Source organism: Ambystoma mexicanum, chromosome 3q (genome assembly GCF_040938575.1).
Source record: "Ambystoma mexicanum isolate Mex_15411 chromosome 3q, UKY_AmexF1_1, whole genome shotgun sequence".
Classification (NCBI taxonomy): domain Eukaryota; kingdom Metazoa; phylum Chordata; class Amphibia; order Caudata; family Ambystomatidae; genus Ambystoma; species Ambystoma mexicanum.
The window spans coordinates 1294448629-1295580569 of NC_090926.1; the positions used below are offsets into that span (position 1 = coordinate 1294448629).

The following is a 1131941-nucleotide window of genomic DNA, read 5'->3' on the forward strand; positions in this document are numbered from 1 at the left end:
GTTCTGCTTGGCCTTATAAGCTCTTATTGGAGTGCTTTCATTTCACTTTGGACCCTGTTTCTTCCTCTGGGTTCTGCTCGGCACTATAAGCTCTTATCCAAATGCTTGGGTTTCACTCTGGACCCTGTTTCTTCCTCTGGGTTCCGCTCGGCCTTATAAGCTCTTATCCAAGTCCTTGGGTTGCACTCTGGACCCTGTTTCTTCCTCTGGGTTCCGCTTGGCCCTATAAGCTCTTATCCATCTCCTTGGGTTTCACTTTGGACCCTGTTTCTTCCTCTGGGTTCCGCTCGGCTTTATAAGCTCTTATCCAAATGCTTGGGTTTCACTCGGGACCCTGTGTCTTCCTCTGGGCTCTGCTCGGCCCTATAAGCTCTTCCCCGAGTCCTTGGGTTTCACTCTGGACCCTGTTTCTTTCTCTGGGTTCTGCTTGGCCTTATAAGCTCTTATCCGAGTGCTTGGGTTTCACTTTGGACCATGTTTCTTCCTCTGGGTTCTGCTCGGCCCTATAAGCTCTTATCCAAGTGCTTGGGTTTCACTCTGGACCCTGTTTCTTCCTCTGGGTTCTGCTCGGCCTTATAAGCTCTTATCCAAGTCCTTGGGTTTCACTCTGGACCCTGTTTCTTCCTCTGGGTTCCGCTCGGCCTTATAAGCTCATATCCAAGTCCTTGGGTTTCACTCTGGACCCTGTTTCTTCCTCTGGGTTCCGCTCGGCCTTATAAGCTCTTATCCAAGTGCTTGGGTTTCACTCGGGACCCTGTGTCTTCCTCTGGGCTCTGCTCGGCCCTATAAGCTCTTCCCCGAGTCCTTGGGTTTCACTCTGGACCCTGTTTCTTCCTCTGGGTTCTGCTTGGCCTTATAAGCTCTTATCCGAGTGCTTGGGTTTCACTTTGGACCATGTTTCTTCCTCTGGGTTCTGCTCGGCCCTATAAGCTCTTATCCAAGTGCTTGGGTTTCACTCTGGACCCTGTTTCTTCCTCTGGGTTCTGCTTGGCCTTATAAGCTCTTATCCAAGTCCTTGGGTTTCACTCTGGACCCTGTTTCTTCCTCTGGGTTCCGCTCGGCCTTATAAGCTCTTATCCAAGTCCTTGGGTTTCACTCTGGACCCTGTTTCTTCCTCTGGGTTCTGCTCGGCCCTAAAAGCTCTTATCCATGTCCTTGGGTTTCACTCTGGACCCTGTTTCTTCCTCTGGGTTCTGTTCGGCCCTAAAAGCTCTTATCCATGTCCTTGGGTTTCACTCTGGACCCTGTTTCTTCCTCTGGGTTCCGTTTGGCCTTATAAACTCTTATCCGAGTGCTTGGGTTTCACTCGGGACCCTGTTTCTTCCTCTGGGCTCTGTTCAGCCATATAAGCTCTTATCCGAGTGCTTGGGTTTCACTTTGGACCCTGTTTCTTCCTCTGGGTTCTGCTCGGCCCTATAAACTCTTATCCGAGTGCTTGGGTTTCACTCTGGACCCTGTTTCTTCCTCTGGGTTCTGCTCGGCCTCATAAGCTCTTATCCAAGTGCTTGGGTTTCACTTTGGACCCTGTTTCTTCCTCTGGGTTCTGCTCGGCCCTATAAGCTCTTATCCAAGTGCTTGGGTTTCACTCTGGCACCTGTTTATTCCTCTGGGTTCTGCTCAGCCTTATAAGCTCTTATCCAAGTTCTTGGGTTTCACTCTGGACTCTGTTTCTTCCTCTGGGTTCTGCTCGGCCTTATAAGTTCTTATCCAAGTGCTTGGGTTTCACTCTGGACCCTGTTTCTTCCTCTGGGTTCCGCTCGGCCTTATAAGCTCTTATCCAAGTCCTTGGGTTTCACTCTGGACCCTCTTTCTTTCTCTGGGTTCCGCTCGGCCTTATAAGCTCTTATCCGAGTGCTTGGGTTAAACTCGGGACCCTGTTTCTTCCTCTGGGCTCTGTTCGGCCCTATAAGCTCTTATCCGAGTGCTTGGGTTTCACTCTGGACCCTGTTTCTTCCTCTGGGTTCTGCTCCGCCTTCTAAGCTCTTATCCAAGTCCTTGGGTTTCACTCTGGACCCTGTTTCTTCCTCTGGGTTCTGCTCAGCCCTATAAGCTCTTATCCAAGTCCTTGGGTTTCACTCTGGACCCTGTTTCTTCCTCTGGGTTCCGCTCGGCCTTATATGCTCTTATCCAAGTCCTTGGGTTTCACTTTGGACCCTGTTTCTTCCTCTGGGTTCTGCTCGGCGTTATAAGCTCTTATCCACGTCCTTGGGTTTCACTTTGGACCCTGTTTCTTCCTCTGGGTTCCGCTCGGCGTTATAAGCTCTTATCCAAGTCCTTGGGTTTCACTCTGGACCCTGTTTCTTCCTCTGGGTTCTGCTTGGCCTTACAAGCTCTTATCCAAGTGCTTGGGTTTCACTCGGGACCCTGTTTCTTCTTCTCGGCTCTGCTCGGCCCTATAAGCTCTTATCCGAGTGCTTGGGTTTCACTTTGGACCCTGTTTCTTCCTCTGGGTTCTGCTCGGCCCTATAAGCTCTTATCCAAGTCCTTGGGTTCCACTCTGGACCCTGTTTCTTCCCCTGGGTTCTGCTTGGCCTTATAAGCTCTTATCCGAGTGCTTTTGTTTCACTTTGGACCCTGTTTCTTCCTCTGGGTTCTGGTCGCGTTATAAGCTCTTATCCACGTCCTTGGGTTTCACTTTGGACCCTGTTTCTTCCTCTGGGTTCCGCTCGGCGTTATAAGCTCTTTTCCAAGTCCTTGGGTTTCACTCTGGACCCTGTTTCTTCCTCTGTGTTCTGCTTGGCCTTACAAGCTTTTATCCAAGTGTTTGGGTTTCACTAGGGACCCTGTTTCTTCCTCTGGGCTCTGCTCGGCCATATAAGCTCTTATCCGAGTGCTTGGGTTTCACTTTGGACCCTGTTTCTTCCTCTGGGTTCCGCTCGGCCTTATAAACTCTTATCCAAGTCCTTGGGTTTCACTCTGGACCCTGTTTCTTCCTCTGGGTTCTGCTCGGCCTTATAAGCTCTTATCCAAGTTCTTGGGTTTCACTCTGGACTCTGTTTCTTCCTCTGGGTTCTGCTCGGCCTTATAAGATCTTATCCAAGTGCTTGGGTTTTTCTCTGGAGCCTGTTTCTTCCTCTGGGTTCTGTTCGGCCCTATAAGCTCTTATCCGAGTGCTTGGGTTTCACTTTGGACCCTGTTTCTTCCTCTGGGTTCTGCTTGGCCCTATAAGCTCTTATCCAAGTGCTTGGGTTTCACTCTGGACCCTGTTTCTTCCTCTGGGTTCTGCTCGGCCTTATAAGCTCTTATCCAAGTCCTTGGGTTTCACTCTGAACCCTGTTTCTTCCTCTGGGTTCTACTCGGCCTTATAAGCTCTTATCCAAGTTCTTGGGTTTCACTCTGGACCCTGTTTCTTCCTCTGGGTTCTGCTCGGCCTTATAAGCTCTTATCCAAGTGCTTGGGTTTCACTCTGGGCCCTGTTTCTTCCTCTTGGTTCTGAACGGCCTTATAAGTCTTATCCAAGTCCTTGGGTTTCACTCTGGACCCTGTTTCTTCCTCTGGGTTCTGCTCGGCCCTATAAGCTCTTATCCAAGTCCTTGGGTTTCACTCTGGACCCTGTTTCTTCCTCTGGGTTCCGCTTGGCCTTATAAGCTCTTATCAAAGTCCTTGGGTTTCACTCTGAACCCTGTTTCTTCCTCTGGGTTCTGCTCGGCCTTATAAGCTCTTATCCAAGTCCTTGGGTTTCACTCTGAACCCTGTTTCTTCCTCTGGGTTCTACTCGGCCTTATAAGCTCTTATCCAAGTTCTTGGGTTTCACTCTGGACCCTGTTTCTTCCTCTGGGTTCCGCTTGGCCTTATAAGCTCTTATCAAAGTCCTTGGGTTTCACTCTGGACCCTGTTTCTTCCCCTGGGTTCTGCTCGGCCTTCTAAGCTCTTATCCAAGTGCTTGGGTTTCACTCTGGACCGTGTTTCTTCCTCTGGGTTCTGTTCGGCCCTATAAGCTCTTATTCAAGTGCTTGGGTGTCACTCTGTAGCCTGTTTCTTCCTCCGGGTTCCGCTCAGCCTTATAAGCTCTTATCCAACTCCTTGGGTTTCACTCTGGACAATGTTTCTTCCTCTGGGTTCCGCTCGGCCTTATAAGCTCTTATCAAAGTGTTTGGGTTTCACTCTGGACCCTGTTTCTTCCTCTGGGCTCTGCTTGGCCTTATAAGGTCTTTTCCAAGAGCTTGGGTTTCACTCTGGACCCTGTTTCTTCCTCTGGGTTCTGCTTGGCCTTCTAAGCTCTTATCCGAGTGTTTGACTTTCACTCTGGACCCTGTTTCTTCCTCTGAGTTCTGCTCGGCCTTCTAAGCTCTTATCCAATTCCTTGGGTTTCACTCTGGACCCTGTTTCATCCTCTGGGTTCTGCTCGGCCCTATAAGCTCTTATCCAAGTCCTTGGGTTTCACTCTGGACCCTGTTTCTTCCTCTGGGTTCCGCTCGGCCTTATAAGCTCTTATCCAAGTCCTTAGGTTTCACTCTGGACCCTATTTCTTCCACTGGGTTCCGCTTGGCCCTATAGCTCTTATCCATCTCCTTGGGTTTCACTTTGGACCCTGTTTCTTCCTCTGGGTTCCGCTCGGCTTTATAAGCTCTTATTCAAGTCCTTGGGTTTCACTCTGGACCCTGTTTCTTCCTCTGGGTTCCGCTCGGCCTTATAAGCTCTTATCCAAGTGCTTGGGTTTCACTCGGGACCCTGTTTCTTCCCCTGGGTTCTGCTCGGCCCTATAAGCTCTTCCCCGAGTCCTTGGGTTTCTCTCTGGACCCTGTTTCTTCCTCTGGGTTCTGCTCGGCCTTATAAGCTCTTATCCGAGTGCTTGGGTTTCACTTTGGACCATGTTTCTTCCTCTGGGTTCTGCTCGGCCCTTTAAGCTCTTATCCAAGTTCTTGGGCTTCACTCTGGACCCTGTTTCTTCCTCTGGGTTCTGCTCGGCCTTATAAGCTCTTATCCAAGTACTTGGGTTTCACTCTGGACCCTGTTTCTTCCTCTGGGTTCTGCTCGGCCCTATAAGCTCTTATCCAAGTACTTGGGTTTCACTCGGGACCCTGTTTCTTCCTCTGGGTTCTGCTCGGCCATATAAGCTCTTATCCGAGTGCTTGGGTTTCACTCTGGACCCTGTTTCTTCCTCTGGGTTCTGTTCGGCCATATAAGCTCTTATCCGAGTGCTTGGGTTTCACTTTGGATCCTGTTTCTTCCTCTGGGTTCTGCTCGGCCCTATAAGTTCTTATCCAAGTGCTTGGGTTTCACTCTGGACCCTGTTTATTCCTCTGGGTTCTGCTCGGCCCTATAAGCTCTTATCCGAGTCCTTGGGTTTCACTCTGGACCCTGTTTATTCCTCTGGGTTCTGCTCGGCCCTATAAGCTCTTATCCGAGTCCTTGGGTTTCACTCTGGACCCTGTTTCTTCCTCTGGGTTCTGCTCGGCTTTATAAGCTCTTATCCGAGTGCTTGGGTTTCACTTTGGACCCTGTTTCTTCCTCTGGGTTCTGCTCGGCCCTATAAGCTCTTATCCAAGTGCTTGGGTTTCACTCTGGACCCTGTTTCTTCCTCTTCGTTCTGCTCGGCCTTATAAGCTCTTATCCAAGTCCTTGGGTTTCACTCTGGACCCTGTTTCTTCCTCTGGGTTCTGCTCGGCCCTATAAGCTCTTATCCATGTCCTTGGGTTTCACTCTGGACCCTGTTTCTTCCTCTGGGTTCTGCTCGGCCCTATAAGTTCTTATCCAAGTGCTTGGGTTTCACTCTGGACCCTGTTTATTCCTCTGGGTTCTGCTCGGCCCTATAAGCTCTTATCCGAGTCCTTGGGTTTCACTCTGGACCCTGTTTATTCCTCTGGGTTCTGCTCGGCCCTATAAGCTCTTATCCGAGTCCTTGGGTTTCACTCTGGACCCTGTTTCTTCCTCTGGGTTCTGCTCGGCTTTATAAGCTCTTATCCGAGTGCTTGGGTTTCACTTTGGACCCTGTTTCTTCCTCTGGGTTCTGCTCGGCCCTATAAGCTCTTATCCAAGTGCTTGGGTTTCACTCTGGACCCTGTTTCTTCCTCTTCGTTCTGCTCGGCCTTATAAGCTCTTATCCAAGTCCTTGGGTTTCACTCTGGACCCTGTTTCTTCCTCTGGGTTCTGCTCGGCCCTATAAGCTCTTATCCATGTCCTTGGGTTTCACTCTGGACCCTGTTTCTTCCTCTGGGTTCTGCTCGGCCCTATAAGCTCTTATCCAAGTCCTTGGGTTTCACTCTGGACCCTGTTTCTTCCTCTGGGTTCTGCTCGGCCCTATAAGCTCTTATCCATGTCCTTGGGTTTCACTTTGGACCCTGTTTCTTCCTCTAGTTTCTGCTCTGCCTTATAAGCTCTTAGCCAAGTACTTGGGTTTCACTCTGGACCCTGTTTCTTCCTCTTCGTTCTGCTTGGCCTTATAAGCTCTCATCCGAGTGCTTGGGTTTCACTCTGGACCCTGTTTCTTCCTCTGGGTTGCGCTCTGCCCTATAAGCTCTTATGCAAGTCCTTGGGTTTCACTCTGGATCCTGTTTCTTCCTCTGGGTTCTGCTCGGCTTTATAAGCTCTTATCCGAGTGCTTGGGTTTCACTTTGGACCCTGTTTCTTCCTCTGGGTTCTGCTCGGCCCTATAAGCTCTTATCCAAGTGCTTGGGTTTCACTCTGGACCCTGTTTCTTCCTCTTCGTTCTGCTCGGCCTTATAAGCTCTTATCCAAGTCCTTGGGTTTCACTCTGGACCCTGTTTCTTCCTCTGGGTTCTGCTCGGCCCTATAAGCTCTTATCCATGTCCTTGGGTTTCACTCTGGACCCTGTTTCTTCCTCTGGGTTCTGCTCGGCCCTATAAGCTCTTATCCAAGTCCTTGGGTTTCACTCTGGACCCTGTTTCTTCCTCTGGGTTCTGCTCGGCCCTATAAGCTCTTATCCATGTCCTTGGGTTTCACTTTGGACCCTGTTTCTTCCTCTAGTTTCTCCTCGGCCCTATAAGCTCTTAGCCAAGTACTTGGGTTTCACTCTGGACCCTGTTTCTTCCTCTTCGTTCTGCTTGGCCTTATAAGCTCTCACCTGAGTGCTTGGGTTTCACTCTGGACGCTGTTTCTTCCTCTGGGTTGCGCTCTGCCCTATAAACTCTTATGCAAGTCCTTGGGTTTCACTCTGGACCCTGTTTCTTCCTCTGGGTTGCGCTCTGCCCTATAAGCTCTTCCCCGAGTCCTTGGGTTTCTCTCTGGACCCTGTTTCTTCCTCTGGGTTCTGCTCGGCCTTATAAGCTCTTATCCGAGTGCTTGGGTTTCACTTTGGACCATGTTTCTTCCTCTGGGTTCTGCTCGGCCCTTTAAGCTCTTATCCAAGTTCTTGGGCTTCACTCTGGACCCTGTTTCTTCCTCTGGGTTCTGCTCGGCCTTATAAGCTCTTATCCAAGTACTTGGGTTTCACTCTGGACCCTGTTTCTTCCTCTGGGTTCTGCTCGGCCCTATAAGCTCTTATCCAAGTACTTGGGTTTCACTCGGGACCCTGTTTCTTCCTCTGGGTTCTGCTCGGCCATATAAGCTCTTATCCGAGTGCTTGGGTTTCACTCTGGACCCTGTTTCTTCCTCTGGGTTCTGTTCGGCCATATAAGCTCTTATCCGAGTGCTTGGGTTTCACTTTGGACCCTGTTTCTTCCTCTGGGTTCTGCTCGGCCCTATAAGTACTTATCCAAGTGCTTGGGTTTCACTCTGGACCCTGTTTATTCCTCTGGGTTCTGCTCGGCCCTATAAGCTCTTATCCGAGTCCTTGGGTTTCACTCTGGACCCTGTTTATTCCTCTGGGTTCTGCTCGGCCCTATAAGCTCTTATCCGAGTCCTTGGGTTTCACTCTGGACCCTGTTTCTTCCTCTGGGTTCTGCTCGGCTTTATAAGCTCTTATCCGAGTGCTTGGGTTTCACTTTGGACCCTGTTTCTTCCTCTGGGTTGCGCTCTGCCCTATAAGCTCTTATCCAAGTGCTTGGGTTTCACTCTGGACCCTGTTTCTTCCTCTTCGTTCTGCTCGGCCTTATAAGCTCTTATCCAAGTCCTTGGGTTTCACTCTGGACCCTGTTTCTTCCTCTGGGTTCTGCTCGGCCCTATAAGCTCTTATCCATGTCCTTGGGTTTCACTCTGGACCCTGTTTCTTCCTCTGGGTTCTGCTCGGCCCTATAAGCTCTTATCCAAGTCCTTGGGTTTCACTCTGGACCCTGTTTCTTCCTCTGGGTTCTGCTCGGCCCTATAAGCTCTTATCCATGTCCTTGGGTTTCACTTTGGACCCTGTTTCTTCCTCTAGTTTCTGCTCTGCCTTATAAGCTCTTAGCCAAGTACTTGGGTTTCACTCTGGACCCTGTTTCTTCCTCTTCGTTCTGCTTGGCCTTATAAGCTCTCATCCGAGTGCTTGGGTTTCACTCTGGACCCTGTTTCTTCCTCTGGGTTGCGCTCTGCCCTATAAGCTCTTATGCAAGTCCTTGGGTTTCACTCTGGATCCTGTTTCTTCCTCTGGGTTCTGCTCGGCTTTATAAGCTCTTATCCGAGTGCTTGGGTTTCACTTTGGACCCTGTTTCTTCCTCTGGGTTCTGCTCGGCCCTATAAGCTCTTATCCAAGTGCTTGGGTTTCACTCTGGACCCTGTTTCTTCCTCTTCGTTCTGCTCGGCCTTATAAGCTCTTATCCAAGTCCTTGGGTTTCACTCTGGACCCTGTTTCTTCCTCTGGGTTCTGCTCGGCCCTATAAGCTCTTATCCATGTCCTTGGGTTTCACTCTGGACCCTGTTTCTTCCTCTGGGTTCTGCTCGGCCCTATAAGCTCTTATCCAAGTCCTTGGGTTTCACTCTGGACCCTGTTTCTTCCTCTGGGTTCTGCTCGGCCCTATAAGCTCTTATCCATGTCCTTGGGTTTCACTTTGGACCCTGTTTCTTCCTCTAGTTTCTCCTCGGCCTTATAAGCTCTTAGCCAAGTACTTGGGTTTCACTCTGGACCCTGTTTCTTCCTCTTCGTTCTGCTTGGCCTTATAAGCTCTCATCCGAGTGCTTGGGTTTCACTCTGGACCCTGTTTCTTCCTCTGGGTTGCGCTCTGCCCTATAAGCTCTTATGCAAGTCCTTGGGTTTCACTCTGGACCCTGTTTCTTCCTCTGGGTTGCGCTCTGCCCTATAAGGTCTTATGCAAGTCCTTGGGTTTCACTCTGGACCCTGTTTCTTCCTCTGGGTTGCGCTCTGCCCTATAAGCTCTTATGCAAGTCCTTGGGTTTCACTCTGGACCCTGTTTCTTCCTCTGGGTTCTGCTCGGCCCTATAAGCTCTTATGCAAGTCCTTGGGTTTCACTCTGGACCCTGTTTCTTCCTCTGGGTTCTGCTTGGCCTTCTAAGCTCTTATCCAAGTGCTTGAGTTTCACTCTGGACCCTGTTTCTTCCTCTGGGTTCTGCTCGGCCCTATAAGCTCTTATTCTCTCTGGGATTGATGAAGGAGAGGCCATGCTGGCAGACCCTCCCACCTGTGCCCCAGGTGCTATTAAGAGTGCACCTCATTTCCCTTCCTTGGTTACTCGTTCACACCCACACTTGTTTGTAAAGTTGTGGAGCACCCCCTGCAGGGCAGTTGCCGTAAATCCATCATTTTATCAGGCACCAGCCCAGACTGAACCGCGTACACTACCAATGCCGGCGATTCGGCACGCCTGTTTCTCTCTCTCGTGGAATTCAGATCTGCGATTGATGGCGGTTCACAAAGCTTTGGGAATCCTTCTGTTTACCTCAATTCCTTCAGACATTGGACCTCATCACGAGTCGGGCGGTAGCCCTTAAATACGGTGGTAACTCTAATACTGGTGTATTTAAGGGTTGTTGCAACCATGAGTTGGGTGGAAAGTTTGGAGTCTTAGCTCCAGGTTTTTGCTGGAGGAAAGAATTTCCACTTTCTGCCCATTTTAGGCGCTATTAGCATGGCGCTAATTACACGAGAAACCCAATTGGAGCCAATGGACCCAATGGGGAATGGTGGTTAACCTCTATACCGCTACTCGTGATCCGGCGCTTATAGCGCTGCACCGATGAGCGTTAGCGCTATTTGCGTTGGCAATATCCCAGCGCAATTACCGCCTGGATACCGCCAACCTTGTGATGTAGGCAATCCTACCGCTGGTGCTTTCACTTTTATTTGTTTGTTTTAACTAGTGTTGCGGAATGAGGGTTCTGTTGTATATATGTGACTATTTATGAAACTTGGTACCGCGGCTCACAGCTGTACTTTACACATGTACACATACACACAATATCCGGCATGCGGTGGGAGTGCCCGGCACCTCATGGCACTGCATGGCCACATGATTACACATCCAGATGTCTGATGCTGCCTCACCTAGGCATATGGCAACACTGCACCGCCATGGGATAAGCTATGTTCTGCCGCCGCCCTCTTTCCCTTTCCCTCTGTGCTTCCCGAACCCTCCCAGTCCCCTGCCTTTGTTCACACTGAACTGCATCCGCCTGCTCTCTGGGGTGGTCAACTTTACAAAATGGTTTAGCAGGATACTTTAGACTAGGTAGTGCATCAGATGCAGCTGGTGTGCGCGTGGTCCCATATGGGTAGTGCATCAGAAGCAGCTGCAGTGCGCGTGGTCCCATATGGGTAGTGCATCAGAAGCAGCTGCAGTGCATGTGGTCCCATATGGGTAGTGCATCAGTAGCAGCTGCAGTGCACGTGGTGCCATATGGGTAGTGCATCAGAAGCAGCTGCAGTGCGCACGATCCCATATGGGTAGTGCATCAGAAGCAGCTGGTGTGCGCGTGGTCCCATATGGGTAGTGCATCAGATGCAGCTGGTGTGCGCGTGGTCCCATATGGGTAGTGCATCAGAAGCAGCTGCAGTGCGCGCGGTCCCATATGGGTAGTGTATCAGAAGCAGCTGCAGTGCGCGCGGTCCCATATGGGTAGTGCATCATAAGCAGCTGCAGTGCATGTGGTCCCATATGGGTAGTGCATCAGAAGCAGCTGCAGTGCGCGTGGTCCCATAGGGGTAGTGCATCAGAAGCAGCTGGTGTGCGCGTGGTCCCATATGGGTAGTGCATCAGAAGCAGCTGCAGTGCGCGTGGTCCCATATGGGTAGTGCATCAGAAGCAGCTGCAGTGCATGTGGTCCCATATGGATAGTGCATCAGAAGCAGCTGGTGTGCGCGTGGTCCCATATGGGTAGTGCATCAGAAGCAGCTGCAGTGCGCGTGGTCCCATATGGGTAGTGCATCAGAAGCAGCTGGTGTGCGCGTGGTCCCATATGGGTAGTGCATCAGAAGCAGCTGGTGTGCGCGTGGTCCCATATGGGTAGTGCATCATAAGCAGCTGTTGTGCGCGTGGTCCCATATGGGTAGTGCATCATAAGCAGCTGCTGTGCGCGTGGTCCCATATGGGTAGTGCATCAGAAGCAGCTGCAGTGCACTTGGTCCCATATAGGAAGTGCATCATAAGCAGCTGCTGTGCGCGCGGTCCCATATGGGTAGTGCATCAGAAGCAGCTGCAGTGCGTGCGGTCCCATATGGGTAGTGCATCAGAAGCAGCTGCAGTGCGCACGGTCCCATATGGGTAGTGCATCAGAAGCAGCTGCAGTGCGCACGATCCCATATGGGTAGTGCATCAGAAGCAGCTGCAGTGCACATTGTCCCATATGGGTAGTGCATCAGAAGCAGCTGCAGTGCATGTGGTCCCATATAGGAAGTGCATGAAAAGCAGCTGCAGTGCACGTGGTCCCATATAGGAAGTGCATCAGAAGCAGCTGCAGTGCACGTGGTGCCATATAGGAAGTGCATCAGAAGCAGCTTCAGTGCACGTGGTCCCATATAGGAAGTGCATCAGAAGCAGCTGCAGTGCACGTGGTCCCATATAGGAAGTGCATCAAAAGCAGCTGCAGTGCACGTGGTCCCATATGGGTAGTGCATCAGAAGCAGCTGCAGTGCACGTGGTCCCATATAGGAAGTGCATCAGAAGCAGCTGCAGTGCGGTCCCATCTAGGAAGTGCATCATAAGCAGCTGCTGTGCGCGCGGTCCCATATGGGTAGTGCATCAGAAGCAGCTGCAGTGCACGTGGTCCCATATGGGTAGTGCATCAGAAGCAGCTGCAGTGCACGTGGTCCCATATAGGAAGTGCATCAGAAGCAGCTGCAGTGCGGTCCCATATAGGAAGTGCATCATAAGCAGCTGCTGTGCGCGCGGTCCCATATGGGTAGTGCATCAGAAGCAGCTGCAGTGCGTGCGGTCCCATATGGGTAGTGCATCAGAAGCAGCTGCAGTGCGCGCGGTCCCATATGGGTAGTGCATCAGAAGCAGCTGCAGTGCGCACAATCCCATATGGGTAGTGCATCAGAAGCAGCTGCAGTGCGCGCGATCCCATGTGGATAGTGCATCAGAAGCAGCTGCAGTGCGCTTAGTCACATATAGGTAGTGCATCAGAAGCAGCTGCAGTGCACATGGTCCCATATGGGTAGTGTATCAGAAGCAGCTGCAGTGCACGCGATCCCATATGGGTAGCGCATCATAAGCAGCTGCTGTGCGCGTGGTCCCATATGGGTAGTGCATCATAAGTAGCTGCAGTGTGTGCGGTCCCATATGGGTAGTGTATCAGAAGCAGCTGTAGTGCACATGGTCCCATATGGGTAGTGCATCAGAAGCAGCTGCAGTGCGTGCAGTCCCATATGGGAAGTGCATCAGAAGCAGCTGCAGTGCACGTGGTCCCATATAGGAAGTGCATCAAAAGCAGCTGCAGTGTACGTGGTCCCATATAGGAAGTGCATCAGAAGCAGCTGCAGTGCACGTGGTCCCATATAGGAAGTGCATCAGAAGCAGCTGCAGTGCGCGTGGTCCCATATGGGTAGTGCATCAGAAGCAGCTGCAGTGCGTGCAGTCCCATATGGGAAGTGCATCAGAAGCAGCTGCAGTGCATTTGGTCCCATATGGGTAGTGCATCAGAAGCAGCTGCAGTGTGTACGGCCCCATATGGGTAGTGCATCAGAAGCAGCTGCAGTGCACGTGGTCCCATATAGGAAGTGCATCAAAAGCAGCTGCAGTGTACGTGGTCCCATATAGGAAGTGCATCAGAAGCAGCTGCAGTGCACGTGGTCCCATATAGGAAGTGCATCAGAAGCAGCTGCAGTGCGGTCCCATATAGGAAGTGCATCATAAGCAGCTGCTGTGCGCGCGGTCCCATATGGGTAGTGCATCAGAAGCAGCTGCAGTGCGTGCGGTCCCATATGGGTAGTGCATCAGAAGCAGCTGCAGTGCGCGCGGTCCCATATGGGTAGTGCATCAGACGCAGCTGCAGTGTGCACGATCCCATATGGGTAGTGCATCAGAAGCAGCTGCAGTGCACATGGTCCCATATGGGTAGTGTATCAGAAGCAGCTGCAGTGCACGCGATCCCATATGGGTAGCGCATCATAAGCAGCTGCTGTGCGCGTGGTCCCATATGGGTAGTGCATCATAAGTAGCTGCAGTGTGTGCGGTCCCATATGGGTAGTGTATCAGAAGCAGCTGTAGTGCACATGGTCCCATATGGGTAGTGCATCAGAAGCAGCTGCAGTGCGTGCAGTCTCATATGGGAAGTGCATCAGAAGCAGCTTCAGTGCATGTGGTCCCATATGGGTAGTGCATCAGAAGCAGCCACAGTGTGTACGGCCCCATATGGGTAGTGCATCAGAAGCAGCTGCAGTGCACGTGGTCCCATATAGGAAGTGCATCAAAAGCAGCTGCAGTGTACGTGGTCCCATATAGGAAGTGCATCAGAAGCAGCTGCAGTGCAAGTGGTCCCATATAGGAAGTGCATCAGAAGCAGCTGCAGTGCACATGGTCCCATATAGGAAGTGCATCAAAAGCAGCTGCAGTGCACGTGGTCCCATATAGGAAGTGCATCAGAAGCAGCTGCAGTGCACGTGGTCCCATATAGGAAGTGCATCAAAAGCAGCTGCAGTGCACGTGGTCCCATATGGGTAGTGCATCAGAAGCAGCTGCAGTGCGTGCAGTCCCATTTGGGTAGTGTATCAGAAGCAGCAGTAGTGCATGTGGTCCCATATAGGAAGTGCATCAGAAGCAGCTGCAGTGCGCACAGTCCCATATGGGTAGTGCATCAGAAGCAGCTGCAGTGCACGTGGTACCATATAGGAAGTGCATCAAAAGCAGCTGCAGTGTATGTGGTCTCATATAGGAAGTGCATCAGAAGCAGCTGCAGTACACATGGTCCCATATAGGAAGTGCATCAAAAGCAGCTGCAGTGTACGTGGTCCCATATAGGAAGTGCATCAGAAGCAGCTGCAGTGCACGTGGTCCCATATAGGAAGTGCATCAGAAGCAGCTGCAGTGCATGTGGTCCCATATAGGAAGTGCATCAAAAGCAGCTGCAATGCACGTGGTCCCATATAGGAAGTGCATCAAAAGCAGCTGCAGTGCACGTGGTCCCATATGGGTAGTGCATCAGAAGCAGCTGCAGTGCGTGCAGTCCCATATGGGTAGTGTATCAGAAGCAGCTGTAGTGCATGTGGTCCCATATAGGAAGTGCATCAGAAGCAGCTGCAGTGCGCACAGTCCCATGTGGGTAGTGCATCAGAAGCAGCTGCAGTGTGCGTGGTCCCATATAGGAAGTGCATCAGAAGCAGCTGCAGTGCACGTGGTCCCATATGGGTAGTGCATCAGAAGCAGCTGCAGTGCATGTGGTCCCATATAGGAAGTGCATCAGAAGCAGCTGCAGTGCATGTGGTCCCATATGGGAAGTGCATCAGATGCAGCTGCAGTGCACGTGGTCCCATATAGGAAGTGCATCAGAAGCAGCTGCAGTGCGCATGGTCCCATATGGGTAGTGCATCAGAAGCAGCTGCAGTGCATGTGATCCCATATGGGTAGTGCATCAGAAGCAGCTGCAGTACACGTGGTCCCATATAGGAAGTGCATCAGAAGAAGCTGCAGTGTGCGTGGTGCCATATGGGTAGTGCATCAGAAGCAGCTGCAGTGCACATGGTCCCATATAGGAAGTGCATCAGAAGCAGCTGGTGTGCGCGCGGTCCCATATGGGTAGTGCATCAGAAGCAGCTGCAGTGCGCGCGGTCCCATATGGGTAGTGCATCATAAGCAGCTGCTGTGCGTGCGGTCCCATATGGGTAGTGCATCAGAAGCAGCTGCAGTGCGCGCGGTCCCATATGGGTAGTGCATCAGAAGCAGCTGCAGTGCGTGCGGTCCCATATAGGAAGTGCATCAGAAGCAGCTGCAGTGCGCGCAGTCCCATATAGGTAGTGTATCAGGAGCAGCTGCAGTGCGCGCAGTCCCATATAGGTAGTGCATCAGAAGGAGCTGCAGTGCACGTGGTCCCATATAGGAAGTGCATCAGAAGCAGCTGCAGTGCGCGTGGTCCCATATGGGTAGTGCATCAGAAGCAGCTGCAGTGCACGTGGTCCCATATAGGAAGTGCATCAGAAGCAGCTGCAGTGCACGTGGTCCCATATGGGTAGTGCATCAGAAGCAGCTGCAGTGCATGTGGTCCCATATAGGAAGTGCGTCAGAAGCAGCTGCAGTGCGCGCAGTCCCATATAGGTAGTGTATCAGGAGCAGCTGCAGTGCGCGCAGTCCCATATAGGTAGTGCATCAGAAGGAGCTGCAGTGCACGTGGTCCCATATAGGAAGTGCATCAGAAGCAGCTGCAGTGCGCGTGGTCCCATATGGGAAGTGCATAAGAAGCAGCTGCAGTGCGCGTGGTCCCATATGGGAAGTGCATAAGAAGCAGCTGCAGTGCACGTGGTCCCATATAGGAAGTGCATCAGAAGCAGCTGCAGTGCGCGTGGTCCCATATGGGAAGTGCATAAGAAGCAGCTGCAGTGCATGTGGTCCCATATAGGTAGTGCATCAGAAGCAGCTGCAGTGCACGTGGTCCCATATAGGAAGTGCATCAGAAGCAGCTGCAGTGCACGTGGTCCCATATGGGTAGTGCATCAGAAGCAGCTGCAGTGCACGTGGTCCCATATAGGAAGTGCATCAGAAGCAGCTGCAGTGCGCGCAGTCCCATATAGGTAGTGTATCAGGAGCAGCTGCAGTGCGCGCAGTCCCATATAGGTAGTGCATCAGAAGCAGCTGCAGTGCATGTGGTCCCATATAGGTAGTGCATCAGAAGCAGCTGCAGTGCACGTGGTCCCATATAGGAAGTGCATCAGAAGCAGCTGCAGTGCACGTGGTCCCATATGGGTAGTGCATCAGAAGCAGCTGCAGTGCACGTGGTCCCATATAGGAAGTGCATCAGAAGCAGCTGCAGTGCGCGCAGTCCCATATAGCTAGTGTATCAGGAGCAGCTGCAGTGCGCGCAGTCCCATATAGGTAGTGCATCAGAAGCAGCTGCAGTGCACGTGGTCCCATATAGGAAGTGCATCAGAAGCAGCTGCAGTGCACGTGGTCCCATATAGGAAGTGCATCAAAAGCAGCTGCAGTGCGCGTGGTCCCATATGGGAAGTGCATAAGAAGCACGGTCCCATACAGTGTTATTTCCAGCAGGTATACGGCAGATCAAACGTGCCGTCAAGACTCACTTATTCAACTTGGAATAATTTCCGACTCACTTCTCCTTCTTCCTCTTTTGCTTGTTTGTCTCGTCTTGTTCTTGTTCTGGGTGCACCCTGAGTCCCACGGGCATGTTGGCGCGTTACAAAAATTAAAATAAATAAAAATAAAATACAATTTGCGCCCCCTCCATCTACCTTTTTGGTTACGTAGGTAGCATCTGGCACATTAAAGCACATTTTCTATTGTATTTGTTATTTTATTTATTATCAGGAGGAACCGTGCTCTTTTGATAACAAAAGAACGTACAAAAGATAAGGAATCAGAGCTGCCGGGAAGCGGTCTTACAGTGGGGGGAGTTTGAGGGACATTCTGACCAGGTGGGGCAGTAAATGGAAAATGCATAAGGGGACATACATAGATTAAGGACAACTAACATTGGACATTTTTAAGTGCAGGTAGGTGATACGCCCAGGTGTACTCAGATGTGACCATAATTAGTGAAGTGCTAGTGTTGAGGCAGAGGTAGTGAGGGACAAGTGTAGGTTAGAGGCGAGGGAAAAATGTCAGCTAGCCAGCAGATGAGAGGTAGGTTGAGAGGGTAACTGAGAGGCGAGGAGGTAGGCTTTTAGTTTGGTTTTGAGCATATCCATGTGGACTGTTTCGCAGAAGTCCGGGGTAAGAGAATTCCATGCTAGTGGAGCAAGAAGAGAGAAAGAGCCGAAGCGAGAGGAGGCACGGGGAGGGCGAGGTGCCACAAGGGTAGTCGGCAAGGCAGAGCAGAGATTACGAGAAGGCTTGTATGGTTGGATAGAGGATGATAGATACAGTGGTGCCTTCCCTAAATCCGGTCCTGTTTTGCATCGTCAGCCATCCAGCCTGGTGACGGTACGAAGAAGTCGGTGTGAAGTGAGGGAGTTCAAAGAGAGTCCAGGCAGCAAAGTTAATGATCTTGTTGAGAGGACCGTAAGCATAGTTGGGGAGCCAAAGAGGATGCTGGCGCAGTAGCTCAGTTTAGAGAAGACAAGAGTGGTTAAGAGATGCTTGCCAATGTTTGAAAGGAAGAAGGTGCCTCATTTTCCTAATATTTAGGAGGTTGAGGCGAGCTGCTGTTCCAGTTTTGGGGATGAAAGTAGAGAAGGTGTGAGAAGGGTCATAGATGACGCTGAGGTTTCTAGCTGAAGAAGAGTCATGTGCAAATTGGATAGGCATAGGAAGAGATGAGAGAGAGCTTTTGGCAGGGAAGAAGAACACCTCTGTTTCAGTAGAGTGCAAAGCCATCCAATATTTAACAGCGGAGAGACAGTTGGACATTTTGATAGAGAGATCAGAGGAGAGCTCAGGAAAAGAGAAAGAGATTTGGGTGCCATCCACAAAGAGTTGGTACAAGAACCCAAAGGAGGAGATTAGTGCCACAAGTGCAGAGGTGTAGAGTGTAAAGAGGAACCAACCCAAGACAGAGCGTTGTGGAACACCCAACGTTTAAAGGAGTGAGTTGAGAGGTGCTGTTGCTCCAGGAGACAGAGAATTGGCAAGGTGCAAGGTAGGATTCAATCCAAGAAAGGGCTTGATCTCAAATCCCAAGATGAAAAAGAGTATTAGGGAGATCGGAGTGATTGACATTGTCCAAGGCAGTCAACAGCTCAAGGAGAATTAGGATAGAGGATAGGTTGGAGTGCTTAGCAGAGGCGATGAACTTGTACACATTCATGAGAGCAGTTTCCGTGGAGTGACAGGAGCAAAAACCTGCTTGTAGCGGATCCTGAATGTTGTGGATGTCTAAGAAATTGGTAAAACAGTTGAGCAAATCCCTTTCAAGCACTTTAGTGGAGTGCAGAAGGAGAGATACCGGGCAAAGGTCAGCCAGTAGATTCGAGTCAGCCCTAGCTTTTTATAAGAATGATGACCAAGGCTGTTTTGAAAACAGAGGGAAAGCAAGCAGAGTCGAAGGACAGGTTGAAGAATGCAGCAATCGGAGTCGAAGGACAGGTTGAAGAATGCAGCAATCGGAGTCGAAGGACAGGTTGAAGAGTGCAGCAAGCGCAGTCGAAGGACAGGTTGAAGAGTGCAGCAAGCGCAGTGGAAGGATAGGGTGGAGAGTGCAGCAAGCGCAGTTGAAGGACAGGTTGAAGTGTGCAGCAAGCGCAGTCGAAGGACAGGTTGAAGAGTGCAGCAAGCGCAGTGGAAGGATAGGTTGGAGAGTGCAGCAAGCGCAGTCGAAGGACAGGTTGAGGAGTGCAGCAAGCGCAGTCGAAGGACAGGTTGAAGAGTGCAGCAAGCGCAGTGGAAGGATAGGTTGGAGAGAGCAGCAAGGTCAGAGGCCACTAAAGGGGCAATAGATTTGACTAGCTGAGGAGCAACAGAGTCAGATGGGGCATAAGCAGGTCTGGCCTTCATCAGTAGAGATAGCACTTTGTCCGTATTAGTGTGACTAAAGTGTGAGATGGAGGCAGAGGATGATGTAGAGTAGGGGGAGTGTAAAATGCAGGAGGAGAGAATGTGAGGAATGTTAGGAGAGTAGCAGTATTCATCTAGCTCAATAGCTGTGAGAGTGGAGTTGATAGTCATAGACCTAGGAGGAGTGAGGAGTGAGTATAGGGTGCACTGTAGCCGCCGAGGGTGGTTGGAGTGAGAGTCAATGAGGTTTAGGTAGAATTCCCTTTTCACTCTATCATGAGTGGACTTGAGAGAGTTCAGGTCAGAGAGGTAGAGTTGCAGGTCCTCATGCAAGTGGGTACACCTCCATTTGGGCAGCAGCCGGCGCGTGTCTGTGTGGGGTGACCCATGGTTGAAGATACTGAGACTTAGGGGTGAAAGTAAGCACTGGGAAGTGAGTGGAGAATGAGTCGTATAGTAGGGATTGGAAGCTGGAGAAAGCAGTGTTTGTGGAAGAGGTATCAGATGTGAATGAGAAGAGTGAGAACTGTATGTCTGAGAGAAAGGGTGGCATGGCAGAAGGTGTACACTTCCTTTTAGTAATAGTTGAAGGAAGTGGTGAGCAACGTTCTGAGGGTGGAAAGGAGATGGTGGTGGAAACAATTGAGTGATCAGATATGGATGGTGTGAGAGTAGTATTAGTGGCTGAGAGGGAGGTGGAGATGAATGAATGAGGGATGCAGAGAGTTACCCCCTGCGTGAGTAGGTAGGTCATGGATAGAGTGGAGAACCTACATTTATAAATAAATGGCCATTGCGAGGAGCATCATCAGTGTTTGATACCCTGGAACCCTGGGAAGTGACATTACAAAAGGTTGCCATGAGTAAGCCGAGTAGAAAAGAGCCGCGGACCCTGTAAACTCTGAGCAAATCACTTGTGCTATTCAAAATAACATTCAAAGGATGCATCAAGAAAAATAATTTATTGTAATGAAAATCATCTCAAATATCTTAAAACCAAGAACATAAATGAAAAATCCCAATGCGCCTTGAAAGCACACCGTATTATGTGTATGAAAAAATGAGCACATATTGTTAAAAAGAACACAGGTAATTTGTCCACATGAGCCAAAGGCTTATTTAGTTTGTCTACACCATGACCATCCCTCACTGGACACAACAGCCCAATATGCTACCACCACCACAAACACATAATGCAATCATACACAAAATAATTGTAGAAAAAGATACAGAATTGCACACTCCTTGCTTCAGAAATACACCTTGAGCTGCATTTGTCTGCCAGCTCGGCACATCCTGTTTATAACTGTGCCTAACCAGTTCCACAATTGGGTAGATGCCACAAACTAATGCGCTTCTATCCCCTCAGGTTAGATTCCAAGAGGGAAGTAGACTGAATGAATTGTTGCCAACTTGAGTTTCGGCTCGAGGAGGCCCATGTAATTCTAATGGTCCAGCCTTCTTCAGGGCATTGACATTTTCTGGGGGATGGCCAAATGCATCTGAAGGTAAAATCTGTCAAGTAATTGGTAGGGAAATTTCTCAAGTGACCCAATACACATTACAGACACATAGGACAGGAACAATTAAGAAAAAGATCAACACAAGGAAAAACCTACTCCTCTGTAGTGCAGGCCAAAATACATTCTTACTGTCAATAGGTACATTTGATCCTCCTGCGGAAATTAAATGTTTCAGAAAAATATTTACATTCTGCCATGGACGTCCATCCACATGACCAGGAACCAACATCACATGGCAAGAGTCTGTAAAAAAGGACCCAAAGATTGGTCTGTGTACACATGCTAGGGTAAAGCACTTTACCATACATGGGTGGCTAGCAGGGACTCAGTCAATCCCTCATACCCTTTAATGGCCATTAGGCACACATGCATACTAGCACCTCCAAACTTACACACACTTTGGACCTTCTGAGGGCGTTCAACCAACAGCGCATTGGGAACATACCCATGCTGAAAGGCGCTATACAAATGACGAAATTAAATGTACAGAATAGGCAAAATAACTGCAATGGTCATCGTGGATGGCAGATGGAACCTAGGTCACAGCAGGAAAAACTGAACATTAAAAAAAAAGGAAACCATATGTACTAACCAAACCGCCTTCTTTAGTGAATCTTTACAGATATACAAAAAACTCGGCCGAAGACTACATACAGGAGTAGAGGCAATATGACCGGGCATTCTGAAACAGCACACTGATAGCGGAGGCAGCTAATAAGCTTTTCACATTGGGGTCTAGGGATCTCATGTAGACTATAGTTTAGGCACTGCTCGATAACCTGAGTTACCGCCTGCCACAGAAAACACAATTATTAGACAACCTGCAAAGAAAATTACATGTTAGGGTGGGTTGGGTGGGACAACACTGATCTTGCTGCGGGGGGAGCAGATGTGCAAAGAGGCCGCTCCCCCTGCACAGGTACCCTATATAGGGGCCATGTTATATGGCCCCACTTCCTTTTCCTGCCTGCGCCTCCCTATAGGAGGCAGTAAATGGGGTGGGGGGTTCTGCCCTTCCCCCCTGTTATGCCTTGGAGCTTTGAGCCCCTTTGGGGCGGTGCCATGTGCAAACATGGGCAGTCGGATCCTGCTCGCCTCCCACCTGGCAAGATACATAACATCCCATTGTAGCCCCCCCTCGGCTAAATACCTGAGGCCAGATCAGCTTTTCCTCATTTGTGGCATAACACACCCAGACAATCGGCAGCACCTTTCTGTTTACACATTCCTTGGCACCCCCCTTTTCACCTTTCTCGGTTCCTTCATTTATTTACAGTCAGCTCTCTTTTACTTATCCATTCCTTTCCAGCATACTTAAGCCACCACTCTGCGAACCTCCCAGAACCTCTGTGCCTGGGCAACACACATTGGCTGATGTCACCGATCGGCTGCAGGGAGTGCTGTTATGCTTTTCGATTCCACCAGCCCAAGCTGGAAGCTGAAGACCATAGAGGGTGCCCTTCCTCTTTCGGCCCCTCGCCGTGTTAGGCTACCAGGGGGCCAGGGATACAGCTGCGGCACCCACTCGCCGCCAAACAGGAACTCACCTTTGGTTTGAGGTGGTGTCTGCCCGCGATCTGCAGCGTGGGTCATTGACGAGGAGCGCTAGCAGGGCCATCTATGCACTCTGGTGCACGGAAGAGGCAGGAGGTCGGGAGAGGTGTGGGTAAGGTGTACATCCTTTCCCGCCCGCCGGCCCGTGCTGACCCATGAAGTCGGCTTCTGTTGCAGCGCAGAGAAGTCCAGGAGAGGCACGCGGGAGGAGCAGCGGTAGAGGGGCAGAGAGCCCAACTAAAGAGGCACGCATCGGGCCGGGAAGCATTAGAGGAAAGGCCATAGCAACGGGCCGAAGTGTAGCGGCCATTTTAAATAAGGAAGAGGAATTTCACAACAAGCAAGGGGGGAAAAGAAGGACCCTACCACGTGGGGGCTGTGCATCTTCCTCATCACAGTACTTTGAGGACAATGAATAAATAAGCAATGAACAATGTGCAGATGGCCAAAATTAACCCAGTGCCTCGTTTTAATATTCACTCATCCTTCTTGCAACAGTACTTTGAGGGAAAAAATAAGTAAGCAGTGAAGCAGTGAACCTATGCATCGATAAAGAGCGAGAGGAATGGCAGGCAACCGACAAAAAGGCCCCAGCATACAAGAGCAGCAGAAATAAAAGAAGGACTGTGCTTTGAGGGGAGTGAACAGCGGCCTTTGTGGGGGTACTGGGAAAGACTTGTGAGCTGGAAATAGCTCAATAAGATCAAAGAAGAGAAGGGAGAATGGAAATTCCGGACGAGATGGTGGACCTAGTAATGAGAATCATAGCAGCGACGAAGGACAGAGGCATGGACTGGCTGTTAGCGCAGGCAACTGAGCTTATGACCCTTTAGGAACGTGCGTGCAATGGATGGGTTCACAGAATAACTCTGAGTCCAAATAACCGAACCAACTCAGGGAGATGGCAAAGTACTGTTTTATTAGCAATTATCTAAAACAGGGAGTTACAACGAACATTAACGGACGGACGCTCGCTTTCTCTCAACTACCTTTTCACAGAGCATAGACTTTATACAAAAAACACATCAGAGGTGACATCATACTACTTTGCAAATAATGAAAAAAAAACATTGGGGATCGGGATGGGCTTAAGGAGAATAACTAAGGGCACATTATATAGGAACTAGGATTGAGATTGCCTACCTCAAAAACATGTAATCTTCATAACCATTAGATACATGGTTTTTGATTGGTGTCTCAAACTATAAGGGCCTTTGTCATATAGACCACTACAATTGGTTGGCATGCGTGTGTCCTGTCTGGAACATTCGGTTCACTTAGCAGCATGTAAGCCCAGAACCAGGCTCAAGGAGATGGGCCTGACTCTACCTCCCCATCCAATTAGCCCAACATCTCTCATCACTCATGCCTTCTGCCATGAAGATTGTCTTTGAACTTGACCTTGCAAAGTATCCTTATGTCTGGGAATATATGGGAGTGCGGGCACTCACTATCGTTGTTCTAGGACTCCAAATTCAACTCTATTTCCATCATTGGCTCATGTTACAGGAGACCACGATCTGGTCCATTCTGCAAGTTTTAAATGTCTTAAATGAATAAAATATGGCACCCTTGGTGCTCTTTCTTTGCACCTTAAAAAGGGATGATTCATCCGTTGTACATTTGCTCCTTTCCAGAACAGATAGCTGACCTTGGCTGCTTCAGTCTTGATAACAAGCCAGACAACCTTGCCATGCAGCTCCACGATTCAGCTTATTCTTGCTGTGACAAAATTCCCCCTTTCTTCTTCATGGGTCCTGGCTTACTAAATTCATGATAACGACGTCCAGCTTCAATATAATATGATATGATTATTTATTTGTATATCGCCTATACCCAATGGGTTTTAAAGCGCTTCAAGGCAAGGGAGGGAACAAGGGAAAATACAAACAGTGAACATTCTTACATGGCCTGGAACAATAAGAATGTGAAAATAACTATCGTATTCGGCCTGGCGACATTTCAGATAGTGCAAGAGCTAAAACACGGAAAGGAAGGGAGGAGGTGAGCGGGAAGGGAATGGGAAGAGACAGGCAACTAACGTGCTAGTCCTAACGACTTTCTGATAGAGCCGGAAGATTACAAGAGGAGAGGGTGAGAGGGAGGAGAAGGAAGGAGAGGGTCAAAACAAGTGACTATCGTACTAGGCCTGACGACCTTTCAGATAGTGCTGGAGAGGAAGGGGAATGAAGATAAAGGAGAGGGAGGGAGAAGAGACAAACAATGTAGCTATCATACTGTGTCCAAGGGCAATTCTGATTGAGTAAGTGCATAGAGTAAGAAAGGGAGGGGGGAGAAGGGAGAGGGAGAAGGAAGAAGGGAGAAAGGAGAGAACAAGAGTAAGCAGTGAAAAGAGTGGACAAGCAAGAGGGGAGAGAGAATACAGTTGCAGGAGTCAGTAGTACACATAGTGTTGCAGGGAAACAGCAGATGCAAGACAGGATTCAGGAAGAAGATGGGCACAGCATGATACAGGATCACCATGAGCATGAGATGCAGAGGAAGTCCGGCATGAGAATAGAGACTGGAGAAGCACCAAGGGTCAGACGAGTCCATAAAGAGCTATACAGTGGCGGCCTTGCTTGCATTCTATTCACTACATATAGCAAGCTTCTATGATGACTTAGTCTACCTTGTGTTTCAGCATCTGTACAATTCTTGAAGGGTTGATTCTTTGCAACACTTTGTGCACGTGTAATCTTCTTTTTCATATTTAAAAGTTCACTCGATTCTTTACTTCGTCATTAATTTCTGTAGAATCCATATATTCTCTTCAGCCAATATTCTGAGACGTATTTCGTACTCTCTTATGACATCACTAGCTTCTCTCGTTGCTCCTTTTCGTATTCCTTCAGTGAGTTCCTCCCTCAGATTGCCATCTCTTCGAGAATAGGGGTTTCTCAGGGGGTACCTTCTTTCGAATATCTGCTGCGGTATTGGCACAACTGCTGGTGTCAAACACGGCACAATCTCAGGCTTCCAACATATGGGAGGAAGGGGGGGCGGGACTTCCTGCACAGGCATGCAGCTGATCCTCTACACCACTGTCTCAGGCTTGCAACATACAGGAGGTAGGGGGGCGGGACTTCCTGCAGAGGCATGCAGCTGATCCTCTACACCACTGTCTCAGGCTTGCAACATACAGGAGGCAGGGGGGCGGGACTTCCTGCACAGGCATGCAGCTGCTCCTCTACATTCCCCCCTCTGGTCGAGTCCTCGACCACCTCCTCAATCGTTTCCACATTCTTTTGAAGAAGTGTTTCTTTGGTGTCCATATCTTCATCCCCCCTCCAGGGTGCCTGCTGATTTGACATGTTCATCTACACTCTAGGTCATATAGTTGCATTGCACATTCAGAGTATAATAGACCCATCGTCCCACATACTTCTTATGATTCTTCGGATACAGCAACTTCGTTCCTTCAGGTGCTACGATGCTTGCCTCTATATCTTCATCAGTCAGCTCCTTGGTGTTATGTTCAGGTTCAATATCGATCATGATCTTCATTCCTACCACCTTCTTTGCCATTTTCTTGCATTGGGCAATCGTTATCCTGATTACACAAAATCCAAACATCACCAGCACTAATATGACTCCATGAATCGTGAATATATTTGCCAACCACTGCGGAGGCCACAAAAACAGGGAGGCAAACCAACTGGCATCTTCAATGTCATCCGTCTCATCTTCCATCTTGGTATGCAGGTCTGTCAACAACATTATGGCCTCTGTCAAGGTCCCATTTTGCTCACTGTGAGAAGGTATGAATGTGGAACATGATGACCCGAGTCATATGCTGTTATTGATTTGGCAGATAAATAATTCTCTTCTTGTCCGACGGAGAAGTTCAAGTGATCTTTTTCTCAAATGGGCATCCACTTTTGGAAATTCACCAATGTTCAGGTCGCTCTGAGGAATCACTAATGCTGGAACATGGATAAGCACCAGGGAACAGACTCCACCCCAATCCTTGGGCAACTTCATATAGGCTCTAGATCCACAAGCCCAATATCAATCCATAAGGAAGGCTGTGCCTCCTCCCATTCCGGGGACGTCAATTGCGTGCCTTCGAAAGCATAGTGTTGCATTAACCAATGGGATTACAACTACTGGGCCTGATTCATCTTCTACCCAGGTCAACGGTTTAGAGTGCTTGGCCTGTGACTTTAAGCCCCCATCGTTCACTTTCTGCACTTCTTATACGTAGTCCGTCTTCAGCAGATGAGCTGCACAGGACACCATTCCTTCTTCCCATCCCTTCTTGGTATGCACTCGTCCATAGATCAATAGTTGTGTTAGTTCCCAACATCCAGGTCATCCTGCTATTTCTGTCACATCAGGACAATTCATTTTCTTCATTTTTTCAATGATCACCTCATCCTGTCCTGCAGCAGGATATACAAGCATCTTGCTCTTCCATCCAGGCTCCTTTTCCATTTGTGTGGTCTTGATGTAGTCATCCTGTATGGAAACAACCATTTTGATCTCCATCGCAAGGTCACCCAACTTCCTTGAAATTGTCTTTGAGTTGTACAGCTGTGGGGGTCAGGAGGGACTACAAGGGCAGCAGGCCCAGTGTGGCACTTCCCACTAGAGGTCAAGGAAGAAATATGGAGAAGGATGTTCACTGTCATATTTACTCTGCTCGAGCTGGAGCAGGTGGGGTTGGAGATAGTAAAAGAGGCCAAGAAGGAGGACGACAGGAGGGATAGCAGGAAGAGAGTGAGGAAGGAAAGAAGCATTATTAATTGGCTTTATGCCTTCAGGAGGTATACCACCATCATGGTGTAAAAGTATCCCGGTGACGCCGCTGCGCTAGTCACATACGAGCAGGGCATCCACGAGGCACATGAGGAGTATGGGGGGGGGGGGAGCGCTTGGCTCAGATACAATGACGGGAATGGGGTGGTATCTCCTTTGCGGAGCTGCGTGGACGTCATGAGGAGGTGAGGATGAGAATCATAGGGCAGATTTCAGCATGAGTGGGGGCAGCAAAGGGGCGGAAACCCCTTTTTGCTATGGCTGCAACTCAGGCGATCAAGCAGTGCCTAAACTATCCTGCTGAGGGGGCTTTAAAAGGACCAAGGGTCACTGGCCCCCCGGAATGGATAGGTGACGGAGGGCTGACTGAGAATAGAGGAAGGGAAGGAGAAAGGTGAAGAGGGGGGGTGCCACTTAAGGTGTAAACAGAAAGGTGCTCTCGATCGTCTGGGACTGTAATGATGTCATAGTGTGAAATGTGGAGGAATAAACTGCGGCCTTGTTATGCCACAAAGGAGGAAAACTGGTCTGGCCTCAGTTATTTAGCCGAGGGGGGCTGGAAAGGGATGTTAGGTATGTTGCCAGGTGGGGGGCAAGCAGGACTCGACTGCCCATCTATTCCGAGTGTAGAGGGAAAGCGGCGGGAAAACTCCAGACCCTGGTACTGCTCCATCTCTTCAGTTTTGAGAACCAGGTCCATTGCATTCAAGCACTCACACTTGGGGGGTGCTCTGTGTTGCACTCTCTTGTGCACAGTGCAGCTGCGTGTAACTGCCTCAGCATGGTGGGTTCACGTGAGCAGCTGGTGCCACCTGCCTGCCAGTGGTGCCGCCCTCATAACAATGCGTTTCTTTGCCGTATAACTAAGGCCACTCGTTCAGGATGGGGTGCGTTATTTCTCATACCCCTGTTCTGGAGTGGACGTGGACTCCTCTTCGCCGTTGGGGTGTGACAGGCACCGTCATCTCGCTCCTCCTTCCTATGTTGCCCTCTCTCTGGGAAGCAGGACGTCTGTGACGTCATGGCATTTTCTGGTGCCAGATACCTGTAGCCTGTCGAATGGCTTTCATAACAGCACTGCTGGCCTCTTTTTGGCGAGTGCAGTCTGGAGACGAGAAGAACTGGGGCCACACAAGGAAGGATGCATGCATGCATGCAAGGAAGTTCGCGCCTAGAGACTTGTATCACATGTTCTTTAGTGGCGCCCTTTGCCCTTTTTCTATCTGCAGATCTGAGTTGAGATTGCTGCCCAATAGGAAAGTCAGTGATTTTGCACCAGTAACTGGCACAGCGGGCATAACAGATCACGTGGGTCTTCATTTACAAACACAAAGACATTGCCACCTCAGGCAAGAGCAAAATAGAAGCCCCTTCACATTCAGTTGACCATGCGAATGGGACGTCCTTCTGCAGCAGTCTGCGTAGCGGCTCCATGATGGAGGCTTAATGCGGGATGTACCTTGCACAGTAACCTGCCATCCCCAGAAACAAACGCATGTCAGCCACTTGGCATGGCTCTTGGAGGTTGAAGATAGTGGAGACCTTGTCAGGATCCGGCCTCCTGCCATCTGCAGAGAAAATGTGCCTGAAGAACTTCAGCTTGGTTTTGCTGAATCTGCATTTGTCGATATTGAGTATCAGACCCGCTCCTTTGACGGCGGCACAAGTTGCAAGCAGTGCGGTGTCGTGCTCCTCCCATAACCTTCTGAAGACAAGGATATCGTCACTATAATACAGTGCCCCCCCAACGGCCTGATGACGAGTCTGATGACTTCCTGGAAAATCTCGGCCGCTGATGAGATGCTGAAATGTAGGTGCTTGTAGCGGAAGAGGCCATTGTGGGTTGCAAAGGTGGTGATGCCCCTTGATTTGGGGTGAAGCTCTGTCTGATGATACCCCTGGTTGAGGTCAAGCTTGGAGAAGAGAACAGCCTTGTTTAACTCGACGATCATGTCCTCTATGCTTGGTCCTGGGTGCCGTTCTCTCTGGATGGTGGTGTTAGCCATCCTCATGTCCATGCAGAGTCTCAGGTGTCCCCCCTTCCTTTGGTACAATCACCAGCGATGAGACCCATGGGGTCGGGCCTGTGGCCGGTTCGATGATCCCATCATCCAGTAACTGATTGAGTTCATTAAACACGGCAGCTTGCAGGTGAACACCTACTCTCCTTGGATTTTGGGGGCTGTGTCTATATGCAGTTTTACAGGGGGGCCTTTCATCTTGCCCAGCCCTTTGCACAGGAGCAGGAATTCTTTCATGAAAATGTCTTTCGTGACAGGCCCTCCGGATGGATGACCATTCCACATGGTGCAGACCTGGTCCTTTGCGTCGCTGGCGGGAGCAGTCGAGCGAATGGTGTCGCCTTGATGGACATGAATGTTGATGAGTCCCAGACAGGACTCAGTGCAGGAGCTGAGTAGACAGCTCCCTTTGGTCTGTCTCCGGATCACATGGATAATTGTGTTGGTGGACAGTTCTCTGTGGAAAAGCTGGCGCCTGAAGTACCCGATGGAGTGAAGAGGGAGGTCAGCTACCCATTGGAAGATTGTGGACACTGTTTGGGAGAGCGTTGGTCTGTCAGGTATTTGAAGAAATTCTTTCTCCCCCATGATGTTCACAGTGGCTCCTGAGTCAACCAGGACGCAGAAGTGTCTCCCACATATCTCCACCGGAATCCTCAGCGCTTCTCTTGTTTCTCTCTCATCCATGATGCGGTTTACATATTCGTCTTGGGGGTAGTGGTCGTACTGGTCACTCTCGTACTCCAGTCCTTGGGGTGCTGCCACGTACTGGCCTTGGCGTGGTTGTGGTGGTCCATCGTATTCATCTCTGACCCGTGGGTTCTGTTCATAGACTTGAAACTCCTGGGGGTCGTCTTCAGGGTAGTGGTCCTCTACTACCCTCACGTATCGTCTCAGTCCTTGCTGGTATTGGCGCATCTGGTATGCCGGGTTCTGCTGGGTCCGAATGTATGCTCTGTATCGTGGAGGCGGTGTCATGGTGGTGTGGGGAAGGGCCTGCCTTCCCTGCAGACTGATTGGAAGTGGTCTTCTCTGCTGCAGATTCTGCACCTCTGGGTGAGTACTGGGCATGCCCCTGAGTGGCGAAACGCCATCCCGCAACGGTAACATTGCCTCTGCATTCTGGGGGCCGTCTGGTACCCCCCTCCGGTGCTCTTGCCCCCGGGCCTTGGATTGCCTGGATGGACCGCCACGATAGGTTCACTCTTATCATGCTTGGGTGTAGTGCTCCCAGACATTTGGTTTGCTTGTACATCCACTCTCTCGAAGATTCTGGGCATTTCACTGACTTCATCGATGGAAAGTGGTTTCTTGAGCAGTTGTTTCTTGAGCGTTTGGGATAGGCACCCCTCAATCTTCCTCAGGCGAATGGCTTCATCCAGCAAAAAGGCGTGGACCTAGCAGTGTGCCCCTTTAATCCTCAAGCGAGTGATGAATTTGTCAACTGTCTCTTCGCCCCTCTGGGTACACAGATTGAACATGTACTGTTCGTAGTCTCTATTGGGCTCAATTTCAAGTCTTTTGTTGAGGGCTGTGATCAATGCCTTGAAATCGGGCTGCTCAGCAGTGGGGATTTTCTTGATGAGTGTCTTGACTTCACTGCCGGCTATGTTGAGGAACATGCTACGTAGTTTCAGAGAGTTTTGGTGGCGGCATGTGCCATGCAGTGGCAGTGGATCTCATAGGAAGGTCCTGTGCGGCCTGGGGTTGCAAGACAGGACCGGGTGGTGAACTCATGGTGGCAAGCGGGAGACTCATGGTGGCCGCACCACTTATTATGGACTCCACTGCAGGCTACGGATGGCTGCGATAGCAGAGGTGCCCCCTAGTGGCACCCGGCGGGTGGCAAGTAGCTGGTGTCCAAACACGTGGCAGCTCCGTGTGCCTGCTCCCACTGGGCTTAATAATGGATGCCCTGGCAGGTTTCATGGTGGAGCCAGTTGTAGTCCTGAGGCTCTTCGGAGTGTGGGCTGGCTAGGCCCACTTAGGAAAAGACAGGCAGCAGGTGAGCGGCGTGTCCCTGGAGCTGTGTGGAGATTTGCGGGCTTCACCGGACAAGGAGGGTGAAGAAGACCAGCATGTGGGAGCGCCCGGGCTGACGGTGGATTGCAGCGCAGTCAAGGAGATGGCGCACTATTCCTTCTGTGCCCCCTTGCACACAATACATGTGCTGCGTGCACGAATGGAGGGGGGCCCGGATCGGTGCTTGCTGTGTGGGCGGGATCGCAGGCACAGCGTCTGCAGGTGGCTCTGGACGCGGCTTGTGGGCGGCCGCTGGAACAGGCACAGCGCAGCAGGATCGCTTGCATGCCAGGAGGAGGAGGACTCTGGTGTGTGACGGATCTAGCCTTGTCGCCAGTTGTTGGGGGTGTAAGGCCCCAGGAAATAAGGACGCACACCAAGGAGGAGAATGTATGTCTTCATTTATTCGCATACATACGGAAACTGAAACCCCTTCCCTTTCCTCCTGCCTGCTCCCACGTCATAAGCCACGGGACCCTATCTCTGTCTTAAAGAGACAGGGCACGCTAACAGGGTGCTGGCACATCAAATAAGGGTCAAGAAGCCAAACAGGTTTAAGTATACCTAAACGTTACCAAGCTGGCTAAATAAAGTGTTCTTAAGCATGTGCAGAGTACGTTTAATGCAATACATGTTTTGCATCAAATTAATACACATCCTAAAATGTTAACTCACGTTCAACAGTTGCAAAAATGCCCTGTGCACTCAGCAAGAGGCTGCATCCTTTGAACTCAAGCAGATATCACTCCCAGCACAGCTCGAAATAACGTGTGCTCAGAGGTGGAATTTAGCAGAAGAGACATCACTTCCGGCTCGGCTTTACATAATAGCCAGCCAGAAAGAGTCAGTTTACCAGAAGAGATATCACTCCTACCTCAGTTTCAAATGATAGTCAAGGACAGTCTGTGTAACAGATGAAGATGAGTGCAGGGGCAAAGGGGGCCACTATCCCCTTGGAACTTTAGCAGTGGCTGCAGGAATCGCACGTTGCTGCTATAGAATCGTTTTCAGTTTCTGGCTGTACATGCCAGAGGCAGCTGGTTAATTTTTTAATTGGAAGAGCATAAATATTTCCCCAAAATATGCCAGTGTGATGGAGCGTAGCGAAGAAGCCAGAACCATAACATGATAGGTTTATTTGTAGAGCGCACCTTCACCCCAAGGGGCATCTTGGCGCTATTGACAGATAACAAATGCGTATTGTTACCCAACTTAATGGTACTCATTTTATCAACCTCGGAAGGATAAAGGGCTGAGTGGACCTGCCGGGATTGGATCCTGTGGCCATGAGGTTAAACTCACGCCCCTGTAGTGGATGCATTAGTCCACCGAGCCACAGACCAATCAAGAGGTGTTGGGGTTTCTCTCTCACCTACCCGAGAACATTTATTTAAATGGTGCATTTGACAGCACACCTTTTTTGGAAAAAGTGGGTAAAATACTAAGCAGTTTGCAATTGGTTTTGTAGGGCAACTCATGAAGACCTCCAATAGCTGCAAGTCACCAACAGTGCAGAGGATCATTTCACCAACACATTTTATGATGCCTTTGCCCATAATATAAGCCTGTATGAAAAAACTCACACTGGCTGCACCCATTTATTTCTATGTTGGCTGCACCAATATATGACAGTATACCTATATAAGCACATGTTTGTGTTTGCTTTGCGCATAATGCCAGTAATGCTAGCATAAGAAAACATATCCACACTTATTCTGCCAGAATATGGTATTTACCATTACAAATGCCATGCCACAGTATGAAACATGTCCACACTGGCTTCATCAAAATTCCAGTCTAGCCACATAATAACACTCATCATGCTTGCTTTATCAAAAATGCCTGATACAAAATGCCATGCCACAGTAAGAAATAGCTAGACTGGCAGCACCAAAATGCCAATCTAGCCATGTAATAACACTTATCATGCTTGCTTTATAAAAGATACCCAATACAAAATGTGCGGTTATAAATGATTCAAAATACAAATTCAAAATGGCATACCACATTAATAAATGGCTAGACTGGCTGCATCAAAATGCCAGTCAAGGTACATACTAACATGTATGCTTACTTTATGAAAGATGCCCAATACAAAATAATGCCACAGTAAGTAATGGCTAGACTGGGTGCATTCAAATGCCAGCTTAGCTCCATAATACTACTTATCATGCTCACTGTATCATAGATGCCCAATAGAAAATCAATGCCTGCGGTCTGGGTCCTCCACCTCTCACAAACACACAAAATGTGATTATGTGTGCATGCGAAGCGCTGGAGGGCCCAAGGGATAGGCATGGTATTTTTTACTAATCATCCATAATAGATGTCCAGTAAAAGAAATACCTGCCTGCCCCCACATATGCCCCCCCCCAGTGCCTCGCACAAGGAGCTGGCTTTGGCTGATGGGGTGGGGGGTTGTGCAACAACCCCCCTCCTGCCAAAATCAGCTCCACATCCCAGTACAAAAACACCCACACACTCATTCACACAACCTTCACATCCTGCATGCACACCAATCATCATACACTCACTTATTACACACAACACAAGCAAATACAAATATTTAAATTAACATAACTTCTGCCCAGGTCCTGATGTTTCCTCCCAGCGCTCCAGCTCCCACGTAGCACAAACAGGAACCAGGAAGTAAAGAGCGCTGTGTGGTTCGTGCACATGCGTGCAAGATCGCTGATGATGAAGTGTATGTGCAACGAGGCGCAAGAATGCCTCCCACGCACATTCAAACATGCAGTCCCTCAGCCAGCATCCTCAATGAGCCATGCAAGATTGGGGAAGCAAAACATCCCGGCTTCGCATAGCTGATTGGATATGCAAGGCTGAGGAACAAGCTAAACTGTCCAAGGGAAACCGAGTTTCCCTTTGACAGTCCAAGCCATCCGAGGTGTGCTCCCTCTGCTGCAAAAAGCAGCCCAGGTAGTGCTCAGTGTTTACACTGGGCTGGCTCCTTAGATTCTCCATCATGGACGAGGGTGCCCGTGGGGCGGCGTCTCTTTGGCCATTTGGAGAAGCTGCCACTGGTACATGATTGTATGCCTGTGAAGGAGATGTACAAACTCAATATATCTGCAACTGGATCTAGTAGAAACTGTTTAGAAATACTGAAGTGAAATGTCCAACAGGGCACTGCCACCAGGTAAAAAAACGGACACAGCAGTGTCTAGTTGTATCAGTAGCGGAACATGGCAAGGGATTCAATGCGAGCTACGAGTGGCTAAGCCTAGAAAACTTCCCGTTCACATTTAATCAATTGTTTCTACTGTATCCAGTTGGATCATAAGGCTTTTAATAAGGGAATTCACCTGATAAATTAGCTTCATCCCTGGACATTTCTAGGTAGCAATTCAGGAGATGTACCCCCATCTGTGAGTAACTGAGTCCCAGTTAGCAGACACCTGGAAAAAGGTCACCAGATTGGGACTGACCCTGCTTGCAGGTAAAAGCCATAACCCGCAGAGTCAGTTTACAGCAAAGCTGAGATGTGCCAATCACCTTTTACAGGATCCAGTCCAGTAACCCATACAAATGCCAGAAAATGAATAGGTCTCACGTGTTAAAGGTTACTTAGTTTGACAGCATTGAGGCAGCAGGCACGGGGTTACTTTATCCCACTTAACATAAGTTACAGACAATGCCTAGCCTTATAAGTACAAGGGACACCCGCCGGACACCTCACACATTCAGCTCAGCCCCCAACTGACACTACATGGAACACGCCGGCAAAACACTCACACAGCATTAGCACACGAGGCGGAGGAACCAAGCAGTCAGGTTGCTCGGATCGCAGGATGAATCCCAATCTGCCTGATCGTGTGGTAACAACGCCGGGGGCCCACGGTATAGGCCTGATCGCAGCCCACCGTATCGGGGCTATTGCTTAGTTACACGATTCTCAGGGCTAACAGGCACACATCATCCATGAACATTCCATCTGCATTCAATGTGGCCAGCAGGACAAGCAGCAGGACAAGCAACAAGACACAGCACATCTCCTCACCCACACATCAAGCCAACACAACTCCTGTCACCCACATCAACCCACTGCCCACATTCTCACACAGGACACAACATACCTCCTGTCACCCACATCAACCCACTGCCACACATTCTCACACAGGACACAACACACCTCCTGTCACCCACATCAACCCAACCGCCACACATTCTCACACAGGACACAACGCATCTCCTTTCACACACATCAACCCAACTGCCACACATTCTCACACAGGACACAACACACCTCCTGTCACACACATCAACCCAACTGCCACACATTCTCACACAGGACACAACACACCTCCTGTCACACACATCAACCCAAGTGTTGCACTCCCTCACATAGACCTAACTCATCTCCTCTCACACAAATCACCTGAAGTGCTGCACTCCCTCACATAGGACCTAACTCATCTCCTCTCACACACATCAACCCAAGTGCCACACTCCCTGTTAGGGAGAATTCTCTTCAATGGCTAATTTCCCTTACCTTTAGAGTCCCCCAGCAGCTTTGCTGGATTTGAGGGGTTTATTTTTTTCTCCTGCTAAGAGTGAGACCCTTTTTTCCCACTCTTAGACAGATTGCTAGTGTGTGTTTTAGGCTATCTTGTGTGCTTATGGTCTATGGTCTATGGGGTTTTTATCACCCTCATAGGAATAATCTTTTTAACATGTGTGGTACACAGCACCCTCCGTGCCGTACCACAGGGGTGTCGTAGCGACCCCCCAACATAGGCTCCATACCCTGGGACTGACTACTGTCTCCCAGGGCATGTAAAGTTACCATTGACTTTACTAGTCAATAGTTATGAACAGAACCAGTACAACCCATCTTGCTATGGAAGTACTGGGAAGGGTTAATAGTTTTTCCCTGGTGTTCATTTTCGAGGGGGTACCGTACAGCCCCTCTCTCAAACGTTTCTGGCTGGTGGCAGTGGTTACTACTGTAAATATTCGACCGCGAATATTTTCCCATGGGATTTTCCCATTGTTCGAGGCTACCACTTTTACTGACAGCCTCTAACATACCGCCGGTTTATTTTAATATTAACTTTACTCTGCTAAGTTTCTATTGCCAGAACTTTAATGATATTTCTTTCTCGTGTCTTCCTCTCTAATCCTAACCCAGGTCGGGGATCCTTTGTTCGTCCTTTTGGCGGGCTTCTGCACAGAAGCCCCCCTCTCGGTGCCACTGAGTCTGGGGTAGACAGGATGTGTGGGAGGGGGAATAGGCACCCTGGACAGGGTTGCCTAAACAACCCAAGTCGCACTCTGCCCTTATAGGCTGGGGGTTCTCCCGCCAGGAGAGCCACCCCACTGTGTGAGTGACAGTTAGGCTGTATGAATGGGGGTCTTGCTGCATAAATGGAGGGTCCTGAGGACTGGAGGACAAGACGCCGCCACTGGAACTAAGAAACCGAAGAGGAGAGAAGCTGAAGACATCTGCAACGACTGACCCACCGGTGAAGCCCTGCTGCAGATGCTCACCACTTTTCTCCAACGACTTGAGAAGATCTTCCTCTGCAAGAGTCTTCTTCCCTTGAGCTGGTGGGGCCAACCAGTTTGCCAATTGCCCTCCAGGACCTGCCTTGGTCGAATCGCCAGTGCCCTGCACTCGGAGACCGGATAGCCAGGCACCCGTCCACCCGGACCGCAATTTAAAGGAGCGTACCTTTTATTCCGTTTTGGCTTCACTGCGGCCGGCTCCATACCTGGGCAATGCAGTAGCTCGAAACTTCCTCCACGACGAGAGCCTCTCTTCCTCTGCTGGATCTCCCGAACTGCCAGGAGGTGTTTTAAATCCTTTACTTACCTTCTGGGCTGGCCGCCTTTTCGTCTAACATTATCATTCTACGTCCTGCAACCGCCTTTTCTATCGTTTAACAGAGACTTTACTGCAGCTACTAGAACATTTTGCACCTATGCACTTTGCCTTGTACCACTGACTCTGGCACAGGCCTATTGACTCTGGATAAATTTGTTAGAACTGCCTTCTCTAGATTGTTTCTCTCCAAGAAATGTGTTGGTGCACCTGTAACTCTTATAACCACCTTTCCTTCCCCTATATGTATTGCTGAAGTGCCATTTTGCTCGGTTTTCACCAAAGTACTGTTGATGCTAAAGTACTGCCTGGCTTAACTTGTTCACAATCCAATTGGGAGGTGTTGCTGGTGTGTTTAGGAGGCTAACCCTGTATAACTTGTCCTTTTCCCTCCCTCTGAAGAAATTGTTAGAGTGCCATTTCTGCTTAGTTTTCACTGTGCCGTTTTGCTCAGTTTTCACTCTTGCTCAAACTTGTCTACAATTTAAATAGGGAGCTGTGTATACTTTCTGAGACTCTTTTAACTTACTTTATGAATAGTGATTTGTGTGTGAACATCAGATTGGGTAAAATAAATATATATATTCGTTTTGATACAAAGCTTTGCTCTGTGTTTCCTTGTTCCATAGTAAGTCTGAATGCTTAGCCACAGCTACCAACTAAATCTTTGTGGCACAGACTGATAACAAGGGGATTTCTTGCATATACCTGTAGTCTGAATCTTCTGTAGTGCTCCCTAAGGGAACTGCACAGGATTCTGCCTAACACTGGTGTACAGCGGTGAGGATAAAAGTATTGGATTTACATTTTAGAATGCTGCTAGTACCTTGGTTCAATTAACCACAAGGCTTAACAATCAGTAAAAGTTACTTTTAAAAAGTCAAGTATGGAAAGCTATAGCCAGGAGAGCCTCCTTGTAAATACTGCTGATTATTTAAGGGATCTGTGCAGACATAAAAGTCTTCCTGTCAAAGGCAAGAAATCAGAGTTGATAGAAAGATTGTTAGAAAACCAAAGTCTGGAGAGTGGAGCTGTAGTTCCTACTTCTCCAGCAAATGTAGCAAACATTGAGGATGATAAAGATGTTATTGTTGAATCAGATGAGGAAGAGGAGGCTGATAATGTCACCCCCTCTGGGCCTCTACCTGCTCAAAGGCCTCAACCTGTGGCTACTGGACCATTGTCAGGTCCCACATTACGTCCTGAATTTATCACTCTAGGAAACATGCGACTTGAACTTGAATTTAAAAAAATTAGTGCCCAAACTGAACAGAAACATCAAGAACTAAGGCTCAAGGAAATGGAGCTCAATCATGAGCTAGAGATGAAGAAACTGTCTTTGGAAAATGCTTCTCTCCCCAAATCCTCTAGATCCTCCAGTCCAAAAACACCCGGATGCCTAAAGAGATTGTGGGTATGTATGAACCTAAGTTGGATGTATTAGATTGGCTTGCTATGTTTGAATACAATCATGGGCTCCAGGACATCACAGGGAATCAGTTGATCCCCTGGTTGTTCTCTAGACTCCCCCCTGTTGCATCTGATGTGGTAATGGAGTTGGGGGAGGTGGATAGGATGGATTATGAATGTGTAAAGCTAGCTTTAATTGCTAGATTTGGGAAGACCCCTTCCCAGTACCTTAAGAGATTTAGGGCCCTCACAAATCATGATAGTACCCCTTGGGCTACTTGGGTGAATGAGTGTTCGAAAAACGTAGAGGGATGGATTAAGGGTTACAGAGTGAACACTTATGAGGGAATGAGAAATCTTGTAATGTTGGAGTCAATTTATGATGCCTGCTCCCCTGAGCTCAGACAGCACTTGGCTGATTCAAAAGAACTAGATTCCAAGAAGCTAGCTAAGGCTGTTGACTTGTGGGTTGCCAACAGGGCTACTCACAAGGATCCAGGGGTCACTCAGAAAAAGGATGAGGGAAGCAGCCCAAGAAAGACAACAAAGATAATTCAAATAATTCCACTTCCAAAGAGGGCCACAGACAAAATTCTAAGGGTAAGCCCCAAGGGAAACCTAATCAGGCTAGTGTACTTTCTGGTCCCAGACCAGAAGGAGGTCAGAACAAACCACCATTCATAAAGACATTTGGGAAATGTTATGTTTGTGGTTCAACTGATCATGTGAAAGGGGATCCCAGACATAAGGGTAAACCTTCAGGGATCCACATGGTCTCCCTAGCCTTCACTCCAGATGAGGAAGTACCAATGACCAGTAGAAACTTTCAACTACTAGCTGAAGACCCCATACGAGTCTCAACTAGTGTATCTTTAGTATCCTTGGGGTTGTGGGAACAACAGAATTTAGATGTGTATAATTCTATCCCAAATAATACTAAAGAGTTTATAAGGACAGTGTCCTAGTGAATGGTCAGGAGACCCTTGCATTTAGAGACACTGGGTCCAGCATAACTGTGGTGGATGAATCTTTTTTCAAGGTAGAGGATGTTGCTAAGGCACCCAAATGCCTCACCAAGTTAGCTGGAGGCCTGTACAGATGCTTCCCCAGTTACCAGCTCTCGTCCAGTGCAATGACATGACTGTCAGAATTCCTGTTAGTGTCCAATCTGAAGTACCTGGAAGGGTGCTGTTGGGCAATGATCTTAAAGATGTTGGAGTAGTGTCGAGTACTCCCAGACCTCCTAGTAAGAGATTACAGGAGCCCACCAGACCTGCAAGGGAGAAGACCTTGAGAGGCTCTCCTGAGGAGATGATAGAAAAAGAAATCACTCCTACTCCACTGGAGTTACTAACTGCAATTTCTAAGCAAACAAAAGCAAAGGGGAAACCCAAGACTTCCAAAAAGAAACCTGCAGGAAGCACTCCAGTGCTGCCAACCAGGAAATCTCCTAGGTTAGCAAAAATCACGCCTGTGATTCCTCCTCCAGCTGAGGCTGAGAGGGAGGTACCACCCTGTGTGGTTGAACTAGAGCCTGAGCATTCAGATCTAGTGGAAGGCCAGGATCTTAATGGAGATCTGGACCCTTTGGACCATCCTGAGCTGCGATCTTTACTGACAGAAGGTGGCTCCAACAGGGCAGACTTCAGTAGGGGACAAAGAGAATGTCCAACTCTGGAAGGTCTTCGCCACCAGGCAACTTCTCAGCTTGAAGGGCAAGAGCATGGGAAGTATAGGTTACACTGGGTAGATGGCCTCTTCTATAGTGAACCGACTGAGTCAACCCCTGGAGACTACAAAAGACTTGTAGTGCCCCAAGACAACAGACTCCAATTCTTGCAACTAGCCCATGAGATACCTTTGGCTGGTCACTTGAGTTTCAAGAAGACCAAGGAAAGGCTCTCTCTCTACTTTTATTGGCCTAAAATGGGGGCTGAGGTAGATAAATATTGCAAGAGCTGCCACACCTGCCAAGCTTCTGGTAAGAGTGGCTCCAAGAATGTGGCACCTTTAGTGCCTCTCCCTGTGGTGGGAGTCCCATTTGAGAGGGTGGGAATCGACATTGTCGGTCCTCTTGAACCTCCAACCTCTTCAGCCAACAGGTTATACTTGTTGTAGGAGACCATGCTGCTAGGTACCCTGAAGCCATTCCTATGAGGACTGTTACAGCTTAGGCTGTGGCTAAGGCCCTCCTTGGTATTTTTACCAGGGTTGGGTTTCCTAAGGAGGTAATATCCGACAGGGGGTCAAATTTTATGTCCCACTACATGAAGGCCATGTGGAAAAACTGTGGAGTTACCTACAAGTTCTCAACAACATACCACCCTCAGACAAATGGATTGGTAGAAAGGTTTAACAGAACCATGAAGAGCATGATAGGAGCTTTAGAAGACCCCCTTAAGAAAAAGTGGGATCTTCTACTGCCATGCCTTCTCTTTCCATATAGAGAAGTCCCTCAGGAAGGAGTGGGTTACAGTCCCTTCGAACTTCTCTATGGCCATCCAGTCAGAGGTCCATTGGCCCTGATCAAGGAGGGGTTGGAGAGTGCTCCTTCCCCCAAGCCAGTCAGAGTGACTGACTATGCGATAGGACTCCGGAGGAGAATGTCACACATGATGGCTGAGGCAAGTGATAACTTGAAAGAAGGTCAGGCTCTGGTTAAGCATTGGCATGGCCAGAAGGCCAACATGGTTGAGTTTGCTCAAGACCAGCTAGTTCTTGTTATGGTGCCAACAAGGCAGAGGGCCTTGCAGGACAAGTGATAGGACCCCTCAAGATTGTGGGAAAACTTGGAAAGGTGAACTATTTGGTGGACTTAGGTAATCCTAAGGAGGCTCCCAGAGTCTTTCACACCAACCGTCTAAAAGCTTATGTCTCGAGACCAGAACTGGGAGCTTTGCTTCTAGCTTCAGCTCAAGAGGAGGAGGAGAGTGAACCTCTGCCTGTCCTCCTCAGAGGCCAACCTTTAGATGAGCAAATAGAAGGAGTTCATCTCTCTTCTAACCTGACTTCTGAACAACAGGAGGAGTGCAAAGTTTTGTTAAATCAATTTGCCCCCTTGTTTTCACTTTCACCAGGCTTGACCCCTTGGGGCCAGCATGATATAAACACTGGTGACTGTTTACCCATCAAAAGCAGGGGTTACAGAATGTCAGAAAATGTAAGAACCCACATCAAAGGAGAGGTCAACAAGATGCTTGATCTCGGGGTAATAGAACCCTCTACTATTCCATGGTCTAGCCCAGTTGTGTTAGTACCAAAGGCAGGATCCAAGGAGTTGAGATTCTGTGTGGACTATAGAGCTCTAAATGCAGTCACTAAGACTGACGCCCATCCTTTGCCAAGGACAGATGAGCTGCTGGACAAACTTGGTGCAGCCAAATTCCTCAGCACATTTGATCTCACGTCAGGCTATTGGCAAATAGCCCTGACAGACCATGCCAACAAGAAAACTGCATTCTCCACCCCAGTTGGCTTTTACCAGTTTAAGGTTATGCCTTTTGGCTCAAAGAATGCACCTGCTACATTCCAAATGATGGTTAACCAGGTTCTGAATGGGATGGAGGACTTCTGCATGGCATACTTGGATGACATTGCAGTGTTCAGCCCTACTTGGAAATACCATGTGGACCACCTAGGATATGTTTTGCAGGCTCTTGAGCAGGCTCAGCTGACCATAAAGGCAAGCAAATGTTAAATTGGTCAGAGTAAAGTGGTCTACCTTGGACATGAGGTAGGAGGTGGTGAAATAAGGCCTTTGCTTAGCAAGATAGAAGCTCTGAAAAATTGGACAACACCTACTACTCAAACCCAGGTGAGAGCCTTCTTAGGTCTCACTGGGTATTACAGGAATTTCATTGAGAACTATGGGACCATAGCTTCTCCACTGAATGTGATCTCATCTCCTAAGTTCCCCAAAAAGGTCAAATGGAATGAGGAGTGCAATCAGGCCTTTGAAAGTCTTAAAAAAGCCCTTTGTCAAGCTCCAGTTCTAAGAGCTCCTGACTACCACCAACCCTTCATTGTACAAACAGATGCTTCTAATACAGGTATAGGTGCAGTCCTTAGTCAACTGGATGAGAAAGGTAGGGAGCACCCCATTTGCTTCATCAGTAGGAAACTGAAGGAACCTGAGACAAGGTGGGCAACTATTGAGAGAGAATGTTTTGCCATTGTGTAGTCTCTGAAGAAGTTTAGGCCATGTATGGTTCTACTTTCACCATTCAGACTGACCACCAACCCTTGAGACGGTTGATACAAATGAAAGGGGAGAACCCAAAACTGTTAAGATGGTCGATCTGCCTCCAAGGGTTTGATTTTACCATTGAGCACAGGTCAGGATGTCACCACCAAAATGCTGATGGTTATTTTAATATTAACTTTACTCCGGTAGGTTTTTATTGCCAGAACTTTAATGATATTTCTTTCTCGTGTCTTTCTCTATAATCCTAACCCACGTTCGGGATCCTTTGTTCGTCCTTTTGGTGGGCTTCTGCACAGAAGCCCTCCTCTCGGCGCCACTGAGTCTGGGGTAGACAGGATGTGTGGGAGGGGGAATAGGCACCTTGGGCAGGGTTTCCTATGCAACCCAAGTCTCACTCTGCCCTGATAGCCTGGGGGTTCTCCCACGAGGAGAGCCACCCCACTGTGTGAGTGACACCTAGGCTGTATTAATGGGGGTCTTGCTGCATAAAAGCAGGGTCCTGAGAACTGGAGGACAAGACGTTACCACCGGAACTAAGAAACCGAAGAAGAGAGAAGCTGAAGACCTCTGCAACGACTGAACCACCGGTGAAGCCCTGCTGCATGCAGATCCTCACCACTTTTCTCCAACAACTTGAGAAGATATTCCTCTGCAAGAGTCTTCTTCCCTTGAGCTGGTGGGGCCAACCAGTTCGCCTATCGCCTTCCAGGACCTGCCTTGGTCGAATCGCCAGTGCCCTGCACTCGGAGACCGGATAGCCAGGCACCCGTCCACCCGGACCGCAATTTAAAGGAGCGTACCTTTTATTTGTTTGGCCGCACCGCGGCTGGTTTCTTTCCTGGGCAGTGCAGCAACTCGAACCTTCCTCCACGACGAGAGCCTCTCTTCCTTTGCTGGATCTCCCGAACTGCAGGAACTGCCAGGGACTACCGCCACCGCAGGAGCCTCATCCACTTTAAAGGTACATTGTTCCGCCAGGCCTCCCGTTGTCGTTTGGTATTGCTGAAGGTGTTTTAAATCCTTTACTTACCTTCTGGGCTGGCCGCCTTTTCATCTAACATTATCTTTCTACGTCCTGCAACTGCCTTTTCCATCGTTTAACAGAGACTTGACTGCAGCTACTAGAACGTTTTGCACCTAGGCACTTTGCCTTGTACCACTGACTCTGGCACAGGCCTATTGACTCCGGCTAAATTTGTTACAACTGCCTTCTCTAGATTGTTTCTCTCCAAGAAATGTGTTGGTGCACCTGAAACTCTTATAACCACCTTTCCTTCCCCTATATGTATTTCTGAAGTGCCATTATGCTCGGTTTTCACCAAAGTACTGTGATGCTAAAGTACTGCCTGGCTTAACTTGTTCACAATCCAATTGGGAGGTGTTGCTGGTGTGTTTAGGAGTCTAACCCTGTATAACTTGTCCTTTTCCCTCCCTCTGAAGAAATTGTTAGAGTGCCATTTCTGCTTAGTTTTCACTGTGCCGTTTTGCTCAGTTTTCACTCTTGCTCAAACTTGTCTACAATTTAAATAGGAAGTTGTGTATACTTTCTCAGACTGTTTTAACTTACTTTATGAATAGTGATTTGTGTGTGGTACATCAGAGTGTGTAAAATAAATATATATATTATTTTTGATACAAAGCTTTGGTCAGTGTTTCCTTGTTCCATAGTACTGTAGTCCTATTGTGTAAAATCTGAATACTGCTCATCTCCCTCTTGAGATAAGTCTGACTGCTCAGCCACAGCTACCAACTAAATCTTTGTGGTACAGACTGATACCAAAGGGGATTTCTTGCATATACCTGTAGTCTTAATCTCCTGTATTGCTCCCTAAGGGAACTGCACAGGATTCTGCCTAACACTCCCTCACATAGGACCTAACTCATCTCCTCTCACACACATCAACCCAAGTGCCACACATTCTCACACAGGACACAACACATCTCCTCTCACACACATCAACCTAAGTGCCACACATTCTCACACAGGACACAACACATCTCTCCTCACACACACATCAACCCAAGCGCCACACATTTTCACACAGGACACAGCACATCTCCTCTCACAGACATCAAACCAAGTGCCACTCACCCTCACATAGGACACAACACATCTTCATTCCCATGGGCGTAATTTTAGGGGGGGACAAGGGTGTTTGTCCCCCCCCAACTTTCGTGGCACACCATTTTGTCCCCATTCTTTTGGCAGGGGCACCTTTCCTTTAGATAGCATGCCCCCCCCCCAATTTATCAGCAAAGTTACTCCACTGTTCGGTCCTCACACACACATCAAGACAAGTGCCACACATTCTCACACAGGATACAACACAGCTCCTCACACATACATCACCCGAGTGCCACACCCCCTCACATAGGACACAACAATAGACTCCATTTTTATGCAGCAGGACAAAATCATTTTTTTGCAATACATACCATTCACAGTGTTAATTAAGCACAATGCACAGATATAGTCATAACCTGTTATGCACTAACACAATACACGTTTGCTGTTCCCACACTTCACATAAATACGTTTCTTTGGCTTTGCATGCACCTTCCAAATGCATCCTTGGAAAGACATTGCATTTGTCCTTTGCGCACCTTGGGACCATCTTTGCAGTGTTCTCCCTGTTTTAATCAGTGTTGCCGTGCGTAAGGCTTTTACACATGTTTCTTACATCACGCCACATCTTTATTCATTTGAGTTGCAGAGAGGAGAAGCCTGCTTTATGCACTAGCATAACGCAGGCGGACCCCATAGGCATCCATTGTGCACGCTGCTTGCAAGGCAAGCATGTAGGGAGCGTGTACTATTACAGTGTATATTTGTAAGTGAGAGCGCAGCTTGGCATGCGAGCATGGCAAGCGTGCGTACCATTAAAGGTAAACGCTGCTGGCATGCCAACAGGCCAGGCAGCATTTACTCCCTTTCCACAGCGGAGTGAAAAAGTGCAGGGCAAAAGGCAGCACACACGCATGTAGGTTGCTAACCATTCACTTTTGCACTCTGCCAGGCAAATGACGAAAATCATGTGTCAGGGAACCGCCTACGTGTATGTCTGCACGTAAGGCCCCCACCCACCAAATTGCTCATGAGCTCCCCTCAAATTATGGGAGATTTGGGGTATCTGTACACAGCACGTTTTCTGTTTTACGCTAGGCATGCATTTTCAGATCTTAAAGCGACAATAGTACTTCACACGCGTTCTACTTCCTTAGCCCTCTCTGGTGCCGCCCCTCAGGCTTCTTCCATTCACTGCAGTGTGGAGGGCACACTGCGGAGATGTACTTCCACAGGAGCTTCTTTGAAATCCCTTTCCTCCCCCTGTTAACTCTGAATGACACAAAAACACACAATATACAAAGGCATTTTCTACGACTAAACACATATTTACATTTAGAAATCACACCCTCCACGCCATGTCTGAGGATTCCAAATGTGTCAGTGTGGTACTGCAGCTGGAATAAGGAGGCCACCGGAGGGAATAAGGATGCCACCGGAGGGAAGAAGGATGCCACCGGAGGGAAGAAGGATGCCACGGACAGCAATAACAATGCCACTGGAGGGAATAAGGATGCCACTGGAGGAAATAAGGATGCCACTGGCAGGAAAAAGGATGCCACCAGATGGAATAAGGATGCCACCGGAGGGAATACGAATGTCACAGGCAGGAAAAAGGATGCCACCGGAGAGAATAAGGAGGCCACCGGAGGGAATAAGGATGCCACCGGAGGGAATAAGGATGCCACTGGCAGGAAAAAGGATGCCACCAGCTGGAATAAGGATGCCACTGGCTGGAATAAGGATGCCACCGGAGGGAATAAGGATGCCACTGAAGGGAATAAGGATTCCCCTAGCAGGAGTGAGGATGCCACTGGCAGGAATAAGGATGCCACCAGGGGGAATAAGGATGCCACTGGAGGGAATAAGGATTCAACTAGCAGGAGTAAGGATGCCACCTGCTGGAATAAGAATGCCACTTGAGGGTATAAGGATGCAACCAGCTGGAATACGGATGCCACTGGAGGGAATAAGCATCTACCGGTAGCAATAAGGATGCCACCGGAGGGAATAAGGATGCCACTGGAGGAAATAAGGATGCCACTGGAGGAAATAAGGATGCCACCGGCAGGAATGAAGATGCCACCGACAGGAATGAGGATGCCACTGTAGGAAATACGGATGCCACTGGCAGGAATGAGGATGCCACCGGCAGGAATGAGGATGCCACCAGAGGGAATAAAGATGCCACCGGTAGTGAAAAGAATGCCACTGGAGGGAATAAGGATGCCATTGGCAGGAATAAGGATGCCAATGGAGGGAATAAGGATGCCAACGGAGGGAATAAGGATGCCATTGGCAGGAATAAGGATGCCACTGGAGGCAATAAGGATGCCGCCGGCTGGAATAAGGATGCCACTGGAGGAAATAAGGATGCCACCAGAGAGAATAAGGATGCCACCGGAGGGAATAAGGATGCACCCGGAGGGAATAAGGATGCCACCCGCAGGAATAAGGATGCCACTGGCAGGAGTAAGAATGCCACCAGAGGGAATAAGGATGCCACCAGCTGGAATAAGTATGCCACCGGAGGGAATAAGTATGCCACTGGCAGCAATAAGGATGCCACCAGAGGGAATAAGAATGCCATCAGGGGGAATAATGATGGCACTAGCTGGAATAAGGATGCCACCAGAGGGGATAAGGATGCCACTGTCAGGAATAAGGATGCCCCTGGTGTGAATAAGGATGCCACCGGAGGGAATAAGCATGCCACAGACAGGAATTAGGATGCCACCAGGGGGAATAAGGATGCCACCAGAGGGAATAAGGATGCCACCAGAGGGAATAAGGATGTCACTAGCGGGAATAACGATGCCACTGGCAGGAATAAGGATGCCACCGGAGGGACTAAGGATGCCACCAGAGGGAATAAGGATGCCACCAGCAGGAATAAGGATGCCACAGGCAGGAATTAGGATGACACTGGAGGGAATACGGATTCCACTAGCAGGAATAAGGATGCCGCCAGAGGGAATAAGGATTCCACTAGCAGGAATAAGGATGCCACCAGCAGGGACAAGGATGCCACCAGAGGAAATAAGAATGCCACCGGAGGGAATAAGGATGCCACCCGCAGGAATAAGGATGCCACCAGATGGAATAAGGATGCAACCAGGTGGAATACGGATGCCACCGGAGGGAGTAAGCATGCTACCGGCAGCAATAAGGATGCCACCGGAGGAAATAAGGATGCCACTGGAAGAAATAAGGATGCCACTGTCAGGAATAAGGATGTCTCCAGAGGGAATAAGGATGCCACCGGTAGGAAAAAGGATGCCACTTACAGGAATAAGGATGCCACCAGAAGGAATAAGGATTCCACCGGAGGGAAAAAGGATGCCACCAGCAGGTATAAGGATGCCATCGGAGGGAATAAGGATGCCACCGGCCGGAATAAGGATGCCACCAGAGTGAATAAGGATGCCACCAGAGGGAATAAGGATGCCCCTAGAGTGAATAAGGATGCCACAGGCAGGAATTAGGATGCCACTGGAGGGAATAAGGATGCCACCGGAGGAAGTAAGGATGCAACCAACAGCAATAAGGATGCCACCAGAGGGTATAAGGATGCCACCGGAGGGAATAAGGATGCACCCGGGGGGAATAAGGATTCCACCCACAGGAATAAGGATGCCACTGGAGGGAATGAGGATGCCACTGGAGGGGATAAGGATGCACCCGGGGGGAATAAGGATGCCACCCACAGGAATAAGGATGCCACCAGAGGGAATAAGGATGCCACCGGAGGGAATAAGGATGTCACCCGAGGGAATGAGGATGCCACTGGCAGGAATAAGGATACCACCGGAGGGACTAAGGATGCCACCAGGGGGAATAAGGATGCCACCAGCAGGAATAAGGATGCCACAGGCAGGAATTAGGATGACACTGGAGGGAATACGGATTCCACTAGCAGGAATAAGGATGCCACCAGCAGGGACAAGGATGCCACCAAAGGAAATAAGAATGCCACCAGAGGGAATAAGGATGCCACCCGCAGGAATAAGGATGCCACCAGATGGAATAAGGATGCAACCAGGTGGAATACGGATGCCACCGGAGGGAGTAAGCATGTTACCGGCAGTAATAAGGATGCCACCGGAGGGAATAAGGATGCCAGTGGAGGCAATAAGGATGCCACTGTCAGGAATAAGGATGTCTCCAGAGGGAATAAGGATGCCACCGGTAGCAAAAAGGATGCCACTTGCAGGAATAAGGATGCCACCAGAAGGAATAAGGATGCCACTGGAGGGAAAAAGGATGCCACGAGCAGGTATAAGGATGCCACCAGAAGGTATAAGGATGCCATCGGAGGGAATAAGGATGCCACCGGCCGGAATAAGGATGCCACCAGAGTGAATAAGGATGCCACCAGAGGGAACAAGGATGCCCCTGGAGTGAATAAGGATGCCACAGGCAGGAATTAGGATGCCACTGGAGGGAATAAGGATGCAACCGACAGCAATAAGGATGCCACAAGAGGGTATAAGGATGCCACCGGAGGGAATAAGGATGCACCCAGGGGGAATAAGGATGCCACCCACAGGAATAAGGATGCCACTGGAGGGAATAAGGATGCCACTGGAGGGGATAAGGATTCCAGTAGCAGGAGTAAGGATGCCAATGGCAGGAATAAGGATGCCACCAGAGGGAATAAGGATTGCACTGGCAGGAGTAAGGATGCCACCAGAGGGAATAAGGATGCCACCGGCAGTTTAGTTTTGTTTATTTGCAGAGCACAGCCGAGCCTGCGGGCATCTGGGCGCTATTCTTACAAGTTACACAGGCAAAAATACAGCACAAAGATTGCATACATAGATTTACATACATAGTTATACAACGGACCCCAATTAGAAGAAATGGGCAAAGGTAATATATGTACAGCAGGGAATGCCAGTTATTCTAGCTATAGTTCTAGCTATAATGCAGCCAGGTGTACGTCTTGTTCCTGGAGCCAACCTTTAACCTTCTTTCGTAATAGAAAGAAAGACGGTTCCTCTCTTAGCGATACAGGGAGTGCATTCCATTTCTTTGCAGCTAGGACTGGGAAGCGGACCCCACCTGCGAGTTGTTGGTTAAAGCGTGGAATGGAAACGCAATGCGACTGAGCTGTTCTGGTGGGTCATGTAGAGGAATGACGTGAGATAGTGTTGGACAGGTAGATAGGTGCCTGGTGGGAAAGGCTCTTATGGGTGAGGGAGAGTGTTTTCAGGTCAATTCTTTGCTTAACGTTAAGCCATTTTATTGTGTGTCCGGTTGTCGTAATATGCTGCTTGCTGGGAATGTTAAGGGCTGATCTGATAGCGTTGTTTGCATGACTTGCATTTTGTTGAGGTTTTGTTGTGATGTGCCCAAGTAAAGTGCATTGCAATCATCAAGCTTCGATAAGACTAATGTTCTTGCTACTGGGATGCAGTTAGTTGTAGTTAGATAAGGGGGGCAAGCCGTAATGAGTTTACAGGTGTGAGCTGTGGATGCGGCCAAGGTACTAGTTTGTCTCGTTAAAGTGAGAGAGGAGTCAATGTAGATTCCTAGAGTTTTCACAACATTAGCTACTTTAATGATGTTGCCATCAATGTTGAATGAGGTGAATTGGGCACCTAGTTTGTTAAGTTTGGCCGTTGAACCCAAGAGGAGCAGCTCAGTCTTCTCGTCTTTGAGGCAAAGCCCATGCTTCGCCATCCAGGATTGAATGATGCTGTAAATGGCGTTGAGGGTCTTACTGTTTACAATATGATCACCCGTGATGGGGATGAATATCTGGGTATCATCCTCGTAGCTGGTGTACGTGACTCCCAGATAGTCAAGTTTATCAAAAAGAGGCTTAGTGAACACATTGTAGAGAGTAGGGGACACACCAGATCCTTGTGGAACCCCACAGATAATTGGAGTGGGTAAGGCCGAGGGTGCAAAGACCCTAATGGATCTATTGTTAAGGAAGGACTCTATCCATGCGTTTGCTTGGTCCGAGAACTGCGCCGCAGTTGAGAGCTGTTTGCATAAGATGTTATGGTCCACCAGGTCAAATGCCGCTGATAGGTCATGTAACAGGAGCCAGGCTCATTTACCCTTATCATTTAAAGTCTGGATTTGCGTCTTCAAGTCAATGAGTGCTGTTTCTGTCCTATGTCTGGGTCTGATTCCTGATTGTCTCAGACCTAGCAGGTTGCTGGATTCATGGTATTGTTGTATCTGCAGATAAGCTGCTCGGTCCAGAGTTTTTAACAGGAAAGGAACCGTTGTGATGGGTCTCTAGTTTGAAGGGTTGTTAGGTTAGGGTCTAATGAAGGTTTTTTTTAATAATGGGAGTACCCATGCGCCTTTCAGTTTATTAGGGAATAAGGATTCCACTAGCAGGAATAAGTATACCACTGGAGGGAATAAGGATGCCACCAGAGGGAATAAGGATGCCACCGGAGGGAATAAGTATGCCAGTAGAGGGTATAAGGATGCCACCAGAGGGAATAAAGATGCCAATGGCGGGCATAAGGATGCCACTGGAGGGAATAAGGATGCCACCAGAGGGAATAAGGATGCCACTGGCAGGCATAAGGATGCCACTGGAGGGAATAAGGATGCACCAGAGGGAATAAGGATGATATTGGCAGGAATAAGGATGCCACCAGCAGGAATAAGGATGACATTGGCAGGAATAAGGATGCCACTGGAGGGAATAAGGATGCCACCCACAGGAATAAGGATGCCACTGGAGGGAATAAGGATGCCACCCGCAGGAATAAGGATGCCACTGGAGGGAATAAGAATGCCACTGGCAGGAATAAGGATGCCACCCGCAGGAATAACTTTGGCCGCCCAATCCTTACTGATGCTGAAGAAACTTACTGTCCATGGCTTGTGTTTTTTAATGCAATTGTGGATTAAACAGTGCAAAAAACATCCAGCAAAGGGCAACAGATTCAGGGCAGCTGAGCATGATGATTATTTGTGTTGGCATTTTGGATATTTGGGTCCAAATAAGATTATGCATCCTCTATGGCAAGTGTTGAGGGGTGCACACGATAATTGGGTTGCGCAAAGTGAAGGGGGGTGTCTTAGGAATGCCACTTATGTGGCAGCGGTGGGGCTGTCCTTCTTAATGAACCTGTACTGAAGGCTTGCCACAGATACATGGCACTGCTTATCGACGGTGAGGGCACGGTTGCCACACCTACCACCTGATAGTGACATACTCGTGGCTCGAGAGTCAACCTCAACTGTAGAGCCTCCTTTTACCTGGCTGGAAATTCCAGCCAACCAGTTACAACTGGTTTTTACTGGATCCATTTGGCGGAATGTGGGTTTTTGGTCATGTGCACTACCGTGGAGCCACAGCTTTACAGCAATTGCTCCCAGGAGCTGGTTATTGGGGTCTATGCAGCTGGTCGTCTGTCCCATAAGTGTTGCCCTGAACTTGGCTTTTTTTTTGACGGACCTTCATCCATGAACCTAAATGAGAGTTCTCGCCCCTCCTGCTGGTGGCGCCGCTGGGCCAGTGCAAAACGAGAGAATGGGGCTTCACCAAACCCTAGGACGGCCTTGTACCCATTGGCACAGCAGTGTGGTTCCGGGTGCATCCGAGGGTGTGTGAGTTTGGCCCTCGCCCCTCACCACCCCTCCAGTGCTCTGTGAATTGATGGAGGCGCTATCCAGCGTGCGTCCAGGGGCTCCTGTGGCTTCATTGCTGGCGGCGGGTTCTGGATCACCAGCTGCTCCCGCTGGGGGTCTTCAGTCTGCAGCCGCTGCAGGGTGGCCTGTATCTCAGGGCAGAGGGGCAGCAAGTCCTGCAGAGTGCTCTGGAGCACTGTCTGGCACATCCCCTGCACGGCTTTCAGAGCTCTCAGGCTTGCCTGGGATGTGGTCCGACCAGAGACCACCTGCATCTTCCGCTGCACCACCTCCCAGAGGCTGCAGGGGGCGAGCGCGCTGCTGTGTCTCAAGGTCCTTTCCAGCGAGAGCTGGAAGCCGGAAATGAGTCTCCCTGGAAGTAGAGAGAGGACAGGCGTCAACATGGCAGAAATCATGTCAAGCTTCTTCCAAACACTTCATCATTTCATGACCTTTCCCAGATATAACTTTGGCATTTACTAACGAGGAAGCCAAGCAGATCTTGGCTCTAATTGGTCAAACTGAAAAACTTACAGACACACAGGACAGTCCGGATCGTTTGATTTCTAGATTAGAACGCGTCATTAGACGTGAGATTTCTCAGAAGCTTCATGCTTCAACTTTGGTTGAATATCATAAATCTCAACGAATTCCTAGAGGCCTCAGAGTATATCTGAGGCCAACTTTATGTAAGGAGAACAAGGAGTTCATTATTAAATGGGACCAGATATTGAATAAATGTTCATTGGACCTCATCCTCTTGACCATACAGGAACTCGCTAATTCCTTAGATTCTATTCAGAAAGAAATTACTGATCTGACTAATCAACGTTTAAAGTTGAAGACTGAACAAGACCTTAAGTGCATTTTGGAGGATATCAATCTGAAGCTCGCTTCATACAAACAAGATATTGAACAGCGTAAATTGCGTAAATTTAGGAGAGACACTTTTGACTATTACAACGATATTGTATCCTCGTGGCAGGAATTTTATGCTCAAAGAAATAGGAGTAGGTTTCCTAAACCACCATCTAAATCATCAGGCTCGGATAACACTAGTGAGGGGAGTATTGCTGACCCATACCAGGTAGAAGCTTGCCTACTCGTATTCCGGCTGACAGTGCAGATTCAGGCGAACCTGCTTTAACTGTACCGATATTGCCACGTTCTCCGCAGAGGGTCCCTTTTTTAGAAAAAAGACCCGACGTGGGAACAAGGTCCAAAAAGAAAACCAAGTGAGAGAATCCATAGTAGTGAATATCTCAAGTAAAACTCTCACCGTTAATCAGTTGGATATTTTGAATAAGGGACTGTCATTTGTTCCAGCAAGTAATTCTAGTCTGTTTGAAGAAAAAATTAATTTACATCTGTTGTTGCGGAAAATCAAACTGAAATTGTTTTTCTCTATGCAAACTTTTGACAGAACAGTTGATGAAATGGAGGATGTTTTGGAAATTAAACCTAAGAGTACGTTTGACCCTCCTATAGAAAATCCAGTGATCAATATGTTTAAATTCAAGGTGGAAAATAATAATAATAATTTGGCATTTATATAGCGCTACGAACCCTGAGGTATCTGAGCGCTGCTTATTATTACCCACGGTGTGTGGTGCTCATTTATCGACCTCGGAAGGATGAAAGGCTGAGTTTGGCCCCGCCAGGATTCGAACCTGCGTTAGCAGGCTCTGCACGGATGGCAAAGCAAGGGTTTTACTCGCTGTGCCACTTGACCGGCATAATGATTTGAAGAAAATTAAATTCAATTCAAAAACTCCAGTTAATCTTAAAGAGCCTCAACTTAAAGATATTGAGGCCTTGGCTAAAGATTTAGATCTAACGATAAAACCAGCAGATAAGGGTGGGGCAGTAGTAGTCATGGACTCTGCTTTCTATCACACCCAATGTCGAATGATGCTTAATGACAATTCCACGTATCTGCGATTGGATTGTGATCCTACTATACAGATTAAATCAGTGATTGAAGCCTGTGTGAACAGAGCTTTGGATAATGAGTGGATCTCGATTAAAACAAGGTCTTTTCTCCTCAATAAACATCCAATCATACCAGTACTATATGGTCTTCCAAAGATACACAAAAACACAACGCATCCTCCCTTGAGACCCATAGTAGCAGGAACAGACAGTATTTTAGATCCACTGTCTAAATATGTTGATAAGATCTTACAACCCTTGGTGAAGTTGATACCTACCTACTTAAGGGATACAATTGATTTTTTATTGAACATAAATGAAATTGTCTATCCTCAGAATGTATTTTGTTTTCTATGGATGTATGTAGCCTGTACACCTCGATTCCCCACCAGGAGGGAATTGAGGCAGTAGAGTGGTTACTATTACAGTCTGTGAATGTAGAATGTGATCCACAGTTGGTGATTGAGTTTATTACGATTATTTTACACAACAGTTACTTTAGGTACCAAGACTCATATTTTGCACAAATTTCTGGAACATCAATCGGGTCAGCGATGGCCCCTGCATATGCGAATATCTACATGTACTGGTTTGAAAAACAATTTGTACTAGACAATGTTGAATGGTCCAGTAAGATAATTGTTTGGAAAAGGTACATCGACAACATTTTTGGTGTGTGATGTGGCTCCAAATGTGAACTCGAAGTGTTTTTTGAGTATTTAAATACTGTTCATTCACGGATAAAATTTACTTTGGAAATTGGTGACCCCAAGTTACACTTTTTGGACGTTCAGTTAGAAATTGTTAATAATCAGGTCAAAACATCACTCTTTCATAAACCAACTGATGTTAATAATTTATTGCATTTTGCGAGTTTTCATCCAAAGCCAATGATGGCTAGTCTGCCATATAGTCAGATATTGCGAATTAAGAGAATTGTTATGGATACTGATGAATTTAAAGTTGAATGTGAGTCGCTCTCTAAAAAATTCTCTGAAAGAGGGTATCCAGTACAACTTTTGAATGAGGCCCAGAACAGAGCGCTCCCGATTACAAGGGAGCAATTGCTTACACCTAAGGTGAAGAAGGAGTCTGATGCAATTTTGCATATTTCCAAATTCTCTCGACAAAGTTGGCATGTTAAAAGAATCATACATAAACACTGGTCGATTCTCCATCATGTTCCTACACTTCTGGGATTGTTTCCATCTTGTCATGTCTTCCGTTTCTCCTCCCAGGTCCACATCTTACTCCCAGCCTCCCGCTTCTACACCACAAGCGCAGGGTAACACTCGAACATCCCGCAACCCACGCCAGTCTTCGTTCAGACTGCGACCATTCTTTTACTGGCACCTACCTTGGCGTTGCTATCCCAAACAACGTTGGTATACAGGAGCACGAAACAACGCAGGTCGCGTGCCGCGTTGTGTTAACATAAGGAGAAAAACAAAGCGCCTCGAGTCACGTGCTTCTACATCGACGGCTGCTTCCTTCACTACGAGGGTCACCTGATTCGACTCCACGCTCCCGGAGCAGAATCACGTGATCCCTGTATGCATACATGCCAACATTCTGTGACCAAAAATCTGTAGGAATCTTAAAGTTTCAAAAATAGTCAGGCGAGGAGGTAATGATAGGAATAGGGCGCGTCAGCAGCCCATTGTCATTGAATGAGCCCGCCGCCGCGGGTGCATTCAATGACAATGAGGCACCTGCCACGCCTTCTGCCATCACGCCAGCTCGGGGGAGCCCTTGAAAGACTCACCGGAGTTGACGTGGTGGGGGGCTAATGGCGCCTTTTGTGAAAGGCACTCGCGGCGGAGGGGTGCCCTTAGCCCACCGCCGTGGGCGCCTTTTACATCAAAGGCCTGCATGCTGCGCCTTCTCCCGCTACGCCAGCTCGGGGAAGTCCTTGAAAGACTCCCCCGAGTTGGCGTGGTGGGGGGCTAATGGTGCCTTTTGCCAAAGGCACCCGCGGCGGAGGGGCGCTTTTAGCCCACCGCCGTAGGTGCCTTTGACATTAACAGCCTGCATGCCGCGCCTTCTCCCGCTACGCCAGCTCGGGGAAGTCCTTGAAAAACTCCCCCGAGTTGGCGTGGTGGGGGGCTAATGGCGTCTTTTGCCAAAGGCACCCGCGGCGGAGCGGCGCTTTTAGCCCACCGCTGTGAGTGCCTTTGACATTAACAGCCTGCATGCCGCGCCTTCTCCCACTACGCCAGCTCGGGGAAGTCCTTGAAAGACTCCCCCGAGTTGGCGTGGTGGGGGGCTAATGGCGCCTTTTGCGAAAGGCACCTGCGGCGGAGGGGCGCTTTTAGCCCACCGCCGTGGGTGCCTTTGACATTAACAGCCTGCATGCCACGCCTTCTCCCGTACGCCAGCTCGGGGAAGTCCTTGAAAGACTCCCCCAAGCTGGCGTGGTGGGGGACTAATGGCGCCTTTTGCCAAAGGCACCCGCGGCGGAGGGGCCCTTTAGCCCACCGCTGTGGGTGCCTTTGACATTAAAAGCCTGCATGCCGGGCATTCTCCCGGTACACCAGCTCGGGGGAGCCCTTGAAAGACTCCCCCGAGCTGGCGTGGGCAAAAAAAAAAAAATGTAAAAAAAAAAAAAAAAAAAAATTTTTTTTTTTACCACAAAAAATCGGTATTTGGTGTAAAAAAATCGGTAGGCGGTAGGACTGCTTAAAAAGCGGTATCCTACCGCCTAAATCGGTAGGGTTGGCAAGTATGCTGTATGCTGTTAAAAGAACGAAGGAAACAATCAACAAACGCTTCACAGCTGCTTCATTCCTTGAGTGCTGCATAGCGTTTAGTTGTCATGTCTGGAACTTTGGCTTACTCGACCACGGAACTCTTTTGGATTGAACTGCTTAACCCTGACACTTTACTTGGAACTTTGGCTTACTCGACCACGGAACTCTTTTTGGATTGAACTGCTTAACCCTGACACTTTACTTGGAACTTTGGCTTACTCGACCACGGAACTCTTTTGGATTGAACTGCTTAGCCCTGACACTTTGCTTGGAACTTTGGCTTACTCGACCACGGAACTCTTTTTGGATTGCATTTTCTTTTCCCCGTTGTCAAGTTGAACGGAACACCCGGTGTCCTTGGAATTTCGATTGGACTTCGTGCCTCTGCCTGTGATATTCCTGCCTGCCTCAGGTGTCATTTCTCCCCTATCCCTTCAAAGTGCCCTGCCCACCAGACTTGGGTAAGCTTAGACACGTTGATTCGCCTTACTGCATTTTCATTCATTTTCTGTTAACTGACCTAACCATTATTGCCTTACAGCGGTCAGGGGGTCCTTCCGGCGTTTCCGGCCTTCGGCACTCTCACCTGTGGCCTCAAAGATTGCACTGATAGTAATTCCTAAATCTATCAGTGTGGTACTTGGGGACGGAGGTCCTATTAATCTGCACGACCATCAAGTACAACAGAACACATCTCCACCAATGATGGTGTATAGAAGAGGTAGGAACCTGAGAGATAGGGTTGTGAGAGCCGAAAGAGGCCCGAAGGAAATTCAGATGACATTGGTGACTAAAAAAAAGGGAACATTTCCTTGTCTGTCGTGTAGTCATTGTAACAATGTGGCTAAAGGAGAATACATTCTTCACCCGCAGACGGGCAAAAAAATCACTCTTAGAGATTTTGCCACATGCAGATCCACAGGGGTGATTTACAGCATTAAGTGCCCGTGTGGATTAATGTATATTGGACAGACAGCCAGATCCGCACGTGAAAGATGGACTGAACATAAATCTCAAATACGGTGTCAAAATGAGAAATCTTCAGTTGCTAGGCATTTTAATATGTCTAGACATACTATTGCACAATTGAGGTTTAATGTTTTGGAAGTGGTGAAGAAACCACCCAGAGGAGGTGACTTTTTGAGAATATTAGCTCAGAGAGAGATGTTTTGGATTGACCTCTTGGGGACTTTATCTCCAAGAGGGCTCAATGAAGAGTGCTCTTTGAATTGTTTTGTGTAGGTGTCGAGGTATGGTTGGTGAATGGTTTAAGTCGTTCATAATGCATAAATTGATATGTGTTTGAGGTCACATGGAGTGATTTGTGTTTTCCGGGTGTTACATACTGGTTGCTCCATTAGAGGTGTATGGAAGAGTAGTTATTGGGTTTGTGTAATGAGTACATAACTAGTTTACTTGGTTATTTCTGAATTTGCTGCGTAGTTCATAATGCATAAATTGATATGAGTTTGAGGTCACATGGAGGGATTTGTGTTTTCCGGGTGTTACATACTGGTTGTTCCATTAGAGGTGTATGGAATAGTAGTTATTGGGTTTGGGTAATTAGTACATAACTAGTTTACTTGGTTATTTCTGAATTTGCCGCGTAGTTAGGTATGGTTGATGGACAGCAATTGTTTTAAGGCACTTATTCATTATTTTTTCTATTTTTTCAAAAATGTAGTCTTTCTTCTATGTCTATCTTCTTTTTAAATACATACACATTTATCTTTAGTACATAACTAGTTTACTTGGTTATTTCTGAATTTGCCGCGTAGTTAAGTATGGTTGAAGGACAGCAATAGTTTTAAGGCACTTATTTATTATTTTTTTAATTTTTTCAAAAATGCAGTCTTTCTTCTATGTCTATCTCCTTTTTAAATACACACACATTTATCTTTGGTGTCTTTTTTATTTTGTTTGATTTACTCACTCAGTACCTGTGTGCTTAGTTAGCATCACCTGTGTATTTGGCAGGTTGCAGGGAGCTTTGTGCATTCTTTTAGTATTCAGTGCCGGCGAGTCACGTGACTTTATCATGTGACTACCAGGAAACAGTATAAAATGAGCCAGGAAGTGTGTTGTGGGTTGGGATCTGTTACGTGTGAATTGGAGAGGAGCCATTGAATCTGAGGTGAAGAGTTGCGCTTCTGGAAGTAAGTTTAAACTGTGTGGATGTGTTTATATTTATTTATGTTTGTATTGGAAAGGTGGTGTTAGTTTGTAAATGGTATATTTTGTGTTTGTTTTTTAGTTGCATTATACATTTCTATAATCAGCAGGATGCTTTACATTGGATGCGGGGTACTGGAAGTCCTGAATTTGGATTGGATTGGCTATTGATTTGCCTTAGGTAAATAATATATGTTGGAAGAGTTGCACAATTTAAATTTTGGGATTTTCTTTGAGGATTTGGGCTTTTTAACTCTCTGTGTTAAGTTGATGTGTTGGCACAAAGATGAGGTGGTGGCACAAGGTTGTGGATTTTGGTGATCGTTGAGCTGCACAGATTAGTTGCCAATGAGTAATAGGTGTTTTTTGAACTAGTTGTTTAGTCATTTATGGTTTGGTGATTTAACTACGTGTAATTGGAGCTGATAGATATGCTTTGGTATTCCAGAGTTCGGCAATCACATTTTACTTGTTGAGGGCGGCAGGAGTATTCGCAGGGATCCTGGTTCTGTGTACGTCGTGCACAGACAGATGCACAGACAGAGACTCTATTTTCTTTGACAACATTCCCACTGTGAGGTACATACGAATAAGTGTTTTAGGTTTTAATGCATTTTGAGATTTACATTTGGAGCCATACCAGTTGTACCACTGTGAATATACAACCACTTGTGTATGTTATGTAGAATTGTGGTTGGATTTATGTGTACATAATTATTTAATGTATTCTCTTTATTTAATGTGTTTAGTTTGTCCAAACTTTTAATGGTATGTGAGATGTCCTCTAATTGTGTATATATATCTATACTTGCAAATATTTTTGCTCCTGAAGAAGGGGATAGTCCCCGAAACGCGTAGAGCTTGAAGCTGCAGTTCAAAATTGGGAGCTTATTTCTTTGTCTGGTTTGATTTGTTTTTCATGCTGGCCATATTGGAAGTCAGTCGATACCTTTTTTCTGTACTTTTATGAAGATATTTTGTTACCTTTGTTCTAAATTGACAATTCTTTCTATATATAAAAGTGCAAATGTTATGAAATTTGACTGATTTATTTCAGCTTGTAAGGTGTGCAGGGGACGGGAGTGTCTTTAAGTTTAGACACTTTTTGTTTTATCTTTCCCAGATCTAAAACAGCCTCCGCCACCCAACCCAGGAGACGTCATTACCACTTAACATTCGCTACCAAAAGCTGTCACTGCCTAATTCCCGCGGAATGCCCCCAAACGCCTTAAGACCTTTCATTCTCAAGTCCCACAAAGGCATGCATCCAATCGGTAAATGCTTCTAAGGTTCTATCTGGGACGCCGTCTTTCATAAGCGACATATCCTTGTATCTGTTGCTATCCGTATTTAGCCCCCACATACAATCTATATCATCTTATCTATCCTCCCTGCTCTAGTTACCCTCCGCCTGTTTGTTAATTGTGCACTCTGCAATGCCTCCCTTAGACTATTTTCTCCCTTTGAACGCACACCTTCTGTGCATTACTGAGACATGGCGCCCGTCTTATAATACTGCTGTCCCTGCATCCCTTTCCACCTCTGACACAGCTTTTTTTCACACTGCTCGGCATTTGGCTCATGGGGGTGGAACTGGCATTCTTTGTCGCTCATCTTGATGGAAAGGGAGCCAGGAGAGAGGCAGCTGGCAAGGGAGTCAGAGATGTGGAGGCTGAGGGTGGCAAGGGGGCCAGGAGAGAGGCAGTTGGCAAGGGAGTCAGAGATGTGGAGGCCGAGGGTGGCAAGGGAGCCAGAGAAAGGCAGCTGGCAAGGAAGTCAGAGAGGTGGCAGCAGAGGGTGGCAAGGGAGCCAGAGAGGCAGCGGCAAGGGAGTCAGAGAGGTGGAGGCCGAGGGTGGCAAGGGGGTCAGGAGAGAGGCAGCTGGCAAGGGAGTCAGAGAGGTGGCAGCAGAGGGTGGCAAGGGTGCTAGAGAGAGGCAGCTGGCAATGGAGTCAGAGAGGTGGAGGCCGAGAGTGGCAAGGGTGCCAGAGAGAGGCAGCTGGCAAGGGAGTCAGAGAGGTGGAGGCAGAGGGTAACAAGGGAGCCAGAGAGAGGCAGCGGGCAAGGGAGTCAGAGAGGTGGAGGCCCAGGGTGGCAAGGGTGCTAGAGAGAGGCAGCTGGCAAGGGAGTCAGAGAGGTGGAGGCTGAGGGTGGCAAGGGAGCAAGGAGAGAGGCAGCTGGCAAGGGAGTCAGAGAGGTGGCGGCAGAGGGTGGCAGGGGTGCTAGAGAGAGGCAGCTGGCAAGAGAGGTGGAGGCTGAGGGTGGCAAGGGAGCCAGAGAGAGGCAGCTGGCAAGGGAGTCAGAGAGGGGGAGGCTGAGGTTGGCAAGGGGGCCAGGAGAGAGGCAGCTGGCAAGGGAGTCAGAGATGTGGAGACCGAGATTGGCAAGGGAGACAGAGAGAGGCAGCTGGCAAGGGAGTCAGAGAGGTGGAGGCCGAGGGTGGCAAGGGGGTCAGGAGAGAGGCAGCTGGCAAGGGAGTCAGAGAGGTGGCAGCAGGGGGTGGCAAGGGTGCTAGAGAGAGGCAGCTGGCAAGGGAGTCAGAGAGGAGGAGGCCGAGGGTGGCAAGGGTGCCAGAGAGAGGCAGCTGGCAAGGGAGTCAGAGACGTGGAGCCCGAGGGTGGCAAGGGAGCCAGAGAGAGACAGCTGACAAGGGAATCAGAGAGGTGGAGGCCGAGGGTGGCAAGGGTGCCAGAGAGAGGCAGCTGGCAAGGGAGTCAGAGAGGTGGAGGCAGAGGGTAGCAAAGGAGCCAGAGAGAGGCAGCGGGCAAGGGAGTCAGAGAGGTGGAGGCCGAGGGTGGCAAGGGTGCTAGAGAGAGGCAGCTGGCAAGGGAGTCAGAGAGGTGGAGGCTGAGGGTGGCAAGGGAGCAAGGAGAGAGGCAGCTGGAAAGGGAGTCAGAGAGGTGGAGGCCGAGGGTGGCAAGGGAGCCAGAGAGAGGCAGCTGACAAGGGAGTCAGAGAGGTGGAGGCCGATGGTGGCAAGGGAGCCAGGAGAGAGGCAGCTGGCAAGGGAGTCAGAGATGTGGAGGCTGAGGGTGGCAAGGGGGCCAGGAGAGAGGCAGCTGGCAAGGGAGTCAGAGATGTGGAGGCCGAGGGTGGCAAGGGAGCCAGAGAAAGGCAGCTGGCAAGGGAGTCAGAGAGGTGGCAGCAGAGGGTGGCAAGGGAGCCAGAGAGGCAGCGGCAAGGGAGTCAGAGAGGTGGAGGCCGAGGGTGGCAAGGGGGTCAGGAGAGAGGCAGCTGGCAAGGGAGTCAGAGAGGTGGCAGCAGAGGGTGGCAAGGGTGCTAGAGAGAGGCACCTGGCAATGGAGTCAGAGAGGTGGAGGCCGAGAGTGGCAAGGGTGCCAGAGAGAGGCAGCTGGCAAGGGAGTCAGAGAGGTGGAGGGAGAGGGTAGCAAGGGAGCCAGAGAGAGGCAGCGGGCAAGGGAGTCAGAGAGGTGGAGGCCCAGGGTGGCAAGGGTGCTAGAGAGAGGCAGCTGGCAAGGGAGTCAGAGAGGTGGAGGCTGAGGGTGGCAAGGGAGCAAGGAGAGAGGCAGCTGGCAAGGGAGTCAGAGAGGTGGCGGCAGAGGGTGGCAGGGGTGCTAGAGAGAGGCAGCTGGCAAGAGAGGTGGAGGCTGAGGGTGGCAAGGGAGCCAGAGAGAGGCAGCTGGCAAGGGAGTCAGAGAGGGGGAGGCTGAGGGTGGCAAGGGGGCCAGGAGAGAGGCAGCTGGCAAGGGAGTCAGAGATGTGGAGACCGAGATTGGCAAGGGAGACAGAGAGAGGCAGCTGGCAAGGGAGTCAGAGAGGTGGAGGCCGAGGGTGGCAAGGGGGTCAGGAGAGAGGCAGCTGGCAAGGGAGTCAGAGAGGTGGCAGCAGGGGGTGGCAAGGGTGCTAGAGAGAGGCAGCTGGCAAGGGAGTCAGAGAGGAGGAGGCCGAGGGTGGCAAGGGTGCCAGAGCGAGGCAGCTGGCAAGGGAGTCAGAGACGTGGAGCCCGAGGGTGGCAAGGGAGCCAGAGAGAGACAGCTGACAAGTGAGTCAGAGAGGTGGAGGCCGAGGGTGGCAAGGGTGCCAGAGAGAGGCAGCTGGCAAGGGAGTCAGAGAGGTGGAGGCAGAGGGTAGCAAAGGAGCCAGAGAGAGGCAGCGGGCAAGGGAGTCAGAGAGGTGGAGGCCGAGGGTGGCAAGGGTGCTAGAGAGAGGCAGCTGGCAAGGGAGTCAGAGAGGTGGAGGCTGAGGGTGGCAAGGGAGCAAGGAGAGAGGCAGCTGGCAAGGGAGTCAGAGAGGTGGAGACCGAGGGTGGCAAGGGAGCCAGAGAGAGGCAGCTGGCAAGGGAGTCAGAGAGGTGGAGGCCGAGGGTGGCAAGGGGGTCAGGAGAGAGGCAGCTGGCAATGGAGTCAGAGAGGTGGAGGCCAAGGGTGGCAAGGGTGCTAGAGAGAGGCAGCTGGCAAGGGAGTCAGAGAGGTGGCGGCAGAGGGTGGCAAGGGTGCTAGAGAGAGGCAGCTGGCAAGGAATCAGAGAGGTGGAGGCCGAGGGTGGCAAGGGTGCCAGAGAGAGGCAGCTGGCAAGGGAGTCAGAGAGGTGGAGGCCGAGGGTGGCAAGGGAGTCAGAGAGGTGGAGGTCGAGGGTGGCAAGGGAGCCAGGAGAGAGGCAGCTGGCAAGGGAGTCAGAGAGGTGGAGGCTGAGGGTTGCAAGGGGCAAGGAGAGAGGCAGCTGGCAAAGGAGTCAGAGATGTGGAGGCCGAGGGTGGCAAGGGAGCCAGAGAAAGGCAGCTGGCAAGGGAGTCAGAGAGGTGGAGGCCGAGGGTGGCAAGGGGGTCAGGAGAGAGGCAGCTGGCAAGGGAGTCAGGGAGGTGGCAGCAGAGGGTGGCAAGGGAGCCAGAGAGAGGCAGCTGGCAAGGGAGTCAGAGAGGTGGAGGCCGAGGGTGGCAAGGGGGTCAGGAGAGAGGCAGCTGGCAAGGGAGTCAGAGAGGTGGCAGCAGAGGGTGGCAAGGGTGCTAGAGAGAGGCAGTTGGCAAGGGAGTCAGAGAGGTGGAGGCCAAGGGTGGCAAGGGTGCCGGAGAGAGGCAGCTGGCAAGGGAGTCAGAGACGTGGAGCCCGAGAGTGGCAAGGGAGCCAGAGAGAGGCGGCTGACAAGGGAGTCAGAGAGGTGGAGGCAGAGGGTAGCAAGGGAGCCAGAGAGAAGCAGCTGGCAAGGGAGTCAGAGAGGTGGAGGCTGAGGGTGGCAAGGGTGCCAGAGAGAGGCCGCTGGCAAGGGAGTCAGAGAGGTGGAGGCAGAGGGTGGCAAGGGGGTCAGGAGAGAGGCAGCTGGCAATGGAGTCAGAGAGGTGGAGGCCGAGGGTGGCAAGGGTGCCAGAGAGAGGCAGCTGGCAATGGAATCAGAGAGGCGGAGGCCGAGGGTGGCAAGGGTGCCAGAGAGAGGCAGCTGGCAAGGGAGTCAGAGAGGGGAAGGCCGAGGGTGGCAAGGGGGTCAGGAGAGAGGCAGCTGGCAATGGAGTCATAGAGGTGGAGGCCGAGGGTGGCAAGGGTGCTAGAGAGAGGCAGCTGGCAAGGGAGTCAGAGAGGTGGCGGCAGAGGGTGGCAAGGGTGCTAGAGAGAGGCAGCTGGCAAGGAATCAGAGAGGTGGAGGCCGAGGGTGGCAAGGGTGCCAGAGAGAGGCAGCTGGCAAGGGAGTCAGAGACGTGGAGCCCGAGGGTGGCAAGGGAGCCAGAGAGAGGCAGCTGGCAAGGGAGTCAGAGAGGTGGAGGCCGATGGTGGCAAGGGAGCCAGGAGAGAGGCAGCTGGCAAGGGAGTCAGAGATGTGGAGGCTGAAGGTGGCAAGGGGGCCAGGAGAGTGGCAGCTGGCAGTGGAGTCAGAGATGTGGAGGCCGAGGGTGGCAAGGGAGCCAGAGAAAGGCAGCTGGCAAGGGAGTCAGAGAGGTGGAGGCCGAGGGTGGCAAGGGGGTCAGGAGAGAGGCAGCTGGCAAGGGAGTCAGAGAGGTGGCAGCAGAGGGTGGCAAGGGAGCCAGAGAGAGGCAGCTGGCAATGGAGTCAGAGAGGTGGAGCTCGAGGGTGGCAAGGGGTTCAGGAGAGAGGCAGCTGGCAAGGGAGTCAGAGAGGTGGCAGCAGAGGGTGGCAAGGGTGCTAGAGAGAGGCAGCTGGCAAGGGAGTCAGAGAGGTGGAGGCCGAGGGTGGCAAGGGTGCCGGAGAGAGGCAGCTGGCAAGGGAGTCAGAGACGTGGAGCCCGAGAGTGGCAAGGGAGCCAGAGAGAGGCGGCTGACAAGGGAGTCAGAGAGGTGGAGGCCGAGAGTGGCAAGGGTGCCAGAGAGAGGCAGCTGGCAAGGGAGTCAGAGAGGTGGAGGCAGAGGGTAGCAAGGGAGCCAGAGAGAGGCAGCGGGCAAGGGAGTCAGAGAGGTGGAGGCCCAGGGTGGTAAGGGAGCAAGGAGAGAGGCAGCTGGCAAGAGAGTCAGAGAGGTGGAGGCCGAGGGTGGCAAGGGTGCCAGAGAGAGGTAGCTGGCAAGAGAGTCAGAGAGGTGGAGGCTGAGGGTGGCAAGGGAGCGAAGGAGAGAGGCAGCTGGCAAGGGAGTCAGAGAGGTGGCGGCAGAAGGTGGCAAGGGTGCTAGAGAGAGGCAGCTGGCAAGGGAGTCAGAGAGGAGGAGGCCGAGGGTGGCAAGGGTGCCAGAGAGAGGCAGCTGGCAAGAGAGTCAGAGAGCTGGAGGCCGAGGGTGGCAAGGGAGCCAGAGAGAGGCAGCTGGCAAGGGAGTCAGAGAGGTGGAGACCGAGGGTGGCAAGGGAGCCAGAGAGAGGCAGCTGGCAAGGGAGTCAGAGAGGTGGAGGCCGAGGGTGGCAAGGGGGTCAGGAGAGAGGCAGCTGGCAATGGAGTCAGAGAGGTGGAGGCCGAGGGTGGCAAGGGTGCTAGAGAGAGGCAGCTGGCAAGGGAGTCAGAGAGGTGGCGGCAGAGGGTGGCAAGGGTGCTAGAGAGAGGCAGCTGGCAAGGAATCAGAGAGGTGGAGGCCGAGGGTGGCAAGGGAGTCAGAGAGGGGAAGGTTGAGGGTGGCAAGGGGGCCAGGAGAGAGGCAGCTGGCAAGGGAGTCAGAGAGGTGGAGACCGAGGGTGGCAAGGGAGCCAGAGAGAGGCAGCTGGCAAGGGAGTCAGAGAGGTGGAGGCCGAGGGTGGCAAGGGGGTCAGGAGAGAGGCAGCTGGCAAGGGAGTCAGAGAGGTGGCAGCAGAGGGTGGCAAGGGTGCTAGAGAGAGGCAGCTGGCAAGGGAGTCAGAGAGGTGGAGACCGAGGGTGGCAAGGGAGCCAGAGAGAGGCAGCTGGCAAGGGAGTCAGAGAGGTGGAGGCCGAGGGTGGCAAGGGGGTCAGGAGAGAGGCAGCTGGCAAGGGAGTCAGAGGTGGCAGCAGAGGGTGGCAAGGGTGCTAGAGAGAGGCAGCTGGCAAGGGAGTCAGAGAGGTGGAGGCCGAGGGTGGCAAGGGTGCCGGAGAGAGGCAGCTGGCAAGGGAGTCAGAGACGTGGAGCCCGAGAGTGGCAAGGGAGCCAGAGAGAGGCGGCTGACAAGGGAGTCAGAGAGGTGGAGGCCGAGAGTGGCAAGGGTGCCAGAGAGAGGCAGCTGGCAAGGGAGTCAGAGAGGTGGAGGCAGAGGGTAGCAAGGGAGCCAGAGAGAGGCAGCGGGCAAGGGAGTCAGAGAGGTGGAGGCCCAGGGTGGTAAGGGAGCAAGGAGAGAGGCAGCTGGCAAGAGAGTCAGAGAGGTGGCGGCAGAGGGTGGCAAGGGTGCTAGAGAGAGGCAGCTGGCAAGGGAGTCAGAGAGGTGGAGGCCGAGGGTGGCAAGGGTGCCAGAGAGAGGTAGCTGGCAAGAGAGTCAGAGAGGTGGAGGCTGAGGGTGGCAAGGGAGCGAAGGAGAGAGGCAGCTGGCAAGGGAGTCAGAGAGGTGGCGGCAGAAGGTGGCAAGGGTGCTAGAGAGAGGCAGCTGGCAAGGGAGTCAGAGAGGAGGAGGCCGAGGGTGGCAAGGGTGCCAGAGAGAGGCAGCTGGCAAGAGAGTCAGAGAGCTGGAGGCCGAGGGTGGCAAGGGAGCCAGAGAGAGGCAGCTGGCAAGGGAGTCAGAGAGGTGGAGACCGAGGGTGGCAAGGGAGCCAGAGAGAGGCAGCTGGCAAGGGAGTCAGAGAGGTGGAGGCCGAGGGTGGCAAGGGGGTCAGGAGAGAGGCAGCTGGCAATGGAGTCAGAGAGGTGGAGGCCGAGGGTGGCAAGGGTGCTAGAGAGAGGCAGCTGGCAAGGGAGTCAGAGAGGTGGCGGCAGAGGGTGGCAAGGGTGCTAGAGAGAGGCAGCTGGCAAGGAATCAGAGAGGTGGAGGCCGAGGGTGGCAAGGGAGTCAGAGAGGGGAAGGTTGAGGGTGGCAAGGGGGCCAGGAGAGAGGCAGCTGGCAAGGGAGTCAGAGAGGTGGAGACCGAGGGTGGCAAGGGAGCCAGAGAGAGGCAGCTGGCAAGGGAGTCAGAGAGGTGGAGGCCGAGGGTGGCAAGGGGGTCAGGAGAGAGGCAGCTGGCAAGGGAGTCAGAGAGGTGGCAGCAGAGGGTGGCAAGGGTGCTAGAGAGAGGCAGCTGGCAAGGGAGTCAGAGAGGTGGAGACCGAGGGTGGCAAGGGAGCCAGAGAGAGGCAGCTGGCAAGGGAGTCAGAGAGGTGGAGGCCGAGGGTGGCAAGGGGGTCAGGAGAGAGGCAGCTGGCAAGGGAGTCAGAGAGGTGGCAGCAGAGGGTGGCAAGGGTGCTAGAGAGAGGCAGCTGGCAAGGGAGTCAGAGAGGTGGAGGCCGAGGGTGGCAAGGGTGCCGGAGAGAGGCATCTGGCAAGGGAGTCAGAGACGTGGAGCCCGAGAGTGGCAAGGGAGCCAGAGAGAGGCGGCTGACAAGGGAGTCATAGAGGTGGAGGCCGAGAGTGGCAAGGGTGCCAGAGAGAGGCAGCTGGCAAGGGAGTCAGAGAGGTGGAGGCAGAGGGTAGCAAGGGAGCCAGAGAGAGGCAGCGGGCAAGGGAGTCAGAGAGGTGGAGGCCCAGGGTGGCAAGGGTGCTAGAGAGAGGCAGCTGGCAAGGGAGTCAGAGAGGTGGAGGCTGAGGGTGGCAAGGGAGCAAGGAGAGAGGCAGCTGGCAAGGGAGTCAGAGAGGTGGCGGCAGAGGGTGGCAGGGGTGCTAGAGAGAGGCAGCTGGCAAGAGAGTCAGAGAGGTGGAGGCTGAGGGTGGCAAGGGAGCCAGAGAGAGGCAGCTGGCAAGGGAGTCAGAGAGGGGGAGGCTGAGGGTGGCAAGGGGGTCAGGAGAGAGGCAGCTGGCAAGGGAGTCAGAGAGGTGGTGGCCGAGGGTGGCAAGGGGGTCAGGAGAGAGGCAGCTGGCAAGGGAGCCAGAGAGGTGGCAGCAGGGGGTGGCAAGGGTGCTAGAGAGAGGCAGCTGGCAAGGGAGTCAGAGAGGAGGAGGCCGAGGGTGGCAAGGGTGCCAGAGAGAGGCAGCTGGCAAGGGAGTCAGAGAGGTGGAGGCAGAGGGTAGCAAAGGAGCCAGAGAGAGGCAGCGGGCAAGGGAGTCAGAGAGGTGGAGGCCGAGGGTGGCAAGGGTGCTAGAGAGAGGCAGCTGGCAAGGGAGTCAGAGAGGTGGAGGCTGAGGGTGGCAAGGGAGCAAGGAGAGAGGCAGCTGGCAAGGGAGTCAGAGAGGTGGAGGCCGAGGGTGGAAAGGGTGCCAGAGAGAGGCAGCTGGCAAGAGAGTCAGAGAGGTGGAGGCTGAGGGTGGCAAGGGAGCGAAGGAGAGAGGCAGCTGGCAAGGGAGTCAGAGAGGTGGCCGCAGAAGGTGGCAAGGGTGCTAGAGAGAGGCAGCTGGCAAGGGAGTCAGAGAGGAGGAGGCCGAGGATGGCAAGGGTGCCAGAGAGAGGCAGCTGGCAAGAGAGTCAGAGAGGTGGAGGCCGAGGGTGGCAAGGGAGCCAGAGAGAGGGAGCTGGCAAGGGAGTCAGAGAGGTGGAGACCGAGGGTGGCAAGGGAGCCAGAGAGAGGCAGCTGGCAAGGGAGTCAGAGAGGTGGAGGCCGAGGGTGGCAAGGGTGCTAGAGAGAGGCAGCTGGCACGGGAGTCAGAGAGGTGGCGGCAGAGGGTGGCAAGGGTGCTAGAGAGAGGCAGCTGGCAAGGAATCAGAGAGGTGGAGGCCGAGGGTGGCAAGGGTGCCACAGAGAGGCAGCTGGCAAGGGAGTCAGAGAGGTGGAGGCCGAGGGTAGCAAAGGAGCCAGAGAGAGGCAGCTGGCAAGGGAGTCAGAGAGGTGGCAGCAGAGGGTGGCAAGGGTGCTAGAGAGCGGCAGCTGGCAAGGGAGTCAGAGAGGTGGCAGCAGAGGGTGGCAAGGGTGCCGGAGAGAGGCAGCTGGCAAGGGAGTCAGAGACGTGGAGCCCGAGAGTGGCAAGGGAGCCAGAGAGAGGCGGCTGACAAGGGAGTCAGAGAGGTGGAGGCAGAGGGTAGCAAGGGAGCCAGAGAGAAGCAGCTGGCAAGGGAGTCAGAGAGGTGGAGGCTGAGGGTGGCAAGGGTGCCAGAGAGAGGCCGCTGGCAAGGGAGTCAGAGAGGTGGAGGCAGAGGGTGGCAAGGGGGTCAGGAGAGAGGCAGCTGGCAAGAGAGTCAGAGAGGTGGAGGCCGAGGGTGGCAAGGGAGCCAGAGAGAGGCAGCTGGCAAAGGAGTCAGAGAGGGGAAGGTTGAGGGTGGCAAGGGGGCCAGGAGAGAGGCAGCTGGCAAGGGAGTCAGAGAGGTGGAGACCGAGGGTGGCAAGGGAGCCAGAGAGAGGCAGCTGGCAAGGGAGTCAGAGAGGTGGAGGCCGAGGGTGGCAAGGGGGTCAGGAGAGAGGCAGCTGGCAAGGGAGTCAGAGAGGTGGCAGCAGAGGGTGGCAAGGGAGCCAGAGAGAGGCAGCTGGCAAGGGAGTCAGAGAGGTGGAGGCCGAGGGTGGCAAGGGGGTCAGGAGAGAGGCAGCTGGCAAGGGAGTCAGAGAGGTGGCAGCAGAGGGTGGCAAGGGTGCTAGAGAGAGGCAGCTGGCAAGGGAGTCAGAGAGTGGAGGCCGAGGGTGGCAAGGGTGCCGGAGAGAGGCAGCTGGCAAGGGAGTCAGAGAGGTGGCAGCAGAGGGTGGCAAGGGAGCCAGAGAGAGGCAGCTGGCAAGGGAGTCAGAGAGGTGGAGGCCGAGGGTGGCAAGGGGGTCAGGAGAGAGGCAGCTGGCAAGGGATTCAGAGAGGTGGCAGCAGAGGGTGGCAAGGGTGCTAGAGAGAGGCAGCTGGCAAGGGAGTCAGAGAGGTGGCGGCAGAGGGTGGCAAGGGTGCTAGAGAGAGGCAGCTGGCAAGGAATCAGAGTGGTGGAGGCCGAGGGTGGCAAGGGTGCCACAGAGAGGCAGCTGGCAAGGGAGTCAGAGAGGTGGAGGCCGAGGGTGGCAAGGGAGCCAGGAGAGAGGCAGCTGGCAAGGGAGTCAGAGATGTGGAGGCCGAGGGTGGCAAGGGAGCCAGAGAAAGGCAGCTGGCAAGGTAGTCAGAGAGGTGGAGGCCGAGGGTGGCAAGGGGGTCAGGAGAGAGGCAGCTGGCAAGGGAGTCAGAGAGGTGGCAGCAGAGGGTGGCAAGGGGGTCAGGAGAGCGGCAGCTGGCAAGGGAGTCAGAGAGGTGGCAGCAGGGGGTGGCAAGGGTGCTAGAGAGAGGCAGCTGGCAAGGGAGTCAGAGAGGTGGAGGCCGAGGGTGGCAAGGGTGCCGGAGAGAGGCAGCTGGCAAGGGAGTCAGAGACGTGGAGCCCGAGAGTGGCAAGGGAGCCAGAGAGAGGCGGCTGACAAGGGAGTCAGAGAGGTGGAGGCAGAGGGTGGCAAGGGGGTCAGGAGAGAGGCAGCTGGCAATGGAGTCAGAGAGGTGGAGGCCGAGGGTGGCAAGGGTGCTAGAGAGAGGCAGCTGGCAAGGGAGTCAGAGAGGTGGCGGCAGAGGGTGGCAAGGGTGCTAGAGAGAGGCAGCTGGCAAGGAATCAGAGAGGTGGAGGCCGAGGGTGGCAAGGGAGTCAGAGAGGGGAAGGTTGAGGGTGGCAAGGGGGCCAGGAGAGAGGCAGCTGGCAAGGGAGTCAGAGAGGTGGAGACCGAGGGTGGCAAGGGAGCCAGAGAGAGGCAGCTGGCAAGGGAGTCAGAGAGGTGGAGGCCGAGGGTGGCAAGGGGGTCAGGAGAGAGGCAGCTGGCAAGGGAGTCAGAGAGGTGGCAGCAGAGGGTGGCAAGGGTGCTAGAGAGAGGCAGCTGGCAAGGGAGTCAGAGAGGTGGAGACCGAGGGTGGCAAGGGAGCCAGAGAGAGGCAGCTGGCAAGGGAGTCAGAGATGTGGAGGCCGAGGGTGGCAAGGGGGTCAGGAGAGAGGCAGCTGGCAAGGGAGTCAGAGAGGTGGCAGCAGAGGGTGGCAAGGGTGCTAGAGAGAGGCAGCTGGCAAGGGAGTCAGAGAGGTGGAGGCCGAGGGTGGCAAGGGTGCCGGAGAGAGGCATCTGGCAAGGGAGTCAGAGACGTGGAGCCCGAGAGTGGCAAGGGAGCCAGAGAGAGGCGGCTGACAAGGGAGTCATAGAGGTGGAGGCCGAGAGTGGCAAGGGTGCCAGAGAGAGGCAGCTGGCAAGGGAGTCAGAGAGGTGGAGGCAGTGGGTAGCAAGGGAGCCAGAGAGAGGCAGCGGGCAAGGGAGTCAGAGAGGTGGAGGCCCAGGGTGGCAAGGGTGCTAGAGAGAGGCAGCTGGCAAGGGAGTCAGAGAGGTGGAGGCTGAGGGTGGCAAGGGAGCAAGGAGAGAGGCAGCTGGCAAGGGAGTCAGAGAGGTGGCGGCAGAGGGTGGCAGGGGTGCTAGAGAGAGGCAGCTGGCAAGAGAGTCAGAGAGGTGGAGGCTGAGGGTGGCAAGGGAGCCAGAGAGAGTCAGCTGGCAAGGGAGTCAGAGAGGGGGAGGCTGAGGGTGGCAAGGGGGTCAGGAGAGAGGCAGCTGGCAAGGGAGTCAGAGAGGTGGAGGCCGAGGGTGGCAAGGGGGTCAGGAGAGAGGCAGCTGGCAAGGGAGCCAGAGAGGTGGCAGCAGGGGGTGGCAAGGGTGCTAGAGAGAGGCAGCTGGCAAGGGAGTCAGAGAGGAGGAGGCCGAGGGTGGCAAGGGTGCCAGAGAGAGGCAGCTGGCAAGGGAGTCAGAGAGGTGGAGGCAGAGGGTAGCAAAGGAGCCAGAGAGAGGCAGCGGGCAAGGGAGTCAGAGAGGTGGAGGCCGAGGGTGGCAAGGGTGCTAGAGAGAGGCAGCTGGCAAGGGAGTCAGAGAGGTGGAGGCTGAGGGTGGCAAGGGAGCAAGGAGAGAGGCAGCTGGCAAGGGAGTCAGAGAGGTGGAGGCCGAGGGTGGAAAGGGTGCCAGAGAGAGGCAGCTGGCAAGAGAGTCAGAGAGGTGGAGGCTGAGGGTGGCAAGGGAGCGAAGGAGAGAGGCAGCTGGCAAGGGAGTCAGAGAGGTGGCCGCAGAAGGTGGCAAGGGAGCCAGAGAGAGGCAGCTGGCAAGGGAGTCAGAGAGGTGGAGGCCGAGGGTGGCAAGGGGGTCAGGAGAGAGGCAGCTGGCAAGGGAGTCAGAGAGGTGGCAGCAGAGGGTGGCAAGGGAGCCAGAGAGAGGCAGCTGGCAAGGGAGTCAGAGAGGTGGAGGCCGAGGGTGGCAAGGGGGTCAGGAGAGAGGCAGCTGGCAAGGGAGTCAGAGAGGTGGCAGCAGAGGGTGGCAAGGGTGCTAGAGAGAGGCAGCTGGCAAGGGAGTCAGAGAGTGGAGGCCGAGGGTGGCAAGGGTGCCGGAGAGAGGCAGCTGGCAAGGGAGTCAGAGAGGTGGCAGCAGAGGGTGGCAAGGGAGCCAGAGAGAGGCAGCTGGCAAGGGAGTCAGAGAGGTGGAGGCCGAGGGTGGCAAGGGGGTCAGGAGAGAGGCAGCTGGCAAGGGATTCAGAGAGGTGGCAGCAGAGGGTGGCAAGGGTGCTAGAGAGAGGCAGCTGGCAAGGGAGTCAGAGAGGTGGCGGCAGAGGGTGGCAAGGGTGCTAGAGAGAGGCAGCTGGCAAGGAATCAGAGTGGTGGAGGCCGAGGGTGGCAAGGGTGCCACAGAGAGGCAGCTGGCAAGGGAGTCAGAGAGGTGGAGGCCGAGGGTGGCAAGGGAGCCAGGAGAGAGGCAGCTGGCAAGGGAGTCAGAGATGTGGAGGCCGAGGGTGGCAAGGGAGCCAGAGAAAGGCAGCTGGCAAGGTAGTCAGAGAGGTGGAGGCCGAGGGTGGCAAGGGGGTCAGGAGAGAGGCAGCTGGCAAGGGAGTCAGAGAGGTGGCAGCAGAGGGTGGCAAGGGAGCCAGAGAGAGGCAGCTGGCAAGGGAGTCAGAGAGGTGGAGGCCGAGGGTGGCAAGGGGGTCAGGAGAGCGGCAGCTGGCAAGGGAGTCAGAGAGGTGGCAGCAGAGGGTGGCAAGGGTGCTAGAGAGAGGCAGCTGGCAAGGGAGTCAGAGAGGTGGAGGCCGAGGGTGGCAAGGGTGCCGGAGAGAGGCAGCTGGCAAGGGAGTCAGAGACGTGGAGCCCGAGAGTGGCAAGGGAGCCAGAGAGAGGCGGCTGACAAGGGAGTCAGAGAGGTGGAGGCAGAGGGTAGCAAGGGAGCCAGAGAGAAGCAGCTGGCAAGGGAGTCAGAGAGGTGGAGGCTGAGGGTGGCAAGGGTGCCAGAGAGAGGCCGCTGGCAAGGGAGTCAGAGAGGTGGAGGCAGAGGGTGGCAAGGGGGTCAGGAGAGAGGCAGCTGGCAAGAGAGTCAGAGAGGTGGAGGCCGAGGGTGGCAAGGGAGCCAGAGAGAGGCAGCTGGCAAGGGAGTCAGAGAGGGGAAGGTTGAGGGTGGCAAGGGGGCCAGGAGAGAGGCAGCTGGCAAGGGAGTCAGAGAGGTGGAGACCGAGGGTGGCAAGGGAGCCAGAGAGAGGCAGCTGTCAAGGGAGTCAGAGAGGTGGAGGCTGAGGGTGGCAAGGGAGCAAGGAGAGAGGCAGCTGGCAAGGGAGTCAGAGAGGTGGAGGCCGAGGGTGGAAAGGGTGCCAGAGAGAGGCAGCTGGCAAGAGAGTCAGAGAGGTGGAGGCTGAGGGTGGCAAGGGAGCGAAGGAGAGAGGCAGCTGGCAAGGGAGTCAGAGAGGTGGCCGCAGAAGGTGGCAAGGGTGCTAGAGAGAGGCAGCTGGCAAGGGAGTCAGAGAGGAGGAGGCCGAGGATGGCAAGGGTGCCAGAGAGAGGCAGCTGGCAAGAGAGTCAGAGAGGTGGAGGCCGAGGGTGGCAAGGGAGCCAGAGAGAGGGAGCTGGCAAGGGAGTCAGAGAGGTGGAGACCGAGGGTGGCAAGGGAGCCAGAGAGAGGCAGCTGGCAAGGGAGTCAGAGAGGTGGAGGCCGAGGGTGGCAAGGGTGCTAGAGAGAGGCAGCTGGCACGGGAGTCAGAGAGGTGGCGGCAGAGGGTGGCAAGGGTGCTAGAGAGAGGCAGCTGGCAAGGAATCAGAGAGGTGGAGGCCGAGGGTGGCAAGGGTGCCACAGAGAGGCAGCTGGCAAGGGAGTCAGAGAGGTGGAGGCCGAGGGTAGCAAGGGAGCCAGAGAGAGGCAGCTGGCAAGGGAGTCAGAGAGGTGGCAGCAGAGGGTGGCAAGGGTGCTAGAGAGCGGCAGCTGGCAAGGGAGTCAGAGAGGTGGCAGCAGAGGGTGGCAAGGGTGCCGGAGAGAGGCAGCTGGCAAGGGAGTCAGAGACGTGGAGCCCGAGAGTGGCAAGGGAGCCAGAGAGAGGCGGCTGACAAGGGAGTCAGAGAGGTGGAGGCAGAGGGTAGCAAGGGAGCCAGAGAGAAGCAGCTGGCAAGGGAGTCAGAGAGGTGGAGGCTGAGGGTGGCAAGGGTGCCAGAGAGAGGCCGCTGGCAAGGGAGTCAGAGAGGTGGAGGCAGAGGGTGGCAAGGGGGTCAGGAGAGAGGCAGCTGGCAAGAGAGTCAGAGAGGTGGAGGCCGAGGGTGGCAAGGGAGCCAGAGAGAGGCAGCTGGCAAGGGAGTCAGAGAGGGGAAGGTTGAGGGTGGCAAGGGGGCCAGGAGAGAGGCAGCTGGCAAGGGAGTCAGAGAGGTGGAGACCGAGGGTGGCAAGGGAGCCAGAGAGAGGCAGCTGGCAAGGGAGTCAGAGAGGTGGAGGCCGAGGGTGGCAAGGGGGTCAGGAGAGAGGCAGCTGGCAAGGGAGTCAGAGAGGTGGCAGCAGAGGGTGGCAAGGGAGCCAGAGAGAGGCAGCTGGCAAGGGAGTCAGAGAGGTGGAGGCCGAGGGTGGCAAGGGGGTCAGGAGAGAGGCAGCTGGCAAGGGAGTCAGAGAGGTGGCAGCAGAGGGTGGCAAGGGTGCTAGAGAGAGGCAGCTGGCAAGGGAGTCAGAGAGGTGGCGGCCGAGGGTGGCAAGGGTGCCGGAGAGAGGCAGCTGGCAAGGGAGTCAGAGAGGTGGCAGCAGAGGGTGGCAAGGGAGCCAGAGAGAGGCAGCTGGCAAGGGAGTCAGAGAGGTGGAGCCCGAGGGTGGCAAGGGGGTCAGGAGAGAGGCAGCTGGCAAGGGATTCAGAGAGGTGGCAGCAGAGGGTGGCAAGAGTGCTAGAGAGAGGCAGCTGGCAAGGGAGTCAGAGAGGTGGCGGCAGAGGGTGGCAAGGGTGCTAGAGAGAGGCAGCTGGCAAGGAATCAGAGTGGTGGAGGCCGAGGGTGGCAAGGGTGCCACAGAGAGGCAGCTGGCAAGGGAGTCAGAGAGGTGGAGGCCGAGGGTGGCAAGGGAGCCAGGAGAGAGGCAGCTGGCAAGGGAGTCAGAGATGTGGAGGCCGAGGGTGGCAAGGGAGCCAGAGAAAGGCAGCTGGCAAGGTAGTCAGAGAGGTGGAGGCCGAGGGTGGCAAGGGGGTCAGGAGAGAGGCAGCTGGCAAGGGAGTCAGAGAGGTGGCAGCAGAGGGTGGCAAGGGAGCCAGAGAGAGGCAGCTGGCAAGGGAGTCAGAGAGGTGGAGGCCGAGGGTGGCAAGGGGGTCAGGAGAGCGGCAGCTGGCAAGGGAGTCAGAGAGGTGGCAGCAGAGGGTGGCAAGGGTGCTAGAGAGAGGCAGCTGGCAAGGGAGTCAGAGAGGTGGAGGCCGAGGGTGGCAAGGGTGCCGGAGAGAGGCAGCTGGCAAGGGAGTCAGAGACGTGGAGCCCGAGAGTGGCAAGGGAGCCAGAGAGAGGCGGCTGACAAGGGAGTCAGAGAGGTGGAGGCAGAGGGTAGCAAGGGAGCCAGAGAGAAGCAGCTGGCAAGGGAGTCAGAGAGGTGGAGGCTGAGGGTGCAAGGGTGCCAGAGAGAGGCCGCTGGCAAGGGAGTCAGAGAGGTGGAGGCAGAGGGTGGCAAGGGGGTCAGGAGAGAGGCAGCTGGCAAGAGAGTCAGAGAGGTGGAGGCCGAGGGTGGCAAGGGAGCCAGAGAGAGGCAGCTGGCAAGGGAGTCAGAGAGGGGAAGGTTGAGGGTGGCAAGGGGGCCAGGAGAGAGGCAGCTGGCAAGGGAGTCAGAGAGGTGGAGACCGAGGGTGGCAAGGGAGCCAGAGAGAGGCAGCTGTCAAGGGAGTCAGAGAGATGGAGGCTGAGGGTGGCAAGGGAGCAAGGAGAGAGGCAGCTGGCAAGGGAGTCAGAGAGGTGGAGGCCGAGGGTGGAAAGGGTGCCAGAGAGAGGCAGCTGGCAAGAGAGTCAGAGAGGTGGAGGCTGAGGGTGGCAAGGGAGCGAAGGAGAGAGGCAGCTGGCAAGGGAGTCAGAGAGGTGGCCGCAGAAGGTGGCAAGGGTGCTAGAGAGAGGCAGCTGGCAAGGGAGTCAGAGAGGAGGAGGCCGAGGATGGCAAGGGTGCCAGAGAGAGGCAGCTGGCAAGAGAGTCAGAGAGGTGGAGGCCGAGGGTGGCAAGGGAGCCAGAGAGAGGGAGCTGGCAAGGGAGTCAGAGAGGTGGAGACCGAGGGTGGCAAGGGAGCCAGAGAGAGGCAGCTGGCAAGGGAGTCAGAGAGGTGGAGGCCGAGGGTGGCAAGGGTGCTAGAGAGAGGCAGCTGGCACGGGAGTCAGAGAGGTGGCGGCAGAGGGTGGCAAGGGTGCTAGAGAGAGGCAGCTGGCAAGGAATCAGAGAGGTGGAGGCCGAGGGTGGCAAGGGTGCCACAGAGAGGCAGCTGGCAAGGGAGTCAGAGAGGTGGAGGCCGAGGGTAGCAAGGGAGCCAGAGAGAGGCAGCTGGCAAGGGAGTCAGAGAGGTGGCAGCAGAGGGTGGCAAGGGTGCTAGAGAGCGGCAGCTGGCAAGGGAGTCAGAGAGGTGGCAGCAGAGAGTGGCAAGGGTGCCGGAGAGAGGCAGCTGGCAAGGGAGTCAGAGACGTGGAGCCCGAGAGTGGCAAGGGAGCCAGAGAGAGGCGGCTGACAAGGGAGTCAGAGAGGTGGAGGCAGAGGGTAGCAAGGGAGCCAGAGAGAAGCAGCTGGCAAGGGAGTCAGAGAGGTGGAGGCTGAGGGTGGCAAGGGTGCCAGAGAGAGGCCGCTGGCAAGGGAGTCAGAGAGGTGGAGGCAGAGGGTGGCAAGGGGGTCAGGAGAGAGGCAGCTGGCAAGAGAGTCAGAGAGGTGGAGGCCGAGGGTGGCAAGGGAGCCAGAGAGAGGCAGCTGGCAAGGGAGTCAGAGAGGGGAAGGTTGAGGGTGGCAAGGGGGCCAGGAGAGAGGCAGCTGGCAAGGGAGTCAGAGAGGTGGAGACCGAGGGTGGCAAGGGAGCCAGAGAGAGGCAGCTGGCAAGGGAGTCAGAGAGGTGGAGGCCGAGGGTGGCAAGGGGGTCAGGAGAGAGGCAGCTGGCAAGGGAGTCAGAGAGGTGGCAGCAGAGGGTGGCAAGGGAGCCAGAGAGAGGCAGCTGGCAAGGGAGTCAGAGAGGTGGAGGCCGAGGGTGGCAAGGGGGTCAGGAGAGAGGCAGCTGGCAAGGGAGTCAGAGAGGTGGCAGCAGAGGGTGGCAAGGGTGCTAGAGAGAGGCAGCTGGCAAGGGAGTCAGAGAGTGGAGGCCGAGGGTGGCAAGGGTGCCGGAGAGAGGCAGCTGGCAAGGGAGTCAGAGAGGTGGCAGCAGAGGGTGGCAAGGGAGCCAGAGAGAGGCAGCTGGCAAGGGAGTCAGAGAGGTGGAGGCCGAGGGTGGCAAGGGGGTCAGGAGAGAGGCAGCTGGCAAGGGATTCAGAGAGGTGGCAGCAGAGGGTGGCAAGGGTGCTAGAGAGAGGCAGCTGGCAAGGGAGTCAGAGAGGTGGCGGCAGAGGGTGGCAAGGGTGCTAGAGAGAGGCAGCTGGCAAGGAATCAGAGTGGTGGAGGCCGAGGGTGGCAAGGGTGCCACAGAGAGGCAGCTGGCAAGGGAGTCAGAGAGGTGGAGGCCGAGGGTGGCAAGGGAGCCAGGAGAGAGGCAGCTGGCAAGGGAGTCAGAGATGTGGAGGCCGAGGGTGGCAAGGGAGCCAGAGAAAGGCAGCTGGCAAGGGAGTCAGAGAGGTGGAGGCCGAGGGTGGCAAGGGGGTCAGGAGAGAGGCAGCTGGCAAGGGAGTCAGAGAGGTGGCAGCAGAGGGTGGCAAGGGAGCCAGAGAGAGGCAGCTGGCAAGGGAGTCAGAGAGGTGGAGGCCGAGGGTGGCAAGGGGGTCAGGAGAGCGGCAGCTGGCAAGGGAGTCAGAGAGGTGGCAGCAGAGGGTGGCAAGGGTGCTAGAGAGAGGCAGCTGGCAAGGGAGTCAGAGAGGTGGAGGCCGAGGGTGGCAAGGGTGCCGGAGAGAGGCAGCTGGCAAGGGAGTCAGAGACGTGGAGCCCGAGAGTGGCAAGGGAGCCAGAGAGAGGCGGCTGACAAGGGAGTCAGAGAGGTGGAGGCAGAGGGTAGCAAGGGAGCCAGAGAGAAGCAGCTGGCAAGGGAGTCAGAGAGGTGGAGGCTGAGGGTGGCAAGGGTGCCAGAGAGAGGCCGCTGGCAAGGGAGTCAGAGAGGTGGAGGCAGAGGGTGACAAGGGGGTCAGGAGAGAGGCAGCTGGCAAGAGAGTCAGAGAGGTGGAGGCCGAGGGTGGCAAGGGAGCCAGAGAGAGGCAGCTGGCAAGGGAGTCAGAGAGGGGAAGGTTGAGGGTGGCAAGGGGGCCAGGAGAGAGGCAGCTGGCAAGGGAGTCAGAGAGGTGGAGACCGAGGGTGGCAAGGGTGCTAGAGAGAGGCAGCTGGCAAGGGAGTCAGAGAGGTGGAGGCCGAGGGTGCCAAGGGTGCCGGAGAGAGGCAGCTGGCAAGGGAGTCAGAGACGTGGAGCCCGCGAGTGGCAAGGGAGCCAGAGAGAGGCGGCTGACAAGGGAGTCATAGAGGTGGAGGCCGAGAGTGGCAAGGGTGCCAGAGAGAGGCAGCTGGCAAGGGAGTCAGAGAGGTGGAGGCAGAGGGTAGCAAGGGAGCCAGAGAGAGGCAGCGGGCAAGGGAGTCAGAGAGGTGGAGGCCCAGGGTGGCAAGGGTGCTAGAGAGAGGCAGCTGGCAAGGGAGTCAGAGAGGTGGAGGCTGAGGGTGGCAAGGGAGCCAGAGAGAGGCAGCTGGCAAGGGAGTCAGAGAGGTGGCAGCAGAGGGTGGCAAGGGTGCTAGAGAGCGGCAGCTGGCAAGGGAGTCAGAGAGGTGGCAGCAGAGGGTGGCAAGGGTGCCGGAGAGAGGCAGCTGGCAAGGGAGTCAGAGAGGTGGAGCCCGAGGGTGGCAAGGGGGTCAGAGAGAGGGAGCTGGCAAGGGAGTCAGAGAGGTGGAGACCGAGGGTGGCAAAGGAGCCAGAGAGAGGCAGCTGGCAAGGGAGTCAGAGAGGTGGAGGCCGAGGGTGGCAAGGGTGCTAGAGAGAGGCAGCTGGCACGGGAGTCAGAGAGGTGGCGGCAGAGGGTGGCAAGGGTGCTAGAGAGAGGCAGCTGGCAAGGAATCAGAGAGGTGGAGGCCGAGGGTGGCAAGGGTGCCACAGAGAGGCAGCTGGCAAGGGAGTCAGAGAGGTGGAGGCCGAGGGTAGCAAGGGAGCCAGAGAGAGGCAGCTGGCAAGGGAGTCAGAGAGGTGGCAGCAGAGGGTGGCAAGGGTGCTAGAGAGCGGCAGCTGGCAAGGGAGTCAGAGAGCTGGCAGCAGAGGGTGGCAAGGGTGCCGGAGAGAGGCAGCTGGCAAGGGAGTCAGAGACGTGGAGCCCGAGAGTGGCAAGGGAGCCAGAGAGAGGCGGCTGACAAGGGAGTCAGAGAGGTGGAGGCAGAGGGTAGCAAGGGAGCCAGAGAGAAGCAGCTGGCAAGGGAGTCAGAGAGGTGGAGGCTGAGGGTGGCAAGGGTGCCAGAGAGAGGCCGCTGGCAAGGGAGTCAGAGAGGTGGAGGCAGAGGGTGGCAAGGGGGTCAGGAGAGAGGCAGCTGGCAAGAGAGTCAGAGAGGTGGAGGCCGAGGGTGGCAAGGGAGCCAGAGAGAGGCAGCTGGCAAGGGAGTCAGAGAGGGGAAGGTTGAGGGTGGCAAGGGGGCCAGGAGAGAGGCAGCTGGCAAGGGAGTCAGAGAGGTGGAGACCGAAGGTGGCAAGGGAGCCAGAGAGAGGCAGCTGGCAAGGGAGTCAGAGAGGTGGAGGCCGAGGGTGGCAAGGGGGTCAGGAGAGAGGCAGCTGGCAAGGGAGTCAGAGAGGTGGCAGCAGAGGGTGGCAAGGGAGCCAGAGAGAGGCAGCTGGCAAGGGAGTCAGAGAGGTGGAGGCCGAGGGTGGCAAGGGGGTCAGGAGAGAGGCAGCTGGCAAGGGAGTCAGAGAGGTGGCAGCAGAGGGTGGCAAGGGTGCTAGAGAGAGGCAGCTGGCAAGGGAGTCAGAGAGGTGGCGGCCGAGGGTGGCAAGGGTGCCGGAGAGAGGCAGCTGGCAAGGGAGTCAGAGAGGTGGCAGCAGAGGGTGGCAAGGGAGCCAGAGAGAGGCAGCTGGCAAGGGAGTCAGAGAGGTGGAGCCCGAGGGTGGCAAGGGGGTCAGGAGAGAGGCAGCTGGCAAGGGATTCAGAGAGGTGGCAGCAGAGGGTGGCAAGGGTGCTAGAGAGAGGCAGCTGGCAAGGGAGTCAGAGAGGTGGCGGCAGAGGGTGGCAAGGGTGCTAGAGAGAGGCAGCTGGCAAGGAATCAGAGTGGTGGAGGCCGAGGGTGGCAAGGGTGCCACAGAGAGGAAGCTGGCAAGGGGGTCAGAGAGGTGGAGGCCGAGGGTGGCAAGGGAGCCAGGAGAGAGGCAGCTGGCAAGGGAGTCAGAGATGTGGAGGCCGAGGGTGGCAAGGGAGCCAGAGAAAGGCAGCTGGCAAGGTAGTCAGAGAGGTGGAGGCCGAGGGTGGCAAGGGGGTCAGGAGAGAGGCAGCTGGCAAGGGAGTCAGAGAGGTGGCAGCAGAGGGTGGCAAGGGAGCCAGAGAGAGGCAGCTGGCAAGGGAGTCAGAGAGGTGGAGGCCGAGGGTGGCAAGGGGGTCAGGAGAGCGGCAGCTGGCAAGGGAGTCAGAGAGGTGGCAGCAGAGGGTGGCAAGGGTGCTAGAGAGAGGCAGCTGGCAAGGGAGTCAGAGAGGTGGAGGCCGAGGGTGGCAAGGGTGCTGGAGAGAGGCAGCTGGCAAGGGAGTCAGAGACGTGGAGCCCGAGAGTGGCAAGGGAGCCAGAGAGAGGCGGCTGACAAGGGAGTCAGAGAGGTGGAGGCAGAGGGTAGCAAGGGAGCCAGAGAGAAGCAGCTGGCAAGGGAGTCAGAGAGGTGGAGGCTGAGGGTGGCAAGGGTGCCAGAGAGAGGCCGCTGGCAAGGGAGTCAGAGAGGTGGAGGCAGAGGGTGGCAAGGGGGTCAGGAGAGAGGCAGCTGGCAAGAGAGTCAGAGAGGTGGAGGCCGAGGGTGGCAAGGGAGCCAGAGAGAGGCAGCTGGCAAGGGAGTCAGAGAGGGGAAGGTTGAGGGTGGCAAGGGGGCCAGGAGAGAGGCAGCTGGCAAGGGAGTCAGAGAGGTGGAGACCGAGGGTGGCAAGGGAGCCAGAGAGAGGCAGCTGTCAAGGGAGTCAGAGAGGTGGAGGCTGAGGGTGGCAAGGGAGCAAGGAGAGAGGCAGCTGGCAAGGGAGTCAGAGAGGTGGAGGCCGAGGGTGGAAAGGGTGCCAGAGAGAGGCAGCTGGCAAGAGAGTCAGAGAGGTGGAGGCTGAGGGTGGCAAGGGAGCGAAGGAGAGAGGCAGCTGGCAAGGGAGTCAGAGAGGTGGCCGCAGAAGGTGGCAAGGGTGCTAGAGAGAGGCAGCTGGCAAGGGAGTCAGAGAGGAGGAGGCCGAGGATGGCAAGGGTGCCAGAGAGAGGCAGCTGGCAAGAGAGTCAGAGAGGTGGAGGCCGAGGGTGGCAAGGGAGCCAGAGAGAGGGAGCTGGCAAGGGAGTCAGAGAGGTGGAGACCGAGGGTGGCAAGGGAGCCAGAGAGAGGCAGCTGGCAAGGGAGTCAGAGAGGTGGAGGCCGAGGGTGGCAAGGGTGCTAGAGAGAGGCAGCTGGCACGGGAGTCAGAGAGGTGGCGGCAGAGGGTGGCAAGGGTGCTAGAGAGAGGCAGCTGGCAAGGAATCAGAGAGGTGGAGGCCGAGGGTGGCAAGGGTGCCACAGAGAGGCAGCTGGCAAGGGAGTCAGAGAGGTGGAGGCCGAGGGTAGCAAGGGAGCCAGAGAGAGGCAGCTGGCAAGGGAGTCAGAGAGGTGGCAGCAGAGGGTGGCAAGGGTGCTAGAGAGCGGCAGCTGGCAAGGGAGTCAGAGAGGTGGCAGCAGAGGGTGGCAAGGGTGCCGGAGAGAGGCAGCTGGCAAGGGAGTCAGAGACGTGGAGCCCGAGAGTGGCAAGGGAGCCAGAGAGAGGCGGCTGACAAGGGAGTCAGAGAGGTGGAGGCAGAGGGTAGCAAGGGAGCCAGAGAGAAGCAGCTGGCAAGGGAGTCAGAGAGGTGGAGGCTGAGGGTGGCAAGGGTGCCAGAGAGAGGCCGCTGGCAAGGGAGTCAGAGAGGTGGAGGCAGAGGGTGGCAAGTGGGTCAGGAGAGAGGCAGCTGGCAAGAGAGTCAGAGAGGTGGAGGCCGAGGGTGGCAAGGGAGCCAGAGAGAGGCAGCTGGCAAGGGAGTCAGAGAGGGGAAGGTTGAGGGTGGCAAGGGGGCCAGGAGAGAGGCAGCTGGCAAGGGAGTCAGAGAGGTGGAGACCGAGGGTGGCAAGGGAGCCAGAGAGAGGCAGCTGGCAAGGGAGTCAGAGAGGTGGAGGCCGAGGGTGGCAAGGGGGTCAGGAGAGAGGCAGCTGGCAAGGGAGTTAGAGAGGTGGCAGCAGAGGGTGGCAAGGGAGCCAGAGAGAGGCAGCTGGCAAGGGAGTCAGAGAGGTGGAGGCCGAGGGTGGCAAGGGGGTCAGGAGAGAGGCAGCTGGCAAGGGAGTCAGAGAGGTGGCAGCAGAGGGTGGCAAGGGTGCTAGAGAGAGGCAGCTGGCAAGGGAGTCAGAGAGTGGAGGCCGAGGGTGGCAAGGGTGCCGGAGAGAGGCAGCTGGCAAGGGAGTCAGAGAGGTGGCAGCAGAGGGTGGCAAGGGAGCCAGAGAGAGGCAGCTGGCAAGGGAGTCAGAGAGGTGGAGGCCGAGGGTGGCAAGGGGGTCAGGAGAGAGGCAGCTGGCAAGGGATTCAGAGAGGTGGCAGCAGAGGGTGGCAAGGGTGCTAGAGAGAGGCAGCTGGCAAGGGAGTCAGAGAGGTGGCGGCAGAGGGTGGCAAGGGTGCTAGAGAGAGGCAGCTGGCAAGGAATCAGAGTGGTGGAGGCCGAGGGTGGCAAGGGTGCCACAGAGAGGCAGCTGGCAAGGGAGTCAGAGAGGTGGAGGCCGAGGGTGGCAAGGGAGCCAGGAGAGAGGCAGCTGGCAAGGGAGTCAGAGAGGTGGCAGCAGAGGGTGGCAAGGGAGCCAGAGAGAGGCAGCTGGCAAGGGAGTCAGAGAGGTGGAGGCCGAGGGTGGCAAGGGGGTCAGGAGAGCGGCAGCTGGCAAGGGAGTCAGAGAGGTGGCAGCAGAGGGTGGCAAGGGTGCTAGAGAGAGGCAGCTGGCAAGGGAGTCAGAGAGATGGAGGCCGAGGGTGGCAAGGGTGCCGGAGAGAGGCAGCTGGCAAGGGAGTCAGAGACGTGGAGCCCGAGAGTGGCAAGGGAGCCAGAGAGAGGCGGCTGACAAGGGAGTCAGAGAGGTGGAGGCAGAGGGTAGCAAGGGAGCCAGAGAGAAGCAGCTGGCAAGGGAGTCAGAGAGGTGGAGGCTGAGGGTGGCAAGGGTGCCAGAGAGAGGCCGCTGGCAAGGGAGTCAGAGAGGTGGAGGCAGAGGGTGGCAAGGGGGTCAGGAGAGAGGCAGCTGGCAAGAGAGTCAGAGAGGTGGAGGCCGAGGGTGGCAAGGGAGCCAGAGAGAGGCAGCTGGCAAGGGAGTCAGAGAGGGGAAGGTTGAGGGTGGCAAGGGGGCCAGGAGAGAGGCAGCTGGCAAGGGAGTCAGAGAGGTGGAGACCGAGGGTGGCAAGGGAGCCAGAGAGAGGCAGCTGGCAAGGGAGTCAGAGAGGTGGAGGCCGAGGGTGGCAAGGGGGTCAGCAGAGAGGCAGCTGGCAACGGAGTCAGAGAGGTGGCAGCAGAGGGTGGCAAGGGAGCCAGAGAGAGGCAGCTGGCAAGGGAGTCAGAGAGGTGGAGGCCGAGGGTGGCAAGGGGGTCAGGAGAGAGGCAGCTGGCAAGGGAGTCAGAGAGGTGGCAGCAGAGGGTGGCAAGGGTGCTAGAGAGAGGCAGCTGGCAAGGGAGTCAGAGAGGTGGAGGCCGAGGGTGCCAAGGGTGCCGGAGAGAGGCAGCTGGCAAGGGAGTCAGAGACGTGGAGCCCGCGAGTGGCAAGGGAGCCAGAGAGAGGCGGCTGACAAGGGAGTCATAGAGGTGGAGGCCGAGAGTGGCAAGGGTGCCAGAGAGAGGCAGCTGGCAAGGGAGTCAGAGAGGTGGAGGCAGAGGGTAGCAAGGGAGCCAGAGAGAGGCAGCGGGCAAGGGAGTCAGAGAGGTGGAGGCCCAGGGTGGCAAGGGTGCTAGAGAGAGGCAGCTGGCAAGGGAGTCAGAGAGGTGGAGGCTGAGGGTGGCAAGGGAGCAAGGAGAGAGGCAGCTGGCAAGGGAGTCAGAGAGGTGGCGGCAGAGGGTGGCAGGGGTGCTAGAGAGAGGCAGTTGGCAAGAGAGTCAGAGAGGTGGAGGCTGAGGGTGGCAAGGGAGCCAGAGAGAGGCAGCTGGCAAGGGAGTCAGAGAGGGGGAGGCTGAGGGTGGCAAGGGGGCCAGGAGAGAGGCAGCTGGCAAGGGAGTCAGAGATGTGGAGACCGAGATTGGCAAGGGAGACAGAGAGAGGCAGCTGGCAAGGGAGTCAGAGAGGTGGAGGCCGAGGGTGGCAAGGGGTCAGGAGAGAGGCAGCTGGCAAGGGAGTCAGAGAGGTGGCAGCAGGGGGTGGCAAGGGTGCTAGAGAGAGGCAGCTGGCAAGGGAGTCAGAGAGGTGGAGGCAGAGGGTAGCAAAGGAGCCAGAGAGAGGCAGTGGGCAAGGGAGTCAGAGAGGTGGAGGCCGAGGGTGGCAAGGGTGCTAGAGAGAGGCAGCTGGCATGGGAGTCAGAGAGGTTGAGGCTGAGGGTGGCAAGGGAGCAAGGAGAGAGGCCGCTGGCAAGGGAGTCAGAGAGGTGGAGGCCGAGGGTGGAAAGGGTGCCAGAGAGAGGCAGCTGGCAAGAGAGTCAGAGAGGTGGAGGCTGAGGGTGGCAAGGGAGCGAAGGAGAGAGGCAGCTGGCAAGGGAGTCAGAGAGGTGGCCGCAGAAGGTGGCAAGGGTGCTAGAGAGAGGCAGCTGGCAAGGGAGTCAGAGAGGAGGAGGCCGAGGATGGCAAGGGTGCCAGAGAGAGGCAGCTGGCAAGAGAGTCAGAGAGGTGGAGGCCGAGGGTGGCAAGGGAGCCAGAGAGAGGCAGCTGGCAAGGGAGTCAGAGAGGTGGAGACCGAGGGTGGCAAGGGAGCCAGAGAGAGGCAGCTGGCAAGGGAGTCAGAGAGGTGGAGGCCGAGGGTGGCAAGGGGGTCAGGAGAGAGGCAGCTGGTAATGGAGTCAGAGTGGTGGAGGCCGAGGGTGGCAAGGGTGCTAGAGAGAGGCAGCTGGCAAGGGAGTCAGAGAGGTGGCGGCAGAGGGTGGCAAGGGTGCTAGAGAGAGGCAGCTGGCAAGGAATCAGAGAGGTGGAGGCCGAGGGTGGCAAGGGTGCCACAGAGAGGCAGCTGGCAAGGGAGCCAGAGAGGTGGAGGCCGAGGGTGGCAAGGGAGCCAGAGAGAGGCAGCTGGCAAGGGAGTCAGAGAGGTGGAGGCTGAGGGTGGCAAGGGGGCCAGGAGAGAGGCAGCTGGCAAGGGAGTCAGAGATGTGGAGGCCGAGGGTGGCAAGGGAGCCAGAGAAAGGCAGCTGGCAAGGGAGTCAGAGAGGTGGAGGCCGAGGGTGGCAAGGGGGTCAGGAGAGAGGCAGCTGGCAAGGAAGTCAGAGAGGTGGCAGCAGAGGGTGGCAAGGGAGCCAGAGAGAGGCAGCTGGCAAGGGAGTCAGAGAGGTGGAGGCCGAGGGTGGCAAGGGGGTCAGGAGAGCGGCAGCTGGCAAGGGAGTCAGAGAGGTGGCAGCAGAGTGTGGCAAGGGTGCTAGAGAGAGGCAGCTGGCAAGGGAGTCAGAGAGGTGGAGGCCGAGGGTGGCAAGGGTGCCGGAGAGAGGCAGCTGGCAAGGGAGTCAGAGACGTGGAGCCCGAGAGTGGCAAGGGAGCCAGAGAGAGGCGGCTGACAAGGGAGTCAGAGAGGTGGAGGCAGAGGGTAGCAAGGGAGCCAGAGAGAAGCAGCTGGCAAGGGAGTCAGAGAGGTGGAGGCTGAGGGTGGCAAGGGTGCCAGAGAGAGGCCGCTGGCAAGGGAGTCAGAGAGGTGGAGGCAGAGGGTGGCAAGGGGGTCAGGAGAGAGGCAGCTGGCAATGGAGTCAGAGCGGTGGAGGCCTAGGGTGGCAAGGGTGCCAGAGAGAGGCAGCTGGCAAGAGAGTCAGAGAGGTGGAGGCCGAGGGTGGCAAGGGAGCCAGAGAGAGGCAGCTGGCAAGGGAGTCAGAGAGGGGAAGGCCGAGGGTGGCAAGGGGGCCAGGAGAGAGGCAGCTGGCAAGGGAGTCAGAGAGGTGGAGACCGAGGGTGGCAAGGGAGCCAGAGAGAGGCAGCTGGCAAGGGAGTCAGAGAGGTGGAGGCTGAGGGTGGCAAGGGGGTCAGGAGAGAGGCAGCTGGCAATGGAGTCAGAGAGGTGGAGGCCGAGGGTGGCAAGGGTGCTAGAGAGAGGAGCTGGCAAGGGAGTCAGAGAGGTGGCGGCAGAGGGTGGCAAGGGTGCTAGAGAGAGGCAGCTGGCAAGGAATCAGAGAGGCGGAGGCCGAGGGTGGCAAGGGTGCCAGAGAGAGGCAGCTGGCAAGGGAGTCAGAGAGGTGGGGGCCGAGGATGGCAAGGGAGCCAGAGAGAGGCAGCTGGCAAGGGAGTCAGAGAGGTGGAGGCCGATGGTGGCAAGGGAGCCAGGAAAGAGGCAGCTGGCAAGGGAGTCAGAGAGGTGGAGGCTGAGGGTGGCAAGGGGGCCAGGAGAGAGGCAGCTGGCAAGGGAGTCAGAGATGTGGAGGCCGAGGGTGGCAAGGGAGCCAGAGAAAGGCAGCTGGCAAGGGAGTCAGAGAGGTGGAGGCCGAGGGTGGCAAGGGGGTCAGGAGAGAGGCAGCTGGCAAGGGAGTCAGAGAGGTGGCAGCAGAGAGTGGCAAGGGAGCCAGAGAGAGGCAGCTCTCAAGGGAGGCAGAGAGGTGGAGGCTGAGGGTGGCAAGGGGGTCAGGAGAGAGGCAGCTGGCAAGGGAGTCAGAGAGGTGGCAGCAGAGGGTGGCAAGGGTGCTAGAGAGAGGCAGCTGGCAAGGGAGTCAGAGAGGTGGCGGCAGAGGGTGGCAGGGGTGCTAGAGAGAGGCAGCTGGCAAGGGAGTCAGAGAGGTGGAGGCCGAGGGAGGCAAGGGTGCCAGAGAGAGGCAGCTGGCAAGAGAGTCAGAGAGGTGGAGGCTGAGGGTTTCAAGGGAGCCAGAGAGAGGCAGCTGGCAAGGGAGTCAGAGAGGTGGAGGCCGAGGGTGGCAAGGGGGTCAGGAGAGAGGCAGCTGGCAAGGGAGTCAGAGAGGTGGCAGCAGGGGGTGGCAAGGGTGCTAGAGAGAGGCAGCTGGCAAGGGAGTCAGAGAGGTGGAGGCCGAAGGTGGCAAGGGTGCCAGAGAGAGGCAGCTGGCAAGGGAGTCAGAGACGTGGAGCCCGAGGGTGGCAAGGGAGCCAGAGAGAGGCAGCTGACAAGGGAGTCAGAGAGGTGGAGGCCGAGGGTGGCAAGGGTGCCAGAGAGAGGCAGCTGGCAAGGGAGTCAGAGAGGTGGAGGCAGAGGGTAGCAAAGGAGCCAGAGAGAGGCAGCGGGCAAGGGAGTCAGAGAGGTGGAGGCCGAGGGTGGCAAGGGTGCTAGAGAGAAGCAGCTGGCAAGGGAGTCAGAGAGGTGGAGGCTGAGGGTGGCAAGGGAGCAAGGAGAGAGGCAGCTGGCAAGGGAGTCAGAGAGGTGGCGGCAGAGAGTGGCAAGGGTGCTAGAGAGAGGCAGCTGGCAGGGAGTCAGAGAGGTGGAGGCCGAGGGTGGCAAGGGTGCCAGAGAGAGGCAGCTGGCAAGAGAGTCAGAGAGGTGGAGGCTGAGGGTGGCAAGGGAGCGAAGGAGAGAGGCAGCTGGCAAGGGAGTCAGAGAGGTGGCGGCAGAAGGTGGCAAGGGTGCTAGAGAGAGGCAGCTGGCAAGGGAGTCAGAGAGGTGGAGGCCGAGGGTGGCAAGGGTGCCAGAGAGAGGCAGCTGGCAAGAGAGTCAGAGAGCTGGAGGCCGAGGGTGGCAAGGGAGCCAGAGAGAGGCAGGTGGCAAGGGAGTCAGAGAGGGGGAGGCCGAGGGTGGCAAGGGGGCCAGGAGAGAGGCAGCTGGCAAGGGAGTCAGAGAGGTGGAGGCCGAGGGTGGCAAGGGGGTCAGGAGAGAGGCAGCTGGCAAGGGAGTCAGAGAGATGGAGGCCGAGGGTGGCAAGGGTGCTAGAGGGAGGCAGCTGGGACTGGAGTCAGAGAGGTGGCGGCAGAGGGTGGCAAGGGTGCTAGAGAAAGGCAGCTGGCAAGGGAATCAGAGAGGTGGAGGCCGAGGGTGGCACGGGTTCCAGAGAGAGGCAGCTGGCAAGGGAGTCAGAGAAGTGGAGCCCGAGGGTGGCAAGGGAGCCAGAGAGAGGCAGCTGACAAGGGAGTCAGAGAGGTGGAGGCTGAGGGTGGCAAAGGTGCCAGGAGAGAGGCAGCTGGCAAGGGAGTCACAGAGGTGGAGGTTGGGGTGGCAAGGGTGCCAGAGAGAGGCAGCTGACAAGGGAATCAGAGAGGTGGAGGCCGAGGGTGGCAAGGGAGCCAGGAGAGAGGCAGCTGGCAAGGGAGTCAGAGAGGTGGAGGCTGAGGGTGGCAAGGCGGCCAGGAGAGAGGCAGCTGGCAATCGAGTCAGAGAGGTGGAGGCCGAGGGTGGCAAGGGAGCCAGAGAAAGGCAGCTGGCAAGGGAGTCAGAGAGGGGAAGGCCGAGAGTGGCAAGGGGGTCAGGAGAGAGGCAGCTGGCAAGGGAGTCAGAGAGGTGGAGGTTGGGGGTGGCAAGGGAGCCAGAGAGAGGCAGCTGGCAAGGGAGTCAGAGAGGTGGACGCCGAGGGTGGCAAGGGGGTCAGGAGAGAGGCAGCTGGCAATGGAGTCAGAGAGGTGGAGACCGAGGGTGGCAAGGGTGCAAGAGAGAGGCAGCTGGCAAGGGAGTCAGAGAGGTGGCGGCAGAGGGTGGCAAGGGTGCTAGAGAGAGGCAGCTGGCAAGGAATCAGAGAGGCGGAGGCCGAGGGTGGCAAGGGTGCCAGAGAGAGGCAGCTGGCAAGGGAGTCAGAGAGGTGGAGGCCGAGGGTGGCAAGGGAGCCAGAGAGAGGCAGCTGGCAAGGGAGTCAGAGAGGTGGAGGCCGATGGTGGCAAGGGAGCCAGGAAAGAGGCAGCTGGCAAGGGAGTCAGAGAGGTGGAGGCTGAGGGTGGCAAGGGGGCCAGGAGAGAGGCAGCTGGCAAGGGAGTCAGAGATGTGGAGGCCGAGGGTGGCAAGGGAGCCAGAGAAAGGCAGCTGGCAAGGGAGTCAGAGAGGTGGAGGCCGAGGGTGGCAAGGGGGTCAGGAGAGAGGCAGCTGGCAAGGGAGTCAGAGAGGTGGCAGCAGAGAGTGGCAAGGGAGCCAGAGAGAGGCAGCTGGCAAGGGAGGCAGAGAGGTGGAGGCTGAGGGTGGCAGGGGTGCTAGAGAGAGGCAGCTGGCAAGGGAGTCAGAGAGGTGGAGGCCGAGGGAGGCAAGGGTGCCAGAGAGAGGCAGCTTGCAAGAGAGTCAGAGAGGTGGAGGCTGAGGGTGGCAAGGGAGCCAGAGAGAGGCAGCTGGCAAGGGAGTCAGAGAGGTGGAGGCCGAGGGTGGCAAGGGGGTCAGGAGAGAGGCAGCTGGCAAGGGAGTCAGAGAGGTGGCAGCAGGGGGTGGCAAGGGTGCTAGAGAGAGGCAGCTGGCAAGGGAGTCAGAGAGGTGGAGGCCGAAGGTGGCAAGGGTGCCAGAGAGAGGCAGCTGGCAAGGGAGTCAGAGACGTGGAGCCCGAGGGTGGCAAGGGAGCCAGAGAGAGGCAGCTGACAAGGGAGTCAGAGAGGTGGAGGCCGAGGGTGGCAAGGGTGCCAGAGAGAGGCAGCTGGCAAGGGAGTCAGAGAGGTGGAGGCAGAGGGTAGCAAAGGAGCCAGAGAGAGGCAGCGGGCAAGGGAGTCAGAGAGGTGGAGGCCGAGGGTGGCAAGGGAGCCAGGAGAGAGGCAGCTGGCAAGGGAGTCAGAGATGTGGAGGCCGAGGGTGGCAAGGGAGCCAGAGAAAGGCAGCTGGCAAGGGAGTCAGAGAGGTGGAGGCCGAGGGTGGCAAGGGGGTCAGGAGAGAGGCAGCTGGCAAGGGAGTCAGAGAGGTGGCAGCAGAGGGTGGCAAGGGAGCCAGAGAGAGGCAGCTGGCAAGGGAGTCAGAGAGGTGGAGGCTGAGGGTGGCAAGGGGGTCAGGAGAGCGGCAGCTGGCAAGGGAGTCAGAGAGGTGGCAGCAGAGGGTGGCAAGGGTGCTAGAGAGAGGCAGCTGGCAAGGGAGTCAGAGAGGTGGAGGCCGAGGGTGGCAAGGGTGCCGGAGAGAGGCAGCTGGCAAGGGAGTCAGAGACGTGGAGCCCGAGAGTGGCAAGGGAGCCAGAGAGAGGCGGCTGACAAGGGAGTCAGAGAGGTGGAGGCAGAGGGTAGCAAGGGAGCCAGAGAGAAGCAGCTGGCAAGGGAGTCAGAGAGGTGGAGGCTGAGGGTGGCAAGGGTGCCAGAGAGAGGCCGCTGGCAAGGGAGTCAGAGAGGTGGAGGCAGAGGGTGACAAGGGGGTCAGGAGAGAGGCAGCTGGCAAGAGAGTCAGAGAGGTGGAGGCCGAGGGTGGCAAGGGAGCCAGAGAGAGGCAGCTGGCAAGGGAGTCAGAGAGGGGAAGGTTGAGGGTGGCAAGGGGGCCAGGAGAGAGGCAGCTGGCAAGGGAGTCAGAGAGGTGGAGACCGAGGGTGGCAAGGGTGCTAGAGAGAGGCAGCTGGCAAGGGAGTCAGAGAGGTGGAGGCCGAGGGTGCCAAGGGTGCCGGAGAGAGGCAGCTGGCAAGGGAGTCAGAGACGTGGAGCCCGCGAGTGGCAAGGGAGCCAGAGAGAGGCGGCTGACAAGGGAGTCATAGAGGTGGAGGCCGAGAGTGGCAAGGGTGCCAGAGAGAGGCAGCTGGCAAGGGAGTCAGAGAGGTGGAGGCAGAGGGTAGCAAGGGAGCCAGAGAGAGGCAGCGGGCAAGGGAGTCAGAGAGGTGGAGGCCCAGGGTGGCAAGGGTGCTAGAGAGAGGCAGCTGGCAAGGGAGTCAGAGAGGTGGAGGCTGAGGGTGGCAAGGGAGCCAGAGAGAGGCAGCTGGCAAGGGAGTCAGAGAGGTGGCAGCAGAGGGTGGCAAGGGTGCTAGAGAGCGGCAGCTGGCAAGGGAGTCAGAGAGGTGGCAGCAGAGGGTGGCAAGGGTGCCGGAGAGAGGCAGCTGGCAAGGGAGTCAGAGAGGTGGAGCCCGAGGGTGGCAAGGGGGTCAGAGAGAGGGAGCTGGCAAGGGAGTCAGAGAGGTGGAGACCGAGGGTGGCAAAGGAGCCAGAGAGAGGCAGCTGGCAAGGGAGTCAGAGAGGTGGAGGCCGAGGGTGGCAAGGGTGCTAGAGAGAGGCAGCTGGCACGGGAGTCAGAGAGGTGGCGGCAGAGGGTGGCAAGGGTGCTAGAGAGAGGCAGCTGGCAAGGAATCAGAGAGGTGGAGGCCGAGGGTGGCAAGGGTGCCACAGAGAGGCAGCTGGCAAGGGAGTCAGAGAGGTGGAGGCCGAGGGTAGCAAGGGAGCCAGAGAGAGGCAGCTGGCAAGGGAGTCAGAGAGGTGGCAGCAGAGGGTGGCAAGGGTGCTAGAGAGCGGCAGCTGGCAAGGGAGTCAGAGAGCTGGCAGCAGAGGGTGGCAAGGGTGCCGGAGAGAGGCAGCTGGCAAGGGAGTCAGAGACGTGGAGCCCGAGAGTGGCAAGGGAGCCAGAGAGAGGCGGCTGACAAGGGAGTCAGAGAGGTGGAGGCAGAGGGTAGCAAGGGAGCCAGAGAGAAGCAGCTGGCAAGGGAGTCAGAGAGGTGGAGGCTGAGGGTGGCAAGGGTGCCAGAGAGAGGCCGCTGGCAAGGGAGTCAGAGAGGTGGAGGCAGAGGGTGGCAAGGGGGTCAGGAGAGAGGCAGCTGGCAAGAGAGTCAGAGAGGTGGAGGCCGAGGGTGGCAAGGGAGCCAGAGAGAGGCAGCTGGCAAGGGAGTCAGAGAGGGGAAGGTTGAGGGTGGCAAGGGGGCCAGGAGAGAGGCAGCTGGCAAGGGAGTCAGAGAGGTGGAGACCGAAGGTGGCAAGGGAGCCAGAGAGAGGCAGCTGGCAAGGGAGTCAGAGAGGTGGAGGCCGAGGGTGGCAAGGGGGTCAGGAGAGAGGCAGCTGGCAAGGGAGTCAGAGAGGTGGCAGCAGAGGGTGGCAAGGGAGCCAGAGAGAGGCAGCTGGCAAGGGAGTCAGAGAGGTGGAGGCCGAGGGTGGCAAGGGGGTCAGGAGAGAGGCAGCTGGCAAGGGAGTCAGAGAGGTGGCAGCAGAGGGTGGCAAGGGTGCTAGAGAGAGGCAGCTGGCAAGGGAGTCAGAGAGGTGGCGGCCGAGGGTGGCAAGGGTGCCGGAGAGAGGCAGCTGGCAAGGGAGTCAGAGAGGTGGCAGCAGAGGGTGGCAAGGGAGCCAGAGAGAGGCAGCTGGCAAGGGAGTCAGAGAGGTGGAGCCCGAGGGTGGCAAGGGGGTCAGGAGAGAGGCAGCTGGCAAGGGATTCAGAGAGGTGGCAGCAGAGGGTGGCAAGGGTGCTAGAGAGAGGCAGCTGGCAAGGGAGTCAGAGAGGTGGCGGCAGAGGGTGGCAAGGGTGCTAGAGAGAGGCAGCTGGCAAGGAATCAGAGTGGTGGAGGCCGAGGGTGGCAAGGGTGCCACAGAGAGGAAGCTGGCAAGGGAGTCAGAGAGGTGGAGGCCGAGGGTGGCAAGGGAGCCAGGAGAGAGGCAGCTGGCAAGGGAGTCAGAGATGTGGAGGCCGAGGGTGGCAAGGGAGCCAGAGAAAGGCAGCTGGCAAGGTAGTCAGAGAGGTGGAGGCCGAGGGTGGCAAGGGGGTCAGGAGAGAGGCAGCTGGCAAGGGAGTCAGAGAGGTGGCAGCAGAGGGTGGCAAGGGAGCCAGAGAGAGGCAGCTGGCAAGGGAGTCAGAGAGGTGGAGGCCGAGGGTGGCAAGGGGGTCAGGAGAGCGGCAGCTGGCAAGGGAGTCAGAGAGGTGGCAGCAGAGGGTGGCAAGGGTGCTAGAGAGAGGCAGCTGGCAAGGGAGTCAGAGAGGTGGAGGCCGAGGGTGGCAAGGGTGCCGGAGAGAGGCAGCTGGCAAGGGAGTCAGAGACGTGGAGCCCGAGAGTGGCAAGGGAGCCAGAGAGAGGCGGCTGACAAGGGAGTCAGAGAGGTGGAGGCAGAGGGTAGCAAGGGAGCCAGAGAGAAGCAGCTGGCAAGGGAGTCAGAGAGGTGGAGGCTGAGGGTGGCAAGGGTGCCAGAGAGAGGCCGCTGGCAAGGGAGTCAGAGAGGTGGAGGCAGAGGGTGGCAAGGGGGTCAGGAGAGAGGCAGCTGGCAAGAGAGTCAGAGAGGTGGAGGCCGAGGGTGGCAAGGGAGCCAGAGAGAGGCAGCTGGCAAGGGAGTCAGAGAGGGGAAGGTTGAGGGTGGCAAGGGGGCCAGGAGAGAGGCAGCTGGCAAGGGAGTCAGAGAGGTGGAGACCGAGGGTGGCAAGGGAGCCAGAGAGAGGCAGCTGTCAAGGGAGTCAGAGAGGTGGAGGCTGAGGGTGGCAAGGGAGCAAGGAGAGAGGCAGCTGGCAAGGGAGTCAGAGAGGTGGAGGCCGAGGGTGGAAAGGGTGCCAGAGAGAGGCAGCTGGCAAGAGAGTCAGAGAGGTGGAGGCTGAGGGTGGCAAGGGAGCGAAGGAGAGAGGCAGCTGGCAAGGGAGTCAGAGAGGTGGCCGCAGAAGGTGGCAAGGGTGCTAGAGAGAGGCAGCTGGCAAGGGAGTCAGAGAGGAGGAGGCCGAGGATGGCAAGGGTGCCAGAGAGAGGCAGCTGGCAAGAGAGTCAGAGAGGTGGAGGCCGAGGGTGGCAAGGGAGCCAGAGAGAGGGAGCTGGCAAGGGAGTCAGAGAGGTGGAGACCGAGGGTGGCAAGGGAGCCAGAGAGAGGCAGCTGGCAAGGGAGTCAGAGAGGTGGAGGCCGAGGGTGGCAAGGGTGCTAGAGAGAGGCAGCTGGCACGGGAGTCAGAGAGGTGGCGGCAGAGGGTGGCAAGGGTGCTAGAGAGAGGCAGCTGGCAAGGAATCAGAGAGGTGGAGGCCGAGGGTGGCAAGGGTGCCACAGAGAGGCAGCTGGCAAGGGAGTCAGAGAGGTGGAGGCCGAGGGTAGCAAGGGAGCCAGAGAGAGGCAGCTGGCAAGGGAGTCAGAGAGGTGGCAGCAGAGGGTGGCAAGGGTGCTAGAGAGCGGCAGCTGGCAAGGGAGTCAGAGAGGTGGCAGCAGAGGGTGGCAAGGGTGCCGGAGAGAGGCAGCTGGCAAGGGAGTCAGAGACGTGGAGCCCGAGAGTGGCAAGGGAGCCAGAGAGAGGCGGCTGACAAGGGAGTCAGAGAGGTGGAGGCAGAGGGTAGCAAGGGAGCCAGAGAGAAGCAGCTGGCAAGGGAGTCAGAGAGGTGGAGGCTGAGGGTGGCAAGGGTGCCAGAGAGAGGCCGCTGGCAAGGGAGTCAGAGAGGTGGAGGCAGAGGGTGGCAAGTGGGTCAGGAGAGAGGCAGCTGGCAAGAGAGTCAGAGAGGTGGAGGCCGAGGGTGGCAAGGGAGCCAGAGAGAGGCAGCTGGCAAGGGAGTCAGAGAGGGGAAGGTTGAGGGTGGCAAGGGGGCCAGGAGAGAGGCAGCTGGCAAGGGAGTCAGAGAGGTGGAGACCGAGGGTGGCAAGGGAGCCAGAGAGAGGCAGCTGGCAAGGGAGTCAGAGAGGTGGAGGCCGAGGGTGGCAAGGGGGTCAGGAGAGAGGCAGCTGGCAAGGGAGTTAGAGAGGTGGCAGCAGAGGGTGGCAAGGGAGCCAGAGAGAGGCAGCTGGCAAGGGAGTCAGAGAGGTGGAGGCCGAGGGTGGCAAGGGGGTCAGGAGAGAGGCAGCTGGCAAGGGAGTCAGAGAGGTGGCAGCAGAGGGTGGCAAGGGTGCTAGAGAGAGGCAGCTGGCAAGGGAGTCAGAGAGTGGAGGCCGAGGGTGGCAAGGGTGCCGGAGAGAGGCAGCTGGCAAGGGAGTCAGAGAGGTGGCAGCAGAGGGTGGCAAGGGAGCCAGAGAGAGGCAGCTGGCAAGGGAGTCAGAGAGGTGGAGGCCGAGGGTGGCAAGGGGGTCAGGAGAGAGGCAGCTGGCAAGGGATTCAGAGAGGTGGCAGCAGAGGGTGGCAAGGGTGCTAGAGAGAGGCAGCTGGCAAGGGAGTCAGAGAGGTGGCGGCAGAGGGTGGCAAGGGTGCTAGAGAGAGGCAGCTGGCAAGGAATCAGAGTGGTGGAGGCCGAGGGTGGCAAGGGTGCCACAGAGAGGCAGCTGGCAAGGGAGTCAGAGAGGTGGAGGCCGAGGGTGGCAAGGGAGCCAGGAGAGAGGCAGCTGGCAAGGGAGTCAGAGAGGTGGCAGCAGAGGGTGGCAAGGGAGCCAGAGAGAGGCAGCTGGCAAGGGAGTCAGAGAGGTGGAGGCCGAGGGTGGCAAGGGGGTCAGGAGAGCGGCAGCTGGCAAGGGAGTCAGAGAGGTGGCAGCAGAGGGTGGCAAGGGTGCTAGAGAGAGGCAGCTGGCAAGGGAGTCAGAGAGGTGGAGGCCGAGGGTGGCAAGGGTGCCGGAGAGAGGCAGCTGGCAAGGGAGTCAGAGACGTGGAGCCCGAGAGTGGCAAGGGAGCCAGAGAGAGGCGGCTGACAAGGGAGTCAGAGAGGTGGAGGCAGAGGGTAGCAAGGGAGCCAGAGAGAAGCAGCTGGCAAGGGAGTCAGAGAGGTGGAGGCTGAGGGTGGCAAGGGTGCCAGAGAGAGGCCGCTGGCAAGGGAGTCAGAGAGGTGGAGGCAGAGGGTGGCAAGGGGGTCAGGAGAGAGGCAGCTGGCAAGAGAGTCAGAGAGGTGGAGGCCGAGGGTGGCAAGGGAGCCAGAGAGAGGCAGCTGGCAAGGGAGTCAGAGAGGGGAAGGTTGAGGGTGGCAAGGGGGCCAGGAGAGAGGCAGCTGGCAAGGGAGTCAGAGAGGTGGAGACCGAGGGTGGCAAGGGAGCCAGAGAGAGGCAGCTGGCAAGGGAGTCAGAGAGGTGGAGGCCGAGGGTGGCAAGGGGGTCAGCAGAGAGGCAGCTGGCAACGGAGTCAGAGAGGTGGCAGCAGAGGGTGGCAAGGGAGCCAGAGAGAGGCAGCTGGCAAGGGAGTCAGAGAGGTGGAGGCCGAGGGTGGCAAGGGGGTCAGGAGAGAGGCAGCTGGCAAGGGAGTCAGAGAGGTGGCAGCAGAGGGTGGCAAGGGTGCTAGAGAGAGGCAGCTGGCAAGGGAGTCAGAGAGGTGGAGGCCGAGGGTGCCAAGGGTGCCGGAGAGAGGCAGCTGGCAAGGGAGTCAGAGACGTGGAGCCCGCGAGTGGCAAGGGAGCCAGAGAGAGGCGGCTGACAAGGGAGTCATAGAGGTGGAGGCCGAGAGTGGCAAGGGTGCCAGAGAGAGGCAGCTGGCAAGGGAGTCAGAGAGGTGGAGGCAGAGGGTAGCAAGGGAGCCAGAGAGAGGCAGCGGGCAAGGGAGTCAGAGAGGTGGAGGCCCAGGGTGGCAAGGGTGCTAGAGAGAGGCAGCTGGCAAGGGAGTCAGAGAGGTGGAGGCTGAGGGTGGCAAGGGAGCAAGGAGAGAGGCAGCTGGCAAGGGAGTCAGAGAGGTGGCGGCAGAGGGTGGCAGGGGTGCTAGAGAGAGGCAGTTGGCAAGAGAGTCAGAGAGGTGGAGGCTGAGGGTGGCAAGGGAGCCAGAGAGAGGCAGCTGGCAAGGGAGTCAGAGAGGGGGAGGCTGAGGGTGGCAAGGGGGCCAGGAGAGAGGCAGCTGGCAAGGGAGTCAGAGATGTGGAGACCGAGATTGGCAAGGGAGACAGAGAGAGGCAGCTGGCAAGGGAGTCAGAGAGGTGGAGGCCGAGGGTGGCAAGGGGTCAGGAGAGAGGCAGCTGGCAAGGGAGTCAGAGAGGTGGCAGCAGGGGGTGGCAAGGGTGCTAGAGAGAGGCAGCTGGCAAGGGAGTCAGAGAGGTGGAGGCAGAGGGTAGCAAAGGAGCCAGAGAGAGGCAGTGGGCAAGGGAGTCAGAGAGGTGGAGGCCGAGGGTGGCAAGGGTGCTAGAGAGAGGCAGCTGGCATGGGAGTCAGAGAGGTTGAGGCTGAGGGTGGCAAGGGAGCAAGGAGAGAGGCCGCTGGCAAGGGAGTCAGAGAGGTGGAGGCCGAGGGTGGAAAGGGTGCCAGAGAGAGGCAGCTGGCAAGAGAGTCAGAGAGGTGGAGGCTGAGGGTGGCAAGGGAGCGAAGGAGAGAGGCAGCTGGCAAGGGAGTCAGAGAGGTGGCCGCAGAAGGTGGCAAGGGTGCTAGAGAGAGGCAGCTGGCAAGGGAGTCAGAGAGGAGGAGGCCGAGGATGGCAAGGGTGCCAGAGAGAGGCAGCTGGCAAGAGAGTCAGAGAGGTGGAGGCCGAGGGTGGCAAGGGAGCCAGAGAGAGGCAGCTGGCAAGGGAGTCAGAGAGGTGGAGACCGAGGGTGGCAAGGGAGCCAGAGAGAGGCAGCTGGCAAGGGAGTCAGAGAGGTGGAGGCCGAGGGTGGCAAGGGGGTCAGGAGAGAGGCAGCTGGTAATGGAGTCAGAGTGGTGGAGGCCGAGGGTGGCAAGGGTGCTAGAGAGAGGCAGCTGGCAAGGGAGTCAGAGAGGTGGCGGCAGAGGGTGGCAAGGGTGCTAGAGAGAGGCAGCTGGCAAGGAATCAGAGAGGTGGAGGCCGAGGGTGGCAAGGGTGCCACAGAGAGGCAGCTGGCAAGGGAGCCAGAGAGGTGGAGGCCGAGGGTGGCAAGGGAGCCAGAGAGAGGCAGCTGGCAAGGGAGTCAGAGAGGTGGAGGCTGAGGGTGGCAAGGGGGCCAGGAGAGAGGCAGCTGGCAAGGGAGTCAGAGATGTGGAGGCCGAGGGTGGCAAGGGAGCCAGAGAAAGGCAGCTGGCAAGGGAGTCAGAGAGGTGGAGGCCGAGGGTGGCAAGGGGGTCAGGAGAGAGGCAGCTGGCAAGGAAGTCAGAGAGGTGGCAGCAGAGGGTGGCAAGGGAGCCAGAGAGAGGCAGCTGGCAAGGGAGTCAGAGAGGTGGAGGCCGAGGGTGGCAAGGGGGTCAGGAGAGCGGCAGCTGGCAAGGGAGTCAGAGAGGTGGCAGCAGAGTGTGGCAAGGGTGCTAGAGAGAGGCAGCTGGCAAGGGAGTCAGAGAGGTGGAGGCCGAGGGTGGCAAGGGTGCCGGAGAGAGGCAGCTGGCAAGGGAGTCAGAGACGTGGAGCCCGAGAGTGGCAAGGGAGCCAGAGAGAGGCGGCTGACAAGGGAGTCAGAGAGGTGGAGGCAGAGGGTAGCAAGGGAGCCAGAGAGAAGCAGCTGGCAAGGGAGTCAGAGAGGTGGAGGCTGAGGGTGGCAAGGGTGCCAGAGAGAGGCCGCTGGCAAGGGAGTCAGAGAGGTGGAGGCAGAGGGTGGCAAGGGGGTCAGGAGAGAGGCAGCTGGCAATGGAGTCAGAGCGGTGGAGGCCTAGGGTGGCAAGGGTGCCAGAGAGAGGCAGCTGGCAAGAGAGTCAGAGAGGTGGAGGCCGAGGGTGGCAAGGGAGCCAGAGAGAGGCAGCTGGCAAGGGAGTCAGAGAGGGGAAGGCCGAGGGTGGCAAGGGGGCCAGGAGAGAGGCAGCTGGCAAGGGAGTCAGAGAGGTGGAGACCGAGGGTGGCAAGGGAGCCAGAGAGAGGCAGCTGGCAAGGGAGTCAGAGAGGTGGAGGCTGAGGGTGGCAAGGGGGTCAGGAGAGAGGCAGCTGGCAATGGAGTCAGAGAGGTGGAGGCCGAGGGTGGCAAGGGTGCTAGAGAGAGGAGCTGGCAAGGGAGTCAGAGAGGTGGCGGCAGAGGGTGGCAAGGGTGCTAGAGAGAGGCAGCTGGCAAGGAATCAGAGAGGCGGAGGCCGAGGGTGGCAAGGGTGCCAGAGAGAGGCAGCTGGCAAGGGAGTCAGAGAGGTGGGGGCCGAGGATGGCAAGGGAGCCAGAGAGAGGCAGCTGGCAAGGGAGTCAGAGAGGTGGAGGCCGATGGTGGCAAGGGAGCCAGGAAAGAGGCAGCTGGCAAGGGAGTCAGAGAGGTGGAGGCTGAGGGTGGCAAGGGGGCCAGGAGAGAGGCAGCTGGCAAGGGAGTCAAAGATGTGGAGGCCGAGGGTGGCAAGGGAGCCAGAGAAAGGCAGCTGGCAAGGGAGTCAGAGAGGTGGAGGCCGAGGGTGGCAAGGGGGTCAGGAGAGAGGCAGCTGGCAAGGGAGTCAGAGAGGTGGCAGCAGAGAGTGGCAAGGGAGCCAGAGAGAGGCAGCTCTCAAGGGAGGCAGAGAGGTGGAGGCTGAGGGTGGCAAGGGGGTCAGGAGAGAGGCAGCTGGCAAGGGAGTCAGAGAGGTGGCAGCAGAGGGTGGCAAGGGTGCTAGAGAGAGGCAGCTGGCAAGGGAGTCAGAGAGGTGGCGGCAGAGGGTGGCAGGGGTGCTAGAGAGAGGCAGCTGGCAAGGGAGTCAGAGAGGTGGAGGCCGAGGGAGGCAAGGGTGCCAGAGAGAGGCAGCTGGCAAGAGAGTCAGAGAGGTGGAGGCTGAGGGTTTCAAGGGAGCCAGAGAGAGGCAGCTGGCAAGGGAGTCAGAGAGGTGGAGGCCGAGGGTGGCAAGGGGGTCAGGAGAGAGGCAGCTGGCAAGGGAGTCAGAGAGGTGGCAGCAGGGGGTGGCAAGGGTGCTAGAGAGAGGCAGCTGGCAAGGGAGTCAGAGAGGTGGAGGCCGAAGGTGGCAAGGGTGCCAGAGAGAGGCAGCTGGCAAGGGAGTCAGAGACGTGGAGCCCGAGGGTGGCAAGGGAGCCAGAGAGAGGCAGCTGACAAGGGAGTCAGAGAGGTGGAGGCCGAGGGTGGCAAGGGTGCCAGAGAGAGGCAGCTGGCAAGGGAGTCAGAGAGGTGGAGGCAGAGGGTAGCAAAGGAGCCAGAGAGAGGCAGCGGGCAAGGGAGTCAGAGAGGTGGAGGCCGAGGGTGGCAAGGGTGCTAGAGAGAAGCAGCTGGCAAGGGAGTCAGAGAGGTGGAGGCTGAGGGTGGCAAGGGAGCAAGGAGAGAGGCAGCTGGCAAGGGAGTCAGAGAGGTGGCGGCAGAGAGTGGCAAGGGTGCTAGAGAGAGGCAGCTGGCAGGGAGTCAGAGAGGTGGAGGCCGAGGGTGGCAAGGGTGCCAGAGAGAGGCAGCTGGCAAGAGAGTCAGAGAGGTGGAGGCTGAGGGTGGCAAGGGAGCGAAGGAGAGAGGCAGCTGGCAAGGGAGTCAGAGAGGTGGCGGCAGAAGGTGGCAAGGGTGCTAGAGAGAGGCAGCTGGCAAGGGAGTCAGAGAGGTGGAGGCCGAGGGTGGCAAGGGTGCCAGAGAGAGGCAGCTGGCAAGAGAGTCAGAGAGCTGGAGGCCGAGGGTGGCAAGGGAGCCAGAGAGAGGCAGGTGGCAAGGGAGTCAGAGAGGGGGAGGCCGAGGGTGGCAAGGGGGCCAGGAGAGAGGCAGCTGGCAAGGGAGTCAGAGAGGTGGAGGCCGAGGGTGGCAAGGGGGTCAGGAGAGAGGCAGCTGGCAAGGGAGTCAGAGAGATGGAGGCCGAGGGTGGCAAGGGTGCTAGAGGGAGGCAGCTGGGACTGGAGTCAGAGAGGTGGCGGCAGAGGGTGGCAAGGGTGCTAGAGAAAGGCAGCTGGCAAGGGAATCAGAGAGGTGGAGGCCGAGGGTGGCACGGGTTCCAGAGAGAGGCAGCTGGCAAGGGAGTCAGAGAAGTGGAGCCCGAGGGTGGCAAGGGAGCCAGAGAGAGGCAGCTGACAAGGGAGTCAGAGAGGTGGAGGCTGAGGGTGGCAAAGGTGCCAGGAGAGAGGCAGCTGGCAAGGGAGTCACAGAGGTGGAGGTTGGGGTGGCAAGGGTGCCAGAGAGAGGCAGCTGACAAGGGAATCAGAGAGGTGGAGGCCGAGGGTGGCAAGGGAGCCAGGAGAGAGGCAGCTGGCAAGGGAGTCAGAGAGGTGGAGGCTGAGGGTGGCAAGGCGGCCAGGAGAGAGGCAGCTGGCAATCGAGTCAGAGAGGTGGAGGCCGAGGGTGGCAAGGGAGCCAGAGAAAGGCAGCTGGCAAGGGAGTCAGAGAGGGGAAGGCCGAGAGTGGCAAGGGGGTCAGGAGAGAGGCAGCTGGCAAGGGAGTCAGAGAGGTGGAGGTTGGGGGTGGCAAGGGAGCCAGAGAGAGGCAGCTGGCAAGGGAGTCAGAGAGGTGGACGCCGAGGGTGGCAAGGGGGTCAGGAGAGAGGCAGCTGGCAATGGAGTCAGAGAGGTGGAGACCGAGGGTGGCAAGGGTGCAAGAGAGAGGCAGCTGGCAAGGGAGTCAGAGAGGTGGCGGCAGAGGGTGGCAAGGGTGCTAGAGAGAGGCAGCTGGCAAGGAATCAGAGAGGCGGAGGCCGAGGGTGGCAAGGGTGCCAGAGAGAGGCAGCTGGCAAGGGAGTCAGAGAGGTGGAGGCCGAGGGTGGCAAGGGAGCCAGAGAGAGGCAGCTGGCAAGGGAGTCAGAGAGGTGGAGGCCGATGGTGGCAAGGGAGCCAGGAAAGAGGCAGCTGGCAAGGGAGTCAGAGAGGTGGAGGCTGAGGGTGGCAAGGGGGCCAGGAGAGAGGCAGCTGGCAAGGGAGTCAGAGATGTGGAGGCCGAGGGTGGCAAGGGAGCCAGAGAAAGGCAGCTGGCAAGGGAGTCAGAGAGGTGGAGGCCGAGGGTGGCAAGGGGGTCAGGAGAGAGGCAGCTGGCAAGGGAGTCAGAGAGGTGGCAGCAGAGAGTGGCAAGGGAGCCAGAGAGAGGCAGCTGGCAAGGGAGGCAGAGAGGTGGAGGCTGAGGGTGGCAGGGGTGCTAGAGAGAGGCAGCTGGCAAGGGAGTCAGAGAGGTGGAGGCCGAGGGAGGCAAGGGTGCCAGAGAGAGGCAGCTTGCAAGAGAGTCAGAGAGGTGGAGGCTGAGGGTGGCAAGGGAGCCAGAGAGAGGCAGCTGGCAAGGGAGTCAGAGAGGTGGAGGCCGAGGGTGGCAAGGGGGTCAGGAGAGAGGCAGCTGGCAAGGGAGTCAGAGAGGTGGCAGCAGGGGGTGGCAAGGGTGCTAGAGAGAGGCAGCTGGCAAGGGAGTCAGAGAGGTGGAGGCCGAAGGTGGCAAGGGTGCCAGAGAGAGGCAGCTGGCAAGGGAGTCAGAGACGTGGAGCCCGAGGGTGGCAAGGGAGCCAGAGAGAGGCAGCTGACAAGGGAGTCAGAGAGGTGGAGGCCGAGGGTGGCAAGGGTGCCAGAGAGAGGCAGCTGGCAAGGGAGTCAGAGAGGTGGAGGCAGAGGGTAGCAAAGGAGCCAGAGAGAGGCAGCGGGCAAGGGAGTCAGAGAGGTGGAGGCCGAGGGTGGCAAGGGAGCCAGGAGAGAGGCAGCTGGCAAGGGAGTCAGAGATGTGGAGGCCGAGGGTGGCAAGGGAGCCAGAGAAAGGCAGCTGGCAAGGGAGTCAGAGAGGTGGAGGCCGAGGGTGGCAAGGGGGTCAGGAGAGAGGCAGCTGGCAAGGGAGTCAGAGAGGTGGCAGCACAGGGTGGCAAGGGAGCCAGAGAGAGGCAGCTGGCAAGGGAGTCAGAGAGGTGGAGGCCGAGGGTGGCAAGGGGGTCAGGAGAGCGGCAGCTGGCAAGGGAGTCAGAGAGGTGGCAGCAGAGGGTGGCAAGGGTGCTAGAGAAAGGCAGCTGGCAAGGGAGTCAGAGAGGTGGAGGCCGAGGGTGGCAAGGGTGCCGGAGAGAGGCAGCTGGCAAGGGAGTCAGAGACGTGGAGCCCGAGAGTGGCAAGGGAGCCAGAGAGAGGCGGCTGACAAGGGAGTCAGAGAGGTGGAGGCAGAGGGTAGCAAGGGAGCCAGAGAGAAGCAGCTGGCAAGGGAGTCAGAGAGGTGGAGGCTGAGGGTGGCAAGGGTGCCAGAGAGAGGCCGCTGGCAAGGGAGTCAGAGAGGTGGAGGCAGAGGGTGGCAAGGGGGTCAGGAGAGAGGCAGCTGGCAAGAGAGTCAGAGAGGTGGAGGCCGAGGGTGGCAAGGGTGCCAGAGAGAGGCAGCTGGCAAGGGAGTCAGAGAGGTGGAGGCAGAGGGTAGCAAAGGAGCCAGAGAGAGGCAGCGGGCAAGGGAGTCAGAGAGGTGGAGGCAGAGGGTAGCAAGGGAGCCAGAGAGAGGCAGCGGGCAAGGGAGTCAGAGAGGTGGAGGCCCAGGGTGGCAAGGGTGCTAGAGAGAGGCAGCTGGCAAGGGAGTCAGAGAGGTGGAGGCTGAGGGTGGCAAGGGAGCAAGGAGAGAGGCAGCTGGCAAGGGAGTCAGAGAGGTGGCGGCAGAGGGTGGCAGGGGTGCTAGAGAGAGGCAGTTGGCAAGAGAGTCAGAGAGGTGGAGGCTGAGGGTGGCAAGAGAGCCAGAGAGAGGCAGCTGGCAAGGGAGTCAGAGAGGGGGAGGCTGAGGGTGGCAAGGGGGCCAGGAGAGAGGCAGCTGGCAAGGGAGTCAGAGATGTGGAGACCGAGATTGGCAAGGGAGACAGAGAGAGGCAGCTGGCAAGGGAGTCAGAGAGGTGGAGGCCGAGGGTGGCAAGGGGTCAGGAGAGAGGCAGCTGGCAAGGGAGTCAGAGAGGTGGCAGCAGGGGGTGGCAAGGGTGCTAGAGAGAGGCAGCTGGCAAGGGAGTCAGAGAGGTGGAGGCAGAGGGTAGCAAAGGAGCCAGAGAGAGGCAGTGGGCAAGGGAGTCAGAGAGGTGGAGGCCGAGGGTGGCAAGGGTGCTAGAGAGAGGCAGCTGGCATGGGAGTCAGAGAGGTGGAGGCTGAGGGTGGCAAGGGAGCAAGGAGAGAGGCCGCTGGCAAGGGAGTCAGAGAGGTGGAGGCCGAGGGTGGAAAGGGTGCCAGAGAGAGGCAGCTGGCAAGAGAGTCAGAGAGGTGGAGGCTGAGGGTGGCAAGGGAGCGAAGGAGAGAGGCAGCTGGCAAGGGAGTCAGAGAGGTGGCCGCAGAAGGTGGCAAGGGTGCTAGAGAGAGGCAGCTGGCAAGGGAGTCAGAGAGGAGGAGGCCAAGGATGGCAAGGGTGCCAGAGAGAGGCAGCTGGCAAGAGAGTCAGAGAGGTGGAGGCCGAGGGTGGCAAGGGAGCCAGAGAGAGGCAGCTGGCAAGGGAGTCAGAGAGGTGGAGACCGAGGGTGGCAAGGGAGCCAGAGAGAGGCAGCTGGCAAGGGAGTCAGAGAGGTGGAGGCCGAGGGTGGCAAGGGGGTCAGGAGAGAGGCAGCTGGCAATGGAGTCAGAGTGGTGGAGGCCGAGGGTGGCAAGGGTGCTAGAGAGAGGCAGCTGGCAAGGGAGTCAGAGAGGTGGCGGCAGAGGGTGGCAAGGGTGCTAGAGAGAGGCAGCTGGCAAGGAATCAGAGAGGTGGAGGCCGAGGGTGGCAAGGGTGCCACAGAGAGGCAGCTGGCAAGGGAGCCAGAGAGGTGGAGGCCGAGGGTGGCAAGGGAGCCAGAGAGAGGCAGCTGGCAAGGGAGTCAGAGAGGTGGAGGCTGAGGGTGGCAAGGGGGCCAGGAGAGAGGCAGCTGGCAAGGGAGTCAGAGATGTGGAGGCCGAGGGTGGCAAGGGAGCCAGAGAAAGGCAGCTGGCAAGGGAGTCAGAGAGGTGGAGGCCGAGGGTGGCAAGGGGGTCAGGAGAGAGGCAGCTGGCAAGGAAGTCAGAGAGGTGGCAGCAGAGGGTGGCAAGGGAGCCAGAGAGAGGCAGCTGGCAAGGGAGTCAGAGAGGTGGAGGCCGAGGGTGGCAAGGGGGTCAGGAGAGCGGCAGCTGGCAAGGGAGTCAGAGAGGTGGCAGCAGAGGGTGGCAAGGGTGCTAGAGAGAGGCAGCTGGCAAGGGAGTCAGAGAGGTGGAGGCCGAGGGTGGCAAGGGTGCCGGAGAGAGGCAGCTGGCAAGGGAGTCAGAGACGTGGAGCCCGAGAGTGGCAAGGGAGCCAGAGAGAGGCGGCTGACAAGGGAGTCAGAGAGGTGGAGGCAGAGGGTAGCAAGGGAGCCAGAGAGAAGCAGCTGGCAAGGGAGTCAGAGAGGTGGAGGCTGAGGGTGGCAAGGGTGCCAGAGAGAGGCCGCTGGCAAGGGAGTCAGAGAGGTGGAGGCAGAGGGTGGCAAGGGGGTCAGGAGAGAGGCAGCTGGCAATGGAGTCAGAGCGGTGGAGGCCTAGGGTGGCAAGGGTGCCAGAGAGAGGCAGCTGGCAAGAGAGTCAGAGAGGTGGAGGCCGAGGGTGGCAAGGGAGCCAGAGAGAGGCAGCTGGCAAGGGAGTCAGAGAGGGGAAGGCCGAGGGTGGCAAGGGGGCCAGGAGAGAGGCAGCTGGCAAGGGAGTCAGAGAGGTGGAGACCGAGGGTGGCAAGGGAGCCAGAGAGAGGCAGCTGGCAAGGGAGTCAGAGAGGTGGAGGCCGAGGGTGGCAAGGGGGTCAGGAGAGAGGCAGCTGGCAATGGAGTCAGAGAGGTGGAGGCCGAGGGTGGCAAGGGTGCTAGAGAGAGGAGCTGGCAAGGGAGTCAGAGAGGTGGCGGCAGAGGGTGGCAAGGGTGCTAGAGAGAGGCAGCTGGCAAGGAATCAGAGAGGCGGAGGCCGAGGGTGGCAAGGGTGCCAGAGAGAGGCAGCTGGCAAGGGAGTCAGAGAGGTGGAGGCCGAGGATGGCAAGGGAGCCAGAGAGAGGCAGCTGGCAAGGGAGTCAGAGAGGTGGAGGCCGATGGTGGCAAGGGAGCCAGGAAAGAGGCAGCTGGCAAGGGAGTCAGAGAGGTGGAGGCTGAGGGTGGCAAGGGGGCCAGGAGAGAGGCAGCTGGCAAGGGAGTCAGAGATGTGGAGGCCGAGGGTGGCAAGGGAGCCAGAGAAAGGCAGCTGGCAAGGGAGTCAGAGAGGTGGAGGCCGAGGGTGGCAAGGGGGTCAGGAGAGAGGCAGCTGGCAAGGGAGTCAGAGAGGTGGCAGCAGAGAGTGGCAAGGGAGCCAGAGAGAGGCAGCTCTCAAGGGAGGCAGAGAGGTGGAGGCTGAGGGTGGCAAGGGGGTCAGGAGAGAGGCAGCTGGCAAGGGAGTCAGAGAGGTGGCAGCAGAGGGTGGCAAGGGTGCTAGAGAGAGGCAGCTGGCAAGGGAGTCAGAGAGGTGGAGGCCGAGGGTGGCAAGGGTGCCGGAGAGAGGCAGCTGGCAAGGGAGTCAGAGACGTGGAGCCCGAGAGTGGCAAGGGAGCCAGAGAGAGGCGGCTGACAAGGGAGTCAGAGAGGTGGAGGCCGAGAGTGGAAAGGGTGCAAGAGAGAGGCAGCTGGCAAGGGAGTCAGAGAGGTGGAGGCAGAGGGTAGCAAGGGAGCCAGAGAGAGGCAGCGGGCAAGGGAGTCAGAGAGGTGGAGGCCCAGGGTGGCAAGGGTGCTAGAGAGAGGCAGCTGGCAAGGGAGTCAGAGAGGTGGAGGCTGAGGGTGGCAAGGGAGCAAGGAGAGAGGCAGCTGGCAAGGGAGTCAGAGAGGTGGCGGCAGAGGGTGGCAGGGGTGCTAGAGAGAGGCAGCTGGCAAGGGAGTCAGAGAGGTGGAGGCCGAGGGAGGCAAGGGTGCCAGAGAGAGGCAGCTGGCAAGAGAGTCAGAGAGGTGGAGGCTGAGGGTGGCAAGGGAGCCAGAGAGAGGCAGCTGGCAAGGGAGTCAGAGAGGTGGAGGCCGAGGGTGGCAAGGGGGTCAGGAGAGAGGCAGCTGGCAAGGGAGTCAGAGAGGTGGCAGCAGGGGGTGGCAAGGGTGCTAGAGAGAGGCAGCTGGCAAGGGAGTCAGAGAGGTGGAGGCCGAAGGTGGCAAGGGTGCCAGAGAGAGGCAGCTGGCAAGGGAGTCAGAGACGTGGAGCCCGAGGGTGGCAAGGGAGCCAGAGAGAGGCAGCTGACAAGGGAGTCAGAGAGGTGGAGGCCGAGGGTGGCAAGGGTGCCAGAGAGAGGCAGCTGGCAAGGGAGTCAGAGAGGTGGAGGCAGAGGGTAGCAAAGGAGCCAGAGAGAGGCAGCGGGCAAGGGAGTCAGAGAGGTGGAGGCCGAGGGTGGCAAGGGTGCTAGAGAGAAGCAGCTGGCAAGGGAGTCAGAGAGGTGGCGGCAGAGAGTGGCAAGGGTGCTAGAGAGAGGCAGCTGGCAGGGAGTCAGAGAGGTGGAGGCCGAGGGTGGCAAGGGTGCCAGAGAGAGGCAGCTGGCAAGAGAGTCAGAGAGGTGGAGGCTGAGGGTGGCAAGGGAGCGAAGGAGAGAGGCAGCTGGCAAGGGAGTCAGAGAGGTGGCGGCAGAAGGTGGCAAGGGTGCTAGAGAGAGGCAGCTGGCAAGGGAGTCAGAGAGGTGGAGGCCGAGGGTGGCAAGGGTGCCAGAGAGAGGCAGCTGGCAAGAGAGTCAGAGAGCTGTAGGCCGAGGGTGGCAAGGGTGCCAGAGAGAGGCAGCTGGCAAGAGAGTCAGAGAGGTGGAGGCTGAGGGTGGCAAGGGAGCGAAGGAGAGAGGCAGGTGGCAAGGGAGTCAGAGAGGGGGAGGCCGAGGGTGGCAAGGGGGCCAGGAGAGAGGCAGCTGGCAAGGGAGTCAGAGAGGTGGAGGCCGAGGGTGGCAAGGGGGTCAGGAGAGAGGCAGCTGGCAAGGGAGTCAGAGAGATGGAGGCCGAGGGTGGCAAGGGTGCTAGAGGGAGGCAGCTGGCACTGGAGTCAGAGAGGTGGCGGCAGAGGGTGGCAAGGGTGCTAGAGAAAGGCAGCTGGCAAGGGAATCAGAGAGGTGGAGGCCGAGGGTGGCACGGGTTCCAGAGAGAGGCAGCTGGCAAGGGAGTCAGAGAAGTGGAGCCCGAGGGTGGCAAGGGAGCCAGAGAGAGGCAGCTGACAAGGGAGTCAGAGAGGTGGAGGCTGAGGGTGGCAAAGGTGCCAGGAGAGAGGCAGCTGGCAAGGGAGTCACAGAGGTGGAGGTTGGGGTGGCAAGGGTGCCAGAGAGAGGCAGCTGACAAGGGAATCAGAGAGGTGGAGGCCGAGGGTGGCAAGGGAGCCAGGAGAGAGGCAGCTGGCAAGGGAGTCAGAGAGGTGGAGGCTGAGGGTGGCAAGGCGGCCAGGAGAGAGGCAGCTGGCAATCGAGTCAGAGAGGTGGAGGCCGAGGGTGGCAAGGGAGCCAGAGAAAGGCAGCTGGCAAGGGAGTCAGAGAGGGGAAGGCCGAGAGTGGCAAGGGGGTCAGGAGAGAGGCAGCTGGCAAGGGAGTCAGAGAGGTGGAGACCGAGGGTGGCAAGGGTGCAAGAGAGAGGCAGCTGGCAAGGGAGTCAGAGAGGTGGCGGCAGAGGGTGGCAAGGGTGCTAGAGAGAGGCAGCTGGCAAGGAATCAGAGAGGCGGAGGCCGAGGGTGGCAAGGGTGCCAGAGAGAGGCAGCTGGCAAGGGAGTCAGAGAGGTGGAGGCCGAGGGTGGCAAGGGAGCCAGAGAGAGGCAGCTGGCAAGGGAGTCAGAGAGGTGGAGGCCGATGGTGGCAAGGGAGCCAGGAAAGAGGCAGCTGGCAAGGGAGTCAGAGAGGTGGAGGCTGAGGGTGGCAAGGGGGCCAGGAGAGAGGCAGCTGGCAAGGGAGTCAGAGATGTGGAGGCCGAGGGTGGCAAGGGAGCCAGAGAAAGGCAGCTGGCAAGGGAGTCAGAGAGGTGGAGGCCGAGGGTGGCAAGGGGGTCAGGAGAGAGGCAGCTGGCAAGGGAGTCAGAGAGGTGGCAGCAGAGAGTGGCAAGGGAGCCAGAGAGAGGCAGCTGGCAAGGGAGGCAGAGAGGTGGAGGCTGAGGGTGGCAGGGGTGCTAGAGAGAGGCAGCTGGCAAGGGAGTCAGAGAGGTGGAGGCCGAGGGAGGCAAGGGTGCCAGAGAGAGGCAGCTGGCAAGAGAGTCAGAGAGGTGGAGGCTGAGGGTGGCAAGGGAGCCAGAGAGAGGCAGCTGGCAAGGGAGTCAGAGAGGTGGAGGCCGAGGGTGGCAAGGGGGTCAGGAGAGAGGCAGCTGGCAAGGGAGTCAGAGAGGTGGCAGCAGGGGGTGGCAAGGGTGCTAGAGAGAGGCAGCTGGCAAGGGAGTCAGAGAGGTGGAGGCCGAAGGTGGCAAGGGTGCCAGAGAGAGGCAGCTGGCAAGGGAGTCAGAGACGTGGAGCCCGAGGGTGGCAAGGGAGCCAGAGAGAGGCAGCTGACAAGGGAGTCAGAGAGGTGGAGGCCGAGGGTGGCAAGGGTGCCAGAGAGAGGCAGCTGGCAAGGGAGTCAGAGAGGTGGAGGCAGAGGGTAGCAAAGGAGCCAGAGAGAGGCAGCGGGCAAGGGAGTCAGAGAGGTGGAGGCCGAGGGTGGCAAGGGAGCCAGGAGAGAGGCAGCTGACAAGGGAGTCAGAGAGGTGGAGGCCGAGGGCGGACAGGGAGTCAGAGAGAGGCAGCGGGCATTAAAGACTCATAAACTCCAAATAGGACGTGCAAATAACAAAGCTAAACATTTAAAATGTAAAAATAATGTACAGTAGCTCAAGAGAAAGTGATCTTGGTGGTGGGGGCTTGGAAAGTGCCTGGGGTGCAGGGGATGGGCTCATTATCCCTGTTTTGGACATTGAAAGAGGTGGAGGGGGGCTGCATTGTCGTGTAAAGGAAGGGTTGTGTGTAACAGAGGAGCTCCTGCCTCTGCTGTCTGAACACCCACTGGGGAACGGTTGCTAAGAACAGGCGAGTGCAGGTGTTCGGTTGCTATGAGGGACCCTGCGTTTACAATTCTCTGCACAGGAACTCTAGATGTGTGGGGGCGGGGGGGGGGGTAATGAGCGCAGTGGGGGTTCCCTGGAAAGCACTGGCCCAGTGCATGTGGTTCCTCTGGGACTGACTGTTTCCGGAGCAGCTGAGGCAATCATCTAAGCTGCTCGCAAAATCCGGCGCCTGGATTGAAATGTGAGGAGCGGAGCCACGTGCCCTGTCTCAGGGGGTGTTAGTAGATTAAGGCCCCCACTGCCTGCATCCACAATGCCAGGTCCCGGCTCGTGGCTGCACATCTGAAAGGAATGCAGCTTCCATGAGTTAGGGGACAAGAGTGGCCGGCCCTCGAGCGTCTGGAGTAGAGTTTACCAGGGATGGACTCTGGGGGCTCCGTACCCGGCCAAGACCTTTTCACTATACTAGGCACTGACTCTGAACTGACTGCAGGGCCTTAAGTGTTATAGGCCCATCGAGGGGGCGTGGCCTAACGGCAGGGGGTCGCCTGCCAGCTTGTTTAAGCCACGGCCCCTTTACGAGCCCTGGCTTAATGGCACACAAGCAGGCACCCCCGCCAGGCAGCCCTTTGCACAGATACTTAAAATGGTGCCTGCTGGGAGACAGCAGCCAAATGTTTTCGGCCTTAATGGTGGCGCTGCCCTGTGCCAGGCATTTGACGAGGTGCAACAGCACCATTAAGGCCGAAAAGTTGAGGCCTTTTTTCCCAAAGCCTGAAGCTCCAGCAAATGAGCACGAGCTTCAGGCTTTTTAAAGAAAGGCCTCGATCTGCTTCCAGCGGCCTAACTTTTCTTCCATAATGGTGGCGCCGGCCCACGGGCATCTCTTGCTTGAAGGGGTGCCTCGCAGTTACTGCGCCACCATTGTAGATTAAAGGCACTATTTTCTGAATCCTGAATCTCTCACACATGAGCGAGAACTTCAGGCTTTAGAAAAAAAGCTGTGTCCTCTAGCAGCTAGGGCTGCAAAGGGACATTAGGGGGCCCCAGCAGGGCCCGCCTCAGACCCATATTTCTGAGAATAGACACGCCCACTTAAAGGCCTGCCTGACTGACTAGCAGAGAGGGGCTGGGAACCAAAAGAGGCCCTCGAATAAAAGGTCAAGGTGACCCCATATTACACATTTTCAGCAAATCCAACCATTTTCCTATGACAAAATGTGGACACAAAGTGCAGAGGCCTACTGGGAAATCTCCAGAGTTCCCTGTAGGCCAGCCCAGCCCTGCCCTGGGTGCAGAGGCCTACTGGGAAATCTCCAGAGTTCCCTACTGTCCAGTCCCCCCCTGTCGAGGTTGCAGAGGCCTCCCGGGAAATCTCCAGAGGTCCCTACTGTCCAGTCCCCCCCTGCCCAGGGTGCAGAGGCCTAACTGGAAATCTCCAGAGTTCCCTACTGTCCAGTCCCCCCCTGTCGAGGTTGCAGAGGCCTCCCGGGAAATCTCCAGAGGTCCCTGTAGGCCAGCCCAGCCCTGCCCAGGGTGCAGAGGCCTACTGGGAAATCTCCAGAGTTCCCTGTAGGCCACCCAGCCCTGCCCAGGGTGCAGAGGCCTACTGGGAAATCTCCAGAGTTCCCTGTAGGCCAGCCCAGCCCTGCCCAGGGTGCAGAGGCCTAACTGGAAATCTGCAGAGTTCCCTGTAGGCCAGACCAGCCCTGCCCTGGGTGCAGAGGCCTAGGCCTACTGGGAAATCTCCAGAGTTCCCTATAGACCAGGCCAGCCCTTCCCAGGGTGCAGAGGCCTAACTGGAAATCTCCAGAGTTCCCTACTGTCCAGTCCCCCCTGTCGAGGGTGCAGAGGCCTCCCGGGAAATCTCCAGAGTTCCCTACTGTCCAGTCCCCCCCCTGTCGAGGGTGCAGAGGCCTCCCGGGAAATCTCCAGAGGTCCCTACAGGCCAGCCCACCCCTGCCCAGGGTGCACAGGCCTACATGGAAATCTCCAGAGTTCCCTATAGGCCAGTCCACCCTGCCCAGGGTGCAAAGGCCTAACTGGGAAATCTGCAGAGTTCCCTACTGTCCAGTCCCCCCCTGTCGAGGTTGCAGAGGCCTCCCGGGAAATCTCCAGAGGTCCCTACTGTCCAGTCCCCCCCTGCCCAGGGCGCAGAGGCCTAAATGGAAATCTGCAGAGTTCCCTGTAGGCCAGCCCAGCCCTGCCCAGGGTGCAGAGGCCTAACTGGAAATCTCCAGAGTTCCCTACTGTCCAGTCCCCCCCTGTCGAGGTTGCAGAGGCCTCCCGGGAAATCTCCAGAGGTCCCTACAGGCCAGCCCACCCCTGCCCAGGGTGCACAGGCCTACCTGGAAATCTCCAGAGTTCCCTATAGGCCAGTCCACCCTGCCCAGGGTGCAGAGGCCTGCTGGGAAATCTCCAGAGTTCCCTATACGCCAGTCCACCCTGCCCAGGGTGCAGAGGCCTACTGCGAAATCTCCAGAGTTCCCTGTAGGCCAGCCCAGCCCTGCTCAGGGTGCAGAGGCCTACTGGGAAATCTCCAGAGTTCCCTATACGCCAGCCCAGCCCTGCCCAGGGTGCAGAGGCCTAACTGGAAATCTGCAGAGTTCCCTATAGGCCAGTCCACCCGGCCCAGGGTGCAGAGGCCTAACTGGAAATCTCCAGAGTTCCCTACAGTCCAGTCCCCCCCTGTCCAGGGTGCAGAGGCCTCCCGGGAAATCTCCAGAGGTCCCTACAGGCCAGCCCACGCCTGCCCAGGGTGCAGAGGCCTACCTGGAAATCTCCAGTGTTCCCTATAGGCCAATCCACCCTGCCCAGGGTGCAGAGACCTGCCGGGAAATCTCCAGAGTTCCCTATTCGCCAGTCCTCCCTGCCCAGGGTGCAGAGGCCTACTGGAAAATCTCCAGAGTTCCCTATAGGCCAGTCCCCCCCTGTCCAGGGTGCAGAGGCCTACCGGGAAATCTCCAGAGGTCCCTACAGGCCAGCCCACCCCTGCCCAGGTTGCAGAGGCCTACCTGGAAATCTCCAGTGTTCCCTATAGGCCAATCCACCCTGCCCAGGGTGCAGAGACCTGCCGGGAAATCTCCAGAGTTCCCTATTCGCCAGTCCTCCCTGCCCAGGGTGCAGAGGCCTACTGCGAAATCTCCAGAGTTCCCTGTAGGCCAGCCCAGCCCTGCCCAGGGTGCAGAGGCCTCCCGGGAAATCTCCAGAGGTCCCTACAGGCCAGCCCACGCCTGCCCAGGGTGCAGAGGCCTACCGGGAAATCTCCAGAGTTCCCTGTATGCCAGTCCTCCCTGCCCAGGATGCAGAGGCCTACTGGAAAATCTCCAGAGTTCCCTATAGGCCCGTCCACCCTGGGCCAGGGTGCAGAGGCCTACCGGGAAATCTCCAGAGTTCCCTATAGGCCAGCCCACCCCGGCCCAGGGGCCAGAGGCCTACTGGAAATCTCCAGAGTTCCCTATACGCCAGTCCACCCTGCCCAGGGTGCAGAGGCCTACCGGAAAATCTCCAGAGTTCCCTATAGGCCAGTCCACCCCTGCCCAGGGTGCAGAGGCCTACCGGGAAATCTGCAGACAGTCCACTCCTGCCCAGGGTGCAGGGGCCTAACGGGAACTCTCCAGAGTTCAATAGGCCAGTCCACCCTGCCCAGGGTGCAGAGGCCTACCGGAAAATCTCCAGAGTTCCCTATAGGCCAGTCCACCCCTGCCCAGGGTGCAGAGGCCTACCGGGAAATCTGCAGACAGTCCACTCCTGCCCAGGGTGCAGGGGCCTAACGGGAACTCTCCAGAGTTCAATAGGCCAGTCCACCCTGCCCAGGGTGCAGAGGCCTCCGGGAAATCTTCAGAGTTCCCTATAGGCCAGTCCACCCCTGCCCACGGTGCAGAGGCCTACCTGCAAATCTCCAGAGTTCCATATAGGCCAGTCCACCCCGCCCAGGGTGCAGAGGCCTGCCGGGAAATCTCCAGAGTTCCCTATACGCCAGTCCACCCCTGCTTGGTATGGGCATGCACTACTTTCACAGAGCATGGCAGGGCCTGCGGCGCTTTTACAGAGCTTGGCATGGGCCTGGTATGCTTTTACAGAGCTTTGCATGGGCCTGAAGCACTTTTACAGAGTTTGGCATGGGCATGAAGTGCTTTTACAGAGCCTGGCACGGGCATGAATTGCTTTTACAGAGCCTGGCATGGACATTCAGTGCTTTTACAGAGTTTGGCATGGACATTCAGTGCTTTTACAGAGTTTGGCATAGACATGGAGTGCTTTTACAGAGCTTGGCATGGGCATGAAGTGCTTTTACAGAGCTTGGCATGGGCATGAGGTGCTTTTACAGAGCTTGGCATGGGCATGAAGTGCTTTTACAGAGCCTGGCATGGCCATAAGGTGCTTTTACAGAGCTTGGCATGGGCCTGATGCATTTTTACAGAGCTTGACATGGGCCTCATGTGCTTTTACAGAGCTTGGCATAGGCATGAAGTGCTTTTACAGAGCTTGGCATGGGCATGAGGTGCTTTTACAGAGCTTGGCATGGGCATGAAGTGCTTTTACAGAGCCTGGCATGGCCATAAGGTGCTTTTACAGAGCTTGGCATGGGCCTGATGCATTTTTACAGAGCTTGACATGGGCCTCATGTGCTTTTACAGAGCTTGGCATAGGCATGAAGTGCTTTTACAGAGCTTGGCATGGGCATGAGGTGCTTTTACAGAGCTTGGCATGGGCATGAAGTGCTTTTACAGAGCCTGGCATGGCCATAGGGTGCTTTTACAGAGCTTGGCATGGGCCTGATGCATTTTTACAGAGCTTGACATGGGCCTCATGTGCTTTTACAGAGCTTGGCATAGGCATGAGGTGCTTTTACAGAGCTTGGCATGGGCATGAAGTGCTTTTACAGAGCCTGGCATGGCCATAAGGTGCTTTTACAGAGCTTGGCATGGGGCTGATGCATTTTTACAGAGCTTGACATGGGCCTCATGTGCTTTTACAAAGCTTGGCAGAGGCATGAAGTGCTTTTACAGAGCTTGGCATGGGCATGAGGTGCTTTTACAGAGCTTGGCATGGGCATGAAGTGCTTTTACAGAGCCTGGCATGGCCATAAGGTGCTTTTACAGAGCTTGGCATGGGCATGAAGTGCTTTTACAGAGCTTGCCATGGGCATGAGGTGCTTTTACAGAGCTTGGCATGGGCATGAAGTGCTTTTACAGAGCTTGCCATGGGCATGAGGTGCTTTTACAGAGCTTGGCATGGGCATGAGGTGCTTTTACAGAGCTTGGCATAGGCATGAAGTGCTTTTACAGAGCTTGGCATGGGCATGAGGTGCTTTTACAGAGCTTGGCATGGGCATGAAGTGCTTTTACAGAGCCTGGCATGGCCATAGGGTGCTTTTACAGAGCTTGGCATGGGGCTGATGCATTTTTACAGAGCTTGACATGGGCCTCATGTGCTTTTACAGAGCTTGGCATGGCATAAGGTGCTTTTACAGAGTTTGGTACGGGCATGAGGCGCTTTTACAGAGCTTGCCATGGGCATGAGGTGCTTTTACAGAGCTTGGCATGGGCATGAAGTGCTTTTACAGAGCCTGGCATGGCCATAGGGTGCTTTTACAGAGCTTGGCATGGGGCTGATGCATTTTTACAGAGCTTGACATGGGCCTCATGTGCTTTTACAGAGCTTGGCACGAGTATGAGGTGCTTTTACAGAGCTTGGCATGGGCATGAAGTGCTTTTACAGAGCATGGCATGGGCCTGAGGCACTTTTACAGAGTTTGGCATGGGCCTCATGTGCTTTTACAGAGCCTGGCATGGGCATGAAGTGCTTTCACAGAGCATGGCATGGGCCTGAGGCACTTTTACAGAGTTTGACATGGGCCTCGGGTGTTTTTACAGAACCTGGCATGGGCATTCAGTGCTTTTACAGAGCCTGGCATGGGCATTCAGTGCTTTTACAGAGCTTGGCATGGGTATGAGGTGCTTTTACAGAGCTTGGCATGGGCATGAAGTGCTTTTACAGAGCTTGGCATGGGTATGAGGTGTTTTTACAGAGCTTGGCATGGGCATGAAGTGCTTTTACAGAGCTTGGCATGGGCCTCATGTGCTTTTACAGAGCTTGGCATGGGTATGAGGTGTTTTTACAGAGCTTGGAATGGGCATGAAGTGCTTTTACAGAGCTTGCCATGGGCATGAGGTGCTTTTACAGAGCTTGACATGGGCATGCAGTGCTTTTACAGAGCTTGGCATGGGCCTCATGTGCTTTTACAGAGCTTGGCATGGGAATGAGGTGTTTTACAGAGCTTGGAATGGGCATGAAGTGCTTTTACAGAGCGTGGCATGGGCCTGGGGCACTTTTACAAAGTTTGGCATGGGCCTCAGGTGCTTTTACAGAGCCTGGCATGGGCATGAAGTGCTTTCACAGAGCTTGCCATGGGCATAAGGTGCTTTTACAGAGCTTGGCATGGGCATGAAGTGCTTTTACAGAGTTTGGCATGGGCCTCGGGTGCTTTTACAGAGCCTGGCATGGACCTGAGGCATTTTACAGAGCTTGGCATGAGCATGGGGTGCTTGTACATGAGAGATGCGTTTGTCAGTGTATGAGGGGGCAGTGTATGGGAGATGACTGTGTAGGAGAGGTGCAGGTGTCAGTGTATGAGGGGCAGTGTATGGGAGATGTTTGTGTAGGTGAGGTGCAGGTGTCAGTGTATGGGAGATGGCTGTGTAGGAGAGGTGCAGGTGTCAGTGTATGGGAGATGCCTGTGTAGGAGAGGTGAAGGTGTCAGTGTATGAGGGGCAGTGTATGGGAGATGCCTGTGTAGAAGAGATGTGGATGTCAGTGTATGAGGGGCAGTGTATGGGAGATGCCTGTATAGGAGAGGTGCAGGTGTCAGTGTATTAGGGGCAGTGTCTGGGAGATGCCTGTGTAGGAGAGGTGCAGGTGTCAGTGTATGAGGGGGCAGTGTATGGGAAATGCTTGTGTAGGAGAGGTGCAGGTGTCAGTGTATGGGGGGCAGTGTATGGGAGATGCTTGTGTAGGAGAGGTGCAGGTGTCAGTGTATGGGAGATGCCTGTGTAGGAGGGGTGTAGGTGCCAGTGTATGGGAGATGCCTGTGTAGGAGGGGTGTAGGTGCCAGTGTATGGGAGATGCCTGTGTAGGAGAGGTGTCGGCGTCAGTGTATGGGAGATGCCTGTGTAGGAGAGGTGCAGGTGTCAGTGTATGAGGGGTGCAGTGTATGGGAGATGCCTGTGTAGGAGAGGTGTAGGTGCCAGTGTATGGGAGATGCCTGTGTAGGAGGGGTGTAGGTACCAGTGTATGGGAGATGCCTGTGTAGGAGGGGTGCAGGTGTCAGTGTATGGGAGATTCCTGTGTAGGAGGGGTGCAGGTGTCAGTGTATGAGGGGCAGTGTATGGGAGATGCCTGTGTAGGAGAGGTTAAGGTGTCAGTGTATGAGGGGGGCAGTGTATGGGCGATGCCAGTGTAGGAGAGGTGTAGGTGCCAGTGTATGGGAGATGCCTGTGTGGGAGAGGTGTAGGTGCCAGTGTATGGGAGATGCCTGTGTAGGAGAGGTGTAGGTGCCAGTGTATGGGAGATGCCTGTGTAGGAGGGGTGCAGGTGCCAGTGTATGGGAGATGCCTGTGTAGGAGGGGTGCAGGTGTCAGTGTATGAGGGGCAGTGTAAGGGAGATGCCTGTGTAGGAGAGGTGCAGGTGTCAGTGTATGAGGGGCAGCGTATGGGAGATGCCTGTGTAGGAGGGGTGCAGGTGTCAGTGTATGAGGTGCAGTGTATGGGAGATGCCTGTGTAGGAGAGGTGTAGGTGCCAGTGTATGGGAGATGCCTGTGTAGGAGAGGTGTAGGTGCCAGTGTATGGGAGATGCCTGTGTAGGAGAGGTGTAGGTGCCAGTGTATGGGAGATGCCTGTGTAGGAAAGGTGTAGGTGCCAGTGTATGGGAGATGCCTGTGTAGGAGAGTTGTAGGTACCAGTGTATGGGAGATGCCTGTGTAGGAGAGGTGCAGGTGCCAGTGTATGGGAGATGCCTGTGTAGGAAGGGTGTAGGTGCCAGTGTATGGGAGATTCCTGTGTAGGAGGGGTGCAGGTGTCAGTGTATGGGAGATGCCTGTGTAGGAAGGGTGTAGGTGCCAGTGTATGGGAGATGCCTGTGTAGGAGGGGTGCAGGTGTCAGTGTATGGGAGATGCCCGTGTAGGAGAGGTGTAGGTGCCAGTGTATGGGAGATGCCTGTGTAGGAGAGGTGCAGGTGCCAGTGTATGGGAGATGCCTGTGTAGGAGAAGTGTAGGTGCTATTGTATGGGAGATGGCTGTGTAGGAGAGGTGCAGGTGCCAGTGTATGGGAGATGCCTGTTTTGGAGAGGTGTACGTTCCAGTGTATGGGAGATGCCTGTGTAGGAGGGGTGTAGGTTCCAGTGTATGGGAGATGCCTGTGTAGGAGAGGTGCAGGTGTCAGTGTATGAGGGGCAGTGTATGGGAGATGCCTGTGTAGGAGAGGTGCAGGTGTCAGTGTATGAGGGGCAGTGTATGGGAGATGCCTGTGTAGGAGAGGTGCAGGTGTCAGTGTATGAGGGGGGCAGTGTATGGGAGATGCCTGTGTAGGAGAGGTGTAGGTGCCAGTGTGTGGGAGATGCCTGTGTAGGAGAGGTGTAGGTGCCATTGTATGGGAGATGCCTGGTAGGAGAGGTGTAGGTGCCAGTGTATGGGAGATGCCTGTGTAGGAGATGTGTAGGTGGCATTGTATTGGAGATGCCTGTGTAGGAGAGGTGTAGGTGCCAGCGTATGGGAGATGCCTGTGTAGGAGAGGTGTAGGTGCCAGCGTATGGGAGATGCCTGTGTAGGAGAGGTGTAGGTGCCAGTGTATGGGAGATCCTTGTGTAGGAGAGGTGTAGGTGCCAGTGTATGGGAGATGCCTGTGTAGGAGAGGTGTAGGTGCCATTGTATGGGAGATGCCTGTGTAGGAGAGGTGCAGGTGCCAGTCTATGGGAGATGCCTGTGTAGGAGAGTTGTAGGTGCTATTGTATGGGAGATGCCTGTGTAGGAGAGGTGTAGGTGACAGTGTATGGGAGATACTTGTGTAGGAGAGGTGTAGGTGCTATTTTATGGGAGATGCCTGTGTAGGAGAGGTGTATGTGCCAGTGTATGGGAGATGCCTCTGTAGGAGAGGTGTCGGTGTCAGTGTATGGGAGATGCCCATGTAGGAGAGGTGTAGGTGCCAGTGTATGGGAGATGCCTGTGTAGGAGAGGTGTAGCTGCCAGTGTATGGGAGATACCTGTGTAGGAGAGGTGTAGGTGCCAGTGTATGGGAGATGCCTGTGTAGGAGAGGTGTAGGTGCTATTGTATGGGAGATGCCTGTGTAGGAGAGGTGTAGGTGCCAGTGTGAGGGAGATGCCTGTGTAGGAGAGGTGCAGGTGTCAGTGTATGAGGGGCAGTGTATGGGAGATGCCTGTGTAGAAGAGGTACAGGTGTCATTGTATGGGAGATGCCCATGTAGGAGAGGTGTAGGTGACAGTGTATGGGAGATGCCTGTGTAGGAGAGGTGTAGGTGCCAGTGTATGGGAGATGCCTGTGTAGGAGAGGTGTAGGTGCCAGTGTATGGGAGATGCCTGTGTAGGAGGGGTGTAGGTGCCAGTGTATGGGAGATGCCTGTGTAGGAGGGGTGCAGGTGTCAGTGTATGGGCGATGCCTGTGTAGGAGGGGTGTAGGTGCCAGTGTATGGGAGATGCCTGTGTAGGAGGGGTGCAGGTGTCAGTGTATGGGCGATGCCTGTGTAGGAGGGGTGCAGGTGTCAGTGTATGGGCGATGCCTGCATAGGAGAGGTGCAGGTGTCAGTGTATGAGGGGCAGTGTATGGGAGATGCCTGTGTAGGAGGGGTGCAGGTGTCAGTGTATGAGGGGCAGTGTATGGGAGATGCCTGTGTAGGAGAGCTGTAGGTTCCAGTGTATGTGAGATGCCTGTGTAGGAGAGGTGTAGGTGCCAGTGTATGGGAGATGCCTGTGTAGGAGGGGTGCAGGTGTCAGTGTATGAGGGGCAGTGTATGGGAGATGCCTGTGTAGGAGGGGTGCAGGTGTCAGTGTATGAGGGGCAGTGTATGGGAGATGCCTGTGTAGGAGAGGTGCAGGTGTCAGTGTATGGGAGATGCCTGTGTAGGAGGGGTGCAGGTGTCAGTGTATGAGGGGCAGTGTATGGGAGATGCCTGTGTAGGAGAGCTGTAGGTTCCAGTGTATGTGAGATGCCTGTGTAGGAGAGGTGTAGGTGCCAGTGTATGGGAGATGCCTGTGTAGGAGGGGTGCAGGTGTCAGTGTATGAGGGGCAGTGTATGGGAGATGCCTGTGTAGGAGAGGTGCAGGTGTCAGTGTATGAGGGGCAGTGTATGGGAGATGCCTGTGTAGGAGAGCTGTAGGTTCCAGTGTATGTGAGATGCCTGTGTAGGAGAGGTGTAGGTGCCAGTGTATGGGAGATGCCTGTGTAGGAGGGGTGCAGGTGTCAGTGTATGAGGGGCAGTGTATGGGAGATGCCTGTGTAGGAGAGGTGCAGGCGTCAGTGTATGAGGGGCAGTGTATGGGAGATGCCTGTGTAGGAGAGCTGTAGGTTCCAGTGTATGTGAGATGCCTGTGTAGGAGAGGTGTAGGTGCCAGTGTATGGGAGATGCCTGTGTAGGAGGGGTGCAGGTGTCAGTGTATGAGGGGCAGTGTATGGGAGATGCCTGTGTAGGAGAGGTGCAGGTGTCAGTGTATGAGGGGCAGTGTATGGGAGATGCCTGTGTAGGAGAGCTGTAGGTTCCAGTGTATGTGAGATGCCTGTGTAGGAGAGGTGTAGGTGCCAGTGTATGGGAGATGCCTGTGTAGGAGGGGTGCAGGTGTCAGTGTATAAGGGGCAGTGTATGGGAGATGCCTGTGTAGGAGAGGTGCAGGTGTCAGTGTATGAGGGGCAGTGTATGGGAGATGCCTGTGTAGGAGAGCTGTAGGTTCCAGTGTATGTGAGATGCCTGTGTAGGAGAGGTGTAGGTGCCAGTGTATGGGAGATGCCTGTGTAGGAGGGGTGCAGGTGTCAGTGTATGAGGGGCAGTGTATGGGAGATGCCTGTGTAGGAGAGGTGCAGGTGTCAGTGTATGAGGGGCAGTGTATGGGAGATGCCTGTGTAGGAGAGCTTTAGGTTCCAGTGTATGTGAGATGCCTGTGTAGGAGAGGTGTAGGTGCCAGTGTATGGGAGATGCCTGTGTAGGAGGGGTGCAGGTGTCAGTGTATGAGGGGCAGTGTATGGGAGATGCCTGTGTAGGAGAGGTGTAGGTGCCAGTGTATGGGAGATGCCTGTGTAGGAGGGGTGCAGGTGTCAGTGTATGAGGGGCAGTGTATGGGAGATGCCTGTGTAGGAGAGGTGCAGGTGTCAGTGTATGATGGGGCAGTGTATGGGAGATGCCTGTGTAGGAGAGGTGCAGGTGCCAGTGTATGGGAGATGCCTGTGTAGGAGGGGTGCAGGTGTCAGTGTATGAGGGGCAGTGTATGGGAGATGCCTGTGTAGGAGGGGTGCAGGTGTCAGTGTATGAGGGGGCAGTGTATGGGAGATGCCTGTGTAGGAGAGGTGCAGGTGTCAGTGTATGAGGGGGGCAGTGTATGTGTCGAAATCGAAATAATATTATACCTCCTATCGCATTGTTTGAATGTGTGTTGGCCTACACCAAGTTGTCTAAAAATATTGTGTAAATAGATTCCGCGGCAAGGTCTTGACCTTAATCTATTGTGTAAATCGCCATCTTGGATTTAGCTGCCATTTTAGGTTCTCTTGTAGTGTGGAAGTCACTCTGAACAACAAAATGGAGGCCGAATGATATTTCGAGTGGGATTCTGGCCGTTGTGACCTCCGCACACATGAATAAGTAATATGCCTGCAGGCCACTTGTTGGGGTCGCGAACTGAGACCTTGTCCTATCCCTGACCTATGTGTAAATGAACAACTGTATCAGCGGCACTGATCAAAATGCATACATTATGGGATCGACCTGGCAACGAACTCTAGGCCTGGTTCTAAGAATGGTTAACCCGCGAGGGGGTTGGCCAGAGCTGGATAAAAAGTATAAAAACCTGAGTATCCCAATGTACGGTCTCTCACACTAACACGGCGAACTACCGTTGATAGTTTGTTCTGTTACTCTGAGGGCCGAATAGCTATCCGTTTGTCAATTGACTTTTGGTAATTGTTGTATCTTTTGAATAAAGCGCTTTGTATGTTCTTTGTAACCTGTGTTGGTGTGTTTCCTTTGGGCTTCCTGGCCTCATATCAATTTCTCTGTTTCCACAGTTGGCGCCCGAATAGGGACCCTCAAGATTGATGCCGGATCATTGAAGGTTGACGCAGACTATCGAACCGGGATCGGACGGTGTGATTCTGCGGGCCCGACTGATCGAGACGCGATACCTCGGCAGCGCTGCACGATCCGATCCTTGGACGATAGTCGTGTGAGGCGGGCAGATTTGCCGAAACCACCAAACACAAGGTAAAATTCGTTAGGTAAGTTCTTTGGTAAATCGTACGGCCCTCCTTGGGTTTGGTCAGGTGCAGTCGTGACCCGGCTCTTAATTTAACCCTGACAATTTGAATTTGGCTTATTGTATCTGCAGACACAATTATTGAACCAGGTAACACCAATTTTTTGTGAAATGCCTGGGAAATTGTCTAGCTGTTTTAGGGCTCTGCTCCGCAGCGATCGACAATCCTTGGAATTTAGCCGCCCGGCACCACAGGAGGGTTTGCCGGCGTGTACTATGTACTTTAAGTATGGCATTGGAAGTATAGTATTTAATGACATTTGGCACAGACAGACCAGACATGCCTCCGAATTTCAGTGGCCAATCAACGGTAGTTTTGAGAACCCCCGTATTGAATACTTAGAATCGATCTTGTTAAAGAAGAAGGCTAGACCAGCAGCCTTTGATGTGTTACAGAATTGGAAGAAAGAAGCATTACAGCAGCTTAAAAGTAGGGATAAGCATGCACTTCGTCATAAAACAAACGCTGAAAAAGCATTATTATATGATAAAGAAAAGCGGTCAGAATCAGTTAAAAATATGGATAGAGCCTTTTCACTCTTCATCCAGAAAATTTACCCCTCTAATGATTTCCATGTTTCTGAGGAATTTATTGAGAAGTTATTAAATGAACGCAGGCCCGATGCCTCAGCGCCACCTCCGTATACCCCTATTTTGGGCGCTCTGCCTATTCCTGTTGTCGCGCCTGTTGTTACTCCTGTTCCCCCTAGGCAACCTATTGTTCCTAGTCCTTTGGTTGTTGTTCCTCCGCCTATCGCACCGCCCCTTCCCCCTGCACCGATAGTTGCACCCTTGTTAAATTTACCTATACCTCCGCTCCCGAGTTGCCCCGTATTGATTGAAGTCGATCCAGGTGCAGGGTCGAAGATTGTGACTCGTAGTACTGTTTCTGCAGATAAGAAACAGGAATTGTTTGCATGGGCTAAGCATTGCATGGAGAAAGGTGATCAAGCTAATGTTTTTTCCACATTATCTAATTTGAATAGTTTTCCCGAGAAAAATGTTTTTATCAAAGGTTTGGGGACTCATTTGTGTGTGATGTGGGGTAGATTACAAAATTCGGATCTTCCACAAGGGGTGAGAGATCTGAATGCTTTGGCACTTTCGAGGGACACAGAGCAGAAAGTATATGGACATGTTGAAAGATTGTTTGAGTTTAGGAAAGACTTTGAAAAATCACGAGATGAGGATGATGAAGACGATAGAATATATGTACAGAAAGGGCTCCTTCCGTGCCGTAGAGCGGCACCTGAGGAAGTACGAATTTGTACCAAAGATGCGGTTCGATGGATCTCGGATTCATCGATACCGCCAGACGAAGTATATGACACGTATAGTCAGTATACAGTAGAAATGCAAAGAAAGGTAATTCAGGTGATGGTACAGCACCTGCAAGAGGAATGTGTAAGGAAGAGGGTTAGTTGCCCCATAGAATTATTGGGGATTTGTAAAAGGGCTTTTTCGCCCGACACTTCTACAGCTGCCTTAGCGCTCGACCTGGCTTTATTGCTTAGTAAGCGGCCGGAGGTACCTATATCTCAGTTGCCTATGAGAGAGGTTCCTCCGACCTTTGTCCGAAAAGTTGAGATCCCCGCCAACGCTGGGACTGGTGCCCCCGCTGTGAATATCCCTGCACATTATGTATCGCAATTTGTTCACGTCCCGTTTTCACGACAGGAAGTGAACACAATTAGACAATCAGTCCCCGATATCAGGAAAAACCCAACGGGGTTTTACAAAGAAATAGAGTCCGTTTTACAGTCCTCTGTGTTCACCTTGAGTGACATTGACTTGTTAATCCCTGTACTCCTACCTGTAGATGTATGGAAACAGGTTCGGACAATAGACGATGTGCCGTCGTTGGGAGATACGTGGGCTAATATGATTAGAATTGATGGAGAAAGACCAGCTGGTGAGAAACCGCCACAGGTAATACTTACTTTACCTGATAGGATTGTCGCTAAACTAAAAACTATAATTCCAGAGAAAAGGATTATTTGGGACAAGCTTACGGCCTGTGTCCAAGGGAAAACTGAAGGCGCCACCGAATTTTTTAATAGATTCGAGCAGGTATTTTCTGACTTCAGTGGACAGGATTTAGGTACAGAGTCGGGGAAGAGGTTGTTCGTGGACAAATTTGTACGTGGATTGTTACCTGACATCCAGTCACAAATTATGTCCTCTGAGAGCGCTTGGCAGGCAAAATCTCAATCTGAGGTTTTGCACATGGCTCAGTATTATGAGAACCGTGTTAATAATGAGAAGGAAAAAATTGAAAAGAGAAAAGGAGATTTGAAAACCAAAGTATTATTACAGCAAATTGTTAGAAACCCCAGAGGAGGTACGACACAGACTAGAGGTCAGTACGTCCCAAAAGGAAATACTCCTTTGAGTCCTGTGAATATTAATCAATGTGCTTATTGCCGCCAGGAAGGTCATTGGCGAGCACAGTGCCCTGTCCTTCGCCAGAGGTCAAGCAGTACTTTTGGGGGTATGGGTGGACGACCTAGGGGCCGCCCTGGAGCAGGGGGCCCTGACAGAGGTCAGCTTTTACAAGATTTTCAGCAACCTTTTTCACGGGAAAATCAGACCTCGAGTATGGACTCGAGGGACATATTTGATCACCCTTCTGCTGCCTACCTTTCTGAAGAGCTTCCTTCTGATGAGGCTCTATTTCATTAGGATTGCCCGAAGCAGGGTTTGGAACCTTCGCCTATTCCCGTTAAACAGAAAGGCCCCTACATTGAATTATTAGTAGGGAATAGGAAACACCAGTTTTTGATTGACACTGGAGCGCAGAAGTGCTCCATTGATCATTCTCGGGTTCCAAACATCCCACTGTCAGGGCAAACAAATGTTTCCGTAGGGTTTTCTGGGGTACCAACTGTCTGTCCGGTTTCCGCGCCGGTATCCGTTTCTTTGGGTCCTTTCATGGACCATTGTCCTTTTCTTCTCACTTCGAATTGTGGAGAGAATTTGCTGGGGTTGAATTTGTTAAAGAAATTGAACGCAGTAATTCATTTTTCTTCGGATGGAGTACGGCTAACGGTTTCACCACAGCAACTTCCTAATTCTCAGTTCTTGATTCGACCTTTACCTCCCGAGTTCAGCATTGTCCCGGAATGTTTGTGGGCGGTGGACGACAATGATGTTGGAGTGTTACAGATTGAGCCCATTAAAATAGTTCTGAAACATGGGGTGAAACTGCCACGCATCCCGTAGTATAAAATATCAGTCGAAGGTGAACGTGCTTTGAAATGCATTGTCTCCGATTTTGTACATCGTGGGGTGATCGAGGAGATTACAGGTAGCTTGTGTAACAGTCCGATCTTACCCGTATATAAGAAAGGCGACAATGCAATTCCATACCGTTTTATAATTGATCTTCGTGCTATTAACCGAGTGGTCGCACCACAATTTCCAATTGTGCCTGATGTGACGACGATATTAACAATGATCCCTGCTACGGCTACGCACTTCAGCGTTGTGGATCTAAAAAACGCTTTCTTTAGTATCCCTATACATAAAGAAAGCAGATATCTGTTTGCGTTCACCTTGGGGGGACGCTCATTCACATTTACAAGGGCACCTCAAGAGTATACTGAAAGTCCTAGTATTTATAGTAGAGCCTTGAAAGAGCAACTCGATACCCTTGAATTGCCGCCTACTTGCACGCTGCTTCAATATGTTGACAATTTACTTTTGGCTGCAGACTCTGAGAGTGCCTGTAAAGAAGGCACTGTACTGTTGCTTGTTCATCTAGCTAAAAATGGTCACAAAGCTTCGCTTAAAAAATTTCAATATTGTTGTCAGGAGGTCGCCTATCTAGGCTACCTCCTGTCAAAGGAGGGGAGAAGATTGACACCTGAAAGAATAAAACACATTTCTGGCATGTCTGTTCCAAATACACAGAAGGAAGTCAGAGCCCTGATAGGTATGGCTTCTTACTGTAGGTTGTGGATCCCGAATTTCGCACTAGTGATAAAAGCGATGTTGGCTTTGACGAAGAAGGGCATTTCTCTGCCACTGCCATGGGAATCGAAACATCAACGATCATTTGAGCTTCTCAAAACCGCGCTATGTTCGGCACCGGTTCTGGGTACTCCAAATTATGACAAGGCCTTTGTGTTGTTAGTGCATGAATGTGATGGATGTGCTTTGGCTGTGTTAACACAGGAACACGGAGGGAAGAATAGGCCGTGCGGCTACTATTCCCCCGCCCTTGATCCTGTCGCATGCGCTTTGCCAAGATGTTTGCGCGCTGTCGCTGCTGCTGCCGCGTCTGTAAAACAGAGTGAGGGAATGGTCCTAGGCCATGATTTGATTCTGATGGTACCTCACTCTGTTGATATTCTATTGAACAAAACTCAAACGCAACACCTCACCTCAGCATGGTTAACAAGGTATGAACTAATTCTGTTTGCCCCTCATATTCAAATTAAGAGGTGTTGTGTTCTTAATCCGGCTGAACTCTTACCTTTCCCGCAAAATACTGTTTGCGGTGACGAAGAATTACATGACTGCCTGTATACCACTGAACAAGAAACGAAGGGCAGGATAGATCTCATAGATACTCCTTTGGATAATGCAGAAGGGGAGCTGTTTTGCGATGGCTCCTGCTTCAAACTTTCGAATGGTACATCTACAGCTGCTTATGCAGTTACTACATTGAGTAAAGTTGTCGAAACTAAGAGAATTTCGCATAACTCCGCGCAGGCCGCATAGATTATAGCGTTGAACCGAGCTTGTGAACTTTCCCAGGGGCATAGAGTCAATATATATACTGAAAGCTAGTACGCATTTGGGGTGGCTCACAACTTCGGAAAGCTTTGGTCGGAAAGAGGGTTCCTGACCTCACATGGGACCAAGATTCAGCATGGCCCCTTGATAGTGCAATTACTGTCGGCACTCTCACTCCCTAAACAGTTAGCGATCATGAAATGTGCAGCACATCGCAAGGTCATAGATGATGTGGGCAAAGGGAATGCTTTTGCGGATTTGATAGCCAGACAAACGGCCACAGACCTTAGCACGGACATGTATGCCTCGAGGGAAATGAGAGATGCTTGCATAATGGATGAAGGTATTGGGTCTGTGCGAGATATTCAAACTGATGCCACAATGGGAGAATCTAAAAAATGGGCTGAAGGAATGGGGAAACTGGATGACGAAGGGTGTTGGGTGGATACATCCGAAGGGAAATGGTTGCTTCCTGATTCTTATGTATTGACAATGGTTACGATGGCACACGGTCCTACGCATGTGTGTGCTCAGCAGATCACGAAAATGTTACAACAAGTTTGGGTGAATAACAAGATTCCGGAGACTGCCAAACATCATGTCCGAAATTGTATGATCTGCTTACAGCACAATGTGGGTAAGGGGGCAGTAACTCCAAGGGGAAGCTTTGGGCCCCCTTCTGTTCCCTTCGAGGTCATTCATTTTGATTTTATTGAAATGGAGCGATGTAATAATCTGAAATATGTTCTTGTAATTATTTGTGCCTTTAGTAAATGGGTCGAGGCTTTCCCCGTTAAAGATGCTACCGCCATGACCACTGCAAAGATTATGGTAAAAGAATTCTTTCCTCGATTTGGGCTCCCGAGGATAATCTGGTCGGATAATGGTCCTCACTTTATCGCAGCAGTAATTTTGCAAATATGTGCAGCCCTATGTATTGAGAAACAATTTCATTCAGCTAGACATCCTCAAAGTGCTGGGTTGGTAGAAAGACACAACGGTATTTTAAAGAATAAACTTGCAAAAACATGTTCTGATACCAAACTAAAATGGCCAGATGCCTTACCTATTGTATTATTAGATATGCGTACCACACCTCAGACTAGAACTGGGCTTTCTCTATTTGAAGTAGTAATGGGGAGACCTGCTAACATTTGGGGCCTCCCGAAACCTAAAGCCCTGAGGGAGGTGGAAAATGTATTGCTTGTAGACTACTCTAACCAGTTAACTAAAAACCTGTATTTCATTTATCACCAGGTGCATGCTGCTTTACCTGTACGGTTCACGGGCCCAGGACACGATATACAGCCTGGAAGTTGGGTCCTCGTGAAGGCCTACGAGAGGTCTTCCTGTCTCGCGCCTCGCTGGCGGGGTCCCCATCAGGTGTTATTGGTCACCAGGACAGCAGTGCGGGTGGCTGGAAAGAAGAACTGGATTCACGCGACGCACGTCAAGAAACTTCCTCACCCGACGCCACACGCTACAGAAGAAGCAGAACCCCTCGCTGACGCTACAGTCTCTGATCCTGGAGTAGCAAACAGCGCTGTGAGTGCGTCAGAGAAGGTCTCTGAGCCTGAGGAGCTTGGGGAACAGTCTATTTCGTCTCCGCACTCTCTTGAAAAATCACTTCCGCAAAACATTGTTTCGAGCTCTGCGACTTCCGTCGCCACCGACACGTCGCATCCCCCAGGAAGTGACGATACTTTGTTTCCGGACCAGACAATTTTGGGTACCATCAGGTACAACCTTCGACCAAGGAAATAGAACTACGGCACGCGTTTCGTGTATCTGGAAAAAGGAAGTGATCGGAAAATTGTCTTGTTATGAGAAAGTTTTGTTGAACAAAAAGGGATTCTGCTGGCTAGGGTTGGGAAGGACTAAGAAATTGCGCGACCGTAGCGTCGCCAGCAACGAACATTGGGGCCGTCGATTGAGAAACTACGATGCCTGCCACCTTCACCGCTGCTCCCCGCACTGGACTTGTAAATAAGGGGGTGACCAAATAGAACAATGAACAATGTGCCTGGGCCCCGAAAACGTACTGTTGTGTGTTGATAATGATAATTGTTATTTTTGCAACTGCTGCTGTAGGACTTTGGTATTTCGAAGAAATCTATCCTTTGAAACCTTTATTGCCGACCGAGATTGCACCAACTGTTTTGACTCCCTCTGTACACCTTCACACTCTGTCCCCTAGAGACTCCCAACATAGACAAAAGTATTATAATAACACTCTGATGATAGTAATGAATGCTACTCATGCCATTTTTAATAAGAGTATTGTTGGATTTGTACTCATTTACCGCAACGTGGGGACAAGGGACTGGGATGGTATATACATCCTCTACCTTTAACGACTGCTTGCTATGCCTCTCTTAGAGCACTATTCTTTGGCCGATGGAATGATAGCATCTCAGGGAACTTTGATGGAACTAATTTAAATGATTTCGAGAAACGTGAATGGACTCCCCTGGGATGCTCGCTTTTCGCAAATAGAAGTAAACCTAACGTCGCTTCTATTAGGCCGTCTGACAAACTATCTCTTCCTTTTCAAACTCTAATTTCCTTTAAAATGGCTCCGATAGGCAATAAGGATGCTGTACCTGCTTCTTATTCTATAAATCACAGTCCTGACTCGGTTCCCTTCTGTGTACAGAGAAATGGCACTAGGCCAATGGGAGATTTTGAAGCTTGTAAAAACATTGTAAATTTGACTGGGGAAAACAGGCCTCTGTATGTAGGGGGCCCTGTTTATTTTGTTTGTGGTAGTTTAGCATTTCCCTGGTTGCCCAAGGATTGGCAGGGAACCTGTTATTTAGGGATATTGTTACCCGGGGTATTTGTAGCAAGTACATTAGAGATTTCTAAGGCTCGCCCGCGGCGAGACAACAACGGAGATACCCCTGGGCAAGTATTGGGGGACATAGCTAAATCAGTTGTGCCCTTTTGGGGACAAATAGCAAACTCAGAGAATATTAGGGGATTAGCAAGGGTACTGGAGAGAATGATCAACCGGACCACGGACATACTCTACAATATGACCTTAGAGCAAAAGGCAATAAGATTGGTAGCACTTCAAAATCAGATGGCATTAGATGTCATTTTGGCGGAACGAGGTGGAGTATGCAAATTAGTGGGGTCCGCTTGTTGTGTTTTCGTACCAGACTCCTCACCAACAATTTTTAAAGCAATTCAGAACTGGCATAATCTCAGTTCTGAAGTCCATATCCCTGTAGGAGACTGGAACCTTAGTACTTGGTTTTGGGATTCTTTGCGATCTTGGGGTTGGAAGGTGCTTTCCGTTATTCTGGTTATTTTAGGGATTCTGTTATTCCTTTGTTGCTGTTTTCAATGCCTCCCAAGTATATGTGGAATGATAGGGGGGTGTTGTGCCCAAGCAGTGAGCACAATAGGGCATAAAATATATACCCCAGATACAGCATCTAAAGAATTCATGTTACAAGAGGGTTTTATGAACGACCTCATGGCTATAGACATTACAGACAATGATGCGGAATCTATGGATGATAATACATGGAGTTATTTTCAAAAGTATTAGGAATGATGTTTAGCACTTGGCATAGGCCAAAAGGAGGGTCTGTCGGAATCGAAATAATATTATACCTCTATCGCATTGTTTGAATGTATGTTGGCCTACGCCAAGTTGTCTAAAAACATTGTGTAAATAGATTTCGCGGCAAGGTCTTGACCTTAATGTATTGTGTAAATCGCCATCTTGGATTTAGCCCCCATTTTAGGTTCTTTTGTAGTGTGGAAGTCACCCTGAACAACAAAATGGAGGCCGAATGACATTTCGAGTGGGATTCTGGCCTTTGTGACCTCCGCACACATGAATAAGTAATAGGCCTGCAGGCCACTTGTTGGGGTCGCGAACTGAGACCTTGTCCTATCCCTGACCTATGTGTAAATGAACAACTGTATCAGCGGAACTGATCAAATTGCATACATTATGGGATCGACCTGGCAACGAACTCTAGGCCTGGTTCTAAGAATGATTAACCCGCGGGGGGTTGGCCAGAGCTGGATAAAAAGTATAAAAACCTTAGTATCCCAATGTACGGTCTCTCACACTAACACGGCGAACTACCGTTGATAGTTCGTTCTGTTACTCTGAGGTCCGAATAGCTATGCGTTTGTCAATTGACTTTTGGTAATTGTTGTATCTTTTGAATAAAGCGCTTTGTATGTTCTTTGTAACCTGTGTTGGTGTGTTTCCTTTGGGCTTCCCGGCCTAATATCAATTTCTCTGTTTCCACATATGGGAGATGCCTGTGTAAGAGAGGTGTAGGTGCCATTGTATGGGAGATGCCCGTGTAGGAGAGGTGCAGGTGTAAGTGTATGAGGGGCAGTGTATGGGAGATGCCTGTGTAGGAGGGGTGCAGGTGTCAGTGTATGGGAGATTCCTGTGTAGGAGGGGTGTAGGTGCCAGTGTATGGGAGATGCCTGTGTGGGAGAGGTGCAGGTGTCAGTGTATGAGGGGCAGTGTATGGGAGATGCCTGTGTAGGAGAGGTTAAGGTGTCAGTGTATGAGGGGGGCAGTGTATGGGTGATGCCAGTGTAGGAGAGGTGTAGGTGACAGTGTATGGGAGCTGCCTGTGTAGTAGAGGTGTAGGTGCCATTGTATGGGAGATGCCTGTGTAGGAGAGGTGTAGGTGCCAGTGTATGGGAGATGCCTGTGTAGGAGAGGTGTAGGTGCCAGTGTATGGGAGATGCCTGTGTAGGAGGGGTGCAGGTGTCAGTGTATGAGGGGCAGTGTATGGGAGATGCCTGTGTAGGAGAGGTGCAGGTGTCAGTGTATGAGGAGACAGTGTATGGGAGATGCCCGTGTAGGAGAGGTGTAGGTGACAGTGTATGGGAGATGCCTGTGTAGGAGAGCTGTAGGTTCCAGTGTATGTGAGATGCCTGTGTAGGAGAGGTGTAGGTGCCAGTGTATGGGAGATGCCTGTGTAGGAGGGGTGCAGGTGTAAGTGTATGAGGGGCAGTGTATGGGAGATGCCTGTGTAGGAGAGGTGCAGGTGCCAGTGTATGGGAGATTCCTGTGTAGAAGGGGTGTAGGTACCAGTGTATGGGAGATGCCTGTGTAGGAGGGGTGAAGATGTCAGTGTATGGGAGATTCCTGTGTAGGAGGGGTGTAGGTGCCAGTGTATGGGAGATGCCTGTGTAGGAGGGGTGCAGGTGTAAGTGTATGAGGGGCAGTGTATGGGAGATGCCTGTGTAGGAGAGGTGCAGGTGCCAGTGTATGGGAGATTCCTGTGTAGGAGGGGTGTAGGTACCAGTGTATGGGAGATGCCTGTGTAGGAGGGGTGCAGATGTCAGTGTATGGGAGATTCCTGTGTAGGAGGGGTGTAGGTGCCAGTGTATGGGAGATGCCTGTGTAGGAGAGGTGCAGGTGTCAGTGTATGAGGGGCAGTGTATGGGAGATGCCTGTGTAGGAGAGGTGCAGGTGTCAGTGTATGAGGAGACAGTGTATGGGAGATGCCCGTGTAGGAGAGGTGTAGGTGACAGTGTATGGGAGATGCCTGTGTAGGAGAGGTGTAGGTGCCATTGTATGGGAGATGCCTGTGTAGGAGAGGTTAAAGTGTCAGTGTATGAGGGGGGCAGTGTATGGGCGATGCCTGTGAGGGAGAGGTGTAGGTGCCAGTGTATGGGAGATGCCTGTGTAGGAGAGGTTAAGGTGTCAGTGTATGAGGGGGGCAGTATATAGTCGATGCCTGTGCAGGAGAGGTGCAGGTGTCAGTGTATGAGGGGGCAGTGTATGGGCGATGCCTGTGTAGGAGAGGTGTAGGTGCCAGTGTATGGGAGATGCCTGTGTAGGAGGGGTGCAGGTGTCAGTGTATGAGGGGCAGTGTATGGGAGATGCCTGTGTAGGAGAGGTGCAGGTGTCAGTGTATGAGGAGACAGTGTATGGGAGATGCCTGTGTAGGAGAGGTGTAGGTGCCATTGTATGGGAGATGCCTGTGTAGGAGAGGTGTAGGTGCCAGTGTATGGGAGATGCCTGTGTAGGAGAGGTGTAGGTGCCAGTGTATGGGAGATGCCTGTGTAGGAGGGGTGTAGGTGTCAGTGTATGAGGGGCATTGTATGGGAGATGCCTGTGTAGGAGAGGTACAGGTGCCAGTGTATGGGAGATGCCTGTGTAGGAGAGGTGCAGGTTCCAGTGTATGGGAGATGCCTGTGTAGGAGAGGTGTAGGTGCCAATGTATGAGAGATGCCTGTGTAGGAGGGGTGTAGGTGCCAGTGTATGGGAGATGCCTGTGTAGGAGGGGTGCAGGTGTCAGTGTATGGGAGATTCCTGTGTAGGAGGGGTGTAGGTGCCAGTGTATGGGAGATGCCTGTGTAGGAGAGGTGCAGGTGTCAGTGTATGAGGGGCAGTGTATGGGAGATGCCTGTGTAGGAGAGGTGCAGGTGTCAGTGTATGAGGGGGCAGTGAATGGGCGATGCCAGTGTAGGAGGGGTGTAGGTGACAGTGTATGGGAGATGCCTGTGTAGGAGAGGTGTAGGTGCCATTGTATGGGAGATGCCTGTGTAGGAGAGGTGTAGGTGCCAGTGTATGGGAGATGCCTGTGTAGGAGAGGTGTAGGTGCCAGTGTATGGGAGATACCTGTGTAGGAGGGGTGTAGGTGTCAGTGTATGAGGGGCAGTGTATGGGAGATGCCTGTGTAGGAGAGGTGCAGGTGTCAGTGTATGAGGGGGGCAGTGTATGGGAGATGCCTGTGTAGGAGAGGTACAGGTGCCAGTGTATGGGAGATGCCTGTGTAGGAGAGGTGCAGGTGCCAGTGTATGGGAGATGCCTGTGTAGGAGAGGTGTAGGTTCCAGTGTATGGGAGATGCCTGTGTAGGAGGGGTGTAGGTGCCAGTGTATGGGAGATGCCTGTGTAGGGGAGGTGCAGGTGTCAGTGTATGAGGGGCAGTGTATGGGAGATGCCTGCGCAGGAGAGGTGCAGGTGTCAGTGTATGAGGTGGGCAGTGTATGGGAGATGCCTGTGTAGGAGAGGTGTGGGTGCCAGTGTATGGGAGATGCCTGTGTAGGAGAGGTGTAGGTGCCAGTGTATGGGAGATGCCTGTGTAGGATGGGTGCAGGTGCCAGTGTATGGGAGATGCCTGTGTAGGAGAGGTGGCGGCGTCAGTGTATGGGAGATGCCTGTGTAGGAGGGGTGTAGGTGCCAGTGTATGGGAGATGCCTGTGTAGGAGGGGTGTAGGTGCCAGTGTATGGGAGATGCCTGTGTAGGAGAGGTGTAGGTGCCAGTGTATGGGAGATGCCTGTGTAGGAGGGGTGCAGGTGCCAGTGTATGGGAGATGCCTGTGTAGGAGAGGTGCAGGTGCCAGTGTATGGGAGATGCCTGTGTAGGAGAGGTGTAGGTGCCAGTGTATGGGAGATGCCTGTGTAGGAGAGTTGTAGGCGCCTTTGTATGGGAGATGCTTGTGTAGGAGGGGTGTAGGTGCCAGTGTATGGGAGATGCCTGTGTAGGAGAGGTGCAGGTGCCAGTGTATGGGAGATGCCTCTGTAGGAGAGGTATAGGTGCCTTTGTATGGGAGATGCTTGTGTAGGTGGGTGTAGGTGCCAGTGTATGGGAGATGCCTGTGTAGGAGAGGTGCAGGTGCCAGTGTATGGGAGTTGCCTGTGTAGGAGAGGTGTAGGTGCCAGTGTATGGGAGATGCCTGTGTAGGAGAGGTGTAGGTGCCAGTGTATGGGAGATGCCTGTGTAGGAGGGGTGTAGGTGCCAGTGTTTGGGAGATGCCTGTGTAGGAGGTGTGCAGGTGCCAGTGTATGGGAGATGCCTGTGCAGGAGAGGTGTCGGCGTCAGTGTATGGGAGATGCCTGTGTAGGAGGGGTGTAGGTGCCAGTGTATGGGAGATGCCTGTGTAGGAGAGGTACAGGTGCCAGTGTATGGGAGATGCCTGTGTAGGAGAGGTGCAGGTTCCAGTGTATGGGAGATGCCTGTGTAGGAGAGGTGTAGGTGCCAGTGTATGAGAGATGCCTGTGTAGGAGGGGTGTAGGTGCCAGTGTATGGGAGATGCCTGTGTAGGAGGGGTGCAGGTGTCAGTGTATGGGAGATTCCTGTGTAGGAGGGGTGTAGGTGCCAGTGTATGGGAGATGCCTGTGTAGGAGAGGTGCAGGTGTCAGTGTATGAGGGGCAGTGTATGGGAGATGTCTGTGTAGGAGAGGTGCAGGTGTCAGTGTATGAGGGGGCAGTGTATGGGCGATGCCAGTGTAGGAGGGGTGTAGGTGACAGTGTATGGGAGATGCCTGTGTAGGAGAGGTGTAGGTGCCATTGTATGGGAGATGCCTGTGTAGGAGAGGTGTAAGTGCCAGTGTATGGGAGATGCCTGTGTAGGAGAGGTGTAGGTGCCAGTGTATGGGAGATACCTGTGTAGGAGGGGTGTAGGTGTCAGTGTGTGAGGGGCAGTGTATGGGAGATGCCTGTGTAGGAGAGGTGCAGGTGTCAGTGTATGAGGGGGGCAGTGTATGGGAGATGCCTGTGTAGGAGAGGTACAGGTGCCAGTGTATGGGAGATGCCTGTGTAGGAGAGGTGCAGGTGCCAGTGTATGGGAGATGCCTGTGTAGGAGAGGTGTAGGTTCCAGTGTATGGGAGATGCCTGTGTAGGAGGTGTAGGTGCCAGTGTATGGGAGATGCCTGTGTAGGGGAGGTGCAGGTGTCAGTGTATGAGGGGCAGTGTATGGGAGATGCCTGCGCAGGAGAGGTGCAGGTGTCAGTGTATGAGGGGGGCAGTGTATGGGAGATGCCTGTGTAGGAGAGGTGTAGGTGCCAGTGTATGGGAGATGCCTGTGTAGGAGAGGTGTAGGTGCCAGTGTATGGGAGATGCCTGTGTAGGATGGGTGCAGGTGCCAGTGTATGGGAGATGCCTGTGTAGGAGAGGTGGCGGCGTCAGTGTATGGGAGATGCCTGTGTAGGAGGGGTGTAGGTGCCAGTGTATGGGAGATGCCTGTGTAGGAGGGGTGTAGGTGCCAGTGTATGGGAGATGCCTGTGTAGGAGAGGTGTAGGTGCCAGTGTATGGGAGATGCCTGTGTAGGAGGGGTGCAGGTGCCAGTGTATGGGAGATGCCTGTGCAGGAGAGGTGCAGGTGCCAGTGTATGGGAGATGCCTGTGTAGGAGAGGTGTAGGTGCCCGTGTATGGGAGATGCCTGTGTAGGAGAGTTGTAGGTGCCTTTGTATGGGAGATGCTTGTGTAGGAGGGGTGTAGGTGCCAGTGTATGGGAGATGCCTGTGTAGGAGAGGTGCAGGTGCCAGTGTATGGGAGATGCCTCTGTAGGAGAGGTATAGGTGCCTTTGTAATGGAGATGCTTGTGTAGGTGGGTGTAGGTGCCAGTGTATGGGAGATGCCTGTGTAGGAGAGGTGCAGGTGCCAGTGTATGGGAGATGCCTGTGTAGGAGAGGTGTAGGTGCCAGTGTATGGGAGATGCCTGTGTAGGAGGGGTGTATGTGCCAGTGTATGGGAGATGCCTGTGTAGGAGGGGTGCAGGTGCCAGTGTATGGGAGATGCCTGTGTAGGAGAGGTGTCGGCGTCAGTGTATGGGAGATGCCTGTGTAGGAGGGGTGTAGGTGCCAGTGTATGGGAGATGCCTGTGTAGGAGAGGTGTAGGTGCCAGTGTATGGGAGATGCCTGTGTAGGAGAGGTGTAGGTGCCAGTGTATGGGAGATGCCTGTGTAGGAGAGGTGTAGGTGCCAGTGTATGGGAGATGCCTGTGTAGGAGAGGTGTAGGTGCCAGTGTATGGGAGATGCCTGTGTAGGAGAGGTGTCGGCGTCAGTGTATGGGACATGCCTGTGTAGGAGGGGTGTAGGTGCCAGTGTATGGTAGATGCCTGTGTAGGAGGGGTGTAGGTGCCAGTGTATGGGAGATGCCTGTGTAGGAGAGGTGTAGGTGCCAGTGTATGGGAGATACCTGTGTAGGTGAGGTGTAGGTGCCAGTGTATGGGAGATGCCTGTGTAGGAGGGGTGCAGGTGCCAGTGTATGGGAGATGCCTGTGTAGGAGAGGTGTCGGCGTCAGTGTATGGGAGATGCCTGTGTAGGAGGGGTGTAGGTGCCAGTGTACGGGAGATGCCTGTGTAGGAGGGGTGTAGGTGTCAGTGTATGGGAGATGCCTGTGTAGGAGAGGTGTAGGTGCCAGTGTATGGGAGATGGCTGTGTAGGAGGGGTGTAGGTGCCAGTGTATGGGAGATGCCTGTGTAGGAGGGGTGCAGGTGCCAGTGTATGGGAGATGCCTGTGTAGGAGGGGTGTCGGCGTCAGTGTATGGGAGATGCCTGTGTAGGAGGGGTGTAGGTGCCAGTGTATGGGAGATGCCTGTGTAGGAGAGGTGTAGGTGCCAGTGTATGGGAGATGCCTGTGTAGGAGAGGTGTAGGTGCCAGTGTATGGGAGATGCCTGTGTAGGAGAGGTGTAGGTGCCAGTGTATGGGAGATGCCTGTGTAGGAGAGGTGTAGGTGCCAGTGTATGGGAGATGCCTGTGTAGGAGAGGTGTCGGCGTCAGTGTATGGGAGATGCCTGTGTAGGAGGGGTGTAGGTGCCAGTGTATGGGAGATGCCTGTGTAGGAGAGGTGTAGGTGCCAGTGTATGGGAGAAGCCCGTGTAGGAGAGGTGTAGGTGCCAGTGTATGGGAGATGCCTCTGTAAGAGAGGTGTAGGTGCCAGTGTATGGGAGATGCCCGTGTACGATAGGTGTAGGTGCCAGTGTATGGGAGATGCCTCTGTAGGAGGGGTGTAGGTGCCAGTGTATGGGAGATGCCTCTGTAGGAGAGGTGTAGGTGCCAGTGTATGGGAGATGCCTCTGTAGGAGGGGTGTAGGTGCCAGTGTATGGGAGATGCCCGTGTAGGAGAGGTGTAGGTGCCAGTGTATGGGAGATGCCTCTGTAGGAGTGGTGTAGGTGCCAGTGTATGGGAGATGCCTCTGTAGGAGAGGTGTAGGTGCCAGTGTATGGGAGATGCCTCTGTAGGAGAGGTGTAGGTGCCAGTGTATGGGAGATGCCTCTGTAGGAGAGGTGTAGGTGCCAGTGTATGGGAGATGCCCGTGTAGGAGAGGTGTAGGTGCCAGTGTATTGGAGATGCCTCTGTAGGAGAGGTGTAGGTGCCAGTGTATGGGAGATGCCTTTGTAGGAGGGGTGTAGGTGCCAGTGTATGGGAGATGCCTGTGTAGGAGAGGTGCAGGAGAGGTGCAGGTGTCAGTGTATGAGGGGCAGTGTATGGGAGATGCCTGTGCAGGAGAGGTGCAGGTGTCAGTGTATGAGGGGGCAGTGTATGGGAGATGCCTGTGTAGGAGAGGTGTAGGTGCCATTTAATGGGAGATGCCTGTGTAGGAGAGGTGTAGGTGCCAGTGTATGGGAGATGCCTGTGTAGGAGGGGTGCAGGTGCCAGTGTATGGGAGATGCCTGTGTAGGAGAGGTGTCGGCGTCAGTGTATGGGAGATGCCTGTGTAGGAGGGTTGCAGGTGCCAGTGTATGGGAGATGCCTGTGTAGGAGGGGTGTAGGTGCCAGTGTATGGGAGATGCCTGTGTAGGAGAGGTGTAGGTGCCAGTGTATGGGAGATGCCTGTGTAGGAGAGGTTCAGGTGCCAGTGTATGGGAGATGCCTGTGTAGGAGGGGTGCAGGTGCCAGTGTATGGGAGATGCCTGTGTAGGAGAGGTGTCGGCGTCAGTTTATGAGAGATGCCTGTGTAGGAGGGGTGTAGGTGCCAGTGTACGGGAGATGCCTGTGTAGGAGGGGTGTAGGTGTCAGTGTATGGGAGATGCCTGTGTAGGAGAGGTGTAGGTGCCAGTGTATGGGAAATGCCTGTGTAAGAGGGGTGTAGGTGCCAGTGTATGGGAGATGCCTGTGTAGGAGAGTTGTAGGTGCCTTTGTATGGGAGATGCTTGTGTAGGAGGGGTGTAGGTGCCAGTGTATGGGAGATGCCTGTGTAGGAGAGGTGCAGGTGCCAGTGTATGGGAGATGCCTCTGTAAGAGAGGTGTAGGTGCCTTTGTATGGGAGGCGCTTGTGTAGGAGGGTTGTAGGTGCCAGTGTATGGGAGATGCCTGTGTAGGAGAGGTGCAGGTGCCAGTGTATGGGAGATGCCTGTGTAGGAGAGGTATAGGTGCCAGTGTATGGGAGATGCCTGTGTAGGAGAGGTGTAGGTGCCAGTGTCTGGGAGATGCCTGTGTAGGAGAGGTGTCGGCGTCAGTGTATGGGAGATGCCTGTGTAGGAGGGGTGTAGGTGCCAGTGTATGGGAGATGCCTGTGTAGGAGGGGTGCAGGTGCCAGTGTATGGGAGATGCCTGTGTAGGAAAGGTGTAGGTGCCAGTGTATGGGAGATGCCTGTGTAGGAGGGATGTAGGTGCCAGTGTATGGGAGATGCCTCTGTAGGAGAGGTGTAGGTGCCAGTGTATGGGAGATGCCTGTGTAGGAGGGGTGCAGGTGCCAGTGTATGGGAGATGCCTGTGTAGGAAAGGTGTAGGCACCAGTGTATGGGAGATGCCTGTGTAGGAGGGGTGTAGGTGCCAGTGTATGGGAGATGCCTGTGTAGGAGAGGTGTATTTGCCAGTGTATGGGAGATGCCTGTGTAGGAGAGGTGTAGGTGCCAGTGTATGGGAGATGCCCGTGTAGGAGAGGTGTAGGTGCCAGTGTATGGGAGATGCCTCTGTAGGAGAGGTGTAGGTGCCAGTGTATGGGAGATGCCCGTGTAGGAGAGGTGTAGGTGCCAGTGTATGGGAGATGCCTGTGTAGGGGAGGTGTGGGTGCCAGTGTATGGGAGATGCCTGTGTAGGAGAGGTGTAGGTGCCAGTGTATGGGAGATGCCTGTGTAGGAGAAGTGTAGGTTCCAGTGTATGGGAGATGCCTGTGTAGGAGAGGTGTAGGTGCCAGTGTATGGGAGATGCCTGTGTAGGAGAAGTGTAGGTGCCAGTGTATGGGAGATGCCCGTGTAGGAGAGGTGTAGGTGCCAGTGTATGGGAGATGCCTGTGTAGGAGGGGTGCAGGTGTCAGTGTATGAGGGGCAGTGTATGGGAGATGCCTGTGTAGGAGAGGTGTAGGTGCCAGTGTATGGGAGATGCCTGTGTAGGAGAGTTGTAGGTGCCAGTGTATGGGAGATGCCTGTGTAGGAGAGGTGTAGGTGCCAGTGTATGGGAGATGCCTGTGTAGGAGAGGTGTAGGTGCCAGTGTATGGGAGATGCCTGTGTAGGAGAGGTGTAGGTGCCAGTGTATGAGAGATGCCTGTGTAGGAGAGGTGCAGGTGCCAGTGTATGGGAGATGCCTGTGTAAGGGGGGTGTAGGTGCCAGTGTATGGGAGATGCCTGTGTAGGAGAAGTGTAGGTGCCAGTGTATGGGAGATGCCCGTGTAGGAGAGGTGTAGGTGCCAGTGTATGGGAGATGCCTCTGTAGGAGAGGTGTAGGTGCCAGTGTATGGGAGATGCCTGTGTAGGAGAGGTGTAGGTGCCAGTGTATGGGAGATGCCTGTGTAGGAGAGGTGTAGGTGCCAGTGTATGGGAGATGCCCGTGTAGGAGAGGTGTAGGTGCCAGTGTATGGGAGATGCCTGTGTAGGAGGGGTGCAGGTGTCAGTGTATGAGGGGCAGTGTATGGGAGATGCCTGTGTAGGAGAGGTGTAGGTGCCAGTGTATGGGAGATGCCTGTGTAGGAGAGTTGTAGGTGCCAGTGTATGGGAGATGCCTGTGTAGGAGAGGTGTAGGTGCCAGTGTATGGGAGATGCCTGTGTAGGAGAGGTGTAGGTGCCAGTGTATGGGAGATGCCTGTGTAGGAGAGGTGTAGGTGCCAGTGTATGAGAGATGCCTGTGTAGGAGAGGTGCAGGTGCCAGTGTATGGGAGATGCCTGTGTAAAGGGGGGTGTAGGTGCCAGTGTATGGGAGATGCCTGTGTAGGAGAAGTGTAGGTGCCAGTGTATGGGAGATGCCCGTGTAGGAGAGGTGTAGGTGCCAGTGTATGGGAGATGCCTCTGTAGGAGAGGTGTAGGTGCCAGTGTATGGGAGATGCCCGTGTAGAAGAGGTGTAGGTGTAAGTGTATGGGAGATGCCTCTGTAGGAGAGGTATAGGTGCCAGTGTATGGAAGATGCCTCTGTAGGAGAGGTGTAGGTGCCAGTGTATGGGAGATGCCTGTGTAGGAGAGGTGCAGGTGCCAGTGTATGGGAGATGCCTCTGTAGGAGAGGTGTAGGTGCCAGTGTATGGAAGATGCCTCTGTAGGAGAGGTGTAGGTGCCAGTGTATGGGAGATGCCTCTGTAGGAGAGGTGTGGGTGCCAGTGTATGGGAGATGCCTGTGTAGGAGGGGTGTAGGTGCCAGTGTATGGGAGATGCCCGTGTAGGAGAGGTGTAGGTGCCAATGTATGGGAGATGCCTCTGTAGGAGAGGTGTAGGTGCCAGTGTATGGGAGATGCCCGTGTAGGAGAGGTGTAGGTGCCAGTGTATGGGAGATGCCTGTGTAGGAGAGGTGTGGGTGCCAGTGTATGGGAGATGCCTGTGTAGGAGAGGTGTAGGTGCCAGTGTATGGGAGATGGCTGTGTAGGAGAGGTGTAGGTGCCAGTGTATGGGAGATGCCTCTGTAGGAGAGGTGTAGGTGCCAGTGTATGGGAGATGCCTGTGTAGGAGAGTTGTAGGTGCCAGTGTATGGGAGAAGCCCATGTAGGAGAGGTGCAGGTGTCAGTGTATGAGGGGCAGTGTATGGGCGATGCCTGTGTAGGAGATGTGCAGGTGTCAGTGTATGAGGGGCAGTGTATGGGAGATGCCTGTGTAGGAGAGGTGTAGGTGCCAGTGTATGGGAGATGCCTGTGTAGGAGAGTTGTAGGTGCCAGTGTATGGGAGATGCCTGTGTAGGAGAGGTGTAGGTGCCAGTGTATGGGAGATGGCTGTGTAGGAGAGGTGTAGGTGCCAGTGTATGGGAGATGCCTCTGTAGGAGAGTTGTAGGTGCCAGTGTATGGGAGATGCCTGTGTAGGAGAGTTGTAGGTGCCAGTGTATACGAGATGCCTGTGTAGGAGGGGTGCAGGTGTCAGTGTATGAGGGGCAGTGTATGGGAGATGCCTGTGTAGGAGAGGTGTAGGTGCCAGTGTATGGGAGATGCCTGTGTAGGAGAGTTGTAGGTGCCAGTGTATGGGAGATGCCTGTGTAGAAGAGGTGTAGGTGCCAGTGTATGGGAGATGCCTGTGTAGGAGAGGTGTAGGTGCCAGTGTATGGGAGATGCCTGTGTAGGAGAGGTGTAGGTGCCAGTGTATGGGAGATGCCTGTGTAGGAGAGGTGCAGGTGTCAGTGTATGGGAGATGCCTGTGTAGGAGAGGTGTAGGTGCCAGTGTATGGGAGATGCCTGTGTAGGAGAGGTGTAGGTGCCAGTGTATGGGAGATGCCTGTGTAGGAGAGGTGTAGGTGCCAGTGTATGGGAGATGCCTGTGTAGGAGAGGTGTAGGTGCCTGTGTATGGGAGATGCCTGTGTAGGAGAGGTGTAGGTGCCAGTGTATGGGAGATGCCTGTGTAGGAGAGGTGTAGGTGCCAGTGTATGGGAGATGCCTGTGTAGGAGAGGTGTAGGTGCCAGTGTATGGGAGATGCCCGTGTAGGAGAGCTGTAGGTGCCAGTGTATGGGAGATGCCCATGTAGGAGAGGTGTAGGTGCCAGTGTATGAGAGATGCCTGTGTGGGAGAGGTGTAGGTGCCGGTGTATGAGAGATGCCTGTGTAGGAGAGGTGTAGGTGCCAGTGTATGGGAGATGCCTGTGTAGGAGAGGGGCAGGTGCCAGTGTATGGGAGATGCCCGTGTAGGAGAGCTGTAGGTGCCAGTGTATGGGAGATGCCCATGTAGGAGAGGTGTAGGTGCCAGTGTATGGGAGATGCCTCTTTGGGAGAGGTGTAGGTGCCGGTGTATGGGAGATGCCCGTGTAGGAGAGGTGTAGGTGCCAGTGTATGAGAGATGCCTGTGTGGGAGAGGTGTAGGTGCCGGTGTATGAGAGATGCCCGTGTAGGAGAGGTGTAGGTGCCAGTGTATGGGAGATGCCTGTGTAGGAGAGCGGCAGGTGCCAGTGTATGGGAGATGCCTCTGTAGGAGAGGTGTAGGTGCTATACAACATGTAATTCCATTAATGTATTCTTGATACTAATCAGCCTATGAACAAGACTGTGATTTATTCTAAACTAGTCTTAGTAACTAACGGCATTTGCATACAGAAAATGTTCAATTTGGGTCACTGGTGACTCATTAGATCATTGATACAGTTCTGTCAGAACAATACAACATACAACACTAAAAGTCTGTTCCAATTCTAACTCGGGGGCTACCACACCCCTTAGTTTTACACTGGTGTGCCATGGACGGCACACATTTTCTCGAGTGCGGTGATGACGGACTGGTTCAACTTCTGGATATCTACTGAACTCATCGACTGCCATGAGCAGATGTGCCTTCGTTCCCTACCACGCAAAAGTCTACGATGATTGCGCCCTACCGCTGCTGACTGCGTGGGGGAATTGCGATGGGCTCTGGCGGTCCGTGCTATTGGGAAGCTTGAACCGCGGCACAGGCTCCCACTTTTGCTGCATATTCGGTATCCACACGTGTTATTTGAGGAACGATTGGGTTTTGACAATATCTTGGTGGCCTTTGTCGGCCAGTCTCTGTGCTCTTTCTTCCAGCGCTGTTGTTAATACTATGCAGTGTCCTGTTGGTATGATCCCCTCTTGGGATATGAGTTCATTGTGTACCCCAAAGAGGCCGTGTAGTACTCCTTGGGCTGATAATCTCCGGTGGGTCGCCGCGCCAGAAGGTTTCTCCAGTCTCCTGATATGATGGAGTCTCTGACTGATTGCAACCATGTGTCTTGTTCTACCTCGATGAAGATTTCTTCCAGTTTTATGCATTTCGGGCGGGTGCACGCCATGACGTGGCACACATGCTCATCCATCACCTGGGTATCGTCCTGCTCTGCTCAGGTGGCTGCTCGTGGATATCGGGAGAGGTAGTCAGCTGGATTGTCTTTGCCCACTCGATATAGCACTTCGATGTCGAACGGTTGCAGCTGGAGCATCCAGCGCTCAAGCCTATCAGGTGGGTGTGTGGCGGAGTCTTTGAAGATTGGGACCAGTGGCTTATGGTCCATATAAACCATTGCGTGGTGACCTAGTAGATACACTTGGAAGTGTTGGCACCCCAACAGGATAGCAAGAGCCTCTCGCTTGATATGGGCATAGTTCTGTGCAGTCTTGGTCAGGCCCCGGCTGGCAAATGCAATGGGGTGCGTGGTCCTGCTCTGATCTGTTTGTGTGAGGACAGCGCCTAGCCCTATGGACCTGGCGTCCACTGTCAGTTCAGTTTTTTTATCTGTTGGAAAGCATTCAAATGTTCTTGTTCCCATGTCCATGCCCATGGTGTGTTCTTTCTGGTCAGTTTGTGGAGTGGGGCTGCGATGGTCGCCAGGTCTGGTATAGACCAGCTGCAATATGATGCCATCCCACGAAACTCTGGATCTCCCTTGCTGTCATTGATGGCTGGGCACTTTTGAAGTCCGCCACTTTGGCCGGGTCGGGCAAGATCCCCTTTGCATTAAAGACGTACCCAAAGAATAAGAGTTCCGGCTGAATTTGCATTTTTCGGCTTGCAAAGTCAGGCCTGATTCTTCCAGTCGGGCTAGCACTGTGGCTGGACTCGTGTTGTGTTCTTGCTCGGAGGTGCCACACACAAGTATATTGTCGCTAATATTTGTGGCGCCTGGCAAGTCTTGCAGCACTCAACGAATTTCATTTTGAAAGACTTGGGCTGCCGACGAGATACCGAAATTGTGCCTACGGTATCGTTAGAGCCCTAGATTTGAGGAGAGCGTAGTTATGTACCTTGACTCATTGTCTATCTGAATTTGGTGTAGCCAGACCGGAGGTCTAACTTGCTGAATACCGCGGCCCCTGTTAGGTCGACAATTAGCTCTTCAATGGTGGGCGTGATGCGTCGTTTGCACTCAATTCCTTGATTTGGGAGGGTCATGCCGATGCATATCCAAACAGCGTTTGGTTGCTTTGGTTTCTTGGTAAGCACCATCAGGGTCACCCAGGGGGTAGGTACAGATGTTTTCTCTATGATCGTTTGGTCTTCCAGCTTCTTTAGCTCCGCTTCTACTAGTGCTCGCATGTGGTAGGGTACCCTGCGGTGCCAGGCGGTTCTTGGTTCGATGGTGGGGTCAATATGGAGTGTAACAGTCCGGTTCTTTGGACAGGTAATCCCTTTGAATACGTTTGCATGTTTGGCCACAGTTTGTCTATGGCTGGCAGTTGTAGATGGAAGGCAAACTGGATTAGCTCCAACTTCTCCACCGTTCTGCAGCTCAGCAGCGTCTCTACGCCGGCATCAATGACATAACTCTGGTGTGGCATGTTTTCTTGTTCAAGGTGATGATGGCTCTGAACGATCCTTTGATGGGGAGAGGTGATTTGCTCCCACAGGCGTAGAGCCGGACGGTCTTGTGCTGTAGGGGGATTTTGCTCGGTATTGCTGGTATCACGTTTGCCGTGGGTCCTGTGTGATGACTCATTTTTGCCCGTGTGCTGCCTACAAGCAACGTACAGATTGGCTGACCCCTGCCTCTTGTCCTCTTTGCTCCCTTGTGGGTACCTACTGCTGAGGTGAGGTGTATCTGGCCATTTTGCCTCCTCCAGTGTCTGGTGTGGCGCTCTGGGGCTCACTTCCATCGGTTCCACTGTAGCTGGTGCTTGGGTCCGGTCCCACCTTTTCCTCTCTGGTGGGCTGTGTGGCTTGGCCTCGATCTCTGCTCTTCTGCCGACGGTGATCTCCGGGGCTCTCGCTGAAGCTTGGAGCTAAGGCAAACTGAAGTAAAGTGCTAGGCATGGTTCTTCCCTGTGCGAGGGTCCAGCGCACCAATTGCACGTGAGTAGTGTTCATGGGTGATGCGTGGGCAGCACGCCGGGGGTACCCTTTTGCTTACATTGCAGCGAGGTTGGTATTTGGCTGTTCAGCATCGACTCGCAGGTGGCTCATGGTTGCCTCCATGACTGCTAGTTGTGAGGCCGTCCTTTCTCCAAGATGCGCCTTTCAGCTAGAATGTCTCTCCTGAGTTATTCAGGCGAGATGCCATGGACTAGCTGTTTGCCTCACTGTACATTTATCATCGGGGAATTTGCATCCGATTGCAAGCTGGCAGATTCTGGTGTGGAAGCAAGTCCTGGATGGGTTCCGATGGGCTGCGCTGTCGCTGCCTCAACAGACTCATAGTCCGGGTTTAGCTGGGGCTGGAATTTCCCGTTCAGTGCTGCTCTAGCCTCCTGGGCTGGTAGTCCCCTTCCTGGCCCCTGCTTGGTAGGGTGTTGAGCCCTGCCCTGACTTTTCTCCACTTCAGGTGGAGCTCAAGTGGCTGCTACGGATCAAAGGGCCACATGAAGGCGCCCCGCGCTGAGGCGTGCCGCCACGTGCCCTCTCGCGTGTGCATTGGGCTGGGAGGGTGCGCTCAGGCCTGGCTGGCGGCGATGCTTGGTCGCCTGCCGTTGTGGTGGTTTGCAGTGCTGGGGATTTGCTTTTGTTTGTTGGATGTGTTATTCGCTCAGGACACAGCACGGCGTCTTCATGTGACCAGCTCCCATATACCGGGGCTCGCTCGCTCTCTTTCCCGTTGTGTTTCTTGGAGTGTGCGAGGCGTGGGGAATGTTCTCACAGTCACTCACCTCCTGCACTAACACTTCGGCCGGGTGCTGCGGTGCTGGCTTCTGTGGTGCGTGTGCTGCACACCTCACAGACTCTGTTCGTCGGGTTGTTCGCAGTGTCCCCCTTTTGACGGGCACTCCAATCTTTTACATACCCAGTCATGAGGCCGGTATAGCCTTTCCTCTACACTACACTGTGCAAAGTGCTTTTTTGCAGTGCAAAGTCAGTGCACAGTCATTTTGTACTGCAACAATGACGTTGTACTAACTTTGCATGGCAAAAATACACCTTGCACTGTTCCATGAATCAGGATTTGTGTCGGCAGTGCAAAGTCACTTTGAACTGTGTAGAAAATTCCATGAATCGAGCCCATAATAGCGCCACTATGATTGAACCCAGAAGTACCAGCGGGGCCCCTCCCCTGCCCTGTAAGGAGGGACATGCTGCTGTGTATACTGGGGGAGAATTTAAGCAGCCAGAGTGAGCAGCAGTGGGCGGAGGGGGTCCAAGGAAAGGGAATCAACATTAAAAGTGAAAACACGTGCTGACAACCTGGATGCACCAAGTCCACGCCCCCACTCAGCAGCCGCAGGAGGGGGACAGCACGGGCACGGTCCCTGAGTAATGAATACCCCAAACCTCCAAGCTGATAGAATGCAGGTGTGGTACACTGCCGGTCAGCAGTGTAGGAATGGGCCATTGATGTGAAGAGAAGCGGAACAAACACATTTCCTTTTGATCTATTGTTACTGGTTTTATGTATCCACATTTCACTCTAAACTATGCAACTTACCACTCCAGCCCATATGGTCCCAAACCACACAGTGACAACTCTATTGAAAAGCCATGATCTATTGGGGCTTCTTTCCCCACAATCTACATCAGGTTTAATTATCCAGCCCTAAAATCCGGCCCTACACGGGCATCTCCCATACACTGGCACCCGCACCTCTCCTACACAGGCATCTCCCATACACTGGCACCCACACCTCTCCTACAGAGGCATCTCCCATACACTGGCACCTACACCTCTCCTACACAGGCATCTCCCATACACTGGCACCCACACCTCTCCTACAGAGGCATCTCCCATACACTGGCACCTACACCTCTCCTACACAGGCATCTCCCATACACTGGCACCTACACCTCTCCTACAGAGGCATCTCCCATACACTGCCCCTCATACACTGACACCTGCACCCCTCCTACACAGGCATCCACCCATGATTCAATAACAGACTCCTATATACTTATAGAGATTGCATCTCCCCTTCACAATGCACCGAGGCCATAAAAAGGCCTGCCCGGAACTGACCATCTGATATTCTTCGCAAATGTTGCTGTCCTTCCCCAAACTTTCAAAACTAGTTTCTCAATCAAACAGAATTCAATTACCCAGCCCAGGTTTTCAGCCAGTGCAATTTCTAACTTGTCAGAGAACTCTGCTGCAAAACAAGTATGTATATTCATACCAAACCTTTCCCTAGAGACTCCTATGCATGTGTACCTATACATGTATGTTCAGCACCACCGCATCCCCTCACACTGATTTTCCCATGTACATGTAGAGCTCCTCGCTGCCTGGTTGTTAAGCGCTATGTGGCACGACACGCCTATGTTGCATTCATGTTATATCAGCAGTTTTGACATTTATCTTGCTGCACACACGCACATTCAAACATGTATCAACTAAAACACACACAACACTCGTTGTTCCCACAATCCCACTACCCGCCCAGATACCTCTGGGTTAGGAGTGCTATATAAATAAATAAACAAACAAACACTAAAAATAACGCACATGTCATTCCCATTAGCTAGACTGTATTCATGCTAAAATGACACATTGGGCCTCATTACAAGTTTGGCGGTAGCCGTGCCCTTATTAAGGGCACGGCTAACGCCAAACTCGCTACCGGCACCCTCGAATGGGCCATTACCGCCCCATTACGAGTTGAATGGGCCGGTAACTACCCATTCGCGGGTGGCGTTGTTGCCGGGCTCCCGATCCCCATTCTGCCCCATAGGGCAGAATGGGGGTGGGGAGCATGGTTGCACTGGCACCTTTTATAATGGTGCCAGTGCAATCAGGAGTTCTGCTCGCGGGTGCCACTCTCCATCGCCCCATCAGCACTAACCTAATCGCCCTCTGCCCTGCACGGCTCTCTGCAGTTAAGGGGCAGGAGGGTGCAGTGAGGATGCAGTTAGAAAGTCATTTCTCCAGTTGCGCTGACCACAGCCTCCTGCCACCCCACCTGGAAAAAGGAGGGGCAGCCATCGGAGGGGGTGAGTCATTTGGCCTCACCCTGTGTGTGTCACCCTCTGTTTCTGGCCCCTCCTAGCAACAGGGACCAACAGTGAGCAGATGCCAGGCTGTGGTGAAAAAAACAAAAGCTATGCCTAGACACCCTACACATACTGCACTGGCACCCCACATATGTGGGCTATTCACACTCTGGCACACCCTTATACACTGGCACCTGCATCTCTCTTATACGAGGACCCCTCCTATACAGAGATATCCGATACACAGCCACTTCATACACTGACACCCGCAACCATCCTACACAGACATTTACAATACACTGCCCCCTCATACACTGCCCCCTCATACACTGACACCTGCACTCCTCCTACACAGGCATCTCCCATACACTGCCCCTCATACACTGACACCTGTACCTCTCCTACATAGGCATCTCCCATACACTGCCCCTCATACACTGACACCCGCACCTCTCCTACACAGGCATCGCCCATGCACTGCCCCTCATACACTGACACCTGCACCTCTCCTACACAGGCATCTCCCATACACTGCCCCCTCATACACTAACACCTGCACCTCTCCTACACAGGCATCTCCCATACACTGCCCCTCATACACTGACACCTGCACCTCTTCTACACAGGCATCTCCCATACACTACCCCTCATACACTGACACCTGCACCTCTTCTACACATGCATCTCCCATACACTGCCCCTTCATACACTGACACCTGCACCCCTCCTACACAGGCATCTCCCATATACTGCCCCTCATACACTGACACCTGCACCTCTCCTACACAGGCATCTCCCATACACTTCCCCCTCATACACTGACACCTGCACCTCTCCTACACAGGCATCTCCCATACACTGCCCCTCATACACTGACACCCGCACCTCTCCTACACAGGCATCTCCCATACACTGCCCCCTCATACACTGACATCCGCACCTCTCCTACACAGGCATCTCCCATACACTGCCCCTCATACACTGACACCTGCACCTCTCCTACACAGGCATCTCCCATACACTGCCCCATCATACACTGACACCTGCACCTCTCCTACACAGGCATCTCCTATACACTGCCCCCTCATACACTTACACCTGCACCCCTCCTATACAGGCATCTCCCATACACTGCCCCCTCATACACTGACACCTGCACCTCTCCTACACAGGCATCTCCCATACACGGCCCCCTCATACACTGACACCTGCACCTCTCCTACACAGGCATCTCCCATACACTGCCCCTCATACACTGACACCTGCACCTCTCCTACACAGGCATCTCCCATACACTGCCCCTCATACACTGACACCTGCACCTCTCCTACACAGGCATCTCCCATACACTGCCGCTAATACACTGACACCTGCACCTCTCCTACACAGGCATCTCCCATACACTGCCCCTCATACAATGACACCTACACCTCTCCTACACAGGCATCTCCCATACACGGCCCCCTCATACACTGACACCTGCACCTCTCCTACACAGGCATCTCCCATACACTGCCCCTCATACACTGACACCTGCACCTCTCCTACACAGGCATCTCCCATACACTGCCCCTCATACACTGACACCTGCACCTCTCCTACACAGGCATCTCCCATACACTGCCCCCTCATACACTGACACCTGCACCCCTCCCATACAGCATCTCCCATACACTGCCACCTCATACACTGACACCTGCACCTCTTCTACACATGCATCTCCCATACACTGCCCCCTCATACACTGACACCTGAACCTCTCCTGCACAGGCATCTCACATACACTGCCCCTCATACACTGACACCTGCACCTCTCCTACACAGGCATCTGCCATACACTGGCACCCACACCTCTCCTACAGAGGCATCTCCCATACACAGCCCCCTCATACACTGACACCTGCACCCATCCCATACAGGCATCTCCCATACACTGCCCCTCATACACTGACACCTGCACCTCTCCTATACAGGCATCTCCCATACACTGCCCCTCATACACTGACATCCACATCTCTTCTACACATGCATCTCCCATACACTGCCCCTCATACACTGACACCTGCACCTTGCCTACACAGGCATCTCCCATACACTGCCCCCCATACATTGACACCTGCACCTCTCCTACACAGGCATATCCCATACACTGCCCCCCCTCATACACTGACACCTGCACCTCTCCTACACAGGCATCTCCCATACACTGCCCCTCATACACTGACACCTGCACCTTGCCTACACAGGCATCTCCCATACACTGCCCCTCATACACTGACACCTGCACCTCTCCTACACAGGCATATCCCATACACGTCCCCTTCATACACTGACACCTGCACCCCTCCTACACAGGCATCTCCCATACACTGCCCCTCATACACTGACACCTGCACCTCTCCTACACAGGCATCTCCCATACACTGCCCCTCATACACTGACACCTGCACCTCTCCTACACAGGCATCTCCCATACACTGCCCCTCATACACTGACACCCGCACCTCTCCTACACAGGCATCTCCCATACACTGCACCCTCATACACTGACATCCGCACCTCTCCTACACAGGCATCTCCCATACACTGCCCCTCATACACTGACACCTGCACCTCTCCTACACAGGCATCCCCCATACAATGCCCCATCATACACTGACACCTGCACCTCTCCTACACAGGCATCTCCCATGCACTGCTCCCTCATACACTGATACCTGCACCTCTCCTACACAGGCATCTCCCATACACTACCCCTCATACACTGACAGCTGCACAGCTCCTACACATGCATCTCCCATACACTGCCCCTCATACACTGACACCTGCACCTCTCCTACACAGGCATCTCCCATACACTGACCCTCATACACTGACACCTGCACCTCTCCTACCCAGGCATCTCCCATACACTGCCCCTCATACACTGACGCCTGCACCTCTCCTACACAGGCATCTCCCATACACTACCCCTCATACACTGACAGCTGCACAGCTCCTACACATGCATGTCCCATACACTGCCCCTCATACACTGACACCCGCACCTCTCCTACACAGGCATCTCCCATACACTGCCCCTCATACACTGACACCTGCACCTCTCCTACACAGGCATATCCCATACACTGCCACTCATACACTGACACCTGCACCTCTCCTAAACAGGCATCTCCCATAAACTGCCCCCTCATACACTGACACCCGCACCTCTCCTACACAGGCATCTCACATACACTGCCCCCTCATATACTGACATCCAAACCTCTCCTACACAGGCATCTCCCATAAACTGCCCCATCATACACTGACACCTGCACCTCTCCTACTAAGGCATCTCCCATACACTGCTCCCTCATACACTGACACCAGCACCTCTTCTACACATGCATCTCCCATACACTGCCCCCTCATACACTGACACCTGTACCTCTCCTACACAGACATCTCTCATACACTGCCCCCTCATACACTGACACCTGCATCTCTCCTAAACATGCATCTCCCATACACTGCCCCTCATACACTGACACCTGCACCCTTCCTACACAGGCATCGCCCATACACTGCCCCATCATACAATGAAACCTGCACCTCTCCTACACAGGCATTTCCCATACACGTCCCCCTCATACACTGACACCTGCACCTCTCCTACACAGGCATCTCCCATACACTGCCCTTCATACACCGACACCTGCACCTCTCCTACACAGGCATCTCCCATACACTGCCCCCTAATACACTGACACATGCACCTCTCCTACACAGGCATCTCCCATACACTGCCCTTCATACACTGACACCTGCACCCCTACCATACAGGCATCTCCCATACACTGCCCCTCATACACTGACACCTGCACCTCTCCTACACAGGCATCTCCCATACACTGCCCCTCATACATTGACACCTGCACCCCTCCCATACAGGCATCTCCCATACACTGCCCCTCATACACTGACACCTGCACCCCTCCCATACAGGCATCTCCCATACACTGCCCTCATACACTGACATCTGCACCTCTCCTACACAGGCATCTCCCATATACTGCCCCTCATACACTGACACTTGCACCTCTCCTACACAGGCATCTCCCATACACTACCCCTCATACACTGACACCTGCACCTCTCCTACACAGGCATCTCCCATACACTGCCCCCCTTCATACACTGACACCTGCACCTCTCCTACACAGGCATCTCCCATACACTGCCCCCTCATACACTGACACCTGCACCTCTCCTACACAGGCATCTCCCATACACTGCCCCTCATACACTGACACCTGCACCTCTCCTACACAGGCATCTCCCATACACTGCCCTTCATACACTGACACCCGCACCTCTCCTACACAGGCATCTCCCATACACTGCCCTTCATACACTGACACCCGCACCTCTCCTACACAGGCATCTCCCATGCACGTCCCCTTCATACACTGACACCTGCACCCCTCCTACACAGGCATCTCTCATACACTGCCCCTCATACACTGACACCTGCACCTCTCCTACACAGGCATCTCCCATACACTGCCCCTCATACACTGACACCTGCACCTCTCCTACACAGGCATCTCCCATACACTGCCCTTCATACACTGACACCCGGACCTCTCCTACACAGGCATCTCCCATACACTGCCCCCTCATACACTGACATCCGCACCTCTCCTACACAGGCATCTCCCATACACTGCCCCTCATACACTGACACCTGCACCTCTCCTACACAGGCATCTCCCATACACTGCCCCATCATACACTGACACCTGCACCTCTCTTACACAGGCATCTCCCATACACTGCCCCCTCATACACTGACACCTGCACCCCTCCTATACAGGCATCTCCCATACACTGCCCCCTCATACACTGACACCTGCACCTCTCCTACACAGGCATCTCCCATACATGGCTCCCTCAAACACTGACACCTGCACCTCTCCTACACAGGCATCTCCCATACACTGCCCCTCATACACTGACACCTGCACCTCTCGTACACAGGCATCTCCCATACACTGCCCCTCATACACTGACACCTGCACCTCTCCTACACAGGCATCTCCCATACACTGCCCCTCACACAATGACACCCGCACCTCTCCTACACAGGCATCTCCCATACACTGCCCCCTCATACACTGACACCTGCACCTCTTCTACACGTGCATCTCCCATACACTGCCCCCTCATACACTGACACCTGCACCTCTCCTACACAGGCATCTCCCATACACTGCCCGCTCATACACTGACACCTGCACCTCTCCTACACAGGCATCTCCCATACACTGCCCCCTCATACACTGACACCAGCACCTCTCCTACACAGGTATCTCCCATACACTGCCCATCATACATTGACACCTGCACCTCTCCTACACAGGCATCTTCCATACACGTCCCCCTCATACACTGACACCTGTACCTCTCCTACACAGGCATCTCCCATACACTGCCCTTCATACACTGACACCTGCAACTCTCCTACACAGGTATCTCCCATACACTGCCCCCATACACTGACATCTGCACCTCTCCTACACAGGCATCTCCCATACACTGCCCCTCATACACTGACATCTGCACCTCTCCTACACAGGCATTTCCCATGCACTGCCCCTCGTACACGGACACCTACACCTCTCCTACACAGGCATCTTCCATACACGTCCCCCTCATACACTGACACCTGTACCTCTCCTACACAGGCATCTCCCATACACTGCCCTTCATACACTGACACCTGCAACTCTCCTACACAGGCATCTCCCATACACTGCCCCCTGATACACTGACACATGCACCTCTCCTACACAGGCATCTCCCATACACTGCCCCTCATACACTGATACCTGCACCCCTACCATACAGGCATCTCCCATACACTGCCCCTCATACACTGACACCTGCACCTCTCCTACACAGGTATCTCCCATACACTGCCCCTCATACATTGACACCTGCATCCCTCCCATACAGGCATCTCCCATACACTGCCCCTCATACACTGACACCTGCACCCCTCCCATACAGGCATCTCCCATACACTGCCCTCATACACTGACATCTGCACCTCTCCTACACAGGCATCTCCCATACACTGCCCCTCATACACTGACACTTGCACCTCTCCTACACAGGCATCTCCCATACACTGCCCCTCATACACTGACACCTGCACCTCTCCTACACAGGCATCTCCCATACACTGGCACCCACACCTCTCCTACAGAGGCATCTCCCATACACAGCCCCCTCATACACTGACACCTGCACCCATCCCATACAGGCATCTCCCATACACTGCCCCTCATACACTGACACCTGCACCTCTCGTATACCGGCATCTCCCATACACTGCCCCTCATACACTGACATCCACATCTCTTCTACACATGCATCTCCCATACACTGTCCCTCATACACTGACACCTGCACCTCGCCTACACAGGCATCTCCCATACACTGCCCCCCTCATACACTGACACCTGCTCCTCTCCTACACAGGCATCTCCCATACACTGCCCCTCATACACTGACACCTGCACCTCTCCTACACAGGCATCTCCCATACACTGCCACTCATACACTGACACCTGCACCACTCCTACGCAGGCATCTCCCATACACGTCCCCTTCATACACTGACACCTGCACCCCTCCTACACAGCCATCTCCCATACACTGTCCCTCATACACTGACACCTGCACCTCTCCTACACAGGCATCTCCCATACACTGCCCCTCATACACTGACACCTGCACCTCTCCTACACAGGCATCTCCCATACACTGCCCCTCACACACTGACACCCGCACCTCTCCTACACAGGCATCTCCCATACACTGCCCCTCACACACTGACACCCGCACCTCTCCTACACAGGCATCTCCCATACACTGCCCCTCATACACTGACACCCGCATCTCTCCTACACAGGCATCTCCCATACACTGCCCCATCATACACTGACACCTGCACCTCTTCTACACAGGCATCTCCCATACACTGCGCCTCATACACTGACACCTACACCTCTCCTACACAGGCATCTCCCATACACTACCCCTCATACACTGACACCTGCACCTCTCCTACACAGGCATCTCCCATACACTACCCCTCATACACTGACACCTGCGCCGCTCCTACACATGCATCTCCCATACACTGCCCCTCATACACTAACACCTGCACCTCTCCTGCACAGGCATCTCCCATACACTGCCCCTCATACACTGACACCTGCACCCCTCCTACACAGGCATCTCCCATACACTGCCCCTCATACACTGACACCTGCACCTCTCCTACACAGGCATATCCCATACACTGCCCCTCATACACTGACACCTGCACCTCTCCTACACAGGCATCTCCCATACACTGCCCCCTCATACACTGACACCCACACCTCTCCTACACAGGCATCTCACATACACTGCCCCCTCAAACACTGACATCCACACCTCTCCTACACAGGCATCTCCCATACACTGCCCCCATCATACACCGACACCTGCACCTCTCCTACTAAGGCATCTCCCATACACTGCTCCCTCATACACTGACACCAGCACCTCTTCTACACATGCATCTTCCATACACTGCCCCCTCATACAGGGACACCTGTACCTCTCCTACACAGGCATCTCCCATACACTGCCCCCTCATACACTGACACCTGCATCTCTCCTACACATGCATCTCCCATACACTGCCCCTCATACACTGACACCTGCACCCCTCCTACACAGGCATCGCCCATACACTGCCCCGTCATACAATGAAACCTGCACCTCTCCTACACAGGCATCTCCCGTACACTGCCCCTCATACACTGACACCTGCATCTCTCCTACACAGGCATCTCCCAATACACTGCCCCTCATACACTGACATCTGCACCTCTCCTACACAGGCATCTCCCATACACTGCCCCTCATACACTGACACCTACACCTCTTCTACACAGGCATCTCCCATACACTGCCCCTCATACACTGACACCCACACCTCTCCTACACAGGCATCTCCCATACATGTCCCCCTCATACACTGACACCTGCACCTCTCCTACCCAGGCATCTCCCATTCACGGCCCTTCATACACTGACACCTGCACCCCTCCTACACAGGCATCGCCCATACACTGCCCCCTAATACACTGACACCTGCACCTCTCCTACACAGGCATCTCCCATACACTGCCCCTCATACATTGACACCTGCACCCCGCCCATACAGGCATCTCCCAAACACTGCCCCTCATACACTGACACCTGCACCCCTCCCATACAGGCTTCTCCCATACACTGCCCCTCATACACTGACACTTGCACCTCTCCTACACAGGCATCTCCCATACACTGTCCCTCATACACTGACACTTGCACCTCTCCTACAGAGGCATCTCCCATACACAGCCGCCTCATACACTGACACCTGCACCCCTCCCATACAGGCATCTCCCATACACTGCCCCTCATACACTGACACCTGCACCTCTCCTATACAGGCATCTCCCATACATGTCCCCTTCATACACTGACACCTACACCCCTCCTACACAGGCATCTCCCATACACTGCCCCCATACACTGACACCTGCACCTCTCCTACACAGGCATCTCCCATACACTATCAACCTCATACACTGACACCTGCACCTCCCCTACACAGGCATTTCCAATACACTGCCCCCCATACACTGACACCTACACCTCTCCTACACAGGCATCTCCCATACACGTCCCCCTCATACACTGACACCTGCACCTCTCCTACACAGGCATCTCCCATACACTACCCCTCATACACTGACACCTGCACCGCTCCTAGACATGCATCTCCCATACACTGCCCCTCATACACTGACACCTGCACCTCTCCTACACAGGCATCTCCCATACACTGCCCCCTCATACACTGACACCTGCACCCCTCCTACACAGGCATCTCCCATACACTGCCCCTCATACACTGACACCTGCACCTCTCCTACACAGGCATCTCCCATACACTGCCCTCTCATACACTGACACCCACACCTCCCCTAAACAGGCATCTCACATACACTGCCCCCTCATACACTGACATCCACACGTCTCCTACACAGGCATCTCCCATACACTGCCCCCATCATAGACTGACACCTGCACCTCTCCTACTAAGGCATCTCCCATACACTTCTCCCTCATACACTGACACCAGCACCTCTTCTACACATGCATCTCCCATACACTGCCCCCTCATACACTGACACCTGTACCTCTCCTACACAGGCATCTCCCATACACTGCCCCCTCATACACTGACACCTGCATCTCTCCTACACATGCATCTCCCATACACTGCCCCTCATACACTGACACCTGCATCCCTCCTACATAGGCATCGCCCATACACTGCCCAGTCATACAATGAAACCTGCACCTCTCCTACACAGGCATCTCCCGTACACTGCGCCCTCATACACTGACACCTGCACTTCTCCTACACAGGCATTTCCAATACACTGCCCCTCATACACTGACATCTGCACCTCTCCTACACAGGCATCTCCCATACACTGCCCCTCATACACTGACACCTACACCTCTTCTACACAGGCATCTCCCATACACGTCCCCCTCATACACTGACACCTGCACCTCTCCTACACAGGCATCTCCCATACACGGCCCTTCATACACTGACACCTGCACCTCTCCTAAACAGGCATCTCCCATACACTGCCCACAATACACTGACACCTGCACCCCTACCATACAGGCATCTCCCATACACTGCCCTTCATACACTGACACCTGCACCTCTCCTACACAGGCATCTCCCATACACTGCCCATCATACACTGACACCTGCACCCCTACCATACAGGCATCTCCCATACACTGCCCCTCATACACTGACACCTGCACCTCTCCTACACAGGCATCTCCCATACACTGCCCCTCATACATTGACACCTGCACCCCTCACATACAGGCATCTCCAATACACTGCCCCTCATACAATGATACCTGCACCCCTCCCATACAGGCAACTCCCATACACTGCCCTCATACACTGACATCTGCACCTCTCCTACACAGGCATCTCCCATACACTGCCCCTCATACACTGACACTTGCACCTCTCCTACACAGGCATCTCCCATACACTGGCACCCACACCTCTCCTACAGCGGCATCTCCCATACACAGCCCCCTCATACACTGACACCTGCACCCATCCCATATAGGCATCTCCCATACACTGCCCCTCATACACTGACACCTGCACCTCTCCTATACAGGCATCTCCCATACACTGCCCCTCATACACTGACATCCGCATCTCTTCTACACATGTATCTCCCATACACTGCCCCTCATACACTGACACCTGCACCTCGCCTACACAGGAATCTCCCATACACTGCCCCCCATAAACTGACACCTGCACCTCTCCTACACAGGCATCTCCCATACACTGCCCCCTCATACACTGACACCTGCACCTCTCCTACACAGGCATCTCCCATACACTGCCCCTCATACACTGACACCTGCACCTCTCCTACACAGGCATCTCCCATACACTGCCCCTCATACACTGACACCTGCACCTCTCCTACACAGGCATCTCCCATACATGTCCCCTTCATACACTGACACCTACACCCCTCCTACACAGGCATCTCCCATACACTGCCCCTCATACACTGACACCTGCACCTCTCCTACACAGGCATCTCCCATACACTGCCCCTCATACACTGACACCTGCACCTCTCCTACACAGGCATCTCCCATACACTGCCCCCTCCTACATTGACACCCGCACCTCTCCTACACAGGCATCTCCCATACACTGCCCCCTCCTACATTGACATCCGCACCTCTCCTACACAGGCATCTCCCATACACTGCCTCTCATACACTGACACCTGCACCTCTCCTACACAGGCATCTCCCATACACTGCCCCCTCATACAGTGACACCTGCACCTCTTCTACACAGGCATCTCCCATACACTGCCCCCTCATACACTGACACCTGCACCTCTCCTACACAGGCATCTCCCATACACTGACACCTGCACCTCTCCTACACAGGCATCTCCCATACACTGCCCCTCATACACTGACACCTGCACCTCTTCAACACAGGCATCTCCCATACACTACCCCTCATACACTGACACCTGCACCGCTCCTACACATGCATCTCCCATACACTGCCCCTCATACACTGAAACCTGCACCTCTCCTACACAGGCAAATCCCGTACACTGCCCCCTCATACACTGACACCTGCACCTCTCCTACATAGGCATTTCCAATACACTGCCCCTCATACACTGACATCTGCACCTCTCCTACACAGGCATCTCCCATACACGTCCCCTTCATACACTGACACCTGCACCCCTCCTACACAGGCATCTCCCATACATGTCCCCCTCATACACTGACACCTGCACCTCTCCTACACAGGCATCTCCCAACCAAACACTGCCTCTCATACACTGACACCTGCACCTCTCCTACACAGGCATCTCCCATACACTGCCCCCTCATACACTGACACCTGCACCTCTCCTACACAGGCATCTCCCATACACTGCCCCCTCATACACTGACACCTGCACCTCTTCTACACAGGCATCTCCCATACACGTCCCCCTCATACACTGACACCTGCACCTCTCCTACACAGGCATCTCCCATACACGGCCCTTCATACACTGACACCTGCACCTCTCCTAAACAGGCATCTCCCATACACTGCCCACAATAAACTGACACCTGTACCCCTGCCATACAGGCATCTCCCATACACTGCCCTTCATACACTGACACCTGCACCTCTCCTACACAGGCATCTCCCATACACTGCCCATCATACACTGACACCTGCACCCCTACCATACAGGCATCTCCCATACACTGCCCCTCATACACTGACACCTGCACCTCTCCTACACAGGCATCTCCCATACACTACCCCTCATACACTGACACCTGCACCTCTCCTACACAGGCATCTCCCATACACTGCCCCTCATACACTGACACCTGCACCTCTCCTACACAGGCACCTCCCATACAATGCCCCTCATACACTGACACCTGCACCTCTCCTACACAGGCATCTCCCATACACTGCCCCCTCATACACTGACACCTGCACCTCTCCTACACAGGCATCTCCCATACACTGCCCCTCATACACTGACACCTGCACCTCTCCTACACAGGCATCTCCCATACAATGCCCCTCATACACTGACACCTGCACCTCTCCTACACATGCATCCCCCATACACTGCCCCTCATACACTGAAACCTGCACCCCTCCTACACAGGCATCACCCATACACTGCCCCGTCATACAATGAAACCTGCACCTCTCCTACACAGGCATATCCCGTACACTGCCCCCTCATACACTGACACCTGCACCTCTCCTACACAGGCATTTCCAATACACTGCCCCTCATACACTGACATCTGCACCTCTCCTACACAGGCATCTCCCATACACGTCCCCCTCATACACTGACACCTGCACCTCTCCTACACAGGCATCTCCCATACACGGCCCTTCATACACTGACACCTGCACCTCTCCTACACAGGCATCTCCCATACACTGCCCACAATACACTGACACCTGCACCCCTACCATACAGGCATCTCCCATACACTGCCCCTCATACACTGACACCTGCACCTCTCCTACACAGGCATCTCCCATACACTGCCCACAATACACTGACACCTGCACCCCTACCATACAGGCATCTCCCATACACTGCCCCTCATACACTGACACCTGCACCCCTCCTACACAGGCATCGCCCATACACTGCCCCGTCATACAATGAAACCTGCACCTCTCCTACACAGGCATATCCCGTACACTGCCCCCTCATACACTGACACCTGCACCTCTCCTACACAGGCATTTCCAATACACTGCCCCTCATACACTGACATCTGCACCTCTCCTACACAGGCATCTCCCATACACGTCCCCCTCATACACTGACATCTGCACCTCTCCTACACAGGCATGTCCCATACACTCACTGCCCCTCATACACTGACACTTGCACCTCTCCTAAACAGGCATCTCCCATACACTGCCCCTCATACACTGACACCTGCACCTCTCCTACACAGGCATCTCTCATACACTGGCACCCACACCTCTCCTACAGAGGCATCTCCCATACACAGCCCCCTCATACACTGACACCTGCACCCCTCCCATACAGGCATCTCCCATACACTGCCCCTCATACACTGACACCTGCACCTCTCCTATACAGACATCTCCCATACACTGCCCCTCATACACTGACATCCACATCTCTTCTACACATGCATCTCCCATACACTGCCCCTCATACACTGACACCTGCACCTCACCTACACAGGCATCTCCCATACACTGCCCCCCATACACTGACACCTGCACCTCTCCTACACAGGCATCTCCCATACACTGCCCCCCTCATACACTGACACCTGCACCTCTCCTACACAGGCATTTCCAATACACTGCCCCTCATACGCTGACATCTGAACCTCTCCTACACAGGCATCTCCCATACACTGCCCCTCATACACTGACACCTACACCTCTCCTACACAGGCATCTCCCATACACGTCCCCCTCATACACTGAAACCTGCACCCATCCCATACAGGCATCTCCCATACACTGCCCCGCATACACTGACACCTGCACCTCTCCTATACAGGCATCTCCCATACACTGCCCCTCATACACTGACATCCACATCTCTTCTACACATGCATCTCCCATACACTGTCCCTCATACACTGACACCTGCACCTTGCCTACACAGGCATCTCCCATACACTGCCCCCCATACATTGACACCTGCACCTCTCCTACACAGGCATCTCCCATACACTGCCCCCCCTCATACACTGACACCTGCACCTCTCCTACACAGGCATCTCCCATACACTGCCCCTCATACACTGACACCTGCACCTTGCCTACACAGGCATCTCCCATACACTGCCCCTCATGCAGTGACACCTGCACCTCTCCTACACAGGCATCTCCCATACACGTCCCCTTCATACACTGACACCTGCACCCCTCCTACACAGGCATCTCCCATACACTGCCCCTCATACACTGACACCTGCACCTCTCCTACACAGGCATCTCCCATACACTGCCCCTCATACACTGACACCTGCACCTCTCCTACACAGGCATCTCCCATACACTGCCCCTCATACACTGACACCCACACCTCTCCTACACAGGCATCTCCCATACACTGCACCCTCATACACTGACATCCGCACCTCTCCTACACAGGCATCTCCCATACACTGCCCCTCATACACTGACACCTGCACCTCTCCTACACAGGCATCCCCCATACACTGCCCGATCATACACTGACACCTGCACCTCTCCTACACAGGCATCTCCCATACACTGCTCCCTCATACACTGACACCTGCACCTCTCCTACACAGGCATCTCCCATACACTACCCCTCATACACTGACCACTGCACAGCTCCTACACATGCATCTCCTATACACTGCCCCTCATACACTGACACCTGCACCTCTCCTACACAGGCATCTCCCATACACTGCCCCTCATACACTGACACCTGCACCTCTCCTACACAGGCATCTCCCATACACTGCCCCTCATACACTGACACCTGCACCTCTCCTACACAGGCATCTCCCATACACTACCCCTCATACACTGACAGCTGCATAGCTCCTACACATGCATGTCCCATACACTGCCCCTCATACACTGACACCTGCACCTCTCCTACACAGGCATCTCCCATACACTGCCCCTCATACACTGACACCTGCACCCCTCCTACACAGGCATCTCCCATACACTGCCCCTCATACACTGACACCTGCACCTCTCCTACACAGGCATATCCCATACGCTGCCACTCATACACTGACACCTGCACCTCTCCTAAACAGGCATCTCCCATACACTGCCCCCTCATACACTGACACCCGCACCTCTCCTACACAGGCATCTCACATACACTGCCCCCTCATACACTGACATCCACACCTCTCCTACACAGGCATCTCCCATACACTGCCCCCATCATACACTGACACCTGCACCTCTCCTACTAAGGCATCTCCCATACACTGCTCCCTCATACACTGACACCAGCACCTCTTCTACACATGCATCTCCCATACACTGCCCCCTCATACACTGACACCTGCACCTCTCCTACACAGGCATATCCCATACGCTGCCACTCATACACTGACACCTGTACCTCTCCTACACAGACATCTCCCATACACTGCCCCCTCATACACTGACACCCGCATCTCTCCTAAACATGCATCTCCCATACACTGCCCCTCATACACTGACACCTGCACCCCTCCTACACAGGCATCGCCCATACACTGCCCCATCATACAATGAAACCTGCACCTCTCCTACACAGGCATCTCCCATACACGTCCCCCTCATACACTGACACCTGCACCTCTCCTACACAGACATCTCCCATACACTGCCCTTCATACACCGACACCTGCACCTCTCCTACACAGGCATCTCCCATACACTGCCCCCTAATACACTGACACATGCACCTCTCCTACACAGGCATCTCCCATATACTGCCCCTCATACACTGACACCTGCACCCCTACCATACAGGCATCTCCCATACACTGCCCCTCATACACTGACACCTGCACCTCTCCTACACAGGCATCTCCCATACACTGCCCCTCATACATTGACACCTGCACCCCTCCCATACAGGCATCTCCCATACACTGCCCCTCATACACTGACACCTGCACCCCTCCCATACAGGCATCTCCCATACACTGCCCTCATACACTGACATCTGCACCTCTCCTACACAGGCATCTCCCATACACTGCCCCTCATACATTGACACCTGCACCCCTCCCATACAGGCATCTCCCATACACTGCCCCTCATACACTGACACATGCACCCCTCCCATACAGGCATCTCCCATACACTGCCCTCATACACTGACATCTGCACCTCTCCTACACAGGCATCTCCCATATACTGCCCCTCATACACTGACACTTGCACCTCTCCTACAGAGACATCTCCCACACACAGCCCCCTCATACACTGACACCTGCACCCATCCCATACAGGCATCTCCCATACACTGCCCCTCATACACTGACACCTGCACCTCGCCTACACAGGATTCTCCCATACACCGCCCCCCATACACTGACACCTGCACCTCTCCTACACAGGCATCTCCCATACACTGCCCCCTTCATACACTGACGCCTGCACCTTGCCTACACAGGCATCTCCCATACACTGCCCCTCATACACTGACACCTGCACCTCTCCTACACAGGCATCTCCCATGCACGTCCCCTTCATACACAGACACCTACACCCCTTCTACACAGGCATCTCCCATACACTGCCCCTCATACACTGACACCTGCACCTCTCCTACACAGGCATCTCCCATACACTGCCCCTCATACACTGACACCTGCACCTCTCCTACACAGGCATCTCCCATACACTGCCCCTCATACACTGACACCCGCACCTCTCCTACACAGGCATCTCCCATACACTGCCCCCTCATACACTGACATCCGCACCTCTCCTACACAGGCATCTCCCATACACTGCCCCTCATACACTGACACCCGCACCTCTCCTACACAGGCATCTCCCATACACTGCCCCCTCATACACTGACATCTGCACCTCTCCTACACAGGCATCTCCCATACACTGCCCCTCATACACTGACACCTGCACCTCGCCTACACAGGATTCTCCCATACACTGCCCCCCATACACTGACACCTGCACCTCTCCTACACAGGCATCTCCCATACACTGCCCCCCTTCATACACTGACACCTGCACCTCTCCTACACAGGCATCTCCCATGCACGTCCCCTTCATACACTGACACCTGCACCCCTCCTACACAGGCATCTCCCATACACTGCCCCTCATACACTGACACCTGCACCTCTCCTACACAGGCATCTCCCATACACTGCCCCTCATACACTGACACCTGCACCTCTCCTACACAGGCATCTCCCATACACTGCCCCTCATACACTGACACCCGCACCTCTCCTACACAGGCATCTCCCATACACTGCCCCCTCATACACTGACATCCACACCTCTCCTACACAGGCATCTCCCATACACTGCCCCTCATACACTGACACCTGCACCTCACCTACACAGGCATCTCCCATACACTGCCCCTCATACACTGACACCCACACCTCTCCTACACAGGCATCTCCCATACACTGCCCCTCATACACTGACACCCGCACCTCTCCTACACAGGCATCTCACATACACTGCCCCCTCATACACTGACATCCACACCTCTCCTACACAGGCATCTCCCATACACTGCCCCCATCATACACTGACACCTGCACCTCTCCTACTAAGGCATCTCCCATACACTGCTCCCTCATACACTGACACCAGCACCTCTTCTACACATGCATCTCCCATACACTGCCCCCTCATACACTGACACCTGTACCTCTCCTACACAGACATCTCCCATACACTGCCCCCTCATACACTGACACCCGCATCTCTCCTAAACATGCATCTCCCATACACTGCCCCTCATACACTGACACCTGCAGCCCTCCTACACAGGCATCGCCCATACACTGCCCCATCATACAATGAAACCTGCACCTCTCCTACACAGGCATCTCCCATACACGTCCCCCTCATACACTGACACCTGCACCTCTCCTACACAGACATCTCCCATACACTGCCCTTCATACACCGACACCTGCACCTCTCCTACACAGGCATCTCCCATACACTGCCCCCTAATACACTGACACATGCACCTCTCCTACACAGGCATCTCCCATATACTGCCCCTCATACACTGACACCTGCACCCCTACCATACAGGCATCTCCCATACACTGCCCCTCATACACTGACACCTGCACCTCTCCTACACAGGCATCTCCCATACACTGCCCCTCATACATTGACACCTGCACCCCTCCCATACAGGCATCTCCCATACACTGCCCCTCATACACTGACACCTGCACCCCTCCCATACAGGCATCTCCCATACACTGCCCTCATACACTGACATCTGCACCTCTCCTACACAGGCATCTCCCATACACTGCCCCTCATACATTGACACCTGCACCCCTCCCATACAGGCATCTCCCATACACTGCCCCTCATACACTGACACATGCACCCCTCCCATACAGGCATCTCCCATACACTGCCCTCATACACTGACATCTGCACCTCTCCTACACAGGCATCTCCCATATACTGCCCCTCATACACTGACACTTGCACCTCTCCTACAGAGACATCTCCCACACACAGCCCCCTCATACACTGACACCTGCACCCATCCCATACAGGCATCTCCCATACACTGCCCCTCATACACTGACACCTGCACCTCTCCTACACAGGATTCTCCCATACACCGCCCCCCATACACTGACACCTGCACCTCTCCTACACAGGCATCTCCCATACACTGCCCCCTTCATACACTGACGCCTGCACCTTGCCTACACAGGCATCTCCCATACACTGCCCCTCATACACTGACAACTGCACCTCTCCTACACAGGCATCTCCCATGCACGTCCCCTTCATACACAGACACCTACACCCCTTCTACACAGGCATCTCCCATACACTGCCCCTCATACACTGACACCTGCACCTCTCCTACACAGGCATCTCCCATACACTGCCCCTCATACACTGACATCCGCACCTCTCCTACACAGGCATCTCCCATACACTGCCCCTCATACACTGACACCCGCACCTCTCCTACACAGGCATCTCCCATACACTGCCCCCTCATACACTGACATCTGCACCTCTCCTACACAGGCATCTCCCATACACTGCCCCTCATACACTGACACCTGCACCTCGCCTACACAGGATTCTCCCATACACTGCCCCCATACACTGACACCTGCACCTCTCCTACACAGGCATCTCCCATACACTGCCCCCCTTCATACACTGACACCTGCACCTCTCCTACACAGGCATCTCCCATGCACGTCCCCTTCATACACTGACACCTGCACCCCTCCTACACAGGCATCTCCCATACACTGCCCCTCATACACTGACACCTGCACCTCTCCTACACAGGCATCTCCCATACACTGCCCCTCATACACTGACACCTGCACCTCTCCTACACAGGCATCTCCCATACACTGCCCCTCATACACTGACACCCGCACCTCTCCTACACAGGCATCTCCCATACACTGCCCCCTCATACACTGACATCCACACCTCTCCTACACAGGCATCTCCCATACACTGCCCCTCATACACTGACACCTGCACCTCACCTACACAGGCATCTCCCATACACTGCCCCTCATACACTGACACCCACACCTCTCCTACACAGGCATCTCCCATACACTGCCCCTCATACACTGACACCTGCACCGCTCCTACACAGGCATCTCCCATACACTGCCCCATCATACACTGATACCTGCACCTCTCCTACACAGGCATCTCCCATACACTGCCCCTCATACACTGACACCTGCACCTCGCCTACACAGGCATCTCCCATACACTGCCCCATCATACACTGATACCTGTACCTCTCCTACACAGGCATCTCCCATACACTGCCCCTCATACACTGACACCTGCACCTCGCCTACACAGGCATCTCCCATACACTGCCCCTCATACACTGACATCCACATCTCTTCTATACGTGCATCTCCCATACACTGCCCCTCATACACTGACACCTGAACCTCTCCTACACAGGCATCTCCCATACACTGCCCCTCATACACTGACACCTGCACCCCTCCTACACAGACATCTCCCATACACTGCCCCTCATACACTGACACCTGCACCGCTCCTACACAGGCATCTCCCATACACTGCCCCTCATACACTGACACCTGCGCCCCTCCTACACAGACATCTCCCATACACTGCCCCTCATACACTGACACCTGCACCTCTCCTACACAGGCATCTCCCATACACTGCCCCTCATACACTGACACCTGCACCTCGCCTACACAGGCATCTCCCATACACTGCCCCTCATACACTGACACCTGCACCTCTCCTACACAGGCATCTCCCATACACTGACACCCACACCTCTCCTACACAGGCATCTCCCATACACTGCCCCTCATACACTGACACCCACACCTCTCCGACACAGGCATCTCCCATACACTGCCCCTCATACACTGACACCTGCACCGCTCCTACACAGGCATCTCACATACACTGCCCCTCATACACTGACACCTGCACCCCTCCTACACAGACATCTCCCATACACTGCCCCTCATACACTGACACCCACACCTCTCCTACACAGGCATCTCACATACACTGCCCCTCATACACTGACACCTGCACCCCTCCTACACAGACATCTCCCATACACTGCCCCTCATACACTGACACCTACACCTCTCCTACACAGGCATCTCCCATACACTGCCCCTCATACACTGACACCTGCACCTCTCCTACACAGGCATCTCCCATACACTGCCCCTCATACACTGACACCCACACCTCTCCTACACAGGCATCTCCCATACACTGCACCCTCATACACTGACATCCGCACCTCTCCTACACAGGCATCTCCCATACACTGCCCCTCATACACTGACACCTGCACCTCTCCTACACAGGCATCCCCCATACACTGCCCCATCATACACTGACACCTGCACCTCTCCTACACAGGCATCTCCCATACACTGCTCCCTCATACACTGACACCTGCACCTCTCCTACACAGGCATCTCCCATACACTACCCCTCATACACTGACCGCTGCACAGCTCCTACACATGCATCTCCTATACACTGCCCCTCATACACTGACACCTGCACCTCTCCTACACAGGCATCTCCCATACACTGCCCCTCATACACTGACACCTGCACCTCTCCTACACAGGCATCTCCCATACACTGCCCCTCATACACTGACACCTGCACCTCTCCTACACAGGCATCTCCCATACACTACCCCTCATACACTGACAGCTGCATAGCTCCTACACATGCATGTCCCATACACTGCCCCTCATACACTGACACCTGCACCTCTCCTACACAGGCATCTCCCATACACTGCCCCTCATACACTGACACCTGCACCCCTCCTACACAGGCATCTCCCATACACTGCACCCTCATACACTGACATCCGCACCTCTCCTACACAGGCATCTCCCATACACTGCCCCTCATACACTGACACCTGCACCTCTCCTACACAGGCATCCCCCATACACTGCCCCATCATACACTGACACCTGCACCTCTCCTACACAGGCATCTCCCATACACTGCTCCCTCATACACTGACACCTGCACCTCTCCTACACAGGCATCTCCCATACACTACCCCTCATACACTGACCGCTGCACAGCTCCTACACATGCATCTCCTATACACTGCCCCTCATACACTGACACCTGCACCTCTCCTACACAGGCATCTCCCATACACTGCCCCTCATACACTGACACCTGCACCTCTCCTACACAGGCATCTCCCATACACTGCCCCTCATACACTGACACCTGCACCTCTCCTACACAGGCATCTCCCATACACTACCCCTCATACACTGACAGCTGCATAGCTCCTACACATGCATGTCCCATACACTGCCCCTCATACACTGACACCTGCACCTCTCCTACACAGGCATCTCCCATACACTGCCCCTCATACACTGACACCTGCACCCCTCCTACACAGGCATCTCCCATACACTGCCCCTCATACACTGACACCTGCACCTCTCCTACACAGGCATATCCCATACGCTGCCACTCATACACTGACACCTGCACCTCTCCTAAACAGGCATCTCCCATACACTGCCCCCTCATACACTGACACCCGCACCTCTCCTACACAGGCATCTCACATACACTGCCCCCTCATACACTGACATCCACACCTCTCCTACACAGGCATCTCCCATACACTGCCCCCATCATACACTGACACCTGCACCTCTCCTACTAAGGCATCTCCCATACACTGCTCCCTCATACACTGACACCAGCACCTCTTCTACACATGCATCTCCCATACACTGCCCCCTCATACACTGACACCTGCACCTCTCCTACACAGGCATATCCCATACGCTGCCACTCATACACTGACACCTGTACCTCTCCTACACAGACATCTCCCATACACTGCCCCCTCATACACTGACACCCGCATCTCTCCTAAACATGCATCTCCCATACACTGCCCCTCATACACTGACACCTGCACCCCTCCTACACAGGCATCGCCCATACACTGCCCCATCATACAATGAAACCTGCACCTCTCCTACACAGGCATCTCCCATACACGTCCCCCTCATACACTGACACCTGCACCTCTCCTACACAGACATCTCCCATACACTGCCCTTCATACACCGACACCTGCACCTCTCCTACACAGGCATCTCCCATACACTGCCCCCTAATACACTGACACATGCACCTCTCCTACACAGGCATCTCCCATATACTGCCCCTCATACACTGACACCTGCACCCCTACCATACAGGCATCTCCCATACACTGCCCCTCATACACTGACACCTGCACCTCTCCTACACAGGCATCTCCCATACACTGCCCCTCATACATTGACACCTGCACCCCTCCCATACAGGCATCTCCCATACACTGCCCCTCATACACTGACACCTGCACCCCTCCCATACAGGCATCTCCCATACACTGCCCTCATACACTGACATCTGCACCTCTCCTACACAGGCATCTCCCATACACTGCCCCTCATACATTGACACCTGCACCCCTCCCATACAGGCATCTCCCATACACTGCCCCTCATACACTGACACATGCACCCCTCCCATACAGGCATCTCCCATACACTGCCCTCATACACTGACATCTGCACCTCTCCTACACAGGCATCTCCCATATACTGCCCCTCATACACTGACACTTGCACCTCTCCTACAGAGACATCTCCCACACACAGCCCCCTCATACACTGACACCTGCACCCATCCCATACAGGCATCTCCCATACACTGCCCCTCATACACTGACACCTGCACCTCGCCTACACAGGATTCTCCCATACACCGCCCCCCATACACTGACACCTGCACCTCTCCTACACAGGCATCTCCCATACACTGCCCCCTTCATACACTGACGCCTGCACCTTGCCTACACAGGCATCTCCCATACACTGCCCCTCATACACTGACACCTGCACCTCTCCTACACAGGCATCTCCCATGCACGTCCCCTTCATACACAGACACCTACACCCCTTCTACACAGGCATCTCCCATACACTGCCCCTCATACACTGACACCTGCACCTCTCCTACACAGGCATCTCCCATACACTGCCCCTCATACACTGACACCTGCACCTCTCCTACACAGGCATCTCCCATACACTGCCCCTCATACACTGACACCCGCACCTCTCCTACACAGGCATCTCCCATACACTGCCCCCTCATACACTGACATCCGCACCTCTCCTACACAGGCATCTCCCATACACTGCCCCTCATACACTGACACCCGCACCTCTCCTACACAGGCATCTCCCATACACTGCCCCCTCATACACTGACATCTGCACCTCTCCTACACAGGCATCTCCCATACACTGCCCCTCATACACTGACACCTGCACCTCGCCTACACAGGATTCTCCCATACACTGCCCCCCATACACTGACACCTGCACCTCTCCTACACAGGCATCTCCCATACACTGCCCCCCTTCATACACTGACACCTGCACCTCTCCTACACAGGCATCTCCCATGCACGTCCCCTTCATACACTGACACCTGCACTCCTCCTACACAGGCATCTCCCATACACTGCCCCTCATACACTGACACCTGCACCTCTCCTACACAGGCATCTCCCATACACTGCCCCTCATACACTGACACCTGCACCTCTCCTACACAGGCATCTCCCATACACTGCCCCTCATACACTGACACCCGCACCTCTCCTACACAGGCATCTCCCATACACTGCCCCCTCATACACTGACATCCACACCTCTCCTACACAGGCATCTCCCATACACTGCCCCTCATACACTGACACCTGCACCTCACCTACACAGGCATCTCCCATACACTGCCCCTCATACACTGACACCCACACCTCTCCTACACAGGCATCTCCCATACACTGCCCCTCATACACTGACACCCGCACCTCTCCTACACAGGCATCTCACATACACTGCCCCCTCATACACTGACATCCACACCTCTCCTACACAGGCATCTCCCATACACTGCCCCCATCATACACTGACACCTGCACCTCTCCTACTAAGGCATCTCCCATACACTGCTCCCTCATACACTGACACCAGCACCTCTTCTACACATGCATCTCCCATACACTGCCCCCTCATACACTGACACCTGTACCTCTCCTACACAGACATCTCCCATACAATGCCCCCTCATACACTGACACCCGCATCTCTCCTAAACATGCATCTCCCATACACTGCCCCTCATACACTGACACCTGCACCCCTCCTACACAGGCATCGCCCATACACTGCCCCATCATACAATGAAACCTGCACCTCTCCTACACAGGCATCTCCCATACACGTCCCCCTCATACACTGACACCTGCACCTCTCCTACACAGACATCTCCCATACACTGCCCTTCATACACCGACACCTGCACCTCTCCTACACAGGCATCTCCCATACACTGCCCCCTAATACACTGACACATGCACCTCTCCTACACAGGCATCTCCCATATACTGCCCCTCATACACTGACACCTGCACCCCTACCATACAGGCATCTCCCATACACTGCCCCTCATACACTGACACCTGCACCTCTCCTACACAGGCATCTCCCATACACTGCCCCTCATACATTGACACCTGCACCCCTCCCATACAGGCATCTCCCATACACTGCCCCTCATACACTGACACCTGCACCCCTCCCATACAGGCATCTCCCATACACTGCCCTCATACACTGACATCTGCACCTCTCCTACACAGGCATCTCCCATACACTGCCCCTCATACATTGACACCTGCACCCCTCCCATACAGGCATCTCCCATACACTGCCCCTCATACACTGACACATGCACCCCTCCCATACAGGCATCTCCCATACACTGCCCTCATACACTGACATCTGCACCTCTCCTACACAGGCATCTCCCATATACTGCCCCTCATACACTGACACTTGCACCTCTCCTACAGAGACATCTCCCACACACAGCCCCCTCATACACTGACACCTGCACCCATCCCATACAGGCATCTCCCATACACTGCCCCTCATACACTGACACCTGCACCTCGCCTACACAGGATTCTCCCATACACCGCCCCCCATACACTGACACCTGCACCTCTCCTACACAGGCATCTCCCATACACTGCCCCCTTCATACACTGACGCCTGCACCTTGCCTACACAGGCATCTCCCATACACTGCCCCTCATACACTGACACCTGCACCTCTCCTACACAGGCATCTCCCATGCACGTCCCCTTCATACACAGACACCTACACCCCTTCTACACAGGCATCTCCCATACACTGCCCCTCATACACTGACACCTGCACCTCTCCTACACAGGCATCTCCCATACACTGCCCCTCATACACTGACATCCGCACCTCTCCTACACAGGCATCTCCCATACACTGCCCCTCATACACTGACACCCGCACCTCTCCTACACAGGCATCTCCCATACACTGCCCCCTCATACACTGACATCTGCACCTCTCCTACACAGGCATCTCCCATACACTGCCCCTCATACACTGACACCTGCACCTCGCCTACACAGGATTCTCCCATACACTGCCCCCCATACACTGACACCTGCACCTCTCCTACACAGGCATCTCCCATACACTGCCCCCCTTCATACACTGACACCTGCACCTCTCCTACACAGGCATCTCCCATGCACGTCCCCTTCATACACTGACACCTGCACCCCTCCTACACAGGCATCTCCCATACACTGCCCCTCATACACTGACACCTGCACCTCTCCTACACAGGCATCTCCCATACACTGCCCCTCATACACTGACACCTGCACCTCTCCTACACAGGCATCTCCCATACACTGCCCCTCATACACTGACACCCGCACCTCTCCTACACAGGCATCTCCCATACACTGCCCCCTCATACACTGACATCCACACCTCTCCTACACAGGCATCTCCCATACACTGCCCCTCATACACTGACACCTGCACCTCACCTACACAGGCATCTCCCATACACTGCCCCTCATACACTGACACCCACACCTCTCCTACACAGGCATCTCCCATACACTGCCCCTCATACACTGACACCTGCACCGCTCCTACACAGGCATCTCCCATACACTGCCCCATCATACACTGATACCTGCACCTCTCCTACACAGGCATCTCCCATACACTGCCCCTCATACACTGACACCTGCACCTCGCCTACACAGGCATCTCCCATACACTGCCCCATCATACACTGATACCTGTACCTCTCCTACACAGGCATCTCCCATACACTGCCCCTCATACACTGACACCTGCACCTCGCCTACACAGGCATCTCCCATACACTGCCCCTCATACACTGACATCCACATCTCTTCTATACGTGCATCTCCCATACACTGCCCCTCATACACTGACACCTGAACCTCTCCTACACAGGCATCTCCCATACACTGCCCCTCATACACTGACACCTGCACCCCTCCTACACAGACATCTCCCATACACTGCCCCTCATACACTGACACCTGCACCGCTCCTACACAGGCATCTCCCATACACCGCCCCTCATACACTGACACCTGCGCCCCTCCTACACAGACATCTCCCATACACTGCCCCTCATACACTGACACCTGCACCTCTCCTACACAGGCATCTCCCATACACTGCCCCTCATACACTGACACCTGCACCTCGCCTACACAGGCATCTCCCATACACTGCCCCTCATACACTGACACCTGCACCTCTCCTACACAGGCATCTCCCATACACTGACACCCACACCTCTCCTACACAGGCATCTCCCATACACTGCCCCTCATACACTGACACCCACACCTCTCCGACACAGGCATCTCCCATACACTGCCCCTCATACACTGACACCTGCACCGCTCCTACACAGGCATCTCACATACACTGCCCCTCATACACTGACACCTGCACCCCTCCTACACAGACATCTCCCATACACTGCCCCTCATACACTGACACCCACACCTCTCCTACACAGGCATCTCACATACACTGCCCCTCATACACTGACACCTGCACCCCTCCTACACAGACATCTCCCATACACTGCCCCTCATACACTGACACCTGCACCTCTCCTACACAGGCATCTCCCATACACTGCCCCTCATACACTGACACCTGCACCTCGCCTACACAGGCATCTCCCATACACTGCCCCTCATACACTGACACCTGCACCTCTCCTACACAGGCATCTCCCATACACTGACACCCACACCTCTCCTACACAGGCATCTCCCATACACTGCCCCTCATACACTGACACCCACACCTCTCCTACACAGGCATCTCCCATACACTGCCCCTCATACACTGACACCTGCACCGCTCCTGCACAGGCATCTCCCATACACTGCCCCATCATACACTGATACCTGCACCTCTCCTACACAGGCATCTCCCATACACTGCCCCCCTCATACAGACGCACTCACCTAAAATGGACTCCCCTCATACACTCTCACACCCGTTACACTGGCAGCCCTCATGCACTCAACACATCACTCCTGCCCTAAAAACACTACATTGGCTCCCAATAAAACATCGCAACACCTTCAAAACCATGTGCATAACATGCAGGGAAATCAGTGGACAAGGATCAGAATTCCTACAAAAGAAAATATCAATCTACAAAAACGAAGAGGCCCCTCCGATTCAGCAACGAAATCCGCCTGGAACTAAAACCATCCCTTAAGAAAAAAGTTGGAGGCACCTCCTTCTAGCACTTAGCCGCAAAAACCTGGAACAACATCCCAAAAGAAATAATAAACCCAAAGATCACCTAAAATTTAGGAAATCACTAAAAACCTGGCTCTTCAACACCACAGACTCAAACTGAAAACGAAAACCGAAAGGAAAAAGGATGACTAGACTACACCAGACACGGACAGCTCCTCAGAACCCACTGGGAAGTTCCCACGGCACCCAGACGAGTCTCACTGGGTACAGTGTAACACAGGCGACACCCACGGAGACAGAATCAACAAACCCCACCTAATCCCACCCAACATACGCACTCGTCCCTTAGTACCCACCAGGTACCACAGTGGTTGGAATTGTCAGGATACGTAGGCGTAGGCAGGTGCAATGGCTGGATGAGTGGGAAGGGAAGATAGGTAGCGCTGCGAGGCAGGCAGGGGGGAGGGAGGGGATAGATGTAAAAGGGACCTTGAATGCTGGATGGACTCAGATCATGACAGGTGCATAGGGGTGCTACCGAAACACATCTGGGGAGAATACAGAAACCCACCGCCTCAAGTCGGGATAGAGATGCAAACTAATCAACTGCACTAACAATTTCCCCCTCTGCATACATCTCTCAAACTCCAAACCAAACACAACCACAAACCTTCAGCACAGCAAACCGCACAAACGTCACTACATGACAACAACAAAACAAAAACACACATACACTCGCACAACAGTACACAATGACTACCGGCCACAAAACACCCCAGGCCCAGTGAACGGACCCACATCACTGCTCTCTTGCACTTTTCCAGCTCCTTCCCACCAACCACCCCCTGCCTTCCCTTTTCAGAGCCGCCAGCGCACCAGGGGACCACTTCGGTGGTGATAGTGCGCGGTACAAATGTCCTTTAACATTAACAGACAACTCGCATGCACTGCCGTCCTCACTCACTGGCACCCCTCATTCACTGGCACTATCTCATATACTCTACGGTGACCATCCCGGGACCTAGATTTAGGTGTATTTAAGATGTGTGCATGGTGAGGGGTAATACTGGCCATGTGACTGTACACTAACCTGAATAGTAGCACAATGCGTCAGAGGTGCAGGATGCACAGGTCTATGTGTGTGGTGTTGGATCCAAAGTTTCTTTTTAAATGAAGGGGCACACGCTCTCATAAAGTGGGATCAGAGGCAACACTACCCTGACAGAATGCCATCAGGTGGAGGGGGGAGGGTTACTTCAGCTTTTTTGATTTTAACATTGAAACAATTGAGGCAAATCTCTTTCTGAAAGTGGGATCTGCTAATCAGACCCCACTTTCATGATGCTACAGGCAAAAAAGTATAATGCACACATGTACTTTGCCGGGGCTGCCTTCTAACATGCCAAAAGGCTGCACTGCAGGGGCAGCGGGGCTGGTGCAAAGGTAGAATGCAGATTTATGAACACAGCTGCAGCAACACAAAGTTCCAACAGGCAGGGGCGTGTTCCTATCCTATACACCTCTGGCTGAATATATAGTTGTGTAAATCTGAGATCCTATTGGCAGCTATTAATATCTAAATATAAACCATGTCTGGTTTTGACATGGTGGCTACTGAGATTGCACAATTATGCAACCACAAGCATTGAGTGTCATACTATTGTCAGCTTGGCGAGCAGTGCCTCAGGCATGACGGGGCTCAGTGTGTATTAGCTGTCTGGCTTGACTGTACCCACAATAACGATGTAGTGCCAACCCCAGGAAGCTTCTCTCTGTTCTCCCTTAGGAGGGTCGACATCGTCCGCCAGGAAGGGCAGCGCGCCCTACGATGTCCTCTGGGAACTATACGGTCCTGTCAGGACGATGGCCATCTCACCCCAGGGTGCTAATTACTGGAGACCTTTTTGAAGCAGTCTGATGGAGGAATGGGTATAGTTAGAATAGCCCAGACGAAAGGTTCGAGCCACAGATGGGTTTCACCATCTTGGTTCAGCCAGGGCTCCCAGACTTTTTGTTACCGCTCCACATGTTCTCGAGACAAGGCACTCTGAATATGATATCAGCCGGAAATGGACAGTTGTCACAGCTGCCAGGATTGGCTGGACCCCCAACAACAGGCTTGCTGTGGACCAATCAGCATAGCATTTTGCCTATATAAGGTGGGGAGATCCCACCCCCCTTAGCTGATTCATCCGTGGAACACCAATTGAAGAAAGATTCACTAGAAATCTGCTAGGGATACAGCCAAATTCAAATTTCCCTGCTAAAGAGAGAAAGACAGAAGGCTCCAGGGAAGATATAAAGAGAGGAAGACGGAAGGCACCAGGGAAGAGTAAAGAGAGGAAGACAGGAGGCTCCAGGGAAGAGGTAAAGAGAGGAAGACAGGAGGCTCCAGGAAGGGGTAAAAAGGGGAAGACAGAAGGCTCCAGGGAAGAGGTAAAGAGAGGAAGACAGAAGGCTGCGGGGAAGAGGTAAAGAGAGGAAGACAGAAGGCTCCAGGGAAGAGGTAAAGAGAGGGAGACAGAAGGCTCCAGGGAAGAGGTAAAGAGGGGAAGACAGAAGGCTCCAGGGAAGAGGTAAAGAGGGGAAGACAGAAGGCTCCAGGGAAGAGGTAAAGAGAGGAAGACAGGAGGCTCCAGGGAAGAGGTAAAGAGAGGAAGATAGGAGGCTCCAGGGAAGAGGTAAAGAGAGGGAGACAGAAGGCTCCAGGGAAGAGGTAAAGAGAGGAAGACAGGAGGCTCCAGGGAAGAGGTAAAGAGAGCTCCAGGGAAGAGGTAAAGATAATAGGAAGACAGAAGGCTCCAGGGAAGAGATAAAGAGAGGAAGACGGAAGGCACCAGGGAAGAGTAAAGAGAGGAAGACAGGAGGCTCCAGGGCCAGGGAAGAGGTAAAGAGAGGAAGACAGAAGGCTCCAGGGAAGAGGTAAAGAGTGGAAGACAGAAGGCTCCAGGGAAGAGGTAAAGAGAGGAAGACGGGAGGCACCAGGGAAGAGTAAAGAGAGGAAGACAGGAGGCTCCAGGGAAGAGGTAAAGAGAGGAAGACAGAAGGTTGCATGGAAGAGGTAAAGAGAGGAAGAAAGAAGGCTCCAGGGAAGAGGTAAAGAGAGCTCTAGGGAAGAGGTAAAGAGAGGAAGACAGAAGGCTCCAGGGAAGAGGTAAAGAGAGGGAGACAGAAGGCTCCAGGGAAGAGGTAAAGAGGGGAAGACAGAAGGCTCCAGGGAAGAGGTAAAGAGAGGAAGACAGAAGGCTCCAGGGAAGAGGTAAAGAGAGGAAGACAGGAGGCTCCAGGGAAGAGGTAAAGAGAGGAAGATAGGAGGCTCCAGGGAAGAGGTAAAGAGAGGGAGACAGAAGGCTCCAGGGGAGAGGTAAAGAGGGGAAGACATAAGGCTCCAGGGAAGAGGTAAAGAGGGGAAGACAGAAGGCTCCAGGGAAGAGGTAAAGAGAGGAAGACAGAAGGCTCCAGGGAAGAGATGAAGAGAGGAAGACGGAAGGCACCAGGGATGAGTAAAGAGAGGAAGACAGGAGGCTCCAGGGAAGAGGTAAAGAGAGGAAGACAGAAGGCTCCAGGGAAGAGGTAAAGAGAGGAAGACAGAAGGCTCCAGGGAAGAGGTAAAGAGAGGAAGACGGAAGGCACCAGGGAAGAGTAAAGAGAGGAAGACAGGAGGCTCCAGGGAAGAGGTAAAGAGAGGAAGACAGGAGGCCCCAGGGAAGACGTAAAGAGAGGAAGACGGAAGGCTCCAGGAAGGGGTAAAGAGGGGAAGAGAGAAGGCTCCAGGGAAGAGGTAAAGAGAGGAAGAAAGGAGGCACCAGGGAAGAGGTAAAGAGAGGAAGACAGAAGGCTCCAGGGAAGTGGTAAAGAGGGGAACACAAAAGGTTCCCGGGAAGAGGTAAAGAGAGGAAGACAGAAGGCTCCAGGGAAGAGGTAAAGAGAGGAAGACAGAAGGTTGCATGGAAGAGGTAAAGAGAGGAAGACAGAAGGCTCCAGGGAAGAGGTAAAGAGAGGAAGACAGAAGGTTCCAGGGAAGAGGTAAAGAGAGGAAGACAGAAGGCTCCAGGTAAGATGTAAAGAGAGGAAGACAGAAGGCTGCAGGGAAGAAGTAAAGAGAGGAAGACAGAAGGCTCCAGGGAAGAGGTAAAGAGGGGAAGACAGAAGGCTCCAGGGAAGAGGTAAAGAGAGGAAGACAGAAGGCTACAGGGAAGAGGTAAAGAAGGGACAACAGAAGGCTCCAGGGAAGAGGTAAAGAGAGGAAGACAGAAAGCTCCAGGGAAGAGGTAAAGAGAGGAAGACATAAGGCTCCAGGGAAGAGGTAAATAGAGGAAGACAGAAGGCTGCAGGGAACAGGTAAAGAGAGGAGGACAGAAGGTTCCAGGGAAGAGGTAAAGAAAGGACAACAGAAGGCTCCAGGGAAGAGGTAAAGAGAGGAAGACAGAAGGCTGCAGGGAAGAGGTAAAGAGAGGAAGACAGAAGGTTCCAGGGAAGAGGTAAAGAAGGGACAACAGAAGGCTCCAGGGAAGAGGTAAAGAGAGGAAGACAGAAAGCTCCAGGGAAGAGGTAAAGAGAGGAAGGCAGAAGGCTCCAGGGGAGAGGTAAAGAGAGGAAGACAGAAGGCTCCAGGGAAGAGGTAAAGAGTGGAAGACAGAAGGCTCCAGGGAAGAGGTAAAGAGAGGAAGACGGGAGGCACCAGGGAAGAGTAAAGAGAGGAAGACAGGAGGCTCCAGGGAAGAGGTAAAGAGAGGAAGACAGAAGGTTGCATGGAAGAGGTAAAGAGAGGAAGAAAGAAGGCTCCAGGGAAGAGGTAAAGAGAGCTCTAGGGAAGAGGTAAAGAGAGGAAGACAGAAGGCTCCAGGGAAGAGGTAAAGAGAGGGAGACAGAAGGCTCCAGGGAAGAGGTAAAGAGGGGAAGACAGAAGGCTCCAGGGAAGAGGTAAAGAGAGGAAGACAGAAGGCTCCAGGGAAGAGGTAAAGAGAGGAAGACAGGAGGCTCCAGGGAAGAGGTAAAGAGAGGAAGATAGGAGGCTCCAGGGAAGAGGTAAAGAGAGGGAGACAGAAGGCTCCAGGGGAGAGGTAAAGAGGGGAAGACATAAGGCTCCAGGGAAGAGGTAAAGAGGGGAAGACAGAAGGCTCCAGGGAAGAGGTAAAGAGAGGAAGACAGAAGGCTCCAGGGAAGAGATGAAGAGAGGAAGACGGAAGGCACCAGGGATGAGTAAAGAGAGGAAGACAGGAGGCTCCAGGGAAGAGGTAAAGAGAGGAAGACAGAAGGCTCCAGGGAAGAGGTAAAGAGAGGAAGACAGAAGGCTCCAGGGAAGAGGTAAAGAGAGGAAGACGGAAGGCACCAGGGAAGAGTAAAGAGAGGAAGACAGGAGGCTCCAGGGAAGAGGTAAAGAGAGGAAGACAGGAGGCCCCAGGGAAGACGTAAAGAGAGGAAGACGGAAGGCTCCAGGAAGGGGTAAAGAGGGGAAGAGAGAAGGCTCCAGGGAAGAGGTAAAGAGAGGAAGAAAGGAGGCACCAGGGAAGAGGTAAAGAGAGGAAGACAGAAGGCTCCAGGGAAGTGGTAAAGAGGGGAACACAAAAGGTTCCCGGGAAGAGGTAAAGAGAGGAAGACAGAAGGCTCCAGGGAAGAGGTAAAGAGAGGAAGACAGAAGGTTGCATGGAAGAGGTAAAGAGAGGAAGACAGAAGGCTCCAGGGAAGAGGTAAAGAGAGGAAGACAGAAGGTTCCAGGGAAGAGGTAAAGAGAGGAAGACAGAAGGCTCCAGGTAAGATGTAAAGAGAGGAAGACAGAAGGCTGCAGGGAAGAAGTAAAGAGAGGAAGACAGAAGGCTCCAGGGAAGAGGTAAAGAGGGGAAGACAGAAGGCTCCAGGGAAGAGGTAAAGAGAGGAAGACAGAAGGCTACAGGGAAGAGGTAAAGAAGGGACAACAGAAGGCTCCAGGGAAGAGGTAAAGAGAGGAAGACAGAAAGCTCCAGGGAAGAGGTAAAGAGAGGAAGACATAAGGCTCCAGGGAAGAGGTAAATAGAGGAAGACAGAAGGCTGCAGGGAACAGGTAAAGAGAGGAGGACAGAAGGTTCCAGGGAAGAGGTAAAGAAAGGACAACAGAAGGCTCCAGGGAAGAGGTAAAGAGAGGAAGACAGAAGGCTGCAGGGAAGAGGTAAAGAGAGGAAGACAGAAGGTTCCAGGGAAGAGGTAAAGAAGGGACAACAGAAGGCTCCAGGGAAGAGGTAAAGAGAGGAAGACAGAAAGCTCCAGGGAAGAGGTAAAGAGAGGAAGGCAGAAGGCTCCAGGGGAGAGGTAAAGAGAGGAAGACAGAAGGCTCCAGGGAACAGGTAAAGAGAGGAAGACAGAAGGTTCCAGGGAAGAGGTAAAGAAAGGACAACAGAAGGCTCCAGGGAAGAGGTAAAGAGAGGAAGACAGAAGGCTCCAGGGAAGAGGTAAAGAGAGGAAGACGGAAGGCACCAGGGAAGAGTAAAGAGAGGAAGACAGGAGGCTCCAGGGAAGAGGTAAAGAGAGGAAGACAGGAGGCCCCAGGGAAGACGTAAAGAGAGGAAGACGGAAGGCTCCAGGAAGGGGTAAAGAGGGGAAGAGAGAAGGCTCCAGGGAAGAGGTAAAGAGAGGAAGAAAGGAGGCACCAGGGAAGAGGTAAAGAGAGGAAGACAGAAGGCTCCAGGGAAGTGGTAAAGAGGGGAACACAAAAGGTTCCCGGGAAAAGGTAAAGAGAGGAAGACAGAAGGCTCCAGGGAAGAGGTAAAGAGAGGAGGACAGAAGGTTGCATGGAAGAGGTAAAGAGAGGAAGACAGAAGGCTCCAGGGAAGAGGTAAAGAGAGGAAGACAGAAGGTTCCAGGGAAGAGGTAAAGAGAGGAAGACAGAAGGCTCCAGGTAAGATGTAAAGAGAGGAAGACAGAAGGCTGCAGGGAAGAAGTAAAGAGAGGAATACAGAAGGCTCCAGGGAAGAGGTAAAGAGGGGAAGACAGAAGGCTCCAGGGAAGAGGTAAAGAGAGGAAGACAGAAGGCTACAGGGAAGAGGTAAAGAAGGGACAACAGAAGGCTCCAGGGAAGAGGTAAATAGAGGAAGACAGAAGGCTGCAGGGAACAGGTAAAGAGAGGAAGACAGAAGGTTCCAGGGAAGAGGTAAAGAAAGGACAACAGAAGGCTCCAGGGAAGAGGTAAAGAGAGGAAGACAGAAGGTTCCAGGGAAGAGGTAAAGAAGGGACAACAGAAGGCTCCAGGGAAGAGGTAAAGAGAGGAAGACAGAAAGCTCCAGGGAAGAGGTAAAGAGAGGAAGGCAGAAGGCTCCAGGGGAGAGGTAAAGAGAGGAAGACAGAAGGCTCCAGGGAACAGGTAAAGAGAGGAAGACAGAAGGTTCCAGGGAAGAGGTAAAGAAAGGACAACAGAAGGCTCCAGGGAAGAGGTAAAGAGAGGAAGACAGAAGGCTGCAGGGAAGAGGTAAAGAGAGGAAGACAGAAGGTTCCAGGGAAGAGGGAAAGAAAGGACAACAGAAGGCTCCAGGGAAGAGGTAAAGAGAGGAAGACAGAAAGCTCCAGGGAAGAGGTAAAGAGAGGAAGGCAGAAGGCTCCAGGGAAGAGGCAAAGAGAGGGAGACAGGAGGCTCCAGGGAAGAGGTAAAGAGAGGAAGACAGAAGGCTCCAGAAAGGGGTAAAAAGGGGAAGACAGAAGGCTCCAGGGAAGAGGTAAAGAGAGGAAGACAGAAGGCTGCAGGGAAGAGGTAAAGAGAGGAAGACAGAAGGCTCCAGGAAAGAGGTAAAGATAGGAAGACAGAAGGCTGCAGGGAAGAGGTAGAGGAAGACAGAAGGTTCCAGGGAAGAGGTGACGAAAGGACAACAGAAGGTTCCAGGGAAGAGGTAAATAGAGGAAGACAGAAGGCTCCAGGGAAGAGGTAAAGATAGGAAGAGAGAAGGTTCCAGGGAAAAGGTAAAGAGAGGAAGACAGAATGCTCCAGGGAAGAGGCAAAGAGAGGAAGACAGAAGGCTCCAGGGAAGAGGTAAAGAAGGCTCCAGGAAAGAGGTAAAGAGAGGAAGACAGAAGGCTCCAGGGAAGAGGTAAAGAGAGGAAGAGAGAAGTCTCCAGGGAAGAGGTGAAGAGAGGACGACAGAAGGCTCCAGGGAAGAGGTAAAGAGAGGAAGACAGATGGCTCCAGGGAAGAGGTAAAGAAAGCTCCAGGGAAGAGGTAAAGAGAGGAATACAGAAGGCTCCAGGGAAGAGGTAAAGAGAGGACGACAGGAGGCCCCAGGGAAGAGGTAAAGAGAGGCTGACAGAAGGCTCCAGGGAAGAGGTAAAGAGAGGAAGACAGAAAGCTCCAGGGAAGAGGTAAAGAGAGGAAGCCAGAAGGCTCCAGGGAAGAGGTAAAGAGAGGAAGACAGAAGGCTCATGGGAAGAGGTAAAGAGAGGAAGACAGAAGGATGCAGGGAAGAGGTAAATAGAGGAAGACAGAAGGCTCCAGGGAAGAGGTGAAGAGAGGACGACAGAAGGCTCCAGGGAAGAGGTAAAGAGAGGAAGACAGGAGGCTCCAGGGAAGAGGTAAAGAGAGGAAGACAGAAGGTTCCAGGAAGGGGTAAAGAGGGGAAGACAGAAGGCTCCAGTGAAGAGGTAAATAGAGGAAGACAGAAGGCTCCAGGAAGGGGTAAAGAGGGGAAGACAGAAGGCTCCAGTGAAGAGGTAAAGAGAGGAAGACAGAAGGCTCCAGGAAGGGGTAAAAAGGGGAAGCCAGAAGGCTCCATGGAAGAGGTTAAGAGAGGAAGACAGAAGGTTCCAGGGAAGAGGTAAAGAGAGCTCCAGGGAAGAGGTAAAGGGAGGAAGACAGAAGGCTCCAGGGAAGAGGCAAAGGCCCTCATTACAACCCAGGCGTTAAGGGTTAACGGCGCCGTAAAAGGTGGCGGCCCTGTTAAACCCTTAACGCCTGATTACGAGGTCCCTTTGCGGGTTGGAGACTTTAACTCCTGCTTTTTGCAGGCGTTAAAAAACAACCCGCAAAGGGAACTTGGTGCTAAGTACGGTGCGGGAATTTGCGGCACCGTACTTAGCGCCTTCCCCATTTCCATTGAGCCTTAAAAAATGGGAATGGGGAAGGGCCACGGCGGCATGGGGAATTACCGCCCCGCCAACCTCGGAATGGGGCGGTAATTCCCCATTCCGCCATGGCGGAGAAGGCAAGTTACAGTCATCGACCATGGTGCTATTAGCACCATGGTCCAACGCCAGGGTTGTAATGAGGGCCAAAGAGAGGAAGACAGAAGGCTCCAGGGAAGAGGTAAAGAAAGCTCCAGGGAAGCGCTAAAGAGAGGAAGACAGAAGGCTCCAGGGAAGAGGTAAAGAGGGGAAGACAGAAGGCTCCAGGGAAGAGGTAAAGAGAGGAATACAGAAGGCTCCAGGGAAGAGGTAAAGAGAGGAAGACAGAAGGCTCCAGGGAACAGGTAAAGAGAGGAAGACAGAAGGCTCCAGGGAAGAGGTAAAGAGAGGAAGACAGGAGGCTCCAGGGAAGAGGTAAAGAGAGCTCCAGGGAAGAGGTAAAGAGAGGAAGACAGAAGGCTCCAGGGAAGAGGTAAAGAGAGGAAGACAGGAGGCCCCGGGGAAGAGGTAAAGAGAGGCTGACAGAAGGCTCCAGGGAAGAGGTAAAGAGAGGAAGACAGAAGGCTACAGGGAAGATGTAAAGAGAGGAAGGAAGAGGGCACCAGGGAATAGGTAAAGAGAGGAAGACAGAAGGCTCCAGGGAACAGGTAAAGAGAGTAAGACAGAAGGCTGCAGGAAGAGGTAAAGAGGGGAAGACAGAAGGCTCCAGGAAAGAGGTAAAGAGGGGAAGACAGAAGGCTCCAAGGAAGAGGTAAAGAGAGGAAGACAGAAGGCCCCAGGGAAGAGGTAAAGAGAGCTCCAGGGAAGAGGTAAAGAAAGGAAGACAGAAGGCTCCAGGGAAGAGGTAAATAGGCTCCTGGGAAGTGGTAAATAGAGGAAGACAGAAGGCTGCAGGGAAGAGGTAAAGAGAGGAAGACAGAAGGCTCCAGGGAAGAGGTAAAGAGAGGAAGACAGAAGGCTCTAGGGAAGAGGTAAAGAGGGGAAGACAGAAGGCTCCAGGGAAGAGGTAAAGAGAGGAAGACAGAAGGCTCCAAGGAAGAGGTAAAGAGGGGAAGACAGAAGGCTCCAAGGAAGAGGTAAAGAGAGGAAGACCAAAGGCCCCAGGGAAGAGGTAAAGAGAGTTCCAGGGAAGAGGTAAAGAGAGGAAGACAGAAGGCTCCAGGGAAGAGGTAAATAGGCTCCTGGGAAGTGGTAAATAGAGGAAGACAGAAGGCTCCAGGGAAGAGGTAAAGAGAGGAAGACAGAAGGCTCCAGGGAAGAGGTAAAGAGAGGATGACAGAAGGCTCCAGGGAAGAGGTAAAGAGAGGAAGACAGAAGGCTCCAGGGAAGAGGCAAAGAGAGGGAGACAGGAGGCTCCAGGGAAGAGGTAAAGAGAGGAAGACAGAAGGCTCCAAGGAAGAGGTAAAGAGAGCTCCAGGGAAAAGGTAAAGAGAGGAAGACAGAAGGCTCCATGGAAGAGGCAAAGAGAGGAAGGCAGAAGCTCCAGGAAAGAGGTAAAGAGAGGAAGACAGAAGGCTCCAGGGAAGAGGTAAAGAGAGGAAGACAAAAGGCTCCAGGGAAGAGGTAAAGAGAGGAAGACAGAAGGCTACACGGAAGACGTAAAGAGAGGAAGAAAGAAAGCTCCAGGGAAGCGGTAAAGAGAGGAAGACAGGAGGCTCCAGGGAAGAGGTAAAGAGAGCTCCAGGGAAGAGGTAAAGAGATGAAGACAGAAGGCTCGAGGGAAGAGGTAAAGAGAGGCAGATAGGAGGCTCCAGGGAAGAGGTAAAGAGAGGAAGACAGAAGGCTCCAGGGAAGAGGTAAAGAGAGGAAGACAGAAGGCTCCGGGGAAGAGATAAAGAGGGGAAGACAGGAGGCACCAGCGAAGAGGTAAAGAGAGGAAGACAGAAGGCTCCAGGGAAGAGGTAAAGAGGGGAAGGCAGGAGGCTCCAGGAAAGAGGTAAAGAGAGGAAGACAGAAGGCTCCAGGGAAGAGGTAAAGAGAGGAAGACAGGAGGCTCCAGGGAAGAGGTAAAGAGAGCTCCAGGGAAGAGGTAAAGAGAGGAAGACAGAAGGCTCCAGGGAAGAGGTAAAGAGAGGAAGACAGGAGGGTCCAGGGAAGACGTAAAGAGAGGAAGACAGAAGGCTCCAGGGAAGAGGTAAAGAGAGCTCCAGGGAAGAGGTAAAGAGAGGAAGGCAGAAGGCTCTATGGAAGAGGTAAAGAGAGGAAGACAGAAGGCTCCAGGAAAGAGGTAAAGAGAGGGCAGGAGGCTCCAGGGAAGAGGTAAAGAGAGGAAGACAGGCGGCTCCAGGGAAGAGGTAAAGAGAGGAAGACAGAAGGGTCCAGGGAAGATGTAAGGAGAGGAAGACAGAAGGCTCCAGGGAAGTGGTAAAGAGGGGAAGACAGGAGGCACCAGGGAAGAAGTAAAGAGAGGAAGACAGAAGGCTCCAGGGAAGAGGTAAAGAGGGGAAGACAGAAGGCTCCAGGGAAGAGGTAAAGAGAGGAAGACAGAAGGCTCCAGGGAAGAGGTAAAGAGAGGAAGACAGGAGGTTCCAGGGAAGAGGTAAAGAGAGCTCCAGGGAAGAGGTAAAGAGAGGAAGACAGAAGGCTCCAGGGAAGAGGTAAAGAGAGGAAGACAGGCGGCTCCAGGGAAGAGGTAAAGAGAGGAAGACAGAAGGCTCCAGGGAAGATGTAAGGAGAGGAAGACACAAGGCTCAAGGGAAGTGGGAAAGAGGGGAAGACAGGAGGCACCAGGGAAGAAGTAAGGAGAGGAAGACAGAAGGCACCAGGGAAGAGGTAAAGAGAGGAAGACAGAAGGCTCTAGGGAAGAGGTAAAGAGGGGAAGACAGAAGGCTCCAGGGAAGAGGTAAAGAGAGGAAGAGAGAAGGCTCCAAGGAAGAGGTAAAGAGGGGAAGACAGAAGGCTCCAAAGAAGAGGTAAAGAGAGGAAGACCAAAGGCCCCAGGGAAGAGGTAAAGAGAGTTCCAGGGAAGAGGTAAAGAGAGGAAGACAGAAGGCTCCATGGAGGAGATAAATAGGCTCCTGGGAAGTGGTAAATAGAGGAAGACAGAAGACTCCAGGGAAGAGGTAAAGAGAGGAAGACAGAAGGCTGCAAGGAAGAGGTAAAGAGTGGAAGACAGAAGGTTCCAGGGAAGAGGTAAAGAGAGGAAGACAGAAGGCTCCAGGGAAGAGGTAAAGAGAGGATGACAGAAGGCTCCAGGGAAGAGGTAAAGAGGGGAAGACAGAAGGCTCCAAGGAAGAGGTAAAGAGAGGAAGACAGAAGGCTCCAAGGAAGATGTAAAGAGAGGAAGACCAAAGGCCCCAGGGAAGAGGTAAAGAGAGTTCCAGGGAAGAGGTAAAGAGAGGAAGACAGAAGGCTCCAGGGAAGAGGCAAAGAGTGGGAGACAGGAGGCTCCAGGGAAGAGGTAAAGAGAGGAAGACAGAAGGCTCCAGGAAGGGGTAAATAGGGGAAGACAGAAGTCTCCAGGGAAGAGGTACAGAGAGGAAGATAGGAGGCTCCAGGGAGGAGGTGAAGAGAGGAAGACAGACAGAATGCTCCAGGGAAGAGGTAAAGAGAGGAAGACTGGAGGCTCCAAGGAAGAGGTAAAAAGAGGAAGACAGAAGGTTCCAGGAAGGGGTAAAGAGGGGAAGACAGAAGGCTCCAGTGAAGAGGTAAAGAGAGGAAGACAGAAGGCTCCAGGGAAGAAGTAAAGAGAGGAAGACAGGAGGCCCCAGGGAAGAGGTAAAGAGAGGTTGACAGAAGGCTCCAGGGAAGAGGTAAAGAGAGGAAGACAGAAGGCTACAGGGAAGATGTAAAGAGAGGAAGGAAGGAGGCACCAGGGAATAGGTAAAGAGAGGAAGACAGAAGGCTCCAGGGAACAGGTAAAGAGAGGAAGACAGAAGGCTCCAGGGAATGGGTAAAGAGAGGAAGACAGAAGGCTGCAGGGAAGAGGTAAAGAGGGGAAGACAGAAGGCTCCAGGGAAGAGATTAAAGAGGGGAAGACAGAAGGCTCCAAGGAAGAGGTAAAGAGAGGAAGACAGAAGCCCCCAGGGAAGAGGTAAAGTGAGCTCCAGGGAAGAGGTAAAGAAAGGAAGACAGAAGGCTCCAGGGAAGAGGTAAATAGGCTCCTGGGAAGTGGTAAATAGAGGAAGACAGAAGCCTCCAGGGAAGAGGTAAAGAGAGGAAGACAGAAGGCTCCAGGGAAGAGGTAAAGAGAGGAAGAGAGAAGGCTCCAAGGAAGAGGTAAAGAGGGGAAGACAGAAGGCTCCAGGGAAGAGGTAAAGAGAGGAAGAGAGAAGGCTCCAAGGAAGAGGTAAAGAGGGGAAGACAGAAGGCTCCAAGGAAGAGGTAAAGAGAGGAAGACCAAAGGCCCCAGGGAAGAGGTAAAGAGAGTTCCAGGGAAGAGGTAAACAGAGTAAGACAGAAGGCTCCAGGGAAGAGGTAAAGAGAGGAAGACAGGAGGCTCCAGGGAAGAGGTAAAGAGAGCTCCAGGGAAGAGGTAAAGAGAGGAATACAGAAGGCTCCAGGGAAGAGGTAAAGAGAGGACGACAGGAGGCCCCAGGGAAGAGGTAAAGAGAGGCTGACAGAAGGCTCCAGGGAAGAGGTAAAGAGAGGAAGACAGAAAGCTCCAGGGAAGAGGTAAAGAGAGGAAGCCAGAAGGCTCCAGGGAAGAGGTAAAGAGAGGAAGACAGAAGGCTCTTGGGAAGAGGTAAAGAGAGGAAGACAGAAGGATGCAGGGAAGAGGTAAATAGAGGAAGACAGAAGGCTCCAGGGAAGAGGTGAAGAGAGGACGACAGAAGGCTCCAGGGAAGAGGTAAAGAGAGGAAGACAGGAGGCTCCAGGGAAGAGGTAAAGAGAGGAAGACAGAAGGTTCCAGGAAGGGGTAAAGAGGGGAAGACAGAAGGCTCCAGTGAAGAGGTAAATAGAGGAAGACAGAAGGCTCCAGGAAGGGGTAAAGAGGGGAAGACAGAAGGCTCCAGTGAAGAGGTAAAGAGAGGAAGACAGAAGGCTCCAGGAAGGGGTAAAAAGGGGAAGCCAGAAGGCTCCATGGAAGAGGTTAAGAGAGGAAGACAGAAGGTTCCAGGGAAGAGGAAAAGAGAGCTCCAGGGAAGAGGTAAAGGGAGGAAGACAGAAGGCTCCAGGGAAGAGGCAAAGGCCCTCATTACAACCCAGGCGTTAAGGGTTAACGGCGCCGTAAAAGGTGGCGGCGCTGTTATACCCTTAACGCCTGATTACGAGGTCCCTTTGCGGGTTGGAGACTTTAACTCCTGCTTTTTGCAGGCGTTAAAAAACAACCCGCAAAGGGAACTTGGTGCTAAGTACGGTGCGGGAATTTGCGGCACCGTACTTAGCGCCTTCCCCATTTCCATTGAGCCTTAAAAAATGGGAATGGGGAAGGGCCACGGCGGCATGGGGAATTACCGCCCCGCCAACCTCGGAATGGGGCAGTAATTCCCCATTCCGCCATCGCGGAGTCGGTAAGTTACCGGCATGGACCATGGTGCTATTAGCACCATGGTCCAACGGCAGGGTCGTAATGAGGGCCAAAGAGAGGAAGACAGAAGGCTCCAGGGAAGAGGTAAAGAAAGCTCCAGGGAAGCGCTAAAGAGAGGAAGACAGAAGGCTCCAGGGAAGAGGTAAAGAGAGGAAGACAGAAGGCTCCAGGGAAGAGGTAAAGAGAGGAATACAGAAGGCTCCAGCGAAGAGGTAAAGTGAGGAAGACAGAAAGCTCCAGGGAACAGATAAAGAGAGGAAGACAGAAGGCTCCAGGGAAGAGGTAAAGAGAGGAAGACAGGAGGCTCCAGGGAAGAGGTAAAGAGAGCTCCAGGAAAGAGGTAAAGAGAGGAAGACAGAAGGCTCCAGGGAAGAGGTAAAGAGAGGAAGACAGGAGGCCCCAGGGAAGAGGTAAAGAGAGGCTGACAGAAGGCTCCAGGGAAGAGGTAAAGAGAGGAAGACAGAAGGCTACAGGGAAGATGTAAAGAGAGGAAGGAAGGAGGCACCAGGGAAGAGGTAAAGAGAGGAAGACAGAAGGCTCCAGGGAAGAGGTAAAGAGAGGAAGACCGAAGGCTCCAGGGAATGGGTAAAGAGAGGAAGACAGAAGGCTGCAGGGAAGAGGTAAAGAGGGGAAGACAGAAGGCTCCAGGGAAGAGGTAAAGAGGGGAAGACAGAAGGGTCGGAGAAAGAGGTAAAGAGAGGAAGACAGAAGGCCCCAGGGAAGAGGTAAAGAGAGCTCCAGGGAAGAGGTAAAGAAAGGAAGACGGAAGGCTCCGGGGAAGAGGTAAATAGGCTCCTGGGAAGTGGTAAATAGAGGAAGACAGAAGGCTCCAGGGAAGAGGTAAAGAGAGGAAGACAGAAGGCTGCAGGGAAGAGGTAAAGCGAGGAAGACAGAAGGCTCCAGGGAAGAGGTAAAGAGATTGGAAGACAGAAGGCTCTAGAGAAGAGGTAAAGAGGGGAAGACAGAAGGCCCCAGGGAAGAGGTAAAGAGAGCTCCAGGGAAGAGGTAAAGAAAGGAAGACGGAAGGCTCCGGGGAAGAGGTAAATAGGCTCCTGGGAAGTGGTAAATAGAGGAAGACAGAAGGCTCCAGGGAAGAGGTAAAGAGAGGAAGACAGAAGGCTGCAGGGAAGAGGTAAAGAGAGGAAGACAGAAGGCTCCAGGGAAGAGGTAAAGAGATTGGAAGACAGAAGGCTCTAGAGAAGAGGTAAAGAGGGGAAGACAGAAGGCTCCAGGGAAGAGGTAAAGAGAGGAAGACAGAAGGCTCCAGGGAAGAGGTAAAGAGAGGAAGACAGAAGGTTCCAGGAAGGGGTAAAGAGGGGAAGACAGAAGGCTCTAGTGAAGAGGTAAAAAGAGGAAGCCAGAAGGCTCCATGGAAGAGTTAAAGAGAGGAAGACAGAAGGTTCCAGGGAAGAGGTAAAGAGAGCTCCAGGGAAGAGGTAAAGGGAGGAAGACAGAAGGCTCCAGGGAAGAGGCAAAGGCCCTCATTACAACCCAGGCATTAAGGGGTTAACGGCACCGTAAAAGTTGGCGGCGCTGTTATACCCTTAACGCCTGATTACGAGGTCCCTTTGCGGGTTGGAGACTTTAACGCCTGCTTTTTGCAGGCGTTAAAAACCAACCCGCAAAGGGAACTTGGTGCTAAATACGGTGCCGGAATTTGCGGCACCGTACTTAGCGCCTTCCCCATTTCCATTGAGCCCTATGGGGAAAAAATGGGAATGGGGAAGGGCCATGGCGGCATGGGGAATTACCGCCCCGCCAACCTCGGAATGGGGCGGTAATTCCCCATTCCGCCATGGCGGAGAAGGCAAGTTACAGTCATCGACCATGGTGCTATTAGCACCATGGTCCAACGCCAGGGTCGTAATGAGGGCCAAAGAGAGGAAGACAGAAGGCTCCAGGGAAGAGGTAAAGAAAGCTCCAGGGAAGCGCTAAAGAGAGGAAGACAGAAGGCTCCAGGGAAGAGGTAAAGAAGGGAAGACAGAAGGCTCCAGGGAAGAGGTAAAGAGAGGAATACAGAAGGCTCCAGGGAAGAGGTAAAGAGAGGAAGACAGAAGGCTCCAGGGAACAGGTAAAGAGAGGAAGACAGAAGGCTCCAGGGAAGAGGTAAAGAGAGGAAGACAGGAGGCTCCAGGGAAGAGGTAACGAGAGCTCCAGGGAAGAGGTAAAGAGAGGAAGACAGAAGGCTCCAGGGAAGAGGTAAAGAGAGGAAGACAGGAGGCCCCAGGGAAGAGGTAAAGAGAGGCTGACAGAAGGCTCCAGGGAAGAGGTAAAGAGAGGAAGACAGAAGGCTACAGGGAAGATGTAAAGAGAGGAAGGAAGGGGGCACCAGGGAATAGGTAAAGAGAGGAAGACAGAAGGCTCCAGGGAACAGGTAAAGAGAGGAAGACAGAAGGCTCCAGGGAATGGGTAAAGAGAGTAAGACAGAAGGCTGCAGGGAAGAGGTAAAGAGGGGAAGACAGAAGGCTCCAGGAAAGAGGTAAAGAGGGGAAGACAGAAGGCTCCAAGAAAGAGGTAAAGAGAGGAAGACAGAAGGCCCCAGGGAAGAGGTAAAGAGAGCTCCAGGGAAGAGGTAAAGAAAGGAAGACAGAAGGCTCAAGGGAAGAGGTAAATAGGCTCCTGGGAAGTGGTAAATAGAGGAAGACAGAAGGCTGCAGGGAAGAGGTAAAGAGAGGAAGACAGAAGGCTCCAGGGAAGAGGTAAAGAGAGGAAGACAGAAGGCTCTAGGGAAGAGGTAAAGAGGGGAAGACAGAAGGCTCCAGGGAAGAGGTAAAGAGAGGAAGACAGAAGGCTCCAAGGAAGAGGTAAAGAGGGGAAGACAGAAGGCTCCAAGGAAGAGGTAAAGAGAGGAAGACCAAAGGCCCCAGGGAAGAGGTAAAGAGAGTTCCAGGGAAGAGGTAAAGAGAGGAAGACAGAAGGCTCCAGGGAAGAGGTAAATAGGCTCCTGGGAAGTGGTAAATAGAGGAAGACAGAAGGCTCTAGGGAAGAGGTAAAGAGAGGAAGACAGAAGGCTGCAAGGAAGAGGTAAAGAGTGGAAGACAGAAGGTTCCAGGGAAGAGGTAAAGAGAGGAAGACAGAAGGCTCCAGGGAAGAGGTAAAGAGAGGATGACAGAAGGCTCCAGGGAAGAGATAAAGAGAGGAAGACAGAAGGCTCCAGGGAAGAGGCAAAGAGAGGGAGACAGGAGGCTCCAGGGAAGAGGTAAAGAGAGGAAGACAGAAGGCTCCAAGGAAGAGGTAAAGAGAGCTCCAGGGAAAAGGTAAAGAGAGGAAGACAGAAGGCTCCATGGAAGAGGCAAAGAGAGGAAGGCAGAAGCTCCAGGAAAGAGGTAAAGAGAGGAAGACAGAAGGCTCCAGGGAAGAGGTAAAGAGAGGAAGACAAAAGGCTCCAGGGAAGAGGTAAAGAGAGGAAGACAGAAGGCTCCACGGAAGACGTAAAGAGAGGAAGAAAGAAAGCTCCAGGGAAGCGGTAAAGAGAGGAAGACAGGAGGCTCCAGGGAAGAGGTAAAGAGAGCTCCAGGGAAGAGGTAAAGAGATGAAGACAGAAGGCTCGAGGGAAGAGGTAAAGAGAGGCAGACAGGAGGCTCCAGGGAAGAGGTAAAGAGAGGAAGACAGAAGGCTCCAGGGAAGAGGTAAAGAGAGGAAGACAGAAGGCTCCAGGGAAGAGATAAAGAGGGGAAGACAGGAGGCACCAGCGAAGAGGTAAAGAGAGGAAGACAGAGGGCTCCAGGGAAGAGGTAAAGAGGGGAAGGCAGGAGGCTCCAGGAAAGAGGTAAAGAGAGGAAGACAGAAGGCTCCAGGGAAGAGGTAAAGAGAGAAAGACAGGAGGCTCCAGGGAAGAGGTAAAGAGAGCTCCAGGGAAGAGGTAAAGAGAGGAAGACAGAAGGCTCCAGGGAAGAGGTAAAGAGAGGAAGACAGGAGGGTCCAGGGAAGACGTAAAGAGAGGAAGACAGAAGGCTCCAGGGAAGAGGTAAAGAGAGCTCCAGGGAAGAGGTAAAGAGAGGAAGACAGGAGGCTCCAGGGAAGAGGTAAAGAGAGGAAGGCAGAAGGCTCTATGGAAGAGGTAAAGAGAGGAAGACAGAAGGCTCCAGGAAAGAGGTAAAGAGAGGGCAGGAGGCTCCAGGGAAGAGGTAAAGAGAGGAAGACAGGCGGCTCCAGGGAAGAGGTAAAGAGAGGAAGACAGAAGGGTCCAGGGAAGATGTAAGGAGAGGAAGACAGAAGGCTCCAGGGAAGTGGTAAAGAGGGGAAGACAGGAGGCACCAGGGAAGAAGTAAAGAGAGGAAGACAGAAGGCTCCAGGGAAGAGGTAAAGAGGGGAAGACAGAAGGCTCCAGGGAAGAGGTAAAGAGAGGAAGACAGAAGGCTCCAGGGAAGAGATAAAGAGGGGAAGACAGGAGGCACCAGCGAAGAGGTAAAGAGAGGAAGACAGAGGGCTCCAGGGAAGAGGTAAAGAGGGGAAGGCAGGAGGCTCCAGGAAAGAGGTAAAGAGAGGAAGACAGAAGGCTCCAGGGAAGAGGTAAAGAGAGAAAGACAGGAGGCTCCAGGGAAGAGGTAAAGAGAGCTCCAGGGAAGAGGTAAAGAGAGGAAGACAGAAGGCTCCAGGGAAGAGGTAAAGAGAGGAAGACAGGAGGGTCCAGGGAAGACGTAAAGAGAGGAAGACAGAAGGCTCCAGGGAAGAGGTAAAGAGAGCTCCAGGGAAGAGGTAAAGAGAGGAAGACAGGAGGCTCCAGGGAAGAGGTAAAGAGAGGAAGGCAGAAGGCTCTATGGAAGAGGTAAAGAGAGGAAGACAGAAGGCTCCAGGAAAGAGGTAAAGAGAGGGCAGGAGGCTCCAGGGAAGAGGTAAAGAGAGGAATACAGGCGGCTCCAGGGAAGAGGTAAAGAGAGGAAGACAGAAGGGTCCAGGGAAGATGTAAGGAGAGGAAGACAGAAGGCTCCAGGGAAGTGGTAAAGAGGGGAAGACAGGAGGCACCAGGGAAGAAGTAAAGAGAGGAAGACAGAAGGCTCCAGGGAAGAGGTAAAGAGGGGAAGACAGAAGGCTCCAGGGAAGAGGTAAAGAGAGGAAGACAGAAGGCTCCAGGGAAGAGGTAAAGAGGGGAAGACAGGAGGTTCCAGGGAAGAGGTAAAGAGAGCTCCAGGGAAGAGGTAAAGAGAGGAAGACAGAAGGCTCCAGGGAAGAGGTAAAGAGAGGAAGACAGGCGGCTCCAGGGAAGAGGTAAAGAGAGGAAGACAGAAGGCTCCAGGGAAGATGTAAGGAGAGGAAGACAGAAGGCTCAAGGGAAGTGGGAAAGAGGGGAAGACAGGAGGCACCAGGGAAGAAGTAAGGAGAGGAAGACAGAAGGCACCAGGGAAGAGGTAAAGAGAGGAAGACAGAAGGCTCTAGGGAAGAGGTAAAGAGGGGAAGACAGAAGGCTCCAGGGAAGAGGTAAAGAGAGGAAGAGAGAAGGCTCCAAGGAAGAGGTAAAGAGGGGAAGACAGAAGGCTCCAAGGAAGAGGTAAAGAGAGGAAGACCAAAGGCCCCAGGGAAGAGGTAAAGAGAGTTCCAGGGAAGAGGTAAAGAGAGGAAGACAGAAGGCTCCATGGAAGAGATAAATAGGCTCCTGGGAAGTGGTAAATAGAGGAAGACAGAAGACTCCAGGGAAGAGGTAAAGAGAGGAAGACAGAAGGCTGCAAGGAAGAGGTAAAGAGTGGAAGACAGAAGGTTCCAGGGAAGAGGTAAAGAGAGGAAGACAGAAGGCTCCAGGGAAGAGGTAAAGAGAGGATGACAGAAGGCTCCAGGGAAGAGGTAAAGAGGGGAAGACAGAAGGCTCCAAGGAAGAGGTAAAGAGAGGAAGACAGAAGGCTCCAAGGAAGATGTAAAGAGAGGAAGACCAAAGGCCCCAGGGAAGAGGTAAAGAGAGTTCCAGGGAAGAGGTAAAGAGAGGAAGACAGAAGGCTCCAGGGAAGAGGCAAAGAGTGGGAGACAGGAGGCTCCAGGGAAGAGGTAAAGAGAGGAAGACAGAAGGCTCCAGGAAGGGGTAAATAGGGGAAGACAGAAGTCTCCAGGGAAGAGGTACAGAGAGGAAGATAGGAGGCTCCAGGGAGGAGGTGAAGAGAGGAAGACAGAAGGCTCCAAGGAAGAGGTAAAGAGAGGAAGACAGGAGGCTCCAGGGAAGAGGTAAAAAGAGGAAGACAGAAGGTTCCAGGAAGGGGTAAAGAGGGGAAGACAGAAGGCTCCAGTGAAGAGGTAAAGAGAGGAAGACAGAAGGCTCCAGGGAAGAAGTAAAGAGAGGAGGACAGGAGGCCCCAGGGAAGAGGTAAAGAGAGGTTGACAGAAGGCTCCAGGGAAGAGGTAAAGAGAGGAAGACAGAAGGCTACAGGGAAGATGTAAAGAGAGGAAGGAAGGAGGCACCAGGGAATAGGTAAAGAGAGGAAGACAGAAGGCTCCAGGGAACAGGTAAAGAGAGGAAGACAGAAGGCTCCAGGGAATGGGTAAAGAGAGGAAGACAGAAGGCTGCAGGGAAGAGGTAAAGAGGGGAAGACAGAAGGCTCCAGGGAAGAGGTAAAGAGGGGAAGACAGAAGGCTCCAAGGTAGAGGTAAAGAGAGGAAGACAGAAGCCCCCAGGGAAGAGGTAAAGGGAGCTCCAGGGAAGAGGTAAAGAAAGGAAGACAGAAGGCTCCAGGGAAGAGGTAAATAGGCTCCTGGGAAGTGGTAAATAGAGGAAGACAGAAGCCTCCAGGGAAGAGGTAAAGAGAGGAAGACAGAAGGCACCAGGGAAGAGGTAAAGAGAGGAAGACAGAAGGATCTAGGGAAGAGGTAAAGAGGGGAAGACAGAAGGCTCCAGGGAAGAGGTAAAGAGAGGAAGAGAGAAGGCTCCAAGGAAGAGGTAAAGAGGGGAAGACAGAAGGCTCCAAGGAAGAGGTAAAGAGAGGAAGACCAAAGGCCCCAGGGAAGAGGTAAAGAGAGTTCCAGGGAAGAGGTAAAGAGAGGAAGACAGAAGGCTCCAGGGAAGAGGTAAATAGGCTCCTGGGAAGTGGTAAATAGAGGAAGACAGAAGGCTCCAGGGAAGAGGTAAAGAGAGGAAGACAGAAGGCTGCAAGGAAGAGGTAAAGAGTGGAAGACAGAAGGTTCCAGGGAAGAGGTAAAGAGAGGAAGACAGAAGGCTCCAGGGAAGAGGTAAAGAGAGGATGACAGAAGGCTCCAGGGAAGAGGTAAAGAGGGGAAGACAGAAGGGTCGAAGGAAGAGGTAAAGAGAGGAAAACAGAAGGCCCCAGGGAAGAGGTAAAGAGAGCTCCAGGGAAGAGGTAAAGAAAGGAAGACGGAAGGCTCCAGGGAAGAGGTAAATAGGCTCCTGGGAAGTGGTAAATAGAGGAAGACAGAAGGCTCCAGGGAAGAGGTAAAGAGAGGAAGACAGAAGGCTGCAGGGAAGAGGTAAAGAGAGGAAGACAGAAGGCTCCAGGGAAGAGGTAAAGAGATTGGAAGACAGAAGGCTCTAGGGAAGAGGTAAAGAGGGGAAGACAGAAGGCTCCAGGGAAGAGGTAAAGAGAGGAAGACAGAAGGCTCCAAGGAAGAGGTAAAGAGGGGAAGACAGAAGGCTCCAAGGAAGAGGTAAAGAGAGGAAGATAGAAGGCCCCAGGGAAGAGGTAAAGAGAGTACCAGGGAAGAGGTAAAGAGAGGAAGACAGAAGGCTCCAGGGAAGAGGTAAATAGGCTCCTGGGAAGTGGTAAATAGAGGAAGACAGAAGGCTCCAGGGAAGAGGTAAAGAGAGGAAGACAGAAGGCTGCAGGGAAGAGGTAAAGAGTGGAAGACAGAAGGTTCCAGGGAAGAGGTAAAGAGAGGAAGACAGAAGGCTCCGGGGAAGAGGTAAAGAGAGGATGACAGAAGGCTCCAGGGAAGAGGTAAAGAGAGGAAGACAGAAGGCTCCAGGGAAGAGGCAAAGAGAGGGAGACAGGAGGCTCCAGGGAAGAGGTAAAGAGAGGAAGACAGAAGGCTCCAGGAAGGGGTAAATATGGGAAGACAGAAGTCTCCAGGGAAGAGGTACAGAGAGGAAGATAGGAGGCTCCAGGGAAGAGGTGAAGAGAGGACGACAGAAGGCTCCAGGGAAGAGGTAAAGAGAGGAAGACAGGAGGCTCCAGGGAAGAGGTAAAGAGAGGAAGACAGAAGGTTCCAGGAAGGGGTAAAGAGGGGAAGACAGAAGGCTCCAGTGAAGAGGTAAAGAGAGATAGACAGAAGGCTCCAGGAAGGGGTAAAAAGGGAAAGCCAGGAGGCTCCATGGAAGAGGTAAAGAGAGGAAGACAGAAGGCTCTTGGGAAGAGGTAAAGAGAGGAAGACAGAAGGATGCAGGGAAGAGGTAAATAGAGGAAGACAGAAGGCTCTTGGGAAGAGGTAAAGAGAGGAAGACAGAAGGATGCAGGGAAGAGGTAAATAGAGGAAGACAGAAGGCTCCAGGGAAGAGGTGAAGAGAGGATGACAGAAGGCTCCAGGGAAGAGGTAAAGAGAGGAAGACAGGAGGCTCCAGGGAAGAGGTAAAGAGAGGAAGACAGAAGGTTCCAGGAAGGGGTAAAGAGGGGAAGACAGAAGGCTCCAGTGAAGAGGTAAAGAGAGGAAGACAGAAGGCTCCAGGAAGGGGTAAAAAGGGGAAGCCAGAAGGCTCCATGGAAGAGGTTAAGAGAGGAAGACAGAAGGTTCCAGGGAAGAGGTAAAGAGAGCTCCAGGGAAGAGGTAAAGGGAGGAAGACAGAAGGCTCCAGGGAAGAGGCAAAGGCCCTCATTACAACCCAGGCGTTAAGGGGTTAACGGCGCCGTAAAAGGTGGCGGCGCTGTTATACCCTTAACGCCTGATTACGAGGTCCCTTTGCGGGTTGGAGACTTTAACGCCTGCTTTTTGCCGGCGTTAAAAACCAACCCGCAAAGGGAACTTGGTGCTAAGTACGGTGCCGGAATTTGCGGCACCGTACTTAGCGCCTTCCCCATTTCCATTGAGCGCTATGGGGCAAAAATGGGAATGGGGAAGGGCCATGGCAGCATGGGGAATTACCGCCCCGCCAACCTCGGAATGGGGCGGTAATTCCCCATTCCGCCATGGCGGAGAAGGCAAGTTACAGGCATGGACCATGGTGCTACTAGCACCATGGTCCAACGCCAGGGTCGTAATGAGGGCCAAAGAGAGGAAGACAGAAGGCTCCAGGGAAGAGGTAAAGAAAGCTCCAGGGAAGCGCTAAAGTGAGGAAGACAGAAGGCTCCAGGGAAGAGGTAAAGAGAGGAAGACAGAAGGCTCCAGGGAAGAGGTAAAGAGAGGAATACAGAAGGCTCCAGGGAAGAGTTAAAGAGAGGAAGACAGAAGGCTCCAGGGAACAGGTAAAGAGAGGAAGACAGAAGGCTCCAGGGAAGAGGTAAAGAGAGGAAGACAGGAGGCTCCAGGGAAGAGGTAAAGAGAGCTCCGGGGAAGAGGTAAAGAGAGGAAGACAGAAGGCTCCAGGGAAGAGGTAAAGAGAGGAAGACAGGAGAACCCAGGGAAGAGGTAAAGAGAGGCTGACAGAAGGCTCCAGGGAAGAGGTAAAGAGAGGAAGACAGAAGGCTACAGGGAAGATGTAAAGAGAGGAAGGAAGGAAGGAGGCACCAGGGAATAGGTAAAGAGAGGAAGACAGAAGGATCCAAGGAACAGGTAAAGAGAGGAAGACAGAAGGCTCCAGGGAATGGGTAAAGAGAGGAAGACAGAAGGCTGCAGGGAAGAGGTAAAGAGGGGAAGACAGAAGGTTCCAGGGAAGAGGTAAAGTGGGGAATACGGAAGGCTCCAAGGAAGAGGTAAAGAGAGGAAGACAGAAGGCCCCAGGGAAGAGGTAAAGAGAGCTCCAGGGAAGAGGTAAAGAAAGGAAGACAGAAGGCTCCAGGGGAGAGGTAAATAGGCTCCTGGGAAGTGGTAAATAGAGGAAGTCAGAAGGCTCCAGGGAAGAGGTAAAGAGAGGAAGACAGAAGGCTGCAGGGAAGAGGTAAAGAGAGGAAGACAGAAGGCTCCAGGGAAGAGGTAAAGAGAGGAAGACAGAAGGCTCTAGGGAAGAGGTAAAGAGGGGAAGACAGAAGGCTCCAGGGAAGAGGTAAAGAGAGGAAGACAGAAGGCTCCAAGGAAAAGGTAAAGAGGGGAAGACAGAAGGCTCCAAGGAAGATGTAAAGAGAGGAAGACCAAATGCCCCAGGGAAGAGGTAAAGAGAGTTCCAGGGAAGAGGTAAAGAGAGGAAGACAGAAGGCTCCAGGGAAGAGGTAAATAGGCTCCTGGGAAGTGGTAAATAGAGGAAGACAGAAGGGTCCAGGGAAGAGGTAAAGAGAGGAAGACAGAAGGCTGCAAGGAAGAGGTAAAGAGTGGAAGACAGAAGGTTCCAGGGAAGGGTAAAGAGAGGAAGACAGAAGGCTCCAGGGAAGAGGTAAAGAGATGAAGACAGAAGGCTCCAGGGAAGAGGCAAAGAGAGGGAGACAGGAGGCTCCAGGGAAGAGGTAAAGAGAGGAAGACAGACGGCTCCAGAAAGGGGTAAAAAGGGGAAGACAAAAGGCTCCAGGGAAGAGGTAAAGAGAGGAAGACAGAAGGCTGCAGGGAAGAGGTAAAGAGAGGAAGACAGAAGGCTCCAGGAAAGAGGTAAAGATAGGAAAACAGAAGGCTGCAGGGAAGAGGTAGAGGAAGACAAAAGGTTCCAGGGAAGAGGTGAAGAAAGGACAACAGAAGGCTCCAGGGAAGAGGTAAATAGAGGAAGACAGAAGGCTCCAGGGAAGAGGTAAAGGTAGGAAGACAGAAGGCTCCAGGGAAAAGGTAAAGAGAGGAAGACAGAATGCTCCAGGGAAGAGGCAAAGAGAGGGAGACAGAAGGCTCCAGGGAAGAGGTAAAGAAGGCTCCAGGAAAGAGGTAAAGAGAGGAAGACAGAAGGCTCCAGGGAAGAGGTAAAGAGAGGAAGAGAGAAGTCTCCAGGGAAGAGGTGAAGAGAGGACGACAGAAGGCTCCAGGGAAGAGGTGAAGATAGGAAGACAGAAGGTTCCAGGGAAAAGGTAAAGAGAGGAAGACAGAATGCTCCAGGGAAGAGGCAAAGAGAGGAAGACAGAAGGCTCCAGGGAAGAGGTAAAGAACGCTCCAGGAAAGAGGTAAAGAGAGGAAGACAGAAGGCTCCAGGGAAGAGGTAAAGAGAGGAAGAGAGAAGTCTCCAGGGAAGAGGTGAAGAGAGGACGACAGAAGGCTCCAGGGAAGAGGTAAAGAGAGGAATACAGAAGGCTCCAGGGAAGAGGTAAAGAGAGGAAGACAGAAGGCTCCAGGGAAGAGGTAAACAGAGGAAGACAGAAGGCTCCAGGGAAGAGGTAAAGAGAGGATGACAGGAGGCTCCAGGGAAGAGGTAAAGAGAGCTCCAGGGAAGAGGTATAGAGAGGGATACAGAAGGCTCCAGGGAAGAGGTAAAGAGAGGACGACAGGAGGCCCCAGGGAAGAGGTAAAGAGAGGCTGACAGAAGGCTCCAGGGAAGAGGTAAAGAGAGGAAGACAGAAAGCTCCAGGGAAGAGGTAAAGAGAGGAAGCCAGAAGGCTCCAGGGAAGAGGTAAAGAGAGGAAGACAGAAGGCTCTTGGGAAGAGGTAAAGAGAGGAAGACAGAAGGATGCAGGGAAGAGGTAAATAGAGGAAGACAGAAGGCTCCAGGGAAGAGGTGAAGAGAGGATGACAGAAGGCTCCAGGGAAGAGGTAAAGAGAGGAAGACAGGAGGCTCCAGGGAAGAGGTAAAGAGAGGAAGACAGAACGTTCCAGGAAGGGGTAAAGAGGGGAAGACAGAAGGCTCCAGTGAAGAGGTAAAGAGAGGAAGACAGAAGGCTCCAGGAAGGGGTAAAAAGGGGAAGCCAGAAGGCTCCATGGAAGAGGTTAAGAGAGGAAGACAGAAGGTTCCAGGGAAGAGGTAAAGAGAGCTCCAGGGAAGAGGTAAAGGGAGGAAGACAGAAGGCTCCAGGGAAGAGGCAAAGGCCCTCATTACAACCCAGGCGTTAAGGGGTTAACGGCGCCGTAAAAGGTGGCGGCGCTGTTATACCCTTAACGCCTGATTACGAGGTCCCTTTGCGGGTTGGAGACTTTAACGCCTGCTTTTTGCAGGCGTTAAAAACCAACCCGCAAAGGGAACTTGGTGCTAAGTACGGTGCCGGAATTTGCGGCACCGTACTTAGCGCCTTCCCCATTTCCATTGAGCGCTATGGGGCAAAAATGGGAATGGGGAAGGGCCATGGCAGCATGGGGAATTACCGCCCCGCCAACCTCGGAATGGGGCGGTAATTCCCCATTCCGCCATGGCGGAGAAGGCAAGTTACAGGCATGGACCATGGTGCTACTAGCACCATGGTCCAACGCCAGGGTCGTAATGAGGGCCAAAGAGAGGAAGACAGAAGGCTCCAGGGAAGAGGTAAAGAAAGCTCCAGGGAAGCGCTAAAGAGAGGAAGACAGAAGGCTCCAGGGAAGAGGTAAAGAGAGGAAGACAGAAGGCTCCAGGGAAGAGGTAAAGAGAGGAATACAGAAGGCTCCAGGGAAGAGTTAAAGAGAGGAAGACAGAAGGCTCCAGGGAACAGGTAAAGAGAGGAAGACAGAAGGCTCCAGGGAAGAGGTAAAGAGAGGAAGACAGGAGGCTCCAGGGAAGAGGTAAAGAGAGCTCCGGGGAAGAGGTAAAGAGAGGAAAACAGAAGGCTCCAGGGAAGAGGTAAAGAGAGGAAGACAGGAGACCCCAGGGAAGAGGTAAAGAGAGGCTGACAGAAGGCTCCAGGGAAGAGGTAAAGAGAGGAAGACAGAAGGCTACAGGGAAGATGTAAAGAGAGGAAGGAAGGAGGCACCAGGGAATAGGTAAAGAGAGGAAGACAGAAGGATCCAGGGAACAGGTAAAGAGAGGAAGACAGAAGGCTCCAGGGAATGGGTAAAGAGAGGAAGACAGAAGGCTGCAGGGAAGAGGTAAAGAGGGGAAGACAGAAGGCTCCAGGGAAGAGGTAAAGAGGGGAATACAGAAGGCTCCAAGGAAGAGGTAAAGAGAGGAAGACAGAAGGCCCCAGGGAAGAGGTAAAGAGAGCTCCAGGGAAGAGGTAAAGAAAGGAAGATAGAAGGCTCCAGGGAAGAGGTAAATAGGCTCCTGGGAAGTGGTAAATAGAGGAAGACAGAAGGCTCCAGGGAAGAGGTAAAGAGGAAGACAGAAGGCTGCAGGGAAGAGGTAAAGAGAGGAAGACAGAAGGCTCCAGGGAAGAGGTAAAGAGAGGAAGACAGAAGGCTCTAGGGAAGACGTAAAGAGGGGAAGACAGAAGGCTCCAGGGAAGAGGTAAAGAGAGGAAGACAGAAGGCTCCAAGGAAGAGGTAAAGAGGGGAAGACAGAAGGCTGCAAGGAAGAGGTAAAGAGTGGAAAACAGAAGGTTCCAGGGAAGAGGTGAAGAGAGGAAGACAGAAGGCTCCAGGGAAGAGGTAAAGAGAGGATGACAGAAGGCTCCAGGGAAGAGGTAAAGAGAGGAAGACAGAAGGCTCCAGGGAAGAGGCAAAGAGAGGGAGACAGGAGGCTCCAGGGAAGAGGTAAAGAGAGGAAGACAGAAGGCTCCAGAAAGGGGTAAAAAGGGGAAGACAGAAGGCTCCAGGGAAGAGGTAAAGAGAGGAAGACAGAAGGCTGCAGGGAAGAGGTAAAGAGAGGAAGACAGAAGGCTCCAGGAAAGAGGTAAAGATAGGAAGACAGAAGGCTGCAGGGAAGAGGTAGAGGAAGACAGAAGGTTCCAGGGAAGAGGTGAAGAAAGGACAACAGAAGGCTCCAGGGAAGAGGTAAATAGAGGAAGACAGAAGGCTCCAGGGAAGAGGTAAAGATAGGAAGACAGAAGGTTCCAGGGAAAAGGTAAAGAGAGGAAGACAGAATGCTCCAGGGAAGAGGCAAAGAGAGGAAGACAGAAGGCTCCAGGGAAGAGGTAAAGAAGGCTCCAGGAAAGAGGTAAAGAGAGGAAGACAGAAGGCTCCAGGGAAGAGGTAAAGAGAGGAAGAGAGAAGTCTCCAGGGAAGAGGTGAAGAGAGGACGACAGAAGGCTCCAGGGAAGAGGTAAAGAGAGGAAGACAGAAGGCTGCAGGGAAGAGGTAAAGAGAGGAAGACAGAAGGCTCCAGGAAAGAGGTAAAGATAGGAAGACAGAAGGCTGCAGGGAAGAGGTAGAGGAAGACAGAAGGTTCCAGGGAAGAGGTGAAGAAAGGACAACAGAAGGCTCCAGGGAAGAGGTAAATAGAGGAAGACAGAAGGCTCCAGGGAAGAGGTAAAGATAGGAAGACAGAAGGTTCCAGGGAAAAGGTAAAGAGAGGAAGACAGAATGCTCCAGGGAAGAGGCAAAGAGAGGAAGACAGAAGGGTCCAGGGAAGAGGTAAAGAAGGCTCCAGGAAAGAGGTAAAGAGAGGAAGACAGAAGGCTCCAGGGAAGAGGTAAAGAGAGGAAGAGAGAAGTCTCCAGGGAAGAGGTGAAGAGAGGACGACAGAAGGCTCCAGGGAAGAGGTAAAGAGAGGAAGACAGAAGGCTGCAGGGAAGAGGTAGAGGAAGACAGAAGGTTCCAGGGAAGAGGTGAAGAAAGGACAATAGAAGGCTCCAGGGAAGAGGTAAATAGAGGAAGACAGAAGGCTCCAGGGAAGAGGTAAAGATAGGAAGACAGAAGGTTCCAGGGAAAAGGTAAAGAGAGGAAGACAGAATGCTCCAGGGAAGAGGCAAAGAGAGGAAGACAGAAGGCTCCAGGGAAGAGGTAAAGAAGGCTCCAGGAAAGAGGTAAAGAGAGGAAGACAGAAGGCTCCAGGGAAGAGGTAAAGAGAGGAAGAGAGAAGTCTCCAGGGAAGAGGTGAAGAGAGGACGACAGAAGGCTCCAGGGAAGAGGTAAATAGAGGAAGACAGAAGGCTCCAGGGAAGAGGTAAAGATAGGAAGACAGAAGGTTCCAGGGAAAAGGTAAAGAGAGGAAGACAGAATGCTCCAGGGAAGAGGCAAAGAGAGGAAGACAGAAGGCTCCAGGGAAGAGGTAAATAAGGCTCCAGGAAAGAGGTAAAGAGAGGAAGACAGAAGGCTCCAGGGAAGAGGTAAAGAGAGGAAGAGAGAAGTCTCCAGGGAAGAGGTGAAGAGAGGATGACAGAAGGCTCCAGGGAAGAGGTAAAGAGAGGAATACAGAAGGCTCCAGGGAAGAGGTAAAGAGAGGAAGACAGAAGGCTCCAGGGAAGAGGTAAACAGAGGAAGACAGAAGGCTCCAGGGAAGAGGTAAAGAGAGGAAGACAGGAGGCTCCAGGGAAGAGGTAAAGAGAGCTCCAGGGAAGAGGTAAAGAGAGGAATACAGAAGGCTCCAGGGAAGAGGTAAAGAGAGGACGACAGGAGGCCCCAGGGAAGAGGTAAAGAGAGGCTGACAGAAGGCTCCAGGGAAGAGGTAAAGAGAGGAAGACAGAAAGCTCCAGGGAAGAGGTAAAGAGAGGAAGCCAGAAGGCTCCAGGGAAGAGGTAAAGAGAGGAAGACAGAAGGCTCTTGGGAAGAGGTAAAGAGAGGAAGACAGAAGGATGCAGGGAAGAGGTAAATAGAGGAAGACAGAAGGCTCCAGGGAAAAGGTGAAGAGAGGACGACAGAAGGCTCCAGGGAAGAGGTAAAGAGAGGAAGACAGGAGGCTCCAGGGAAGAGGTAAAGAGAGGAAGACAGAAGGTTCCAGGAAGGGGTAAAGAGGGGAAGACAGAAGGCTCCAGTGAAGAGGTAAAGAGAGGAAGACAGAAGGCTCCAGGAAGGGGTAAAAAGGGGAAGCCAGAAGGCTCCATGGAAGAGGTTAAGAGAGGAAGACAGAAGGTTCCAGGGAAGAGGTAAAGAGAGCTCCAGGGAAGAGGTAAAGGGAGGAAGACAGAAGGCTCCAGGGAAGAGGCAAAGGCCCTCATTACAACCCAGGCGTTAAGGGGTTAACGGCGCCGTAAAAGGTGGCGGCGCTGTTATACCCTTAACGCCTGATTACGAGGTCCCTTTGCGGGTTGGAGACTTTAACGCCTGCTTTTTGCAGGCGTTAAAAACCAACCCGAAAAGGGAACTTGGTGCTAAGTACGGTGCCGGAATTTGCGGCACCGTACTTAGCGCCTTCCCCATTTCCATTGAGCGCTATGGGGCAAAAATGGGAATGGGGAAGGGCCATAGCAGCATGGGGAATTACCGCCCCGCCAACCTCGGAATGGGGCGGTAATTCCCCATTCTGCCATGGCGGAGAAGGCAAGTTACAGGCATGGACCATGGTGCTACTAGCACCATGGTCCAACGCCAGGGTCGTAATGAGGGCCAAAGAGAGGAAGACAGAAGGCTCCAGGGAAGAGGTAAAGAAAGCTCCAGGGAAGCGCTAAAGAGAGGAAGACAGAAGGCTCCAGGGAAGAGGTAAAGAGAGGAAGACAGAAGGCTCCAGGGAAGAGGTAAAGAGAGGAATACAGAAGGCTCCAGGGAAGAGTTAAAGAGAGGAAGACAGAAGGCTCCAGGGAACAGGTAAAGAGAGGAAGACAGAAGGCTCCAGGGAAGAGGTAAAGAGAGGAAGACAGGAGGCTCCAGGGAAGAGGTAAAGAGAGCTCCGGGGAAGAGGTAAAGAGAGGAAGACAGAAGGCTCCAGGGAAGAGGTAAAGAGAGGAAGACAGGAGACCCCAGGGAAGAGGTAAAGAGAGGCTGACAGAAGGCTCCAGGGAAGAGGTAAAGAGAGGAAGACAGATGGCTACAGGGAAGATGTAAAGAGAGGAAGGAAGGAGGCACCAGGGAATAGGTAAAGAGAGGAAGACAGAAGGATCCAGGGAACAGGTAAAGAGAGGAAGACAGAAGGCTCCAGGGAATGGGTAAAGAGAGGAAGACAGAAGGCTGCAGGGAAGAGGTAAAGAGGGGAAGACAGAAGGTTCCATGGAAGAGGTAAAGAGGGGAATACGGAAGGCTCAAAGGAAGAGGTAAAGAGAGGAAGACAGAAGGCCCCACGGAAGAGGTAAAGAGAGCTCCAGGGAAGAGGTAAAGAAAGGAAGATAGAAGGCTCCAGGGAAGAGGTAAATAGGCTCCTGGGAAGTGGTAAATAGAGGAAGACAGAAGGCTCCAGGGAAGAGGTAAAGAGAGGAAGACAGAAGGCTGCAGGGAAGAGGTAAAGAGAGGAAGACAGAAGGCTCCAGGGAAGAGGTAAAGAGAGGAAGACAGAATGCTCTAGGGAAGACGTAAAGAGGGGAAGACAGAAGGCTCCAGGGAAGAGGTAAAGAGAGGAAGACAGAAGGCTCCAAGGAAGAGGTAAAGAGGGGAAGACAGAAGGCTGCAAGGAAGAGGTAAAGAGTGGAAGACAGAAGGTTCCAGGGAAGAGGTGAAGAGAGGAAGACAGAAGGCTCCAGGGAAGAGGTAAAGAGAGGATGACAGAAGGCTCCAGGGAAGAGGTAAAGAGAGGAAGACAGAAGGCTCCAGGGAAGAGGCAAAGAGAGGGAGACAGGAGGCTCCAGGGAAGAGGTAAAGAGAGGAAGACAGAAGGTTCCAGGGAAGAGGTGAAGAGAGGAAGACAGAAGGCTCCAGGGAAGAGGTAAAGAGAGGATGACAGAAGGCTCCAGGGAAGAGGTAAAGAGAGGAAGACAGAAGGCTCCAGGGAAGAGGTAAAGAGAGGAAGACAGGAGGCTCCAGGGAAGAGGTAAAGAGAGCTCCAGGGAAGAGGTAAAGAGAGGAATACAGAAGGCTCCAGGGAAGAGGTAAAGAGAGGACGACAGGAGGCCCCAGGGAAGAGGTAAAGAGAGGCTGACAGAAGGCTCCAGGGAAGAGGTAAAGAGAGGAAGACAGAAAGCTCCAGGGAAGAGGTAAAGAGAGGAAGCCAGAAGGCTCCAGGGAAGAGGTAAAGAGAGGAAGACAGAAGGCTCTTGGGAAGAGGTAAAGAGAGGAAGACAGAAGGATGCAGGGAAGAGGTAAATAGAGGAAGACAGAAGGCTCCAGGGAAAAGGTGAAGAGAGGACGACAGAAGGCTCCAGGGAAGAGGTAAAGAGAGGAAGACAGGAGGCTCCAGGGAAGAGGTAAAGAGAGGAAGACAGAAGGTTCCAGGAAGGGGTAAAGAGGGGAAGACAGAAGGCTCCAGTGAAGAGGTAAAGAGAGGAAGACAGAAGGCTCCAGGAAGGGGTAAAAAGGGGAAGCCAGAAGGCTCCATGGAAGAGGTTAAGAGAGGAAGACAGAAGGTTCCAGGGAAGAGGTAAAGAGAGCTCCAGGGAAGAGGTAAAGGGAGGAAGACAGAAGGCTCCAGGGAAGAGGCAAAGGCCCTCATTACAACCCAGGCGTTAAGGGGTTAACGGCGCCGTAAAAGGTGGCGGCGCTGTTATACCCTTAACGCCTGATTACGAGGTCCCTTTGCGGGTTGGAGACTTTAACGCCTGCTTTTTGCAGGCGTTAAAAACCAACCCGAAAAGGGAACTTGGTGCGAAGTACGGTGCCGGAATTTGCGGCACCGTACTTAGCGCCTTCCCCATTTCCATTGAGCGCTATGGGGCAAAAATGGGAATGGGGAAGGGCCATAGCAGCATGGGGAATTACGGCCCCGCCAACCTCGGAATGGGGCGGTAATTCCCCATTCCGCCATGGCGGAGAAGGCAAGTTACAGGCATGGACCATGGTGCTACTAGCACCATGGTCCAACGCCAGGGTCGTAATGAGGGCCAAAGAGAGGAAGACAGAAGGCTCCAGGGAAGAGGTAAAGAAAGCTCCAGGGAAGCGCTAAAGAGAGGAAGACAGAAGGCTCCAGGGAAGAGGTAAAGAGAGGAAGACAGAAGGCTCCAGGGAAGAGGTAAAGAGAGGAATACAGAAGGCTCCAGGGAAGAGTTAAAGAGAGGAAGACAGAAGGCTCCAGGGAACAGGTAAAGAGAGGAAGACAGAAGGCTCCAGGGAAGAGGTAAAGAGAGGAAGACAGGAGGCTCCAGGGAAGAGGTAAAGAGAGCTCCGGGGAAGAGGTAAAGAGAGGAAGACAGAAGGCTCCAGGGAAGAGGTAAAGAGAGGAAGACAGGAGACCCCAGGGAAGAGGTAAAGAGAGGCTGACAGAAGGCTCCAGGGAAGAGGTAAAGAGAGGAAGACAGATGGCTACAGGGAAGATGTAAAGAGAGGAAGGAAGGAGGCACCAGGGAATAGGTAAAGAGAGGAAGACAGAAGGATCCAGGGAACAGGTAAAGAGAGGAAGACAGAAGGCTCCAGGGAATGGGTAAAGAGAGGAAGACAGAAGGCTGCAGGGAAGAGGTAAAGAGGGGAAGACAGAAGGTTCCAGGGAAGAGGTAAAGAGGGGAATACGGAAGGCTCCAAGGAAGAGGTAAAGAGAGGAAGACAGAAGGCCCCACGGAAGAGGTAAAGAGAGCTCCAGGGAAGAGGTAAAGAAAGGAAGACAGAAGGCTCCAGGGAAGAGGTAAATAGGCTCCTGGGAAGTGGTAAATAGAGGAAGTCAGAAGGCTCCAGGGAAGAGGTAAAGAGAGGAAGACAGAAGGCTGCAGGGAAGAGGTAAAGAGAGGAAGACAGAAGGCTGCAGGGAAGAGGTAAAGAGAGGAAGACAGAAGGCTCTAGGGAAGAGGTAAAGAGGGGAAGACAGAAGGCTCCAGGGAAGAGGTAAAGAGAGGAAGACAGAAGACTCCAAGGAAAAGGTAAAGAGGGGAAGACAGAATGCTCCAAGCAAGATGTAAAGAGAGGAAGACCAAATGCCCCAGGGAAGAGGTAAAGAGAGGAAGCCAGAAGGCTCCAGGGAAGAGGTAAAGAGAGGAAGACAGAAGGCTCTTGGGAAGAGGTAAAGAGAGGAAGACAGAAGGATGCAGGGAAGAGGTAAATAGAGGAAGACAGAAGGCTCCAGGGAAAAGGTGAAGAGAGGACGACAGAAGGCTCCAGGGAAGAGGTAAAGAGAGGAAGACAGGAGGCTCCAGGGAAGAGGTAAAGAGAGGAAGACAGAAGGTTCCAGGAAGGGGTAAAGAGGGGAAGACAGAAGGCTCCAGTGAAGAGGTAAAGAGAGGAAGACAGAAGGCTCCAGGAAGGGGTAAAAAGGGGAAGCCAGAAGGCTCCATGGAAGAGGTTAAGAGAGGAAGACAGAAGGTTCCAGGGAAGAGGTAAAGAGAGCTCCAGGGAAGAGGTAAAGGGAGGAAGACAGAAGGCTCCAGGGAAGAGGCAAAGGCCCTCATTACAACCCAGGCGTTAAGGGGTTAACGGCGCCGTAAAAGGTGGCGGCGCTGTTATACCCTTAACGCCTGATTACGAGGTCCCTTTGCGGGTTGGAGACTTTAACGCCTGCTTTTTGCAGGCGTTAAAAACCAACCCGAAAAGGGAACTTGGTGCTAAGTACGGTGCCGGAATTTGCGGCACCGTACTTAGCGCCTTCCCCATTTCCATTGAGCGCTATGGGGCAAAAATGGGAATGGGGAAGGGCCATAGCAGCATGGGGAATTACCGCCCCGCCAACCTCGGAATGGGGCGGTAATTCCCCATTCCGCCATGGCGGAGAAGGCAAGTTACAGGCATGGACCATGGTGCTACTAGCACCATGGTCCAACGCCAGGGTCGTAATGAGGGCCAAAGAGAGGAAGACAGAAGGCTCCAGGGAAGAGGTAAAGAAAGCTCCAGGGAAGCGCTAAAGAGAGGAAGACAGAAGGCTCCAGGGAAGAGGTAAAGAGAGGAAGACAGAAGGCTCCAGGGAAGAGGTAAAGAGAGGAATACAGAAGGCTCCAGGGAAGAGTTAAAGAGAGGAAGACAGAAGGCTCCAGGGAACAGGTAAAGAGAGGAAGACAGAAGGCTCCAGGGAAGAGGTAAAGAGAGGAAGACAGGAGGCTCCAGGGAAGAGGTAAAGAGAGCTCCGGGGAAGAGGTAAAGAGAGGAAGACAGAAGGCTCCAGGGAAGAGGTAAAGAGAGGAAGACAGGAGACCCCAGGGAAGAGGTAAAGAGAGGCTGACAGAAGGCTCCAGGGAAGAGGTAAAGAGAGGAAGACAGATGGCTACAGGGAAGATGTAAAGAGAGGAAGGAAGGAGGCACCAGGGAATAGGTAAAGAGAGGAAGACAGAAGGATCCAGGGAACAGGTAAAGAGAGGAAGACAGAAGGCTCCAGGGAATGGGTAAAGAGAGGAAGACAGAAGGCTGCAGGGAAGAGGTAAAGAGGGGAAGACAGAAGGTTCCATGGAAGAGGTAAAGAGGGGAATACGGAAGGCTCAAAGGAAGAGGTAAAGAGAGGAAGACAGAAGGCCCCACGGAAGAGGTAAAGAGAGCTCCAGGGAAGAGGTAAAGAAAGGAAGATAGAAGGCTCCAGGGAAGAGGTAAATAGGCTCCTGGGAAGTGGTAAATAGAGGAAGACAGAAGGCTCCAGGGAAGAGGTAAAGAGAGGAAGACAGAAGGCTGCAGGGAAGAGGTAAAGAGAGGAAGACAGAAGGCTCCAGGGAAGAGGTAAAGAGAGGAAGACAGAATGCTCTAGGGAAGACGTAAAGAGGGGAAGACAGAAGGCTCCAGGGAAGAGGTAAAGAGAGGAAGACAGAAGGCTCCAAGGAAGAGGTAAAGAGGGGAAGACAGAAGGCTGCAAGGAAGAGGTAAAGAGTGGAAGACAGAAGGTTCCAGGGAAGAGGTGAAGAGAGGAAGACAGAAGGCTCCAGGGAAGAGGTAAAGAGAGGATGACAGAAGGCTCCAGGGAAGAGGTAAAGAGAGGAAGACAGAAGGCTCCAGGGAAGAGGCAAAGAGAGGGAGACAGGAGGCTCCAGGGAAGAGGTAAAGAGAGGAAGACAGAAGGTTCCAGGGAAGAGGTGAAGAGAGGAAGACAGAAGGCTCCAGGGAAGAGGTAAAGAGAGGATGACAGAAGGCTCCAGGGAAGAGGTAAAGAGAGGAAGACAGAAGGCTCCAGGGAAGAGGTAAAGAGAGGAAGACAGGAGGCTCCAGGGAAGAGGTAAAGAGAGCTCCAGGGAAGAGGTAAAGAGAGGAATACAGAAGGCTCCAGGGAAGAGGTAAAGAGAGGACGACAGGAGGCCCCAGGGAAGAGGTAAAGAGAGGCTGACAGAAGGCTCCAGGGAAGAGGTAAAGAGAGGAAGACAGAAAGCTCCAGGGAAGAGGTAAAGAGAGGAAGCCAGAAGGCTCCAGGGAAGAGGTAAAGAGAGGAAGACAGAAGGCTCTTGGGAAGAGGTAAAGAGAGGAAGACAGAAGGATGCAGGGAAGAGGTAAATAGAGGAAGACAGAAGGCTCCAGGGAAAAGGTGAAGAGAGGACGACAGAAGGCTCCAGGGAAGAGGTAAAGAGAGGAAGACAGGAGGCTCCAGGGAAGAGGTAAAGAGAGGAAGACAGAAGGTTCCAGGAAGGGGTAAAGAGGGGAAGACAGAAGGCTCCAGTGAAGAGGTAAAGAGAGGAAGACAGAAGGCTCCAGGAAGGGGTAAAAAGGGGAAGCCAGAAGGCTCCATGGAAGAGGTTAAGAGAGGAAGACAGAAGGTTCCAGGGAAGAGGTAAAGAGAGCTCCAGGGAAGAGGTAAAGGGAGGAAGACAGAAGGCTCCAGGGAAGAGGCAAAGGCCCTCATTACAACCCAGGCGTTAAGGGGTTAACGGCGCCGTAAAAGGTGGCGGCGCTGTTATACCCTTAACGCCTGATTACGAGGTCCCTTTGCGGGTTGGAGACTTTAACGCCTGCTTTTTGCAGGCGTTAAAAACCAACCCGAAAAGGGAACTTGGTGCGAAGTACGGTGCCGGAATTTGCGGCACCGTACTTAGCGCCTTCCCCATTTCCATTGAGCGCTATGGGGCAAAAATGGGAATGGGGAAGGGCCATAGCAGCATGGGGAATTACGGCCCCGCCAACCTCGGAATGGGGCGGTAATTCCCCATTCCGCCATGGCGGAGAAGGCAAGTTACAGGCATGGACCATGGTGCTACTAGCACCATGGTCCAACGCCAGGGTCGTAATGAGGGCCAAAGAGAGGAAGACAGAAGGCTCCAGGGAAGAGGTAAAGAAAGCTCCAGGGAAGCGCTAAAGAGAGGAAGACAGAAGGCTCCAGGGAAGAGGTAAAGAGAGGAAGACAGAAGGCTCCAGGGAAGAGGTAAAGAGAGGAATACAGAAGGCTCCAGGGAAGAGTTAAAGAGAGGAAGACAGAAGGCTCCAGGGAACAGGTAAAGAGAGGAAGACAGAAGGCTCCAGGGAAGAGGTAAAGAGAGGAAGACAGGAGGCTCCAGGGAAGAGGTAAAGAGAGCTCCGGGGAAGAGGTAAAGAGAGGAAGACAGAAGGCTCCAGGGAAGAGGTAAAGAGAGGAAGACAGGAGACCCCAGGGAAGAGGTAAAGAGAGGCTGACAGAAGGCTCCAGGGAAGAGGTAAAGAGAGGAAGACAGATGGCTACAGGGAAGATGTAAAGAGAGGAAGGAAGGAGGCACCAGGGAATAGGTAAAGAGAGGAAGACAGAAGGATCCAGGGAACAGGTAAAGAGAGGAAGACAGAAGGCTCCAGGGAATGGGTAAAGAGAGGAAGACAGAAGGCTGCAGGGAAGAGGTAAAGAGGGGAAGACAGAAGGTTCCAGGGAAGAGGTAAAGAGGGGAATACGGAAGGCTCCAAGGAAGAGGTAAAGAGAGGAAGACAGAAGGCCCCACGGAAGAGGTAAAGAGAGCTCCAGGGAAGAGGTAAAGAAAGGAAGACAGAAGGCTCCAGGGAAGAGGTAAATAGGCTCCTGGGAAGTGGTAAATAGAGGAAGTCAGAAGGCTCCAGGGAAGAGGTAAAGAGAGGAAGACAGAAGGCTGCAGGGAAGAGGTAAAGAGAGGAAGACAGAAGGCTGCAGGGAAGAGGTAAAGAGAGGAAGACAGAAGGCTCTAGGGAAGAGGTAAAGAGGGGAAGACAGAAGGCTCCAGGGAAGAGGTAAAGAGAGGAAGACAGAAGACTCCAAGGAAAAGGTAAAGAGGGGAAGACAGAATGCTCCAAGCAAGATGTAAAGAGAGGAAGACCAAATGCCCCAGGGAAGAGGTAAAGAGAGTTCCAGGGAAGAGGTAAAGAGAGGAAGACAGAAGGCTCCAGGGAAGAGGTAAATAGGCTCCTGGGAAGTGGTAAATAGAGGAAGACAGAAGGCTCCAGGGAAGAGGTAAAGAGAGGAAGACAGAAGGCTGCAAGGAAGAGGTAAAGAGTGGAAGACAGAAGGTTCCAGGGAAGAGGTAAAGAGAGGAAGACAGAAGGCTCCAGGGAAGAGGTAAAGAGAGGAAGACAGAAGGCTCCAGGGAAGAGGCAAAGAGAGGGAGACAGGAGGCTCCAGGGAAGAGGTAAAGAGAGGAAGACAGACGGCTCCAGAAAGGGGTAAAAAGGGGAAGACAGAAGGCTCCAGGGAAGAGGTAAAGAGAGGAAGACAGAAGGCTGCAGGGAAGAGGTAAAGAGAGGAAGACAGAAGGCTCCAGGAAAGAGGTAAAGATAGGAAGACAGAAGGCTGCAGGGAAGAGGTAGAGGAAGACAGAAGGTTCCAGGGAAGAGGTGAAGAAAGGACAACAGAAGGCTCCAGGGAAGAGGTAAATAGAGGAAGACAGAAGGCTCCAGGGAAGAGGTAAAGGTAGGAAGACAGAAGGTTCCAGGGAAAAGGTAAAGAGAGGAAGACAGAATGCTCCAGGGAAGAGGCAAAGAGAGGGAGACAGAAGGCTCCAGGGAAGAGGTAAAGAAGGCTCCAGGAAAGAGGTAAAGAGAGGAAGACAGAAGGCTCCAGGGAAGAGGTAAAGAGAGGAAGAGAGAAGTCTCCAGGGAAGCGGTGAAGAGAGGACGACAGAAGGCTCCAGGGAAGAGGTAAAGAGAGGAAGACAGAAGGCTGCAGGGAAGAGGTAGAGGAAGACAGAAGGTTCCAGGGAAGAGGTGAAGAAAGGACAACAGAAGGCTCCAGAGAAGAGGTAAATAGAGGAAGACAGAAGGCTCCAGGGAAGAGGTAAAGATAGGAAGACAGAAGGTTCCAGGGAAAAGGTAAAGAGAGGAAGACAGAATGCTCCAGGGAAGAGGCAAAGAGAGGAAGACAGAAGGCTCCAGGGAAGAGGTAAAGAACGCTCCAGGAAAGAGGTAAAGAGAGGAAGACAGAAGGCTCCAGGGAAGAGGTAAAGAGAGGAAGAGAGAAGTCTCCAGGGAAGAGGTGAAGAGAGGACGACAGAAGGCTCCAGGGAAGAGGTAAAGAGAGGAATACAGAAGGCTCCAGGGAAGAGGTAAAGAGAGGAAGACAGAAGGCTCCAGGGAAGAGGTAAACAGAGTAAGACAGAAGGCTCCAGGGAAGAGGTAAAGAGAGCTCCAGGGAAGAGGTAAAGAGAGGAATACAGAAGGCTCCAGGGAAGAGGTAAAGAGAGGACGACAGGAGGCCCCAGGGAAGAGGTAAAGAGAGGCTGACAGAAGGCTCCAGGGAAGAGGTAAAGAGAGGAAGACAGAAGGCTCCAGGGAAGAGGTAAAGAGAGGAAGACAGGAGGCTCCAGGGAAGAGGTAAAGAGAGCTCCAGGGAAGAGGTAAAGAGAGGAATACAGAAGGCTCCAGGGAAGAGGTAAAGAGAGGACGACAGGAGGCGCCAGGGAAGAGGTAAAGAGAGGCTGACAGAAGGCTCCAGGGAAGAGGTAAAGAGAGGAAGACAGAAAGCTCCAGGGAAGAGGTAAAGAGAGGAACCAGAAGGCTCCAGGGAAGAGGTAAAGAGAGGAAGACAGAAGGCTCTTGGGAAGAGGTAAAGAGAGGAAGACAGAAGGATGCAGGGAAGAGGTAAATAGAGGAAGACAGAAGGCTCCAGGGAAGAGGTGAAGAGAGGACGACAGAAGGCTCCAGGGAAGAGGTAAAGAGAGGAAGACAGGAGGCTCCAGGGAAGAGGTAAAGAGAGGAAGACAGAAGGTTCCAGGAAGGGGTAAAGAGGGGAAGACAGAAGGCTCCAGTGAAGAGGTAAAGAGAGGAAGACAGAAGGCTCCAGGAAGGGGTAAAAAGGGGAAGCCAGAAGGCTCCATGGAAGAGTTAAAGAGAGGAAGACAGAAGGTTCCAGGGAAGAGGTAAAGAGAGCTCCAGGGAAGAGGTAAAGGGAGGAAGACAGAAGGCTCCAGGGAAGAGGCAAAGAGGGGAAGACAGAAGGCTCCAGGGAAGAGGTAAAGAGAGGAAGACAGAAGGCTCCAGGGAAGAGGTAAAGAGAGGAAGACAGAAGGTTCCAGGAAGGGGTAAAGAGGGGAAGACAGAAGGCTCTAGTGAAGAGGTAAAGAGAGGAAGACAGAAGGCTCCAGGAAGGGGTAAAAAGAGGAAGCCAGAAGGCTCCATGGAAGAGTTAAAGAGAGGAAGACAGAAGGTTCCAGGGAAGAGGTAAAGAGAGCTCCAGGGAAGAGGTAAAGGGAGGAAGACAGAAGGCTCCAGGGAAGAGGCAAAGGCCCTCATTACAACCCAGGCGTTAAGGGGTTAACGGCACCGTAAAAGGTGGCGGCGCTGTTATACCCTTAACGCCTGATTACGAGGTCCCTTTGCGGGTTGGAGACTTTAACGCCTGCTTTTTGCAGGCGTTAAAAACCAACCCGCAAAGGGAACTTGGTGCTAAGTACGGTGCCGGAATTTGCGGCACCGTACTTAGCGCCTTCCCCATTTCCATTGAGCGCTATGGGGCAAAAATGGGAATGGGGAAGGGCCATGGCAGCATGGGGAATTACCGCCCCGCCAACCTCGGAATGGGGCGGTAATTCCCCATTCCGCCATGGCGGAGAAGGCAAGTTACAGGCATGGACCATGGTGCTACTAGCACCATGGTCCAACGCCAGGGTCGTAATGAGGGCCAAAGAGAGGAAGACAGAAGGCTCCAGGGAAGAGGTAAAGAAAGCTCCAGGGAAGCGCTAAAGAGAGGAAGACAGAAGGCTCCAGGGAAGAGGTAAAGAGAGGAAGACAGAAGGCTCCAGGGAAGAGGTAAAGAGAGGAATACAGAAGGCTCCAGGGAAGAGTTAAAGAGAGGAAGACAGAAGGCTCCAGGGAACAGGTAAAGAGAGGAAGACAGAAGGCTCCAGGGAAGAGGTAAAGAGAGGAAGACAGGAGGCTCCAGGGAAGAGGTAAAGAGAGCTCCGGGGAAGAGGTAAAGAGAGGAAAACAGAAGGCTCCAGGGAAGAGGTAAAGAGAGGAAGACAGGAGACCACAGGGAAGAGGTAAAGAGAGGCTGACAGAAGGCTCCAGGGAAGAGGTAAAGAGAGGAAGACAGAAGGCTACAGGGAAGATGTAAAGAGAGGAAGGAAGGAGGCACCAGGGAATAGGTAAAAAGAGGAAGACAGAAGGATCCAGGGAACAGGTAAAGAGAGGAAGACAGAAGGCTCCAGGGAATGGGTAAAGAGAGGAAGACAGAAGGCCCCAGGGAAGAGGTAAAGAGAGCTCCAGGGAAGAGGTAAAGAAAGGAAGACAGAAGGCTCCAGGGAAGAGGTAAAGAGGGGAATACAGAAGGCTCCAAGGAAGAGGTAAAGAGAGGAAGACAGAAGGCCCCAGGGAAGAGGTAAAGAGAGCTCCAGGGAAGAGGTAAAGAAAGGAAGACAGAAGGCTCCAGGGAAGAGGTAAATAGGCTCCTGGGAAGTGGTAAATAGAGGAAGACAGAAGGCTCCAGGGAAGAGGTAAAGAGAGGAAGACAGAAGGCTGCAGGGAAGAGGTAAAGAGGGGAAGACAGAAGGCTCCAGGGAAGAGGTAAAGAGAGGAAGACAGAAGGCTCTAGGGAAGACGTAAAGAGGGGAAGACAGAAGGCTCCAGGGAAGAGGTAAAGAGAGGAAGCCAGAAGGCTCTAAGGAAGAGGTAAAGAGGGGAAGACAGAAGGCTCCAAGGAAGATGTAAAGAGAGGAAGACCAAAGGCCCCAGGGAAGAGGTAAAGAGAGTTCCAGGGAAGAGGTAAAGAGAGGAAGACAGAAGGCTCCAGGGAAGAGGTAAATAGGCTCCTGGGAAGTGGTAAATAGAGGAAGACAGAAGGCTCCAGGGAAGAGGTAAAGAGAGGAAGACAGAAGGCTGCAAGGAAGAGGTAAAGAGTGGAAGACAGAAGGTTCCAGGGAAGAGGTGAAGAGGGGAAGAGGTAAAGAGAGGATGACAGAAGGCTCCAGGGAAGAGGTAAAGAGAGGAAGACAGAAGGCTCCAGGGAAGAGGCAAAGAGAGGGAGACAGGAGGCTCCAGGGAAGAGGTAAAGAGAGGAAGACAGAAGGCTCCAGAAAGGGGTAAAAAGGGGAAGACAGAAGGCTCCAGGGAAGAGGTAAAGAGAGGAAGACAGAAGGCTGCAGGGAAGAGGTAAAGAGAGGAAGACAGAAGGCTCCAGGAAAGAGGTAAAGATAGGAAGACAGAAGGCTGCAGGGAAGAGGTAGAGGAAGACAGAAGGTTCCAGGGAAGAGGTGAAGAAAGGACAACAGAAGGCTCCAGGGAAGAGGTAAATAGAGGAAGACAGAAGGCTCCAGGGAAGAGGTAAAGATAGGAAGACAGAAGGTTCCAGGGCAAAGGTAAAGAGAGGAAGACAGAATGCTCCAGGGAAGAGGCAAAGAGAGGAAGACAGAAGGCTCCAGGGAAGAGGTAAAGAAGGCTCCAGGAAAGAGGTAAAGAGAGGAAGACAGAAGGCTCCAGGGAAGAGGTAAAGAGAGGAAGAGAGAAGTCTCCAGGGAAGAGGTGAAGAGAGGACGACAGAAGGCTCCAGGGAAGAGGTAAAGAGAGGAAGACAGAAGGCTGCAGGGAAGAGGTAGAGGAAGACAGAAGGTTCCAGGGAAGAGGTGAAGAAAGGACAACAGAAGGCTCCAGGGAAGAGGTAAATAGAGGAAGACAGAAGGCTCCAGGGAAGAGGTAAAGATAGGAAGACAGAAGGTTCCAGGGAAAAGGTAAAGAGAGGAAGACAGAATGCTCCAGGGAAGAGGCAAAGAGAGGAAGACAGAAGGCTCCAGGGAAGAGGTAAAGAAGGCTCCAGGAAAGAGGTAAAGAGAGGAAGACAGAAGGCTCAAGGGAAGAGGTAAAGAGAGGAAGAGAGAAGTCTCCAGGGAAGAGGTGAAGAGAGGACGACAGAAGGCTCCAGGGAAGAGGTAAATAGAGGAAGACAGAAGGCTCCAGGGAAGAGGTAAAGATAGGAAGACAGAAGGTTCCAGGAAAAAGATAAAGAGAGGAAGACAGAATGCTCCAGGGAAGAGGCAAAGAGAGGAAGACAGAAGGCTCCAGGGAAGAGGTAAAGAAGGCTCCAGGAAAGAGGTAAAGAGAGGAAGACAGAAGGCTCCAGGGAAGAGGTAAAGAGAGGAAGAGAGAAGTCTCCAGGGAAGAGGTGAAGAGAGGATGACAGAAGGCACCAGGGAAGAGGTAAAGAGAGGAATACAGAAGGCTCCAGGGAAGAGGTAAAGAGAGGAAGACAGAAGGCTCCAGGGAAGAGGTAAACAGAGGAAGACAGAAGGCTCCAGGGAAGAGGTAAAGAGAGGAAGACAGGAGGCTCCAGGGAAGAGGTAAAGAGAGCTCCAGGGAAGAGGTAAAGAGAGGAATACAGAAGGCTCCAGGGAAGAGGTAAAGAGAGGACGACAGGAGGCTCTTGGGAAGAGGTAAAGAGAGGAAGACAGAAGGATGCAGGGAAGAGGTAAATAGAGGAAGACAGAAGGCTCCAGGGAAGAGGTGAAGAGAGGACGACAGAAGGCTCCAGGGAAGAGGTAAAGAGAGGAAGACAGGAGGCTCCAGGGAAGAGGTAAAGAGAGGAAGACAGAAGGTTCCAGGAAGGGGTAAAGAGGGGAAGACAGAAGGCTCCAGTGAAGAGGTAAAGAGAGGAAGACAGAAGGCTCCAGGAAGGGGTAAAAAGGGGAAGCCAGAAGGCTCCATGGAAGAGGTTAAGAGAGGAAGACAGAAGGTTCCAGGGAAGAGGTAAAGAGAGCTCCAGGGAAGAGGTAAAGGGAGGAAGACAGAAGGCTCCAGGGAAGAGGCAAAGGCCCTCATTACAACCCAGGCGTTAAGGGGTTAACCGCGCCGTAAAAGGTGGCGGCGCTGTTATACCCTTAACGCCTGATTACGAGGTCCCTTTGCGGGTTGGAGACTTTAACGCCTGCTTTTTGCAGGCGTTAAAAACCAACCCGCAAAGGGAACTTGGTGCTAAGTACGGTGCCGGAATTTGCGGCACCGTACTTAGCGCCTTCCCCATTTCCATTGAGCGCTATGGGGCAAAAATGGGAATGGGGAAGGGCCATGGCTGCATGGGGAATTACTGCCCCGCCAACCTCGGAATGGGGCGGTAATTCCCCATTCCGCCATGGCGGAGAAGGCAAGTTACAGGCATGGACCATGGTGCTACTAGCACCATGGTCCAACGCCAGGGTCGTAATGAGGGCCAAAGAGAGGAAGACAGAAGGCTCCAGGGAAGAGGTAAAGAAAGCTCCAGGGAAGCGCTAAAGAGAGGAAGACAGAAGGCTCCAGGGAAGAGGTAAAGAGAGGAAGACAGAAGGCTCCAGGGAAGAGGTAAAGAGAGGAATACAGAAGGCTCCAGGGAAGAGTTAAAGAGAGGAAGACAGAAGGCTCCAGGGAACAGGTAAAGAGAGGAAGACAGAAGGCTCCAGGGAAGAGGTAAAGAGAGGAAGACAGGAGGCTCCAGGGAAGAGGTAAAGAGAGCTCCGGGGAAGAGGTAAAGAGAGGAAGACAGAAGGCTCCAGGGAAGAGGTAAAGAGAGGAAGACAGGAGACCCCAGGGAAGAGGTAAAGAGAGGCTGACAGAAGGCTCCAAGGAAGAGGTAAAGAGAGGAAGACAGAAGGCTACAAGGAAGATGTAAAGAGAGGAAGGAAGGAGGCACCAGGGAATAGGTAAAGAGAGGAAGACAGAAGGATCCAGGGAACAGGTAAAGAGAGGAAGACAGAAGGCTCCAGGGAATGGGTAAAGAGAGGAAGACAGAAGGCTGCAGGGAAGAGGTAAAGAGGGGAAGACAGAAGGCTCCAGGGAAGAGGTAAAGAGGGGAATACAGAAGGCTCCAAGGAAGCGGTAAAGAGAGGAAGACAGAAGGCCCCAGGGAAGAGGTAAAGAGAGCTCCAGGGAAGAGGTAAAGAAAGGAAGACAGAAGGCTCCAGGGAAGAGGTAAATAGGCTCCTGGGAAGTGGTAAATAGAGGAAGACAGAAGGCTCCAGGGAAGAGGTAAAGAGAGGAAGACAGAAGGCTGCAGGGAAGAGGTAGAGGAAGACAGAAGGTTCCAGGGAAGAGGTGAAGAAAGGACAACAGAAGGCTCCAGGGAAGAGGTAAATAGAGGAAGACAGAAGGCTCCAGGGAAGAGGTAAAGATAGGAAGACAGAAGGTTCCAGGGAAAAGGTAAAGAGAGGAAGACAGAATGCTCCAGGGAAGAGGCAAAGAGAGGAAGACAGAAGGCTCCAGGGAAGAGGTAAAGAAGGCTCCAGGAAAGAGGTAAAGAGAGGAAGACAGAAGGCTCAAGGGAAGAGGTAAAGAGAGGAAGAGAGAAGTCTCCAGGGAAGAGGTGAAGAGAGGACGACAGAAGGCTCCAGGGAAGAGGTAAATAGAGGAAGACAGAAGGCTCCAGGGAAGAGGTAAAGATAGGAAGACAGAAGGTTCCAGGAAAAAGATAAAGAGAGGAAGACAGAATGCTCCAGGGAAGAGGCAAAGAGAGGAAGACAGAAGGCTCCAGGGAAGAGGTAAAGAAGGCTCCAGGAAAGAGGTAAAGAGAGGAAGACAGAAGGCTCCAGGGAAGAGGTAAAGAGAGGAAGAGAGAAGTCTCCAGGGAAGAGGTGAAGAGAGGATGACAGAAGGCACCAGGGAAGAGGTAAAGAGAGGAATACAGAAGGCTCCAGGGAAGAGGTAAAGAGAGGAAGACAGAAGGCTCCAGGGAAGAGGTAAACAGAGGAAGACAGAAGGCTCCAGGGAAGAGGTAAAGAGAGGAAGACAGGAGGCTCCAGGGAAGAGGTAAAGAGAGCTCCAGGGAAGAGGTAAAGAGAGGAATACAGAAGGCTCCAGGGAAGAGGTAAAGAGAGGACGACAGGAGGCTCTTGGGAAGAGGTAAAGAGAGGAAGACAGAAGGATGCAGGGAAGAGGTAAATAGAGGAAGACAGAAGGCTCCAGGGAAGAGGTGAAGAGAGGACGACAGAAGGCTCCAGGGAAGAGGTAAAGAGAGGAAGACAGGAGGCTCCAGGGAAGAGGTAAAGAGAGGAAGACAGAAGGTTCCAGGAAGGGGTAAAGAGGGGAAGACAGAAGGCTCCAGTGAAGAGGTAAAGAGAGGAAGACAGAAGGCTCCAGGAAGGGGTAAAAAGGGGAAGCCAGAAGGCTCCATGGAAGAGGTTAAGAGAGGAAGACAGAAGGTTCCAGGGAAGAGGTAAAGAGAGCTCCAGGGAAGAGGTAAAGGGAGGAAGACAGAAGGCTCCAGGGAAGAGGCAAAGGCCCTCATTACAACCCAGGCGTTAAGGGGTTAACCGCGCCGTAAAAGGTGGCGGCGCTGTTATACCCTTAACGCCTGATTACGAGGTCCCTTTGCGGGTTGGAGACTTTAACGCCTGCTTTTTGCAGGCGTTAAAAACCAACCCGCAAAGGGAACTTGGTGCTAAGTACGGTGCCGGAATTTGCGGCACCGTACTTAGCGCCTTCCCCATTTCCATTGAGCGCTATGGGGCAAAAATGGGAATGGGGAAGGGCCATGGCTGCATGGGGAATTACTGCCCCGCCAACCTCGGAATGGGGCGGTAATTCCCCATTCCGCCATGGCGGAGAAGGCAAGTTACAGGCATGGACCATGGTGCTACTAGCACCATGGTCCAACGCCAGGGTCGTAATGAGGGCCAAAGAGAGGAAGACAGAAGGCTCCAGGGAAGAGGTAAAGAAAGCTCCAGGGAAGCGCTAAAGAGAGGAAGACAGAAGGCTCCAGGGAAGAGGTAAAGAGAGGAAGACAGAAGGCTCCAGGGAAGAGGTAAAGAGAGGAATACAGAAGGCTCCAGGGAAGAGTTAAAGAGAGGAAGACAGAAGGCTCCAGGGAACAGGTAAAGAGAGGAAGACAGAAGGCTCCAGGGAAGAGGTAAAGAGAGGAAGACAGGAGGCTCCAGGGAAGAGGTAAAGAGAGCTCCGGGGAAGAGGTAAAGAGAGGAAGACAGAAGGCTCCAGGGAAGAGGTAAAGAGAGGAAGACAGGAGACCCCAGGGAAGAGGTAAAGAGAGGCTGACAGAAGGCTCCAAGGAAGAGGTAAAGAGAGGAAGACAGAAGGCTACAAGGAAGATGTAAAGAGAGGAAGGAAGGAGGCACCAGGGAATAGGTAAAGAGAGGAAGACAGAAGGATCCAGGGAACAGGTAAAGAGAGGAAGACAGAAGGCTCCAGGGAATGGGTAAAGAGAGGAAGACAGAAGGCTGCAGGGAAGAGGTAAAGAGGGGAAGACAGAAGGCTCCAGGGAAGAGGTAAAGAGGGGAATACAGAAGGCTCCAAGGAAGCGGTAAAGAGAGGAAGACAGAAGGCCCCAGGGAAGAGGTAAAGAGAGCTCCAGGGAAGAGGTAAAGAAAGGAAGACAGAAGGCTCCAGGGAAGAGGTAAATAGGCTCCTGGGAAGTGGTAAATAGAGGAAGACAGAAGGCTCCAGGGAAGAGGTAAAGAGAGGAAGACAGAAGGCTGCAGGGAAGAGGTAAAGAGAGGAAGACAGAAGGCTCCAGGGAAGAGGTAAAGAGAGGAAGACAGAAGGCTCTAGGGAAGAGGTAAAGAGGGGAAGACAGAAGGCTCCAGGGAAGAGGTAAAGAGAGGAAGACAGAAGGCTCCAAGGAAGAGGTAAAGAGGGGAAGACAGAAGGCTCCAAGGAAGATGTAAAGAGAGGAAGACCAAAGGCCCCAGGGAAGAGGTAAAGAGAGTTCCAGGGAAGAGGTAAAGAGAGGAAGACAGAAGGCTCCAGGGAAGAGGTAAATAGGCTCCTGGGAAGTGGTAAATAGAGGAAGACAGAAGGCTCCAGGGAAGAGGTAAAGAGAGGAAGACAGAAGGCTGCAAGGAAGAGGTAAAGAGTGGAAGACAGAAGGTTCCAGGGAAGAGGTGAAGAGAGGAAGACAGAAGGCTCCAGGGAAGAGGTAAAGAGAGGATGACAGAAGGCTCCAGGGAAGAGGTAAAGAGAGGAAGACAGAAGGCTCCAGGGAAGAGGCAAAGAGAGGGAGACAGGAGGCTCCAGGGAAGAGGTAAAGAGAGGAAGACAGAAGGCTCCAGAAAGGGGTAAAAAGGGGAAGACAGAAGGCTCCAGGGAATAGGTAAAGAGAGGAAGACAGAAGGCTGCAGGGAAGAGGTAAAGAGAGGAAGACAGAAGGCTCCAGGAAAGAGGTAAAGATAGGAAGACAGAAGGCTGCAGGGAAGAGGTAGAGGAAGACAGAAGGTTCCAGGGAAGAGGTGAAGAAAGGACAACAGAAGGCTCCAGGGAAGAGGTAAATAGAGGAAGACAGAAGGCTCCATGGAAGAGGTAAAGATAGGAAGACAGAAGGTTCCAGGGAAAAGGTAAAGAGAGGAAGACAGAATGCTCCAGGGAAGAGGCAAAGAGAGGAAGACAGAAGGCTCCAGGGAAGAGGTAAAGAAGGCTCCAGGAAAGAGGTAAAGAGAGGAAGACAGAAGGCTCCAGGGAAGAGGTAAAGAGAGGAAGAGAGAAGTCTCCAGGGAAGAGGTGAAGAGAGGACGACAGAAGGCTCCAGGGAAGAGGTAAAGAGAGGAAGACAGAAGGCTGCAGGGAAGAGGTAGAGGAAGACAGAAGGTTCCAGGGAAGAGGTGAAGAAAGGACAACAGAAGGCTCCAGGGAAGAGGTAAATAGAGGAAGACAGAAGGCTCCAGGGAAGAGGTAAAGATAGGAAGACAGAAGTTTCCAGGGAAAAGGTAAAGAGAGGAAGACAGAATGCTCCAGGGAAGAGGCAAAGAGAGGAAGACAGGAGACCCCAGGGAAGAGGTAAAGAGAGGCTGACAGAAGGCTCCAAGGAAGAGGTAAAGAGAGGAAGACAGAAGGCTACAAGGAAGATGTAAAGAGAGGAAGGAAGGAGGCACCAGGGAATAGGTAAAGAGAGGAAGACAGAAGGATCCAGGGAACAGGTAAAGAGAGGAAGACAGAAGGCTCCAGGGAATGGGTAAAGAGAGGAAGACAGAAGGCTGCAGGGAAGAGGTAAAGAGGGGAAGACAGAAGGCTCCAGGGAAGAGGTAAAGAGGGGAATACAGAAGGCTCCAAGGAAGCGGTAAAGAGAGGAAGACAGAAGGCCCCAGGGAAGAGGTAAAGAGAGCTCCAGGGAAGAGGTAAAGAAAGGAAGACAGAAGGCTCCAGGGAAGAGGTAAATAGGCTCCTGGGAAGTGGTAAATAGAGGAAGACAGAAGGCTCCAGGGAAGAGGTAAAGAGAGGAAGACAGAAGGCTGCAGGGAAGAGGTAAAGAGAGGAAGACAGAAGGCTCCAGGGAAGAGGTAAAGAGAGGAAGACAGAAGGCTCTAGGGAAGAGGTAAAGAGGGGAAGACAGAAGGCTCCAGGGAAGAGGTAAAGAGAGGAAGACAGAAGGCTCCAAGGAAGAGGTAAAGAGGGGAAGACAGAAGGCTCCAAGGAAGATGTAAAGAGAGGAAGACCAAAGGCCCCAGGGAAGAGGTAAAGAGAGTTCCCGGGAAGAGGTAAAGAGAGGAAGACAGAAGGCTCCAGGGAAGAGGTAAATAGGCTCCTGGGAAGTGGTAAATAGAGGAAGACAGAAGGCTCCAGGGAAGAGGTAAAGAGAGGAAGACAGAAGGCTGCAAGGAAGAGGTAAAGAGTGGAAGACAGAAGGTTCCAGGGAAGAGGTGAAGAGAGGAAGACAGAAGGCTCCAGGGAAGAGGTAAAGAGAGGATGACAGAAGGCTCCAGGGAAGAGGTAAAGAGAGGAAGACAGAAGGCTCCAGGGAAGAGGCAAAGAGAGGGAGACAGGGGGCTCCAGGGAAGAGGTAAAGAGAGGAAGACAGAAGGCTCCAGAAAGGGGTAAAAAGGGGAAGACAGAAGGCTCCAGGGAATAGGTAAAGAGAGGAAGACAGAAGGCTGCAGGGAAGAGGTAAAGAGAGGAAGACAGAAGGCTCCAGGAAAGAGGTAAAGATAGGAAGACAGAAGGCTGCAGGGAAGAGGTAGAGGAAGACAGAAGGTTCCAGGGAAGAGGTGAAGAAAGGACAACAGAAGGCTCCAGGGAAGAGGTAAAGAGAGGAAGACAGGAGGCTCCAGGGAAGAGGTAAAGATAGGAAGACAGAAGGCTCCAGGGAACAGGTAAAGAGAGGAAGACAGAAGGCTCCAGGGAAGAGGTAAAGAGAGGAAGACAGGAGGCTCCAGGGAAGAGGTAAAGAAGGCTCCAGGAAAGAGGTAAAGAGAGGAAGACAGAAGGCTCCAGGGAAGAGGTAAAGAGAGGAAGAGAGAAGTCTCCAGGGAAGAGGTGAAGAGAGGCTGACAGAAGGCTCCAGGGAAGAGGTAAAGAGAGGAAGACAGAAGGCTACAAGGAAGATGTAAAGAGAGGAAGGAAGGAGGCACCAGGGAATAGGTAAAGAGAGGAAGACAGAAGGATCCAGGGAACAGGTAAAGAGAGGAAGACAGAAGGCTCCAGGGAATGGGTAAAGAGAGGAAGACAGAAGGCTGCAGGGAAGAGGTAAAGAGGGGAAGACAGAAGGCTCCAGGGAAGAGGTAAAGAGGGGAATACAGAAGGCTCCAAGGAAGCGGTAAAGAGAGGAAGACAGAAGGCCCCAGGGAAGAGGTAAAGAGAGCTCCAGGGAAGAGGTAAAGAAAGGAAGACAGAAGGCTCCAGGGAAGAGGTAAATAGGCTCCTGGGAAGTGGTAAATAGAGGAAGACAGAAGGCTCCAGGGAAGAGGTAAAGAGAGGAAGACAGAAGGCTGCAGGGAAGAGGTAAAGAGAGGAAGACAGAAGGCTCCAGGGAAGAGGTAAAGAGAGGAAGACAGAAGGCTCTAGGGAAGAGGTAAAGAGGGGAAGACAGAAGGCTCCAGGGAAGAGGTAAAGAGAGGAAGACAGAAGGCTCCAAGGAAGAGGTAAAGAGGGGAAGACAGAAGGCTCCAAGGAAGATGTAAAGAGAAGAAGACCAAAGGCCCCAGGGAAGAGGTAAAGAGAGTTCCAGGGAAGAGGTAAAGAGAGGAAGACAGAAGGCTCCAGGGAAGAGGTAAATAGGCTCCTGGGAAGTGGTAAATAGAGGAAGACAGAAGGCTCCAGGGAAGAGGTAAAGAGAGGAAGACAGAAGGCTGCAAGGAAGAGGTAAAGAGTGGAAGACAGAAGGTTCCAGGGAAGAGGTGAAGAGAGGAAGACAGAAGGCTCCAGGGAAGAGGTAAAGAGAGGATGACAGAAGGCTCCAGGGAAGAGGTAAAGAGAGGAAGACAGAAGGCTCCAGGGAAGAGGCAAAGAGAGGGAGACAGGAGGCTCCAGGGAAGAGGTAAAGAGAGGAAGACAGAAGGCTCCAGAAAGGGTTAAAAAGGGGAAGACAGAAGGCTCCAGGGAATAGGTAAAGAGAGGAAGACAGAAGGCTGCAGGGAAGAGGTAAAGAGAGGAAGACAGAAGGCTCCAGGAAAGAGGTAAAGATAGGAAGACAGAAGGCTGCAGGGAAGAGGTAGAGGAAGACAGAAGGTTCCAGGGAAGAGGTGAAGAAAGGACAACAGAAGGCTCCAGGGAAGAGGTAAATAGAGGAAGACAGAAGGCTCCATGGAAGAGGTAAAGATAGGAAGACAGAAGGTTCCAGGGAAAAGGTAAAGAGAGGAAGACAGAATGCTCCAGGGAAGAGGCAAAGAGAGGAAGACAGAAGGCTCCAGGGAAGAGGTAAAGAAGGCTCCAGGAAAGAGGTAAAGAGAGGAAGACAGAAGGCTCCAGGGAAGAGGTAAAGAGAGGAAGAGAGAAGTCTCCAGGGAAGAGGTGAAGAGAGGACGACAGAAGGCTCCAGGGAAGAGGTAAAGAGAGGAAGACAGAAGGCTGCAGGGAAGAGGTAGAGGAAGACAGAAGGTTCCAGGGAAGAGGTGAAGAAAGGACAACAGAAGGCTCCAGGGAAGAGGTAAATAGAGGAAGACAGAAGGCTCCAGGGAAGAGGTAAAGATAGGAAGACAGAAGTTTCCAGGGAAAAGGTAAAGAGAGGAAGACAGAATGCTCCAGGGAAGAGGCAAAGAGAGGAAGACAGGAGACCCCAGGGAAGAGGTAAAGAGAGGCTGACAGAAGGCTCCAAGGAAGAGGTAAAGAGAGGAAGACAGAAGGCTACAAGGAAGATGTAAAGAGAGGAAGGAAGGAGGCACCAGGGAATAGGTAAAGAGAGGAAGACAGAAGGATCCAGGGAACAGGTAAAGAGAGGAAGACAGAAGGCTCCAGGGAATGGGTAAAGAGAGGAAGACAGAAGGCTGCAGGGAAGAGGTAAAGAGGGGAAGACAGAAGGCTCCAGGGAAGAGGTAAAGAGGGGAATACAGAAGGCTCCAAGGAAGCGGTAAAGAGAGGAAGACAGAAGGCCCCAGGGAAGAGGTAAAGAGAGCTCCAGGGAAGAGGTAAAGAAAGGAAGACAGAAGGCTCCAGGTAAGAGGTAAATAGGCTCCTGGGAAGTGGTAAATAGAGGAAGACAGAAGGCTCCAGGGAAGAGGTAAAGAGAGGAAGACAGAAGGCTGCAGGGAAGAGGTAAAGAGAGGAAGACAGAAGGCTCCAGGGAAGAGGTAAAGAGAGGAAGACAGAAGGCTCTAGGGAAGAGGTAAAGAGGGGAAGACAGAAGGCTCCAGGGAAGAGGTAAAGAGAGGAAGACAGAAGGCTCCAAGGAAGAGGTAAAGAGGGGAAGACAGAAGGCTCCAAGGAAGATGTAAAGAGAGGAAGACCAAAGGCCCCAGGGAAGAGGTAAAGAGAGTTCCAGGGAAGAGGTAAAGAGAGGAAGACAGAAGGCTCCAGGGAAGAGGTAAATAGGCTCCTGGGAAGTGGTAAATAGAGGAAGACAGAAGGCTCCAGGGAAGAGGTAAAGAGAGGAAGACAGAAGGCTGCAAGGAAGAGGTAAAGAGTGGAAGACAGAAGGTTCCAGGGAAGAGGTGAAGAGAGGAAGACAGAAGGCTCCAGGGAAGAGGTAAAGAGAGGATGACAGAAGGCTCCAGGGAAGAGGTAAAGAGAGGAAGACAGAAGGCTCCAGGGAAGAGGCAAAGAGAGGGAGACAGGAGGCTCCGAGGAAGAGGTAAAGAGAGGAAGACAGAAGGCTCCAGAAAGGGGTAAAAAGGGGAAGACAGAAGGCTCCAGGGAAGAGGTAAAGAGAGGAAGACAGAAGGCTGCAGGGAAGAGGTAAAGAGAGGAAGACAGAAGGCTCCAGGAAAGAGGTAAAGATAGGAAGACAGAAGGCTGCAGGGAAGAGGTAGAGGAAGACAGAAGGTTCCAGGGAAGAGGTGAAGAAAGGACAACAGAAGGCTCCAGGGAAGAGGTAAATAGAGGAAGACAGAAGGCTCCATGGAAGAGGTAAAGATAGGAAGACAGAAGGTTCCAGGGAAAAGGTAAAGAGAGGAAGACAGAAGGTTCCAGGAAGGGGTAAAGAGGGGAAGACAGAAGGCTCCATGGAAGAGGTAAAGAGAGGAAGACAGAAGGTTCCAGGGAAGAGGTAAAGAGAGCTCCAGGGAAGAGGTAAAGGGAGGAAGACAGAAGGCTCCAGGGAAGAGGAAAAGGCCCTCATTACAACTCAGGCGTTAAGGGGTTAACGGCGCCGTAAAAGGTGGCGGCGCTGTTATACCCTTAACGCCTGATTACGAGGTCCCTTTGCGGGTTGGAGACTTTAACGCCTGCTTTTTGCAGGCGTTAAAAACCAACCCGCAAAGGGAACTTGGTGCTAAGTACGGTGCCGGAATTTGCGGCACCGTACTTAGCGCCTTCCCCATTTCCATTGAGCGCTATGGGGCAAAAATGGGAATGGGGAAGGGCCATGGCAGCATGGGGAATTACCGCCCCGCCAACCTCGGAATGGGGCGGTAATTGCCCATTCCGCCATGGCGGAGAAGGCAAGTTACAGGCATGGACCATGGTGCTACTAGCACCATGGTCCAACGCCAGGGTCGTAATGAGGGCCAAAGAGAGGAAGACAGAAGGCTCCAAGGAAGAGGTAAAGAAAGCACCAGGGAAGCGCTAAAGAGAGGAAGACAGAAGGCTCCAGGCAAGAGGTAAAGAGAGGAAGACAGAAGGCTCCAGGGAAGAGGTAAAGAGAGGAATACAGAAGGCTCCAGGGAAGAGTTAAAGAGAGGAAGACAGAAGGCTCCAGGGAACAGGTAAAGAGAGGAAGACAGAAGGCTCCAGGGAAGAGGTAAAGAGAGGAAGACAGGAGGCTCCAGGGAAGAGGTAAAGAGAGCTCCGGGGAAGAGGTAAAGAGAGGAAGACAGAAGGCTCCAGGGAAGAGGTAAAGAGAGGAAGACAGAAGGCTGCAGGGAAGAGGTAAAGAGGGGAAGACAGAAGGCTGCAGGGAAGAGGTAAAGAGAGGAAGACAGAAGGCTCTAGGGAAGACGTAAAGAGGGGAAGACAGAAGGCTCCAGGGAAGAGGTAAAGAGAGGAAGCCAGAAGGCTCTAAGGAAGAGGTAAAGAGGGGAAGACAGAAGGCTCCAAGGAAGATGTAAAGAGAGGAAGACCAAAGGCCCCAGGGAAGAGGTAAAGAGAGTTCCAGGGAAGAGGTAAAGAGAGGAAGACAGAAGGCTCCAGGGAAGAGGTAAATAGGCTCCTGGGAAGTGGTAAATAGAGGAAGACAGAAGGCTCCAGGGAAGAGGTAAAGAGAGGAAGACAGAAGGCTGCAAGGAAGAGGTAAAGAGTGGAAGACAGAAGGTTCCAGGGAAGAGGTGAAGAGAGGAAGACAGAGGGCTCCAGGGAAGAGGTAAAGAGAGGATGACAGAAGGCTCCAGGGAAGAGGTAAAGAGAGGAAGACAGAAGGCTCCAGGGAAGAGGCAAAGAGAGGGAGACAGGAGGCTCCAGGGAAGAGGTAAAGAGAGGAAGACAGAAGGCTCCAGAAAGGGGTAAAAAGGGGAAGACAGAAGGCTCCAGGGAAGAGGTAAAGAGAGGAAGACAGAAGGCTGCAGGGAAGAGGTAAAGAGAGGAAGACAGAAGGCTCCAGGAAAGAGGTAAAGATAGGAAGACAGAAGGCTGCAGGGAAGAGGTAGAGGAAGACAGAAGGTTCCAGGGAAGAGGTGAAGAAAGGACAACAGAAGGCTCCAGGGAAGAGGTAAATAGAGGAAGACAGAAGGCTCCAGGGAAGAGGTAAAGATAGGAAGACAGAAGGTTCCAGGGCAAAGGTAAAGAGAGGAAGACAGAATGCTCCAGGGAAGAGGCAAAGAGAGGAAGACAGAAGGCTCCAGGGAAGAAGTAAAGAAGGCTCCAGGAAAGAGGTAAAGAGAGGAAGACAGAAGGCTCCAGGGAAGAGGTAAAGAGAGGAAGAGAGAAGTCTCCAGGGAAGAGGTGAAGAGAGGACGACAGAAGGCTCCAGGGAAGAGGTAAAGAGAGGAAGACAGAAGGCTGCAGGGAAGAGGTAGAGGAAGACAGAAGGTTCCAGGGAAGAGGTGAAGAAAGGACAACAGAAGGCTCCAGGGAAGAGGTAAATAGAGGAAGACAGAAGGCTCCAGGGAAGAGGTAAAGATAGGAAGACAGAAGGTTCCAGGGAAAAGGTAAAGAGAGGAAGACAGAATGCTCCAGGGAAGAGGCAAAGAGAGGAAGACAGAAGGCTCCAGGGAAGAGGTAAAGAAGGCTCCAGGAAAGAGGTAAAGAGAGGAAGACAGAAGGCTCAAGGGAAGAGGTAAAGAGAGGAAGAGAGAAGTCTCCAGGGAAGAGGTGAAGAGAGGACGACAGAAGGCTCCAGGGAAGAGGTAAATAGAGGAAGACAGAAGGCTCCAGGGAAGAGGTAAAGATAGGAAGACAGAAGGTTCCAGGGAAAAGGTAAAGAGAGGAAGACAGAATGCTCCAGGGAAGAGGCAAAGAGAGGAAGACAGAAGGCTCCAGGGAAGAGGTAAAGAAGGCTCCAGGAAAGAGGTAAAGAGAGGAAGACAGAAGGCTCCAGGGAAGAGGTAAAGAGAGGAAGAGAGAAGTCTCCAGGGAAGAGGTGAAGAGAGGATGACAGAAGGCTCCAGGGAAGAGGTAAAGAGAGGAATACAGAAGGCTCCAGGGAAGAGGTAAAGAGAGGAAGACAGAAGGCTCCAGGGAAGAGGTAAACAGAGGAAGACAGAAGGCTCCAGGGAAGAGGTAAAGAGAGGAAGACAGGAGGCTCCAGGGAAGAGGTAAAGAGAGCTCCAGGGAAGAGGTAAAGAGAGGAATACAGAAGGCTCCAGGGAAGAGGTAAAGAGAGGACGACAGGAGGCTCTTGGGAAGAGGTAAAGAGAGGAAGACAGAAGGATGCAGGAAAGAGGTAAATAGAGGAAGACAGAAGGCTCCAGGGAAGAGGTGAAGAGAGGACGACAGAAGGCTCCAGGGAAGAGGTAAAGAGAGGAAGACAGGATGCTCCAGGGAAGAGGTAAAGAGAGGAAGACAGAAGGTTCCAGGAAGGGGTAAAGAGGGGAAGACAGAAGGCTCCAGTGAAGAGGTAAAGAGAGGAAGACAGAAGGCTCCAGGAAGGGGTAAAAAGGGGAAGCCAGAAGGCTCCATGGAAGAGGTTAAGAGAGGAAGACAGAAGGTTCCAGGGAAGAGGTAAAGAGAGCTCCAGGGAAGAGGTAAAGGGAGGAAGACAGAAGGCTCCAGGGAAGAGGCAAAGGCCCTCATTACAACCCAGGCGTTAAGGGGTTAACCGCGCCGTAAAAGGTGGCTGCGCTGTTATACCCTTAACGCCTGATTACGAGGTCCCTTTGCGGGTTGGAGACTTTAACGCCTGCTTTTTGCAGGCGTTAAAAACCAACCCGCAAAGGGAACTTGGTGCTAAGTACGGTGCCGGAATTTGCGGCACCGTACTTAGCGCCTTCCCCATTTCCATTGAGCGCTATGGGGCAAAAATGGGAATGGGGAAGGGCCATGGCAGCATGGGGAATTACTGCCCCGCCAACCTCGGAATGGGGCGGTAATTCCCCATTCCGCCATGGCGGAGAAGGCAAGTTACAGGCATGGACCATGGTGCTACTAGCACCATGGTCCAACGCCAGGGTCGTAATGAGGGCCAAAGAGAGGAAGACAGAAGGCTCCAGGGAAGAGGTAAAGAAAGCTCCAGGGAAGCGCTAAAGAGAGGAAGACAGAAGGCTCCAGGGAAGAGGTAAAGAGAGGAAGACAGAAGGCTCCAGGGAAGAGGTAAAGAGAGGAATACAGAAGGCTCCAGGGAAGAGTTAAAGAGAGGAAGACAGAAGGCTCCAGGGAACAGGTAAAGAGAGGAAGACAGAAGGCTCCAGGGAAGAGGTAAAGAGAGGAAGACAGGAGGCTCCAGGGAAGAGGTAAAGAGAGCTCCGGGGAAGAGGTAAAGAGAGGAAGACAGAAGGCTCCAGGGAAGAGGTAAAGAGAGGAAGACAGGAGACCCCAGGGAAGAGGTAAAGAGAGGCTGACAGAAGGCTCCAAGGAAGAGGTAAAGAGAGGAAGACAGAAGGCTACAAGGAAGATGTAAAGAGAGGAAGGAAGGAGGCACCAGGGAATAGGTAAAGAGAGGAAGACAGAAGGATCCAGGGAACAGGTAAAGAGAGGAAGACAGAAGGCTGCAGGGAAGAGGTAAAGAGGGGAAGACAGAAGGCTCCAGGGAAGAGGTAAAGAGGGGAATACAGAAGGCTCCAAGGAAGCGGTAAAGAGAGGAAGACAGAAGGCCCCAGGGAAGAGGTAAAGAGAGCTCCAGGGAAGAGGTAAAGAAAGGAAGACAGAAGGCTCCAGGGAAGAGGTAAATAGGCTCCTGGGAAGTGGTAAATAGAGGAAGACAGAAGGCTCCAGGGAAGAGGTAAAGAGAGGAAGACAGAAGGCTGCAGGGAAGAGGTAAAGAGAGGAAGACAGAAGGCTCCAGGGAAGAGGTAAAGAGAGGAAGACAGAAGGCTCTAGGGAAGAGGTAAAGAGGGGAAGACAGAAGGCTCCAGGGAAGAGGTAAAGAGAGGAAGACAGAAGGCTCCAAGGAAGAGGTAAAGAGGGGAAGACAGAAGGCTCCAAGGAAGATGTAAAGAGAGGAAGACCAAAGGCCCCAGGGAAGAGGTAAAGAGAGTTCCAGGGAAGAGGTAAAGAGAGGAAGACAGAAGGCTCCAGGGAAGAGGTAAATAGGCTCCTGGGAAGTGGTAAATAGAGGAAGACAGAAGGCTCCAGGGAAGAGGTAAAGAGAGGAAGACAGAAGGCTGCAAGGAAGAGGTAAAGAGTGGAAGACAGAAGGTTCCAGGGAAGAGGTGAAGAGAGGAAGACAGAAGGCTCCAGGGAAGAGGTAAAGAGAGGATGACAGAAGGCTCCAGGGAAGAGGTAAAGAGAGGAAGACAGAAGGCTCCAGGGAAGAGGCAAAGAGAGGGAGACAGGAGGCTCCAGGGAAGAGGTAAAGAGAGGAAGACAGAAGGCTCCAGAAAGGGGTAAAAAGGGGAAGACAGAAGGCTCCAGGGAATAGGTAAAGAGAGGAAGACAGAATGCTGCAGGGAAGAGGTAAAGAGAGGAAGACAGAAGGCTCCAGGAAAGAGGTAAAGATAGGAAGACAGAAGGCTGCAGGGAAGAGGTAGAGGAAGACAGAAGGTTCCAGGGAAGAGGTGAAGAAAGGACAACAGAAGGCTCCAGGGAAGAGGTAAATAGAGGAAGACAGAAGGCTCCATGGAAGAGGTAAAGATAGGAAGACAGAAGGTTCCAGGGAAAAGGTAAAGAGAGGAAGACAGAATGCTCCAGGGAAGAGGCAAAGAGAGGAAGACAGAAGGCTCCAGGGAAGAGGTAAAGAAGGCTCCAGGAAAGAGGTAAAGAGAGGAAGACAGAAGGCTCCAGGGAAGAGGTAAAGAGAGGAAGAGAGAAGTCTCCAGGGAAGAGGTGAAGAGAGGACGACAGAAGGCTCCAGGGAAGAGGTAAAGAGAGGAAGACAGAAGGCTGCAGGGAAGAGGTAGAGGAAGACAGAAGGTTCCAGGGAAGAGGTGAAGAAAGGACAACAGAAGGCTCCAGGGAAGAGGTAAATAGAGGAAGACAGAAGGCTCCAGGGAAGAGGTAAAGATAGGAAGACAGAAGTTTCCAGGGAAAAGGTAAAGAGAGGAAGACAGAATGCTCCAGGGAAGAGGCAAAGAGAGGAAGACAGGAGACCCCAGGGAAGAGGTAAAGAGAGGCTGACAGAAGGCTCCAAGGAAGAGGTAAAGAGAGGAAGACAGAAGGCTACAAGGAAGATGTAAAGAGAGGAAGGAAGGAGGCACCAGGGAATAGGTAAAGAGAGGAAGACAGAAGGATCCAGGGAACAGGTAAAGAGAGGAAGACAGAAGGCTCCAGGGAATGGGTAAAGAGAGGAAGACAGAAGGCTGCAGGGAAGAGGTAAAGAGGGGAAGACAGAAGGCTCCAGGGAAGAGGTAAAGAGGGGAATACAGAAGGCTCCAAGGAAGCGGTAAAGAGAGACAGACAGAAAGCCCCAGGGAAGAGGTAAAGAGAGCTCCAGGGAAGAGGTAAAGAAAGGAAGACAGAAGGCTCCAGGGAAGAGGTAAATAGGCTCCTGGGAAGTGGTAAATAGAGGAAGACAGAAGGCTCCAGGGAAGAGGTAAAGAGAGGAAGACAGAAGGCTGCAGGGAAGAGGTAAAGAGAGGAAGACAGAAGGCTCCAGGGAAGAGGTAAAGAGAGGAAGACAGAAGGCTCTAGGGAAGAGGTAAAGAGGGGAAGACAGAAGGCTCCAGGGAAGAGGTAAAGAGAGGAAGACAGAAGGCTCCAAGGAAGAGGTAAAGAGGGGAAGACAGAAGGCTCCAAGGAAGATGTAAAGAGAGGAAGACCAAAGGCCCCAGGGAAGAGGTAAAGAGAGTTCCAGGGAAGAGGTAAAGAGAGGAAGACAGAAGGCTCCAGGGAAGAGGTAAATAGGCTCCTGGGAAGTGGTAAATAGAGGAAGACAGAAGGCTCCAGGGAAGAGGTAAAGAGAGGAAGACAGAAGGCTGCAAGGAAGAGGTAAAGAGTGGAAGACAGAAGGTTCCAGGGAAGAGGTGAAGAGAGGAAGACAGAAGGCTCCAGGGAAGAGGTAAAGAGAGGATGACAGAAGGCTCCAGGGAAGAGGTAAAGAGAGGAAGACAGAAGGCTCCAGGGAAGAGGCAAAGAGAGGGAGACAGGAGGCTCCAGGGAAGAGGTAAAGAGAGGAAGACAGAAGGCTCCAGAAAGGGGTAAAAAGGGGAAGACAGAAGGCTCCAGGGAATAGGTAAAGAGAGGAAGACAGAAGGCTGCAGGGAAGAGGTAAAGAGAGGAAGACAGAAGGCTCCAGGAAAGAGGTAAAGATAGGAAGACAGAAGGCTGCAGGGAAGAGGTAGAGGAAGACAGAAGGTTCCAGGGAAGAGGTGAAGAAAGGACAACAGAAGGCTCCAGGGAAGAGGTAAATAGAGGAAGACAGAAGGCTCCATGGAAGAGGTAAAGATAGGAAGACAGAAGGTTCCAGGGAAAAGGTAAAGAGAGGAAGACAGAATGCTCCAGGGAAGAGGCAAAGAGAGGAAGACAGAAGGCTCCAGGGAAGAGGTAAAGAAGGCTCCAGGAAAGAGGTAAAGAGAGGAAGACAGAAGGCTCCAGGGAAGAGGTAAAGAGAGGAAGAGAGAAGTCTCCAGGGAAGAGGTGAAGAGAGGACGACAGAAGGCTCCAGGGAAGAGGTAAAGAGAGGAAGACAGAAGGCTGCAGGGAAGAGGTAGAGGAAGACAGAAGGTTCCAGGGAAGAGGTGAAGAAAGGACAACAGAAGGCTCCAGGGAAGAGGTAAATAGAGGAAGACAGAAGGCTCCAGGGAAGAGGTAAAGATAGGAAGACAGAAGGTTCCAGGGAAAAGGTAAAGAGAGGAAGACAGAATTCTCCAGGGAAGAGGCAAAGAGAGGAAGACAGAAGGCTCCAGGGAAGAGGTAAAGATAGGAAGACAGAAGGTTCCAGGGAAAAGGTAAAGAGAGGAAGACAGAATGCTCCAGGGAAGAGGCAAAGAGAGGAAGACAGAAGGCTCCAGGGAAGAGGTAAAGAGAGGAATACAGAAGGCTCCAGGGAAGAGGTAAAGAGAGGAAGACAGAAGGCTCCAGGGAAGAGGTAAACAGAGGAAGACAGAAGGCTCCAGGGAAGAGGTAAAGAGAGGAAGACAGGAGGCTCCAGGGAAGAGGTAAAGAGAGCTCCAGGGAAGAGGTAAAGAGAGGAATACAGAAGGCTCCAGGGAAGAGGTAAAGAGAGGACGACAGGAGGCTCTTGGGAAGAGGTAAAGAGAGGAAGACAGAAGGATGCAGGGAAGAGGTAAATAGAGGAAGACAGAAGGCTCCAGGGAAGAGGTGAAGAGAGGACGACAGAAGGCTCCAGGGAAGAGGTAAAGAGAGGAAGACAGGAGGCTCCAGTGAAGAGGTAAAGAGAGGAAGACAGAAGGCTCCAGGAAGGGGTAAAAAGGGGAAGCCAGAAGGCTCCATGGAAGAGGTTAAGAGAGGAAGACAGAAGGTTCCAGGGAAGAGGTAAAGAGAGCTCCAGGGAAGAGGTAAAGGGAGGAAGACAGAAGGCTCCAGGGAAGAGGCAAAGGCCCTCATTACAACCCAGGCGTTAAGGGGTTAACCGCGCCGTAAAAGGTGGCGGCGCTGTTATACCCTTAACGCCTGATTACGAGGTCCCTTTGCGGGTTGGAGACTTTAACGCCTGCTTTTTGCAGGCGTTAAAAACCAACCCGCAAAGGGAACTTGGTGCTAAGTACGGTGCCGGAATTTGCGGCACCGTACTTAGCGCCTTCCCCATTTCCATTGAGCGCTATGGGGCGAAAATGGGAATGGGGAAGGGCCATGGCAGCATGGGGAATTACTGCCCCGCCAACCTCGGAATGGGGCGGTAATTCCCCATTCCGCCATGGCGGAGAAGGCAAGTTACAGGCATGGACCATGGTGCTACTAGCACCATGGTCCAACGCCAGGGTCGTAATGAGGGCCAAAGAGAGGAAGACAGAAGGCTCCAGGAAAGAGGTAAAGAAAGCTCCAGGGAAGCGCTAAAGAGAGGAAGACAGAAGGCTCCAGGGAAGAGGTAAAGAGAGGAAGACAGAAGGCTCCAGGGAAGAGGTAAAGAGAGGAATACAGAAGGCTCCAGGGAAGAGTTAAAGAGAGGAAGACAGAAGGCTCCAGGGAACAGGTAAAGAGAGGAAGACAGAAGGCTCCAGGGAAGAGGTAAAGAGAGGAAGACAGGAGGCTCCAGGGAAGAGGTAAAGAGAGCTCCGGGGAAGAGGTAAAGAGAGGAAGACAGAAGGCTCCAGGGAAGAGGTAAAGAGAGGAAGACAGGAGACCCCAGGGAAGAGGTAAAGAGAGGCTGACAGAAGGCTCCAAGGAAGAGGTAAAGAGAGGAAGACAGAAGGCTACAAGGAAGATGTAAAGAGAGGAAGGAAGGAGGCACCAGGGAATAGGTAAAGAGAGGAAGACAGAAGGATCCAGGGAACAGGTAAAGAGAGGAAGACAGAAGGCTCCAGGGAATGGGTAAAGAGAGGAAGACAGAAGGCTGCAGGGAAGAGGTAAAGAGGGGAAGACAGAAGGCTCCAGGGAAGAGGTAAAGAGGGGAATACAGAAGGCTCCAAGGAAGCGGTAAAGAGAGGAAGACAGAAGGCCCCAGGGAAGAGGTAAAGAGAGCTCCAGGGAAGAGGTAAAGAAAGGAAGACAGAAGGCTCCAGGGAAGAGGTAAATAGGCTCCTGGGAAGTGGTAAATAGAGGAAGACAGAAGGCTCCAGGGAAGAGGTAAAGAGAGGAAGACAGAAGGCTGCAGGGAAGAGGTAAAGAGAGGAAGACAGAAGGCTCCAGGGAAGAGGTAAAGAGAGGAAGACAGAAGGCTCTAGGGAAGAGGTAAAGAGGGGAAGACAGAAGGCTCCAGGGAAGAGGTAAAGAGAGGAAGACAGAAGGCTCCAAGGAAGAGGTAAAGAGGGGAAGACAGAAGGCTCCAAGGAAGATGTAAAGAGAGGAAGACCAAAGGCCCCAGGGAAGAGGTAAAGAGAGTTCCAGGGAAGAGGTAAAGAGAGGAAGACAGAAGGCTCCAGGGAAGAGGTAAATAGGCTCCTGGGAAGTGGTAAATAGAGGAAGACAGAAGGCTCCAGGGAAGAGGTAAAGAGAGGAAGACAGAAGGCTGCAAGGAAGAGGTAAAGAGTGGAAGACAGAAGGTTCCAGGGAAGAGGTGAAGAGAGGAAGACAGAAGGCTCCAGGGAAGAGGTAAAGAGAGGAAGACAGAAGGCTCGAGAAAGGGGTAAAAAGGGGAAGACAGAAGGCTCCAGGGAAGAGGTAAAGAGAGGAAGACAGAAGGCTGCAGGGAAGAGGTAAAGAGAGGAAGACAGAAGGCTCCAGGAAAGAGGTAAAGATAGGAAGACAGAAGGCTGCAGGGAAGAGGTAGAGGAAGACAGAAGGTTCCAGGGAAGAGGTGAAGAAAGGACAACAGAAGGCTCCAGGGAAGAGGTAAATAGAGGAAGACAGAAGGCTCCATGGAAGAGGTAAAGATAGGAAGACAGAAGGTTCCAGGGAAAAGGTAAAGAGAGGAAGACAGAAGGTTCCAGGAAGGGGTAAAGAGGGGAAGACAGAAGGCTCCATGGAAGAGGTAAAGAGAGGAAGACAGAAGGTTCCAGGGAAGAGGTAAAGAGAGCTCCAGGGAAGAGGTAAAGGGAGGAAGACAGAAGGCTCCAGGGAAGAGGAAAAGGCCCTCATTACAACTCAGGCGTTAAGGGGTTAACGGCGCCGTAAAAGGTGGCGGCGCTGTTATACCCTTAACGCCTGATTACGAGGTCCCTTTGCGGGTTGGAGACTTTAACGCCTGCTTTTTGCAGGCGTTAAAAACCAACCCGCAAAGGGAACTTGGTGCTAAGTACGGTGCCGGAATTTGCGGCACCGTACTTAGCGCCTTCCCCATTTCCATTGAGCGCTATGGGGCAAAAATGGGAATGGGGAAGGGCCATGGCAGCATGGGGAATTACCGCCCCGCCAACCTCGGAATGGGGCGGTAATTGCCCATTCCGCCATGGCGGAGAAGGCAAGTTACAGGCATGGACCATGGTGCTACTAGCACCATGGTCCAACGCCAGGGTCGTAATGAGGGCCAAAGAGAGGAAGACAGAAGGCTCCAAGGAAGAGGTAAAGAAAGCACCAGGGAAGCGCTAAAGAGAGGAAGACAGAAGGCTCCAGGCAAGAGGTAAAGAGAGGAAGACAGAAGGCTCCAGGGAAGAGGTAAAGAGAGGAATACAGAAGGCTCCAGGGAAGAGTTAAAGAGAGGAAGACAGAAGGCTCCAGGGAACAGGTAAAGAGAGGAAGACAGAAGGCTCCAGGGAAGAGGTAAAGAGAGGAAGACAGGAGGCTCCAGGGAAGAGGTAAAGAGAGCTCCGGGGAAGAGGTAAAGAGAGGAAGACAGAAGGCTCCAGGGAAGAGGTAAAGAGAGGAAGACAGGAGACCCCAGGGAAGAGGTAAAGAGAGGCTGACAGAAGGCTCCAAGGAAGAGGTAAAGAGAGGAAGACAGAAGGCTACAAGGAAGATGTAAAGAGAGGAAGGAAGGAGGCACCAGGGAATAGGTAAAGAGAGGAAGACAGAAGGATCCAGGGAACAGGTAAAGAGAGGAAGACAGAAGGCTCCAGGGAATGGGTAAAGAGAGGAAGACAGAAGGCTGCAGGGAAGAGGTAAAGAGGGGAAGACAGAAGGCTCCAGGGAAGAGGTAAAGAGGGGAATACAGAAGGCTCCAAGGAAGCGGTAAAGAGAGGAAGACAGAAGGCCCCAGGGAAGAGGTAAAGAGAGCTCCAGGGAAGAGGTAAAGAAAGGAAGACAGAAGGCTCCAGGGAAGAGGTAAATAGGCTCCTGGGAAGTGGTAAATAGAGGAAGACAGAAGGCTCCAGGGAAGAGGTAAAGAGAGGAAGACAGAAGGCTGCAGGGAAGAGGTAAAGAGAGGAAGACAGAAGGCTCCAGGGAAGAGGTAAAGAGAGGAAGACAGAAGGCTCTAGGGAAGAGGTAAAGAGGGGAAGACAGAAGGCTCCAGGGAAGAGGTAAAGAGAGGAAGACAGAAGGCTCCAAGGAAGAGGTAAAGAGGGGAAGACAGAAGGCTCCAGGGAAGAGGTAAAGAGAGGAAGACCAAAGGCCCCAGGGAAGAGGTAAAGAGAGTTCCAGGGAAGAGGTAAAGAGAGGAAGACAGAAGGCTCCAGGGAAGAGGTAAATAGGCTCCTGGGAAGTGGTAAATAGAGGAAGACAGAAGGCTCCAGGGAAGAGGTAAAGAGAGGAAGACAGAAGGCTGCAAGGAAGAGGTAAAGAGTGGAAGACAGAAGGTTCCAGGGAAGAGGTGAAGAGAGGAAGACAGAAGGCTCCAGGGAAGAGGTAAAGAGAGGATGACAGAAGGCTCCAGGGAAGAGGTAAAGAGAGGAAGACAGAAGGCTCCAGGGAAGAGGCAAAGAGAGGGAGACAGGAGGCTCCAGGGAAGAGGTAAAGAGAGGAAGACAGAAGGCTCCAGAAAGGGGTAAAAAGGTGAAGACAGAAGGCTCCAGGGAATAGGTAAAGAGAGGAAGACAGAAGGCTGCAGGGAAGAGGTAAAGAGAGGAAGACAGAAGGCTTCAGGAAAGAGGTAAAGATAGGAAGACAGAAGGCTGCAGGGAAGAGGTAGAGGAAGACAGAAGGTTCCAGGGAAGAGGTGAAGAAAGGACAACAGAAGGCTCCAGGGAAGAGGTAAATAGAGGAAGACAGAAGGCTCCATGGAAGAGGTAAAGATAGGAAGACAGAAGGTTCCAGGGAAAAGGTAAAGAGAGGAAGACAGAATGCTCCAGGGAAGAGGCAAAGAGAGGAAGACAGAAGGCTCCAGGGAAGAGGTAAAGAAGTCTCCAGGAAAGAGGTAAAGAGAGGAAGACAGAAGGCTCCAGGGAAGAGGTAAAGAGAGGAAGAGAGAAGTCTCCAGGGAAGAGGTGAAGAGAGGACGACAGAAGGCTCCAGGGAAGAGGTAAAGAGAGGAAGACAGAAGGCTGCAGGGAAGAGGTAGAGGAAGACAGAAGGTTCCAGGGAAGAGGTGAAGAAAGGACAACAGAAGGCTCCAGGGAAGAGGTAAATAGAGGAAGACAGAAGGCTCCAGGGAAGAGGTAAAGATAGGAAGACAGAAGTTTCCAGGGAAAAGGTAAAGAGAGGAAGACAGAATGCTCCAGGGAAGAGGCAAAGAGAGGAAGACAGGAGACCCCAGGGAAGAGGTAAAGAGAGGCTGACAGAAGGCTCCAAGGAAGAGGTAAAGAGAGGAAGACAGAAGGCTACAAGGAAGATGTAAAGAGAGGAAGGAAGGAGGCACCAGGCAATAGGTAAAGAGAGGAAGACAGAAGGATCCAGGGAACAGGTAAAGAGAGGAAGACAGAAGGCTCCAGGGAATGGGTAAAGAGAGGAAGACAGAAGGCTGCAGGGAAGAGGTAAAGAGGGGAAGACAGAAGGCTCCAGGGAAGAGGTAAAGAGGGGAATACAGAAGGCTCCAAGGAAGCGGTAAAGAGAGGAAGACAGAAGGCCCCAGGGAAGAGGTAAAGAGAGCTCCAGGGAAGAGGTAAAGAAAGGAAGACAGAAGGCTCCAGGGAAGAGGTAAATAGGCTCCTGGGAAGTGGTAAATAGAGGAAGACAAAAGGCTCCAGGGAAGAGGTAAAGAGAGGAAGACAGAAGGCTGCAGGGAAGAGGTAAAGAGAGGAAGATAGAAGGCTCCAGGGAAGAGGTAAAGAGAGGAAGACAGAAGGCTCTAGGGAAGAGGTAAAGAGGGGAAGACAGAAGGCTCCAGGGAAGAGGTAAAGAGAGGAAGACTGAAGGCTCCAAGGAAGAGGTAAAGAGGGGAAGACAGAAGGCTCCAAGGAAGATGTAAAGAGAGGAAGACCAAAGGCCCCAGGGAAGAGGTAAAGAGAGTTCCAGGGAAGAGGTAAAGAGAGGAAGACAGAAGGCTCCAGGGAAGAGGTAAATAGGCTCCTGGGAAGTGGTAAATAGAGGAAGACAGAAGGCTCCAGGGAAGAGGTAAAGAGAGGAAGACAGAAGGCTGCAAGGAAGAGGTAAAGAGTGGAAGACAGAAGGTTCCAGGGAAGAGGTGAAGAGAGGAAGACAGAAGGCTCCAGGGAAGAGGTAAAGAGAGGATGACAGAAGGCTCCAGGGAAGAGGTAAAGAGAGGAAGACAGAAGGCTCCAGGGAAGAGGCAAAGAGAGGGAGACAGGAGGCTCCAGGGAAGAGGTAAAGAGAGGAAGACAGAAGGCTCCAGAAAGGGGTAAAAAGGGGAAGACAGAAGGCTCCAGGGAATAGGTAAAGAGAGGAAGACAGAAGGCTGCAGGGAAGAGGTAAAGAGAGGAAGACAGAAGGCTCCAGGAAAGAGGTAAAGATAGGAAGACAGAAGGCTGCAGGGAAGAGGTAGAGGAAGACAGAAGGTTCCAGGGAAGAGGTGAAGAAAGGACAACAGAAGGCTCCAGGGAAGAGGTAAATAGAGGAAGACAGAAGGCTCCATGGAAGAGGTAAAGATAGGAAGACAGAAGGTTCCAGGGAAAAGGTAAAGAGAGGAAGACAGAATGCTCCAGGGAAGAGGCAAAGAGAGGAAGACAGAAGGCTCCAGGGAAGAGGTAAAGAAGGCTCCAGGGAAGAGGTAAAGAGAGGAAGACAGAAGGCTCCAGGGAAGAGGTAAAGAGAGGAAGAGAGAAGTCTCCAGGGAAGAGGTGAAGAGAGGACGACAGAAGGCTCCAGGGAAGAGGTAAAGAGAGGAAGACAGAAGGCTGCAGGGAAGAGGTAGAGGAAGACAAAAGGTTCCAGGGAAGAGGTGAAGAAAGGACAACAGAAGGCTCCAGGGAAGAGGTAAATAGAGGAAGACAGAAGGCTCCAGGGAAGAGGTAAAGATAGGAAGACAGAAGGTTCCAGGGAAAAGGTAAAGAGAGGAAGACAGAATGCTCCAGGGAAGAGGCAAAGAGAGGAAGACAGAAGGCTCCAGGGAAGAGGTAAAGATAGGAAGACAGAAGGTTCCAGGGAAAAGGTAAAGAGAGGAAGACAGAATGCTCCAGGGAAGAGGCAAAGAGAGGAAGACAGAAGGCTCCAGAAAGGAGTAAAAAGGGGAAGACAGAAGGCTCCAGGGAATAGGTAAAGAGAGGAAGACAGAAGGCTGCAGGGAAGAGGTAAAGAGAGGAAGACAGAAGGCTTCAGGAAAGAGGTAAAGATAGGAAGACAGAAGGCTGCAGGGAAGAGGTAGAGGAAGACAGAAGGTTCCAGGGAAGAGGTGAAGAAAGGACAACAGAAGGCTCCAGGGAAGAGGTAAATAGAGGAAGACAGAAGGCTCCATGGAAGAGGTAAAGATAGGAAGACAGAAGGTTCCAGGGAAAAGGTAAAGAGAGGAAGACAGAATGCTCCAGGGAAGAGGCAAAGAGAGGAAGACAGAAGGCTCCAGGGAAGAGGTAAAGAAGTCTCCAGGAAAGAGGTAAAGAGAGGAAGACAGAAGGCTCCAGGGAAGAGGTAAAGAGAGGAAGAGAGAAGTCTCCAGGGAAGAGGTGAAGAGAGGACGACAGAAGGCTCCAGGGAAGAGGTAAAGAGAGGAAGACAGAAGGCTGCAGGGAAGAGGTAGAGGAAGACAGAAGGTTCCAGGGAAGAGGTGAAGAAAGGACAACAGAAGGCTCCAGGGAAGAGGTAAATAGAGGAAGACAGAAGGCTCCAGGGAAGAGGTAAAGATAGGAAGACAGAAGTTTCCAGGGAAAAGGTAAAGAGAGGAAGACAGAATGCTCCAGGGAAGAGGCAAAGAGAGGAAGACAGGAGACCCCAGGGAAGAGGTAAAGAGAGGCTGACAGAAGGCTCCAAGGAAGAGGTAAAGAGAGGAAGACAGAAGGCTACAAGGAAGATGTAAAGAGAGGAAGGAAGGAGGCACCAGGCAATAGGTAAAGAGAGGAAGACAGAAGGATCCAGGGAACAGGTAAAGAGAGGAAGACAGAAGGCTCCAGGGAATGGGTAAAGAGAGGAAGACAGAAGGCTGCAGGGAAGAGGTAAAGAGGGGAAGACAGAAGGCTCCAGGGAAGAGGTAAAGAGGGGAATACAGAAGGCTCCAAGGAAGCGGTAAAGAGAGGAAGACAGAAGGCCCCAGGGAAGAGGTAAAGAGAGCTCCAGGGAAGAGGTAAAGAAAGGAAGACAGAAGGCTCCAGGGAAGAGGTAAATAGGCTCCTGGGAAGTGGTAAATAGAGGAAGACAGAAGGCTCCAGGGAAGAGGTAAAGAGAGGAAGACAGAAGGCTGCAGGGAAGAGGTAAAGAGAGGAAGATAGAAGGCTCCAGGGAAGAGGTAAAGAGAGGAAGACAGAAGGCTCTAGGGAAGAGGTAAAGAGGGGAAGACAGAAGGCTCCAGGGAAGAGGTAAAGAGAGGAAGACTGAAGGCTCCAAGGAAGAGGTAAAGAGGGGAAGACAGAAGGCTCCAAGGAAGATGTAAAGAGAGGAAGACCAAAGGCCCCAGGGAAGAGGTAAAGAGAGTTCCAGGGAAGAGGTAAAGAGAGGAAGACAGAAGGCTCCAGGGAAGAGGTAAATAGGCTCCTGGGAAGTGGTAAATAGAGGAAGACAGAAGGCTCCAGGGAAGAGGTAAAGAGAGGAAGACAGAAGGCTGCAAGGAAGAGGTAAAGAGTGGAAGACAGAAGGTTCCAGGGAAGAGGTGAAGAGAGGAAGACAGAAGGCTCCAGGGAAGAGGTAAAGAGAGGATGACAGAAGGCTCCAGGGAAGAGGTAAAGAGAGGAAGACAGAAGGCTCCAGGGAAGAGGCAAAGAGAGGGAGACAGGAGGCTCCAGGGAAGAGGTAAAGAGAGGAAGACAGAAGGCTCCAGAAAGGGGTAAAAAGGGGAAGACAGAAGGCTCCAGGGAATAGGTAAAGAGAGGAAGACAGAAGGCTGCAGGGAAGAGGTAAAGAGAGGAAGACAGAAGGCTCCAGGAAAGAGGTAAAGATAGGAAGACAGAAGGCTGCAGGGAAGAGGTAGAGGAAGACAGAAGGTTCCAGGGAAGAGGTGAAGAAAGGACAACAGAAGGCTCCAGGGAAGAGGTAAATAGAGGAAGACAGAAGGCTCCATGGAAGAGGTAAAGATAGGAAGACAGAAGGTTCCAGGGAAAAGGTAAAGAGAGGAAGACAGAATGCTCCAGGGAAGAGGCAAAGAGAGGAAGACAGAAGGCTCCAGGGAAGAGGTAAAGAAGGCTCCAGGAAAGAGGTAAAGAGAGGAAGACAGAAGGCTCCAGGGAAGAGGTAAAGAGAGGAAGAGAGAAGTCTCCAGGGAAGAGGTGAAGAGAGGACGACAGAAGGCTCCAGGGAAGAGGTAAAGAGAGGAAGACAGAAGGCTGCAGGGAAGAGGTAGAGGAAGACAGAAGGTTCCAGGGAAGAGGTGAAGAAAGGACAACAGAAGGCTCCAGGGAAGAGGTAAATAGAGGAAGACAGAAGGCTCCAGGGAAGAGGTAAAGATAGGAAGACAGAAGGTTCCAGGGAAAAGGTAAAGAGAGGAAGACAGAATGCTCCAGGGAAGAGGCAAAGAGAGGAAGACAGAAGGCTCCAGGGAAGAGGTAAAGATAGGAAGACAGAAGGTTCCAGGGAAAAGGTAAAGAGAGGAAGACAGAATGCTCCAGGGAAGAGGCAAAGAGAGGAAGACAGAAGGCTCCAGGGAAGAGGTAAAGAAGGCTCCAGGATAGAGGTAAAGAGAGGAAGACAGAAGGCTCCAGGGAAGAGGTAAAGAGAGGAAGAGAGAAGTCTCCAGGGAAGAGGTGAAGAGAGGACGACAGAAGGCTCCAGGGAAGAGGTAAATAGAGGAAGACAGAAGGCTCCAGGGAAGAGGTAAAGATAGGAAGACAGAAGGTTCCAGGGAAAAGGTAAAGAGAGGAAGACAGAATGCTCCAGGGAAGAGGCAAAGAGAGGAAGACAGAAGGCTCCAGGGAAGAGGTAAAGAAGGCTCCAGGAAAGAGGTAAAGAGAGGAAGACAGAAGGCTCCAGGGAAGAGGTAAAGAGAGGAAGAGAGAAGTCTCCAGGGAAGAGGTGAAGAGAGGACGACAGAAGGCTCCAGGGAAGAGGTAAAGAAAGGAATACAGAAGGCTCCAGGGAAGAGGTAAAGAGAGGAAGACAGAAGGCTCCAGGGAAGAGGTAAACAGAGGAAGACAGAAGGCTCCAGGGAAGAGGTAAAGAGAGGGAGACAGGAGGCTCCAGGGAAGAGGTAAAGAGAGCTCCAGGGAAGAGGTAAAGAGAGGAATACAGAAGGCTCCAGGGAAGAGGTAAAGAGGGGACGACAGGAGGCCCCAGGGAAGAGGTAAAGAGAGGCTGACAGAAGGCTCCAGGGAAGAGGTTAAGAGAGGAAGACAGAAAGCTCCAGGGAAGAGGTAAAGAGAGGAAGCCAGAAGGCTCCAGGGAAGAGGTAAAGAGAGGAAGACAGAAGGCTCTTGGGAAGAGGTAAAGAGAGGAAGACAGAAGGATGCAGGGAAGAGGTAAATAGAGGAAGACAGAAGGCTCCAGGGAAGAGGTGAAGAGAGGACGACAGAAGGCTCCAGGGAAGAGGTAAAGAGAGGAAGACAGGAGGCTCCAGGGAAGAGGTAAAGAGAGGAAGACAGAAGGTTCCAGGAAGGGGTAAAGAGGGGATGACAGAAGGCTCCAGGGAAGAGGTAAAGAGAGGAAGACAGAAGGCTCCAGGGAAGAGGCAAAGAGAGGGAGACAGGAGGCTCCAGGGAAGAGGTAAAGAGAGGAAGACAGAAGGCTCCAGAAAGGGGTAAAAAGGGGAAGACAGAAGGCTCTAGGGAATAGGTAAAGAGAGGAAGACAGAAGGCTGCAGGGAAGAGGTAAAGAGAGGAAGACAGAAGGCTCCAGGAAAGAGGTAAAGATAGGAAGACAGAAGGCTGCAGGGAAGAGGTAGAGGAAGACAGAAGGTTCCAGGGAAGAGGTGAAGAAAGGACAACAGAAGGCTCCAGGGAAGAGGTAAATAGAGGAAGACAGAAGGCTCCATGGAAGAGGTAAAGATAGGAAGACAGAAGGTTCCAGGGAAAAGGTAAAGAGAGGAAGACAGAATGCTCCAGGGAAGAGGCAAAGAGAGGAAGACAGAAGGCTCCAGGGAAGAGGTAAAGAAGGCTCCAGGAAAGAGGTAAAGAGAGGAAGACAGAAGGCTCCAGGGAAGAGGTAAAGAGAGGAAGAGAGAAGTCTCCAGGGAAGAGGTGAAGAGAGGACGACAGAAGGCTCCAGGGAAGAGGTAAAGAGAGGAAGACAGAAGGCTGCAGGGAAGAGGTAGAGGAAGACAGAAGGTTCCAGGGAAGAGGTGAAGAAAGGACAACAGAAGGCTCCAGGGAAGAGGTAAATAGAGGAAGACAGAAGGCTCCAGGGAAGAGGTAAAGATAGGAAGACAGAAGGTTCCAGGGAAAAGGTAAAGAGAGGAAGACAGAATGCTCCAGGGAAGAGGCAAAGAGAGGAAGACAGAAGGCTCCAGGGAAGAGGTAAAGATAGGAAGACAGAAGGTTCCAGGGAAAAGGTAAAGAGAGGAAGACAGAATGCTCCAGGGAAGAGGCAAAGAGAGGAAGACAGAAGGCTCCAGGGAAGAGGTAAAGAAGGCTCCAGGAAAGAGGTAAAGAGAGGAAGACAGAAGGCTCCAGGGAAGAGGTAAAGAGAGGAAGAGAGAAGTCTCCAGGGAAGAGGTGAAGAGAGGACGACAGAAGGCTCCAGGGAAGAGGTAAATAGAGGAAGACAGAAGGCTCCAGGGAAGAGGTAAAGATAGGAAGACAGAAGGTTCCAGGGAAAAGGTAAAGAGAGGAAGACAGAATGCTCCAGGGAAGAGGCAAAGAGAGGAAGACAGAAGGCTCCAGGGAAGAGGTAAAGAAGGCTCCAGGAAAGAGGTAAAGAGAGGAAGACAGAAGGCTCCAGGGAAGAGGTAAAGAGAGGAAGAGAGAAGTCTCCAGGGAAGAGGTGAAGAGAGGACGACAGAAGGCTCCAGGGAAGAGGTAAAGAAAGGAATACAGAAGGCTCCAGGGAAGAGGTAAAGAGAGGAAGACAGAAGGCTCCAGGGAAGAGGTAAACAGAGGAAGACAGAAGGCTCCAGGGAAGAGGTAAAGAGAGGGAGACAGGAGGCTCCAGGGAAGAGGTAAAGAGAGCTCCAGGGAAGAGGTAAAGAGAGGAATACAGAAGGCTCCAGGGAAGAGGTAAAGAGGGGACGACAGGAGGCCCCAGGGAAGAGGTAAAGAGAGGCTGACAGAAGGCTCCAGGGAAGAGGTTAAGAGAGGAAGACAGAAAGCTCCAGGGAAGAGGTAAAGAGAGGAAGCCAGAAGGCTCCAGGGAAGAGGTAAAGAGAGGAAGACAGAAGGCTCTTGGGAAGAGGTAAAGAGAGGAAGACAGAAGGATGCAGGGAAGAGGTAAATAGAGGAAGACAGAAGGCTCCAGGGAAGAGGTGAAGAGAGGACGACAGAAGGCTCCAGGGAAGAGGTAAAGAGAGGAAGACAGGAGGCTCCAGGGAAGAGGTAAAGAGAGGAAGACAGAAGGTTCCAGGAAGGGGTAAAGAGGGGAAGACAGAAGGCTCCATGGAAGAGGTAAAGAGAGGAAGACAGAAGGTTCCAGGGAAGAGGTAAAGAGAGCTCCAGGGAAGAGGTAAAGGTAGGAAGACAGAAGGCTCCAGGGAAGAGGAAAAGGCCCTCATTACAACTCAGGCGTTAAGGGGTTAACGGCGCCGTAAAAGGTGGCGGCGCTGTTATACCCTTAACGCCTGATTACGAGGTCCCTTTGCGGGTTGGAGACTTTAACGCCTGCTTTTTGCAGGCGTTAAAAACCAACCCGCAAAGGGAACTTGGTGCTAAGTACGGTGCCGGAATTTGCGGCACCGTACTTAGCGCCTTCCCCATTTCCATTGAGCGCTATGGGGCAAAAATGGGAATGGGGGAGGGCCATGGCAGCATGGGGAATTACCGCCCCGCCAACCTCGGAATGGGGCGGTAATTCCCCATTCCGCCATGGCGGAGAAGGCAAGTTACAGGCATGGACCATGGTGCTACTAGCACCATGGTCCAACGCCAGGGTCGTAATGAGGGCCAAAGAGAGGAAGACAGAAGGCTCCAAGGAAGAGGTAAAGAAAGCACGAGGGAAGCGCTAAAGAGAGGAAGACAGAAGGCTCCAGGCAAGAGGTAAAGAGAGGAAGACAGAAGGCTCCAGGGAAGAGGTAAAGAGAGGAATACAGAAGGCTCCAGGGAAGAGTTAAAGAGAGGAAGACAGAAGGCTCCAGGGAACAGGTAAAGAGAGGAAGACAGAAGGCTCCAGGGAAGAGGTAAAGAGAGGAAGACAGGAGGCTCCAGGGAAGAGGTAAAGAGAGCTCCGGGGAAGAGGTAAAGAGAGGAAGACAGAAGGCTCCAGGGAAGAGGTAAAGAGAGGAAGACAGGAGACCCCAGGGAAGAGGTAAAGAGAGGCTGACAGAAGGCTCCAAGGAAGAGGTAAAGAGAGGAAGACAGAAGGCTACAGGGAAGATGTAAAGAGAGGAAGGAAGGAGGCACCAGGGAATAGGTAAATAGAGGAAGACAGAAGGATCCAGGGAACAGGTAAAGAGAGGAAGACAGAAGGCTCCAGGGAATGGGTAAAGAGAGGAAGACATAAGGCTGCAGGGAAGAGGTAAAGAGGGGAAGACAGAAGGCTCCAGGGAAGAGGTAAAGAGGGGAATACAGAAGGCTCCAAGGAAGAGGTAAAGAGAGGAAGACAGAAGGCCCCAGGGAAGAGGTAAAGAGAGCTCCAGGGAAGTGGTAAATAGAGGAAGACAGAAGGATCCAGGGAACAGGTAAAGAGAGGAAGACAGAAGGCTCCAGGGAAGAGGTAAAGAGAGGAAGACAGAAGGCTGCAGGGAAGAGGTAAAGAGAGGAAGACAGAAGGCTCCAGGGAAGAGGTAAAGAGAGGAAGACAGAAGGCTCTAGGGAAGAGGTAAAGAGGGGAAGACAGAAGGCTCCAGGGAAGAGGTAAAGAGAGGAAGACAGAAGGCTCCAAGGAAGAGGTAAAGAGGGGAAGACAGAAGGCTCCAAGGAAGATGTAAAGAGAGGAAGACCAAAGGCCCCAGGGAAGAGGTAAAGAGAGTTCCAGGGAAGAGGTAAAGAGAGGAAGACAGAAGGCTCCAGGGAAGAGGTAAATAGGCTCCTGGGAAGTGGTAAATAGAGGAAGACAGAAGGCTCCAGGGAAGAGGTAAAGAGAGGAAGACAGAAGGCTGCAAGGAAGAGGTAAAGAGTGGAAGACAGAAGGTTCCAGGGAAGAGGTGAAGAGAGGAAGACAGAAGGCTCCAGGGAAGAGGTAAAGAGAGGATGACAGAAGGCTCCAGGGAAGAGGTAAAGAGAGGAAGACAGAAGGCTCCAGGGAAGAGGCAAAGAGAGGGAGACAGGAGGCTCAGAGGAAGAGGTAAAGAGAGGAAGACAGAAGGCTCCAGAAAGGGGTAAAAAGGGGAAGACAGAAGGCTCCAGGGAAGAGGTAAAGAGAGGAAGACAGAAGGCTGCAGGGAAGAGGTAAAGAGAGGAAGACAGAAGGCTCCAGGAAAGAGGTAAAGATAGGAAGACAGAAGGCTGCAGGGAAGAGGTAGAGGAAGACAGAAGGTTCCAGGGAAGAGGTGAAGAAAGGACAACAGAAGGCTCCAGGGAAGAGGTAAATAGAGGAAGACAGAAGGCTCCATGGAAGAGGTAAAGATAGGAAGACAGAAGGTTCCAGGGAAAAGGTAAAGAGAGGAAGACAGAAGGTTCCAGGAAGGGGTAAAGAGGGGAAGACAGAAGGCTCCATGGAAGAGGTAAAGAGAGGAAGACAGAAGGTTCCAGGGAAGAGGTAAAGAGAGCTCCAGGGAAGAGGTAAAGGGAGGAAGACAGAAGGCTCCAGGGAAGAGGAAAAGGCCCTCATTACAACTCAGGCGTTAAGGGGTTAACGGCGCCGTAAAAGGTGGCGGCGCTGTTATACCCTTAACGCCTGATTACGAGGTCCCTTTGCGGGTTGGAGACTTTAACGCCTGCTTTTTGCAGGCGTTAAAAACCAACCCGCAAAGGGAACTTGGTGCTAAGTACGGTGCCGGAATTTGCGGCACCGTACTTAGCGCCTTCCCCATTTCCATTGAGCGCTATGGGGCAAAAATGGGAATGGGGAAGGGCCATGGCAGCATGGGGAATTACCGCCCCGCCAACCTCGGAATGGGGCGATAATTCCCCATTCCGCCATGGCGGAGAAGGCAAGTTACAGGCATGGACCATGGTGCTACTAGCACCATGGTCCAACGCCAGGGTCGTAATGAGGCCCAAAGAGAGGAAGACAGAAGGCTCCAAGGAAGAGGTAAAGAAAGCACCAGGGAAGCGCTAAAGAGAGGAAGACAGAAGGCTCCAGGCAAGAGGTAAAGAGAGGAAGACAGAAGGCTCCAGGGAAGAGGTAAAGAGAGGAATACAGAAGGCTCCAGGGAAGAGTTAAAGAGAGGAAGACAGAAGGCTCCAGGGAACAGGTAAAGAGAGGAAGACAGAAGGCTCCAGGGAAGAGGTAAAGAGAGGAAGACAGGAGGCTCCAGGGAAGAGGTAAAGAGAGCTCCGGGGAAGAGGTAAAGAGAGGAAGGCAGAAGGCTCCAGGGAAGAGGTAAAGAGAGGAAGACAGGAGACCCCAGGGAAGAGGTAAAGAGAGGCTGACAGAAGGCTCCAAGCAAGAGGTAAAGAGAGGAAGACAGAAGGCTACAGGGAAGATGTAAAGAGAGGAAGGAAGGAGGCACCAGGCAATAGGTAAATAGAGGAAGACAGAAGGATCCAGGGAACAGGTAAAGAGAGGAAGACAGAAGGCTCCAGGGAATGGGTAAAGAGAGGAAGACAGAAGGCTGCAGGGAAGAGGTAAAGAGGGGAAGACAGAAGGCTCCAGGGAAGAGGTAAAGAGGGGAATACAGAAGGCTCCAAGGAAGAGGTAAAGAGAGGAAGACAGAAGGCCCCAGGGAAGAGGTAAAGAGAGCTCCAGGGAAGTGGTAAATAGAGGAAGACAGAAGGCTCCAGGGAAGAGGTAAAGAGAGGAAGACAGAAGGCTGCAGGGAAGAGGTAAAGAGAGGAAGACAGAAGGCTCCAGGGAAGAGGTAAAGAGAGGAAGACAGAAGGCTCTAGGGAAGAGGTAAAGAGGGGAAGACAGAAGGCTCCAGGGAAGAGGTAAAGAGAGGAAGACAGAAGGCTCCAAGGAAGAGGTAAAGAGGGGAAGACAGAAGGCTCCAAGGAAGATGTAAAGAGAGGAAGACCAAAGGCCCCAGGGAAGAGGTAAAGAGAGTTCCAGGGAAGAGGTAAAGAGAGGAAGACAGAAGGCTCCAGGGAAGAGGTAAATAGGCTCCTGGGAAGTGGTAAATAGAGGAAGACAGAAGGCTCCAGGGAAGAGGTAAAGAGAGGAAGACAGAAGGCTGCAAGGAAGAGGTAAAGAGTGGAAGACAGAAGGTTCCAGGGAAGAGGTGAAGAGAGGAAGACAGAAGGCTCCAGGGAAGAGGTAAAGAGAGGATGACAGAAGGCTCCAGGGAAGAGGTAAAGAGAGGAAGACAGAAGGCTCCAGGGAAGAGGCAAAGAGAGGGAGACAGGAGGCTCCGAGGAAGAGGTAAAGAGAGGAAGACAGAAGGCTCCAGAAAGGGGTAAAAAGGGGAAGACAGAAGGCTCCAGGGAAGAGGTAAAGAGAGGAAGACAGAAGGCTGCAGGGAAGAGGTAAAGAGAGGAAGACAGAAGGCTCCAGGAAAGAGGTAAAGATAGGAAGACAGAAGGCTCTAGGGAAGAGGTAAAGAGGGGAAGACAGAAGGCTCCAGGGAAGAGGTAAAGAGAGGAAGACAGAAGGCTCCAGGGAAGAGGTAAAGAGAGGAAGACAGAAGGCTGCAGGGAAGAGGTAGAGGAAGACAGAAGGTTCCAGGGAAGAGGTGAAGAAAGGACAACAGAAGGCTCCAGGGAAGAGGTAAATAGAGGAAGACAGAAGGCTCCATGGAAGAGGTAAAGATAGGAAGACAGAAGGTTCCAGGGAAAAGGTAAAGAGAGGAAGACAGAAGGTTCCAGGAAGGGGTAAAGAGGGGAAGACAGAAGGCTCCATGGAAGAGGTAAAGAGAGGAAGACAGAAGGTTCCAGGGAAGAGGTAAAGAGAGCTCCAGGGAAGAGGTAAAGGGAGGAAGACAGAAGGCTCCAGGGAAGAGGAAAAGGCCCTCATTACAACTCAGGCGTTAAGGGGTTAACGGCGCCGTAAAAGGTGGCGGCGCTGTTATACCCTTAACGCCTGATTACGAGGTCCCTTTGCGGGTTGGAGACTTTAACGCCTGCTTTTTGCAGGCGTTAAAAACCAACCCGCAAAGGGAACTTGGTGCTAAGTACGGTGCCGGAATTTGCGGCACCGTACTTAGCGCCTTCCCCATTTCCATTGAGCGCTATGGGGCAAAAATGGGAATGGGGAAGGGCCATGGCAGCATGGGGAATTACCGCCCCGCCAACCTCGGAATGGGGCGATAATTCCCCATTCCGCCATGGCGGAGAAGGCAAGTTACAGGCATGGACCATGGTGCTACTAGCACCATGGTCCAACGCCAGGGTCGTAATGAGGGCCAAAGAGAGGAAGACAGAAGGCTCCAAGGAAGAGGTAAAGAAAGCACCAGGGAAGCGCTAAAGAGAGGAAGACAGAAGGCTCCAGGCAAGAGGTAAAGAGAGGAAGACAGAAGGCTCCAGGGAAGAGGTAAAGAGAGGAATACAGAAGGCTCCAGGGAAGAGTTAAAGAGAGGAAGACAGAAGGCTCCAGGGAACAGGTAAAGAGAGGAAGACAGAAGGCTCCAGGGAAGAGGTAAAGAGAGGAAGACAGGAGGCTCCAGGGAAGAGGTAAAGAGAGCTCCGGGGAAGAGGTAAAGGGCCTCATTAGGACCCAGGCGGACTTCGCGGTGCTAAATGCACCGCGAAGCATGGCGGAAAGCCGCCGATAGCGCCATGGGGGTTGGCGGATTTACCGCCCCATTCCGACCTCGGCGGAGCGGTAAATCCCCAATCCCCATTCTGCCCTTCCCCATTCCCATTTTTGCCCCATAGGGTATAATGGGAGTGGGGAAGGAGTTAATTACGCCACCGTAAAATACGGTGGCGTAATTAACAACGAGGTCCCGTAGCGCCATGGTTTTCTCCGCCTGGTAAAACCAGGCGGAAAAGGCCGCCATGGCGCTACGGGAACTCGTAGTATGGCGGAGAGGTACGCCATGCACTACGCTGGCGTAACACCCTCTCCGCCAGGGTCCTAATGAGGCCCAAAGAGAGGAAGGCAGAAGGCTCCAGGGAAGAGGTAAAGAGAGGAAGACAGGAGACCCCAGGGAAGAGGTAAAGAGAGGCTGACAGAAGGCTCCAAGCAAGAGGTAAAGAGAGGAAGACAGAAGGCTACAGGGAAGATGTAAAGAGAGGAAGGAAGGAGGCACCAGGCAATAGGTAAATAGAGGAAGACAGAAGGATCCAGGGAACAGGTAAAGAGAGGAAGACAGAAGGCTCCAGGTAATGGGTAAAGAGAGGAAGACAGAAGGCTGCAGGGAAGAGGTAAAGAGGGGAAGACAGAAGGCTCCAGGGAAGAGGTAAAGAGGGGAATACAGAAGGCTCCAAGGAAGAGGTAAAGAGAGGAAGACAGAAGGCCCCAGGGAAGAGGTAAAGAGAGCTCCAGGGAAGTGGTAAATAGAGGAAGACAGAAGGCTCCAGGGAAGAGGTAAAGAGAGGAAGACAGAAGGCTGCAGGGAAGAGGTAAAGAGAGGAAGACAGAAGGCTCCAGGGAAGAGGTAAAGAGAGGAAGACAGAAGGCTCTAGGGAAGAGGTAAAGAGGGGAAGACAGAAGGCTCCAGGGAAGAGGTAAAGAGAGGAAGACAGAAGGCTCCAAGGAAGAGGTAAAGAGGGGAAGACAGAAGGCTCCAAGGAAGATGTAAAGAGAGGAAGACCAAAGGCCCCAGGGAAGAGGTAAAGAGAGTTCCAGGGAAGAGGTAAAGAGAGGAAGACAGAAGGCTCCAGGGAAGAGGTAAATAGGCTCCTGGGAAGTGGTAAATAGAGGAAGACAGAAGGCTCCAGGGAAGAGGTAAAGAGAGGAAGACAGAAGGCTGCAAGGAAGAGGTAAAGAGTGGAAGACAGAAGGTTCCAGGGAAGAGGTGAAGAGAGGAAGACAGAAGGCTCCAGGGAAGAGGTAAAGAGAGGATGACAGAAGGCCCCAGGGAAGAGGTAAAGAGAGCTCCAGGGAAGTGGTAAATAGAGGAAGACAGAAGGCTCCAGGGAAGAGGTAAAGAGAGGAAGACAGAAGGCTGCAGGGAAGAGGTAAAGAGAGGAAGACAGAAGGCTCCAGGGAAGAGGTAAAGAGAGGAAGACAGAAGGCTCTAGGGAAGAGGTAAAGAGGGGAAGACAGAAGGCTCCAGGGAAGAGGTAAAGAGAGGAAGACAGAAGGCTCCAAGGAAGAGGTAAAGAGGGGAAGACAGAAGGCTCCAAGGAAGATGTAAAGAGAGGAAGACCAAAGGCCCCAGGGAAGAGGTAAAGAGAGTTCCAGGGAAGAGGTAAAGAGAGGAAGACAGAAGGCTCCAGGGAAGAGGTAAATAGGCTCCTGGGAAGTGGTAAATAGAGGAAGACAGAAGGCTCCAGGGAAGAGGTAAAGAGAGGAAGACAGAAGGCTACAAGGAAGAGGTAAAGAGTGGAAGACAGAAGGTTCCAGGGAAGAGGTGAAGAGAGGAAGACAGAAGGCTCCAGGGAAGAGGCAAAGAGAGGGAGACAGGAGGCTCCGAGGAAGAGGTAAAGAGAGGAAGACAGAAGGCTCCAGAAAGGGGTAAAAAGGGGAAGACAGAAGGCTCCAGGGAAGAGGTAAAGAGAGGAAGACAGAAGGCTGCAGGGAAGAGGTAAAGAGAGGAAGACAGAAGGCTCCAGGAAAGAGGTAAAGATAGGAAGACAGAAGGCTGCAGGGAAGAGGTAGAGGAAGACAGAAGGTTCCAGGGAAGAGGTGAAGAAAGGACAACAGAAGGCTCCAGGGAAGAGGTAAATAGAGGAAGACAGAAGGCTCCATGGAAGAGGTAAAGATAGGAAGACAGAAGGTTCCAGGGAAAAGGTAAAGAGAGGAAGACAGAAGGTTCCAGGAAGGGGTAAAGAGGGGAAGACAGAAGGCTCCATGGAAGAGGTAAAGAGAGGAAGACAGAAGGTTCCAGGGAAGAGGTAAAGAGAGCTCCAGGGAAGAGGTAAAGGGAGGAGGACAGAAGGCTCCAGGGAAGAGGAAAAGGCCCTCATTACAACTCAGGCGTTAAGGGGTTAACGGCGCCGTAAAAGGTGGCGGCGCTGTTATACCCTTAACGCCTGATTACGAGGTCCCTTTGCGGGTTGGAGACTTTAACGCCTGCTTTTTGCAGGCGTTAAAAACCAACCCGCAAAGGGAACTTGGTGCTAAGTACGGTGCCGGAATTTGCGGCACCGTACTTAGCGCCTTCCCCATTTCCATTGAGCGCTATGGGGCAAAAATGGGAATGGGGAAGGGCCATGGCAGCATGGGGAATTACCGCCCCGCCAACCTCGGAATGGGGCGGTAATTCCCCATTCCGCCATGGCGGAGAAGGCAAGTTACAGGCATGGACCATGGTGCTACTAGCACCATGGTCCAACGCCAGGGTCGTAATGAGGGCCAAAGAGAGGAAGACAGAAGGCTCCAAGGAAGAGGTAAAGAAAGCACCAGGGAAGCGCTAAAGAGAGGAAGACAGAAGGCTCCAGGCAAGAGGTAAAGAGAGGAAGACAGAAGGCTCCAGGGAAGAGGTAAAGAGAGGAATACAGAAGGCTCCAGGGAAGAGTTAAAGAGAGGAAGACAGAAGGCTCCAGGGAACAGGTAAAGAGAGGAAGACAGAAGGCTCCAGGGAAGAGGTAAAGAGAGGAAGACAGGAGGCTCCAGGGAAGAGGTAAAGAGAGCTCCGGGGAAGAGGTAAAGAGAGGAAGACAGAAGGCTCCAGGGAAGAGGTAAAGAGAGGAAGACAGGAGACCCCAGGGAAGAGGTAAAGAGAGGCTGACAGAAGGCTCCAAGGAAGAGGTAAAGAGAGGAAGACAGAAGGCTTCAAGGAAGATGTAAAGAGAGGAAGGAAGGAGGCACCAGGGAATAGGTAAAGAGAGGAAGACAGAAGGATCCAGGGAACAGGTAAAGAGAGGAAGACAGAAGGCTCCAGGGAATGGGTAAAGAGAGGAAGACAGAAGGCTGCAGGGAAGAGGTAAAGAGGGGAAGACAGAAGGCTCCAGGGAAGAGGTAAAGAGGGGAATACAGAAGGCTCCAAGGAAGCGGTAAAGAGAGGAAGACAGAAGGCCCCAGGGAAGAGGTAAAGAGAGCTCCAGGGAAGAGGTAAAGAAAGGAAGACAGAAGGCTCCAGGGAAGAGGTAAATAGGCTCCTGGGAAGTGGTAAATAGAGGAAGACAGAAGGCTCCAGGGAAGAGGTAAAGAGAGGAAGACAGAAGGCTGCAGGGAAGAGGTAAAGAGAGGAAGACAGAAGGCTCCAGGGAAGAGGTAAAGAGAGGAAGACAGAAGGCTCTAGGGAAGAGGTAAAGAGGGGAAGACAGAAGGCTCCAGGGAAGAGGTAAAGAGAGGAAGACAGAAGGCTCCAAGGAAGAGGTAAAGAGGGGAAGACAGAAGGCTCCAAGGAAGATGTAAAGAGAGGAAGACCAAAGGCCCCAGGGAAGAGGCAAAGAGAGGGAGACAGGAGGCTCCAGGGAAGAGGTAAAGAGAGGAAGACAGAAGGCTCCAGAAAGGGGTAAAAAGGGGAAGACAGAAGGCTCCAGGGAATAGGTAAAGAGAGGAAGACAGAAGGCTGCAGGGAAGAGGTAAAGAGAGGAAGACAGAAGGCTTCAGGAAAGAGGTAAAGATAGGAAGACAGAAGGCTGCAGGGAAGAGGTAGAGGAAGACAGAAGGTTCCAGGGAAGAGGTGAAGAAAGGACAACAGAAGGCTCCAGGGAAGAGGTAAATAGAGGAAGACAGAAGGCTCCATGGAAGAGGTAAAGATAGGAAGACAGAAGGTTCCAGCGAAAAGGTAAAGAGAGGAAGACAGAATGCTCCAGGGAAGAGGCAAAGAGAGGAAGACAGAAGGCTCCAGGGAAGAGGTAAAGAAGGCTCCAGGAAAGAGGTAAAGAGAGGAAGACAGAAGGCTCCAGGGAAGAGGTAAAGAGAGGAAGAGAGAAGTCTCCAGGGAAGAGTTGAAGAGAGGACGACAGAAGGCTCCAGGGAAGAGGTAAAGAGAGGAAGACAGAAGGCTGCAGGGAAGAGGTAGAGGAAGACAGAAGGTTCCAGGGAAGAGGTGAAGAAAGGACAACAGAAGGCTCCAGGGAAGAGGTAAATAGAGGAAGACAGAAGGCTCCAGGGAAGAGGTAAAGATAGGAAGACAGAAGTTTCCAGGGAAAAGGTAAAGAGAGGAAGACAGAATGCTCCAGGGAAGAGGCAAAGAGAGGAAGACAGGAGACCCCAGGGAAGAGGTAAAGAGAGGCTGACAGAAGGCTCCAAGGAAGAGGTAAAGAGAGGAAGACAGAAGGCTACAAGGAAGATGTAAAGAGAGGAAGGAAGGAGGCACCAGGGAATAGGTAAAGAGAGGAAGACAGAAGGATCCAGGGAACAGGTAAAGAGAGGAAGACAGAAGGCTCCAGGGAATGGGTAAAGAGAGGAAGACAGAAGGCTGCAGGGAAGAGGTAAAGAGGGGAAGACAGAAGGCTCCAGGGAAGAGGTAAAGAGGGGAATACAGAAGGCTCCAAGGAAGCGGTAAAGAGAGGAAGACAGAAGGCCCCAGGGAAGAGGTAAAGAGAGCTCCAGGGAAGAGGTAAAGAAAGGAAGACAGAAGGCTCCAGGGAAGAGGTAAATAGGCTCCTGGGAAGTGGTAAATAGAGGAAGACAGAAGGCTCCAGGGAAGAGGTAAAGAGAGGAAGACAGAAGGCTGCAGGGAAGAGGTAAAGAGAGGAAGACAGAAGGCTCCAGGGAAGAGGTAAAGAGAGGAAGACAGAAGGCTCTAGGGAAGAGGTAAAGAGGGGAAGACAGAAGGCTCCAGGGAAGAGGTAAAGAGAGGAAGACAGAAGGCTCCAAGGAAGAGGTAAAGAGGGGAAGACAGAAGGCTCCAAGGAAGATGTAAAGAGAGGAAGACCAAAGGCCCCAGGGAAGAGGTAAAGAGAGTTCCAGGGAAGAGGTAAAGAGAGGAAGACAGAAGGCTCCAGGGAAGAGGTAAATAGGCTCCTGGGAAGTGGTAAATAGAGGAAGACAGAAGGCTCCAGGGAAGAGGTAAAGAGAGGAAGACAGAAGGCTGCAAGGAAGAGGTAAAGAGTGGAAGACAGAAGGTTCCAGGGAAGAGGTGAAGAGAGGAAGACAGAAGGCTCCAGGGAAGAGGTAAAGAGAGGATGACAGAAGGCTCCAGGGAAGAGGTAAAGAGAGGAAGACAGAAGGCTCCAGGGAAGAGGCAAAGAGAGGGAGACAGGAGGCTCCAGGGAAGAGGTAAAGAGAGGAAGACAGAAGGCTCCAGAAAGGGGTAAAAAGGGGAAGACAGAAGGCTCCAGGGAATAGGTAAAGAGAGGAAGACAGAAGGCTGCAGGGAAGAGGTAAAGAGAGGAAGACAGAAGGCTCCAGGAAAGAGGTAAAGATAGGAAGACAGAAGGCTGCAGGGAAGAGGTAGAGGAAGACAGAAGGTTCCAGGGAAGAGGTGAAGAAAGGACAACAGAAGGCTCCAGGGAAGAGGTAAATAGAGGAAGACAGAAGGCTCCATGGAAGAGGTAAAGATAGGAAGACAGAAGGTTCCAGGGAAAAGGTAAAGAGAGGAAGACAGAATGCTCCAGGGAAGAGGCAAAGAGAGGAAGACAGAAGGCTCCAGGGAAGAGGTAAAGAAGGCTCCAGGAAAGAGGTAAAGAGAGGAAGACAGAAGGCTCCAGGGAAGAGGTAAAGAGAGGAAGAGAGAAGTCTCCAGGGAAGAGGTGAAGAGAGGACGACAGAAGGCTCCAGGGAAGAGGTAAAGAGAGGAAGACAGAAGGCTGCAGGGAAGAGGTAAATAGAGGAAGACAGAAGGCTCCAGGGAAGAGGTAAAGATAGGAAGACAGAAGGTTCCAGGGAAAAGGTAAAGAGAGGAAGACAGAATGCTCCAGGGAAGAGGCAAAGAGAGGAAGACAGAAGGCTCCAGGGAAGAGGTAAAGATAGGAAGACAGAAGGTTCCAGGGAAGAGGCAAAGAGAGGGAGACAGGAGGCTCCGAGGAAGAGGTAAAGAGAGGAAGACAGAAGGCTCCAGAAAGGGGTAAAAAGGGGAAGACAGAAGGCTCCAGGGAAGAGGTAAAGAGAGGAAGACAGAAGGCTGCAGGGAAGAGGTAAAGAGAGGAAGACAGAAGGCTCCAGGAAAGAGGTAAAGATAGGAAGACAGAAGGCTGCAGGGAAGAGGTAGAGGAAGACAGAAGGTTCCAGGGAAGAGGTGAAGAAAGGACAACAGAAGGCTCCAGGGAAGAGGTAAATAGAGGAAGACAGAAGGTTCCAGGAAGGGGTAAAGAGGGGAAGACAGAAGGCTCCATGGAAGAGGTAAAGAGAGGAAGACAGAAGGTTCCAGGGAAGAGGTAAAGAGAGCTCCAGGGAAGAGGTAAAGGGAGGAAGACAGAAGGCTCCAGGGAAGAGGAAAAGGCCCTCATTACAACTCAGGCGTTAAGGGGTTAACGGCGCCGTAAAAGGTGGCGGCGCTGTTATACCCTTAACGCCTGATTACGAGGTCCCTTTGCGGGTTGGAGACTTTAACGCCTGCTTTTTGCAGGCGTTAAAAACCAACCCGCAAAGGGAACTTGGTGCTAAGTACGGTGCCGGAATTTGCGGCACCGTACTTAGCGCCTTCCCCATTTCCATTGAGCGCTATGGGGCAAAAATGGGAATGGGGAAGGGCCATGGCAGCATGGGGAATTACCGCCCCGCCAACCTCGGAATGGGGCGGTAATTCCCCATTCCGCCATGGCGGAGAAGGCAAGTTACAGGCATGGACCATGGTGCTACTAGCACCATGGTCCAACGCCAGGGTCGTAATGAGGGCCAAAGAGAGGAAGACAGAAGGCTCCAAGGAAGAGGTAAAGAAAGCACCAGGGAAGCGCTAAAGAGAGGAAGACAGAAGGCTCCAGGCAAGAGGTAAAGAGAGGAAGACAGAAGGCTCCAGGGAAGAGGTAAAGAGAGGAATACAGAAGGCTCCAGGGAAGAGTTAAAGAGAGGAAGACAGAAGGCTCCAGGGAACAGGTAAAGAGAGGAAGACAGAAGGCTCCAGGGAAGAGGTAAAGAGAGGAAGACAGGAGGCTCCAGGGAAGAGGTAAAGAGAGCTCCGGGGAAGAGGTAAAGAGAGGAAGACAGAAGGCTCCAGGGAAGAGGTAAAGAGAGGAAGACAGGAGACCCCAGGGAAGAGGTAAAGAGAGGCTGACAGAAGGCTCCAAGGAAGAGGTAAAGAGAGGAAGACAGAAGGCTACAGGGAAGATGTAAAGAGAGGAAGGAAGGAGGCACCAGGGAATAGGTAAATAGAGTAAGACAGAAGGATCCAGGGAACAGGTAAAGAGAGGAAGACAGAAGGCTCCAGGGAATGGGTAAAGAGAAAAGAGAGGAAGACAGAAGGCTGCAGGGAAGAGGTAAAGAGGGGAAGACAGAAGGCTCCAGGGAAGAGGTAAAGAGGGGAATACAGAAGGCTCCAAGGAAGAGGTAAAGAGAGGAAGACAGAAGGCCCCAGGGAAGAGGTAAAGAGAGCTCCAGGGAAGTGGTAAATAGAGGAAGACAGAAGGCTCCAGGGAAGAGGTAAAGAGAGGAAGACAGAAGGCTGCAGGGAAGAGGTAAAGAGAGGAAGACAGAAGGCTCCAGGGAAGAGGTAAAGAGAGGAAGACAGAAGGCTCTAGGGAAGAGGTAAAGAGGGGAAGACAGAAGGCTCCAGGGAAGAGGTAAAGAGAGGAAGACAGAAGGCTCCAAGGAAGAGGTAAAGAGGGGAAGACAGAAGGCTCCAAGGAAGATGTAAAGAGAGGAAGACCAAAGGCCCCAGGGAAGAGGTAAAGAGAGTTCCAGGGAAGAGGTAAAGAGAGGAAGACAGAAGGCTCCAGGGAAGAGGTAAATAGGCTCCTGGGAAGTGGTAAATAGAGGAAGACAGAAGGCTCCAGGGAAGAGGTAAAGAGAGGAAGACAGAAGGCTGCAAGGAAGAGGTAAAGAGTGGAAGACAGAAGGTTCCAGGGAAGAGGTGAAGAGAGGAAGACAGAAGGCTCCAGGGAAGAGGTAAAGAGAGGATGACAGAAGGCCCCAGGGAAGAGGTAAAGAGAGCTCCAGGGAAGTGGTAAATAGAGGAAGACAGAAGGCTCCAGGGAAGAGGTAAAGAGAGGAAGACAGAAGGCTGCAGGGAAGAGGTAAAGAGAGGAAGACAGAAGGCTCCAGGGAAGAGGTAAAGAGAGGAAGACAGAAGGCTCTAGGGAAGAGGTAAAGAGGGGAAGACAGAAGGCTCCAGGGAAGAGGTAAAGAGAGGAAGACAGAAGGCTCCAAGGAAGAGGTAAAGAGGGGAAGACAGAAGGCTCCAAGGAAGATGTAAAGAGAGGAAGACCAAAGGCCCCAGGGAAGAGGTAAAGAGAGTTCCAGGGAAGAGGTAAAGAGAGGAAGACAGAAGGCTCCAGGGAAGAGGTAAATAGGCTCCTGGGAAGTGGTAAATAGAGGAAGACAGAAGGCTCCAGGGAAGAGGTAAAGAGAGGAAGACAGAAGGCTGCAAGGAAGAGGTAAAGAGTGGAAGACAGAAGGTTCCAGGGAAGAGGTGAAGAGAGGAAGACAGAAGGCTCCAGGGAAGAGGCAAAGAGAGGGAGACAGGAGGCTCCGAGGAAGAGGTAAAGAGAGGAAGACAGAAGGCTCCAGAAAGGGGTAAAAAGGGGAAGACAGAAGGCTCCAGGGAAGAGGTAAAGAGAGGAAGACAGAAGGCTGCAGGGAAGAGGTAAAGAGAGGAAGACAGAAGGCTCCAGGAAAGAGGTAAAGATAGGAAGACAGAAGGCTGCAGGGAAGAGGTAGAGGAAGACAGAAGGTTCCAGGGAAGAGGTGAAGAAAGGACAACAGAAGGCTCCAGGGAAGAGGTAAATAGAGGAAGACAGAAGGCTCCATGGAAGAGGTAAAGATAGGAAGACAGAAGGTTCCAGGGAAAAGGTAAAGAGAGGAAGACAGAAGGTTCCAGGAAGGGGTAAAGAGGGGAAGACAGAAGGCTCCATGGAAGAGGTAAAGAGAGGAAGACAGAAGGTTCCAGGGAAGAGGTAAAGAGAGCTCCAGGGAAGAGGTAAAGGGAGGAAGACAGAAGGCTCCAGGGAAGAGGAAAAGGCCCTCATTACAACTCAGGCGTTAAGGGGTTAACGGCGCCGTAAAAGGTGGCGGCGCTGTTATACCCTTAACGCCTGATTACGAGGTCCCTTTGCGGGTTGGAGACTTTAACGCCTGCTTTTTGCAGGCGTTAAAAACCAACCCGCAAAGGGAACTTGGTGCTAAGTACGGTGCCGGAATTTGCGGCACCGTACTTAGCGCCTTCCCCATTTCCATTGAGCGCTATGGGGCAAAAATGGGAATGGGGAAGGGCCATGGCAGCATGGGGAATTACCGCCCCGCCAACCTCGGAATGGGGCGGTAATTCCCCATTCCGCCATGGCGGAGAAGGCAAGTTACAGGCATGGACCATGGTGCTACTAGCACCATGGTCCAACGCCAGGGTCGTAATGAGGGCCAAAGAGAGGAAGACAGAAGGCTCCAAGGAAGAGGTAAAGAAAGCACCAGGGAAGCGCTAAAGAGAGGAAGACAGAAGGCTCCAGGCAAGAGGTAAAGAGAGGAAGACAGAAGGCTCCAGGGAAGAGGTAAAGAGAGGAATACAGAAGGCTCCAGGGAAGAGTTAAAGAGAGGAAGACAGAAGGCTCCAGGGAACAGGTAAAGAGAGGAAGACAGAAGGCTCCAGGGAAGAGGTAAAGAGAGGAAGACAGGAGGCTCCAGGGAAGAGGTAAAGAGAGCTCCGGGGAAGAGGTAAAGAGAGGAAGACAGAAGGCTCCAGGGAAGAGGTAAAGAGAGGAAGACAGGAGACCCCAGGGAAGAGGTAAAGAGAGGCTGACAGAAGGCTCCAAGGAAGAGGTAAAGAGAGGAAGACAGAAGGCTACAAGGAAGATGTAAAGAGAGGAAGGAAGGAGGCACCAGGGAATAGGTAAAGAGAGGAAGACAGAAGGATCCAGGGAACAGGTAAAGAGAGGAAGACAGAAGGCTCCAGGGAATGGGTAAAGAGAGGAAGACAGAAGGCTGCAGGGAAGAGGTAAAGAGGGGAAGACAGAAGGCTCCAGGGAAGAGGTAAAGAGGGGAATACAGAAGGCTCCAAGGAAGCGGTAAAGAGAGGAAGACAGAAGGCCCCAGGGAAGAGGTAAAGAGAGCTCCAGGGAAGAGGTAAAGAAAGGAAGACAGAAGGCTCCAGGGAAGAGGTAAATAGGCTCCTGGGAAGTGGTAAATAGAGGAAGACAGAAGGCTCCAGGGAAGAGGTAAAGAGAGGAAGACAGAAGGCTGCAGGGAAGTGGTAAAGAGAGGAAGACAGAAGGCTCCAGGGAAGAGGTAAAGAGAGGAAGACAGAAGGCTCTAGGGAAGAGGTAAAGAGGGGAAGACAGAAGGCTCCAGGGAAGAGGTAAAGAGAGGAAGACAGAAGGCTCCAAGGAAGAGGTAAAGAGGGGAAGACAGAAGGCTCCAAGGAAGATGTAAAGAGAGGAAGACCAAAGGCCCCAGGGAAGAGGTAAAGAGAGTTCCAGGGAAGAGGTAAAGAGAGGAAGACAGAAGGCTCCAGGGAAGAGGTAAATAGGCTCCTGGGAAGTGGTAAATAGAGGAAGACAGAAGGCTCCAGGGAAGAGGTAAAGAGAGGAAGACAGAAGGCTGCAAGGAAGAGGTAAAGAGTGGAAGACAGAAGGTTCCAGGGAAGAGGTGAAGAGAGGAAGACAGAAGGCTCCAGGGAAGAGGCAAAGAGAGGGAGACAGGAGGCTCCGAGGAAGAGGTAAAGAGAGGAAGACAGAAGGCTCCAGAAAGGGGTAAAAAGGGGAAGACAGAAGGCTCCAGGGAAGAGGTAAAGAGAGGAAGACAGAAGGCTGCAGGGAAGAGGTAAAGAGAGGAAGACAGAAGGCTCCAGGAAAGAGGTAAAGATAGGAAGACAGAAGGCTGCAGGGAAGAGGTAGAGGAAGACAGAAGGTTCCAGGGAAGAGGTGAAGAAAGGACAACAGAAGGCTCCAGGGAAGAGGTAAATAGAGGAAGACAGAAGGCTCCATGGAAGAGGTAAAGATAGGAAGACAGAAGGTTCCAGGGAAAAGGTAAAGAGAGGAAGACAGAAGGTTCCAGGAAGGGGTAAAGAGGGGAAGACAGAAGGCTCCATGGAAGAGGTAAAGAGAGGAAGACAGAAGGTTCCAGGGAAGAGGTAAAGAGAGCTCCAGGGAAGAGGTAAAGGGAGGAAGACAGAAGGCTCCAGGGAAGAGGAAAAGGCCCTCATTACAACTCAGGCGTTAAGGGGTTAACGGCGCCGTAAAAGGTGGCGGCGCTGTTATACCCTTAACGCCTGATTACGAGGTCCCTTTGCGGGTTGGAGACTTTAACGCCTGCTTTTTGCAGGCGTTAAAAACCAACCCGCAAAGGGAACTTGGTGCTAAGTACGGTGCCGGAATTTGCGGCACCGTACTTAGCGCCTTCCCCATTTCCATTGAGCGCTATGGGGCAAAAATGGGAATGGGGAAGGGCCATGGCAGCATGGGGAATTACCGCCCCGCCAACCTCGGAATGGGGCGGTAATTCCCCATTCCGCCATGGCGGAGAAGGCAAGTTACAGGCATGGACCATGGTGCTACTAGCACCATGGTCCAACGCCAGGGTCGTAATGAGGGCCAAAGAGAGGAAGACAGAAGGCTCCAAGGAAGAGGTAAAGAAAGCACCAGGGAAGCGCTAAAGAGAGGAAGACAGAAGGCTCCAGGCAAGAGGTAAAGAGAGGAAGACAGAAGGCTCCAGGGAAGAGGTAAAGAGAGGAATACAGAAGGCTCCAGGGAAGAGTTAAAGAGAGGAAGACAGAAGGCTCCAGGGAACAGGTAAAGAGAGGAAGACAGAAGGCTCCAGGGAAGAGGTAAAGAGAGGAAGACAGGAGGCTCCAGGGAAGAGGTAAAGAGAGCTCCGGGGAAGAGGTAAAGAGAGGAAGACAGAAGGCTCCAGGGAAGAGGTAAAGAGAGGAAGACAGGAGACCCCAGGGAAGAGGTAAAGAGAGGCTGACAGAAGGCTCCAAGGAAGAGGTAAAGAGAGGAAGACAGAAGGCTACAAGGAAGATGTAAAGAGAGGAAGGAAGGAGGCACCAGGGAATAGGTAAAGAGAGGAAGACAGAAGGATCCAGGGAACAGGTAAAGAGAGGAAGACAGAAGGCTCCAGGGAATGGGTAAAGAGAGGAAGACAGAAGGCTGCAGGGAAGAGGTAAAGAGGGGAATACAGAAGGCTCCAAGGAAGCGGTAAAGAGAGGAAGACAGAAGGCCCCAGGGAAGAGGTAAAGAGAGCTCCAGGGAAGAGGTAAAGAAAGGAAGACAGAAGGCTCCAGGGAAGAGGTAAATAGGCTCCTGGGAAGTGGTAAATAGAGGAAGACAGAAGGCTCCAGGGAAGAGGTAAAGAGAGGAAGACAGAAGGCTGCAGGGAAGTGGTAAAGAGAGGAAGACAGAAGGCTCCAGGGAAGAGGTAAAGAGAGGAAGACAGAAGGCTCTAGGGAAGAGGTAAAGAGGGGAAGACAGAAGGCTCCAGGGAAGAGGTAAAGAGAGGAAGACAGAAGGCTCCAAGGAAGAGGTAAAGAGGGGAAGACAGAAGGCTCCAAGGAAGATGTAAAGAGAGGAAGACCAAAGGCCCCAGGGAAGAGGTAAAGAGAGTTCCAGGGAAGAGGTAAAGAGAGGAAGACAGAAGGCTCCAGGGAAGAGGTAAATAGGCTCCTGGGAAGTGGTAAATAGAGGAAGACAGAAGGCTCCAGGGAAGAGGTAAAGAGAGGAAGACAGAAGGCTGCAAGGAAGAGGTAAAGAGTGGAAGACAGAAGGTTCCAGGGAAGAGGTGAAGAGAGGAAGACAGAAGGCTCCAGGGAAGAGGTAAAGAGAGGATGACAGAAGGCTCCAGGGAAGAGGTAAAGAGAGGAAGACAGAAGGCTCCAGGGAAGAGGCAAAGAGAGGGAGACAGGAGGCTCCAGGGAAGAGGTAAAGAGAGGAAGACAGAAGGCTCCAGAAAGGGGTAAAAAGGGGAAGACAGAAGGCTCCAGGGAATAGGTAAAGAGAGGAAGACAGAAGGCTGCAGGGAAGAGGTAAAGAGAGGAAGACAGAAGGCTTCAGGAAAGAGGTAAAGATAGGAAGACAGAAGGCTGCAGGGAAGAGGTAGAGGAAGACAGAAGGTTCCAGGGAAGAGGTGAAGAAAGGACAACAGAAGGCTCCAGGGAAGAGGTAAATAGAGGAAGACAGAAGGCTCCATGGAAGAGGTAAAGATAGGAAGACAGAAGGTTCCAGGGAAAAGGTAAAGAGAGGAAGACAGAATGCTCCAGGGAAGAGGCAAAGAGAGGAAGACAGAAGGCTCCAGGGAAGAGGTAAAGAAGGCTCCAGGAAAGAGGTAAAGAGAGGAAGACAGAAGGCTCCAGGGAAGAGGTAAAGAGAGGAAGAGAGAAGTCTCCAGGGAAGAGGTGAAGAGAGGACGACAGAAGGCTCCAGGGAAGAGGTAAAGAGAGGAAGACAGAAGGCTGCAGGGAAGAGGTAGAGGAAGACAGAAGGTTCCAGGGAAGAGGTGAAGAAAGGACAACAGAAGGCTCCAGGGAAGAGGTAAATAGAGGAAGACAGAAGGCTCCAGGGAAGAGGTAAAGATAGGAAGGCAGAAGTTTCCAGGGAAAAGGTAAAGAGAGGAAGACAGAATGCTCCAGGGAAGAGGCAAAGAGAGGAAGACAGGAGACCCCAGGGAAGAGGTAAAGAGAGGCTGACAGAAGGCTCCAAGGAAGAGGTAAAGAGAGGAAGACAGAAGGCTACAAGGAAGATGTAAAGAGAGGAAGGAAGGAGGCACCAGGGAATAGGTAAAGAGAGGAAGACAGAAGGATCCAGGGAACAGGTAAAGAGAGGAAGACAGAAGGCTCCAGGGAATGGGTAAAGAGAGGAAGACAGAAGGCTGCAGGGAAGAGGTAAAGAGGGGAAGACAGAAGGCTCCAGGGAAGAGGTAAAGAGGGGAATACAGAAGGCTCCAAGGAAGCGGTAAAGAGAGGAAGACAGAAGGCCCCAGGGAAGAGGTAAAGAGAGCTCCAGGGAAGAGGTAAAGAAAGGAAGACAGAAGGCTCCAGGGAAGAGGTAAATAGGCTCCTGGGAAGTGGTAAATAGAGGAAGACAGAAGGCTCCAGGGAAGAGGTAAAGAGAGGAAGACAGAAGGCTGCAGGGAAGAGGTAAAGAGAGGAAGACAGAAGGCTCCAGGGAAGAGGTAAAGAGAGGAAGACAGAAGGCTCTAGGGAAGAGGTAAAGAGGGGAAGACAGAAGGCTCCAGGGAAGAGGTAAAGAGAGGAAGACAGAAGGCTCCAAGGAAGAGGTAAAGAGGGGAAGACAGAAGGCTCCAAGGAAGATGTAAAGAGAGGAAGACCAAAGGCCCCAGGGAAGAGGTAAAGAGAGTTCCAGGGAAGAGGTAAAGAGAGGAAGACAGAAGGCTCCAGGGAAGAGGTAAATAGGCTCCTGGGAAGTGGTAAATAGAGGAAGACAGAAGGCTCCAGGGAAGAGGTAAAGAGAGGAAGACAGAAGGCTGCAAGGAAGAGGTAAAGAGTGGAAGACAGAAGGTTCCAGGGAAGAGGTGAAGAGAGGAAGACAGAAGGCTCCAGGGAAGAGGTAAAGAGAGGATGACAGAAGGCTCCAGGGAAGAGGTAAAGAGAGGAAGACAGAAGGCTCCAGGGAAGAGGCAAAGAGAGGGAGACAGGAGGCTCCAGGGAAGAGGTAAAGAGAGGAAGACAGAAGGCTCCAGAAAGGGGTAAAAAGGGGAAGACAGAAGGCTCCAGGGAATAGGTAAAGAGAGGAAGACAGAAGGCTGCAGGGAAGAGGTAAAGAGAGGAAGACAGAAGGCTCCAGGAAAGAGGTAAAGATAGGAAGACAGAAGGCTGCAGGGAAGAGGTAGAGGAAGACAGAAGGTTCCAGGGAAGAGGTGAAGAAAGGACAACAGAAGGCTCCAGGGAAGAGGTAAATAGAGGAAGACAGAAGGCTCCATGGAAGAGGTAAAGATAGGAAGACAGAAGGTTCCAGGGAAAAGGTAAAGAGAGGAAGACAGAATGCTCCAGGGAAGAGGCAAAGAGAGGAAGACAGAAGGCTCCAGGGAAGAGGTAAAGAAGGCTCCAGGAAAGAGGTAAAGAGAGGAAGACAGAAGGCTCCAGGGAAGAGGTAAAGAGAGGAAGAGAGAAGTCTCCAGGGAAGAGGTGAAGAGAGGACGACAGAAGGCTCCAGGAAAGAGGTAAAGAGATGAAGACAGAAGGCTGCAGGGAAGAGGTAGAGGAAGACAGAAGGTTCCAGGGAAGAGGTGAAGAAAGGACAACAGAAGGCTCCAGGGAAGAGGTAAATAGAGGAAGACAGAAGGCTCCAGGGAAGAGGTAAAGATAGGAAGACAGAAGGTTCCAGGGAAAAGGTAAAGAGAGGAAGACAGAATGCTCCAGGGAAGAGGCAAAGAGAGGAAGACAGAAGGCTCCAGGGAAGAGGTAAAGATAGGAAGACAGAAGGTTCCAGGGAAGAGGCAAAGAGAGGGAGACAGGAGGCTCCGAGGAAGAGGTAAAGAGAGGAAGACAGAAGGCTCCAGAAAGGGGTAAAAAGGGGAAGACAGAAGGCTCCAGGGAAGAGGTAAAGAGAGGAAGACAGAAGGCTGCAGGGAAGAGGTAAAGAGAGGAAGACAGAAGGCTCCAGGAAAGAGGTAAAGATAGGAAGACAGAAGGCTGCAGGGAAGAGGTAGAGGAAGACAGAAGGTTCCAGGGAAGAGGTGAAGAAAGGACAACAGAAGGCTCCAGGGAAGAGGTAAATAGAGGAAGACAGAAGGCTCCATGGAAGAGGTAAAGATAGGAAGACAGAAGGTTCCAGGGAAAAGGTAAAGAGAGGAAGACAGAATGCTCCAGGGAAGAGGCAAAGAGAGGAAGACAGAAGGCTCCAGGGAAGAGGTAAAGAAGGCTCCAGGAAAGAGGTAAAGAGAGGAAGACAGAAGGCTCCAGGGAAGAGGTAAAGAGAGGAAGAGAGAAGTCTCCAGGGAAGAGGTGAAGAGAGGACGACAGAAGGCTCCAGGAAAGAGGTAAAGAGAGGAAGACAGAAGGCTGCAGGGAAGAGGTAGAGGAAGACAGAAGGTTCCAGGGAAGAGGTGAAGAAAGGACAACAGAAGGCTCCAGGGAAGAGGTAAATAGAGGAAGACAGAAGGCTCCAGGGAAGAGGTAAAGATAGGAAGACAGAAGGTTCCAGGGAAAAGGTAAAGAGAGGAAGACAGAATGCTCCAGGGAAGAGGCAAAGAGAGGAAGACAGAAGGCTCCAGGGAAGAGGTAAAGATAGGAAGACAGAAGGTTCCAGGGAAGAGGCAAAGAGAGGGAGACAGGAGGCTCCGAGGAAGAGGTAAAGAGAGGAAGACAGAAGGCTCCAGAAAGGGGTAAAAAGGGGAAGACAGAAGGCTCCAGGGAACAGATAAAGAGAGGAAGACAGAAGGCTGCAGGGAAGAGGTAAAGAGAGGAAGACAGAAGGCTCCAGGAAAGAGGTAAAGATAGGAAGACAGAAGGCTGCAGGGAAGAGGTAGAGGAAGACAGAAGGTTCCAGGGAAGAGGTGAAGAAAGGACAACAGAAGGCTCCAGGGAAGAGGTAAATAGAGGAAGACAGAAGGCTCCATGGAAGAGGTAAAGATAGGAAGACAGAAGGTTCCAGGGAAAAGGTAAAGAGAGGAAGACAGAAGGTTCCAGGAAGGGGTAAAGAGGGGAAGACAGAAGGCTCCATGGAAGAGGTAAAGAGAGGAAGACAGAAGGTTCCAGGGAAGAGGTAAAGAGAGCTCCAGGGAAGAGGTAAAGGGAGGAAGACAGAAGGCTCCAGGGAAGAGGAAAAGGCCCTCATTACAACTCAGGCGTTAAGGGGTTAACGGCGCCGTAAAAGGTGGCGGCGCTGTTATACCCTTAACGCCTGATTACGAGGTCCCTTTGCGGGTTGGAGACTTTAACGCCTGCTTTTTGCAGGCGTTAAAAACCAACCCGCAAAGGGAACTTGGTGCTAAGTACGGTGCCGGAATTTGCGGCACCGTACTTAGCGCCTTCCCCATTTCCATTGAGCGCTATGGGGCAAAAATGGGAATGGGGAAGGGCCATGGCAGCATGGGGAATTACCGCCCCGCCAACCTCGGAATGGGGCGGTAATTCCCCATTCCGCCATGGCGGAGAAGGCAAGTTACAGGCATGGACCATGGTGCTACTAGCACCATGGTCCAACGCCAGGGTCGTAATGAGGGCCAAAGAGAGGAAGACAGAAGGCTCCAAGGAAGAGGTAAAGAAAGCACGAGGGAAGCGCTAAAGAGAGGAAGACAGAAGGCTCCAGGCAAGAGGTAAAGAGAGGAAGACAGAAGGCTCCAGGGAAGAGGTAAAGAGAGGAATACAGAAGGCTCCAGGGAAGAGTTAAAGAGAGGAAGACAGAAGGCTCCAGGGAACAGGTAAAGAGAGGAAGACAGAAGGCTCCAGGGAAGAGGTAAAGAGAGGAAGACAGGAGGCTCCAGGGAAGAGGTAAAGAGAGCTCCGGGGAAGAGGTAAAGAGAGGAAGACAGAAGGCTCCAGGGAAGAGGTAAAGAGAGGAAGATGGGAGACCCCAGGGAAGAGGTAAAGAGAGGCTGACAGAAGGCTCCAAGGAAGAGGTAAAGAGAGGAAGACAGAAGGCTACAGGGAAGATGTAAAGAGAGGAAGGAAGGAGGCACCAGGGAATAGGTAAATAGAGGAAGACAGAAGGATCCAGGGAACAGGTAAAGAGAGGAAGACAGAAGGCTCCAGGGAATGGGTAAAGAGAGGAAGACAGAAGGCTGCAGGGAAGAGGTAAAGAGGGGAAGACAGAAGGCTCCAGGGAAGAGGTAAAGAGGGGAATACAGAAGGCTCCAAGGAAGAGGTAAAGAGAGGAAGACAGAAGGCCCCAGGGAAGAGGTAAAGAGAGCTCCAGGGAAGTGGTAAATAGAGGAAGACAGAAGGCTCCAGGGAAGAGGTAAAGAGAGGAAGACAGAAGGCTGCAGGGAAGAGGTAAAGAGAGGAAGACAGAAGGCTCCAGGGAAGAGGTAAAGAGAGGAAGACAGAAGGCTCTAGGGAAGAGGTAAAGAGGGGAAGACAGAAGGCTCCAGGGAAGAGGTAAAGAGAGGAAGACAGAAGGCTCCAAGGAAGAGGTAAAGAGGGGAAGACAGAAGGCTCCAAGGAAGATGTAAAGAGAGGAAGACCAAAGGCCCCAGGGAAGAGGTAAAGAGAGTTCCAGGGAAGAGGTAAAGAGAGGAAGACAGAAGGCTCCAGGGAAGAGGTAAATAGGCTCCTGGGAAGTGGTAAATAGAGGAAGACAGAAGGCTCCAGGGAAGAGGTAAAGAGAGAAAGACAGAAGGCTGCAAGGAAGAGGTAAAGAGTGGAAGACAGAAGGTTCCAGGGAAGAGGTGAAGAGAGGAAGACAGAAGGCTCCAGGGAAGAGGTAAAGAGAGGATGACAGAAGGCCCCAGGGAAGAGGTAAAGAGAGCTCCAGGGAAGTGGTAAAGAGAGGAAGACAGAAGGCTCTAGGGAAGAGGTAAAGAGGGGAAGACAGAAGGCTCCAGGGAAGAGGTAAAGAGAGGAAGACAGAAGGCTCCAAGGAAGAGGTAAAGAGGGGAAGACAGAAGACTCCAAGGAAGATGTAAAGAGAGGAAGACCAAAGGCCCCAGGGAAGAGGTAAAGAGAGTTCCAGGGAAGAGGTAAAGAGAGGAAGACAGAAGGCTCCAGGGAAGAGGTAAATAGGCTCCTGGGAAGTGGTAAATAGAGGAAGACAGAAGGCTCCAGAGAAGAGGTAAAGAGAGGAAGACAGAAGGCTGCAAGGAAGAGGTAAAGAGTGGAAGACAGAAGGTTCCAGGGAGGAGGTGAAGAGAGGAAGACTGTAGGCTCCAGGGAAGAGGCAAAGAGAGGGAGACAGGAGGCTCCGAGGAAGAGGTAAAGAGAGGAAGACAGAAGGCTCCAGAAAGGGGTAAAAAGGGGAAGACAGAAGGCTCCAGGGAAGAGGTAAAGAGAGGAAGACAGAAGGCTGCAGGGAAGAGGTAAAGAGAGGAAGACAGAAGGCTCCAGGAAAGAGGTAAAGATAGGAAGACAGAAGGCTGCAGGGAAGAGGTAGAGGAAGACAGAAGGTTCCAGGGAAGAGGTGAAGAAAGGACAACAGAAGGCTCCAGGGAAGAGGTAAATAGAGGAAGACAGAAGGCTCCATGGAAGAGGTAAAGATAGGAAGACAGAAGGTTCCAGGGAAAAGGTAAAGAGAGGAAGACAGAAGGTTCCAGGAAGGGGTAAAGAGGGGAAGACAGAAGGCTCCATGGAAGAGGTAAAGAGAGGAAGACAGAAGGTTCCAGGGAAGAGGTAAAGAGAGCTCCAGGGAAGAGGTAAAGGGAGGAAGACAGAAGGCTCCAGGGAAGAGGAAAAGTCCCTCATTACAACTCAGGCGTTAAGGGGTTAACGGCGCCGTAAAAGGTGGCGGCGCTGTTATACCCTTAACGCCTGATTACGAGGTCCCTTTGCGGGTTGGAGACTTTAACGCCTGCTTTTTGCAGGCGTTAAAAACCAACCCGCAAAGGGAACTTGGTGCTAAGTACGGTGCCGGAATTTGCGGCACCGTACTTAGCGCCTTCCCCATTTCCATTGAGCGCTATGGGGCAAAAATGGGAATGGGGAAGGGCCATGGCAGCATGGGGAATTACCGCCCCGCCAACCTCGGAATGGGGCGGTAATTCCCCATTCCGCCATGGCGGAGAAGGCAAGTTACAGGCATGGACCATGGTGCTACTAGCACCATGGTCCAACGCCAGGGTCGTAATGAGGGCCAAAGAGAGGAAGACAGAAGGCTCCAAGGAAGAGGTAAAGAAAGCACCAGGAAAGCGCTAAAGAGAGGAAGACAGAAGGCTCCAGGCAAGAGGTAAAGAGAGGAAGACAGAAGGCTCCAGGGAAGAGGTAAAGAGAGGAATACAGAAGGCTCCAGGGAAGAGTTAAAGAGAGGAAGACAGAAGGCTCCAGGGAACAGGTAAAGAGAGGAAGACAGAAGGCTCCAGGGAAGAGGTAAAGAGAGGAAGACAGGAGGCTCCAGGGAAGAGGTAAAGAGAGCTCCGGGGAAGAGGTAAAGAGAGGAAGACAGAAGGCTCCAGGGAAGAGGTAAAGAGAGGAAGACAGGAGACCCCAGGGAAGAGGTAAAGAGAGGCTGACAGAAGGCTCCAAGGAAGAGGTAAAGAGAGGAAGACAGAAGGCTACAAGGAAGATGTAAAGAGAGGAAGGAAGGAGGCACCAGGGAATAGGTAAAGAGAGGAAGACAGAAGGATCCAGGGAACAGGTAAAGAGAGGAAGACAGAAGGCTCCAGGGAATGGGTAAAGAGAGGAAGACAGAAGGCTGCAGGGAAGAGGTAAAGAGGGGAAGACAGAAGGCTCCAGGGAAGAGGTAAAGAGGGGAATACAGAAGGCTCCAAGGAAGCGGTAAAGAGAGGAAGACAGAAGGCCCCAGGGAAGAGGTAAAGAGAGCTCCAGGGAAGAGGTAAAGAAAGGAAGACAGAAGGCTCCAGGGAAGAGGTAAATAGGCTCCTGGGAAGTGGTAAATAGAGGAAGACAGAAGGCTCCAGGGAAGAGGTAAAGAGAGGAAGACAGAAGGGTGCAGGGAAGAGGTAAAGAGAGGAAGACAGAAGGCTCCAGGGAAGAGGTAAAGAGAGGAAGACAGAAGGCTCTAGGGAAGAGGTAAAGAGGGGAAGACAGAAGGCTCCAGGGAAGAGGTAAAGAGAGGAAGACAGAAGGCTCCAAGGAAGAGGTAAAGAGGGGAAGACAGAAGGCTCCAAGGAAGATGTAAAGAGAGGAAGACCAAAGGCCCCAGGGAAGAGGTAAAGAGAGTTCCAGGGAAGAGGTAAAGAGAGGAAGACAGAAGGCTCCAGGGAAGAGGTAAATAGGCTCCTGGGAAGTGGTAAATAGAGGAAGACAGAAGGCTCCAGGGAAGAGGTAAAGAGAGGAAGACAGAAGGCTGCAAGGAAGAGGTAAAGAGTGGAAGACTGAAGGTTCCAGGGAAGAGGTGAAGAGAGGAAGACAGAAGGCTCCAGGGAAGAGGTAAAGAGAGGATGACAGAAGGCTCCAGGGAAGAGGTAAAGAGAGGAAGAAAGAAGGCTCCAGGGAAGAGGCAAAGAGAGGGAGACAGGAGGCTCCAGGGAAGAGGTAAAGAGAGGAAGACAGAAGGCTCCAGAAAGGGGTAAAAAGGGGAAGACAGAAGGCTCCAGGGAATAGGTAAAGAGAGGAAGACAGAAGGCTGCAGGGAAGAGGTAAAGAGAGGAAGACAGAAGGCTTCAGGAAAGAGGTAAAGATAGGAAGACAGAAGGCTGCAGGGAAGAGGTAGAGGAAGACAGAAGGTTCCAGGGAAGAGGTGAAGAAAGGACAACAGAAGGCTCCAGGGAAGAGGTAAATAGAGGAAGACAGAAGGCTCCATGGAAGAGGTAAAGATAGGAAGACAGAAGGTTCCAGGGAAAAGGTAAAGAGAGGAAGACAGAATGCTCCAGGGAAGAGGCAAAGAGAGGAAGACAGAAGGCTCCAGGGAAGAGGTAAAGAAGGCTCCAGGAAAGAGGTAAAGAGAGGAAGACAGAAGGCTCCAGGGAAGAGGTAAAGAGAGGAAGAGAGAAGTCTCCAGGGAAGAGGTGAAGAGAGGACGACAGAAGGCTCCAGGGAAGAGGTAAAGAGAGGAAGACAGAAGGCTGCAGGGAAGAGGATGAGGAAGACAGAAGGTTCCAGGGAAGAGGTGAAGAAAGGACAACAGAAGGCTCCAGGGAAGAGGTAAATAGAGGAAGACAGAAGGCTCCAGGGAAGAGGTAAAGATAGGAAGACAGAAGTTTCCAGGGAAAAGGTAAAGAGAGGAAGACAGAATGCTCCAGGGAAGAGGCAAAGAGCGGAAGACAGGAGACCCCAGGGAAGAGGTAAAGAGAGGCTGACAGAAGGCTCCAAGGAAGAGGTAAAGAGAGGAAGACAGAAGGCTACAAGGAAGATGTAAAGAGAGGAAGGAAGGAGGCACCAGGGAATAGGTAAAGAGAGGAAGACAGAAGGATCCAGGGAACAGGTAAAGAGAGGAAGACAGAAGGCTCCAGGGAATGGGTAAAGAGAGGAAGACAGAAGGCTGCAGGGAAGAGGTAAAGAGGGGAAGACAGAAGGCTCCAGGGAAGAGGTAAAGAGGGGAATACAGAAGGCTCCAAGGAAGCGGTAAAGAGAGGAAGACAGAAGGCCCCAGGGAAGAGGTAAAGAGAGCTCCAGGGAAGAGGTAAAGAAAGGAAGACAGAAGGCTCCAGGGAAGAGGTAAATAGGCTCCTGGGAAGTGGTAAATAGAGGAAGACAGAAGGCTCCAGGGAAGAGGTAAAGAGAGGAAGACAGAAGGCTGCAGGGAAGAGGTAAAGAGAGGAAGACAGAAGGCTCCAGGGAAGAGGTAAAGAGAGGAAGACAGAAGGCTCTAGGGAAGAGGTAAAGAGGGGAAGACAGAAGGCTCCAGGGAAGAGGTAAAGAGAGGAAGACAGAAGGCTCCAAGGAAGAGGTAAAGAGGGGAAGACAGAAGGCTCCAAGGAAGATGTAAAGAGAGGAAGACCAAAGGCCCCAGGGAAGAGGTAAAGAGAGTTCCAGGGAAGAGGTAAAGAGAGGAAGACAGAAGGCTCCAGGGAAGAGGTAAATAGGCTCCTGGGAAGTGGTAAATAGAGGAAGACAGAAGGCTCCAGGGAAGAGGTAAAGAGAGGAAGACAGAAGGCTGCAAGGAAGAGGTAAAGAGTGGAAGACAGAAGGTTCCAGGGAAGAGGTGAAGAGAGGAAGACAGAAGGCTCCAGGGAAGAGGTAAAGAGAGGATGACAGAAGGCTCCAGGGAAGAGGTAAAGAGAGGAAGACAGAAGGCTCCAGGGAAGAGGCAAAGAGAGGGAGACAGGAGGCTCCAGGGAAGAGGTAAAGAGAGGAAGACAGAAGGCTCCAGAAAGGGGTAAAAAGGGGAAGACAGAAGGCTCCAGGGAATAGGTAAAGAGAGGAAGACAGAAGGCTGCAGGGAAGAGGTAAAGAGAGGAAGACAGAAGGCTCCAGGAAAGAGGTAAAGATAGGAAGACAGAAGGCTGCAGGGAAGAGGTAGAGGAAGACAGAAGGTTCCAGGGAAGAGGTGAAGAAAGGACAACAGAAGGCTCCAGGGAAGAGGTAAATAGAGGAAGACAGAAGGCTCCATGGAAGAGGTAAAGATAGGAAGACAGAAGGTTCCAGGGAAAAGGTAAAGAGAGGAAGACAGAATGCTCCAGGGAAGAGGCAAAGAGAGGAAGACAGAAGGCTCCAGGGAAGAGGTAAAGAAGGCTCCAGGAAAGAGGTAAAGAGAGGAAGACAGAAGGCTCCGGGGAAGAGGTAAAGAGAGGAAGAGAGAAGTCTCCAGGGAAGAGGTGAAGAGAGGACGACAGAAGGCTCCAGGGAAGAGGTAAAGAGAGGAAGACAGAAGGCTGCAGGGAAGAGGTAGAGGAAGACAGAAGGTTCCAGGGAAGAGGTGAAGAAAGGACAACAGAAGGCTCCAGGGAAGAGGTAAATAGAGGAAGACAGAAGGCTCCAGGGAAGAGGTAAAGATAGGAAGACAGAAGGTTCCAGGGAAAAGGTAAAGAGAGGAAGACAGAATGCTCCAGGGAAGAGGCAAAGAGAGGAAGACAGAAGGCTCCAGGGAAGAGGTAAAGATAGGAAGACAGAAGGTTCCAGGGAAGAGGCAAAGATAGGGAGACAGGAGGCTCCGAGGAAGAGGTAAAGAGAGGAAGACAGAAGGCTCCAGAAAGGGGTAAAAAGGGGAAGACAGAAGGCTCCAGGGAAGAGGTAAAGAGAGGAAGACAGAAGGCTGCAGGGAAGAGGTAAAGAGAGGAAGACAGAAGGCTCCAGGAAAGAGGTAAAGATAGGAAGACAGAAGGCTGCAGGGAAGAGGTAGAGGAAGACAGAAGGTTCCAGGGAAGAGGTGAAGAAAGGACAACAGAAGGCTCCAGGGAAGAGGTAAATAGAGGAAGACAGAAGGCTCCATGGAAGAGGTAAAGATAGGAAGACAGAAGGTTCCAGGGAAAAGGTAAAGAGAGGAAGACAGAAGGTTCCAGGAAGGGGTAAAGAGGGGAAGACAGAAGGCTCCATGGAAGAGGTAAAGAGAGGAAGACAGAAGGTTCCAGGGAAGAGGTAAAGAGAGCTCCAGGGAAGAGGTAAAGGGAGGAAGACAGAAGGCTCCAGGGAAGAGGAAAAGGCCCTCATTACAACTCAGGCGTTAAGGGGTTAACGGCGCCGTAAAAGGTGGCGGCGCTGTTATACCCTTAACGCCTGATTACGAGGTCCCTTTGCGGGTTGGAGACTTTAACGCCTGCTTTTTGCAGGCGTTAAAAACCAACCCGCAAAGGGAACTTGGTGCTAAGTACGGTGCCGGAATTTGCGGCACCGTACTTAGCGCCTTCCCCATTTCCATTGAGCGCTATGGGGCAAAAATGGGAATGGGGAAGGGCCATGGCAGCATGGGGAATTACCGCCCCGCCAACCTCGGAATGGGGCGGTAATTCCCCATTCCGCCATGGCGGAGAAGGCAAGTTACAGGCATGGACCATGGTGCTACTAGCACCATGGTCCAACGCCAGGGTCGTAATGAGGGCCAAAGAGAGGAAGACAGAAGGCTCCAAGGAAGAGGTAAAGAAAGCACCAGGGAAGCGCTAAAGAGAGGAAGACAGAAGGCTCCAGGCAAGAGGTAAAGAGAGGAAGACAGAAGGCTCCAGGGAAGAGGTAAAGAGAGGAATACAGAAGGCTCCAGGGAAGAGTTAAAGAGAGGAAGACAGAAGGCTCCAGGGAACAGGTAAAGAGAGGAAGACAGAAGGCTCCAGGGAAGAGGTAAAGAGAGGAAGACAGGAGGCTCCAGGGAAGAGGTAAAGAGAGCTCCGGGGAAGAGGTAAAGAGAGGAAGACAGAAGGCTCCAGGGAAGAGGTAAAGAGAGGAAGACAGGAGACCCCAGGGAAGAGGTAAAGAGAGGCTGACAGAAGGCTCCAAGGAAGAGGTAAAGAGAGGAAGACAGAAGGCTACAGGGAAGATGTAAAGAGAGGAAGGAAGGAGGCACCAGGGAATAGGTAAATAGAGGAAGACAGAAGGATCCAGGGAACAGGTAAAGAGAGGAAGACAGAAGGCTCCAGGGAATGGGTAAAGAGAGGAAGACAGAAGGCTGCAGGGAAGAGGTAAAGAGGGGAAGACAGAAGGCTCCAGGGAAGAGGTAAAGAGGGGAATACAGAAGGCTCCAAGGAAGAGGTAAAGAGAGGAAGACAGAAGGCCCCAGGGAAGAGGTAAAGAGAGCTCCAGGGAAGTGGTAAATAGAGGAAGACAGAAGGCTCCAGGGAAGAGGTAAAGAGAGGAAGACAGAAGGCTGCAGGGAAGAGGTAAAGAGAGGAAGACAGAAGGCTCCAGGGAAGAGGTAAAGAGAGGAAGACAGAAGGCTCTAGGGAAGAGGTAAAGAGGGGAAGACAGAAGGCTCCAGGGAAGAGGTAAAGAGAGGAAGACAGAAGGCTCCAAGGAAGAGGTAAAGAGGGGAAGACAGAAGGCTCCAAGGAAGATGTAAAGAGAGGAAGACCAAAGGCCCCAGGGAAGAGGTAAAGAGAGTTCCAGGGAAGAGGTAAAGAGAGGAAGACAGAAGGCTCCAGGGAAGAGGTAAATAGGCTCCTGGGAAGTGGTAAATAGAGGAAGACAGAAGGCTCCAGGGAAGAGGTAAAGAGAGGAAGACAGAAGGCTGCAAGGAAGAGGTAAAGAGTGGAAGACAGAAGGTTCCAGGGAAGAGGTGAAGAGAGGAAGACAGAAGGCTCCAGGGAAGAGGTAAAGAGAGGATGACAGAAGGCCCCAGGGAAGAGGTAAAGAGAGCTCCAGGGAAGTGGTAAATAGAGGAAGACAGAAGGCTCCAGGGAAGAGGTAAAGAGAGGAAGACAGAAGGCTGCAGGGAAGAGGTAAAGAGAGGAAGACAGAAGGCTCCAGGGAAGAGGTAAAGAGAGGAAGACAGAAGGCTCTAGGGAAGAGGTAAAGAGGGGAAGACAGAAGGCTCCAGGGAAGAGGTAAAGAGAGGAAGACAGAAGGCTCCAAGGAAGAGGTAAAGAGGGGAAGACAGAAGGCTCCAAGGAAGATGTAAAGAGAGGAAGACCAAAGGCCCCAGGGAAGAGGTAAAGAGAGTTCCAGGGAAGAGGTAAAGAGAGGAAGACAGAAGGCTCCAGGGAAGAGGTAAATAGGCTCCTGGGAAGTGGTAAATAGAGGAAGACAGAAGGCTCCAGGGAAGAGGTAAAGAGAGGAAGACAGAAGGCTGCAAGGAAGAGGTAAAGAGTGGAAGACAGAAGGTTCCAGGGAAGAGGTGAAGAGAGGAAGACTGTAGGCTCCAGGGAAGAGGCAAAGAGAGGGAGACAGGAGGCTCCGAGGAAGAGGTAAAGAGAGGAAGACAGAAGGCTCCAGAAAGGGGTAAAAAGGGGAAGACAGAAGGCTCCAGGGAAGAGGTAAAGAGAGGAAGACAGAAGGCTGCAGGGAAGAGGTAAAGAGAGGAAGACAGAAGGCTCCAGGAAAGAGGTAAAGATAGGAAGACAGAAGGCTGCAGGGAAGAGGTAGAGGAAGACAGAAGGTTCCAGGGAAGAGGTGAAGAAAGGACAACAGAAGGCTCCAGGGAAGAGGTAAATAGAGGAAGACAGAAGGCTCCATGGAAGAGGTAAAGATAGGAAGACAGAAGGTTCCAGGGAAAAGGTAAAGAGAGGAAGACAGAAGGTTCCAGGAAGGGGTAAAGAGGGGAAGACAGAAGGCTCCATGGAAGAGGTAAAGAGAGGAAGACAGAAGGTTCCAGGGAAGAGGTAAAGAGAGCTCCAGGGAAGAGGTAAAGGGAGGAAGACAGAAAGCTCCAGGGAAGAGGAAAAGTCCCTCATTACAACTCAGGCGTTAAGGGGTTAACGGCGCCGTAAAAGGTGGCGGCGCTGTTATACCCTTAACGCCTGATTACGAGGTCCCTTTGCGGGTTGGAGACTTTAACGCCTGCTTTTTGCAGGCGTTAAAAACCAACCCGCAAAGGGAACTTGGTGCTAAGTACGGTGCCGGAATTTGCGGCACCGTACTTAGCGCCTTCCCCATTTCCATTGAGCGCTATGGGGCAAAAATGGGAATGGGGAAGGGCCATGGCAGCATGGGGAATTACCGCCCCGCCAACCTCGGAATGGGGCGGTAATTCCCCATTCCGCCATGGCGGAGAAGGCAAGTTACAGGCATGGACCATGGTGCTACTAGCACCATGGTCCAACGCCAGGGTCGTAATGAGGGCCAAAGAGAGGAAGACAGAAGGCTCCAAGGAAGAGGTAAAGAAAGCACCAGGGAAGCGCTAAAGAGAGGAAGACAGAAGGCTCCAGGCAAGAGGTAAAGAGAGGAAGACAGAAGGCTCCAGGGAAGAGGTAAAGAGAGGAATACAGAAGGCTCCAGGGAAGAGTTAAAGAGAGGAAGACAGAAGGCTCCAGGGAACAGGTAAAGAGAGGAAGACAGAAGGCTCCAGGGAAGAGGTAAAGAGAGGAAGACAGGAGGCTCCAGGGAAGAGGTAAAGAGAGCTCCGGGGAAGAGGTAAAGAGAGGAAGACAGAAGGCTCCAGGGAAGAGGTAAAGAGAGGAAGACAGGAGACCCCAGGGAAGAGGTAAAGAGAGGCTGACAGAAGGCTCCAAGGAAGAGGTAAAGAGAGGAAGACAGAAGGCTACAAGGAAGATGTAAAGAGAGGAAGGAAGGAGGCACCAGGGAATAGGTAAAGAGAGGAAGACAGAAGGATCCAGGGAACAGGTAAAGAGAGGAAGACAGAAGGCTCCAGGGAATGGGTAAAGAGAGGAAGACAGAAGGCTGCAGGGAAGAGGTAAAGAGGGGAAGACAGAAGGCTCCAGGGAAGAGGTAAAGAGGGGAATACAGAAGGCTCCAAGGAAGCGGTAAAGAGAGGAAGACAGAAGGCCCCAGGGAAGAGGTAAAAAGAGCTCCAGGGAAGAGGTAAAGAAAGGAAGACAGAAGGCTCCAGGGAAGAGGTAAATAGGCTCCTGGGAAGTGGTAAATAGAGGAAGACAGAAGGCTCCAGGGAAGAGGTAAAGAGAGGAAGACAGAAGGCTGCAGGGAAGAGGTAAAGAGAGGAAGACAGAAGGCTCCAGGGAAGAGGTAAAGAGAGGAAGACAGAAGGCTCTAGGGAAGAGGTAAAGAGGGGAAGACAGAAGGCTCCAGGGAAGAGGTAAAGAGAGGAAGACAGAAGGCTCCAAGGAAGAGGTAAAGAGGGGAAGACAGAAGGCTCCAAGGAAGATGTAAAGAGAGGAAGACCAAAGGCCCCAGGGAAGAGGTAAAGAGAGTTCCAGGGAAGAGGTAAAGAGAGGAAGACGGAAGGCTCCAGGGAAGAGGTAAATAGGCTCCTGGGAAGTGGTAAATAGAGGAAGACAGAAGGCTCCAGGGAAGAGGTAAAGAGAGGAAGACAGAAGGCTGCAAGGAAGAGGTAAAGAGTGGAAGACAGAAGGTTCCAGGGAAGAGGTGAAGAGAGGAAGACAGAAGGCTCCAGGGAAGAGGTAAAGAGAGGATGACAGAAGGCTCCAGGGAAGAGGTAAAGAGAGGAAGACAGAAGGCTCCAGGGAAGAGGCAAAGAGAGGGAGACAGGAGGCTCCAGGGAAGAGGTAAAGAGAGGAAGACAGAAGGCTCCAGAAAGGGGTAAAAAGGGGAAGACAGAAGGCTCCAGGGAATAGGTAAAGAGAGGAAGACAGAAGGCTGCAGGGAAGAGGTAAAGAGAGGAAGACAGAAGGCTTCAGGAAAGAGGTAAAGATAGGAAGACAGAAGGCTGCAGGGAAGAGGTAGAGGAAGACAGAAGGTTCCAGGGAAGAGGTGAAGAAAGGACAACAGAAGGCTCCAGGGAAGAGGTAAATAGAGGAAGACAGAAGGCTCCATGGAAGAGGTAAAGATAGGAAGACAGAAGGTTCCAGGGAAAAGGTAAAGAGAGGAAGACAGAATGCTCCAGGGAAGAGGCAAAGAGAGGAAGACAGAAGGCTCCAGGGAAGAGGTAAAGAAGGCTCCAGGAAAGAGGTAAAGAGAGGAAGACAGAAGGCTCCAGGGAAGAGGTAAAGAGAGGAAGAGAGAAGTCTCCAGGGAAGAGGTGAAGAGAGGACGACAGAAGGCTCCAGGGAAGAGGTAAAGAGAGGAAGACAGAAGGCTGCAGGGAAGAGGTAGAGGAAGACAGAAGGTTCCAGGGAAGAGGTGAAGAAAGGACAACAGAAGGCTCCAGGGAAGAGGTAAATAGAGGAAGACAGAAGGCTCCAGGGAAGAGGTAAAGATAGGAAGACAGAAGTTTCCAGGGAAAAGGTAAAGAGAGGAAGACAGAATGCTCCAGGGAAGAGGCAAAGAGAGGAAGACAGGAGACCCCAGGGAAGAGGTAAAGAGAGGCTGACAGAAGGCTCCAAGGAAGAGGTAAAGAGAGGAAGACAGAAGGCTACAAGGAAGATGTAAAGAGAGGAAGGAAGGAGGCACCAGGGAATAGGTAAAGAGAGGAAGACAGAAGGATCCAGGGAACAGGTAAAGAGAGGAAGACAGAAGGCTCCAGGGAATGGGTAAAGAGAGGAAGACAGAAGGCTGCAGGGAAGAGGTAAAGAGGGGAAGACAGAAGGCTCCAGGGAAGAGGTAAAGAGGGGAATACAGAAGGCTCCAAGGAAGCGGTAAAGAGAGGAAGACAGAAGGCCCCAGGGAAGAGGTAAAGAGAGCTCCAGGGAAGAGGTAAAGAAAGGAAGACAGAAGGCTCCAGGGAAGAGGTAAATAGGCTCCTGGGAAGTGGTAAATAGAGGAAGACAGAAGGCTCCAGGGAAGAGGTAAAGAGAGGAAGACAGAAGGCTGCAGGGAAGAGGTAAAGAGAGGAAGACAGAAGGCTCCAGGGAAGAGGTAAAGAGAGGAAGACAGAAGGCTCTAGGGAAGAGGTAAAGAGGGGAAGACAGAAGGCTCCAGGGAAGAGGTAAAGAGAGGAAGACAGAAGGCTCCAAGGAAGAGGTAAAGAGGGGAAGACAGAAGGCTCCAAGGAAGATGTAAAGAGAGGAAGACCAAAGGCCCCAGGGAAGAGGTAAAGAGAGTTCCAGGGAAGAGGTAAAGAGAGGAAGACAGAAGGCTCCAGGGAAGAGGTAAATAGGCTCCTGGGAAGTGGTAAATAGAGGAAGACAGAAGGCTCCAGGGAAGAGGTAAAGAGAGGAAGACAGAAGGCTGCAAGGAAGAGGTAAAGAGTGGAAGACAGAAGGTTCCAGGGAAGAGGTGAAGAGAGGAAGACAGAAGGCTCCAGGGAAGAGGTAAAGAGAGGATGACAGAAGGCTCCAGAAAGGGGTAAAAAGGGGAAGACAGAAGGCTCCAGGGAATAGGTAAAGAGAGGAAGACAGAAGGCTGCAGGGAAGAGGTAAAGAGAGGAAGACAGAAGGCTCCAGGAAAGAGGTAAAGATAGGAAGACAGAAGGCTGCAGGGAAGAGGTAGAGGAAGACAGAAGGTTCCAGGGAAGAGGTGAAGAAAGGACAACAGAAGGCTCCAGGGAAGAGGTAAATAGAGGAAGACAGAAGGCTCCATGGAAGAGGTAAAGATAGGAAGACAGAAGGTTCCAGGGAAAAGGTAAAGAGAGGAAGACAGAATGCTCCAGGGAAGAGGCAAAGAGAGGAAGACAGAAGGCTCCAGGGAAGAGGTAAAGAAGGCTCCAGGAAAGAGGTAAAGAGAGGAAGACAGAAGGCTCCAGGGAAGAGGTAAAGAGAGGAAGAGAGAAGTCTCCAGGGAAGAGGTGAAGAGAGGACGACAGAAGGCTCCAGGGAAGAGGTAAAGAGAGGAAGACAGAAGGCTGCAGGGAAGAGGTAGAGGAAGACAGAAGGTTCCAGGGAAGAGGTGAAGAAAGGACAACAGAAGGCTCCAGGGAAGAGGTAAATAGAGGAAGACAGAAGGCTCCAGGGAAGAGGTAAAGATAGGAAGACAGAAGGTTCCAGGGAAAAGGTAAAGAGAGGAAGACAGAATGCTCCAGGGAAGAGGCAAAGAGAGGAAGACAGAAGGCTCCAGGGAAGAGGTAAAGATAGGAAGACAGAAGGTTCCAGGGAAGAGGCAAAGAGAGGGAGACAGGAGGCTCAGAGGAAGAGGTAAAGAGAGGAAGACAGAAGGCTCCAGAAAGGGGTAAAAAGGGGAAGACAGAAGGCTCCAGGGAAGAGGTAAAGAGAGGAAGACAGAAGGCTGCAGGGAAGAGGTAAAGAGAGGAAGACAGAAGGCTCCAGGAAAGAGGTAAAGATAGGAAGACAGAAGGCTGCAGGGAAGAGGAAGACAGAAGGTTCCAGGGAAGAGGTGAAGAAAGGACAACAGAAGGCTCCAGGGAAGAGGTAAATAGAGGAAGACAGAAGGCTCCATGGAAGAGGTAAAGATAGGAAGACAGAAGGTTCCAGGGAAAAGGTAAAGAGAGGAAGACAGAAGGTTCCAGGAAGGGGTAAAGAGGGGAAGACAGAAGGCTCCATGGAAGAGGTAAAGAGAGGAAGACAGAAGGTTCCAGGGAAGAGGTAAAGAGAGGGAGACAGGAGGCTCCAGGGAAGAGATAAAGAGAGCTCCAGGGAAGAGGTAAAGAGAGGAATACAGAAGGCTCCAGGGAAGAGGTAAAGAGGGGACGACAGGAGGCCCCAGGGAAGAGGTAAAGAGAGGCTGACAGAAGGCTCCAGGGAAGAGGTTAAGAGAGGAAGACAGAAAGCTCCAGGGAAGAGGTAAGGAGAGGAAGCCAGAAGGCTCCAGGGAAGAGGTAAAGAGAGGAAGACAGAAGGCTCCAGGGAAGAGGTAAAGAGAGGAAGACAGAAGGCTGCAGGGAAGAGGTAGAGGAAGACAGAAGGTTCCAGGGAAGAGGTGAAGAAAGGACAACAGAAGGCTCCAGGGAAGAGGTAAATAGAGGAAGACAGAAGGCTCCAGGGAAGAGGTAAAGATAGGAAGACAGAAGGTTCCAGGGAAAAGGTAAAGAGAGGAAGACAGAATGCTCCAGGGAAGAGGCAAAGAGAGGAAGACAGAAGGCTCCAGGGAAGAGGTAAAGATAGGAAGACAGAAGGCTGCAGGGAAGAGGTAGAGGAAGACAGAAGGTTCCAGGGAAGAGGTGAAGAAAGGACAACAGAAGGCTCCAGGGAAGAGGTAAATAGAGGAAGTCAGAAGGCTCCAGGGAAGAGGTAAAGATAGGAAGACAGAAGGTTCCAGGGAAAAGGTAAAGAGAGGAAGACAGAATGCTCCAGGGAAGAGGCAAAGAGAGGAAGACAGAAGGCTCCAGGGAAGAGGTAAAGAAGGCTCCAGGAAAGAGGTAAAGAGAGGAAGACAGAAGGCTCCAGGGAAGAGGTAAAGAGAGGAAGAGAGAAGTCTCCAGGGAAGAGGTGAAGAGAGGACGACAGAAGGCTCCAGGGAAGAGGTAAAGAGAGGAATACAGAAGGCTCCAGGGAAGAGGTAAAGAGAGGAAGACAGAAGGCTCCAGGGAAGAGGTAAACAGAGGAAGACAGAAGGCTCCAGGGAAGAGGTAAAGAGAGGAAGACAGAAGGCTCCAGGGAAGAGGTAAAGAGAGCTCCAGGGAAGAGGTAAAGAGAGGAATACAGAAGGCTCCAGGGAAGAGGTAAAGAGAGGACGACAGGAGGCCCCAGGGAAGAGGTAAAGAGAGGCTGACAGAAGGCTCCAGGGAAGAGGTAAAGAGAGGAAGACAGAAAGCTCCAGGGAAGAGGTAAAGAGAGGAAGCCAGAAGGCTCCAGGGAAGAGGTAAAGAGAGGAAGACAGAAGGCTCTTGGGAAGAGGTAAAGAGAGGAAGACAGAAGGATGCAGGGAAGAGGTAAATAGAGGAAGACAGAAGGCTCCAGGGAAGAGGTGAAGAGAGGACGACAGAAGGCTCCAGGGAAGAGGTAAAGAGAGGAAGACAGGAGGCTCCAGGGAAGAGGTAAAGAGAGGAAGACAGAAGGTTCCAGGAAGGGGTAAAGAGGGGAAGACAGAAGGCTCCAGTGAAGAGGTAAAGAGAGGAAGACAGAAGGCTCCAGGAAGGGGTAAAAAGGGGAAGCCAGAAGGCTCCATGGAAGAGGTTAAGAGAGGAAGACAGAAGGTTCCAGGGAAGAGGTAAAGAGAGCTCCAGGGAAGAGGTAAAGGGAGGAAGACAGAAGGCTCCAGGGAAGAGGCAAAGGCCCTCATTACAACCCAGGCGTTAAGGGGTTAACGGCGCCGTAAAAGGTGGCGGCGCTGTTATACCCTTAACGCCTGATTACGAGGTCCCTTTGCGGGTTGGAGACTTTAACGCCTGCTTTTTGCAGGCGTTAAAAACCAACCCGCAAAGGGAACTTGGTGCTAAGTACGGTGCCGGAATTTGCGGCACCGTACTTAGCGCCTTCCCCATTTCCATTGAGCGCTATGGGGCAAAAATGAGAATGGGGAAGGGCCATGGCAGCATGGGGAATTACCGCCCCGCCAACCTCGGAATGGGACGGTAATTCCCCATTCCGCCATGGCGGAGAAGGCAAGTTACAGGCATGGACCATGGTGCTACTAGCACCATGGTCCAACGCCAGGGTCGTAATGAGGGCCAAAGAGAGGAAGACAGAAGGCTCCAGGGAAGAGGTAAAGAAAGCTCCAGGGAAGCGCTAAAGAGAGGAAGACAGAAGGCTCCAGGGAAGAGGTAAAGAGAGGAAGACAGAAGGCTCCAGGGAAGAGGTAAAGAGAGGAATACAGAAGGCTCCAGGGAAGAGTTAAAGAGAGGAAGACAGAAGGCTCCAGGGAACAGGTAAAGAGAGGAAGACAGAAGGCTCCAGGGAAGAGGTAAAGAGAGGAAGACAGGAGGCTCCAGGGAAGAGGTAAAGAGAGCTCCAGGGAAGAGGTAAAGAGAGGAAGACAGAAGGCTCCAGGGAAGAGGTAAAGAGAGGAAGACAGGAGACCCTAGGGAAGAGGTAAAGAGAGGCTGACAGAAGGCTCCAAGGAAGAGGTAAAGAGAGGAAGACAGAAGGATGCAGGGAAGAGGTAAATAGAGGAAGACAGAAGGCTCCAGGGAAGAGGTGAAGAGAGGACGACAGAAGGCTCCAGGGAAGAGGTAAAGAGAGGAAGACAGGAGGCTCCAGGGAAGAGGTAAAGAGAGGAAGACAGAAGGTTCCAGGAAGGGGTAAAGAGGGGAAGACAGAAGGCTCCATGGAAGAGGTAAAGAGAGGAAGACAGAAGGTTCCAGGGAAGAGGTAAAGAGAGCTCCAGGGAAGAGGTAAAGGGAGGAAGACAGAAGGCCCCAGGGAAGAGGAAAAGGCCCTCATTACAACTCAGGCGTTAAGGGGTTAACGGCGCCGTAAAAGGTGGCGGCGCTGTTATACCCTTAACGCCTGATTACGAGGTCCCTTTGCGGGTTGGAGACTTTAACGCCTGCTTTTTGCAGGCGTTAAAAACCAACCCGCAAAGGGAACTTGGTGCTAAGTACGGTGCCGGAATTTGCGGCACCGTACTTAGCGCCTTCCCCATTTCCATTGAGCGCTATGGGGCAAAAATGGGAATGGGGAAGGGCCATGGCAGCATGGGGAATTACCGCCCCGCCAACCTCGGAATGGGGCGGTAATTCCCCATTCCGCCATGGCGGAGAAGGCAAGTTACAGGCATGGACCATGGTGCTACTAGCACCATGGTCCAACGCCAGGGTCGTAATGAGGGCCAAAGAGAGGAAGACAGAAGGCTCCAAGGAAGAGGTAAAGAAAGCTCCAGGGAAGCGCTAAAGAGAGGAAGACAGAAGGCTCCAGGGAAGAGGTAAAGAGAGGAAGACAGAAGGCTCCAGGGAAGAGGTAAAGAGAGGAATACAGAAGGCTCCAGGGAAGAGTTAAAGAGAGGAAGACAGAAGGCTCCAGGCAAGAGGTAAAGAGAGGAAGACAGAAGGCTGCAGGGAAGAGGTAAAGAGAGGAAGACAGAAGGCTCCAGGGAAGAGGTAAAGAGAGGAAGACAGAAGGCTCTAGGGAAGAGGTAAAGAGGGGAAGACAGAAGGCTCCAGGGAAGAGGTAAAGAGAGGAAGACAGAAGGCTCCAAGGAAGAGGTAAAGAGGGGAAGACAGAAGGCTCCAAGGAAGATGTAAAGAGAGGAAGACCAAAGGCCCCAGGGAAGAGGTAAAGAGAGTTCCAGGGAAGAGGTAAAGAGAGGAAGACAGAAGGCTCCAGGGAAGAGGTAAATAGGCTCCTGGGAAGTGGTAAATAGAGGAAGACAGAAGGCTCCAGGGAAGAGGTAAAGAGAGGAAGACAGAAGGCTGCAAGGAAGAGGTAAAGAGTGGAAGACAGAAGGTTCCAGGGAAGAGGTGAAGAGAGGAAGACAGAAGGCTCCAGGGAAGAGGTAAAGAGAGGATGACAGAAGGCCCCAGGGAAGAGGTAAAGAGAGCTCCAGGGAAGTGGTAAATAGAGGAAGACAGAAGGCTCCAGGGAAGAGGTAAAGAGAGGAAGACAGAAGGCTGCAGGGAAGAGGTAAAGAGAGGAAGACAGAAGGCTCCAGGGAAGAGGTAAAGAGAGGAAGACAGAAGGCTCTAGGGAAGAGGTAAAGAGGGGAAGACAGAAGGCTCCAGGGAAGAGGTAAAGAGAGGAAGACAGAAGGCTCCAAGGAAGAGGTAAAGAGGGGAAGACAGAAGGCTCCAAGGAAGATGTAAAGAGAGGAAGACCAAAGGCCCCAGGGAAGAGGTAAAGAGAGTTCCAGGGAAGAGGTAAAGAGAGGAAGACAGAAGGCTCCAGGGAAGAGGTAAATAGGCTCCTGGGAAGTGGTAAATAGAGGAAGACAGAAGGCTCCAGGGAAGAGGTAAAGAGAGGAAGACAGAAGGCTGCAAGGAAGAGGTAAAGAGTGGAAGACAGAAGGTTCCAGGGAAGAGGTGAAGAGAGGAAGACTGTAGGCTCCAGGGAAGAGGCAAAGAGAGGGAGACAGGAGGCTCCGAGGAAGAGGTAAAGAGAGGAAGACAGAAGGCTCCAGAAAGGGGTAAAAAGGGGAAGACAGAAGGCTCCAGGGAAGAGGTAAAGAGAGGAAGACAGAAGGCTGCAGGGAAGAGGTAAAGAGAGGAAGACAGAAGGCTCCAGGAAAGAGGTAAAGATAAGAAGACAGAAGGCTCCAGGGAAGAGGTAAATAGAGGAAGACAGAAGGCTCCAGGGAAGAGGTAAAGATAGGAAGACAGAAGGTTCCAGGGAAAAGGTAAAGAGAGGAAGACAGAAGGTTCCAGGAAGGGGTAAAGAGGGGAAGACAGAAGGCTCCATGGAAGAGGTAAAGAGAGGAAGACAGAAGGTTCCAGGGAAGAGGTAAAGAGAGCTCCAGGGAAGAGGTAAAGGGAGGAAGACAGAAGGCTCCAGGGAAGAGGAAAAGTCCCTCATTACAACTCAGGCGTTAAGGGGTTAACGGCGCCGTAAAAGGTGGCGGCGCTGTTATACCCTTAACGCCTGATTACGAGGTCCCTTTGCGGGTTGGAGACTTTAACGCCTGCTTTTTGCAGGCGTTAAAAACCAACCCGCAAAGGGAACTTGGTGCTAAGTACGGTGCCGGAATTTGCGGCACCGTACTTAGCGCCTTCCCCATTTCCATTGAGCGCTATGGGGCAAAAATGGGAATGGGGAAGGGCCATGGCAGCATGGGGAATTACCGCCCCGCCAACCTCGGAATGGGGCGGTAATTCCCCATTCCGCCATGGCGGAGAAGGCAAGTTACAGGCATGGACCATGGTGCTACTAGCACCATGGTCCAACGCCAGGGTCGTAATGAGGGCCAAAGAGAGGAAGACAGAAGGCTCCAAGGAAGAGGTAAAGAAAGCACCAGGGAAGCGCTAAAGAGAGGAAGACAGAAGGCTCCAGGCAAGAGGTAAAGAGAGGAAGACAGAAGGCTCCAGGGAAGAGGTAAAGAGAGGAATACAGAAGGCTCCAGGGAAGAGTTAAAGAGAGGAAGACAGAAGGCTCCAGGGAACAGGTAAAGAGAGGAAGACAGAAGGCTCCAGGGAAGAGGTAAAGAGAGGAAGACAGGAGGCTCCAGGGAAGAGGTAAAGAGAGCTCCGGGGAAGAGGTAAAGAGAGGAAGACAGAAGGCTCCAGGGAAGAGGTAAAGAGAGGAAGACAGGAGACCCCAGGGAAGAGGTAAAGAGAGGCTGACAGAAGGCTCCAAGGAAGAGGTAAAGAGAGGAAGACAGAAGGCTACAAGGAAGATGTAAAGAGAGGAAGGAAGGAGGCACCAGGGAATAGGTAAAGAGAGGAAGACAGAAGGATCCAGGGAACAGGTAAAGAGAGGAAGACAGAAGGCTCCAGGGAATGGGTAAAGAGAGGAAGACAGAAGGCTGCAGGGAAGAGGTAAAGAGGGGAAGACAGAAGGCTCCAGGGAAGAGGTAAAGAGGGGAATACAGAAGGCTCCAAGGAAGCGGTAAAGAGAGGAAGACAGAAGGCCCCAGGGAAGAGGTAAAAAGAGCTCCAGGGAAGAGGTAAAGAAAGGAAGACAGAAGGCTCCAGGGAAGAGGTAAATAGGCTCCTGGGAAGTGGTAAATAGAGGAAGACAGAAGGCTCCAGGGAAGAGGTAAAGAGAGGAAGACAGAAGGCTGCAGGGAAGAGGTAAAGAGAGGAAGACAGAAGGCTCCAGGGAAGAGGTAAAGAGAGGAAGACAGAAGGCTCTAGGGAAGAGGTAAAGAGGGGAAGACAGAAGGCTCCAGGGAAGAGGTAAAGAGAGGAAGACAGAAGGCTCCAAGGAAGAGGTAAAGAGGGGAAGACAGAAGGCTCCAAGGAAGATGTAAAGAGAGGAAGACCAAAGGCCCCAGGGAAGAGGTAAAGAGAGTTCCAGGGAAGAGGTAAAGAGAGGAAGACAGAAGGCTCCAGGGAAGAGGTAAATAGGCTCCTGGGAAGTGGTAAATAGAGGAAGACAGAAGGCTCCAGGGAAGAGGTAAAGAGAGGAAGACAGAAGGCTGCAAGGAAGAGGTAAAGAGTGGAAGACAGAAGGTTCCAGGGAAGAGGTGAAGAGAGGAAGACAGAAGGCTCCAGGGAAGAGGTAAAGAGAGGATGACAGAAGGCTCCAGGGAAGAGGTAAAGAGAGGAAGACAGAAGGCTCCAGGGAAGAGGCAAAGAGAGGGAGACAGGAGGCTCCAGGGAAGAGGTAAAGAGAGGAAGACAGAAGGCTCCAGAAAGGGGTAAAAAGGGGAAGACAGAAGGCTCCAGGGAATAGGTAAAGAGAGGAAGACAGAAGGCTGCAGGGAAGAGGTAAAGAGAGGAAGACAGAAGGCTTCAGGAAAGAGGTAAAGATAGGAAGACAGAAGGCTGCAGGGAAGAGGTAGAGGAAGACAGAAGGTTCCAGGGAAGAGGTGAAGAAAGGACAACAGAAGGCTCCAGGGAAGAGGTAAATAGAGGAAGACAGAAGGCTCCATGGAAGAGGTAAAGATAGGAAGACAGAAGGTTCCAGGGAAAAGGTAAAGAGAGGAAGACAGAATGCTCCAGGGAAGAGGCAAAGAGAGGAAGACAGAAGGCTCCAGGGAAGAGGTAAAGAAGGCTCCAGGAAAGAGGTAAAGAGAGGAAGACAGAAGGCTCCAGGGAAGAGGTAAAGAGAGGAAGAGAGAAGTCTCCAGGGAAGAGGTGAAGAGAGGACGACAGAAGGCTCCAGGGAAGAGGTAAAGAGAGGAAGACAGAAGGCTGCAGGGAAGAGGTAGAGGAAGACAGAAGGTTCCAGGGAAGATGTGAAGAAAGGACAACAGAAGGCTCCAGGGAAGAGGTAAATAGAGGAAGACAGAAGGCTCCAGGGAAGAGGTAAAGATAGGAAGACAGAAGTTTCCAGGGAAAAGGTAAAGAGAGGAAGACAGAATGCTCCAGGGAAGAGGCAAAGAGAGGAAGACAGGAGACCCCAGGGAAGAGGTAAAGAGAGGCTGACAGAAGGCTCCAAGGAAGAGGTAAAGAGAGGAAGACAGAAGGCTACAAGGAAGATGTAAAGAGAGGAAGGAAGGAGGCACCAGGGAATAGGTAAAGAGAGGAAGACAGAAGGATCCAGGGAACAGGTAAAGAGAGGAAGACAGAAGGCTCCAAGGAATGGGTAAAGAGAGGAAAACAGAAGGCTGCAGGGAAGAGGTAAAGAGGGGAAGACAGAAGGCTCCAGGGAAGAGGTAAAGAGGGGAATACAGAAGGCTCCAAGGAAGCGGTAAAGAGAGGAAGACAGAAGGCCCCAGGGAAGAGGTAAAAAGAGCTCCAGGGAAGAGGTAAAGAAAGGAAGACAGAAGGCTCCAGGGAAGAGGTAAATAGGCTCCTGGGAAGTGGTAAATAGAGGAAGACAGAAGGCTCCAGGGAAGAGGTAAAGAGAGGAAGACAGAAGGCTGCAGGGAAGAGGTAAAGAGAGGAAGACAGAAGGCTCCAGGGAAGAGGTAAAGAGAGGAAGACAGAAGGCTCTAGGGAAGAGGTAAAGAGGGGAAGACAGAAGGCTCCAGGGAAGAGGTAAAGAGAGGAAGACAGAAGGCTCCAAGGAAGAGGTAAAGAGGGGAAGACAGAAGGCTCCAAGGAAGATGTAAAGAGAGGAAGACCAAAGGCCCCAGGGAAGAGGTAAAGAGAGTTCCAGGGAAGAGGTAAAGAGAGGAAGACAGAAGGCTCCAGGGAAGAGGTAAATAGGCTCCTGGGAAGTGGTAAATAGAGGAAGACAGAAGGCTCCAGGGAAGAGGTAAAGAGAGGAAGACAGAAGGCTGCAAGGAAGAGGTAAAGAGTGGAAGACAGAAGGTTCCAGGGAAGAGGTGAAGAGAGGAAGACAGAAGGCTCCAGGGAAGAGGTAAAGAGAGGATGACAGAAGGCTCCAGGGAAGAGGTAAAGAGAGGAAGACAGAAGGCTCCAGGGAAGAGGCAAAGAGAGGGAGACAGGAGGCTCCAGGGAAGAGGTAAAGAGAGGAAGACAGAAGGCTCCAGAAAGGGGTAAAAAGGGGAAGACAGAAGGCTCCAGGGAATAGGTAAAGAGAGGAAGACAGAAGGCTGCAGGGAAGAGGTAAAGAGAGGAAGACAGAAGGCTCCAGGAAAGAGGTAAAGATAGGAAGACAGAAGGCTGCAGGGAAGAGGTAGAGGAAGACAGAAGGTTCCAGGGAAGAGGTGAAGAAAGGACAACAGAAGGCTCCAGGGAAGAGGTAAATAGAGGAAGACAGAAGGCTCCATGGAAGAGGTAAAGATAGGAAGACAGAAGGTTCCAGGGAAAAGGTAAAGAGAGGAAGACAGAATGCTCCAGGGAAGAGGCAAAGAGAGGAAGACAGAAGGCTCCAGGGAAGAGGTAAAGAAGGCTCCAGGAAAGAGGTAAAGAGAGGAAGACAGAAGGCTCCAGGGAAGAGGTAAAGAGAGGAAGAGAGAAGTCTCCAGGGAAGAGGTGAAGAGAGGACGACAGAAGGCTCCAGGGAAGAGGTAAAGAGAGGAAGACAGAAGGCTGCAGGGAAGAGGTAGAGGAAGACAGAAGGTTCCAGGGAAGAGGTGAAGAAAGGACAACAGAAGGCTCCAGGGAAGAGGTAAATAGAGGAAGACAGAAGGCTCCAGGGAAGAGGTAAAGATAGGAAGACAGAAGGTTCCAGGGAAAAGGTAAAGAGAGGAAGACAGAATGCTCCAGGGAAGAGGCAAAGAGAGGAAGACAGAAGGCTCCAGGGAAGAGGTAAAGATAGGAAGACAGAAGGTTCCAGGGAAGAGGCAAAGAGAGGGAGACAGGAGGCTCCGAGGAAGAGGTAAAGAGAGGAAGACAGAAGGCTCCAGAAAGGGGTAAAAAGGGGAAGACAGAAGGCTCCAGGGAAGAGGTAAAGAGAGGAAGACAGAAGGCTGCAGGGAAGAGGTAAAGAGAGGAAGACAGAAGGCTCCAGGAAAGAGGTTAAGATAGGAAGACAGAAGGCTGCAGGGAAGAGGTAGAGGAAGACAGAAGGTTCCAGGGAAGAGGTGAAGAAAGGACAACAGAAGGCTCCAGGGAAGAGGTAAATAGAGGAAGACAGAAGGCTCCATGGAAGAGGTAAAGATAGGAAGACAGAAGGTTCCAGGGAAAAGGTAAAGAGAGGAAGACAGAAGGTTCCAGGAAGGGGTAAAGAGGGGAAGACAGAAGGCTCCATGGAAGAGGTAAAGAGAGGAAGACAGAAGGTTCCAGGGAAGAGGTAAAGAGAGGGAGACAGGAGGCTCCAGGGAAGAGATAAAGAGAGCTCCAGGGAAGAGGTAAAGAGAGGAATACAGAAGGCTCCAGGGAAGAGGTAAAGAGGGGACGACAGGAGGCCCCAGGGAAGAGGTAAAGAGAGGCTGACAGAAGGCTCCAGGGAAGAGGTTAAGAGAGGAAGACAGAAAGCTCCAGGGAAGAGGTAAGGAGAGGAAGCCAGAAGGCTCCAGGGAAGAGGTAAAGAGAGGAAGACAGAAGGCTCCAGGGAAGAGGTAAAGAGAGGAAGACAGAAGGCTGCAGGGAAGAGGTAGAGGAAGACAGAAGGTTCCAGGGAAGAGGTGAATAAAGGACAACAGAAGGCTCCAGGGAAGAGGTAAATAGAGGAAGACAGAAGGCTCCAGGGAAGAGGTAAAGATAGGAAGACAGAAGGTTCCAGGGAAAAGGTAAAGAGAGGAAGACAGAATGCTCCAGGGAAGAGGCAAAGAGAGGAAGACAGAAGGCTCCAGGGAAGAGGTAAAGATAGGAAGACAGAAGGCTGCAGGGAAGAGGTAGAGGAAGACAGAAGGTTCCAGGGAAGAGGTGAAGAAAGGACAACAGAAGGCTCCAGGGAAGAGGTAAATAGAGGAAGACAGAAGGCTCCAGGGAAGAGGTAAAGATAGGAAGACAGAAGGTTCTAGGGAAAAGGTAAAGAGAGGAAGACAGAATGCTCCAGGGAAGAGGCAAAGAGAGGAAGACAGAAGGCTCCAGGGAAGAGGTAAAGAAGGCTCCAGGAAAGAGGTAAAGAGAGGAAGACAGAAGGCTCCAGGGAAGAGGTAAAGAGAGGAAGAGAGAAGTCTCCAGGGAAGAGGTGAAGAGAGGACGACAGAAGGCTCCAGGGAAGAGGTAAAGAGAGGAATACAGAAGGCTCCAGGGAAGAGGTAAAGAGAGGAAGACAGAAGGCTCCAGGGAAGAGGTAAACAGAGGAAGACAGAAGGCTCCAGGGAAGAGGTAAAGAGAGGAAGACAGGAGGCTCCAGGGAAGAGGTAAAGAGAGCTCCAGGGAAGAGGTAAAGAGAGGAATACAGAAGGCTCCAGGGAAGAGGTAAAGAGAGGACGACAGGAGGCCCCAGGGAAGAGGTAAAGAGAGGCTGACAGAAGGCTCCAGGGAAGAGGTAAAGAGAGGAAGACAGAAAGCTCCAGGGAAGAGGTAAAGAGAGGAAGCCAGAAGGCTCCAGGGAAGAGGTAAAGAGAGGAAGACAGAAGGCTCTTGGGAAGAGGTAAAGAGAGGAAGACAGAAGGATGCAGGGAAGAGGTAAATAGAGGAAGACAGAAGGCTCCAGGGAAGAGGTGAAGAGAGGACGACAGAAGGCTCCAGGGAAGAGGTAAAGAGAGGAAGACAGGAGGCTCCAGGGAAGAGGTAAAGAGAGGAAGACAGAAGGTTCCAGGAAGGGGTAAAGAGGGGAAGACAGAAGGCTCCAGTGAAGACGTAAAGAGAGGAAGACAGAAGGCTCCAGGAAGGGGTAAAAAGGGGAAGACAGAAGGCTCCATGGAAGAGGTTAAGAGAGGAAGACAGAAGGTTCCAGGGAAGAGGTAAAGAGAGCTCCAGGGAAGAGGTAAAGGGAGGAAGACAGAAGGCTCCAGGGAAGAGGCAAAGGCCCTCATTACAACCCAGGCGTTAAGGGGTTAACGGCGCCGTAAAAGGTGGCGGCGCTGTTATACCCTTAACGCCTGATTACGAGGTCCCTTTGCGGGTTGGAGACTTTAACGCCTGCTTTTTGCAGGCGTTAAAAACCAACCCGCAAAGGGAACTTGGTGCTAAGTAAGGTGCCGCAATTTGCGGCACCGTACTTAGCGCCTTCCCCATTTCCATTGAGCGCTATGGGGCAAAAATGGGAATGGGGAAGGGCCATGGCAGCATGGGGAATTACCGCCCCGCCAACCTCGGAATGGGACGGTAATTCCCCATTCCGCCATGGCGGAGAAGGCAAGTTACAGGCATGGACCATGGTGCTACTAGCACCATGGTCCAACGCCAGGGTCGTAATGAGGGCCAAAGAGAGGAAGACAGAAGGCTCCAGGGAAGAGGTAAAGAAAGCTCCAGGGAAGCGCTAAAGAGAGGAAGACAGAAGGCTCCAGGGAAGAGGTAAAGAGAGGAAGACAGAAGGCTCCAGGGAAGAGGTAAAGAGAGGAATACAGAAGGCTCCAGGGAAGAGTTAAAGAGAGGAAGACAGAAGGCTCCAGGGAACAGGTAAAGAGAGGAAGACAGAAGGCTCCAGGGAAGAGGTAAAGAGAGGAAGACAGGAGGCTCCAGGGAAGAGGTAAAGAGAGCTCCAGGGAAGAGGTAAAGAGAGGAAGACAGAAGGCTCCAGGGAAGAGGTAAAGAGAGGAAGACAGGAGACCCTAGGGAAGAGGTAAAGAGAGGCTGACAGAAGGCTCCAAGGAAGAGGTAAAGAGAGGAAGACAGAAGGATGCAGGGAAGAGGTAAATAGAGAAAGACAGAAGGCTCCAGGGAAGAGGTGAAGAGAGGACGACAGAAGGCTCCAGGGAAGAGGTAAAGAGAGGAAGACAGGAGGCTCCAGGGAAGAGGTAAAGAGAGGAAGACAGAAGGTTCCAGGAAGGGGTAAAGAGGGGAAGACAGAAGGCTCCATGGAAGAGGTAAAGAGAGGAAGACAGAAGGTTCCAGGGAAGAGGTAAAGAGAGCTCCAGGGAAGAGGTAAAGGGAGGAAGACAGAAGGCTCCAGGGAAGAGGAAAAGGCCCTCATTACAACTCAGGCGTTAAGGGGTTAACGGCGCCGTAAAAGGTGGCGGCGCTGTTATACCCTTAACGCCTGATTACGAGGTCCCTTTGCGGGTTGGAGACTTTAACGCCTGCTTTTTGCAGGCGTTAAAAACCAACCCGCAAAGGGAACTTGGTGCTAAGTACGGTGCCGGAATTTGCGGCACCGTACTTAGCGCCTTCCCCATTTCCATTGAGCGCTATGGGGCAAAAATGGGAATGGGGAAGGGCCATGGCAGCATGGGGAATTACCGCCCCGCCAACCTCGGAATGGGGCGGTAATTCCCCATTCCGCCATGGCGGAGAAGGCAAGTTACAGGCATGGACCATGGTGCTACTAGCACCATGGTCCAACGCCAGGGTCGTAATGAGGGCCAAAGAGCGGAAGACAGAAGGCTCCAAGGAAGAGGTAAAGAAAGCTCCAGGGAAGCGCTAAAGAGAGGAAGACAGAAGGCTCCAGGGAAGAGGTAAAGAGAGGAAGACAGAAGGCTCCAGGGAAGAGGTAAAGAGAGGAATACAGAAGGCTCCAGGGAAGAGTTAAAGAGAGGAAGACAGGAGGCTCCAGGGAAGAGGTAAAGAGAGCTCCGGGGAAGAGGTAAAGAGAGGAAGACAGAAGGCTCCAGGGAAGAGGTAAAGAGAGGAAGACAGGAGACCCCAGGGAAGAGGTAAAGAGAGGCTGACAGAAGGCTCCAAGGAAGAGGTAAAGAGAGGAAGACAGAAGGCTACAGGGAAGATGTAAAGAGAGGAAGGAAGGAGGTACCAGGGAATAGGTAAAGAGAGGAAGACAGAAGGATCCAGGGAACAGGTAAAGAGAGGAAGACAGAAGGCTCCAGGGAATGGGTAAAGAGAGGAAGACAGAAGGCTGCAGGGAAGAGGTAAAGAGGGGAAGACAGAAGGCTCCAGGGAAGAGGTAAAGAGGGGAATACAGAAGGCTCCAAGGAAGAGGTAAAGAGAGGAAGACAGAAGGCCCCAGGGAAGAGGTAAAGAGAGCTCCAGGGAAGTGGTAAATAGAGGAAGACAGAAGGCTCCAGGGAAGAGGTAAAGAGAGGAAGACAGAAGGCTGCAGGGAAGAGGTAAAGAGAGGAAGACAGAAGGCTCCAGGGAAGAGGTATAGAGAGGAAGACAGAAGGCTCTAGGGAAGAGGTAAAGAGGGGAAGACAGAAGGCTCCAGGGAAGAGGTAAAGAGAGGAAGACAGAAGGCTCCAAGGAAGAGGTAAAGAGGGGAAGACAGAAGGCTCCAAGGAAGATGTAAAGAGAGGAAGACCAAAGGCCCCAGGGAAGAGGTAAAGAGAGTTCCAGGGAAGAGGTAAAGAGAGGAAGACAGAAGGCTCCGGGGAAGAGGTAAATAGGCTCCTGGGAAGTGGTAAATAGAGGAAGGCAGAAGGCTCCAGGGAAGAGGTAAAGAGAGGAAGACAGAAGGCTGCAAGGAAGAGGTAAAGAGTGGAAGACAGAAGGTTCCAGGGAAGAGGTGAAGAGAGGAAGACAGAAGGCTCCAGGGAAGAGGTAAAGAGAGGATGACAGAAGGCTCCAGGGAAGAGGTAAAGAGAGGAAGACAGAAGGCTCCAGGGAAGAGGCAAAGAGAGGGAGACAGGAGGCTCCGAGGAAGAGGTAAAGAGAGGAAGACAGAAGGCTCCAGAAAGGGGTAAAAAGGGGAAGACAGAAGGCTCCAGGGAAGAGGTAAAGAGAGGAAGACAGAAGGCTGCAGGGAAGAGGTAAAGAGAGGAAGACAGAAGGCTCCAGGAAAGAGGTAAAGATAGGAAGACAGAAGGCTGCAGGGAAGAGGTAGAGGAAGAAAGAAGGTTCCAGGGAAGAGGTGAAGAAAGGACAACAGAAGGCTCCAGGGAAGAGGTAAATAGAGGAAGACAGAAGGCTCCATGGAAGAGGTAAAGATAGGAAGACAGAAGGTTCCAGGGAAAAGGTAAAGAGAGGAAGACAGAATGCTCCAGGGAAGAGGCAAAGAGAGGAAGACAGAAGGCTCCAGGGAAGAGGTAAAGAAGGCTCCAGGAAAGAGGTAAAGAGATGAAGACAGAAGGCTCCAGGGAAGAGGTAAGGAGAGGAAGAGAGAAGTCTCCAGGGAAGAGGTGAAGAGAGGACGACAGAAGGCTCCAGGGAAGAGGTAAAGAGAGGAAGACAGAAGGCTGCAGGGAAGAGGTAGAGGAAGACAGAAGGTTCCAGGGAAGAGGTGAAGAAAGGACAACAGAAGGCTCCAGGGAAGAGGTAAATAGAGGAAGACAGAAGGCTCCAGGGAAGAGGTAAAGATAGGAAGACAGAAGGTTCCAGGGAAAAGGTAAAGAGAGGAAGACAGAATGCTCCAGGGAAGAGGCAAAGAGAGGAAGACAGAAGGCTCCAGGGAAGAGGTAAAGATAGGAAGACAGAAGGCTGCAGGGAAGAGGTAGAGGAAGACAGAAGGTTCCAGGGAAGAGGTGAAGAAAGGACAACAGAAGGCTCCAGGGAAGAGGTAAATAGAGGAAGACAGAAGGCTCCAGGGAAGAGGTAAAGATAGGAAGACAGAAGGTTCCAGGGAAAAGGTAAAGAGAGGAAGACAGAATGCTCCAGGGAAGAGGCAAAGAGAGGAAGACAGAAGGCTCCAGGGAAGAGGTAAAGAAGGCTCCAGGAAAGAGGTAAAGAGAGGAAGACAGAAGGCTCCAGGGAAGAGGTAAAGAGAGGAAGAGAGAAGTCTCCAGGGAAGAGGTGAAGAGAGGACGACAGAAGGCTCCAGGGAAGAGGTAAAGAGAGGAATACAGAAGGCTCCAGGGAAGAGGTAAAGAGAGGAAGACAGAAGGCTCCAGGGAAGAGGTAAACAGAGGAAGACAGAAGGCTCCAGGGAAGAGGTAAAGAGAGGAAGACAGGAGGCTCCAGGGAAGAGGTAAAGAGAGCTCCAGGGAAGAGGTAAAGAGAGGAATACAGAAGGCTCCAGGGAAGAGGTAAAGAGAGGACGACAGGAGGCCCCAAGGAAGAGGTAAAGAGAGGCTGACAGAAGGCTCCAGGGAAGAGGTAAAGAGAGGAAGACAGAAAGCTCCAGGGAAGAGGTAAAGAGAGGAAGCCAGAAGGCTCCAGGGAAGAGGTAAAGAGAGGAAGACAGAAGGCTCTTGGGAAGAGGTAAAGAGAGGAAGACAGAAGGATGCAGGGAAGAGGTAAATAGAGGAAGACAGAAGGTTCCAGGGAAGAGGTAAAGAGAGGAAGACAGAAGGCTCCATGGAAGAGGTAAAGATAGGAAGACAGAAGGTTCCAGGGAAAAGGTAAAGAGAGGAAGACAGAAGGTTCCAGGAAGGGGTAAAGAGGGGAAGACAGAAGGCTCCATGGAAGAGGTAAAGAGAGGAAGACAGAAGGTTCCAGGGAAGAGGTAAAGAGAGGGAGACAGGAGGCTCCAGGGAAGAGATAAAGAGAGCTCCAGGGAAGAGGTAAAGAGAGGAATACAGAAGGCTCCAGGGAAGAGGTAAAGAGGGGACGACAGGAGGCCCCAGGGAAGAGGTAAAGAGAGGCTGACAGAAGGCTCCAGGGAAAAGGTTAAGAGAGGAAGACAGAAAGCTCCAGGGAAGAGGTAAGGAGAGGAAGCCAGAAGGCTCCAGGGAAGAGGTAAAGAGAGGAAGACAGAAGGCTCCAGGGAAGAGGTAAAGAGAGGAAGACAGAAGGCTGCAGGGAAGAGGTAGAGGAAGACAGAAGGTTCCAGGGAAGAGGTGAAGAAAGGACAACAGAAGGCTCCAGGGAAGAGGTAAATAGAGGAAGACAGAAGGCTCCAGGGAAGAGGTAAAGATAGGAAGACAGAAGGTTCCAGGGAAAAGGTAAAGAGAGGAAGACAGAATGCTCCAGGGAAGAGGCAAAGAGAGGAAGACAGAAGGCTCCAGGGAAGAGGTAAAGATAGGAAGACAGAAGGCTGCAGGGAAGAGGTAGAGGAAGACAGAAGGTTCCAGGGAAGAGGTGAAGAAAGGACAACAGAAGGCTCCAGGGAAGAGGTAAATAGAGGAAGACAGAAGGCTCCAGGGAAGAGGTAAAGATAGGAAGACAGAAGGTTCCAGGGAAAAGGTAAAGAGAGGAAGACAGAATGCTCCAGGGAAGAGGCAAAGAGAGGAAGACAGAAGGCTCCAGGGAAGAGGTAAAGAAGGCTCCAGGAAAGAGGTAAAGAGAGGAAGACAGAAGGCTCCAGGGAAGAGGTAAAGAGAGGAAGAGAGAAGTCTCCAGGGAAGAGGTGAAGAGAGGACGACAGAAGGCTCCAGGGAAGAGGTAAAGAGAGGAATACAGAAGGCTCCAGGGAAGAGGTAAAGAGAGGAAGACAGAAGGCTCCAGGGAAGAGGTAAACAGAGGAAGACAGAAGGCTCCAGGGAAGAGGTAAAGAGAGGAAGACAGGAGGCTCCAGGGAAGAGGTAAAGAGAGCTCCAGGGAAGAGGTAAAGAGAGGAATACAGAAGGCTCCAGGGAAGAGGTAAAGAGAGGACGACAGGAGGCCCCAGGGAAGAGGTAAAGAGAGGCTGACAGAAGGCTCCAGGGAAGAGGTAAAGAGAGGAAGACAGAAAGCTCCAGGGAAGAGGTAAAGAGAGGAAGCCAGAAGGCTCCAGGGAAGAGGTAAAGAGAGGAAGACAGAAGGCTCTTGGGAAGAGGTAAAGAGAGGAAGACAGAAGGATGCAGGGAAGAGGTAAATAGAGGAAGACAGAAGGCTCCAGGGAAGAGGTGAAGAGAGGACGACAGAAGGCTCCAGGGAAGAGGTAAAGAGAGGAAGACAGGAGGCTCCAGGGAAGAGGTAAAGAGAGGAAGACAGAAGGTTCCAGGAAGGGGTAAAGAGGGGAAGACAGAAGGCTCCAGTGAAGAGGTAAAGAGAGGAAGACAGAAGGCTCCAGGAAGGGGTAAAAAGGGGAAGCCAGAAGGCTCCATGGAAGAGGTTAAGAGAGGAAGACAGAAGGTTCCAGGGAAGAGGTAAAGAGAGCTCCAGGGAAGAGGTAAAGGGAGGAAGACAGAAGGCTCCAGGGAAGAGGAAAAGGCCCTCATTACAACCCAGGCGTTAAGGGGTTAACGGCGCCGTAAAAGGTGGCGGCGCTGTTATACCCTTAACGCCTGATTACGAGGTCCCTTTGCGGGTTGGAGACTTTAACGCCTGCTTTTTGCAGGCGTTAAAAACCAACCCGCAAAGGGAACTTGGTGCTAAGTACGGTGCCGGAATTTGCGGCACCGTACTTAGCGCCTTCCCCATTTCCATTGAGCGCTATGGGGCAAAAATGGGAATGGGGAAGGGCCATGGCAGCATGGGGAATTACCGCCCCGCCAACCTCGGAATGGGACGGTAATTCCCCATTCCGCCATGGCGGAGAAGGCAAGTTACAGGCATGGACCATGGTGCTACTAGCACCATGGTCCAACGCCAGGGTCGTAATGAGGGCCAAAGAGAGGAAGACAGAAGGCTCCAGGGAAGAGGTAAAGAAAGCTCCAGGGAAGCGCTAAAGAGAGGAAGACAGAAGGCTCCAGGGAAGAGGTAAAGAGAGGAAGACAGAAGGCTCCAGGGAAGAGGTAAAGAGAGGAATACAGAAGGCTCCAGGGAACAGGTAAAGAGAGGAAGACAGAAGGCTCCAGGGAAGAGGTAAAGAGAGGAAGACAGGAGGCTCCAGGGAAGAGGTAAAGAGAGCTCCAGGGAAGAGGTAAAGAGAGGAAGACAGAAGGCTCCAGGGAAGAGGTAAAGAGAGGAAGACAGGAGACCCTAGGGAAGAGGTAAAGAGAGGCTGACAGAAGGCTCCAAGGAAGAGGTAAAGAGAGGAAGACAGAAGGATGCAGGGAAGAGGTAAATAGAGGAAGACAGAAGGCTCCAGGGAAGAGGTGAAGAGAGGACGACAGAAGGCTCCAGGGAAGAGGTAAAGAGAGGAAGACAGGAGGCTCCAGGGAAGAGGTAAAGAGAGGAAGACAGAAGGTTCCAGGAAGGGGTAAAGAGGGGAAGACAGAAGGCTCCATGGAAGAGGTAAAGAGAGGAAGACAGAAGGTTCCAGGGAAGAGGTAAAGAGAGCTCCAGGGAAGAGGTAAAGGGAGGAAGACAGAAGGCTCCAGGGAAGAGGAAAAGGCCCTCATTACAACTCAGGCGTTAAGGGGTTAACGGCGCCGTAAAAGGTGGCGGCGCTGTTATACCCTTAACGCCTGATTACGAGGTCCCTTTGCGGGTTGGAGACTTTAACGCCTGCTTTTTGCAGGCGTTAAAAACCAACCCGCAAAGGGAACTTGGTGCTAAGTACGGTGCCGGAATTTGCGGCACCGTACTTAGCGCCTTCCCCATTTCCATTGAGCGCTATGGGGCAAAAATGGGAATGGGGAAGGGCCATGGCAGCATGGGGAATTACCGCCTCGCCAACCTCGGAATGGGGCGGTAATTCCCCATTCCGCCATGGCGGAGAAGGCAAGTTACAGGCATGGACCATGGTGCTACTAGCACCATGGTCCAACGCCAGGGTCGTAATGAGGGCCAATGAGAGGAAGACAGAAGGCTCCAAGGAAGAGGTAAAGAAAGCTCCAGGGAAGCGCTAAAGAGAGGAAGACAGAAGGCTCCAGGGAAGAGGTAAAGAGAGGAAGACAGAAGGCTCCAGGGAAGAGGTAAAGAGAGGAATACAGAAGGCTCCAGGGAAGAGTTAAAGAGAGGAAGACAGGAGGCTCCAGGGAAGAGGTAAAGAGAGCTCCGGGGAAGAGGTAAAGAGAGGAAGACAGAAGGCTCCAGGGAAGAGGTAAAGAGAGGAAGACGGGAGACCCCAGGGAAGAGGTAAAGAGAGGCTGACAGAAGGCTCCAAGGAAGAGGTAAAGAGAGGAAGACAGAAGGCTACAGGGAAGATGTAAAGAGAGGAAGGAAGGAGGTACCAGGGAATAGGTAAAGAGAGGACGACAGAAGGATCCAGGGAACAGGTAAAGAGAGGAAGACAGAAGGCTCCAGGGAATGGGTAAAGAGAGGAAGACAGAAGGCTGCAGGGAAGAGGTAAAGAGGGGAAGACAGAAGGCTCCAGGGAAGAGGTAAAGAGGGGAATACAGAAGGCTCCAAGGAAGAGGTAAAGAGAGGAAGACAGAAGGCCCCAGGGAAGAGGTAAAGAGAGCTCCAGGGAAGTGGTAAATAGAGGAAGACAGAAGGCTCCAGGGAAGAGGTAAAGAGAGGAAGACAGAAGGCTGCAGGGAAGAGGTAAAGAGAGGAAGACAGAAGGCTCCAGGGAAGAGGTATAGAGAGGAAGACAGAAGGCTCTAGGGAAGAGGTAAAGAGGGGAAGACAGAAGGCTCCAGGGAAGAGGTAAAGAGAGGAAGACAGAAGGCTCCAAGGAAGAGGTAAAGAGGGGAAGACAGAAGGCTCCAAGGAAGATGTAAAGAGAGGAAGACCAAAGGCCCCAGGGAAGAGGTAAAGAGAGTTCCAGGGAAGAGGTAAAGAGAGGAAGACAGAAGGCTCCAGGGAAGAGGTAAATAGGCTCCTGGGAAGTGGTAAATAGAGGAAGGCAGAAGGCTCCAGGGAAGAGGTAAAGAGAGGAAGACAGAAGGCTGCAAGGAAGAGGTAAAGAGTGGAAGACAGAAGGTTCCAGGGAAGAGGTGAAGAGAGGAAGACAGAAGGCTCCAGGGAAGAGGTAAAGAGAGGATGACAGAAGGCTCCAGGGAAGAGGTAAAGAGAGGAAGACAGAAGGCTCCAGGGAAGAGGCAAAGAGAGGGAGACAGGAGGCTCCGAGGAAGAGGTAAAGAGAGGAAGACAGAAGGCTCCAGAAAGGGGTAAAAAGGGGAAGACAGAAGGCTCCAGGGAAGAGGTAAAGAGAGGAAGACAGAAGGCTGCAGGGAAGAGGTAAAGAGAGGAAGACAGAAGGCTCCAGGAAAGAGGTAAAGATAGGAAGACAGAAGGCTGCAGGGAAGAGGTAGAGGAAGAAAGAAGGTTCCAGGGAAGAGGTGAAGAAAGGACAACAGAAGGCTCCAGGGAAGAGGTAAATAGAGGAAGACAGAAGGCTCCGTGGAAGAGGTAAAGATAGGAAGACAGAAGGTTCCAGGGAAAAGGTAAAGAGAGGAAGACAGAATGCTCCAGGGAAGAGGCAAAGAGAGGAAGACAGAAGGCTCCAGGGAAGAGGTAAAGAAGGCTCCAGGAAAGAGGTAAAGAGATGAAGACAGAAGGCTCCAGGGAAGAGGTAAGGAGAGGAAGAGAGAAGTCTCCAGGGAAGAGGTGAAGAGAGGACGACAGAAGGCTCCAGGGAAGAGGTAAAGAGAGGAAGACAGAAGGCTGCAGGGAAGAGGTAGAGGAAGACAGAAGGTTCCAGGGAAGAGGTGAAGAAAGGACAACAGAAGGCTCCAGGGAGGAGGTAAATAGAGGAAGACAGAAGGCTCCAGGGAAGAGGTAAAGATAGGAAGACAGAAGGTTCCAGGGAAAAGGTAAAGAGAGGAAGACAGAATGCTCCAGGGAAGAGGCAAAGAGAGGAAGACAGAAGGCTCCAGGGAAGAGGTAAAGATAGGAAGACAGAAGGCTGCAGGGAAGAGGTAGAGGAAGACAGAAGGTTCCAGGGAAGAGGTGAAGAAAGGACAACAGAAGGCTCCAGGGAAGAGGTAAATAGAGGAAGACAGAAGGCTCCAGGGAAGAGGTAAAGATAGGAAGACAGAAGGTTCCAGGGAAAAGGTAAAGAGAGGAAGACAGAATGCTCCAGGGAAGAGGCAAAGAGAGGAAGACAGAAGGCTCCAGGGAAGAGGTAAAGAAGGCTCCAGGAAAGAGGTAAAGAGAGGAAGACAGAAGGCTCCAGGGAAGAGGTAAAGAGAGGAAGAGAGAAGTCTCCAGGGAAGAGGTGAAGAGAGGACGACAGAAGGCTCCAGGGAAGAGGTAAAGAGAGGAATACAGAAGGCTCCAGGGAAGAGGTAAAGAGAGGAAGACAGAAGGCTCCAGGGAAGAGGTAAACAGAGGAAGACAGAAGGCTCCAGGGAAGAGGTAAAGAGAGGAAGACAGGAGGCTCCAGGGAAGAGGTAAAGAGAGCTCCAGGGAAGAGGTAAAGAGAGGCTGACAGAAGGCTCCAGGGAAGAGGTAAAGAGAGGAAGACAGAAAGCTCCAGGGAAGAGGTAAAGAGAGGAAGCCAGAAGGCTCCAGGGAAGAGGTAAAGAGAGGAAGACAGAAGGCTCTTGGGAAGAGGTAAAGAGAGGAAGACAGAAGGATGCAGGGAAGAGGTAAATAGAGGAAGACAGAAGGCTCCAGGGAAGAGGTGAAGAGAGGACGACAGAAGGCTCCAGGGAAGAGGTAAAGAGAGGAAGACAGGAGGCTCCAGGGAAGAGGTAAAGAGAGGAAGACAGAAGGTTCCAGGAAGGGGTAAAGAGGGGAAGACAGAAGGCTCCAGTGAAGAGGTAAAGAGAGGAAGACAGAAGGCTCCAGGAAGGGGTAAAAAGGGGAAGCCAGAAGGCTCCATGGAAGAGGTTAAGAGAGGAAGACAGAAGGTTCCAGGGAAGAGGTAAAGAGAGCTCCAGGGAAGAGGTAAAGGGAGGAAGACAGAAGGCTCCAGGGAAGAGGCAAAGGCCCTCATTACAACCCAGGCGTTAAGGGGTTAACGGCGCCGTAAAAGGTGGCGGCGCTGTTATACCCTTAACGCCTGATTACGAGGTCCCTTTGCGGGTTGGAGACTTTAACGCCTGCTTTTTGCAGGCGTTAAAAACCAACCCGCAAAGGGAACTTGGTGCTAAGTACGGTGCCGGAATTTGCGGCACCGTACTTAGCGCCTTCCCCATTTCCATTGAGCGCTATGGGGCAAAAATGGGAATGGGGAAGGGCCATGGCAGCATGGGGAATTACCGCCCCGCCAACCTCGGAATGGGACGGTAATTCCCCATTCCGCCATGGCGGAGAAGGCAAGTTACAGGCATGGACCATGGTGCTACTAGCACCATGGTCCAACGCCAGGGTCGTAATGAGGGCCAAAGAGAGGAAGACAGAAGGCTCCAGGTGTTAGGGAGAATTCTCTGGTTAGGCTGAATTTCCCTACCTAGTGAGTCCCCCAGCAGCTTTGCTGGATTTCTGGGGTTTAATTTTTTTCTCCTGCCAAGAGTGAGACTCTTTTTACCCTCACTCTTGGACATGTTGAAGTGTGTTTTCTTGGTTAAACCTTGTGTTGAATGGGCTATGGGGTCTTTTACTCCATAGGGCCTCATGTATTTTTGTGATGTGGGTCACACAGCACCCTCTGTGCCGTGACCCAGGGGTGTCCTAGGGACTCCCCAACATAGACTCCATACCCTGGGACTGACTACTGTCTCCCAGGGCATGTAAAGTCACCAAAGACTTTGCTAGTCTTGAATCCTGAACAGAACCAGTACAAACCATCATATTGTGGACGTACTGGCTGGGGCAATTCGATTGCCCCAGGGTCTGTTAGTCGAGGGGGCACGTCTCCGTCCCCCCTGATCGAGTTTTGGCTGGTGGCAGTGGAAACTACTTTTTATATTCGACCGCGAATATTTCCCTATGGGATTTCCCATTGTTTTAGGCTAACACATTTAATTATTTATTTACGGTAGCCTTAAACATACCGCCGGTTTATATATTTATTTTTATAACTCCGGTTGGGACTTTTTGCCAAAACTTGATTCTAAAATGGCGTTGGTGTTCGCCTCTGTAACTCTGACCCAAAGTGGAGCCCTTTGTTCCACTTTTGGCGGGCTTCTCCACAGAAGCCCTCCAAAGTGGTGCCACTCTGTCTGGGGTACTTAGGAGGGGTGGAGGGGGATTTAGGCACCCTGGACTGAGTTACCTTGGTAACTCAAGTCGCACTCCGTCCTGATTGGCCCAAGTGGTGAGCCGCCCGGCTCACCACTTAGCATGTTTGAGTGACAGCTAGGCTGGGTGAATGGGGGTTTGCTGCATAAAAGCAGGGCTTTGGGGACTGGGACTTCAGAAGTCGCCACAGGACCAAGAATCCGACGAGGGAAGAGCTGAGCCGACCTGCTTCGACGACACCACCCGGTGGAGCCCTGCTGAACCGTCTCACCACTTTTTCCCGACGACCGAGGAGAACTCTTAACGGAGTGGCTCCTTCCCTTGACTGGTGGGGACAACCAGTTTTCGCCTTCTTTCCGTCCTTTTGAGGTATCTCGTGGCCGCCTTGCCTGTGCCAAGCACCCCGGCATCCGGAATACCACACTTTACCCCCATACCGCGAAAGTCGGCACCAACCCTTTAACCGGAGGACTCCGCGGCTGGTTTCTTCCCGGGCAGTGCAACGACCCTCTTCTTCTGCTCTTCAGCGAGAACTTCTTCTCCCCTGACCGACGTCGAGCCCTGCTGCCACTGCCTGGAACAACTGCCACCGCTGGAGGATCCTTTCCGCTTAAGGTACCGTGTTCTGCCTGGCTTCCCTTGCTACCGACTGTACGGGGTAGATTTAGTCCCCGGCTTTCGAACCTGGGAGTGCCTGGGACACTTTGGCTAAACTTTCTGAGCCACTCTAACCTCTTTTTGACTCTTTGCAAGACTTTGAATCTCTAACTAACAGTGTGATCTTGGGCACATTTTCGCTCCGGCTACTCTAAGAGTGGGCCCTGCCTAGTGACTTTTGCTCACCTGTGACTTTATTCTTCTGTAAGCCTATTGCAAGTGTTCTGGACCTTAGAGTGGTGTGTCTAACCTATTTCTACTTTTTCTCTCCCTTTCTTGGAAACTACTAGAGTGTCATCTAACGTTAAGCACTCACCTCTGTTTTAATTAAGTGGTGTTTTACCTAGAGTTGTCTAGATAGGAGAAAGGATTGAATCTACTTTCATTATAACTGTGTTGAAGTACTTTTACTATATTTTTGCTAGAGTGTTTTTAACTTATGTGTATTTTAAATAAATAACTATATACTTTTGAAACCAAGCTCTGGTCAGTGTTTGCTTGTGCTATTGTGTTTTGGTACATATTGTGTATACTTTACATACTGCCTAACTCTTCTTGAGAGAAGTCTGACTGCTCAGCCACAGCTACCAGGTAAATCTGGGTGGTACAGACTGCTACCAAAGGGGTTTACTGCTCTACCTGTAGTCTTAAATCTTTTGCAGTGTTCCCCAAGGGAACTGCACAGGTTTCTGCCTAACACTGGTGTACAGCGGTGGGATTTGTATTGAGTATACATTTTATTGTGCTTTAGATACCTTAGTGCAACTAACCACAAAGCTTAGCACTGAAAAAGTAAAACCTCTAACATGTCAGTTATAGAAAGCTATAGTCAAGAGTCCCTTGCAGCCAAAACTGCTGATTGTTTAAGAGTGCTCTGTAAACATAAGGATCTCCTGACTAAGGGCAAGAAAATGGAGCTGATTGAAAGATTGTTAGCTAACCAAAGTCTGGGTGATGGTTCAGAGGAGCCTACCACTCCAGCAACTGTAGATGACAGTATTGAAGTTAACATGGAGCAAAATGTTGATGTTTCTGAGGAAGAGTCAGAAGAGGAGGGTGAGGCTGTTGTAACTGTCCCCCCTAGGCCTCTACCTGCTCTACCTGCTGTGCCTACTGGACCTTTACCAGGTCCCACATTTAGTCCTCAGTACTTTGAACTGGAGAAAATGAAGCTAGAATTGGAGTATAAGAAACTTAATGCTCAAACTGACAAAGAACTAAGGCTAAGGGAAATGGAGCTCAAGTATGACTTAGAAATGAAGAAATTATCTGTTGAGAATGTTTCTCTCTCTGGCTCCTCTAGAAGTTCCAGTCCTAAAAGACCCCGGATGCCTAAAGAATTGGTTGGTATGTATGAGCCTAAGTTGGATGTGTTGGATTGGTTGTCTCTGTTTGAATATAATCATGGGCTCCAGAACATCACAGGAAATGACTTACTCACCTGGTTGTTCTCTAGGCTTCCCCCTGTTGCAACTGATGTGGTAATGGAGATGGGGGAGGAGGATAGGAAGGACTATGAATGTGTGAAACTAGCTTTGATAGCTAGGTTTGGGAAGACCCCTTCCCAGTATCTTAAGAGGTTTAGGAGCCTCAAAAAGCATGATGGTACCCCTTGGGCTACCTGGGTGAGTGAATGTTTGAAAAACTTAGAGGGATGGATTAAGGGTTACAAGGTGAACACTTATGAAGGTATGAAGAATTTGTTTATGTTGGAGACTATTTATGATGCCTGCTCTCCTGAGCTCAGACAACACTTGGCTGATTCCAAGGAATTGGATTCCCGGAAACTAGCTAAGGCTGCTGACTTGTGGGTTGCCAACAGGGCCACTCACAAGGATTCTGGGGTAACTCAGAAGAAGGATGGGGAGAAACAGCCTAAAAAAGACTCCAAAGAGAATTCTAATAATTCCTATCCCAAAGAGGGCCCCAAACCACAAAATAACCAGGGTAAGCCCCATGGGAAACCTAGTCAGGCTACTGTACCTTCTGGCCACAAGCCAGAAGGAGGTCAGAACAAGCCACCCTTCCAGAGAGCATTTGGACAATGCTATGTCTGTCAGGGTACTGATCATATCAAAGGAGATCCCAAGTGCAAGGGTAAACCTGCAGGGATCAGCACAGTCTCCTTAGCCTTCACTCCTGAGGATGAAGTACAGATGGCTAGTGCCCACTTTGAACTCTTTGCTGAAGAACCCTTGGGTCTTCAAGCAACTGTAAACTTAGAGCCTATGGGTCTGGTTAGTCCCCAGAATAGGGTTGTGTATAACTCCCTACCTGTTAACTCTAAGGTGTATTATGTGGACAGTGTTCTTGTCAATGGCCAGGATACTCCTGCCAGGAGAGACACTGGGGCCAGCAGAACAGTAGTGGATGAAAGCTTCTTTCAACCTGAGGATGTGGCCAAAGCACCCAAAGGTCCCACTAAAATGTCTGGAGGCCCTGTCCAAATGGTTCCTATTCTACCAGCCCTCATTCAGTGTAACAACATGACAGTGAGGATCCCTGTCAGTGTTCAGACTGAGGTACCTGGGAAGGTCCTGTTGGGGAATGACCTAAGAACTCTAGGAGTAGTGTCACATACCCCCAGGCCTCCCAGTATGGAGAAGCAGAACTTAACCAAATTGGCTAGACAGGCTACCTTGAAGGACCCTTCTAAGCCTGTGGGACCCTCTACTGAGAACCCCACTACAAGCCCTGGTGTTAGTAAGTTGACCTCTAATCCAGGCACATTTCAGGATAGTATGCTAGGAACATGGGAGCCCCAACCAAGCTCCACCCTTGTTCCCCTAGTTTCCGAGTCTCTGACCCCCCCTGCTTCTGAGGAAGAGGTGGATAGACCAACTAGGCCCCTATCTGAACCTGAGAGAACTGGTAATTCTCAGTGCTGGTGGAAAACCAGAAAAGCAAAGTCTAAGGCCAAAAACCTTCAGACTGTTGGACCTTCTACTGAAGACCCCAACTCAAATCCTAATATTAGGGGGGAAACTCCTAAAATAGGGAAGGGTAGATCTAAGAGGAAGGGGAAGCAGGTACATTGCCTAACCCCAACCCCTCCAACCAAGAGGCCTAAGACCCAACCTGCTCCCACAAGAGAGGTGGTGAGGAACCTTGGAGGCCCCTCTAGATCTAAGGGAATCCTTTATAAGGACCCCTTCAAAAAGCCTAACATAGGTTCAGAAGTTGTACCAACTTCTGAGGGACTGGTCAACCAGATCCCCTATAACAAAAAGACTGATGTTCCTCAAAGGGTCTGTAGGTCCGTTAGCTTGCAAAAGAAAACCTTTGAGTTCTCCATTAAACATAGGTCAAGGTGTCACCATCAAAATGCTGATGGACTCTCTAGGATGTATATCATCGACTAGAGGTATGAGGTTCATCCAGGAGTGGATTAAATCCTCCTGTCCCTTAGTCTGGGGGGGGCGAGTGTTAGGGAGAATTCTCTGGTTAGGCTGAATTTCCCTACCTAGTGAGTCCCCCAGCAGCTTTGCTGGATTTCTGGGGTTTAATTTTTTTCTCCTGCCAAGAGTGAGACTCTTTTTACCCTCACTCTTGGACATGTTGAAGTGTGTTTTCTTGGTTAAACCTTGTGTTGAATGGGCTATGGGGTCTTTTACTCCATAGGGCCTCATGTATTTTTGTGATGTGGGTCACACAGCACCCTCTGTGCCGTGACCCAGGGGTGTCCTAGGGACTCCCCAACATAGACTCCATACCCTGGGACTGACTACTGTCTCCCAGGGCATGTAAAGTCACCAAAGACTTTGCTAGTCTTGAATCCTGAACAGAACCAGTACAAACCATCATATTGTGGACGTACTGGCTGGGGCAATTCGATTGCCCCAGGGTCTGTTAGTCGAGGGGGCACGTCTCCGTCCCCCCTGATCGAGTTTTGGCTGGTGGCAGTGGAAACTACTTTTTATATTCGACCGCGAATATTTCCCTATGGGATTTCCCATTGTTTTAGGCTAACACATTTAATTATTTATTTACGGTAGCCTTAAACATACCGCCGGTTTATATATTTATTTTTATAACTCCGGTTGGGACTTTTTGCCAAAACTTGATTCTAAAATGGCGTTGGTGTTCGCCTCTGTAACTCTGACCCAAAGTGGAGCCCTTTGTTCCACTTTTGGCGGGCTTCTCCACAGAAGCCCTCCAAAGTGGTGCCACTCTGTCTGGGGTACTTAGGAGGGGTGGAGGGGGATTTAGGCACCCTGGACTGAGTTACCTTGGTAACTCAAGTCGCACTCCGTCCTGATTGGCCCAAGTGGTGAGCCGCCCGGCTCACCACTTAGCATGTTTGAGTGACAGCTAGGCTGGGTGAATGGGGGTTTGCTGCATAAAAGCAGGGCTTTGGGGACTGGGACTTCAGAAGTCGCCACAGGACCAAGAATCCGACGAGGGAAGAGCTGAGCCGACCTGCTTCGACGACACCACCCGGTGGAGCCCTGCTGAACCGTCTCACCACTTTTTCCCGACGACCGAGGAGAACTCTTAACGGAGTGGCTCCTTCCCTTGACTGGTGGGGACAACCAGTTTTCGCCTTCTTTCCGTCCTTTTGAGGTATCTCGTGGCCGCCTTGCCTGTGCCAAGCACCCCGGCATCCGGAATACCACACTTTACCCCCATACCGCGAAAGTCGGCACCAACCCTTTAACCGGAGGACTCCGCGGCTGGTTTCTTCCCGGGCAGTGCAACGACCCTCTTCTTCTGCTCTTCAGCGAGAACTTCTTCTCCCCTGACCGACGTCGAGCCCTGCTGCCACTGCCTGGAACAACTGCCACCGCTGGAGGATCCTTTCCGCTTAAGGTACCGTGTTCTGCCTGGCTTCCCTTGCTACCGACTGTACGGGGTAGATTTAGTCCCCGGCTTTCGAACCTGGGAGTGCCTGGGACACTTTGGCTAAACTTTCTGAGCCACTCTAACCTCTTTTTGACTCTTTGCAAGACTTTGAATCTCTAACTAACAGTGTGATCTTGGGCACATTTTCGCTCCGGCTACTCTAAGAGTGGGCCCTGCCTAGTGACTTTTGCTCACCTGTGACTTTATTCTTCTGTAAGCCTATTGCAAGTGTTCTGGACCTTAGAGTGGTGTGTCTAACCTATTTCTACTTTTTCTCTCCCTTTCTTGGAAACTACTAGAGTGTCATCTAACGTTAAGCACTCACCTCTGTTTTAATTAAGTGGTGTTTTACCTAGAGTTGTCTAGATAGGAGAAAGGATTGAATCTACTTTCATTATAACTGTGTTGAAGTACTTTTACTATATTTTTGCTAGAGTGTTTTTAACTTATGTGTATTTTAAATAAATAACTATATACTTTTGAAACCAAGCTCTGGTCAGTGTTTGCTTGTGCTATTGTGTTTTGGTACATATTGTGTATACTTTACATACTGCCTAACTCTTCTTGAGAGAAGTCTGACTGCTCAGCCACAGCTACCAGGTAAATCTGGGTGGTACAGACTGCTACCAAAGGGGTTTACTGCTCTACCTGTAGTCTTAAATCTTTTGCAGTGTTCCCCAAGGGAACTGCACAGGTTTCTGCCTAACACCAGGGAAGAGGTAAAGAAAGCTCCAGGGAAGCGCTAAAGAGAGGAAGACAGAAGGCTCCAGGGAAGAGGTAAAGAGAGGAAGACAGAAGGCTCCAGGGAAGAGGTAAAGAGAGGAATACAGAAGGCTCCAGGGAAGAGTTAAAGAGAGGAAGACAGAAGGCTCCAGGGAACAGGTAAAGAGAGGAAGACAGAAGGCTCCAGGGAACAGGTAAAGAGAGGAAGACAGGAGGCTCCAGGGAAGAGGTAAAGAGAGCTCCGGGGAAGAGGTAAAGAGAGGAAGACAGAAGGCTCCAGGGAAGAGGTAAAGAGAGGAAGACAGGAGACCCTAGGGAAGAGGTAAAGAGAGGCTGACAGAAGGCTCCAAGGAAGAGGTAAAGAGAGGAAGACAGAAGGCTACAGGGAAGATGTAAAGAGAGGAAGGAAGGAGGCACCAGGGAATAGGTAAAGAGAGGAAGACAGAAGGATCCAGGGAACAGGTAAAGAGAGGAAGACAGAAGGCTCCAGGGAATGGGTAAAGAGAGGAAGACAGAAGGCTGCAGGGAAGAGGTAAAGAGGGGAAGACAGAAGGCTCCAGGGAAGAGGTAAAGAGGGGAATACAGAAGGCTCCAAGGAAGAGGTAAAGAGAGGAAGACAGAAGGCCCCAGGGAAGAGGTAAAGAGAGCTCCAGGGAAGAGGTAAAGAAAGGAAGACAGAAGGCTCCAGGGAAGAGATAAATAGGCTCCTGGGAAGTGGTAAATAGAGGAAGACAGAAGGCTCCAGGGAAGAGGTAAAGAGAGGAAGACAGAAGGCTGCAGGGAAGAGGTAAAGAGAGGAAGACAGAAGGCTCCAGGGAAGAGGTAAAGAGAGGAAGACAGAAGGCTCTAGGGAAGAGGTAAAGAGGGGAAGACAGAAGGCTCCAGGGAAGAGGTAAAGAGAGGAAGACAGAAGGCTCCAAGGAAGAGGTAAAGAGGGGAAGACAGAAGGCTCCAAGGAAGATGTAAAGAGAGGAAGACCAAAGGCCCCAGGGAAGAGGTAAAGAGAGTTCCAGGGAAGAGGTAAAGAGAGGAAGACAGAAGGCTCCAGGGAAGAGGTAAATAGGCTCCTGGGAAGTGGTAAATAGAGGAAGACAGAAGGCTCCAGGGAAGAGGTAAAGAGAGGAAGACAGAAGGCTGCAAGGAAGAGGTAAAGAGTGGAAGACAGAAGGTTCCAGGGAAGAGGTGAAGAGAGGAAGACAGAAGGCTCCAGGGAAGAGGTAAAGAGAGGATGACAGAAGGCTCCAGGGAAGAGGTAAAGAGAGGAAGACAGAAGGCTCCAGGGAAGAGGCAAAGAGAGGGAGACAGGAGGCTCCGAGGAAGAGATAAAGAGAGGAAGACAGAAGGCTCCAGAAAGGGGTAAAAAGGGGAAGACAGAAGGCTCCAGGGAAGAGGTAAAGAGAGGAAGACAGAAGGCTGCAGGGAAGAGGTAAAGAGAGGAAGACAGAAGGCTCCAGGAAAGAGGTAAAGATAGGAAGACAGAAGGCTGCAGGGAAGAGGTAGAGGAAGACAGAAGGTTCCAGGGAAGAGGTGAAGAAAGGACAACAGAAGGCTCCGGGGAAGAGGTAAATAGAGGAAGACAGAAGGCTCCATGGAAGAGGTAAAGATAGGAAGACAGAAGGTTCCAGGGAAAAGGTAAAGAGAGGAAGACAGAATGCTCCAGGGAAGAGGCAAAGAGAGGAAGACAGAAGGCTCCAGGGAAGAGGTAAAGAAGGCTCCAGGAAAGAGGTAAAGAGAGGAAGACAGAAGGCTCCAGGGAAGAGGTAAAGAGAGGAAGAGAGAAGTCTCCAGGGAAGAGGTGAAGAGAGGACGACAGAAGGCTCCAGGGAAGAGGTAAAGAGAGGAAGACAGAAGGCTGCAGGGAAGAGGTAGAGGAAGACAGAAGGTTCCAGGGAAGAGGTGAAGAAAGGACAACAGAAGGCTCCAGGGAAGAGGTAAATAGAGGAAGACAGAAGGCTCCAGGGAAGAGGTAAATAGAGGAAGACAGAAGGCTCCAGGGAAGAGGTAAAGATAGGAAGACAGAAGGTTCCAGGGAAAAGGTAAAGAGAGGAAGACAGAATGCTCCAGGGAAGAGGCAAAGAGAGGAAGACAGAAGGCTCCAGGGAAGAGGTAAAGATAGGAAGACAGAAGGTTCCAGGGAAAAGGTAAAGAGAGGAAGACAGAATGCTCCAGGGAAGAGGCAAAGAGAGGAAGACAGAAGGCTCCAGGGAAGAGGTAAAGAAGGCTCCAGGAAAGAGGTAAAGAGAGGAAGACAGAAGGCTCCAGGGAAGAGGTAAAGAGAGGAAGAGAGAAGTCTCCAGGGAAGAGGTGAAGAGAGGACGACAGAAGGCTCCAGGGAAGAGGTAAATAGAGGAAGACAGAAGGCTCCAGGGAAGAGGTAAAGATAGGAAGACAGAAGGTTCCAGGGAAAAGGTAAAGAGAGGAAGACAGAATGCTCCAGGGAAGAGGCAAAGAGAGGAAGACAGAAGGCTCCAGGGAAGAGGTAAAGAAGGCTCCAGGAAAGAGGTAAAGAGAGGAAGACAGAAGGCTCCAGGGAAGAGGTAAAGAGAGGAAGAGAGAAGTCTCCAGGGAAGAGGTGAAGAGAGGACGACAGAAGGCTCCAGGGAAGAGGTAAAGAGAGGAATACAGAAGGCTCCAGGGAAGAGGTAAAGAGAGGACGACAGGAGGCCCCAGGGAAGAGGTAAAGAGAGGCTGACAGAAGGCTCCAGGGAAGAGGTTAAGAGAGGAAGACAGAAAGCTCCAGGGAAGAGGTAAAGAGAGGAAACCAGAAGGCTCCAGGGAAGAGGTAAAGAGAGGAAGACAGGAGGCTCCAGGGAAGAAGTAAAGAGAGGAAGACAGAAGGTTCCAGGAAGGGGTAAAGAGGGGAAGACAGAAGGCTCCAGTGAAGAGGTAAAGAGAGGAAGACAGAAGGCTCCAGGAAGGGGTAAAAAGGGGAAGCCAGAAGGCTCCATGGAAGAGGTTAAGAGAGGAAGACAGAAGGTTCCAGGGAAGAGGTAAAGAGAGCTCAAGGGAAGAGGTAAAGGGAGGAAGACAGAAGGCTCCAGGGAAGAGGCAAAGGCCCTCATTACAACCCAGGCGTTAAGGGGTTAACGGCGCCGTAAAAGGTGGCGGCGCTGTTATACCCTTAACGCCTGATTACGAGGTCGCTTTGCGGGTTGGAGACTTTAACGCCTGCTTTTTGCAGGCGTTAAAAACCAACCCGCAAAGGGAACTTGGTGCTAAGTACGGTGCCGGAATTTGTGGCACCGTACTTAGCGTCTTCCCCATTTCCATTGAGCGCTATGGGGCAAAAATGGGAATGGGGAAGGGCCATGGCAGCATGGGGAATTACCGCCCCGCCAACCTCGGAATGGGGCGGTAATTCCCCATTCCGCCATGGCGGAGAAGGCAAGTTACAGGCATGGACCATGGTGCTACTAGCACCATGGTCCAACGCCAGGGTCGTAATGAGGGCCAAAGAGAGGAAGACAGAAGGCTCCAGGGAAGAGGTAAAGAAAGCTCCAGGGAAGCGCTAAAGAGAGGAAGACAGACGGCTCCAGGGAAGAGGTAAAGAGAGGAAGACAGAAGGCTCCAGGGAAGAGGTAAAGAGAGGAATACAGAAGGCTCCAGGGAAGAGTTAAAGAGAGGAAGACAGAAGGCTCCAGGGAACAGGTAAAGAGAGGAAGACAGAAGGCTCCAGGGAAGAGGTAAAGAGAGGAAGACAGGAGGCTCCAGGGAAGAGGTAAAGAGAGCTCCGGGGAAGAGGTAAAGAGAGGAAGACAGAAGGCTCCAGGGAAGAGGTAAAGAGAGGAAGACAGGAGACCCCAGGGAAGAGGTAAAGAGAGGCTGACAGAAGGCTCCAAGGAAGAGGTAAAGAGAGGAAGACAGAAGGCTACAGGGAAGATGTAAAGAGAGGAAGGAAGGAGGCACCAGGGAATAGGTAAAGAGAGGAAGACAGAAGGATCCAGGGAACAGGTAAAGAGAGGAAGACAGAAGGCTCCAGGGAATGGGTAAAGAGAGGAAGACAGAAGGCTGCAGGGAAGAGGTAAAGAGGGGAAGACAGAAGGCTCCAGGGAAGAGGTAAAGAGGGGAATACAGAAGGCTCCAAGGAAGAGGTAAAGAGAGGAAGACAGAAGGCCCCAGGGAAGAGGTAAAGAGAGCTCCAGGGAAGAGGTAAAGAAATGAAGACAGAAGGCTCCAGGGAAGAGGTAAATAGGCTCCTGGGAAGTGGTAAATAGAGGAAGACAGAAGGCTCCAGGGAAGAGGTAAAGAGAGGAAGACAGAAGGCTGCAGGGAAGAGGTAAAGAGAGGAAGACAGAAGGCTCCAGGGAAGAGGTAAAGAGAGGAAGACAGAAGGCTCTAGGGAAGAGGTAAAGAGGGGAAGACAGAAGGCTCCAGGGAAGAGGTAAAGAGAGGAAGACAGAAGGCTCCAAGGAAGAGGTAAAGAGGGGAAGACAGAAGGCTCCAAGGAAGATGTAAAGAGAGGAAGACCAAAGGCCCCAGGGAAGAGGTAAAGAGAGTTCCAGGGAAGAGGTAAAGAGAGGAAGACAGAAGGCTCCAGGGAAGAGGTAAATAGGCTCCTGGGAAGTGGTAAATAGAGGAAGACAGAAGGCTCCAGGGAAGAGGTAAAGAGAGGAAGACAGAAGGCTGCAAGGAAGAGGTAAAGAGTGGAAGACAGAAGGTTCCAGGGAAGAGGTGAAGAGAGGAAGACAGAAGGCTCCAGGGAAGAGGTAAAGAGAGGATGACAGAAGGCTCCAGGGAAGAGGTAAAGAGAGGAAGACAGAAGGCTCCAGGGAAGAGGCAAAGAGAGGGAGACAGGAGCCTCCAGGGAAGAGGTAAAGAGAGGAAGACAGAAGGCTCCAGAAAGGGGTAAAAAGGGGAAGACAGAAGGCTCCAGGGAAGAGGTAAAGAGAGGAAGACAGAAGGCTGCAGGGAAGAGGTAAAGAGAGGAAGACAGAAGGCTCCAGGAAAGAGGTAAAGATAGGAAGCAGAAGGCTGCAGGGAAGAGGTAGAGGAAGACAGAAGGTTCCAGGGAAGAGGTGAAGAAAGGACAACAGAAGGCTCCAGGGAAGAGGTAAATAGAGGAAGACAGAAGGCTCCATGGAAGGGGTAAAGATAGGAAGACAGAAGGTTCCAGGGAAAAGGTAAAGAGAGGAAGACAGAATGCTCCAGGGAAGAGGCAAAGAGAGGAAGACAGAAGGCTCCAGGGAAGAGGTAAAGAAGGCTCCGTGAAAGAGGTAAAGAGAGCAAGACAGAAGGCTCCAGGGAAGAGGTAAAGAGAGGAAGAGAGAAGTCTCCAGGGAAGAGGTGAAGAGAGGACGACAGAAGGCTCCAGGGAAGAGGTAAAGAGAGGAAGACAGAAGGCTGCAGGGAAGAGGTAGAGGAGGACAGAAGGTTCCAGGGAAGAGGTGAAGAAAGGACAACAGAAGGCTCCAGGGAAGAGGTAAATAGAGGAAGACAGAAGGCTCCAGGGAAGAGGTAAAGATAGGAAGACAGAAGGTTCCAGGGAAAAGGTAAAGAGAGGAAGACAGAATGCTCCAGGGAAGAGGCAAAGAGAGGAAGACAGAAGGCTCCAGGGAAGAGGTAAAGAAGGCTCCAGGAAAGAGGTAAAGAGAGGAAGACAGAAGGCTCCAGGGAAGAGGTAAAGAGAGGAAGAGAGAAGTCTCCAGGGAAGAGGTGAAGAGAGGACGACAGAAGGGTCCAGGGAAGAGGTAAAGAGAGGAATACAGAAGGCTCCAGGGAAGAGGTAAAGAGAGGAAGACAGAAGGCTCCAGGGAAGAGGTAAAGAGAGGAAGACAGGAGGCTCCAGGGAAGAGGTAAAGAGAGCTCCAGGGAAGAGGTAAAGAGAAGAATACAGAAGGCTCCAGGGAATAGGTAAAGAGAGGACGACAGGAGGCCCCAGGGAAGAGGTAAAGAGAGGCTGACAGAAGGCTCCAGGGAAGAGGTAAAGAGAGGAAGACAGAAAGCTCCAGGGAAGAGGTAAAGAGAGGAAGCCAGAAGGCTCCAGGGAAGAGGTAAACAGAGGAAGACAGAAGGCTCCAGGGAAGAGGTAAAGAGAGGAAGACAGGAGGCTCCAGGGAAGAGGTAAAGAGAGCTCCAGGGAAGAGGTAAAGAGAGGAATACAGAAGGCTCCAGGGAAGAGGTAAAGAGAGGAACGACAGGAGGCCCCAGGGAAGAGGTAAAGAGAGGCTGACAGAAGGCTCCAGGGAAGAGGTAAAGAGAGGAAGACAGAAAGCTCCAGGGAAGAGGTAAAGAGAGGAAGCCAGAAGGCTCCAGGGAAGAGGTAAAGAGAGGAAGACAGAAGGCTCTTGGGAAGAGGTAAAGAGAGGAAGACAGAAGGATGCAGGGAAGAGGTAAATAGAGGAAGACAGAAGGCTCCAGGGAAGAGGTGAAGAGAGGACGACAGAAGGCTCCAGGGAAGAGGTAAAGAGAGGAAGACAGGAGGCTCCAGGGAAGAGGTAAAGAGAGGAAGACAGAAGGTTCCAGGAAGGGGTAAAGAGGGGAAGACAGAAGGCTCCAGTGAAGAGGTAAAGAGAGGAAGACAGAAGGCTCCAGGAAGGGCTAAAAAGGGGAATCCAGAAGGCTCCATGGAAGAGGTTAAGAGAGGAAGACAGAAGGTTCCAGGGAAGAGGTAAAGAGAGCTCCAGGGAAGAGGTAAACGGAGGAAGACAGAAGGCTCCAGGGAAGAGGCAAAGGCCCTCATTACAACCCAGGCGTTAAGGGTTAACAGCGCCGTAAAAGGTGGCGGCGCTGTTATACACTTAACGCCTGATTACGAGGTCCCTTTGCGGGTTGGAGACTTTAACGCCTGCTTTTTGCAGGCGTTAAAAACCAACCCGCAAAGGGAACTTGGTGCTAAGTACGGTGCCGGAATTTGCGGCACCGTACTTAGCGCATTCCCCATTTCCATTGAGCCCTATGGGGAAAAATGGGAATGGGGAAGGGCCACGGCGGCATGGGGAATTACCGCCCCGCCAACCTCGGAATGGGGCGGTAATTCACCATTCCGCCATCGCGGAGTCGGTAAGTTACCGGCATGGACCATGGTGCTATTAGCACCATGGTCCAACGCCAGGGTCGTAATGAGGGCCAAAGAGAGGAAGACAGAAGGCTCCAGGGAAGAGGTAAAGAAAGCTCCAGGGAAGCGCTAAAGAGAGGAAGACAGAAGGCTCCAGGGAAGAGGTAAAGAGAGGAAGACAGAAGGCTCCAGGGAAGAGGTAAAGAGAGGAATACAGAAGGCTCCAGGGAAGAGGTAAAGTGAGGAAGACAGAAGGCTCCAGGGAACAGATAAAGAGAGGAAGACAGAAGGCTCCAGGGAAGAGGTAAAGAGAGGAAGACAGGAGGCTCCAGGGAAGAGGTAAAGAGAGGAAGACAGAAGGCTCCAGGGAAGAGGTAAAGAGAGGAAGACAGGAGGCCCCAGGGAAGAGGTAAAGAGAGGCTGACAGAAGGCTCCAGGGAAGAGGTAAAGAGAGGAAGACAGAAGGCTACAGGGAAGATGTAAAGAGAGGAAGGAAGGAGGCACCAGGGAAGAGGTAAAGAGAGGAAGACAGAAGGCTCCAGGGAAGAGGTAAAGAGAGGAAGACAGAAGGCTCCAGGGAATGGTTAAAGAGAGGAAGACAGAAGGCTGCAGGGAAGAGGTAAAGAGGGGAAGACAGAAGGCTCCAGGGAAGAGGTAAAGAGGGGAAGACAGAAGGGTCGAAGGAAGAGGTAAAGAGAGGAAGAGAGAAGGCCCCAGGGAAAAGGTAAAGAGAGCTCCAGGGAAGAGGTAAAGAAAGGAAGACGGAAGGCTCCGGGGAAGAGGTAAATAGGCTCCTGGGAAGTGGTAAATAGAGGAAGACAGAAGGCTCCAGGGAAGAGGTAAAGAGAGGAAGACAGAAGGCTGCAGGGAAGAGGTAAAGAGAGGAAGACAGAAGGCTCCAGGGAAGAGGTAAAGAGATTGGAAGACAGAAGGCTCTAGAGAAGAGGTAAAGAGGGGAAGACAGAAGGCTCCAGGGAAGAGGTAAAGAGAGGAAGACAGAAGGCTCCAAGGAAGAGGTAAAGAGGGGAAGACAGAAGGCTCCAAGGAAGAGGTAAAGAGAGGAAGACAGAAGGCCGCAGGGAAGAGGTAAAGAGAGTGCCAGGGAAGAGGTAAAGAGAGGAAGACAGAAGGCTCCAGGAGATAAATAGGCTCCTGGGAAGTGGTAAATAGAGGAAGACAGAAGGCTCCAGGGAAGAGGTAAAGAGAGGAAGACAGAAGGCTGCAGGGAAGAGGTAAAGAGTGGAAGACAGAAGGTTCCAGGGAAGAGGTAAAGAGAGGAAGACAGAAGGCTCCGGGGAAGAGGTAAAGAGAGGATGGCAGAAGGCTCCAGGGAAGAGGTAAAGAGAGGAAGACAGAAGGCTCCAGGGAAGAGGCAAAGAGAGGGAGACAGGAGGCTCCAGGGAAGAGGTAAAGAGAGGAAGACAGAAGGCTCCAGGAACGGGTAAATAGGGGAAGACAGAAGTCTCCAGGGAAGAGGTACAGAGAGGAAGATAGGAGGCTCCAGGGAAGAGGTGAAGAGAAGACGACAGAAGGCTCCAGGGAAGAGGTAAAGAGAGGAAGACAGGAGGCTCCAGGGAAGAGGTAAAGAGAGCTCCAGGGAAGAGGTAAAGAGAGGAAGACAGAAGGCTCCAGGGAAGAGGTAAAGAGAGGAAGACAGGAGGGTCCAGGGAAGACGTAAAGAGAGGAAGACAGAAGGCTCCAGGGAAGAGGTAAAGAGAGCTCCAGGGAAGAGGTAAAGAGAGGAAGACAGGAGGCTCCAGGGAAGAGGTAAAGAGAGGAAGGCAGAAGGCTCTATGGAAGAGGTAAAGAGAGGAAGACAGAAGGCTCCAGGAAAGAGGTAAAGAGAGGGCAGGAGGCTCCAGGGAAGAGGTAAAGAGAGGAAGACAGGCGGCTCCAGGGAAGAGGTAAAGAGAGGAAGACAGAAGGCTCCAGGGAAGATGTAAGGAGAGGAAGACAGAAGGCTCCAGGGAAGTGGTAAAGAGGGGAAGACAGGAGGCACCAGGGAAGAAGTAAAGAGAGGAAGACAGAAGGCTCCAGGGAAGAGGTAAAGAGGGGAAGACAGAAGGCTCCAGGGAAGAGGTAAAGAGAGGATGACAGAAGGCTCCAGGGAAGAGGCAAAGGCCCTCATTACAACCCAGGCGTTAAGGGTTAACAGCGCCGTAAAAGGTGGCGGCGCTGTTATACACTTAACGCCTGATTACGAGGTCCCTTTGCGGGTTGGAGACTTTAACGCCTGCTTTTTGCAGGCGTTAAAAACCAACCCGCAAAGGGAACTTGGTGCTAAGTACGGTGCCGGAATTTGCGGCACCGTACTTAGCGCCTTCCCCATTTCCATTGAGCCCTATGGGGAAAAATGGGAATGGGGAAGGGCCACGGCGGCATGGGGAATTACCGCCCCGCCAACCTCGGAATGGGGCGGTAATTCACCATTCCGCCATCGCGGAGTCGGTAAGTTACCGGCATGGACCATGGTGCTATTAGCACCATGGTCCAACGCCAGGGTCGTAATGAGGGCCAAAGAGAGGAAGACAGAAGGCTCCAGGGAAGAGGTAAAGAAAGCTCCAGGGAAGCGCTAAAGAGAGGAAGACAGAAGGCTCCAGGGAAGAGGTAAAGAGAGGAAGACAGAAGGCTCCAGGGAAGAGGTAAAGAGAGGAATACAGAAGGCTCCAGGGAAGAGGTAAAGTGAGGAAGACAGAAGGCTCCAGGGAACAGATAAAGAGAGGAAGACAGAAGGCTCCAGGGAAGAGGTAAAGAGAGGAAGACAGGAGGCTCCAGGGAAGAGGTAAAGAGAGCTCCAGGGAAGAGGTAAAGAGAGGAAGACAGGAGGCTCCAGGGAAGAGGTAAAGAGAGCTCCAGGGAAGAGGTAAAGAGAGGATGGCAGAAGGCTCCAGGGAAGAGGTAAAGAGAGGAAGACAGGAGGCCCCAGGGAAGAGGTAAAGAGAGGCTGACAGAAGGCTCCAGGGAAGAGGTAAAGAGAGGAAGACAGAAGGCTACAGGGAAGATGTAAAGAGAGGAAGGAAGGAGGCACCAGGGAAGAGGTAAAGAGAGGAAGACAGAAGTCTCCAGGGAAGAGGTAAAGAGAGGAAGACAGAAGGCTCCAGGGAATGGGTAAAGAGAGGAAGACAGAAGGCTGCAGGGAAGAGGTAAAGAGGGGAAGACAGAAGGCTCCAGGGAAGAGGTAAAGAGGGGAAGACAGAAGGGTCGAAGGAAGAGGTAAAGAGAGGAAGAGAGAAGGCCCCAGGGAAGAGGTAAAGAGAGCTCCAGGGAAGAGGTAAAGAAAGGAAGACGGAAGGCTCCGGGGAAGAGGTAAATAGGCTCCTGGGAAGTGGTAAATAGAGGAAGACAGAAGGCTCCAGGGAAGAGGTAAAGAGAGGAAGACAGAAGGCAGCAGGGAAGTGGTAAAGAGAGGAAGACAGAAGGCTCCAGGGAAGAGGTAAAGAGATTGGAAGACAGAAGGCTCTAGAGAAGAGGTAAAGAGGGGAAGACAGAAGGGCCCAGGGAAGAGGTAAAGAGAGGAAGACAGAAGGCTCCAAGGAAGAGGTAAAGAGGGGAAGACAGAAGGCTCCAAGGAAGAGGTAAAGAGAGGAAGACAGAAGGCTGCAGGGAAGAGGTAAAGAGAGGAAGACAGGAGGTTCCAGGGAAGAGGTAAAGAGAGCTCCAGGGAAGAGGTAAAGAGAGGAAGACAGAAGGTTCCAGGGAAGAGGTAAAGAGAGGAAGACAGAAGGATGCAGGGAAGAGGTAAATAGAGGAAGACAGAAGGCTCCAGGGAAGAGGTGAAGAGAGGACGACAGAAGGCTCCAGGGAAGAGGTAAAGAGAGGAAGACAGGAGGCTCCAGGGAAGAGGTAAAGAGAGGAAGACAGAAGGTTCCAGGAAGGGGTAAAGAGGGGAAGACAGAAGGCTCCAGTGAAGAGGTAAAGAGAGGAAGACAGAAGGCTCCAGGAAGGGGTAAAAAGGGGAAGCCAGAAGGCTCCATGGAAGAGGTTAAGAGAGGAAGACAGAAGGTTCCAGGGAAGAGGTAAAGAGAGCTCAAGGGAAGAGGTAAAGAGAGGAAGACAGAAGGTTCCAGGGAAGAGGTAAAGAGAGGAAGACAGAAGGATGCAGGGAAGAGGTAAATAGAGGAAGACAGAAGGCTCCAGGGAAGAGGTGAAGAGAGGACGACAGAAGGCTCCAGGGAAGAGGTAAAGAGAGGAAGACAGGAGGCTCCAGTGAAGAGGTAAAGAGAGGAAGACAGAAGGCTCCAGGAAGGGGTAAAAAGGGGAAGCCAGAAGGCTCCATGGAAGAGGTTAAGAGAGGAAGACAGAAGGCTCCAGGGAAGAGGCAACGGCCCTCATTACAACCCAGGCGTTAAGGGGTTAACGGCGCCGTAAAAGGTGGCGGCGCTGTTATACCCTTAACGCCTGATTACGAGGTCCCTTTGCGGGTTGGAGACTTTAACGCCTGCTTTTTGCAGGCGTTAAAAACCAACCCGCAAAGGGAACTTGGTGCTAAGTACGGTGCCGGAATTTGTGGCACCGTACTTAGCGCCTTCCCCATTTCCATTGAGCGCTATGGGGCAAAAATGGGAATGGGGAAGGGCCATGGCAGCATGGGGAATTACCGCCCCGCCAACCTCGGAATGGGGCGGTAATTCCCCATTCCGCCATGGCGGAGAAGGCAAGTTACAGGCATGGACCATGGTGCTACTAGCACCATGGTCCAACGCCAGGGTCGTAATGAGGGCCAAAGAGAGGAAGACAGAAGGCTCCAGGGAAGAGGTAAAGAAAGCTCCAGGGAAGCGCTAAAGAGAGGAAGACAGACGGCTCCAGGGAAGAGGTAAAGAGAGGAAGACAGAAGGCTCCAGGGAAGAGGTAAAGAGAGGAATACAGAAGACTCCAGGGAAGAGTTAAAGAGAGGAAGACAGAAGGCTCCAGGGAACAGGTAAAGAGAGGAAGACAGAAGGCTCCAGGGAAGAGGTAAAGAGAGGAAGACAGGAGGCTCCAGGGAAGAGGTAAAGAGAGCTCCGGGGAAGAGATAAAGAGAGGAAGACAGAAGGCTCCAGGGAAGAGGTAAAGAGAGGAAGACAGGAGACCCCAGGGAAGAGGTAAAGAGAGGCTGACAGAAGGCTCCAAGGAAGAGGTAAAGAGAGGAAGACAGAAGGCTACAGGGAAGATGAAAAGAGAGGAAGGAAGGAGGCACCAGGGAATAGGTAAAGAGAGGAAGACAGAAGGATCCAGGGAACAGGTAAAGAGAGGAAGACAGAAGGCTCCAGGGAATGGGTAAAGAGAGGAAGACAGAAGGCTGCAGGGAAGAGGTAAAGAGGGGAAGACAGAAGGCTCCAGGGAAGAGGTAAAGAGGGGAATACAGAAGGCTCCAAGGAAGAGGTAAAGAGAGGAAGACAGAAGGCCCCAGGGAAGAGGTAAAGAGAGCTCCAGGGAAGAGGTAAAGATATTAAGACAGAAGGCTCCAGGGAAGAGGTAAATAGGCTCCTGGGAAGTGGTAAATAGAGGAAGACAGAAGGCTCCAGGGAAGAGGTAAAGAGAGGAAGACAGAAGGCTGCAGGGAAGAGGTAAAGAGAGGAAGATAGAAGGCTCCAGGGAAGAGGTAAAGAGAGGAAGACAGAAGGCTCTAGGGAAGAGGTAAAGAGGGGAAGACAGAAGGCTCCAGGGAAGAGGTAAAGAGAGGAAGACAGAAGGCTCCAAGGAAGAGGTAAAGAGGGGAAGACAGAAGGCTCCAAGGAAGATGTAAAGAGAGGAAGACCAAAGGCCCCAGGGAAGAGGTAAAGAGAGTTCCAGGGATGAGGTAAAGAGAGGAAGACAGAAGGCTCCAGGGAAGAGGTAAAGAGAGGAAGACAGAAGGCTGCAAGGAAGAGGTAAAGAGTGGAAGACAGAAGGTTCCAGGGAAGAGGTGAAGAGAGGAAGACAGAAGGCTCCAGGGAAGAGGTAAAGAGAGGATGACAGAAGGCTCCAGGGAAGAGGTAAAGAGAGGAAGACAGAAGGCTCCAGGGAAGAAGCAAAGAGAGGGAGACAGGAGGCTCCAGGGAAGAGGTAAAGAGAGGAAGACAGAAGGCTCCAGAAAGGGGTAAAAAGGGGAAGACAGAAGGCTCCAGGGAAGAGGTAAAGAGAGGAAGACAGAAGGCTGCAGGGAAGAGGTAAAGAGAGGAAGACAGAAGGCTCCAGGAAAGAGGTAAAGATAGGAAGACAGAAGGCTGCAGGGAAGAGGTAGAGGAAGACAGAAGGTTCCAGGGAAAAGGTGAAGAAAGGACAACAGAAGGCTCCAGGGAAGAGGTAAATAGAGGAAGACAGAAGGCTCCATGGAAGGGGTAAAGATAGGAAGACAGAAGGTTCCAGGGAAAAGGTAAAGAGAGGAAGACAGAAGGCTCCAGGGAAGAAGTAAAGAAGGCTCCAGGAAAGAGGTAAAGAGAGGAAGACAGAAGGCTCCAGGGAAGAGGTAAAGAGAGGAAGAGAGAAGTCTCCAGGGAAGAGGTGAAGAGAGGACGACAGAAGGCTCCAGGGAAGAGGTAAAGAGAGGAAGACAGAAGGCTGCAGGGAAGAGGTAGAGGAAGACAGAAGGTTCCAGGGAAGAGGTGAAGAAAGGACAACAGAAGGCTCCAGGGAAGAGGTAAATAGAGGAAGACAGAAGGCTCCAGGGAAGAGGTAAAGATAGGAAGACAGAAGGTTCCAGGGAAAAGGTAAAGAGAGGAAGACAGAATGCTCCAGGGAAGAGGCAAAGAGAGGAAGACAGAAGGCTCCAGGGAAGAGGTAAAGAAGGCTCCAGGAAAGAGGTAAAGAGAGGAAGACAGAAGGCTCCAGGGAAGAGGTAAAGAGAGGAAGAGAGAAGTCTCCAGGGAAGAGGTGAAGAGAGGACGACAGAAGGGTCCAGGGAAGAGGTAAAGAGAGGAATACAGAAGGCTCCAGGGAAGAGGTAAAGAGAGGAAGACAGAAGGCTCCAGGGAAGAGGTAAAGAGAGGAAGACAGGAGGCTCCAGGGAAGAGGTAAAGAGAGCTCCAGGGAAGAGGTAAAGAGAGGAATACAGAAGGCTCCAGGGAAGAGGTAAAGAGAGGACGACAGGAGGCCCCAGGGAAGAGGTAAAGAGAGGCTGACAGAAGGCTCCAGGGAAGAGGTAAAGAGAGGAAGACAGAAAGCTCCAGGGAAGAGGTAAAGAGAGGAAGCCAGAAGGCTCCAGGGAAGAGGTAAACAGAGGAAGAAAGAAGGCTCCAGGGAAGAGGTAAAGAGAGGAAGACAGGAGGCTCCAGTGAAGAGGTAAAGAGAGCTCCAGGGAAGAGGTAAAGAGAGGAATACAGAAGGCTCCAGGGAAGAGGTAAAGAGAGGAACGACAGGAGGCCCCAGGGAAGAGGTAAAGAGAGGCTGACAGAAGGCTCCAGGGAAGAGGTAAAGAGAGGAAGACAGAAAGCTCCAGGGAAGAGGTAAAGAGAGGAAGCCAGAAGGCTCCAGGGAAGAGGTAAAGAGAGGAAGACAGAAGGCTCCAGGAAGGGCTAAAAAGGGGAAGCCAGAAGGCTCCATGGAAGAGGTTAAGAGAGGAAGACAGAAGGTTCCAGGGAAGAGGTAAAGAGAGCTCCAGGGAAGAGGTAAACGGAGGAAGACAGAAGGCTCCAGGGAAGAGGCAAAGGCCCTCATTACAACCCAGGCGTTAAGGGTTAACAGCGCCGTAAAAGGTGGCGGCGCTGTTATACACTTAACGCCTGATTACGAGGTCCCTTTGCGGGTTGGAGACTTTAACACCTGCTTTTTGCAGGCGTTAAAAACCAACCCGCAAAGGGAACTTGGTGCTAAGTACGGTGCCGGAATTTGCGGCACCGTACTTAGCGCCTTCCCCATTTCCATTGAGCGCTATGGGGCAAAAATGGGAATGGGGAAGGGCCATGGCAGCATGGGGAATTACCGCCCCGCCAACCTCGGAATGGGACGGTAATTCCCCATTCCGCCATGGCGGAGAAGGCAAGTTACAGGCATGGACCATGGTGCTACTAGCACCATGGTCCAACGCCAGGGTCGTAATGAGGGCCAAAGAGAGGAAGACAGAAGGCTCCAGGGAAGAGGTAAAGAAAGCTCCAGGGAAGCGCTAAAGAGAGGAAGACAGAAGGCTCCAGGGAAGAGGTAAAGAGAGGAAGACAGAAGGCTCCAGGGAAGAGGTAAAGAGAGGAATACAGAAGGCTCCAGGGAAGAGTTAAAGAGAGGAAGACAGAAGGCTCCAGGGAACAGGTAAAGAGAGGAAGACAGAAGGCTCCAGGGAACAGGTAAAGAGAGGAAGACAGGAGGCTCCAGGGAAGAGGTAAAGAGAGCTCCGGGGAAGAGGTAAAGAGAGGAAGACAGAAGGCTCCAGGGAAGAGGTAAAGAGAGGAAGACAGGAGACCCTAGGGAAGAGGTAAAGAGAGGCTGACAGAAGGCTCCAAGGAAGAGGTAAAGAGAGGAAGACAGAAGGCTACAGGGAAGATGTAAAGAGAGGAAGGAAGGAGGCACCAGGGAATAGGTAAAGAGAGGAAGACAGAAGGATCCAGGGAACAGGTAAAGAGAGGAAGACAGAAGGCTCCAGGGAATGGGTAAAGAGAGGAAGACAGAAGGCTGCAGGGAAGAGGTAAAGAGGGGAAGACAGAAGGCTCCAGGGAAGAGGTAAAGAGGGGAATACAGAAGGCTCCAAGGAAGAGGTAAAGAGAGGAAGACAGAAGGCCCCAGGGAAGAGGTAAAGAGAGCTCCAGGGAAGAGGTAAAGAAAGGAAGACAGAAGGCTCCAGGGAAGAGATAAATAGGCTCCTGGGAAGTGGTAAATAGAGGAAGACAGAAGGCTCCAGGGAAGAGGTAAAGAGAGGAAGACAGAAGGCTGCAGGGAAGAGGTAAAGAGAGGAAGACAGAAGGCTCCAGGGAAGAGGTAAAGAGAGGAAGACAGAAGGCTCTAGGGAAGAGGTAAAGAGGGGAAGACAGAAGGCTCCAGGGAAGAGGTAAAGAGAGGAAGACAGAAGGCTCCAAGGAAGAGGTAAAGAGGGGAAGACAGAAGGCTCCAAGGAAGATGTAAAGAGAGGAAGACCAAAGGCCCCAGGGAAGAGGTAAAGAGAGTTCCAGGGAAGAGGTAAAGAGAGGAAGACAGAAGGCTCCAGGGAAGAGGTAAATAGGCTCCTGGGAAGTGGTAAATAGAGGAAGACAGAAGGCTCCAGGGAAGAGGTAAAGAGAGGAAGACAGAAGGCTGCAAGGAAGAGGTAAAGAGTGGAAGACAGAAGGTTCCAGGGAAGAGGTGAAGAGAGGAAGACAGAAGGCTCCAGGGAAGAGGTAAAGAGAGGATGACAGAAGGCTCCAGGTAAGAGGTAAAGAGAGGAAGACAGAAGGCTCCAGGGAAGAGGCAAAGAGAGGGAGACAGGAGGCTCCGAGGAAGAGATAAAGAGAGGAAGACAGAAGGCTCCAGAAAGGGGTAAAAAGGGGAAGACAGAAGGCTCCAGGGAAGAGGTAAAGAGAGGAAGACAGAAGGGTGCAGGGAAGAGGTAAAGAGAGGAAGACAGAAGGCTCCAGGAAAGAGGTAAAGATAGGAAGACAGAAGGCTGCAGGGAAGAGGTAGAGGAAGACAGAAGGTTCCAGGGAAGAGGTGAAGAAAGGACAACAGAAGGCTCCGGGGAAGAGGTAAATAGAGGAAGACAGAAGGCTCCATGGAAGAGGTAAAGATAGGAAGACAGAAGGTTCCAGGGAAAAGGTAAAGAGAGGAAGACAGAATGCTCCAGGGAAGAGGCAAAGAGAGGAAGACAGAAGGCTCCAGGGAAGAGGTAAAGAAGGCTCCAGGAAAGAGGTAAAGAGAGGAAGACAGAAGGCTCCAGGGAAGAGGTAAAGAGAGGAAGAGAGAAGTCTCCAGGGAAGAGGTGAAGAGAGGACGACAGAAGGCTCCAGGGAAGAGGTAAAGAGAGGAAGACAGAAGGCTGCAGGGAAGAGGTAGAGGAAGACAGAAGGTTCCAGGGAAGAGGTGAAGAAAGGACAACAGAAGGCTCCAGGGAAGAGGTAAATAGAGGAAGACAGAAGGCTCCAGGGAAGAGGTAAATAGAGGAAGACAGAAGGCTCCAGGGAAGAGGTAAAGATAGGAAGACAGAAGGTTCCAGGGAAAAGGTAAAGAGAGGAAGACAGAATGCTCCAGGGAAGAGGCAAAGAGAGGAAGACAGAAGGCTCCAGGGAAGAGGTAAAGATAGGAAGACAGAAGGTTCCAGGGAAAAGGTAAAGAGAGGAAGACAGAATGCTCCAGGGAAGAGGCAAAGAGAGGAAGACAGAAGGCTCCAGGGAAGAGGTAAAGAAGGCTCCAGGAAAGAGGTAAAGAGAGGAAGACAGAAGGCTCCAGGGAAGAGGTAAAGAGAGGAAGAGAGAAGTCTCCAGGGAAGAGGTGAAGAGAGGACGACAGAAGGCTCCAGGGAAGAGGTAAATAGAGGAAGACAGAAGGCTCCAGGGAAGAGGTAAAGATAGGAAGACAGAAGGTTCCAGGGAAAAGGTAAAGAGAGGAAGACAGAATGCTCCAGGGAAGAGGCAAAGAGAGGAAGACAGAAGGCTCCAGGGAAGAGGTAAAGAAGGCTCCAGGAAAGAGGTAAAGAGAGGAAGACAGAAGGCTCCAGGGAAGAGGTAAAGAGAGGAAGAGAGAAGTCTCCAGGGAAGAGGTGAAGAGAGGACGACAGAAGGCTCCAGGGAAGAGGTAAAGAGAGGAATACAGAAGGCTCCAGGGAAGAGGTAAAGAGAGGATGACAGGAGGCCCCAGGGAAGAGGTAAAGAGAGGCTGACAGAAGGCTCCAGGGAAGAGGTTAAGAGAGGAAGACAGAAAGCTCCAGGGAAGAGGTAAAGAGAGGAAACCAGAAGGCTCCAGGGAAGAGGTAAAGAGAGGAAGACAGGAGGCTCCAGGGAAGAGGTAAAGAGAGGAAGACAGAAGGTTCCAGGAAGGGGTAAAGAGGGGAAGACAGAAGGCTCCAGTGAAGAGGTAAAGAGAGGAAGACAGAAGGCTCCAGGAAGGGGTAAAAAGGGGAAGCCAGAAGGCTCCATGGAAGAGGTTAAGAGAGGAAGACAGAAGGTTCCAGGGAAGAGGTAAAGAGAGCTCAAGGGAAGAGGTAAAGGGAGGAAGACAGAAGGCTCCAGGGAAGAGGCAAAGGCCCTCATTACAACCCAGGCGTTAAGGGGTTAACGGCGCCGTAAAAGGTGGCGGCGCTGTTATACCCTTAACGCCTGATTACGAGGTCCCTTTGCGGGTTGGAGACTTTAACGCCTGCTTTTTGCAGGCGTTAAAAACCAACCCGCAAAGGGAACTTGGTGCTAAGTACGGTGCCGGAATTTGTGGCACCGTACTTAGCGTCTTCCCCATTTCCATTGAGCGCTATGGGGCAAAAATGGGAATGGGGAAGGGCCATGGCGGCATGGGGAATTACCGCCCCGCCAACCTCGGAATGGGGCGGTAATTCCCCATTCCGCCATGGCGGAGTCGGTAAGTTACCGGCATGGACCATGGTGCTACTAGCACCATGGTCCAACGCCAGGGTCGTAATGAGGGCCAAAGAGACGAAGACAGAAGGCTCCAGGGAAGAGGTAAAGAAAGCTCCAGGGAAGCGCTAAAGAGAGGAAGACAGACGGCTCCAGGGAAGAGGTAAAGAGAGGAAGACAGAAGGCTCCAGGGAAGAGGTAAAGAGAGGAATACAGAAGGCTCCAGGGAAGAGTTAAAGAGAGGAAGACAGAAGGCTCCAGGGAACAGGTAAAGAGAGGAAGACAGAAGGCTCCAGGGAAGAGGTAAAGAGAGGAAGACAGGAGGCTCCAGGGAAGAGGTAAAGAGAGCTCCGGGGAAGAGGTAAAGAGAGGAAGACAGAAGGCTCCAGGGAAGAGGTAAAGAGAGGAAGACAGGAGACCCCAGGGAAGAGGTAAAGAGAGGCTGACAGAAGGCTCCAAGGAAGAGGTAAAGAGAGGAAGACAGAAGGCTACAGGGAAGATGTAAAGAGAGGAAGGAAGGAGGCACCAGGGAATAGGTAAAGAGAGGAAGACAGAAGGATCCAGGGAACAGGTAAAGAGAGGAAGACAGAAGGCTCCAGGGAATGGGTAAAGAGAGGAAGACAGAAGGCTGCAGGGAAGAGGTAAAGAGGGGAAGACAGAAGGCTCCAGGGAAGAGGTAAAGAGGGGAATACAGAAGGCTCCAAGGAAGAGGTAAAGAGAGGAAGACAGAAGGCCCCAGGGAAGAGGTAAAGAGAGCTCCAGGGAAGAGGTAAAGAAATGAAGACAGAAGGCTCCAGGGAAGAGGTAAATAGGCTCCTGGGAAGTGGTAAATAGAGGAAGACAGAAGGCTCCAGGGAAGAGGTAAAGAGAGGAAGACAGAAGGCTGCAGGGAAGAGGTAAAGAGAGGAAGACAGAAGGCTCCAGGGAAGAGGTAAAGAGAGGAAGACAGAAGGCTCTAGGGAAGAGGTAAAGAGGGGAAGACAGAAGGCTCCAGGGAAGAGGTAAAGAGAGGAAGACAGAAGGCTCCAAGGAAGAGGTAAAGAGGGGAAGACAGAAGGCTCCAAGGAAGATGTAAAGAGAGGAAGACCAAAGGCCCCAGGGAAGAGGTAAAGAGAGTTCCAGGGAAGAGGTAAAGAGAGGAAGACAGAAGGCTCCAGGGAAGAGGTAAATAGGCTCCTGGGAAGTGGTAAATAGAGGAAGACAGAAGGCTCCAGGGAAGAGGTAAAGAGAGGAAGACAGAAGGCTGCAAGGAAGAGGTAAAGAGTGGAAGACAGAAGGTTCCAGGGAAGAGGTGAAGAGAGGAAGACAGAAGGCTCCAGGGAAGAGGTAAAGAGAGGATGACAGAAGGCTCCAGGGAAGAGGTAAAGAGAGGAAGACAGAAGGCTCCAGGGAAGAGGCAAAGAGAGGGAGACAGGAGCCTCCAGGGAAGAGGTAAAGAGAGGAAGACAGAAGGCTCCAGAAAGGGGTAAAAAGGGGAAGACAGAAGGCTCCAGGGAAGAGGTAAAGAGAGGAAGACAGAAGGCTGCAGGGAAGAGGTATAGAGAGGAAGACAGAAGGCTCCAGGAAAGAGGTAAAGATAGGAAGCAGAAGGCTGCAGGGAAGAGGTAGAGGAAGACAGAAGGTTCCAGGGAAGAGGTGAAGAAAGGACAACAGAAGGCTCCAGGGAAGAGGTAAATAGAGGAAGACAGAAGGCTCCATGGAAGGGGTAAAGATAGGAAGACAGAAGGTTCCAGGGAAAAGGTAAAGAGAGGAAGACAGAATGCTCCAGGGAAGAGGCAAAGAGAGGAAGACAGAAGGCTCCAGGCAAGAGGTAAAGAAGGCTCCGTGAAAGAGGTAAAGAGAGGAAGACAGAAGGCTCCAGGGAAGAGGTAAAGAGAGGAAGAGAGAAGTCTCCAGGGAAGAGGTGAAGAGAGGACGACAGAAGGCTCCAGGGAAGAGGTAAAGAGAGGAAGACAGAAGGCTGCAGGGAAGAGGTAGAGGAGGACAGAAGGTTCCAGGGAAGAGGTGAAGAAAGGACAACAGAAGGCTCCAGGGAAGAGGTAAATAGAGGAAGACAGAAGGCTCCAGGGAAGAGGTAAAGATAGGAAGACAGAAGGTTCCAGGGAAAAGGTAAAGAGAGGAAGACAGAATGCTCCAGGGAAGAGGCAAAGAGAGGAAGACAGAAGGCTCCAGGGAAGAGGTAAAGAAGGCTCCAGGAAAGAGGTAAAGAGAGGAAGACAGAAGGCTCCAGGGAAGAGGTAAAGAGAGGAAGAGAGAAGTCTCCAGGGAAGAGGTGAAGAGAGGACGACAGAAGGGTCCAGGGAAGAGGTAAAGAGAGGAATACAGAAGGCTCCAGGGAAGAGGTAAAGAGAGGAAGACAGAAGGCTCCAGGGAAGAGGTAAAGAGAGGAAGACAGGAGGCTCCAGGGAAGAGGTAAAGAGAGCTCCAGGGAAGAGGTAAAGAGAGGAATACAGAAGGCTCCAGGGAATAGGTAAAGAGAGGACGACAGGAGGCCCCAGGGAAGAGGTAAAGAGAGGCTGACAGAAGGCTCCAGGGAAGAGGTAAAGAGAGGAAGACAGAAAGCTCCAGGGAAGAGGTAAAGAGAGGAAGCCAGAAGGCTCCAGGGAAGAGGTAAACAGAGGAAGACAGAAGGCTCCAGGGAAGAGGTAAAGAGAGGAAGACAGGAGGCTCCAGGGAAGAGGTAAAGAGAGCTCCAGGGAAGAGGTAAAGAGAGGAATACAGAAGGCTCCAGGGAAGAGGTAAAGAGAGGAACGACAGGAGGCCCCAGGGAAGAGGTAAAGAGAGGCTGACAGAAGGCTCCAGGGAAGAGGTAAAGAGAGGAAGACAGAAAGCTCCAGGGAAGAGGTAAAGAGAGGAAGCCAGAAGGCTCCAGGGAAGAGGTAAAGAGAGGAAGACAGAAGGCTCTTGGGAAGAGGTAAAGAGAGGAAGACAGAAGGATGCAGGGAAGAGGTAAATAGAGGAAGACAGAAGGCTCCAGGGAAGAGGTGAAGAGAGGACGACAGAAGGCTCCAGGGAAGAGGTAAAGAGAGGAAGACAGGAGGCTCCAGGGAAGAGGTAAAGAGAGGAAGACAGAAGGTTCCAGGAAGGGGTAAAGAGGGGAAGACAGAAGGCTCCAGTGAAGAGGTAAAGAGAGGAAGACAGAAGGCTCCAGGAAGGGCTAAAAAGGGGAATCCAGAAGGCTCCATGGAAGAGGTTAAGAGAGGAAGACAGAAGGTTCCAGGGAAGAGGTAAAGAGAGCTCCAGGGAAGAGGTAAACGGAGGAAGACAGAAGGCTCCAGGGAAGAGGCAAAGGCCCTCATTACAACCCAGGCGTTAAGGGTTAACAGCGCCGTAAAAGGTGGCGGCGCTGTTATACACTTAACGCCTGATTACGAGGTCCCTTTGCGGGTTGGAGACTTTAACGCCTGCTTTTTGCAGGCGTTAAAAACCAACCCGCAAAGGGAACTTGGTGCTAAGTACGGTGCCGGAATTTGCGGCACCGTACTTAGCGCCTTCCCCATTTCCATTGAGCCCTATGGGGAAAAATGGGAATGGGGAAGGGCCACGGCGGCATGGGGAATTACCGCCCCGCCAACCTCGGAATGGGGCGGTAATTCACCATTCCGCCATCGCGGAGTCGGTAAGTTACCGGCATGGACCATGGTGCTATTAGCACCATGGTCCAACGCCAGGGTCGTAATGAGGGCCAAAGAGAGGAAGACAGAAGGCTCCAGGGAAGAGGTAAAGAAAGCTCCAGGGAAGCGCTAAAGAGAGGAAGACAGAAGGCTCCAGGGAAGAGGTAAAGAGAGGAAGACAGAAGGCTCCAGGGAAGAGGTAAAGAGAGGAATACAGAAGGCTCCAGGGAAGAGGTAAAGTGAGGAAGACAGAAGGCTCCAGGGAACAGATAAAGAGAGGAAGACAGAAGGCTCCAGGGAAGAGGTAAAGAGAGGAAGACAGGAGGCTCCAGGGAAGAGGTAAAGAGAGCTCCAGGGAAGAGGTAAAGAGAGGAAGACAGAAGGCTCCAGGGAAGAGGTAAAGAGAGGAAGACAGGAGGCCCCAGGGAAGAGGTAAAGAGAGGCTGACAGAAGGCTCCAGGGAAGAGGTAAAGAGAGGAAGACAGAAGGCTACAGGGAAGATGTAAAGAGAGGAAGGAAGGAGGCACCAGGGAAGAGGTAAAGAGAGGAAGACAGAAGTCTCCAGGGAAGAGGTAAAGAGAGGAAGACAGAAGGCTCCAGGGAATGGGTAAAGAGAGGAAGACAGAAGGCTGCAGGGAAGAGGTAAAGAGGGGAAGACAGAAGGCTCCAGGGAAGAGGTAAAGAGGGGAAGACAGAAGGGTCGAAGGAAGAGGTAAAGAGAGGAAGAGAGAAGGCCCCAGGGAAGAGGTAAAGAGAGCTCCAGGGAAGAGGTAAAGAAAGGAAGACGGAAGGCTCCGGGGAAGAGGTAAATAGGCTCCTGGGAAGTGGTAAATAGAGGAAGACAGAAGGCTCCAGGGAAGAGGTAAAGAGAGGAAGACAGAAGGCTGCAGGGAAGTGGTAAAGAGAGGAAGACAGAAGGCTCCAGGGAATAGGTAAAGAGATTGGAAGACAGAAGGCTCTAGAGAAGAGGTAAAGAGGGGAAGACAGAAGGGTCCAGGGAAGAGGTAAAGAGAGGAAGACAGAAGGCTCCAAGGAAGAGGTAAAGAGGGGAAGACAGAAGGCTCCAAGGAAGAGGTAAAGAGAGGAAGACAGAAGGCTGCAGGGAAGAGGTAAAGAGAGGAAGACAGGAGGTTCCAGGGAAGAGGTAAAGAGAGCTCCAGGGAAGAGGTAAAGAGAGGAAGACAGAAGGTTCCAGGGAAGAGGTAAAGAGAGGAAGACAGAAGGATGCAGGGAAGAGGTAAATAGAGGAAGACAGAAGGCTCCAGGGAAGAGGTGAAGAGAGGACGACAGAAGGCTCCAGGGAAGAGGTAAAGAGAGGAAGACAGGAGGCTCCAGGGAAGAGGTAAAGAGAGGAAGACAGAAGGTTCCAGGAAGGGGTAAAGAGGGGAAGACAGAAGGCTCCAGTGAAGAGGTAAAGAGAGGAAGACAGAAGGCTCCAGGAAGGGGTAAAAAGGGGAAGCCAGAAGGCTCCATGGAAGAGGTTAAGAGAGGAAGACAGAAGGTTCCAGGGAAGAGGTAAAGAGAGCTCAAGGGAAGAGGTAAAGGGAGGAAGACAGAAGGCTCCAGGGAAGAGGCAAAGGCCCTCATTACAACCCAGGCGTTAAGGGGTTAACGGCGCCGTAAAAGGTGGCGGCGCTGTTATACCCTTAACGCCTGATTACGAGGTCCCTTTGCGGGTTGGAGACTTTAACGCCTGCTTTTTGCAGGCGTTAAAAACCAACCCGCAAAGGGAACTTGGTGCTAAGTACGGTGCCGGAATTTGTGGCACCGTACTTAGCGCCTTCCCCATTTCCATTGAGCGCTATGGGGCAAAAATGGGAATGGGGAAGGGCCATGGCAGCATGGGGAATTACCGCCCCGCCAACCTCGGAATGGGGCGGTAATTCCCCATTCCGCCATGGCGGAGAAGGCAAGTTACAGGCATGGACCATGGTGCTACTAGCACCATGGTCCAACGCCAGGGTCGTAATGAGGGCCAAAGAGAGGAAGACAGAAGGCTCCAGGGAAGAGGTAAAGAAAGCTCCAGGGAAGCGCTAAAGAGAGGAAGACAGACGGCTCCAGGGAAGAGGTAAAGAGAGGAAGACAGAAGGCTCCAGGGAAGAGGTAAAGAGAGGAATACAGAAGACTCCAGGGAAGAGTTAAAGAGAGGAAGACAGAAGGCTCCAGGGAACAGGTAAAGAGAGGAAGACAGAAGGCTCCAGGGAAGAGGTAAAGAGAGGAAGACAGGAGGCTCCAGGGAAGAGGTAAAGAGAGCTCCGGGGAAGAGATAAAGAGAGGAAGACAGAAGGCTCCAGGGAAGAGGTAAAGAGAGGAAGACAGGAGACCCCAGGGAAGAGGTAAAGAGAGGCTGACAGAAGGCTCCAAGGAAGAGGTAAAGAGAGGAAGACAGAAGGCTACAGGGAAGATGAAAAGAGAGGAAGGAAGGAGGCACCAGGGAATAGGTAAAGAGAGGAAGACAGAAGGATCCAGGGAACAGGTAAAGAGAGGAAGACAGAAGGCTCCAGGGAATGGGTAAAGAGAGGAAGACAGAAGGCTGCAGGGAAGAGGTAAAGAGGGGAAGACAGAAGGCTCCAGGGAAGAGGTAAAGAGGGGAATACAGAAGGCTCCAAGGAAGAGGTAAAGAGAGGAAGACAGAAGGCCCCAGGGAAGAGGTAAAGAGAGCTCCAGGGAAGAGGTAAAGAAATGAAGACAGAAGGCTCCAGGGAAGAGGTAAATAGGCTCCTGGGAAGTGGTAAATAGAGGAAGACAGAAGGCTCCAGGGAAGAGGTAAAGAGAGGAAGACAGAAGGCTGCAGGGAAGAGGTAAAGAGAGGAAGATAGAAGGCTCCAGGGAAGAGGTAAAGAGAGGAAGACAGAAGGCTCTAGGGAAGAGGTAAAGAGGGGAAGACAGAAGGCTCCAGGGAAGAGGTAAAGAGAGGAAGACAGAAGGCTCCAAGGAAGAGGTAAAGAGGGGAAGACAGAAGGCTCCAAGGAAGATGTAAAGAGAGGAAGACCAAAGGCCCCAGGGAAGAGGTAAAGAGAGTTCCAGGGATGAGGTAAAGAGAGGAAGACAGAAGGCTCCAGGGAAGAGGTAAAGAGAGGAAGACAGAAGGCTGCAAGGAAGAGGTAAAGAGTGGAAGACAGAAGGTTCCAGGGAAGAGGTGAAGAGAGGAAGACAGAAGGCTCCAGGGAAGAGGTAAAGAGAGGATGACAGAAGGCTCCAGGGAAGAGGTAAAGAGAGGAAGACAGAAGGCTCCAGGGAAGAGGCAAAGAGAGGGAGACAGGAGGCTCCAGGGAAGAGGTAAAGAGAGGAAGACAGAAGGCTCCAGAAAGGGGTAAAAAGGGGAAGACAGAAGGCTCCAGGGAAGAGGTAAAGAGAGGAAGACAGAAGGCTGCAGGGAAGAGGTAAAGAGAGGAAGACAGAAGGCTCCAGGAAAGAGGTAAAGATAGGAAGACAGAAGGCTGCAGGGAAGAGGTAGAGGAAGACAGAAGGTTCCAGGGAAAAGGTGAAGAAAGGACAACAGAAGGCTCCAGGGAAGAGGTAAATAGAGGAAGACAGAAGGCTCCATGGAAGGGGTAAAGATAGGAAGACAGAAGGTTCCAGGGAAAAGGTAAAGAGAGGAAGACAGAAGGCTCCAGGGAAGAGGTAAAGAAGGCTCCAGGAAAGAGGTAAAGAGAGGAAGACAGAAGGCTCCAGGGAAGAGGTAAAGAGAGGAAGAGAGAAGTCTCCAGGGAAGAGGTGAAGAGAGGACGACAGAAGGCTCCAGGGAAGAGGTAAAGAGAGGAAGACAGAAGGCTGCAGGGAAGAGGTAGAGGAAGACAGAAGGTTCCAGGGAAGAGGTGAAGAAAGGACAACAGAAGGCTCCAGGGAAGAGGTAAATAGAGGAAGACAGAAGGCTCCAGGGAAGAGGTAAAGATAGGAAGACAGAAGGTTCCAGGGAAAAGGTAAAGAGAGGAAGACAGAATGCTCCAGGGAAGAGGCAAAGAGAGGAAGACAGAAGGCTCCAGGGAAGAGGTAAAGAAGGCTCCAGGAAAGAGGTAAAGAGAGGAAGACAGAAGGCTCCAGGGAAGAGGTAAAGAGAGGAAGAGAGAAGTCTCCAGGGAAGAGGTGAAGAGAGGACGACAGAAGGGTCCAGGGAAGAGGTAAAGAGAGGAATACAGAAGGCTCCAGGGAAGAGGTAAAGAGAGGAAGACAGAAGGCTCCAGGGAAGAGGTAAAGAGAGGAAGACAGGAGGCTCCAGGGAAGAGGTTAAGAGAGCTCCAGGGAAGAGGTAAAGAGAGGAATACAGAAGGCTCCAGGGAAGAGGTAAAGAGAGGACGACAGGAGGCCCCAGGGAAGAGGTAAAGAGAGGCTGACAGAAGGCTCCAGGGAAGAGGTAAAGAGAGGAAGACAGAAAGCTCCAGGGAAGAGGTAAAGAGAGGAAGCCAGAAGGCTCCAGGGAAGAGGTAAACAGAGGAAGAAAGAAGGCTCCAGGGAAGAGGTAAAGAGAGGAAGACAGGAGGCTCCAGTGAAGAGGTAAAGAGAGCTCCAGGGAAGAGGTAAAGAGAGGAATACAGAAGGCTCCAGGGAAGAGGTAAAGAGAGGAACGACAGGAGGCCCCAGGGAAGAGGTAAAGAGAGGCTGACAGAAGGCTCCAGGGAAGAGGTAAAGAGAGGAAGACTGAAAGCTCCAGGGAAGAGGTAAAGAGAGGAAGCCAGAAGGCTCCAGGGAAGAGGTAAAGAGAGGAAGACAGAAGGCTCTTGGGAAGAGGTAAAGAGAGGAAGACAGAAGGATGCAGGGAAGAGGTAAATAGAGGAAGACAGAAGGCTCCAGGGAAGAGGTGAAGAGAGGACGACAGAAGGCTCCAGGGAAGAGGTAAAGAGAGGAAGACAGGAGGCTCCAGGGAAGAGGTAAAGAGAGGAAGACAGAAGGTTCCAGGAAGGGGTAAAGAGGGGAAGACAGAAGGCTCCAGTGAAGAGGTAAAGAGAGGAAGACAGAAGGCTCCAGGAAGGGCTAAAAAGGGGAATCCAGAAGGCTCCATGGAAGAGGTTAAGAGAGGAAGACAGAAGGTTCCAGGGAAGAGGTAAAGAGAGCTCCAGGGAAGAGGTAAACGGAGGAAGACAGAAGGCTCCAGGGAAGAGGCAAAGGCCCTCATTACAACCCAGGCGTTAAGGGTTAACAGCGCCGTAAAAGGTGGCGGCGCTGTTATACACTTAACGCCTGATTACGAGGTCCCTTTGCGGGTTGGAGACTTTAACGCCTGCTTTTTGCAGGCGTTAAAAACCAACCCGCAAAGGGAACTTGGTGCTAAGTACGGTGCCGGAATTTGAGGCACCGTACTTAGCGCCTTCCCCATTTCCATTGAGCCCTATGGGGAAAAATGGGAATGGGGAAGGGCCACGGCGGCATGGGGAATTACCGCCCCGCCAACCTCGGAATGGGGCGGTAATTCACCATTCCGCCATCGCGGAGTCGGTAAGTTACCGGCATGGACCATGGTGCTATTAGCACCATGGTCCAACGCCAGGGTCGTAATGAGGGCCAAAGAGAGGAAGACAGAAGGCTCCAGGGAAGAGGTAAAGAAAGCTCCAGGGAAGCGCTAAAGAGAGGAAGACAGAAGGCTCCAGGGAAGAGGTAAAGAGAGGAAGACAGAAGGCTCCAGGGAAGAGGTAAAGAGAGGAATACAGAAGGCTCCAGGGAAGAGGTAAAGTGAGGAAGACAGAAGGCTCCAGGGAACAGATAAAGAGAGGAAGACAGAAGGCTCCAGGGAAGAGGTAAAGAGAGGAAGACAGGAGGCTCCAGGGAAGAGGTAAAGAGAGCTCCAGGGAAGAGGTAAAGAGAGGAAGACAGAAGGCTCCAGGGAAGAGGTAAAGAGAGGAAGACAGGAGGCCCCAGGGAAGAGGTAAAGAGAGGCTGACAGAAGGCTCCAGGGAAGAGGTAAAGAGAGGAAGACAGAAGGCTACAGGGAAGATGTAAAGAGAGGAAGGAAGGAGGCACCAGGGAAGAGGTAAAGAGAGGAAGACAGAAGTCTCCAGGGAAGAGGTAAAGAGAGGAAGACAGAAGGCTCCAGGGAATGGGTAAAGAGAGGAAGACAGAAGGCTGCAGGGAAGAGGTAAAGAGGGGAAGACAGAAGGCTCCAGGGAAGAGGTAAAGAGGGGAAGACAGAAGGGTCGAAGGAAGAGGTAAAGAGAGGAAGAGAGAAGGCCCCAGGGAAGAGGTAAAGAGAGCTCCAGGGAAGAGGTAAAGAAAGGAAGACGGAAGGCTCCGGGGAAGAGGTAAATAGGCTCCTGGGAAGTGGTAAATAGAGGAAGACAGAAGGCTCCAGGGAAGAGGTAAAGAGAGGAAGACAGAAGGCTGCAGGGAAGTGGTAAAGAGAGGAAGACAGAAGGCTCCAGGGAATAGGTAAAGAGATTGGAAGACAGAAGGCTCTAGAGAAGAGGTAAAGAGGGGAAGACAGAAGGGTCCAGGGAAGAGGTAAAGAGAGGAAGACAGAAGGCTCCAAGGAAGAGGTAAAGAGGGGAAGACAGAAGGCTCCAAGGAAGAGGTAAAGAGAGGAAGACAGAAGGCTGCAGGGAAGAGGTAAAGAGAGGAAGACAGGAGGTTCCAGGGAAGAGGTAAAGAGAGCTCCAGGGAAGAGGTAAAGAGAGGAAGACAGAAGGTTCCAGGGAAGAGGTAAAGAGAGGAAGACAGAAGGATGCAGGGAAGAGGTAAATAGAGGAAGACAGAAGGCTCCAGGGAAGAGGTGAAGAGAGGACGACAGAAGGCTCCAGGGAAGAGGTAAAGAGAGGAAGACAGGAGGCTCCAGGGAAGAGGTAAAGAGAGGAAGACAGAAGGTTCCAGGAAGGGGTAAAGAGGGGAAGACAGAAGGCTCCAGTGAAGAGGTAAAGAGAGGAAGACAGAAGGCTCCAGGAAGGGGTAAAAAGGGGAAGCCAGAAGGCTCCATGGAAGAGGTTAAGAGAGGAAGACAGAAGGTTCCAGGGAAGAGGTAAAGAGAGCTCAAGGGAAGAGGTAAAGGGAGGAAGACAGAAGGCTCCAGGGAAGAGGCAAAGGCCCTCATTACAACCCAGGCGTTAAGGGGTTAACGGCGCCGTAAAAGGTGGCGGCGCTGTTATACCCTTAACGCCTGATTACGAGGTCCCTTTGCGGGTTGGAGACTTTAACGCCTGCTTTTTGCAGGCGTTAAAAACCAACCCGCAAAGGGAACTTGGTGCTAAGTACGGTGCCGGAATTTGTGGCACCGTACTTAGCGCCTTCCCCATTTCCATTGAGCGCTATGGGGCAAAAATGGGAATGGGGAAGGGCCATGGCAGCATGGGGAATTACCGCCCCGCCAACCTCGGAATGGGGCGGTAATTCCCCATTCCGCCATGGCGGAGAAGGCAAGTTACAGGCATGGACCATGGTGCTACTAGCACCATGGTCCAACGCCAGGGTCGTAATGAGGGCCAAAGAGAGGAAGACAGAAGGCTCCAGGGAAGAGGTAAAGAAAGCTCCAGGGAAGCGCTAAAGAGAGGAAGACAGACGGCTCCAGGGAAGAGGTAAAGAGAGGAAGACAGAAGGCTCCAGGGAAGAGGTAAAGAGAGGAATACAGAAGACTCCAGGGAAGAGTTAAAGAGAGGAAGACAGAAGGCTCCAGGGAACAGGTAAAGAGAGGAAGACAGAAGGCTCCAGGGAAGAGGTAAAGAGAGGAAGACAGGAGGCTCCAGGGAAGAGGTAAAGAGAGCTCCGGGGAAGAGATAAAGAGAGGAAGACAGAAGGCTCCAGGGAAGAGGTAAAGAGAGGAAGACAGGAGACCCCAGGGAAGAGGTAAAGAGAGGCTGACAGAAGGCTCCAAGGAAGAGGTAAAGAGAGGAAGACAGAAGGCTACAGGGAAGATGAAAAGAGAGGAAGGAAGGAGGCACCAGGGAATAGGTAAAGAGAGGAAGACAGAAGGATCCAGGGAACAGGTAAAGAGAGGAAGACAGAAGGCTCCAGGGAATGGGTAAAGAGAGGAAGACAGAAGGCTGCAGGGAAGAGGTAAAGAGGGGAAGACAGAAGGCTCCAGGGAAGAGGTAAAGAGGGGAATACAGAAGGCTCCAAGGAAGAGGTAAAGAGAGGAAGACAGAAGGCCCCAGGGAAGAGGTAAAGAGAGCTCCAGGGAAGAGGTAAAGAAATGAAGACAGAAGGCTCCAGGGAAGAGGTAAATAGGCTCCTGGGAAGTGGTAAATAGAGGAAGACAGAAGGCTCCAGGGAAGAGGTAAAGAGAGGAAGACAGAAGGCTGCAGGGAAGAGGTAAAGAGAGGAAGATAGAAGGCTCCAGGGAAGAGGTAAAGAGAGGAAGACAGAAGGCTCTAGGGAAGAGGAAAAGAGGGGAAGACAGAAGGCTCCAGGGAAGAGGTAAAGAGAGGAAGACAGAAGGCTCCAAGGAAGAGGTAAAGAGGGGAAGACAGAAGGCTCCAAGGAAGATGTAAAGAGAGGAAGACCAAAGGCCCCAGGGAAGAGGTAAAGAGAGTTCCAGGGATGAGGTAAAGAGAGGAAGACAGAAGGCTCCAGGGAAGAGGTAAAGAGAGGAAGACAGAAGGCTGCAAGGAAGAGGTAAAGAGTGGAAGACAGAAGGTTCCAGGGAAGAGGTGAAGAGAGGAAGACAGAAGGCTCCAGGGAAGAGGTAAAGAGAGGATGACAGAAGGCTCCAGGGAAGAGGTAAAGAGAGGAAGACAGAAGGCTCCAGGGAAGAGGCAAAGAGAGGGAGACAGGAGGCTCCAGGGAAGAGGTAAAGAGAGGAAGACAGAAGGCTCCAGAAAGGGGTAAAAAGGGGAAGACAGAAGGCTCCAGGGAAGAGGTAAAGAGAGGAAGACAGAAGGCTGCAGGGAAGAGGTAAAGAGAGGAAGACAGAAGGCTCCAGGAAAGAGGTAAAGATAGGAAGACAGAAGGCTGCAGGGAAGAGGTAGAGGAAGACAGAAGGTTCCAGGGAAAAGGTGAAGAAAGGACAACAGAAGGCTCCAGGGAAGAGGTAAATAGAGGAAGACAGAAGGCTCCATGGAAGGGGTAAAGATAGGAAGACAGAAGGTTCCAGGGAAAAGGTAAAGAGAGGAAGACAGAAGGCTCCAGGGAAGAGGTAAAGAAGGCTCCAGGAAAGAGGTAAAGAGAGGAAGACAGAAGGCTCCAGGGAAGAGGTAAAGAGAGGAAGAGAGAAGTCTCCAGGGAAGAGGTGAAGAGAGGACGACAGAAGGCTCCAGGGAAGAGGTAAAGAGAGGAAGACAGAAGGCTGCAGGGAAGAGGTAGAGGAAGACAGAAGGTTCCAGGGAAGAGGTGAAGAAAGGACAACAGAAGGCTCCAGGGAAGAGGTAAATAGAGGAAGACAGAAGGCTCCAGGGAAGAGGTAAAGATAGGAAGACAGAAGGTTCCAGGGAAAAGGTAAAGAGAGGAAGACAGAATGCTCCAGGGAAGAGGCAAAGAGAGGAAGACAGAAGGCTCCAGGGAAGAGGTAAAGAAGGCTCCAGGAAAGAGGTAAAGAGAGGAAGACAGAAGGCTCCAGGGAAGAGGTAAAGAGAGGAAGAGAGAAGTCTCCAGGGAAGAGGTGAAGAGAGGACGACAGAAGGGTCCAGGGAAGAGGTAAAGAGAGGAATACAGAAGGCTCCAGGGAAGAGGTAAAGAGAGGAAGACAGAAGGCTCCAGGGAAGAGGTAAAGAGAGGAAGACAGGAGGCTCCAGGGAAGAGGTAAAGAGAGCTCCAGGGAAGAGGTAAAGAGAGGAATACAGAAGGCTCCAGGGAAGAGGTAAAGAGAGGACGACAGGAGGCCCCAGGGAAGAGGTAAAGAGAGGCTGACAGAAGGCTCCAGGGAAGAGGTAAAGAGAGGAAGACAGAAAGCTCCAGGGAAGAGGTAAAGAGAGGAAGCCAGAAGGCTCCAGGGAAGAGGTAAACAGAGGAAGAAAGAAGGCTCCAGGGAAGAGGTAAAGAGAGGAAGACAGGAGGCTCCAGTGAAGAGGTAAAGAGAGCTCCAGGGAAGAGGTAAAGAGAGGAATACAGAAGGCTCCAGGGAAGAGGTAAAGAGAGGAACGACAGGAGGCCCCAGGGAAGAGGTAAAGAGAGGCTGACAGAAGGCTCCAGGGAAGAGGTAAAGAGAGGAAGACAGAAAGCTCCAGGGAAGAGGTAAAGAGAGGAAGCCAGAAGGCTCCAGGGAAGAGGTAAAGAGAGGAAGACAGAAGGCTCTTGGGAAGAGGTAAAGAGAGGAAGACAGAAGGATGCAGGGAAGAGGTAAATAGAGGAAGACAGAAGGCTCCAGGGAAGAGGTGAAGAGAGGACGACAGAAGGCTCCAGGGAAGAGGTAAAGAGAGGAAGACAGGAGGCTCCAGGGAAGAGGTAAAGAGAGGAAGACAGAAGGTTCCAGGAAGGAGTAAAGAGGGGAAGACAGAAGGCTCCAGTGAAGAGGTAAAGAGAGGAAGACAGAAGGCTCCAGGAATGGGTAAAAAGGGGAAGCCAGAAGGCTCCATGGAAGAGGTTAAGAGAGGAAGACAGAAGGTTCCAGGGAAGAGGTAAAGAGAGCTCCAGGGAAGAGGTAAAGGGAGGAAGACAGAAGGCTCCAGGGAAGAGGCAAAGGCCCTCATTACAACCCAGGCGTTAAGGGTTAACAGCGCCGTAAAAGGTGGCGGCGCTGTTATACCCTTAACGCCTGATTACGAGGTCCCTTTGCGGGTTGGAGACTTTAACGCCTGCTTTTTGCAGGCGTTAAAAACCAACCCGCAAAGGGAACTTGGTGCTAAGTACGGTGCCGGAATTTGCGGCACCGTACTTAGCGCCTTCCCCATTTCCATTGAGCCCTATGGGGAAAAATGGGAATGGGGAAGGGCCACGGCGGCATGGGGAATTACCGCCCCGCCAACCTCGGAATGGGGCGGTAATTCACCATTCCGCCATCGCGGAGTCGGTAAGTTACCGGCATGGACCATGGTGCTATTAGCACCATGGTCCAACGCCAGGGTCGTAATGAGGGCCAAAGAGTGGAAGACAGAAGGCTCCAGGGAAGAGGTAAAGAAAGCTCCAGGGAAGCGCTAAAGAGAGGAAGACAGAAGGCTCCAGGGAAGAGGTAAAGAGAGGAAGACAGAAGGCTCCAGGGAAGAGGTAAAGAGAGGAATACAGAAGGCTCCAGGGAAGAGGTAAAGTGAGGAAGACAGAATGCTCCAGGGAACAGATAAACAGAGGAAGACAGAAGGCTCCAGGGAAGAGGTAAAGAGAGGAAGACAGGAGGCTCCAGGGAAGAGGTAAAGAGAGGAAGACAGAAGGCTCCAGGGAAGAGGTAAAGAGAGGAAGACAGGAGGCCCCAGGGAAGAGGTAAAGAGAGGCTGACAGAAGGCTCCAGGGAAGAGGTAAAGAGAGGAAGACAGAAGGCTACAGGGAAGATGTAAAGAGAGGAAGGAAGGAGGCACCAGGGAAGAGGTAAAGAGAGGAAGACAGAAGGCTCCAGGGAAGAGGTAAAGAGAGGAAGACAGAAGGCTCCAGGGAATGGTTAAAGAGAGGAAGACAGAAGGCTGCAGGGAAGAGGTAAAGAGGGGAAGACAGAAGGCTCCAGGGAAGAGGTAAAGAGGGGAAGACAGAAGGGTCGAAGGAAGAGGTAAAGAGAGGAAGAGAGAAGGCCCCAGGGAAGAGGTAAAGAGAGCTCCAGGGAAGAGGTAAAGAAAGGAAGACGGAAGGCTCCGGGGAAGAGGTAAATAGGCTCCTGGGAAGTGGTAAATAGAGGAAGACAGAAGGCTCCAGGGAAGAGGTAAAGAGAGGAAGACAGAAGGCTGCAGGGAAGAGGTAAAGAGAGGAAGACAGAAGGCTCCAGGGAAGAGGTAAAGAGATTGGAAGACAGAAGGCTCTAGAGAAGAGGTAAAGAGGGGAAGACAGAAGGCTCCAGGGAAGAGGTAAAGAGAGGAAGACAGAAGGCTCCAAGGAAGAGGTAAAGAGGGGAAGACAGAAGGCTCCAAGGAAGAGGTAAAGAGAGGAAGACAGAAGGCCGCAGGGAAGAGGTAAAGAGAGTGCCAGGGAAGAGGTAAAGAGAGGAAGACAGAAGGCTCCAGGAGATAAATAGGCTCCTGGGAAGTGGTAAATAGAGGAAGACAGAAGGCTCCAGGGAAGAGGTAAAGAGAGGAAGACAGAAGGCTGCAGGGAAGAGGTAAAGAGTGGAAGACAGAAGGTTCCAGGGAAGAGGTAAAGAGAGGAAGACAGAAGGCTCCGGGGAAGAGGTAAAGAGAGGATGGCAGAAGGCTCCAGGGAAGAGGTAAAGAGAGGAAGACAGAAGGCTCCAGGGAAGAGGCAAAGAGAGGGAGACAGGAGGCTCCAGGGAAGAGGTAAAGAGAGGAAGACAGAAGGCTCCAGGAACGGGTAAATAGGGGAAGACAGAAGTCTCCAGGGAAGAGGTACAGAGAGGAAGATAGGAGGCTCCAGGGAAGAGGTGAAGAGAAGACGACAGAAGGCTCCAGGGAAGAGGTAAAGAGAGGAAGACAGGAGGCTCCAGGGAAGAGGTAAAGAGAGCTCCAGGGAAGAGGTAAAGAGAGGAAGACAGAAGGCTCCAGGGAAGAGGTAAAGAGAGGAAGACAGGAGGGTCCAGGGAAGACGTAAAGAGAGGAAGACAGAAGGCTCCAGGGAAGAGGTAAAGAGAGCTCCAGGGAAGAGGTAAAGAGAGGAAGACAGGAGGCTCCAGGGAAGAGGTAAAGAGAGGAAGGCAGAAGGCTCTATGGAAGAGGTAAAGAGAGGAAGACAGAAGGCTCCAGGAAAGAGGTAAAGAGAGGGCAGGAGGCTCCAGGGAAGAGGTAAAGAGAGGAAGACAGGCGGCTCCAGGGAAGAGGTAAAGAGAGGAAGACAGAAGGCTCCAGGGAAGATGTAAGGAGAGGAAGACAGAAGGCTCCAGGGAAGTGGTAAAGAGGGGAAGACAGGAGGCACCAGGGAAGAAGTAAAGAGAGGAAGACAGAAGGCTCCAGGGAAGAGGTAAAGAGGGGAAGACAGAAGGCTCCAGGGAAGAGGTAAAGAGAGGATGACAGAAGGCTCCAGGGAAGAGGCAAAGGCCCTCATTACAACCCAGGCGTTAAGGGTTAACAGCGCCGTAAAAGGTGGCGGCGCTGTTATACACTTAACGCCTGATTACGAGGTCCCTTTGCGGGTTGGAGACTTTAACGCCTGCTTTTTGCAGGCGTTAAAAACCAACCCGCAAAGGGAACTTGGTGCTAAGTACGGTGCCGGAATTTGCGGCACCGTACTTAGCGCCTTCCCCATTTCCATTGAGCCCTATGGGGAAAAATGGGAATGGGGAAGGGCCACGGCGGCATGGGGAATTACAGCCCCGCCAACCTCGGAATGGGGCGGTAATTCACCATTCCGCCATCGCGGAGTCGGTAAGTTACCGGCATGGACCATGGTGCTATTAGCACCATGGTCCAACGCCAGGGTCGTAATGAGGGCCAAAGAGAGGAAGACAGAAGGCTCCAGGGAAGAGGTAAAGAAAGCTCCAGGGAAGCGCTAAAGAGAGGAAGACAGAAGGCTCCAGGGAAGAGGTAAAGAGAGGAAGACAGAAGGCTCCAGGGAAGAGGTAAAGAGAGGAATACAGAAGGCTCCAGGGAAGAGGTAAAGTGAGGAAGACAGAAGGCTCCAGGGAACAGATAAAGAGAGGAAGACAGAAGGCTCCAGGGAAGAGGTAAAGAGAGGAAGACAGGAGGCTCCAGGGAAGAGGTAAAGAGAGCTCCAGGGAAGAGGTAAAGAGAGGAAGACAGAAGGCTCCAGGGAAGAGGTAAAGAGAGGAAGACAGGAGGCCCCAGGGAAGAGGTAAAGAGAGGCTGACAGAAGGCTCCAGGGAAGAGGTAAAGAGAGGAAGACAGAAGGCTACAGGGAAGATGTAAAGAGAGGAAGGAAGGAGGCACCAGGGAAGAGGTAAAGAGAGGAAGACAGAAGTCTCCAGGGAAGAGGTAAAGAGAGGAAGACAGAAGGCTCCAGGGAATGGGTAAAGAGAGGAAGACAGAAGGCTGCAGGGAAGAGGTAAAGAGGGGAAGACAGAAGGCTCCAGGGAAGAGGTAAAGAGGGGAAGACAGAAGGGTCGAAGGAAGAGGTAAAGAGAGGAAGAGAGAAGGCCCCAGGGAAGAGGTAAAGAGAGCTCCAGGGAAGAGGTAAAGAAAGGAAGACGGAAGGCTCCGGGGAAGAGGTAAATAGGCTCCTGGGAAGTGGTAAATAGAGGAAGACAGAAGGCTCCAGGGAAGAGGTAAAGAGAGGAAGACAGAAGGCTGCAGGGAAGTGGTAAAGAGAGGAAGACAGAAGGCTCCAGGGAAGAGGTAAAGAGATTGGAAGACAGAAGGCTCTAGAGAAGAGGTAAAGAGGGGAAGACAGAAGGGTCCAGGGAAGAGGTAAAGAGAGGAAGACAGAAGGCTCCAAGGAAGAGGTAAAGAGGGGAAGACAGAAGGCTCCAAGGAAGAGGTAAAGAGAGGAAGACAGAAGGCTGCAGGGAAGAGGTAAAGAGAGGAAGACAGGAGGTTCCAGGGAAGAGGTAAAGAGAGCTCCAGGGAAGAGGTAAAGAGAGGAAGACAGAAGGTTCCAGGGAAGAGGTAAAGAGAGGAAGACAGAAGGATGCAGGGAAGAGGTAAATAGAGGAAGACAGAAGGCTCCAGGGAAGAGGTGAAGAGAGGACGACAGAAGGCTCCAGGGAAGAGGTAAAGAGAGGAAGACAGGAGGCTCCAGGGAAGAGGTAAAGAGAGGAAGACAGAAGGTTCCAGGAAGGGGTAAAGAGGGGAAGACAGAAGGCTCCAGTGAAGAGGTAAAGAGAGGAAGACAGAAGGCTCCAGGAAGGGGTAAAAAGGGGAAGCCAGAAGGCTCCATGGAAGAGGTTAAGAGAGGAAGACAGAAGGTTCCAGGGAAGAGGTAAAGAGAGCTCAAGGGAAGAGGTAAAGGGAGGAAGACAGAAGGCTCCAGGGAAGAGGCAAAGGCCCTCATTACAACCCAGGCGTTAAGGGGTTAACGGCGCCGTAAAAGGTGGCGGCGCTGTTATACCCTTAACGCCTGATTACGAGGTCCCTTTGCGGGTTGGAGACTTTAACGCCTGCTTTTTGCAGGCGTTAAAAACCAACCCGCAAAGGGAACTTGGTGCTAAGTACGGTGCCGGAATTTGTGGCACCGTACTTAGCGCCTTCCCCATTTCCATTGAGCGCTATGGGGCAAAAATGGGAATGGGGAAGGGCCATGGCAGCATGGGGAATTACCGCCCCGCCAACCTCGGAATGGGGCGGTAATTCCCCATTCCGCCATGGCGGAGAAGGCAAGTTACAGGCATGGACCATGGTGCTACTAGCACCATGGTCCAACGCCAGGGTCGTAATGAGGGCCAAAGAGAGGAAGACAGAAGGCTCCAGGGAAGAGGTAAAGAAAGCTCCAGGGAAGCGCTAAAGAGAGGAAGACAGACGGCTCCAGGGAAGAGGTAAAGAGAGGAAGACAGAAGGCTCCAGGGAATGGGTAAAGAGAGGAAGACAGAAGGCTGCAGGGAAGAGGTAAAGAGGGGAAGACAGAAGGCTCCAGGGAAGAGGTAAAGAGGGGAATACAGAAGGCTCCAAGGAAGAGGTAAAGAGAGGAAGACAGAAGGCCCCAGGGAAGAGGTAAAGAGAGCTCCAGGGAAGAGGTAAATAGGCTCCTGGGAAGTGGTAAATAGAGGAAGACAGAAGGCTCCAGGGAAGAGGTAAAGAGAGGAAGACAGAAGGCTGCAGGGAAGAGGTAAAGAGAGGAAGATAGAAGGCTCCAGGGAAGAGGTAAAGAGAGGAAGACAGAAGGCTCTAGGGAAGAGGTAAAGAGGGGAAGACAGAAGGCTCCAGGGAAGAGGTAAAGAGAGGAAGACAGAAGGCTCCAAGGAAGAGGTAAAGAGGGGAAGACAGAAGGCTCCAAGGAAGATGTAAAGAGAGGAAGACCAAAGGCCCCAGGGGAGAGGTAAAGAGAGTTCCAGGGATGAGGTAAAGAGAGGAAGACAGAAGGCTCCAGGGAAGAGGTAAAGAGAGGAAGACAGAAGGCTGCAAGGAAGAGGTAAAGAGTGGAAGACAGAAGGTTCCAGGGAAGAGGTGAAGAGAGGAAGACAGAAGGCTCCAGGGAAGAGGTAAAGAGAGGATGACAGAAGGCTCCAGGGAAGAGGTAAAGAGAGGAAGACAGAAGGCTCCAGGGAAGAGGCAAAGAGAGGGAGACAGGAGGCTCCAGGGAAGAGGTAAAGAGAGGAAGACAGAAGGCTCCAGAAAGGGGTAAAAAGGGGAAGACAGAAGGCTCCAGGGAAGAGGTAAAGAGAGGAAGACAGAAGGCTGCAGGGAAGAGGTAAAGAGAGGAAGACAGAAGGCTCCAGGAAAGAGGTAAAGATAGGAAGACAGAAGGCTGCAGGGAAGAGGTAGAGGAAGACAGAAGGTTCCAGGGAAAAGGTGAAGAAAGGACAACAGAAGGCTCCAGGGAAGAGGTAAATAGAGGAAGACAGAAGGCTCCATGGAAGGGGTAAAGATAGGAAGACAGAAGGTTCCAGGGAAAAGGTAAAGAGAGGAAGACAGAAGGCTCCAGGGAAGAGGTAAAGAAGGCTCCAGGAAAGAGGTAAAGAGAGGAAGACAGAAGGCTCCAGGGAAGAGGTAAAGAGAGGAAGAGAGAGTCTCCAGGGAAGAGGTGAAGAGAGGACGACAGAAGGCTCCAGGGAAGAGGTAAAGAGAGGAAGACAGAAGGCTGCAGGGAAGAGGTAGAGGAAGACAGAAGGTTCCAGGGAAGAGGTGAAGAAAGGACAACAGAAGGCTCCAGGGAAGAGGTAAATAGAGGAAGACAGAAGGCTCCAGGGAAGAGGTAAAGATAGGAAGACAGAAGGTTCCAGGGAAAAGGTAAAGAGAGGAAGACAGAATGCTCCAGGGAAGAGGCAAAGAGAGGAAGACAGAAGGCTCCAGGGAAGAGGTAAAGAAGGCTCCGGGAAAGAGGTAAAGAGAGGAAGACAGAAGGCTCCAGGGAAGAGGTAAAGAGAGGAAGAGAGAAGTCTCCAGGGAAGAGGTGAAGAGAGGACGACAGAAGGGTCCAGGGAAGAGGTAAAGAGAGGAATACAGAAGGCTCCAGGGAAGAGGTAAAGAGAGGAAGACAGAAGGCTCCAGGGAAGAGGTAAAGAGAGGAAGACAGGAGGCTCCAGGGAAGAGGTAAAGAGAGCTCCAGGGAAGAGGTAAAGAGAGGAATACAGAAGGCTCCAGGGAAGAGGTAAAGAGAGGACGACAGGAGGCCCCAGGGAAGAGGTAAAGAGAGGCTGACAGAAGGCTCCAGGGAAGAGGTAAAGAGAGGAAGACAGAAAGCTCCAGGGAAGAGGTAAAGAGAGGAAGCCAGAAGGCTCCAGGGAAGAGGTAAACAGAGGAAGAAAGAAGGCTCCAGGGAAGAGGTAAAGAGAGGAAGACAGGAGGCTCCAGTGAAGAGGTAAAGAGAGCTCCAGGGAAGAGGTAAAGAGAGGAATACAGAAGGCTCCAGGGAAGAGGTAAAGAGAGGAACGACAGGAGGCCCCAGGGAAGAGGTAAAGAGAGGCTGACAGAAGGCTCCAGGGAAGAGGTAAAGAGAGGAAGACAGAAAGCTCCAGGGAAGAGGTAAAGAGAGGAAGCCAGAAGGCTCCAGGGAAGAGGTAAAGAGAGGAAGACAGAAGGCTCTTGGGAAGAGGTAAAGAGAGGAAGACAGAAGGATGCAGGGAAGAGGTAAATAGAGGAAGACAGAAGGCTCCAGGGAAGAGGTGAAGAGAGGACGACAGAAGGCTCCAGGGAAGAGGTAAAGAGAGGAAGACAGGAGGCTCCAGGGAAGAGGTAAAGAGAGGAAGACAGAAGGTTCCAGGAAGGAGTAAAGAGGGGAAGACAGAAGGCTCCAGTGAAGAGGTAAAGAGAGGAAGACAGAAGGCTCCAGGAATGGGTAAAAAGGGGAAGCCAGAAGGCTCCATGGAAGAGGTTAAGAGAGGAAGACAGAAGGTTCCAGGGAAGAGGTAAAGAGAGCTCCAGGGAAGAGGTAAAGGGAGGAAGACAGAAGGCTCCAGGGAAGAGGCAAAGGCCCTCATTACAACCCAGGCGTTAAGGGTTAACAGCGCCGTAAAAGGTGGCGGCGCTGTTATACCCTTAACGCCTGATTACGAGGTCCCTTTGCGGGTTGGAGACTTTAACGCCTGCTTTTTGCAGGCGTTAAAAACCAACCCGCAAAGGGAACTTGGTGCTAAGTACGGTGCCGGAATTTGCGGCACCGTACTTAGCGCCTTCCCCATTTCCATTGAGCCCTATGGGGAAAAATGGGAATGGGGAAGGGCCACGGCGGCATGGGGAATTACCGCCCCGCCAACCTCGGAATGGGGCGGTAATTCACCATTCCGCCATCGCGGAGTCGGTAAGTTACCGGCATGGACCATGGTGCTATTAGCACCATGGTCCAACGCCAGGGTCGTAATGAGGGCCAAAGAGTGGAAGACAGAAGGCTCCAGGGAAGAGGTAAAGAAAGCTCCAGGGAAGCGCTAAAGAGAGGAAGACAGAAGGCTCCAGGGAAGAGGTAAAGAGAGGAAGACAGAAGGCTCCAGGGAAGAGGTAAAGAGAGGAATACAGAAGGCTCCAGGGAAGAGGTAAAGTGAGGAAGACAGAATGCTCCAGGGAACAGATAAACAGAGGAAGACAGAAGGCTCCAGGGAAGAGGTAAAGAGAGGAAGACAGGAGGCTCCAGGGAAGAGGTAAAGAGAGGAAGACAGAAGGCTCCAGGGAAGAGGTAAAGAGAGGAAGACAGGAGGCCCCAGGGAAGAGGTAAAGAGAGGCTGACAGAAGGCTCCAGGGAAGAGGTAAAGAGAGGAAGACAGAAGGCTACAGGGAAGATGTAAAGAGAGGAAGGAAGGAGGCACCAGGGAAGAGGTAAAGAGAGGAAGACAGAAGGCTCCAGGGAAGAGGTAAAGAGAGGAAGACAGAAGGCTCCAGGGAATGGTTAAAGAGAGGAAGACAGAAGGCTGCAGGGAAGAGGTAAAGAGGGGAAGACAGAAGGCTCCAGGGAAGAGGTAAAGAGGGGAAGACAGAAGGGTCGAAGGAAGAGGTAAAGAGAGGAAGAGAGAAGGCCCCAGGGAAGAGGTAAAGAGAGCTCCAGGGAAGAGGTAAAGAAAGGAAGACGGAAGGCTCCGGGGAAGAGGTAAATAGGCTCCTGGGAAGTGGTAAATAGAGGAAGACAGAAGGCTCCAGGGAAGAGGTAAAGAGAGGAAGACAGAAGGCTGCAGGGAAGAGGTAAAGAGAGGAAGACAGAAGGCTCCAGGGAAGAGGTAAAGAGATTGGAAGACAGAAGGCTCTAGAGAAGAGGTAAAGAGGGGAAGACAGAAGGCTCCAGGGAAGAGGTAAAGAGAGGAAGACAGAAGGCTCCAAGGAAGAGGTAAAGAGGGGAAGACAGAAGGCTCCAAGGAAGAGGTAAAGAGAGGAAGACAGAAGGCCGCAGGGAAGAGGTAAAGAGAGTGCCAGGGAAGAGGTAAAGAGAGGAAGACAGAAGGCTCCAGGAGATAAATAGGCTCCTGGGAAGTGGTAAATAGAGGAAGACAGAAGGCTCCAGGGAAGAGGTAAAGAGAGGAAGACAGAAGGCTGCAGGGAAGAGGTAAAGAGTGGAAGACAGAAGGTTCCAGGGAAGAGGTAAAGAGAGGAAGACAGAAGGCTCCGGGGAAGAGGTAAAGAGAGGATGGCAGAAGGCTCCAGGGAAGAGGTAAAGAGAGGAAGACAGAAGGCTCCAGGGAAGAGGCAAAGAGAGGGAGACAGGAGGCTCCAGGGAAGAGGTAAAGAGAGGAAGACAGAAGGCTCCAGGAACGGGTAAATAGGGGAAGACAGAAGTCTCCAGGGAAGAGGTACAGAGAGGAAGATAGGAGGCTCCAGGGAAGAGGTGAAGAGAAGACGACAGAAGGCTCCAGGGAAGAGGTAAAGAGAGGAAGACAGGAGGCTCCAGGGAAGAGGTAAAGAGAGCTCCAGGGAAGAGGTAAAGAGAGGAAGACAGAAGGCTCCAGGGAAGAGGTAAAGAGAGGAAGACAGGAGGGTCCAGGGAAGACGTAAAGAGAGGAAGACAGAAGGCTCCAGGGAAGAGGTAAAGAGAGCTCCAGGGAAGAGGTAAAGAGAGGAAGACAGGAGGCTCCAGGGAAGAGGTAAAGAGAGGAAGGCAGAAGGCTCTATGGAAGAGGTAAAGAGAGGAAGACAGAAGGCTCCAGGAAAGAGGTAAAGAGAGGGCAGGAGGCTCCAGGGAAGAGGTAAAGAGAGGAAGACAGGCGGCTCCAGGGAAGAGGTAAAGAGAGGAAGACAGAAGGCTCCAGGGAAGATGTAAGGAGAGGAAGACAGAAGGCTCCAGGGAAGTGGTAAAGAGGGGAAGACAGGAGGCACCAGGGAAGAAGTAAAGAGAGGAAGACAGAAGGCTCCAGGGAAGAGGTAAAGAGGGGAAGACAGAAGGCTCCAGGGAAGAGGTAAAGAGAGGATGACAGAAGGCTCCAGGGAAGAGGTAAAGAGAGGAAGACAGGAGGTTCCAGGGAAGAGGTAAAGAGAGCTCCAGGGAAGAGGTAAAGAGAGGAAGACAGAAGGTTCCAGGGAAGAGGTAAAGAGAGCTCCAGGGAAGAGGTAAAGGGAGGAAGACAGAAGGCTCCAGGGAAGAGGCAAAGGCCCTCATTACAACCCAGGCGATAAGGGGTTAACGGCGCTGTAAAAGGTGGCAGCGCTGTTATACCCTTAACACCTGATTACGAGGTCCCTTTGCGGGTTGGAGACTTTAACGCCTGCTTTTTGCAGGCGTTAAAAACCAACCCGCAAAGGGAACTTGGTGCTAAGTACGGTGCCGGAATTTGCGGAACCGTACTTAGCGCCTTCCCCATTTCCATTGAGCCCTATGGGGCAAAAATGGGAATGGGGAAGGGCCATGGCGGCATGGGGAATTACCGCCCCGCCAACCTCGGAATGGGGCGGTAATTCCCCATTCCGCCATGGCGGAGAAGGCAAGTTACAGGCATCGACCATGGTGCTATTAGCACCATGGTCCAACGCCAGGGTCGTAATGAGGGCCAAAGAGAGGAAGACAGAAGGCTCCAGGGAAGAGGTAAAGAAAGCTCCAGGGAAGCGCTAAAGAGAGGAAGACAGAAGGCTCCAGGGAAGAGGTAAAGAGGGGAAGACAGAAGGCTCCAGGGTAGAGGTAAAGAGAGGAATACAGAAGGCTCCAGGGAAGAGGTAAAGAGAGGAAGACAGAAGGCTCCAGGGAACAGGTAAAGAGAGGACGACAGAAGGCTCCAGGGAAGAGGTAAAGAGAGGAAGACAGGAGGCTCCAGGGAAGAGGTAAAGAGAGCTCCAGGGAAGAGGTAAAGAGAGGAAGACAGAAGGCTCCAGGGAAGAGGTAAAGAGGGGAAGACAGAAGGCTCCAGGGAAGAGGTAAAGAGAGGAAGACAGAAGGCTCCAGGGAACAGGTAAAGAGAGGACGACAGAAGGCTCCAGGGAAGAGGTAAAGAGAGGAAGACAGGAGGCTCCAGGGAAGAGGTAAAGAAAGCTCCAGGGAAGCGCTAAAGGGAGGAAGACAGAAGGCTCCAGGGAAGAGGTAAAGAGAGGAAGACAGAAGGCTCCAGGGAAGAGGTAAAGAGGGGAAGACAGAAGGCTCCAGGGAAGAGGTAAAGAGAGGAAGGAAGGAGGCACCAGGGAATAGGTAAAGAGAGGAAGACAGAAGGATCCAGGGAACAGGTAAAGAGAGGAAGACAGAAGGCTCCAGGGAATGGGTAAAGAGAGGAAGACAGAAGGCTGCAGGGAAGAGGTAAAGAGGGGAAGACAGAAGGCTCCAGGGAAGAGGTAAAGAGGGGAATACAGAAGGCTCCAAAGAAGAGGTAAAGAGAGGAAGACAGAAGGCCCCAGGGAAGAGGTAAAGAGAGCTCCAGGGAAGAGGTAAAGAAATGAAGACAGAAGGCTCCAGGGAAGAGGTAAATAGGCTCCTGGGAAGTGGTAAATAGAGGAAGACAGAAGGCTCCAGGGAAGAGGTAAAGAGAGGAAGACAGAAGGCTGCAGGGAAGAGGTAAAGAGAGGAAGACAGAAGGCTCCAGGGAAGAGGTAAAGAGAGGAAGACAGAAGGCTCTAGGGAAGAGGTAAAGAGGGGAAGACAGAAGGCTCCAGGGAAGAGGTAAAGAGAGGAAGACAGAAGGCTCCAAGGAAGAGGTAAAGAGGGGAAGACAGAAGGCTCCAAGGAAGATGTAAAGAGAGGAAGACCAAAGGCCCCAGGGAAGAGGTAAAGAGAGTTCCAGGGATGAGGTAAAGAGAGGAAGACAGAAGGCTCCAGGGAAGAGGTAAAGAGAGGAAGACAGAAGGCTGCAAGGAAGAGGTAAAGAGTGGAAGACAGAAGGTTCCAGGGAAGAGGTGAAGAGAGGAAGACAGAAGGATCCAGGGAAGAGGTAAAGAGAGGATGACAGAAGGCTCCAGGGAAGAGGTAAAGAGAGGAAGACAGAAGGCTCCAGGGAAGAGGCAAAGAGAGGGAGACAGGAGGCTCCAGGGAAGAGGTAAAGAGAGGAAGACAGAAGGCTCCAGAAAGGGGTAAAAAGGGGAAGACAGAAGGCTCCAGGGAAGAGGTAAAGAGAGGAAGACAGAAGGCTGCAGGGAAGAGGTAAAGAGAGGAAGACAGAAGGCTCCAGGAAAGAGGTAAAGATAGGAAGACAGAAGGCTGCAGGGAAGAGGTAGAGGAAGACAGAAGGTTCCAGGGAAGAGGTGAAGAAAGGACAACAGAAGGCTCCAGGGAAGAGGTAAATAGAGGAAGACAGAAGGCTCCATGGAAGGGGTAAAGATAGGAAGACAGAAGGTTCCAGGGAAAAGGTAAAGAGAGGAAGACAGAAGGCTCCAGGGAAGAGGTAAAGAAGGCTCCAGGAAAGAGGTAAAGAGAGGAAGACAGAAGGCTCCAGGGAAGAGGTAAAGAGAGGAAGAGAGAAGTCTCCAGGGAAGAGGTGAAGAGAGGACGACAGAAGGCTCCAGGGAAGAGGTAAAGAGAGGAAGACAGAAGGCTGCAGGGAAGAGGTAGAGGAAGAAAGAAGGTTCCAGGGAAGAGGTGAAGAAAGGACAACAGAAGGTTCCAGGGAAGAGGTAAATAGAGGAAGACAGAAGGCTCCAGGGAAGAGGTAAAGATAGGAAGACAGAAGGTTCCAGGGAAAAGGTAAAGAGAGGAAGACAGAATGCTCCAGGGAAGAGGCAAAGAGAGGAAGACAGAAGGCTCCAGGGAAGAGGTAAAGAAGGCTCCAGGAAAGAGGTAAAGAGAGGAAGACAGAAGGCTCCAGGGAAGAGGTAAAGAGAGGAAGAGAGAAGTCTCCAGGGAAGAGGTGAAGAGAGGACGACAGAAGGGTCCAGGGAAGAGGTAAAGAGAGGAATACAGAAGGCTCCAGGGAAGAGGTAAAGAGAGGAAGACAGAAGGCTCCAGGGAAGAGGTAAAGAGAGGAAGACAGGAGGCTCCAGGGAAGAGGTAAAGAGAGCTCCAGGGAAGAGGTAAAGAGAGGAATACAGAAGGCTCCAGGGAAGAGGTAAAGAGAGGACGACAGGAGGCCCCAGGGAAGAGGTAAAGAGAGGCTGACAGAAGGCTCCAGGGAAGAGGTAAAGAGAGGAAGACAGAAAGCTCCAGGGAAGAGGTAAAGAGAGGAAGCCAGAAGGCTCCAGGGAAGAGGTAAACAGAGGAAGACAGAAGGCTCCAGGGAAGAGGTAAAGAGAGGAAGACAGGAGGCTCCAGTGAAGAGGTAAAGAGAGCTCCAGGGAAGAGGTAAAGAGAGGAATACAGAAGGCTCCAGGGAAGAGGTAAAGAGAGGAACGACAGGAGGCCCCAGGGAAGAGGTAAAGAGAGGCTGACAGAAGGCTCCAGGGAAGAGGTAAAGAGAGGAAGACAGAAAGCTCCAGGGAAGAGGTAAAGAGAGGAAGCCAGAAGGCTCCAGGGAAGAGGTAAAGAGAGGAAGACAGAAGGCTCTTGGGAAGAGGTAAAGAGAGGAAGACAGAAGGATGCAGGGAAGAGGTAAATAGAGGAAGACAGAAGGCTCCAGGGAAGAGGTGAAGAGAGGACGACAGAAGGCTCCAGGGAAGAGGTAAAGAGAGGAAGACAGGAGGCTCCAGGGAAGAGGTAAAGAGAGGAAGACAGAAGGTTCCAGGAAGGGGTAAAGAGGGGAAGACAGCAGGCTCCAGTGAAGAGGTAAAGAGAGGAAGACAGAAGGCTCCAGGAAGGGGTAAAAAGGGGAAGCCAGAAGGCTCCATGGAAGAGGTTAAGAGAGGAAGACAGAAGGTTCCAGGGAAGAGGTAAAGAGAGCTCCAGGGAAGAGGTAAAGGGAGGAAGACAGAAGGCTCCAGGGAAGAGGCAAAGGCCCTCATTACAACCCAGGCGTTAAGGGTTAACAGCGCCGTAAAAGGTGGCGGCGCTGTTATACCCTTAACGCCTGATTACGAGGTCCCTTTGCGGGTTGGAGACTTTAACGCCTGCTTTTTGCAGGCGTTAAAAACCAACCCGCAAAGGGAACTTGGTGCTAAGTACGGTGCCGGAATATGCGGCACCGTACTTAGCGCCTTCCCCATTTCCATTGAGCCCTATGGGGAAAAATGGGAATGGGGAAGGGCCACGGCGGCATGGGGAATTACCGCCCCGCCAACCTCGGAATGGGGCGGTAATTCACCATTCTGCCATCGCGGAGTCGGTAAGTTACCGGCATGGACCATGGTGCTATTAGCGCCATGGTCCAACGCCAGGGTCGTAATGAGGGCCAAAGAGTGGAAGACAGAAGGCTCCAGGGAAGAGGTAAAGAAAGCTCCAGGGAAGCGCTAAAGAGAGGAAGACAGAAGGCTCCAGGGAAGAGGTAAAGAGAGGAAGACAGAAGGCTCCAGGGAAGAGGTAAAGAGAGGAATACAGAAGGCTCCAGGGAAGAGGTAAAGTGAGGAAGACAGAATGCTCCAGGGAACAGATAAACAGAGGAAGACAGAAGGCTCCAGGGAAGAGGTAAAGAGAGGAAGACAGGAGGCTCCAGGGAAGAGGTAAAGAGAGGAAGACAGAAGGCTCCAGGGAAGAGGTAAAGAGAGGAAGACAGGAGGCCCCAGGGAAGAGGTAAAGAGAGGCTGACAGAAGGCTCCAGGGAAGAGGTAAAGAGAGGAAGACAGAAGGCTACAGGGAAGATGTAAAGAGAGGAAGGAAGGAGGCACCAGGGAAGAGGTAAAGAGAGGAAGACAGAAGGCTCCAGGGAAGAGGTAAAGAGAGGAAGACAGAAGGCTCCAGGGAATGGTTAAAGAGAGGAAGACAGAAGGCTGCAGGGAAGAGGTAAAGAGGGGAAGACAGAAGGCTCCAGGGAAGAGGTAAAGAGGGGAAGACAGAAGGGTCGAAGGAAGAGGTAAAGAGAGGAAGAGAGAAGGCCCCAGGGAAGAGGTAAAGAGAGCTCCAGGGAAGAGGTAAAGAAAGGAAGACGGAAGGCTCCGGGGAAGAGGTAAATAGGCTCCTGGGAAGTGGTAAATAGAGGAAGACAGAAGGCTCCAGGGAAGAGGTAAAGAGAGGAAGACAGAAGGCTGCAGGGAAGAGGTAAAGAGAGGAAGACAGAAGGCTCCAGGGAAGAGGTAAAGAGATTGGAAGACAGAAGGCTCTAGAGAAGAGGTAAAGAGGGGAAGACAGAAGGCTCCAGGGAAGAGGTAAAGAGAGGAAGACAGAAGGCTCCAAGGAAGAGGTAAAGAGGGGAAGACAGAAGGCTCCAAGGAAGAGGTAAAGAGAGGAAGACAGAAGGCCGCAGGGAAGAGGTAAAGAGAGTGCCAGGGAAGAGGTAAAGAGAGGAAGACAGAAGGCTCCAGGAGATAAATAGGCTCCTGGGAAGTGGTAAATAGAGGAAGACAGAAGGCTCCAGGGAAGAGGTAAAGAGAGGAAGACAGAAGGCTGCAGGGAAGAGGTAAAGAGTGGAAGACAGAAGGTTCCAGGGAAGAGGTAAAGAGAGGAAGACAGAAGGCTCCGGGGAAGAGGTAAAGAGAGGATGGCAGAAGGCTCCAGGGAAGAGGTAAAGAGAGGAAGACAGAAGGCTCCAGGGAAGAGGCAAAGAGAGGGAGACAGGAGGCTCCAGGGAAGAGGTAAAGAGAGGAAGACAGAAGGCTCCAGGAACGGGTAAATAGGGGAAGACAGAAGTCTCCAGGGAAGAGGTACAGAGAGGAAGATAGGAGGCTCCAGGGAAGAGGTGAAGAGAAGACGACAGAAGGCTCCAGGGAAGAGGTAAAGAGAGGAAGACAGGAGGCTCCAGGGAAGAGGTAAAGAGAGCTCCAGGGAAGAGGTAAAGAGAGGAAGACAGAAGGCTCCAGGGAAGAGGTAAAGAGAGGAAGACAGGAGGGTCCAGGGAAGACGTAAAGAGAGGAAGACAGAAGGCTCCAGGGAAGAGGTAAAGAGAGCTCCAGGGAAGAGGTAAAGAGAGGAAGACAGGAGGCTCCAGGGAAGAGGTAAAGAGAGGAAGGCAGAAGGCTCTATGGAAGAGGTAAAGAGAGGAAGACAGAAGGCTCCAGGAAAGAGGTAAAGAGAGGGCAGGAGGCTCCAGGGAAGAGGTAAAGAGAGGAAGACAGGCGGCTCCAGGGAAGAGGTAAAGAGAGGAAGACAGAAGGCTCCAGGGAAGATGTAAGGAGAGGAAGACAGAAGGCTCCAGGGAAGTGGTAAAGAGGGGAAGACAGGAGGCACCAGGGAAGAAGTAAAGAGAGGAAGACAGAAGGCTCCAGGGAAGAGGTAAAGAGGGGAAGACAGAAGGCTCCAGGGAAGAGGTAAAGAGAGGATGACAGAAGGCTCCAGGGAAGAGGTAAAGAGAGGAAGACAGGAGGTTCCAGGGAAGAGGTAAAGAGAGCTCCAGGGAAGAGGTAAAGAGAGGAAGACAGAAGGTTCCAGGGAAGAGGTAAAGAGAGCTCCAGGGAAGAGGTAAAGGGAGGAAGACAGAAGGCTCCAGGGAAGAGGCAAAGGCCCTCATTACAACCCAGGCGATAAGGGGTTAACGGCGCTGTAAAAGGTGGCGGCGCTGTTATACCCTTAACACCTGATTACGAGGTCCCTTTGCGGGTTGGAGACTTTAACGCCTGCTTTTTGCAGGCGTTAAAAACCAACCCGCAAAGGGAACTTGGTGCTAAGTACGGTGCCGGAATTTGCGGAACCGTACTTAGCGCCTTCCCCATTTCCATTGAGCCCTATGGGGCAAAAATGGGAATGGGGAAGGGCCATGGCGGCATGGGGAATTACCGCCCCGCCAACCTCGGAATGGGGCGGTAATTCCCCATTCCGCCATGGCGGAGAAGGCAAGTTACAGGCATCGACCATGGTGCTATTAGCACCATGGTCCAACGCCAGGGTCGTAATGAGGGCCAAAGAGAGGAAGACAGAAGGCTCCAGGGAAGAGGTAAAGAAAGCTCCAGGGAAGCGCTAAAGAGAGGAAGACAGAAGGCTCCAGGGAAGAGGTAAAGAGGGGAAGACAGAAGGCTCCAGGGTAGAGGTAAAGAGAGGAATACAGAAGGCTCCAGGGAAGAGGTAAAGAGAGGAAGACAGAAGGCTCCAGGGAACAGGTAAAGAGAGGACGACAGAAGGCTCCAGGGAAGAGGTAAAGAGAGGAAGACAGGAGGCTCCAGGGAAGAGGTAAAGAGAGCTCCAGGGAAGAGGTAAAGAGAGGAAGACAGAAGGCTCCAGGGAAGAGGTAAAGAGGGGAAGACAGAAGGCTCCAGGGAAGAGGTAAAGAGAGGAAGACAGAAGGCTCCAGGGAACAGGTAAAGAGAGGACGACAGAAGGCTCCAGGGAAGAGGTAAAGAGAGGAAGACAGGAGGCTCCAGGGAAGAGGTAAAGAAAGCTCCAGGGAAGCGCTAAAGGGAGGAAGACAGAAGGCTCCAGGGAAGAGGTAAAGAGAGGAAGACAGAAGGCTCCAGGGAAGAGGTAAAGAGGGGAAGACAGAAGGCTCCAGGGAAGAGGTAAAGAGAGGAATACAGAAGGCTCCAGGGAAGAGGTAAAGAGAGGAAGACAGAAGGCTCCAGGGAACAGGTAAAGAGAGGACGACAGAAGGCTCCAGGGAAGAGGTAAAGAGAGGAAGACAGGAGGCTCCAGGGAAGAGGTAAAGAGAGCTCCAGGGAAGAGGTAAAGAGAGGAAGACAGAAGGCTCCAGGGAAGAGGTAAAGAAAGCTCCAGGGAAGCGCTAAAGAGAGGAAGACAGAAGGCTCTCGGGAAGAGGTAAAGAGGGGAAGACAGAAGGCTCCAGGGAAGAGGTAAAGAGAGGAATACAGAAGGCTCCAGGGAAGAGGTAAACAGAGGAAGACAGAAGGCTCCAAGGAACAGGTAAAGAGAGGACGACAGAAGGCTCCAGGGAAGAGGTAAAGAGAGGAAGATAGGAGGCTCCAGGGAAGAGGTAAAGAGAGCTCCAGGGAAGAGGTAAAGAGAGGAAGACAGAAGACTCCAGGGAAGAGGTAAAGAGAGGAAGACAGGAGGCCCCAGGGAAGAGGTAAAGAGAGGCTGACAGAAGGCTCCAGGGAAGAGGTAAAGAGAGGAAGACAGAAGGCTACAGTGAAGATGTAAAGAGAGGAAGGAAGGAGGCACCAGGGAATAGGTAAAGAGAGGACGACAGAAGGCTCCAGGGAACAGGTAAAGAGAGGAAGACAGAAGGCTCCAGGGAATGGGTAAAGAGAGTAAGACAGAAGGCTGCAGGGAAGAGGTAAAGAGGGGAAGACAGAAGGCTCCAGGAAAGAGGTAAAGAGAGGACGACAGGAGGCCCCAGGGAAGAGGTAAAGAGAGGCTGACAGAAGGCTCCAGGGAAGAGGTAAAGAGAGGAAGACAGAAAGCTCCAGGGAAGAGGTAAAGAGAGGAAGCCAGAAGGCTCCAGGGAAGAGGTAAACAGAGGAGGACAGAAGGCTCCAGGGAAGAGGTAAAGAGAGGAAGACAGGAGGCTCCAGTGAAGAGGTAAAGAGAGCTCCAGGGAAGAGGTAAAGAGAGGAATACAGAAGGCTCCAGGGAAGAGGTAAAGAGAGGAACGACAGGAGGCCCCAGGGAAGAGGTAAAGAGAGGCTGACAGAAGGCTCCAGGGAAGAGGTAAAGAGAGGAAGACAGAAAGCTCCAGGGAAGAGGTAAAGAGAGGAAGCCAGAAGGCTCCAGGGAAGAGGTAAAGAGAGGAAGACAGAAGGCTCTTGGGAAGAGGTAAAGAGAGGAAGACAGAAGGATGCAGGGAAGAGGTAAATAGAGGAAGACAGAAGGCTCCAGGGAAGAGGTGAAGAGAGTACGACAGAAGGCTCCAGGGAAGAGGTAAAGAGAGGAAGACAGGAGGCTCCAGGGAAGAGGTAAAGAGAGGAAGACAGAAGGTTCCAGGAAGGGGTAAAGAGGGGAAGACAGAAGGCTCCAGTGAAGAGGTAAAGAGAGGAAGACAGAAGGCTCCAGGAAGGGGTAAAAAGGGGAAGCCAGAAGGCTCCATGGAAGAGGTTAAGAGAGGAAGACAGAAGGTTCCAGGGAAGAGGTAAAGAGAGCTCCAGGGAAGAGGTAAAGGGAGGAAGACAGAAGGCTCCAGGGAAGAGGCAAAGGCCCTCATTACAACCCAGGCATTAAGGGTTAACAGCGCCGTAAAAGGTGGCGGCGCTGTTATACCCTTAACGCCTGATTACGAGGTCCCTTTGCGGGTTGGAGACTTTAACGCCTGCTTTTTGCAGGCGTTAAAAACCAACCCGCAAAGGGAACTTGGTGCTAAGTACGGTGCCGGAATTTGCGGCACCGTACTTAGCGCCTTCCCCATTTCCATTGAGCCCTATGGGGAAAAATGGGAATGGGGAAGGGCCACGGCGGCATGGGGAATTACCGCCCCGCCAACCTCGGAATGGGGCGGTAATTCACCATTCCGCCATCGCGGAGTCGGTAAGTTACCGGCATGGACCATGGTGCTATTAGCACCATGGTCCAACGCCAGGGTCGTAATGAGGGCCAAAGAGTGGAAGACAGAAGGCTCCAGGGAAGAGGTAAAGAAAGCTCCAGGGAAGCGCTAAAGAGAGGAAGACAGAAGGCTCCAGGGAAGAGGTAAAGAGAGGAAGACAGAAGGCTCCAGGGAAGAGGTAAAGAGAGGAATACAGAAGGCTCCAGGGAAGAGGTAAAGTGAGGAAGACAGAATGCTCCAGGGAACAGATAAACAGAGGAAGACAGAAGGCTCCAGGGAAGAGGTAAAGAGAGGAAGACAGGAGGCTCCAGGGAAGAGGTAAAGAGAGGAAGACAGAAGGCTCCAGGGAAGAGGTAAAGAGAGGAAGACAGGAGGCCCCAGGGAAGAGGTAAAGAGAGGCTGACAGAAGGCTCCAGGGAAGAGGTAAAGAGAGGAAGACAGAAGGCTACAGGGAAGATGTAAAGAGAGGAAGGAAGGAGGCACCAGGGAAGAGGTAAAGAGAGGAAGACAGAAGGCTCCAGGGAAGAGGTAAAGAGAGGAAGACAGAAGGCTCCAGGGAATGGTTAAAGAGAGGAAGACAGAAGGCTGCAGGGAAGAGGTAAAGAGGGGAAGACAGAAGGCTCCAGGGAAGAGGTAAAGAGGGGAAGACAGAAGGGTCGAAGGAAGAGGTAAAGAGAGGAAGAGAGAAGGCCCCAGGGAAGAGGTAAAGAGAGCTCCTGGGAAGAGGTAAAGAAAGGAAGACGGAAGGCTCCGGGGAAGAGGTAAATAGGCTCCTGGGAAGTGGTAAATAGAGGAAGACAGAAGGCTCCAGGGAAGAGGTAAAGAGAGGAAGACAGAAGGCTGCAGGGAAGAGGTAAAGAGAGGAAGACAGAAGGCTCCAGGGAAGAGGTAAAGAGATTGGAAGACAGAAGGCTCTAGAGAAGAGGTAAAGAGGGGAAGACAGAAGGCTCCAGGGAAGAGGTAAAGAGAGGAAGACAGAAGGCTCCAAGGAAGAGGTAAAGAGGGGAAGACAGAAGGCTCCAAGGAAGAGGTAAAGAGAGGAAGACAGAAGGCCGCAGGGAAGAGGTAAAGAGAGTGCCAGGGAAGAGGTAAAGAGAGGAAGACAGAAGGCTCCAGGAGATAAATAGGCTCCTGGGAAGTGGTAAATAGAGGAAGACAGAAGGCTCCAGGGAAGAGGTAAAGAGAGGAAGACAGAAGGCTGCAGGGAAGAGGTAAAGAGTGGAAGACAGAAGGTTCCAGGGAAGAGGTAAAGAGAGGAAGACAGAAGGCTCCGGGGAAGAGGTAAAGAGAGGATGGCAGAAGGCTCCAGGGAAGAGGTAAAGAGAGGAAGACAGAAGGCTCCAGGGAAGAGGCAAAGAGAGGGAGACAGGAGGCTCCAGGGAAGAGGTAAAGAGAGGAAGACAGAAGGCTCCAGGAACGGGTAAATAGGGGAAGACAGAAGTCTCCAGGGAAGAGGTACAGAGAGGAAGATAGGAGGCTCCAGGGAAGAGGTGAAGAGAAGACGACAGAAGGCTCCAGGGAAGAGGTAAAGAGAGGAAGACAGGAGGCTCCAGGGAAGAGGTAAAGAGAGCTCCAGGGAAGAGGTAAAGAGAGGAAGACAGAAGGCTCCAGGGAAGAGGTAAAGAGAGGAAGACAGGAGGGTCCAGGGAAGACGTAAAGAGAGGAAGACAGAAGGCTCCAGGGAAGAGGTAAAGAGAGCTCCAGGGAAGAGGTAAAGAGAGGAAGACAGGAGGCTCCAGGGAAGAGGTAAAGAGAGGAAGGCAGAAGGCTCTATGGAAGAGGTAAAGAGAGGAAGACAGAAGGCTCCAGGAAAGAGGTAAAGAGAGGGCAGGAGGCTCCAGGGAAGAGGTAAAGAGAGGAAGACAGGCGGCTCCAGGGAAGAGGTAAAGAGAGGAAGACAGAAGGCTCCAGGGAAGATGTAAGGAGAGGAAGACAGAAGGCTCCAGGGAAGTGGTAAAGAGGGGAAGACAGGAGGCACCAGGGAAGAAGTAAAGAGAGGAAGACAGAAGGCTCCAGGGAAGAGGTAAAGAGGGGAAGACAGAAGGCTCCAGGGAAGAGGTAAAGAGAGGATGACAGAAGGCTCCAGGGAAGAGGTAAAGAGAGGAAGACAGGAGGTTCCAGGGAAGAGGTAAAGAGAGCTCCAGGGAAGAGGTAAAGAGAGGAAGACAGAAGGTTCCAGGGAAGAGGTAAAGAGAGCTCCAGGGAAGAGGTAAAGGGAGGAAGACAGAAGGCTCCAGGGAAGAGGCAAAGGCCCTCATTACAACCCAGGCGATAAGGGGTTAACGGCGCTGTAAAAGGTGGCGGCGCTGTTATACCCTTAACACCTGATTACGAGGTCCCTTTGCGGGTTGGAGACTTTAACGCCTGCTTTTTGCAGGCGTTAAAAACCAACCCGCAAAGGGAACTTGGTGCTAAGTACGGTGCCGGAATTTGCGGAACCGTACTTAGCGCCTTCCCCATTTCCATTGAGCCCTATGGGGCAAAAATGGGAATGGGGAAGGGCCATGGCGGCATGGGGAATTACCGCCCCGCCAACCTCGGAATGGGGCGGTAATTCCCCATTCCGCCATGGCGGAGAAGGCAAGTTACAGGCATCGACCATGGTGCTATTAGCACCATGGTCCAACGCCAGGGTCGTAATGAGGGCCAAAGAGAGGAAGACAGAAGGCTCCAGGGAAGAGGTAAAGAAAGCTCCAGGGAAGCGCTAAAGAGAGGAAGACAGAAGGCTCCAGGGAAGAGGTAAAGAGGGGAAGACAGAAGGCTCCAGGGTAGAGGTAAAGAGAGGAATACAGAAGGCTCCAGGGAAGAGGTAAAGAGAGGAAGACAGAAGGCTCCAGGGAACAGGTAAAGAGAGGACGACAGAAGGCTCCAGGGAAGAGGTAAAGAGAGGAAGACAGGAGGCTCCAGGGAAGAGGTAAAGAGAGCTCCAGGGAAGAGGTAAAGAGAGGAAGACAGAAGGCTCCAGGGAAGAGGTAAAGAGGGGAAGACAGAAGGCTCCAGGGAAGAGGTAAAGAGAGGAAGACAGAAGGCTCCAGGGAACAGGTAAAGAGAGGACGACAGAAGGCTCCAGGGAAGAGGTAAAGAGAGGAAGACAGGAGGCTCCAGGGAAGAGGTAAAGAAAGCTCCAGGGAAGCGCTAAAGGGAGGAAGACAGAAGGCTCCAGGGAAGAGGTAAAGAGAGGAAGACAGAAGGCTCCAGGGAAGAGGTAAAGAGGGGAAGACAGAAGGCTCCAGGGAAGAGGTAAAGAGAGGAATACAGAAGGCTCCAGGGAAGAGGTAAAGAGAGGAAGACAGAAGGCTCCAGGGAACAGGTAAAGAGAGGACGACAGAAGGCTCCAGGGAAGAGGTAAAGAGAGGAAGACAGGAGGCTCCAGGGAAGAGGTAAAGAGAGCTCCAGGGAAGAGGTAAAGAGAGGAAGACAGAAGGCTCCAGGGAAGAGGTAAAGAAAGCTCCAGGGAAGCGCTAAAGAGAGGAAGACAGAAGGCTCTCGGGAAGAGGTAAAGAGGGGAAGACAGAAGGCTCCAGGGAAGAGGTAAAGAGAGGAATACAGAAGGCTCCAGGGAAGAGGTAAACAGAGGAAGACAGAAGGCTCCAAGGAACAGGTAAAGAGAGGACGACAGAAGGCTCCAGGGAAGAGGTAAAGAGAGGAAGACAGGAGGCTCCAGGGAAGAGGTAAAGAGAGCTCCAGGGAAGAGGTAAAGAGAGGAAGACAGAAGACTCCAGGGAATAGGTAAAGAGAGGAAGACAGGAGGCCCCAGGGAAGAGGTAAAGAGAGGCTGACAGAAGGCTCCAGGGAAGAGGTAAAGTGAGGAAGACAGAAGGCTACAGTGAAGATGTAAAGAGAGGAAGGAAGGAGGCACCAGGGAATAGGTAAAGAGAGGACGACAGAAGGCTCCAGGGAACAGGTAAAGAGAGGAAGACAGAAGGCTCCAGGGAATGGGTAAAGAGAGTAAGGGCCTCATTACACGGTAGGCGGTGGACCAAGGTGCTATTAGCACCTTGGTCCATGCCGGTAAAATACCGGCACCGCCTTGGCGGAAAGGGGATTTACCGCCCCATTCCAAGGTTGGAGGGGCGGTAAATCCCCTTTCCGCCATTGCCCTTCCCCATTCCCATTTCTGCCCCATAGGGCTCTATGGGAATGGGGAAGGCGCTAATTACGGCACCGCAATTTTGCGGTGCCGTAATTAGCTCCGAGGTCCTTTAGCGGGTTGGTTTTTAACGCCTGCAAAAAGCAGGCGTTAAATACTCCAACCCGCAAAGGGACCTCGTAGTACGGCGGTAAGGGTTAACGGTCACCGTTGCCATTAACGGTGACCGTTAACCCTTACCGCCGTCCGTGTAATGAGGCCCTAAGACAGAAGGCTGCAGGGAAGAGGTAAAGAGGGGAAGACAGAAGGCTCCAGGAAAGAGGTAAAGAGGGGAAGACAGAAGGCTCCAAGGAAGAGGTAAAGAGAGGAAGACAGACGGCCCCAGGGAAGAGGTAAAGAAAGCTCCAGGGAAGCGCTAAAGAGAGGAAGACAGAAGGCTCCAGGGAAGAGGTAAAGAGGGGAAGACAGAAGGCTCCAGGGTAGAGGTAAAGAGAGGAATACAGAAGGCTCCAGGGAAGAGGTAAAGAGAGGAAGACAGAAGGCTCCAGGGAACAGGTAAAGAGAGGACGACAGAAGGCTCCAGGGAAGAGGTAAAGAGAGGAAGACAGGAGGCTCCAGGGAAGAGGTAAAGAGAGCTCCAGGGAAGAGGTAAAGAGAGGAAGACAGAAGGCTCCAGGGAACAGGTAAAGAGAGGACGACAGAAGGCTCCAGGGAAGAGGTAAAGAGAGGAAGACAGGAGGCTCCAGGGAAGAGGTAAAGAAAGCTCCAGGGAAGCGCTAAAGGGAGGAAGACAGAAGGCTCCAGGGAAGAGGTAAAGAGAGGAAGACAGAAGGCTCCAGGGAAGAGGTAAAGAGGGGAAGACAGAAGGCTCCAGGGAAGAGGTAAAGAGAGGAATACAGAAGGCTCCAGGGAAGAGGTAAAGAGAGGAAGACAGAAGGCTCCAGGGAACAGGTAAAGAGAGGACGACAGAAGGCTCCAGGGAAGAGGTAAAGAGAGGAAGACAGGAGGCTCCAGGGAAGAGGTAAAGAGAGGAAGACAGAAGGCTCCAGGGAAGAGGTAAAGAAAGCTCCAGGGAAGCGCTAAAGAGAGGAAGACAGAAGGCTCCAGGGAAGAGGTAAAGAGGGGAAGACAGAAGGCTCCAGGGAAGAGGTAAAGAGAGGAATACAGAAGGCTCCAGGGAAGAGGTAAAGAGATGAAGACAGAAGGCTCCAAGGAACAGGTAAAGAGAGGACGACAGAAGGCTCCAGGGAAGAGGTAAAGAGAGGAAGATAGGAGGCTCCAGGGAAGAGGTAAAGAGAGCTCCAGGGAAGAGGTAAAGAGAGGAAGACAGAAGACTCCAGGGAAGAGGTAAAGAGAGGAAGACAGGAGGCCCCAGGGAAGAGGTAAAGAGAGGCTGACAGAAGGCTCCAGGGAAGAGGTAAAGAGAGGAAGACAGAAGGCTACAGTGAAGATGTAAAGAGAGGAAGGAAGGAGGCACCAGGGAATAGGTAAAGAGAGGACGACAGAAGGCTCCAGGGAACAGGTAAAGAGAGGAAGACAGAAGGCTCCAGGGAATGGGTAAAGAGAGTAAGACAGAAGGCTGCAGGGAAGAGGTAAAGAGGGGAAGACAGAAGGCTCCAGGAAAGAGGTAAAGAGGGGAAGACAGAAGGCTCCAAGGAAGAGGTAAAGAGAGGAAGACAGACGGCCACAGGGAAGAGGTAAAGAGAGCTCCAGGGAAGAGGTAAAGAAAGGAAGACAGAAGGCTCCAGGGAAGAGGTAAATAGGCTCCTGGGAAGTGGTAAATAGAGGAAGACAGAAGGCTGCAGGGAAGAGGTAAAGATAGGAAGACAGAAGGCTCCAGGGAAGAGGTAAAGAGAGGAAGACAGAAGGCTCTAGGGAAGAGGTAAAGAGGGGAAGACAGAAGGCTGCAGGGAAGAGGTAAAGAGAGGAAGACAGAAAGCTCCAAGGAAGAGGTAAAGAGGGGAAGACAGAAGGCTCCAAGGAAGAGGTAAAGAGAGGAAGACCAAAGGCCCCAGGGAAGAGGTAAAGAGAGTTCCAGGGAAGAGGTAAAGAGAGGAAGACAGAAGGCTCCAGGGAAGAGGTAAATAGGCTCCTGGAAGTGGTAAATAGAGGACGACAGAAGGCTCCAGGGAAGAGGTAAAGAGAGGAAGACAGAAGGCTGCAAGGAAGAGGTAAAGAGTGGAAGACAGAAGGTTCCAGGGAAGAGGTAAAGAGAGGAAGACAGAAGGCTCCAGGGAAGAGGTAAAGAGAGGATGACAGAAGGCTCCAGGGAAGAGGTAAAGAGAGGAAGACAGAAGGCTCCAGGGAAGAGGCAAAGAGAGGGAGACAGGAGGCTCCAGGGAAGAGGTAAATAGAGGAAGACAGAAGGCTCCAAGGAAGAGGTAAAGAGAGCTCCAGGGAAAAGGTAAAGAGAGGAAGACAGAAGGCTCCATGGAAGAGGCAAAGAGAGGAAGGCAGAAGCTCCAGGAAAGAGGTAAAGAGAGGAAGACAGAAGGCTCCAGGGAAGAGGTAAAGAGAGGAAGACAAAAGGATCCAGGGAAGAGGTAAAGAGAGGGAGACAGAAGGCTCCACGGAAGACGTAAAGAGAGGAAGACAGAAAGCTCCAGGGAAGAGGTAAAGAGAGGAAGACAGGAGGCTCCAGGGAAGAGGTAAAGAGAGCTCCAGGGAAGAGGTAAAGAGATGAAGACAGAAGGCTCCAGGGAAGAGGTAACGAGAGGAAGACAGGAGGCTCCAGGGAAGAGGTAAAGAGAGGAAGACAGAAGGCTCCAGGGAAGAGGTAAAGAGAGGAAGACAGAAGGCTCCAGGGAAGAGATAAAGAGGGGAAGACAGGAGGCACCAGCAAAGAGGTAAAGAGAGGAAGACAGAAGGCTCCAGGGAAGAGGTAAAGAGGGGAAGGCAGCAGGCTCCAGGAAAGAGGTAAAGAGAGGAAGACAGAAGGCTCCAGGGAAGAGGTAAAGAGAGGAAGACAGGAGGCTCCAGGGAAGAGGTAAAGAGAGCTCCAGGGAAGAGGTAAAGAGAGGAAGACAGAAGGCTCCAGGGAAGAGGTAAAGAGAGGAAGACAGGAGGGTCCAGGGAAGACGTAAAGAGAGGAAGACAGAAGGCTCCAGGGAAGAGGTAAAGAGAGCTCCAGGGAAGAGGTAAAGAGAGGAAGACAGGAGACTCCAGGGAAGAGGTAAAGAGAGGAAGGCATAAGGCTCTATGGAAGAGGTAAAGAGAGGAAGACAGAAGGCTCCAGGAAAGAGGTAAAGAGAGGGCAGGAGGCTCCAGGGAAGAGGTAAAGAGAGGAAGACAGGCAGCTCCAGGGAAGAGGTAAAGAGTGGAAGACAGAAGGCTCCAGGGAAGATGTAACGAGAGGAAGACAGAAGGCTCCAGGGAAGTGGTAAAGAGGGGAAGACAGTAGGCACCAGGGAAGAAGTAAAGAGAGGAAGACAGAAGGCTCCAGGGAAGAGGTAAAGAGGGGAAGACAGAAGGCTCCAGGGAAGAGGTAAAGAGAGGAAGACAGAAGGCTCCAGGGAAGAGGTAAAGAGAGGAAGACAGGAGGTTCCAGGGAAGAGGTAAAGAGAGCTCCAGGGAAGAGGTAAAGAGAGGAAGACAGAAGGCTCCAGGGAAGAGGTAAAGAGAGGAAGACAGGCGGCTCCAGGGAAGAGGTAAAGAGAGGAAGACAGAAGATTCCAGGGAAGATGTAAGGAGAGGAAGACAGAAGGCTCCAGGGAAGTGGGAAAGAAGGGAAGACAGGAGGCACCAGGGAAGAAGTAAGGAGAGGAAGACAGAAGGCACCAGGGAAGAGGTAAAGAGAGGAAGACAGAAGGCTCTAGGGAAGAGGTAAAGAGGGGAAGACAGAAGGCTCCAGGGAAGAGGTAAAGAGAGGAAGAGAGAAGGCTCCAAGGAAGAGGTAAAGAGGGGAAGACAGAAGGCTCCAAGGAAGAGGTAAAGAGAGGAAGACCAAAGGCCCCAGGGAAGAGGTAAAGAGAGATTCAGGGAAGAGGTAAAGAGAGGAAGACAGAAGGCTCCATGGAAGAGGTAAATAGGCTCCTGGGAAGTGGTAAATAGAGGAAGACAGAAGGCTCCAGGGAAGAGGTAAAGAGAGGAAGACAGAAGGCTGCAAGGAAGAGGTAAAGAGTGGAAGACAGAAGGTTCCAGGGAAGAGGTAAAGAGAGGAAGACAGAAGGCTCCAGGGAAGAGGTAAAGAGAGGATGACAGAAGGCTCCAGGGAAGAGGTAAAGAGGGGAAGACAGAAGGGTCGAAGGAAGAGGTAAAGAGAGGAAGACAGAAGGCCCCAGGGAAGAGGTGAAGAGAGCTCCAGGGAAGAGGTAAAGAAAGGAAGACGGGGAAGTGGTAAATAGAGGACGACAGAAGGCTCCGGGGAAGAGGTAAAGAGAGGAAGACAGAAGGCTGCAGGGAAGAGGTAAAGAGAGGAAGACAGAAGGCTCCAGGGAAGAGGTAAAGAGATTGGAAGACAGAAGGCTCTAGGGAAGAGGTAAATAGGGGAAGACAGAAGGCTCCAGGGAAGAGGTAAAGAGAGGAAGACAGAAGGCTCCAAGGAAGAGGTAAAGAGGGGAAGACAGAAGGCTCCAAGGAAGAGGTAAAGAGAGGAAGACAGAAGGCCCCGGGGAAGAGGTAAAGAGAGTGCCAGGGAAGAGGTAAAGAGAGGAAGACAGAAGGCTCCACGGAAGAGGTAAATAGGCTCCTGGGAAGTGGTAAATAGAGGAAGACAGAAGGCTCCAGGGAAGAGGTAAAGAGAGGAAGACAGAAGGCTGCAGGGAAGAGGTAAAGAGTGGAAGACAGAAGGTTCCAGGGAAGAGGTAATGAGAGGAAGACAGAAGGCTCCGGGGAAGAGGTAAAGAGAGGATGACAGAAGGCTCCAGGGAAGAGGTAAAGAGAGGAAGACAGAAGGCTCCAGGGAAGAGGTAAAGAGAGGAATACAGAAGGCTCCAGGGAAGAGGTAAAGAGAGGAAGACAGAAGGCTCCAGGGAACAGGTAAAGAGAGGAAGAAAGAAGGCTCCAGGGAAGAGGTAAAGAGAGGAAGACAGGAGTCTCCAGGGAAGAGGTAAAGAGAGCTCCAGGGAAGAGGTAAAGAGAGGAAGACAGAAGGCTCCAGGGAAGAGGTAAAGAGAGGAAGACAGGAGGCCCCAGGGAAGAGGTAAAGAGAGGCTGACAGAAGGCTCCAGGGAAGAGGTAAGGAGAGGAAGACAGAAGGCTACAGGGAAGATGTAAAGAAAGGAAGGAAGGAGGCACCATGGAATAGGTAAAGAGAGGAAGACAGAAGGATCCAGGGAACAGGTAAAGAGAGGAAGACAGAAGGCTCCAGGGAATGGGTAAAGAGAGGAAGACAGAAGGCTGCAGGGAAGAGGTAAAGAGGGGAAGACAGAAGGCTCCAGGGAAGAGGTAAAGAGGGGAAGACAGAAGGCTCCAAGGAAGAGGTAAAGAGAGGAAGACAGAAGGCCCCAGGGAAGAGGTAAAGAGAGCTCCAGGGAAGAGGTAAAGAAGAAGGCTCCATGGAAGAGGTAAATAGGCTCCTGGGAAGTGGTAAATAGAGGAAGACAGAAGGCTCCAGGGAAGAGGTAAAGAGAGGAAGATAGAAGGCTGCAGGGAAGAGGTAAAGAGAGGAAGACAGAAGGCTCCAAGGAAGAGGTAAAGAGGGGAAGACAGAACGCTCCAAGGAAGAGGTAAAGAGAGGAAGACAGAAGGCCCTGGGGAAGAGGTAAAGAGAGTGCCAGGGAAGAGGTAAAGAGAGGAAGACAGAAGGCTCCAGGGAAGAGGTAAATAGGCTCCTGGGAAGTGGTAAATAGAGGAAGACAGAAGGCTCCAGGGAAGAGGTAAAGAGAGGAAGACAGAAGGCTGCAGGGAAGAGGTAAAGAGTGGAAGACAGAAGGTTCCAGGGAAGAGGTAAAGAGAGGAAGACAGAAGGCTCCGGGGAAGAGGTAAAGAGAGGATGACAGAAGGCTCCAGGGAAGAGGTAAAGAGAGGAATACAGAAGGCTCCAGGGAAGAGGTAAAGAGAGGAAGACAGAAGGCTCCAGGGAACAGGTAAAGAGAGGAAGAAAGAAGGCTCCATGGAAGAGGTAAATAGGCTCCTGGGAAGTGGTAAATAGAGGAAGACAGAAGGCTCCAGGGAAGAGGTAAAGAGAAGAAGATAGAAGGCTGCAGGGAAGAGGTAAAGAGAGGAAGACAGAAGGCTCCAAGGAAGAGGTAAAGAGGGGAAGACAGAACGCTCCAAGGAAGAGGTAAAGAGAGGAAGACAGAAGGCCCTGGGGAAGAGGTAAAGAGAGTGCCAGGGAAGAGGTAAAGAGAGGAAGACAGAAGGCTCCAGGGAAGAGGTAAATAGGCTCCTGGGAAGTGGTAAATAGAGGAAGACAGAAGGCGCCAGGGAAGAGGTAAAGAGAGGAAGACAGAAGGCTGCAGGGAAGAGGTAAAGAGTGGAAGACAGAAGGTCCCAGGGAAGAGGTAAAGAGAGGAAGACAGAAGGCTCCGGGGAAGAGGTAAAGAGAGGATGACAGAAGGCTCCAGGGAAGAGGTAAAGAGAGGAATACAGAAGGCTCCAGGGAAGAGGTAAAGAGAGGAAGACAGAAGGCTCCAGGGAACAGGTAAAGAGAGGAAGAAAGAAGGCTCCAGGGAAGAGGTAAAGAGAGGAAGACAGGAGGCTCCACGGAAGAGGTAAAGAGAGCTCCAGGGAAGAGGTAAAGAGAGGAAGACAGAAGGCTCCAGGGAAGAGGTAAAGAGAGGAAGACAGGAGGCCCCAGGGAAGAGGTAAAGAGAGGCTGACAGAAGGCTCCAGGGAAGAGGTAAAGAGAGGAAGACAGAAGGCTACAGGGAAGATGTAAAGAGAGGAAGGAAGGAGGCACCAGGGAATAGGTAAAGAGAGGAAGACAGAAGGATCCAGGGAACAGGTAAAGAGAGGAAGACAGAAGGCTCCAGAAAATGGGTAAAGAGAGGAAGACAGAAGGCTGCAGGGAAGAGGTAAAGAGGGGAAGACAGAAGGCTCCAGGGAAGAGGTAAAGAGGGGAAGACAGAAGGCTCCAAGGAAGAGGTAAAGAGAGGAAGACAGAAGGCCCCAGGGAAGAGGTAAAGAGAGCTCCAGGGAAGAGGTAAAGAAGAAGGCTCCATGGAAGAGGTAAATAGGCTCCTGGGAAGTGGTAAATAGAGGAAGACAGAAGGCTCCAGGGAAGAGGTAAAGAGAGGAAGATAGAAGGCTGCAGGGAAGAGGTAAAGAGAGGAAGACAGAAGGCTCCAGGGAAGAGGTAAAGAGAGGAAGACAGAAGGCTCCAGGGAAGAGGTAAAGAGAGGAAGACAGAAGGCTCCAAGGAAGAGGTAAAGAGGGGAAGACAGAAGGCTCCAAGGAAGATGTAAAGAGAGGAAGACCAAAGGCCCCAGGGAAGAGGTAAAGAGAGTTCCAGGGAAGAGGTAAAGAGAGGAAGACAGAAGGCTCCAGGGAAGAGGCAAGGAGAGGGAGACAGGAGGCTCCAGGGAAGAGGTAAAGAGAGGAAGACAGAAGGCTCCAGGAAGGGGTAAATAGGGGAAGACAGAAGTCTCCAGGGAAGAGGTACAGAGAGGAAGATAGGAGGCTCCAGGGAAGAGGTGAAGAGAGGACGACAGAAGGCTCCAGGGAAGAGGTAAAGAGAGGAAGACAGGAGGCTCCAGGGAAGAGGTAAAGAGAGGAAGACAGAAGGTTCCAGGAAGGGGAAAAGAGGGGAAGACAGAAGGCTCCAGTGAAGAGGTAAAGAGAGGAAGACAGAAGGCTCCAGGGAAGAGGTAAAGAGAGGAAGACAGGAGGCCCCAGGGAAGAGGTAAAGAGAGGCTGACAGAAGGCTCCAGGGAAGAGATAAAGAGAGGAAGACAGAAGGCTACAGGGAAGATGTAAAGGGAGGAAGGAAGAAGGCAGCAGGGAATAGGTAAAGAGAGGAAGACAGAAGGCTCCAGGGAACAGGTAAAGAGAGGAAGACAGAAGGCTCCAGGGAATGGGTAAAGCGAGGAAGACAGAAGGCTGCAGGGAAGAGGTAAAGAGGGGAAGACAGAAGGCTCCAGGGAAGAGGTAAAGAGGGGAAGACAGAAGGCTCCAAGGAAGAGGTAAAGAGAGGAAGACAGAAGGCCCCAGGGAAGAGGTAAAGAGAGCTCCAGGGAAGAGGTAAAGAAAGGAAGACAGAAGGCTCCAGGGAAGAGGTAAATAGGCTCCTGGGAAGTGGTAAATAGAGGAAGACAGAAGCCTCCAGGGAAGAGGTAAAGAGAGGAAGACAGAAGGCACCAGGGAAGAGGTAAAGAGAGGAAGACAGAAGGCTCTAGGGAAGAGGTAAAGAGGGGAAGACAGAAGGCTCCAGGGAAGAGGTAAAGAGAGGAAGAGAGAAGGCTCCAAGGAAGAGGTAAAGAGGGGAAGACAGAAGGCTCCAAGGAAGAGGTAAAGAGAGGAAGACCAAAGGCCCCAGGGAAGAGGTAAAGAGAGTTCCAGGGAAGAGGTAAAGAGAGGAAGACAGAAGGCTCCAGGGAAGAGGTAAATAGGCTCCTGGGAAGTGGTAAATAGAGGAAGACAGAAGGCTCCAGGGAAGAGGTAAAGAGAGGAAGTCAGAAGGCTGCAAGGAAGAGGTAAAGAGTGGAAGACAGAAGGTTCCAGGGAAGAGGTAAAGAGGGGAAGACAGAAGGGTCGAAGGAAGAGGTAAAGAGAGGAAGACAGAAGGCCCCAGGGAAGAGGTAAAGAGAGCTCCAGGGAAGAGGTAAAGAAAGGAAGACGGAAGGCTCCAGGGAAGAGGTAAATAGGCTCCTGGGAAGTGGTAAATAGAGGAAGACAGAAGGCTCCAGGGAAGAGGTAAAGAGAGGAAGACAGAAGGCTGCAGGGAAGAGGTAAAGAGAGGAAGACAGAAGGATCCAGGGAAGAGGTAAAGCGATTGGAAGACAGAAGGCTCTAGGGAAGAGGTAAAGAGGGGAAGACAGAAGGCTCCAGGGAAGAAGTAAAGAGAGGAAGACAGAAGGCTCCAAGGAAGAGGTAAAGAGGGGAAGACAGAAGGCTCCAAGGAAGAGTTAAAGAGAGGAAGATAGAAGGCCCCAAGGAAGAGATAAAGAGAGTGCCAGGGAAGAGGTAAAGAGAGGAAGACAGAAGGCTCCAGGGAAGAGGTAAATAGGCTCCTGGGAAGTGGTAAATAGAGGAAGACAGAAGGCTCCAGGGAAGAGGTAAAGAGAGGAAGAGAGAAGGCTGCAGGGAAGAGGTAAAGAGTGGAAGACAGAAAATTCCAGGGAAGAGGTAAAGAGAGGAAGACAGAAGGCTCTGGGGAAGAGGTAAAGAGAGGCTGACAGAAGGCTCCAGGGAAGAGGTAAAGAGAGGAAGACAGAAGGCTCCAGGGAAGAGGCAAAGAGAGGGAGACAGGAGGCTCCAGGGAAGAGGTAAAGAGAGGTAGACAGAAGGCTCCAGGAAGGGGTAAATATGGGAAGACAGAAGTCTCCAGGGAAGAGGTACAGAGAGGAAGATAGGAGGCTCCAGGGAAGAGGTGAAGAGAGGACGACAGAAGGCTCCAGGGAAGAGGTAAAGAGAGGAAGACAGGAGGCTCCAGGGAAGAGTTAAAGAGAGGAAGACAGAAGGTTCCAGGAAGGGGTAAAGAGGGGAAGACAGAAGGCTCCAGTGAAGAGGTAAAGAGAGGAAGACAGAAGGCTCCAGGACGGGGTAAAAATGGGAAGCCAGAAGGCTCCATGGAAGAGGTAAAGAGAGGAAGACAGAAGGTTCCAGGGAAGAGGTAAAGAGAGCTCCTGGTAAGAGGTAAAGGGAGGAAGACAGAAGGCTCCAAGGAAGAGGCAAAGGCCCTCATTACAACCCAGGCGTTAAGGGGTTAACGGCGCCGTAAAAGGTGGCCGCGCTGTTATACCCTTAACGCCTGATTACGAGGTCCCTTTGCGGGTTGGAGACTTTAACGCCTGCTTTTTGCAGGCGTTAAAAACCAACCCGCAAAGGGAACTTGGTGCTAAGTACGGTGCCGGAATTTGCGGCACCGTACTTAGCGCCTTCCCCATTTCCATTGAGCGCTATGGGGCAAAAATGGGAATGTGGAAGGGCCATGGCGGCATGGGGAATTACCGCCACGCCAAACTCGGAATGGGGCGGTAATTCCCCATTCCGCCATGGCGGAGAAGGCAAGTTACAGGCATGGACCATGGTGCTACTAGCACCATGATCCAACGCCAGGGTCGTAATGAGGGCCAAAGAGAGGAAGACAGAAGGCTCCAGGGAAGAGGTAAAGAAAGCTCCAGGGAAGCGCTAAAGAGAGGAAGACAGAAGGCTCCAGGGAAGAGGTAAAGAGAGGAAGACAGAAGGCTCCAGGGAAGAGGTCAAGAGAGGAATACAGAAGGCTCCAGGGAAGAGGTAAAGAGAGGAAGACAGAAGGCTCCAGGGAACTGGAAAAGAGAGGAAGACAGAAGGCTCCAGGGAAGAGGTAAAGAGAGGAAGACAGGAGGCTCCAGGGAAGAGGTAAAGAGAGCTCCAGGGAAGAGGTAAAGAGAGGAAGACAGAAGGCTCCAGGGAAGAGGTAGAGAGAGGAAGACAGGAGGCCCCAGGGAAGAGGTAAAGAGAGGCTGACAGAAGGCTCCAGGGAAGAGGTAAAGAGAGGAAGACAGAAGGCTACAGGGAAGATGTAAAGAGAGGAAGGAAGGAGGCACCAGGGAATAGGTAAAGAGAGGAAGACAGAAGGATCCAGGGAACAGGTAAAGAGAGGAAGACAGAAGGCTCCAGGGAATGGGTAAAGAGAGGAAGACAGAAGGCTGCAGGGAAGAGGTAAAGAGGGGAAGACAGAAGGCTCCAGGGAAGAGGTAAAGAAGGGAAGACAGAAGGCTCCAAGGAAGAGGTAAAGAGAGGAAGACAGAAGGCCCCAGGGAAGAGGTAAAGAGAGCTCCAGGGAAGAGGTAAAGAAAGGAAGACAGAAGGCTCCAGGGAAGAGGTAAATAGGCTCCTGGGAAGTGGTAAATAGAGGAAGAAAGAAGGCTCCAGGGAAGAGGTAAAGAGAGGAAGACAGAAGGCTGCAGGGAAGAGGTAAAGAGAGGAAGACAGAAGGCTCCAGGGAAGAGGTAAAGAGAGGAAGACAGAAGGCTCTAGGGAAGAGGTAAAGAGGGGAAGACAGAAGGCTCCAGGGAAGAGGTAAAGAGAGGAAGACAGAAGGCTCCAAGGAAGAGTTAAAGAGGGGAAGACAGAAGGCTCCAAGGAAGATGTAAAGAGAGGAAGACCAAAGGCCCCAGATAAGAGGTAAAGAGAATGCCAGGGAAGAGGTAAAGAGAGGAAGATAGAAGGCTCCAGGGAAGAGGTAAATAGGCTCCAGGGAAGTGGTAAATAGAGGAAGACAGAAGGCTCCAGGGAAGAGGTAAATAGAGGAAGACAGAAGGCTGCAAGGAAGAGGTAAAGAGTGGAAGACAGAAGGTTCCAGGGAAGAGGTAAAGAGAGGAAGACAGAAGGCTCCAGGGAAGAGGTAAAGAGAGGATGACAGAAGGCTCCAGGGAAGAGGTAAAGAGAGGAAGACAGAAGGCTCCAGGGAAGAGGCAAAGAGAGGGAGACAGGAGGCTCCAGGGAAGAGGTAAAGAGAGGAAGACAGAAGGCTCCAGAAAGGGGTAAAAAGGGGAAGACAGAAGGCTCCAGGGAAGAGGTAAAGAGAGGAAGACAGAAGGCTGCAGGGAAGAGGTAAAGAGAGGAAGACAGAAGGCTCCAGGAAAGAGGTAAAGATAGGAAGACAGAAGGCTGCAGGGAAGAGGTAGAGGAAGACAGAAGGTTCCAGGGAAGAGGTGAAGAAAGGACAACAGAAGGCTCCAGGGAAGAGGTAAAGAGGGGAAGACAGAAGGCTCCAAGGAAGAGGTAAAGAGAGGAAGACAGAAGGCTCCAGGGAAGAGGTGAATAGGCTCCTGGGAAGTGGTAAATAGAGGAAGACAGAAGGCTCCAGGGAAGAGGTAAAGAGCGGAAGACAGAAGACTGCAGGGAAGAGGTAAAGAGTGGAAGACAGAAGGTTCCAGGGAAGAGGTAAAGAGAGGAAGACAGAAGGCTCCGGGGAAGAGGTAAAGAGAGGATGACAGAAGGCTCCAGGAAAGAGGTAAAGAGAGGAAGACAGAAGGCTCCAGAGAAGAGGCAAAGAGAGGGAGACAGGAGGCTCCAGGGAAGAGGTAATGAGAGGAAGACAGAAGGCTCCAGGAAGGGGTAAATATGGGAAGACAGAAGTCTCCAGGGAAGAGGTACAGAGAGGAAGATAGGAGGCTCCAGGGAAGAGGTGAAGAGAGGACGACAGAAGGCTCCAAGGAAGAGGTAAAGAGAGGAATACAGGAGGCTCCAGGGAAGAGGTAAAGAGAGGAAAACAGAAGGTTCCAGGAAGGGGTAAAGAGGGGAAGACAGAAGGCTCCAGTGAAGAGGTAAAGAGAGGAAGACAGAAGGCTCCAGGAAGGGGTAAAAAGGAGAAGCCAGAAGGCTCCATGGAAGAGGTAAAGAGAGGAAGACAGAAGGTTCCAGGGAAGAGGTAAAGAGAGCTCCAGGGAAGAGGTAAAGGGAGGAAGACAGAAGGCTGCAGGGAAGAGGTAAAGAGAGGAATACAGAAGGCTCCAGGAAAGAGGTAAAGATAGGAAGACAGAAGGCTGCAGGGAAGAGGTAGAGGAAGACAGAAGGTTCCAGGGAAGAGGTGAAGAAAGGACAACAGAAGGCTCCAGGGAAGAGGTAAAGAGTGGAAGACAGAAGGTTCCAGGGAAGAGGTAAAGAGAGGAAGACAGAAGGCTCCGGGGAAGAGGTAAAGAGAGGATGACAGAAGGCTCCAGGAAAGAGGTAAAGAGAGGAAGACAGAAGGCTCCAGGGAAGAGGCAAAGAGAGGGAGACAGGAGGCTCCAGGGAAGAGGTAAAGAGAGGAAGACAGGAGGTTCCAGGGAAGAGGTAAAGAGAGCTCCAGGGAAGAGGTAAAGAGAGGAAGACAGAAGGTTCCAGGGAAGAGGTAAAGAGAGCTCCAGGGAAGAGGTAAAGGGAGGAAGACAGAAGGCTCCAGGGAAGAGGCAAAGGCCCTCATTACAACCCAGGCGATAAGGGGTTAACGGCGCTGTAAAAGGTGGCGGCGCTGTTATACCCTTAACACCTGATTACGAGGTCCCTTTGCGGGTTGGAGACTTTAACGCCTGCTTTTTGCAGGCGTTAAAAACCAACCCGCAAAGGGAACTTGGTGCTAAGTACGGTGCCGGAATTTGCGGAACCGTACTTAGCGCCTTCCCCATTTCCATTGAGCCCTATGGGGCAAAAATGGGAATGGGGAAGGGCCATGGCGGCATGGGGAATTACCGCCCCGCCAACCTCGGAATGGGGCGGTAATTCCCCATTCCGCCATGGCGGAGAAGGCAAGTTACAGGCATCGACCATGGTGCTATTAGCACCATGGTCCAACGCCAGGGTCGTAATGAGGGCCAAAGAGAGGAAGACAGAAGGCTCCAGGGAAGAGGTAAAGAAAGCTCCAGGGAAGCGCTAAAGAGAGGAAGACAGAAGGCTCCAGGGAAGAGGTAAAGAGGGGAAGACAGAAGGCTCCAGGGTAGAGGTAAAGAGAGGAATACAGAAGGCTCCAGGGAAGAGGTAAAGAGAGGAAGACAGAAGGCTCCAGGGAACAGGTAAAGAGAGGACGACAGAAGGCTCCAGGGAAGAGGTAAAGAGAGGAAGACAGGAGGCTCCAGGGAAGAGGTAAAGAGAGCTCCAGGGAAGAGGTAAAGAGAGGAAGACAGAAGGCTCCAGGGAAGAGGTAAAGAGGGGAAGACAGAAGGCTCCAGGGAAGAGGTAAAGAGAGGAAGACAGAAGGCTCCAGGGAACAGGTAAAGAGAGGACGACAGAAGGCTCCAGGGAAGAGGTAAAGAGAGGAAGACAGGAGGCTCCAGGGAAGAGGTAAAGAAAGCTCCAGGGAAGCGCTAAAGGGAGGAAGACAGAAGGCTCCAGGGAAGAGGTAAAGAGAGGAAGACAGAAGGCTCCAGGGAAGAGGTAAAGAGGGGAAGACAGAAGGCTCCAGGGAAGAGGTAAAGAGAGGAATACAGAAGGCTCCAGGGAAGAGGTAAAGAGAGGAAGACAGAAGGCTCCAGGGAACAGGTAAAGAGAGGACGACAGAAGGCTCCAGGGAAGAGGTAAAGAGAGGAAGACAGGAGGCTCCAGGGAAGAGGTAAAGAGAGCTCCAGGGAAGAGGTAAAGAGAGGAAGACAGAAGGCTCCAGGGAAGAGGTAAAGAAAGCTCCAGGGAAGCGCTAAAGAGAGGAAGACAGAAGGCTCTCGGGAAGAGGTAAAGAGGGGAAGACAGAAGGCTCCAGGGAAGAGGTAAAGAGAGGAATACAGAAGGCTCCAGGGAAGAGGTAAACAGAGGAAGACAGAAGGCTCCAAGGAACAGGTAAAGAGAGGACGACAGAAGGCTCCAGGGAAGAGGTAAAGAGAGGAAGATAGGAGGCTCCAGGGAAGAGGTAAAGAGAGCTCCAGGGAAGAGGTAAAGAGAGGAAGACAGAAGACTCCAGGGAAGAGGTAAAGAGAGGAAGACAGGAGGCCCCAGGGAAGAGGTAAAGAGAGGCTGACAGAAGGCTCCAGGGAAGAGGTAAAGAGAGGAAGACAGAAGGCTACAGTGAAGATGTAAAGAGAGGAAGGAAGGAGGCACCAGGGAATAGGTAAAGAGAGGACGACAGAAGGCTCCAGGGAACAGGTAAAGAGAGGAAGACAGAAGGCTCCAGGGAATGGGTAAAGAGAGTAAGACAGAAGGCTGCAGGGAAGAGGTAAAGAGGGGAAGACAGAAGGCTCCAGGAAAGAGGTAAAGAGGGGAAGACAGAAGGCTCCAAGGAAGAGGTAAAGAGAGGAAGACAGACGGCCCCAGGGAAGAGGTAAAGAAAGCTCCAGGGAAGCGCTAAAGAGAGGAAGACAGAAGGCTCCAGGGAAGAGGTAAAGAGGGGAAGACAGAAGGCTCCAGGGTAGAGGTAAAGAGAGGAATACAGAAGGCTCCAGGGAAGAGGTAAAGAGAGGAAGACAGAAGGCTCCAGGGAACAGGTAAAGAGAGGACGACAGAAGGCTCCAGGGAAGAGGTAAAGAGAGGAAGACAGGAGGCTCCAGGGAAGAGGTAAAGAGAGCTCCAGGGAAGAGGTAAAGAGAGGAAGACAGAAGGCTCCAGGGAACAGGTAAAGAGAGGACGACAGAAGGCTCCAGGGAAGAGGTAAAGAGAGGAAGACAGGAGGCTCCAGGGAAGAGGTAAAGAAAGCTCCAGGGAAGCGCTAAAGGGAGGAAGACAGAAGGCTCCAGGGAAGAGGTAAAGAGAGGAAGACAGAAGGCTCCAGGGAAGAGGTAAAGAGGGGAAGACAGAAGGCTCCAGGGAAGAGGTAAAGAGAGGAATACAGAAGGCTCCAGGGAAGAGGTAAAGAGAGGAAGACAGAAGGCTCCAGGGAACAGGTAAAGAGAGGACGACAGAAGACTCCAGGGAAGAGGTAAAGAGAGGAAGACAGGAGGCTCCAGGGAAGAAGTAAAGAGAGCTCCAGGGAAGAGGTAAAGAGAGGAAGACAGAAGGCTCCAGGGAAGAGGTAAAGAAAGCTCCAGGGAAGCGCTAAAGAGAGGAAGACAGAAGGCTCCAGGGAAGAGGTAAAGAGGGGAAGACAGAAGGCTCCAGGGAAGAGGTAAAGAGAGGAATACAGAAGGCTCCAGGGAAGAGGTAAAGAGATGAAGACAGAAGGCTCCAAGGAACAGGTAAAGAGAGGACGACAGAAGGCTCCAGGGAAGAGGTAAAGAGAGGAAGATAGGAGGCTCCAGGGAAGAGGTAAAGAGAGCTCCAGGGAAGAGGTAAAGAGAGGAAGACAGAAGACTCCAGGGAAGAGGTAAAGAGAGGAAGACAGGAGGCCCCAGGGAAGAGGTAAAGAGAGGCTGACAGAAGGCTCCAGGGAAGAGGTAAAGAGAGGAAGACAGAAGGCTACAGTGAAGATGTAAAGAGAGGAAGGAAGGAGGCACCAGGGAATAGGTAAAGAGAGGACGACAGAAGGCTCCAGGGAACAGGTAAAGAGAGGAAGACAGAAGGCTCCAGGGAATGGGTAAAGAGAGTAAGACAGAAGGCTGCAGGGAAGAGGTAAAGAGGGGAAGACAGAAGGCTCCAGGAAAGAGGTAAAGAGGGGAAGACAGAAGGCTCCAAGGAAGAGGTAAAGAGAGGAAGACAGACGGCCACAGGGAAGAGGTAAAGAGAGCTCCAGGGAAGAGGTAAAGAAAGGAAGACAGAAGGCTCCAGGGAAGAGGTAAATAGGCTCCTGGGAAGTGGTAAATAGAGGAAGACAGAAGGCTGCAGGGAAGAGGTAAAGATAGGAAGACAGAAGGCTCCAGGGAAGAGGTAAAGAGAGGAAGACAGAAGGCTCTAGGGAAGAGGTAAAGAGGGGAAGACAGAAGGCTGCAGGGAAGAGGTAAAGAGAGGAAGACAGAAAGCTCCAAGGAAGAGGTAAAGAGGGGAAGACAGAAGGCTCCAAGGAAGAGGTAAAGAGAGGAAGACCAAAGGCCCCAGGGAAGAGGTAAAGAGAGTTCCAGGGAAGAGGTAAAGAGAGGAAGACAGAAGGCTCCAGGGAAGAGGTAAATAGGCTCCTGGAAGTGGTAAATAGAGGAAGACAAAAGGCTCCAGGGAAGAGGTAAAGAGAGGAAGACAGAAGGCTGCAAGGAAGAGGTAAAGAGTGGAAGACAGAAGGTTCCAGGGAAGAGGTAAAGAGAGGAAGACAGAAGGCTCCAGGGAAGAGGTAAAGAGAGGATGACAGAAGGCTCCAGGGAAGAGGTAAAGAGAGGAAGACAGAAGGCTCCAGGGAAGAGGCAAAGAGAGGGAGACAGGAGGCTCCAGGGAAGAGGTAAATAGAGGAAGACAGAAGGCTCCAAGGAAGAGGTAAAGAGAGCTCCAGGGAAAAGGTAAAGAGAGGAAGACAGAAGGCTCCATGGAAGAGGCAAAGAGAGGAAGGCAGAAGCTCCAGGAAAGAGGTAAAGAGAGGAAGACAGAAGGCTCCAGGGAAGAGGTAAAGAGAGGAAGACAGAAGGCTCCAGGGAACAGGTAAAGAGAGGAAGACAGGAGGCTCCAGGGAAGAGGTAAAGAGAGCTCCGGGGAAGAGGTAAAGAGAGGAAGACAGAAGGCTCCAGGGAAGAGGTAAAGAGAGGAAGACAGGAGACCCTAGGGAAGAGGTAAAGAGAGGAATACAGAAGGCTCCAGGGAAGAGGTAAAGAGATGAAGACAGAAGGCTCCAAGGAACAGGTAAAGAGAGGACGACAGAAGGCTCCAGGGAAGAGGTAAAGAGAGGAAGATAGGAGGCTCCAGGGAAGAGGTAAAGAGAGCTCCAGGGAAGAGGTAAAGAGAGGAAGACAGAAGACTCCAGGGAAGAGGTAAAGAGAGGAAGACAGGAGGCCCCAGGGAAGAGGTAAAGAGAGGCTGACAGAAGGCTCCAGGGAAGAGGTAAAGAGAGGAAGACAGAAGGCTACAGTGAAGATGTAAAGAGAGGAAGGAAGGAGGCACCAGGGAATAGGTAAAGAGAGGACGACAGAAGGCTCCAGGGAACAGGTAAAGAGAGGAAGACAGAAGGCTCCAGGGAATGGGTAAAGAGAGTAAGACAGAAGGCTGCAGGGAAGAGGTAAAGAGGGGAAGACAGAAGGCTCCAGGAAAGAGGTAAAGAGGGGAAGACAGAAGGCTCCAAGGAAGAGGTAAAGAGAGGAAGACAGACGGCCACAGGGAAGAGGTAAAGAGAGCTCCAGGGAAGAGGTAAAGAAAGGAAGACAGAAGGCTCCAGGGAAGAGGTAAATAGGCTCCTGGGAAGTGGTAAATAGAGGAAGACAGAAGGCTGCAGGGAAGAGGTAAAGATAGGAAGACAGAAGGCTCCAGGGAAGAGGTAAAGAGAGGAAGACAGAAGGCTCTAGGGAAGAGGTAAAGAGGGGAAGACAGAAGGCTGCAGGGAAGAGGTAAAGAGAGGAAGACAGAAAGCTCCAAGGAAGAGGTAAAGAGGGGAAGACAGAAGGCTCCAAGGAAGAGGTAAAGAGAGGAAGACCAAAGGCCCCAGGGAAGAGGTAAAGAGAGTTCCAGGGAAGAGGTAAAGAGCGGAAGACAGAAGGCTCCAGGGAAGAGGTAAATAGGCTCCTGGAAGTGGTAAATAGAGGAAGACAGAAGGCTCCAGGGAAGAGGTAAAGAGAGGAAGACAGAAGGCTGTAAGGAAGAGGTAAAGAGTGGAAGACAGAAGGTTCCAGGGAAGAGGTAAAGAGAGGAAGACAGAAGGCTCCAGGGAAGAGGTAAAGAGAGGATGACAGAAGGCTCCAGGGAAGAGGTAAAGAGAGGAAGACAGAAGGCTCCAGGGAAGAGGCAAAGAGAGGGAGACAGGAGGCTCCAGGGAAGAGGTAAATAGAGGAAGACAGAAGGCTCCAAGGAAGAGGTAAAGAGAGCTCCAGGGAAAAGGTAAAGAGAGGAAGACAGAAGGCTCCATGGAAGAGGCAAAGAGAGGAAGGCAGAAGCTCCAGGAAAGAGGTAAAGAGAGGAAGACAGAAGGCTCCAGGGAAGAGGTAAAGAGAGGAAGACAAAAGGATCCAGGGAAGAGGTAAAGAGAGGGAGACAGAAGGCTCCACGGAAGACGTAAAGAGAGGAAGACAGAAAGCTCCAGGGAAGAGGTAAAGAGAGGAAGACAGGAGGCTCCAGGGAAGAGGTAAAGAGAGCTCCAGGGAAGAGGTAAAGAGATGAAGACAGAAGGCTCCAGGGAAGAGGTAACGAGAGGAAGACAGGAGGCTCCAGGGAAGAGGTAAAGAGAGGAAGACAGAAGGCTCCAGGGAAGAGGTAAAGAGAGGAAGACAGAAGGCTCCAGGGAAGAGATAAAGAGGGGAAGACAGGAGGCACCAGCAAAGAGGTAAAGAGAGGAAGACAGAAGGCTCCAGGGAAGAGGTAAAGAGAGGAAGACAGAAGGCTCCAGGGAAGAGGTAAAGAGAGGAAGACAGGAGGCTCCAGGGAAGAGGTAAAGAGAGCTCCAGGGAAGAGGTAAAGAGAGGAAGACAGAAGGCTCCAGGGAAGAGGTAAAGAGAGGAAGACAGGAGGGTCCAGGGAAGACGTAAAGAGAGGAAGACAGAAGGCTCCAGGGAAGAGGTAAAGAGAGCTCCAGGGAAGAGGTAAAGAGAGGAAGACAGGAGGCTCCAGGGAAGAGGTAAAGAGAGGAAGGCATAAGGCTCTATGGAAGAGGTAAAGAGAGGAAGACAGAAGGCTCCAGGAAAGAGGTAAAGAGAGGGCAGGAGGCTCCAGGGAAGAGGTAAAGAGAGGAAGACAGGCAGCTCCAGGGAAGAGGTAAAGAGAGGAAGACAGAAGGCTCCAGGGAAGATGTAACGAGAGGAAGACAGAAGGCTCCAGGGAAGTGGTAAAGAGGGGAAGACAGGAGGCACCAGGGAAGAAGTAAAGAGAGGAAGACAAAAGGCTCCAGGGAAGAGGTAAAGAGGGGAAGACAGAAGGCTCCAGGGAAGAGGTAAAGAGAGGAAGACAGAAGGCTCCAGGGAAGAGGTAAAGAGAGGAAGACAGGAGGTTCCAGGGAAGAGGTAAAGAGAGCTCCAGGGAAGAGGTAAAGAGAGGAAGACAGAAGGCTCCAGGGAAGAGGTAAAGAGAGGAAGACAGGCGGCTCCAGGGAAGAGGTAAAGAGAGGAAGACAGAAGACTCCAGGGAAGATGTAAGGAGAGGAAGACAGAAGGCTCCAGGGAAGTGGGAAAGAGGGGAAGACAGGAGGCACCAGGGAAGAAGTAAGGAGAGGAAGACAGAAGGCACCAGGGAAGAGGTAAAGAGAGGAAGACAGAAGGCTCTAGGGAAGAGGTAAAGAGGGGAAGACAGAAGGCTCCAGGGAAGAGGTAAAGAGAGGAAGAGAGAAGGCTCCAAGGAAGAGGTAAAGAGGGGAAGACAGAAGGCTCCAAGGAAGAGGTAAAGAGAGGAAGACCAAAGGCCCCAGGGAAGAGGTAAAGAGAGATCCAGGGAAGAGGTAAAGAGAGGAAGACAGAAGGCTCCATGGAAGAGGTAAATAGGCTCCTGGGAAATGGTAAATAGAGGAAGACAGAAGGCTCCAGGGAAGAGGTAAAGAGAGGAAGACAGAAGGCTGCAAGGAAGAGGTAAAGAGTGGAAGACAGAAGGTTCCAGGGAAGAGGTAAAGAGAGGAAGACAGAAGGCTCCAGGGAAGAGGTAAAGAGAGGATGACAGAAGGCTCCAGGGAAGAGGTAAAGAGGGGAAGACAGAAGGGTCGAAGGAAGAGGTAAAGAGAGGAAGACAGAAGGCCCCAGGGAAGAGGTGAAGAGAGCTCCAGGGAAGAGGTAAAGAAAGGAAGACGGGGAAGTGGTAAATAGAGGAAGACAGAAGGCTCCGGGGAAGAGGTAAAGAGAGGAAGACAGAAGGCTGCAGGGAAGAGGTAAAGAGAGGAAGACAGAAGGCTCCAGGGAAGAGGTAAAGAGATTGGAAGACAGAAGGCTCTAGGGAAGAGGTAAATAGGGGAAGACAGAAGGCTCCAGGGAAGAGGTAAAGAGAGGAAGACAGAAGGCTCCAAGGAAGAGGTAAAGAGGGGAAGACAGAAGGCTCCAAGGAAGAGGTAAAGAGAGGAAGACAGAAGGCTCCGGGGAAGAGGTAAAGAGAGGATGACAGAAGGCTCCAGGGAAGAGGTAAAGAGAGGAAGACAGAAGGCTCCAGGGAAGAGGTAAAGAGAGGAATACAGAAGGCTCCAGGGAAGAGGTAAAGAGAGGAAGACAGAAGGCTCCACGGAAGAGGTAAATAGGCTCCTGGGAAGTGGTAAATAGAGGAAGACAGAAGGCTCCAGGGAAGAGGTAAAGAGAGGAAGACAGAAGGATGCAGGGAAGAGGTAAAGAGTGGAAGACAGAAGGTTCCAGGGAAGAGGTAATGAGAGGAAGACAGAAGGCTCCGGGGAAGAGGTAAAGAGAGGATGACAGAAGGCTCCAGGGAAGAGGTAAAGAGAGGAAGACAGAAGGCTCCAGGGAAGAGGTAAAGAGAGGAATACAGAAGGCTCCAGGGAAGAGGTAAAGAGAGGAAGACAGAAGGCTCCAGGGAACAGGTAAAGAGAGGAAGAAAGAAGGCTCCAGGGAAGAGGTAAAGAGAGGAAGACAGGAGTCTCCAGGGAAGAGGTAAAGAGAGCTCCAGGGAAGAGGTAAAGAGAGGAAGACAGAAGGCTCCAGGGAAGAGGTAAAGAGAGGAAGACAGGAGGCCCCAGGGAAGAGGTAAAGAGAGGCTGACAGAAGGCTCCAGGGAAGAGGTAAGGAGAGGAAGACAGAAGGCTACAGGGAAGATGTAAAGAGAGGAAGGAAGGAGGCACCATGGAATAGGTAAAGAGAGGAAGACAGAAGGATCCAGGGAACAGGTAAAGAGAGGAAGACAGAAGGCTCCAGGGAATGGGTAAAGAGAGGAAGACAGAAGGCTGCAGGGAAGAGGTACAGAGGGGAAGACAGAAGGCTCCAGGGAAGAGGTAAAGAGGGGAAGACAGAAGGCTCCAAGGAAGAGGTAAAGAGAGGAAGACGGAAGGCCCCAGGGAAGAGGTAAAGAGAGCTCCAGGGAAGAGGTAAAGAAGAAGGCTCCATGGAAGAGGTAAATAGGCTCCTGGGAAGTGGTAAATAGAGGAAGACAGAAGGCTCCAGGGAAGAGGTAAAGAGAGGAAGATAGAAGGCTGCAGGGAAGAGGTAAAGAGAGGAAGACAGAAGGCTCCAAGGAAGAGGTAAAGAGGGGAAGACAGAACGCTCCAAGGAAGAGGTAAAGAGAGGAAGACAGAAGGCCCTGGGGAAGAGGTAAAGAGAGTGCCAGGGAAGAGGTAAAGAGAGGAAGACAGAAGGCTCCAGGGAAGAGGTAAATAGGCTCCTGGGAAGTGGTAAATAGAGGAAGACAGAAGGCTCCAGGGAAGAGGTAAAGAGAGGAAGACAGAAGGCTGCAGGGAAGAGGTAAAGAGTGGAAGACAGAAGGTTCCAGGGAAGAGGTAAAGAGAGGAAGACAGAAGGCTCCGGGGAAGAGGTAAAGAGAGGATGACAGAAGGCTCCAGGGAAGAGGTAAAGAGAGGAATACAGAAGGCTCCAGGGAAGAGGTAAAGAGAGGAAGACAGAAGGCTCCAGGGAACAGGTAAAGAGAGGAAGAAAGAAGGCTCCATGGAAGAGGTAAATAGGCTCCTGGGAAGTGGTAAATAGAGGAAGACAGAAGGCTCCAGGGAAGAGGTAAAGAGAGGAAGATAGAAGGCTGCAGGGAAGAGGTAAAGAGAGGAAGACAGAAGGCTCCAAGGAAGAGGTAAAGAGGGGAAGACAGAACGCTCCAAGGAAGAGGTAAAGAGAGGAAGACAGAAGGCCCTGGGGAAGAGGTAAAGAGAGTGCCAGGGAAGAGGTAAAGAGAGGAAGACAGAAGGCTCCAGGGAAGAGGTAAATAGGCTCCTGGGAAGTGGTAAATAGAGGAAGACAGAAGGCGCCAGGGAAGAGGTAAAGAGAGGAAGACAGAAGGCTGCAGGGAAGAGGTAAAGAGTGGAAGACAGAAGGTTCCAGGGAAGAGGTAAAGAGAGGAAGACAGAAGGCTCCGGGGAAGAGGTAAAGAGAGGATGACAGAAGGCTCCAGGGAAGAGGTAAAGAGAGGAATACAGAAGGCTCCAGGGAAGAGGTAAAGAGAGGAAGACAGAAGGCTCCAGGGAACAGGTAAAGAGAGGAAGAAAGAAGGCTCCAGGGAAGAGGTAAAGAGAGGAAGACAGGAGGCTCCACGGAAGAGGTAAAGAGAGCTCCAGGGAAGAGGTAAAGAGAGGAAGACAGAAGGCTCCAGGGAAGAGGTAAAGAGAGGAAGACAGGAGGCCCCAGGGAAGAGGTAAAGAGAGGCTGACAGAAGGCTCCAGGGAAGAGGTAAAGAGAGGAAGACAGAAGGCTACAGGGAAGATGTAAAGAGAGGAAGGAAGGAGGCACCAGGGAATAGGTAAAGAGAGGAAGACAGAAGGATCCAGGGAACAGGTAAAGAGAGGAAGACAGAAGGCTCCAGGGAATGGGTAAAGAGAGGAAGACAGAAGGCTGCAGGGAAGAGGTAAAGAGGGGAAGACAGAAGGCTCCAGGGAAGAGGTAAAGAGGGGAAGACAGAAGGCTCCAAGGAAGAGGTAAAGAGAGGAAGACAGAAGGCCCCAGGGAAGAGGTAAAGAGAGCTCCAGGGAAGAGGTAAAGAAGAAGGCTCCATGGAAGAGGTAAATAGGCTCCTGGGAAGTGGTAAATAGAGGAAGACAGAAGGCTCCAGGGAAGAGGTAAAGAGAGGAAGATAGAAGGCTGCAGGGAAGAGGTAAAGAGAGGAAGACAGAAGGCTCCAGGGAAGAGGTAAAGAGAGGAAGACAGAAGGCTCCAGGGAAGAGGTAAAGAGAGGAAGACAGAAGGCTCCAAGGAAGAGGTAAAGAGGGGAAGACAGAAGGCTCCAAGGAAGATGTAAAGAGAGGAAGACCAAAGGCCCCAGGGAAGAGGTAAAGAGAGTTCCAGGGAAGAGGTAAAGAGAGGAAGACAGAAGGCTCCAGGGAAGAGGCAAAGAGAGGGAGACAGGAGGCTCCAGGGAAGAGGTAAAGAGAGGAAGACAGAAGGCTCCAGGAAGGGGTAAATAGGGGAAGACAGAAGTCTCCAGGGAAGAGGTACAGAGAGGAAGATAGGAGGCTCCAGGGAAGAGGTGAAGAGAGGACGACAGAAGGCTCCAGGGAAGAGGTAAAGAGAGGAAGACAGGAGGCTCCAGGGAAGAGGTAAAGAGAGGAAGACAGAAGGTTCCAGGAAGGGGAAAAGAGGGGAAGACAGAAGGCTCCAGTGAAGAGGTAAAGAGAGGAAGACAGAAGGCTCCAGGGAAGAGGTAAAGAGAGGAAGACAGGAGGCCCCAGGGAAGAGGTAAAGAGAGGCTGACAGAAGGCTCCAGGGAAGAGATAAAGAGAGGAAGACAGAAGGCTACAGGGAAGATGTAAAGGGAGGAAGGAAGAAGGCACCAGGGAATAGGTAAAGAGAGGAAGACAGAAGGCTCCAGGGAACAGGTAAAGAGAGGAAGACAGAAGGCTCCAGGGAATGGGTAAAGCGAGGAAGACAGAAGGCTGCAGGGAAGAGGTAAAGAGGGGAAGACAGAAGGCTCCAGGGAAGAGGTAAAGAGGGGAAGACAGAAGGCTCCAAGGAAGAGGTAAAGAGAGGAAGACAGAAGGCCCCAGGGAAGAGGTAAAGAGAGCTCCAGGGAAGAGGTAAAGAAAGGAAGACAGAAGGCTCCAGGGAAGAGGTAAATAGGCTCCTGGGAAGTGGTAAATAGAGGAAGACAGAAGCCTCCAGGGAAGAGGTAAAGAGAGGAAGACAGAAGGCACCAGGGAAGAGGTAAAGAGAGGAAGACAGAAGGCTCTAGGGAAGAGGTAAAGAGGGGAAGACAGAAGGCTCCAGGGAAGAGGTAAAGAGAGGAAGAGAGAAGGCTCCAAGGAAGAGGTAAAGAGGGGAAGACAGAAGGCTCCAAGGAAGAGGTAAAGAGAGGAAGACCAAAGGCCCCAGGGAAGAGGTAAAGAGAGTTCCAGGGAAGAGGTAAAGAGAGGAAGACAGAAGGCTCCAGGGAAGAGGTAAATAGGCTCCTGGGAAGTGGTAAATAGAGGAAGACAGAAGGCTCCAGGGAAGAGGTAAAGAGAGGAAGTCAGAAGGCTGCAAGGAAGAGGTAAAGAGTGGAAGACAGAAGGTTCCAGGGAAGAGGTAAAGAGGGGAAGACAGAAGGGTCGAAGGAAGAGGTAAAGAGAGGAAGACAGAAGGCCCCAGGGAAGAGGTAAAGAGAGCTCCAGGGAAGAGGTAAAGAAAGGAAGACGGAAGGCTCCAGGGAAGAGGTAAATAGGCTCCTGGGAAGTGGTAAATAGAGGAAGACAGAAGGCTCCAGGGAAGAGGTAAAGAGAGGAAGACAGAAGGCTGCAGGGAAGAGGTAAAGAGAGGAAGACAGAAGGCTCCAGGGAAGAGGTAAAGCGATTGGAAGACAGAAGGCTCTAGGGAAGAGGTAAAGAGGGGAAGACAGAAGGCTCCAGGGAAGAAGTAAAGAGAGGAAGACAGAAGGCTCCAAGGAAGAGGTAAAGAGGGGAAGACAGAAGGCTCCAAGGAAGAGTTAAAGAGAGGAAGATAGAAGGCCCCAAGGAAGAGGTAAAGAGAGTGCCAGGGAAGAGGTAAAGAGAGGAAGACAGAAGGCTCCAGGGAAGAGGTAAATAGGCTCCTGGGAAGTGGTAAATAGAGGAAGACAGAAGGCTCCAGGGAAGAGGTAAAGAGAGGAAGACAGAAGGCTGCAGGGAAGAGGTAAAGAGTGGAAGACAGAAGATTCCAGGGAAGAGGTAAAGAGAGGAAGACAGAAGGCTCTGGGGAAGAGGTAAAGAGAGGCTGACAGAAGGCTCCAGGGAAGAGGTAAAGAGAGGAAGACAGAAGGCTCCAGGGAAGAGGCAAAGAGAGGGAGACAGGAGGCTCCAGGGAAGAGGTAAAGAGAGGTAGACAGAAGGCTCTAGGAAGGGGTAAATATGGGAAGACAGAAGTCTCCAGGGAAGAGGTACAGAGAGGAAGATAGGAGGCTCCAGGGAAGAGGTGAAGAGAGGACGACAGAAGGCTCCAGGGAAGAGGTAAAGAGAGGAAGACAGGAGGCTCCAGGGAAGAGTTAAAGAGAGGAAGACAGAAGGCTCCAGGACGGGGTAAAAATGGGAAGCCAGAAGGCTCCATGGAAGAGGTAAAGAGAGGAAGACAGAAGGTTCCAGGGAAGAGGTAAAGAGAGCTCCTGGTAAGAGGTAAAGGGAGGAAGACAGAAGGCTCCAGGGAAGAGGCAAAGGCCCTCATTACAACCCAGGCGTTAAGGGGTTAACGGCGCCGTAAAAGGTGGCGGCGCTGTTATACCCTTAACGCCTGATTACGAGGTCCCTTTGCGGGTTGGAGACTTTAACGCCTGCTTTTTGCAGGCATTAAAAACCAACCCGCAAAGGGAACTTGGTGCTAAGTACGGTGCCGGAATTTGCGGCACCGTACTTAGCGCCTTCCCCATTTCCATTGAGCGCTATGGGGCAAAAATGGGAATGTGGAAGGGCCATGGCGGTATGGGGAATTACCGCCCCGCCAACCTCGGAATGGGGCGGTAATTCCCCATTCCGCCATGGCGGAGAAGGCAAGTTACAGGCATGGACCATGGTGCTACTAGCACCATGATCCAACGCCAGGGTCGTAATGAGGGCCAAAGAGAGGAAGACAGAAGGCTCCAGGGAAGAGGTAAAGAAAGCTCCAGGGAAGCGCTAAAGAGAGGAAGACAGAAGGTTCCAGGGAAGAGGTAAAGAGAGGAATACAGAAGGCTCCAGGGAAGAGGTAAAGAGAGGAAGACAGAAGGCTCCAGGGAACAGGAAAAGAGAGGAAGACAGAAGGCTCCAGGGAAGAGGTAAAGAGAGGAAGACAGGAGGCTCCAGGGAAGAGGTAAAGAAAGCTCCAGGGAAGAGGTAAAGAGAGGAAGACAGAAGGCTCCAGGGAAGAGGTAGAGAGAGGAAGACAGGAGGCCCCAGGGAAGAGGTAAAGAGAGGCTGACAGAAGGCTCCAGGGAAGAGGTAAAGAGAGGAAGACAGAAGGCTACAGGGAAGATGTAAAGAGAGGAAGGAAGGAGGCACCAGGGAATAGGTAAAGAGAGGAAGACAGAAGGATCCAGGGAACAGGTAAAGAGAGGAAGACAGAAGGCTCCAGGGAATGGGTAAAGAGAGGAAGACAGAAGGCTGCAGGGAAGAGGTAAAGAGGGGAAGACAGAAGGCTCCAGGGAAGAGGTAAAGAAGGGAAGACAGAAGGCTCCAAGGAAGAGGTAAAGAGAGGAAGACAGAAGGCCCCAGGGAAGAGGTTAAGAGAGCTCCAGGGAAGAGGTAAAGAAAGGAAGACAGAAGGCTCCAGGGAAGAGGTAAATAGGCTCCTGGGAAGTGGTAAATAGAGGAAGACAGAAGGCTCCAGGGAAGAGGTAAAGAGAGGAAGACAGAAGGCTGCAGGGAAGAGGTAAAGAGAGGAAGACAGAAGGCTCCAGGGAAGAGGTAAAGAGAGGAAGACAGAAGGCTCTAGGGAAGAGGTAAAGAGAGGAAGACAGAAGGCTCCAGGGAAGAGGTAAAGAGAGGAAGACAGAAGGCTCCAAGGAAGAGTTAAAGAGGGGAAGACAGAAGGCTCCAAGGAAGATGTAAAGAGAGGAAGACCAAAGGCCCCAGGTAAGAGGTAAAGAGAATGCCAGGGAAGAGGTAAAGAGAGGAAGATAGAAGGCTCCAGGGAAGAGGTAAATAGGCTCCAGGGAAGTGGTAAATAGAGGAAGACAGAAGGCTCCAGGGAAGAGGTAAATAGAGGAAGACAGAAGGCTGCAAGGAAGAGGTAAAGAGTGGAAGACAGAAGGTTCCAGGGAAGAGGTAAAGAGAGGAAGACAGAAGGCTCCAGGGAAGAGGTAAAGAGAGGATGACAGAAGGCTCCAGGGAAGAGGTAAAGAGAGGAAGACAGAAGGCTCCAGGGAAGAGGCAAAGAGAGGGAGACAGGAGGCTCCAGGGAAGAGGTAAAGAGAGGAAGACAGAAGGCTCCAGAAAGGGGTAAAAAGGGGAAGACAGAAGGCTCCAGGGAAGAGGTAAAGAGAGGAAGACAGAAGGCTGCAGGGAAGAGGTAAAGAGAGGAAGACAGAAGGCTCCAGGAAAGAGGTAAAGATAGGAAGACAGAAGGCTGCAGGGAAGAGGTAGAGGAAGACAGAAGGTTCCAGGGAAGAGGTGAAGAAAGGACAACAGAAGGCTCCAGGGAAGAGGTAAAGAGGGGAAGACAGAAGGCTCCAAGGAAGAGGTAAAGAGAGGAAGACAGAAGGCTCCAGGGAAGAGGTGAATAGGCTCCTGGGAAGTGGTAAATAGAGGAAGACAGAAGGCTCCAGGGAAGAGGTAAAGAGCGGAAGACAGAAGACTGCAGGGAAGAGGTAAAGAGTGGAAGACAGAAGGTTCCAGGGAAGAGGTAAAGAGAGGAAGACAGAAGGCTCCGGGGAAGAGGTAAAGAGAGGATGACAGAAGGCTCCAGGAAAGAGGCAAAGAGAGGAAGACAGAAGGCTCCAGGGAAGAGGCAAAGAGAGGGAGACAGGAGGCTCCAGGGAAGAGGTAATGAGAGGAAGACAGAAGGCTCCAGGAAGGGGTAAATATGGGAAGACAGAAGTCTCCAGGGAAGAGGTACAGAGAGGAAGATAGGAGGCTCCAGGGAAGAGGTGAAGAGAGGACGACAGAAGGCTCCAGGGAAGAGGTAAAGAGAGGAATACAGGAGGCTCCAGGGAAGAGGTAAAGAGAGGAAGACAGAAGGTTCCAGGAAGGGGTAAAGAGGGGAAGACAGAAGGCTCCAGTGAAGAGGTAAAGAGAGGAAGACAGAAGGCTCCAGGAAGGGGTAAAAAGGAGAAGCCAGAAGGCTCCATGGAAGAGGTAAAGAGAGGAAGACAGAAGGTTCCAGGGAAGAGGTAAAGAGAGCTCCAGGGAAGAGGTAAAGGGAGGAAGACAGAAGGCTGCAGGGAAGAGGTAAAGAGAGGAAGACAGAAGGCTCCAGGAAAGAGGTAAAGATAGGAAGACAGAAGGCTGCAGGGAAGAGGTAGAGGAAGACAGAAGGTTCCAGGGAAGAGGTGAAGAAAGGACAACAGAAGGCTCCAGGGAAGAGGTAAAGAGTGGAAGACAGAAGGTTCCAGGGAAGAGGTAAAGAGAGGAAGACAGAAGGCTCCGGGGAAGAGGTAAAGAGAGGATGACAGAAGGCTCCAGGAAAGAGGTAAAGAGAGGAAGACAGAAGGCTCCAGGGAAGAGGCAAAGAGAGGGAGACAGGAGGCTCCAGGGAAGAGGTAAAGAGAGGAAGACAGAAGGCTCCAGGAAGGGGTAAATATGGGAAGACAGAAGTCTCCAGGGAAGAGGTACAGAGAGGAAGATAGGAGGCTCCAGGGAAGAGGTGAAGAGAGGACGACAGAAGGCTCCAGGGAAGAGGTAAAGAGAGGAATACAGGAGGCTCCAGGGAAGAGGTAAAGAGAGGAAGACAGAAGGTTCCAGGAAGGGGTAAAGAGGGGAAGACAGAAGGCTCCAGTGAAGAGGTAAAGAGAGGAAGACAGAAGGCTCCAGGAAGGGGTAAAAAGGAGAAGCCAGAAGGCTCCATGGAAGAGGTAAAGAGAGGAAGACGGAAGGTTCCAGGGAAGAGGTAAAGAGAGCTCCAGGGAAGAGGTAAAGGGAGGAAGACAGAAGGCTCCAGGGAAGAGGCAAAGGTCCTCATTACAACCCAAGCGTTAAGGGGTTAACGGCGCCGTAAAAGGTGGCGGCGCTGTTATACCCTTAACGCCTGATTACGAGGTCCCTTTGCGGGTTGGAGACTTTAACGCCTGCTTTTTGCAGGCGTTAAAAACCAACCCGCAAAGGGAACTTGGTGCTAAGTACGGTGCCGGAATTTGCGGCACCGTACTTAGCGCCTTCCCCATTTCCATTGAGCGCTATGGGGCAAAAATGGGAATGGGGAAGGGCCATGGCGGCATGGGGAATTACCGCCCCGCCAACCTCGGAATGGGGCGGTAATTCCCCATTCCGCCATGGCGTAGAAGGCAAGTTACAGGCATGGACCATGGTGCTACTAGCACCATGGTCCAATGCTAGGGTCGTAATGAGGGCCAAAGAGAGGAAGACAGAAGGCTCCAGGGAAGAGGTAAAGAAAGCTCCAGGGATGCGCTAAAGAGAGGAAGACAGAAGGCTCCAGGGAAGAGGTAAAGAGAGGAAGACAGAAGGCTCCAGGGAAGAGGTAAAGAGAGGAAGACAGAAGGCTCCAGGGAACAAGTAAAGAGAGGAAGACAGAAGGCTCCAGGGAAGAGGTAAAGAGAGGAAGACAGGAGGCTCCAGGGAAGAGGTAAAGAGAGCTCCAGGGAAGAGGTAAAGAGAGGAAGACAGAAGGCTCCAGGGAAGAGGTAAAGAGAGGAAGACAGGAGGCCCCAGGGAAGAGGTAAAGAGAGGCTGACAGAAGGCTGCAGGGAAGAGGTAAAGAGAGGAAGGCAGAAGGCTACAGGGAAGATGTAAAGAGAGGAAGGAAGGAGGCACCAGGGAATAGGTAAAGAGAGGAAGACAGAAGGATCCAGGGAACAGGTAAAGAGAGGAAGACAGAAGGCTCCAGGGAATGGGTAAAGAGAGGAAGACAGAAGGCTGCAGGGAAGAGGTAAAGAGGGGAAGACAGAAGGCTCCAGGGAAGAGGTAAAGAGGGGAAGACAGAAGGCTCCAAGGAAGAGGTAAAGAGAGGAAGACAGAAGGCCCCAGGGAAGAGGTAAAGAGAGCTCCAGGCAAGAGGTAAAGAAGAAGGCTCCAGGGAAGAGGTAAATAGGCTCCTGGGAAGTGGTAAATAGAGGAAGACAGAAGGCTCCAGGGAAGAGGTAAAGAGAGGAAGACAGAAGGCTGCAGGGAAGAGGTAAAGAGAGGAAGACAGAAGGCTCCAGGGAAGAGGTAAAGAGAGGAAGAGAGAAGGCTCTAGGGAAGAGGTAAAGAGGGGAAGACAGAAGGCTCCAGGGAAGAGGTAAAGAGAGGAAGACAGAAGGCTCCAAGGAAGAGGTAAAGAAGGGAAGACAGAAGGCTCCATGGAAGATGTAAAGAGAGGAAGACCAAAGGCCCCAGGGAAGAGGTAAAGAGAGTTCCAGGGAAGAGGTAAAGAGAGGAAGACAGAAGGCTCCAGGGAAGAGGCAAAGAGAGCTAGACAGGAGGCTCCAGGGAAGAGGTAAAGAGAGGAAGACAGAAGGCTCCAGGAAGGGGTAAATAGGGGAAGACAGAAGTCTCCAGGGAAGAGGTACAGAGAGGAAGATAGGAGGCTCCAGGGAAGAGGTGAAGAGAGGATGACAGAAGGCTCCAGGGAAGAGGTAAAGAGAGGAAGTCAGGAGGCTCCAGGGAAGAGGTAAAGAGAGGAAGACAGAAGGTTCCAGGAAGGGGTAAAGAGGGGAAGACAGAAGGCTCCAGTGAAGAGGTAAAGAGAGGAAGACAGAAGGCTCCAGGGAAGAAGTAAAGAGAGGAAGACAGGAGGCCCCAGGGAAGAGGTAAAGAGAGGTTGACAGAAGGCTCCAGGGAAGAGGTAGAGAGAGGAAGACAGAAGGCTACAGGGAAGATGTAAAGAGAGGAAGGAAGGAGGCACCAGGGAATAGGTAAAGAGAGGAAGACAGAAGTCTCCAGGGAACAGGTAAAGAGAGGAAGACAGAAGGCTCCAGGGAATGGGTAAAGAGAGGAAGACAGAAGGCTGCAGGGAAGAGGTAAAGAGGGGAAGACAGAAGGCTCCAGGGAAGAGGTAAAGAGGGGAAGACAGAAGGCTCCAAGGAAGAGGTAAAAGAGAGGAAGACAGAAGGCCCCAGGGAAGAGGTAAAGAGAGCTCCAGGAAGAGGTAAAGAAAGGAAGACAGAAGGCTCTAGGGAAGAGGTAAATAGGCTCCTGGGAAGTGGTAAATAGAGGAAGACAGAAGCCTCCAGGGAAGAGGTAAAGAGAGGAAGAGAGAAGGCTCCAAGGAAGAGGTAAAGAGGGGAAGACAGAAGGCTCCAAGGAAGAGGTAAAGAGAGGAAGACCAAAGGCCCCAGGGAAGAGGTAAAGAGAGTTCCAGGGAAGAGGTAAAGAGAGGAAGACAGAAGGCTCCAGGGAAGAGGTAAATAGGCTCCTGGGAAGTGGTAAATAGAGGAAGACAGAAGGCTCCAGGGAAGAGGTAAAGAGAGGAAGTCAGAAGGCTGCAAGGAAGAGGTAAAGAGTGGAAGACAGAAGGTTCCAGGGAAGAGGTAAAGAGGGGAAGACAGAAGGGTCGAAGGAAGAGGTAAAGAGAGGAAGACAGAAGGCCCCAGGGAAGAGGTAAAGAGAGCTCCAGGGAAGAGGTAAAGAAAGGAAGACGGAAGGCTCCAGGGAAGAGGTAAATAGGCTCCTGGGAAGTGGTAAATAGAGGAAGACAGAAGGCTCCAGGGAAGAGGTAAAGAGAGGAAGACAGAAGGCTGCAGGGAAGAGGTAAAGAGAGGAAGACAGAAGGCTCCAGGGAAGAGGTAAAGCGATTGGAAGACAGAAGGCTCTAGGGAAGAGGTAAAGAGGGGAAGACAGAAGGCTCCAGGGAAGAAGTAAAGAGAGGAAGACAGAAGGCTCCAAGGAAGAGGTAAAGAGGGGAAGACAGAAGGCTCCAAGGAAGAGTTAAAGAGAGGAAGATAGAAGGCCCCAAGGAAGAGGTAAAGAGAGTGCCAGGGAAGAGGTAAAGAGAGGAAGACAGAAGGCTCCAGGGAAGAGATAAATAGGCTCCTGGGAAGTGGTAAATAGAGGAAGACAGAAGGCTCCAGGGAAGAGGTAAAGAGAGGAAGACAGAAGGCTGCAGGGAAGAGGTAAAGAGTGGAAGACAGCATATTCCAGGGAAGAGGTAAAGAGAGGAAGACAGAAGGCTCTGGGGAAGAGGTAAAGAGAGGCTGACAGAAGGCTCCAGGGAAGAGGTAAAGAGAGGAAGACAGAAGGCTCCAGGGAAGAGGCAAAGAGAGGGAGACAGGAGGCTCCAGGGAAGAGGTAAAGAGAGGTAGACAGAAGGCTCTAGGAAGGGGTAAATATGGGAAGACAGAAGTCTCCAGGGAAGAGGTACAGAGAGGAAGATAGGAGGCTCCAGGGAAGAGGTGAAGAGAGGACGACAGAAGGCTCCAGGGAAGAGGTAAAGAGAGGAAGACAGGAGGCTCCAGGGAAGAGTTAAAGAGAGGAAGACAGAAGGTTCCAGGAAGGGGTAAAGAGGGGAAGACAGAAGGCTCCAGTGAAGAGGTAAAGAGAGGAAGACAGAAGGCTCCAGGACGGGGTAAAAATGGGAAGCCAGAAGGCTCCATGGAAGAGGTAAAGAGAGGAAGACAGAAGGTTCCAGGGAAGAGGTAAAGAGAGCTCCTGGTAAGAGGTAAAGGGAGGAAGACAGAAGGCTCCAGGGAAGAGGCAAAGGCCCTCATTACAACCCAGGCGTTAAGGGGTTAACGGCGCCGTAAAAGGTGGCGGCGCTGTTATACCCTTAACGCCTGATTACGAGGTCCCTTTGCGGGTTGGAGACTTTAACGCCTGCTTTTTGCAGGCGTTAAAAACCAACCCGCAAAGGGAACTTGGTGCTAAGTACGGTGCCGGAATTTGCGGCACCGTACTTAGCGCCTTCCCCATTTCCATTGAGCGCTATGGGGCAAAAATGGGAATGTGGAAGGGCCATGGCGGTATGGGGAATTACCGCCCCGCCAACCTCGGAATGGGGCGGTAATTCCCCATTCCGCCATGGCGGAGAAGGCAAGTTACAGGCATGGACCATGGTGCTACTAGCACCATGATCCAACGCCAGGGTCGTAATGAGGGCCAAAGAGAGGAAGACAGAAGGCTCCAGGGAAGAGGTAAAGAAAGCTCCAGGGAAGCGCTAAAGAGAGGAAGACAGAAGGTTCCAGGGAAGAGGTAAAGAGAGGAAGACAGAAGGCTCCAGGGAAGAGGTCAAGAGAGGAATACAGAAGGCTCCAGGGAAGAGGTAAAGAGAGGAAGACAGAAGGCTCCAGGGAACAGGAAAAGAGAGGAAGACAGAAGGCTCCAGGGAAGAGGTAAAGAGAGGAAGACAGGAGGCTCCAGGGAAGAGGTAAAGAGAGCTCCAGGGAAGAGGTAAAGAGAGGAAGACAGAAGGCTCCAGGGAAGAGGTAGAGAGAGGAAGACAGGAGGCCCCAGGGAAGAGGTAAAGAGAGGCTGACAGAAGGCTCCAGGGAAGAGGTAAAGAGAGGAAGACAGAAGGCTACAGGGAAGATGTAAAGAGAGGAAGGAAGGAGGCACCAGGGAATAGGTAAAGAGAGGAAGACAGAAGGATCCAGGGAACAGGTAAAGAGAGGAAGACAGAAGGCTCCAGGGAATGGGTAAAGAGAGGAAGACAGAAGGCTGCAGGGAAGAGGTAAAGAGGGGAAGACAGAAGGCTCCAGGGAAGAGGTAAAGAAGGGAAGACAGAAGGCTCCAAGGAAGAGGTAAAGAGAGGAAGACAGAAGGCCCCAGGGAAGAGGTTAAGAGAGCTCCAGGGAAGAGGTAAAGAAAGGAAGACAGAAGGCTCCAGGGAAGAGGTAAATAGGCTCCTGGGAAGTGGTAAATAGAGGAAGACAGAAGGCTCCAGGGAAGAGGTAAAGAGAGGAAGACAGAAGGCTGCAGGGAAGAGGTAAAGAGAGGAAGACAGAAGGCTCCAGGGAAGAGGTAAAGAGAGGAAGACAGAAGGCTCTAGGGAAGAGGTAAAGAGGGGAAGACAGAAGGCTCCAGGGAAGAGGTAAAGAGAGGAAGACAGAAGGCTCCAAGGAAGAGTTAAAGAGGGGAAGACAGAAGGCTCCAAGGAAGATGTAAAGAGAGGAAGACCAAAGGCCCCAGGTAAGAGGTAAAGAGAATGCCAGGGAAGAGGTAAAGAGAGGAAGATAGAAGGCTCCAGGGAAGAGGTAAATAGGCTCCAGGGAAGTGGTAAATAGAGGAAGACAGAAGGCTCCAGGGAAGAGGTAAATAGAGGAAGACAGAAGGCTGCAAGGAAGAGGTAAAGAGTGGAAGACAGAAGGTTCCAGGGAAGAGGTAAAGAGAGGAAGACAGAAGGCTCCAGGGAAGAGGTAAAGAGAGGATGACAGAAGGCTCCAGGGAAGAGGTAAAGAGAGGAAGACAGAAGGCTCCAGGGAAGAGGCAAAGAGAGGGAGACAGGAGGCTCCAGGGAAGAGGTAAAGAGAGGAAGACAGAAGGCTCCAGAAAGGGGTAAAAAGGGGAAGACAGAAGGCTCCAGGGAAGAGGTAAAGAGAGGAAGACAGAAGGCTGCAGGGAAGAGGTAAAGAGAGGAAGACAGAAGGCTCCAGGAAAGAGGTAAAGATAGGAAGACAGAAGGCTGCAGGGAAGAGGTAGAGGAAGACAGAAGGTTCCAGGGAAGAGGTGAAGAAAGGACAACAGAAGGCTCCAGGGAAGAGGTAAAGAGGGGAAGACAGAAGGCTCCAAGGAAGAGGTAAAGAGAGGAAGACAGAAGGCTCCAGGGAAGAGGTGAATAGGCTCCTGGGAAGTGGTAAATAGAGGAAGACAGAAGGCTCCAGGGAAGAGGTAAAGAGCGGAAGACAGAAGACTGCAGGGAAGAGGTAAAGAGTGGAAGACAGAAGGTTCCAGGGAAGAGGTAAAGAGAGGAAGACAGAAGGCTCCGGGGAAGAGGTAAAGAGAGGATGACAGAAGGCTCCAGGAAAGAGGCAAAGAGAGGAAGACAGAAGGCTCCAGGGAAGAGGCAAAGAGAGGGAGACAGGAGGCTCCAGGGAAGAGGTAATGAGAGGAAGACAGAAGGCTCCAGGAAGGGGTAAATATGGGAAGACAGAAGTCTCCAGGGAAGAGGTACAGAGAGGAAGATAGGAGGCTCCAGGGAAGAGGTGAAGAGAGGACGACAGAAGGCTCCAGGGAAGAGGTAAAGAGAGGAATACAGGAGGCTCCAGGGAAGAGGTAAAGAGAGGAAGACAGAAGGTTCCAGGAAGGGGTAAAGAGGGGAAGACAGAAGGCTCCAGTGAAGAGGTAAAGAGAGGAAGACAGAAGGCTCCAGGAAGGGGTAAAAAGGAGAAGCCAGAAGGCTCCATGGAAGAGGTAAAGAGAGGAAGACAGAAGGTTCCAGGGAAGAGGTAAAGAGAGCTCCAGGGAAGAGGTAAAGGGAGGAAGACAGAAGGCTGCAGGGAAGAGGTAAAGAGAGGAAGACAGAAGGCTCCAGGAAAGAGGTAAAGATAGGAAGACAGAAGGCTGCAGGGAAGAGGTAGAGGAAGACAGAAGGTTCCAGGGAAGAGGTGAAGAAAGGACAACAGAAGGCTCCAGGGAAGAGGTAAAGAGTGGAAGACAGAAGGTTCCAGGGAAGAGGTAAAGAGAGGAAGACAGAAGGCTCCGGGGAAGAGGTAAAGAGAGGATGACAGAAGGCTCCAGGAAAGAGGTAAAGAGAGGAAGACAGAAGGCTCCAGGGAAGAGGCAAAGAGAGGGAGACAGGAGGCTCCAGGGAAGAGGTAAAGAGAGGAAGACAGAAGGCTCCAGGAAGGGGTAAATATGGGAAGACAGAAGTCTCCAGGGAAGAGGTACAGAGAGGAAGATAGGAGGCTCCATGGAAGAGGTGAAGAGAGGACGACAGAAGGCTCCAGGGAAGAGGTAAAGAGAGGAATACAGGAGGCTCCAGGGAAGAGGTAAAGAGAGGAAGACAGAAGGTTCCAGGAAGGGGTAAAGAGGGGAAGACAGAAGGCTCCAGTGAAGAGGTAAAGAGAGGAAGACAGAAGGCTCCAGGAAGGGGTAAAAAGGAGAAGCCAGAAGGCTCCATGGAAGAGGTAAAGAGAGGAAGACAGAAGGTTCCAGGGAAGAGGTAAAGAGAGCTCCAGGGAAGAGGTAAAGGGAGGAAGACAGAAGGCTCCAGGGAAGAGGCAAAGGTCCTCATTACAACCCAAGCGTTAAGGGGTTAACGGCGCCGTAAAAGGTGGCGGCGCTGTTATACCCTTAACGCCTGATTACGAGGTCCCTTTGCGGGTTGGAGACTTTAACGCCTGCTTTTTGCAGGCGTTAAAAACCAACCCGCAAAGGGAACTTGGTGCTAAGTACGGTGCCGGAATTTGCGGCACCGTACTTAGCGCCTTCCCCATTTCCATTGAGCGCTATGGGGCAAAAATGGGAATGGGGAAGGGCCATGGCGGCATGGGGAATTACCGCCCCGCCAACCTCGGAATGGGGCGGTAATTCCCCATTCCGCCATGGCGTAGAAGGCAAGTTACAGGCATGGACCATGGTGCTACTAGCACCATGGTCCAATGCTAGGGTCGTAATGAGGGCCAAAGAGAGGAAGACAGAAGGCTCCAGGGAAGAGGTAAAGAAAGCTCCAGGGATGCGCTAAAGAGAGGAAGACAGAAGGCTCCAGGGAAGAGGTAAAGAGAGGAAGACAGAAGGCTCCAGGGAAGAGGTAAAGAGAGGAATACAGAAGGCTCCAGGGAAGAGGTAAAGAGAGGAAGACAGAAGGCTCCAGGGAACAAGTAAAGAGAGGAAGACAGAAGGCTCCAGGGAAGAGGTAAAGAGAGGAAGACAGGAGGCTCCAGGGAAGAGGTAAAGAGAGCTCCAGGGAAGAGGTAAAGAGAGGAAGACAGAAGGCTCCAGGGAAGAGGTAAAGAGAGGAAGACAGGAGGCCCCAGGGAAGAGGTAAAGAGAGGCTGACAGAAGGCTGCAGGGAAGAGGTAAAGAGAGGAAGGCAGAAGGCTACAGGGAAGATGTAAAGAGAGGAAGGAAGGAGGCACCAGGGAATAGGTAAAGAGAGGAAGACAGAAGGATCCAGGGAACAGGTAAAGAGAGGAAGACAGAAGGCTCCAGGGAATGGGTAAAGAGAGGAAGACAGAAGGCTGCAGGGAAGAGGTAAAGAGGGGAAGACAGAAGGCTCCAGGGAAGAGGTAAAGAGGGGAAGACAGAAGGCTCCAAGGAAGAGGTAAAGAGAGGAAGACAGAAGGCCCCAGGGAAGAGGTAAAGAGAGCTCCAGGCAAGAGGTAAAGAAGAAGGCTCCAGGGAAGAGGTAAATAGGCTCCTGGGAAGTGGTAAATAGAGGAAGACAGAAGGCTCCAGGGAAGAGGTAAAGAGAGGAAGACAGAAGGCTGCAGGGAAGAGGTAAAGAGAGGAAGACAGAAGGCTCCAGGGAAGAGGTAAAGAGAGGAAGAGAGAAGGCTCTAGGGAAGAGGTAAAGAGGGGAAGACAGAAGGCTCCAGGGAAGAGGTAAAGAGAGGAAGACAGAAGGCTCCAAGGAAGAGGTAAAGAAGGGAAGACAGAAGGCTCCATGGAAGATGTAAAGAGAGGAAGACCAAAGGCCCCAGGGAAGAGGTAAAGAGAGTTCCAGGGAAGAGGTAAAGAGAGGAAGACAGAAGGCTCCAGGGAAGAGGCAAAGAGAGCTAGACAGGAGGCTCCAGGGAAGAGGTAAAGAGAGGAAGACAGAAGGCTCCAGGAAGGGGTAAATAGGGGAAGACAGAAGTCTCCAGGGAAGAGGTACAGAGAGGAAGATAGGAGGCTCCAGGGAAGAGGTGAAGAGAGGATGACAGAAGGCTCCAGGGAAGAGGTAAAGAGAGGAAGTCAGGAGGCTCCAGGGAAGAGGTAAAGAGAGGAAGACAGAAGGTTCCAGGAAGGGGTAAAGAGGGGAAGACAGAAGGCTCCAGTGAAGAGGTAAAGAGAGGAAGACAGAAGGCTCCAGGGAAGAAGTAAAGAGAGGAAGACAGGAGGCCCCAGGGAAGAGGTAAAGAGAGGTTGACAGAAGGCTCCAGGGAAGAGGTAGAGAGAGGAAGACAGAAGGCTACAGGGAAGATGTAAAGAGAGGAAGGAAGGAGGCACCAGGGAATAGGTAAAGAGAGGAAGACAGAAGTCTCCAGGGAACAGGTAAAGAGAGGAAGACAGAAGGCTCCAGGGAATGGGTAAAGAGAGGAAGACAGAAGGCTGCAGGGAAGAGGTAAAGAGGGGAAGACAGAAGGCTCCAGGGAAGAGGTAAAGAGGGGAAGACAGAAGGCTCCAAGGAAGAGGTAAAAGAGAGGAAGACAGAAGGCCCCAGGGAAGAGGTAAAGAGAGCTCCAGGGAAGAGGTAAAGAAAGGAAGACAGAAGGCTCCAGGGAAGAGGTAAATAGGCTCCTGGGAAGTGGTAAATAGAGGAAGACAGAAGCCTCCAGGGAAGAGGTAAAGAGAGGAAGACAGAAGGCACCAGGGAAGAGGTAAAGAGAGGAAGACAGAAGGCTCTAGGGAAGAGGTAAAGAGGGGAAGACAGAAGGCTCCAGGGAAGAGGTAAAGCGAGGAAGAGAGAAGGCTCCAAGGAAGAGGTAAAGAGGGGAAGACAGAAGGCTCCAAGGAAGAGGTAAAGAGAGGAAGACCAAAGGCCCCAGGGAAGAGGTAAAGAGAGTTCCAGGGAAGAGGTAAAGAGAGGAAGACAGAAGGCTCCAGGGAAGAGGTAAATAGGCTCCTGGGAAGTGGTAAATAGAGGAAGACAGAAGGCTCCAGGGAAGAGGTAAAGAGAGGAAGACAGAAGGCTGCAAGGAAGAGGTAAAGAGTGGAAGACAGAAGGTTCCAGGGAAGAGGTAAAGAGAGGAAGACAGAAGGCTCCAGGGAAGAGGTAAAGAGAGGATGACAGAAGGCTCCAGGGAAGAGGTAAAGAGGGGAAGACAGAAGGGTCGAAGGAAGAGGTAAAGAGAGAGAAGACAGAAGGCCCCAGGGAAGAGGTAAAGAGAGCTCCAGGGAAGAGGTAAAGAAAGGAAGACGGAAGGCTCCAGGGAAGAGGTAAATAGGCTCCGGGGAAGAGGTAAAGAGAGGAAGACAGAAGGCTCCAGGGAAGAGGTAAAGAGAGGAAGACAGGAGGCCCCAGGGAAGAGGTAAAGAGAGGCTGACAGAAGGCTCCAGGGAAGAGGTAAAGAGAGGAAGACAGAAGGCTACAGGGAAGATGTAAAGAGAGGAAGGAAGGAGGCACCAGGGAATAGGTAAAGAGAGGAAGACAGAAGGATCCAGGGAACAGGTAAAGAGAGGAAGACAGAAGGCTCCAGGGAATGGGTAAAGAGAGGAAGACAGAAGGCTGCAGGGAAGAGGTAAAGAGGGGAAGACAGAAGGCTCCAGGGAAGAGGTAAAGAGGGGAAGACAGAAGGCTCCAGGGAAGAGGTAAAGAGAGGAAGACAGAAGGCCCCAGGGAAGAGGTAAAGAGAGCTCCAGGGAAGAGGTAAAGAAAGGAAGACAGAAGGCTCCAGGGAAGAGGTAAATAGGCTCCTGGGAAGTGGTAAATAGAGGAAGACAGAAGCCTCCAGGGAAGAGGTAAAGAGAGGAAGACAGAAGGCACCAGGGAAGAGGTAAAGAGAGGAAGACAGAAGGCTCTTGGGAAGAGGTAAAGAGGGGAAGACAGAAGGCTCCAGGGAAGAGGTAAAGCGAGGAAGAGAGAAGGCTCCAAGGAAGAGGTAAAGAGGGGAAGACAGAAGGCTCCAAGGAAGAGGTAAAGAGAGGAAGACCAAAGGCCCCAGGGAAGAGGTAAAGAGAGTTCCAGGGAAGAGGTAAAGAGAGGAAGACAGAAGGCTCCAGGGAAGAGGTAAATAGGCTCCTGGGAAGTGGTAAATAGAGGAAGACAGAAGGCTCCAGGGAAGAGGTAAAGAGAGGAAGACAGTAGGCTGCAAGGAAGAGGTAAAGAGTGGAAGACAGAAGGTTCCAGGGAAGAGGTAAAGAGAGGAAGACAGAAGGCTCCAGAAAGGGGTAAAAAGGGGAAGACAGAAGGCTCCAGGGAAGAGGTAAAGAGAGGAAGACAGAAGGCTGCAGGGAAGAGGTAAAGAGAGGAAGACAGAAGGCTCCAGGAAAGAGGTAAAGAGAGGAAGACAGAAGGCTGCAGGGAAGAGGTAAAGAGAGGAAGACAGAAGGCTCCAGGAAAGAGGTAAAGATAGGAAGACAGAAGGCTGCAGGGAAGAGGTAGAGGAAGACAGAAGGTTCCAGGGAGGAGGTGAAGAAAGGACAACAGAAGGCTCCAGGGAAGAGGTAAATAGAGGAAGACAGAAGGCTCCAGGGAACAGGTAAAGAGGGGAAGACAGAAGGTTCCAGGGAAAAGGTAAAGAGAGGAAGACAGAATGCTCCAGGGAAGAGGCAAAGAGAGGAAGACAGAAGGCTCCAGGGAAGAGGTAAAGAAGGCTCCAGGAAAGAGGTAAAGAGAGGAAGACAGAAGGCTCCAGGGAAGAGGTAAAGAGAGGAAGAGAGAAGTCTCCAGGGAAGCGGTGAAGAGAGGACGACAGAAGGCTCCAAGGAAGAGGTAAAGAGAGGAAGACAGAAGGCTCCAGGGAAGAGGTAAAGAAAGCTCCAGGGAAGTGGTAAAGAGAGGAAGACAGAAGGCCCCAGGGAAGAGGTAAAGAGAGGAAGACAGAAGGCTCCAATGAAGAGGTAAAGAGAGGAATACAGAAGGCTCCAGGGAAGAGGTAAAGAGAGGAAGACAGAAAGCTCCAGGGAAGAGGTAAACAGAGGAAGACATAAGGCTCCAGGGAAGAGGTAAAGAGAGGAAGACAGGAGGCTCCAGGGAAGAGGTAAAGAGAGCTCCAGGGAAGAGGTAAAGAGAGGAATACAGAAGGCTCCAGGGAAGAGGTAAAGAGAGGACGACAGGAGGCCCCAGGGAAGAGGTAAAGAGAGGCTGACAGAAGGCTGCAGGGAAGAGGTAAATAGAGGAAGACAGAAAGCTCCAGGGAAGAGGTAAAGAGAGGAAGCCAGAAGGCTCCAGGGAAGAGGTAGAGAGAGGAAGACAGGAGGCCCCAGGGAAGAGGTAAAGAGAGGCTGACAGAAGGCTCCAGGGAAGAGGTAAAGAGAGGAAGACAGAAGGCTACAGGGAAGATGTAAAGAGAGGAAGGAAGGGGGCACCAGGGAATAGGTAAAGAGAGGAAGACAGAAGGATCCAGGGAACAGGTAAAGAGAGGAAGACAGAAGGCTCCAGGGAATGGGTAAAGAGAGGAAGACAGAAGGCTGCAGGGAAGAGGTAAAGAGGGGAAGACAGAAGGCTCCAGGGAAGAGGTAAAGAAGGGAAGACAGAAGGCTCCAAGGAAGAGGTAAAGAGAGGAAGACAGAAGGCCCCAGGGAAGAGGTAAAGAGAGCTCCAGGGAAGAGGTAAAGAAAGGAAGACAGAAGGCTCCAGGGAAGAGGTAAATAGGCTCCTGGGAAGTGGTAAATAGAGGAAGACAGAAGGCGCCAGGGAAGAGGTAAAGAGAGGAAGACAGAAGGCTGCAGGGAAGAGGTAAAGAGAGGAAGACAGAAGGCTCCAGGGAAGAGGTAAAGAGAGGAAGACAGAAGGCTCTAGGGAAGAGGTAAAGAGGGGAAGACAGAAGGCTCCAGGGAAGAGGTAAAGAGAGGAAGACAGAAGGCTCCAAGGAAGAGGTAAAGAGGGGAAGACAAAAGGCTCCAAGGAAGATGTAAAGAGAGGAAGACCAAAGGCCTCAGGTAAGAGGTAAAGAGAGTGCCAGGGAAGAGGTAAAGAGAGGAAGACAGAAGGCTCCAGGGAAGAGGTAAATAGAGGAAGACAGAAGGCTGCAAGGAAGAGGTAAAGAGTGGAAGACAGAAGGTTCCAGGGAAGAGATAAAGAGAGGAAGACAGAAGGCTCCAGGGAAGAGGTAAAGAGAGGATGACAGAAGGCTCCAGGGAAGAGGTAAAGAGAGGAAGACAGAAGGCTCCAGGGAAGAGGCAAAGAGAGGGAGACAGGAGGCTCCAGGGAAGAGGTAAAGAGAGGAAGACAGAAGGCTCTAGAAAGGGGTAAAAAGGGGAAGACAGAAGGCTCCAGGGAAGAGGTAAAGAGAGGAAGACAGAAGGCTGCAGGGAAGAGGTAAAGAGAGGAAGACAGAAGGCTCCAGGAAAGAGGTAAAGATAGGAAGACAGAAGGCTGTAGGGAAGAGGTAGAGGAAGACAGAAGGTTCCAGGGAAGAGGTGAAGAAAGGACAACAGAAGGCTCCAGGGAAGAGGTAAAGAGGGGAAGACAGAAGGCTCCAAGGAAGAGGTAAAGAGAGGAAGACAGAAGGCTCCGGGGAAGAGGTAAAGAGAGGATGACAGAAGGCTCCAGGAAAGAGGTAAAGAGAGGAAGACAGAAGGCTCCAGGGAAGAGGCAAAGAGAGGGAGACAGGAGGCTCCAGGGAAGAGGTAAAGAGAGGAAGACAGAAGGCTCCAGGGAAGAGGTAAAGAGAGGAATACAGGAGGCTCCAGGGAAGAGGTAAAGAGAGGAAGACAGAAGGTTCAAGGAAGGGGTAAAGAGGGGAAGACAGAAGGCTCCAGTGAAGAGGTAAAGAGAGGAAGACAGAAGGCTCCAGGAAGGGGTAAAAAGGAGAAGCCAGAAGGCTCCATGGAAGAGGTAAAGAGAGGAAGACAGAAGGTTCCAGGGAAGAGGTAAAGAGAGCTCCAGGGAAGAGGTAAAGGGAGGAAGACAGAAGGCTGCAGGGAAGAGGTAAAGAGAGGAAGACAGAAGGCTCCAGGAAAGAGGTAAAGATAGGAAGACAGAACCCTGCAGGGAAGAGGTAGAGGAAGACAGAAGGTTCCAGGGAAGAGGTGAAGAAAGGACAACAGAAGGCTCCAGGGAAGAGGTAAAGAGGGGAAGACAGAAGGCTCCAAGGAAGAGGTAAAGAGAGGAACACAGAAGGCTCCAGGGAAGAGGTGAATAGGCTCCTGGGAAGTGGTAAATAGAGGAAGACAGAAGGCTCCAGGGAAGAGGTAAAGAGCGGAAGACAGAAGGCTGCAGGGGAGAGGTAAAGAGTGGAAGACAGAAGGTTCCAGGGAAGAGGTAAAGAGAGGAAGACAGAAGGCTCCGGGGAAGAGGTAAAGAGAGGATGACAGAAGGCTCCAGGAAAGAGGTAAAGAGAGGAAGACAGAAGGCTCCAGGGAAGAGGCAAAGAGAGGGAGACAGGAGGCTCCAGGAAGGGGTAAAGAGGAGAAGACAGAAGGCTCCAGTGAAGAGGTAAAGAGAGGAAGACAGAAGGCTCCAGGAAGGGGTAAAAAGGAGAAGCCAGAAGGCTCCATGGAAGAGGTAAAGAGAGGAAGACAGAAGGTTTCAGGGAAGAGGTAAAGAGAGCTCCAGGGAAGAGGTAAAGGGAGGAAGACAGAAGGCTCCAGGGAAGAGGCAAAGGTCCTCATTACAACCCAAGCGTTAAGGGGTTAACGGCGCCGTAAAAGGTGGCGGCACTGTTATACCCTTAACGCCTGATTACGAGTTCCCTTTGCGGGTTGGAGACTTTAACGCCTGCTTTTTGCAGCCGTTAAAAACCAACCCGCAAAGGGAACTTGGTGCTAAGTACGGTGCCGGAATTTGCGGCACCGTACTTAGCGCCTTCCCCATTTCCATTGAGCGCTATGGGGCAAAAATGGGAATGGGGAAGGGCCATGGCGGCATGGGGAATTACCGCCCCGCCAACCTCGGAATGGGGCGGTAATTCCCCATTCCGCCATGGCGTAGAAGGCAAGTTACAGGCATGGACCATGGTGCTACTAGCACCATGGTCCAATGCTAGGGTCGTAATGAGGGCCAAAGAGAGGAAGACAGAAGGCTCCAGGGAAGAGGTAAAGAAAGCTCCAGGGATGCGCTAAAGAGAGGAAGACAGAAGGCTCCAGGGAAGAGGTAAAGAGAGGAAGACAGAAGGCTCCAGGGAAGAGGTAAAGAGAGGAATACAGAAGGCTCCATGGAAGAGGTAAAGAGAGGAAGACAGAAGGCTCCAGGGAACAGGTAAAGAGAGGAAGACAGAAGGCTCCAGGGAAGAGGTAAAGAGAGGAAGACAGGAGGCTCCAGGGAAGAGGTAAAGAGAGCTCCAGGGAAGAGTTAAAGAGAGGAAGACAGAAGGCTCCAGGGAAGAGGTAAAGAGAGGAAGACAGGAGGCCCCAGGGAAGAGGTAAAGAGAGGCTGACAGAAGGCTGCAGGGAAGAGGTAAAGAGAGGAAGGCAGAAGGCTACAGGGAAGATGTAAAGAGAGGAAGGAAGGAGGCACCAGGGAATAGGTAAAGAGAGGAAGACAGAAGGATCCAGGGAACAGGTAAAGAGAGGAAGACAGAAGGCTCCAGGGAATGGGTAAAGAGAGGAAGACAGAAGGCTGCAGGGAAGAGGTAAAGAGGGGAAGACAGAAGGCTCCAGGGAAGAGGTAAAGAGGGGAAGACAGAAGGCTCCAAGGAAGAGGTAAAGAGAGGAAGACAGAAGGCCCCAGGGAAGAGGTAAAGAGAGCTCCAGGCAAGAGGTAAAGAAGAAGGCTCCAGGGAAGAGGTAAATAGGCTCCTGGGAAGTGGTAAATAGAGGAAGACAGAAGGCTCGAGGGAAGAGGTAAAGAGAGGAAGACAGAAGGCTGCAGGGAAGAGGTAAAGAGAGGAAGACAGAAGGCTCCAGGGAAGAGGTAAAGAGAGGAAGACAGAAGGCTCTCGGGAAGAGGTAAAGAGGGGAAGACAGAAGGCTCCTGGGAAGAGGTAAAGAGAGGAAGACAGAAGGCTCCAAGGAAGAGGTAAAGAAGGGAAGACAGAAGGCTCCAAGGAAGATGTAAAGAGAGGAAGACCAAAGGCCCCAGGGAAGAGGTAAAGAGAGTTCCAGGGAAGAGGTAAAGAGAGGAAGACAGAAGGCTCCAGGGAAGAGGCAAAGAGAGCTAGACAGGAGGCTCCAGGGAAGAGGTAAAGAGAGGAAGACAGAAGGCTCCAGGAAGGGGTAAATAGGGGAAGACAGAAGTCTCCAGGGAAGAGGTACAGAGAGGAAGATAGGAGGCTCCAGGGAAGAGGTGAAGAGAGGACGACAGAAGGCTCCAGGGAAGAGGTAAAGAGAGGAAGTCAGGAGGCTCCAGGGAAGAGGTAAAGAGAGGAAGACAGAAGGTTCCAGGAAGGGGTAAAGAGGGGAAGACAGAAGGCTCCAGTGAAGAGGTAAAGAGAGGAAGACAGAAGGCTCCAGGGAAGAAGTAAAGAGAGGAAGACAGGAGGCCCCAGGGAAGAGGTAAAGAGAGGTTGACAGAAGGCTCCAGGGAAGAGGTAAAGAGAGGACGACAGAAGGCTACAGGGAAGATGTAAAGAGAGGAAGGAAGGAGGCACCAGGGAATAGGTAAAGAGAGGAAGACAGAAGGCTCCAGGGAACATGCAAAGAGAGGAAGACAGAAGGCTCCAGGGAATGGGTAAAGAGAGGAAGACAGAAGGCTGCAGGGAAGAGGTAAAGAGGGGAAGACAGAAGGCTCCAGGGAAGAGTTAAAGAGGGGAAGACAGAAGGCTCCAAGGAAGAGGTAAAAGAGAGGAAGACAGAAGGCCCCAGGGAAGAGGTAAAGAGAGCTCCAGGGAAGAGGTAAAGAAAGGAAGACAGAAGGCTCCAGGGAAGAGGTAAATAGGCTCCTGGGAAGTGGTAAATAGAGGAAGACAGAAGCCTCCAGGGAAGAGGTAAATAGAGGAAGACAGAAGGCCCCAGGGAAGAGGTAAAGAGAGGAAGACAGAAGGCTCTAGGGAAGAGGTAAAGAGGGGAAGACAGAAGGCTCCAGGGAAGAGGTAAAGAGAGGAAGAGAGAAGGCTCCAAGGAAGAGGTAAAGAGGGGAAGACAGAAGGCTCCAAGGAAGAGGTAAAGAGAGGAAGACCAAAGGCCCCAGGGAAGAGGTAAAGAGAGTTCCAGGGAAGAGGTAAAGAGAGGAAGACAGAAGGCTCCAGGGAAGAGGTAAATAGGCTCCTGGGAAGTGGTAAATAGAGGAAGACAGAAGGCTCCAGGGAAGAGGTAAAGAGAGGAAGACAGAAGGCTGCAAGGAAGAGGTAAAGAGTGGAAGACAGAAGGTTCCAGGGAAGAGGTAAAGAGAGGAAGACAGAAGGCTCCAGGGAAGAGGTAAAGAGAGGATGACAGAAGGCTCCAGGGAAGAGGTAAAGAGGGGAAGACAGAAGGGTCGAAGGAAGAGGTAAAGAGAGAGAAGACAGAAGGCCCCAGGGAAGAGGTAAAGAGAGCTCCAGGGAAGAGGTAAAGAAAGGAAGACGGAAGGCTCCAGGGAAGAGGTAAATAGGCTCCGGGGAAGAGGTAAAGAGAGGAAGACAGAAGGCTCCAGGGAAGAGGTAAAGAGAGGAAGACAGGAGGCCCCAGGGAAGAGGTAAAGAGAGGCTGACAGAAGGCTCCAGGGAAGAGGTAAAGAGAGGAAGACAGAAGGCTACAGGGAAGATGTAAAGAGAGGAAGGAAGGAGGCACCAGGGAATAGGTAAAGAGAGGAAGACAGAAGGATCCAGGGAACAGGTAAAGAGAGGAAGACAGAAGGCTCCAGGGAATGGGTAAAGAGAGGAAGACAGAAGGCTGCAGGGAAGAGGTAAAGAGGGGAAGACAGAAGGCTCCAGGGAAGAGGTAAAGAGAGGAAGACAGAAGGTTCCAGGAAGGGGTAAAGAGGGGAAGACAGAAGGCTCCAGTGAAGAGGTAAAGAGAGGAAGACAGAAGGCTCCAGGGAAGAAGTAAAGAGAGGAAGACAGGAGGCCCCAGGGAAGAGGTAAAGAGAGGTTGACAGAAGGCTCCAGGGAAGAGGTAAAGAGAGGACGACAGAAGGCTACAGGGAAGATGTAAAGAGAGGAAGGAAGGAGGCACCAGGGAATAGGTAAAGAGAGGAAGACAGAAGGCTCCAGGGAACAGGCAAAGAGAGGAAGACAGAAGGCTCCAGGGAATGGGTAAAGAGAGGAAGACAGAAGGCTGCAGGGAAGAGGTAAAGAGGGGAAGACAGAAGGCTCCAGGGAAGAGGTAAAGAGGGGAAGACAGAAGGCTCCAAGGAAGAGGTAAAAGAGAGGAAGACAGAAGGCCCCAGGGAAGAGGTAAAGAGAGCTCCAGGGAAGAGGTAAAGAAAGGAAGACAGAAGGCTCCAGGGAAGAGGTAAATAGGCTCCTGGGAAGTGGTAAATAGGGGAAGACAGAAGCCTCCAGGGAAGAGGTAAATAGAGGAAGACAGAAGGCACCAGGGAAGAGATAAAGAGAGGAAGACAGAAGGCTCTAGGGAAGAGGTAAAGAGGGGAAGACAGAAGGCTCCAGGGAAGAGGTAAAGAGAGGAAGAGAGAAGGCTCCAAGGAAGAGGTAAAGAGGGGAAGACAGAAGGCTCCAAGGAAGAGGTAAAGAGAGGAAGACCAAAGGCCCCAGGGAAGAGGTAAAGAGAGTTCCAGGGAAGAGGTAAAGAGAGGAAGACAGAAGGCTCCAGGGAAGAGGTAAATAGGCTCCTGGGAAGTGGTAAATAGAGGAAGACAGAAGGCTCCAGGGAAGAGGTAAAGAGAGGAAGACAGAAGGCTGCAAGGAAGAGGTAAAGAGTGGAAGACAGAAGGTTCCAGGGAAGAGGTAAAGAGAGGAAGACAGAAGGCTCCAGGGAAGAGGTAAAGAGAGGATGACAGAAGGCTCCAGGGAAGAGGTAAAGAGGGGAAGACAGAAGGGTCGAAGGAAGAGGTAAAGAGAGAGAAGACAGAAGGCCCCAGGGAAGAGGTAAAGAGAGCTCCAGGGAAGAGGTAAAGAAAGGAAGACGGAAGGCTCCAGGGAAGAGGTAAATAGGCTCCGGGGAAGAGGTAAAGAGAGGAAGACAGAAGGCTCCAGGGAAGAGGTAAAGAGAGGAAGACAGGAGGCCCCAGGGAAGAGGTAAAGAGAGGCTGACAGAAGGCTCCAGGGAAGAGGTAAAGAGAGGAAGACAGAAGGCTACAGGGAAGATGTAAAGAGAGGAAGGAAGGAGGCACCAGGGAATAGGTAAAGAGAGGAAGACAGAAGGATCCAGGGAACAGGTAAAGAGAGGAAGACAGAAGGCTCCAGGGAATGGGTAAAGAGAGGAAGACAGAAGGCTGCAGGGAAGAGGTAAAGAGGGGAAGACAGAAGGCTCCAGGGAAGAGGTAAAGAGGGGAAGACAGAAGGGTCCAAGGAAGAGGTAAAGAGAGGAAGACAGAAGGCCCCAGGGAAGAGGTAAAGAGAGCTCCAGGGAAGAGGTAAAGAAAGGAAGACAGAAGGCTCCAGGGAAGAGGTAAATAGGCTCCTGGGAAGTGGTAAATAGAGGAAGACAGAAGGCTCCAGGGAAGAGGTAAAGAGAGGAAGACAGAAGGCAGCAGGGAAGAGGTAAAGAGAGGAAGACAGAAGGCTCCAGGGAAGAGAGGAAGACAGAAGCCTCTAGGGAAGAGGTAAAGAGGGGAAGACAGAAGGCTGCAGGGAAGTGGTAAAGAGAGGAAGACAGAAGGCTCCAGGGAATAGGTAAAGAGATTGGAAGACAGAAGGCTCTAGAGAAGAGGTAAAGAGGGGAAGACAGAAGGGTCCAGGGAAGAGGTAAAGAGAGGAAGACAGAAGGCTCCAAGGAAGAGGTAAAGAGGGGAAGACAGAAGGCTCCAAGGAAGAGGTAAAGAGAGGAAGACAGAAGGCTGCAGGGAAGAGGTAAAGAGAGGAAGACAGGAGGTTCCAGGGAAGAGGTAAAGAGAGCTCCAGGGAAGAGGTAAAGAGAGGAAGACAGAAGGTTCCAGGGAAGAGGTAAAGAGAGGAAGACAGAAGGATGCAGGGAAGAGGTAAATAGAGGAAGACAGAAGGCTCCAGGGAAGAGGTGAAGAGAGGACGACAGAAGGCTCCAGGGAAGAGGTAAAGAGAGGAAGACAGGAGGCTCCAGGGAAGAGGTAAAGAGAGGAAGACAGAAGGTTCCAGGAAGGGGTAAAGAGGGGAAGACAGAAGGCTCCAGTGAAGAGGTAAAGAGAGGAAGACAGAAGGCTCCAGGAAGGGGTAAAAAGGGGAAGCCAGAAGGCTCCATGGAAGAGGTTAAGAGAGGAAGACAGAAGGTTCCAGGGAAGAGGTAAAGAGAGCTCAAGGGAAGAGGTAAAGGGAGGAAGACAGAAGGCTCCAGGGAAGAGGCAAAGGCCCTCATTACAACCCAGGCGTTAAGGGGTTAACGGCGCCGTAAAAGGTGGCGGCGCTGTTATACCCTTAACGCCTGATTACGAGGTCCCTTTGCGGGTTGGAGACTTTAACGCCTGCTTTTTGCAGGCGTTAAAAACCAACCCGCAAAGGGAACTTGGTGCTAAGTACGGTGCCGGAATTTGTGGCACCGTACTTAGCGCCTTCCCCATTTCCATTGAGCGCTATGGGGCAAAAATGGGAATGGGGAAGGGCCATGGCAGCATGGGGAATTACCGCCCCGCCAACCTCGGAATGGGGCGGTAATTCCCCATTCCGCCATGGCGGAGAAGGCAAGTTACAGGCATGGACCATGGTGCTACTAGCACCATGGTCCAACGCCAGGGTCGTAATGAGGGCCAAAGAGAGGAAGACAGAAGGCTCCAGGGAAGAGGTAAAGAAAGCTCCAGGGAAGCGCTAAAGAGAGGAAGACAGACGGCTCCAGGGAAGAGGTAAAGAGAGGAAGACAGAAGGCTCCAGGGAAGAGGTAAAGAGAGGAATACAGAAGACTCCAGGGAAGAGTTAAAGAGAGGAAGACAGAAGGCTCCAGGGAACAGGTAAAGAGAGGAAGACAGAAGGCTCCAGGGAAGAGGTAAAGAGAGGAAGACAGGAGGCTCCAGGGAAGAGGTAAAGAGAGCTCCGGGGAAGAGATAAAGAGAGGAAGACAGAAGGCTCCAGGGAAGAGGTAAAGAGAGGAAGACAGGAGACCCCAGGGAAGAGGTAAAGAGAGGCTGACAGAAGGCTCCAAGGAAGAGGTAAAGAGAGGAAGACAGAAGGCTACAGGGAAGATGAAAAGAGAGGAAGGAAGGAGGCACCAGGGAATAGGTAAAGAGAGGAAGACAGAAGGATCCAGGGAACAGGTAAAGAGAGGAAGACAGAAGGCTCCAGGGAATGGGTAAAGAGAGGAAGACAGAAGGCTGCAGGGAAGAGGTAAAGAGGGGAAGACAGAAGGCTCCAGGGAAGAGGTAAAGAGGGGAATACAGAAGGCTCCAAGGAAGAGGTAAAGAGAGGAAGACAGAAGGCCCCAGGGAAGAGGTAAAGAGAGCTCCAGGGAAGAGGTAAAGAAATGAAGACAGAAGGCTCCAGGGAAGAGGTAAATAGGCTCCTGGGAAGTGGTAAATAGAGGAAGACAGAAGGCTCCAGGGAAGAGGTAAAGAGAGGAAGACAGAAGGCTGCAGGGAAGAGGTAAAGAGAGGAAGATAGAAGGCTCCAGGGAAGAGGTAAAGAGAGGAAGACAGAAGGCTCTAGGGAAGAGGTAAAGAGGGGAAGACAGAAGGCTCCAGGGAAGAGGTAAAGAGAGGAAGACAGAAGGCTCCAAGGAAGAGGTAAAGAGGGGAAGACAGAAGGCTCCAAGGAAGATGTAAAGAGAGGAAGACCAAAGGCCCCAGGGAAGAGGTAAAGAGAGTTCCAGGGATGAGGTAAAGAGAGGAAGACAGAAGGCTCCAGGGAAGAGGTAAAGAGAGGAAGACAGAAGGCTGCAAGGAAGAGGTAAAGAGTGGAAGACAGAAGGTTCCAGGGAAGAGGTGAAGAGAGGAAGACAGAAGGCTCCAGGGAAGAGGTAAAGAGAGGATGACAGAAGGCTCCAGGGAAGAGGTAAAGAGAGGAAGACAGAAGGCTCCAGGGAAGAGGCAAAGAGAGGGAGACAGGAGGCTCCAGGGAAGAGGTAAAGAGAGGAAGACAGAAGGCTCCAGAAAGGGGTAAAAAGGGGAAGACAGAAGGCTCCAGGGAAGAGGTAAAGAGAGGAAGACAGAAGGCTGCAGGGAAGAGGTAAAGAGAGGAAGACAGAAGGCTCCAGGAAAGAGGTAAAGATAGGAAGACAGAAGGCTGCAGGGAAGAGGTAGAGGAAGACAGAAGGTTCCAGGGAAAAGGTGAAGAAAGGACAACAGAAGGCTCCAGGGAAGAGGTAAATAGAGGAAGACAGAAGGCTCCATGGAAGGGGTAAAGATAGGAAGACAGAAGGTTCCAGGGAAAAGGTAAAGAGAGGAAGACAGAAGGCTCCAGGGAAGAGGTAAAGAAGGCTCCAGGAAAGAGGTAAAGAGAGGAAGACAGAAGGCTCCAGGGAAGAGGTAAAGAGAGGAAGAGAGAAGTCTCCAGGGAAGAGGTGAAGAGAGGACGACAGAAGGCTCCAGGGAAGAGGTAAAGAGAGGAAGACAGAAGGCTGCAGGGAAGAGGTAGAGGAAGACAGAAGGTTCCAGGGAAGAGGTGAAGAAAGGACAACAGAAGGCTCCAGGGAAGAGGTAAATAGAGGAAGACAGAAGGCTCCAGGGAAGAGGTAAAGATAGGAAGACAGAAGGTTCCAGGGAAAAGGTAAAGAGAGGAAGACAGAATGCTCCAGGGAAGAGGCAAAGAGAGGAAGACAGAAGGCTCCAGGGAAGAGGTAAAGAAGGCTCCAGGAAAGAGGTAAAGAGAGGAAGACAGAAGGCTCCAGGGAAGAGGTAAAGAGAGGAAGAGAGAAGTCTCCAGGGAAGAGGTGAAGAGAGGACGACAGAAGGGTCCAGGGAAGAGGTAAAGAGAGGAATACAGAAGGCTCCAGGGAAGAGGTAAAGAGAGGAAGACAGAAGGCTCCAGGGAAGAGGTAAAGAGAGGAAGACAGGAGGCTCCAGGGAAGAGGTAAAGAGAGCTCCAGGGAAGAGGTAAAGAGAGGAATACAGAAGGCTCCAGGGAAGAGGTAAAGAGAGGACGACAGGAGGCCCCAGGGAAGAGGTAAAGAGAGGCTGACAGAAGGCTCCAGGGAAGAGGTAAAGAGAGGAAGACAGAAAGCTCCAGGGAAGAGGTAAAGAGAGGAAGCCAGAAGGCTCCAGGGAAGAGGTAAACAGAGGAAGAAAGAAGGCTCCAGGGAAGAGGTAAAGAGAGGAAGACAGGAGGCTCCAGTGAAGAGGTAAAGAGAGCTCCAGGGAAGAGGTAAAGAGAGGAATACAGAAGGCTCCAGGGAAGAGGTAAAGAGAGGAACGACAGGAGGCCCCAGGGAAGAGGTAAAGAGAGGCTGACAGAAGGCTCCAGGGAAGAGGTAAAGAGAGGAAGACTGAAAGCTCCAGGGAAGAGGTAAAGAGAGGAAGCCAGAAGGCTCCAGGGAAGAGGTAAAGAGAGGAAGACAGAAGGCTCTTGGGAAGAGGTAAAGAGAGGAAGACAGAAGGATGCAGGGAAGAGGTAAATAGAGGAAGACAGAAGGCTCCAGGGAAGAGGTGAAGAGAGGACGACAGAAGGCTCCAGGGAAGAGGTAAAGAGAGGAAGACAGGAGGCTCCAGGGAAGAGGTAAAGAGAGGAAGACAGAAGGTTCCAGGAAGGGGTAAAGAGGGGAAGACAGAAGGCTCCAGTGAAGAGGTAAAGAGAGGAAGACAGAAGGCTCCAGGAAGGGCTAAAAAGGGGAATCCAGAAGGCTCCATGGAAGAGGTTAAGAGAGGAAGACAGAAGGTTCCAGGGAAGAGGTAAAGAGAGCTCCAGGGAAGAGGTAAACGGAGGAAGACAGAAGGCTCCAGGGAAGAGGCAAAGGCCCTCATTACAACCCAGGCGTTAAGGGTTAACAGCGCCGTAAAAGGTGGCGGCGCTGTTATACACTTAACGCCTGATTACGAGGTCCCTTTGCGGGTTGGAGACTTTAACGCCTGCTTTTTGCAGGCGTTAAAAACCAACCCGCAAAGGGAACTTGGTGCTAAGTACGGTGCCGGAATTTGAGGCACCGTACTTAGCGCCTTCCCCATTTCCATTGAGCCCTATGGGGAAAAATGGGAATGGGGAAGGGCCACGGCGGCATGGGGAATTACCGCCCCGCCAACCTCGGAATGGGGCGGTAATTCACCATTCCGCCATCGCGGAGTCGGTAAGTTACCGGCATGGACCATGGTGCTATTAGCACCATGGTCCAACGCCAGGGTCGTAATGAGGGCCAAAGAGAGGAAGACAGAAGGCTCCAGGGAAGAGGTAAAGAAAGCTCCAGGGAAGCGCTAAAGAGAGGAAGACAGAAGGCTCCAGGGAAGAGGTAAAGAGAGGAAGACAGAAGGCTCCAGGGAAGAGGTAAAGAGAGGAATACAGAAGGCTCCAGGGAAGAGGTAAAGTGAGGAAGACAGAAGGCTCCAGGGAACAGATAAAGAGAGGAAGACAGAAGGCTCCAGGGAAGAGGTAAAGAGAGGAAGACAGGAGGCTCCAGGGAAGAGGTAAAGAGAGCTCCAGGGAAGAGGTAAAGAGAGGAAGACAGAAGGCTCCAGGGAAGAGGTAAAGAGAGGAAGACAGGAGGCCCCAGGGAAGAGGTAAAGAGAGGCTGACAGAAGGCTCCAGGGAAGAGGTAAAGAGAGGAAGACAGAAGGCTACAGGGAAGATGTAAAGAGAGGAAGGAAGGAGGCACCAGGGAAGAGGTAAAGAGAGGAAGACAGAAGTCTCCAGGGAAGAGGTAAAGAGAGGAAGACAGAAGGCTCCAGGGAATGGGTAAAGAGAGGAAGACAGAAGGCTGCAGGGAAGAGGTAAAGAGGGGAAGACAGAAGGCTCCAGGGAAGAGGTAAAGAGGGGAAGACAGAAGGGTCGAAGGAAGAGGTAAAGAGAGGAAGAGAGAAGGCCCCAGGGAAGAGGTAAAGAGAGCTCCAGGGAAGAGGTAAAGAAAGGAAGACGGAAGGCTCCGGGGAAGAGGTAAATAGGCTCCTGGGAAGTGGTAAATAGAGGAAGACAGAAGGCTCCAGGGAAGAGGTAAAGAGAGGAAGACAGAAGGCTGCAGGGAAGTGGTAAAGAGAGGAAGACAGAAGGCTCCAGGGAATAGGTAAAGAGATTGGAAGACAGAAGGCTCTAGAGAAGAGGTAAAGAGGGGAAGACAGAAGGGTCCAGGGAAGAGGTAAAGAGAGGAAGACAGAAGGCTCCAAGGAAGAGGTAAAGAGGGGAAGACAGAAGGCTCCAAGGAAGAGGTAAAGAGAGGAAGACAGAAGGCTGCAGGGAAGAGGTAAAGAGAGGAAGACAGGAGGTTCCAGGGAAGAGGTAAAGAGAGCTCCAGGGAAGAGGTAAAGAGAGGAAGACAGAAGGTTCCAGGGAAGAGGTAAAGAGAGGAAGACAGAAGGATGCAGGGAAGAGGTAAATAGAGGAAGACAGAAGGCTCCAGGGAAGAGGTGAAGAGAGGACGACAGAAGGCTCCAGGGAAGAGGTAAAGAGAGGAAGACAGGAGGCTCCAGGGAAGAGGTAAAGAGAGGAAGACAGAAGGTTCCAGGAAGGGGTAAAGAGGGGAAGACAGAAGGCTCCAGTGAAGAGGTAAAGAGAGGAAGACAGAAGGCTCCAGGAAGGGGTAAAAAGGGGAAGCCAGAAGGCTCCATGGAAGAGGTTAAGAGAGGAAGACAGAAGGTTCCAGGGAAGAGGTAAAGAGAGCTCAAGGGAAGAGGTAAAGGGAGGAAGACAGAAGGCTCCAGGGAAGAGGCAAAGGCCCTCATTACAACCCAGGCGTTAAGGGGTTAACGGCGCCGTAAAAGGTGGCGGCGCTGTTATACCCTTAACGCCTGATTACGAGGTCCCTTTGCGGGTTGGAGACTTTAACGCCTGCTTTTTGCAGGCGTTAAAAACCAACCCGCAAAGGGAACTTGGTGCTAAGTACGGTGCCGGAATTTGTGGCACCGTACTTAGCGCCTTCCCCATTTCCATTGAGCGCTATGGGGCAAAAATGGGAATGGGGAAGGGCCATGGCAGCATGGGGAATTACCGCCCCGCCAACCTCGGAATGGGGCGGTAATTCCCCATTCCGCCATGGCGGAGAAGGCAAGTTACAGGCATGGACCATGGTGCTACTAGCACCATGGTCCAACGCCAGGGTCGTAATGAGGGCCAAAGAGAGGAAGACAGAAGGCTCCAGGGAAGAGGTAAAGAAAGCTCCAGGGAAGCGCTAAAGAGAGGAAGACAGACGGCTCCAGGGAAGAGGTAAAGAGAGGAAGACAGAAGGCTCCAGGGAAGAGGTAAAGAGAGGAATACAGAAGACTCCAGGGAAGAGTTAAAGAGAGGAAGACAGAAGGCTCCAGGGAACAGGTAAAGAGAGGAAGACAGAAGGCTCCAGGGAAGAGGTAAAGAGAGGAAGACAGGAGGCTCCAGGGAAGAGGTAAAGAGAGCTCCGGGGAAGAGATAAAGAGAGGAAGACAGAAGGCTCCAGGGAAGAGGTAAAGAGAGGAAGACAGGAGACCCCAGGGAAGAGGTAAAGAGAGGCTGACAGAAGGCTCCAAGGAAGAGGTAAAGAGAGGAAGACAGAAGGCTACAGGGAAGATGAAAAGAGAGGAAGGAAGGAGGCACCAGGGAATAGGTAAAGAGAGGAAGACAGAAGGATCCAGGGAACAGGTAAAGAGAGGAAGACAGAAGGCTCCAGGGAATGGGTAAAGAGAGGAAGACAGAAGGCTGCAGGGAAGAGGTAAAGAGGGGAAGACAGAAGGCTCCAGGGAAGAGGTAAAGAGGGGAATACAGAAGGCTCCAAGGAAGAGGTAAAGAGAGGAAGACAGAAGGCCCCAGGGAAGAGGTAAAGAGAGCTCCAGGGAAGAGGTAAAGAAATGAAGACAGAAGGCTCCAGGGAAGAGGTAAATAGGCTCCTGGGAAGTGGTAAATAGAGGAAGACAGAAGGCTCCAGGGAAGAGGTAAAGAGAGGAAGACAGAAGGCTGCAGGGAAGAGGTAAAGAGAGGAAGATAGAAGGCTCCAGGGAAGAGGTAAAGAGAGGAAGACAGAAGGCTCTAGGGAAGAGGAAAAGAGGGGAAGACAGAAGGCTCCAGGGAAGAGGTAAAGAGAGGAAGACAGAAGGCTCCAAGGAAGAGGTAAAGAGGGGAAGACAGAAGGCTCCAAGGAAGATGTAAAGAGAGGAAGACCAAAGGCCCCAGGGAAGAGGTAAAGAGAGTTCCAGGGATGAGGTAAAGAGAGGAAGACAGAAGGCTCCAGGGAAGAGGTAAAGAGAGGAAGACAGAAGGCTGCAAGGAAGAGGTAAAGAGTGGAAGACAGAAGGTTCCAGGGAAGAGGTGAAGAGAGGAAGACAGAAGGCTCCAGGGAAGAGGTAAAGAGAGGATGACAGAAGGCTCCAGGGAAGAGGTAAAGAGAGGAAGACAGAAGGCTCCAGGGAAGAGGCAAAGAGAGGGAGACAGGAGGCTCCAGGGAAGAGGTAAAGAGAGGAAGACAGAAGGCTCCAGAAAGGGGTAAAAAGGGGAAGACAGAAGGCTCCAGGGAAGAGGTAAAGAGAGGAAGACAGAAGGCTGCAGGGAAGAGGTAAAGAGAGGAAGACAGAAGGCTCCAGGAAAGAGGTAAAGATAGGAAGACAGAAGGCTGCAGGGAAGAGGTAGAGGAAGACAGAAGGTTCCAGGGAAAAGGTGAAGAAAGGACAACAGAAGGCTCCAGGGAAGAGGTAAATAGAGGAAGACAGAAGGCTCCATGGAAGGGGTAAAGATAGGAAGACAGAAGGTTCCAGGGAAAAGGTAAAGAGAGGAAGACAGAAGGCTCCAGGGAAGAGGTAAAGAAGGCTCCAGGAAAGAGGTAAAGAGAGGAAGACAGAAGGCTCCAGGGAAGAGGTAAAGAGAGGAAGAGAGAAGTCTCCAGGGAAGAGGTGAAGAGAGGACGACAGAAGGCTCCAGGGAAGAGGTAAAGAGAGGAAGACAGAAGGCTGCAGGGAAGAGGTAGAGGAAGACAGAAGGTTCCAGGGAAGAGGTGAAGAAAGGACAACAGAAGGCTCCAGGGAAGAGGTAAATAGAGGAAGACAGAAGGCTCCAGGGAAGAGGTAAAGATAGGAAGACAGAAGGTTCCAGGGAAAAGGTAAAGAGAGGAAGACAGAATGCTCCAGGGAAGAGGCAAAGAGAGGAAGACAGAAGGCTCCAGGGAAGAGGTAAAGAAGGCTCCAGGAAAGAGGTAAAGAGAGGAAGACAGAAGGCTCCAGGGAAGAGGTAAAGAGAGGAAGAGAGAAGTCTCCAGGGAAGAGGTGAAGAGAGGACGACAGAAGGGTCCAGGGAAGAGGTAAAGAGAGGAATACAGAAGGCTCCAGGGAAGAGGTAAAGAGAGGAAGACAGAAGGCTCCAGGGAAGAGGTAAAGAGAGGAAGACAGGAGGCTCCAGGGAAGAGGTAAAGAGAGCTCCAGGGAAGAGGTAAAGAGAGGAATACAGAAGGCTCCAGGGAAGAGGTAAAGAGAGGACGACAGGAGGCCCCAGGGAAGAGGTAAAGAGAGGCTGACAGAAGGCTCCAGGGAAGAGGTAAAGAGAGGAAGACAGAAAGCTCCAGGGAAGAGGTAAAGAGAGGAAGCCAGAAGGCTCCAGGGAAGAGGTAAACAGAGGAAGAAAGAAGGCTCCAGGGAAGAGGTAAAGAGAGGAAGACAGGAGGCTCCAGTGAAGAGGTAAAGAGAGCTCCAGGGAAGAGGTAAAGAGAGGAATACAGAAGGCTCCAGGGAAGAGGTAAAGAGAGGAACGACAGGAGGCCCCAGGGAAGAGGTAAAGAGAGGCTGACAGAAGGCTCCAGGGAAGAGGTAAAGAGAGGAAGACAGAAAGCTCCAGGGAAGAGGTAAAGAGAGGAAGCCAGAAGGCTCCAGGGAAGAGGTAAAGAGAGGAAGACAGAAGGCTCTTGGGAAGAGGTAAAGAGAGGAAGACAGAAGGATGCAGGGAAGAGGTAAATAGAGGAAGACAGAAGGCTCCAGGGAAGAGGTGAAGAGAGGACGACAGAAGGCTCCAGGGAAGAGGTAAAGAGAGGAAGACAGGAGGCTCCAGGGAAGAGGTAAAGAGAGGAAGACAGAAGGTTCCAGGAAGGAGTAAAGAGGGGAAGACAGAAGGCTCCAGTGAAGAGGTAAAGAGAGGAAGACAGAAGGCTCCAGGAATGGGTAAAAAGGGGAAGCCAGAAGGCTCCATGGAAGAGGTTAAGAGAGGAAGACAGAAGGTTCCAGGGAAGAGGTAAAGAGAGCTCCAGGGAAGAGGTAAAGGGAGGAAGACAGAAGGCTCCAGGGAAGAGGCAAAGGCCCTCATTACAACCCAGGCGTTAAGGGTTAACAGCGCCGTAAAAGGTGGCGGCGCTGTTATACCCTTAACGCCTGATTACGAGGTCCCTTTGCGGGTTGGAGACTTTAACGCCTGCTTTTTGCAGGCGTTAAAAACCAACCCGCAAAGGGAACTTGGTGCTAAGTACGGTGCCGGAATTTGCGGCACCGTACTTAGCGCCTTCCCCATTTCCATTGAGCCCTATGGGGAAAAATGGGAATGGGGAAGGGCCACGGCGGCATGGGGAATTACCGCCCCGCCAACCTCGGAATGGGGCGGTAATTCACCATTCCGCCATCGCGGAGTCGGTAAGTTACCGGCATGGACCATGGTGCTATTAGCACCATGGTCCAACGCCAGGGTCGTAATGAGGGCCAAAGAGTGGAAGACAGAAGGCTCCAGGGAAGAGGTAAAGAAAGCTCCAGGGAAGCGCTAAAGAGAGGAAGACAGAAGGCTCCAGGGAAGAGGTAAAGAGAGGAAGACAGAAGGCTCCAGGGAAGAGGTAAAGAGAGGAATACAGAAGGCTCCAGGGAAGAGGTAAAGTGAGGAAGACAGAATGCTCCAGGGAACAGATAAACAGAGGAAGACAGAAGGCTCCAGGGAAGAGGTAAAGAGAGGAAGACAGGAGGCTCCAGGGAAGAGGTAAAGAGAGGAAGACAGAAGGCTCCAGGGAAGAGGTAAAGAGAGGAAGACAGGAGGCCCCAGGGAAGAGGTAAAGAGAGGCTGACAGAAGGCTCCAGGGAAGAGGTAAAGAGAGGAAGACAGAAGGCTACAGGGAAGATGTAAAGAGAGGAAGGAAGGAGGCACCAGGGAAGAGGTAAAGAGAGGAAGACAGAAGGCTCCAGGGAAGAGGTAAAGAGAGGAAGACAGAAGGCTCCAGGGAATGGTTAAAGAGAGGAAGACAGAAGGCTGCAGGGAAGAGGTAAAGAGGGGAAGACAGAAGGCTCCAGGGAAGAGGTAAAGAGGGGAAGACAGAAGGGTCGAAGGAAGAGGTAAAGAGAGGAAGAGAGAAGGCCCCAGGGAAGAGGTAAAGAGAGCTCCAGGGAAGAGGTAAAGAAAGGAAGACGGAAGGCTCCGGGGAAGAGGTAAATAGGCTCCTGGGAAGTGGTAAATAGAGGAAGACAGAAGGCTCCAGGGAAGAGGTAAAGAGAGGAAGACAGAAGGCTGCAGGGAAGAGGTAAAGAGAGGAAGACAGAAGGCTCCAGGGAAGAGGTAAAGAGATTGGAAGACAGAAGGCTCTAGAGAAGAGGTAAAGAGGGGAAGACAGAAGGCTCCAGGGAAGAGGTAAAGAGAGGAAGACAGAAGGCTCCAAGGAAGAGGTAAAGAGGGGAAGACAGAAGGCTCCAAGGAAGAGGTAAAGAGAGGAAGACAGAAGGCCGCAGGGAAGAGGTAAAGAGAGTGCCAGGGAAGAGGTAAAGAGAGGAAGACAGAAGGCTCCAGGAGATAAATAGGCTCCTGGGAAGTGGTAAATAGAGGAAGACAGAAGGCTCCAGGGAAGAGGTAAAGAGAGGAAGACAGAAGGCTGCAGGGAAGAGGTAAAGAGTGGAAGACAGAAGGTTCCAGGGAAGAGGTAAAGAGAGGAAGACAGAAGGCTCCGGGGAAGAGGTAAAGAGAGGATGGCAGAAGGCTCCAGGGAAGAGGTAAAGAGAGGAAGACAGAAGGCTCCAGGGAAGAGGCAAAGAGAGGGAGACAGGAGGCTCCAGGGAAGAGGTAAAGAGAGGAAGACAGAAGGCTCCAGGAACGGGTAAATAGGGGAAGACAGAAGTCTCCAGGGAAGAGGTACAGAGAGGAAGATAGGAGGCTCCAGGGAAGAGGTGAAGAGAAGACGACAGAAGGCTCCAGGGAAGAGGTAAAGAGAGGAAGACAGGAGGCTCCAGGGAAGAGGTAAAGAGAGCTCCAGGGAAGAGGTAAAGAGAGGAAGACAGAAGGCTCCAGGGAAGAGGTAAAGAGAGGAAGACAGGAGGGTCCAGGGAAGACGTAAAGAGAGGAAGACAGAAGGCTCCAGGGAAGAGGTAAAGAGAGCTCCAGGGAAGAGGTAAAGAGAGGAAGACAGGAGGCTCCAGGGAAGAGGTAAAGAGAGGAAGGCAGAAGGCTCTATGGAAGAGGTAAAGAGAGGAAGACAGAAGGCTCCAGGAAAGAGGTAAAGAGAGGGCAGGAGGCTCCAGGGAAGAGGTAAAGAGAGGAAGACAGGCGGCTCCAGGGAAGAGGTAAAGAGAGGAAGACAGAAGGCTCCAGGGAAGATGTAAGGAGAGGAAGACAGAAGGCTCCAGGGAAGTGGTAAAGAGGGGAAGACAGGAGGCACCAGGGAAGAAGTAAAGAGAGGAAGACAGAAGGCTCCAGGGAAGAGGTAAAGAGGGGAAGACAGAAGGCTCCAGGGAAGAGGTAAAGAGAGGATGACAGAAGGCTCCAGGGAAGAGGCAAAGGCCCTCATTACAACCCAGGCGTTAAGGGTTAACAGCGCCGTAAAAGGTGGCGGCGCTGTTATACACTTAACGCCTGATTACGAGGTCCCTTTGCGGGTTGGAGACTTTAACGCCTGCTTTTTGCAGGCGTTAAAAACCAACCCGCAAAGGGAACTTGGTGCTAAGTACGGTGCCGGAATTTGCGGCACCGTACTTAGCGCCTTCCCCATTTCCATTGAGCCCTATGGGGAAAAATGGGAATGGGGAAGGGCCACGGCGGCATGGGGAATTACCGCCCCGCCAACCTCGGAATGGGGCGGTAATTCACCATTCCGCCATCGCGGAGTCGGTAAGTTACCGGCATGGACCATGGTGCTATTAGCACCATGGTCCAACGCCAGGGTCGTAATGAGGGCCAAAGAGAGGAAGACAGAAGGCTCCAGGGAAGAGGTAAAGAAAGCTCCAGGGAAGCGCTAAAGAGAGGAAGACAGAAGGCTCCAGGGAAGAGGTAAAGAGAGGAAGACAGAAGGCTCCAGGGAAGAGGTAAAGAGAGGAATACAGAAGGCTCCAGGGAAGAGGTAAAGTGAGGAAGACAGAAGGCTCCAGGGAACAGATAAAGAGAGGAAGACAGAAGGCTCCAGGGAAGAGGTAAAGAGAGGAAGACAGGAGGCTCCAGGGAAGAGGTAAAGAGAGCTCCAGGGAAGAGGTAAAGAGAGGAAGACAGAAGGCTCCAGGGAAGAGGTAAAGAGAGGAAGACAGGAGGCCCCAGGGAAGAGGTAAAGAGAGGCTGACAGAAGGCTCCAGGGAAGAGGTAAAGAGAGGAAGACAGAAGGCTACAGGGAAGATGTAAAGAGAGGAAGGAAGGAGGCACCAGGGAAGAGGTAAAGAGAGGAAGACAGAAGTCTCCAGGGAAGAGGTAAAGAGAGGAAGACAGAAGGCTCCAGGGAATGGGTAAAGAGAGGAAGACAGAAGGCTGCAGGGAAGAGGTAAAGAGGGGAAGACAGAAGGCTCCAGGGAAGAGGTAAAGAGGGGAAGACAGAAGGGTCGAAGGAAGAGGTAAAGAGAGGAAGAGAGAAGGCCCCAGGGAAGAGGTAAAGAGAGCTCCAGGGAAGAGGTAAAGAAAGGAAGACGGAAGGCTCCGGGGAAGAGGTAAATAGGCTCCTGGGAAGTGGTAAATAGAGGAAGACAGAAGGCTCCAGGGAAGAGGTAAAGAGAGGAAGACAGAAGGCTGCAGGGAAGTGGTAAAGAGAGGAAGACAGAAGGCTCCAGGGAAGAGGTAAAGAGATTGGAAGACAGAAGGCTCTAGAGAAGAGGTAAAGAGGGGAAGACAGAAGGGTCCAGGGAAGAGGTAAAGAGAGGAAGACAGAAGGCTCCAAGGAAGAGGTAAAGAGGGGAAGACAGAAGGCTCCAAGGAAGAGGTAAAGAGAGGAAGACAGAAGGCTGCAGGGAAGAGGTAAAGAGAGGAAGACAGGAGGTTCCAGGGAAGAGGTAAAGAGAGCTCCAGGGAAGAGGTAAAGAGAGGAAGACAGAAGGTTCCAGGGAAGAGGTAAAGAGAGGAAGACAGAAGGATGCAGGGAAGAGGTAAATAGAGGAAGACAGAAGGCTCCAGGGAAGAGGTGAAGAGAGGACGACAGAAGGCTCCAGGGAAGAGGTAAAGAGAGGAAGACAGGAGGCTCCAGGGAAGAGGTAAAGAGAGGAAGACAGAAGGTTCCAGGAAGGGGTAAAGAGGGGAAGACAGAAGGCTCCAGTGAAGAGGTAAAGAGAGGAAGACAGAAGGCTCCAGGAAGGGGTAAAAAGGGGAAGCCAGAAGGCTCCATGGAAGAGGTTAAGAGAGGAAGACAGAAGGTTCCAGGGAAGAGGTAAAGAGAGCTCAAGGGAAGAGGTAAAGGGAGGAAGACAGAAGGCTCCAGGGAAGAGGCAAAGGCCCTCATTACAACCCAGGCGTTAAGGGGTTAACGGCGCCGTAAAAGGTGGCGGCGCTGTTATACCCTTAACGCCTGATTACGAGGTCCCTTTGCGGGTTGGAGACTTTAACGCCTGCTTTTTGCAGGCGTTAAAAACCAACCCGCAAAGGGAACTTGGTGCTAAGTACGGTGCCGGAATTTGTGGCACCGTACTTAGCGCCTTCCCCATTTCCATTGAGCGCTATGGGGCAAAAATGGGAATGGGGAAGGGCCATGGCAGCATGGGGAATTACCGCCCCGCCAACCTCGGAATGGGGCGGTAATTCCCCATTCCGCCATGGCGGAGAAGGCAAGTTACAGGCATGGACCATGGTGCTACTAGCACCATGGTCCAACGCCAGGGTCGTAATGAGGGCCAAAGAGAGGAAGACAGAAGGCTCCAGGGAAGAGGTAAAGAAAGCTCCAGGGAAGCGCTAAAGAGAGGAAGACAGACGGCTCCAGGGAAGAGGTAAAGAGAGGAAGACAGAAGGCTCCAGGGAATGGGTAAAGAGAGGAAGACAGAAGGCTGCAGGGAAGAGGTAAAGAGGGGAAGACAGAAGGCTCCAGGGAAGAGGTAAAGAGGGGAATACAGAAGGCTCCAAGGAAGAGGTAAAGAGAGGAAGACAGAAGGCCCCAGGGAAGAGGTAAAGAGAGCTCCAGGGAAGAGGTAAATAGGCTCCTGGGAAGTGGTAAATAGAGGAAGACAGAAGGCTCCAGGGAAGAGGTAAAGAGAGGAAGACAGAAGGCTGCAGGGAAGAGGTAAAGAGAGGAAGATAGAAGGCTCCAGGGAAGAGGTAAAGAGAGGAAGACAGAAGGCTCTAGGGAAGAGGTAAAGAGGGGAAGACAGAAGGCTCCAGGGAAGAGGTAAAGAGAGGAAGACAGAAGGCTCCAAGGAAGAGGTAAAGAGGGGAAGACAGAAGGCTCCAAGGAAGATGTAAAGAGAGGAAGACCAAAGGCCCCAGGGGAGAGGTAAAGAGAGTTCCAGGGATGAGGTAAAGAGAGGAAGACAGAAGGCTCCAGGGAAGAGGTAAAGAGAGGAAGACAGAAGGCTGCAAGGAAGAGGTAAAGAGTGGAAGACAGAAGGTTCCAGGGAAGAGGTGAAGAGAGGAAGACAGAAGGCTCCAGGGAAGAGGTAAAGAGAGGATGACAGAAGGCTCCAGGGAAGAGGTAAAGAGAGGAAGACAGAAGGCTCCAGGGAAGAGGCAAAGAGAGGGAGACAGGAGGCTCCAGGGAAGAGGTAAAGAGAGGAAGACAGAAGGCTCCAGAAAGGGGTAAAAAGGGGAAGACAGAAGGCTCCAGGGAAGAGGTAAAGAGAGGAAGACAGAAGGCTGCAGGGAAGAGGTAAAGAGAGGAAGACAGAAGGCTCCAGGAAAGAGGTAAAGATAGGAAGACAGAAGGCTGCAGGGAAGAGGTAGAGGAAGACAGAAGGTTCCAGGGAAAAGGTGAAGAAAGGACAACAGAAGGCTCCAGGGAAGAGGTAAATAGAGGAAGACAGAAGGCTCCATGGAAGGGGTAAAGATAGGAAGACAGAAGGTTCCAGGGAAAAGGTAAAGAGAGGAAGACAGAAGGCTCCAGGGAAGAGGTAAAGAAGGCTCCAGGAAAGAGGTAAAGAGAGGAAGACAGAAGGCTCCAGGGAAGAGGTAAAGAGAGGAAGAGAGAGTCTCCAGGGAAGAGGTGAAGAGAGGACGACAGAAGGCTCCAGGGAAGAGGTAAAGAGAGGAAGACAGAAGGCTGCAGGGAAGAGGTAGAGGAAGACAGAAGGTTCCAGGGAAGAGGTGAAGAAAGGACAACAGAAGGCTCCAGGGAAGAGGTAAATAGAGGAAGACAGAAGGCTCCAGGGAAGAGGTAAAGATAGGAAGACAGAAGGTTCCAGGGAAAAGGTAAAGAGAGGAAGACAGAATGCTCCAGGGAAGAGGCAAAGAGAGGAAGACAGAAGGCTCCAGGGAAGAGGTAAAGAAGGCTCCGGGAAAGAGGTAAAGAGAGGAAGACAGAAGGCTCCAGGGAAGAGGTAAAGAGAGGAAGAGAGAAGTCTCCAGGGAAGAGGTGAAGAGAGGACGACAGAAGGGTCCAGGGAAGAGGTAAAGAGAGGAATACAGAAGGCTCCAGGGAAGAGGTAAAGAGAGGAAGACAGAAGGCTCCAGGGAAGAGGTAAAGAGAGGAAGACAGGAGGCTCCAGGGAAGAGGTAAAGAGAGCTCCAGGGAAGAGGTAAAGAGAGGAATACAGAAGGCTCCAGGGAAGAGGTAAAGAGAGGACGACAGGAGGCCCCAGGGAAGAGGTAAAGAGAGGCTGACAGAAGGCTCCAGGGAAGAGGTAAAGAGAGGAAGACAGAAAGCTCCAGGGAAGAGGTAAAGAGAGGAAGCCAGAAGGCTCCAGGGAAGAGGTAAACAGAGGAAGAAAGAAGGCTCCAGGGAAGAGGTAAAGAGAGGAAGACAGGAGGCTCCAGTGAAGAGGTAAAGAGAGCTCCAGGGAAGAGGTAAAGAGAGGAATACAGAAGGCTCCAGGGAAGAGGTAAAGAGAGGAACGACAGGAGGCCCCAGGGAAGAGGTAAAGAGAGGCTGACAGAAGGCTCCAGGGAAGAGGTAAAGAGAGGAAGACAGAAAGCTCCAGGGAAGAGGTAAAGAGAGGAAGCCAGAAGGCTCCAGGGAAGAGGTAAAGAGAGGAAGACAGAAGGCTCTTGGGAAGAGGTAAAGAGAGGAAGACAGAAGGATGCAGGGAAGAGGTAAATAGAGGAAGACAGAAGGCTCCAGGGAAGAGGTGAAGAGAGGACGACAGAAGGCTCCAGGGAAGAGGTAAAGAGAGGAAGACAGGAGGCTCCAGGGAAGAGGTAAAGAGAGGAAGACAGAAGGTTCCAGGAAGGAGTAAAGAGGGGAAGACAGAAGGCTCCAGTGAAGAGGTAAAGAGAGGAAGACAGAAGGCTCCAGGAATGGGTAAAAAGGGGAAGCCAGAAGGCTCCATGGAAGAGGTTAAGAGAGGAAGACAGAAGGTTCCAGGGAAGAGGTAAAGAGAGCTCCAGGGAAGAGGTAAAGGGAGGAAGACAGAAGGCTCCAGGGAAGAGGCAAAGGCCCTCATTACAACCCAGGCGTTAAGGGTTAACAGCGCCGTAAAAGGTGGCGGCGCTGTTATACCCTTAACGCCTGATTACGAGGTCCCTTTGCGGGTTGGAGACTTTAACGCCTGCTTTTTGCAGGCGTTAAAAACCAACCCGCAAAGGGAACTTGGTGCTAAGTACGGTGCCGGAATTTGCGGCACCGTACTTAGCGCCTTCCCCATTTCCATTGAGCCCTATGGGGAAAAATGGGAATGGGGAAGGGCCACGGCGGCATGGGGAATTACCGCCCCGCCAACCTCGGAATGGGGCGGTAATTCACCATTCCGCCATCGCGGAGTCGGTAAGTTACCGGCATGGACCATGGTGCTATTAGCACCATGGTCCAACGCCAGGGTCGTAATGAGGGCCAAAGAGTGGAAGACAGAAGGCTCCAGGGAAGAGGTAAAGAAAGCTCCAGGGAAGCGCTAAAGAGAGGAAGACAGAAGGCTCCAGGGAAGAGGTAAAGAGAGGAAGACAGAAGGCTCCAGGGAAGAGGTAAAGAGAGGAATACAGAAGGCTCCAGGGAAGAGGTAAAGTGAGGAAGACAGAATGCTCCAGGGAACAGATAAACAGAGGAAGACAGAAGGCTCCAGGGAAGAGGTAAAGAGAGGAAGACAGGAGGCTCCAGGGAAGAGGTAAAGAGAGGAAGACAGAAGGCTCCAGGGAAGAGGTAAAGAGAGGAAGACAGGAGGCCCCAGGGAAGAGGTAAAGAGAGGCTGACAGAAGGCTCCAGGGAAGAGGTAAAGAGAGGAAGACAGAAGGCTACAGGGAAGATGTAAAGAGAGGAAGGAAGGAGGCACCAGGGAAGAGGTAAAGAGAGGAAGACAGAAGGCTCCAGGGAAGAGGTAAAGAGAGGAAGACAGAAGGCTCCAGGGAATGGTTAAAGAGAGGAAGACAGAAGGCTGCAGGGAAGAGGTAAAGAGGGGAAGACAGAAGGCTCCAGGGAAGAGGTAAAGAGGGGAAGACAGAAGGGTCGAAGGAAGAGGTAAAGAGAGGAAGAGAGAAGGCCCCAGGGAAGAGGTAAAGAGAGCTCCAGGGAAGAGGTAAAGAAAGGAAGACGGAAGGCTCCGGGGAAGAGGTAAATAGGCTCCTGGGAAGTGGTAAATAGAGGAAGACAGAAGGCTCCAGGGAAGAGGTAAAGAGAGGAAGACAGAAGGCTGCAGGGAAGAGGTAAAGAGAGGAAGACAGAAGGCTCCAGGGAAGAGGTAAAGAGATTGGAAGACAGAAGGCTCTAGAGAAGAGGTAAAGAGGGGAAGACAGAAGGCTCCAGGGAAGAGGTAAAGAGAGGAAGACAGAAGGCTCCAAGGAAGAGGTAAAGAGGGGAAGACAGAAGGCTCCAAGGAAGAGGTAAAGAGAGGAAGACAGAAGGCCGCAGGGAAGAGGTAAAGAGAGTGCCAGGGAAGAGGTAAAGAGAGGAAGACAGAAGGCTCCAGGAGATAAATAGGCTCCTGGGAAGTGGTAAATAGAGGAAGACAGAAGGCTCCAGGGAAGAGGTAAAGAGAGGAAGACAGAAGGCTGCAGGGAAGAGGTAAAGAGTGGAAGACAGAAGGTTCCAGGGAAGAGGTAAAGAGAGGAAGACAGAAGGCTCCGGGGAAGAGGTAAAGAGAGGATGGCAGAAGGCTCCAGGGAAGAGGTAAAGAGAGGAAGACAGAAGGCTCCAGGGAAGAGGCAAAGAGAGGGAGACAGGAGGCTCCAGGGAAGAGGTAAAGAGAGGAAGACAGAAGGCTCCAGGAACGGGTAAATAGGGGAAGACAGAAGTCTCCAGGGAAGAGGTACAGAGAGGAAGATAGGAGGCTCCAGGGAAGAGGTGAAGAGAAGACGACAGAAGGCTCCAGGGAAGAGGTAAAGAGAGGAAGACAGGAGGCTCCAGGGAAGAGGTAAAGAGAGCTCCAGGGAAGAGGTAAAGAGAGGAAGACAGAAGGCTCCAGGGAAGAGGTAAAGAGAGGAAGACAGGAGGGTCCAGGGAAGACGTAAAGAGAGGAAGACAGAAGGCTCCAGGGAAGAGGTAAAGAGAGCTCCAGGGAAGAGGTAAAGAGAGGAAGACAGGAGGCTCCAGGGAAGAGGTAAAGAGAGGAAGGCAGAAGGCTCTATGGAAGAGGTAAAGAGAGGAAGACAGAAGGCTCCAGGAAAGAGGTAAAGAGAGGGCAGGAGGCTCCAGGGAAGAGGTAAAGAGAGGAAGACAGGCGGCTCCAGGGAAGAGGTAAAGAGAGGAAGACAGAAGGCTCCAGGGAAGATGTAAGGAGAGGAAGACAGAAGGCTCCAGGGAAGTGGTAAAGAGGGGAAGACAGGAGGCACCAGGGAAGAAGTAAAGAGAGGAAGACAGAAGGCTCCAGGGAAGAGGTAAAGAGGGGAAGACAGAAGGCTCCAGGGAAGAGGTAAAGAGAGGATGACAGAAGGCTCCAGGGAAGAGGTAAAGAGAGGAAGACAGGAGGTTCCAGGGAAGAGGTAAAGAGAGCTCCAGGGAAGAGGTAAAGAGAGGAAGACAGAAGGTTCCAGGGAAGAGGTAAAGAGAGCTCCAGGGAAGAGGTAAAGGGAGGAAGACAGAAGGCTCCAGGGAAGAGGCAAAGGCCCTCATTACAACCCAGGCGATAAGGGGTTAACGGCGCTGTAAAAGGTGGCAGCGCTGTTATACCCTTAACACCTGATTACGAGGTCCCTTTGCGGGTTGGAGACTTTAACGCCTGCTTTTTGCAGGCGTTAAAAACCAACCCGCAAAGGGAACTTGGTGCTAAGTACGGTGCCGGAATTTGCGGAACCGTACTTAGCGCCTTCCCCATTTCCATTGAGCCCTATGGGGCAAAAATGGGAATGGGGAAGGGCCATGGCGGCATGGGGAATTACCGCCCCGCCAACCTCGGAATGGGGCGGTAATTCCCCATTCCGCCATGGCGGAGAAGGCAAGTTACAGGCATCGACCATGGTGCTATTAGCACCATGGTCCAACGCCAGGGTCGTAATGAGGGCCAAAGAGAGGAAGACAGAAGGCTCCAGGGAAGAGGTAAAGAAAGCTCCAGGGAAGCGCTAAAGAGAGGAAGACAGAAGGCTCCAGGGAAGAGGTAAAGAGGGGAAGACAGAAGGCTCCAGGGTAGAGGTAAAGAGAGGAATACAGAAGGCTCCAGGGAAGAGGTAAAGAGAGGAAGACAGAAGGCTCCAGGGAACAGGTAAAGAGAGGACGACAGAAGGCTCCAGGGAAGAGGTAAAGAGAGGAAGACAGGAGGCTCCAGGGAAGAGGTAAAGAGAGCTCCAGGGAAGAGGTAAAGAGAGGAAGACAGAAGGCTCCAGGGAAGAGGTAAAGAGGGGAAGACAGAAGGCTCCAGGGAAGAGGTAAAGAGAGGAAGACAGAAGGCTCCAGGGAACAGGTAAAGAGAGGACGACAGAAGGCTCCAGGGAAGAGGTAAAGAGAGGAAGACAGGAGGCTCCAGGGAAGAGGTAAAGAAAGCTCCAGGGAAGCGCTAAAGGGAGGAAGACAGAAGGCTCCAGGGAAGAGGTAAAGAGAGGAAGACAGAAGGCTCCAGGGAAGAGGTAAAGAGGGGAAGACAGAAGGCTCCAGGGAAGAGGTAAAGAGAGGAAGGAAGGAGGCACCAGGGAATAGGTAAAGAGAGGAAGACAGAAGGATCCAGGGAACAGGTAAAGAGAGGAAGACAGAAGGCTCCAGGGAATGGGTAAAGAGAGGAAGACAGAAGGCTGCAGGGAAGAGGTAAAGAGGGGAAGACAGAAGGCTCCAGGGAAGAGGTAAAGAGGGGAATACAGAAGGCTCCAAAGAAGAGGTAAAGAGAGGAAGACAGAAGGCCCCAGGGAAGAGGTAAAGAGAGCTCCAGGGAAGAGGTAAAGAAATGAAGACAGAAGGCTCCAGGGAAGAGGTAAATAGGCTCCTGGGAAGTGGTAAATAGAGGAAGACAGAAGGCTCCAGGGAAGAGGTAAAGAGAGGAAGACAGAAGGCTGCAGGGAAGAGGTAAAGAGAGGAAGACAGAAGGCTCCAGGGAAGAGGTAAAGAGAGGAAGACAGAAGGCTCTAGGGAAGAGGTAAAGAGGGGAAGACAGAAGGCTCCAGGGAAGAGGTAAAGAGAGGAAGACAGAAGGCTCCAAGGAAGAGGTAAAGAGGGGAAGACAGAAGGCTCCAAGGAAGATGTAAAGAGAGGAAGACCAAAGGCCCCAGGGAAGAGGTAAAGAGAGTTCCAGGGATGAGGTAAAGAGAGGAAGACAGAAGGCTCCAGGGAAGAGGTAAAGAGAGGAAGACAGAAGGCTGCAAGGAAGAGGTAAAGAGTGGAAGACAGAAGGTTCCAGGGAAGAGGTGAAGAGAGGAAGACAGAAGGATCCAGGGAAGAGGTAAAGAGAGGATGACAGAAGGCTCCAGGGAAGAGGTAAAGAGAGGAAGACAGAAGGCTCCAGGGAAGAGGCAAAGAGAGGGAGACAGGAGGCTCCAGGGAAGAGGTAAAGAGAGGAAGACAGAAGGCTCCAGAAAGGGGTAAAAAGGGGAAGACAGAAGGCTCCAGGGAAGAGGTAAAGAGAGGAAGACAGAAGGCTGCAGGGAAGAGGTAAAGAGAGGAAGACAGAAGGCTCCAGGAAAGAGGTAAAGATAGGAAGACAGAAGGCTGCAGGGAAGAGGTAGAGGAAGACAGAAGGTTCCAGGGAAGAGGTGAAGAAAGGACAACAGAAGGCTCCAGGGAAGAGGTAAATAGAGGAAGACAGAAGGCTCCATGGAAGGGGTAAAGATAGGAAGACAGAAGGTTCCAGGGAAAAGGTAAAGAGAGGAAGACAGAAGGCTCCAGGGAAGAGGTAAAGAAGGCTCCAGGAAAGAGGTAAAGAGAGGAAGACAGAAGGCTCCAGGGAAGAGGTAAAGAGAGGAAGAGAGAAGTCTCCAGGGAAGAGGTGAAGAGAGGACGACAGAAGGCTCCAGGGAAGAGGTAAAGAGAGGAAGACAGAAGGCTGCAGGGAAGAGGTAGAGGAAGAAAGAAGGTTCCAGGGAAGAGGTGAAGAAAGGACAACAGAAGGTTCCAGGGAAGAGGTAAATAGAGGAAGACAGAAGGCTCCAGGGAAGAGGTAAAGATAGGAAGACAGAAGGTTCCAGGGAAAAGGTAAAGAGAGGAAGACAGAATGCTCCAGGGAAGAGGCAAAGAGAGGAAGACAGAAGGCTCCAGGGAAGAGGTAAAGAAGGCTCCAGGAAAGAGGTAAAGAGAGGAAGACAGAAGGCTCCAGGGAAGAGGTAAAGAGAGGAAGAGAGAAGTCTCCAGGGAAGAGGTGAAGAGAGGACGACAGAAGGGTCCAGGGAAGAGGTAAAGAGAGGAATACAGAAGGCTCCAGGGAAGAGGTAAAGAGAGGAAGACAGAAGGCTCCAGGGAAGAGGTAAAGAGAGGAAGACAGGAGGCTCCAGGGAAGAGGTAAAGAGAGCTCCAGGGAAGAGGTAAAGAGAGGAATACAGAAGGCTCCAGGGAAGAGGTAAAGAGAGGACGACAGGAGGCCCCAGGGAAGAGGTAAAGAGAGGCTGACAGAAGGCTCCAGGGAAGAGGTAAAGAGAGGAAGACAGAAAGCTCCAGGGAAGAGGTAAAGAGAGGAAGCCAGAAGGCTCCAGGGAAGAGGTAAACAGAGGAAGACAGAAGGCTCCAGGGAAGAGGTAAAGAGAGGAAGACAGGAGGCTCCAGTGAAGAGGTAAAGAGAGCTCCAGGGAAGAGGTAAAGAGAGGAATACAGAAGGCTCCAGGGAAGAGGTAAAGAGAGGAACGACAGGAGGCCCCAGGGAAGAGGTAAAGAGAGGCTGACAGAAGGCTCCAGGGAAGAGGTAAAGAGAGGAAGACAGAAAGCTCCAGGGAAGAGGTAAAGAGAGGAAGCCAGAAGGCTCCAGGGAAGAGGTAAAGAGAGGAAGACAGAAGGCTCTTGGGAAGAGGTAAAGAGAGGAAGACAGAAGGATGCAGGGAAGAGGTAAATAGAGGAAGACAGAAGGCTCCAGGGAAGAGGTGAAGAGAGGACGACAGAAGGCTCCAGGGAAGAGGTAAAGAGAGGAAGACAGGAGGCTCCAGGGAAGAGGTAAAGAGAGGAAGACAGAAGGTTCCAGGAAGGGGTAAAGAGGGGAAGACAGCAGGCTCCAGTGAAGAGGTAAAGAGAGGAAGACAGAAGGCTCCAGGAAGGGGTAAAAAGGGGAAGCCAGAAGGCTCCATGGAAGAGGTTAAGAGAGGAAGACAGAAGGTTCCAGGGAAGAGGTAAAGAGAGCTCCAGGGAAGAGGTAAAGGGAGGAAGACAGAAGGCTCCAGGGAAGAGGCAAAGGCCCTCATTACAACCCAGGCGTTAAGGGTTAACAGCGCCGTAAAAGGTGGCGGCGCTGTTATACCCTTAACGCCTGATTACGAGGTCCCTTTGCGGGTTGGAGACTTTAACGCCTGCTTTTTGCAGGCGTTAAAAACCAACCCGCAAAGGGAACTTGGTGCTAAGTACGGTGCCGGAATATGCGGCACCGTACTTAGCGCCTTCCCCATTTCCATTGAGCCCTATGGGGAAAAATGGGAATGGGGAAGGGCCACGGCGGCATGGGGAATTACCGCCCCGCCAACCTCGGAATGGGGCGGTAATTCACCATTCTGCCATCGCGGAGTCGGTAAGTTACCGGCATGGACCATGGTGCTATTAGCGCCATGGTCCAACGCCAGGGTCGTAATGAGGGCCAAAGAGTGGAAGACAGAAGGCTCCAGGGAAGAGGTAAAGAAAGCTCCAGGGAAGCGCTAAAGAGAGGAAGACAGAAGGCTCCAGGGAAGAGGTAAAGAGAGGAAGACAGAAGGCTCCAGGGAAGAGGTAAAGAGAGGAATACAGAAGGCTCCAGGGAAGAGGTAAAGTGAGGAAGACAGAATGCTCCAGGGAACAGATAAACAGAGGAAGACAGAAGGCTCCAGGGAAGAGGTAAAGAGAGGAAGACAGGAGGCTCCAGGGAAGAGGTAAAGAGAGGAAGACAGAAGGCTCCAGGGAAGAGGTAAAGAGAGGAAGACAGGAGGCCCCAGGGAAGAGGTAAAGAGAGGCTGACAGAAGGCTCCAGGGAAGAGGTAAAGAGAGGAAGACAGAAGGCTACAGGGAAGATGTAAAGAGAGGAAGGAAGGAGGCACCAGGGAAGAGGTAAAGAGAGGAAGACAGAAGGCTCCAGGGAAGAGGTAAAGAGAGGAAGACAGAAGGCTCCAGGGAATGGTTAAAGAGAGGAAGACAGAAGGCTGCAGGGAAGAGGTAAAGAGGGGAAGACAGAAGGCTCCAGGGAAGAGGTAAAGAGGGGAAGACAGAAGGGTCGAAGGAAGAGGTAAAGAGAGGAAGAGAGAAGGCCCCAGGGAAGAGGTAAAGAGAGCTCCAGGGAAGAGGTAAAGAAAGGAAGACGGAAGGCTCCGGGGAAGAGGTAAATAGGCTCCTGGGAAGTGGTAAATAGAGGAAGACAGAAGGCTCCAGGGAAGAGGTAAAGAGAGGAAGACAGAAGGCTGCAGGGAAGAGGTAAAGAGAGGAAGACAGAAGGCTCCAGGGAAGAGGTAAAGAGATTGGAAGACAGAAGGCTCTAGAGAAGAGGTAAAGAGGGGAAGACAGAAGGCTCCAGGGAAGAGGTAAAGAGAGGAAGACAGAAGGCTCCAAGGAAGAGGTAAAGAGGGGAAGACAGAAGGCTCCAAGGAAGAGGTAAAGAGAGGAAGACAGAAGGCCGCAGGGAAGAGGTAAAGAGAGTGCCAGGGAAGAGGTAAAGAGAGGAAGACAGAAGGCTCCAGGAGATAAATAGGCTCCTGGGAAGTGGTAAATAGAGGAAGACAGAAGGCTCCAGGGAAGAGGTAAAGAGAGGAAGACAGAAGGCTGCAGGGAAGAGGTAAAGAGTGGAAGACAGAAGGTTCCAGGGAAGAGGTAAAGAGAGGAAGACAGAAGGCTCCGGGGAAGAGGTAAAGAGAGGATGGCAGAAGGCTCCAGGGAAGAGGTAAAGAGAGGAAGACAGAAGGCTCCAGGGAAGAGGCAAAGAGAGGGAGACAGGAGGCTCCAGGGAAGAGGTAAAGAGAGGAAGACAGAAGGCTCCAGGAACGGGTAAATAGGGGAAGACAGAAGTCTCCAGGGAAGAGGTACAGAGAGGAAGATAGGAGGCTCCAGGGAAGAGGTGAAGAGAAGACGACAGAAGGCTCCAGGGAAGAGGTAAAGAGAGGAAGACAGGAGGCTCCAGGGAAGAGGTAAAGAGAGCTCCAGGGAAGAGGTAAAGAGAGGAAGACAGAAGGCTCCAGGGAAGAGGTAAAGAGAGGAAGACAGGAGGGTCCAGGGAAGACGTAAAGAGAGGAAGACAGAAGGCTCCAGGGAAGAGGTAAAGAGAGCTCCAGGGAAGAGGTAAAGAGAGGAAGACAGGAGGCTCCAGGGAAGAGGTAAAGAGAGGAAGGCAGAAGGCTCTATGGAAGAGGTAAAGAGAGGAAGACAGAAGGCTCCAGGAAAGAGGTAAAGAGAGGGCAGGAGGCTCCAGGGAAGAGGTAAAGAGAGGAAGACAGGCGGCTCCAGGGAAGAGGTAAAGAGAGGAAGACAGAAGGCTCCAGGGAAGATGTAAGGAGAGGAAGACAGAAGGCTCCAGGGAAGTGGTAAAGAGGGGAAGACAGGAGGCACCAGGGAAGAAGTAAAGAGAGGAAGACAGAAGGCTCCAGGGAAGAGGTAAAGAGGGGAAGACAGAAGGCTCCAGGGAAGAGGTAAAGAGAGGATGACAGAAGGCTCCAGGGAAGAGGTAAAGAGAGGAAGACAGGAGGTTCCAGGGAAGAGGTAAAGAGAGCTCCAGGGAAGAGGTAAAGAGAGGAAGACAGAAGGTTCCAGGGAAGAGGTAAAGAGAGCTCCAGGGAAGAGGTAAAGGGAGGAAGACAGAAGGCTCCAGGGAAGAGGCAAAGGCCCTCATTACAACCCAGGCGATAAGGGGTTAACGGCGCTGTAAAAGGTGGCGGCGCTGTTATACCCTTAACACCTGATTACGAGGTCCCTTTGCGGGTTGGAGACTTTAACGCCTGCTTTTTGCAGGCGTTAAAAACCAACCCGCAAAGGGAACTTGGTGCTAAGTACGGTGCCGGAATTTGCGGAACCGTACTTAGCGCCTTCCCCATTTCCATTGAGCCCTATGGGGCAAAAATGGGAATGGGGAAGGGCCATGGCGGCATGGGGAATTACCGCCCCGCCAACCTCGGAATGGGGCGGTAATTCCCCATTCCGCCATGGCGGAGAAGGCAAGTTACAGGCATCGACCATGGTGCTATTAGCACCATGGTCCAACGCCAGGGTCGTAATGAGGGCCAAAGAGAGGAAGACAGAAGGCTCCAGGGAAGAGGTAAAGAAAGCTCCAGGGAAGCGCTAAAGAGAGGAAGACAGAAGGCTCCAGGGAAGAGGTAAAGAGGGGAAGACAGAAGGCTCCAGGGTAGAGGTAAAGAGAGGAATACAGAAGGCTCCAGGGAAGAGGTAAAGAGAGGAAGACAGAAGGCTCCAGGGAACAGGTAAAGAGAGGACGACAGAAGGCTCCAGGGAAGAGGTAAAGAGAGGAAGACAGGAGGCTCCAGGGAAGAGGTAAAGAGAGCTCCAGGGAAGAGGTAAAGAGAGGAAGACAGAAGGCTCCAGGGAAGAGGTAAAGAGGGGAAGACAGAAGGCTCCAGGGAAGAGGTAAAGAGAGGAAGACAGAAGGCTCCAGGGAACAGGTAAAGAGAGGACGACAGAAGGCTCCAGGGAAGAGGTAAAGAGAGGAAGACAGGAGGCTCCAGGGAAGAGGTAAAGAAAGCTCCAGGGAAGCGCTAAAGGGAGGAAGACAGAAGGCTCCAGGGAAGAGGTAAAGAGAGGAAGACAGAAGGCTCCAGGGAAGAGGTAAAGAGGGGAAGACAGAAGGCTCCAGGGAAGAGGTAAAGAGAGGAATACAGAAGGCTCCAGGGAAGAGGTAAAGAGAGGAAGACAGAAGGCTCCAGGGAACAGGTAAAGAGAGGACGACAGAAGGCTCCAGGGAAGAGGTAAAGAGAGGAAGACAGGAGGCTCCAGGAAAGAGGTAAAGAGAGCTCCAGGGAAGAGGTAAAGAGAGGAAGACAGAAGGCTCCAGGGAAGAGGTAAAGAAAGCTCCAGGGAAGCGCTAAAGAGAGGAAGACAGAAGGCTCTCGGGAAGAGGTAAAGAGGGGAAGACAGAAGGCTCCAGGGAAGAGGTAAAGAGAGGAATACAGAAGGCTCCAGGGAAGAGGTAAACAGAGGAAGACAGAAGGCTCCAAGGAACAGGTAAAGAGAGGACGACAGAAGGCTCCAGGGAAGAGGTAAAGAGAGGAAGATAGGAGGCTCCAGGGAAGAGGTAAAGAGAGCTCCAGGGAAGAGGTAAAGAGAGGAAGACAGAAGACTCCAGGGAAGAGGTAAAGAGAGGAAGACAGGAGGCCCCAGGGAAGAGGTAAAGAGAGGCTGACAGAAGGCTCCAGGGAAGAGGTAAAGAGAGGAAGACAGAAGGCTACAGTGAAGATGTAAAGAGAGGAAGGAAGGAGGCACCAGGGAATAGGTAAAGAGAGGACGACAGAAGGCTCCAGGGAACAGGTAAAGAGAGGAAGACAGAAGGCTCCAGGGAATGGGTAAAGAGAGTAAGACAGAAGGCTGCAGGGAAGAGGTAAAGAGGGGAAGACAGAAGGCTCCAGGAAAGAGGTAAAGAGAGGACGACAGGAGGCCCCAGGGAAGAGGTAAAGAGAGGCTGACAGAAGGCTCCAGGGAAGAGGTAAAGAGAGGAAGACAGAAAGCTCCAGGGAAGAGGTAAAGAGAGGAAGCCAGAAGGCTCCAGGGAAGAGGTAAACAGAGGAGGACAGAAGGCTCCAGGGAAGAGGTAAAGAGAGGAAGACAGGAGGCTCCAGTGAAGAGGTAAAGAGAGCTCCAGGGAAGAGGTAAAGAGAGGAATACAGAAGGCTCCAGGGAAGAGGTAAAGAGAGGAACGACAGGAGGCCCCAGGGAAGAGGTAAAGAGAGGCTGACAGAAGGCTCCAGGGAAGAGGTAAAGAGAGGAAGACAGAAAGCTCCAGGGAAGAGGTAAAGAGAGGAAGCCAGAAGGCTCCAGGGAAGAGGTAAAGAGAGGAAGACAGAAGGCTCTTGGGAAGAGGTAAAGAGAGGAAGACAGAAGGATGCAGGGAAGAGGTAAATAGAGGAAGACAGAAGGCTCCAGGGAAGAGGTGAAGAGAGTACGACAGAAGGCTCCAGGGAAGAGGTAAAGAGAGGAAGACAGGAGGCTCCAGGGAAGAGGTAAAGAGAGGAAGACAGAAGGTTCCAGGAAGGGGTAAAGAGGGGAAGACAGAAGGCTCCAGTGAAGAGGTAAAGAGAGGAAGACAGAAGGCTCCAGGAAGGGGTAAAAAGGGGAAGCCAGAAGGCTCCATGGAAGAGGTTAAGAGAGGAAGACAGAAGGTTCCAGGGAAGAGGTAAAGAGAGCTCCAGGGAAGAGGTAAAGGGAGGAAGACAGAAGGCTCCAGGGAAGAGGCAAAGGCCCTCATTACAACCCAGGCATTAAGGGTTAACAGCGCCGTAAAAGGTGGCGGCGCTGTTATACCCTTAACGCCTGATTACGAGGTCCCTTTGCGGGTTGGAGACTTTAACGCCTGCTTTTTGCAGGCGTTAAAAACCAACCCGCAAAGGGAACTTGGTGCTAAGTACGGTGCCGGAATTTGCGGCACCGTACTTAGCGCCTTCCCCATTTCCATTGAGCCCTATGGGGAAAAATGGGAATGGGGAAGGGCCACGGCGGCATGGGGAATTACCGCCCCGCCAACCTCGGAATGGGGCGGTAATTCACCATTCCGCCATCGCGGAGTCGGTAAGTTACCGGCATGGACCATGGTGCTATTAGCACCATGGTCCAACGCCAGGGTCGTAATGAGGGCCAAAGAGTGGAAGACAGAAGGCTCCAGGGAAGAGGTAAAGAAAGCTCCAGGGAAGCGCTAAAGAGAGGAAGACAGAAGGCTCCAGGGAAGAGGTAAAGAGAGGAAGACAGAAGGCTCCAGGGAAGAGGTAAAGAGAGGAATACAGAAGGCTCCAGGGAAGAGGTAAAGTGAGGAAGACAGAATGCTCCAGGGAACAGATAAACAGAGGAAGACAGAAGGCTCCAGGGAAGAGGTAAAGAGAGGAAGACAGGAGGCTCCAGGGAAGAGGTAAAGAGAGGAAGACAGAAGGCTCCAGGGAAGAGGTAAAGAGAGGAAGACAGGAGGCCCCAGGGAAGAGGTAAAGAGAGGCTGACAGAAGGCTCCAGGGAAGAGGTAAAGAGAGGAAGACAGAAGGCTACAGGGAAGATGTAAAGAGAGGAAGGAAGGAGGCACCAGGGAAGAGGTAAAGAGAGGAAGACAGAAGGCTCCAGGGAAGAGGTAAAGAGAGGAAGACAGAAGGCTCCAGGGAATGGTTAAAGAGAGGAAGACAGAAGGCTGCAGGGAAGAGGTAAAGAGGGGAAGACAGAAGGCTCCAGGGAAGAGGTAAAGAGGGGAAGACAGAAGGGTCGAAGGAAGAGGTAAAGAGAGGAAGAGAGAAGGCCCCAGGGAAGAGGTAAAGAGAGCTCCTGGGAAGAGGTAAAGAAAGGAAGACGGAAGGCTCCGGGGAAGAGGTAAATAGGCTCCTGGGAAGTGGTAAATAGAGGAAGACAGAAGGCTCCAGGGAAGAGGTAAAGAGAGGAAGACAGAAGGCTGCAGGGAAGAGGTAAAGAGAGGAAGACAGAAGGCTCCAGGGAAGAGGTAAAGAGATTGGAAGACAGAAGGCTCTAGAGAAGAGGTAAAGAGGGGAAGACAGAAGGCTCCAGGGAAGAGGTAAAGAGAGGAAGACAGAAGGCTCCAAGGAAGAGGTAAAGAGGGGAAGACAGAAGGCTCCAAGGAAGAGGTAAAGAGAGGAAGACAGAAGGCCGCAGGGAAGAGGTAAAGAGAGTGCCAGGGAAGAGGTAAAGAGAGGAAGACAGAAGGCTCCAGGAGATAAATAGGCTCCTGGGAAGTGGTAAATAGAGGAAGACAGAAGGCTCCAGGGAAGAGGTAAAGAGAGGAAGACAGAAGGCTGCAGGGAAGAGGTAAAGAGTGGAAGACAGAAGGTTCCAGGGAAGAGGTAAAGAGAGGAAGACAGAAGGCTCCGGGGAAGAGGTAAAGAGAGGATGGCAGAAGGCTCCAGGGAAGAGGTAAAGAGAGGAAGACAGAAGGCTCCAGGGAAGAGGCAAAGAGAGGGAGACAGGAGGCTCCAGGGAAGAGGTAAAGAGAGGAAGACAGAAGGCTCCAGGAACGGGTAAATAGGGGAAGACAGAAGTCTCCAGGGAAGAGGTACAGAGAGGAAGATAGGAGGCTCCAGGGAAGAGGTGAAGAGAAGACGACAGAAGGCTCCAGGGAAGAGGTAAAGAGAGGAAGACAGGAGGCTCCAGGGAAGAGGTAAAGAGAGCTCCAGGGAAGAGGTAAAGAGAGGAAGACAGAAGGCTCCAGGGAAGAGGTAAAGAGAGGAAGACAGGAGGGTCCAGGGAAGACGTAAAGAGAGGAAGACAGAAGGCTCCAGGGAAGAGGTAAAGAGAGCTCCAGGGAAGAGGTAAAGAGAGGAAGACAGGAGGCTCCAGGGAAGAGGTAAAGAGAGGAAGGCAGAAGGCTCTATGGAAGAGGTAAAGAGAGGAAGACAGAAGGCTCCAGGAAAGAGGTAAAGAGAGGGCAGGAGGCTCCAGGGAAGAGGTAAAGAGAGGAAGACAGGCGGCTCCAGGGAAGAGGTAAAGAGAGGAAGACAGAAGGCTACAGGGAAGATGTAAGGAGAGGAAGACAGAAGGCTCCAGGGAAGTGGTAAAGAGGGGAAGACAGGAGGCACCAGGGAAGAAGTAAAGAGAGGAAGACAGAAGGCTCCAGGGAAGAGGTAAAGAGGGGAAGACAGAAGGCTCCAGGGAAGAGGTAAAGAGAGGATGACAGAAGGCTCCAGGGAAGAGGTAAAGAGAGGAAGACAGGAGGTTCCAGGGAAGAGGTAAAGAGAGCTCCAGGGAAGAGGTAAAGAGAGGAAGACAGAAGGTTCCAGGGAAGAGGTAAAGAGAGCTCCAGGGAAGAGGTAAAGGGAGGAAGACAGAAGGCTCCAGGGAAGAGGCAAAGGCCCTCATTACAACCCAGGCGATAAGGGGTTAACGGCGCTGTAAAAGGTGGCGGCGCTGTTATACCCTTAACACCTGATTACGAGGTCCCTTTGCGGGTTGGAGACTTTAACGCCTGCTTTTTGCAGGCGTTAAAAACCAACCCGCAAAGGGAACTTGGTGCTAAGTACGGTGCCGGAATTTGCGGAACCGTACTTAGCGCCTTCCCCATTTCCATTGAGCCCTATGGGGCAAAAATGGGAATGGGGAAGGGCCATGGCGGCATGGGGAATTACCGCCCCGCCAACCTCGGAATGGGGCGGTAATTCCCCATTCCGCCATGGCGGAGAAGGCAAGTTACAGGCATCGACCATGGTGCTATTAGCACCATGGTCCAACGCCAGGGTCGTAATGAGGGCCAAAGAGAGGAAGACAGAAGGCTCCAGGGAAGAGGTAAAGAAAGCTCCAGGGAAGCGCTAAAGAGAGGAAGACAGAAGGCTCCAGGGAAGAGGTAAAGAGGGGAAGACAGAAGGCTCCAGGGTAGAGGTAAAGAGAGGAATACAGAAGGCTCCAGGGAAGAGGTAAAGAGAGGAAGACAGAAGGCTCCAGGGAACAGGTAAAGAGAGGACGACAGAAGGCTCCAGGGAAGAGGTAAAGAGAGGAAGACAGGAGGCTCCAGGGAAGAGGTAAAGAGAGCTCCAGGGAAGAGGTAAAGAGAGGAAGACAGAAGGCTCCAGGGAAGAGGTAAAGAGGGGAAGACAGAAGGCTCCAGGGAAGAGGTAAAGAGAGGAAGACAGAAGGCTCCAGGGAACAGGTAAAGAGAGGACGACAGAAGGCTCCAGGGAAGAGGTAAAGAGAGGAAGACAGGAGGCTCCAGGGAAGAGGTAAAGAAAGCTCCAGGGAAGCGCTAAAGGGAGGAAGACAGAAGGCTCCAGGGAAGAGGTAAAGAGAGGAAGACAGAAGGCTCCAGGGAAGAGGTAAAGAGGGGAAGACAGAAGGCTCCAGGGAAGAGGTAAAGAGAGGAATACAGAAGGCTCCAGGGAAGAGGTAAAGAGAGGAAGACAGAAGGCTCCAGGGAACAGGTAAAGAGAGGACGACAGAAGGCTCCAGGGAAGAGGTAAAGAGAGGAAGACAGGAGGCTCCAGGGAAGAGGTAAAGAGAGCTCCAGGGAAGAGGTAAAGAGAGGAAGACAGAAGGCTCCAGGGAAGAGGTAAAGAAAGCTCCAGGGAAGCGCTAAAGAGAGGAAGACAGAAGGCTCTCGGGAAGAGGTAAAGAGGGGAAGACAGAAGGCTCCAGGGAAGAGGTAAAGAGAGGAATACAGAAGGCTCCAGGGAAGAGGTAAACAGAGGAAGACAGAAGGCTCCAAGGAACAGGTAAAGAGAGGACGACAGAAGGCTCCAGGGAAGAGGTAAAGAGAGGAAGACAGGAGGCTCCAGGGAAGAGGTAAAGAGAGCTCCAGGGAAGAGGTAAAGAGAGGAAGACAGAAGACTCCAGGGAATAGGTAAAGAGAGGAAGACAGGAGGCCCCAGGGAAGAGGTAAAGAGAGGCTGACAGAAGGCTCCAGGGAAGAGGTAAAGTGAGGAAGACAGAAGGCTACAGTGAAGATGTAAAGAGAGGAAGGAAGGAGGCACCAGGGAATAGGTAAAGAGAGGACGACAGAAGGCTCCAGGGAACAGGTAAAGAGAGGAAGACAGAAGGCTCCAGGGAATGGGTAAAGAGAGTAAGGGCCTCATTACACGGTAGGCGGTGGACCAAGGTGCTATTAGCACCTTGGTCCATGCCGGTAAAATACCGGCACCGCCTTGGCGGAAAGGGGATTTACCGCCCCATTCCAAGGTTGGAGGGGCGGTAAATCCCCTTTCCGCCATTGCCCTTCCCCATTCCCATTTCTGCCCCATAGGGCTCTATGGGAATGGGGAAGGCGCTAATTACGGCACCGCAATTTTGCGGTGCCGTAATTAGCTCCGAGGTCCTTTAGCGGGTTGGTTTTTAACGCCTGCAAAAAGCAGGCGTTAAATACTCCAACCCGCAAAGGGACCTCGTAGTACGGCGGTAAGGGTTAACGGTCACCGTTGCCATTAACGGTGACCGTTAACCCTTACCGCCGTCCGTGTAATGAGGCCCTAAGACAGAAGGCTGCAGGGAAGAGGTAAAGAGGGGAAGACAGAAGGCTCCAGGAAAGAGGTAAAGAGGGGAAGACAGAAGGCTCCAAGGAAGAGGTAAAGAGAGGAAGACAGACGGCCCCAGGGAAGAGGTAAAGAAAGCTCCAGGGAAGCGCTAAAGAGAGGAAGACAGAAGGCTCCAGGGAAGAGGTAAAGAGGGGAAGACAGAAGGCTCCAGGGTAGAGGTAAAGAGAGGAATACAGAAGGCTCCAGGGAAGAGGTAAAGAGAGGAAGACAGAAGGCTCCAGGGAACAGGTAAAGAGAGGACGACAGAAGGCTCCAGGGAAGAGGTAAAGAGAGGAAGACAGGAGGCTCCAGGGAAGAGGTAAAGAGAGCTCCAGGGAAGAGGTAAAGAGAGGAAGACAGAAGGCTCCAGGGAACAGGTAAAGAGAGGACGACAGAAGGCTCCAGGGAAGAGGTAAAGAGAGGAAGACAGGAGGCTCCAGGGAAGAGGTAAAGAAAGCTCCAGGGAAGCGCTAAAGGGAGGAAGACAGAAGGCTCCAGGGAAGAGGTAAAGAGAGGAAGACAGAAGGCTCCAGGGAAGAGGTAAAGAGGGGAAGACAGAAGGCTCCAGGGAAGAGGTAAAGAGAGGAATACAGAAGGCTCCAGGGAAGAGGTAAAGAGAGGAAGACAGAAGGCTCCAGGGAACAGGTAAAGAGAGGACGACAGAAGGCTCCAGGGAAGAGGTAAAGAGAGGAAGACAGGAGGCTCCAGGGAAGAGGTAAAGAGAGGAAGACAGAAGGCTCCAGGGAAGAGGTAAAGAAAGCTCCAGGGAAGCGCTAAAGAGAGGAAGACAGAAGGCTCCAGGGAAGAGGTAAAGAGGGGAAGACAGAAGGCTCCAGGGAAGAGGTAAAGAGAGGAATACAGAAGGCTCCAGGGAAGAGGTAAAGAGATGAAGACAGAAGGCTCCAAGGAACAGGTAAAGAGAGGACGACAGAAGGCTCCAGGGAAGAGGTAAAGAGAGGAAGATAGGAGGCTCCAGGGAAGAGGTAAAGAGAGCTCCAGGGAAGAGGTAAAGAGAGGAAGACAGAAGACTCCAGGGAAGAGGTAAAGAGAGGAAGACAGGAGGCCCCAGGGAAGAGGTAAAGAGAGGCTGACAGAAGGCTCCAGGGAAGAGGTAAAGAGAGGAAGACAGAAGGCTACAGTGAAGATGTAAAGAGAGGAAGGAAGGAGGCACCAGGGAATAGGTAAAGAGAGGACGACAGAAGGCTCCAGGGAACAGGTAAAGAGAGGAAGACAGAAGGCTCCAGGGAATGGGTAAAGAGAGTAAGACAGAAGGCTGCAGGGAAGAGGTAAAGAGGGGAAGACAGAAGGCTCCAGGAAAGAGGTAAAGAGGGGAAGACAGAAGGCTCCAAGGAAGAGGTAAAGAGAGGAAGACAGACGGCCACAGGGAAGAGGTAAAGAGAGCTCCAGGGAAGAGGTAAAGAAAGGAAGACAGAAGGCTCCAGGGAAGAGGTAAATAGGCTCCTGGGAAGTGGTAAATAGAGGAAGACAGAAGGCTGCAGGGAAGAGGTAAAGATAGGAAGACAGAAGGCTCCAGGGAAGAGGTAAAGAGAGGAAGACAGAAGGCTCTAGGGAAGAGGTAAAGAGGGGAAGACAGAAGGCTGCAGGGAAGAGGTAAAGAGAGGAAGACAGAAAGCTCCAAGGAAGAGGTAAAGAGGGGAAGACAGAAGGCTCCAAGGAAGAGGTAAAGAGAGGAAGACCAAAGGCCCCAGGGAAGAGGTAAAGAGAGTTCCAGGGAAGAGGTAAAGAGAGGAAGACAGAAGGCTCCAGGGAAGAGGTAAATAGGCTCCTGGAAGTGGTAAATAGAGGACGACAGAAGGCTCCAGGGAAGAGGTAAAGAGAGGAAGACAGAAGGCTGCAAGGAAGAGGTAAAGAGTGGAAGACAGAAGGTTCCAGGGAAGAGGTAAAGAGAGGAAGACAGAAGGCTCCAGGGAAGAGGTAAAGAGAGGATGACAGAAGGCTCCAGGGAAGAGGTAAAGAGAGGAAGACAGAAGGCTCCAGGGAAGAGGCAAAGAGAGGGAGACAGGAGGCTCCAGGGAAGAGGTAAATAGAGGAAGACAGAAGGCTCCAAGGAAGAGGTAAAGAGAGCTCCAGGGAAAAGGTAAAGAGAGGAAGACAGAAGGCTCCATGGAAGAGGCAAAGAGAGGAAGGCAGAAGCTCCAGGAAAGAGGTAAAGAGAGGAAGACAGAAGGCTCCAGGGAAGAGGTAAAGAGAGGAAGACAAAAGGATCCAGGGAAGAGGTAAAGAGAGGGAGACAGAAGGCTCCACGGAAGACGTAAAGAGAGGAAGACAGAAAGCTCCAGGGAAGAGGTAAAGAGAGGAAGACAGGAGGCTCCAGGGAAGAGGTAAAGAGAGCTCCAGGGAAGAGGTAAAGAGATGAAGACAGAAGGCTCCAGGGAAGAGGTAACGAGAGGAAGACAGGAGGCTCCAGGGAAGAGGTAAAGAGAGGAAGACAGAAGGCTCCAGGGAAGAGGTAAAGAGAGGAAGACAGAAGGCTCCAGGGAAGAGATAAAGAGGGGAAGACAGGAGGCACCAGCAAAGAGGTAAAGAGAGGAAGACAGAAGGCTCCAGGGAAGAGGTAAAGAGGGGAAGGCAGCAGGCTCCAGGAAAGAGGTAAAGAGAGGAAGACAGAAGGCTCCAGGGAAGAGGTAAAGAGAGGAAGACAGGAGGCTCCAGGGAAGAGGTAAAGAGAGCTCCAGGGAAGAGGTAAAGAGAGGAAGACAGAAGGCTCCAGGGAAGAGGTAAAGAGAGGAAGACAGGAGGGTCCAGGGAAGACGTAAAGAGAGGAAGACAGAAGGCTCCAGGGAAGAGGTAAAGAGAGCTCCAGGGAAGAGGTAAAGAGAGGAAGACAGGAGACTCCAGGGAAGAGGTAAAGAGAGGAAGGCATAAGGCTCTATGGAAGAGGTAAAGAGAGGAAGACAGAAGGCTCCAGGAAAGAGGTAAAGAGAGGGCAGGAGGCTCCAGGGAAGAGGTAAAGAGAGGAAGACAGGCAGCTCCAGGGAAGAGGTAAAGAGTGGAAGACAGAAGGCTCCAGGGAAGATGTAACGAGAGGAAGACAGAAGGCTCCAGGGAAGTGGTAAAGAGGGGAAGACAGTAGGCACCAGGGAAGAAGTAAAGAGAGGAAGACAGAAGGCTCCAGGGAAGAGGTAAAGAGGGGAAGACAGAAGGCTCCAGGGAAGAGGTAAAGAGAGGAAGACAGAAGGCTCCAGGGAAGAGGTAAAGAGAGGAAGACAGGAGGTTCCAGGGAAGAGGTAAAGAGAGCTCCAGGGAAGAGGTAAAGAGAGGAAGACAGAAGGCTCCAGGGAAGAGGTAAAGAGAGGAAGACAGGCGGCTCCAGGGAAGAGGTAAAGAGAGGAAGACAGAAGATTCCAGGGAAGATGTAAGGAGAGGAAGACAGAAGGCTCCAGGGAAGTGGGAAAGAAGGGAAGACAGGAGGCACCAGGGAAGAAGTAAGGAGAGGAAGACAGAAGGCACCAGGGAAGAGGTAAAGAGAGGAAGACAGAAGGCTCTAGGGAAGAGGTAAAGAGGGGAAGACAGAAGGCTCCAGGGAAGAGGTAAAGAGAGGAAGAGAGAAGGCTCCAAGGAAGAGGTAAAGAGGGGAAGACAGAAGGCTCCAAGGAAGAGGTAAAGAGAGGAAGACCAAAGGCCCCAGGGAAGAGGTAAAGAGAGATTCAGGGAAGAGGTAAAGAGAGGAAGACAGAAGGCTCCATGGAAGAGGTAAATAGGCTCCTGGGAAGTGGTAAATAGAGGAAGACAGAAGGCTCCAGGGAAGAGGTAAAGAGAGGAAGACAGAAGGCTGCAAGGAAGAGGTAAAGAGTGGAAGACAGAAGGTTCCAGGGAAGAGGTAAAGAGAGGAAGACAGAAGGCTCCAGGGAAGAGGTAAAGAGAGGATGACAGAAGGCTCCAGGGAAGAGGTAAAGAGGGGAAGACAGAAGGGTCGAAGGAAGAGGTAAAGAGAGGAAGACAGAAGGCCCCAGGGAAGAGGTGAAGAGAGCTCCAGGGAAGAGGTAAAGAAAGGAAGACGGGGAAGTGGTAAATAGAGGACGACAGAAGGCTCCGGGGAAGAGGTAAAGAGAGGAAGACAGAAGGCTGCAGGGAAGAGGTAAAGAGAGGAAGACAGAAGGCTCCAGGGAAGAGGTAAAGAGATTGGAAGACAGAAGGCTCTAGGGAAGAGGTAAATAGGGGAAGACAGAAGGCTCCAGGGAAGAGGTAAAGAGAGGAAGACAGAAGGCTCCAAGGAAGAGGTAAAGAGGGGAAGACAGAAGGCTCCAAGGAAGAGGTAAAGAGAGGAAGACAGAAGGCCCCGGGGAAGAGGTAAAGAGAGTGCCAGGGAAGAGGTAAAGAGAGGAAGACAGAAGGCTCCACGGAAGAGGTAAATAGGCTCCTGGGAAGTGGTAAATAGAGGAAGACAGAAGGCTCCAGGGAAGAGGTAAAGAGAGGAAGACAGAAGGCTGCAGGGAAGAGGTAAAGAGTGGAAGACAGAAGGTTCCAGGGAAGAGGTAATGAGAGGAAGACAGAAGGCTCCGGGGAAGAGGTAAAGAGAGGATGACAGAAGGCTCCAGGGAAGAGGTAAAGAGAGGAAGACAGAAGGCTCCAGGGAAGAGGTAAAGAGAGGAATACAGAAGGCTCCAGGGAAGAGGTAAAGAGAGGAAGACAGAAGGCTCCAGGGAACAGGTAAAGAGAGGAAGAAAGAAGGCTCCAGGGAAGAGGTAAAGAGAGGAAGACAGGAGTCTCCAGGGAAGAGGTAAAGAGAGCTCCAGGGAAGAGGTAAAGAGAGGAAGACAGAAGGCTCCAGGGAAGAGGTAAAGAGAGGAAGACAGGAGGCCCCAGGGAAGAGGTAAAGAGAGGCTGACAGAAGGCTCCAGGGAAGAGGTAAGGAGAGGAAGACAGAAGGCTACAGGGAAGATGTAAAGAAAGGAAGGAAGGAGGCACCATGGAATAGGTAAAGAGAGGAAGACAGAAGGATCCAGGGAACAGGTAAAGAGAGGAAGACAGAAGGCTCCAGGGAATGGGTAAAGAGAGGAAGACAGAAGGCTGCAGGGAAGAGGTAAAGAGGGGAAGACAGAAGGCTCCAGGGAAGAGGTAAAGAGGGGAAGACAGAAGGCTCCAAGGAAGAGGTAAAGAGAGGAAGACAGAAGGCCCCAGGGAAGAGGTAAAGAGAGCTCCAGGGAAGAGGTAAAGAAGAAGGCTCCATGGAAGAGGTAAATAGGCTCCTGGGAAGTGGTAAATAGAGGAAGACAGAAGGCTCCAGGGAAGAGGTAAAGAGAGGAAGATAGAAGGCTGCAGGGAAGAGGTAAAGAGAGGAAGACAGAAGGCTCCAAGGAAGAGGTAAAGAGGGGAAGACAGAACGCTCCAAGGAAGAGGTAAAGAGAGGAAGACAGAAGGCCCTGGGGAAGAGGTAAAGAGAGTGCCAGGGAAGAGGTAAAGAGAGGAAGACAGAAGGCTCCAGGGAAGAGGTAAATAGGCTCCTGGGAAGTGGTAAATAGAGGAAGACAGAAGGCTCCAGGGAAGAGGTAAAGAGAGGAAGACAGAAGGCTGCAGGGAAGAGGTAAAGAGTGGAAGACAGAAGGTTCCAGGGAAGAGGTAAAGAGAGGAAGACAGAAGGCTCCGGGGAAGAGGTAAAGAGAGGATGACAGAAGGCTCCAGGGAAGAGGTAAAGAGAGGAATACAGAAGGCTCCAGGGAAGAGGTAAAGAGAGGAAGACAGAAGGCTCCAGGGAACAGGTAAAGAGAGGAAGAAAGAAGGCTCCATGGAAGAGGTAAATAGGCTCCTGGGAAGTGGTAAATAGAGGAAGACAGAAGGCTCCAGGGAAGAGGTAAAGAGAAGAAGATAGAAGGCTGCAGGGAAGAGGTAAAGAGAGGAAGACAGAAGGCTCCAAGGAAGAGGTAAAGAGGGGAAGACAGAACGCTCCAAGGAAGAGGTAAAGAGAGGAAGACAGAAGGCCCTGGGGAAGAGGTAAAGAGAGTGCCAGGGAAGAGGTAAAGAGAGGAAGACAGAAGGCTCCAGGGAAGAGGTAAATAGGCTCCTGGGAAGTGGTAAATAGAGGAAGACAGAAGGCGCCAGGGAAGAGGTAAAGAGAGGAAGACAGAAGGCTGCAGGGAAGAGGTAAAGAGTGGAAGACAGAAGGTCCCAGGGAAGAGGTAAAGAGAGGAAGACAGAAGGCTCCGGGGAAGAGGTAAAGAGAGGATGACAGAAGGCTCCAGGGAAGAGGTAAAGAGAGGAATACAGAAGGCTCCAGGGAAGAGGTAAAGAGAGGAAGACAGAAGGCTCCAGGGAACAGGTAAAGAGAGGAAGAAAGAAGGCTCCAGGGAAGAGGTAAAGAGAGGAAGACAGGAGGCTCCACGGAAGAGGTAAAGAGAGCTCCAGGGAAGAGGTAAAGAGAGGAAGACAGAAGGCTCCAGGGAAGAGGTAAAGAGAGGAAGACAGGAGGCCCCAGGGAAGAGGTAAAGAGAGGCTGACAGAAGGCTCCAGGGAAGAGGTAAAGAGAGGAAGACAGAAGGCTACAGGGAAGATGTAAAGAGAGGAAGGAAGGAGGCACCAGGGAATAGGTAAAGAGAGGAAGACAGAAGGATCCAGGGAACAGGTAAAGAGAGGAAGACAGAAGGCTCCAGAAAATGGGTAAAGAGAGGAAGACAGAAGGCTGCAGGGAAGAGGTAAAGAGGGGAAGACAGAAGGCTCCAGGGAAGAGGTAAAGAGGGGAAGACAGAAGGCTCCAAGGAAGAGGTAAAGAGAGGAAGACAGAAGGCCCCAGGGAAGAGGTAAAGAGAGCTCCAGGGAAGAGGTAAAGAAGAAGGCTCCATGGAAGAGGTAAATAGGCTCCTGGGAAGTGGTAAATAGAGGAAGACAGAAGGCTCCAGGGAAGAGGTAAAGAGAGGAAGATAGAAGGCTGCAGGGAAGAGGTAAAGAGAGGAAGACAGAAGGCTCCAGGGAAGAGGTAAAGAGAGGAAGACAGAAGGCTCCAGGGAAGAGGTAAAGAGAGGAAGACAGAAGGCTCCAAGGAAGAGGTAAAGAGGGGAAGACAGAAGGCTCCAAGGAAGATGTAAAGAGAGGAAGACCAAAGGCCCCAGGGAAGAGGTAAAGAGAGTTCCAGGGAAGAGGTAAAGAGAGGAAGACAGAAGGCTCCAGGGAAGAGGCAAGGAGAGGGAGACAGGAGGCTCCAGGGAAGAGGTAAAGAGAGGAAGACAGAAGGCTCCAGGAAGGGGTAAATAGGGGAAGACAGAAGTCTCCAGGGAAGAGGTACAGAGAGGAAGATAGGAGGCTCCAGGGAAGAGGTGAAGAGAGGACGACAGAAGGCTCCAGGGAAGAGGTAAAGAGAGGAAGACAGGAGGCTCCAGGGAAGAGGTAAAGAGAGGAAGACAGAAGGTTCCAGGAAGGGGAAAAGAGGGGAAGACAGAAGGCTCCAGTGAAGAGGTAAAGAGAGGAAGACAGAAGGCTCCAGGGAAGAGGTAAAGAGAGGAAGACAGGAGGCCCCAGGGAAGAGGTAAAGAGAGGCTGACAGAAGGCTCCAGGGAAGAGATAAAGAGAGGAAGACAGGAGGCTCCAGGGAAGAGGTAAAGAGAGGAAGACAGAAGGTTCCAGGAAGGGGAAAAGAGGGGAAGACAGAAGGCTCCAGTGAAGAGGTAAAGAGAGGAAGACAGAAGGCTCCAGGGAAGAGGTAAAGAGAGGAAGACAGGAGGCCCCAGGGAAGAGGTAAAGAGAGGCTGACAGAAGGCTCCAGGGAAGAGATAAAGAGAGGAAGACAGAAGGCTACAGGGAAGATGTAAAGGGAGGAAGGAAGAAGGCAGCAGGGAATAGGTAAAGAGAGGAAGACAGAAGGCTCCAGGGAACAGGTAAAGAGAGGAAGACAGAAGGCTCCAGGGAATGGGTAAAGCGAGGAAGACAGAAGGCTGCAGGGAAGAGGTAAAGAGGGGAAGACAGAAGGCTCCAGGGAAGAGGTAAAGAGGGGAAGACAGAAGGCTCCAAGGAAGAGGTAAAGAGAGGAAGACAGAAGGCCCCAGGGAAGAGGTAAAGAGAGCTCCAGGGAAGAGGTAAAGAAAGGAAGACAGAAGGCTCCAGGGAAGAGGTAAATAGGCTCCTGGGAAGTGGTAAATAGAGGAAGACAGAAGCCTCCAGGGAAGAGGTAAAGAGAGGAAGACAGAAGGCACCAGGGAAGAGGTAAAGAGAGGAAGACAGAAGGCTCTAGGGAAGAGGTAAAGAGGGGAAGACAGAAGGCTCCAGGGAAGAGGTAAAGAGAGGAAGAGAGAAGGCTCCAAGGAAGAGGTAAAGAGGGGAAGACAGAAGGCTCCAAGGAAGAGGTAAAGAGAGGAAGACCAAAGGCCCCAGGGAAGAGGTAAAGAGAGTTCCAGGGAAGAGGTAAAGAGAGGAAGACAGAAGGCTCCAGGGAAGAGGTAAATAGGCTCCTGGGAAGTGGTAAATAGAGGAAGACAGAAGGCTCCAGGGAAGAGGTAAAGAGAGGAAGTCAGAAGGCTGCAAGGAAGAGGTAAAGAGTGGAAGACAGAAGGTTCCAGGGAAGAGGTAAAGAGGGGAAGACAGAAGGGTCGAAGGAAGAGGTAAAGAGAGGAAGACAGAAGGCCCCAGGGAAGAGGTAAAGAGAGCTCCAGGGAAGAGGTAAAGAAAGGAAGACGGAAGGCTCCAGGGAAGAGGTAAATAGGCTCCTGGGAAGTGGTAAATAGAGGAAGACAGAAGGCTCCAGGGAAGAGGTAAAGAGAGGAAGACAGAAGGCTGCAGGGAAGAGGTAAAGAGAGGAAGACAGAAGGATCCAGGGAAGAGGTAAAGCGATTGGAAGACAGAAGGCTCTAGGGAAGAGGTAAAGAGGGGAAGACAGAAGGCTCCAGGGAAGAAGTAAAGAGAGGAAGACAGAAGGCTCCAAGGAAGAGGTAAAGAGGGGAAGACAGAAGGCTCCAAGGAAGAGTTAAAGAGAGGAAGATAGAAGGCCCCAAGGAAGAGATAAAGAGAGTGCCAGGGAAGAGGTAAAGAGAGGAAGACAGAAGGCTCCAGGGAAGAGGTAAATAGGCTCCTGGGAAGTGGTAAATAGAGGAAGACAGAAGGCTCCAGGGAAGAGGTAAAGAGAGGAAGAGAGAAGGCTGCAGGGAAGAGGTAAAGAGTGGAAGACAGAAAATTCCAGGGAAGAGGTAAAGAGAGGAAGACAGAAGGCTCTGGGGAAGAGGTAAAGAGAGGCTGACAGAAGGCTCCAGGGAAGAGGTAAAGAGAGGAAGACAGAAGGCTCCAGGGAAGAGGCAAAGAGAGGGAGACAGGAGGCTCCAGGGAAGAGGTAAAGAGAGGTAGACAGAAGGCTCCAGGAAGGGGTAAATATGGGAAGACAGAAGTCTCCAGGGAAGAGGTACAGAGAGGAAGATAGGAGGCTCCAGGGAAGAGGTGAAGAGAGGACGACAGAAGGCTCCAGGGAAGAGGTAAAGAGAGGAAGACAGGAGGCTCCAGGGAAGAGTTAAAGAGAGGAAGACAGAAGGTTCCAGGAAGGGGTAAAGAGGGGAAGACAGAAGGCTCCAGTGAAGAGGTAAAGAGAGGAAGACAGAAGGCTCCAGGACGGGGTAAAAATGGGAAGCCAGAAGGCTCCATGGAAGAGGTAAAGAGAGGAAGACAGAAGGTTCCAGGGAAGAGGTAAAGAGAGCTCCTGGTAAGAGGTAAAGGGAGGAAGACAGAAGGCTCCAAGGAAGAGGCAAAGGCCCTCATTACAACCCAGGCGTTAAGGGGTTAACGGCGCCGTAAAAGGTGGCCGCGCTGTTATACCCTTAACGCCTGATTACGAGGTCCCTTTGCGGGTTGGAGACTTTAACGCCTGCTTTTTGCAGGCGTTAAAAACCAACCCGCAAAGGGAACTTGGTGCTAAGTACGGTGCCGGAATTTGCGGCACCGTACTTAGCGCCTTCCCCATTTCCATTGAGCGCTATGGGGCAAAAATGGGAATGTGGAAGGGCCATGGCGGCATGGGGAATTACCGCCACGCCAAACTCGGAATGGGGCGGTAATTCCCCATTCCGCCATGGCGGAGAAGGCAAGTTACAGGCATGGACCATGGTGCTACTAGCACCATGATCCAACGCCAGGGTCGTAATGAGGGCCAAAGAGAGGAAGACAGAAGGCTCCAGGGAAGAGGTAAAGAAAGCTCCAGGGAAGCGCTAAAGAGAGGAAGACAGAAGGCTCCAGGGAAGAGGTAAAGAGAGGAAGACAGAAGGCTCCAGGGAAGAGGTCAAGAGAGGAATACAGAAGGCTCCAGGGAAGAGGTAAAGAGAGGAAGACAGAAGGCTCCAGGGAACTGGAAAAGAGAGGAAGACAGAAGGCTCCAGGGAAGAGGTAAAGAGAGGAAGACAGGAGGCTCCAGGGAAGAGGTAAAGAGAGCTCCAGGGAAGAGGTAAAGAGAGGAAGACAGAAGGCTCCAGGGAAGAGGTAGAGAGAGGAAGACAGGAGGCCCCAGGGAAGAGGTAAAGAGAGGCTGACAGAAGGCTCCAGGGAAGAGGTAAAGAGAGGAAGACAGAAGGCTACAGGGAAGATGTAAAGAGAGGAAGGAAGGAGGCACCAGGGAATAGGTAAAGAGAGGAAGACAGAAGGATCCAGGGAACAGGTAAAGAGAGGAAGACAGAAGGCTCCAGGGAATGGGTAAAGAGAGGAAGACAGAAGGCTGCAGGGAAGAGGTAAAGAGGGGAAGACAGAAGGCTCCAGGGAAGAGGTAAAGAAGGGAAGACAGAAGGCTCCAAGGAAGAGGTAAAGAGAGGAAGACAGAAGGCCCCAGGGAAGAGGTAAAGAGAGCTCCAGGGAAGAGGTAAAGAAAGGAAGACAGAAGGCTCCAGGGAAGAGGTAAATAGGCTCCTGGGAAGTGGTAAATAGAGGAAGAAAGAAGGCTCCAGGGAAGAGGTAAAGAGAGGAAGACAGAAGGCTGCAGGGAAGAGGTAAAGAGAGGAAGACAGAAGGCTCCAGGGAAGAGGTAAAGAGAGGAAGACAGAAGGCTCTAGGGAAGAGGTAAAGAGGGGAAGACAGAAGGCTCCAGGGAAGAGGTAAAGAGAGGAAGACAGAAGGCTCCAAGGAAGAGTTAAAGAGGGGAAGACAGAAGGCTCCAAGGAAGATGTAAAGAGAGGAAGACCAAAGGCCCCAGATAAGAGGTAAAGAGAATGCCAGGGAAGAGGTAAAGAGAGGAAGATAGAAGGCTCCAGGGAAGAGGTAAATAGGCTCCAGGGAAGTGGTAAATAGAGGAAGACAGAAGGCTCCAGGGAAGAGGTAAATAGAGGAAGACAGAAGGCTGCAAGGAAGAGGTAAAGAGTGGAAGACAGAAGGTTCCAGGGAAGAGGTAAAGAGAGGAAGACAGAAGGCTCCAGGGAAGAGGTAAAGAGAGGATGACAGAAGGCTCCAGGGAAGAGGTAAAGAGAGGAAGACAGAAGGCTCCAGGGAAGAGGCAAAGAGAGGGAGACAGGAGGCTCCAGGGAAGAGGTAAAGAGAGGAAGACAGAAGGCTCCAGAAAGGGGTAAAAAGGGGAAGACAGAAGGCTCCAGGGAAGAGGTAAAGAGAGGAAGACAGAAGGCTGCAGGGAAGAGGTAAAGAGAGGAAGACAGAAGGCTCCAGGAAAGAGGTAAAGATAGGAAGACAGAAGGCTGCAGGGAAGAGGTAGAGGAAGACAGAAGGTTCCAGGGAAGAGGTGAAGAAAGGACAACAGAAGGCTCCAGGGAAGAGGTAAAGAGGGGAAGACAGAAGGCTCCAAGGAAGAGGTAAAGAGAGGAAGACAGAAGGCTCCAGGGAAGAGGTGAATAGGCTCCTGGGAAGTGGTAAATAGAGGAAGACAGAAGGCTCCAGGGAAGAGGTAAAGAGCGGAAGACAGAAGACTGCAGGGAAGAGGTAAAGAGTGGAAGACAGAAGGTTCCAGGGAAGAGGTAAAGAGAGGAAGACAGAAGGCTCCGGGGAAGAGGTAAAGAGAGGATGACAGAAGGCTCCAGGAAAGAGGTAAAGAGAGGAAGACAGAAGGCTCCAGGGAAGAGGCAAAGAGAGGGAGACAGGAGGCTCCAGGGAAGAGGTAATGAGAGGAAGACAGAAGGCTCCAGGAAGGGGTAAATATGGGAAGACAGAAGTCTCCAGGGAAGAGGTACAGAGAGGAAGATAGGAGGCTCCAGGGAAGAGGTGAAGAGAGGACGACAGAAGGCTCCAAGGAAGAGGTAAAGAGAGGAATACAGGAGGCTCCAGGGAAGAGGTAAAGAGAGGAAAACAGAAGGTTCCAGGAAGGGGTAAAGAGGGGAAGACAGAAGGCTCCAGTGAAGAGGTAAAGAGAGGAAGACAGAAGGCTCCAGGAAGGGGTAAAAAGGAGAAGCCAGAAGGCTCCATGGAAGAGGTAAAGAGAGGAAGACAGAAGGTTCCAGGGAAGAGGTAAAGAGAGCTCCAGGGAAGAGGTAAAGGGAGGAAGACAGAAGGCTGCAGGGAAGAGGTAAAGAGAGGAATACAGAAGGCTCCAGGAAAGAGGTAAAGATAGGAAGACAGAAGGCTGCAGGGAAGAGGTAGAGGAAGACAGAAGGTTCCAGGGAAGAGGTGAAGAAAGGACAACAGAAGGCTCCAGGGAAGAGGTAAAGAGTGGAAGACAGAAGGTTCCAGGGAAGAGGTAAAGAGAGGAAGACAGAAGGCTCCGGGGAAGAGGTAAAGAGAGGATGACAGAAGGCTCCAGGAAAGAGGTAAAGAGAGGAAGACAGAAGGCTCCAGGGAAGAGGCAAAGAGAGGGAGACAGGAGGCTCCAGGGAAGAGGTAAAGAGAGGAAGACAGGAGGTTCCAGGGAAGAGGTAAAGAGAGCTCCAGGGAAGAGGTAAAGAGAGGAAGACAGAAGGTTCCAGGGAAGAGGTAAAGAGAGCTCCAGGGAAGAGGTAAAGGGAGGAAGACAGAAGGCTCCAGGGAAGAGGCAAAGGCCCTCATTACAACCCAGGCGATAAGGGGTTAACGGCGCTGTAAAAGGTGGCGGCGCTGTTATACCCTTAACACCTGATTACGAGGTCCCTTTGCGGGTTGGAGACTTTAACGCCTGCTTTTTGCAGGCGTTAAAAACCAACCCGCAAAGGGAACTTGGTGCTAAGTACGGTGCCGGAATTTGCGGAACCGTACTTAGCGCCTTCCCCATTTCCATTGAGCCCTATGGGGCAAAAATGGGAATGGGGAAGGGCCATGGCGGCATGGGGAATTACCGCCCCGCCAACCTCGGAATGGGGCGGTAATTCCCCATTCCGCCATGGCGGAGAAGGCAAGTTACAGGCATCGACCATGGTGCTATTAGCACCATGGTCCAACGCCAGGGTCGTAATGAGGGCCAAAGAGAGGAAGACAGAAGGCTCCAGGGAAGAGGTAAAGAAAGCTCCAGGGAAGCGCTAAAGAGAGGAAGACAGAAGGCTCCAGGGAAGAGGTAAAGAGGGGAAGACAGAAGGCTCCAGGGTAGAGGTAAAGAGAGGAATACAGAAGGCTCCAGGGAAGAGGTAAAGAGAGGAAGACAGAAGGCTCCAGGGAACAGGTAAAGAGAGGACGACAGAAGGCTCCAGGGAAGAGGTAAAGAGAGGAAGACAGGAGGCTCCAGGGAAGAGGTAAAGAGAGCTCCAGGGAAGAGGTAAAGAGAGGAAGACAGAAGGCTCCAGGGAAGAGGTAAAGAGGGGAAGACAGAAGGCTCCAGGGAAGAGGTAAAGAGAGGAAGACAGAAGGCTCCAGGGAACAGGTAAAGAGAGGACGACAGAAGGCTCCAGGGAAGAGGTAAAGAGAGGAAGACAGGAGGCTCCAGGGAAGAGGTAAAGAAAGCTCCAGGGAAGCGCTAAAGGGAGGAAGACAGAAGGCTCCAGGGAAGAGGTAAAGAGAGGAAGACAGAAGGCTCCAGGGAAGAGGTAAAGAGGGGAAGACAGAAGGCTCCAGGGAAGAGGTAAAGAGAGGAATACAGAAGGCTCCAGGGAAGAGGTAAAGAGAGGAAGACAGAAGGCTCCAGGGAACAGGTAAAGAGAGGACGACAGAAGGCTCCAGGGAAGAGGTAAAGAGAGGAAGACAGGAGGCTCCAGGGAAGAGGTAAAGAGAGCTCCAGGGAAGAGGTAAAGAGAGGAAGACAGAAGGCTCCAGGGAAGAGGTAAAGAAAGCTCCAGGGAAGCGCTAAAGAGAGGAAGACAGAAGGCTCTCGGGAAGAGGTAAAGAGGGGAAGACAGAAGGCTCCAGGGAAGAGGTAAAGAGAGGAATACAGAAGGCTCCAGGGAAGAGGTAAACAGAGGAAGACAGAAGGCTCCAAGGAACAGGTAAAGAGAGGACGACAGAAGGCTCCAGGGAAGAGGTAAAGAGAGGAAGATAGGAGGCTCCAGGGAAGAGGTAAAGAGAGCTCCAGGGAAGAGGTAAAGAGAGGAAGACAGAAGACTCCAGGGAAGAGGTAAAGAGAGGAAGACAGGAGGCCCCAGGGAAGAGGTAAAGAGAGGCTGACAGAAGGCTCCAGGGAAGAGGTAAAGAGAGGAAGACAGAAGGCTACAGTGAAGATGTAAAGAGAGGAAGGAAGGAGGCACCAGGGAATAGGTAAAGAGAGGACGACAGAAGGCTCCAGGGAACAGGTAAAGAGAGGAAGACAGAAGGCTCCAGGGAATGGGTAAAGAGAGTAAGACAGAAGGCTGCAGGGAAGAGGTAAAGAGGGGAAGACAGAAGGCTCCAGGAAAGAGGTAAAGAGGGGAAGACAGAAGGCTCCAAGGAAGAGGTAAAGAGAGGAAGACAGACGGCCCCAGGGAAGAGGTAAAGAAAGCTCCAGGGAAGCGCTAAAGAGAGGAAGACAGAAGGCTCCAGGGAAGAGGTAAAGAGGGGAAGACAGAAGGCTCCAGGGTAGAGGTAAAGAGAGGAATACAGAAGGCTCCAGGGAAGAGGTAAAGAGAGGAAGACAGAAGGCTCCAGGGAACAGGTAAAGAGAGGACGACAGAAGGCTCCAGGGAAGAGGTAAAGAGAGGAAGACAGGAGGCTCCAGGGAAGAGGTAAAGAGAGCTCCAGGGAAGAGGTAAAGAGAGGAAGACAGAAGGCTCCAGGGAACAGGTAAAGAGAGGACGACAGAAGGCTCCAGGGAAGAGGTAAAGAGAGGAAGACAGGAGGCTCCAGGGAAGAGGTAAAGAAAGCTCCAGGGAAGCGCTAAAGGGAGGAAGACAGAAGGCTCCAGGGAAGAGGTAAAGAGAGGAAGACAGAAGGCTCCAGGGAAGAGGTAAAGAGGGGAAGACAGAAGGCTCCAGGGAAGAGGTAAAGAGAGGAATACAGAAGGCTCCAGGGAAGAGGTAAAGAGAGGAAGACAGAAGGCTCCAGGGAACAGGTAAAGAGAGGACGACAGAAGACTCCAGGGAAGAGGTAAAGAGAGGAAGACAGGAGGCTCCAGGGAAGAAGTAAAGAGAGCTCCAGGGAAGAGGTAAAGAGAGGAAGACAGAAGGCTCCAGGGAAGAGGTAAAGAAAGCTCCAGGGAAGCGCTAAAGAGAGGAAGACAGAAGGCTCCAGGGAAGAGGTAAAGAGGGGAAGACAGAAGGCTCCAGGGAAGAGGTAAAGAGAGGAATACAGAAGGCTCCAGGGAAGAGGTAAAGAGATGAAGACAGAAGGCTCCAAGGAACAGGTAAAGAGAGGACGACAGAAGGCTCCAGGGAAGAGGTAAAGAGAGGAAGATAGGAGGCTCCAGGGAAGAGGTAAAGAGAGCTCCAGGGAAGAGGTAAAGAGAGGAAGACAGAAGACTCCAGGGAAGAGGTAAAGAGAGGAAGACAGGAGGCCCCAGGGAAGAGGTAAAGAGAGGCTGACAGAAGGCTCCAGGGAAGAGGTAAAGAGAGGAAGACAGAAGGCTACAGTGAAGATGTAAAGAGAGGAAGGAAGGAGGCACCAGGGAATAGGTAAAGAGAGGACGACAGAAGGCTCCAGGGAACAGGTAAAGAGAGGAAGACAGAAGGCTCCAGGGAATGGGTAAAGAGAGTAAGACAGAAGGCTGCAGGGAAGAGGTAAAGAGGGGAAGACAGAAGGCTCCAGGAAAGAGGTAAAGAGGGGAAGACAGAAGGCTCCAAGGAAGAGGTAAAGAGAGGAAGACAGACGGCCACAGGGAAGAGGTAAAGAGAGCTCCAGGGAAGAGGTAAAGAAAGGAAGACAGAAGGCTCCAGGGAAGAGGTAAATAGGCTCCTGGGAAGTGGTAAATAGAGGAAGACAGAAGGCTGCAGGGAAGAGGTAAAGATAGGAAGACAGAAGGCTCCAGGGAAGAGGTAAAGAGAGGAAGACAGAAGGCTCTAGGGAAGAGGTAAAGAGGGGAAGACAGAAGGCTGCAGGGAAGAGGTAAAGAGAGGAAGACAGAAAGCTCCAAGGAAGAGGTAAAGAGGGGAAGACAGAAGGCTCCAAGGAAGAGGTAAAGAGAGGAAGACCAAAGGCCCCAGGGAAGAGGTAAAGAGAGTTCCAGGGAAGAGGTAAAGAGAGGAAGACAGAAGGCTCCAGGGAAGAGGTAAATAGGCTCCTGGAAGTGGTAAATAGAGGAAGACAAAAGGCTCCAGGGAAGAGGTAAAGAGAGGAAGACAGAAGGCTGCAAGGAAGAGGTAAAGAGTGGAAGACAGAAGGTTCCAGGGAAGAGGTAAAGAGAGGAAGACAGAAGGCTCCAGGGAAGAGGTAAAGAGAGGATGACAGAAGGCTCCAGGGAAGAGGTAAAGAGAGGAAGACAGAAGGCTCCAGGGAAGAGGCAAAGAGAGGGAGACAGGAGGCTCCAGGGAAGAGGTAAATAGAGGAAGACAGAAGGCTCCAAGGAAGAGGTAAAGAGAGCTCCAGGGAAAAGGTAAAGAGAGGAAGACAGAAGGCTCCATGGAAGAGGCAAAGAGAGGAAGGCAGAAGCTCCAGGAAAGAGGTAAAGAGAGGAAGACAGAAGGCTCCAGGGAAGAGGTAAAGAGAGGAAGACAGAAGGCTCCAGGGAACAGGTAAAGAGAGGAAGACAGGAGGCTCCAGGGAAGAGGTAAAGAGAGCTCCGGGGAAGAGGTAAAGAGAGGAAGACAGAAGGCTCCAGGGAAGAGGTAAAGAGAGGAAGACAGGAGACCCTAGGGAAGAGGTAAAGAGAGGAATACAGAAGGCTCCAGGGAAGAGGTAAAGAGATGAAGACAGAAGGCTCCAAGGAACAGGTAAAGAGAGGACGACAGAAGGCTCCAGGGAAGAGGTAAAGAGAGGAAGATAGGAGGCTCCAGGGAAGAGGTAAAGAGAGCTCCAGGGAAGAGGTAAAGAGAGGAAGACAGAAGACTCCAGGGAAGAGGTAAAGAGAGGAAGACAGGAGGCCCCAGGGAAGAGGTAAAGAGAGGCTGACAGAAGGCTCCAGGGAAGAGGTAAAGAGAGGAAGACAGAAGGCTACAGTGAAGATGTAAAGAGAGGAAGGAAGGAGGCACCAGGGAATAGGTAAAGAGAGGACGACAGAAGGCTCCAGGGAACAGGTAAAGAGAGGAAGACAGAAGGCTCCAGGGAATGGGTAAAGAGAGTAAGACAGAAGGCTGCAGGGAAGAGGTAAAGAGGGGAAGACAGAAGGCTCCAGGAAAGAGGTAAAGAGGGGAAGACAGAAGGCTCCAAGGAAGAGGTAAAGAGAGGAAGACAGACGGCCACAGGGAAGAGGTAAAGAGAGCTCCAGGGAAGAGGTAAAGAAAGGAAGACAGAAGGCTCCAGGGAAGAGGTAAATAGGCTCCTGGGAAGTGGTAAATAGAGGAAGACAGAAGGCTGCAGGGAAGAGGTAAAGATAGGAAGACAGAAGGCTCCAGGGAAGAGGTAAAGAGAGGAAGACAGAAGGCTCTAGGGAAGAGGTAAAGAGGGGAAGACAGAAGGCTGCAGGGAAGAGGTAAAGAGAGGAAGACAGAAAGCTCCAAGGAAGAGGTAAAGAGGGGAAGACAGAAGGCTCCAAGGAAGAGGTAAAGAGAGGAAGACCAAAGGCCCCAGGGAAGAGGTAAAGAGAGTTCCAGGGAAGAGGTAAAGAGCGGAAGACAGAAGGCTCCAGGGAAGAGGTAAATAGGCTCCTGGAAGTGGTAAATAGAGGAAGACAGAAGGCTCCAGGGAAGAGGTAAAGAGAGGAAGACAGAAGGCTGTAAGGAAGAGGTAAAGAGTGGAAGACAGAAGGTTCCAGGGAAGAGGTAAAGAGAGGAAGACAGAAGGCTCCAGGGAAGAGGTAAAGAGAGGATGACAGAAGGCTCCAGGGAAGAGGTAAAGAGAGGAAGACAGAAGGCTCCAGGGAAGAGGCAAAGAGAGGGAGACAGGAGGCTCCAGGGAAGAGGTAAATAGAGGAAGACAGAAGGCTCCAAGGAAGAGGTAAAGAGAGCTCCAGGGAAAAGGTAAAGAGAGGAAGACAGAAGGCTCCATGGAAGAGGCAAAGAGAGGAAGGCAGAAGCTCCAGGAAAGAGGTAAAGAGAGGAAGACAGAAGGCTCCAGGGAAGAGGTAAAGAGAGGAAGACAAAAGGATCCAGGGAAGAGGTAAAGAGAGGGAGACAGAAGGCTCCACGGAAGACGTAAAGAGAGGAAGACAGAAAGCTCCAGGGAAGAGGTAAAGAGAGGAAGACAGGAGGCTCCAGGGAAGAGGTAAAGAGAGCTCCAGGGAAGAGGTAAAGAGATGAAGACAGAAGGCTCCAGGGAAGAGGTAACGAGAGGAAGACAGGAGGCTCCAGGGAAGAGGTAAAGAGAGGAAGACAGAAGGCTCCAGGGAAGAGGTAAAGAGAGGAAGACAGAAGGCTCCAGGGAAGAGATAAAGAGGGGAAGACAGGAGGCACCAGCAAAGAGGTAAAGAGAGGAAGACAGAAGGCTCCAGGGAAGAGGTAAAGAGAGGAAGACAGAAGGCTCCAGGGAAGAGGTAAAGAGAGGAAGACAGGAGGCTCCAGGGAAGAGGTAAAGAGAGCTCCAGGGAAGAGGTAAAGAGAGGAAGACAGAAGGCTCCAGGGAAGAGGTAAAGAGAGGAAGACAGGAGGGTCCAGGGAAGACGTAAAGAGAGGAAGACAGAAGGCTCCAGGGAAGAGGTAAAGAGAGCTCCAGGGAAGAGGTAAAGAGAGGAAGACAGGAGGCTCCAGGGAAGAGGTAAAGAGAGGAAGGCATAAGGCTCTATGGAAGAGGTAAAGAGAGGAAGACAGAAGGCTCCAGGAAAGAGGTAAAGAGAGGGCAGGAGGCTCCAGGGAAGAGGTAAAGAGAGGAAGACAGGCAGCTCCAGGGAAGAGGTAAAGAGAGGAAGACAGAAGGCTCCAGGGAAGATGTAACGAGAGGAAGACAGAAGGCTCCAGGGAAGTGGTAAAGAGGGGAAGACAGGAGGCACCAGGGAAGAAGTAAAGAGAGGAAGACAAAAGGCTCCAGGGAAGAGGTAAAGAGGGGAAGACAGAAGGCTCCAGGGAAGAGGTAAAGAGAGGAAGACAGAAGGCTCCAGGGAAGAGGTAAAGAGAGGAAGACAGGAGGTTCCAGGGAAGAGGTAAAGAGAGCTCCAGGGAAGAGGTAAAGAGAGGAAGACAGAAGGCTCCAGGGAAGAGGTAAAGAGAGGAAGACAGGCGGCTCCAGGGAAGAGGTAAAGAGAGGAAGACAGAAGACTCCAGGGAAGATGTAAGGAGAGGAAGACAGAAGGCTCCAGGGAAGTGGGAAAGAGGGGAAGACAGGAGGCACCAGGGAAGAAGTAAGGAGAGGAAGACAGAAGGCACCAGGGAAGAGGTAAAGAGAGGAAGACAGAAGGCTCTAGGGAAGAGGTAAAGAGGGGAAGACAGAAGGCTCCAGGGAAGAGGTAAAGAGAGGAAGAGAGAAGGCTCCAAGGAAGAGGTAAAGAGGGGAAGACAGAAGGCTCCAAGGAAGAGGTAAAGAGAGGAAGACCAAAGGCCCCAGGGAAGAGGTAAAGAGAGATCCAGGGAAGAGGTAAAGAGAGGAAGACAGAAGGCTCCATGGAAGAGGTAAATAGGCTCCTGGGAAATGGTAAATAGAGGAAGACAGAAGGCTCCAGGGAAGAGGTAAAGAGAGGAAGACAGAAGGCTGCAAGGAAGAGGTAAAGAGTGGAAGACAGAAGGTTCCAGGGAAGAGGTAAAGAGAGGAAGACAGAAGGCTCCAGGGAAGAGGTAAAGAGAGGATGACAGAAGGCTCCAGGGAAGAGGTAAAGAGGGGAAGACAGAAGGGTCGAAGGAAGAGGTAAAGAGAGGAAGACAGAAGGCCCCAGGGAAGAGGTGAAGAGAGCTCCAGGGAAGAGGTAAAGAAAGGAAGACGGGGAAGTGGTAAATAGAGGAAGACAGAAGGCTCCGGGGAAGAGGTAAAGAGAGGAAGACAGAAGGCTGCAGGGAAGAGGTAAAGAGAGGAAGACAGAAGGCTCCAGGGAAGAGGTAAAGAGATTGGAAGACAGAAGGCTCTAGGGAAGAGGTAAATAGGGGAAGACAGAAGGCTCCAGGGAAGAGGTAAAGAGAGGAAGACAGAAGGCTCCAAGGAAGAGGTAAAGAGGGGAAGACAGAAGGCTCCAAGGAAGAGGTAAAGAGAGGAAGACAGAAGGCTCCGGGGAAGAGGTAAAGAGAGGATGACAGAAGGCTCCAGGGAAGAGGTAAAGAGAGGAAGACAGAAGGCTCCAGGGAAGAGGTAAAGAGAGGAATACAGAAGGCTCCAGGGAAGAGGTAAAGAGAGGAAGACAGAAGGCTCCACGGAAGAGGTAAATAGGCTCCTGGGAAGTGGTAAATAGAGGAAGACAGAAGGCTCCAGGGAAGAGGTAAAGAGAGGAAGACAGAAGGATGCAGGGAAGAGGTAAAGAGTGGAAGACAGAAGGTTCCAGGGAAGAGGTAATGAGAGGAAGACAGAAGGCTCCGGGGAAGAGGTAAAGAGAGGATGACAGAAGGCTCCAGGGAAGAGGTAAAGAGAGGAAGACAGAAGGCTCCAGGGAAGAGGTAAAGAGAGGAATACAGAAGGCTCCAGGGAAGAGGTAAAGAGAGGAAGACAGAAGGCTCCAGGGAACAGGTAAAGAGAGGAAGAAAGAAGGCTCCAGGGAAGAGGTAAAGAGAGGAAGACAGGAGTCTCCAGGGAAGAGGTAAAGAGAGCTCCAGGGAAGAGGTAAAGAGAGGAAGACAGAAGGCTCCAGGGAAGAGGTAAAGAGAGGAAGACAGGAGGCCCCAGGGAAGAGGTAAAGAGAGGCTGACAGAAGGCTCCAGGGAAGAGGTAAGGAGAGGAAGACAGAAGGCTACAGGGAAGATGTAAAGAGAGGAAGGAAGGAGGCACCATGGAATAGGTAAAGAGAGGAAGACAGAAGGATCCAGGGAACAGGTAAAGAGAGGAAGACAGAAGGCTCCAGGGAATGGGTAAAGAGAGGAAGACAGAAGGCTGCAGGGAAGAGGTACAGAGGGGAAGACAGAAGGCTCCAGGGAAGAGGTAAAGAGGGGAAGACAGAAGGCTCCAAGGAAGAGGTAAAGAGAGGAAGACGGAAGGCCCCAGGGAAGAGGTAAAGAGAGCTCCAGGGAAGAGGTAAAGAAGAAGGCTCCATGGAAGAGGTAAATAGGCTCCTGGGAAGTGGTAAATAGAGGAAGACAGAAGGCTCCAGGGAAGAGGTAAAGAGAGGAAGATAGAAGGCTGCAGGGAAGAGGTAAAGAGAGGAAGACAGAAGGCTCCAAGGAAGAGGTAAAGAGGGGAAGACAGAACGCTCCAAGGAAGAGGTAAAGAGAGGAAGACAGAAGGCCCTGGGGAAGAGGTAAAGAGAGTGCCAGGGAAGAGGTAAAGAGAGGAAGACAGAAGGCTCCAGGGAAGAGGTAAATAGGCTCCTGGGAAGTGGTAAATAGAGGAAGACAGAAGGCTCCAGGGAAGAGGTAAAGAGAGGAAGACAGAAGGCTGCAGGGAAGAGGTAAAGAGTGGAAGACAGAAGGTTCCAGGGAAGAGGTAAAGAGAGGAAGACAGAAGGCTCCGGGGAAGAGGTAAAGAGAGGATGACAGAAGGCTCCAGGGAAGAGGTAAAGAGAGGAATACAGAAGGCTCCAGGGAAGAGGTAAAGAGAGGAAGACAGAAGGCTCCAGGGAACAGGTAAAGAGAGGAAGAAAGAAGGCTCCATGGAAGAGGTAAATAGGCTCCTGGGAAGTGGTAAATAGAGGAAGACAGAAGGCTCCAGGGAAGAGGTAAAGAGAGGAAGATAGAAGGCTGCAGGGAAGAGGTAAAGAGAGGAAGACAGAAGGCTCCAAGGAAGAGGTAAAGAGGGGAAGACAGAACGCTCCAAGGAAGAGGTAAAGAGAGGAAGACAGAAGGCCCTGGGGAAGAGGTAAAGAGAGTGCCAGGGAAGAGGTAAAGAGAGGAAGACAGAAGGCTCCAGGGAAGAGGTAAATAGGCTCCTGGGAAGTGGTAAATAGAGGAAGACAGAAGGCGCCAGGGAAGAGGTAAAGAGAGGAAGACAGAAGGCTGCAGGGAAGAGGTAAAGAGTGGAAGACAGAAGGTTCCAGGGAAGAGGTAAAGAGAGGAAGACAGAAGGCTCCGGGGAAGAGGTAAAGAGAGGATGACAGAAGGCTCCAGGGAAGAGGTAAAGAGAGGAATACAGAAGGCTCCAGGGAAGAGGTAAAGAGAGGAAGACAGAAGGCTCCAGGGAACAGGTAAAGAGAGGAAGAAAGAAGGCTCCAGGGAAGAGGTAAAGAGAGGAAGACAGGAGGCTCCACGGAAGAGGTAAAGAGAGCTCCAGGGAAGAGGTAAAGAGAGGAAGACAGAAGGCTCCAGGGAAGAGGTAAAGAGAGGAAGACAGGAGGCCCCAGGGAAGAGGTAAAGAGAGGCTGACAGAAGGCTCCAGGGAAGAGGTAAAGAGAGGAAGACAGAAGGCTACAGGGAAGATGTAAAGAGAGGAAGGAAGGAGGCACCAGGGAATAGGTAAAGAGAGGAAGACAGAAGGATCCAGGGAACAGGTAAAGAGAGGAAGACAGAAGGCTCCAGGGAATGGGTAAAGAGAGGAAGACAGAAGGCTGCAGGGAAGAGGTAAAGAGGGGAAGACAGAAGGCTCCAGGGAAGAGGTAAAGAGGGGAAGACAGAAGGCTCCAAGGAAGAGGTAAAGAGAGGAAGACAGAAGGCCCCAGGGAAGAGGTAAAGAGAGCTCCAGGGAAGAGGTAAAGAAGAAGGCTCCATGGAAGAGGTAAATAGGCTCCTGGGAAGTGGTAAATAGAGGAAGACAGAAGGCTCCAGGGAAGAGGTAAAGAGAGGAAGATAGAAGGCTGCAGGGAAGAGGTAAAGAGAGGAAGACAGAAGGCTCCAGGGAAGAGGTAAAGAGAGGAAGACAGAAGGCTCCAGGGAAGAGGTAAAGAGAGGAAGACAGAAGGCTCCAAGGAAGAGGTAAAGAGGGGAAGACAGAAGGCTCCAAGGAAGATGTAAAGAGAGGAAGACCAAAGGCCCCAGGGAAGAGGTAAAGAGAGTTCCAGGGAAGAGGTAAAGAGAGGAAGACAGAAGGCTCCAGGGAAGAGGCAAAGAGAGGGAGACAGGAGGCTCCAGGGAAGAGGTAAAGAGAGGAAGACAGAAGGCTCCAGGAAGGGGTAAATAGGGGAAGACAGAAGTCTCCAGGGAAGAGGTACAGAGAGGAAGATAGGAGGCTCCAGGGAAGAGGTGAAGAGAGGACGACAGAAGGCTCCAGGGAAGAGGTAAAGAGAGGAAGACAGGAGGCTCCAGGGAAGAGGTAAAGAGAGGAAGACAGAAGGTTCCAGGAAGGGGAAAAGAGGGGAAGACAGAAGGCTCCAGTGAAGAGGTAAAGAGAGGAAGACAGAAGGCTCCAGGGAAGAGGTAAAGAGAGGAAGACAGGAGGCCCCAGGGAAGAGGTAAAGAGAGGCTGACAGAAGGCTCCAGGGAAGAGATAAAGAGAGGAAGACAGAAGGCTACAGGGAAGATGTAAAGGGAGGAAGGAAGAAGGCACCAGGGAATAGGTAAAGAGAGGAAGACAGAAGGCTCCAGGGAACAGGTAAAGAGAGGAAGACAGAAGGCTCCAGGGAATGGGTAAAGCGAGGAAGACAGAAGGCTGCAGGGAAGAGGTAAAGAGGGGAAGACAGAAGGCTCCAGGGAAGAGGTAAAGAGGGGAAGACAGAAGGCTCCAAGGAAGAGGTAAAGAGAGGAAGACAGAAGGCCCCAGGGAAGAGGTAAAGAGAGCTCCAGGGAAGAGGTAAAGAAAGGAAGACAGAAGGCTCCAGGGAAGAGGTAAATAGGCTCCTGGGAAGTGGTAAATAGAGGAAGACAGAAGCCTCCAGGGAAGAGGTAAAGAGAGGAAGACAGAAGGCACCAGGGAAGAGGTAAAGAGAGGAAGACAGAAGGCTCTAGGGAAGAGGTAAAGAGGGGAAGACAGAAGGCTCCAGGGAAGAGGTAAAGAGAGGAAGAGAGAAGGCTCCAAGGAAGAGGTAAAGAGGGGAAGACAGAAGGCTCCAAGGAAGAGGTAAAGAGAGGAAGACCAAAGGCCCCAGGGAAGAGGTAAAGAGAGTTCCAGGGAAGAGGTAAAGAGAGGAAGACAGAAGGCTCCAGGGAAGAGGTAAATAGGCTCCTGGGAAGTGGTAAATAGAGGAAGACAGAAGGCTCCAGGGAAGAGGTAAAGAGAGGAAGTCAGAAGGCTGCAAGGAAGAGGTAAAGAGTGGAAGACAGAAGGTTCCAGGGAAGAGGTAAAGAGGGGAAGACAGAAGGGTCGAAGGAAGAGGTAAAGAGAGGAAGACAGAAGGCCCCAGGGAAGAGGTAAAGAGAGCTCCAGGGAAGAGGTAAAGAAAGGAAGACGGAAGGCTCCAGGGAAGAGGTAAATAGGCTCCTGGGAAGTGGTAAATAGAGGAAGACAGAAGGCTCCAGGGAAGAGGTAAAGAGAGGAAGACAGAAGGCTGCAGGGAAGAGGTAAAGAGAGGAAGACAGAAGGCTCCAGGGAAGAGGTAAAGCGATTGGAAGACAGAAGGCTCTAGGGAAGAGGTAAAGAGGGGAAGACAGAAGGCTCCAGGGAAGAAGTAAAGAGAGGAAGACAGAAGGCTCCAAGGAAGAGGTAAAGAGGGGAAGACAGAAGGCTCCAAGGAAGAGTTAAAGAGAGGAAGATAGAAGGCCCCAAGGAAGAGGTAAAGAGAGTGCCAGGGAAGAGGTAAAGAGAGGAAGACAGAAGGCTCCAGGGAAGAGGTAAATAGGCTCCTGGGAAGTGGTAAATAGAGGAAGACAGAAGGCTCCAGGGAAGAGGTAAAGAGAGGAAGACAGAAGGCTGCAGGGAAGAGGTAAAGAGTGGAAGACAGAAGATTCCAGGGAAGAGGTAAAGAGAGGAAGACAGAAGGCTCTGGGGAAGAGGTAAAGAGAGGCTGACAGAAGGCTCCAGGGAAGAGGTAAAGAGAGGAAGACAGAAGGCTCCAGGGAAGAGGCAAAGAGAGGGAGACAGGAGGCTCCAGGGAAGAGGTAAAGAGAGGTAGACAGAAGGCTCTAGGAAGGGGTAAATATGGGAAGACAGAAGTCTCCAGGGAAGAGGTACAGAGAGGAAGATAGGAGGCTCCAGGGAAGAGGTGAAGAGAGGACGACAGAAGGCTCCAGGGAAGAGGTAAAGAGAGGAAGACAGGAGGCTCCAGGGAAGAGTTAAAGAGAGGAAGACAGAAGGCTCCAGGACGGGGTAAAAATGGGAAGCCAGAAGGCTCCATGGAAGAGGTAAAGAGAGGAAGACAGAAGGTTCCAGGGAAGAGGTAAAGAGAGCTCCTGGTAAGAGGTAAAGGGAGGAAGACAGAAGGCTCCAGGGAAGAGGCAAAGGCCCTCATTACAACCCAGGCGTTAAGGGGTTAACGGCGCCGTAAAAGGTGGCGGCGCTGTTATACCCTTAACGCCTGATTACGAGGTCCCTTTGCGGGTTGGAGACTTTAACGCCTGCTTTTTGCAGGCATTAAAAACCAACCCGCAAAGGGAACTTGGTGCTAAGTACGGTGCCGGAATTTGCGGCACCGTACTTAGCGCCTTCCCCATTTCCATTGAGCGCTATGGGGCAAAAATGGGAATGTGGAAGGGCCATGGCGGTATGGGGAATTACCGCCCCGCCAACCTCGGAATGGGGCGGTAATTCCCCATTCCGCCATGGCGGAGAAGGCAAGTTACAGGCATGGACCATGGTGCTACTAGCACCATGATCCAACGCCAGGGTCGTAATGAGGGCCAAAGAGAGGAAGACAGAAGGCTCCAGGGAAGAGGTAAAGAAAGCTCCAGGGAAGCGCTAAAGAGAGGAAGACAGAAGGTTCCAGGGAAGAGGTAAAGAGAGGAATACAGAAGGCTCCAGGGAAGAGGTAAAGAGAGGAAGACAGAAGGCTCCAGGGAACAGGAAAAGAGAGGAAGACAGAAGGCTCCAGGGAAGAGGTAAAGAGAGGAAGACAGGAGGCTCCAGGGAAGAGGTAAAGAAAGCTCCAGGGAAGAGGTAAAGAGAGGAAGACAGAAGGCTCCAGGGAAGAGGTAGAGAGAGGAAGACAGGAGGCCCCAGGGAAGAGGTAAAGAGAGGCTGACAGAAGGCTCCAGGGAAGAGGTAAAGAGAGGAAGACAGAAGGCTACAGGGAAGATGTAAAGAGAGGAAGGAAGGAGGCACCAGGGAATAGGTAAAGAGAGGAAGACAGAAGGATCCAGGGAACAGGTAAAGAGAGGAAGACAGAAGGCTCCAGGGAATGGGTAAAGAGAGGAAGACAGAAGGCTGCAGGGAAGAGGTAAAGAGGGGAAGACAGAAGGCTCCAGGGAAGAGGTAAAGAAGGGAAGACAGAAGGCTCCAAGGAAGAGGTAAAGAGAGGAAGACAGAAGGCCCCAGGGAAGAGGTTAAGAGAGCTCCAGGGAAGAGGTAAAGAAAGGAAGACAGAAGGCTCCAGGGAAGAGGTAAATAGGCTCCTGGGAAGTGGTAAATAGAGGAAGACAGAAGGCTCCAGGGAAGAGGTAAAGAGAGGAAGACAGAAGGCTGCAGGGAAGAGGTAAAGAGAGGAAGACAGAAGGCTCCAGGGAAGAGGTAAAGAGAGGAAGACAGAAGGCTCTAGGGAAGAGGTAAAGAGAGGAAGACAGAAGGCTCCAGGGAAGAGGTAAAGAGAGGAAGACAGAAGGCTCCAAGGAAGAGTTAAAGAGGGGAAGACAGAAGGCTCCAAGGAAGATGTAAAGAGAGGAAGACCAAAGGCCCCAGGTAAGAGGTAAAGAGAATGCCAGGGAAGAGGTAAAGAGAGGAAGATAGAAGGCTCCAGGGAAGAGGTAAATAGGCTCCAGGGAAGTGGTAAATAGAGGAAGACAGAAGGCTCCAGGGAAGAGGTAAATAGAGGAAGACAGAAGGCTGCAAGGAAGAGGTAAAGAGTGGAAGACAGAAGGTTCCAGGGAAGAGGTAAAGAGAGGAAGACAGAAGGCTCCAGGGAAGAGGTAAAGAGAGGATGACAGAAGGCTCCAGGGAAGAGGTAAAGAGAGGAAGACAGAAGGCTCCAGGGAAGAGGCAAAGAGAGGGAGACAGGAGGCTCCAGGGAAGAGGTAAAGAGAGGAAGACAGAAGGCTCCAGAAAGGGGTAAAAAGGGGAAGACAGAAGGCTCCAGGGAAGAGGTAAAGAGAGGAAGACAGAAGGCTGCAGGGAAGAGGTAAAGAGAGGAAGACAGAAGGCTCCAGGAAAGAGGTAAAGATAGGAAGACAGAAGGCTGCAGGGAAGAGGTAGAGGAAGACAGAAGGTTCCAGGGAAGAGGTGAAGAAAGGACAACAGAAGGCTCCAGGGAAGAGGTAAAGAGGGGAAGACAGAAGGCTCCAAGGAAGAGGTAAAGAGAGGAAGACAGAAGGCTCCAGGGAAGAGGTGAATAGGCTCCTGGGAAGTGGTAAATAGAGGAAGACAGAAGGCTCCAGGGAAGAGGTAAAGAGCGGAAGACAGAAGACTGCAGGGAAGAGGTAAAGAGTGGAAGACAGAAGGTTCCAGGGAAGAGGTAAAGAGAGGAAGACAGAAGGCTCCGGGGAAGAGGTAAAGAGAGGATGACAGAAGGCTCCAGGAAAGAGGCAAAGAGAGGAAGACAGAAGGCTCCAGGGAAGAGGCAAAGAGAGGGAGACAGGAGGCTCCAGGGAAGAGGTAATGAGAGGAAGACAGAAGGCTCCAGGAAGGGGTAAATATGGGAAGACAGAAGTCTCCAGGGAAGAGGTACAGAGAGGAAGATAGGAGGCTCCAGGGAAGAGGTGAAGAGAGGACGACAGAAGGCTCCAGGGAAGAGGTAAAGAGAGGAATACAGGAGGCTCCAGGGAAGAGGTAAAGAGAGGAAGACAGAAGGTTCCAGGAAGGGGTAAAGAGGGGAAGACAGAAGGCTCCAGTGAAGAGGTAAAGAGAGGAAGACAGAAGGCTCCAGGAAGGGGTAAAAAGGAGAAGCCAGAAGGCTCCATGGAAGAGGTAAAGAGAGGAAGACAGAAGGTTCCAGGGAAGAGGTAAAGAGAGCTCCAGGGAAGAGGTAAAGGGAGGAAGACAGAAGGCTGCAGGGAAGAGGTAAAGAGAGGAAGACAGAAGGCTCCAGGAAAGAGGTAAAGATAGGAAGACAGAAGGCTGCAGGGAAGAGGTAGAGGAAGACAGAAGGTTCCAGGGAAGAGGTGAAGAAAGGACAACAGAAGGCTCCAGGGAAGAGGTAAAGAGTGGAAGACAGAAGGTTCCAGGGAAGAGGTAAAGAGAGGAAGACAGAAGGCTCCGGGGAAGAGGTAAAGAGAGGATGACAGAAGGCTCCAGGAAAGAGGTAAAGAGAGGAAGACAGAAGGCTCCAGGGAAGAGGCAAAGAGAGGGAGACAGGAGGCTCCAGGGAAGAGGTAAAGAGAGGAAGACAGAAGGCTCCAGGAAGGGGTAAATATGGGAAGACAGAAGTCTCCAGGGAAGAGGTACAGAGAGGAAGATAGGAGGCTCCAGGGAAGAGGTGAAGAGAGGACGACAGAAGGCTCCAGGGAAGAGGTAAAGAGAGGAATACAGGAGGCTCCAGGGAAGAGGTAAAGAGAGGAAGACAGAAGGTTCCAGGAAGGGGTAAAGAGGGGAAGACAGAAGGCTCCAGTGAAGAGGTAAAGAGAGGAAGACAGAAGGCTCCAGGAAGGGGTAAAAAGGAGAAGCCAGAAGGCTCCATGGAAGAGGTAAAGAGAGGAAGACGGAAGGTTCCAGGGAAGAGGTAAAGAGAGCTCCAGGGAAGAGGTAAAGGGAGGAAGACAGAAGGCTCCAGGGAAGAGGCAAAGGTCCTCATTACAACCCAAGCGTTAAGGGGTTAACGGCGCCGTAAAAGGTGGCGGCGCTGTTATACCCTTAACGCCTGATTACGAGGTCCCTTTGCGGGTTGGAGACTTTAACGCCTGCTTTTTGCAGGCGTTAAAAACCAACCCGCAAAGGGAACTTGGTGCTAAGTACGGTGCCGGAATTTGCGGCACCGTACTTAGCGCCTTCCCCATTTCCATTGAGCGCTATGGGGCAAAAATGGGAATGGGGAAGGGCCATGGCGGCATGGGGAATTACCGCCCCGCCAACCTCGGAATGGGGCGGTAATTCCCCATTCCGCCATGGCGTAGAAGGCAAGTTACAGGCATGGACCATGGTGCTACTAGCACCATGGTCCAATGCTAGGGTCGTAATGAGGGCCAAAGAGAGGAAGACAGAAGGCTCCAGGGAAGAGGTAAAGAAAGCTCCAGGGATGCGCTAAAGAGAGGAAGACAGAAGGCTCCAGGGAAGAGGTAAAGAGAGGAAGACAGAAGGCTCCAGGGAAGAGGTAAAGAGAGGAAGACAGAAGGCTCCAGGGAACAAGTAAAGAGAGGAAGACAGAAGGCTCCAGGGAAGAGGTAAAGAGAGGAAGACAGGAGGCTCCAGGGAAGAGGTAAAGAGAGCTCCAGGGAAGAGGTAAAGAGAGGAAGACAGAAGGCTCCAGGGAAGAGGTAAAGAGAGGAAGACAGGAGGCCCCAGGGAAGAGGTAAAGAGAGGCTGACAGAAGGCTGCAGGGAAGAGGTAAAGAGAGGAAGGCAGAAGGCTACAGGGAAGATGTAAAGAGAGGAAGGAAGGAGGCACCAGGGAATAGGTAAAGAGAGGAAGACAGAAGGATCCAGGGAACAGGTAAAGAGAGGAAGACAGAAGGCTCCAGGGAATGGGTAAAGAGAGGAAGACAGAAGGCTGCAGGGAAGAGGTAAAGAGGGGAAGACAGAAGGCTCCAGGGAAGAGGTAAAGAGGGGAAGACAGAAGGCTCCAAGGAAGAGGTAAAGAGAGGAAGACAGAAGGCCCCAGGGAAGAGGTAAAGAGAGCTCCAGGCAAGAGGTAAAGAAGAAGGCTCCAGGGAAGAGGTAAATAGGCTCCTGGGAAGTGGTAAATAGAGGAAGACAGAAGGCTCCAGGGAAGAGGTAAAGAGAGGAAGACAGAAGGCTGCAGGGAAGAGGTAAAGAGAGGAAGACAGAAGGCTCCAGGGAAGAGGTAAAGAGAGGAAGAGAGAAGGCTCTAGGGAAGAGGTAAAGAGGGGAAGACAGAAGGCTCCAGGGAAGAGGTAAAGAGAGGAAGACAGAAGGCTCCAAGGAAGAGGTAAAGAAGGGAAGACAGAAGGCTCCATGGAAGATGTAAAGAGAGGAAGACCAAAGGCCCCAGGGAAGAGGTAAAGAGAGTTCCAGGGAAGAGGTAAAGAGAGGAAGACAGAAGGCTCCAGGGAAGAGGCAAAGAGAGCTAGACAGGAGGCTCCAGGGAAGAGGTAAAGAGAGGAAGACAGAAGGCTCCAGGAAGGGGTAAATAGGGGAAGACAGAAGTCTCCAGGGAAGAGGTACAGAGAGGAAGATAGGAGGCTCCAGGGAAGAGGTGAAGAGAGGATGACAGAAGGCTCCAGGGAAGAGGTAAAGAGAGGAAGTCAGGAGGCTCCAGGGAAGAGGTAAAGAGAGGAAGACAGAAGGTTCCAGGAAGGGGTAAAGAGGGGAAGACAGAAGGCTCCAGTGAAGAGGTAAAGAGAGGAAGACAGAAGGCTCCAGGGAAGAAGTAAAGAGAGGAAGACAGGAGGCCCCAGGGAAGAGGTAAAGAGAGGTTGACAGAAGGCTCCAGGGAAGAGGTAGAGAGAGGAAGACAGAAGGCTACAGGGAAGATGTAAAGAGAGGAAGGAAGGAGGCACCAGGGAATAGGTAAAGAGAGGAAGACAGAAGTCTCCAGGGAACAGGTAAAGAGAGGAAGACAGAAGGCTCCAGGGAATGGGTAAAGAGAGGAAGACAGAAGGCTGCAGGGAAGAGGTAAAGAGGGGAAGACAGAAGGCTCCAGGGAAGAGGTAAAGAGGGGAAGACAGAAGGCTCCAAGGAAGAGGTAAAAGAGAGGAAGACAGAAGGCCCCAGGGAAGAGGTAAAGAGAGCTCCAGGAAGAGGTAAAGAAAGGAAGACAGAAGGCTCTAGGGAAGAGGTAAATAGGCTCCTGGGAAGTGGTAAATAGAGGAAGACAGAAGCCTCCAGGGAAGAGGTAAAGAGAGGAAGAGAGAAGGCTCCAAGGAAGAGGTAAAGAGGGGAAGACAGAAGGCTCCAAGGAAGAGGTAAAGAGAGGAAGACCAAAGGCCCCAGGGAAGAGGTAAAGAGAGTTCCAGGGAAGAGGTAAAGAGAGGAAGACAGAAGGCTCCAGGGAAGAGGTAAATAGGCTCCTGGGAAGTGGTAAATAGAGGAAGACAGAAGGCTCCAGGGAAGAGGTAAAGAGAGGAAGTCAGAAGGCTGCAAGGAAGAGGTAAAGAGTGGAAGACAGAAGGTTCCAGGGAAGAGGTAAAGAGGGGAAGACAGAAGGGTCGAAGGAAGAGGTAAAGAGAGGAAGACAGAAGGCCCCAGGGAAGAGGTAAAGAGAGCTCCAGGGAAGAGGTAAAGAAAGGAAGACGGAAGGCTCCAGGGAAGAGGTAAATAGGCTCCTGGGAAGTGGTAAATAGAGGAAGACAGAAGGCTCCAGGGAAGAGGTAAAGAGAGGAAGACAGAAGGCTGCAGGGAAGAGGTAAAGAGAGGAAGACAGAAGGCTCCAGGGAAGAGGTAAAGCGATTGGAAGACAGAAGGCTCTAGGGAAGAGGTAAAGAGGGGAAGACAGAAGGCTCCAGGGAAGAAGTAAAGAGAGGAAGACAGAAGGCTCCAAGGAAGAGGTAAAGAGGGGAAGACAGAAGGCTCCAAGGAAGAGTTAAAGAGAGGAAGATAGAAGGCCCCAAGGAAGAGGTAAAGAGAGTGCCAGGGAAGAGGTAAAGAGAGGAAGACAGAAGGCTCCAGGGAAGAGATAAATAGGCTCCTGGGAAGTGGTAAATAGAGGAAGACAGAAGGCTCCAGGGAAGAGGTAAAGAGAGGAAGACAGAAGGCTGCAGGGAAGAGGTAAAGAGTGGAAGACAGCATATTCCAGGGAAGAGGTAAAGAGAGGAAGACAGAAGGCTCTGGGGAAGAGGTAAAGAGAGGCTGACAGAAGGCTCCAGGGAAGAGGTAAAGAGAGGAAGACAGAAGGCTCCAGGGAAGAGGCAAAGAGAGGGAGACAGGAGGCTCCAGGGAAGAGGTAAAGAGAGGTAGACAGAAGGCTCTAGGAAGGGGTAAATATGGGAAGACAGAAGTCTCCAGGGAAGAGGTACAGAGAGGAAGATAGGAGGCTCCAGGGAAGAGGTGAAGAGAGGACGACAGAAGGCTCCAGGGAAGAGGTAAAGAGAGGAAGACAGGAGGCTCCAGGGAAGAGTTAAAGAGAGGAAGACAGAAGGTTCCAGGAAGGGGTAAAGAGGGGAAGACAGAAGGCTCCAGTGAAGAGGTAAAGAGAGGAAGACAGAAGGCTCCAGGACGGGGTAAAAATGGGAAGCCAGAAGGCTCCATGGAAGAGGTAAAGAGAGGAAGACAGAAGGTTCCAGGGAAGAGGTAAAGAGAGCTCCTGGTAAGAGGTAAAGGGAGGAAGACAGAAGGCTCCAGGGAAGAGGCAAAGGCCCTCATTACAACCCAGGCGTTAAGGGGTTAACGGCGCCGTAAAAGGTGGCGGCGCTGTTATACCCTTAACGCCTGATTACGAGGTCCCTTTGCGGGTTGGAGACTTTAACGCCTGCTTTTTGCAGGCGTTAAAAACCAACCCGCAAAGGGAACTTGGTGCTAAGTACGGTGCCGGAATTTGCGGCACCGTACTTAGCGCCTTCCCCATTTCCATTGAGCGCTATGGGGCAAAAATGGGAATGTGGAAGGGCCATGGCGGTATGGGGAATTACCGCCCCGCCAACCTCGGAATGGGGCGGTAATTCCCCATTCCGCCATGGCGGAGAAGGCAAGTTACAGGCATGGACCATGGTGCTACTAGCACCATGATCCAACGCCAGGGTCGTAATGAGGGCCAAAGAGAGGAAGACAGAAGGCTCCAGGGAAGAGGTAAAGAAAGCTCCAGGGAAGCGCTAAAGAGAGGAAGACAGAAGGTTCCAGGGAAGAGGTAAAGAGAGGAAGACAGAAGGCTCCAGGGAAGAGGTCAAGAGAGGAATACAGAAGGCTCCAGGGAAGAGGTAAAGAGAGGAAGACAGAAGGCTCCAGGGAACAGGAAAAGAGAGGAAGACAGAAGGCTCCAGGGAAGAGGTAAAGAGAGGAAGACAGGAGGCTCCAGGGAAGAGGTAAAGAGAGCTCCAGGGAAGAGGTAAAGAGAGGAAGACAGAAGGCTCCAGGGAAGAGGTAGAGAGAGGAAGACAGGAGGCCCCAGGGAAGAGGTAAAGAGAGGCTGACAGAAGGCTCCAGGGAAGAGGTAAAGAGAGGAAGACAGAAGGCTACAGGGAAGATGTAAAGAGAGGAAGGAAGGAGGCACCAGGGAATAGGTAAAGAGAGGAAGACAGAAGGATCCAGGGAACAGGTAAAGAGAGGAAGACAGAAGGCTCCAGGGAATGGGTAAAGAGAGGAAGACAGAAGGCTGCAGGGAAGAGGTAAAGAGGGGAAGACAGAAGGCTCCAGGGAAGAGGTAAAGAAGGGAAGACAGAAGGCTCCAAGGAAGAGGTAAAGAGAGGAAGACAGAAGGCCCCAGGGAAGAGGTTAAGAGAGCTCCAGGGAAGAGGTAAAGAAAGGAAGACAGAAGGCTCCAGGGAAGAGGTAAATAGGCTCCTGGGAAGTGGTAAATAGAGGAAGACAGAAGGCTCCAGGGAAGAGGTAAAGAGAGGAAGACAGAAGGCTGCAGGGAAGAGGTAAAGAGAGGAAGACAGAAGGCTCCAGGGAAGAGGTAAAGAGAGGAAGACAGAAGGCTCTAGGGAAGAGGTAAAGAGGGGAAGACAGAAGGCTCCAGGGAAGAGGTAAAGAGAGGAAGACAGAAGGCTCCAAGGAAGAGTTAAAGAGGGGAAGACAGAAGGCTCCAAGGAAGATGTAAAGAGAGGAAGACCAAAGGCCCCAGGTAAGAGGTAAAGAGAATGCCAGGGAAGAGGTAAAGAGAGGAAGATAGAAGGCTCCAGGGAAGAGGTAAATAGGCTCCAGGGAAGTGGTAAATAGAGGAAGACAGAAGGCTCCAGGGAAGAGGTAAATAGAGGAAGACAGAAGGCTGCAAGGAAGAGGTAAAGAGTGGAAGACAGAAGGTTCCAGGGAAGAGGTAAAGAGAGGAAGACAGAAGGCTCCAGGGAAGAGGTAAAGAGAGGATGACAGAAGGCTCCAGGGAAGAGGTAAAGAGAGGAAGACAGAAGGCTCCAGGGAAGAGGCAAAGAGAGGGAGACAGGAGGCTCCAGGGAAGAGGTAAAGAGAGGAAGACAGAAGGCTCCAGAAAGGGGTAAAAAGGGGAAGACAGAAGGCTCCAGGGAAGAGGTAAAGAGAGGAAGACAGAAGGCTGCAGGGAAGAGGTAAAGAGAGGAAGACAGAAGGCTCCAGGAAAGAGGTAAAGATAGGAAGACAGAAGGCTGCAGGGAAGAGGTAGAGGAAGACAGAAGGTTCCAGGGAAGAGGTGAAGAAAGGACAACAGAAGGCTCCAGGGAAGAGGTAAAGAGGGGAAGACAGAAGGCTCCAAGGAAGAGGTAAAGAGAGGAAGACAGAAGGCTCCAGGGAAGAGGTGAATAGGCTCCTGGGAAGTGGTAAATAGAGGAAGACAGAAGGCTCCAGGGAAGAGGTAAAGAGCGGAAGACAGAAGACTGCAGGGAAGAGGTAAAGAGTGGAAGACAGAAGGTTCCAGGGAAGAGGTAAAGAGAGGAAGACAGAAGGCTCCGGGGAAGAGGTAAAGAGAGGATGACAGAAGGCTCCAGGAAAGAGGCAAAGAGAGGAAGACAGAAGGCTCCAGGGAAGAGGCAAAGAGAGGGAGACAGGAGGCTCCAGGGAAGAGGTAATGAGAGGAAGACAGAAGGCTCCAGGAAGGGGTAAATATGGGAAGACAGAAGTCTCCAGGGAAGAGGTACAGAGAGGAAGATAGGAGGCTCCAGGGAAGAGGTGAAGAGAGGACGACAGAAGGCTCCAGGGAAGAGGTAAAGAGAGGAATACAGGAGGCTCCAGGGAAGAGGTAAAGAGAGGAAGACAGAAGGTTCCAGGAAGGGGTAAAGAGGGGAAGACAGAAGGCTCCAGTGAAGAGGTAAAGAGAGGAAGACAGAAGGCTCCAGGAAGGGGTAAAAAGGAGAAGCCAGAAGGCTCCATGGAAGAGGTAAAGAGAGGAAGACAGAAGGTTCCAGGGAAGAGGTAAAGAGAGCTCCAGGGAAGAGGTAAAGGGAGGAAGACAGAAGGCTGCAGGGAAGAGGTAAAGAGAGGAAGACAGAAGGCTCCAGGAAAGAGGTAAAGATAGGAAGACAGAAGGCTGCAGGGAAGAGGTAGAGGAAGACAGAAGGTTCCAGGGAAGAGGTGAAGAAAGGACAACAGAAGGCTCCAGGGAAGAGGTAAAGAGTGGAAGACAGAAGGTTCCAGGGAAGAGGTAAAGAGAGGAAGACAGAAGGCTCCGGGGAAGAGGTAAAGAGAGGATGACAGAAGGCTCCAGGAAAGAGGTAAAGAGAGGAAGACAGAAGGCTCCAGGGAAGAGGCAAAGAGAGGGAGACAGGAGGCTCCAGGGAAGAGGTAAAGAGAGGAAGACAGAAGGCTCCAGGAAGGGGTAAATATGGGAAGACAGAAGTCTCCAGGGAAGAGGTACAGAGAGGAAGATAGGAGGCTCCATGGAAGAGGTGAAGAGAGGACGACAGAAGGCTCCAGGGAAGAGGTAAAGAGAGGAATACAGGAGGCTCCAGGGAAGAGGTAAAGAGAGGAAGACAGAAGGTTCCAGGAAGGGGTAAAGAGGGGAAGACAGAAGGCTCCAGTGAAGAGGTAAAGAGAGGAAGACAGAAGGCTCCAGGAAGGGGTAAAAAGGAGAAGCCAGAAGGCTCCATGGAAGAGGTAAAGAGAGGAAGACAGAAGGTTCCAGGGAAGAGGTAAAGAGAGCTCCAGGGAAGAGGTAAAGGGAGGAAGACAGAAGGCTCCAGGGAAGAGGCAAAGGTCCTCATTACAACCCAAGCGTTAAGGGGTTAACGGCGCCGTAAAAGGTGGCGGCGCTGTTATACCCTTAACGCCTGATTACGAGGTCCCTTTGCGGGTTGGAGACTTTAACGCCTGCTTTTTGCAGGCGTTAAAAACCAACCCGCAAAGGGAACTTGGTGCTAAGTACGGTGCCGGAATTTGCGGCACCGTACTTAGCGCCTTCCCCATTTCCATTGAGCGCTATGGGGCAAAAATGGGAATGGGGAAGGGCCATGGCGGCATGGGGAATTACCGCCCCGCCAACCTCGGAATGGGGCGGTAATTCCCCATTCCGCCATGGCGTAGAAGGCAAGTTACAGGCATGGACCATGGTGCTACTAGCACCATGGTCCAATGCTAGGGTCGTAATGAGGGCCAAAGAGAGGAAGACAGAAGGCTCCAGGGAAGAGGTAAAGAAAGCTCCAGGGATGCGCTAAAGAGAGGAAGACAGAAGGCTCCAGGGAAGAGGTAAAGAGAGGAAGACAGAAGGCTCCAGGGAAGAGGTAAAGAGAGGAATACAGAAGGCTCCAGGGAAGAGGTAAAGAGAGGAAGACAGAAGGCTCCAGGGAACAAGTAAAGAGAGGAAGACAGAAGGCTCCAGGGAAGAGGTAAAGAGAGGAAGACAGGAGGCTCCAGGGAAGAGGTAAAGAGAGCTCCAGGGAAGAGGTAAAGAGAGGAAGACAGAAGGCTCCAGGGAAGAGGTAAAGAGAGGAAGACAGGAGGCCCCAGGGAAGAGGTAAAGAGAGGCTGACAGAAGGCTGCAGGGAAGAGGTAAAGAGAGGAAGGCAGAAGGCTACAGGGAAGATGTAAAGAGAGGAAGGAAGGAGGCACCAGGGAATAGGTAAAGAGAGGAAGACAGAAGGATCCAGGGAACAGGTAAAGAGAGGAAGACAGAAGGCTCCAGGGAATGGGTAAAGAGAGGAAGACAGAAGGCTGCAGGGAAGAGGTAAAGAGGGGAAGACAGAAGGCTCCAGGGAAGAGGTAAAGAGGGGAAGACAGAAGGCTCCAAGGAAGAGGTAAAGAGAGGAAGACAGAAGGCCCCAGGGAAGAGGTAAAGAGAGCTCCAGGCAAGAGGTAAAGAAGAAGGCTCCAGGGAAGAGGTAAATAGGCTCCTGGGAAGTGGTAAATAGAGGAAGACAGAAGGCTCCAGGGAAGAGGTAAAGAGAGGAAGACAGAAGGCTGCAGGGAAGAGGTAAAGAGAGGAAGACAGAAGGCTCCAGGGAAGAGGTAAAGAGAGGAAGAGAGAAGGCTCTAGGGAAGAGGTAAAGAGGGGAAGACAGAAGGCTCCAGGGAAGAGGTAAAGAGAGGAAGACAGAAGGCTCCAAGGAAGAGGTAAAGAAGGGAAGACAGAAGGCTCCATGGAAGATGTAAAGAGAGGAAGACCAAAGGCCCCAGGGAAGAGGTAAAGAGAGTTCCAGGGAAGAGGTAAAGAGAGGAAGACAGAAGGCTCCAGGGAAGAGGCAAAGAGAGCTAGACAGGAGGCTCCAGGGAAGAGGTAAAGAGAGGAAGACAGAAGGCTCCAGGAAGGGGTAAATAGGGGAAGACAGAAGTCTCCAGGGAAGAGGTACAGAGAGGAAGATAGGAGGCTCCAGGGAAGAGGTGAAGAGAGGATGACAGAAGGCTCCAGGGAAGAGGTAAAGAGAGGAAGTCAGGAGGCTCCAGGGAAGAGGTAAAGAGAGGAAGACAGAAGGTTCCAGGAAGGGGTAAAGAGGGGAAGACAGAAGGCTCCAGTGAAGAGGTAAAGAGAGGAAGACAGAAGGCTCCAGGGAAGAAGTAAAGAGAGGAAGACAGGAGGCCCCAGGGAAGAGGTAAAGAGAGGTTGACAGAAGGCTCCAGGGAAGAGGTAGAGAGAGGAAGACAGAAGGCTACAGGGAAGATGTAAAGAGAGGAAGGAAGGAGGCACCAGGGAATAGGTAAAGAGAGGAAGACAGAAGTCTCCAGGGAACAGGTAAAGAGAGGAAGACAGAAGGCTCCAGGGAATGGGTAAAGAGAGGAAGACAGAAGGCTGCAGGGAAGAGGTAAAGAGGGGAAGACAGAAGGCTCCAGGGAAGAGGTAAAGAGGGGAAGACAGAAGGCTCCAAGGAAGAGGTAAAAGAGAGGAAGACAGAAGGCCCCAGGGAAGAGGTAAAGAGAGCTCCAGGGAAGAGGTAAAGAAAGGAAGACAGAAGGCTCCAGGGAAGAGGTAAATAGGCTCCTGGGAAGTGGTAAATAGAGGAAGACAGAAGCCTCCAGGGAAGAGGTAAAGAGAGGAAGACAGAAGGCACCAGGGAAGAGGTAAAGAGAGGAAGACAGAAGGCTCTAGGGAAGAGGTAAAGAGGGGAAGACAGAAGGCTCCAGGGAAGAGGTAAAGCGAGGAAGAGAGAAGGCTCCAAGGAAGAGGTAAAGAGGGGAAGACAGAAGGCTCCAAGGAAGAGGTAAAGAGAGGAAGACCAAAGGCCCCAGGGAAGAGGTAAAGAGAGTTCCAGGGAAGAGGTAAAGAGAGGAAGACAGAAGGCTCCAGGGAAGAGGTAAATAGGCTCCTGGGAAGTGGTAAATAGAGGAAGACAGAAGGCTCCAGGGAAGAGGTAAAGAGAGGAAGACAGAAGGCTGCAAGGAAGAGGTAAAGAGTGGAAGACAGAAGGTTCCAGGGAAGAGGTAAAGAGAGGAAGACAGAAGGCTCCAGGGAAGAGGTAAAGAGAGGATGACAGAAGGCTCCAGGGAAGAGGTAAAGAGGGGAAGACAGAAGGGTCGAAGGAAGAGGTAAAGAGAGAGAAGACAGAAGGCCCCAGGGAAGAGGTAAAGAGAGCTCCAGGGAAGAGGTAAAGAAAGGAAGACGGAAGGCTCCAGGGAAGAGGTAAATAGGCTCCGGGGAAGAGGTAAAGAGAGGAAGACAGAAGGCTCCAGGGAAGAGGTAAAGAGAGGAAGACAGGAGGCCCCAGGGAAGAGGTAAAGAGAGGCTGACAGAAGGCTCCAGGGAAGAGGTAAAGAGAGGAAGACAGAAGGCTACAGGGAAGATGTAAAGAGAGGAAGGAAGGAGGCACCAGGGAATAGGTAAAGAGAGGAAGACAGAAGGATCCAGGGAACAGGTAAAGAGAGGAAGACAGAAGGCTCCAGGGAATGGGTAAAGAGAGGAAGACAGAAGGCTGCAGGGAAGAGGTAAAGAGGGGAAGACAGAAGGCTCCAGGGAAGAGGTAAAGAGGGGAAGACAGAAGGCTCCAGGGAAGAGGTAAAGAGAGGAAGACAGAAGGCCCCAGGGAAGAGGTAAAGAGAGCTCCAGGGAAGAGGTAAAGAAAGGAAGACAGAAGGCTCCAGGGAAGAGGTAAATAGGCTCCTGGGAAGTGGTAAATAGAGGAAGACAGAAGCCTCCAGGGAAGAGGTAAAGAGAGGAAGACAGAAGGCACCAGGGAAGAGGTAAAGAGAGGAAGACAGAAGGCTCTTGGGAAGAGGTAAAGAGGGGAAGACAGAAGGCTCCAGGGAAGAGGTAAAGCGAGGAAGAGAGAAGGCTCCAAGGAAGAGGTAAAGAGGGGAAGACAGAAGGCTCCAAGGAAGAGGTAAAGAGAGGAAGACCAAAGGCCCCAGGGAAGAGGTAAAGAGAGTTCCAGGGAAGAGGTAAAGAGAGGAAGACAGAAGGCTCCAGGGAAGAGGTAAATAGGCTCCTGGGAAGTGGTAAATAGAGGAAGACAGAAGGCTCCAGGGAAGAGGTAAAGAGAGGAAGACAGTAGGCTGCAAGGAAGAGGTAAAGAGTGGAAGACAGAAGGTTCCAGGGAAGAGGTAAAGAGAGGAAGACAGAAGGCTCCAGAAAGGGGTAAAAAGGGGAAGACAGAAGGCTCCAGGGAAGAGGTAAAGAGAGGAAGACAGAAGGCTGCAGGGAAGAGGTAAAGAGAGGAAGACAGAAGGCTCCAGGAAAGAGGTAAAGAGAGGAAGACAGAAGGCTGCAGGGAAGAGGTAAAGAGAGGAAGACAGAAGGCTCCAGGAAAGAGGTAAAGATAGGAAGACAGAAGGCTGCAGGGAAGAGGTAGAGGAAGACAGAAGGTTCCAGGGAGGAGGTGAAGAAAGGACAACAGAAGGCTCCAGGGAAGAGGTAAATAGAGGAAGACAGAAGGCTCCAGGGAACAGGTAAAGAGGGGAAGACAGAAGGTTCCAGGGAAAAGGTAAAGAGAGGAAGACAGAATGCTCCAGGGAAGAGGCAAAGAGAGGAAGACAGAAGGCTCCAGGGAAGAGGTAAAGAAGGCTCCAGGAAAGAGGTAAAGAGAGGAAGACAGAAGGCTCCAGGGAAGAGGTAAAGAGAGGAAGAGAGAAGTCTCCAGGGAAGCGGTGAAGAGAGGACGACAGAAGGCTCCAAGGAAGAGGTAAAGAGAGGAAGACAGAAGGCTCCAGGGAAGAGGTAAAGAAAGCTCCAGGGAAGTGGTAAAGAGAGGAAGACAGAAGGCCCCAGGGAAGAGGTAAAGAGAGGAAGACAGAAGGCTCCAATGAAGAGGTAAAGAGAGGAATACAGAAGGCTCCAGGGAAGAGGTAAAGAGAGGAAGACAGAAAGCTCCAGGGAAGAGGTAAACAGAGGAAGACATAAGGCTCCAGGGAAGAGGTAAAGAGAGGAAGACAGGAGGCTCCAGGGAAGAGGTAAAGAGAGCTCCAGGGAAGAGGTAAAGAGAGGAATACAGAAGGCTCCAGGGAAGAGGTAAAGAGAGGACGACAGGAGGCCCCAGGGAAGAGGTAAAGAGAGGCTGACAGAAGGCTGCAGGGAAGAGGTAAATAGAGGAAGACAGAAAGCTCCAGGGAAGAGGTAAAGAGAGGAAGCCAGAAGGCTCCAGGGAAGAGGTAGAGAGAGGAAGACAGGAGGCCCCAGGGAAGAGGTAAAGAGAGGCTGACAGAAGGCTCCAGGGAAGAGGTAAAGAGAGGAAGACAGAAGGCTACAGGGAAGATGTAAAGAGAGGAAGGAAGGGGGCACCAGGGAATAGGTAAAGAGAGGAAGACAGAAGGATCCAGGGAACAGGTAAAGAGAGGAAGACAGAAGGCTCCAGGGAATGGGTAAAGAGAGGAAGACAGAAGGCTGCAGGGAAGAGGTAAAGAGGGGAAGACAGAAGGCTCCAGGGAAGAGGTAAAGAAGGGAAGACAGAAGGCTCCAAGGAAGAGGTAAAGAGAGGAAGACAGAAGGCCCCAGGGAAGAGGTAAAGAGAGCTCCAGGGAAGAGGTAAAGAAAGGAAGACAGAAGGCTCCAGGGAAGAGGTAAATAGGCTCCTGGGAAGTGGTAAATAGAGGAAGACAGAAGGCGCCAGGGAAGAGGTAAAGAGAGGAAGACAGAAGGCTGCAGGGAAGAGGTAAAGAGAGGAAGACAGAAGGCTCCAGGGAAGAGGTAAAGAGAGGAAGACAGAAGGCTCTAGGGAAGAGGTAAAGAGGGGAAGACAGAAGGCTCCAGGGAAGAGGTAAAGAGAGGAAGACAGAAGGCTCCAAGGAAGAGGTAAAGAGGGGAAGACAAAAGGCTCCAAGGAAGATGTAAAGAGAGGAAGACCAAAGGCCTCAGGTAAGAGGTAAAGAGAGTGCCAGGGAAGAGGTAAAGAGAGGAAGACAGAAGGCTCCAGGGAAGAGGTAAATAGAGGAAGACAGAAGGCTGCAAGGAAGAGGTAAAGAGTGGAAGACAGAAGGTTCCAGGGAAGAGATAAAGAGAGGAAGACAGAAGGCTCCAGGGAAGAGGTAAAGAGAGGATGACAGAAGGCTCCAGGGAAGAGGTAAAGAGAGGAAGACAGAAGGCTCCAGGGAAGAGGCAAAGAGAGGGAGACAGGAGGCTCCAGGGAAGAGGTAAAGAGAGGAAGACAGAAGGCTCTAGAAAGGGGTAAAAAGGGGAAGACAGAAGGCTCCAGGGAAGAGGTAAAGAGAGGAAGACAGAAGGCTGCAGGGAAGAGGTAAAGAGAGGAAGACAGAAGGCTCCAGGAAAGAGGTAAAGATAGGAAGACAGAAGGCTGTAGGGAAGAGGTAGAGGAAGACAGAAGGTTCCAGGGAAGAGGTGAAGAAAGGACAACAGAAGGCTCCAGGGAAGAGGTAAAGAGGGGAAGACAGAAGGCTCCAAGGAAGAGGTAAAGAGAGGAAGACAGAAGGCTCCGGGGAAGAGGTAAAGAGAGGATGACAGAAGGCTCCAGGAAAGAGGTAAAGAGAGGAAGACAGAAGGCTCCAGGGAAGAGGCAAAGAGAGGGAGACAGGAGGCTCCAGGGAAGAGGTAAAGAGAGGAAGACAGAAGGCTCCAGGGAAGAGGTAAAGAGAGGAATACAGGAGGCTCCAGGGAAGAGGTAAAGAGAGGAAGACAGAAGGTTCAAGGAAGGGGTAAAGAGGGGAAGACAGAAGGCTCCAGTTAAGAGGTAAAGAGAGGAAGACAGAAGGCTCCAGGAAGGGGTAAAAAGGAGAAGCCAGAAGGCTCCATGGAAGAGGTAAAGAGAGGAAGACAGAAGGTTCCAGGGAAGAGGTAAAGAGAGCTCCAGGGAAGAGGTAAAGGGAGGAAGACAGAAGGCTGCAGGGAAGAGGTAAAGAGAGGAAGACAGAAGGCTCCAGGAAAGAGGTAAAGATAGGAAGACAGAACCCTGCAGGGAAGAGGTAGAGGAAGACAGAAGGTTCCAGGGAAGAGGTGAAGAAAGGACAACAGAAGGCTCCAGGGAAGAGGTAAAGAGGGGAAGACAGAAGGCTCCAAGGAAGAGGTAAAGAGAGGAACACAGAAGGCTCCAGGGAAGAGGTGAATAGGCTCCTGGGAAGTGGTAAATAGAGGAAGACAGAAGGCTCCAGGGAAGAGGTAAAGAGCGGAAGACAGAAGGCTGCAGGGGAGAGGTAAAGAGTGGAAGACAGAAGGTTCCAGGGAAGAGGTAAAGAGAGGAAGACAGAAGGCTCCGGGGAAGAGGTAAAGAGAGGATGACAGAAGGCTCCAGGAAAGAGGTAAAGAGAGGAAGACAGAAGGCTCCAGGGAAGAGGCAAAGAGAGGGAGACAGGAGGCTCCAGGAAGGGGTAAAGAGGAGAAGACAGAAGGCTCCAGTGAAGAGGTAAAGAGAGGAAGACAGAAGGCTCCAGGAAGGGGTAAAAAGGAGAAGCCAGAAGGCTCCATGGAAGAGGTAAAGAGAGGAAGACAGAAGGTTTCAGGGAAGAGGTAAAGAGAGCTCCAGGGAAGAGGTAAAGGGAGGAAGACAGAAGGCTCCAGGGAAGAGGCAAAGGTCCTCATTACAACCCAAGCGTTAAGGGGTTAACGGCGCCGTAAAAGGTGGCGGCACTGTTATACCCTTAACGCCTGATTACGAGTTCCCTTTGCGGGTTGGAGACTTTAACGCCTGCTTTTTGCAGCCGTTAAAAACCAACCCGCAAAGGGAACTTGGTGCTAAGTACGGTGCCGGAATTTGCGGCACCGTACTTAGCGCCTTCCCCATTTCCATTGAGCGCTATGGGGCAAAAATGGGAATGGGGAAGGGCCATGGCGGCATGGGGAATTACCGCCCCGCCAACCTCGGAATGGGGCGGTAATTCCCCATTCCGCCATGGCGTAGAAGGCAAGTTACAGGCATGGACCATGGTGCTACTAGCACCATGGTCCAATGCTAGGGTCGTAATGAGGGCCAAAGAGAGGAAGACAGAAGGCTCCAGGGAAGAGGTAAAGAAAGCTCCAGGGATGCGCTAAAGAGAGGAAGACAGAAGGCTCCAGGGAAGAGGTAAAGAGAGGAAGACAGAAGGCTCCAGGGAAGAGGTAAAGAGAGGAATACAGAAGGCTCCATGGAAGAGGTAAAGAGAGGAAGACAGAAGGCTCCAGGGAACAGGTAAAGAGAGGAAGACAGAAGGCTCCAGGGAAGAGGTAAAGAGAGGAAGACAGGAGGCTCCAGGGAAGAGGTAAAGAGAGCTCCAGGGAAGAGTTAAAGAGAGGAAGACAGAAGGCTCCAGGGAAGAGGTAAAGAGAGGAAGACAGGAGGCCCCAGGGAAGAGGTAAAGAGAGGCTGACAGAAGGCTGCAGGGAAGAGGTAAAGAGAGGAAGGCAGAAGGCTACAGGGAAGATGTAAAGAGAGGAAGGAAGGAGGCACCAGGGAATAGGTAAAGAGAGGAAGACAGAAGGATCCAGGGAACAGGTAAAGAGAGGAAGACAGAAGGCTCCAGGGAATGGGTAAAGAGAGGAAGACAGAAGGCTGCAGGGAAGAGGTAAAGAGGGGAAGACAGAAGGCTCCAGGGAAGAGGTAAAGAGGGGAAGACAGAAGGCTCCAAGGAAGAGGTAAAGAGAGGAAGACAGAAGGCCCCAGGGAAGAGGTAAAGAGAGCTCCAGGCAAGAGGTAAAGAAGAAGGCTCCAGGGAAGAGGTAAATAGGCTCCTGGGAAGTGGTAAATAGAGGAAGACAGAAGGCTCGAGGGAAGAGGTAAAGAGAGGAAGACAGAAGGCTGCAGGGAAGAGGTAAAGAGAGGAAGACAGAAGGCTCCAGGGAAGAGGTAAAGAGAGGAAGACAGAAGGCTCTCGGGAAGAGGTAAAGAGGGGAAGACAGAAGGCTCCTGGGAAGAGGTAAAGAGAGGAAGACAGAAGGCTCCAAGGAAGAGGTAAAGAAGGGAAGACAGAAGGCTCCAAGGAAGATGTAAAGAGAGGAAGACCAAAGGCCCCAGGGAAGAGGTAAAGAGAGTTCCAGGGAAGAGGTAAAGAGAGGAAGACAGAAGGCTCCAGGGAAGAGGCAAAGAGAGCTAGACAGGAGGCTCCAGGGAAGAGGTAAAGAGAGGAAGACAGAAGGCTCCAGGAAGGGGTAAATAGGGGAAGACAGAAGTCTCCAGGGAAGAGGTACAGAGAGGAAGATAGGAGGCTCCAGGGAAGAGGTGAAGAGAGGACGACAGAAGGCTCCAGGGAAGAGGTAAAGAGAGGAAGTCAGGAGGCTCCAGGGAAGAGGTAAAGAGAGGAAGACAGAAGGTTCCAGGAAGGGGTAAAGAGGGGAAGACAGAAGGCTCCAGTGAAGAGGTAAAGAGAGGAAGACAGAAGGCTCCAGGGAAGAAGTAAAGAGAGGAAGACAGGAGGCCCCAGGGAAGAGGTAAAGAGAGGTTGACAGAAGGCTCCAGGGAAGAGGTAAAGAGAGGACGACAGAAGGCTACAGGGAAGATGTAAAGAGAGGAAGGAAGGAGGCACCAGGGAATAGGTAAAGAGAGGAAGACAGAAGGCTCCAGGGAACATGCAAAGAGAGGAAGACAGAAGGCTCCAGGGAATGGGTAAAGAGAGGAAGACAGAAGGCTGCAGGGAAGAGGTAAAGAGGGGAAGACAGAAGGCTCCAGGGAAGAGTTAAAGAGGGGAAGACAGAAGGCTCCAAGGAAGAGGTAAAAGAGAGGAAGACAGAAGGCCCCAGGGAAGAGGTAAAGAGAGCTCCAGGGAAGAGGTAAAGAAAGGAAGACAGAAGGCTCCAGGGAAGAGGTAAATAGGCTCCTGGGAAGTGGTAAATAGAGGAAGACAGAAGCCTCCAGGGAAGAGGTAAATAGAGGAAGACAGAAGGCCCCAGGGAAGAGGTAAAGAGAGGAAGACAGAAGGCTCTAGGGAAGAGGTAAAGAGGGGAAGACAGAAGGCTCCAGGGAAGAGGTAAAGAGAGGAAGAGAGAAGGCTCCAAGGAAGAGGTAAAGAGGGGAAGACAGAAGGCTCCAAGGAAGAGGTAAAGAGAGGAAGACCAAAGGCCCCAGGGAAGAGGTAAAGAGAGTTCCAGGGAAGAGGTAAAGAGAGGAAGACAGAAGGCTCCAGGGAAGAGGTAAATAGGCTCCTGGGAAGTGGTAAATAGAGGAAGACAGAAGGCTCCAGGGAAGAGGTAAAGAGAGGAAGACAGAAGGCTGCAAGGAAGAGGTAAAGAGTGGAAGACAGAAGGTTCCAGGGAAGAGGTAAAGAGAGGAAGACAGAAGGCTCCAGGGAAGAGGTAAAGAGAGGATGACAGAAGGCTCCAGGGAAGAGGTAAAGAGGGGAAGACAGAAGGGTCGAAGGAAGAGGTAAAGAGAGAGAAGACAGAAGGCCCCAGGGAAGAGGTAAAGAGAGCTCCAGGGAAGAGGTAAAGAAAGGAAGACGGAAGGCTCCAGGGAAGAGGTAAATAGGCTCCGGGGAAGAGGTAAAGAGAGGAAGACAGAAGGCTCCAGGGAAGAGGTAAAGAGAGGAAGACAGGAGGCCCCAGGGAAGAGGTAAAGAGAGGCTGACAGAAGGCTCCAGGGAAGAGGTAAAGAGAGGAAGACAGAAGGCTACAGGGAAGATGTAAAGAGAGGAAGGAAGGAGGCACCAGGGAATAGGTAAAGAGAGGAAGACAGAAGGATCCAGGGAACAGGTAAAGAGAGGAAGACAGAAGGCTCCAGGGAATGGGTAAAGAGAGGAAGACAGAAGGCTGCAGGGAAGAGGTAAAGAGGGGAAGACAGAAGGCTCCAGGGAAGAGGTAAAGAGAGGAAGACAGAAGGTTCCAGGAAGGGGTAAAGAGGGGAAGACAGAAGGCTCCAGTGAAGAGGTAAAGAGAGGAAGACAGAAGGCTCCAGGGAAGAAGTAAAGAGAGGAAGACAGGAGGCCCCAGGGAAGAGGTAAAGAGAGGTTGACAGAAGGCTCCAGGGAAGAGGTAAAGAGAGGACGACAGAAGGCTACAGGGAAGATGTAAAGAGAGGAAGGAAGGAGGCACCAGGGAATAGGTAAAGAGAGGAAGACAGAAGGCTCCAGGGAACAGGCAAAGAGAGGAAGACAGAAGGCTCCAGGGAATGGGTAAAGAGAGGAAGACAGAAGGCTGCAGGGAAGAGGTAAAGAGGGGAAGACAGAAGGCTCCAGGGAAGAGGTAAAGAGGGGAAGACAGAAGGCTCCAAGGAAGAGGTAAAAGAGAGGAAGACAGAAGGCCCCAGGGAAGAGGTAAAGAGAGCTCCAGGGAAGAGGTAAAGAAAGGAAGACAGAAGGCTCCAGGGAAGAGGTAAATAGGCTCCTGGGAAGTGGTAAATAGGGGAAGACAGAAGCCTCCAGGGAAGAGGTAAATAGAGGAAGACAGAAGGCACCAGGGAAGAGATAAAGAGAGGAAGACAGAAGGCTCTAGGGAAGAGGTAAAGAGGGGAAGACAGAAGGCTCCAGGGAAGAGGTAAAGAGAGGAAGAGAGAAGGCTCCAAGGAAGAGGTAAAGAGGGGAAGACAGAAGGCTCCAAGGAAGAGGTAAAGAGAGGAAGACCAAAGGCCCCAGGGAAGAGGTAAAGAGAGTTCCAGGGAAGAGGTAAAGAGAGGAAGACAGAAGGCTCCAGGGAAGAGGTAAATAGGCTCCTGGGAAGTGGTAAATAGAGGAAGACAGAAGGCTCCAGGGAAGAGGTAAAGAGAGGAAGACAGAAGGCTGCAAGGAAGAGGTAAAGAGTGGAAGACAGAAGGTTCCAGGGAAGAGGTAAAGAGAGGAAGACAGAAGGCTCCAGGGAAGAGGTAAAGAGAGGATGACAGAAGGCTCCAGGGAAGAGGTAAAGAGGGGAAGACAGAAGGGTCGAAGGAAGAGGTAAAGAGAGAGAAGACAGAAGGCCCCAGGGAAGAGGTAAAGAGAGCTCCAGGGAAGAGGTAAAGAAAGGAAGACGGAAGGCTCCAGGGAAGAGGTAAATAGGCTCCGGGGAAGAGGTAAAGAGAGGAAGACAGAAGGCTCCAGGGAAGAGGTAAAGAGAGGAAGACAGGAGGCCCCAGGGAAGAGGTAAAGAGAGGCTGACAGAAGGCTCCAGGGAAGAGGTAAAGAGAGGAAGACAGAAGGCTACAGGGAAGATGTAAAGAGAGGAAGGAAGGAGGCACCAGGGAATAGGTAAAGAGAGGAAGACAGAAGGATCCAGGGAACAGGTAAAGAGAGGAAGACAGAAGGCTCCAGGGAATGGGTAAAGAGAGGAAGACAGAAGGCTGCAGGGAAGAGGTAAAGAGGGGAAGACAGAAGGCTCCAGGGAAGAGGTAAAGAGGGGAAGACAGAAGGGTCCAAGGAAGAGGTAAAGAGAGGAAGACAGAAGGCCCCAGGGAAGAGGTAAAGAGAGCTCCAGGGAAGAGGTAAAGAAAGGAAGACAGAAGGCTCCAGGGAAGAGGTAAATAGGCTCCTGGGAAGTGGTAAATAGAGGAAGACAGAAGGCTCCAGGGAAGAGGTAAAGAGAGGAAGACAGAAGGCAGCAGGGAAGAGGTAAAGAGAGGAAGACAGAAGGCTCCAGGGAAGAGAGGAAGACAGAAGCCTCTAGGGAAGAGGTAAAGAGGGGAAGACAGAAGGCTCCAGGGAAGAGGTAAAAAGAGGAAGACAGAAGGCTCCAAGGAAGAGGTAAAGAGGGGAAGACAGAAGGCTCCAAGGAAGATGTAAAGAGAGGAAGACCAAAGGCCCCAGGGAAGAGGTAAAGAGAGTTCCAGGGAAGAGGTAAAGAGAGGAAGACAGAAGGCTCCAGGGAAGAGGTAAATGGGCTCCTGGGAAGTGGTAAATAGAGGAAGACAGAAGGCTCCAGGGAAGAGGTAAAGGGAGGAAGACAGAAGGCTGCAAGGAAGAGGTAAAGAGTGGAAGACAGAAGGTTCCAGGGAAGAGGTAAAGAGAGGAAGACAGAAGGCTCCAGGGAAGAGGTAAAGAGAGGATGACAGAAGGCTCCAGGGAAGAGGTAAAGAGAGGAAAACAGAAGGCTCCAGGGAAGAGGCAAAGAGAGGGAGACAGGAGGCTCCAGGGAAGAGGTAAAGAGAGGAAGACAGAAGGCTCCAGAAAGGGGTAAAAAGGGGAAGACAGAAGGCTCCAGGGAAGAGGTAAAGAGAGGAAGACAGAAGGCTGCAGGGAAGAGGTAAAGAGAGGAAGACAGAAGGCTCCAGGAAAGAGGTAAAGAGAGGAAGACAGAAGGCTGCAGGGAAGAGGTAAAGAGAGGAAGACAGAAGGCTCCAGGAAAGAGGTAAAGATAGGAAGACAGAAGGCTGCAGGGAAGAGGTAGAGGAAGACAGAAGGTTCCAGGGGAGAGGTGAAGAAAGGACAACAGAAGGCTCCAGGGAAGAGGTAAATAGAGGAAGACAGAAGGCTCCAGGGAACAGGTAAAGAGGGGAAGACAGAAGGTTCCAGGGAAAAGGTAAAGAGAGGAAGACAGAATGCTCCAGGGAAGAGGCAAAGAGAGGAAGACAGAAGGCTCCAGGGAAGAGGTAAAGAAGGCTCCAGGAAAGAGGTAAAGAGAGGAAGACAGAAGGCTCCAGGGAAGAGGTAAAGAGAGGAAGAGAGAAGTCTCCAGGGAAGCGGTGAAGAGAGGACGACAGAAGGCTCCAAGGAAGAGGTAAAGAGAGGAGGACAGAAGGCTCCAGGGAAGAGGTAAAGAAAGCTCCAGGGAAGTGGTAAAGAGAGGAAGACAGAAGGCCCCAGGGAAGAGGTAAAGAGAGGAAGACAGAAGGCTCCAATGAAGAGGTAAAGAAAGGAATACAGAAGGCTCCAGGGAAGAGGTAAAGAGAGGAAGACAGAAAGCTCCAGGGAAGAGGTAAACAGAGGAAGACAGAAGGCTCCAGGGAAGAGGTAAAGAGAGGAAGACAGGAGGCTCCAGGGAAGAGGTAAAGAGAGCTCCAGGGAAGAGGTAAAGAGAGGAATACAGAAGGCTCCAGGGAAGAGGTAAAGAGAGGACGACAGGAGGCCCCAGGGAAGAGGTAAAGAGAGGCTGACAGAAGGCTCCAGGGAAGAGGTAAATAGAGGAAGACAGAAAGCTCCAGGGAAGAGGTAAAGAGAGGAAGCCAGAAGGCTCCAGGGAAGAGGTAAAGAGAGGAAGACAGAAGGCTCTTGGGAAGAGGTAAAGAGAGGAAGACAGAAGGATGCAGGGAAGAGGTAACGAGAGGAAGACAGGAGGCTCCAGGGAAGAGGTAAAGAGAGGAAGACAGAAGGTTCCAGGAAGGGGTAAAGAGGGGAAGACAGAAGGCTCCAGGGAAGAGGTAAAGAAAGCTCCAGGGAAGCGCTAAAGAGAGGAAGACAGAAGGCTCCAGGGAAGAGTAAAGAGAGGAAGACAGAAGGCTCCAGGGAAGAGGTAAAGAGAGGAATACAGAAGGCTCCAGGGAAGAGGTAAAGTGAGGAAGACAGAAGGCTCCAGGGAACAGATAAAGAGAGGAAGACAGAAGGCTCCAGGGAAGAGGTAAAGAGAGGAAGACAGGAGGCTCCAGGGAAGAGGTAAAGAGAGCTCCAGGGAAGAGGTAAAGAGAGGAAGACAGAAGGCTCCAGGGAAGAGGTAAAGAGAGGAAGACAGGAGGCCCCAGGGAAGAGGTAAAGAGAGGCTGACAGAAGGCTCCAGGGAAGAGGTAAAGAGAGGAAGACAGAGGGCTACAAAGAAGATGTAAAGAGAGGAAGGAAGGAGGGACCAGGGAAGAGGTAAAGAGAGGAAGACAGAAGGCTCCAGGGACGAGGTAAAGAGAGGAAGACAGAAGGCTCCAGGGAATGGGTAAAGAGAGGAAGACAGAAGGCTGCAGGGAAGAGGTAAAGAGGGGAAGACAGAAGGCTCCAGGGAAGAGGTAAAGAGGGGAAGACAGAAGGGTCGAAGGAAGAGGTAAAGAGAGGAAGACAGAAGGCCCCAGGGAAGAGGTAAAGAGAGCTCCAGGGATGAGGTAAAGAAAGGAAGACGGAAGGCTCCAGGGAAGAGGTAAATAGGCTCCTGGGAAGTGGTAAATAGAGGAAGACAGAAGGCTCCAGGGAAGAGGTAAAGAGAGGAAGACAGAAGGCTGCAGGGAAGAGGCAAAGAGAGGAAGACAGAAGGCTCCAGGGAAGAGGTAAAGAGATTGGAAGACAGAAGGCTCGAGGGAAGAGGTAAAGAGGGGAAGACAGAATGCTCCAGGGAAGAGGTAAAGAGAGGAAGACAGAAGGCTCCAAGGAAGAGGTAAAGAGGGGAAGACAGAAGGCTCCAAGGAAGAGGTAAAGAGAGGAAGACAGAAGGCCCCAGGGAAGAGGTAAAGAGAGTGCCAGGGAAGAGGTAAAGAGAGGAAGACAGAAGGCTCCAGGGAAGAGGTAAATAGGCTCCTGGGAAGTGGTAAATAGAGGAAGACAGAAGGCTCCAGGGAAGAGGTAAAGAGAGGAAGACAGAAGGCTGCACGGAAGAGGTAAAGAGTGGAAGACAGAAGGTTCCAGGGAAGAGGTAAAGAGAGGAAGACAGAAGGCTCCGGGGAAGAGGTAAAGAGAGGATGGCAGAAGGCTCCAGGGAAGAGGTAAAGAGAGGAAGACAGAAGGCTCCAGGGAAGAGGCAAAGAGAGGGAGACAGGAGGCTCCAGGGAAGAGGTAAAGAGAGGAAGACAGAAGGCCCCAGGAAGGGGTAAATAGGGGAAGACAGAAGTCTCCAGGGAAGAGGTACAGAGAGGAAGATAGGAGGCTCCAGGGAAGAGGTGAAGAGAGGACGACAGAAGGCTCCTGGAAGAGGTAACGAGAGGAAGACAGGAGGCTCCAGGGAAGAGGTAAAGAGAGGAAGACAGAAGGTTCCAGGAAGGGGTAAAGAGGGGAAGACAGAAGGCTCCAGTGAAGAGGTAAAGAGAGGAAGACAGAAGGCTCCAGGAAGGGGTAAAAAGAGGAAGCCAGAAGGCTCCATGGAAGAGGTTAAGAGAGGAAGACAGAAGGTTCCAGGGAAGAGGTAAAGAGAGCTCCAGGGAAGAGGTAAAGGGAGGAAGACAGAAGGCTCCAGGGAAGAGGCAAAGGCCCTCATTACAACCCAGCCGTTAAGGGTTAACGGCGCCGTAAAAGGTGGCGTCGCTGTTATACCCTTAACGCCTGATTACGAGGTCCCTTTGCGGGTTGGAGACTTTAACGCCTGCTTTTTGCAGGCGTTAAAAACCAACCCGCAAAGGGAACTTGGTGCTAAGTACGGTGCCGGAATTTGCGGCACCGTACTTAGCGCCTTCCCCATTTCCATTGAGCCCTATGGGGAAAAATGGGAATGGGGAAGGGCCACGGCGGCATGGGGAATTACCGCCCCGCCAACCTCGGAATGGGGCGGTAATTCCCCATTCCGCCATCGCGGAGTCGGTAAGTTACCGGCATGGACCATGGTGCTATTAGCACCATGGTCCAACGCCAGGGTCGTAATGAGGGGCAAAGAGAGGAAGACAGAAGGCTCCAGGGAAGAGGTAAAGAAAGCTCCAGGGAAGCGCTAAAGAGAGGAAGACAGAAGGCTCCAGGGAAGAGTAAAGAGAGGAAGACAGAAGGCTCCAGGGAAGAGGTAAAGAGAGGAATACAGAAGGCTCCAGGGAAGAGGTAAAGTGAGGAAGACAGAAGGCTCCAGGGAACAGATAAAGAGAGGAAGACAGAAGGCTCCAGGGAAGAGGTAAAGAGAGGAAGACAGGAGGCTCCAGGGAAGAGGTAAAGAGAGCTCCAGGGAAGAGGTAAAGAGAGGAAGACAGAAGGCTCCAGGGAAGAGGTAAAGAGAGGAAGACAGGAGGCCCCAGGGAAGAGGTAAAGAGAGGCTGACAGAAGGCTCCAGGGAAGAGGTAAAGAGAGGAAGACAGAAGGCTGCAAAGAAGATGTAAAGAGAGGAAGGAAGGAGGCACCAGGGAAGAGGTAAAGAGAGGAAGACAGAAGGCTCCAGGGAAGAGGTAAAGAGAGGAAGACAGAAGGCTCCAGGGAATGGGTAAAGAGAGGAAGACAGAAGGCTGCAGGGAAGAGGTAAAGAGGGGAAGACAGAAGGCTCCAGGGAAGAGGTAAAGAGGGGAAGACAGAAGGGTCGAAGGAAGAGGTAAAGAGAGGAAGACAGAAGGCCCCATGGAAGAGGTAAAGAGAGCTCCAGGGATGAGGTAAAGAAAGGAAGACGGAAGGCTCCGGGGAAGAGGTAAATAGGCTCCTGGGAAGTGGTAAATAGAGGAAGACAGAAGGCTCCAGGGAAGAGGTAAAGAGAGGAAGACAGAAGGCTGCAGGGAAGAGGTAAAGAGAGTAAGACAGAAGGCTCCAGGGAAGAGGTAAAGAGATTGGAAGACAGAAGGCTCTAGGGAAGAGGTAAAGAGGGGAAGACAGAATGCTCCAGGGAAGAGGTAAAGAGGGGAAGACAGAAGGCTCCAATGAAGAGGTAAAGAGAGGAAGACATAAGGCCCCAGGGAAGAGGTAAAGAGAGTGCCAGGGAAGAGGTAAAGAGAGGAAGACAGAAGGCTCCAGGGAAGAGGCAAAGAGAGGGAGACAGGAGGCTCCAGGGAAGAGGTAAAGAGAGGAAGACAGAAGGCTCCAGGAAGGGGTAAATAGGGGAAGACAGAAGTCTCCAGGGAAGAGGTACAGAGAGGAAGATAGGAGGCTCCAGGGAAGAGGTGAAGAGAAGACGACAGAAGGCTCTAGGGAAGAGGTAAAGAGAGGAAGACAGGAGGCTCCAGGGAAGAGGTAAAGAGAGGAAGACAGAAGGTTCCAGGAAGGGGTAAAGAGGGGAAGACAGAAGGCTCTAGTGAAGAGGTAAAGAGAGGAAGACAGAAGGCTCCAGGAAGGGGTAAAAAGAGGAAGCCAGAAGGCTCCATGGAAGAGGTAAAGAGAGGAAGACAGAAGGCCGCAGGGAAGAGGTAAAGAGAGTGCCAGGGAAGAGGTAAAGGGAGGAAGACAGAAGGCTCCAGGGAAGAGGTAAAGAGAGGAAGACAGAAGGCTACAGGGAAGATGTAAAGAGAGGAAGGAAGGAGGCACCAGGGAATAGGTAAAGAGAGGAAGACAGAAGGCTCCAGGGAACAGGTAAAGAGAGGAAGACAGAAGGCTCCAGGGAAGAGGTAAAGAGAGTAAGACAGAAGGCTGCAGGGAAGAGGTAAAGAGGGGAAGACAGAAGGCTCCAGGAAAGAGGTAAAGAGGGGAAGACAGAAGGCTCCAAGGAAGAGGTAAAGAGAGGAAGACAGAAGGCCCCAGGGAAGAGGTAAAGAGAGCTCCAGGGAAGAGGTAAAGAAAGACAGAAGGCTCCAGGGAAGAGGTAAATAGGCTCCTGGGAAGTGGTAAATAGAGGAAGACAGAAGGCTGCAGGGAAGAGGTAAAGAGAGGAAGACAGAAGGCTCCAGGGAAGAGGTAAAGAGAGGAAGACAGAAGGCTCTAGGGAAGAGGTAAAGAGGGGAAGACAGAAGGCTCCAGGGAAGAGGTAAAGAGAGGAAGACAGAAGGCTCCAAGGAAGAGGTAAAGAGGGGAAGACAGAAGGCTCCAAGGAAGAGGTAAAGAAAGGAAGACAAAAGGCCCCAGGGAAGAGGTAAAGAGAGTTCCAGGGAAGAGGTAAAGAGAGGAAGACAGAAGGCTCCAGGGAAGAGGTAAATAGGCTCCTGGGAAGTGGTAAATAGAGGAAGACAGAAGGCTCCAGGGAAGAGGTAAAGAGAGGAAGACTGAAGGCTGCAAGGAAGAGGTAAAGAGTGGAAGACAGAAGGTTCCAGGGAAGAGGTAAAGAGAGGAAGACAGAAGGCTCCAGGGAAGAGGTAAAGAGAGGATGACAGAAGGCTCCAGGGAAGAGGTAAAGAGAGGAAGACAGAAGGCTCCAGGGAAGAGGCAAAGAGAGGGAGACAGGAGGCTCCAGGGAAGAGGTAAAGAGAGGAAGACAGAAGGCTCCAGGAAGGGGTAAATAGGGGAAGACAGAAGTCTCCAGGGAAGAGGTACAGAGAGGAAGACAGGAGGCTCCAGGGAAGAGGTAAAGAGAGGAAGACAGAAGGCTCCAGGAAGGGGTAAAAAGGGGAAGCCAGAAGGCTCCAGGGAAGAGGTAAAGAGAGGAAGACAGAAGGCTCCAGGGAAGAGGTAAAGCGAGGAAGACAGAAGGCTCCAGGGAAGAGGTAAAGCGAGGAAGACAGAGAGCTGCAGGGAAGAGGTAAGAGAGGAAGAGAGAAGGCTCCAGGAAAGAGGTAAAGAGAGGATGACAGAAGGATCCAGGGAAGAGGTGAAGAGAGGAAGACAGAAGACTCCAGGGAAGAGGTAAAGAGAGGACGACAGAAGGCTACCGGGAAGAGGTAAAGAGAGGACGACAGAAGGCTCCACAGAAGAGGTAAAGAGAGGAAGACAGGAGGCTCCAGGGAAGAGGTAAAGAGAGGACGACAGAAGGCTCCAAGAAGGGGTAAAGAGGGGAAGACAGAAGGCTCCAGGGAAGAGGTAAAGAGAGGAAGACAGAAAGCTCCAAGGAAGAGGTAAAGAGAGCTCCAGGGAAAAGGTAAAGAGAGGAAGACAGAAGGCTCCATGGAAGAGGCAAAGAGAGGAAGGCAGAAGCTCCAGGAAAGAGGTAAAGAGAGGAAGACAGAAGGCTCCAGGGAAGAGGTAAAGAGAGGAAGACAGAAGGCTCCAGGGAAGAGGTAAAGAGAGGAAGACAGAAGGCTCCACGGAAGACATAAAGAGAGGAAGACAGAAAGCTCCAGGGAAGAGGTAAAGAGAGGAAGACAGGAGGCTCCAGGGAAGAGGTAAAGAGAGCTCCAGGGAAGAGGTTAAGAGATGAAGACAGAAGGCTCCAGAGAAGAGGTAAAGAGAGGAAGACAGGAGGCTCCAGGGAAGAGGTAAAGAGAGGAAGACAGAAGGCTCCAGGGAAGAGATAAAGAGGGGAAGACAGGAGGCACCAGCGAAGAGGTAAAGAGAGGAAGACAGAAGGCTCCAGGGAAGAGGTAAAGAGGGGAAGGCAGGAGGCTCCAGGACAGAGGTAAAGAGAGGAATACAGAAGGCTCCAGGGAAGAGGTAAAGAGAGGAAGACAGGAGGCTCCAGGGAAGAGGTAAAGAGAGCTCCAGGGAAGAGGTAAAGAGAGGAAGACAGAAGGCTCCAGGGAAGAGGTAAAGAGAGGAAGACAGGAGGGTCCAGGGAAGACGTAAAGAGAGGAAGACAGAAGGCTCCAGGGAAGAGGTAAAGAGAGCTCCAGGGAAGAGGTAAAGAGAGGAAGACAGGAGGCTCCAGGGAAGAGGTAAAGAGAGGAAGGCAGAAGGCTCTATGGAAGAGGTAAAGAGAGGAAGACAGAAGGCTCCAGGAAAGAGGTAAAGAGAGGAAGGCAGGAGGCTCCAGGGAAGAGGTAAAGAGAGGACGACAGGCGGCTCCAGGGAAGAGGTTAAGAGAGGAAGACAGAAGGCTCCAGGGAAGATGTAAGGAGAGGAAGACAGAAGGCTCCAGGGAAGTGGTAAAGAGGGGAAGACAGGAGGCACCAGGGAAGAAGTAAAGAGAGGAAGACAGAAGGCTCCAGGGAAGAGGTAAAGAGGGGAAGACAGAAGGCTCCAGGGACGAGGTAAAGAGAGGAAGACAGAAGGCTCCAGGGAAGAGGTAAAGAGAGGAAGACAGGAGGTTCCAGGGAAGAGGTAAAGAGAGCTCCAGGGAAGAGGTAAAGAGAGGAAGACAGAAGGCTCCAGGGAAGAGGTAAAGAGAGGAAGACAGGCGGCTCCAGGGAAGAGGTAAAGAGAGGAAGACAGAAGGCTCCAGGGAAGATGTAAGGAGAGGAAGACAGAAGGCTCCAGGGAAGTGGTAAAGAGGGGAAGACAGGAGGCACCAGGGAAGAAGTAAGGAGAGGAAGACAGAAGGCTCCAGGGAAGAGGTAAAGAGGGGAAGACAGGAGGTTCCAGGGAAGAGGTAAAGAGAGGAAGACAGAAGGCTCCAGGGAAAAGGTAAAGAGAGGAAGACAGAAGGCTCCATGGAAGAGGCAAAGAGAGGAAGGCAGAAGCTCCAGGAAAGAGGTAAAGAGAGGAAGACAGAAGGCTCCAGGGAAGAGGTAAAGAGAGGAAGACAGAAGGCTCCAGGGAAGAGGTAAAGAGAGGAAGACAGAAGGCTCCACGGAAGACGTAAAGAGAGGAAGACAGAAGGCTCCAGGGAAGAGGTAAAGAGAGGAAGACAGGAGGCTCCAGGGAAGAGGTAAAGAGAGCTCCAGGGAAGAGGTAAAGAGAGGAAGACAGAAGGCTCCAGGGAAGAGGTAAAGAGAGGAAGACAGGAGGCCCCAGGGAAGAGGTAAAGAGAGGCTGACAGAAGGCTCCAGGGAAGAGGTAAAGAGAGCAAGACAGAGGGCTACAAAGAAGATGTAAAGAGAGGAAGGAAGGAGGGACCAGGGAAGAGGTAAAGAGAGGAAGACAGAAGGCTCCAGGGACGAGGTAAAGAGAGGAAGACAGAAGGCTCCAGGGAATGGGTAAAGAGAGGAAGACAGAAGGCTGCAGGGAAGAGGTAAAGAGGGGAAGACAGAAGGCTCCAGGGAAGAGGTAAAGAGGGTAAGACAGAAGGGTCGAAGGAACAGGTAAAGAGAGGAAGACAGAAGGCCCCAGGGAAGAGGCAAAGAGAGCTCCAGGGATGAGGTAAAGAAAGGAAGACGGAAGGCTCCAGGGAAGAGGTAAATAGGCTCCTGGGAAGTGGTAAATAGAGGAAGACAGAAGGCTCCAGGGAAGAGGTAAAGAGAGGAAGACAGAAGGCTGCAGGGAAGAGGCAAAGAGAGGAAGACAGAAGGCTCCAGGGAAGAGGTAAAGAGATTGGAAGACAGAAGGCTCTAGGGAAGAGGTAAAGAGGGGAAGACAGAATGCTCCAGGGAAGAGGTAAAGAGAGGAAGACAGAAGGCTCCAAGGAAGAGGTAAAGAGGGGAAGACAGAAGGCTCCAAGGAAGAGGTAAAGAGAGGAAGACAGAAGGCCCCAGGGAAGAGGTAAAGAGAGTGCCAGGGAAGAGGTAAAGAGAGGAAGACAGAAGGCTCCAGGGAAGAGGTAAATAGGCTCCTGGGAAGTGGTAAATAGAGGAAGACAGAAGGCTCCAGGGAAGAGGTAAAGAGAGGAAGACAGAAGGCTGCACGGAAGAGGTAAAGAGTGGAAGACAGAAGGTTCCAGGGAAGAGGTAAAGAGAGGAAGACAGAAGGCTCCGGGGAAGAGGTAAAGAGAGGATGGCAGAAGGCTCCAGGGAAGAGGTAAAGAGAGGAAGACAGAAGGCTCCAGGGAAGAGGCAAAGAGAGGGAGACAGGAGGCTCCAGGGAAGAGGTAAAGAGAGGAAGACAGAAGGCTCCAGGGAAGATGTAAGGAGAGGAAGACAGAAGGCTCCAGGGAAGTGGTAAAGAGGGGAAGACAGGAGGCACCAGGGAAGAAGTAAGGAGAGGAAGACAGAAGGCTCCAGGGAAGAGGTAAAGAGGGGAAGACAGGAGGTTCCAGGGAAGAGGTAAAGAGAGGAAGACAGAAGGCTCCAGGGAAAAGGTAAAGAGAGGAAGACAGAAGGCTCCATGGAAGAGGCAAAGAGAGGAAGGCAGAAGCTCCAGGAAAGAGGTAAAGAGAGGAAGACAGAAGGCTCCAGGGAAGAGGTAAAGAGAGGAAGACAGAAGGCTCCAGGGAAGAGGTAAAGAGAGGAAGACAGAAGGCTCCACGGAAGACGTAAAGAGAGGAAGACAGAAGGCTCCAGGGAAGAGGTAAAGAGAGGAAGACAGGAGGCTCCAGGGAAGAGGTAAAGAGAGCTCCAGGGAAGAGGTAAAGAGAGGAAGACAGAAGGCTCCAGGGAAGAGGTAAAGAGAGGAAGACAGGAGGCCCCAGGGAAGAGGTAAAGAGAGGCTGACAGAAGGCTCCAGGGAAGAGGTAAAGAGAGCAAGACAGAGGGCTACAAAGAAGATGTAAAGAGAGGAAGGAAGGAGGGACCAGGGAAGAGGTAAAGAGAGGAAGACAGAAGGCTCCAGGGACGAGGTAAAGAGAGGAAGACAGAAGGCTCCAGGGAATGGGTAAAGAGAGGAAGACAGAAGGCTGCAGGGAAGAGGTAAAGAGGGGAAGACAGAAGGCTCCAGGGAAGAGGTAAAGAGGGGAAGACAGAAGGGTCGAAGGAAGAGGTAAAGAGAGGAAGACAGAAGGCCCCAGGGAAGAGGCAAAGAGAGCTCCAGGGATGAGGTAAAGAAAGGAAGACGGAAGGCTCCAGGGAAGAGGTAAATAGGCTCCTGGGAAGTGGTAAATAGAGGAAGACAGAAGGCTCCAGGGAAGAGGTAAAGAGAGGAAGACAGAAGGCTGCAGGGAAGAGGCAAAGAGAGGAAGACAGAAGGCTCCAGGGAAGAGGTAAAGAGATTGGAAGACAGAAGGCTCTAGGGAAGAGGTAAAGAGGGGAAGACAGAATGCTCCAGGGAAGAGGTAAAGAGAGGAAGACAGAAGGCTCCAAGGAAGAGGTAAAGAGGGGAAGACAGAAGGCTCCAAGGAAGAGGTAAAGAGAGGAAGACAGAAGGCCCCAGGGAAGAGGTAAAGAGAGTGCCAGGGAAGAGGTAAAGAGAGGAAGACAGAAGGCTCCAGGGAAGAGGTAAATAGGCTCCTGGGAAGTGGTAAATAGAGGAAGACAGAAGGCTCCAGGGAAGAGGTAAAGAGAGGAAGACAGAAGGCTGCACGGAAGAGGTAAAGAGTGGAAGACAGAAGGTTCCAGGGAAGAGGTAAAGAGAGGAAGACAGAAGGCTCCGGGGAAGAGGTAAAGAGAGGATGGCAGAAGGCTCCAGGGAAGAGGTAAAGAGAGGAAGACAGAAGGCTCCAGGGAAGAGGCAAAGAGAGGGAGACAGGAGGCTCCAGGGAAGAGGTAAAGAGAGGAAGACAGAAGGCTCCAGGAAGGGGTAAATAGGGGAAGACAGAAGTCTCCAGGGAAGAGGTACAGAGAGGAAGATAGGAGGCTCCAGGGAAGAGGTGAAGAGAGGACGACAGAAGGCTCCAGGGAAGAGGTAACGAGAGGAAGACAGGAGGCTCCAGGGAAGAGGTAAAGAGAGGAAGACAGAAGGTTCCAGGAAGGGGTAAAGAGGGGAAGACAGAAGGCTCCAGTGAAGAGGTAAAGAGAGGAAGACAGAAGGCTCCAGGAAGGGGTAAAAAGAGGAAGCCAGAAGGCTCCATGGAAGAGGTTAAGAGAGGAAGACAGAAGGTTCCAGGGAAGAGGTAAAGAGCGCTCCAGGGAAGAGGTAAAGGGAGGAAGACAGAAGGCTCCAGGGAAGAGGCAAAGGCCCTCATTACAACCCAGCCGTTAAGGGTTAACGGCGCCGTAAAAGGTGGCGTCGCTGTTATACCCTTAACGCCTGATTACGAGGTCCCTTTGCGGGTTGGAGACTTTAACGCCTGCTTTTTGCAGGCGTTAAAAACCAACCCGCAAAGGGAACTTGGTGCTAAGTACGGTGCCGGAATTTGCGGCACCGTACTTAGCGCCTTCCCCATTTCCATTGAGCCCTATGGGGAAAAATGGGAATGGGGAAGGGCCACGGCGGCATGGGGAATTACCGCCCCGCCAACCTCGGAATGGGGCGGTAATTCCCCATTCCGCCATCGCGGAGTCGGTAAGTTACCGGCATGGACCATGGTGCTATTAGCACCATGGTCCAACGCCAGGGTCGTAATGAGGGGCAAAGAGAGGAAGACAGAAGGCTCCAGGGAAGAGGTAAACAAAGCTCCAGGGAAGCGCTAAAGAGAGGAAGACAGAAGGCTCCAGGGAAGAGTAAAGAGAGGAAGACAGAAGGCTCCAGGGAAGAGGTAAAGAGAGGAATACAGAAGGCTCCAGGGAAGAGGTAAAGTGAGGAAGACAGAAGGCTCCAGGGAACAGATAAAGAGAGGAAGACAGAAGGCTCCAGGGAAGAGGTAAAGAGAGCTCCAGGGAAGAGGTAAAGAGAGGAAGACAGAAGGCTCCAGGGAAGAGGTAAAGAGAGGAAGACAGGAGGCCCCAGGGAAGAGGTAAAGAGAGGCTGACAGAAGGCTCCAGGGAAGAGGTAAAGAGAGGAAGACAGAAGGCTACAAAGAAGATGTAAAGAGAGGAAGGAAGGAGGCACCAGGGAAGAGGTAAAGAGAGGAAGACAGAAGGCTCCAGGGAAGAGGTAAAGAGAGGAAGACAGAAGGCTCCAGGGAATGGGTAAAGAGAGGAAGACAGAAGGCTGCAGGGAAGAGGTAAAGAGGGGAAGACAGAAGGCTCCAGGGAAGAGGTAAAGAGGGGAAGACAGAAGGGTCGAAGGAAGAGGTAAAGAGAGGAAGACAGAAGGCCCCAGGGAAGAGGTAAAGAGAGCTCCAGGGATGAGGTAAAGAAAGGAAGACGGAAGGCTCCGGGGAAGAGGTAAATAGGCTCCTGGGAAGTGGTAAATAGAGGAAGACAGAAGGCTCCAGGGAAGAGGTAAAGAGAGGAAGACAGAAGGCTGCAGGGAAGAGGTAAAGAGAGGAAGACAGAAGGCTCCAGGGAAGAAGTAAAGAGATTGGAAGACAGAAGGCTCTAGGGAAGAGGTAAAGAGGGGAAGACAGAATGCTCCAGGGAAGAGGTAAAGAGGGGAAGACAGAAGGCTCAAATGAAGAGGTAAAGAGAGGAAGACAGAAGGCCCCAGGGAAGAGGTAAAGAGAGTGCCAGGGAAGAGGTAAAGAGAGGAAGACAGAAGGCTCCAGGGAAGAGGCAAAGAGAGGGAGACAGGAGGCTCCAGGGAAGAGGTAAAGAGAGGAAGACAGAAGGCTCCAGGAAGGGGTAAATAGGGGAAGACAGAAGTCTCCAGGGAAGAGGTACAGAGAGAAAGATAGGAGGCTCCAGGGAAGAGGTGAAGAGAAGACGACAGAAGGCTCCAGGGAAGAGGTAAAGAGAGGAAGACAGGAGGCTCCAGGGAAGAGGTAAAGAGAGGAAGACAGAAGGTTCCAGGAAGGGGTAAAGAGGGGAAGACAGAAGGCTCTAGTGAAGAGGTAAAGAGAGGAAGACAGAAGGCTCCAGGAAGGGGTAAAAAGAGGAAGCCAGAAGGCTCCATGGAAGAGGTAAAGAGAGGAAGACAGATGGCCGCAGGGAAGAGGTAAAGAGAGTGCCAGGGAAGAGGTAAAGGGAGGAAGACAGAAGGCTCCAGGGAAGAGGTAAAGAGAGGAAGACAGAAGGCTACAGGGAAGATGTAAAGAGAGGAAGGAAGGAGGCACCAGGGAATAGGTAAAGAGAGGAAGACAGAAGGCTCCAGGGAACAGGTAAAGAGAGGAAGACAGAAGGCTCCAGGGAAGAGGTAAAGAGAGTAAGACAGAAGGCTGCAGGGAAGAGGTAAAGAGGGGAAGACAGAAGGCTCCAGGAAAGAGGTAAAGAGGGGAAGACAGAAGGCTCCAAGGAAGAGGTAAAGAGAGGAAGACAGAAGGCCCCAGGGAAGAGGTAAAGAGAGCTCCAGGGAAGAGGTAAAGAAAGGAAGACAGAAGGCTCCAGGGAAGAGGTAAATAGGCTCCTGGGAAGTGGTAAATAGAGGAAGACAGAAGGCTGCAGGGAAGAGGTAAAGAGAGGAAGACAGAAGGCTCCAGGGAAGAGGTAAAGAGAGGAAGACAGAAGGCTCTAGGGAAGAGGTAAAGAGGGGAAGACAGAAGGCTCCAGGGAAGAGGTAAAGAGAGGAAGACAGAAGGCTCCAAGGAAGAGGTAAAGAGGGGAAGACAGAAGGCTCCAAGGAAGAGGTAAAGAAAGGAAGACAAAAGGCCCCAGGGAAGAGGTAAAGAGAGTTCCAGGGAAGAGGTAAAGAGAGGAAGACAGAAGGCTCCAGGGAAGAGGTAAATAGGCTCCTGGGAAGTGGTAAATAGAGGAAGACAGAAGGCTCCAAGGAAGAGGTAAAGAGAGGAAGACTGAAGGCTGCAAGGAAGAGGTAAAGAGTGGAAGACAGAAGGTTCCAGGGAAGAGGTAAAGAGAGGAAGACAGAAGGCTCCAGGGAAGAGGTAAAGAGAGGATGACAGAAGGCTCCAGGGAAGAGGTAAAGAGAGGAAGACAGAAGGCTCCAGGGAAGAGGCAAAGAGAGGGAGACAGGAGGCTCCAGGGAAGAGGTAAAGAGAGGAAGACAGAAGGCTCCAGGAAGGGGTAAATAGGGGAAGACAGAAGTCTCCAGGGAAGAGGTACAGAGAGGAAGACAGGAGGCTCCAGGGAAGAGGTAAAGAGAGGAAGACAGAAGGCTCCAGGAAGGGGTAAAAAGGGGAAGCCAGAAGGCTCCAGGGAAGAGGTAAAGAGAGGAAGACAGAAGGCTCCATGGAAGAGGTAAAGCGAGGAAGACAGAAGGCTCCAGGGAAGAGGTAAAGCGAGGAAGACAGAGAGCTGCAGGGAAGAGGTAAGAGAGGAAGACAGAAGGCTCCAGGAAAGAGGTAAAGAGAGGATGACAGAAGGATCCAGGGAAGAGGTGAAGAGAGGAAGACAGAAGACTCCAGGGAAGAGGTAAAGAGAGCAAGACAGAAGGCTACCGGGAAGAGGTAAAGAGAGGACGACAGAAGGCTCCACAGAAGAGGTAAAGAGAGGAAGACAGGAGGCTCCAGGGAAGAGGTAAAGAGAGGACGACAGAAGGCTCCAAGAAGGGGTAAAGAGGGGAAGACAGAAGGCTCCAGGGAAGAGATAAAGAGAGGAAGACAGAAAGCTCCAAGGAAGAGGTAAAGAGAGCTCCAGGGAAAAGGTAAAGAGAGGAAGACAGAAGGCTCCATGGAAGAGGCAAAGAGAGGAAGGCAGAAGCTCCAGGAAAGAGGTAAAGAGAGGAAGACAGAAGGCTCCAGGGAAGAGGTAAAGAGAGGAAGACAGAAGGCTCCAGGGAAGAGGTAAAGAGAGGAAGACAGAAGGCTCCACGGAAGACATAAAGAGAGGAAGACAGAAAGCTCCAGGGAAGAGGTAAAGAGAGGAAGACAGGAGGCTCCAGGGAAGAGGTAAAGAGAGCTCCAGGGAAGAGGTAAAGAGATGAAGACAGAAGGCTCCAGAGAAGAGGTAAAGAGAGGAAGACAGGAGGCTCCAGGGAAGAGGTAAAGAGAGGAAGACAGAAGGCTCCAGGGAAGAGATAAAGAGGGGAAGACAGGAGGCACCAGCGAAGAGGTAAAGAGAGGAAGACAGAAGGCTCCAGGGAAGAGGTAAAGAGGGGAAGGCAGGAGGCTCCAGGACAGAGGTAAAGAGAGGAAGACAGAAGGCTCCAGGGAAGAGGTAAAGAGAGGAAGACAGGAGGCTCCAGGGAAGAGGTAAAGAGAGCTCCAGGGAAGAGGTAAAGAGAGGAAGACAGAAGGCTCCAGGGAAGAGGTAAAGAGAGGAAGACAGGAGGGTCCAGGGAAGACGTAAAGAGAGGAAGACAGAAGGCTCCAGGGAAGAGGTAAAGAGAGCTCCAGGGAAGAGGTAAAGAGAGGAAGACAGGAGGCTCCAGGGAAGAGGTAAAGAGAGGAAGGCAGAAGGCTCTATGGAAGAGGTAAAGAGAGGAAGACAGAAGGCTCCAGGAAAGAGGTAAAGAGAGGAAGGCAGGAGGCTCCAGGGAAGAGGTAAAGAGAGGAAGACAGGCGGCTCCAGGGAAGAGGTTAAGAGAGGAAGACAGAAGGCTCCAGGGAAGATGTAAGGAGAGGAAGACAGAAGGCTCCAGGGAAGTGGTAAAGAGGGGAAGACAGGAGGCACCAGGGAAGAAGTAAAGAGAGGAAGACAGAAGGCTCCAGGGAAGAGGTAAAGAGGGGAAGACAGAAGGCTCCAGGGACGAGGTAAAGAGAGGAAGACAGAAGGCTCCAGGGAAGAGGTAAAGAGAGGAAGACAGGAGGTTCCAGGGAAGAGGTAAAGAGAGCTCCAGGGAAGAGGTAAAGAGAGGAAGACAGAAGGCTCCAGGGAAGAGGTAAAGAGAGGAAGACAGGCGGCTCCAGGGAAGAGGTAAAGAGAGGAAGACAGAAGGCTCCAGGGAAGATGTAAGGAGAGGAAGACAGAAGGCTCCAGGGAAGTGGTAAAGAGGGGAAGACAGGAGGCACCAGGGAAGAAGTAAGGAGAGGAAGACAGAAGGCTCCATGGAAGAGGCAAAGAGAGGAAGGCAGAAGCTCCAGGAAAGAGGTAAAGAGAGGAAGACAGAAGGCTCCAGGGAAGAGGTAAAGAGAGGAAGACAGAAGGCTCCAGGGAAGAGGTAAAGAGAGGAAGACAGAAGGCTCCACGGAAGACGTAAAGAGAGGAAGACAGAAAGCTCCAGGGAAGTGGTAAAGAGGGGAAGACAGGAGGCACCAGGGAAGAAGTAAGGAGAGGAAGACAGAAGGCTCCAGGGAAGAGGTAAAGAGAGGAAGACAGAAGGCTCCAGGGAAGATGTAAGGAGAGGAAGACAGAAGGCTCCAGGGAAGTGGTAAAGAGGGGAAGACAGGAGGCACCAGGGAAGAAGTAAGGAGAGGAAGACAGAAGGCTCCATGGAAGAGGCAAAGAGAGGAAGGCAGAAGCTCCAGGAAAGAGGTAAAGAGAGGAAGACAGAAGGCTCCAGGGAAGAGGTAAAGAGAGGAAGACAGAAGGCTCCAGGGAAGAGGTAAAGAGAGGAAGACAGAAGGCTCCACGGAAGACGTAAAGAGAGGAAGACAGAAAGCTCCAGGGAAGAGGTAAAGAGAGGAAGACAGGAAGCTCCAGGGAAGAGGTAAAGAGAGCTCCAGGGAAGAGGTAAAGAGATGAAGACAGAAGGCTCCAGGGAAGAGGTAAAGAGAGGAAGACAGGAGGCTCCAGGGAAGAGGTAAAGAGAGGAAGACAGAAGGCTCCAGGGAAGAGGTAAAGAGAGGAAGACAGAAGGCTCCAGGGAAGAGATAAAGAGGGGAAGACAGGAGGCACCAGCGAAGAGGTAAAGAGAGGAAGACAGAAGGCTCCAGGGAAGAGGTAAAGAGGGGAAGGCAGGAGGCTCCAGGAAAGAGGTAAAGAGAGGAAGACAGAAGGCTCCAGGGAAGAGGTAAAGAGAGGAAGACAGGAGGCTCCAGGGAAGAGGTAAAGAGAGCTCCAGGGAAGAGGTAAAGAGAGGAAGACAGAAGGCTCCAGGGAAGAGGTAAAGAGAGGAAGACAGGAGGGTCCAGGGAAGACGTAAAGAGAGGAAGACAGAAGGCTCCAGGGAAGAGGTAAAGAGAGCTCCAGGGAAGAGGTAAAGAGAGGAAGACAGGAGGCTCCAGGGAAGAGGTAAAGAGAGGAAGGCAGAAGGCTCTATGGAAGAGGTAAAGAGAGGAAGACAGAAGGCTCCAGGAAAGAGGTAAAGAGAGGAAGGCAGGAGGCTCCAGGGAAGAGGTAAAGAGAGGAAGACAGGCGGCTCCAGGGAAGAGGTAAAGAGAGGAAGACAGAAGGCTCCAGGGAAGATGTAAGGAGAGGAAGACAGAAGGCTCCAGGGAAGTGGTAAAGAGGGGAAGACAGGAGGCACCAGGGAAGAAGTAAAGAGAGGAAGACAGAAGGCTCTGGGGAAGAGGTAAAGAGGGGAAGACAGAAGGCTCCAGGGACGAGGTAAAGAGAGGAAGACAGAAGGCTCCAGGGAATAGGTAAAGAGAGGAAGACAGGAGGTTCCAGGGAAGAGGTAAAGAGAGCTCCAGGGAAGAGGTAAAGAGAGGAAGACAGAAGGCTCCAGGGAAGAGGTAAAGAGAGGAAGACAGGCGGCTCCAGGGAAGAGGTAAAGAGAGGAAGACAGACGGCTCCAGGGAAGATGTAAGGAGAGGAAGACAGAAGGCTCCAGGGAAGTGGTAAAGAGGGGAAGACAGGAGGCACCAGGGAAGAAGTAAGGAGAGGAAGACAGAAGGCTACAGGGAAGAGGTAAAGAGGGGAAGACAGGAGGTTCCAGGGAAGAGGTAAAGAGAGGAAGACAGAAGGCTCCAGGGAAGAGGTAAAGAGAGGAAGACAGGAGGTTCCAGGGAAGAGGTAAAGAGATCTCCAGGGAAGAGGTAAAGAGAGGAAGACCGGAGGCTTGGCTTCAGGGAAGAGGTATAGAGAGGAAGACAGAAGGCTCCAGGGAAGAGGTAAAGAGAGCTCCAGGGAAGAGGTAAAGAGAGGAAGACAGGAGTCTCCAGAGAAGAGGTAAATAGAGGAAGGCAGAAGGTTCCAGGGAAGAGGTAAAGAGAGGAAGACAGAGGCTCCAGGGAAGAGGAACGCTTTTCTCCCTATCCATCCCAAAGGCACATTTGATGACCAGCTGCCCGGACAAAGCCTAGTGCTACTGAGGCACTTGCAACCAGGACCTTGATAGTAGAGGTGACAGAATCCTACACATGCTCTCTAGCTCTCTACAAACCTCCCTGACTGGTAAAGGCAGAAGAAAGGTCTCCTCTTGCACAGTAACTGCAAAAGGCTTGAAGCATACACAGTGCCTGCCGTGTCCACTTACATTGACATCTGTCAGCCCCTAACACATACCCATTGCCAGACCCGCCCTCATACATTGATATGATATGACATTTATAACGCGCCTATAACCAAGTGTTTCAAATCCCGTTTCATTGGCGCCCCTAAGCACTGAACACAAACACCCAATGCCAGCACTGCCAGTTTACAATTGATCTCAACCCCATCCCCAGTGCTGTCATACAACCGCATATCAGCGCCGTACTCTGTGCCTGCCTTGATAACAGAGAACAGCATCTTTGCACTGTATACAGTGGTAGTCAAGGGCTCATACAATAGACGCTCAGGACCGTACCCATGGCCAGCCCTGCCCTTGGACACTGTCATATCTAAGTCCTAAAAACAATACCCATAAAAAGCTCTGCCATCACACAATCTTGGCACCATACCCTGCACCAGTTCAGCCCTTATCCCACTGCATATCTGCACCCTACCCAGTGCAAGCCCTACAGTTATCAAACGGTACCTCAGGACTGTACTCACAGGCAGCCCTGTCTTCCTACTCTGGTTACCCCGCTCTGTTTAAGGCCGCCATATCAAGCCTCTGTGAAGTCAAATCCTCACCAAGTTCTGGGATCCCATCTCTCTCGCTCCTCGGTGCGGCTTGTTTTGGGCTCACAGTTCCCTCACTCCTCAGCGGGGCAGGATCAGCCTGTTCTGCTTCCTCCATAACCAGGAACACCTTAAAACAAGCAGAAGGATGCATTGCTTAATTGGATCCACTTAAAACAAGTGATGACACCCTCAAGTCAAGATGTTTTTGTAGGCTTAGGAAACAGACAGCATGAAGCACACACTGAACAGAAGCTAAGGCCTCGTCAAGAAAGAGCTCATCAGAAAAGACAGGAACTAGGGTTCAGACAAGATACAACACAGCCAGTAGTGCAACATGTCATCTCCAGGAAGAGGGCGGACCAACGTTTCCCCTGCCATGGCCAGCCTGAGTAACTAACAAAGGCTCCATGGATTTGCCCTGCTCTTTTGTTAGGCCCTGCAGCTGGTGCCAGTGATTAGCATACCAATTAGAGGTTACTTCAAACAGGTCCACATGGGGCCTGGCTGCAGAGATTAAAGGAGACAGGAAACCCCAACAACCTTTCATATGTAACTGTGTCAACCCGAAGCCAGCTCCTGCCCCCTGTATCATGACATTGAGCTGTCATGTCTGGGACTACGTGTTTAAAGTAGGCCACCCGACAGTGGGATCCCATTCATAAGGTATGAGAATGTGGTTTGCAGGAGCCAGAGAGTCTGGTCTCGCCAAAGTTTCAAGGTAGATCAGCAACCTGCCGCTTTAATCAGGAACCAAAGAGATCCATTAACCAGAGAGACTCTTTCATCAACAACAGACAGGAAGATGGGTGGGACTTAGTATCATATTTTGTCATCCCTTTACCTTTTCTGTTGTAAAGCACTCTGGTTATAACACAATCAGAGGTTTGTTGGTAGGGATGCCAGGATTGGTTCATTAATGTAGGCTTAGCCTACATCAATCCCTGTGGCCCACTTGGCTTTAAAAGAGAGCTGAGCCCCTCTTTGGGAGACCATCTGAAGACTTTGCAAGGAGTATCAAGAAGAACTCATCATTGGACCCTGGCTGAAGGTGCAGTCTGCCCGACATCTTCCATCAGTGAAGGAAGGCAAGGGCCTCCAAAGAGGGAAGCAAGATACCACCCCTAAACATATCCCAGGAAAAAGAGGGAGATACAGAATCCAGAGGACACTCTAGCCGCAGCCAGCACACAGCGTGCCCTGCTAAGCTCTGCAGAAAGCTTTATATGTAGAAAGCACCAGAAGGACTCAACCTACAACACAGAACACGAAAGCTGCCTGAAACACACTCCTCAGTTTTGGCCGTCCACCTTAAAGGACGACACGCGCCGATTGAGGAAGCTGGGAGAAGTGCCTCGACGAGCATCTACCGACATCTGTCTTAAGGGACATTTCCGAGCCAGTTGAGTTCCTCGAGCTACAACCTACTGCAACGCTGACTGTTGTCAAGCCGCAGTCGCATAAAGACATCCAAGACATCTCAACCAGTGTTTCAGAACCACCGATGAACACTGAGACGATTCCTGACCCAGAGGTGCTGTGTAGGCCAGCCTGCAGCCGCTCGTCCAGCTTCGCACGCAGAGCCATCTTGCCTCCTGATGCCCGCAGGTGACTCCCCTCGTACCTCTGTCTCAGAAGCCTGCAAAGCGCCCTGAAGCAGACAAGACCCAGTCAAGCACCAAGAACACCTGCAGCGCAAGGTACATTGTGGTTCTGTCCCCCTGGTCCTTCCCAGAAGGCCCCTAGAGACATTTTAAGACCCATTGCTCTCTTGGTGCTGAAACCAAGTAACCTTAAACTGTTGTGATTATTAGCCATACCATTGTCAGTATCCAGAGTGCATCCCTTTTTCTTCTTTGAAACTGTCTGTCCTCTGCATTCCACAGGGTGGGTTGTATTTCATAAGTGTTTCTAAAACTTTTTCTGTGATATAAATAAAGTCAATAACCAACGATCCACAACTTTTCGGAGATAAGCCTGCCGTTCGGTCCACATTAACAAAATTGGACAAAGAGGTTTATAATTTGTTTGTTATTCCAATCTGTTCAGATCCCTTCTGGTGTACTAGAGGTGCAGGGCTGATTGATGGTTTAGAACCCCATATTCACCCCTGGACCTCTGGCACCCCGGAAGTTGATTCGTAACAGGAAGGCATGACATTTCCTAAGATTCTGGAAATGTAGGTCTGCAGGGCTAAGCTAGACGCTTACTTCGGTCCATCCAAGACACACTCAATCTCAGGGAAGACAAGACATGAACTAAGATTCAGGCAATATATGACCTTAGGTTCAGCAAGCATGACCCTAAGGCTTGAGCACCAGCCACTGTTCAGTGGCTTCACATACAAAGAACCATTCAGAAGAGATGGACAATTCTTCATCTAGATTAACAAGTAAAATAAATGTTCTTAAAAGGACTAATTACTTTTTATAATAGGACTCCAAAGTATTTCATATATATTGGAAAGGGAAGAAAAACCCAGAGCGGACAATCAAAGAACTTTAAGAACAGTTAAAGCAGAATTGAATTTGCATGTATCTAGCTCCCCAAATTGTTTGATCCTCAAAACATTTTGTTGACTATTTTCTTTCTTTTCTTTTGTGCCGAGAGGAACGTGTGATTCTATCACCATCCTGCATCACCAACCCACCTCGCCTCTCTACCTATGAGGCTTAACCACTCTTGTCTGCATCCGCACTCTGGAATGCTCAGTCTGTATGCAACAAAGTTTGCTTTATCACTGACTGCTTTCACTCCAGATGCCCTGCCCTAGACCCTCTTGCTATCACTGAAACCTGGATTTCTCCATCTGACACTGCCACTCTGGCGGCCCTACACGATTCCAAACTGTCTTTCATTCACTCTCCTTGACTGACTGGCAGAGGTGGAGGCATTAGACACTCTCTTCTCGCCTCAATGCCTCACACAGCTCCACGTCCTCTCCTACCTCTTTTGAATTCACCATCTCTACTCTTGCTCTGCCTCACTTGGTTCACATCATCTCCATCTATCGCCCTCCTGGTCCCACTGGACCATTCTCTGTTGACCTTGGACAACTCCTTGATTCTGTTTCTACTAAACATCACCTCATTCTCTATGATGACTTTAACCTTCCCTCTACAGCCACCTCTCAGAAATCTGAACTTCAGTCTTTTCTTAGTGACCACGCTCTCCACTCTATGCATAACCTACCCACCCACGCAGGGGGTAACTCTTTGGGTCTCATATTCATCTCCACCTCTCAGCCACTAATACTACTGTCACACCATCAATATATGATCACTCCATTGTTTCCACCACCATCTCCTTTCCACCCTCAGAATGTTGCTCACCACTTCCTTCACCTATCACTAAAAGGAAATGTACACCTCATGCCATGCCCCCCTTTCTCTCAGACCTACAGTTCTCACTGTCCTCCTTCCCACCCGATGCTTCTTCCACCAACGCTGCCTTCTCCAGCGCCCAATCCCTACTATACGACTCATTCTCATCGTATGTCTGCAGACAGCACTGGACATAGAATAACTATAAGTGAAGTTTGACAGGTGTAAAGTGATATCATGAAGAGAAGAGACGAGGGTGCACTGAAACGATATAGGAATACTTAAGAATGAAGATGTGACTGAAGTGACAAAGTGAATATATATGTGAATACGAAGAAATCATATACATTAAGAAGATAAGTAACCAGAGATGTAGTAGATGTGTATACACAGAAACGCAAGGTAGACGAGAGATATAGGAGCTTTCTGTAGTAGAAAATATAACGTGAGTAATGCAGCCATGTAGAGGAGCAGGTGGACGCATTTTCCCTAACTTCTGCCCCCTCACCGCCGTCACACTGGAACAGCAGAAGGGCCATGTTTTATGCCAGTGCCTCATTGAGTCTATGAGAGACGATGTCTACTCAGACAACCGTATCGAATGTACCCTCCTACTGAAAGTGTGGAAGGATGTCAGCACGCACCTATGGACATCATGGATCGCTGAGTGAAACCTGATGAGGGCAAAGTGATGTCATAAAGAAGTTATACGAAGGCATACTGTAACGATATGTAAATACTGAAGAGCGACAATGTGATTAAAGTAATAAGAGAAACATGTGTGAAACGATAAAGCAATCATACATGCAAAAGAAGATAAAGTAACTAGCTGACCAATAAGTGTTAATATGCAGTAACGCAATGTAGAAAAGATACATAGAAGATTTCTATAGAGGAATATATAACATGGCAAGGACGGCATTGTTGGAAACTGGACGCGGGCTCATGTAAATATTAAATTCAACTACCTCAGAAGCCGATCAGGGTTGGAGAGTCAGGAGACTCTAGAAGAGCTTCATGTGCAAAACAAGGAGGAGTCGATGTTGGTTTGGAATCAAGGAGGCTATTTGTAATAGAGACAGCTGCAAAGCACAAAGGGAGGCTGACGGATGAGTCATGACGAAGAAGAAAACATCTGCAAGAACCAATTATTGGGCAATTAAAAGTGTATAAAGTCTATGCAAGGTAGAGTGAGCAAGTCTCTAGAGGGCAAGAGGAGCAATGACACCCAGCGTAATTAAAATTAAATAGCAGTAAATAAGAGGCAGAAATGGATGAATTTGTGGTCTCTTCACATGTGGCCCAGAAGTCGAAAACATGGGCTATTCATTATGCCTCAAACGAAGATAACTATGTGCTATCACGCCTTTAAATGTCCTAGAATAGAGAATAGGCTACAAGGTCAACTACAGATGGAAAACTTCAGCTCATGGCCGATCTGATGAGAGATGGACTAATTGGGAAAGTGGGGAGTACTCTGAGGTGATCCAAGCACCTGGGTTCGTTTTGCTTACGTGCTGCTAGCCGAGTCGAACGTCCAAGGTTGGGTGAGAATGCCAACCAATCAGTGGGCCCATGGGGCAGCCTGCTGTACAATGTTGCACAGACAAATCCACTGCCATTTTGTTTGCTATAATCGGTATTATACGTATGTAGAAGTAGCTCAAGGGTTGTCTTACAGATAATAGACAGCCAATGAAGTACTAACCCGTATACCTTCTATACGTAGATATGTTCTCCAATCCAATCCCTCCTGCTAATAGGTTTACAGTTTGCCACGTAGGATGACATCATAGATGACGCATATTGGTTATAAAACCCCTGTGTAATCAAGTTTGTGTGTGATGATCCTGCTTTATTAAATTGAGAATAAAGTAGTACTGTGCCATATTCCTTGAGACTGTCTGGTTATTTGGTCTGACATTTTATTGGTAATTCCATCTAGCACAAGAGATGCCTTCAGGTACTAGAGCACAGCCATGTTGAGAAAAGGGATGTGTCTTTGTGTAAAAGTGAGAGAGAAGTCTGAAGCAGAGTGACCAAGGCTGCAGAGCTGACAGGCACTGGAATACACATTTATGCAAGAACAAATAATATTTGTTTGGCTCAGGACCAAGGATGCCACAGCAAGAAGCAACTGCAAGGCTTGAAAGGAGTCGGAGAGGATAAGCCATGTATGCAGGACATATTTCTTTTAGATGAAGAAAAGGAGTAAACATTTTCAAGTGTCAAGTATTGCATAATTATAGATGCAGAAAGCATATGCAGAGTGGGGCAACCAAGTCTCCAGAGATCGAGGAGAGTAATAGCACCTAATATAATGAAATCAAATAGCACTAAATAGTAGGGCAGAATGGACAAAATCATGGTCCCCTCACACGTGGTGTAAGACCAGAAAACAAGGCCTATTCATAAAGCTCCAGGTGAAGATAGCGATGTACCTTCACCCCCTATAAAGTTCAGAGGAAGAGAACAGTCAGCAAGATCAACTACAGAGAAGAAGCCTTGGCTTACGGCCCAACTGATGAGAGATGGTAGGCCAATTACCTAAGAAAGGCACTTGTCTGACGTTGTTCCCCTGCACCTGGGTTTCGTTTTGCTTACGTGCTGCTAACGAGCCTGATGTCCAAGGTTGGAAGAGAGTGCCAACCAATTATGAGGGCCTATGCCATGGTGGACTATACATTGTTGCAGAAGCCAATCTGCTTCTGCTTTTCTGCTATTATCTGTATTTTACGCAGTTAGAGGTAGTTAAAGGCGTGCCTACCAGATAAGGGGCCTCCAATAATGTCAATAACATCTAAATAAGCTATACGCATATATGTTCCCTTAACGAAAGCCTCTGCCCGATAGGTTTTTACTGTTTGCCACAAAGCATGACATCATAGCTGACATACATTGAGGAATAAAGTCTTTTGTGTAATTGCTCGCCAAGTGTCCCTACTTTATTAAACTGATAATAAAGTAGTATTTTGCCATATTCCTTGAGTCTGTCCAGTTATTTGAGCCTGAGATCAGTTATTGTGGTAATCCCATCCAGCACTTGGAACGCTCCAGGTGCTACAGCACACAGCTCTCAGTGGTATGCTGAAGGAAACTTGGACATGCATCGTCCGATGCTAAAGAGAAGCTCAAAGGCAGCTTTTGATGTGCACCATTAGAAAGGAGAGGAGGCACGAGAAGCCGAGGTGGACGCTAGTAAATGAGAAAAGTGCGCTCACACTCGTCCCAGCCGAGATAAAGTATCAAGAGTAAATGAGAAAAGTGACAATCATTACTGGAGCGCTCACACTCTTCCCAGCCGAGATAAAGTGTCAAGAGTAAATGAGAAAAGTGACAATCATTACTGGAGCGCTCACACTCGTCCCAGCCGAGATAAAGAGTCAAGAGTAAATGAGAAAATTGACAATCATTACTGGAGCGCTCACACTCTTCCCAGCCAAGATAAAGTATCAAGAATAAATGAATATGAAGAGAGTGAGAATCACTACTGGAGTGCTCACACTCGTCCCAGTCGAGATATAGTGTTAAGAGTAAATGAGAAAAGTGACAATCATTACTGGAGCGCTCGCACTCGTCCCAGCCAAGATAAAGTATCAAGAATAAATGAATATGAAGAGAGTGAGAATCACTACTGGAGCGCTCACACTCGTCCCAGCCAAGATATAGGCCCTCATTACGACCCTTGCGGAAAGCGACTGACCGGAGCGCCACAGCGTAAATAGCGTTTCCGCCATTGCACGAAGGAGCAAAGTGCGGCCCATTCCGACCCATCGGGCACGAGCACCACGCCACGGCGGAAGTGCAAAGTCCGCGATGGCGGAAATGACCCCAAAACGGCCCACACCGCCGCCGTACGGCGCCCTAGGTGCAATACCGCCACCCCTCTTAGCGGTCACCGCAGTGTGCGCCTACCGGAAAGTACGGTGACCGGAAATATACGGAAACGGAAGTGAAAACATGGGCCCGGAACGGGAAACATCCCGGCGTACACCTATAAAACCACTAAAACCACACAACCACTAAAATCACTACCCTGAAACACACCCCAACCCGTCACCCACCCTAGCGAAACCAAGACAAAGGGGAAAAGTAGCGAAGAAAGCGTGCGACCGCAAGCGGCAGGTCCACTTCTCCCGCGAGGAACTCACCGTGCTAACAGAGACCCTCCAGGAGAATGCTGCCGTCGTCTTCTCCACGCAAATGACCAGAACGGCACTTGCAAACAAGAAGACCATATGGGCTCTGGTGGCACAGCGGGTAAGTGCGGTGGGGACCGCACCCCGCACCCCACAGCAATGCCGCAAGCGATGGGACGACCTGCGGATACGCGTCCGCAGCATACTCTCTGCCAACCGCAACATTGCCACAGCCACCGGGGGAGGTCCTGAATCACCCATCAAGTTGACCCCCTGGGAAGAAATCTGTGCCTCCACCATCGGAATGGACAGCATAGAGGGAGTCGGAGGGATGGAGAAAGGAGTGCAGACATCCGAAGATTCAGGTAGGTGTACCAGATAAAACAATGCCAAATCCACACAGTCCATCCATGTGAAGTACCATGCGTCCACATAGTGCAACAGAAACACATGTCCAGGAGAACGGCCACACACATCGGCCTGATAGCGCACGTTAAAACCCACAATAAATACATAAATAATTAAAAACCCCTAATACACGCACTACACGTGCAGCAGGCACACCCTAACTGCAGGCTGCCAAACAACTGCACCCTCACTCCACACACAAATCAAAGCACCTCCAAGGACCCGACCCAAATCACCCTCAGGTACCACCCCAGAGCATGTGATACAATGCCATTCCAATTCCCACAGACCCATCATTAACCCTCGCCCTCCTTTACTCCACCACAGGGTCCGATCCAAACGACGAGCTACAGGACACCCCTACCAGCACACCTGCAAAGAGGGCCAAGACCAACGGCCAGAGACCCTCCACCTCAGCTGCACGCATCAAGACACGGCAGCAGCACAAATCAGGTGGCAGCACAGAGGAGGGAACATCAACAGGCACCCCAGCAGCCAGCATGCCCACAACACCACCACCACAGGTCCCCCCAATGGATGCCACAGAAGGCACTGCCTCTGGTGGCAGCAGCACCATAGGTGACACCCCATTGATGGCAGCATGCTCCGACACAGAAAACGGGGATGTCGAAGTCAGATCCATCCATGACCTGTCCCAATCCCCCTGTCTGTCCCATCCCGTACAACATGAGGATACCACGCAGGGGCACCCACAAGACAACGACTGGCCATCCCCCCCAAGCCCTGTGGCAAGGCAACATGAGGACAACAGCCCCTCTGTGACACCCCCGCAAATGGGCATGGCCCAGCAGAGGCAACAGTCCCTCGACCAGTTAATCGTGCAACAGCAGCAAATGGCCACGCTCCTCAAGGACCATGCCGATGAATGTGGGGGCACTAAGGCTGACATAGAAACATCAACTGAGACACTTAGGGCAGAAATGGAGAGAGGCACAGAGACGCTGAGGGCACAAATGGAGAGTAGCACCGAGAGCCTGAGAGTCCAAATGGAGAGAAGCACCGAGAGCCTGAGGGGGGAACTGCATGCGACGTCCAAAGACGTATGTGCCGAACTTGCCGCAGTGCGCCGTGTGCTCACTGAGCTCTCGCAAACCCTTAGGGACATGCATGGACGTGAGCAGGCAGACACATCATCCGTTGCAAGTTCCGTCCAGGGCAGCCCCCAACGTAGATCTGGAAGGAACCTGCGCTCCACAGGCAGGGGTGCCCCTGATACCCGCAGAGGGGGCTTGCAATAGCGACAGCCCACTGACAATGAGCATCTTTGGACACTGGTGTTCGGGGGGGAGGTAGGAGGGTGGAGGGGGTGTGTTGGGCTCACTTGGGTGGCGGGTCGATAGGGTGTTCAACATGACATCACATATGCCATAAAAAGTGCACGATCAACCAATGAGATGTGTGGACATTGATCTGTGTGTACTAGGCCATCATAGGCGTACAGTCCATATTGTGCATGTCCCAGACACACGCAGTGCCACGAGTCCCGTGTCCATGTATCAGCCACCAGGCGTGAGTACTAGAAGCATGCATCAATGAGATGCTGACGAATGTCACGGGCCTCCGGTGCCTCGCAGACTCCATGAGGTGCAGCCACATCCCCACCCTCATCATGACCATCATCAGGTGCTTGCAGTTCTGCGTCAGGGGGCATGGGCACATTTCTACGTACGCACATGTTGTGGAGCATGACACATGCCATGACCATCTTTGCAACCTTCTCATGGCGGTACAGGAGTGCCCCGCCAGACCTGCTGAGGCAGCGGAAACGAGTCTTCAGTAGGCCGAATGCCTGTTCTATGACTACACGGGTACGTGAGTGGGCATGGTTGTAGTCCTCCTCATGCTGGTCCCGTGGGTTCCGGACTGGTGTGAGGAGCCATCTCTTCAGTGGATATCCAGCATCACCTGTATGTGGACGAGAAACGTATGATGTGGAATGCCATTGCTACGTACGCACACCCCCCCCCCTTCCTGCCAGGTCATTGCCAAATCACATTCCCCACATAATCATGCATGTAATGAGACTCACCGAGTAGCCAGGATCTGTTCCCTGCGTGTCGCTCCATGTAGCGTGGTATTGTAGAGTTCCTCAAGACCATAGAATCATGGGTTGATCCAGGGAATCGGGCACAACAATGTGTAATGATCCTGTTGGAGTCACACACCATTTGTACATTCAGGGAATGAAATTGTTTTCTGTTGCGGTACTGGGCCTCCATGGCATGTGGGACGACCAATTCCACATGGGTGCAGTCGATGGCACCAATGCAACCCGGTATGCCGGCAAGTGCATGGAATCCCACTTTTGTGTTGGTAATTTCCTGCTCCGAGCGTGGTAGAGAGATGTAGTCGTCTGCGTGCTGCAGGAGGGCATCGAGCACTTGCAATAGTGTCCGTGAGAACAGTGGCTGAGAAATGCCATGCAACTGTCCGACTGTGTGCTGGTAGGTGCCTGTGGCCAGGAAGTGGAGTACAGACACCACCTTCAGTAGGGGTGGGATGGCGGTTGGGCTATCTATCATGCTGACAAGGTCAGCCTGTGTCATGTCCACAATGGCGGCTATGGTGTCCCGGTCCAGACGGTAGAGGGTGTGGATCTGCTCATCAGTGAGGTTGAACGGATTTGCTCGGAGGCGTGGGATTGCGGGCTGCCTGCGTGGTGGTAGTGGCTGTGCTGGCGGCCCTTGCTGGCCCTGCCTTGGCCTCCTCCTCCTCCTGCGTCTCCTTCGTGCGGCCGGTAGCAGTTGGTGTTCGTCTTCTTCTTGGAGTTGGAGTAGTTGCAGTGCTATCAGGTCCCCCAGGGCCAACATCGCGAGTCCTGCCGGTAGCATTTCGGTGTGGTTGTGGGAGGAGACTGGCTGTGCAATTTATGTGTTTTCAGGCTGTATGGCCTCCACCTGTGGTGATTAATTCCACCTGTGCAAGCTGCTCTCCCCTTTGGCCGAGCACGTCCCGCGCACAACGCTGCAAATCTGGGAATGGCATCTTGCTATTGCAATCATGTATTTGTACCCGATGGCCGTGTAACATTGGTTGACATGTTCATTCTGCTGTGGTCCCATTGTTGCACATACTATCTGTGCAGTCGCGAACAGACTTGTGAAGGGTCAGTGGAACGTAGTACTCGAGTAACGGTGGGCCCTCATGCATCACTTTACCGAGTTGCAATGACGGGCGGGGCGTCCCATTTGTGGGTGAAGGCAGTTGCCATTTTCACACACAGCCGCACTCGATGGAATAATTAGTGATTTCAAACGGCCACAGATGCCTTTTCGGCGTGATGTTGCAAATGTGGAATTCCAAGGGCGGCGCTTTCGGTTTCCAGCTAGCGGCGAGGAGATGCCCACAGGTCTGACTGCAAATATAACGTTCTGTTGTTCAATGTCCTTGAGACAGGGCCCATGGCGAGGAAGCAATGATTGATATGAATAGTTTGGGATGCGCAATTGCTACGTGGGCGATGAGGCCGGCCGTTCCCACATACATGTTACTTCACAACACTGGAATTACGGGCTGGGGCACTGTGGATTTTGCAGGCTGCATAACGCACAGACTCAATGGATGTTTCTAATGTTATGTGAGTAATTATTCAGGCGTTTTGATTCCGGGATGAGGGAATGATGAATGGATGCATGGGCAGGTGATTTGATACAGAGTTTGCCATGTACAGGGCTTCTTGGGATCTATCCGCCTCCCCTACGCTATGTGATGCAGGGCTGCCATGGTGGGACCATCGTCTATCTGGCCTTGTTGAGCCCTCCCTGTCTCGACACGCCCTCAGACACTTGTGTCCATGCACATTAACATTCCCATCTGATGGATTCTGTTTTGACAGACGCATGCACAGGTACACTCATTTGTGATGGTGTTTGCACCTCGATATAGATGGTTAGGAGTCGCAAGTGGTTTTGGGGTGGTGATGATCCTTTGGAGTGGGCTAGCATGCATATGGCTGTGGATTTCGTGTGATCATTGAAGTGAGTAGTTGGAATGTAGTTCTGATGGCCATTCTGTTCTTTTTCTTTTCTTTTGGTTGACAGGTATCTCCTCCCCTTTTGCCACTGCCATCTGTATGCCACTCCTGCAGATGGGTTTTACTCCCGACACCTGCTGCTTCGTGTTAATCAGTGGAGCAGCATTACGATCTTATGGGACGATCGCCAATGGCCCACATGCCCTTACGCAGTACTGGTGGCTCGGAGCAACATTTCGGCCTTTCAGCTGGACTAGTGCCTCCCCATTGGGACGGCCCTGCGGTTCTGTGCGCTTCCATGTTGCCTTTTCGTACGTGAATGTGGCTCTGTGTACCATGAGGGAACAGGACGACACACAAGTAGTGGCTGGTCATTTCTTGCGGATGCAGCCCACAATGGTGATTGGTGTTTAGGAGTTCATGGCCTGATGGCTGTATGGGCTTGGTGGCTTTGATGTGCATTAAATTTCTATTCTGATTTGGCCCGTGTAGCGTTTTTCTTTGCAAGTGATGTGGCATATGCCTATTTGGGGGGCGATGTATTGTGAGGAGATCTGCATTGGGTTCCAGCTTCGGAGTTTAGTTGCGTGGTACTGTACTGGGCGCGTTTGCCTACTAAGCCCGTGAGGTCAGGGATGGGGGCTGCCAATATGACAGTTTGAATGTTGTCATGCTCAGGGGCGGGGGATTGGGTTTTGTGTGACAGATGCCGGTCAGCCAGGTGGACTGGTGGAATGATGTGATTCTCGGAATATGGCTGGTCACAGGTGCCTGTGTTTGCGTGCGTTTCTTGGTGGGGCACTGTGGTCATGTCCATTGGGATGGCTTCTGTATTCGTGCCATCTGTGCCCTGCAGCTCCCATTGGCCCCTCTTGTGTTTCTTTTGTTCGTTGCCATGCATGGGTGACTTGTACATTTCAATGGTTGCATTGTGGCTTCATTGCACCTACGGGGAGTTGTACTTTGTGGGCAGGGAGCGGTGTACAGGCACTCAGTGGGGCCGTTTACGGTTGATTCGCGATGCCGTACTTCTCACCATGGCGGAATGGTACATTACGCCATGCCTGATGGCGTTAGGTACATGTCCGCTAGGGTCGGAATTGGCGTACCGTTGCGCCATGGTGGTGTTTGCGGTTTCGCATGGCGCGCGCGCGCGTGCTTGGTGCAGTTAGCGTTGGCGTTCACTACGGTGTCGCTAATGGCTTCGTACTTTGCGGTGACGGGTCATAGTCGCACCGAGCGCTATTCGATGGCGGTATTGCATTTCCGCCATCGTTTTCCGATTTCCGCAAGGGTCGTAATGAGGGCCATAGTGTTAAGAGTAAATGAAGACCAAGAGAATCAATATAGGAACACTCAAACTTGTCCCAAGCAAGATAAAGAGTGGGCATTGAATAAGAGGAAAATCTTAAATCTGAATGAGGAGAAAGGAATAATCTTGTTCCACGAAAGGAAATGGACAAACATTACTAGACTAACACAAGAAGAGAACAAGAAAGAAAGAAAGAGTATTCGAGTGAAAGAGACAGTTGAAACCTTGAAGAACCCAGTAACCGAACTGTGTGATTTAATAAAAGTAGTTACCAAGAACTATCTAAGGAGCTTGCTGGATAACCAGCCCACAGTTGAAGGGAGTCATTCTCCTGTACTTTTGTTGTTCTCACAGTGTAGGGTTAGGATAGGTTAGTTGGACAGTGGTCTGATCTTCATTTGGGCTCTCACTGACGGCTGACGAGCACCTTAGTTAGATTTGCTAGGCAGGGAACACCCTTAGCAGAGGGAACAGTAGGAGGCTTCATCTTTCCTTTAATAAACACCAGCAGTGAGATGGAAAATCAAGCATGACACAGAGGAGTAGTATAAAGACATGGAAAGTGTTCAGGCATGCCACATACACACATGAGTGACATAGCTGAGTAGTACCAGGATATAGAAAGTGAAGAGGCATGCTGTGTGCACACGTGGGACATCTATAAAGGACAACGTGTAAAGCCAGAAACACACAAACTGCGACGGTCCTGGCCAAAAAGCCACACAGGCAGAACAGATACAGATTTGGCGGGAACGGGGCAACACACATACCTGGACGGTGGAGTTTACTGCGTTCAGGTGCTCGAGCTGAGCAGCCATGCTGTGGAGGACTCGCCAGCAAGCAGGCAGGACATCCTTCTCCCCTGTCAACAGTGCTCTGGAAGCCATGAGTCTATAGGAACAATGAAGGGCACAGACACACTGGTATTCAGTTTCAGAAATCCCAGAGACCCCAGAATGAGACTCCAACTCCAGGGAAACGGCACTTCAAGCACACGATCCAGGAACTCCAGAATATGAGCAGGGACGTCATTTGGGGCAGCCAGGGGTCGCAGTTTGCAATCCCTGGGAACTCCCTTGAGACCCCAATTATTTAAAACAATTAAAGAAATAAAAATAAAAGGAAGCTCCTGGTGTAGTGGGGGCCCCATCAATCAATGCAGTACGGTGGGGGGGGCACCACACTACATCTGGGGAGACCATGGCCCAGTTCTCACCCATCAGGATGAAGGAAGTTGCTCGGTTGACGTTGGAGCTGACCGTGGCATGTGGCACATGTCACATGCCACGTTCAGCTCCAACCCCTTCTCGCTCGGCTTCCTCGCAGCTCACATAGAGGAACAAGGAAACTCTCCCAGCTTCCGGTTCCTTTTTGTTGAGCCTGGTCAAGGGTGGCCTGGAAAGACGGGTCAAAGCTGCAAGAAAAAAGGTAAGAAGGCTTTAAAAATAATATCTATGTATTTTGCATGTGTGAAGTGCGTGTCAGATGTATGTTGGTGAACAGTAGGTGAATGAGAAGTAATGTGATGTAATGTGTGTTTTTGAATGTTCCGGGTGGGTGGGTGTGTGCCTGTACAGAGAATGCAATGGGTGGAGGTAGGAAAAGGTGTGAGTGAGTGAGTGAGTGACTGGCGGGTGAATGAGTGTGAAAGTGATGTGTTTTTTTGAATGTTCTGTGTGGGTGGATGGGTGTGTGCCTGTGCAGAGAATAGAATGGGTGGAGGTAAGAAAAGGTGTATGGGTGAGTGACTAGTGGGTGAACGAGCAGGCATGTGGTAGTGTGTGTTTGAATGCTGTGGGTGGATTTGCTGTTGGGGCGTGCCTGTGTGGTGAATGCAGTGTGAATGAATGTGAGAGGGGATGTATGGGTGAGTGACCGGTGGGTGAAAGGGGATGCATGTGTACATGTGTGTGTAAGGCCCTGGGAGACTGGGGATCACCAGAGCATTTTGACACATCCTTTATTGACTTTGCATGTTTTACTTGTATTTTGGAGCAAAGGCAAGCCCATGTGTGCCATTCCCTCGCTAGACTGGCATTTTGGTGCAGTCAGTCAGGCCATTGCTTACTGTGGCATGACATTTATTACTCAGCATTTATAAAAAGAAAGCATGATAAGTAGCGTGTCCTCGCTAGACTGGAGTGTTGGTGTAGCGGCCTGTATATTCGTCACTGTAGCGTGACTTTTTTGTTAACTGAGCTTCTATGATGAATCCAGCGAGATAAGTGTTCTCATGGGTCTAGACTGGCTTACATTGGAACCAGTTTGGACAGGTTTTCATATTGCGACATGTCACTTTTAATGGCCAAACCAACAGGAGTATGTACGTACACAGGAGCACTGGCATATATTGGCAGTGGCAGTTTTGTGTCCAGTGCCAGTAATGATACTATAAAAAACATCTTAAAGCAAACATGAGTACGGTGTTATATGGGAATACTAGCATATGTTGGTCGAGCCAGCATAGAAATGTATGCGCACAGGTAGTATGAAATCTTTTTTTATACTGGCGTATATTCCAGGGACCGCATGATAATGCATTGGAAAACACCCTGTGCACTTCTGGTGACTTGCATTTATTGTGCTTTTTTTCATGATTTACCCTACACTCTACAAAACAGATTATTGGCTTTTTACCCACATTTTCACAGAAAGTGTGCTGCGTAATGCACCATTTTAACCCATATTCAAAACATTTTCTCATAGGACAAAAACCTATTTTCGTTAGTTCGGGCTCCCTAGTTATGCTCAGTCGCAATCACATACTTGTGGCAAATATTTACACCCTCCAAAAAAACACCTCACCAACCATTTGTGGACCAGGCAGCGCCCCCTTCTTTCTATGTTACATTAAACATTTAAGCTTTGATTAAAAAACATATATGCTACTTTCACTTGCAGTAGTGCATGCCCCTGCAGCGGCATACTCATCATGGACATTGCACACACGTGGTGGTCGGGGCCGGCCCGGGGTTCGGCGTGCCCTTGTGCTTTGTTAAGGAGCTTGGGGGGCTCCCCAAGGCATGGCTCCCAGGGTGGCTCCAAAGGTTGTGCTACACCATTGTCTGACAAAAGGGTAGCGTGCAGTGCGCGCCTTGAAGTCTGTGAGTGAGTCTCCGGTTGAGAAGCAACTTGTGGGTATCTTCAATTTAAAATAACTGTGTGGTGCCACGGATTTATGTGTGCAGCAATATTACATTTAATCATGGGGGTCTTCAGTATAGTGAAAGATAGCATTATCAGGTGCACTCCCCTGTGTGCACGCAGACCAGTCTAATAGGCTTCTTCTATCGTAGTGGTAGCTGACTCATAGATACATTTAGAACCAGGGAATTTTGTTGATACTAAATCCTGCTCAATGATTTATTTTCAGGCCTTGCAGTGCACGCCTCCCCAGGTGGGTGCTTTTTTGGCTTGTTTAACACAGCAGCGCCACAGGTAGCGTCTGTGTGCATTGATCTACGCACCCGCTGTAGCCCGCCTTGGAGCATTTGTTTACGCTATTACAAGTACTGCATTATGTATGTTTTACATGTAGGCCCCACATCAAATATGGAAAATGACATTCCCCAAATGTGTGATCGTTACTCATATCACGCCTCCCTCTGTTGTCATATCTGGCAGAAATTAGAGCACCTGCAAACACGGGTGCTAGACGCATCTGAAAAATCTGAAGGTCGTTTGCCATCACTTCCCATGATGTCACTTGGGGCTGGGTCAAATGACATCACTTCCTGTCCTGTCATCAGAAGGTCAAGGGTCGTGTGATGCCACTTCCACTACCCCAGGCATTTTGGTGAAATGACGTCTCTGAATATGAGTCCAGAGTTACTGTAGAAGGATGGGAGCCTCAAGTGGAGGGTCCAGGGATGCCAAAATAGGAGCCTCAAAGCAGAGGACCCAGAAACCCCAGATCCAGCAGGACAGGAGGCTCAAAGCAGAGGACCCAGGGGTGCCACAATGGGGCCCACAGCCAGAGGGACTGGGAATTAGAGCAGAGGGCCCAGGGACCCCACAATAGGACCCCAGATCTAGAGGGACAGGATTCTCAAAGCAGAGGGCCCAGGAAAGCCATAGGGGCCCAGATCAACTGGGACAGGAGCCTCGAAGCAGAGGGCCCAGGGATGCCAGATAGGGGCCCAGATCCAGAGGAAGAGGGGCTTAGAGCAGAGGACCCAGGGGCCCCAGACTAGGGATCCAGATCCAGAGGGACAGGAATCTCAAAGCAGAGGACGCAGAGATCCCAGAATAGGGGCCCAGATCTAGTCGGACAGGATCCCCAAAGCAGAGGGCCCAGGGAAGCCAGAATAGGGGCCCAGATCTAGCGGGGCAGGATCCTCAAAGCAGAGAGCCCAGGGATGCCAGAATAGGGGCCCAGATCCAGAGGGACAGGGCTCAAAGCAGAGGGCCCAGGGGTGCAGAATAGGGGCCCAGGGATGCCAGAATAGAGGCCCAGATCCAGAGGGACAGGGGCTTAGAAAAGAGGACCCAGGGATGCCAAAATAGGACCCCATATTTAGCGGGACAGGATCCTCAAAGCAGAGGGCCCAGGGATGCCAGAATAGGGGCCCAGATCCTAAGGGACAAGAGGATCAAAGCAGAGGGCCCAGGGATGCCAGAATAGGGGCCCACAGCCAGAGGAATAGTGGCTTAGACCAGAGGACCCAGGGCCCGGAGAATAGGGGCCCAGATACAAAGAGACAGGGGCCCAGATCCAGAGGGACAGGGGCCCAGATCCAGAGGGACAGGGGATCGAAGCAGAGGGCCCAGGCACGCCAGAATAGAGGCCCAGATTCAGAGGACAGGGGTTTACAGCAGAGGACCGAGGGGCCCCAGAATAGGGTCCTTGCTCCAGAGGGACAGGGGCCCCAAAGCAGAGGGCCCATGGATTCCAGAATAGGGGCGCAGGGATGCAAGAATAGAGGCCCAGACCTTGATGGACGGGGTTTACAGCAGTGGACCTAGGGCCCCGAAAATAGGGGCCCAGATCCAGAGGCACAGGGACCTCAAAGCAGCGGACCCAGGGGCCCCAGAATAGGACCAACGATCCGGAGGGGCAGGGGGTTAGTGCAGAGGACCGAAGGGCCCCAGAATAGGATCCCAGATGCAGCTGGACAGCAACCTCAAAGCAGAAGACCCAGGGACCCCAGAATAGGAGTCCAGATCAAGAGAGAAAGACGTCCCAAAGACATGTGACCTCTGGAGGTCAGAATAAGACGCCAGATCCAGAGGAAAAAGGGGTGGGCAGCTCAAACCCCAGGAAAGGACCCCAGATTGAGAGGGAAGAAGGATGTGGGCCTCAAAACACAGGGCTTTCATGGCCCCCCATCCCCTTAAGAATAGAACCCCAGGCCTAGAGGGACAGAAACCGCAAAGCACAGGACCCAGGCACCCGAAACAGGACCCGGATATGGATGTGTGTGTGTGTGTGTGTGTGTGTAGGTGGGTCCCCAAGATTCAGGACTCATGGACCCCTTAATTGTGCCGCATATCTAGAGTGACAGGAACCTCAACACACAAAAGCCAGACCAGTGTAGGAACAGGCGCCTGCGACCCCCTGGGGACGACCCCAGATCTAAATGGCCAGAAGTGGAAGAATGCAAGACTCACTGCAGGGACCCCAGAAGAGGACACGTGGAACCCGAGACTCAGGGGATGGGAGCTTGATAGCAGAGCGCGCCTGGCGGCACCTACCTGCACGTGCTGAGAAGGTCGCCAGCCTGGAGGGCTTGCAGGATCAGGGCGTTGATCTGTGAGAGGGGTCTCTGGAGGGCAGCGCGGCTGAAGGGGTCTCTGAAGTGCTCTGTGTACAGAAAGAGACAGGTCAGCTACCTGCCCCCTACACCTATATCTCACAAAGGGCGAGCTCACTCCTCGTCCAGTGACACCCTGGAAAACAGTCTCACTATTGCATAGGACTGCAGAGAATGCTCACCACTGCCCCACACTGCAGAGAGTCTCACTATTGCATAGCACTGCAGGGAATGCTCACCACTGCCCCACACTGCAGAGCAGTCTCACTATTGCATAGCACTGCAGGGAATGCTCACCACTGCCCCACACTGCAGAGCAGTCTCACTATTGCATAGCACTGCAGAGAATGCTCACCACTGCCCCACACTGCAGAGCAGTCTCACTATTGCATAGCACTGCAGAGAATGCTCACCACTGCCCCACACTGCAGAGAGTCTCACTATTGCATAGCACTGCAGAGAATGCTCACCACTGCCCCACACTGCAGAGCAGTCCCACTATTGCATAACACTGCAGGGAATGCTCACCACTGCCCCACACTGCAGAGCAGTCTCACTATTGCATAGCACTGCAGGGAATGCTCACCACTGCCCCACACTGCAGAGCAGTCTCACTATTGCATAGCACTGCAGAGAATGTTCACCACTGCCCCACACTACAGAGAGTCTCACTATTGCATAGCACTGCAGGGAATGCTCACCACTGCCCCACACTGCAGAGCAGTCTCACTATTGCATAGCACTGCAGGGAATGCTCACCACTGCCCCACACTGCAGAGCAGTCACACTATTGCATAGCACTGCAGGGAATGCTCACCACTGCCCCAAACTGCAGAGCAGTCTCACTATCGCATAGCACTGCAGAGAATGCTCACCACTGCCCCACACTGCAGAGCAGTCTCACTATCGCATAGCACTGCAGAGAATGCTCAGCACTGCCCCACACTGCAGAGCACTCTCACTATTGCATAGCACTGCAGAGAATGCTCACCACTGCCCCAAACTGCAAAGCGTCTCACTATTGCATAGCACTGCAGAGAATTCTCACCACTGCCCACACTGCAGAGAGTCTCATTACTGCTTCATACTGAAGAGCAGTGTCTTCACTGCATCACACTGCAGTGACATATCATCGTTACTTCCCAGTAGAGAGCAGTGTCATCAGCGCATCGCACTGCAGAACAGTCTCACTATTGCATAGCACTGCAGAGAATTCTCACCACTGCCCCATACTGGAGAGAGTCGCATTACCGCTTTACACTGAAGAGCAGTGTCTTTGCTGCATAACACTGCAGTGACATATCATCATTACTTCGCAGTAGAGAGCAGTGTCATCACTGCATCGCACTGCAGAGCAGTCTCACTATTGCATAGCACTACAGAAAATTCTCACCACTGCCCCACACTGCAGAGAGTCTCACTATTGCATAGCACTGCAGAGAATTCTCACCACTGCCCCACACTGCACAGTCTCACTATTGCAGAGCACTGCAGAGAATTCTCACCACTGCCCCACACTGCAGACAGTCTCACTATTGCATAACACTGCAGAGAATTCTCATCACTGCCCCCACACTGCAGAGAGTCTCATTACCGCTTTACACTGAAGAGCAGTGTCTTCGCTGCATCACACTGCAGTGACATATCATTGTTACTTCCCGGTAGAGAGCAGTGTCACCACTGCATCGCACTGCAGAGCAGTCTCACAATTGCATAGCACTGCAGAAAATTCTCATCACTGCCCCACACTGCAGAGAGTCTCACTATTGCATAGCACTGCAGAGAATTCTCACCACTGCCCCACACTGCAGACAGTCTCACTATTGCATAACACTGCAGAGAATTCTCATCACTGCCCCCACACTGCAGAGAGTCTCATTACCGCTTTACACTGAAGAGCAGTGTCTTCGCTGCATCACACTGCAGTGACATATCATTGTTACTTCCCGGTAGAGAGCAGTGTCACCACTGCATCGCACTGCAGAGCAGTCTCACAATTGCATAGCACTGCAGAAAATTCTCATCACTGCCCCACACTGCAGAGAGTCTCACTATTGCATAGCACTGCAGAGAATTCTCACCACTGCCCCACACTGCAGACCGTCTCACTATTTCATAGCACTGGAGAGAATTCTCATCACTGCCCCACACTGCAGAGAGTCTCATTACCGTTTTACACTGAAGAGCAGTGTCTTTGCTGCATCACACTGCAGTGACATATCATCCTTACTTCCCAGTAGAGAGCAGTGTCATAACTGTATTACACTGCAGAGCAGTCTCACTATTGCATAGCACTACAGAGAATTCTCACCACTGCCCCACACTGCAGAGAGTCTCACTATTGCATAGCACTGGAGAGAATTCTCACCACTGACCCACACTGCAGAAAGTCTCACCATTGCATAGCACTGCAGAGAATTCTCAACACTGTCCCACACTGCAGACAGTCTCACTATTGCATAGCACTGCAGAGAATTCTCAACACTGCTCTACACTGCAGACAGTAAACAGTCTCACTATTGCATAGCACTGCAGAGAATTCCCACTACTGCCCCACACTGCAGACAGTCTCACTATTGCATAGCACTGCAGAGAATGCTCACCACTGCCCCACACTGCAGAGCAGTCTCACTATCGCATAGTACTGCAGAGAATGCTCACCACTGCCCCCACACTGCAGAGAGTCTCACTATTGCATAGGACTGCAGAGAATGCTCACCACTGCCCCAAACTGCAGAGAGTCTCACTATTGCATAGCACTGCAGGGAATGCTCACCACTGCCCCACACTGCAGAGCAGTCTCACTATTGCATAGCACTGCAAAGACTGCTCACCACTGCCCCACACTGCAGAGACTGCTCACCACTGCCCCACACTGCAGAGCACTCTCACTATTGCATAGCACTGCAGGGAATGCTCACCACTGCCCCAAACTGCAGAGCAGTCTCACTATTGCATAGCACTGCAGAGAATTCTCACCACTGCCCACACTGCAGAGAGTCTCATTACTGCTTCATACTGAAGAGCAGTGTCTTCGCTGCATCACACTTCAGTGACATATCATCGTTACTTCCCAGTAGAGAGCAGTGTCATCAGCGCATCGCACTGCAGAACAGTCTCACTATTGCATAGCACTGCAGAGAATTCTCACCACTGCCCCATACTGGAGAGAGTCGCATTACCGCTTTACACTGAAGAGCAGTGTCTTCGCTGCATCACACTGCAGTGACATATCATCATTACTTCGCAGTAGAGAGCAGTGTCATCACTGCACCGCACTTCAGAGAGTCTCACTATTGCATAGCACTGCAGAGAATTCTCACCACTGCCCCACACTGCACAGTCTCACTATTGCAGAGCACTGCAGAGAATTCTCACCACTGCCCCACACTGCAGACAGTCTCACTATTGCATAACACTGCAGAGAATTCTCATCACTGCCCCACACTGCCGAGAGTCTCATTACCGCTTTACACTGAAGAGCAGTGTCTTCGCTGCATCACACTGCAGTGACATATCATTGTTACTTCCCGGTAGAGAGCAGTGTCACCACTGCATCGCACTGCAGAGCAGTCTCACAATTGCATAGCACTGCAGAAAATTCTCATCACTGCCCCACACTGCAGAGAGTCTCACTATTGCATAGCACTGCAGAGAATTCTCACCACTGCCCCACACTGCAGACAGTCTCACTATTGCATAGCACTGGAGAGAATTCTCATCACTGCCCCACACTGCAGAGAGTCTCATTACCGTTTTACACTGAAGAGCAGTGTCTTCGCTGCATCACACTGCAGTGACATATCATCATTACTTCGCAGTAGAGAGCAGTGTCATCACTGCACCGCACTTCAGAGAGTCTCACTATTGCATAGCACTGCAGAGAATTCTCACCACTGCCCCACACTGCACAGTCTCACTATTGCAGAGCACTGCAGAGAATTCTCACCACTGCCCCACACTGCAGACAGTCTCACTATTGCATAACACTGCAGAGAATTCTCATCACTGCCCCACACTGCCGAGAGTCTCATTACCGCTTTACACTGAAGAGCAGTGTCTTCGCTGCATCACACTGCAGTGACATATCATTGTTACTTCCCGGTAGAGAGCAGTGTCACCACTGCATCGCACTGCAGAGCAGTCTCACAATTGCATAGCACTGCAGAAAATTCTCATCACTGCCCCACACTGCAGAGAGTCTCACTATTGCATAGCACTGCAGAGAATTCTCACCACTGCCCCACACTGCAGACAGTCTCACTATTGCATAGCACTGGAGAGAATTCTCATCACTGCCCCACACTGCAGAGAGTCTCATTACCGTTTTACACTGAAGAGCAGTGTCTTTGCTGCATCACACTGCAGTGACATATCATCGTTACTTCCCAGTAGAGAGCCGTGTCATCACTGTATTGCACTGCAGAGCAGTCTCACTATTGCATAGTCTCAGATTCTGTAGGTTTATCACTCACACTTTCCTTACCACTAGCCCACTCCTCACCTGATGATTCTGTGTGGGTCTTTACGGATTCGTCGGATGAGCTTTCCGGCTTTTCCCTCCAGGCTGTCTTTGTCTTTGTCCTGACGGTCGTATTCTTCTGTTTGACGAGATAGGAGCGAGCTCCCCCGGAGGCCACCTTGCCTATAAGCAATTAGCCCGGCAGCGGGGACTCCGGGGAGCCCACCCCAAACCAGGGAAAAGCCTTGCCGAAAAACCCTGGAAGATTGTGTAGCCGTAGTTGGCAGGGGTAAGTTGTAGTCATCCAGAGAGGAAGTTGTCGGCGTGCATCCGCACTTCAATAACCAGGATGCACTGGTAAGTGTTCGTAGTAGATAAGGAAATAACGATCCAGTGCGGAACAGCACAAACAGTACAGTACTCCAAAGAACTTGGACAACGAAGTGTTCCCAGCAAAGAGCGTCTGATGGCAGTAGAAACGCTGAAGCAGGAGTGAGTACTAGAAGGCAGCGCAGAGCGCGGCACAACAGCGGAAGCAGAAACAAACAGGTAAGCGGAATAAACGGGAGGGGGAACCGCGAACAGCGGTAACGGAAAGACACGGGCAGACGAACAGGGAAGGAAGGCAAGGGAAACACAGAGAAACAACTGGAGGCAGAGCACAAGCGTAGTGAACTCACGTAGGCAGCAAGAAAGTTGCAACGCACAGGTGTTCTCCATTCTCAGGTACTTGTAGGTAGTACAACAGAAAGACTAGACCGCACCTTGCAGTTACTCGGAGTCTAGTCCTTCTTCCATATCGCCCATCTGCTCCATACTTTCCATGGGCGATATATGACAGTATGACCCCTTCTCAGCGGTCCTCCTCCCGGTTTACCCGGGTGTAGCCGATGAAACCTTTGGATAAGTTGGGCTGCAGAGATGTGACTGACTGGTTCCCATGAACTCTCTGACCTTGGGTATCCTTTCCATAGCACCAGATACTGTAAGGTGCCTTTCTTGTACCTTGAATCCAATAATCTGGATACTTCATACTCCTTCGATGTTTCAATGGGTAGGTTACCGGTTCCTCTCTTCCTTCTGTTACGTGGATCTTCCACATATTCCTTTAGTAAAGAGGTGTGAAACACCGGATGTATCCTTTGGAGCTTTGTAGGAAGAGCCAAGCGAAAGGCAACCGGATTGATTTTGGCAGTAATCTTGAAAGGTCCGATAAAACGGGGAGAAAACTTTCCTTGATGTACCCATCTGGGCAAGAACTTGGTGGATAACCATACCTTGATACCAATGTCCCATTGCGGATTGGGTCTTCGCTTGAGATCAGCCCACCTCTTGTTCTCTAGACGGGAGGTTTCAAGATTAGACCTGGTTCTTTTGTGAAGGGTCTGAAGGGTGTCCAAAAGATGGTCCACGGAGGGAATGTTAGTAGACACCGGACCAAACAGAGGAATGTGTCTAGGATGAAAACCGTAGGTACAGGAAAAGGGACTCATGCCTGTCAAGGAATGTCTTGTATTATTATAAGAGAATTCTGCCATGGGAAGTAGGTGAAACCAATCGTTTTGCTCCTGATTACAGAAGCACCTAATGTATTGTTCCAATGTTGCATTAAGACGTTCAGTTTGCCCATTGCTCTCAGGGTGGAATCCTGATGACAGTGATCTTTTTATACCCAAGGCCTTGCACAAGGCAGTCCAAAACTTCGAGGTGAACTGTGAGCCTCTATCCGAGACTATGGATTGCGGAAGACCATGTAACCTAACCACGTCTTTCAGAAACACCTCCGCAGTGATACTTGCTGTCGGTAGACCTTTCAATGGTGAAAAATGCGCTAGTTTACTGAATGAATCCACAGTGACCATTATGGCCGTATGTCCATTGGAAACTGGTAGGTCTACAATAAAGTCTGTGGAAATGTGTTGCCACGGCCCATCTGGTAGAACGTCCTGTTGAAGTAAGCCTAATGGCTTACAGTAAGCATATTTATTCTGACCACATATGGGACACGTAGCCACATATTCTTTGATGTCTTTTTTCATAGTAGGCCACCAAAACTGTCTAGACACCAGTTCCATGGTGGCAAGTTGACCTTTGTGTCCAGCTGATGGGATATCGTGGCACCAAGCCATGGCCTGTTCTTGTAGATCCTGAGTGGGTAAGAATAAAGCCTCTTTCATAAACCTCAGATCTCCTCTTTGGGTCATTCCATAGTCATCTATCTTCCTGTTATTCTTTTGGGCTTTCTGTACTTGTTGAAGAAACGTATTAACCATATTGATGAACCTCTTCCCTGCTAGAAGAATTTCTGGACCTTGATATCCTCCACAGTCATTCCCTTGACTGCGGGAAAGGGCATCTGCTAATGAGTTATCCTGTCCTGGTAAATAGATGATTACGAAATCAAATTGAGAAAAAAAATAAGCCCATCTGGCATGTCTGGAATTTCGGCATTCCATTTTCTGTAACACCTTTAAATTCTGGTGATCTGTACGAACTTGGAAAGGACAAACAGCTCCTTGTAATAAGTGCCTCCACTCCTCACAGGCCTGTCTTATGGCCAGGAGTTCTCTTTCCAGTACTGAGTAATTTCGTTCACTGGGACTAAGGGTTCTGGAATAATAAGCTATAGGGTGTTCCAACCCATCCTCTTTCTTTTGTAACAAAGCAGCTCCAATCGCTCCTCCTGAAGCATCGGTCTCCACAATAAATGGTAAGGATTGATCCGGTTGTCTCAGGATATGAGCTGTCACAAATGCTTCCTTAAACCTTTGGAATGCCTGATCCGTCTTCTGGTCCCAGAGAAACTTGACTCCTTTTTTAAGGAGGTTTGTAATGGGAAGGATGATGTCCGAAAAGTTTGGTATAAACTTACGGTAAAAGTTTGCGAGTCCCAAAAACCTTTGTATATCCTTAACTGAATTGGGTATGGACCACTGTGTTATAGCCTGAGTTTTGGCTGGATCCATTTGTACCCGATCTTCGGAGAGGATGAATCCTAAGTAGGGTACCGTAGTAACTTCAAAAACACATTTTTCAGGTTTGGCCAATAGACTATTGTGTCTTAACCTGTGGAGAACTTCTTTGACGTGTTGACGATGTTCAGCCAGAGTGTTTGAGAATATGAGAATGTCGTCCAAATAAACCACAACTGAGGAATACAACATATCTGCGAATATCTTGTCCATGAAGCGTTGAAACTGGGATGGTGCATTTACCAAACCAAAGGGCATAACCCTGTACTCGTAGTGTCCCAGGGGAGTCCTGAAAGCTGTCTTCCATTCGTCCCCTTCACGAATACGAAGTAGGTGATAGGCCCCTCGAAGATCTAATTTGGCAAAGAGATGTGCTCCTTGGACTGCCTCAATAACGTCTTTCATTAAGGGCATAGGATACCTGTCTCGTATAGTCAGACTGTTCAGACTCCGGTAATCTATGCAAGGCCTTAGTTTCGTGGTTCCTTTTTTCGAGATAAAGAAAAGAGATGCCCCTGCTGACGATGAGGATTCCCGTCTGAGGCCATTTTGTAGGTTGGTTGACAAGTATTCCCTCAATGCCTCTTTTTCAGGTAGAGATAAAGGGAACATCCTTCCAAAGGGTACTTCAGCCTCCGGAATTAGTTCGATTCTGCAGTCTTCTTTCCGATGAGGAGGAAGATTCCTCGGTTGGGTGTCTAAAAACACGTCCTCATATTCCTGGTACTGGATGGGAATTGTATTAACACTGAGGACGGTATTTTGTATTGTTGGAAGCACACAGGACAAAGCGGGTTCATTAGTCAGACACTGTTGAGAGCAATACGTGGATCTGAACTCCACTGTGTTGAGTTGCCAGTCAATTGCCGGGTTGTGTTTTCTGAGCCATGGTATGCCTAATATGACTGGAAAATGAGCCGCTCGAATGAGATCGAAAGATAGGTACTCAGAATGATTTGACACTCTGACCCGTAGTTCCTGTGTTTCCTGACAAATAGGTCCAGATGTCAAAGGTGTGCCGTCGACGCCTTCTACTGGAATCGGTCTGATTTTAGGGCGTCGAGGCAGGTGGTGTTCATTAGCCCATTTATCATCTACAAAGTTGCCCGCAGCTCCGCAGTCCAGCATAGCCAAACATTCAATGGGTTTGGTAGAGTGCCAGTCTAACGTAATCTTAACCACCATCAGTGTGTTATTGCTGATCAAAGCTGGCTGAGCATCAGCACAGGGATGCATAGATGTCTCCCCTTCCTTATCCCTGTTCAAGGTTGGGGTATTTCGTTTCCCTGCTTTCTGGGAGGGACTTCTGGGCAATCTCACAGCAAATGTGTGTTGGACCCACAATACATGCAAAGTCCAAGATCCTTGCATCTCTTCCGTTCGTTGGCTGTAAGTGGTCCTCTAGCAGTTCCTATCTGCATTGGTTCTTCGTGTTGAGCCCTTTCAGGGACTGAGGGTAGGCTAGTGAAAGGTACGAAAGACTGGGGCTTCTTCTTCTCAGCTTTCCTCTCCGACATGCGGAATTCTATCTGTAATACCAATGACACGAGTTCCTGAAATGAAGCAGGTCTGGCTACTCTGCCAGTTCGTCCTTTATGTCTTCATGCAGACCCCGACGGAAAATAGCCTGCTGCACCGTTTCCAGCCAACCTGCTTCACTTGCCACCTTCTGAAAACAGGTAACATATGTCTGTATGTCGGAGTTTCCTTGGCGTATTTCTAACAGGTTTTCAAAGGTGGAGTATAAGACTTCAGGTCTCTCGAATCTTTCTTTGAAACGTGTTACAAAGGCACCATAGTTATTTAAAGTTGGGTCTGAGTTTGTCACCAGTGGGGTGGCCCAGGCTAGGGCATTACCAGCTAAGTTCGAAATTAGAAAACCCACTTTTGTTCGATCCAATTCGTATGTCTTGGGCCGAAAAGTATAGTGTATTGTGCAGGCATCCAGAAACTCCTGTAATTTCCTGGGGTTTCCCTCAAATTTACCGCAAGGTAGGGATAAAGGAGGTAGTTCTCCTCTGGAATCTTCTCTCTGTTGGACTTGTTGCCTCAATGCTGCATTATCAGTTTTTAGGGTTTGTACTTCAACCCTCAGAGCTTGTATGGCGTTAACCATCTCCTGGTAATGTTCAAGACTAGCCATCTTCTCTAGGCGTTGCAATCTCTCAGATTCTGTAGGTTTATCACTCACACTTTCCTTACCACTAGCCCACTCCTCACCTGATGATTCTGTGTGGGGCTTTACGGATTTGTCGGATGAGCTTTCCGGCTTTTCCCTCCAGGCTGTCTTTGTCTTTGTCCTGACGGTCGTATTCTTCTGTTTGACGAGATAGGAGCAAGCTCCCCCGGAGGCCACCTTGCCTATAAGCAATTAGCCCGGCAGCGGGGACTCCGGGGAGCCCACCCCAAACCAGGGAAAAGCCGTGCCGAAAAACCCTGGAAGATTGTGTAGCTGTAGTTGGCAGGGGTAAGTTGTAGTCATCCAGAGAGGAAGTTGTCGGCGTGCATCCGCACTTCAATACCCAGGATGCACTGGTAAGTGTTCGTAGTAGATAAGGAAATAACGATCCAGTGCGGAACAGCACAAACAGTACAGTACGCCAAAGAACTTGGACAACGAAGTGTTCCCAGCAAAGAGCGTCTGATGGCAGGAGAGACGCTGAAGCAGGAGTGAGTACTAGAAGGCAGCGCAGAGCGCGGCACAACAGCGGAAGCAGAAACAAACAGGTAAGCGGAATAAACGGGAGGGGGAAACCGCGAACAGCAGTAACGGAAAGACACGGGCAGACGAACAGGGAAGGAAGGCAAGGGAAACACAGAGAAACAACTGGAGGCAGAGCACAAGCGTAGTGAACTCACGTAGGCAGCAAGAAAGTTGCAACACACAGGTGTTCTCCATTCTCAGGTACTTGTAGGTAGTACAACAGAAAGACTAGACCGCACCTTGCAGTGACTCGGAGTCTAGTCCTTCTTCCATTTCGCCCTTCTGCTCCATACTTTCCATGGGCGATATATGACACATAGCACTACAGAGAATTCTCACCACTGCCTCACACTGCAGAGAGTCTCACTATTGCATAGCACTGCAGAGAATTCTCACCACTGACCCACACTGCAGAAAGTCTCACCATTGCATAGCACTGCAGAGAATTCTCAACACTGTCCCACACTGCAGACAGTCTCACTATTGCATAGCACTGCAGAGAATTCTCAACACTGCTCCACACTGCAGACAGTCTCACTATTGCATAGCACTGCAGAGAATTCCCACTACTGCCCCACACTGCAGACAGTCTCACTATTGCATAGCACTGCAGAGAATTCTCATCACTGCCCCACACTGCAGAGAGTCTCATTACTGCTTTACATTGAAGAGCAGTATCTTCGCTGCATCACACTGCAGTGACATATCATCGTTACTTCCCAGTAGAGAGCAGTGTCACCACTGCATCGCACCGCAGAACAGTCTCACTATTGCATAGTACTGCAGAGAATGCTCACCACTGCCCCACACTGCAGAGAATTCTCACCACTGCCCCACACTGGAGAGAGTCGCATTACCGCGTTACACTGAAGAGCAGTGGCTTCACTGCATCACACTGCAGTGACATATCATCGTTACTTCCCAGTAGAGAGCATTGTCACCACTGCCCCACACTGCAGAGAGTCTCACTATTGCATAGCACTGCAGAGAATTCTCACCACTGACCCACACTGCAGAGAGTCTCACTATTGCATAGCACTGCAGAGAATTCTCACCACTGCCCCACACTGCAGACAGTCTCACTATTGCATAGCACTGCAGAGAATTCTCATCACTGCCCCACACTGCAGAGAGTCTCATTACCGTTTTACACTGAAGAGCAGTGTCTTCGCTGCATCACACTGCAGTGACATATCATTGTTATTTTCCCAGTAGAGAGCAGTGTGACCACTGCATCGCACTGCAGAACAGTCTCATTATTGCATAGCACTGCAGAGAATGCTCACCACTGCCCCACACTGCACAGAGTCTCACTATTGCATAGCACTGCAGAGAATTCTCACCACTTCCCCACACTGGAGAGAGTCGCATTACCGCTTTACACTGAAGAGCAGTGTCTTCGCTGCATCACACTGCAGTGACATATCATCCCAGTAGAGAGCAGTGTCATCACTGTATCGCACTGCAGAGCAGTCTCACTATTGCATAGTACTACAGAGAATTCTCACCACTGCCCCGCACTGCAGAGATTCCCACTATTGCATAGCACTGCAGAGAATTCTCACCACTGCCCCACACTGCAGACAGTCTCACTATTGCATAGCACTGCAGAGAACTCTCACCACTGTCCCACACTGCAGACAGTCTCACTATTGCATAGCACTGCAGAGAATTCTCACCACTGCCCCACACTGCAGACAGTCTCACTATTGCATAGCACTGCAGAGAATTCTCACCACTGCCCCACACTGCAGACAGTCTCACTATTGCATAGCACTGCAGAGAATTCTCATCACTGCCCTACACTGCAGAGAGTCTCATTACCATTTTACACTGAAGAGCAGTGTCTTCGCTGCATCACACTGCAGTGACATATCATAGTTACTTCCCAGTTGCATAGCACTGCAGAAAATTCTCATCACTGCCCCACACTGCAGAGAGTTTCACTATTGCATAGCACTGCAGAGAATTCTCACCACTGCCCCGCACTGCAGAGATTCCCACTATTGCATAGCACTGCAGAGAATTCTCACCACTGCCCCACACTGCAGACAGTCTCACTATTGCATAGCACTGCAGAGAACTCTCACCACTGTCCCACACTGCAGACAGTCTCACTATTGCATAGCACTGCAGAGAATTCTCACCACTGCCCCACACTGCAGACAGTCTCACTATTGCATAGCACTGCAGAGAATTCTCACCACTGCCCCACACTGCAGAGAGTCTCACTATTGCATAGCACTGCAGAGAATTCTCACCACTGTCCCGCACTGCAGACAGTCTCACTATTGCATAGCACTGCAGATAATTCTCACCACTGCCCCACACTGCAGACAGTCTCACTATTGCATAGCACTGCAGATAATTCTCACCACTGCCCCACACTGCAGACAGTCTCACTATTGCATAGCACTGCAGAGAATTCTCACCTTTGCCCCACACTGGAGATAGACGCATTACCGCTTTACACTGAAGAGCAGTGTCTTCGCTGCATCACACTGCACTGACATATCATTGTTACTTCCCAGTAGAGAGCAGTGTCACCACTGCATCACACTGCAGAGCAGTCTCACTATTGCATAGCACTGCAGAAAATTCTCATCACTGCCCCACACTGCAGAGCATCTCACTATTGCATAGCGCTGCATACAATTCTCACCACTGCCCCACACTGCAGACAGTCTTACTATTGCATAGCACTGCAGAGAATTCTCACCACTGCCCCACACTGGAGAGAGTCGCATTACTGCTTTACACTGAAGAGCAGTGTCTTTGCTGCATCACACTGCAGTGACATATCATCGTTACTTCCCAGTAGAGAGCAGTGTCACCACTGCATTGCACTGCAGAGCAGTCTCACTGTTGCATAGCACTACAGAGAATTCTCACCACTGCCCCACACTGCAGAGAGTCTAACTATTGCATAGAACTGCAGAGAATTCTCACCACTGACCCACACTGCAGACAGTCTCACTATTGCATAGCACTGCAAAGAATTCTCATCACTGCCCCACACTGCAGAAAGTCTCATTACTGCTTTACACTGAAGAGCAATGTCTTCGCTGCATCACACTGCAGTGACATATCATCGTTACTTCCCAGTAGAGAGCAGTGTCACCACTGCATCGCACTGCAGAACAGTCTCACTATTGCATAGCACTGCAGAGAATGCTCACCACTGCCCCACACTGCATTGAGTCTCACTATTGCATAGCACTGCAGAGAATTCGCCCCACTGCCCCACACTGGAGAGTGTTGCATTACCGCTTTACACTGAAGAGCAGTGTCTTTGCTGCATCACACTGCAGTGGCATATCATCGTTACTTCCCAGTAGAGAGCAGTGTCACCACTGCATCGCACTGGAGAGCAGTCTCACTATTGCATAGCACTGCAGAAAATTCTCATCACTGCCCCACACTGCAGAGAGTCTCACTATTGCATAGCACTGCAGATAATTCTCACCACTGCCCCACACTGCAGACAGTCTCACTATTGCATAGCACTGCAGAGAATTCTCACCACTGCCCCAGACTGCTATCCTGCACACTCCTTCATTTAGGTCCTGCTTTCCTGTACACTCCTTCCCACACGTCCTGCTATCCTGCACACTCCTTCATTCAGGTCCTGCGTTCCCTCACACGCCTTCCTGCAGGTCCTGCTATCCTGCACACTCCTTCATTCAGGTCCTACTATCCTGCACACTCCTTCATTCAGGTCTGCTATCCAGCACACTCCTTCATTCTGATCCTGCTATCCTGCATACTACTTCATTCAGGTCCTTCTATCCTGCACACTCCTTCATTCAGGTCCTGCTATCCTGCACACTCCTTCATTCAGGTCCTGTTTTCCCGCACACTCCTTCATTCAGATCCTGCTGTCCTGCACACTCCTTCATTCAGGTCCTGCTATCCTGCACACTCCTTCCTGCAGGTCCTGCTATCCTGCACACTCCTTCCTGCAGGTCCTGCTATCCTGCACACTCCTTCTTCCGGTCCTGCTATCCTGCACACTCCTTCTTCCGGTCCTGCTTTCCTGCACACTGATCGCCGCAGGATCCCTGACACTCCTCCCCATAGCATAGGCCCTGCTATCTAGGATAGGTCATTCATCACTGCAGGTGCTGCAATCCTAGCCACTCCTATCTGCAGGTCCATTTATCTTTGACTCAATCCCCTCCACACCCCAGGGCCCCACCCTTGCAGGTCCTGCTCTCCCGGACATACCTGATCGCTGGGCCATGAGGGCCGCCTCCCCTGGGCTGCAGAAGATGGACCAGTACAGGGCGAGTGGGTTATGCTCAGGGAAGTAGATCCATCGGCCGGCTCCGCCCTCGCTGTAGTGCAGCTCAAAGTGTTTCACCAGGCGCAGGAACCTCCACCCGCCCTCCTGCGGGGTCCGCCAGGCCTAAGGAGAGACAGTCAGGAGATCAGGCGCTGCCAGAGGTGAGGGAACAGTCAGGAGATCAGGCACTGCCAGAGGTGAGGGAACATAGGCAGGAATCAGATAATGCAAGGAGTGAGGGAACACAGGAGGTCAAAAAATGCCAGGGGTGAGGGAACACAGGAGGTCAAGAAATGCCAGGGGTGAGGGAACACAGGAGGTCAAGAAATGCCAGGGGTGAGGGAACACAGGAGGTCAAGAAATGCCAGTGGTGAGGAAACACAGGAGGTCAAGAAATGCCAGGGGTGAGGGAACACAGGAGGTCAAGAAATGCCAGGGGTGAGGGAACAGTCAGGAGATCAGGCAATGCAAGAATAAAGTCAATAGATCAAGAAATGCCAGGGGCGAGGGAACAGTCAGGAGATCAGGCACTGCCAGAATAAAGTCAAGAGATCAAGAAATGCCAGGGGCGAGGGAACAGTCAGGAGATCAGGCACTGCCAGAATAAAGTAAAGAGATCAAGAAATGCCAGGGGCGAGGGAACAGTCAGGCAGAATATAGTCAAGAGATCAAGAAATTCCCGGGGTGAGGGAACAGTCAGGAGATCAGGCACTGCCAGAGGTTGATGGGAACACAGACATGAGCTAAGCCCTGTGAGGTAGTATTGCAGAGCTGCCACGCTGTCCGTGCAGGTCTTGAGGTGAGGGGGCTAGCTGTGTGGAACTGCCAGACCACAGCACACTCTTTCCCCTTTCATTGGATTGAGGTATACTGGCGAGGAGACAGAGAGGAGCTCAGGCAATGCCAGGGGTGAGGGAACAAAGAGAGAAGCTCAGGTAATGCCAGGGGTGAGGGAACAAAGAGAGAAGCTCAGGAAAGGCCAGGGGCGAGGGAACATAGAGAGAAGCTCAGGAAATGCCAGGGGTGAGAGAACATAGAGAGAAGCTCAGGCAATGTCAGGGGTGAGGGAACATAGAGAGAAGCTCAGGCAATGCCAGGTGTGAGGGAACATAGAGAGGAGCTCAGGAAAGGCCAGGGTCAAGGGAACATAGAAAGAAGCTCAGGAAATGCCAGGGGTGAGAGAACATAGAGAGAAGCTCAGGCAATGCCAGGGGTGAGGGAACATAGAGAGAAGCTCAGGAAAGGCCAGGGGCAAGGGAACATAGAAAGAAGCTCAGGAAATGCCAGGGGCAAGGGAACATAGAAAGAAGCTCAGGAAATGCCAGGGGTGAGAGAACATAGAGAGAAGCTCAGGCAATGCCGGGGGTGAGGGAACATAGAGAGAAGCTCAGGCAATGCCAGGTGTGAGGGAACATAGAGAGAAGCTCAGGAAAGGCCAGGGGCAAGGGAACATAGAAAGAAGCTCAGGAAATGCCAGGGGTGAGAGAACATAGAGAGAAGCTCAGGCAATGCCAGGGGTGAGGGAACATAGAGAGAAGCTCAGGCAATGCCAGGTGTGAGGGAACATAGAGAGAAGCTCAGGAAATGCCAGGGTTGAGGGAACATAGACAGAAGCTCAGGCAATGCTAGGGGCGAGGGAACATAGAGAGAAGCCCAGGACATGTCTGGGGTGAGGGAACACAGAGAGAAGCTCAAGCAATGCCAGGGTTAAGGGAACATATAAAGAAGCTCAAGAAATGCCAGGGGTGAGGGCACATAGAGAGATGTTCAAGCAATGGCAGGGGTGAGTGAACATAGAGAGAATCTCAGGCAATCCCAGGGGTGAGGTAACATAGAGAGAAGCTCAGGCAATGGCAGGGGTGAGGGAACATAGAGAGAAGCTCAAGCAATGCCAGGGGTGGGTGAACATAGAGAGAATCTCAGGCAATGCCAGGGGTGAGGGAACATAGAGAGAAGCTCAAGCAATGCCAATGGTGAGGGAACATAGAGAAAAGCTTAGGCAATGCCAGGGGTGAGGGAACATAGAGAGAAGCTCAGGCAATGCCAGGGGTGAGGGAAAATAGAGAGAAGCTCAGGAAAGGCCTGGGGCGAGGGAACATAGAGAGAAGCTCAAGCAATGCAAGGGGTGAGGGAAAACAGAGAGAAGCTCAGGCAATGCAAGGGGAGGGAACATAGAGAGAAGCTCAGGAAAGGCCAGGGGTAAGGGAACATAGAGAGAAGCTCAAGCAATGCCAGGGGTCATGGGACATAGAGAGAAGCTTGGGCAATGCCAGGGGAGGGAACATAGAGAGAAGCTCAGACAATGCAAGGGGTGAGGGAACATAAAGAGAACTTCAAGCAATGTCAGGGGTGAGGGAACATAGAGAGAAGCTCAGGAAATGCAAGGAGTGAGGGAACATAAAGAGAAGCTCAAGCAATGCCAGGGGTGAGTGAACATAGAGAGAATCTCAGGCAATCCCAGCGGTGAGGTAACATAGAGAGAGGCTCAGGCAATGGCAGGGGTGAGGGAACATAGAGAGAAGCTCAAGCAATGCCAGGGGTGAGGGAACATAGAGAGAAGCTCAAGCAATGCCAATGGTAAGGGTACATAGAGAGAAGCTCAGGCAATGCCAGGGGTGAGGGAACATAGAGAGAAGGTCAGGCAATGGCAGGGGTGAGGTAACACAGAGATACACTCTGGAAATGCCAGGGGTGAGGGCACATAGAGAGAAGCTCAGGCAATGCCAGGGGTGAGGGAACATAGAGAGAAGCTCAGGCAATGCCAAGGGTGAGGGTACATAGAGGGAAGCTCAGGCAATGCCAGGGGTGAGGGAACATAGAGAGAAGCTCAGGCAATGCCAAGGGTGAGGGAACATAGCGAGAAGCTCAGGCAATGCCAAGGGTGAGGGAACATAGAGATAAGCTCAGGCAATGCCAGGGGAGGGAACATAGAGAGAAGCTCAGGCAATGCCAGGGATGAGGAAACATACAGATAAGCTCAGGCAATGCTAGGGGTGATGGGACAAAGAGAGATGCTCTGGCAATGCCAGGGGAGGGAACATAGAGAGAAGCTCAGGCAATGCCTGGGATGAGGAAACATACAGATAAGATCAGGCAATGCCGGGGTGATGGGACATCGAGAGAAGCTCAGGCAATGCCAGGGGAGGGAACATAGAGAGAAGCTCAGGCAATGCCAGGAGTGAGGGAACATAGAGAGAAGCTCAAGCAATGCCAGGGGTGAGGGAAAATAGCAAGAAGCTCAGGCAACGTCAGGGGTGAAGGAACATAGAGAGAACCTCAAGTAATGCCAGGAGTGAGGGAAAATAGAGAGAAGCTCAGGTAATGCCAGGGGTGAGGGAGCATAGAGAGAGGTTCAGGCAATTGCAGGGGTGAGGGAACATAGAGAAAAGCTCAGGCAATGCCAGGGATGAGGAAACATACAGATAAGCTCAGGCAATGCTAGGGGTCATGGGACATAGAGAGAAGCTCAGGCAATGCCAGGGGTGAGGGAACATAGAGAGAAGCTCAAGCAATGCCAGGGGTGAGGGAACATAGCAAGAAGCTTAGGCAACGCCAGGGGTGAGGGAACATAGAGAGAACCTCAAGTAATGCCAGGAGTGAGGGAAATAGAGAGAAGCTCAGGTAATGCCAGGGGTGAGGGAGCATAGAGAGAGGTTCAGGCAATTGCAGGGGTGAGGAAACATAGAGAAAAGCTCAGGCAATGCCAGGGATGAGTAAACATACAGATAAGCTCAGGCAATGCTAGGGGTCATGGGACATAGAGAGAAGCTCAGGCAATGCCAGGGGTGAGGGAACATAGCAAGAAGCTCAGGCAATGCCAGGGGTGAGGGAACATAGAGAGAAGCTCAGGCAATGCCAGGGGTGAGGGAACATAGAGAGAAGCTCAAGTAATGCCAGGAGTGAGGGAAAATAGAGAGAAGCCCAGGTAATGCCAGGGTTGAGGGAGCATAGAGAGAGGTTCAGGCAATTGCAGGGGTGAGGGAACATAGAGAGAAGCTCAGGCAATGCCAGGGGGGGGGACATAGAAAGACGCTCAGGCAATGCCAGGGGAGGGAACATAGAGAGAAGATCAGGCAATGCTAGGTGTGATAGGAAATAGAGAGAAGCTCAGGCAATGCAAGGGGAGGGAACATAGAGAGAAGCTCAGGCAATGCAAGGGGTGAGGGAAAACAGAGAGAAGCTCTGGCAATTTGAGGGGTGATGGGACCTCGAGAGATGCTCAGGCAATGCCAGGGGAGGGCACATAGAGATTATCTCAGGCAATGCCAGAGGAGGGAACATAGAGAGAAGCTCAGGAAAGGCCAGGGGTAAGGGAACATAGAGAGAAGCTCAAGCAATGCCAGGGGTCATGGGACATAGAGAGAAGCTTGGGCAATGCCAGGGGAGGGAACATAGAGAGAAGCTCAGGCAATGCAAGGGGTGAGGGAACATAAAGAGAACCTCAAGCAATGCCAGGGGTTAGGGAACATAGAGATAAGCTCATGAAATGCAAGAAGTGAGGGAACATAAAGAGAAGCTCAATCAATGCCAGGGGTGAGGGAACATAGAGAGATGTTCAGGCAATTGCAGGGGTGAGGGAACATATAGAGAAGCTCAGGAAATGCCAGGGATGAGGGAATATAGAGAGAAGCTCAGGCAATGCCAGGGGTGAGGGAACATAGAGAGAAGTTCAGGCAATTGGAGGGGTGAGGGAACATAGAGAGAAGCTCAGGCAATGCCAGGGGTGAGGGAACATAGCGAGAAGCTCAGGCAATGCCAGGGGTGAGGGAACATGGAGAGAAGATCAGGCAATGCTAGGGGTGAGGGGACATAGCGAGAAGCTCAGGCAATGCCAGGGGTGAGGGAACATAGAGAGAAGCTCAGGCAATGCAAGGGGAGGGAACATAGAGAGAAGCTCTGGCAATTTGAGAGGAGATGGGACATCGAGAGAAGCTCAGGCAATGCCAGGGGAGGGCACATAGAGAAAAGCTCAGGCAATGCCAGGGGAGGGCACATAGAGAGAAGCTCAGGTAATGCCAGGGGTGAGGGGATATAGAGAGAAGCTCAGGCAATGCCAGGGGTGAGGGAATATAGAGAGAAGCCCAGGAAATGCAAGGGGTGAGGGAACATAGGAAGAAGTTCAGGCAATTGCAGGGGGGAGGGAACATAGAGAGAAGTTCAGGCCATGCTGGGGGTGATGGGACATAGGGAGAGGTTCAGGCAATGCCAGGGTGAGGGAACATAGAGAGAAGCTCAGGCAATGCCAGGGGGGAGGGAACATAGAGAGAAGCTCAGGCAATGCCAGGGGTGAGGGAACATAAAGAGAAGATCAGGCAATGCTAGGGGTGATGGGACATAGAGAGAAGCTCAGGCAATACAAGGAGTGAGGGAACATAAAGAGAAGCTCAGGCAATGCAAGGAGTGAGGGAACATAGAGAGAAGTTCAGGCAATTGCAGGGGTGAGGGAACATAGAGAGAAGCTTGGGAAATGCCAGGGATGAGGGAACATAGAGAGAGGCTCAGGCAATGGCAGGGGTGAGAGAACATACCGAGAAGCTCAGGCAATGCCAGACGTGAGGGAACATAGAGAGAAGCTCAGGCAATGCCGGGGTGATGGAACATAGAGAGAGGCTCGGGCAATGCCAGGGGAGGGAACATAGAGAGAAGCTCAGGCAATGCAAGGGGTGAGGGAAAACTGAGAGAAGCTCTGGCAATGTGAGGGGTGATGGGACATTGAGAGAAGCTCAGCTAATGCCAGGGGTCATGGGACATAGAGAGAAGCTTGTGCAATTCCAGGGGAGGGAACATGGAGAGAAGCTCAGGCAATGCAAGGAGTGAGGGAACATAAAGAGAAGCTCAAGCAATGCCAGGGGTGAGGGAACATGGAGATAAATTCAGGCAATTGCAGGGATGAGGGAACATAGAGAGAAGCTCAGGAAATGCCACGGATGAGGGAACATAGAGAGAAGCTCAGGCAATGCCAGGGGTGAGGGAGCATAGAGAGAAGTTCAGGCAATTGGAGGGGTGAGGGAACATAGAGAGAAGCTCAGGCAATGCCAGGGGTGAGGGAACATAGCAAGAATCTCAGGCAATGCCAGGGGTGATAGGACATAGAGAGAAGCTCAGGCTGTCAGTCTAGAAATACGGATACCTCTACTTTGAGACCGCAAACGCATTTTGGTGGCCGTGGACCAACCGTCTCATGCACGATACGACAGAACATAGGTTTTCGAGTTTGCCAATGAACGGCCATTTTGATGTAGCAAGAATCGCCATTTTGTGTTCTAACCATTGCTCATTGCTTTCTGTTCCTATTGCTTCGCAGTATATTTTCCGCTTAGACTGCTTGACTGTGGAACATTGTTGTCTGTATGTGAAAAGGACAAGGCCGCAGGGCCGTGAGGATAACAAGAGTTCTCTGAAACACAAACATAGGCAGTGCCAGGAAGAATGCCCGGCTCCCTCCCGAATGTAGCCTTGAAGCAGAGCTGCAGGGCATTTAATCATTTCACAGCTGCCAGCCAGTCTCGTTATATGGTAGAATATGTTAGAATAATAACGCTAAAGGCTTGAATTATGCTGTTCTAATGGCCCCCCTTTGCTGAGCTCGCTAGAGCATGTCGGCTCCCAGGACGCGAATAGCACCTGATAGATAGCAAGGTCCGGAATGCAACTCCCCCCGTATGTAGTTCGCTTCCAAGAACAGAAGCGCTGTGTTCTATTCAATAACCAAAAGATGCCTTCGCACTCACAAATTGCAAATTGTTACTAGAATAGATGTTTGAAGGTGTCATAGTGGTCGGAGATGTCCATCATCACACCGAGTTCAAAGAAACCCAATAAAGGGGGGGTGTTAACCATGTCATAGCTGATTGTTTGATATGCATTTTGTATATATGTAACTGATGTACGTAATTCGCTCTCTTGCGTCCTTCGAGGTCTAGAGATACACGTCGCGGGGCGTGAGACCGAGTTGGCCAACTGAGACTTTTGCTTTGCAATAAAACCCTAGCTTTGGGAATACAACCTCGTGTCTGGCGTCTCTATCGTGTGTGGTGACCCGCCTTGTTTCCATAGACGTCAGGGTCCCCTAGGGGCCCGTTTCAAGATGGCGCCCGAACAGGGACCCTCCCCCACTTGTTCCTTTGCGTAACGTTGTAATTGAGAAAGACAGAGAACGGCGAGGACGGGACGATCGAGCCGGGATCAAGAGGTGTTCAGGGCACCCTGTAAAAGTGATGAGAGACTCCTTTGCAGATCTGCACACATCTGATCCCTGATCGACGTGCCTGGCTAGAGAACAAGGAGGCGAGGGTCCCGAAACGAGGCGGAAGCCAAGAAACGCAGACACGACGTCCTTTGGTGCGTCAGTATACAGACGACTTGATTTATCAGGTGAGTCATTCCCCGATTCAAAGCATCCTGATATTGGTTGAGAGTTGACTTTGCAAAATCAAACGCCCTAGGTAAGGTTGATTAACCAGGGGGAAGGTTGAAACATGCCTGGGGTATTGTCCACCCTAGCAGGGTTTTTCCGCTGTGGTAGACAATCTTTGGAAGATGGCCAAATTGTACCACCTGGGGGAACGCCGGCGTATGAGATGTATGTGAAGTATGGAGTGGGTGCGATAATATTCTGTGAGACTTGGCATAGGCAAACCAGAAAGCAACAAGACCACCAGTGGCCGATTAATGGTAGTTTTGAGATGGCGAGAATAGATAACTTGGAAAGGGTGTTGATAAGAAAGAAAGCGCGTCCTGCAGCAGTTGAGACTATTAAAGACTGGAGAAAGGAAGCAATGCTCCGATTTAAAAGCAGAACAAAGCATGCACGCAGGCATAAATCAAAAGGTGAGGTAGCGGAAGAAAAAGAAGAGGAGGAGTTGACTGAGAGTCTAAGAAGGGCAGGCAGGCATGACCAGTTGAATATAGAAAAGATATACCCACAGCGAGAATTACACATAGCAGATGAATTGATAGAAAATATATTGACCCATACAAAACAAGGCCCAAGATCAGAAGTAAGACCAGACACATCAGTAGCTATTGCCCAGACCCCGCCCGTAGCCCAAGCTCAAGCCCTCCCACAGCCACAGACCGCGCATGTAACACTTCCTATTAGCCAACCAGGCCCACAACAGACACTCTCTGTTCCCATTGTCCCATCCGCACCTCCCGCCTTAGACACAGACTCGGTACCGTCCGTTCCTCCCGGGGTTGAAGTTGAAACCGCGGGGGCAAGAGGCGGGACTGACCAAAGGGAGTGCACGAGGGTAACACGCAGCGCAATCAGCAAAGAAAAGAAGGTGTAATTGCAGCAACAGGCAGAGATGTATATAGACGGGAATGATGGGACGGCAACATTGGCTTCGATATATGACTTTCGTAGAAGCAACGAAAGACAGGTAGTGTTGGAATGCATGGGTGAATATTTGGTGGAGAAATGGAAACAGCTAATTGGGAAATTACCACTGCAGCAATTGTTAGATTTGAATGCATTAGCACGCTGTAGGGAGAGGGATGAAGAAGTGAGAGAACATGTGTATAGACTTTTTGAGCTTAGAGATGAATTAGATAATGATTATGTCGAAACATTTACTGCACCTGTCAAAGTGTTTACTACACCCGCGTACAGGAGTAGGGATGTCGGGAGACCTGGGAAGGGGGAAAAGGGGTCGCATAATAAACGGCAGCAGTTACCATCGCCGGGGCAGAAGGAGATGGTGAACGAATTATCGTTGCTAAAATAGGTGGGGGCAGACTTGAAGGAATATCTAATTAGAACACAGGTATTAATGCAGCAAGTAGTAGGACATAATAGAGGGCGAGGGAACGCACAAGGAAGGAGTAGTTCGAACATGCATGGGGGAACAGTGGGGCCGAATCAATGTGCATATTGTAAAGAGGAAGGACATTGGCGAGCGCAATGCCCGCATCTACAGAATAGAAATGGGTCTGGTCAGAGGAGACAGCATAGAGGACACCAAGGAGCGAATGGACCAAATAGGAATAGTATGCAGCAGCATCATAATAACGGAGGTAATCAAAACCAAGACCAAAACCAAAGTGCCCCAAACCAGAATCAGGGACAGCAAAATCAACAATACGGAAATCAGAGTGGGGGAAATAGAGGGAAGAGTGGAAATGTTTTCGATACACAGCCAAACACGTATTACAGTAATAGTAATGATTACACATCGGAAGATGTGTTATTTCCCCAATAGGACAGCCCAGGACAGGGGTCAGAACCAGTGTCTATTCCCGTGAATCAGAGAGGACCCTACGTAGAAATGAGAGTCGGGAATGAGGAGCACCGCTTTCTTGTAGATACAGGAGCACAGAAGTGTTCAATAGACCATCACTTGGTTCCGAATATACCACTGTCAGGGCAAAAGAATATTTCCATAGGGTTCGCAGGTACACCAGTCATAAACCCAGTGTCCAAACAAGTCCCAGTTACCATAGGACCATTTACCGAACATTGTCCTTTCCTTCTAACAGAAAATTGTGGAGAAAATTTGTTGGGATTAAATTTGTTGAAAAAACTAGGTTCTGTTATACATTGCACGGCAGACGGAGTGTTTCTAACGATATGGCCACATGATGCCCCTGTGTCAGAATTCATGTCTGAAGCGTTACCAGGGGAACTAAGTAAAGTACCAACCTGTCTATGGGCAATGCATGACAACGATGTGGGATGTTTAAAGATAGAGCCAGTAAAGATTATTTTAAAAGAAGGTGTTACCCTACCGCGAATACCCCAATACAAAATTTCGGTTGAAGGTGAGAAAGGAGTGAAGAGTATTGTTACCGATTTGGTGAAATTAGGGGTAATAGAGGAAATCACAGCCAGTACATGCAACAGCCCGATTCTTCCGGTTTATAAAAAAGGCGGTAATGAGGTACCATACTGTTTCATAATTGATCTACGCGCATTGAATAAGGTAGTAGATCCGCAATTTCCTTTGGTCCCAGACGTCACTACAATATTGACAATTATACCTGTTTCAGCTGAATATTTTAGTGTAATAGATTTGAAAAACTCATTCTTTAGTATTCCTGTGGACAAGGACAGTAGATATTTGTTCGCGTTCACATTAGGAGGATGATCATTTACATTTACGCGGATTCCGCAAGGTTATACGGAAAGTCCAAGTATTTACAGTAGAGCATTAAAAGAGCAGCTAGACATGCTGGAATTACCGGTGGGTTGCGTACTCTTGCAATACATAGATGATCTGTTGTTAGCTGCTGACACAGAGGAGATTTGTAAAGAAAGCACTGTGGTACTACTGTCACACCTAGCGGCACATGGCCATAAAGCTAGTTTGAAGAAATTTCAGTATAATCGAAAGGATGTGGTTTATTTGGGCTACCTACTTTCGAAAGAAAGGAGAAGGCTAACGCCAGAACACATAGACAGTATTTCTTGTATGCCTATTCCAAAGACACAGAAAGGAGTCAGGGCCATAATAGGCATGGCTTCATATTGCCGACAATGGATTGGTAATTTTGCGTTGATTGTGGAGCCAATGGTGAACTTGACTAGAAAGGATGCGGTTATGCCTTTGCAGTGGGATGAGGAATGTCAGAAAGCGTTTGATGGATTGAAAATTGCATTATGTTCTGCTCCAGTCTTGGACACACCGAATTATGAGAACGTTTTTAGACTATTTGTGAGCGAGAGTGAAGGATGTGCATTGGCGGTTTTGACACAGGAAAAGGTGGAAGAAATAGACCATGCGGCTATATTTCTTCTGCGCTGGACCCTGTAGCGCGCGCACTACTACGATGTTTGCGATCTGTCGCGGCGGCTGCAGCGTCGGTGAAACAAACGGAAGGGATGGTATTGGGGCATACTTTAATTCTGATGGTGCCGCATGCCATAGACGTTCTATTAAATAGGACACAGACGCAACACCTCACCTCTTCTAGATTGACAAGATATGAGATTATCTTGTTCGCGCCCCATATCCAAATTATGAGGTGTAGCGCTTTGAATCCTGCAGAATTAAGGCCACTGCCCATAAAAGAAATTGGGAAGAATGAATCACCCCCCCACGATTGCTTAATGGTCACTGAGGAAGAAACTAAGGGGAGAGTTGATTTAAGTGATACCCCACAGAAAGAGCCGGATGGAGAGTTATTTTGTGACGGCTCATGTTTTAAATTACCAGATGGCACGACAACTGCCGCATACGCTATCACTACCCTAGAGAGCGTTGTAGAAAGTAAAAGAATCCCCTATAATTCAGCACAAGCCGCGGAAATAATAGCATTAACCAGAGCCTGCGAGATTTCTGAAAATTTGAATGTGAATATATATACTGATAGTCAGTATGCTTTTGGAGTGGTTCATAACTTTGGTCGACTCTGGGCTGAGAGAGGGTTTCTGACATCACATGGTGCCAGAATTCAACATGGCCCTTTGATTGTACGATTGCTGGCTGCACTCACGTTTCCAAAGCGTCTGGCAATAGCGAAATGCGAGGCACATAAAAAAGTAACATGCAAAATAGGAGAGGGAAACTGCCACTGATTTGAATACCAAGATGATGACGATTCAGACAGAGGAAGTACCCTGTATGATAGAATATGGAGTTGCGACTGGCAAAGAAATACAGGCCGAGGCTACGGCTGATGAAATACAGGGATGGGCAGAGGGATCTGCTGAGTTGGATTTGGAGGGTTGTTGGGTGGACAAGGGAACTAGAAACTGGATGTTGCCAAGTTCGTATGTGACTGCAATGGTCACAATGGCCCACAGCCCTACGCACATCTGTGCCAAGAAAATGATACAGCACCTTTCTACAGTATGGCAGAATGTAAATATAAAAAAGAATGCAGAGAGGTTGGTGCAGAACTGTATCACGTGTTTACAACACAATGTAGGAAAGGGAACAGTGACTCCAACAGGCAGTTTTGGCCCGCCCTCCATGCCGTTTGAGGTAGTTCATTTTGATTTCATAGAGATGGAGAGGTGCCAAAACTTAAAATACGTCTTGGTGGTGATCTGTGCATTCAGTAAGTGGGTGGAGGCATATCCTTTGAAAGATTGCACAGCAATGAGTATGGCAAAAGTAATGTTGAAGGAGTATTTTTCCAGATTTGCCTTGCCTAGGGTCCTATGGTCTGATAATGGACCGCATTTTGCGGGTGCAGTGGTATTACAGATATGTGCTGGTCTCCAGATTGATAAGAGATTCCATAGTTCAAGGCATCTGAGTTCTGCTGGTCTTGTGGAGAGGCACAACGGGATTCTTAAATCAAAGATTAGCAAGATTTGTGCGGGAAGCAAGTTGAGTTGGGTGGATGCATTACCAATAGCACTATTATGCATGCGCACGTTTGCACAGGCTAAAACTGGGCTCTCCCCATACAAGATCATAAGGGGATGCTGGCAAATGTATGGTGCGCACCTCAGCCAAAACGGCTCAGTGAGATAGAACATCCCGTGCTTAGTACTTATTGTGGCCTTTTAATGCAGAAATTGCGTTTGATTCATCAGCAGGTGCAGGAGGCATTACAAGTAAGGTACACCGGTCCGGGGCACGCGCTGGAGCCGGGAGACTGGGTGCTGCTAAATACTTTGAAAGAAAGTAATCATTAGCACCCAGGTGGCGGGGGCCCATTCAAGTACTTTTGGCGACGCAGACGGCAATACGGGTGGATGGAAGGAAGTTGTGGATCCATGCCACCCATGCCAAAAAGATTCCAACTGCACTGAAAGTCTTGCCTGACACTGATGACCAGAAAGAGACAGCGGTCCCAGAAACGAAAGAAACTGTTGCCAGTGAGCAGCCACCTAATCTGCCAAAACGAGAAGTGAAACTCGAAACAAAGCTTGAAACGATTGCCAAAAAGGGGGAAGGGCAAAGAGTGCCCCAACGTTGCCCAGAAGAATCAACATCACTGCTGACCGACGTGAAATCTGCCTTGGAGATACCAGCAAAACCAAATCGTGTACCCCTTTGGCGCCCACCAGCACTTGCCAGCACGCCAAAAAACGGATCTGCATCATTGGCACGGCGCACACCAGAACCTGCAGTAGCGCCACAGGCTGACTTCAAGCCTGAATCTGAAAGTGCACCGGCACTGTTCACGGATCATACGATACCAGGAGCAAGGCGATACAACCTGCAGCCTCGGAAGACAAAGTGATCCGCATTCTTTTTTTTGGTGTTTATGTCAACCTCTGGTTCAGCTCATGGACGGAGAAGGAACCAGGGGTGTAGAGGAGAGAAGTGTGAGAATTGTGCAAATCGGACAATTCAAGACTTGCGGCTCCTCGGTGCGATCATAAAAAGTACATGTGTCCGGAACCAGAGCGGACAAGCTAGGCGCACATGGTACTATGGCAAGTGAGATAATTTATTAACAGTACATGTGTCCGGAATCAGAGCGGACAAGCTGGGCGCACATGATACTGAGGCGAGAACTGATCAAAGGTCCTCTGAGCAGTGAAAGAGGGGACAAGTGATCTCACCTAAAAACGGATAATCGAATCCAGGCTAAAAAGGACAGGCAAAACTGAAGTGTGAGAATTCCATTGAACTTATAGACATCAGAGCAAGCGCGACGAAGAGAGATATCCACAACGAACTGTGATAAGGAAGAAGAAGGACGACGAGAAACATGCAGGGACCGGTTCCAGCCTCCTCCTGCACCACCACCACTGAGAATGAGTCAGTTATAAAAACTATAAGTTTAAGAAAAACACATGGTAAAACAAATTGTATGCTGGCACTAACGATAATAATGTGCTTTATGAGCGTGGCAGCACCAATATCAACAGCCCTAATATTATGGTGGGTGGAAACAATACACCCATTAGAAATGTTTTTACCAATAATTAATATATCCACTACTGAAAGCCTGGTTCAGGTGATCACTTATACCCTACCCCCAATGGAGGAAAAACACAGGGAAGGTTTTGGAAATAACACCTTACTGCTGATAATGAACATGACACATGCAATCCTAAAGAAAACAAACTGCTGGGTATGTGCCCATTTACCACAGCATGCCGGGAAAGGAATAGGGTGGTATGTGCAGCCATTACCATTAGGTTCTGCATGTAGTGCATCTTTAGGTGCAATGTTCTATGGGAAATGGAATGAGAGTAATACGGGTCAATTAGACAGAACCAACATGAATGAGTTTGAGGAGATAATAATGAAGCCCGTGGGTTGTTCCATTTTCCATAAAGCACAAGTAATAGCCCCAGAGCCCACGAGGAAAAGTACACGAAAGATAACACGACAAAATAGACGAGATAGATTGTCCCCGCCAGAAAAAACATCTGTAATGACGTTTCGTGTAAGAACAGAAGGGGACAAAGATGCAATTCCCCCATTTTACATGGTGAATTATAGCCCAAGAACTGTCCCTTTTTGTCTAAAAAAGAAAGGCTCTTTTTCAGTCGGAACATATACTGGTTGTATGAATACAGTGGTACTAACATGGGAAATAGAACCAGTATACGTAGGTGATCCAGTTTATTTTATATGTGGAGAGAAAGCATACCCTTGGTTGCCCAGAAACTGGGGAGGTACATGTTACCTAGGGCTACTGTTCCCAGGAGTATTCCTCTTAGAAACAGCAGCCTTGGCCAGATTATCCAGAACTAGAGTCAAAAGGACTGACGAAGGTGTTTTAATAGCAACTCATGTAGCAAAATCATTAATTCCATTCTTAGGACAGATAGTGAACTCCTATAATATAAGGCAACTGTCCAGAATCCTAAAGAATACAATAAACACAACAACAGATATATTATTTAACATGACGTTGGAAGAAAGAGGAATAAGGTTAACGACGCTGCAAAATAGAATGGCTCTCGATGTAATCCTGGTTGATCGTGGGGGAATTTGCAAAATAGTGGGATCAGCATGTTGCGTTTATGTCGATGACTATTCCCCCATGATCTTTGAAGCAATAAAGAAAATGCACGTTCTAAGCTCAACTCCCCACGGGAGAAGGGAGCTGGGGAATAGGATCTTGGCTTTGGGGAATACTACGATCTTGGGGATGGAAGTTGATCTCAATATTAGTAGTGGTGTTCGGAATATTCCTAACGTGCTGTTGTTGTATACATTGTTTACCCATAGTTTGCGCAGAGGTAACTGAGGGATGTACGGAAGGATGCATGCTTATGATAACAAAGAAAAAACAACCTCATGATCGAACTAGTCCAGACCCAAATGAGATGAGAGCAGTGAAAGAGTTGATGGCAATAGATATTGATGAAGACAATGATGTCCACGATAGCATGCAAGACTCAGACATAAGTACTTCAGATTCATCATCACTAGAGGAGGGTTCAATAAATAGATGAGACGTTTGGCATATGGCCAAAGGAGGGTTTGTCAGTCTAGAAATACGGATACCTCTACTTTGAGACCGCAAACGCATTTTGGTGGCCGTGGACCAACCGTCTCATGCACGATACGACAGAATATAGGTTTTCGAGTTTGCCAATGAACGCCCATTTTGATGTAGCAAGAATCGCCATTTTGTTTTCTAACCATTGCTCATTGCTTTCTGTTCCTATTGCTTCGCAGTATATTTTACGCTTACACTGCTCGACTGTGGAACATTGTTGTCTGTATGTGAAAAGGACAAGGCCGCAGGGCCGTGAGGATAACAAGAGTTCTCTGAAACACAAACGTAGGCAGCGCCAGGAAGAATGCCCGGCTCCCTCCCGAATGTAGCCTTGAAGCAGAGCTGCAGGGCATTTAATCATTTCACAGCTACCAGCCAGTCTCGTTATATGGTAGAATATGTTAGAATAATACCGCTAAAGGCTTGAATTATGCTTTTCTTACGGCCCCCCTTTGCTGAGCCCGCTAGAGCATGCCGGCTCCCAGGGCGCGAATAGCACCTGATAGATAGCAAGGTCCGGAATACAACTCCCCCCTGTATGTAGTTCGCTTCCAAGAACAGAAGCGCCGTGTTCTATTCAATAACCAAAAGATGCCTACGCACTCACAAATTGCAAGTTGTTACTAGAATAGATGTTTGAAGGTGTCATAGTGGTCGGAGATGGTGTCATAGTGGTCGGAGATGTCCATCATCACACCAAGTTCAAAGAAACCCAATAAAGGGGGGGTGTTAACCATGTCATAGCTGATTGTTTGATATGCATTTTGTATATATGTAACTGATGTACGTAATTCGCTCTCTTGCGTCCCTCGAGGTCTAGAGATACACGTCGCAGGGCGTGAGACCGAGTTGGCCAACTGAGACTTTTGCTTTGCAATAAAACCCTAGCTTTGGGAATACAACCTCGTGTCTGGCGTCTCTATCATGTGTGGTGACCCGCCTTGTTTCCATAGATGTCAGGGTCCCCTAGGGGCCCCTTTCAAGGCAATGCCAGGAGAGGGAACATAGAGAGAAGCTCCGGCAATGCAATGGGTGAGGGAAAACAGAGAGAAGATCTGGTAATGTGAGGGGTGATGGGACATTGAGAGAAGCTCAGGCAATGCCAGGGGAGGGCACATAGAGAGAAGCTCAAGCAAAGCCAGGGGTGAGGGAACATAGAGAGAAGCTCAAGCAATGCCAGGGGAGGGCACATTGAGAGAAGCTCAAGCAAAGCCAGGGGTGACGGAACATAGAGAGTAGCTCAAGAAATGCCAGGGGTTCGGAAACATAGAGAGAAGCTCAAGCAATGCCAGGGGTGGGGGAAAATAGAGATAAGCTCAGGCAATGCCTGGGGTGAGGGAACATAGAGAGAAGCTTAGGCAATGCCAGGGGTGGGGGAATATAGAGAGAAGCGCAGGCAATGCTAGGGGTCATGGGACATAAAGAGAAGCTCAGACAATGCCAGGGGTCATGGGACATAGAGAGAAGCTCGGGCAATGCCAGGGGAGGGAACATAGAGAGAAGCCCAGGCAATGCAAGGGGTGAGGGAACATAGAGAGAAGTTCAGGCAATTGCAGGGGTGAGGGAACATAGAGAGAAGCTCAGGCAATGCTGGGGGTGATGGGACATAGAGAGAGGTTCAGGCAATTGCAGGGTTGAGGGAACAAAGAGAGAAGCTCAGGCAATGCCAGGGGTGAGGGAATATAGAGAGAAGCTCAGGCAATGCCAGGGGTCATGGGACATAGAGAGAAGCTCGGGCAATGCCAGGGGAGGGAACATAGAGAGAAGCTCAGGCAATACAAGGAGTGAGGGAACATAAAGAGAAGCTCAAGCCGTGCCAGGGGTGCGGGAACATAGAGAGAAGTTCAGGCAATTGCAGGGGTGAGGGAACATAGAGAGAAGCTTGGATAATGCCAAGGACGATGGAACATAGAGAGAAGCTCAGGCAATGCCAGGGGTGAGGGAAAACAGAGAGAAACTCTGGCAATGTGAGGGGTGATGGGACATTGAGAGAAGCTCAGGCAATGCCAGGGTGATGGGACATAGAGAGAGGCTCGGGCAATGCCAGGGGAGCGAACATAGAGAGAAGCTCAGGCAAAGCAAGGGGTGAGGGAAAACAGAGAGAAACTCTGGCAATGTGAGGGGTGATGGGACATTGAGAGAAGCTCAGCTAATGCCAGGGGTCATGGGACATAGAGAGAAGCTTGTGCAATGCCAGGGGAGTGCACATAGAGAGAAGCTCAGGCAATGCCAGGGGAGGGCACATAGAGAGAAGCTCAAGCAAAGCCAGGGGTGAGGGAACATAGAGAGAAGCTCAAGCAATGCCAGGGGAGGGCACATCGAGATAAGCTCAAGCAAAGCCAGGGGTGAGGGAACATAGAGAGAAGCTCAAGAAATGCCAGGGGTAAGGAAACATAGAGAGAAGCTCAAGCAATGCCAGGGATGAGGGAACATAGAGAGACGCAAGGACATGATGTGAGTCACTGCCAAAGGTGTGGGGAAGGAGATAGAGGCTTGGGGCACTCCCAGGGTGGAGGCAGCCCAGACAGAGGCTAAGGACAGAGGCAGGTACCCTCAGGAATTGATGGAATTGCCAGGTGCTCCAGGCCCTGCCAGGGGCTGGCGGATCCTCTATATTGCTACATTACTCACTATAAAGCGGGTTATTTTAGCAGAGAGAGGGCAGCAGCAGAAGGCAAATCCTTATCAGAATGGGGTAATGCTGACCCTTGAAATGATGGCCCAGGCAGGGCAATGCCAGTGCTCACCAGTGCTGAGAGAGGCCAGTATCACTTTTTAAGTGATCTTGAGGCAGGCCAGGATGTGCACCAGAGTGCGCGACAGTGTTTCAATCTATGTATTAGAGGCGTCACTCTCAAGGGCACCCGACCACCACCAAGGAGTAAGACTTGGGTGCTGTATGTAGGGACCCGTCAGGCCACCGCCCATGTGGCATCGGGGAGTTGGGAATTGTCGTCTTTGGGTGGGGGGACGGGAAGGAAGTGGCATGTGGAGGGGAATGGAAGATAGTGTTAAGGAATACAAGGTTGTGTGTTTGTGACTGTGAGTCCGTGTCTTCTTGGCATGATGCTGTGTGGGTTATGCAAGTCCCGGGCAGTCCCTGGAACGATTGCAGGCGAGCCCGTGCTGCAGTCGGTTGCAGTGGCCCGTGTTGGGCTCAGGGCCGGCCTTAGGGCAGGGCAGACCGGGCAACCACCTGGGGCGCCATGCCCACCAGGGCACCATTAGCCCCCTGCCACGCCAGCTCGGGGGAGTCTTTGAAGGGCACCCCCGCGCTGGCATAGTGGGAGAAGGCGCGACAGGTGCCCTTTTGTTACTAAATGCGTCAGCGGCGGTGGGTAGATTTAATAACAATAGGGTGCTGATGCTTTGCACCAGCACCCTCTTCAGAGAATTACCTCCCCGCTCCGACGCAGGAGTGAGGCAGTTTAGCATGAGCGCCCTACTCCAGTGAGTAGCCAGGCGCCGGAGCGGGGAGGGAGAAGATAACTGTGCTGCTCCTTGCCCTTCCCGCTGTTGACCAAGGACGTCTGGTGGAGGTGCCAATTCACCCAGGGCGCTGCTGCCGCAAAGGCCGGCCCTGGTTGGGCTGCTCATGTAATAATCTTACACAACCAGGGTGCGGTGGTGACGGTGCACGGCCTGCGCATGGAAGACGAATGGAGGAAAGAGAGGCCTCTGATGAAGCAGCAGGGGTGAGGCCCCATACTATTTGAGGACATCTCACCCTGCATGTGGAGCCAGTGCTCGTGCCTAATAGGGCGTCCAACATTATTGCAGGTCACTCGGCCTACGGAAGGAGGAGGTGAGCATTTTCGGAAAGGAGTGGCCAAGGAGTCAGTTGAAGGTCCAGCCACACTGTACATTGTCATTCCTTTGGTGACATATACACATATATATTCAAGGTCACCAGCGCTCTTCTAGCCCTTGATTACACCAGCAAGGACCGGCCCACCACACCCCATGTCTGACCTGGATATCCCTACCACTGTTCCTGTCACGCCACCAGTATAGGTAGAGCAGAGGGTTCAAGAATTCCTGGCAGTGGCGCTACCAGGCATGCTTGATGTCACCGACACCAGGAACATGGGGCCCAGGTAGGCCTCGGCTGACTCAGTAGATAACATTCATGGGTTAATTCCTGCCCTCGCTATCTACTTCACGCCACACACAAATGTGGATTACGAGAGACATGTTTTTTACACCACAAAACAGCAAAAGGGTAGAACAATGGACACATTTGTAATGAGGCTACGAATCAAACTAAAACATTGTGACTTTAACAATTACTCTAACACTGAGGCTTTACGATCTCAGATAATCACTGGATGCAAATCACAAAACTTCAGGAGGAAGGTACTGCAAAAATCCAGGATTCTGGAGGAGATATTAATGCTGGCGAGAGCAGAATTAGCAGTGGAGACACAAGTGGCAGCCATGGACAATCTGAAGAGTTCCCACACGCACCCGGAGATGGTGCAGAAACTGATGTGGGCATCACCAAAGTCCCAAGGGGAGCCATTTTGTTACAGATGTGCATATGAATTTCCCCATGATGGCACGTGCCCGGCGCTAGGACAGAGTTGCTCGGCGTGTGGGGGGCCCACTTCAAGTCTGCTTGTTAGATGTCCAGGAGTTTAAAGAACGGAGACAGTGAATGCGGCAACGTGGCAAGGCCCAAGGAGAGGGTGCCAACCACAGCCTCGGAGGCATTGCAAATTGTGGCCCAAGTACATGGAAAATACAGAGAAGGAGGCCGGCGAGAGGATGACTCGGGAGAAGACAAGAAATGAAAGGATCAGAGAAGATACCATGTCTTGACTTGACCACCAGTGAGACGGTCAAGGCGCCATGGACAAGGCGCCATGTAAGATACCTGGTTGAACAGTCACCATCAGAAACAGAACAGAACACAAACAGGGCACAGAACACAGTCCCACGTTGCTCATGCACCTAAATGAGCGGCAAATGGAGTTCTTGGTAGACACTGGTGCCACAGTAAACGTCATTAGTGAGCACATGTACAAGACCGTGCCTCAAGCACCTAGACTCCACCCATCAGAAGTGGACATCTACCCGTACGGGTCCAAGTCCTCAATAACGTGCCTCGGTCACTAGGAGGCAAGATCCCTGTACAAGACACAGAAAAGGAAGATTCCGGTACACGTGATTTCGACAGCTACAGAATGTGGGTGCATCCTAAGCTTTAAGACGGCCATTGACATGGGTCTAATTCATGTACTGTACAGGCTGATGGTTAACAGGTACATTGACACAGTGGACAAGATCGACCAGTTGTTCCCTACACTCTTCAAGGGTATAGGCAAGTTAAGAAACAGTCAGATCAAGCTTCACATAGACGAGGACGTCCAGTTAGTGGGACAACATGAAAGGGGCATTCCTGTCAACGACAGGTGGAAGAAAATTCACAAACTGCTGGAGCAGGACATCATAGAGCCAGCAGTGGGTCCCAATCCGTGGGTGTCACCTATCGTGCCCGTACCAAAGTAAGGCTCTGAGGCCATCCAGCTGTGCGTAGACATGAGGCGACCAAGCCAGGCCATCAAGAGCGAATGTCATCTGTCCCCTTGCTTCATGGACATGGTACACCTACTAAATGGTGCCAAGCTGTTTTCTAAACTGGACCTCAAAAGGGCTATCACCAGCTGGTCTTAAGCCTGGAGAGCTGCTACATTACTATGTTTGTGACAGAAGGAGTTGACAGCCCACTTTTGCCATTTGTATGTTAGTGTTTATTTTAATGTAATGCTAGGGTGGGTCTCACAGTGGCCCCTACAGGAGAAGGAGACATAGCTTGATGTAGAGTTTAAGCCTCATCGCTAAGGATTGTGATAAGGGAGGAGGTCAAGAGTGATGGGGATTAGCATCAATAATTTAGAACATAATCATTCCAAGCAATTCTAGCTTCAGCGAAAAATACAGATCCATTAGCAGAACTGCTGCAGAGAGAGGAAAACAGTTTACACTGTCCCTCCCCAATTCTCTGATCCTTTGCCGGGGTTGCCCCTGGCCTGCCTACAGGTGTCTGAGGAATCACAGGGCTGGAACTGAACCAATTCTCTGATCCTTTGCTGGGCTTGCTCCTGGCCTGCCTTCAGGTGTCTGAGGAATTACAGGGCTGGAACTGAAAGCAATTCTCTGATCCTTTGCTGGGGTTGCTCCTGGCCGGCCGGCAGCTGTCTGAGGAATTACAGGGCTGCAACTGAAAGCAATTCTCTGATCCTTTGCTGGGGATGCTCCTGGCCTGCCTTCAGGTGTCTGAGGAATTACAGGGCTGCAACTGAAAGCAATTCTCTGATCCTTTGCTGGGGATGCTCCTGGACTGCCTTCAGGTGTCTGAGGAATCACAGGGCTGGAACTGAACCAATTCTCTGATCCTTTGCTGGGGATGCTCCTGGCCTGCCTTCAGGTGTCTGAGGAATTACAGGGCTGGAACTGAAAGCAATTCTCTGATCCTTTGCTGGGGATGCTCCTGGCCTGCCTTCAGGTGTCTGAGGAATTACAGGGCTGGAACTGAAAGCAATTCTCTGATCCTTTGCTGGGGTTGCTCCTGGCCGGCCGGCAGGTGTCTGAGGAATTACAGGGCCGGAACTGAAAGCAATTCTCTGATCCTTTGCTGGGCTTGCTCCTGGCCTGCCTTCAGGCATCTGAGGAATTACAGGGCTGGAACTGAAAGCAATTCTCTGATCCTTTGCTGGGGTTGCTCCTGGCCTGCCTTCAGGTGTCTGAGGAATTACAGGGCTGGAACTGAAAGCAATTCTCTGATCCTTTGCTGGGCTTGCTCCTGGCCTGCCTTCAGGCATCTGAGGAATTACAGGGCTGGAACTGAAAGCAATTCTCTGATCCTTTGCTGGGGTTGCTCCTGGCCTGCCTTCAGGCATCTGAGGAATTACAGGGCTGGAACTGAAAGCAATTCTCTGATCCTTTGCTGGGGGTTGCTCCTGGCCTGCCTTCAGGCATCTGAGGAATTACAGGGCTGGAACTGAAAGCAATTCTCTGATCCTTTGCTGGGGATGCTCCTGGACTGCCTTCAGGTGTCTGAGGAATTACAGGGCTGGAACTGAAAGCAATTCTCTGATCCTTTGCCGGGGTTGCTCCGGCCGGCCGGCAGGTGTCTGAGGAATTGCAGGGCTGGAACTGAAAGCAATTCTCTGATCCTTTGCTGGGGATGCTCCTGGCCTGCCTTCAGGTGTCTGAGGAATTACAGGGCTGGAACTGAAAGCAATTCTCTGATCCTTTGCTGGGCTTGCTCCTGGCCTGCCTTCAGGCGTCTGAGGAATTACAGGGCTGGAACTGAAAGCAATTCTCTGATCCTTTGCTGGGGTTGCTCCTGGCCTGCCTAAAGGTGTCTGAGGAATTGCAGGGCTGGACCCGTAAACTGGGGAAACTGCAGGTCTGCGTTTCTGAACTCTGCCCAGAAGGTGCAGCGATAGGAACAGAGCTGAGGCTACTGCACCTTATCCCAGAAGCCCCGGCTCTCTTTCTGGCATGAATGTGTAATTATTGTGAGGCAAATGCCTGAATCATTTCTGGGAGGAAGGGTCCAAGTGGGGCGCGTCACATGACTTCAGGCACAGCTGCGATCATGCCCTGCCATTGTATGATTAAGGAATTAGTGGAGTATCCCCGCAGGTGTGTTGTGCGGTGATGTGCACTGTGATTACAATGCAGGGGACTCATAGTTATGACATGTTAAGGAGGCCACTCCACTGCATTGCAACTGGGCTGGATGTTCAAAGACTAGGGTGCAAAAGGTGCAGCACAGCTGGAGAGCGGCCTGCACAAGACAGAGCCACGAGTGTGAATCTGCCCGGCCACCTGGTGCAAAGCAGGGTGCTCAACCCAAATCAGCACCCACTTGCAGCCGATGTGCCAAAGAAATGGCCGCATCACTGCTCCTGCGTTGCCCAGTGCGGCCCTTCCTGCCAGGATCTGCCCCATTAATGCACTCTAAGTGCATCCAGCCACCTATTGAAGCCCTGAGATTCACACCATTTAAAGATGGCTGCCCGCCGCATCTTCACCCCTCCATCCGGCCCTGCTACCCTGCAAACATCGTGATTGGCCCCTCTCCTCTATTGGGAGCCAACCACAAGCCAGTAGGTTCCGAACCGGCCCACCTCGAAGGCACTGTGCACTGTGCCTATCTCTAGCCTGTACACACCACCGAGCATAGGGCTAGATCCCCCGCCCTTCTCCTTTGGGGTAACATACCGCCCCTCACTGCAACCTTTTTTCAACTGTTCCAGCCAGCAACCTGAACTGTTTCTAGCCTTCACTGAACCCTGTTCTCGCAGTACGGTATAACACAGACTACTGCTCACACTGGGTAGTGCCTTATGGTCGCTTAGAGACTACTGCGACATTGTGTAGTGCCTTATGGTCGCGTAGAGACCACTGTGACCACTTGTGTTGTGCCTTTGGTCGCTTAGAGACTACTGAGACATTGTGTAGTGCATTATGCTCGCTTAGACACCACTATAACATTGTGTAGTGCCTTATGGTCGCTTAGAGACCACTGTAACATTGTGTAGTGCCTTATGGTCGCTTAGAGACCACTGTAACATTGGGTAGTGCCTTATGGTCGCGTAGAGACCACTGTGACCACTTGTGTTGTGCCTTTGGTCGCTTAGAGACTACTGAGACATTGTGTAGTGCATTATGGTCGCTTAGAGACCACTATAACATTGTGTAGTGCCTTATGGTCGCTTAGAGACCACTGTAACATTGTGTAGTGCCTTATGGTCGCGTAGAGACCACTGTGACCACTTGTGTTGTGCCTTATGATCGCTTAGAGACTACTGTAACATTGTGTAGTGCCTTATGGTCGCTTAGAGACTACTGTGACATTGTGTAGTGCCTTATGGTCGCTTAGAGACCACTATGACATTGTGTAGTGCCTTATGGTCGCTTAGGGACTACTGTGACACTGTGTAGTGCCTTATGGTCGCCTAGATTACACTGCGTATTAGTATTGAGTATCAGCACTGTGCACTAGCATTTCTCCGATTCTCTGCGCTAATACCCGCACTGCAGCACCATTGCGTACTAACATTGCGCACTAGCTTCTCTCTGACGATTTTGTGCGTCAGTTCCCTCTAAACTCAGAAATGATAACCTGGACCTTCCTCATTATGTTCCCATTCTGCCTGGTCCCCCATGACACCCCTTGTACAGGGTCACACTTTCGCTTACACCCCAACGGCCTCAGCAGACTAGCCTGCCCCAGACATTATCCCATACCCTGCCCCACCCCCTTCCTACCTAACATCAACCCCTTCCAGCCTACCTCCTCCATTGACTCTCATCGCATAGCAGACACCCCCAGCCCCCAAGAAGCATCACAAACTACTCCCATCGGCCAACCCACTATCACGAACCTTACTATCAGCAGATCCTATCCCTGCTCAGGATTATCGAGATTCACCCGACTCAGATCCAGAACACACACACCCGCATCCTTCCCCAATCTAGGCAACAAACAAAACATAACCTTTACCAAATCTGCCCCTCACTGCACACGCCCTACACCCCCGACAGACCAGATATCACACGGCCTGATCGCACCCTCCCCCCGCACCCACATCAAAAAATCATGCATCACCACCGAAATCATTAAAGGTGCACTCATCAATGCGAGATCTGTAGTCGCCCATGCCTTAGACATTGCAGACATTATCACCGCTAATGATCTCGACTTCATAGCTATTACAGAGACCTGGCTCCACCCAGCATCTGGCCCCTCTCTATCACTTGCTATACCCAATGACTATACCATCTATCGTGCAGACAGACAAACAGCTAAAGGTGGTGGAGTAGCCGTTATTGCAAAAAGTTCCATCAACATTAGACACATACAAAACCAATCACTGACATCAGCGGAATTACTCACCCTCAAACTATCCACAACGCACACAAGCACTATCACCATCCACCTCATCTACAGACCGCCAGGCCCCATACTATCCTTTAATGACGACATAGCCCTTCTACTCTCTAACAATATCAAACCTAACTCTCGACTACTCATCCTAGGAGACTTTAATCTAGGTCTCAATGATGAGAAAGATGACAAAGCTCACACTATCGCCAACACTATTTCAGAATTAGGACTCACCCACCATATCGCACAACCCACACATAACAAAGGACGCATCCTTGACTGGATAGCTGACCTCAATTGCAACACTACCATCCTCTCCAACACTCCATGCGCCTGGACCGATCACCACCTTATTACCTTCACCATCAACAAAGGCACTCAAACACCAGGGCCCTCCTCCAATGCCCCACCCACACTCACAAGAAACAACAAAAATATCACACTAGAGAAACTCCTCCCGTTACTCCAACCCATCATCGACTTCTCACCCACCATGACCAACCCTACTGAATTAGTAGATCTATACAACACAACTATCCTTAAGGCCATAAATACCATAGCACCACTCAAGCTTCGGAAAGCCAAACCAAGAGCACACCTCAATTCCTGGTTCACCCCCAAACTAAAAACACTCCGCAAAGCCAAAAGACAAGCTGAATTAGCATGGAAACAGTCACCATCCACCATTAACAAGACATCCTACGCACTAGCATCGAACATCTATAAAACAGCCATTATCCAGTCTAAAAAAAACATGTACAATGAAAGAATCAGCAACGCCAAATCTAATACCAAAGAGCTCTTCAATATCCTGAGAGAACTCAAATCACCCTCCCCCATTCCAGACACCTGCAACAAAGACATCCACTGGTGCACGAACATCCAGGAAGCACTCCTAGGCAAAATTGCCACGCTACAAGCCAAAATCTTGACAAAGAAAGAAAGCCTCACCCTCTCCGAGAACATCACCCCCTCTACACACACCCACACCACCCCCCAAAATGATGACAATAACCTCTTTGAGTTTTCCACCATAACCATTAAAGAGGTTGAAGAAATAATCTACTCCCTTAAACCGTCCAAATGCCAAGGCGACACTTGCCCAGCCCCTATCATTAAAGATGCTGCCAAACAACTTGCTCCCTTCATCACCACCCTCATCAACGCATCTTTCACCTCCAACATAGTGCCCAACAACCTCAAGGACTCCTGGGTTCTTCCTTTACTCAAGAAGCCCACCCTTGACCCTAATGTCCCCACCAACTACAGACCCATAACGACTGTACCCTTCCTACTAAAAATCCTCGACAGAGCTGCCTATCTCCAGATACAGAACCACCTCGAGAAAAATAACTTACTAGGACTCAGACAATCAGGATTCCGCCCCAAACATGGCACTGAGACCGCCCTGATTGACCTTAAGACACAGATGGACAACATTAAAGACAATGGTAAACTAGCCCTCCTTCTCCTCCTTGACTTATCGGCCGCCTTCGACCTGGTCAACCACGACATCCTCTGCAAACATCTATCCTCAGCAGCCAAATTCTCAGATAACGCCAACGCATGGATCCATTCCTTCCTTAACAACAGATCCATGAGAGTCTTCGCACCCACAGCCTCTGCCATCCCAGCCCCAGTCACTTGCGGTGTCCCCCAGGGCTCCTGCGTCTCCCCCACTCTATACAATGTATTCACGAAACCCCTCTTTGACATACTGGACCGCTTGGGTGTCATCTACACCAACTACGCAGATGACACCCAAATACTGATCCCTTTAACAGGCGACTACTCCACCGACCTCACTGCTCTCAACAACATTTATTCCATTATACAAGAATGGATGGCCAAGCATGGCCTATGCCTTAATGACGACAAGACCGAGCTTCTCCTCCTAGGTTCCCAACCCAGACTTAATAAACTCGACAAACTCTATCAAGCATTCACCATAGACGGCAATAACATCACCGTCTCTAACAGCGTCAAAACCCTAGGAATCTACCTCGACTCCTCCCTCACACTGACAAGACAGATCAACTCCATCTCTTCAGCCACTGCTTACACTTGTAAACTTATCAATGCCAGCAGACCTTACCTCTCACCATCCAACTGCATCACCTTAGCCAGAGCGCTAGTCCTTTCCAAAGTTGACTACTGCAATGCGCTATACCTGGGAACCAGTCAGAAAAACATCAACAAACTACAAGTCATACAAAACAACGCCTTGCGAGCAGCCCTGAACATACCCAAACAAGAACACATCTCGGACGCCAGACGCACCTGCCATTGGCTATCCATACCACAAAGAATTGAATATAAAACCATCTCACTCACACACAAATGCCTAGCTAACCAAGCACCCAGATACCTATCCGACAACCTCAAGCACCACACCCCAGCGCGCCCTACCAGATCAGCTCAAACACACTGCTTAAATATCCCAAGATTTAAGCTCCAAAAAGCAGGTGGCTCCAGCTTCCCCGTGCTTGCCTCCAAACTTTGGAATTCACTTCCACTCGAGCTGAGATCAGAACCGTCCTTTCACAGATTTAGACACAACACCAAAACTTGGCTTCTATCCAAAGAAACTGCCTAGCCCTACCGCACTAGCATGCACCAAGACTGTAAATTTGTAAATATGTAATCGATTTGTACATTTCTGCTGCATTATTCTTGTTGTATTCATTATTCTTGTTGTATTCATCGCAAGCGCCTGGATGCCCTAGGGCCAGGCGGCGCTATACAAATAATAAACTAAACTAAACTAAACTAAACTAAATCACAAGGCCCTCCCTGAGGCCAGAGGTAGAGAGGGCTCCCTCAGCACCGACTGGGAAAGCAGACCCCGGGGTGCAAGGCCACCCACCCCGCATCAGCATACGGTGCACATTATAAAACATTCCTTGAGAACTCCGTCTTAACAACTGCACTGAAAGATCATTCACTCCACAATTCCATGGAATGCATTCCAATCACCAGAACATTCCCAAATTATACACACAGAGGAGCTTATTTTCATCCGGGGTGTATCGTAAATGGAAGGCGTAAATGCCGTGTGTTCCACCTTTCATTAATGTCACGCCCCATGTTCCTCCATTTGTATGGCGGAGAGGAGGGGAGCGTTTCCGCAGCCTCCCTTCTCTACGCCATACAATGGCGCTGCAAATGCTGGGGGTCCCTATGGAGGTGGACTCCATAGGACTCCACTGTACACGCTGTCAGCCATACAATAAAACGCTGCCTGCCATGTGTGCATGGTAAGCCATGTTTAATTGTAATTGTAAACGCTACCTGCCATACAATAAAACGCTGCCTGCCATGTGTGCATGGTAAGCCATGTTTCATTGTAATTGTAAACACTACCTGCCATACAATAAAACGCTGCCTGCCATGTGTGCATGGTAAGCCATGTTTCATTGTAATTGTAAACACTACCTGCCATACAATAAAACGCTGCCTGCCATGTGTGCATGGTAAGCCATGTTTCATTGTATTTGTAAACACTACCTGCCATACAATAAAACGCTGCTTGCCCTGCCATACAATAAAACGCTGCTTGCCATGTGTGCATGGTAAGCCATGTTTAATTGTAATTGTAAACACTACCTGCCATAAGAGGAGCTAGCGCCTGGAGGTCTGCAAATCTACCTTCCACGTAAGATGCAAACCTAGAATTGTGTCCTTTATCTATGACCCCCCCTTATGCTTTAAATGTTGTATAGACGTGCCCTAATGTTTATTTATAGATTGTCCCAAAACCACAGAGTTTAATTCCCATGGGTTTGTCCAGCATCACTTGGCCTGGGGAGCCAAAAGTAGCCCCTGGTATCAAGCTACCAGCTCTTCTGGGCACCACGCATGCGCAAAATAGCTCCCAGCCCCCCTCGATTTCGAACCCTGAAGATGGGTTACTTGTTCATGCTTCTGAAATCACTACGGTTTTATAATTTTCCATAAATCACTTCTTTATTGTATATTTTGAGACTATCGGATGTTCCAAAGGCACATGTTGCAAGATTATTTCTTTGTTGTCCTGCCTTCTTCAGGGTCAGATAATGTAGCATGTTATCCAAAAGGGTGTGTAGCACACACCAAAGGGGTGATGATCTGAAAGAGGCAGAAGGGAAAAACCTTATTAGCTAAAGGGGCAGCAATGCAACAGCGGCGGCCATCTTAGGATCGATCATGGCGGAGGCGACGCTGCCATATCGGGACACGGATGCCACATGTTACAAGGAGGTTTACTAAAGTAATCCGCACATACATGGGCGATGCAGTACTCTCAATATTGAGGATTCTTGGCAACTTGGGCGCGCATAACAGTCCTCCCCTTTCATATTAGGCTAAAATGTTACTAAACACTGGACTGCCTTTGTATCTCTCTCACAGAAGGGAATCCTTAAAAAGTGCAAATCCTTGTCACGTGTGATCCCGGAGACGACAGGAGAAGTCGCTTCCATGAAGGTGAGGGCCTTGGAAGCGTTTTCTGCTAAACAGCGCACTACATTAGACTGTGCCGTTGGTGTTTCCATAGCTTGGGATTTTGATAAATCATTGACTGCTTTCCCCAAGTGATGAAATTCGGTGACACCCCAAGAGCCAGTAATTACTGCTACCATTCCATAGGACCAGATAGGCCGATACCAAGTCTTCTTTTTGCGTGAAAAGGTGTTTAATAGATGCTTGGTGCATGGGCTCGAAGGGTGGCTCCATGAGTCCATGGCTCCATGAGTCTTGCGAGTAGCACCTTGATCTCCCGCGCTGGAACCAGGTGGCGGACAGGTGGAAAAGACCGGAAGAGCTACAGTAAAAACCCCTTCACCAGCCGGTGAGACCATAGTGAAGGCACACCCGCTGCGCGGCTGTACCTAGAAATCGCTGCTATGTGCACCTTCATGGAGGAATGCGTTAATCCAGATTGAGGCAGGGACAATAGTTATGGCAACATCTCCTCTGGCCAGATGGCTTCTGCACCATACTTGAAAATGTTTTCAAGGGGGACGGGGCTCTAGCCTTGGCCAGGACAGCTTGGAAGTCTTGCGGAAGGGACAGTGCCCCGAACTCTAGGAAGACAGGAACTAGGCCGTCAGATTGAGAGAGGCCGGGTCGTGGTGAGGTACTGCTCTCTGGTTCCTGGATAGGATCAATTGGTGAGGAAGCAGCTTGATGGATGGGGCAGACGAGAGGGCAAGGAGGGATACCAAAACTGTCTCGGCCACGCAGGGGCCACTAATATCAGTTTGCCCCGATATAGTCTGAAGGTGTGTAGGACTCGAGGCACTAGAGGGATGGGGGGAAATGCATAAAGAAACTTCCCCTCCCATGAAAATGCAAAGGCGTCCCCCAAGCTCTACGGGTGGGGGAAGCGGCTGGCAAAAGTCTTGCAGAGTCGGTTGTCGTGGGTGGCAAAGAGGTCGATCTCCGGGGTGCCCCACGTCTGAAACAACAGGTGTAGTTGGTTGTTGTGCAGCTCCCACTCGTGGAAGGGCGTAACTCCCTGCTGAAGGAGTCCGCCAGAGTGTTCTGAATCCCCGGTGGGTGGAGGGGAATGAGAAACATGCCCTGCTCTAGTGCCCAGTGGCACAGGCCTTGGGCCTCTTTGGAAAGTTGTGGGGACTGTGAGAAACCTGAAGGTGCCTCACCCGCTAGTCCCTGGGGATCTGTCATCCAGGTGGCCAGGACACGGCCATCGCTATTGGATCCAGTTCCTGGGGGTGGACCATTGCAGGAGGATCACCTGGAGAGAAGTCCTCGGGGACTGAAAGTGGGACGCCGACGGGTGAGAGGCGGTACCGCCTATGTTATAACACCTTTTCCCCATTCTACCTTGTAGGATACTCAAAGGTTCTGCCCCCCTCCCACTCCCTGTTCCAACACAAACACTTTCCTACACCGAGACAGACAACGGACTAACACCAGAGCCGTTTACCTGACATGTCCCACCGCAAGGGTCAGGCAGAGTCAGTGGGCCTCATTCCGAGTACGGCGCTAACCAATGGCGCTATTCACGCCTTGGTTGACGCCGTACCCGGACCGGCAGCGCCTTGGTGGATGGCGGAATTACCGCCCCATTCCAAGGTTGGCGGGGCGGTAATTCCCCATTCACCAAGGCTCTTCCCCATTCCCAAATGAGCCCCCATAGGGCTCAATGGGAATGGGGAAGATGCAAATAACGGTGACCGTTCATTACGGTCACCGTTATTGGCTTGGAGGCCCCTTTGTGCCCTCGACTTTAACACCTGCTCAAAGCAGGCGTTAAGGGCGAGGGCGCAAAGGGAACTCGGAGTATGGCGGTAAGGGATTACCGCCACCGGTCTCGTTACCGGTGGCCGCTATCCCTTACCGCCATACTCGGAATGAGGCCCAGTCAATTAACCATAACTATGTGCACCTGACGGCCCTTTCCCTTCCCCACAGGGATAAAAGGCGGACCACGAAAGCACACTTTGAGCAAGGCCAAATCCACAGGGAAGCACAGGGAAGCAGCTATTCCGGACCAGCAGTTGAAGAGGAGAAGAAAGGCAGAGAGATCTAAAAGGGCGACCAGGAGGGAATTGCCCTTGCCCTTTTCAGCCAAGACCTGCAAAGCCTCCGTGAAAGCAAACGTAAGACCGGGAGTTGCAGCTGGCAAGTGATTGCCAGGACGGGGAAAAATGGTTCTCATCATGGTACCATCCTTGACTCCAGCGACAAAAGAAATGCAAATGAGTTCAACCCAGCCACTGAGTTGGAAGCAAGTGATAGCGAACCGGACTGGGTTGATCCCAAGGTTTCAGGAGCCATATTGCATATACAGAAAGAAGATGACAGAGGTCTTTTGTGAATGAAGTTGGAACCAGACAGCGTGGTCTGGCGCCAGGTGGGTGCTCATACGAAGGACTCTATATGGTATTCCTTGCTAACGAAACTACGAAGACCCAGGTGCCTTAAAGGAGGCCGTGTGTAGTGTCAAAGTGGTCATACAAGGGTCAAGTAAAATCCCTCATACAGTCGAAAGTCTACAAATTAGGGTGATCAATAACTCCCTGAGAACATCGTGTGATGTGAAGCTTGACTGGGGACTGCCCTGGACTTAGGAGAGAGAAACCTGAGGGGTCTAGTGAAACTGTGGCAAGTAGTTTAAACCCATCCAAGGGATGCCTGTGAATTGAGAGTAACTAGTGAAGAGACATTGTGACGTCAAGTGTGAACCCGGCTGAGGGATGTCCACAATGAATAGTTGGTGAAAAGGACAGTAAGACTGTTAAGTGATATGTTTTTGAGTGAAACGCTGTAGTGAACCCGATTGAGGGAAGCTAACAGTACAAGAAGGATCAGAGCCCATTTGAGGGGGATCCAAGAGGCGAAGAGCAGTCGCCCAACTTGAAAAGATTGACAAAGGTACTTTTGTTTGTTTATTGTTTTGGTACAACGGACCTTCTAAGACAAGAGACCTGGCCCGGGAAGACCCTGATATCGTTGAAATGAAGTATAATCTCGTGCTGGCGAGGCCAAGGAGTGTGCTATGCTAAAAGGTCCTGCCTTGTCCCGTGCTAAAAATGTGGTGAAGGGAGTCCCAGCCATATCATCCTGACTTCCTCATTTGGTGAACACTTCTTTCTTTTCTTGAGAACATTATCCCACACTATTTGGTAACTTAGTTGTAAGGATTGGCAATAGATGTATTTAGTATAGGCCCTGTTTATTTGACAAGACGCCACTAGGACTGTCTTATTATTATTATTTGATGGCTGTAGCTTGCTCCCATCTTAGATTAAGGTTTAGATTAGGCGTTTTTCTCACCCATTAAACAGTTTAATAAACACCCTTGAACTGCGATCACTTGTGTCTGTCTTTACTGCTGCCACCATGAGTTCCTTACAGGACTTTGTTCCTCCTTGTTTGCGGACATAAAACATGGACGTTGTGTTGTCGGTGTAAATGCGCACCACTTTCCCCTTCAGGAGGGGGAGAAAGGACTTCGGGCCCAGATAATTGCTCGTAGCTTCATCAGATTGATATGCTGGCTCTTTTCCTCCTCCGACCAAAGGGCTCTGGAGTGTTGGTCTTGACAGTGGGCGCCCCAGCCCTCCAGTGAAGCATCTGTTGTGATGGTCGCCTGGTGGTCCGGCAGTCTGAAGGGAGAGCCTTGCACCAGGTGTTCCCTTACTGGCCACAAGCAAAGGCTTTGTTTGAAAGCTGGTGTTAGGGTAATGCGGTCGTCCCAGGACCCCAAAAACTGGACTCAGTGGGCATCGAGGAATTCCTGAACGTATCTCATGCTTAATCAGCAGTTGGAGACTAGCGGGATGCATGATGATAACATCCCAGCATGGATTTGTAGTTGCAGACTGGAGTTACTCAGGCGCTGTTGAGGTAGCCTACCTTGTGTAACAGAGCCGTGACCCTTTCGTCCGAGGGTCTGGCAGTGCAGGTGCGGGTGTCGAGTGCTGCTCCGAGATAGAGGGTCTGTTGCGATGGAACTAGGCATGACTTTGGGAAGTTGATGGAAAACCCCAGTTGCTGTAGACACCGGATGGTGATGGCAGTGTTGGTTTCTGGCAGCGGAAAGGAGGGGGCCCTTACCAGCCAGTCCAGGCACGGGTAGACATGGACTCCCCTCCGCCGCAGGTGAGCCACCACTGTTGCAAGGCACTTGGTAAACACTCCCGGAGCAGGCCATGGGCTGAATGGAAGGGCTTTGAACTGATAATGTACTCCTGACACCACGAAGCGTAGGTATTGCTGGTGTGAAAGGCGAATGGGGATATGGAAATAGGCATCCGCGAGGTCGAGGGATGCCAACAAATCTCCTCGATGTAGCTGCAACAACACCTGCTGTAGCGTGACCATGTGGAATGTTTGTGATTTTAGGAACTTGTTGAGCAACCTTGAGTCGAAGACAGGTCTCCAACCTCCTGCCTTCTTGTGCAGTGCCTTTTTCCTTACCAGGAAGTAGCGGGAGTAAACTCCAAAGCCCAGCTCGTTTGTCTGAACTTTCTCCAGTGCGCCCTTATGCTGCAGAGCCTGCACTACCTGAAGCAAGAGGTGTTGTAGTCTTTCTGGTTTGTGCTTGGGAGGAATGCCCGATGGATAGTCCACGGATTCCAGTAAGTGGCCCTGCTGGAGGAGGGATAGCACCCATTTGTCAGTTGTGATTAGTGTCCACTCGTCGACGAACCTTGACAGGCGTCCTCTCACTGAAGTGCTGGAGTGGGAGGGCCTGGCCCTGGGCTGGCCATGTCTGCTTGCCGGACTGGCCCCTTGATTGGGTTGAGGCACGGAGTTGCTGTGAACCACTGTTAGACTGGGACTTTGTCCTGTATTGGACCCCTGATGAATACGGGGTCTTGTAAGAAGAGGACAACTGTTAGATGCTGCGGTTATCCCGCAAAGTCCTGCCATAGCGACCTTTTCTTTGCAGAAGCATGCCCAAGGAGCGAGTGGTTTCCATGTCTGTTATTATGGACTGTAGGGCCTCGTCCATCTTTTTCCCAAAGAGGGCAGATCCATCGAAGGGCATATCTACGACCTTGGACTGAACATCTGCTTGAAAATCTGTCGCCTTGAGCCAACCCTGCCGGCGCAGGACCTCTCAGTTCCATATCTGGTAAAAACCAGTGTCTGCGATGTCTACAGAGACCGTAATGGCATGGTTGGAAGCTAACTCGCCTTCATGGAAGATGTCTAAGGCTTCTTGCTTTTTGTCATCTGGTAAGAACTTCAGCAAGGGACCCAACTTGTACCACAGTTTGCGATCGTAATGTGCGAGTATGGCCATTACATTTGCCGCCCTGATAGTCGTGGATGCGGTGGTGATCATTTTCTTACCAAAGGAGTCAAGGCGTTTTCCTTCCTTGTCTGAGGAGACAGAGCAGGATGAGGATGGATTAGCCGACCTTTTTCTGGCTGCCGCGGAGACAACCAAGTCTGTTGTGGGTTGAGTATGGAGGCAGGAGACAGTACTCTTTGGGCTCTGTATTTTTTGTCGAACATGTCTTTTTTATCTGGGGCAGTTGCAGGATATGCTAAGGTGATTAGGCCATTGTCCCAGACGACTTCCAACAGTGGGATAGACATGACCGATTTCCTGCGCTGTTCTCTGCGTTGGTACAGTACACTTTCTTTTTGCTGCTCCCCCATAGCAAGGCTGAACATTGTGGTTGCCCTGGACATGAGAGTGTGGAAGACTCCTACCTCATCAGGGGGTGGGTCTCTGAGTTGAACGTCATCTGGCTCCCCATCAGCTGCGATGAAATCTTCAAATTCATCTGTCTGGGTCGTGTGTGTGTGGAGGCCCCGTCGTCGGGGTCTGCGTCCATACCAGTCTCCGACAGCCTCTGTTGCACTGACTGGTGTTTCTCCCTCTGGGGGGGGGGGTTGTGTTGTTCATCTCCCTGGATGGGCCAGGTATATCTGTGCAAGGTTGACTGACCAGTGCTGTAACCGGGGCCGGTGCAATGTTGTTGCAGGGTTGTCACTAAAGTGGTGAGAGTATATAAAATGTCCAAAGACATGTCTCTTTGCGTAGGAGGAGTGATGGCTTGATCTGAATGCAGAGGGGGTAAAGGTGGTTGCCTAATCCGGCTTGCCTCGCCCTGCCTTCTGGGAGGCAATCTCCTCTGCTCTGGCGAGGACAGCAGTGGTATGATGGCCTCTTCCTCCTCCGCCTCTGATTAGGAGAGAGCTGGCTCTGACACAACAATGACAACCCGGCAGCAAGGTTAGGGAAAGATGCTCTTAGACAGGCAGTCAATGGTGACACTGAACTGGTGTCTGAAAAGGCAGTAATGATGGCCGTGGTAACAATGGCATGGTAATCATTTTTGTCTGTCGATGATGTCGTCAATGAGGGTGTCGTCGATGAGTGTGTGACAGCAGTGGATGCAGATGTCGTCGATGAGATCCTAGTGGTCATTGGAGTAGTCGCTGACAACGTGGTAGTCGTAGCCAATGACGGTTTAGTTGAAGACGACATAGTCATGGCCGTAGAAGGTTTCATTGATAGTCGCTGCGTGCCAGTCGTGGTCGTGGACGCGTCGATGGCCTCAGGGTGGATGACCTGGAGTGAGTATCAGTGGTCAACGATGACGTTTTTGTCACAGCTTTAGACGAGGAGGAGCTTGTTTTTGACCCCAAAGATGAAGTGGTCACCAGATTTGGACTTGGACTTAGGGGACGTTACGTCATTAGGGCGATGGAAGGAGCTTTGGCTCTCATCCCCTGTTGACACCCCTTGGGCACTGACCTGTGTTGAAGACCGGTCCTTGTGCAAGGGGCTGGACTCGTCAGCTGAGGAAGCCTTGTGCCTTTTCTTGGAGGCCTGGACTTGGTGCGTCCTTGATCTCTTGCTAGAGATGGTTCCATGGGGCAACCTGCTCCGTGCCTAAGGAAGCATGACTGCGTACTAAAGCAAAGTCAGAGGCCTCACCTTGTGCACCTTCTTGAGAAGGGGGTGCACAAGAGAGTGCTTCGGGACGGTGAAGGGAAGGTTCCAGTGGCGAAAGAGTGGTTGCAGAAGTCGGCCAAGGCTGGAGCGAGGGTATCAATGTGGACATTGATGGTTTTGGAAGAACAGGGAAGAACCTATTTTGACGAGGCTTTCATAGATCGGTCTTGTCTAGAAACCTCGTCAGGGGTGAAGAGAGGAAAGGCAGAGAAAGGGGGGAGTGGTCACAGGTGGGGCGGAGGAAGAGGAGAGAGTGGAGGGAGAAGCAGGAGAGGACAAAAGGTTGGACAGGATGTCCTGGGTTTTAGAGATGAAATGAGAAGCCAAGGTCATACAGAGGGCCTAGCAGGGGCAGGGGGGAACAGGAGAGGTAGAGACTGCGGCAGGATTGTCCAGCTCCTTGCACTTGGATCTGTCTGTATCTGCAACTCTACAGTCCCTTTATCTGCACTTATCAGACACTTGCTGTCTGCACTTAACCCTTGCACTGCCACCTGCTGGCCGCAGTACTTGTTTTCATCCTGTGTCCTGCACTTGCCCTTCCTCCACTTCCTCTGGCACTTTTCCCCTCCCCTGCACTTGCTCGATCTCAATGTCACTAGGCCTAGTAAGATCGTTGTCTTTGTCCTCCCTTTGTTTCCCCTCCCTTGCCTGGTTTGCGCCTTGAAACACTTACGAATAGGCGAGTTATAAATGCCATATCATATCATACAATCTCTCACTGAGGGTGCATGGTCAGGAGGGTATCATGAGGAGTGATCTTGCCGAGTGGAAGTATTGGTAGAGTCTGTATGCTTATTGGTCAGAGTGCTGGCAGGGTGAGGGTATGTGGTGAAGATGGGAGAAGGAGTCTTCTTGCAGGGTGGGAGTGCTGCAAGGGCCTGTATCCTCACAGGTGGGGTGCTGGCAGAGTGAGGATGTGTGGTGAGGATGGCAGCATGAGGAGTCATCTTTCAGGGTGAGAGTGCTCCGAGGGCCTGTAGCATTACAGGTGGGGTTGGCGTAGGGTCAGGGTGTGTGGTGAAGATGGTAGTGTGCAGTAGCACCATTGGGCGTTCTTTTGTGAAGACTGGGATTACCATAATGAATGATCACGGATCGGAATAACTGGACAGACTCAAAGAATATGGCAAAACACTGCCTTATTATCAGTTCAATAAAGTAGGAAAACCTGGCGAACAGCAAATCGTAGTCCACACACTCTCAATTACATTTCGGTTACACAAAGGCTTTATACCTCGATGTACGTCAGTTATGACATCATCCTACGTGCCAAATAATAACACTGAGTGATTGGTTAAGGGAACATATCCACTTATAGGGCCTCATTACGACCCTGGCGCTAATGGGTTAACAGCGCCGTAAAAGGCTGCAGCGCCGTTAACCCATTAGCGCCTTACTACGAGGTCCCTTTGCGGGACCGGACCTGAACGGCTGGTCTACACCAGCCGTTAAAGTGGGGACCCGCAAAGGGACCTTGGTGCTAAGTACGGTACCGCAATTTGCAGCACTGTACTTAGCGCCTTCCCCAGTCCCATTGAGCCCTATGGGGCAAAAATGGGAATGGGGAAGGGCCAATGTTCAATGGGGAATTACCGCCCCGCCAACCTTGGAATGGGGTGGTAATTCCCCATTGAACATTGGCGGACTCGTTACGATACCGGCACCAACTATGGTGCTAATAGCGCCATGGTTTAGCGCCAGTATCGTAATGAGGCCAATAGTCTCTATAAGTGTTAGTAACATCATTGGCTGCCCCTCATCTAATAGGCATGTCTTGAACTTCCCTCTAACTATGAACAATGCAGAGAATAGCTGCATAACAGCAGCAGATTAGCCCCTGCAACAAGGTATGCTCACCATTGCATAGGCCCTCTGATTGGTTGGCATTCTCTCCCAATCTTGGACAATCGGCTCATTAGTAGCATGTAGGCAAAACGAAACCCAGGTGCAGAGAACAACTTCAGACTATTGCCCACTGGCCCAATTAATCTACCATCTCTCATCAACCAAGCTGTCAGCCAAAACTTCTTCATTGTACTTGACGTTGCTCGATGTTCTCTTCCCTGGAACTTTAAGGGGAGTTAAGGTACATCGTTATCTTCGTCTGGGGCTTATGAATAGGTCTTGTTTTTTGGTCTTGTACCACGTGTGAAGAGACCATGATTTTGTCCATCTCGCCTTTCTATTTAGTGCTATTTGATTCAATTATCCTGGGGGTCATGACTCTCTTCAGCCTCTCAAGACTTGGTTGCTCCGTCTCACATATGCTTTCTCCATCTTTAATTGTCCAATATTTGGCATTCACAAATGTTCACTCATTTACTTAATCTAAGAGAAATATGTCCTGCGTGCATTGCTTATCCTTGTTGACTCAACTTGCATCCTTCAGTAGCTTCTCGCTGTGGCGTCATTGATCTCTTGCCAACAGCTATTCTTTGTTCATGCACAAATTGTAGTTCCAGCTTCTGTCAGCTCTGCAGCCCTGGTCTATTTCCTTCAAGCCTTTCACGTACTTTTCTTCAGGGACGACGTCCATTTTCTCAACATGGCCGCTTTACCCATGTTATGTTTTCTACTGCAGAAAGCTTCTACGTAACTCATCTACCTTGCGCTTCTGCATATATACATTCACTACTCATCTGGATACTTGTCTTCTGTGTATATATGGTGTCTTCTCACTTGTATGTAGGCTTACTCTTGTTTCTTTAGTTACATCTTCATTGTTTAAATATTCTTATATCTTTTCGGTGCGTCATTGTATCCTCTCCTTACGACATTACTTTGCATATGTCATATTACCTTTACAGCTCTTCGATGTTCAGTGGTACCTGCAGATCTCCTGCTACCACCTCAGTTCGAGGGTACATTGAGTATGGTTGTCCGAGTGCATAATGTCTCTCATACACTCGATGCAGTACTGGAATTATACCTGGTGTGGTGAGGGGGTGGGTTTCATCAATAACGTGCATGTCTGCTTCTCCACAGTAACATGAGGAGTCATCTTGCAGGGTTGGCGTGCTGGGATGGCCTGTATCCTCACAGATGGGGTTGAGGCAGAGTGAGGCTTTGTGGTGAAGACGGTAGCATGTTATGTTATGTTAACTCCATTTATTAAGTGTGACCTACACCAGCTAGGACATCATGGCGCAAGGTAAAGAGAGCAGCGGTCAAAGGAACTATAAGCAGAAAAAAAGATAATCACACACCGAACAGAAAAGTCTTCCAATCGCGATATATGGTCAATAATAGCCTGCAAAAAAAGTGGGGACAAATTCCAAAGAAGAGCCCCTGCACTGAAAAGAGCACCCTCCAACTCGAGAGCGAATGAATCGGGGGACAAGCAGCTGCGAGGCAGAAGAAGAACGTAAAGAACAGGAGGGGACATAATGTACGAATTTTGCCTAAAGATATTCCATCCTGGTTTTATAAAAGTCCTGATGCATTAAGCAGAGGGTTTTAAACTTCACCCGTTTAGCCAGTGGAGGGCATAAAGAATGGGAGACGTAGAGGTATAGAGGGTAGCACCCGTGGCTGCCGAATTTTGACTAGTAGCCGTTCCAACACGAAGTCAGGCTGTCCCAAGTAGAGCAAGTTGCGATAGTCAACGGAGCCTGCCGCGAGGGAGGAAACAGCTAATGGCCGGAGCAAGTCAGGAAGATATACGCAATTAATGATATGACATGATATGGCATTAATAACACGCCTATACACAAGTGTTTCAAGGCGCGACATTTAAAATGAACAGCCTGGCAGATAGCGCTAACCTGAGCCTGCATCGAAAGTGACGCCCAAAGCTTCACGCCCATGTTTTTAACAACAGCAGCAGACGGGGTAGGCAAAGAGCTGAGTTCCGTAGGCCAAAAAGCAGAGGACCAGCCTGAAGATTCAGGAGTGGCCCCTACAATCAGGATCTCCGTTTTATCCCCATTAAGGTGAAGCCAGTTCTTGCCTATTCACACATGGACGGCTGACAGGCACTTACGACACCGCTCAGCCATAGCACGAAGAGAAAGGTCAAGCCACATCCAGATTTGAGTATCATCGGCATAGGAGAAACACAGAAACCCAAAAGAGAGAATGAGCTTGACCAAAGGCTGGATGTAAACATTAAAAAGAAGGGGTGAGAGAGCAGAACCCTGGGGAACATCACAAGTGAGACAAGTTAGAGGTGAAAGAAAAGGTGATAGTGAAAGAGACTGTGATCGATCAAGCAGGAAAAGCCCAAACCAGCGAGGAGTGATTTTGCGGAGTGGGAGTGCTGCGAGGGCCTGTAATCCTCACAGGATAAGTTGCTGGCAGGGTCAGGGTATGTGGTGAGGATGGTAGCATGAGTGATCTTGCGCGGTGGGAGTACTGCGAGGGCCTGTAATCCTCACAGGATAAGTTGCTGGCAGGGTCAGGGTATGTGGTGAGGATGGTAGCATGAGTGATCTTGCGCGGTGGGAGTACTGCGACGGCCTGTAATCCTCACAGGATAAGTTGCTGGCAGGGTCAGGGTGTGTGGTGAGGATGGTAGCATGAGGAGTGATCTTGCACGGTGGGAGTACTGCGAGGGCCTGTAATCCTCACAGGATAACTTGCTGGCAGGGCCAGGGTGTGTGGTGAGGATGGTAGCACCAGGAGGGATCTTGCGCGGTGGGAGTGCTGCGAGGGCCTGTATCCTCACAGGTGGGGCTGGTGGCAGGGCCAGGGTGTGTGGTGAGGATGGTAGCACCAGGAGGCATCTTGCACGGTGGGAGTGCTGCGAGGGCCTGTATCCTCACAGGTGGGGCTGGTGGCATGGTGAAGGAGCAAGGAAAGGAAGAAAGAAGTTGGCAAGTCAAGCATCCTGTCAAGAAGAGAATGCAGAGTGGAGGTTTCCTCAGGTTGAGGGCGCTTGGAAACTCCTTACCTCCATGCAGACCGGGCTCCCGTCCTGTAAGGCCTCAGTCAAGGTTTCAGTAAAGGCCATTGGGTACATCTGAGCCCTGCGGGTGCTCCAGGTGTCGGACACTCCAATCCTCACCACAGGGGCCTTCACCCCCGGTCTCTGCTGCACATCAGACAGGTGAGTAAGTACTGGAGACAGAGAGAAAGAGAGGCATGAGGCAGGTCCGAGGGACCACCACTACCACCACCACGCTACCCGTAAACAGCCACCGGTGCAGAGGGTGTCCAGAGCTCGCAGGAACCCATTAAAGGCCACAATTGGGTCTATAGACTGAGACCCTCCAGTGCACTCAGGCACACACTCCTAAGCAACTCTCCAGTGCCCATGGGACCCACCCCCTGGGGCTCTACCCAAAGCACTATGGGGCCGTACATTGCCCACACCTGGAGACTCTCTGGGCACACACAGTGAACCCCTTTGTACGAAGGAAGTTCTGCGGCTTACTTGTCAAGACACTGCCTCTGATCTATAGGGGCTAAACTACTCCCAAGTATATGTTACTGTCATATTACAGGTTGTAATATGACAGTAACATATACTTGGGAGTAGTTTAGCCCCTATAGGGGCCATCAAGCTGTCTAACGCCATATGGGTAGCAGGGCTCCAAAGTGAATTCCAATATCCTTTTTGAGGTCAGTTTGGGACTCCTCAAAACACTTTAGTGCCCCCTCCTCCAAAAGCTGAAAGAGATGTTCTTCAACCTCCTTTTTACAGTGTCTGGTGCATTCTTTCTCTTTTTGCACCCTTTTCAGGAACAAACCATAAGAAAAGCTGTCTCTGTCTACATTAACAGACTCTGGAACCTCCTCCCCATCAATACCAGACTTGCCCCCTCGCTTGTACATTTCAGGAAGGAGCGCAAGACCAATACCTACAAGGAATGGCTCTTCCCTAAAACTGAGGTCCACACACCCTCCGCTCCACACCCTCCCCGAGGCTCAGTGATCTGATCCCCGCTGCTTCCTCTGCTGGTTACTAGGTCCATCCACCCTCCAATCCCCACCCTCCCCGAGGCTCAGTGATCTGATCCCCGCTGCTTCCTCCGCTGGTTACTAGGTCCACCCACACTCCACTCCCCACCCTCCCCGAGGCTGGGTGATCTGATCCCCGCTGCTTCCTCCCCTGGTTACTAGGTCCACCCACCCTCCACTCCACACCCTCCCCGAGGCTCAGTGATCTGATCCCCGCTGCTTCCTCCGCTGGTTACTAGGTCCACCCGCCCTCCACTCCCCACCCTCCCCGAGGCTCAGTGATCTGATCCCCGCTCTTTCCTCCCCTGGTTACTAGGTCCACCCACCCTCCACTCCCCACCCTCCCCGAGGCTCAGTGATCTGATCCCCGCTGCTTCCTCCGCCGGTTACTAGGTCTACCCATCCTCCACTCCCCACCCTCCCCGAGGCTCAGTGATCTGAGACCCCGCTGCTTCCTCCGCTGGTTACTAGGTCCACCCACCCTCCACTCCCCACCCTCCCCGAGGCTCAGTGATCTGATCCCCACTGCCTCCTCCCCTGGTTACTAGGTCCACCCACCCTCCACTCCTCACCCTTCCCGAGACTGGGTGATCTGATCCCCACTGCTTCCTCCCCTGGTTACTAGGTCCACCCACCCTCCACTCCCCACCCTCCCCGAGGCTGAGTGATCTGATCCCCGCTGTTTCCTCCCCTGGTTACTAGGTCCACCCGCCCTCCACTCCCCACCCTCCCCGAGGCTCAGTGATCTGATCCCCGCTGCTTCCTCCGCTGGTTACTAGGTCCACCCGTCCTCCACTCCCCACCCTCCCCGAGTCTCAGTGATCTGATCCCCGCTGCTTCCTCCCCTGATTACTAGGTCCACCCGCCCTCCACTCCCCACCCTCCCCGAGGCTCAGTGATCTGATCCCCGCTGCTTCCTCTGCTGGTTACTAGGTCCACCCGCCCTCCACTCCCCACCCTCCCCGAGGCTCAGTGATCTGACCCCCGCTGCTTCCTCCCCCGGTTACTAGGTCTACCCATCCTCCACTCCAGTGATCTGAGACCCCGCTGCTTCCTCCCCTGGTTACTAGGTCCACCCGCCCTCCACTCCCCACCCTCCCAGAGGCTCAGTGATCTGACCCCCGCTGCTTCCTCCCCTGGTTACTAGGTCCACCCACCCTCCACTCCCCACCCTCCCCGAGGCTCAGTGATCTGATCCCCGCTGCTTCCTCCGCTGGTTACTAGGTCCACCCGTCCTCCACTCCCCACCCTCCACGAGGCTCAGTGATCTGATCCCTGCTGCTTCCTCCCCTGGTTACTATGTCCACCCACCCTCCACTCCCCACCCTGCCAGAGGCTCAGTGATCTGAGACCCCGCTGCTTCCTCCCCTGGTTACTAGGTCCACCCACCCTCCACTCCCCACCCTCCCCGAGGATCAGTGATCTGATCCCCGCTGCTTCCTCCCCTGGTTACTAGGTCCACCCACCCTCCACTCCCCACCCTCCCCGAGGCTGAGTGATCTGATCCCCGCTGCTTCCTCCCCTGGTTACTCAACCCACCCTCCACTCCCCACCCTCCCAGAGGCTGAGTGATCTGACCCCCGCTGCTTCCTCCCCTGGTTACTAGGTCCACCCACCCTCCACTCCCCACCGTCCCCGAGGCTCAGTGATCTGACCCCTGCTGCTTCCTCCCTTGGTTACTAGGTCCACCCACCCTCCACTCCCCACCCTCCCCGAGGCTCAGTGATCTGATCCCTGCTGTAGGTCCACCCGCCCTCCGCTCTACACCCTACACGAGGCTCAGTGATCTGATCCCCACTGCTTCCTCCCCTGGTTACTAGGTCCACCCACCCTCCACTCCCCACCCTCCCCGAGGCTCAGTGATCTGATCCCCGCTGCTTCCTCCACTGGTTACTAGGTCCACCCACCCTCCACTCCCCACCCTCCCCGAGGCTCAGTGATCTGATCCCCACTGCTTCCTGCCCTGGTTACTAGGTCTACCCATCCTCCACTCCCCACCCTCCCCGAGGCTCAGTGATCTGATTCCCGCTGATTCCTCCCCTGGTTACTAGGTCCACCCACCCTCCACTCCCCACCCTCCCCGAGGCTCAGTGATCTGATCCCTGCTGCTTCCTCCCCTGGTTACTAGGTCCACCCACCCTCCACTCCCCACCCTCCCCGAGGCTCAGTGATCTGATCCCCACTGCTTCCTCCCCTGGTTAATAGGTCCACCCGCCCTCCACTCCCCACCCTTCCCGAGGCTCAGTGATCTGATCCCCACTGCTTCCTCCCCTAGTTACTAGGTCCACCCGCCCTCCGCTCCACACCCTACACGAGGCTCAGTGATCTGATCCCCGCTGCTTCCTCCCCTGGTTACTAGGTCCACCCGCCCTCCACTCCCCACCCTCCCCGAGGCTCAGTGATCTGATCCCCACTGCTTCCTCCCCTGGTTACTAGGTCCACCCGCCCTCCACTCCCCACCCTCCCCGAGGCTGAATGATCTGATCCCCACTGCTTCCTCCCCCGGTTACTAGGTCCATCCGCCTTCCACTCCCCACCCTCCCCGAGGCTCAGTGATCTGATCTCCGCTGCTTCCTCCCCTGGTTACTAGGTCCACCCACCCCCCACTCCCCACCCTACCCGAGGCTCAGTGATCTGATCCCCGCTGCTTCCTCCGCTGGCTACTAGGTCCACCCACCCCCCACTCCCCACCCTACCCGAGGCTCAGTGATCTGATCCCCGCTGCTTCCTCCCCTGGTTACTAGGTCCACTCCCCACCCTCCCCGAGGCTCAGTGATCTGATCCCCGCTGCTTCCTCCCCTGGTTACTAGGTCCACCCACCCTCCACTCCACTCCCCACCCTCCCCGAGGCTCAGTGATCTGATCCCCGCTGCTTCCTCCCCTGGTTACTAGGTCCACCCACCCTCCACTCCCCACCCTCCCCGAGGCTCAGTGATCTGATCCCCGCTGCTTCCACCCCTGGTTACTAGGTCCACCCACCCTCCACTCCCCACCCTCCCCGAGGCTCAGTGATCTGATCCCCGCTGCTTCATCCCCTGGTTACTAGGTCCACCCACCCTCCACTCCCCACCCTCCCCGAGGCTCAGTGATCTGATCCCCGCTGCTTCCTCCCCTGGTTACTAGGTCCACCCACCCTCCACTCCCCACCCTCCTCGAGGCTCAGTGATCTGATCCCCGCTGCTTCCTCCGCTGGTTACTAGGTCCACCCGCCCTCCACTCCCCACCCTCCCCGAGGCTCAGTGATCTGATCCCCGCTCTTTCCTACCCTGGTTACTAGGTCCACCCACCCTCCACTCCCCACCCTCCCCGAGGCTCAGTGATCTGATCCCCGCTGCTTCCTCCCCCGGTTACTAGGTCTACCCATCCTCCACTCCCCACCCTCCCCGAGGCTCAGTGATCTGAGACCCCGCTGCTTCCTCCGCTGGTTACTAGGTCCACCCACCCTCCACTCCCCACCCTCCACTCCCCACCCTCCCCGAGGCTCAGTGATCTGATCCCCACTGCCTCCTCCCCTGGTTACTAGGTCCACCCACCCTCCACTCCCCACCCTCCCCGAGGCTGGGTGATCTGATCCCCACTGCTTCCTCCCCTGGTTACTAGGTCGGCCCACCCTCCACTCCCCACCCTCCCCGAGGCTGAGTGATCTGATCCCCGCTGCTTCCTCCCCTGGTTACTAGGTCCACCCGCCCTCCACTCTCCACCCTCCCCGAGGCTCAGTGATCTGATCCCTGCTGCTTCCTCCCCTGATTACTAGGTCCACCCGCCCTCCACTCCCCACCCTCCCCGAGGCTCAGTGATCTGATCCCCGCTGCTTCCTCCCCTGGTTACTAGGTCACCCACCCTCCACTCCCCATCCTCCCAGAGGCTCAGTGATCTGACCCCCGCTGCTTCCTCCCCCGGTTACTAGGTCTACCCATCCTCCACTCCCCACCCTCCCCGAGGCTCAGTGATCTGAGACCCCGCTGCTTCCTCCCCTGGTTACTAGGTCCACCCGCACTCCACTCCCCACCCTCCCCGAGGCTCAGTGATCTGACCCCCGCTGCTTCCTCCCCTGGTTACTAGGTCCACCCACCCTCCACTCCCCACCCTCCCCGAGGCTCAGTGATCTGATCCCCGCTGCTTCCTCCGCTGGTTACTAGGTCCACCCGTCCTCCACTCCCCACCCTCCCCGAGGCTCAGTGATCTGATCCCTGCTGCTTCGTCCCCTGGTTACTAGGTCCACCCACCCTCCACTCCCCACCCTGCCAGAGGCTCAGTGATCTGAGACCCCGCTGCTTCCTCCCCTGGTTACTAGGTCCACCCACCCTCCACTTCCCACACTCCCCGAGGATCAGTGATCTGATCCCCGCTGCTTCCTCCCCTGGTTACTAGGTCCACCCACCCTCCACTCCCCACCCTCCCCGAGGCTGAGTGATCTGATCCCCGCTGCTTCCTCCCCTGGTTACTCAACCCACCCTCCACTCCCCACCCTCCCAGAGGCTGAGTGATCTGACCCCCGCTGCTTCCTCCCCTGGTTACTAGGTCCACCCACCCTCCACTCCCCACCGTCCCCGAGGCTCAGTGATCTGACCCCTGCTGCTTCCTCCCCTGGTTACTAGGTCCACCCACCCTCCACTCCCCACCCTCCCCGAGGCTGAGTGATCTGATCCCCGCTGCTTCCTCCCCTGGTTACTCAACCCACCCTCCACTCCCCACCCTCCCAGAGGCTGAGTGATCTGATCCCTGCTGCTTCCTGCCCTGGTTACTAGGTCCACCCATCCTCCACTCCCCACCCTCCCACCCTACACGAGGCTCAGTGATCTGATCCCCACTGCTTCCTCCCCTGGTTACTAGGTCCACCCACCGTCCACTCACAACCCTCCCCGAGGCTCAGTGATCTGATCCCCGCTGCTTCCTCCACTGGTTACTAGGTCCACCCACCCTCCACTCCCCACCCTCCCCGAGGCTCAGTGATCTGATCCCCGCTGCTTCCTGCCCTGGTTACTAGGTCTACCCATCCTCCACTCCCCACCCTCCCCGAGGCTCAGTGATCTGATTCCCGCTGATTCCTCCCCTGGTTGCTAGGTCCACCCACCCTCCACTCCCCACCCTCCCTGAGGCTCAGTGATCTGATCCCCACTGCTTCCTCCCCTGGTTACTAGGTCCACCCACCCTCCACTCCCCACCCTCCCCGAGGCTGAGTGATCTGATGCCCGCTGCTTCCTCCCCTGGTTACTCAACCCACCCTCCACTCCCCACCCTCCCAGAGGCTGAGTGATCTTACCCCCGCTGCTTCCTCCCCTGGTTACTAGGTCCACCCACCCTCCACTCCCCACCGTCCCCGAGGCTCAGTGATCTGACCCCTGCTGCTTCCTCCCCTGGTTACTAGGTCCACCCACCCTCCACTCCCCACCCTCCCCGAGGCTCAGTGATCTGATCCCTGCTGCTTCCTGCCCTGGTTACTAGGTCCACCCATCCTCCACTCCCCACCCTCCCACCCTACACGAGGCTCAGTGATCTGATCCCCACTGCTTCCTCCCCTGGTTACTAGGTCCACCCACCCTCCACTCCCCACCCTCCCCGAGGCTCAGTGATCTGATCCCCGTTGCTTCCTCCACTGGTTACTAGGTCCACCCACCCTCCACTCCCCACCCTCCCCGAGGCTCAGTGATCTGATCCCCGCTGCTTCCTGCCCTGGTTACTAGGTCTACCCTTCCTCCACTCCCCACCCTCCCCGAGGCTCAGTGATCTGATTCCCGCTGATTCCTCCCCTGGTTACTAGGTCCACCCACCCTCCACTCCCCACCCTCCCCGAGGCTCAGTGATCTGATCCCCACTGCTTCCTCCCCTGGTTAATAGGTCCACCCACCCTCCGCTCCCCACCCTCCCCGAGGCTCAGTGATCTGATCCCCACTGCTTCCTCCCCTGGTTACTAGGTCCACCCGCCCTCCGCTCCCCACCCTTCCCGAGGCTCAGTGATCTGATCCCCGCTGCTTCCTCCCCTGGTTACTAGGTCCACCCGCCCTCCGCTCCACACCCTACACAAGGCTCAGTGATCTGATCCCCGCTGCTTCCTCCCCTGGTTACTAGGTCCACCCGCCCTCCACTCCCCACCCTCCCCGAGGCTCAGTGATCTGATCCCCACTGCTTCCTCCCCTGGTTACTAGGTCCACCCGCCCTCCACTCCCCACCCTCCCTGAGGCTGAATGATCTGATCCCCACTGCTTCCTCCCTCGGTTACTAGGTCCACCGCCTTCCACTCCCCACCCTCCCCGAGGCTCAGTGATCTGATCTCCGCTGCTTCCTCCCATGGTTACTAGGTCCACCCACCCCCCACTCCCCACCCTACCCGAGGCTCAGTGATCTGATCCCCGCTGCTTCCTCCCCTGGCTACTAGGTCCAACCACCCCCCACTCCCCACCCTACCCGAGGCTCAGTGATCTGATCCCCGCTGCTTCCTCCCCTGGTTACTAGGTCCACCCACCCTCCACTCCCCACCCTCCCCGAGGCTCAGTGATCTGATCCCCGCTGCTTCCTCCCCTGGTTACTAGGTCCACCCACCCTCCACTCCCCACCCTCCCCGAGGCTCAGTGATCTGATCCCCGCTGCTTCCTCCCCTGGTTACTAGGTCCACCCACCCTCCACTCCCCACCCTCCCCGAGGCTCAGTGATCTGATCCCCGCTGCTTCCTCCCCTGGTTACTAGGTCCACCCACCCTCCACTCCCCACCCTCCCCGAGGCTCAGTGATCTGATTACCGCTGCTTCCACCCCTGGTTACTAGGTCCACCCACCCTCCACTCCCCACCCTCCCCGAGGCTCAGTGACCTGATCCCCGCTGCTTCCTCCCCTGGTTACTAGGTCCACCCACCCTCCACTCCCCACCCTCCCCGAGGCTCAGTGATCTGATCCCCGCTGCTTCCTCCCCCGGTTACTAGGTCCACCCGCCCTCCACTCCCCACCCTCCGCGAGGCTGGGTGATCTGATCCCCGCTGCTTCCTCCCCCGGTTACTAGGTCCACTCGCCCTCCACTCCCCACCCTCCCCGAGGCTCAGTGATCTGATCCCCACTGCTTCCTCCCCTAGTTACTAGGTCCACCCGCCCTCCGCTCCACACCCTACACGAGGCTCAGTGATCTGATCCCCGCTGCTTCCTCCCCTGGTTACTAGGTCCATCCGCCCTCCACTCCCCACCCTCCCCGAGGCTCAGTGATCTGATCCCCACTGCTTCCTCCCCTAGTTACTAGGTCCACCCGCCCTCCGCTCCACACCCTACACGAGGCTCAGTGATCTGATCCCCGCTGCTTCCTCCCCTGGTTACTAGGTCCACCCGCCCTCCACTCCCCACCCTCCCTGAGGCTGAATGATCTGATCCCCACTGCTTCCTCCCCCGGTTACTAGGTCCATCCGCCTTCCACTCCCCACCCTCCCCGAGGCTGAGTGATCTGATCTCTGCTGCTTCCTCCCCTGGTTACTAGGTCCACCCACCCTCCACTCCCCACCCTCCCCGAGGCTGAGTGATCTGATCCCCGCTGCTTCCTCCCCTGGTTACTAGGTCCACCCGCCCTCCACTCCCCACCCTCCCCGAGGCTCAGTGATCTGATCCCCACTGCTTCCTCCGCTGGTTACTAGGTCCACCCACCCTCCACTCCCCAACCCTCCCCGAGTCTCAGTGATCTGATCCCTGCTGCTTCCTCCCCTGATTACTAGGTCCACCCGCCCTCCACTCCCCACCCTCCCCGAGGCTCAGTGATCTGATCCCCGCTGCTTCCTCTGCTGGTTACTAGGTCCACCCGCCCTCCACTCCCCACCCTCCCCGAGGCTCAGTGATCTGATACCTGCTGCTTCCTCCCCTGATTACTAGGTCCACCCGCCCTCCACTCCCCACCCTCCCCGAGGCTCAGTGATCTGATCTCCGCTGCTTCCTCCCCTGGTTACTAGGTCCACCCACCCCCCACTCCCCACCCTACCCGAGGCTCAGTGATCTGATCCCCGCTGCTTCCTCCGCTGGCTACTAGGTCCACCCACCCCCCACTCCCCACCCTACCCGAGGCTCAGTGATCTGATCCCCGCTGCTTCCTCCCCTGGTTACTAGGTCCACTCCCCACCCTCCCCGAGGCTCAGTGATCTGATCCCCGCTGCTTCCTCCCCTGGTTACTAGGTCCACCCACCCTCCACTCCACTCCCCACCCTCCCCGAGGCTCAGTGATCTGATCCCCGCTGCTTCCTCCCCTGGTTACTAGGTCCACCCACCCTCCACTCCCCACCCTCCCCGAGGCTCAGTGATCTGATCCCCGCTGCTTCCACCCCTGGTTACTAGGTCCACCCACCCTCCACTCCCCACCCTCCCCGAGGCTCAGTGATCTGATCCCCGCTGCTTCCTCCCCTGGTTACTAGGTCCACCCACCCTCCACTCCCCACCCTCCCCGAGGCTCCGTGATCTGATCCCCGCTGCTTCCTCCCCTGGTTACTAGGTCCACCCGCCCTCCACTCCCCACCCTCCTCGAGGCTCAGTGATCTGATCCCCGCTGCTTCCTCCGCTGGTTACTAGGTCCACCCGCCCTCCACTCCCCACCCTCCCCGAGGCTCAGTGATCTGATCCCCGCTCTTTCCTCCCCTGGTTACCAGGTCCACCCACCCTCCACTCCCCACCCTCCCCGAGGCTCAGTGATCTGATCCCCGCTGCTTCCTCCCCCGGTTACTAGGTCTACCCATCCTCCACTCCCCACCCTCCCCGAGGCTCAGTGATCTGAGACCCCGCTGCTTCCTCCGCTGGTTACTAGGTCCACCCACCCTCCACTCCCCACCCTCCCCGAGGCTCAGTGATCTGATCCCCACTGCCTCCTCCCCTGGTTACTAGGTCCACCCACCCTCCACTCCCCACCCTCCCCGAGGCTGGGTGATCTGATCCCCACTGCTTCCTCCCCTGGTTACTAGGTCGGCCCACCCTCCACTCCCCACCCTCCCCGAGGCTGAGTGATCTGATCCCTGCTGCTTCCTCCCCTGGTTACTAGGTCCACCCGCCCTCCACTCCCCACCCTCCCCGAGGCTCAGTGATCTGATCCCTGCTGCTTCCTCCCCTGATTACTAGGTCCACCCGCCCTCCACTCCCCACCCTCCCCGAGGCTCAGTGATCTGATCCCCGCTGCTTCCTCCCCTGGTTACTAGGTCACCCACCCTCCACTCCCCATCCTCCCAGAGGCTCAGTGATCTGACCCCCGCTGCTTCCTCCCCCGGTTACTAGGTCTACCCATCCTCCACTCCCCACCCTCCCCGAGGCTCAGTGATCTGAGACCCCGCTGCTTCCTCCCCTGGTTACTAGGTCCACCCGCACTCCACTCCCCACCCTCCCCGAGGCTCAGTGATCTGACCCCCGCTGCTTCCTCCCCTGGTTACTAGGTCCACCCACCCTCCACTCCCCACCCTCCCCGAGGCTCAGTGATCTGATCCCCGCTGCTTCCTCCGCTGGTTACTAGGTCCACCCGTCCTCCACTCCCCACCCTCCCCGAGGCTCAGTGATCTGATCCCTGCTGCTTTGTCCCCTGGTTACTAGGTCCACCCACCCTCCACTCCCCACCCTGCCAGAGGCTCAGTGATCTGAGACCCCGCTGCTTCCTCCCCTGGTTACTAGGTCCACCCACCCTCCACTCCCCACCCTCCCCGAGGATCAGTGATCTGATCCCCGCTGCTTCCTCCCCTGGTTACTAGGTCCACCCACCCTCCACTCCCCACCCTCCCCGAGGCTGAGTGATCTGATCCCCGCTGCTTCCTCCCCTGGTTACTCAACCCACCCTCCACTCCCCACCCTCCCAGAGGCTGAGTGATCTGACCCCCGCTGCTTCCTCCCCTGGTTACTAGGTCCACCCACCCTCCACTCCCCACCGTCCCCGAGGCTCAGTGATCTGACCCCTGCTGCTTCCTCCCCTGGTTACTAGGTCCACCCACCCTCCACTCCCCACCCTCCCTGAGGCTCAGTGATCTGATCCCTGCTGCTTCCTGCCCTGGTTACTAGGTCCACCCATCCTCCACTCCCCACCCTCCCACCCTACACGAGGCTCAGTGATCTGATCCCCACTGCTTCTTCCCCTGGTTACTAGGTCCACCCACCCTCCACTCCCCACCCTCCCCGAGGCTCAGTGATCTGATCCCCGCTGCTTCCTCCACTGGTTACTAGGTCCACCCACCCTCCACTCCCCACCCTCCCCGAGGCTCAGTGATCTGATCCCCGCTGCTTCCTGCCCTGGTTACTAGGTCTACCCATCCTCCACTCCCCACCCTCCCCGAGGCTCAGTGATCTGATTCCCGCTGATTCCTCCCCTGGTTGCTAGGTCCACCCACCCTCCACTCCCCACCCTCCCTGAGGCTCAGTGATCTGATCCCCACTGCTTCCTCCCCTGGTTACTAGGTCCACCCACCCTCCACTCCCCACCCTCCCCGAGGCTGAGTGATCTGATGCCCGCTGCTTCCTCCCCTGGTTACTCAACCCACCCTCCACTCCCCACCCTCCCAGAGGCTGAGTGATCTTACCCCCGCTGCTTCCTCCCCTGGTTACTAGGTCCACCCACCCTCCACTCCCCACCGTCCCCGAGGCTCAGTGATCTGACCCCTGCTGCTTCCTCCCCTGGTTACTAGGTCCACCCATCCTCCACTCCCCACCCTCCCCGAGGCTCAGTGATCTGATCCCTGCTGCTTCCTGCCCTGGTTACTAGGTCCACCCATCCTCCACTCCCCACCCTCCCACCCTACACGAGGCTCAGTGATCTGATCCCCACTGCTTCCTCCCCTGGTTACTAGGTCCACCCACCCTCCACTCCCCACCCTCCCCGAGGCTCAGTGATCTGATCCCCGTTGCTTCCTCCACTGGTTACTAGATCCACCCACCCTCCACTCCCCACCCTCCCCGAGGCTCAGTGATCTGATCCCCGCTGCTTCCTGCCCTGGTTACTAGGTCTACCCTTCCTCCGCTCCCCACCCTCCCCGAGGCTCAGTGATCTGATTCCCGCTGATTCCTCCCCTGGTTACTAGGTCCACCCACCCTCCGCTCCCCACCCTCCCCGAGGCTCAGTGATCTGATCCCCGCTGCTTCCTCCCCTGGTTACTAGGTCCACCCGCCCTCCGCTCCCCACCCTTCCCGAGGCTCAGTGATCTGATCCCCGCTGCTTCCTCCCCTGGTTACTAGGTCCACCCGCCCTCCGCTCCACACCCTACACGAGGCTCAGTGATCTGATCCCCGCTGCTTCCTCCCCCGGTTACTAGGTCCACCCGCCCTCCACTCCCCACCCTCCCCGAGGCTCAGTGATCTGATCCCCGCTGCTTCCTCCCCTGGTTACTAGGTCCACCCGCCCTCCACTCCCCACCCTCCCTGAGGCTGAATGATCTGATCCCCGCTGCTTCCTCCCTCGGTTACTAGGTCCACCCGCCTTCCACTCCCCACCCTCCCCGAGGCTCAGTGATCTGATCTCCGCTGCTTCCTCCCATGGTTACTAGGTCCACCCACCCCCCACTCCCCACCCTACCCGAGGCTCAGTGATCTGATCCCCGCTGCTTCCTCCCCTGGCTACTAGGTCCACCCACCCCCCACTCCCCACCCTACCCGAGGCTCAGTGATCTGATCCCCGCTGCTTCCTCCCCTGGTTACTAGGTCCACCCACCCTCCACTCCCCACCCTCCCCGAGGCTCAGTGATCTGATCCCCGCTGCTTCCTCCCCTGGTTACTAGGTCCACCCACCCTCCACTCCCCACCCTCCCCGAGGCTCAGTGATCTGATCCCCGCTGCTTCCTCCCCTGGTTACTAGGTCCACCCACCCTCCACTCCCCACCCTCCCCGAGGCTCAGTGATCTGATCCCCGCTGCTTCCTCCCCTGGTTACTAGGTCCACCCACCCTCCACTCCCCACCCTCCCCGAGGCTCAGTGATCTGATTACCGCTGCTTCCACCCCTGGTTACTAGGTCCACCCGCCCTCCACTCCCCACCCTCCCCGAGGCTCAGTGACCTGATCCCCGCTGCTTCCTCCCCTGGTTACTAGGTCCACCCGCCCTCCACTCCCCACCCTCCCCGAGGCTCAGTGATCTGATCCCCGCTGCTTCCTCCCCCGGTTACTAGGTCCACCCGCCCTCCACTCCCCACCCTCCGCGAGGCTGGATGATCTGATCCCCGCTGCTTCCTCCCCCGGTTACTAGGTCCACTCGCCCTCCGCTCCCCACCCTCCCCGAGGCTCAGTGATCTGATCCCCGCTGCTTCCTCCCCTAGTTACTAGGTCCACCCGCCCTCCGCTCCACACCCTACACGAGGATCAGTGATCTGATCCCCGCTGCTTCCTCCCCTGGTTACTAGGTCCATCCGCCCTCCACTCCCCACCCTCCCCGAGGCTCAGTGATCTGATCCCCACTGCTTCCTCCCCTAGTTACTAGGTCCACCCGCCCTCCGCTCCACACCCTACACGAGGCTCAGTGATCTGATCCCCGCTGCTTCCTCCCCTGGTTACTAGGTCCACCCGCCCTCCACTCCCCACCCTCCCTGAGGCTGAATGATCTGATCCCCACTGCTTCCTCCCCCGGTTACTAGGTCCATCCGCCTTCCACTCCCCACCCTCCCCGAGGCTGAGTGATCTGATCTCTGCTGCTTCCTCCCCTGGTTACTAGGTCCACCCACCCTCCACTCCCCACCCTCCCCGAGGCTGAGTGATCTGATCCCCGCTGCTTCCTCCCCTGGTTACTAGGTCCACCCGCCCTCCACTCCCCACCCTCCCCGAGGCTCAGTGATCTGATCCCCGCTGCTTCCTCCGCTGGTTACTAGGTCCACCCGCCCTCCACTCCCCAACCCTCCCCGAGTCTCAGTGATCTAATCCCTGCTGCTTCCTCCCCTGATTACTAGGTCCACCCGCCCTCCACTCCCCACCCTCCCCGAGGCTCAGTGATCTGATCCCCGCTGCTTCCTCTGCTGGTTACTAGGTCCACCCGCCCTCCACTCCCCACCCTCCCCGAGGCTCAGTGATCTGACCCCCGCTGCTTCCTCCCCCGGTTACTAGGTCTACCCATCCTCCACTCCCCACCCTCCCCGAGGCTCAGTGATCTGAGACCCTGCTGCTTCCTCCCCTGGTTACTAGGTCCACCCGCCCTCCACTCCCCACCCTCCCCGAGGCTCAGTGATCTGACCCCCGCTGCTTCCTCCCCTGGTTACTGGGTCCACCCACCCTCCACTCCCCACCCTCCCCGAGGCTCAGTGATCTGATCCCCGCTGCTTCCTCCGCTGGTTACTAGGTCCACCCGTCCTCCACTCCCCACCCTCCCCGAGGCTCAGTGATCTGATCCCTGCTGCTTCCTCCCCTGGTTACTAGGTCCACCCACCCTCCACTCCCCACCCTGCCAGAGGCTCAGTGATCTGAGACCCCGCTGCTTCCTCCCCTGGTTACTAGGTCCACCCACCCTCCACTCCCCACCCTCCCCGAGGATCAGTGATCTGATCCCCGCTGCTTCCTCCCCTGGTTACTAGGTCCACCCACCCTCCACTCCCCACCCTCCCCGAGGCTGAGTGATCTGATCCCCGCTGCTTCCTCCCCTGGTTACTCAACCCACCCTCCACTCCCCACCCTCCCAGAGGCTGAGTGATCTGACCCCCGCTGCTTCCTCCCCTGGTTACTAGGTCCACCCACCCTCCACTCCCCACCGTCCCCGAGGCTCAGTGATCTGACCCCTGCTGCTTCCTCCCCTGGTTACTAGGTCCACCCCCCCTCCACTCCCCACCCTCCCCGAGGCTCAGTGATCTGATCCCTGCTGCTTCCTGCCCTGGTTACTAGGTCCACCCACCCTCCACTCCCCACCCTCCCCGAGGCTCAGTGATCTGATCCCCACTGCTTCCTCCCCTGGTTACTAGGTCCACCCGCCCTCCGCTCCCCACCCTTCCCGAGGCTCAGTGATCTGATCCCCGCTGCTTCCTCCCCTAGTTACTAGGTCCACCCGCCCTCCGCTCCACACCCTACACGAGGCTCAGTGATCTGATCCCCGCTGCTTCCTCCCCTGGTTACTAGGTCCACCCGCCCTCCACTCCCCACCCTCCCCGAGGCTCAGTGATCTGATCCCCGCTGCTTCCTCCCCTGGTTACTAGGTCCACCCGCCCTCCACTCCCCACCCTCCCCGAGGGTCAGTGATCTGATCCCCGCTGCTTCCTCCCCCGGTTACTAGGTCCACCCGCCCTCCACTCCCCACCCTCCGCGAGGCTGGGTGATCTGATCCCCGCTGCTTCCTCCCCCGGTTACTAGGTCCACTCGCCCTCCACTCCCCACCCTCCCCGAGGCTCAGTGATCTGATCCCCACTGCTTCCTCCCCTAGTTACTAGGTCCACCCGCCCTCCGCTCCACACCCTACACGAGGCTCAGTGATCTGATCCCCGCTGCTTCCTCCCCTGGTTACTAGGTCCATCCGCCCTCCACTCCCCACCCTCCCCGAGGCTCAGTGATCTGATCCCCGCTGCTTCCTCCCCTGGTTACTAGGTCCACCCGCCCTCCACTCCCCACCCTCCCTGAGGCTGAATGATCTGATCCCCGCTGCTTCCTCCCCCGGTTACTAGGTCCATCCGCCTTCCACTCCCCACCCTCCCCGAGGCTGAGTGATCTGATCTCCGCTGCTTCCTCCCATGGTTACTAGGTCCACCCACCCCCCACTCCCCACCCTACCCGAGGCTGAGTGATCTGATCTCCGCTGCTTCCTCCCATGGTTACTAGGTCCACCCACCCCCCACTCCCCACCCTACCCGAGGCTCAGTGATCTGATCCCCGCTGCTTCCTCCCCTGGTTACTAGGTCCACCCACCCTCCACTCCCCACCCTCCCCGAGGCTCAGTGATCTGATCCCCGCTACTTCCTCCCCTGGTTACTAGGTCCACCCACCCTCGACTCCCCACCCTCCCCGAGGCTCAGTGATCTGATCCCCGCTGCTTCCACCCCTGGTTACTAGGTCCACCCGCCCTCCACTCCCCACCCTCCCCGAGGCTCAGTGATCTGATCCCCGCTGCTTCCTCCCCTGGTTACTAGGTCCACTCGCCCTCCACTCCCCACCCTCCCCGAGGCTCAGTGATCTGATCCCCGCTGCTTCCTCCCCTGGTTACTAGGTCCACCCGCCCTCCACTCCCCACCCTCCTCGAGGCTCAGTGATGTGATCCCCGCTGCTTCCTCCCCTGGTTACTAGGTCCACCCGCCCTCCACTCCCCACCCTCCCCGAGGCTCAGTGATCTGATCCCCGCTGCTTTCTCCCCCGGTTACTAGGTCCACCCGCCCTCCACTCCCCACCCTCCCCGAGGCTCAGTGATCTGATCCCCGCTGCTTTCTCCCCCGGTTACTAGGTCCACCCGCCCTCCACTCCCCACCCTCCCCGAGGCTCAGTGATCTGATCCCCGCTGCTTTCTCCCCCGGTTACTAGGTCCACCCGCCCTCCACTCCCCACCCTCCCCGAGGCTCAGTGATCTGATCCCCGCTGCTTCCTCCCCCGGTTACTAGGTCCACCCGCCCTCCACTCCCCACCCTCCGCGAGGCTCAGTGATCTGATCCCCGCTGCTTCCTCCCCCGGTTACTAGGTCCACACACCCTCCACTCCCCACCCTCCTCGAGGCTCAGTGATCTGATCCCCGCTGCTTCCTCCCCCGGTTACTAGGTCCACCCACCCTCCACTCCCCACCCTCCTCGAGGCTCAGTGATCTGATCCCCGCTGCTTCCTCCCCCGGTTACTAGGTCCACCCACCCTCCACTCCCCACCCTCCCCGAGGCTCGGTGATCTGATCCCCGCTGCTTCCTCCCCCGGTTACTAGGTCCACCCACCCCCCACTCCCCACCCTACCCGAGGCTCAGTGATCTGATCCCCGCTGCTTCCTCCCCTGGTTACTAGGTCCACCCACCCTCCACTCCCCACCCTCCCCGAGGCTCAGTGATCTGATCCCCGCTACTTCCTCCCCTGGTTACTAGGTCCACCCACCCTCGACTCCCCACCCTCCCCGAGGCTCAGTGATCTGATCCCCGCTGCTTCCACCCCTGGTTACTAGGTCCACCCGCCCTCCACTCCCCACCCTCCCCGAGGCTCAGTGATCTGATCCCCGCTGCTTCCTCCCCTGGTTACTAGGTCCACTCGCCCTCCACTCCCCACCCTCCCCGAGGCTCAGTGATCTGATCCCCGCTGCTTCCTCCCCTGGTTACTAGGTCCACCCGCCCTCCACTCCCCACCCTCCTCGAGGCTCAGTGATGTGATCCCCGCTGCTTCCTCCCCTGGTTACTAGGTCCACCCGCCCTCCACTCCCCACCCTCCCCGAGGCTCAGTGATCTGATCCCCGCTGCTTTCTCCCCCGGTTACTAGGTCCACCCGCCCTCCACTCCCCACCCTCCCCGAGGCTCAGTGATCTGATCCCCGCTGCTTTCTCCCCCGGTTACTAGGTCCACCCGCCCTCCACTCCCCACCCTCCCCGAGGCTCAGTGATCTGATCCCCGCTGCTTCCTCCCCCGGTTACTAGGTCCACCCGCCCTCCACTCCCCACCCTCCGCGAGGCTCGGTGATCTGATCCCCGCTGCTTCCTCCCCCGGTTACTAGGTCCACACACCCTCCACTCCCCACCCTCCTCGAGGCTCGGTGATCTGATCCCCGCTGCTTCGTCCCCCGGTTACTAGGTCCACCCACCCTCCACTCCCCACCCTCCCCGAGGCTCGGTGATCTGATCCCCGCTGCTTCCTCCCCCGGGTTACTAGGTCCACCCACCTTCCACTCCCCACCCTCCGCGAGGCTGGGTGATCTGATCCCCGCTGCTTCCTCCCCCGGTTACTAGGTCCACCCGCCCTCCACTCCCCACCCTCCCCGAGGCTGGGTGATCTGATCCCCGCTGCTTCCTCCCCCGGTTACTAGGTCCACCCGCCCTCCACTCCCCAACCTCCCCGAGGCTCGGTGATCTGATCCCCGCTGCTTCCTCCCCCGGTTACTAGGTCCACCCGCCCTCCACTCCCCACCCTCCCCGAGGCTCTGTGATCTGATCCCCGCTGCTTTCTCCCCCGGTTACTAGGTCCACCCGCCCTCCACTCCCCACCCTCCCCGAGGCTCGGTGATCTGATCCCCGCTGCTTCCTCCCCCGGTTACTAGGTCCACCCGCCCTCCACTCCCCACCCTCCGCGAGGCTGGGTGATCTGATCCCCACTGCTTCCTCCCCCGGTTACTAGGTCCACCCGCCCGCCACTCCCCACCCTCCGCGAGGCTGGGTGATCTGATCCCCACTGCTTCCTCACCTGGTTACTAGGTCCACCCGCCCTCCACTCCCCACCCTCCCCGAGGCTCAGTGATCTGATCCCCGCTGCTTCCTCCCCTGGTTACTAGGTCCACCCACCCTCCACTCCCCACCCTCCCCGAGGCTCAGTGATCTGACCCCTGCTGCTTCCTCCCCCGGTTACTAGGTCCACCCAACCTCCACTCCCCACCCTCCGCGAGGCTGGGTGATCTGATCCCCACTGCTTCCTCCCCCGGTTACTAGGTCCACCCACCCTCCACTCCCCACCCTCCGCGAGGCTGGGTGATCTGATCCCCACTGCTTCCTCCCCCGGTTACTAGATCCACCCACCCTCCACTCCCCACCCTTCGCGAGGCTGGGTGATCTGATCCCCACTGCTTCCTCCCCCGGTTACTAGGTCCACCCACCCTCCACTCCCCACCCTCCCTGAGGCTGGGTGATCTGATCCCCACTGCTTCCTCCCCCGGTTACTAGGTCCACCCAACCTCCACTCCCCACCCTCCCCGAGGCTCAGTGATCTGATCCCCGCTGCTTTCTCCCCCGGTTACTAGGTCCACCCACCCCCCACTCCCCACCCTCCCCGAGGCTCAGTGATCTGATCCCCGCTGCTTCCTCCCCCGGTTACTAGGTCTACCCATCCTCCACTCCCCACCCTCCCCGAGGCTCAGTGATCTGAGACCCCGCTGCTTCCTCCCCTGGTTACTAGGTCCTCCCACCCTCCACTCCCCACCCTCCCCGAGGCTCAGTGATCTGACCCCTGCTGCTTCCTCCCCCGGTTACTAGGTCCACCCACCCTCCACTCCCCTCCGCGAGGCTGGGTGATCTGATCCCCACTGCTTCCTCCCCCGGTTACTAGGTCCACCCACCCTCCACTCCCCACCCTTCGCGAGGCTGGGTGATCTGATCCCCACTGCTTCCTCCCCCGGTTACTAGGTCCACCCACCCTCCACTCCCCACCCTCCCTGAGGCTGGGTGATCTAATCCCCACTGCTTCCTCCCCTGGTTACTAGGTCCACCCACCCTCCACTCCCCACCCTCCCCGAGGCTCAGTGATCAGATCCCCGCTGCTTTCTCCCCCGGTTACTAGGTCCACCCACCCCCCACTCCCCACCCTCCCCGAGGCTCAGTGATCTGATCCCCGCTGCTTCCTCCCCCGGTTACTAGGTCTACCCATCCTCCACTCCCCACCCTCCCCGAGGCTCAGTGATCTGAGACCCCGCTGCTTCCTCCCCCGGTTACTAGGTCCACCCACCCTCCACTCCCCACCCTCCGCGAGGCTGAGTGATCTGATCCCCGCTGCTTCCTCCCCCGGTTACTAGGTCCACCCGCCCTCCACTCCCCACCCTCCCTTAGGCTCAGTGATCTGATCCCCGCTGCTTCCTCCCCTGGTTACTAGGTCCACCCGCCCTCCACTCCCCACCCTCCCCGAGGCTCAGTGATCTGACCCCCGCTGCTTCCTCCCCTGGTTACTAGGTCCACCCGCCCTCCACTCCCCACCCTCCCCGAGGCTCAGTGATCTGATCCCCGCTGCTTCCTCCCCCGCTTACTAGGTCCACCCGCCCTCCACTCCCCACCCTCCCCGAGGCTGAGTGATCTGTCCCCCGCTGCTTCCTCCCCCGGTTACTAGGTCCACCCACCCTCCACTCCCCACCCTCCCCGAGGCTCAGTGATCTGATCCCCACTGCTTCTTCCCCCGGTTACTAGTCCACCCACCCTCCACTCCCCACCCTCCCCGAGGCTCAGTAATCTGATCCCCGCTGCTTCCTCCCCCGGTTACTAGGTCCACCCACCCTCCACTCCCCACCCTCCCCGAGGCTGAATGATCTGATCCCCACTGCTTCCTCCCCCGGTTACTAGGTCCACCCACCCTCCACTCCCCACCCTCCCTGAGGCTGAATGATCTGATCCCCACTGCTTCCTCCCCCGGTTACTAGGTCCACCCACCCTCCACTCCCCACCCTCCCTGAGGCTGAATGATCTGATCCCCACTGCTTCCTCCCCCGGTTACTAGGTCCACCCCCCCCTCCACTCCCCACCCTCCGCGAGGCTCAGTGATCTGATCCCCACTGCTTCCTCCCCTGGTTACTAGGTCCACCCACCCTCCACTCCCCACCCTCCCCGAGGCTCAGTGATCTGAGACCCCGCTGCTTCCTCCCCTGGTTACTCAACCCACCCTCCACTCCCCACCCTCCCAGAGGCTGAGTGATCTGACCCCCGCTGCTTCCTCCCCTGGTTACTAGGTCCACCCACCCTCCCCGAGGCTCAGTGATCTGAGACCCCGCTGCTTCCTCCCCTGGTTACTCAACCCACCCTCCACTCCCCACCCTCCCAGAGGCTGAGTGATCTGACCCCCGCTGCTTCCTCCCCTGGTTACTAGGTCCACCCACCCTCCACTCCCCACCCTCCCCGAGGCTGGGTGATCTGATCCCCACTGCTTCCTCCCCTGGTTACTAGGTCCACCCACCCTCCACTCCCCACCCTCCGCGAGGCTCAGTGATCTGATCCCCACTGCTTCCTCCCTGGTTACTAGGTCCACCCACCCTCTACTCCCCACCTTCCGCGAGGCTCAGTGATCTGATCCCCACTGCTTCCTCCCCTGGTTACTAGGTCCACCCACCCTCCCCGAGGCTCAGTGATCTGAGACCCCGCTGCTTCCTCCCCTGGTTACTCAACCCACCCTCCACTCCCCACCCTCCCAGAGGCTGAGTGATCTGACCCCCGCTGCTTCCTCCCCTGGTTACTAGGTCCACCCACCCTCCACTCCCCACCCTCCCCGAGGCTCAGTGATCTGAGACCCCGCTGCTTCCTCCCCTGGTTACTCAACCCACCCTCCACTCCCCACCCTCCCAGAGGCTGAGTGATCTGACCCCGCTGCTTCCTCCCCTGGTTACTAGGTCCACCCACCCTCCACTCCCCACCCTCCCCGAGGCTCAGTGATCTGAGACCCCGCTGCTTCCTCGCCTGGTTACTCAACCCACCCTCCATTCCCACCCTCCCCGAGGCTCAGTGATCTGATCCCCACTGCTTCCTCCCCTGGTTACTAGGTCCACCCACCCTCCACTCCCCACCCTCCGCGAGGCTCAGTGATCTGATCCCCGCTGCTTCCTCCCCTGCTTGCTTGGAGATCCCTTGCTGCCAATTGCCCTCCCCCGTTGTTAGCTCCCCGCTCCCTTGTATCTCTGCTTTTCTCACTGTGTCCTTCCCCCATGACGTGTAAAATGCTCTGTTGCTTCCTGAAGCCAGGTCCATGCTCAATAAATACCCTAGTACCCTAGTACTAATAATGATAATGTCTGCCTCCCTTTCACTAGTTCGTTTTTGCTATTTTAATTACTTAATTGGAGCTGTAAACACAATACTGGTGTAATACAAAATGTCTTAACCAGGTCTCCCTTCATGCACTCGATATATATAAGCACTAGGCATGTCCGTCACCGAAGTCCTGTTAAAAAAAAAGCATAGGCAAAGCCAACAGTTTTGGCTTGTGTATAGGTTTTGGACATTTGCCAGGCACTGCTATTAGATGCCCAGGTACTCGCACCATTTTGCACATGCTACCATCAATGGCCAGTTAATACTACTATGGCAGCGCCTGGCAAGAGCCTTTCCCATGCCTACACAAAACCCCAAACTGTTGGCATTGCCAATGCTTGTTTAATTTTACCACTGTATCTTTCCTTTTGCCTCTTCCCACTACTTGCTTCTTCTTAACCCTTCCTCTCCCCTTTCCACTCATTTACTGCAATTATGTTATCCGTATTAACATTCTCTATACTCCCTTTTCCCGCTCTCTTCTCCCTTTTCCCGCTCTCTTCTCCCTTTTCCCGCTCTTTTCTCCCTTGTCCCGCTCTCTTCTCCCTTGTCCCGCTCTTTTCTCCCTTGTCCCGCTCTCTTCTCCCTTGTCCCGCTCTCTTCTCCCTTTTCCCGCTCTCTTCTCCCTTTTCCAGCTCTCTTCTCCCTTTTCCCGCTCTATTCTCCCTTTTCCCGCTCTTTTCTCCCTTGTCCCGCTCTCTTCTCCCTTGTCCCGCTCTTTTCTCCATTGTCCCGCTCTCTTCTCCCTTGTCCCGCTCTCTTCTCCCTTTTCCCGCTCTCTTCTCCCTTGTCCCGCTCTCTTCTCCCTTTTCCCGCTCTCTTCTCCCTTTTCCAGCTCTCTTCTCCCTTTTCCCGCTCTCTTCTCCCTTTTCCCGCTCTTTTCTCCCTTGACCCGCTCTCTTCTCCCTTGTCCCGCTCTTTTCTCCATTGTCCCGCTCTCTTCTCCCTTGTCCCGCTCTCTTCTCCCTTTTCCCACTCTCTTCTCCCTTGTCCCGCTCTCTTCTTCGGCTGGCGGTTTTCTTCTGCCTTTCTTTCTATCGTGCGTTTCCTGCCTCCCCAGCTCCTGGAGCCCCTCCTGAAATGGAGCCCCACTTGCGGAAGGGACCCATGTGTGGCAGCTGGCAGCCTGGCACTCACAACCATAGTGAGAGAGAGGGGACAGGTGTTTACTGCAGGAGCTCTCAGGGGGCGTGGTGACATCACTAGTCCCTAGGAGCAGGCGTGTGCGTGCACAGCTGGGTACCCGAGCCATTTGCTCATCACACACTTTCTCGTGTCCCTCAGGTTCCCCTTTCCCACCAGTGTCTGCCTGCGACTCGACTTATGGAGGACAGAATAAGAAATGGCTGAGTCAGCGCTGCTGGGAGTCAAACGTAAGACGTCCAGGCCGGTGCTATGTCAGCAGCAAGGACTTGATGCTTGAGCTTTGGAATGTACTGTCCCTTGTCCGTTTCCTCTACCCTCCATCACGCACCTTGACTTTGCGTCATTCCTCCTTCTACTCACTCCTCTCCTTCCCTTCTCTCATAGCCTTCAGCCTCAACTTGGTGTAACTCCTGCATCACTCTCCGCCTCCACATCCCCTTCCGTCCCCCCTGCACCCACACGCCTTACATAAGACGCTAGCGTGCTCCCAGGATCTCCAATCGCAACGATCCCCCTGCCTACTGCCCAACACCCCCTATCACTCTTTCACTTGGCGTCTAGAATGCAAAGCCCATCTGCAACAAGTCTCCCTACATCACTGACCACTTCGACTCTTATCAACCTCAACGTTCACTACTTGCGATCACAGAAAACTGTGTCTCCCTGATGACTCATCAGCAGCTCTCAACACCGACATTGCTGCCTTCTCCCACTCTCTCAGACCCGTCGGGAAAGGCATGAGAGTTCGATGTCATTTCATCGCGGGATGTTTTTTCGCTGGGTTTTTTACCGCAGATTTTTCAACGAAAAAACTCATCGAATTGTAATGTTTTATTTTTTGAGGGGCTTTCCCCCCCAAACCGCCCATCTACTTTTATTTTTTATATGTTCCCGAACACCCACACCCCAAATATATATTATTCTTACCCTCCCACAAAATCAGATGAGTTTTTTTTCGTCAAAAAAAGTTGCAGGAAAAAACCCACGAAAAAACCTCCTGCAATGAAAGGATGTTGTACCAGCAGGAGAGTGCGGTTCCTTCCTTATCAATAAGGCTCTCAACACTGCCCCCTCCGCCCCCCTCTGACCTTAACTCTTCGTCTTTTGAATATGTCGCTATTCAGCTCCTCCCGCTGACTCCTCTTCCTGGTCCGGCTCTCTATCGTGCCCTGGTCCTCTCAGGTCCTTCTGCCCCAAGAGGACTCTTCTCTTTGGGTCACTTTCAACATCCCCCCACCAATCCCTATACAGCCACTTCTCTTGAACTTAACCCCCTCCTATCTGACCACTCCTACTCCCTCCATGACTAGCTTACCCACTCTGGTGGGAATTCACTACACCTTGGCTCTCGTCCTCTGACCTCTCCATAGAGCCCTCTCCCTCTGATCTCTCCAATGTTCACTTAACATCTCCGTCCCGCCACCTTCTACTCCCCCTCACTTGCTCCTTAGTGGTGGGAGTTCCCTAGAGAATGAAGTCTCCTGGGATTGGGGAAGGTGTGCTGCATTCCTTGTGGAGGGCAATTTTGGAATTTCCTTGGAGAAGTCGTCACGGGAAGAGTAGGCGGCACGCAGTAGGAAACGTTGTGCCTGTCTTGGTGGGTGAAAGGGTGAACTAGCAGGGAAACTCTTGGAAGGAGGACAGCCCTGAGGCTTGCAGGTTGGTGTGGCACAGGAGAGTGGGTGTGGACACACCGCTGCCTGTTTTGCAGGTGCGAGGGCGGTGCTGCACAGGACGACATGGGCGATGAGGGTGTGAACCAGATGTCTGTGATGAAGAGTGCATCTAAGATGCACCTGGTGGCCCAGCACTGATGCATGAGTGCAGTGTGGTGCTGTATGAGCAGTGTTGCAGCGGAGCCATGGACCAGGTTATTGTGAGTGGTGGCGCGATGCTGAGGTAGGTGGTATGTAGGGATTGCTGTGCAGTGTAGGATGTGCTACGCCATGACCTCGAACAGGCCCATCAAGAGGTTGGCCATGCAGCTTGGCACTTTGCTCTGATGCCAGGTTAGACGTCCTGTCTACATGCTTATGTGGCCATCCCCACTTCAGAGGTCACGTGACTAATCAGGCAGCTCTGCATTGACCGCATTTGGTAGGGTTTCAGCTCACTTAGTTTAACTTTTCATGGAAGCAGTTGAACTATGGGTGTTCCCACACATGCCAGCATTGTCCATTCCATGCAGGAAGTGTTTTTCCTTTGCATTCTGGGACTTGTAGTCCTAGCTTTCCCATTATAAATATAGGACTACCCCATGAATAGACTGAGCCATGTTGATGTTATGTCTGTATCGCCCGCCCACAAAAAAGCTAATATCCACTTATTCTGGATTTTTTAGATCAGGCTCATAGGAGTTTTCTTTGGTCCGCCATTTTAAAAGAGGTCTGCTCCTTACCTACCTACAGCGCCAGGATGCTGATTCACGGGGGGACGGAGAGGGGGCTGTATTAATCTTAATAACCCCGCATTTCTGTCTGTGTGCTCATTTACTTCAACCCCCATTATACGCAGTCACTTACGTTCTACACAACAACTTCCCTGTTGTTTTTTTTAAGGTTAAAACAGCTTATTTTATTGAAAGTGATCTAATACTGGGAATTCTTTCTTTCAAGCTGATGCTGAAAGTGTGGATCTGGTCCAACTCATCGCCTACTATAGGGCCTCAGACTGGTGCTCGAACCCACTACCAAAAGGTGAGTCAAGGAGTGCACTGGACATGGAGCACAAGCTGAGACTTCACGGCAATGGACAGAGTGGCTCCACCAATCTCAGGGAGGGGACACTGCCCCCCTTAGGCTGGTCAGGGGAGGGGGGATGAGGCAGTGGAGCTCAGCACCCCAAGCAGGGGCTCATGCTGGGATGCAGTCAAAACCAAACCCCACAACACGTCATCCCCAAGTGGCTGCTCGTTATTTACCTGCATCCAACAAAACGAAGCGAAATATAAGGAGTAGGTGATTCTAACTGCTCTCTTCCATCTCCTGCACGACTCCTTGGGTGACGTAAAAGGCGCATTTGGTTTCTTGAACCGCAGATTTCATCTCATCATGTGCAAGGGGAGGCTGCGTGCGTGTGTCAAACAATGACTGAAAAACAGGGGCTACCCCTCGTCGTGGGGTGCTCAAGCCTTCAATGTATTAGCAGAGTTCACAGCGGTGCAAGCTGTGTTTTGGCAGGTGTAAGTGGTGCAGCTAGACATCAGAGCACTTTGCATTCTGGTACTTGTAGTGCTGTATTTGTGGTGCTGCCCCTTTAAGGGCATACGCATGCGGCACTCCGCCATGTGCAATATAAATAAAAGGGGCATTCCCGGCCGCGACAGAGTGACCAGGGAGCCGGACCCATACACACGTCTGTGTGACTCGGTCTACGGGAGGGGCCTCACAAGAGGTGACGGATGTGACCGGAGCACTACAACAGTGGTGACGAGGCGGGAATCCATGAACCCGGGCAAGCAGTGAGGGGCAGTGATTCTTTTTCTTATCTCCAATCCTTAATGCCGTGGAGATGGTGGTGTCCATGCGGCTTGGCCGTCATTTTGCAAACATGTTCAGAAGGGTCGGCTCTGATCCAGAGTGCCTGTGCGCCCATCTGAACACAATTTTTGGATTCCCTGATGGGGGAGCAGCTGATGCTGTGTAGTCTTCAAGTTTGAAGTGTTTTAAACATTTATTCATGTCGAGTGTGAGGAGCTGGGAGGGGGGGCTGCCATCTCTTTGTTCTGATACCCTAGGCCCACCCAACTCAATCTTTAGAGCCACTGGGGTGGCAGGGAAGTTCCTTCTGTGCAATTCTTACCTGATCTGAACATTGCTGGACGGGGATTTACTGGGTGCATGCCTGGTGTCCTATAATACATTTTTGGACATTTTCTAACAATTTTGGGACATTTCAAAGAGGTGCCTGGGAGGGCATTTTGGCTGATTGTGTGATGGTGGAGGGAGTCATCAGAAGTACTTTGGAAGGGGTGCCTGACCAACATCGCCACACTCATCATCTGGGTGCAGCTACACCAAAGGAGAAAACCAGTGCACACCAGTGAGTTGCGGCCACACTTGTGTTTGTGTGGGGTGCCTGTGCGCTCGCTGCCATGGGTGCTAACGACCAGGGTGCAGCTGTGCTTCCTGTTCCCCAAGCACCCCAGCAGGATTTTTCAGGCAACAGCGCCCACCCAGCGTCGCCCAAATCGATCAAGATGATGATGGTGCCCCTCAGGAGGACGATGAGGAAGAGGAGGAGAACGCCTTCTTCATTTCGAGTGTCAGTGCTCTGTGGCCCAATAGCAGAAGACAGCCACGGTGTCTAGTAAAAGTGAACAAATCCACGGTCCCGGTGCTGGTCGACACAGGGGCATCTGTCAACGTCCTGGCGTGGGTACACTGTGATGCCCATGGAAGAGGCGCCAAAGCTACAGAAACCCAAAGCACGCATCTTCACATTTGGCGGTGGACATCCAATCCTGCTCAATGGGGGGTTTGTGGCAAACGTGGAGCACGGAGGGTCATCCATCAGGGCCTGTTTTTATGTCACGACAGTCAGTAGCAACACCTTGTTGAGTTGGGCCTCAGCGGAGGCAGTGGGCATTGTGAGCTTTGCCTACGCTGTCTACATGAAGGACGTGCAGTAGCTCCTAACGAAGTACAGTTGACTGAGGGCATCGGCCACATGGCAGGTGATCCGGTGAGGCTCCACATTGACGAGTCCATCCAACCAATTGCCCTGAAGCACCACAGGGTTCCTTTCCACCTTCGGGACCTGATAAAGAACTGGACAGCCTGGTTGAGTTGGATATCATTGAGAAGGTTGAGGGCCTGACAACCTGGGTATCTCCCATCGTCACTGCCAGAAAACTCAAACAACCAGACTCTGTGTGTATATGTGTGGACACGCGGCTCCCAAACAAGGCAATCAAGCGGGAGCGGCACATTACCCCCAAGATAGACGATATCATCACGGAGCTACAAAGAACCCGCTTCTTCTCTAAACTTGACTGAGGGCGGACACCATCAGGTGGTTTTGCACCCTGACTTGCGGAACATAACGACTTATACCACCCACGGTCTATATAAATAAAATAAATACAAATACAAATACGGCGGCCTCTACCGTTATAAACGCCTGAGCTTTGGGGTGTCTTCGGCAGCTGAAGTTTTTCAAAACATTATTCGTGGTGCCCTCGCTGACTTGGATGGCAAATTAACTATAAGTAACAACATCCTGGTGTTTGCGCAGTCCGAAGCCGAGCACCTAGACAGACTGGCCAAAACATAGAGTGACTCCAGTCTCTTGGGTTGACACTGCACAGGGACAAATGTGAATTCCTGAAGAAAAGGTTCACGTTCTTTGGCTTCGTGTTCAAGGAAGGGTGTGTGTCACCGGATCCTCGGAAAGTAAAGGACATTGCGGAGGCACGACCCCCGAAGAATATGTCGGAAGACCGGAGTTTCTTAGGAATGGTCACATATTTGTATTTCTATTTGTATTTATTAAATTTTATATAGCACTTTAAGCCAAAAGAACAGTGAATACATTACAAGCATTACATAACAAGTCATGAATCAAGTAACTGAGTCAAGTAACTGAGAATAATATACAGAACAATTTACATGAGAAATATGAGCCGGTATTGAAATATTGTGGCCGGTTCATGAAGAACCTTGCACCCCGTCGGAGAAGCTACAGGCCCTAACTAAGAAAGATGTCGCGTGGCAGTGGGGGCCCTTTGAGCAGGCCGCTTTTGAAGACGTCAAGGGGGCTTTGACAGCGGAGGACACCATTACCTTCTTTTACCCATCCCTACAATCAGAAATTGTGGTCGATGCCAGCCCGTTTGGCCTTGGTGCAGTGCTCACTCAAACGGATGCCAACACTGAGTTCTGGCCGGTTGCTTATGCCAGCAAGGCACTTGCCGAGACGGAACAACGGTACTCACAAATTGAAAGGGAGGCCCTGGCGGTCCTGTGGGGATGTCATCATTTCCGTCTCTATGTGCTTGGAAGACCGGTGACGGTGGTCACGGACCACAAGCCCCTGCTGCCCATATTGGCGGGATTTTCATTTAAGCCGCCTACAAAGGATCGAAAGGTGGATGCTGGCATTGCTCGAGTATGGTGTCTCCCTCGTATATCGGCCTGGTAACAACAATGCAACCAACTATCTATCCAGACATCCGCAGGGTGATCCGGAGGGACAGAATAACATCAGTGCGGAGGAGGCCGATTCGTGAGCTAGAAAAGGCGGCAGCTGAGGACGAGTGCTTTATCATCTTGAAGGCAGCCCTTCAACAAGGTTCCTGGAAGTCTATAGTGGAGACAGTGGCTCTGAGGACCCAAGAAGCGAAGTCAGTGCTGGAACTGTTATGGAGGGTTAAGGATGAGCTGGCGTTCGTCGAGTCAGGGCTGTTGCTCTGAGGTGACCGGATCGTGATCCTACAGTGTAGGGTCACGCATATGATTGAGTTGGCACACCAAGGGCATCAAGGCACCGCCAAGATCAAGGCTCGCCTGTGACAGAAGGTGTGGTTTCCAGATCTGGAGAGGTGGGTCAAGGAGTTTGTTGCGGCCTGTGTGTGGTGTCAGGCGGCGTCCCCGGCTCAGAGAGAGTCCATCATCGAGAATATGGTGAGAGGAATCAAGCCCTGGGAGATCATCCACACAGATTTCGGTTCCAGAGGCCGGGACACACACTTCCTGGTGGTTGTGGATGAATGGTCCAGGTATCCGGAAGTAGAGTTTATTGAGTCGGTGTCCTTCGATAAGGTGGCTGTTGCGATGGAAAAGATCTTCGCCACTCACGGCATGCCCCAGATTCTATGCTCAGACAATGGTCCACCCTTCCAAGGGGATAGTGTCACCCAGCTGAAAGAGGACTATGGCGTCCATCACTGTAAAGTCACTCCTGTGTGGCCTCGGGCAAACGGTGAAGCGGAGAACACTGAACAGTCTTCCGCATCGCCAGGAACACAGCCTGCAGAGGGCTCTATACCAGTTCCTATGGGAATACCGGGCCACTCCACACACATCTACAGGAGTGGCCCGGGCTGAAGCAATATTCAGGCGGTGTCCCAGGGCCTTATTCCGGAAGTGGGTGAGTGAGAGCCGGTGGTCATCGACAATGAGCAGGTGGAAAGGGAGAGGAGCATCAGGATGGAGCAAGAAAACATCAGACAGAACTCGGCCCCCAGCACTTCGTCCCCGGTGATGAAGTACTCGTAAAGAACAGACATCCTCAGGGAAAGTTGTCCTTGACATGTGAGCCTGGTTCGTTGGACGTGGTGTCGGTACACGGCTCCATGTTAACAGCATCAGATGGGACTGCGTCTGTCACCCGCAATGCCAGCTTCTTCAAGAAAGTTGGGGAAGCCAGATCGGAGGTGTTGCAGAGAAGGGACATGAATGATGTGCCGGACAAGGGCGGTGGCCTGGCCCATCCACCAAGCTCCCCGGCTCGGGGGAGCTCAGGTGAGGAGGGCCCGATCCGGGAGGCGGGCAGGAGGTATTCCCAGAGGGTCTGGAGGGGGAGGCCTGTCCATCTGAGTGACTATGTTTTGGACTCCTGAACTGGTGGGACCAACCCCTGGACTGGAAGTGACTCATGGGACTGTGGTGGTTGTGATTAAAGGGGTTGTTTATTTGTGTGCAGTGAATTGTTATGCTGTGTGTGTATTTGACCTTCTTTATTTGTTATGAAAAAGGAGGAGTGTCGTGCTGCCCCTTTAAGGGCGTACGCATGCGGCAGAGTGAGGCTGCACTCCGCCGCGTGCAGTATAAATGAAAGGGGCGTTCCAGCCACGACAGAGTGACTGGGGAGCTGGAACCGTACACACTTGTGTGTGTGTGACTCTGTGTGAGGGAGGTGTCAGATGTGACTGGAGCACTACAACAGTATTTATAAAAGGCAACTAACACTGCAGTGACCGGTCTCACGTGAGTGCCGCACCTGCCTGGCCACATTACATTCATTCATTCATGAGCTGAACGCCAGGAATGCAGAGTATCTCCTGCGCGCTGCTGAAGGAATGATGGGGGATAGTCAGCAGTACGAGAGCTTTTTGGAATGCAGCATTTCTGCCTCTGCTCTTTTTTCCCATAATGCTCTGCGGCAAAGGGCAAAGCATGTACTATTAAGGCAATTCCAAAGAGCAAGGCGCACCGGCATCTACTAAACGGGGCAGGCATTGCCTTGCTGTTACTACATCACGTCCGGTGACATCATTTCCTGTGCTCGCGTACATTCCACTGTAACCCCTCTAAGGCCACGACTGCATCACCTATGCCCAGCCCTGACTTCTGACTTCAGTTTGCCCAACTCCTGGCACTGATCGAGGAAAGCCACCCCTGCTTCTGAAAGAAAGACAACGAGGCAGCCTAAGGAGACCACAGCCCGCGCATGATCTCGCGAGACTCCAATGCGGAAGTGCGCGGCGTGGCGCGCAGGGTGGGAGATGAGAGTGGGGCCGTGGGACTCAGCACGTGCTCCCCAGCGCGCCTCCTGCCTGAGACCTGGCACTACTTTAGTTTCCTAATATAAGGGTCTCAGCAGACTGTGATCCAAGACTGTGCTACCCAGTAGTGAATTACATACAGTACAGCACTTGTGAATAGGACATTGATGGCAGTGTAGCAATTATCTCGCCCCGACTGATTCTATGGCAAGACAGGAGGCTCATATTATGCATTACAATCTTTACTGAGATCCACAGCAGCAAAGAATAAAAACTTTGTAAAACGAAATTTTTTCCAATAAACATAAAGTTATAACAATGCAATGGGAACATCCCAGTTCAACATGGTGGGCAGGTCATGCCCTGGAGGTAGCCAATAGGGAGCGAGCCAATCCCATATAGGTCCATTCCTTTAACAACTCCCCCTCTTTCTTTGCTGCTGACCCACAGCTAAGTCACACCTCTAGTTTGCTTAGCTTGTACTTGTTACATTGTGGCATTTCTGTAGGAATTGCTTGATTTATTACTTTAATATCTTTGTTTGCTTTAACTACGGCGTTCGCTTGAAAGCGTGTGTTTACTTTACATTGGTATTTCATTTCAATTCCTCACGTGAGCGTGGCGTTCCAATTTCGAGCCCGCTCCGCGTCTGGTGTGTTGCGCGCTGCCTGAAGGCGCCGAGTTTCCTCGCACACGCTGGGTTTGGTCCTTCTGGACACATTGTTGCTAACGCTTTCAGCGTTCTATCTCAGGCGCGCGTCCCTGTTCAGGGCCGCGGCGTCTGCTTTCTTTGTTCATCGCGCGGCAGCCAGTGTCAGGAAGCTTATCTTCTGACAGACTGCGCGCGTTTTTCACAAGGTCTCTGGCACATGCTGTAAGCGTGCCACTTCTAGTTTGGAGGTTGGCGGTTCAAGCCTGCTATCCGCCTGGTGGTTTATGTGTGTGAAATTTATTGGTGTAATTGTTTATTCTGTAATTACAAATTTCTATAATTATATTTTGGGAGTTGTGTTTATATTTTTCCCCTCACGCTGCTCGCGTGCTTTTGGCTGCTAGTCAGCAGGCTTTGCCTGTGTGAGGCCTAGGTGGCCCTTCCCCTGAAAGTTACACCCTGTGAAATTGTGGGTTCAGCCTGCTAGGCTTGCATAGTTCAACAGCTAGCCCTGCTGTTTGTTGACATAATATATATTTATATATTTTGTTCCGAGTGGAATACTGCCAAGTGCTGTCATGGATAAGGGGGTGCTCCCCTCCTCTGCTGATGCCAGCACTCAAGTACGTACTGCCAAGAAAAGTGATAGGTCAGGAGACAATGTGGGGGATCAATCCTGTCATGCCTAGCCGTCAGTGGCTCAAGCTATTCAGTCCTCTTTGGACACAGCCTTAACAGGTTTAAATAACACCTTGGCGTCAGCCTTTGACAGATTAATCACCCGCATTGCGGATTTCCACCCCTCCCAAGATGCTGCCCCATCTGTTGCAAGCCAGGCCCCTAAAAAGTGTACGGCCAAAACTAAACATACCCAGGGACAATTCAGTCCCCCCTTGGCCATTTCACCCATATCTTCCCCTAAAAGAACTTTAAAGAGAGGGTGGGAAGAGTCTCATCAACCTTTCACTTCCACACCCTGGCCAGCGTACGCGCATTTCACGCTGGCGGAGTCCCCTATTGCGGTGTCATCCTCAGAAAGTTCAGTTGATTCTGATTCGCCCCCTAAGAGGCGGAAAAAGAAAGTAACATCCGTGGGCCCTCAGGAAGCGCCCCTGCTTGATGGTAGCGGAGTACCTTTCTTTGACCCTGCCCTGATACAGCACCCCAGGTCAGCCGAGTGGCAGCCCTCTGAGGAAGTTTCCTCTTTCCTCAAGTTCTGGATAAGGCGCCCTATGCCCAAAGAGGATCGTAATAAGATGCGGTCGGAGTGTCCCAGACCTGTGCTTGCAGACAAGGTGGCTTTAGCGCCGGAAATAGACCAGTCTATGGCGGCTTTTCTATCCCAGAAAGGGAAGGACCCCAAGAAGGGGGTCGATAAAGCGTGGCGTAGTTGTCAAGACAGACTGTTGGACATCCTGGGTCCAGTCACGCAGATTTTTGAAATGGCAGAAGAGGCGGCGGCCTCTAATACCCCGGTTGATGTTGACGCATTAAGGGGTTGGATCCAACGTACGGTATGCCTGCTCGGCAACGCTAATGCCTCCATATGTAGGGAGAGGAGAAAATCATTATTAATGAGGTTGGATTCCAAACTGGCAGACATGGCTGAGAGGGAAGGTGGCCCTTCAGCTCAGGGTAATTTATTTGGGGATTCTTTCCTGAAAGACTTGTCGGCTTATGTTCACACATTTACGGCGCTGGACAAGGCGCAGGTTAATATAATAATAATATTAACAAGGCTGGACGAGGTAGGGCCCGCTCCTCCAGCCGCTTTTCCCAGGGCTCCTCCCGTCCCCGCCAGTTTGCGCCCCGTGGCGCATACCATACCTCCTCTGCTCGGGGAGCACATAACCAGTTCTACCCACAACAAAACTCGAATGGGAGAGGACGCGCTGGCAGAGGAGCCGGAAGATCAAGAGGGCAATCAGGTACTTTCTCAGGTGCTAAAAGTTTTTTCCCTCAAAAGTCTAGGTGGCAGACTAGCCAAGTTTCTTCCACAGTGGGAGGCCCTCACTTCGGATCCTTGGGTGTTACAAACGGTTCAGGGTTATCAGATAGAATTCTATGCCCCACCTTGTCAGTTGTCCTTTCCCCTTCCTTTGGTGTTCGACGAAGTCAAACAATCCCTCATAGATGTGGAGGTAAGGGATCTCATCTCCAAGGGGGCGGTAGTCCCGGCCTCTTACAAGGCCTCTCAGTTTCTGAGTACCATTTTTCTAGTCCCGAAACCAGACCAGGGTTTTCATCCAGTAATCAACCTGAAAGCTCTCAACTCTTTTGTGGTTTATCACCACTTCAAAATGGAGGGGATTCATTTACTCAGGGACACTCTTCTCCCTGCAGATTGGATGGTCAAATTGGACCTCAAAGACGCTTACCTAGTGGTTCCCGTCTTTCCCCCACATCAGGAGTTTCTTCAATTCCAATGGGGGGGCCGGGTGTGGCAGTTTGCATCCCTTCCGTTTGGCCTGTCCTCAGCCCCATGGTGTTTCACCAAGCTCATGTGCCCTGTGATGGCTCTAATTTATTTGGATGACATGTTGCTCCTAGCCCAGAATTATCAAACTCTGTGTTCTCATCTGAAGTTCACTGTGACCCTCTAACAGAATTTAGGTTTTGTGATAAATGTAAAAAAATCCATATTGAAGCCTACGCAATGTATCCAATTTCTGGGCTTCAATATAGATTCAAAGCTTTGCATCCTTCTCCTCCCAGACACCAGACTCTCCAAGATAAAGAAGGAGATTCGTCTGCTCCTCAGGAGAGGGAGGATCTCCCTCAGGCAGTTGACCAGAGTTGTGGGGATGCTGTCGGCATCCATTCAGGCTATCTTCCCTGCTCCCCTACATTACAGAGCTCTGCAACGCTTAAAAGCCAAGCATTTGAGCAAGTGTCTCTCTTACTCCCAAATGGTGGTATTGCCGCTGGAAGCCAGGTTGGAGCTCCTGTGGTGGCTCAGGCACATGGAGGCCTGGAATGGCAAGGCAATATTTGGCCCATCGCCGGATGTTGTTCTGGAGTCAGATGCGAGCAGATCGGGTTGGGTTGGGGAGCCAGATTGGGTCAGGTTTCCACAGGTGGGAAATGGTCGGAGTCAGAGAAACAACTCCATATCAATTGCCTAGAGTTGTTAGCGGGATCCTTTGCGGTTCGGAGTCTCCTCAAGGATCAGGGGAATTGTTGTGTTCTCCTCCGCATGGACAACATCTCTGCGGTCAGATACATCAATCATCTGGGGGGTACCAGGTCCAAAGTCCTGGCGGATTTGGCAAGAGAGGTTTGGCATTTTTGCCTCGACAGGGATATTCTATTGAAAGCGGAATATCTCCCGGGAGTCAGCAACGAAGTTGCAGATTGGAACTCCAGGCACCTGCAGGACAGGAGCGATTGGATGTTGAACAGGTCTCTTTTCGCCCGCTTAGCGTCCCTCTGGGGTCCCCTGACGATAGACTTGTTTGCCTCGAGACTGAATTGTCAAGTTCCCAGGTTTTACAGTTGGAGACCAGATCCGTTAGCTCTGGCCACCGACGCTTTCCTCCAGGATTGGTCGGGTCAGTTGGGGTATGCCTTTCCTCCCTTTGCCATGATAGCTCGGGTTCTGGTCCAAGTTCGCACACAAGCGGCGGCTCTGGTTCTAGTTACCCCCTTTTGGCCCTCTCAGGTTTGGTTCCCGGCCCTTCTGGAATTAGCAGTAGATATTCCCCGTCTTCTCCCTCGCGATCCCCTGTTGCTGGTGGATCCGGAGGGTCTCCCTCACGAGTTGGTCCTGCAGGGACACCTTGCCCTTATGGCTTGGAAGATTTCAGCTCTTCCTGGTGCTTCAGAGGACTTTCGCAAGACTCTATGGCGGTCATCAGGGACTCCTGGGCGCCCTCTACTAAGGCGGGGTATTCCTCAGCATGGAACAAATGGGTTAGCTGGTGTGTGGCTAGGCACCTCAATCCCGTTTCGGCCCCTCCTGTAGAGGTGGTTAATTTTTTAGTGGAGTTGTATAAGGAAGGAAAAGCCTACAGGACTGTTAATGGTTTTCGTTCAGCTATTTCAGCAGGTCACCTTTTGGTTAAAGGGGAACCAGTGGGTAGGCATTTTTTGGTGCGAAGGGCCCTCAAATCTATCCGTTTATAAAGTTCCACCACAACCGAAGTATTCGGTTCTTTGGGATGTTAATATGGTGCTGCAGCTCTTCAGGTCCTGGCCTCTTAATGAAGAACTGTCCCTGCAGCAGTTATTTGCCAAACTTGCTATGTTACTATGTCTATTGTCTATTAAAAGGGTCTCTGATATCAGAGCTTTGGATGTGGATAATAAGATGTTCACCCCTCAGGGGGTTACTTTCTTTATCTCACGAAGGACTAAATGCATGACTTCCTCGATATCCTATCCAGCTTTTCCTGAAGATTGTAAATTATGTGTGGTCAATTGTCTGAAATGTTTTGAGCTGAACGTTTTAGAACTCCCAATACCTCTCAGCTGCTGATTTCCTACCGAAAACCCCATAAGCCGGTCTCCCCTTCTACTTTGGCCAGATGGATCAAATGGGTTATGCGAGAGGCGGGGGTTGATACTTCCTCTTTTGGTCCCCACTCAGTCCGTGGCGATATGGCCTCTAAAGTAGCCTTTCTGGGGGGTAGTTTGGAACAGATTTTAAAAGCAGCTGACTAGTCAAGGGAGTCAACTTTTAAGACATTTTACCATAAACGTATTGCTCATGTAGCGGTGAATGTAATGCAAGGGCTTTGAACTTGCATAATATGAGCCTCCTGTCTTGCCATAGAATACCTAATCCCCCACACTAACGTGAGATGGGGGTTTAGATTCTATAAAAGACAAAGAGGCGAGTATTATTCCACCCACCCACCCTTACTGGTGTTGGTTGTTGTTTCAGCTTTCGGTTGATGGCTTCGACGCAGGAAGAAGCAAGAGTTTCCGCTCCAAGTTGCTGAAGGTTTCAGCTCCGGCGTCTCCATGGGAGTTTGGTCTTCATTCTACATGGAGAAATTGTTCGGTGGTCGTGTGAAAAGGATCAGCTTCAGAAAGAGGGGGAGTTGTTAAAGGAATGGACCTATATGGGATTGGCTCGCTCCCTATTGGCTACCTCCAGGGCATGACCTGCCCACCATGTTGAACTGGGATGTTCCCATTGCATTGTTATAACTTTATGTTTATTGGAAAAAAATTCGTTTAAAAAGTTTTTATTCTTTGCTGCTGTGGATCTCAGTAAAGATTGTAATGCATAATACTCGCCTCCTTGTCTTGCCATAGAATCTAAACCCCCATCTCACGCTAGTGTGGGGGATTAGGTATTCATTTATGCATAATAAAGCCCTTCTTAAATCATCTTCTTGTGCAGAGGTTATGTATAGGGCCACTACAACCTCAGCCAGTACAACCTCAATCACTACAACCTCAACCACTACAACCTCATTCACTAAAATCTCAATCACTACAACCTCAGCCAGTACAACCTCAGCCAGTACAACCTCAATCACTACAACCTCAACCACTACAACCTCATCCACTACAACCTCAATCACTACAACCTCAACCACTACAACCTCAGCCACTAAAATCTCAATCACTACAACCTCAACCACTACAACCTCAGCCACTACAACCTCAACCACTACAACCTCAGCCACTACAACCTCAATCACTAAAACCTCATCTCTTCCTGGCGCGTTCCAAGCACTGGCCCCTCCCATCAAGAGGTTTCCTGGGGAGATTCACTGCGCTATACGATTCATACATTCATTCAACAAGCTCAAGGGCCCCAGAAGCACCCTGTGTAGCCCCCGCCCTCCTCAGTGCCCGTGTACTCACTCAGCCTGGCATATGTCTGCAGCGCCTCCAGCTGGCACCCAGGGTGGCCCTGCATGGAACAGAACTCGGTCACCTCCAGAGAGTCCAGGAATGGGTCCAGAGCCCCCGGCCTGTGCAGGGCAGAGGTCACGCTCACCTGCAGGGAAGAGACTGGACAATCAGGCGAAGCATTCATGTTTACAACTGCGAGCCATACCCTGCGCTCCATAGGAAAGGGGGCGCGACAGAAGTAACACAACTGCACCCCCCCCCCCATTCTGACTCTCTAACATGATGCTTCTGCTCAATTTGGGAAGACTGGTGAATGTGGGGACTAGTTGCTCCAAAGAGTGTGTGTGACGTGCCTTGATAGGACCCAAATATCCAAAGCGGCGGCGGCGGCAGTGATCCCAGATCCCTCCCATGGCCTGAAGTGAGGCGCCACAGCTCACCGGCAGCCCTTCTTTCCAGATCGTGTTCACTGACGTTCTATCACCTGGCAGGGCCTGAAGTCAGGCGCCAGACCTCACTGGCAGCCCTTCTTTCCAGATCGTGTTCATTGACTTTATATCACCTGGTAGGGCCTGAAGTCAGACGCCAGAGCCCACCGTCAGCCCTTCTCTTCAGATAATGTTCACTGACTTTCTATCACCTGGCAGGGCCTGAAGTCAGGCGCCAGAGCTCACCGGCAGCAGTCAGGGACTAGAGCTCACTGGCAGCCCTTCTCTCCAGATCGTGTTCACTGACTTTCTATCACCTGGCAGGGCCTGAAGTCAGGCGCCAGAGCTCACCGGCAGCCCTTCTCTCCAGATCGTGTTCACTGACTTCCTATCACCTGGCAGGGCCTGAAGTCAGGCACCAGAGCTCACCGGCAGCCCTTCTTTCCAGATCGTGTTCACTGACTTTCTATCACCTGGCAGGGCCTGAAGTCAGGCGCCAGAGCTCACCGGCAGCTCTTCTCTCCAGATCGTGTTCACTGACTTTCTATCACCTGGCAGGGCCTGAAGTCAGGCGCCAGAGCTCACCGGCAGCCCTTCTTTCCAGATCGTGTTCACTGACTTTCTATCACCTGGCACGGCCTGAAGTCAGGCGCCAGAGCTCACTGGCAGCCCTTCTCTCCAGATCGTGTTCATTGACTTTCTATCACCTGGCAGTGGGCTGTGCTAACGACCTACTGTGAAATCTGGCAATTGTGAGTCCTTTTTATCTAATGTCTACAGCAGTGCCAGACATGGAGCCAAGGTGCCCAGCACCAGAGTTGCTGCTTGCACCATGGACCAAGCAGGTTAGGACACGACCCATGCCACACAAAGCTGTGTGCACAGGGGTAAAAATGAAGCTGTCTGGTTTATGTACTTTGATGTGCAAAATAAAAAGAAGCATATTCATAATTCATGCCCCATCGTTCAAATTGGAAAAGTGAGTCCCACTTTTTTGTGTGTGTTCCTCATTCATAAACTGAAAAGCATGAGAAATGTGCCCGTGTGCCCAGCCCCCTCCATTGTCTCAAGATGTGTGGTATTGGGTCCAGGCTAAACTTAGTGCAAGTCCTCTTTGCTCATTCCCAGCATGCTGGCGGGAAAAGTGAGCACATCCATATGATTCCATTTAGAGATCTGCATAGAATACTGATGGGTGCAAAACCTGCTTGCTCCTTCCCACACCACACAAGCAGCAACAATGGTGCAAAGTGCATTTACTCAATATCTAGCTTGCGTGAAAACATTAACTAGTCTGGCCCGGACTGGCTAAGAGCTGTATGAATCTGTGTTATTTATTCCATCAAAGCGCCCTTGATCCGTGCGTGAATTCCAGGAAACTAAAACTTCCCCCTTAATATCAAATTTGGTGCTACACTCACACCTTCTGCACCAGTGCACTGCAAAAACATGTGAACCAGCGCCATATGTTCCAGGCATGCTGATTTTTACTTTGAAAGTACATTACTGAGGTCAGGATTTAAGAATGTTTAGATCACAGCTGAAGCCTGTATGCTTGCACTGAGCATGCAAGAAAACATGCCCAGACTGGCTGCACACATGTAGCCCAGTCTGGCCACGTAAGAACACTCATCACGTTGGCTATACCCTTGAAAGCAGTACAAAATGTCAAGCCACAGTAGGAAACCATGTCCAGACTGGCTGCACCAATGTAGCCCAGTCTGGCCACGTAAGAACGTGGACTGGACTGCCCCTGGGCAGGACAAAGGCTGATATGCAGGGAAATTTCTTCTCTGTGAAAAGGACAGTGAGCTAAAGACTTGGTAGAGTCTCTCCCAGGGGTTATTCACCCAAGAACAGGTCATTGGGCTGTGTTCGTGCTGATAGAGAGATTCCCAGACCCCCCTTTGTTTGCATACATTAACTTTGGGTTTCACCCTAAGTTAACAGGGCAATCCAGACGTGGACCCCTTGCTCACTGTTCTTAGAGAGGCAACAGTTTCACCTCACTCATGATGCCCAACAAGGCTGAAACACGTGTATGGGGTTACTGATGGTACTCTTGTTCAGAGGAGAATTGCCTAGCATTTCGGCGCTGGACTGCCCCTGGGCAGGACAAAGGCTGATATGCAGGGAAATTTCTTCTCTGTGAAAAGGACAGTGAGCTAAAGACTTGGTAGAGTCTCTCCCAGGGGTTATTCACCCAAGAACAGGTCATTGGGCTGTGTTCGTGCTGGTAGAGAGATTCCCAGACCCCCCTTTGTTTGCATACATTAACTTTGGGTTTCACCCTAAGTTAACAGGGCAATCCAGACGTGGACCCCTTGCTCACTGTTCTTAGAGAGGCAACAGTTTCACCTCACTGATGATGCCCAACAAGGCTGAAACACGTGTATGGGGTTACTGATGGTACTCTTGTTCAGAGGAGAATTGCCTAGCATTTCGGCGCTGGACTGCCCCTGGGCAGGACAAAGGCTGATATGCAGGGAAATTTCTTCTCTGTGAAAAGGACAGTGAGCTAAAGACTTGGTAGAGTCTCTCCCAGGGGTTATTCACCCAAGAACAGGTCATTGGGCTGTGTTCGTGCTGGTAGAGAGATTCCCAGACCCCCCTTTGTTTGCATACATTAACTTTGGGTTTCACCCTAAGTTAACAGGGCAATCCAGACGTGGACCCCTTGCTCACTGTTCTTAGAGAGGCAACAGTTTCACCTCACTGATGATGCCCAACAAGGCTGAAACACGTGTATGGGGTTACTGATGGTACTCTTGTTCAGAGGAGAATTGCCTAGCATTTCGGCGCTGGACTGCCCCTGGGCAGGACAAAGGCTGATATGCAGGGAAATTTCTTCTCTGTGAAAAGGACAGTGAGCTAAAGACTTGGTAGAGTCTCTCCCAGGGGTTATTCACCCAAGAACAGGTCATTGGGCTGTGTTCGTGCTGGTAGAGAGATTCCCAGACCCCCCTTTGTTTGCATACATTAACTTTGGGTTTCACCCTAAGTTAACAGGGCAATCCAGACGTGGACCCCTTGCTCACTGTTCTTAGAGAGGCAACAGTTTCACCTCACTGATGATGCCCAACAAGGCTGAAACACGTGTATGGGGTTACTGATGGTACTCTTGTTCAGAGGAGAATTGCCTAGCATTTCGGCGCTGGACTGCCCCTGGGCAGGACAAAGGCTGATATGCAGGGAAATTTCTTCTCTGTGAAAAGGACAGTGAGCTAAAGACTTGGTAGAGTCTCTCCCAGGGGTTATTCACCCAAGAACAGGTCATTGGGCTGTGTTCGTGCTGGTAGAGAGATTCCCAGACCCCCCTTTGTTTGCATACATTAACTTTGGGTTTCACCCTAAGTTAACAGGGCAATCCAGACGTGGACCCCTTGCTCACTGTTCTTAGAGAGGCAACAGTTTCACCTCACTGATGATGCCCAACAAGGCTGAAACACGTGTATGGGGTTACTGATGGTACTCTTGTTCAGAGGAGAATTGCCTAGCATTTCGGCGCTGGACTGCCCCTGGGCAGGACAAAGGCTGATATGCAGGGAAATTTCTTCTCTGTGAAAAGGACAGTGAGCTAAAGACTTGGTAGAGTCTCTCCCAGGGGTTATTCACCCAAGAACAGGTCATTGGGCTGTGTTCGTGCTGGTAGAGAGATTCCCAGACCCCCCTTTGTTTGCACGTAAGAACACTCAATATGTTGGCTATATCCTTGAAAGCAGTACAAAATGTCAAGCCACAGTAGGAAACCATGTTCAGACTGGCTGCACCAATGTAGGCCAGTCTTGCCACCTAAGAAAACTCATCATGTTTGATTTACCCTGGATGCCCAGTAAAAAGTGACATGCCACATTAAGAAAACATGTTCTGACTGGCTGCATCAGTGTAGGACAACCTAGCCACATAATAACACTCATCATGTTTGCTTTTCCCTTAATGCAGAGTAGAAAATGCCATGCCACAGAAAGAAGACATGTCCAGCTAGAATAGCCACATAAGAACACTAATCATGTTGGCTTTACTTCACCATTTTAACCCATTATTTTAAAAATGACATTGGAGAGAACTCCCCCTGAACCCAATTAGGTTGGTTCAGGTACCTTTGCTATGCCCGGTCCCTCTTGCATATTTATGCGAAACATCTCCCCCTCCAATTAAACAATTCACCAGCAACCAACCACTATCATTCACACGTGCACCAAACTACATACACTTTGCCTCCTTCAACCATGCGCTTGCAGATGCAAACTCATTCATAAATGCAGACATGCAAACAGACATACAGAGGTGTGTCTTATCTGAAACCTACTGTAGACTCCAGACACCTCAGCATCGAGTGTACTTCCAGCAGTGGCCCTCTAGCTCGCTCACAGGGTGCAGCGGGAAGCAGGGAGGGCTTTCTGCTTCGTGTTCATGTATGATACTGCTGTAGTGGCTCCATCCCTCTGGTTCAGGGCCTCTAGGTGTGCGAGGTAATTGTGACTATGGCCTCCAAATGTGTGAGTAGGTACAGGAGTTCCCCCTAACACATTTGGCCCTGCAGTACCCCAGGCTGCATCCCCAATGGGCCATGAACGGCTGGGGATGCAACACACCCCAATGCAGGCACGTATGCATGTTGGGGAACTAGAACTGTCAAAGGTAAACCACGTGCCCCAGTAAAGTTAAAGCCAGCCCAGGAGCGCTCCCTCAGGTGCGCGGTGCAGCTGTGGGAGAGCGCTCACTGGGCTGGCTTGACTCCTCCATGATTGGTGGTGGGTCAGCGTCTCGTCGGCCATTACAAGACTAACACACCAATCCTGCTTGATGGACTCCTTGCTTTCCCGCCCCACCTAGCATTCAGGTACCTTGCAAATGTGCTCAAAACAAGGCCATTGTGATCGTTCACGAGGGGTGAGACCACTTTGCTTGTGCCGGGGTACTGGGCATGCCACAATATGTGCCAAGTTATAGGGTCATGATAAATTGCCTTCAGTTTCCCAAACATGAGCCCTTCATGTGCTGCTCTTACTGCCGGGTGGCGGGCAGGAGGGGTAATGGAGGTCTAGTGGTGGGATGCGTTCCCTGATCATGGCGTTGTCCTCCCTGGAAGGAGGGCGACTCTCGGGCATTGCCTAGGTGGTGTGAGATGGTGGAGGTCGGGCCTGGGTCGCCACAAAGCTCCTTGGTCTTTGCTGACACAGAGATATGGGCAACCCTTCCAGGAGAGACCCTGCTCTGCCTCTGGGTGTGCAGAGTCCAGGGGCAAGTTCCCCCTAGCTGGGCAAATGGTACATGCCAAAGCCTGGTCCTAGAGTCAGAACCCGACCTCACGAGGAGCCCGCGATGCATTCTGCTGCAGGCCTCCAGAGACCACTCTGTCAAGTCCTCTCCTCCCAGGGCTGGCTCATGAGAGGTGTTTCCTGTGCTCAGATGTCAAGAGAGAAGTAAGTGTTGCCCTGGACCCAGAAGCTGGCCTGGCATTGACCCCTCTGAGTCCTGGTGTGGGATACACGAGCCTGGCTGCCAGCTTGGACCGAGAAGCTGGCCTGGCATTGAGCCCTCTGAGTCCTGGTGTGGGATACACGAGCCTGGCTGCCAGCTTGGACCGAGAAGCTGGCCTGGCATTGACCCCACACGATCACAAAGGCCAGACAGGCAAGCCTTCGCCGGCATTGTCAGCAAGGCACTTCCTGTTGTCTGCGGTCCACAGGCCCCGCCCGATCAGTCTCAATGCAGCAGTTCTAGGGTTGCAGCCCCCAGACAGCGGGCTGTTCTCACCTTCCATGCGGGCGAGACCAATGTCTCCTCGGCCGCACCCTCCAGTCGGGGCCTCCTGCCAATGCCATTGGTGGACGCCCTTCTTGAGAACTCCAAATCGGGCGTTTCTCAGGTCAGTGCTTTTTTGGCTTGTTTAACACAGCAAAATGCCACAGGTAACAAGTACTTCTTTCTCCATTGATCTATATATGTTTCATACACTAGCAGTAGCCTGTGTTACAGATTTCGGTTACCCTGTTAGAAATACTGCATTATGTATGTTTTACACATAGACTCCATGTAGAATCTGAAAAATGGCATTCCCCAAATGTGTGATCGTGCAGAAACTATGCCTCCCTCTGTGTCTTGGTTCTTATATCCGGCTGAAATGAGAGCACCTGGAGACACGAGTGCTAGATGCATCTAAAAAAATCTGAAGATCATTTGCCATCACTTCATGTCATGTGGGGGTGGGGTCAAATTGCATAACTTCCTGTGATGTCATCAGGGGGTCAAGGGTCATGGGATGTCACTTTCGCTACCCCTGGCATTCTGGTGAACTGACGTCCCTGGCAGTAGGGCACAGCTCCAAGGGCTGCCATGGAGGGCCAAGGCAGGGGTTGGTTTGGAGGGACTCTTTGATGACTTAGTGCTCCAGGCTTCTGGGAGGTTTGACCAATGGAACTGGCACAATGTTCGTAAAAATGCTTCATTTGCCGAAATGCACCACAAAATGCACACATAGGTTCTAATGTCTTGGAAAGCCATCAATGGGGTGGGGGAGGAGGGTACATTTTTGGATGCAAAGGGCCTAGTTTTCATCTCAGTCCTACCCAGTCCCTGCCTCCCAGGAATACTGCCTGCATCTTAATTCACACTTGATTCCTTTGGGGTAGGGTAGACATTACTGCCTCTTCCATCTCTGACCTCGTGTCTTCCTCTCCCAGCCCCTCCATGCCTGCACATTCCACTTGGCCCATGCCCGCTCATTCCACTCTGCTCATCTATGCCTACTCATTCCACTCTGCCCATGACCGCTCATGCCACTCTGCCCATGACCGCTCATGCCAATCTGCCTATGCCTGCTCATTCCACTCTGACCATGCCAACTTGCCCATGCCCGCTCATTCCACTCTGCCATTGCCTGCTCATTCCACTCTGCTCATCCATGCCTGCTCATTCCACTGTGCCATGACCGCTCATGCCACTCTGCCAATGCCTGCTCATTCCACTCTGCCCATGCCCTCATTCCACTCTGCCCATGCCCGCTCATTCCATTCTGCTCATTCAACTCTGCCCATGACTGCTCATGCCACTCTGCCCATGACTGCTCATGCCACTCTGCCCATGCCCGCTCATTCCACTCTGCCCATGCCTGCTCATTCCACTCTGCTCATCCATGCCTGCTCATTCCACTCTGTCCATGCCCGCTCATGCCACTCTGCACATGCCTGCCATTCCACTCTGCCCATGCCCACTCATTCCACTCTGCCCATGCCCGCGCATTCCACTCTGCCCATGCCTGCTCATTCCACTCTGCTCATCCATGCCTGCTCATTCCTCTCCGCCCATGCCTGCCCCTTCCACTCCGCCCATGCCTGCTCATTCCACTCTGCTTATCCATGCCTGCTCATTCCACTCTGCTCATGACCGGTAATGCCACTCTGCCCATGCCTGCTCATTCCACTCTGCCCATGCCTGCCCATTCCACTCCGCCCATGCCTGCTCATTCCACTCTGCCCATGCCTGCCCATTCCACTCCTCCCAAGCCCGCTCATTCCACTCTGCTCATCCATGCCTGCTCATTCCACTCTGCCCATGCCTGCTCATGCCACTCTGCCCATGACTGTTCATGCCACTCTGCCCATGCCTGCTCATTCCACTCTGCTCATTCCACTCTGCCCATGCCCGCTCATTCCACTCTGCCCATGCCTGCTCATTCCACTCTGCTCATCCATGCCTGCTTATTCCACTCTGCCCATGCCCGCTCATGCCACTCTGCCCATGCCTGCCATTCCACTCTTCCCATGCCCACTCATTCCACTCTGCCCATGTCCGCTAATTCCACTCTGCCCATGCCTGCTCATTCCACTCTGCTCATCCATGCCCACTCATGACACTCTGCCCATGCCTGCCATTCCACTCTGCCCATGCCCGCTCATGCCACCCTGCCCATGCCTGCCATTCCACTCTGCCCATGCCCACTCATTCCACTCTGCCCATGCCCGCTCATTCCACTCTGCCCATGCCTGCTCATTCCACTCTGCTCATCCATGCCCGCTCATGACACTCTGCCCATGCCTGCCATTCCACTCTGCCCATGCCCGCTCATTCCACTCTGCCTATGCCCACTCATTCCACTCTGTCCATGCCCACTCATTCCACTCTGCTCATTCATGCCTGCCCATTCCACTCTGCCCATGCCTGCTCATTCCACTCTGCCCATGCCTGCCCATTCCACTCCGCCCAAGCCCGCTCATTCCACTCTGCTCATCCATGCCTGCTCATTCCACTCTGCTCATGCCTGCTCATGCCGCTCTGCCCATGCCCACTCATTCCACTCTGCCCATGCCCACTCATTCCACTCTGCTCATTCCACTCTGCCCATGACCGCTCATGCCACTCTGCCCATGACCGCTCATGCCACTCTGCCTATGCCTGCTAATTCCACTCAGCCCATGCCTGCTCATTCCACTCTGCTCATCCATGCCTGCTCATTCCACTCGGCCCATGCCCGCTCATGCCACTCTACCCATGCCTGCCATTCCACTCTGTCCATGCCCACTCATTCCACTCTGCCCATGCCCGCTCATTCCACTCTGCCCATGCCTGCTCATTCCACTCTGCCCATGCCCGCTCATGACACTCTGCCCATGCCTGCCATTCCACTCTGCCCATGCCCGCTCATGCCACTCTGCCCATGCCTGCCATTCCACTCTGCCCATGCCTGCGCATTCCACTCTGCCCATGCCTGCTCATTCCAGTCTGCTCATCCATGCCTGCTCATTCCTCTCTGCCCATGCCCGCTCATGCCTCTCTGCCCATGCCTGCAATTCTACTCTGCCCATGCCCACTCATTCCACTCTGCACATGCCTGCTCATTCCACTCTGCCCATGCCTGCTCATTCCACTCTGCTCATCCATGCCCGCTCATGACACTCTGCCCATGCCCGCTCATTCCACTCTGCCCATGCCCGCTCATTCCACTCTGCCCATGCCCGCTCATTCCACTCTGTCCATGGCCACTCATTCCACTCTGCTCATTCATGCCTGCTCATTCCACTCTGCCCATGCTTGCTCATTCCACTCTGCTCATCCATGCCTGCTCATTCTACTCTGCCCATGCCTGCTCATTCCACTCTGCTCATCCATGCCCGCTCATTCCACTCTGCCCATGCCCGCTCATTCCACTCTGTCCATGCCCGCTCATTCCACTCTGCCCATGCCTGCTCATTCCACTCTGCTCATCCATGCCTGCTCATTCCACTCTGCCCATGCCTGCTCATTCCACTCTGCTCATCCATGCCTGCTCATTCCACTCTGCCCATGCCCACTCATTCCACTCTGTCCATGCCCACTCATTCCACTCTGCCCATGCCTGCTCATTCCACTCTGCTCATCCATGCCTGCTCATTCCACTCTGCCCATGCCCACTCATGCCACTCTGCCCATGCCTGCCATTCCACTCTGCCCATGCCCACTCATTCCACTCTGTCCATGCCCACTCATTCCACTCTGCCCATGCCTGCTCATTCCACTCTGCTCACCCATGCCTGCTTATTCCACTCTGCCCATGCCCGCTCATGCCACTCTGCCCATGCCTGCCATTCCACTCTGCTCATCCATGCCTGCTCATTCCACTCTGCCCATGCCCGCTCATGCCACTCTGCCCATGCCTGCTCATTCCACTCTGCCCATGCCTGCTCCTTCCAGTCTGCCCATGCCTGCTCATGCCACTCTGCTCATCCATGCCCGCTCATTCCACTCTGTCCATGCCCACTCATTCCACTCTGTCCATGCCTGCTCATTCCACTCTGCTCATCATTGCCCGCTCATTCCACTCTGTCCATGCCCACTCATTCCACTCTGCCCATGCCTGCTCATTCCACTCTGCTCATTCATGCCCGCTCATGACACTCTGCCCATTCCTGCCATTCCACTCTGTCCATGCCCGCTCTATCCACTCTGCCCATGCCCACTCATTCCACTCTGCCCATGCCTGCCATTCCACTCTGCCCATGCCCGCTCAATCCACTCTGCCCATGCCCGCTCACTCCACTCTGCCCATGCCCGCTCATTCCACTCTGTCCATGCCCACGCATTCCACTCTGCCCATGCCTGCTCATTCCACTCTGCTCATCCATGCCTGCTCATTCCACTCTGCCCATGCACGCTCATGACACTCTGCCCATGCCTGGCATTCCACACTGCCCATGCCTGCTCATTCCACTCAGCTCATCCATGCCTGCTCATACCACTCTGCCCATGCCTGTTCATTCCACTCTGCTCATCCATGCCTGCTCATTCCACTCTGCCCATGCCTGCTCATTACACTCTACTCATCCATGCCTGCTCATTCCACTCTGCCCATGCCTGCCCATTCCAATCCGCCCATGCCTGCTCCTTCCACTCTTCCCATGCCTCCTCCTTCCACTCTGCTCATGCCTGCTCATTCCACTCTGCCCATGCCTGCTCATTCCACCCTACCCATCCATGCCTGCTCATACCACTCTGCCCATGCCTGCCCATTCCACTCTGCCCATGCCTGCTCAAACCACTCTGCCCATGCCTGCCCATTCCACTCTGCCCATGCCCGCTCATTCCACTCTGCCTATGCCTGCTCATTCCACTCTGCTCATTCATGCCTGCTCATTCCATTCTGCCCATGCCTGCTCATTCCACTCTGCTCATCCATGCCTGCTCCTTCCACACTGCCCATGCCTGCTCATACCACTCTGCCCATGCCTGCCCAATCCACTCTGCCCCTGCCCGCTCATTCCACTCTGCCCATGCCTGCTCATTCCACTCTGCTCATCAATGCCTTCCCATTCCACTCTGCCCGTGCCCGCTCATTCCACTCTGCCCATGCCTGCTCATTCCACTATGCTCATCCATGCCTGCTCATTCCACTCTGCTCATCCATGCCTGCTCATTCCACTCTGCCCATGTCTGCTCTTTCCACTCTGCCCATGCCTCTGCATTCCACTCTGCCCATGCCTGCCCATTCCACTCTGCCCATGCCTGCCCATTCCACTATGCTCATCCATGCCTGCTCATTCCACTATGCTCATCCATGCCTGCTCATTCCACTCTACTCATCCATGCCTGCTCATTCCACTCTGCTCATCCATTCCTGCTCATTCCACTCTGCCCATGCCTGCTCTTTCCACTCTGCCCATGCCTGTGCATTCCACTCTGCCCATGCCTGCTCATTCCACTCTGCCCATGCCGGCTCATTCCACTCTGCTCATCCATGCCTGCTCATTCCACTTTGCCCATGCCTGCCCATTCCACTCTGCCCATGCCTGCTCATTCCACTATGTTCATCCATGCCTGCTCGTTCCGCTCTGCGCATGCCTGCACACTCCACTCTGTCCATGCCTGCTCTTTCCACTCTGCCCACGCCCGCCCCTTCCAATCTGCCCACGCCGGCTCATTCCACTCTGCCCATGCCTGCTCATTCCACTCTGCTCATCCATGCCTGCTCATTCCACTCTGCCCATGCCTGCTCATTCCATCCTGCCCATGCCTACCCATTCCACTGTGCCCATGCCTGCTAATGCCACTCTGCTCATCCATGCCTGCTCATTCCACTCTGCCCATGCCTGCCCTTTCCACTCTGCCCATGCCTGTTCCTGCCACTCTGCCCATACCTGCATAGAATTGCAGAAGTCAGTATGTGTTACTATTGAATTCTGCGATTGTATTCACTCTCCCCTTTTGCTTCTCCACTCTTTTTGACTGCTTACTCTCTGTTCTCTCCTCCCCTCTCCCTTTTCCTATCTCCTCCCCTCCTCCACTTACTTTCTTCTATGCACTTACTCTATCAGGATTGTCCCAGGAACTACTATGATAGCAACCTCGTCTGTCGCTCCCCTATCCCCTTACTGTTGCCCCCCTCCCTCCAGCACTATCTCAAATGTTGTCAGGCCTAGTACGACAGTCGCTTGTTTTGTTCCTCCCCTCCCTTTCTGCACCCCTCTCCCTCACCTTTTGTTTTTCTCTGTCTCTACCAGAAATGTCGTGCAGGCCTAGTATGGTAGTCGCCTGTCTGTTTCCATTTCCTTCCCACTCTACCCCTCCCTTCCTTATCTAGGTCTTAGCTCTTGCACTATCTGAAATGTCGTCTGGCTGAGTATGATAGTTAATTTCACATCCTTTCTGTTCATGGCCTATAGGAATGTCATTGTATTTTCCCTTGTTCCCTCCCTTGCCTTGAAGCACTTTGAAACACATTGTGTATAGGCGCTATATAAATAAACTATCATATCATATCACGCCTGCTCATTCCACTCTGCCCATGCTCGCTCATGCCACTCTGCCCATGCCTGCCCATTCTACTATGCCCATGCCTGCTCCTGCCACTCTGCCCATGCCTGCTCATTCCACTCTTCCCATGCCTGCTCATTCCACTCTTCCCATGCTCGCTCATGCCACTCTGCCCATGCCTGCCCATTCTACTATGCCCATGCCTGCTCCTGCCACTCTGCCCATGCCTGCTCATTCCACTCTTCCCATGCCTGCTCATTCCACTCTGCCCATGCCTACTCCTTCCACTCTACCCATGCCTGCTCATGCCACTCTGCCCATGCCTGCTCATTCCACTCTTGCCATGTCTGCTCAGTCCACTCTGCCCATGCCTGTCCTTTCCTGCCCTCCTATCTGTACACCTCCCAAATAACTCACCTTAAAGGGCCCAAGCCGCTGCTCCCAGCTGGTGTTCCTGAGTAGGGCACAGCTGGCCAGGGCATCCGGCAGGAGCTTGGCATTTGGGGCACACACGGCACTCCTCAGCCCGAACCCTACAGCGCCTTGGAGCCCAAAGAGGTACTTCTCTTCTTGCACAGGCTCCAGGGGGGTCTGGAATATGAGGTTCAGGAGATCGGCATCCGACTGACCCCAGAGGTCCATCCTAGAGAGAGGATGGAGAGATCAAAATATGAGAGAGAGTGCAGACACGGGAAGGAGGGGGCAGGGGAGGAGAGGAGACCAGAGCAAGAGAGGAGACCAGGGAAGAGAGGAATCCAGGGAAGAGAGAAGACAGGGAAAGAAAGGAGACCAGGGAAGAGAGGAGACCAGGGGAGAGTGGAGACCAGGGAAGAGGGGAGACCAGGGAAGAGGGGAGACCAGGGGAGAGAGGAATCCAGGGAAGATAGAAGACAGGGAAAGAAAGGAGACCAGGGAAGAGAGGAGACCAGGGGAGAGTTGAGACCAGGGAAGGGGGGAGACCAGAGCAAGGGAGGAGACCAGGGGAGAGGGGAGACCAGGGAAGAGGGGAGACCAGGGAAGAGGGGAGGCCAGGGGAGAGAGGAATCCAGGGAAGAGAGAAGACAGGGAAAGAAAGGAGACCAGGGAAGAGAGGAGACCAGGGGAGAGTGGAGACCAGGGAAGAGGGGAAACCAGGGAAGAGGGGAGACCAGGGGAGAGAGGAATCCAGGGAAGAGAGAAGACAGAGAAAGAAAGGAGAGCAGGGAAGAGACAAGACAGGGAAAGAAAGGAGACCAGGGAAGAGAGAAGACAGGGAAAGAAAGGAGACCTGGGAAGAGAGGAGACCAGGGGAGAATGGAGACCAGGGAAGAGGAGATACCAGGGGAGAGAGGAATCCAGGGAAGAGAGAAGACAGGGAAAGAAAGGAGACCAGGGAAGAGAGGAGACCAGGGGAGAGTGGAGACCAGGGAAGAGGGGAGACCAGAGCAAGGGAGGAGACCAGGGGAGAGAGGAATCCAGGGAAGAGAGAAGACAGGGAAAGAAAGGAGACCAGGGAAGAGAGGAGATGAGGGGAGAATGGAGACCAGGGAAGAGGGGAGACCAGGGAAGAGGGGAGACCAGGGAAGAGAGGAATCCAGGGAAGAGAGAAGACCGGGAAAGAAAGGAGACCAGGGAAGAGAGGAGACGAGGGGAGAATGGAGACCAGGGAAGAGGGGAGACCAGGGAAGAGGGGAGACCAGGGAAGAGAGGAACCCAGGGAAGAGAGAAGACAGGGAAAGAAAGGAGACCAGGGAAGAGAGGAGACGAGGGGAGAATGGAGACCAGGGAAGAGGGGAGACCAGGGAAGAGGGGAGGCCAGGGGAGAGAGGAATCCAGGGAAGAGAGAAGACAGGGAAAGAAATGAGACCAGGGAAGAGAGGAGACCAGGGGAGAGTGGAGACCAGGGAAGAGGGGAGACCAGAGCAAGGGAGGAGACCAGGGGAGAGGGGAGACCAGGGAAGAGGGGAGACCAGGGAAGAGAGGAATCCAGGGAAGAGAGAAGACAGGGAAAGAAAGGAGACCAGGGAAGAGAGGAGACGAGGGGAGAATGGAGACCAGGGAAGAGGGGAGACCAGGGAAGAGGGGAGGCCAGGGGAGAGAGGAATCCAGGGAAGAGAGAAGACAGGGAAAGAAAGGAGACCAGGGAAGAGAGGAGACCAGGGGAGAGTGGAGACCAGGGAAGAGGGGAAACCAGGGAAGAGGGGAGACCATGGGAGAGAGGAATCCAGGGAAGAGAGAAGACAGAGAAAGAAAGGAGACCAGGGAAGAGAGGAGACCAGGGGAGAGTGGAGACCAGGGAAGAGGGGAGACCAGAACAAGGGAGGAGACCAGGGGAGAGAGGAATCCAGGGAAGAGAGAAGACAGGGAAAGAAAGTAGAGCAGGGAAGAGTGGAGACAGGGAAAGAAAGGAGAGCAGGGAAGAGACAAGACAGGGAAAGAAAGGAGACCAGGGAAGAGAGAAGACAGGGAAAGAAAGGAGACCAGGGAAGAGAGGAGACCAGGGGAGAATGGAGACCAGGGAAGAGGGGAGACCAGGGGAGAGAGGAATCCAGGGAAGAGAGAAGACAGGGAAAGAAAGGAGACCAGGGAAGAGAGGAGACCAGGGGAGAGTGGAGACCAGGGAAGAGGGGAGACCAGAGCAAGGGAGGAGACCAGGGGAGAGAGGAATCCAGGGAAGAGAGAAGACAGTGAAAGAAAGGAGAGCAGGGAAGAGAGGAGACAGGGAAAGAAAGGAGAGCAGGGAAGAGACAAGACAGGGAAATAAAGGAAAGCAGGGATGAGAGACGACAGGGAAAGAAAGGAGACCAGGGAAGAGAGAAGACAGGGAAAGAAAGGAGAGCAGGGAAGAGAGAAGACAGAGAAAGAAAGGAAAGCAGGGAAGAGAGACGACAGGGAAAGAAAGGAGACCAGGGAAGAGAGAAGACAGGGAAAGAAAGGATAGCAGGGAAGAGAGAAGACAGGGAAAGAAAGGAGACCAGGGAAGGGAGAAGACAGGGAAAGAAATGAGACCAGGGAAGGGAGAAGACAGGGAAAGAAAGGAGAGCAGGGAAGAGAGAAGACAGGGAAAGAAAGGAGACCACGGAAGAGAGAAGACAGGGAAAGGAAGGAGATTAGAGAATGGAGAAGACAGGGAAAGAAAGGAGACCAGGGAAGGAAGAAGACAGGGAAAGGAGACCAGGGAAGAGAGAACGCAGGGAAAGAACGGAGAGCAGGGAAGAGAGAAGACAGGGGAAGAAAGGAGACCAGGGAAGGAAGAAGACAGGGAAAGAAAGGAGACCAGGGAAGAGAGAAGACAGGGAAAGAAAGGAGACCAGGGAAGAGAGGAATACAGGGAAAGAAAGGATACCAGGGAAGAGAGAAGACAGGGAAAGAAAGGAGAGCCGGGAAGAGTGGAGACCAGGGAAGAGGGGAGACCAGGGAAGAGGAGAATACAGGGAAGAGAGAAGAAAGGGAAAGAAAGGAGATCAGGGTAGAGAGAAGACAGGGAAACCAGGGAAGAGAGGAGACCAGGGGAGAGTGGAGACCAGGGAAGAGGGGAAACCAGGGAAGAGGGGAGACCATGGGAGAGAGGAATCCAGGGAAGAGAAAAGACAGAGAAAGAAAGTAGACCAGGGAAGAGAGGAGACCAGGGGAGAGTGGAGACCAGGGAAGAGGGGAGACAAGAACAAGGGAGGAGACCAGGGGAGAGAGGAATCCAGGGAAGAGAGAAGACAGGGAAAGAAAGTAGACCAGGGAAGAGAGGAGACCAGGGGAGAGTGGAGACCAGGGAAGAGGGGAGACCAGAGCAAGGGACAGGGGAGAGGGGAGACCAGGGAAGAGGGGAGACCAGGGAAGAGGGGAGACCAGGGAAGAGAGGAATCCAGGGAAGAGAGAAGACAGGGAAAGAAAGGAGACCAGGGAAGAGAGGAGACGAGGGGAGAATGGAGACCAGGGAAGAGGGGAGACCAGGGAAGAGGGGAGACCAGGGGAGAGAGGAATCCAGGGAAGAGAGAAGACAGGGAAAGAAAGGAGACCAGGGGAGAGTGGAGACCAGGGGAGAGTGGAGACCAGGGAAGAGGGGAGACCAGGGAAGAGGGGAGACCAGGGGAGAGAGGAATCCAGGGAAGAGAGAAGACAGAGAAAGAAAGGAGACCAGGGAAGAGAGGAGACCAGGGGAGAGTGGAGACCAGGGAAGAGGGGAGACCAGAACAAGGGAGGAGACCAGGAGAGAGAGGAATCCAGGGAAGAGAGAAAACAGGGAAAGAAAGTAGAGCAGGGGAGAGAGAAGACAGGGAAAGAAAGGAGACCAGGGAAGAGAGAAGACAGGGAAAGAAAGGAGACCAGAGAAGAGAGGAGACCAGGGGAGAATGGAGACCAGGGAAGAGGGGAGACCATGGGAGAGAGGAATCCAGTGAAGAGAGAAGACAGGGAAAGAAAGGAGAGCAGGGAAGAGAGGAGACAGGGAAAGAAAGGAGAGCAGGGAAGAGACAAGACAGGGAAATAAAGGAAAGCAGGGAAGAGAGACGACAGGGAAAGAAAGGAGACCAGGGAAGAGAGAAGACAGGGAAAGAAAGGAGAGCAGGGAAGAGAGAAGACAGAGAAAGAAAGGAAAGCAGGGAAGAGAGACGACAGGGAAAGAAAGGAGACCAGGGAAGAGAGAAGACAGGGAAAGAAAGGATAGCAGGGAAGAGAGAAGACAGGGAAAGAAAGGAGACCAGGGAAGGAAGAAGACAGGGAAAGGAGACCAGGGAAGAGAGAACGCAGGGAAAGAACGGAGAGCAGGGAAGAGAGAAGACAGGGGAAGAAAGGAGACCAGGGAAGGAAGAAGACAGGGAAAGAAAGGAGACCAGGGAAGAGAGAAGACAGGGAAAGAAAGGAGACCAGGGAAGGGAGGAATACAGGGAAAGAAAGGATACCAGGGAAGAGAGAAGACAGGGAAAGAAAGGAGAGCCGGGAAGAGTGGAGACCAGGGAAGAGGGGAGACCAGGGAAGAGGAGAATACAGGGAAGAGAGAAGAAAGGGAAAGAAAGGAGATCAGGGTAGAGAGAAGACAGGGAAAGAAAGGGGAGTGCGGAAGAAAGAAGACATGGAAAGAAAGGAGAGCATGGAAGGGGAAGACAGGGAAAGAAAGGAGACCAGAGAAGAGAGGAGACCAGGGGAGAATGGAGACCAGGGAAGAGGGGAGACCATGGGAGAGAGGAATCCAGTGAAGAGAGAAGACAGGGAAAGAAAGGAGAGCAGGGAAGAGAGGAGACAGGGAAAGAAAGGAGAGCAGGGAAGAGACAAGACAGGGAAAGAAATGAGACCAGGGAAGGGAGAAGACAGGGAAAGAAAGGAGAGCAGGGAAGAGAGAAGACAGGGAAAGAAAGGAGACCAGGGAAGAGAGAAGACAGGGAAAGAAAGGAGATAAGAGAATGGAGAAGACAGGGAAAGAAAGGAGACCAGGGAAGGAAGAAGACAGGGAAAGGAGACCAGGGAAGAGAGAACGCAGGGAAAGAACGGAGAGCAGGGAAGAGAGAAGACAGGGGAAGAAAGGAGACCAGGGAAGGAAGAAGACAGGGAAAGAAAGGAGACCAGGGAAGAGAGAAGACAGGGAAAGAAAGGAGACCAGGGAAGGGAGGAATACAGGGAAAGAAAGGATACCAGGGAAGAGAGAAGACAGGGAAAGAAAGGAGAGCCGGGAAGAGTGGAGACCAGGGAAGAGGGGAGACCAGGGAAGAGGAGAATACAGGGAAGAGAGAAGAAAGGGAAAGAAAGGAGATCAGGGTAGAGAGAAGACAGGGAAAGAAAGGGGAGTGCGGAAGAAAGAAGACATGGAAAGAAAGGAGAGCATGGAAGGGGAAGACAGGGAAAGAAAGGAGACAATGGAAGGGAGAAGACAGGGAATGAAAGGAGAAAAGGGCAGGGAGAAGACAGGGGAAAAAGGAGAGCCGGGAAGGGAGAAGATAGGGAAAGAAAGGAGATCAGGAAGGGAGAAGACAGGGAAAGAAAGGAGACCAAGGGAGAGAGAAGACAGGGAAAGAAAGGAGAGTAGGGAATGGAGAAGACAGGGAAAGAAAGGAGACTAGGGAAGGAAGAAGACAGGGAAAGAAAGGAGAGGAGGGAAGAGGGGAATCAGGGAAGAGAAAAGACATGGAAAGAAAGGGGAGGAGGGAATGGAGAAGACAGGGGAAGAAAGGAGACAGTGGAAGGGAGAAGACAGGGAGAGAAAGGAGAGTAGGGAAGGAAGAAGACAGGGAAAGAAAGGAGAGGAGGGAAGAGGGGAATCAGGGAAGAGAGAAGACATGGAAAGTAAGGAGAGGAGGGAATGGAGAAGAGAGTGGAAGAAAGGAGACAATGGAAGGGAGAAGACAGGGAATGAAAGGAGAGCAGGGCAGGGAGAAGACAGGGGAAAAAAGGAGAGCCTGGAGGGAGAATCCATGGAAAGAAAGGAGAGAAGGGAAGAGGGGAGACAGGGAAAGAAAGGATACCAGGGAAGAATGAAGACAGGGAAGGGAAGGAGAGCAGGGAAGGGAGAAGACAGGGATAGAAAGGAGAGAAGGGAAGAGGGGAGACAGGGAAAGAAAGGAGACCAGGGAAGGGAGAAGACAGGGAAAGAAATGAGACCAGGGAAGAGAGAAGACAGGGAAAGAAAGGAGACCAGGGAAGAGAGAAGACAGGGAAAGAAAGGAGAGTAAGGAATGGAGAAGACAGGGAAAGAAAGAAGAGTAGGGAAGGAAGAAGACAGGGAAAGAAAGGAGAGGAGGGAAGGGAGAAGACAGGAAAAGAAATGAGTTCAGGGAAGAGGGGAATCCAGGGAAGAGCGAAGACATGGAAAGAAAGGAGACCAGAGAAGGGAGAAGACAGGGAAAGAAAGGAGAGCAGGGAAGAGGGGAATGCAGGGGAAGAAAGGAGATCCAGGAAGGGAGAAGATAGGGAAAGAAAGGAGAGCAGGGAAGAGAGAAGACAGGGAAAGAAAGGAGAGCAGGGAAGGGAGAAGACAGGGAAAGAAAGGAGACCAGGGAATAGAGAAGGCAGGGAATAAAAGGAGAGCAGGGAAGAGGGGAGACCAGGGAAGAGGGGAGACCAAGGGAAGGGAAGAGACCAGCGAAGAGGGGAGACCAGCGAAGAGGGGAGACCAGGGAAGATGGGAGCCCAGGGAAGAGGGAAGACCAAGGAAGGGAGGAGACCAGGGAAGAGGGGATCCCAAGGAAGAGGGGAGACCAGGAAAGAGGGTAGATCATGGGAAGGGAGGAGACCAAAGGAAGAGGGGAGACCAGGTAAGGGAGGAGACCAAGGTGAGACCAGGTAAGAGGGGAGTGCACTTACCTCAGTCTCCAAGGTGCCAAGCGCTCTTACCTCAATCTTCACAGTACCAAGTGCTGTTACCTCAGTCTGTCTCCATAGTGCCAAGTGCTCTTACCTCAGTCTCCACTGAACCAAGTGTTCTTACCTCAGTCTCCAAGGTTCCAAGAGTTCTTGCCTCAGTCTACCCACCACCAAGTGCTCTTACCTCAGTCTCCAAGGTTCCAAGTGTTATTACCTCAGTCCCCACTGCACCAAGTGCTCTTACCTCAGTCTTCAAGATACCAAGTGCTCTTACATCAGTTCCAACAGCACCAAGTGCTCTTACCCCAGTCTCCAAGGTGCCAAGTGCTCTTACCCCAGTCCCGACCGGGTGCAGTTATTTTACCTTAGTCCCCACAGCTCTTCCCATGTTCTCCACTGCAGGCAGGGTTCTTACCTCAGTGAGGCCTTTCGGAATGCTGACACAAGGCTTGGGTATGGATTTGATGGTAGAGTGGGCTGAGAGAGTATGTCCTCCAGAGCTCCTTGCCAGTGCTGCTCCAGCCTGCAGTCCACCAGGTACTGGAAGAGGAAAAAGGACTGGTTAAATTATCTTGAGGAGGGGGACGGCAAGGAACAAGAGGACATGTTTGATATCACATTCACCTGGCATCAGAACACACATGGCATGAGACTGCTGTCATTAAGTGCCTGGTTTTCTTTCAGAGCAGGGAAATGGTGGCTCTTGCAGGCAAGGTTGTTGCCAGATGTTGTACCTTATATTCAAGGCCCCAGCCAGGGGCTGTAACTTAAAGATCAGGTAACTGCCAGCCCTTGCACCTCATAGATGAGGTAATTACCAGGGGTAATTACCAGTTCATAGATGAGGTAACTCCTCCTGGCCCCTCTCCTTTTCTGCATAATTTTGTTTCTTTTTCCCCTAGTTTTTCCACTTTCTCTTTTCCCCTCTTTCTCTTGTCACCTCCTTTGGTCCCCTGCCTCTCCTGAGCCGCTCATGCTTTGTGTTTCCCTCCCCTATGTTCCTCCCACCCTCCGCCTGTCACCCCTTCCCTTGACTGGCTTGATTGTGTCTGCGGCCCCCCTTATCTGTTTGTAGGGTCCAGGATGGTCTTTCAATTTGCAGCAGGCCCCTGCAAGTGGGTCCTGCTGCCACCGTTCCTGGCCCAGCAACAGGTAAGTCACTCATGAGCACCTCCCCTTGACAAGATCATCCCACTAAAACATCATGTGATTTCCTGTGTGCCTTTTAGCCGAAACACACACTGCATTGCTGAATAGAAAATGCTACATCTTTCATGGACTAATTTGCACTAAACTTTATTATGGGAATTTGTTACATGTTAAATGGGGTTGGTTTAATTAGTATGTTAGTGTTATTTTTTTATGCAGCTCAAAAATAGCATCATGGAGCAAAGTGATAATTTTCTAGCATGTGCTCTGTGCATTGGCATCTATTTAAATTCAGCCTGAGACTCATAATCTTGAGTCCAACACCCTCATGAGCCGCACACCCTTGGCCCTAGTTAAAGTTCAAACCTTCGCTAAGATGTGAATGCTGCCATGCAGAGTCTAGATGTTGAATTGCAGTGCCTACATTCCTCCTACACCCCCTCTACAACAGATAAATGGCTTTGATGCATTTTTATGCCTAAATGAATCCATAAGGCAGCAAGGGATAGAATTCAAATATACACCACTAATAGAGATGGGGGATGGTCCCATTCAAATCCTGGTGGACAATAAAGGGTGTCAAGACATTCATTTGGAAGAGAATTCAGCATTAGGAATGGCAATACAGAAATCTCACTACACTGACGATTTCAGTAACCCAGTGATCAGGAACATTCCTGAAAGTTATGTGACTTCACAGAGTGAGTTACCAGAATCATTGGAGTCTAAGCCTAAAGGAATTTTTAAAGTTCAGTCTCTATACCCTTATGAGCCAAGTGAAATAGTGTGCTGTCATCAAGATGATTGTATTCTATTCGAGTTAAGTGAATGTAAAAGAGAAAAGCAGCATATTGAAATGGAGGTCAATATTCCAAAATATTTGAGCGTAGCGACTCTCCAAAGTATAGAGGTTCCTCCTTTGGAGGACTTCCCAGAGTTTTCGAAAATGGTAGCGGAGCAAATTCAAGCTGCAGATGCTTGCACAACTGAGGAGAAAAAGACCAATTGAAAAATATATGTATGGAGTTCAAACAGGTTTTTGTCAAAGATGCCTATGACTGTGGCCTGACCGATTTACATGTAGTCACACTACCAGAAGGGCATAGTAGGGAGCCAGTATTCTTGTGACAATATAGGTTACCCCTGGCATGTATGGAGTTACTGGCTGAAATAATAGAAATTCTAGAATCTAGGGGAATCATTAGGCCTATTCATAGCACCTCAAATACCCCTATATTAGGTGTGCTAAAACTCAATGGCAAATGGCGTTTGTGTGCAGATCTACAAGAATTGAACAAAAAGGTACCTGTTTCAAGGTGCCCCCTTCCATTTATTGATCAGGGCCTTGCACAGGTTCACGGGTCCAAGGTGTTTACCACAGTAGAACTTACAGCTGGATACTGGTGTGTGCCATTACCTGAAGATATTTAAAATTCGTTTACATTTTCATTTGAAAAATTACAATATGCATGGACCCGAACCCCTTTTGGGTATGTGAACAGTGGGAGTGAGTTTGGGATATTCCTGAGCAAGGCGATCCCGGATGCAGCTGAAAGGGGGACAATAGTCTACGTGGATGATGTGCTAATCAAAAGTTGAGATCTAAAAAGCCATTTCAATGGGATTAGACATGTGCTCAGTCAGCTACAGAAGGCTGGGGCAAAAATATCTTTACCGAAAGCACAGTGGTGCAGAAAAAGGGTAAACCTTGTAGGTCATGAATTGACAGAACATGGCTTAAACCTAGGAAAGGAAATGGTCGAAGGGATTAATAAACTAAAAGATCCCACTAACTTGAAGAGTTTAAAGAGTTTGTTGGGAATGACAAGTTACAATAGGAAATATATTGAGAATTATGCAGAGATTACACAACCTTTATCAAGATTACTGAAATGGGGTGTACCATCGAAATGGGAAAAGGAACAAAGTGAGGCAGCAGCCATGCTAAAATAGTGTCTAATGAAAGCACCATGTTTGGCATATCCAATGAAAAATCAGGATTTCTTTGTAAAAATAGGATTCATTGATCAATGCATGTCAGCAGTGTTATATCAAAAACATGATGCGAATAACAAAACTATTGCATATGCTAGCAAAACATTTTCACAGGTAGACGCCAAATTTAGTGAATGCGAAAAAACGCTTCTGACAGCTGTCTGGGCGTGACAACATTTCTGCCCCATAATTCAAGGGGAGTGGGTGATTGTTGAAAGAAATCACCAGCCTCTGCAATTTCTTGCAAAGTAAGAGAATCAAATCAGGGAATTCGGCCCAGTCAAGGATTACTTCCTGACATTAGCACTTCAGGGATTTCCAGTAGAAGTGAGATACGGATAAAATAAAAAGAACCCAGTTGGTCAAGGACTAGCAGAGTTGCATGATTGTGCAGCTGTATGTGCACCCGATGACACAGAGCTAGAGATAAGTGTGAATGAATTCGAGCAATCCCCACACAAGGCATTCAACGAAGAAACATGTAAGGATTTACCAACTGTGTGTGTAGATGGAGGCGCATATCATGCAGAAAATGATACAGAAAAAGAGCTTGCAGCAGGAATAGGAAACATGCAGTCTAAATGTGGCAACATTACAAAATTAAGCATGACGATAGGCCCCAAAGGTCGTCAAGTGGCAGAACTGGCCGCTATTTATACAGCAATATCTACAGCAGTGGAAAATAAACTCAAAGAAATATTTCTAGTAACTGATTCTGGTTGTGCACAAACTAGTTTTGTGGGGTATTTACCTGGCTGGAAGGTGAAAGGCATGCTCACCTATAACAAAAATCCACTTGAACATGGCAAGATGATTGAAGCTATAGACATGCTTGTGTCAGAAAATGGTCTGATAATCCATTGGAGGAAAATACCTGGTCATTTGAAAACACCAGTTGAGGATAAGGAGGGAAATGATAAGGTAGATCAATTAGCCAAAATTGGAGCTGTAAAGGGGGAGTTATTTCCTATTGAACACCTGCTTGGTGAAATACAAGTAGATGCGATAACGCACTCCAAGGCTTCAAAAGCAGTTGAGCAGCCTGTGGTGCAAAGGAGTTTTGATACCCCAGATCAGGACCTGATCAAAAGCAAAAGAAAGACCTTATTCTAGGCCCATTCTACAACCATAGCTAGATGCAGAAAAAATACTCTGACTGAAGAGGACTGCAAAGGGAAAGAGGAATTAAGGATGCTATTAAAAAAAACTAAAAGAGAATTAGAATACAAGAAGGACTGATGATCATATAATCATATGATTTAATATGTATTTTTTAATGTTGAAATGAGAATAAAATGATTATAGTTTCATAACCAAATTATGTCTTTTTTGGGTTGATGTGTAGTGTATGTTCTGGTCTCCTTCTTATCATTTTTGTTGGTTTTGCCTTGTCTATTAAGCATTGTTCCGCTTGACATGACCTTTGTTTAAATAAGATCAGATAATATGTGACAGGCCAAGTCCAATGGGTAGTGCCTTTGTCATTTTTGGGGATTGATGTTGCATTGTGTCCATGATGCCATAACTGCAGGACACCGAGGTTCACAGAAAACTTTGGAGATTTTAAAAGATTACGCCTATTAGCCACACATGTCTGAAGATGTTGAGCTCTAGACCATAGGGTGTTTAGTCTGTGCACAGTTTCAACCTGTGTCATCAGCTCATAGAGCAGCATTGATGAAAAGGGCTGTGACACTCCCATGGTCTGATTTACAAGTAGACTATGTCCAGCCCGTGAAGAGATCAGCAAGCAGAAACAGGTACATGCTGACAGTAGTTTGTCTAATGTCAAAAGGGGTGGAGTGCATTCCAGCTCCAGACTGCAGGGCGCAAACAGCAGCCACATTACTTGTAAATAATATTTTTTCAAGATTTGGTTTACCTCAAAAAATAGAATCAGATCGTGGAAGTCATCTCACTAGTGCATTAATGACAAAAATATAGCAAATCTTGGGTGTGAAGAGGAAGCTATACATTTCTGAGTGGAACGATCTAACAGATTGATCGTGGATATGCTGAAAAGGTTTGTAGCTGAAGCATGATCTAGTTGGGATTTGCAGCTTGCATTGATACTAATGGCTCTCAGGTCGATACCCTCTAATTCAACAAATCTCAGTCCCCATGAAATCTTGACAGGAAGAAAAATGGTTTTGCCACAACACTTACTTTAAAGAACAAATGAACAGGTGCTTTTAAATGCGTCCACAATTCATGAATACGTGGAATAAATGAGAAAGCACTTGCAATATGCGTTTGCATTTGCGCAGCGAAATTTGGAAAAGGCAGATGGCGGTACAAAGACATATTATGATAGGAAGGCATCTGTAAGAGAATATGAAATAGGAGACCAGTTATATGAGTTTAACTTCAGAAAGAGTAAACATAAAAACTCGAAATTCCTTGCAGCATGGCAAGGGCCATAAAGAATTGTAGATACGGTTTCACCTGTGGTCTACAGAATTGCTAAAAAGGAGGGAGAATTAGCAGTGGAACTGTTTGACCATGTTAATCAAATTAAGCTCTTTCACCCAAAACATGAAGTGAAAAGACTAGAGCGAGTTGAGACTAGCAGGGAGTGAAAAAGGGATGCGTTTACCTAACAAATAGAATTACCAGAGCAGGTGGGTAGGCGTAAATAGTGCAAAGATGTCAAAATGAGATTTAAAAAGGTAAAAAAATGGAAAGACATGCAAGTTAGTGAACAAAAATGCAAGGGCGTAACTAAGAGAAAGGAGTGTTGTGTTTGAGACATTTAACTGAAAATATCATGTGATATTAGTGTGTTTCGGACGGTCATTTGGATGTATGATATGTTATTTGATTTGGTATAATCTGCCTGCTGTATTTGATTTCAGATATCCCAGTGAGAAAGTAAAGTAAAGGGTTTGATGTGCTTGATTCTTAAGTTGTCTATTCTTTTTACTCTAGAAAAATAATTGTTTTCCCCATCAGCGCCGGATCCTTGGGGCGCCGGATCCCTGGAGGATACCACTGGACTGGAGTCCCCTGGAAAGCCCCCTGGAATGAAGAAGGGGGTGAAGATGATGACCCCGAAAGACGTGGAGATGATGATCCCGAAAGAAGCCCCATGAAGTCCAAGAATGGAGGTTCATTCCACCAAGAACGGTTTCCTGTGTGATTTCTAAATTATTTACAAAGTTTATTAGTTTATTATTTTTAAAAACTGATTTATATCACAAACTGATGTTTACTGGTTTTTACATCTGACTGAGGCCAATGGCACAGTTGTATGGACTTATTTTTTTCTCAATGTGTTTTTATTTAACATTTTATTTAAAAAAGATACAAAAGAAGATACAAAAAAAATCCCCCCAAAAATATTATTTTTTTTAACGAAAAAAACAAATTGATAGATCACCAATTAAAAAAAGATAACAGACAGATTTTTTTCTTAAAGATTCTTTTTTCTTCCTTTTGCTCAAGACTCAAGTCTTTTTTGCTCAATACTTGAGATATCTACATAATGTTTCTCATGTATGACTATTACCATTTGCATGTCATTTATTTTTGACTATTAAGATGTGGTTTATGGGGATTATGGCATGTTTGTTTTTACCTACAGTGGTGTCCCAGCAGAAAAAAAGGAGGGAGTGTAGGAAGAATGTAGGCTCTGCATTTCATCATCTAGACTCTGAATTTCAGCATTCACATTTTACCGAGGCTATGATCTTTAATTAGTGCCAAGGGTGTGCGACTCATTGATGGACTCAAGAGTATGAGTCTCAGGCTGAATTTAAATAGATGCACAGAGCACATGCTAGAAAATCATCACTTTGCTCCATGATGCTATTTCAATGGGCTGAGCGGCACTATAACAAATTACTAACATGAAACTAATATACTAATTAACCCAACCCCATTTAACGTGTTACTGATTCCCTTAATAACATTGAGTGCAAATGAGTCCATGGTATAAACTGGCTGCAGATTGAGTGAAATGCATCATGCTCTGGAAATGGAAAAGAAACATGATTTAAACGTGCAGGCTGGATCTGGGTTGTAAGCTGAGGAATGTGAAGATCCGTTCCTAAAGACATAGCATTGTATTGGAGCAGGAAGCGCAAGAAAGATTTATCATTTTCCATACAGCAATGCAGTGTGTGTTTTGGTGAAAAGGCAGAGAGGAGGAGGATCTTGTCAAAGGGAGGTGCTCTTGAGTGACAGAGGGTTTTATGCAAAGGGTTTGAGGCAGAGTTGCTGGGCATTCTTCTTCTTGCACTCACTGACAGAGGGAGCAGAAGGCTATCTGCTCGCTGTCTCTCTCCTGTGTTGGCAATTCCTAGAAGAGCTGCGAAGCCTCGAGCGACCTTATCTGTGAATGACCCTTGGTCACTGCCAATCTGAGTCGGGAAATATCGACAGCTTAAACTAGGTAATTATGCTGTTAATTGAGGGTCATGTGAAGTGGCACTTTGAGATTATGTAGCATAGTTTAAATAGTTCAGTTCATGTTAGGTGCTGCATTAGTGATACAAATTTAAATGTGCATGTAAACCTGTGTTTATATTTCTCAAAGGTTTGCTGTTATTCAGTGTGTATTTTTCCTGCCAGTTTTGTTTCACTTGATTGCAGTTAAAACCTTGTTCATGTTGTGAATCACAACGTGGGCGCACATGTAATTCTGTGTAACTTGCATAATTCTAGTCTATGATAAAGAACAAGTTCCAAAAGGTAATGTAGTCTCATTTTATTTCTTCTGCATTTAGTCACCTTGATTTGACATGCATAGAGAGATAAACGTGCTGTAAGAAATATCTCAAAGCAAAGTTAGCCGCAGTAAACTGTTTTACTTATTGAGGCTGACGGAATGTTTAGTATTTCATTTGCATGCTTTACATTTGTTGAAACACAGCCAAAGGGGAATAAGTGTGATGTTGTAAATAAAACATCAAAGGAGAGCACGAGCCATTTATTCATAGTGTTTTTTAAGTCCAGTATTTGTTTGTTGTTAGTGAGAATTGAGCAGTATTCTGAAATTAGTCTCACCACTATAAAAATACCACGAAATACCCAAATATACCATAAAATACCACGACATACTAGATATAACCCCAAAGATCTCCTACAGAGCACGGAGTGACCACGCGAGAGAGAGAGAGAGAGCGCGTTAGTGATTATGAGCAAATGAGTGAGCCAGTGAGTGAGTAACTACAACAGTATGAGTGCATAAGTCATGTAGTGTCTGTGAGTAAATAAAAGGGTTAGTGAGTGGGTGGCTATGTGGATGGGTGACCTAATAAGAGGGTGGATGACTGAGAGTGGGTGGATGAGTAGGTAAGTGAATTGCATGTGGGGAAAATGGCTGATGGCTGATTCACTACACATGGGCATAAAAGATAGGGTGACCAGATGTCCCTGTTTTGCGGGGACTGTCTGGGGATTGGGGCCTCTGTCCCCCTGTCCCTAGAGATTTTTTAATTGTTTTTAAACCTGTTCCAGTTTTGGTAAAGGGAGGGTGACAATTTAAGATAATCGTAATAACCAACAATTACAAAGTATATATATATTATAACACACTCAGAATCTTGCTCGAACTCCCAACCATTCCGGTCCCACCCACGTGCATGAATGGATTGCACCGAAGAGACGCGTTCAGAATCTGGGAAACAGAAAGGCATGTGGGTCCTTTATTTTATTAACATGCATGCATCCTGATTCACAACTGCACATGTTATAAGAAGTTTTGCGCCTTGAAACACTTGTGTATAGGCGCGATATAAATGCCATATCATATCATATCATATTTTATCAAGCATGATCAGTGCTGGAACTACTGTGGGATGGGAGGGGGCAGGCAGGGGAATTGGGGTGGGGGTTTTCTGGGGTGAAAGGCAGTGGGAGAAGAAGGGCTACCCCCTTAAGGGGGTAGTCCTTCATGAATGTTATTGGCCGTCCTGGTTTTTCTTCTTGAAAATCTGGTCACCCTAGTAAAAGATAGAGTGGTTGTGTTGCGCATTAAGAGCTGACATTACAATCAGACATTTTTATATAATTAATTTAAAACAGAGCTGGGGTTGGAGCTGTTGCTGGCAATATGGGGGACACTCATTGGCAACTTCTGCAGTTAAAAGAGAATTCCACATCTGCCAAAGAGAAACGCTCTGTTGGTCTTTATGGGATTGTAAGCTATGCTAACATGCTTACCATTATTTCATAATGGGTTTGGTCATTAGAAGGCTTCAGCCTATGGAAGAACCTTTCTAAAACATCGGACAGGGATGGTTCGACAAAATAAGCCTACACTGCACTGTGTGCACTACTGCTGCTGCTAGGTGAAAGGAGTGGAAATCTCCAGTGTGTGTTGGGTAGCAAATAGATGGTGACATTAGAAAATGTGATGACCTAAGCAGCCGAGAAGGAGCAGAAACAGAATCTATCGCCAGTCACCGTCACGTTCATAGCTCCAGCTGAGAGGCCAAGGATGGAATGGGCATGGGACGAAATATGCGGTGCATATTTTCCCATTTGTTTTAAGCACTGCAGTGAGAATTGGTTGGGACACCGCTCATTCCATGGAGTGTTACTAAGCACCGTGAGCACCACAGGACATTTTAAAAATATGTGTAGCTCAAGTGAATTGCAGTGTCTAATAAGCCAGAAAGAAAGTCTTCTTAAAAAGGGGAATAAGCCAGAAAGAAAGTCTTCTTAAAAAGGGGAATAAGCCAGAAAGAAAGTCTTCTTAAAAAGGGGAATAAGCCAGAAAGAAAGTCTTCTTAAAAAGGGGAATAAGCCAGAAAGAAAGTCTTCTTAAAAAGGGGAATAAGCCAGAAAGAAAGTCTTCTTAAAAAGGGGAATAAGCCAGAAAGAAAGTCTTCTTAAAAAGGGAATAAGCCAGAAAGAAAGTCTTCTTAAAAAGGGGAAAACAGGAGTATGATAAATGAAGCAACACATATTAAGAGTTGTGGTATTTCTTTTGAATTGATAGTATACGAGCGACCAACACACTCTATGCCCACTCTAGCCTCACATCCCAGTAATGTGCCCGAGGCAACATGCACCCGCCCTGTGCATTCACACATGTCACTGCATGATGGGAGCCCTCACGGTTTAGGTTGGGTATACACCGTCCTTTCCTGTTTCATGGACATTCATGCAGTCATTTACTTATTCTGTTGTCCCCTATATAGATAACGGAAAGAAGGTCACCCTAAAAAGAAAACGTATTCATTTTCTGTGTGGCAGTTTCATGAGGCCCTTCGAGCAGAGCAGAATTCGGGATAGACACCCGAGTGGCTTAGGGGCTGCACTGTGAGGCTCTGGCAGCACCTGCCAGCTTAAACATTAAAGTGAGAGCAAAGTGTGGTTACCCATCACCTGTGTTTTGTTGCGTTGGCTGCAGAAGGAGACAAGCCCCTTAACACCGGTGGGTGAAGCAGTATACTTAGCTGCTGTGACGAATCGCAGGCTTCTGTCACTTCTCCCCATGGGAGGCTATTGAGGTGATTCTGCTACTCAATAGCCTCACTAGCGGTAGAGGCAAGCAGGACCTCACCGGGAGACACCCCCCTCTGGGGACAAGGACTGCCCTTCTTATGAGAAACTCCCTAAACAATTTAACCCTAACTCACCTTCAAAATCAACCAGTGTAAGAAACCATGAAGAACCAGCGAAAATGGGTTATTGTCAAACAAGCAGTCTGATTGCACCTATGAAGAGGCATTTATATGGTTCTGAGACAAAGAAAACCATTGGGAGGGTGCCGAATAAAAAGGGAACAGAGTAGAAGGACTTTGACACTATGCCGGGGAAGACCCACAGCAGCGTCATAAATCTCGGAGGCGGAGACCTAGGTGAGAGGCAAAGACGTGAGTTTCAAATCCGAGAGAGGCTGACAGAAACTTGAAAGCACCACCTCCGATCGTGGAAAGGAGCCAGAGTGCAGCTTATTATGCATGACGCTAGATGAGCGATGAGACGCGACATAGCTGGATGCAAGGCATCCTGAGACAAAGCAAGTAAGAAGTGGTGGCGTGACCGTGCCATGGTGGTCCTGGTGGTCCCCAAATGATGCCAATACCATTTTCAGAAGGGCATTGCGGACGCCAAATTGACATCTGACGAAGAGGGTCCCGGCATACCAGAAATCCTGGTCACATTATCCCTGAGTAAAACAGGTAACAGGGATAACTGGAGACCTGTGAGGGGAACCAAAGATAACTGCTGGAACGTGCATACTTGTCCCAGTCAAGATGAAGTGTCGAGAACATATGAGGAAGGTGAAATTCATTATTAAAACACACATAATCATTCCTATCGAGGTAAGCTGACAAGCACACCTCCTACTCGTCCCAGTCGAAACCAAGTGTCAAGAAAACATGAGGAGAGTGAGAATCATTATTAGAACACTCATACTCATTCAAGTCAAGATACATTATCGAGAATACAAGGGGGGAGTGAGAGCAATTACGGGAACACTCATACTTGTCCCAGTCAAGATACATTATTGAGAGAAAACAAAATACAAGAGAATCAGCATTTGAATTTACAAATTTGTACCAGTCAAGATAAAGAGTGGACATTGAGTAAAGAGGAATGGGCCGTTTCATAGAAAAGAGCGCATAAATCCTGCAAGGGCCACATGCCGAGAACGACACTGCGCGAGGCTGTGCATGCTTTGTGTATACATGGAATTCACTGTGCACAGTAAGGGCATACGCAAGTTGTGTATAAAACGTCTGGCACGCCCCCATGCAAAGCAAAAAACAGCCAGCACAGCTACCTTTGTGTACTGCCCGGTTACGAATACACGCACCCTTCAAACAGTGCGTGGGGTCCCCTGCAAGTGGGCCTTTTTGTCGAGGACCCTGCACAGAGTCCCCGTAACTGTTACCAGCATCCCGACAACATGCGTACGATGTATCGCAACTCGGGTGAAATTCAGAAAATCTGCGTGCGAACCCCCGTAAACCGTTCTTGCTCCATACTACACTGCATATGCACACAGCTAAGTCTGATGGGACCCCCGGCTGTGTACACGCACCAATAAAACTGACATGCAAACCCAACTCGGCGCTGCGATTGCTATGTGCAAGTGTACTTAAGACTGCCTTTGGGTGGCCGAGGCATGGAGGGATCTGTATGGGCATTTCGCAGGTGGGAGGTTGTGCGGTCATATCCATACATATGCCTTTTCATGCGCATTTGGGGCATGCTATGGACCGCCTGCGGCCCGTCCCTCACAACGACCACTTTTTCCATTGTTCTTCCTAATTTTCCGAGTTCCATTCCAGCACTCGACTGCCAGCAGATATGTGCTGAGCCGCCGCGAAGTCCACGCAAGTTAAGGAAAAGTGCTGCATAGTTGATTCCATGAATCGACGAATGTGGTTTTGCACGCAGAATGGCGTGCAAATCCTCGATTTTCCACACAAATAATTCCATGAATCGGCAACGAAGTCTTTGGTTTGATTGAAGAGAAGGAACAGAATATACCATGACACAATTGAACTTTTTGCTATTTTATAAGAAGCTGCATTGTTATGGAAGCGTCTTGCCGTCCAAAGCTCATAGATTTTATGGTTTTTTAGGGTGGCCACCTCTGCCAAAAATGTGCGGACGACATTAGGAGAATCTTTCCAAAGACATTCCTTAGATAAACTCACCAGGTGCCCATGGATCATCAACAGATTCAGTTTGTTGACTTTTTCCATGAAGGCCACGGATGACTGGTCCTCATAAGGCACCATCAAGTCCCTGTTTACCAAAAACACCATTCTTCGACATATGCCGGGGTGCCATCTTACTGACAAGGCATACCTGTCACTTTCCACCAATACCACCGGCACTGAAGTTTCATACTGCTCAAACCCAATGTGGAGCCTCGTGTTCAACATACGATGGTCACCCAAGCCCACCTTCAAGATTGAGATGGGGTCGAGCAGTCCGGAACATGCCACCGATGCAAGCACATAGTCGATTAGAGAAGAAGAGTTGCCACGCTGCCAAGAGGCGTTGAGGCTATGGGTAGATACCCCAAGCTTCAAAAAACTCGGCCCATAACTTTCCTCTCCTACGAGCCCGCTGTGCGTATAGGTGTGAATGATAAGACAACGACATGTTTCCATCTAAGTCCAGAAATGAGTTCAGATCCCCACCAATTAAAATGTCATGCTTTGGAAAAAAGCAACGAGGCATTAACTAGGACACGGTTTAACTCCGCTAGGGGTGAATCCAAAGAAACAGCAATGGGATTCCAGTAGATTGAGAGCAAAAGAAATGTTTGAAACTTGCTACCTGTCATCGACGTTTCCACCATTATAACGGTATGAGACTTGTCCAATAGGTGTATCGACGCATTCAAGCTCTTTTTAATGAGAATGGCAATGCCACCTAACTGGTGCTGTCGCGCAGGGGTACTACAAGATGAGTAACCATCTAGCACGATTTCGTGCAAGGCCATTGTTTCCTGCAGTAATAAAATTTCGGGAGTATGGCGAGTCCCAACCTGTTTGTGCCATGCCGTGAGATTTCTCACGCCACAGCAGTTCCAGGATGCAACAGCAATACTCGAAAGTTATGAATTTGCAGGTTCCACTTTCATAGATCAGGGGCTCCAACCAGGATAGGCCACGTAACGCCTGAGTCAGCGAGGCCAGTTGCTGTGATACTTCCTTCGTATGGGACTCATATGGTACCTATGCCGGAGCTCCCATACGCTCCTTAGGTGAGGGCGTGACAAAGTCTAGAAACGCCCATGCACTCTCCATGTTCCCAAACAAGTACGTGAAAAGACCGAGTGTTTCAAAGTCATCTTTGAAGTCCAAAATTAGTTTGCTAATTATTTGGGATTGGACTTTACACAGCACTCTTTGGTTATTATGAGGTGCTAGTTTTACCCAATCTAGGTCCTTAGATGCCAAGTTTCGTAGTGGGGGCATCTGATAGAAGGAGTTCATCAAGAATGACCTATTGATCTGCGCTAGGCCATTGATGCCCGGATTGCTCACCCATCCAAGTATTTGGTTCATTTCCTTTTGGGAGTCTCCAAAAAGCACAACGTGGCATTAGGAGGCTCCACGAGGATCACCTTCCCAGGTGTATCCTCCTCGTCCTCATATGTGTCCTTACTCACCAAGTTCGGGAGTGCCCGCAAGTCCAATGCCCTTGTGACACTCTCCTCGTGTGTTACTACAGCGAGATGGACGACTTCCTGTGAAACAGGACCAATAATATGATCCTCACTGTTAGATACCGGAGGCAAGGTCCCGTTTCCTTTTTTTAGAAAATGTGCCTCGGTCTGCTTCCTCCTGAGGCAGAACAGCCGCCTTTTTGCTTTCAATGCTTGGAAAGAAGCTATGTAGCTGGGGTTGGGACTTACCAATGGGTGTCCTAGGAGGTTTTGAGGTCAACACCTGCACGTTGCCACTTTTCAGTGCTTTAATCTGGAGGTGTTTCTTGCTTTCCTCATTCAAATCCAGGAGGTGTAATGCTAGGTCCGCCATACTCGCACCCGTTTTGCAACTCAACGCAGGCACGGCTTCCTTGGATGAAAGGGAGAAAGTCTCCATCAGACCTTTTTTTTGCACTTTCTTCTGATTGATTTTGGCAAGATTTAGCTGTTTTTGAGCCCTCAAAAAGGACTTCTTCGCCTTACGGGAAATGAACTGCCTTCCCCCTTGACCTATGCTTCCCACACCTGGCTCACTTGACAACAAGGGAGCTTGAGGCTCTGAGACAGCCTGTGAGTCGATGATATCAGTCAAGGCAGAAGGATGGTCTGGCGGAGAGGAAAGCTCGATAGCAGACCCCATTGCGCCACGTGAGGACTCTGAGGTCCCAAGGGGTTGTGATTTGCGGACTACATTGGACAAGAGTTGCTCTACCTGGAGCAAGCGATCATGTTAAATGTTAAAGGTATTTGTACTGCGCACTGTCACCAACGGAATTGGTCCCCAGGCGCTCTGGCGGATCTGTAAATGATAAGGTGGGATGGGTTAGTAAGGTGAAGAGGGAGTAGGATAGTGAGAGGAGTGGTGTTCTGTTGGCAGCTTCAACTCGGTATACACCGGGTGCTGAGCTTTGGTGCGGGTATCGGATCGGAGTCAGTCTGCGTGTACTGTTGCTCCGGCTTATGTGTTGTTGCAGTGTTGTGAAGTGCGTGCGGCTTTTGGTGCGAGAGATGGTTGTGTGAGTTTTTGAGTAAGATAAGTATGCAGAGTTTGAGGTTATATTGGTTAGTGGGTTACCTGACATTTAGCATGGTGACATTCACAGTTTAATCTAAGCGTGGCACCTGTTGGCCTTCACCATCCTATCTGGAACCGGCGCAGGCCAATGTTCAGAATTCTATCTAGGTGTGGGCATGCTAACATTCACAATCTTATCTAGATGCGGCGCAGGCTGGTGTTCACAGTTCTAAGTGTGGCGCATGCCAACATTCAAGTTTCATCTAGGCGCGGGAATGCGATCCTTCAATCAAAATCCTACCTAGATGTGACGCAGGCTAATGTTCACAATTCCATCTAGATGCGACGCAGGCTAATGTTCACAATTCTAAGTGTGGACATGCTAATAGTTACAATTCTATCTAAGTGTGGACATGCTAATATTCTCAGTTCCATCTAGATGCGACGCAGGCTAATATTCACAGTTCCATCTAGATGCGACGCAGGCTAATGTTCACAATTCCATCTAGATGCGACGTAGGCTAATGTTCACAGTTCCATCTAGATGCGACGCAGGCTAATGTTCACAATTCTAAGTGTGGACATGCTAATAGTTACAATTCTATCTAAGTGTGGACATGCTAATATTCACAGTTCCATCTAGATGCGACACAGGCTAATGTTCACAATTCCATCTAGATGCGACGCAGGCTAATGTTCACAATTCTAAGTGTGGACATGCTAATATTCACAGTTCCATCTAGATGCGACGCAGGCTAATGTTCACAATTCCATCTAGATGCGACGCAGGCTAATGTTCACAATTCTAAGTGTGGACATGCTAATAGTTACAATTCTATCTAAGTGTGGACATGCTAATATTCACAGTTCCATCTAGATGCGACGCAGGCTAATGTTCACAATTCCATCTAGATGCGACGCAGGCTAATGTTCACAATTCTAAGTGTGGACATGCTAATATTCACAGTTCCATCTAGATGCGACGCAGGCTAATGTTCACAATTCCATCTAGATGCGACGTAGGCTAATGTTCACAATTCTAAGTGTGGACATGCTAATAGGTACAATTCTATCTAAGTGTGGACATGCTAATATTCACAGTTCCATCTAGATGCGACGCAGGCTAATATTCACAGTTCCATCTAGATGCGACGCAGGCTAATGTTCACAATTCCATCTAGATGCGACGCAGGCTAATGTTCACAGTTCCATCTAGATGCGACGCAGGCTAATGTTCACAATTCCATCTAGATGCGACGCAGGCTAATGTTCACAATTCTAAGTGTGGACATGCTAATAGTTACAATTCTATCTAAGTGTGGACATGCTAATATTCACAGTTCCATCTAGATGCGACACAGGCTAATGTTCACAATTCCATCTAGATGCGACGCAGGCTAATGTTCACAATTCTAAGTGTGGACATGCTAATATTCACAGTTCCATCTAGATGCGACACAGGCTAATGTTCACAATTCCATCTAGATGCGACGCAGGCTAATGTTCACAATTCTAAGTGTGGACATGCTAATAGTTACAATTCTATTTAAGTGTGGACATGCTAATATTCACAGTTCCATCTAGATGCGACGCAGGCTAATGTTCACAATTCCATCTAGATGCGACGCAGGCTAATGTTCACAATTCTAAGTGTGGACATGCTAATATTCACAGTTCCATCTAGATGCGACGCAGGCTAATGTTCACAATTCCATCTAGATGCGACGCAGGCTAATGTTCACAATTCTAAGTGTGGACATGCCAATAGTTACAATTCTATCCAAGTGCGGGCATGCTAACGTTCAAAGTCCTACCTAGATGTGACGCAGGCTAATGTTCACAATTCCATCTAGATGCGACGCAGGCTAATGTTCACAATTCCATCTAGATGCGACGCAGGCTAATGTTCACAGTTCCATCTAGATGCGACGCAGGCTAATGTTCACAGTTCCATCTAGATGCGACGCAGGCTAATGTTCACAATTCCATCTAGATGCGACGCAGGCTAATGTTCACAATTCTAAGTGTGGACATGCTAATAGTTACAATTCTATCTAAGTGTGGACATGCTAATATTCACAGTTCCATCTAGATGCGACACAGGCTAATGTTCACAATTCCATCTAGATGCGACGCAGGCTAATGTTCACAATTCTAAGTGTGGACATGCTAATATTCACAGTTCCATCTAGATGCGACGCAGGCTAATATTCACAGTTCCATCTAGATGCGACGCAGGCTAATGTTCACAATTCCATCTAGATGCGACGCAGGCTAATGTTCACAGTTCCATCTAGATGCGACGCAGGCTAATGTTCACAATTCCATCTAGATGCGACGCAGGCTAATGTTCACAATTCTAAGTGTGGACATGCTAATAGTTACAATTCTATCTAAGTGTGGACATGCTAATATTCACAGTTCCATCTAGATGCGACACAGGCTAATGTTCACAATTCCATCTAGATGCGACGCAGGCTAATGTTCACAATTCTAAGTGTGGACATGCTAATATTCACAGTTCCATCTAGATGCGACGCAGGCTAATGTTCACAATTCCATCTAGATGCGACGCAGGCTAATGTTCACAATTCTAAGTGTGGACATGCTAATAGTTACAATTCTATTTAAGTGTGGACATGCTAATATTCACAGTTCCATCTAGATGCGACGCAGGCTAATGTTCACAATTCCATCTAGATGCGACGCAGGCTAATGTTCACAATTCTAAGTGTGGACATGCTAATATTCACAGTTCCATCTAGATGCGACGCAGGCTAATGTTCACAATTCCATCTAGATGCGACGCAGGCTAATGTTCACAATTCTAAGTGTGGACATGCCAATAGTTACAATTCTATCCAAGTGCGGGCATGCTAACGTTCAAAGTCCTACCTAGATGTGACGCAGGCTAATGTTCACAATTCCATCTAGATGCGACGCAGGCTAATGTTCACAATTCCATCTAGATGCGACGCAGGCTAATGTTCACAGTTCCATCTAGATGCGACGCAGGCTAATGTTCACAGTTCCATCTAGATGCGACGCAGGCTAATGTTCACAATTCCATCTAGATGCGACGCAGGCTAATGTTCACAATTCTAAGTGTGGACATGCTAATAGTTACAATTCTATCTAAGTGTGGACATGCTAATATTCACAGTTCCATCTAGATGCGACACAGGCTAATGTTCACAATTCCATCTAGATGCGACGCAGGCTAATGTTCACAATTCTAAGTGTGGACATGCTAATATTCACAGTTCCATCTAGATGCGACGCAGGCTAATGTTCACAATTCCATCTAGATGCGACGCAGGCTAATGTTCACAATTCTAAGTGTGGACATGCTAATAGTTACAATTCTATCTAAGTGTGGACATGCTAATATTCACAGTTCCATCTTGATGCGACGCAGGCTAATGTTCACAATTCCATCTAGATGCGACGCAGGCTAATGTTCACAATTCTAAGTGTGGACATGCTAATATTCACAGTTCCATCTAGATGCGACGCAGGCTAATATTCACAGTTCCGTCTAGATGCGACGCAGGCTAATGTTCACAATTCCATCTAGATGCGACGCAGGCTAATGTTCACAGTTCCATCTAGATGCGACGCAGGCTAATGTTCACAATTCCATCTAGATGCGACGCAGGCTAATGTTCACAATTCTAAGTGTGGACATGCTAATAGTTACAATTCTATCTAAGTGTGGACATGCTAATATTCACAGTTCCATCTAGATGCGACGCAGGCTAATGTTCACAATTCCATCTAGATGCGACGCAGGCTAATGTTCACAATTCTAAGTGTGGACATGCCAATAGTTACAATTCTATCCAAGTGCGGGCATGCTAACGTTCAAAGTCCTACCTAGATGTGACGCAGGCTAATGTTCACAATTCTATCTAAGTGTGGACATGCCAACATTCACAATTCCATCTAGATGCGACGCAGGCTAATGTTCACAATTCTATCTAAGTGTGGACATGCTAATATTTACAATTCTATCTAAGTGTGGACATGCTAATATTCACAATTCCATCTAGATGCGACGCAGGCTAATGTTCACAATTCTATCTAAGTGTGGACATGCTAATAGTTACAATTCTATCTAAGTGTAGACATGCTAATATTTACAATTCTAAGTGTGGACATGCTAATATTCACAGTTCCATCTAGATGCGACGCAGGCTAATGTTCACAGTTCCATCTAGATGCGACGCAGGCTAATGTTCACAATTCCATCTAGATGCGACACAGGCTAATGTTCACAATTCTAAGTGTGGACATGCTAATATTCACAGTTCCATCTAGATGCGACGCAGGCTAATGTTCACAATTCCATCTAGATGCGACGCAGGCTAATGTTCACAATTCTAAGTGTCGACATGCTAATATTCACAGTTCCATCTATATGCGACGCAGGCTAATGTTCACAATTCCATCTAGATGCGACGCAGGCTAATGTTCACAATTCTAAGTATGGACATGCTAATAGTTACAATTCTATCTAAGTGTGGACATGCTAATATTCACAGTTCCATCTAGATGCGACGCAGGCTAATGTTCACAATTCCATCTAGATGCGACGCAGGCTAATGTTCACAATTCTAAGTGTGGACATGCTAATAGTTACAATTCTATCTAAGTGTGGACATGCTAATATTCACAGTTCCATCTAGATGCGACGCAGGCTAATGTTCACAATTCCATCTAGATTCGACACAGGCTAATGTTCACAATTCTAAGTGTGGACATGCTAATATTCACAGTTCCATCTAGATGCGACGCAGGCTAATGTTCACAATTCCATCTAGATGCGACGCAGGCTAATGTTCACAATTCTAAGTGTGGACATGCTAATAGTTACAATTCTATCTAAGTGTGGACATGCTAATATTCACAGTTCCATCTAGATGCGACGCAGGCTAATATTCACCGTTCCATCTAGATGCGACGCAGGCTAATGTTCACAATTCCATCTAGATGCGACGCAGGCTAATGTTCACAATTCTAAGTGTGGACATGCTAATATTCACAGTTCCATCTAGATGCGACGCAGGCTAATGTTCACAATTCCATCTAGATGCGACGTAGGCTAATGTTCACAATTCTAAGTGTGGACATGCTAATAGTTACAATTCTATCTAAGTGTGGACATGCTAATATTCACAGTTCCATCTAGATGTGATGCAGTCTAATATTCACAGTTCCATCTAGATGCGATGCAGGCTAATGTTCACAATTCCATCTAGATGCGACGCAGGCTAATGTTCACAGTTCCATCTAGATGCGACGCAGGCTAATGTTCACAATTCCATCTAGATGCGACGCAGGCTAATGTTCACAATTCTAAGTGTGGACATGCTAATAGTTACAATTCTATCTAAGTGTGGACATGCTAATATTCACAGTTCCATCTAGATGCGACGCAGGCTAATGTTCACAATTCCATCTAGATGCGACGCAGGCTAATGTTCACAATTCTAAGTGTGGACATGCTAATATTCACAGTTCCATCTAGATGCGACGCAGGCTAATGTTCACAGTTCCATCTAGATGCGACGCAGGCTAATGTTCACAATTCTAAGTGTGGACATGCTAATATTCACAGTTCCATCTAGATGCGATGCAGGCTAATGTTCACAATTCCATCTAGATGCGACGCAGGCTAATGTTCACAATTCTAAGTGTGGACATGCTAATAGTTACAATTCTATCTAAGTGTGGACATGCTAATATTCACAGTTCCATCTAGATGCGACGCATGCTAATGTTCACAATTCCATCTAGATGCGACGCAGGCTAATGTTCACAATTCTAAGTGTGGACATGCTAATTCACAGTTCCATCTAGATGCGACGCAGGCTAATGTTCACAGCACCATCTAGTTGCGACGCAGGCTAATGTTCACAATTCCATCTAGATGCGACGCAGGCTAATGTTCACAATTCCATCTAGATGCGACGCAGGCTAATGTTCACAATTCTAAGTGTGGACATGCTAATAGTTACAATTCTATCTAAGTGTGGACATGCTAATATTCACAGTTCCATCTAGATGCGACGCAGGCTAATATTCACCGTTCCATCTAGATGCGACGCAGGCTAATGTTCACAATTCCATCTAGATGCGACGCAGGCTAATGTTCACAATTCTAAGTGTGGACATGCTAATATTCACAGTTCCATCTAGATGCGACGCAGGCTAATGTTCACAATTCCATCTAGATGCGACGTAGGCTAATGTTCACAATTCTAAGTGTGGACATGCTAATAGTTACAATTCTATCTAAGTGTGGACATGCTAACATTCACAGTTCCATCTAGATGTGATGCAGTCTAATATTCACAGTTCCATCTAGATGCGATGCAGGCTAATGTTCACAATTCCATCTAGATGCGACGCAGGCTAATGTTCACAGTTCCATCTAGATGCGACGCAGGCTAATGTTCACAGTTCCATCTAGATGCGACGCAGGCTAATGTTCACAGTTCCATCTAGATGCGACGCAGGCTAATGTTCACAATTCTAAGTGTGGACATGCTAATATTCACAGTTCCATCTAGATGCGATGCAGGCAAATGTTCACAATTCCATCTAGATGCGACGCAGGCTAATGTTCACAATTCTAAGTGTGGACATGCTAATAGTTACAATTCTATCTAAGTGTGGACATGCTAATATTCGCAGTTCCATCTAGATGCGACGCATGCTAATGTTCACAATTCCATCTAGATGCGACGCAGGCTAATGTTCACAATTCTAAGTGTGGACATGCTAATTCACAGTTCCATCTAGATGCGACGCAGGCTAATGTTCACAGCACCATCTAGATGCGACGCAGGCTAATGTTCACAATTCTAAGTGTGAACATGCTAATATTCACAGTTCCATCTAGATGCAACGCAGGCTAATATTCACAGTTCCATCTAGATGCGACGCAGGCTAATGTTCACAATTCCATCTAGATGCGACGCAGGCTAATGTTCACAGTTCCATCTAGATGCGACGGAGGCTAATGTTCACAATTCCATCTAGATGCGACGCAGGCTAATGTTCAAAATTCCATCTAGATGCGACGCAGGCTAATGTTCACAATTCTAAGTGTGGACATGCTAATATTCACAGTTCCATCTAGATGCGACGCAGGCTAATATTCACAGTTCCATCTAGATGCGACGCAGGCTAATGTTCACAATTCCATCTAGATGCGACGCAGGCTAATGTTCACAGTTCCATCTAGATGCGACGCAGGCTAATGTTCACAATTCCATCTAGATGCGACGCAGGCTAATGTTCACAATTCCATCTAGATGCGACGCAGGCTAATGTTCACAATTCCATCTAGATGCGACGCAGGCTAATGTTCACAGTTCCATCTAGATGTGACGCAGGCTAATGTTCACAATTCTAAGTGTGGACATGCTAATATTCTCAGTTCCATCTAGATGCGACGCAGGCTAATGTTCACAATTCCATCTAGATGCGACGCAGGCTAATGTTCACAATTCCATCTAGATGCGACGCAGGCTAATGTTCACAATTCTAAGTGTGGACATGCTAATAGTTACAATTCTATCTAAGTGTGGACATGCTAATAGTCACAGTTCCATCTAGATGCGACGCAGGCTAATATTCACAATTCTAAGTGTGGACATGCTAATAGTTACAATTCTATCTAAGTGTGGACATGCTAATATTCACAGTTCCATCTAGATGCGACGCAAGCTAATGTTCACAATTCCATCTAGATGCGACGCAGGCTAATGTTCACAATTCTAAGTGTGGACATGCTAATATTCACAGTTCCATCTAGATGCGACGCAGGCTAATGTTCACAGTTCCATCTAGATGCGACGCAGGCTAATGTTCACAATTCCATCTAGATGCGACGCAGGCTAATGTTCACAATTCTAAGTGTGGACATGCTAATATTCACAGTTCCATCCAGATGCGACGCAGGCTAATGTTCACAGTTCCATCTCGATGCGACGCAGGCTAATGTTCACAGTTCCATCTAGATGCGACGCAGGCTAATGTTCACAATTCCATCTAGATGCGACGCAGGCTAATATTCACAGTTCCATCTAGATGTGACGCAGGCTAATGTTCACAATTCTAAGTGTGGACATGCTAATATTCTCAGTTCCATCTAGATGCGACGCAGGCTAATGTTCACAATTCCATCTAGATGCGACGCAGGCTAATATTCACAGTTCCATCTAGATGCGACGCAGGCTAATCATGATGGATAGAATCAGTGCTGCCATGCTCTGTTGCAAGCATGTTTGCTCCTTGCAGCACATGCGAATACAGTCTTTGTGGTAAGACGGCGTTACTTGCCACATTGTCCGTTTGGGTTCCCTGAGACCGTGAATCAGGTGGAGATGCAACCGGACTAGCAACGGCGGCAATACTTGCCATCATTTTTTCAAACTGAGAGAAGTAGAACGATTTTGAAAGGAAGAGAATGGTCGCGTGGATGACCCCAGATAGGATCAAACTGGAAGAAAACAGAAAGGAAAGACAGAAGACCTTGAAGAACCCAGTATCTGAAGTGTCTGATTTGATAAAGGTGGTTACTACTAATACTAACTGCACTGGGTGAGAAAGCAGCTGACAGGGGAATGGAGTCCTTCTCCTGGGCCTTAGTAGTACTCATTGGGGAAGGGTCAGGACTCTTACTGACGACTGAGGAGCCACTTAGCTTGTTTAGGTAGGGAAGACTCTTAGCTTAGGGCAAGTTAGGAGTTTTCACCTTTTGTGAGATGGAAACCGCGAGTCCTGCCACACTGCACTCCCATTTTTATGCGAGTAAAGCACAGTTACCCGCTGTTGGGCGCAGGGGGGAGTAAGGCGCTACAGAGAGCATCTGATTATTCTAGGCGCTGTCTGGGCTCGGGAAGGGAAGGCGCGCAGCTTAGCTTTGCGTAAACCTTTTTTCTCGACCATTACAAGAGCAATACCTAAATATAAGGTACGGAGCTGCCCTGATCCCAGGAGAGTCCCTTCCAATTATTAACCCAAAAACCAGCAGGCCCAGAGGAACCCTTTCTCTCCCGGGAAGCAGAGTCCCGAGGAAGACCAGACGAGGTGCATGAAAGCCCTTTTATGAAAGCCCTGTGCAGGCGAAAGGTGTCCACAAAGGGCTCGCCTCTACCGCCTGACCATGTGTGACCCTCGGCCTCCGGCTCAGGGAATGTGTCTGTCCTCACCTGAGAGGGGCACCCGTCTCATCCGGGTGCAGGTGAGGAGACTTTGCGGGTGTATTCGGGATCACCCCATATTAGAGGGGAGAAACAAGGGCCTGTCCTTGTTTCCAATGCTATTAATGTAGACCCCCCGCCCCCTTCCCGAACCCATTTATATAACACCGGAGCTGAACCCCCTGGATTCTTCATTAGAATCTAATCCGGGGAGCCCCCAAAACAATTGCCTTAGAAACTCGCCTGGATTTGGGACTCGCCCTACATTTAGGACCACGTTTCAGGATTGGCTGCTTCTCCAGTTCCCTCTGGTACGTCATGGCAGTACATTAGGGTATAGCGCCTACAACAGCAAGATGAGGCGCTATTCTGATGAAATTAATATTTCCTTTTTCAGAATTGTCTAAACAGCGTCTGATGTGACTTTTAAACAATTTGGTACCGAAGAGGCGCAGGTGGTCAAGATTAGCTGAAACACCAGTCACCCCTGCACCTAAATCCAGCGCCTTGAAAAATGGCGGTTAATGAATTTGGTGTTTATTCAACTTGTTCTCCTTTGCAGTTTTATGTGTAAGCACCCCCTTGTGTGACACCCCTCCTCCCCACAGGCCAGTGCTTTTGAGAGTATGCCGCTGGCGCTGCATTTTGATTTTCGCGTTACAGGTGCTTGCTGGCAAAGTGTGCACATTTAAGTTTTCGGTGTGACTTATTAAAGGCTACTTTTGTCATCAGGTACTGTACGCCTATGTTATGGCGCTGCACAGGGGTCAACGTGTCCAATAAAAGTAGTGGAACTCCGCCCTCTCCCGCCAGCCCCCACTGGCTGCCCACCGACCCATACTCACCACCCCCCCTCCCCCTCAATACAACACCTATACGTGCGTCACGCCTCTCCTCCACTGCACCCCCCCCAACCCTGTGTTTTACAGCTGTACTAGCAACCCCGAAAGAAAATGGCCACCATTGCTTTCAGTTATTGCCCCCAGAGGTGCAGCCCTATGCAGCGCCCCTCCTTCCTAGTCACACGCCCTTCACCCCTCTTAGGACTCAGGACTAAGCACCGCCCACCAGACCCATTCCCTGCCATCCACGATGGAGGCTCTTCCAGAAAAGCAGGGGAACGCCATACCCGTTAGTTCCGTCCCACTTCGACCTCTACCGCTGCACTTTCTGATTTTGATTGTTATTTCTATGCATATGGAGCACCTCCCTTTCCTACTTGTAACATTAGATTGTGGCTCCACTTACTCCCGCAAGTGGATGACGTGCTCGCCCCTCGCCCGCCACACCTGGAAACATGTTTCTTGGTGGGCACTGGTATATGTTTCTTTGTGTGCACTGGTATTTGTTTCTTGGTGGGCACTGGCATATGTTTCTTGTTGGGCACTGGTATCTGTTTCTTTGTGGGCACTGGTATATGTTTCCTGGTGGACACTGGTATATGTTTCCCGGTCGGGCACTGGTATATGTTTCTTGGTGGGCACTGGCAGATGTTTCTTGGTGGGCACTGGTATATGTTTCTTGGTGGGCACTGGCAGATGTTTCTTGGTGGATGTTTGCTGGTGGACACTGGTATATGTTTCTTGGTGGGCGCTGATATCTCTTTGTTGCTGGGCACTGGTATATGTGTCTTGGTGGACATTGGTATCTGCTTCTTGGTGGGCACTGGTATATGTTTCCTGGTGGGCACTGGTATATGTTTCTTGGTGGGCACTGGTATATGTTTCCTGGTGGGCACTGGTATTTGTTTCTTTGTGGGCACTGGTATATGTTTCCTGGTGGGCACTGGTATATGTGTCTTGGTGGGCACTGGTATATGTTTCTTGGTTGGCGCTGGTATATGTTTCTTGGCGGGCACTGGTATGTTTCTTGACAGGCACTGGTATCTATTTCTTGGCGGACAGTGGTATATGTTTCTTGGTGGGTGCTGGTATCTGTTTCTTGGTGGACGCTAGTATATGTTTCCTGGTGGGCACTGGTATATGTTTCTTAGTGGGCACTGGCTGGTGTATATTTCTTGGTGGGCACTGGTATATGTTTCTTGGTGGACACTGATATATGTTTCCTGGTGGGCGCTGGTATATGTTTCTTGTTGGGCGCTGGCATATGTTTGTTGGTGGGCGCTGGTATATGTTTCCTGGTGGGCGCTGGTATATGTTTCTTGGTGGGCACTGGTATATGTTTCCTGGTGGCCACTGGTATTTGTTTCTTTGTGGGCATTGGTATATGTTTCCTGGTGGGCACTGGTATATGTGTCTTGGTGGGCACTGGTATATGTTTCTTGGTTGGCGCTGGTATATGTTTCTTGGTGGGCACTGGTATATGTTTCTTGACAGGCACTGGTATCTATTTCTTGGCGGACAGTGGTATATGTTTCTTGGTGGGTGCTGGTATCTGTTTCTTGGTGGACGCTAGTATATGTTTCCTGGTGGGCACTGGTATATGTTTCTTAGTGGGCACTGGCTGGTGTATATTTCTTGGTGGGCACTGGTATATGTTTCTTGGTGGACACTGATATATGTTTCCTGGTGGGCGCTGGTATATGTTTCTTGTTGGGCGCTGGCATATGTTTGTTGGTGGGCGCTGGTATATGTTTCCTGGTGGGTGCTGGTATATGTTTCTTGGTGGGCACTGGCAGATGTTTCTTGGTGGGCACTGGTATATGTTTCTTGGTGGGCACTGGCAGATGTTTCTTGGTGGGCACTGGTATATGTTTCTTGGTGGATGTTTGCTGGTGGACACTGGTATATGTTTCTTGGTGGGCGCTGATATCTCTTTGTTGCTGGGCACTGGTATATGTGTCTTGGTGGACATTGGTATCTGCTTCTTGGTGGGCACTGGTATATGTTTCCTGGTGGGCACTGGTATATGTTTCTTGGTGGGCACTGGTATATGTTTCCTGGTGGGCACTGGTATTTGTTTCTTTGTGGGCACTGGTATATGTTTCCTGGTGGGCACTGGTATATATGTCTTGGTGGGCACTGGTATATGTTTCTTGGTTGGCGCTGGTATATGTTTCTTGGTGGGCACTGGTATATGTTTCTTGGTGGGCACTGGCAGATGTTTCTTGGTGGATGTTTGCTGGTGGACACTGGTATATGTTTCTTGGTGGGCGCTGATATCTCTTTGTTGCTGGGCACTGGTATATGTGTCTTGGTGGACATTGGTATCTGCTTCTTGGTGGGCACTGGTATATGTTTCCTGGTGGGCACTGGTATATGTTTCTTGGTGGGCACTGGTATATGTTTCCTGGTGGGCACTGGTATTTGTTTCTTTGTGGGCACTGGTATATGTTTCCTGGTGGGCACTGGTATATATGTCTTGGTGGGCACTGGTATATGTTTCTTGGTTGGCGCTGGTATATGTTTCTTGGCGGGCACTGGTATATGTTTCTTGACAGGCACTGGTATCTATTTCTTGGCGGACAGTGGTATATGTTTCTTGGTGGGTGCTGGTATCTGTTTCTTGGTGGACGCTAGTATATGTTTCCTGGTGGGCACTGGTATATGTTTCTTAGTGGGCACTGGCTGGTGTATATTTCTTGGTGGGCACTGGTATATGTTTCTTGGTGGACACTGATATATGTTTCCTGGTGGGCGCTGGTATATGTTTCTTGTTGGGCGCTGGCATATGTTTGTTGGTGGGCGCTGGTATATGTTTCCTGGTGGGCGCTGGTATATGTTTCTTGGTGGGCACTGGTATATGTTTCCTGGTGGGCACTGGTATTGTTTCTTTGTGGGCACTGGTATATGTTTCCTGGTGGGCACTGGTATATGTGTCTTGGTGGGCACTGGTATATGTTTCTTGGTTGGCGCTGGTATATGTTTCTTGGCGGGCACTGGTATATGTTTCTTGACAGGCACTGGTATCTATTTCTTGGCGGACAGTGGTATATGTTTCTTGGTGGGTGCTGGTATCTGTTTCTTGGTGGACGCTAGTATATGTTTCCTGGTGGGCACTGGTATATGTTTCTTAGTGGGCACTGGCTGGTGTATATTTCTTGGTGGGCACTGGTATATGTTTCTTGGTGGACACTGATATATGTTTCCTGATGGGCGCTGGTATATGTTTCTTGTTGGGCGCTGGCATATGTTTGTTGGTGGGTGCTGGTATATGTCTCCTGGTGGGTGCTGGTATATGTTTCTTGGTGGGCGCTTCTATATGTTTCCTGGTGGGCACTGGTATCTGTTTCTTTGTGGGCACTGGTATATGTTTCTTGGTGGGCACTGGTATATGTTTTTTGGTGAACACTGGTATATGCTTCTTGGTGGGTGCTGATATCTCTTTCTTGGTGGGCACTGGTACATGTTTCTTGGTGGGCACTGGTATATGTTGCTTGGTGGGCAATGGTATATGTTTCCTGGTGGGCACTGGTATGTGTTTCTTGGTGGGCACTGGCATATGTTTCCTGGTGGGCACTGGTATTTGTTTCTTTGTGGGCACTGGTATATGTTTCCTGTTGGGCACTGGTATATGTGTCTTGGTGGGCACTGGTATATGTTTCCTGATGGGCACTGGTATTTGTTTCTTGGTGGGCACTGGCATATGTTTCCTGATGGGCACTGGTATTTGTTTCTTTGTGGGCACTGGTATATGTTTCCTGGTGGGCACTGGTATATGTGTCTTGGTGGGCACTGGTATATGTTTCTTGGTTGGCGCTGGTATATGTTTCTTGGCGGGCACTGGTATATGTTTCTTGACAGGCACTGGTATCTATTTCTTGGCGGACAGTGGTATATGTTTCTTGGTGGGTGCTGGTATCTGTTTCTTGGTGGACGCTGGTATATGTTTCCTGGTGGGCACTGGTATATGTTTCTTAGTGGGCACTGGCTGGTGTATATTTCTTGGTGGGCACTGGTATATGTTTCTTGGTGGACACTGATATATGTTTCCTGGTGGGCGCTGGTATATGTTTCTTGTTGGGCGCTGGCATATGTTTGTTGGTGGGCGCTGGTATATGTTTCCTGGTGGGCGCTGGTATATGTTTCTTGGTGGGCACTGGTATATGTTTCCTGGTGGGCACTGGTATTTGTTTCTTTGTGGGCACTGGTATATGTTTCCTGGTGGGCACTGGTATATGTGTCTTGGTGGGCACTGGTATATGTTTCTTGGTTGGCGCTGGTATATGTTTCTTGGCGGGCACTGGTATATGTTTCTTGACAGGCACTGGTATCTATTTCTTGGCGGACAGTGGTATATGTTTCTTGGTGGGTGCTGGTATCTGTTTCTTGGTGGACGCTAGTATATGTTTCCTGGTGGGCACTGGTATATGTTTCTTAGTGGGCACTGGCTGGTGTATATTTCTTGGTGGGCACTGGTATATGTTTCTTGGTGGACACTGATATATGTTTCCTGATGGGCGCTGGTATATGTTTCTTGTTGGGCGCTGGCATATGTTTGTTGGTGGGTGCTGGTATATGTCTCCTGGTGGGTGCTGGTATATGTTTCTTGGTGGGCGCTTCTATATGTTTCCTGGTGGGCACTGGTATCTGTTTCTTTGTGGGCACTGGTATATGTTTCTTGGTGGGCACTGGTATATGTTTTTTGGTGAACACTGGTATATGCTTCTTGGTGGGTGCTGATATCTCTTTCTTGGTGGGCACTGGTACATGTTTCTTGGTGGGCACTGGTATATGTTGCTTGGTGGGCAATGGTATATGTTTCCTGGTGGGCACTGGTATGTGTTTCTTGGTGGGCACTGGCATATGTTTCCTGGTGGGCACTGGTATTTGTTTCTTTGTGGGCACTGGTATATGTTTCCTGTTGGGCACTGGTATATGTGTCTTGGTGGGCACTGGTATATGTTTCCTGATGGGCACTGGTATTTGTTTCTTGGTGGGCACTGGCATATGTTTCCTGATGGGCACTGGTATTTGTTTCTTTGTGGGCACTGGTATATGTTTCCTGGTGGGCACTGGTATATGTGTCTTGGTGGGCACTGGTATATGTTTCTTGGTTGGCGCTGGTATATGTTTCTTGGCGGGCACTGGTATATGTTTCTTGACAGGCACTGGTATCTATTTCTTGGCGGACAGTGGTATATGTTTCTTGGTGGGTGCTGGTATCTGTTTCTTGGTGGACGCTGGTATATGTTTCCTGGTGGGCACTGGTATATGTTTCTTAGTGGGCACTGGCTGGTGTATATTTCTTGGTGGGCACTGGTATATGTTTCTTGGTGGACACTGATATATGTTTCCTGGTGGGCGCTGGTATATGTTTCTTGTTGGGCGCTGGCATATGTTTGTTGGTGGGTGCTGGTATATGTTTCCTGGTGGGTGCTGGTATATGTTTCTTGGTGGGCGCTTCTATATGTTTCCTGGTGGGCACTGGTATCTGTTTCTTTGTGGGCACTGGTATATGTTTCTTGGTGGGCACTGGTATATGTTTTTTGGTGAACACTTGTATATGCTTCTTGGTGGGTGCTGATATCTCTTTCTTGGTGGGCACTGGTACATGTTTCTTGGTGGGCACTGGTATATGTTGCATGGTGGGCAATGGTATATGTTTCCTGGTGGGCACTGGTATGTGTTTCTTGGTGGGCACTGGCATATGTTTCCTGGTGGGCACTGGTATTTGTTTCTTTGTGGGCACTGATATATGTTTCCTGGTGGGCACTGGTATATGTGTCTTGGTGGGCACTGGTATCTGTTTCTTGGTGGGCACTGGTATATGTTTCCTGGTGGACACTGGTATATGTTTCCCGGTCGGGCACTGGTATATGTTTCTTGGTGGGCACTGGCAGATGTTTCTTGGTGGGCACTGGTATATGTTTCTTAGTGGGCACTGGCTGGTGTATATTTCTTGGTGGGCACTGGTATATGTTTCTTGGTGGACACTGATATATGTTTCCTGGTGGCCGCTGGTATATGTTTCTTGGTGGGCGCTGGCATATGTTTGTTGGTGGGCGCTGGTATATGTTTCCTGGTGGGTGCTGGTATATGTTTCTTGGTGGGCGCTTCTATATGTTTCCCGGTGGGCACTGGTATCTGTTTCTTTGTGGGCACTGGTATATGTTTCTTGGTGGGCACTGGTATATGTTTCTTGGTGAACACTGGTATATGTTTCTTGGTGGGTGCTGATATCTCTTTCTTGGTGGGCACTGGTACATGTTTTTTTGGTGGGCACTGGTATATGTTTCTTGGTGGGCAATGGTATATGTTTCCTGGTGGGCACTGGTATATGTTTCTTGGTGGGCACTGGCTGGTGTATATTTCTTGGTGGGCACTGGTATCTGTTTCTTGGCGGACACTGGTATATGTTTCTTGGTGGGCACTGGTATATGTTTCTTGGCGGGCACTGGTATCTGTTTCTTGGCGGACAGTGGTATATGTTTCTTGGTGGGCGCTGGTATTTGTTTCTTGGTGGACGCTAGTATATGTTTCCTGGTGGGCACTGGTATATGTTTCTTGGTGGGCACTGGCTGGTGTATATTTCTTGGTGGACACTGGTATCTGTTTCTTGGCGGAGACTGGTATATGTTTCTTGGTGGGCACTGGTATATGTTTCTTGGCGGGCACTGGTATCTGTTTCTTGGCGGACAGTGGTATATGTTTCTTGGTGGGCGCTGGTAGTTGTTTCTTGGTGGACGCTAGTATATGTTTCCTGGTGGGCACTGGTATATGTTTCCTGGTGGACGCTGGTATATGTTTCCTGGTGGGTGCTGGTATATGTTTCTTGGTGGGCGCTGGCCTATGTTTGTTGGTGGGCACTGGTATATGTTTCCTGGTGGGTGCTGGTATGTGTTTCTTGGTGGACACTTCTATATGTTTCCTGGTGGGCACTGGTATCTGTTTCTTTGTGGGCACTGGTATATGTTTCTTCGTGGGCACTGGTATATGTTTCTTGGTGAACACTGCTATATGTTTCTTGCTGGGTGCTGATATTTCTTTCTTGGTGGGCACTGGTACATGTTTCTTGGTGGGCACTGGTATATGTTTCTTGGTGGGCACTGGTATATGTTTCTTGGTGGGCACTGGCATATGTTTCTTGGTGGGCATTGGTATATATTTCCTGGTGGACACTGGTATATGTTTCCCGGTGGGCACTGCTATATGTTTCTTGGTGGGCACTGGCAGATGTTTCTTGGTGGGCACTGGTATATGTTTCTTGGTGGATGTTTGCTGGTGGACACTGGAATATGTTTCTTGGTGGGCGCTGATATCTCTTTCTTGGTGGACATTGGTATCTGTTTCTTGGCGGACACTGGTATATGTTTTCTGGTGGGCACTGGTATATGTTTCTTGGCGGACACTGGTATCTGTTTCTTGGTGGACACTGGTATATGTTTCCTGGTGGGCACTGGTATATGTTTCTTGGCGGACACTGGTATCTGTTTCTTGGCGGGCACTGGTATGTTTCCTGGTGGGCACTGGTATATGTCTCTTGGTGGGCGCTGGTATATATTTCTTGGTGGACATTGGTATCTGTTTCTTGGCGGACACTGGTATATGTTTCCTGGTGGGCACTGGTATATGTTTCTTGGCGGACACTGGTATCTGTTTCTTGGCGGACACTGGTATATGTTTCCTGGTGGGCACTGGTATATATTTCTTGGTGGACATTGGTATCTGTTTCTTGGCGGACACTGGTATATGTTTCCTGGTGGGCACTGGTATATGTTTCTTGGCGGACACTGGTATCTGTTTCTTGGTGGACACTGGTATATGTTTCCTGGTGGGCACTGGTATATGTTTCTTGGCGGACACTGGTATCTGTTTCTTGGCGGGCACTGGTATATGTTTCCTGGTGGGCACTGGTATATGTTTCTTGGTGGGCGCTGATATCTCTTTCTTGGTTGGTATCTGTTTCTTGGCGGACACTGGTATATGTTTCCTGGTGGGCACTGGTATATGTTTCTTGGCGGACACTGGTATCTGTTTCTTGGTGGACACTGGTATATGTTTCCTGGTGGGCACTGGTATATGTTTCTTGGCGGACACTGGTATCTGTTTCTTGGCGGGCACCAGTATATGTTTCTTGGTGGACACTGGTATATGTTTCTTGGCGGACACTGGTATCTGTTTCTTGGTGGACACTGGTATATGTTTCCTGGTGGGCACTGGTATATGTTTCTTGGCGGACACTGGTATCTGTTTCTTGGCGGGCACTGGTATATGTTTCTTGGCGGACACTGGTATCTGTTTCTTTGGCGGGCACCAGTATATGTTTCTTGGTGGACACTGGTATATGTTTCTTGGCGGACACTGGTATCTGTTTCTTGGTGGACACTGGTATATGTTTCCTGGTGGGCACTGGTATATGTTTCTTGGCGGACACTGGTATCTGTTTCTTGGCGGGCACTGGTATATGTTTCTTGGCGGACACTGGTATCTGTTTCTTGGTGGACACTGGTATATGTTTCCTGGTGGGCACTGGTATATGTCTCTTGGTGGGCGCTGGTATATATTTCTTGGTGGGCACTGGTATATGTTTCTTGACGGGCACTGGTATCTGTTTCTTGGCGGACACTGGTATATGTTTCTTGGCGGGCACTGGTATATGTTTCCTGGTGGGCACTGGTATATGTTTCTTGGTGGTCACTGGTATATGTTTCTTGGTGGGCACTGTTATATGTTTCTTGGTGGATGTTTCCTGGTGGGCACTGGTATATGTTTCTTGGTGGGCGCTGGCAGATGTTTCTTGGTGGGCGCTGGTATATGTCTCTTGGTGGGCACTGGTATATGTCTCTTGGTGGGCGCTGGTATATATTTCTTGGTGGGCAGTGGTATATGTTTCTTGATGGGCACTGGTATCTGTTTCTTGGCGGACACTGGTATATGTTTCTTGGCGGGCACTGGTATATGTTTCCTGGTGGGCACTGGTATATGTTTCTTGGTGGTCACTGGTATATGTCTCTTGGTGGGCGCTGGTATATATTTCTTGGTGGGCACTGGTATATGTTTCTTGACGGGGACTGGTATTTGTTTCTTGGCGGACACTGGTATTTGTTTCTTGGCGGACACTGGTATATGTTTCTTGGCGGGCACTGGTATATGTTTCCTGGTGGGCACTGGTATATGTTTCTTGGTGGTCACTGGTATATGTTTCTTGGTGGGCACTGTTATATGTTTCTTGGTGGATGTTTCCTGGTGGGCACTGGTATATGTTTCTTGGGGGGCGCTGGCAGATGTTTCTTGGTGGGCACTGGTATATGTTTCTTGGCGGATGTTTCATGGTGGGCACTGGTATATGTTTCTTGGTGGGCGCTGGTATATGTTTCCTGGTGGGCGCTGGTATATGTTTCTTGGTGGGCGCTGGTATATGTTTCTTGGTGGGTGCTGGTATATGTTTCTTGGTGGGCGCTGGTAGATGTTTCTTGTTGGGCGCTGGTATCTGTTTCTTGGTGGATGTTTCCTGGTGGGCACTGATATATGTTTCCTGGTGGGCGCTGGTATATGTTTCTTGGTGGGCGCTGGTAGATGTTTCTTGTTGGGCGCTGGTATCTGTTTCTTGGTGGGCACTGGTATATGTTTCTTGGTGGGCACTGGTATATGTTTCTTGGTGGGCACTGGTATATGTTTCTTGGAGGGCGCTGGTATAAGTTTCCTGGTGGGCGCTGGTATATGTTTCCTGGTGGGCGCTGGTATATGTTTCCTGGTGGGCGCTGGTATATGTTTCCTGGTGGGTACTGGTATCTGTTTCCTGGTGGGCACTGGTAGCTGTTTCTTGGTGTGCACTGGTAGCTGTTTCCTGGTGGACACTGGCATATGTTTCTTGTTGGGCACTGGTATCTGTTTCCTGGTGGGCACTGGTATCTGTTTCCTGGTGGACACTGGTATATGTTTCTGGGTGGAAAATGGATGTTTCTTGGTGGGCACTGGTATATGTTTCCTGGTGGGCACTGGTATCTGTTTCTTGGTCGGCACTGGTATCTGTTTCTTGGTGGGCACTGGTATATGTTTCTTGTTGGGCACTGGTATCTGTTTCTTGGTGGGCACTGGTATATGTTTCCTGGTGGGCACTGGTATATGTTTCTTTGTGGGCACTGGTATATGTTCATTGGTGGGCACTGGTATATGTTTCTTCATGGGCACTGGTATATGTTTCTTGGCGGACACTGGTATCTGTTTCTTGGCGGGCACTGGTATATGTTTCCTGGTGGGCACTGGTATATATGTTTCTTGGCGGACACTGGTATCTGTTTCTTGGTGGACACTGGTATATGTTTCCTGGTGGGCACTGGTATATGTTTCTTTGTGGGCACTGGTATATGTTCATTGGTGGACACTGGTATATGTTTCCTGGTGGGCACTGGTATATGTTTCTTGGCGGACACTGGTATCTGTTTCTTGGCGGGCACCAGTATATGTTTCTTGGTGGACACTGGTATATGTTTCTTGTCGGACACTGGTATCTGTTTCTTGGTGGACACTGGTATATGTTTCCTGGTGGGCACTGGTATATGTTTCTTGGCGGACACTGGTATCTGTTTCTTGGCGGGCACTGGTATATGTTTCTTGGCGGACACTGGTATCTGTTTCTTTGGCGGGCACCAGTATATGTTTCTTGGTGGACACTGGTATATGTTTCTTGGCGGACACTGGTATCTGTTTCTTGGTGGACACTGGTATATGTTTCCTGGTGGGCACTGGTATATGTTTCTTGGCGGACACTGGTATCTGTTTCTTGGCGGGCACTGGTATATGTTTCTTGGCGGACACTGGTATCTGTTTCTTGGTGGACACTGGTATATGTTTCCTGGTGGGCACTGGTATATGTCTCTTGGTGGGCGCTGGTATATATTTCTTGGTGGGCACTGGTATATGTTTCTTGACGGGCAATGGTATCTGTTTCTTGGCGGACACTGGTATATGTTTCTTGGCGGGCACTGGTATATGTTTCCTGGTGGGCACTGGTATATGTTTCTTGGTGGTCACTGGTATATGTTTCTTGGTGGGCACTGTTATATGTTTCTTGGTGGATGTTTCCTGGTGGGCACTGGTATATGTTTCTTGGTGGGCGCTGGCAGATGTTTCTTGGTGGGCGCTGGTATATGTCTCTTGGTGGGCACTGGTATATGTCTCTTGGTGGGCGCTGGTATATATTTCTTGGTGGGCAGTGGTATATGTTTCTTGATGGGCACTGGTATCTGTTTCTTGGCGGACACTGGTATATGTTTCTTGGCGGGCACTGGTATATGTTTCCTGGTGGGCACTGGTATATGTTTCTTGGTGGTCACTGGTATATGTCTCTTGGTGGGCGCTGGTATATATTTCTTGGTGGGCACTGGTATATGTTTCTTGACGGGGACTGGTATTTGTTTCTTGGCGGACACTGGTATTTGTTTCTTGGCGGACACTGGTATATGTTTCTTGGCGGGCACTGGTATATGTTTCCTGGTGGGCACTGGTATATGTTTCTTGGTGGTCACTGGTATATGTTTCTTGGTGGGCACTGTTATATGTTTCTTGGTGGATGTTTCCTGGTGGGCACTGGTATATGTTTCTTGGTGGGCGCTGGTATATGTTTCTTGGTGGGCGCTGGTATATGTTTCTTGGTGGGTGCTGGTATATGTTTCTTGGTGGGCGCTGGTAGATGTTTCTTGTTGGGCGCTGGTATCTGTTTCTTGGTGGATGTTTCCTGGTGGGCACTGATATATGTTTCCTGGTGGGCGCTGGTATATGTTTCTTGGTGGGCGCTGGTAGATGTTTCTTGTTGGGCGCTGGTATCTGTTTCTTGGTGGGCACTGGTGTATGTTTCTTGGTGGGCACTGGTATATGTTTCTTGGTGGGCACTGGTATATGTTTCTTGGAGGGCGCTGGTATAAGTTTCCTGGTGGGCGCAGGTATATGTTTCCTGGTGGGCGCTGGTATATGTTTCCTGGTGGGTACTGGTATCTGTTTCCTGGTGGGCACTGGTAGCTGTTTCTTGGTGTGCACTGGTAGCTGTTTCCTGGTGGACACTGGCATATGTTTCTTGTTGGGCACTGGTATCTGTTTCCTGGTGGGCACTGGTATCTGTTTCCTGGTGGACACTGGTATATGTTTCTGGGTGGAAACTGGATGTTTCTTGGTGGGCACTGGTATATGTTTCATGGTGGGCACTGGTATCTGTTTCTTGGTCGGCACTGGTATCTGTTTCTTGGTGGGCACTGGTATATGTTTCTTGTTGGGCACTGGTATCTGTTTCTTGGTGGGCACTGGTATATGTTTCCTGGTGGGCACTGGTATATGTTTCTTTGTGGGCACTGGTATATGTTCATTGGTGGGCACTGGTATATGTTTCTTCATGGGCACTGGTATATGTTTCCTAGTGGGCACTGGTATATGTTTCCTGATGGGCACTGGCATGTGTTTCTTGGAGGGCACTGGTATATGTTTCTTGGTGGGCACTGGTATATGTTTCTTGGTGGGCACTGGTATATGTTTCCTGGTGGGCGCTGGTATATGTTTCTTGGTGGGCGCTTGTATATGTTTCTTGGTGGGCACTGGTATATGTTTCTTCGTGGGCACTGGTATATGTTTTCTGGTGGGCACTGGTACATGTTTCCTGATGGGCACTGGCATTTGTTTCTTGGTGGGCACTGGTATATGTTTCCTGATAGGCACTGGTATATGTTTCTTGGGGGGCACTGGTATATGTTTCTTGGTGGGCACTGGTATATGTTTCTTCGTGGGCACTGGTATCTGTTTTTGTGCTTCCTGGGAATAGCTAATATCTTCTGGAATTGGGTGCAAGTGCCTCGAAGGGTTAGTTGGCGCTTCGGGTGGCCTCTGGCACCACCCGCGAGTTCATTGGGCGCAGAGGGTGGATTCGGTGGGTGCTGGCAGGATCTGGGGTGAGTCACTGGCTGCTGAGTGATTAGCATCAGGTGAGCACACTTCCCGTTTCTGTTCGATACATTCCACCTCATATCAGCTCCTGCAATCCCTCCTAGCAACGGGTTTCCACATCACCACAACACCTCGGCGGGTACCGGGCAGGACCGATACTCACTATTCTCACACTCATTCTCTGCTCCCTTGCTTCCTGCGAAACCGCCTTCGAGGCTTTGAATGACGGCGGTTCTTCGAGGCTGGGCTGCACTCTCTGGGTGGGGACCAGCACTGGACCTTTAGAGCGCCTTGCAGAGTATGTCAGGAATGTGTGCGCTTGCGTGAATGTCCAGCACACGCTAAACAGGCGTGACTCACCACTCCTAGAAGACAGGAGTGACTAGAGGGCGAGCCTGCTCCAGCTGAGCTCCCAGACAGCCCTATTCAGGGGTTCTGCGGATGAGGTCAGGCAAACAGTCGCCTTGCAGTGGCTCGCTCTATGGTAGCGGGGGACGAGCTGAAAGGCTTAACGCGGCCACTGGTGCTTGGATGTAGAAATCCGCAGGCACAATTACAGAACAAGGGAAGCTCTAGGCAGGGGCATTTATAGAAATATTAGGCTTCTATTACAAAAAACGGGTGTGCAGCAAAGTAAAAAAGGAAGGGGGGTGTGGCTATCTGAAGTTATCGAGTGCTGCTTCTACCACAGACGTCTGGAACCTGTCCCTCTCTGGAAGTGTGGGACTACGGCCCCCATAATTCCAACACTTAACTATGCTGACTAGTGCTGATGGGAGCTGTAGTCCAAAGCATCTGCAGAGCTAAAACGTCGGGCTGAGCTTTACCATTGTGCTGCGGGAGCAGGGCTCTGGCTGGCGAGTCCCAAGGCTTCTAGTGGGACTCACTGGACTCCAAGGTGTCACGGAGGTAGATGAAGAGGGTTAAGCGCCCCCTTCCCCCAGCCAACCTCCCCCCCACTGATGGAAAACACTGCACTCCCAAACTACACCTCTGTCTGCGGCAAAACCCCTCCTCAAAATGAATAAATAATTGCTTTTTTAATAATATATATATATATTTTTAAATAAAATTGATTAAATAAATAAATAAATAATAATGCTATATAAATGAAACTAGTTTCATTACATTGTATTTCAAGTATTTTACAGAAGAATTCTAAAGTGAAAACACAGCTGTTGCTGCCCAAGTAAATGGTTTTTCTGTCACCTGCTCCTACGGAAGGCCTTGCCTGAATGCAGTTTCAAACTGTCCATACTGGCACACTGCAGTGTGATCGATGTGCCGGGGTCTGAGGGCCCACTGGCCTGGCCCTGTGTTGCAGGTGTTCTGTTTGTACCACTCACTTGTATTTCGCAAGGGGCAATACTAGACTAACCATATGAATTATTTTGTAATAGGAGGTTATAATTCCAAGATGGACAGTCTGGTACACTCTTATTGTACTCTTTCAAAATACCTCTCTGAGAGTGGGAAAGGGGACAAATAGCACCAATGAGGATTCCTGTATACTTTGCATTAAATCACAGAGCATTTCAGCACTATAACAGTGATCAGAGATCACTACATTTGATAAACTAGTCTGTGATAAAAGGATTGAATGTGTGAATCTCTAAATGCATAACTGATGCATGGCTTGGCGCTCACATCACTGTTCACAACACTCACCCTAACATTAGAATGTTTGTAACCATGAACCATACATGCTCATTTGGACAGCTTACATTTTTTGGATGCAAGTATACAATGGCAACATCAGCCACTCAAATGGGGTACAAGGACTCTTTTGCTTCTTGTTTCTGAAGAATTTTAGAGGAAGAAGGGCTGGGTCTCCGTGTGGGCATGCCCAACCCCAATACTGAAACATCTTTAGGGAATTATATCTACAGACAGGACAGGATACTGCACAAGAGCGACCCAATAAACAATGCACAGAAAGGCTACACAGAAAGGATTGTACGTTTTACAAACTTCAGCCTGACCAGTAATAAGCTGAGGAAGCGTTTTAAACAAAACTGGCTTCTGAGCATGGTAAAGGCTCCACAGTTCCTCATGCACTACCTCCTCCCTTTTGGCAGGCCGGAGGGGTTATTTCTTCAAAAACGAGCAGACCCAGGCTTTATCTAACAGAGCTGGCATTAGCATCTCGTATGAGTGCTGGCTTGCAGCTAGTGAAAATCCGGGTGTGGCAGTGTAAAAAGGGGGTTTGGCCTCGTGGATTTACAATGTGAGGCAACCACTTTGATTGCTTTATGCCTTTAAGTGTGGGCACAGTATGGCTTGCTCGTCAGAGTCACATACACAAAACAGTCCAGTGTGCTCTTGGATGGACATTGGGCACATCACACAAAAACAGGTATGTGTGCTGTTACATAAGGGAGAGGGAGCTCCACATAGACACCATTAACCAACAGAGTGGCGACTTGTGCAGCGCACAAATCATTGCTGCACACATCACTGCATTGATTTGCCATGGACTACTGTCTGCAGGTGACACACAATGAACTCTACTTTCCTAATCAAGGTGCCAAGTGACATTGAGGTGCCATCTGGTGGCGCTAGGCAGTGGCTGGCTTGTTTAGACAATTAAAAGATCTTTGATGCTGAGAGAATGCATTTAGTTCATGTCCCAAAGCAGCCACTAGAATACTTAAGCAAGAACATGACAGTTAACCTTCCCAGGGATGCGCAATGTGTAACTAAAAAGTAATATACACATTCATTCTCTTGCATAGATTTGGCAAGCTAAGTGATACTTGTGCTGGCCTGGTGAATACAAATGACCCATGTTCAGTTCTTAACACTGAAATGTTAAGCACATACTGTGTAAAAACAATGGCTTGTTAAATGAGCCATCACTTACAAATTGCCCCACCTGAAAGGCTGTCAACAAAAAGAATGAGGAGCACAGGGTGTGTGACTCCAGAGCACCTCACACGCTGCATTTGGAATATGCATTCCTTTGTTGGCATATTCTGAACGCATCGCAGTCATCCACAAGTCGGCAGAGAGCAGCAGCCGTACATCTCAGGAGCACCCACCGGCACAGCTGGCTGCTTAATCTGTTGTCCGGCAGCTTTCTGGGTGGACCCCTTACTGCGCACACCTCCTGAGCTATTTAGCTCTGCGCCCCGGGCCGTCACCCGCTCCGCCCAGGCCAAGAAACAGGGCGGCTGGTGGGTAGGCAGTGGCCGTTACACCAAATAGGGGATAGTTCGTGCTGCTGCGATATTTCCCCATCGCTGCTGGGTGTCTAGAAGGGGCACATGGCAGCCGAGGTCTGAAGTGTGGGTCTGTTCATGGCTGAGTCATGAACACCGTCTTAAGGTGACTGGTAAAACCCAAGCCTTCGCTGATCGCTCGGGCGGGGTCAGGTGCAGACTTCATGGAATCGAGACACTCAGGATTGGACTGGGGCATAAACTTGGTTCGGACACCAATACAAAAGTGGCTCTGCTCACAAATGGCACTTAGTTCCTTTCGTGACAGACTGTTTTTGTAGCTCAAAAGGGTGTGTTTTGTTGGTAAAATACATGGGTGGACAGCCCTATAGGGAACTCTGGAGATTTCCTGGTAGGCCTCTGCACCCTGGCCCGGGGTGGACCGGCATATGGGGAATGCTGGAGATTTCCTGGGAGGCCTCTGCACCCTGGCCTGGGGTGGACTGGCCTACAGGGCACTCTGGAGATTTCCCGGTAGGCCTCTGCACCCTGGCCCGGGGTAGACCGGCATATGGGGAACTCTGGAGGTTTCCCGGGAGGCCTCTGCACCCTGGGCAGGGGTGTACTGGCCTATAGGGAACTCTGGAGATTTCCCAGTAGGCCTCTGCACCCTGGTCCAGGGTGGAAGGGCATATGGGGAACTCTGGAGATTTCCCGATAGGCCTCCTCTGCACCCTGGTCCGGGGTGAACAGGCCTATAGGGAACTCTGGAGATTTCCTGGTAGGCCTCTGCAACCTAGTCCGGGTTGGACGGGCATGTGGGGAACTCTGGAGATTTCCTGGTAGGCCTCTGCAACCTAGCCTGGGGTGGACTGGCCTCTGCTCCCTGGCCTGGGGTGGACTGGCTTACAGGGAACTCTGAAGATTGCCTGGTAGGTCTCTGCACCCTGGTCCAGGGTGGACGGGTATATGGGGAACTCTGGAGATTTCCTGGTAGGCCTCTGCACCCTGGCCCGGGGTGGACCGGCATATGGGGAATGCTGGAGATTTCCTGGGAGGCCTCTGCACCCTGGCCTGGGGTGGACTGGCCTACAGGGCACTCTGGAGATTTCCCGGTAGGCCTCTGCACCCTGGCCCGGGGTAGACCGGCATATGGGGAACTCTGGAGGTTTCCCGGGAGGCCTCTGCACCCTGGGCAGGGGTGTACTGGCCGATAGGGAACTCTGGAGATTTCCCAGTAGGCCTCTGCACCCTGGTCCAGGGTAGACAGGCCTATAGGGAACTCTGGAAATTTCATAGTAGGCCTCTGCACCCTAGCCTGGGGTGGACTGGCATACAGGGAACTCTGGAGATTTCCTGGTAGGCCTCTGCACCCTGGTCCGGGGTAGACAGGCCTATAGGGAACTCTGAAGATTGCACGGTAGGCCTCTGCACCCTGGCCCGGGGTGGAATCGCCTATAGGGAACTCTGGAGATTGCCCGGTGGGCCTCTGCACCCTGGCCCGGGGTGGACTGGCCTATAGGGAACTCTGGAGATTTCCCGGTAGGCCTCTGCTCCCTGGCCTGGGGTGTACTGGCCTACAGGGAGCTCTGGAGATTTCCTGGTTGGCCTTTGCACCCTGGTCCGGGGTGGACAGGCCTATCAGGAACTCTGGAGATTTCCCAGTAGGCCTCTGCTCCCTGGCCTGGGGTGTACTGGCCTACAGGGAATTCTGAAGATTGCCCGGTAGGCCTCTGCACCCTGGGCTGGGGTGGACAGGCATATGGGGAACTCTGGAGATTTCCTGGTAGGCCTCTGCACCCTGGCCCGGGGTGTACTGCCTATAGGGATCTCTGGAGATTTCCCGGTAGGCCTCTGCTCCCTGGCCTGGGGTGTACTGGCCTATAGGGAACTCTGGAGATTTCCTGGTAGGCCTCTGCACCCTGGTACAGGGTAGACAGGCCTATAGGGAACTCTGGAAATTTTCTAGCAGGCCTCTGCACCCTAGCCTGGGGTGGACTGGCATATAGGAAACTCTGGAGATTTCCTGGTAGGCCTCTGAACCCTGGTCTGGGGTGGACAGGCCTATAGGGAACTCTGAAGATTGCCTGGTAGGCCTCTGCACCCTGGCCCAGGGTGGACTCGCCTATAGGGAACTCTGGAGATTGCCCGGTAGGCCTCTGCACCATGGCCCGGGGTGGACTGGCCTATAGGGAACTCTGGAGATTGCCTGGTAGGCCTGTGCACCCTGGCCCGGAGTGGACTGGCCTATAGGGAACTCTGGAGATTTCCCGGTAGGCCTCTGCTCCCTGGCCTGGGGTGTACTGGCCTACAGGGAACTCTGGAGAGTGTCCGGACTGCCTCTGCACCCTGGCCCAGGGTGGACTGGCCTATAGGGAACTCTGGAAAGTGCCCGGTAGGCCTCTGCACCCTGGCCCGGGGTGGACTGGCCAATAGGGAACTCTGGAAAGTGCCCGGTAGGCCTCTGCTCCCTGGCCCGGGGTGGACTGGCCTATAGGGAACTCTGGAAAGTGCTTGGTAGGCCTCTGCTCCCTGGCCCGGGGTGGGCTGGCCTATAGGGAACTCTGGAAAGTGCCCGGTAGGCCTCTACTCCCTGACCTGGGGGTTACTGGCCTACAGGGAGCTCTGGAGATTTCCTGGTTGGCCTTTGCACCCTGGCTCGGGGTGGACTGGCCTATAGGGAACTCTGGAAAGTGCCCGGTAGGCCTCTGCACCCTGGTCCAGGGTGGACTGGCCTATAGGGGACTCTGGAAAGTGCCCGGCAGGCCTCTGCACCCTAGCTTGCGGTGGTCTGGCATATAGGGAAGGCCCTATACCCTGGTCCTCTTTTGTGTGGCAACCTATTTTATTTCCACATGTTCTCATAGGAAAAGGGTTGGGCTTGCTGAAATGTGTAATAAAGGGCCCCTTTGGAAAGGATTTCCAGGGCCTCTTTTGGTTCCCAGTCCTACCCTGGTAAAATGTGTTGCAAATTGTGCATTTTAAAGAACATTGGTTCAGTAACTGCTGAAAACTACAAGCTGCACAATGAAGTAACTCGTCAAAGTGACCCATCTTGGTCAAAAACTGTCCCCTCTGGCATTCTGGGGCTGTACTTTGGAGGGTCCGAGTCTGGATACAGCCATCCCATCCAATGTGGGGGGTTGTTTTTCTTTTTTGTTGTCATGTTCATCCCTTCCTTAATGAAATACAGGGGTTATCCCATCCGTCCCCTTTTCACACCTCCCCTACACTTTTCTTTCTTTATTAATTTTTCACTTTCCTTCATAATTCCCACTCTTTTTCATGCCCAATTCCCCTTTAAGATTACCATTTAAATGCCTATTTTTTAAAAAAATATTCTTAGGTGCTTCTTAATTTTTCCACATTTCAGTGAGATTTACTCTGAGAGCAATGTGTGCTTTTCCGGAGCGTTCGCCTTACACTCACTGCGTGGGATTTCATTGCATGTTGCCATGAATTGGCGGAATGTGTCCCATCTCCCCAGGGACGAGGCTTTCCCTGGGAGGCTAGGGAGGTGAACCTACTACTCCACCCCCTCCCTAGGGGTCGAGGCAAGTGGGACCTCACCGGGAGAGACTTAGGGGACAAGGACTCCTGTTCCCGTGAGGAAGTCCCTAAAGCTGAACACACTGTGGCCTACATGGAATGCTCTACAATACCAGAAACATTTAACTTCCAGGACTGGGACACAAGAAAAACATAACAGATGTCACCATCTTATGGAAAGAGAACATGCTCCTTTAAATCCCAGTATCCAATCCACTGGGACGAGTACGTCCATGAACATACACTCTAGGAACCACAGAGAGAGAAACGAGAGAGCAGAGAGACAGGAACGCATAAGCAGGCCTGGGAAGGCCTCACGCTGCATGACACCTGGAATGGACGAGACCCAGGTAGCCCGCGAGTTTCAAACTCGCTCGATTTGATTTGATTTTGATTCTGAGGAATTTATTACACGCACCAGACAGAGTAAACCATATTTGGGCGCAGAGGACCACTAACCATAAGCACATGAAGAAGAAAAGCAGGGGTTTCATAGGTTAGAGCTTCAATTTATTTAAATAGAAATGTTTTCAACCTTTTCCTAAAGAGGTCCAGAGTCTCACACGTTCTGATCTCCAGTGTAAATTGGTTCCAGACTTTAGTCCCAAAAACTCTGAATCTTCTATCTCCTCTGGAGACACATTTGGTTTGTGGAACACAAGTCAGAAATGTATCTTCCGAGCGAAGATTCCTTCTTGGGTGGTATTGCATGATCTTTTCAGCAAGATAATCGGGTGCCAGCCCTCTCAGACATTTATAGACTAAACAGGCCATTTTAAATGTAATTCTATCCTCCACCATCAACCAGTGGAGGGATTTCTGCACTGATGAGACATGGTCCCGTTTCCCGAGATGTCCTATTACTTTGACTGCCGCGTTCTGAGCTCTCTGGAGTCTAACCATTTGTTTGGATGGAATTCCTGCTAACAGGCTGTTACAGTAATCCAGGTGGGGGTTAGACATTGCCCCCACCACCACCCTGTCCTCATTTGGAATAAAGGGGAGCACGTTCTATAGTAATCGCAATGCTTACAAGACTGCCTTCACCTTTGTCCCGTCCTGGGTCTCACTGCCCAGGTTCTCGTGCCACATACAGCCCAAATGTTAGATTTTTTTAGCGTACTGCCGTTGTTCCCCTAGAATCAAGGGGGGAGGACTCTGTCTCTCTAGCAGCATGTTGTCTTTTGGGCCAAACAGTATAATCTCTGTCTTGGGTGCATTCAACTGCAGATGGTTGTAGGTCATACACTCATTGAGCTCTTCCATACATTGATTGATTCTCTCAAAAACATCGTCAATGTTTTGAATCGCGATGTAGATCTGAGTGTCGTCTGAGTATGAATGAAACCGCAGACCATACTTCTCAAATATCTTAAAGACCGAGCGGAAGTACAAATTGAAAATCAGGGGGGATAAAGCAGAGCCCTGAGGCACCCCACGTCCAGCTCCACCATTTCTGAGGTGAAGCCTTCCAATATCACCCTTTGTGACCTATCTTTAAGAAAAGATTCAAACCATGTTACTTCCAGTTCAGATGCTTTTCCAATGTTCCCAATGCGTTGTAACATGATCAGATGGTTCACAGTGTCAAAGGCTGTGGATAAGGCCAACATCAGCAAGACTGTGGACCCCCCCCCGTTATCCTCAGCCTCTAGCAGGTCGTTGTGTACAGCCAAAAGGGCTGTCTCCGTGCCATATTTAGGACGGAACCTAGATTGTAACTTGTCCAGCAATCTCTCTCTAACCACAAACGTCTGAAATTGCTACAGACCACCTTTTCTAAGATGTTTGTCGGCCACATCAATTTCGCCACTGGCCGGTAATTTTTCATAACTTCCGGATGTGAGTTAGATTCCTTAACAGTGGCTTCACCAGTGCTCTTTTTAGAGCTTTAGGGACATGGCCCTCCTTCAGTGACTTACTCACAAATGTAGTGATAAAAGGCGCAATGTTCCTCACCAAACGTTTGGCTATACATGCCGGCATTACACATGAGCGGTCATTGGTGGGATTCAATTGACTGACAAGGGTGAAGATCAGCTCTTCATCCACTTTTAGAAAGTGGAAATCTACTTCTCCCTGCTTCTTCTTCGCTTGTTCATTTTCTCCCAATGCCCCCTCCTCTAACCTTGGACACCTTCCCAGTCCTATATTCTGTTGAATAATAGCTATCTTTACTTTGAAGAAGCAGTTGCATGTGTTTGCTTGCTCCTGGGAAGGGGTCATAATCGTGTCCACATATACCAGATTGCTAAATCTAGAGCCCACCTCAAATACTGCCTTGGCTTGGTTTCCTGCCTGCTTGATCTCTTCATGTAAAACATTTCTTTTTGCCTCAAACAGGGCTCCCTTGTACGTTTTTAAAACTGCCTTTGCTCTATCAGCGTTACTGTGTACTTTAGAGAATCTCCAGGTGTCGTTAGTTTGGCGTAACTGTTTCCGTAACAGCAAGATCGGGGCCAATCCAGGGTTTGGACTTCATGGTCTTTTTTTGTTTCAATGGGGTGTATTTATTACATATTTCCTCCAGCATATCCATCCCTTTGTCAAAGAAATCTTTGCAAGTGGATGCAGAGTCGATTTTATCCAAGTTATCCTGTATTTCTCCCCCTGGAATTCTATCCAGATCAATCGGTGAACGCCTCCAGATAAGTGGCCTTTCTCTTCCTGTTCCCTTCTGTGACTCACTGCTCGCGAGTCCAAACAACTGAACACAGTGATCTGACCACAAGATTGGGAGTGTCTCTTCAAAACATGTGGCCCCTCCCCTAGAAGCGAACAGATCCAAGCAATGGCCTTTATTGTGGGATAGTGAAGTCGTCAGGATTCTTAAACCGTGGTTGTCTACAGTTTCCCTTCAAGCCACTGAGTCTGGGTTGCTGGAACTATCCAGCCAGAAGGTCCAATCCCCAAGGCAAAGGAGCTTGTTGTATTTGCTCCCGGTTAGTGTCAAACATAAGTCCAATGATTCCAGGAAATTACCTGATGGGCCTGGGGGTCTGTAGCCCAGGATAAGCTTCATTGAGCTTAAATTGGAGAATGGGATGGGAAATTCCCCCATCTGTGCCTCTCCGCCCCAGTCCAATTCCTCCATAAGTGAGAGGACAATAGTCGATTTATAAATAATGGCAATAACCCCTCCTCTTTTATGCTCCTGGTCAATTTTCTAGATAAGGTAATTTTCTGGGACCAGTTTATGAAACTTAGGGACTCATTACACGGTACGCGGTAAAAAACGGAATTTACCGGCATGGCGCTATTAACGTGTACGCCCTCACAAGAGGGCGGCAATAGTGTACCATTACGAGTTCGCGGACACGAGCATAGCGCCATGCCGGTAAACCCCCTACCGCCATGGCGTTGAAAACCCAATAAAGTCACCTACCGCCCTCGACCAATGTGCTGATTGCACCTCCGCCCTCCTGCTGCATGGAAATATCGGTCACCTCTATTAGCAGTGACCGTTATTTTGCGGAACCGGAAATAGCGTCATCGCACAGGAACGGGAAATAGCACGGCGGCCATCTTCAAAAACACAATCCATTGCCATCCTCTGCCCCCTGGACCTGTTAGGAGTTGTTCAGAGTTGGAAATCATCCTGTACACCTGCATCATGCCCAAGACCTTCAAAAAAAGCGCTGACAGGCAGCGCAAGGAGAAATTCACTCCTGAGGAATTGAATATGCTTACACAGACCCTGGCAGAGAATGCTGATGTCGTTTTTGCTAATGACATGCGGTGGCCCACAATACTGAGGAAGAAAGCCATCTGGCAACAAGTGGCAGTAAAAGTCAGTGCAGTCGGCACCAGCACCCGCACAGTGCGTGAGTGCCGGAAAAGGTGGGACGACCTCAGGCTGCGGGTGAGGGGCATCCTTGCGGAGAACCACCGGATTGCCAGTGAAGGAGGAGCTGGTTCACCCATTCGACTGAAAGAATGGGAGGAGACCTGTGGGAACCTCATTGCAGTTGAATCCATTGAGGGAGTAGGCAGCATGGAGGTGGGCGTGGGTACCACTTCGGATGCAGGTGAGTGTACACATGACAGAATGCGATGTGAATGTACTGTTTGACCCATATGTCAGCACAGACTCCTCTCATGTATGGACACACATCCACACATGCATCCATCCCTCCCCATGTCAGTGTCAGACCCAAACACACACACATGCACACATCACCAGTCACAAGTTCCAAACACAACCATGCATGGATGAGGCACTGAACTGGCACATCACCTGCATCCACAACTACTAAGTCCCAATGGCCACAACTGCATCATTGATGTAAACTGCATTAAGTATATTGAAAATCAACCAATGCCATCCCCCTTCTTGTCCCTGACAGGCTCACACACAGATGGCGAGGATGCTGCTAATGCATCCCTGGCACCAGCGACTAGTAAGAGGCCAAGGGCCCAGGAATCGGAGGACACCCCCACAACTTCCAGGGGCAAGGGGGGAAGGTCACACCTGATGACCATGAAACACTGAGGAAGTGCCACTGTCAGGGCAGCAGTAGCTGTACCACAAACTGCAGCCACACCACTGGAGGAGATCCCACAGGCACCAATAGCAGCCACCGAGGGCCCACCATCAGCTGCGGCAAGCTCTGCTGGTGAGGCAGCTGCCACTGCCCCCTGTCTGATCCTGAGGACACCATAGTTGACCCAATGGGGATGCACACCCCAAGACCCCCTAGTACCCCAGAGCCTGCACCATTCCAGACCCCAGGGTCTGATGTGACTGTTGAAGAGACCAATCCAGCCATTATGTCCCCCATGGTGGCTTCACCAGCTGCAGTGGATGCTTCTGAGGGCACTGCATCCAGTGCACAATCACCCAGCACTGCCCTCCAACTGACCACCATCCTGGAGCGTCAACGAGAATTGACTATGCTGGTTGGGCAGCATGTTGAGGAGGTTGCCCATCTCAGGGAAAACATTGCGGAGACGGCGAGGCACTCCACTGACAGGATGGACGCAAACACTGACAGGCTGTGTACTGAGATTTCAAGGCTCAGGGAGGTCCTATCTCGCATGACTGACGCCATGGACTGCCACTTCTTGCAACAAGGACAGTCTGCCCCATCATCATCTTCAGGATCAAGACAGACAAGCCCCCTCCGGCGCTCAACACGCACCACCAGGCGCTCGTCTGCCCATTCTCAAAATGCTGCCACAGACAATGACAAATAGGGGGTTGATGGAAATTCCACTGCGTGCATGGCCAAATGCATACATGGCAGACACATGAGGAACTGTTGTGGGGGGTGGGGGGAAGGGTGTTATGGGTGTGTCGTAGGGGGTGGGGGGAAGGGTGTTATGGGTGTGTTGTGGGGGGTGGGGAGAAGGGTGTTGGGATGTTCGGGGATTTGCACTTTTTCACCTTTCCATTACTCAATACACTGGTTTATGTTCAAAACACAGGCCTGGACATCCTCATTGTGTCTGTGTACTTTATTGGCAACAGGGTCCATTGCATGCTCACAAACATACACCAGTGCATTACTAACAATATCCATGTGACAGTACAAAAACATATTCCTCAGAATATTTGGTTGATCAGATGCTGTCTCACAGCACGTCCCTCCTGTCCATCCCCTCTTGCAAGACCTGCATCCCCTTCACCTCCGTCCTCATCACCATCATCAGCCTCATCAAGTGCTTGTATTTCAACGTCAGGGGGCAGTGGCGCATTCCGTCTGATACACATATTGTGCAACATGACACATGCCATGGTGATCTTGGCCACCTTCTCATGGCCATACAGGAGAGCGCCACCAGACCTGCTAATGCACTTAAAACGTGACTTCAAAAGGCCAAAGGTCTGCTCGATCACGATGCGGGTCCGGGTATGTGCACAGTTGTATTCCTCCTGGTGCCTGTTCTGTGGGTTCCGTACAGGTGTGAGGAGCCAGCTCTTCAGGGGGTAGCCCGCATCACCTGTATGGGGGAGGGAGCGGGGTCCTGTCACTGTTCACCTCAAGAGCGGCCTGTTCAAATGACACAAATTGGCATTGCATTGTGATTCACGTACACAATTGACAGCATACATGCAGATGGTCTGTGTGACAGCAATGTGCAAGGGGGAGCTACACCCTGCAAGTGGACATGCCCCATCAATGCCTCCAGCAGTAATTGACATGTCCTGGGTGAGGCGAAGTCTCTGGTGTCCCTGGGGCCAGGCAGATGTAGTTCTGCACTGCTGGTGTACTGCCATACCAACATTGATGTTGCCATGCCGAGAGGCATCACTTGAGTTGTGCTATAGGTGCGTGGTGAAATGCAATGGCTAGGGGTGATCCATTTGCATGCATTATGGGGCACATTACATATTCGATGTTGGGGTTGACTAATTCAGGATGGCTCTCTTGATGGCATGTGTAAAATGTAATATTTTGTGGCGTGGAATGTTGTGCAATGTGTATGTGGATGGATGTTTGATGTTTCTAGACCTGGATTGTTATCTGTGTTGTGTAGCTTATACCTGCATGTCGGTTCATCTCAAGTACGTTGCGGCCTTCCCAGATGGACATTGCCGTACATCTGTATGTGCATTTGTCCGGCGGACGACAAGCTACACCCATTTTGAGTATGTATCTCTCCCCCCCCAAAACACATCCAGTTGGAGTATGTATCTCTCCCCCCCAAAACACACCCAGTTGGAGTATGTATCTCTCCCCCCAAAACACACCCAGTTGGAGTATGTTTCTCTCCCCCCCCAAAAACACACCCAGTTGGAGTATGTATCTCTCCCCCCCCAATCACACTGCCATGTGCTTGCCCTGCTACTCACCAAGTAGCCACGAACGTTGTGCGGTTTGTCGCTCCATGTAGCGTGGGATAGTTGAGTTCCGCAGGACCATGGAATCATGGGTTGATCCGGGAAATCAGACACAGCAATGTGTGATTATCTTGTTGGCGTCACATACCATTTGGACATTGATGGAGTGGAATTGCTTCCTATTTCGGTAGACTACTTCATTGTGATGTGGGACCACCAATTCCACATGGGTACAGTCGATGGCCCCGATGCAACTTGGTATGCCTGCCAGTGAATAGAATCCAACTTTTGTGTTTGCAATCTCCTGTGCAGTCCGTGGCATGGTTATGTGTTCAGGTGCATGCTTCAGGAGGGCATCGAGTACCTGGTTCAGCGTGCGGGAGAATACTGGTTGTGAGATGCCATGCATCTGTCCCACTGTATGCTGGTAGGTGCCTGTGGCCAGGAAGTGGAGCACACTCACCACCTTCAGTAGCGGGGGGATGGCAGTTCTGATGTCTATGAGGCTCACAATGTCGTCGTGTATCATGTCCACGATGCTGGTGATGGTATCCCGGTCCAGACGGTACAGGGTGTGTATCTGCTCAGAGGTTAGGTTAAATGGACTGGCTCTGATCCTAGGGATTGGTGGGTGCCTCTGTGGTATGATTAAGTGCCGTGGTGGTGCTTGCTGTGCCTGTCTTGCCCTGCTCCTCCTCCTCCTCCTGCGTCTCCTTTGTGCTGTCTGTTGTTGTAGCAGCTGCGCTGCAATCAGGTCCTCCAGGTCATGTAATGCTGCCAGTATTGGAACCATCTTGGTGTGGGAAAGGGTGTGGGAAGGGGTGTTGTGTGCTCCTTTTGAGCTGCCACAGTCTCCATTGCCTCCACCTGTGCTGATTGTGTCCACCTGTGGCAGGTGGGAACACTGCTCAGTTCACTTAATGGGTGGTTCGCAATGCCGGTATTAGCACCATGGCGGTAAGGGGTTTTGGGGGCTTTACCATGCCGCTATTGGCATGTCCACCAGCCTTGTGATGCTGTGCTAATAGCAGCATGGCACAATTTACGGGATGGAGGGTTGCGCGCACGCGGCCTGCCCGCTATTAGTGGCACCGTACTTATCGGTGCCGCTAATGGCGGTGAGCCGGGTCGTAATCTGCATGGGGATTTAACGTTACCGGTATTCTGTTACCGGTAACGTTAAATCAATACCGCCTTCTGTGTAATGAGGCCCTACTCGCCTCTGTAAACCAAGTTTTAGCCAGTAATATGAGCTCACGGTCATATTCTCGTATGAGTTCCCCCACTTTTACTGCATGAGCTACTGCTGACCGTGCATTGACCAGTGCATCCTTAATGACTGTAGATTCTGCCCTTTTTGCCTGGTCCCCCACCTTTTTTACAACCTTGCTGTCAATCCCCAAAAGCCTAATTCTATTGAGGGTTCTCGAGTCTAGGCTTCCCCTTCCATTATTTAGCTCCCCCAGACATAGCTTTGCATACATCAGGCCGCTCACAATAAAAGGAAACACCTCTTACCTACCAAGGAATGGTCTAAGGAGCCCAAAAAAAAAAGAATTGTCAGTGTGCTCTGCCGACTGCCAGCAACCAGGCCGCAAACATGCCTAAACAGGCTTCCGGTCAGTGCTTCGCGCTGACGCGAGTCAGTTAAGGCCTGTGTCGGGCCAGAAAGACGTGATCCGGGCCGCGACACGCTTAGGAGTTATGGGAAATGTAGTCTCCCACACGTTCCTTTAGCAATCAATGAAACGAAGCTGCATAAATAAGAAAAATAATGCTCCCACGATATTTGCTATCAATGCTTTCCCCCAAATTACAATAATCATTCACTTAAAACATACAAAATTTGCCTAAAATTCAATTTATCTAAAATGTATCAGTTTCCTGGAGGTCTAAACGGCGAACCCAAAGCATGAAAAGCTGACAGGGCAGAAGCCAGGGAGAAGTTGGTGGCTAGGCCACAAAGGAGGATCCGTGGAGGACAGCTGGTCCACAAACTATTGCCAATACCACTACCAAGATAGAGCCATATATAGAGTGTCAGGTCACATAATGGAATACCGGGACGCAACACAAGAAAACGAGAAGCCTTGAGAAGCGAAACGCCAATGGAGATAAGGCAGCAGCGGTCCATGTCCAGAGAGAAGGTTCCTGGTTGTGAAGGGCAGAAGGAAAGACTCACTTGGCCCCACAGATCCTAGATTAGGTCTCCCAGAAACCTGAAGCCAAGAAGCAACCAAATGCCAGTTTTCCACCCCCAAGACACTTATCGGGCTGGCTCGACCATGCTTGATTTAGTTGGTGCTGCTATAGGACCTGATGAGCTGCCGTTGGCACTCTGAGTGCTTCGATCTGCGTACTTAAATACTGAGTCTTCTCGATGCCGACTCAACCCATTGTAGCTAGTTGCCTTGCGTCGACATGACCACCAGTTTCACTGCATGTAAGCAACTCGGTCGCCACATCTCGACTGCTAACTTGATCCAAAGGAAGAAACGTACCGACCCGATTCGAACACCAACTTGAACTGCTGGAAGCCATCAACTTTTCCGTCTTGAACGCTGACTCGACCCAGCGGAAGCAACATCTCAACGCCTACTTGACCTGCTGGAAGACACCAACTCTACCCATCGCGAACGTAGACTGGTTCCACTGGGAGCCTTAGTTTCAAAACCATCTCGATGATGACTCGCTATTGGGAAAGCACAATTCGACTGTCTCGACACCAGCTCCACTACAGTAAATAACCCAGAAGCCCAGCTCAATGCGGTTGAGCCCCAAAGACTAGAAACTGAAGGCAGTGGTCCTGTCCCACTGGCCATCCTTAAGGTGGCCCATGACTAAGAAGTCCCCCTTCTATACCTACTGAAAGATATCTTCATTATCTTTGACAGTGGTTGCTGGACTGATTGCCTGGCACCTTGATTCTAAAAGTCTGCTTTCTCTGTGTTTTCACTTACAGGGGCGGGACATTAGTGTTTTTATTAGTTGTGTTATAGACCCTCGCTTGGACATTCTTTTATTTTGGTGCCGCAGTCCTAATGTTTGGGTTTTTCTGTGCCAGCTCCCATCCCTCCTGAACAGTCTAGCCTGCCCTCAGCCCACGTCACCAAAAAGAGGCGAAGGAGGTATACCTATAGGCTGTGCCTGTTTCACCTTTATTAATGGGATCACTGCTAGCTTAGTAGTAGTGCAGAACTGAGTAGGCATTTTAGACCCTTCTCATGCACTAAGCTGCTTAGGCAACATATGAGAACATGGACGTGGTGCCGAACTCAGGCCAACAATGAGGCCCAGTTAAAGAAAAAGAAATCAGGTAACTAGGGGCAGATAGAGTACCCACAGGGTGTGTTGTTCTGAAGCACAACTGATATTTATGAAACCACAATAATGTGTTGGGTTGAGTGTGAGCACTGGGTTCAGTGTGGGCACTGAGTTCAGTGTGAGCACTGGGTTCAGTGCTCTGGGAATGGCTCTGCTGCTTCTTCCTGAGTGTGCACCCAGCTCAGAGAAGCAACAGAGCACTTTACAAGTCATAATGGGAAGGACCTCTTGAGGGATGCAGAGATATCAGGGAGCTGGGAGATACCCATTTTGGAGGGGGAGGGCAGATACTTAGTTCATGAAATCTGCCTAAGAAACTCTCTGTATGAATGTCTGTCTCGGTAGGTTAGTTGAGGGGCAACACGCTCACCTTGGAAGCAAGAGGATGTGGAGCAACACAGGTTCGATCCCCGGGTCCGTGCTTAGAAAACTCTGGGTATTAAGCACGTTATAAATAACCTATTAAAATTAAAATCAATGAAGTAAGTTATCAATAACTCACACCTTAAAAGGATAATAATGAAAAAATTAAATAATAATAATAATATGGGTCAAGAGGACTTGCTAGTTGGTTGTTTGACATGTTGCAGCAAACAAATCTCCATGGTGCTGTACCCAGCAGTGTTGGCTTCTGTTGTGGAAAAGGACCGGTGGATTGTTGAACAATTTCTTAGTAGAAAACGAACAACAGGACAAAACACACAAGTGAGAACCCTCTCCCTTCGTGCACCGTTCTCTTATGCCCAAAGAAACGCATGCATTTCAATGGAAGGGACGGTCCGGACAAAGCAGGGAATCCCACTGAAACAATGTTACAAACAGGGAACAAAGCCCCTCTGTCCATGCCTTTGATACCAGCGGTTTTCTTACATGTTAGACAGTGTTATCAAGGAGGACAGCATAACGTCATACATTTAGTGAAGGTGAATATACCCCTGAAAGGTTTGCACATTCTCTGGGGCAGGCAATCACGCTTGCAGTATGACATCCGTTGTCAGGAAAAAGGGCTGGTGCAAGAAAGGAGTGTGCAAAAGGTGGTAGAGGTCTGTGGAATTCACAAATTCAACTCTAACTACATTTCCCAGCATTCTTTGGGGAAAATTGTAGTCGCGGCCGTGCGGCCGTTGACACAGCTGGTAAGGATTAACAAACGTTTATAAGGAGTAACAGAGCCACGGCAGGTGTGACTTATTTTGTGTATCGAAGCAGGAGCAGGCGAAGCTACGACACAGGCAGCAGCATGTGAAAACTCTCTACGGGAACACGGACTACAGGCGGCTGCAGAATCCATTTTTAGAAGCTGAAGACTGCTACGTCCGGGAAGGCTTGCGGGTCTCCCGGACTTGAGTTAAGTACAGGGCGAGTGGCGGCGGGCAGAATCACACTCTTATGGGTGTTATTTGCTGTGTGTGGAAACGACGCGCTTACCGCTCGGACATAAAGTAGTTTGTCCTTGTTTCTAGTACCCTGCCGCCTTGAAAATCCAGTGCTAGAAGTTTGTTCGCTCGCAAGGTTCATTGAGCAATGCGGGTGGAAGATCCATTACTGCATTGTATAACAGCAAATCACGTTCTAAAATCAAAAGGGGCATATGTTATTTGTTATTTATGTTTCTGCAAGTACGTTCCATGTTTCATGTTATGTGTTCATATTCATTGTTTTCTGTAAGCCCACGGGCCATGTGTTTGTTGATTCATTGTGGGATTTTCTCCCAAGTATGACATGTGCAGAGTATCATCTATGTTTCTGTGTTTATGAGGTCGTAGGGACAGGTCTAAGACTATGGTAGATGCACGTATTAAGGTGTTTCAAATCTCAGGTCTATATTCTGTGTATGGTATGCTGGATACAGGTGTAAAGTGTTCAGAGGAAAGTAGGTAGGGTTCTTTCCCGTTGCTCCCCTTGTCCTATCCAACATAGGTTTTCCTAACCCTCTTACCGGTGTTCCTAATTTCCCCCCACCCTATCCACAACCTCTTCCTAACTCCTCTTCCCCCCATTGGCTGCCACGTGGTGTCCTGTTTATTCTATCAAGTGCCTGTGCCAACCACGGGTGGAGGGTCGACTTCATTCGGCTTCTGTGGTTCGGGAGAGAGTGTCGAATTCCCTTCCCTTGTACTGAGTATTATTGACATAATAAGCCACCCCCATATTGGGATACTTACAACCACCCAAGCCAAATGGACGCGACACCTCTGCCTTTAGCCAATGTGCTAAAGGCTCTTCAGGATATTCAGTTGGAGTTGGCACATGCCAGACAAGAGTCAGATAATCTAAAAACAGTTCAAAAAAGTTCAGAGTTTGGTAGCTCAGGGAATTCCTTTGGAAGGCAACAAAACTCAGGGAGCGTCCACAAGTCAAAATCCAACAATCATTGTGAAACCTCCGAGCAGTGTTCCTCTAGCAGCGCCGGAGCGGTTTGCGGGAGATCCTCGCAAATATATGACGTTCCTCACGCAATGCAGATTACATTTTTTGTGTAAACCCACAGCTTTTGAGAGTATACAGGCGAGAACAGCTTTTTTAATCTCCTATTTAACTGGAGATGCAGCGGCTTGGGCCATGCCTTTGGTACAAAAGGATGATCCATTGCTATATAATTGGGATGGTTTTTTGGCAGAATTTGGCAGACTATTTGATAGAAGAGAGGTGTCCTTAGCACAGGACAAAGAGTTGTTGGGATTGAAGCAAGGAACAAGGGATTTGGTCACCTATGTCACACAATTTAATCGGCTGGTAATTGAAACAGAGTGGCCAGTGGCTAAACGAACAGTGTTATTTTACCCTGGGTTACGCAAAGAGCTCAAGGATGCTATTGCTCAAGTAGAGCCGCAACCAAGTACTTGTACGGCAATGATTGACTTGGCATTACGATTGGATCATAGGATGAATGAGCGAAAAGGGGATAAGAAAAGACCGGAAGTATTACCATTTGCAAGGCTGGATAGAGGTAGAGGAGGAAAACTGAGTGAAGCGGAACCTATGCAAATTGGCAGTATTAGAGGACCATTATCAGCCTTAGAAATGGAACATCGTAAAATGAATAAATTGTGTCTTTATTGTGGGCAGGCGGGACACTTTATACGTACCTGTCCCAACACCCCGCAAAAGAAGGTGGGTGGAGAAAAGAGTACTAAGGAGTCGGGAAAAGAGTTGGGCCGACCTTAGGGGGAACACAGGTGTCAGGCCCGAACAAATTCAAGTTCCCAAGATTGGTGGCAAATACGATGGGAAGTAAAAGTTCTCATTTATACATTCTGGTAACATTATATTTTGCGTGTACTAAACAAGAAGTGATGGCCATAGTAGATTCTGGGGCTACAGGCAATTTTGTGGATATTTCATTTGCTGAAAGGTTGGGATTACCCTTGGTTGATAAACAAAAGATGGAGGGAGTGCAATCTGTGGATGGTTCATCACTAATATCAGGGCCCATCTGGAAACAGACACAAGTCATGGAGATGATTTGTACATCTGGGCATAAGGAGGAAATCACGTTTGATTTAATTGCAGCCCCACAGTTCGGATTGATTTTGGGTATGCCATGGTTGGTGCTACATAACCCTCGGATTGATTGGGTAAGACAAGTCTTGTGGTTTGAGGAGGAAAGTTGTCAGGAACATATGGCACCAGAAGTAGGACCTGTCCAATTTATGGTAGAGAAAGGATTGGACAATCAGGTGGTGGGGGCCATGAGTGGAGAGATTCCGTCACAGTATCAAGAATTTGTCCAGGTATTTGACAAAAGGGTAGCAGAGCAGTTACCACCTCATAGACCATATGATTGCGTGATTAATCTTGAGGAAGGAGCAAAATTACCTTGCAGCAGGATTTACGCTCTTACTGAAAAAGAAAATAATTATTTACGTGACTATTTGGATGAGATGTTGGCTAAGGGGTTTATAAAACATTCTACGTCAGCAGGTCTCCTCACCATTGTTTTTTGTTCCAAAAAAAGAAGGCACTTTACGGACTTGCATAGATTACCGTGCATTAAATAAGGTGACAATTAAGAACAGGTTCCCATTGCCTCTGATTGCAGTTCTTTTAGATCAAGTAAGGACAGCCAAGATGTATACTAAGTTGGACTTGAGAGGAGCTTATCATCTGATAAGAGTGAAAGAAGGTGATGAGTGGAAAACTGCTTTTCGGACAAAGTTTGGGTTATTTGAATACTTGGTTATGCCTTTTGGTCTATGTAATGCCCCAGCAGCTTTTCAGTTTTTTATGCAAGAGGTATTGCATGACTTTCTTGATGTTTTTGTTATTGTGTACATAGACGACATTTTGATTTATTCAGAGTCTGTAGAGCAGCATGTGCAGCATGTGAAAGCTGTGTTGCACAGGTTACAAGCTTATCAACTGTGTGTTAAGCTAGAGAAATGTGCCTTCCATGTGACTCAGGTGGAGTTTTTGGGCTTCATTCTGACGGCAACAGGAATTGTGATGGATCCTAAAAAAGTACAGGCTGTCAGGGATTGGCCATCTCCACAATGCATAAAGGATATTCAGTCTTTTCTGGGTTTTGCTAATTTTTATAGGTGGTTTATTAGTAATTTCTCAAACATTGTTACCCCTATTACACAATTACTCAAAAAGGCAGTGAGATTTCATTGGAGTGCTGAAGCAGAAAAAGCGTTTCACGAATTGAAGATAGCCTTTACCACTGCTCCAGTACTAAGACATCCAAACACGGAGAGGGTCTTTCAGGTGGAGACAGATGCCAGCAATGTGGCCATAGGAGCTATTCTTTCCCAAAAGGATGAGAATGGAGTTTTGCATCCGGTGGCATTTTTCTCTAGGAAATTGTCTGGATGCGAACAAAACTATTCCATCACTGATAAAGAACTATTGGCTATCCGATCAGCATTCCTTGAGTGGAGGCATTACTTACTGGGAGCAAAACATCAGGTTGTGGTAGTAACAGATCATAAAAATGTACAATATTTTAAGACAGCTCAATCTTTGAGTCCAAGACAATTAAGATGGTCTCAATATTTCAATTAATTTGATTTTGTGGTGACTTTTAGGCCGGGAAAGTAAAAAGGGCAAAGCTGATGCTTTGTCCCGGCAACAGAATTTAGACAATACAATAAGTGAAACAAAAACGATCATTGCACCCGATAGGATTATTGGGACTATTACCACGAAGTTGATCGAACAGGTAAAGAAAGCAGTATCATCTAGACAACTGCAAGAGTGGCAAAGGAGTCATTCGACTAGGACAGTACGGAATGGCTTACCATATCATCAGGGTCGGTTGTATTTACCAACCAAGATGTTGCAAGAAAAGGCTTTGTTTTGGTGTCATAACTCTCCCTTTGCGGGACATGCAGGTCAGAAAAAAATGAAAGTGATGTTGGAAAAGTATTTTTGGTGGCCCACATTAAGACAAGACATTATGACTTATTTGGTACGATGTGAAAATTGTTTACGAAATAAGGCAGATCATGTTAAGAAAAGAGGTTTGTTACAGCCATTACCGACGCCTGAGAGACCCTGGACTCACATTTCGATGGATTTCATCACAGATTTTCCCCCTGACAATCACTTTGATACAATATTGGTTGTAGTGGATTTCTTGTCAAAACAGGCACATTTTGTGCCGTGTGTTGGAATACCGGGAGCAGGCCAATTGGCTGAGTTATTTCTACAACGCATAGTGAGATTACATGGTCTACCTAAAAGCATTGTTTCAGACCGAGGTTCTCAATTACTTCCAGGTTTTGGCGTGCTTTTTGTCGACTATTAGGAATCAACTGTGCTCTATCCACCAGCTATCACCCTGAAACAGATGGTCAAACGGAAAGAATGAATCAAACATTCGAGCAATATTTGCGAGGGTATTTGGGTGATGGAAGAGGATCCTGGGTGCAAGCTCTTTGGTTAGCAGAATTCACATACAATAACACCTTTCACAGTTCTTTGGGAATGGCTCCTAATGAGTGACTTTATGGTCAGGAGCAGAATATGATACCTGAACATTTGCCCAAAATAGAAAGTATACCAGCATTGCAGGAGCGCAAACAGTTGCTTTTGGAAGTCAGACAAAAAGCACGAACCAATTTGGAACATGCCAAAAGACAGTATAAAACACAAGCTGATAAGCAATGACAGGAAAGTCCTAAATATCAAGTGGGAAATAGAGTGTGGCTCTCAACTCGAAACCTCTCCATGATAGGATCACGAAAATGTATGCCTAGGTTCATTGGGCCTTATACCATTATTAAATGTATTTCTGAAACTGCTATGAAATTACGTTTGCCTAAGAATCTAGCGATACACCCAGTATTCCATGTATCTCTTCTTAAACGCGCAGCTCCTGGGATGATAACTAAACGACCACCAGCAATCATGAAAGAAGGACAGGTGGAATATGAAGTGGAACGAATTTTGGATGTCAAGAAACGGGGCCAGAAGATGTGGTATTTAATTCAATGGAAAGGCTATGGACCGGAGGATTGTTTTTGGGAGCCAGCAGAAGCAGTGCATGCTCCTATGTTGGTGAAACAATTTCACTTGCGCCACATGTCCAAGACTGGTTTCAGGAAGGGCTGTGAGAGGGGAGGTAATGTCAGGAAAAGGACTGGTGCAAGAAAGGAGGGTGCAAAAGGCGGTAGAGGTCTGTGGAATTCACGAATTCAACTCTAACTACATTTCCCAGCATTCTTTGGGGAAAATTGTAGTTGCGGCCGTGCGGCCGTTGACACAGATGGTAAGGGTTAACAAACATTTATAAGGAGTAACGGAGCCACGGCAGGTGTGGCTTATTTTGTGTATCGAAGCAGGAGCAGGCGAAGCTATGACACAGGCAGCAGCATGTGAAAACTCTCTACGGGAACACGGACTACAGGCGGCTGCAGAATCCATTTTTAGAAGCTGAAGACTGCTACGTCCGGGAAGGCTTGCGGGTCTCCCGGACTTGAGTTAAGTACAGGGCGAGTGGCGGCGGGCAGAATCACGCTCTTATGGGTGTTATTTGCTGTGTGTGGAAACGGCGCGCTTACCGCTCGGACATAAAGTAGTTTGTCCTTGTTTCTAGTACTCTGCCGCCTTGAAAATCCAGTGCTAGAAGTTTGTTCGCTCGCAAGGTTCATTGATCAATGCGGGTGGAAGATCCATTACTGCATTGTATAACAGCAAATCACGTTCTAAAATCAAAAGGGGCATATGTTATTTGTTATTTATGTTGCTGCAAATACGTTCCATGTTTCATGTTATGTGTTCATATTCATTGTTTTCTGTAAGCCCACGGGCCATGTGTTTGTTGATTCATTGTGGGATTTTCTCCCAAGTATGACATGTGCAGAGTATCATCTATGTTTCTGTGTTTATGAGGTCGTAGGGACAGGTCTAAGACTATGGTAGATGCACGTATTAAGGTGTTTCAAATCTCAGGTCTATATTCTGTGTATGGTATGCTGGATACAGGTGTAAAGTGTTCAGAGGAAAGTAGGTAGGTTTCTTTCCCGTTGCTCCCCTTGTCCTATCCAACATAGGTTTTCCTAACCCTCTTACCGGTGTTCCTAATTTCCCCCCACCCTATCCACAACCTCTTCCTAACTCCTCTTCCCCCCATTGGCTGCCACGTGGTGTCCTGTTTATTCTATCAGGTGCCTGTGCCAACTACAGGTGGAGGGTCGACTTCATTCGGCTTCTGTGGTTCGGGAGAGAGTGTCGAATTCTCTTCCCTTGTACTGAGTATTATTGACATCCGTCTACTAAAGCCACTTTTCCAAACAAAGTGGGAGCCTAAAACATGCTTACTTATAGCTAAAAGGGAAAAGCGTCAGAAGCGAGAGATGAGAATGTGAGCATTCTGCACACTAGGCAAAGAGCCTTCATTGCAAAGATATCTGCAGGAAAGCCTAAAGTCTCACCTCGCACAAGCAAGAAACAGCATCTACTCAATATTATAATGCAGAAATGTGGAAGGGGAGTACATACAATTTTCAATGGCAGATATGGGATATTATGGGATACCTATGTAGGACCCCTGCCTTAGGTCTCTTAAGGACTCAAAACAGAGCCGTGCTCTTATTCAGGAATTGGATTAAGCCTCGCTGAGAGGAAAACCAAGTACGAAGCACACTGTCGAGGTACTTGGCATGGCTATACCTCATGGGCGACATACTTGCTTGTGCTACGAGTACCTTGTGGGTGACGTACCGGTCACTGCCAAACCCAGCCCTACAGATAATGAGCATACCCACCACCTTTACTCCCAAAAGCAGGTACAACTCCCAAAATATAAAATAGATGTACAAATACTTCCAACCGAAACATAGGAAACAACAGCCACTTAGGAACCTGTCCCTTGTTTCCATGCACAGAGATCTACGGATAAATTCGGGTCAGTGGTACCAGTCAAGCAGGGCCACAGGAGCCCACAACCTGCTTCCACCCACAGAGATCCACGGATATATTCGGATCAGTGGTATCAGCCGAGCAGGGCCACAGGAGCCTGCAGCTTCCTTCCACCCACAGAGATCCAGGTATATTTTCGGATCAGTAGTACCAAATGAGCAGGGCCACAAGAGCCCACACCCTGCTTCCAACCACAGAGATCCACAGATATGCTCGGATCAGTGGTACCAGCCGAGCAGGGTCACAGGAGCCCAGATCCTGCTTCCAGCCCGCATCCTGGTTCCACCCACAGAGATCCACGGATATGTTCGGATCCACTGATATGTTCGGATCAGCTGTACCAACCGAGCAGGGCCACAGGAGGCCGCATCCTGCTTCCACCCACAGAGATCCATGGATATGTTTGGATCAGTGGTACCAGCCGAGCAGGGCCGCAGGAGCCCGATTTCTGCCCGCATCCTGCTTTCACCCACAGATGCACGGATATGCTCGGGTCAGTTGTCCCAGCCGAGCAGGGCCACAGGAGCACAATCTTGCTCTCATCCCGCATCCTGCTTCCACCCACAGAGATCCACAGATATGTTTGGATCAGTGGTACCAGCCGAGCAGGGCCACAGGAGTATGCCTTGTGCTTCCAGCCCGCATCCTGCTTCCACCCACAGAGATCCATGAATATGTTCAGATCACTGTTACCAGCCAAACAGTGCCACGGGAGCCCACATCCTGCTTCCACCAACAGAGATCCACAGATATGTTTGGATCAGCGGTACCAGCTGATCAGGGCCACAGGAACCCACATCCTGCTTCCACCAACAGAGATCCACAGATATGTTCAGATCAGCTGTACCAGCCAAGCAGGGCCACATGAGCCTGCATTGTGCTTCCACCCACAGAGATCGACGGAGATGTTTGGATCAGTGGTACCAGCTGAGCAGGGCTACAGGAGCTTGCTTCCTGCTTCCAGCCCGCATCCTGCTTTCACCCACAGAGATCCACAGATATGTTCGGATCAGTGGTACCAGCCGAGCAGGGCCAGACGAGCCTGCATCCTGCTTTCATCCCGCATCCTGCTTCCACCCCACAGAGATGGACGGGTATATTTTGATCAGTGGGACCAGCCGAGCAGGGCCACAGCAGCCTGTATCCGGCTTCCAGTCTGCATCCTGCTTCCACCCACAGAGATCCACGGATATGTTTGGTTCAGTGGTACCAGCCGAGCAGTGCCACAGAAGCCCGCATCCTGCTTCCACTCACAAAGATCTACAGATATGTTTGGATCAGCGGTACCTGCTGGGCAGGGCCACAGGATACTGCATCCTGCTTCCACACACAGAGATCCACGGATATGTTTGGATGAATGGTACCAGCTGAGCAGGAGCACAGGAGTCTGCATCCTGTTTCCACCCACAGAGGTTCACGGATATGTTCGGATCAGCGGTACCAGCCGAGCAGGGCCACAGGATACTGCATCCTGCTTCCACCCACAGAGATCCACGGATATGTTTGGATGAATGGTACCAGCTGAGCAGGGCCACAGGAACCTGCATCATTCTTCCACCCACAGAGATCCACAGATATGTTCAGATCAGTGGCACCAGCCGGCCAGGGCCACAGGAGGCCGCATCCTTCTTTGACCCACAGAGATCCATGGATATTTTTGGATCAGTGGTACCAGCCGAGCACGGCCGCAGTTGCCCGATTTCTGCCCGCATCTTGCTTTCACCCACAGAGATCCACCGATATGTTTGGATCAGTGGTACCAGTCGAGCAGGGCCACAGGAGCCTGCATTGTGCTTCCAGCCCGCATCCTGCTTCCACCCACAGAGATCCACGGATATGTTTGGATCAGTGACACCAGCCAAACAGGGCCACAGGAGCCCAAATCTAGCTTCCAGCCCGCATCCTGCTTCCACCCACAGAGATCCATGGATATGTTCAGATCAGTGCTATCAGCCGAGCAGTGCCACAGGAGCCCGCATCCTGTTTCTCCCATAGAGATTGACGGATATGTTCGGATCAGCGGTCACAGCTGAGCAGGGCCACAGGAACCCACATCCTGCTTCCACCCACAGAGATCCAATGATATATTCAGATCAGCGGTACCAGCCAAGTAGGGCCACAGGAGCCTGCATCGTGCATCCACCCACAGAGATCCATGGATATGTTTGGATCAGTGGTACCAGCTGAGCAGGGCAGCAGGAGCCCGCTTCGCTTCCTGCTTCCAGCCCGCATCCTGCTTCCACCCACAGAGATCCACGGATATGTTTGGATCAATGGAACCAGCTGAGCAGGGCCACAGGAGCCTGCATCCGGCTTCCAGCCCGCATCCTGCTTCCACCCACAGAGATCCACGGATATGGTCGGATTAGCTCAATCAGCCGAGCAGAGCCACAGGTGTTCATATCCTGCTTCCACTCACAGAGGTCTACGGACATGTTCGGATCAGTGGCACCAGCCAAACAGGGCCACAGGAGGCCGCATCCTGCTTCCACCCACAGAGATCCACGGATATGTTTGGTTCAGTGGTACCAGCCGAGCAGGGCCACAGAAGCCTGTATCCTGCTTCCACCCACAGAGATCCACGGATATGTTTGGATCAGTGGTACCAGCCAGGCAGGGCTACAGGAGCCTGCATCCTGCTTCCACCCACAGATATCCACGGATATGTTCAGACCAGTGGCACCAGCCAAACAGGGTCACAGGAAGTAGATTTACTGTTTCTACCTGATCTGATGAGTAATAAATCCCCACATCGGGAATTAGAATAACTTTTTGACTTGCTAAAAATCGTTTTATTCACTCCTTCAAAAAAAGGGGGGATTCCGCTTCAAAATCCACCCAGGAGCCCTGGAATGGACCCTGGGGTGGGTGAGTCTCCTGGCAGCGTTTATTCCACAGATGCCCAGTGTCTCTCAGTGTTTCCATCTCTCGGAGACGTGCTGATTTGTCATTGTGTGTATCGCTCGCCCTCCAACTCTCTGCAGGTGAGCCGCTTTCACAAACAGACATTTGGGGGTAGACCTTTATCCTCTGCAGGTGCCTCCCTCTGGAGCAGCCTCCCTGCCTCTCACTGTCTTGAGGTGGAATACCTTAAGTTCCGGAACTCCTCAAGACCTTCCTTTTCTCCTCCTCCTTCTCTCTGCTTCTTCCCTGCTAACCTCCTTTCTTTTCTCTCCACCCTCCTTCTCCTCCCTATCTCTGTTCAGTTTTGCTGACTGGTTGCATGGTTCACCTCCCGAGTCTTACAGGTCCCAGGCTCCCCCGCCAGTCTTTTGCACTTGCCTCCTGGCCGTTGCACTTCTTCAGCATTACTGCACTTTCAGCTTACGCACCATGAGCGGGGCAACCTCTCTGCACTTAACACAGGGCCTTCTGTAGCAGACTCGTTTTGTTCCCCCTTTCTCCTCCCCTTCCCCGCACCTCTGTATGTAGCTATGCATTACCTAAATGTACTAGAATCAGTTCATTGTGTGTCCTGACCCCCCTCACAGTTTCTTGCCTTCCCTCCCGAGCTTGGTTGCAACTATAACACCACATGCACTTGCACTGGAAGAAATGTCTTCGGGCCTAGTATGCTAGTCTCCTCTTTAGCTCATTCAGAACCTTCAAAGCCTAAGATTGATTACTGTATTCCCTTGTTCCCTTCCCACATTGAAGCGCTCAGAGGCACTTCACCTGTGTATAAGCGCTGTATAAATAAACTATAAATAAATAAAGTGTGATGAATATTAGATGGCTAACGCCAGAGCAGATAGTGAGACTGTGCGAGTTGTGGTATCTCTTCAGAGGGTGACATGTTGGCTGATTGGAAAGGGGAGGGCACATGAAGCTGCATGCCTTGTGACACAATGACTGCAAGCTGGTGAACATATTGCATAGTCTACACCCCCACCTCGGCCCCCATCGCCCTCCCCACCGGATGCAAAGTTGTAGAAGTGAAGGGTAATGTCTCAAGCTTCCATTGCCTGCACGTGGCCATTCAGAGTGTGGATCATGAGGCTATGATTATACTCTATTTGCTCAACATGTTACTCTAACAATGAGAGAACTATGCCTCTTGAGTGAAGTTCCGTGCAGTGCTATAGCCTGAGGGTGATGTACCTTGTAGAACTATGCCTCATGGGTGAGGTACCATGCAGTGTGATGGCTTGAGGGTGATGTACATGTCACAACTATGCCTCATGGGTGAGGTACCTGGCAGTGCTTTGCATTGTGAGTGATGTACCCGACAGCGTAATGCCTCATGAATGAGGTGCCTGGCCCTGCTATGCCTAAAGGGTGAGTTACTAGGCAGTGTTATGGGTCCCTCATGGGTGAGCTACCAGGAAGTCCAAGCCCACATGGGAAAGGTATCTGGCAGTATGTGTGCTTCATATGTTAGGTATATGGCAGTGCAATGGGTGGTCAGTCAAAATGTCGAAAAAAAATGCGAATGACAAAAATGTCGAAAAAAAAATGTTGAAAAAAAAGTCGAATCTATGATTTTTTTATTTATATGTATTGTTTGGGTTTGGTAAGTATAAAAAATGGGTAAAATACAAAAAATAAATAAAAAAGGGGGGTTGTGGGGGAACCCCCCATTTGGAAAAAAAAGTATTGAAAAAAAAAATACTTTTTTTTCCGACATTTTCTTTTCTACATTATGACGTTCGACATTTGTGTTTTCCACATTATGACTATAAACCAGTGCAATGACTCATAGGTGAGGTACTTGACAGTGTTTGTGCCTCAGATGTTAGGTTCTGGGCAGTGCTATGACTCATGGGTGAGGTACCTGGCAGTGATGTTTGTCATGGGTGAGGTACCTGGCAGTGATTGTGATTTATATTTTAGGTTCTGGGCAGTGTTATCCCTCACGCGTGAGGTTGCTGGCACTGTGATACCTCATGGTTGAGGTACCTGGCAGTGCTATGCCTCATGGCTGAGATACCTGGCAGTATGTTTGCCTCATGATTGAGGTACCAGGCACTGCTATGGATGGTGGTTGAGGTACTTGGCCGTGCGTTGCCTCATGTGTGAGGTACCTGGCAGTTCTATGCCTCATGGCTGAGATACCTGGCAGTATGTTTGCCTCATGGTTGAGGTACCAGGCAGTGCTATGCATGGTGGTTGAGGTACCTGGCCGTGCGTTGCCTCATGGGTGAGGTACCTGGCAGTGCTATGCCTCATGGTTAAGATACCTGGCAGTGATTGTGATTTATATTTTAGGTTCTGGGCAGTGTTATTCCTCAAGAGTGATAACCTGGCAGTACTATGTCTCATGGGTGAGGTACCTGGCAATGCGTTGCCTCATGGTTGAGGTACCTTGCAGTGCTATGCCTCGTGGTTGAGGTACCACTACCAGGCAGTGCTATGCATGGTGGGTGAGGTGCCTGATCGTACTTTGCTGCCTCATGGGTGAGGTACCTGGCAGTGCTATACATGATGGGTGAGGTACCTGGCAGTGCTATGCCTCATGGTTGAGGTGCCTGGCAGTGTTTATGCATCATGAGGGAAGTACCTAGCAGTGATATTCCTAATGGGTGAGGTACCTGGCAGTGCTGTGCCCCATGGGTGAAATACCAGGCAGTGCTATGCCTCATTGGTGAAGTACATGGCAGTGCTTTGCATCTTGGGCGAGGTACGTGGCAGTGTTATTCCTCATGGGTGAGGTACCTGGTAATGCTATGTCTCATGGGTGAGGTACCTGGCAATGCATGTCATTCCTCATGGGTGAGGTACCTGGCAGTGTTTGTGCCTCAGATCTAAGGTTCTGGGCATTATTATGTCTCATGGGTGAGGTATCTGACAGTGCTATGCCTCATGTTTGAGGTACCTGGCAGTGTGTATGTTTTATATATTAGATTCTGGGAAGTGTTATCCCTCATTGCTGAGGTACCTAGCAGTGCTATGCATCTTGCGGGAGGTACCTGGCAGTGTTATTACTCATGGGTGAGGTACCTGGCAGAGCTATGCCTCATGGATGAGGTACCTGGCAGAGTGTGTGCCTCAGATGTTCGGCTCGGGGCAGTGTTATTAATCACGAGCAAGATTGCTGGAACTGATATCCCTCATTGTTGAGGTTCCTGGCAGTGCTAAGCCTTATGGCTGAGGTACCTGGCAGTGTTTATGCTTAATATTTTAGATTCTGGGCAGTGCTACTCCACATTGGTGAGGTACCGGGCAGTGCTAGGCCTCATGGTTGAGGTACCTGGCAGTGATTGTGATTTATATTTTAGGTGCTGGGCAGTGTTATTCCTCACCAGTGAGATCTGACAGTGCTATGCCTCATGGGCGAGGTACCTGGCACTGCTATGCCTCTTGGGTGAGGTACTTGGCAGTGTTTGTGCCTCAGATGATAGGTTCTAGGCAGCGTTATTCCTAATAGGTGAGGTACCTGGCAGTGCTAGGTCTCATGGGTGGGGTACCTGGCAGTGCTATGCATCCTGTGTAAGGTACCTGGCAGTGCTATGCCTTATGGGTGAAGTACCTGGCAGTGCTATTCTTCATGGGCGAGGTACCTGCCAGTACTATTCCACAAGGGTGAAGTACCTGGAAGTGTTATGCCTCATGGATGAGGTACCTGGCAGTGTTATTCCTCATGGGTGAGGTACCTGGCACTGTTTGTGCCTCAGATGTTAGGTTCTGGGCAGTGTTATTCCTCATGGGTGAGATACCTGGCAGTGCTATTCCTCATGGGTGAGATACCTGGCAGTGCTATGCATCATGGGTGAAGTACCTGGCAGAGCTATGCATCATAGGTGAGGTACATGGCATGCTATTCCTCATGGGTGAGGTACCCGGAAGTGCTATGCCTCAAGAGTGAAGTACCTGGCAGTGCTATGCATCATGGGGGAGGTACCTGGCAGTGCTATTCCTAATGGGTGAGGTACCTGGCAGTGCTATTCCTCATGGGTGAAGTAACTGGCAGTGCTATGCCTCATAGGTGAAGTACCTGGCAGTGCTTTGCATCATGGGTGAGGTACCTGGCAGTGATATTCCTAATGGGTGAGGTACCTAGCAGTGCTATGCCTCATGGGTGAGGTATCTGGAAGTGTGTGTTCCTCAGGTTTTAGGTTCTGGGCAGTGGTATTCCTCATGGGTGAGGTACCCGCCAGCGCTTGTGCTTCTGATGTTAGATTCAGGGCAGTGCTATGCATCATGGGGGAGGTACCTGTCATTGATATGCCTCATGGGTGAGCTACCTGGCAGTGCTCTGCATCACGGGCAAAGTACCTGTCAGTGATATGCCCCATGGCTGAGGTACCTGGCAGTGTTATGTCTCATTGGTGAGGTACTTGGCAGTGATAATACTTATGGGTGAGGTACCCGACAGTGTTTGCGCCTCAGATGTTAGGTGCTGGGCAGTATTATTCCTCATGGATGAGGTACTTGGCAGTGCTATGCCTCACGGGTGAAGTACCTGGCAGTAATATGCATCATGGGTGAGGCACCTGGCAGTACTATTCTTCGTGGGTGAGGTACCTGCCAGGGCTTGTGCTTCTGATGTTAGGTTCTGGGCAGTGCTATGCATCATGGATGAGGTACCTGCCAGTGCTATGCCTCATGGGTGAGGTACTTGTCAGTGATATGCCTCATGGGTGAGTTACCTGGCAGCGCTATGCCTCATGGGAGAAGTACCTGGCAGTGCTATGCATCATGGGGGAGGTACCTGGCAGTGCTATTCCTCCTTGGTGAGGTACTTGGCAGTGCTATGCTTCATGGGTGAGGCACCTGGTAGTACTATGCCTTGTGGGTGAAGTACCTGGCAGTAATATGCATCATGGGTGAGGTACCCGGTAGTACGATACCTCATGGGTGAGGTACCTGGAAGTGCTATGCATCATGGGTGAGGTGCCTGGCAGTGCTATTCCGCATGGGTTAGGTATGTGGCAGTGCTATGCCTCAAGGGTGAAGTACTTGGTAGTGCTATGCATTATAGGTGAGGTACCTGCCAGTGCTATGCCTCATGGGTAAGGTACCTGTCAGTGATATGCCTCATGGGTGAGATACCTGGCAGTGCTATGCCGCATGGGTGAAGTACCTGCAGAGCTTTGCATCATGGGTGAGGTACCTGGCAGTGTTATTGCTCATGGCGAGGTACCTGGCAGTGGTTTTGCCTCAGTTGGTAGGTTCTGGGCAGTGGTATTCCTCATTGGTGAGGTACTTGGCAGTGCTATGCTTAATGGGTGAAGTACCTGGAAGTTCTCTGCATCATGGGTGAGGTACCTGGTAGTACTATTCCTCATGGGTGAAGTACCTGGCAGTACTATGCATCAAGAGTGAGGTACCTGGTAGTATGATACCTAATGGGTGAGGTACGTGGCAGTGCTATGTCTCATGGGTGAAGTACATGGCAGGGCTATGGATCACGGATTTAGTACCTGGCAGTGCTTTGGATCACAGATGAGGAACCTGGCAATGCTATTCCTCATGGGCGTGATACCTGGGTGATACCTGGCAGTGTTAATCTTTATAGGTGTACGTGGTAGTGTCTGTGCCTCGGATGTTAGGTTCTGGGCAGTGTTATTCCTCATGGGTGAGTTACTTGGCAGTGCTATAATTCATGGGTGAAGTACCTGGTAGTGCTATGCCTCATGGGTGAAGTACCTGGCAGCGTTATGGCTCTTGGGTGAGGTACCTGGCAGAATTATGCCTCATGGGAGAAGTATCTGGCAGTGCTATGCCTCATGGGTGAGGTACCTGGCAGTGATATGCCTCATGGGTGAAGTACCTTGCAGTGCTATGCATCATGGGTGAGGTACCTGGCATTGTTATGCCTCATGGGTAAGGTATCAGGCAGCATTATGCCTCATGGGTGAAGTACCTGGCAGTGCGATGACTCATGGGTGAGGAACCTGGCAGTGATATGCCTCATGGGTGAAGTACCTGGCAGGGCTATGCATCATGGGTGAGGTGCCTGGCAGAGTTATGCCTCTTGGGTGAGGTACCTGGCAGTGCTCTTCCTCATGGGTGAGGTACCTGACATTGCTATGCCTCGTGGGTGTAGTACCTGGCAGAGCTATGCCTCTTGGGTGAGGTACTGTGCTGTGCTATTCCTCTTGGGTGAAGTACCTGACAGTGCACTGCCTCATGGGTGAGGAACCTGGCAGTGATAAGCCTCATGGATAAAGTACCTGGAAGTGCTATGCATCATGGGTGAGGTGCCTGCCAGAGCTATGCATCATGTGTGAGGTACCTGGCTGAGCTATGCATCATGGGTGAGGTACCTGCCGAGCTATGCCTCTTGGGCGAGGTAACTGGCAGTGCTATGACTCATGGTTGCAATACCTGTCAGTGCTATGCATCATGGGTGAGGTACCTGGCAGTGCTAGGCCTCTTGGGTGAGGTACTTGGCTGTGCTATTCCTGATGGGTGAGGTACTTGTCAGTGCTATGCCTCATGGGTGAAGTGCCGGACAGTGCTATGCATCATGGGTGAGGTGCCTGGCAGTGGTATGCCTCATGGGTGTGTTGGCAGTGCTATAAATGGGGGTGAGGTACCTGGAAGTGCTATGCCTCATGGGTGAAGTGACAGACAGTGCTATGCATCATGGGTGAGGTGCCTGGCAGTGGTATGCCTCATGGGTGTGTTGGCAGTGCTATAAATGGGGGTGAGGTACCTGGAAGTGCTATGCACCATGGGTGCAGTACCTGCCAGTGCTATCCATCATGGGTGAGGTCCCTGGCCGCGTTATACCTCATGGGTGAGATTCTTGGCAGTGTTTGTGCTTAAGATGTTAGGTTCTGGGCAGTGCTATTCCTCATGGGTGAGGGACCTATCTGTGCTATGCATCATGGGTGAGGTACCTGGCAGTGATCTTCGTCATGGGTGAGGTACCTGGCAGTGCTATGCCTCATGGGTGAAGTACCTGGCAGAGCTATGCCTCTTGGGTGAGGTACTTGGCAGGGTTTGTGCCTCAGATGTTAGGTTCTGGACAGTGCTATTCCTCATGGGTGAGGTACCTGGCAGTGCTCTTCCTCATGGGTGAAGTGCCGGGCAGTGCTATGCATCATGGGTGAGGTGCCTGGCAGTGGTGTGCCTCATGGGTGTGTTGGAAGTGCTATAAATGGGGGTGAGGTACCTGGAAGTGCTAAGCATCAAGGGTGCGGTACCTGGCAGTGATATTCCTAATGGGTGAGGAACCTGGCAGTGCTATGGCTCATGGGAGAGGTACCTGGCAGTGTTTGTGCCTCAGATGTTAAGTTCTGGGCAGTGCTATTCCTCATGGGTGTGGTACCTGGCAGTGCTTGCCTCATGGGTGAAGTACCTAGCTGTGCTATGCATCATGGGTTGTTGGAATCGAAATAATATTATACCTCCTATTGCATTGTTTGAATGTGTGTTGGCCTACGCCAAGTTGTCTAAAACGTTGTGTAAATAGATTCCGCGACAAAGTCTTGACCTTAATATACTGTGTAAATCGCCATCTTGGCTTTAGCCGCCATTTTAGGTTCTCTTGTAATGTGGAAGTCACCCTGAACACCAAAATGGAGGCCGAATGACATTTCGAGTGGGATTCTGGCCGTTGTGACCTCCGCACACATGAATAAATAATATGCCTGCAGGCCACTTGTTGGGGTCACGAACTGAGACCTTGTTCTATCCCTGACCTATGTGTAAATGAACAACTGTATCAGCGAAACTGATCAAAATGCATACATTATGGTATTGACCTGGCAAGGAACCCTAGACTTGGTCCTAAGAATGGTTAACCCGCGAGGGGGTTGGCCAGAGCAGGATAAAGAGTATAAAAACACGAGTATCCCAATGTACGGTCTCTCACACTAATGCAGTGAACTCTCGTTGAAGTTGGTTCTGTTACTCTGAGAGCCGAATAGCTATCAGTTTGTCAATTGACTTTTTGGTAACTGTTGTAGCTTTTAAATAAAGCACTTTGTATGTTCTTTGTAACCTGTGTTGGTGTGTTTCCTTTGGGCTTCCCGGCCTCATATCAATTTCTTTGTTTTCACAGTTGGCGCCCGAATAGGGACCCTCAAGATTGATGCCGGATCATTGAAGGTTGACGCAGACTATCGAACCGGGATCGGACGGTGTGATTCTGCGGGCCCGACCGATCGAGACGCGATACCTCGGCAGCGCTGCACGATCCGATCCTTGGACGATAGTCGTGTGGTCTGACACGGCATCTTGACGAGGGTCCAATTTTTGAGGCGGGCAGATTTGCCGAAACCACCAAACACAAGGTAAAATTCGTTAGGTAAGTTCTTTGATAAACCGTACGGTCCTCCTTAGGTTTGGTCACGTGTAGTCGTGACCCGGCTCTTAATTTAACCCTGACAATTTGAATTTGACGTATTGTATCTGCAGACACAATTATTGACCAGGTAACACCAATTTTTTTGTGAAATGCCTGGGAAATTGTCTAGCTGCTTTAGGGCTCTGTTCCGCAGCGATCGACAATCCTTGGAATTTAGCCGCCCGGCACCACAGGAGGGGTCGCCGGCATGTACTATGTACTGTAAGTATGGCATTGGAAGTATAGTATTTAATGATATTTGGCACAGACAGACAGACCAGACATGCCTCCGAATTTCAGTGGCCAATCAACGGTAGTTTTGAGATCCCCCGTATTGAATACTTAGAATCGATCTTGTTAAAGAAGAAGGCTAGACCAGCAGCCTTTGATGTTTTACAGAATTGGAAAAAAGAAGCATTACAGCAGCTTAAAAGTAGGGATAAACATGCACGTCGTCATAAAACAAATGCCGAAAAAGCATTATTATATGATAAAGAAAAGCGTTCAGAATCAGTTATTATAAATATGGCTAGAGCTTTTTCACTCGGGATCCAGAAAATTTACCCCTCTAAAGATTTCCATGTTTCTGAGGAATTTATCGAGAAGTTATTAAACGAACGCAGGCCTGATGCCTCAGCGCCACCTCCGTATGGTCCTATTTTGGGCGCTCTGCCCATTCCTGCTGTCGCTCCTGTTGTTATTCCTGTTCCCCCTGTACAACCTATTGTTCTTAGTCCTCTGGTTGTTGTTCCTCCACCTATCGCACCGCCCCTTCCTTCTACACCGATAGTTGCACCTTTATTAAATTTACCTACACCCCCGCTCCCGAGTGGCCCCGTATTGACTGAAGTCGATCCAGGTGCAGGATCAAAGATTGTCACTCGTAGTACTGTTTCTGCAGATAAGAAACAGGAATTGTTTGCATGGGCTAAGCATTGCATGGAGAAAGGTGATCAAGTTAATGTTTTTTCCACATTATCTAATTTGAATAATTTTCCCGAGAAAAATGTTTTTATCGAAGTTTGGGGACTCATTTGTGTGTGATGTGGGGTAGATTACAAAATTCAGATCTTCCACAAGGAGTGAGAGATCTGAATGCTTTGGCACTTTCGAGGGACACAGAGCAGAAAGTATATGGGCATGTTGAAAAATTGTTTGAGTTTAGGAAAGACTTTGAAAAGTCACGAGATGAGGACGACAAAGACGATAGAATATATGTACAGAAACGGTTCCTTCCGTGCCGTAGATCGGCACCTGAGGAAGTACGAATTTGTACTAAAGATGCAGTTCGATGGATCTCGGATTCATCGATTCCGCCAGATGAAGTATATGACACGTATAGTCAGTATACAGTAGAAATGCAAAGAAAGGTAATTCAGGTGATGGTACAGCACCTGCAAGAAGAATGTGTAAGAAAGAGGGTTAGTTGCCCCATAGAATTATTTGGGATTTGTAAAAGGGCTTTTTCGCCCGATACTTCTACAGCTGCCTTAGCGCTCGACCTGGCCCTTTTGCTTAGTAAGCGGCCGGAGGTACCTATATCTCAGTTGCCTATGAGAGAGGTTCCTCCGACCTTTGTCCCAAAAGTTGAGATCCCTGCCAACGCTGGGACTGGTGCCCCCGCTGTGGATATCCCTGCACATTATGTATCGCAATTTGTTCACGTCCCGTTTTCACAACAGGAAGTGAACACAATTAGACAATCAGTTCCCGATATCAGGAAAAACCCGACGGGGTTTTACAAAGAAATAGAGTCCGTCTTGAAGTCCTCTGTGTTCACCTTGAGTGATATTGACTTGTTATTCCCTGTACTCCTACCCGTAGATGTATGGAAACAGGTTCGGACAATAGACGATGTGCCAGGGTTGGGAGATACGTGGGCTAATATGATTAGAATTGATGGGGAAAGACCAGCTGGTGAGAAACCACCACAGGTAATACTTACTTTGCCTGATAGAATTGTCGCAAAACTGAAAACTATAATTCCAGAGAAAAGAATTATTTGGGACAAGCTTACGGCCTGTGTCCAAGGGAAAACTGAAGGTGCCACCGAATTTTTTAATAGATTCGAGCAGGTATTTTCTGACTTCAATGGACAGGATTTAGGTACAGAGTGGGGGAAAAGGTTGTTCGTGGACAAATTTGTACGTGGATTGTTACCTGACATCCAGTCACAGATTATGTCCTCTGAGAGCGCTTGGCAGGCAAAATCTCAATCTGAGGTTTTGCACATGGCTCAGTATTATGAGAACCGTGTTAATAATGAGAAGGAAAAAATTGAAAAGAGGAAAGGAGATTTGAAAACCAAAGTATTATTACAGCAAATTGTTAGAAACCCCAGAGGAGGCACGACACAGACTAGAGGTCAGTATGTCCCAAAAGGAAATGCTCCTTTGGGTCCTGTGAATATTAATCAATGTGCTTATTGCCGCCAGGAAGGTCATTGGCGAGCACAGTGCCCTGTCCTTCGCCAGAGGTCAAACAGTGCGTTTGGGGGTATAGGTAGACGACCTAGGGGCCGCCCTGGAGCAGGGGGCCCTGATAGAGGTCAGCTTTTACAAGATCCTCAGCAACCTTTTTCACGGGAAAATCAGACCTCGAGTGTGGACCCGAGGAACATATTTGATCACCCTTCTGCTGCCTACCTTTCTGAAGAGCTTCCTTTTCACAATACTCTATTTCATTAGGATTGCCCGAAGCAGGGTTTGGAACCTTCACCTATTCCCGTTAATCAGAAAGGCCCCTACGTTGAACTATTAGTAGGGAATAGGAAACACCAGTTTTTGATTGACACTGGAGCGCAGAAGTGCTCCATTGATCATTCTCGGGTTCCAAACATCCCACTGTCAGGGCAAACAAATGTTTCCGTAGGGTTTTCTGGTATACCAACTGCCTGTCTGGTTTCTGCACCGGTATCTGTTTCTTTGGGTCCCTTTACGGACCATTGCCCTTTTCTTCTCACTTCAAACTGTGGAGAGAATTTGCTGGGGTTGAATTTGTTAAAGAAATTGAACGCAGTAATTCATTGTTCTTCTGATGGTGTACGGCTGACGGTTTCACCACAGCAACTTCCTAATTCTCAGTTTTTGATTCGACCTTTACCTCCTGAGTTTAGCATTGTCCCGGAATGTTTGTGGGCGGTTGACGACAATGATGTCGGGGTATTACAGATTGAGCCCATTAAAATAGTCCTGAAACATGGAGTGAAACTGCCACGCATTCCGCAGTATAAAATATCAGCTGAGGGTGAACGTGCTTTGAAATGCATTGTCTCCGATTTTGTGCATCGTGGGGTGATCGAGGAGATTACAGGTAGTTTGTGTAACAGTCCGATCTTGCCTGTATATAAGAAAGGTGACAATGCAATTCCATACCGGTTCATAATTGATCTTCGTGCTATTAACAGAGTGGTCGCCCCACAATTTCCAATTGTGCCCGATGTGACGACGATATTAACAATGATCCCTGCTACGGCTACGCACTTTAGCGTTGTGGATTTAAAAAACGCTTTCTTTAGCATTCCTATACATAAAGAAAGTAGATATTTGTTTGCATTCACCTTGGGGGGACGCTCATTTACATTTACTCGGGCACCTTAAGGGTATACTGAATGTCCCAGCATTTATAGTAGAGCTTTGAAAGAGCAGCTCGACACCCTTGAATTGCCACCTACTTGTACGCTGCTCCAATATGTTGATGATTTGCTTTTGGCTGCAGACTCTGAGAGTGCTTGTAAAGAAGGCACTGTACTGTTGCTTGTTCATTTAGCTAAAAATGGTCACAAAGCTTCGCTTAAAAAATTTCAATATTGTTGTCAGGAGGTCGCCTATTTAGGCTACCTCCTGTCAAAGGAGGGGAGAAGATTGACACCTGAAAGAATAAAACACATTTCTGGCATGTCTGTTCCAAATACACAGAAGGAAGTCAGAGCCCTAATAGGTATGGCTTCTTACTGTAGATTGTGGATCCCTAACGTCTCGCTAGTGATAAAACCGATGTTGGCTCTGACGAAGAAGGGCATTTCTCTGCCACTGCCATGGGAATCGGAACATCAACGATCATTTGAGCTTCTCAAAACCGCGCTATGTTCTGCACCGGTTCTGGGTACTCCAAATTATGACAAGGCCTTTGTGTTGTTTGTGCATGAATGTGATGGATGTGCTTTGGCTGTGTTAAAACAGGAACACAGAGGGAAGAATAGGCTGTGCGGCTACTACTCCTCCGCCCTTGATCCTGTCGCATGCGCTTTGCCAAGATGTTTGCGCGCTGTCGCTGCTGCTGCCGCGTCTGTAAAACAGAGTGAGGGGATGGTCCTAGGCCATGATTTGATTTTGATGGTACCTCACTCTGTTGATATTCTATTGAACAAAACCCAAACCCAACACCTCACCTCTGCGCGGTTAACAAGGTATGAACTAATTCTGTTTGCCCCTCACAGCCAAATTAAGAGGTGTTGTGTTCTTAATCCGGCTGAACTCTTACCTTTCCCGCAAAACACTGTTTGCGGTGACGAAGAATTACATGACTGCCTGCATACCACTGAACAAGAAACGAAGGGCAGGATAGATCTCATAGATACTCCTTTGGAGAATGCAGAAGGGGAGCTGTTTTGCGATGGCTCCTGCTTCAAACTTTCGGATGGTACATCTATAGCTGCTTATGCAGTTACTACATTGAGCAAAGTTGTCGAAACTAAGAGAATTTCGCATAACTCCGCGCAGGCCGCAGAGATTATAGCGTTGACCCGAGCTTGTGAACTTTCCCAAGGGCGTAGAGTAAATATATATACTGATAGTCAGTACGCATTTGGGGTGGCTCACAACTTTGGAAGGCTCTGGTCGGAAAGAGGGTTCCTGACCTCACATGGGACCAAGATCCAGCATGGCCCCTTGATAGTGCAATTACTCTCGGCACTCTCACTCCCTAAACAGTTAGCGATCATGAAATGTGCAGCACATCGCAAGTTCATAGATGATGTGGGCAAAGGGAACGCCTTTGCGGACTTGATAGCCAGACAAACGGCCACAGACCTTAGCACGGACATGTATGCCTCGAGGGAAATGAGAGATGCTTACATAATGGATGAAGGTATTGGGTCTGTGCGAGATATTCAAACTGATGCCACAATAGAAGAATCTAAAAGGTGGGCTGAAGGAATGGGGAAACTGGATGATGAAGGGTGTTGGGTGGATACATCCGAAGGGAAATGGTTGCTCCCTGATTCATATGTATTGGCAATGGTTACGATGGCACACGGTCCTACGCATGTGTGTGCCCAGCAGATCACGAAAATGCTAGAACAGGTTTGTGTAAATGACAAGATTCTGGAGACTGCGAAGAGGCACGTCCAGAACTGTATGATCTGCTTACAGCACAATGTGGGTAAGGGGACAGTGACTCCAAGGGGAAGCTTTGGGCCCCCTTCTGTTCCCTTCGAGGTCATTCACTTTGATTTTATTGAGATGGAACGATGTAATAATCTAAAATATGTTCTTGTAATTATTTGTGCCTTCAGTAAATGGGTCGAGGCTTTCCCCGTTAAAGATGCTACCGCCATGACCACTGCAAAGATTATGGTAAAAGAATTCTTTCCTCGATTTGGGCTTCCGAGGATAATTTGGTCGGATAATGGTCCCCACTTTATTGCAGCAGTAATTTTGCAGACATGCACAGCCCTATGTATTGAGAAACGATTTCACTCAGCTAGACATCCTCAAAGCGCTGGGTTGGTGGAAAGACACAACGGTATTTTAAAGAATAAGCTTGCAAAAACATGTGCTGATACCAAACTAAAATGGCCAGATGCCTTACCTATCGTGTTATTAGCTATGCGTACCACACCTCAGACTAAGAATGGGCTTTCTCCATTTGAGGTAGTGATGGGGAGACCTGCTAACATTTGGGGTCTCCCAAAACCTAAAGCCCTGAGAGAGGTGGAAAATGTATTGCTTGTAGACTACTGTAACTGGTTAACTAAAAACCTGTATTTCATTTATCACCAGGTACACTCGGCTTTACCTGTACGGTGCACGGGCCCAGGACACGATATACAGCCTGGAAGTTAGGTCTTAGTGAAGGCCTACGAGAGGTCTTCCTGTCTCGCGCCTCGCTGGCGGGGACCCCACCAGGTGTTATTGGTCACCAGGACAGCAGTGCGGGTGGCTGGAAAGAAGAACTGGATTCACGCGACGCACGTCAAGAAACTTCCTCACCCGACGCCACACGTTACAGAAGAAGCAGAACCCCTCGCTGATGCTACAGTCTCTGATCTTGGAGTAGCAAACAGCGCTGTGAGTGCGTCAGAGAATTTCTCTGAGGCCGAGGAGCTTGGGGAACAGTCCATTTTGTCTCCGCACTCTCTTGAAAAATCACTTCCGGAAAACACTGTTTCAAGCTCTGCGACTTCCGTCGCCTCCGACACGACGCTTCTCTCAGGAAGTGACGACACTTTACTTCCAGACCAGACAATTTTGGGTACCACCAGGTACAACCTTCGACTAAGGAAATAGAACGAGTTTTTCGTGCATCTGGAAAAAGGAAGTGATTGGAAATTCTCTTTTTATGAGAAAGTTCTGTTGAACAAAAGGGATTCTGCTGGCTAGGGTTGGTAAGGACTAAGAAATCGCGCGACCGTAGCGTCGCCAGCAACGAACATTGGGGTCGTCGATTGAGGAACTATGATGCCTGCCACCTCCGCTGCTGCCCCCCGCATTGGACTTGTGAATAAGGGGGTGACCAAACTGGACAATGAACAATGTGCCTGGGCCCCGAAAACGTACTGCTGTGTGTTGATAATGATAATTGTTATTTTTGCAACTGCTGCTGTAGGACTTTGGTATTTTGAAGAAATCTATCCTCTGAAACCTTTACTACCGACCGAGATTGTACCAACTGTTTTGGCTCCCTCTGTACACCTTCACACTCTGTCCCCTAGAGACTCCAAACATAGACAAAAGTATCATAATAACACTCTGATGATAGTAATGAATGCTACTCATGCCATTTTTAATAAGAGTAATTGTTGGATCTGTACTCATTTACCGCAACATGGGAACAAGGGACTGGGATGGTATATACATCCTCTATCTTTAACGACTGCTTGCTATGCCTCTCTTAGAACACTATTCTTTGAGCCGATGGAATGATAGCATCTCAGGGAACTTTGATGGAACTAATCTGAATGATTTCGAGAAACGTGAATTGACTCCCCTGGGATGCTCGCTTTTCGCAAATAGAAGTAAACCTAACGTCGCTTCTATTAGGCCGTCTGATAAACTATCTCTTCCTTTTCAAACTCTGATTTCCTTTAAAATGGCTCTGATAGGCAATAAGGACGCTGTACCTCCTTCTTATTCTATAAATCATAGTCCTGACTCGGTTCCCTTCTGTGTACAGAGAAATGGCACTAGGCCAATGGGAGATTTTGAAGGTTGTAAAAACATTGTAAATTTGACTGGGGAAAACAGGCCTCTGTATGTAGGGGGGCCTGTTTATTTTGTTTGTGGTAGTTTAGCATTTCCCTGGTTACCCAAGGATTGGCAGGGAACCTGTTATTTAGGAATATTGTTACCCGGGGTATTTGTAGCTAGTACATTGGAGGTTTCTAAGGCTCGCCCACGGCGAGACAAGAACGGAGATACCCCTGGGCAAGTATTGGGAGACATAGCGAAATCAGTTGTGCCCTTTTGGGGACAAATAACAAACTCAGAGAACATTAGGGGATTAGCAAGGGTACTGGAGAGAACGATCAACCAGATCACGGACATACTCTACAATATGACCTTAGAGCAAAAAGCAATAAGATTGGTAGCACTCCAAAATCGGATGGCATTAGATGTCATTTTGGCAGAACGAGGTGGAGTATGCAAATTAGTGGGGTCCGCTTGCTGTGTTTTAGTACCAGACTCCTCGCCAACAATTTTTAAAGCAATACAGAACTTGCATACTCTCAGTTCTGAAGTACATATCCCTGTAGGAGACTGGAATCTTAGCACTTGGTTCTGGGATTCTTTACGATCTTGGGGTTGGAAGGTGCTTTCCGTTATTCTGGTTATTTTAGGGATCCTGCTATTCCTTTGTTGCTGTTTTCAATGCCTCCCGAGTATATGTGGAATGCTAGGGCGATGTTGTGCCCAAGTAGTGAGCGCAATAGGGCATAAAATATATGCCCCGGACACAGCATCTAAAGAATTCATGTTACAAGAGGCTTTGATGAACGACCTAATGGCTATAGACATTACAGACAATGATTCGGAATCTATGGATGATAACACATGGAGTTATTTTCAAAAGTATTAGGAATGATGTTAGCATTTGGCATAGGCCAAAAGGAGGGTCTGTTGGAATCGAAATAATATTATACCTCCTATTGCATTGTTTGAATGTGTGTTGGCCTACGCCAAGTTGTCTAAAACATTGTGTAAATAGATTCCGCGACAAAGTCTTGACCTTAATATACTGTGTAAATCGCCATCTTGGATTTAGCCGCCATTTTAGGTTCTCTTGTAATGTGGAAGTCACCCTGAACACCAAAATGGAGGCTGAATGACATTTCGAGTGGGATTCTGGCCGTTGTGACCTCCGCACACATGAATAAATAATATGCCTGCAGCCCACTTGTTGGGGTCACGAACTGAGACCTTGTCCTATCCCTGACCTATGTGTAAATGAACAACTGTATCAGCGAAACTGATCGAAATGCATACATTATGGGATTGACCTGGCAAGGAACCCTAGACTTGGTCCTAAGAATGGTTAACCCGCGAGGGGGTTGGCCAGAGCAGGATAAAGAGTATAAAAACACGAGTATCCCAATGTACGGTCTCTCACACTAACGCAGTGAACTCTCGTTGAAGTTCGTTCTGTTACTCTGAGAGCCGAATAGCTATCCGTTTGTTTATTGACTTTTTGGTAACTGTTGTAGCTTTTAAATAAAGCACTTTGTATGTTCTTTGTAACCTGTGTTGGTGTGTTTCCTTTGGGCTTCCCGACCTCATAGTAATTTCTTTGTTTTCACAGGGTGAGGTACCTGGCAGTGCTATTCCTCATGCGTGAGCTACCTGCCAGTGCTATGTCTCTTGGGTGAGGTACTTGGCTGTGCTATTCCTCATGGGCGAAGTACCTGGAAGTGCTATGCATCATGGGTGAGGTGCCTGGCAGTGGTATGCCTCATGAGTGTGTTGGCAGTGCTATAAATGGGGGCGAGGTACCTGCCAGTGCTATCCATCATGGGTGAGGTCCCTGGCCGCGTTATACCTCATGGGTGAGGTACTTGGCAGTGTTTGTGCCTAAGATGTTAGGTTCTGGACAGTGCTATTCCTCATGGGTGAGGTACCTATCTGTGCTATGCATCATGGGTGAGGTACCTGGCAGTGCTATTAGTCATGGGTGAGGTACCTGGCAGTGCTATGCATCATGGGTGAAGTATCTGGCAGAGCTATGCCTCTTGGGTGAGGTACTTGGCTGTGCTATTCCTCATGGGTGAGGTATCTGGCTGTGCTATGCATCATGGGTGAGGTACCTGGCAGCGTTATACCTCATGGGTGAGGTACTTGGCAGTGTTTGTGCCTCAGATGGTAGGTTCTGGGCAGTGCTATTCCTCATGGGTGAGGTAACTGGCAGTGCTATTCATCATGGGTGAGGTAACTGGCTGTGCTATGCATAATGGGTGAGGTCCCTGCCTGTGCTATGCATCATGGGTGAGGTACCTGCCAGATATATGCCTCTTGGGTGAAGTAACTGGCAGCGATATAACTCATGGCTGCAATACCTGGCAGTGCTATGCATCATGGGTGAGGTACCTGGCAGTGCTATGCCTCATGGGTGAAGTACCTGGCAGAGCTATGCCTCTTGGGCGAGGTACTTGGCCGTGCTATTCCTCATGGCTGAGGTACCTGGCAGTGCTATGCCTCATGGGTGAGGTAACTGGCAGTGCTATTCCTCATGGGTGAAGTACCTGGCTGTACTATGCATCATGGGTGAGGTACCTGGCAGTGCTATTCATCATGGATGAGGTACCTGGCAGTGCTATGACTCATGGGTGAAGTACCTGGCAGAGCTATGCCTCTTGGGTGAGGTACTTGGCTGTTCTATTCCTCATGGGTGAGGTACTTGGATGTGCTATTCCTCATGGGTGAGGGGCCTGGCAGTGCAATGACCCATGGTTGCAATACCTGGCAGTGCTATGCCTCTTGGGTGAGGTACCTGGCAGTGATATTCCTAATGGGTGAGGTACCTGGCAGTGCTATGCCTCATGGGTGAGGTAACTGGCAGTGTTTGTGCCTCAGATGTTAGGTTCTGGGCAGTGCTATTCCTCATGGGTGTGGTACCTGGCAGTGCTTGCCTCATGTGTGCGGTACTTGGCAGTGTTTGTGCCTCAGATGGTAGGTTCTGGGCAGTGCTATTCCTCATGGGTGAGGTACCTGGCAGTGCTATTCCTTATGGGTGAGGTAACTGGCTGTGCTATGCACAATGGGTGAGGTACCTGGCTGTGCTATGCATCATGGGCGAGGTACCTGCCAGATATATGCCTCTTGGGCGAGGTAACTGGCAGTAATATAACTCATGGCTGCAATACCTGGCAGTGCTATGCATCATGGGTGAGGTACCTGGCAGTGCTGTGCCTTATGGGTGAAGTACCTGGCAGAGCTATGCCTCTTGGGTGAGGTACTTGGCTGTGCTAATCCTCATGACTGAGGTACCTGGCAGTGCTATGCCTCATGGGTGAGGTTACTGGCAGTGCTTTTCCTCATGGGTGAAGTACCTGGCAGACCTATGCCTCTTGGGCGAGGTACTTGTCCGTGCTATTCCTCATGGCTGAGGTACCTGGCAGTGCTATGCCTCATGGGCGAGGTAACTGGCAGTGCTATTCCTCGTGGGTGAAGTACCTGGCTGTACTATGCCTCCTGGGTGAGGTACTTGGCTGTGCTATTCCTCATAGGTGAGATACCTGGCAGTGCTATGCCTCATGGGTGAAGTACCTGGCAGAGCTATGCCTCTTGGTTGAGGTACTTGGCTGTGGTATTCCTCATGGGTGAGTTGCCTGGCAGTGCTATGACTCATGGTTGCAATACCTGGCAGTGCTATGCATCAAGGGTAAGGTACCTGCCAGAGCAATGCCTCTTGGGTCAGGTACTTGGCTGTGCTATTCCTCGTGGGTGAGGTGTCAGACAGTGCTATGACTCCTAGTTGCAATACCTGGCAGTGCTATGCATCATGGTTGCAATACCTTGCAGTGCTATGCCTCTTGGGTGAGGTACCTGGCAGTGATATTCCTAATGGGTGAGGTACCTGGCAGTGCTATGCCTCATAGGTGAAGTACCTGGCAGTGCTTTGCATCATGGGTGAGGTACCTGGCAGTGATATTCCTAATGGGTGAGGTACCTGGAAGTGCTGTGCCTCATGGGCGAGGTACCTGGCAGTGTTATGCTTCATAGGTCAAGTACCAGGCAGTACTTTACATCATGGGTGATATTCCTGGGCAGTGCTATTCCTCAAGCGCGAGGTACCTGGCAGTGATGTGCCTCATGGATGAGGTACCTGGCAGTGTTATTCCTCATGGGTGAGGTATCTGGAAGTGTGTGTTCATCAGGTGTTAGGTTCTGGGCAGTGGTATTCCTCATGGGTGAGGTACCCGCCAGCACTTGTGCTTCTGATGTTAGATTCTGGGCAGTGCTATGCATCATGGGGGAGGTGCCTGTCAGTGAAATGCCTCATGGGTGAGGTACCTGTCATTGGTATACCTCATGGGTGAGGTACCTGGCAGTGATAATTCTTATAGGTGAGGTACCCGACAGTGTTTGCGCCTCAGATGTTAGGCGCTGGGCAGTATTATTCCTCATATGTGAGGTACTTGGCAGTGCTATGCATCACTGGTGAAGTACCTTGCAGTACGAGTCATCATGAGTGAGGTACCTGGCAGTACTGTGCCTCATGGCTGAAGTACCTGGCAGTGCTATGCATCATGGGTGAGGTACATGCCAGTACTATTCCTCGTGGGTGAGGTACCTGCCTGTGCTTGTGCTTCTGATGTTAGGTTCTGGGCAGTGCTATGCATCATGGGTGAGGTACCTGCCAGTGCTATGCCTCATGGGTGAGGTACTTGTCAGTGATATGCCTCATGGGTGAGTTACCTGGCTAGACTATTCCTCATGGGTAAGTTACCTGGCAGTGATTGCACCTCAGATGTTAGGTTCTGGGCAGTGGTATTCCTCCTTGGTGAGGTACTTGGCAGTGCTATGTTTCATGGGTGAGGCACCTGGCATTGCTATGCCTCGTGGGTGTAGTACCTGGCAGAGCTATGCCTCTTGGGTGAGGTACTTGGCTGTGCTATTCCTAATGGGTGAGGTACCTGGCAGTGCTATGCCTCGTGGGTGTAGTACCTGACAGAGCTATGCCTCTAGGGTGAGGTACTTGGCTGTGATATTCCTCATGGGTGAGGTATCTTGCAGTGCTATGCCTCATGAGTGCAGTACTTGAAAGTGCGATGCCTCATGGGTGAGGAACCTGGCTGTGATAAGCCTCATGGGTAAAGTACCTGCCAGTGCTATACATCATGGGTGAGGTGCCTGACAGAGCTATGCATCATGTGTGAGGTACCTGGCTGTGCTATGCATCATGGGTGAGGTACCTGCCAAGCTATGCCTCTTGGGCGAGGTAACTGGCAGTGCTATGACTCATGGTTGCATACCTGTCAGTGTTATGCATCATGGGTGAGGTACCTGGCAGTGCTATTCCTAATGGGTGAGGTACCTGGCAGTGCTATGCCTCGTGGGTGTAGTACCTGACAGAGCTATGCCTCTTGGGTGAGGTACTTAGCTGTGCTATTCCTCATGGGCGAGGTACCTGGGAGTGCAAGGCCTCTTGGGTATGATATAGCATTTTTAATGCACCTATACACAAGTGATTCAAGGCGCGATACCAAGGGTGAGGTACTTGGCTGTGCTATTCCTCATGGGTGAGGTACCTGGCAGTGCTATGCCTCATGGGTGAAGTGCCAGGCATTGCTATGCATCATGGGTTAGGTGCCTGGCAGTGGTATGCCTCATGGGTGTGTTGGCAGTGTTATAAATGGGGGTGAGGTACCTGGAAGTGCTATGCATCATACATCCAGTACCTGGCAGTGTTATGCCTCATGGGTGAGGTACCTGGCAGTGTTTGTGCAACAGATGTTAGGTTCTGGGCAGTGCTATTCCTCATGGCTCAAGTACCTGGCTGTGCTATGCATCATGGGTGAGGTACCTGGTAGTGTTAGTCCTCATGGATGAAGTACCTGGCAGTGCTATGACTCATGGGTGACGTACCTGGCAGAGCTATGCCTCCTGGGTGAGGTACTTGGCTGTGCTATTCCTCATAGGAGAGGTACCTGGCAGTGCTATGCCTCATGGGTGAAGTACCTGGCAGAGCTATGCCTCTTGGGTGAGGTACTTGGCTGTGGTATTCCTCATGGGTGAGGTGCCTGGCAGTGCTATGACTCATGGTTGCAATACCTGGCAGTGCTATGCATCAAGGGTAAGGTACCTGCCAGAGCTATGCCTCTTGGGTGAGGTACTTGGCTGTGCTATTCCTCGTGGGTGAGGTGCCTGACAGTGCTATGACTCATGGTTGCAATACCTGGCAGTGCTATGCATCATTGTTGCAATACCTGGCAGTGCTATGCCTCTTGGGTGAGGTACCTGGCAGTGATATTCCTAATGGGTGAGGTACCTGGCAGTGCTATGCCTCATAGGTGAAGTACCTGACAGTGCATTGCATCACGGGTGAGGTACCTGGCATTAATATTCCTAATGGGTGAGGTACCTGGAAGTGCTGTGCCTCATGGGTGAAGTACCTGGCAGTGTTATGCTTCATAGGTGAAGTACCAGGCAGTGCTTTGCATCATGGGTGGGGTGCCTGGCAGAGCTATGCATCATGTGTGAGGTACCTGGCTGTGCTATGCATCATGGGTGAGGTACCTGGCCAAGCTATGCCTCTTGGGCGAGGTAACTGGCAGTGCTATGACTCATGGTTGCAATACCTGTCAGTGTTATGCATCAAGGGTGAGGTACCTCCAGTGCTATTTCTAATGGGTGAGGTACCTGGCAGTGCTATGTCTCGTGGGTGTAGTACCTGACAGAGCTATGCCTCTTGGGTGAGGTACTTAGCTGTGCTATTCCTCATGGGGGAGGTAGCTGGAAGTGCAAGGCCTCTTGGGTGAGGTACTTGGCTGTGCTATTCCTCATGGGTGAGGTACCTGGCAGTGCTATGCCTCATGGGTGAAGTGCCAGGCAGTGCTATGCATCATGGGTTAGGTGCCTGGCAGTGGTATGCCTCATGGGTGTGTTGGCAGTGCTATACATGGGGGTGAGGTACCTGGAAGTGCTATGCATCATGGGTCCAGTACCTGGCAGTGTAATCCCTCATGGGTGAGGTACCTGGCAGTGTTTGTGCCTCAGATGTTAGGTTCTGGGCAGTGCTATTCCTCATGGCTGAAGTACCTGGCTGTGCTATGCATCATGGGTGAGGCACCTGGTAGTGTTATTCCTCATGGATGCGGTACCTGGCAGTGCTATGACTCATGGGCGATGTACCTGGCAGAGCTATGCCTCCTGGGTGAGGTACTTGGCTGTGCTATTCCTCATAGGAGAGGTACCTGGCAGTGCTATGCCTCATGGGTGAAGTACCTGGCAGAGCTATGCCTCTTGGGTGAGGTACTTGGCTGTGGTATTCCTCATGGGTGAGGTGCCTGGCAGTGCTATGACTCATGGTTGCAATACCTGGCAGTGCTATGCATCAAGGGTAAGGTACCTGCCAGAGCTATGCCTCTTGGGAGAGGTACTTGGCTGTGCTATTCCTCGTGGGTGAGGTGCCTGACAGTGCTATGACTCATGGTTGCAATACCTGGCAGTGCTATGCATCATTGTTGCAATACCTGGCAGTGCTATGCCTCTTGGGTGAGGTACCTGGCATTAATATTCCTAATGGGTGAGGTACCTGGAAGTGCTGTGCCTCATGGGTGAAGTACCTGGCAGTGTTATGCTTCATAGGTGAAGTACCAGGCAGTGCTTTGCATCATGGGTGGGGTGCCTGGCAGAGCTATGCATCATGTGTGAGGTACCTGGCTGTGCTATGCATCATGGGTGAGGTACCTGGCCAAGCTATGCCTCTTGGGCGAGGTAACTGGCAGTGCTATGACTCATGGTTGCAATACCTGTCAGTGTTATGCATCAAGGGTGAGGTACCTGCAGTGCTATTTCTAATGGGTGAGGTACCTGGCAGTGCTATGTCTCGTGGGTGTAGTACCTGACAGAGCTATGCCTCTTGGGTGAGGTACTTAGCTGTGCTATTCCTCATGGGGGAGGTAGCTGGAAGTGCAAGGCCTCTTGGGTGAGGTACTTGGCTGTGCTAGTCCTCATGGGTGAGGTACCTGGCAATGCTATGCCTCATGGGTGAAGTGCCGGGCAGTGCTATGCATCATGGGTTAGGTGCCTGGCAGTGGTATGCCTCATGGGTGTGTTGGCAGTGCTATAAATGGGGGTGAGGTACCTGGAAGTGCTATGCATCATGGATCCAGTACCTGGCAGTGTTATGCCTCATGGGTGAGGTACCTGGCAGTGTTTGTGCCTCAGATATTAGGTTCTGGGCAGTGCTATTCCTCATGGGTGTGGCACCTGGCAGTGCTATGCCTCATGGGTGAAGTACCTAGCTGTGCTATGCATCATGGTGGAGGTACCTGGCAGTGCTATTCCTCATGCGTGAGCTACCTGGCAGTGCTATGCCTCTTGGGTGAGGTACTTGGCTGTGCTATTCCTCATGGCTGAGGTACCTGGCAGTGCTATGCCTCATGGGTGAGGTAACTGGCAGTGCTATTCCTCATGGGTGAAGTACCTGGCTGTGTTATGCATCATGGGTGAGGTACCTGGCAGAGCTATGCCTCTTGGGTGAGGTATTTGGCTGTGCTATTCCTCATGGCTGAGGTACCTGGCAGTGCTATGCCTCATGGGTGAGGTAAATGGCAGTGCTATTCCTCATGGGTGAAGTACCTGGCTGTGCTATGCATCATGGGTGAGGTACCTGGCAGTGCTATGACTCATGGGTGAAGTACCTGGCAGAGCTATGCCTCTTGAGTGAGGTACTTGGCTGTGCTATTCCTCATAGGTGAGGTACCTGGCAGTGCTATGCCTCATGGGTGAAGTACCTGGCAGAGCTATGCCTCTTGGGTGGGGTACTTGGCTGTGGTATTCCTCATGGGTGAGTTGCCTGGCAGTGCTATGACTCATGGTTGCAATACCTGGCAGTGCTATGCATCAAGGGTAAGGTACCTGCCAGAGCTATGCCTCTTGGGTCAGGTACTTGGCTGTGCTATTCCTCGTGGGTGAGGTGCCAGACAGTGCTATGACTCATGGTTGCAATACCTGGCAGTGCTATGCATCATGGTTGCAATACCTGGCAGTGCTATGCCTCTTGGGTGAGGTACCTGGCAGTGATATTCCTAATGGGTGAGGTACCTGGCAGTGCTATGCCTCATAGGTGAAGTACCTGGCAGTGCTTTGCATCATGGGTGAGGTACCTGGCAGTGATATTGCTAATGGGTGGGGTACCTGGAAGTGCTGTGCCTCATGGGTGAAGTACCTGGCAGTGTTATGCTTCATAGGTGAAGTACCAGGCAGTACTTTACATCATGGGTGATATTCCTGGGCAGTGCTATTCCTCAAGGGCGAGGTAACTGGCAGTGCTGTGCCTCATGGATGAGGTACCTGGCAGTGTTATTCCTCATGGGTGAGGTACCCGCCAGCGCTTGTGCTTCTGATGTTAGATTCTGGGCAGTGCTATGCATCATAGGGGAGGTACCTGTCAGTGATATGCCTCATGGGTGAGGTACCTGTCATTGGTATACCTCATGGGTGAGGTACCTGGCAGTGATAATTCTTATGGGTGAGGTACCCGACAGTGTTTGCGCCTCAGATGTTAGGTTCTGGGCAGTGGTATTCCTCCTTGGTGAGGTACTTAGCAGCGCTATGCTTCATGGGTGAGGCACCTGGTAGTACTCTGCCTTGTAGGTGAAGTACCTGGCAGTACTATGCATCATGGCTGAGGTACCTGGCATTGCTATGCCTCGTGGGTGTAGTACCTGACAGTGCGATGCCTCGTGGGTGAGGAACCTGGCTGTGATAAGCCTCATGGGTAAAGTACCTGGCAGTCCTATACATCATGGGTGAGGTGCCTGGCAGAGCTATGCATCATGTGTGAGGTACCTGGCTGTGCTATGCATCATGAGTGAGGTACCTGCCAAGCTATGCCTCTTGGGCGAGGTAACTGGCAGTGCTATGACTCATGGTTGCAATACCTGTCAGTGTTATGCATCATGGGTGAGGTACCTGGCAGTGCTATTCCTAATGGGTGAGGTACCTGGCAGTGCTATGCCTCGTGGGTGTAGTACCTGACAGAGCTATGCCTCTTGGGTGAGGTACTTAGCTGTGCTATTCCTCATGGGGGAGGTACCTGGAAGTGCAAGGCCTCTAGGGTGAGGTACTTGGCTGTGCTATTCCTCATGGGTGAGGTGCCTGGCAGTGCTATGACTCATGGTTGCAATACCTGGCAGTGCTATGCATCAAGGGTAAGGTACCTGCCAGAGCTATGCCTCTTGGGTGAGGTACTTGGCTGTGCTATTCCTCGTGGGTGAGGTGCCTGACAGTGCTATGACTCATGGTTGCAATGCCTGGCAGTGCTATGCATCATTGTTGCAATACCTGGCAGTTCTATGCCTCTTGGGTGAGGTACCTGGCAGTGATATTCCTAATGGGTGAGGTACCTGGCAGTGCTATGCCTCATAGGTGAAGTACCTGACAGTGCATTGCATCACGGGTGAGGTACCTGGCATTAATGTTCCTAATGGGTGAGGTACCTGGAAGTGCTGTGCCTCATGGGTGAAGTACCTGGCAGTGTTATGCTTCATAGGTGAAGTACCAGGCAGTGCTTTGCATCATGGGTGGGGTGCCTGGCAGAGCTATGCATCATGTGTGAGGTACCTGGCTGTGCTATGCATCATGGGCGAGGTACCTGGCCAAGCTATGCCTCTTGGGCGAGGTAACTGGCAGTGCTATGACTCATGGTTGCAATACCTGTCAGTGTTATGCATCAAGGGTGAGGTACCTGCAGTGCTATTTCTAATGGGTGAGGTACCTGGCAGTGCTATGTCTCGTGGGTGTAGTACCTGACAGAGCTATGCCTCTTGGGTGAGGTACTTAGCTGTGTTATTCCTCATGGGGGAGGTAGCTGGAAGTGCAAGGCCTCTTGGGTGAGGTACTTGGCTGTGCTATTCCTCATGGGTGAGGTACCTGGCAATGCTATGCCTCATGGGTGAAGTACCGGGCAGTGGTATGCCTCATGGGTGTGTTGGCAGTGCTATAAATGGGGGTGAGGTACCTGGAAGTGCTATGCATCATGGGTCCAGTACCTGGCAGTGTTATGCCTCATGGTTGAGGTACCTGGCAGTGTTTGTGCCTCAGATGTTAGGTTCTGGGCAGTGCTATTCCTCATGGGTGTGGCACCTGGCAGTGCTATGCCTCATGGGTGAAGTACCTAGCTGTGCTATGCATCATGGTTGAGGTACCTGACAGTGCTATTCCTCATGCGTGAGCTACCTGGCAGTGCTATGCCTCTTGGGTGAGGTACTTGGCTGTGCTATTCCTCATGGGTGAAGTACCTGGAAGTGTTATGCATCATGGGTGAGGTGCCTGGCAGTGCTATGCCTCATGGGTGAAGTACCTGGCAGAGCTATGCCTCTTGGGTGAGGTATTTGGCTGTGCTATTCCTCATGGCTGAGGTACCTGGCAGTGCTATGCCTCATGGGTGAGGTAACTGGCAGTGCCATTCCTCATGGGTGAAGTACCTGGCTGTGCTATGCATCATGGGTGAGGTACCTGGCAGTGCTATGACTCATGGGTGAAGTACCTGGCAGAGCTATGCCTCTTGAGTGAGGTACTTGGCTATGCTATTCCTCATAGGTGAGGTACCTGGCAGTGCTATGCCTCTTGGGTGAGGTACTTGGCTGTGGTATTCCTCATGGGTGAGTTGCCTGGCAGTGCTATGACTCATGGTTGCAATACCTGGCAGTGCTATGCATCAAGGGTAAGGTACCTGCCAGAGCTATGCCTCTTGGGTCAGGTACGTGGCTGTGCTATTCCTCGTGGGTGAGGTGCCAGACAGTGCTATGACTCATGGTTGCAATACCTGGCAGTGCTTTGCATCATGGTTGCAATACCTGGCAGTGCTATGCCTCTTGGGTGAGGTACCTGGCAGTGATATTCCTAATGGGTGAGGTACCTGGCAGTGCTATGCCTCATAGGTGAAGTACCTGGCAGTGCTTTGCATCATGGGTGAGGTACCTGGCAGTGATATTGCTAATGGGTGGGGTACCTGGAAGTGCTGTGCCTCATGGGTGAAGTACCTGGCAGTGTTATGCTTCATAGGTGAAGTACCAGGCAGTACTTTACATCATGGGTGATATTCCTGGGCAGTGCTATTCCTCAAGCGCGAGGTACCTGGCAGTGCTATGCCTCATGGATGAGGTACCTGGCAGTGTTATTCCTCATGGGTGAGGTATCTGGATGTGTGTGTTCGTCAGGTGTTAGGTTCTGGGCAGTGGTATTCCTCATGGGTGAGGTACCCGCCAGCGCTTGTGCTTCTGATGTTAGATTCTGGGCAGTGCTATGCATCATGGGGGAGGTACCTGTCAGTGATATGCCTCATGGGTGAGGTACCTGTCATTGGTATACCTCATGGGTGAGGTACCTGGCAGGGATAATTCTTATGGGTGAGGTACCCGACAGTGTTTGCGCCTCAGATGTTAGGCGCTGGGCAGTATTATTCCTCATGGGTGAGGGACTTGGCAGTGCTATGCCTCACGGGTGAAGTACCTTGCAGTACTATGCATCATGAGTGAGGTACCTGGCAGTACTATGCCTCATGGCTGAAGTACCTGGCAGTGCTATGCATCATGGGTGAGGTACATGGCATTACTATTCCTCGTGAGTGAGGTACCTGCCTGTGCTTGTGCTTCTGATGTTAGGTTCTGGGCAGTGCTATGCATCATGGGTGAGGTACCTGCCAGTGATATGCCTCATGGGTGAGTTACCTGGCATTACTATTCCACATGGGTAAGTTACCTGGCAGTGATTGCACCTCAGATGTTAGGTTCTGGGCAGTGGTATTCCTCCTTGGTGAGGTACTTAGCAGCGCTATGCTTCATGGGTGAGGCACCTGGTAGTACTCTGCCTTGTAGGTGAAGTACCTGGCAGTACTATGCATCATGGCTGAGGTACCTGGCATTGCTATGCCTCGTGGGTGTAGTACCTGACAGTGCGATGCCTCATGGGTGAGGAACCTGGCTGTGATAAGCCTCATGGGTAAAGTACCTGGCAGTGCTATACATCATGGGTGAGGTGCCTGGCAGAGCTATGCATCATGTGTGAGGTACCTGGCTGTGCTATGCATCATGAGTGAGGTACCTGCCAAGCTATGCCTCTTGGGCGAGGTAACTGGCAGTGCTATGACTCATGGTTGCAATACCTGTCAGTGTTATGCATCATGGGTGAGGTACCTGGCAGTGCTATTCCTAATGGGTGAGGTACCTGGCAGTGCTATGCCTCGTGGGTGTAGTACCTGACAGAGCTATGCCTCTTGGGTGAGGTACTTAGCTGTGCTATTCCTCATGGGGGAGGTACCTGGAAGTGCAAGGCCTCTTGGGTGAGGTACTTGGCTGTGCTATTCCTCATGGGTGAGGTACCTGGCATTGCTATGCCTCGTGGGTGAAGTGCCGGGTAGTGCTATGCATCATGGGTTAGGTGCCTGGCAGTGGTATGCCTCATGGGTGTGTTGGCAGTGCTATACATGGGGGTGAGGTACCTGGAAGTGCTATGCATCATGGGTCCAGTACCTGGCAGTGTAATCCCTCATGGGTGAGGTACCTGGCTGTGTTTGTGCCTCAGATGTTAGGTTCTGGGCAGTGCTATTCCTCATGGCTGAAGTACCTGGCTGTGCTATGCATCATGGGTGAGGCACCTGGTAGTGTTATTCCTCATGGATGAGGTACCTGGCAGTGCTATGACTCATGGGTGAAGTACCTGGCAGAGCTATGCCTCTTGAGTGAGGTACTTGGCTGTGCTATTCCTCATAGGAGAGGTACCTGGCAGTGCTATGCCTCATGGGTGAAGTACCTGGCAGAGCAATGCCTCTTGGGTGAGGTCTTGGCTGTGGTATTCCTCATGGGTGAGGTGCCTGGCAGTGCTATGACTCATGGTTGCAATACCTGGCAGTGCTATGCATCAAGGGTAAGGTACCTGCCAGAGCTATGTCTCTTGGGTGAGGTACTTGGCTGTACTATTCCTCGTGGGTGAGGTGCCTGACAGTGCTATGACTCATGGTTGCAATACCTGGCAGTGCTATGCATCATTGTTGCAATACCTGGCAGTGCTATGCCTCTTGGGTGAGGTACCTGGCAGTGATATTCCTAATGGGTGAGGTACCTGGCAGTGCTATGCCTCATAGGTGAAGTACCTTGCAGTGCATTGCATCATGGGTGAGGTACCTGGCAGTGATATTCCTAATGGGTGAGGTAGCTGGTAGTGCTGTGCCTCATGGGTGAAGTACCTGGCAGTGTTATGCTTCATAGGTGAAGTACCAGGCAGTGCTATGCATCATGGGTGAGGTACCTGGCAGTGCTATTCCTCAAGCGCAAGGTACCTGGCAGTGCTATGCCTCATGGATGAGGTACCTGGCAGTGTTATTCCTCCTGGGTGAGGTATCTGGAATTGTGTGTTCCTCAGGTGTTAGGTTCTGGGCAGTGCTATGACTCATGGGTGAAGTACATGGCAGAGCTATGCCTCCTGGGTGAGGTACTTGGCTGTGCTATTCCTCCTAGGAGAGGTACCTGGCAGTGCTATGCCTCATGGGTGAAGTACCTGGCAGAGTTATGCCTCTTGGGTGAGGTACCTGGCAGTGATATTCCTAATGGGTGAGGTACCTGGCAGTGCTATGCCTCATAGGTGAAGTACCTGGCAGTGCATTGCATCATGGGTGAGGTACCTGGCAGTGATATTCCTAATGGGTGAGGTAGCTGGAAGTGCTGTGCCTCATGGGTGAAGTACCTGGCAGTGTTATGCTTCATAGGTGAAGTACCAGGCAGTGCTTTGCATCATGGGTGAGGTACCTGGCAGTGCTATTCCTCAAGCGCGAGGTACCTGGCAGTGCTATGCCTCATGGATGAGGTACCTGGCAGTGTTATTCCTCCTGGGTGAGGTATCTGGAATTGTGTGTTCCTCAGGTGTTAGGTTCTGGGCAGTGGTATTCCTCATGGGTGAGGTACCCACCAGCGCTTGTGCTTCTGATGTTAGATTCTGGGCAGTGCTATGCATCATGGGGGAGGTACCTGTCAGTGATATGCCTCATGGGTGAGGTACCTGTCATTGGTATACCTCATGGGTGAGGTACCTGGCAGTTCTATGCATCATGGGCAAAGTACCTGTCAGTGATATACCCCATAGCTGAGATACCTGGCAGTGTTATGTCTCATTGGTGAGGTACCTGGCAGTGATAATTCTTATGGGTAAGGTACCCGACAGTGTTTGCGCCTCAGATGTTAGGCGCTGGGCAGTATTATTCCTCATGGGTGAGGTACTTGGCAGTGCTATGCCTCATGGGTGAGGTACTTGGCAGTGTTTGTGCCTCAGATGTTAGGTTCTGGGCAGTGCTATTCCTCATGGGTGCGGTACCTGGCAGTGCTTGCCTCATGGATGAAGTACCTAGCTGTGCTATGCATCATGGGTGAGGTACCTGGCAGTGCTATTCCTCATGCGTGAGCTACCTGGCAGTGCTATGCCTCTTGGGTGAGGTACTTGGCTGTGCTATTCCTCATGGGTGAAGTACCTGGAAGTGCTATGTATCATGGGTGAGGTGCCTGGCAGTGGTATGCCTCGTGAGTGTGTTGGCAGTGCTATAAATGGGGGCGAGGTACCTGCCAGTGCTATCCATCATGGGTGAGGTCCCTGGCCACGTTATACCTCATGGGTGAGGTACGTGGCAGTGTTTGTGCCTAAGATGTTAGGTTCTGGGCAGTGCTATTCCTCATGGGTGAGGTACCTATCTGTGCTATGCATCATGGGTGAGGTACCTGGCAGTGCTATTCGTCATGGGTGAGGTACCTGGCAGTGCTATGCCTCATGGGTGAAGTACCTGGCAGAGCTATGCCTCTTGGATGAGGTACTTGGCTGTGCTATTCCTTATGGGAGAGGTAGCTGGCTGTGCTATGCATCATGGCAGCGTTATGCCTCATGGGTGAGGTACTTGGCAGTGTTTGTGCCTCAGATGTTAGGTTCTGGGCAGTGCTATTCCTCATGGGTGAGGTACCTGGCAGTGCTCTTCCTCATGGGTGAGGTACCTGGCCGTGCTATGCTTCATGGGTGAGGTACCTGGCAGCGTCATGCCTCATGGGTGAGGTACTTGGCAGTGTTTGTGCCTCAGATGGTAGGTTCTGGGCAGTGCTATTCCTCATGGGTGAGGTACCTGGCAGTGCTATTCATCATGGGTGAGGTAACTGGCTGTGCTATGCATAATGGGTGAGGTCCCTGGCTGTGCTATGGAACATGGGAGAGGTACCTGCCAGATATATGCCTCTTGGGTGAAGTAACTGGCAGTGATATAACTCATGGCTGCAATACCTGGCAGTGCTGTGCATCATGGGTGAGGTACCTGGCAGTGCTATACATGGGGTTAGGTACATGGCAATGATATGCCTCACGGGTGAGCTACTTGGCAGTGCTATGCCTCATGGGTGAGGTACCTGGCTATGCTATAAATGGGGTGAGGTACATGGGGGGAGGTACATGGCAGTGATATGCCTCATGGGTGAGGTACCTGGCAGTGCTGTACATGGGGTGAGGTACATGGCAGTGATATGCCTCATGGGTGAGGTACCTGGCTGTGCTACACATGGGGTGAGGTACCTGGCATTGCTATGCCTCGTGAGTGTAGTACCTGGCAGAGCTATGCCTCATGGGTGAGGTACTTGGCTTGCTATGCCTCATGGGTGAGGTACCTGGCTGTGCTATACATGGGGTTAGGTACATGAGGTGAGGTACATGGCAGTGATATGCCTCATGGGTGAGGTACCTGGCAGTGCTATACATGGGGTGAGGTACATGGCAGTGACATGCCTCATGGGTTAGGTACTTGGCTGTGCTATGCCTCATGGGTGAGGTACATGGCTGTGCTATACATGGGGCAAGGTACATGGCAGTGATATGCCTCATGGGTAAGTTACTTGGCTGTGCTATGTCTCATGGGTGAGGTACCTGGCTGTGCTATATATGGGGTGAGGTACATGAGATGAGCTACATGGTAGTGATATGCCTCATGGGTGAGGTACCTGGCAGTGCTATACATGGGGTGAGGTACATGGCAGTGATATGCCTCATGGGTTAGGTACTTGGCTGTGCTATGCCTCATGGGTGAGGTACATGGCTGTGCTATACATGGGGTAAGGTACATGGCAGTGATATGCCTCATGGGTAAGTTACTTGGCTGTGCTATGTCTCATGGGTGAGGTACCTGGCTGTGCTATATATGGGGTGAGGTACATGAGATGAGCTACATGGTAGTGATATGCCTCATGGGTGAGGTACCTGGCAGTGCTATACATGGGGTGAGGTACATGGCAGTGATATGCCTCATGGGTTAGGTACTTGGCTGTGCTATGCCTCATGGGTGAGGTACATGGCTGTGCTATACATGGGGTAAGGTACATGGCAGTGATATGCCTCATGGGTAAGTTACTTGGCTGTGCTATGTCTCATGGGTGAGGTACCTGGCTGTGCTATATATGGGGTGAGGTACATGAGATGAGCTACATGGCAGTGATATGCCTCATTGTTATTGTTATTGTTACTTTGCATTTATATAGCGCCTTATATACCATTGGTATGGTCTGAAGGCGCTGGTAGGTTGAATGCCCTTGGGAACCGAAGTTCAGGTCAGTAGAGAGAGTAGAGAGAGTCAAAAAGTGTGTGTGAGCACCGGGTATGTGTGCAGTTCGTGCAGTATCCGTGTAATAACTGCTTCTTAACGGTAGGTGTGGTGGTTGAGAGATCAGGAGTATGTGTTCGTTCTGGCAGGAATTATCCGGAACGGATGTGGCTGCGTTAGGCCTGAGGAGAACGCCTGGCTGGGGGTGTGTAACCAGCAGTGTTTACTAGAATGATGTGGAGTGAGCGGTAGATGTTGGTATGAGAACAGTTATACCGAATGGTGTCATATATCTCTGTGTTCTAGTTGCGTGGTGATGTAAAGGAGAGAGTGAGGGTGGTGGTGAGATATGATGGGTTATGTGCACTTTCAGAGGTTCTCTGCATTCCAATCCCTACTACATATGTCACGTAATTCTATGCGCTCCAGTCCGTTCCATGCACTCCTATCCACTCCATGCATCTCAGTTAGCTCTATACACTCTGGTCCGCTCCACGCATTCATGCATTCCAACTCGCGCGCGCGTTCGAGTCCGCTCTGCGCGCTCCAGTCCGCCATGCTTACTTCAGTCAGCCCTACACATGCACTCTTGTCTGCCCCACGCATGCACTCTTGTCTGCCTCACGCATGCACTCCTGTCTTTCTCACGCATGGACACCTGTCTGCCCCATGCATGCACTTCTGCCTGCTCCATGCATGCACTCCTGTCTGCCCCATGCTCTACGTATTCATCCATTCTACTCATCCCTCTACGCACTCATCCCCTCTATGCTCACTCACCTCCTCTACGCCCACTCACCCCCTCTACGCACACTCACCCCCTCTACGCACATTCACCCCCTCTATGCACACTCACCCCCCTCTGCGCACTCACCCCCCTCTACGCACTCACCTTCTCTACGCACTCACCCCATCTATGCACTCACCCCCTCTACGCACTCATCCCCTCTATGCACTCATCCCCTCTATGCACTCATCCCCTCTATGCACTCATCCCCTCTACGCACTCATCCCCTCTATGCACTCATCCCCTCTACGCACTCATCCCCTCTATGCACTCATCCCCTCTATGCACTCATCCCCTCTACGCACTCATCTTTAAGCACTCGCGCTTCAGCAGCAATATCCTGTTCTTTATATTCATCTCTTCACTCATCTATTCTATACACTTATCCACTCCTCCGCTCTATCCACTCATCCACTCGTCTGCTCTGTCCATTCATCCGCTCAACCGCTCATCCACTCAACCACTCATCCGCTCATCCACTCAATCCACTCAATCCATTCTATCCACTCATCCGTTCTATCTATTCATTCGCTCTATTTACTCATCCTCTCTGTACACTTTCTCCGCTCAACCGCTCTATCCACTCATCCGTTCTATCCACTCATCCGGTCTATCCACTCTATCCACTCATCTGCTCATCCGCTCTATCCACTCATCTGCTCTATCTACCTATCTCAACCGTTCTAGCCACTCATCCACTCATCCGCTCTATCCGCTCTATCCACTCATCCGCTCATCCGCTCTATCGACTCATCTGCTCTATCCACTCATCCGCTCTATCCACTCATCCGCTCTATCTACTCATCCGCTCTATCTACTCATCCGCTCTATCCGCTCATCCGTTCTATCCACTCATCCGTTCTATCCGCTCTATCTACTCATCCGCTCTATCTACTCATCCTCTCTATCTACCTATCTCAACCGTTCTAGCCACTCATCCACTCATCCGCTCTATCAGCTCTATCCACTCATCCGCTCATCCGCTCTATCGACTCATCTGCTCTATCCACTCATCCGCTCTATCCACTCATCCGCTCTATCTACTCATCCGCTCTATCCGCTCATCCGTTCTATCCACTCATCCGTTCTATCCGCTCTATCTACTCATCCGCTCTATCTACTCATCCGCTCTATCTACCTATCTCAACCGTTCTATCCACTCATCCACTCATCCGCTCTATCCAGTCATCCACTCATCCACTCCTCCACTCATCCGCTCTATCTACTCATCTGCTCTTTCTCCTCATCCGCTCTATCTACTCATCCGCTCTACCCACTCATCCACTCTATCCACTCATCCACTCATCCACTCACCAACTCATCCGCTCTATCCATTCATCTGTTATATCCGCTCTATACACTCATCCGCTCAATCCACTCATCCGCTCTATCCACTCATCCACTCTATCCATTCATCCGTTCTATCCACTCTATACAATCATCCGCTCTATACACTCATCCGCTCTATACACTCATCCGCTCTATGCACTCATCCGCTCTATCCACTCATCTGCTCTATCCACTCATCCGCTCTATCCCCTCATCCGCTCTATACACTCATCCGTTCTATACAGTCATCCGTTCTATACACTCATTCACTCTGTACATTCATCTGCTCCAGCGATCTACACACTTTCCGCACTTCCATATTCATCCGTTATCCACACTCTTGTGCTCTACATACTCATCCGCTCCATATACTCATCTGTTCCACACATTTATCCGGTTTACGCTCATCCATTCTGGACATTCATCTGTTTTACGTACTCTTGCGTTCTACTCGCTTTTCTGTATTTGCGCACTCATCCGCGCTACACGCTCGTCAGTTCTACACATCCAGCCGCTCTACACTCATCCACTCACAATGTTGTTGCATTCCATACACTCATCCGATCTACATATTCATTCGATTTCCACACTCATTCGAACTATATAGTTATCTGTTCTTCCACTCATGCATTCTTCCACTCAGCGCATTCATTTGTTTCACCTGTTTTATCCATTCTAACTAATTCATCTGCGCCATTCACTTCGTTCACTCCGCATGCATTCTGTCCATTTCAGGAGTTTAAATCTCTTTACTGTTTCCGTATGATTTACTCTTATTAGCCATTTCACTGCTATGATCTACTTTATTCGTTTAATTCTGTTTGTCCTTCTAGTTTTTGTTAACTGTCAGTTTCTCGCATCAGGCGGTTTGATGGATTGGTGCCATTGAGTTGCTGTTGGTCTGTTTGGGTTAGTTTGGTACGGGTTGGTTTTAGGGGAAGAGCCAGGTTTTCAGTAGTTTGCGGAAAGACGTTAAATCCTCAGTTAGGCGGATGTGGGGTGGGAGTGAGTTCCATAACGTGGGGGCCAAGGCTGAGAATGATGATCCGCCTAACCTGCTTGAGTTTGTCTACTGTATTACTAGGAGGCTGGCTGAGCTTGATTTTAGGGTGCGTGGGGGGTGGTAGGGTTTAAGCTTGTCTTGAAGATATTGAGGTCTGGTTTTGTGCAGTGCTCGATGGGAGATGCACAAGGTTTTGAAAGTCACCCTTCGGGCTACTGCAAGCCAGGGCAGCGTCTTAAGGGCTGGGGAGATGTGGTCTCTTTGGCCGAGCACAAGTAGCAATTTGGCTACAGCGTTTTGTGCCCTTTGGAGTTTATTCAGTTGGTACGCGTGGACTCCGAGGTATAGGGGGTTTGCGTAGTCCAGTCTTGATATAACGATTGATTGGACCGCGGAGAGTCTGTTGGGAAAGGAGAGATATAGAAAGATGCACCTAAGGGTTTTAAGGTGGTAGTGGCAGGACTTTGAGACGTTGTCGACTTGGCGCGAGAGTGTTAGGTCTGAATCAAGGGTGCATCCAAGATTTTTCACTGATTTGGAGGGGGTCGGTGAATTGCCCATGGCGGATGGCCAGGGTAGTGGGTCCGGAAGAAGTTCAGAGTTCCACATACCATGATTTCCATTTTGGAGGGGTTTAACAAGAGGTGGCTTTGGGTCATCCAGAGTTCTATGTCAAGGAGGCAGGAGGCCAGGTCTGGTCGGGAGTTGGGTTTTGAGTTCAGGAGTTTTAGAAGTAGTTGAGTGTCGTCGGCGTTGTTGTAGCACAGGATGTTGTGCGAACAAATTATTGGTGGGAGGGTGATCAAGTAGAGATTGAACAGGAGGGCAGATAGGCATGCTCCTTGTGAGACTCCCATGTCGACTGGTTGGGCTTGGGAGGTATCGGTGGAGAGTATCGTTATTTGGTACCGATCTTTGAGGAATTAAGCTATCCATTTAAGAGCGGTTCCACAAATTCCTAGGGAGTGGAGGCAGTTTAAGAGGATTGAGTGATTGATTGTGTCAAAGGCGGCGGATAGGTCAAGGAGGATTAGTGCTGCGCATCCTGCGGAGTCTGCCGTCATTTTAAGGTCATCCCAAATTGAGGTTAGGGTGGTTTAAGTTCCGTGACGGGCTCAGAAACCTGATTGAGCGGGGTCTAGGAGATTGTTGGCTTCGACAAAGGCATTTAGTTGGGAGTATGCAGTTTGGTCAATGAGCTTGGCAAGGAATCTGGTGTTTGAGATGGGGCGGTAGTTTATGGGCTCGAGAGGGTCGAGCAAAGGTTTTTTAATTAGAGGTTTGACATGAACCGCTTTGAATGCGTCAGGAAAGATACCGGAGGAAAGGGAGGCATCTATGATGGATCTTGCGTGTTCTGCGCAGGTCGAAGCGAAAATTTCTTTGAGGGTTGTGGCTGGGCAAGGGTCCAGCGGTGAGCCAGATGGTTTGAGGGCAGAGAGAAGTTTGAGAAATTGCTCTGGTGATATTGGACTAACGGAATCGAATGTTGGTTGCGTAGTGGTCACAGATGGTGGTCCGGCCGGTATGGGGGGAGAATTGCTTGGTGGATGTAAGAGAGCCAGTTTGGTGGCTAGCGTATTTGTTCTTTTGAGAGCCGTGGTGTAAAAGTGGAGGGAGAGTGAGTCGCACAGTGATTGTGAGGGAGTCGGGACGGTCGTGTTGCAAGCCGGATTGGTGAATTCGGAGATGATTTTGTGATTTTGTGGAGTTCTTTGCTTGGGTTTTTGCAGTTTAGGATTCGGGAGTTGTAGTGGGCTTTTTTTGCTTTCCGGATTTCGGCCTTGTAGTGATAAAGGTGTCGGGCCAAGGTGGCCCTGCTCTCCTGGGTTTTAACTTTCTGCCATTTACGTTCTAGGTATTTATATAGTTGTTTGGTGATCTTCAACTCAGGCGTGAACCATCTGGGGAAGAGGCCACGGTGGGTTGATGGTTTGCAAGGGGGTGTGAGCCGCATCAGAGATGCGTTGAGCCATGAGTCAAAGGCGTCAGGGGTTAGTTGTTTGTTGAGTTGGCAGGTAGGAGTGCGTCGGCTAGGTCCGGGACAATTATTAGTTTTTTCCAGTACTTGCATAGATTCGGAGGTTCAGATTCGAGTACGGGAAGGGGGTCGGGTGAGTGAATGGTGAACGAGAGAATGAAGTGATCGGACCAGAGGATAGGGGTGGGGGGGTTTAAATGAATCAGGGTGTTGGAACTAAAGATTGCATCAAGAGTGTGTCCTTTCTAGTGAGTCGGGCCGTTTATGTGGGGTTGGAGGTTAATTACGTCCAAACTGTCGACCAGAGAGTGTGTCATAGGGTTGGTGGGGATGTCGAGACATATATTGAAGTCTCCAAGAAGGGTGAGGTTGGGATGGTTTAGTTGAAGGGTGGTAATACAGTCGCAGAGGTTGTTTGCAAATTGTCTATCATAGCCAGGGGGCCTGTAGATTATTAGGAAGCTATGTGAGAGCGACGGGGAGAGGGATAGTTTAACAAGGAGAGATTCCCTGGAAGGAATGGAAGGTTGGTTGTCGATGATTGAGGCGTGGAAGAGAGACTTGTAGAGGAATGCTACTCCTCCTCCTCTGGAGGGAAGGTTCGGTGGGAGGAGGGAGTAGTCAGGGGGGAAGGCTTCATTAGCGATTGGAGCGAAGTCGTCAGAGAACCAAGTTTCGGTGATGAAAACCAGGTCCGGTTTGTCAGAGGCGAGAAGGTCAAAGATGCAGTGTCTGTTTTTTGCTACGGATCGGGCATTAAATAGGGTGCAGTTCACATCGGCAGGCGAGGTTGGTCTTGGAGTGGAAGGGGGTGGTGGCGGAGAGAGTGGAGACTGGGGAGGGAATGGGGTGGGGGGGTGATGCTCGATGGGAATAGTGGGCGAGCAGAAAAATTGGCGGGCTTCAGGCGGGATTGGGTAGCTGCATGTCTTAGGATGATCGGGTTTGGTTCGGGGGTTTTGACGGTGGGGTGTGGTTGGTTAGGAGTTTCAGTTGCATATGATGAGAAATCGAGTGAGAGGGGTTTTAGGAGGGGTGAAGCCACGGGGGAAGGAGGTGATTGCGGGAATGAGGGGGTGGGTCGAGACAGGGGAGGTGAGGAGTGCTGAGAGATTGAGGGGGACCAGGTACGTTTCCTCTTTAGTTTCTTTGTAGCGATTGGAGTGTGAGAGAGGGAAGGGGGGTCGGAGGGGGAGAGGGATGTGGCTTCGGTTCTTGCTAGGGCTAGGCGTGCAGTTTTTAGGGAGGGGAAAGGGTGCGGTCGGGGGGTAGGTGGCGGGGGTTTGTGGGAAAGGCGTGGGGTTGATGAAAGCAGGGCAGGGTGTGCTTGTCATGATAATGAGGGGAGCGGGCTTGGTTGACATTGGCTGGTCGGTGGTGGGGTTCAGGGGAGGAATGGTTTTAGGGTGGTTGGCCCGCCATCGTGCCCCTCTGGCTTGGTGTTTGGAGAGGGGAATGGTAGGGAATGCAAAGGGGGGAGGGATGATTTGGGCAGGGGGGGACGGGAGGGCAGGCAGATCGGGGAGTGGGGGCGGTCCACGGTGGTAGTTTCCGACCCCAACTCTGGTGGTGTGGGTGTACTCATGCTTGATACAAGCTTTAGGTGGATTTTAGGAGGGTTTTCTAATTGTAGATCTAAATTCAGTGAGGGCACGCTTTTAGGCTTTCTAATTTTAGTTCCAAAATTCAGTGGGGGCACGCGGTATTAAACTAATAGGATATTGGGCCCACTTCCAATTCAACATTCACAGCGGGGCAGATGGGACACTTCTAGATTCACAGAGGTTATTTGGCACACTTCTAAGTTCAACTTCTTGTGCACTTCTAAATTCAACTTTCACAGAGGTTATTGGGCACACTTCTAAGTTCAACTTCTTGTGCACTTCTAAATTCAACTTTCACAGAGGTTATTGGGCACACTTCTAAGTTCAACTTCTTGTGCACTTCTAAATTCAACTTTCACAGAGAGGCTATTGGTCACACTTCTACATTCAACTTTGCACAGAGGTGTTACAGGGCACACATTCTAAATTCACAGAGGGCTATTGGGCTCACTTCTAAATACAACTTTCAATGAGCGGCAGTTGGGCACACTTCTAAGTTCAACTTTCACAGAGGAGTAATTGAGACACTTCTAAATTCACAGAGTGGTTATTGGGCGCACTTCTAAATTCAACTTCAATGGACTTCAAATTCAACTTTCAGAGAGAGTCTATTGGGCACACTTTAAAAATTCAACTTCTAAATGCACTTCTACATTCAACTTTCACAGAGATGCTATTGGGTACACTTTTAAATTTGGCTTCTAAATGCGCATCTAAATTCAACTGTCACATAGAGTCTATTGAGTACACTTCTAGATTCAGCTTTGCACAGAGGTGTTATAGGGCACACTTCTAAATTCACAGAGGGGCAGTTGGGACACTTCTAAATTCAGCTTCTAAATGCACTTCTAAGTCCAACTTTCACCTAAAAGCTATTGAGCCCACTTCTAAATTCAACTTCAAGTGCACCTCTAAATTCAACTTTTACAGAGAGTCTATTGGCACACTTTTAAATTCAACTTTGCACAGAGGGGCTATTGTGCATACTTCTAAGATCAACTTTCACAGAGCGACTGTTGGGCACACTTCTAAATTCAAGGAGAGGCTATTGGGCACATCTAAATTCAACATTCAATGAGCGACTGTTGGGCACACTTCTAAATTCAATGAGTGACTGTTGGGCACACTTCTAAATTCAAGGAGAGGCTATTGGGCACACTTCTAAATTCAAAGAGAGGCTATTGGGCACACTTCTAAATTCAAGGAGAGGCTATTGGGCACACTTCTAAATTCAACATTCAATGAGCGACTGTTGGGCACACTTCTAAATTCAAGGAGAGGCTATTGGGCACACTTCTAAATTCAAGGAGAGACTATTGGGCACACTTCTAAATTCAACATTCAATGAGCGACTGTTGGGCACACTTCTAAATTCAATGATTGATTGTTGGGCACACTTCTAAATTCAAGGAGAGGCTATTGGGCACACTTCCAAATTCAACATTCAATGAGCGTCTGTTGGGCACACTTCTAAATTCAAGGAGAAGCTATTGGGCACACTTCTAAATTCAACATTCAATGAGCGACTTTTGGGCACACTTCTAAATTCAAGGAGAGGCTATTGGGCACACTTCTAAATTCAATATTCAATGAGCGACTGTTAGGCACACTTCTAAATTCAAGGAAAGGCTATTGGTCACACTTCTAAATTCAAGGAGAGGCTATTGGGCACACTTCTAAATTCAACATTCAATGAGCGACTGTTGGGCACACTTCTAAATTCAAGGAGAGGCTATTGGGCACACTTCTAAATTCAACATTCAATGAGCGACTGTTGGGCACACTTCTAAATTCAATGTGTGACTGTTGGGCACACTTCTAAATTCAAGGAGAGGCTATTGGGCACACTTCCAAATTCAACATTTAATGAGCGACTGTTGGGCACACTTCTAAATTCAAGGAGAGGCTATTGGGCACACTTCTAAATTCAACATTCAATGAGCGACTGTTGGGCACACTTCTAAATTCAATGAGCGACTGTTGGGCACACTTCTAAATTCAACATTCAATGAGCGACTGTTGGGCACACTTCTAAATTCAAGGAGAGGCTATTGGGCACACTTCTAAATTTAACATTCAATGAGCGAGTGTTGGGCACACTTCTAAATTCAACATTCAATGAGTGACTGTTGGGCACACTTCTAAATTCGAATTTTACATGTATAGGACTGAGTTTCCAATGCAATTATTTTACAGATATGGGATTCTAGGGTGAGTGGTAGGGTAGTATGACTAGAAGTAATTGCTTCTGTCCCCGCCCTTGCCACACTTACTTGTTGTTGGCTTCTTGCTTCTCTTGCTGATACCTGCAGATACTGCCTGGAGCCATCACTGAAGGAGCCGTCCTTCGCCTTGGGTCCTTAGCCGATGGGCTGCCGGGCAGAGGGCTGCCCCGGGAGGACTGGTTATGAATGGGAGTCCTCTTGCCAGGACCAATCAGAGTTGAGGGCGGGGTGGGAGGTGGGCTGGGGAACCAGGAAGCGGGGAGCGCTGGCGAGGGCTGCACGTGGGGGAATGGGGGAACGGAGGGGCTGGGAGATTGGGCTCATTGGTGCGGATGCACCTTAAACTAAATTAGGAGAGCCACAAAAGGGGGCAAACTCACCCAAGGAGCGCGGCAGCACAAAGGAGACACGGATGTTGGTGTCCGTGTACTACGTTCACAGGCAGGGACCGGGGGGCAATCAGGGCGCAGAGAAGGGTGGGGGGCGGGAATGGGAAGCACCAGGAAGCGGGAGGCAGCGAGGGTTGCGGGCGGTGGAATTCGGGGCCTGGGGTGGGAGATTGGGCTTATTGGTGCGGATGCACCTTAAACTAAATTAGGAGAGCCACAAAAGGGGGCAAACTCACCCAAGGAGCGCGGCAGCACAAAGGGTGAGGTACCTGGCAGTACTATACATGGGGTGAAGTACATGGCTGTGTAATGCATCATGGGTGAGGTACTTGGCTGCGCTATGCCTCATGGGTGAGGTACCTGGCTGGGCTATACATAGGGTGAGGTACATGGCAGTGATATGCCTCATGGGTGAGGTACCTGGCTGTGCTATGCCTCATGGGTGAGGTACCTCGCTGGGCTATACATAGGGTGAGGCACATGGCAGTGATATGCCTCATGGGTGAGGTACCTGGCTGTGCTATACATGGGGCGAGGTACATGGGGGAGAGGTACATGGCAGTGATATGCCTCATGGGTGAGGTACATGGCAGTGATATGCCTCATGGGTGAAGTACCTGGCAATGCGCCACCTCCAGGTTGTCGGCAAAACTGCTTGGCGGCATGTCGATAGAGCTTTCGGTGCTGTACAGGAGGTCGGGGTCATGTCCGTGAACCCGGCTAGATCTTCCGGGGGGCAGGAGGGACTACGAGAAAAAAGACATGACATGGGTTAAAATCCCTCCCAGGGCCAGAAAGTTCCTGCGCTGCAGAAACCCAAGTCTCCCAGGGCAGCAGCCAGTCCAGAGCCTGCCCCCTCGCCCTTTCCTGCTCCACAGCATGCCTAGTATGGGCTTTAAGAACTGCCTGCTCCACAGCACTTCCAGTCTAGGCTCCAAGAACTGCCTGCTCCACAGCGCTCCCAGACTGGGTTCCAAGAACTGCCTGCTCCACAGCACTCCCAGTCTAGGCTCCAAGAACTGCCTGCTCCACAGCACTCCCAGTCTGGGCTCAGAGAACTGCCTGCTCCACAGCACTCCTAGTCTGGGCTCAGAGAATGGCCTGCTCCACAGCACTCCTAGTCTGGGTTCAGAGAAGTGCCTGCTCCACAGGACTCCCAGTCTGCGCTCTATGAACTGCCTGCTCCACAGCATGCCTAGACTGGGCTCTAAGAACTGCCTGCTCCATAGCACTCCTAGACTGGGCTCAGAGAAGTGCCTACTCCACAGCACTCCTAGTCTGCGCTCTAAGAACTGCCTGCTCAACAGCACTCCCAGTCTGGGCTCTAAGAACTGCCTGCTCCACAGCACTCCCAGTCTGGGCTCAGAGAACTGCCTGCTCCACGGCACTCCTAGTCTGGGCTCAAAGAAGTGCCTACTCCACAGCATTCCTAGTCTGCGCTCTAAGAACTGCCTGCTCCACAGAACTCCCAGTCTGGGTTCAGATAAGTGCCTGCTCCACAGCACGCCTAGACTGAGCTCTAAGAACTGCCTGCTCAACAGCACTCCCAGTATGGGCTCTAAGAACTGCCTGCTCCACAGCACTCCCAGTCTGGGCTCAGAGAACTACCTGCTCCACAACACTCCCAGTCTGGGCTCAAAGAACTGCCTGCTCCACAACCCTCCCAGTCTGGGCTCAAAGAACTGCCTGCTCCACAGCACTCCTAGTCTGCGCTCTAAGAATTGTCTGCTCCACAGCACTCCCAGTCTGGACTCAGAGAACTGCCTGCTCCACAGCACTCCTAGTCTGGGCTCAAAGAACTGCCTGCTCCACAGCACTCCTAGTCTGCGCTCTAAGAATTGTCTGCTCCACAGCACTCCCAGTCTGGACTCAGAGAACTGCCTACTCCACAGCACTCCTAGTCCGCGTTCTAAGAACTGCTGGCTCCACAGCACTCATAGTCTGGGTTCAGAGAACTGCCTGCTCAACAGAACTCCCAGTCTGGGCTCAGAGAAGTGCCTGCTCCCCAGCACACCTAGACTGGGCTCTAAGAACTGCCGGCACCAGAGCACTCCCAGTCTGAGCTCAAAGAACTGCCTGCTCCACAGCACTCCTAGTCTGCGCTCTAAGAATTGTCTGCTCCACAGCACTCCCAGTCTGGACTCAGAGAACTGCCTACTCCACAGCACTCCTAGTCCGCGTTCTAAGAACTGCTGGCTCCACAGCACTCATAGTCTGGGTTCAGAGAACTGCCTGCTCCACAGAACTCCCAGTCTGGGCTCAGAGAAGTGCCTGCTCCCCAGCACACCTAGACCGGGCTCTAAAAACTGACGGCTCCAGAGCACTCCTAGACTGGGCTCTAAGAACTGCCTGCTCAACAGCATTCCCAGTATGGGCTCTAAGAACTGCCTGCTCCACAGCACTCCCAGTCTGGGCTCGGAGAACTGCCTGCTCCACAGCACTCCCAGTCTGGGCTCAGAGAACTGCCTGCTCCACAGCACTCCTAGTCTGGGCTCAGAGAACTGCCTGCTCCACAGCACTCCTAGTCCGTGCTCAAAGAAGGGCCTGCTCCACAGCACTCCTAGTCTGGGCTCAGAGAACTGAAAGATTAGATGCTTTCCATAAACCAGATACTTTATTAATCTGTACCGGGTTATGTTGTGTACTTCAAGATAATTATGCATTGAAGACTGTTTTAAGTTTTGACTTCACTATTTTTCTTTGTTTATAATATTGAATTATTCTATATGTAAGTTTTCATACTTGATTTTTTTGTTCTGTCTTAATACAAACTATGTATATTCACAGCCTCTGATGTGTGTGAGTTTCTTTTTCCCTTCTGGACAATTTCAAGGGCGACTAATTTAGGGATTTAGTCCATTAGTACAAGCATACAAGGTTCCCCAATACAATATATGTTTTGTTTCATTTATTGACAAAAATTGGTGTGAATCGTTGGAGTAGCAGTTCTACCTTCTCTTTGGTTTTGGGCTCAGAGAACTGCCTGCTCCACAGCCCTCCTAGTTTGGGCTCAGAGAAGAGCATGCCCCCGGGCACGCCTAGTCTGGGCCCTGAGAAGTGCCTGCTCCACACAACTCCTAGTCTGGGCTCAGAGAACTGCCTGCTCCACAGCACTCCCAGTCTGGGCTCAAAGAACTGCATGCTCCACAGCACTCCTAGTCTGGGCACAGAGAACTGCCTGCAACACAGCACTCCTAGTCTGGGCTCAAAGAAGAGCCTGCTCCACAGCACTCCCAGTCTGGGCTCAAAGAACTGTGTGCTCCACAGCACACCTAGTCTGGGCTCAGAGTACAGCCTTCTCCACAGCACTCCTAGTCTGGGCTCAAAGAAGGGACTGCTCCACAGCACTCCTAGTCTGGCCTCAGGAAAGTGCCTGCTCCACAGCACTCATAGTCTGGGCTCAGAGAACGGCCTGCTCCACAGCACTCTCAATCCGGGCTCAAAGAACTGGCTGCTTCACAGCACTCCTAGTCTGGGTTCAAAGAAGTGCCTATCCCACAGCACTCCTAGTCTGGGCTCAAAGAAGTCCCTGCTCCACAGCACTCCTAGTCTGGGCTCAGAGAACTGCCTTCTCCACCGCAGTCCTAGTCTGGGCTCAGAGAACTGCCTGCTCCAAAGCACTCCTAGTCTGGGTTCTGAGAACTGACTGCTCCACAGCACTCCTAGGCTGCTCTCTAAGAGCTGCCTGCTCCACAGCACTCCTAGTCTGGTCTCAGAGAACTGCCTGCAACACAGCACTCTTAGTCTAGGCTCATAGAACTGCCTGCTCCACAGCACTCCTAGTCTGGGCCCTAAGAACTGCCTGCTCCACAGCACTCCTAGTCTGGGCTCTGAGTACTGCCTGCTCCACAGCATTCGTAGTCTGGGCTCTAAGAAGTGCCGGCTCCATAGCACTCCCAGTCTGGGCTCAGAGAACTGTCAGCTCCACAGCACTCCTAGTCTGGGCTCAGAGAAGGGCCTGCTCCACAGCACTCCTAGTCTGGGCTCAGAAAACTGCCCGCTCCATGGAACTCCTTGTCTTGGCTCAAAGAACAGCCTTCTCCACAGCACTCCTAGTCTTGGCTCAAAGAAAGGACTGCTCCACAGAACTCCTAGTCTGGGCCATGAGTACGGCTTGCTCCACAGCACTCCTTGCCTGGGCCCTGAGAACTTCCTGCTCCACAGCCCTCCTAGTCTGGGCTCAAAGAACTGCCTGCTCTATAGCACTCCCAGCCTGGCCTCAGCGAACTGCCTGCTCCACAGAACTCCTAGTCTGGGCGCAGAGAAGTGTCTGCTCCACAACAATCCTAGTCTCGGCTCAGAGGACTGCCTGCTCCACAGCACTCCTAGTCTGGCCTCAGAGAACTGCCTGCTCCACAGCACTCCTATTCTGGGCTCAAAGAAGTGCCTGCTCCACAGCCCTCCTAGTCAGGGCTCAGAGAACTGCCGGCTCCACAGCACTCCTAGCCTGGGCTCAGAGAACTGCCGGCTCCACAGCACTCCTAATCTGGGCTCTGAGAACTGCCTGCTCCACAGCATTCCCAGTCTGGTTCCAGAGAAGGGCCTGCTCCACAGCACTCCTAGTCTGGGCTCTAAGAAGTGCTGGCTCCACAGCACTCCTAGTCTGGGCTCAGAGAACTGCCTGCTCCACAGCACTCCTAGTCTGGGCTCAGATAACTGCCAGCTCCACAGCACTCCTAGTCTGGGCTCAGAGAAGTGCCTGCTCCACAGCACTCCCAGTCTGGGCTCAGAGATTGCCCACTCCACAGCACTCCTAGTCTGGGCTCTGAGAACTGCCTGCTCCACAGCACTCCCAGTCTGGGCTCAGAGAAGGGCCTGCTCCACAGCACTCCCAGTCTGGGCTCAGAGAAGTGCCTGCTCCACGGCACTCCTAGTCTGGGCTCAGAGAAGTGCCTGCTCCACAGCACTCCCAGTCTGGGCTCAGAGAAGGGCCTGCTCCACAGCACTCCCAGTCTGGGCTCAGAGAAGTGCCTGCTCCACGGCACTCCTAGTCTGGGCTCAGAGAAGTGCCTGCTCCACAGCACTCCCAGTCTGGGCTCAGAGAAGGGCCTGCTCCCCAGCACGCCTAGTCTGGGCTCAGAGGACTGCCTGCTCCACAGCACTCCTAGTCTGGGCTCAGAGTACAGCCTTCTCCACAGCACTCCTAGTCTGGGCTCAAAGAAGGGACTGCTCCACAGCACTCCTAGTCTGGGCTATGAGAACAGCCAGCTCCACAGCACTCCTAGTCTGGCCTCAGGAAACTGCCTGCTCCACCGCACTCTCAATCCGGGCTCAAAGAACTGCCTGCTTCACAGCACTCCTAGTCTGGGTTCAAAGAAGTGCCTATCCCACAGCACTCCTAGTCTGGGCTCAAAGAAGTCCCTGCTCCACAGCACTCCTAGTCTGGGCTCAGAGAACTGCCTTCTCCACCGCAGTCTTAGTCTGGGCTCAGAGAACTGCCTGCTCCAAAGCACTCCTAGTCTGGGTTCTGAGAACTGACTGCTCCACAGCACTCCTAGGCTACTCTCTAAGAGCTGCCTGCTCCACAGCACTCCTAGTCTGGGCTCAGAGAACTGCCTGCAACACAGCACTCTTAGTCTAGGCTCATAGAACTGCCTGCTCCATAGCAATCCTAGTCTAGGCTCAGAGAAGAGCCTGCGCCACAGCACTCCCAGTCTGGGCTCAGAGAAGGGCCTGCTCCACAGCACTCCCAGTCTGGGCTCAGAGAAGGGCCTGCTCCACAGCACTCCCAATCTGGGCTCAAAGAAGTGCCTGCAGCACACTACTCCTAGCTGGGCTCAGAGAACTGCCTGCTCCACAACACTCCTAGTCTGGGCTCAGAGAACTGCCTGCTCCACATCGGCTCCTAGTCTTGGCTTAGAGAACTGCCGGCTCCACAGCACTCCTAGTCTGCGCTCAGAGAACTGCCTGCTCCACAGCACAACTAGTCTGGGCTCAAAGAAGTGCCTGCTCCACAGCACTCCTAGTCTGGGCTCTGAGTACTGCCTGCTCCACAGCACTCCCAGTCTGGGCCCTGAGAACTGCCTGCACCACAGCCCTCCCAGTCTGGGCTCAGAGAAGGGCCTACTCCACAACACTTCTAGTCTGGGCTCAGAGAAGTGCCTGCTCCACAACACTCCTAGTCTGGGCTCAGAGGACCGCCTGCTCCACAGCACTCCTAGTCTGGCCTCAGAGAACTGCCTGCTCCGGAGCACTCCTAGTCTGGGCTCAAAGAAGTGGCTGCTCTACAGCACTCCTAGTCTGGACTCAGAGAACTGCCTGCTCCACAGCACTCCTAGCCTGGGCTCAGAGAACTGCCCGCTCCACAGCACTCCTAGTCTGGGCTCTGAGAACTACCTGCTCTACAGCATTCCTAGTCCGGTCCAGAGAAGGACCTGCTCCACAGCACTCCTAGTCTGGGCTCTAAGAAGTGCTGGCTCCACAGCACTCCTAGTCTGGGCTCAGAGAACTGCCTGCTCCACAGCACTCCTAGTCTAGGCTCATATAACTGCCAGCTCCACAGCACTCCTAGTGTGCGCTCAGAGAAGTGCCTACTCCACAGCACTCCCAGTCTGGGCTCAGAGAAGTGCCCACTCCACAGCACTCCTAGTCTGGGCTCTGAGAACTGCCTGCTCCACAGCACTCCCAGTCTGGGCTCAGAGAAGTGCCTGCTCCACAGCACTACTAGTCTGGGCTCAGACAAGGGCCTGCTCCACGGCACTCCCAGTCTGGGCTCAAAGAAGTGCCGGCTGCACAACACTCCTAGTCTGGGCTCTGAGAACTGCCTGCTCCAAAGCACTCCCAGTCTGGGCTCAGAGAAATGCCTGCTCCACGGCACTCCTAGTCTGGGCTAAGAAAACTGCCCGCTCCACAGCACTCCTAGTCTGGGCTCAGAGAACTGCTTGCTCCACAGCACTCCTAGTCTGGGCTCAGAGAAGTGCCTACTCCACAGCACTCCATGTCTGGGCTCAAAGAACTGCCTGCTCCACAGCACACTTAGTCTGTGCTTAGAGACCTCCCTGCTCCACAGCACTCCTAGTCTGGGCTCATAGAACTGTCTACTCCACAGCACTCCTAGTCTGGGCTCAAAGAAGTGCCTGCTCCATAGCACCCCTAGTCTGGGCACAGAGAACAGCCTGCTCCACCGCACTCCTAGTATTGGTTCAGAGAAGTGCCTGCTCCACAACACTCCTAGTCTGGGCTCAAAGAAGTGCCTGCTCCACAGCACTCCTAGTCTGGGCTCAGAGAAGTGCCTGCTCCACAGCACTCCTAGTCTGGGCTCAGAGAAGTGCCTGCTCCACAGCACTCCCAGTCTAGGCTCAGAGAAGAGCCTGCTCCACAGCACTCCTAGTCTGGGCTCAGAAAAGGGCCTGTTCAACAGCACTCCTAGTCTGGGCTCAGTGAACTGCCTGCTCCACAACACTCCTAGTCTGGGCTCAGAGAACCGCCTGCTCCATAGCACTCCCAGTTTGGGCTCAGAGAACTGCCTGCTCCACAGTACTCCTAGTCTGGGCTCAGAGAACCTCCTGCTCCACATCACTCCTAGTCTGGGCTCAGAGAACTGCCGGCTCCACAGCACTCCTAGTCTGGGCTCAGAGAACTGCCTGCTCCACAGCACAACTAGTCTGGGCTCAAAGAAGTGCCTGCTCCACAGCACTTCCAGTCTGGGCCCTGAGAACTGCCTGCACCACAGCACTCCCAGTCTGGGCTCAGAGAGCTGACTGCTCCACAGAACTCCTAGGCTGGGCTCCGAGAAGGGCCTGCTCCTCAACACTCCTAGTCTGGGCTCAGGGAAGTGCCTGCTCCACAGCACTCCTAGTCTGGGCTCAGAGGACTGCCTGCTCCACAGCACTCCTAGTCTGGGCTCAGAGAACTGCCTGCTCCACAGCACTTCTAGTCTGGGCTCAGAGGACTGCCTGCTCCACAGCACTCCTAGTCTGGGCTCAAAGAAGTGCCTGTTCCACGGCACTCCTAGTATGGGCTCAGAGAACTGCCTGCTTCAGAGCACTCTTAGACTGCGCTCAGAGAACTGCCGGCTCCACAGCACTCCTGGTCTGGGCTCTGAGAACTGCCTGCTCCACAGCACTCCCAGTATGGGCTCAGAGAAGGGCCACCTGCACAGCACTCCTAGTCTGGGCTCTAAGAAGTGCCGGCTCCACAGCACTTCTAGTCTGGGATCAGAGAAATGCCTGTTCCACAGCACTCCTGGTCTGGGCTCAGAGAACTGCCAGCTCCACAGCACTCCTAGTCTGGGCTCAGAGAACGGCCTGCTCCACAACACTCCTAGTCTGGGATCAGAGAAGTGCCTGCTCCACAGCATTCCTAGTCTGGGCTCAGAGAACTGCCTGCTCCACAACACTCCTAGTCTGGGCTCAGAGGACTGCCTGCTCCACAGCACTCCTAGTCTGGGCTCAGAGAACTGCCTGCTCCACAGCACTCCTAGTCTGGGCTCAAAGAAGTGCCTGCTCCACAGCCCTCCTAGTCTGGGCTCAGAGAACTGCCTGCTCCACAGCACTCCTAGCCTGGGCTCAGAGAACTGCCGGCTCCACAGCACTCCTAGTCTGGGCTCTAAGAACTTCCTGCTCCATAGCACTCCCAGTCTGGTCCCAGAGAAGGGCCTGCTCCACAGCTTCCTAGTCTGGGCTCTAAGAAGTGCTGGCTCCACAGCACTCCTAGTCTGGGCTCAGAGAAGTGCCTGCTCCACAGCACTCCCAGTCTTAGCTCAGAGAAGTGCCCGCTCCTCAGCACTCCTAGTCTGGGCTCTAAGAAGTGCCTGCTCCACAGCACTCCCAGTCTGGGCTCAGAGAAGTGCCTGCTCCACAGCAGTCCTAGTCTGGGCTCAGACAAGGGCCTGCTCCACAACACTCCTAGTCTGGATTCAGAGAAGTGCCTGCTCCACGCACTCCTAGTCTGGGCTCAGAAAACTGCCTGCTCCATAGCAGTCCTAGTCTGAGCTCAGAGAAGTGCCTGCTCCACAGCAATCCTAGTCTGGGCTCACAGAACTGCCTGATCCAAAGCACTCCTAGTCTGGGCTCAGAGAAGTGCCTGCTCCACAGCACTCCTAGTCTGGGATCAAAGAAGTGCCTGCTCCATAGCACTCCTAGTCTGGGCACAGAGAACGTCCTGCTCCACCGCACTCCTAGTCTGGGTTCAGAGAAGTGCCTGCTCCACAGCACTCCTAGACTGGGCTCAGAGAATTACCTGCTCCACAGCACTCCTAGTCTGGGCTCAGAGAACTGCCTGCTCCACAACACTCCTAGTCTGGGCTCAGAGAAGGGCCTGCTCCACAGCACTCCCAGTCTGGGCTCAGAGAAGGGCCTGCTCCACAGCACTCCTAGTCTGGACTCAGAGAAGTGCCTGCTCCACAGCACTCCCAGTCTGGGCTCAGAGAAAGGCCTGCTCCACAGCACTCCCAGTCTGGGCTCAGAGAAGGGCCTGCTCCACAGCACTCCCAGTCTGGGCTCAGAGAAGGGCCTGCTCCACAGCACTCCTAGTCTGGGCTCAGAGAACTGCCTGCTCCACAACACTCCTAGTCTGGGCTCAGAGAACTGCCTGCTCCACAGCACTCCCAGTTTGGTCTCAGAGAACTGCCTGCTCCACAGTACTCCTAGTCTGGGCTCAGAGAACTGCCTGCTCCACATCACTCCTAGTCTTGGCTCAGAGAACTGCCGGCTCCACAGCACTCCTAGTCTGGGCTCAGAGAACTGCCTGCTCCACAGCACAACTAGTCTGGGCTCAAAGAAGTGCCTGCTCCACAGCACTTCCAGTCTGGGCCCTGAGAACTGCCTGCACCACAGCACTCCCAGTCTGGGCTCAGAGAGCTGACTGCTCCACAGAACTCCTAGGCTGGGCTCCGAGAAGGGCCTGCTCCTCAACACTCCTAGTCTGGGCTCAGGGAAGTGCCTGCTCCACAGCACTCCTAGTCTGGGCTCAGAGGACTGCCTGCTCCACAGCACTCCTAGTCTGGGCTCAGAGAACTGCCTGCTCCACAGCACTTCTAGTCTGGGCTCAGAGGACTGCCTGCTCCACAGCACTCCTAGTCTGGGCTCAAAGAAGTGCCTGTTCCACGGCACTCCTAGTATGGGCTCAGTGAACTGCCTGCTCCACAACACTCCTAGTCTGGGCTCAGAGAACCGCCTGCTCCATAGCACTCCCAGTTTGGGCTCAGAGAACTGCCTGCTCCACAGTACTCCTAGTCTGGGCTCAGAGAACTGCCTGCTCCACATCACTCCTAGTCTGGGCTCAGAGAACTGCCGGCTCCACAGCACTCCTAGTCTGGGCTCAGAGAACTGCCTGCTCCACAGCACAACTAGTCTGGGCTCAAAGAAGTGCCTGCTCCACAGCACTTCCAGTCTGGGCCCTGAGAACTGCCTGCACCACAGCACTCCCAGTCTGGGCTCAGAGAGCTGACTGCTCCACAGAACTCCTAGGCTGGGCTCCGAGAAGGGCCTGCTCCTCAACACTCCTAGTCTGGGCTCAGGGAAGTGCCTGCTCCACAGCACTCCTAGTCTGGGCTCAGAGGACTGCCTGCTCCACAGCACTCCTAGTCTGGGCTCAGAGAACTGCCTGCTCCACAGCACTTCTAGTCTGGGCTCAGAGGACTGCCGGCTCCACAGCACTCCTGGTCTGGGCTCTGAGAACTGCCTGCTCCACAGCACTCCCAGTATGGGCTCAGAGAAGGGCCACCTGCACAGCACTCCTAGTCTGGGCTCTAAGAAGTGCCGGCTCCACAGCACTTCTAGTCTGGGATCAGAGAAATGCCTGTTCCACAGCACTCCTGGTCTGGGCTCAGAGAACTGCCAGCTCCACAGCACTCCTAGTCTGGGCTCAGAGAACGGCCTGCTCCACAACACTCCTAGTCTGGGATCAGAGAAGTGCCTGCTCCACAGCATTCCTAGTCTGGGCTCAGAGAACTGCCTGCTCCACAACACTCCTAGTCTGGGCTCAGAGGACTGCCTGCTCCACAGCACTCCTAGTCTGGGCTCAGAGAACTGCCTGCTCCACAGCACTCCTAGTCTGGGCTCAAAGAAGTGCCTGCTCCACAGCCCTCCTAGTCTGGGCTCAGAGAACTGCCTGCTCCACAGCACTCCTAGCCTGGGCTCAGAGAACTGCCGGCTCCACAGCACTCCTAGTCTGGGCTCTAAGAACTTCCTGCTCCATAGCACTCCCAGTCTGGTCCCAGAGAAGGGCCTGCTCCACAGCTTCCTAGTCTGGGCTCTAAGAAGTGCTGGCTCCACAGCACTCCTAGTCTGGGCTCAGAGAAGTGCCTGCTCCACAGCACTCCCAGTCTTAGCTCAGAGAAGTGCCCGCTCCTCAGCACTCCTAGTCTGGGCTCTAAGAAGTGCCTGCTCCACAGCACTCCCAGTCTGGGCTCAGAGAAGTGCCTGCTCCACAGCAGTCCTAGTCTGGGCTCAGACAAGGGCCTGCTCCACAACACTCCTAGTCTGGATTCAGAGAAGTGCCTGCTCCACGCACTCCTAGTCTGGGCTCAGAAAACTGCCTGCTCCATAGCAGTCCTAGTCTGAGCTCAGAGAAGTGCCTGCTCCACAGCAATCCTAGTCTGGGCTCACAGAACTGCCTGATCCAAAGCACTCCTAGTCTGGGCTCAGAGAAGTGCCTGCTCCACAGCACTCCTAGTCTGGGATCAAAGAAGTGCCTGCTCCATAGCACTCCTAGTCTGGGCACAGAGAACGTCCTGCTCCACCGCACTCCTAGTCTGGGTTCAGAGAAGTGCCTGCTCCACAGCACTCCTAGACTGGGCTCAGAGAATTACCTGCTCCACAGCACTCCTAGTCTGGGCTCAGAGAACTGCCTGCTCCACAACACTCCTAGTCTGGGCTCAGAGAAGGGCCTGCTCCACAGCACTCCCAGTCTGGGCTCAGAGAAGGGCCTGCTCCACAGCACTCCTAGTCTGGACTCAGAGAAGTGCCTGCTCCACAGCACTCCCAGTCTGGGCTCAGAGAAAGGCCTGCTCCACAGCACTCCCAGTCTGGGCTCAGAGAAGGGCCTGCTCCACAGCACTCCCAGTCTGGGCTCAGAGAAGGGCCTGCTCCACAGCACTCCTAGTCTGGGCTCAGAGAACTGCCTGCTCCACAGCACTCCCAGTTTGGTCTCAGAGAACTGCCTGCTCCACAGTACTCCTAGTCTGGGCTCAGAGAACTGCCTGCTCCACATCACTCCTAGTCTTGGCTCAGAGAACTGCCGGCTCCACAGCACTCCTAGTCTGGGCTCAGAGAACTGCCTGCTCCACAGCACAACTAGTCTGGGCTCAAAGAAGTGCCTGCTCCACAGCACTCCTAGTCTGGGCTCTGAGTACTGCCTGCTCCACAGCACTCCCAGACTGGGCCCTGAGAACTGCCTGCACCACAGCACTTCCAGTCTGGGCTCAGAGAGCTGACTGCTCCACAGAACTCCTAGTCTGGGCGCAGAGAAGGGCCTGCTCCACAACACTCCTAGTCTGGTCTCAGAGAAGTGCCTGCTCCACACCACTCCTAGTCTGGGCTCAGAGAAGTGCCTGCTCCACAACACTCCTAGTCTGGGCTCACTGCCTGCTCCACTGCACTCCTAGTCTGGGCTCGAAGAACTGCCTGCTCCACAGCACTCATTGCCTGGGCTCAGAGAACTGCCGGCTCCACAGCAATCCTAATCTAGGCTCTAAGAACTGCCTGCTCAACAGCACTCCCAGTCTGGTCCCAGAGAAGTGCCTGCTCCACAGCACTCCCAGTCTGAGCTCAGAGAAGTGCCCGCTCCTCAGCACTACTAGTCTGGGCTCAGAGAAGTGCCTGCTCCACACCACTCCTAGTCTGGGCTCAGAGAAGTGCCTGCTCCACAACACTCCTAGTCTGGCTCAGAGGACTGCCTGCTCCACAGCCTCCTAGTCTGGGCGCTAAGAAGTGATGGCTCCACAGCACTCCTAGTCTGGGCTCAGAGAACTGCCTGCTCCACAGCACTCCTAGTCTGGGCTCAGATAACTGCCAGCTCCACAGCACTCCTAGTCTGGGCTCAGATAACTGCCAGCTCCACAGCACTCCTAGTCTGGGCTCAGAGAAGTTCCTGCTCCACAGCACTCCCAGTCTGAGCTCAGAGAAGTGCCCGCTCCTCAGCACTCCTAGTCTGGGCTCGGAGAACTGCCTGCTCCACATCACTCCTAGTCTGGGCTCAGAGAACCGCCTGCTCCACAGCACTCCCAGTTTGGGCTCAGAGAACTGCCTGCTCCACATCACTCCTAGTCTGGGCTCAGAGAACTGCCGGCTCCACAGCACTCCTAGTCTGGGCTCAGAGAACTGCCTGCTCCACAGCACAACTAGTCTGGGCTCAAAGAAGTGCCTGCTCCACAGCACTCCCAGTCTGGGCCCTGAGAACTGCCTGCACCACAGCACCCCCAGTCTGGGCTCAGAGAGCTGACTGCTCCACAGAACTCCTAGGCTGGGCTCCGAGAAGGGCCTGCTCCTCAACACTCCTAGTCTGGGCTTAGGGAAGTGCCTGCTCCACAGCACTCCTAGTCTGGGCTCAGAGGACTGCCTGCTCCACAGCACTCCTAGTCTGGGCTCAAAGAAGTGCCTGATCCACAGCACTCCTAGTATGGGCTCAGAGAACTGCCTGCTTCACAGCACTCCTAGTCTGGGCTCAGAGAACTGCCTGCTCCACAGCACTCCCAGTATGGGCTCAGAAAAGGCCCACCTGCACAGCAATCCTAGTCTGGGCTCTAAGAAGTGCCGGCTCCACAGCACTTCTAGTCTGGGATCAGAGAAATGCCTGTTCCACAGCACCCCTAGTCTGGGCTCAGAGAACGGCCTGCTCCACAACACTCCTAGTCTGGGCTCAGAGAAGTGACTGCTCCACAGCATTCCTAGTCTGGGCTCAGAGAACTGCCTACTCCACAACACTCCTAGTCTGGGCTCAGAGGACTGCCTGCTCCACAGCACTCCTAGTCTGGGCTCAAAGAAGTGCCTGCTCCACAGCCCTCCTAGTCTGGGCTCTGAGAACTGCCTGCTCCACAGCACTCCTAGCCTGGTCTCAGAGAACTGCCGGCTCCACAGCACTCCTAGTCTGGGCTCTAAGAACTTCCTGCTCCATAGCACTCCCAGTCTGGTCCCAGAGAAGGGCCTGCTCCACAGCTTCCTAGTCTGGGCTCTAAGAAGTGCTGGCTCCACAGCACTCCTAGTCTGGGCTCAGAGAAGTGCCTGCTCCACAGCACTCCCAGTCTGAGCTCAGAGAAGTGCCCGCTCCCCAGCACTCCTAGTCTGGGCTCTCAGAACTGCCTGCTCCACAGCACTCCCAGTCTGGGCTGAGAGAAGTGCCTGCTCGACAGCACTCCTAGTCTGGGCTCAGACAAGGGCCTGCTCCACGGCACTCCCAGTGTGGGCTCAGAGAAGTGCCCGCTGCACAACACTCCTAGTCTGGGTTCAGAGAAGTGCCTGCTCCACACCACTCCTAGTCTGGGCTCAGAGAAGTGCCTGCTCCACAGCACTCCCAGTGTGGGCTCAGAGAAGTGCCCGCTGCACAACACTCCTAGTCTGGGTTCAGAGAAGTGCCTGCTCCACACCACTCCTAGTCTGGGCTCAGAGAAGTGCCTGCTCCACAACACTCCTAGTCTGGCTCAGAGGACTGCCTGCTCCACAGCCTCCTAGTCTGGGTTCTAAGAAGTGATGGCTCCACAGCACTCCCAGTCTGGGCTCAGAGAACTGCCTGCTCCGCAGCACTCCTAGTCTGGGCTCAGATAACTGCCAGCTCCACAGCACTCCTAGTCTGGGCTCAGATAACTGCCAGCTCCACAGCACTCCTAGTCTGGGCTCAGATAACTGCCAGCTCCACAGCACTCCTAGTCTGGGCTCAGAGAAGTTCCTGCTCCACAGCACTCCCAGTCTGAGCTCAGAGAAGTGCCCGCTCCTCAGCACTCCTAGTCTGGGCTCTCAGAACTGCCTGCTCCACAGCACTCCCAGTCTGGGCTCAAAGAAGTGCCTGCTCCACAGCACTCCTAGTCTGGGCTCAGACAAGGGCCTGCTCCACAGCACTCCTAGTTTGGGCTCAGAGAACTGCCTGCTCCACAGTACTCCTAGTCTGGGCTCAGAGAACTGCCTGCTCCACATCACTCCTATTCTGGGCTCAGAGAACCGCCTGCTCCACAGCACTCCCAGTTTGGGCTCTGAGAACTGCCTGCTCCACAGTACTCCTAGTCTGGACTCAGAGAACTGCCTGCTCCACATCACTCCTAGTCTGGGCTCAGAGAACTGCCGGCTCCACAGCACTCCTAGTCTGGGCTCAGAGAACTGCCTGCTCCACAGCACAACTAGTCTGGGCTCAAAGAAGTGCCTGCTCCACAGCACTCCCAGTCTGGGCCCTGAGAACTGCCTGCACCACAGCACCCCCAGTCTGGGCTCAGAGAGCTGACTGCTCCACAGAACTCCTAGGCTGGGCTCCGAGAAGGGCCTGCTCTTCAACACTCCTAGTCTGGGTTTAGGGAAGTGCCTGCTCCACAGCACTCCTAGTCTGGGCTCAGAGGACTGCCTGCTCCACAGCACTCCTAGTCTGGGCTCAAAGAAGTGCCTGTTCCACAGCACTCCTAGTATGGGCTCAGAGAACTGCCTGCTTCACAGCACTCCTAGTCTGGGCTCAGAGAACTGCCTGCTCCACAGCACTCCCAGTATGGGCTCAGAAAAGGGCCACCTGCACAGCACTCCTAGTCTGGGCTCTAAGAAGTGCCGGCTCCACAGCACTTCTAATCTGGGATCAGAGAAATGCCTGTTCCACAGCACTCCTGGTCTGGGCTCAGAGAACTGCCAGCTCCACAGCACTCCTAGTCTGGGCTCAGAGAACGGCCTGCTCCACAACACTCCTAGTCTGGGCTCAGAGAAGTGCCTGCTCCACAGCATTCCTAGTCTAGGCTCATAGAACTGCCTGCTCCACAGCGCTCCTAGTCTGGGCTCAGACAAGGGCCTGCTCCACAGCACTCCTAGTTTGGGCTCAGAGAACTGCCTGCTCCACAGTACTCCTAGTCTGGGCTCAGAGAACTGCCTGCTCCACATCACTCCTATTCTGGGCTCAGAGAACCGCCTGCTCCACAGCACTCCCAGTTTGGGCTCTGAGAACTGCCTGCTCCACAGTACTCCTAGTCTGGACTCAGAGAACTGCCTGCTCCACATCACTCCTAGTCTGGGCTCAGAGAACTGCCGGCTCCACAGCACTCCTAGTCTGGGCTCAGAGAACTGCCTGCTCCACAGCACAACTAGTCTGGGCTCAAAGAAGTGCCTGCTCCACAGCACTCCCAGTCTGGGCCATGAGAACTGCCTGCACCACAGCACCCCCAGTCTGGGCTCAGAGAGCTGACTGCTCCACAGAACTCCTAGGCTGGGCTCCGAGAAGGGCCTGCTCTTCAACACTCCTAGTCTGGGCTTAGGGAAGTGCCTGCTCCACAGCACTCCTAGTCTGGGCTCAGAGGACTGCCTGCTCCACAGCACTCCTAGTCTGGGCTCAAAGAAGTGCCTGTTCCACAGCACTCCTAGTATGGGCTCAGAGAACTGCCTGCTTCACAGCACTCCTAGTCTGGGCTCAGAGAACTGCCTGCTCCACAGCACTCCCAGTATGGGCTCAGAAAAGGGCCACCTGCACAGCACTCCTAGTCTGGGCTCTAAGAAGTGCCGGCTCCACAGCACTTCTAATCTGGGATCAGAGAAATGCCTGTTCCACAGCACTCCTGGTCTGGGCTCAGAGAACTGCCAGCTCCACAGCACTCCTAGTCTGGGCTCAGAGAACGGCCTGCTCCACAACACTCCTAGTCTGGGCTCAGAGAAGTGCCTGCTCCACAGCATTCCTAGTCTAGGCTCATAGAACTGCCTGCTCCACAGCACTCCTAGTCTGGGCCCTAAGAACTGCCTGCTCCACAGCACTCCTAGTCTGGGCTCTGAGTACTGCCTGCTCCACAGCATTCGTAGTCTGGGCTCTAAGAAGTGCCGGCTCCATAGCACTCCCAGTCTGGGCTCAGAGAACTGTCAGCTCCACAGCACTCCTAGTCTGGGCTCAGAGAAGGGCCTGCTCCACAGCACTCCTAGTCTGGGCTCAGAAAACTGCCCGCTCCATGGAACTCCTTGTCTTGGCTCAAAGAACAGCCTTCTCCACAGCACTCCTAGTCTTGGCTCAAAGAAAGGACTGCTCCACAGAACTCCTAGTCTGGGCCATGAGTACGGCTTGCTCCACAGCACTCCTTGCCTGGGCCCTGAGAACTTCCTGCTCCACAGCCCTCCTAGTCTGGGCTCAAAGAACTGCCTGCTCTATAGCACTCCCAGCCTGGCCTCAGCGAACTGCCTGCTCCACAGAACTCCTAGTCTGGGCGCAGAGAAGTGCCTGCTCCACAACAATCCTAGTCTCGGCTCAGAGGACTGCCTGCTCCACAGCACTCCTAGTCTGGCCTCAGAGAACTGCCTGCTCCACAGCACTCCTATTCTGGGCTCAAAGAAGTGCCTGCTCCACAGCCCTCCTAGTCAGGGCTCAGAGAACTGCCGGCTCCACAGCACTCCTAGCCTGGGCTCAGAGAACTGCCGGCTCCACAGCACTCCTAATCTGGGCTCTGAGAACTGCCTGCTCCACAGCATTCCCAGTCTGGTTCCAGAGAAGGGCCTGCTCCACAGCACTCCTAGTCTGGGCTCTAAGAAGTGCTGGCTCCACAGCACTCCTAGTCTGGGCTCAGAGAACTGCCTGCTCCACAGCACTCCTAGTCTGGGCTCAGATAACTGCCAGCTCCACAGCACTCCTAGTCTGGGCTCAGAGAAGTGCCTGCTCCACAGCACTCCCAGTCTGGGCTCAGAGATTGCCCACTCCACAGCACTCCTAGTCTGGGCTCTGAGAACTGCCTGCTCCACAGCACTCCCAGTCTGGGCTCAGAGAAGGGCCTGCTCCACAGCACTCCCAGTCTGGGCTCAGAGAAGTGCCTGCTCCACGGCACTCTAGTCTGGGCTCAGAGAAGTGCCTGCTCCACAGCACTCCCAGTCTGGGCTCAGAGAAGGGCCTGCTCCACAGCACTCCCAGTCTGGGCTCAGAGAAGTGCCTGCTCCACGGCACTCCTAGTCTGGGCTCAGAGAAGTGCCTGCTCCACAGCACTCCCAGTCTGGGCTCAGAGAAGGGCCTGCTCCCCAGCACGCCTAGTCTGGGCTCAGAGGACTGCCTGCTCCACAGCACTCCTAGTCTGGGCTCAGAGTACAGCCTTCTCCACAGCACTCCTAGTCTGGGCTCAAAGAAGGGACTGCTCCACAGCACTCCTAGTCTGGGCTATGAGAACAGCCAGCTCCACAGCACTCCTAGTCTGGCCTCAGGAAACTGCCTGCTCCACCACACTCTCAATCCGGGCTCAAAGAACTGCCTGCTTCACAGCACTCCTAGTCTGGGTTCAAAGAAGTGCCTATCCCACAGCACTCCTAGTCTGGGCTCAAAGAAGTCCCTGCTCCACAGCACTCCTAGTCTGGGATCAGAGAACTGCCTTCTCCACCGCAGTCCTAGTCTGGGCTCAGAGAACTGCCTGCTCCAAAGCACTCCTAGTCTGGGGTCTGAGAACTGACTGCTCCACAGCACTCCTAGGCTACTCTCTAAGAGCTGCCTGCTCCACAGCACTCCTAGTCTGGGCTCAGAGAACTGCCTGCAACACAGCACTCTTAGTCTAGGCTCATAGAACTGCCTGCTCCATAGCAATCCTAGTCTAGGCTCAGAGAAGAGCCTGCGCCACAGCACTCCCAGTCTGGGCTCAGAGAAGGGCCTGCTCCACAGCACTCCCAGTCTGGGCTCAGAGAAGGGCCTGCTCCACAGCACTCCCAATCTGGGCTCAAAGAAGTGCCTGCAGCACACTACTCCTAGCTGGGCTCAGAGAACTGCCTGCTCCACAACACTCCTAGTCTGGGCTCAGAGAAATGCCTGTTCCACAGAACTCCCAGTTTGGGCTCAGAGAACTGCCTGCTCCACATTACTCCTAGTCTGGGCTCAGAGAACTGCCTGCTCCACATCGGCTCCTAGTCTTGGCTTAGAGAACTGCCGGCTCCACAGCACTCCTAGTCTGCGCTCAGAGAACTGCCTGCTCCACAGCACAACTAGTCTGGGCTCAAAGAAGTGCCTGCTCCACAGCACTCCTAGTCTGGGCTCTGAGTACTGCCTGCTCCACAGCACTCCCAGTCTGGGCCCTGAGAACTGCCTGCACCACAGCCCTCCCAGTCTGGGCTCAGAGAAGGGCCTACTCCACAACACTTCTAGTCTGGGCTCAGAGAAGTGCCTGCTCCACAACACTCCTAGTCTGGGCTCAGAGGACCGCCTGCTCCACAGCACTCCTAGTCTGGCCTCAGAGAACTGCCTGCTCCAGAGCACTCCTAGTCTGGGCTCAAAGAAGTGGCTGCTCTACAGCACTCCTAGTCTGGACTCAGAGAACTGCCTGCTCCACAGCACTCCTAGCCTGGGCTCAGAGAACTGCCCGCTCCACAGCACTCCTAGTCTGGGCTCTGAGAACTACCTGCTCTACAGCATTCCTAGTCCGGTCCAGAGAAGGACCTGCTCCACAGCACTCCTAGTCTGGGCTCTAAGAAGTGCTGGCTCCACAGCACTCCTAGTCTGGGCTCAGAGAACTGCCTGCTCCACAGCACTCCTAGTCTGGGCTCATATAACTGCCAGCTCCACAGCACTCCTAGTGTGCGCTCAGAGAAGTGCCTACTCCACAGCACTCCCAGTCTGGGCTCAGAGAAGTGCCCACTCCACAGCACTCCTAGTCTGGGCTCTGAGAACTGCCTGCTCCACAGCACTCCCAGTCTGGGCTCTAAGAAGTGCTGGCTCCACAGCACTCCTAGTCTGGGCTCAGAGAACTGCCTGCTCCACAGCACTCCTAGTCTGGGCTCAGATAACTGCCAGCTCCACAGCACTCCTAGTCTGGGCTCAGAGAAGTGCCTGCTCCACAGCACTCCCAGTCTGGGCTCAGAGATTGCCCACTCCACAGCACTCCTAGTCTGGGCTCTGAGAACTGCCTGCTCCACAGCACTCCCAGTCTGGGCTCAGAGAAGGGCCTGCTCCACAGCACTCCCAGTCTGGGCTCAGAGAACTGCCTGCTCCACGGCACTCTAGTCTGGGCTCAGAGAAGTGCCTGCTCCACAGCACTCCCAGTCTGGGCTCAGAGAAGGGCCTGCTCCACAGCACTCCCAGTCTGGGCTCAGAGAAGTGCCTGCTCCACGGCACTCCTAGTCTGGGCTCAGAGAAGTGCCTGCTCCACAGCACTCCCAGTCTGGGCTCAGAGAAGGGCCTGCTCCCCAGCACGCCTAGTCTGGGCTCAGAGGACTGCCTGCTCCACAGCACTCCTAGTCTGGGCTCAGAGTACAGCCTTCTCCACAGCACTCCTAGTCTGGGCTCAAAGAAGGGACTGCTCCACAGCACTCCTAGTCTGGGCTATGAGAACAGCCAGCTCCACAGCACTCCTAGTCTGGCCTCAGGAAACTGCCTGCTCCACCACACTCTCAATCCGGGCTCAAAGAACTGCCTGCTTCACAGCACTCCTAGTCTGGGTTCAAAGAAGTGCCTATCCCACAGCACTCCTAGTCTGGGCTCAAAGAAGTCCCTGCTCCACAGCACTCCTAGTCTGGGCTCAGAGAACTGCCTTCTCCACCGCAGTCCTAGTCTGGGCTCAGAGAACTGCCTGCTCCAAAGCACTCCTAGTCTGGGTTCTGAGAACTGACTGCTCCACAGCACTCCTAGGCTACTCTCTAAGAGCTGCCTGCTCCACAGCACTCCTAGTCTGGGCTCAGAGAACTGCCTGCAACACAGCACTCTTAGTCTAGGCTCATAGAACTGCCTGCTCCATAGCAATCCTAGTCTAGGCTCAGAGAAGAGCCTGCGCCACAGCACTCCCAGTCTGGGCTCAGAGAAGGGCCTGCTCCACAGCACTCCCAGTCTGGGCTCAGAGAAGGGCCTGCTCCACAGCACTCCCAATCTGGGCTCAAAGAAGTGCCTGCAGCACACTACTCCTAGCTGGGCTCAGAGAACTGCCTGCTCCACAACACTCCTAGTCTGGGCTCAGAGAAATGCCTGTTCCACAGAACTCCCAGTTTGGGCTCAGAGAACTGCCTGCTCCACATTACTCCTAGTCTGGGCTCAGAGAACTGCCTGCTCCACATCGGCTCCTAGTCTTGGCTTAGAGAACTGCCGGCTCCACAGCACTCCTAGTCTGCGCTCAGAGAACTGCCTGCTCCACAGCACAACTAGTCTGGGCTCAAAGAAGTGCCTGCTCCACAGCACTCCTAGTCTGGGCTCTGAGTACTGCCTGCTCCACAGCACTCCCAGTCTGGGCCCTGAGAACTGCCTGCACCACAGCCCTCCCAGTCTGGGCTCAGAGAAGGGCCTACTCCACAACACTTCTAGTCTGGGCTCAGAGAAGTGCCTGCTCCACAACACTCCTAGTCTGGGCTCAGAGGACCGCCTGCTCCACAGCACTCCTAGTCTGGCCTCAGAGAACTGCCTGCTCCAGAGCACTCCTAGTCTGGGCTCAAAGAAGTGGCTGCTCTACAGCACTCCTAGTCTGGACTCAGAGAACTGCCTGCTCCACAGCACTCCTAGCCTGGGCTCAGAGAACTGCCCGCTCCACAGCACTCCTAGTCTGGGCTCTGAGAACTACCTGCTCTACAGCATTCCTAGTCCGGTCCAGAGAAGGACCTGCTCCACAGCACTCCTAGTCTGGGCTCTAAGAAGTGCTGGCTCCACAGCACTCCTAGTCTGGGCTCAGAGAACTGCCTGCTCCACAGCACTCCTAGTCTGGGCTCATATAACTGCCAGCTCCACAGCACTCCTAGTGTGCGCTCAGAGAAGTGCCTACTCCACAGCACTCCCAGTCTGGGCTCAGAGAAGTGCCCACTCCACAGCACTCCTAGTCTGGGCTCTGAGAACTGCCTGCTCCACAGCACTCCCAGTCTGGGCTCAGAGAAGTGCCTGCTCCACAGCACTACTAGTCTGGGCTCAGACAAGGGCCTGCTCCACGGCACTCCCAGTCTGGGCTCAAAGAAGTGCCGGCTGCACAACACTCCTAGTCTGGGCTCTGAGAACTGCCTGCTCCAAAGCACTCCCAGTCTGGGCTCAGAGAAATGCCTGCTCCACGGCACTCCTAGTCTGGGCTAAGAAAACTGCCCGCTCCACAGCACTCCTAGTCTGGGCTCAGAGAACTGCTTGCTCCACAGCACTCCTAGTCTGGGCTCAGAGAAGTGCCTACTCCACAGCACTCCATGTCTGGGCTCAAAGAACTGCCTGCTCCACAGCACACTTAGTCTGTGCTTAGAGACCTCCCTGCTCCACAGCACTCCTAGTCTGGGCTCATAGAACTGTCTACTCCACAGCACTCCTAGTCTGGGCTCAAAGAAGTGCCTGCTCCATAGCACCCCTAGTCTGGGCACAGAGAACAGCCTGCTCCACCGCACTCCTAGTATTGGTTCAGAGAAGTGCCTGCTCCACAACACTCCTAGTCTGGGCTCAAAGAAGTGCCTGCTCCACAGCACTCCTAGTCTGGGCTCAGAGAAGTGCCTGCTCCACAGCACTCCTAGTCTGGGCTCAGAGAAGTGCCTGCTCCACAGCACTCCCAGTCTAGGCTCAGAGAAGAGCCTGCTCCACAGCACTCCTAGTCTGGGCTCAGAAAAGGGCCTGTTCAACAGCACTCCTAGTCTGGGCTCAGTGAACTGCCTGCTCCACAACACTCCTAGTCTGGGCTCAGAGAACCGCCTGCTCCATAGCACTCCCAGTTTGGGCTCAGAGAACTGCCTGCTCCACAGTACTCCTAGTCTGGGCTCAGAGAACTGCCTGCTCCACATCACTCCTAGTCTGGGCTCAGAGAACTGCCGGCTCCACAGCACTCCTAGTCTGGGCTCAGAGAACTGCCTGCTCCACAGCACAACTAGTCTGGGCTCAAAGAAGTGCCTGCTCCACAGCACTCCCAGTCTGGGCCCTGAGAACTGCCTGCACCACAGCACTCCCAGTCTGGGCTCAGAGAGCTGACTGCTCCACAGAACTCCTAGGCTGGGCTCCGAGAAGGGCCTGCTCCTCAACACTCCTAGTCTGGGCTCAGGGAAGTGCCTGCTCCACAGCACTCCTAGTCTGGGCTCAGAGGACTGCCTGCTCCACAGCACTCCTAGTCTGGGCTCAGAGAACTGCCTGCTCCACAGCACTCCTAGTCTGGGCTCAGAGGACTGCCTGCTCCACAGCACTCCTAGTCTGGGCTCAAAGAAGTGCCTGTTCCACGGCACTCCTAGTATGGGCTCAGAGAACTGCCTGCTTCAGAGCACTCTTAGACTGCGTTCAGAGAACTGCCGGCTCCACAGCACTCCTGGTCTGGGCTCTGAGAACTGCCTGCTCCACAGCACTCCCAGTATGGGCTCAGAGAAGGGCCACCTGCACAGCACTCCTAGTCTGGGCTCTAAGAAGTGCCGGCTCCACAGCACTTCTAGTCTGGGATCAGAGAAATGCCTGTTCCACAACACTCCTGGTCTGGGCTCAGAGAACTGCCAGCTCCACAGCACTCCTAGTCTGGGCTCAGAGAACGGCCTGCTCCACAACACTCCTAGTCTGGGCTCAGAGAAGTGCCTGCTCCACAGCATTCCTAGTCTGGGCTCAGAGAACTGCCTGCTCCACAACACTCCTAGTCTGGGCTCAGAGGACTGCCTGCTCCACAGCACTCCTAGTCTGGGCTCAGAGAACTGCCTGCTCCACAGCACTCCTAGTCTGGGCTCAAAGAAGTGCCTGCTCCACAGCCCTCCTAGTCTGGGCTCAGAGAACTGCCTGCTCCACAGCACTCCTAGCCTGGGCTCAGAGAACTGCCGGCTCCACAGCACTCCTAGTCTGGGCTCTAAGAACTTCCTGCTCCATAGCACTCCCAGTCTGGTCCCAGAGAAGGGCCTGCTCCACAGCTTCCTAGTCTGGGCTCTAAGAAGTGCTGGCTCCACAGCACTCTTAGTCTGGGCTCAGAGAAGTGCCTGCTCCACAGCACTCCCAGTCTTAGCTCAGAGAAGTGCCCGCTCCTCAGCACTCCTAGTCTGGGCTCTAAGAAGTGCCTGCTCCACAGCACTCCCAGTCTGGGCTCAGAGAAGTGCCTGCTCCACAGCAGTCCTAGTCTGGGCTCAGACAAGGGCCTGCTCCACAACACTCCTAGTCTGGATTCAGAGAAGTGCCTGCTCCACGCACTCCTAGTCTGGGCTCAGAAAACTGCCTGCTCCATAGCAGTCCTAGTCTGAGCTCAGAGAAGTGCCTGCTCCACAGCAATCTTAGTCTGGGCTCACAGAACTGCCTGATCCAAAGCACTCCTAGTCTGGGCTCAGAGAAGTGCCTGCTCCACAGCACTCCTAGTCTGGGATCAAAGAAGTGCCTGCTCCATAGCACTCCTAGTCTGGGCACAGAGAACGTCCTGCTCCACCGCACTCCTAGTCTGGGTTCAGAGAAGTGCCTGCTCCACAGCACTCCTAGACTGGGCTCAGAGAATTACCTGCTCCACAGCACTCCTAGTCTGGGCTCAGAGAACTGCCTGCTCCACAACACTCCTAGTCTGGGCTCAGAGAAGGGCCTGCTCCACAGCACTCCCAGTCTGGGCTCAGAGAAGGGCCTGCTCCACAGCACTCCTACTCTGGGCTCAGAGAAGTGCCTGCTCCACAGCACTCCCAGTCTGGGCTCAGAGAAAGGCCTGCTCCACAGCACTCCCAGTCTGGGCTCAGAGAAGGGCCTGCTCCACAGCACTCCCAGTCTGGGCTCAGAGAAGGGCCTGCTCCACAGCACTCCTAGTCTGGGCTCAGAGAACTGCCTGCTCCACAACACTCCTAGTCTGGGCTCAGAGAACTGCCTGCTCCACAGCACTCCCAGTTTGGTCTCAGAGAACTGCCTGCTCCACAGTACTCCTAGTCTGGGCTCAGAGAACTGCCTGCTCCACATCACTCCTAGTCTTGGCTCAGAGAACTGCCGGCTCCACAGCACTCCTAGTCTGGGCTCAGAGAACTGCCTGCTCCACAGCACAACTAGTCTGGGCTCAAAGAAGTGCCTGCTCCACAGCACTCCTAGTCTGGGCTCTGAGTACTGCCTGCTCCACAGCACTCCCAGACTGGGCCCTGAGAACTGCCTGCACCACAGCACTCCCAGTCTGGGCTCAGAGAGCTGACTGCTCCACAGAACTCCTAGTCTGGGCGCAGAGAAGGGCCTGCTCCACAACACTCCTAGTCTGGTCTCAGAGAAGTGCCTGCTCCACACCACTCCTAGTCTGGGCTCAGAGAAGTGCCTGCTCCACAACACTCCTAGTCTGGACTCACTGCCTGCTCCACTGCACTCCTAGTCTGGGCTCGAAGAACTGCCTGCTCCACAGCACTCATTGCCTGGGCTCAGAGAACTGCCGGCTCCACAGCAATCCTAATCTAGGCTCTAAGAACTGCCTGCTCAACAGCACTCCCAGTCTGGTCCCAGAGAAGTGCCTGCTCCACAGCACTCCCAGTCTGAGCTCAGAGAAGTGCCCGCTCCTCAGCACTACTAGTCTGGGCTCAGAGAAGTGCCTGCTCCACACCACTCCTAGTCTGGGCTCAGAGAAGTGCCTGCTCCACAACACTCCTAGTCTGGCTCAGAGGACTGCCTGCTCCACAGCCTCCTAGTCTGGGCTCTAAGAAGTGATGGCTCCACAGCACTCCTAGTCTGGGCTCAGAGAACTGCCTGCTCCACAGCACTCCTAGTCTGGGCTCAGATAACTGCCAGCTCCACAGCACTCCTAGTCTGGGCTCAGATAACTGCCAGCTCCACAGCACTCCTAGTCTGGGCTCAGAGAAGTTCCTGCTCCACAGCACTCCCAGTCTGAGCTCAGAGAAGTGCCCGCTCCTCAGCACTCCTAGTCTGGGCTCTCAGAACTGCCTGCTCCACAGCACTCCCAGTCTGGGCTCAAAGAAGTGCCTGCTCCACAGCACTCCTAGTCTGGGCTCAGACAAGGGCCTGCTCCACAGCACTCCTAGTTTGGGCTCAGAGAACTGCCTGCTCCACAGTACTCCTAGTCTGGGCTCGGAGAACTGCCTGCTCCACATCACTCCTAGTCTGGGCTCAGAGAACCGCCTGCTCCACAGCACTCCCAGTTTGGGCTCAGAGAACTGCCTGCTCCACAGTACTCCTAGTCTGAGCTCAGAGAACTGCCTGCTCCACATCACTCCTAGTCTGGGCTCAGAGAACTGCCGGCTCCACAGCACTCCTAGTCTGGGCTCAGAGAACTGCCTGCTCCACAGCACAACTAGTCTGGGCTCAAAGAAGTGCCTGCTCCACAGCACTCCCAGTCTGGGCCCTGAGAACTGCCTGCACCACAGCACCCCCAGTCTGGGCTCAGAGAGCTGACTGCTCCACAGAACTCCTAGGCTGGGCTCCGAGAAGGGCCTGCTCCTCAACACTCCTAGTCTGGGCTTAGGGAAGTGCCTGCTCCACAGCACTTCTAGTCTGGGCTCAGAGGACTGCCTGCTCCACAGCACTCCTAGTCTGGGCTCAAAGAAGTGCCTGATCCACAGCACTCCTAGTATGGGCTCAGAGAACTGCCTGCTTCACAGCACTCCTAGTCTGGGCTCAGAGAACTGCCTGCTCCACAGCACTCCCAGTATGGGCTCAGAAAAGGCCCACCTGCACAGCAATCCTAGTCTGGGCTCTAAGAAGTGCCGGCTCCACAGCACTTCTAGTCTGGGATCAGAGAAATGCCTGTTCCACAGCACCCCTAGTCTGGGCTCAGAGAACGGCCTGCTCCACAACACTCCTAGTCTGGGCTCAGAGAAGTGACTGCTCCACAGCATTCCTAGTCTGGGCTCAGAGAACTGCCTGCTCCACAACACTCCTAGTCTGGGCTCAGAGGACTGCCTGCTCCACAGCACTCCTAGTCTGGGCTCAAAGAAGTGCCTGCTCCACAGCCCTCCTAGTCTGGGCTCTGAGAACTGCCTGCTCCACAGCACTCCTAGCCTGGTCTCAGAGTACTGCCGGCTCCACAGCACTCCTAGTCTGGGCTCTAAGAACTTCCTGCTCCATAGCACTCCCAGTCTGGTCCCAGAGAAGGGCCTGCTCCACAGCTTCCTAGTCTGGGCTCTAAGAAGTGCTGGCTCCACAGCACTCCTAGTCTGGGCTCAGAGAAGTGCCTGCTCCACAGCACTCCCAGTCTGAGCTCAGAGAAGTGCCCGCTCCCCAGCACTCCTAGTCTGGGCTCTCAGAACTGCCTGCTCCACAGCACTCCCAGTCTGGGCTCAGAGAAGTGCCTGCTCGACAGCACTCCTAGTCTGGGCTCAGACAAGGGCCTGCTCCACGGCACTCCCAGTGTGGGCTCAGAGAAGTGCCCGCTGCACAACACTCCTAGTCTGGGTTCAGAGAAGTGCCTGCTCCACACCACTCCTAGTATGGGCTCAGAGAAGTGCCTGCTCCACAGCACTCCCAGTCTGGGCTCAGAGAAGTGCCCGCTGCACAACACTCCTAGTCTGGGTTCAGAGAAGTGCCTGCTCCACACCACTCCTAGTCTGGGCTCAGAGAAGTGCCTGCTCCACAACACTCCTAGTCTGGCTCAGAGGACTGCCTGCTCCACAGCCTCCTAGTCTGGGTTCTAAGAAGTGATGGCTCCACAGCACTCCCAGTCTGGGCTCAGAGAACTGCCTGCTCCGCAGCACTCCTAGTCTGGGCTCAGATAACTGCCAGCTCCACAGCACTCCTAGTCTGGGCTCAGATAACTGCCAGCTCCACAGCACTCCTAGTCTGGGCTCAGATAACTGCCAGCTCCACAGCACTCCTAGTCTGGGCTCAGAGAAGTTCCTGCTCCACAGCACTCCCAGTCTGAGCTCAGAGAAGTGCCCGCTCCTCAGCACTCCTAGTCTGGGCTCTCAGAACTGCCTGCTCCACAGCACTCCCAGTCTGGGCTCAAAGAAGTGCCTGCTCCACAGCACTCCTAGTCTGGGCTCAGACAAGGGCCTGCTCCACAGCACTCCTAGTTTGGGCTCAGAGAACTGCCTGCTCCACAGTACTCCTAGTCTGGGCTCAGAGAACTGCCTGCTCCACATCACTCCTAGTCTGGGCTCAGAGAACCGCCTGCTCCACAGCACTCCCAGTTTGGGCTCTGAGAACTGCCTGCTCCACAGTACTCCTAGTCTGGACTCAGAGAACTGCCTGCTCCACATCACTCCTAGTCTGGGCTCAGAGAACTGCCGGCTCCACAGCACTCCTAGTCTGGGCTCAGAGAACTGCCTGCTCCACAGCACAACTAGTCTGGGCTCAAAGAAGTGCCTGCTCCACAGCACTCCCAGTCTGGGCCCTGAGAACTGCCTGCACCACAGCACCCCCAGTCTGGGCTCAGAGAGCTGACTGCTCCACAGAACTCCTAGGCTGGGCTCCGAGAAGGGCCTGCTCTTCAACACTCCTAGTCTGGGCTTAGGGAAGTGCCTGCTCCACAGCACTCCTAGTCTGGGCTCAGAGGACTGCCTGCTCCACAGCACTCCTAGTCTGGGCTCAAAGAAGTGCCTGTTCCACAGCACTCCTAGTATGGGCTCAGAGAACTGCCTGCTCCACATCACTCCTAGTCTTGGCTCAGAGAACTGCCGGCTCCACAGCACTCCTAGTCTGGGCTCAGAGAACTGCCTGCTCCACAGCACAACTAGTCTGGGCTCAAAGAAGTGCCTGCTCCACAGCACTCCCAGACTGGGCCCTGAGAACTGCCTGCACCACAGCACTCCCAGTCTGGGCTCAGAGAGCTGACTGCTCCACAGAACTCCTAGTCTGGGCGCAGAGAAGGGCCTGCTCCACAACACTCCTAGTCTGGTCTCAGAGAAGTGCCTGCTCCACACCACTCCTAGTCTGGGCTCAGAGAAGTGCCTGCTCCACAACACTCCTAGTCTGGGCTCACTGCCTGCTCCACTGCACTCCTAGTCTGGGCTCGAAGAACTGCCTGCTCCACAGCACTCATTGCCTGGGCTCAGAGAACTGCCGGCTCCACAGCAATCCTAATCTAGGCTCTAAGAACTGCCTTCTCAACAGCACTCCCAGTCTGGTCCCAGAGAAGTGCCTGCTCCACAGCACTCCCAGTCTGAGCTCAGAGAAGTGTCCGCTCCTCAGCACTACTAGTCTGGGCTCAGAGAAGTGCCTGCTCCACACCACTCCTAGTCTGGGCTCAGAGAAGTGCCTGCTCCACAACACTCCTAGTCTGGCTCAGAGGACTGCCTGCTCCACAGCCTCCTAGTCTGGGCTCTAAGAAGTGATGGCTCCACAGCACTCCTAGTCTGGGCTCAGAGAACTGCCTGCTCCACAGCACTCCTAGTCTGGGCTCAGATAACTGCCAGCTCCACAGCACTCCTAGTCTGGGCTCAGATAACTGCCAGCTCCACAGCACTCCTAGTCTGGGCTCAGAGAAGTTCCTGCTCCACAGCACTCCCAGTCTGAGCTCAGAGAAGTGCCCGCTCCTCAGCACTCCTAGTCTGGGCTCTCAGAACTGCCTGCTCCACAGCACTCCCAGTCTGGGCTCAAAGAAGTGCCTGCTCCACAGCACTCCTAGTCTGGGCTCAGACAAGGGCCTGCTCCACAGCACTCCTAGTTTGGGCTCAGAGAACTGCCTGCTCCACAGTACTCCTAGTCTGGGCTCGGAGAACTGCCTGCTCCACATCACTCCTAGTCTGGGCTCAGAGAACCGCCTGCTCCACAGCACTCCCAGTTTGGGCTCAGAGAACTGCCTGCTCCACAGTACTCCTAGTCTGAGCTCAGAGAACTGCCTGCTCCACATCACTCCTAGTCTGGGCTCAGAGAACTGCCGGCTCCACAGCACTCCTAGTCTGGGCTCAGAGAACTGCCTGCTCCACAGCACAACTAGTCTGGGCTCAAAGAAGTGCCTGCTCCACAGCACTCCCAGTCTGGGCCCTGAGAACTGCCTGCACCACAGCACCCCCAGTCTGGGCTCAGAGAGCTGACTGCTCCACAGAACTCCTAGGCTGGGCTCCGAGAAGGGCCTGCTCCTCAACACTCCTAGTCTGGGCTTAGGGAAGTGCCTGCTCCACAGCACTCCTAGTCTGGGCTCAGAGGACTGCCTGCTCCACAGCACTCCTAGTCTGGGCTCAAAGAAGTGCCTGATCCACAGCACTCCTAGTATGGGCTCAGAGAACTGCCTGCTTCACAGCACTCCTAGTCTGGGCTCAGAGAACTGCCTGCTCCACAGCACTCCCAGTATGGGCTCAGAAAAGGCCCACCTGCACAGCAATCCTAGTCTGGGCTCTAAGAAGTGCCGGCTCCACAGCACTTCTAGTCTGGGATCAGAGAAATGCCTGTTCCACAGCACCCCTAGTCTGGGCTCAGAGAACTGCCAGCTCCACAGCACTCCTAGTCTGGGCTCAGAGAACGGCCTGCTCCACAACACTCCTAGTCTGGGCTCAGAGAAGTGACTGCTCCACAGCATTCCTAGTCTGGGCTCAGAGAACTGCCTGCTCCACAACACTCCTAGTCTGGGCTCAGAGGACTGCCTGCTCCACAGCACTCCTAGTCTGGGCTCAAAGAAGTGCCTGCTCCACAGCCCTCCTAGTCTGGGCTCTGAGAACTGCCTGCTCCACAGCACTCCTAGCCTGGTCTCAGAGAACTGCCGGCTCCACAGCACTCCTAGTCTGGGCTCTAAGAACTTCCTGCTCCATAGCACTCCCAGTCTGGTCCCAGAGAAGGGCCTGCTCCACAGCTTCCTAGTCTGGGCTCTAAGAAGTGCTGGCTCCACAGCACTCCTAGTCTGGGCTCAGAGAAGTGCCTGCTCCACAGCACTCCCAGTCTGAGCTCAGAGAAGTGCCCGCTCCCCAGCACTCCTAGTCTGGGCTCTCAGAACTGCCTGCTCCACAGCACTCCCAGTCTGGGCTCAGAGAAGTGCCTGCTCGACAGCACTCCTAGTCTGGGCTCAGACAAGGGCCTGCTCTACGGCACTCGTAGTGTGGGCTCAGAGAAGTGCCCGCTGCACAACACTCCTAGTCTGGGTTCAGAGAAGTGCCTGCTCCACACCACTCCTAGTCTGGGCTCAGAGAAGTGCCTGCTCCACAGCACTCCCAGTCTGGGCTCAGAGAAGTGCCCGCTGCACAACACTCCTAGTCTGGGTTCAGAGAAGTGCCTGCTCCACACCACTCCTAGTCTGGGCTCAGAGAAGTGCCTGCTCCACAACACTCCTAGTCTGGCTCAGAGGACTGCCTGCTCCACAGCCTCCTAGTCTGGGTTCTAAGAAGTGATGGCTCCACAGCACTCCCAGTCTGGGCTCAGAGAACTGCCTGCTCCGCAGCACTCCTAGTCTGGGCTCAGATAACTGCCAGCTCCACAGCACTCCTAGTCTGGGCTCAGATAACTGCCAGCTCCACAGCACTCCTAGTCTGGGCTCAGATAACTGCCAGCTCCACAGCACTCCTAGTCTGGGCTCAGAGAAGTTCCTGCTCCACAGCACTCCCAGTCTGAGCTCAGAGAAGTGCCCGCTCCTCAGCACTCCTAGTCTGGGCTCTCAGAACTGCCTGCTCCACAGCACTCCCAGTCTGGGCTCAAAGAAGTGCCTTCTCCACAGCACTCCTAGTCTGGGCTCAGACAAGGGCCTGCTCCACAGCACTCCTAGTTTGGGCTCAGAGAACTGCCTGCTCCACAGTACTCCTAGTCTGGGCTCAGAGAACTGCCTGCTCCACATCACTCCTAGTCTGGGCTCAGAGAACCGCCTGCTCCACAGCACTCCCAGTTTGGGCTCTGAGAACTGCCTGCTTCACAGTACTCCTAGTCTGGACTCAGAGAACTGCCTGCTCCACATCACTCCTAGTCTGGGCTCAGAGAACTGCCGGCTCCACAGCACTCCTAGTCTGGGCTCAGAGAACTGCCTGCTCCACAGCACAACTAGTCTGGGCTCAAAGAAGTGCCTGCTCCACAGCACTCCCAGTCTGGGCCCTGAGAACTGCCTGCACCACAGCACCCCCAGTCTGGGCTCAGAGAGCTGACTGCTCCACAGAACTCCTAGGCTGGGCTCCGAGAAGGGCCTGCTCTTCAACACTCCTAGTCTGGGCTTAGGGAAGTGCCTGCTCCACAGCACTCCTAGTCTGGGCTCAGAGGACTGCCTGCTCCACAGCACTCCTAGTCTGGGCTCAAAGAAGTGCCTGTTCCACAGCACTCCTAGTATGGGCTCAGAGAACTGCCTGTTTCACAGCACTCCTAGTCTGGGCTCAGAGAACTGCCTGCTCCACAGCACTCCCAGTATGGGCTCAGAAAAGGGCCACCTGCACAGCACTCCTAGTCTGGGCTCTAAGAAGTGCCGGCTCCACAGCACTTCTAATCTGGGATCAGAGAAATGCCTGTTCCACAGCACTCCTGGTCTGGGCTCAGAGAACTGCCAGCTCCACAGCACTCCTAGTCTGGGCTCAGAGAACGGCCTGCTCCACAACACTCCTAGTCTGGGCTCAGAGAAGTGCCTGCTCCACAGCATTCCTAGTCTGGGCTCAGAGAACTGCCTGCTCCACAACACTCCTAGTCTGGGCTCAGAGGACTGCCTGCTCCACAGCACTCCTAGTCTGGGCTCAGAGAACTGCCTGCTCCACAGCACTCCTAGTCTGGGCTCAAAGAAGTGCCTGCTCCACAGCCCTCCTAGTCTGGGCTCAGAGAACTGCCTGCTCCACAGCACTCCTAGCCTGGGCTCAGAGAACTGCCGGCTCCACAGCACTCCTAGTCTGGGCTCTAAGAACTTCCTGCTCCATAGCACTCCCAGTCTGGTCACAGAGAAGGGCCTGCTCCACAGCTTCCTAGTCTGGGCTCTAAGAAGTGCTGGCTCCACAGCACTCCTAGTCTGGGCTCAGAGAAGTGCCTGCTCCACAGCACTCCCAGTCTTAGCTCAGAGAAGTGCCCGCTCCTCAGCACTCCTAGTCTGGGCTCTAAGAAGTGCCTGCTCCACAGCACTCCCAGTCTGGGCTCAGAGAAGTGCCTGCTCCGCAGCAGTCCTAGTCTGGGCTCAGACAAGGGCCTGCTCCACAACACTCCTAGTCTGGATTCAGAGAAGTGCCTGCTCCACGCACTCCTAGTCTGGGCTCAGAAAACTGCCTGCTCCATAGCAGTCCTAGTCTGAGCTCAGAGAAGTGCCTGCTCCACAGCAATCCTAGTCTGGGCTCACAGAACTGCCTGATCTAAAGCACTCCTAGTCTGGGCTCAGAGAAGTGCCTGCTCCACAGCACTCCTAGTCTGGGATCAAAGAAGTGCCTGCTCCATAGCACTCCTAGTCTGGGCACAGAGAACGTCCTGCTCCACCGCACTCCTAGTCTGGGTTCAGAGAAGTGCCTGCTCCACAGCACTCCTAGACTGGGCTCAGAGAATTACCTGCTCCACAGCACTCCTAGTCTGGGCTCAGAGAACTGCCTGCTCCACAACACTCCTAGTCTGGGCTCAGAGAAGTGCCTGCTCCACAGCACTCCCAGTCTGGGCTCAGAGAAAGGCCTGCTCCACAGCACTCCCAGTCTGGGCTCAGAGAAGGGCCTGCTCCACAGCACTCCTAGTCTGGGCTCAGAGAAGTGCCTGCTCCACAGCACTCCCAGTCTGGGCTCAGAGAAAGGCCTGCTCCACAGCACTCCCAGTCTGGGCTCAGAGAAGGGCCTGCTCCACAGCACTCCCAGTCTGGGCTCAGAGAAGGGCCTTCTCCCCAGCACTCCTAGTCTGGGCTCAGAGAACTGCCTGCTCCACAACACTCCTAGTCTGGGCTCAGAGAACTGCCTGCTCCACAGCACTCCCAGTTTGGTCTCAGAGAACTGCCTGCTCCACAGTACTCCTAGTCTGGGCTCAGAGAACTGCCTGCTCCACATCACTCCTAGTCTTGGCTCAGAGAACTGCCGGCTCCACAGCACTCCTAGTCTGGGCTCAGAGAACTGCCTGCTCCACAGCACAACTAGTCTGGGCTCAAAGAAGTGCCTGCTCCACAGCACTCCTAGTCTGGGCTCTGAGTACTGCCTGCTCCACAGCACTCCCAGACTGGGCCCTGAGAACTGCCTGCACCACAGCACTCCCAGTCTGGGCTCAGAGAGCTGACTGCTCCACAGAACTCCTAGTCTGGGCGCAGAGAAGGGCCTGCTCCACAACACTCCTAGTCTGGTCTCAGAGAAGTGCCTGCTCCACACCACTCCTAGTCTGGGCTCAGAGAAGTGCCTGCTCCACAACACTCCTAGTCTGGGCTCACTGCCTGCTCCACTGCACTCCTAGTCTGGGCTCGAAGAACTGCCTGCTCCACAGCACTCATTGCCTGGGCTCAGAGAACTGCCGGCTCCACAGCAATCCTAATCTAGGCTCTAAGAACTGCCTGCTCAACAGCACTCCCAGTCTGGTCCCAGAGAAGTGCCTGCTCCACAGCACTCCCAGTCTGAGCTCAGAGAAGTGCCCGCTCCTCAGCACTACTAGTCTGGGCTCAGAGAAGTGCCTGCTCCACACCACTCCTAGTCTGGGCTCAGAGAAGTGCCTGCTCCACAACACTCCTAGTCTGGCTCAGAGGACTGCCTGCTCCACAGCCTCCTAGTCTGGGCTCTAAGAAGTGATGGCTCCACAGCACTCCTAGTCTGGGCTCAGAGAACTGCCTGCTCCACAGCACTCCTAGTCTGGGCTCAGATAACTGCCAGCTCCACAGCACTCCTAGTCTGGGCTCAGATAACTGCCAGCTCCACAGCACTCCTAGTCTGGGCTCAGAGAAGTTCCTGCTCCACAGCACTCCCAGTCTGAGCTCAGAGAAGTGCCCGCTCCTCAGCACTCCTAGTCTGGGCTCTCAGAACTGCCTGCTCCACAGCACTCCCAGTCTGGGCTCAAAGAAGTGCCTGCTCCACAGCACTCCTAGTCTGGGCTCAGACAAGGGCCTGCTCCACAGCACTCCTAGTTTGGGCTCAGAGAACTGCCTGCTCCACAGTACTCCTAGTCTGGGCTCGGAGAACTGCCTGCTCCACATCACTCCTAGTCTGGGCTCAGAGAACCGCCTGCTCCACAGCACTCCCAGTTTGGGCTCAGAGAACTGCCTGCTCCACAGTACTCCTAGTCTGGGCTCAGAGAACTGCCTGCTCCACATCACTCCTAGTCTGGGCTCAGAGAACTGCCGGCTCCACAGCACTCCTAGTCTGGGCTCAGAGAACTGCCTGCTCCACAGCACAACTAGTCTGGGCTCAAAGAAGTGCCTGCTCCACAGCACTCCCAGTCTGGGCCCTGAGAACTTCCTGCACCACAGCACCCCCAGTCTGGGCTCAGAGAGCTGACTGCTCCACAGAACTCCTAGGCTGGGCTCCGAGAAGGGCCTGCTCCTCAACACTCCTAGTCTGGGCTTAGGGAAGTGCCTGCTCCACAGCACTCCTAGTCTGGGCTCAGAGGACTGCCTGCTCCACAGCACTCCTAGTCTGGGCTCAAAGAAGTGCCTGATCCACAGCACTCCTAGTATGGGCTCAGAGAACTGCCTGCTTCACAGCACTCCTAGTCTGGGCTCAGAGAACTGCCTGCTCCACAGCACTCCCAGTATGGGCTCAGAAAAGGCCCACCTGCACAGCAATCCTAGTCTGGGCTCTAAGAAGTGCCGGCTCCACAGCACTTCTAGTCTGGGATCAGAGAAATGCCTGTTCCACAGCACCCCTAGTCTGGGCTCAGAGAACTGCCAGCTCCACAGCACTCCTAGTCTGGGCTCAGAGAACAGCCTGCTCCACAACACTCCTAGTCTGGGCTCAGAGAAGTGACTGCTCCACAGCATTCCTAGTCTGGGCTCAGAGAACTGCCTGCTCCACAACACTCCTAGTCTGGGCTCAGAGGACTGCCTGCTCCACAGCACTCCTAGTCTGGGCTCAAAGAAGTGCCTGCTCCACAGCCCTCCTAGTCTGGGCTCTGAGAACTGCCTGCTCCACAGCATCCTAGCCTGGTCTCAGAGAACTGCCGGCTCCACAGCACTCCTAGTCTGGGCTCTAAGAACTTCCTGCTCCATAGCACTCCCAGTCTGGTCCCAGAGAAGGGCCTGCTCCACAGCTTCCTAGTCTGGGCTCTAAGAAGTGCTGGCTCCACAGCACTCCTAGTCTGGGCTCAGAGAAGTGCCTGCTCCACAGCACTCCCAGTCTCAGCTCAGAGAAGTGCCCGCTCCCCAGCACTCCTAGTCTGGGCTCTCAGAACTGCCTGCTCCACAGCACTCCCAGTCTGGGCTCAGAGAAGTGCCTGCTCGACAGCACTCCTAGTCTGGGCTCAGACAAGGGCCTGCTCCACGGCACTCCCAGTGTGGGCTCAGAGAAGTGCCCGCTGCACAACACTCCTAGTCTGGGTTCAGAGAAGTGCCTGCTCCACACCACTCCTAGTCTGGGCTCAGAGAAGTGCCTGCTCCACAGCACTCCCAGTCTGGGCTCAGAGAAGTGCCCGCTGCACAACACTCCTAGTCTGGGTTCAGAGAAGTGCCTGCTCCACACCACTCCTAGTCTGGGCTCAGAGAAGTGCCTGCTCCACAACACTCCTAGTCTGGCTCAGAGGACTGCCTGCTCCACAGCCTCCTAGTCTGGGTTCTAAGAAGTGATGGCTCCACAGCACTCCCAGTCTGGGCTCAGAGAACTGCCTGCTCCGCAGCACTCCTAGTCTGGGCTCAGATAACTGCCAGCTCCACAGCACTCCTAGTCTGGGCTCAGATAACTGCCAGCTCCACAGCACTCCCAGTCTGGGCTCAGATAACTGCCAGCTTCACAGCACTCCTAGTCTGGGCTCAGAGAAGTTCCTGCTCCACAGCACTCCCAGTCTGAGCTCAGAGAAGTGCCCGCTCCTCAGCACTCCTAGTCTGGGCTCTCAGAACTGCCTGCTCCACAGCACTCCCAGTCTGGGCTCAAAGAAGTGCCTGCTCCACAGCACTCCTAGTCTGGGCTCAGACAAGGGCCTGCTCCACAGCACTCCTAGTTTGGGCTCAGAGAACTGCCTGCTCCACAGTACTCCTAGTCTGGGCTCAGAGAACTGCCTGCTCCACATCACTCCTAGTCTGGGCTCAGAGAACCGCCTGCTCCACAGCACTCCCAGTTTGGGCTCTGAGAACTGCCTGCTCCACAGTACTCCTAGTCTGGACTCAGAGAACTGCCTGCTCCACATCACTCCTAGTCTGGGCTCAGAGAACTACCGGCTCCACAGCACTCCTAGTCTGGGCTCAGAGAACTGCCTGCTCCACAGCACAACTAGTCTGGGCTCAAAGAAGTGCCTGCTCCACAGCACTCCCAGTCTGGGCCCTGAGAACTGCCTGCACCACAGCACCCCCAGTCTGGGCTCAGAGAGCTGACTGCTCCACAGAACTCCTAGGCTGGGCTCCGAGAAGGGCCTGCTCTTCAACACTCCTAGTCTGGGCTTAGGGAAGTGCCTGCTCCACAGCACTCCTAGTCTGGGCTCAGAGGACTGCCTGCTCCACAGGACTCCTAGTCTGGGCTCAAAGAAGTGCCTGTTCCACAGCACTCCTAGTATGGGCTCAGAGAACTGCCTGCTTCACAGCACTCCTAGTCTGGGCTCAGAGAACTGCCTGCTCCACAGCACTCCCAGTATGGGCTCAGAAAAGGGCCACCTGCACAGCACTCCTAGTCTGGGCTCTAAGAAGTGCCGGCTCCACAGCACTTCAAATCTGGGATCAGAGAAATGCCTGTTCCACAGCATTCCTAGTCTGGGCTCAGAGAACTGCCAGCTCCACAGCACTCCTAGTCTGGGCTCAGAGAACGGCCTGCTCCACAACACTCCTAGTCTGGGCTCAGAGAAGTGCCTGCTCCACAGCATTCCTAGTCTGGGCTCAGAGAACTGCCTGCTCCACAACACTCCTAGTCTGGGCTCAGAGGACTGCCTGCTCCACAGCACTCCTAGTCTGGGCTCAAAGAAGTGCCTGCTCCACAGCCCTCCTAGTCTGGGCTCAGAGAACTGCCTGCTCCACAGCACTCCTAGCCTGGTCTCAGAGAACTGCCGGCTCCACAGCACTCCTAGTCTGGGCTCTAAGAACTTCCTGCTCCATAGCACTCCCAGTCTGGTCCCAGAGAAGGGCCTGCTCCACAGCTTCCTAGTCTGGGCTCTAAGAAGTGCTGGCTCCACAGCACTCCTAGTCTGGGCTCAGAGAAGTGCCTGCTCCACAGCACTCCCAGTCTGAGCTCAGAGAAGTGCCCGCTCCTCAGCACTCCTAGTCTGGGCTCTCAGAACTGCCTGCTCCACATCACTCCTAGTCTGGGCTCAGAGAAGTGCCTGCTCCACAGCAGTCCTAGTCTGGGCTCAGACAAGGGCCTGCTCCACGGCACTCCCAGTGTGGGCTCAGAGAAGTGCCCGCTGCACAAAACTCCTAGTCTGGGTTCAGAGAAGTGCCTGCTCCACGCACTCCTAGTCTGGGCTCAGAAAACTGCCGGCTCCACAGCACTCCCAGTCTGGGCCCTGAGAACTGCCTGCACCACACCACTCCTAGTCTGAGCTCAGAGAAGTGCCTGCTCCACAGCACTCCTAGTCTGAGCTCAGAGAAGTGCCTGCTCCACAGCACTCCTAGTCTGGGCTCACAGAACTGCCTGATCCAAAGCACTCCTAGTCTGGGCTCAGAGAAGTGCCTGCTCCACAGCACTCCTAGTCTGGGCTCAAAGAACTGCCTGCCCCACAGAACTCTTAGTCTGGGCTTAAAGACCTCCCTGCTCCACAGAACTCCTAGGCTGGGCTCAGAGAAGTGCCTGCTCCACAGCACTCCTAGTCTGGGATCAAAGAAGTGCCATGTCCATAGCACTCCTAGTCTGGGCTCAGAGAACGTCCTGCTCCACCGCACTCCTAGTCTGGGTTCAGAGAAGTGCCTGCTCCACAGCACTCCTAGACTGGGCTCAGAGAATTACCTGCTCCACAGCACTCCTAGTCTGGGCTCAGAGAACTGCCTGCTCCACAACACTCCTAGTCTGGGCTCAGAGAACTGCCGGCTCCACAGCACTCCTATTCTGGGCTCTAAGAACTGCCTGCTCCACAGGACTCCTAGTCTGGTCTCAAAGAAGTGCCTGCCCCACAGCACTCCTAGTCTGGGTTCAGAGAAGTGCCTGCTCCACAGCACTCCTAGACTGAGCTCAGAGAATTACCTGCTCCACAGCCCTCCTAGTCTGGGCTCAAAGAACTGCCTGCTCCACAACACTCCTAGTTTGGGCTCAGGGAACTGCCGGCTCCACAGCACTCCTAGTCTGGGCTCTAAGAACTGCCTGCTCCACAGGACTCCTAGTCTGGGCTCAAAGAAGTGCCTGCCCCACAGCACTCCTAGTCTGGGCTCAGAGAAGTGCCGGCTCCACAGCACTCCCAGTCTGGGCTCAGAGAAAGGCCTGCTCCACAGCACTCCCAGTCTGGGCTCAGAGAAGGGCCTGCTCCACAGCACTCCCACTCTGGGCTCAGAGAAGGGCCTGCTCCACAGCACTCCTAGTCTGGGCTCAGAGAACTGCCTGCTCCACAACACTCCTAGTCTGGGATCAGAGAACTGCTTGCTCCACAGCACTCCCAGTTTGGTCTCAGAGAACTGCCTGCTCCACAGTATCCTAGTCTGGGCTCAGAGAACTGCCTGCTCCACATCACTCCTAGTCTGGGCTCAGAGAACTGCCTGCTCCACAGCACAACTAGTCTGGGCTCAAAGAAGTGCCTGCTCCACAGCACTCCTAGTCTGGGCTCTGAGTACTGCCTGCTCCACAGCACTCCCAGTCTGGGCCCTGAGAACTGCCTGCACCACAGCACTCCCAGTCTGGGCTCAGAGAGCTGACTACTCCACAGAACTCCTTGTCTGGGCGCAGAGAAGGGCCTGCTCCACAACACTCCTAGTCTGGGCTCAGAGAAGTGCCTGCTCCACACCACTCCTAGTCTGGGCTCAGAGAAGTGCCTGCTCCACAACACTCCTAGTCTGGGCTCAGAGGACTGCCTGCTCCACTGCACTCCTAGTCTGGGCTCGGAGAACTGCCTGCTCCACAGCACTCATTGCCTGGGCTCAGAGAACTGCCGGCTCCACAGCACTCCTAATCTGGGCTCTAAGAACTGCCTGCTCAACAGCACTCCCAGTGTGGTCCCAGAGAAGTGTCTGCTCCACAGCACTCCCAGTCTGAGGTCAGAGAAGTGCCCGCTCCTCAGCACTCCTAGTCTGGGCATCAGAGAAGTGCCTGCTCCACACCACTCCTAGTCTGGGCTCAGAGAAGTGCCTGCTCCACAACACTCCTAGTCTGGCTCAGAGGACTGCCTGCTCCACAGCCTCCTAGTCTGGGCTCTAAGAAGTGATGGCTCCACAGCACTCCTAGTCTGGGCTCAGAGAACTGCCTGCTCCACAGCACTCCTAGTCTGGGCTCAGATAACTGCCAGCTCCACAGCACTCCTAGTCTGGGCTCAGATAACTGCCAGCTCCACAGCACTCCCAGTCTGAGCTCAGAGAAGTGCCCGCTCCTCAGCACTCCTAGTCTGGGCTCTCAGAACTGCCTGCTCCACAGCACTCCCAGTCTGGGCTTAAAGAAGTGCCTGCTCCACAGCACTCCTAGTCTGGGCTCAGACAAGGGCCTGCTCCTCAGCACTCCTAGTTTGGGCTCAGAGAACTGCCTGCTCCACAGTACTCCTAGTCTGGGCTCAGAGAACTGCCTGCTCCACATCACTCCTAGTCTGGGCTCAGAGAACCGCCTGCTCCACAGCACTCCCAGTTTGGGCTCAGAGAACTGCCTGCTCCACAGTACTCCTAGTCTGGGCTCAGAGAACTGCCTGCTCCACATCACTCCTAATCTGGGCTCAGAGAACTGCCGGCTCCACAGCACTCCCAGTCTGGGCCCTGAGAACTGCCTGCACCACAGCACTCCCAGTCTGGGCTCAGAGAGCTGACTGCTCCACAGAACTCCTAGGCTGGGCTCCGAAAAGGGCCTGCTCCACAGCACTCCTAGTCTGGGCTCAGAGGACTGCCTGCTCCACAGCACTCCTAGTCTCGGCTCAGAGAACTGCCTGCTCCACAACACTCCTAGTCTGGGTTCAGAGAAGTGGCTGCTCCACGCACTCCTAGTCTGGGCTCAGAAAACTGCCTGCTCCACAGCAGTCCTAGTCTGAGCTCAGAGAAGTGCATGCTCCACAGCACTCCTAGTCTGGGCTCACAGAACTGCCTGATCCAAAGCACTCCTAGTCTGGGCTCAGAGAAGTGCCTGCTCCACAGCACTCCTAGTCTGGGCTCAAAGAACTGCCGGCTCCACAGAACTCTTAGTCTGGGCTTAAAGACCTCCCTGCTCCACAGAACTCCTAGGCTGGGCTCAGAGAAGTGCCTTCTCCACAGCACTCCTAGTCTGGGATCAAAGAAGTGCCTGCTCCATAGCACTCCTAGTCTGGGCACAGAGAACGTCCTGCTCCACCAAACTCCTAGTCTGGGTTCAGAGAAGTGCCTGCTCCACAGCACTCCTAGACTGGGCTCAGAGAATTACCTGCTCCACAGCATTCCTAGTCTGGGCTCAGAGAACTGCCTGCTCCACAACACTCCTAGTCTGGGCTCAGAGGACTGCCTGCTCCACAGCACTTCTAGTCTGGGCTCAGAGAACTGCCTGCTCCACAGCACTCCTAGTCTGGGCTCAAAGAAGTGCCTGCTCCACAGCCCTCCTAGTCTGGGCTCAGAGAACTGCCTGCTCCACAGCACTCCTAGCCTGGGCTCAGAGAATTGCCGGCTCCACAGCACTCCTAGTCTGGGCTCCAAGAACTTCCTGCTCCATAGCACTCCCAGTCTGGTCCCAGAGAAGGGCCTGCTCCACAGCTTCCTAGTCTGGGCTCTAAGAAGTGCTGGCTCCACAGCACTCCTAGTCTGGACTCAGAGAAGTGCCTGCTCCACAGCACTCCCAGTCTGAGCTCAGAGAAGTGCCCGCTCCTCAGCACTCCTAGTCTGGGCTCTCAGAACTGCCTGCTCCACAGCACTCCCAGTCTGGGCTCAGAGAAGTGCCTGCTCCACAGCAGTCCTAGTCTGGGCTCAGACAAGGGCCTGCTCCACGGCACTCCCAGTGTGGGCTCAGAGAAGTGCCTGCTCCACAACACTCCTAGTCTGGGTTCAGAGAAGTGCCTGCTCCACGCACTCCTAGTCTGGGCTCAGAAAACTGCCTGCTCCACAGCAGTCCTAGTCTGAGCTCAGAGAAGTGCCTGCTCCACAGCACTCCTAGTCTGGGCTCACAGAACTGCCTGATCCAAAGCACTCCTAGTCTGGGCTCAGAGAAGTGCCTGCTCCACAGCACTCCTAGTCTGGGCTCAAAGAACTGCCTGCTCCACAGAACTCCTAGGCTGGGCTCAGAGAAGTGCCTGCTCCACAGCACTCCTAGTCTGGGATCAAAGAAGTGCCTGCTCCATAGCACTCCTAGTCTGGGCACAGAGAACGTCCTGCTCCACCGCACTCCTAGTCTGGGTTCAGAGAAGTGCCTGCTCCACAGCACTCCTAGATTGGGCTCAGAGAATTACCTGCTCCACAGCACTCCTAGTCTGGGCTCAGAGAACTGCCTGCTCCACAACACTCCCAGTCTGGGCTCAGAGAACTGCCTGCTCCGCAGCACTCCTAGTCTGGGCTCAGATAACTGCCAGCTCCACAGCACTCCTAGTCTGGGCTCAGATAACTGCCAGCTCCACAGCACTCCTAGTCTGGGCTCAGATAAATGCCAGCTCCACAGCACTCCTAGTCTGGGCTCAGAGAAGTTCCTGCTCCACAGCACTCCCAGTCTGAGCTCAGAGAAGTGCCCGCTCCTCAGCACTCCTAGTCTCGGCTCTCAGAACTGCCTGCTCCACAGCACTCCCAGTCTGGGCTCAAAGAAGTGCCTGCTCCACAGCACTCCTAGTCTGGGCTCAGACAAGGGCCTGCTCCACAGCACTCCTAGTTTGGGCTCAGAGAACTGCCTGCTCCACAGTACTCCTAGTCTGGGCTCAGAGAACTGCCTGCTCCACATCACTCCTAGTCTGGGCTCAGAGAACCGCCTGCTCCACAGCACTCCCAGTTTGGGCTCTGAGAACTGCCTGCTCCACAGTACTCCTAGTCTGGACTCAGAGAACTGCCTGCTCCACATCACTCCTAGTCTGGGCTCAGAGAACTGCCGGCTCCACAGCACTCCTAGTCTGGGCTCAGAGAACTGCCTGCTCCACAGCACAACTAGTCTGGGCTCAAAGAAGTGCCTGCTCCACAGCACTCCCAGTCTGGGCCCTGAGAACTGCCTGCACCACAGCACCCCCAGTCTGGGCTCAGAGAGCTGACTGCTCCACAGAACTCCTAGGCTGGGCTCCGAGAAGGGCCTGCTCTTCAACACTCCTAGTCTGGGCTTAGGGAAGTGCCTGCTCCACAGCACTCCTAGTCTGGGCTCAGAGGACTGCCTGCTCCACAGCACTCCTAGTCTGGGCTCAAAGAAGTGCCTGTTCCACAGCACTCCTAGTATGGGCTCAGAGAACTGCCTGCTTCACAGCACTCCTAGTCTGGGCTCAGAGAACTGCCTGCTCCACAGCACTCCCAGTATGGGCTCAGAAAAGGGCCACCTGCACAGCACTCCTAGTCTGGGCTCTAAGAAGTGCCGGCTCCACAGCACTTCTAATCTGGGATCAGAGAAATGCCTGTTCCACAGCACTCCTGGTCTGGGCTCAGAGAACTGCCAGCTCCACAGCACTCCTAGTCTGGGCTCAGAGAACGGCCTGCTCCACAACACTCCTAGTCTGGGCTCAGAGAAGTGCCTGCTCCACAGCATTCCTAGTCTAGGCTCATAGAACTGCCTGCTCCACAGCACTCCTAGTCTGGGCCCTAAGAACTGCCTGCTCCACAGCACTCCTAGTCTGGGCTCTGAGTACTGCCTGCTCCACAGCATTCGTAGTCTGGGCTCTAAGAAGTGCCGGCTCCATAGCACTCCCAGTCTGGGCTCAGAGAACTGTCAGCTCCACAGCACTCCTAGTCTGGGCTCAGAGAAGGGCCTGCTCCACAGCACTCCTAGTCTGGGCTCAGAAAACTGCCCGCTCCATGGAACTCCTTGTCTTGGCTCAAAGAACAGCCTTCTCCACAGCACTCCTAGTCTTGGCTCAAAGAAAGGACTGCTCCACAGAACTCCTAGTCTGGGCCATGAGTACGGCTTGCTCCACAGCACTCCTTGCCTGGGCCCTGAGAACTTCCTGCTCCACAGCCCTCCTAGTCTGGGCTCAAAGAACTGCCTGCTCTATAGCACTCCCAGCCTGGCCTCAGCGAACTGCCTGCTCCACAGAACTCCTAGTCTGGGCGCAGAGAAGTGCCTGCTCCACAACAATCCTAGTCTCGGCTCAGAGGACTGCCTGCTCCACAGCACTCCTAGTCTGGCCTCAGAGAACTGCCTGCTCCACAGCACTCCTATTCTGGGCTCAAAGAAGTGCCTGCTCCACAGCCCTCCTAGTCAGGGCTCAGAGAACTGCCGGCTCCACAGCACTCCTAGCCTGGGCTCAGAGAACTGCCGGCTCCACAGCACTCCTAATCTGGGCTCTGAGAACTGCCTGCTCCACAGCATTCCCAGTCTGGTTCCAGAGAAGGGCCTGCTCCACAGCACTCCTAGTCTGGGCTCTAAGAAGTGCTGGCTCCACAGCACTCCTAGTCTGGGCTCAGAGAACTGCCTGCTCCACAGCACTCCTAGTCTGGGCTCAGATAACTGCCAGCTCCACAGCACTCCTAGTCTGGGCTCAGAGAAGTGCCTGCTCCACAGCACTCCCAGTCTGGGCTCAGAGATTGCCCACTCCACAGCACTCCTAGTCTGGGCTCTGAGAACTGCCTGCTCCACAGCACTCCCAGTCTGGGCTCAGAGAAGGGCCTGCTCCACAGCACTCCCAGTCTGGGCTCAGAGAAGTGCCTGCTCCACGGCACTCTAGTCTGGGCTCAGAGAAGTGCCTGCTCCACAGCACTCCCAGTCTGGGCTCAGAGAAGGGCCTGCTCCACAGCACTCCCAGTCTGGGCTCAGAGAAGTGCCTGCTCCACGGCACTCCTAGTCTGGGCTCAGAGAAGTGCCTGCTCCACAGCACTCCCAGTCTGGGCTCAGAGAAGGGCCTGCTCCCCAGCACGCCTAGTCTGGGCTCAGAGGACTGCCTGCTCCACAGCACTCCTAGTCTGGGCTCAGAGTACAGCCTTCTCCACAGCACTCCTAGTCTGGGCTCAAAGAAGGGACTGCTCCACAGCACTCCTAGTCTGGGCTATGAGAACAGCCAGCTCCACAGCACTCCTAGTCTGGCCTCAGGAAACTGCCTGCTCCACCACACTCTCAATCCGGGCTCAAAGAACTGCCTGCTTCACAGCACTCCTAGTCTGGGTTCAAAGAAGTGCCTATCCCACAGCACTCCTAGTCTGGGCTCAAAGAAGTCCCTGCTCCACAGCACTCCTAGTCTGGGATCAGAGAACTGCCTTCTCCACCGCAGTCCTAGTCTGGGCTCAGAGAACTGCCTGCTCCAAAGCACTCCTAGTCTGGGGTCTGAGAACTGACTGCTCCACAGCACTCCTAGGCTACTCTCTAAGAGCTGCCTGCTCCACAGCACTCCTAGTCTGGGCTCAGAGAACTGCCTGCAACACAGCACTCTTAGTCTAGGCTCATAGAACTGCCTGCTCCATAGCAATCCTAGTCTAGGCTCAGAGAAGAGCCTGCGCCACAGCACTCCCAGTCTGGGCTCAGAGAAGGGCCTGCTCCACAGCACTCCCAGTCTGGGCTCAGAGAAGGGCCTGCTCCACAGCACTCCCAATCTGGGCTCAAAGAAGTGCCTGCAGCACACTACTCCTAGCTGGGCTCAGAGAACTGCCTGCTCCACAACACTCCTAGTCTGGGCTCAGAGAAATGCCTGTTCCACAGAACTCCCAGTTTGGGCTCAGAGAACTGCCTGCTCCACATTACTCCTAGTCTGGGCTCAGAGAACTGCCTGCTCCACATCGGCTCCTAGTCTTGGCTTAGAGAACTGCCGGCTCCACAGCACTCCTAGTCTGCGCTCAGAGAACTGCCTGCTCCACAGCACAACTAGTCTGGGCTCAAAGAAGTGCCTGCTCCACAGCACTCCTAGTCTGGGCTCTGAGTACTGCCTGCTCCACAGCACTCCCAGTCTGGGCCCTGAGAACTGCCTGCACCACAGCCCTCCCAGTCTGGGCTCAGAGAAGGGCCTACTCCACAACACTTCTAGTCTGGGCTCAGAGAAGTGCCTGCTCCACAACACTCCTAGTCTGGGCTCAGAGGACCGCCTGCTCCACAGCACTCCTAGTCTGGCCTCAGAGAACTGCCTGCTCCAGAGCACTCCTAGTCTGGGCTCAAAGAAGTGGCTGCTCTACAGCACTCCTAGTCTGGACTCAGAGAACTGCCTGCTCCACAGCACTCCTAGCCTGGGCTCAGAGAACTGCCCGCTCCACAGCACTCCTAGTCTGGGCTCTGAGAACTACCTGCTCTACAGCATTCCTAGTCCGGTCCAGAGAAGGACCTGCTCCACAGCACTCCTAGTCTGGGCTCTAAGAAGTGCTGGCTCCACAGCACTCCTAGTCTGGGCTCAGAGAACTGCCTGCTCCACAGCACTCCTAGTCTGGGCTCATATAACTGCCAGCTCCACAGCACTCCTAGTGTGCGCTCAGAGAAGTGCCTACTCCACAGCACTCCCAGTCTGGGCTCAGAGAAGTGCCCACTCCACAGCACTCCTAGTCTGGGCTCTGAGAACTGCCTGCTCCACAGCACTCCCAGTCTGGGCTCTAAGAAGTGCTGGCTCCACAGCACTCCTAGTCTGGGCTCAGAGAACTGCCTGCTCCACAGCACTCCTAGTCTGGGCTCAGATAACTGCCAGCTCCACAGCACTCCTAGTCTGGGCTCAGAGAAGTGCCTGCTCCACAGCACTCCCAGTCTGGGCTCAGAGATTGCCCACTCCACAGCACTCCTAGTCTGGGCTCTGAGAACTGCCTGCTCCACAGCACTCCCAGTCTGGGCTCAGAGAAGGGCCTGCTCCACAGCACTCCCAGTCTGGGCTCAGAGAACTGCCTGCTCCACGGCACTCTAGTCTGGGCTCAGAGAAGTGCCTGCTCCACAGCACTCCCAGTCTGGGCTCAGAGAAGGGCCTGCTCCACAGCACTCCCAGTCTGGGCTCAGAGAAGTGCCTGCTCCACGGCACTCCTAGTCTGGGCTCAGAGAAGTGCCTGCTCCACAGCACTCCCAGTCTGGGCTCAGAGAAGGGCCTGCTCCCCAGCACGCCTAGTCTGGGCTCAGAGGACTGCCTGCTCCACAGCACTCCTAGTCTGGGCTCAGAGTACAGCCTTCTCCACAGCACTCCTAGTCTGGGCTCAAAGAAGGGACTGCTCCACAGCACTCCTAGTCTGGGCTATGAGAACAGCCAGCTCCACAGCACTCCTAGTCTGGCCTCAGGAAACTGCCTGCTCCACCACACTCTCAATCCGGGCTCAAAGAACTGCCTGCTTCACAGCACTCCTAGTCTGGGTTCAAAGAAGTGCCTATCCCACAGCACTCCTAGTCTGGGCTCAAAGAAGTCCCTGCTCCACAGCACTCCTAGTCTGGGCTCAGAGAACTGCCTTCTCCACCGCAGTCCTAGTCTGGGCTCAGAGAACTGCCTGCTCCAAAGCACTCCTAGTCTGGGTTCTGAGAACTGACTGCTCCACAGCACTCCTAGGCTACTCTCTAAGAGCTGCCTGCTCCACAGCACTCCTAGTCTGGGCTCAGAGAACTGCCTGCAACACAGCACTCTTAGTCTAGGCTCATAGAACTGCCTGCTCCATAGCAATCCTAGTCTAGGCTCAGAGAAGAGCCTGCGCCACAGCACTCCCAGTCTGGGCTCAGAGAAGGGCCTGCTCCACAGCACTCCCAGTCTGGGCTCAGAGAAGGGCCTGCTCCACAGCACTCCCAATCTGGGCTCAAAGAAGTGCCTGCAGCACACTACTCCTAGCTGGGCTCAGAGAACTGCCTGCTCCACAACACTCCTAGTCTGGGCTCAGAGAAATGCCTGTTCCACAGAACTCCCAGTTTGGGCTCAGAGAACTGCCTGCTCCACATTACTCCTAGTCTGGGCTCAGAGAACTGCCTGCTCCACATCGGCTCCTAGTCTTGGCTTAGAGAACTGCCGGCTCCACAGCACTCCTAGTCTGCGCTCAGAGAACTGCCTGCTCCACAGCACAACTAGTCTGGGCTCAAAGAAGTGCCTGCTCCACAGCACTCCTAGTCTGGGCTCTGAGTACTGCCTGCTCCACAGCACTCCCAGTCTGGGCCCTGAGAACTGCCTGCACCACAGCCCTCCCAGTCTGGGCTCAGAGAAGGGCCTACTCCACAACACTTCTAGTCTGGGCTCAGAGAAGTGCCTGCTCCACAACACTCCTAGTCTGGGCTCAGAGGACCGCCTGCTCCACAGCACTCCTAGTCTGGCCTCAGAGAACTGCCTGCTCCAGAGCACTCCTAGTCTGGGCTCAAAGAAGTGGCTGCTCTACAGCACTCCTAGTCTGGACTCAGAGAACTGCCTGCTCCACAGCACTCCTAGCCTGGGCTCAGAGAACTGCCCGCTCCACAGCACTCCTAGTCTGGGCTCTGAGAACTACCTGCTCTACAGCATTCCTAGTCCGGTCCAGAGAAGGACCTGCTCCACAGCACTCCTAGTCTGGGCTCTAAGAAGTGCTGGCTCCACAGCACTCCTAGTCTGGGCTCAGAGAACTGCCTGCTCCACAGCACTCCTAGTCTGGGCTCATATAACTGCCAGCTCCACAGCACTCCTAGTGTGCGCTCAGAGAAGTGCCTACTCCACAGCACTCCCAGTCTGGGCTCAGAGAAGTGCCCACTCCACAGCACTCCTAGTCTGGGCTCTGAGAACTGCCTGCTCCACAGCACTCCCAGTCTGGGCTCAGAGAAGTGCCTGCTCCACAGCACTACTAGTCTGGGCTCAGACAAGGGCCTGCTCCACGGCACTCCCAGTCTGGGCTCAAAGAAGTGCCGGCTGCACAACACTCCTAGTCTGGGCTCTGAGAACTGCCTGCTCCAAAGCACTCCCAGTCTGGGCTCAGAGAAATGCCTGCTCCACGGCACTCCTAGTCTGGGCTAAGAAAACTGCCCGCTCCACAGCACTCCTAGTCTGGGCTCAGAGAACTGCTTGCTCCACAGCACTCCTAGTCTGGGCTCAGAGAAGTGCCTACTCCACAGCACTCCATGTCTGGGCTCAAAGAACTGCCTGCTCCATAGCACCCCTAGTCTGGGCACAGAGAACAGCCTGCTCCACCGCACTCCTAGTATTGGTTCAGAGAAGTGCCTGCTCCACAACACTCCTAGTCTGGGCTCAAAGAAGTGCCTGCTCCACAGCACTCCTAGTCTGGGCTCAGAGAAGTGCCTGCTCCACAGCACTCCTAGTCTGGGCTCAGAGAAGTGCCTGCTCCACAGCACTCCCAGTCTAGGCTCAGAGAAGAGCCTGCTCCACAGCACTCCTAGTCTGGGCTCAGAAAAGGGCCTGTTCAACAGCACTCCTAGTCTGGGCTCAGTGAACTGCCTGCTCCACAACACTCCTAGTCTGGGCTCAGAGAACCGCCTGCTCCATAGCACTCCCAGTTTGGGCTCAGAGAACTGCCTGCTCCACAGTACTCCTAGTCTGGGCTCAGAGAACTGCCTGCTCCACATCACTCCTAGTCTGGGCTCAGAGAACTGCCGGCTCCACAGCACTCCTAGTCTGGGCTCAGAGAACTGCCTGCTCCACAGCACAACTAGTCTGGGCTCAAAGAAGTGCCTGCTCCACAGCACTCCCAGTCTGGGCCCTGAGAACTGCCTGCACCACAGCACTCCCAGTCTGGGCTCAGAGAGCTGACTGCTCCACAGAACTCCTAGGCTGGGCTCCGAGAAGGGCCTGCTCCTCAACACTCCTAGTCTGGGCTCAGGGAAGTGCCTGCTCCACAGCACTCCTAGTCTGGGCTCAGAGGACTGCCTGCTCCACAGCACTCCTAGTCTGGGCTCAGAGAACTGCCTGCTCCACAGCACTCCTAGTCTGGGCTCAGAGGACTGCCTGCTCCACAGCACTCCTAGTCTGGGCTCAAAGAAGTGCCTGTTCCACGGCACTCCTAGTATGGGCTCAGAGAACTGCCTGCTTCAGAGCACTCTTAGACTGCGTTCAGAGAACTGCCGGCTCCACAGCACTCCTGGTCTGGGCTCTGAGAACTGCCTGCTCCACAGCACTCCCAGTATGGGCTCAGAGAAGGGCCACCTGCACAGCACTCCTAGTCTGGGCTCTAAGAAGTGCCGGCTCCACAGCACTTCTAGTCTGGGATCAGAGAAATGCCTGTTCCACAACACTCCTGGTCTGGGCTCAGAGAACTGCCAGCTCCACAGCACTCCTAGTCTGGGCTCAGAGAACGGCCTGCTCCACAACACTCCTAGTCTGGGCTCAGAGAAGTGCCTGCTCCACAGCATTCCTAGTCTGGGCTCAGAGAACTGCCTGCTCCACAACACTCCTAGTCTGGGCTCAGAGGACTGCCTGCTCCACAGCACTCCTAGTCTGGGCTCAGAGAACTGCCTGCTCCACAGCACTCCTAGTCTGGGCTCAAAGAAGTGCCTGCTCCACAGCCCTCCTAGTCTGGGCTCAGAGAACTGCCTGCTCCACAGCACTCCTAGCCTGGGCTCAGAGAACTGCCGGCTCCACAGCACTCCTAGTCTGGGCTCTAAGAACTTCCTGCTCCATAGCACTCCCAGTCTGGTCCCAGAGAAGGGCCTGCTCCACAGCTTCCTAGTCTGGGCTCTAAGAAGTGCTGGCTCCACAGCACTCCTAGTCTGGGCTCAGAGAAGTGCCTGCTCCACAGCACTCCCAGTCTTAGCTCAGAGAAGTGCCCGCTCCTCAGCACTCCTAGTCTGGGCTCTAAGAAGTGCCTGCTCCACAGCACTCCCAGTCTGGGCTCAGAGAAGTGCCTGCTCCACAGCAGTCCTAGTCTGGGCTCAGACAAGGGCCTGCTCCACAACACTCCTAGTCTGGATTCAGAGAAGTGCCTGCTCCACGCACTCCTAGTCTGGGCTCAGAAAACTGCCTGCTCCATAGCAGTCCTAGTCTGAGCTCAGAGAAGTGCCTGCTCCACAGCAATCTTAGTCTGGGCTCACAGAACTGCCTGATCCAAAGCACTCCTAGTCTGGGCTCAGAGAAGTGCCTGCTCCACAGCACTCCTAGTCTGGGATCAAAGAAGTGCCTGCTCCATAGCACTCCTAGTCTGGGCACAGAGAACGTCCTGCTCCACCGCACTCCTAGTCTGGGTTCAGAGAAGTGCCTGCTCCACAGCACTCCTAGACTGGGCTCAGAGAATTACCTGCTCCACAGCACTCCTAGTCTGGGCTCAGAGAACTGCCTGCTCCACAACACTCCTAGTCTGGGCTCAGAGAAGGGCCTGCTCCACAGCACTCCCAGTCTGGGCTCAGAGAAGGGCCTGCTCCACAGCACTCCTACTCTGGGCTCAGAGAAGTGCCTGCTCCACAGCACTCCCAGTCTGGGCTCAGAGAAAGGCCTGCTCCACAGCACTCCCAGTCTGGGCTCAGAGAAGGGCCTGCTCCACAGCACTCCCAGTCTGGGCTCAGAGAAGGGCCTGCTCCACAGCACTCCTAGTCTGGGCTCAGAGAACTGCCTGCTCCACAACACTCCTAGTCTGGGCTCAGAGAACTGCCTGCTCCACAGCACTCCCAGTTTGGTCTCAGAGAACTGCCTGCTCCACAGTACTCCTAGTCTGGGCTCAGAGAACTGCCTGCTCCACATCACTCCTAGTCTTGGCTCAGAGAACTGCCGGCTCCACAGCACTCCTAGTCTGGGCTCAGAGAACTGCCTGCTCCACAGCACAACTAGTCTGGGCTCAAAGAAGTGCCTGCTCCACAGCACTCCTAGTCTGGGCTCTGAGTACTGCCTGCTCCACAGCACTCCCAGACTGGGCCCTGAGAACTGCCTGCACCACAGCACTCCCAGTCTGGGCTCAGAGAGCTGACTGCTCCACAGAACTCCTAGTCTGGGCGCAGAGAAGGGCCTGCTCCACAACACTCCTAGTCTGGTCTCAGAGAAGTGCCTGCTCCACAGCACAACTAGTCTGGGCTCAAAGAAGTGCCTGCTCCACAGCACTCCTAGTCTGGGCTCTGAGTACTGCCTGCTCCACAGCACTCCCAGACTGGGCCCTGAGAACTGCCTGCACCACAGCACTCCCAGTCTGGGCTCAGAGAGCTGACTGCTCCACAGAACTCCTAGTCTGGGCGCAGAGAAGGGCCTGCTTCACAGCACTCCTAGTCTGGGCTCAGAGAACTGCCTGCTCCACAGCACTCCCAGTATGGGCTCAGAAAAGGGCCACCTGCACAGCACTCCTAGTCTGGGCTCTAAGAAGTGCCGGCTCCACAGCACTTCTAATCTGGGATCAGAGAAATGCCTGTTCCACAGCACTCCTGGTCTGGGCTCAGAGAACTGCCAGCTCCACAGCACTCCTAGTCTGGGCTCAGAGAACGGCCTGCTCCACAACACTCCTAGTCTGGGCTCAGAGAAGTGCCTGCTCCACAGCATTCCTAGTCTAGGCTCATAGAACTGCCTGCTCCACAGCACTCCTAGTCTGGGCCCTAAGAACTGCCTGCTCCACAGCACTCCTAGTCTGGGCTCTGAGTACTGCCTGCTCCACAGCATTCGTAGTCTGGGCTCTAAGAAGTGCCGGCTCCATAGCACTCCCAGTCTGGGCTCAGAGAACTGTCAGCTCCACAGCACTCCTAGTCTGGGCTCAGAGAAGGGCCTGCTCCACAGCACTCCTAGTCTGGGCTCAGAAAACTGCCCGCTCCATGGAACTCCTTGTCTTGGCTCAAAGAACAGCCTTCTCCACAGCACTCCTAGTCTTGGCTCAAAGAAAGGACTGCTCCACAGAACTCCTAGTCTGGGCCATGAGTACGGCTTGCTCCACAGCACTCCTTGCCTGGGCCCTGAGAACTTCCTGCTCCACAGCCCTCCTAGTCTGGGCTCAAAGAACTGCCTGCTCTATAGCACTCCCAGCCTGGCCTCAGCGAACTGCCTGCTCCACAGAACTCCTAGTCTGGGCGCAGAGAAGTGCCTGCTCCACAACAATCCTAGTCTCGGCTCAGAGGACTGCCTGCTCCACAGCACTCCTAGTCTGGCCTCAGAGAACTGCCTGCTCCACAGCACTCCTATTCTGGGCTCAAAGAAGTGCCTGCTCCACAGCCCTCCTAGTCAGGGCTCAGAGAACTGCCGGCTCCACAGCACTCCTAGCCTGGGCTCAGAGAACTGCCGGCTCCACAGCACTCCTAATCTGGGCTCTGAGAACTGCCTGCTCCACAGCATTCCCAGTCTGGTTCCAGAGAAGGGCCTGCTCCACAGCACTCCTAGTCTGGGCTCTAAGAAGTGCTGGCTCCACAGCACTCCTAGTCTGGGCTCAGAGAACTGCCTGCTCCACAGCACTCCTAGTCTGGGCTCAGATAACTGCCAGCTCCACAGCACTCCTAGTCTGGGCTCAGAGAAGTGCCTGCTCCACAGCACTCCCAGTCTGGGCTCAGAGATTGCCCACTCCACAGCACTCCTAGTCTGGGCTCTGAGAACTGCCTGCTCCACAGCACTCCCAGTCTGGGCTCAGAGAAGGGCCTGCTCCACAGCACTCCCAGTCTGGGCTCAGAGAAGTGCCTGCTCCACGGCACTCTAGTCTGGGCTCAGAGAAGTGCCTGCTCCACAGCACTCCCAGTCTGGGCTCAGAGAAGGGCCTGCTCCACAGCACTCCCAGTCTGGGCTCAGAGAAGTGCCTGCTCCACGGCACTCCTAGTCTGGGCTCAGAGAAGTGCCTGCTCCACAGCACTCCCAGTCTGGGCTCAGAGAAGGGCCTGCTCCCCAGCACGCCTAGTCTGGGCTCAGAGGACTGCCTGCTCCACAGCACTCCTAGTCTGGGCTCAGAGTACAGCCTTCTCCACAGCACTCCTAGTCTGGGCTCAAAGAAGGGACTGCTCCACAGCACTCCTAGTCTGGGCTATGAGAACAGCCAGCTCCACAGCACTCCTAGTCTGGCCTCAGGAAACTGCCTGCTCCACCACACTCTCAATCCGGGCTCAAAGAACTGCCTGCTTCACAGCACTCCTAGTCTGGGTTCAAAGAAGTGCCTATCCCACAGCACTCCTAGTCTGGGCTCAAAGAAGTCCCTGCTCCACAGCACTCCTAGTCTGGGATCAGAGAACTGCCTTCTCCACCGCAGTCCTAGTCTGGGCTCAGAGAACTGCCTGCTCCAAAGCACTCCTAGTCTGGGGTCTGAGAACTGACTGCTCCACAGCACTCCTAGGCTACTCTCTAAGAGCTGCCTGCTCCACAGCACTCCTAGTCTGGGCTCAGAGAACTGCCTGCAACACAGCACTCTTAGTCTAGGCTCATAGAACTGCCTGCTCCATAGCAATCCTAGTCTAGGCTCAGAGAAGAGCCTGCGCCACAGCACTCCCAGTCTGGGCTCAGAGAAGGGCCTGCTCCACAGCACTCCCAGTCTGGGCTCAGAGAAGGGCCTGCTCCACAGCACTCCCAATCTGGGCTCAAAGAAGTGCCTGCAGCACACTACTCCTAGCTGGGCTCAGAGAACTGCCTGCTCCACAACACTCCTAGTCTGGGCTCAGAGAAATGCCTGTTCCACAGAACTCCCAGTTTGGGCTCAGAGAACTGCCTGCTCCACATTACTCCTAGTCTGGGCTCAGAGAACTGCCTGCTCCACATCGGCTCCTAGTCTTGGCTTAGAGAACTGCCGGCTCCACAGCACTCCTAGTCTGCGCTCAGAGAACTGCCTGCTCCACAGCACAACTAGTCTGGGCTCAAAGAAGTGCCTGCTCCACAGCACTCCTAGTCTGGGCTCTGAGTACTGCCTGCTCCACAGCACTCCCAGTCTGGGCCCTGAGAACTGCCTGCACCACAGCCCTCCCAGTCTGGGCTCAGAGAAGGGCCTACTCCACAACACTTCTAGTCTGGGCTCAGAGAAGTGCCTGCTCCACAACACTCCTAGTCTGGGCTCAGAGGACCGCCTGCTCCACAGCACTCCTAGTCTGGCCTCAGAGAACTGCCTGCTCCAGAGCACTCCTAGTCTGGGCTCAAAGAAGTGGCTGCTCTACAGCACTCCTAGTCTGGACTCAGAGAACTGCCTGCTCCACAGCACTCCTAGCCTGGGCTCAGAGAACTGCCCGCTCCACAGCACTCCTAGTCTGGGCTCTGAGAACTACCTGCTCTACAGCATTCCTAGTCCGGTCCAGAGAAGGACCTGCTCCACAGCACTCCTAGTCTGGGCTCTAAGAAGTGCTGGCTCCACAGCACTCCTAGTCTGGGCTCAGAGAACTGCCTGCTCCACAGCACTCCTAGTCTGGGCTCATATAACTGCCAGCTCCACAGCACTCCTAGTGTGCGCTCAGAGAAGTGCCTACTCCACAGCACTCCCAGTCTGGGCTCAGAGAAGTGCCCACTCCACAGCACTCCTAGTCTGGGCTCTGAGAACTGCCTGCTCCACAGCACTCCCAGTCTGGGCTCTAAGAAGTGCTGGCTCCACAGCACTCCTAGTCTGGGCTCAGAGAACTGCCTGCTCCACAGCACTCCTAGTCTGGGCTCAGATAACTGCCAGCTCCACAGCACTCCTAGTCTGGGCTCAGAGAAGTGCCTGCTCCACAGCACTCCCAGTCTGGGCTCAGAGATTGCCCACTCCACAGCACTCCTAGTCTGGGCTCTGAGAACTGCCTGCTCCACAGCACTCCCAGTCTGGGCTCAGAGAAGGGCCTGCTCCACAGCACTCCCAGTCTGGGCTCAGAGAACTGCCTGCTCCACGGCACTCTAGTCTGGGCTCAGAGAAGTGCCTGCTCCACAGCACTCCCAGTCTGGGCTCAGAGAAGGGCCTGCTCCACAGCACTCCCAGTCTGGGCTCAGAGAAGTGCCTGCTCCACGGCACTCCTAGTCTGGGCTCAGAGAAGTGCCTGCTCCACAGCACTCCCAGTCTGGGCTCAGAGAAGGGCCTGCTCCCCAGCACGCCTAGTCTGGGCTCAGAGGACTGCCTGCTCCACAGCACTCCTAGTCTGGGCTCAGAGTACAGCCTTCTCCACAGCACTCCTAGTCTGGGCTCAAAGAAGGGACTGCTCCACAGCACTCCTAGTCTGGGCTATGAGAACAGCCAGCTCCACAGCACTCCTAGTCTGGCCTCAGGAAACTGCCTGCTCCACCACACTCTCAATCCGGGCTCAAAGAACTGCCTGCTTCACAGCACTCCTAGTCTGGGTTCAAAGAAGTGCCTATCCCACAGCACTCCTAGTCTGGGCTCAAAGAAGTCCCTGCTCCACAGCACTCCTAGTCTGGGCTCAGAGAACTGCCTTCTCCACCGCAGTCCTAGTCTGGGCTCAGAGAACTGCCTGCTCCAAAGCACTCCTAGTCTGGGTTCTGAGAACTGACTGCTCCACAGCACTCCTAGGCTACTCTCTAAGAGCTGCCTGCTCCACAGCACTCCTAGTCTGGGCTCAGAGAACTGCCTGCAACACAGCACTCTTAGTCTAGGCTCATAGAACTGCCTGCTCCATAGCAATCCTAGTCTAGGCTCAGAGAAGAGCCTGCGCCACAGCACTCCCAGTCTGGGCTCAGAGAAGGGCCTGCTCCACAGCACTCCCAGTCTGGGCTCAGAGAAGGGCCTGCTCCACAGCACTCCCAATCTGGGCTCAAAGAAGTGCCTGCAGCACACTACTCCTAGCTGGGCTCAGAGAACTGCCTGCTCCACAACACTCCTAGTCTGGGCTCAGAGAAATGCCTGTTCCACAGAACTCCCAGTTTGGGCTCAGAGAACTGCCTGCTCCACATTACTCCTAGTCTGGGCTCAGAGAACTGCCTGCTCCACATCGGCTCCTAGTCTTGGCTTAGAGAACTGCCGGCTCCACAGCACTCCTAGTCTGCGCTCAGAGAACTGCCTGCTCCACAGCACAACTAGTCTGGGCTCAAAGAAGTGCCTGCTCCACAGCACTCCTAGTCTGGGCTCTGAGTACTGCCTGCTCCACAGCACTCCCAGTCTGGGCCCTGAGAACTGCCTGCACCACAGCCCTCCCAGTCTGGGCTCAGAGAAGGGCCTACTCCACAACACTTCTAGTCTGGGCTCAGAGAAGTGCCTGCTCCACAACACTCCTAGTCTGGGCTCAGAGGACCGCCTGCTCCACAGCACTCCTAGTCTGGCCTCAGAGAACTGCCTGCTCCAGAGCACTCCTAGTCTGGGCTCAAAGAAGTGGCTGCTCTACAGCACTCCTAGTCTGGACTCAGAGAACTGCCTGCTCCACAGCACTCCTAGCCTGGGCTCAGAGAACTGCCCGCTCCACAGCACTCCTAGTCTGGGCTCTGAGAACTACCTGCTCTACAGCATTCCTAGTCCGGTCCAGAGAAGGACCTGCTCCACAGCACTCCTAGTCTGGGCTCTAAGAAGTGCTGGCTCCACAGCACTCCTAGTCTGGGCTCAGAGAACTGCCTGCTCCACAGCACTCCTAGTCTGGGCTCATATAACTGCCAGCTCCACAGCACTCCTAGTGTGCGCTCAGAGAAGTGCCTACTCCACAGCACTCCCAGTCTGGGCTCAGAGAAGTGCCCACTCCACAGCACTCCTAGTCTGGGCTCTGAGAACTGCCTGCTCCACAGCACTCCCAGTCTGGGCTCAGAGAAGTGCCTGCTCCACAGCACTACTAGTCTGGGCTCAGACAAGGGCCTGCTCCACGGCACTCCCAGTCTGGGCTCAAAGAAGTGCCGGCTGCACAACACTCCTAGTCTGGGCTCTGAGAACTGCCTGCTCCAAAGCACTCCCAGTCTGGGCTCAGAGAAATGCCTGCTCCACGGCACTCCTAGTCTGGGCTAAGAAAACTGCCCGCTCCACAGCACTCCTAGTCTGGGCTCAGAGAACTGCTTGCTCCACAGCACTCCTAGTCTGGGCTCAGAGAAGTGCCTACTCCACAGCACTCCATGTCTGGGCTCAAAGAACTGCCTGCTCCACAGCACACTTAGTCTGTGCTTAGAGACCTCCCTGCTCCACAGCACTCCTAGTCTGGGCTCATAGAACTGTCTACTCCACAGCACTCCTAGTCTGGGCTCAAAGAAGTGCCTGCTCCATAGCACCCCTAGTCTGGGCACAGAGAACAGCCTGCTCCACCGCACTCCTAGTATTGGTTCAGAGAAGTGCCTGCTCCACAACACTCCTAGTCTGGGCTCAAAGAAGTGCCTGCTCCACAGCACTCCTAGTCTGGGCTCAGAGAAGTGCCTGCTCCACAGCACTCCTAGTCTGGGCTCAGAGAAGTGCCTGCTCCACAGCACTCCCAGTCTAGGCTCAGAGAAGAGCCTGCTCCACAGCACTCCTAGTCTGGGCTCAGAAAAGGGCCTGTTCAACAGCACTCCTAGTCTGGGCTCAGTGAACTGCCTGCTCCACAACACTCCTAGTCTGGGCTCAGAGAACCGCCTGCTCCATAGCACTCCCAGTTTGGGCTCAGAGAACTGCCTGCTCCACAGTACTCCTAGTCTGGGCTCAGAGAACTGCCTGCTCCACATCACTCCTAGTCTGGGCTCAGAGAACTGCCGGCTCCACAGCACTCCTAGTCTGGGCTCAGAGAACTGCCTGCTCCACAGCACAACTAGTCTGGGCTCAAAGAAGTGCCTGCTCCACAGCACTCCCAGTCTGGGCCCTGAGAACTGCCTGCACCACAGCACTCCCAGTCTGGGCTCAGAGAGCTGACTGCTCCACAGAACTCCTAGGCTGGGCTCCGAGAAGGGCCTGCTCCTCAACACTCCTAGTCTGGGCTCAGGGAAGTGCCTGCTCCACAGCACTCCTAGTCTGGGCTCAGAGGACTGCCTGCTCCACAGCACTCCTAGTCTGGGCTCAGAGAACTGCCTGCTCCACAGCACTCCTAGTCTGGGCTCAGAGGACTGCCTGCTCCACAGCACTCCTAGTCTGGGCTCAAAGAAGTGCCTGTTCCACGGCACTCCTAGTATGGGCTCAGAGAACTGCCTGCTTCAGAGCACTCTTAGACTGCGTTCAGAGAACTGCCGGCTCCACAGCACTCCTGGTCTGGGCTCTGAGAACTGCCTGCTCCACAGCACTCCCAGTATGGGCTCAGAGAAGGGCCACCTGCACAGCACTCCTAGTCTGGGCTCTAAGAAGTGCCGGCTCCACAGCACTTCTAGTCTGGGATCAGAGAAATGCCTGTTCCACAACACTCCTGGTCTGGGCTCAGAGAACTGCCAGCTCCACAGCACTCCTAGTCTGGGCTCAGAGAACGGCCTGCTCCACAACACTCCTAGTCTGGGCTCAGAGAAGTGCCTGCTCCACAGCATTCCTAGTCTGGGCTCAGAGAACTGCCTGCTCCACAACACTCCTAGTCTGGGCTCAGAGGACTGCCTGCTCCACAGCACTCCTAGTCTGGGCTCAGAGAACTGCCTGCTCCACAGCACTCCTAGTCTGGGCTCAAAGAAGTGCCTGCTCCACAGCCCTCCTAGTCTGGGCTCAGAGAACTGCCTGCTCCACAGCACTCCTAGCCTGGGCTCAGAGAACTGCCGGCTCCACAGCACTCCTAGTCTGGGCTCTAAGAACTTCCTGCTCCATAGCACTCCCAGTCTGGTCCCAGAGAAGGGCCTGCTCCACAGCTTCCTAGTCTGGGCTCTAAGAAGTGCTGGCTCCACAGCACTCCTAGTCTGGGCTCAGAGAAGTGCCTGCTCCACAGCACTCCCAGTCTTAGCTCAGAGAAGTGCCCGCTCCTCAGCACTCCTAGTCTGGGCTCTAAGAAGTGCCTGCTCCACAGCACTCCCAGTCTGGGCTCAGAGAAGTGCCTGCTCCACAGCAGTCCTAGTCTGGGCTCAGACAAGGGCCTGCTCCACAACACTCCTAGTCTGGATTCAGAGAAGTGCCTGCTCCACGCACTCCTAGTCTGGGCTCAGAAAACTGCCTGCTCCATAGCAGTCCTAGTCTGAGCTCAGAGAAGTGCCTGCTCCACAGCAATCTTAGTCTGGGCTCACAGAACTGCCTGATCCAAAGCACTCCTAGTCTGGGCTCAGAGAAGTGCCTGCTCCACAGCACTCCTAGTCTGGGATCAAAGAAGTGCCTGCTCCATAGCACTCCTAGTCTGGGCACAGAGAACGTCCTGCTCCACCGCACTCCTAGTCTGGGTTCAGAGAAGTGCCTGCTCCACAGCACTCCTAGACTGGGCTCAGAGAATTACCTGCTCCACAGCACTCCTAGTCTGGGCTCAGAGAACTGCCTGCTCCACAACACTCCTAGTCTGGGCTCAGAGAAGGGCCTGCTCCACAGCACTCCCAGTCTGGGCTCAGAGAAGGGCCTGCTCCACAGCACTCCTACTCTGGGCTCAGAGAAGTGCCTGCTCCACAGCACTCCCAGTCTGGGCTCAGAGAAAGGCCTGCTCCACAGCACTCCCAGTCTGGGCTCAGAGAAGGGCCTGCTCCACAGCACTCCCAGTCTGGGCTCAGAGAAGGGCCTGCTCCACAGCACTCCTAGTCTGGGCTCAGAGAACTGCCTGCTCCACAACACTCCTAGTCTGGGCTCAGAGAACTGCCTGCTCCACAGCACTCCCAGTTTGGTCTCAGAGAACTGCCTGCTCCACAGTACTCCTAGTCTGGGCTCAGAGAACTGCCTGCTCCACATCACTCCTAGTCTTGGCTCAGAGAACTGCCGGCTCCACAGCACTCCTAGTCTGGGCTCAGAGAACTGCCTGCTCCACAGCACAACTAGTCTGGGCTCAAAGAAGTGCCTGCTCCACAGCACTCCTAGTCTGGGCTCTGAGTACTGCCTGCTCCACAGCACTCCCAGACTGGGCCCTGAGAACTGCCTGCACCACAGCACTCCCAGTCTGGGCTCAGAGAGCTGACTGCTCCACAGAACTCCTAGTCTGGGCGCAGAGAAGGGCCTGCTCCACAACACTCCTAGTCTGGTCTCAGAGAAGTGCCTGCTCCACACCACTCCTAGTCTGGGCTCAGAGAAGTGCCTGCTCCACAACACTCCTAGTCTGGACTCACTGCCTGCTCCACTGCACTCCTAGTCTGGGCTCGAAGAACTGCCTGCTCCACAGCACTCATTGCCTGGGCTCAGAGAACTGCCGGCTCCACAGCAATCCTAATCTAGGCTCTAAGAACTGCCTGCTCAACAGCACTCCCAGTCTGGTCCCAGAGAAGTGCCTGCTCCACAGCACTCCCAGTCTGAGCTCAGAGAAGTGCCCGCTCCTCAGCACTACTAGTCTGGGCTCAGAGAAGTGCCTGCTCCACACCACTCCTAGTCTGGGCTCAGAGAAGTGCCTGCTCCACAACACTCCTAGTCTGGCTCAGAGGACTGCCTGCTCCACAGCCTCCTAGTCTGGGCTCTAAGAAGTGATGGCTCCACAGCACTCCTAGTCTGGGCTCAGAGAACTGCCTGCTCCACAGCACTCCTAGTCTGGGCTCAGATAACTGCCAGCTCCACAGCACTCCTAGTCTGGGCTCAGATAACTGCCAGCTCCACAGCACTCCTAGTCTGGGCTCAGAGAAGTTCCTGCTCCACAGCACTCCCAGTCTGAGCTCAGAGAAGTGCCCGCTCCTCAGCACTCCTAGTCTGGGCTCTCAGAACTGCCTGCTCCACAGCACTCCCAGTCTGGGCTCAAAGAAGTGCCTGCTCCACAGCACTCCTAGTCTGGGCTCAGACAAGGGCCTGCTCCACAGCACTCCTAGTTTGGGCTCAGAGAACTGCCTGCTCCACAGTACTCCTAGTCTGGGCTCGGAGAACTGCCTGCTCCACATCACTCCTAGTCTGGGCTCAGAGAACCGCCTGCTCCACAGCACTCCCAGTTTGGGCTCAGAGAACTGCCTGCTCCACAGTACTCCTAGTCTGAGCTCAGAGAACTGCCTGCTCCACATCACTCCTAGTCTGGGCTCAGAGAACTGCCGGCTCCACAGCACTCCTAGTCTGGGCTCAGAGAACTGCCTGCTCCACAGCACAACTAGTCTGGGCTCAAAGAAGTGCCTGCTCCACAGCACTCCCAGTCTGGGCCCTGAGAACTGCCTGCACCACAGCACCCCCAGTCTGGGCTCAGAGAGCTGACTGCTCCACAGAACTCCTAGGCTGGGCTCCGAGAAGGGCCTGCTCCTCAACACTCCTAGTCTGGGCTTAGGGAAGTGCCTGCTCCACAGCACTTCTAGTCTGGGCTCAGAGGACTGCCTGCTCCACAGCACTCCTAGTCTGGGCTCAAAGAAGTGCCTGATCCACAGCACTCCTAGTATGGGCTCAGAGAACTGCCTGCTTCACAGCACTCCTAGTCTGGGCTCAGAGAACTGCCTGCTCCACAGCACTCCCAGTATGGGCTCAGAAAAGGCCCACCTGCACAGCAATCCTAGTCTGGGCTCTAAGAAGTGCCGGCTCCACAGCACTTCTAGTCTGGGATCAGAGAAATGCCTGTTCCACAGCACCCCTAGTCTGGGCTCAGAGAACGGCCTGCTCCACAACACTCCTAGTCTGGGCTCAGAGAAGTGACTGCTCCACAGCATTCCTAGTCTGGGCTCAGAGAACTGCCTGCTCCACAACACTCCTAGTCTGGGCTCAGAGGACTGCCTGCTCCACAGCACTCCTAGTCTGGGCTCAAAGAAGTGCCTGCTCCACAGCCCTCCTAGTCTGGGCTCTGAGAACTGCCTGCTCCACAGCACTCCTAGCCTGGTCTCAGAGTACTGCCGGCTCCACAGCACTCCTAGTCTGGGCTCTAAGAACTTCCTGCTCCATAGCACTCCCAGTCTGGTCCCAGAGAAGGGCCTGCTCCACAGCTTCCTAGTCTGGGCTCTAAGAAGTGCTGGCTCCACAGCACTCCTAGTCTGGGCTCAGAGAAGTGCCTGCTCCACAGCACTCCCAGTCTGAGCTCAGAGAAGTGCCCGCTCCCCAGCACTCCTAGTCTGGGCTCTCAGAACTGCCTGCTCCACAGCACTCCCAGTCTGGGCTCAGAGAAGTGCCTGCTCGACAGCACTCCTAGTCTGGGCTCAGACAAGGGCCTGCTCCACGGCACTCCCAGTGTGGGCTCAGAGAAGTGCCCGCTGCACAACACTCCTAGTCTGGGTTCAGAGAAGTGCCTGCTCCACACCACTCCTAGTATGGGCTCAGAGAAGTGCCTGCTCCACAGCACTCCCAGTCTGGGCTCAGAGAAGTGCCCGCTGCACAACACTCCTAGTCTGGGTTCAGAGAAGTGCCTGCTCCACACCACTCCTAGTCTGGGCTCAGAGAAGTGCCTGCTCCACAACACTCCTAGTCTGGCTCAGAGGACTGCCTGCTCCACAGCCTCCTAGTCTGGGTTCTAAGAAGTGATGGCTCCACAGCACTCCCAGTCTGGGCTCAGAGAACTGCCTGCTCCGCAGCACTCCTAGTCTGGGCTCAGATAACTGCCAGCTCCACAGCACTCCTAGTCTGGGCTCAGATAACTGCCAGCTCCACAGCACTCCTAGTCTGGGCTCAGATAACTGCCAGCTCCACAGCACTCCTAGTCTGGGCTCAGAGAAGTTCCTGCTCCACAGCACTCCCAGTCTGAGCTCAGAGAAGTGCCCGCTCCTCAGCACTCCTAGTCTGGGCTCTCAGAACTGCCTGCTCCACAGCACTCCCAGTCTGGGCTCAAAGAAGTGCCTGCTCCACAGCACTCCTAGTCTGGGCTCAGACAAGGGCCTGCTCCACAGCACTCCTAGTTTGGGCTCAGAGAACTGCCTGCTCCACAGTACTCCTAGTCTGGGCTCAGAGAACTGCCTGCTCCACATCACTCCTAGTCTGGGCTCAGAGAACCGCCTGCTCCACAGCACTCCCAGTTTGGGCTCTGAGAACTGCCTGCTCCACAGTACTCCTAGTCTGGACTCAGAGAACTGCCTGCTCCACATCACTCCTAGTCTGGGCTCAGAGAACTGCCGGCTCCACAGCACTCCTAGTCTGGGCTCAGAGAACTGCCTGCTCCACAGCACAACTAGTCTGGGCTCAAAGAAGTGCCTGCTCCACAGCACTCCCAGTCTGGGCCCTGAGAACTGCCTGCACCACAGCACCCCCAGTCTGGGCTCAGAGAGCTGACTGCTCCACAGAACTCCTAGGCTGGGCTCCGAGAAGGGCCTGCTCTTCAACACTCCTAGTCTGGGCTTAGGGAAGTGCCTGCTCCACAGCACTCCTAGTCTGGGCTCAGAGGACTGCCTGCTCCACAGCACTCCTAGTCTGGGCTCAAAGAAGTGCCTGTTCCACAGCACTCCTAGTATGGGCTCAGAGAACTGCCTGCTCCACATCACTCCTAGTCTTGGCTCAGAGAACTGCCGGCTCCACAGCACTCCTAGTCTGGGCTCAGAGAACTGCCTGCTCCACAGCACAACTAGTCTGGGCTCAAAGAAGTGCCTGCTCCACAGCACTCCCAGACTGGGCCCTGAGAACTGCCTGCACCACAGCACTCCCAGTCTGGGCTCAGAGAGCTGACTGCTCCACAGAACTCCTAGTCTGGGCGCAGAGAAGGGCCTGCTCCACAACACTCCTAGTCTGGTCTCAGAGAAGTGCCTGCTCCACACCACTCCTAGTCTGGGCTCAGAGAAGTGCCTGCTCCACAACACTCCTAGTCTGGGCTCACTGCCTGCTCCACTGCACTCCTAGTCTGGGCTCGAAGAACTGCCTGCTCCACAGCACTCATTGCCTGGGCTCAGAGAACTGCCGGCTCCACAGCAATCCTAATCTAGGCTCTAAGAACTGCCTTCTCAACAGCACTCCCAGTCTGGTCCCAGAGAAGTGCCTGCTCCACAGCACTCCCAGTCTGAGCTCAGAGAAGTGTCCGCTCCTCAGCACTACTAGTCTGGGCTCAGAGAAGTGCCTGCTCCACACCACTCCTAGTCTGGGCTCAGAGAAGTGCCTGCTCCACAGCACTCCCAGTCTGGGCTCAGAGAAGGGCCTGCTCCCCAGCACGCCTAGTCTGGGCTCAGAGAAGTGCCTGCTCCACAGCACTCCCAGTCTGGGCTCAGAGAAGGGCCTGCTCCCCAGCACGCCTAGTCTGGGCTCAGAGGACTGCCTGCTCCACAGCACTCCTAGTCTGGGCTCAGAGTACAGCCTTCTCCACAGCACTCCTAGTCTGGGCTCAAAGAAGGGACTGCTCCACAGCACTCCTAGTCTGGGCTATGAGAACAGCCAGCTCCACAGCACTCCTAGTCTGGCCTCAGGAAACTGCCTGCTCCACCACACTCTCAATCCGGGCTCAAAGAACTGCCTGCTTCACAGCACTCCTAGTCTGGGTTCAAAGAAGTGCCTATCCCACAGCACTCCTAGTCTGGGCTCAAAGAAGTCCCTGCTCCACAGCACTCCTAGTCTGGGCTCAGAGAACTGCCTTCTCCACCGCAGTCCTAGTCTGGGCTCAGAGAACTGCCTGCTCCAAAGCACTCCTAGTCTGGGTTCTGAGAACTGACTGCTCCACAGCACTCCTAGGCTACTCTCTAAGAGCTGCCTGCTCCACAGCACTCCTAGTCTGGGCTCAGAGAACTGCCTGCAACACAGCACTCTTAGTCTAGGCTCATAGAACTGCCTGCTCCATAGCAATCCTAGTCTAGGCTCAGAGAAGAGCCTGCGCCACAGCACTCCCAGTCTGGGCTCAGAGAAGGGCCTGCTCCACAGCACTCCCAGTCTGGGCTCAGAGAAGGGCCTGCTCCACAGCACTCCCAATCTGGGCTCAAAGAAGTGCCTGCAGCACACTACTCCTAGCTGGGCTCAGAGAACTGCCTGCTCCACAACACTCCTAGTCTGGGCTCAGAGAAATGCCTGTTCCACAGAACTCCCAGTTTGGGCTCAGAGAACTGCCTGCTCCACATTACTCCTAGTCTGGGCTCAGAGAACTGCCTGCTCCACATCGGCTCCTAGTCTTGGCTTAGAGAACTGCCGGCTCCACAGCACTCCTAGTCTGCGCTCAGAGAACTGCCTGCTCCACAGCACAACTAGTCTGGGCTCAAAGAAGTGCCTGCTCCACAGCACTCCTAGTCTGGGCTCTGAGTACTGCCTGCTCCACAGCACTCCCAGTCTGGGCCCTGAGAACTGCCTGCACCACAGCCCTCCCAGTCTGGGCTCAGAGAAGGGCCTACTCCACAACACTTCTAGTCTGGGCTCAGAGAAGTGCCTGCTCCACAACACTCCTAGTCTGGGCTCAGAGGACCGCCTGCTCCACAGCACTCCTAGTCTGGCCTCAGAGAACTGCCTGCTCCAGAGCACTCCTAGTCTGGGCTCAAAGAAGTGGCTGCTCTACAGCACTCCTAGTCTGGACTCAGAGAACTGCCTGCTCCACAGCACTCCTAGCCTGGGCTCAGAGAACTGCCCGCTCCACAGCACTCCTAGTCTGGGCTCTGAGAACTACCTGCTCTACAGCATTCCTAGTCCGGTCCAGAGAAGGACCTGCTCCACAGCACTCCTAGTCTGGGCTCTAAGAAGTGCTGGCTCCACAGCACTCCTAGTCTGGGCTCAGAGAACTGCCTGCTCCACAGCACTCCTAGTCTGGGCTCATATAACTGCCAGCTCCACAGCACTCCTAGTGTGCGCTCAGAGAAGTGCCTACTCCACAGCACTCCCAGTCTGGGCTCAGAGAAGTGCCCACTCCACAGCACTCCTAGTCTGGGCTCTGAGAACTGCCTGCTCCACAGCACTCCCAGTCTGGGCTCAGAGAAGTGCCTGCTCCACAGCACTACTAGTCTGGGCTCAGACAAGGGCCTGCTCCACGGCACTCCCAGTCTGGGCTCAAAGAAGTGCCGGCTGCACAACACTCCTAGTCTGGGCTCTGAGAACTGCCTGCTCCAAAGCACTCCCAGTCTGGGCTCAGAGAAATGCCTGCTCCACGGCACTCCTAGTCTGGGCTAAGAAAACTGCCCGCTCCACAGCACTCCTAGTCTGGGCTCAGAGAACTGCTTGCTCCACAGCACTCCTAGTCTGGGCTCAGAGAAGTGCCTACTCCACAGCACTCCATGTCTGGGCTCAAAGAACTGCCTGCTCCACAGCACACTTAGTCTGTGCTTAGAGACCTCCCTGCTCCACAGCACTCCTAGTCTGGGCTCATAGAACTGTCTACTCCACAGCACTCCTAGTCTGGGCTCAAAGAAGTGCCTGCTCCATAGCACCCCTAGTCTGGGCACAGAGAACAGCCTGCTCCACCGCACTCCTAGTATTGGTTCAGAGAAGTGCCTGCTCCACAACACTCCTAGTCTGGGCTCAAAGAAGTGCCTGCTCCACAGCACTCCTAGTCTGGGCTCAGAGAAGTGCCTGCTCCACAGCACTCCTAGTCTGGGCTCAGAGAAGTGCCTGCTCCACAGCACTCCCAGTCTAGGCTCAGAGAAGAGCCTGCTCCACAGCACTCCTAGTCTGGGCTCAGAAAAGGGCCTGTTCAACAGCACTCCTAGTCTGGGCTCAGTGAACTGCCTGCTCCACAACACTCCTAGTCTGGGCTCAGAGAACCGCCTGCTCCATAGCACTCCCAGTTTGGGCTCAGAGAACTGCCTGCTCCACAGTACTCCTAGTCTGGGCTCAGAGAACTGCCTGCTCCACATCACTCCTAGTCTGGGCTCAGAGAACTGCCGGCTCCACAGCACTCCTAGTCTGGGCTCAGAGAACTGCCTGCTCCACAGCACAACTAGTCTGGGCTCAAAGAAGTGCCTGCTCCACAGCACTCCCAGTCTGGGCCCTGAGAACTGCCTGCACCACAGCACTCCCAGTCTGGGCTCAGAGAGCTGACTGCTCCACAGAACTCCTAGGCTGGGCTCCGAGAAGGGCCTGCTCCTCAACACTCCTAGTCTGGGCTCAGGGAAGTGCCTGCTCCACAGCACTCCTAGTCTGGGCTCAGAGGACTGCCTGCTCCACAGCACTCCTAGTCTGGGCTCAGAGAACTGCCTGCTCCACAGCACTCCTAGTCTGGGCTCAGAGGACTGCCTGCTCCACAGCACTCCTAGTCTGGGCTCAAAGAAGTGCCTGTTCCACGGCACTCCTAGTATGGGCTCAGAGAACTGCCTGCTTCAGAGCACTCTTAGACTGCGTTCAGAGAACTGCCGGCTCCACAGCACTCCTGGTCTGGGCTCTGAGAACTGCCTGCTCCACAGCACTCCCAGTATGGGCTCAGAGAAGGGCCACCTGCACAGCACTCCTAGTCTGGGCTCTAAGAAGTGCCGGCTCCACAGCACTTCTAGTCTGGGATCAGAGAAATGCCTGTTCCACAACACTCCTGGTCTGGGCTCAGAGAACTGCCAGCTCCACAGCACTCCTAGTCTGGGCTCAGAGAACGGCCTGCTCCACAACACTCCTAGTCTGGGCTCAGAGAAGTGCCTGCTCCACAGCATTCCTAGTCTGGGCTCAGAGAACTGCCTGCTCCACAACACTCCTAGTCTGGGCTCAGAGGACTGCCTGCTCCACAGCACTCCTAGTCTGGGCTCAGAGAACTGCCTGCTCCACAGCACTCCTAGTCTGGGCTCAAAGAAGTGCCTGCTCCACAGCCCTCCTAGTCTGGGCTCAGAGAACTGCCTGCTCCACAGCACTCCTAGCCTGGGCTCAGAGAACTGCCGGCTCCACAGCACTCCTAGTCTGGGCTCTAAGAACTTCCTGCTCCATAGCACTCCCAGTCTGGTCCCAGAGAAGGGCCTGCTCCACAGCTTCCTAGTCTGGGCTCTAAGAAGTGCTGGCTCCACAGCACTCCTAGTCTGGGCTCAGAGAAGTGCCTGCTCCACAGCACTCCCAGTCTTAGCTCAGAGAAGTGCCCGCTCCTCAGCACTCCTAGTCTGGGCTCTAAGAAGTGCCTGCTCCACAGCACTCCCAGTCTGGGCTCAGAGAAGTGCCTGCTCCACAGCAGTCCTAGTCTGGGCTCAGACAAGGGCCTGCTCCACAACACTCCTAGTCTGGATTCAGAGAAGTGCCTGCTCCACGCACTCCTAGTCTGGGCTCAGAAAACTGCCTGCTCCATAGCAGTCCTAGTCTGAGCTCAGAGAAGTGCCTGCTCCACAGCAATCTTAGTCTGGGCTCACAGAACTGCCTGATCCAAAGCACTCCTAGTCTGGGCTCAGAGAAGTGCCTGCTCCACAGCACTCCTAGTCTGGGATCAAAGAAGTGCCTGCTCCATAGCACTCCTAGTCTGGGCACAGAGAACGTCCTGCTCCACCGCACTCCTAGTCTGGGTTCAGAGAAGTGCCTGCTCCACAGCACTCCTAGACTGGGCTCAGAGAATTACCTGCTCCACAGCACTCCTAGTCTGGGCTCAGAGAACTGCCTGCTCCACAACACTCCTAGTCTGGGCTCAGAGAAGGGCCTGCTCCACAGCACTCCCAGTCTGGGCTCAGAGAAGGGCCTGCTCCACAGCACTCCTACTCTGGGCTCAGAGAAGTGCCTGCTCCACAGCACTCCCAGTCTGGGCTCAGAGAAAGGCCTGCTCCACAGCACTCCCAGTCTGGGCTCAGAGAAGGGCCTGCTCCACAGCACTCCCAGTCTGGGCTCAGAGAAGGGCCTGCTCCACAGCACTCCTAGTCTGGGCTCAGAGAACTGCCTGCTCCACAACACTCCTAGTCTGGGCTCAGAGAACTGCCTGCTCCACAGCACTCCCAGTTTGGTCTCAGAGAACTGCCTGCTCCACAGTACTCCTAGTCTGGGCTCAGAGAACTGCCTGCTCCACATCACTCCTAGTCTTGGCTCAGAGAACTGCCGGCTCCACAGCACTCCTAGTCTGGGCTCAGAGAACTGCCTGCTCCACAGCACAACTAGTCTGGGCTCAAAGAAGTGCCTGCTCCACAGCACTCCTAGTCTGGGCTCTGAGTACTGCCTGCTCCACAGCACTCCCAGACTGGGCCCTGAGAACTGCCTGCACCACAGCACTCCCAGTCTGGGCTCAGAGAGCTGACTGCTCCACAGAACTCCTAGTCTGGGCGCAGAGAAGGGCCTGCTCCACAACACTCCTAGTCTGGTCTCAGAGAAGTGCCTGCTCCACACCACTCCTAGTCTGGGCTCAGAGAAGTGCCTGCTCCACAACACTCCTAGTCTGGACTCACTGCCTGCTCCACTGCACTCCTAGTCTGGGCTCGAAGAACTGCCTGCTCCACAGCACTCATTGCCTGGGCTCAGAGAACTGCCGGCTCCACAGCAATCCTAATCTAGGCTCTAAGAACTGCCTGCTCAACAGCACTCCCAGTCTGGTCCCAGAGAAGTGCCTGCTCCACAGCACTCCCAGTCTGAGCTCAGAGAAGTGCCCGCTCCTCAGCACTACTAGTCTGGGCTCAGAGAAGTGCCTGCTCCACACCACTCCTAGTCTGGGCTCAGAGAAGTGCCTGCTCCACAACACTCCTAGTCTGGCTCAGAGGACTGCCTGCTCCACAGCCTCCTAGTCTGGGCTCTAAGAAGTGATGGCTCCACAGCACTCCTAGTCTGGGCTCAGAGAACTGCCTGCTCCACAGCACTCCTAGTCTGGGCTCAGATAACTGCCAGCTCCACAGCACTCCTAGTCTGGGCTCAGATAACTGCCAGCTCCACAGCACTCCTAGTCTGGGCTCAGAGAAGTTCCTGCTCCACAGCACTCCCAGTCTGAGCTCAGAGAAGTGCCCGCTCCTCAGCACTCCTAGTCTGGGCTCTCAGAACTGCCTGCTCCACAGCACTCCCAGTCTGGGCTCAAAGAAGTGCCTGCTCCACAGCACTCCTAGTCTGGGCTCAGACAAGGGCCTGCTCCACAGCACTCCTAGTTTGGGCTCAGAGAACTGCCTGCTCCACAGTACTCCTAGTCTGGGCTCGGAGAACTGCCTGCTCCACATCACTCCTAGTCTGGGCTCAGAGAACCGCCTGCTCCACAGCACTCCCAGTTTGGGCTCAGAGAACTGCCTGCTCCACAGTACTCCTAGTCTGAGCTCAGAGAACTGCCTGCTCCACATCACTCCTAGTCTGGGCTCAGAGAACTGCCGGCTCCACAGCACTCCTAGTCTGGGCTCAGAGAACTGCCTGCTCCACAGCACAACTAGTCTGGGCTCAAAGAAGTGCCTGCTCCACAGCACTCCCAGTCTGGGCCCTGAGAACTGCCTGCACCACAGCACCCCCAGTCTGGGCTCAGAGAGCTGACTGCTCCACAGAACTCCTAGGCTGGGCTCCGAGAAGGGCCTGCTCCTCAACACTCCTAGTCTGGGCTTAGGGAAGTGCCTGCTCCACAGCACTTCTAGTCTGGGCTCAGAGGACTGCCTGCTCCACAGCACTCCTAGTCTGGGCTCAAAGAAGTGCCTGATCCACAGCACTCCTAGTATGGGCTCAGAGAACTGCCTGCTTCACAGCACTCCTAGTCTGGGCTCAGAGAACTGCCTGCTCCACAGCACTCCCAGTATGGGCTCAGAAAAGGCCCACCTGCACAGCAATCCTAGTCTGGGCTCTAAGAAGTGCCGGCTCCACAGCACTTCTAGTCTGGGATCAGAGAAATGCCTGTTCCACAGCACCCCTAGTCTGGGCTCAGAGAACGGCCTGCTCCACAACACTCCTAGTCTGGGCTCAGAGAAGTGACTGCTCCACAGCATTCCTAGTCTGGGCTCAGAGAACTGCCTGCTCCACAACACTCCTAGTCTGGGCTCAGAGGACTGCCTGCTCCACAGCACTCCTAGTCTGGGCTCAAAGAAGTGCCTGCTCCACAGCCCTCCTAGTCTGGGCTCTGAGAACTGCCTGCTCCACAGCACTCCTAGCCTGGTCTCAGAGTACTGCCGGCTCCACAGCACTCCTAGTCTGGGCTCTAAGAACTTCCTGCTCCATAGCACTCCCAGTCTGGTCCCAGAGAAGGGCCTGCTCCACAGCTTCCTAGTCTGGGCTCTAAGAAGTGCTGGCTCCACAGCACTCCTAGTCTGGGCTCAGAGAAGTGCCTGCTCCACAGCACTCCCAGTCTGAGCTCAGAGAAGTGCCCGCTCCCCAGCACTCCTAGTCTGGGCTCTCAGAACTGCCTGCTCCACAGCACTCCCAGTCTGGGCTCAGAGAAGTGCCTGCTCGACAGCACTCCTAGTCTGGGCTCAGACAAGGGCCTGCTCCACGGCACTCCCAGTGTGGGCTCAGAGAAGTGCCCGCTGCACAACACTCCTAGTCTGGGTTCAGAGAAGTGCCTGCTCCACACCACTCCTAGTATGGGCTCAGAGAAGTGCCTGCTCCACAGCACTCCCAGTCTGGGCTCAGAGAAGTGCCCGCTGCACAACACTCCTAGTCTGGGTTCAGAGAAGTGCCTGCTCCACACCACTCCTAGTCTGGGCTCAGAGAAGTGCCTGCTCCACAACACTCCTAGTCTGGCTCAGAGGACTGCCTGCTCCACAGCCTCCTAGTCTGGGTTCTAAGAAGTGATGGCTCCACAGCACTCCCAGTCTGGGCTCAGAGAACTGCCTGCTCCGCAGCACTCCTAGTCTGGGCTCAGATAACTGCCAGCTCCACAGCACTCCTAGTCTGGGCTCAGATAACTGCCAGCTCCACAGCACTCCTAGTCTGGGCTCAGATAACTGCCAGCTCCACAGCACTCCTAGTCTGGGCTCAGAGAAGTTCCTGCTCCACAGCACTCCCAGTCTGAGCTCAGAGAAGTGCCCGCTCCTCAGCACTCCTAGTCTGGGCTCTCAGAACTGCCTGCTCCACAGCACTCCCAGTCTGGGCTCAAAGAAGTGCCTGCTCCACAGCACTCCTAGTCTGGGCTCAGACAAGGGCCTGCTCCACAGCACTCCTAGTTTGGGCTCAGAGAACTGCCTGCTCCACAGTACTCCTAGTCTGGGCTCAGAGAACTGCCTGCTCCACATCACTCCTAGTCTGGGCTCAGAGAACCGCCTGCTCCACAGCACTCCCAGTTTGGGCTCTGAGAACTGCCTGCTCCACAGTACTCCTAGTCTGGACTCAGAGAACTGCCTGCTCCACATCACTCCTAGTCTGGGCTCAGAGAACTGCCGGCTCCACAGCACTCCTAGTCTGGGCTCAGAGAACTGCCTGCTCCACAGCACAACTAGTCTGGGCTCAAAGAAGTGCCTGCTCCACAGCACTCCCAGTCTGGGCCCTGAGAACTGCCTGCACCACAGCACCCCCAGTCTGGGCTCAGAGAGCTGACTGCTCCACAGAACTCCTAGGCTGGGCTCCGAGAAGGGCCTGCTCTTCAACACTCCTAGTCTGGGCTTAGGGAAGTGCCTGCTCCACAGCACTCCTAGTCTGGGCTCAGAGGACTGCCTGCTCCACAGCACTCCTAGTCTGGGCTCAAAGAAGTGCCTGTTCCACAGCACTCCTAGTATGGGCTCAGAGAACTGCCTGCTCCACATCACTCCTAGTCTTGGCTCAGAGAACTGCCGGCTCCACAGCACTCCTAGTCTGGGCTCAGAGAACTGCCTGCTCCACAGCACAACTAGTCTGGGCTCAAAGAAGTGCCTGCTCCACAGCACTCCCAGACTGGGCCCTGAGAACTGCCTGCACCACAGCACTCCCAGTCTGGGCTCAGAGAGCTGACTGCTCCACAGAACTCCTAGTCTGGGCGCAGAGAAGGGCCTGCTCCACAACACTCCTAGTCTGGTCTCAGAGAAGTGCCTGCTCCACACCACTCCTAGTCTGGGCTCAGAGAAGTGCCTGCTCCACAACACTCCTAGTCTGGGCTCACTGCCTGCTCCACTGCACTCCTAGTCTGGGCTCGAAGAACTGCCTGCTCCACAGCACTCATTGCCTGGGCTCAGAGAACTGCCGGCTCCACAGCAATCCTAATCTAGGCTCTAAGAACTGCCTTCTCAACAGCACTCCCAGTCTGGTCCCAGAGAAGTGCCTGCTCCACAGCACTCCCAGTCTGAGCTCAGAGAAGTGTCCGCTCCTCAGCACTACTAGTCTGGGCTCAGAGAAGTGCCTGCTCCACACCACTCCTAGTCTGGGCTCAGAGAAGTGCCTGCTCCACAACACTCCTAGTCTGGCTCAGAGGACTGCCTGCTCCACAGCCTCCTAGTCTGGGCTCTAAGAAGTGATGGCTCCACAGCACTCCTAGTCTGGGCTCAGAGAACTGCCTGCTCCACAGCACTCCTAGTCTGGGCTCAGATAACTGCCAGCTCCACAGCACTCCTAGTCTGGGCTCAGATAACTGCCAGCTCCACAGCACTCCTAGTCTGGGCTCAGAGAAGTTCCTGCTCCACAGCACTCCCAGTCTGAGCTCAGAGAAGTGCCCGCTCCTCAGCACTCCTAGTCTGGGCTCTCAGAACTGCCTGCTCCACAGCACTCCCAGTCTGGGCTCAAAGAAGTGCCTGCTCCACAGCACTCCTAGTCTGGGCTCAGACAAGGGCCTGCTCCACAGCACTCCTAGTTTGGGCTCAGAGAACTGCCTGCTCCACAGTACTCCTAGTCTGGGCTCGGAGAACTGCCTGCTCCACATCACTCCTAGTCTGGGCTCAGAGAACCGCCTGCTCCACAGCACTCCCAGTTTGGGCTCAGAGAACTGCCTGCTCCACAGTACTCCTAGTCTGAGCTCAGAGAACTGCCTGCTCCACATCACTCCTAGTCTGGGCTCAGAGAACTGCCGGCTCCACAGCACTCCTAGTCTGGGCTCAGAGAACTGCCTGCTCCACAGCACAACTAGTCTGGGCTCAAAGAAGTGCCTGCTCCACAGCACTCCCAGTCTGGGCCCTGAGAACTGCCTGCACCACAGCACCCCCAGTCTGGGCTCAGAGAGCTGACTGCTCCACAGAACTCCTAGGCTGGGCTCCGAGAAGGGCCTGCTCCTCAACACTCCTAGTCTGGGCTTAGGGAAGTGCCTGCTCCACAGCACTCCTAGTCTGGGCTCAGAGGACTGCCTGCTCCACAGCACTCCTAGTCTGGGCTCAAAGAAGTGCCTGATCCACAGCACTCCTAGTATGGGCTCAGAGAACTGCCTGCTTCACAGCACTCCTAGTCTGGGCTCAGAGAACTGCCTGCTCCACAGCACTCCCAGTATGGGCTCAGAAAAGGCCCACCTGCACAGCAATCCTAGTCTGGGCTCTAAGAAGTGCCGGCTCCACAGCACTTCTAGTCTGGGATCAGAGAAATGCCTGTTCCACAGCACCCCTAGTCTGGGCTCAGAGAACTGCCAGCTCCACAGCACTCCTAGTCTGGGCTCAGAGAACGGCCTGCTCCACAACACTCCTAGTCTGGGCTCAGAGAAGTGACTGCTCCACAGCATTCCTAGTCTGGGCTCAGAGAACTGCCTGCTCCACAACACTCCTAGTCTGGGCTCAGAGGACTGCCTGCTCCACAGCACTCCTAGTCTGGGCTCAAAGAAGTGCCTGCTCCACAGCCCTCCTAGTCTGGGCTCTGAGAACTGCCTGCTCCACAGCACTCCTAGCCTGGTCTCAGAGAACTGCCGGCTCCACAGCACTCCTAGTCTGGGCTCTAAGAACTTCCTGCTCCATAGCACTCCCAGTCTGGTCCCAGAGAAGGGCCTGCTCCACAGCTTCCTAGTCTGGGCTCTAAGAAGTGCTGGCTCCACAGCACTCCTAGTCTGGGCTCAGAGAAGTGCCTGCTCCACAGCACTCCCAGTCTGAGCTCAGAGAAGTGCCCGCTCCCCAGCACTCCTAGTCTGGGCTCTCAGAACTGCCTGCTCCACAGCACTCCCAGTCTGGGCTCAGAGAAGTGCCTGCTCGACAGCACTCCTAGTCTGGGCTCAGACAAGGGCCTGCTCTACGGCACTCGTAGTGTGGGCTCAGAGAAGTGCCCGCTGCACAACACTCCTAGTCTGGGTTCAGAGAAGTGCCTGCTCCACACCACTCCTAGTCTGGGCTCAGAGAAGTGCCTGCTCCACAGCACTCCCAGTCTGGGCTCAGAGAAGTGCCCGCTGCACAACACTCCTAGTCTGGGTTCAGAGAAGTGCCTGCTCCACACCACTCCTAGTCTGGGCTCAGAGAAGTGCCTGCTCCACAACACTCCTAGTCTGGCTCAGAGGACTGCCTGCTCCACAGCCTCCTAGTCTGGGTTCTAAGAAGTGATGGCTCCACAGCACTCCCAGTCTGGGCTCAGAGAACTGCCTGCTCCGCAGCACTCCTAGTCTGGGCTCAGATAACTGCCAGCTCCACAGCACTCCTAGTCTGGGCTCAGATAACTGCCAGCTCCACAGCACTCCTAGTCTGGGCTCAGATAACTGCCAGCTCCACAGCACTCCTAGTCTGGGCTCAGAGAAGTTCCTGCTCCACAGCACTCCCAGTCTGAGCTCAGAGAAGTGCCCGCTCCTCAGCACTCCTAGTCTGGGCTCTCAGAACTGCCTGCTCCACAGCACTCCCAGTCTGGGCTCAAAGAAGTGCCTTCTCCACAGCACTCCTAGTCTGGGCTCAGACAAGGGCCTGCTCCACAGCACTCCTAGTTTGGGCTCAGAGAACTGCCTGCTCCACAGTACTCCTAGTCTGGGCTCAGAGAACTGCCTGCTCCACATCACTCCTAGTCTGGGCTCAGAGAACCGCCTGCTCCACAGCACTCCCAGTTTGGGCTCTGAGAACTGCCTGCTTCACAGTACTCCTAGTCTGGACTCAGAGAACTGCCTGCTCCACATCACTCCTAGTCTGGGCTCAGAGAACTGCCGGCTCCACAGCACTCCTAGTCTGGGCTCAGAGAACTGCCTGCTCCACAGCACAACTAGTCTGGGCTCAAAGAAGTGCCTGCTCCACAGCACTCCCAGTCTGGGCCCTGAGAACTGCCTGCACCACAGCACCCCCAGTCTGGGCTCAGAGAGCTGACTGCTCCACAGAACTCCTAGGCTGGGCTCCGAGAAGGGCCTGCTCTTCAACACTCCTAGTCTGGGCTTAGGGAAGTGCCTGCTCCACAGCACTCCTAGTCTGGGCTCAGAGGACTGCCTGCTCCACAGCACTCCTAGTCTGGGCTCAAAGAAGTGCCTGTTCCACAGCACTCCTAGTATGGGCTCAGAGAACTGCCTGTTTCACAGCACTCCTAGTCTGGGCTCAGAGAACTGCCTGCTCCACAGCACTCCCAGTATGGGCTCAGAAAAGGGCCACCTGCACAGCACTCCTAGTCTGGGCTCTAAGAAGTGCCGGCTCCACAGCACTTCTAATCTGGGATCAGAGAAATGCCTGTTCCACAGCACTCCTGGTCTGGGCTCAGAGAACTGCCAGCTCCACAGCACTCCTAGTCTGGGCTCAGAGAACGGCCTGCTCCACAACACTCCTAGTCTGGGCTCAGAGAAGTGCCTGCTCCACAGCATTCCTAGTCTGGGCTCAGAGAACTGCCTGCTCCACAACACTCCTAGTCTGGGCTCAGAGGACTGCCTGCTCCACAGCACTCCTAGTCTGGGCTCAGAGAACTGCCTGCTCCACAGCACTCCTAGTCTGGGCTCAAAGAAGTGCCTGCTCCACAGCCCTCCTAGTCTGGGCTCAGAGAACTGCCTGCTCCACAGCACTCCTAGCCTGGGCTCAGAGAACTGCCGGCTCCACAGCACTCCTAGTCTGGGCTCTAAGAACTTCCTGCTCCATAGCACTCCCAGTCTGGTCACAGAGAAGGGCCTGCTCCACAGCTTCCTAGTCTGGGCTCTAAGAAGTGCTGGCTCCACAGCACTCCTAGTCTGGGCTCAGAGAAGTGCCTGCTCCACAGCACTCCCAGTCTTAGCTCAGAGAAGTGCCCGCTCCTCAGCACTCCTAGTCTGGGCTCTAAGAAGTGCCTGCTCCACAGCACTCCCAGTCTGGGCTCAGAGAAGTGCCTGCTCCGCAGCAGTCCTAGTCTGGGCTCAGACAAGGGCCTGCTCCACAACACTCCTAGTCTGGATTCAGAGAAGTGCCTGCTCCACGCACTCCTAGTCTGGGCTCAGAAAACTGCCTGCTCCATAGCAGTCCTAGTCTGAGCTCAGAGAAGTGCCTGCTCCACAGCAATCCTAGTCTGGGCTCACAGAACTGCCTGATCTAAAGCACTCCTAGTCTGGGCTCAGAGAAGTGCCTGCTCCACAGCACTCCTAGTCTGGGATCAAAGAAGTGCCTGCTCCATAGCACTCCTAGTCTGGGCACAGAGAACGTCCTGCTCCACCGCACTCCTAGTCTGGGTTCAGAGAAGTGCCTGCTCCACAGCACTCCTAGACTGGGCTCAGAGAATTACCTGCTCCACAGCACTCCTAGTCTGGGCTCAGAGAACTGCCTGCTCCACAACACTCCTAGTCTGGGCTCAGAGAAGTGCCTGCTCCACAGCACTCCCAGTCTGGGCTCAGAGAAAGGCCTGCTCCACAGCACTCCCAGTCTGGGCTCAGAGAAGGGCCTGCTCCACAGCACTCCTAGTCTGGGCTCAGAGAAGTGCCTGCTCCACAGCACTCCCAGTCTGGGCTCAGAGAAAGGCCTGCTCCACAGCACTCCCAGTCTGGGCTCAGAGAAGGGCCTGCTCCACAGCACTCCCAGTCTGGGCTCAGAGAAGGGCCTTCTCCCCAGCACTCCTAGTCTGGGCTCAGAGAACTGCCTGCTCCACAACACTCCTAGTCTGGGCTCAGAGAACTGCCTGCTCCACAGCACTCCCAGTTTGGTCTCAGAGAACTGCCTGCTCCACAGTACTCCTAGTCTGGGCTCAGAGAACTGCCTGCTCCACATCACTCCTAGTCTTGGCTCAGAGAACTGCCGGCTCCACAGCACTCCTAGTCTGGGCTCAGAGAACTGCCTGCTCCACAGCACAACTAGTCTGGGCTCAAAGAAGTGCCTGCTCCACAGCACTCCTAGTCTGGGCTCTGAGTACTGCCTGCTCCACAGCACTCCCAGACTGGGCCCTGAGAACTGCCTGCACCACAGCACTCCCAGTCTGGGCTCAGAGAGCTGACTGCTCCACAGAACTCCTAGTCTGGGCGCAGAGAAGGGCCTGCTCCACAACACTCCTAGTCTGGTCTCAGAGAAGTGCCTGCTCCACACCACTCCTAGTCTGGGCTCAGAGAAGTGCCTGCTCCACAACACTCCTAGTCTGGGCTCACTGCCTGCTCCACTGCACTCCTAGTCTGGGCTCGAAGAACTGCCTGCTCCACAGCACTCATTGCCTGGGCTCAGAGAACTGCCGGCTCCACAGCAATCCTAATCTAGGCTCTAAGAACTGCCTGCTCAACAGCACTCCCAGTCTGGTCCCAGAGAAGTGCCTGCTCCACAGCACTCCCAGTCTGAGCTCAGAGAAGTGCCCGCTCCTCAGCACTACTAGTCTGGGCTCAGAGAAGTGCCTGCTCCACACCACTCCTAGTCTGGGCTCAGAGAAGTGCCTGCTCCACAACACTCCTAGTCTGGCTCAGAGGACTGCCTGCTCCACAGCCTCCTAGTCTGGGCTCTAAGAAGTGATGGCTCCACAGCACTCCTAGTCTGGGCTCAGAGAACTGCCTGCTCCACAGCACTCCTAGTCTGGGCTCAGATAACTGCCAGCTCCACAGCACTCCTAGTCTGGGCTCAGATAACTGCCAGCTCCACAGCACTCCTAGTCTGGGCTCAGAGAAGTTCCTGCTCCACAGCACTCCCAGTCTGAGCTCAGAGAAGTGCCCGCTCCTCAGCACTCCTAGTCTGGGCTCTCAGAACTGCCTGCTCCACAGCACTCCCAGTCTGGGCTCAAAGAAGTGCCTGCTCCACAGCACTCCTAGTCTGGGCTCAGACAAGGGCCTGCTCCACAGCACTCCTAGTTTGGGCTCAGAGAACTGCCTGCTCCACAGTACTCCTAGTCTGGGCTCGGAGAACTGCCTGCTCCACATCACTCCTAGTCTGGGCTCAGAGAACCGCCTGCTCCACAGCACTCCCAGTTTGGGCTCAGAGAACTGCCTGCTCCACAGTACTCCTAGTCTGGGCTCAGAGAACTGCCTGCTCCACATCACTCCTAGTCTGGGCTCAGAGAACTGCCGGCTCCACAGCACTCCTAGTCTGGGCTCAGAGAACTGCCTGCTCCACAGCACAACTAGTCTGGGCTCAAAGAAGTGCCTGCTCCACAGCACTCCCAGTCTGGGCCCTGAGAACTTCCTGCACCACAGCACCCCCAGTCTGGGCTCAGAGAGCTGACTGCTCCACAGAACTCCTAGGCTGGGCTCCGAGAAGGGCCTGCTCCTCAACACTCCTAGTCTGGGCTTAGGGAAGTGCCTGCTCCACAGCACTCCTAGTCTGGGCTCAGAGGACTGCCTGCTCCACAGCACTCCTAGTCTGGGCTCAAAGAAGTGCCTGATCCACAGCACTCCTAGTATGGGCTCAGAGAACTGCCTGCTTCACAGCACTCCTAGTCTGGGCTCAGAGAACTGCCTGCTCCACAGCACTCCCAGTATGGGCTCAGAAAAGGCCCACCTGCACAGCAATCCTAGTCTGGGCTCTAAGAAGTGCCGGCTCCACAGCACTTCTAGTCTGGGATCAGAGAAATGCCTGTTCCACAGCACCCCTAGTCTGGGCTCAGAGAACTGCCAGCTCCACAGCACTCCTAGTCTGGGCTCAGAGAACAGCCTGCTCCACAACACTCCTAGTCTGGGCTCAGAGAAGTGACTGCTCCACAGCATTCCTAGTCTGGGCTCAGAGAACTGCCTGCTCCACAACACTCCTAGTCTGGGCTCAGAGGACTGCCTGCTCCACAGCACTCCTAGTCTGGGCTCAAAGAAGTGCCTGCTCCACAGCCCTCCTAGTCTGGGCTCTGAGAACTGCCTGCTCCACAGCATCCTAGCCTGGTCTCAGAGAACTGCCGGCTCCACAGCACTCCTAGTCTGGGCTCTAAGAACTTCCTGCTCCATAGCACTCCCAGTCTGGTCCCAGAGAAGGGCCTGCTCCACAGCTTCCTAGTCTGGGCTCTAAGAAGTGCTGGCTCCACAGCACTCCTAGTCTGGGCTCAGAGAAGTGCCTGCTCCACAGCACTCCCAGTCTCAGCTCAGAGAAGTGCCCGCTCCCCAGCACTCCTAGTCTGGGCTCTCAGAACTGCCTGCTCCACAGCACTCCCAGTCTGGGCTCAGAGAAGTGCCTGCTCGACAGCACTCCTAGTCTGGGCTCAGACAAGGGCCTGCTCCACGGCACTCCCAGTGTGGGCTCAGAGAAGTGCCCGCTGCACAACACTCCTAGTCTGGGTTCAGAGAAGTGCCTGCTCCACACCACTCCTAGTCTGGGCTCAGAGAAGTGCCTGCTCCACAGCACTCCCAGTCTGGGCTCAGAGAAGTGCCCGCTGCACAACACTCCTAGTCTGGGTTCAGAGAAGTGCCTGCTCCACACCACTCCTAGTCTGGGCTCAGAGAAGTGCCTGCTCCACAACACTCCTAGTCTGGCTCAGAGGACTGCCTGCTCCACAGCCTCCTAGTCTGGGTTCTAAGAAGTGATGGCTCCACAGCACTCCCAGTCTGGGCTCAGAGAACTGCCTGCTCCGCAGCACTCCTAGTCTGGGCTCAGATAACTGCCAGCTCCACAGCACTCCTAGTCTGGGCTCAGATAACTGCCAGCTCCACAGCACTCCCAGTCTGGGCTCAGATAACTGCCAGCTTCACAGCACTCCTAGTCTGGGCTCAGAGAAGTTCCTGCTCCACAGCACTCCCAGTCTGAGCTCAGAGAAGTGCCCGCTCCTCAGCACTCCTAGTCTGGGCTCTCAGAACTGCCTGCTCCACAGCACTCCCAGTCTGGGCTCAAAGAAGTGCCTGCTCCACAGCACTCCTAGTCTGGGCTCAGACAAGGGCCTGCTCCACAGCACTCCTAGTTTGGGCTCAGAGAACTGCCTGCTCCACAGTACTCCTAGTCTGGGCTCAGAGAACTGCCTGCTCCACATCACTCCTAGTCTGGGCTCAGAGAACCGCCTGCTCCACAGCACTCCCAGTTTGGGCTCTGAGAACTGCCTGCTCCACAGTACTCCTAGTCTGGACTCAGAGAACTGCCTGCTCCACATCACTCCTAGTCTGGGCTCAGAGAACTACCGGCTCCACAGCACTCCTAGTCTGGGCTCAGAGAACTGCCTGCTCCACAGCACAACTAGTCTGGGCTCAAAGAAGTGCCTGCTCCACAGCACTCCCAGTCTGGGCCCTGAGAACTGCCTGCACCACAGCACCCCCAGTCTGGGCTCAGAGAGCTGACTGCTCCACAGAACTCCTAGGCTGGGCTCCGAGAAGGGCCTGCTCTTCAACACTCCTAGTCTGGGCTTAGGGAAGTGCCTGCTCCACAGCACTCCTAGTCTGGGCTCAGAGGACTGCCTGCTCCACAGGACTCCTAGTCTGGGCTCAAAGAAGTGCCTGTTCCACAGCACTCCTAGTATGGGCTCAGAGAACTGCCTGCTTCACAGCACTCCTAGTCTGGGCTCAGAGAACTGCCTGCTCCACAGCACTCCCAGTATGGGCTCAGAAAAGGGCCACCTGCACAGCACTCCTAGTCTGGGCTCTAAGAAGTGCCGGCTCCACAGCACTTCAAATCTGGGATCAGAGAAATGCCTGTTCCACAGCATTCCTAGTCTGGGCTCAGAGAACTGCCAGCTCCACAGCACTCCTAGTCTGGGCTCAGAGAACGGCCTGCTCCACAACACTCCTAGTCTGGGCTCAGAGAAGTGCCTGCTCCACAGCATTCCTAGTCTGGGCTCAGAGAACTGCCTGCTCCACAACACTCCTAGTCTGGGCTCAGAGGACTGCCTGCTCCACAGCACTCCTAGTCTGGGCTCAAAGAAGTGCCTGCTCCACAGCCCTCCTAGTCTGGGCTCAGAGAACTGCCTGCTCCACAGCACTCCTAGCCTGGTCTCAGAGAACTGCCGGCTCCACAGCACTCCTAGTCTGGGCTCTAAGAACTTCCTGCTCCATAGCACTCCCAGTCTGGTCCCAGAGAAGGGCCTGCTCCACAGCTTCCTAGTCTGGGCTCTAAGAAGTGCTGGCTCCACAGCACTCCTAGTCTGGGCTCAGAGAAGTGCCTGCTCCACAGCACTCCCAGTCTGAGCTCAGAGAAGTGCCCGCTCCTCAGCACTCCTAGTCTGGGCTCTCAGAACTGCCTGCTCCACATCACTCCTAGTCTGGGCTCAGAGAAGTGCCTGCTCCACAGCAGTCCTAGTCTGGGCTCAGACAAGGGCCTGCTCCACGGCACTCCCAGTGTGGGCTCAGAGAAGTGCCCGCTGCACAAAACTCCTAGTCTGGGTTCAGAGAAGTGCCTGCTCCACGCACTCCTAGTCTGGGCTCAGAAAACTGCCGGCTCCACAGCACTCCCAGTCTGGGCCCTGAGAACTGCCTGCACCACACCACTCCTAGTCTGAGCTCAGAGAAGTGCCTGCTCCACAGCACTCCTAGTCTGAGCTCAGAGAAGTGCCTGCTCCACAGCACTCCTAGTCTGGGCTCACAGAACTGCCTGATCCAAAGCACTCCTAGTCTGGGCTCAGAGAAGTGCCTGCTCCACAGCACTCCTAGTCTGGGCTCAAAGAACTGCCTGCCCCACAGAACTCTTAGTCTGGGCTTAAAGACCTCCCTGCTCCACAGAACTCCTAGGCTGGGCTCAGAGAAGTGCCTGCTCCACAGCACTCCTAGTCTGGGATCAAAGAAGTGCCATGTCCATAGCACTCCTAGTCTGGGCTCAGAGAACGTCCTGCTCCACCGCACTCCTAGTCTGGGTTCAGAGAAGTGCCTGCTCCACAGCACTCCTAGACTGGGCTCAGAGAATTACCTGCTCCACAGCACTCCTAGTCTGGGCTCAGAGAACTGCCTGCTCCACAACACTCCTAGTCTGGGCTCAGAGAACTGCCGGCTCCACAGCACTCCTATTCTGGGCTCTAAGAACTGCCTGCTCCACAGGACTCCTAGTCTGGTCTCAAAGAAGTGCCTGCCCCACAGCACTCCTAGTCTGGGTTCAGAGAAGTGCCTGCTCCACAGCACTCCTAGACTGAGCTCAGAGAATTACCTGCTCCACAGCCCTCCTAGTCTGGGCTCAAAGAACTGCCTGCTCCACAACACTCCTAGTTTGGGCTCAGGGAACTGCCGGCTCCACAGCACTCCTAGTCTGGGCTCTAAGAACTGCCTGCTCCACAGGACTCCTAGTCTGGGCTCAAAGAAGTGCCTGCCCCACAGCACTCCTAGTCTGGGCTCAGAGAAGTGCCGGCTCCACAGCACTCCCAGTCTGGGCTCAGAGAAAGGCCTGCTCCACAGCACTCCCAGTCTGGGCTCAGAGAAGGGCCTGCTCCACAGCACTCCCACTCTGGGCTCAGAGAAGGGCCTGCTCCACAGCACTCCTAGTCTGGGCTCAGAGAACTGCCTGCTCCACAACACTCCTAGTCTGGGATCAGAGAACTGCTTGCTCCACAGCACTCCCAGTTTGGTCTCAGAGAACTGCCTGCTCCACAGTATCCTAGTCTGGGCTCAGAGAACTGCCTGCTCCACATCACTCCTAGTCTGGGCTCAGAGAACTGCCTGCTCCACAGCACAACTAGTCTGGGCTCAAAGAAGTGCCTGCTCCACAGCACTCCTAGTCTGGGCTCTGAGTACTGCCTGCTCCACAGCACTCCCAGTCTGGGCCCTGAGAACTGCCTGCACCACAGCACTCCCAGTCTGGGCTCAGAGAGCTGACTACTCCACAGAACTCCTTGTCTGGGCGCAGAGAAGGGCCTGCTCCACAACACTCCTAGTCTGGGCTCAGAGAAGTGCCTGCTCCACACCACTCCTAGTCTGGGCTCAGAGAAGTGCCTGCTCCACAACACTCCTAGTCTGGGCTCAGAGGACTGCCTGCTCCACTGCACTCCTAGTCTGGGCTCGGAGAACTGCCTGCTCCACAGCACTCATTGCCTGGGCTCAGAGAACTGCCGGCTCCACAGCACTCCTAATCTGGGCTCTAAGAACTGCCTGCTCAACAGCACTCCCAGTGTGGTCCCAGAGAAGTGTCTGCTCCACAGCACTCCCAGTCTGAGGTCAGAGAAGTGCCCGCTCCTCAGCACTCCTAGTCTGGGCATCAGAGAAGTGCCTGCTCCACACCACTCCTAGTCTGGGCTCAGAGAAGTGCCTGCTCCACAACACTCCTAGTCTGGCTCAGAGGACTGCCTGCTCCACAGCCTCCTAGTCTGGGCTCTAAGAAGTGATGGCTCCACAGCACTCCTAGTCTGGGCTCAGAGAACTGCCTGCTCCACAGCACTCCTAGTCTGGGCTCAGATAACTGCCAGCTCCACAGCACTCCTAGTCTGGGCTCAGATAACTGCCAGCTCCACAGCACTCCCAGTCTGAGCTCAGAGAAGTGCCCGCTCCTCAGCACTCCTAGTCTGGGCTCTCAGAACTGCCTGCTCCACAGCACTCCCAGTCTGGGCTTAAAGAAGTGCCTGCTCCACAGCACTCCTAGTCTGGGCTCAGACAAGGGCCTGCTCCTCAGCACTCCTAGTTTGGGCTCAGAGAACTGCCTGCTCCACAGTACTCCTAGTCTGGGCTCAGAGAACTGCCTGCTCCACATCACTCCTAGTCTGGGCTCAGAGAACCGCCTGCTCCACAGCACTCCCAGTTTGGGCTCAGAGAACTGCCTGCTCCACAGTACTCCTAGTCTGGGCTCAGAGAACTGCCTGCTCCACATCACTCCTAATCTGGGCTCAGAGAACTGCCGGCTCCACAGCACTCCCAGTCTGGGCCCTGAGAACTGCCTGCACCACAGCACTCCCAGTCTGGGCTCAGAGAGCTGACTGCTCCACAGAACTCCTAGGCTGGGCTCCGAAAAGGGCCTGCTCCACAGCACTCCTAGTCTGGGCTCAGAGGACTGGCTGCTCCACAGCACTCCTAGTCTCGGCTCAGAGAACTGCCTGCTCCACAACACTCCTAGTCTGGGTTCAGAGAAGTGGCTGCTCCACGCACTCCTAGTCTGGGCTCAGAAAACTGCCTGCTCCACAGCAGTCCTAGTCTGAGCTCAGAGAAGTGCATGCTCCACAGCACTCCTAGTCTGGGCTCACAGAACTGCCTGATCCAAAGCACTCCTAGTCTGGGCTCAGAGAAGTGCCTGCTCCACAGCACTCCTAGTCTGGGCTCAAAGAACTGCCGGCTCCACAGAACTCTTAGTCTGGGCTTAAAGACCTCCCTGCTCCACAGAACTCCTAGGCTGGGCTCAGAGAAGTGCCTTCTCCACAGCACTCCTAGTCTGGGATCAAAGAAGTGCCTGCTCCATAGCACTCCTAGTCTGGGCACAGAGAACGTCCTGCTCCACCAAACTCCTAGTCTGGGTTCAGAGAAGTGCCTGCTCCACAGCACTCCTAGACTGGGCTCAGAGAATTACCTGCTCCACAGCATTCCTAGTCTGGGCTCAGAGAACTGCCTGCTCCACAACACTCCTAGTCTGGGCTCAGAGGACTGCCTGCTCCACAGCACTTCTAGTCTGGGCTCAGAGAACTGCCTGCTCCACAGCACTCCTAGTCTGGGCTCAAAGAAGTGCCTGCTCCACAGCCCTCCTAGTCTGGGCTCAGAGAACTGCCTGCTCCACAGCACTCCTAGCCTGGGCTCAGAGAATTGCCGGCTCCACAGCACTCCTAGTCTGGGCTCCAAGAACTTCCTGCTCCATAGCACTCCCAGTCTGGTCCCAGAGAAGGGCCTGCTCCACAGCTTCCTAGTCTGGGCTCTAAGAAGTGCTGGCTCCACAGCACTCCTAGTCTGGACTCAGAGAAGTGCCTGCTCCACAGCACTCCCAGTCTGAGCTCAGAGAAGTGCCCGCTCCTCAGCACTCCTAGTCTGGGCTCTCAGAACTGCCTGCTCCACAGCACTCCCAGTCTGGGCTCAGAGAAGTGCCTGCTCCACAGCAGTCCTAGTCTGGGCTCAGACAAGGGCCTGCTCCACGGCACTCCCAGTGTGGGCTCAGAGAAGTGCCTGCTCCACAACACTCCTAGTCTGGGTTCAGAGAAGTGCCTGCTCCACGCACTCCTAGTCTGGGCTCAGAAAACTGCCTGCTCCACAGCAGTCCTAGTCTGAGCTCAGAGAAGTGCCTGCTCCACAGCACTCCTAGTCTGGGCTCACAGAACTGCCTGATCCAAAGCACTCCTAGTCTGGGCTCAGAGAAGTGCCTGCTCCACAGCACTCCTAGTCTGGGCTCAAAGAACTGCCTGCTCCACAGAACTCCTAGGCTGGGCTCAGAGAAGTGCCTGCTCCACAGCACTCCTAGTCTGGGATCAAAGAAGTGCCTGCTCCATAGCACTCCTAGTCTGGGCACAGAGAACGTCCTGCTCCACCGCACTCCTAGTCTGGGTTCAGAGAAGTGCCTGCTCCACAGCACTCCTAGATTGGGCTCAGAGAATTACCTGCTCCACAGCACTCCTAGTCTGGGCTCAGAGAACTGCCTGCTCCACAACACTCCCAGTCTGGGCTCAGAGAACTGCCTGCTCCGCAGCACTCCTAGTCTGGGCTCAGATAACTGCCAGCTCCACAGCACTCCTAGTCTGGGCTCAGATAACTGCCAGCTCCACAGCACTCCTAGTCTGGGCTCAGATAAATGCCAGCTCCACAGCACTCCTAGTCTGGGCTCAGAGAAGTTCCTGCTCCACAGCACTCCCAGTCTGAGCTCAGAGAAGTGCCCGCTCCTCAGCACTCCTAGTCTCGGCTCTCAGAACTGCCTGCTCCACAGCACTCCCAGTCTGGGCTCAAAGAAGTGCCTGCTCCACAGCACTCCTAGTCTGGGCTCAGACAAGGGCCTGCTCCACAGCACTCCTAGTTTGGGCTCAGAGAACTGCCTGCTCCACAGTACTCCTAGTCTGGGCTCAGAGAACTGCCTGCTCCACATCACTCCTAGTCTGGGCTCAGAGAACCGCCTGCTCCACAGCACTCCCAGTTTGGGCTCTGAGAACTGCCTGCTCCACAGTACTCCTAGTCTGGACTCAGAGAACTGCCTGCTCCACATCACTCCTAGTCTGGGCTCAGAGAACTGCCGGCTCCACAGCACTCCTAGTCTGGGCTCAGAGAACTGCCTGCTCCACAGCACAACTAGTCTGGGCTCAAAGAAGTGCCTGCTCCACAGCACTCCCAGTCTGGGCCCTGAGAACTGCCTGCACCACAGCACCCCCAGTCTGGGCTCAGAGAGCTGACTGCTCCACAGAACTCCTAGGCTGGGCTCCGAGAAGGGCCTGCTCTTCAACACTCCTAGTCTGGGCTTAGGGAAGTGCCTGCTCCACAGCACTCCTAGTCTGGGCTCAGAGGACTGCCTGCTCCACAGCACTCCTAGTCTGGGCTCAAAGAAGTGCCTGTTCCACAGCACTCCTAGTATGGGCTCAGAGAACTGCCTGCTCCACATCACTCCTAGTCTTGGCTCAGAGAACTGCCGGCTCCACAGCACTCCTAGTCTGGGCTCAGAGAACTGCCTGCTCCACAGCACAACTAGTCTGGGCTCAAAGAAGTGCCTGCTCCACAGCACTCCCAGACTGGGCCCTGAGAACTGCCTGCACCACAGCACTCCCAGTCTGGGCTCAGAGAGCTGACTGCTCCACAGAACTCCTAGTCTGGGCGCAGAGAAGGGCCGGCTCCACAACACTCCTAGTCTGGTCTCAGAGAAGTGCCTGCTCCACACCACTCCTAGTCTGGGCTCAGAGAAGTGCCTGCTCCACAACACTCCTAGTCTGGGCTCACTGCCTGCTCCACTGCACTCCTAGTCTGGGCTCGAAGAACTGCCTGCTCCACAGCACTCATTGCCTGGGCTCAGAGAACTGCCGGCTCCACAGCAATCCTAATCTAGGCTCTAAGAACTGCCTGCTCAACAGCACTCCCAGTCTGGTCCCAGAGAAGTGCCTGCTCCACAGCACTCCCAGTCTGAGCTCAGAGAAGTGTCCGCTCCTCAGCACTACTAGTCTGGGCTCAGAGAAGTGCCTGCTCCACACCACTCCTAGTCTGGGCTCAGAGAAGTGCCTGCTCCACAACACTCCTAGTCTGGCTCAGAGGACTGCCTGCTCCACAGCCTCCTAGTCTGGGCTCTAAGAAGTGATGGCTCCACAGCACTCCTAGTCTGGGCTCAGAGAACTGCCTGCTCCACAGCACTCCTAGTCTGGGCTCAGATAACTGCCAGCTCCACAGCACTCCTAGTCTGGGCTCAGATAACTGCCAGCTCCACAGCACTCCTAGTCTGGGCTCAGAGAAGTTCCTGCTCCACAGCACTCCCAGTCTGAGCTCAGAGAAGTGCCCGCTCCTCAGCACTCCTAGTCTGGGCTCTCAGAACTGCCTGCTCCACAGCACTCCCAGTCTGGGCTCAAAGAAGTGCCTGCTCCACAGCACTCCTAGTCTGGGCTCAGACAAGGGCCTGCTCCACAGCACTCCTAGTTTGGGCTCAGAGAACTGCCTGCTCCACAGTACTCCTAGTCTGGGCTCAGAGAACTGCCTGCTCCACATCACTCCTAGTCTGGGCTCAGAGAACCGCCTGCTCCACAGCACTCCCAGTTTGGGCTCTGAGAACTGCCTGCTTCACAGTACTCCTAGTCTGGACTCAGAGAACTGCCTGCTCCACATCACTCCTAGTCTGGGCTCAGAGAACAGCCGGCTCCACAGCACTCCTAGTCTGGGCTCAGAGAACTGCCTGCTCCACAGCACAACTAGTCTGGGCTCAAAGAAGTGCCTGCTCCACAGCACTCCCAGTCTGGGCCCTGAGAACTGCCTGCACCACAGCACCCCCAGTCTGGGCTCAGAGAGCTGACTGCTCCACAGAACTCCTAGGCTGGGCTCCGAGAAGGGCCTGCTCTTCAACACTCCTAGTCTGGGCTTAGGGAAGTGCCTGCTCCACAGCACTCCTAGTCTGGGCTCAGAGGACTGCCTGCTCCACAGCACTCCTAGTCTGGGCTCAAAGAAGTGCCTGTTCCACAGCACTCCTAGTATGGGCTCAGAGAACTGCCTGTTTCACAGCACTCCTAGTCTGGGCTCAGAGAACTGCCTGCTCCACAGCACTCCCAGTATGGGCTCAGAAAAGGGCCACCTGCACAGCACTCCTAGTCTGGGCTCTAAGAAGTGCCGGCTCCACAGCACTTCTAATCTGGGATCAGAGAAATGCCTGTTCCACAGCACTCCTGGTCTGGGCTCAGAGAACTGCCAGCTCCACAGCACTCCTAGTCTGGGCTCAGAGAACGGCCTGCTCCACAACACTCCTAGTCTGGGCTCAGAGAAGTGCCTGCTCCACAGCATTCCTAGTCTGGGCTCAGAGAACTGCCTGCTCCACAACACTCCTAGTCTGGGCTCAGAGGACTGCCTGCTCCACAGCACTCCTAGTCTGGGCTCAGAGAACTGCCTGCTCCACAGCACTCCTAGTCTGGGCTCAAAGAAGTGCCTGCTCCACAGCCCTCCTAGTCTGGGCTCAGAGAACTGCCTGCTCCACAGCACTCCTAGCCTGGGCTCAGAGAACTGCCGGCTCCACAGCACTCCTAGTCTGGGCTCTAAGAACTTCCTGCTCCATAGCACTCCCAGTCTGGTCACAGAGAAGGGCCTGCTCCACAGCTTCCTAGTCTGGGCTCTAAGAAGTGCTGGCTCCACAGCACTCCTAGTCTGGGCTCAGAGAAGTGCCTGCTCCACAGCACTCCCAGTCTTAGCTCAGAGAAGTGCCCGCTCCTCAGCACTCCTAGTCTGGGCTCTAAGAAGTGCCTGCTCCACAGCACTCCCAGTCTGGGCTCAGAGAAGTGCCTGCTCCACAGCAGTCCTAGTCTGGGCTCAGACAAGGGCCTGCTCCACAACACTCCTAGTCTGGATTCAGAGAAGTGCCTGCTCCACGCACTCCTAGTCTGGGCTCAGAAAACTGCCTGCTCCATAGCAGTCCTAGTCTGAGCTCAGAGAAGTGCCTGCTCCACAGCAATCCTAGTCTGGGCTCACAGAACTGCCTGATCTAAAGCACTCCTAGTCTGGGCTCAGAGAAGTGCCTGCTCCACAGCACTCCTAGTCTGGGATCAAAGAAGTGCCTGCTCCATAGCACTCCTAGTCTGGGCACAGAGAACGTCCTGCTCCACCGCACTCCTAGTCTGGGTTCAGAGAAGTGCCTGCTCCACAGCACTCCTAGACTGGGCTCAGAGAATTACCTGCTCCACAGCACTCCTAGTCTGGGCTCAGAGAACTGCCTGCTCCACAACACTCCTAGTCTGGGCTCAGAGAAGTGCCTGCTCCACAGCACTCCCAGTCTGGGCTCAGAGAAAGGCCTGCTCCACAGCACTCCCAGTCTGGGCTCAGAGAAGGGCCTGCTCCACAGCACTCCTAGTCTGGGCTCAGAGAAGTGCCTGCTCCACAGCACTCCCAGTCTGGGCTCAGAGAAAGGCCTGCTCCACAGCACTCCCAGTCTGGGCTCAGAGAAGGGCCTGCTCCACAGCACTCCCAGTCTGGGCTCAGAGAAGGGCCTTCTCCCCAGCACTCCTAGTCTGGGCTCAGAGAACTGCCTGCTCCACAACACTCCTAGTCTGGGCTCAGAGAACTGCCTGCTCCACAGCACTCCCAGTTTGGTCTCAGAGAACTGCCTGCTCCACAGTACTCCTAGTCTGGGCTCAGAGAACTGCCTGCTCCACATCACTCCTAGTCTTGGCTCAGAGAACTGCCGGCTCCACAGCACTCCTAGTCTGGGCTCAGAGAACTGCCTGCTCCACAGCACAACTAGTCTGGGCTCAAAGAAGTGCCTGCTCCACAGCACTCCTAGTCTGGGCTCTGAGTACTGCCTGCTCCACAGCACTCCCAGACTGGGCCCTGAGAACTGCCTGCACCACAGCACTCCCAGTCTGGGCTCAGAGAGCTGACTGCTCCACAGAACTCCTAGTCTGGGCGCAGAGAAGGGCCTGCTCCACAACACTCCTAGTCTGGTCTCAGAGAAGTGCCTGCTCCACACCACTCCTAGTCTGGGCTCAGAGAAGTGCCTGCTCCACAACACTCCTAGTCTGGGCTCACTGCCTGCTCCACTGCACTCCTAGTCTGGGCTCGAAGAACTGCCTGCTCCACAGCACTCATTGCCTGGGCTCAGAGAACTGCCGGCTCCACAGCAATCCTAATCTAGGCTCTAAGAACTGCCTGCTCAACAGCACTCCCAGTCTGGTCCCAGAGAAGTGCCTGCTCCACAGCACTCCCAGTCTGAGCTCAGAGAAGTGCCCGCTCCTCAGCACTACTAGTCTGGGCTCAGAGAAGTGCCTGCTCCACACCACTCCTAGTCTGGGCTCAGAGAAGTGCCTGCTCCACAACACTCCTAGTCTGGCTCAGAGGACTGCCTGCTCCACAGCCTCCTAGTCTGGGCTCTAAGAAGTGATGGCTCCACAGCACTCCTAGTCTGGGCTCAGAGAACTGCCAGCTCCACAGCACTCCTAGTCTGGGCTCAGATAACTGCCAGCTCCACAGCACTCCTAGTCTGGGCTCAGAGAAGTTCCTGCTCCACAGCACTCCCAGTCTGAGCTCAGAGAAGTGCCCGCTCCTCAGCACTCCTAGTCTGGGCTCTCAGAACTGCCTGCTCCACAGCACTCCCAGTCTGGGCTCAAAGAAGTGCCTGCTCCACAGCACTCCTAGTCTGGGCTCAGACAAGGGCCTGCTCCACAGCACTCCTAGTTTGGGCTCAGAGAACTGCCTGCTCCACAGTACTCCTAGTCTGGGCTCGGAGAACTGCCTGCTCCACATCACTCCTAGTCTGGGCTCAGAGAACCGCCTGCTCCACAGCACTCCCAGTTTGGGCTCAGAGAACTGCCTGCTCCACAGTACTCCTAGTCTGGGCTCAGAGAACTGCCTGCTCCACATCACTCCTAGTCTGGGCTCAGAGAACCGCCGGCTCCACAGCACTCCTAGTCTGGTCTCAGAGAACTGCCTGCTCCACAGCACAACTAGTCTGGGCTCAAAGAAGTGCCTGCTCCACAGCACTCCCAGTCTGGGCCCTGAGAACTTCCTGCACCACAGCACCCCCAGTCTGGGCTCAGAGAGCTGACTGCTCCACAGAACTCCTAGGCTGGGCTCCGAGAAGGGCCTGCTCCTCAACACTCCTAGTCTGGGCTTAGGGAAGTGCCTGCTCCACAGCACTCCTAGTCTGGGCTCAGAGGACTGCCTGCTCCACAGCACTCCTAGTCTGGGCTCAAAGAAGTGCCTGATCCACAGCACTCCTAGTATGGGCTCAGAGAACTGCCTGCTTCACAGCACTCCTAGTCTGGGCTCAGAGAACTGCCTGCTCCACAGCACTCCCAGTATGGGCTCAGAAAAGGCCCACCTGCACAGCAATCCTAGTCTGGGCTTTAAGAAGTGCCGGCTCCACAGCACTTCTAGTCTGGGATCAGAGAAATGCCTGTTCCACAGCACCCCTAGTCTGGGCTCAGAGAACTGCCAGCTCCACAGCACTCCTAGTCTGGGCTCAGAGAACGGCCTGCTCCACAGCATTCCTAGTCTGGGCTCAGAGAACTGCCTGCTCCACAACACTCCTAGTCTGGGCTCAGAGGACTGCCTGTTCCACAGCACCCCTAGTCTGGGCTCAGAGAACTGCCAGCTCCACAACACTCCTAGTCTGGGCTCAGAGAAGTGACTGCTCCACAGCATTCCTAGTCTGGGCTCAGAGAACTGCCTGCTCCACAACACTCCTAGTCTGGGCTCAGAGGACTGCCTGCTCCACAGCACTCCTAGTCTGGGCTCAAAGAAGTGCCTGCTCCACAGCCCTCCTAGTCTGGGCTCTGAGAACTGCCTGCTCCACAGCATCCTAGCCTGGTCTCAGAGAACTGCCGGCTCCACAGCACTCCTAGTCTGGGCTCTAAGAACTTCCTGCTCCATAGCACTCCCAGTCTGGTCCCAGAGAAGGGCCTGCTCCACAGCTTCCTAGTCTGGGCTCTAAGAAGTGCTGGCTCCACAGCACTCCTAGTCTGGGCTCAGAGAAGTGCCTGCTCCACAGCACTCCCAGTCTCAGCTCAGAGAAGTGCCCGCTCCCCAGCACTCCTAGTCTGGGCTCTCAGAACTGCCTGCTCCACAGCACTCCCAGTCTGGGCTCAGAGAAGTGCCTGCTCGACAGCACTCCTAGTCTGGGCTCAGACAAGGGCCTGCTCCACGGCACTCCCAGTGTGGGCTCAGAGAAGTGCCCGCTGCACAACACTCCTAGTCTGGGTTCAGAGAAGTGCCTGCTCCACACCACTCCTAGTCTGGGCTCAGAGAAGTGCCTGCTCCACAGCACTCCCAGTCTGGGCTCAGAGAAGTGCCCGCTGCACAACACTCCTAGTCTGGGTTCAGAGAAGTGCCTGCTCCACACCACTCCTAGTCTGGGCTCAGAGAAGTGCCTGCTCCACAACACTCCTAGTCTGGCTCAGAGAACTGCCTGCTCCGCAGCACTCCTAGTCTGGGCTCAGATAACTGCCAGCTCCACAGCACTCCTAGTCTGGGCTCAGATAACTGCCAGCTCCACAGCACTCCTAGTCTGGGCTCAGATAACTGCCAGCTCCACAGCACTCCTAGTCTGGGCTCAGAGAAGTTCCTGCTCCACAGCACTCCCAGTCTGAGCTCAGAGAAGTGCCCGCTCCTCAGCACTCCTAGTCTGGGCTCTCAGAACTGCCTGCTCCACAGCACTCCCAGTCTGGACTCAAAGAAGTGCCTGCTCCACAGCACTCCTAGTCTGGGCTCAGACAAGGGCCTGCTCCACAGCACTCCTAGTTTGGGCTCAGAGAACTGCCTGCTCCACAGTACTCCTAGTCTGGGCTCAGAGAACTGCCTGCTCCACATCACTCCTAGTCTGGGCTCAGAGAACCGCCTGCTCCACAGCACTCCCAGTTTGGGCTCTGAGAACTGCCTGCTTCACAGTACTCCTAGTCTGGACTCAGAGAACTGCCTGCTCCACATCACTCCTAGTCTGGGCTCAGAGAACTGCCGGCTCCACAGCACTCCTAGTCTGGGCTCAGAGAACTGCCTGCTCCACAGCACAACTAGTCTGGGCTCAAAGAAGTGCCTGCTCCACAGCACTCCCAGTCTGGGCCCTGAGAACTGCCTGCACCACAGCACCCCCAGTCTGGGCTCAGAGAGCTGACTGCTCCACAGAACTCCTAGGCTGGGCTCCGAGAAGGGCCTGCTCTTCAACACTCCTAGTCTGGGCTTAGGGAAGTGCCTGCTCCACAGCACTCCTAGTCTGGGCTCAGAGGACTGCCTGCTCCACAGCACTCCTAGTCTGGGCTCAAAGAAGTGCCTGTTCCACAGCACTCCTAGTATGGGCTCAGAGAACTGCCTGTTTCACAGCACTCCTAGTCTGGGCTCAGAGAACTGCCTGCTCCACAGCACTCCCAGTATGGGCTCAGAAAAGGGCCACCTGCACAGCACTCCTAGTCTGGGCTCTAAGAAGTGCCGGCTCCACAGCACTTCTAATCTGGGATCAGAGAAATGCCTGTTCCACAGCACTCCTGGTCTGGGCTCAGAGAACTGCCAGCTCCACAGCACTCCTAGTCTGGGCTCAGAGAACGGCCTGCTCCACAACACTCCTAGTCTGGGCTCAGAGAAGTGCCTGCTCCACAGCATTCCTAGTCTGGGCTCAGAGAACTGCCTGCTCCACAACACTCCTAGTCTGGGCTCAGAGGACTGCCTGCTCCACAGCACTCCTAGTCTGGGCTCAGAGAACTGCCTGCTCCACAGCACTCCTAGTCTGGGCTCAAAGAAGTGCCTGCTCCACAGCCCTCCTAGTCTGGGCTCAGAGAACTGCCTGCTCCACAGCACTCCTAACCTGGGCTCAGAGAACTGCCGGCTCCACAGCACTCCTAGTCTGGGCTCTAAGAACTTCCTGCTCCATAGCACTCCCAGTCTGGTCACAGAGAAGGGCCTGCTCCACAGCTTCCTAGTCTGGGCTCTAAGAAGTGCTGGCTCCACAGCACTCCTAGTCTGGGCTCAGAGAAGTGCCTGCTCCACAGCACTCCCAGTCTTAACTCAGAGAAGTGCCCGCTCCTCAGCACTCCTAGTCTGGGCTCTAAGAAGTGCCTGCTCCACAGCACTCCCAGTCTGGGCTCAGAGAAGTGCCTGCTCCACAGCAGTCCTAGTCTGGGCTCAGACAAGGGCCTGCTCCACAACACTCCTAGTCTGGATTCAGAGAAGTGCCTGCTCCACGCACTCCTAGTCTGGGCTCAGAAAACTGCCTGCTCCATAGCAGTCCTAGTCTGAGCTCAGAGAAGTGCCTGCTCCACAGCAATCCTAGCCTGGGCTCACAGAACTGCCTGATCTAAAGCACTCCTAGTCTGGGCTCAGAGAAGTGCCTGCTCCACAGCACTCCTAGTCTGGGATCAAAGAAGTGCCTGCTCCATAGCACTCCTAGTCTGGGCACAGAGAACGTCCTGCTCCACCGCACTCCTAGTCTGGGTTCAGAGAAGTGCCTGCTCCACAGCACTCCTAGACTGGGCTCAGAGAATTACCTGCTCCACAGCACTCCTAGTCTGGGCTCAGAGAACTGCCTGCTCCACAACACTCCTAGTCTGGGCTCAGAGAAGTGCCTGCTCCACAGCACTCCCAGTCTGGGCTCAGAGAAAGGCCTGCTCCACAGCACTCCCAGTCTGGGCTCAGAGAAGGGCCTGCTCCACAGCACTCCTAGTCTGGGCTCAGAGAAGTGCCTGCTCCACAGCACTCCCAGTCTGGGCTCAGAGAAAGGCCTGCTCCACAGCACTCCCAGTCTGGGCTCAGAGAAGGGCCTGCTCCACAGCACTCCCAGTCTGGGCTCAGAGAAGGGCCTTCTCCCCAGCACTCCTAGTCTGGGCTCAGAGAACTGCCTGCTCCACAACACTCCTAGTCTGGGCTCAGAGAACTGCCTGCTCCACAGCACTCCCAGTTTGGTCTCAGAGAACTGCCTGCTCCACAGTACTCCTAGTCTGGGCTCAGAGAACTGCCTGCTCCACATCACTCCTAGTCTTGGCTCAGAGAACTGCCGGCTCCACAGCACTCCTAGTCTGGGCTCAGAGAACTGCCTGCTCCACAGCACAACTAGTCTGGGCTCAAAGAAGTGCCTGCTCCACAGCACTCCTAGTCTGGGCTCTGAGTACTGCCTGCTCCACAGCACTCCCAGACTGGGCCCTGAGAACTGCCTGCACCACAGCACTCCCAGTCTGGGCTCAGAGAGCTGACTGCTCCACAGAACTCCTAGTCTGGGCGCAGAGAAGGGCCTGCTCCACAACACTCCTAGTCTGGTCTCAGAGAAGTGCCTGCTCCACACCACTCCTAGTCTGGGCTCAGAGAAGTGCCTGCTCCACAACACTCCTAGTCTGGGCTCACTGCCTGCTCCACTGCACTCCTAGTCTGGGCTCGAAGAACTGCCTGCTCCACAGCACTCATTGCCTGGGCTCAGAGAACTGCCGGCTCCACAGCAATCCTAATCTAGGCTCTAAGAACTGCCTGCTCAACAGCACTCCCAGTCTGGTCCCAGAGAAGTGCCTGCTCCACAGCACTCCCAGTCTGAGCTCAGAGAAGTGCCCGCTCCTCAGCACTACTAGTCTGGGCTCAGAGAAGTGCCTGCTCCACACCACTCCTAGTCTGGGCTCAGAGAAGTGCCTGCTCCACAACACTCCTAGTCTGGCTCAGAGGACTGCCTGCTCCACAGCCTCCTAGTCTGGGCTCTAAGAAGTGATGGCTCCACAGCACTCCTAGTCTGGGCTCAGAGAACTGCCTGCTTCACAGCACTCCTAGTCTGGGCTCAGATAACTGCCAGCTCCACAGCACTCCTAGTCTGGGCTCAGATAACTGCCAGCTCCACAGCACTCCTAGTCTGGGCTCAGAGAAGTTCCTGCTCCACAGCACTCCCAGTCTGAGCTCAGAGAAGTGCCCGCTCCTCAGCACTCCTAGTCTGGGCTCTCAGAACTGCCTGCTCCACAGCACTCCCAGTCTGGGCTCAAAGAAGTGCCTGCTCCACAGCACTCCTAGTCTGGGCTCAGACAAGGGCCTGCTCCACAGCACTCCTAGTTTGGGCTCAGAGAACTGCCTGCTCCACAGTACTCCTAGTCTGGGCTCGGAGAACTGCCTGCTCCACATCACTCCTAGTCTGGGCTCAGAGAACCGCCTGCTCCACAGCACTCCCAGTTTGGGCTCAGAGAACTGCCTGCTCCACAGTACTCCTAGTCTGGGCTCAGAGAACTGCCTGCTCCACATCACTCCTAGTCTGGGCTCAGAGAACTGCCGGCTCCACAGCACTCCTAGTCTGGGCTCAGAGAACTGCCTGCTCCACAGCACAACTAGTCTGGGCTCAAAGAAGTGCCTGCTCCACAGCACTCCCAGTCTGGGCCCTGAGAACTTCCTGCACCACAGCACCCCCAGTCTGGGCTCAGAGAGCTGACTGCTCCACAGAACTCCTAGGCTGGGCTCCGAGAAGGGCCTGCTCCTCAACACTCCTAGTCTGGGCTTAGGGAAGTGCCTGCTCCACAGCACTCCTAGTCTGGGCTCAGAGGACTGCCTGCTCCACAGCACTCCTAGTCTGGGCTCAAAGAAGTGCCTGATCCACAGCACTCCTAGTATGGGCTCAGAGAACTGCCTGCTTCACAGCACTCCTAGTCTGGGCTCAGAGAACTGCCTGCTCCACAGCACTCCCAGTATGGGCTCAGAAAAGGCCCACCTGCACAGCAATCCTAGTCTGGGCTCTAAGAAGTGCCGGCTCCACAGCACTTCTAGTCTGGGATCAGAGAAATGCCTGTTCCACAGCACCCCTAGTCTGGGCTCAGAGAACTGCCAGCTCCACAGCACTCCTAGTCTGGGCTCAGAGAACGGCCTGCTCCACAACACTCCTAGTCTGGGCTCAGAGAAGTGACTGCTCCACAGCATTCCTAGTCTGGGCTCAGAGAACTGCCTGCTCCACAACACTCCTAGTCTGGGCTCAGAGGACTGCCTGCTCCACAGCACTCCTAGTCTGGGCTCAAAGAAGTGCCTGCTCCACAGCCCTCCTAGTCTGGGCTCTGAGAACTGCCTGCTCCACAGCATCCTAGCCTGGTCTCAGAGAACTGCCGGCTCCACAGCACTCCTAGTCTGGGCTCTAAGAACTTCCTGCTCCATAGCACTCCCAGTCTGGTCCCAGAGAAGGGCCTGCTCCACAGCTTCCTAGTCTGGGCTCTAAGAAGTGCTGGCTCCACAGCACTCCTAGTCTGGGCTCAGAGAAGTGCCTGCTCCACAGCACTCCCAGTCTCAGCTCAGAGAAGTGCCCGCTCCCCAGCACTCCTAGTCTGGGCTCTCAGAACTGCCTGCTCCACAGCACTCCCAGTCTGGGCTCAGAGAAGTGCCTGCTCAACAGCACTCCTAGTCTGGGCTCAGACAAGGGCCTGCTCCACGGCACTCCCAGTGTGGGCTCAGAGAAGTGCCCGCTGCACAACACTCCTAGTCTGGGTTCAGAGAAGTGCCTGCTCCACACCACTCCTAGTCTGGGCTCAGAGAAGTGCCTGCTCCACAGCACTCCCAGTCTGGGCTCAGAGAAGTGCCCGCTGCACAACACTCCTAGTCTGGGTTCAGAGAAGTGCCTGCTCCACACCACTCCTAGTCTGGGCTCAGAGAAGTGCCTGCTCCACAACACTCCTAGTCTGGCTCAGAGGACTGCCTGCTCCACAGCCTCCTAGTCTGGGTTCTAAGAAGTGATGGCTCCACAGCACTCCCAGTCTGGGCTCAGAGAACTGCCTGCTCCGCAGCACTCCTAGTCTGGGCTCAGATAACTGCCAGCTCCACAGCACTCCTAGTCTGGGCTCAGATAACTGCCAGCTCCACAGCACTCCCAGTCTGGGCTCAGATAACTGCCAGCTCCACAGCACTCCTAGTCTGGGCTCAGAGAAGTTCCTGCTCCACAGCACTCCCAGTCTGAGCTCAGAGAAGTGCCCGCTCCTCAGCACTCCTAGTCTGGGCTCTCAGAACTGCCTGCTCCACAGCACTCCCAGTCTGGGCTCAAAGAAGTGCCTGCTCCACAGCACTCCTAGTCTGGGCTCAGACAAGGGCCTGCTCCACAGCACTCCTAGTTTGGGCTCAGAGAACTGCCTGCTCCACAGTACTCCTAGTCTGGGCTCAGAGAACTGCCTGCTCCACATCACTCCTAGTCTGGGCTCAGAGAACCGCCTGCTCCACAGCACTCCCAGTTTGGGCTCTGAGAACTGCCTGCTCCACAGTACTCCTAGTCTGGGCTCAGAGAACTACCGGCTCCACAGCACTCCTAGTCTGGGCTCAGAGAACTGCCTGCTCCACAGCACAACTAGTCTGGGCTCAAAGAAGTGCCTGCTCCACAGCACTCCCAGTCTGGGCCCTGAGAACTGCCTGCACCACAGCACCCCCAGTCTGGGCTCAGAGAGCTGACTGCTCCACAGAACTCCTAGGCTGGGCTCCGAGAAGGGCCTGCTCTTCAACACTCCTAGTCTGGGCTTAGGGAAGTGCCTGCTCCACAGCACTCCTAGTCTGGGCTCAGAGAACTGCCTGCTTCACAGCACTCCTAGTCTGGGCTCAGAGAACTGCCTGCTCCACAGCACTCCCAGTATGGGCTCAGAAAAGGGCCACCTGCACAGCACTCCTAGTCTGGGCTCTAAGAAGTGCCGGCTCCACAGCACTTCTAATCTGGGATCAGAGAAATGCCTGTTCCACAGCATTCCTAGTCTGGGCTCAGAGAACTGCCAGCTCCACAGCACTCCTAGTCTGGGCTCAGAGAACGGCCTGCTCCACAACACTCCTAGTCTGGGCTCAGAGAAGTGCCTGCTCCACAGCATTCCTAGTCTGGGCTCAGAGAACTGCCTGCTCCACAACACTCCTAGTCTGGGCTCAGAGGACTGCCTGCTCCACAGCACTCCTAGTCTGGGCTCAAAGAAGTGCCTGCTCCACAGCCCTCCTAGTCTGGGCTCAGAGAACTGCCTGCTCCACAGCACTCCTAGCCTGGTCTCAGAGAACTGCCGGCTCCACAGCACTCCTAGTCTGGGCTCTAAGAACTTCCTGCTCCATAGCACTCCCAGTCTGGTCCCAGAGAAGGGCCTGCTCCACAGCTTCCTAGTCTGGGCTCTAAGAAGTGCTGGCTCCACAGCACTCCTAGTCTGGGCTCAGAGAAGTGCCTGCTCCACAGCACTCCCAGTCTGAGCTCAGAGAAGTGCCCGCTCCTCAGCACTCCTAGTCTGGGCTCTCAGAACTGCCTGCTCCACATCACTCCTAGTCTGGGCTCAGAGAAGTGCCTGCTCCACAGCAGTCCTAGTCTGGGCTCAGACAAGGGCCTGCTCCACGGCACTCCCAGTGTGGGCTCAGAGAAGTGCCCGCTGCACAACACTCCTAGTCTGGGTTCAGAGAAGTGCCTGCTCCACGCACTCCTAGTCTGGGCTCAGAAAACTGCCGGCTCCACAGCACTCCCAGTCTGGGCCCTGAGAACTGCCTGCACCACACCACTCCTAGTCTGAGCTCAGAGAAGTGTCTGCTCCACAGCACTCCTAGTCTGAGCTCAGAGAAGTGCCTGCTCCACAGCACTCCTAGTCTGGGCTCACAGAACTGCCTGATCCAAAGCACTCCTAGTCTGGGCTCAGAGAAGTGCCTGCTCCACAGCACTCCTAGTCTGGGCTCAAAGAACTGCCTGCCCCACAGAACTCTTAGTCTGGGCTTAAAGACCTCCCTGCTCCACAGAACTCCTAGGCTGGGCTCAGAGAAGTGCCTGCTCCACAGCACTCCTAGTCTGGGATCAAAGAAGTGCCATGTCCATAGCACTCCTAGTCTGGGCACAGAGAACGTCCTGCTCCACCGCACTCCTAGTCTGGGTTCAGAGAAGTGCCTGTTCCACAGCACTCCTAGACTGGGCTCAGAGAATTACCTGCTCCACAGCACTCCTAGTCTGGGCTCAGAGAACTGCCTGCTCCACAACACTCCTAGTCTGGGCTCAGAGAACTGCCGGCTCCACAGCACTCCTATTCTGGGCTCTAAGAACTGCCTGCTCCACAGGACTCCTAGTCTGGTCTCAAAGAAGTGCCTGCCCCACAGCACTCCTAGTCTGGGTTCAGAGAAGTGCCTGCTCCACAGCACTCCTAGACTGAGCTCAGAGAATTACCTGCTCCACAGCCCTCCTAGTCTGGGCTCAAAGAACTGCCTGCTCCACAACACTCCTAGTTTGGGCTCAGGGAACTGCCGGCTCCACAGCACTCCTAGTCTGGGCTCTAAGAACTGCCTGCTCCACAGGACTCCTAGTCTGGGCTCAAAGAAGTGCCTGCCCCACAGCACTCCTAGTCTGGGCTCAGAGAAGTGCCGGCTCCACAGCACTCCCAGTCTGGGCTCAGAGAAAGGCCTGCTCCACAGCACTCCCAGTCTGGGCTCAGAGAAGGGCCTGCTCCACAGCACTCCCACTCTGGGCTCAGAGAAGGGCCTGCTCCACAGCACTCCTAGTCTGGGCTCAGAGAACTGCCTGCTCCACAACACTCCTAGTCTGGGATCAGAGAACTGCTTGCTCCACAGCACTCCCAGTTTGGTCTCAGAGAACTGCCTGCTCCACAGTATCCTAGTCTGGGCTCAGAGAACTGCCTGCTCCACATCACTCCTAGTCTGGGCTCAGAGAACTGCCTGCTCCACAGCACAACTAGTCTGGGCTCAAAGAAGTGCCTGCTCCACAGCACTCCTAGTCTGGGCTCTGAGTACTGCCTGCTTCACAGCACTCCTAGTCTGGGCCCTGAGAACTGCCTGCACCACAGCACTCCCAGTCTGGGCTCAGAGAGCTGACTACTCCACAGAACTCCTTGTCTGGGCGCAGAGAAGGGCCTGCTCCACAACACTCCTAGTCTGGGCTCAGAGAAGTGCCTGCTCCACACCACTCCTAGTCTGGGCTCAGAGAAGTGCCTGCTCCACAACACTCCTAGTCTTGGCTCAGAGGACTGCCTGCTCCACTGCACTCCTAGTCTGGGCTCGGAGAACTGCCTGCTCCACAGCACTCATTGCCTGGGCTCAGAGAACTGCCGGCTCCACAGCACTCCTAATCTGGGCTCTAAGAACTGCCTGCTCAACAGCACTCCCAGTGTGGTCCCAGAGAAGTGTCTGCTCCACAGCACTCCCAGTCTGAGGTCAGAGAAGTGCCCGCTCCTCAGCACTCCTAGTCTGGGCATCAGAGAAGTGCCTGCTCCACACCACTCCTAGTCTGGGCTCAGAGAAGTGCCTGCTCCACAACACTCCTAGTCTGGCTCAGAGGACTTCCTGCTCCACAGCCTCCTAGTCTGGGCTCTAAGAAGTGATGGCTCCACAGCACTCCTAGTCTGGGCTCAGAGAACTGCCTGCTCCACAGCACTCCTAGTCTGGGCTCAGATAACTGCCAGCTCCACAGCACTCCTAGTCTGGGCTCAGATAACTGCCAGCTCCACAGCACTCCCAGTCTGAGCTCAGAGAAGTGCCATCTCCTCAGCACTCCTAGTCTGGGCTCTCAGAACTGCCTGCTCCACAGCACTCCCAGTCTGGGCTTAAAGAAGTGCCTGCTCCACAGCACTCCTAGTCTGGGCTCAGACAAGGGCCTGCTCCTCAGCACTCCTAGTTTGGGCTCAGAGAACTGCCTGCTCCACAGTACTCCTAGTCTGGGCTCAGAGAACTGCCTGCTCCACATCACTCCTAGTCTGGGCTCAGAGAACCGCCTGCTCCACAGCACTCCCAGTTTGGGCTCAGAGAACTGCCTGCTCCACAGTACTCCTAGTCTGGGCTCAGAGAACTGCCTGCTCCACATCACTCCTAATCTGGGCTCAGAGAACTGCCGGCTCCACAGCACTCCCAGTCTGGGCCCTGAGAACTGCCTGCACCACAGCACTCCCAGTCTGGGCTCAGAGAGCTGACTGCTCCACAGAACTCCTAGGCTGGGCTCCGAGAAGGGCCTGCTCCACAGCACTCCTAGTCTGGGCTCAGAGGACTGCCTGCTCCACAGCACTCCTAGTCTCGGCTCAGAGAACTGCCTGCTCCACAACACTCCTAGTCTGGGTTCAGAGAAGTGGCTGCTCCACGCACTCCTAGTCTGGGCTCAGAAAACTGCCTGCTCCACAGCAGTCCTAGTCTGAGCTCAGAGAAGTGCCTGCTCTACAGCACTCCTAGTCTGGGCTCACAGAACTGCCTGATCCAAAGCACTCCTAGTCTGGGCTCAGAGAAGTGCCTGCTCCACAGCACTCCTAGTCTGGGCTCAAAGAACTGCCGGCTCCACAGAACTCTTAGTCTGGGCTTAAAGACCTCCCTGCTCCACAGAACTCCTAGGCTGGGCTCAGAGAAGTGCCTTCTCCACAGCACTCCTAGTCTGGGATCAAAGAAGTGCCTGCTCCATAGCACTCCTAGTCTGGGCACAAAGAACGTCCTGCTCCACCAAACTCCTAGTCTGGGTTCAGAGAAGTGCCTGCTCCACAGCACTCCTAGACTGGGCTCAGAGAATTACCTGCTCCACAGCATTCCTAGTCTGGGCTCAGAGAACTGCCTGCTCCACAACACTCCTAGTCTGGGCTCAGAGGACTGCCTGCTCCACAGCACTTCTAGTCTGGGCTCAGAGAACTGCCTGCTCCACAGCACTCCTAGTCTGGGCTCAAAGAAGTGCCTGCTCCACAGTCCTCCTAGTCTGGGCTCAGAGAACTGCCTGCTCCACAGCACTCCTAGCCTGGGCTCAGAGAATTGCCGGCTCCACAGCACTCCTAGTCTGGGCTCCAAGAACTTCCTGCTCCATAGCACTCCCAGTCTGGTCCCAGAGAAGGGCCTGCTCCACAGCTTCCTAGTCTGGGCTCTAAGAAGTGCTGGCTCCACAGCACTCCTAGTCTGGACTCAGAGAAGTGCCTGCTCCACAGCACTCCCAGTCTGAGCTCAGAGAAGTGCCCGCTCCTCAGCACTCCTAGTCTGGGCTCTCAGAACTGCCTGCTCCACAGCACTCCCAGTCTGGGCTCAGAGAAGTGCCTGCTCCACAGCAGTCCTAGTCTGGGCTCAGACAAGGGCCTGCTCCACGGCACTCCCAGTGTGGGCTCAGAGAAGTGCCTGCTCCACAACACTCCTAGTCTGGGTTCAGAGAAGTGCCTGCTCCACGCACTCCTAGTCTGGGCTCAGAAAACTGCCTGCTCCACAGCAGTCCTAGTCTGAGCTCAGAGAAGTGCCTGCTCCACAGCACTCCTAGTCTGGGCTCACAGAACTGCCTGATCCAAAGCACTCCTAGTCTGGGCTCAGAGAAGTGCCTGCTCCACAGCACTCCTAGTCTGGGCTCAAAGAACTGCCTGCTCCACAGAACTCCTAGGCTGGGCTCAGAGAAGTGCCTGCTCCACAGCACTCCTAGTCTGGGATCAAAGAAGTGCCTGCTCCATAGCACTCCTAGTCTGGGCACAGAGAACGTCCTGCTCCACCGCACTCCTAGTCTGGGTTCAGAGAAGTGCCTGCTCCACAGCACTCCTAGATTGGGCTCAGAGAATTACCTGCTCCACAGCACTCCTAGTCTGGGCTCAGAGAACTGCCTGCTCCACAACACTCCTAGTCTGGGCTCAAAGAACTGCCGGCTCCACAGCACTCCTAGTCTGGGCTCTAAGAACTGCCTGCTCCACAGGACTCCTAGTCTGGGCTCAAAGAAGTCCCTGCCCCACAGCACTCCTAGTCTGAGCTCAGAGAAGAGCCTGCTCCACAGCACTCCCAGTCTGGGCTCAGAGAAAAGCCTTCTCCACAGCACTCCCAGTCTGGGCTCAGAGAAGGGCCTGCTCCACAGCACTCCCCGTCTGGGCTCAGAGAAGGGCCTGCTCCGCAGCACTCCTAGTCTGGGCTCAGAGAACTGCCTCCTCCACAACACTCCTAGTCTGGGCTCAGAGAACTGCCTGCTCCACAGCACTCCCAGTTTGGTCTCAGAGAACTGCCTGCTCCACAGTACTCCTAGTCTGGGCTCAGAGAACTGCCTGCTCCACATCACTCCTAGTCTGGGCTCAGAGAACTGCCGGCTCCACAGCACTCCTAGTCTGGGCTCAGAGAACTGCCTGCTCCACAGCACTCCTAGTCTGGGCTCTGAGTACTGCCTGCTCCACAGCACTCCCAGTCTGGGCCCTGAGAACTGCCTGCACCACAGCACTCCCAGTCTGGGCTCAGAGAGCTGACTGCTCCACAGAACTCCTAGTCTGGGCGCAGAGAAGGGCCTGCTCCACAACACTCCTAGTCTGGGCTCAGAGAAGTGCCTGCTCCACACCACTCCTAGTCTGGGCTCAGAGAAGTGCCTGCTCCACAACACTCCTAGTCTGGGCTCAGAGGACTGCCTGCTCCACTGCACTCCTAGTCTGGGCTCGGAGAACTGCCTGCTCCACAGCACTCATTGCCTGGGCTCAGAGAACTGCCGGCTCCACAGCACTCCTAATCTGGGCTCTAAGAACTGCCTGCTCAACAGCACTCCCAGTCTGGTCCCAGAGAAGTGCCTGCTCCACAGCACTCCCAGTCTGAGCTCAGAGAAGTGCCCGCTCCTCAGCACTCCTAGTCTGGGCTCAGAGAAGTGCCTGCCCCACACCACTCCTAGTCGGGGCTCAGAGAAGTGCCTGCTCCACAACACTCCTAGTCTGGCTCAGAGGACTGCCTGCTCCACAGCCTCCTAGTCTGGGCTCTAAGAAGTGATGGCTCCACAGCACTCCTAGTCTGGGCTCAGAGAACTGCCTGCTCCACAGCACTCCTAGTCTGGGCTCAGATAACTGCCAGCTCCACAGCACTCCTAGTCTGGGCTCAGATAACTGCCAGCTCCACAGCACTCCTAGTCTTGGCTCAGAGAAGTGCCTGCTCCACAGCACTCCCAGTCTGAGCTCAGAGAAGTGCCCGCTCCTCAGCACTCCTAGTCTGGGCTCTCAGAACTGCCTGCTCCACAGCACTCCCTGTCTGGGCTCAAAGAAGTGCCTGCTCCACAGCACTCCTAGTCTGAGCTCAGAGAAGTGCCTGCACCACGCACTCCTAGTCTGGGCTCAGAAAACTGCCCGCTCCACAGCACTCCTAGTCTGGGCTCAGAGAACTGCCTGCTCCACAGCACTCCTAGTCTGAGCTCAGAGAAGTGCCTGCTCTACAGCACTCCTAGTCTGGGCTCAGAGAACTGCCTGCTCCACAGCACTCCTAGTCTGAGCTCAGAGAAGTGCCTGCTCCACAGCACTCTTAGTCTGGGCTCAAAGAAGTGCCTGCTCCATAGCACTCCTAGTCTGGGCTCAGAGAACTGCCGGCTCCACAGCACTCCTAATCTGGGCTCTAAGAACTGCCTGCTCCACAGCACTCCCAGTCTGGTCCCAGAGAAGGGCCTGCTCCACAGCCTCCGAGTCTGGGCTCTAAGAAGTGATGGCTCCACAGCACTCCTAGTCTGGGCTCAGAGAACTGCCTGCTTCACAGCACTCCTAGTCTGGACTCAGAGAACTGCCTACTCCACATCACTCCTAGTCTGGGCTCAGAGAACTGCCGGCTCCACAGCACTCCTAGTCTGGGTTCAGAGAACTGCCTGCTCCACAGCACAACTAGTCTGGGCTCAAAGAAGTGCCTGCTCCACAGCACTCCTAGCCGGTCAAGTGGCACAGCGAGTAGAGTGCTCGCTTTGACATCCGTGCAGAGCCTGCTAACGCAGGTTCGAATCCCGGCAGGGCCAAACTCAGCCTTTCATCCTTCCGAGGTCGATAAATGAGCACCACACACCGTGGGTAATAATAAGCAGCGCTCAGATACCGGAGGGTTCGTAGCGCTATATAAATGCCAAATTATAATTATTATTAAGATTAATACTGCCTGCTTCACAGCACTCCCAGTCTGGGCTCAGAGAAGTGCCTGCTCCACCGCACTCCTAGTCTGGGCTCAGAGAACTGACGGCTCCACAGCACTCCTAGTCTGGGCTCTAATAACTGCCTGCTCCACAGCACTCCCAGTCTGGGCTCAGAGAACTACCTGCTCCACAGCACTCCCAGTATGGGCTCAGAGAAGTGACTGCCTGCTCCACAGCACTCCCAGTATGGGCTCTAAGAACTGCCTGCTCCACAGCACTCCTAGTCTGGGCTCAGAGAAGTGCCTGCTTCACAACACTCCTAGTCTGGGCTCAGAGACCTGCATGCTCCACAGCACTCCTAGCCTGGGCTCAGAGAACTGCCGGCTCGACAGCACTCCTAATCTGGGCTCTAAGAACTGCCTGCTCCACAGCACTCCTAGTCGGGGCTCAGATAACTGCCAGCTCCACAGCACTCCTAGTCTGGGCTCAGAGAAGTGCCTGCTCCACAGCACTCCCAGTCTGAGCTCAGAGAAGTGCCCGCTCCTCAGCACTCCTAGTCTGGGCTCAGACAAGGGCCTGCTCCATGGCACTCCCAGTCTGGGCTCAGAGAAGTGCCCGCTGCACAACACTCCTAGTCTGGGCTCAGAGAAGTGCCTGCTCCACGGACTCCTAGTCTGGGCTCAGAAAACTGCCCGCTCCACAGCACTCCTAGTCTGGGCTCAGACAAGGGCCTGCTCCATGGCACTCCCAGTCTGGGCTCAGAGAAGTGCCCGCTGCACAACACTCCTAGTCTGGGCTCAGAGAAGTGCCTGCTCCACGCACTCCTAGTCTGGGCTCAGAAAACTGCCCGCTCCACAGCACTCCTAGTCTGGACTCCGAGAACTGCCTGCTCCACAGCACTCCTAGCATGAGCTCAGAGAAGTGCCTGCTCCACAGCACTCCTAGTATGGGCTCAGAGAACTGCCTGCTCCACAGCACTCCTAGTCTGAGCTCAGAGAAGTGCCTGCTCCACAGCACTCCTAGTCTGGGCTCAAAGAACTGCCTGCTCCACAGCACTCTTAGTCTGGGCTTAGAGACCTCCCTGCTCCACAGCACTCCTAGACTGGGCTCAAAGAAGTGCCTGCTCCATAGCACTCCTAGTTTGGGCACAGAGAACGTCCTGCTCCACCGCACTCCTAGTCTGGATTCAGAGAAGTGCCTGCTCCACAGCACTCCTAGACTGGGCTCAGAGAACTGCCTGCCCCAGAGCCCTCCTAGTCTGGGCTCAGAGAACTGCCTGCTCCACAACACTCCTAGTCTGGGCTCTAAGAACTGCCTGCTCCACAGCACTCCTAGTCTGGACTCAGAGAAGTGCCTGCTCCACAGCACTCCCAGTATGGGCTCTAAGAACTGCCTGATCCACAGCACTCCTAGTCTGGGATCAGAGAAGTGCCTGCTCCACAACACTCCTAGTCTGAGCTCAGAGGAGGGCCTGCTCCACAGCTTCCTAGTCTGGGCTCTAAGAAGTGCTGGCTCCACAGCACTCCTAGTCTGGGCTCAGAGAAGTGCCTGCTCCACAGCACTCCCAGTCTGAGCTCAGAGAAGTGCCCGCTCCCCAGCACTCCTAGTCTGGGCTCTCAGAACTGCCTGCTCCACAGCACTCCCAGTCTGGGCTCAGAGAAGTGCCTTCTCCACAGCAGTCCTAGTCTGGGCTCAGACAAGGGCCTGCTCCACGGCACTCCCAGTATGGGCTCAGAGAAGTGCCCGCTGCACAACACTCCTAGTCTGGGTTCAGAGAAGTGCCTGCTCCACACCACTCCTAGTCTGGGCTCAGAGAAGTGCCTGCTCCACAACACTCCTAGTCTGGCTCAGAGGACTGCCTGCTCCACAGCCTCCTAGTCTGGGTTCTAAGAAGTGATGGCTCCACAGCACTCCCAGTCTGGGCTCAGAGAACTGCCTGCTCCGCAGCACTCCTAGTCTGGGCTCAGATAACTGCCAGCTCCACAGCACTCCTAGTCTGGGCTCAGATAACTGCCAGCTCCACAGCACTCCTAGTCTGGGCTCAGAGAAGTTCCTGCTCCACAGCACTCCCAGTCTGAGCTCAGAGAAGTGCCCGCTCCTCAGCACTCCTAGTCTGGGCTCTCAGAACTGCCTGCTCCACAGCACTCCCAGTCTGGGCTCAAAGAAGTGCCTGCTCCACAGCACTCCTAGTCTGGGCTCAGACAAGGGCCTGCTCCACAGCACTCCTAGTTTGGGCTCAGAGAACTGCCTGCTCCACAGTACTCCTAGTCTGGGCTCAGAGAACTGCCTGCTCCACATCACTCCTAGTCTGGGCTCAGAGAACCGCCTGCTCCACAGCACTCCCAGTTTGGGCTCTGAGAACTGCCTGCTCCACAGTACTCCTAGTCTGGACTCAGAGAACTGCCTGCTCCACATCACTCCTAGTCTGGGCTCAGAGAACTGCCGGCTCCACAGCACTCCTAGTCTGGGCTCAGAGAACTGCCTGCTCCACAGCACAACTAGTCTGGGCTCAAAGAAGTGCCTGCTCCACAGCACTCCCAGTCTGGGCCCTGAGAACTGCCTGCTCCACAGCACTCCCAGTATGGGCTCTAAGAACTGCCTGCTCCACAGCACTCCTAGTCTGGGCTCAGAGAAGTGCCTGCTCCACAGCACTCCCAGTCTGAGCTCAGAGAAGTGCCCGCTCCCCAGCACTCCTAGTCTGGGCTCTCAGAACTGCCTGCTCCACAGCACTCCCAGTCTGGGCTCAGAGAAGTGCCTGCTCCACAGCAGTCCTAGTCTGGGCTCAGACAAGGGCCTGCTCCACGGCACTCCCAGTGTGGGCTCAGAGAAGTGCCCGCTGCACAACACTCCTAGTCTGGGTTCAGAGAAGTGCCTGCTCCACACCACTCCTAGTCTGGGCTCAGAGAAGTGCCTGCTCCACAACACTCCTAGTCTGGCTCAGAGGACTGCCTGCTCCACAGCCTCCTAGTCTGGGTTCTAAGAAGTGATGGCTCCACAGCACTCCCAGTCTGGGCTCAGAGAACTGCCTGCTCCGCAGCACTCCTAGTCTGGGCTCAGATAACTGCCAGCTCCACAGCACTCCTAGTCTGGGCTCAGATAACTGCCAGCTCCACAGCACTCCTAGTCTGGGCTCAGAGAAGTTCCTGCTCCACAGCACTCCCAGTCTGAGCTCAGAGAAGTGCCCGCTCCTCAGCACTCCTAGTCTAGGCTCTCAGAACTGCCTGCTCCACAGCACTCCCAGTCTGGGCTCAAAGAAGTGCCTGCTCCACAGCACTCCTAGTCTGGGCTCAGACAAGGGCCTGCTCCACAGCACTCCTAGTTTGGGCTCAGAGAACTGCCTGCTCCACAGTACTCCTAGTCTGGGCTCAGAGAACTGCCTGCTCCACATCACTCCTAGTCTGGGCTCAGAGAACCGCCTGCTCCACAGCACTCCCAGTTTGGGCTCTGAGAACTGCCTGCTCCACAGTACTCCTAGTCTGGACTCAGAGAACTGCCTGCTCCACATCACTCCTAGTCTGGGCTCAGAGAACTGCCGGCTCCACAGCACTCCTAGTCTGGGCTCAGAGAACTGCCTGCTCCACAGCACAACTAGTCTGGGCTCAAAGAAGTGCCTGCTCCACAGCACTCCCAGTCTGGGCCCTGAGAACTGCCTGCACCACAGCACCCCCAGTCTGGGCTCAGAGATCTGACTGCTCCACAGAACTCCTAGGCTGGGCTCCGAGAAGGGCCTGCTCCTCAACACTCCTAGTCTGGGCTTAGGGAAGTGCCTGCTCCACAGCACTCCTAGTCTGGGCTCAGAGGACTGCCTGCTCCACAGCACTCCTAGTCTGGGCTCAAAGAAGTGCCTGTTCCACAGCACTCCTAGTATGGGCTCAGAGAACTGCCTGCTTCACAGCACTCCTAGTCTGGGCTCAGAGAACTGCCTGCTCCACAGCACTCCCAGTATGGGCTCAGAAAAGGGCCACCTGCACAGCACTCCTAGTCTGGGCTCTAAGAAGTGCCGGCTCCACAGCACTTCTAATCTGGGATCAGAGAAATGCCTGTTCCACAGCACTCCTAGTCTGGGCTCAGAGAACTGCCAGCTCCACAGCACTCCTAGTCTGGGCTCAGAGAACGGCCTGCTCCACAACACTCCTAGTCTGGGCTCAGAGAAGTGCCTGCTCCACAGCATTCCTAGTCTGGGCTCAGAGAACTGCCTGCTCCACAACACTCCTAGTCTGGGCTCAGAGGACTGCCTGCTCCACAGCACTCCTAGTCTGGGCTCAAAGAAGTGCCTGCTCCACAGCCCTCCTAGTCTGGGCTCAGAGAACTGCCTGCTCCACAGCACTCCTAGCCTGGTCTCAGAGAACTGCCGGCTCCACAGCACTCCTAGTCTGGGCTCTAAGAACTTCCTGCTCCATAGCACTCCCAGTCTGGTCCCAGAGAAGGGCCTGCTCCACAGCTTCCTAGTCTGGGCTCTAAGAAGTGCTGGCTCCACAGCACTCCTAGTCTGGGCTCAGAGAAGTGCCTGCTCCACAGCACTCCCAGTCTGAGCTCAGAGAAGTGCCCGCTCCTCAGCACTCCTAGTCTGGGCTCTCAGAACTGCCTGCTCCACATCACTCCTAGTCTGGGCTCAGAGAAGTGCCTGCTCCACAGCACTCCTAGTCTGGGCTCAAAGAACTGCCTGCCCCACAGAACTCTTAGTCTGGGCTTAAAGAAGTGCCTGCTCCATAGCACTCCTAGTTTGGGCACAGAGAACGTCCTGCTCCACCGCACTCCTAGTCTGGATTCAGAGAAGTGCCTGCTCCACAGCACTCCTAGACTGGGCTCAGAGAACTGCCTGCCCCAGAGCCCTCCTAGTCTGGGCTCAGAGAACTGCCTGCTCCACAACACTCCTAGTCTGGGCTCTAAGAACTGCCTGCTCCACAGCACTCCTAGTCTGGACTCAGAGAAGTGCCTGCTCCACAGCACTCCCAGTCTGGGCTCAGAGAAGGGCCTGCTCCACAGCACTCCCAGTCTGGGATCAGAGAAGTGTCTGCTCCAAAGCACTCCCTGCATGGGCTCTAAGAACTGCCTGCTCCACAGCACTCCCAGTATGGGCTCTAAGAACTGCCTGATCCACAGCACTCCTAGTCTGGGATCAGAGAAGTGCCTGCTCCACAACACTCCTAGTCTGAGCTCAGAGGAGGGCCTGCTCCACAGCTTCCTAGTCTGGGCTCTAAGAAGTGCTGGCTCCACAGCACTCCTAGTCTGGGCTCAGAGAAGTGCCTGCTCCACAGCACTCCCAGTCTGAGCTCAGAGAAGTGCCCGCTCCCCAGCACTCCTAGTCTGGGCTCTCAGAACTGCCTGCTCCACAGCACTCCCAGTCTGGGCTCAGAGAAGTGCCTTCTCCACAGCAGTCCTAGTCTGGGCTCAGACAAGGGCCTGCTCCACGGCACTCCCAGTATGGGCTCAGAGAAGTGCCCGCTGCACAACACTCCTAGTCTGGGTTCAGAGAAGTGCCTGCTCCACACCACTCCTAGTCTGGGCTCAGAGAAGTGCCTGCTCCACAACACTCCTAGTCTGGCTCAGAGGACTGCCTGCTCCACAGCCTCCTAGTCTGGGTTCTAAGAAGTGATGGCTCCACAGCACTCCCAGTCTGGGCTCAGAGAACTGCCTGCTCCGCAGCACTCCTAGTCTGGGCTCAGATAACTGCCAGCTCCACAGCACTCCTAGTCTGGGCTCAGATAACTGCCAGCTCCACAGCACTCCTAGTCTGGGCTCAGAGAAGTTCCTGCTCCACAGCACTCCCAGTCTGAGCTCAGAGAAGTGCCCGCTCCTCAGCACTCCTAGTCTGGGCTCTCAGAACTGCCTGCTCCACAGCACTCCCAGTCTGGGCTCAAAGAAGTGCCTGCTCCACAGCACTCCTAGTCTGGGCTCAGACAAGGGCCTGCTCCACAGCACTCCTAGTTTGGGCTCAGAGAACTGCCTGCTCCACAGTACTCCTAGTCTGGGCTCAGAGAACTGCCTGCTCCACATCACTCCTAGTCTGGGCTCAGAGAACCGCCTGCTCCACAGCACTCCCAGTTTGGGCTCTGAGAACTGCCTGCTCCACAGTACTCCTAGTCTGGACTCAGAGAACTGCCTGCTCCACATCACTCCTAGTCTGGGCTCAGAGAACTGCCGGCTCCACAGCACTCCTAGTCTGGGCTCAGAGAACTGCCTGCTCCACAGCACAACTAGTCTGGGCTCAAAGAAGTGCCTGCTCCACAGCACTCCCAGTCTGGGCCCTGAGAACTGCCTGCTCCACAGCACTCCCAGTATGGGCTCTAAGAACTGCCTGCTCCACAGCACTCCTAGTCTGGGCTCAGAGAAGTGCCTGCTCCACAGCACTCCCAGTCTGAGCTCAGAGAAGTGCCCGCTCCCCAGCACTCCTAGTCTGGGCTCTCAGAACTGCCTGCTCCACAGCACTCCCAGTCTGGGCTCAGAGAAGTGCCTGCTCCACAGCAGTCCTAGTCTGGGCTCAGACAAGGGCCTGCTCCACGGCACTCCCAGTGTGGGCTCAGAGAAGTGCCCGCTGCACAACACTCCTAGTCTGGGTTCAGAGAAGTGCCTGCTCCACACCACTCCTAGTCTGGGCTCAGAGAAGTGCCTGCTCCACAACACTCCTAGTCTGGCTCAGAGGACTGCCTGCTCCACAGCCTCCTAGTCTGGGTTCTAAGAAGTGATGGCTCCACAGCACTCCCAGTCTGGGCTCAGAGAACTGCCTGCTCCGCAGCACTCCTAGTCTGGGCTCAGATAACTGCCAGCTCCACAGCACTCCTAGTCTGGGCTCAGATAACTGCCAGCTCCACAGCACTCCTAGTCTGGGCTCAGAGAAGTTCCTGCTCCACAGCACTCCCAGTCTGAGCTCAGAGAAGTGCCCGCTCCTCAGCACTCCTAGTCTAGGCTCTCAGAACTGCCTGCTCCACAGCACTCCCAGTCTGGGCTCAAAGAAGTGCCTGCTCCACAGCACTCCTAGTCTGGGCTCAGACAAGGGCCTGCTCCACAGCACTCCTAGTTTGGGCTCAGAGAACTGCCTGCTCCACAGTACTCCTAGTCTGGGCTCAGAGAACTGCCTGCTCCACATCACTCCTAGTCTGGGCTCAGAGAACCGCCTGCTCCACAGCACTCCCAGTTTGGGCTCTGAGAACTGCCTGCTCCACAGTACTCCTTGTCTGGACTCAGAGAACTGCCTGCTCCACATCACTCCTAGTCTGGGCTCAGAGAACTGCCGGCTCCACAGCACTCCTAGTCTGGGCTCAGAGAACTGCCTGCTCCACAGCACAACTAGTCTGGGCTCAAAGAAGTGCCTGCTCCACAGCACTCCCAGTCTGGGCCCTGAGAACTGCCTGCACCACAGCACCCCCAGTCTGGGCTCAGAGATCTGACTGCTCCACAGAACTCCTAGGCTGGGCTCCGAGAAGGGCCTGCTCCTCAACACTCCTAGTCTGGGCTTAGGGAAGTGCCTGCTCCACAGCACTCCTAGTCTGGGCTCAGAGGACTGCCTGCTCCACAGCACTCCTAGTCTGGGCTCAAAGAAGTGCCTGTTCCACAGCACTCCTAGTATGGGCTCAGAGAACTGCCTGCTTCACAGCACTCCTAGTCTGGGCTCAGAGAACTGCCTGCTCCACAGCACTCCCAGTATGGGCTCAGAAAAGGGCCACCTGCACAGCACTCCTAGTCTGGGCTCTAAGAAGTGCCGGCTCCACAGCACTTCTAATCTGGGATCAGAGAAATGCCTGTTCCACAGCACTCCTAGTCTGGGCTCAGAGAACTGCCAGCTCCACAGCACTCCTAGTCTGGGCTCAGAGAACGGCCTGCTCCACAACACTCCTAGTCTGGGCTCAGAGAAGTGCCTGCTCCACAGCATTCCTAGTCTGGGCTCAGAGAACTGCCTGCTCCACAACACTCCTAGTCTGGGCTCAGAGGACTGCCTGCTCCACAGCACTCCTAGTCTGGGCTCAAAGAAGTGCCTGCTCCACAGCCCTCCTAGTCTGGGCTCAGAGAACTGCCTGCTCCACAGCACTCCTAGCCTGGTCTCAGAGAACTGCCGGCTCCACAGCACTCCTAGTCTGGGCTCTAAGAACTTCCTGCTCCATAGCACTCCCAGTCTGGTCCCAGAGAAGGGCCTGCTCCACAGCTTCCTAGTCTGGGCTCTAAGAAGTGCTGGCTCCACAGCACTCCTAGTCTGGGCTCAGAGAAGTGCCTGCTCCACAGCACTCCCAGTCTGAGCTCAGAGAAGTGCCCGCTCCTCAGCACTCCTAGTCTGGGCTCTCAGAACTGCCTGCTCCACATCACTCCTAGTCTGGGCTCAGAGAAGTGCCTGCTCCACAGCACTCCTAGTCTGGGCTCAAAGAACTGCCTGCCCCACAGAACTCTTAGTCTGGGCTTAAAGACCTCCCTGCTCCACAGAACTCCTAGGCTGGGCTCAGAGAAGTGCCTGCTCCACAGCACTCCTAGTCTGGGATCAAAGAAGTGCCATGTCCATAGCACTCCTAGTCTGGGCACAGAGAACGTCCTGCTCCACCGCACTCCTAGTCTGGGTTCAGAGAAGTGCCTGCTCCACAGCACTCCTAGACTGGGCTCAGAGAATTACCTGCTCCACAGCACTCCCAGTCTGGGCTCAGAGAACTGCCTGCTCCACAACACTCCTAGTCTGGGCTCAGAGAACTGCCTGCTCCACAACACTCCTAGTCTGGGCTCAGAGAACTGCCGGCTCCACAGCACTCCTAGTCTGGGCTCTAAGAACTGCCTGCTCCACAGGACTCCTAGTCTGGTCTCAAAGAAGTGCCTGCCCCACAGCACTCCTAGTCTGGGTTCAGAGAAGTGCCTGCTCCACAGCACTCCTAGACTGGGTTCAGAGAATTACCTGCTCCACAGCCCTCCTAGTCTGGGCTCAAAGAACTGCCTGCTCCACAACACTCCTAGTTTGGGCTCAAGGAACTGCCGGCTCCACAGCACTCCTAGTCTGGGCTCTAAGAACTGCCTGCTCCACAGGACTCCTAGTCTGGGCTCAAAGAAGTGCCTGCCCCACAGCACTCCTAGTCTGGGCTCAGAGAAGTGCCGGCTCCACAGCACTCCCAGTCTGGGCTCAGAGAAAGGCCTGCTCCACAGCACAACTAGTCTGGGCTCAAAGAAGTGCCTGCTCCACAGCACTCCTAGTCTGGGCTCTGAGTACTGCCTGCTCCACAGCACTCCCAGTCTGGGCCCTGAGAACTGCCTGCACCACAGCACTCCCAGTCTGGGCTCAGAGAGCTGACTACTCCACAGAACTCCTTGTCTGGGCGCAGAGAAGGGCCTGCTCCACAACACTCCTAGTCTGGGCTCAGAGAAGTGCCTGCTCCACAGCATTCCTAGTCTGGGCTCAGAGAACTGCCTGCTCCACAACACTCCTAGTCTGGGCTCAGAGAAGTGCCTACTCCACAGCACTCCATGTCTGGGCTCAAAGAACTGCCTGCTCCACAGCACTCCTAGTCTGGGCTCAGAGAAGTGCCTGCTCCACAACACTCCTAGTCTGGGCTCAGAGGACTGCCTGCTCCACTGCACTCCTAGTCTGGGCTGGGAGAACTGCCTGCTCCACAGCACTCATTGCCTGGGCTCAGAGAACTGCCGGCTCCACAGCACTCCTAATCTGGGCTCTAAGAACTGCCTGCTCAACAGCACTCCCAGTGTGGTCCCAGAGAAGTGTCTGCTCCACAGCACTCCCAGTCTGAGGTCAGAGAAGTGCCCGCTCCTCAGCACTCCTAGTCTGGGCATCAGGGAAGTGCCTGCTCCACACCACTCCTAGTCTGGGCTCAGAGAAGTGCCTGCTCCACAACACTCCTAGTCTGGCTCAGAGGACTGCCTGCTCCACAGCCTCCTAGTCTGGGCTCTAAGATGTGATGGCTCCACAGCACTCCTAGTCTGGGCTCAGAGAACTGCCTGCTCCACAGCACTCCTAGTCTGGGCTCAGATAACTGCCAGCTCCACAGCACTCCTAGTCTGGGCTCAGATAACTGCCAGCTCCACAGCACTCCTAGTCTGGGCTCAGAGAAGTGCCTGCTCCACAGCACTCCCAGTCTGAGCTCAGAGAAGTGCCCGCTCCTCAGCACTCCTAGTCTGGGCTCTCAGAACTGCCTGCTCCACAGCACTCCCAGTCTGGGCTTAAAGAAGGGCCTGCTCCACAGCACTCCTAGTCTGGGCTCAGACAAGGGCCTGCTCCTCAGCACTCCTAGTTTGGGCTCAGAGAACTGCCTGCTCCACAGTACTCCTAGTCTGGGCTCAGAGAACTGCCTGCTCCACATCACTCCTAGTCTGGGCTCAGAGAACCGCCTGCTCCACAGCACTCCCAGTTTGGGCTCAGAGAACTGCCTGCTCCACAGTACTCCTAGTCTGGGATCAGAGAACTGCCTGCTCCACATCACTCCTAGTCTGGGCTCAGAGAACTGCCGGCTCCACAGCACTCCCAGTCTGGGCCCGGAGAACTGCCTGCACCAAAGCACTCCCAGTCTGGGCTCAGAGAGCTGACTGCTCCACAGAACTCCTAGGCTGGGCTCCGAGAAGGGCCTGCTCCACAGCACTCCTAGTCTGGGCTCAGAGGACTGCCTGCTCCACAGCACTCCTAGTCTCGGCTCAGAGAACTGCCTGCTCCACAGCACTCCTAGTCTGGGCTCATGGGACTGCCTGCTCCACAGCACTCCTAGTCTGGGCTCAAAGAAGTGCCTGTTCCACAGCACTCCTAGTATGGGCTCAGAGAACTGCCTGCTTCACAGCACTCTTAGACTGCGCTCAGAGAACTGCCGGCTCCACAGCACTCCTAGTCTGGGCTCTGAGAACTGCCTGCTCCACAGCACTCCCAGTATGGGCTCAGAGAAGGGCCACCTGCACAGCACTCCTAGTCTGGGCTCTAAGAAGTGCCGGCTCCACAGCACTTCAAGTCTGGGCTCAGAGAAATGACTGTTCCACAGCACTCCTAGTCTGGGCTCAGAGAACTGCCAGCTCCACAGCACTCCTAGTCTGGGCTCAGAGAACGGCCTGTTCCACAACACTCCTAGTCTGGGCTCAGAGAAGTGCCTGCTCCACAGCATTCCTAGTCTGGGCTCAGAGAACTGCCTGCTCCACAACACTCCTAGTCTGGGCTCAGAGGACTGCCTGCTCCACAGCACTCCTAGTCTGGGCTCAGAGAACTGCCTGCTCCACAGCACTCCTTGTCTGGGCTCAAAGAAGTGCCTGCTCCACAGCCCTCCTAGTCTGGGCTCAGAGAACTGCCTGCTCCACAGCACTCCTAGCCTGGGCACAGAGAACTGCCGGCTCCACAGCACTCCTAGTCTGGGCTCTAAGAACTTCCTGCTCCATAGCACTCCCAGTCTGGTCCCAGAGAAGGGCCTGCTCCACAGCTTCCTAGTCTGGGCTCTAAGAAGTGCTGGCTCCACAGCACTCCTAGTCTGGGCTCAGAGAAGTGCCTGCTCCACAGCACTCCCAGTCTGAGCTCAGAGAAGTGCCCGCTCCTCAGCACTCCTAGTCTGGGCTCTCAGAACTGCCTGCTCCACAGCACTCCCAGTCTGGGCTCAGAGAAGTGCCTGCTCCACAGCAGTCCTAGTCTGGGCTCAGACAAGGGCCCGCTGCACAACACTCCTAGTCTGGGTTCAGAGAAGTGGCTGCTCCACGCACTCCTAGTCTGGGCTCAGAAAACTGCCTGCTCCACAGCAGTCCTAGTCTGAGCTCAGAGAAGTGCCTGCTCCACAGCACTCCTAGTCTGGGCTCACAGAACTGCCTGATCCAAAGCACTCCTAGTCTGGGCTCAGAGAAGTGCCTGCTCCACAGCACTCCTAGTCTGGGCTCAAAGAACTGCCGGCTCCACAGAACTCTTAGTCTGGGCTTAAAGACCTCCCTGCTCCACAGAACTCCTAGGCTGGGCTCAGAGAAGTGCCTTCTCCACAGCACTCCTAGTCTGGGATCAAAGAAGTGCCTGCTCCATAGCACTCCTAGTCTGGGCACAGAGAACGTCCTGCTCCACCGAACTCCTAGTCTGGGTTCAGAGAATTGCCTGCTCCACAGCACTCCTAGACTGGGCTCAGAGAATTACCTGCTCCACAGCATTCCTAGTCTGGGCTCATAGAACTGCCTGCTCCACAACACTCCTAGTCTGGGCTCAGAGGACTGCCTGCTCCACAGCACTTCTAGTCTGGGCTCAGAGAACTGCCTACTCCACAGCACTCCTAGTCTGGGCTCAAAGAAGTGCCTGCTCCACAGCTTCCTAGTCTGGGCTCTAAGAAGTGCTGGCTCCACAGCACTCCTAGTCTGGGCTCAGAGAAGTGCCTGCTCCACAGCACTCCCAGTCTGAGCTCAGAGAAGTGCCCGCTCCTCAGCACTCCTAGTCTGGGCTCTCAGAACTGCCTGCTCCACATCACTCCTAGTCTGGGCTCAGAGAAGTGCCTGCTCCACAGCACTCCTAGTCTGGGCTCAAAGAACTGCCTGCCCCACAGAACTCTTAGTCTGGGCTTAAAGACCTCCCTGCTCCACAGAACTCCTAGGCTGGGCTCAGAGAAGTGCCTGCTCCACAGCACTCCTAGTCTGGGATCAAAGAAGTGCCATGTCCATAGCACTCCTAGTCTGGGCACAGAGAACGTCCTGCTCCACCGCACTCCTAGTCTGGGTTCAGAGAAGTGCCTGCTCCACAGCACTCCTAGACTGGGCTCAGAGAATTACCTGCTCCACAGCACTCCCAGTCTGGGCTCAGAGAACTGCCTGCTCCACAACACTCCTAGTCTGGGCTCAGAGAACTGCCTGCTCCACAACACTCCTAGTCTGGGCTCAGAGAACTGCCGGCTCCACAGCACTCCTAGTCTGGGCTCTAAGAACTGCCTGCTCCACAGGACTCCTAGTCTGGTCTCAAAGAAGTGCCTGCCCCACAGCACTCCTAGTCTGGGTTCAGAGAAGTGCCTGCTCCACAGCACTCCTAGACTGGGTTCAGAGAATTACCTGCTCCACAGCCCTCCTAGTCTGGGCTCAAAGAACTGCCTGCTCCACAACACTCCTAGTTTGGGCTCAAGGAACTGCCGGCTCCACAGCACTCCTAGTCTGGGCTCTAAGAACTGCCTGCTCCACAGGACTCCTAGTCTGGGCTCAAAGAAGTGCCTGCCCCACAGCACTCCTAGTCTGGGCTCAGAGAAGTGCCGGCTCCACAGCACTCCCAGTCTGGGCTCAGAGAAAGGCCTGCTCCACAGCACTCCCAGTCTGGGCTCAGAGAAGGGCCTGCTCCACAGCACTCCCACTCTGGGCTCAGAGAAGGGCCTGCTCCACAGCACTCCTAGTCTGGGCTCAGAGAACTGCCTGCTCCACAACACTCCTAGTCTGGGATCAGAGAACTGCTTGCTCCACAGCACTCCCAGTTTGGTCTCAGAGAACTGCCTGCTCCACAGTATCCTAGTCTGGGCTCCGAGAACTGCCTGCTCCACATCACTCCTAGTCTGGGCTCAGAGAACTGCCTGCTCCACAGCACAACTAGTCTGGGCTCAAAGAAGTGCCTGCTCCACAGCACTCCTAGTCTGGGCTCTGAGTACTGCCTGCTCCACAGCACTCCCAGTCTGGGCCCTGAGAACTGCCTGCACCACAGCACTCCCAGTCTGGGCTCAGAGAGCTGACTACTCCACAGAACTCCTTGTCTGGGCGCAGAGAAGGGCCTGCTCCACAACACTCCTAGTCTGGGCTCAGAGAACTGCCGGCTCCACAGCACTCCTAGTCTGGGCTCTGAGAACTGCCTGCTCCACAGCACTCCCAGTATGGGCTCAGAGAAGGGCCACCTGCACAGCACTCCTAGTCTGGGCTCTAAGAAGTGCTGGCTCCACAGCACTTCAAGTCTGGGCTCAGAGAAATGACTGTTCCACAGCACTCCTAGTCTGGGCTCAGAGAACTGCCAGCTCCACAGCACTCCTAGTCTGGGCTCAGAGAACGGCCTGCTCCACAACACTCCTAGTCTGGGCTCAGAGAAGTGCCTGCTCCACAGCATTCCTAGTCTGGGCTCAGAGAACTGCCTGCTCCACAACACTCCTAGTCTGGGCTCAGAGGACTGCCTGCTCCACAGCACTCCTAGTCTGGGCTCAGAGAACTGCCTGCTCCACAGCACTCCTAGTCTGGGCTCAAAGAAGTGCCTGCTCCACAGCCCTCCTAGTCTGGGCTCAGAGAACTGCCTGCTCCACAGCACTCCTAGCCTGGGCACAGAGAACTGCCGGCTCCACAGCACTCCTAGTCTGGGCTCTAAGAACTTCCTGCTCCATAGCACTCCCAGTCTGGTCCCAGAGAAGGGCCTGCTCCACAGCTTCCTAGTCTGGGCTCTAAGAAGTGCTGGCTCCACAGCACTCCTAGTCTGGGCTCAGAGAAGTGCCTGCTCCACAGCACTCCCAGTCTGAGCTCAGAGAAGTGCCCGCTCCTCAGCACTCCTAGTCTGGGCTCTCAGAACTGCCTGCTCCACAGCACTCCCAGTCTGGGCTCAGAGAAGTGCCTGCTCCACAGCAGTCCTAGTCTGGGCTCAGACAAGGGCCCGCTGCACAACACTCCTAGTCTGGGTTCAGAGAAGTGGCTGCTCCACGCACTCCTAGTCTGGGCTCAGAAAACTGCCTGCTCCACAGCAGTCCTAGTCTGAGCTCAGAGAAGTGCCTGCTCCACAGCACTCCTAGTCTGGGCTCACAGAACTGCCTGATCCAAAGCACTCCTAGTCTGGGCTCAGAGAAGTGCCTGCTCCACAGCACTCCTAGTCTGGGCTCAAAGAACTGCCGGCTCCACAGAACTCTTAGTCTGGGCTTAAAGACCTCCCTGCTCCACAGAACTCCTAGGCTGGGCTCAGAGAAGTGCCTTCTCCACAGCACTCCTAGTCTGGGATCAAAGAAGTGCCTGCTCCATAGCACTCCTAGTCTGGGCACAGAGAACGTCCTGCTCCACCGAACTCCTAGTCTGGGTTCAGAGAATTGCCTGCTCCACAGCACTCCTAGACTGGGCTCAGAGAATTACCTGCTCCACAGCATTCCTAGTCTGGGCTCATAGAACTGCCTGCTCCACAACACTCCTAGTCTGGGCTCAGAGGACTGCCTGCTCCACAGCACTTCTAGTCTGGGCTCAGAGAACTGCCTACTCCACAGCACTCCTAGTCTGGGCTCAAAGAAGTGCCTGCTCCACAGCCCTCCTAGTCTGGGCTCAGAGAACTGCCTGCTCCACAGCACTCCTAACCTGGGCTCAGAGAATTGCCGGCTCCACAGCACTCCTAGTCTGGGCTCCAAGAACTTCCTGCTCCATAGCACTCCCAGTCTGGTCCCAGAGAAGGGCCTGCTCCACAGCTTCCTAGTCTGGGCTCTAAGAAGTGCTGGCTCCACAGCACTCCTAGTCTGGGCTCAGGGGACTGCCTGCTCCACAGCACTCCTAGTCTGGGCTCAAAGAAGTGCCTGTTCCACAGCACTCCTAGTATGGGCTCAGAGAACTGCCTGCTTCACAGCACTCTTAGACTGCGCTCAGAGAACTGCCGGCTCCACAGCACTCCTAGTCTGGGCTCTGAGAACTGCCTGCTCCACAGCACTCCCAGTATGGGCTCAGAGAAGGGCCACCTGCACAGCACTCCTAGTCTGGGCTCTAAGAAGTGCCGGCTCCACAGCACTTCAAGTCTGGGCTCAGAGAAATGCCTGTTCCACAGCACTCCTAGTCTGGGCTCAGAGAACTGCCAGCTCCACAGCACTCCTAGTCTGGGCTCAGAGAACGGCCTGCTCCACAACACTCCTAGTCTGGGCTCAGAGAAGTGCCTGCTCCACAGCATTCCTAGTCTGGGCTCAGAGAACTGCCTGCTCCACAACACTCCTAGTCTGGGCTCAGAGGACTGCCTGCTCCACAGCACTCCTAGTCTGGGCTCAGAGAACTGCCTGCTCCACAGCACTCCTAGTCTGGGCTCAAAGAAGTGCCTGCTCCACAGCCCTCCTAGTCTGGGCTCAGAGAACTGCCTGCTCCACAGCACTCCTAGCCTGGGCACAGAGAACTGCCGGCTCCACAGCACTCCTAGTCTGGGCTCTAAGAACTTCCTGCTCCATAGCACTCCCAGTCTGGTCCCAGAGAAGGGCCTGCTCCACAGCTTCCTAGTCTGGGCTCTAAGAAGTGCTGGCTCCACAGCACTCCTAGTCTGGGCTCAGAGAAGTGCCTGCTCCACAGCACTCCCAGTCTGAGCTCAGAGAAGTGCCCGCTCCTCAGCACTCCTAGTCTGGGCTCTCAGAGCTGCCTGCTCCACAGCACTCCCAGTCTGGGCTCAGAGAAGTGCCTGCTCCACAGCAGTCCTAGTCTGGGCTCAGACAAGGGCCCACTGCACAACACTCCTAGTCTGGGTTCAGAGAAGTGGCTGCTCCACGCACTCCTAGTCTGGGCTCAGAAAACTGCCTGCTCCACAGCAGTCCTAGTCTGAGCTCAGAGAAGTGCCTGCTCCACAGCACTCCTAGTCTGGGCTCACAGAACTGCCTGATCCAAAGCACTCCTAGTCTGGGCTCAGAGAAGTGCCTGCTCCACAGCACTCCTAGTCTGGGCTCAAAGAACTGCCGGCTCCACAGAACTCTTAGTCTGGGCTTAAAGACCTCCCTGCTCCACAGAACTCCTAGGCTGGGCTCAGAGAAGTGCCTTCTCCACAGCACTCCTAGTCTGGGATCAAAGAAGTGCCTGCTCCATAGCACTCCTAGTCTGGGCACAGAGAACGTCCTGCTCCACCGAACTCCTAGTCTGGGTTCAGAGAATTGCCTGCTCCACAGCACTCCTAGACTGGGCTCAGAGAATTACCTGCTCCACAGCATTCCTAGTCTGGGCTCAGAGAACTGCCTGCTCCACAACACTCCTAGTCTGGGCTCAGAGGACTGCCTGCTCCACAGCACTTCTAGTCTGGGCTCAGAGAACTGCCTGCTCCACAGCACTCCTAGTCTGGGCTCAAAGAAGTGCCTGCTCCACAGCCCTCCTAGTCTGGGCTCAGAGAACTGCCTGCTCCACAGCACTCCTAGCCTGGGCTCAGAGAATTGCCGGCTCCACAGCACTCCTAGTCTGGGCTCCAAGAACTTCCTGCTCCATAGCACTCCCAGTCTGGTCCCAGAGAAGGGCCTGCTCCACAGCTTCCTAGTCTGGGCTCTAAGAAGTGCTGGCTCCACAGCACTCCTAGTCTGGGCTCAGAGAAGTGCCTGCTCCACAGCACTCCTAGTCTGAGCTCAGAGAAGTGCCCGCTCCTCAGCACTCCTAGTCTGGGCTCTCAGAACTGCCTGCTCCACAGCACTCCCAGTCTGGGCTCAGAGAAGTGCCTGCTCCACAGCAGTCCTAGTCTGGGCTCAGACAAGGGCCTGCTCCACGGCACTCCCAGTGTGGGCTCAGAGAAGTGCCCGCTGCACAACACTCCTAGTCTGGGTTCAGAGAAGTGCCTGCTCCACGCACTCCTAGTCTGGGCTCAGAAAACTGCCTGCTCCACAGCAGTCCTAGTCTGAGCTCAGAGAAGTGCCTGCTCCACAGCACTCCTAGTCTGGGCTCACAGAACTGCCTGATCCAAAGCACTCCTAGTCTGGGCTCAGAGAAGTGCCTGCTCCACAGCACTCCTAGTCTGGGCTCAAAGAACTGCCTGCTCCACAGCACTCTTAGTCTGGGCTTAAAGACCTCCCTGCTCCACAGAAATCCTAGACTGGGCTCAGAGAAGTGCCTGCTCCACAGCACTCCTAGTCTGGGATCAAAGAAGTGCCTGCTCCATAACACTCCTAGTCTGGGCTCAGAGAACGTCCTGCTCCACCGCACTCCTAGTCTGGGTTCAGAGAAGTGCCTGCTCCACAGCACTCCAGGATTGGGCTCAGAGAATTACCTGCTCCACAGCACTCCTAGTCTGGGCTCAGAGAACTGCCTGCTCCACAACACTCCTAGTCTGGGCTCAGAGAACTGCCGGCTCCACAGCACTCCTAGTCTGGGCTCTAAGAACTGCCTGCTCCACAGGACTCCTAGTCTGGGCTCAAAGAAGTCCCTGCCCCACAGCACTCCTAGTCTGAGCTCAGAGAAGAGCCTGCTCCACAGCACTCCCAGTCTGGGCTCAGAGAAAGGCCTTCTCCACAGCACTCCCCGTCTGGGCTCAGAGAAGGGCCTGCTCCACAGCACTCCTAGTCTGGGCTCAGAGAACTGCCTCCTCCACAACACTCCTAGTCTGGGCTCAGAGAACTGCCTGCTCCACAGCACTCCCAGTTTGGTCTCAGAGAACTGCCTGCTCCACAGTATTCCTAGTCTGGGCTCAGAGAACTGCCTGCTCCACATCACTCCTAGTCTGGGCTCAGAGAACTGCCGGCTCCACAGCACTCCTAGTCTGGGCTCAGAGAACTGCCTGCTCCACAGCACTCCTAGCCTGGGCTCTGAGTACTGCCTGCTCCACAGCACTCCCAGTCTGGGCCCTGAGAACTGCCTGCACCACAGCACTCCCAGTCTGGGCTCAGAGAGCTGACTGCTCCACAGAACTCCTAGTCTGGGCGCAGAGAAGGGCCTGCTCCACAACACTCCTAGTCTGGGCTCAGAGAAGTGCCTGCTCCACACCACTCCTAGTCTGGGCTCAGAGAAGTGCCTGCTCCACAACACTCCTAGTCTGGGCTCAGAGGACTGCCTGCTCCACTGCACTCCTAGTCTGGGCTCGGAGAACTGCCTGCTCCACAGCACTCATTGCCTGGGCTCAGAGAACTGCCGGCTCCACAGCACTCCTAATCTGGGCTCTAAGAACTGCCTGCTCAACAGCACTCCCAGTCTGGTCCCAGAGAAGTGCCTGCTCCACAGCACTCCCAGTCTGAGCTCAGAGAAGTGCCCGCTCCTCAGCACTCCTAGTCTGGGCTCAGAGAAGTGCCTGCCCCACACCACTCCTAGTCTGGGCTCAGAGAAGTGCCTGCTCCACAACACTCCTAGTCTGGCTCAGAGGACTGCCTGCTCCACAGCCTCCTAGTCTGGGCTCTAAGAAGTGATGGCTCCACAGCACTCCTAGTCTGGGCTCAGAGAACTGCCTGCTCCACAGCACTCCTAGTTTGGGCTCAGAGAAGTGCCGGCTCCACAGCACTCCCAGTCTGGGCTCAGAGAAAGGCCTGCTCCACAGCACTCCCAGTCTGGGCTCAGAGAAGGGCCTGCTCCACAGCACTCCCACTCTGGGCTCAGAGAAGGGCCTGCTCCACAGCACTCCTAGTCTGGGCTCAGAGAACTGCCTGCTCCACAACACTCCTAGTCTGGGATCAGAGAACTGCTTGCTCCACAGCACTCCCAGTTTGGTCTCAGAGAACTGCCTGCTCCACAGTATCCTAGTCTGGGCTCAGAGAACTGCCTGCTCCACATCACTCCTAGTCTGGGCTCAGAGAACTGCCTGCCCCACAGCACAACTAGTCTGGGCTCAAAGAAGTGCCTGCTCCACAGCACTCCTAGTCTGGGCTCTGAGTACTGCCTGCTTCACAGCACTCCCAGTCTGGGCCCTGAGAACTGCCTGCACCACAGCACTCCCAGTCTGGGCTCAGAGAGCTGACTACTCCACAGAACTCCTTGTCTGGGCGCAGAGAAGGGCCTGCTCCACAACACTCCTAGTCTGGGCTCAGAGAAGTGCCTGCTCCACACCACTCCTAGTCTGGGCTCAGAGAAGTGCCTGCTCCACAACACTCCTAGTCTGGGCTCAGAGGACTGCCTGCTCCACTGCACTCCTAGTCTGGGCTCGGAGAACTGCCTGCTCCACAGCACTCATTGCCTGGGCTCAGAGAACTGCCGGCTCCACAGCACTCCTAATCTGGGCTCTAAGAACTGCCTGCTCAACAGCACTCCCAGTGTGGTCCCAGAGAAGTGTCTGCTCCACAGCACTCCCAGTCTGAGGTCAGAGAAGTGCCCGCTCCTCAGCACTCCTAGTCTGGGCATCAGAGAAGTGCCTGCTCCACACCACTCCTAGTCTGGGCTCAGAGAAGTGCCTGCTCCACAACACTCCTAGTCTGGCTCAGAGGACTGCCTGCTCCACAGCCTCCTAGTCTGGGCTCTAAGAAGTGATGGCTCCACAGCACTCCTAGTCTGGGCTCAGAGAACTGCCTGCTCCACAGCACTCCTAGTCTGGGCTCAGATAACTGCCAGCTCCACAGCACTCCTAGTCTGGGCTCAGATAACTGCCAGCTCCACAGCACTCCCAGTCTGAGCTCAGAGAAGTGCCCGCTCCTCAGCACTCCTAGTCTGGGCTCTCAGAACTGCCTGCTCCACAGCACTCCCAGTCTGGGCTTAAAGAAGTGCCTGCTCCACAGCACTCCTAGTCTGGGCTCAGACAAGGGCCTGCTCCTCAGCACTCCTAGTTTGGGCTCAGAGAACTGCCTGCTCCACAGTACTCCTAGTCTGGGCTCAGAGAACTGCCTGCTCCACATCACTCCTAGTCTGGGCTCAGAGAACCGCCTGCTCCACAGCACTCCCAGTTTGGGCTCAGAGAACTGCCTGCTCCACAGTACTCCTAGTCTGGGCTCAGAGAACTGCCTGCTCCACATCACTCCTAATCTGGGCTCAGAGAACTGCCGGCTCCACAGCACTCCCAGTCTGGGCCCTGAGAACTGCCTGCACCACAGCACTCCCAGTCTGGGCTCAGAGAGCTGACTGCTCCACAGAACTCCTAGGCTGGGCTCCGAGAAGGGCCTGCTCCACAGCACTCCTAGTCTGGGCTCAGAGGACTGCCTGCTCCACAGCACTCCTAGTCTCGGCTCAGAGAACTGCCTGCTCCACAACACTCCTAGTCTGGGTTCAGAGAAGTGGCTGCTCCACGCACTCCTAGTCTGGGCTCAGAAAACTGCCTGCTCCACAGCAGTCCTAGTCTGAGCTCAGAGAAGTGCCTGCTCCACAGCACTCCTAGTCTGGGCTCACAGAACTGCCTGATCCAAAGCACTCCTAGTCTGGGCTCAGAGAAGTGCCTGCTCCACAGCACTCCTAGTCTGGGCTCAAAGAACTGCCGGCTCCACAGAACTCTTAGTCTGGGCTTAAAGACCTCCCTGCTCCACAGAACTCCTAGGCTGGGCTCAGAGAAGTGCCTTCTCCACAGCACTCCTAGTCTGGGATCAAAGAAGTGCCTGCTCCATAGCACTCCTAGTCTGGGCACAGAGAACGTCCTGCTCCACCAAACTCCTAGTCTGGGTTCAGAGAAGTGCCTGCTCCACAGCACTCCTAGACTGGGCTCAGAGAATTACCTGCTCCACAGCATTCCTAGTCTGGGCTCAGAGAACTGCCTGCTCCACAACACTCCTAGTCTGGGCTCAGAGGACTGCCTGCTCCACAGCACTTCTAGTCTGGGCTCAGAGAACTGCCTGCTCCACAGCACTCCTAGTCTGGGCTCAAAGAAGTGCCTGCTCCACAGCCCTCCTAGTCTGGGCTCAGAGAACTGCCTGCTCCACAGCACTCCTAGCCTGGGCTCAGAGAATTGCCGGCTCCACAGCACTCCTAGTCTGGGCTCCAAGAACTTCCTGCTCCATAGCACTCCCAGTCTGGTCCCAGAGAAGGGCCTGCTCCACAGCTTCCTAGTCTGGGCTCTAAGAAGTGCTGGCTCCACAGCACTCCTAGTCTGGACTCAGAGAAGTGCCTGCTCCACAGCACTCCCAGTCTGAGCTCAGAGAAGTGCCCGCTCCTCAGCACTCCTAGTCTGGGCTCTCAGAACTGCCTGCTCCACAGCACTCCCAGTCTGGGCTCAGAGAAGTGCCTGCTCCACAGCAGTCCTAGTCTGGGCTCAGACAAGGGCCTGCTCCACGGCACTCCCAGTGTGGGCTCAGAGAAGTGCCTGCTCCACAACACTCCTAGTCTGGGTTCAGAGAAGTGCCTGCTCCACGCACTCCTAGTCTGGGCTCAGAAAACTGCCTGCTCCACAGCAGTCCTAGTCTGAGCTCAGAGAAGTGCCTGCTCCACAGCACTCCTAGTCTGGGCTCACAGAACTGCCTGATCCAAAGCACTCCTAGTCTGGGCTCAGAGAAGTGCCTGCTCCACAGCACTCCTAGTCTGGGCTCAAAGAACTGCCTGCTCCACAGAACTCCTAGGCTGGGCTCAGAGAAGTGCCTGCTCCACAGCACTCCTAGTCTGGGATCAAAGAAGTGCCTGCTCCATAGCACTCCTAGTCTGGGCACAGAGAACGTCCTGCTCCACCGCACTCCTAGTCTGGGTTCAGAGAAGTGCCTGCTCCACAGCACTCCTAGATTGGGCTCAGAGAATTACCTGCTCCACAGCACTACTAGTCTGGGCTCAGAGAACTGCCTGCTCCACAACACTCCTAGTCTGGGCTCAAAGAACTGCCGGCTCCACAGCACTCCTAGTCTGGGCTCTAAGAACTGCCTGCTCCACAGGACTCCTAGTCTGGGCTCAAAGAAGTCCCTGCCCCACAGCACTCCTAGTCTGAGCTCAGAGAAGAGCCTGCTCCACAGCACTCCCAGTCTGGGCTCAGAGAAAGGCCTTCTCCACAGCACTCCCAGTCTGGGCTCAGAGAAGGGCCTGCTCCACAGCACTCCCCGTCTGGGCTCAGAGAAGGGCCTGCTCCACAGCACTCCTAGTCTGGGCTCAGAGAACTGCCTCCTCCACAACACTCCTAGTCTGGGCTCAGAGAACTGCCTGCTCCACAGCACTCCCAGTTTGGTCTCAGAGAACTGCCTGCTCCACAGTACTCCTAGTCTGGGCTCAGAGAACTGCCTGCTCCACATCACTCCTAGTCTGGGCTCAGAGAACTGCCGGCTCCACAGCACTCCTAGTCTGGGCTCAGAGAACTGCCTGCTCCACAGCACTCCTAGTCTGGGCTCTGAGTACTGCCTGCTCCACAGCACTCCCAGTCTGGGCCCTGAGAACTGCCTGCACCACAGCACTCCCAGTCTGGGCTCAGAGAGCTGACTGCTCCACAGAACTCCTAGTCTGGGCGCAGAGAAGGGCCTGCTCCACAACACTCCTAGTCTGGGCTCAGAGAAGTGCCTGCTCCACACCACTCCTAGTCTGGGCTCAGAGAAGTGCCTGCTCCACAACACTCCTAGTCTGGGCTCAGAGGACTGCCTGCTCCACTGCACTCCTAGTCTGGGCTCGGAGAACTGCCTGCTCCACAGCACTCATTGCCTGGGCTCAGAGAACTGCCGGCTCCACAGCACTCCTAATCTGGGCTCTAAGAACTGCCTGCTCAACAGCACTCCCAGTCTGGTCCCAGAGAAGTGCCTGCTCCACAGCACTCCCAGTCTGAGCTCAGAGAAGTGCCCGCTCCTCAGCACTCCTAGTCTGGGCTCAGAGAAGTGCCTGCCCCACACCACTCCTAGTCGGGGCTCAGAGAAGTGCCTGCTCCACAACACTCCTAGTCTGGCTCAGAGGACTGCCTGCTCCACAGCCTCCTAGTCTGGGCTCTAAGAAGTGATGGCTCCACAGCACTCCTAGTCTGGGCTCAGAGAACTGCCTGCTCCACAGCACTCCTAGTCTGGGCTCAGATAACTGCCAGCTCCACAGCACTCCTAGTCTGGGCTCAGATAACTGCCAGCTCCACAGCACTCCTAGTCTTGGCTCAGAGAAGTGCCTGCTCCACAGCACTCCCAGTCTGAGCTCAGAGAAGTGCCCGCTCCTCAGCACTCCTAGTCTGGGCTCTCAGAACTGCCTGCTCCACAGCACTCCCTGTCTGGGCTCAAAGAAGTGCCTGCTCCACAGCACTCCTAGTCTGAGCTCAGAGAAGTGCCTGCACCACGCACTCCTAGTCTGGGCTCAGAAAACTGCCCGCTCCACAGCACTCCTAGTCTGGGCTCAGAGAACTGCCTGCTCCACAGCACTCCTAGTCTGAGCTCAGAGAAGTGCCTGCTCTACAGCACTCCTAGTCTGGGCTCAGAGAACTGCCTGCTCCACAGCACTCCTAGTCTGAGCTCAGAGAAGTGCCTGCTCCACAGCACTCTTAGTCTGGGCTCAAAGAAGTGCCTGCTCCATAGCACTCCTAGTCTGGGCTCAGAGAACTGCCGGCTCCACAGCACTCCTAATCTGGGCTCTAAGAACTGCCTGCTCCACAGCACTCCCAGTCTGGTCCCAGAGAAGGGCCTGCTCCACAGCCTCCGAGTCTGGGCTCTAAGAAGTGATGGCTCCACAGCACTCCTAGTCTGGGCTCAGAGAACTGCCTGCTCCACAGCACTCCTAGTCTGGGCTCAGAGAACTGCCTGCTTCACAGCACTCCTAGTCTGGACTCAGAGAACTGCCTACTCCACATCACTCCTAGTCTGGGCTCAGAGAACTGCCGGCTCCACAGCACTCCTAGTCTGGGCTCAGAGAACTGCCTGCTCCACAGCACAACTAGTCTGGGCTCAAAGAAGTGCCTGCTCCACAGCACTCCTAGCCGGTCAAGTGGCACAGCGAGTAGAGTGCTCGCTTTGACATCCGTGCAGAGCCTGCTAACGCAGGTTCGAATCCCGGCGGGGCCAAACTCAGCCTTTCATCCTTCCGAGGTCGATAAATGAGCACCACACACCGTGGGTAATAATAAGCAGCGCTCAGATACCGGAGGGTTCGTAGCGCTATATAAATGCCAAATTATAATTATTATTAAGATTAATACTGCCTGCTTCACAGCACTCCCAGTCTGGGCTCAGAGAAGTGCCTGCTCCACCGCACTCCTAGTCTGGGCTCAGAGAACTGACGGCTCCACAGCACTCCTAGTCTGGGCTCTAATAACTGCCTGCTCCACAGCACTCCCAGTCTGGGCTCAGAGAACTGCCTGCTCCACAGCACTCCCAGTATGGGCTCAGAGAAGTGACTGCCTGCTCCACAGCACTCCCAGTATGGGCTCTAAGAACTGCCTGCTCCACAGCACTCCTAGTCTGGGCTCAGAGAAGTGCCTGCTTCACAACACTCCTAGTCTGGGCTCAGAGACCTGCATGCTCCACAGCACTCCTAGCCTGGGCTCAGAGAACTGCCGGCTCCACAGCACTCCTAATCTGGGCTCTAAGAACTGCCTGCTCCACAGCACTCCTAGTCGGGGCTCAGATAACTGCCAGCTCCACAGCACTCCTAGTCTGGGCTCAGAGAAGTGCCTGCTCCACAGCACTCCCAGTCTGAGCTCAGAGAAGTGCCCGCTCCTCAGCACTCCCAGTCTGGGCTCAGAGAAGTGCCCGCTGCACAACACTCCTAGTCTGGGCTCAGAGAAGTGCCTGCTCCACGGACTCCTAGTCTGGGCTCAGAAAACTGCCCGCTCCACAGCACTCCTAGTCTGGGCTCAGACAAGGGCCTGCTCCATGGCACTCCCAGTCTGGGCTCAGAGAAGTGCCCGCTGCACAACACTCCTAGTCTGGGCTCAGAGAAGTGCCTGCTCCACGCACTCCTAGTCTGGGCTCAGAAAACTGCCCGCTCCACAGCACTCCTAGTCTGGACTCCGAGAACTGCCTGCTCCACAGCACTCCTAGCATGAGCTCAGAGAAGTGCCTGCTCCACAGCACTCCTAGTATGGGCTCAGAGAACTGCCTGCTCCACAGCACTCCTAGTCTGAGCTCAGAGAAGTGCCTGCTCCACAGCACTCCTAGTCTGGGCTCAAAGAACTGCCTGCTCCACAGCACTCTTAGTCTGGGCTTAGAGACCTCCCTGCTCCACAGCACTCCTAGACTGAGCTCAAAGAAGTGCCTGCTCCATAGCACTCCTAGTTTGGGCACAGAGAACGTCCTGCTCCACCGCACTCCTAGTCTGGATTCAGAGAAGTGCCTGCTCCACAGCACTCCTAGACTGGGCTCAGAGAACTGCCTGCCCCACAGCCCTCCTAGTCTGGGCTCAGAGAACTGCCTGCTCCACAACACTCCTAGTCTGGGCTCTAAGAACTGCCTGCTCCACAGCACTCCTAGTCTGGACTCAGAGAAGTGCCTGCTCCACAGCACTCCCAGTCTGGGCTCAGAGAAGGGCCTGCTCCACAGCACTCCCAGTCTGGGATCAGAGAAGTGTCTGCTCCAAAGCACTCCCTGCATGGGCTCTAAGAACTGCCTGCTCCACAGCACTCCCAGTATGGGCTCTAAGAACTGCCTGCTCCACAGCACTCCTAGTCTGGGATCAGAGAAGTGCCTGCTCCACAACACTCCTAGTCTGAGCTCAGAGGAGGGCCTGCTCCACAGCTTCCTAGTCTGGGCTCTAAGAAGTGCTGGCTCCACAGCACTCCTAGTCTGGGCTCAGAGAAGTGCCTGCTCCACAGCACTCCCAGTCTGAGCTCAGAGAAGTGCCCGCTCCCCAGCACTCCTAGTCTGGGCTCTCAGAACTGCCTGCTCCACAGCACTCCCAGTCTGGGCTCAGAGAAGTGCCTGCTCCACAGCAGTCCTAGTCTGGGCTCAGACAAGGGCCTGCTCCACGGCACTCCCAGTATGGGCTCAGAGAAGTGCCCGCTGCACAACACTCCTAGTCTGGGTTCAGAGAAGTGCCTGCTCCACACCACTCCTAGTCTGGGCTCAGAGAAGTGCCTGCTCCACAACACTCCTACTCTGGCTCAGAGGACTGCCTGCTCCACAGCCTCCTAGTCTGGGTTCTAAGAAGTGATGGCTCCACAGCACTCCCAGTCTGGGCTCAGAGAACTGCCTGCTCCGCAGCACTCCTAGTCTGGGCTCAGATAACTGCCAGCTCCACAGCACTCCTAGTCTGGGCTCAGATAACTGCCAGCTCCACAGCACTCCTAGTCTGTGTTAGGCAGAAACCTGTGCAGTTCCCTTGGGGAACACTGCAAAAGATTTAAGACTACAGGTAGAGCAGTAAACCCCTTTGGTAGCAGTCTGTACCACCCAGATTTACCTGGTAGCTGTGGCTGAGCAGTCAGACTTCTCTCAAGAAGAGTTAGGCAGTATGTAAAGTATACACAATATGTACCAAAACACAATAGCACAAGCAAACACTGACCAGAGCTTGGTTTCAAGAGTATATAGTTATTTATTTAAAATACACATAAGTTAAAAACACTCTAGCAAAAATATAGTAAAAGCACTTCAACACAGTTATAATGAAAGTAGATTCAATCCTTTCTCCTATCTAGACAACTCTAAGTAAACACCACTTAATTAAAACAGAGGTGAGTGCTTAACGTTAGATGACACTCTAGTAGTTTCCAAGAAAGGGAGAGAAAAAGCAGAAATGGGTTAGACACACCACTCTAAGGTCCAGAGCACTTGCAATAGGCTTAAAGAAGAATAAAGTCACAGGTGAGCAAAAGTCACTAGGCAGGGCCCACTCTTAGAGTAGCCGGAGCGAAAATGTGCCCAAGATCACACTGTTAGTTAGAGATTCAAAGTCTTGCAAAGAGTCAAAAAGAGGTTAGAGTGGCTCAGAAAGTTTAGCCAAAGTGTCCCAGGCACTCCCAGGTTCGAAAGCCGGGGACTAAATCTACCCCGTACAGTCGGTAGCAAGGGAAGCCAGGCAGAACACAGTACCTTAAGCGGAAAGGATCCTCCAGCGGTGGCAGTTGTTCCAGGCAGTGGCAGCAGGGCTCGACGTCGGTCAGGGGAGAAGAAGTTCTCGCTGAAGAGCAGAAGAAGAGGGTCGTTGCACTGCCCGGGAAGAAACCAGCCGCGGAGTCCTCCGGTTAAAGGGTTGGTACCGACTTTCGCGGTATGGGGGTAAAGTGTGGTATTCCGGTTGCCGGGGTGCTTGGCACAGGCAAGGCGGCCACGAGATACCTCAAAGAACGGAAAGAAGGCGAAAACTGGTTGTCCCCACCAGTCAAGGGAAGGAGCCACTCCGTTAAGAGTTCTCCTCGGTCGTCGGGAAAAAGTGGTGAGACGGTTCAGCAGGGCTCCACCGGGTGGTGTCGTCGAAGCAGGTCGGCTCAGCTCTTCCCTCGTCGGATTCTTGGTCCTGTGGCGACTTCTGAAGTCCCAGTCCCCAAAGCCCTGCTTTTATGCAGCAAACCCCCATTCACCCAGCCTAGCTGTCACTCAACCATGCTAAGTGGTGAGCCGGGCGGCTCACCACTTGGGCCAATCAGGACGGAGTGCGACTTGAGTTACCAAGGTAACTCAGTCCAGGGTGCCTAAATCCCCCTCCACCCCTCCTAAGTACCCCAGACAGAGTGGCACCACTTTGGAGGGCTTCTGTGGAGAAGCCCGCCAAAAGTGGAACAAAGGGCTCCACTTTGGGTCAGAGTTACAGAGGCGAACACCAACGCCATTTTAGAATCAAGTTTTGGCAAAAAGTCCCAACCGGAGTTATAAAAATAAATATATAAACCGGCGGTATGTTTAAGGCTACCGTAAATAAATAATTAAATGTGTTAGCCTAAAACAATGGGAAATCCCATAGGGAAATATTCGCGGTCGAATATAAAAAGTAGTTTCCACTGCCACCAGCCAAAACTCGATCAGGGGGGACGGAGACGTGCCCCCTCGACTAACAGACCCTGGGGCAATCGAATTGCCCCAGCCAGTACGTCCACAATATGATGGTTTGTACTGGTTCTGTTCAGGATTCAAGACTAGCAAAGTCTTTGGTGACTTTACATGCCCTGGGAGACAGTAGTCAGTCCCAGGGTATGGAGTCTATGTTGGGGAGTCCCTAGGACACCCCTGGGTCACGGCACGGAGGGTGCTGTGTGACCCACATCACAAAAATACATGAGGCCCTATGGAGTAAGAGACCCCATAGCCCATTCAACACAAGGTTTAACCAAGAAAACACACTTCAACATGTCCAAGAGTGAGGGTAAAAGAGTCTCACTCTTGGCAGGAGAAAAAAATTAAACCCCAGAAATCCAGCAAAGCTGCTGGGGGACTCACTAGGTAGGGAAATTCAGCCTAAACAGAGAATTCTCCCTAACACTCGCCCCCCCCAGACTAAGGGACAGGAGGATTTAATCCACTCCTGGATGAACCTCATACCTCTAGTCGATGATATACATCCTAGAGAGTCCATCAGCATTTTGATGGTGACACCTTGACCTATGCTTAAGGGAGGACTCAAAGGTTTTCTTTTGCAAGCTAAAGGACCTACAAACCCTTTGAGGAACATCAGTCTTTTTGTTATAGGGGATCTGGTTGACCAGTCCCTCAGAAGTTGGTACAACTTCTGAACCTATGTTAGGCTTTTTGAAGGGGTCCTTATAAAGGATTCCCCTAGATCTAGAGGGGCCTCCAAGGTTCCTCACCACCTCTCTTGTGGGAGCAGGTTGGGTCTTAGGCCTCTTGGTTGGAGGGGTTGGGGTTAGGCAATGTACCTGCTTCCCCTTCCTCTTAGATCTACCCTTACCTATTTTAGGAGTTTCCCCCCTAATATTAGGATTTGAGTTGGGGTCTTCAGTAGAAGGTCCAACAGTCTGAAGGTTTTTGGCCTTAGACTTTTCTTTTCTGGTTTTCCACCAGCACTGAGAATTACCAGTTCTCTCAGGTCCAGATAGGGGCCTAGTTGGTCTATCCACCTCTTCCTCAGAAGCAGGGGGAGTCAGAGACTCTGAGACTAGGGGAACAATGATGGAGCTTGGTTGGGGCGCCCATGTTCCTAGCATACTATCCTGAAATGTGCCTGGGTTAGAGGTCAACTTACTAACACCAGGGCTTGTAGTGGGGTTCTCAGTAGAGGGTCCCACAGGCTTAGAAGGGTCCTTCAAGGTAGCCTGTCTAGCCAATTTGGTTAAGTTCTGCTTCTCCATACTGGGAGGCCTGGGGGTATGTGACACTACTCCTAGAGTTCGTAGGTCATTCCCCAACAGGACCTTCCCAGGTACCTCAGTCTGAACACTGACAGGGATCCTCACTGTCATGTTGTTACACTGAATGAGGGCTGGTAGAATAGGAACCATTTGGACAGGGCCTCCAGACATCTTAGTGGGACCTTTGGGTGCTTTGGCCACATCCTCAGGTTGAAAGAAGCTTTCATCCACTACTGTTCTGCTGGCCCCAGTGTCTCTCCTGGCAGGAGTATCCTGGCCATTGACAAGAACACTGTCCACATAATACACCTTAGAGTTAACAGGTAGGGAGTTATACACAACCCTATTCTGGGGACTAACCAGACCCATAGGCTCTAAGTTTACAGTTGCTTGAAGACCCAAGGGTTCTTCAGCAAAGAGCTCAAAGTGGGCACTAGCCATCTGTACTTCCTCCTCAGGAGTGAAGGCTAAGGAGACTGTGCTGATCCCTGCAGGTTTACCCTTGCACTTGGGATCTCCTTTGATATGGTCAGTACCCTGACAGACATAGCATTGTCCAAATGCTCTCTGGAAGGGTGGCTTGTTCTGACCTCCTTCTGGCTTGTGGCCAGAAGGTACAGTAGCCTGACTAGGTTTCCCATGTGGCTTACCCTGGTTATTTTGTGGTTTGGGGCCCTCTTTGGGATAGGAATTATTAGAATTCTCTTTGGAGTCCTTTTTAGACTGTTTCTCCCCATCCTTCTTCTGAGTTACCCCAGAATCCTTGTGAGTGGCCCTGTTGGCAACCCACAAGTCAGCAGCCTTAGCTAGTCTCCGGGAATCTAATTCCCTGGAATCAGCCAAGTGTTGTCTGAGCTCAGGAGAGCAGGCATCATAAATAGTCTCCAACATAAACAAATTCTTCATACCTTCATAAGTGTTCACCTTGTAACCCTTAATCCATCCCTCTAAGTTTTTCAAACATTCACTCACCCAGGTAGCCCAAGGGGTACCATCATGCTTTTTGAGGCTCCTAAACCTCTTAAGATACTGGGAAGGGGTCTTCCCAAACCTAGCTATCAAAGCTAGTTTCACACATTCATAGTCCTTCCTATCCTCCTCCCCCATCTCCATTACCACATCAGTTGCAACAGGGGGAAGCCTAGAGAACAACCAGGTGAGTAAGTCATTTCCTGTGATGTTCTGGAGCCCATGATTATATTCAAACAGAGACAACCAATCCAACACATCCAACTTAGGCTCATACATACCAACCAATTCTTTAGGCATCCGGGGTCTTTTAGGACTGGAACTTCTAGAGGAGCCAGAGAGAGAAACATTCTCAACAGATAATTTCTTCATTTCTAAGTCATACTTGAGCTCCATTTCCCTTAGCCTTAGTTCTTTGTCAGTTTGAGCATTAAGTTTCTTATACTCCAATTCTAGCTTCATTTTCTCCAGTTCAAAGTACTGAGGACTAAATGTGGGACCTGGTAAAGGTCCAGTAGGTACAGCAGGTAGAGCAGGCAGAGGCCTAGGGGGGACAGTTACAACAGCCTCACCCTCCTCTTCTGACTCTTCCTCAGAAACATCAACATTTTGCTCCATGTTAACTTCAACACTGTCATCTACAGTCGCTGGAGTGGTAGGTTCCTCTGAACCATCACCCAGACTTTGGTTAGCTAACAATCTTTCAATCAGCTCCATTTTCTTGCCCTTAGTCAGGAGATCCTTATGTTTACAGAGCACTCTTAAACAATCAGCAGTTTTGGCTGCAAGGGACTCTTGACTATAGCTTTCTATAACTGACATGTTAGAGGTTTTACTTTTTCAGTGCTAAGCTTTGTGGTTAGTTGCACTAAGGTATCTAAAGCACAATAAAATGTATACTCAATACAAATCCCACCGCTGTACACCAGTGTTAGGCAGAAACCTGTGCAGTTCCCTTGGGGAACACTGCAAAAGATTTAAGACTACAGGTAGAGCAGTAAACCCCTTTGGTAGCAGTCTGTACCACCCAGATTTACCTGGTAGCTGTGGCTGAGCAGTCAGACTTCTCTCAAGAAGAGTTAGGCAGTATGTAAAGTATACACAATATGTACCAAAACACAATAGCACAAGCAAACACTGACCAGAGCTTGGTTTCAAGAGTATATAGTTATTTATTTAAAATACACATAAGTTAAAAACACTCTAGCAAAAATATAGTAAAAGCACTTCAACACAGTTATAATGAAAGTAGATTCAATCCTTTCTCCTATCTAGACAACTCTAAGTAAACACCACTTAATTAAAACAGAGGTGAGTGCTTAACGTTAGATGACACTCTAGTAGTTTCCAAGAAAGGGAGAGAAAAAGCAGAAATGGGTTAGACACACCACTCTAAGGTCCAGAGCACTTGCAATAGGCTTAAAGAAGAATAAAGTCACAGGTGAGCAAAAGTCACTAGGCAGGGCCCACTCTTAGAGTAGCCGGAGCGAAAATGTGCCCAAGATCACACTGTTAGTTAGAGATTCAAAGTCTTGCAAAGAGTCAAAAAGAGGTTAGAGTGGCTCAGAAAGTTTAGCCAAAGTGTCCCAGGCACTCCCAGGTTCGAAAGCCGGGGACTAAATCTACCCCGTACAGTCGGTAGCAAGGGAAGCCAGGCAGAACACAGTACCTTAAGCGGAAAGGATCCTCCAGCGGTGGCAGTTGTTCCAGGCAGTGGCAGCAGGGCTCGACGTCGGTCAGGGGAGAAGAAGTTCTCGCTGAAGAGCAGAAGAAGAGGGTCGTTGCACTGCCCGGGAAGAAACCAGCCGCGGAGTCCTCCGGTTAAAGGGTTGGTACCGACTTTCGCGGTATGGGGGTAAAGTGTGGTATTCCGGTTGCCGGGGTGCTTGGCACAGGCAAGGCGGCCACGAGATACCTCAAAGAACGGAAAGAAGGCGAAAACTGGTTGTCCCCACCAGTCAAGGGAAGGAGCCACTCCGTTAAGAGTTCTCCTCGGTCGTCGGGAAAAAGTGGTGAGACGGTTCAGCAGGGCTCCACCGGGTGGTGTCGTCGAAGCAGGTCGGCTCAGCTCTTCCCTCGTCGGATTCTTGGTCCTGTGGCGACTTCTGAAGTCCCAGTCCCCAAAGCCCTGCTTTTATGCAGCAAACCCCCATTCACCCAGCCTAGCTGTCACTCAACCATGCTAAGTGGTGAGCCGGGCGGCTCACCACTTGGGCCAATCAGGACGGAGTGCGACTTGAGTTACCAAGGTAACTCAGTCCAGGGTGCCTAAATCCCCCTCCACCCCTCCTAAGTACCCCAGACAGAGTGGCACCACTTTGGAGGGCTTCTGTGGAGAAGCCCGCCAAAAGTGGAACAAAGGGCTCCACTTTGGGTCAGAGTTACAGAGGCGAACACCAACGCCATTTTAGAATCAAGTTTTGGCAAAAAGTCCCAACCGGAGTTATAAAAATAAATATATAAACCGGCGGTATGTTTAAGGCTACCGTAAATAAATAATTAAATGTGTTAGCCTAAAACAATGGGAAATCCCATAGGGAAATATTCGCGGTCGAATATAAAAAGTAGTTTCCACTGCCACCAGCCAAAACTCGATCAGGGGGGACGGAGACGTGCCCCCTCGACTAACAGACCCTGGGGCAATCGAATTGCCCCAGCCAGTACGTCCACAATATGATGGTTTGTACTGGTTCTGTTCAGGATTCAAGACTAGCAAAGTCTTTGGTGACTTTACATGCCCTGGGAGACAGTAGTCAGTCCCAGGGTATGGAGTCTATGTTGGGGAGTCCCTAGGACACCCCTGGGTCACGGCACGGAGGGTGCTGTGTGACCCACATCACAAAAATACATGAGGCCCTATGGAGTAAGAGACCCCATAGCCCATTCAACACAAGGTTTAACCAAGAAAACACACTTCAACATGTCCAAGAGTGAGGGTAAAAGAGTCTCACTCTTGGCAGGAGAAAAAAATTAAACCCCAGAAATCCAGCAAAGCTGCTGGGGGACTCACTAGGTAGGGAAATTCAGCCTAAACAGAGAATTCTCCCTAACAGTCTGGGCTCAGAGAAGTTCCTGCTCCACAGCACTCCCAGTCTGAGTTCAGAGAAGTGCCCGCTCCTCAGCACTCCTAGTCTGGGCTCTCAGAACTGCCTGCTCCACAGCACTCCCAGTCTGGGCTCAAAGAAGTGCCTGCTCCACAGCACTCCTAGTCTGGGCTCAGACAAGGGCCTGCTCCACAGCACTCCTAGTTTGGGCTCAGAGAACTGCCTGCTCCACAGTACTCCTAGTCTGGGCTCAGAGAACTGCCTGCTCCACATCACTCCTAGTCTGGGCTCAGAGAACCGCCTGCTCCACAGCACTCCCAGTTTGGGCTCTGAGAACTGCCTGCTCCACAGTACTCCTAGTCTGGACTCAGAGAACTGCCTGCTCCACATCACTCCTAGTCTGGGCTCAGAGAACTGCCGGCTCCACAGCACTCCTAGTCTGGGCTCAGAGAACTGCCTGCTCCACAGCACAACTAGTCTGGGCTCAAAGAAGTGCCTGCTCCACAGCACTCCCAGTCTGGGCCCTGAGAACTGCCTGCTCCACAGCACTCCCAGTATGGGCTCTAAGAACTGCCTGCTCCACAGCACTCCTAGTCTGGGCTCAGAGAAGTGCCTGCTCCACAGCACTCCCAGTCTGAGCTCAGAGAAGTGCCCGCTCCCCAGCACTCCTAGTCTGGGCTCTCAGAACTGCCTGCTCCACAGCACTCCCAGTCTGGGCTCAGAGAAGTGCCTGCTCCACAGCAGTCCTAGTCTGGGCTCAGACAAGGGCCTGCTCCACGGCACTCCCAGTGTGGGCTCAGAGAAGTGCCCGCTGCACAACACTCCTAGTCTGGGTTCAGAGAAGTGCCTGCTCCACACCACTCCTAGTCTGGGCTCAGAGAAGTGCCTGCTCCACAACACTCCTAGTCTGGCTCAGAGGACTGCCTGCTCCACAGCCTCCTAGTCTGGGTTCTAAGAAGTGATGGCTCCACAGCACTCCCAGTCTGGGCTCAGAGAACTGCCTGCTCCGCAGCACTCCTAGTCTGGGCTCAGATAACTGCCAGCTCCACAGCACTCCTAGTCTGGGCTCAGATAACTGCCAGCTCCACAGCACTCCTAGTCTGGGCTCAGAGAAGTTCCTGCTCCACAGCACTCCCAGTCTGAGCTCAGAGAAGTGCCCGCTCCTCAGCACTCCTAGTCTAGGCTCTCAGAACTGCCTGCTCCACAGCACTCCCAGTCTGGGCTCAAAGAAGTGCCTGCTCCACAGCACTCCTAGTCTGGGCTCAGACAAGGGCCTGCTCCACAGCACTCCTAGTTTGGGCTCAGAGAACTGCCTGCTCCACAGTACTCCTAGTCTGGGCTCAGAGAACTGCCTGCTCCACATCACTCCTAGTCTGGGCTCAGAGAACCGCCTGCTCCACAGCACTCCCAGTTTGGGCTCTGAGAACTGCCTGCTCCACAGTACTCCTAGTCTGGACTCAGAGAACTGCCTGCTCCACATCACTCCTAGTCTGGGCTCAGAGAACTGCCGGCTCCACAGCACTCCTAGTCTGGGCTCAGAGAACTGCCTGCTCCACAGCACAACTAGTCTGGGCTCAAAGAAGTGCCTGCTCCACAGCACTCCCAGTCTGGGCCCTGAGAACTGCCTGCACCACAGCACCCCCAGTCTGGGCTCAGAGATCTGACTGCTCCACAGAACTCCTAGGCTGGGCTCCGAGAAGGGCCTGCTCCTCAACACTCCTAGTCTGGGCTTAGGGAAGTGCCTGCTCCACAGCACTCCTAGTCTGGGCTCAGAGGACTGCCTGCTCCACAGCACTCCTAGTCTGGGCTCAAAGAAGTGCCTGTTCCACAGCACTCCTAGTATGGGCTCAGAGAACTGCCTGCTTCACAGCACTCCTAGTCTGGGCTCAGAGAACTGCCTGCTCCACAGCACTCCCAGTATGGGCTCAGAAAAGGGCCACCTGCACAGCACTCCTAGTCTGGGCTCTAAGAAGTGCCGGCTCCACAGCACTTCTAATCTGGGATCAGAGAAATGCCTGTTCCACAGCACTCCTAGTCTGGGCTCAGAGAACTGCCAGCTCCACAGCACTCCTAGTCTGGGCTCAGAGAACGGCCTGCTCCACAACACTCCTAGTCTGGGCTCAGAGAAGTGCCTGCTCCACAGCATTCCTAGTCTGGGCTCAGAGAACTGCCTGCTCCACAACACTCCTAGTCTGGGCTCAGAGGACTGCCTGCTCCACAGCACTCCTAGTCTGGGCTCAAAGAAGTGCCTGCTCCACAGCCCTCCTAGTCTGGGCTCAGAGAACTGCCTGCTCCACAGCACTCCTATCCTGGTCTCAGAGAACTGCCGGCTCCACAGCACTCCTAGTCTGGGCTCTAAGAACTTCCTGCTCCATAGCACTCCCAGTCTGGTCCCAGAGAAGGGCCTGCTCCACAGCTTCCTAGTCTGGGCTCTAAGAAGTGCTGGCTCCACAGCACTCCTAGTCTGGGCTCAGAGAAGTGCCTGCTCCACAGCACTCCCAGTCTGAGCTCAGAGAAGTGCCCGCTCCTCAGCACTCCTAGTCTGGGCTCTCAGAACTGCCTGCTCCACATCACTCCTAGTCTGGGCTCAGAGAAGTGCCTGCTCCACAGCACTCCTAGTCTGGGCTCAAAGAACTGCCTGCCCCACAGAACTCTTAGTCTGGGCTTAAAGACCTCCCTGCTCCACAGAACTCCTAGGCTGGGCTCAGAGAAGTGCCTGCTCCACAGCACTCCTAGTCTGGGATCAAAGAAGTGCCATGTCCATAGCACTCCTAGTCTGGGCACAGAGAACGTCCTGCTCCACCGCACTCCTAGTCTGGGTTCAGAGAAGTGCCTGCTCCACAGCACTCCTAGACTGGGCTCAGAGAATTACCTGCTCCACAGCACTCCCAGTCTGGGCTCAGAGAACTGCCTGCTCCACAACACTCCTAGTCTGGGCTCAGAGAACTGCCTGCTCCACAACACTCCTAGTCTGGGCTCAGAGAACTGCCGGCTCCACAGCACTCCTAGTCTGGGCTCTAAGAACTGCCTGCTCCAAAGGACTCCTAGTCTGGTCTCAAAGAAGTGCCTGCCCCACAGCACTCCTAGTCTGGGTTCAGAGAAGTGCCTGCTCCACAGCACTCCTAGACTGGGTTCAGAGAATTACCTGCTCCACAGCCCTCCTAGTCTGGGCTCAAAGAACTGCCTGCTCCACAACACTCCTAGTTTGGGCTCAAGGAACTGCCGGCTCCACAGCACTCCTAGTCTGGGCTCTAAGAACTGCCTGCTCCACAGGACTCCTAGTCTGGGCTCAAAGAAGTGCCTGCCCCACAGCACTCCTAGTCTGGGCTCAGAGAAGTGCCGGCTCCACAGCACTCCTAGTCTGGGCTCAGAGAAAGGCCTGCTTCACAGCACTCCCAGTCTGGGCTCAGAGAAGGGCCTGCTCCACAGCACTCCCACTCTGGGCTCAGAGAAGGGCCTGCTCCACAGCACTCCTAGTCTGGGCTCAGAGAACTGCCTGCTCCACAACACTCCTAGTCTGGGATCAGAGAACTGCTTGCTCCACAGCACTCCCAGTTTGGTCTCAGAGAACTGCCTGCTCCACAGTATCCTAGTCTGGGCTCCGAGAACTGCCTGCTCCACATCACTCCTAGTCTGGGCTCAGAGAACTGCCTGCTCCACAGCACAACTAGTCTGGGCTCAAAGAAGTGCCTGCTCCACAGCACTCCTAGTCTGGGCTCTGAGTACTGCCTGCTCCACAGCACTCCCAGTCTGGGCCCTGAGAACTGCCTGCACCACAGCACTCCCAGTCTGGGCTCAGAGAGCTGACTACTCCACAGAACTCCTTGTCTGGGCGCAGAGAAGGGCCTGCTCCACAACACTCCTAGTCTGGGCTCAGAGAAGTGCCTGCTCCACAGCATTCCTAGTCTGGGCTCAGAGAACTGCCTGCTCCACAACACTCCTAGTCTGGGCTCAGAGAAGTGCCTACTCCACAGCACTCCATGTCTGGGCTCAAAGAACTGCCTGCTCCACAGCACTCCTAGTCTGGGCTCAGAGAAGTGCCTGCTCCACAACACTCCTAGTCTGGGCTCAGAGGACTGCCTGCTCCACTGCACTCCTACTCTGGGCTCGGAGAACTGCCTGCTCCACAGCACTCATTGCCTGGGCTCAGAGAACTGCCGGCTCCACAGCACTCCTAATCTGGGCTCTAAGAACTGCCTGCTCAACAGCACTCCCAGTGTGGTCCCAGAGAAGTGTCTGCTCCACAGCACTCCCAGTCTGAGGTCAGAGAAGTGCCCGCTCCTCAGCACTCCTAGTCTGGGCATCAGAGAAGTGCCTGCTCCACACCACTCCTAGTCTGGGCTCAGAGAAGTGCCTGCTCCACAACACTCCTAGTCTGGCTCAGAGGACTGCCTGCTCCACAGCCTCCTAGTCTGGGCTCTAAGATGTGATGGCTCCACAGCACTCCTAGTCTGGGCTCAGAGAACTGCCTGCTCCACAGCACTCCTAGTCTGGGCTCAGATAACTGCCAGCTCCACAGCACTCCTAGTCTGGGCTCAGATAACTGCCAGCTCCACAGCACTCCTAGTCTGGGCTCAGAGAAGTGCCTGCTCCACAGCACTCCCAGTCTGAGCTCAGAGAAGTGCCCGCTCCTCAGCACTCCTAGTCTGGGCTCTCAGAACTGCCTGCTCCACAGCACTCCCAGTCTGGGCTTAAAGAAGGGCCTGCTCCACAGCACTCCTAGTCTGGGCTCAGACAAGGGCCTGCTCCTCAGCACTCCTAGTTTGGGCTCAGAGAACTGCCTGCTCCACAGTACTCCTAGTCTGGGCTCAGAGAACTGCCTGCTCCACATCACTCCTAGTCTGGGCTCAGAGAACCGCCTGCTCCACAGCACTCCCAGTTTGGGCTCAGAGAACTGCCTGCTCCACAGTACTCCTAGTCTGGGATCAGAGAACTGCCTGCTCCACATCACTCCTAGTCTGGGCTCAGAGAACTGCCGGCTCCACAGCACTCCCAGTCTGGGCCCGGAGAACTGCCTGCACCACAGCACTCCCAGTCTGGGCTCAGAGAGCTGACTGCTCCACAGAACTCCTAGGCTGGGCTCCGAGAAGGGCCTGCTCCACAGCACTCCTAGTCTGGGCTCAGAGGACTGCCTGCTCCACAGCACTCCTAGTCTCGGCTCAGAGAACTGCCTGCTCCACAGCACTCCTAGTCTGGGCTCAGGGGACTGCCTGCTCCACAGCACTCCTAGTCTGGGCTCAAAGAAGTGCCTGTTCCACAGCACTCCTAGTATGGGCTCAGAGAACTGCCTGCTTCACAGCACTCTTAGACTGCGCTCAGAGAACTGCCGGCTCCACAGCACTCCTAGTCTGGGCTCTGAGAACTGCCTGCTCCACAGCACTCCCAGTATGGGCTCAGAGAAGGGCCACCTGCACAGCACTCCTAGTCTGGGCTCTAAGAAGTGCCGGCTCCACAGCACTTCAAGTCTGGGCTCAGAGAAATGCCTGTTCCACAGCACTCCTAGTCTGGGCTCAGAGAACTGCCAGCTCCACAGCACTCCTAGTCTGGGCTCAGAGAACGGCCTGCTCCACAACACTCCTAGTCTGGGCTCAGAGAAGTGCCTGCTCCACAGCATTCCTAGTCTGGGCTCAGAGAACTGCCTGCTCCACAACACTCCTAGTCTGGGCTCAGAGGACTGCCTGCTCCACAGCACTCCTAGTCTGGGCTCAGAGAACTGCCTGCTCCACAGCACTCCTAGTCTGGGCTCAAAGAAGTGCCTGCTCCACAGCCCTCCTAGTCTGGGCTCAGAGAACTGCCTGCTCCACAGCACTCCTAGCCTGGGCACAGAGAACTGCCGGCTCCACAGCACTCCTAGTCTGGGCTCTAAGAACTTCCTGCTCCATAGCACTCCCAGTCTGGTCCCAGAGAAGGGCCTGCTCCACAGCTTCCTAGTCTGGGCTCTAAGAAGTGCTGGCTCCACAGCACTCCTAGTCTGGGCTCAGAGAAGTGCCTGCTCCACAGCACTCCCAGTCTGAGCTCAGAGAAGTGCCCGCTCCTCAGCACTCCTAGTCTGGGCTCTCAGAACTGCCTGCTCCACAGCACTCCCAGTCTGGGCTCAGAGAAGTGCCTGCTCCACAGCAGTCCTAGTCTGGGCTCAGACAAGGGCCCGCTGCACAACACTCCTAGTCTGGGTTCAGAGAAGTGGCTGCTCCACGCACTCCTAGTCTGGGCTCAGAAAACTGCCTGCTCCACAGCAGTCCTAGTCTGAGCTCAGAGAAGTGCCTGCTCCACAGCACTCCTAGTCTGGGCTCACAGAACTGCCTGATCCAAAGCACTCCTAGTCTGAGCTCAGAGAAGTGCCTGCTCCACAGCACTCCTAGTCTGGGCTCAAAGAACTGCCGGCTCCACAGAACTCTTAGTCTGGGCTTAAAGACCTCCCTGCTCCACAGAACTCCTAGGCTGGGCTCAGAGAAGTGCCTTCTCCACAGCACTCCTAGTCTGGGATCAAAGAAGTGCCTGCTCCATAGCACTCCTAGTCTGGGCACAGAGAACGTCCTGCTCCACCGAACTCCTAGTCTGGGTTCAGAGAATTGCCTGCTCCACAGCACTCCTAGACTGGGCTCAGAGAATTACCTGCTCCACAGCATTCCTAGTCTGGGCTCATAGAACTGCCTGCTCCACAACACTCCTAGTCTGGGCTCAGAGGACTGCCTGCTCCACAGCACTTCTAGTCTGGGCTCAGAGAACTGCCTGCTCCACAGCACTCCTAGTCTGGGCTCAAAGAAGTGCCTGCTCCACAGCCCTCCTAGTCTGGGCTCAGAGAACTGCCTGCTCCACAGCACTCCTAGCCTGGGCTCAGAGAATTGCCGGCTCCACAGCACTCCTAGTCTGGGCTCCAAGAACTTCCTGCTCCATAGCACTCCCAGTCTGGTCCCAGAGAAGGGCCTGCTCCACAGCTTCCTAGTCTGGGCTCTAAGAAGTGCTGGCTCCACAGCACTCCTAGTCTGGGCTCAGGGGACTGCCTGCTCCACAGCACTCCTAGTCTGGGCTCAAAGAAGTGCCTGTTCCACAGCACTCCTAGTATGGGCTCAGAGAACTGCCTGCTTCACAGCACTCTTAGACTGCGCTCAGAGAACTGCCGGCTCCACAGCACTCCTAGTCTGGGCTCTGAGAACTGCCTGCTCCACAGCACTCCCAGTATGGGCTCAGAGAAGGGCCACCTGCACAGCACTCCTAGTCTGGGCTCTAAGAAGTGCCGGCTCCACAGCACTTCAAGTCTGGGCTCAGAGAAATGCCTGTTCCACAGCACTCCTAGTCTGGGCTCAGAGAACTGCCAGCTCCACAGCACTCCTAGTCTGGGCTCAGAGAACGGCCTGCTCCACAACACTCCTAGTCTGGGCTCAGAGAAGTGCCTGCTCCACAGCATTCCTAGTCTGGGCTCAGAGAACTGCCTGCTCCACAACACTCCTAGTCTGGGCTCAGAGGACTGCCTGCTCCACAGCACTCCTAGTCTGGGCTCAGAGAACTGCCTGCTCCACAGCACTCCTAGTCTGGGCTCAAAGAAGTGCCTGCTCCACAGCCCTCCTAGTCTGGGCTCAGAGAACTGCCTGCTCCACAGCACTCCTAGCCTGGGCACAGAGAACTGCCGGCTCCACAGCACTCCTAGTCTGGGCTCTAAGAACTTCCTGCTCCATAGCACTCCCAGTCTGGTCCCAGAGAAGGGCCTGCTCCACAGCTTCCTAGTCTGGGCTCTAAGAAGTGCTGGCTCCACAGCACTCCTAGTCTGGGCTCAGAGAAGTGCCTGCTCCACAGCACTCCCAGTCTGAGCTCAGAGAAGTGCCCGCTCCTCAGCACTCCTAGTCTGGGCTCTCAGAACTGCCTGCTCCACAGCACTCCCAGTCTGGGCTCAGAGAAGTGCCTGCTCCACAGCAGTCCTAGTCTGGGCTCAGACAAGGGCCCACTGCACAACACTCCTAGTCTGGGTTCAGAGAAGTGGCTGCTCCACGCACTCCTAGTCTGGGCTCAGAAAACTGCCTGCTCCACAGCAGTCCTAGTCTGAGCTCAGAGAAGTGCCTGCTCCACAGCACTCCTAGTCTGGGCTCACAGAACTGCCTGATCCAAAGCACTCCTAGTCTGGGCTCAGAGAAGTGCCTGCTCCACAGCACTCCTAGTCTGGGCTCAAAGAACTGCCGGCTCCACAGAACTCTTAGTCTGGGCTTAAAGACCTCCCTGCTCCACAGAACTCCTAGGCTGGGCTCAGAGAAGTGCCTTCTCCACAGCACTCCTAGTCTGGGATCAAAGAAGTGCCTGCTCCATAGCACTCCTAGTCTGGGCACAGAGAACGTCCTGCTCCACCGAACTCCTAGTCTGGGTTCAGAGAATTGCCTGCTCCACAGCACTCCTAGACTGGGCTCAGAGAATTACCTGCTCCACAGCATTCCTAGTCTGGGCTCAGAGAACTGCCTGCTCCACAACACTCCTAGTCTGGGCTCAGAGGACTGCCTGCTCCACAGCACTTCTAGTCTGGGCTCAGAGAACTGCCTGCTCCACAGCACTCCTAGTCTGGGCTCAAAGAAGTGCCTGCTCCACAGCCCTCCTAGTCTGGGCTCAGAGAACTGCCTGCTCCACAGCACTCCTAGCCTGGGCTCAGAGAATTGCCGGCTCCACAGCACTCCTAGTCTGGGCTCCAAGAACTTCCTGCTCCATAGCACTCCCAGTCTGGTCCCAGAGAAGGGCCTGCTCCACAGCTTCCTAGTCTGGGCTCTAAGAAGTGCTGGCTCCACAGCACTCCTAGTCTGGGCTCAGAGAAGTGCCTGCTCCACAGCACTCCCAGTCTGAGCTCAGAGAAGTGCCCGCTCCTCAGCACTCCTAGTCTGGGCTCTCAGAACTGCCTGCTCCACAGCACTCCCAGTCTGGGCTCAGAGAAGTGCCTGCTCCACAGCAGTCCTAGTCTGGGCTCAGACAAGGGCCTGCTCCACGGCACTCCCAGTGTGGGCTCAGAGAAGTGCCCGCTGCACAACACTCCTAGTCTGGGTTCAGAGAAGTGCCTGCTCCACGCACTCCTAGTCTGGGCTCAGAAAACTGCCTGCTCCACAGCAGTCCTAGTCTGAGCTCAGAGAAGTGCCTGCTCCACAGCACTCCTAGTCTGGGCTCACAGAACTGCCTGATCCAAAGCACTCCTAGTCTGGGCTCAGAGAAGTGCCTGCTCCACAGCACTCCTAGTCTGGGCTCAAAGAACTGCCTGCTCCACAGCACTCTTAGTCTGGGCTTAAAGACCTCCCTGCTCCACAGAACTCCTAGACTGGGCTCAGAGAAGTGCCTGCTCCACAGCACTCCTAGTCTGGGATCAAAGAAGTGCCTGCTCCATAACACTCCTAGTCTGGGCACAGAGAACGTCCTGCTCCACCGCACTCCTAGTCTGGGTTCAGAGAAGTGCCTGCTCCACAGCACTCCAGGATTGGGCTCAGAGAATTACCTGCTCCACAGCACTCCTAGTCTGGGCTCAGAGAACTGCCTGCTCCACAACACTCCTAGTCTGGGCTCAGAGAACTGCCGGCTCCACAGCACTCCTAGTCTGGGCTCTAAGAACTGCCTGCTCCACAGGACTCCTAGTCTGGGCTCAAAGAAGTCCCTGCCCCACAGCACTCCTAGTCTGAGCTCAGAGAAGAGCCTGCTCCACAGCACTCCCAGTCTGGGCTCAGAGAAAGGCCTTCTCCACAGCACTCCCCGTCTGGGCTCAGAGAAGGGCCTGCTCCACAGCACTCCTAGTCTGGGCTCAGAGAACTGCCTCCTCCACAACACTCCTAGTCTGGGCTCAGAGAACTGCCTGCTCCACAGCACTCCCAGTTTGGTCTCAGAGAACTGCCTGCTCCACAGTATTCCTAGTCTGGGCTCAGAGAACTGCCTGCTCCACATCACTCCTAGTCTGGGCTCAGAGAACTGCCGGCTCCACAGCACTCCTAGTCTGGGCTCAGAGAACTGCCTGCTCCACAGCACTCCTAGTCTGGGCTCTGAGTACTGCCTGCTCCACAGCACTCCCAGTCTGGGCCCTGAGAACTGCCTGCACCACAGCACTCCCAGTCTGGGCTCAGAGAGCTGACTGCTCCACAGAACTCCTAGTCTGGGCGCAGAGAAGGGCCTGCTCCACAACACTTCTAGTCTGGGCTCAGAGAAGTGCCTGCTCCACACCACTCCTAGTCTGGGCTCAGAGAAGTGCCTGCTCCACAACACTCCTAGTCTGGGCTCAGAGGACTGCCTGCTCCACTGCACTCCTAGTCTGGGCTCGGAGAACTGCCTGCTCCACAGCACTCATTGCCTGGGCTCAGAGAACTGCCGGCTCCACAGCACTCCTAATCTGGGCTCTAAGAACTGCCTGCTCAACAGCACTCCCAGTCTGGTCCCAGAGAAGTGCCTGCTCCACAGCACTCCCAGTCTGAGCTCAGAGAAGTGCCCGCTCCTCAGCACTCCTAGTCTGGGCTCAGAGAAGTGCCTGCCCCACACCACTCCTAGTCTGGGCTCAGAGAAGTGCCTGCTCCACAACACTCCTAGTCTGGCTCAGAGGACTGCCTGCTCCACAGCCTCCTAGTCTGGGCTCTAAGAAGTGATGGCTCCACAGCACTCCTAGTCTGGGCTCAGAGAACTGCCTGCTCCACAGCACTCCTAGTCTGGGCTCAGATAACTGCCAGCTCCACAGCACTCCTAGTCTGGGCTCAGATAACTGCCAGCTCCACAGCACTCCTAGTCTTGGCTCAGAGAAGTGCCTGCTCCACAGCACTCCCAGTCTGAGCTCAGAGAAGTGCCCGCTCCTCAGCACTCCTAGTCTGGGCTCTCAGAACTGCCTGCTCCACAGCACTCCCTGTCTGGGCTCAAAGAAGTGCCTGCTCCACAGCACTCCTAGTCTGAGCTCAGAGAAGTGCCTGCACCACAGCACTCCTAGTCTGGGCTCAGAGAACTGCCTGCTCCACAGCACTCCTAGTCTGAGCTCAGAGAAGTGCCTGCTCTACAGCACTCCTAGTTTGGGCTCAGAGAACTGCCTGCTCCACAGCACTCCTAGTCTGAGCTCAGAGAAGTGCCTGCTCCACAGCACTCTTAGTCTGGGCTCAAAGAAGTGCCTGTTCCATAGCACTCCTAGTCTGGGCTCAGAGAACTGCCGGATCCACAGCACTCCTAATCTGGGCTCTAAGAACTGCCTGCTCCACAGCACTCCCAGTCTGGTCCCAGAGAAGGGCCTGCTCCACAGCCTCCGAGTCTGGGCTCTAAGAAGTGATGGCTCCACAGCACTCCTAGTCTGGGCTCAGAGAACTGCCTGCTCCACAGCACTCCTAGTCTGGGCTCAGAGAACTGCCTGCTTCACAGCACTCCTAGTCTGGACTCAGAGAACTGCCTACTCCACATCACTCCTAGTCTGGGCTCAGAGAACTGCCGGCTCCACAGCACTCCTAGTCTGGGCTCAGAGAACTGACGGCTCCACAGCACTCCTAGTCTGGGCTCAAAGAAGCGCCTGCTCCACAGCACTCCTAGTCTGGGCTCAGAGAAGTGCCTGCTCCACAGCACTCCTAGTCTGCGCTCAGAGAAGTGCCTGCTCCACAGCACTCCCAGTCTGGGCTCAGAGAAGGGCCTGCTCCACAGCACTCCCAGTTTGGGCTCAGAGAAGGGCCTGCTCCACAGCACTCCCAGTCTGGGCTCAGAGAACTGCCTGCTCCACAGCACTCCCAGTATAGAATCAGAGAAGTGTCTGCTCCAACCACTCCTAGTATGGGCTCTAAGAACTGCCTGCTCCACAGCACTCCTAGTCTGGGCTCAGAGAAGTGCCTGCTTCACAACACTCCTATTCTGGGCTCAGAGGACGGCCTGCTCCACTGCACTCCTAGTCTGGGCTCAGAGAACTGCCTGCTCCACAGCACTCCTAGCCTGGGCTCAGAGAACTGCCGGCTCCACAGCACTCCTAATCTGGGCTCTAAGAACTGCCTGCTCCACAGCACTCCCAGTCTGGTCCCAGAGAAGGGCCTGCTCCACAGCCTCCGAGTCTGGGCTCTAAGAAGTGATGGCTCCACAGCACTCCTAGTCTGGGCTCAGAGAACTGCCTGCTCCACAGCACTCCTAGTCGGGGCTCAGATAACTGCCAGCTCCACAGCACTCCTAGTCTGGGCTCAGAGAAGTGCCTGCTCCACAGCACTCCCAGTCTGAGCTCAGAGAAGTGCCCGCTCCTCAGCACTCCTAGTCTGGGCTCTCAGAACTGCCTGCTCCACAGTACTCCCAGTCTGGGCTCAAAGAAGTGCCTGCTCCACAGCACTCCTAGTCTGGGCTCAGACAAGGGCCTGCTCCATGGCACTCCCAGTCTGGGCTCAAAGAAGTGCCTGCTCCACAGCACTCCTAGTCTGGGCTCAGACAAGGGCCTGCTCCATGGCACTCCCAGTCTGGGCTCAGAGAAGTGCCCGCTGCACAACACTCCTAGTCTGGGCTCAGAGAAGTGCCTGCTCCACGGACTCCTAGTCTGGGCTCAGAAAACTGCCCGCTCCACAGCACTCCTAGTCTGGGCTCAGACAAGGGCCTGCTCCATGGCACTCCCAGTCTGGGCTCAGAGAAGTGCCCGCTGCACAACACTCCTAGTTTGGGCTCAGAGAAGTGCCTGCTCCACGCACTCCTAGTCTGGGCTCAGAAAACTGCCCGCTCCACAGCACTCCTAGTCAGGACTCCGAGAACTGCCTGCTCCACAGCACTCCTAGCATGAGCTCAGAGAAGTGCCTGCTCCACAGCACTCCTAGTATGGGCTCAGAGAACTGCCTGCTCCACAGCACTCCTAGTCTGAGCTCAGAGAAGTGCCTGCTCCACAGCACTCCTAGTCTGGGCTCAAAGAACTGCCTGCTCCACAGCACTCTTAGTCTGGGCTTAGAGACCTCCCTGCTCCACAGCACTCCTAGACTGGGCTCAAAGAAGTGCCTGCTCCATAGCACTCCTAGTTTGGGCACAGAGAACGTCCTGCTCCACCGCACTCCTAGTCTGGATTCAGAGAAGTGCCTGCTCCACAGCACTCCTAGACTGGGCTCAGAGAACTGCCTGCCCCACAGCCCTCCTAGTCTGGGCTCAGAGAACTGCCTGCTCCACAACACTCCTAGTCTGGGCTCAGAGAACTGCCTGCTCCACAACACTCCTAGTCTGGGCTCTAAGAACTGCCTGCTCCACGGAACTCCTAGTCTGGGCTCTAAGAACTGCCTGCTCCACAGCACTCCTAGTCTGGACTCAGAGAAGTGCCTGCTCCACAGCACTCCCAGTCCGGGCTCAGAGAAGGGCCTGCTCCACAGCACTCCCAGTCTGGGATCAGAGATGTGTCTGCTCCAAAGCACTCCCTGCATGGGCTCTAAGAACTGCCTGCTCCACAGCACTCCCAGTATGGGCTCTAAGAACTGCCTGCTCCACAGCACTCCTAGTCTGGGATCAGAGAAGTGCCTGCTCCACAACACTCCTAGTCTGAGCTCAGAGGACTGCCTGCTCCACTGCACTCCTAGTCTGGGCTCAGAGAACTGCCTGCTCCACAGCACTCCTAGCCTGGGCTCAGATAACTGCCAGCTCCACAGCACTCCTAGTCTGGGCTCAGAGAAGTGCCTGCTCCACAGCACTCCCAGTCTGAGCTCAGAGAAGTGCCTGCTCCACAGCACTCCTAGTCTGGGCTCAGACAAGGGCCTGCTCCATGGCACTCCCAGTCTGGGCTCAGAGAAGTGCCCGCTGCACAACACTCCTAGTCTGGGCTCAGAGAAGTGCCTGCTCCACGCACTCCTAGTCTGGGCTCAGAAAACTGCCCGCTCCACAGCACTCCTAGTCTGGGCTAGGAGAACTGCCTGCTCCACAGCACTCCTAGCCTCAGCTCAGAGACGTGCCTGCTCCACAGCACTCCTAGTATGGGCTCAGAGAACTGCCTGCTCCACAGCACTCCTAGTCTGAGCTCAGAGAAGTGCCTGCTCCACAGCACTCCTAGTCTGGGCTCAAAGAAGTGCCTGCTCCATAGCACTCCTAGTCTGGGCACAGAGAACGTCCTGCTCCACCGCACTCCTAGTCTGGGTTCAGAGAAGTGCCTGCTCCACAGCACTCCCAGACTGGGCTCAGAGAACTGCCTGCTCCACAGCACTCCTAGTCTGGGCTCAGAGAACTGCCTGCTCCACAACACTCCTAGTCTGGGCTCAGAGAACTGCTGGCTCCACAGCACTCCTAGTCTGGGCTCAGAGAAGTGCCTGCTCCACAGCACTCCCAGTCTGGGCTCAGAGAAGGGCCTGCTCCACAGCACTCCCAGACTGGGCTCAGAGAAGGGCCTGCTCCACAGCACTCCTAGTCTGGGCTCAGAGAACGGCCTGCTCCACAACACTCCTAGTCTGGGCTCAGAGAACTGCCTGCTCCACAGCACTCCCAGTTTGGGCTCAGAGAACTGCCTGCTCCACAGCACAACTAGTCTGGGCTCAAGGAAGTGCCTGTTCCACAGCACTCCTAGTCTGGGCTCTGAGTACTGCCTGCTCCACAGCACTCCCAGTCTGGCCCCTGAGAACTGCCTGCCAGCACTCCCAGTCTGGGCTCAGAGAGATGACTGCTCCACAGAACTCCTAGTCTGGGCTCAGAGAAGTGCCTGCTCCACAGCACTCCTAGTCTGGGCTCAGAGAAGTGCCTGCTCCACAACACTCCTAGTCTGGGCTCAGAGAACTGCCTGCTCCACAGCACTCCTAGTCTGGGCTCAAAGAAGTGGCTGCTCCATAGCACTCCTAGTCTGGGCACAGAGAAGTGCCTGCTCCACGGCACTCCTACACTGGGCTCAGAGAACTGCCTGCTTCACAGCACTCCAAGCCTGGGCTCAGAAAACTGCCGGCTCCACAGCACTCCTAGTCTGGGCTCAGCGAACTGCCGGCTCCACAGCACTCCTAGTATGGGCTCTAATAACTGCCTGCTCCACAGCACTCCTAGTCTGGGCTCAAAGAAGCGCCTGCTCCACAGCACTCCTAGTCTGAGCTCAGAGAAGTGCCTGCTCCACAGCACTCCTAGTCTGGTCTCAGAGACGTGCCTGCTACACAGCACTCCGAGTCTGGGCTCAGAGAAGGGCCTGCTCCACAGCACTCCCAGTCTGGGCTCAGAGAAGGGCCTGCTCCACAGCACTCCCAGTCTGGGATCAGAAAAGTGTCTGCTCCAAAGCACTCCCAGCATGTGCTCTAAGAACTGCCTGCTCCACAGCACTCCCAGTATGGGCTCAGAGAAGGGAATGCATGCTCCACAGCACTCCCAGTATGGGATCAGAAAAGTGTCTGCTCCAACCACTCCCAGCATGGGCTCTAAGAACTGCCTGCTCCACAGCACTCCTAGCCTGGGCTCAGAGAACTGCCGGCTCCACAGCACTCCTAATCTGGGCTCTAAGAACTGCCTGCTCCACAGCACTCCCAGTCTGGTCCCAGGACGGGCCTGCTCCACAGCCTCCGAATCTGGGCTCTAAGATGTGATGGCTCCACAGCACTCCTAGTCTGGGCTCAGAGAACTGCCTGCTCCACAGCACTCCTAGTCTGGGCTCAGATAACTGCCAGCTCCACAGCACTCCTAGTCTGGGCTCAGAGAAGTGCCTGCTCCACAGCACTCCTAGTCTGGGCTCAGAGAAGTGCCTGCTCCACAACACTCCTAGTCTGGGCTCAGAGAACTGCCTGCTCCACAGCACTCCTAGTCTGGGCTCAAAGAAGTGGCTGCTCCATAGCACTCCTAGTCTGGGCACAGAGAAGTGCCTGCTCCACCGCTCTCCTAAACTGGGCTCAGAGAACTGCCTGCTTCACAGCACTCCTAGTCTGGGCTCAGAGAACTGCCGGCTCCACAGCACTCCTAGTCTGGGCTCAGGGAACCGCCGGCTCCACAGCACTCCTAGTCTGGGCTCTAATAACTGCCTGCTCCACAGCACTCCTAGTCTGGGCTCAAAGAAGCGCCTGCTCCACAGCACTCCTAGTCTGGGCTCAGAGAAGTGCCTGCTCCACAGCACTCCTAGTCTGGTCTCAGAGAAGTGCCTGCTCCACAGCACTCCCAGTCTGGGCTCAGAGAAGGCCCTGCTCCACAGCACTCCCAGTCTGGGCTCAGAGAAGGGCCTGCTCCACAGCACTCCCAGTCTGGGATCAGAGAAGTGTGCTCCAAAGCACTCCCAGCATGGGCTCTAAGAACTGCCTGCTCCACAGCACTCCCAGTATGGGCTCAGAGAAGTGACTGCCTGCTCCACAGCACTCCCAGTATGGGCTCTTAGAACTGCCTGCTCCACAACACTCCTAGTCTGGGCTCAGAGAACTGCCTGCTCCACAGCACTCCCAGTTTGGGCTCAGAGAACTACCTGCTCCACAACACTCCTAGTCTGGGCTCAGAGAACTGCCTGCTCCACAGCACTCCCAGTTTGGGCTCAGAGAACTACCTGCTCCACAGCACTCCTGGTCTGGGCTCAGAGAACTGCCAGCTCCACATCACTCCTAGTCTGGGCTCAGAGAAATGCCTGCTGCACAGCACTACTAGTACGGGCTCAGAGAAACTGCCTGCTCCACAGCACTCCTAGTCTGGGCTCAGAGAAGTGCCTGCTCCACAGCACTCCTAGTCTGGGCTCAGAGAAGTGCCTGCTCCAGAGCACTCCTAGTCTGGGTTCTGAGAACTGCCTGCTCCACAGCACTCCTAGTCTGGGCTCTAAGAAGTGCCTGCTCTACAGCACTCCTAGTCTGGGCTCAGAGAAGTGCCTGCTTGTCACCGGGGTCGGTGATATCTTCGTCCGAAAGTGTAGCTTCTGAAATCTCCCCCTCCCCCGACTCCTCACCTCCTTCTTCCTTCCAAGAACCCTTCTTTTCTTTTCTCCGAGTAGACACCTTTTTTTTATGAAGATAGGGACGACCCCGGAAGGAAGCCACCGTGCTCCCCAAGAAGGGAGACCAGGGGGCCCACCCCCGGGATCGACCAAGAGGGGAAAAAGCCTTAGGCACAAAAAACCCCTGTAGTATCGTTGGGTGTCTTGTAGACGTGGAACCAGGAGTACTTATAAGGTAAGATCTGGTAGAAGGGGCTGGAGACAACACGTGGAGTGAAGACTCAGAAACACAGGCAGTCCATTAAGAGGTCCGAGGAACTGGTACACAGGTTAAGAGAGGAAGTACTAATGCAGCAAGCAAAGGCAGTCCAGGGGAACAGGCCGGAGTCTGGTACACGGGAGGTCACAGAAGCAATACTGAAGGTAGGCGAAGGAAGAGCGGAGAGAGTAACAGACAGGAAAAGGAAAAAAGCGGTAAGTGAAGATGGGAAGGTGGGAGGGGAAGCAAGATGGAAGGAGGGCAAGGGAGAATTACTACGAACCAAAAGAGAAAGGGAAAGGCAGACAGGTCCAGCGGAAAGAATGACAGAAAGGATCAGACAGGGTACGAGGACCCGACCAGCAGCAAGCGAGAGAGCAGCACGAAAGCCACAGGTAGCAAGCAACTCAGCCTACGGACGATACCGGAAGCGTTGCAACGCGTCCGTGACCCGGAAGTGGCTGGTTAAAACACCGGGCTGCGGAGCGTCTAGCCAATCAGAATCAGAAAAAAGGGAACCAGGAAACAGGGGGCGTGGCCGAAGCGAACGGAGCTAGGTTCCGCGTCGCCAGCGGCTCCATAGACGCCAGGAACTCGGCGGTATGACAGTATGCCCCCTCCTATACGCTCCTCCTCCGGGTTTCCCTGGATGGAAAAAGTGGTATTTGCGAAGTAGGACAGGAGCATTAATGTGTGTGATGGGTTCCCAAGAGTTTTCCGAAGAAGGGTAGCCCTTCCACTTAACCAAGTATTCCAGCCTGCCCTTATGATACCTGGAGTCACAGAGTTGGGCGACCTCATATTCAGCTCGAGTGGAACCCTGGGGAATAGGAGTCTGTCTAACCTGTCGTGCCCATGTATCAGCATGAAATGACTTAAGTTGGGAAGCATGGAAAACAGGGTGTACCCTTTTTAGGTTATTGGGTAGTCTTAGGCGAAAAGCCACAGGATTGATTTTCTGTATGATCTCATATGGCCCTAGATATTTTGGAGATAACTTGGAGGGATGTAACCAACGAGGTAAATATCTAGTGGAGAGCATAACTTGGGTACCCACATCCCATCCTGGTACAGGTCTACGATGTTTATTGGCTTGAATGCAATATCGGGCTTGGGCTGACTTAAGGCCTTCTTCTACCTTCTTGTGTGTCTCTCTAAGGAGGGAGAGTGAAGAATCTACTGAAGGTACGTTAGTAGAAAGGCCCGAGACAGGAAGAATGGAGCGAGGGTGAAAACCATAAGTACCAAAAAAAGGGCTGAACCCCAGAGCTGCATGTGTGGAGTTATTATAAGAGAATTCAGCTAGAGGGAGTAGTGTGCACCAGTTGTCTTGTTGGTTGTTGATAAAGCATCTTAAGTACTGCTCCAGGGTTCCGTTCAAGCGTTCAGTTTGCCCATTGGATTGTGGATGGAATCCAGAGGTGAGAGCTCTTTCAATACCTAGTCTGCTACACAGGGCCTTCCAGAACTGGGAGGTGTACTGACTACCCCGGTCTGAAATAATCTTGTTAGGTAGACCGTGTAACCGGAATATGTCTTGGAGAAACACTTCCGCCATCTTGGCTGCCGTAGGGACGCCAGGTAATGGGGAGAAGTGAGCCAATTTGGTAAATGAATCCACTACTACCATGACACAGGTGCATCCTTCAGACGGAGGTAAATCCACTATGAAATCAGTTGAAATCGTGCTCCAGGGACCCTTGGGTACAGCATTAGGTTCCAGTAGACCAATTGGTCTTTTTCGGGATGATTTACTCCTCAGACAGATGATGCATGACTGAACGTACTGCTCTACATCCTTTCTCATTGTAGGCCAATAGAAATGTCTTTGAAGATAGTCATGAGTACCAGCCACACCCCTGTGTCCTCCTAGTTTAGAGTCATGACACCAGACAAGTGCGGTTTTACGAAAAGCCGGAGTGGGTAGATAAAGTTTTCCTCCTACTAGGTAAAGACCGTTCCTGATTTCATAGGCCAGATCTTTAGAGTGTTTTTCAATTTCAAAACGACCTCCAGAATCCTCCTGTACCTGTTGAAGGAATTTAGAAATTATTCCGATAGTCCTGGACTGGGGAAACATCCGTTCCAGATTCGTCTCTGACTCTGACAGGTAATCACACCGGCGGGAAAGAGAGTCGGCTACAACATTATTTTTTCCCGGGATGTAAGTTATGCTGAATTCGAATTGGGCGAAGAAGTGAGCCCATCGGGCCTGTCGAGTATTGTAACACTCGAACTGTTTGAGAACCTGTAAGTTCTTATGATCAGTCCTTATGGTGAACGGGAACCTTCCTCCTTGAAGTAGATGACGCCATTCTACACAGGCCGCTTTCATGGCTAGAAGTTCTCGCTCAATAACCGAGTAGTTCCTTTGGCTGGAGTTTAGGGTCTTCGAGAAATAAGCCACCGGATGTTCTGTACCCTGGATTTCTTGAAGAAGCACAGCCCCTATTGCGGCTGAAGAAGCGTCCGTCTCTAGAATGAAGGGTAGATGTTGGTTTGGTTGTTGTAAAATGGGTGCTGAACAGAAGGCTTCTTTAAGAGTACCAAAGCTGTCTTCTGCCTCCGTTGTCCATTTAAATGGAGTTGCAGATTTCTTTAAGAGCGAGGTAATGGGTAATATCTTTTGAGAGAAATTTGGGATGAATCTCCGGTAGAAGTTTGCTAACCCCAGGAATTTTTGTATCTCTTTGACTGAGGTGGGTGAGGGCCATTCAAGGATGGAAGACACCTTATTTGGATCCATGGAGATTCCGTGGTCTGACAGAATGTATCCTAAATAAGGAATGGAGGAGGCTGAAAACACACATTTGGTGAGTTTAACCGACAACTGGTTTCTCTGTAGTCTTCTGAATACTTCCCTAACATGTTCCACATGATCTTCAGGTGTACGAGAGTATATCAGTATGTCATCTAAATAAACCAATGTGGTTTGGCACAGGAGATCTGAGAATAGTCTGTCCATAAATCGTTGGAATACCGACGGGGCATTTACCAATCCGAACGGCATTACCTGGTATTCAAAAAGTCCGAAAGGAGTCCGGAATGCTGTCTTCCATTCATCTCCTTTCTGCACCCGGAGTAAGTGATACGCATTCCTCAGGTCGAGTTTGGTAAAGATGGTAGCACCCTGTACAGCTTGTAGGATATCGGTTATCAATGGCATAGGATACCGGTCCTTTATGGTAACCTTGTTTAGGCCGCGATAGTCTATACACGGCCTCAACTCCTTAGAATCCTTTTTTGAGATGAAGAACAGTGATGCCCCTGCAGGGGACTTGGAAGGCCTAATTAGCCCGTTCTCCATGTTGCTGTCCAGGTACTTTCGGAGGTATTGTTTTTCTTCTAATGATAGTGGAAACATCCTACCGAAGGGTACCAATGCACCTGGGGTGAGATCGATGCAACAGTCTTCAGGCCGGTGAGGAGGGAGCTCTACGGGTATCTTTTCAGTTGCCACTTCATTGAACTCCTTCAGGTAGTGGGGAAGACAGTGCACCGTTTTGACTTTGCAGCTATTAGTGGTCTTGACGGTCTCGAATCTTGGTTCTGGCAAACATTCCGATTTGCATAGTGAGGACTGAAAGCTAAGTAGGTTTCTAGACCAGTCAATACAGGGGTTGTGTCTGCGTAACCAACAGATACCCAGGATAAGAGGGAAGTGAGCAGCTCTGATGATATCGAATGTGATACTTTCGGTGTGTTGTTGGATGGATAAAGTAAGTGCTTTAGTGGTATGAGTGATCAAACCCGAGCTCAAAGGTTCGCCATCAACTCCTTCCACCTTTTGATCTTCGTTTTTGGCTATCCTCTTGACTCCATGTCGTTCTGCCCAATGGGTATCCATGAAGTTTCCTGCTGCTCCACAGTCGAGTAGTGCTAAAGCGGTTACTTCTTTGGGGCCTACTCTGAGAGAAACTGTGAGCATCATCAACCGGGAGTCCTCAGATGTTTCTGTAGAGGATACAGAAAGTGGTGCGTAGGGACTAAAAGCAGCCCCTCGGTAATGCGTCCCAATGTTTACCGAGGGCGAGCGTTTCCCGATCTTCTGGGTGGTACTTCCGGACAATCTCTTAATAAATGTAATGAAGATCCACAGTACATGCACAAGGAACCCTCCCTGCGCCGTTTCCTTTCTTCCGGTGTCAGTGGGGCTCTGGTGGTTCCAATCTGCATGGGTTCTTCTTTAGTTGTCCGTTGGAAGGGTATAGATGCTGGTGAAGGAGTCTCCACGGGAGGGGGTACGCTTAGCCTGATCTTCCTCTTTTCTTGACGTCTTTCCGTCATCCTGAAGTCAATTCGGAGGGTAGCTGTCAGAAGTTCGGCGAAAGACACCGGTCTTTCTATTCGGGCAAGTTCGTCCTTCAATTCCTCCCTTAAACCTCGCCGAAATATGGCATACTGAGCCTGTTCCTGCCAACCTGCCTCTGCAGCCACCTGTTTGAAAGTGGTGATGTATGTCAGTAAATCAGAATTCCCTTGACGGATGTCAAGGAGGTCCTCCGAGGCCAAGTATGTACTCTCTGTTCGCAAAAAGGTTTGTTGAATCAGGGCCTTAAAGGCATCGTAGTCCTGTAAAACCGGGTCTGACTGGTTTACTAGAGGGGTAGCCCAAGCCAGGGCATTTCCGATCATGTGGGTGATCATAAACCCCACCTTGGCGTGATCTGAGGCGAAGGTCTGAGGGCGAAAGGTAAAATGAAGATTGCATGCGTCCAGAAATTCTTTAACCTTCTTTGGGGATCCATCGAACTTCCCTGATACTAGGGGAAGTGGAGGTAAATCAGCTAATGGTCTTTCTCTGTCCGTCATACGCTGTTGAAGGGTGGTTTTAGCAGTCTTAAGGTTCTGCATCTCTAGACTTAGACTTTGTACAGCGGCTACGAGTTCTTGTATCTGCTGTGGGGTGGCCATCTCTTTTTGGCGTTGCAAACTGTCACCGGGGTCGGTGATATCTTCGTCCGAAAGTGTAGCTTCTGAAATCTCCCCCTCCCCCGACTCCTCACCTCCTTCTTCCTTCCAAGAACCCTTCTTTTCTTTTCTCCGAGTAGACACCTTTTTTTTATGAAGATAGGGACGACCCCGGAAGGAAGCCACCGTGCTCCCCAAGAAGGGAGACCAGGGGGCCCACCCCCGGGATCGACCAAGAGGGGAAAAAGCCTTAGGCACAAAAAAACCCTGTAGTATCGTTGGGTGTCTTGTAGACGTGGAACCAGGAGTACTTATAAGGTAAGATCTGGTAGAAGGGGCTGGAGACAACACGTGGAGTGAAGACTCAGAAACACAGGCAGTCCATTAAGAGGTCCGAGGAACTGGTACACAGGTTAAGAGAGGAAGTACTAATGCAGCAAGCAAAGGCAGTCCAGGGGAACAGACCGGAGTCTGGTACATGGGAGGTCACAGAAGCAATACTGAAGGTAGGCGAAGGAAGAGCGGAGAGAGTAACAGACAGGAAAAGGAAAAAAGCAGTAAGTGAAGATGGGAAGGTGGGAGGGGAAGCAAGATGGAAGGAGGGCAAGGGAGAATTACTACGAACCAAAAGAGAAAGGGAAAGGTAGACAGGTCCAGCGGAAAGAATGACAGAAAGGATCAGACAGGTACGAGGACCCGACCAGCAGCAAGCGAGAGAGCAGCACGAAAGCCACAGGTAGCAAGCAACTCAGCCTACGGACGATACCGGAAGCGTTGCAACGCGTCCGTGACCCGGAAGTGGCTGGTTAAAACACCGGGATGCGGAGCGTCTAGCCAATCAGAATCAGAAAAAAGGGAACCAGGAAACAGGGGGCGTGGCCGAAGCGAACGGAGCTAGGTTCCGCGTCGCCAGCGGCTCCATAGACGCCAGGAACTCGGCGGTATGACACTGCTCCACAGCAGTCCTAGTCTGGGCTCAGAGAACTGCCTGCTCCACAGCACTCCCAGTTTGGGCTCAGAGAACTACCTGCTCCACAGCACTCCTGGTCTGGGCTCAGAGAACTGCCAGCTCCACATCACTCCTAGTCTGGGCTCAGAGAAATGCCTGCTGCACAGCACTACTAGTACGGGCTCAGAGAAACTGCCTGCTCCACAGCACTCCTAGTCTGGGCTCAGAGAAGTGCCTGCTCCACAGCACTCTTAGTCTGGGCTCAGAGAAGTGCCTGCTCCAGAGCACTCCTAGTCTGGGTTCTGAGAACTGCCTGCTCCACAGCACTCCTAGTCTGGGCTCTGAGAAGTGCCTGCTCTACAGCACTCCTAGTCTGGGCTCAGAGAAGTGCCTGCTCCACAGCACTCCTAGTCTGGGCTCAGAGAACTGCCTGCTCCACAGCACTCCTAGTCTGAGCTCAGAGAAGTGCCTGCTCCACAGCACTCCTAGTCTGGGCTCAGATAACTGCCTACTCCAATGGTCTGAGATATTTCAAATGTGAATGGGTATTGCCAATTACTCTTCTGAGGGTACGCGGGTGTCTGGGAGCCCGCACAGGTATGTAACAAGCTTGCGCCCTGAGTTACACCCCTGCCTCAACGCCCCACCCAGCCCCATTCTTGCCATGGTTGCAACATCGATTCTTTAGCACTCTTATTCTTGAGAGAATACATGTAAGCGCTACTGGCTGCATACATGACAGAGGGAAGGACTGTGTCAAAATAAGGATGGACGTAGATTGGGGGAAAGTGAGCCATGCCCTCTCCCCCTGCACCTCTTTAAGTCAAAGGACCCTCAATTACTCCAGTGGACCACTCGCCCAGGAAACCTTCACCCGCCCGCCCCCCTAAAACAGTGTCATCCTCCAGTGACTTCTAAAAGATCCCAGCAACTGCAAGACTCACGACTTCCCGTTCTCCGAGACTCAGGGAGGGGTGCGGCGCTCTGGAGTTCCAGGGTATTCTAGCCACACCCCCACACCCCTCCTCCCTCTGTACCAGCATCTCACCTCTTCCATGGTTCTGGAATTGGCTGCGCTTTGCTGCACCGTTTTCATGTCAGATGAAACTCTCTCCACCTCCAGAAGAGCCGACATCCAGGGTAGGGAATCTTCCAGCAGCTGAGCTAGGAGGACCTGCAGAACGCTCTGAGCCTGGAAGACAGAAACATGTTGTTCAGCAACAGAGGACACATTGGGGCAAAGGGAGCATAGCCCACCTAGTGACACTGAGCAAACATGGAGGGAAACAGAGGGCCTTTCAGAACATTGGAGCACAGTCAGCTAACGCCACATGCTAAGCCAGGTGGTCCAGCAGGGCTCTAAAGGACAGTGGGAGCGCCACAAGCCAAGCCTGGCCTGGTGGGAGAGAACAGAGGCCTATCCAGGCACAAGCCAAGCCTGGCCTGTTGGGGACAGAGGGCCCATCCAGACAAAAGCCAAGCCTGGCCTGGTGGGAACGGAGGGCCCATCCAGACACAAGCCAGGCCGGCCGGGTGGGAACAGAGGGCCTATCCAGACACAAGCCAAGCCTGGCCTGTTGGGGACAGAGGGCCCATCCAGACAAAAGCCAAGTCTGGCCTGGTGGGAACAGAGGGCCTATCCAGACACCAGCCAAGCCTGGCTTCGTGGGAACAGAGGGCCTATCCAGAAACAAGCCAAGCCTGGCCAGGTGGGAACAGAGGGCCCATCCAGACACAAGCCAAGCCTGGCCAGCTGGGAACAGAGGGCCCATCCAGACACAAGCCACGTATGGCCTGGTGGGGACAGAGGGCCTAACCAGGCACAAGCCACATCTGACCTGGTGGGAACAGAGGGCCCATCCAGACACAAGCCAGGCCGGCCTGCTGGGAACAGAGGGCCTATCCAGACACAAGCCAAGCCTGTCCTGGTGGGAACAGAGGGCCTATCCAGACACAAGCCAAGACTGGCCTGGTGGGAACAGAGGGCCTATCCAGACGCAAGCCACTTCTGACCTGGTGTGAACAGAGGACCTATCCAGACACAAGCCACATCTGGCCTGGTGGGAACAGAGGGCCTATCCAGACACAAGCCACATATGGCCTGGTGGGAACAAGTCTGGCCTGGTAGGAACAGAGGGCCTATCCAGACACAAGCCAAGCCTGGCCTGGTGGGGACAGAGGGCCTATCCAGACACAAGCCACGCCTGACCTGGTGGGAACAGAGGGCCCATCCAGACACAAGCCAGGCCGGCCTGGTGGGAACAGAGGGCCTATCCAGACACAAGCCAAGCCTGGCCTGGTGGCAACAGAGGGACTATTTAGACACAAGCCAAGACTAGCCTGGGGGGAACAGAGGGCCTATCCAGACACAAGCCACGTCTGACCTGGTGGGAACAGAGGGCCTATCAAGACACAAGCCACATCTGGCCTGGTGGGAACAAAGGGCCTATCCAGACACAAGCCAAGCCTGGCCTGGTGGGAACAGAGGGCCTATCCAGACACAAGCCAGGACTGGCCTGGTCGGAACAGAGGGCCTATCCAGAAACAAGCCACGTCCGACCTAGTGGGAACAGAGGGCCCATCCAGACAAAAGCCAAGCCTGGCCTGGTGGGAACAGGGGGCTTATCCAGACACAAGCCAAGCCTGGCCTGGTGGGGACAGAGGGCCTATCCAGACACAAGTCACGCCTGACCTGGTGGGAACAGAGGGCCCATCCAGACACAAGCCAGGCCGGCCTGGTGGGAACAGAGGGTCTCTCTAGACACAAGCCAAGCCTGGCCTGGTGGGAACAGAGGGTCTATCCAGACACAAGCCACGTCTGACCTGGTGGGAACAGAGGGTCTATCTAGACACAAGCCAAGCCTGGCTTGGTGGGAACAGAGGGCATATCCAGAAACAAGCCAAGCCTGACCTGGTGGGGACAGAGGGCCTATCTAGACACAAGCCACGTCTGGCCTGGTGGGAACAGAGGGCCTATCCAGACACAAGCCACTTCTGACCTGGTGTGAACAGAGGGCCTATCCAGACACAAGCCACATCTGGCCTGGTGGGAACAGAGGGCCTATCCAGACACAAGCCAAGACTGGCCTGGTGGGAACAGAGGGCCTATCCAGACGCAAGCCAGGCCGGCCGGGTGGGAACAGAGGGCCTATCCAGACACAAGCCAAGCCTGGCCTGGTGGGAACAGAGGGCCTATCCAAACACAAGCCAAGACTGGCCTAGTGGGGACAAAGGGCCTATCCAGAAACAAGCCATGTCTGACCTGGTGGGAACGGAGGGCCTATCCAGACAAAAGCCAAGCCTGGCCTGGTGGGAACAGAGGGCCTATCCAGACACAAGCCACGTCTGACCTGGTGGGGACAGAGGACCTATCCAGACACAAGCCAAGCCTGGCCTGTTGGGGACAGAGGGCCCATCCAGACACAAGCCAGGCCAGCCTGGTGGGAACAGAGGGCCTATCCAGACACCAGCCAAGCCTGGCTTGGTGGGAACAGAGGGCATATCCAGAAACAAGCCAAGCCTGGCCTGTTGGGGACAGAGGGCCCATCCAGACACAAGCCAAGCCTGGCCAGGTGGGAACAGAGGGCCCATCCAGACACAAGCTAAGTCTGGCCTGGTGGGAATAGAGAGCCCATCCAGACGCAAGCCAAGCCTGGCCAGCTGGGAACAGAGGGCCCATCCAGACACAAGCCACGTCTAGCCTGGTGGGAACAGAGGGCCTCTCCAGACACAAGCCAAGCCTGGCCTGGTGGGGACAGAGGGCCTATCCAGACACCAGCCAAGCCTGGCTTGATGGGAACAGAGGGCCTATCCAGACACAAGACAGGCCGGCCTGCTGGGAACAGAGGGCCTATCCAGACACAAGCCAAGCCTGTCCTGGTGGGAACAGAGGGCCTATCCAGACACAAGCCAAGACTGGCCTGGTTGGAACAGACGGCCTATCCAGATGCAAGCTACTTCTGACCTGGTGTGAACAGAGGGCCTATCCAGACACAAGCCACATCTGGCCTGGTGGGAACAGAGGGCCTATCCAGACACAAGCCACATCTGGCCTGGTGGGAACAAGTCTGGCCTGGTAGGAACAGAGGGCCTATCCAGACACAAGCCAAGCCTGGCCTGGTGGGGACAGAGGGCCTATCCAGACACAAGCCACACCTGACCTGGTGGGAACAGAGGGCCCATCCAGACACAAGCCAGGCCGGCCTGGTGGTAACAGTGGGCCTATCCAGACACAAGCCAAGCCTGGCCTGGTGGCAACAGAGGGCCTATCCAGACACAAGCCAAGACTAGCCTGGGGGAACAGAGGGCCTATCCAGACACAAGCCACGTCTGACCTGGTGGGAACAGACGGCCTATCAAGACACAAGCCACATCTGGCCTGGTGGGAACAAAGGGCCTATCCAGACACAAGCCAAGCCTGGCCTGGTGGGAACAGAGGGCCTATCCAGACACAAGCCAGGACTGGCCTGGTGGGAAAAGAGGGCCTATCCAGAAACAAGCCACGTCCGACCTGGTGGGAACAGATGGCCTATCCAGACAAAAGCCAAGCCTAGCCTGGTGGGAACATGGGGCCTATCCAGACACAAGCCAAGCCTGGCCTGGTGGGGACAGAGGGCCTATCCATACACAAGTCATGTCTGACCTGGTGGGAACAGAGGGCCCATCCAGAAACAAGCCAGGCCGGCCTGGTGGGAACTGAGGGTCTCTCTAGACATAAGCCAAGCCTGGCCTGGTGGGAACAGAGGGTCTATCCTGACACAAGCCACGCCTGACCTGGTGGGAACAGAGGGTCTATCTAGACACAAGCCAAGCCTGGCCAGGTGGGAACAGAGGGCCTATCCAGACACAAGCCACATCTGGCCTGGTGGGGACAGAGGGCCTATCCAGACACAAGCCACGTCTGGCCTGGTGGGAACAGAGGGCCTATCCAGACACAAGCCACTTCTGACCTGGTGTGAACAGAGGGCCTATCCAGACACAAGCCACATTTGGCCTGGTGGGAACAGAGGGCCTATCCAGACACAAGCCAAGACTGGCCTGGTGGGAACAGAGGGCCTATCCAGACGCAAGCCACTTCTGACCTGGTGTGAAGAGAGGGCCTATCCAGACACAAGCCACATCTGGCCTTGTGGGAACAGAGGGCTTATCCAGACACAAGCCACATGTGGCCTGGTGGAAACAGAGGGCCCATCCAGACACAAGCCAGGTCGGCCTGGTGGGAAAAGAGGGCCTATCCAGACAAAAGCCAAGCCTGGCTTGGTGGGAACAGAGGGCCTATCCAGGCACAAGCCAAGCCTGGCCTGGTGGGAACAGAGGGCCTATCCAGACAAAAGCCAAGTCTGGCCTGGTAGGAACAGAGGGCCTATCCAGACACAAGCCAAGCCTGGCCTGGTGGGGACAGAGGGCCTATCCAGACACAAGCCACGCCTGACCTGGTGGGAACAGAGGGCCCATCCAGACACAAGCCAGGCCGGCCTGGTGGGAACAGAGGGCCTATCCAGACACAAGCCAAGCCTGGTCTGGTGGGAACAGAGGGCCTATCCAGACACAAGCCACATCTGGCCTGGTGGGAACAGAGGGCCTATCCAGACACAAGCCACGTCTGACCTGGTGGGAACAGAGGGCCTATCCAGACACAAGCCACATCTGGCCTGGGAAGAGGGCCCATCCAGGCACAAGCCAGGCCGGCCTGGTGGGAACAGAGGGCCTATCCAGACACAAGCCAAGCCTGGTCTGGTGGGAACAGAGGGCCTATCCAGACACAAGCCACATCTGGCCTAGTGGGGACAGAGGGCCCATCCAGACACAAGCCACGTCTGGCCTGGTGGGAACAGAGGGCCTATCCAGACACAAGCCACATCTGGCCTGGTGGGAACAGAGGGCCTATCCAGACACAAGCCACGTCTGACCTGGTGGGAACAGAGGGCCTATCCAGACACAAGCCACATCTGGCCTGGGCAGAGGGCCCATCCAGACACAAGCCACATCTGGCCTGGTGGGAACGGAGGGCCCATCCAGACACAAGCCACGTCTGGCCTGGTGGGAACAGAGGGCCTATCCAGACACAAGCCACGTCTGACCTTGTGGGAACAGAGGGCCTATCCAGACACAAGCCACGTCTGACCTGGTGGGAACAGAGGGCCTATCCAGACACAAGCCACGCCTGGCCTGGTGGGAACAGAGGGCCTATCCAGACACAAGCCACATCTGGCCTGGTGGGAACAAAGGGCCTATCCAGACACAAGCCAAGACTGGCCTGGTGGGAACAGTGGGCCTATCCAGACACAAGCCACATCTGGCCTGGTGGGAACAAAGGGCCTATCCAGACACAAGCCAAGCCTTGCCTGGTCGGAACAGAGGGCCTATCCAGACAGAAGCCAAGACTGGCCTGGTGGGAACAGAGGGCCTATCCAGACACAAACCACGTCTGACCTGGTGGGAACAGAGGGCCTATCCAGACACAAGCCAAGACTGGCCTGGTGAGAACAGAGGGTCTATCCAGACACAAGCCATGTCTGGCCTGGTGGGAACAGAGGGCCTATCTAGACACAAGCCACGTCTGGCCTGGTGGGAACAGAGGGCCTATCCAGACACAAGCCACGTCTGACCTGGTGGGAACAGAGGGCCTATCCAGACACAAGCCACGTCTGGCCTGGGCAGAGGGCCTATCCAGACGCAAGCCACATCTGGCATGGGCAGAGGGCCTATCCAGACACAAGCCACATCTGGCCTGGTGGGAACAGAGGGCCTATCCAGACACAAGCCACATATGGCATGGGCAGAGGGCCTATCCAGACACAAGCCAAGACTGGCCTGGTGGGAACAGAGGGCCTACCCAGACACAAGCCACATCTGGCCTGGGCAGAGGGCCTATCATAGGCTGGCTAGTAGCACAGCGCAAGCTTGTGTGGAACAGAGGGAGCAGGAGCTGCCTAATACCTCTTGCCTCTGGGGCAAGAGAAGCAACGTCACAACAGTAACACAAGCCCGAAGAGAGCAGAGGCCACACCTGGGTTGAAGGCTGCACCCACACACAGCAATCAGGGACCCAGTGGTTTATTACTCAGTGTGATTCCAGGGATCGGGATTGAAAGCCTGAGATCCAAATGTTCGAGGGAGAAAAGACTGAAGATAGTTTTTCCGAAATAACCTTCAGACTTTTCTCCCTTGAACATTTCTGACTTGGCCCTGGCCCCACACCTACGCCCCCACCCACACCCACACCACACTCCCACACCCCTACTTCCCTTGAGGCCGCCAACTGTCCCTGCGACACTTGCTCCCTTTCACTTCTGTGATCGGGAACCGGTGCAGCAGGGTCCTTTAGTTTTTTCTTTTTTGAGCTTTTTGGGATGGCTGCAGGGGACACCCCCGCAACCCACGCTCACAATATAGTGAGCAAGGGTGCAGGTGAACCCCCCCCCCGCAACCCACAGCACCAAATGCATTATTTGGTCGAACTTTTCGCCCGCTCTGAATTTTCGAAAGGCTGAAATTCGGGCAAATCATGCATTCAGGCTTTTAAGCTCAAACAGTTTGTACGTTTCCGTTTCGCAGCGTAGATCGCTTTATCAACGAAAGCTGTAACTGTCATGTCACGCCGATGGAGCCTTTGGAAACAGTGGAGATTGCCTTCTTGGTCTGTTTCCTCACGTGCATACTGAACATACATTGATGGTCTAGTCGGTTCCAAGATGGCCGCCGCTCGATTTCTATGCAGCCAGAACACAGTTCGGCACATTGCAACTCTCGCAATAGCTTGGTGGGCTAGACGCTGCCAGCGAACCTATTCTCCCGGTACGCTTCCTCTCCCCTCACTTTTCTCTCCCTGAGCCTTCCCCTGGCTCCTGTCTCCCCGCTTTGTGTGTTTCGCCACACAGTTAGCTCCTGCCTGTTTTTGTATTTCTTCTGCTGTTTGTTCCCGTTCGCTCATCCCTTACTCTGATAATCCCGTCCCTCGGGACTCCAGAGTTTTCTTAATGCCGGAATGCTCTCTATCTGGTACAGGACATCAAACAAGAGCATAGCGTTTTTTGTTGTTGCTATTTAAGGCTTTTCCCCCATTTTGGGCTGTCTGCCTGGGATCCACACCGCTGTAGTTGTTTAACAACCGGGCGCCGTGGCCTCCAAGGGGGAGAGACCCTTTCTCTTCACAAAAAAGAAAACAAAGAAGGACATAAAGAAGAAGAAAGAAAAAAGGAAGGGAACGATCGCGGAAGGACTCTCCAAGTTCCTCAGGTGAGGAGTTGGTCCCCAATCAAAAGGAGGTAAGAAGGAAGGCCAGTTCACACCTGGTTGAAGTGTGTGAATCCTGTGGATCTGAGAGTAACAGTGGCACACCTGAATATATACAACATGAAGAGAAGAAGGAACAGAGGGTGTAAGACCCCTAATGCACTGCAAACATAGCTCCAAAAAAGTAAACATAGAAAAGGGCTCATGTGAAGTAAAGGGAAACATAGAAAAGGGCTCATGTGAAGTAAAGGGAAACATAGAAAAGGGCTCATGTGAAGTAAAGGGAAACATAGAAAAGGGCTCATGTGAAGTAAAGGGAAACATAGAAAAGGGCTCATGTGAAGTAAAGGGAAACATAGAAAATGCAGCAAAACTGGAAAGAAAAGCACAGCCAGAGCAGCAGCAAGATAAGGCCACAAGAGAAGTGAGAGGCAGACATACTGCAATATATGAAAGAATAAGAGAAATGAAGATAACCGGAAAAGGTCCTATCCATGTGAACACTGAGCCCCAAGTGCACCCAGAGAGGGAGGAGGCAGGGGAAGCGGGCCCTGTAAAATGCCAAGCTTCCAAAGGAATCAGGCCAGAGTGATGTCAGCTAAGGGGAGGGACAATCATGCAGCCACAGTGGCTCAAAAGGAAGGCGAGTAAATCATGGCTGTGGGTGCGGAAGAAAGAGGGAACCAAAAATTCATTACAGGAGGCCGAGCTTGTGAACGATGTACGGTCAGGTCAAAGTCAATGCCTAACACCTGCCACTCCCGATCAAAGTTCAGGCCACCTGCCACTCCTGATCAAAGTTCAGACAACCTGCCATGCCCGATCAAAGTTACAGCCACCTGCCACTCCCGATCAAAGTTCAGGTCACCTGCCACTCCCAATCAAAGTTCAGACAACCTGCCACTCCCGATCAAAGTTCAGACAACCTGCCACTCCCGATCAAAGTTCAGGCCACCTGCCACTCCCGATCAAAGTTCAGGTCACCTGCCACTCCCGATCAAAGTTACAGCCACCTGCCACTCCCGATCAAAGTTCAGGTCACCTGCCACTCCCAATCAAAGTTCAGACAACCTGCCACTCCCGATCAAAGTTCAGACAACCTGCCACTCCCGATCAAAGTTCAGGTTACCTGCCACTCCCAATCAAAGTTCAGACAATCTGCCACTCCAGATCAAAGTTCAGACAACCTGCCACTCCCGATCAAAGTTACAGCCACCTGCCACTCCCGATCAAAGTTCAGGTCACCTGCCACTCCCAATCAAAGTTCAGAAAACCTGCCACTCACGATCAAAGTTCAGACAACCTGCCACTCCCGATGAAAGTTCCAGCCACCTGCCACTCCCGATCAATGTTGAGGCCACCTGCCACTCCTGATCAAAGTTCAGACAACCTGCCACTCCCGATCAAAGTTCAGGCCACTTGCCACTCATGATCAAAGTCAACGCCTAACACCTGCCACTCCCGATCAAAGTTCAGACAATCTGCCACTCCAGATCAAAGTTCAGACAACCTGCCACTCCCGATCAAAGTTCAGGTCACCTGCCACTCCCAATCAAAGTTCAGACAACCTGCCACTCCCGATGAAAGTTCCAGCCACCTGCCACTCCCGATCAATGTTCAGGCCACCTGCCACTCCCGATCAAAGTTCAGGCCACCTGCGACTCCTGATCAAAGTTCAGACAACCTGCCACTCCCGATCAAATTTCAGGCCACCTGCCACTCATGATCAAAGTCAATGCCTAACACCTGCTACTCCCGATCACAGTTCAGGCCACCTGCCACTCCCGACTAACATTCAGGCCACCTGCCACTCCCAATCAAAGTTCAGACAACCTGCCACTCCCCATCAATGTTCAGGCCACCTGCCACTCCCGATCAAAGTTCAGGCCACCTGCCACTCCTGATCAAAGTTCAGACAACCTGCCACTCCCGATCAAAGTTCAGGCCACTTGCCACTCATGATCAAAGTCAATGCCTAACACCTGCCACTCCCGATCAAAGTTCAGACAATCTTCCACTCCAGATCAAAGTTCAGACAACCTGCCACTCCCGATCAAAGTTCAGGTCACCTGCCACTCCCAATCAAAGTTCAGACAACCTGCCACTCCCGATGAAAGTTCCAGCCACCTGCCACTCCCGATCAATGTTGAGGCCACCTGCCACTCCTGATCAAAGTTCAGGCCACCTGCCACTCCTGATCAAAGTTCAGACAACCTGCCACTCCCGATCAAAGTTCAGGCCACTTGCCACTCATGATCAAAGTCAATGCCTAACACCTGCCACTCCCGATCAAAGTTCAGACAATCTGCCACTCCAGATCAAAGTTCAGACAACCTGCCAGTCCTGATCAAAGTTCAGACAACCTGCCACTCCCAATCAAAGTTCAGGCCACTTGCCACTCATGATCAAAGTCAATGCCTAACACCTGCCACTCCCGATCAAAGTTCAGACAACCTGCCACTCCCGATCAAAGTTCAGGTCACCTGCCACTCCCAATCAAAGTTCAGACAACCTGCCACTCCCGATGAAAGTTCCAGCCACCTGCCACTCCGGATCAATGTTCAGGCCACCTGCCACTCCCGATCAAAGTTCAGGCCACCTGCCACTCATGATCAAAGTCAATGCCTAACAGCTGCCACTCCCGATCACAGTTCAGGCCACCTGCCACTCCCGACTAACGTTCAGGCCACCTGCCACTCCCAATCAAAGTTCAGACAACCTGCCACTCCCGATCAATGTTCAGGCCACCTGCCACTCCCGATCAAAGTTCAGGCCACCTGCCACTCCTGATCAAAGTTCAGACAACCTGCCACTCCCGATCAAAGTTCAGGCCACTTGCCACTCATGATCAAAGTCAATGCCTAACACCTGCCACTCCCGATCAAAGTTCAGGCCACTTGCCACTCATGATCAAAGTCAATGCCTAACACCTGCCACTCCAGATCAAAGTTCAGACAATCTGCCACTCCAGATCAAAGTTCAGACAACCTGCCACTCCTGATCAAAGTTCAGACAACCTGCCACTCCCAATCAAAGTTCAGGCCACTTGCCACTCATGATCAAAGTCAATGCCTAACACCTGCCACTCCCGATCAAAGTTCAGACAACCTGCCACTCCCGATCAAAGTTCAGGTCACCTGCCACTCCCAATCAAAGTTCAGACAACCTGCCACTCCCGATGAAAGTTCCAGCCACCTGCCACTCCGGATCAATGTTCAGGCCACCTGCCACTCCCGATCAAAGTTCAGGCCACCTGCCACTCATGATCAAAGTCAATGCCTAACAGCTGCCACTCCCGATCACAGTTCAGGCCACCTGCCACTCCCGACTAACGTTCAGGCCACCTGCCACTCCCAATCAAAGTTCAGACAACCTGTCACTCCCGATCAATGTTCAGGCCACCTGCCACTCCCGATCAAAGTTCAGGCCACCTGCCACTCCTGATCAAAGTTCAGACAACCTGCCACTCCCGATCAAAGTTCAGGCCACTTGCCACTCATGATCAAAGTCAATGCCTAACACCTGCCACTCCCGATCAAAGTTCAGGCCACTTGCCACTCATGATCAAAGTCAATGCCTAACACCTGCCACTCCCGATCAATGTTCAGGCCACCTGCCACTCCCGACTAACGTTCAGGCCACCTGCCACTCCCGATCAATGTTCAGGCCACCTGCCACTGCTGATCAAAGTTCAGGCCAACTCTCACACTGTCGAGAGATGGAATCCAGCAGATCTGTACCCTCTGCCCATCAGAATCACAGTTTTTCATTTTCCACACGTGGCATTCCAGGGATGTGTTGAATGTGAAAGCATTTTACATTCCCAAGTACTTTGGCATGCGTGCTGGCATAGTGTACTGCACTCGCTGGTGGCATGCCCCCCTTCCTATTATTATAGTGCACGGCCTGCACTGCCAAGTGGGATCCAATGAAAGTCCAGAGATCAGGGAAAGCGCTGTGGGAGCCCAAAGCTTGAAGGCCCCGGCGAAGCACGCTGGCCTTCCGCGTGGAAGAAGAGGGAGAGGGGAAGATTTCTAGAAGTGCAGGTGCCAGAGCAGAAAAGGAGTGCGTGTGGAAACAAGGGACCGCAATCAGATACCTGCCGGAGGATTGAAGAGGGCGGCTGGGAGATGAGGAGCCGTGCCCATAATAGTAGCGATGATCACAACGGAGCACCTTCAAGGACACTTTCTAACTCTGGCCCCCAGGGGTCTGGCTGCACACCCCACATTGATCATTTAGTGTGGACAGAGCAGGGCATGAGCCACACAAGGAGTCTAGTAAGTGCTCTGAGTTCTGGTCCAGTGCATGTATGTAGTAGTGTGCCTGAAGGCATGATAGCTCTTCTGTCAGAATTGGCATATTTGACATTTGGGTTTAGAAGGCAGCCACTCTAAGGGTTGGCAGCCTGAATCTTACTGTATTGTGACATAGTTACGCTGAGTGGCACCTTTGCACTAGGTAATAGTGGCAGGGTCACTGACAAGCCCTATAACACCGGCCATAGACCCTAATGCTTTTCAATGATGAAGAACAGTTTTTATCTTGGACCAGACTATGTTGTAATGAGCTGATGGCATCTGCTTTACAGTCACAATGCTTGAAAACAATGCGATTCTTAACCATCAACGGCTGTAGCCTTCGGAACTGCTGCCTTAAGATGTGTATGCCGTACCCTCGCTCGCCGACGTGTCTCCTCATTGTGGCCTGAGGGCCTCTTCCCTGCTGCAATTGCATCTCACCCTCAGAAATTCTCCATGATAAATTCCTCGGGAGAACAGTAGACAGAAGAGTAACTGTTTTGTAAGCTGTTGCTTCCTGTACATTCTGCATTCTCCCTGATCTAGAGTGAGAAGGATGTCTGCCGCTCGGTGATAGGACTGGAGGTGAACTGCAGGCTCTACTCATTCTCATGACATTGGTTAATGAAGTTGCCAATCGCCTCTCATGGTCACTCCCAAATGAGAAGATATCATCAATAAATCGCACCCAAACTGCCCTGTCCTCAGTTTGTTCAGAGCTGGACGGTGTGAAAAAGGCCTGTAGTCGAAGCACTCCATGATTACGTTTGCAAAAGCGGACACAAATTTAGCACCCATGGTTGTCCCACAAGCTTCGAGGTCTTGGGTGTTATTAAAATGTAACACTTATTTTTCTAAAGGAATTTGATCATGGCCTGCAGTACATCCATATGATGTAGAATTGGGGTCACAATACGACAGAGGGAGCACCACCTGCTCACTACCCCCAAGCAAGGCCAAATACTGACATGGATTAACTCTTTCCTGAAGGACTGTTCCCAATCCCCTGCTCTTCCTCCTTTCCAATCTGTTGCTCTTACGCTCACATGTGGTGTTCCTCAGGGGTCTGCTCTTTCTCCCATTCATTTCAATGTATACGTCCAGTCTCTGGCTAAACAGAATCAGCTCCACAGCTTCCGGTGTTATACCTTCACCAACGATACCCAAATTGTGGTTCATCTCGATCTTGGTGACCCGGAAGCCGCAGCCAGATTCCGTTCTTGTCTTGAGTCAGTTGGAAGATGTATGTTTCATAACTGGCTCAAGCGCAAAGGAGAAAAGACTGAAGTTCTGATAGTCGTCCCTTCTGCAGCCTCTTCTTTATGGACTCCTTCCTGCTAGCCCCTTTCCCTGGGCCCTTTTCCTCTCCTTGTGATTACTGTCAAAGATCTTGGCTTTAAGATCTCTGTGTCGCTGCCTTGAGAAGCCCCGGTTAGCTCTGTCTGCCATACAATTGAAAGTCCTGTGGAAAGTTCTTCCTTTTCTGCCGGCCCATTTTCAAGCCCCGGTAGTGGCATCAGCAGTGTTCCGACACCTGGACTATTATAATGCCCCTTACCTGGTGCAGCCTTCAGCCTTGAGGAACGGCCTCAACCATTCCATCGCAACTGGGAAAGTGCCACAAGACTTCAAAACTGCATACATCAGGCCACTACTCAAAAATACAGCAGGAGACGTAGAGGACCTCTCCAACTACAGACCTATCTCCAACATCCCGTATACAGCCAAGCTGCTCGAAACGTACATATACAAAACGACCCAAGAGTTTATAGAAGAGCACGGCCTACTAGACCAGGCACAATTTGGCTTCAGACCACTGACAGGAACGGAATCAGCTCTACTCTCAATATGGGATGATCTATAAATCAACACAGACACGGACAACAGCACTGCCTTGATATTCCTAGACCTATCGGCAGCATTTGACACAGTCGACCATGACACCCTCATAATGAGATTAGAAGCACTTGGAATAACAGACACCGCCCTACTATGGATCAAATCTTTCCTAACAAACAGAACGGAAACTGTATGGATGAAACCCAGCCCGAGAGATTCCACCTGTGGAGTACCACAAGGATCTTCCTTCTCCCCGCTACTGTTCAACATCTACCTGTATCTACTCATCAGAATCATCAAAAGCCATGGCCTCACCTGCTACAACTACGCTGACGATCCACAAATAATCTTCAAAATACAAGACAACCCGGAAAGAAACTCAACGCTTGAAAACTGCCTCCGCGAGGTATTCTTCTGGATGAACTCCAATTCCCTCAAAATCAACCCAGGCAAAACTGAAATAATGATCGTCACAAAAATGGAGGAGAAAACCAACTCATCCCTTGGCCAAGGGAACTTGGGACTACCCCAGCACCCTCGGCGATTGTAAAAAACCTGGGGGTTCTGATGGACAATAATCTCACGCTAGAGCCACAAGTAAATGCTCTTCTCAAGAAATGTTTCTTCCTCCTGCGAGCGGCAAAGAGAATCTTACCGTTCTTATCGTTCTCCAACAAAACGACCACCATCATCGCCCTCGTCATGTCCAAAGTAGACTACGCCAATAGCCTATACCTAGGCATGCCTGAACGACTCCTAAAAAAACTACAACACATTCAAAAGCGGCAGCCAGACTACTTCTGAAACTACCCCGAAGAGAACACACTGCACCGGCGCTGAAAACACTATATTGGCTACCAATAAAACAACAAATAAAATTCAAAACAATGTGCATTACACACAGAGCAGTACACAACGAAGGCGCTGAGTTCCTAAGAGACAAACTGCGCCTACATCAACCAACAAAAACGCTCAGATCAAGCATGGACATCCGCCTGGAACCGAAGCCCTACAACAAAAGAAAACTTGGAGGATCCTCCCTCTCTCACCAAGCCCCGAAAACCTGGAATGACCTACCAAAGTACATACGTAACACAAGAAACCACCTATCATTCAGGAAATTACTCAAAACCTGGCTCTTCACGTCATAACTATAAAGACTGGCCACAGGGGCACCGACATAACTAAAAACATAAATGAATGTAGAGCGACCGCGATATGTACCGATCAATCAATGGGAAAAGCTGAGGTAAATATCCCACGACATACTAAAGGACCAAACGGGAGACAGTCGCAATACAACCAAAGACAGTAAACATAGCAAACTAAGTTAGAAAGACTAGAACAAATCATCAGGAGGACCAGGACCTAACTATGACCTTCCCCAACAGCCCTTAGAACAAACTTAGAGAGGGAAAAGAAGCAGTGCATCACGGGCCCAATGCAATGGGTGAGAAACAGAATGTTTCATCACTACACACAGTCCACCAATACAAAGCAGGAAGCACAATGCCCCACCACACAAAACGACAACTAAACAACAGTCCCAAGGATGTTCACCCCATGGAAATCAAAGAACCAGTCAGGACAGAAGGATACGAACGTCTGAATACACACGCTCACCGAGACGGATCCACTAGCACAACACTTCAACACAACCCCGACCCTGAACCACTCAAAGCCTTAACCGACCAGGGTCACACCAGATAACCTGAGAATAGTTATTACCCACCCAGTCCCACACCTGAAGATTAGGTTCAGACACACCCACCAATCCAAACTATACTCAATAGGATACAGTTGGATCAGCGCAACACCACCAAATTGAGTCGGCCCACGAGGAACCAGCAACATCCGAACTCACAGGTATACAACTCTAACGGAATCATAAGTACCTGAACCAGGATACAGACCCCACTAACCCAACCCTCAATCTTCTGCATACCTAATCCCACACAAAACCACACAACCATCTCTCTCCCAGCAATCCGCACGCACTTTATAACACTGCATCAACAACACATAAACTTCACCCACAGCACTTGAGGTCTTCATCCGATCCGATACTAGCACAAAAGCCCAGCACTCGGTGTATACCTGTCACGCCGCGCGCTCGCTCGCGGGCGCCACTTACCTGTCCTGGGGTCCCGGGTCCACGGCCGCAGCGGTCTCCTCCTTCATGGAGGCTGTACCCGCGGTGGCGTCTTTCCCCACGCCGGCCCGCGGTCCGGATGGGCTCCGTGGGCGCCGCCATCTTGCGAGGATCTGCGCATGCGCGGATCGTCAGTATCCGACTTCCCGCGCATGCGCAGTGTCGGAACATGCGTTCCAAGCCTCGCTTTGATGCCGGGCTTTAAAAGAGCACCGCATACACAGGGACAACGCGTCTCAACACGGTTGTTACTGTGTATGCGCTGCTGGAGCCCTGGCGTCCGTGCCTCAGCCTCTCCAGTTCCTTCCTCAGCCTAATCCTGCCTTGTTCAGTCTCTCCAGTTCCTTATCTTGCCTTATCCTGCCTAGCCCAGTCTTTCCTCCTTGTCCTCTCCCTGCTCCTTAGTCCTCCTACCCCTTGCTTCCCAGTCCTTCCTTGTCCTTGCCTGCCTCCTGGGTTAGAGTAGGGGAGTTCTTGTCTGGGTTCCTGGTTGCCTTCCTTCTACCAGGACAGTAGGATTCCTTGTCTGTTCTGTTGGCCCTTGCAGACCTTCCTCCTTTACCTGTCTTGTGCCCTGCCAGTACCTGTGCCTTGCTACCCTCTTGGATGTTCCGGAGTTCAGCTTCCACCATTATCGGTGTCTTCATTACGCCTTCTCAGCCAGTGGAAACACTGTCCCGACGCCACGTAAATACGGAGAAGTGCCACCTGTGGCGTTGGGAGTTGGTTCAGTGCCATCCTGTCATATATCGTCAGGAGGGTATTGGGATAATTTCTCGCGCTACTCATTCATCAGCAAGAGATACTCCGACAGACTGGCAACCTCAACCCCACGGGTTCAAGGAAGAAAAGGTAACCAGCGATCTCGTGAAGACTCGTTTAACAATACCGAGCTGAAGCTGCCAACAGCACATCACTTCTCCCACTCTCCTTCTCCCCTATTCCCGACTAACCCTACCCACCCTTCCTGTTTACAGATCCGCCAGAGCGCCTGGGGACCAATTCCGTTGGTGACGGTGCGCTACACAAGTACCGCTAACATAACATACCTGCTCTTCCATCTCCAGGGTCTTCATAATTCTGCGGTCAGAGTGTGCTCGGGCTTAGCTTACCTTGATCCTATTTCCCCCGTACAACGTAGCCTGCATGGGTTCCATGTCGCTGACAGAGTCAGATGTGACAGATCAATGTCTCGTTCATTAGGCCTTTTATGGCAGAGGGACGGAATATCTTCAAGACACATTTAGCCCTTGTGTTCCTTCTAGGGTGCTCTGTTGTGCCAACACTCTCTGCATCCAGAGCCCGTGGTTTTGCCGTTCCATAACCGGAGGTCGTGCTTTTTTGGTGGCGGACACCTTATGCAACGCGCTACCACTTTCTATTCATGCAATCGACAATCATCTTATTTTTCATCGGCAGGTCAAAACGTTTCTGTTCTAAGCTTCTCTTCTTTTCTCTGCCCTTCCTGCGATATTCTTAGCGCCATGATGCCTTCGGGCGACCACCGCGCTCTATACATTTTTAAACATAACATAACATAACATAACATAACATAACATAACATAACATAACATGGGGAGAACAGAGAGAACCTCCATGTTTGGGCCTCATCAAGGTTCACTCTCTAAGTGGCAGCAAATACACAGACATCCCTTCCCACCTAGCTACTATTGCGGGTGCCCAAGGAGGGGTCATCGCAATGACAAAGAGCTTGGCATGGAGCTGCCCCTCCTGGTATTATAGCACTCACGGCCAAAAGATCCTCCAGAGCACCCGCCTCTTCTCTCTGTGACAGCTTCTCCACTGCTGCCCCCACGTGCTTCAGAAGGCTCTCCTCCACACTGGCAATCCTTGAGGGGAACCGGGTATCTGTGGCCAAGGAGCCTTGAACCCAACGGGTGAGCTCTCGTAGCAGCACAGACCGAGCCTCCTGCTTCAGACCCTGCAAAGGGAAAAACAGGTGCTCAACTTCCAGCAGTGACCTCTCTGTTGCTTGTGACCAGAATCTCCCTTCTTCTCTAACATCAAGCACTACCACTTCCCAACTGCCCCCAGTCTCCCCCGCCTTTGTTTCAAGCATTAAACTTTACACTCATTGGCCATCATTTATCTAGGCTCTTAGAATTTCCATGCAAATCCAGTCCCTCACCATCATCCCAGGCCCCAGTCCTGCGCCCACATCCCTGCACCCAGTCCCTCACCTTCATCCCTGCACCCAGTCCCTCACCTTCATCCCTGGACCCAGACCCTCACCTTCATCCCTGGACCCAGTCTCTCACCTTCATCCCTGGACCCAGTCCTTGCGTTCATCCCTGGACCCAGTCCCTCGCCTTCATCCCTGGCCCCAGTCCCTTGCCTTCATCCCTAGCCGCAGATCCTCACCTTCATCCCTGGCCCCAGTCCCTCGCCTTCCGCCATTCATCCTTACCCCTAGATCCTCGCCTTCATCCCAGAACCCAGTCCCTCGCCTTCATCGCTGAACCCAGTCTCTCGCCTTCGTCCCTGGTCCTAGATCCTCGCCTTCATCCCTGGACCCAGTCCCTCACCTTCATCCCTGGAACCAGATCCTCGCCTTCACTCCTGGACCCAGTCCCTTGCCTTCATCCCTGGCCCCAGTCCCTCACCTTCATCCTTGGACACAGTCCCTCGCCTTCATCCCTGGACCCAGTCCATTGCCTTCATCCCTGGACCCAGACCGTCACCTTCATCCCTGGACCCAGTCCCTCACCTTAATTCTTGGACCCAGTCCCTCACCTTCATCCTTGGACCCAGATCCTTGCCTTCACTCCTGGACCCAGTCCCTTGCCTTCATCCCTGGCCCCAGTCCCTCGCCTTCATCCTTGGACCCAGTCCCTCACCTTCACCCTTGGACCCAGTCCCTCGCCTTCATCCCTGGACCCAGTCCCGCGCCCTTCAACCCTGGACCCAGTCCCTCGCCTTCATCCTTGGACCCAGTCCCTCACCTTCATCCCTGTACCCAGTCCCTCGCCTTTATCCTTGGACCCAGTCCCTCACCTTCATCCCTGGACCCAGTCCCTCACCTTCATCCCTGGACCCATCCTCGCCTTCACTCTTGGACACAGTCCCTTGCCTTCATCCCTGGCCCCAGTCCCTCACCGTCATCCATGGCCCCAGTCCCTCACCTTCATCCCTGGACCCAATCCCTCGCCTTGATCCTTGGACCCAGTCCCTCACCTTCATTCTTGGACCCAGTCCCTCACCTTCATCCCTGACCCAGATCCTCGCCTTCACTCTTGGACACAGTCCCATGCCTTCATCCCTGGCCCCAGTCCCTTGCCTTCATCCTTGGCCCCAGCCCCTCGCCTTCATCCCTGGACCCAGTCCCTCACCTTCATCCCTGGACCCAGTCCCTTGCCTTCATCCTTGGACCCAGTCCCTCACCTTCATTCTTGGACCCGTCCCTCGCCTTCATCCTTGGACCCAGTGCCTCACCTTCATCTCTGGACCCAGTCCCTCGCCTTCATCCCTGAATCCAGTCCTGCGGCGTCATCCCTGGACCCAGTCCCTTGCCTTCATCTCTGGACCCAGTCCCTCACCTTCATACCTGGACCCAGTCCGTCGCCTTCATCCCTGAATCCAGTCCCTCGCCTTCATCCCTGGACCCAGGTCTTTGCCTTCATCCATGGCCCCAGATCCTCACTTTCATCCCTGGCCCCAGATCCTCGCCTCCATCCCTGGACCCAGTCCCTCGCATTTATCCCTGGTCCCAGATCCTCACCTTCATCCCTGGACCCAGATCCTTGCCTTCATCCCTGGTCCCAGTCCCTCACCTTCATCCCTTGACCCAGTCCCTTCCTAGTGAAACCTTACGGTCCTTTTAATTAAGGTAACACATCATATGATGGATGGAATGCAGAATAACTCTTACACCAAATGATGAGACCAACTCACGAAGTTGGCAAAGTGTCTCATCAGACTGTTTAATTTTCAATTGTCTAAAACAGGGAGTTACAACGGACATCAACGGATGTCGCACAAGGTCGCTCAGGTTTTTTCATAAAAAATTACATTTATATGGCAAGAATTCATCATACGTGACGTCATACTACGTGGCAAACTAAGAAAACATAAGGGAGATTGTTGTTGGCTTAAGGGGAACATCTAAGTATACTTTCTATAAGGGTTGGGATTGTGATTGGGCCTCTACAGTCAGGTGGACAACGTATGCCCACCCCTAGTGCAAGTCATCTTCAAGTGTCTTCGCGAGTTTCAGCTACTTTTTTGCTGCAACACATACACAGCTATTAATCCTTCTGTCTCTGTGGGTTTGAACTTACGAAAGTTGTGACACCCATGTCCAGCTTCTATATAATGGCGGCACTGCCTGCAATCTATTCACTACGTATAGCCAGGCCTTATGATTACTTAGTCTACTTGCGTTGCTGCATCTGTACAGTTATAAAACGGCTTGCATTTTCTGCGGTGCTCTTCAGACGTGCAATCCTCATTCCGCACATAAAAGCTTACTTGATTCTTTGTTTCGTCATCAGATTCTATAAGGTCTATACATCCTCTTCTTCAGTCACTCTTCTCAGTGTGTCACGCTTGCTTCTTGTGACGTCACTAATCTTCTCTTTCTCTCATCTTCATATTCCTTCGCGGATCTCCTCCAGGAGATTCTCAGTTCTCCGGGGATACATTACGTAGGGTCTTCTCAATGGATACCTCGCCTCAAAGGCTTTTTTCGTGGAATAGGCATCATTACTGGCGTTGCGCATTTCGTAATTTTTGGCTTCCAACATGCAGGTAGCAGGGGCGCCTGACTTCCGGTAGCGGTATTCGGATGCTCCTCTACACTCCCCCCTCTGGTTGATCCATCAACGACACCTTCATCAATCTTCACATGCAGACATCCCCTTTTGAAGAATTGCTTCTTTTGGGGTCCAGATTTTCACCACTCCCTTCAGGGATCCGGCTGATTTCATGTGTTCATCAACACTCCAGGTCATGTGGCTACATTGTCCTTTCGGATTTCAGGAGACCCATCGGCCTAAGTACTTCTTATGATTCTTTGGATGCAGGAACTTTGTTCCCTCTGATGCTACGAGGCTGGCCTCAATGCATTTTCTGATTTCTTCATCTGACAACTCCTTGTGTCCAAACCCTGATTCAACATCAATCATGATCTTCATTCCTACTGCCTTCTTTGCTGTCTTCTTGCATCGAGAGATCATTATCCTGATCACACAGAATCCAAACAGGATCATCACTAACAATGCTCTGAGGAACTTGTCATCCACTGTGGAACCCATGAGAAGATAGACGCGACCCAGATGTCATCTGCAATAGCCTTTTACCTTTCACAGCTGACTTCTACCCCTCTCCCCCGCCCACAGCCTTCCCATATAACCCCAGGCTCTAGCCCTTGTCTCTTGACCCCAGTATTTCAGCTTCTCCCTCTAATCCCAGGCACTCATCTAACACCCTGACCTCAGACACTCCCATTGAGGTAGCGCCTAGCTACCTTGCCCTCAGACTCCAGGCACTAAATTATGCCATCTGCCACACGGTTTTATTATTATTAGGGTATGTGTTGAGCAGGCACCTGCCATCGGGAAACGCTTTACAAGTCAGAAGTAGGAAGGCCATGGTGCGGGAATCAGAGATACAAGGAGTAGGGAGGTAGCAACTGAGGGGGTGAGCTATTTAGCAGCAGGGGCCTACAGGCACCCATAGACTTCAGCCTCCAGACTCCCCCATTCACCGGATTTCACTGCCCATCGGCCACAGCTCCATCTCCATCCTCTGCTCCGAGCCCCCATCATTACCTGCCGCCATTAGGCAATCCCACTTGCTCTCTGACCCCAAATCTTTCCTTTATCCCACAAACCCAGATCCTCACCCTTGTGCTCGGTCTCGCGCGCCGACCACAAGCTGCATGTCCCCTCATCCCTAGAAGGCCAAACTCTCTCCTGGATCCTAATCCAGCAGCCTCTTTCATTCCCCCCAGACTACCTGTCACCTTTGACCTTAGCTGGTGATGGCATTACCTGCTCGCCTTCCGAGGCCAGAGTCGCCTCCAGGGCCGTCATTAGGTTCTCTCCTGCCCACAGGTGTGCTGCAGAACCACGCAAGAAGCGCCCAATCTCATCCAGGCCCTGGAAGAGAAGGCTGCGTCACAAACAGGGTCACCAGTCTGTGGTGTGGGATGCCACAATCAGGGGATCCCACTTTTACATTTACCAGCTGCAAAACGTGCGTGGTAACCTATTTTATTTCCAAATACTGTGAGCAACCTTTGGACTAGGTGATGTCATGGGAACATGTGGCTGACGCATTGGTTAAGGCTTGTTTTTTTAAGTGACACTCTGATTCAATCAAAACCAAAAACGGATGGATGGCATGTTTTACATCATTATAACCACTGGTATTGCTCTGGGAGACCTTACGTAGGACACGCTGAGGCGAGGCCCAAGACTGGTTTACAACTTGCTGATCCTCTTCCAGAATTTGCAGATGCACTAAGAAATGATGGCAGAAAGGCTACACAGAGCAAAGAAGGTGGTTATGATTAATTCAAAGCCTTGTAGCACTCGGTGGCCGCCCACATGGCCGATGCCACGCACTACATCGAGCCAAGTGGCCTCACATTGCACTGCTGGTTGCTGTTACTTCACTCCTGCCTCCAGAACTGCATTTCTCATGCACCAGTGAAGGCCAGAAGAGGCCAGAAGAGGCCAGAAGAGGCCATGTGAATAACATTTTCTTAGATACTTGCGCAGGTTCATGTACCTGCTGCAGCGGGTATTAGCATAACTGACCTACATTTTTTTTACCTAAAACACTGGATCGCATTTGTTTTATCTTTTTTCAGTCAAAATTAATTATATATATATATATATATATATACATATATATATATATATACATATATATATATATATATATATATATATATATATATATATATATATATATATGGGTGGGTAATTGTATAGATTAGGAAGTGGTGGGGTTGCAAGGGTCTCCCTGGCATTTTAGACTGAAAAAGGGTCAAATAAATTGATCAAATGTTTTAAGTCAAATAGACCCAAACCGCTGCAGCAATCTGTGTGCATGTGTGAAAGTTCTGGGCCACCTGCTTTTTTCCTGAACAAACTGGAAAGCATTTCATCCTTTTGTAGAGGATGAAATCAGTAACATTGAGTTGGCACATGCCCTCCTGGCTGGGCAGGAAAGGGGAAGCAGCAAATGAAGCTGCTCGAGGGTCTGGTGGGAATTCCCCAGCCCCCCCCAGCAGGTGGAACCCGCATGCCTTGGAAGGTTGGAGAGATGGTAGAAAAACAAAAGCATCCCCTGCAAGTGCCAAGCCTCGGGTCTGGGCAAGACCAGTGTGATGCCCCACCGTCCCACTCACAAAATGGCCGCATGTCCACAACGCCTAGGCTGGGGGAGGGCGGAAGAGTGAAAGACGTTGTGCTGGTGGACCCAGTCGAGGCCTAGAAGAGCCCTGTCACCCACCAAACACGGCAATGCCTCATTTATTTCACTTTTCTGTTAGGAGAGAACCGTGGCAGACAAGGGGCAATGCCATGAACAGTGGAGCAGCTTGTGATGTCCACTGAGAAAATAATAAATAATATTACCACTGGACTGCACCATACATGAGTGAGGTGCTGTACAGCACAATTACAAGAAACACTTCCAGCTGGCCCTGTTGGGGTGGTCAAGGAGGGTGCCCATTATGATCCACGGTTAGTTGCTGCACATGAATTCTAAGTAGCAAGGACATTCTTGACGGAAAGAAGAATGTGTTACGTTGTAAGAAGGTCAGTGTACAAACAGAACAAAGGTTACAGACCCAGAAAGAGAACAGATGTGATCACACCCTTTCTATTCAAATCAGTAGAGGGGGTTAGTCATTTGATTGGTGGTAATAAACATGAGGCCTGAGGCTAGGGTCCTGCTGTTAAATATATTTCCAGGTCATCAGAGGCTGTATGCGGAATTGACATCACAATCAGTAGTTCAAAGAAGATCCTGTTTATGAAGACCTTCCTCTATTCGCTAAAATACATCAGCAGGCCATGTGCAATCATGCTTAAAGTTAAAGGCCTTAGGCCAGTAATTGCTAGCAATGAACTATGTTTTCAATCCCAATGTTTAAACATGTACTGACGTCATGACATATAACAGACAAATCCCAAGAAGAGGTGTGTTTTGAATATGATCTGAAGAAAATAACGAAGATAAGACTGGCCAATGAAAATGGAAGAAATGGGAAAAGACGGGATTTCTATGAAGCAGTTTAGTCCAATTATATTTGGGGGTGGGTTGAAATAAAGTATCTGAGAGTGTTTTAAATTGTTGCAAAAAGTATACAAGCCGCCAACTGATGTTGTATTGTTGAGATTTAGATTTACTTGGTCCTGCAACACCATCTAACCGCTCCCGGGAGCTTTGTACAATAAACTTGCTTCATGTCCATCCGTGTACTTGCTTCTTAAGTGGAGGGGCCCATTTGGGTTAAGGTAATTTAAGACCCATCCCCACAGTCCCAAAGAACATCAGACCCATTTTGAGTGATCTGTCTGGGCTTGCATAGGTTGGTCTAATGGCTGTAAACCCGGGTTTTCCGGTTGCACAGTTTGTATATGTGTAGGCTTCACACTACACTTTCTCCTGTTGCATCTTTAGTTGTCCCTGGAAAATGTTTGAGATTTTTAGCAAATCCTGGCTTTTCAGCGGACTACATGTTGTATCTTTGGAGAGTGTTTATGGTGTTATTTTGCTAGTGTCTCAAACGCAATGTGATGGGAACCTAAAAGCTGTGACTCCCTCAGCATCTCACAAGTGTCAACACTAGATGCCTTAAGCATGCGCGTGTGATCACACCGCATGCTCTTAGATATAGCTGGAAACAGCAGCTCTTTTTAAAGTTATTTATGGTGTGAATATACAAGCTGCTTTCCCACAAAGAAAGTAATAATAAAGTAATTTACAGAAACCAAAAGATGCTTTTCAGTTCAAGGAGACATACCGTACAGACTGTTACTTTATTGCAAAAGCTAAAACCAGCCCTAGGCCTTCAGCGGTGATGCCTGCTTTAGCAGTCCAGGTGAGTGCCAGTGTGTGACAGCAGGTGGGGACTGCACTTTGGTGCCTTAGTGGACTCCCCATCCACGGTGATGAGGTCCCTGCTGGGTCTGCTCCAGCACAGGCAAGCAAAGGGAAAGGGGTATTCTCCTGGCACTCAGTCCCGGGCTCAGCCCCTGTAATCCATGGTCGCTTGGGGGAGAGGTGTGCAAGATTTTCCTAGAAATGTAACACCCACTGCTATCCGCCCCCCATCCCCTATTAGCACCACAGATCACAATCAGGGGAAAGGAATGAGTCAGGTACAGTGACGCAAAACCATTGAGCTGATCGAGCTCTAGTCCCCCCATCCCCTCCCCCCGAAATGTTGGCTGTGTTGGCTCGACCTGGCTGACCTACAGAGCCGTGACCGGACAGAAAAGGACACAGAAGTTAAACAGCGCTTGGGTTTGTTGTTAACAAAGGCCTGGCTATAAAGCGTTTCACTATTAGCACCTGCATTCATATGCAAACATGTTTGGGCAATTGAAATCGTGATGTGGGGTTAGCACTTGCATACCAGGGGAGTGATTCGAAGGGTAGAGGGGACAGGGGACCACTCATTCTCACACCAGTCCTTTAGTGGGTACTTTCAGAGGTAAAGGGCAGAGTTAACTGCTTGTAACATTGCAGCTTCACCAGAATAGTCTCATTGGAATGTGTAAAGAAGTTAGATGCTCCCACACAAGTAGGTTTGCCACTCACCCACATTCTCTGAAGTTATCGCCTACCCGAACATTTGAAGGGTTAGCTCCCCCACAAATCCCTGAAATGTTAACGTAGGTGCACCCCTGGAAGGGGCAGATGTGCGCACTTGTTATGGCAGAGAGGTGAGGAGGGAAGCCTTTCCTGAAACTGGCGGCATTCAAGTTTAACTGTGTTTGTGCCGATGCAGAAAAATGTACTTCCACAAACGCAGTAAAAGGCTAAAGCTGCTACTTTCAAGACTTCCATCGCCATCAGCCCCCCCCCCATGGACACGGGCCAACTTATAACCACGTTACATGCACTTTCACATCCGATGGGAGGGGGCTTATGTGCACTTGCGTTTTCTTTGTGGCTAGAATAGCATTTTGGTGCAGCCAGTCTGGTTATTTATTACTGTACCATGACCTTATAGGCACAATCTACTTTTTTTTCTCGAGAATATTTTTCAAAAGTTGCTGTCCACGGCACATACAAATTATCAAAGCAACTAAATGTGTATGTTGTCTTTAAATCCAATAACAGGTTCATTCTGACTGGCATGTTCCTCTTTAAAATGTACAATTTGATACTGGTTCCCCACACCAGACAACCCTTGGGGGTAGACCAAAGGGGGTGGAGCCGTCAAGTGTCCCCTCCCATCACCAGTTGATACCCTGCCCCCCTGAAATTGAGGTTGCGTTGTGCCCCTGGGACCAGGTTACAGAAACTTTGCACTGGTGCAAGTGCAGAAATTGCACAGTATTTGCACTAGGGCAAAGTTTGCCCTATTTTTGGAAACACTGGAGTCGTGCAGAGTCTCGTGAGTCTGCTGTGCCTGCTGGACTGCCTGGAGTACCAGTCCTCTCTCTACTTTCTTGCTACAGCCGAGGGGGTGTGTTCTTAAACCCCTGTACACCGCGGAGCGGCGCGGAGTCGTGCAGAGTCTCGTGAGTCTGCTGTGCCTGCTGGACTGCCTGGAGTACCAGTCCTCTCTCTACTTTCCTGCTACAGCCGAGGGGGTGTGTTCTTAAACCCCTGTACACCGCGGAGCGGCGCGGAGTCGTGCAGAGTCTCGTGAGTCTGCTGTGCCTGCTGGACTGCCTGGAGTACCAGTCCTCTCTCTACTTTCTTGCTACAGCCGAGGGGGTGTGTTCTTAAACCCCTGTACACCACGGAGCGGCGCGGAGTCGTGCAGAGTCTCGTGAGTCTGCTGTGCCTGCTGGACTGCCTGGAGTACCAGTCCTCTCTCTACTTTCTTGCTACAGCCGAGGGGGTGTGTTCTTAAACCCCTGTACACCGCGGAGCGGCGCGGAGTCGTGCAGAGTCTCGTGAGTCTGCTGTGCCTGCTGGACTGCCTGGAGTACCAGTCCTCTCTCTACTTTCTTGCTACAGCCGAGGGGGTGTGTTCTTAAACCCCTGTACACCGCGGAGCGGCGCGGAGTCGTGCAGAGTCTCGTGAGTCTCTGGAGGCTCTCGAGGCTTAGTTGCCTCTCCACCTTCATGGATCAAGGAAAAGCGCCCAAAGCTCCCGTAAGGACTACACATCATCCTGTTACTCGTCTGCAGCTGAGACGTGCCGAAGAAGTCGAAGGTCCTGAAGGTTTCCAAGCGACCGCCTGGAACCGCTCCGCCTTCGACATCACAACAGCTGGGAGAAACCAAGTAAGAAATTACAAACCCCCCTCCTCCCCTGCTGCTCGCACCATATCACTGCCACACGCGCAAATGGAAGATCTGAGCATTCGCGCTAGCGCTAGCGGTGTGAGAGCTCGGAAAGACTCTGTTTCTTCCATAAATCAACTGCATACCGAGATAGACATTGAGTTAGCCACTAGTCTTCTTCCCGATAATTCGTCAGCCCAAAAAAACATAGAATCCCTCAGCACTAATCCAGCTAGCAGAGAGCATGAAGGGTATGAAGAGGAGTCCCCTAGCGGTGAACTACGAAGAGACGAAATCGAACTTGTGCTGAGTTACACGAACTCGAGTGCAGACTATCCCGCTGGAAGTGGCGTCCCACCACCGGGTGAATCTGCATTCGTAGCTGACATTATTAACCCGGATGATGATCATTCTCCATGCACACTATCTGCCGACACGGCAAGACTCGTACAATCATCAGGAGCCGCGCAGCAAACAGAAGATATGTTTGCTCCAAATAACCAAAAAAACCAACGGCTAACCTCGGAAGCCATTGGTTCTTGGTTTGATTGTATCCCTGACACGAATTGCATGATGCCCATGTCTTTGCCCACTGGATCTTCGTCATCGCCTTCCAAGTCCATCTCTGCCCATCTTCTGATAGACAAAGACAGTCCAATGCCTCGTAATAAATTCTTACATGAGACGGAAGAAAGAGTCATTGTTACTAAACCTCGGACAAACAATTTATCTGTATCTACGACCGAAGCAGAAGAACAAGACTCTGGATTGTCCAAAAACAACCATCCCTTCGCGAACTGCATCGGCCTTAATGGTTCTAAAACACAACATGAACGGAAAAATAATTCTTTGGCCATAGTGAATAAACTTCTTGTGGATTTAACAAAAATGAACAGCTCTATAAATGCTAAATCAATACCCAACGATAGCGACGCCAACCGCGAATCCCTTCCTGCTGAACCTTGCCCTATGGCAAATGTCTTTGAGGATAACATGCGATTAAGAAGCGAATGGCCAAAATGCCCCAGAAAAAGAAGACAAATTGCCTCCAGTGTATCTCCTTCTGTACCATGCTCCCAAAATAGGAAACCATGGAATCGAATACCTGGTCCCCAAAACCCATCAATGTCATCATCAGGCAACAGGAAAAACAACACAGGGTTGACTTCATCCTCATACACTGAAGAGCCGTCTGACAACTCATCTTTGGATGAATCACTGAATGATTCACCCATCAGACATCAGCCTCCTAAAGGGAAAGCTCATAATTACAGGAAATCTGCTTCCCAAACCCTGAAAGATCTCAAGCTCCAAAACATTGTGAAAGACGCCTTACATGATCTTAGACCTTTCGTCTCATCCTCGCAGTCTATTGCCATGGCCCCAATGCTCAAACTCTATGAGCAACTAAGCGATAATGTTAAAGATCTAACAGCACTCACAGTCTCCACAAATACCAAGCTCGAAACAGTGGAACTGCTACACATCGGGGAAAACACGAAAACGCTGGATTACATCCAAAGATTCGAAACCTTAACTAAAGACCTTGCGGACCAGAAACGCTTAAACGTTGATGAGAAACGTCTAATGTCTGAAATAACTTTAGAGGCGTTAAGCTTGTTGAAACAGGCTCAATCATCAAAGAGATTGTATGACGAGTTGCGTGCCGTCTCCAGAGCTTCCGAGCCAATACCTCAAGTGACAAACACTGCACCAACTCCATGGGTTGGTTGCTTCCATCGAAACGATGACCTCGGAATGTTGCAAAGGACTAATAATGTTCTACTAAGATTGAATAGCCAAGAAAAGGTACTGTCCCCCATACCTCACTCAATATCGCCGACCGGGAATACTTCCAACAGAGATTCTTTACGTGAGGAAAGACCTACAAAAGAGAGACCCTTTATTTCTGACATGTCACAGACAGATTTACCAAAGAACCCATTATTGCCAGCTCGGGGCGCTGATCTTGATATTCCCTCGCAAGTGGTAAATCCCACTTTACCTTCGCCAAGACAAGCCAGAACTGTAACGAAACTCCTTTCAAATACTTCAACAATACTCATTGGAGATAGTACTGCGAATATAAACACCCCAGTGTCATCTACTTCTGCTAGTACAGAAGGCATTACAGGTTCCCCAAACATGTCATCCATTCCCCCTTTAAATACCTTGGCACTGATAACTATCCCTACGCCATCTACGTCAGCTAATATAGAAAGAATTAAAGATCCCTCCAAACAAGAAGTAAACCTGCGCACAGAAACGAAAGACAAAATGTATGGAATATTTCAAAAAGCACACCCTACTGGTGTAAACATACAACAGGAAAAAAAACAAAAGAATCAAAAATGTAAACGAAAATGTAACAATTCGGGATCAAGGAAGTTTCTAAGAAATTTAAAATCAGTCAATGTATTTGTTAATACAGACAAAGTAAATGAACCACCAAAAAAGACCAATATCAACGCCTTGCAAAAGTGCCCGGATCCACCAAGACCAACAACTATGCCAGATGAAGGCTCCGAATCTGACGTAGAAGAGCTCTTAAACCTCTCAGTTTATGAAGATGAGAATAATGCTGAATTAGACGACGAGGAGGTGGCACAACAGATCCCAAGCCCTGACCACCTGGTCAAAACTGTCAGGCAAATCCTTGCGAATGAGCCTCTGCGAGCTGGCCCTGGGCGTGTTTGTGAATTAATACTCCCGCTAACAGAAGCTACCCCGTCAGTCTCTATTGAAAATCCTAATAAATTTGAAACTATGGCCGAAAAAAGAAGACGTTTGGATGTTCGAAATGAAGCCCAAAAACCAACTACGGAATTCAGCCCAACCCGCTGGAATGAGACTTGGAGAACGCAGGATGAAGGAAACCCTAAAATAAAACCAGACACGACCGATACGTCAAGTTCCTCAATTCGACCCCTCTTGAAGGACCACAAAAAAACGGTAACATTCAATCAGGTTAACAAAACTCAACAAAATCTTCTCGCAAATAAAGATAAATTTGGAAACCGTGCTAAGTACACATTAATACTGGAAAGAATACTGGACACTAAAGATGGACTAACCCTGAATCGAAGTAACGTCCTTAGACTTTTACATCATGTACCAGGACTTCGGTCAATAGAGTCCAATGACATTCAAAAAGTAGACTTCTTTATTGATAATCAAAACGATAGAGTCTGCCTGCACACAAATTCCAGACTTGTCTGCGACCTACTCCTAAATGCAGTTTCGTTTCTGCTGTCCCTTGGATTTGACATTTATGAAGTGCCTCGAACGAACCTTGCGGATATCTGCTCAACAAAGGCAAGAGAAGTAATAGCCAAAAATTTGTCCGTACCCTATAAGGCTACACCTGAAAACAATGCTAATTCAAATTCCCCCCGTAAAGTTGCACCTACGGCACTGCTGAACAAGCCAGAAATTAACAAGGAACAAAATAGTCCACTACAGGAAAATAACATCCGTAATATGGGAGAAAACATCAAAATCACAATTTTAGGAACAAACACCTCCGTTGCAAATGACCATACCAACGATCATGAATCCTTGGCGAAAAACAACACAACAAAAAATTGGAATTGGCTTGCTGGAGTCCTGGGTGGGCGATCCAGCTAGCGCCTGCAGAGTCACAATAATCCCCACATGCATGTGCTCTCATGGAACACTCGAGGTTTCATGCACTTATTCAATAAATCAATTAAAAGCCCTCTGAATCAGTCAGTGATTTGCCTGCAGGAAACGTGGCTTACCCTGTGCCCATTGTCAGACGAATATGAAATAGTCATGAACCCAGCCATATCGAGAAAAAAAGGACGACCATCTGCTGGTTTACTAACAATGGTGGCAAAAAACTCGGGATGGAAAATAAAAAGCTCCCTCAACCTCACTCCTTATATCCAACACACAATCATAGAAGCAACTTCATTGAACTCTGGAAAAGAAACCAAAACCCAGTTGAACATAATTAATCTGTACTGGCACCACAAAGAAGCTGGTACAAATAAATTTATGAACATAGTACTGGATTTAATCGATGCGATTAACAGCGAGCAATACGCATCGAACATAATATGCTGTGGTGATTTGAACCTATCGTGCATAAGGGATGTGCAAGACGTTGTAGTTTCCACCCCAATGCAAAAGCTAGCAGCAAAATGGTGCTCAGCCTTATTAGAAAGAGACATCACAATGGTGAACGGGAACATTAGTGGAGACATACCAGCCCAAAAAACATGGAAACGTGAGAAGTTATCATCCATCATAGACTACTTCTTTATTTCTGGAAATCTAAACCAGCGAGCAGTGGCACTAACTGTCTCAGAAGATCTCAATAGCGACCACAGCAAATTAACATTGACTCTGCTTTGTCCATCCGTAGCGAAACCTAACATCTGGAAGAATCAGGTCGAAGTAGAACCTAACAGAATTCGCTTAAAAATAAAGCCATTTGAGGTGGAGCGGATCACAGATTCATACTACAACCTCACAACAAACTCAAGGGACTCAACACTTGAATACACTGTAGTCTTAAAACAGTTCATGACAATTCAAAATGGCTTAAATAAATCATCCTTTGCTCCAAAACACTGCTATAATAATGAAATCGCAGAAAGAAAGAGGCAATTGAGAAAAGAACTAAGACAACATGCACAACTAGATCGCGTCCAATGTCAGCTTGCAAAAAAAGCCTCAAAACAGCAATATAAAAATTGGCTAATTTCGCATAAAGCAATACAATTTCAACTGGACAGCGAAGCCATGTTAGCGGCACTCACCAAAAAGAACTCAGCCGACTTCTGGAAGTTAATAAATAATATGAATTGTCCACAAAGCGCAACTCAGACAAATATGGTCACACAAGCCGAATGGCTTGCTCATTTCAACTCGATCTACAGAAAAAATAGTTCTACAACAGAGCCTGAACTTCCGAAGTTATCTAAGTGGGATTTAAAGTTCAACAAGGAGAGTATAACACAGGCTATACTACGAGCATCCTCCTCAAGAGCACCGGGTCCGGATGGCCTTTCCAACCATCTAATAAAACAAAATCCAGAGGGTTGGTCCAAGTTCCTTATGCTACTCTTCACAAAAATTGCAGAAGAAGCCTCAGTACCATCTAGCTGGAAATCTGCAATCATAATCCCAATCAGCCTGATTTAATAGTAATCGAAGACTTGGCACGGGCTGCGAAGACATATGTCGTGGATTTATATTTCTCTTTTATCTTAAATTCCTTCTTTTTTTTATTTTTTTTTTAATCTTACTGTCTATTTATGCTCTACTCTAAGATTGGAGCTTCTCTCATGGACCTATTAAGAACGAATCTACTAACGCTCCTCTTGCTTTTCTTTCTTTCACTTCTTCTTTATCCTTACTTTTTCTTTTTTTTTTTTTAAAGGTTTGTAACAAACCAATAAAAAATAAAAAAAATAAATAAATAAATAAAAAAAGAAACACTGGGACATATTGCAAAACGATTACACCATGATTTGATATGATGTGGCATTTATAACGCGGCTACACACGTATGCACAAGTGAAGCTTGAGCATGAGGGCAAAAATGTCCATAGTGCAAAAAAGATACATTTTCAATTCGTTTTTTCACCAAGACTGCCCTAGTGCTAATACCATTCTGTAATAGCACTAGGGCAAACTTTGCCCTGTTGCAATAATGCAGTAAAAATGTATCTTTTTTCCCAACAGCAATTTTGGCCCTGGTGCTTATACCATGCTAAACTGCACCTGTCATGGTAAAATAGTTTTCTAATGTGTCCCATTGTTTTTTAAAAAATAGGGCAAACTTTGCCCTAGTGCTAATACCGTGCAACGCTGAACTTACACTGGTGCAAAGGTTCTGTAATCTGGCCCCTGGTGTGTTATCTGAGCTGTGCTGGGGGTGCCCTGTATATTGTCTCCTGCACCGTTAGGCACTCACACTATTTTAGGGGATTTTATTAATGTACCCTATTCCGTTTTTACTGCCTGGCAGGGTGGAAACTTTTTTAATTTGCACTACGTGCAGAAATCCTTGCTCTGCAGCCGTGAATATCAGAAAGCAAGCGAGCAAAGAGAGGCAGCCAATGTCACGCGACTGTGCACTGCTCGCTCCCACTTGTTTGTGCATGGCTCGTGAGTGTGAGCTGCTCGCTCCCACTTGTTTGTGCATGGCTCGTGAGTGTGAGCTGCTCGCTCCCACTTGTTTGTGCACGGCTGGTGAGTGTGAGCTGCTCGCTCCCACTTGTTTGTGCACGGCTGGTGAGTGTGAGCTGCTCGCTCCCACTTGTTTGTGCATGGCTGGTGAGTGTGAGATGCTCACTCCCACTAGTTTGTGCACCACTTGTGAGCTGCTTGCTCACATTACGTGTGCAATGCAGAGCCGGCCCGAGGCATGGGCAGTCTGTGCGGTGGCCCAGGGACCGCTGTCAGGGGGGCCCCACATACACCAGTGTCTGCCTCAAGTACTGTGCAGCTTCCATGTATAAAGCTTGCGTGAGGCCACGGTGTCGCCTCCCAAACTCCTGTGGCTCTCTAGAGAGAGAGAGACACCCGTTCCCAGCAGCCCATCTGACGCTCAGGCCCCTTAATGACTGCTTCTCACTTTCTTTCTTGAAGCAGCGCATTAAAGTGGGGGCGATTTACAAATGAAGGCCAATTTAAGAGACAATTTATGGGAGATCTTTATAACATTTCAGTGTTTAGAAATGCAAATAGGCATTTTCATTCCGAAAGCACACACAAAGCACCAGTTAGCTGCCAAAATCTACGCTCTCCTCCAGGCCAATTACAAAATATTAAAAAAAACGTTTTAAACGAGTTACATTATTTTCAGATGTTCATATTTAATGCACCAAATATTGTTTATTTTTGGTACAATGTGATATTTTCATCACATCATTTATGAACCCTGCATTTGTCAATCACTGAAACACAAACAGGTAACCTTTTAACACATGACATGTTGTTATACGTCTTGAAAATACATTTTCAAAACGCAAGTGCCATTTCTTTGCATTTTGCTGAATTGCATTCTGGTATTTGTAGTCTCCCAGTCAAGATGGGGGTATAATGCCACACTGACATATTTATGCAATGATTTATATATTTGAGTGGGTACCTTACTATGATACGTCTACTTTTCAAGTTATCTTTATAAAGCAGAGTATTGTTGGAAGCCGGACACGAAGTTGAGGAGGAGGAATGATGAGAGGGCAAGTGAGTCCTGAATATAGGATGGGGCAAGTGAGGTTGCAATCCTGGACACCGGTGCAGTTATTTCTCCATGATTGAGGCCAGGTGCTGCTTTTCAGGGCACAGGTAAAGGATACATGTGGGTGGACAGAGTAACATTTTTCAGAGGGCGGACGCAACCACCTTGGGTGTTTTTGAGGTCGGCAAGCTTGCTCAAGCATTGTGCTACCAGGATGTCCACCAGGTTGTCATGTTTCCAGTGCAGTCTATCCCGCTCAAAAGGGGGTAGGAATGTTTCTTCAGGCCCGGCTTTTCGGCGCCCAAGCTTGCAGTGCGCCCAATATTGTCACCAATTGCGGGTCAGAAGATTAATGACTTTTTCTTTAAAACAACAGGGACAATTACTGAAATAGGATCTGTAGCCCTGATAAGAGGAATAGCTACGCTTGACCATTCACAAATGACTGATCTGAACAACTCGAATGTTTTAAGCATAATTGAATATACTGATTCTGTTTTACTGGGTAACGAGGAATGTCATTTGGAGAAGTGTAGTACAACAAACTTGTGACACATCTTGTGTCGGCTCTCCGGCGGAACTTACTAATTTAATTGAACAATGTTCAAATGTTGATTCTCTTGCTAGGTTTACGGATAAACAAGCTTTTCAGGAGGAGGGTGTGATTCACCATACTTTGAGGGAGGCTGATGAGCGAATCCATCTCAGCACTCAACATAGTCCTTAGTTCTTTTGTTAATCTATACGATAATATCTGGAATTAAGTTAAGGTACACACGAAAATTCTTAGTGAAATGAATATTAAACTAGAAGGCATGTAACTGAACAACCAACCAAAACATCTACCGTCCCTCTTACCACTCTCACCTCTCATTGGAGACCCTCGCCAAAGAGTACCAAACACTACCCCAATTCTGATATCTGAAGAATCAGGGGTTATAGCACCTATGGTCTCCCCCACTAAAGCTCAGAGTGATATGTTAGAGGTTGTTTCTGTTACCGAAGATGGGCTGAATAATGTGGTTGAATTTACTTTGGCTTGTAACCACCCATTACCACTAAATATTAGAGGGTGCAGGAACTCAATTTGAGAGGACTTATCGCGTATTAGTTTGAAAATGAAAAAAACCTAAAAACGTAAAATTGGTAAAAAGGAAGAATGCCTCAATCCCAAATAATCCTGAGAAACCTAACAACTGCGCAGTCCTTGAGTGGGGCATGATATGTGAAGAACCAAGCATCCCGACTAATGGCTCCAGTACTAGAACAAAGTTACAATGTACAAAACATCAATGTGGGTGTACAATGTGATGTTATGATCGGATCGGGACTGACTTTGGGATCAGTACTAGTTTACGAAAAATGTGATGTTGGAACTGGAACTGTACCAAAGGTGGGTTCCGAACTGGTCAACGTTTTCTTTGAGCCAAAAGAGTGTTGTGCTCAAGCAAAAAACCTGTTTAACATTTGTTGTAGGGACTCAAACCGACTTTGCCTCTGGCCAGTCAATAAGGAGGGGCGGAGATTGAGAAATAGACCCCCAAGAATACTGTTCTATCATGCAGTTTCCTAGTTTGGCCATTCCGCCTGACCAGGGGTTGCCCACATTGGCCGGGACTACAACTCTGCTTTCCAAATTGCCAAATGTTAGGAGTTCATCTGTACTTATGCACCCTCCCGTGACAACACAAGGGTACATCAGCCTATGACACCACCCATTATTGATAAACAACAAAAGGAAACGAGCAATTACGCCCCCAATGAACTATTACATTGGAAAGGAATCCACCATGAGGTCTCTACTACAATACATGGGACGGGAAAAGATCCCAACAAAATCTGCGGTAAAAAGCCTGCGAAAAAACATCCCGTGATGAAATGACATGGAACCCTTGATTACCACCATAAGATCGGCTCAAGGCCTAAATGTAGAGGAGATCCCCAACCTTCTGTATGATACTATGGCAGTCTCACTGACTAGGTTGGGGGCCCATTTTATCTTCTCAAGATTAATATCTACTGGCATAAGGAGGTTGCTGTACTGTATAACTTTCTAAGGATATTCAGGGACGTCATTTCACCAAAATGCCAGGGATAGCAAAAGTGACATCACACGACCCTTGACCCCTGATGACATCACAGGAAGTGATGTCATCTGACCCCACGACGAAGTGATATCACAGGAAGCGTTGGAACACAACCTTTCACCAGTTGACAAAACAAGAAGTGACATGACATAGCATTGTACACTACGAAGAATATGGTTACAATATCACTATAATTTGATGTACATTTCATACAAGAATGGATCGCCATATGTATCATTAAGATCAGTGTATATAGACCCATATTACCAAATTACTGTGAATGCAAGCAGACGTCCATGACCAAATGATAATGATGTGTTATTATATAGCACTTGCGCTTAAGCGCTTTACATAGAAAAAATATACACTCAATATCACCCAACCTGTGTTGGTACTCATTTATCGATCTCAGAAGGATGAAAGGCTGTGTTGAGGCGTTTAAGAACAGACTAAATCAGTGACTCACCCCCTGAAGTGTGCCTGAAATAAACCTTTAATGAGTCTAGCAATTATTGTACAGAATTCCAGAAAGACACATTATTTGCTACTCCTAATCTTTCTTATTTAGGGTCAGTGATGAAAGTGTTAGAAGAAAAGTTTCTTTTTATATTTTTTTTAATTTTTTTTTTAGAGGTCGCAAGGGAGACCTCAGAGGTTGCAGTTGCGACCTCTGGCGACCCTTAAAGACGTCCCTAGGATATTCTAGAATGTACTTCATGTTGGCAGTAGAAGGTCAAGAATGGGCACATTATCCTTGCAGGTGATCTGAACGCAAATCTCTACCTGAGCAGGAGGGTGACCCCGGGGCTATAACGTCTGATATGGTGGCGTCCGACTTTAAAACACTAGTGGGTAGAAAATGGTTCCTCGTTATGGCATTTATTGGGCTCCAAATAGTGAATAGTAATGTACGGGGCGATGAACCTTGTCAACCTACATGGCACAGAGCTGCTACCAAATCAACCTCAGATGGTGTTTTTGTGGATCACCTTTTGGTCATTAGTTTTTATTGATCTTCAAGTTGTGGAAACCACTTGGAGTGATCATTCCATTCTGAATCCAATGTTCGAACTGAAGGTGGCCCGATTAATCCGAGAACAAATAGAGGAAGGAATTCCACTCGTTGGTCCGCGCGTGATATTGGGTTGCTTAACGCAGACTTTAACCTGGTAATGAAGTGCACGGCTCTAGAATGGAAAATGGAGGTGTTTCATGTTGATCCTTTTGGTTCTTTTATGGTTAAGATGATGGACTCAGCGTTAAGTAATCGCGTAGTAAGGTGCGGTTCGGGGAGGAGACATCATCTACATATTTACAATGAGCTGCTGAAAAGCGGGCCATGAGGAGAAGCACCAGAGAAATACAAAATTCAACCCACCAAAAAGATTTACTATTGAATAACTATAAGGGGGTAAAGCAGAGATATAGAAACTTCTGCAAATCCAGACGTGTAATCTTATTGCAGAACGATGCCGAATCTATGATACATATCCTTCTAAAAAGGGAAGCGGGAGCATTTTGGGCATTAGTGAAAGCGCAGGACGCATCTCCTGATGTTATCCAGCTAAACGCGGCCTCGGAGCCAGTGTGGGTCCAATTCTTTGAAGAACTATATGCTTGTACATCCAATGGTGAGGCTTTGTTAAGGATTCCTGGGGGAATAGCCCAGACTCTCATTGGTCTCTCACTACTGAAATAAATGCAGTTTTGCAAATCATTAAAGCCTGCAAACGTTCAAGAGCTGCAAGCCCAAATGGTTTAACAAATACTTTGAAAGCTGACCGAATTAATTTGGCGAATACACTAACTACACTATTTAGGAGCATAGTATCTCAGGGGAAATGTACGACATCTTGGCAGACTGCTTTTGGTTTACCAATTTACAAGAGGGGGCGCAAGGACCAAACCCAAGAATTGTCATCTGATTACCTTGTTCGATGCGCTCTGAAAGATCATTGCGTCCGTCTTGCTCCAGTACTTAGAGGCGTGGGCAGCTTCTGTACGTAGGCTGAATAAACCACAGACAGGATTTTGTAAGGGTCCCTCCACCAATATTAATGGGCTCATCTTAAAGGCAATTCAGGAATTGGCTTGGGCGGATCCTACTCGAACCACTTACGTGGCGTCAATAGACCTCTTGGCAGCATTCGATAGAGTGGATCGTAAAAGACTTGTGTCGAAGTTACTGTCATGAGGACTGCGGCAGGGCCTATTGTGCCTTGCTAGGGGTCTTTATGAGAATTGCAGCATTATGGTCCAATTGAATAAAGAGGAGCACATGTCTAGCAGAAACTAAACCAAATTGGATCTGAGGAAGGGGTGCGTTTTGGCCCACTGCCTCTTCAACTTATATGTATCCGACATTGATGACCTTCTAACTCCATCTATTGTGCTGCAGAGGCTTTTGTCCACTTTTCGCTTTATGCGAAGGACAATAGTCAGCCAATTAATCAACTGAAAACTAGAATTCTTACACTGACGGAAGGCAAGAAACTTCGCACATTAACATGGTCTTTCGAAAATACTGCAATTAGAAGCTCTACCAGCATCGTTTATTTGGCTTTCCACATCTTTGCTCAGTCATTATATGGGAATTTCCGATACGCCCTTATTCAGAAGGTGACCGCTCTTACAAAACAACTGATAAAGATTGATTGAACATTTGTCTGTTTTAGGATCAAGCCAGCTATGAATTTTTATGACCAGAAGGTTGTCCCTAAATTAATGTATGGATTGGAATGATATGCTGTAGTGGCCATGATGTGGTTGGATTCGCTGGAAGCTTCAATATGGAGGCGTGTTCTGAAAATCCCTAGTGCTGTTCCATTAGCAGTAATTAGATTTGAGCCGGGTTTGCTCTCCTTGAAGGTACGAGTTCAATGGAGATTGATGCCATTGTTTCGTATAATTCATCCCTCCAGTTCACGATTCTCTGTGCGATGAAATGAAAACATATAGAAGTTAATGGTTTACTGGGAGGCGGGACAAATTATGTGTCTCATCTAAGAAGGATGTGTGTAACAGTCTTAACCAAATTGGGTTTGGACCAGCGAGTCTTGATCCAGAATCCGGATGAAGTCAAACACACTCTGTTTGACAGGGATTGGGTCTACACAACTGAACGATTCCACGATTACCGCTCAATGAAGAATTTGGTCCATGTGCATAAAAAGAGAGGTTCCATTGCCTCTTTTTCTATCCAGTTTCCAAACCATTTTATAGAACTGGGCTTAAGATTCTGCTGCTGATGGAGGAAGATCTTCTGAGGGGGGGGACGGGATACCTCAGACTATGCAACGTGCAGATTCTGTAAAAACAAAAACTCAGAGGAAACTATTAAACATTTAGTACCACAAAGCTGCGCATTGAACGTGCCGAGAGCGGCTTATTTGGAGAGATTATTTTGGATAATAGAATGGCACGATGAGGAAAATTTGTGGAGACGATGTTTGGGTAGTCCGAATATCACGGACGGGCCAGCTGTCGCTGCATTTTTGAAAACTCTGCACTTGAGTACTTGATTGCTAATTATTAATATGTAATGAACCTTGATGATGTTTATTTTCTAGCTGTTGAGCATTTTGAATAAGTCTTTTATTGGTGGAGATATATAGAAGCTTTTTGTAATCCAATGTGTTGATTTTGTCGGTTTTGGGTTGTGACGTACAATAGGAAATAATGGAATCATGTGCAGCCCTTTTATGTATGATGACATTTATTTTTGTAAATGTTTTTTTTTAAACTATATGCAATAAAACAAAATGTGTAGACCCTTACCATATTTTACTGAGTAATCATTTAATTAATTCCCATATAGACTGACACAGGGGGAGCGCGGGGCGTTGGAAACCTCCACCCTTTTTCCTATTGGGGAGTTAAGTTATAGTCGTGTAATGTAATTGGGTACATCTCTTCTTCCTGTCAACCCAGACTTCTCTAAAGAAAGGGGGTGCTCTTTCCCAAAAACGGAATTGCCGTCAGCACTCTGCAGACCTTGCCATTAAACAGGGGTGCAGAATACAACTCCACCCCGGGTCTTTGGGGCTGGGCACAGAAGTGCTGGGTTGAAGGAAATCAAGTGCAATTGATTGATTGATTGATTGATTGATTGGATGTGTATTTATTATGCGCTTATACAGAAGTGTTTCAGAGCGCAATTGAAAACTGCAGACTCTTTCTCGAGAGTGAAAAGATCACCCTGATAGAAGAAAGATGTTGTATTGCTTTGGGGTGTAGTAGGAAGAAGGGCTCTACCAATCAAAAGTCTTCTCAAAAGTCGGTGTGATTTCAAAACTGCCAGCATCTTGAAGTGCGCAGGGAACTCAGCGTGCCAAGCACTGCATGCCAATTTGCTTCTGAACACAGAAACCGTGTCAGTGATTATGTATGCTCAGTAGTTGCCAAAGTCTTCATAAATGTTGACATCAAAGGGTTTTGCGGGAGTTCTGACCTGTTCATTTGCCCTGTGTTCCCAGTACCTGAGACAAAAAGGAAAGAGTGTGCTTTGCACTGAACCTTTGTTTTGTGCCACAGAGAAGGTGGTGCGCGTAGCCATTTAGTGAAAGTATGTATTGAACCTATTTATTTATTTATTTATGTATTTATGTGTTTATTTGTATAGTGCCGAAAGCGAGCATTGGGGCGCATTTACATAAACACATTACAACACACAGGGCGTACAACAAACACACAAGACTAGTGGGAAGACCACACAAGGAACGAGGGACTGTCTAGCTAGAAAAGGAAGGTTATGACCACTTAAATGGTGGGTTTTCAGGTTTTTGCAAACTACTAAGTATTTTGGTTCCAGTCTCAGATTAACTGGCAGTTTATTCCATTTGCCAGCTGCAACGGTAGGGAAGGCGTTCCCCAAACCGTTGGAACGCTTATGAGGTGCAATGGCCACTGGATATATTATTCATTACGAGTTCGGCTGTAACCATGCCGCTATTGGCGGCATGGGTGCTGCCGAAATCGCGTCGGGGTCCAGGTCCTCAGAATGAGGACTTACCGGGCCATTCCGAGTTCGGAAGGCCCAGTAATTCCTCCCTCCAAGGACCCGGACATGGTCCTTCCCCATTCCCATTTCAGCCCTCATAGGGCTGAATGGGAATGGGAGAGGGAGCAAACAACGGGCCATTATGAGTATGCCCGTTGTTTACTCCCTCTTCCCCTGGGGCACCCGGTAAGCACGCCTGGTTTGACCAGGCGTTGCTTCCTGGGTCCCACGAGGGCACCTCGTAATGAGGCGCCAGCAACTTTTACGGCGCCGTTCCCGCCGTATCGCCAGGGTCGTAATGAGGCCCATATTCTTTCTGTACCCCGGCCTGGTTCTTGGCTCATTGTTGGCACAGAGGGAGGGATCCACGTGGCACTGTTTGAGTCATCGACGTGGCTAGCTGAACATAAATACATGATTTGTGGGATGGGAAGGAACTCACCAGATTGTGTTCCCATTGGAACCTGCAGTGGTCCCGGTTCTTGGTAGTAGGTGTTCATGTCAGGCAGAATGCACAATCTCGCACAGAAGAAATGTTGCATTTTACAATTTAAGATAGTGTTAGTTTGTGATACATTAATTATAATATGTGTTTCTTTGAACAGTAACACTTAAACCCCCTTCTCCTCCAACCACTACATAAGTGTAGCGCCTGGACAGCCACTTTCAGGAGTTAGTCCTGCTTTTATGGTAGTTGCCCTATCCCGTCAGTGAGCGCAATTCTTGTGGCATGGTGAGGGTGGGTGGCGTCGCTACAGTCAATGATAGTTTTGGGGGATGGGTTGCACCACGCTAGTGAAGGCCTTGTGGAGCCTTACGCCTGTGCTTTGCAGCAGCGCGTGACATCCTTGTGATAGGCTGAGCGTGGATCATGCTGCAGTGAGTGACCCAATGAGTGAGTGAGTGAGTGAGTGAGTGAGTGAGTGAGTATGAGTCATTTCACAGTGAGGGACATCCTTGTGGCACACAGCGTGTGGTACGCGACTGACTGACGTGTTGAGTGCTACTGACACACAGGTGAGGGGCGTTCTTGTGGCATATCTGGTGTAGGTAATGCCCACTGACGGAATAGGGGGAGGGCGAGGTCTGTTGTTCTCTTCGGGGTTGTATTTGTTCAGCACTAGAGACTGCTTCGTGTCATGCTGGCCACAGATGGGGATACATTAGAAGGTTCTGGGGCAATGTGGTGGATAGATTGCGACACCCTGCAGTGGTGTCCAAATGTGCAGGGTGTGGCCCCAATGGTGAGAGCCATGCCAGTGGCTCACATGACACACTGGCGGGGCTGTGGCCCACACTAGAGTGTACATTAGCAGAGCTGTGTGCCACGCCATTGGCTCACATAAAGGAGCGGCAGGGGCACTCTTAGCAGCTACCTCGATTACCTGCAGACATCCTTGGCCCCAACACAATCCCGCCGCCGGAACGGAAGGCTCAACCATAGGGCAGCTTGACTGTCTTCAGTATCAACCCAGATGACAGGGGTCGCACTAGAACAGCATCTCGTTCCAGACGTTCTCATCCTCCAAACGTGGGTGACACAGTTTTAAAGGCTAGTGACATCATAAAAGCAGGTTACGTCCCAAAAAACCTATCAGGGATGGGGATTGGCTAGTCGAGGAAAACTATATATGTAATCCATAGGGGTTAGTCTGGTTATTGGATGGCCATTTCTGGTGGCTTCTCCTCGGACCACCTCTTAATTTTACAATTACAAAGTTGCAGGTTAAGAGGGAAATTAATGACCCCTGCACCATAATGTGCTTAACGTGAAAGGTAGCTAGGATTGGGCAGGACAGGTCTTCTCAGCCTCAGGACCTTGGACAGCTAGCAGGCTCAGTGAAACTATTCAAGGCAATGGCAACGATCACAAAGGTCCTGTGTGTTCCAAATAAGTTGCCATCTCTGATCGCCTGAGCCCTGTGCGCGTACATCCGGCTTTGAATCTGTACAGTAATTGTATCTTTCCACCTCGGGTTCGATGGGAACAGCTTTCCTCCAACTGCCTCGAATGAATAGGCACTGTCCCATTTTTCCAGGTCACGTGTGTAGGGACCACGAAATGGAGCTTGTAATAATGAGGATTTTAGGCTATATTCCTTGCTGGGGTCTTATCACCACTGTAAACTGGAAATCTTCTGTCTCTGCTTGTCCTTGGCAAGGATGTGCACTGTGTCTGCGCTGGAAGCCCTGTCTGTCTACCTTTAGCTGAATCAGGATGTCAGCCTCTCCATGTATTCGAAGTTCATCTTTCTTTCCCCATTCACTTCAATGCACCTACGGCTTCCATCTTTGTTCTTATGGCCGTCCATTTTAGTCGCAATTAAGCATGAGCAAGCTAATTGTACGTGTTCTTGGCATCTTGCTGTTTCTGCATAGCTAAAGAGATACTAATGTAAGTGTGTCGGTCCACTAACTACTATGGGTCATAGGCATTTGTTTCATGTCTAGCTGCAATAAACTAAAATGTCTTTGTAGCTTCATGCATGGAAGCCTATGTGCTTCATGTCTAACGCATCTACGTCATGATGTCAGTAGTGATGTCACCAGCTTCTCGAGGTCGTAGTCAGTCGACTTGTTCGATCCATGACAACTGTATCACTTCCATATTGTCAGTCTGGTACGGTTTGAATGGCTGTCTGAGCGAATAAGGTTTTTCACATCTGCGACACATCACTGATGGTGATGAAGGACCCAGGAGTGATGCATATCTCGCATTTCTCTGCCTATGGGCTGCAAGTCGGATGGGGGGGTCACAAGGACCACATTTAGATCGTATACTTCACTCGCTTGGCACATAGGCTCTGGTGTGAATCATTGGGTGTTCATTAGCCGAGGTGGGTGCCATGCCATTGGCTATCCTGGTACACTGGCTCTGCTGTGAACCACCCTTGGGTGTTCAGTAGCCGAGGTGTGTGCCATGCCATTGGCTCACGTGGCACACTGGCTCTTGTGTGAACCACCCTTGGGTGTTCAGTAGCCGAGGTGGGTGCCATGCCATTGGCTATCCTGGTACACTGGCTCTGCTGTGAACCACCCTTGGGTGTTCAGTAGCCGAGGTGGGTGCCATGCCACTGGCTCACATGGCACACTGGCTCTGCTGTGAACCACCATTGGGTGTTCAGTAGCCGAGGTGTGTGCCATGCCATTGGCTCACATGGCACACTGGCTGTGCAGTGAGCCACACTGGAGTGTTCAGTGTGAAGGTGTAATCCTAAATTGTTGTTCATTTTCTTACCTTTGGTCAAAACAAATCTCACTTTAGATGTGTTAAAATAATAAGTAAATCAATCAATGAACACATGGCGGAAACTGTGAGCGAGGGAGGGTTCCATTGCGTTAAGGGATTGGTGTCCATCCCATATCAACTGCAACTATAAAACTGCCCCACCCTTATGATATCATACCCTCCCCCCTCGTGCTATCAGCTTCGTCATTCCAGCAGGCTCTTATTAGTCTTCTCCCGTTGGCTAAAGGCAAATCCTGTTTTGCGGCATCATTTAGGGCCCATGCACAGAGACAGGGGACTCGAGGCACCTCCTCCGGGGCAACTGGGGCCAGCGGAATGGACCCGTCTAGACTGAAATCCGCAATGGACATTCCTGATAAAGCGCAGGTGGGCAGGAAGCTGGAGGGCTACACCCCCTACCCGCTGGTGAAGTGGGACCAGAAGCACTTCTGCATGAGGGGTCGACGCCCTCTGTCAGGGTTCGCCCCCCCACTTCCATTGACGAACGTTGTAAAAGGACTGGTGCCCCGATGAATCGTCGAGGTTTACTTGAACCTTCCGAGGTCAGGTGGCCAGAGATCCATCAGGGCAATGGATCTGGAAGGTGGGCCAGGTTAGTTGGACGGGTTTAGTTATGGGCAGGAAGTGGCATTTCTTGACTTGCACAGACTACATCACCTATGTTTGCCAGCAACCTAACGTGAAGTGTGAAGCTGGTGTCTGTACAAAGGGCTTGCCCATCTCTAGATTAGTCCGGGGCTGGACAGTGTGATGAATATGGCCTTCTCAATACGCACAGCAAACGGTTGTGTCTTGTCTTTGCCTGCACCCTGCCCTGTATGCATGGAATGCTGCTGTGTGTGAGAGTGTGATGTTCTGATTGCTTCTGTGAACGTGCAGTTGGAAGATGGGTGACTGAGCGAGGATGCCGGTGGATGTTATCCCCATGTAACTTACATGACGTGTCCTAAATGTATCCCTACGCCTTGCACCTGGAACTGGACCTCAGTAAAGATGTTTACTGTTCCTACACCAGTGTCAGTGTCATGCTTGGTCAGGACTCCAGCTTAACAATGGCGATGAGGATGCTGGCTGTGCTGAGGGGACAGCAGCGGGGGAGGGATATCCACCGCCCCCCAAAACAAGAGAAGATCCTCTCTCGAGTTGGCGCGCATCTGGCTGCAACGGGATCAGTGAGGGGCAGCCATTGATGGGAGGAGGCAGTGCCAGGCCCTGGCGGCCTATCGGGTCTGCAAGGGGCTGACAGACAATTTGCTGCATGAGACATTCAAGCCTAAGTTTGGAGTATGCGAGGGGCTGCCAACGCAGGTCAAGGAAGGCCCGTGGTGACAGCAGGAACCAGTTGTGTCCGCAAGGGGCAGCCGAGGAGCCAGTATCCAGGTGGCAGCACAAGAATTAAAGCAGTGCGGGCCAGAGAGAGCCAAGAGGGACATGGCTGGAGGAAACTGGTGAACAGATCACTGCGAGCGGCAGACCTGGGATATTGTTGGCTCTTGTGAGATCCCAGCGAAACAGGACAATCTTTCTAGAAGGAAGAAGAAGTAGGGCCCTTCCTGAGCAAAAGAGCCAGAGAAGGAGGAGGACCCGTCTCCCTACGGTACTGTGGGGCAACACGTGTACACTGCTTTGGCCAGCACCAGGAGGCAGTGATGGAGATGAGAGGAGCGCATCGTTCACGTGTGTGTCCTTATGTGCTGCTGTGGTGGAAAGTCCGGAAGATAGAACTGTGTTGGTACTCCAGGAACTAGATCCAGATTTCTTGAATTTCTTCGGCGAGATCTCAATTGAACAGAGAGAGGCTTTAGAGTTGAATTCACATTAGAGTTTCGGAACAGTGTGATGTGAGGCCTGTTGAATATTCTACATCCATTGTTGTGCTTGTGTTCTGGAAGTCGTGGCCTCTGTTTAGAGAGATTTATTGTGCATTTAGTTTTGTTTTGTTGAGGCTTAGTGTGCGCTAATTTTAGTTGTGTGTTAACCCCTTCTTTTACAGGTTGGACTTTGTGTTGTAAAGTTAGCTAGGGCATGGGCTTCCTAATTTAGTAGGGTTATGTGCAAGTTATGATGCATGTTCTGTTAACCCTTTTAGTTTATAGGCTCGATTTTTACTGAAGAACATTGAATTAGAATTTGAATTTCATGTGCATAGTTTCAATGCTTTAAGTAAAATAGTCAGGGAGGTGTATTCTAATGTGTTTAGTGAGTGCATGTGATGAGTGTCTAGAATATGAGTTCTGCATTGTCTGGTGCGTCATGCGTCATGATGAGGTGTGGTCGTGTTGGTTTTCTGAATTGGAGGTGCTGACGTTGTGGAATGTGGTCTTTCAGCACAGGCGTCTTGTGGGGTGTAGACACCCAGAGTACTTGGAGTACTATTCCTGTGGGGTGACGGGTAATAAGGGTACTTGGAGTACCCTGCTGTATTAGAAATGGTGCACAGGATATCGTGGGTAGCCAGTGAGTGGCAACTGGAATGTTTAACGTTGTATTTGGGGGCTGAGTTTTTTATATGGTATGAGGAGTGTGTGGTGTGCGGTGTGTTGGGTGATCCGCTCTCTGTGTTTTGGGAGATCTGCTCTCTGTGCCCTCTGGGGTACTCTGCTATGCTGTAGTGGAGATGTGTTTGCGAGATCAGTCTCTGTGCCCTCTGGGGCACACTTGGCATGTTTGTGCGGCATGGTTCTGGGAGGATAATTTCTCGGCGCCTTCCGGGAAGCACCTTTCATGCTAGTATGGCATAGTTTTTGCCTCAGTTGTGTGGTTTGGGCTAGAAGCCTGAAGTTGCTTGAAAGTTTGGCTGTGGTATCCTTTTGGTCAGTGGTTGGTGTCCATCCCTTAGTGGCAGAGGAAAGGGAGTGGCATATTATGGTGCAGATTGTCCCACTAGGGGAGGACGGCTGCAAGTTTTGTGTGGGGGCGTTGTCGGGAGGATTTGTTAGGAAGTTGAAGGGTGTGCATGTGGTGTTGCGTGTGTATCTATGTCTCTTGCTTCTCAGGTGTGTCTTGTGTTGTTTAAGGGGGAAGATATGTTGTGTCTTGTCTTTCCCAGCACCCTGCCCTTTATGCATGGGATGCTGCTGTGTGTGAGAGTGTGATGTTCTGAAGGGCTCTGTGAATGTGCAGTTGGAAGATGGGTGACTGAGCGAGGATGCCCGTGGATGTTATCCCCATGTAACTTACATGACGTGTCCTAAATGTATCCCTACACCTTGCACCTGGAACTGGACCTCAGTAAAGATGTTTACTGTTCCTACACCAGTGTCAGTGTCGTGCTTGAGCAGGAACCCAATTTAACACATACCTCTCCAAAAATGCCTTTTAATCTACTAAGTTCTCCTTGCCCACCTGCCCCACTGGCAGGAGTTACTTAACAAGAACAAGGCCTTAGACATTAGTGTTCTGCTTCCCAACACAGTGGGAGCCCACATGAGCCTCTGAAATGAAGGGAACAGGCCAGCTTTAAATGCAAAAGGACAGTTCCAGAACTGTGAAAAGCATCGACAAAGTAGCAGATCTATAAACAATACAAAAGGCAAAGTAGCAGCTCATGTCGACCTCTTTTAAAAAGCTCCAGTGGACTCTCATAGTGCTCTGCCTGTGATCGGAGCCACACTGCAAGTGTGGTGGCCCTGGCCCCACCCCTTACCTTCAGGAGTTGCTGGTCCCCTGGGGCCCTAGGGCGGCTCTGTTCCCTCCTCCAGTCAGAAAGGAGGAGCAGGATGGTGTAGTGCACCCTCTCCCGCGCCCCCTCTGGCAGCGGCTCTGCAGCAGCGATGCAGTGCAGTATTCCATCCTGGATCTGCGTTAGGACCTCCTCTGACCTCGGCCCCCCAGGCTCCTCGGGGTCGCTGACCTCTGACATAGGCAGGGGGGCCTTCACTCCACACTTCAAGCGATCTGGAGTAAGAAGGAAAACGCAACACTTGAACCTGGAGACAAGAGACAGTTCAAGGATTGTGTCTCTGAGGTTTGGCTACAGCAATAGATTGATTGGACCTGAATACATAATATCTATTTCTAAAGGCCTAACAAAAGTGCAAACTATTACTTTCACCTATAAGACATCACTAGTAGACATAATAAGAACACTCTCAACAACCATGGTGGACAGAAGTCTTTCTACTATGTCTATAAATATTTTAAGGTATTTGGGCCCGGATACCTTGCACTTAAAGGATGAATCTTCTCATTCTTGTTTGCAGTGGCTTGTGTGCATTTTATTTGCGTGGTTTAAGTGATCAGGTGACACGTGTTTCGACCTCTCAGGATCTTTATCAAGGCTATTATGTGGATTGTCATTGCCTGCTAGCGGTTCTGTGTTGGAAGTCAGCTTTCACTGCTTGTCTCGTTGGACTTTTTGGATATTGACCCGGTTGGGCAATTCTCTGGTGAGTAGGCCCCGTCTGCTCCTGAACGGTTGTCCGGAAAGCTGACTTCCAACACAGAACCAGCACCAGGCAACAAAAACGTACTAGATTTAATAAAGACCCTGAGAGGTCGAAACACGTGTCAGCTGACCACTTAAACCACGCAAATAAAATACCCCAGGCCCCGGGCCATACGAAGGACGGCACAATGAAGGGCCTGGGAGGTTAGGCGCAGGGTGGGGGGGAAACGGCGCGAAAGCCGAGGGGAGCGGGCATCTAATTGGCGCCCACAACTTAGTGTTGCCAGGAAGTACAGGAAATGGCACAGGAAAGGTGTGAAGAGAAAACTGCAGGAGGGCCGGGGAAGTCCGCCCCTCCAAGGGAGAACAAAGGGTTTGGGGATATAAGTAGCCCCAGGAAAAGGAATGAGGCACAAACCAGGTAAGGAGCTCACCTCTCTCGGGCAAGCTCCTACGGCCTGGAAAAGGGGGAAGGAAAAAGTTTAACTTCGTTTCCTTTCTTTTCGTTGTGTACGGCCAAACTTGCATTAGCCGTGCAGGGGAGACCACATACCTGGAAGGAGTTGCCGGAGCTGTGCGGAGAGGATCGCCAGGAGCCAGAGGACTGCCGGGGAGCGCCTGCCAGCCAGGCCAGGACTCGGGGCAGTGAGCCAGAGGGCCGCCGAGGGAAGAGCAAACAGCCATGCAGGACCGCAGCGAGACGGGCACCCGCGTCTGGGAGCTGAGGTGAGAAGTCGGAGGGAGAGCTGCCAGGGGAGCCACCAGCTGCGAGCAAGCACCCGCCGTGGAGCATCGAGGGATGGCAGGATCATAGCGGCCACCCAGGAGGAGGAGCGGACGAGTGTTATCCCACCACAAGAGGCAGGACGAACACGCAGGTTTGTGCAGAAGGAGGGGCCGTCCCAGAGGCACTGAGGGAAACCACGCGGGAGACATTTTGGGCGGTCCACAACGAACGAGCAAAAAAGGGGCGGGGCATAAGTATTCCAGGAGCAGAAAACAGTCGAACAAGGTCCAGCTGGGGGAACATATTTTTCTCAAAGGAACAGGCGCAATCACAAGCAGGCCATAATCCCTTAAAGGGACAAGAACACTATACGGCGAGGGCCATTGACTTTAAAGGGGCAAGCACACAAAACAAATTGCTTGGTGAGACAACGTGTAGGAAAGGCCCGGCTGGGGGACAAACAGTGAAGTAATGAAGGGAAACAGCAGATTGAGAGCAGAAGCATGGCGGAGGAACGAAAAAGAAGGGCACAGGAATTCAGCGAATGGGCAAGAAAGGCGGAAAAAGAGTATGGGGCCCAATGGGTGTTGGAAGTCATGCAAAAGGAGGAGAGGGCAAAGGTAATGTCGCCTTTGCTAATTGAGAAGTCCAGCGACAGTGAAGGAGAAGATGCAGTACCACAAGGACAGAAGAGAGGCAGAGAAGAGCCAAGGAGATCACAAGACCAGACGGAGGCACCCAAGAAAAAGAAGAGGAAGGACAAGAATAAAGGTACTGTGAAAAATGATGATAAAGTGGGGAGGCCTGCATCACGGGTACGGGTAAGTCGCCCAAAACCAGTGGCAGGCAGGGCAGAGGGCATAGGGGACCGCCCAGGGAGGAGCAGGGGACCTCATCATCCGAGGCAGGGAGCAGTGATGACGAGGAGAGGGATCACCTGAAGGCATGGGTGAAATGGAAAGGTGTCGTAAGCAAAGAAAAGCAGGGGGGCTCTGGGCCACAGGGAAAAGGAAGAGGGGTGAGGGGTGGGGGCGGTACCAGTAGAGACCCCGGTCCCAGCACCTCTGGGGACACCAACGATACCAAATCCAGTAGGGGTACCGCAAGGTATCAATCCACAGCCATTGGCACCGGTAGGAGCAACGGCAGTACCAGTGGCAGGGAACCCACCGCTGGGGGTGGTACCACCAGTGGTGGAGGCTGCAGTTACAGGGGACAAGGAAGGGGGGCCACTCATGACTAAATATGGCAGGCCAACAATGGGGAAGGATGCTCAGGGCCGGTCCATGAAGGCAATGGCATGGTATACAAATGACAAAGTAAAGGAAAAAATATGGAGAAAAGAGTTCATTGACATTTTTTCTCTGCTAGATTGTCAAAAAAGAGGGATGAATGTGTCAATAGAGGACATAAAAGAAGACGAGAAAGGTCTACTGAGGAGGGTAACAGTAGTAAAGTGCTTCGACAACTAGATGGCAGCCTTCCCGATAATGTCCACTATTTTATTGCAGAAATTCCCAGAGGACGGGGTAGCATTAGTCGCATATCAGCAGAGAGTATTAAAAGTGTACAAGGCATTTGGGGGGAGGGTGCATGGCAGGAATACGACCACAAAAGAAATGGATTGCTTCCCGGATATGGGGTGGGATGAAGAACATTTTAACCTCTACATATTTAACGTATTGAAAGAAAAATGGGACTTCAGGGAACGGAACTCGGGAGGGCAGCGGAGAAGGCAGTATTGGCAGAATGATTACAGAGCTGATTATAGATACAATAACAGAAGATATGAAAATAGCTATGACAGATCTAGGGACCAAAGTTTTCGGAGCAGGCAATATGGATCACAGAGAGGTTGGCAGAGCAGCTTACCACCAACTACACAGGGGGGCGGCAGCGGGAACACGTGGTCACCACGGGCAGATCCGGGGCAATGTTGAAATTTTGAGAAGGGGGTACCATGCAGCTGGGGCTGGAAGTGCAAGTTCAGCCACAAGTGCGAGAAATGCAAAGGAGACCACAGCAGCTCCAAGTGCACAAGGGCGACAGCACTCAGCAACAGAGGCATCGAGAAGCGGAATTAGGAGCTGGGGTGAGAAGGGGGCTACACCGGTTAAAATTGAGAAAATGGAAGGGTGGCTCCAAACATTCCCAGACCACGAAGCTGCCAAAGTGATCAGACATGGTTTTCAAGAGGGGTTTAACATTCCATTTACAGGGCAAGGATCGCAGAATATCCCAAGAAATCTAAAATCTGCTATGGAAAACAAAGAGATAGTGACCAAAAAAATGCAGAAAGAGCTAGAGCTGGGTAGGATTGGGGGCCCTTTCACAGCTTTGCCATTTACAGATTTAATATGCTCACCACTGGGGCTAGTCCCAAAGAAGGAGAAAGGGGAATACAGACTGATCCACCATCTATCATATCCCCCCGGGGCTTCAGTCAATGACGGTATCTCGCAAAATGAAGCAACAGTAACCTACTTGGACTTCCACAAAGCCGTAGAGATAGTCAGGAAGGCAGGCAAAGGGGCATGGATGGCAAAGGCGGACATTAAGTCGGCCTTCCGGCTGTTGCCAGTCAACAGTGAATCGCAGAAATGGCTATGTATGCAATGGGAGGGTGAATACTTCATCGACAAATGTCTACCTATGGGGTGCGCCATCTCATGTGCATACTTTGAAAGAGTAAGCTCATTCCTACAATGGGCAGTCACACAGGAGATGGGGAGGCCAGGATGGTGCATTACCTGGACGATTTTTTGTTCGTAGGGCCCTAAGGGTCAAAACTGTGCAAGGCCACTCTGGACAAATTTGTAGAGATAACAAGCGATTGGGGTTTCCCACTGGCAGGGCAAAAAACAATGGGCCCAACACAGACAATACAATTCCTGGGGATAGAAATTGACTCAAGGTGGGGGGTGTGCCGAATCCCAGAGGATAAGGTAGCAGACCTATTAGAAACAATAAATGACCTAAAAGGGAGGAACAAGGCCACTGTGAGAGAATTGCAAGCATTAGCAGGAAAGCTAAACTTTGCAGGAAGGGTCATTCCACAAGGGAAAGTGTTTCAAAGAAGTATTGAGCTGAGGACAAGAGGAGCCAAGATAAGGCACCACAGAGTCAGGATAGGAGGAGGAATTAAGAGAGACATGGAAGTTTGGGCAGAATTCCTGAGGTCATTCAATAGGTCGGTCATCTGGCGCTCACCCATAAACGAAGAAGGTAAAAGAGTGTTGTTCACAGATGCGGCAGGTGGAGAGAGTGGTGCGCAGAGAAATGGCCAAAGGCATGGCAGGAGGCAGAATGGACTAAGAACATCACGCTGCTGGAACTGTTTCCAATCTGGGTAGCATTGTGTGTATGGGGAGAGGAGCTGAATAACAAGGAGATGGCAGTTTGGTCGGATAACATGGCAGTGGTGCACGTGTTGAATAAAGGGAGTGCATCATGCCCAGTAGTATTGGAATTAATGAGAGCAATCATACTGGAATGCCTAAAAATTAAAGTATACATAAGGGGGAGACACATCGCTGGGGAAGCAAATGTGGTAGCTGATGCCTTGTCTCGTTTTCAGTGGGAAAGGTTCAGGGAGCTGAGGCCGGTCGTCGAAATGGAGAAAACGCCCACGCCCACGCCGCAGAAGGCATGGGTCCCGTTAAAAGCACTGGAAAGGAAAGAACGGTTGACTACAAGGTTAGCTCAAAATAAATTGGAAAACCGCAGGAAATGGAACGGGTCATAGACAAGCTGACCAGGAACGCCATAACGTACAAAACGGGTAAGCAGTACGAAAAGCATGTAAAAAATGTACTGGTGGAAACAGGAGTGCAAGATGTGGGAATAATTTAGACAGAAAAAATGTGTGAATTTTTGGAAGGGGCATTTTCCAAATGAAAGAAGAAAAGCCGGCCGGCGGCACACCTAGCCGCAGTTGCATACAGGGTCTGACTGGGACAAGAAATAGGACCGATCACCCAAAAGAAAATGGCCCACCCCTCGCCTCAAAAAATTGGCCCACCCTCCGCCTCACGACCCTTGACCTCTGATGACATCACCAAAAGTGATGTCATTTGATCCCACCCCAAAGTGACATCCTGGGAAGCGATGAAACACGACCTTTCACCCCTTGACAAAACAGGAAGTGGCATCAAATTGCATTGTTCCTAAGTGCACTAAATTACTATGAATCCAAGCAGACGTCCAAGGCCAAATGATAATGTTATTGTATAGCACTTACACTTAAGCTCTTTTTTATAGAACAAATATGCATACAATATCACCCAGCCTGTGTCGGTGTTCATTTATCGACCTAAGGAGGATGAAAGGCTTTTTTGAAGAAAAAAAAATATTTGAAAAAAATATATATTTTTTTCACTTTTCTTTTCTTCCAAACCGGCCCAGGCATGGCCAGAAACCGGGGACGATTTCGGGCCGGCCACGGGCCGAAAGGCCGAGGGGCGAATCCGACCCTGGTTGCATACACCACAAAGGTGGCTGGTGTATCAGATCCAACAGACAGCCCACGGCTAAAGTGTGCAATGAAGGGTTGGGGGAAGTTAGAAGGGAAGAAACCAGACAGCAGCAGGCCACTGAATTTTGGGAAGCTAGCGATTCTGCTGAAAGAATTACAAAGTACATGTAGTAGCATATATGAAACAGCACGGATCAGGGCAGCATTCGCGTTGGCATACTATGGGGCCTTCAGGGTAGGGGAACTAGTGGCCCGTAACACGGTAGCGGGAGATGGCCTGGCAAAGAGCAATGTTAGCATGGGAAGCAAGGGCATGTCAATAATGTTGAGAAAATCCAAGAATGACCAGACAGGGAAGGGGAGAGCAATAAACCTTAACTGCATTAGAGAAAAGGACCACTGTCCCAGATGCATCACCCAGGCATTTCTGGACATCCGACCGGAGGTCGACGGACAATCGCTAATACATAGGGACGGCAGCGCACTCAGCAGGTACCAGTTCCAGGCGGTATTAAAGCAAGCAGTAGCCAAAGCAGGGTGGGACACAGCTGAATTTGGGACACACTCATTTAGGATAGGAGCAGCTACTTCTGCATGGCCAGGGGGCCTGGGAGCAAAGGGTGTGAAAAAGATTGCGGGGTGGAGGTCACAGTGTTTTAAGAAATACATGAGAGGAACTGATATGAACACTATCTCCTCCATTTCCACAGAGACGGGCCCCTACAAGTCGGCATGGATAGTGGGGCACTCCTTTCGGGACACGGGCAGGCAGGTGGATTGAGGAAGTGAAGCAAGGACTCCACTTCAAGAAAACAATTACATCCTGGTGGGGCCTCCCGGGGAAGCACTGGAGGGACATCCACGACAGGTTGTCGGACTTGATCGGCTTCAGGGTCCCCCCCCCCGAGTACCTGGTTATACACCTCGGGGGGAACGATCTGGTCAGCACAATAGGGGAGAATTACAGAGAAACATTTGCGAGTCCCTGCATAGCATAGCACACAGTTGGTGGAAAACCGAAATTTTTATGTCGGAGGTAATAGCACGGAGAGCCTGGTATGGGGCGCATCGGAGGCAGGCCATCGAGACAGCAAGAAGAAAGCTAAACAAAGCAGTGGAGAAATACTGCAGGAGCACAGGGCTCCACTTCATAAAGCACGGCCTCTCCCAAAATAACCCAGAGATGTTTCATCAGGACGGGGTGCACCTGTCTAATAAAGGGATGGGGGTTTTCTCTGACAATATCTTCAGGGCGCTGGAGGAGCGGGGATGCAGATAGAGGTGCTTTTGGGGGAGCCTGAGCGGCCGAGGCAACAGCCACTCAGGTGTGGCTGCACATGTCCAGGAACGGATGCCCAAGGGTAACAAAGACTTGGTGAGGAGAAGCCTTGGGTATCTACAAAGCCGGACACGAAGTGCCCAAAAGCACATTATTATGATGTATGTTTTATTGTGTATTTTCTGTAAGAAACTAAAAAGCCTACAGCCTCTCATTTTTCCACAAACAAAATTGGTCTGCTATGTTACTCCATAGGTGGGGCTCAGGTAACAGTAGCAAAGGGAGCCCACACTACTCAGCCTATGCCCCAGGCCCCGGGCCATACGAAGGACGGCACGATGAAGGGCCTGGGAGGTTAGGCGCAGGGTAGGGGGGAAACGGCACGAAAGCCGAGGGGAGGGGCGTCCAAATAGCGCCCACAACTAAGCCTTGCCAGGAAGTACAGGAAATGGCACGGCAAAAACAAGGAAAGGTGTGAGGGGAAAACAGCAGGGGGACCGGGGGAAGTCCGGCCCCCCCAGGGAAGAACAAAGGAGTTTGGGGATATAAGTAGCCCCAGGAAAATGTATGAGCCACAAACCAGGTAAAGAGCTCACCTCTCTAGGGCAAGCTCCTAGGGCCTGGAAAAGGGGGCAGGAAAACGTTTACCACCCAACCCACCCTACAAAGATAACGAAAGAAGGAGGAAGCAGGCAGGAGCCGGAACGCCGAGTACTTTCTTCGGTACACGGTCCAAGAAAGTCGTAGGCGGCACGTGTCCAGGAACGGATGCCCAAGGGTAACAAAGAATTGGTGAGGAGAAGCCTTGAGCAACTACAAAACTGGACACAATGTTCCCAAAAGCAAATTATTGTGATATATGTTTTATTGTGTATTTTCTGTAAGAAAATAAAATGCCTACGGCCTATAATTTTTCCACAAACAAAATTGGTCTGCTATGTTATTCCATACGTGGGGCTCAGGTAAAAGTAGCAAAGGGAGCCCACACTACTCAGCCTATGCACACAAGCCACTGCAAACAAGAATGCACACAAGTAAGTCTTTAAGCGCAAGAAGGGAAGAAGGCAAGAAGGCAAGAACTGTCCGGGCTTGCCTAAGTCAGCATCTAATGAGATACCCCGAGCAGGGGTGAGGGACACTAGAAGGCCTTGCCTGGAAGGAGTGCATTCCAAGGCTACAGAGGCCCGAGTGACCTCACGCTGGCGGGGTCCTCGGCCGGGGGCTGCTTCCTGGGTGCCGAAGCCCAGGAATTCTCTGGCTTAGAGCTGGGATTGCATTTGGGACTAAGGGCAGTGAATCCTTTCAGTTTACGGCCACCTTTCACGACTTTATGACTCCCTCATCCGAGAGTCTCCCTTTGTGTGCTAGTCCCGGACTCCTCTGGGTGCTCCCCCAACCCCTCCCTGCAGGGAGCAGCAACAGACGGTGCATGATCATTGTGTGTGACGTGTGCTCTGAGATACAGGGTGAAAGGTCAAGGGCGTCTATGTGTACATTGTTTCTCTGAGGAGTCGAAGCCTTTCGAAACCTTATAGTATCAAGAGGGAGACCCAAGGGCCAGTGAGGAGCTCCCACCAAACAACTGGCAGCACAATATAGTCCCCTACCCCTGCAATGCAAGGCAATCATGGGCCATGCGAGGGAGGGGTAGTGGGCCTGGGCCTAATGCAGAGGATCACAAGGTTTCTGCCAGCCCTGAAAGCCTGGCTGGCAGTTCCATTGCACAGGATGCCATGCAGGCCAGGTTGCCCAGGAGGCTCCGTGCCCAGGCAACTGCACGTGGCTGGTGCCCGTCTGCCTTCCCGGCTCCATTTCCTAGAGGGGAAAGTGAGGTGTGTTTGGACCCTGTGTATGCATTGGGCCTTGTGCTGCTGCACACACTGGGTCTCACCCACTCAGGAGGGTCACGTGCTCCAGGCGGGTGGCTGAGGTTCCTCTTAAAGGGGTTCAGGGCATGTGGTGTTCCATTTGCCTCGGCCCCCAGTACAGTGCGGTCTGCCAGGGGGGGCCACCTCTAGTGGTGGGCGCTAGGGGGCTCATGTAGTGATGCTCTGGGAATTCCCCAGCACCCCCTAGGAGGGGGCTATAGACCAGTGAACCCCCGACATGTGATCAATAAAAGGTCAATATGGAGAGGCGATTGGAACCTCTGGGTAAGGGGGATGAACTACCTCCCAGCTGAGTGCAGGCTAAGGGACAAGGTGTGGGGGGTAGGGGTGCACTGCTGGAAAGTTCACAATCTTAAAGATGAGGGTGGCGCATTTGCGTCTCATTAATAATGCGCAGCCTTGCATTAGACGCATTTGCGTCTCATTAATACTGCGCACCCTTGCAGCCTTGCATTAGGCGCCTTTGCGCCTCATTAATACTGCACACACTTCCAGCCTTGCATTAGGCGCCTTTGCGTCTCATTAATACTGTGCACCCTTGCAGCCTTGCATTAGGCGCATTTGCGTCTCATTAATACTGCGCACCCTTGCAGCCTTGCATTAGGCACCTTTGCATCTCATTAATACTGCACACACCTGCAACCTTGCATTAGGTGCCTTTGCGTCTCATTAATAATGTGCAGTCTTGCATTAGATGCCTTTGCGTCTCATTAATACTGTGCACCCTTGCAGCCTTTCATTAGGCGCCTTTGCTCTCATTAATACTGCACACACTTGCAGCCTTGCATTAGATGCCTTTGCATCTCATTAATACTGCACACACTTGCAGCCTTGCATTAGATGTCTTTGCGTCTCATTAATACTGCACCCGCCTCATTAATACTACGCACCATTGCATTACGTGCATTTGCGTCTCATTAATACTGTGCACCCTTGTAGCCTTGCATTAGGTGCCTTTGCATCTCATTAATACTACACACCCTTGCAGCCTTGCATTAGGCACCTTTGCATCTCATTAATACTACGCACCCTTGCAGACTTGCATTAGGCGCCTTTGCGTCTCATTAAGACTGTGCACCCCTGCAGCCTTGCATTAGGCACCTTTGCGTCTCATTTATACTGCGCACCCTTGCAACCTTGTGTTAGGTGCCTTTGCATCTCATTAATACTACACACCCTTGCAGCCTTGCATTAGGCGCCTTTGTGTCTCATTAATACTGCACACCCTTGCAGCCTTGCGTTAAGCATTTGCGTCTCATTAATACTGCACACACTTGCAGCCTTGCATTAGATGCCTTTGTGTCTCATTAACACTGCACACACTTGCAGCCTTGCATTAGATGCCTTTCTGTCTCATTAATGCTGCACATGCCTCATTAATACTGCACACCCTTGCAGCCTTGCATTAGGTGCATTTGCATCTCATTAATACTGCACACCCTTGCAGCCCTACACACCCTTGCAGCCTTGCATTAGGCACCTTTGCGTCTTGTTAATACTGCGCACCCTTGCAGCCTTGCATTAGGTGCCTTTGTGTCTTGTTAATACTGCGCACCCTTGCAGCTTTGCATTAGGTGAATTTGTGTCTCATTAATACTGCACACACTTGCAGCCTTGCATTAGGTGCCTTTGCGTCTCATTAATACTGTGCACCCTTGCAGCCTTGCATTAGGCGCCTTTGCGTCTCATTTATACTGCGCACCCTTGCAGCCTTGCATTAGGTGCCTTTGCATCTCAGTAATACTACACACCCTTGCAGCCTTGCATTAGGCGCCTTTGCGTCTCATTAATACTGCACACCCTTGCAGGCTTGCGTTAAGCATTTGCGTCTCATTAATACTGCACACACTTGCAGCCTTGCATTAGATGCCTTTGTGTCTCATTAATACTGCATACACTTGCAGCCTTGCATTAGATGCCTTTCTGTCTCATTAATACTGCACATGCCTCATTAATACTGCGCACCCTTGCAGCCTTGCATTAGGTGCATTTGCATCTCATTAATACTGCACACCCTTGCAGCCCTACACACCCTTGCAACCTTGCATTAGGCGCCTTTGCGCCTTGTTAATACTGCGCACCCTTGCAGCCTTGCATTAGGCGCCTTTGCGTCTTGTTAATACTGCGCACCCTTGCAGCCTTGCATTAGGTGCCTTTCCGTCTCATTAATACTGTGCACCCTTGCAGCCTTGCATCAGGTGCCTTTGCGTCTCATTAATACTACACACCCTTGCAGCATGTGCCTTTGCGTCTCATTAATACTGCACACCCTTACAGCCTTGTGTTAAGCATTTTCTTTGGTTGGGGTTCGGCAGAGTGCGCGGTACAGTTAGGATGGGTAAGGCCAGTGTTAGGCAGAATCCCGTGGAGTGCCCTTAGGGACCACTACACACGATTAAGACTACAGGTGGCAATACAAGTTTTACCTTTGGTACAAGCCTGTGCTACTAGGTCAGAGTGGTAGCAGTGGCGGAGCAGCCAGGCTTATCTCAAGAGTATATGAGCAGTAGCAGAGATTACACAAAGGGACCACAATTACTGTGACTCAAGCAAACACTGACTCAAGGTTTCAGGTAGAAAAATATAAGTACATTTATTTTTAAACCATTTGTTACAAACACAACACTTCTATTAAACTTAATTAAAAACCACACGTTAAATATACTACAACTAACCAATTACCTTTGTACAGGTAAGTACCCTGTGTTGAATGCACCGGTGTTACGAACAAAACACGTTACCGCAAATACAATTGCGATCACTTTTTGACAGGTCGGTCTACTAACTAAACGCGTATCCGTGACATGAAATGTTACCGGGGTAAAAACACACTTAGCACCTGAGATACCCAGAGGGAGTTGGAGGCAAAAATCACAGCCATTATTTTGGTTAGGCAGGCAGAATCAAGAAACACTCAGAGACAGGAGTTCAAAAGTCAAAGGGCCGGAGCCAGGGTTGCGAGACACCGGAGCCTGTTGCCGAGGATCACACAGTCAGATAGTTGGAGATTCAACGTAGCCAAAAGTACTTCGATATTGTCAATGTTCGGAAGCAAAATTTATAAGAAGGAGGGAAGACAAGGGCAAGCCTTGGAAATGAAGAAAAGGGTTTCACCCAGTTTCCTCAAGCAGAACACAGTACCTTGTTTCGACGGTGCAGCGGGTACCCTGGCAGTTGTTCCTAGTGGTTTCCCGCAGACCCACAATTCCTGGAGCTTCGTTGTGAATGAGGACGTCTGATGGTGGTCTGCACCATACAGGGATGATGGATGAGGCCGGCAGCAGCGACACAGAATAAAAGGTGTGCTCCTTAAAAACAGGAGAGGCTCTTCAGATGTCTATCCGGACCACTACAGCCATGTGCAGCGATTTCGACCAAGGAAGAGGATCCTCTAGCGGTGGAAGATGAGCTGGTTATCCCCACCAGGCTCAAGGGAAGAAGACTCCGGACTGGATCTTCTCTGAGCCATTGAAGGTAGATAGCGCAGGACTGCAGCAGAGCTTCACCGGGAAGGTAGTTGCAGCAGCCGTTGTTCTCTCCGCTTCTCGTCGGTTCCTTGCAGTTCCAGTGGCGAGTCTCTCTGACTTCTAGCTCAAGAGACCTGTCTTTTATGCGCAAAACCCCCATTCACACAGCCTGGCTGTCAATCACGCAGCAGGGGGGTTGTTCAGCCCGGACAACCGTCTTGACCAATCGTAACAAAGTGCGACTTGGGTTTCCTAGGATACCCTGTGCAGGGGGTAACTACACCCTCCCTCACATTCAGCCCACCTAGACACCCAGGCACCTTGAGGAGGGCTTCAAGGTAGAAGCCCGCCAAAAGACAGTGAACAAAGAAGGCAAACCTGGTTTGCCACGCAAAGTAAAACACAAGAAGGAGTCTAACAAAAAGAAATGGCGAATAAACCGCACCGGAGCCAAAAGAAAAAGTATTTGGTCAAGCGGGTTTAAGTTCTAGGCTAACGCAATAGCCTACAATATTACCACGGTTATGTAGGATAACCGCGGTAGAAAGTAAGGGCAGATACCACTGCCACCAGCCATATCTAAATGTTAAAAGAGCGAAACAATGCTCTAGGAGGTACAGATCAAAAGGGTTGGACTGGGGTTAGGTCAAGGCCTGGTGTTAAAGCAGTGCCTTGCCTGGGCTTTGGTTGGCACAGGGTCTGGGGTTGGAGCTGGGTTTGGACTGGGGTTGCGGTAGGCTTAGAGATGGCTTGGGGTTGGGACAGAGACTGGTGTTACAGTTGGGCTGGTGTTATTTTTTTATTTGTTCATGCAGTAGCCCGCAGGCCTCAGGGCGCACATGAATACACAACACACAACACAAAAAAAGGTCACTAGAGGAGCGGATGGCCAACAGCAGCAGAATCGAATCAATCATTCAAATAAGCCGGTTTTCAGGAGCTTCAGTAATGGAAGCTGCTTCCTTCCTGATATAGATCCATAAGCAGGGAGTCCCAGGCATTAGCTGCTTGTACTGGGAAAGACCAGCCGTTACCATTCGCGAAAACGAGTGTTACTGGAGCGCTGTGTTCTCCTTGACTCATATTTTACTAAGCTTTCTTTGAGATAAAGAAGTGCAGACAGACATATCCGCAGGAGGTCCTGCCCCCCTCGGTCCCCTGTATTGGAGCCATGAGACTGTGCACTGTCTGACCTCAGCTACTGTACCAATACCGCAGCGAGTATATGGAAGACGGTATCTGTTAAATCGTATAAATCCACACAGAAGGAGAAGCTTACATGATTTATTGAGATAATAAGTACATAAGGACCCCCAGAAATGCCAAAGCAGCACAACCTAGGGCAGGTAACAACAACTGACACAAATAGAATCCCAAAGGAAAAACACTAAGTGCATCCTAAACAAATACATCATAAGTAGAAGGCAGAAGCTGCAGGAGGTCACCATGACAACAGCTGATGACATCCTAGCATTCCAGATCTCAGCAGCATTGCACATCAATCCCATGCAATGCTCAACAACGTGGCGACGGAAGCCACATTATAAAACATCTCCCTCCGTTCATTTATACAAAGCATCACCCTCCATATAAAACACAGCAATCCAACACTCAGCGTCTCTTCACAAGCAATATCATATCCTTACTCAACACCTGGCCTCCTACCACACAAACAGCTCCTCGCAACACTGGCACAATTCTCACAGGGTCAGAATATAAGGACTCCCCTCTTTTTTTATGACTCCTTTCTTAATCCTGACCATATCCGCACACTCAACCCTCAAATACTTCTTACCTCTTCTCACATTCTTACAAGCCACCCACTCTTCCTTCTTCTTCTTCATCACTCTTCTTACTCCATCCACCACATGGTCACTTTCCCTGCTCCTGCCCAACCATGGCGGACTAACCACAGTATTAGGTTTACAACCTTTCATCAACTCAAATGGGCTTATACCCGTAGCAGTATGAGGTGCCATTCGTAACGCAAATATATTTTCCTGAATTGCCACTTTCTTGTCACATCCTGTCTCCACAGCCAAGGGTAGGCTTTCCATGATACATCCATTTACCCTTTCAACACACCCATTCGACTCGGGGTGATAAAGTGATGTTTTCTTATGCCTCACACCACACTCCTTTAGATACCTCTCAAAACACCCACCTATAGATTGAGGTCCATTGTCCGTTAACATGTTTTTCGGAATACCTTCCCCAGCAAACAGCTCCTGGATCACCTTCACCATAGCCTCACCTGTAATCTCTCTCACAATACAGAATTCACACCATTGAGAAAACAAGCCTATGACAACCACCACAAATGTTCCTCTTCCATACTGCAAGTCCACTGGACCAAGAATGTCCATAACTAACTCTTTCCATACCCCTGTCAGCACCCCAACCTCCACCCAGGGTTGTTTTCTTGCTTCTTGACCCTTTCCAATTTTGCTGCACACTTCACATTCTAATAATCCCTTTTCAACATCCCTGTCAAAGCCGGGCCACCAGTAGTCATTTCGCAAAACACCCTTGGTTTTTGTAATTATGATATGATGATATGATAGGTAATTTATAACGTGCTTAATACCCAGATGTTTCTAAGCACGGACCCGGGAATCGAACCTGTGTAGTTCTGCATCATCTTGCTTCCAAGGCGAGCATGTTGCCCCTGAGCTATCCTCTCGGGGCTAAGTCTATGACCATTCCATATCACAACAGTACACTCCCATCTGAACGTAATGCCGTCCACAACACTTAGCTCATTCTTCACTTCCCAAAATTGTTTAACCTCCTGACTAACCTCAGTTCTTCTCGGCCACACACCTGATTCCCCATATGTTTTAATTAACTCAAGAATGGAATCCTTACCAGCCTCTTCCAAACACTCCTCTTTAGTCTCAATCCCGTCTGTAGTTCACAAACACCATTTCCATTTCTGCACCTTCACAATCTGTGTTACTGCTCACCCTCAATCTGGATAAACTATCAGCTAATATGTTTTCCTTATCCGGAATAACCTTATCCACAAAACTATGACACTGCATTTGTGTAATCCATCCAGCTACCCTCCTCGACAGCTTGTCTAATCCCTTATTTTCCAATATTTCCTTCAAGGGTTTGTGATCAGTACACAAGATAAAATTGGTGCCCCACACAAAGTTTCTAAACTTCTCCATTGCCCAATAACATGCTAGGGCCTCCTTCTCCAAATCTGAATAGCATGTCTTGGCACCCCTCACACTCCGAGATGCATGAGCAATAATCCTCTCTTCACCTCCGTCATCCACCTGGGACAGGACAGCACCAAGACCCCTTTCTGAAGCTTCCACAGTGATCTTAATCTGCCGTCTTGTATCAAAATGCCCAAGAGGTTGGCCAAGATCTATCTCACTCTTCAGATTCCTAAACCCTTCCTCACATTTGACTATCCACACAAACTCACACCCCTTCCTCAACAATTTCCTCAGGTCCACGATTTTGCTTGAATAATTACATACAATTTTCTGGTAAAATTCGGTCATACCGAGAAATGACCTCAATTGTACCTTATCCTCCGGGGACTTGATCTCCATTATGGCATTCACTAAGCTCCCTTTCGGACTCACACCCTTAGTGGAGATTTTGTGGCCTAAGTATTCAACCTTGGTGATACCAAACTTGCACTTCTCCTCTCTCAACACAATGCCACTCTTTTCAAAAATACCTAAACCTCTTTCTAGCCTTTCATCGTGCTCCTCTTCTGTCCTCCCACATACCAGTACATCATCCTGGTAACAAAATATCCCACTCATTCCACCTACCAATCTATCCATGACTTTTTGGAATACCGCAGACGCAGACACAAGACCAAACGGCATGCGTCTAAATTGAAACACTCCCTCATGTGTAATAAATGCTGTCAGCTTGCAAGATTTCTCTTCTAATTCAACCTGGTCGTACGTAGATGCCATATCCAGTTTGGAAAATACCCTCTCACGTCCTACTCTTGCTAGCATTTCCCCCATGTTGGGGAGTGGATGGCGGTCCACCAACACGCACTTATTAAGTTGGCGAAGATCAACACATAGACGTATCTCACCGAGCTCATTTTAACTACAACAAGGGGAGAAGATCAATCTACTCCACCCGCTTTTTCAATAATTCCATATTCCAACTATTTGTCTAGCTCCCTCTTGACACCATCTCTCACCACAAGGAGTACTGGCCTCAATTGTGCCACAATAGGAACACTCCCTTTTCTCAATATGATTTGGTGTTGTAGACCCTTAATCTTTCCAACTCCCTTTCTAACCACCATGGGATGTCTACTCACACCAGTGCTTCCAATCTGTGTTACGTGTTCTTCCTCATTGGGATCCAACCTGATCTTCAGGTTCTTTTGCTCCCTCCAGCCCAATAATGTGAGGCCTTTCTTACTTAAGTAAACCTTACCCTCACACCTGCGGCCCTTAAACTCAAACTCCCCCACACATACCCTAGCATTTCAAAAACATCCTGATTGTATCCCCCAGGCCCGATGTTGGGTTTCAACAACTTGCTGATATAACCTCTCATATCCCTCTCAAACACTTCCCTGGACATCAAAGTAATCTTTGATCCCGAGTCATCCATCATCCTCACTTCCTTTTGATTAGTTTTCAAATTGGCATAAGGATGTTCACATTCCATATTGTCATTTCCACACACCACATTTATCATATTAACAGTGATGTTCTCTACTGGATAGTCTACTTCTTCATCTGACGATTTCCTTGCTTCTTCCTCATTGATGTATAAAACCTTTCTTGGGTTAAACGGAAGGTTTTTGCAACAGTTGGCCAAGTGTCCTTTTCTCTAACATTTTGAGCACATAGTCTTCCTCCCGGGACATGTGACTGGTGCAGCAAAGTGACTGCTACTCGTGCACCAGTTGCAGAATGGTTCCTCTCTATCTCCCTTTTCACTCTTTTGTCGAGTCGCTTTTGTATCAAAGTTACCACGGGTCACTTGCTTCTCCTTCTCCTTCCCTCTATTCCTCTTCTTGGATTAAGTCACACTTAGCACTTCTGACTTTGGATCATTAGGCTCTTTACTAGACAGTTTTTCTATACCCGCTAACGAATGTTCTACTCTGCGTGCAATGTTCAATACTTCGTCTAGGCTTGGCTCATCCTTGAGCCACAGCTCTTCTAGTATTCTGTCTCAGCAGCATTGCATCATAAATTGGTCTCTCAGATGTTCATCATAGGACCCATGAAATTTGCAAGATGCAGCCAACTGGCTAAGGGCAGTTACCTACTCTTCTACGGATTTTCCTGGTTCTTGAACTCTCATTCGAAAATGATAACGCTCTAGACTGGTGCTTGTTTGGGGATTGAAGTGGGCGGCCAGCTTGGCACTTTCTAGTTAAGTCATAGCATCTCCTTCTCCTTTACTAGGAATCACTGGTAGCGTTTCAAAAATTATTTGACCTTCGTACCCTATAATGATGCATTAACTGGGCAAGTTTCCTGTCATTGGAAAATGAATTTCCTCCTGCTGCTTTCAGGTAATGTAAAAATCCCTTTTTCCACTGTGCCCATTGAATTTTTAATCGGCCTGGGACAGCCATAAACATTGGAGGTCCGCTCACATTGGCCATGGCCATGTTGTAGGGTCAGGAAGCTTGCTGAGCTTTGCTCCTTATTGAATTCCTTATTGAATTCCTTTCTTGAGGTCTGCTTCTTCTCTTCTGCACTCCACTGCAACCTTACTGGACTTTGCTCCTTATTGAATTCCTTTCTTAAGGTCTGCTTCTTCTCTTCTGCACTCCACTGCAACCTTACTGGGCTTTGCTCCTTATTGAATTCCTTTCTTGAGCTCTGCTTCTTCTCTTCTGCACTCCACTGCAACCTTACTGGGCTTTGGTCCTTATTGAATTCCTTTGTTGAGCTCTGCTTCTTCTCTTCTGCACTCCACTGCAACCTTACTGGGCTTTGCTCCTTATTGAATTCCTTTCTTTAGCTCTGCTTCTCTTCTGCACTCCACTGCAACCTTACTGGGCTTTGCTCCTTATTGAATTCCTTTCTTAAGGTCTGATTCTTCTCTTCTGCACTCCACTGCAACCTTACTGGGCTTTGCTCCTTATTGAATTCCTTTCTTGAGCTCTGCTTCTTCTCTTCTGCACTCCACTGCAACCTTACTGGACTTTGCTCCTTATTGAATTCCTTTCTAGAGCTCTGCTTCTTCTCTTCTGCACTCCACTGCAACCTTACTGGGCTTTGCTCCTTATTGAATTCCTTTCTTGAGCTCTGCTTCTTCTCTTCTGCACTCCACTGCAACCTTACTGGACTTTGCTCCTTATTAAATTCCTTTCTTGAGCTCTGCTTCTTCTCTTCTGCACTCCACTGCATCCTTACTGGGCTTTGCTCTTTATTGAATTCCTTTCTTGAGCTCTGCTGCTTCTTCTCTTCTGGACTCCACTGCAACCTTACTGGGCTTTGCTCCTTATTGAATTCCTTTCTTGAGCTCTGCTTCTTCTCTTCTGCATTCCACTGCAACCTTACTGGGCTTTGCTCTTTATTGAATTCCTTTCTTGAGCTCTGCTTCTTCTCTTCTGCACTCCACTGCAACCTTACCTTACTAGGCTTTGCTCCTTATTGAATTCCTTTCTTGAGCTCTGCTTCTTCTCTTCTGCATTCCACTGCATCCTTACTGGGCTTTGCTCTTATTAAATTCCTTTCTTAAGCTCTGCTTCTTCTCTTCTACACTCCACTGCAACCTTACTGGACTTTGCTCCTTATTGAATTCCTTTCTTGAGCTCTGCTTCTTCTCTTCTGCACTCCACTGCAACCTTACTGGGCTTTGCTCCTTATTGAATTCATTTCTTGAGCTCTGCTTCTTCTCTTCTGCATTCCACTGCAACCTTACTGGGCTTTGCTCTTTATTGAATTCCTTTCTTGAGCTCTGCTTCTTCTCTTCTGCACTCCACTGCAACCTTCCCTTACTGGGCTTTGCTCCTTATTGAATTCCTTTCTTGAGCTCTGCTTCTTCTCTTCTGCATTCCACTGCATCCTTACTGGGCTTTGCTCTTATTAAATTCCTTTCTTGAGCTCTGCTTCTTCTCTTCTGCACTCCACTGCAACCTTACTGGACTTTGCTCCTTATTAAATTCCTTTCTTGAGTTCTGCTTCTTCTCTTCTGCACTCCACTGCAACCTTACTGGGCTTTGCTCCTTATTGAATTCCTTTCTGGAGCTCTGCTGCTTCATCTCTTCTGCACTCCACTGCAACCTTACTGGGCTTTGCTCCTTATTGAATTCCTTTCTTGAGCTCTGCTTCTTCTCTTATGCATTCCACTGCAACCTTACTGGGCTTTGCTCCTTATTGAATTCCTTTTTTGAGCTCTGCTTCTTCTCTTCTGCACTCCACTGCAACCTTACCTTACTGGGCTTTGCTCCTTATTGAATTCCTTTCTTGAGCTCTGCTTCTTCTCTTCTGCACTCCACTGCAACCTTACCTTACTGGGCTTTGCTCCTTATTGAATTCCTTTCCTGAGCTCTGCTTCTTCTCTTCTGCACTCCACTGCAACCTTACTTGGCTTTGCTCTTATTAAATTCCTTTCCTGAGCTCTGCTTCTTCTCTTCTGCACTCCACTGCAACCTTACTGGGCTTTGCTCTTATTAAATTCCTTTCTTGAGCTCCGCTTCTTCTCTTCTGCACTCCACTGTAACCTTACTGGGCTTTGCTCTTATTAAATTCCTTTCCTGAGCTCTGCTTCTTCTCTTCTGCACTCCACTGCAACCTTACTGGGCTTTGCTCGTTATTGAATTCCTTTCTTGAGTTCTGCTTCTTCTCTTCTGCACTCCACTGCACCCTTACTGGGCTTTGCTCCTTATTGAATTCCTTTCTTGAGGTCTGCTTCTTCTCTTCTGCACTCCACTGCAACCTTACTGGGCTTTGCTCTTATTAAATTCCTTTCTTGAGCTCTGCTTCTTCTCTTCTGCACTCCACTGCAACCTTACTGGGCTTTGCTCTTATTAAATTCCTTTCCTGAGCTCTGCTTCTTCTCTTCTGCACTCCACTGCAACCTTACTGGGCTTTGCTCCTTATTGAATTCCTTTCTTGAGGTCTGCTTCTTCTCTTCTGCACTCCACTGCAACCTTACTGGGCTTTGCTCCTTATTGAATTCCTTTCTTGAGGTCTGCTTCTTCTCTTCTGCACTCCACTGCAACCTTACTGGGCTTTGCTCCTTATTGAATTCCTTTCTTGAGGTCTGCTTCTTCTCTTCTGCACTCCACTGCAACCTTACTGGGCTTTGCTCCTTAATGAATTCCTTTCTTGAGCTCTGCTTCTTCTCTTCTGCACTCCACTGCAACCTTACTGGGCTTTGCTCCTTATTGAATTCCTTTCTTGAGCTCTGCTTCTTCTCTTCTGCACTCCACTGCAACCTTACTGGGCTTTGCTCCTTATTGAATTCCTTTCTTGCGCTCTGCTGCTTCTTCTCTTCTGCACTCCACTGCAACCTTACTGGACTTTGCTCCTTATTAAATTCCTTTCTTGAGCTCTGCTTCTTCTCTTCTGCACTCCACTGCATCCTTACTGGGCTTTGCTCTTTATTGAATTCCTTACTTGAGCTCTGCTGCTTCTTCTCTTCTGCACTCCACTGCAACGTTACTGGGCTTTGCTCCTTATTGAATTCCATTCTTGAGCTCTGCTTCTTCTCTTCTGCATTCCACTGCAACCTTACTGGGCTTTTCTCTTTATTGAATTCCTTTCTTGAGCTCTGCTTCTTCTCTTCTGCACTCCACTGCAACCTTACCTTACTGGGCTTTGCTCCTTATAGAATTCCTTTCTTGAGCTCTGCTTCTTCTCTTCTGCATTCCACTGCATCCTTACTGGGCTTTGCTCTTATTAAATTCCTTTCTTGAGCTCTGCTTCTTCTCTTATGCATTCCACTGCAACCTTACTGGGCTTTGCTTCTTATTGAATTCCTTTTTTGAGCTCTGCTTCTTCTCTTCTGCACTCCACTGCAACCTTACCTTACTGGGCTTTGCTCCTTATTGAATTCCTTTCTTGAGCTCTGCTTCTTCTCTTCTGCACTCCACTGCAACCTTACCTTACTGGGCTTTGCTCCTTATTGAATTCCTTTCCTGGGCTCTGCTTCTTCTCTTCCGCACTCCACTGCAACCTTACTTGGCTTTGCTCTTATTAAATTCCTTTCCTGAGCTCTGCTTCTTCTCTTCTGCACTCCACTGCAACCTTACTGGGCTTTGCTCTTTATTGAATTCCTTTCTTGAGCTCTGCTTCTTCTCTTCTGCACTCCACTGCAACCTTACCTTACTAGGCTTTGCTCCTTATTGAATTCCTTTCTTGAGTTCTGCTTCTTCTCTTCTGCACTCCACTGCAACCTTACTGGGCTTTGCTCCTTATTGAATTCCTTTCTGGAGCTCTGCTGCTTCATCTCTTCTGCACTCCACTGCAACCTTACTGGGCTTTGCTCCTTATTGAATTCCTTTCTTGAGCTCTGCTTCTTCTCTTATGCGTTCCACTGCAACCTTACTGGGCTTTGCTCCTTATTGAATTCCTTTCTTGAGCTCTGCTTCTTCTCTTATGCATTCCAATGCAACCTTACTGGGCTTTGCTTCTTATTGAATTCCTTTTTTGAGCTCTGCTTCTTCTCTTCTGCACTCCACTGCAACCTTACCTTACTGGGCTTTGCTCCTTATTGAATTCCTTTCTTGAGCTCTGCTTCTTCTCTTCCGCACTCCACTGCAACCTTACTTGGCTTTGCTCTTATTAAATTCCTTTCCTGAGCTCTGCTTCTTCTCTTCTGCACTCCACTGCAACCTTACTGGGCTTTGCTCTTATTGAATTCCTTTCTTGAGCTCTGCTGCTTCTTCTCTTCTGCACTCCACTGCAACCTTACTGGGCTTTGCTCCTTATTGAATTCCTTTCTTGAGCTCTGCTTCTTCTCTTATGCATTCCACTGCAACCTTACTGGGCTTTGCTCCTTATTGAATTCCTTTTTTGAGCTCTGCTTCTTCTCTTCTGCACTCCACTGCAACCTTACCTTACTGGGCTTTGCTCCTTATTGAATTCCTTTCTTGAGCTCTGCTTCTTCTCTTCTGCACTCCACTGCAACCTTACCTTACTGGGCTTTGCTCCTTATTGAATTCCTTTCCTGAGCTCTGCTTCTTCTCTTCTGCACTCCACTGCAACCTTACTTGGCTTTGCTCTTATTAAATTCCTTTCCTGAGCTCTGCTTCTTCTCTTCTGCACTCCACTGCAACCTTACTGGGCTTTGCTCTTATTAAATTCCTTTCTTGAGTTATGCTTCTTCTCTTCTGCACTCCACTGCAACCTTACTGGGCTTTGCTCCTTATTGAATTCCTTTCTTGAGGTCTGCTTCTTCTCTTCTGCACTCCACTGCAACCTTACTGGGCTTTGCTCTTATTAAATTCCTTTCTTGAGCTCTGCTTCTTCTCTTCTGCACTCCACTGCAACCTTACTGGGCTTTGCTCTTATTAAATTCCTTTCCTGTGCTCTGCTTCTTCTCTTCTGCACTCCACTGCAACCTTACTGGGCTTTGCTCCTTATTGAATTCCTTTCTTGAGGTCTGCTTCTTCTCTTCTGCACTCCACTGCAACCTTACTGGACTTTGCTCCTTATTAAATTCCTTTCTTGAGCTCTGCTTCTTCTCTTCTGCACTCCACTGCATCCTTACTGGGCTTTGCTCTTTATTGAATTCCTTACTTGAGCTCTGCTGCTTCTTCTCTTCTGCACTCCACTGCAACGTTACTGGGCTTTGCTCCTTATTGAATTCCATTCTTGAGCTCTGCTTCTTCTCTTCTGCATTCCACTGCAACCTTACTGGGCTTTGCTCTTTATTGAATTCCTTTCTTGAGCTCTGCTTCTTCTCTTCTGCACTCCACTGCAACCTTACCTTACTGGGCTTTGCTCCTTATAGAATTCCTTTCTTGAGCTCTGCTTCTTCTCTTCTGCATTCCACTGCATCCTTACTGGGCTTTGCTCTTATTAAATTCCTTTCTTGAGCTCTGCTTCTTCTCTTCTGCACTCCACTGCAACCTTACTGGACTTTGCTCCTTATTAAATTCCTTTCTTGAGCTCTGCTTCTTCTCTTCTGCACTCCACTGCAACCTTACTGGGCTTTGCTCCTTATTGAATTCATTTCTTGAGCTCTGCTGCTTCTTCTCTTCTGCACTCCACTGCAACCTTACTGGGCTTTGCTCCTTATTGAATTCCTTTCTTGAGCTCTGCTTCTTCTCTTATGCATTCCACTGCAACCTTACTGGGCTTTGCTTCTTATTGAATTCCTTTTTTGAGCTCTGCTTCTTCTCTTCTGCACTCCACTGCAACCTTACCTTACTGGGCTTTGCTCCTTATTGAATTACTTTCTTGAGCTCTGCTTCTTCTCTTCTGCACTCCACTGCAACCTTACCTTACTGGGCTTTGCTCCTTATAGAATTCCTTTCTTGAGCTCTGCTTCTTCTCTTCTGCATTCCACTGCATCCTTACTGGGCTTTGCTCTTATTAAATTCCTTTCTTGAGCTCTGCTTTTTCTCATCTGCACTCCACTGCAACCTTACTGGACTTTGCTCCTTATTAAATTCCTTTCTTGAGCTCTGCTTCTTCTCTTCTGCACTCCACTGCAACCTTACTGGGCTTTGCTCCTTATTGAATTCCTTTCTTGAGCTCTGCTGCTTCTTCTCTTCTGCACTCCACTGCAACCTTACTGGGTTTTGCTCCTTATTGAATTCCTTTCTTGAGCTCTGCTTCTTCTCTTATGCATTCCACTGCAACCTTACTGGGCTTTGCTTCTTATTGAATTCCTTTTTTGAGCTCTGCTTCTTCTCTTCTGCACTCCACTGCAACCTTACCTTACTGGGCTTTGCTCCTTATTGAATTCCTTTCTTGAGCTCTGCTTCTTCTCTTCTGCACTCCACTGCAACCTTACCTTACTGGGCTTTGCTCCTTATTGAATTCCTTTCCTGAGCTCTGCTTCTTCTCTTCCGCACTCCACTGCAACCTTACTTGGCTTTGCTCTTATTAAATTCCTTTCCTGAGCTCTGCTTCTTCTCTTCTGCACTCCACTGCAACCTTACTGGGCTTTGCTCTTATTGAATTCCTTTCATGAGCTCTGCTGCTTCTTCTCTTCTGCACTCCACTGCAACCTTACTGGGCTTTGCTCCTTATTGAATTCCTTTCTTGAGCTCTGCTTCTTCTCTTATGCATTCCACTGCAACCTTACTGGGCTTTGCTCCTTATTGAATTCCTTTTTTGAGCTCTGCTTCTTCTCTTCTGCACTCCACTGCAACCTTACCTTACTGGGCTTTGCTCCTTATTGAATTCCTTTCTTGAGCTCTGCTTCTTCTCTTCTGCACTCCACTGCAACCTTACCTTACTGGGCTTTGCTCCTTATTGAATTCCTTTCCTGAGCTCTGCTTCTTCTCTTCTGCACTCCACTGCAACCTTACTTGGCTTTGCTCTTATTAAATTCCTTTCCTGAGCTCTGCTTCTTCTCTTCTGCACTCCACTGCAACCTTACTGGGCTTTGCTCTTATTAAATTCCTTTCTTGAGCTCTGCTTCTTCTCTTCTGCACTCCACTGCAACCTTACTGGGCTTTGCTCTTATTAAATTCCTTTCCTGAGCTCTGCTTCTTCTCTTCTGCACTCCACTCCAACCTTACTGGGCTTTGCTCCTTATTGAATTCCTTTCTTGAGTTATGCTTCTTCTCTTCTGCACTCCACTGCAACCTTACTGGGCTTTGCTCCTTATTGAATTCCTTTCTTGAGGTCTGCTTCTTCTCTTCTGCACTCCACTGCAACCTTACTGGGCTTTGCTCTTATTAAATTCCTTTCTTGAGCTCTGCTTCTTCTCTTCTGCACTCCACTGCAACCTTACTGGGCTTTGCTCTTATTAAATTCCTTTCCTGTGCTCTGCTTCTTCTCTTCTGCACTCCACTGCAACCTTACTGGGCTTTGCTCCTTATTGAATTCCTTTCTTGAGGTCTGCTTCTTCTCTTCTGCACTCCACTGCAACCTTACTGGGATTTGCTCCTTATTGAATTCCTTTCTTGAGGTCTGCTTCTTCTCTTCTGCACTGCACTGCAACCTTACTGGGCTTTGCTCCTTAATGAATTCCATTCTTGAGCTCTGCTTCTTCTCTTCTGCACTCCACTGCAACCTTACTGGGCTTTGCTCCTTATTGAATTCCTTTCTTGAGCTCTGCTTCTTCTCTTCTGCAGTCCACTGCAACCTTACCTTACTGGGCTTTGCTCCTTATTGAATTCCTTTCTTGAGGTCTTCTTCTCTTCTGCACTCCACTGCAACCTTACTGGGCTTTGCTCCTTATTGAATTCCTTTCTTGAGCTCTGCTTCTTCTCTTCTGCAGTCCACTACAACCTTACTGGGCTTTGCTCCTTATTGAATTCCTTATTGAATTCCTTTCTTGAGGTCTGCTTCTTCTAGACTCCACTGCACTTCACCCACCCTTCTTGTTTGTTGCTCTTCTCTGCTCATCAGCACATCATCTACTTTTCTGTGCCTCTCCTCACACTTGCTTTCTTTTTTTTAACTTCTCCCTTTCCTCTCCTACTGACTAGGCTATTTTCTTCGTGTCACCCTGTAGAGGACGTCCCAGACATGGCCTGCACTCCTCCCCCTCATTTCGAGGCACCAGGAATGCGCTCGCCAAGGTATGTGACGTATGAAGAGCAAATGAACCTACAAAGAGCTGCAGTGGGACTCTGCCTAGTATACATCAGAATATCCATACCGGTTGAAGCACCCATAACCAGACAACCATGGGCAGCACGGTACCCTATCAGACAGCCATACCAACTGCTGATACGAAATGAGGAGTACCTACACACGGTCCACGAAGAGACCCCAAAAGCCTACAGTTTCGAGGCCATCCTTAGCCAACTAATTGACACGTCGCCCTAAAACACTGATTGATGGAAGGGAGGCAGGGTGAAATTTGGGACACCAGGCTCAGGGGTGTCTATTCTGCATGCTGCTAATTAAAGTGGAGATTTATGTTTAGGGGCGTAACTTGCCCAATCATGATAGACCATGTAATCTAGGGTCCTATAGACACTGTAGCCAATGAGACGTCATACGTGTAGTGACGCCAATCACATGTGATATAGAGGGATGGGCGTAGACGTCCACCCGATAAGAGTTATCCAATCCACATGCTCCATTATCATATACAGATATAACACCTATATTTAAGTTACCTTTCCTAACCAATTATATTGCATGATGATTTTTTATAGAAATTAGGCGTCAATGATGACGATTTGTGCCTGTAAAAATTGTTGTTCAACTAAAGTTCGTGGAAGTCGGAGCGAGACCGGTAATCGCACTACAGCTGATTCCCATGTGTTTCCCTGTTTGATATATGAATCATTAAACAGACTTCCCTTTGCCAAACTACTGAGTCCTCGTTATTGAGTCGTGTCGGAGTAAGGGAATCCTGCACCCCTGTCCTCACATGGTGCAGCTATCTTGTCTTACAAGTTCTAGAGGGTGAGTGCTGACCAATGGGCCCGTCAGCGAATTCCTCTCCTCTTGAACAACCCCTTCTTCACTTCGTCCTCCCTTCTCCTTCTGTTCAGTCTCCTTACTTCCTCCTTCACTCCTATTTTGCACAACCCGGATAACTGGGTTCCCTGCTCAAGGCCGTGGGTCACAACACCTTACGCCGCTATACTGAGTAATGCGGTCCATATTTTCTTGCTGCATATCTATACCATAATATACGGCCAGACGCTTCCTGTGGTTGAGAAGAGGGACGCTGTGTAGATGAGAGTTTCCACACTTTGGAAGATGAAGACAAGTGAGGGAAGAAAACGAAATGGAGAGGACTTCAGAGAAGACGTGTGTGGTGAGTGCAGTGCTGTTTCGAGTCAGTGCTCGCTGCAAAGAGAACTTAGTTCACTATCACTGCAATTTGCACGTCCTGTCACGCCTCTTCTTTCTTTTCGTCGGCCGCTGCGACGCTGATGGGCGGAACAGCTGTGAGGCAGTCAGCCTAGAGAGACAACTTTCACTTCCCCCACAGTTTGGCCGCTGCTACGCCAACAGGCGGAGCAGCACCTTGGCTCCCCTGGAGGCTGCCGACGGCTGGTTTCTCCCGGTGATGCTGGTCTGCAACCTTGCTGGATGCTGCTACGCTGGCAGGTGGAGCAGCACCTTGGTTGCTCGGGGTGCCAATGGCTAGTTTCTCCCCGCGGCTCTTCTCTGTTGGCTTCTCTCAATTTGCTGGGAGTCCACACCAAAGTATCCTCGTCGCCAATGTTAAATCGTATAAATCCACGCAGCTTAAATTATTTATTGAGATAATAAGTACATAAGGACCCCCAGCAATGCCAAAGCAGCGCCAACTAGAGCAGGTAACAACTGACACAAATAGAATCCCAAAGGAAAAACAACAAGTGCATCCTAAACAAATACATAATAAGCAGAAGGCAGAAGCTGCAGGAGGTCACCATGACAACAGCTGATGACATGCTAGCATTCCAGATCTCAGCAGCATTGCACATCAATCCCATGCAATGCTCAACAACATGGCGACGGAAGCCACATTATAACAGTATCCATTAGGACGAGCATATTGATGACAGCCTACAGGAGGAGCTCCCTGAAGGAATATGAGCAAGAGCTAAGAAAATGAACTGATGACATCATAAGAAAGTGTGCACGACGTCCCGATCTACTGAATGAAGATGGTGTATGGATCCTAGAGGAGAAAGGTCAAAGTAAAGAATCAAGTGAACCTTAAAGTGTCAAAGAAGAAGATTGAACAGTAAAAAATGTCGCAGAAATCAGAAGTATAAAGAATGTACAGAGGCTGAAACGCAAGATAGATCAAGTCATCGTATAGGCTCGCTACAAGTAGTGAATAGAAAGCAGGCGGATCCACATTTGTACAGAAGCTGGACATTGGTGTCATAAAATAATAAGCCAAAGAATCATGGAGAAAGAATGAAAGGCTGTGTCGCAGTAGAATAGCAGGTTATTGGAGCTGCGTTGAGAGGCTGTCTGGCCTGAAGTCAAGAACTGAGAAGTCGAGGTCAGCTCTCTACGCTGAAGGAGAACTTGTGAAAGGTTCTTACTCGCTTTCTGTTTGTAAGATTCAAAACACAATAAAAATAAAATAAGAAAAGAAGGTGTGAACGTGCAAATGCATGGGCTGCAATGACTCGCCTAATACTGAGGGAGGCGAAGAAGCCTAATACTGAAGGAGGCAAAGAAGCCTAATACTGAGGGAGGCGAAGAAGCCTAATACTGAGGGAGGCGAAGAAGCCTAATACTGAGGGAATTAAAGAAGGTGTGAAACAGGTGGAAGAGCAAGGGCTGCAATGCCTCGCCTAATACTGAGGGAGGCGAAGAAGCCTAATACTGAGGGAGGCGAAGAAGCCTAATACTGAGGGAGGCAAAGAAGCCTAATACTGAGGGAGGCGAAGAAGCCTAATACTGAGGGAGGCGAAGAAGCCTAATACTGAGGGAGGTGAAGAAGCCTAATACTGAGGGAGGCGAAGAAGCCTAATACTGAGGGAGGCGAAGAAGCCTAATACTGAGGGAGGTGAAAAAGCCTAATACTGAGGGAGGCGAAGAAGCCTAATACTGAGGGAGGCGAAGAAGCCTAATACTGAGGGAGGCGAAGAAGCCTAATACTGAGGGAGGTGAAGAAGCCTAATACTGAGGGAGGCGAAGAAGCCTAATACTGAGGGAGGCGAAGAAGCCTAATACTGAGGGAGGTAAAGAAGGTGTGAAACAGGTGCAAGAGCAAGGGCTGCAATGCCTCGCCTAATACTGAGGGAGGCGAAGAAGCCTAATACTGAGGGAGGTGAAGAAGCCTAATACTGAGGGAGGTGAAGAAGCCTAATACTGAGGGAGGCGAAGAAGCCTAATACTGAGGGAGGCGAAGAAGCCTAATACTGAGGGAGGTGAAAAAGCCTAATACTGAGGGAGGCGAAGAAGCCTTATACTGAGGGAGGCGAAGAAGCCTAATACTGAGTGAGGTAAAGAAGGTGTGAAACAGGTGCAAGAGCAGGGGCTGCAATGCCTCGCCTAATACTGAGGGAGGCGAAGAAGCCTAATACTGAGGGAGGTAAAGAAGGTGTGAAACAGGTGCAAGAGCAAGGGCTGCAATGCCTCGCCTAATACTGAGGGAGGCGAAGAAGCCTAATACTGAGGGAGGTGAAGAAGCCTAATACTGAGGGAGGTGAAGAAGCCTAATACTGAGGGAGGCGAAGAAGCCTAATACTGAGGGAGGCGAAGAAGCCTAATACTGAGGGAGGTGAAAAAGCCTAATACTGAGGGAGGCGAAGAAGCCTTATACTGAGGGAGGCGAAGAAGCCTAATACTGAGTGAGGTAAAGAAGGTGTGAAACTGGTGCAAGAGCAAGGGCTGCAATGCCTCGCCTAATACTGAGGGAGGCGAAGAAGCCTAATACTGAGGGAGGCGAAGAAGCCTAATACTGAGGGAAGCGAAGAATGTGTGAAACAGGTGCAAGAGCATGGGCTGCAATGCCTCGCCTAATACTGAGGGAGGCGAAGAAGCCTAATACTGAAGGAGGTGAAGAAGCCAAATACTGAGGGAAGTGAAGAAGCCTTATACTGAGGGAGGCAAAGAAGCCTAATACTGAGGGAGGTAAAGAAGGTGTGAAACAGGTGCAAGAGCAAGGGCTGCTATGCCTTCCCTAATACTGAGGGAGGCGAAGAAGCCTAATACTGAGGAAGGCGAAGAAGCCTAATACTGAGGGAGGCAAAGAAGCCTAATACTGAGGGAGGCGAAGAAGCCTAATACTGAGGGAATTAAAGAATGTGTGAAACAGGTGCAAGTGCATGGGCTGCAATGCCTCGCCTAATACTGAGGAAGGCGATGAAGAAGCCTAATACTGAGGGAGGTGAAGAAGCTTAATACTGAGGGAGGCGAAGAAGCCTATTACTGAGGGAGGCGAAGAAGCCTAATACTGAGGGAGGTGAAGAAGCCTAATACTGAGGGAGGTAAAGAAGGTGTGAAACAGGTGCAAGAGCAAGGGCTGCTATGCCTTCCCTAATACTGAGGAAGGCAAAGAAGCCTAATACTGAGGGAGGCGAAGAAGCCTAATACTGAGGGAGGCGAAGAAGCCTAATACTGAGGGAATTAAAGAATGTTTGAAACAGGTGCAAGTGCATGGGCTGCAATGCCTCGCCTAATACTGAGGAAGGCGATGAAGAAGCCTAATACTGAGGGAGGTGAAGAAGTCTAATACTGAGGGAGGCGAAGAAGCCTAATACTGAGGGAGGCGAAGAAGCCTAATACTGAGGGAGGTAAAGAAGGTGTGAAACAGGTGCAAGAGCAAGGGCTGCTATGCCTTGCCTAATACTGAGGGAGGCAAAGAAGCCTAATACTGAGGGAGGCGAAGAAGCCTAATACTGAGGGAATTAAAGAATGTGTGAAACAGGTGCAAGTGCATGGGCTGCAATGCCTCGCCTAATACTGAGGAAGGCGATGAAGAAGCCTAATACTGAGGGAGGCGAAGAAGCCTAATACTGAGGGAGGCGAAGAAGCCTAATACTGAGGGAATTAAAGAATGTGTGAAACAGGTGCAAGTGCATGGGCTGCAATGCCTCGCCTAATACTGAGGGAGGCGAAGAAGCCTAATACTGAGGGAGGCGAAGAAGCCTAATACTGAGGGAGGTAAAGAAGGTGTGAAACAGGTGCAAGAGCAAGGGCTGCAATGCCTCGCCTAATACTGAGGGAGGCGAAGAAGCCTAATACTGAGGGAGGTGAAGAAGCCTAATACTGAGGGAGGTGAAGAAGCCTAATGCTGAGGGAGGTAAAGAAGGTGTGAAACAGGTGCAAGAGCAAGGGCTGCAATGCCTCGCCTAATACTGAGGGAGGCGAAGAAGCCTAATACTGAGGGAGGCGAAGAAGCCTAATACTGAGGGAGGCGAAGAACCCTAATACTGAGGGAGGCGAAGAAGCCTAATACTGAGGGAATTAAAAAATGTGTGAAACAGGTGCAAGTGCATGGGCTGCAATGCCTCGCCTAATACTGAGGAAGGCGATGAAGAAGCCTAATACTGAGGGAGGCGAAGAAGCCTAATACTGAGGGAGGCGAAGAAGCCTAATACTGAGGGAGGTGAAGAAGCCTAATACTGAGGGAGGTAAAGAAGGTGTGAAACAGGTGCAAGAGCAAGGGCTGCTATGCCTTGCCTAATACTGAGGGAGGCGAAGAAGTCTAATACTGAGGGAGGCGAAGAAGCCTAATACTGAGGGAATTAAAGAATGTGTGAAACAGGTGCAAGTGCATGGGCTGCAATGCCTCGCCTAATACTGAGGAAGGTGATGAAGAAGCCTAATACTGAGGGAGGCGAACAAGCCTAATACTGAGGGAGGCGAAGAAGCCTAATACTGAGGGAGGTGAAGAAGCCTAATACTGAGGGAGGTAAAGAAGGTGTGAAACAGGTGCAAGAGCAAGGGCTGCTATGCCTTGCCTAATACTGAGAGAGGCGAAGAAGCCTAATACTGAGGGAGGTGAAGAAGCCTAATACTGAGGGAGGCGAAGAAGCCTAATACTGAGGGAATTAAAGAATGTGTGAAACAGGTGCAAGTGCATGGGCTGCAATGCCTCACCTAATACTGAGGAAGGCGATGAAGAAGACTAATACTGAGGGAGGCGAAGAAGCCTAATACTGAGGGAGGCGAAGAAGCCTAATACTGAGAGAGGTGAAGAAGCCTAATACTGAGGGAGGTAAAGAAGGTGTGAAAGAGGTGCAAGAGCAAGGGCTGCTATGCCTTGCCTAATACTGAGGGAGGCGAAGAAGCCTAATACTGAGGGAGGTGAAGAAGCCTAATACTGAGGGAGGTGAAGAAGCCTAATACTGAGGGAGGCAAAGAAGCCGAATACTGAGGGAGGCGAAGAAGCCTAATACTGAGGGAAGCGAAGAATGTGTGAAACAGGTGCAAGAGCATGGGCTGCTATGCCTCGCCTAATACTAAGGGAGGCGAAGAAGCCTAATACTGAGGGAGGTGAAGAAGCCTAATACTGAGGGAGGCGAAGAAGCCTAATACTGAGGGAGGTGAAGAAGCCTAATACTGAGGGAGGCGAAGAAGCCTTATACTGAGGGAGGCGAAGAAGCCTAATACTGAGGGAGGCGAAGAATGTGTGACACAGGTGCAAGTGCATGGGCTGCAGTGCCTCGCCTAATACTGAGGGAGGTGAAGAAGCCTAATACTGAGGGAGGCGAAGAATGTGTGAAACAGGTGCAAGTGCATGGGCAGCAATGCCTTGCCTAATACTGAGGGAGGCAAAGAAGCCTAACACTGAAGGAGGCAAAGAAGCCTAATACTGAGGGAGGTGAAGAAGCCTTATACTGAGGGAGGCGAAGAAGCCTAATACTGAGGGAATTAAAGAATGTTTGAAACAGGTGCAAGTGCATGGGCTGCAATGCCTCGCCTAATACTGAGGGAGGTGAAGAAGCCTAATACTGAGGGAGGCGAAGAAGTCTAATACTGAGGGAGGCGAAGAAGCCTAATACTGAGGGAGGTGAAGAAGCCTAATACTGAGGGAGGTAAAGAAGGTGTGAAACAGGTGCAAGAGCAAGGGCTGCAATGCCTCGCCTACTACTGAAGGAGGCGAAGAAGCCTAATACTGAGGGAGGCGAAGAAGCCTAATACTGAGGGAAGCAAAGAATGTGTGAAACAGGTGCAAGAGCATGGGCTGCAATGCCTCGCCTAATACTGAGGGAGGCGAAGAAGCCTAATACTGAGGGAGGCGAAGAATGTGTGAAACAGGTGCAAGTGCATGGGCTGCAATGCCTCGCCTAATACTGAGGGAGGCGAAGAAGCCTAATACTGAGCGAGGAGAAGAATGTGTGAAACAGGTGCAAGTGCATGGGCTGCAATGCCTCGCCTAATACTGAGGGAGGCGAGGAAGCCTAATACTGAGGGAGGCGGAGAAGCCTAATACTGAGGGAGGTGAAGAAGCCTTATACTGAGGGAGGCGAAGAAGCCTAATACTGAGGGAATTAAAGAATGTGTGAAACAGGTGCAAGTGCATGGGCTGCAATGCCTCGCCTAATACTGAGGGAGGCGAAGAAGCCTAATACTGAGGGAGGTGAAGAAGCCTAATACTGAGGGAGGCGAAGAAGCCTAATACTGAGGGAGCGAAGAAGTCTAATACTGAGGGAGGCAAAGAAGCCTAATACTGAGGGAGGTGAAGAAGCCTAATACTGAGGGAGGTGAAGAAGCCTAATGCTGAGGGAGGCGAAGAAGCCTTATACTGAGGGAGGTGAAGAAGCCTAATACTGAGGGAGGCAAAGAAGTCTAATACTGAGGGAGGCGAAGAAGCCTTATACTGAGGGAGGTGAAGAAGCCTAATACTAAGGGAGGTGAAGAAGCCTAATACTGCGGGAGGCGAAGAAGCCTAATACTGAGGGAGGTAAAGAAGGTGTGAAACAGGTGCAAGAGCAAGGGCTGCAATGCCTCGCCTAATACTGAGGGAGGCGGAGAAGCCTAATACTGAGGGAGGCGAAGAAGCCTAATACTGAGGGAGGCAAAGAAGCCTAATACTGAGGGAGACGAAGAAGCCTAATACTGAGGGAGGTGAAGAAACCTAATACTGAGGGACGTGAAGAAGCCTAATACTGAGGGAGGCGAAGAAGCCTAATACTGAGGGAGGCGAAGAAGCCTTATACTGAGGGAGTTGAAGACGCCTAATACTAAGGGAGGCGAAGAAGCCTAATACTGAGGGAGGCGAAGAAGCCTAATACTTAGGGAGGCGAAGAAGCCTAATACTGAGGGAGGTGAAGAAGCCTAATACTGAGGGAGGCAAAGAAGCCTAATACTGTGGGAGGCGAAGAAGCCTTATACTGAGGGAGTTGAAGACGCCTAATACTAAGGGAGGGGAAGAAGCCTAATACTGAGGGAGGCGAAGAAGCCTAATACTTAGGGAGGCGAAGAAGACTAATACTGAGGGAGGTGAAGAAGCCTAATACTCAGGGAGGGGAAGAAGCCTAATACTGAGGGAGGCGAAGAAGCCTAATACTGAGGGAGGCGAAGAAGCCTAATACTGAGGGAGGTGAAGAAGCCTTATACTGAGGGAGGCGAAGAAGCCTAATACTGAGGGAGCCGGTGCAGGTTGATAAGATACATAGGCCAATAGACCGGCACATGGGCGGTGCATGGACTGGAGCATGGAAGGGCCATGTACATGGTGACTTGCATTGTCTCATATGTCCAAACAGGCGAGGTTTGGCCTGTTCGACCCTAATTTGATGTACCATGACCCTACCCTACTGGTTGTATTTGTGCGGCCTGGTTTGACACCCCCCGCCCCCAAAATAAATTGAGTTCTAAAGAGGCCACTGCTAACATACAAAATCAATACATTTGGGTTTCTGCAATGTACAGGCAGGCTACGCCATCTAGGCACGGGGCCCCCCAAACATGTAATGTAATGGGCCCCGGGCGTCTTCTGCCAACCCTGAGTCTGGCCGCCCTGGCATTACACTTCATCCGGGCTCCTCACCCATTGCCAAGGTGGGTGGGCAACATTGGGTAATGTGGCACGCCTTTCTACCTCCCCAAAACTATTCAGAACATTAGGCAAATTAAGGACTTTTTATGACGCTTGATCTTGTGCATTGTCTCGAAATGTGTCCAAACGTAAATGCAGAGTTCCCAACCAGCCACAGAGGGCAGAGGTTTTTATTAATGCCCTGAATCGCTTCATGTAGAAGATGTTCAACGTGTCACAAATGGCTTCCATTGATCTCCGGGAGACCCCAAAGGGATGGCAGGGGGTGCTCTAGTTCCTGCCTCTAGCAGGCCAAGGCAAGGGGTGTAATTCTTGGCACATCACTCCAGGTGAAATAGGTTTACACTGCACAGTGTTCTGTTGAAAGCCGGTACCATTTCAATGTTCCTGTCCACTGCCTGTCGCATGTTGCCTTTCCCACCCACTGCCTGTCGCATGTTGCCTTTCCCACCCACTGCCTGTCGCATGTTGCCTTTCCCCACCCACTGCCTGTTACATGTTGCCTTTCCCACCCACTGCCTGTTACATGTTGCCTTTCCCACCCACTGCCTGTCGCATGTTGCCTTTCCCACCCACTGCCTGTCGCATGTTGCCTTTCCCCACCCACTGCCTGTTACATGTTGCCTTTCCCACCCACTGCCTGTCGCATGTTGCCTTTCCCACCCACTGCCTGTCGCATGTTGCCTTTCCCCACCCACTGCCTGTTACATGTTGCCTTTCCCACCCACTGCCTGTCGCATGTTGCCTTTCCCACCCACTGCCTGTCGCATGTTGCCTTTCCCCACCCACTGCCTGTCGCATGTTGCCTTTCCCCACCCACTGCCTGTTACATGTTGCCTTTCCCAGCCACTGCCTGTCGCATGTTGCCTTTCCCACCAACTGCCTGTCGCATGTTGCCTTTCCCCACCCACTGCCTGTTACATGTTGCCTTTCCCACCCACTGCCTGTTACATGTTGCCTTTCCCACCCACTGCCTGTTACATGTTGCCTTTCCCACCCACTGCCTGTCGCATGTTGCCTTTCCCACCCACTGCCTGTCGCATGTTGCCTTTCCCCACCCACTGCCTGTTACATGTTGCCTTTCCCACCCACTGCCTGTCGCATGTTGCCTTTCCCACCCACTGCCTGTCGCATGTTGCCTTTCCCACCCACTGCCTGTTGCATGTTGCCTTTCCCACCCACTGCCTGTTACATGTTGCCTTTCCCACCCACTGCCTGTCGCATGTTGCCTTTCCCACCCACTGTCTGTCGCATGTTGCCTTTCCCACCCACTGCCTATCGCATGTTGCCTTTCCCCACCCACTGCCTGTTACATGTTGCCTTTCCCACCCACTGCCTGTCGCATGTTGCCTTTCCCACCCACTGCCTGTCGCATGTTGCCTTTCCCCACCCACTGCCTGTTACATGTTGCCTTTCCCACCCACTGCCTGTCGCATGTTGCCTTTCCCACCCACTGCCTGTCGCATGTTGCCTTTCCCCACCCACTGCCTGTTACATGTTGCCTTTCCCACCTCTTGCCTGTCGCATGTTGCCTTTCCCACCCACTGCCTGTCGCATGCTGCCTTTCCCACCCACTGCCTGTCGCATGTTGCCTTTCCCCACTCACTGCCTGTTAAATGTTGCCTTTCCCACCCACTGCCTGTTGCATGTTGCCTTTCCCACCCAATGCCTGTCGCATGCTGCCTTTCCCCACCCACTGCCTGTTACATGTTGCCTTTCCCACCCACTGCCTGTCGCATGTTGCCTTTCCCCACTCACTGCCTGTTACATGTTGCCTTTCCCACCCACTGCCTGTCGCATGTTGCCTTTCCCACCCAATGCCTGTCGCATGTTGCCTTTCCCCACCCACTGCCTGTTGCATGTTGCCTTTCCTCACCCACAGGCTGTCGCATGTTGCCTTTCCCCAGCTACTGCCTGTCGCATGTTGCCTTTCCAGCCCACTGTCTGTCGCATGTGGCTGTTCCCCGACCACTGCCTGTTGCATGTTGCCTTTCCCCACCCACTGCCTGTCACATTTTGCCTTTCGTGCCCACTGCCTTTTGCATGTTGCCTTTCCTCATCCACTGCCAGTTGCATGTTGCCTTTCCCCACCCACTGCCTGTCACATGTTGCCTTTGCCATTCACTGCTTGTTGCATGTTGCCTTTCCCCACCCACTGCCTGTTGCATGTTGCCTTTCCTGCCCACTGCCTGTCGCATGTTGCCTTCCCCACCCACTGCCTGTCGCATGTTGCCTTTCCCCATCCACTGCCTGTTGCATGTGGCCTTTCCACACCCACCACCTTTTGCATGTGGCCTTTCCACACCCACCGCCTTTTGCATGAGACCTTTCCACACCCACTGCATGTGGCATATTGCCTTTCCCACCCACTGCCTGTTACATGTTGCCTTTCCCACCCACTGCCTGTCGCATGTTGCCTTTCCCCACCCACTGCCTGTTACATGTTGCCTTTCCCACCCACTGCCTGTCGCATGTTGCCTTTCCCCACCCACTGCCTGTCGCATGTTGCCTTTCTCCACCCACTGCCTGTTGCATGTTGCCTTTCCCACCCACTGCCTGTCGCATGTTGCCTTTCCCCACCCACTGCCTGTCGCATGTTGCCTTTCCCCACCCACTGCCTGTTGCATGTTGCCTTTCCCACCCACTGCCTGTCGCATGTTGCCTTTCCCCACCCACTGCCTGTTACATGTTGCCTTTCCCACCCACTTCCTGTTACATGTTGCCTTTCCCACCCACTGCCTGTCGCATGTTGCCTTTCCCACCCACTGCCTGTCGCATGTTGCCTTCCCCACCCACTGCCTGTTACATGTTGCCTTTCCCACCCACTGCCTGTCGCATGTTGCCTTTTCCCACCCACTGCCTGTTACATGTTGCCTTTCCCACTTATTGCCTGTCGCATGCTGCCTTTCCCACCCACTGCCTGTCGCATGTTGCCTTTCCCCACCCACTGCCTGTTACATATTGCCTTTCCCACCTATTGCCTGTCGCATGTTGCCTTTCCCACCCACTGCCTGTCGCATGCTGCCTTTCCCACCCACTGCCTGTCGCATGTTGCCTTTCCCCACTCACTGCCTGTTAAATGTTGCCTTTCCCACCCACTGCCTGTCGCATGTTGCCTTTCCCACCCAATGCCTGTTGCATGTTGCCTTTCCCACCCACTGCCTGTCGCATGTTGCCTTTCCCCACCCACTGCCTGTTACATGTTGCCTTTCCCACCCACTGCCTGTCGCATGCTGCCTTTCCCACCCACTGCCTGTCGCATGTTGCCTTTCCCCACTCACTGCCTGTTACATGTTGCCTTTCCCCACTCACTGCCTGTTACATGTTGCCTTTCCCACCCACTGCCTGTCGCATGTTGCCTTTCCCCACCCACTGCCTCTTGCATGTTGCCTTTCCTCACCCACAGGCTGTCGCATGTTGCCTTTCCCCAGCTACTGCCTGTCGCATGTTGCCTTTCCAGCCCACTGTCTGTCGCATGTGGCTGTTCCCCGACCACTGCCTGTTGCATGTTGCCTTTCCCCACCCACTGCCTGTCACATTTTGCCTTTCGTGCCCACTGCCTTTTGCATGTTGCCTTTCCTCATCCACTGCCAGTTGCATGTTGCCTTTCCCCACCCACTGCCTGTCACATGTTGCCTTTGCCATTCACTGCTTGTTGCATGTTGCCTTTCCCCACCCACTGCCTGTTGCATGTTGCCTTTCCTGCCCACTGCCTGTCGCATGTTGCCTTCCCCACCCACTGCCTGTCGCATGTTGCCTTTCCCCATCCACTGCCTGTTGCATGTGGCCTTTCCACACCCACCGCCTTTTGCATGAGACCTTTCCACACCCACTGCATGTGGCATATTGCCTTTCCCCATCCACTGCCTGTCGCATGGTGCCTTTCCCCATACACTGCCTGATGCATGTGGCCTTTCCACACCCACCGCCTTTTGCATGTGGACTTTCCACACCCACCGCCTGTTGCATGTGGCCTTTCCACACCGACTGCATGTGTCATATTGCCTTTCCCATCCACTGCCTGTCGCATGTTGCCTTTCCCCATCCACTGCCGGTCGCATGTGGCCTTTCCACACCCACCGCCTTTTGCATGCTGACTTTTCACACCCACTGCATGTGGCATATTGCCTTTCCCCATTCACTGGCTTGTGCATGCTGCCTTTCTCCATCCACTGCCTGTCGCATGTTGCCTTTCCCCACCCACTGCCTGTCGCATGTTGACTTTCCCCACCCACTGCCTGTTGCATATTGCCTTTCCCCACCCACTGCCTGTCACATGTTGCCTTTCTCCATCCACTGCCTGTTGCATGTTGCCTTTCCTCACCCACAGGCTGTCGCATGTTGCCTTTCGCCAGCTACTGTCTGTCGCATGTGACTGTTCCCCGACCACTGCCTGTTGCATATTGCCTTTCCCCACCCACTGCCAGTCACATGTTGCCTTTCGTGCCCACTGCCTTTTGCATGTTGCCTTTCCTCATCCACTGCCTTTTGCATGTTGCCTTTCCTCATCCACTGCCAGTTGCATGTTGCCTTTCCCCACCCACTGCCTGTCACATGTTGCCTTTCCCCACTGACTGCCTGTTGCATGTTGCCTTTCCTGCCCACTGCCTGTCGCATGTTGCCTTTCCCCATCCACTGCCTGTTGCATGCTGCCTTTCCCCATCCACTGCCTGTTGCATGTTGCCTTTCCCCATTCACTGCCTGTCGCATGTGGCCTTTCCACACCCACCGCCTTTTGCATGTGGCCTTTCCAGACCCACTGCATGTGGCATATTGCCTTTCCCCATCCACTGCCTGTCGCATGTTGCCTTTCCCCATCCACTGCCTGTCGCATGTGGCCTTTCCACACCCACCACCTTTTGCATGTGGACTTTCCACACCCACCGCCTTTTGCATGTGGACTTTCCACACCCACTGCATGTGGCATATTGCCTTTCCCCATCCGCTGCCTGTTGCATGTTGCCTTTCCCCACCCATTGACTGTCGCTTGTTGCCTTTCACAGACTGGTCTCTCCCGGACCCCACGCATCCACACCCTTTCTTTGTGCACATAACATGTTCTCTGTAAATATGACCAAATAAACTTGCTGAACATCAAGGTTTACCCCATTTGTAAACTTATTGTAAAGCCCAGGCAGGCCGTGCAGAGCTAACCACTTCAATAGGGCGCCGATGCTAAACCAGCATGGGGGCAACGTCTCGAAGGCTGCCACGTGCTGGTTTAGCATCAGCGCCCTATTGAAAGGAACTGCGCCCTGCTCTCATGCTGGAGTGAGTGGGCGCTTTCAATAGGGCGCCTTCACCCACCCCCTGCCCCCCAGCTCTCGGGGAGGCCTTGAAAGACCCCGCCTAGCCAGCGTGGCGGGGAGGGGGTGCTAAAGCGTCCCTTCCTGAAGCCAAGACCACATGGACGTTTGCACTGTACGCACGGATGTGTGGATGGAGCGTATGGGGTGCAATCCCAGTGGGGGTCAACCCCTTCCCTCTCCCTGGTGTTACATTGCGAGGGCAACGGAAGCTGGAGAAGAGCAATAGGCGAGAGGGTCTCATTAGGGACTTCGGGGCTTAGGGTGGGGGGGCTGTCTTATCAATGTTTACAATGTCACTTTCACTGTTTACACTGTAAACATCCGGAAGGCTGGAGTGAATGTTAGGTTTACAGGTGGAAAGCGCTCTTTCCTTGGAGTGCAGCAGGCATGGCGTCGGTGTGGCACTGGGGTTAACTTTCCAGGTTGGACTCCTTCCCTCAAGAGCCGATAAGGCCTTATCGAGCGGGAACGCTGGTGCCAATCTGCCAGTCTGAGAGTCACACCCTGATGGCAGTCCCTCCCTGCGTGCCAGGACGCCCTTGGGACACAGGGCGGCCACCTGGGCCTCATGCAGCGGGCTCAGGTGTCACACAGCTGTGCTGAGCCTTGTGTGCCTGGCAATGCCGCCCTGCCACGTGCCGGAAAATAGACACGAGCTCTTCAAGGTCACAAACGAACTAAAATCAGCTGCAGGGACCCCTGTGGGACAGGCACTCTGCCTGCGCCTAGATCCTGCTAGCTGCAGAGCTACCTGAGAAACAAAACGGACTGCCTGCTCGTGCAGACTACAACACACAATGCCTGCTCCTATAGCAGGTGCAGAGCTAGCTGAGGAAGAATGGACTGCCTGCTCCTGCAGTCTACACACCACACTGCCGGCTCCTATAGCACATTCAGAGCTAGCTGAGAAAAACGGGCTGCCTGCTCCTGCAGACTACAAAACACACTGCCTGCTCCTGCAGTCTACAAACCGCACCGCCTGCTCCTGCAGTCTACAAAAGACATTGCCTGCTCCTGCAGTCTACAAAACACACTGCCTGCTCCTAGAGCAGATGCAGAACTAGCTGAGAAAATGGGCTGCCTGCTCCTGCAGACTACAAAACACACTGCCTGTTCCTGCAGTCTACAAACCACACTGCCTGCTCCTGCAGTCTACAAAACACACTGCCTGCTCCTGCAGACTACAAAACACACTGCCTGCTCCTGCAGTCTACAAACCACACTGCCTGCTCCTGCAGTCTACAAAACACACTGCCTGCTCGTGCAGACTACAAACCACACTGCCTGCTCCTATAGCAAATGCAGAGCTAGCTGAGAAAAACGGGGTGCCTGCTCCTGCAGTCTACAAACCGCACCGCCTGCTCCTGCAGTCTACAAAACACACTGCCTGCTCCTGCAGTCTACAAACCACACTGCCTGCTCCTGCAGTCTACAAACCACACTGCCTGCTCCTATAGCAAATGCAGAGCTAGCTGAGAAAAATGAGGTGCCTGCTCCTGCAGACTACAAAACGCACTGCCTGCTCCTGCAGACTATAAAACACACTGCCTGCTCCTGCAGTCTACAAACCACACTGCCTGCTCCTGCAGTCTACAAAACACACTGCCTGGTCCTATAGCAAATGCAGAGCTAGCTGAGAAAAACGGGGTGCCTGCTCCTGCAGACTACAAAACACACTGCCTGCTCCTGCAGTCTACAAACCACACTGCCTGCTCCTATAGCAAATGCAGAGCTAGCTGAGAAAAACGGGGTTCCTGCTCCTGCAGACTACAAAACACACTGCCTACTCCTGCAGTCTACAAAACACACTGCCTGCTCCTGCAGTCTACAAACCACACTGCCTGCTCCTATAGCAAATGCAGAGCTAGCTGAGAAAAACGGGGTGCCTGCTCCTGCAGACTACAAAACACACTGCCTGCTCCTGCAAACTACAAAAGACATTGCCTGCTCCTGCAGTCTACAAAACACACTGCCTGCTCCTGCAGTCTACAAACCGCACCGCCTGCTCCTATAGCAAATGCAGAGCTAGCTGAGAAAAACGGGGTGCCTGCTCCTGCAGACTACAAAACACACTGCCTGCTCCTGCAGTCTACAAAACACACTGCCTGCTCCTGCAGTCTACAAACCACACTGCCTGCTCCTATAGCAAATGCAGAGCTAGCTGAGAAAAACGGGGTGCCTGCTCCTGCAGACTACAAAACACACTGCCTGCTCCTGCAGACTATAAAACACACTGCCTGCTCCTGCAGACTATAAAACACACTGCCTGCTCCTGCAGTCTACAAAACACACTGCCTGCTCCTGCAGTCTACAAAACACACTGCCTGCTCCTATAGCAAATGCAGAGCTAGCTGAGAAAAACGGGGTGCCTGCTCCTGCAAACTACAAAACACACTGCCTGCTCCTGCAGTCTACAAAACACACTGCCTGCTCCTGCAGTCTACAAACCACAGTGCCTGTTCCTATAGCAAATGCAGAGCTAGCTGAGAAAAACGGGGTGCCTGCTCCTGCAGACTACAAAACACACTGCCTGCTCCTGCAGTCTACAAAACACACTGCCTGATCCTGCAGTCTACAAAACACACTGCCTGCTCTTAGTGTCTACAGAGGACCCCGAGCAAGAGCACTGGGTAAATGCCCCACTGGGGCAAATGCTGGAAGATTTGCACGGCGGAGAGAAAGAGCTGCCCCTCCTCTGCGCCTTTTATGCTTTTCATGTACGTTACAGTTTTGAGGAAAATGAGCCCTCCTGTACCTGCTCTTGCCCTACCTGTGAAACCACTGCACCATTGCCACCTGCCCACCCCCACACCCATGGGCTCTGCCCCACCCAAAGGAAATCTTTACTTACATCTAAATCTTATTGTTTTTCTTTCATTTTACATTTTGGCTAATAAAAAGTGTGCCGCTTTTATTACTAACACGTTTACAGCATTGTAGATCCCCAGTATGTGCCCTCGGGGTGCATGGAGTGTCCCTCTTGTGGATGGTCTCCCCTCTGGGGTCCATATTCTGAGCGCCGGCGCTGGACAGGTTAAAAAGGATGGCCTGAGAGCTGACAATAACCATTTGTTCTCAAAAGAGGAACACAGTTAACAAAAACGAGGTGTTTGTCTCCCCGTGTATCTTTTGCTATCCATCTCACTTGCTAGTCACTTTCCGCCCATTGCCCCGTCATGTTCTCGCCCCATTTTCCTTCCCTGTATAAGTTCCTCTTTTTTCCTGGGCCGCTGCAGCAGGGCTTTGCTGGAACAGGTCAGCCAGAGACAGGAAACTGTGAGTGCTAGCTGTGTAACTGAGAACCCACGTGTTGCTGTGCAGACTTGGCAAGACACGCCATGCCTAGATGTTGGTGGATAGCTCAGGGGCAACGCGCTCGCCTTGGAAGCAAGACGACGCGGAGCAACACAGGTTCAATCCCCGGGCCGCGTTTAGGACCCTCCGGGTATTAAGCGTGTTTTAAATAAGCAAGTGCAGCACATTGCAGATTTGACCCTGAGGAAGGCTATTGGCACACAACACACTCCACAAACCGCTGATCAAGTGAACGTAATAAGTAACTATTTCAAGTCCTCGACAGCTGCAAAGGGCACAACGCACTGAACAGAATTGCACCCCATGAGCAGTCGCATGCATGCACTCATGCAAGTTTGACATCTGTGTCCGGGGCTTCTACACTTCTTTGCACTGCTATGATTACACTCTTCCTCGTCCCAGTACTTACTCTATGAAGTAACTGATGGAGGGTGGGAGGTGGCTCCAGAAGCACTCACATCTACCCGATGTACCTTGAAGCAACCTACAGCAATGCAGGAGACCCAACCCACAATGGCCGCCCACCATAGCCCAGGAAGCAGCGGGGCAAAGTCAGTAACTGGCAACTATCCAGCAGGTGCCAAAACCTGGCGACGGCTAAACAAAAACACAAAATCAGGAATCTAACACCTAGAGCAGTCTGTGCACGTATCCCCTTCGAAAATGCATAAGACCAGTGATCTCCAACCCTCTGCCTGCTTTCAATATTCATCCCTGGGTGGGTATCAAACTCCAAAATGTAGGGCTCCTAGTCCAATGCTGTAAGCATTGTGCTATGCCAGTTCGACCAAAACAGTCCAGAAAATAACATAAATGGAAGTTTTCAAATTCCAATATAATTGTACAAATGTTTTCAGACAAAAACAAAACTTTAAGGCCGCAGTAATGCTTGCGTCACAAACCCTTTATCCTTCATAGATATTCCAGGCCTGAAACCAAGGTCAAACAGATTCCTGCAAGAAGGAAAAGGTAACACACAACAGCCCTGGACACCCCACACCTGAATGGGATTCAAACTACAGAGCTGCCTGGTAGGCAGCTCGATACACCAATTACTTTCGGCTGCTGGTGTTTGCAGGGTTACCCTAGTCACCAGTGAAAAATGTTAATTCACAAGGCAAGGCAGCTCTGTTAGTGCATTCCCTCATTCCTCAAGGGAGCAGCCTTGCAGGCAACCTCCACCTGCTTCCTCATGTTATGCAGATAAAGCTGTTATTGGCTTACAGAACTGCTGGTACAGCAACACAGGAGTGAATGCAGACGAGAGGGAAGTCTTCAGTCCAGAGTGCCTGCCAGACCCTTACCTTGGGCCAGCACCAAAAGCCCCACGCAAAAAGTATTCTATCTTTTTAATTCTTTGGCTTGTATCAGCCTCCCAATGAGCAGGGCTGAAGCAACAGGGGGCAGCACACAGATCTGTATCTGCTTGAAGAAACCTCGAAGCCCAGCAGAAAAGCTGCAAGAGGCCATGATAGAGGCAGCCTGCATGAAATACAGAGAATAACACAGTGACAGCCGTCCTATCCTCCCCTACGCCCTGTTACCCTCAGGCTCCTTGGAGGGGCTTCTGCAATTCCCACATTCCCATGAGGCCCTCCTTTCTCCATGTAGTTATTCCCGCAGTACCAGTTGTTGGAATTGAAATGATATTATGCCTCCTATCACAGTATTTGAATGTGTGTTGGCCTACGCCAAGTTGTCTAAAATATCATGTAAATAGACTCCGGGGCAAGGTCTTGACCTTAACGAAAAATTGTGTAAGTCGCCATCTTGGATTTAGCCGCCATTTTAGGTTCTCTTGTAATGTGGAAGTCACCCTGAACATCAAAATGGAGGCCGAATGACATTCTGAGTGAAATTCTGGCCGTTGTGACCTCCGCACAGATGAATAAGTAATATGCTTGCAGGCCACTTGTTGGGGTCGCGAACTGAGACCTTGTCCTATCCCTGACCTATGTGTAAATGAACAACTGTATCAGCGGAACTGATCAAAATGCATACATTATGGGATTGACCTGGCAAGGAACCCTAGGCCTGGTCCCAAGAATGGTTAACCCGCGAGGAGGTTGGCCAGGGCTGGATAAAGAATATAAAAGCACAAGTATTCCAATGTACGGTCTCTCTACTAATGCATCGAACCTTCGTTGAAGTTCGTTACGTTACTCTGAGAGCCGAATAGCTATCTGTTTGTCAATTGACTTTTTGGTAACTGTTGTAGCTTTTAAATAAAGCACTTTGTATGTCCTTTGTAACCTGTGTTGGTGTGTTTCCTTTGGGCTTCCCAGCCTCATATCAATTTCTTTGTTTTCACAGTTGGCGCCCGAATAGGGACCCTCAAGATTGATGCCGGATCATTGAAGGTTGACGCAGACTATCGAACCGGGATCGGACGGTGTGATTCTACGGGCTCGACTGAACGAGACGCGATACCTCGGCAGCGCTGCACGATCCGATCCTTGGACGATAGTCGTGTGGTCTGACACGGTATCTTGACTAGCGTCCATTTTTGAGGCGGGCAGAAAACCACCAAACACAAGGTAAAATTCGTTAGGTAAGTTCTTTGATAAACCGTACGGTCCTCCTTAGGTTTGGTCAGGTGCAGTCGTGACCCGGCTCTTAATTTAACCCTGACAATTTGAATTTGGCGTATTGTATCTGCAGACACAATTATTGACCAGGTAACACCAATTTTTTGTGAAATGCCTGGGAAATTGTCTAGCTGCTTTAGGGCTCTGTTCCGCAGCGATCGACAATCTTTGGAATTTAGCCGCCCGGCACCACAGGAGGGGTCGCCGGCATGTACTATGTACTGTAAGTATGGCATTGGTAGTATAGTATTTAATGATATTTGGCACAGACAGACCAGACATGCCTCCGAATTTCAGTGGCCAATCAACAGCAGTTTCGAGATCCCCCATATTGAATACCTAGAATCAGTCTTGTTAAAAAAGAAGGCTAGACCTGCAGCCTTTGATGTTTTACAGAATTGGAAAAAAGAAGCGTTACAGCAGCTTAAAAGTAGGGACAAACATGCACGCCGTCATAAAACAAACGCCGAAAAAGCGTTGTTATATGATAAAGAAAAACATTCAGAATCAGTTAAAAATATGGATAGGGCTTTTTCACTTGGAATCCAGAAAATTTACCGCTCTAAAGATTTCCATGTTTCCGAAGAATTTATTGAGAAATTGTTAAACGAACGCAGGCCTGATGCCTCTGCGCCACCTCCGTATGTTCCTATTTTGGGCGCTCTGCCCATTCCTGCTGTTGTTCCTGCCGTTATTCCTGTTCCCCCTGTACAACCTATTGTTCCTAGTCCCGTAGTTGTTGTTCCTCCACCTATCGCGCCGCCCCTTCCTTCTGCACTGATAGTTGCACCTTTATTAAATTTACCTGCACCTCCGCTCCCGAGTGGCCCCGTATTGACTGAAGTCGATCCAGGTGCAGGATCAAAGATCGTCACTCGTAATACTGTTTCTGCAGATAAGAAACAGGAATTGTTTGCATGGGCTAAGCACTGTATGGAGAAAGGTGATCAAGTTAATGTTTTTTCCACATTATCTAATTTGAATAGTTTTCCCGAGAAAAATGTTTTTATCGAAGGTTTGGGGACTCATTTATGTGTGATGTGGGGTAGATTACAAAATTCGGATCTTCCACAAGGAGTGAGAGATCTGAATACTTTGGCACTTTCGAGGGACACAGAGCAGAAAGTATATGGGCATGTTGAAAAATTGTTTGAGTTTAGGAAAGACTTTGAAAAGTCACGAGATGAGGATGACGAAGATGATAGAATTTATGTACAGAAATGGTTCCTTCCGTGTCGTAGATCGGCACCTGAGGAAATACGAATTTGTACCAAAGATACGATTCGATGGATCTCGGATTCATCGATTCCGCCAGATGACGTATATGACACTTATAGTCAGTGTACAGTAGAAATGCAAAGAAAGGTAATTCAGGTAATGGTACATTACCTGCAGGAAGAATGTGTAAGAAAGAAGGTTAGTTGCCCCATAGAATTATTGGGGATTTGTAAAAGGGCTTTTTCGCCCGACACTTCTTCAGCTGCCCTAGCGCTCGACCTGGCTCTGTTGCTTAGTAAGCGGCCGGAGGTACCTATATCTCAGTTGCCTATGAGAGAGGTTCCCCCGACCTTTGTCCCAAAAGTTGAGATTCCCGCCAACGCTGGGACTGGTGCCCCCGCTGTGGATATCCCTGCACATTTTGTATCACAATTCATTCACGTCCCGTTTTCACGACAGGAAGTGAACACTATTAGACAATCAGTTCCCGATATTAGGAAAAACCCGACGGGGTTTTACAAAGAAATAGAGTCCGTTTTGCAGTCCTCTGTGTTCACCTTAAGTGATATTGACTTGCTATTTCCTGTACTCCTACCCGTAGATGTATGGAAGCAGGTTCGGACAATAGACGATGTGCCAGGGTTGGGAGATACGTGGGCTAATATGATTAAGATTGATGGGGAAAGACCAGCAGGTGAGAAACCACCACAGGTAATACTTACTTTGCCTGATAGAATTGTCGAAAAATTAAAAACTATAATTCCAGAGAAAAGAATTATTTGGGACAAGCTTACGGCCTGTGTTCAAGGAAAAACTGAAGGCGCCACCGAATTCTTTAACATATTCGAGCAGGTATTTTCTGACTTCAGTGGACAGGATTTGGGTACAGAGTCTGGGAAAAGGTTGTTTGTGGACAAATTTGTACGTGGATTGTTGCCTGACATCCAGTCACAGATTATGTCCTCTGAGAGCGCTTGGCAGGCAAAATCTCAATCTGAGATTTTGCACATGGCTCAGTATTATGAGAACCGTGTTAATAATGAGAAGGAAAAAATTGAAAAGAGGAAAGGAGATTTGAAAACCAAAGTATTATTACAGCAAATTGTTAGAAACCCCAGAGGAGGCACGACACAGACCAGAGGTCAGTATGTCCCAAAAGGAAATGCTCCTTTGGGTCCTGTGAATATTAATCAATGTGCTTATTGCCGCCAGGAAGGTCATTGGCGAGCACAGTGCCCCGTTCTTCGCCAAAGGTCAAACAGTGCGTTTGGGAGTATGGGTAGACGACCTAGGGGCCGCCCTGGAGCAGGGGGTCCTGGTAGAGGTCAGTTTTTACAAGATCCTCAGCAACCTTTTTCACGGGAAAATCAGACCTCGAGTGTGGACTCGAGGAACATATTTGATCACCCTTCTGCTGCCTACCTTTCTGAAGAGCTTCCTTCTGACAAGGCTCTATTTCATTTGGACTGCCCGAAGCAGGGTTTGGAACCTTCACCTACGCCCGTTAATCAGAAAGGCCCCTACGTTGAATTAGTAGGGAATAGAAAACACCAGTTTTTGATAGACACTGGAGCACAGAAGTGCTCCATTGATCATTCTCGGGTTCCAAACATTCCACTGTCAGGGCAAACCAATGTTTCCGTAGGGTTTTCTGGTATACCAATTCTTTGTCCGGTTTCTTCACCGGTGTCTGTTTCTTTGGGTCCCTTTACGGACCATTGCCCTTTTCTTCTTACTTTGAACTGTGGAGAGAATTTGCTGGGGTTGAATTTGTTAAAGAAATTGAATGCAGTAATTCATTGTTCTTCTGATGGAGTACGGCTGACGGTTTCACCACAGCAACTTCCTAATTCTCAGTTCCTGATTCGACCTTTACCTCCTGAGTTTAGCATTGTCCCGGAATGTTTATGGGCGGTAGACGACAATGATGTCGGGGTATTACAGATTGAGCCCGTTAAAATAGTTTTGAAACATGGAGTGAAACTACCACGCATTCCACAGTATAAAATATCAGTTGAGAGCGAGCGTGCTTTGAAATGCATTGTCTCCGATTTTGTGCATCGTGGGGTGATCGAGGAGATTACAGGAAGTCTGTGTAACAGTCCAATCTTGCCTGTATATAAGAAAGGCGACAATGCGGTTCATAATTGATCTTCGTGCTATTAACAGAGTCGTCGCCCCACAATTTCCAATCGTGCCTGATGTGACGATGATATTGACAATGATCCCTGCTATGGCTACGCACTTCAGCGTTGTGGATTTAAAAAACGCTTTCTTTAGCATTCCTATACATAAGGAAAGCAGATATTTGTTTGCGTTCACCTTGGGGGGGGCGCTCATTTACATTTACCAGGGCACCTCAAGGGTATACTGAAAGTCCAAGCATTTATAGTAGAGCTTTGAAAGAGCAGCTTGACACCCTTGAATTGCCACCTACTTGTACGCTGCTTCAATATGTTGATGATTTGCTTTTGGCTGCAGACTCTGAGAGTGCTTGTAAAGAAGGCACTGTACTGTTGCTTGTTCATTTAGCCAAAAATAGTCATAAAGCTTCGCTTAAAACATTTCAATATTGTTGTCAGGAGGTCGCCTATTTAGGCTACCTCCTGTCAAAGGAGGGGAGAAGATTGACACCTGAAAGAATAAAACACATTTCTGGCAGGTCTGTTCCAAATACACAGAAGGAAGTCAGAGCCTTAATAGGCATGGCTTCCTACTGTAGGTTGTGGATCCCAAACTTTTCGCTAGTGATAAAACCGATATTGGCTTTGACGAAGAAGGGCATTTCTCTGCCACTGCCATGAAAATCGGAACATCAACGATCATTTGAGCTTCTCAAAACCGCGTTATGCTCTGCACCGGTTCTGGGTACTCCAAATTATGACAAGGCCTTTGTGTTGTTTGTGCATGAATGTGATGGATGTGCTTTGGCTGTGTTAACACAGGAACATGGAGGGAAGAATAGGCCGTGCGGCTACTACTCCTCTGCCCTTGATCCTGTCGCATGCGCTTTGCCAAGATGTTTGCGCGCTGTTGCTGCTGCTGCCGCGTCTGTAAAACAGAGTGAGGGAATGGTCCTAGGCCATGATTTGATTTTGATCGTACCTCACTCTGTTGATATTTTGTTGAACAAAACCCAAACACAACACCTCACCTCTGCGCGGTTAACAAGGTATGAATTAATTCTGTTTGCCCCCCACATCCAAATTAAGAGGTGTTGTGTTCTTAATCCGGCTGAACTCTTACCTTTTCTGCAAAACACTGTTTGCGGTGACGAAGAATTACATGACTGCCTGTATACCACTGAACAAGAAACGAAGGGCAGGATAGATCTCATAGATACTCCTTTGGATAATGCAGAAGGGGAGCTGTTTTGTGATGGCTCCCGCTTCAAACTTTCAGATGGTACATCTACAGCTGCTTATGCAGTTACTACATTAAGTAAAGTTGTTGAAACTAAGAGAATTTCGCATAACTCCGCGCAGGCCGCAGAGATTATAGCGTTGACCCGAGCTTGTGAACTCTCCCAAGGGCGTATAGTAAATATATATACTGATAGCCAGTACGCATTTGGGGTGGCTCACAACTTTGGAAGGCTCTGGTCGGAAAAAGGTTTTCCTTACCTCACATGGGACCAAGATCCAGCATGGCCCCTTGATAGTGCAATTACTCTCGGCACTCTCACTCCCTAAACAGTTAGCGATTATGAAATGTGCAGCACATCGTAAGGTCATAGATGATGTGGGCAAAGGGAATGCTTTTGCGGACTTGATAGCCAGACAAATGGCCACAGACCTTAGCACAGACATGTATGCTTCGAGGGAAATGAGAGATGCTTATATAATAGATGAAGGTATTGGGTCTGTGCGAGATATTCAAACTGATGCCACAGTAGAAGAATCTAAAAGGTGGGCTGAAGGAATGGGGAAACTGGATGATGAAGGGTGTTGGGTGGATACATCTGAAGGAAAATGGTTGCTCCCTGATTCATATGTATTGGCAATGGTTACGATGGCACACGGTCCTACACATGTATGTGCCCAGCAGATCACGAAAATGTTGGAACAAGTTTGGGTGAATAACAAGATTCTGGAGACTGCGAGAAGATACGTCCAAAATTGTATGATCTGCTTACAGCACAATGTGGGTAAGGGGACAGTAACTCCAAGGGGAAGCTTTGGGCCCCCTTCTGTTCCCTTCGAGGTCATTCATTTTGATTTTATTGAGATGGAACGATGTAACAATCGGAAATATGTTCTTGTAATTATTTGTGCCTTTAGTAAATGGGTCGAGGCTTTCCCCGTTAAAGATGCTACCGCCATGACCACTGCAAAGATTATGGTAAAATAATTCTTTCCTCGATTTGGGCTCCCGAGGGTAATTTGGTCGGATAATGGTCCCCATTTTATTGCAGCAGTAATTTTGCAGATATGCACAGCCTTACGTATTGAAAAACGATTTCACTCAGCTAGACATCCTCAAAGTGCTGGGTTGGTGGAAAGACACAATGGTATCTTAAAGAATAAGCTTGTGAAAACATGTGCCGATACCAAACTGAAATGGCCAGATGCCTTACCTATTGTATTATTAGCTATGCGTACCACACCTCAGACTAAGACTGGGCTTTCTCCATTTGAGGTAGTGATGGGGAGACCTGCTAACATTTGGGGTCTCCCAAAACTTAAAGCCCTGAGAGAGGTGGAAAATGTATTGCTTGTAGACTACTGTAACCAGTTAACTAAAAACCTGTATTTCATTTATCACCAGGTGCACTCAGCTTTAGCTGTACGGTTCACGGGCCCAGGACACGATATATACAGCCTGGAAGTTGGGTCCTAGTGAAGGCCTACGAGAGGTCTTCCTGTCTCGTGCCTCGCTGGCGGGGACCCTACCAGGTGTTGCTGGTCACCCGGACAGCAGTGCGGGTGGCTGGAAAGAAGCACTGGATCCACGCGACGCATGTCAAGAAACTTCCTCACCCGACGCCACACGTTACAGAAGAAGCAGAACCCCTCGCTGATGATACAATCTCTGATCCGAAGTAGCAAACAGCGCTGTGAGTGCGTCGGAGAATTTCTCTGAGCCCGAGGAGCTTGGGGAACAGTCCATTTCGTCTCCGCACTCTCTTGAAAAATCCGTCGCCTCCGATACGTCGCTTCCCTCAGGAAGTGACGACACTTTATTTCCGGATCAGACACTCTTGGGTACCACCAGGTACAACCTTCGACGAAGGAAATAGAACTACGGCACGGGTTTTTCCGTGCATCTGGAAAAAGGAAGTGATTGGAAGTTTTTCTTTTGTATAAGAAAGTTCTGTTGAACAAAAGGGATTCTGCTGGCTAGGGTTGGGAAGGACTAAGAAATCGCGCGACCGTAGCGTCGCCAGCAACGAACATTGGGGTCGTCGATTGAGGAACTACAATGCCTGCCACCTCCACTGCTGCTCCCCGCACTGGACTTGTGAATAAGGGTTGACCAACTTGGACAATGAACAATGTGCCTGGGCCCTGAAAACGTACTGCTGTATTTTGATAATGATAATTGTTATTTTTGCAACTACTGCTGTAGGACTTTGGTATTTTGAAGAAATCTATCCTCTGAAACCTTTACTACCGACCGAGATTGTACCAACTGCTTTGACTCCCTCTGTACACCTTCACACTCTGTCCCCTAGAGACTCCCAACATAGACAAAAGTATCATAATAACACTCTAATGATAGTAATGAATGCAACTCATGCCATTTTTAATAAGAGTAATTGTTGGATCTGTACTCATTTACCGCAACATGGGAACAAGGGACTGGGATGGTATATTTATCCTTTACCTTTAACGACTGCTTGCTATGCCTCTCTTAGAGCACTATTCTTTGGCCGTTGGAATGATAGCATCTCAGGGAACTTTGATGGCACTAATCTGAATGATTTTGAGAAACGTGAATTAACTCCCCTGGGATGCTCGCTTTTTGCAATTAGAAGTAAACCTAATGTCGCTTCTATTAGGCCGTCTGATAAACTGTCTCTTCCTTTTCAAACTTTAATTTCTTTTAAAATGGCTCCGATAGGCAATAAGGACGCCGTACCTCCTTCTTATTCTATAAATCATAGCCCTGACTCGGTCCCCTTTTGTGTACAAAGAAATGGCACTAGGCCAATGGGAGATTTTGAAGGTTGTAAAAACATTGTACATTTGACTGGAGAAAACAGGCCTCTGTATGTAGGGGGGCCTGTTTATTTTGTTTGTGGTAGTTTAGCATTTCCCTGGTTGCCCAAGGACTGGCAGGGAACCTGTTATTTAGGAATACTGTTACCCGGGGTATTTGTAGCTAGTACATTGGAGGTTTCTAAGGCTCGCCCACGGCGGGACAAGAACGGAGATACCCCTGGGCAAGTATTGGGAGATATAGCGAAATCAGTTGTGCCCTTTTGGGGACAAATAACAAACTCTGAAAACATTAGGGGATTAGCAAGGGTACTGGAGAGAACGATCAACCGGACCACGGACATACTCTACAATATGACCTTAGAGCAAAAAGCAATAAGATTGGTAGCACTCCAAAATCGGATGGCATTAGATGTCATTCTGGCAGAACGAGGTGGAGTATGTAAATTAGTGGGGTCCGCTTTCTGTGTTTTCGTACCAGATTCCTCGCCGACAATTTTTAAAGCAATACAGAACTTGCATACTCTTAGTTCTGAAGTACATATCCCTGTAGGAGATTGGAATCTTAGCACCTGGTTCTGGGATTCTTTACGATCTTGGGGTTGGAAGGTGCTTTCTGTTATTCTGGTTATTTTGGGGATCCTGCTATTCCTTTGTTGCTGTTTTCAGTGTCTTCCGGGTATATGTGGAATGCTAGGGAGATGTTGTGCCCAAGCAGTGAGCACAATAGGGCATAGAATATATGCCCCAGATACAGCTTCTAAAGAGTTCGTGGTACAAGAGGTTCTGATGAACGACCTAATGGCTATAGATATTACAGACAATGATTCGGGACATATGGATGACAACACATGGAGTTATTTTCAAAAGTATTAGAAATTATGTTAGCACTTGGCATAGGCCAAAAGGAGGGTCTATTGGAATTGATATTATGCCTCCTATCGCAGTATTTGAATGTGTGTTGGCCTACGCCAAGTTGTCTAAAATATCATGTAAATAGACTCCGCGGCAAGGTCTTGACCTTAACGAAAAATTGTGTAAGTCGCCATCTTGGATTTAGCCGCCATTTTAGGTTCTCTTGTAATGTGGAAGTCACCCTGAACATCAAAATGGAGGCCGAATGACATTCTGAGTGAAATTCTGGCCGTTGTGACCTCCGCACACATGAATAAGTAATATGCCTGCAGGCCACTTGTTGGGGTCGCGAACTGAGACCTTGTCCTATCCCTGACCTATGTGTAAATGAACAACTGTATCAGCGGAACTGATCAAAATGCATACATTATGGGATTGACCTGGCAAGGAACCCTAGGCCTGGTCCCAAGAATGGTTAACCCGCGAGGGGATTGGCCAGGGCTGGATAAAGAATATAAAAGCACAAGTATTCCAATGTACGGTCTCTCTACTAATGCATCGAACCTTCGTTGAAGTTCGTTACGTTACTCTGAGAGCCGAATAGCTATCCGTTTGTCAATTGACTTTTTGGTAACTGTTGTAGCTTTTAAATAAAGCACTTTGTATGTCCTTTGTAACCTGTGTTGGTGTGTTTCCTTTGGGCTTCCCAGCCTCATATCAATTTCTTTGTTTTCACACAGTCACCTGTCTACTGTGCAGTGGGTGGAATCCCCAAAATGTTGCTCACTCCCAAGGCCATGCTCAAGCTGTTAAACGGGAAATCATATTGCGCCTCCTTTCTTATATATCTTGGCCTAAGCCCAGTCGCTCTGCAAAGAAAACCGCGTTGCAAAGTTCCGATTTTAGATCGACTTCGCCGCCATTTTGGGATCATCCGCCATTTTGATTTCTGTTCAAATGTAACTCTGTGTTCTAAAATGGTGGACTGTGTATCCAACTTGTAACCAAGCTGCCCCGACCCTTGCACCTTAGTTAATGTTTAGACTGTCCTTGGGCCAAATGTTTAGACTGGGTAAAGAGACCTTGTCCCATGCCTGACCTGTAGTCCGAGGATTGACTGCACCAATAAGCCTCATCCGCGAACATACATCGAAACAATGTAAAGTAAATGTCGAACGTGGACACTGGCTGAACTGCATTGTGAGGGACATGTGCTAAGGCTTACTGTTAAATCCGGGAATACACTGTTGCCATTGTAACTTGTTTGAACGTAAACCAAATGTAATCCGTGTGCATATTGTTGTATAAGCCACAAGTGAACTCAGCACGAACTCTAGACCATGGATTATTAACTTGCAGAGGGGCTGGACGTTGTTACTGAAATTGTATACATGCACAAATGTCTAGATGTCCAGTACCTATCACTTCTCGCACTGAAGGGCTGGTATTCGCTGTGATGTACTGCGGGCCAGATAGCTATCTGATTTGTTTCTTTGTAACTGCGCAGTAGAATTAAAGATCTGTGAATCTTTATAGCCTGTGTTTGGTGTATTTCCTTTTGTGGTACTCAGACTCGATATTTCCTCTTGCTTTTACAGATGGCGCCTGAATAGGGACCCTCAAGATTGATGCCATCTCGTTGAAGGTTGATGCGGCTATCGGACCGAGATCAGACGGTGAAAAAGGGGGCCCCTTTCTTGGATGAGAAGCGATACCTCAACAGTACTGCACAACCTGATCCCTGGACGGTGAGCCCACGGTCTGAGACGGCATCTTGACGAAGGTCCATATATCGAGGCGGGCAGTTTTGCCAAAATAACCAACCCCGTGGGACCTTTGTAGTCCTTTGTAATCCGATCGGACCTTCTTTGTTCTTTGATCAGGTGAGTTGTGTCCCAATTCTTAAGTATCCTGATCATTTGTTTTGGGGCATTGCACTCGCGAGTACAATTATTGACCAGGTAACACCAGTAATCTGACATGCCTGAGAAATTGTCTGCCTGCTTCAGGGCGTTATTCCGCAGTGACAGACAATCTTTGGAATTTAGCCGACCGGCGCCAATGGAGGGGTCTCCGGAGTGTACTATGTACTGTAAGCACGGCATTGGTAGTATAGTGTTTAAACTATAACAAACTAGAAATGCTTTCGAACTTCAGTGGCCAACCAATGGTAGTTTTGAAATTCCTCGTATAGAATATTTAGAGTCTATATTATTAAAGAAAAAGGCTAGACCTGCAGCATTTGATGTATTACAGAATTGGAAGAAAGAAGCTATGCAGCAACTTAAAAGTAGGGAAAAACATGTGCGCTGTCATATGACCAACGCCAAAAAAGCGCTGTTGTACGATCAAAATAAACAGTCTGAGTCAGTTAGAAATATGGAGAGGGCTGTTTCACTTGGTATTCAGAAAATGTATCCGTCTAAAGATTTTCATGTATCTGATGAGCTCATTGACAAACTTCTAAATGAACGAAGGCCTGGTGCCACTCTGTATGTTCCTATTCCTGCTGTTTTGCCTCTTCCTGCTGTTGTTCCTCCTCCAGTAGTTGTTCCTCCTCCTCCTATCGTTCCTCTTATTGTTCCTCTTCCTCCGGTTGTTGTTCCTCCTCCTATCGTTGCTCCTCCACTTGCTCCTCCGCCTTTGCCTACTGTTACAGGTCTGGTAGATTTGTCTTCTGCACCAGTGATAGCACCTTTATTACCGAATGTACAAGATTTGTCTACTCCTTCTCTTCCAAGTGGTTCTGTACCACTTGTAGTTGATAAGGGAGCGGAATCAAAGATTGTAACTTGTAATACTGTATCTCAAGAGAGAAAGCGCGATTTGACCGCATGGGCTAGACGCTGTATGGAGAAGGGTGAACAAGCTGATGTTTTTGCTACACTCTCTAATCTAGCCAGTTTTCCTGAGAAAAACGATTTTATTGAAGGGTTGAGAATTCATTTACGTATAATGTGGAATAGATTAGATGATATAGATCTCCCACAAGGGTTGAGGGTTCTGAATGTTTTTGCATATTCAGGAGATACTGCAGAGAAAGTACATGAGCACATCGAGAGGGTTTTTGAGTATAGAAGGGAGTTGGAAATGTTACAGAATGAAGAAATTGATGGTGATGGTTTAGGTGCTATGTTTGTACAGAAACGGTTCCTTCCTTGTTGTAAATCAATAAAGGAGGAAACGCAAATTTGCACAAAGGATGTGATTAGGTGGATTTCAGACATGTCGATATCTCCCGTAGAAGTATATGACACGTATAGTCAGTATACGCCAGAAATGCAGAGGAAAGTGATACAGGTAATGGTACAATACCTGCAGGATGAATGCATAAAAAGAAAGATTTGTTGTCCCGCAGAATTATTGAATATCTACAAGAGAGCTTTTCGTCTAACACTCCTTCAGCTGCTTTAGCACTCGATTTAGCTCTATTGCTCAGTAAGCGTTTGGAGTTTCCTATCTCTCAGTTGCCTATGAGAGAGGTTCCTCCGACATTTGTTCCAAAAGTTGAGGTTCCAGCCAATGCCGCAGCAGGTATAGCTGCTCATGAAATTCCTGCACATTATGTGTCACAGTTTGTTCACGTCCTGTTTTCAAGGCAGGAAGTGAACACCATTAAATAATCCATTCCCGATATTAGAAAGAATCTGACAGGGTTCTATAAAGAGATAGAATCTGTCTTGCAGTCATCAGTATTTACCTTGAGCGATATTGATTTATTATTTCCCGTGCTCCTACCTATTGATTTGTGGAAACAGATTAGGACTGTAGACGATGTACCTGCGTAAGGGGATACATGGGTAAATATAGTTTGATTAGAGAAAGGCCAGCTGGCGAGAGACCGCCACAGGTAATACTGACTTTGCCTGATAGAATAGTCATGAAACTAAAAGCTATAATTTCTGAAAGAAGGATTATTTGGGACAAACTTACTGCTTGTGTCCAAGGGAAATCTGAGGGTGCTACCAAATTCTTTAATCAATTCGAACAAGTGTTTTCGGATTTTAGTGGACAAGATTTGAGCACAGAGTCTGGGAATTGACTTTTTGTAGACAAGTTTGTGCGTGGATTGTTGCCTGACATCCAGTCGCAAATTATGTTTTCAGAGAGCGCTTGGCAAGCTAAGTCTCAGTCTGAAGTGTTGCATATGGCTCAATACTATGAGAACCGAGTCAATAACGAGAAAGAAAGAATTGAAAAAAGAAAGGGAGACCTGAAAACTAAAGTTCTATTACAACAAATTGCTAGAGGCACTAGAGGGGGTACTTCACAATTTAGGGGACAGTATGCTTCACAGGGAAATGTGCCGTTGGGTCCTGTAAACATGAACATGAACATGAGGTCGAATAACACATTTGGTAACATGGATAGACGATCCAGAGGCCGCCCTGGGGAGGGGGGTCCGGGTAGAAGTCAGTTTTCTCAAGATTTGCAACCTTTTTCACAGGATAATCAGGCACCGAGTGTGGATAATAGAAACATTTTTGATCATCCTTCTGCTGCATATCTCTCTGAAGAAATTCCTTTTGATGACATTCTGTTTCGCTAGGATTGCCCGAAGCAGGGTTTGGAACCGACACTTATTCCCGTTAATCAGAAAGGTCCCTACGTTGAAATGATAGTGGGAAATAGGAAACATCTATTCTTGATAGATACAGGAGCACGGAAGTGTTCCATTGACCATTCACGGGTTCCAAACATTCCACTGTCAGGGCAAACCAATGTTTCTGTAGCGTTTTCTGGTACACCAGTAGTCTGTCCAGTTTCTTCGTCGGTACCGATTGCATTGTGTCAATTGATGGACCACTGTCCATTTCTTTTGACTACGAACTGTGGAGAGAATTTGTTGGGGTTGAATCTAATGAAGCAATTAAATGCGGTAATTCATTGTTCTTCGGATGGAGTGCATTTGACGATTTCACCACAGCAACTTTCTGTCTCTCAGTTCTTGACCGACCTTTCCCCCCGGAATTTAGTGATGTTTCGGAGTGTTTGTGGACAATTGATGACAATGATGTCGGTGTTCTACAAATTAAGCCTGTTAAAATCATTTTGAAACATGGAGTAAAGTTGCCACATATTCCTAAGTATAAGATTTTGGTTGATGGTGAGCAAGCTTTGAAATGCATAGTCTCCGATTTTGTACATCGTGGGGTAATTGAGGAACTTGCAGGTAGTTTGTGCAATAGTCCGATTTCGCCCGTGTACAAGAAAGGCGATAATGCAATTCCTTTTTGTTTCATCATTGATTTACGTGCCATCAATAAGATTGTTGCTCCACAATTTCCTATTGTGCCTGATGTGACGACAATATTAACCATGATTCCGGCTTCTGCTACTCACTTTAGTGTTGTAGATCTTAAGAATGCTTTCTTCAGCATTCTTCTACACAAAGATAGCAGATACCTGTTCGCGTTCACCTTAGGGTGACACTCGTTTACATTCACCCGCGTGCCGCAAGGTTACACGGAAAGTCCGAGCATCTATAGTAGGGCTTTGAAAGAGCAGCTCGATACACTTGAGTTGCCCACCACTTGTACACTGCTTCAATATGTAGACAATCTACTTTTAGCTGCTGACTCGGAAAGTGCCTGTAAGGAGGGCACTGTGTTATTGCTTATTCACCTAGCAAAACATGGACACAAAGCTTCACTCAAAATTTTTCAGTATTGTCGACAGGAGGTCGCCTATTTAGGCTATCTCCTGTCAAAGGAGGGAAGAAGGTTGACACCTGAGCGGATAAAAATCATTTCTAGCATGTCTGTCCCAAATACACAGAAGGTAGTCAGAGCCTTGATAGGAATGGCTTCTTACTGTAGGCAGTGGATCCGAACTTCTTGTTAACGATTAAACCAATGTTGGCTTTGACAAAGAACAGCATTTCTTTGCCATTGCCGTGGAACTTGGAACACCAGCAAGCGTTTGATCTGCTCAAGACTGCACTGTGTTCAGCACCAGTTTTGGGCACACCAAATTATGAAAAGGCCTTTGTGTTGTATGTGCATGAACGTGATGTGATGGATGTGCTTTGGCTGTATTAACGCAGGAACATGGAGGGAAAAATAGGCCGTGCGGCTACTTTTCTTCCGCCCTTGATCCTGTTGCATGCGCTTTGCCAAGATGTTTGAGAGCTGTCGCTGCTGCTGCGTCTGTAAAACAGAGCAAGGGTATGGTCCTAGGCCATGCTTTAACCCTGATGGTACCTCACTCTGTAGATGTTCTATTAAACAGAACACAAACGCAACACCTCACCTCCACACGATTAACGAGATACAAATTGATCTTGTTTGCTCCGCACATTAAAATTCAGAGGTGTTGCATTCTGAATCTGGTTGAACTTTTACCTTTCCCGCAAGGTACTGCTTGCAGTGACGAAGCGTCACATGACTGCCTTTACACCACAGAGCAAGAGACTAAAGGCAGGATCGATTTAAAAGATACTCCTTTGAACAATCCACAAGGGGAGCTGTTTTGTGATGGCTCCTGTTTCAAACTTCCGGATGGTACATCCACGGCTGCTTATGCAATCACCACATTGAGCACGGTTGTGGAGACCAAAAGAATCACGCATAACTCTGCGCAGGCCGCAGAGATTATAGCATTGACTCGAGCTTGTGAACTTTCCGAAGGGCTTAGAGTGAATATATATACTGATAGCCAGTATGCTTTTGGGGTGGTTCACAACTTCGGTAGACTTTGGGCAGAACAAGGTTTCTTGACCTCACATGGAACTAAGATCCAATATGGCTCCTTGATAGTACGGTTACTCTCAGCGCTTGCACTCCCCACTCAGTTAGCAATTATGAAAAGATGATGTGGTAAAAGGGAATGCTTTCGCTGACCAGATAGCCAAACAGACTGCCACTGATCTCTCTTCAGAAATGCATACTTCAAGGGAAGCCACAAATGTCTGTACTTTGGATTAGGGTATCAAATCTGTAAAAAGTATTCAAGCTGATGCCACATTAGAGGAATCTAAACAATGGGCCGAGGGTTTGGCAAGATTGGATGATGATGGGTGTTGGGTGGACAAGTTAGAAGGAAAATGGTTGCTTCCAGATGCGTACATTACAATGATGGTTGCAATGGCTCATGGCCCCACCCACATCTGTGCGAGGAAGGTTTCCAAAATGTTACAAAATGTCTGGGTGAATGATAAAATCTCCAAAATAGCTGAACGTTTTGTTCAGAGTTGTATGATCTGTTTACAGCATAATATGGGAGAGGGCACATCGACTCCAAGGGGTAGTTTTGGTCCACCTTCTGTCCCCTTTGAGGTTATCCACTTTGATTTCATTGAAATGGAGCGTTGTAATAAGTACAAGTATGTACTAGTTGTTATCTGCGCCTTTAGTAAATGGGTTGAAGCCTTTCCTGTTATAGATGCCACAGCAATGACAACGGCGAAGACCATGCTTAAGGAATATTGTAGCCACCCTTCGCCCCCTCGCTTTAAATAAATATCATGGATGTATTGACCATACACCAGCATTGCTAAAGAATCTTGTGGGTACTTCTCTATCATTATTGATGTATATACCATAAATGCTTTTAAACAATTATGAATGGTTGCTTCAGTCTTGGGTCTCTCCTTATCCCTCTTTTCCTTCTCCTTCTCAGATAGTTCCTTTATCCTGTTACCCAGTGGTTCCATCCCCACAAAATCCAGGATTTCTATGAACTCTTTCCTCCATACCCTTTCTTGATTGTCAATGGTATATGCCATGATAAAGAATTAACTGACACCCTGACCGGGCCAAACCCCGGCATTGTTCTCCCGTACTGAGTCATTGGCCCCCATACCCCTTCCTGTCCAGTAATGTTGCTGAGAACCAGAGGTAACCCCGGAGGTAACCCAGGGCCTGCCACCCCTTGCCCCCAACATGTGGGTGCTTGCATTGCCCCTGCTACCGCTAGCCCCCCCCTTGATCTGCTGGGCCAGGCCTGTTTACGGGGTTTGCAATGCTTACCGCCATGGGCTGCTGGATTTGGGGAGGTGGCGTTGTGGTAAGGCCCCCAGTGTCCACCCTCGCCACTGAGTTGGCCACCTGACCTTGTGCCAACCAGACCGCCTTTCCTTAAACTCGATGCCAAAAGCATAGTATACACCATTGCCCTGCTGCATTAGCATCCTGATCTGCAGCTCCTGCTCTGCAGCGGCAGCACAGAGCAGATTCATTGGTCCCACGTGCCCTGTTTAACAGCTGCTGTGACAGAGAAGTCACTGCATTGCAGAGGATGTATTTAATCTTCCCCTCTATTCAACAACCATAATAATTATGCTAAACTATCAATCCGGTGGCAGGAGAATCTGGAAATGGAATGGAAAGGGAGGGTCAATGGCGAGGGACGGTCCCCCTGTTGCTGTAGTCCAGGATGTTGACCTGCACCTGTAGTCCAGGGCAATGTCAAGGGAGGGTCCCACTGTGCCTCTAGGCCAGGGTGTTGACCCCGGAAAGATCCTTCTGCACCTGTAGTCCAGGGCAGTGGCAAGGGAAGGTCCCACTGTGCCTGTAGGCCAGGGTGTTGACCCCGGAGAGATCCTTCTGCACCTGTAGTCCAGGGCAATGGCAAGGTAGTCAAAGGTGTCGACCCTGGAGGGATAATTCTACACCTGTAGCCCAGTGCAATGGCAAGGGAGGGACCCCCTGTGCCTGTAGTCCATGGTGTTGACCCCATAGGGATCCTTCTGCACCTGTAGTCCAGGGCAATGGCTAGGGAAGGTCCCCCTGTGCTTGTAGTCCACGGTGTTGATCCCAGAGGGATACTTCTGCAACTGTAGTCCAGGGCAGTGACAAGGTAGTCCAAGGTGTTGACCCTGGAGAGATCATTCTGCACCTGTAGCCCGGGGCAATGGTAAGGGAGGGTCTCCTTGTGCCTGTAGCCCAGGGTGTTGACCGGCACCTGTAGTCCAGGGCAATGGCAAGGGAAAGTCCCTCTGTGCCTGTAGTCCAGGTTGTTGACCTGCACCTGTAGTCCATGGCAATGGTGAGGGAGGGTCCCCCTGTTGCTTTAGTCCAGGGTGTTGACCTGCACCTGTAGTCCAGGACAAAGGCAAGGGAGTGTCCCCCTGTGCATGTAGTCCAGGATGTTGACCTCGGAGGGATCATTCTGCACCTGTAGTCCAGGGCAATGGCAAGAGAGGGTCCCCCTGTGCCAGTAGTCCAGGGCATTGGCCCGGGAGGATCCTTCTGCACCTGCAGTCCAGGGCAATGGCAAGGGATGGTCCCCCTGTGCCTGTAGTCCAGGGTGTTGGCCCGGGAGAATCCTTCTGCACCTGTAGCCCAGGGCAATGGCAAGTTAGTCCAAGGTGTCGACCCCGGAGGGATCATTCTGCACCAGTACCCAGAGCAATGTCACGGGAGGGTCCCCCTGTACCTGTAGTGCAGGGTGTTGACCCCAGTGGGAGCCTTATGCACCTGTAGTCCAAGGACATGACAAGGTAGTTCAACGTGTTGACCCTGGAGGGATCATTCTGCACCTGTAGCCCAGGGCAATGGCAAGGGAGGGTCACCTGTGCCTGTAGTCCAGGGTGTTGGCCCGGGAGGGCACTTCTTCTGCACCTGTAGTCCAGGGCAATAGCTAGGGAATGTCCCCCTGTGCCTGTAGTCCAGGTTGTTGACCCCAGAGATATCCGTCTGCACCTGTAGCCCAGGGCAATTGCAAGGGAGGGTCCCCTTGTACCTGTAGACCAGGATGTTGACCCGGGAGTGTCCTTTCGGCACATGTAGCCCAGAGCAATGGCAAGGGAGGGTCCCCCTGTACCTGTAGACCAGGATGTTGACCCGGGAGGGTCCTTTCGGCACATGTAGCCCAGAGCAATGGCAAGGGAGGGTCCCCCTGTACCTGTAGACCAGGATGTTGACCCGGGAGGGTCCTTTCGGCACATGTAGCCCAGAGCAATGGCAAGGGAGGGTCCCCCTGTACCTGTAGACCAGGATTTTGACCCGGGAGGGTCCTTTCGGCACATGTAGCCCAGAGCAATGGCAAGGGAGGTTCAGTGTTAAAGCAAATGAAGTAGCAACATTATATATCAAGGGAAGTTTGCATGCGTGTGGATGAGATGTGAAAAAAGGCAGCCATGTGAATTAACTTTAAAGTAAAATGCAGCTGTGAGATCAGCAATACTAAGTAACAGAGTGGTCCGGTGAAAGGAAGTAGCACATTCAAAAGTCTCTGTGAAAGGTACATTGTTTGAAGCTAAAAGGCAAACAAACAGAAAAAGTGAAATAGAGAAGATCAATTCCTAGAGAAGGCAAGAGGGAAAGTAAAATAGTGAACGTTGAGTCGAAGTGGTCCTGCAATGGTCTGTAAAGAAAGTCACGCACATTCGAAAGACTTTGACATCCAAAAGTGGTCCGAGCCCGACTGAGTGAGACCAGAAGTATAATAAGCTTGTGGAAGGGAGCCCCCTTTCAAATTTGTGTTACACTTTATCATGAGAGGTCTGAGCCCGACAGAGGGGGATCTTTGTGAACATTTTGGTGGAAGCATTATTTTGGAAGTCAGAGGAAGAGACTATAACGTGGAAGGCAAGGTGGAACTGTGAATGTGCTGGAAACCGAGCCAGAATGTGTCATCCTGCCTACAAGGATTGCCTTCCTCTGTGAGGCCTAACGTGGGCTGGAGAGCTGGTGCAGCCACATTATCATTTCGACACTGATTTTTCCTTTTGCATACATTTCTCCTTTTTACACTTTTTGTACAAGAGATAGGGCAGGCATTAGGTTTTGTTAGCATAGGCCATTTTGATTTGATGGACTCCACTAGGACTGTTTTGGTTATCGTTTGATGGTCGAGACTACTCCCTACAGTGGTAAATTACGTACATCCGATGCTTTATGCCCAATAATGAGGTCACTTTCTTAAAGAGTTTGTTAAAGAAATGGGTGCCGTTATCTGACCGCAAGACATTGAAAACACCCCAATGAGGGAACACCTTTCTCATAAAAAATGTGGCATACCACAACGATAAAGTACCTAGACCCATTACACCACTCTCCGATGTCTGCGTAGTCCATGTGGAGCTCTCTAAATGGCCCAGTAGGGTGGGGCAATGTACCCCATATTGTTCTGAAAGTGTGACCAGTGCTGTATGTTTGGCATGTGATGCAATTTATCACCATAATAGAAAGAACCTCCTGAACATTGAGAACAAACCATGCCTCCTGTATTTTGTTAGCAATATGTTGTTTTGATGAATATGCTGAATAGAGCTACTGGTCGAAAGCGATCAGCAGCAGTCCGTGTGGCATCACAACTTTACCTGTACTATTTTGCAACCACAATAAATCAGTAGGGGACTGTGTACACCCTCCTTTCTTTAACAGCTCTTTCTCTTCCTGTGGTGCTTGCGCTTGTAATTCAATTATTTGTGCTATTGGGAGGGAAGTGTACTGGGCAGATAGCTGTTCCTGTCTGTGTTACTGGGCAGGCACAGGAAGATATGCTGCCTGTTTGGCTGCCACATCCGCAGCAGCATTGCCAAGGGAAATTGCGTCTGTGTCATTGGTATGGGTGGTGCATTTAATCACTGCCATCATGGAGGGCCGGGAAAGGGCTTCGATCAGTTCATCCAATAATGCTGCATGTTGAACTGGGAACCCATCAACCCTTCTGAACTCTCTCCTTTTCCACCTTGCGAGCCCCGAGTGCACCGTTGTGGTGACATAGGCTGAGTCAGAATAAATGGTCACCCGGCACCCCTGAGATGCTAAAAGCACTTCAATAAGTGCTATGAGCTCTGCTGCTTGGGCCGAATATTGCATGGGCAGCCTTTTCTGTACGACCACTCATAGTCCCTGTCTACCAGGGGGACCACGGTCGCACCTGTATGCCTTAAGCCTGCCCCTGCTCAATAGCACAAATAATTGAATAATTGCTGACCTTTCAACGAAAAGCACATTCCCCCTTGAGTGGGCTGTCTTTTGCTTTTGGTATGTCCTCCTCCTCCCGCTCAAATGTCACACAGTCATGTTTAACAAGGTCCTCCCATGTACACAGTTCTGTCAGGAAAGTGGCAGGCTTCACTGTTTTGCACCACACTATGTGGATGTTTGGACTGGATAAAATAACCTCATACGCTGATGCTCGCTGGGTGGGCAATGTTGATTTAGACTATTCCAAAATGGCAAACACTGCATGCTCCACATACAATGTTACGGAACACCCCATGGTGATTGTGGAGCTCTTCTCAATTGCGAATGCAGCAGCAGCAAGCACCTGCTCACAAGGGAACTATCCCTGCATTACCTAATCTAGCACTCCACAGTAAAAGGCCAATGGTTTATGGACCATGGTACTCTTTTGGGTTAGTACTGTCGTCATCATCTGACCATTATAGTGAGAGAACAAGTAAAATTCTTGAGTGTAATCAGGGATCGCTAACACTGGGGCAGGGGAAATTTCCTCCTTTAGCTTGTTAAAGCTTGTATGCATGCCTTCTGTCCACTTTATCTTATTGTCAGACTTATGTGCTCCTTTGAGACCTTGCAACAGGGGCCTAGTGTATGCGGCGTAATCTGTGTTTCCTTACATTTTTGGCCGGGGGGTGCAGCGCACTGATCCTGTGCGCTCTGATATTATTTTCTTCCCATGGACGGATATCAATTGTCCCAAGTAAATAACCTCCTGTAGGCAATATTGTATTTTAGCCTTGTCTACTTTGTATCCTTTATATGCTAGCAGTTGCAAAAGCATGACAGAGTCTCTTCAACATTGTCGTTAATCATTACTGCATACTAACATCTTGTCCACATATTGTGTGATAGTACTGGGTACTTGGATGTTCTCTAAATCTGCATGTCATTTTCGATTGAAAATGCTAGGGGATTCACAATACCCTTGCGGTAAACAAGTGTCCTTGTACCGTATTCCCCCATGCTTAAATACAGTGAGAAAATGGGAGTCTGGATGGAGGCGTATGGAAAAGAAGGCATTCTTCTAATCCACAACAGTGAAATGTGTTGCTTCCTTTGGAATACTGCACACAATAGTTGCAGGGTTAGGAACCACAGGAGGTTCTGCCTCTACAATATCATTTAAGGGGTGGAGACCCTGGATGATTCTCCAACTGGACCCCTTTACCCATTTTCTCTGGTATTTTGCTGTTGCATGGAGAGCTAGAGGGCACAATAATCCCTTGGTTTAAAAGTGAGGAAATGCTGTGTCTTATGCCCTCCTCTGCTTCTTTGGATAGCAGATACTGCTTCGCCCAGGGCAGGTGTAAGTGTGATTTGAACGGGTGCCACTGTCTGTAAAAGGCCCACATCATGGGCACTGGTTGTCCCTAACCTCTCAGGAACCTGTTCTAGGTAATTTCCAGTGAAAGAGGGCGCTGTTACAAGGGCCATCATAGAACATTGCACTTTGCCGTATTGTACCAGTATCCTGCAGGGTATGCAAATAGCCAGCACTATCTCTCATCGACACCCGGATCCTCAAACAATTCTGAATCTGTTACTTCTTTTAGGGGTACTGTGGGCTCAATACACAATACAGTGCACCACTCACACCCATCTGAATCTGTCACCACCACAACAATCCTTGTCCTCGACACCACCAACCCTTGCAGGTCCAGTGATAGTATTGTCCCTGCCACAAGCTCTGGGGTCACCACAGGTCTAAAGATGAAATGAGATGGTACCCACCAACACGCTTTTCCTATCTGGGGCACTGCATCAAGTAGAACTGTGATCCCATAGTCAAACATATCAGGGTGAAGAGAAATGCCACGAACCACCACCTCCCCTCGTTTTGCATGTATTATCATCATAGCTCTCAAGACACACATTCCTGGATAGCACATACTATCCCGATCAGTAAAGGAAATTGTCATTTTAAGTTTGCTGAGGAGGTCACGCCCTAACACATTTACTGGGAAGGTCTCTGAATATAATAGAGGTGCACACACCACTTTGCCTCCTATTTTGATGTCCACATCTTTTGTGTAAGGAACCATAGACACAGCCTCAGAGAATCCCTGCATGTTGAGAGTTTCACCTGACAACAGGACATTTCCTTCACTAATGGATGATTTAGTGGCCCCTGTGTCTACCAAAAAGATTCATTTTTCATTTCCTATCTCAGCACCAACCAAGGGTTCTTCGTCTGGGTGTGTAGTCAGGGACAGGACTGGACATGCAAGAGCTCTCTGTGGGCTGTCCTAATCAGGATATGTATTTTGTACCTGGAAACGTTCAAGGGGTACCCCCACAACATTTACTCCTCGATAGGGATGCACTGTTCCATTAGGAACTGTATTACTTCCAGGCAGCTGGGGGCTGTACGATTGACTTTGCTGTGGCTCGGGAGTTCACGGTGTAATCTGTGTATATGCCTGGTGTATTTCACATGGTATTGATGTGAGCATCGGGGGTGGGTAGTATTGCTGCTGTGGCATGTATGGATTATATCCACTCCCATCCTACTTTTACATTCCCTCGCGAAATGACCAATTTTTCCACATCCCGAACATTGGAGGGAACCTGCTCCCCTCTCAGCCCTATTACTCCAAATCCACCTCTGCCCCCCTTCCTCCTTGAAACCCTCCTCTTCCCAGCAGCTGGCCCCCTTGAGACCACTTAGGGTACGGCGACTGAGACCCACTGTTCCATTGTCCTCTGCCTAGCCAGAGTGCTGCTATTCTCACATCTGCCTGCGCTGCTGCCTGCTCTGTTGAATCCGTCTGAATAACTGCCACCACTGCCCCCCTCAACTGCTATTTTCACCTATTTTTTCTGTACCAGTATCGCTTGCTCAGCTTGCAACCTACTCTCTTTGAGTCGTTTACAGTCATGTACAATAATAGTTTGTATCTCAGCCCACCCTTTTGCTTCTAGATGCACAATTATTTCAAGAGCTTTCTGTACTAAATAAACAAAATAGAAAAGAGGAACTGATCGGTCCCACTGCTCCCCTGTCTCCGCCCACCACATCCCCTGTACTTTCAAAATGTATTGAGCGGAATCTTCATCATCCCCCATTGCGTATTGCATTATGGACTGCAAGTCTGGTGTATCAGGGTAGGTACCTTGTAGCGCGGCCCACTCCTGCACTCTAATGTCATTGAAGCACGCCCCATCATATCTTGGGTCGTGGGAGGATAGCTCAAGGGCAACGTGCTCACCTTGGAAACAAGACGACACACAGCAACACAGGTTTGATTCTTGGGTCCGCGCTTTGAAACCTCTGGGTATTAGGCGCATTATAAATAACCTATCATATCATATCATATCATATCATGTAACTCATCATCTGTTTTAACTCCCGGATATCCAGTCTTAACCCAAACATCCTCTGCCTGTTCCCCCACAATTGCCACAGGCAAACTTTCTATGTCTCACACTGCTAAAGGGATACCAGCTGTATGTCTTTCAAAGGCATATATCCATTTCCCAGCCCCTACAGCCCAATCAGGTTGGTTTTGTCCATTACAGCCCAAGGAATGTACTACGCCCTTCCGGGGGCCTTTATGCATAAACTGTGTACCCACTCCTCTTCTCCCCTTTTTGACGTCACTTCCCTTCTTCCTGGCCACTGCCACGTGCACAAATCTGTTCCTCAGCTGCGGCCCCCACAAGTTCTCCACCCGCGGGGTAATTGCCGGTACCTCGTCCTCATTCTCCAATTCATCCACTGTGCCCCAATCTATCTCCCGCACCACCCTATTCGTGTCTCCATCTGTCCTCACTGTCCCATAATCTACACCTCGTGCTCCTTGCTCATCGCACTTCCCTTTCTCAATGTGCACATCCTTAGTCGCAGTTCTGTCTAATCTAAACAAAATGCCTCTGGCACTACATTCATCTAGTTGCCCACCCTACTTTGTTCCCTTCTTCCAGTAGGGTCCTCAGTCGTGCCAATTCTAGTTGTGCTGCCTTTAGAGCATCTTCTAACTCCTTCTGTGGTTTCCTATCCACCGGTATGACAGCAGTAGTATTCGTTTGATATCGGGGCGGCAGTACAGATGGAGGTGGTGCTGTGGCTGACTGGGAAACATGCATTGGATTGGTGAACCCTGTGGTGGGAAGGCTTGGATAGCACCCTACTGGGGGCAGATGTGACTATGTTTTCTTAGATACTACTGGTGTAAGTACACTTGGGGTTGGGCCACTGTCACACTGAAATGTACACTCATTGTTGTCCTCTATGTCCTCCACCATTTTCCAAAGTTCTAAAATCCCTTTCCTCCTTTGAAGCTATTTACCTTTATATTTGGCAGCCAGGAATGTGTACATGTGTTCCAGTATCCCTCTATTGTTTGTACCCTGTTCTAGCCATGAACGGAACATTCCTCTTGCGTCTGTCACCCACTGTTTGTGGTATTTCTCGATTTTATCCTTGTACAACGGTAATGCACTGCACATATACTCTAAAGGTGTAGTGACCCCCATGTCAAAGCCGTATACACAAAATTGTCCAACAGATGCAAAATATAATTAGTCTAAAGCCTTCCTACCAGTTGGTCAATCCTGCTCCCCAGTTGCCCCCTACTCATACTGCCTTCTCTCACAATCACTTCACACACGCATGCTCACACACCGATTCTTCCACAGGCCCTCCCTCTGCCCCCTCCCTGGACAATACAAATATTGCCAAAGGCTGGAGGGGACTAAGGGAAGTTCCAAGGGCTGTCAAGTTTATTGTCAAGTTTATTGCCTAATTTGAAGAAGCATTTAACAAAAGCTGGTATAAACCCACATTGCCAGAGCCAAGGGAGAAGCAGCATTAAACCATATCCTTGTCAGTGTTTGGTTGCTAACGCTGTGGGGCAACAAGGGTGGCAAGAAGGCTGTCCTTCTGGAAAAGGTTATTTAGAAGGAGAGGAGCATAAATTGCAGAAGTGTTGGAAAGTGCAAAAGAGTACTAAAGAACACCAAAATGAATTTAACTTTCTCTGAAACATTGCTTGAAAGTCTGATGTTTAAGCAATATAACCCTTGCGGCGGGGGCATTAACGACTCAGGTAATGCCCAGGGGCCTTCGGTAAGGCCCTCGCTTTGGGACCTTTCCGAAGGCCCCAGGGCATTACCTGCGTCGGTAATGCCCCCGCCGCGAGGGTTATATTGCTATTAGTACCCCGGCCCGCATTATGTGCGGGACAGAAAAAGAAAACGTCCAAGAAAATGGCCGCAGGAGTCCATTTTTCCTTTCCATGGCGGCGGCCATCGGGAGCTGACGCACTTGGAACACTTGTTCCCAGCGTGTCCGCTCCCGAAAAAGGATCAAAAAGAAGGTAAGTGGGGTTGGGAGGGCGGGAGTGGGACGGGGGAAGAAAAAAAGAAAAAAGAAAAACGTACCTGCATCCCCGGCGGGGGACCAGGGAAGCCTCCAGCCGTGTGGAGCTCTGAGTCTCCACACGGCTGGAGGCTTCCCTCGTCCCCCCCCCGGGGATTCGGGAACAAGAAGGTAAGTTGGGGGGGCGGGTGGGAGGAAGGGAACGGAATAAAAATAAAAAAGACTTACCCGAGTCCCCGGCGAGGGGCGAAGGCAGCCTCTCAGCTGCGGGGAGGCTCGGAGCGGGGATGGCCCCGCTTCGTGTTTCCTCATTGGCTGATGGGCTGCCACACTACCCGCCGGAGACAAAGGACGTGGAATCCCGATGAAGGGATTGCCGGCTGGGTAAGGACCCGGCGAGAGCCAATCAGAATGCGTGTTGCATTCTGCTTGACTCTCGCCAGGTACTAATATAAGGTAATGAACACTGCAAAGCTGGTATAAACTGATCTTAACCACAGAAGTACTTGTTGTTTGTGCATTTCTGTTCGGGCAGGGGAGTATACCCGATGAGCGAACCTTTTTAATTAGTAGGCCTGCCATGGGAGTAAACTAGGTGTGATTGACGTAATAGACCTGGCATGGAAGTAAACCAGTTAGAAGATGATGAAGTGCTGTGGTGTTAACAAGCTAATCAAACAGACTTTCATTGCGGCAGAAAGAACTGTATAAAACTGCTGCAGAAGTGTTATATATAAATAATAAGTTGTGGCAAAGCATCCTGACAAAGACGATTTATGGTGCTACTAACAAACTAAGGAAATATTTTTTGTTTATATGGAGACGACAGGTTTGAATCTAGCTATTGCAAGAGGAAAAGAAAGAACCTTTTTATTGACCCACTGGATTTTTGGAACTTTCAATTGTCAAAGTTAAAATGACAAACAAATGTTGTGGAACTTTGCTACAGACCAGGAATTTCTTGTTTCTTTTCATAACTGTGGAGCCGAGTCGGGATTGAATCTGGGGAAGGGGAATTCACCCATGTTAGAAGGAGAGACCATTGGCCTATTGTGAATTTAATTGTGAATTTAACTGTTATAATTGTGTCACCTTTGAACTGCCATGCATTGCCTTGTTGAGTTACTGTATGTATAAGTGTGAGGGACAGATAGCCTGTGTTAGAGTGTTTCCTTTAGTTTATTTTAGGCAGGTGATTCCTCGTCAGGTTAAGGATAGTGAGGCATTTATCCACATTTTTTAATTTAATAAAATGGCATCTTTTGAAAAACCTTCACAAAGTTGTCCGCCTCACATTTCTCACCCCTCAGACAACCCCGAGCAATGCCAGTGGTTACGATTGATTCAAGGCCTTCATTGATTTTCCTATGTCACCATAAATATGAGAGCATTTGACCAGATGTGGGTTCCTTACACGCTAGACCTGGGGAACCAAGCTTCACCTGCCAGATAAGGCCCAAGAGACCGAAACATGTCTGCGGTTGCTGGTATTCCTGTGCAGAAAGGGCAGGGCACAGCAGTTCTGACTCGACTGCTCCTATTAGTGACAGAATCTGGTTTGCAATTGGCTAATCCCCATATGAAAATGGGCTACAATAATTATGGTATGGTAGGTGGACCAGAGTAATGCCAGTGATGATGATTAATTTCAAACACTCCATCAGTTTTGGTGGAAAGCAGAGTGTCATTAAAAAACAGGAGGCCTAGACTGTGTGTCACCGATAAGAGAGGTGAGTTTGATTTCACTCCCTGGGATGTCACTTTGCATTACATTCCCTGCGTCTAATGTTGTGTAGCGAGCCTCACTCCTCCTTCCGGCCGGAAAAGGTTTAGAGTCCGGTCATTTAAGAGACTGGCAACCAGTGTAAGTGGTTAAAAAGGGGTGTGATGGAGTGTGTCGCAACCCCAGAGAGAGGAGATTCAGGCCCCTCAAGTGATCCTTCATGCAGTCGCATGGTGTGAGGGAGGAGAAGGGTGGTTCCTCCAAACTACAAACAGGGCGTTTCCAATGGACATTTGCATAATGACTTCCCTCAAGGCACTGGAGCTTCAATACTGCAGCACGATCTGAAGTGGAGTGTTTCCTAGCAGAGAAAGGAAGTTGGGGATGGGTGTGCCCCTACAACAACCAGTACCAGCCCCCCAGACTCTGATCCCAGAAGTTAGTGAGTACTATGAGGGTGCTGCAAAAAGGTGAAACTGGGTTTCGAGGCTGGCTTTGAGTGTGGAGGTGATGGACTGATTAATAAACTCCATATATAGGAAGAGGACGTGAGACACTGCATAGATGTGTCATGGCATAGAGAGTGAGCTGAAGAGACTGACATTAGACCCCCCCAGATGACGGCAATCAGTGCATAGAGCGGAAGACTGAGAGCCTGGGAAGGGCCATCATCTAGTTGGAGGGACACACTCCTTTGGCGCGGAAGAGGCAGGCAGAGCAGATGGATTCATTCATGCCAGGAAAGATAGGCCTGGGTAGTGACTGAGAGAACAAAGGTCATGGTAAGTGATCAGGGCCAGGGTTCCATCGCAGGTGCTCTGAAGATAGACATCGGGCGCATGCGTGTCTGTCTGGATTCTAGGTCTGTAGAAAGAGTCTAGGAGGCAGGGCAGAATGATGGAGCAAGAAGATCCAATGAAATCCTTCCCTTTATGCTGCACTAGAGAACTGGTGCCACCCGAACACCTGGTACAGGTTGAGGATAATGAGGAGCCACCCCGATATAATAAGATTATAGTGCTGGGTCTAGCAGAGGATGCAAAAAAATAAAGCATGGACTCATTTCTGGATCCCCAAAGATCTACCGTCATTTAATATTTAATTGCAAAAGTAAGTCCTATGCCAGGAACACTGTTCCCACTCGCTCAAGTCACACTCCCCCAGACCACTCCCACTCCAAGCCCTGCGGTTCTACTGAACGTCCACAGTATCCCTTCTCTGCTGTCTGCTCAAGGACCTGCTTATTCCCCTGACCACTCCCACTGTAGCCCAGCTACTCCACTGATCACACTCAACCCACAACCACTGGTCTGCTGTCTCCACCCACTCAGGAGCCTGCTCCCGCTAGACCACTCCCACTTCAGCACCTGATGTTCCACAGAACGCTCCCCAGGAATCATGTTCCTTTGTCTGCACCCACTCATGGCCTTGCTCCTAAATGGACCACTCCTTCTCTGGGACCCGCGTTCCACTGGCTACTCCCATTCCAGGATCTGCGCTCCTATGTCTGTACCCACTCATGGCCTTGCTCCTACATGGACCACTCCCTCTCTGGGACCCGCGTTCCACTGGCTACTCCCATTCCAGTATCTGCGCTCCTATGTCTGCACCCACTCATGGCCTTGCTCCTAAATGGACCACTCCTTCTCTGGGACCCGCATTCCACTGGCTACTCCCATTCCAGGATCTGCGCTCCTATGTCTGCACCCACTCATGGCCTTGCTCTTACATGGACCACTCCCTCTCTGGGACCCGCGTTCCACTGGCTACTCCCATTCCAGGATCTGTGCTCCTATGTCTGCACCCACGCATGGCCTTGCTCCTACATGGACCACTCCCTCTCTGGGACCTGCCATTCCACTGGCTACTCCCATTCCAGGATCTGCGCTCCTATGTCTGCACCCACTTATAGCCTTACTCCTCCATCATCCACTCCCTCTCTGGGACCCGCGTTCCACTGGCTACTCCCATTCCAGGATCTGCGCTCCTATGTCTGCACCCACTCATGGCCTTGCTCCTACATGGACCACTCCCTCTCTGGGACCCGCGTTCCACTGGCTACTCCCATTCCAGGATCTGCGCTCCTATGTCTGCACCCACTCATGGCCTTGCTCCTACATGGACCACTCCCTCTCTGGGACCCGCGTTCCACTGGCTACTCCCATTCCAGGATCTGCGCTCCTATGTCTGCACCCACTCATGGCCTTGCTCCTACATGGACCACTCCCTCTCTGGGACCCGCGTTCCACTGGCTACTCCCATTCCAGGCCCCATGTCCCGCTGTCCACACTGTGATGAATCCTGTGGAGTCGTCACTGATTCCCTGGCAAGGATCTCGTCCCATGTGGCCAGTGGTCGGCAGCCGTTACCTGATCCTGACCCTGGGGGTGGCATGATGAGGGAGGATCACACCTCTCATGTGGCCAGGGGACAGCAGCCGCTACTTGATCCTGACCCTGGGCGTGGTACTATGGGGGAGGATCATGTGGGTGGAGACAGCTCTCGGGGGAAGGTGGTGACCCTATAAGGACAGATGCGTTAATCTTCCATTCATAGTGAGAAGACCTCATAATTCCTAAATTCTTGAAACCCCTTGGCCCCTGTGAGAGCATCTTACCCGCAAGGCGCGAGGTCAGGATAGACACCGTGGGCCCTGTTGGAGGACCAGCAGAGTACCGGGAGCATCAGCAGAGCAACCAGAGATACAGTCGTGCCAAGAAGCAGCAGTCTTTGGTCCCGGTCGCAGAGAGAAGCTGCCAGGGAAGCGCAGAGCTGCTGAAGGAAGGTCTGCAGTGCGAAGGAGGCCGTCCCAGAGAGGAAGCTTCATCGCAGTGACGTGCCACAGGTCGGGAACGCTGCAAGACATCAGTGAGTCTGCCCAGAACCACTGGGAACCCAGGGGCGTACCAACAGGAATGTGAGCAAATAAATGCAATAAGAATATTTCAATACCGACCAAATAAAATGCAAACTCTCAGAACCTGAACAAGTCCCCAGGTATGAGATGTCAATGTGGGGAAAGTTGGAGCAGGCATTACCCTAAGCAAATAAACACTAAAGAAATAAAATAAATACAGCAGCAGAACTCGAACAAGTCCCCAGGTATGAGAGGTCAATGTGGGTAAAGTTGGAGCAAGCATTACCCTAATAAACACTAAAGAAATAAATGCAGCGGCAGAACTTGAACAAGTCCCCAGGTATGAGAGGTCAATGTGGGTAAAGTTGGAGCAAGCATTACCCTAAGCAAATAAACACTAAAGAAATAAAATAAATACAGCGGCAGAACTTGAACAAGTCCCCAGGTATGAGAGGTCAATGTGGGTAAAGTTGGAGCAAGCATTACCCTAAGCAAATAAACACTAAAGAAATAAAATAAATACAGCGGCAGAACTTGAACAAGTCCCCAGGTATGAGAGGTCAATGTGGGGAAAGTTGGAGCAAGCATTACCCTAAGCAAATAAACACTAAAGAAATAAATGCAGCGGCAGAACTTGAACAAGTCCCCAGGTATGAGAGGTCAATGTGGGGAAAGTTGGAGCAAGCATTACCCTAAGCAAATAAACACGAATGAAAGAAATACAGCGGCAGAACTTGAAGTATAGGTATGTAAAACCATCTGTGTCTGCTGAAGACTAAACCGACTGTCTTATCTTCTGAACCCTATTGCATTATGAAGCCTAGGCCTCGCTCCCACTTACAGAAATCTCACCAACCCAGGTGTGGCCTCCTGCTCTATAAATGGCTAATACACCATTAACCATTAGCCGGCGTTGCATCCAGACCGAATTTTGAAAGTTAGCAAGCACAACATTTAGATAGAATTGTGAGTGTTAACCTGCGTCGCATCTATAAAGGATTGTAATTGTTGCCATGCGTCGCATCTAGGCAGATTTGTGAATGTTAGCAAGCACCACGCTTAGATGGAATTGTGAATGTTAGCACGTGCCGCACTCAGATAGAATTGTGAACATTATCACCACCTCTCCTCCGTGCTCTTCCTGTGAAATACTCACAGCCAAACTGCTGTTATCCAATAACCGCACATTGACCATCCACCCGATTTACAGGCCCCCAGCACCCCTATGGACTTTCGAAGACGACCTCACTAGCCTTATAGCGAACAATACTCAAAACCACTCCTAAACCCTGCTGATGGGCGACTTCAATATTGGCCTTAATGACCCAGACAACAAACATGTCATCTCTATAGCTGCCCCACTTAATGATCACGGGCTTACCCAAAAAGTCCTCTCCCCTACCCACATCAAAGGTAGAACCCTCGACGGGGTATCAGATCTCAATTGTAACATTGCCATCACCGACATTGTCCCACAACTTTGGACGGACCATTATTCAATAAACTTTACCGCCACACTAGATCTCCTCAGCCCTAAATCTATCAGTATGATACCCCCCCCTTCTACCAGAAGTAAAAAAGATATCACTGCCAAAAAACTCATCCCTCTCTTCCTCCCGGCTATTAATGGCAACAACACCGACCCGGACACCTTCAACAAAGCTATGACCACTGCACTAGACACTATCACACCATTCAAACTGCGCAAAGGCAAGCATGAAGCACACCTAAATGCCTGGTTCACGCCCCAACTCAAGGACTTAAGAAAACAGAAAAGAAAGCTCCAAGCTATCTGCCGCAACTCACCTACCGAAAACAACAAAGTTAAATTAGCCCAACTATCCAAACTCTATAAGAAAGAAATCATTAACACATAAAAAAAATCTATTCAATAGAATCACAAAAGCCAAATCAAATACCAAGGAACTCTTTTCCATCCTCCGGGAAATGGAATCCCCCCTACAACCAGCAGACACTAGTCCTAAGGACAAGATATGGTGCACTAACATACAAAACGCCTTATCTAACAAAATCACGACCCTTCATCATAAAATAACTAAAAAAAGGACTCCCTGGCCCTCTCAGATCAACAATCACCATTGTCTACCGAGCCCAATACTATCCCTCCCTTCAGTTTCAAAACAATCTCCATTATTGACACTGAAAAGGTCATTCTCTCCATGAAACCCTCTAATTGTAAAGGCGACAGTTGCCCAGCACAAATAATAAAGGATGCAGCTAGGGACCTCGCCCCTTTTATCTCGAAGCTTATAAACTCCTCCTTTCAATTAAATTCAGTACCCTCCAACCAGAACGAATCTTGGGTCCTCCCCTTACTCAAAAAACAAACCCTTGATCCATCCATCCCAACCGACTACAGACCGATCACTACTGTGCCGTTCCTACTCAAAATCATTGACAGAGTAGCCTACTTACAAATTCAGGCCTACCTGGAAGCCAACCACCTGCTAGGCTCTCGGCAATCAGGTTTCCGCCCCCTCCATGGCACTGAAACAGCCTTGCTAGACCTCAAGACAAAAATTGTGGAGTTAAAGGATAGTGGAAAAACAGCTTTGCTACTTCTACTGGACTTGTCAGCAGCCTTCGACCTGGTTGATCATGCAGTTCTATGCAATCACCTCAGGTTCGCTGCCAACTTCACAGGGGAAGCTATAGCATGTGTCCAACCTTTTCTAGCTAACAGGACCATGAGTCTTCTCAACCTGCGCTGATCCCATCCAAATAACATACGGAGTCCCACAGGGATCCTGTGTCTCACCCACTATGTATAACATTTTCACCAAGCCACTATTTGACAAGTTGGACAGACTGGGCGTCACCTACACTAACTATGCAGATGACACTCAGATCCTCATCCCCCTTTCGGGCAACTGTGAAGCAGACTCTGCCTTGGTGAATAAGATATACATCCTCATTCAGGCATGGATGGCAACCCACGGCCTCTGCCTAAATGACGATAAAACCAAGATACTGCTCCTCGGATCTGACACCAACCTAAAAAAACTATCCCCAAACTACGCATCCTTTAATAATTGATAACAATATCATCAAGGTTATGCCTGTGGTAAAAGCCCTAGGATTCTATCTGGACTCCTCCCTCACCCTTAGAAAGCAAGTCAGTTCCCTCGCCTCCACAACAGCCTACACTTGCAAATTAATCCACGCTGCCAGACCATTCCTCTCTAGCGCCAGCTGTGTCACCCTGGCCAACGCTCTTATGTCCAGACTAGATTATTGTAACGCTCTGTACTCGGGAGCCAACAAATAGATCACGGTCAAACTTCCACGATTGTAAAATAATGCCTTAAGAGCAGCGCTGAACGTCCCAACTAGAGATCACATCACTAAATTCAGAAGATACTCATTGGCTAAAAATAAAAGACAGAACCTTCCTAAAAACCATTTCTATCACATCCAAATGCCTAAACAAACTAGCACCCCGTACCTAGCAGAAAAAAACCTCTAGGAGAACCACGATCCGACCTACGAGACCTGTCAACCCATTCATGCTCGAAATCCCTAGATTTAAACTGACCACAGCTGGAGGAACCAGTTTTCCAGTCAAAGCTGCGCAATCCTGGAATACACTCCCAATTGACCTTAGACGTCCCGTACCCTACGCCAGATTCAGATAGAACGCTCTCAACGGGCTCTGCACCAATGACCTATAACCTTTTCTTCCCCTCACTGCCACTCTACCCCCCACCCTAAACATATGTAATTCTTAGCCTTGGTCCTTGATTTGCACCTTTGATCCGCTACATCTTGTATTATTTGTTGTACTCACATGTATGTACCTGCCGAGACTGGCACTGTAACTAAGCTTCGAGAATTCTTGTACTGCTGCGCCCAGCTACCCAAGGGTTTGGCGCGCATTATCCACACTTGTCTAGACGTGTGAATGTTAGCAAGTGCCATAGACCTGTGAATGTTAGCAAGTGCCACACTTGGATAGAACTGTGAATGTTAGCAAGTGCCACACTTGGCTAGACCTGTGAATGTTAGCAAGTGCCACACTTGGATAGAAATGTAAATGTTAGCAAGTGCCACACTTGGATAGAACTGTGAATGTTAGCAAGTGCCACACTTGGCTAGACCTGTGAATGTTAGCAAGTGCCACACTTGGATAGAACTGTGAATGTTAGCAAGTGCCACACTTGGCTAGACCTGTGAATGTTAGCAAGTGCCACACTTGGATAGAACTGTGAATGTTAGCAAGTGCCACACTTGGCTAGACCTGTGAATGTTAGCAAGTGCCACACTTGGATAGAACTGTGAATGTTTGCAAGTGCTACATTTGGATAGAACTGTGAATGTTAGCAAGTGCCACACTTGGATAGAACTGTGAGTGTTTGCAAGCGCCACATTTGGATAGAACTGTGAATGTTAGCAAGTGCCACACTTGGATAGAACTGTGAATGTTAGCAAGCGCCACACTTGGATAGAACTGTGAATGTTTGCAAGCGCCACACTTGGATAGAACTGTGAATGTTAGCAAGCGCCACACTTGGATAGAACTGTGAATGTTAGCAAGCGCCACACTTGGCTAGACCTGTGAATGTTAGCAAGTGCCTCACTTGGCTAGACCTGTGAATGTTAGCAAGCGCCACACTTGAATGAACAAATAACACATAAGCCACACCAACAGCACACGAGGACTGACATTGATTCGATACTCTCACCAAAGCACAACGCAAGGTGTAAACCGAACTGAAGCTGCCAACAGAACACCACTCCTCTCACTATCCCACTCCCGCTTCACCTACTAACCCATCCCGCCTTCTCCCTTGCAGATCCTCCTGAGCGCCTGGGGACCAACTCTGTTGGTGACGGTGCGCGGTACAAATACCTTTAACATTTAACATTTAACATGAATCTATTTGCTTCAAATATTAACACGTTTTGCCAAACATAAATCAGACACTTCCTTGCACCTTTAGTTGTTCATTTCAGGTGTGAGGGTCAGATTGGTATGTTTTGGACACAAGGACAGTTCATATGTTTGACAACAAGACACAGACTGATCTTTAGGTTTAGTTTCCTAGGTAGGGAAACTCTCTCCAGGAAGGGACAGAGAGGCCTTCATCCAGCCCTTTTTGCTGAATAAAGATGTCGGATCATGAGAACAGTACACCTTTGTGTCCGCCTCTCATTGCTGAGCCCTCACAGCACCCGCTCACACCTGCTGCAGGATGGCCTGTTACACTGGCCCTCCGGAGTCCAGCTGCGGTGGTCCTGCAGGTGCCACCAGACTTTCCCCACTCAAGGCTTTCGATTTGGAGCTATGATCTGGGCTCTTGCCTCTGGGATAATCTGCCTGCGTAAAGGGGGTTACCCAGGGGTGGACTGGGAAGCAAAAGAGGCCCTGAGTGCCGAGGCCAACCGGGAAATCTTCATAGTTCCCTATAGGCCAGTCCAGCCCTGCCCAGGGGCCAGATGCCTACTGGGAAATCTCCAGAGTTCCCTATAGGCCAGTCCACCTCTGCCCAGGGGCCAGAGGCCTCCCGGGAAATCTCCAGAGTTCCCTATAGGCCAGTCCACCCCCGGCCAGCGTGCAGAGGCCTCCAGGGAAAACTCCAGAGTTCCCTATAAGCCAGTCCACCCCGGGCCAGCATGCAGAGGCCTTCCAGGAAATCTCCAGAGGTCCCTATAGGCCAGTCCAGCCCTGCCCAGGTGGCAGATGCCTGCCGGAAAATCTCCAGAGTTCCCTATAGGCCAGTCCAGCCCTGGGGATACCGAGTACTTCACCCGAGAGATGAGAGTTTCCTCTCCCTGGGTGAGTGTGGTTCCCCAATCTCTGACTCCAAAACGAGAAGCAGGGAAGCAAAGTACTGTGTATGGTGCACACGGTGTACAGTGTCCATCCCCCATGGCCCCCCTACCCCCACAGCCCTCCATCATTACCAGCCTGAGCAGCTTCTGGTGGCATCAAGTGGGGGGTCCCGACTTCTTCACGTGGCACGAACAGTCCAATGTAGGCCTCGGCGTGGGAGCGCTGGAGGAAGAGGCTTGAGAAGAGGTGCTTAAGGGGACACCCCGAGAAATCCACCACCCTGCAGGAGGAACGAGAGAGAGATGGGTCACTCACCCTACAGGAACAACATGATAAGGAGAGGCCAGTCACACTGCAGGAATAACAAGATAAGGAGAGGCCAGTCACCCTGCAGGAACAACATTATAAGGAGATGCCCGTCACCCTGCAGGAACAGCTAGGGGGATAAGGAGAGGCCAGTCACCCTGCAGGAGCAACAAGATAAAGTGAGCCAGTCGCCCTGCAGGACCAATAAGATAAGGAGAGGCCCGTCACCCTGCAGGAACAGCTAGGGGGATAAAGAGAGGGCAGTCACCCTGCAGGAGCAACGAGATAAAGAGAGGTCAGTCACCCTGCAGGAACAACAAGATAAGGAGAGGCACGGGAACAACATGATAAGGAGAGGCCAGTCACCCTGTAGGAACAACAAGATAAGGAGAGGCCAGTCACCCTGCAGGAGCAATAAGATAAGGAGAGGTCCGTCACCCTGCAGGAACAACATGATAAGGAGAGGCCCGTCACCCTGCAGGATCAACGAGATAGAGAGAAGTCAGTCACCCAGCAGGAACAACAAGATAAAGTGAGCCAGTCACCCTGCAGGAGCAAAAAGATAAGGAGAGGCCGGTCACCCTGCAGGAACAACATGATAAGGAGAGGCCCGTCACCCTGCAGGAGCAACGAGATAGAGAGAAGTCAGTCACCCAGCAGGAACAACAAGATAAAGTGAGCCAGTCACCCTGCAGGAGCAACAAGATAAGGAGAGGCCGGTCATCCTGCAGGAACAAGATAAGGAAAGGCCGGTCATCCTGCAGGAACAACATGATAAGGAGAGGCCCGTCATCCTGCAGGAACAACAAGATAAGGAGAGGCACAGGAACAACATGATAAGGAGAGGCCAGTCACCCTGCAGGAACAACAAGATAAGGAGAAACACAGGAACAACATGAAAGGAGAGGCCCGTCACCCTGCAGGAACAACATGATAAGGAGAGGCCAGTCACCCTGCAGAAACAACATGATAAGGAGAGGCCAGTCACACTGCAGGAATAACAAGATAAGGAGAGGCCAGTCACCCTGCAGGAACAACATTATAAGGAGAGGCCAGTCACACTGCAGGAATAACAAGATAAGGAGAGGCCAGTCACCCTGCAGGAACAACATTATAAGGAGAGGCCAGTCACGCTGCAGGAACAACATGATAAGGAGAGGCCAGTCACACTGCAGAAATAATAACATAAGGAGAGGCCAGTCACCCTGCAGGAACAACATTATAAGGAGAGGCCTGTCACCCTGCAGGAACAGCTAGGGGGATAAGGAGAGGCCAGTCACCCTGCAGGAGCAACAAGATAAAGTGAGCCAGTCACCCTGCAGGACCAACAAGATAAGGAGAGGCCCGTCACCCTGCAGGAACAGCTAGGGGGATAAAGAGAGGTCAGTCCCCCTGCAGGAACAAGATAAGGAGAGGCCGGTCACCCTGCAGGAACAACATGATAAGGAGAGGCCCGTCACCCTGTAGGAGCAACGAGATAGAGAGAAGTCAGTCCCCCAGCAGGAACAACATGATAAGGAGAGGCCAGTCACCCTGCAGGAGCAACAAGATAAGGAGAGGCCCGTCACCCTGCAGGAACAGCTAGGGGGATAAAGAGAGGGCAGTCACCCTGCAGGAGCAACGAGATAAAGAGAGGTCAGTCACCCTGCAGGAACAACAAGATAAGGAGAGGCACAGGAACAACATGATAAGGAGAGGCCAGTCACCCTGCAGGAACAACAAGATAAGGAGAGGCCAGTCACCCTGCAGGAGCAACAAGATAAGGAGAGGCCCGTCACCCTGCAGGAACAGCTAGGGGGATAAAGAGAGGGCAGTCACCCTGCAGGAGCAACGAGATAGAGGTCAGTCACCCTGCAGGAACAACAAGATAAGGAGAGGCACAGGAACAACATGATAAGGAGAGGCCAGTCACCCTGCAGGAACAACAAGATAAGGAGAGGCCAATCACCCTGCAGGAACAACAAGATAAGGAGAGGCCAGTCACCCTGCAGGAACAACAAGGAAAGGAGAGGCCAGTCACCCTGCAGGAACAACATAATAAGGAGAGGCTAGTCACCCTGCAGGAGCAACGAGATAAGGAGAGGTACAGGAACAACATGATAAGGAGAGGCCAGTCACCCTGCAGGAACAATAAGGAGAGGCGCAGGAACAACATGATAAGGAGAGGCCAGTCACCCTGCAGGAACAACATGATAAGGAGAGGCCAGTCACCCTGCAGGAACAACAAGATAAGGAGAGGCCAGTCACCCTGCAGGAACAACATGATAAGGAGAGGCCAGTCACCCTGCAGGAGCAACGAGATAAAGAGAGGTCAGGCACCCAGCAGGAACAACAGGGGGGATAAGGAGAGGTCAGTCACCCTGCAGGAACAACAAAATAAGGATAGGCCAGTCACCCTGCAGGAACAACGAGATAGAGAGAAGTCAGTCACCCAGCAGGAACAACAAGATAAGGAGAGGCCAGTCACCCCGCAGGAGCAACATGATAAGGAGAGGCCCGTCACCCTGCAAGAACAACAAGATAAGGAGAGGCCAGTCACCCTGCAGGAACAACAAGGGGGAAAAGGAGATGCCAGTAACTCTGCAGGAACAACATAAGGAGAGGCCGGTCGCCCTGCAGGAGCAACAAGATAAGGAGAAGCAGTCACCCTGCAGGAGCAACAAGATAAGAAGATGCCAGTAACCCTGCAGGAACAACAAGATAAGGAGAGGCCAGTCACCCTGCAGGAACAACAAGATAAGGAGAAGCCAGGCACCCTGCAGGAACAGCAAGGGGATAAGGAAAAGCCAGTCACCCTGCAGGAGCAACAAGATAAGGAGAGGCCCGTCACCCTACAGGAACAGCTAGGGGGATAAGGAGAGGGCAGTCATCCTGCAGGAGCAACATGATGAGGAGAGGCCAGTCACCCTGCAGGAACAGCCAAATAATCAGAGGTCAGTCACCCTGCAGGAACAACAAGGGGGATAAGGAGAGGCCAGTCACCCTGCAGGAACAATATGATAAGGAGAGGGCAGTCACCCTGCAGGAACAACATTATAAGAGAGGCCAGTCACCCTGCAGGAACAACAATATAAGGAGAAACCAGGCACCCTGCAGGAACAGCTAGGGGGATAAGGAAAGGCCAGTCACCCTGCAGGAGCAACATGATAAGGTGAGGCCTGTCACCCTGCAGAAGAATAAGATGGATAAGGAGAGGCCAGTCACCCTGCAGGAATGGCAAGGGGGATAATGAGAGGCCAGTCCCCCTGCAGGAGCAACGAGATAAGGAGAGGCAAGGCACCCTGCAGGAACAACAAGGGGGATAAGAAGATGCCAGTAACCCTGCAGGAACAACATGATAAGGAGAGGCCAGTCACCCTAAAGGAACAAGAAGGGGGATAAGGAGAGGCCGGTCACCCTGCAGGAAAAACCAAATAATCAGAGGTCAGTCACCCTGCAGGAACAACAAGATTAGAGAGGCCAGTCACCCTGCAGGAACAACAAGGGGGATAGTGAGATGCCAGTAACCCTGCAGGAGCAACATGATAAGGAGAGGCCAGACACCCTGCAGGAGCAACGAGATAAAGAGGGGTCATGCACCCGCCAGAAACAACAAGGGGGAATAAGGAGAGGCCAGTCGCCCTGCAGGAACAACAAGATAAGAGAGGACAGTCAACCTGCAGGAACAACAAGGGGGATAAGGAGATGCCAGTAATCCTGCAGGAACAACATGATAAGGAGAGGCCAGTCACCCTGCAGGAACAACAAGATAAGAGAGGCCAGTTCCCTGCAGGAACAACAAGGGGGATAAGGAGCTGCCAGTAACCCTGCAGGAGCAACATGATAAGGAGAGACCAGTCACCCTGCAGGAGCAACAAGATAAGAGAGGCCAGTCACCCTGCAGGAACAACAAGGGGGATACGGAGATGCCAGTAACCTTGCAGGAACAACATGATAAGGAGAGGCCACTCCCCCTGCAGGAACAACAAGGGGGATAAGGAGAGGCCAGTCACCCTGCAGGAACAACAAGATAAGAGAGGCCAGTTTCCCTGCAGGAACAACAAGGGGGATAAGGAGCTGTCAGTAACCCTGCAGGAGCAACATGATAAGGAGAGGCCACTCCCCCTGCAGGAACAACAAGGGGGATAAGGAGAGGCCAGTCACCCTGCAGGAACAACAAGATAAGAGAGGCCAGTTTCCCTGCAGGAACAACAAGGGGGATAAGGAGCTGTCAGTAACCCTGCAGGAGCAACATGATAAGGAGAGGCCAGTCACCCTGCAGGAGCAACGAGATAAAGAGAGGTCATGCACCCAGCAGGAACAACAAGGGGGATAAGGAGAGGTCAGTCGCACTGCAGGAACAACAGGATAAGGAGAGGCCAGTCACCCTGCAGGAACAACAGGATAAGGAGAGGCCAGTCACCCTGCAGGAACAACAAACAGCAATATAGCGAGATCAGTGACACTGCAGGGACAGTGCAGGAGAGGACCAGGGGGACTAAAGTACTCCTCTGCTCTGGCATTCCCCCAAGTATAATGGGGAACATAATGATCCTCCATGTTGCATCCTCATTGTACCCCACATTTGCCTCTCTTCTTGAGGCCATCAAGGTGCAAGATGCTGCCAGTAGGAGTGGGGGTCGCAATCATCCAGTAGGAGTGAGGGTCGCCATCATCCAGTAGGAGTGAGGGTCGGTATCATCCAGTAGGAGTGGGGGGCCGCCATCTTCCAGTAGGAGTGGGGGCCGCCATCATCCAGTAGGAATGGGGGTCGCCATCATCTAGTAGGAGAGGGGGCCGCCATCATTTGTATTTGGGGTTGTACATAAACAAGGTGCAAGATGCTGCCAGTAGGAGTGGGGGTCGCCATCATCCAGTAGGAGTGGGGGTCGCCATAATTTGTATTTGGGGTTGTACATAATCAAGGTGCAAGATGCTGCCAGTAGGAGTGGGGGTCGCCATCATCCAGTAGCAGTAGGAGTGGGGGCCCCCATCATCCAGTAGGAGTGGGGGTCGCCATCATTTGTATTTGGGGTTGTACATAATCAAGGTGCAAGATGCTGCCAGTAGGAGTGGGGGGCAGCCATCATCCAGTAGGAGTGGGGGGCCGCCATCATCCAGTAGGAGTGAGGGTCTCCATCATCCAGTAGGAGTGGGGGTCGCCATCATCCTGTAGGAGTGTGGGGCCGCCATCATCCATTAGGAGTGGGGGTCGTCATCATTTGTATTTGGGTTTGTACATAATCAGGGTGCAAGATGCTGCCAGTAGGAGTGGGGGTCGCCATCATCCAGTAGGAGTGGGGGTCGCCATCATTTGTATTTGGGGTTGTACATAATCAAGGTGCAGGATGCTGCCAGTAGGAGTGGGGGTCGCCATCATCCAGTAGGTGTGGGGGTCGCCATCATCCAGTAGGAGTGAGGGCCGCCATCATCCAGTAGGAGTGGGGGTCGCCATCATCCAGTAGGAGTGGGGGTCGCCATCATTTGTATTTGGGGTTGTACATAATCAGGGTGCAGGATGCTGCCAGTAGGAGTGGGGGTCGCCATCATTTGTATTTGGGGTTGTACATAATCAGGGTGCAAGATGCTGCCAGTAGGAGTGGGGGTTGCCATCATCCAGTAGGAATGGGGGTCGCCATCATCCAGTAGGAGTGGGGGTCGCCATCATTTGTATTTGGGGTTGTACATAATCAGGGTGCAAGATGTTGCCAGTAGGAGTGGGGGTCGCCATCATCCAGTAGGAGTGAGGGCAGCCATAAGAAGGGGGGTCGCCATTATCCAGTAGGAGTGGGGTCGCCATCATTTGTATTTGGGGTTGTACATAATCAGGGTGCACGATGTTGCCAGTAGGAGTAGGGGTCGCCATCATCCAGTAGGAGTGAGGGCCGCCATCATCCAGTAGGAGTGGGGGTCGCCATCATCCAGTAGGAGTGGGGGTCCCCATCCTTTGTATTTGGGGTTGTACATAATCAGGGTGCAGGATGCTGCCAGTAGGAGTGGGGGTCGCCATCATCCAGTAGGAGTGAGGGCCGCCATCATCCAGTAGGAGTGGGGGTCACCATTATCCAGTAGGAGTAGGGTCGCCATCATTTGTATTTGGGGTTGTACATAATCAGGGTGCACGATGTTGCCAGTAGGAGTAGGGGTCGCCATCATCCAGTAGGAGTGAGGGCCGCCATCATCCAGTAGGAGTGGGGGTCGCCATCATCCAGTAGGAGTGGGGGTCCCCATCCTTTGTATTTGGGGTTGTACATAATCAGGGTGCAGGATGCTGCCAGTAGGAGTGGGGGTCGCCATCATCCAGTAGGAGTGGGGGTCGCCATCACTTGCACTTGGGGGTTGTACATAATCAAGGTGCAAGATGTTGCCAGTAGGAGTGGGGGTCGCCATCATCCAGTAGGAGTGAGGGCCGCCATCATCCAGTAGGAGTGGGGGTCGCCATCATCCAGTAGGAGTGGGGGTCGTCATCACTTGCATTTGGGGGTTGTACATAATCAAGGTGCACGATGCTGCCAGTAGGAGTGGGGGTCGCCATCATCCAGTAGGAGTGAGGGCCGCCATCATCCAGTAGGAGTGGGGGTTGCCATCATCCAGTAGGAGTGGGGGTCGCCATCACTTGCATTTGGGGGTTGTACATAATCAAGGTGCACGATGCTGCCAGTAGAAGTGGGGGTCGCCATCATCCAGTAGGAGTGAGGGCCGCCATCATCCAGTAGGAGTGGGGGTCGCCATCATCCAGTAGGAGTGGGGGTTGCCATCATTTGTATTTGGGGTTCTACATAATCAAGGTGCAAGATGCTGCCAGTAGGAGTGGGGGGCCACCATCATCCAGTAGGAGTGAGGGTCTCCATCATCCAGTTGGAGTGGGGGTCGCCATCACCCAGTAGGAGTGAGGGTCTCCATCAACCAGTAGGAGTGGGGGTCGCCATCATCCAGTAGGAGTGAGGGCCGCCATCATCCAGTAGGAGTGGGGGTCGCCATCATCCAGTAGGAGTGGGGGTTGCCATCATTTGTATTTGGGGTTGTGCACAATCAGGGTGCAGGATGCTGCCAGTAGGGGTGGGGGTCGGCATCACCCAGTAGGAGTGAGGGTCTCCATCAACCAGTAGGAGTGGGGGTCGCCATCATCCAGTAGGAGTGAGGGCCAACATCATCCAGTAGGAGTGGGGGTCGCCATCATCCAGTAGGAGTGGGGGTCGCCATCATTTGTATTTGGGGTTGTACATAATCAGGGTGCAGGATTCTGCCAGTAGGAGTGGGGGTCGCCATCATCCAGTAGGAGTGAGGGCTGCCATCATCCAGTAGGAGGGGGGGGTCGCCATTATCCAGTAGGAGTGGAGGTCGCCATCATTTGTATTTGGGGTTGGCCATAATCAGGGTGCAGGATACTGCCAGTAGGAGTGGGGGTTGCCATCATTTGTATTTGGGGTTGTACATAATCAGGGTGCAGGATGCTGCCAGTAGGAGTGGGGGTTGCCATAATTTGTATTTAGGGTTGTACATAATCAGGGTGCAGGATACTGCCAGTAGGAGTGGGGGTTGCCATCATTTGTATTTGGGGTTGTACATAATCAAGGTGCAAGATGCTGCCAGTAGGAGTGAGTGGTCGCCATCATCCAGTAGGAGTGGGGGTCACCATCATCCAGTAGGAGTGGGGGTCGCCATCACTTGCATTTGGGGTTGTACATAATCAAGGTGCAACATGTTGCCAGTAGGATTGGGGGTCGCCATCATCAAGTAGGAGTGGGGGTCGCCATCATCCAGTAGGAGTGGGGGTCGCCATCACTTGCATTTGGGGGTTGTACATAATCAAGGTGCAACATGTTGCCAGTAGGAGTGGGGGTCGCCATCATCCAGTAGGCGTGAGGGCCGCCATCATCCAGTAGGAGTCGGAGTTGCCATCATCCAGTAGGAGTGGGGGTTGCAATCATTTGTATTTGGGGTTCTACATAATCAAGGGGCAAGATGCTGCCAGTAGGAGTGGGGGGCCGCCATCATCCAGTAGGAGTGAGGGTCTACATCATCCAGTAGGAGTGGAGGTCGCCATCACCCAGTAGGAGTGAGGGTCTTCATCACCCAGTAGGAGTGGGGGTCGCCATCATCCAGTAGGAGTGAGGGCCGCCATCATCCAGTAGGAGTGGGGGTCGCCATCATCCAGTTGGAGTGGGGGTCACCATCATTCAGTAGGAGTGGGGCTCGCCATCATCCAGTAGGAGTGGAGATCGCCATCACCCAGTAGGAGTGAGGGTCTCCATCACCCAGTAGGAGTGGGGGTCGCAATCATCTAGTAGGAGTGAGGGCCGCCATCATCCAGTAGGAGTGGGTGTCGCCATCATCCAGTAGGAGTGGGTGTCACTATCATCCAGTAGGAGTGGGGGTTGCAATCATTTGTATTTGGGGTTCTACATAATCAAGGTGCAAGATGCTGCCAGTAGGAGTGGGGGTCGCCATCATCCAGTAGGAGTGAGGGCCGCCATCACCCAGTAGGAGTGGGGGTCGCCATCATCCAGTAGGAGTGGGGGTCGCCATCACCCAGTAGGAGTGGGGGTCGCCATCATTTGTATTTAGGGTTGGTACATAGCGCACATATCGCTCGGACGCAGCTGAGCTCTGCACAAGTCATTTGGGGTTAAGAGTGGTTGGTGGACGGGGAGGTTTCAGGTTACACGTGCTTGGCTATCCCATAGTACAGGGGTGATACACACCTAGGAGTAGCAGATCCAAGGGATCCATTGGATTCCCTGAAGAGCAGGGTCTTGAGGCCCCTTTCCTGGATGTCTTCTTATGGCCCAGTTGAGGCTCAAGCATCACAATGGACTCACTTCTAGAGAAGCATGCCTCGCCTGAGCATGCAAGCTTTGGGGCTTGGCATGATGATGTTCAGCAGTTCTGATGGGTATCCTGGTTGGGATGAGCAGCCAGTGCAGTTCTGAAGAGTATCCTGGTTGGGATGAGCAGCTACTGCAGTTCTGAAGAGTATCCTGGTTGGGATGAGCAGCTACTGCAGTTCTGATGGGTATCCTGGTTGGGATGAGCAGCTACTGCAGTTCTGATGGGTATCCTGTTTAGGATGAGCAGCTACTGCAGTTCTGATGGGTATGCTGTTTGGCATGAGCAGCTACTGCAGTTCTGAAGAGTATCCTGGTTGGGATGAGCAGCTACTGCAGTTCTGAAGAGTATCCTGGTTGGGATGAGCAGCTACTGCAGTTCTGATGGGTATCCTGGTTGGGATGAGCAGCCAATGCAGTTCTGAAGAGTATCCTGGTTGGGATGAGGAGCCAGTGCAGTTCTGATGGGTATCCTGGTTGGGATGAGCAGCCAGTGCAGTTCTGAAGAGTATCCTGGTTGGGATGAGCAGCCAGTGCAGTTCTGAAGAGTATCCTGGTTGGGATGAGCAGCCAGTGCAGTTCCGAATAGTATCCTGGTTGGGATGAGCAGCCAGTGCAGTTTTGAAGAGTATCCTGGTTGGGATGAGCAGCTAATGCAGTTCTGAAGAGTATCCTGGTAGGGATGAGCAGCCAGTGCAGTTCCGAAGAGTATCCTGGTTGGGATGAGCAGCTAATGCAGTTCCGAAGAGTATCCTGGTAGGGATGAGCAGCTAATGCAGTTCCGAAGAGTATCCTGGTTGGTATGAGCAGCTAATGCAGTTCCGAAGAGTATCCTGGTAGGGATGAGCAGCTAATGCAGTTCTGAAGAGTATCCTGGTTGGGATGAGCAGCCAGTGCAGTTCCGAAGAATATCCTGGTTGGGATGAGCAGCTAATGCAGTTCCGAAGAGTATCCTGGTAGGGATGAGCAGCTACTGCAGTTCCTAAGAGTATCCTGGTTGGTATGAGCAGCTAATGCAGTTCCGAAGAGTATCCTGGTAGGGATGAGCAGCTAATGCAGTTCTGAAGAGTATCCTGGTTGGGATGAGCAGAAAGTGCAGTTCTGAAGAGTATCCTGGTTGGGATGAGCAGCCAGTGCAGTTCTGAAGAGTATCCTGGTTGGGATGAGCAGCTAATGCAGTTCTGAAGAGTATCCTGGTTGGGATGAGCAGCCAGTGCAGTTCTGAAGAGTATCCTGGTTGGGATGAGCAGCTAATGCAGTTCTGAAGAGTATCCCCGTTGGGATGAGCAGCCAGTGCAGTTCTGAAGGGTATCCTGGTTGGGATGAGCAGCCAGAGCAGTTCTGAAGGGTATCTTGGTTGGGATGAGCAGCTACTGCAGTTCTGATGGGTATCCTGGTTGGGATGGGCAGCTACTGCAGTTCTGATGGGTATCCTGGTTAGGATGAGCCGCTACTGCAGTTCTGATGGGTATCCTGGTTAGGATGAGCCGCTACTGCAGTTCTGAAGGATATCCTGGTTGGTTTGAGGAGCCAGTGCAGTTCTGATGGGTATCCTGGTTGGGATGAGCAGCCAGTGCAGTTCTGATGGGTATCCTGGTTGGGATGAGCAGCTAATGCAGTTCTGAAGAGTATCCTGGTTGGGATGAGCAGCTACTGCAGTTCTGAAGAGTATCCTGGTTGGGATGAGCAGCCAGTGCAGTTCTGAAGAGTATCCTGGTTGGGATGAGCAGCCAGTGCAATTCTGAAGAGTATCCTGGTAGGGATGAGCAGCTAATGCAGTTCTGAAGAGTATCCTGGTTGGGATGAGCAGCTACTGCAGTTCTGAAGAGTATCCTGGTTGGGATGGGCAGCTACTACAGTTCTGAAGGGTATCCTGGTTGGGATGAGGAGCCAGTGCAGTTCTGATGGGTATCCTGGTTGGGATGAGCACCCAGTGCAGTTCTGAAGAGTATCCTGGTAGGGGTGAGCAGCTAATGCAGTTTTGATGGGTATCCTGGTTGGGATGAGCAGCTACTGCAGTTCTGATGGGTATCCTGGTTGGGATGAGGAGCCAGTGCAGTTCTGAAGGGTATCCTGGTTGGGATGAGCAGCTACTGCAGTTCTGATGGGTATCCTGGTTGGGATGAGGAGCCAGTGCAGTTCTGATGGGTATCTTGGTTGGGATGAGCAGCTACTGCAGTTCTGATGGGTATCCTGGTTGGGATGAGCAGCTACTGCAGTTCTGATGGGTATCCTGGTTGGGATGAGCAGCTACTGCAGTTCTGATGGGTATCCTGGTTGGGATGAGCAGCTACTGCAGTTCTGATGGGTATCCTGGTTGGGATGAGCAGCCAGTGCAGTTCTGATGGGTATCCTGTTTAGGTTGAGCAGCTACTGCAGTTCTGAAGGGTATCCTGGTTGGGATGAGCAGCTACTGCAGTTCTGATGGGTATCCTGGTTGGGATGAGGAGCAAGTGCAGTTCTGATGGGTATCCTGGTTGGGATGAGCAGCTACTGCAGTTCTGATGGGTATCCTTGTTAGAATGAGCAGCTACTGCAGTTCTGATGGGTATCCGGGTTGGGATGAGCAGCTACTGCAGTTCTGAGGGGTATCCTGTTTAGGATGAGCAGCTACTGCAGTTCTGATGGGTATCCTGTTTAGGATGAGCAGCTACTGCAGTTCTGAAGGGTATCCTGGTTGGGATGAGCAGCTACTGCAGTTCTGATGGGTATCCTTGTTAGAATGAGCAGCTACTGCAGTTCTGATGGGTATCCTTGTTAGAATGAGCAGCTACTGCAGTTCTGATGGGTATCCTGGTTGGGATGAGCAGCTACTGCAGTTCTGATGGGTATCCTGGTTGGGATGAGGAGCCAGTGCAGTTCTGATGGGTATCCTGTTTAGGATGAGCACCTACTGCAGTTCTGATGGGTATCCTTGTTAGAATGAGCAGCTACTGCAGTTCTGATGGGTATCCTGGTTGGGATGAGCAGCTACTGCAGTTCTGATGGGTATCCTTGTTAGAATGAGCAACTACTGCAGTTCTGAAGGGTATCCTGGTTGGGATGAGCAGCTACTGCAGTTCTGATGGGTATCCTGGTTGGGATGAGGAGCCAGTGCAGTTCTGATGGGTATCCTGGTTGGGATGAGCAGCTACTGCAGTTCTGATGGGTATCCTGTTTAGGATGAGCAGCTACTGCAGTTCTGAAGGGTATCCTGGTTGGGATGAGAAGCTACTGCAGTTCTGATGGGTATCCTGGTTGGGATGAGCAGCTACTGCAGTTTTGAGGGGTATACTGGTTGGGATGAGGAGCCAGTGCAGTTCTGATGGGTATCCTGGTTGGGATGAGAAGCTACTGCAGTTCTGATGGGTATCCTGGTTGGGATGAGCAGCTACTGCAGTTCTGATGGGTATCCTTGTTAGAATGAGCAGCTACTGCAGTTCTGATGGGTATCCTTGTTAGAATGAGCAGCTACTGCAGTTCTGATGGGTATCCTTGTTAGAATGAGCAGCTACTGCAGTTCTGAAGGGTATCCTGGTTGGGATGAGCAGCTACTGCAGTTCTGATGGGTATCCTGGTTGGGATGAGCAGCTGCTGCAGTTCTGATGGGTATCCTGGTTGGGATGAGGAGCCAGTGCAGTTCTGATGGGTATCCTGGTTGGGATGAGAAGCTACTGCAGTTCTGATGGGTATCCTGGTTGGGATGAGCAGCTACTGCAGTTCTGATGGGTATCCTTGTTAGAATGAGCAGCTACTGCAGTTCTGATGGGTATCCTTGTTAGAATGAGCAGCTACTGCAGTTCTGATGGGTATCCTTGTTAGAATGAGCAGCTACTGCAGTTCTGATGGGTATCCTGGTTGGGATGAGAAGCTACTGCAGTTCTGATGGGTATCCTGGTTGGGATGAGCAGCTACTGCAGTTCTGATGGGTATCCTTGTTAGAATGAGCAGCTACTGCAGTTCTGATGGGTATCCTTGTTAGAATGAGCAGCTACTGCAGTTCTGATGGGTATCCTGGTTGGGATGAGCAGCTACTGCAGTTCTGATGGGTATCCTGTTTAGGATGAGCAGCTACTGCAGTTCTGAAGGGTATCCTGGTTGGGATGAGCAGCTACTGCAGTTCTGATGGGTATCCTGGTTGGGATGAGGAGCCAGTGCAGTTCTGATGGGTATCCTGTTTAGGATGAGCAGCTACTGCAGTTCTGATGGGTATCCTTGTTAGAATGAGCAACTACTGCAGTTCTGAAGGGTATCCTGGTTGGGATGAGCAGCTACTGCAGTTCTGATGGGTATCCTGGTTGGGATGAGCAGCTACTGCAGTTCTGATGGGTATCCTGGTTGGGATGAGGAGCCAGTGCAGTTCTGATGGGTATCCTGGTTGGGATGAGCAGCTACTGCAGTTCTGATGGGTATCCTGTTTAGGATGAGCAGCTACTGCAGTTCTGAAGGGTATCCTGGTTGGGATGAGAAGCTACTGCAGTTCTGATGGGTATCCTGTTTAGGATGAGCAGCTACTGCAGTTCTGAAGGGTATCCTGGTTGGGATGAGAAGCTACTGCAGTTCTGATGGGTATCCTGGTTGGGATGAGCAGCTACTGCAGTTCTGATGGGTATCCTTGTTAGAATGAGAAGCTACTGCAGTTCTGATGGGTATCCTTGTTAGAATGAGCAGCTACTGCAGTTCTGATGGGTATCCTTGTTACAATGAGCAGCTACTGCAGTTCTGAAGGGTATCCTGGTTGGGATGAGCAGCTACTGCAGTTCTGATGGGTATCCTGGTTGGGATGAGGAGCCAGTGGAGTTCTGATGGGTATCCTTGTTAGAATGAGCAGCTACTGCAGTTCTGATGGGTATCCTTGTTAGAATGAGCAGCTACTGCAGTTCTGATGGGTATCCTTGTTAGAATGAGCAGCTACTGCAGTTCTGAAGGGTATCCTAGTTGGGATGAGAAGCTACTGCAGTTCTGATGGGTATCCGGGTTGGGATGAGCAGCTACTGCAGTTCTGATGGGTATCCTTGTTAGAATGAGCAGCTACTGCAGTTCTGAAGGGTATCCTAGTTGGGATGAGAAGCTACTGCAGTTCTGATGGGTATCCTGGTTGGGATGAGCAGCTACTGCAGTTCTGATGGGTATCCTTGTTAGAATGAGCAGCTACTGCAGTTCTGATGGGTATCCTTGTTAGAATGAGCAGCTACTGCAGTTCTGATGGGTATCCTGGTTGGGATGAGCAGCTACTGCAGTTCTGATGGGTATCCTGTTTAGGATGAGCAGCTACTGCAGTTCTGAAGGGTATCCAGGTTGGGATGAGCAGCTACTGCAGTTCTGATGGGTATCCTTGTTAGAATGAGCAGCTACTGCAGTTCTGATGGGTATCCTTGTTAGAATGAGCAGCTACTGCAGTTCTGATGGGTATCCTTGTTAGAATGAGCAGCTACTGCAGTTCTGATGGGTATCCTGGTTGGGATGAGAAGCTACTGCAGTTCTGATGGGTATCCTGGTTGGGATGAGCAGCTACTGCAGTTCTGATGGGTATCCTGTTTAGGATGAGCAGCTACTGCAGTTCTGAGGGGTATCCTGTTTAGGATGAGCAGCTACTGCAGTTCTGAAGGGTATCCTGGTTGGGATGAGCAGCTACTGCAGTTCTGATGGGTATCCTGGTTGGGATGAGCAGCTACTGCAGTTCTGATGGGTATCCTGGTTGGGATGAGGAGCCAGTGCAGTTCTGATGGGTATCCTGGTTGGGATGAGAAGCTACTGCAGTTCTGATGGGTATCCTGGTTGGGATGAGCAGCTACTGCAGTTCAGATGGGTATCCTTGTTAGAATGAGCAGCTACTGCAGTTCTGATGGGTATCCTGGTTGGGATGAGCAGCTACTGCAGTTCTGAAGAGTATCCTGGTTGGGATGAGCAGCTACTGCAGTTCTGAAGAGTATCCTGGTTGGGATGAGCAGCTACTGCATTTCTGAAGGGTATCCTGGTTGGGATGAGCAGCTACTGCAGTTCTGATGGGTATCCTGGTTGGGATGAGCAGCTACTGCAGTTCTGATGGGTATCCTGGTTGGGATGAGCAGCTACTGCAGTTCTGATGGGTATCCTGTTTAGGATGAGCAGCTACTGCAGTTCTGAAGGGTATCCTGGTTGGGATGAGCAGCTACTGCAGTTCTGATGGGTATCCTGGTTGGGATGAGCAGCTACTGCAGTTCTGATGGGTATCCTGGTTGGGATGAGGAGCCAGTGCAGTTCTGATGGGTATCCTGGTTGGGATGAGAAGCTACTGCAGTTCTGATGGGTATCCTGGTTGGGATGAGCAGCTACTGCAGTTCTGATGGGTATCCTTGTTAGAATGAGCAGCTACTGCAGTTCTGATGGGTATCCTGGTTGGGATGAGGAGCCAGTGCAGTTCTGAAGAGTATCCTGGTTGGGATGAGCAGCTACTGCAGTTCTGATGGGTATCCTGGTTGGGATGAGGAGCCAGTGCAGTTCTGAAGGGTATCCTGGTTGGGATGAGCAGCTACTGCAGTTCTGATGGGTATCCTGGTTGGGATGAGGAGCCAGTTCAGTTCTGATGGGTATCCGGGTTGGGATGAGCAGCTACTGCAGTTCTGATGGGTATCCTGGTTGGGATGAGCAGCTACTGCAGTTCTGATTGGTATCCTGGTTGGGATGAGCAGCTACTGCAGTTCTGATGGGTAACCTGGTTGGGATGAGCAGCTACTGCAGTTCTGATGGGTATCCTGTTTAGGATGAGCAGCTACTGCAGTTCTGAAGAGTATCCTGGTTGGGATGAGCAGCTACTGCAGTTCTGATGGGTATCCTGGTTGGGATGAGGAGCCAGTGCAGTTCTGATGGGTATCCTGGTTGGGATGAGAAGCTACTGCAGTTCTGATGGGTATCCTGGTAGGGATGAGGAGCTACTGCAGTTCTGATGGGTATCCTGGTTGGGATGAGCAGCTACTGCAGTTCTGATGGGTATCCTGGTTGGGATGAGGAGCTACTGCAGTTCTGATGGGTATCCTGGTTGGGATGAGCAGCTACTGCAGTTCTGATGGGTATCCTTGTTAGAATGAGCAGCTACTGCAGTTCTGATGGGTATCCTGGTTGGGATGAGCAGCTACTGCAGTTCTGAAAAGTATCCTGGTTGGGATGAGCAGCTACTGCAGTTCTGAAGGGTATACTGGTTGGGATGAGGAGCCAGTGCAGTTCTGATGGGTATCCTGGTTGGGATGAGCAGCTACTGCAGTTCTGAAGGATATCTTGGTTGGGATGAGCAGCCAGTGCCGTTCTGAAGTGGAGGACTGGCCTGGCAGGACGGATTCTGCATTGGTGGGGTAGTTTCAGGTAGGTTGGTTGAAATCCAGGCTTGAATGAAGATGAGTAATTTCCTGAGGTATGAAATCTATTGAGTAAAATGTACCTTGAGGTATGACCGAGTACCCTTGGCGTATAGATGAAGTGTGTTGTCAGAGTCATCAAGAAGTGATCCGAGTGGGTCCATATAGAGCTTGAAGATCACTGGAGAGAGTATTGTTCCCTATGGGACTATGCTGGTGACCGGATAAGTGTCTGATCTGAAGTTACCCATTTGGAATGTTTGGTATCTGTCCAAGAGGGAGCAGGTGAACCAGTTCAGGACTTTGACTGCTATTCTATCGATGAGTAGGCATGCAAGTGGGAAGTGATCGATGCTGTCAAACACAGAAGAGACGTCAAGGAGGACCCAGACACCTTCTGGTGATAAAGGAGTTGCCTTTATCCATGATTTGGAGCGCATCATTTAAGAGCAGGATGGTGTCAGTGTCCATCCTGCATCTGGCTCTAAATCCAGATGGATAGTCAGGGAGGGGGCCACAATGGTTAATCTGATCGTGGGGTCTGTTGGCAACTGAGTTCTCAATGATGTTACCAATGAATGGAAGGCCAGTGAACGGCCGGTAGTGAGCAAGATTGTCTGGCCTTAGAGAACATTTTTTAAGGTGATGGTAGATTAATCCAGTATGTCAGATGCTTGGGAAGGTGGTTTGATTGACAGAGGCATTGTCTATTTGGGTAAGAGCAATCCGCAGAACTGTCTCATGACGTTGGGGGGAAAGGATGTCATCCGTGCAGAAGGTTGGTTCTAGTGATGTAAGACTATCAGCAATGTTTTCATGGCAATGTTTAATGAGGTCGGATGTTGAGTGAGGGGCACAGAATTTGAGGCGTCAATTTGTTGTCTGATTTTATTTAACTTGGTGATGTAGAATCTTTTAAATGCATTACATTTTCCTGTTGAATTGGGGATTAATGACTTGGGCAACTGGTTGGAATAGAGTTTGACTGCGAAAAAGAGGGCTTTATTCCTGAAGGCCTGTTTACCTTTTACTCCAATAGTCACAGAGGATTACACAGCTTTAGCTATAGTGATGAGATACAGTTAAGTACTGTGCTACGCCTGTACGATTAGGAGGTTCTCATGCCTATGTGTTTTCCAGCAGCAGTTTTTCTGTGTTTGTGTGGTGAGTTTATTGTTGGTTAGTTTTTGGGTATACCAGCGGCAGAGGGTTTAACCCTGCTACTCTATTGTTCCAGGGGAGCATGTATGTACATCATTTTCTTCATGGTTTGATTGAACGTTGACCGTGAGGCATTTATGTTTGGGTTAGTTGGGTTGAAGGTTGACAGTGAGGCATTGATGTTTGGGTTGAAGGTTGACAGTGAGGCTTTGTTGTTTGAGTTGGTTGGGATGAAGGTTGACAGTAAGGTGTTGATGTTTGGGTTGGTTGGGTTGAAGGTTGACAGTGTGGTGTTGATGTTTGGGTTGAAGGTTGACAGTGAGGCATTGATATTTGGGTTGGTTGGGTTGAAGGTTGACAGTGAGGCGTTGTTGTTTGAGTTGGTTGGGATGAAGGTTGACAGTAAGGTGTTGATGTTTGGGTTGGTCGGTTTTAGGTTGACAGTGAGGCGTTGATGTTTGAGTTGGTCTGTTTGAAGGTTGACAGTAAAGTGTTGATGTTTGGGTTGGTTGGGTTGAAGGGTGACAGTAAGGTGTTGATGTCAGGGTTGGTTGGGTTGAAGTTTGACAGTGAGGCGTTGATGTTTGGGTTGAAGGTTGACAGTGAGGCGTTGATATTTGGGTTGGTTGGGTTGAAGGTTGACAGTGAGGCATTGATGTTTGGGTTGGTTGGGTAGATGATTGACAGTAAAATGTTGATGTTTGGGTTGGTTGGGTTGAAGGTTGACAGTGAGGCATTGATGTTTGGGTTGGTTGGGTTGAAGGTTGACAGTGAGGCGTTGATGTTTGGGTTGAAGGTTGACAGTGAGGTGTTGATATTTGGGTTGGTTGGATTGACGGTAGACAGTAAGGCGTTGATGTTTGGGTTTGTTGGGTTGTAGGTTGACAATGAGGCATTGATGTTTGGGTTGGTTGGGTTGAATGTTGACAGTGAGGCGTTGATGTTAGGGTTGGTTGGGTTAAAGGTAGACAGTAAGGTACCGATGTTTGGGTTGGTTCGGTTGGCTGGCGTTGCAAGACTGTGTTCAGGGGGTTTCCCATGGGAAGTTCTTAAAGGAGCAGTGGGAAGACCTAGTGGGCGTTCTCTGTCCCTTATTAGTCAAGGTGTAAGCTTAAGGGGTCTAGGGATGACAGCGTGGTCTGGCCAGTCAAAGATTGGAGGGGTCTGGGGGGTCACAGGCAACACAAATTTGTTTAAGCTGCCCCTGATCTGGGCGGGGTCAGTACCTGGTGTTTTAGCTTCATGGATTCTGTGAGCTGTTAGAGAGCCTCCCTGCTGCTTTTGGTATCTTCAGTGTCTGGTACATTGCTCAAGAAAAGGAAGGGAGCCCAGATATAGAGCCCCCCCCCCCCCAACCCCAACCATTTAGCCCTCTGCCTCTCCCCGGTAGCTCAAGTTCATCTCAAAGTGATGGGATCTCCGGAGGGTGGGGAGAAAGTGACAGGAACATCACATATGGTACAAATGCAAGTAAGACTTGGATTATTAAACTGACGAACCCTGGGAGTGACCTTCCCCTCCTCCTCCAATTATCCCTTGTCATCAGTGGGGTAGTGGAGCGGCCTGCCCCTCAGCAGCCAGAACACCTTCACTGAACCGTCAAGGACCAGCACTGAGACCAGCACTGAGGACCAGCACTGAGAACCGGCACTGAGAACTGGCACTGAGGACCTGGACTGAGGACCAGCACTGAGGACCAGCACTGAGGACCAGCACTGAGACCAGCACTAAGACCCGGCACTGAGAACCGGCACTGAGGACCTGGACTGAGAACCGGCACTGAGGGCCTGGACTGAGGACCAGCACTGAGGACCAGAACTGAGGACCAGCACTGAAAACCAGCACTGAGGACCAGGACTGAGGACCAGCACTGATACCAGCACTGAGACCAGCACTGTGACCGGCACTGAGGACCAGCACTGAGGACTTGGACTGAGGACCAGCACTGAGGACCAGCATTTTTTTTAAATGTATTTATTTATTTAATTGTATAAACAATTTTTACAAAGTTAATCCTGTCCAATTCCGTTCGTTAAGAGAAAGTGAAATGGAAAAGGTCTAAAGAAAGGAAGAAGGAAGTGGTGAACCAATGGACGTTCCTTTATGTTTTCATCTCCCAAGGTGGCTACTAAGCGATGTTTTTCATGAAGGCCGCCACTCCGATCACACAGCGCGTGTTATCGCCACTTGTCAGCGCTGTCCACCAATTGTCTTCGCTGAATGTTGAATATGTTGACAGTGTGTTTCCAAGAAATGCTGTTCTAGCTGAATGAGTCCCCTCACAGGTTAGCAGAAGATGTCTGCTTGCTTCCACTTTTTCCAAGTCTTTGCAGTATCTACACTTGTCAGGAGTTGACAGTTTCCTTATGAATAGTATTTCGTTCGTTTTTAAAACATCCTGCTAAGACTTTTGTCGGGACACTTTTCCAGGTAGCTTCTTACTTTGTTCACTTTCTTGGGTGATGAGGGAAATTAGCTGGTCAGGCTGTATTTATTCGCATTCTCTCTGGTGGTTATCCAGTCTTGCTCAAACAATTTCTTAGTCACCTTGTCAGGGTTCATTAAGAGTAGTTCTGCAGCAACACCTAGATCTTTCAGGAGGTTGACGTGTCTTGTCTTCCAGGCTGCTAGGAATCGATTTGAGCCAGCTTCCATTTCAGATTTTACCAGCTCCAGTGCCTTTAACATTTAAGAGTGCTTTTCGGTACATCCTCAACGTGCTCCTTTCTTTGAAGGATCTCAATGAGAGACATAGGTGTCGTCTTTGCCAAACTCAGTACTCTCCCCCAAAAGTAACTCTCAAGTTTAGACCAGATCTTGTCAAGTAGTAGAAACATGGCATCAGTTCCGTAAAGTATGGCTGGTATCACCTTATATCTGTAGGAATTGATTACAGCAATGAGGGAAAATCTGCCATATTTTTTGTCAACTGCCATCGCTTAGTTCGTTAAGGTTTTAGTTCTTGCCCACAGCGAGTCTGCATTGCTGTCTCTACAGGGCTATTGCTCATCATAACTCGGAGGTATTTTTCTAGTTTTTTGCCTTCTACGTACCAGTTAACCTTTTCTTGTTTTGTTCTAGCAGTTGATTTCCAAGACTTTACTTTACTTTGGTTTTAGTTGTGTTTTCAAATAAGTTACCAAGTTATTCAGCTGCCTCTGGAGCCCTATTGGCGTCAAGTCCATCAGAATGATGTCATCTGGATATAAAATGCGAGAGACCGTGTCTCCTCCGATCGTTGGGGGGAAACTTCTGACATCCTTTTCTGTGTCTGCGTAGTCATCAAGGTATGCATTATATAATGCGGGTGCCAGTGGGCAGCCCTGTTTCGCCCCTCTGGCCGTGCTGATTTCCTTAGACAGGAGGCCTTCTTGGCTAAGCCGCATCTTCATTGATGTGTCCTGGTATAAGGCTTGAATCAGGCCCAGTACTGAGATGGGGCAGATCTTAGTTTCAAGTTTTTTCCATAGTAGTTCCCTGTTGACCTGGTCGAAAGCCTGGACCAGGTCAACAAAGACCATGTAAACTGCCTGGCCCCCTTGGAGAAACTTCGCTTTGATTGCACTAAGCAGAAGTATGTTGGCGTCGCGCCTGCATTCTTGACAAAACCCGTCTGAAATGGGCCGATATACTTCTCTGTCTTAAGACAGGTTTGAAATGCTTCCAAAGCCAGCCCGCCAAAGATTTTTCCAATGACGTTGAGTAGTGATACAGGTCGATAATGGCATGCGTCCTCTCTGTCACCTCACTTAAAGATAGGCACCACAATTGCCTTTTGCCAAGATGTAGGAACAGCTTGTGCCAGGTTACAGTTCTTGAAGATTTTACTGATGAAGCAAGCCCATGTGTCCGGATGTTGTTTTAAATCAATATTTGATATCCCATCTGGGCCAGGGGCCCATGAGTTGTTTAGCTTCTTAATTCTGGCCACGATTTCATCTTCTTCACAAGGGATGTTCCAAGTTTGAATGTTCCCTGCTATTTGGCTCCCAGTTGGGGATGTCTCATATGTTTTGTTTGCTATTGGTCCGTATAGATGGGTAAAGTCAGGGCTTTAAGTGGGCCGGGGCCTGCCGGGGCCGGGCCCCGGCAGTCTCCAAAAAGTGGGACTGAGCCGGGGCCCTGCCGGGGCCCCCGTCCCACCACACGCAACATTGGCGGGATGCATTATCCCGTCGCGGCAGCAGCCGCGACGGGATATGCGCCTGCCATGAAGTCAGGCGATCTGACAGAAGTGGCAGCCAGCCACAGCAATGCTGTGCCTGGCTGCCACTTCTGTAAATCATAGTAACTGCCTCTGGTGACCTCTCGCGCGAGGGGTCACCAGAGGCAGTTACTGTCCCTTTGTTTCCCCAGGTCGCCGAGGCGTCTTTAACCCTCGGCGAACCTGGGGATTCCTTGATATTTTTCGAGGTTTATGAAAGATGGCTTGAAAAGTACACAATTCAAGCCATCTTTTATAAAGCTTTGCCGACGGACAATTTTGTCCGTAGTCAAAGCTTTATAAAATATGGCTTGAATTGTGTACTTTCAAAGCCATCTTTTATAAAACCGAAATGTTTTTTTAAAAAAATGGCCTGAAAAGTAGGCAAACCGTAAGCTATGCACACACATATATATGCATGTCATATATCTGTGTGCGTACCTTACTATGGTTTGTGTTCTTTGCAAGCCATCTTTTCTAAACATAGAAATACATATTTCTATGTTTAGAAAAGAGTGCTTGCAAAGAACACAAACCATAGTAAGGTACGCACACAGATATATGACATACATATATATGTGTGTGCATATCTTACGATTTGCGTACGTTTTAGGCCACGCCCCCCACAAGCCACACCCCCAAATGAGGGCCCCCCCTCGATTTCTTACCCCACTTAAAGCCCTGGGTAAAGTGTGTTACCCCACGTGTTTCACAACACTGTTTTGTAGTGCATTATTGTTCGTTGTCATTGTTCTTTTTATCAGAGACCAGAACTCCTTAGTTTTTCTGCCGCATACTGTTTTCAGCATTTTTTCGGAGTCCAATTGGTATAAACCACGACGCTGTTTTAATATCCAGGACTTGTATTCTTTTGAGCCCGTTTCCATCTTGCTTTGTTTTCCAGAGTGTCAGATTTCTTTAGCACTCTTTTTATTTTTCCCAGAGTGCGTCCTTTGGCTACCACTTCAGAGTTGTACACATGTAGATGATTTGTAAGTGGTGTTTTGTTCGGAGTGGCGTACAATCCACTCCCCCGTTATGGTCTTCAGTGTTGGTGGCATTTGTGTGACTTCCTGCTATATATCTGCCTGCAATTTGTTTAATTGAGGCGTGTTCCTCCCCCACATACTTCTAGTTCACAATCTAGACGTTCTTGGGGTTTTTGGGGGGCAGCCCATCTTGTGACTAGCATATTGTGATCACTAGTTATCGTTTTTTCTATCCCATAGCAGATGGTCAGCCCTAGGAGCTCTTTAGACATGTATGTGTGGTCGATTGTTCCGGATTGCCCGCCCGTTGCCACGATGGAATCCTGGCGTTATCTTTTGTTCGCAGCCAGTGCAAGTTATGGAGGTCTCGGGCAGCCATATTGTTTTCCAGCCTCCTGCCTCGTTAAAAGATCAGTGAAGATTTAGCCAGGTCTGCCCTCTGGTTTCCAATCTCTGGGCAGATTGCGCTAAAGTCTCCCTTTATTATGACATGATTCTACATTTGGCTGTCGTTGGCTGCATCCAGCATGGTGCCCATAGTGTCCAGGTAGGCTTTGTGGGTTCCAGTATGTATTGATCATCAAGATCGTCTCTTCCTTTTCCTTGGTTTGCCTTACATCTAAGTGTTTCCAAGTAATTGTGAAGGCCTGGAATAAATAGGATGAGTGGATCAGTTCAGCCAGTTCCAGGCCGCTACCTGAACATATTGCCGTCAGTAGGCCTGCCGTCAGACATCCGGCCAAACCCCTCATTGCGGGAGTGTCGATTAACGTATATCCATCCATCTGTGGTTTGTTAAGCAACCACGTCTCCTGTAGAGAAAGAATGACAAATTGGCCCAAGTTAACGTCGCTCTTCGCAGTGAGGTGGACAATGCCTCTGGTGTTCCACGAGAACATGTTAAAGTAGTTCTTCTGGATCACCGGGAGTGCATAGGTTTTTAAAGCGGGGTCCCCAGTTAAATCCTCCAGTAGCGTTTGCAGTTGCTATTCTTTTTAAAAGATTGAGGAGCTGCAGGCGTCCAGGTCTGTTTCTGGAGATGTATTATTATCATTAGCCTTTGGTCTTACTGTGGAGTGGTTGTTTTCCATAGACGGTCCGCTGTACTTTTTGATTTTAGTACGGGACCTCTTGGATGACGGGCTAAGTCTTTTTCGTCGTATGATGTGTCTTCCTCTCTTCCCTCGAAATCTCTCATTTTGTGATTTCCGGGCATCTGCTGCTGGTAGTGAGGCCGGCAGATCTGGTACATTCCGGTTCTTCAAGAGTGCTGTTACATGATGCTTTTCCTTGGGCTTTATGACTGGATGGAGGTCTTCTGTGATCTCTCTCTACCCGGTCATGTCTCCATCTTTGTGGGTTTCGATCTCTCAATGATTTCTCTATATTTCTTGAACTTCCGATTGTGTCCACTCCAAATTTCTCTTTCTCTTGCTTGATTTCATTCAAGTCGTAACCCAAGATTGCTTTCTTCTTCTCTCAGGAGCATATCTCTTATTACTTGAGAACGGATATGTAGATAGGAGCGGCCTTTCCGTCCAGCATCACAGGGTTTGACTATCCATAGATCTGTGCTTTGTAGATTGTGGTTCTGTTTAAGGTCAAGCCATCATTCACTCCTCGTGTGCGTTCAAGTCTAAAGATACATGCACTTTTGATTTTCGGCACCTTAGACGTAGCTTCTCTTTTGTTCCTTTCTGGTACCTTTTTTCGATCCAAACTTGAAGGTGAGGGGTCTATGATTTTGCTTTTCAGTGTTCTCTGACATCTGCGAGGGATTTCCCTGGTCATTTCACCGGTTTGCCCGTTTCTAGTTAACGGCGTCGTCGTTGTTTCTCTTTGCCCACTCTTTTTAGTGAGTTCTCCGCTTTTCCTTTGGTCTTGTTTTATGGGCTCCTTTTGGTCTGTGCTTGTCATTTTTTTTTCACCCACTCTCTTGACTCCTTCTGTTCGACCCGGCGTTGGTTTCGGGTTGGACCTGTCTCTCTTTGTTTTTGGAGTTATATCGTTGGGTGATACACGTATCCTGTTCCTTGGGTCCATCCCAGGGTTCGCCAAGTTTAGAGTCACCATGTTTCTTTCATGTCTCGGAGCTGTGTTTATTTCTGATTCTGACTCTTCCACTTGATATATGCTCCACTCCGTTACATCATCTGAGAAATCGGAGGATTCGTCCACCATGTTACTACTGTTGTTGTTACTAGGTTTGGTTTTGTTTCTTTGTTTGTTCAGATCCTCGGTAGGGGCTCACAATGCCATTCCCTTGCTAGCAGAAGTAACGGTTACCGACTTGAAAGTTTGAAGGCCTGACGCTTTGTCCATAAGTGGCTTTAGGTGGGTAAATATGTTGCCATTCGCCTTACTCTTCTTATTGTCCTCAGGTGGCTTTATTCCTGTTTCTTTCTGAAGCTTTGCCACTTTGTTCTGCAGCTCCCCTTGCGTTTGTATACCTATTTCAGCAGGTTTGACCTCTTTTCCTTTCTGTGTTGGATCACAAATGCAAGGGGCTTTGGTGTTTTAACCCGTCGTTATGCTGTTATTTAGTCTCGGGATCTCTCTAGCCATGTCTTCTGCACAATGGTCCTTGATTTTCATGTTGTTTTCTTCTTTGGCTAAAATAAATCCCGCTAAATAGTTCAGCTTTGTGTGCATTAATGCGATCAACGACGTCTGGTCCCGCATGGTGTCATTCAGCGATTCATAAAGCTTCATGAATGGAGCTAATGCTATGGTTGCAGTGGACATGAGTGACATTAGGTCTGCTTTCTTTTGGGGAGTGTCTCGTCGCTTCTGAGATGGCGTCGCTCCTTCGCCTATTTTATACCGGCGTGTTGGGCAAGATAGAGATTTTGGCTAGGGGCATCGTGTCGCTTTTGTTCAAGTTGCTTGATATGAAGTTCCTCTGTTCGTCTTTTCTATCGATATATGTCCCCACCGTGAAAGTTCGTTTCTGCGGAATCCCGATGCGTTGCATGGGGTAAAATCTGAGCCCCAACTGGGAGCCTATGAGGTCGAAATGCCTCTCTAGTTTTCAGTGGTAATTCCTCGGGGGTGCCCTGGACTCTTTTGCTGTCAGCATGTGAGGTGCGCCCACCAGGCCTGCGTTCTGTGTTCTGTGTGTCTCGTCGTTACTATTCCCAGGGTGTGACGTTGCGTTGCTTTTGCAGATGATCGGGGATACTTGGTTCCATTTTACCGGCAGGGCTGGGTTCTGGGCTCTGTTAAAGTGCCATCTGATTGGTGTTCAGCTTGTGTCCTTCGGTAGGGCTTTCGGTTTGGGAGACTTATCCAAAGGTTTGCCTTTGTCTTTTGATGGCGCTAAGAACAATTCCCCAGTTGGAGCACACGTACTGTCCAATAGTTCAGCCTCTGATATTTTGTGAAGTATGGATGTGCTGGAAGCTTCTCTTGCCCCAAAGCTTTTGTCAGCTTGAGCAGGACTGCTTTGAGGTCCACCTTCTTAGTTGTCTTTGATGTCCCACGGAGAGTTTTTACGGTTTTTCCTGGCTTGGATCTTTTGGTTTTTATCACTGGTTTAGGGTTTTGTCGCTTGTTAGCGTTCAATATTCCCTTTGTTTTGCTTAAGTGGTCCCTTTCTACCTGTTCTACTTTTGGCGGAGTTGGTTGAGGCAAGTTTGGTTTAGTGTCCACTTTCAGTTGTGGGGTCTTGCCCGGAATCTCTTGGTATTCCCCCCATATCCTTGCTTCCATGCGCGGTGTCTTGGGCGGGGAATGGCGGAGTTGTCTGCTTGTTCCAACGTTGGCAAGAGGCGGGGGCTATGGAGGGGCCTGGCTTGCCTGCGATGGCTGAGGCCTTGCAGCAGGCTTCGGGAGCAGTCTGCGTGGGAGGGGTGTATCCCCTCAGGGATCGGGGATCAGGGATCGGGGCTCGCCTGATCCTCTTGGGGGATCTCTTTCCGTCTCCACATTGGACAGGCCTCTTCTGCTTGTCTGCTCATCCTTGCCCCCCTCGTTCTGCCGCTCGATCTCGAACATGTGTGCACACACGTGTGCCCCCAGCACCAGGGTGGGGGCGGGGGTCGAGTCAGGGCCAGTGGCTCCATCTTCGTCTCCTGCACGAGCATCACAGGTGCCTCTGGTTGATTGTTTGCTCTTCCTCCTGGTTGCCCCCCTCTTGCACTGCGATGCGGGGCTCTGAGAGTGGTGTGGGTAACTCAGAGCAGCCCCGTTATTTCAAATCCCTTGGGGGGCCATGTGGTTGCTTCCCGTTACCCCACCCATCTAGTGCGCCCCCCCCCCTCTGTTGGGTCTATTGTTCGTTCTTTGATGGTTGGGGTGTCCGCGGCATCTTTAAGGGTGATCGCTCTTTCAGGTCTCTTTTTAGCACACCATTTTAATTTACTTTGCGTGGGTTCTTTCAAAGGACTCTGGGAGTGACGAAAAGGGCGAAAGGGCAGACGTGTCCTTACCTGCCATTCCTTCCGTCCGGCCCTGGGCCTTACACGGCTTCGGGGTCACCCGCCAGGAGATGAGCCTATCACAGCACACTCCTCGCCTTCCCCAGTAGAGGTAAAGTCCAGGAACCAGGTCTATTTATTCTTTGATCTTCCATGACTTGTTGGGCTAATGCTGCTCTGGCTGATTTCAGTGGCAGCAGGTGGGCAGGCAGGTGTGCCCCACTGCCTGGCACAGTCTGCAAAGTCTGCCGCACTCTGCTGCTGCACTCCGCCCAGGACCAGCATTAATGACCAGCACTGAAAACCAGCACTGAGGACCAGCACTGAGGACCAGGACTGAGGACCAGCACTGGGCACCAGCACTGAGGACCAGCGCTGGGCACCAGCATTAAGGACCAGCACTGAGGACCAGCACTGAGGATCAGCACTGAGTACCAAGACTGAGGACCAGGACTGAGGACCAGCACTGGGCACCAGCACTGAGGACCAGCACTGAGGACCAGCACTGGGCACCAGCATTAAGGACCAGCACTGAGGACCAGCACTGGGCACCAGAACTGAGAACCAACACTGAGGACCAGCACTGAGAACCAGCACTGAGAACCAGCACCGAGGACCAGCATTAAGGACCAGCACTGAGAACCAGCACTGAGGACCAGCACTGAGGACCAGGACTGAGGACCAGCACTGGGCACAAGCACTGAGGACCAGCACTGAGGACCAGCACTGGGCACCAGCATTAAGGACCAGCACTGAGGACCAGCACTGGGCACCAACACTGAGGACCAACACTGAGGACCAGCACTGGGCACCAGCACTGAGGACCAGCACTGAAGACCAGCACTGGGCACCAGCACTGAGGACCAGCACTGAGGACCAGCACTGAGGACCAGCACTGAGGACCAGCACTGGGCACCAGCACTGAGGACCAGCGCTGGGCACCAGCATTAAGGACCAGCACTGAGGACCAGCACTGAGGATCAGCACTGGGCACCAACACTGAGGACCAACACTGAGGACCAGCACTGGGCACCAGCACTGAGGACCAGCACTGGGCACCAGCACTGAGGACCAGCACTGAAGACCAGCACTGGGCACCAGCACTGAGGACCAGCACTGAGGATCAGCACTGGGCACCAGCAATGAGGACCAGCACTGAGGACCAGCACTGGGCACCAGCACTGAGGATCAGCACTGGGCACCAGCACTGAGGACCAGCACTGAGGACCAGGACTGGGCACCAGCACTGAGGACCAGGACTGAGAACCAGCACTGGGCACCAGCACTGAGGACCAGCACTGAGGACCAGCACTGAGGACAATTTGTCTGTTTCTGTCAGAGCTTCCTGTCAGATCACCAGAACCCTGGTAAATATTCCACTTACATTATCCTCACCCAATGATTTTTTAATTTCCATCTTCAGCTACTCTACTTTTCTTTAGGTTTTACTTTTCCCAACAATCCTTTTTTGCAACTTTGTATTTCTCGTTCTGCCCATTCAGAAAAGCAATATATAGCTCAGACCTGGCATGACATGGCTTTAAAAACTACACTCTCCTGATCTAACCAGGTCGCCAAAGCCTGAGGGGGCGTAGGTCTTTATTTGGGGCAGACCCTGGTCTGGTGTGTATGTTGGGCATTGCCTAGTGTGGCATTCATGTGATGCACAGCCTGGTGTGGTGTGCATGTGTGGCAGAGCCTGGTTAGGTGTGAGATGTGTATGTTGGTCAGAACTTGGCGAGGTGTCTATGTGGGGCAGAGCATGGTGTTCTGTGTATGTGGGCCATAGCCAAAGGAAGTATCAGGTGTGTAAGTGGGGCAGAGCCTATAGTGAGGTGCAGGTGGCACAGAGCCTGGAGTGCTGTGAATCTGGAGCAGAGTATAGGGTGGTGCTCATGTAAGACAGAGCCTGGTGTCATGTGTATGGGGTGGGCACGTCTCTGCTTAAAGGATCCTACAGCTTGTGATTGTGTAAGTTGTTGCAATGTATCAGGGTTCTACCCATGCCGTCATATACTCCCCTTGCAGAATTCCAGACCAGATAGTCACCTGCCCCCTCTCAGCCCTCACTTGAGATCCATTTTGTAGAGCTCTGTCAGATCCTCACCTCTCGCTTTGCGGGCCTCGACTCGTCTGTATCACACTCAGGTCGTAGCATTTGCTTCCTCTCTGAAACTGAGTGCCAGTGGGGTCCAGTCTCCATAGGCACTCCACTCTCACTTGCCTCTGGCAGTGCACAGCACGCAGGATACAGGCCCTAAGTTCCGCTGCTCGGGTCCTGGTGTCCACCTGCAGGGGAAGGAGGACCAGACATAGACTTTCAGAGAGGCTCTCAAGAAAAGGTTGGACATAAACATGTTGAGTGAGAAACACAGTCACATAACCCTGCCGCGCTCAGGTATGCATGACTCGCCACCTCTGAACGCATTCTCCTTTGGAGAGCATCGCCCTCTTGGAACAAGCTTTGCTGTCCATCAATTCACCAAATCACTCTCTAAAGCAAGAGAATTGTGAAATCCCTTTAAAGGAATTTCAATATTCACCCTCTTTAATGGATTTCAGGATTTCCCAATCTTTAACGGGATTTCACAATTCCTCAAAGACAAGAGGAAGAAGTCCTGAAGTCCCTTTAAATAGGGTGTATGTTGAAATTACTTTGAAGAGTGGGTGATTGTGAAATCCCTTTACAGAAGAATGCCTTTAAAGAGGGTGTATATTGAAATTCCTACAGAGCAAGAGAATTGTGAAATCCTTTAAAGGAATTTCAATATTCGCCCTCTTTAAAGGCATTCTAGGATTTTCCCCTCTTTAAGGGGATTTCACAATCCCTGGAAGACAGAGGAAGAAATTCCTTCAAAGCAAGAATTTCAATATTCATCCTCTTCAAAGGGATTTTACTTTTCCCTCCTTCAAAGTAATTTCAATAAATCCTCTCCTTAAAGGTTCCCCTCATGGCACGGGTTTTTCAGTTTCCCCTCATGGCACGGGTTTTTCAGTTTCCCCTCATGGCAAAGGTTTTTCAGTTTCCCCTCATGGCACGGGTTTTTCAGTTTCCCCTCATGGCAAAGGTTTTTCAGTTTCCCCTCATGGCACGGGTTTTTCAGTTTCCCCTCATGGCACGGGTTTTTCAGTTTCCCCTCATGGCACGGGTTTTTCAGTTTCCCCTCATGGCAAAGGTTTTTCAGTTTCCCCTCATGGCACGGGTTTTTCAGTTTCCCCTCATGGCACGGGTTTTTCAGTTTCCCCTCATGGCACGGGTTTTTCAGTTTCCCCTCATGGCACGGGTTTTTCAGTTTCCCCTCATGGCACGGGTTTTTCAGTTTCCCCTCATGGCACGGGTTTTTCAGTTTCCCCTCATGGCACGGGTTTTTCAGTTTCCCCTCATGGCAAAGGTTTTTCAGTTTCCCCTCATGGCACGGGTTTTTCAGTTTCCCCTCATGGCACGGGTTTTTCAGTTTCCCCTCATGGCACGGGTTTTTCAGTTTCCCCTCATGGCACGGGTTTTTCAGTTTCCCCTCATGGCAAAGGTTTTTCAGTTTCCCCTCATGGCACGGGTTTTTCAGTTTCCCCTCATGGCACGGGTTTTTCAGTTTCCCCTCATGGCACGGGTTTTTCAGTTTCCCCTCATGGCACGGGTTTTTCAGTTTCCCCTCATGGCACGGGTTTTTCAGTTTCCCCTCATGGCAAAGGTTTTTCAGTTTCCCCTCATGGCACGGGTTTTTCAGTTTCCCCTCATGGCACGGGTTTTTCAGTTTCCCCTCATGGCACGGGTTTTTCAGTTTCCCCTCATGGCACGGGTTTTTCAGTTTCCCCTCATGGCACGGGTTTTTCAGTTTCCCATCATGGCACGGGTTTTTCAGTTTCCCCTCATGGCACGGGTTTTTCAGTTTCCCCTCATGGCACGGGTTTTTCAGTTTCCCCTCATGGCACGGGTTTTTCAGTTTCCCCTCATGGCACGGGTTTTTCAGTTTCCCCTCATGGCACGGGTTTTTCAGTTTCCCCTCATGGCAAAGGTTTTTCAGTTTCCCCTCATGGCACGGGTTTTTCAGTTTCCCCTCATGGCACGGGTTTTTCAGTTTCCCCTCATGGCACGGGTTTTTCAGTTTCCCCTCATGGCACGGGTTTTTCAGTTTCCCCTCATGGCACGGGTTTTTCAGTTTCCCCTCATGGCACGGGTTTTTCAGTTTCCCCTCATGGCACGGGTTTTTCAGTTTCCCATCATGGCACGGGTTTTTCAGTTTCCCCTCATGGCAAAGGTTTTTCAGTTTCCCCTCATGGCACGGGTTTTTCAGTTTCCCCTCATGGCACGGGTTTTTCAGTTTCCCCTCATGGCACGGGTTTTTCAGTTTCCCCTCATGGCACGGGCTTTTCAGTTTCACCTCATGGCACGGGCTTTTCAGTTTCCCCTCATGGCACGGGTTTTTCAGTTTCCCCTCATGGCAAAGGTTTTTCAGTTTCCCCTCATGGCACGGGTTTTTCAGTTTCCCCTCATGGCACGGGTTTTTCAGTTTCCCCTCATGGCACGGGTTTTTCAGTTTCCCCTCATGGCACGGGTTTTTCAGTTTCCCCTCATGGCACGGGTTTTTCAGTGTCTTCCCTTCAGTATTTGGCCTTATGCTTTCTATTAAGTAGTTCTGATGGATGATTGTTTATTCTTCACCAAAGAGCACCTGTAGGAAGTGTGATGCCCCATCACATTGATAACAGGGGGTCATTTGAGTCTGTTGTTCTCCTCTGTGGCCTCCTGCTTCCCAGTACATATCCCAACCAGAGGTGAACCTACAAAAGGCAGCCTCCTTTTTCCCCAACAGTGAGATGTCATTTTTTATTGTTTATCCTTCAATGTCGCCCCTTTTTCTTTCCTGCCACATAAATGTCAAGGGTCTTTTCTTCATATGATATGATATGGCATTTGTAACGCGCGCCTATACACAAGTGTTTCAAAGGTTCTTTGGGTTTCAATTTATGTTTGTGCAAAGTTAGTACTACCCATTACCCTTCCTCTACCCTCTTCACCCCTCATTCCGTCTCCATTCATCAGAGAGTTAAATCCTTGATTGGCCCCAGATGCCTCTAAGCCAGGAGTCAGTCCTGAAGAGAGATGCCATTGGCCGTTTCCTCCCTCGGTCCGGTTTGTCCTAGAGTTTGGAGGCTATTACATTTCCTGATTTAGGATAGCCATGCTGTAATTTCCAAACCCGGCTGCTATTAACAGATGAGTGATGTCATGCTTTATACCTTACTCCCCATGAGGTAGCATGGAAAAAAAGATGTTACCAAAGTGAGAGAAAGAGGTGGAAGACAGGGTGAGACACACACAGAGAGTGGGAGGGAGAGAAAGAGGTGAAAGCCAGAGTGAGGCACACACAGAGAGTGGGAGGGAGAGAAAGAGGTGGAAGCCAGAGTGAGACACACACAGAGAGTGGGAGGGAGACAAAGAGGTGAAAGCCAGAGTGAGACAGACACAGAGAGTGGGAGGGAGAGAAAGAGGTGGAAGACATAGTGAGAAACACACAGAGTGGAAGGGAGAGTGTTAGGCAGAAACCTGTGCAGTTCCCTCTGGGACCACTGCAAAAGATTTAAGACTACAGGTGTTTGGCAGTAAACCCACTTGGTAGCAGTCTGTACCACACAGAGTCACTTGGTAGCTGTGGCTGAGCAGTCAGACTTCCCTCAAGAAGAGTTAGGCAGTATACAGAGTATCCACAATAGGTCAAGAGAACACAGTAGAACAAGTAAACACTGACCAGGGCTTGGTGTAAAAGAGATATAATTATTTATTTAAAACCACATCTAGAAAAACACACAGGCACTAATAGTAAGAAATTCAAAAACACGGTCACTAAAAGATATACACTCCCTTAAAAGAATATTAGACAAGTCTTAAGTAAAGCCCCACTTATTTTCAGACAGCGGTGAGCGCTTAACGTAGATGGCACTCTAATAATTAGTTTAAAAAGGGAGAGAAAAGCAGAGAATACGTTGAAACAGATCCCAACACTTTTACAAGATCATCACAAGAGAGGAAGGCAAAGTAAAACCGTGAAGTTAGAGTTCAATAGGCCGGATCCACTTTAAGAGGATCAGAACGAAATGTGTCCAAGGTCACACGGTTGCAGTGCACAAAAGTCTTGTAAAGGTTCAAAAAGGAGTTGGACCAAAGAAAAGGACCAGTCAGAGGGTCAAGGAGGCCAGCCCAGTCCAGAAGGTTAAGGGGTTATTATTACCTTGTAGCAATCTTTAGAAAGGGAGGCCTGGCGAACACGGTACCTTAACGTGGTGAGAACACTCCAGCGGGGGCAGTTGTTCCTGGCAGCGGATGCAAGTCAGTGCTTCGTCTGGGGGAAGAGAGGATCTTGTCGGGGAGGAAGACAGGAGTCTGTTGCACTGCCAGGGAAGAAACCAGCCGTGGAGTTCTCAGGTACAAGGAGAGTTCAGTGGTGAGTGGCTATCCGGCCGCCGGGGTGCTTGGCACGGGCAGTTCGACCACAAACCGGTCTGGGGTGCGAAGAAAGAAGGTAAAACTGGTTGTGCCCACCAGTCAGGGGAAGAAGCCTCTCCAGCCGGGAGATCTTCTCTGTCGTCGGGAAGTGGTGAGTCGGTTCCGCAGGGCTCCACCGGTGGTGTCGCCGTGGTAGGTCGGCTCAGCTTCTCCCTTGTCGAATTCTCAGGTCCTGTGACGACTTCTGAAGTTCCAGTCCCCAAAGCCCTGCTTTTATGCAAGAAACCCCCATTCATTCAGCCTAGCTGTCAATCAAACATGCTAAGTGGTGAGCCGGCCGGCTCACCACTTGGGCCATTCACACAAGAGTGCGACTTGAGTTACCAAGGTAAATCAGTCCAGGGTGCCTAAACCCCCTCCCACACCCCCTGTGGTACCCAGACAGAGTGGCACCACTTTTGGAGGCTTTTGTGGAGAAGCCCGCCAAAAAGTGGAACAAAGGGCTCGACTTGGGTTGGAGTCACAGAAGAGAACACAAACGCCATTTTAGAATTGAGTCCTGGCAAAAAATACCAACCGGCGAATTAATATTAATTAAATAAACCGGCGGTATGTTCGAGGCTATGAGAATTCAATAATTAAAGGTGGTAGCCTCGAACAATGGGAAAATCCCATAGGGATATATTCGCGGTCGAATATAAAAAGTAGTATCCACTGCCACCAGCCAAAACTCGATCAGGGGGGATGGAGACGTGCCCCCTCGACTACCAGACCCCGGGACAATAGAATTGCCCCGACCAGTACGTCCACAATATGATGGTTTGTACTGGTTTCTGTTAATAATTTGGGACTAGTAAAGCCAATGGTGACTTTACATTCCCTGGGAGACAGTAGTCAGTCCCAGTGTATGGAGTCTATGGTGGGGTGTCACTATGACACCCCTGTGTTACTGCACGGAGGGTGCTGTGTAACACACATAGAAAAAATACATGAGACCCTACGGAGTAAAGGACCCCATAGCCCATAAAACACATTGGCCCTCATTACGACCCTGGCGGAGAGGGTTTTACGCCGGCGTAGTGCATGGCGTACCTTTCCGCCTGACTACGACTTCCCGTAGCGCCATGGTGATTTTTACGCCTGCTTTTTGCAGGCGGAAAAATCCATGGCGCTACGGGACTTGTTGTTAATTACGCCACCGTATGTTACGGTGGCGTAATTAACGCCTTCCCCACTCCCATTATACCCTATGGGGCAAAAATGGGAATGGGGAAGGATAAATGGGGATTGGGGACTTACCGCTCCGCCAAGGTCGGCATGGGGCGGTAAGTCCGCCAACCACCATGGCGGAGTTGGCAGCTTAGCGCCATGGACCATGGTGCAAATTGCACCATGGTTCTCCGCCAGGGTCGTAATGAGGGCCATTAACAGTCAAAGGAACACCATAAATCATGTCCAAGAGTGGGAAAAAATAGTCTCACTCTTGGCAGGAGAAAAAAACAAACTCCAGAAATCCAGCAAAGCTGCTGGGGGACTCACTAGGTTAGGAAATTCAGCCTAAAAGAGAGAATTCTCCCTAACACTCGCCCCCCCCCACCCTCAGACTAAGGGACATGAGGATTTAATCCACTCCTGGATGAATCTCATACCTCTAGTCGAAGACATACATCCTAGAGAGACCATCAGCATTTTGGTGGTGACACCCTGACCTGTGCTCAATGGTGAAATCAAACCCTTGCAGGCAGATTGACCATCTCAATAGTTTTGGGTTTTCCCCTTTCATTTGCATTAACCATCTCAAGGGTTGGTGGTCAGTCTGAATGACAAAAGTAGAACCATACAAGTATGGCCTAAACTTCTTCAGAGCCCACACAATAGCTAAACACTCTCGTTCAATGGTTGCCCACCTTGTTTCAGGATCCTTCAGTTTTCTACTGATGAAGCAAATGGGGTGCTCCCTACCTTTCCCATCCAGTTGACTGAGGGCATCACCTATTCCTACATTTGAGGCATCTGTTTGCACAATGAAAGTTTGGTGATAGCCAGGAGCTCTGACTACTGGGGCTTGGCAAAGAGCCTTTTTCAGGGTTTCAAAGGCCTGATTGCATTTCTCATTCCACCTAACCTCTTTAGGGAATTTAGGAGAGGAGATGACATTCAGCGGAGAAGCTATGGACCCATAGTTCTCAATGAAATTCCTGTAATACCCAGTGAGGCCTAAGAAGGCTCTCACCTGGGTCTGAGTATTAGGTGTTGTCCAATTTTGCACAGCTTCAATCTTACTAGGCAAAGGCCTTATTTCTCCACATCCTACCTCATGTCCAAGGTAGACCACTTCACTCTGTCCAATCTGGCATTTACTCGCCTTTATGGTCAGATTGGCCTTTCCAAGAGCCTGCAAAACATATCTCAGGTGGTCCACATGTTCCTCCCAGGAATTGCTGAACACTGCTATGTCATCCAAGTATGCCATGCAGAAGTCCTCCATCCCATTCAGAACCTGGTTTACCATCCTTTGAAAAGTAGCAGGTGCATTTTTCAATCCAAAAGGCATAACCTTAAACTGGTATAAGCCAACTGGGGTAGAAAATGCAGTTTTCTCCTTGGCATGGTCTGTCAGGGCTATTTGTCAATAGCCTGACGTCAAGTCAAATGTGCTGAGGAACTTGGCTGCACCAAGTCTATCCACCAACTCCTCTGTCCTTGGCAAAGGGTGGGCATCAGTCGTAGTGACTGCATTAAGAGCTCTGTAATCCACACAGATTCTAAGTTCTTTAGATCCTGCCTTTGGTACTAACACAACTGGGCTAGACCATGGACTAGTAGAGGGCTCTATTACCCCGATATTAAGCATCTTGTTGACCTCACCTTTGATGTGGGTTCTCACATTTTCTGACATTCGATATCCTCTGCTTTTGACTGGCAGACAGTCACCAGTGAGTATGTCATGTTGTCCCCAATGGGTCAAGCCTGGTGAAAGTGAGAACAGAGAGGCAAACTGATTTAACATAGATTTGCCCTCTTCCTGTTGCTCAGGTGTCAGATTTGAAGAGAGATTTACTCCTTCAATCTTTCCGTCTAAAGGTAAGCCTCTGAGGAGATCAGGAAGAGCTTCACTCTCTTCTTCTTCCTCTGATGATGCTAGAAGCAAAGCTCCTACATCAGGTCTGGAGACATACGCTTTTAGCCTGTTGGTGTCGAAGACTGTCGGAGCCTCCTTGGGGTTGCCCAAGTCCACCAGATAGTTGACCTCTCCAAGTTTACCCACAACTTTGAAGGGTCCCATCCATTTGTCTTGCAAGGCCCTCTGCCTCGTTGGAATCATAACGAGAACTAGCTGGTCCTGAGTAAACTCGACCATGTTAGCCTTTTGGTCATGCCAGTGCTTGACCAATGCTTGTCCAGCTTTCAAGTTATCACTTGCTTCTGCCATCATTTGTGACATTCTCCTTCGGAGACCTATCACATAGTCAGTCACTCTGACTGGCTTGGGGGAAGGAGCACTCTCCAACCCCTCCTTGATCAGGGCCAATGGACCTCTGACCGGATGACCATAAAGAAGTTCAAAGGGAGAATAACCTACTCCCTCCTGAGGGACTTCTCTATAAGCAAAGAGAAGGCATGTCAGTTGAAGGTCCCACTTTCTTTTAAGGGGGTCCTCTAAAGCACCTATCATGCTCTTCATGGTTCTGTTGAACCTTTCCACCAATCCATTTGTCTGAGGGTGGTATGCGGTTGAGAACTTGTAAGTAACTCCGCAGGTTTTCCACATGGCTTTCATATAGTGGGACATAAAATTTGACCCCCTGTCAGAGATTACTTCCTTAGGAAACCCAACCCTGGTAAAAATACCAAAGAGGGCCTTAGCCACAGCCGGAGCTGTAACAGTCCTCATAGGAATTGCCTCAGGATATCTAGTAGCATGGTCTACTACAACAAGTATAAACCTGTTGCCTGAGGAAGTTGGAGGATCAAGGGGACCAACAATGTCAACCCCTACTCTCTCAAATGGGACTCCCACTACAGGGAGAGGCACTAAAGGTGCCACATTCTTGGGGCCAACCTTACCAGAAGTCTGGCAGGTATGGCAGCTCCTGCAGTATTTGTCAACTTTAGCCCCCATCTTTGGCCAATAAAAGTAGAGTGAGAGCCTTTCCTTAGTCCTCTTGAAACTCAAGTGACCAGTCAAAGGAATCTCGTGGGCTAACTGCAAGAACTGTGGTCTGTTCTCTTGGGGTACTACAAGTCGTTTGTTATCCCCAGGTGCAGACTCGGTTGGTTCACTGTAGAAGAGGCCATCTTCCCAGTGTAACCTATATTTCCCAGGCTCTTGCCCTTCAGCCTGAGCATCTGCCTGGTGGCGAAGACCTTCCAGAATTGGACATTCTCTCCGTCCCTTACTGAAGCCTGCCCTGTTGGGTCCACCTTCTGCCAGTAAAGACTGAAGCTCAGGATGGTCAACAGGATCCAGATCTCCAATGAGTTTGTGGCCTTCCACTAGCTCTTCTTCAGAGTCTAGTTCAACCACACAGGGTTGTACCTCACTCTCAGCCTCAGCTGGAGGGGGAGTTACTGGTGTAACTTTGAACAACCTAGGGGAAGTCCTTGTTGGCTGCACTGGAGTGCTGGCTGTGAAGTTCTTTTTAGAAGTTTTAGGTTTCCCTTTTTCTTCTCGTTTCTTAGAGACAGCAGCTTAAATCTCATGGAGCAGGAGTGATCTCTTTCTTCATCATCTCCTTGGGAGTACCTCACATGGTTCTCTCCCTTGCAGGTCTGGTGAGCTCCTGTAACCTTTTACTAGGAGGTCTTGGGGTATGTGACACTACTCCAAGAGTTTTAAAGTCATTACCCAGCAGAACCCTTCCTGGCACCTCACTTTGTATGCTGACAGGTATTTTCACAGTCATGTCATTACACTGGATGAGAACTGGTAATTGGGGAAGCATCTGCACAGGCCCTCCAGCTAACTTGGTGAGGCGTTTGGGTGCCTTAGCAACATCCTCAGCCTGAAAAAAACGATTTGTCCACCACGGTTATGCTGGCCCCAGTGTCCCTAATGGCAGGAGTCTCCTGACCATTCACCTGGACACTGTCCTTATAATACTCTTTAGTATTATCTGGGATAGAATTATAGACTTCTAAGTTCTGTTGTTCCCACAGACCCAGAGACACTAAAGAAACACTGTCTGAGACTCCAATGGGTTCATCAGCCAGTAATAGAAAGTTTCCACTTGCCATTTGTACTTCCTCCTCTGGAGCGAAGGCTAAGGAGACAAGCTGGACCCCTGAAGGTGTACCCTTGCCTCTGGGATCTCCTTTCACATGGTCAGTGGAGCCACAAACAAATCATTTACCAAATGCTTTCTGGAATGGTGGCTTGTTTTGACCTCCTTATGGGAGGTACACTAGCCTGATTTGGTTTCCCTGGTGGCTTACCCTTTAGGTTCTGTTTGGGGCCCTCTTTGGAATTGGAATTATTAGAATTCTCTTTGGAGTCCTTCTTTGGCTGTTTTCCCTCATCCTTTTTCTGAGTAGCCCCAGAATCCTTGTGAGTGGCCCTGTTGGCAACCCACAAGTCAGCAGCCTTAGCTTTGGGGAAAGAGGTACACAGCCACACAGGGAGGCAGAGAGTTAGAGAGGAACACAGAGAGAGGCATTGAATAGACAGGAATAAAATACCTCAGAGAAAACCTCCAGCTTGCCTCCTTCGTCAACGGGAACACAAACTCTAGGGGGAAGAGAAATGAAAATAAACAAAACACCAAAGGCTCTTTTGACAGTAGTTCACATATTACGGGAACAAAGGTAAGGCCTCAGCTGCAGAGACAAGGCCTCACTCTGAAGTACAGTAGCTCACATGTTACTGGGACAGCAGTGGGGCCTCAGCTGCAGGGACAAGGCCTCACTCTGAAGGACAAGAGTTCACATATTACTGGGACAGCCGTGGGGCCTCAGCTGCAGGGACAAGGCCTCACTGTGAAGGACAGGAGTTCACATATTACTGGGACAGCGGTGGGGCCTCAGCTGCAGAGACAAGGCATCACTCTGAAGTACAGTAGCTCACATGTTACTGGGACAGCAGTGGGGCCTCAGCTGCAGGGACAAGGCCTCACTCTGAAGGACAAGAGTTCACATATTACTGGGACAGCCGTGGGGTCTCAGCTGCAGGGACAAGGCCTCACTGTGAAGGACAGGAGTTCACATATTACTGGGACAGCGGTGAGGCCTCAGCTGCAGAGACAAGGCCTCACTCTGAAGTACAGTAGCTCACATGTTACTGGGACAGCAGTGGGGCCTCAGCTGCAGGGACAAGGCCTCACTCTGAAGGACAAGAGTTCACATATTACTGGGACAGCGGTGGGGCCTCAGCTGCAGGGACAAGGCCTCACTCTGAAGGACAGTAGCTCACATGTTACTGCGACAGCGGTGGGGCCTCAGCTGCAGGGACAAGGCCTCACTCTGAAGTACAAGAGTTCACATATTACTGGGACAGCAGTGGGGCCTCAGCTGCAGGGACGAAGCCTCACTCTGAAGTACAAGAGTTCACATATTACTGGGACAGCGGTGGGGCCTCAGCTGCAGGGACAAGGCCTCACTCTGAAGGACAGTAGCTCACATGTTACTGCGACAGCGGTGGGGCCTCAGCTGCAGGGACAAGGCCTCACTCTGAAGTACAAGAGTTCACATATTACTGGGACAGCCGTGGGGCCTCAGCTGCAGGGACAAGGCCTCACTCTGAAGGACAAGAGTTCACATGTTAATGGGACAGCGGTGGGGCCTCAGCTGCAGGGACAAGGCCACACTCTGAAGGACAAGAGTTCACATATTACTGCGACAGCGTTGAGGCCTCAGCTGCAGGGACACGGCCTCACTCTGAAGGACAAGAGTCCACATATTACTGGGACAGCGGTGGGGCCTCAGCTGCAGGGACAAGGCCTCACTCTGAAGGACAAGAGTTCACATATTACTGGGACAGCCGTGGGGCCTCAGCTGCAGGGACAAGGCCTCACTCTGAAGGACAAGAGTTCACATGTTACTGGGACAGCGGTGGGGCCTCAGCTGCAGGGACAAGGCCACACTCTGAAGGACAAGAGTTCACATATTACTGCAACAGCGTTGAGGCCTCAGCTGCAGGGACAAGGCCTCACTCTGAAGGACAAGAGTCCACATATTACTGGGACAGCGGTGGGGCCTCAGCTGCAGGGACAAGGCCTCACTCTGAAGGACAAGAGTCCACATATTACTGGGACAGCGGTGGGGCCTCAGCTGCAGGGACAAGGCCTCACTCTGAAGGACAAGAGTTCACATAATACTGGGACAGCGGTGGGGCCTCAGCTGCAGGGACAAGGCCTCACTCTGAAGGACAAGAGTTCACATATTACTGGGACAGCGGTGGGGCCTCAGCTGCAGGGACAAGGCCTCACTCTGAAGGACAGTAGCTCACATGTTACTGGGACAGCGGTGGGGCCTCAGCTGCAGGGACAAGGCCTCACTCTGAAGTACAAGAGTTCACATATTACTGCGACAGCGGTGGGGCATCAGCTGCAGGGACGAAGCCTCACTCTGAAGTACAAGAGTTCACATATTACTCGGACAGCGGTGGGGCCTCAGCTGCAGGGATGAGGCCTCACTCTGAAGGACAAGAGTTCACATGTTACTGGGACAGCGGTGGGGCCTCAGCTGCAGGGACAAGGCCTCACTCTGAAGATCAAGAGTTCACATATTACTGGGACAGCGGTGGGGCCTCAACTGCAGGGACAAGGCCTCACTCTGAAGATCAAGAGTTCATATATTACTGGGAAAGCGGTGGGGCCTCAGCTGCAGGGACAAGGCCTCACTCTGAAGGACAGTAGTTCACATATCACTGGGACAGCGGTGGGGCCTCAGCTGCAGGGACAAGGCCTCACTCTGAAGGACAGTAGCTCACATGTTACTCGGACAGCGGTGGGGCCTCAGATGCAGGGACAAGGCCTCACTCTGAAGGACAAGAGTTCATATATTAGTGGGACAGCGGTGGGGCCTCAGCTGCAGGGACAAGGCCTCACTCTGAAGATCAAGAGTTCACATATTACTCGGACAGCGGTGGGGCCTCAGCTGCAGGGACGAAGCCTCACTCTGAAGTACAAGAGTTCACATGTTACTGGGACAGCGGTGAGGCCTCAGCTGCAGGGACAAGGCCTCACTCTGAAGGACAAGAGTTCACATATTACTCGGACAGCGGTGGGGCCTCAGCTGCAGGGACGAAGCCTCACTCTGAAGTACAAGAGTTCACATGTTACTGGGACAGCGGTGAGGCCTCAGCTGCAGGGACAAGGTCTCACTCTGAAGGACAAGAGCTGCAGGGACAAGGCATCACTCTGAAGATCAAGAGTTCATATATTAGTGGGACAGCGGTGGGGCCTCAGCTGCAGGGACACGGCCTCACTCTGAAGATCAAGAGTTCATATATTAGTGGGACAGCGGTGGGGCCTCAGCTGCAGGGACAAGGCCTCACTCTGAAGATCAAGAGTTCACATGTTACTGGGACAGCGGAGGGGCCAAGGCCTCACTCTGAAGGACAAGAGTTCACATATTACTGGGACAGCCGTGGGGCCTCAGCTGCAGGGACAAGGCCTCACTCTGAAGATCAAGAGTTCACATATTACTGGGACAGCGGTGGGGCCTCAACTGCAGGGACAAGGTCTCACTCTGAAGGACAAGAGCTGCAGGGACAAGGCATCACTCTGAAGATCAAGAGTTCATATATTAGTGGGACAGCGGTGGGGCCTCAGCTGCAGGGACACGGCCTCACTCTGAAGATCAAGAGTTCATATATTAGTGGGACAGCGGTGGGGCCTCAGCTGCAGGGACAAGGCCTCACTCTGAAGATCAAGAGTTCACATGTTACTGGGACAGCGGAGGGGCCAAGGCCTCACTCTGAAGGACAAGAGTTCACATATTACTGGGACAGCCGTGGGGCCTCAGCTGCAGGGACAAGGCCTCACTCTGAAGGACAAGAGTTCACATGTTACTGGGACAGCGGTGGGGCCTCAGCTGCAGGGACAAGGCCTCACTCTGAAGGACAAGAGTTCACATATTACTGGGACAGCGGCGAGGCCTCAGCTGCAGGGACAAGGCCTCACTCTGAAGGACAGTAGCTCACATGTTACTGCGACAGCGGTGGGGCCTCAGCTGCAGGGACAAGGCCTCACTCTGAAGTACAAGAGTTCACATATTACTGGGACAGCGGTGGGGCCTCAGCTGCAGGGACAAGGCCTCACTCTGAAGGACAAGAGTTCACATATTACTGGGACAGCGGTGGGGCCTCAGCTGCAGGGACAAGGCCTCACTCTGAAGATCAAGAGTTCATATATTACTGGGACAGCAGTGAGGCCTCAGCTGCAGGGACAAGGCCTCACTCTGAAGGACAAGAGTTCACATATTACTGGGACAGCAGTGGGGCCTCAGCTGCAGGGACAATGCCTCACTCTGAACGACAAGAGTTCACATGTTACTGGGGCAGCAGTGTGGCCTCAGCTGCAGGGACAAGGCCTCACTCTGAAGGACAAGAGTTCACATGTTACTGGGACAGCGGTGAGGCCTCAGCTGCAAGGACAAGCCTCACTCTGAAGGACAGTAGCTCACATGTTACTGCGACAGCGGTGGGGCCTCAGCTGCAGGGACAAGGCCTCACTCTGAAGGACAAGAGTTCACATATTACTGGGACAGCGGTGGGGCCTCAGCTGCAGGGACAAGGCCTCACTCTGAAGGACAGTAGCTCACATATTACTGGGACAGCGGTGGGGCCTCAGCTGCAGGGACAAGGTCTCACTCTGAAGGACAAGAGTTCACATTTTACTGGGACAGCAGTGGGGCCTCAGCTGCAGGGACAAGGCCTACACTCTGAAGGACAAGAGTTCACATGTTACTGGGACAGCGGTGGGGCCTCAGCTGCAGGGACAAGGCCTCACTCTGAAGGACAAGAGTTCACATGTTACTGGGACAGCGGTGGGGCCTCAGCTGCAGGGACAAGGCCTCACTCTGAAGATCAAGAGTTCACATATTACTGGGACAGAGGTGGGGCCTCAGCTGCAGGGACAAGGCCTCACTCTGAAGGACAGTAGTTCACATATTACTGGGACAGCATTGGGGCCTCAGCTGCAGGGACAAGGCCTCACTCTGAAGGACAAGAGTTCACATGTTACTGGGACAGCGGTGAGGCCTCAGCTGGAGGGACAAGGCCTCACTCTGAAGGACAAGAGTTCACATATTACTGGGACAGCAGTGGGGCCTCAGCTGCAGGGACAAGACCTCACTCTGAAGGACAAGAGTTCACATGTTACTGGGACAGCAGTGGGGCCTCAGCCTCAGGGGCAAGGCCTCACTCTGAAGGACAAGAGTTCACATGTTACTGGGACAGCGGTGGGGCCTCAGCTGCAGGGACAAGGCCTCACTCTGAATGACAGTAGCTCACATGTTACTGCGACAGCGGTGGGGCCTCAGCTGCAGGGACAAGGCCTCACTCTGAAGGACAAGAGTTCATATATTACTGGGACAGCCGTGGGGCCTCAGCTGCAGGGACGAGGCCTCACTCTGGAGGACAAGAGTTCATATATCTGGGACAGCGGTGGGGCCTCAGCTGCAGGGACAAGGCATCACTCTGAAGATCAAGAGTTCATATATTAGTGGGACAGCGGTGGGGCCTCAGCTGCAGGGACAAGGCCTCACTCTGAAGATCAAGAGTTCACATGTTACTGGGACAGCGGAGGGGCCAAGGCCTCACTCTGAAGGACAAGAGTTCACATATTACTGGGACAGCCGTGGGGCCTCAGCTGCATGGACAAGGCCTCACTCTGAAGATCGAGAGTTCATATATTACTGGGACAGCGGTGGGGCCTCAGCTGCAGGGACAAGGCCTCACTCTGAAGGACAAGAGTTCACATGTTACTGGGACAGCGGTGGGGCCTCAGCTGCAGGGACACGGCCTCACTCTGAAGATCAAGAGTTCATATATTAGTGGGACAGCGGTGGGGCCTCAGCTGCAGGGACAAGGCCTCACTCTGAAGATCAAGAGTTCACATGTTACTGGGACAGCGGAGGGGCCAAGGCCTCACTCTGAAGGACAAGAGTTCACATATTACTGGGACAGCCGTGGGGCCTCAGCTGCAGGGACAAGGCCTCACTCTGAAGGACAAGAGTTCACATGTTACTGGGACAGCGGTGGGGCCTCAGCTGCAGGGACAAGGCCTCACTCTGAAGGACAAGAGTTCACATATTACTGGGACAGCGGCGAGGCCTCAGCTGCAGGGACAAGGCCTCACTCTGAAGGACAGTAGCTCACATGTTACTGCGACAGCGGTGGGGCCTCAGCTGCAGGGACAAGGCCTCACTCTGAAGTACAAGAGTTCACATATTACTGGGACAGCGGTGGGGCCTCAGCTGCAGGGACAAGGCCTCACTCTGAAGGACAAGAGTTCACATATTACTGGGACAGCGGTGGGGCCTCAGCTGCAGGGACAAGGCCTCACTCTGAAGATCAAGAGTTCATATATTACTGGGACAGCAGTGAGGCCTCAGCTGCAGGGACAAGGCCTCACTCTGAAGGACAAGAGTTCACATATTACTGGGACAGCAGTGGGGCCTCAGCTGCAGGGACAATGCCTCACTCTGAACGACAAGAGTTCACATGTTACTGGGGCAGCAGTGTGGCCTCAGCTGCAGGGACAAGGCCTCACTCTGAAGGACAAGAGTTCACATGTTACTGGGACAGCGGTGAGGCCTCAGCTGCAAGGACAAGCCTCACTCTGAAGGACAGTAGCTCACATGTTACTGCGACAGCGGTGGGGCCTCAGCTGCAGGGACAAGGCCTCACTCTGAAGGACAAGAGTTCACATATTACTGGGACAGCGGTGGGGCCTCAGCTGCAGGGACAAGGCCTCACTCTGAAGGACAGTAGCTCACATATTACTGGGACAGCGGTGGGGCCTCAGCTGCAGGGACAAGGTCTCACTCTGAAGGACAAGAGTTCATATTTTACTGGGACAGCAGTGGGGCCTCAGCTGCAGGGACAAGGCCTACACTCTGAAGGACAAGAGTTCACATGTTACTGGGACAGCGGTGGGGCCTCAGCTGCAGGGACAAGGCCTCACTCTGAAGGACAAGAGTTCACATGTTACTGGGACAGCGGTGGGGCCTCAGCTGCAGGGACAAGGCCTCACTCTGAAGATCAAGAGTTCACATATTACTGGGACAGAGGTGGGGCCTCAGCTGCAGGGACAAGGCCTCACTCTGAAGGACAGTAGTTCACATATTACTGGGACAGCATTGGGGCCTCAGCTGCAGGGACAAGGCCTCACTCTGAAGGACAAGAGTTCACATGTTACTGGGACAGCGGTGAGGCCTCAGCTGGAGGGACAAGGCCTCACTCTGAAGGACAAGAGTTCACATATTACTGGGACAGCAGTGGGGCCTCAGCTGCAGGGACAAGACCTCACTCTGAAGGACAACAGTTCACATGTTACTGGGACAGCAGTGGGGCCTCAGCCTCAGGGGCAAGGCCTCACTCTGAAGGACAAGAGTTCACATGTTACTGGGACAGCGGTGGGGCCTCAGCTGCAGGGACAAGGCCTCACTCTGAAGGACAGTAGCTCACATGTTACTGCGACAGCGGAGGGGCCTCAGCTGCAGGGACAAGGCCTCACTCTGAAGGACAAGAGTTCATATATTACTGGGACAGCCGTGGGGCCTCAGCTGCAGGGACGAGGCCTCACTCTGGAGGACAAGAGTTCATATATCTGGGACAGCGGTGGGGCCTCAGCTGCAGGGACAAGGCATCACTCTGAAGATCAAGAGTTCATATATTAGTGGGACAGCGGTGGGGCCTCAGCTGCAGGGACAAGGCCTCACTCTGAAGATCAAGAGTTCACATGTTACTGGGACAGCGGAGGGGCCAAGGCCTCACTCTGAAGGACAAGAGTTCACATATTACTGGGACAGCCGTGGGGCCTCAGCTGCATGGACAAGGCCTCACTCTGAAGATCGAGAGTTCATATATTACTGGGACAGCGGTGGGGCCTCAGCTGCAGGGACAAGGCCTCACTCTGAAGGACAAGAGTTCACATGTTACTGGGACAGCGGTGGGGCCTCAGCTGCAGGGACAAGGCCTCACTCTGAAGGACAGTAGCTCACATGTTACTGCGACAGCGGTGGGGCCTCAGCTGCAGGGACAAGGCCTCACTCTGAAGTACAAGAGTTCACATATTACTGGGACAGCGGTGGGGCCTCAGCTGCAGGGACGAAGCCTCACTCTGAAATACAAGAGTTCAGAGGTGGGGCCTCAGCTGCAGGGACAAGGCCTCACTCTGAAGGACAGTAGTTCACATATTACTGGGACAGCATTGGGGCCTCAGCTGCAGGGACAAGGCATCACTCTGAAGGACAAGAGTTCACATGTTACTGGGACAGCGGTGAGGCCTCAGCTGGAGGGACAAGGCCTCACTCTGAAGGACAAGAGTTCACATATTACTGGAACAGCAGTGGGGCCTCAGCTGCAGGGACAAGGCCTCACTCTGAAGGACAAGAGTTCACATGTTACTGGGACAGCAGTGGGGCCTCAGCCTCAGGGGCAAGGCCTCACTCTGAAGGACAAGAGTTCACATGTTACTGGGACAGCAGTGGGGCCTCAGCTGCAGGGACAAGGCCTCACTCTGAAGGACAAGAGTTCATATATTACTGGGACAGCGGTGAGGCCTCAGCTGCAAGGACAAGGCCTCACTCTGAAGGACAGTAGCTCTCATGTTACTGCGACAGTGGTGGGGCCTCAGCTGCAGGTACAAGGCCTCACTCTGAAGATCAAGAGTTCATATATGACTGGGACAGCGGTGGGGCCTCAGCTGCAGGGACAAGGCCTCACTCTGAAGATCAAGAGTTCATATATTACTAGGACAGCAGTGGGGCCTCAGCTGCAGGGACAAGGCCTCACTCTGAAGGACAAGAGTTCACATATTACTGGGACAGCGGGGGGGCCTCAGCAGCAGGGACAAGGCTTCACTCTGAAGATCAAGAGTTCATATATTAGTGGGACAGCGGTGGGGCCTCAGCTGCAGGGACAAGACCTCACTCTGAAGATCAAGAGTTCACATATTACTGGGACAGCGGTGAGTCCTCAGCTGCAGGGACAAGGCCTCACTCTGAAGATCAGGAATTCACATATTACTGGGACAGCGGTGAGTCCTCAGCTGCAGGGACAAGGCCTCACTCTGAAGGACAAGAGTTCACATATTACTGGGACAGCCGTGGGGCCTCAGCTGCAGGGACAAGGCCGCACTCTGAAGGACAAGAGTTCACATGTTACTGGGACAGCCGTGGGGCCTCAGCTGCAGGGACAAGGCCTCACTCTGAAGGACAAGAGTTCACATATTACTGGCAAAGCGGTGGGGCCTCAGCTGCAGGGACAAGGCCTCACTCTGAGGGACAAGAGTTCACATATTACTGGGACAGCGGTGGGGCCTCAGCTGCAGGGACAAGGCCTCACTCTAAAGGACAAGAGTTCACATATTACTGGGACAGCGGTGGGGCCTCAGCTGCAGGTACAAGGCCTCACTCTGAAGGACAAGCGTTCACATGTTACTGGGACAGCGGTGAGGCCTCAGCTGGAGGGACAAGGCCTCACTCTGAAGGACAAGAGTTCCCATGTTACTGGGACAGCAGTGGGGTCTCAGCTGCAGGGACAAGGCCTCACTCTGAAGGACAAGAGTTCACATGTTACTGGGGCAGCGGTGGGGCCTCAGCTGCAGGGACAAGGCCTCACTCTGAAGATCAAGATTTCACATATTACTGGGACAGCGGTGGGGCCTCAGCTGCAGGGACAAGGCCTCACTCTGAAGGACAAGAGTTCACATATTAGTGGGACACAGGTGGAGCCTCAGCTGCAGGGACAAGGCCTCACTCTGAAGGACAAGAGGTCACATATTAGTGGGACACAGGTGGGGCCTCAGTTGCAGGGACAAGGCCTCACTCTGAAGGACAAGAGTTCACATGTTACTGGGACAGCAGTGAGGCCTCAGCTGCAGGGACAAGGCCTCAGTCTGAAGGACAAGAATTCACATGTTACTGGGACAGCGGTGAGGCCTCAGCTGCAGGGACAAGGCCTCACTCTGAAGGACAAGAGTTCACATGTTACTGGGACAGCGGTGGGGCCTCAGCTGCAGGGACAAGGCCTCACTCTGAAGGACAAGAGTTCACATATTACTGGGACAGCGGTGGGGCCTCAGCTGCAGGGACAAGGCCTCACTCTGAAGATCAAGAGTTCACATATTACTGGGACAGCGGTGAGGCCTCAGCTGCAGGGACAAGGCCACACTCTGAAGGACAGTAGCTCACATGTTACTGCGACAGCGGTGGGGCCTCAGCTGCAGGGACAAGGCCTCAGTCTGAAGTACAAGAGTTCACATATTACTGGGACAGCGGTGGGGCCTCAGCTGCAGGGACGAAGCCTCACTCTGAAGGACAAGAGTTCACATGTTACTGGGACAGCGGGGGGGCCTCAGCAGCAGGGACAAGGCTTCACTCTGAAGGACAAGAGTTCACATATTACTGGGACAGCAGTGAGGCCTCAGCTGCAGGGACAAGGCCTCACTCTGAAGGACAAGAGTTCACATGTTACTGGGACAGCGGTGGGGCCTCAGCTGCAGGGACAAGGCCTCACTCTGAAGGACAAGAGTTCACATGTTACTGGGACAGCGGTGGGGCCTCAGCTGCAGGGATGAAGCCTCACTCTGAAGGACAAGAGTTCACATGTTACTGGGACAGCGGTGGGGCCTTGCAGGGACAAGGCCTCACTCTGAAGTACAAGAGTTCACATATTACTGGGACAGCCGTGGGGCCTCAGCTGCAGGGACAAGGCCTCACTCTGAAGGACAAGAGTTCACATGTTACTGGGACAGCGGTGAGGCCTCAGCTGGAGGGACAAGGCCTCACTCTGAAGGACAAGAGTTCACATATTACTGGGACAGCAGTGGGGCCTCAGCTGCAGGGACAAGACCTCACTCTGAAGGACAAGAGTTCACATGTTACTGGGACAGCAGTGGGGCCTCAGCCTCAGGGGCAAGGCCTCACTCTGAAGGACAAGAGTTCACATGTTACTGGGACAGCGGTGGGGCCTCAGCTGCAGGGACAAGGCCTCACTCTGAAGGACAAGAGTTCATATAGTACTGGGACAGCGGTGGGGCCTCAGCTGCAGGGACAAGGCCACACTCTGAAGGACAAGAGTTCACATATTACTGCGACAGCGTTGAGGCCTCAGCTGCAGGGACAAGGCCTCACTCTGAAGGACAAGAGTCCACATATTACTGGGACAGCGGTGGGGCCTCAGCTGCAGGGACAAGGCCTCACTCTGAAGGACAAGAGTCCACATATTACTGGGACAGCGGTGGGGCCTCAGCTGCAGGGACAAGGCCTCACTCTGAAGGACAAGAGTTCACATAATACTGGGACAGCGGTGGGGCCTCAGCTGCAGGGACAAGGCCTCACTCTGAAGGACAAGAGTTCACATGTTACTGGGACAGCGGTGGGGCCTCAGCTGCAGGGACAAGGCCACACTCTGAAGGACAAGAGTTCACATGTTACTGGGACAGCGGTGGGGCCTCAGCTACAGGGACAAGGCCTCACTCTGAAGGACAAGAGTTCATATATTACTGGGACAGCGGTGGGGCCTCAGCTGCAGGGACGAGGCCTCACTCTGGAGGACAAGAGTTCATATATCTGGGACAGCGGTGGGGCCTCAGCTGCAGGGACAAGGCATCACTCTGAAGATCAAGAGTTCATATATTAGTGGGACAGCGGTGGGGCCTCAGCTGCAGGGACAAGGCCTCACTCTGAAGATCAAGAGTTCACATGTTACTGGGACAGCGGAGGGGCCAAGGCCTCACTCTGAAGGACAAGAGTTCACATATTACTGGGACAGCCGTGGGGCCTCAGCTGCATGGACAAGGCCTCACTCTGAAGATCGAGAGTTCATATATTACTGGGACAGCGGTGGGGCCTCAGCTGCAGGGACAAGGCGTCACTCTGAAGGACAAGAGTTCACATGTTACTGGGACAGCGGTGGGGTCTCAGCTGCAGGGACAAGGCCTCACTCTGAAGGACAGTAGCTCACATGTTACTGCAACAGCGGTGGGGCCTCAGCTGCAGGGACAAGGCCTCACTCTGAAGTACAAGAGTTCACATATTACTGGGACAGCGGTGGGGCCTCAGCTGCAGGGACGAAGCCTCACTCTGAAGTACAAGAGTTCAGAGGTGGGGCCTCAGCTGCAGGGACAAGGCCTCACTCTGAAGGACAGTAGTTCACATATTACTGGGACAGCATTGGGGCCTCAGCTGCAGGGACAAGGCATCACTCTGAAGGACAAGAGTTCACATGTTACTGGGACAGCGGTGAGGCCTCAGCTGGAGGGACAAGGCCTCACTCTGAAGGACAAGAGTTCACATATTACTGGGACAGCAGTGGGGCCTCAGCTGCAGGGACAAGGCCTCACTCTGAAGGACAAGAGTTCACATGTTACTGGGACAGCAGTGGGGCCTCAGCCTCAGGGGCAAGGCCTCACTCTGAAGGACAAGAGTTCACATGTTACTGGGACAGCAGTGGGGCCTCAGCTGCAGGGACAAGGCCTCACTCTGAAGGACAAGAGTTCATATATTACTGGGACAGCGGTGAGGCCTCAGCTGCAAGGACAAGGCCTCACTCTGAAGGACAGTAGCTCTCATGTTACTGCGACAGTGGTGGGGCCTCAGCTGCAGGTACAAGGCCTCACTCTGAAGATCAAGAGTTCATATATGACTGGGACAGCGGTGGGGCCTCAGCTGCAGGGACAAGGCCTCACTCTGAAGATCAAGAGTTCATATATTACTAGGACAGCAGTGGGGCCTCAGCTGCAGGGACAAGGCCTCACTCTGAAGGACAAGAGTTCATATATTACTGGGACAGCGGGGGGGCCTCAGCAGCAGGGACAAGGCTTCACTCTGAAGATCAAGAGTTCATATATTAGTGGGACAGCGGTGGGGCCTCAGCTGCAGGGACAAGACCTCACTCTGAAGATCAAGAGTTCACATATTACTGGGACAGCGGTGAGTCCTCAGCTGCAGGGACAAGGCCTCACTCTGAAGATCAAGAATTCACATATTACTGGGACAGCGGTGAGTCCTCAGCTGCAGGGACAAGGCCTCACTCTGAAGGACAAGAGTTCACATATTACTGGGACAGCCGTGGGGCCTCAGCTGCAGGGACAAGGCCGCACTCTGAAGGACAAGAGTTCACATGTTACTGGGACAGCGGTGGGGCCTCAGCTGCAGGGACAAGGCCTCACTCTGAAGGACAAGAGTTCACATATTACTGGCAAAGCGGTGGGGCCTCAGCTGCAGGGACAAGGCCTCACTCTGAGGGACAAGAGTTCACATATTACTGGGACAGCGGTGGGGCCTCAGCTGCAGGGACAAGGCCTCACTCTAAAGGACAAGAGTTCACATGTTACTGGGACAGCAGTGAGGCCTCAGCTGCAGGGACAAGGCCTCACTCTGAAGGACAAGAGTTCACATATTACTGGGACAGCGGTGGGGCCTCAGCTGCAGGGACAAGGCCTCACTCTGAAGATCAAGAGTTCACATATTACTGGGACAGCGGTGAGGCCTCAGCTGCAGGGACAAGGCCACACTCTGAAGGACAGTAGCTCACATGTTACTGCGACAGCGGTGGGGCCTCAGCTGCAGGGACAAGGCCTCACTCTGAAGTACAAGAGTTCACATATTACTGGGACAGCGGTGGGGCCTCAGCTGCAGGGACGAAGCCTCACTCTGAAGGACAAGAGTTCACATGTTACTGGGACAGCGGTGGGCCTCAGCTGCAGGGACAAGGCCTCACTCTGAAGGACAAGAGTTCATATAGTACTGGGACAGCGGTGGGGCCTCAGCTGCAGGGACAAGGCCACACTCTGAAGGACAAGAGTTCACATATTACTGCGACAGCGTTGAGGCCTCAGCTGCAGGGACAAGGCCTCACTCTGAAGGACAAGAGTTCACATGTTACTGGGACAGCGGTGGGGCCTCAGCTGCAGGGACAAGGCCTCACTCTGAAGATCAAGAGTTCACATATTACTGGGACAGAGGTGGGGCCTCAGCTGCAGGGACAAGGCCTCACTCTGAAGGACAGTAGTTCACATATTACTGGGACAGCATTGGGGCCTCAGCTGCAGGGACAAGGCCTCACTCTGAAGGACAAGAGTTCACATGTTACTGGGACAGCGGTGAGGCCTCAGCTGGAGGGACAAGGCCTCACTCTGAAGGACAAGAGTTCACATATTACTGGGACAGCAGTGGGGCCTCAGCTGCAGGGACAAGACCTCACTCTGAAGGACAAGAGTTCACATGTTACTGGGACAGCAGTGGGGCCTCAGCCTCAGGGGCAAGGCCTCACTCTGAAGGACAAGAGTTCACATGTTACTGGGACAGCGGTGGGGCCTCAGCTGCAGGGACAAGGCCTCACTCTGAAGGACAAGAGTTCATATAGTACTGGGACAGCGGTGAGGCCTCAGCTGCAAGGACAAGGCCTCACTCTGAAGGACAGTAGCTCACATGTTACTGCGACAGCGGTGGGGCCTCAGCTGCAGAGACAAGGCCTCACTCTGAAGGACAAGAGTTCACATATTACTGGGACAGCGGTGGGGCCTCAGCTGCAGGGATGAAGCCTCACTCTGAAGGACAAGAGTTCACATGTTACTGGGACAGCGGTGGGGCCTCAGCTGCAGGGACAAGGCCTCACTCTGAAGTACAAGAGTTCACATATTACTGGGACAGCCGTGGGGCCTCAGCTGCAGGGACAAGGCCTCACTCTGAAGGACAAGAGTTCACATGTTAATGGGACAGCGGTGGGGCCTCAGCTGCAGGGACAAGGCCACACTCTGAAGGACAAGAGTTCACATATTACTGCGACAGCGTTGAGGCCTCAGCTGCAGGGACACGGCCTCACTCTGAAGGACAAGAGTCCACATATTACTGGGACAGCGGTGGGGCCTCAGCTGCAGGGACAAGGCCTCACTCTGAAGGACAAGAGTTCACATATTACTGGGACAGCCGTGCGGCCTCAGCTGCAGGGACAAGGCCTCACTCTGAAGGACAAGAGTTCACATGTTACTGGGACAGCGGTGGGGCCTCAGCTGCAGGGACAAGGCCACACTCTGAAGGACAAGAGTTCACATATTACTGCAACAGCGTTGAGGCCTCAGCTGCAGGGACAAGGCCTCACTCTGAAGGACAAGAGTCCACATATTACTGGGACAGCGGTGGGGCCTCAGCTGCAGGGACAAGGCCTCACTCTGAAGGACAAGAGTCCACATATTACTGGGACAGCGGTGGGGCCTCAGCTGCAGGGACAAGGCCTCACTCTGAAGGACAAGAGTTCACATGTTACTGGGACAGCGGTGAGGCCTCAGCTGGAGGGACAAGGCCTCACTCTGAAGGACAAGAGTTCACATATTACTGGGACAGCAGTGGGGCCTCAGCTGCAGGGACAAGACCTCACTCTGAAGGACAAGAGTTCACATGTTACTGGGACAGCAGTGGGGCCTCAGCCTCAGGGGCAAGGCCTCACTCTGAAGGACAAGAGTTCACATGTTACTGGGACAGCGGTGGGGCCTCAGCTGCAGGGACAAGGCCTCACTCTGAAGGACAAGAGATCATATAGTACTGGGACAGCGGTGGGGCCTCAGCTGCAGGGACAAGGCCACACTCTGAAGGACAAGAGTTCACATATTACTGCGACAGCGTTGAGGCCTCAGCTGCAGGGACAAGGCCTCACTCTGAAGGACAAGAGTCCACATATTACTGGGACAGCGGTGGGGCCTCAGCTGCAGGGACAAGGCCTCACTCTGAAGGACAAGAGTCCACATATTACTGGGACAGCGGTGGGGCCTCAGCTGCAGGGACAAGGCCTCACTCTGAAGGACAAGAGTTCACATAATACTGGGACAGCGGTGGGGCCTCAGCTGCAGGGACAAGGCCTCACTCTGAAGGACAAGAGTTCACATGTTACTGGGACAGCGGTGGGGCCTCAGCTGCAGGGACAAGGCCACACTCTGAAGGACAAGAGTTCACATGTTACTGGGACAGCGGTGGGGCCTCAGCTACAGGGACAAGGCCTCACTCTGAAGGACAAGAGTTCATATATTACTGGGACAGCGGTGGGGCCTCAGCTGCAGGGACGAGGCCTCACTCTGGAGGACAAGAGTTCATATATCTGGGACAGCGGTGGGGCCTCAGCTGCAGGGACAAGGCATCACTCTGAAGATCAAGAGTTCATATATTAGTGGGACAGCGGTGGGGTCTCAGCTGCAGGGACAAGGCCTCACTCTGAAGATCAAGAGTTCACATGTTACTGGGACAGCGGAGGGGCCAAGGCCTCACTCTGAAGGACAAGAGTTCACATATTACTGGGACAGCCGTGGGGCCTCAGCTGCATGGACAAGGCCTCACTCTGAAGATCGAGAGTTCATATATTACTGGGACAGCGGTGGGGCCTCAGCTGCAGGGACAAGGCCTCACTCTGAAGGACAAGAGTTCACATGTTACTGGGACAGCGGTGGGGCCTCAGCTGCAGGGACAAGGCCTCACTCTGAAGGACAGTAGCTCACATGTTACTGCAACAGCGGTGGGGCCTCAGCTGCAGGGACAAGGCCTCACTCTGAAGTACAAGAGTTCACATATTACTGGGACAGCGGTGGGGCCTCAGCTGCAGGGACGAAGCCTCACTCTGAAGTACAAGAGTTCAGAGGTGGGGCCTCAGCTGCAGGGACAAGGCCTCACTCTGAAGGACAGAAGTTCACATATTACTGGGACAGCATTGGGGCCTCAGCTGCAGGGACAAGGCATCACTCTGAAGGACAAGAGTTCACATGTTACTGGGACAGCGGTGAGGCCTCAGCTGGAGGGACAAGGCCTCACTCTGAAGGACAAGAGTTCACATATTACTGGGACAGCAGTGGGGCCTCAGCTGCAGGGACAAGGCCTCACTCTGAAGGACAAGAGTTCACATGTTACTGGGACAGCAGTGGGGCCTCAGCCTCAGGGGCAAGGCCTCACTCTGAAGGACAAGAGTTCACATGTTACTGGGACAGCGGTGAGGCCTCAGCTGCAAGGACAAGGCCTCACTCTGAAGGACAGTAGCTCTCATGTTACTGCGACAGTGGTGGGGCCTCAGCTGCAGGTACAAGGCCTCACTCTGAAGATCAAGAGTTCATATATGACTGGGACAGCGGTGGGGCCTCAGCTGCAGGGACAAGGCCTCACTCTGAAGATCAAGAGTTCATATATTACTAGGACAGCAGTGGGGCCTCAGCTGCAGGGACAAGGCCTCACTCTGAAGGACAAGAGTTCACATATTACTGGGACAGCGGGGGGGCCTCAGCAGCAGGGACAAGGCTTCACTCTGAAGATCAAGAGTTCATATATTAGTGGGACAGCGGTGGGGCCTCAGCTGCAGGGACAAGACCTCACTCTGAAGATCAAGAGTTCACATATTACTGGGACAGCGGTGAGTCCTCAGCTGCAGGGACAAGGCCTCACTCTGAAGATCAAGAATTCACATATTACTGGGACAGCGGTGAGTCCTCAGCTGCAGGGACAAGGCCTCACTCTGAAGGACAAGAGTTCACATATTACTGGGACAGCCGTGGGGCCTCAGCTGCAGGGACAAGGCCGCACTCTGAAGGACAAGAGTTCACATGTTACTGGGACAGCGGTGGGGCCTCAGCTGCAGGGACAAGGCCTCACTCTGAAGGACAAGAGTTCACATATTACTGGCAAAGCGGTGGGGCCTCAGCTGCAGGGACAAGGCCTCACTCTGAGGGACAAGAGTTCACATATTACTGGGACAGCGGTGGGGCCTCAGCTGCAGGGACAAGGCCTCACTCTAAAGGACAAGAGTTCACATGTTACTGGGACAGCAGTGAGGCCTCAGCTGCAGGTACAAGGCCTCACTCTGAACGACAAGAGTTCACATATTACTGGGACAGCGGTGGGGCCTCAGCTGCAGGTACAAGGCCTCACTCTGAAGGACAAGCGTTCACATGTTACTGGGACAGCGGTGAGGCCTCAGCTGGAGGGACAAGGCCTCACTCTGAAGGACAAGAGTTCCCATGTTACTGGGACAGCAGTGGGGCCTCAGCTGCAGGGACAAGGCCTCACTCTGAAGGACAAGAGTTCACATGTTACTGGGGCAGCGGTGGGGCCTCAGCTGCAGGGACAAGGCCTCACTCTGAAGATCAAGATTTCACATATTACTGGGACAGCGGTGGGGCCTCAGCTGCAGGGACAAGGCCTCCCTCTGAAGGACAAGAGTTCACATATTAGTGGGACACAGGTGGGGCCTCAGCTGCAGGGACAAGGCCTCACTCTGAAGGACAAGAGTTCACATATTAGTGGGACACAGGTGGGGCCTCAGTTGCAGGGACAAGGCCTCACTCTGAAGGACAAGAGTTCACATGTTACTGGGACAGCAGTGAGGCCTCAGCTGCAGGGACAAGGCCTCAGTCTGAAGGACAAGAATTCACATGTTACTGGGACAGCGGTGAGGCCTCAGCTGCAGGGACAAGGCCTCACTCTGAAGGACAAGAGTTCACATGTTACTGGGACAGCGGTGGGGCCTCAGCTGCAGGGACAAGGCCTCACTCTGAAGGACAAGAGTTCACATATTACTGGGACAGCGGTGGGGCCTCAGCTGCAGGGACAAGGCCTCACTCTGAAGATCAAGATTTCACATATTACTGGGACAGCGGTGAGGCCTCAGCTGCAGGGACAAGGCCACACTCTGAAGGACAGTAGCTCACATGTTACTGCGACAGCGGTGGGGCCTCAGCTGCAGGGACAAGGCCTCACTCTGAAGTACAAGAGTTCACATATTACTGGGACAGCGGTGGGGCCTCAGCTGCAGGGACGAAGCCTCACTCTGAAGGACAAGAGTTCACATGTTACTGGGACAGCGGGGGGGCCTCAGCAGCAGGGACAAGGCTTCACTCTGAAGGACAAGAGTTCACATATTACTGGGACAGCAATGAGGCCTCAGCTGCAGGGACAAGGCCTCACTCTGAAGTACAAGAGTTCAAATGTTACTGGGACAGCGGTGGGGCCTCAGCTGCAGGGACAAGGCCTCACTCTGAAGGACAAGAGTTCACATGTTACTGGGACAGCGGTGGGGCCTCAGCTGCAGGGACAAGGCCTCACTCTGAAGATCAAGAGTTCACATATTACTGGGACAGCGGTGAGGCCTCAGCTGGAGGGACAAGGCCTCACTCTGAAGGACAAGAGTTCACATATTACTGGGACAGCAGTGGGGCCTCAGCTGCAGGGACAAGGCCTCACTCTGAAGGACAAGAGTTCACATGTTACTGGGACAGCAGTGGGGCCTCAGCCTCAGGGGCAAGGCCTCACTCTGAAGTACAAGAGTTCAGAGGTGGGGCCTCAGCTGCAGGGACAAGGCCTCACTCTGAAGGACAGAAGTTCACATATTACTGGGACAGCATTGGGGCCTCAGCTGCAGGGACAAGGCATCACTCTGAAGGACAAGAGTTCACATGTTACTGGGACAGCGGTGAGGCCTCAGCTGGAGGGACAAGGCCTCACTCTGAAGGACAAGAGTTCACATATTACTGGGACAGCAGTGGGGCCTCAGCTGCAGGGACAAGGCCTCACTCTGAAGGACAAGAGTTCACATGTTACTGGGACAGCAGTGGGGCCTCAGCCTCAGGGGCAAGGCCTCACTCTGAAGGACAAGAGTTCACATGTTACTGGGACAGCGGTGAGGCCTCAGCTGCAAGGACAAGGCCTCACTCTGAAGGACAGTAGCTCTCATGTTACTGCGACAGTGGTGGGGCCTCAGCTGCAGGTACAAGGCCTCACTCTGAAGATCAAGAGTTCATATATGACTGGGACAGCGGTGGGGCCTCAGCTGCAGGGACAAGGCCTCACTCTGAAGATCAAGAGTTCATATATTACTAGGACAGCAGTGGGGCCTCAGCACAGGGACAAGGCCTCACTCTGAAGGACAAGAGTTCACATATTACTGGGACAGCGGGGGGGCCTCAGCAGCAGGGACAAGGCTTCACTCTGAAGATCAAGAGTTCATATATTAGTGGGACAGCGGTGGGGCCTCAGCTGCAGGGACAAGACCTCACTCTGAAGATCAAGAGTTCACATATTACTGGGACAGCGGTGAGTCCTCAGCTGCAGGGACAAGGCCTCACTCTGAAGATCAAGAATTCACATATTACTGGGACAGCGGTGAGTCCTCAGCTGCAGGGACAAGGCCTCACTCTGAAGGACAAGAGTTCACATATTACTGGGACAGCCGTGGGGCCTCAGCTGCAGGGACAAGGCCGCACTCTGAAGGACAAGAGTTCACATGTTACTGGGACAGCGGTGGGGCCTCAGCTGCAGGGACAAGGCCTCACTCTGAAGGACAAGAGTTCACATATTACTGGCAAAGCGGTGGGGCCTCAGCTGCAGGGACAAGGCCTCACTCTGAGGGACAAGAGTTCACATATTACTGGGACAGCGGTGGGGCCTCAGCTGCAGGGACAAGGCCTCACTCTAAAGGACAAGAGTTCACATGTTACTGGGACAGCAGTGAGGCCTCAGCTGCAGGTACAAGGCCTCACTCTGAAGGACAAGAGTTCACATATTACTGGGACAGCGGTGGGGCCTCAGCTGCAGGTACAAGGCCTCACTCTGAAGGACAAGCGTTCACATGTTACTGGGACAGCGGTGAGGCCTCAGCTGGAGGGACAAGGCCTCACTCTGAAGGACAAGAGTTCCCATGTTACTGGGACAGCAGTGGGGCCTCAGCTGCAGGGACAAGGCCTCACTCTGAAGGACAAGAGTTCACATGTTACTGGGGCAGCGGTGGGGCCTCAGCTGCAGGGACAAGGCCTCACTCTGAAGATCAAGATTTCACATATTACTGGGACAGCGGTGGGGCCTCAGCTGCAGGGACAAGGCCTCCCTCTGAAGGACAAGAGTTCACATATTAGTGGGACACAGGTGGGGCCTCAGCTGCAGGGACAAGGCCTCACTCTGAAGGACAAGAGTTCACATATTAGTGGGACACAGGTGGGGCCTCAGTTGCAGGGACAAGGCCTCACTCTGAAGGACAAGAGTTCACATGTTACTGGGACAGCAGTGAGGCCTCAGCTGCAGGGACAAGGCCTCAGTCTGAAGGACAAGAATTCACATGTTACTGGGACAGCGGTGAGGCCTCAGCTGCAGGGACAAGGCCTCACTCTGAAGGACAAGAGTTCACATGTTACTGGGACAGCGGTGGGGCCTCAGCTGCAGGGACAAGGCCTCACTCTGAAGGACAAGAGTTCACATATTACTGGGACAGCGGTGGGGCCTCAGCTGCAGGGACAAGGCCTCACTCTGAAGATCAAGATTTCACATATTACTGGGACAGCGGTGAGGCCTCAGCTGCAGGGACAAGGCCACACTCTGAAGGACAGTAGCTCACATGTTACTGCGACAGCGGTGGGGCCTCAGCTGCAGGGACAAGGCCTCACTCTGAAGTACAAGAGTTCACATATTACTGGGACAGCGGTGGGGCCTCAGCTGCAGGGACGAAGCCTCACTCTGAAGGACAAGAGTTCACATGTTACTGGGACAGCGGGGGGGCCTCAGCAGCAGGGACAAGGCTTCACTCTGAAGGACAAGAGTTCACATATTACTGGGACAGCAGTGAGGCCTCAGCTGCAGGGACAAGGCCTCACTCTGAAGGACAAGAGTTCACATGTTACTGGGACAGCGGTGGGGCCTCAGCTGCAGGGACAAGGCCTCACTCTGAAGGACAAGAGTTCACATGTTACTGGGACAGCGGTGGGGCCTCAGCTGCAGGGACAAGGCCTCACTCTGAAGATCAAGAGTTCACATATTACTGGGACGTCGGTGGGGCCTCAGCTGCAGGGACAAGGCCTCACTCTGAAGGACAGTAGTGCACATATTACTGGGACAGCATTGGGGCCTCAGCTGCAGGGACAAGGCCTCACTCTGAAGGACAAGAGTTCACATGTTACTGGGACAGCGGTGAGGCCTCAGCTGGAGGGACAAGGCCTCACTCTGAAGGACAAGAGTTCACATATTACTGGGACAGCAGTGGGGCCTCAGCTGCAGGGACAAGACCTCACTCTGAAGGACAAGAGTTCACATGTTACTGGGACAGCAGTGGGGCCTCAGCCTCAGGGGCAAGGCCTCACTCTGAAGGACAAGAGTTCACATGTTACTGGGACAGCGGTGGGGCCTCAGCTGCAGGGACAAGGCCTCACTCTGAAGGACAAGAGTTCATATAGTACTGGGACAGCGGTGAGGCCTCAGCTGCAAGGACAAGGCCTCACTCTGAAGGACAGTAGCTCACATGTTACTGCGACAGCGGTGGGGCCTCAGCTGCAGAGACAAGGCCTCACTCTGAAGGACAAGAGTTCACATATTACTGGGACACCGGTGGGGCCTCAGCTGCAGGGATGAAGCCTCACTCTGAAGGACAAGAGTTCACATGTTACTGGGACAGCGGTGGGGCCTCAGCTGCAGGGACAAGGCCTCACTCTGAAGTACAAGAGTTCACATATTACTGGGACAGCCGTGGGGCCTCAGCTGCAGGGACAAGGCCTCACTCTGAAGGACAAGAGTTCACATGTTAATGGGACAGCGGTGGGGCCTCAGCTGCAGGGACAAGGCCACACTCTGAAGGACAAGAGTTCACATATTACTGCGACAGCGTTGAGGCCTCAGCTGCAGGGACACGGCCTCACTCTGAAGGACAAGAGTCCACATATTACTGGGACAGCGGTGGGGCCTCAGCTGCAGGGACAAGGCCTCACTCTGAAGGACAAGAGTTCACATATTACTGGGACAGCCGTGGGGCCTCAGCTGCAGGGACAAGGCCTCACTCTGAAGGACAAGAGTTCACATGTTACTGGGACAGCGGTGGGGCCTCAGCTGCAGGGACAAGGCCACACTCTGAAGGACAAGAGTTCACATATTACTGCGACAGCGTTGAGGCCTCAGCTGCAGGGACAAGGCCTCACTCTGAAGGACAAGAGTCCACATATTACTGGGACAGCGGTGGGGCCTCAGCTGCAGGGACAAGGCCTCACTCTGAAGGACAAGAGTCCACATATTACTGGGACAGCGGTGGGGCCTCAGCTGCAGGGAAAAGGCCTCACTCTGAAGGACAAGAGTTCACATAATACTGGGACAGCGGTGGGGCCTCAGCTGCAGGGACAAGGCCTCACTCTGAAGGACAAGAGTTCACATGTTACTGGGACAGCGGTGGGGCCTCAGCTGCAGGGACAAGGCCACACTCTGAAGGACAAGAGTTCACATGTTACTGGGACAGCGGTGGGGCCTCAGCTACAGGGACAAGGCCTCACTCTGAAGGACAAGAGTTCACATATTACTGGGACAGCGGTGGGGTTTCAGCTGCAGGGACAAGGCCTCACTCTGAAGGACAAGAGTTCACATGTTACTGGGACAGAGGTGGGGCCTCAGCTGCAGGGACAAGGCCTCACTCTGAAGGACAAGAGTTCACATGTTACTGGGACAGCGGTGGGGCCTCAGCTGCAGGGACAAGGCATCACTCTGAAGACCAAGAGTTCACATATTACTGGGACAGCGGTGGGGCCTCAGCTGCAGGGACAAGGCATCACTCTGAAGACCAAGAGTTCACATATTACTGGGACAGCGGTGGGGCCTCAGCTGCAGGGACAAGGCCTCACTCTGAAGGACAGTAGCTCACATGTTACTGCGACAGCGGTGGGGCCTCAGCTGCAGTGACAAGGTCTCACTCTGAAGGACAAGAGTTCACATATTACTGGGACAGCGGTGGGGCCTCAGCTGCAGGGACAAGGCCTCACTCTGAAGGACAAGAGTTCACATATTACTGGGACAGCGGTGGGGCCTCAGCTGCAGGGACAAGGCCTCACTCTGAAGATCAAGAGTTCATATATTACTGGGAAAGCGGTGGGGCCTCAGCTGCAGGGACAAGGCCTCACTCTGAAGGACAGTAGTTCACATATTACTGGGACAGCAGTGGGGCCTCAGCTGCAGGGACAAGGCCTCACTCTGAAGGACAAGAGCTGCAGGGACAAGGCCTCACTCTGAAGGACAGTAGCTCACATGTTACTCGGACAGCGGTGGGGCCTCAGCTGCAGGGACAAGGCCTCACTCTGAAGGACAAGAGTTCATATATTACTGGGACAGCGGTGGGGCCTCAGCTGCAGGGACGAGGCCTCACTCTGAAGGACAAGAGTTCATATATTACTGGGACAGCGGTGGGGCCTCAGCTGCAGGGACAAGGCCTCACTCTGAAGATCAAGAGTTCATATATTAGTGGGACAGCGGTGGGGCCTCAGCTGCAGGGACACGGCCTCACTCTGAAGATCAAGAGTTCATATATTAGTGGGACAGCGGTGGGGCCTCAGCTGCAGGGACAAGGCCTCACTCTGAAGATCAAGAGTTCATATGTTACTGGGACAGCGGAGGGGCCAAGGCCTCACTCTGAAGGACAAGAGTTCACATATTACTGGGACAGCCGTGGGGCCTCAGCTGCAGGGACAAGGCCTCACTCTGAAGATCAAGAGTTCATATATTACTGGGACAGCGGTGGGGCCTCAGCTGCAGGGATGAGGCCTCACTCTGAAGGACAAGAGTTCACATGTTACTGGGACAGCAGTGGGGCCTCAGCTGCAGGGACACGGCCTCACTCTGAAGATCAAGAGTTCATATATTAGTGGGACAGCGGTGGGGCCTCAGCTGCAGGGACAAGGCCTCACTCTGAAGGACAAGAGTTCACATGTTACTGGGACAGCGGTGAGGCCTCAGCTGCAGGTACAAGGCCTCACTCTGAAGTACAAGAGTTCACATATTACTGGGACAGCGGTGGGGCCTCAGCTGCAGGGACAAGGCCTCACTCTGAAGGACAGTAGCTCACATGTTACTGGGACAGCGGTGGGGCCTCAGCTGCAGGGACAAGGCCTCACTCTGAAGTACAAGAGTTCACATATTACTGCGACAGCGGTGGGGCATCAGCTGCAGGGACGAAGCCTCACTCTGAAGTACAAGAGTTCACATATTACTCGGACAGCGGTGGGGCCTCAGCTGCAGGGATGAGGCCTCACTCTGAAGGACAAGAGTTCACATGTTACTGGGACAGCGGTGGGGCCTCAGCTGCAGGGACAAGGCCTCACTCTGAAGATCAAGAGTTCACATATTACTGGGACAGCGGTGGGGCCTCAACTGCAGGGACAAGGCCTCACTCTGAAGATCAAGAGTTCATATATTACTGGGAAAGCGGTGGGGCCTCAGCTGCAGGGACAAGGCCTCACTCTGAAGGACAGTAGTTCACATATCACTGGGACAGCGGTGGGGCCTCAGCTGCAGGGACAAGGCCTCACTCTGAAGGACAGTAGCTCACATGTTACTCGGACAGCGGTGGGGCCTCAGATGCAGGGACAAGGCCTCACTCTGAAGGACAAGAGCTGCAGGGACAAGGCATCACTCTGAAGATCAAGAGTTCATATATTAGTGGGACAGCGGTGGGGCCTCAGCTGCAGGGACAAGGCCTCACTCTGAAGATCAAGAGTTCACATATTACTCGGACAGCGGTGGGGCCTCAGCTGCAGGGACGAAGCCTCACTCTGAAGTACAAGAGTTCACATGTTACTGGGACAGCGGTGAGGCCTCAGCTGCAGGGACAAGGCCTCACTCTGAAGGACAAGAGTTCACATATTACTCGGACAGCGGTGGGGCCTCAGCTGCAGGGACGAAGCCTCACTCTGAAGTACAAGAGTTCACATGTTACTGGGACAGCGGTGAGGCCTCAGCTGCAGGGACAAGGTCTCACTCTGAAGGACAAGAGCTGCAGGGACAAGGCATCACTCTGAAGATCAAGAGTTCATATATTAGTGGGACAGCGGTGGGGCCTCAGCTGCAGGGACACGGCCTCACTCTGAAGATCAAGAGTTCATATATTAGTGGGACAGCGGTGGGGCCTCAGCTGCAGGGACAAGGCCTCACTCTGAAGATCAAGAGTTCACATGTTACTGGGACAGCGGAGGGGCCAAGGCCTCACTCTGAAGGACAAGAGTTCACATATTACTGGGACAGCCGTGGGGCCTCAGCTGCAGGGACAAGGCCTCACTCTGAAGGACAAGAGTTCACATGTTACTGGGACAGCGGTGGGGCCTCAGCTGCAGGGACAAGGCCTCACTCTGAAGGACAAGAGTTCACATATTACTGGGACAGCGGGGAGGCCTCAGCTGCAGGGACAAGGCCTCACTCTGAAGGACAGTAGCTCACATGTTACTGCGACAGCGGTGGGGCCTCAGCTGCAGGGACAAGGCCTCACTCTGAAGTACAAGAGTTCACATATTACTGGAACAGCGGTGGGGCCTCAGCTGCAGGGACAAGGCCTCACTCTGAAGGACAAGAGTTCACATATTACTGGGACAGCGGTGGGGCCTCAGCTGCAGGGACAAGGCCTCACTCTGAAGGACAAGAGTTCACATGTTACTGGGACAGCGGTGGGGCCTCAGCTGCAGGGACAAGGCCTCACTCTGAAGATCAAGAGTTCACATATTACTGGGACAGAGGTGGGGCCTCAGCTGCAGGGACAATGCCTCACTCTGAAGGACAGTAGTTCACATATTACTGGGACAGCATTGGGGCCTCAGCTGCAGGGACAAGGCCTCACTCTGAAGGACAAGAGTTCACATGTTACTGGGACAGCGGTGAGGCCTCAGCTGGAGGGACAAGGCCTCACTCTGAAGGACAAGAGTTCACATATTACTGGGACAGCAGTGGGGCCTCAGCTGCAGGGACAAGACCTCACTCTGAAGGACAAGAGTTCACATGTTACTGGGACAGCAGTGGGGCCTCAGCCTCAGGGGCAAGGCCTCACTCTGAAGGACAAGAGTTCACATGTTACTGGGACAGCGGTGGGGCCTCAGCTGCAGGGACAAGCCCTCACTCTGAAGGACAAGAGTTCATATAGTACTGGGACAGCGGTGAGGCCTCAGCTGCAAGGACAAGGCCTCACTCTGAAGGACAGTAGCTCACATGTGACAGCCGTGGGGCCTCAGCTGCAGGGACAAGGCCTCACTCTGAAGGACAAGAGTTCACATGTTAATGGGACAGCGGTGGGGCCTCAGCTGCAGGGACAAGGCCACACTCTGAAGGACAAGAGTTCACATATTACTGCGACAGCGTTGAGGCCTCAGCTGCAGGGACACGGCCTCACTCTGAAGGACAAGAGTCCACATATTACTGGGACAGCGGTGGGGCCTCAGCTGCAGGGACAAGGCCTCACTCTGAAGGACAAGAGTTCACATATTACTGGGACAGCCGTGGGGCCTCAGCTGCAGGGACAAGGCCTCACTCTGAAGGACAAGAGTTCACATGTTACTGGGACAGCGGTGGGGCCTCAGCTGCAGGGACAAGGCCACACTCTGAAGGACAAGAGTTCACATATTACTGCGACAGCGTTGAGGCCTCAGCTGCAGGGACAAGGCCTCACTCTGAAGGACAAGAGTCCACATATTACTGGGACAGCGGTGGGGCCTCAGCTGCAGGGACAAGGCCTCACTCTGAAGGACAAGAGTCCACATATTACTGGGACAGCGGTGGGGCCTCAGCTGCAGGGACAAGGCCTCACTCTGAAGGACAAGAGTTCACATAATACTGGGACAGCGGTGGGGCCTCAGCTGCAGGGACAAGGCCTCACTCTGAAGGACAAGAGTTCACATGTTACTGGGACAGCGGTGGGGCCTCAGCTGCAGGGACAAGGCCACACTCTGAAGGACAAGAGTTCACATGTTACTGGGACAGCGGTGGGGCCTCAGCTACAGGGACAAGGCCTCACTCTGAAGGACAAGAGTTCATATATTACTGGGACAGCGGTGGGGCCTCAGCTGCAGGGACGAGGCCTCACTCTGGAGGACAAGAGTTCATATATCTGGGACAGCGGTGGGGCCTCAGCTGCAGGGACAAGGCATCACTCTGAAGATCAAGAGTTCATATATTAGTGGGACAGCGGTGGGGCCTCAGCTGCAGGGACAAGGCCTCACTCTGAAGATCAAGAGTTCACATGTTACTGGGACAGCGGAGGGGCCAAGGCCTCACTCTGAAGGACAAGAGTTCACATATTACTGGGACAGCCGTGGGGCCTCAGCTGCATGGACAAGGCCTCACTCTGAAGATCGAGAGTTCATATATTACTGGGACAGCGGTGGGGCCTCAGCTGCAGGGACAAGGCCTCACTCTGAAGGACAAGAGTTCACATGTTACTGGGACAGCGGTGGGGCCTCAGCTGCAGGGACAAGGCCTCACTCTGAAGGACAGTAGCTCACATGTTACTGCAACAGCGGTGGGGCCTCAGCTGCAGGGACAAGGCCTCACTCTGAAGTACAAGAGTTCACATATTACTGGGACAGCGGTGGGGCCTCAGCTGCAGGGACGAAGCCTCACTCTGAAGTACAAGAGTTCAGAGGTGGGGCCTCAGCTGCAGGGACAAGGCCTCACTCTGAAGGACAGAAGTTCACATATTACTGGGACAGCATTGGGGCCTCAGCTGCAGGGACAAGGCATCACTCTGAAGGACAAGAGTTCACATGTTACTGGGACAGCGGTGAGGCCTCAGCTGGAGGGACAAGGCCTCACTCTGAAGGACAAGAGTTCACATATTACTGGGACAGCAGTGGGGCCTCAGCTGCAGGGACAAGGCCTCACTCTGAAGGACAAGAGTTCACATGTTACTGGGACAGCAGTGGGGCCTCAGCCTCAGGGGCAAGGCCTCACTCTGAAGGACAAGAGTTCACATGTTACTGGGACAGCGGTGAGGCCTCAGCTGCAAGGACAAGGCCTCACTCTGAAGGACAGTAGCTCTCATGTTACTGCGACAGTGGTGGGGCCTCAGCTGCAGGTACAAGGCCTCACTCTGAAGATCAAGAGTTCATATATGACTGGGACAGCGGTGGGGCCTCAGCTGCAGGGACAAGGCCTCACTCTGAAGATCAAGAGTTCATATATTACTAGGACAGCAGTGGGGCCTCAGCTGCAGGGACAAGGCCTCACTCTGAAGGACAAGAGTTCACATATTACTGGGACAGCGGGGGGGCCTCAGCAGCAGGGACAAGGCTTCACTCTGAAGATCAAGAGTTCATATATTAGTGGGACAGCGGTGGGGCCTCAGCTGCAGGGACAAGACCTCACTCTGAAGATCAAGAGTTCACATATTACTGGGACAGCAGTGAGTCCTCAGCTGCAGGGACAAGGCCTCACTCTGAAGATCAAGAATTCACATATTACTGGGACAGCGGTGAGTCCTCAGCTGCAGGGACAAGGCCTCACTCTGAAGGACAAGAGTTCACATATTACTGGGACAGCCGTGGGGCCTCAGCTGCAGGGACAAGGCCGCACTCTGAAGGACAAGAGTTCACATGTTACTGGGACAGCGGTGGGGCCTCAGCTGCAGGGACAAGGCCTCACTCTGAAGGACAAGAGTTCACATATTACTGGCAAAGCGGTGGGGCCTCAGCTGCAGGGACAAGGCCTCACTCTGAGGGACAAGAGTTCACATATTACTGGGACAGCGGTGGGGCCTCAGCTGCAGGGACAAGGCCTCACTCTAAAGGACAAGAGTTCACATGTTACTGGGACAGCAGTGAGGCCTCAGCTGCAGGTACAAGGCCTCACTCTGAAGGACAAGAGTTCACATATTACTGGGACAGCGGTGGGGCCTCAGCTGCAGGTACAAGGCCTCACTCTGAAGGACAAGCGTTCACATGTTACTGGGACAGCGGTGAGGCCTCAGCTGGAGGGACAAGGCCTCACTCTGAAGGACAAGAGTTCCCATGTTACTGGGACAGCAGTGGGGCCTCAGCTGCAGGGACAAGGCCTCACTCTGAAGGACAAGAGTTCACATGTTACTGGGGCAGCGGTGGGGCCTCAGCTGCAGGGACAAGGCCTCACTCTGAAGATCAAGATTTCACATATTACTGGGACAGCGGTGGGGCCTCAGCTGCAGGGACAAGGCCTCCCTCTGAAGGACAAGAGTTCACATATTAGTGGGACACAGGTGGGGCCTCAGCTGCAGGGACAAGGCCTCACTCTGAAGGACAAGAGTTCACATGTTACTGGGACAGCAGTGAGGCCTCAGCTGCAGGGACAAGGCCTCAGTCTGAAGGACAAGAATTCACATGTTACTGGGACAGCGGTGAGGCCTCAGCTGCAGGGACAAGGCCTCACTCTGAAGGACAAGAGTTCACATGTTACTGGGACAGCGGTGGGGCCTCAGCTGCAGGGACAAGGCCTCACTCTGAAGGACAAGAGTTCACATATTACTGGGACAGCGGTGGGGCCTCAGCTGCAGGGACAAGGCCTCACTCTGAAGATCAAGATTTCACATATTACTGGGACAGCGGTGAGGCCTCAGCTGCAGGGACAAGGCCACACTCTGAAGGACAGTAGCTCACATGTTACTGCGACAGCGGTGGGGCCTCAGCTGCAGGGACAAGGCCTCACTCTGAAGTACAAGAGTTCACATATTACTGGGACAGCGGTGGGGCCTCAGCTGCAGGGACGAAGCCTCACTCTGAAGGACAAGAGTTCACATGTTACTGGGACAGCGGGGGGGCCTCAGCAGCAGGGACAAGGCTTCACTCTGAAGGACAAGAGTTCACATATTACTGGGACAGCAGTGAGGCCTCAGCTGCAGGGACAAGGCCTCACTCTGAAGGACAAGAGTTCACATGTTACTGGGACAGCGGTGGGGCCTCAGCTGCAGGGACAAGGCCTCACTCTGAAGGACAAGAGTTCACATGTTACTGGGACAGCGGTGGGGCCTCAGCTGCAGGGACAAGGCCTCACTCTGAAGATCAAGAGTTCACATATTACTGGGACAGCGGTGAGGCCTCAGCTGGAGGGACAAGGCCTCACTCTGAAGGACAAGAGTTCACATATTACTGGGACAGCAGTGGGGCCTCAGCTGCAGGGACAAGGCCTCACTCTGAAGGACAAGAGTTCACATGTTACTGGGACAGCAGTGGGGCCTCAGCCTCAGGGGCAAGGCCTCACTCTGAAGTACAAGAGTTCAGAGGTGGGGCCTCAGCTGCAGGGACAAGGCCTCACTCTGAAGGACAGAAGTTCACATATTACTGGGACAGCATTGGGGCCTCAGCTGCAGGGACAAGGCATCACTCTGAAGGACAAGAGTTCACATGTTACTGGGACAGCGGTGAGGCCTCAGCTGGAGGGACAAGGCCTCACTCTGAAGGACAAGAGTTCACATATTACTGGGACAGCAGTGGGGCCTCAGCTGCAGGGACAAGGCCTCACTCTGAAGGACAAGAGTTCACATGTTACTGGGACAGCAGTGGGGCCTCAGCCTCAGGGGCAAGGCCTCACTCTGAAGGACAAGAGTTCACATGTTACTGGGACAGCGGTGAGGCCTCAGCTGCAAGGACAAGGCCTCACTCTGAAGGACAGTAGCTCTCATGTTACTGCGACAGTGGTGGGGCCTCAGCTGCAGGTACAAGGCCTCACTCTGAAGATCAAGAGTTCATATATGACTGGGACAGCGGTGGGGCCTCAGCTGCAGGGACAAGGCCTCACTCTGAAGATCAAGAGTTCATATATTACTAGGACAGCAGTGGGGCCTCAGCTGCAGGGACAAGGCCTCACTCTGAAGGACAAGAGTTCACATATTACTGGGACAGCGGGGGGGCCTCAGCAGCAGGGACAAGGCTTCACTCTGAAGATCAAGAGTTCATATATTAGTGGGACAGCGGTGGGGCCTCAGCTGCAGGGACAAGACCTCACTCTGAAGATCAAGAGTTCACATATTACTGGGACAGCGGTGAGTCCTCAGCTGCAGGGACAAGGCCTCACTCTGAAGATCAAGAATTCACATATTACTGGGACAGCGGTGAGTCCTCAGCTGCAGGGACAAGGCCTCACTCTGAAGGACAAGAGTTCACATATTACTGGGACAGCCGTGGGGCCTCAGCTGCAGGGACAAGGCCGCACTCTGAAGGACAAGAGTTCACATGTTACTGGGACAGCGGTGGGGCCTCAGCTGCAGGGACAAGGCCTCACTCTGAAGGACAAGAGTTCACATATTACTGGCAAAGCGGTGGGGCCTCAGCTGCAGGGACAAGGCCTCACTCTGAGGGACAAGAGTTCACATATTACTGGGACAGCGGTGGGGCCTCAGCTGCAGGGACAAGGCCTCACTCTAAAGGACAAGAGTTCACATGTTACTGGGACAGCAGTGAGGCCTCAGCTGCAGGTACAAGGCCTCACTCTGAAGGACAAGAGTTCACATATTACTGGGACAGCGGTGGGGCCTCAGCTGCAGGTACAAGGCCTCACTCTGAAGGACAAGCGTTCACATGTTACTGGGACAGCGGTGAGGCCTCAGCTGGAGGGACAAGGCCTCACTCTGAAGGACAAGAGTTCCCATGTTACTGGGACAGCAGTGGGGCCTCAGCTGCAGGGACAAGGCCTCACTCTGAAGGACAAGAGTTCACATGTTACTGGGGCAGCGGTGGGGCCTCAGCTGCAGGGACAAGGCCTCACTCTGAAGATCAAGATTTCACATATTACTGGGACAGCGGTGGGGCCTCAGCTGCAGGGACAAGGCCTCCCTCTGAAGGACAAGAGTTCACATATTAGTGGGACACAGGTGGGGCCTCAGCTGCAGGGACAAGGCCTCACTCTGAAGGACAAGAGTTCACATATTAGTGGGACACAGGTGGGGCCTCAGTTGCAGGGACAAGGCCTCACTCTGAAGGACAAGAGTTCACATGTTACTGGGACAGCAGTGAGGCCTCAGCTGCAGGGACAAGGCCTCAGTCTGAAGGACAAGAATTCACATGTTACTGGGACAGCGGTGAGGCCTCAGCTGCAGGGACAAGGCCTCACTCTGAAGGACAAGAGTTCACATGTTACTGGGACAGCGGTGGGGCCTCAGCTGCAGGGACAAGGCCTCACTCTGAAGGACAAGAGTTCACATATTACTGGGACAGCGGTGGGGCCTCAGCTGCAGGGACAAGGCCTCACTCTGAAGATCAAGATTTCACATATTACTGGGACAGCGGTGAGGCCTCAGCTGCAGGGACAAGGCCACACTCTGAAGGACAGTAGCTCACATGTTACTGCGACAGCGGTGGGGCCTCAGCTGCAGGGACAAGGCCTCACTCTGAAGTACAAGAGTTCACATATTACTGGGACAGCGGTGGGGCCTCAGCTGCAGGGACGAAGCCTCACTCTGAAGGACAAGAGTTCACATGTTACTGGGACAGCGGGGGGGCCTCAGCAGCAGGGACAAGGCTTCACTCTGAAGGACAAGAGTTCACATATTACTGGGACAGCAGTGAGGCCTCAGCTGCAGGGACAAGGCCTCACTCTGAAGGACAAGAGTTCACATGTTACTGGGACAGCGGTGGGGCCTCAGCTGCAGGGACAAGGCCTCACTCTGAAGGACAAGAGTTCACATGTTACTGGGACAGCGGTGGGGCCTCAGCTGCAGGGACAAGGCCTCACTCTGAAGATCAAGAGTTCACATATTACTGGGACAGAGGTGGGGCCTCAGCTGCAGGGACAAGGCCTCACTCTGAAGGACAGTAGTGCACATATTACTGGGACAGCATTGGGGCCTCAGCTGCAGGGACAAGGCCTCACTCTGAAGGACAAGAGTTCACATGTTACTGGGACAGCGGTGAGGCCTCAGCTGGAGGGACAAGGCCTCACTCTGAAGGACAAGAGTTCACATATTACTGGGACAGCAGTGGGGCCTCAGCTGCAGGGACAAGACCTCACTCTGAAGGACAAGAGTTCACATGTTACTGGGACAGCAGTGGGGCCTCAGCCTCAGGGGCAAGGCCTCACTCTGAAGGACAAGAGTTCACATGTTACTGGGACAGCGGTGGGGCCTCAGCTGCAGGGACAAGGCCTCACTCTGAAGGACAAGAGTTCATATAGTACTGGGACAGCGGTGAGGCCTCAGCTGCAAGGACAAGGCCTCACTCTGAAGGACAGTGGCTCACATGTTACTGCGACAGCGGTGGGGCCTCAGCTGCAGAGACAAGGCCTCACTCTGAAGGACAAGAGTTCACATATTACTGGGACACCG

General features: G+C 52.3%; 2 protein-coding genes across 2 annotated transcripts; both read right to left on the reverse strand.

Annotated features, from left to right (window-relative positions):
* Nucleotides 1–48995: 48995 nt before the first annotated feature.
* Nucleotides 48996–928971, reverse strand: LOC138447896 (uncharacterized). Its single transcript, XM_069604399.1, has 11 exons — nucleotides 928834–928971; nucleotides 764747–764875; nucleotides 655530–655654; nucleotides 648266–648491; nucleotides 635202–635337; nucleotides 597590–597756; nucleotides 555943–556123; nucleotides 541519–541627; nucleotides 536595–536715; nucleotides 522661–522778; nucleotides 48996–52252 (listed from the first exon to the last, which is right to left on the reverse strand). Exons 1-11 carry the CDS (start codon nucleotides 928918–928920, stop codon nucleotides 51879–51881), a joined length of 1773 nt encoding a protein of 590 aa, XP_069460500.1. The 5' UTR covers nucleotides 928921–928971; the 3' UTR covers nucleotides 48996–51878.
* Nucleotides 928972–997512: 68541 nt separating this feature from the next.
* On the reverse strand, nucleotides 997513–998196 carry LOC138448110 (nucleolar protein 58-like). The gene has a single exon (XM_069604659.1). The coding sequence runs from the start codon at nucleotides 998194–998196 to the stop codon at nucleotides 997513–997515; it is 684 nt and encodes a 227-aa protein (XP_069460760.1).
* Nucleotides 998197–1131941: the final 133745 nt, after the last annotated feature.

Coding starts and splice junctions, on each gene's coding strand:
- LOC138447896 (XM_069604399.1), bottom strand. CDS start 928,920: ATGTCGGCTCTTCTGGAGGTGGAGAGAGTTTCATCTGACATGAAAACG. Junction 655,655..764,746: donor TGGAGGTGGCGCATTGCCAG/GTACTTCACCCA, acceptor TTCCTCTTCCAG/TACCTGGTGGACTGCAGGCT. Junction 635,338..648,265: donor AGCGGCTTGGGCCCTTTAAG/GTGAGTTATTTG, acceptor TCTTCCCTGCAG/GTGAGCGTGACCTCTGCCCT.
- LOC138448110 (XM_069604659.1), bottom strand. CDS start 998,196: ATGGAATTCAATAAGGAGCAAAGCCCAGTAACGTTGCAGTGGAGTGCA.